Source organism: Artibeus jamaicensis, unplaced genomic scaffold (assembly GCF_021234435.1).
Source record: "Artibeus jamaicensis isolate MK-2021 breed Jamaican fruit bat unplaced genomic scaffold, CSHL_Jam_final contig_466, whole genome shotgun sequence".
In the NCBI taxonomy this organism is placed as follows: domain Eukaryota; kingdom Metazoa; phylum Chordata; class Mammalia; order Chiroptera; family Phyllostomidae; genus Artibeus; species Artibeus jamaicensis.
The window spans coordinates 17,820,751-18,974,183 of NW_026521844.1; the positions used below are offsets into that span (position 1 = coordinate 17,820,751).

General features: G+C 40.6%; 7 protein-coding genes, 2 long non-coding RNA genes and 2 pseudogenes across 18 annotated transcripts; 5 read left to right on the top strand and 6 right to left on the bottom strand.

The window, feature by feature from the left end:
• The first annotated feature begins 27,074 nt into the window (after positions 1–27,074).
• Positions 27,075–27,634, top strand: LOC119055229 (S-formylglutathione hydrolase-like; annotated as a pseudogene).
• Positions 27,635–152,822: 125,188 nt separating this feature from the next.
• On the bottom strand, positions 152,823–153,461 carry LOC119055230 (SAP domain-containing ribonucleoprotein-like; annotated as a pseudogene).
• Positions 153,462–169,391: 15,930 nt separating this feature from the next.
• On the bottom strand, positions 169,392–191,579 carry DIPK2A (divergent protein kinase domain 2A). Of its 2 annotated transcripts, none has more exons than XM_037153406.2 (3): positions 190,923–191,579; positions 175,908–176,211; positions 169,392–172,216 (listed from the first exon to the last, which is right to left on the bottom strand). In XM_037153406.2, exons 1-3 carry the CDS (start codon positions 191,577–191,579, stop codon positions 171,885–171,887), a joined length of 1,293 nt encoding a protein of 430 aa, XP_037009301.1. In that variant the 3' UTR covers positions 169,392–171,884. The 2 variants fall into 2 exon arrangements, with proteins under 2 accessions (XP_037009301.1, XP_037009302.1); XM_037153407.2 differs by lacking the exon at positions 190,923–191,579 and adding an exon at positions 190,650–190,842.
• Positions 191,580–191,719: 140 nt separating this feature from the next.
• LOC128627749 (uncharacterized) lies at positions 191,720–251,985 on the top strand. Of its 2 annotated transcripts, XR_008392045.1 has the most exons (5): positions 191,985–192,066; positions 198,300–198,470; positions 213,141–213,268; positions 249,430–249,532; positions 249,872–251,985. XR_008392045.1 is itself a non-coding variant. In XM_053667244.1 (3 exons), the coding sequence occupies exons 1-3, from the start codon at positions 191,720–191,722 to the stop codon at positions 250,157–250,159; spliced, it is 738 nt and encodes a 245-aa protein (XP_053523219.1). In that variant the 3' UTR covers positions 250,160–251,985. The 2 variants fall into 2 exon arrangements, 1 of the variants encoding a protein (XP_053523219.1); XM_053667244.1 differs by lacking the exons at positions 198,300–198,470; positions 213,141–213,268 and having other exon boundaries at positions 191,720–192,066.
• LOC119055240 (ubiquitin-conjugating enzyme E2 L3-like) lies at positions 215,890–216,513 on the top strand. Its single transcript, XM_037153409.2, has one exon. The coding sequence runs from the start codon at positions 215,890–215,892 to the stop codon at positions 216,352–216,354; it is 465 nt and encodes a 154-aa protein (XP_037009304.1). The 3' UTR covers positions 216,355–216,513.
• Positions 251,986–324,578: 72,593 nt separating the features above from the next.
• On the top strand, positions 324,579–853,935 carry SLC9A9 (solute carrier family 9 member A9). The gene is made up of 16 exons (XM_037153405.2): positions 324,579–324,950; positions 340,371–340,573; positions 367,482–367,559; positions 369,119–369,195; positions 454,309–454,424; positions 489,612–489,717; positions 555,538–555,676; positions 560,153–560,258; positions 582,201–582,289; positions 639,222–639,335; positions 641,206–641,317; positions 663,695–663,848; positions 744,272–744,323; positions 760,533–760,612; positions 851,074–851,179; positions 852,262–853,935. The coding sequence occupies exons 1-16, from the start codon at positions 324,776–324,778 to the stop codon at positions 852,487–852,489; spliced, it is 1,935 nt and encodes a 644-aa protein (XP_037009300.1). The 5' UTR covers positions 324,579–324,775; the 3' UTR covers positions 852,490–853,935.
• LOC119055238 (uncharacterized) lies at positions 755,378–792,091 on the bottom strand. 2 transcript variants are annotated; one of them, XR_008392043.1, is made up of 4 exons: positions 791,841–792,091; positions 787,297–787,475; positions 762,048–762,135; positions 755,378–755,746 (listed from the first exon to the last, which is right to left on the bottom strand). It is a non-coding gene; the product is annotated as an uncharacterized LOC119055238 (long non-coding RNA). The 2 variants fall into 2 exon arrangements; XR_008392044.1 differs by having other exon boundaries at positions 787,167–787,475.
• A 129,286-nt stretch (positions 853,936–983,221) lies between the features above and the next one.
• On the bottom strand, positions 983,222–985,369 carry CHST2 (carbohydrate sulfotransferase 2). Its single transcript, XM_037153420.2, has one exon. It carries the CDS (start codon positions 985,367–985,369, stop codon positions 983,783–983,785), a length of 1,587 nt encoding a protein of 528 aa, XP_037009315.1. The 3' UTR covers positions 983,222–983,782.
• Positions 985,370–1,039,503: 54,134 nt separating this feature from the next.
• U2SURP (U2 snRNP associated SURP domain containing) lies at positions 1,039,504–1,091,114 on the bottom strand. 6 transcript variants are annotated; one of them, XM_037153435.2, is made up of 28 exons: positions 1,091,007–1,091,113; positions 1,083,363–1,083,407; positions 1,081,935–1,082,066; positions 1,079,518–1,079,616; positions 1,077,446–1,077,560; positions 1,076,678–1,076,811; positions 1,074,118–1,074,185; positions 1,073,501–1,073,595; positions 1,073,390–1,073,422; positions 1,073,217–1,073,299; positions 1,071,883–1,072,048; positions 1,071,488–1,071,699; positions 1,070,526–1,070,569; positions 1,067,334–1,067,438; positions 1,066,207–1,066,273; positions 1,065,967–1,066,130; positions 1,064,413–1,064,575; positions 1,063,945–1,064,024; positions 1,062,992–1,063,079; positions 1,061,300–1,061,422; positions 1,059,776–1,059,932; positions 1,058,676–1,058,771; positions 1,057,960–1,058,026; positions 1,054,323–1,054,482; positions 1,051,913–1,052,023; positions 1,049,505–1,049,623; positions 1,048,173–1,048,349; positions 1,039,509–1,047,114 (listed from the first exon to the last, which is right to left on the bottom strand). In XM_037153435.2, the coding sequence occupies exons 1-28, from the start codon at positions 1,091,049–1,091,051 to the stop codon at positions 1,046,976–1,046,978; spliced, it is 3,087 nt and encodes a 1,028-aa protein (XP_037009330.2). In that variant the 5' UTR covers positions 1,091,052–1,091,113; the 3' UTR covers positions 1,039,509–1,046,975. The 6 variants fall into 6 exon arrangements, with proteins under 6 accessions (XP_053523223.1, XP_037009331.2, XP_037009330.2 ...); XM_037153433.2 differs by having other exon boundaries at positions 1,059,776–1,059,947; XM_037153434.2 differs by having other exon boundaries at positions 1,073,387–1,073,422.
• A 4,111-nt stretch (positions 1,091,115–1,095,225) lies between these two features.
• Positions 1,095,226–1,129,640, bottom strand: LOC119055260 (uncharacterized). Its single transcript, XR_008392048.1, has 5 exons — positions 1,129,403–1,129,640; positions 1,122,915–1,123,038; positions 1,111,899–1,112,052; positions 1,099,907–1,099,982; positions 1,095,226–1,095,852 (listed from the first exon to the last, which is right to left on the bottom strand). It is a non-coding gene; the product is annotated as an uncharacterized LOC119055260 (long non-coding RNA).
• Positions 1,128,967–1,138,711, top strand: PAQR9 (progestin and adipoQ receptor family member 9). 2 transcript variants are annotated; one of them, XM_037153411.2, is made up of 2 exons: positions 1,128,967–1,129,317; positions 1,130,228–1,138,711. In XM_037153411.2, exons 1-2 carry the CDS (start codon positions 1,129,294–1,129,296, stop codon positions 1,131,515–1,131,517), a joined length of 1,314 nt encoding a protein of 437 aa, XP_037009306.2. In that variant the 5' UTR covers positions 1,128,967–1,129,293; the 3' UTR covers positions 1,131,518–1,138,711. The 2 variants fall into 2 exon arrangements, with proteins under 2 accessions (XP_037009306.2, XP_037009307.1); XM_037153412.2 differs by lacking the exon at positions 1,128,967–1,129,317 and adding an exon at positions 1,129,993–1,130,120.
• Positions 1,138,712–1,153,433: the final 14,722 nt, after the last annotated feature.

Consider the following 1,153,433-nt stretch of genomic DNA (forward strand, 5'->3'; position numbering starts at 1 on the left):
TGGAAGTCTGACAAGTATGGAATTGAAGAAACCACATCCATCCAGACTGGTAGGAGGGGCACAGATGTGGAACTGGCTGGTCCCACACCCACATGTGGTGGATAAAAATTCAGGAGGGATATCTCAGGAGCAAGGAGTCCTAGCCCCACACCAGGCCCCCCAGCCCAGGGTTCCAGTGCCAGGAAGATAAATCCCCACAACTTCTAGCTGCAAAAAACAGTGGGGATTAAGTCAATGAAGGAAACTTCTGGAGCCCCAAGTAGCTCCTCTTAAAAAAACCACACATGGACCCACCTACTCAGACTCACTCCCTCTGAACTTCAGCACCTGAGTAGCAGCTTGAAAGGTACCAGTGACATCCATCTGGAAAAATAAGAAAGAAGAAGTAGAGAGTTAAAAGTAGGCATGATATTTGTTGCTCTGCTTTTTAAGAAACAATAATGGAAGACCTACCCCCAAATTATTGCTAACATGCCTCAAATAACAGAAAAGAAGGCCTGGATGTTTAATATTTTACTATTTTGTAGCTTCTTTACTCGGAATAAAGTTTGGGTTCAATTTGTAAGGTGAAGTGGAGACTGGAGGTAATTTGGTGACTAGTATCTCTTTACAGAGGGATGAGTCAAAATATCACATTATTAATTTACAATGAAAAATATTACCATATTATTCTGTGGAGTGAGAAGAGGTGGGATGGGAAGTGAAGTCAAGCAATTGAGTAGTTGCTGACTGCAGGTACACAAATGGTAGTTGCCAAGAACTGATGCCAATCAGAACAGGTGACCACAGTGAGAGCACAAGACAGAGCAGAGGTCAAAGCCAATGCATAAGCAGGACAAATGGGAGAAGACATGTGAGAACCACAGTACAGCAAGGAAGTAGAAACAAGAAAACCAAACCAGGTCAAAACCCAAAGAGTGCAAAAAGAGAATACATTTTCAGAGCTAAAAATAATTCTGCTATAACAGGAGTTCTCAATCTCAGTGCTACTGACATTTTAAACTGAATAATTCTTTGCTATAGGTGGCTGTCCTGCATTGCAGCATCCCTAGCCTCCACCCACCAGGTGACAGTTATGACAATCAAAACTGTTTCCAGATGCTGCCTAATTTCTCCTGACCCCAGGAGTGACAAGTCCCCCCTGCTAGCTTTGTTGCTGTGCACGCAGGTTAGTTCCAACTCTGAGAATCCCTTACAGACATCGAATTGCTGCTTATATTTCATGTACCTTACCTCAGGAGATGTGACTGTCAAAGGCATTGATGGTGGTATCAGAGAGTTGTAGGTGACCTGAGAGATCTGTCACTAGGGAAGGGGTCAGTAAAGTGGTGTGGGTACAGGCGCTGGAATCCTAGGCAGCAATTACAATCAAAGAACTAGATGAATGTACAGCAACATCAGTATAACTTTAAAATAATGTTAAGTTTTTAGAAATTTAGGGAAATCTATACAGCAATGTTTATATAAATTTAAAGTAGATACTCACAAAATAACTTTACAGATTTTGCAAGGATACAGATGTATTGAAGGATATATATCAAACATATTACAGTGAATACGCCTGTAGGATAGAGGGCTGGAATTGAAAATAACAGAGGAAAAATAAAATTAAATTAAGGACGAAGCCTCATGCAGTACAATGAGCTATCATGTTATGAAATAAAGAGTGTAATTAAATAAACTCTTAGCACTCGCTATTCAATAGAGAAAAAGTAGTAATAACATTAGATATCTTAAATTCACATTTTCACTGGATTTTTGACATTTTTCATGATGGAGCCTTCCTGGCACAGAGCCAGTACAACACTTGTGAGTGCTAAGCCATGTAAGCTGCTGATGACGTCTTAATTATGATAGGCTGTAAGTTACGTGAATAATCAAGAACATGTGAACTGAACAACAACATAAACCAAGCTCCATTTTGATCATTGTAAGTAATCAAGCTCTTTTGTTACCATTCTTCTTGTAGAATTTGAGTTATTCCTCCCTGAACTGTGCATAGAACACTGGCATATCACTCTGAAGCCTGAACTTACTACCAGATCACGGGAAGTGTCCGCAGTGCAAACTGTGAACCAGCATTAGCTCCTCTCGGGTTAATAGATGATGGTGGAAGTGACGTTTCAGCCACAGTTGACTCAGGTGTTCAAGCTTCTCATTTATTTGTTTACCCTAGTGATGCTGTCTTGCTCCTTCCTTAAATCATTAGTTACAAATGATCAAAGGGATTCAGTCCAAAGGCATTGTTAATTGGCTTTATAATCAATCCGGCATGCAAAAGAAACAAATGAGGAAGAAGTTCAGTGCTAACATAGAGGTGCTTTGACAAGAGGGACATTAACACCCACAGTAGGTTTTGATGGTCCTGCAGTAATTACGTTAAGCCTCTGAATGGGAGCTGTTCCTGGCAGACACCAAGGGGCACCACTCAGTTCTCTTCAGGAAATGACAATGGCCAGATGCAAAGAGTGTGATCAGGAGGGCGCCTGCAGCTTGTATGTCAATTTCTCAGCTCTGCACAGTATTCGGATGCCCCCCCCACATTCCCCTCCCCACTTCCTCCCCTTCCGTGTCTCTACAAGCCTTACCGCCAAAAACCTGTGATACTTCTAACTCCATCTTAGATCTGCTGGAGAGAACCCTGTCTGTGACACCAGCAGTACTAATGAAAAGGGTCATGTACATGTTTTCATATTCCTGGGGAACTAACTTGTTCAGATTTGGCAGGAGGGGAAGTCTGCAAAAACCCTAAAATCATATAAAATGTCTGTGTGCATATGTGAATTTTCCTAAAAGGGTCTTAGATTTTTTAAAAGATTCTTAAAGGCATCTGTCACATACAATGATGATTGTCAACTCTCGCGATCTCCATTCTTCTCTTGACTTTCACCAGAGAACAGAAATGTCGGAATAAAGACTCATTATCCATTCCTGCAAGGCCTCAACAGGGGGCCATGCTACTAACTAGGAAGAAATGATGTCCATCTTCCTGCAGTCAACACCCTGGCTGGAGCTTGACCAGCCAGCTTGGACTATGAGGTGGAAGTCAATTGTCCAGGACAGAATAATAAATTAGAAGCTTATAGCCTTGAGTATCATGGAGGTGACATTCTAGTCACAGACTGACAGGTTTGTGGAGAGATGAAATAACTCCTACTTTTTGTCATATTTACTTGGAGTTTTTCTGTCACTTCCAGTTGAGTCTAGTCCTAACCCATCCAGAGTGCACAATCCCAAAACAACTGGTCATAGTTTCTTAAATGAATCTAATTTTTAAACTTCTTGCAGTCGGGACTGTCTCTAATTCATACTGTACAACAGCATACCTGACACCTATTTGAAATTTAATATGTATTTTGATTTTAAAACCTGTATGGAAAATGTCTGAGCCCCACATTGTTGGGTTGGGAGCTGCGCATTTCTGCTCAAGTCTTTCCATTTACTTTGTTTCTAAATTGAATAAAAGCTTCTCAGGCTATAAATCCCAGGATGTGAGCTTTTGTTATTGAACTGTTGAATATGTCCCATGATATCTATATTAACTTCCAAATATGATCTGGTTCCAATATTATTTCAGGGTTGATTTAAACTCTATACAGTTATGTAGCTTTTTAAAATGAAATTACCTTTTTCTAATGGAAAGGCTGCTCCCTTTATTCAATCTCTGTGAAAGCACTAAGCAGATGACAAGCAGTCTGCCCGAGATAGGGCCGTGACTGGGGGGAATCATTATACATTAATGAACAACCCCTTTTTCTACACTAGCCAAATCACAGCAGCGTAAGAATTCAAAAGAGCTGAAATAAGCATATTGAAAGTAGATATTTTATGACAATCATAACAAAGAACGTTTCAAAGTTTTCTTTTAAGTTTTGGCATTCACCCATGACTTATTCTCAATCTATTTCCCACTGTCCCTCTAAATACCAGCTCCAGGTTACATGTGAGGTATAAAATCTCCCCAGTTTCCTACTGTTGAATCCCCATGTGTCATTAAGATAAAACAAGCTCGATTTTAACCAAGAGCCTCTGGCTAGTTTTGTATCTTGCAAGGAAAATCTGAAATTTGAGTAAAGTAATCATTTCAGTAAAGGCTTTGGAAATGAGTACTTTTCCTTTTATGGCAACTTATTCCAGTTGCTTCTCTGTTCTCTGGCAAATCTAAACAACAACTTAGCCACTTTTGTACTTTGTTCAAATCTCAGATAGGAAAAGTTATTCAAGGACATGGATCTAACCCTTGAAGTTCCGTCACTTTCCCCAGAATGAATTACAGGCTCTGCTAGATATGCAAAGAAGGGTGCAGCCCCTGATGTCTAAACGTCCTCAGGCCGCCCTGGCCACCGCAGAAGCCTCTGATGCTGACAAGCTCTGTCAGCAAAGCCGCAGTCTTGCCTGCGCTGACTCTGCCAAGGATGGTCACAGGGCATGCACTCCAGACCCTCACTGGTATTCACGCCTGGCTGGGGTGGGCCCCGTGCTGACAGAAAGGAAGGTGCGTTTGCTGGATCGGGCTTTCTTGGAGCCTCACTCCATGCTTGTGTACAGGCTGCATAAATCACCCCAGGAAACCTAGCACTTCCGTAATACTTTTAAAGAGAGGGAAAGAACACTGTCCTTTTGTAGCACGCAGCCTGGAGAGGCAGCGTGGAGCCAGGGTTTGACCCACAGCTCTGTGCTTACTCAGTGTGTAAGCCGCTGCTTCCCCACGCCTCACTCTCCCGATCTGTACACGGAGGGTAATGGGACTGAACTCTTAGGACTAGCGAAGACCAAAGGAGTTTAAATTTGTAAAGCACTCGGAGCCATGCCTGGCATATGGTAAGAATTAAATAAATGTTTGTCACACACATTTTTTTTGTCGTTGATGTTTCCCCCAATAAAAGATCCAACTTTTAGTTTCTTACATAGAAATGGGTCTTTAAATTAATGGATATCTTCTCACCAGAGTTTAGTCCTGTTTCTATTTCCAATATAAAATTCATCTCACATAAATAAAACTCAGTCGAGCTCATTTCAGCTGTCTCCCACAACGCCATCCGAGGCACCAGGCACTGCAGAGAGTGGCGTGGCAGGTGAGCCACCCGCCCACACTCAGGGCGCTGTCATCTGAGGGAGGGAACAGGACACTGTGTGATCTCAGGCACATCTGTCGCTCCGAGCTTGGCTGCACTTGCCCCTGTCTATAACTAATTAATCTCGGAGCTATCAGCCAGCATTAACAGTCTATAAACAAATAATTTAAAACAAAAGGCTGAATGCAAGGAACTAAAGGAGAAATGCAAAGCATTGTGAAGGCCCAAAGGAAGGAAGCTTATTTGTTCCCTTTTCTCTAGGTTTAGTTATACTGTCTCATCAGAAATAGTTGTCTTTTCTCTACCAATTCAAGTCATTTAAGGCATGCAGATTAAGGTCAGAGAAGTATGTTCCTTTTGTAACAGTAAAAGGGAATGTTTAGCACCTAGTTTAAGTCATACAAGCCTCTGTCATAGGGAATCTAAAGTGCCCCATTGTGGGCTCCCACCAGCTTAAGCAAGAGCTCTGACCCACTGCAGCTCTCTGTCCGAGGTGTCCTGAAAAGGAGGCCTCGCATATGTTCAACCACTGGCCCACGCCTCACCACCCACGCTGTTCCTGGCAGGCCCGCAGCACTGCAGCTCAGCACTTCCGCAGTGCCTGCCTGGCCACCGCGGTCTCCCTGTCAGATGGGACCTGGGTCTTCAGAGTCCGGGCTTTACTTATGAAGCCAAAACACCTTTATTCGCAAAGGAATGTGACAAACTGATAAGTAAATGTCTCTTCATAGATCTTCGGTTTTCATAATGTGGCCAAAGTAATCAGGTGTTCTTGAAAGTGGGCAGTGGGCAAGAGGGTGGGACAGAGATGCCATGGGAAGGACTCAAACCATGTTGCTGTGGGCTCTGAGGCTGGATGAAGGCATCATGGGCCAAGGTTTGCAGGGCCACCCCTGGAAGCTGGGAGTGGCTTTGGCAGCAACACAGAAGGGAACTATCCCATAAGGAGCAGATTCTGCCAGCACCCCATTAGCAGGGGATGGAGCCTCCGGGGCAGGGAGCACAGCCCGATGAAGCTGCCTCAGGTTTCTGACTCACAGAATGAACAATCACACACTTTGTGGTGGAGGCCACTCTGACGGAGGCCGTTTGTTAGAGTAGCAGTAGAAAACCGGTATGGGCCCTGTCACTTCCTGGACACATCACCTAGATCTGTTTTCTTCATGGCTCTTAGTAGCTTCTGAAATAAAATGCTGTTCCTGTGCACCCGTCTCCCAGGCCGTCTCAGCACCTGTGAAGGCCCCGCCCCATAGACCCAGGTCCAGCAAAGGCTGCAGAGGAGTGGATTTCACCCTTTCGGGGGCACACACATTTGGAATGAATTTGGGACCGAAGGGATCTTTTCTGAGTTCATAAAATTTTATTTTTGTAATAAACTTGATTCATTAACATATAAATACATCATTTCTTAAACCTCTTTAGGATATCCCAAATTCAAAAATGAAAAAAATATTTTTATTTATTTTTGTCAAAACCTGTGTCTCAATAGTTGGTTCAGAATTGCAGTTGCTGCTTTGTGAGCTGCCTCATGAAAGGAGAGGGTCCCAAGTGCAGACCTGGTTCACACTAGGATTTGACTCCTGTCCCCCACCCCTCCAGGCCAGCCCTGTGGCCTCTGGTGGCCAGTTGACCCACAGTGCTCCTAACACCTCATCTCCTGTTCACCTGCCATGTGTTGCTTTTGGTGGGGGACGGGGCTGGGGGACTCCCATTCCAGGGCTGGAAGGACCCTGGTGATCTTCACTCCTCCAGTTCTTGCTCGTTCTTACTTGGGCACCAGGACCTGTGGCCACTGGAAGTGGTTGCCGCTCAGATGCTGTTTGCTTTAGGCTTCAGGCCTGTGGAGGAGCAGGTGGTATGAAGCTATAAAGCCCCATGTGGAGCTTTAGTTTCTTCAGCTATAAAACAGGGCTGGCAACCCTGCTGACCTCAGGGTCACTGAGATGAGAGGACACAGGGGAAGCTTCCGCTATTGTCTCTGTTCCAGTGTCAAGTCTTCAATAGCACAATACGTCGTTTGGGTGGAGCACCACCTGCTGCAGGGCTGGAGTGAAGGCCGGAGGTGGTAGTGGTGAGCGGCGGTTAGAAGGCACCAGAAATACTTTCCCACTTCTCCCTTCACCTAGGGATAGGCTGACAGTTGCTGCTGCTTAGTAATTTTTAGAATCTTTTGTCCTCGTGTCCTGGCCCAGGGCAGGGCTCCCAGGGCAGCAGGACTCCCAGGGCAGCTGGTCTCTTGCACCCGCACTGAACTCTCTAGATTGTCTTGGTGTCTCAGTGGCCCCAGGTCAGCATTTCGGGTAAGTCCCAGCTGCACTAGAGCACCTGTCCAGGTTGGACCAACTCATTCAAGACCCGGTTCCCATGCCTCCTCTTCTTGGTGTCATGACTGTTTCTAAGCACTGTGGGGTCCTAACTTTTGTGCCTTGCATTCTCCACAGATGCTGGTGGTAAGCTAGTCGTGAGCCTGTGACAACGCTTCAGGTCCTGCAGTTCCATTCTCTTGGGCGCCCAGCCCGCCCTGTCTCTGACGCCTGCAGATGTCCCAGACCAGCTGGCACCGGGCCGGGTGGGCCTGGGTACGGTGGGCGCGCAGACGCGCAGTTCCACAAGATGTGTACTCTTCAGTATTCTTGTGGGTTTTGTAGCTGAATGAGGAGACTCATCCTCAGGAAATATTTTTAGTGTAAAACATAATATTTATGAGAGGCATTTTATTTTTCTGAATGTTCCCAACTAAAGACTGAAAATGTAGAAATAGCTACTCTTATGACAGAAATTATTTTTGCTCCAACCTGTTAATTTTCACGTCAAGCTTGAGTACCTGCTACGTCCTCTCTCTCTATTTAACCCAAGCAAAAATGATCTCTCCTTCTTGTTGTGCCTCCGACTATAAGCATGGCTGCCTCTCCCAGTTCTCCGGTTTCCCATTTTATCGCCCTACATCCTCTCCTCTTGAAGAACTGCTTTAGCTGAATCACCTAAACTTTAACATGTTTTGGGTTTTTTAAGATTGCAATTTTTTTCTAAATAGCCTCATTAGGGTATAATTAATATACACACACAAAAAAACTGCTTATATTTAAAGTGTACAGTGTGGTAAATTGTGACATGCATCCACACATGAAACTGTTGCCACAGTACAAACAGTGAGCACAGTCAATACTCCCGAAGTTTTCTCCGTGGCCCTCAGTCCCTCCATCCCTGCCAGCCATCAGGGCAATCACTGCTGTGCTTCCCATCGCTGTCATTTATTTTGCATTAAAAATTGTCGTAAAAATGTAATTGTATATTATGCACTCTTTTTCCGGCATCTTTTACTCAGTATAATAATTATTTTACAATTCGTTCATGCTTTTGCATGGATAATACTTAATTACTTTGTGTGTGTATGTAGAAATGCCCTACTGCAGTTTGTCCATCCTCTTGATGGACATTTGGCATTTGGGTTGCTTGCAGTTTTGGGCTCTTACAAATAAAGCTGCTGGAACGTTCATATACGTGTCTTTGTATGAACATAGGCTTTCCTTTAGCCTGGGTAAATGTCCAGTTGTGCAATGACTGAGCCATATGGTGAATGAAATTGACACACTTTTCTAAAATGATTGAGTTGTTTTATATTTCCATTAACATGTATGAGAGGTCCAGTGGTTTTGCAGTCCAGCCAACATTTGGAGCGATGTACGTGTGGTCTTTTTCATTTGAGACACACTAAAAGATGGATAATGGCATCTCATTTTGATTTTATTTCTCATTTCCATGATAGCTATGATGTTGAGCATAATTTCATATTAGTGAAGTGTCTGTTCAAATATTAAGTTGATTTTTAATTTAAGTTGTTATCTTGCTGTTGAGCTTTTATTATAGGGATATAATTTGCATAGTATAAATTCACTAGTTTAAGGGTGCAATTAAGTGGCTTTTAGTATATTCGCAAGATGGTGGAACTATCCCTAGTAATGCCAGAACATTTTTATCACTCCCCCAAAAAACCTCATGCCCTTTAGGAATTGCTGTCCATTCTGTTGTAAAAATAAGCACTCTAACAGTGGTCTTTTTATGAAATATTAAGCCCTAGTGGCTTTTCAGATACATTCCTAATGGCAAAGTATTGATTGTCATGCAAACAGTGCTTCTACAGCCAGTCACTCTGAATTTGAAAGGAAGCACAAGCTCACACTGCAGCCATCAACCAGTCTCTCCTACCTGCAGCCAGACCAAGTTTTTAGGCTATGACAGTTCCTGCCTCAAAAGGTAACTTTTATTATTTGGTATATATCTGTCTGGCGATTTAAAAAATGAAAAAAATAAGCTCTAGACATTCTGGAAAGTTGGCTGACTAAATGTTAGTTTGCTTAACTATATTTCTCTAAACATACTAACTGAACAGAAAGAACAGTAGAGAGAAAAGGGGACTTGTCATCTCTGCTGAGAAATCTAGGCCTCTGAGAGATGGGGAAGGAAACTCTGTGCCCTCCTCCCACAGAGGAATGACTGGATTGAAGGAAAAACCACAGTGCGAGTCTGTTTTTCTTTTCATCGATGTGGTTTTCTCGAAAGGATGGGCAAGTGTTGCAGGAAAGGAGGGAAGTAACATGCTAGGATGTGCTTTGAAGGTGTTTACCAAAGTCGGTGAAGCAGAAACATGTGTTAGCTGGTAAAACAAGGTGCCTGAACAGCTTCACACTGAATCGGTCTCTTCATTCTGGCCTGGTTTTCACGAGGAAGGGCACACGCAAAAGCCAGCAAACTGAAGGAACTTTCCAGTAATGATGAGGTAAACAGTGTACAGGAAGTTAGCATCCAGTCTTGTTCCTGAGCATAGTAGTCCTTAATAAAAAACTATCGTAACTGGGGAGAAAGGCTTCTCTGTTCTGTTAAGAAAACTAAACAAAGACACTAAGAGATGAGGGATCAGAAGTGAACTGATTAAACAATAGAACATGATGAAAGGGAAGCTCACAGAACTACTAAAAGAATGAAGGGACAATAATCTTGCAGAATCTAAAACCACATTGGCAACAGCAGGAAATAGCACAAATACGGAAAATAAAGACCTGTGAGACACAAAAAGGACAAAAAAAGAATTAGCAGATGGTAGACACAGAGGACATTACCAAAGACTGAGGTGGGTACAAATCAAGCAGGACACAGTCTCGATAATTTAAGGATCTTGAAGTAATTCAGGCCTGGATGGCATTTCGAGAAAGAAAGTTAAATGCCATAATAAAAACTCTATGAAACTACTATAAAGTTCAAAAATGAAGAAAGAAAACCATATGTGTGTGTGTTGCCCTAGTTTGAGGCTGAATGGGTTCACTCTGGATTCTGGCAGACGGAAGAATATTCATGGAGCCACTGGGATGCCTTTATTCTAGGATGGGTGATTCACACGTATTTCAAGCTGCATATCCCCCAGCATGTCTCTGTATGTCACCTGTTGCCCCCAACACAGCACCCAGCAGTGAGTCCCCACCCCCTTAAATACTAGAGACAAGCAGCTGACAGAGAGCCAAAATAGTTGTACAACACAATGGGATTCTGCCCATGCAAGCCCACTCAGGGCTATAGGAATACTAATCGGTCTCAGTCTCAAGGCTGTGAGAACACTGTTATCAGGCCCCTCCAAGGCGATGGAAATGCTGCTTCCCTTAGCTACCCAGACGCCTGGGTGGGGAAGCCAGACTGCTTCTGTTTACCCTAAAGTGTGACAGTTGCAAAAAGATTTAAATTAAGACACAAAAATTATTTTGACCACAGACTTCAATAACAGCAGCTACCAGAAGAAGATGTGTGCTGTCAATACAGAGAATATTGATGAGAGAACATGGGGTTGGGGAGGTAAGAGGGGGAGGGATTTAACCAAAGTGGGCATTTGAGTGCATTTAAATGTTTGAATTGTGTCTGAGTAATCAGGATAAGGACATTTAAGAAACATGAAGTGTTATCATTATTGAGAAAAAAAGTTATATAATGTAAAAATAATCTAATTACTGAAAAAATATATTAAATTATAATCAACTGGGAAAAGGTCCAGGAATTTTTATCCAAGTTTTGATGGGTATGTGTAGGGTTATTTAATATAAGGATAATCAGCGCATCATTTAAAGTTGACAAATTAAGAACTAGGTTTAAGCATTGATTGTGTATGTTTAGTAAAGACACACCCATACACCCTCCACATATTGCAGAGTCATTGCTGGACAGATATGCAATAAATAAAGACAAAAGCAAAACAAAAACAAACTCTTACATATTACATTTCTTGTACAATGGAAGTTAACCTAACCAAAAAAAACAGATATCTAAGCCTACCATGCCCAACAGTATAATGGATCCTTAAACTCTCATTCTGTTTATCTGTGAAGCATTTGAAAGCTCTTTGGAGCTTCCACAATGGATCAAAAAGCTATAAATTCCAATGTATCTATCTTTAAGTAATATGCCTAAAGCAATGGAATTCAGATTTATCACTGTCATTTATCTTTAAGAAGTTACTCTCATTACTTTTAAAAAACAACTTGAATGCTTATAAGATTCTTCTAGACACTACGGCTACGGCAATGATAAAATGGTCCTCATGGGGTTTATATTCTAGCAGAGCAAACATAAAATAAATAGTGATTACAGAATAAGTAATATGGTGTTGGCCAGAGTACAAAGCAGCAAGAGAATGTCACACTGGGGAACCTCATCTAATTTGGAGAGGGGGGTAAGAGCGGTAGAGGGAAATGTCGTAGGAGACTTATTTGAGGACATGAGGTTTAATCTGAGACCTAAAGGTAAAAGAACACCTTCCAGTAAAATGGTTAGCCCTTTGGATTAAAATGAAATAGAATTCCTGCTTTACTCTGTATTACACAAAAATAATTTCATGTAAATTAATAATTTTGGTATAAAGAGTTTTTTGTTGTTGTTGTTCTTGGAAGGGAGGGAGAAAGAGAGGGAGAGAAACATCAATGTGTGGTTGCCTCTCACATGGCCCCCACTGGGGACCTAGCCCACAACCCAGGCACGTACCCTGAGAGGGAATCAAACTGATGATCCCTTGGTTCACAGCCCACACTCAGTCCACTGAGCTACACCAGCCAGGGCTGATAGATAGAGTTTAAAAGAAAGGCTTAAATCATGAATAAATTTTTATAATCCAGTGGTACCCTGGCCAGGTGGCTCAGCTGGTTGGAGCACCACCCCATATACCAAAAGGTTGCAGGTTCAATCCCCTGTCACGCCACATACCTAGGTTTCAGGTTATCTGTGGCAACTGACTAATGTTTCTCTCATTTTTCACCCTCTCTTTCTCTCCCTTCCTCTCTCCCTAAAACCAACAGATATATCCCCAGATGATGATTAAAACAAAAAAATTGAAAGTTGCAGTTAAAAAACATTAAACAAAGTTGAAAGGCAACTTAAAAACTGGGGGTTGAAAGCAACACATGAGACAAAGGGTTATTCTCTCTATTTACTTACTGAACTCATAAAACAATAGTAAAGATCTGCAGAGAAAAATATCTGTTCAACCTCACTAGTAAAGAAGTGAAAGTCTAGCTGTATTTTCCCCTATCAGATGGGCCTAGATTTTAATCTAGGGTTGTTTATATATGGAAAAGCAGAATGTCCCTCAGTATTAGATTAAGTACATTATAGTACCTACCTATTATAAAATATTATACAACAATGAAAAACAAAAATGTAGACCTATGTTCATTGACAAATTTGCATGCTAATATTGGATTAGTGAATAAAGCAAGTTATAAACCTGGAATACAATATTACTTTTAGGAAATTATGGGTACATGTTGCTGTGTACCTACGCAGTGCTGTGCCCGTGCTGTGTACAATGCATTGCTGTGCATGCATAGAACGCCGCCTAGAATTCGCACTGGAGCACTGGGAGTCGTTAACTTTGTATACTCACGTTTGGATTATAGAGGTTTGTGTCATCCTGTGAGCATGAACCTTTTTAATAAAAAGTATAATTAAAAAGTTAAGATTTGCCTATTTATATTTAGGATTAGCTCCATAGGCTTTCTATTTAGAAAACTTAGGCTTTCTATTTAGCAACTTAGGCTTTCTCAGAGATAAAATTTATAGAATATATTTTGATTAGCTTAATCATCAAGGATAACCTTAACTTTATATGAGTTTTCCTTTCAGAATGTGTTGACATTTGATTATTAACTTGATCATTTCATTGAAACATACTGTAGCCAAAGTACATATTTATACAAAGATATTTATTAGTCTTAGGAGAGTTCGTTCTCATTTGAATGCTTTTTCTAAAAGATATAGTATGTGCTTTGATATGAAGCCTGAGCAAGATCTTCATTAAAATTGTTGGAAATCTCTTACGAATGTCGATTATTTTAATCTGAGAACTTTGTATTTGTAAAAAATGTTGTAGTTATTGAAACCTAGTCTTTACAAGTTAAAAAGTAATAGACTAGATCCCACATTAATATTTTTCACTATTATTATTGGTTTATTAACGAGGTGTCCAACTATCCATCTTTCAACCTACATACAAAATATACGTTTTGATCACTCTACCCTGCAACTAACTTTTTGTCCCCAATGTCTCTACAAGTTATGAAAAGATCTTGGTACTGCACCACAAGCTTATTAAAGAAGGGTAGTGAGCCAGAACTGGAGGGACCACCTCTGACCAGTTGCCCCATGCTAGGCTGTTTATCACCTCAGGGATTCACAGCTCTTCCAGGCACATATATAGCCTGTGTCCCTCTGTTATCATTGAGCCCTCTTGCCCTGCAGGGGTTTCTGAGACAGCTATCTTCCCTTACACCAGAGGCATGGCTTCCTTTTCAAAGGGTCCTTCCCTAATGACTATAATGCCTGATAGCACCTTCAATACTCCCTCACTCTTAAAATTTTTAAGCTTGTTTTATTGATTATACTGTTACCGCTGTCCTGACATTTTTCCCTCTGCCCACCTCTTCCTGGTATGTCCCTTCCCTCTGGCAATGCATACTGCCCTTAGTTTATGTCCATGGGTTGTGCATGTAAGTTATTTGGCTTCTCCCTTTCATATACTATCTTTAAAGTTCCCCCGACTATTTTGCTCCTACAAATTATGATCCCTGATCCCTGCAGCATTTATTCCTTTCTCCCATTTCCCCTTTCAGTGATAATCCTCCAGATGACCCCCATACCTATGATTCTGTTCCTGTTCTAGTTGCTTAGTGTTTTTTTTAGTTTGTTTTTATTTTTAGACTGACTTCTTGATAGCTGTTTGTTTTCATTTTAATGTTCATAGTTTTGATCTTCTTTATTTTTATTTTTAAAAGATTTTATTTATTTATTTGTAGATTTTATTTATTTTTAGACAGGGGAAGAGAGGGAGAGAAACATCAGTGTGTGGTTGCCTCTTGCACACCCCCTACCAGGGACCTGGCCCGCAACCCAGGCATGTGCCCTGGACTGGAAATCAAACCCACGACCCTTTACTTTAGTTCACAGGCAAGCACTCAATCCACTGAGCCACACCAGCTGGGTGATCTTCTTTTGCTTAAATGAGCTCATTAACATTTTATGTAATAATAGCTTGGTGGTGATGAACTCCTTTATCTTTACCTTGCCTGGAAAGCACTTTATCTGCCCTTCCATGTGAAATGGTAGCTTTGCTGGAGAGAGTAATCTAGGTTGTATGTCCTTGCTTTTCATCACTTTGACTACTTCTTGCCAGCCCCTTCTTGCCTGCAAAGATTCCTTTGAGAAATCAGCTGACAGTCTTATCATAACTCCCTTATAGGTAACTCTCTGCTTTCCTCTTGTTGCTTGTAAGGTTCTCTCTTTACCTTTGACTCTTGGCATTTTAATTATGATATGTCTTGGTGTGGTCTTCTTTGGATCCAACTTGATTGGGACTCTCTGTGCTTCCTAGACTTGTATGTCTATTTCCTTTGCCAAATTAAGAAAGTTTTCTTTCATTAGTTTTTCAAATAGATTTTAATTTCTTGCTCTTTCTCTTCTCCTTCTAGCACTCATATGATGTGAAGGTTGGACCTCTTGAAATTGTCCCAGAGGCTGCTTATACTACCCTCATTTTTTTTAGATTTTTTTTCTTGTTCTTCTGTTTGGTTATTTATTGCTTCCTTATAGTTCAAATCATTGATTTGATTTACAGCTTCATCCACTTTATGTCGTTGCCCTGTAAATTGTTCTTTATTTCAATTAGTGTATCCTTTTTGACCAGATTTCCTTATGCCATTGAAGTCTTCATTAAGTTTCTTGAGCATTCTAATAACCAGTGTTTTGAACTCTGCATCCGATAGATTGCTTATCTCCATTTTGTTTAGCTCTTTTTCTGGAGTTTTGATCTATTCTTTCATTTGGGCCGTGTTTCTTTGTCCCCTCATTTTGGCAGGCTCCCTGTGTTTGTTTCTATGTATTAGGTAGAGCTACTTTGACTCTGTGCCTTGGTAGTGGGACCTAATATAGTAGTTGTCCTATAGGGTCCTGTGGCACAGCATCCCCTATCACCCAGGCTGGGTATTTGAGATGTGCCCTTCACATGGGCTGAGTATACCCTGCTCTTACAGTTGAGCCTTAGTTACTATTGGCAGATCAATGGGAGGGATTTATCTAGGCCAATCAGCTGCAAGAATTGTCTGTGACTACTTACCACCAACCTCCACCCTCCATAGAGAATCAGCTGTTCAGGGGCAGGTTGATGAGCTCCAAAGTCATCTGTAGCCACTGGGTGTGCTGGTCCTGGGGTTTCCTGAGTGGTTCAAGCCAAAGTCAGCTTCCACCTGTGATTTACCCAGAGCTGCTCTTCCTGAGCTATAAAGCCATCTGAGAAGGCTGCAACTTGTGCTGGATTTGGAGATTCCCAGGTGAAGCCAAGCTGTGAATCTGAGCTGGATGCTGCTAGTGCCTGGCCTAGAGCTCACTGAGGCTATCTGTTGTGTGTTTGATAGGATTTAGGAAGTTGTGAAGTATGACCCAAGACTAGACATTTATATGGAAGCAAGTTGGGTGGGCCCATAAATTGGGTAGGGAAGAATCTCTGGGGATCTCCAAGGCAGATCAAACAGTGCTAGCCAGGTTGACGGAGTCTCAAATACGGCATCAGCCTTCCAGTCCCATGGCTCTGGGGGAGGGAGGCTCAGAAAAAGGACAATGGCCTCTGCTCACCCCAATATCAGACATTTCAGCCTCTCCCAGTATGCCACTGATGTCCTTCAAGCTGCCATCCCAGTGCTGGAACTCAAAGGGAGTAAGCCTGAGTAGGTGAGTCCATGTGTGGGTTCTTTAAAAGGAACTGCTTGGGACTCCAGAAGTTTCTTCCACCAACTCAATCACCACTAGTTTTTGTCGCCAGAAGTTGTAGGGATTTATCTTCCTGGCTTGGAACCCTGGATTGGGGGGCCCGATGTGGGACTGGGACTCCTCAATCCTGAGATATCCCTTGCAAATATTTATCCACCACAGGTGGATAAGAGACCAGCCCATTCCATGTCTGCACCCTTCCTACCTGTCTGGATGGATATCATTTCTTTAATTCTGTAGTTGTCAGACTTTCATTAACTTCTATTTCTGATGGTTCTGAGTGATGGTTGTTCTATTTTAATTGTAATTTTGATGTTGTGTGAAGAGGTGAGCCATGTCTGCCTATGCTGCCATCTTGACCAGAAGCCCACATTAATATTTTTGTTGGTTATACTGACTCATAGATTCAAAGGGTTTTTTCCTATTGCTTTCTCTTTAAAATATTAAGACATATTAATATCAAGGACCATGTCTCAGATAAATTAATGGGAAACATTGTGCTAAGTATTTATCATTATTTCCTGTCAAGCCACTTGCAGTTTAGTTGAAACCTTGGCATGTCATGTCTCTTGATAACTTAAATGGTGAACTATGTACTTTTGTATATTTAGATAGGTGTACTATGTAAACTACTTGATACATAAACATTTTAGTGTATACTTTTTTGTTTTCTTCCTCCTCTCCTTTCCTAGTAAATTAAAAATTATTTCAAAAACTATTCTGTTTTATAAAATAAGAGTCATGTAATAATTTCATATTTTAAATGATTTGTGGGGGGAGGTGTGCTTGGTGGCTTACTTGTTAATATGCATAAACTGGTATAACTAAAATTATTAATAAAATAAATTTATTTGTAAAAAGTATAGCCTAGCTTTTAAAAAATAGCATTATTTATCATAAGGTACCACTAGAGATAGCACAACTTTTATCCTTGAGTTAGCTGTAGTACTGTTAATATACTAATAGCTTAACTCCCCAGGATAAAAATAAAGAACATCAAAATAGCAACAAAAACTCAGTCTGCTTTCATACTTACATACTTGCATTATCTACATTTTTTAATCCTCACCTGAGGACATTCTTACTGATTTTAGAGAGAGGCTAAAGGAGAGTGAGAGAGAAATATTGATGTAAGAGAGAAACACTGATTGGTCACCTCCCAGACGCACCCTGACTGGGGAACAAACTGAAAACCTAGGTACGTGTCCTGACCCAGAATCAAACCTGCCAACTTTTGTTTTATGAGACTATGCTCCAACCAACTGAGCCACAACAGCCAGGGCCATTTGCCACAATTTATAGCCACACAACTTATTTCCTCTGAGCAAAATAGGTTATTTTAATTGGTTGATTTTAATTCAGTTCATAACCTCTCCCTATAGAAAACCAGGTTTTTGGAGTACTCTAACAGTGTGCTATCGCTCAGCTTTCATCCTTTCTATTTAAATAATGCAAGGACTCTGATGGAAACCTGGAGAAGCTCTTTACTGAGTGCCATGTAATTAATCCAGGTAAAAAGTCTCAAACATGCCAGATGAAGACAAGGTCCTCAGCACAAGATATGCCTTGTCAAATCTGCTGCTTAAACTATCCTCACTCAGTGAGTGTCTTGTAGAGTTAGGGTTAGCACTGACTCTATTTCAGAGGATATATCACCTTTCACTACTCAAACAAAGGAGGATCTGGGGGTCTGGGATTGTGTAAAGCAGTAACATGTTACTACATTAAGGATAAGAAGAAGAAATAATAAGAGCCTGTTCTAGCCCCCTCTCCCCAGTTTGTTTTTTTTTAAGCAGCAATTTATCCAAGTTGTCATTATACATCTCAATTTTTCTGAGCTTATTTCATAGGCAGTGAGTAGAATTATTTTTCATTCAAATTAAAATAGATTTAAAACTAAGTTTTTAAAATATATCAATATATCCAAAGCACTTATAAAATGTCTCTAATACTAATTCACCAGGGAGATCTCAGGATTCTTCATAACAAAAGATTTTCACTTACACAGATCCATTCAAATGGAGATTCTTAAATACAGCAAGTACATGGCAACAGAGTTGGAGCAGATGCCAGACTAACTGATGTTTCTCTTCAGTAAAGGCATGCTTCTTAAAATCCGTTTAATTTAGATGAGTTACTTTAGCATGTCTAGCAAAGAAGTTTTAGACTTGAATAATCATAATCTTCTTATGAAGGCCTTATTTTATTAATAACCATAGAAAAATTACATATGTGACATAGATATATTAGTTACTTGGAATATACTACTTAAGATGTTTGAAGTTATCTAAGAAATCACTTAAATCTGCAATAATTATAACTATAAGCAGCCCTTTCTAATAATTACTCTATAGAGTTTTATGTGCGTATCTCTAAAGAGGCCCATTTGCTGGGAACTAATTTGTTCATTTCTACAAGTTCTTATAAAAGAAGTTTTAAAAGAAAGTTAAGTAAGAACTCTGAGAAAAATAGAAAAATCATGTGTTAAAATAATTTAGTTGATAAATTGCTGAATTGATTTTTAAATTCTCAAGTTTTGATCATAGCTCTAACACTAGGTATTTGACTTTGGGTAGTAAATCATTTCCTTTTATTAGGTTTCAGTTTTATCTTTCAAATGGGTTGAATGAGATGTTCTTTCAAACTTTTCAGCATGAGAATTTTATGTATTCCCTCTCCTTAAATTATAACTCTACCTTGAGTATTCAAAATAATAATTAAATTCATGTTTTAACCATTTTATTATCCTTCTTCAACAGATTCTCTTTGCCAGTTGACATTTATATAGTATTTACAGTTTATGAATGTCTGTGAAGTAATATTTAAATGCAAATAATTTGTCCCAGGTTATAGAAGATTTTCTTACTCCTTGGTCTTTTTCCTCCTGTTCTATTATACCTGGCTCCTCCTTGGTTTAAATCTAAATGTAATTTCAGTACTGAAGCTACCTACTTACAAATATCCCCTGTAATTTTCTTAGTGTCTTTGGTTTTGTCTAACAGTCTCAGCCAGTTAAAACTGAAAGTCATGACTGAAGATTTGCAGTATAAAATTTGGGTGCACTTGTAACTGATGATGGCAACTCACCATTCATTCATTCATTCATTGAACACAACGGACATCATTCTGAGTGTTAGAAACACAATGGAAAGTAAAGGTATAAATGCCTGCTTCAGATAATACACAGATTAGCTGGACAGATAAGTAAAATCTCATGTAAGAAAGAATGGTAAACAATATTTAACAGGGCATGATGCTGTGGGAACGTGTTGGAGAGAACCCTAACCCCATTTTGGATCAGGGAAGACTTCACGCAGGGACTGACATTAGAATAAGTTCTGCAGCTGTGGCAGTTAGGAAGACAGCTGTGCTCACCGCTGCACCACGCCCTGGCCTCCCCGCCCCCTCGCCCCCTTGCCCCCTCGCCCCGTGCTCTTGGTAGTTAGGAAAAGGCAGCAAGAAATACAGAAGCCAAAGGAAAAGAATACACCTCCAAGAATAGTAAACAGTACTAAAAGCTTTAGTGAAAATAACTGAAAAGTGAATTAGGGATGAACATGACGTTTATTGATGATCTACAGAAGTTATTTCTGGCAGTGTGGTAAGATGTAAAACCATACTGCATTTGGGGGGAGAGTCATCGACCTGACGGTGGGAAAGGAAGTGCAGGAAGCAATACACAGCAGCTACTCTTCTTAGAAATGTTTCACTGTGTGAGTGGCAGGACAAGAAAGCACACAGAGCAACGCAAGCATTGTGAAAAACATAATCATGATGAAACTAGGACTTCTTTTCTCATAGTTTGTAGAGTAGTATAGAAGGAGGATTTTCACGTCTTTGGTTTTGGAATGAAATGACACCTGAGACTCCTCGTTGAGGATTTGTTAACTGGACGGTGATGTCTTTACTCCTGTGACTCCTGTGTTTCCATTCCCGCTGCTCTCTCCAGACACAGATACTTGGGTTCCATTAACATATAATATATTGGATACCTTTATTCTCCTAGAATGCTACTTTAGTTTTGTACAGTGCCACATGAAAATAGTTGTTTTTTTTTTTTTACTAAATCCCCTCATAGCCTGGATTATACAACCATTTGGAGTTAACTATCCTGAATGGTTAAAACAGTCACCCAGAACTTTGGAGAACTTTTTAAGTTGATAGATCCCCTATTTTGTACTGTGGTGAAGTTATAATAATGTTTTAAATCAAATCAGTAAGATCTAGCTCTACTAACCCTTCACTCCACTAGAAAATATAGATAGCTTGGGCTATAACATCTCACAAATGTTATGATAGCTTCATAACACTTTTATAAAGTAAAGAATTTGTCTTTTCTCATTGAAATTGAGAACAGGCTGATAGTGACCAGAGAGGAGAGGGGAGGGGATGATGGGGGAAAAGGGTGAAGTGTTTGCAGGAACAATTCTAAAGGACACATGGGCAATAACAATGGGGTTGGAAATAGGGGAGGGAGGCGGGAAGGGCTGGGGTAGTTGGGAGAGGTAGAGGGGAAAAGCAAAAAACTGTACTCGGAAAAAAAATAATTTGTCTTCTCTAGGAATAAGATTTGTTGAATAGATAAAGGCAGTATTGAAGATTCTAAGGGTAGTCTACCCTCCATCCCCACCCAGATACCTCTGGATATTTTTCTCCCGATATGCTGAAAATGTGCAGTCTAAGTCCAACTCTGTCTTCCTTTTACCTCCTTCTATTTCACGACGAGGTAATGATATTCTGATTATTTGCTCTGTTTCTGTGAACAAAATGGCTTCAACTTTAGAGAATATGCGTAACTTCTGATGCAGGAAAGGTAATTCTTAATGTTCTCAGTGCTCTTTGACATTAGCTGCTGTGCACGGAAAATGGCAAAAATAAATGAAACATTTAAGTGTGTGTGTTGTTCCTTCAGTGCTTTTTCTCAGGACCATTAACTTTTGATGTTGGCAATATTTCAGATATCTTTAGTACATTCCTGGTCACATTTATTTGTGATATAAACAGAGATAAGTTTGACGAATAGATTACCTGATCTGCTGAGTCAGAGAAGGCCCAGGGAACCAAGCAGGTAGGCATAACATAGTGAGGGACAAGGGCGTCACAGGAGGAGCAGGGAAAGCGAAATGAGGCAGATGGGAGCACACCCAGGGGTGCCCACGACAACGACACAAGTCAGGGGTCCAAGACTACGTCCGGAGGCCACCTTTAGACATGCATATGTGACTTCTTTTTCTAATTTACTTTATTTAGTCTTAACTATGTAGTTAGCAAAGTTACTGAAAAAACTCTTTAGAGATTAAAAAGCTTTCTTTTTCTCTTGTGATCTTATATGGGCCCTGGAATGAAGTCTCAAAGGTAGAGAAGTGGCTTGTTGTGATCACTTCGTGACCATCGTGACCTTTAATCTCTCAGTCTTAGGGATTCTTACTGAAAAATAATAAAGTGCATGAGAATGTGTATGTTTGTAAATTATTAATAAAACATTTTAGAATTCTAGATGCATTATTATATGTTGTCCTTTTACAGAACGGCCCTTCATAGACTTTAAAATCAAATATGCTGCCCTGGCTGGTGTAGCTCAGTGGATTGAGTGCGGGCCTGCGAACCAGACAATTGCAGTTCGATTCCCAGTCAGGGCACATGCCTGGGTTGCAGGCCAGTTCCCAGCAGGGGACACACAAGAGGCAACCATACATTGATGTTTCTCTCCCTCTCTCCTTCCCTTCCCTTCTAAAGATAAATAAATAAAATCTTTAAAAAAAATCAAATATGCTTCCTTAGTGATCTGGTAACAAGTCAGTGTCAGATCCACGCCCCCCCCCTCCCCGTGGGGAGTAGTGAGAACGGATTCTTTCGTGTCCCAGATCTTTTTTTCATGGACGAGAATATTGATTTTCCAAACATTTATCTCTACTTTTTTTCTCTGTTGAGGTGTCTTATTTGCATAATTATCTGTTCTGTTTTTTGTAAACAAAATGCTTCGACTTTGGAGATATATGGGCAATTTCTGATGCAGGAAAGATAATTCTTAATGTTCTTAGTGCTCTTGGACATTAGTTGCTGTGTATGTAAATGGCAGAGATAAATGAAACCTTTAAATGTGTGCATTGTTCCCTCGCTTTTTTTCCGGGACCATTAATTTTTGATGTCAGCAATATTCCAGATATTTTTTCGTGTATTCACATACATCGCTACAGGAAGAATATCAGAATTTTCTCTTGCTTCTTTTTTCCTGTTTTCTTCTTGTTTCTTGATGGTCCATGATGCCCGCTGTGGTCGTCAGTACACTGAATCCAAACTGACTGGGTTGGAGCAGGTTGTTCTGCCATTTTTCTATCAGGGGTATCAAACACAGTTTTACCCAGGGCCACATCAGCATTACAGTTGACTTCAAAGGGCCAAATGTAATTTTAGGACTGTGTAAATGTAACTAGACCTTAACTGTTCGGGAGTTAAAATTACATTTGGCCCTTTGAAGGCAACCTCCAGGCTGATGTGGCCCCCGGTGAAAATGAGTTTGACACTCCTGTTCTAGATCTTTGATTGAACATCAAATCAGAGGCTGATCAGCACACACTGGTTAACCTGCCAATGAGGTTCACAGCAGATTTCCCATCTCTGTTACCATCAGTGATTTCAAATTTTCCAATGTAACCCTGCGTCATCCTCACAGTTAGAAACCAAATGATGACTTTGGAGCATGACCTAATGAAACCCTGTTGTTTGCCTCTCTTTTCCTCATTGTTGATATTCTTGAGAACACCAGCCAGGACATTATGGCCACACCACAAATAAAGAAGAGAAAAAATGGTATAAAGAACTACCTTTACTTATTTCATGAATGAGTTAGAATAGTTGTCAATCTGAATAGCACCATATTTTAAACCTAATAAATATTTTCTGTTTCATTTGGTCTGTAAAACCAGTCTCAGGAATCCAATACATTTTCTTTCATGGTTGCTTCTAGGCATATTTTGTGTAGCTGATGTGCTATATTACAAAAGTTTGTATTCCGATGGTTTGCATCCCGCGTAAGTGATATCAGAGATCCCAGAAGCATATTTTGAATAACAGCTAATTAGGAAATGTAATGTAACAATGAATACCACTTATAAAAGCCACTAAAAGAGTAAAAGAGCTAGGCATAAACTTGGCAAAAAATGTAAAAGATCTATATCTATATGAAGAAACATTTTAAAATATTAAGGGGAACAAAATGATGACTTGAGTATTTGGAAAGATAGAATAAATAGTAAAATGTTGGGAAAGGACAATTGGTGAATGGAGAAGGGAGAGAATTTACCGTACTGAATACAAGAATAGGCAGGGAAGTGGAACAGGATAGAGTCAGATATGCATTAAGAGAATGTAGTGTATTCAGAGCAGGCATTTCAGATCAGGTGGATTGTTCAGTAAGTGGTATAGGAGCAATTTGGGAGCCATTCAGGGTGGGAATGTAGATTTCTCCCTAATTCCTTATATCAAAGTTAATTAACTTAGAAGCCATAAATTTTAAAACGAGTACATTTTGCTATAAAATAAAGAGCTTCTCATGGCAACAAAATGTGAACATTCAAAATTGAAGCTGAAAGAAAATACTTTCCATGCTTATAAATGGCCAATTGTCTAAATAAGAAAATACCCTACTAAATCATTAAGAAAAACAGTAGAAAAAAATGTGCAAAGTAGGTAGAGAGTTCATGTAAAGAAATATGTAGCCCTAAATCTTATGTCAAATTGTTAAACTTTACCCATAATTCAAGAAATTAAAATCAGAACTATTGAAGTTGGTTTACCTTCACCTGTTCTACTGGCAAAGATTAAAGAGTTAGGTAGCATACTGTATTTACATGATTGTGAGAAACCAAATTGTGTTGAACATGATAATTGCTACATCTTCTTTGTGTGGAGTTTGATAATAATTTATCAAATTGTAAACACATACCTGTTTACATTTGTACAAATTTGTCCTAAGATACAATCATATGGTCACAAAGATATATAAACAGTACAGTATCACAGTAGGCAAAAAATAGTTTAAATGTTCATTAAATCTATTAAATAATAATAATTTTTTAAAACTAAGATGCAGAATACGGTGTGTGGTACTCTTAGTGAGTGTACCTGTGCATGTTAGAGCATCTCTAGAAGATGATGTAAGATATTGCAAATAGTGAATACTTCTCAGTAGAAAAGGAGAGAACAAGGATGGGGATTAGGGAGACTTATTTTTCAATGTAAACTCATATTCTTAAATAATTGTCTTTACCTATGAGCCTAAATTACTAATTCATCTGAAAATAACTTATTAGTACATATTATAAAATATTCTTAAACTAAAATATGGTAACCACTATTTGTCTTTTTAAAATGCAGTCCTCTGGACTCTCTAATATTAATGTACTTGCTTCATATCCCATTACAGAATATAGGATCCTTCATTTAGCCATTCTTCAAATTAATAGTATTGTAGGTCATATTAAGTAATGTAAGATTAGATTAAATGTTACTATTTTTCTTAGCTATCTGAATAAATCTTTTGATTTTCATAATATTTTATTAATTTTCTAGTTTAGCTGTATTCCATGCAGTTCCATTAGGCTCTACATTTGTGTGATATATTTTTAATAACAGCCTTGTTGAGATAATTCACATCTTATACAACCCGCCTGTTTAAAACATAGCCACAGTTTGCATCTATTGCCACAGTTAACTTTAAAACATTTTCATGATACCGAAAGGAAACCCTATATCCCTTTACAGTTACTTCTTTTCCCCCAGCCCTCCAGCCCTAGAAAACCACTAATCTACTTTTTTTCCTCTATGAATTTGCCTCTTTGGAACCATTTATGTAAATGGAATCAGACTGGCTTCTTTCACTTGTGATAATGCTTTCAAGATTTATTTACATTACATAGTCTGCATTGATATTTCTTCCTTTTTATGACTGAATAATATTCCATTACACAAATGATCGACATTTTGTTTCTCCATTTGTCAGTTGATGGACATTTGGGTGCTTTCTGCTTTGGAGCTATTGTGGATAGTGCTGCTGTGAGCAGTCATGTATAAGTTTTTATGTGGACATGTTGACATTTCTTTGGGGTACATAGCTGGGGGGGTTGCTGGATCATATGGTAACTATGCTCAATTTGAGAATGTGCTTGAGCATTTTCCAAAACTCCTACACCAATTTACACCCCTGCCACAGTGTATGAGAGTTCCAATTTCTCCACATGTTTTATCAACACTTTTGTCAACACTTGTTATCCGTCTTTTCAATTATAGCTGTCCTGGTAGGTATGAAGTGGCGTCTTATTGTGGTTTTGATGGACATTTCCCTGGTGGCTGAGGATATTGAGCATCTCTTCACATGTTTATTAGTATATGACATATTCTTATATTTAATACAAACTTTTTCATTCCTAAAATTATAAACATGTACTATAGATGCACTTCTCATTAATTTAGGTGTTTTGTGTCTAGTGTATTTGCATGTCTAGATTGACTACTTAGAAGTTCATTTTAGGAGCGCGTCTAGTCTTCTCAAAATGAACATTTCTGCCACTATGAAAAATGTGCTCTAACAGAGCCTTATTAAGTCACTACGTAATATAGGGATTTTTCTGATAATAAATTTCAAAAGTCCATGCACTATATTTGTTGCAGTATTTCACCAGCCTTAACTGTGGACATAAGTTTTGAATGCAGTGTTGGAGTGAATATTTAACTACCAAGATAACGGAGAAAGGCATGGGATATGCAAAGATGCCATTTTTTAAATTGGTTTTGTTGAATTTCCCAAAGTGTTTAAACTCTTGTACAGATATAAACAGGTGAAGCATGCAGGATTATGAATTTCATGGGAACTTTTTTCTAGATTAAAACAACTAAAAGATAATTGGGGCTTTTTTTTTCTCTTTGCAGTGTGACATGCCAGTTAAAGATCCAATTCAGATAACATTTTCACAGTAGGCATTATCATTTGTGTTTATCGGGCACAACTTGGTAAGTAATTTTGTCATTCTTCTTGTTCTTCTCAAGTTTATATTGAAAAACCAATTTAGGTCAGCAGTTCTAGTTACTTTATGGTGATAAACACACTCATACATATACATTTCCTCTCATACAAAGAAGGCGATTAAGATCCCAGAAGTGTTGAGGTATTCTCAGAACCTAACAAAATTTCTGACAATGGTAAGCATTCAGTAAATGATTGCTTAATAAAGACAGTTTAAATTTCAGGCTTTTTCAGACTATTTCATGTCCTGCTTAGTGGGTGACAACAGAGTTGTGTGAGTGTTTTTGATCAATTCTGCATGTTAAATATTGATTGATTCAACCAGATTAATTTTTGTTCACTACCTCAAAGGAGGTGAAATTGTAACATCTAAAGAGATTTTCTAATCTACATTCCTTTGTAGTACAAAGGCCCATTTGAAACTTGGTTTAATGCCTAGTCACTATTCTGGTACACTTGGCAATGCCTGATAGATTTCGGCAAACCTTGGAGGTGGAGAAGAGGCTATATCACTGTGTCAGCTGAGTCCCTCTGGGAAGCAGAGGCCAGGCAGTGTTAAAAGGCACAGAAGTTTACTGAGGACCCAGGTCCATGCAGGATAAAGTGCTCCTGCTATCGTCACCACCGCAGGAAGATCATTCCCCTTTGACACAGACAAAAACAAGTCACGCATGGATAGGGAAAAAATGACATTGGGACAGATGTCCAGCAACAAGTGCTATGGGATCAGTGGAAAGGTTTTGAACATGTCAGTGTTGAATGGAACTGCAAAACGAAATTTATTATTACTGACCGCCAGAGGCAGAAACTGGAAAATGCCCTTCACTATGTCAGGTATAAGGTTTTATTAGTTTAGAACAGAACTTTATATCAAAATCTGGTCAGCATAGGCTGCCCCAGAAGAAGACCTTGTTGTCATTGATCCAGATACCAGCCCTTGAGGCTACATATTAAAGAAGAAGATGGGGACAGGACGCAGTCATTGGTGTTGGGTTTTATGTGGGTGCCACTGAAGACCCTTGAAAAACTACCTACGGAATGTACTCTTGCATGACAGAGGAGCTTCCCCAGCTTATAAATGCCATTTTTCCAGTGGACCCCCAAAGAGTGTCTGTTCTGGGCACTCCATGGGAGACCATGAGCTCTGGCCTGCGCTGTCAAGATTCCTGGGCAGTAGAAATTTGTGTCAGCAATTGCTCCAATTTGCAATCCAGTGCTTTGTTATTAGGGCAAAAAGACATTCTAGTATTTCCAAGTTAGGGCAGTTTTATAGCCATAGCATTGAATTTTATTTTATAAATGCGGAAAATACTCTTGGCCAAAACTTCCTAATAAATTGTTTTTATTCTTGCTTTCAAGTGCCTGATCACAGATTCAAAAGTTAAGGTATCAGTGTCTAAAAACAAAGAACTTTGTCAAAGTAAGTGATTTCTCTTAAGTTTTCCATTTTGATGAAAGGAGTTCTACGTATTAATAGAAATATAAATTTTTACATAAAAACACTCTGGACAATGAGAGATGCTTTCACCGTAATGTGGGTTGTGATGTTGCTGTGATGCTACTAATGAACGGCTCCTCCAAACCCCCAGGCTGCCTCGCTGCCACCAGGGGGGCCCCTCCCCCGAGTTCCCCAGGCTCCATACTCCTACCCAGGCACACTCCTGGGTCTGCAAGGTGTCAGACTGTGTGGTCATTACCACAAGATGGAAGGAGCACACCTCTGCCTTCCCATTCACTTAAAAAATTTAAAAAAAAAAAAAAACCCAAAACTATTGGAATGTTCCCAAAAAACAGGGTGCCTTGAGTCCAAAAATGTTTCAAAGTTTGGTAAAATAGCTCTTTTGGATGTTAGTCACACCTTGCTCGTCCTCCAAAGGACCCAAAGCCATTATCATCAGTGTGCCGGTGACCGTCACCATCCTGCACTAGCTGTGCTGCTGCCTTCCCTGCAGAGGGCTCCTCATCAGGCCCTGCTGCCTTGCAGGCTTCCTGCCTGGGGATGAGGTGCCCTCCGCACACAGACTTCTGTCACCAGCACCCCCTGTACCTAGAGTTTTTTTAAAGCTTGGCAGTAAACACAGGTTAAGTCCTTTCCCAGGCAGATCTTCAATCCTAAAATAAAAAAATAAATAAATAAAAGACTTGAAATAAGAATGCTCAAGCTTCCAGAAAATCTACTTGATATAAGCCAAATCATAAATGTATAGAGAGGTGGTTGGCCAAAATTAGGAGGAAAGAAAAATATACAGTGTGGAAGCTTGCTAGTTATTCCTCCAAGATCCATTCCCTCCTTCTTCTAAATTATGAAAGGTCAGATGGGCATGAGGTTGCCCAGCCAGGACTACATTGCCCATGTTCCCTTGCACCCAGGAGTCACCACGTGGCTGAAATCTCATCAACACGGCTTGAGCAAATGTGTTATGTGCAACACTAGGCCATTTGCTTAAAATGAAATCTATACTTCCTTTCTCCCCCATTCCCACTGAGACTGACCAAGCTTCAACTGAGGGAAAATAAAACACGATACAGGAATGAAGGAAGAGAGGAAGGGAAGAAGGGAGGGAGGAGGGAAGGGGAAAGAGAGTTGCTTTCTTAAGTACCAGAGTTTGTGGACTGAGATGAATACCTACCTATCCACCATAATCACTTGTTATGATACAATGTTAACAATACTGTATTATATATTGAAAGTAATGCGAAAATGGATCTTAAATGTTCTCACCACACCCAGACAAAAAGGTAGTTATGTATTAACAGTTAATAAACTGTACTGTGTTAACTAACCACACTGAGTTGTTAACTAACTATATTGTGGTAATCATTTCTCAATACATGTGTGTATCAAATCATCGTGCTGTGCCCTCAAGCTTACACATGTTATATGTCAATCATGTCTCAATAAAACTACAGAAGGATAAGAGAGACACAGTGGAGTCACAACAAGCTAGATCAACAAAAGTGGAGGAACATCTAGTGAAAGAAAACCTCTTCCTGGAAGCCAAATATGTTTGCTATTAAATCTCAGACTTCAATGTGTGTGTAAATCAGCTGAGGAGATTGGTAACATAAAGTCCAAACTCCATCTGGAAATTCTGATTTCAACTCATCTTTAGTGGAGGTACTAGGATGACAGTTTTGAAACACTGTTCTCAGGAGCCACAGCTGCCCCATCTAATACTCAAATGTGTCTGAAGTGGCTAGATGCCCCCACTGTGAAGTGGAATAAAAGAACTGAGTGTCTGCTGGGTAGCTCAGTTGGTTAGAGCACCGTTCCAATACACCGAGTTTGCAGGTTTCATCCTTGATCAGGACACATACAAGAGTTAATCAGTGAAAGCATAAATAAGTGGAACGACAAATCAATCTCTTTTTCTTACCCCCCCTCTCTCTCAAACTGGAAAAAAACATTTAAAAAAACCTGAGAATATTTTGAGAATAGTAGAAATCTATACAAAGCCTTGGGAAATAATAGGCTTATTTATTATCTTCCAGTGAAACTTTGCTTCTAGGTTACTATTCTGTGAAAATAGTAACATTTTGTATATTTTCTTGTTTTAAAAAAAACATTTTATAGGTTATGAATTAGTATTTCAAGCTTTTTTGTATTTGCTTATTTACAAGTTTTTCTTATGATAAATGCCAGAAACTTCCTTAAACCATCTCTCCAATTCATTCTGCATACCTAATTACAGAAGTCTAAATTAATGAGACTCCCTTACCTTCCCCTGCCTCAATTACTGTATCATTCATAGAGTATAAGACTTTGGTGCTTAAAACCTTATGATCTTAGTCCATATTAGAATCAAACACACTTAGCAGATTGTAAACTTCCTACCTGACCACTTACTTTGATACAAATTTTTTATATCCTGTTAGTAACAGAGTCTGCCTATTCAGTATCTGGAATTCTGACGTTTATGGAAGAATAGATTTAAACCATCACCTACCCCAGGCAGAGTCCTGCAAGTTACTAGACCAGAGTTTCTTAAAGTGTGGTACCTAGACTACCAGCTGCCACAGCAGCTGCAGCTGCAGCAGCTCCTGGGAATTTGCTAAAAATGCAAACTAAGCCCTGGTCAGGACTACTAGGGTCCTTCCATGTAGCTCTTTTGCTCACTGGTGTTAGCCACCACCCTAGATGTCTCTTTCTCTCTCCTGGCTTTTCCAAAAAATTAGCATAGCCCATCACCATACTTCCCCAACTGTTTCTCCTCTCAGTCCTCTTCTTTCCTATACCTCAGTCTAATACTTTATTATATTTCATTCATGCTATGGAAGAAGCCTCTTTATGGCCGGCCTCCCTGGCTTTCATCTTTCTCCTTTCCTCATCCACCCTGCCCACATAGTCCAGAGTTATCATTCTTCTAAATGCATGCTAACTTGCCCATGAATTTTCCCAACTAAAACCTTTCAAACGCCTGCAGGATGAAAATCCAAATGTTCTAACCTGTTGTAAAAGCCTTTTATTATCTGGCCTTTTTTCAAAGCTTTATGCCTCAATAAGCAACAGCACTTCTGCCATTCTGATGCCTCTTGGCTTTTGCATATGCCATTCCCTCTGAGATGAGTTGCTTAAACCAGAAACTTTGAAATAAAAAATAAAATGGTTCTTATCTAGTTATAAGATCAGAATTTTTCCTCCTTTATCTTCTCCCCTCCAACCTCTGCCCTCATTTTATGCACACCCTTTAGCAAAAGCAAATTCCTACTTATCCCTGTAGATTCAGTGAAATCTCACTACCTCCAGGCAGCCTCCCATGGTCATTCCTGGCAGATTCAGTGTTCCAATACACTCTTCAAAGAACCTATTCTAAGGCCTCTCATGTTACAATTTATAAATTAGATGTTCTTTATTTTGAGGATAGAGACTGTTTTGTTCCATTCTGGAGTCTCAATAACTCCAGCACCTAGTATATTATGTGGTCCAAAGACACCAAACAATGTTGTTAATTGGTAAAATCAGTGAATGGATGAGGGACTAAACAAATATCAAATAATATGTGGTAAGAAAAACAGCCTGGGCTTTATTTGCAGAGTAGGTATCAATTTTTCACTACATCACTTTCCAAGTTGCAGACCAGTGACCAGCAATCACACACTCTCCAAAGACATGTCATATTTGGTTACCACCATGCTTAAAGTCTTTTAAAGTGACTTCAGCTGAAGTGTGTCCCTCAGTCCAGTATTCAGTCCTGCTCATCCATTTCTGTCTTGCTTCCACCACACTCATGTATTTCTGTGACCATCTGGGCTCAGAAAGGCAAATGAGTCCGCCACCAGCCTTTCCTGGACTCAGAGCCTTGGCTCCCATTTCTCAGCTACTGCACGCATGCCTCCTGCTGCCCAAGACCTCCCCTCTACCTCCCGCAAGCATCCTTAGATATATAAACATATACATTCCAGAACACTCAGCATCTCTCTTTGGCACTCACCTTGGGCCTCTCTGACTGAGTTGGAAATCCAATGCTTTCCTAGCTTCGTGTCTTCTCCAGGCCCCAGGTGGGGGTCTCCTGTCCCCCCAAGGCTCACAGGATTGTTAGGGCACAAACACCAGTCTGACACATTGAAACTATGTGACCTTGGAAGAGTCTCTATTTCTAAGCTTCGGCTTCCTTATCTGTACATAGGAAACCACACCTTCCTTGATTTATTGGAAGAATTAAATTTAAAGAATAGCTTATATGTTTTCCCATACAGTTGGTTGTCTTTTTAATTTAATACTGTTTTCTTTAGCCATGCAGAAGCTTTTTATTTTGATGAGATCCCATTTGTTTATTCTTTCCTTTATATTCCTTGCTCTAGGGCACATATCCGTAAAAATGTTGCTGCGTGGAATATCTGAGATTTTCTTGCCAATGTTCTCCTCTAGGACTTTAATGGTGTCATGGCTTATATTTAAGTCTTTTATCCACCTTGAATTTATTTTGGTGTATGGTGTAAGTTGGTGCTCAAGTTTCATTTTTTTGCACGTAGCTGTCCAGTTCTCCCAACACCATTTGCTGTTGCCAATGATACCTCAGACAAAGGTTTAATCTCCAAAATATACAAAGAACTTACACGACTCCACTCTAGGAAGATATCGAACCCAATTAAAAAATGGGAAAAGGACTTGAACAGACACTTCTCTAAAGAGGACATACAGAACATCCAGAGACACATGAAGAGATGCTCAATATCGTTAGCTATCAGAGAGATGCAAATTAAAACCACAATGAGATACCACTTTACACCAGTCAGGATGGCTATAATAGACAAAGCAACAAACAACAAATGTTGGAGAGGGTGTGGGGAAAAGGGGACCTTAGTTCACTGTTGGTGGGATTGTAGACTGGTACAACCATTATGGAAAACAGTATGGAATTTTCTCAGAAAAATAAAAATTGACCTGCCTTTTGACCCAGCAATTCCACTGCTAGGATTATACCCCAAGAATCCTAAAACATCAATTTCAAAGAACCTATGCACCACAATGTTCATAGCAGCACAATTTACAATAGCCAAGAGTTGGAAGCAACCTAGGTGCCCATCAGTAAATGAATGGATCCAAAAATTGTGGTACATATACACCATGGAATTTTATGCAGCAGAGAGAAAGAAGGAGCTACTACCTTTTGCAACAACATGGATGGAACTGGAAAGCATTATGCTGAGTGAAATAGGCCAGGCATTGAAGGACAAATACCATATGATCTCACCTTTGACAGGAAGCTAAAGAATAAAACAAACAAGCAAACAGAATAAAAACAAAGACGCTGAAATAGAGAACAAGTGGGCAGCGACCAGAGGGGAGAGGGAAGGGAACTTAAGGGGAAAAAGGGGGAGGGATTTTGAGGAACAAGTATGAATGACACAGAGATGAGGACTGGGGGGGGGGAATGGGAGGGAGGGGGGAGACCGGGCAGGGGGGGGGGGGGAGAGAAAAAAAAATGTACTTGAAAAGTAACCAAATAAAATTAAAAAAAAAAAAAAAAGAATAGCTTAAAATATATTATGTAGTTTTGGTGAACTAGCAGACCCTTATTAAATCCTATCTTCTTCAAGGTGGTTACAGCAAAGTAGTTCCAATAACAGAACCAGTGTTAGTTAATAGTGAGCTTCTACTGTGTCAGTCTTTTCAAATGTTATTCAATGAACCCTTACACAAGGACAACCACAGACTGTGCATTAAGTACTATTATTCCTATTTTACATTAAAGGACAGTGAAGCTCAGAGAAGTTAAATTATTTGTTCATCATAATAAATGGCAGACATCTGTAAGGGATGCTTTTGGCTACAAGCAAAGAAAGTATTTTTTATTGCATTACAGGGAATTCCAAACCTGATGACCCTGGGGTTGGGTCGGTGACTCAGCCAGGGAGGGGCACTAGGTTGAAGCCCTGACCTCCTGTTGTCCTCCCTGTCTTTGGCAGATGACAACTACAATTGTTTTATCTATTTACAGGTCCAATATAGGAAGAAGTAGAATTGTGGCAAAAGGAAAATGACTTTCTCCCCATGTTGTCCTGTTTTTTGTTAGGAAAAGAGTTCCTAGGAATGCCCTGGGGACTTCCCCTTTGAGTGTGGTGGACAGACCGGGGCACACAGCCTAAACTGGAAGGGAAGCTGGGAAAGTTAGAATCTTGCATTCTCACCCTCTCTGGGAAGAGCTGGGGAGAGAAAAGGAGGCTGATCATGGGGTTAGATGAGCCCAGTGTCTGCCGTAAGCTGATTGAGAGAACCAGGATTCCGGTGCAAGCCTGTTTGACTTCAAAGAACACAACCCTTTCATTACTATATACTGTACTGGTAGTTACACGCCTGTAAATTAACCTATAGGAATTTACTACATTAGTAAAAAATCCAAACTAAGGTTTTTATTTCCACTTTTCACTCTTTCAAAGTAAGCCTGATTTCTCTTTCTAGTGACCCATGATAAAAATAACATATATAAATAAACCATTTACCTTTATGGAACAGGGATAATTACTCTCTTGAAAATATGTTTTCTCTTTGATATCAAAAATATGAGTGATGTTATAAAGCAGGAGTCATTAAATTGGCAGCAGACTTCAGATATATTTAAATCAGAGGAGGATGGATTATATGCTTTAAGAAGATCCATTTTAGATTTTTGATCATAAATTCATGTAACCTAGGTAACGTGTTTCTACTATGCCTTTCAACCAAATATATCTTCAACATTTTCACATTTCAAGCCAGAATCTTATCCCAAAGGTTTTTTGTGTTTGTTTAAAGACTAAAGCTGCATGTCAACTTATTTTAGTAATCCATTGATGTTTATCAAGATATGAATATATAAAAGACTAGGACATATCAATCAAAAATTTTTAAGATAAGTATTTGCTCATTAAATTAATTTTACTATTAAAATTCAATTCAGATACAAGTTTTATTTCAAAGTTAAAACAGTTATTCAGTTTTGCAAGAAATAAATGTATTTGCTTTATTAAAAAGAAAAAGAAATGAATGTTTATCTAAAAATTAGCAAGAAAGTTATTTTAGGGCATAAAAGAACAATCCTCTTCTCTTTTAGTATTAAAATCACCATGATAAATTATTCTATCTGTCAATGATGGAGCAGTTTGTCTGGTTTAATATTTCACATTCTGATTTATGGAATCACCTTCTCCCTGTTATTGGCATGTAAGGAAGGGGCAGATTATAAATATTGTTTTCAGATTTGTCATCTAAAAACAAGACCTTTCTTAAGAAACATCAAAGCAATATTGTCTGTAGGGGTCTGAAAAATCTCCCCTTAAAAGAACTAAAAAAGCTTCAAGCATCTGACAGAAACAGAGCTTATACTGGAGACGGGTACAAAGTGCTGGGAGCAGCACTAGTTCAAGGCTACCTTCATTACAACTGCATTCAGCTCTTTGCAACAGAAACCCAACTAAGAGTAGCTTTGCCATGTGAAAGTGTATTGTCCCGCACAACAACACATGGAGAAAAAGCAGTCAGGACAGAGATGGCACCTAAGTGATGTCACCAGGGCCCCAGCTGCACAAACCTTAATGTGCAGGCTGTCACCCTCATGGTCACAAGGCAGCAGCCTTTGCTGCGAGGTAATCAGTCTTATTCCAAGTGGGATGAAGAAGGAAGGGGGGGGGGGATACTGTACAGGTGAGGTCTGGCCAGTAAGTCCCAGAAACACCACTGTGAAATTTCATATCATAATTTTAAAACCATTGATTCTAGTCTCCTTTTTTAAGTGAAAAAATTAAAACACTGTGAGATCAAATGGTGTTCTCTAAGTGGCCCATCTAGTTATATTTAGAACAAAAATAAGTCCTTTCAGTCCTGGACTGGTGTCATTTATCATGCTCCAGCACTTTCTAGCTGTTGGGTGAGCTTCCTTCAGAATACCAGTGATGATGACATTGGGTACCACTCTCTACCCTGAAGGAGAAAGATTAGCAAAGCTTGGGTCACTGACTCATAAGACCGTTTACAATATGGACACCCAACTAGTGGAGCATCTTCCTCTGTCACCCACAGAGTCAGCTCATGGATCCTTGGCATCAAAAGGGCAGAACATGAAGAAATGCGGGTGAAGAGAGCAGTGGTCACAGCTCTGATGATTATGGTGGGGAATGTGGTGGAGGCTGTATGACGAAGGGAGAGGGAGGTGAGGGTTTTGAGTAGAGAAAAGAAAAGTTAATTTTGAAAATGTGGACATTCTTGACCTGGCTGATGTAACTCAGTGGATTGAGCATTGGCCTGAGAACCAAGGGGTCACTAGTTCAATTTCCAGTAGGGGCACATGCCTGGGTTGCAGGCCAGGTTCCCCAGTGTGGGGTGTTCGAGAGGCAACTGACATTGATGTTTCTCTCCTTCTCCTTCTTCCTCCCTTCCCTTCTATCTAAAAAAAGATTAATTAAATAGCCTTTTAAAAAGAAAAGAGAATGTGAACATTCTTGTTATCTTTTTCTCAGTTCTGTGTACAACACCAAAGTACAAAGATAAATGCAAAGGTCTTATTTGACATCCTATTACTGCATAAATAGAGAAGAGAGGTCATAACTATCATTCAAATTGCACAGATGGCCTAATGCTTTAACCACTACCAAGAAGCTTACATAGCTGTGGCTATACAGAGACAAGTACCAAATTTCTGGCATCAAAATCAGTGGGTCATGGAGCGCAGTCAGATGACTATGGACTGGGAGAGCAGCCATGCAGTTAGTCAGAGCTCAGCCTGAGAAAGACGACACCCCCGCGTGTGAGGGCAGACGGCCCCAGCACGCCTTCATGCTTCGTCAACACGGTGTTGATCTGGGACCAAGGAGCAGGTGGCTCCCAGAGGCCATGCAGGTTCCTTCAGAAAACAATGAGTTAGAGGGAAGTATGAATTGTCTCAACATATCGGAATCTCCATACTGCTTATTTTTAATCATTGTACTTTTTACAGAACAGACCCTGTGGGTGGGGTAAGATACTGTTACCAACACACACCCCCTCCCACCTGGGGTCCCTCTGTCACTGTGGATTCTTTGCCTGCACCCAGGGAATTGGAATTGGCTCTCAATGCCAGAGTTTGGTGAAAAGGAAAAAAAAACTATTTATTCAAAGATTACACATATTTAGAGTAATGGCAGAACATCACTGTTAAAAATCTCAAAGTCCCTTAAAACACCCACAAATACACACAGTCCTTCCTTTTACCTTTGCCCTGACAGGCCAGTCAGGGGTACCATTTCTCGGGGGAAAAAAAATAGAAGTCTGTGGCTCAGCTGGCTCCCAGTTTTTCTCATTAACTCATGCTTGGCTGGCAGGCATCCTGCAGTTCCCAGCACCACCAGCTGTGTCGCTGCACTCTCGAGGTCTTAACGCAAACCCACGTGGCACCTTCTCATGGCCGGCCAGCAAGAGTCCTTCCACCCCTTTTCTTTTTACACCATCTCTCTTGCCTTCTCCCAAACTGCTAAGAAAGAGCTCTGCATCACTGCTGCGTCTTGTTTTCTAGCTTCCTAAGATGGATGGTTAAGGGAGCACCAAAACTTCGTGGTTAGCCCCCAAAACCACGGGGTTCCAATCCCAAAATCATGCGGTCCCAACCCCTCATGGTTGCCACACCTGAGTTTAAATCCCTGCACGAATCTTTCTCTGCACCCCCATCTCCAACTCCTCCTGCAATGATCCCATATTTTTTCTAGCTTTTCTGGGCTCCCCTAGTAAGTCCAAGCAGGTGGGGCCCTGAGGCATGGATTGAACCATTTCCAAGTTCTCACACAGGCACTGTGGCCGGGGGAAGCTGCCTCCCAGTTAAGTCATGGGTTGAAGTTGCTTCCATCTCCATGGGTCAAAGCCAGGCCACAACTACTTGAAATATCTATGAAGCTAGCCAGCAGTTACAGATATGTAAAATAACTATTTTTGCATGTCAGGTATGAAACTGGCCAGCTGTTGATATGCAAAATTACTCCCAATGGCCCTATTCCACGTGTCCTATCGCCTAGTTCAGACTTGTGGGGGTGAGGATATTCTATATTTTATAATTCCTGGGCATCCTGAGTTCTGGACCCCATTACAAATCCCTCTTTGTGGGGGCTGGCTGCACCCCATTATATACTTTTTAAGCAAGTGAAAATGAGGAACTAATATTTTATTTCCTGGTGTCTATGAAAGACTCCATAGACTATTTAACAAAGTAATAATTCATTTAAATACCGGCTGGACAAAAGTAACTTGAAAATAGAACATTAACTCCACATTTAAAGAAAAATTCATTAAATCTGAGTAGTTCATTACCTTGAAATGCATTTGTTTATATTTTGTAGCATATAGGGGAGTTTCCCCAGTATAAAGCATTCAGCCAAATGTTTTCAAGATTAAGGTGCATTAGGAATGCAAATTATTCAAAACCAAAGACTCTCTCCTTCCTGGTTCACTTTTGTGCAGCCCTGGAATATCATCCTAGGACCCAATAGATCAATACCTCCGTAAGATTTCCCGGAGGAAGGGTCCTCACAGGCTTCATCAGTCTACCATGGTATATTTCTCTAAACCAGTTAAAATGCCAACATCACAAATTAAAACCTTAAATCTGTTATCTACAGTTATTAAAACACCCTGATCAGATGCTATTCAGGGTCACCAAATAGCTTTCCTTTCATACTATTATTTGTATTAGTCAAAGCCATTTAAACATGAAATTCTGCTTCAATTTATCTTTGTGTTTAAATCACTGGAGTAGCCTAAGAGGAAGAACAAAGTGTAATCCCTTTACAAATGAAAATTGCCTTCTTTTGTTCTGAACTAATTTAATCTAAATTGTTAACTCTGCAGAAGATACATTCAGAAGAGCAACTCTCATCCCAAGGGCTACAGGGGTAATAGGTTTATCTTATGCATCTGGTGCCCTATTTCTAAGGACTAGGAAACTCTGGACTTAACCACTCATAGCTCATAGCCAGCAGCAGCCCCCTTTTTTTCAATAAATTCTGCAGTGACAAGACAATAGAACAATACACTCAATCCAAAGAAGTGTCCAAGACAAACACAGACTAAACCCCAGAGCTAGGAGACAGACCGTTGGGAATGGGAAGAGAGCAGCTGTTCATTGTCATGGGAAAGTGCCTGGAGTGGAACTTTGGGAGGTAGGAGGAAGGGGACGTAGAAACACACCACTTCAGTTCACTCAGCTTGTGAAGGGAAATGCAGCATTCCGCAGCTCCGAATCCTAACCATGACGTCTGTTTGCCCTACATGCCACATCACTGAGATCTGTTCATTTGTGTGTTTTAGATGCACCTCTGCAAAATTAAACACATGGCGGTTAAAGTTTTATGTTGGGAGCAAAATACCCAAGCTCTGTTTCTAGGTGTTAAAGGAAAGGCCCCACATCATCTCCCCAGCTCACTTTTTCCACTCATTCCACATGGAAAGCAGTGTCCTATTTGGGATTCTGAAACCAGACCTGAGGGGCCTTCTAAATAAACAACGTCGGTACTCCTCCCCCGGCAGGTTTCTTTCTTTCTTCCTCTTTTTTTCTTCCTTCCTTCCTTCCTTCCTTCCTTCCTTCCTTCCTTCCTTCCTTCCTTCCTTCCTTCCTTCCTTTCTTTCTTTCTTCTTTATTTTGCTCACTAGACTCCACATAGAAATAAAATCACACAGCATTTGTCTTTCTATGACTGGCTTATACCACTCAGTCCATGTCACAATTAATTAGAAAACCCCATTTGACCAGATTGTAGTAAACAATTTCATCATAATTTGCTTTCTAATTCCAACTGGACTGAAGGAGGATGCACGGAAGTCATAGCTAAAATTTTCCCCAGCCCTAGACCTAACATGGGGTGGGCCAAGTGACTTTGTTCGTGCCCGAACATTTGTTTCACAGCCCTGGTGAACCTTGGTGATCTCCATTCTGAGCAGCAATTACTGCAACTACAAAAAACAATTTACAGAGCCACACAAAGTGCATGTGAAAGTGAAAACCTGGAATGTCTCTGCTTGCTGTAGGCAACATAACATATCATTGTGGTTGATCTGTTCAACAAAAAGTCCTGAATACCGGACCAACTCTGAAGCGGCTGGCGTAGGAAGGTATTAAATGAGGAGATATTTGATGTGCGTTAGCCACCAGGTTGAGAGCAGGGTCATTGTTTGTTTTTGGTTTTCATTTCTTTTTGTTGTTGTTTTTAAGGAAGTCTGAATTCAACAATGAGCTCAGTACAGTCAGGCCTGTCATGACAAGCTCATGGTAAAGGTGCCTTTGGCTGAAAACAAGGAGACTGAGCAGATCCGAGAAGGGACACAGCATCCTTGGGGAGCTGATCCTGTTCTCCTGATAACATAATAACAGTGAGGTTGTAACTACAATATGGTGTGACTGCTAAGCATTAAGATTGTTAAAGCATCAGGCCACTTGGATGCATTTTTAAGCTCTTTTTTACCAATTTCCTCATCTGTGAAATGTGGACAATGATTCCGCATGAGATTGTTGCCAGGAGTAAAGAAACTAACACACAAAGTACTTAGCACAGCATCTGGTTCACAGAGGATGCTTTACAAACCTATGTCCCCATTCAAGGTAAATAACTCTCCCTCCCCATTCCCCACCCTGCCCGAGGGAGGCTGAAAAGGATCCCTCCAAACTGGTCATTTTCAGCCCTAATGTTTGGAGGCTCTAAATGATTTGCTAAAAAGGAGTCTTTGAAATGAGACTGAGTTAATGATTTGAGATGAGCTTTTCCTAGGCTGCCTGGGTTGGTCTTCATCCCAAATGTCCTTGAAAGAGAGAGGCAAAGGGAGAAGACACACACAGAAGAGGAGGTGGCAATGACCACAGAGGCAGAGACAGGAATCACGCAGCCACTAGCCGAGGAAGGCCAGCGGCTGGAAGCCAGAGGCAGGAAGAGGCAGGAAGAGGCAGGAGGCCTTCTCACCTGGAGCCTTTGGCAGGGGTGGGGAGGGTGGGGGAGCAGCCCTGCTGGCACCTTATTTGGCCCAGTGAACTGACGTATGACTTGGGCCTCCAAACTGCGAGAGAACATATTTCTGGTGTTTTAAGGCACTAAGTTTCTGATCATTTGTTACAGAAATTACAGGAAACTAATATTTCTGTAATTTCGTGAACATCTCACATTGGTGCCAAACATTGCTCACCATCCTTTCAAAGCCACCAGCAATTCCTTTCACTGTCTACAAAGTCAGCCTCTTGTCTGTGGCATAAAATGCCGTGCATTTTGCCTACAACTTCCAAGTGTCTGTTTTCCGGTTATTGCATATTTTTCACCTCAAAATAAAGGGAAACTCTTTGGTATTTATGATGCACTAGTCAAGTGGGTCAGCAGGCGTTTGGCATACGGCACCACTGGGTCCCGTCAGAAGGGCCCCCACCTCTCTTCCTGGAAGCCCTTCCTACAGGGTGGTCCCAGCAGTGCCCCAGGGCCTCTGTCTGGATGAGAAAGAGTGTATACTTGCTTGTATACATTCTTGCTCACCCTAGAGAAAAGAATGTATACTTTCTCCTCAATTGGTATTTCTATGGTCTTCAAAAAAATTCACTGAGATGATTTTAAGTAACACAGCCAAGGGTTTTCAGGGGCACAAGTCCTTTTTATTGCCTTCTCAGTTACCTTTCAATCCAATTTACATCAATGAGAAAGCCAATCATGTTCATATTGACTATGACCTGTTATGGCAAAGGTTACTCTTTTTTTTAACCATGTATGATAACCATACAAAGTTTTCTTCTTAAACAAATGTATTTAAGTCAACCTAGTAAATCAGTTTAAACAAAAGTATTAAATAAATAACACTACAGATGATCGTAATGAAGATAGTTCCCAAATGCTTAAAGTTTGGAACATACCACACTAAAAAGATAGGAAGCTATATGTGACAGACCCAAGTAGGCCTAGCAGGAATGGCAAATCACCAGGTGGGAAAACTGCACCGTGGGAAACTGCAGCCTGGGAAAATGCCCGCCTGCGAAACTGCCTGCCGACCCTGACCAGGACAAACAGATGCCCAGCTAAGACTGGGGTCTGGGGTCAGCCTACCTGGCATAATAGGATGCAGCTTTAACTTGAGCCTAATAAGATGTATCAAAAACAACAGTCAGCAGAAACGGCACCCAGCAAGCAGCTCTAGCCAATCAGACTCTGACACCCCAACCAGTTCCACTTCACAGGGTTTTGCACTTAAAAACCCTGCCCTAAGAACAACGAAGCGAGTCTTAACCTCCCTTGGTAGGCTCCCCAGCCTCCCGAGGTTGGCCCCACTTTCTCCCATGAGTCCCAACTTCCCTAGGTTGGTTCCACTTTTCCTCTTATTCCCCACTCATAAACCCTGCTCCTTTGCTCACTGCATCTCTCTCATCTCTTGAGCCCCTCTGACCTAACAACATGAAGTCCGTAAAAGACCGTACCCAAACTCAGATTCACAGGCTATGGTCAACTAACATTAAAACCTTATCTCCAGGCCTGTATATTCCCAAAATTGCTCTCCAATAGTTCCAGTAGATTCTGCCTGAGAATCCCACCTGGGAAGTACCCAGGGCCCTCTGAGGGCCTTTGTCCACCTGGTAAGTACCGTGGCGCTCACACCATCCTGCTGCGTCCGGCTCTGATATGCCCAAACTGCATTGTCCACCCACTCCCTGGGCCACTTCTGTATAGTCAAGGTCATCTTTGTCAAGGGCAAATATATACAATTCTTACATTAAGCACTTGTCCTACATGATCTTACTACTCCCTGTCCTTCTAGAAGGATAAAAGTAATTGACCTCTGCACTGGCTATCAGAGTAAATCATGTGGCTGAAGGGACCTGTGTTCTTGTGCTTACTCTAAAAGAAAATTTGGTTAGGTAATCTTAGATGACTGCTGACTTATGCAATTACAGTAAATTTAACATAGAAAATGAAACAAAAACACTTAGATGATTTTGGTTGAGTTGTACTTCATTCTAGTTAGTGCAAAATGATAGTAATACACGCAGGGTTTATTTTCCCTCTGTGGACAGTGACAAAACTACACTTCTGTGCCTTTAAAAGGCAGGAAAAAATTACTTCCAGTCCTTTGGGTACTTACATTACACGCAGATGTGCAGGGAAAATATTGCTCCCTTAACTTATTTAAAACAGATTCAGCTTCCCTTCTGTGTCCCACCTACAGGGTGGCAGAGGAAAAAATAAATTAATGTTAGTTCAGTAGAGTAATCCTTGAAGCATCAAGCTTAGGTCAGTCACATGGTCTTGTTTCAATAAAGGCACTTTTTTATTCCTTACCTTCCCCCTTCCTTCCGTATGTTGGCAATGGACACATGATGGAGATAAACATGCTCTGGGAGCAGCAGGTGAAGGGGCTTGGCATACAAGTATTTGTGTTCCTGGTGCAATGCTCCTCATCACTGAGCCTTCTAGTAGTTGCTATCCAATGGTTAGAGAAGAGTCCATCACTTACCTACCTCTTCATCAAATGGGGAAGAGGGGGCTCTACAGGTTTCTCCAGCTGAATCTTGTTGGTGTTACAGGTATCCTGAGGTCAGGTCCAGGCAGTTTGCAGGGTAATCCTCTGTTATAAAACCACTTCACTCTTCACAACGATCATCCCCCAGACTCTGACATCAGATTGTCTGTTTTCAAATCATTTTCAGATGCTTACTATCTGTGACCTTGAGCAACCTATGTAATATCTTTGTGCCTGGACTTCCACATCTGTGAAATGGGCCGGGGGTTAATAATAATTGTATCTACCTCTCAGAGTTGCTTTCAATGCTACATAACATAAGTGTTTATTACTATTGTCTTAATTGCTGTGCTGGGAAGGTGTCCAGACAAACCACCAGGTACCCCCGCCTCCCACCGCAGCCTGTGAGGACCTCCAGACCCTACTCAGATTACACAAACAGAAGGAAGCTCAGAGGCCTACGCTAGGATCGTCTCAGGTTATGCCCTGCAGCGTTCTCAGCTGTGACCAGCCGCAGGTTAGTAGGAGAGCAAACTGTGCCTTCTTGTAGAATCCCAAAATGAATCAAGGAAATACTGCCCACATCATTTCCCTTGGTTCTCTCATCACCACGCCCAGGCTGGAGCCAAAGAAAGGAGGCGGGCTCTGCTTCACCTGCCCCGCCTGGCCTCTCCCCTCCTCCTCCCCCTCCTCCACCGTCATCTGAAACTGCCGTCAGGAGCTTTCCCTTAGTCTTCCCTTCCTGTCTTCCTTCCCTTGCCTCCTATAGTCCTCCTCCAGTTGAATGGCGATAACACAGTGGTGGATGGAGTAGGGTACTAACAGACCCAAATTAAGAAGCTCTCAAACAAATCATGCATGTTACACTAGTTTATAGCCTAAAAAACAGTTAACAGCTATCTTCAAATACTCAGTCTCAGTGGTGGAAGGAAAAAAGTAAAAGCAACTCGTTTGGGTTGGAGGCTGGAATTCAGGGAAGTAGCAGGAATTCAGCATATTTCAGCTCATGAAAGTGATTTTCTGAAGAGCAACTCCCAGACCTTCCTCCAATGATAGATTGGGGAAGGAGGGTACATTTTCACTAGAAATAAAATGCTGGTTCCAGGTATTACAAGCCAAGCTGTTCTGGGAAAATTGGCCTTAAGATGGATCTTTCCAATTATAATGAACAAAATAGACAATAAAGCACCTTAATGAGAAACAACCTGTAGCCAGGGTTCCTTACAGACATTTTTTCCAAGAAAGGCCAGTCTCTGAGCTCATGATCAATAAGTTGCTTTAAAAAAATTAGTCTACAAAGTAGAATCATGTGGCTCATTGCAGAGGCCTCCTGAGAGCTCTCAAGGCTGGCCATGCACAGAGGTCCATGGTCTGTCTATTCCACGCTCTGCCAGGACCACGGAGCGAACCTGCTGTCCGACAGAGGAAAAGTGCTCCGGGACGCCTGGGGCTACTCTCAGTAAAATGTAAAAATGGAGACGATGTCATAGAATATGTAACTCCAGAAATACAGACCTCTCTTACAGCTGTTATCACCATGAGAACCACCCTTCAAGGAGCCACAGCACTCCCAAATAAGCAGATATTCCCGCTGACAGTTTCAGGTATAAATGCCCTGTCTCTTCTCCTAACACCTCAGCCCCAAGAGCGTTATTTCATTTTCAGAGGCTGTATGTGTGTGTCCATGCACGTTGAAAAAGTTGTTCAACTTTCTGCAAACCAACCTTGGCTCAGAGTCAGAAAGAAAACTTTGGTAACTCTAATTGTGTTGCTCATTTCTCTCTGCAAAATCATTCATTAGCAGCAATTCTATGAAAGTGGCAGGCCTAACTCCTTAAAGTCACTGATGTTTTTTAAGTGGAAGCAGTTCATAACAGTTTAACAGAAGAAAAAAGCCCTGGAGGCGTGCAGAAGTTTCTCCATTAAAAAAAATTAACCCTGAATTTGTAGCACTGTGATTTAATAAGCAATGGTAATGCTTGCCCAAAATATATAAGATCAGAAAACTACCATACAGCTTGATTATAATCAGCAATTAGAATAGAATGGGGAAGTAATGAAATCCCAGAGGTTTAGACCTGGAAGGGTTATCACAGATCATTTCATCAAATCTTTCTAGTTTCGTCCCTCTAATGACCACCATCTCTTTTTCCCCGCACACACTTTACAGATGCAACAAGTGAGTCCGCCCAAAATTAAATTCATGGATTCAGGCTATACATTTAAATATTACAACTGAAAGTCAACATTCTCAGCTCAAAGTACCGAAAAAGACCAAAGAAATTCTAGTATAAACCATAATCTAGAACCCATGTTCGCATTATATAAGATGAAGAAGCTAATATCTTTACTATAAAAAGAATTCCCTACTAATCATTAAACAGCCCAAAGGGGAAATAGAAAAAGGACATTAGTTGGCAATTTAAAAAAGAATCCATAGGAATTCTTGATAAATGTTCAGGATAAAAGCAAAGGAATGCAAATTGAAACAGTACAATTCCACATTAATCTATCTATTGAAAAATATGTTTTAAAAGGTTAACATTCAGGATTGCTGAGGGTTAGGAAAATGGATCCTTTTATTGCTAATATTCACGAAAACCTGTACAAACTTTCTAAAAGCAATTTGGCAATATCTCAAAGTCTTAAAAAATGCTGTCCTTTTACCTACAACAAAATGTCTAGCCATTTACCGTAAGAAATTAATTAAAGATATACACCAATAATTATGTAAAAGGATGTTTATTGCAATGTTATGGGAGTAAAAGTTGGAATCAATCTAAATGTCCAATAATAGGGATGGCGTAAGTACTTTTGTTCACTTTATTCAATTGCCTGCTACCCAGTAATTAGGTCATATGACAAAGGAAATTTAATGCCACAAAGATGTTTATAAAAATATTAGGTTATATAAAAAAGAAACAGTGTGATTTAAAAGATAATCTGTCAATACAAATACATACATGTGTGAAAAATACCAAAATGTAAAGTGGTTACACTGAGCAATTTTTTCTTTATTATTTTCCATAACTTTTAAAATCTTTACCAATGAATATGAATTACTTCAGAAAGAACCTAAACAATTCAAATGACAACAAAGAATCTTGTTCACAACTTGGAGGCAGAGAGATAAAATCTGTAGGAACCTTTCCAAGGATACACTCTACAGTTCAGATCTGAGCTTTCAAAAATAAAAAAATAGAAACAAAAACAGAAGAACATTTTACCCTTTGTGACAGCGTCGATGGACCTGGAGAACATTAGGCCAAATGAAGTAAGCCAGTCAGAGAAACACAATTACCATATGATTTCACTCATACGTGGAACCTAATGGACAAACTGAACTAACAAGGAAAATGGGGACAGACTCATAGATGGAGAGCAGGCTGACATCTCTGGGTAGGGGAGAAAATTGAGCATAAAAGTAAGAGAGAAAGAACTCATGGACACGGACAACAGTGGGATGATTTCAGGATGTGGTGGGTAGTGGGTGGGTGGAGGAGATGGAATGGGGGGGATAAATGGTAATGGAAAAAATACAACAAAAAAACTTTGCGCTTTCAGAAAACCACACACTGTTGAATTCTGTGTCAGTAAAAATAACCAAATGACCATGCACAGACACGCATGCACATGCATCTGCATACACAAACACACATTCCCTAACAGGGAATTATTTTAATACTGCATTAAACCAATGTAAGTAACCTTTGGAGGCGTTGGGGGGTGGGGGCTAGGAAAAGGGACTTGATGTCCCTTTAAATCTTAAGTATCACTTTGTAACTTCATGACTGAAATAGGGAGACTGGTTTTAAAACCTTTAGCAACTGATTAGTTAGTAATCAGAGCAGAGTTAGACAGTAATTGCACTTTAGAACTGGTAATTTATCAGTCCTGAGGTTACCGAACAGAGGTCCAAGGAGGGGTAATATTTGGCCCACTCAGGGATGCCAAACACTGTTACAGAACAACAGGGGCCCCTTCCCAAGGACGGTATACTAATAGTGTCCTCACCACCTACTGAGCTCATCTGTCCACTGCCAGAGGAAAGACGTCTCTCAATGCCAGAGACTTGTAAAAAGGAAAGGAAAGGTTTATTTAAAGCTATGCAGACTTAAAGTAGTGACCCAATGTCCCCATAAAAATATCAAAGTCCTTTAGGATACCCACAGATGCCCACAGCACTTCCTTTTCCCCCCACCCTAATTCTGGGTACCGTATCTCAGGAAAAGAAGCACACATCTGCGTTTCAGGCCACTGGCACCATCAACTATGTTGCCGTCCAGGCAGGATCTCCAATTAATCCAAAGCCATGTGGCACCTTCTCATGGTCTATTGGCAAAGAGTTCTTTCACCTTTCTCCCAGGCCACGTGGCCAAAGGGAGCATCCCAAAGCTACGTGGCCCTCTTCTACCAAAGCTGTAGGGGTCTGCACTCTATCCAAAACTGCGTGGTTCTTTTCTTCACATGGCTGAGGAGAGGGTAGGGTCACCACTCTGCCAGAAGCAAGTGGCGATTCTCTGCTAAAGCTGCATGGTGATTCTCTCTACCCCAAGCTGGGGGGTTCCCCACTCTGGCAAAGCCGCATGGTACTCCCTCCAATGGCTGCTGTGTCTGGGTTTTAAATCCCTATGTCAGTCCTCTTTGCAGCCCCATTTCCAACTCCTCCTACAATCGGCTACACTTGCCAGCATTCCTGTATTATTCCAAGTTTACTGGACTGCCATTGTGAGTCTGGGCAGGTGTGGGCCCCTGGAGTGGAGCCAATCATCTCCAAGCTCTCTGGGGACCTGCCCCCAGTTACAGTCTTGGGTGGAAGTCACTTTCATCGCCCTGGTTCAGAGCTAGGTCACAGCTATTTAACATATCTATAAAGCCAGTTAAAGGTTATAGATATGTTAAATGACCATGACAGAGGTTATCAGTGAAACTGTTGCTATGCAAAACAGCTCTCAATGGCCTGGCTCCACTTGTCCCTCCCCCATCTCACACCTGTGGCAGGGGAGGGGTGAGGACATCCTAATATTTCCTGGACACCTTGAGTTCTGGACCTCACTCCAAATCCCTTTTGGGGCCCCCCTCTTGGCTGCTCCCCGTTACACTGAGACAGAAGTTAACTTTTGGTAGGCCACAGGCACACTGCTGGCACTGCTGTGCTTGTTCCATGTTCCGCACTTATTTCTGGGCTCTGTCAGGAAAAAGACAGAAAGTCCCAGTGAGGATTTGCCCATAGCAGCCTCTCAGTGGACTTCTTTCTCCTCCTCTTTCCCTGGCTCTCTGCACTCCTAGGTGATATAATTGATTATCGGTGAAAGCAAAAATAAATTTTGGAAAACTTGTATGTAGTTCAGGAAAATATTAAGCATTTTTTAAGCTCATGGCATGACTAAAAATGGAAGGGATTTTGAAAAGACTATTGTAAGAAAAATCCCTAAAGTAACAGAAAAATTTGAAAAACTGGCTTTTCCCTTCCCAATTTTGAGCATTGTGCCTCACATATATACAAAACTGTCTAAAGTCATGGTCGTGATTTCCCTGGCACCTATTAATTTAGGATCCTTTTGGAAAAGCACCTGTAATAAGTCAATTGTCATTCACATTTGGAGAGCAAGTAACCAAATAGCCAACTGTAATGCCATTTTTCTACTCTCAGTGTTGGATGTTGCCAAACATAAATACATAAGTAAACTAACCACATAAAAAATCTTAAACTTCTTCCTAATGAAAGGAAGGACACAGTCAGACATTCATAAACAAACAAGAAAACTGACGGACTGATCCAGCGCAGCAAGGCAGGGCTACTCCGACGCATGGGTGGTCCCTGACTGTGGCGAACCTCTGCGGTGAGGTCCCATTCTAATTACAGTGCCATACCTTCCTGCTCCACCAGCCCCGGCTGTCTTCTAATTAGAACCCTTAGATACGGAGAGCCCGGCTTAGGAAGCATTCCCTTTGAGTTGTGAAAGCAATTTAAAATTCTGTGATCCAGAAGTTTCTTTACACATGTTTAAATACATCCTGTACAAGGGGACAGCGACCAGAGGGGAGAGGGAAGGGAAGTTAAGGGGAAAAAGGGGGAGGGATTTGGAGGAACAAATAGGAAGGACACAGAGATGAGGACTAAGGGGGGTGGAAATGGGAGGGAGGTGGGGAGCAAGGGGCCGGGGAGGCTGGGATGGGAGAAATAGACAAAAAAAACTGTACTTGAAAAATAACTAAATAAAATTTAAAAAATAAAGTACAATATTCTTTTGCTGACATAAATAAGTAAATACATACATACATACATACATACATACATACATACATTCTACAAGTGGCCCTTTCACGTTTCTTCCAGATGCTTGAGAGAGGGAAGGAAGCATTCATGATGCAGGAGTGGGGTCTTGGTGCTCAGGAAGGAAACACCAAGTCCCAGGTCCGAGCAGCAGGCCATGTAGCGGCGTCAGTGCAGGAGACACAAAGTGGCAGGAAGGGGATAATGTGCAGTACGGTGACTGCGCCTGTGTGTGGAAGTGCTGGGCAGAGAGTGCAAGGGTAAGAGAAATGGGTTTGCTTGGAATCTGGCATGGTGTTAATGGGGATGATGCTTGGAAATGCTCGGAGGTTGTTAAAAAGGATTTTGGGAAGTGAAAAGATTATAGAAATGGAGACAGCAGAGACACGTTACGGTAGTCAGCCGAGGTTGCCAGGTCCAGCTCTCCATCTTCCAGGGACTTCCAGGGTCCCCACATGTGGGGCCACATGACTGTCTTTGCTCAGTGAGTTACATGATCAAATGAGGCTCTTACTGGCCATGCAAGAAATCAGCTACAAATCATACAAGTCATAAAAAGATACAAAGGCCATAGAAATGCTAGAACAATTAGAAGTGAGCAATGTAAACAACTGAAAGACAGCAAAGCAGTCTTGAAGTCATGTATTTTAAGGAGAAAGAAATCTGCTGGAGGAGGAAGCAGTGAATCAACAGCTACAAGCGTAAAGCCAATAAACAGAAATGTCCTTATGTTTGCTAGAGTTCTTCAAGCAAAGTAGAAATAGTACATAGAATAATGTCTTTTCATAAGCACTTAGATGTAATTTCCTTACTTTTGATACATTGTTCTATACATAAAATGCACCATTTCATTATTCTGACTCTGCTGTCATTTTCCTGTGAATTACCAACTGAAAGCTGTATGATCATGTTTGTTATTATACAGGCAAAACAACTGCATTGCCAACTAGTTAATTTTTCATCCTGGACCAACTCATTTCTCAAAAAAAACATGATATTAGAAAATAAATTAAGAATACAAAGGATATAAATTTCCGCAAATGTTTATTTCTGTTGTTCCTTGTTAATAACAAAAAGTCTCTGTAGATTTTGAGAGATACAAATTGTGCTACTTAAATTTTGTGCCCTCAGCAAGAATGTATATAAGTTATGTTAACTGTGCCCCTCCCATTTCATAAGTGAAGAAAGTAGCATCACGAAGCATACTAAAATGCATTTAGGATCCATCTTTTAGTATCATTCAAAGTTTCTAAAATACTTGACATTCATTTGGCCATTCAATAAATATACAATGAGCACCTACTACTCATCACACATTGGCTAGGTGAGCAAGCCACACCCTCCCAGGGAAGGCGGCCATCAGCAAATAATCAGAAAACAGTAGAAAGCCCTAAGCTTGAGTAGAGGAAGTGAGCTGTGGGGCACAAAAGGGCCAGGCAACTTGCAGATATGGACCAGGGGCAGCTTCCTAGTCCCAATGTCTAAAATGAGACGCAACTAAAGGGGACCGAGAGCAGAAACTTTCCAGGAAGTATGAAAAAGAGAACCACAAAAAAGACTTGAAGCAAGAGAGAGCATAGGGGGCCTTCAGTTAGTAGAGGGGGGCCCTCAGAGCAAATGGAGGGACACCAAAGGTAGAGAAAATTGGACGGTGTGAGAGAAAGAAAATAAAATTATGAAAATGTCCATACATCTAAGGTTGGGACACCCCCCCAGCGGCTCTGGGCTCATCTGCCTCACTTGGGGTCCTGGCTCCACCCATTATGACTCTGTGAGCTTGAGGACTTTCCCAATCCCTTTTGCATGAGTTTCCTCAAGTAACAAATGGAGATAAAAATAGTACTTGCCTTAGAGGTTGATTTGAAGTGAGCAATTCCATTAATGCCTAACACATAGTAAAGTCTCAATAAATATTAGCTCTTAAGTTGCAAAGGAAATTAGGTAGGTTTAGGACTGAAAATATCCATTCACTTAGTGACTTCAGGGAAAAGAATGATACCGTTTGAGGGTGAGACGTGAGGTCATGCTGCAGTGATCTAAGGAGCAGGAGATAAAGAAGGGGAAATGCCCACTGTGGGTCGGTCTTGGAATAAGGAGGGATAAGAGGCAAATGTTTCCCAAAGAAACACATGCAATCAAAGAGGACTTTTTTTTTAATTCTAAAGAAAGTGATATCTGTGCATGATTAAGAACTGGCAGAAAGGAGACACTAGAGATGGTGGCTGTGGAAGTTCAGGAGAGCAATGTCATGCGTGGCAGTGCCAGCTCCCCAGAGGAGAAACTGGAATCCGGGCCACAGCTGCAGGATGGAGAAGAGAGGCAGCCTCAGATCCGAGAGAGTCTCCACTGGACTCTTCTCTAGAACAGCTGTTTCTAAAGGGTGGGGCGAAGGTAGGTGCACAGTTGTTTATCTGGAGAATAATACAATAATAACTAATAATATAAGAATAAACTCTGTTTCAAGCAGTCATAACTAGGTAAACCTACTTTTGCCCCACCCTGAATATTTTCAATCAACAGAACATTTCTGTTGTGTCACAGAATACATATGACTTAACTAAACAAATCACATAAATGGGCCCCAAGTGAATAAACCAGCACTGGAGTTTCTTTCCAGCCCCATACTGCCAGCCTGTGACCTACTCTCCTGCAAGCCGTCGACAGAGCCACATTGGGCCACTGTTGAAGGAATCCTTGTAGGTCGGGAACAGGAGGTGGCAATGATGGATTATTGAGCAACCAGGAGGATTCAGCAATTTATCAAATGCCAGACTAAGAAATATACATACATCTAGAAATTAAACTCACAGAGCAAGGATTTATAATATCAGGAGAACAAAGGGCTTAGATACAGTGAAGGGCTAGGACAAGAACCAGTGTAGATTTTTGTACCAAAATATTTACCTATATGAATATTTATCAGTACAAACAATTCTATATTTTCTCAAAAAATATTCTACCAGGCTCTATTATGACTCATAATGCTCTCCTGCCAGGACCCACATGCTATCAGAAAGGCTATTAATTGAAGCGCAGGCATGGTGACCTGCAAGCCTGCAGGCAGTGCAGCAATACGAACGGGACAGCCAGTGGTATGCGATTGATTTTCAAGGCCACAGTAGACATGGGTCTGGCCTCATGCTCTCCTGCAGGACTTTGACTCCTCTATCACGCAACATGTTAGGAGTCCAACTCGAATAAGCTTGGTGCATACTTTGCAGAGATTTTTCTAATGGATCACCCCCTAAAATATGAGGGAAACACGAAAAATGTCCTATAAAATGGTAACAGCACAAAAATAATGATAGTGCTGGAATTTTAAAAGAAGACAAAAGAGGTATATGATTAGATTCGCAGAAGTATTATAAGTACTTTTCTTGATGTATTAGGTATGTATAACTGTCAACACATTTAAAATCAAGTTAATGATATGCCTGCTAAATTTGTAAGAACAAAGCATACTAATATCTGCAACCTCTTTTGAAATGCATACAAAATAAGATCTTTTCATGGATGAACAGAATGATGGCTAACTGAGGTATGTGACAAAACAAAACTAGAAAATGTAGCGATATGGTCATAGAATATAGGTGATCAATGGATGATTGCTAACCTCACAATTTTTAAAAAATAATTTTACTGCATGTTTTAAAATTTTTTTCTAAAATGTGGTAAAACAAAAACCACTTCTGAGTAATCATTCCATTCCATTTCTTGGTTTCATCAGCCACCACTCTCTGAAGGGCCTTGTTTTATCAACTGTCCACGTGTGGTTTCTGTCTTACACCACTTTCTCCCTGCTGGCTCCTTCTTCCTCCCAGCACCTCTGAGAGAAAGAGAGAGAGAGAGAGAGAGAGTCTGTGTGTGGTATGTGTATGCGCGTGTTAAAAACAGAAAGTAGTCCAATTAGCCCTGGAGAAGAAAGGTCTATATTACTCACAGCAAGTAAAGAAAACCAACACAATCCTACTGAAGCACAATGAAGGATTTTCTCATTTAAAAGTCCAGCTTCAGGAAAAGGAAACCTAGAAGTTTCAGGCATAACTGGACCCAAGGGCTCAAATTATGATATCAATAATCCAACTTTTTCTGTCTTTCTGTCCTTCTTTAATTAGGTCAGTGTCTTAGCAGCCACTCTAAGGTTATTTGAGAAGCAGTTGTATGGGGGATAGGATTGTAATATCATCTGACGTGTTTGTTTTTTAAAAACTCAAATTCTGGAAAATTCCACCCTTAACCTATGTCTCCTTCTAGCTATCACAATACCACTTGCAATACATTTTGAAGGCTTCATCTATATGCACTTGCCTTTTTCCTCACGTCAAAGCGCTCCACCATTCTCTGCAATCTGGATTCCACTGCCATAGCCTCACCAAAACAGCTTTTACAAGAGTAAGCAACACCTTCTGTGCTGAGGATGCTGGGAGACAGCCAGTTCTTGGCTCACTGGTCCTCTGGGAAGCATTCTCCCAGTAGTAGACCCTGAGACAAGATCTGGGTTCAAGTAGTTAGTGAAAAAGAGGGTCTCAAGAAACACATATGAGGAACTAGAAATATGTGAGATGGGGCAATAGAAAATTACTAATAGGCATTAATAAGAAAGACCCTCATCAGTTTTCATATGGACTGTGACAGCAATCCCCTAACAGGTCACCTCAACTGGTTTTGTCTCTCTAAGTCCATTCTTCAACATGCAGCCAAAGAAATCTACACAAATCTATACCACCACCACCCAAAAAAGCCTTTTCATGTTTCCAAGTAAATCCCTAGCTGATCCAATCCAGTCTACTTAGCACTCAGTACAAGACTGCTGTCCACTTAACTCTTATTGCCTTTCTTGTCACTTCTTATCCTGGCCTCCACATGTAGTTTTGGGTTCCAGTACGCAAGTCCTGCCAGACACCCATCATGCCATGCTCTTTAACATGGCCTTGTCCTTGCCAAGGTTATATTCCTCTGCCTGGAGCACTCTTTCCACCCTCTGTGCCTGCAAAGTCTTTTGCATCCTTCATGGCTGGATCAGACAGCCTTCTTCCATGTCCCATTGCACCTTGAGCAAACCTTTACACTGGCATCATTTCATGCTATTAGATTAACACAATCTGTTCTCTTTTTCATACCCCATACCAGGCCCTAAGGGCCTCAAAGGTAAATGTCATTTATTATTGGATAAGCAATTAAATATTGAACTAAACTCTAAAAGCACTAATAGTATCATTACTGATGCCTCTAAATTCAAGCATATAAAATTGATCACAATTTCTTTTTGGACATAAAATTACAAGAACTATTTACTGCAGAATGAAGAAATTAGCAAGGAGGTCTGTTTTAGGCTGCATAAGGGTATGTTGGAGCTAGCCAAATGCCCACGGCCTAAGTGCTGGAGCTGGTGATGGGGACAGGCCAGTAACCCCACTCTGTGCTCCTTGGCACCCTCGTTGATTAAATTGATAGGGTTTCTGAGATCTGGAATTGGCCGCAAGCCCCTAGGCTGAAGATTTGCTTTCATAAATGGATACCAAGAATTGAAACTGCCTAAATAGGTGTGAACTTCTACCACAATGGGTGACTCGCTTTTACTTGTTGAGAATCTCAGAACAGTCTGTTAGTAGAAAACTTTTTATTTAGAATTCATTCAACAAATATTTTCTTTAGGTAATTTTTAAAAAATAAAACATGTTACATGTTGTAAATATTAAATGGTAAAAAAAAAAGGATCGGTGCTAAGGCCTGATTCAGCGATGGCAGGAATGTTCTGAGTCTGTGCGCTCCAATTCGGCAGCCACTACCCACATGTAGACATTAAGCCTCGAAATGTGACCAGTACAACCAAGAAATAGAATTTTTATTTTATTTAATCTTAAACAAGTTAAATTAAGTAACTACAGTGACTAGTGACCAACACATTAGATCATGCAGGATTATGAAAACTCTCCCTGTATTTCTCCCCTCAGCCACCAATGCTCTCCCCTCAGAAGTATCCATATCATGGACTGTTAACCACGTTTCTGGTGATATTCTCTACAGTTACAAACATAGATATGTATGTGTGTGCCCTACCAGAAGCATACAAGTTATATAAACCACCTCACATTCTGGTCTTTCCCTTAACAAGACATTTTGTCAATATCTCCTTACCAGAACATAGAGTTGTATCACACGTGAGCAATCCAGAATATTCATTTGTCTGTGTGTGTGTCAGGAGCTGACCAACAGCCGTCCCTTGACACAGTCAGGGCAGATGAGATGCATCTGCAGAGCAGAGGCAACTGTGGTTGGATTTCCTGTCTATCTCTCCCTGCATGTCTGTCTTTGCAACTAATAAGTGGTGGGATTTTTAGACACCTGTATTTCAGGTCCGATGATTCGCAGAATTCCAATGAAGTTGTACAAAATGATTTCTTGGCCAGAGAACAAAAGTCCCCCCTAATGGGGTAGCCCCTGAACATCTGAAAGTTGATGGAGTAACAGCTCCTCCTCTACCTTGGACAGGAATATGTATTAATGGAATTAGACAAGTAAAGAAGCAGGAGAAGCTGGTTAACTATTACAAACTAAGCACATAGGAACAATTACTAAGGAGTTAGAGTCCAAAGTACATAAAGAAAGATTCTAGACAAGATAGGTAGCTAAGTTAGATACCACAAAGGCCTTGTAATAAATTTCCTATAACCACTGTTCAGTCCAGTGTATCCTTTTGACCCCTGCCAAATTCTAAGAACTTTAATAAACATCTATTTATCAATAAGACATTTAAAACTCTGTACATGTAATTATTTATAATTGTCTGATTAATGGCTCTCCTGGTCAAAATAACCTTTGTTTAGCATAACTGAATCTATGGAATTTCCTGTACTTTTCCTAATTACCTCTGTATTGATTTTTTCTGCTTAACTGATCATGCCATGCACCTGTTCCTTTAATGTTATGTAACAATCTCTATAAAAGTAAAGCTTAAATCAAACTCTGCGAGTTCGGTCAGTCCCACAGAGGCTGGCTGTTCTCTGGCATCCAATCTGGTGTCTGACTCTTCATTTGTCACCTGCACCATCCATCCTTCGGGGACCCTGAGACCTGCTGAGGCTGGACCCCGGCATGTGTGCCAAAACCATTCCTCTATTCGTGGACATTTTGCTTGCTTTGATGTGTTGCTGTGAAGATCATTTATAATGAGTGGTTCATAAGTCCCCAGTATCATCAGAAGGGCTCTTGGGTGCACAGTATAATTGTGCTCACAGCTAAGATTTCTCACGGCTAAAGTAGAGTCTGGAGAAATCCACAGGCTTCCTATGTTCCCTTCCTCCTGTGAGAGGACAGCCAGAGTGTGTTCATTCCTTCAGCAGCAAAAAAATACAGTCATATGAGCCACGTTTCTGCCCAGACAAACCCATGAGAGACTCACTGCCAAGGTTTTCATTGCAGACTGGCCACATAGATGCTCCCTGCCTGCCAACTACCAAAACTCTAAATTTCCAGGAGGAAAGCAGTCGTTTGGCTCCCCAAATCGGTAAGGCAGCCTTATCACTTAGAAGTTTCTTATCGGCGCAGGGAACTATTTACCAGCCAAGTTTTCAGATGCCAACCAAGTGCCGGCCTTGTAAGCAAGCCCTTCAAAAACAGCAGCCTCAGACCTGCTCTGTTAACTCTTTTTTGCCCAATGAATATTTTTGCATATAGTTGATTTTTCACACGTTTAACCATGTCTGTAGGATAAATACCTAGATGTAGAAATGCTGCATCACAGAGAATACACACTTCTAATATTAATAGACATTGCTGAACTGCAGCCATTTCCACCTGCACCTACGATATAGAAGAATATTTCTCTAAACCTCCACAAATGCATTTAAACAAATATTTTCAAATATTCTCTATGTACAAGGCAATGTTGTAGGCACTGGGAATATAGTACTGGGAAGCTTCTTAAACAAGGCAGAGGTTCTTGCCTACGTTCTATAGGAAGGAAAGCAGAAATCAATAAGTAAAAGAGTAAGTGAACAAAGTAATTTTAAATAATGGTAAGTCATGTGAAGCGAGTAGAAATACATAACATAATAGAGGTGGGGAAAGGAGAATACTTTGGATTCAGACATCGAGGAAGTTTTCTCTGATGAAATGATATCTGAGATGAGATCTCAATTATAAAAAAGAGAAAACTAACCCAAGACTGAGGGTAGAGCCCTACCAGACAAGCTTGATAAAAGAGTCCATAAGCCCCAAGGCAAGACCACAGTAAAGGTCCCTATGGCCAGAACATAGTAATGGATCAGGGAAGAGTATAGTTAAAGTTGAAATCAGAGAGAAGACCAGGGGCTTTCTATGTCAATGCAAGAAGTTTTCATTTCACTCTGAGTGCTAGTGGGAAAGGCAGTCTCATGCATGCAGTCTTTCAACCCCCTCTAGCCACATAAAAATGGACCTTGGGCCTGGAACCCTTCCTTACCAAGAATCGGAGTCCTCACAACCTCACAGCCTATGCTGGGCTTATTGCCTCATGTGTGAATACATTTCCCTGTTTCTGACTCAATGCATATTCCTTTGTTTCATTTAAGTCTGTTTGCCATTTGGCACCTGGTCAATCCCACTACTATTACCTGTCTCCTGTGAAGAGTGTACAGGGTCCTTCTGCCACAGCAAGAAGGGTACCTGCAGGTCAGTTTCTCTGTGTCAAATGCCAGGAGGGACTTGCTGGCTAAGGGGGACCAACACCCACCACTGCTGCTGATCTTGCTCTGTCTCTTCTCTGAATGAGTGAAGCACTGTTCTTTCTAGTGCACCACTGTGTCATTTTCATAGGTGACCCTGATGCTTAGATACATGCTCAGACTGCTACTTCTGGTGACAGACAGCACATGCCACTCACTTGACAAGTACAAAGTCAAACTTCTGGGAGATTTCAAGTTGGCAACCAAAGTGAGCAGTTGGCAACTGTTTAGAGAATGGATTTGAGGGGGGGAATTTAAAGCAGTTAAAATGTGTAGTTATTGAGGCATTGCAGGGGAGGGATGCTGGTGATTAAACTAGAGTAGCAGCAAGAGGGATGCAAGAAGGGAAACCCACTGCAGCTGCTGAGTGTTTGGACCGTGTGTGTTGGGGGCCGAAGACAACACAACACCTGTCCATCTGCTAAATAGTCCTGGGATGAGGCATATTTTCTTTACTCTGTGTTAAACAGTAACCAGAACAAACATGAAATAATGCAGTTATTGCTTCATGAAATACTCATTCCTTGAAAAACAAGACTGTGGAAACAACTAGTTTTCTCATCCAGACTAAACAGGCTCAGCACTGTAACCTTTACTCTTCAACCTATCCAAGCCTACCCAAGCCGATCCAAAGTTATGCCATAAATTCTGGCTCAACTCAATGAGGTTCTTACTTTATAAGAGCTCCCTTAAAAATTAGTCAGGCCCTAAAGCCTGTACACCTCTCCCTGACTTCCCCTGCTGAGACACTGCTAGTATTCTTAAGGTGGGTTTCTCCTTTACCACAGAAGGTCTACCATACTTAGCTTTGTTTGATCAACAGGCTTCCTTCTCGTGGTGACTTTGGTAGAACTGGACGTCTGGAGTGTGTTGGGAGAAAGAAACTAAGAGGATGTTAGGGAATTTTACTGGCCTACTTATATTTTTGTAAGTTTTCAGAATCTTAGTATGAGATCCTGGTAGAATGGGTCCTAGATTAAAATGTAAAATGCTTGGTCTATGGCAAATCCATTGCTTTAAACTTCTCAGTGCCTTGAGATCCTATTCTAATAAATAATATAAAAATAAAAGCATTCAACTCTAGATCACCTTCAAAATACGTGTAGCGTGAGGGGAAAAATGAAACTTCATAAAGTAAAAGAACTGTATTGTTTTCTGATTGGAGTGGAACTTTTAACTCAAAAACAACCATCTGTCCTTTTGAAGTGCGAGATGAGATTTTCCGATTCCTCAGGAAGTGACTTGACACCATCCTAATTATATTTTACATGAATTTAGAATCTATTAAAATAGGTGATAGAACTGACATCTGGGTGTTAATTTTCCTTTAAATAGTAGGAAATAGATAACAATCCTAGAGCCAGCAGAGACTTAAAAATAGACATAATCTTAAATGACACAGAATAATGATACATAAAACAAGGAGTACAAATGTTGGATGTTAACAATACCTGGCTTTATTTAGATTATGCAAATTCAATTTTAAAATATCACCTTTCTCAAAAGAACCCACCATGATTGCTATCACAGATATACTAAAAATTTGCTGACTTTTAAATGCATAGAAATTTTGGGTTCAAAAGAAGAGAAAATAGCTGCACTTATGTCCAGTTTGGATTTGTTTTCAGTGAGTATAATCTCACCATCTCTTGGTGATTTCCTTATACATTGCATGACCCCGGTGCTGCAACACCCCATACAAATCTTTTCAGTGAAAACATAATAGATACCGGTACTCAGAAAATGAGGGTCTATAAACATTGCGTTTGTGGTATACCATCTCGCAAAATCTAATACAGCACTGGGTGAACTCCTTTAGGTCACTAAACAGAACTGCTGGCAAATCCAGAAAATTACTTTTTGTATTTTCCCACATGAACATTTTCACCACCTGTCCTCGTGTCTGACCTCTCCAGTCACTGTGAGCGGTTCAAAAATGAAAGAAGGAGAAAAAAAACCTGGCAAGCCCATATGCCAAACTAAATCATCCAGGAGACCAAATGTCTTCAGAATCCCAGAAACAGTTATTTATAGACCTGTAATTAGTGATTAAAACCCCAGGGAGTATTATATTTTCCTTCTCACCCTACACTCCTCTCATCTTCCATGTATTTTCATACTAAATGGGATGCCACACACCTTTGCCATTTACTGGGAAACAGCCTGGTAATTATTGTGGGGAGTGAGTTCCTCACAGCATGCCTAGTTTGCCTTGTGTTTTCAGTGTCCAATTATTCTCTGAAATAAGATCAGAGCCTAATTTTCTATGGTCAACCATCCGAAAATTCAACAGTGTTTTGCCATGTAGAAATTAGGAGATATATTAAAAATTAGAGCAAGTTGGAATTATTAGTGATATTCCTGATATGTTTAAGCTGAAATGGTGATATTTAAAAAATGAGTGTTCCAGTAATGAAAAGAGTCAAGCTCACTGCATTATCACAGATTTAATGACTGATAAATAAGAGAAATTAAAAGTATGCTTCTTTATTATTAATTGTTATAAATAGTTTACTAGTCAAAGACTATATATTTGCTCGATTATAATGTGTTCAATATAAACAGGCACTTTACTTCTAGCATGGCAAAAGAGCTACCAGAAAACAAACAAAAAATTATTAGAGATACCATGCAAAGAACTGGAAATAATTTATGTAGTTACTCTGCCCTTGGGGCAGGAGGGTACGTACCGTCCACTGCTGATGTGCGTGCTGCACATGTAACTTCTTTCCCAAGAGCACGAGATGGAGAGAGTAACCTGATGGTGGACAAACCCAATAAACACCACCTCAGCTGAGTGACTGAGTCAATATCAACAGTGATAACCCAAGGTGACAGTATGTATCTTTGACATGATGTGATGAGCATGGCACCACACTCTGGGTATCACACCCCCGACATCTTTAACCCCAGTTTCATCATGAAGAAAACACCAAATTCTACAAGGGAGGCATCCTACAGAATTCTTCAAAACCACTAAAGTCATCAAAAACAATGAAAGTCTGAAAAACTCTCACAACCATGAAGGCCCTAAGGACATATGATAATTCCATGCAGTGTGGAGTCCTGGAACAGAAAAAGGACACTAACTAAGAAAATCTAAATAAAGTATGGACTTTAGTTAATAGATCAACAAAGATTCATTAATTGTAAGGAAAATACCATGCTAATATGTTAATAATAAAGAAAAATTGTGGGGTATGTGGGTACTCTCTGAACTACTTTTTCAATTTTTCTGTAAATTTGAAACCGTTATAAAAGATGAAGTATATTAATAATAACAGTAATAACCAATGTAAACACATATAACACCATATCTTGGTCTCCAGTAACAGAGGGTCCTTGAAGAAATGGCTGATTCCTGAACTAAGGCAAGAAGTACAACCTGCAGCATCTTATAACATCAAAAATTAAGAGAGAGCTCAAAAAAACCCCACATAATGATGAGTGCATGTCAAAAGTACACAGAAACCAACTGAAAAGGCTCTTAATAACAAAGCTGAAAAAGGTTAATCATTTAGCTTTTGCCACTAATAGAAGGGGGATGAAAACTAGTATCGATTTCAGGCTGTGTATGAACCAGGAATGATGTTAAATGCTGACCATTTTCATCCCATGCACTTCATCTGAGGACCCACTGTGGGAGCCAAATCACTCTGGGAGATGTGATTCTCTCAGCCTTACAAATGAGGAAGCCGCAGGTCAAGCACTTTAGTCAACTTGCCCAAGGTCACATGGTCTCATGAACAAAACCAGGTTCTGAATCCGTACTCTGGAATCCATACGTTTTCCCTATTCAGTGCTGCTGCCAATTCAAATTCAATCTTCACTGGTTATGAAACTTAGTCTTCAATTATGTAAAGTTTTCTTATAAATACCTATTAAATAGTTTTAAAAATTGGATGAGGGAGAGAAGCCTCATATTAGAATTCATTATCATTATTCACTTAATGATTGTGATGAACAATTTTTTTAAAGCTGCAAAACTGAGGAAATACTGAAGATATTTATCCCAATTAAGGTACCCAGAGCTTAACTGTTCTTGGAACTTTAATTTGGATCCTCACAGTGGCATCTCATGCTTGGTCTACCCCTTAAAAAGCAGAACGTTTCTGCTTCATTTCTGTTTACTTAGCTTCCAGCAGAACCAGTTTCTAGTACAAACTGATACACGAATGAACAGCTAATAGAACCTTGGTGTGACCTCAGCAGAGAAAAGAATGCAATGTAACTGGTAAAGCTGTTCCTATCAAGCTGCCACCCCGAAAAGGCCAAAACGGATCTAGTTTAATAGAGCATCACCAGGGAATGGCTTGGTGCACAGGAAAAACACAACCCAGTGTAACACAGACGCGTCCCACGTGGTGTCACATCGTCTTTCACACAGCTCCACTCCGGCCTCCCTCCGCGTCCCCGCCAGCCACGTGACTGTATCGCCCAAAGGCCTTAGCATCCAGACACGGACCCAGTGACTGGTCGTCACTACCTTTAGTCAATACTTTCCCACATTGCTTGTGTTGAAGTTATTTCTTCTTTGTGGATGAGTAACTCACATTGGACTATAGGAGTTTGGGACTATAGGAGTCTCAATTTTTTTTCTTCCTTCAACCTCTTCATCTAGTGGTCCATTCCAACCACTTTCAAATTGTAACATGAACGTTGTCTTGAGAATTGTATGATCTGGAAAGTCCTAGACAATGATCAGTTCTACTATCTCAGTATATTTTCCTGACTTTGAGATTTGATCATTTTAGGCCCTCTTTTCCTTCCAAATCACCTTCTTTATCATTATTCAATTAATCACTTTTATGTGTAGGTTGTTTCCATTATTTCCTTGTGGACAAACTCTATACAGGACATGAGACAACTTTTAAAGTCTTCCTAGATCTGACCATTTTGTCTTATTTCCTTTCCATATACTACGCCTAACTCACTGAATAACAGAAAAAGGAGTTTAAAAATATCTGGCACCAATATAGGTAAAAATTGCACTTTTTCACTGAGAAGGAATCCAAAGCATTCCAAATTGGGCCTCCAGGCTCTGAGAAAAGTTGTATGAGGCCACAGAACCAAAAGACTGAAAGAGTAGTAAACCAACTCCAGTTTCTGTCAAAGAAAAAACCCTGCCATCCGGGGTGATTAGTTGTGGGGAGGGGGAATTAACTAATAAAAATTGCCGATCTGTTCATCTTTCTTTAAGTTAACTATAAAACAACTTCAAACAATTCATTTTTCTTCCTTAGAAAAGTATAGGGCTAACTTCCAAATAAAATTCATAGTTTGCCTACCTTAAGGAAATGAACAATATGGATGACAGAATTTCAAGCAAAGCTTAAAAATATTATTTCTAATATTTTCCCACAGTGACAGACTAGGGACATGTTTTTCTTATTAGATAACCGAGAAGCTAACCCTGTATAACACTCTGGCAATCTGCCTCTCTGGACAAGGGTGGGAAAAGCAAGCATTTAAACTCTGGGAAAAGCCATCTCCTGGGAAACCCCATGTTTACCCTTCTTCAGGGAGATTGTGTGAGGACAGGACTCTGTGTCTAGGCAGGTGACACACAGAACAGGCTTTCAGAGGATGAGTCTCAAAGCCCCTCTCCAGTGAGTGCCTCAGGCAGTTGTGAACTTATTAGATTGCTCTGGTAATTAGATGTCTGTGCAGTTAACTGCCCAAAGCCACATGCTACCATGACAAATGAAATCTCTGGGAATTCAGCCCGTGGATTTAATAGCTGATGGAGAGAAATGTCCAAAAGGAGCGAGAGGCTGAGGAAAGGGTAAAATCAGTCGCAGAAAGACTGGGACAGTTCTTTCTCTCTCAAAAAAAAATAAATAAATTTAAGCATCCAGTGTTTCTAATTAATTTTGGATTATTTAAAAGCCATTCCCTTTCTTTTTTGATCATGTTGTTCATAGGGGAGATATGTTTCAATATTTATAAAATGTTGAGGCTGCCATTGCAGTTTAATATACAATCAATATTTGAAATGTATTTCATCTATCGTTCTATATATTTCATCTCTAATGTCATGCATTCATTTTGAATATCTAAAGTTTTAGTATATTTTTAATTAGCTTAAGCTTAGTAGTATTTAATCCTCTTTCCTATGACAATCTGTGTTGGGAAAGATCAAGCACAATGCTAAAGAAGAGATTTGGATTACACAAACTGTTGAACAAACAGCACTCTTTTGATATAATAGGTTGAATGCAAGCCTGCTCCCAGCATGAGAAAACCTGGGAAATGTACATGCTGGGTCTCACCATAGTTAATATTAGATTTTATACAAATGGAGGTAGAAGAAATACCCAGGCTGTACCACAGATATAATTGTATCTTGAAGCTACTTGAGAAATATGCTATAAGCTCTTAGAGAACCAATTTAAATGGATTTTTAAAAGATTACAATTTGGTCCTTTTTTTGTCAAGGAGCGTACTGTCTTGTAGAATTTTTTTAAAAGCACATTTTATGGTCAGAGCAGTGATGGGGGCTCAGGGAATGATGGAGCCTGGGTGGTTAAGAGTACATGATTTATTAATGAAACATATTTGAAATAAGCTACGAAGCAAAAAGAGTATTGACTTTTGATAGATGAAGACAGTGAGGAGTAGTGTCCAGAGAAAGGGACAGTAGTTAAATAATAATAATAATAAAAAGAAGAGAAGAATAGTGGGTTTTAGGTCTATGAAACTGGCAATTTATTTTGAGCAGTTATCAAAGCATGGCTCCTAGAGAGCAGTATCAACATCACATGGAAACTTGTTAAAAATGTGAGTTCTTCTAAGGAATACAGGGCGGGGCAAAGTAGGTTACAATTGTGAGTACACAAAACAGTTTATTCTTGTATTGTTATTTATTATTATTATATAATTTTTCTATGCAAACAACTGTAAACCTAATTTTGCCCCACCCTGTACATTCAAATGATCAATAGGCCCAAGCAAAGGTGCTCCACATCACTAATCATCAGGGAAATGCAAATCAAAACCAGATGAGATACATCTCATACCAGTTAAGATGGTTATCACCAAAAAGATAAGTATTAGCAAGGATGTGGAGAAAAGGGAACTTTTATGCACTGTGGGTGGGAATGTAAACTGGTGTAGCCACTGTGGAAAGCAGTATGGAGATTCCTCAACAAATTAAAACTAGAGCGATCATATGATCAAGCAATTTCATTTCTGGACATTTCTTGAAGGAAATGAAATAACTGTCTGAAAAAATATCTACACCCACAAGTTTATTGCAGCATTATTTATAACAGCCTAGATGTGGAAACAACCTAAGTGTCCACCGACAGACGAGTGGATAAAGAAGACATGGTACAGGGTGCTCTGGCTTGGCTGCCGGCTGAGTCTGCTGCAGGTGGGACCTGTGGCAGGACCTCTGCCCAGCTCCCTGAGGTTGTTGCTTTTATGCTAAAGAAAGCTGGAGCAAGGAGACAGAGAGATCTCTTCCTCTCTTAGGTCCTATATCGGTTGATCCAAAAGGTGGTGTCACCAAAGCCATCCATGTCAAACCTGGTTCCAAACAAAATGCTCTAGCAGACTTGACAGCTGAAGCTGTAAGTGTAGCTACTGGAGCACCTCCATCAAGAAGGGCTAATGCTGATCTCTGCTGGTATCTCTCCAAGGTCTTAGAACTCCACAAGAGGTATATGGTTTTAGAGAAGGATGATAAATCTTGTGAAAAAGTGCTGAAGCTCTTGGCCTCCACAACTTCAGAAGAGATCTTTCTGGAGAAATTTAAAAAGCAAGTTTAAATAAATAAATAAATAAAACACACTGTGGATCGCTGATACCCCCAAAGAGGTCCAGTCACAAGCAGCACCTGACAAAGGTCTAAACCAGAGTCTTTGCAGATCTACCTAATACACAGAAACAAATACAAAGAAGCAGCCAAAGTTGGAAGACAAAGAAACAGACCTCGGATGAAAGAACAAAAGAATAATCTCTTGTTCCGGAAGAGCTAGAGGAAATGGAAGCAAGCAATTTATCAGAGTTTTGAGCAATGATTATAAGGATACTCAGAAGCATGAAAACATCCAGAGAAACCATAAAAAGAACCAATCAGAAATAAAGAATGCAATATCTAAGATAAATAATACACTGGAAGGAATAAACAGTAGGTTAGATGAAGCAGAGAATCAAATCAGTGATTTGGAAGATGGGGAAGAAAAAAACACAGAGGCAGAGCAGCAAAAGGAAAAAAGAATTTAAAAAATGAGGAGAGCTTAAGAAACATTTTGGACAACATGAAGTGTAACACATCCGCATCACTGGAATACCAGAAAGAGAAGAGAGCAAAGGATTGAGAACCTGTTTGAAGAAATAATGACTAAAAAGTTTCTAATATGGTGAAGGAAAAAAGTCACACAAATGCAGGAAGCTCAGAGTCCCCAAAAAATTGGATCCAAAGAGGTTTACACCAAGACACATCATAATTAAAATGCCAAGTCTTAATCACAAGGAGAGAATCCTAAAAGCCACAAGAGAAAAGCAGCTAGTTACCTACAAGAAAACTCCAATTAGACTGTCATCTGATTACTCATCAGAAACATTTCAGGCCAGAAAGGACTGGCATGAAATATGCAAGGTGAGGAAAAGCAAGGAACTACAACCAAAGCTACTTTAGCCAGCAAGGCTATCATTTAAAGTCACAGGAGAAATAAGAAGCTTTCCAAACAAAAAATCTAAAAAAGTTTGTTAACACCAAACAAAAAATGCAATAAGTGTTAAACACCTAGCTTTAAGAAGAAGAAAAAAAAGAAAAAATAACAGAAGAAAATAGTCTAACAATAAAATGGCAATACATACACATCTATCAATAATCACATTAAATGTAAATGGCTTTAATGTTCAAACCAAAAGACAGAGGATAGGTGAGTGGATAAGGAAACAAGACCCATATATACGCTGCCTCCAAGAGACCCATCTCAGGTTGAAAGATACACACAAACTAAAAGTAAAGGCTTGGGAAAAGATATTTCATGCAAATGGAGAAGAAAAGAAGCTGGGTGCCAGTACTTATATCCTACAAAATAGACTTTTAAAAAAGGCTATCATAAGAGACAAAGAAGAAATGACACAAAAATAAATGGAACAATCGAACAAGTGGATATAACCCTAGTAATCATTTACACACCCAACAGAAGAGCGTCTAAATATGTGAAGCAAATCTTAATGAACATAAAAGGAAAGATTAACAGAAATACAGTAATAGTAGGGGATTTTAACACCCCATTAACTTCGATGGATAGATCTCCCAGGCAAAAAAAAAAAAAACCCTCACAGAGACACAGAGACAGTGGCCTTAAATGATACACTAGATCAAATGCATTTAATTGATATCTTCAGGGCATTTCATCCCAAAGCAGCAGAATATACATACTTTTCACATGCATATGAAATATTTTCTAGGGTAGATGACATGTTAGGACACAAAACAATTCTCAATAAATTTAAGAAGATTGAAATCATACTGGACATCTTCTCTGACCACAATGTGATGAGACTAGAAATCAATCACAAGAAGGATGCTAAAAAACACGCAAAGCTATGGAAGCTAAATGGCATGTCATTAAGCAATGAATGGGTCAACAACAAGATCAAGAAAGAAACCAAAAGACCTTAAAACAAATGAAAATGAGGACACGACATTAAAAAAATCTGTGGGACACAAGAAAGCAATCCTAAGAGGGAAATTCATAGCATTACAGGCCTATCACAAAAAAGTTCAAATTAACAATCTGACTTTACACTTGACAGAATTTGAAAAAGAACAACAAACAAAGGTCAAAGTGAGTAGAGGAAAGAAAATAATGATGATCAGAGCAGAAATTAACAAAGGAAAGTCTCAAAAAACAATTAAAATATTCCTAGCTGGTGTGGCTCAGTGGGTTGAGTAGTGGCCTACAAACCAAAGGGTCACTGGTTCATTTCCTAGTCAGGGCATATACCTGGGTTGAAGGCCAGGTCCCCAGTAGGGAGCATGCAAGAGACAACCACACAAAGATGTTTCTCTCCTTCTCTCTCCCTTTCCCTCTGTGTAAAAGTAAAATAAATAAAATCTTTTAAAAAATTCAAATATGAAAACCACAGGGTGTGAGCCCATTTGGTCCTCACGACAACACTGTCAGAAAGATAAAGCCATCACCCAGTGAGGGAATGCTGCCAGCACCTTCACAAGCACACAAAAGAGGCAGCAGAAAATCAGTAAATGAGTGGATAAAAAAAACTATGGTACATTTACATGATGGAATTCTACACAGCAGAGAGAAAAAGGAGCTCCTACCCTTTGCAACAGCATGGATGGAACTGGAGAGCATTGTGCTAAGTGAAATGAGCCAGGCAGTGAGGGACAAATACCATATGATCTCACCTTTAACTGGAACATAATCAACAAAAGAAAAAAAGCAAACAAAATGTAACCAGAGACATGGAAATTAACAGCAATCTAACAATAGCCAGGGGGGAGGGGAGAAGGGGCATTGGAGGGAAGGATTTTCAGGAAGGACATATGGACAAAACCAAGGGGGAGGGTTGAGGCAAGGGAGGGAGAGGGGTTTGGCTGGGGTGGAAGAGAATGATGGGGGGAAAATACAGACAACTGTAATTGAACAGCAATAAAGTAATTTTTTAAAAAGCAGGTATGTAAACCCACCAGGCCAGCTCTGCTGCCTAGGAGCACTGTTGCTTATCCTCACCCTGTATGCTTCCCTGTGTGGGGGGCAGAAGCAGAATTTAAACCTCAGTCAATCCCAGGATCCTTCTACCACCCATTAGTCCAGATCATTACTGCCATCAGTGATAGGGATGAAGTGGTAGGAGTGTTTGATCTTGTCATTCGGAGCTTTTCTGTCTTAAAACTAAGAGCCCATGCACATACACACATAAACACATGGCTTGTATGAACCAATGGCAGAGTTTTCATTTTTTTCTTTCTTTTTTAATAACATAAATAAGAGGCATAGTGATTACTCTTTGGAGAAAAAGATATTGTGCACCCTACCAGTGATCCTTAGAGCAGGCTTTCCATGGAAGCTGAAGGAGGCGGCACTGGAGCAGAGCATTTGGGTGGGTGTCCACTGACCACGGGACGGGGCACCGCTGGTTCATTGAAAAGATGATCAAGATTGACAAACCTTTAACCAGCCTCATCAAGAAAAAATGAGAGAAGAGCTAAATAAATAAAATCAGAAATTAAAGAGGAGAAATACAAACTGACACCAAAGAAATACAAAGGATTGTAAGCAAATATTATGAGCACCAATATGCTAACAAACAGGACATCCTGGATGAAATGGATAAATTTCTAGAAACATATAATCTTCCAAAAATAAATCAGGAAGAATTAGAGAATCTGAATAGACAGATTATACCCACTGAAATCAAAACAGTAATAATTTTTTTTCTTAAAAACTTCCTACAAATGAAAGCCCTGAACTGGATGGCTTTACAAGTGAATTTTACCAAATATTCCAGGAAGAACTAACACCTCTCCTTCTCAAACTATTTAATAAAATTCAAAAGAAGAAGAGATTCCCAAATTCATTTTATGAAGCCAGCATCATCCTAATTCCAAAACAAGATAAAGACACGAATAAAGAAAACTATAGGCCAATATCCCTAGTGAACATGGACACTAAAAATCCCCAACAAAATATTAACAAACTGAATACATCAATGCATCAGAAAGGTTATACACCATAATCAAGTGGAATTTATTCTGGGAATACAAGGTTAGGACAACATTCACAAATCAATAAATGTAATTCACCACATAAACAAAATGAAGGATAGAAACCATATGATCATATCAATAGATTCAGAAAAAGCATTTAATAAAATCCAAGACCTATTTATGAGAAAAACTCTCAGCAAAGTAGGAACAGAGGGAACATACCTAAATATAATTAAGGCTATATATGACAAACCCACTGCCAGCATAACACTCAATGGGCAAAAACTACAGGTGGTCCCCTTAAGATGAGAAACAAGATAGGGATGGCTGCTTTTACCTCTCTTATTCAACATAGTACTGGAAGTCCTAGCCACAGCAGTTGGACAAGAAGAAGAAATAAAAGGCATCCAAATTGGAAAGGAAGAAGTAAAACTGTCTTTATTTGGAGATGACATAATACTGTACGTAGAGAACCCCAAAGATTCCACTAAGATACTGCTAGACTGATCAATGAATTCAGCAAAGGAGCAGAATGCAAAATTAATATTCAGAAATCAGTTGTATGCCAATAACAAAAGAGGAAATTAAGAAAACAACCCATTCATGATTGCTACAAAAATAATAAAATACCTAAGAATAAACCTAACCAAAGATGTAAAAGACCTGTATATGGGAAATTATAAAACACTGAAGAAAGAAATTGAAGAAGATACAAATAAATGGAAGCACCTACTGTGCTCATAGGAAGAACTAACATCATTAAAATGTCCATACTACCCATGGTAATCTGTAGATTCAGTGCAATTCCTATCAAGATTCCAAAGACGTATTTCACAGAACTAGAGCAAATATTTCAAAAATTTATATTGAACCACAAATGGCCCTGCATAACAACAGTGATCCTGAGAAAGAATAAAGTTGGAGATATCACACTATTTACTATCGAGCTATACTACAAGGCCATAGTAATAAAAAGCAGCACAGTATGGTACTGGCATAAAATAGACACATAGGTCAATGGAACAGATTAGAGAGCTCAGAAATAAACCCATACCTGTACAGTCAATTAATATTTGACAGAGGAAACAAGCACATATCATATGCAAAGATAATTTATTCAATAAGTGATGTTGGAAAAATTGGACAGATACATGCAAAAAAAATGAAACTAGACCACCTTCTTATACCACATCCAAAAATAAATTCAAAATGGATCAAAGACTTAAATGTGAGACCTGAAACCATAAAAATTGTAGAAGAAAACATAGTCAGAAAATTCTTAGACATTGCTCTATTTTATCAGATATAGCAATATTTTATTGGATATATCTCCTCAGGCAAGGGAAACAAAAGAAAATAAATAAATAGGACTACATCAAACTAAAAAGTTTTTGCACAGCAAAGGAAATCATGAACCAAATGAAAAGGTGACCCATAGAGTAGCAGAACTGTTCACTGATACATCTGAAAAGAGGTTAATATCCAAAATTTATAAAGAACTTATAAAACTCAATACCAAGAAAAACACCCAATTAAAAGCTAGACAAAGGCAAAAGATAGACACTTCTCCAAAGAGGACCTACAGATGGCCAATAAACATATGAAAAGATGCTCAACGTCACTAATCATCAGAGAAATGCAAATTGAAACCACAATGAGCTATCATCTCACAGCTGTCAGAGTGACTATCATCAATAAATCAACAAACCAAGGCTGATGAGGATGAAGAGCAAGAGGAACACTTTTTTACTGTTAGTGGGAGGGCAGATTGGTGCAGCCATTGTGGAGAGCAGTATGAAGATACTTCAAAAAATTAAAAATGGATCCACCTTTCAACCCAGTTATCCCATCTGGGAATATATCCAAAGGAACCCAAAACACCAATTTTAAAGAACATAAACACCCCTATGTTCACTGCAGCATTATTTACAAATGCCAACATATGGAAGCAGCCCAAGCGTCCATCAGCCGATGAGTGGATAAAACAACTATGGGATATTTACACAATGGAATACTACTCGGACCTAGAATACAAGAAAATTTTATCCTTTCTGACAGAATGGATGGACCTGGAGAACATTATGCTCAGTGAAATATGCAAGTCAGAGAAAGAAAAATGCCATATGATTTCACTCATATGTGGAATCTAATGAACCAACTAAACTAACAAGGAAAATGAGGACAGACTCATAGATGGAGGGCAGGCTGACAGCTAAGGAGGGGCTAGGTGAGGGGTGCAGGGATTGAGGAAAAAGGACTCATGGACATGGACAACAGAGTGGTGATACTGGGAGGAGTGGAGTATAAGGGGACTAAATGGTAATGGGAAAAAATACAATAGAGATTATATTTTAAAAAAGAATAAAATCCTGCCATTCATGACAACATAGATGGACTTTGAGGACATTATCCTCAGTAAGATAAACCAAACAGAGAAGACAAATTCTGGAGGATATCACTTACATGTGGAACCTACAAAAACAAAATGAACTCATAGACACAAAGAGCAGTTTAGTGGTTGCCTGATGCCAAGGACATGAGCTCAATTACTCTGGTGCTATAATGGTTTCTATTTCTACGTTTTTATTTTAACTCTATTTCATAAACATGTTATTTTTATGGGGACACTTAAATTTTTCTTTGAGGTATCTGGGCTTCAACCTGTACAGAAATGTTGTAAATATTTTCAACTCTGGGAAACAACAGATGCAAACCTGATTATTTCATAGCAGACTGCATCTTAATTAAGGGATATTAGCACTCAGAGACTAAAGTATGTTACTTATTTTTAAAATAGTTTAATGTGTACACTGTAAAAATATCCAAGGATAAACATTGACTTGAGCCAAAAGAAAATGATACTCTGAAATTCAGTGCCTAATTTCAGTAATTTACTCAAGTTTTCTGGAATGGAAATCAGTAAGTTTTCAGTCAACGCCTAGCTAACAAGTTGATAATAGAAGAATTTACTGACTTTGTAGAGAACGTCATGCTGAGAGTGGAAGGCAACATGGACCAGCGTTCAGAATTTGTACGTTGAGCACAAAGGGGCATCCACTGATTTCACCTGGGACAATCTGAGTATTGACATACATAATAAGAGTGATGGATCATAACTCATTAAATAAAATAAAAATCCATGAGTTCAAAAGTATACAAAGAAATGAATGAATAGAAAGCTTGATATAAAACACAATATTTCACAGTCTCAGATTACATTTGCAAGAATTACTTATTAATTGCAAGAACAAATAAATAATTTGGGGGTACAAAAGCTTGGCAGATACAACCTTAATCAAGTGATCAAAACTAACATCACCAGACATAAGGCAAGTTGAAATTGTGTGCCACCTGATAGGATGCGATGAGAACACAGTATCCTCATCGCATCCTATCAGAAACACTTCTGAGATAGGCCTGTCAAAGGTGCCTCAGTCTAATCTTTAAAAAGAAAAGGACAAACCCAAATTGAGGAGCATTTTACAAAATAACTGACCTGTAATCTTCAAACCTTAATGTCATGAAACTCACAGAAGGACTGAGAAACTGTTTTAGACTGGAGGAAGCTAAAGAGCCAGACAACTCAACGGAACCTGTGAGTTTGAGCTGGACACTTCTTGCTCCAAATACATTATTAGAACAACTGAAGGAACTTAAATGGGATCTCAGGATTGAAGGTTAATAGTGTGGATGTTAATTTCCTGAATTTAATGGTTGCATTATGCCAATCCATGCTTTCTTGTCAGTGGGATTTATATGCTGAGATATTTGGAGATACTGCAGCATCAGGTTGGCAATTTACCCTCAAATGGTTTGGCAAAAACAAAGTTCTTTTACTGTACTTGCATCTTTTTTGTAAGTGTGAGAATGTTTCAATACAGAAATTATTGTAAAAATTTTTGGAATTAGAAAGGACTGCACTGCTTGTCAGTGCTAAAAACCCAGAGTAAGGTCTCAAACCCAGTGTCTAGTTCCGAACTTTTGGTTGTGCTAGCAAGCAGGAGGAAAAGGTTTCAGTAGTGGGTTGGAAAGAGCACCATAAAGCTGTTTGGCTCATACTCAACAAGGCAAAGGGCTTGGAGGGCAAGTAGTCAGTCCCAGTACAGGTCAAGCAGGAAACAGAGCTCCATGCAGATGTGGAGTTCAGCAGAGACTCCATGGATTTTAAGGAAAACAAACACAGGTGCAAAAAAAGAGGCCCAACTAGCCCAGCAAGACAGAGAACGTGGCACAAGGTAACATTCAGAAGAGGAAAACAAGTAGTTAGATGCTGAGTCCAAGGCATTCTGTAAATTCCCTCTCTTTATGCATTGCAGTAGTCTTCTATATACCAAAAAAGTGAGTGGGGAGGGACTTAAATGCCCATCAATGGATAATTGGTTAAATAAATAGTAACACAGCCATACAGTGCGACACTTGACAACTCTCTGAAAGATGTGGCCTACTTATTTGTTCTGACTGTAAATTTATGTAGCAGGCCACTTATCTGCTTCACTTACTACTCTATCTTTGGTGGCTGAAATGAGTAGTTGTTCAATAAATATTGATTGAATACCTGAAAGATGGAATATTAATTTTAGAAAACAGGTTTTAAAATAGTATGAATAGTGCAAGCTAATCTAAGTTTTACCTGGACGTCCCAAGTCCTCCAGTTTTTATTCTTTTTCTTTAAATATTCAAACCTAACAACACCAGCCCAAATCACTCAACTTGGCAGGGGGGAGGGGGCAAAGAAAAGAACACTTCTAAGGGAAAAACAATTTATAGTCCCTTAAAGGTTGCCTGTTACCTCTAATTCCAATTTTCTGCTCAGTCCTTTCCTAGCTCTCACCCAAGCTCATCTCTGCCCTCTTCCCCCATCGTCTGGCCACAAGCAGGGGTGGTCCCCCACTTTCATTCCCTTAGTCACCTCTTATAAAAAGCTATTTCGTGCAATGCATTTTAATGGAATACTTCTGACCAGCAAAGAGTCATTGCAGTTTAATAGATGCAACAGTTTGAAAATGAGTGCTGGGCATCACTCACGATCCCTAAACTCACAGGGCATTCTCTGACGAGGAAGCTGCTTTCCCCGCATCCAGTGAGCTCCCCTCACCAGCTCTGCACTACCTGGGCCTTCCCTCACGTCTCCTGTTTTCCCATCCAAGGTGTTCTTCATTACATATACCACACACACTCCCACGCAGTTCTAGAAATGGTGAAAATAATTAATTTACTATGCACAGAAATGTTTGCACTTCTTGGTCACAAGCTTCTCTATCCAGATGAGCCCTGAGTCTTTTCTTCTTATAGCCACTAAGCCAGCCTATTACTGTTATTCCCCATAGCATGCGGGTATTTCCCTATAACAATTTCTGCCCTTGTAGACCAATCTGCTCAAAGTGAAGGCTATTTTGGAACTACTAAATGTTTTAGCCTAATTATGCAGTGATATCATCAGAAAGAATATACATGAAAACATGAACAGTAGTTATATCAAGCAGATGGGGTCACGAGGGTTGAAATCATAAATACCTGCAGGGCTAGGTGGGCAACAAACCAAGTGAATCAAGCTGATATAAAATATGTATTTCTTCTAAAAAAGCAGCAGAGTCTACACAATCACCAGCTTGCCAAATACGTGCCCCATTTACTTCAAGAAGTTATGAATATTAGTTTAATGGATTTAGGTTACCTCGATGCACACAGATTTTTGCTAAACTCAGTGCATACATAGATACTTACTTCATATTTCATAATAAAAATAGTCCATGAAATCCTTAATTAGATCCCAGAAAAGCCAGATGTGGAGGAGGTTTTTTTTTGTTTTTTAACACAAACATCTGAAATTCAGGTATATATGTAAACTCTTCTGACCTTTAAGTAATAGCTAATTTAAAAGAAAATACTAAATTGACAAATTACCCAATTAAAATGAAAAAATATCTTAATAGATGTTTTTCCAAAGAAGAAACACAAATGACAATGAATCCATGAAAAATCTCATCGACCCTCAGGAAAAAACTAATTAAAACCCCAATGAGATACCACTTTATACCCATTAGGATTGCTAAAATAAAAAGACAATCGCAAGTGTTGGAGAGGATAGGGAGAAATTGGACCCTCATACATTGCTGTGGGAAACAATTTCACAGTTCCTGAAATAGTTAAACATAGAGTTACTATATCGTCAAGCAATTCCACTCCTAAGCATGTACCTAAGAGAAATGAAAACAAACATCAACATAAAAACTTACACAAATATTTACAATAGCCCAAAGTCAGAAACTTCCCAAATGTCCATCAACTGAGAAATGAGTATCATTTGGTACTAAAAAAGGAATGAAGTACTAGTACATGCTACCACATGGATGAAACTTGAAAACATTGCAGTAAGTGAAAGATGTCTCAAAAGGTCGTATATTTCATAAGTCCACTTGTATGCAATGTCCAGCATAAGCAGATCTCTAGAGACAGAAAGCAGATCAGTGGTTGCCAGGGGTTGGGAGAATTGGGGGGGAAGTGGAAGATAACCACTAGTGGGTACACAGTTTATTTCTGAAGTAATGAAAATGTCCTAAAATCGATTGTGTTCATGGATGCATAACTCATTGAATGTACTGAATGTCACCGAATTGTACATATAAATGGGTGAATTGTATGATATGTGAATTGTATCTCAGTAAAACTGTTAAAGAAAATAACAAGTGAGCCAGACACAACACATCTGCAGAACGGATGTTACCTGTAGACCCTCCTTTTGGGATCTTTACTTTACACTTCCTTATTTATTGAATGTTTTATGGTGCATTGAACTAGTAGGCTCTCATTTTTATATCAAAATAAAGAACAGAAATTTACAGAATATTATTCTAGGGACTAGAAAGTTCAGATCAACATGGTAACAAAATAGAATTCATTCTCAAACCTCTCCTCTTGGCTTGTGGGTGGCCACCAATCCCTATGTGCTCATACACCTCCTTCCATTTGCATGTAAGGGGAGAGAGCTAGCAAGCTTTCCATTGTTGCTTCTTACAAGGGCACTAATACCATTGTGAAAGCCCCGCCCTCATGACCTCATCTAACACAGTTACTTCCACAGTTCCCATTTCCATCCAATACCATCTTACTAGGGGTCAGAGGTTCAACATTGGAGTTTTGGGAGGGCATAAACATTCAGTCCATAACAAGCATGCAATTGCTTTGCAATTTTAAAACTATACTTCAAAAAATTATAAACATAGTGAAATTTCCCATAGCCTTGTTTTATCCTAAAGACTGGAGCATAAGCTCCATGGGATGGGGATTTATTCACTGGTGCATCCAGCTGTCTAACAGTTTGGGCACTCAAAGCATTTGCAGAAGGGAGGAGGGAGGCACACAGAGAGAGAAGGAGGGCTGACTAACAGGAGCCTAGGGCAGAACATTTAGTTGAGGGTTAAAAACACAAAGCTATAGCACCTGCATGGCTGCAGAGGCTAAGAGTCAGGCACCTGGGACTTTCATCCCTAAGCTGTGTTAAAGAGGAGGTCAGCTGAGGCATAAGTAATCACCACCATGGGTGACCCTCTGCCCTGCCTCAGCAATTTCAAATGGCACAGATGTAGCAAAGCCATAGACACAGTGACAGGGATCAGCATGTTGAATTAGGGTCACTGAGCCAAAAATGGGGAGAAGCCTGTGAGGAACAAGACAAGACTGTGTCCCGGGCATGTGCAGGCCCTCTCTGGTGGACCTCAACAGCTCACGTGGTAGCAAGAAGAAAGGCCCAGGGAGGGAGTTGTCACTGGAAGCAGTAGCCATGGGATTTTGGCCTATGATGTGGTGGCACCAGCAACTTGTGTGCTTCCCCAGTCAGGACATGAGTGTCAGTGTGGCCAGGAGAGGAGCATTTGTGTGCCTCCTTCAATGAATTCAACTGACTCGTGTCACATCTCAGACCTACACCTGCTCTCCTTCCTTGACACTGCACCCCAAATTAACTGTCAAAGGCAGAGTCCGACATCTTTTCCTTAACTACAATGTCTAAAGTGGTATACCCCAAATCATTCTGCCATCGAATCACACAAGCAAAGGACTCAGTTTTTGCAAGAAATCTCTAAGAAGCAAAGAAATCAGTGCCGCATTTCAGAGTGGTGCTTTAAAGGAAGCAACGCCTTATACCTGTATCGTTCTTCATGCATTGCAAAGCATGTTCGTACTCACACGCTTACCTGCACTGAGCTCTTTGAATCTTACAGGTGACATCATCTGGAAGCTGAAGCTCAGAGAAGGAAGATGATAAACAATATTTAAGACTGAATTGATTATATTTTTCTTGCTTGTCTGTTTTGTTGACTAGGTCCCATTTAAAGGTGAGATCATATGGTACTTGTCCCTCACCTTCCCAGAGGAGGGAGGTGGAGATGGCTGGGGTGGTGCCAGGGGGTGGTGGGGGATAAATGCAGACAATGTACCTGAACGCAATGAAATAATTAAAATAAATTTTTAAAAAGACTGAACTGAGTATTTATACTGCGCAGGCACTGCTCCTGGGGTTGAGGCATGTGAACACACTTGGTCCTCGCAACACTGGCAGAAAGGTAAAGCCATCACCCAGTGAAGAAATGCTTAGTTAGCACCCCACAAGCACACAAAAGAGGCAGCAGAAAATCAGTAAATGAGTGGATAAAAAAACTATGGTATATTTACATGATGGAATTCTACACAGCAGAGAGAAAGAAGGAGCTCCTACCCTTTGCAACAGCATGGATGGAACTGGAGAGCATTGTGCTAAGTGAAATGAGCCAGGCAGTGAGGGACAAATACCATATGATCTCACCTTTAACTGGAACATAATCAACAAAAGAAAAAAAGCAAACAAAATGTAACCAGAGACATTGAAATTAACAGCAATCTAACAATAACCAGAGGGGAGGGGGAGGGGGCAGTGGAGGGAAGGATTTTCAGAAACTACTCTAAAGGACACACAGACAAAACCAAGGGGAAGAGTAGAAGCAAGGGAGGGAGAGGAGTTTGGCTGGGGTGAAAGGGAGTGGTGGGAAGAAAATGCAGACAACTGTAATTGAACAACAATAAAGTATTTTTTTTTAAAAGCAAGTATGCAAACCCACCAGGCCAGCTCTGCTGCCTAGGAGCACTGGTGTTTATCCTCACCCTGTATGCTTCCCTGTGTGGGGGGCAGAAGCAGAATTTAAACCTCAGTCAATCCCAGCATCCTTCTACCACCCATTAGTCCGGATCATTACTGCCATCAGTGATAGGGATGAAGTGGTAGGAGTGTTTGATCTTGTCATTCGGAGCTTTTCTGTCTTAAAACTAAGAGCCCAAGCACACGTGTGCACGCAAACACACACACACACACACACACACACACACTTTGCTTGTATGAACTAATGGCAGAGTTTTCATTTTTTTCTTTTTTTAAAATAAAATAAATAAAAGGCATATTAATTACTCTTTGAAGAAAAAGGTATTGTGTACCTTTCCAATGACCTTTAAAGTAGGCTTCCCATGGGAGCTGAAGGAGGCAGTGCTAGAGCAGAGCATCTGGGTGGGTGTCCACTGACCACAGGATGGGGCACCTGGGAAAGTGAATTCATCAGGACATGCTCACTTTGTTTTCACCATTCTGTGTCTACCTCTGATAGTTATTCAGAGAATGCCCTTTTTAAGAATTTTCCTCGAGGAGCTTGCATTGTCAAGGAGACAAGTCCTATAGCTATGAAATAATTTGAGAATGTCACTAACACAATTCTGTACAACTATAAATGAAGGGTTTGCATCCTGGGCATGAGGGTCTAGAGCTGAGTACAGGATATGAGCTTTGCCATTGTGTGTGCAATCCTATAAGGACCTTTTCTTACATGTGTGTGTCTGTAGAGCAGGAAGATATATGAAGTCCGTCTGGAAAAAGTCCAGCCATTATTAATATAACAACAACAGTTTGCATGATGTTGATGTAACCTGGCAGCCAAGGAGAGTGGACTGGAATGCCCAGGCATGAATAATAATGACTTCACTGTACTAGTCAGTGGGGGTGGTAGCCACCATGGAGTGAGCATGTGTACTGGGTGGCCATCACATTCAAAATAACTGAGCAGGTAGAGCAATAAATTGGCATCAAATTGTGCATTAAGCTTGAACATTTCTCCACAGAAACTATTCAGATGATTCAGAAGGCTTTCAGTGCGGATGCAATGAGTGTGGCACAAATTCTTCAAAGGTGGTCAAGAATCTGCTGAAAGTGATTCAAGTTCTGAAAGGCCTACAACAAGCAGAACACCTGAGAATGTTGAACATGTACAGGCTGCAATCAACAAAGGTCAATGACTGATGGTGCCAGAATTAGAAGCTGATCTGAGGATTTTCAAAACACCTGTGTCTGAGATTTGGACACAGGATCTTAGCATGAAATGTGTTGTGGCAAAATTCATTCCATGGCTTCATTACCATAGCAGAAGGAACATCATGCTGTAGTTTGGAGAATGGTGTGAGGTCCCAAGGTGTCTGCTTTGAAGGGAACTGGGTGTCATTGTCCTATGTACAATGTGTCTTGTAACTTGTGTCTTCTTCAATAAATGTCTCTTTTTTATGGTGTGTGGCTGGACACTTTCTGGACAGACCTCATTGTATATGATTGTGACTTTACTTTTAGTCTCTATGGATTGAGAATATACATATAGCTGTAGATGGGTCTGAGAACAGGGTGAAATAAGAATGCTGCCCCCATGGGTCTAATACTTTCAATGAAAAATGTCCAGTGTGTCAGGAAAGAAGGGAGATTGTGGGATGTAAGATAGACCCAGAGAACTAGTAAATTGTGGGTGGAAAGAGAAGTGGAGGGAAACCTGTAGCTGAGGCTCAGGTGCAGGTACAAACTCTCAGTTTGAGGTCCTGGGAGAAATGTCATGCTACTTTTTTCCCTGGCTTTCTGTGTCTATAATCTAATACAGTCATGCAAGTACCTCCTGAGGATGGACTTGTTCCTCATAACTCCTTGGCCAAAGGTATCATGAAAGTCATTCAAATTACTGTTTTTTTCCATTATATGTTTCTATACCACTTAAGTAATTCATAGTGGAGACATATGGACTAAGGCAGATTATCTTTAACACATTCTTTATATTCTTAATAGCAGAGAAGTTCTAAAGTGAAACTGTAAAGTGCCACTTATAGATTTCAATAACTACTCAATAACTCTTTTTAGCAAGACCTAGTCCAATGAGTCCTGCCACACTGGGAGTGTTCAGCTCACTCGAGGGACAAAGAGTCAGCGCTCCACTGAACCATGAAGTAACCTGCCTGTTCGTTGCACAATTATCCTGAGACACACCAGAGATGACTTCTGCTTTTCCAAAAAGTGGGAAACTATAGTGTAAAAAATGGCTAAATTCTTCTCCGATCACAGGTCAGACCACTTAGCTTTATTGCTTGACATCTAAGATTACACACAGACCACATTCAGTTCCCCACAGCTTCAGGCTCACCATATTTTACATCCTAAAAGAGATTGTGCTGTTTCTCAGCTTCGAGACAGAGGACCTGAAGAGAAATGAGATGTTAGAATCTCTGTAATCCAGAGAAAAACAGAGCTCAAGTGATCCAGAGAAATAGAGGCAGAGCCAGAGGTGGAGAAGGTATAAGAAGAAGGGTGGTATATTAATCAGCTAGTGTTGCAATAATGCTGTATAACAAAGTACCCCATGCCCAGGTGATTAGAATGTAAGCATCAGTTGTTCTTAGGCAGAGGTCTTTAGCTTGGCTGGTATGTCTGATTCAGGATGTGGGTTGGCTACAAAGTACACATTGGGACCAATCCATTCTAGATGTCTTTCGTCTTCCCAGTGACTGCCTGGGCAAGTTCTTTCTGACGTTCAGCAGCCTGGGTCACTACAACAAACCAAAAATCAAGTGTGAGAAAAAAGTCAGAGCTTCTCGAGAATCTCTTCAGATTCAAGAAAAAGGTACAATCACCATTCATGACCTCGGAAGCATGGTTCCCTACAAACAGGTTTCCTAACTTCACACTCTTGCTCCTAACTTACATATATACTTTCCTAATGGACTTCTGAACTTGCTCTATTCCTTTTAGTCTATGAAAGTAAAGAAAGAAATGCAGAGAAAGGCCACTCTCTGAAGACAAACAGCAGACCCAACTTTGTAAATTACTCATTCTCTCTGAGCCTCAGTCTCTAGAAAATAGAAATTTTATTTTTATCATAGCCAATATTGATGATCTAAAAGCAATAAAGCAATTCAATGGAGGGTAATGGAGTTCCAAAGTCACAAGTGTCTTACAGAGATAAATGCTATAATTAAATAATTTTAGCAACATTATAAACACAGATAAAAATCACCACTAGGAGATAATCTAATGCCCAAGTCTGAACCCATAATAAATATGCCAAAAAAATATGTATGTGGGACAACTGCCCTGAGAAAGAGGTTTCATTTTGCTGCTGTGCATGGTGGGTGTCAAATTGCAAGAGATATCAGGGTCAGAAATGAGGAAGGTCAGGAATAAGTTATAGCATGCAGTTTGTTCTTAGAATAGGCACAGGCGCTATTGGGAGTTCCATTCCCATATATTTTCTATGTCTTGAGCTCTACCTCTTCTCCATAATCTGTGGGGCTAGGCCCCATGCTAGTTAGTGGAGAGGGACCAGAGTGGGTGGACAAGTAGAATCCATCCAGAGGAGCTGAGTACACCTGGGTCTACTTGGGCACGCACCAAGGTGCTACATTCAGCCCTCTGCAACACAATGCACTTGTCGGACAAACACAGTGTGTGAGCTTCCTTCTGTAACTAACTGCTTTACCTCAGGTGACAAATAGCAGAGTAAGCGAGTCCACCCAGTTCCTGCCACTTCTGCTTGTGCTACTGAGTTTGGAGATGTTATTGCCATTGGCTCTTAGGGTCAAGGCAAATGCCTGTACCTGGAAGAACATTGCATTCTTGTATTGATTACCAGAGCCTTGTCAACTCCTAGAGAAAGAGGAGGCTCCTGGGACTGGAAATCAGCTCATTGAGAGATACCGGCTGACAGCAAACCCAGCTTTCTTGAAGTACTTGGGGTGGGAGTAGCCTCATGGAAGGAGGGAAGTGAGATGCCAGCTCCCATCCTGCTGCCCACTGAAGCTGGAAATTCATTCCATGGTTAGGTGAGCAAAATTATGCCCCAGTCCTCGGAGCTGCTTGTGGAGTGTGGAATGGGCCAGGATCCCAAGCCCAGAGAGAAAGCAGACAAGAGTAGGGTCACAGAACTGCTGCTGGGTGGTTTCTGTGCTCAGTGTGTTTCCTGGTTTGCTCTTCTCATGTTCTGCCTCTGTACTGATCAAAGTAATAGTCTTTTTACACTAGCCTATGTCAGTGGTGGGACTTTACAGAGGAAACAGGGCTCCTTCAACCATAGTAGCATGTGGTGGCCACAGTCATCCAGACAGGGAGCCTCCAGGGCAAGAACACTGGAACTGCCCAGCTCAGGTGGTGTCCTCCTTCAAGAAACATACCGTTTAGCCCTGGCTGGTGTAGCTCAGTGGATTGAGCCATGGGCCTGTGAACCAGAGGATCGCAGTTTGATTCCTAGTCAGGGCACATGCCTGGGTTGCAAGCAGGTTCCCTGCAGGCCAGTTCCCTGCAGGGGATGCACTAGAGGCAACCATACATCGATGTTTCTCTCCTTCTCTCCTTCCCCTCTAAAGATAAATAAATAAAATTTTAAAAAAAACATACTTTTTAATTGTAAGGAGGAATTTCCCTCTGACAAGGTATTGTAAGTTATTTGCTGTATAGGAACTTCTTGCCTTGGTGGCGAAGAATGTGGTCTCTGGAATTAGACCTAGGACTCAGTTTGGTCCTGTGATCTTGAATGAGCTTCTTAGTTCTCCAAACCAATTTTCTCATGATAAAATGAAGACAATGATTGTAACTAATAAGATTTTTGTAAAGCTTAAATAAAGAAAATGGCTGTAAAATCCTTGGCACAGGCTGGGAAAAAACTGAATACATATTTATCATTATTATTATCACCATTATTATCATTACTCCCTATGCTTTCTGGAAATTTGGAGAAAAGAAGTTGTACTCTTATGTTTAAAAATGTAAGATGGAATGAACCGTCTCTCCTACTCTCTCTCCCCCACACAACTGGACTGCTGACTCCAACAGTTTGATAAGGATCACACTGTCCGGAGGGGAAGACAGCAGTCACTGGAAGTCAGGGAAGCTCTTCTGTGAAGCAAGCTGGCTTCTGATGAGCAGGAAGGAAAACAAATACCCCTCATTAGTTTAATAGAAACCAAACACTCCTCATGTCTCCTGGAGCAAGTCTAAGGCTTTAAATATTGATTACCTTCTCAGGAAAAACAAAAACAAAAATGAAAAACAAATGACCCCTTCACCAGTCCTTCACAGCTCATAGTGAGGGACTATCAAAAGGGAAAGTTAAGTTGGAGAAGCTACTTCCCCCATCCTGTGGGGCTGAAACCTTTCCATTCCCACATACAATACAGCAAGATTCACCAAATAGGAGAAGAGAAATGCTCCAAGGCGCCAGATCTCTTCCTTTGGAAAGGGGTATTTTTAGATAAGAAGAAAAGCACAGGCCTGTCTGGAGCATGGGAATGGAGAATCTGAGGGCTGGTCGTAAGAAAAAAGAAGTGTCAGCAGGGGCACCCTCCCATGCGTGTTTTAAAGGACCTCCGACTTCATCGGGCTGTCCCTGTGAGAACCAAGGGAAAACTCCAAAGACATTGGGCTGGTCTTCCAGTGAAGAAGTCTCATGTCTTCCCCACAAGGAATGCCAACCTTGGTGAGGCTAAAGATACCAGGTGGAAAGGGGACGGAGGGGATTTCTCTGGTCCTGTTTCCTCTTAAGCACAGCAGAGAGGCAGCTCCAAACCACCAGGTGAACTGCCTTTCGAATCCAGACAGAAAAAATGGCACAGGTTAATGAGGTCGGCCAATCCAGGAAAGGCAGGTAGACTTGCTGAAGGTGAGGGATGAGGGAAAGTAGATATAAAACATGCGGAAATCCAAGGTAAAAACATAACCATGAAAGAAATGGAGTCAGTGAGCGAAAGTTTCCCACACAAAGACAACAGGCTTAAACAATTATGCTGGCAGTTTTACACCAAAACTTGAAGTAACTGAAAACATCAATCTTACAGAAACTGCCTCGGTGACCAGGAACAGTGAGTAACTACTCTACTCATTTGGGAATGCCAAATAGCCTGCATCTGCATGCCACGAGTGGGTAGTAACAGTGCAGTAAAATAAAACTTACATCTTTCTCACTTATGAACACAGTTTCAAAAATACTAAATAAATAATAGCACATGAATTTCAGTCTCACGTTTTTAAAAATAAATGAAAAGGGTTATCTCAGTCTTAAAGTTGTGGGCTTTTGTTAAAAGTAAACAACTATAATTCTTTTGAAAACTGGAGAACTTCCAGTTTTTGTCATCCTGTCCAGAAACTCCACTCCATGATGCCAAGAACCAGGGAGTGTATTAAATGAATTTGAACAGGACTTCCAAGCCACCTGACTAATGCTTTAGTCACCTCACTCTTATCCTAGCTGACAGGAAGGAGGAACAGGAAAAGGACATGACCCCTCCTTGAAGGGCACTTCTGCAATGCCTCATGGAACACATTCACGTACATGCCATTGGCCAAGGCTTAGTGAAATGTCCAACGCCTGCTTCAAGTACAGCTGTGAAACGCAGTTTGTTCCAGGCAATTGTTTTCCCAGTTAAGTCAGCCGATTCCCCAGCTGAAATAAATGGGTAGGTTGGGGTAACTGCAGAACCAGTCCAAGCTCACCTGATCCTATTTCTAATGAAATGTTGAGTTGTATTTCAGAGATAAGAGAATAAGGCCACAAATCATGCAGTTGGACATGCGCACCAGAGAGCAAATTCACCCGATACTAACTCTTCAGTATCACCAGGAGGAAATCCACTGGGGATACTCACCAACCGTGCACTTCAGATGTTGGACACATGAAAGTCCGTGATCACTAGTGCCTGCACACAGAACTCTCATAATGTTGAAATAATACAATTATTCCGGAATATGCATAAATTCTTTCATTTTTTCCTTTAAATGTAAATCAAAAAATCTTGATCAGGGACAGATTTGGGCCTTGCCTCCTGTCTCCTCACCAGTGGATTTTAGAATAAAATCTTGTCTTTTCTCAAAAGCTGATGTCATAATATTGAGCCCTTGCTAGGTAACATAGGTTGGCAAAAGATTAGATAGATAGACAGATAAAGATAGCAACACAACAATAATAACCCACTAAAATGAATAAGAAAGTCTCCATTAATTGTAACAATAATGTTTTTTAAAAAGCAACAAAAAAACCACAAAAAAGTGGAAAAAGATGAAGAAAATTATTGATGATTATTAAGAATATAATAGAACATTTGAATTAGTAGAAAGATACCACACTAATGGATTAAAAAAAACTCAATAGCACAAAGACTTTATTCTCACCAAATTAATCCATAAATTTAAAGCAATATCAATAAAAATCTGAGCTCACTTTTTAATAAAATTATCCAGCAAGTCATAAAATTTGCCTAGGAGAACAAGAAGTCAGCATCAATTTTGAAGAAGAATTAAATGGCAAGAATTATCCTACAAGATGTTAGATAACAATTAATTTGGAAAGGAGTAGAATAGTGGGCAAAGGAAACAGAATAAGATTCAAGAATGCGCAGAAACTTGAAATGTGGTGGAGGGGAAATAAATGGCATACAGATCATAGCAGGTAATTGTATTAGTCAAGCTTCTCCAAAGAAAAAACAGAACAGAGAGAGAGACAGACAGGTGTGTTAGTGTATGAATGTGTGTGTGTGTGAGAGAGAGAGAGATCAATTGATTGCTTTTAAGGAAGTGGCTCCAGTGATTGTGGAATCTGGCGAGTCTGAAATCTGCAGGGTGGGCCCATGGGCTGCAGATGCTACAGTTCGAGTCTGAAGGCAGACTGCTGGCAGAATTCCCTCCTCTAGGAGTTCAGTCTTTTTCTATTAAGGCCTTGAAGTGAGTGGATTAGGATCTGTTACATAATGGAGTGTGCTCTGCTTTATTGACATTCTACTAATTTAAATGTTAATCTCATACTAAAAAATACTTTCAGAGAATGAGTAGTGTGTCCTGTTGAAGCTGAAATATAAACTTAACTGTCACAGTGGAGTACCAGAAAGCTATTCTAAATGTATGCTGGACAAATAATTGTCCATATGAAACATGTAGATTCCCACTCACTTTACTCCAAACATAAATTTGAGATAAATTAAAGACTTCCATGTAAAGCATTAAAATTTTGAAATATTTTTTAAAAAGTGTAAAATACTTTGTTGCCTAAGGGTAGAAAACGGGTTTATTAAAAACAACAAAAACACATACTATAAAGGGAAAATGATCAATTTAGTTACTTAGCAGTAAAAACTGTTCTTTCAAAACAGGAAACCATAATCAAAGTTCCAGGATGACAATAAACTGACTTTTTCCATTTTTAATTCACATCTGTAGTGAAATAAATAGCAAAGGTATAGTATGTATATTTAAAGAATTTCTTCAAATTCATAAGAAAAAAAGACAAACGACCAAATAGAAAAGTAGACAAAGGATATCAACAGAAAATTCACAGTAGATAAAATATAAGTGGCTAATAAAAATGTAGAATTTGTTTAGTTTTTCTAGTAATCAGGAAAATGAAATTTAAGAATGTCATGCTAGTTCATATTCACTATATCAGAAAAAGTCTAATAACTCTGTTTTTCTGAAAACAAGACTGAAGAACAACAGTATCTTGTGTCCTGCATGATGCAACTACTTTGAGGTAAAACTGGTATTTTTAGTGGAAGTTGAAGATGCACGTACAGCTCAAACCAGCAGCTCCATTCTCAGTGTGCTCCCTAGAGAAACTCTCCTACCTCTGACCAAGGACCATAAAAGAGGATGACAATGGTACCATTATTTTTAATTGGCGAAAATTAGAAACAACCTCTTACCTATCAAGGAAAATGATTCTTAACATGTAGTATATTCAGTATTCACTCAATAGTAAATTACATAATAGTTAAAATGAATGACATCTACAGCACATATTATGTATCATGTATCTAAATAGATATATCTCAGAAACATAACCCTTAATCTGATACTGTTTATACAAACTTAGGAAACATGCAAAGTAACATTATGCATCATTTATAAGTTTGTGAATATATATAAATGGTATAAAGTGAACAAATGTACATGAGAATGATAAACACCAACATCATGACAGAGGCCACCCCTTGGAAAGTGAGGGAGGACTCTAGCTGGTGTGGATCAGTGGATGAGTGCTGGCCTGCAAACCTAAAGGTTGCCAGTTTGATTCCCAGTCAGGGCACATGCCTGGATTATGAGCCAGGTTCCCAGTTGTGGGTGTGCAAGAAGCTCTCTTTCTCCCTCCATTCCCCTTTTTTTTAAGTAAATTTTAAAATAAAAATACAAAACTGAGGGAGGAGAATGGGGTTTGGCATAGTTACAAGAAATGCTTCAACTGTATATGTGCTATTTTAAGAAACAACATGAAGCGAGAAAGGTATAATGTTAAAAGTTTTATTGAGCAATGTGATGGATACACAGGTGTTCTTTATGTAATACATTGTTATAGTTTAAATATTTCAAAATAAAATATTAAGAATTTACCAGTAATCTGTAATTTTTAAACTGTCTCTGTCACCAAAAGAGACAAAAATCTGTTCTGAAACATCATTTTTTGGACAGAGTATTATGAATGTAGAGTGGTTTCCTAAATCGATGGAACAAAATTGCACTTAAACTCCAAACAGCATCCTTAATTTACTTAACATGTAAATTCTGTTTAACACTACACACTTGTGGATTCTTACAAAATGTTCCTTTTGACATGAATGTAAAGACCTATCACTGGACAGAAATATAGTAAACTATCAAAGGAAGAAATAACTACCCAAAACCTTTATCCAACTAGAAGAAAAGTATATAGCTATTTCTTTTAACAAAAATATATAATATGTATCTGTTTCCCATACAGTTCAATAATACTTCAGACAAGGATTTAATCTCCAAAATATACAAAGAACTTATACAACTTCACTCTTCTAAGAAGACAAGCAACCCAATTAAAAAGTGGGTGAAGGACTTGAACAGACATTTCTCCAAGGAGGACATAAAGAAGATCCAGAGACACATGAAAAGATGCTCAATATTGCTAGCTATCAGAGAGATGCAAATTAAAACCACAACAAGATACCACCTTACACCAGTCAGAATGTCCATCATAAACAAAGCAACAAACAACAAGTGTTGGAGAGGTTGTGGAGAAAAGGGGACCCTAGTTCACTGTTGGTGGGATTGCAGACTGGTACAACCACTGCGGAAAACAGTATGGAATTTTCTCAGAAAACTAAAAATGAATCTGCCTTTTGATCCAGCAATTCCATTGCAAGGATTATACCCTAAGAACCCTGAAACACCAATCCAAAAGAACCTGTGCACCTCAATGTTCATAGCAGCACAATTTACAATAGCCAAGAGCTGGAGGCAACCTAGGTGCCCAGCAGTAAATAAATGGATTCATAAACTATGGTACATTTACACTATGGAATTCTATGCAGCAGAAAGAAAGAAGGAGCTCCTACCCTTTGCAACAGCTTGGATGGAATTGTAAAGCATTATGCTGAGTGAAATAAGCCAGGCAGTGAAAGACAAATACCATATGATCTCACCTTTAAAATGAACCTAAACAACAAACGAACAAGCAAACAAAATGTAACCAAAGACACTGAAATAGATAACAGGCTGACAGGGACCAGAGGGGAGAGGGGAGGGAATTTCAAGGGAAAAGGGGAAGGACTTACAGGAACTAGTATAAAGAACAAATGGGCAAAAACTAAGGTGGGTGGAAATAGGAGGGAGGTGGAGAGCATGGGGGGGGGGGCTGAGATGGGAGTAAAAGACAGAAAACTGTATTTGAACAACAATCAAATTAAAAAATATTTATTTGTTTCAGTTGTGTACACATTAACTACTCTAATTGGAATGCTATGAAATAAAACCTTGGTAATAGTCTCCAATTAAATTGTGTCCTATGAATTAAAGAGATCACCACTTCCAGCTTTAAATATTTGAAATGGTACGGTGACATAGGAAAGGAAGACTCCATAAAACTTAGCTCCCTCCCCTCCTTGTTTCTTCAAAGGACCTTAACTTTTAACCTCTGTATATAGTGAGTTGTGTGAAAAGCACCAGACGAAGCATCTTGGCCAGTGGGAAAAAAATACAGGGTGACCTAAATGTGTGACCTAACTTGAGAGTTTTACCCATAACTGAGCTTCAGCTTCCTTGCCTATAAAATCTAGGTAATAATACTGGTTTAAAGGGTGAAAGATGAAAGTGTACACTCATGTGTAAAGTGTACACAACAGTCATGCCAGCAGACTGTACCTGTTATTAACAACTTTTGCATATGAGAATGTGTTTAAATTTGTAAATAACTTAAATCCAAGGAAAAATAAGCACCCCCAAGTGAAGAAAATAATTTAATCATTCAAAGTCAATGATTTGTGAGGAAACTTTAAAGGCATTTGGAAGTGTTGGGGAAAATGCAAAATCATAGCTTATGCTAATTCTCTGATTTTGAGCAATATTTATTTGCAGAAAGACTTATTCATCTACACATGGGCCATAGTATGTGCACTCATAGAATGGAGAATACTACGTCCTTGCAATTGTACACTTGTGTTCTTAGAGTTTACTCTCTCTGAGTTCATATGTTTTGTCATGGTTAATGTAGCACCAAGCATGGAGGGAGCTACTGAGTTTTCCCCTTCCACAAAGAACCTGCTGTAGGAAACACACGTGGCTGCCAGCACCCAGGTGCACTCCCAGGGCACCCACCGCAGCACTCAGTTCCAGCCAATCACTGAGCACATGCACACAAGGGCCCCGCCATTTCTGCCCAACAAAGACCTTCTCTATGGACCATCTTTGCACCACAGCTTCCCGGTAATCTAGACAAGGTTTCTGGGAGCTGTACCGTAGACTTTCTACCAATCCTCCCCCCTTCATGCTCTCCAGTCAAAGCGTTTGCTCTACAAACACTACCCCCCCATTCTGCTGTCTCTCCCTTCTGTCTTTCAGAGCTACAAACTCTTGTACCTCTTACAGTTTTAGCTTCTGCTTCCTTGATGAAAAAAAATAAATATTGTTGCCCAAAAGAAACTTGTAATCCAGAATAAAATATAAATTAAAATATAATATAATCTATAATACAAATGAATGATATTATTATGAAAATGTGTAAATTTTAAAAGCACATTACGATCAGTCCACTGCAAGGCAAAATAATTATAGCTTGCCCCCTCAAAAAAAGTCTAAGTATCCAATGATCTACTAGATACATTTCTTAGAATCTTTTTGCTCTGCTATGATGTCCTGGGGGTAAATGGGACAATCTGGGGCAATCATTCAGAAAAAAACCCTTTTAATTACTGGACCTCCCTATGGCTAGCAGAGCAGCACCTGACCCAGACCAATGCTTCTGAAATCCTTTCTTCTGTGAAGAACCATGGAGTGTGAGTGACTTCTTACTTTTCAACTCTGAAAGACCATTTCTGAAATCTGTTGATGGCTAGTTGAGATGATACAAGTACTTACAAGCAAGCTGTAAAAGTAGTGTTTGTGAAAAATATTACAAGATATCTGATACATTTGTTGATACTACAAATAGTTGCTATGTGTTATGGCCAAGGTTCAATATTAGCACTGCCACTAACAGAGAGTTACTTATAAAAATAAAGCAGCCATGAATATTACCTGAAGGAGCTTAGAGTCTAGCTGGTTAACTTAAAATTATTTGGATATTTTCATTTTAAATTTATACATGCAAGTTTAGAAATATTTGAAAAACAGAAGAAAGTAGCCAGAAGAAAAGAATTGCTTTTTCATGGTTTATTTTTATTATTTTCATGACCATTTATCCCCCTTACACCCTTTTCTACCTCCACTCACCCTCCCTGAGACCCCTACCCCTGCAATCTTCACACTGTTGTCCATGTCCATGAGTCCTTTTTCTTTTTTGCTGGATCCTTCCACCCCACAACCACCACCCATCCTGAAAGCTGTCAGCCTGGTCTCTATGAGTTTGTCTCTATTTTGCCTGTTCAGTTTGTTCATTCGATTCCACATATGAATGAAATCAATCACATGGTGTTTGCCTTTCTCTGACTGGCTTATTTCACTTAGAATAGTGTTCTCCAGACCCAACAAAGGGTAAAAGTCTCTTCTGTTTTATGGCCAAGTCGTATAAACATAAGCCATCAATTTATTAACGAGGCAAAGGTATAATGTTCTGGGAGTTCAGAGTAAGGAGCTGTACTTGCAGCTGGGTTGAGAGTGGTACTCTGGGAGATTTCACAGGGAAGAAGGAACTGAAGATGGGAAGGGCCAGACTGGAGCTTTAAGCACAGACTGTAGCCAAACCCTGCGCAGAGAAAGAAGCAACCACAGCAAGCTGGACACAGCAGGCCTGACATGAGGAGGTCATGGGGTGGGGGAATTAATACAGGTTTGCTGGCACAAAGGATAAACCAAACTATAATGAAAAATAGGTTTGGGTTGGTAAACTAGTCTGCACACTCTAACATGGAATATTAAAATCAATTTATTTAGTCATCTTGTTAGAATTTTCACAGTATTAAAGTTTTGTGAGTGTAATTACAATTACTATATCTAAACAGATGACTTATTCATTAAAAAAGTAGTTTCATAATCCTGAATTACATAGAAGGTTGTGTTCTACATGCTTCCAACGAAATAAAGACTAAGGTCCCCTTTTGTTGTCCCTGGGGAGCATAGAACTTAGTAGGGACATTGAAATCTATGCTTTTATGTAAAATATGTATTAATATAAAGGGATAACAATAGTACACTCAAATGCTTTAGAGTTTAGAAAGAAGACAAAGGATCATTTCAACAGGAGTCTTCAAGAAAGATATGAGTGGAGAGGGTGGGTTACATCTTGACTTTCTACCACAGAAGCTTTCAGCTGACAGAGATGTGTGTAGGCAGAGGTGCCATTCACATGAGAACAGTGGCATCTCTGTGACAGAAGAAGGACAGGTGCTCAGAGGACAAGGAAAGGAGAGATGGACGTGTGAACTGGGAGTCAGGTCGTGGATGGCCTCAAGTTGCTGTCTGAGCACTTTTGGTGCTTACCAGACACACATTAAGAAAGCTCTGGAAAATATGGACAGAACTGAAAGAATTCTAAAATAAGAGTTACAACACTTGGTTCTAGTGACTCTTTCACTTATTTGACATCAAGAAAATTAGTCAATCTCTCTAAACCTCATTTTGCTTCCTAGATCAAACCTCCCTTCATCACTGACATTCTAATTCTTCAAGGGCTTTGAGCCTGCCTTAGCTTATGCTGGAGTCTGGTTAAAAATATAGCAGTGATCCAAAGGAGGGTCATAGTAGCCAATAGTAGGAGGGTGGCATAGACTGAGGCAGTAGTGTCCACAGTAATGGAACACACACTCCTCGGCTACAGCCCTTCCCTACAGAATTGTGAAAATGGGATTGGGAAGGAGGAAAAAATGGGAATGACGTCACCAAGATCACGCAGCTGGAGCGTAGTGACTGATTAGAAACAGAGGAACAGGAGAGAAACCAATGCAAGAGGACTCGAAAGTGGTAGGCTACAGTAACAAGAGATTTTTAAGCACCATTAACAGAAAAATTGGTATATTACAAGGAAAACATTCTAGAAGAAGAAGGTGAGGACAGTTTAAGGCCTATTGAGTTTAAGTAAGTATAATATTATCTAGGTCAAAATGTTCAGCAAGTCGGTAACTTGAAATTAAATTGATAAGCTTTTACTGGAGAGAAAGGAGTGGTGGGAGGTAGAATAAGGTAAAGTGGAAATAAATGGCAATGGAAGGAGATCTTGAGTGGTGATCATGCCATATATGGATGATGCATATAGAATTGTACACCTGGAACTTATATAATTCTGTCAACCAATGTCACTCCAGTAAATTCAATGAAAAATAAAAATATAGATAGATAGATAGATAGATAGATAGATAGATAGATAAGTTTGAGATCATCCTCCAAGGAGGAAAAATTAAAGATCAAAGAATAGCATGTAAATGTTTTCAAGGAGTTTATAAAGACATAGAAAAATGCTCAGAAAATGGCTTCAAAGGAAAGAACAAGACATAAATTTTTGGTTGAAATGTATATAAATATATGTTTATAAAAAAGATACAAAGAAAATAATTAAAATATTATGTTTTCAATCTAAATTATGAATATATGACAATTTTTATTCTTTATACATTTTTGCCTTTTTGTTTTCTATGAAAAACATATTACTCTTATAAACAAAAAGGCAAAAGACTAAAAAAAAATTCAAAAATAAAGTGATAATCAAAAAGTTGCTATAAATTCTGGACAAGACTTTTTAACATAGTATCTCTGAACCAGAGGTATATTTCATATGTGCTCATACTAAAAATCACACTTAACTAAACTCCAAAGGGCCACAAGGCAAAAATCAATGATCTCAAAGTTCCATTCATGAATTACAAGCTATTTACTCTCACATACCTGGTAGAATCAAACACATTCTACCTGTCTCCTTCCATAACAGATTTCTGTATACTTAAAGAAGGTAGAGAATACATCTGGACATAGAGAAAACCTCTGAGAGAAAAAAACGCCAATTGTCAAGATAGAAAACATGAGCTTCAACAATACAAGACTGTCCCATAAATTAATGCCATTACCAAACATTGAAACCAAGGCTTTAATTTTAATTTTATGGTTTAATATATGTTGCCGGCATCTTGTCCCTTAACCCCTGATTAAAAACTGTATCAAATGTAAGAGGAGTCTTAAGCTGAAAAACATACATTTTTATTAAATCTAAAATTAAGCAACCTAATTCATTAGGTCAAAAATAACCAAAGTACAAAAGACAAAGAAAGCTAATTGGTTTTGTCTACTGAGAGACTCACATTTGTGCTGACACTGTCTGTAATTGGGCTAGAGTAGAATACGCTCTGATGATGAACAGGATACAAGATTCCAGGATTCTCTTAAAGTGGTTACTGTTTTCCTTTTCTAGATTTTTGGAAGGGAGCTCTTTGAGTTACACCAAGTGGCCCAAAATATTCATTTTTCCTAATGGGAACTCTCCAAAAGCCACTTGGATGTAGATAAAGTCATGTGACCCTTTCAGTGATATCATGAATATAGAGAATACACATGGATAAGAACAAAGCAGAGATGATTCCTGTGTAACATTAGGTGGGAGGTAGCTCTGGTGCTAGGTGCTCATCTAGTATTTCTTAGACCAATGGGAGTAATCAGTGGGCTGGCTTAGACTACTCGTCCCACATCTGGAGCATCTGAGAGTGAGAATGATGCCCAGCTTGATACTGAACCTGACCTAGGACAACTCTTCAGAAAGAACTGTGGCCCCACAGTGGACTTTCTAATATCCTCTGTGTGTGATCTCCCCTGAATTCAGGAAAACAACATAGCATATTGGAAAGAACAGAGGTTTTATAACTAGAGAGACCTGGGTTTCAATCCCAATGCCACCATGTATTATGACCTAACCACATGACATTAGAGTAGCCATTGAACCACATGGAACCTGAGTTTTCACATCTGTAAAATGGGTTGGGGTGGGGGAGGATTCTGCCACAGGGGATAATCATGACAATTAAGTAAAATTACAACATATAAATATTCTAACTATCAACTCAATGTTAGTGTAACAAATGGCCATATAACAAAAAACTACTGTATTAGGTTCTAAAGAGAAGCAGAACCAATATGAGATATCTGTCTGTCTATCTATCTGTCACCTACCTTTCTATCTATCTATCTATCAAGATTTACTATCAGGAATTGGCTCACACAATTAGGAAAGTTGAGAAGTCCCAAGGTCTGAAGTCAGCAAGCTGGAGACTTAGTTGTAGGTTGCAACCCAAACATGGCAGGCTCTAGGCCCAAAAGGAGCCGAAGCTTCAGGCAGAGTGCAAAGGCAGGAAAAGACTGACGTTCCAGCTCAAGTAGTCAGGTAGGAGGAAATCTTTCTTACTTTCAGGAGGTTTGAATTTTAGTTCCATTCAGGTCTTCAACGGATCGGATGAGGCCCACCCACATTAGGAAGGGCAATCCTTTTTACTAAGCCACCAATTCAAACATTAATCTTATCCAAAAACACCCTCACAGACACACTGAAAGTAGTGTTTTACCAAGTCTGTGGGTGTCCTGTGGCCCAGTCAAGTCAACACATAAAGCTAATCATCACTGTACTACAAACCTCACTGGCTTAAAGGAGCAGTCATCCTCCTTCATGGCTCCCCCAGACATGATCTCGCAGCAATGCAGAAACACACGCAGGAGACAGGTGCACAAGCACATTTAAGCATCTGTTCACATTGTTTGCTAACACCTGACTAGCTAAAGCAAGCCACATGGCAAGCCCAACATGAATGGAACATGGAATGTATCCACCTCTGGTAGGAGAAATTGCAAAACTATAGAGTAAAAGGCTTGGATACAAAGAATGAAAAAAACTGTTAAAAATAATTCAGTTTACTATGGTAACCCAGTTCTTAGCAAATGTTAGATATTCAAAAAATTCTCTCTGGGTCTTCCTACTTCCTCTACCCCAGCTCCGCTCCTGTTTCCAAGATTTTTCCCTTTTTCCTTGCAATGTTCCACATTGAATGCAAACATATTTTTTTAAGAATTAAGGTAATGCTCTTAATAAGAAAATGCTTTTTAAACCTATGGAAGTTTTCATGTACGGAAAGCAGCTTCTTCAACTGACCCACAGTATCTGTTAGTTCATTTCCCTGAGAGGTTTTACAATCAATTAGGAGTATACAATGTGTAAGTAATTTACATCTTATTCTTAATGTGCGTGTGTCCTTCTTCACACTACCCTATAGCGAATGTCACCTTCTGTTATGTTGCTCAGTTAACTATGTTTGTTCCACAATTATCTCATCTATTTAGTATGTTCTGGGAGTCTTTAAATCTCCTTTCTTATCTTTGCCCTCACTAAATAATTTATCATCCAGCACGTTAGCCATCTTCAGCCCTGCTTGTCGGAGAGTTCTTTGAAAATATGAATATCTCAAGCCCCAGTATAGAAGGCGAGGATGTTGTACAATTAATTTCTTTTCATGCCCTGACTTGCCTTTTTTCTTCCTTGTCTCACTAATCTCCCAGCTTGTTTATAAACCCATAATAGAATGTCGTGTCTCACCACAATGCTGCCTCATGTCTTTGTGTACTTCTTTATGGAACAAATGTGAAGATCTTAGCAAAACGTCCACAGGCACAGTTAGAAAGTGGAGGCAACGAAAAAATCCCTCATAAAGAACTGAAGGGCACAGATGGAACTCTAATCTTTAGGAGCCAACTTTAACATTAAGACGGGTATTTAACCCTTAAGATGTCTCATTTCAAAAGAAGAATACGAATATTTCTTGCCTCTTCGGGCTTCATCAGGTACTGTATGGACAGGTGCAGATGCTGTTTCCCTTCCATTCTCACCACACACTGTCACCGTCATGTCCACTTGGCAGTGGAAGGAACTGAGTTCAGTTTAAAGCACTGGACCACGGTTGCCACAGAGATGTAAACACCTAGTGACTGACTCCAAATTTCATTTTTTTGCTTTAAGTCTCACTTAATAGCTCTTTCTTATTATTTTTTGTTCAATGACTGTCAATCATAAACACAAGGTCTCGCCACCCAATCCCATAGCTATATTAAATATTAAGTATAAATTTTATAACTGGGTTGAAGCAATAGGACAAACCACCACTTTTTTCAAACTATACTCTACCCTTAAAAATATATATATATATATATATATATATATATATATATATATATATATATATATAAATGATATGCCTTATTATGGAAAATCCCCCTTGTCAATCTGAGAATCAATCCTTTATAATATTAAAATCAGTTAATGAAAGATATCTCCCCCACTCCACTGTCCAAACACATTATGCTTATCTGTTGCTCTTAGAATAGAGTACCTCCAAACATTTTTGGTCACACATCCCTATTAGTAAAAAAAAACCCTGTATATATATCTCCAATGTAAGTATATTATTTTATAAATCATTTATATGACTATTTTGATGTGTATGCTAACTTTTTCATAAATCTATATTTATTACTTTTCAGGAAACAAATATAATGAAAGGTTTCAATATTTCTTCCTCCACCTGAATGTAGGAGGAAGGGTAGTTAGAGGCTAGTGCTGAGTTATGAGCTCCTTGCTGTCCCCACATGTCTTGCTCACCTTGGACTCCTCAAGGCCTAACACAGACCTGGCCTGTGCTAGGTATGGAACTGAGGCTTTGAAGAACAATGAACGACAGGGCTGACTTTAAAAAAAGCCCAGAGCCAAGCCTCCTTTGTACTTCCCTAACTCGGGAATGACATTGTTTCCCCAAGACACATCAGACTTTGCATTTTTTCTCCAAATAATGTGAATTTTCCTGTGAAATGCCCACTCTGAGATGCAATGGCTCACAGGAGAGAACACTGAAGTGAGGCTGCCAGGTCTGGGTTTCAGCTCTGTCACTGGCTAGTTGCAGGCCCTGTGCCAGTCACTCAGCCTTCTGGGCCCATTCTTGTCATTTACTCCAGAAGCTTGGAACAGGTGATTACAAGTAACCCTGCAGCCATCCCAATCTAAGTGAGAGATGCTTGTCATTTTTTCTAAAACAAAAGTTGTATTGTAGCTATTCGAAGATTTACATAAATGGCTTTTAAAAATAGTAACTTGAACCACTCTAATGATGAAAAAATTCAAAAGCCTCTCTTCTTTTTCATATTCCTGAGTAAATACACAAATTATGCCTAGAGGTGAGTAAGGACATGGCCGCACAATCCATTTTGTAAGAGATGCGTTCTTCAGCAACTCCCATACAGCCAACGTCTACAAATTCCAAACTCTGTTCCCCTGGGCAGCCTACCCACCTGCTGGAATCTGAGAAGGGCTAAAGACAATCAAATGGAAGCTAATGAGTGATGGAATAAGAACCAAGTCATAAATTTACTTGCGCTGGCTGGTTTCTTTCTGTTCATGAAATGGCTGAAACTTGATTAAATTGCAAAAATACTATTAGAGGAAAAATCAAACAAAAGAGGGTAGGGTGTGGTGGGGGAGAAAGACTTTTTTTAGAACTGGAAGTTTCCACTTTAGAAGAAATAACATTTGTTTATACAATTAAATATATCAGAAATAAATCATTCTTCCAGACATACATTTTATCTAAAACTTGCCTCTTAGGGTTTTCTCAGACTTTGATGTTTCAAGAACCACCCTAATGTGAAAGACTAAAATGCATTACACTGTTTAAATGGCCATTTTCTGGCCGAGATCTGCCTTTCATCTCTTGAATTAGACCTAGTTGTGTTCCTGAAAGACAGCATTTTTATCAGAGACTATACGATACCAAAATAACATTTCACAAAGCAAGCTTCTGACTTCCCAACGTTTACTATTTTAACAGAAAGTAGAGTCCTATATAAAATATAGGCAAAATAAAAGAGTCATTTTTAATGTGGATTCAGCAGGAGTAAAATAGAATCCTTGCTTTTTTATCTTCTACGTAAGGGCTTGCTTAAGGAAACTTCACAATCAAGTGTTCTGTGAGCAAGGATGCTCGCTGGACAGTAGTCTTCTGGGTAACAGAGTCAACCAGAAAAGGTTTGCCCGGGTTTAAACATAGCATTCTCAGAAGGAACCGGTCCATTGCTTTCCTTCTCATTCTGTCCAGATGCTTTCCACCACAGATGCGAGACCCAGAGCACCCACAAACAGCTATGTGATTCCACTGTGTCACTTGCGTGTGGATTGGGCAGTATTACCCCCTTTCTACAACTGAGGGAAATGGGGCTCAGAAAAGTTAAATATTTTGTCCAAACCCAGACAGCTAGGGACTGGCCAAGGTCCGGAAAGCTCACTCTATCATGCTAGTATGTGTGCAGCCTGCCAAGAGGCTGGGAGTTCCAGTCTTGTTCTCACCTCTGCAAAGGTAAAGTGAACTATAAATTCTTCCAAACACTCTTTTATCTCATCCAAGATTAATCCTTGCTCCTTATTTGACTTGGCATTGTAAGCATTTTTTAACAGTCAGAATTGAACACAACTCTTTTCCCTCTAAAAACAAATCTTACACATCACAGTTTCTTAGTTAATTATTCATGTACATAAAGTTTAAAATCAGGTGAAAAGAGTTACCCAGATGTATACAGAAACCTATTCCAATAATTTTCTTCTTAAGAATCTGTGTTTTATATCATCTCATTCTTTACAACATCTTCCTATGAAATCTAATTACCACATTTCATGCTTAACTATAGGTTCTAAAGAATAGGATTTTTAAAGTAGCTCATCCAAAAAGTCGCAGCAGGAGTGACAGATTTATTTTATTGTCTTAGCCATAGCAAAGACTTTTATTAAATAAAAACAGAACTGAAGAATGGAGAATATGTCTTCTAGTTGAATACATTTCTACCCCCACACATACAGCTCAGTGTCCTTGCACTAGAGCGTACTTTCCATTCTCGTACTGATGCCTGCTCACCCATTGCCCTCATTTTCCTCAAAGAAAACTAAAGCAATTTCTAGAATCACAATCAAGTGAGTTTCTCCATCATTCTCACAGCATACAATATGCACACACACATGACTTTGTTTATTTGAAAAATTACAATAATATGCCTTTCCTTACTAAAACCTGGTGATTAGGCAATCTCAGGCAAAAAGAATTTGTGTCATTTTCTCTGGGATCCCGCAAGCTTTGAATTTCTCACAATTTTCTTTCCTTAAAAAACTAGTGAGTAAAGTGATACTTAGAATTACATAGAAAAAATACTGTTCTCCGTGCCTTTAAATATAACTAGACTAGTAATTATTCTCTGAATATGATAATAAAATTAGCCTCAGGAATTTCCACATGTACTTTCACATGTACTCATTCAACATGTCCTTACCCAGCTCAAACATAAATTTGTACGGCATTTAGTAGATTTTCACTGCACAAAAGGAAGAGAGGAGGAAAGAGGTATCTTTGGAATCTTGAACAAAAGTAAAATCACACTGTGTTCCAACCAAAATGTCACAACTGTGGCCCCATTATTGTGGCTCAGAGCTACCTGAAATAGGTGGTCACATTATGACCTCCCATTTACTCATCCAAGGCCTGATTAACTACAGCTTGGTCCAGGTTACCACCTGAGTAAGTAACAGGTTTTACTCACCACTGTGTCATCATGCAGAAGACCACACAGAGACAATACCCACGCAGACTCAAGTAACATTTGCTGTTACTTAAAAATACTTGTCCCATCTATTTTCCAAAAAGCTGTCCCTGTACTTGAAATGGATTCTTAGAAAAAGAAATGCAATACAAATTGAAAAAAAATAACCATACTAGTCCCCACCTTCTTTCTTAGATGAGAAAGACTTGAGTTTAGAAGTAATTTTATTACCTCTCTTCTAGACACCTGTAGGACATCAGAGAGAAGGTGGAGGCCTCATAAGAGGATGCAGAACTGGCCTAATTTGTGTTTATCATTGTCATTATCACCAATGGGTTCAGAGACAAAACAAAACTCTCCACATGTAACAAATGACACTGAGCATTTTTTAAAGAAAAGCATTTTCTTAAAATTGTGTATTACTTTGCTCAGGCTACCATAATAACATATAACTTATAGATCATTTGGCTTAAACAACAAAAGTGTATTGTCTTATAGTTCTGGACACTAAATGTCTAAACTCAGGGTGTTATCAGGCTTGTTTCTATCACATGGTTGTGGTTATCCCAGGCCTCTCTCCTTGGGTTGGAGGCAGCTGTCTTCTCCCTGTGTCTCTTCACACTGACTTCATTCTACGTGTACCTCTGTGTCCAAATCTCTACCTTTTATGAGGATACCAGTCCTACTGCATTAGGACACAACCTAATAGCCTCATTTTAACTAGATTTTTTCTGTAGTAATTCTATATGCAAATAAAGTCACATTCTGAAATACAGGGGGATAGGACTTCAAATTCTGAATTTTGGGTGGACATTACCCATAACAAGGCATCACTACCTAAATATCATGGACAGTTTAGGTGCACTGTGCCATATTTTATGCAATAAGTTCCTGATTTTGATTGTCACTATATTTTAGTAAGAGGCTGGTATAGATACAGGGGATCAAAATAGCATAAGGACCCAGTTTCTGTCCTAAAAAGCTAACTAATTTGATTGAGAAATGAAACACACACAGAGAAGATAAATAACAATGCAATATTCTTGAGATGAAAAACAAGATGAAATTTTATAAACTGAATTACATTCTTCCATATCATTTCAATTTTCATTATGCATTTACCAGTGCAAGCAAATTTGATGTATTTGAGCAACAACACAAACAATTGCAGCCATGACTTAATCAGAGTGAATAGAGGCCTAATATAAATAGAAAAGCAACCTGGAAAGGTTATTATCAGAGTTCAATTGGACCTTTATGTCTGGTTTGTCAGTTCTGAATGTTAGTCGCTATACTCATGCCAGCAGATAATGTTACTTCCAGCCAATACCTAGGTCATTTCACCTGGTACTTTCTGCACTGGGAGATGTATTATAAATAAGGACACTGAAACTCAGGATCTCTTAGATGACCTTGCCAAGGGTATACCAAACTTGGCAGTAAGGAGAAAACTAGATCTTGAGTTCTTTCTGCCTCCCCACATTGATGTGCTTCTCATAGAGTGAAGGTAAGTGATGCTAACCTTGCATAAGTAAGTTTGTTTTATGCAAGTTCTTGGCTCATCTGCACATGATTCAAGCAACTGTCTCATAATTGTGTTTTGTAGGCTACAAGGCTTATATGTGGAAGGTAAATCAGTAAAAAGAACTCAAAATGAATGCTGCACCAGTGTTAGGTCAGGAGTTATCTACCTATCTTCTAAGATGAAAAATGTACCTATAAACTATGTTATAGACAGCCAATTCAAAAACCTGCAATCTTTGGGGCTTCTTCTGTTCCCAGAACCTTTATACAGAGTTTACAAATCCATTGCTATAGTTCCATACATTTCTGCATTGCGTTCTTACTTGTATGGGTTTTATTCCTACTGACTGTAAATAACAGACACAGAACCAAAGCAGTGATGTGGGAGAGAGACGTACAATAGAATCATCATTGGAGTGGTTGACGTCATATCCCCCAGGAGACCTCAGGGTCACCTGGTGTGATATATTATGTCCCCTGATGGCAGTGATCTCTTGCTTCTCCATGCCCTTTCAGAAAGACAACTGTGCCTCTACAAGAATACTGTACTTTAGGAGTGTATATCACACTTACCAAAAAAAAAAAAAATAGACAATTTCTGCTTTAAAGAATCATTAAAAATCATTCTCATTCAACATAAAAAAATAAACCTTATTTTGAAAATGGGCAATAGACAAGTAAACATTCCTTCAAATATACAAATGGCAAAGCACCTGAAAAGATGCTTATTATCACTAATCATTAGGGAAATGAAAATCACAACCATAATGAACTATTATCTCACACCCATTAGAATGGCTACTATCAAAAATACATAAAATAGCAAGTTTGCCAAGGATATGGAGAAATTGAAACCCTCAGATACAGCTTATAAAAATGTAAAATAAAAGAGTATGGTGATTCCTCCAAAAATAGACATAAAGTTATCATATGAGCAGTTTCATTCCTAGGTATATAACTGACAGATTCAAAAGCAGGGGCTTGAACACATTTTTATAGCCATGTTCACTGCAGCATATTCACAACAGCCAAACGGTGGATGGAAGTAATCCACGTGTTCACGAATGGGAGAATGGGAAAACAAAATGCGGTCTGTACACAAACTGGGATGTTATCCAACCTTAAAAGGAAAGGAGGTTCTGACACAGGTTACCCCAGAACTGAACATCAAAGACTAAATTATGCTAAGTGAAATAAGCTAACACAAAAGGGCAAATACAGTGTAATTCCATTTGTATGAAGAACCTAAAATAGTCAAATTCGTGGAGAGTGAAAGTAGAATAGCAGTTACCAGAGGGTGGGGAGAGAGAAGAAGGGGAAGGCGTTGTTTAGTGGGGACAGAGTTTCAGTGCGGGAAGATGAAAGAATCCTGGAGAAGGATGATGCCGATTAGGGTACAACAACATGACTGTCCTCAGTGCCACTAATCTGTACACTCAAAATGGTTAAAATGGTAAGTTACCACAATAAAAGAATAAAATTCCATTTAAAAAGTGCTTGTGAACCTAGCTGCACATTCAAATAATCTGGAGCATTTTTAAAATTTCAATGTATGGGTTCCAGGCTAGACCAAGTAAATCAACAGTCTTAGGGATGGAGCTCAGCGGAGCAGCATATTCTAAACTCTTTCCAGGTCATGGTAAAAATACACAACCAGTGTTGGGAATCACTGTGTTAAAATACTGAAATAACCTACTCTGCTTCACATGTTCAGGTTAGCATGCATTCAGCACACTAAAATCAACTCCATCAACTAAAATACGGAGAGGATCACTGTAATTTCTACATCATATTTGTATTTTTAAAGACTTTTTCAAGTTATAAATGTAATAATTTGATTGGTCTACATGCAGATGCTGCTGATAACTGAAGTTAACCCAATCATGTGTTCATTCTGCAGCAACTAGAGTTGGTGTCATTTTAGGAATGAAATTTTACCTAAACTTGGTAGCCTCACACAGCCTTCTGTTTTATTTAAAATTTATACTTTCCTTACAAGTCTGTCCTGGCTCTGAATTGGCTCCTGCCTCACAGGAGCTCATCTGTACTTGGTCCAGCAGTGCTACCTAAGCATTGTAAACGCTGGTTCCTTTCTTCTCACTTCAGGAATACAAGGGCTGGTATCACCTCTGTTCCTAAGCCACCTACTTGGCCCTTGCTCTTCCTCATCAAGGTCTCTCATCCCTGTCACTCTCTAATCGGATCCACAGTTTGTCACTTTGCTGCTCACTGCTAGAGTCCCTAGGTGTCTGAGCCGCTGGAGACATGTGCTGTCACTGTGTGGGCAACCACAGGGAGTTGAGTGAGGGCCAGGCCATGCTTACCAGTATTTTCATGTCCTTCATCCTCCCTCAAAGTCCCACTACCAACATGTGGGGCCTCACAGGCACACCAGAATTCACTGCCAATTGGGGGTTAAATGAAGTAACACTGCAGAAGTGAAAATAACCAGAAAGGAGAAGCACAGACATTCCTAGTCTCAAAGAGCCTGCAATGATGCGGAGTAACTGGAACTCTTATAGGAATGCAAAATGATGAGGCCACTCTCAGAGGCCATTTGATAGCTTCTTAAATGTTCAGCAGGCATTTATAATAAGACCAAAAAATCTGTGCTTACATATATACCCAACAGAGATAAAAAGTTGCATTCACACAAAAACCTATTTACAATTATTTGTAATTTGGAAAAACTCAAATATTCTTGAATCAATGAATGGATAAACAAATTGTAGTACATCCCTACCACAGAATATTATTCATTAATAAAAAGGAATGAACCACTGATACAACACAACAACATGGATAAATCTCAAATACACATGTGAGACAAAAGTGGCTCAGTTAAAAAGGCTACACATTCTATGATTCCATTATGTCAGATTTTGGAAAAGGCAAAACTCTAGGGGCAGAAGTGCTAGGGATAGAGGTGAAGTAGACCACAGAGAGGGTACAAGAAAATGTTGGGGTGGTGATAGAGTCATTCCGTGTCTTAATTGTAGTGTTGATTACATGACTGTTGCACTTACACAATTCATATAGCTATACACTATCTTATATGTTATACCTGACCTTAAAAAATTAAAACTCTCCAAGCATGGCAAGGGCGGTGGGCTTTAAATGTGCTTTCTATCTCCCATGCTAACCACCGTGCCTTATGTACCACAAGTGTCCAAGAGCACACAAGGACTTCCCACCGTTCACCATCTCGGCAGGCTCCAGCTGCCATCACGGTCTTTCCCTCTTCTTTCTCTTCCCACTGTACTCTTCTTCCCACCTCCCCAAATTCCTATTTGTTTCATATGCTGAGCTATTTGCCTATTTCACATTAAAAATGTATTATTCCCATTACCCTGGATCATGCCTGACACAGAACAAGAGTTTAAGAGATGTTTTTGAGAAAGAAAGGTAAAGGAGGAAAGGGAGGAAGAGAGGAGCGAGGGAGGTCTTCCTGCAGCCTTCACCTTCAGGTCTTCATTGTCCACCTCCAAGCAGCTTATAGAGGGATGCTTTTCTCTCCAAATTTCCCTTACGAGGAACATTTGTATTACTGTTAAGACACTAACCTTTACATACACACGTGTGCACACACACATGTACAGTTACATGTCTGTAGGGGACCAGTTTGTTTTGGTCTAGCAAATGTGACTCAGCTCTGTATGGAAAACCTACAGAAGCAAAGTGGTAGACAGGAGCCAGACCTTCAAACTGAGTTTTCCCATGGGAATCAGGCCTAGAAAATGCATACAGATTGTTATGGCTTGTTCTTGCTGAAACTCCCTCACCCTGGTCTAAAACAACAAATGTGTATTGTCTATCTTCAAGGTAACTTCCAAAGCCTGTATGAGCTCTCCCAAGGACAGAGCTAATCAGCTCATCGTCATTCCCCTCTGCACGTTATTTTCATTTTCTTGATTGTACCTAAAATGTAGACAATAATATTCTATGTAATAGATAATAAATCCTTCTATGATATAAGACCCCAGGAAAACAATAAAAGCCTGTCTAGGCAAGAGTCAAGGTGCTCTCCTCTTGAGGGAGTGGCCGAGGCACCATAGGCACTCTCCCCTTGAGAGAGTGAGTAGTCATGCCTGTTCCCTTTTTTTCCACAAGACTGTTGTTACCTGTGCATTCATTCTCGTCATCAACCACAACAGGAGGACTCTGCTGGACGGAGTCTGCCACACATGTCTATTTTAAATATATGTGCTTGTGTATATATTTTTATGTCATTTACTCATTAAAGAGCCTGTAAGAGATATCAAAAGTGAGAAATTTTAACCTTCATAAGTTAGAAAAGTAGGATCTTGAAAGGCCATTGTAGAATGACCATCAAAATATCAAATCAACATTTGCACACCTAAGGATAAAACACTGTATTCTGGAATTACTAACACAATGAATTATAGAATAAGAGAATATAAAAAGAGGATAAGTAATTCTGATAAACTTTCTGAATTTATGCATATTCAGATAAATGCATATCTGATAAATAAAATATGGTACATCCATACAATGAAATATTATTTGACAACTAAATAAAGTACTGATACATATTATTCACAGATGAACCTTAAAGACATTATGCAAAGTAAAAGAAGCAAATCACAAAATGCCATATACTGAATGATTTAATTTGCATGAAGTGTCCACAGTAAGCTAATCCTCGACTACAGAAAGTATGTTAATTGAGAAAACTTAGGTAACGGTTTGGAAAATTCTCAGCCTATGCAAAACAAGGTAGCAGGTTAAGAAGAGAGCACTAAGGGTGCAGTCAAGTGACCATTTGTTAAAGAAATTAGTCTCTGTGTGAATGACAGACCTAGGCAGTGATCATATCAGAAGCCAGGTGTTATTCTCCAAGCCCATGGAAGCATAAGCCTAGAGGCTATTCAGACAGCACCAGAGCTGCCAAGTCCACCACAGGCCCAGAATGCAAGGATGTGGGTTGGGGAAGGGAAGCTAGAGAGGCCTAGTAGTTTCACGGTCAAAAGACTGGTGCCAGTGGGACCTCAGTGCCTGCTGGCCCAGTGTTGCCTCACATCCCAGGCTCCACTCCCCGTATTCCAGTGCTGCAGTCCTCAGACATCCAGTGCAGCTCAGGTGGCCCTGAAGCAGCAAGGTTGCATTGGCTGAACCTCGGCAGGGTGTGAACTCTGGCATGCCGGTGGGTAGGCAGAGCTGGAGACATCCAGCTAAGCCTCTGGCTCAGGACACCAACCTGAGGAAGCCCTGGCGACCAGGCAGAAAGTAGGACCATTGGTTTAGTCATGGAGTTGACATTGTCGCTATATTGGGTCTGAAGGTCAGAGCATTGAGCAATGAGGATTATTCACTAACCTTAAGATCTCATAGAGTTTACCATGTAATTTGGATGTACTTTACACAAGGCATGCCTTTCTTCTTTCCTATTTCTCTCTTTTGGAATGGAAATGTCTATTCTGTGCCTTTTCTGCAATTATATTTTGGAAGCACATAACATTTTGTTTCAAAGATTCACAGCTAAAGAGGAATTTGCTTCAGAATAAGTTGTACCATGAGTTTCACCCATATTTGATCTAGATGATTTTTAGATGAAAATTTGACTTTATACTTTTGAGTTGATGCTGGAAGTTAAAATGTTGGAGGCTGTTAAGATGAAATGAATGTATTCTGCATGACAGATGGATGTAACTTGGAGGGGGAGAGTGGCAGAATCCTCTTGATTGAATGTTAGTATCTCTCCCAAAATTCGTGTGCTGAAACTTTAACCCCCAGTATATCGGTATTAGGAGGTGGGGCCTTTGGAAGGTGATTAGGTCATGAGGGTGGAGCTCTCATCAATCAGATTAGTGTCATTATAAATGACCCTCCAAAGAGTTCTCTTGCCTCTGCCACGTGAGAACTCACTGAGAAGCCACTCGTCTATGAACCAGAAAGACGGCTTTTGAATAACACCAAATTTTCGCACATTTATCTCAAACTTCCCAGTTTCCCAAACTATGAGAAATAAATGTCTGTTGTTGCAAAGCCACCAGGCTGTGGCCTTCCATGACAGCAGCCTAAACAGGCTGAGCCGCAGGTGTTTTCTCCAGTAAATCTTTTGCTCTCTAATCCCATCTTGGTATCTGCTCCCCAGAAAACCCAAAATAATAAATGGGGGGAAAAGGTAAAAATAATGCTCTTTATTTCTATTTCCTATTTTTATTTTTTTCACTGAAATTCAACACTCATGCAGCAAGGATATTTGAGCACTTATATATGCAATGATCCATGGAGTAACCTAAATCAAATACCACAAAAATTTCTCGGTTACAGTTGTTTTCCAAGGCTCTATGGCTTTGTGCTACATATTAATGACTTGGCCTTGGTCCAGTACACTTTTTATGTTGTAGAGGAATATTGGTTATCTTCTAAAAAGAAACATTGTGTACTACTACTAAAGGGAAAAAAAGTTAAAACTTTAACATCTTCCCAAATATTTTAAATGTATTGGTACATAAGGAGAGAGAGAGAAAAGACAATAATAATAATAACAGCAACAACAAATGTTGATTGCTGAGGGGTAAAATTATGGGTTATTTTTCATATTTACTCTCTTCATTATATTATTCTAAGTTATCCAAAATTCCTGCAATAAATAGTTTGGTAATGAACAATATTTATATATTTTGAAGTTGCATACTGATGGAGCAAATAAGAAAATATTATATTCTATTTTCCAAGACCTTAGTTAGACTCACTTAGTGTGTTGTCATGGGAATAAGACTTACTATATATTTTTATAATTTTTTGAAAGATCCATAAACACTGCTCAGTCTCCTAGATTACCTATACCATCTCTCTGCAGTTTGCTGTACATATTTTTAAAAGTCTTATTATTAAACTAGCAGAAGCCACCCTTTTAAACACAAGAATATGTATACCCCAACTCTCATTAACACCGAGGGGACATTTAAATTTCACATCATTGTAGAAGGAAAATTTTGAGGAGCAACAATGTCTGAGCCTGAGGTTCACTTCAGTTCCTTTTCACACCTTTTTTTTTCTTTTTGCATAAAAACGCATCCCCTCACTTGGCTCCTTTTTTTTTCCCACAGCAAAGAAGTGAGATGTAGCACAAGCCTGTACCTAAAAGATAAAAAGCAAAGGACATTACACTTTTATCCTTGGGAGATTTCATTTTGCCTGCTTCATTATGTCTACAGCAAGCTAGTCTTTCAACATCTGTGCCATTCAATTTCTCAACCAGAACCCAGTCAAGAATAAAATATAAATACTTTCTAATTCTTGCCAACATCCTGAACAACTGTTCAAATAGAATTTCAGATTTTAAAAAACCCACTAGATATAGAAAAATGAAGATTACCATTCAAGAACTATGGTCCAAAAAGGCCATTAAAGTATATAAGAAATAATAGTATTATTGAGAACATAAAATTATTTTTTGTTTGCCTGAGAAGACTTATTTCATTGTTTTGAAGACTAAATTCAATTTGAACTATAAAACTCTGGGCCAAAATATTTAGGTTTATCCTCTTCCTACAGAGCAGGGATGTCAAACTCATTTTCACCAGGGGCCACATCAGCCTCTTGGTTGCCTTCAAAGGGCCGAATGCAATTTCAACTCCTTAACAGTTAAGGGGTAGTTACATTTATACAGTCCTAAAACTATTTCAGTCCTTTAAAGGCACATGCGAGGCTGACGTGGCCCCGGTGAAAATGAGTTTGACACCCCTGCTCTAGAGACTTTGAGCCAAGATGAGTAGTCCAGGGAGCACTCAGTGAACGGTGAGGCTATTTGGTTGTTGTGAGACTGCTGAGAAGGAAAATGAAATAAATTTGGAAAATGTTTACTCTACTCTGAAAGAACCAGAGTACTCTTTTTGATTTTTAATAAATCCCCACTTGGGGATATGTTCATTGATTTTTAGATAGAGAGGAAGGAAGAGATAGAGGGAAACATAGATGTGAAGGGAAAGCATTGATCAGTTGCCGCCTTCTCGCAGCCCAACTGGGGATCAAATCCGCAGTCTAGGTGGGTGCCCTGACCGGAAACTGAACCTGAAATATTTTGGTGTATGGAATGATGCTCCAACCAACGGAGCCACCCAGCCAGGGCCAGAGGACTCTTTTTTATGTTGCAATGAATTTGACTAGTATTCCCAATCTCATATTAGTATATTATTTTTTGAAAGTACTCTGAAAGTAAATGCTTCAATTACACAAAACCAACAAAACTTGAAATACAAGCAATCTCATTTTACAATACAGAGCACCGAAAACATAAAAAGTAAAGCAGATCATTATCATAAGGTTTTGTTAATTACTCATGTGTAATACAACAATACTGGACTGAGAATTAAAGAAAGCAACTTTCTAATCTCAGACGCACTCTGCATTGGCTATGCTAATTAAAGAAGCAAATCAAACTTTCTTTTCTGTTTATTTATCTACAAAGTGGTTTAATAATACCTGCTCTCTCAACCTCAAGGAATAATTTGAGATGTAAATAAGAAAATGACATAAAAGTGTTTTGAATATCATGAAGCATTACTTAAAATGCTTCAGCATTGACTACTTTCAGCTACAGTAAATTATTAATGTATATCACATGGGAATATGGCAATATGGGTTCATACTCCATCAACAAAGACAAAAACATAGTAAGGGACATAGAACAGAAAGAACTGGACAGAATTCTCTCTCTCTCTCTCCTTATCTCAGTCTCTATCTCAAACGTGTACACCACCCCTAAGCCAGCTATGGACAGAAACTTCGGTTACAAAAGAAAGAGCAATATTTAAGACCAAATTAAATATATTCTTTAACTTATTAAAAACAAAATCTAAGTGTTTTATGTTTTAATATTTAATAGATATAATATTTAATATATAAATATTTATTTTAAATATGCATATATATGAAAATAATACAATTAAAACCCTACCTTATACTATTCACCAAAATAAAATCTATTTGATGGAAAGAATTAAATGTATATTTTTTCATTTAAACCAGCCAGAAAAAAAATAGATAATACCTTATATGTAAATGAAAACTTTCTAGGCACAAAGGTAAAAAGCATAAAATAAAGCATTGGTAGAATTAATAATAAAAATTAAAATTATATGTATCAAAACATCATAAACAAAAATTAAAATAAGATGATAAATGGGAATATTAATATGTTAGCTAAGGATTGTTATTCGTATATATAACTCAAAATTAATTAATTCAAATAATATAATAAAAAATTTAATATGAAAGTTCTCAAAAGAGTATATATATATAGTCAATAAACATATCTTTAAAAGGTCAATGTTCATCATAACAAAAATTTAAATAAAGCATAATAATTTTTATTCTATCAAATTGATGAAGGTTTTAGGAAGACCAGCACAACTATAAATGGCTGATGGAAACTAAAATTACTGCAGCGTTTTTCAAAGGTTACTTAGCTATATAAACTATTTCACTTGTTTAAAATAAATTTGCTGAGTACCAATAAAAGTCAGATACTTTGCTACAAATTGTGGAAAGAACAAGAAGGGCAAAATTCCCTCATCAGAAAGCTTATAATAATGGAAACATGCATTAAATTGTTTTACAAATAGGTATGCTAATGTAATAATGGTATGAGATTACTGAAAGGAGTAGAGGGACTTGAGATTCATTTTGAATACATGAGTATAGACCTTAATGTGAGGCATTTGCTATCAACAACATGCTTCTAGCATGGTCAAATGACCCATCTCACAGCAGGGTAGACAGTGGACCATTCACTAACAGGGGCAAACCCCCAAAAAGTAACAGGCTGGGAAGGGAATAAGGTGATTCGATTTGAAAATGTTAGGTGTGACAGTCCTTTGAGATGCTCAAAAGGGAAGATGTGAGCAAACTGGTCAGAAAAGACACCTGAATGACGCAGAGGCTCAGAACCAGGCATACCAAGAATTCCCTCTGTGGTATGTGGATTATTTTGAGTCAAAGGCAACTGAGACCCTGTGGATCAAAAGAAACTTCTGCACCCCCTCTTATCTACATAAAAAATTTAATTTAGGAGTCTTGCCTTTGATAACAATTATCAGAAATAATCATTTTTGGCCTATCTAAATGGCAGGGCAACCAACTATTACTGAACATATGTTCTTCTTATTGATCTACAAATGACTATCCTCCTTTCTGAAGCCTCAGGCACGCTATCTGATTTCCTAGCTCAGGGTGTCACAAAAACCTTTTCTGCCTCTGGACCTCTGATGTACTTAGAGACCTCTCATGTGTGGGAGGGGTTCCCATTGTACATATGTAATTAAATGTGGTTATTTTTTCTTGTTAATCTGTCTCACATCAATTTGCTTATCGTACAAGGAGAAAGAACCTAGAAGGGCAAAGGAAAATTTCATCCTCTCCCACAATGGGAAATGGAAATTAATGAATTGTCAGCGTAGAGTATATATTTAATTCTAACATGAGAATTGATAAGATAGGCTAAGAAAAAAAGAGTAAGAAAATAATGTTAGTATTGAAATTGCTGAATTGTGGAGGAAAAAATGTGTGGGTGCAATACTTCTGAGAAGTCAGGTGAATACAGAGTGAAAATGTCCTTGAGATTTTTCAACCTAGAAGTCACTGGTATTTTAGTGAAACATTTTTAATCACTCTACTTCTAGAAATTTATTCTAAGAAAATAATTAGAAGAACACAGAAAGCTAAAATAAAAAGATGCCACATGATTATTTAAAAAGGAAAATACAAGAAATGATCTAAATGACTGAAAATAGCTGGTTAATAAATCATGTTTCTTTTATAACTACAATGCTATCCAGTTTTCCAAAACTTTTTTTTGAAGAATGTATAAATGTACAGAAAATTTGTCACCATAAAATGTTAATTTTTAAAAAGCAGGACACAAAAGTATATAGAATAATTCCAAAATCTATTTTAAAAAGTACAAGCATAGAATACCACATAAAATATATTTGAAGACAATGTATAAATTTCATTTCTGTGTATAGTTATGGATGATTCATATTTTCTTATGTTGTTTAAACTTTTCTAAATATGACCCAGCAACCCCTCTTCTGGGTATCTACCCAAAAATTTAGAAAACATTTATTCACAAACATATATGTACCTGTATATTCATTGCAGCATTATTCACAGTGGCCAAGAAATAGGAAACAACCAGTGTCCTTTGACAGATGATTTGATAAAGAAGATCTGGTACATATACACAATGAAATACTACTCAGCCATAAGAAAAGATGAAATAGTGCCATTTGTGATAACATATGTAGGTATGGAGAACATCATGTTAAGCAAAAGAAGCCAAATAGAAAAAGTCAAGAACCATATGATTTCATTCATATGTGGGATATAAATCCAAAACCAGTAAGTGAACAAACAAGATAAACAAAATAAACAAAGACTCATAGACACAGACAAGAGTACGGTGGTTAGCAGAGGGAAAGGGGGGGGGAGGATATTAAAGGGCTCATATCACATGCTCATATGCTCTTTTTTCTAGCCAGCCACACGCCCTCGGAAGTTCTCCAGCACTAGGTGTCCAATAGAAATACCTTCATTCTATTCCATTCTACCTTAAATCAAGGTTATCTTTTTAATCTGCTTTACTGGCTTCAAAGGACATTCTGCACTGAAACAAAGGACTTAAAAAAACTCACAGTCATAAGTTCATTTGTTTTATAATAACTTTAATTATAAAGGCTAATAAAGGAAAATCACTATTTTAATGAAATGCATACATTAGCACAATCGAGTCTGAAATGTGTTAGAATAATCTTGCTTGATAATCTTACTGCCCCTCTTATTAAAAGTCTATTATTTTTTACTCTACTTTTTGTCCCAATTGTTAAGAGATATTAAATATCCACCTTACATTTTGACAGATTTTAATTTTGCTAAATGCTTCTTTCAACTTTCACATTTTTGAAAATTTTCATTAAAGTGGATTGTTAGCAGAGCTTTGTTCAGATCATTTACTCAGCATCTCCTCTTATTACTATGGGCTCAGTTTGCAATAGGCCTCCAAGTTACATCTGCAAAGTATGACAACCTTCTTAACAGATAAAATTGCTTATTTCCTGCATAAAAGTTAATTTACACCTTAGTAATATAAGAATTTATCTGTGATTTTAAAAGACTGTCAACTTTATTAAATCCACAAGAAGTTTTACTTATTATTCAAGAGCTGACATTTTAATTTTTAGTTTGGTGTCAAAGAAGCAAAATATTTAATTTTTATTTTTTTAGTTTTACTTGTTCCTCCAATCTAGGCCAGGCCCACACACAGACCACCTGGACTACGATTTCCAAATACAATGCCCACCAGGGTAGAGAAGGCTGCAAACACAGGGAAAGTGGGATTGCACCTCGAGGTACCAGGAGAGGGTCAACACAAAGGAGGCAGCGATGCTGGCACCAGCCATCTTTTCTGGGGAGAACATGGACCATGGGAAATAAAGAGAAGCTTGGGATTCACCAAGACAAGCCAGAAATTCAGAATTACATATATTAGCAACTAATATTTGAAAAAACAACCAAAAATCTCTGAAGGTTAAACCAAAGAAAGGAACAAAAAATATTTGTGATCTACATCCAGGCACCATGTTGGTACTTCTGATGTAGGAAATTCCTACATGAAGCAACTTTTCTCCAGCTGGGTCTGAAATTCCCACTGTGCTTACTCCTTTAAAGATATAAATGTTATTATTTAAATGTAACTATGCTAACTGAAAGGAAAACATTAATGAATACTGTATTAATAATACAGTTATCACTGAAATAGAGAACAAGTGGGCAGCGACCAGAGGGGAGAGGGAAGGGAACTTAAGGGGAAAAAGGGGGAGGGATTTTGAGGAACAATTATGAAAGACACAGAGATGAGGACGGGGGGGGGGAATGGGAGGGAGGGGGGAGGCCGGGCGGGGGGGTGGGGCGGGATGAGAGAAATAGATAAAAAAAAATGTACTTGAAAAGTAACTAAATAAAATTTAATATTAAAAAAATAATAATACAGTTATCATACTTAATTTATAAAATCAGAAAACATTAAACTGAAACTAACAGAAAAACACAGAACAGCCAGGTTTTGTTGATGGAGGTGACAGAGAAGTTGTGGTTGAGAAAATTACAGTGGTCTGCAGCAGAAGAAAGTTCAGATGTAAAAGAAGAAATGGTCACAGGTGGGTCACCCAAATGGGTCCATGAGTTTAGGAGGTTCTGAGGACCTAGCAGTTCTACCAGGGTCCGAAGTAATAGGGATGAGGCTGCAAAGCTTCGTCAATTTGTAAAAGTGGCCATAGTCCAGCTCTACTCTCCAAAAACTATTTCTATTGGCAATTTTGTGTAATAAGCCCCAAATCAACTAAGTACAGCATAAGACAGAGAGTTGCTTGTTTTCACTTTCATCTATCATGTTCAAATTAAGCATCATGAAAAATTCCAACATTTTAGAATCATGTTGTCAAACCACCACCAAGTCTTGGCAATCAAGACATAGCGAGGAATCAAAACAAAAGAGGAATTTTAATAGAATGGCAGCTGGTGTGTTTTGCAAGCCAGTTTGTTTATAGGTGTTAAGTAGCAAACTAGAAAGTTCTCATAGGACCCAAAAGAAGGCCAAATAATGAGATAAATGCACTGCCAGGTTCTAAATTACATATCCCAAGTACCGAGATGCCAAAATACTCCCCAAACCGCACTATCCTGTCTGTCCACTTTCACTCTTGTTTCTCCTGATAAAGCTCCTTTATTATAGCACTTACCATAAACTGGCTCCAATTATGGTTAATTGTCTTCATCTGAACAACTGAAGGGGCAGGGAAAGGTTGTTATTACAACTAACTTATCTAGCAGGGTCCCTGATAATATCGGCTCCATAAACCCTGACATGAACCTGATCCATGGTGGCGTTTCCTTAATGCTTACCGCTAGCTCCCTCCACTTCAGCTGATCCCAGTAAACACCTGCTCTACCTTCTTATCCACCTCTGCTGGCAGCCTTGTCAAGAACGGCCTCACTTCTCTCATCAGAATCTGTCATCCAGCAACTATTTGCAAAGTCTGCTTTTCATAACACTCTTAAACTAGCCCTAATGTGTGCCTTGGTATTGAAAATGCTCACTTTTCACAAAGGTGGTGCCGAAAGTGAAGAAGGAAGCCCCTGGCCCTCCCAAAGCCTAAGCCAAGGCAAAGTCTTCGAGGACAAAGAAAGCAGTGCTAAAAGGTGTCCACAGCCACAAAAAAGGAGATCCGCATGTCACCCACCTTCCAGAGTCCTAAGACACTGTGGCTTGGAGGGCAGCCTAAATATCCTCAGAAGAGCACCTCCAGGAGAAACACACTGTGCCATCATCGAGTCCCCCTAACTGCTGAGTCGGCCATGAAGAAGATATAATAATACACTTGTGTTCATTGTGGATGCCAAGGCCAACTAGCATCAGATCAGACAGGCTGTGAAGAAGCTTCATGACATGGACACAGCCAAGGTCAACACCTGACCAGGCCTGATGGAGAGAAGAAGGCAGATGTTAAACTGGTTCCTGACCATGAGGCTTTGAAAGCTGCCTCAAATTGAGCTCAGCTAAACTGAATCTAACTGGCTGATTCTAAATATGCAAGTTTTATACTAGAAAAAAAAGAAAATGCTCTCTTTAAAAATATTTTTATTTTGACACTATTACAGATATCCCCCCTTTTCTACCCCCTTTTGCCCACCTCCACCCAGACCCTGCCCTCCCTTCCCTCTGGCCCTCACCACACTGCTGTCTGTGCCTGTGGGCTATGCATACATGTTCTTTGGCTAATCCCTTCACCTCTTTCATCCAGTCTGCCACCCCTGAACCACTGTCAGTCTGTTCCATGTTTCCGTGCCTCTGTTTCTATTTTGTTTGTCAGTTTATTTTGTTCATTAGATTCCACAGATAAGTAAGACCATAGGGTAGTTGTGTTTTTCTGACTGGCTTATTTCATTTATCATATAATCTCCAAACCCATCTATGCTATCACAAAAGGTAAGATTTTCTTCTTTTTTATGGCAATGTGTTATTCCACTATGTAAATGCACCACAACTTTTTCACCCACTCATCTACTGTTGGGCACTTGGACTGTGTCCAGATATTAGCTACTGTAAATATGCTGCTATGAACAGAAGGGTATATGTATTCTTGGTGATTGGTATTTCAAAAAAAATAAACAAATGGAATTACATTAACTAAAAATCTGCACACCAAAAAAAAAACCATCAACAAAATGAAAAGAAAATCCACTGTATGAGAGAAAATATTTGTCAATGGGACATCTGATAAGGGGTTAATTTTCAAAATATATAAAAATTTATACAACTCAACACCAGAAAGACAAACAACCCGATTAAAATGCGTGAAGGTCCTGAATAGACACTTCTCCAAAGAGGACATACAGATGGTCCACAGTCATGTGAAAAAATGTTCAGCATCACTAATCATCAGAGAGTTACAACTTCAAACCACAAGGAGACACCACTTCACACCAGTCGGAATTGCCAACATAAACAAATCAACAAGCAAGTGCTGGTGAGGATGTGGAGAAAAGGGAACCCCAGTGCACTGTTGGTGGGAATGCAGACTGGTGCAGCCACTGTGGGAAACAGTATGGAGGTTCCTCAAAAAATTAATGATGGAACTGCCTTTTGACCCAGTGATTCCACTTCTGGGAAAATGCTCTTTTAAAATCTAGCTTTCCCTCCACATTTAAATTTTTTTCTTATTCAAAATTCTCCCAATCTCCCATGAAACCTAAAAGCTGTCAGAACTATCCTAAAGTAGTCAACCTTCTGAAAATCTTCTGAAAGATTTTATTATGATAAAGACTTGAGGTCTGTCATATTTACCTCTAAATTTCCTATTAATGCAAGTTCCTGCACCTTTATAACCATTATTTAACTTTCTCTTAGGTCCCTAAAAGGTATTTACTCTTCTTCCTAGCAGTTCAAAGAAACCTTCATCCATAACAATAGACAAGGTTTAATTTCCTTTCTCCCTGCTAAAATAGCTGTTAAGAGAAATGCCATTGCTGAAAAGTGAATCTGATCCTCAATTTTGGCTTGTCAACCCATGTGCTCAGGAAGGCCTCCTGAAAGCCTGTCAGCGACCTCGGGAGCCCGCAACACCCCATTTTGCTTGAACAGGCCTTTGACAAAAGAAACGCATGTGATCAGTGCTGCTCAGCCTTCTGTATGTGTGTACGACTTTCCTGGGATCTGATTAGATGCTGTTCTGACTCAACGAGCAGGTCTGGGCCCTGCACTCTAACGCACCTCCAGATGCTGCTGTCACTGTCTGCCCACACAGACTGCACTTGGAGTGACAAGGACTCAGATAAGGTGCCGTTTGAACTCTTCGCCTGGCATTTACGCAGTTTTCCTCTTCTCCAAAGCACCCGCCCAGCGCTGCAGTAACCTGCACCGGCCTGCCTCCCACGCACTGCCTGTTTCAGCCCCTCCGCCCTCTTTGTCCTGCCTTTGCATGCTTCCTAGACAGGCCTGCCCTCAGCAGGTGCCACGTGGCAAGAGGAAGCAGATCGACTGACTCAAGTAAAATGTGACAGCTGCTTTTTGAGCTATGGTTTATTTTATGCATCTCTAATTGCTCTAGAAGCAGTGAGAGAAAGATTCTAGCGCTTTCTCTGGAATCCTTGAATCCCACCCATTGATGTTACCTAAAGTCACAAGTGTTTGCTCTTGAATATTATGTTGGAAATTTCCATTACTTGGCACTTCTCAAGTTGGCCTGCCTAAAGCGATGATGATTCTCCTTGTTTTTCTTCTAACCCCCAGGCTGAGATGCTGTGACAGCTTACTCACGAACTGAGACTTAAAAATGTTGACGTGCTTCTGAAATCTTATCAGACTTGGCAATGTTACAGGCATGAATCAGACACAGAAGAATGTTCAACTTTCGGGTGAAATGAGAACGTCTTTATCTAAATTCCATTAAAGCTGGCATCTTTCAGAGAGCTCTCCTACAGGAACAAAACTCAAACACAGTGTCTGCAAGCCTGCCAAGCTCCCCTTATCTGAGTAACCTCTAATTTAGGGCTGGCCTATATCATTGACTTCAGAAAATTACCTGTCATTCCATTTTTGCTTCTTGTGTAATTTAGGTTTCGTTATAGTCAACTTCAAGTATCATTTACAACATAACATTAAGATTCCTTTATGGTAATTATTTTAATCTCTATAAACATACATGCCTATGGATGAGAAAAAAATTTCAAGTGGAAAATTTTAAAGAATACACTATCGACTGTTCCTATTCCAATGTAGAAGAGCCGCTAACCTCAAATTTTGAAAGTATTTGTTCCTGAGAAATGTTTTGAAATATAGTTGAAAGTTCAATTCTTTGTAAGCTGATGAAGGTGATTTGTATCTTTCATGGGTTAAGCATCAATAGAAACAGAAAGGATAGATCAAGTCAACAAGAAATAAGCCACATGATTAGGCAATGAAAAATAAGACTATTGTCTTCTATAAGGGCAACCAGAGAAAGCAGAGTTTTTGTTTAGGATTTCCTCTTTAAACCTCTAGCATTATTCTGATTACAGCTTCTATACTTGCTTCTTCAAGCAAAGATTATGTTAATGATTTTCAACAATTGCTTAAAATGTACTGCCTCGCATTCTCAATTAGGCTAAATAAATAATACAATTAAAATTTTAAAAAGCGGGGGTGGGGACCTGATTCTAGACCATTAACAGGATGATCTCAGCCACATCCCAAGTTGGCAGAGGCATGATGGGTCCAGGCCACGAGCCTCCTCCCCCGAACTAAATGCACGGTCAGGTCTCAGCATTTTCAATTCTGGAACTCATCATTTCCTTCTTCATGAGTACAAAAAATGTGAGACTAAAAATTTCAGTCTGAAATGGCATATTCTGGGCAAGATAGAGCAACGGAAGGGTCCTCCTGTGACTTGGACTATGCCTAAAGGTAAACAGCCTTAAATCGGTCTCACAAAATCCCAGTCATCTATGTGACTTTAAGTTATCAACCTCCTCCACCTCCAAAATAAATAAATAAATAAAACCCTCCCAGCTAACTTCAGTGCTCCCGGCTTAGAAAGAGCAAGCAGAAAATCATTAGAAATTAAACACACACAGCAAGCATGTGCCGGGAAGTTATAAAAATCCAAATAACCCTTTGAATCTCCAATCTAGAGCTAGAATCCTGAGACAGCCTCTCAGCCTCCCAACAGCAGCCTCTGTGGGGGATCAAGAAAAAGAATAATCAAGCTGATACCAGTTAGAAATCTACTGTGATGGATTCCTCAGTGACCTTGAAGGAGAGAGACACAGCTCAGTGGTGGGGAGCCCTGGAAGCTAGCAGCCTTGGCAGTTGCCTGGCAGCTGAGAAACATAACCCCAGAGTCAGGAGCAGCCTCTGACAAGCCCAAGTTGCTTGCGGGTGCCTGTCACTGTCCTTAGTAAGTACATGTTAGGTGTCTGTCATGTTCAGGGCCCTGGTCAGACAGGAAGAAAGGCGAGTACAGCAAGGCATTTTCCCTGTTATCCTCTTCTTTATCTCTAAACACCACTCCACCTCTTGGCACCCAGGAAACCCTCGGTGAGCATCTGTTGAAAAGGCACACAGCCCAGAACTGAGAATGAGAACATTTCAATAGATTAAACAGCCAACATATCCACTTATGAATTTTTTAAAAATGGAAGAAAGAATTGTAGACAGAAGCTGGCTTAGAGTTTGAAAACTAATCAAGCTACCAACAGTATTATCTAGATTTTAAAGACATGGCATGTTCAGAAATTGCCATCTCTTCATTATATAACGCACAAAGCTTTCCTTTCTGAGATTATCAATTCATGAAATAAAAGATGTTCCATATACAACATAAGAGAGCATGCATTTCTCCTCTACTCTTGGAATAAAATGATATCTGGTCTCCTCTGTTTAAAGACACTTTTCCCAAAATGTAGTTTTGCAAATAGTACCAAAAATGTGTGACTTTATGTCACCATCAGAAAGTGAGCCTAAAGTAGAACAACAGAACTTATTGCTCACTCAGCAAAGGCTGCTGTATGCCCAAGACAAACAATTATTTGCCAGACTAATATATTAAAATATTCTGATGCACAACCAATTGTCAAAAGTATAATACAAATATCGTAGAAAGCCTGATTACATAAGACAAGCTCACTAATGACAAGTCCAAAGGACACTTATTTAATAAATATAATAAATATGTATGTTAATCAATAAAATGTTAGAAGTGGATTAAACATTTTAAGGCATTTCCACTTTGAAAAACAGAAAGATAGCTGTTGATCTTATAAGGAGTTTTGCTCTTCAATATGCTCTGTTAGTAGGAACATCACTCAAGTACATGCAAAGCTGTACTTTAGAGCAGGCAATGCCAGGAGTTGACAAACCTTTTCCATTAGTCACCAGATAAGAAATATTTTAGTCTCTGCCTGCCACGTGGTCTCTGTTGCCACTACCACACCTAACAGTTGTAACACAAAAGCAGCCATGGACAGCAGTTAAAAGAATGCACGTGGCAGTGGGCCAATAAAACTTTATTAACTAAAACAGATGACATGCCAAATCTGACCCATGGTCCATAGTTTCCTAACTCCTGAGTAAAGCCAACCCTCAGTATTGCAACTGACCTGCAGTGTTGTCAAGAGTTACCTAATTATTTTAGTATTTGAGGCTTATTCCAACTGTATTTTCTAATTGTACTAAGCTCATAATTTCACAACCATGGAAGGAATGAAAAATTATTATTAAGTATGAAACCAAGTTAATAGTTTTCCAATAGATAAGTATTCATTAAACCAGAATGTATCACATAATACAGGGTAGTACAAAAGTAGGTTTAAATTTATGTATATGAAAAGTAATATAATAGTTAATAAATAATAATACAAATAAACTCTATGTTTCACATACTCCCAACTGTGGACCTACTTTTGCTATACCGTCTATTGTGCTATTTATTAGATTATATAGAAAAATCACATGAAAAGCAAATAATATTCTGCTAAAACATCATAATCAAAGCATGTTTCAGGATTTTAAAGTAGTGCTAAAATGTAAATATAAACAACTTCTATTAAGTAATATTGTTAAAATATAATTTCAAGATGGCAAATCATGGCTGCCAAGCAAATATATAGAATGAGCATGTTAATAAGTTTATTTAACCCATTATTTAATGAGAGAACTGATGCCCAAACTTGTCCAAAGAGACCCTGAGTAGGTAAAATGCGGGCAACTTAACAAGAAAATGTTAGGGGGGATTACTGGATTAGATTTCAAACTGGTTAATGACCGACAACTGTGGTTACCTCTTCTGCTAGACAGAAATTATTTGTGTATGTATACCTGTCAAAAATTGACAGGTTAACCTCTGACCTATGAAGTTGTAAATGACCCTGTCAGTAGAAGCCCAGCACTGCCCTAAAACAATAGCCAGTCATCTCATTTACTGTTTCCAAAAGTCAAACACTTTTTTCTGACAATACTGAAAATTAGTTTATATCTGGTCAGCACCTCTGAAACATTCTGAAATGTATTAAAGAAATTCTCTATATTACCTTGCTATCTCACTCATAAAAGTAGAGGATAAAATTAGGAAATAGGTGACCTTCTCTGCATCACAGCATAATGGGAACTCAGAAAAATTGGGGACATCAGCCTCCTCCCAGGCTGTTCCGCCCTCAGCCCTTGGCTGTGAGGACTGCACACTCGCATCCCCGGGCTTTGCTGTCACGGAGTCAGCAACAAAAGGCCAGCACTGGACAGCTTGTGGATGGTGGCACGTGGGCACCATGGAATGATGCAGCTGTTGCTGTCATGTTGTGGAAACATTTTCTGGCACAGAAATATTTTCACAGTATATTCCTAGGTGAAAAAAGTAAACTACTAAGTGGTGTATATAGGCACTTTTTTCTGTGTGTACACTTTTTTAGTTTCCTGTGTTATGTTTACAATTTTAAAAGTTTAGGATTCTCTCCTCATTCTGGTGCAGGTGTTCAAGGCATCCAGGAACTGGCAGGTCCGTGACCCACTGAGGGTTCTTGGCTCTAAACAGGAAAGAATTCAAAGACAAGCCAGCATCGAGTTTAAAGTGAAAGAGAGTTTATTAGTGGAGCAGTGGGACAGAGGGAAGGCTACTCCACAGGCAGAGCAGCCCCTCCCTAGTGGAATTCACTTCTTTTATTGAGGCTCAGTTAATCAAGAGGTAGAGTATTCACTCATGGGGAGGAATATTCAGGGTTTCTTCAGAAGAGGAATGGAGACTTCTCAGAAGAGCCCCAGCAACCAAGTCCTCATATGGGCTTTCTGTTTCTGATTAGGGGGGGGTGGCGTGCCCTTTAGTATGGTAATGCAGCAATTCTCAACCCTTTTCATCTCCTGGCATGCATAATAGAATTACTATAATTCTGCTGCACACCAAAAATATATATTATGTTTTTTGCTGATCTGACCAAAAAATAGGTATAATTTTCATTCATTCACACTGGACAATTATTGTTGTATTGGCTGTTGTTATTTTTTGACTTGCGGTCTAATAGAAATGAGACCAGTTCCCCTGACTACATAGTCATGGATTGTTTGTTTTAAAAATTCTTGCAGTGGGAGGTGGGTGAAGGGAGGTTGAGGAAGGTATAGAGGGAATAAATGGTGATGGACAGAGACTTGTTTGGGGGTTGTGAACACACAATACAGTGTATAGATGATGTGTTGTGCAATGGTGCACCTGAAACCTGAGAACTTTTGTTAACCGGTGTCACTGCAATAAATTCAATAAAAAGAAAAAAGTTCTTGTGGCATACCAGTTGAAAATTGCTGTGCTAATGTGTTACAATGAGCATATAATGAGGCGAGGGGTTACTGCAAGGTGAAATTAGTTGCCGTGTTGGATCGAGCTAGAGCTGGTCTCTTGCCAGTTGTAAGCCATAAATCCATTGGAGGTTGGTCTTAGGATCTCCTTGAGAGTCCTCGCAGCCCTGTTCGGTTACAGCCATTTCGCCACATAACCTATCTCAACTCCGTAAATGTCACTTGTACATAATGACTTCCTTCTGGAGAGTACAATATAGAAAAGGAGAAAAAAAACTTTTCAGTGGAGAAAGATGACAAACACTACCTCGACCAGGTGATCAAGGTCAGTAATAAGAGCGATCACTCCTGTTGGTAGTACGTGCCCTCTATACGGTGTGATGCCGCGGCTCAGTGGCCTTCCTTCTCAGAATCCAAAGCCCCTGTCTAATCATGAAAAGGACTTCAGACAGATTCAAGTCAAGAGTCATTCTAGATGATACCTAAGCGCTACTATTCAAAACTGTCAGGGTCATCGAAAACAAGGAGACTGTCACAACCAAGAGGAGCCTACAGCAGAAATGACAAGGAAATGTAACGCAGTGTCCTGGAACAGAAAAAGGGCATTACATAAAAAGTGAGAAAATTTAATTAAAAATTTACTTGAATTAATAAGTCTATCAAAATTGGTTCATTAATCATATGTGTGGTACTCGTGTAAGATGTTAATAAAAGTGGGAAACTGAGATATATTAAAACTCTATACTATCTTCATTTTTTTCTGTAAACTAAAATTATTTTTAAATAAAAATTATATTAATTTTATGTTTGATTCTCTATTTTTGCCTTTTTTACTTTAATCTTTAAAATTTTCACTCATGTTTAACTTTTATAAAGTATTTTAAACAAGGAAGGCATATTTTGTGAGTTTATACCTGCATATTTTCAGAGCTGCCATAGCAATCAAATCTCAGTCTCCTTTCTTGGAAAAAGAATATTTCTCTGTGTATCACTTCTCAGTTTTCTTAATCATTCCCTTTAAAAGAATTCTCTGCACAAATATGAAAAACTGTAATTTTGATATAATAAGATTTAAAATTCTTCATGGCACTCACATGATTGATTTCCTATCACATAAACTATCTTCTGTAATAATATTTTACTTTATGAATACCACCCTGATGCCTAAGTTAAATCAATGCAGTCTTATCTGTAAGGAGAAAAATGGTAAAAGTATTAAGTGTGGGCTCTGCTTGATAAACATCCCAGTACAGCCTATAGCTTAGTGTGAAGAAGAATCTAACAAGTGATCCAGGCATCAGAGTTGATTTGTATCGTAAACTTCACTCCACTCTTACTAAGAAGTCATATTATCTGTGAGTTAACTTTTAAGTATAAACGGCATGATATAGATGTGCAAATTACTTTTAATTTATATCACCAGGCTTGTTACTGTTTGGTAGACTCCTCTGTCAGAAATCTACAGAGCTATATAGCAAATACTTCAAATGCTGTTATTAATATCTGCACCAGATTATTTATTAATTAACATACAGGATGCTTAGGAAATAATTTTCATGGATGAAATAAATAGTGTTAATGGCTTTACTTGTATTAAAATGGTTATACAGAGTCTGCTACCCTTGAGTGAAGTAAGTATAAAAAGCTAGAAACTCTGCTGCACCACTGGGTTTTGGCCCCTCCCCACTCTCCAGACGACCTTGTGACCTGACCACACCAGGGTGGTGATTGGTCCACTGGAATGGTGGAACATGTCGGTGTCAACCTTCCAAGTAGTAACAGCCAGCATTTACTGATCACTTCCTGTGTGTCAGGCCCTGTTCTATGCTTCATACATAAAGAAATCATGTAGTCTTTCGGAACCCTCTAGTCTAAGAGCCACATAAAAAATGGATGAAGAAACAGAGGCACTACATCGCTCACTGGTCTTACTGCCAATCAGTGATCATAATGTAAGAAGCCCATGCTAATCGACAGAACTTTATTATGTCCTGTCTTACAAAACATGGAAACTTCAATAACAAAAATATCCTTAAGTTGTTGACTGCCTTTAATGTATTGCGTGATGTGACCCATTTAAGACTGTTCTCTCCTTTGTCCTTTGTTCTGCTTTTGCTTTTTTTTAGAAAGAGAAGAACAGAGAGAAACATCAATATGAAGAGAATCATCGGTTGGTTGCTTTACATTCTCAGACCAGAGATAGTATGTGCCTGGACCAAACTAGCAACATAGGGTATGGCTCCTGACGAGAAATAGAACCTGCAACCTTTCAATTACAGGAGTAGCTCCAAGAAGCTGACCCACCCACACAGGCCAGGACTCCTTTGTTCTTCTGAAGCAACATTTAATTTCCTTTTATTCCAAATATCTGTTTACTGTGATTGCCCTTGTTTTTAAAATGTTTATTTGAATCTCTTTTCAAATGTATATTTGACCTTTCTAACTGCTATCTCCTAAATTTGCAAAATGAATACTTTGATTGCTTTTAAATTGGTGAGTTAGAAACTATTGTGTGATAGCTTCTGGACTCTGGCTGGTGGTCAGTTCCATCATTTCATCCTCCAAAGTGACAAATGCCATGCTTGGTCTGTCCCCACCACACTTTGGCCTGGCATAGAACTGAGGAGATCCTGACAAAGAAGAGATGAGAAGCAGGAAAAACAGTTCACAACGTATTACTTCCAGAAAACATTCCCTGAGCAGTTTTCGGTTCAAAAGGCTTCATCAGTTTAGGGAGGAATCCTATCGCCCCTGCTCTTGTGTTCGGTCCTTCTGTCTGTCCTGAGTTACCCGTTCCCGTCACTTAATGTATCTCTGTGAAGATTCCACAGATCGCTTTTTCTAGTAGCCTATTTTCATCCCTAGGCAAGACTCACTTTTTATGGGTGCTCCTCTGCCCAAAAGTTGGGAAGGGGAAGGCCCACTCCTGCTCAGTTATTTTCAATGAAATAAACTCCATTCTGCACAATTTGTGTTTCAGAGATGACCCAAGATGTTCTCTTGGTGACTTGACCTCAATCAGATACGGGGAAATACAAATATTTTTTTTCTAATACAAAAATCCCAACCCCACAAGATGGAGTCTGGTGTGTATAGAAAAAAGAAGAAAACAAAACAAAGACAAATTGTAATTGACTCCCTCTGAGATGTTCAGGAGAGATTGTAAACCCTAGTAAATACAGAAAGAAGAAGAGAGAATGTGGAAACAAGCCTCATAACAGTATCTCTTAAAGGGCCCAGGAGCAAAGTGCTAGTGCTCCTACCTTAGAAGGGGGGTAGGCCTCAGTTCCTCCACCAGCCTGACAGGGAAAACGGTCCCCTGTGAAACACGGGGCATTGATAAAGGAGTTCCCAATGACTGCAGTGACCAGTCTGCTTTGTCCTTAGGGTTACAGCCAGCCAGGCCCTAGTGAGCCTATTCCAGCTGCCAGATTTTTCTCCTAAGGGATGCCAAGAAGGTTTCTGTACAATTATTTCAATAAAAATTTAAAATTTAAAACATGATTATTGAAGTTTCTAAACCTGAAATGGTTGCACCCTAGAAATAATGGACAATGGTGGCCATTCCACTCACAATAAACGAAACGAAGACTGATCCCCAGGACAAGTCTGTTTCACAAATTAATTCCTCCACTGTTCATTCTGTCACTTTTTAATAATAGTTAGAAGAGCAAAATCACCTCTTTTTTCAGGTAAGCCTAAATTACAAAGGGCAGTGGAATGGAAACATTATTCCACATAGCAGGAGGGCATGTGTAGATTTTCAAGTCAAAACTGATTTAGGCTGTAATGTAAACTCACTTTAAGAGATGAGAGACCGTGTTATTGTAACCAAACAAAAAATAGACATTTGGCTGCCTGTCGCTGCAAAACCTAGACTCGCTAGGTAGACATTGATGCAAAAATAAATAAATAAAATAAAATAAAGAGGTTTTATTCAGGTGGAGTGCAGCCTGGGAGAATGGTGGACTCCCGTCCCAAATCCTATCCCTTCTTTCTGTCATGGGAAAAGTCCAACCGTGTGTCCTCAGCAAGGCCAACACAAGAGCCAGTGCCCCGAGTTCCTGCTTCATTTACAAGTACAGTCCTTTGGACCCTGAAGGCGGCTGCCTGCGGCCTCCAGCCAGGTAGCTGGGCTTGCTCCCTGCTGCTGTCGGTTTCAGGCTCCCTCTTGGAGCCTGCATGTGGAGCCCACACAGCCATGGGCCAAGCGCCTGCCAAGGCCCCATGGTTGCCTGCCTCCCAGGCAAGAGAGCATGTGAGGCACAGCAAGAGCATCACCAGGTAGACACAAGAGAGAAAGAGAGTCCCTCCTTGAGGCCATGGCTTATGTGGCTGCAAAGGCCACCCGGCCCATGATGAAAACAGACAAGTGCTCCCTACAAGTGCAAGTCACATGAGCAAAAGAGAGAGACAGTGAGGTGACGGGGGAGAGAGAGAGAAGAGTGAGTTCCTTTGTTTCCCTGAGATTGTATTAGCTTGGGTGTGGTATGGACCAGGTGCTTTCTCAAAATGACCAATCAACTTTCCAAACACTGGCGCACTTCGGGTGGGTACACCCCCCAACCAATCCCTTCTTTCCCCAGGCTAGTCTGACTCTGGTCCACCACCTCCCCACTGCACCATTTTGATTTCTGTGGCGCATGTGCCCACCTTCCCCTGGTCACACCCCTGAAGTCGTAGTAGAGGCTGCACCTGCAACCTAGGGATGTGTCCTGGACAGAAATCAAAACCACGACCTTCCGTTTTGCAGGTGATGCCCAACCAACCAATGGGGGAAGGGCTTTTTTTAATCCAATTATCTTGCTAGCTTTTCATGCACTCCAGGTAAGAAACTCCCCACCTCCACTTTGGCTGATGGGGAAGACTACCCAGCATTCCAAATGAATGTTTTATAGTAGCATTATCCTTAAACAAATAAAAAATAAATAATTGCCTAGGTGTCTACAAACATATTATAAAGCTGCTGATTTACAAATGAAGCTGAGAATTTCTTAAGAATCTTAAGAGCTATCTATATGAGAAAAGAACACCAAGTGCATTTATCATAAAAAATATCTAATTTTAAATATATATGGCTGAAACGTATACAACGTGTTAAATCCACATTAGAATATTTTCAAATCCAAGGAGAAGCTGTAAACAAACACACAAACTAACAAACAGAAGACGTTTCTGAGGAAAAGAGCAAACCTCAGCAGCAGGGATTCGGGACGTCATCATCCGGGACTTTGCACACTCTCCATCAGGTGTGATGAGGGTGAGGCCCAAATCTTTGGGTTGACTTGGGTGTTCCATGCACCTGGTAGCGTACTTCGGACATCATATGAGCTAAACAAATATATCCTTTAGAAATAATTATCAGGCAATATTTTAAATTTAAAAATGTAGTTAGATGATAAAGCAGTAGTTGACTTTGAGAACTAGAATACATAAGATGGTCAGAATAATATTCATTTGTGTTCGGGAACAATAATTTAGGGGACAGATTTCAATAAAGACCCCCAGATGACCAAAGGCAAAAAAAGAGAATATTTTCATTGATTATAACAACTGATCTTTTTTTTTACCCAAAACATAACACCGAAAGTCTGTGTATACATATAAAACTAAAAATTATAAAATGATTCTTATTTTTTTATTTGTAGAGTCTTACCCTAAAAGAGAAAAAAGTTATTCTTGGTCTGATAAAGACCAAAAGTAAACCAAGTATTTATAAGAGGCTTGAACCTAAGGCTGCTTTCTGAAAAGGGAAGAAAAAGAGGAAGGGAGAAACAATGTCAGTTTAAAATCTGCAAACAGCAGAGACTTCGGTTCCAGAGAATCAGGAAAGGGGGTGACCTAATTCTTCTTTATTAGTGAAGCAGTACTTTCTTCTTTAATTAAATATTCACATTCTTCTCATTTTTATCTTCAAAATGTTCATTATAAGTGTGGAAATATTTTTTAACTTCACTTGAGAAAAAAGTTTATTGATTTTAGAGACAGAGAGAAAGAGAGAAACATCCACTGGTTGTCTCCTGTACTTGCCCTGACCGGGGATTGAACCTGCAACCTTTTGGTGCGGGGGATGACACCCCAACCAACCGAGCCACCTGGCCAGGGTGAGGATTTTTTTGTTGTAAATGCCTGCTAGGAAAAATCTATCCAATATATGGAAATAAGGCAACAGGCTGGGTGTGTGCCCTTTCCTCGCCTCACTGGAGAACCTTTTAGTGAGAGTCAGCTGATTAGGGGGTTATACCTTGACTTAATATTTATCAACAATTAAAGTTCAGACTCTTTAAAGTGACTTATTAACTTGTAGAAAATCGAGAAGTTGCACATGATTTTGATCTGCAAAGATGTTCATAGTGCCTGCCCTGTAGAAAATACAACCGTAGAGGTTAGAGCTTTATTGTCCTGTTTTGTACCTAATTTGGTGGTCTTATTCCAATACTTCTTTAATCCTCTTTTGATCCAGTTTTGCCATCCTGCTGGTTCCCTCATTAATGAGTTAAATATACTTTAACTCACTGTATTTATATAAGAATTATGCTTTTAACTATTTATTATACATTGTTATCTTTAAATCTAAAACTGCATTTTTACAAAAATTATACAGTAATCCCCCTTTTCTTTCATGTTTACCTGAGGACATGATTATTGATTTTAGAGAAAGGAGAAAGAGAGAAGAGCAAAACTGGGTGTGAGAGAGGAACATCAGTTGGTTGCCTTTTGTATACAATCTGAGTGGGGCTGAACTGCAACCTGGGCACATGCCCTGAACAGGAATCAAAGCCACGCCCTTCCATTTTGCAGCGATGCCCAACCAGCTGAGCCACAGCGGCCAGGGCCAGTAGTCCCCTTTTACCTGTGGTTTTGCTTTCCACAGTTTCAGTGACCAATGCTCAACAGTGGTCCCAAAATATTAAATAGAAAATTCCAGAAGCAAAAAGTTCCTGAGTTTTAAAGAACATGAAATTCTGTAGTGTGATGAAATCTTGAGCTGTCTAGCTCTGTTCTGCCTGCCCAGTGAATCACCCTTTGTTCAGCATATCCATGCTGTCCACACTGCCGCCTGTTAATCACTTAGTGGCCTCTTGGTTATCAGGATATTATCAGTGACTGGAGAGAGAGTATTACATTCCCATAATTTTTCTTACAATACATTGTTATAACTGTTCTATTTTATTAATACTTATTTTTGTTAATCTCTTACTGTGTCAAATTATAAATTAATTTTATCCCAGGTATGTATTTATAGGTATGTACTATCTGCAGTTTCAGCCAGCCAGCCGTCCACTGGTGTTCTTGGAACCCATTCCTTCTGGATCAGGAGGGGGGCTACTATATAATAAAAACATTTACATGGCCCTGGCTGGTGTAGCTCAGTGGATTGAGCGCAGGTCTGTGAACCAGAGGATCGCAGTTCAATTCCCAGTCAGGGCACATGCCTGGGTTGCAAGCCAGTTCCCTGCAGTCCAGTTCCCAGCAGGGGACACAATAGAAGCAACCGTACATTAATGTTTCTCCCCCTCTCTCCTTCCCCTCTAAAGATAAATAAATAAATAAATAAATAAATAAATATTTGAAAAATAAAAAATTAAAACATTTACATGAATTCTAAAGACTATACCTTTATATTGTACTCTATAATTGCAAGTGCAATTATTATGAAGTATGACATTGAAAATATGGGACACACATTTGTTTCCTTTCAAGAATTTGAATTTCTGCACCAAAATTAAAGTGTTAATAGTTAATGTAAAACATGACATTTCAATTCATTTGTTACAGTGTTATCATTGAAAACCTTGGTATTCTTTATAAACACCATTGCAACAGGACCCGGATAACCTGAAAATTATATGAATCCATAGTAAAGTTTCCATAGTCATTCTCAGGTATAAAATCTTCCAATTTTACAGTTATTTTAAAATTGATTGTGTTTTATTTTTGATATATTCTTAATGTGTTTTATAACATTTCTAGGTGGATTTTAGAAGTTGGAGTTATTAAGTCCTAAGATACTCTCTATCTGAATTTATCCAGTCTTCTGAAAAATGACTGTTAAACTTGTTATTAAACTAAAGATACCACATGAGTTTTGACATGAGGTACTGCCTGGGTGCCTTTGGAGCAAAACTAAGCACTTTGAGGACATTGGGTCAGCATGGCCCCAGTTGGGAGATGTGAATTTATGTACTGTATAAACTTGGTAAAACAATGCAGGTCATGAGATGTTAAGCTCTTAAAGGGGATGTTACATACTGTAAAATATAAAGAATTTTTAGCTCAGTAAACAAAACAAAATAAATTTAAAAGCTTGAAGATCAGGAGACATGATAGATAGATAGATAGATAGATAGATAGATATAGATATATAAAATATATAGACTCTTGCATTCTAGAAATTCAGGAATACTTACTCATATGTTTATATATCACTTAATTATATGTTTTTATTGAGGAGGAAAATGTTGTAGATGATGTACAGCATTTCAAAGACTGAGCTATTCGCTTTTTATTTTATCTCAACTAGAACAGGCCTGTCTCTTTCCTAACTGCCAAGAGAACACTAGCAGTAAAAAGCTTCCACTGTTTTAAGAATTTGAATTATCAGCTGATAGTATGCCAAGGTCCTCAAAAGGAAAGCTAATGGAAACAATCAAACCAAACTATCTATCACATAATAATTACATAGCCACACAAAGGCTATATAATTTCTAGAACAAAGCAATTTGATTGCAAATCCTTAGAGTGATGCAGTTTAAAAACAAAAGAATATATGAAAAGTTTGAACTTTATTCTAGTAAGATTATTGCTTATATTCATGTATTTTGGAATACATGTATTATCTTGGAACTATGGTATTGTTAGTAAATACCTAATTATATTAGTTGTGTTAGGAATCTAGAATCCTGTTATATGCAGTAGTATAGAATAAAACAAATGAGGCGATATTTTTTTATTTAAGTGATATGTGTGAATTAAGTATTTTTGACCCATTATCCTAGGTAAAAATCTTGAAAGCATATTCATGTTTTGTTCTTTGATAACCACATGAGTTATAACATGAGGTATTGCCTGGGTACCTTCGGAACAAAACTAAGCACTTTGAGGACACTGGGTCAGCATGACCCCAGTTGGGAGATGCGGATTTATACACTGTATAAACTTGGTGAAACAATGCAGGTCATGAGATGTTAAGCTCTTAAGGGGATGTTATATACTGCAAAATATCATTGAAAACCTTGGTATTCTTTACAAATACCATTGTAACAGGACCCAGATAGAGTGAAAATTACATGGATCCATAGTAAAGTTTCCACTGAACTTCTCAGCTCTAAAATTTATTGTTTATTCTATTACAGTTGTCCCAGTTTTCCCCTTTTGCCCCCTCCATCCACCCACCCCTCTCTCTCACAGTCACTCCTGTGTGACTGGTCCCTTCCCCCTCCCTCCTATCATTGCCCCTGTCCCTCCTCCCTCCTACAGCTGTCAGTCTGCTTGGTGTTTCCATATCTCTGGTTCTGTTTTTCTTGTTAGTTTATTTTGTTCATTAGATATTTTAAAGTGAAGAATTAAACTAGGAACACTCTACTGATAAAATGGGTTTAGAAATTTCCCATAGAAAATATGCCCATGAGGAAAGATTACCCCATGTTTTTGCAAAGTTTAAAAAACAAAACAAAAGAAAAAAATTAGCTCTGAATGTTGCTCTTAAAATGTACCCTAGCACCAAGGTCTATGGCCTCTAATAGTATTTTCCCAGGCATCTTAGAAAAATGGCTGATGCCATGTCTGGGGCAGGAAGGTGCAAGGCAAATGAAGATGATCTTACTGGCCCAAAAAGCAAGAAAGCTTTCTCAGTTTATGGGGTCATGTCAAAGTCACACCAGGGCCAATCAAAATTAATCTGTTATCATAGAGAGCCTGACTGATACAACACCACTACAAGGATGTCTAGACAAACTCCCTGGAGACACAAGAGGACCTCAGGACTGTGTTATGAATTTGACAAGGTGTTACTCTAAAAGAGGCCATAGGATTCATTCATTTCTGCCTCATAAACAATTGCAGTTTGCTGCCGCCTACCATGAGGTTCCTTCTAACCCACTTCTCACCACCTTCACTTAATCCAAGTGTCTCTCGCAGTGAACAAGGACAGTGCTTGGAAAGATAGAGGCAAGACTGAAAAACGTATAGGTGTAAATGTGTGGGTTTTTACATACGAGGAAGAGAAATATGACAAAAATCAGTCCTCCTACAATCAACAGAAATGGATAGTACGTGCTATAAATTTTAAATCTTTATTTTTTAAAATCCTTAATCTACTTTCTGGAACCAACTTCATGAGCAATTCGAAGTCACATTGTTCTATGTTCTTCCAAAATAACACCATGACTCCTGCTCTTCTCAAAGTATACCTGAATTTCCTTTCCAAATGTGTGCTTGGGCCACCTTTAATCTCCTAGGAATCGATTGACCTCTGACCGAAACATGCTTCCCTTTGCCTCCTACATGTATAAAAATACAAAAAAATAGAAGCTGTGGTTCCAAACACCTGAACTCTCATTTTTTCCTGTACCCATGACACATCCTTGAATAAGAACGAGTACCTCATTAATCAAGTGTGTGACGACAGGGAGTGGGGTGTTTAAGACTCAAGAAGAGGTTTTATGGTATCTCTTTGCTAATAGGTGACAGTTTCCTTGGTGGAGTTTGGCCCAAGACTTACCTTCATTGGAACACAAGCCTGGTGGGCTGGTGAGGAAGGGGCATGGCCTCAACAATCTGAAACTAACTGAAAGGACCTACCAACTGCTGAACAGCTCTGGTCACAGCACAAGGCTATTTCACTCTGTTACACATACATGTTTTTATTGACTAGAGCCACATGAATCAAAAATCAGAAGTCAGACTGTATTTTGTACTATAAATTTAGAGAGATTTTTAACTCCCTTTGTATGCATTTAAAAAATAAACAGAATAAATTTTGGCACTTTATCGATGAATATTTTTAAAGTCATCATACAGTGATTTTAACTATGTAGTCCAACTTTCAAAATATGCAATGCCCCTGAGAAAAACAAGAAACGAGTCCCACCTATCTGCCTGCTGTTAAGTAAGTGCATCACCTTTTACCGAGGGAGGTGAAGGTGATATTAACCTTTATCACTCCTTTTCCTCAGAGTATTGTGGTAAAGGTCAAATTAAAAAATACATGTGTCAGTGCTCCACAAAGTTCAAAACAAGTGTATAAGGCCATAGCACCCAACCTTTATTGTTCCACTAAAGAGCACATGGCAGATGACCTTCACCTACGCTATCCACTCTTGTGGGACGCTTACATATTTACAAAACTCACATACCACTTGCTGTGTTTCAGGCACGATTCTAAATAATTTATAAATAATAGCTCACTCAATGAAGTTGGTGTGAAGTAAGTGTCTTTAGAACTCCTGTTTTGCAGATCAGGACGTTGAAGCCCAGAAAGGGCGTGTAACAGGTGCAGGACCACACAGGTAGCTGAGTTTCAGAATTAAAATATCAACCCGGCCCCATCGCCACCACAAGAAGCTGTGTCTGATGAAAATACAGTGGATCATTCTGCTGTTTCTGTTGGTTTGATTTTGAGTTTTTAGTAGCAACACAAGCAAAATCACAAGTACTTAAAAGCAGTTATTTGAAAATTCTTCCATCAAAATTTCACAGGAAAAATATTTTTAATTAAACATTTTTTTTAATCTTAACTTTTTAAAGTAATTCCCCTTCCCCACCTACTAGTGAGAGTGAAAAGGCAATCCCTTGGGAGGCGGTGGCATGAGGGTGAAGAGGAAGGTTCTGGGGTTAGACTTCAGAACAACTTAGCCCTGAAATTCTTAAAGAAACATAATTGTTGATCCTGAGTATCTAAGGTCAAATAAAAATTTTTGTGACTTTCCTCATTAAGACCTGCTGCTGAGTCACTTCCCCCAGATCCGGGACCCTGTGAAACCCTCTTTTATCCGCCCACACTGGAGAAAAAGAAAAGACCGGCAGAAAGCAGAGCGATGCTTCTCAGATGAACATACACAGTCCTGTGGCATCATTCTTCCTTTCCAATCCACAAGTAACAACTTCCTAGTCATAAAAAAAACGAGGTGCTTCTTCCCAAGCAGAAGTTCTGGCAGTGGTTGCTGGGTAAGTTAGCTAGTGAAGTTCAGTAACAACGGGGTGGTCACTGGAACGGATTTCATTCTGCCTCTATTTCAGCATGGTGGTGTTTCAGAAACAATGTATCAACAACCTTGTATCCCGAACAGAAAAAACGAGCTTTAAACACCGCAGCAAGAAGAATCATTTCAAAGTTAGTGTTCAGCAAACACTACTGTGGTAAGTGCCTACTATGTGTCCCTGCACTCATCAGGGGAGACCAAGATGATTCATGGAACCCACCCTGAAACAGGACCCACAGCACGGGTGGAAAGTCACGGGAGTGAATAACAGCAGCCCGTTGTGACTCGTGGTCTGACAGGCAAATTAACTACTGTGGAAACACCACAGGTGAACAGCACCATGATCTGGAAATCACTGATGAGATGACCTTTAGTTCTGCCTTGAAGGGCAGCAGAATTTTAATAGGTGAAGAAGGAAGGCAGAATGTGCCGATACTTCATGGAGGAGGAACAGCAGGAGAAAGGGCAGAGAGGCATGAAAGGCAGTGATTTGTTTGTGGGACTGCGGATACTTCTTAGTGGCCAGGGAACAGTGCTTGTCAGAGACGGCTGGTGGAGGATGGGCCTAGAGGGGGGTGTGGGGGGAGTGGGGAAGACTCTGCAGGGCATGTTAAGGAGTTTATATTTTATCTGAGAGACAAACAGGATGGTTTTTTTTTCAGTTTAAAAGCAAGACAAATAACACTTTTTAAAAATTGTAATTTTGCTTGCTTGTTTTGTTGATTAGGTTGCCTTTAAAGGTGAGATTATGTGGTATTTGTCCCTCACCGCATGGCTTATTTCACTTAGCATAATGCTCTCCAGTTCCATACATGAGGTCACAAAATATAACCAGAGACCCTGACATTAAGAACAAACTGACTGTAACCAGAGGGGAGGTGGGAGGGAATGATGGGGAGCGAAGGGGGGATGAGTTTTCAGGAACAACTAAAGGACAGCTGATGGACAAAACCAAGGTCGGGCGGAATCAGAGGAGGGAGGGAGGGATGGCTGGGGTGGGAGGGAGTGGTGGGGGAAGTGCAGACAACTGTACTTAAACAACAATAAAATACATTTTTTAATTATAATTTTAAAAGCTCACTCTGGTTGCCAAATGTGGAGGTTAGAATAAAGGAAGAAATTGGAAGTGGGAAGATCTGCCAGGAAAGTGTTGTAATCATACTAAGGGAAGATAATAAGGGAGCAGCCCCCATGATGAAGAAGAGGAATTGGTTAGCACTTCTTGATGCAGAATCAATGAGAGCTGGTGGCTATTTGTTTAGTTGAGATGAGAGAAAGGATGGCAAAGGTTCAGAGTTTGGGTCATTGATACCACTAGCTAGGCTAGGAAGTATAGGAAGAGAGCATCTGACCCACAAAGAAAAAAACTAAAAACATACCTGGTACTCGTGAAAGAAAAGGACAACAGAGAGTAACTGAATCACAGTGTTTGAGTGCAAAGCACGGAGGCTGGAGAGGGCAGCAGAATCAAAAGTGGAGGAGACACCCAGAGTGAAACCAGTGGGAAGAAGCCATGTATCTGCAGAAGTCATGAGATGGCATCGACAACCATGTTTCTAAGAGGAGACTGGAGAAGCGTCAACTAATGGAAGCAAGAGCAATGGGAGCAGGGACTGTGGAGGGAAGGTCAGCATTGCGTGGAGCCTCCCTGGAGTACAGACACCGGCTCCAAGGGGCTTCCAGAGCTGCACAGGGTCCCCAGGGGTGCCGGAGGTCAAGTGCAGACCACTGCTGTGCCCACCTGACCAGGCAGCTGTGCAGAGCCTTCTATTCCTCCACTGTTACCCGTGTAGCTTGACGACGAGCCCCCATTACCCGATCCAGCAGGAGCCTTTCCATTTTCCTTGGAAAACAGAAACAAACAAACCCATAGACTGAGAAAGGCTTAAACTCATGTTAATCAAAATATGTGGGTCTGATTGAAATATTTTAAATAAATTCAAGCAAAAGTTTCAATAGATACTAGAAACTGACATTTATGAGACACTTGGAAATTTGAACACTGACTGAATTTTGATGGCAAGAGGAATATTGTTAATTATACTTATTTGTGATGGTACTTCATGGTTATTTTTTTTCAAAAAGAATCCTTATCTTTTAGAAACACATATGGCATCTAGGATTTGTTTCCAGAAATGAACAGGAGGGAAAAATGGGTGAGGGTGTAGATGAAACAAGGTTGTCCATGAGACAACTGGTGAAGCTGGGGGTAGAGATTTACAGTATTCTGAATCCATTTACACACACTTGGAATTTTTCATAAAAACTTTTAAGAAATCAATAAAGACCTTGAGCATCTGTCCTTTCTTAAATTTAATATAAAACACAAGAGAATTTTGCCTTTCTCCAAGTGAGTGTTTATGTTTGTGTGTATATGAACATATGATTAGAAAAAAGGGCAAAAATATTACTAGTGACTATACATACAGGGTATGTGTTTCAGGCTGAACGTGTCCTCCCCAAACTCACATGTTGAAGCTTAATCACCAATGTGATGGTGTTTGGGGGTAGGGACTTTCTGAGGCGATTAGATCATGAGAGTGGATATGTATGATGTTACACAAATATTCATTATTCCTGAGATAATAGCTAAATTTATGGTGCTTAAATTATATCACAAAAACTGGTTGTTTCCCTAAACTGAAACACATACAGTATTGTTGAGAATTACTAAGCCAGTCAGAACTCTGCTCTAGGGATGCAGATTTTCAGCCCTGGTTCTTTCTTATTCCCTGATCTCACCTTGAACATATTGTTCCAACTGCTTTCAAATATATACTTTTTGGTCATGATTTACTCTAAACTACTACATTCTCAAAGGTCCAATGCTAAATTTTCTGCCCAAATAAAATATTTTTCCACTACTTTATATTTCAAGTATCAAGTTGATTCTTTTAGCAAGTTGCAATTTCAGAGACCTATAACTCTGCAAACATTTATTAACCATCTACCATGCTAAGGTACTATGCAGAGTACTATAGAAAATAGGTTGACCAACTTATGTCAAATTATACATGGAGAAAGAGAGAGAGAGAGTCAGAGACACAGAGATAAACAGACAGAGAGTATGAATGTGCACAGGTGCATTATACACTTTTTTTCAATATATATGTTAGAAAATGTACATTTGTGACAATTTCAGAAAATTCGCAGATGAACCGTGTAGCCTAGAAATATAAAAAAATTAAGAAAAAGTTAGTTATGTAATGAATGCATAAAATATATGTACATATTCTCTTAAGATTTCTTAATAACATTTTCTTTTCTCTAGCTTTCTTTATTGTAAGATATAGTATATAATATATATAACATGTAAAATGTGAGTAAATTGGCTCTTCGTGTTATCAGTAAGGCTTCTGATCAACAGTAGTAAGTTTGGGGGCAGTCAAAAGTTGACTGAATTTTCAACTGTGTGGAGCATTGGTGCCCCTGGCCCAGCATTGCTCAAGGCTCAACTATATATAATCTTTTATGAGTCATATATCCATATCTATACAAGGAGAGGTTCCCCCCAAATTGGAATTATCTTCTATAGGCTTCTCCTGCTCGGTGAGTGTTTTAGGATCCCTCAGTGCATCAGTGCACCAGCTGGTGCTGTTGTGAGAGGCTGCATTCCGCTTCAGTGAATTTTTCTGAAGACTCAACACGTATGCTCATTTTATGATGGGTGATTTACAAGTGCATCTGCCCACACTGTTCTGAGTGTTCAGCAGTTCTTAACCAGAAATGGCATGACTCCACACCCCACCCTTTCTATTCACCTGATCTTGCCACAAGTGACATTTTTTGTCATTTACCCAGATGAAACAAGTCCTTAAAAAGAAACATTTTGACAATGTGGAACATGTAAAACAAAAAAAATAGCAGAAGCTCTAGAAGGCATCAAAATCAATGAGTTCAAAAATTGTTTTGAGTGATAGGAAAAAAGCCTTGATAGGTGCATTGCATCAATGGAGAGTACACTCAAAGTGACTGAAGGTTAAACATGTAAGAATAAACACAATTTTTAATAAATAAATTCCTTTTTAGGGGGTCCCCTCTCATTTGAACATATAAATTTGTGAGAATTAAGACAGAAACACAAGTGACCATAAATAGAAGACATAAAACTTGATACAACGCAGATGCTAAAACACCACGGGTAAATGAAAGAGGGGCAGATTACTTCTAATGAACTGTGCTTGAAGTCTTCATGGAGTTAGTGACCTTTATGCTTGGCCTTCAAAAGTGGGTGGCATATAATGAGTAGAAATGCCCCAACAGGGAATTCTTTTCTATTGTCTATGAAAAAGGTGTCTGTGTTTTCCTTTACTGACACACAATACGCAACACCAGACGTGTGCATTTTTACACATCAAGGGATTCTCTGGAACAGTACTTTATAATGCAATTCAATTCTAAGAGTATCTACCTGGAGTTAGTATTGTTACAGGGGGCGCTGGCCATGTTTCTGGGGAGAAGGGAAGGGCCCTGAGGTGGTGCGTGACAGCCCAGGCCCTGGAGTGACGATGGGGACACAGAAACCAAAGCCACAGGGAAGCTCGTGATAGCTTTCCATACACCAGGGTAAAGGGTCAGCAACACTAGCGCATGACACAGAAGAAGGAAGATTGCATGGGGTTTGCACCAGGCTAGTGAAATGTGTGGACAGAGAAAAGGACCTCCTGCTGACTTTCAGAGTACATGGAACTTTGGGGACAAAGATTTAAATTTGAGTGTGATCAGAGTCTTGGTCCTTTCCCCTTTTGCTTTCTCCTTGCTTACTGTCAGGGGCAGAAGTGTTGGCGAGTCAAGCCCTGTGTGCTGGGTTGCACCCCAGAGATGCTTGCTCTGGCAATGGCCCACTGGATGCTGCGGATCCGTGCCACATGGATGGTCCAGACGGCACCCCTTCTCTCACTCTGAAATCAGTGCATGGACATGTGGGCTAAAACACTGACTGGCCTTGGTGGGCAGTGAGTAGTCTCCAGTGGTGGGGGTCCCACAAATGGAGCTATGCCACACTCCACTGCAGTGGTCTAGCAGCAGCCTGGCCCCGGTGCCCAAGAGAGAGAAGCTGCCGCACTGAGGTGATGGCAATGCCAGCCCCACAATCACTCACTCCAGGAAGGGAGCCTGAAGCTGGAGAGCCATTTGCAACAGCCTTGGCCCCAGTGGACAGAGAAGAATGGAGTAGATTTTCTGGACACTGTCTCTGGTTCTGCGGATAGCCAGGTTCTTTCTGTGTTTTATGGAAGAAATTGGTCTGAAGTTGGGGAATCCCTCACTCTCCCAAATTGGGCAATATTTTAATAAAGTCCTTCTTCCTTCCCCCCCAACTTTTGTTTTATGCTTGTGTTCAGCAGCAGGTGGCCAAAGTTTACTCTGCTTGGCAACAGTACCAGATCCCATGAGCTAAGGGCTCAGGCCCACAAGACTGCCCCCCACTTCAAACACCAGTCACAAGACCCAGGTTATCACCTGTACATCTGCCACTGTCTAAAGATCAGGGTTCCCATAGCCCCTCTTTGGGTTAGATAATGTGTTAGAATGGTTCACAGAACTCAGAAAAACTTTTGCTAACATTTATTGGTTTGTTATAAAGAATGTGTTCAGGCAGTACAATTTATAATAGCCAAGAGTTGGAAGCAACCTAGGTGCCCAGCAGTAAATGAATGGATCAAAAAACTATGGTACATTTACACAATGGAATTCTATGCAGCAGAAAGAAAGAAGGAGCTCCTACCCTTTGCAACAGCATGGATGGAACTGGAGAGCATTATGCTAAGTGAAATAAGCCAGGCAGTGAAAGACAAATACCATATGGTTCCTTTAACAGGAACCTAAACAACAAAACAAACAAGCAAAATATAACCAAAGACACAGAAATAGAGAATAAGCTGATAGTGACCAGAGAGGAGAGGGGAGGGAATTTCAGGGGGAAAAGGGGAAGGATTTACAGGAACTAGTATAAAGGACACATGGACAAAAACTAAGGGAGGTGGAAATGGGAGATAGGTGGGGAGCACTGGGAGGTGGGCTGGGATGGGACTAAAATACAGAAAACTGTACTTGAACAATAATTAAATAAATAAATTTTTTTAAAAAAGAATGTGTTCAGGGACAAGAATGAGCAGCCAGATGAAGAGATGCAAAAGGCAAGTTCACATGGGTTCCCAGTGTAGGGGCTTCTCTGTCCCTGCTGGGTTGGAACCTGGAGCCCTCATCATCCTGCACGGTGACAAGTTCACCAACCCCGAAGCTCTTCGGACCCCATACTATTGGGATTTTTATGCAGGCTTCATCAAATAGGCATAAATGTTCACTAACCCAACCTCTACCCCCTCTTCCCTTTGAAGAGGATGGGAGTGGGGATGGAAGTTCCAAGCCCCTAATTATGACTTGGTCTTTCTGGTCACCAGCCCCCATCTGAGGCTAACACAAGCCTACCAGGAGTCACCTCATTAGGACAAAAGACTCTTCTGTCACTCAGGCAATTCCAAGGGATTAAGGAGCTCTGTGTCAGGAACCAAGGTTCCTAAAAATCAAATATTAGAATATTAAAAGATGCTCCTAGTACTCTTGTTTCTTCAGAAATTACAAATTTAAAAGCTTTATGCCAAGAACCAAAGGTGTATATATATAAACACAGATATCAAGGGAAAGGACAAGCAGAAGCTATCCAGCCAGTAGCACACAACACACAAGAATCTTAAGTGAGAGATAGCTTAGTGCAATGAATTAGGGTCAAATCATACATGGCCTTGGATGCCATATTCAGTCTCAGACCTATTCTAAGAAAATACAGCCAAAAATTTAATTTTACTCAGATGCAATTTCACTGGGGTCAAAATGATCTCTAAATGTAGTCTCCTGGTTAATTACTGTAATCAATACTACCGAAAATTTTACTCAAATGGACCTCTCAGAACTCTTGAGACCCAATGATCTGCCTAGATTAACTTATTTTTCCACTGAGTGTGATTGTGGATAAAACTCTTGGAAATGTCTATGTATTTAGGAAGCAGGTAAAATAAAAGGGGAAAAAACATAGATTAATTAAAAGAATATCCCCTCAAATTCCCTAAGTTTTTGCTTAAAGGTCATGCCATTTCCACCCCATCAATGCGCCTCTCCATATGTCCTCTGTGTACTCTTCTGTAGCCTCTCAGCGCACAGTCCTGCCTCTGCACTGGGGTGGCTATAGTCTGAGCACGGAAGGCCCGGCCTGACTGAGCAAGTCTATTCCGACATGCTTCAATAACTGTGCCTCTGTCTGTAAGACTATATGGGAAAGAAACATTCTAGTCTCAGGACACTACATTCATACTAGTAATACCCTGACAAATACTAGATTAGTAGAATCCCATTAGCCCACACCCAAAGGGTAGAACGGAAAACATCATACACAGTCCCATCTTGACTGAGCTGAAGGAATGCACTAAGGCTGCTCTGTCTGTGTTCGTTTGCTCAGCCTGCAGACCCAACTTGGGGCAAAACAGGAAAGCCCAAAGTGAGAACTTTATGATCAACTGGTTTCTAGAACAAGCAATTTTACTAAGCAGCCTTAGGCAGCAGTATTGTGTATAAAACAATGGGAAGTTTTAAAATAAACCAAATGTCAGGCATAAAACTCATTTTTCTTACTTTACCCTGAAAGAATGCACCAGGGAGAAATTCAGTAAATAAAACCTGTTGAAAATATGAGCATTCCTGCAGGTTTATTTCCAGTGGGAGGTTAATACAAGCTCGCAGTAATACCTCGATTAATGAAGAGAATGTGCTCCAATGACACACTTATTTATCAGATATTTTAAAGCAAGACAGAAGAAATACAAGATATGGAGGTGTTTGCTTCAGAATGTCATGTAGGAGGGTAAAAATATGACATGTAATATCAAAATCTGACAAAATCATAAAGAAAATAGCATCAGATCTGTGGAAAACATAAAATAGGCCTCCTAAGATTTAGTGTAGAAGTAAATAAGGAGAAATCATGCTAAAGGGTATTAAGGAAGAAACCTAATAGTAAACCTGCAGTCAAGACGGGTAGGTCTGAGGAAGGGTGAATTAGAGAAGGCTCACCAGCATCAGTTTCAGTAATGAAAGAGACAGTTTCACCCAGATCCAGCCTCCCCTGCAGCTGCTATTGGTGACACAGAGGGATGAAGGGAGAGGGACTGGAAGAAGTATTATGCAGGAGGGAGGGGGACCCAAACCAGAACTGAAGTATCATTCCTCCTCTCTGATTTCCAATAGGAAGAACTCTTGTTTTCCCAGCCTAAAGACCTACCTCATCATGACTTGAATCTCTTGACATTCTAGCTTCCTGAGGTCTGGTATTCTTTTTTTTTAAATTTTATTTAGTTATTTTTCAAGTACAGTTTTCTGTCTATTTCTCCCATCCCAGCCCCCCCCCCGCCCCGTGCTCCCCACCTCCCTCCCCTCTCTACCCCCCTTAGTTCTCGTCCCTGTGTCATCTTTCCCTTCACTTTGAATAAACAAGTAGAACACTTAAGTTCATAAGTGCTATGTAGGGTAAGATATTCATTAAATACAAGAGCTGAAGCACATCCCCACTGGGGACAGCAGATGACAAATGACTGAAACAGCTGAGGAACGGTTAAGTGGGGGTTACTGTAGGGGACATGTCCTGTCCACAGGAGTCAGACATCACCCAGCTCAACTGAGGATGGCTGAGGGGAGGTCCAGATGGTTATAAATATTGCAAAAGTATCTTATATTTCAAGAGAGATGCTGATCCTTATTTTCATGTAAAATGTTCATATTTTTTAACTGTTGGTAGCTAATTCATTAAAGCAAGCAAAGCAATACACTGTGAGGACAAACACAAAGGTTTGCAGACCAAAGTCAGGACATGCATTGCCATTTTGTAACTTGTGCATCACAAAATATTCAATCAACTGGGCAAGCTGGCAGAAGAGAGAGTTACTGGAGTCTTTGTTGAAAATAAAGGGAACAGAAGGCAGTGGTTTGAGGGGTTAAGGCACAAGGTGGTGAGAAATATTTTGCAACCCTCAGGATCTTGCTCATTGCAGCCCCGTCTGCCCATATTCGGTTGGGCAGGTGGCAGCTGTGTACTGCCATTTGTTAAGCTCAACCACATACAAGTTTTACTTCCCAGTTTTAATACTGCCAGTTTCATCATAAAAGAGATTAGTTCCCAGAGTTTTCACTGATCAAGTACCACACCATGTTTCATCTGTAAGGAGAATTTCTCCAGGGCACAGCAGACTCAGTGTGGTTTGGAATTCTGCGGCCCAGAAACCGACAAGGATCTGAGAATACTGGCACTTTGGAGGAATTAAACAGTAATCTGCAATGCGGCAACGATTTACTACAGAGCTTTTGGACCGAAGCCTGCTGCAGATTGCCAATCTGAAATTTTATTAACACGGCGATGTAAGTCACCAGAAGACACTGTAGACATTTCTTATACTGTTCTTAGATGACAAAATATATAAGTCACTTAACTGGTACACAATTGAAGAAATTGCTTTAAGCAAGTAAATTCAAGATTTGCTATCAATCGATTTCAAGGAAAGCATCAAGCTGATGAATAATTCTTGAGATAGTAAGGGCTTAAATTATATAGCAAGAATACACACTCCAAAGTGTGTATTCTTTCAATGATACACACTCCAAAGTACATACGTGGTAGGTGGAACATATACAATACATGTCTATAGGTAGGTGCATGGGTTATCTATAGTGTGTTTGTGGAGATGTTTTCCTTAAAGAAACCAGGAACAGTCATGTAGTTTCACTGTGAATTTTTAAAAGCTGCTTACATGCTTTTTTGCACTGTTGTAAATTTATTTTTATATAAATAAATATTATCTCATTACCAACCATTTCCATTAGGATCTAGCAGACCATGAAATAGGCTTTGCAAGATCAAGCAAAGTACTTAGGCACCAAAAAACATTGTTTTGGCTTATAGCTTAAGAACTCATGAGGAAATAAAATTTTACACAACAGTTTGGAGGAGAAAATGCCCTATATAATCCTTTTCAGTCAAAGGCATGTCTAAAAAAAGAGCAGATTGCTAGTGAGAAAAATAAATGTTTCTATTTTTACATACTTCTTTATCTACTTTCTAATATTTCTAACTTTTGCATTTTTTAAATACTCCATATTTAAAAGAGTACACTTTTTCTTGCCTTGACCAATATAGCTCAGTTGGTTAGTCATCATCCCACAAAACAGAAGGTCACTGGTTTGATTCCTGGTCGGTGCACATGCCTGGGTCTCAGGTTCAGTCCCTGGCCAGGCGGTGGGGGAGAGGCAGCTGATTGATGTGTCTCCCACACATTGATGTCTGTCTCCCTCTCTTTCTCCCTCCCTTCCCCTCTTTCTAAAAGTAAATAAATAAATAAAATGGAATCCTCTCTAAAATATATTTTTGAAAAGAGCAATTTTCTTTAATGCCAAAATAATCCAGGAAGATCCTGAGATTGCAATCTACTAAGTTAAACTCATCAAGCCACACTCCCCTACTTGTAATTTGCAAGGATAATGTCACTAAAAATATTATGAAATTCAAAAGCCAGTCAGTGGCCACATCCTAGATTTCACTCTGAAATGTGGCTAAAATATCAATGAATGTAGTTGCATATTCCATTAATTAGGCAAATGATGCCCAGTGACAGCCACAGAAATACACATTTGACCATGGTTATAGGCATTCATTTAATTGAATTTAAGTTGTATAAACTTTAGCAGCTTTCATAAAGTGCATGTGCTCCAGAGTTCAATATTTAAGTATAGTACTCTTCCAAAGGAACATGACTTACTTTTTCCCCCAGAATTTAAAGTGAATGGGAAATGTAGTAACACATACTTTTGCAGCAGAAGTCTATTGCCAGGTTTAGGAACTGGCAAAAATCCAGGATCCGATGCAAGAGCCTGGCGCGGCAGGAATGGGCGTTTGATTGACGGGAGGCGTGCCTGCAGAGGCTCAGTAAAGCACACAAAAGCCCCAGAAAACGGGCAGCGTGAGGGGCCCTGGGCGCTCACACAGCAAAGCCGTCAGAGTTCTGCAGCATGAACAAGCCTTTGGCGACATTCTCATTTAGCAGAACACAAAGTTTTAAAAGAACCGGGCTTATACCTGAGGAAAATTTAATTACTTAAATCATTTGGTCTGATAGAGTTTTTGTATTGCTCATTACAGGAAGGTGATTTTGCGTGGCCATATACCAAATAGAGGATTGTTTTTATATCACCAAAGGGTTTCTAAAATAATGTATTTTTAAGTATGAATTTACATAGTGAAGTCTATTTTCAAAAAAGTAATCAATCTTAAAATTCAACTACCCAGTGGTGCAAAAGTCTAACGCAAAGGCGTGGTGCTGGGAATGCACCCAGGACATAGCAGAGAGCAGCCTGGTTAGAGCAGAGAGTGTGTTCTTAGACAATTTCAAAGATAATTTTTCTAATTAACATTAAACTGGTAACAAAAGATCCTGAATGATAGTCAAATTCAACTGGATTCAAACTCTAAGCAGTATAGTCACCGTGAGTCCTCAAGCCAAAGAAGGCCCAATGAAAGCAATGGTGTAGGTAGAGTCATCTGGCAGAAGTGCGTAGCATGCTTTAAATCGGAGAGAAATAAAATCTGGGAAAAGAGTGACATGTCTGTCACAGTGAGTCGGTTGAGGGCCGTAGCTGTGAGGCTAGGAGAGAGGGACATTGTAAAGAAATAGTAAACAGGCTTCCACTGCTCATAAATAAGAGAGAAGGTGGAAAGGGAATTCTCAGTGCCCACTCACAATGTATCCCATAGCGACTGGGAGAAAGGTCTGCCACCAACTGAAAGGAGGTGTGGGAGGTGGAGGGAAGACCCCTTTGAGAGGGAGCCTTGATCTGAGATATCTGAGTTGGAGCTAACAGTAGGGTACGCATGTGAAACTGTTCTGTTGACATTTGGAAAGAGGAACCTGGAACTAGAGTGTCCAGTGAATTATGACAATGAAGTAATAAGAAAAGTTTCACGAGCAGCTAGTTTGTAGAATTCAGTGCCTCATCTGTAGAACTTACTGTGTAGGCCAGCAGCTAAAGTGCTCACTGAAAGGAAGGTGAAAATGATGATCTTCATCCATTCATTCATTTTTTCAAAAATACACATTTTTAAAAATCACGAATGACATGTTGCCTTTATTCTACATTAGTTACATTCTAAACCCACTTCCATTAAGAAAGTTTACAAGTAAAATTCAAAGTACGTGAAGGCAATTCAGGATGTCTAGGGAATATGTACTGTTTTACTTTATGTTGAAATTACTTATATACTGAAAAATAAAGACAGGTTTTTTTCATGTCATGGAAAATAGTGTAATTTTATCTTCATAATTTGATAACACATTTTATATCTTCACAATGTGATAACATATCCCATCCTTTAAAAAAATATCTGTTTGAAAACCTAGTCTTAAAAAACTATTACATATAGTTTCAACGTTACATTAAACCCACTTAAAAAGAATTCTCTGCCATCACTTTGCTATAACTGTCAGTATTACTTAGCTCCCATTTTCTATGATATGATTAAGTCACATTAAATCTATTCCACTTCTCTTACATAATTATTCACGGCATTTCTGTTATGTCTCTAACCCAGATGGGTGTGAGGTCACATAACAATTCACAAGACTGTCAAAATAAAAGTGAATCAAAAGGACATTAGTGTAACAGTTTAATCATTCAAAAATGAGTGGTGGGAGCTTCCGACAGGCGAACCAGCCGCCTTTTCAGAATTATTTTCCCTGTGTAATAAATTCCTGGTTTTCCTTATCTTGAGCCGTGATCTTAAAGTTCTCACAATATCTTTGTTAAAATTCTCATGCACAACATTAATAAAAGCCAACATATCAGAAACAACCATTTGTAACAGTTCATTAGTTGGCTGATATTAACTAGAATGCTTTCGGCAGCAAATAAAAACTGACATAAGCTGGCTCAGGTGAGCATATGTATTGGCTCACATACCTAGAATTCCAGAGCAAGCCATAGCAACGGTTTGGAAGAAGCCACTCCCTCCAGTCCTATTTCTCTATAATTCCTGGCACTGAGTCCTCCACTGTGAATCACTCTCATCTTAGATTAGCTTCTGCATGGTGGAAAAAGACTGTATCAGTTCTGAGCTCTGGTCTGCACCTCCATAATGACCAGAGAAAGAATATTCCTGTCAAATGGTCTTAAGAGCAAGGGAATTTCTTTTTCTGAAGCACTCAGCAAACCTTCCCCATGTCTCATTGGCACAAACTGAGTCACATCACAGGCCGATTTGTGAAGCCATCACTGGCAAAGGAAAGGATCATCTTACAGCAGTGACACAGATCCCCCAAACTGAAGGCCATGGGATGGAAGGGGCAAAGGGTATATCAAAAAAAGGGGGCGAGGAGGACGGTTAGGAAGAATGAAGGAAGGGATGGACTTTGTGGCAGACTAGCAAGTTCTGGCACTGGGCACTATTTTTGTTTTTTAATTGGGAATTTTTGGTGTGGTGAAAAGGAAAACATGGAGAAGCCATTTGACAGGTTTTATGGTGACCCACCCCCCCAAATGCCTTAATTTTTCTTTGTGTATTTCTCAGTATACTCGCCCTGTCCTCGCTCTCCATTGATGCACCTCAGTGCAAGCTTAATTTCTCAGTAAGACTAGTGACTAGGATCCGATATACTGGGAATACTTCCTTGCAATGTTTTTCATGCATGTATTTTTCTTTCTTCTACTTTTGGAAATATTAGTCAAGTTCCTAATATTTGAAGTATCTCATTAAGAAATACTTTCTGTGTGTAAGTAATTCCAGTTCTGGATCATTTCCAATATTTTTTCAAGATCCATGTTTTTTTAGAAATAGCATCAGTTTATCTAAGGAGATCTCACATTATCACTGCTAGCGTAAAAAGTAAAATGTTAAAACACGATCTACAGGAGACTGGTCAGACTTCATCTTTTCTCCACGTGCTGCACCCTGCCTCTGAAAGGGGGTGGGTTTGTCTGCCATCTTTGCAGGGCTTCCTTGTTCTCCCACGGGTGTAAAGACTCTCTGGGTCCCCAACCCAAAGCAAATGACAAATAACAGCTCCTATAATATTTACTGAGCGTGTAAGAGGTTATCTCAGTTAGTTCTTATATCCATCCTGAACAATTATTCACCTAATTTGTTCTTGAGAAGAACGGGACCCAGAGAAGTTAAGTTTCACAGTTATTAGTGGAAGAGTCAAGATTGAAATGATATCTCTGTGATTCAAGGACCGTGTTATTTCCAGTATGTCAAATGGTTTCTCAATTCCAAATACCCACCAACAATTTTTGTTCATTAATAAACAACTTCTTCTTCTTCCTCTTCCTCCTCCTCCTCCTCTTCTTCTTCTTCTTCCTCCCCCTCCTCCTCCTCCTTTGGTTCGGGGGAGAAACTCTAGATACACAGTAAAACCGAGCAGAAAGGAAATGGCAAGTACAGAGTTCCCAAACACCTTCTCCGCCCTGCACATGTGTAGCCTCCCAGCTATCACTATCCCCACCAGAGTGGTGTGGTTTTTACACCCGATTCACTCTTGCTGTTTTACATTCTATGGGTTTCGACATGTGTGGACAAGCACCCATCATTGTGGTATCACACAGAATAGTTCACTTTCCTAAAAATCCTCTGTGCTCTGCCTATTTGTTCCCGCCGCGCTCATACTCCTAGTCTCTCTACTGTCTCCACAGTTTGCCTTTCCCATAATGGCATACAGTGAGAATCACACAGTTGTGTGGCCCCTTCAGACCGGCTTCTTTCACTTAGTAATACGCAGTTAAGTTTCCTTCATGTGTTTTCATGGCTTGACAGCTAGCTGATTTTCAATGTTGAATAACACTCCATTGCCTGGAGGTACCACGGTTTATCCATTCACCTGCTGCGGGCCATCGTATTTGCTTCCAAGTTTTGGTAGTTATGAGTAAAGCCGCTATAAACACCCCGTGCAGGTTTTTATTAGGCATAAGTTTTCAATGCCACCCACAATGTCCAGTCACTTCCAATCCCAACAATCCACTGAAGCCGCAACTGCCACAAAGATGGGTTCCAGGCTTGTCCTCCAGGTGGAGCTTCCCGGGGGCGTGAAGAGTCCCCTAAATAAAAAGAGAAATGTTTTAGAAACATAGATTAGTAGTTAATATTTTATAAAAGTGTTTAGATAAAATTTGCACACAGTTTTAACATGGACTGCTTAACACAAACTCTTCAAACATTGCACAAATGCAATTTGAAGAATATTAAAAAGATTAGTTTTCACTGTTCAATTAATCAGAAGTAAAGATCCCGAAGCAAATGAAAGTGACAAAGTCGGACAATTTTCCAGAAATTACATCTTCACATATAATCCACATATTTTAGAGCAAACATCTTTAGAGAAGGCTGGGTGAGCAAACACAAGAGCCTTGCCCCCAGAGGCCCAGATCCTGAGCGCCCCTGGGGAAGGTGAAGGGCATGTGTCTGCAGCTCTGGGAAGTAATGCAGTTGATTCCAAGTCACAAATTCTGCTCAGGGCTGAGAGTCCAATATGGGCTTAAACAACCTAAAAATAAATTCCACTTTAAGAACAGTTTTAGGAATTTAACTTGAATCTGATTAATTATGTTCAATATAAATATTTTTATTGTAGCATTCATGCTATTTTACATTATTTTTTCTCTTCTCTATTTTTTATTAACAAGCAAAATAATTTAAAAATAATTATAACAACAACAACAATAATCTTAAAGTTGGAACAGCAAGAAGTCAAACTGCTACTGTACTTCATCGGTGCACCTGGGGTACATACTCTTTTAATGCGAGGCAGAACCTAGGCACAAAACTGTGTGTTTAGGAATATACGCGACCAAGCAGAATCAGAGAGATGAAAACCACTGGAGAACAGAGAACACTGAGTTTCTCATCGGGCAATCCCAAAGCGTTCTCTTTTCCTCGTCTTTGCCTCTGTACCCTCTGTGGTTCCTGTTCCAGCTGAACTTGTAACAATTCCAAATCGTTCCTTCCTTTTTTTCAGTTTCTCATCATCTTCAGACTTTCTGGACATTGAAGAGACTTTCAAACCAAATCTTCGAGCTCTTTCCTTTGGCTTGTCCAGGTTAACCATAGGCTTGGTGTCAGATGACAGGCTTTTTGATGGAACTGAAGAAATCCCAAATCTAGCTGCCCAGGCAGCTTTCTTACTCTCCCAGCTCACAGGTACATTGGCTCATTCAGCTCTCTTCTGCATTCTCTCAGTCTGTGGTATTTCAGATGCCATATTTACCACGTTCTTTTCTGATGCCACATCAACAGTTTTTTCAGGGGGTTCTTCCTCTTTGACAGGCAGTTCTATGGGCTTTGGTTCTTCTTCCTCTGTTTCATTTCCCAGTACATCTTCTTCATTTGCCTCCTGTTGAGCATGCCCTTCAAGGTAGGCCTGGAGCCTGTTGATTGCACCTTGTTTTATTCCCTTAGTCTCCACACTATGAGCAAGACATTCCCGCTTTAGTTCAGCAAGCTTCAGTTTATGGAGCTCTGGATCTACCGTCTCTGCCGCCATCTTGTTACCTCTCTATTTTACATTATTTTTATTATAAGATACAGATAAGAAAGTCTATAGGAAAAGAAGTATTTTATGAAGCCCTTGCAACTGGTCATTTCAAAGTTACTATGGACAATGTACAAGGGAGATCCCAGTGTGAGAGGTGAGGCTGGGAGAAGAGACAGAGCAAAGGGAACCGACTTACCTCTAACATAGTAATGTAAAGTACAAACTGGACAATGGCAGATGCAGCCTGGAAGATGGAAATAGCTTTCTTTCTCCTTAGTTTCATTACTCAATTTCCCTCAGAATAGAGTGCACATAATACATTCATAAATATAGGAGGAAGAATCTGTGGTGGACCACAAGTTACCAAAGTTAGATTCATTTGTTTAGTCTGAGATTGCTGAAACCTGACCGTTAGAGAGGGACGTTTCCTGGTTGTGCAAAAAGAAATTTATTCTTAGAGTAAAACCATTGAAGAAATGACCATTCCAGAAAAAAGTTTTCTGGGTATATACAGAAGAACTTGCAATACATTTATTAACGCAGTATTATCAAAAATCTAGCCATTGAGTAAAATTTGAAGTTCTAGTGAGAAAGTTAATACTTACAACTGAGCAACTTCTCTGCCTTCTTCCAAACTGCACTCCAACTTCCTTCTCAGAAACTCTTCCTGTTTAAATGAAAATATATCATATGTTTTCCTCAGAAAGGTAGCCCAAAAGGAAGAGAAAGTGAAAGAAACCTGTATAATTATATCATCTTGTTAGACTTCCATTGATAAACTTTATGGAAAAAACATAATGTCCTAACACTAATATTCATGCATAACTGCAATGCCCTACCTTTTTACAGAATCTAAATCAAATCTTTCAACTGTATAGACGTGATTGAAAATAAATTCTTGTTTCATTAGCCCCCTCCAAAACTCTCTATTAAAAACCCAGTGCTTTAGCAGCAGCCACTTCTTCCTGTCTTAAAGACCTCATTCATATTTCCTGGAATCTGGCAGATAATCAATAGCTGTGAAACAATATCCATAAGAGATGTCAAAGCCCATCCTCATAGATCACAGAGGTGTCTGATGTAGCCAAGGCCTCTTTACACTCTCAGCACATAATACCTTATCCTACACTAAGATTGGACCCCAACCCAGATGCTAAGTCTTGGTTTTCCAAACTCACTGAAGTACAGGTGTAATAAATAGGCACGTTAGGGCCTCCTGATCCCAGGGAGGGGCAGACCCTGCCTCTGATGGCACTAGAAAAATCTTCACTCTGCTGCAGAATGTCAAGACACCACAAAATCTCCTAGCTCCTTGCACCACATACAACTCATAGTTCCAATTCTACAGTTGAAATCTATGTTCCTAGTCATTTATACATCAATTGTTCATTGTGCACCTGTTACATCAAGGCATAGGGCTGAGTCATAGAGACATGAAGAAGAACAAATCAGAAAAGGCCATTGATATCACAAAGACCAGAAAAAAAGTGAGAACAGATAATAGATAAGTAAACAAAAAGATAATTTCAGAAAAATAACTGCTTTATAGGAGATAAACAGGGTAATTAGTACTTTCAATGTATATGGGGGTTACTTCAAATAGAGGGCCCGAAAGGCCACTCTGAGTAGGTGACGTGGGCTGAGATGGAAAGCAAGGAGCTCGGGTAAGAGCCTTCTCCCAGTTAAAAGGGCAGGAAAGGCAAAGCAAGGCTCCGTAAGACCCTAGCCCAGCTCCTAGGCCTTCTCTGGAGCCTCCCTCTGCCTCTCCCTGTGGGTAGACCAGGTGTGAGCAGGCCTCATGAATGCTGACTCTCTGACCTGCTCACACCTGTTCTACCCACACACTCCTCCCATGTTGAGTGCAAGCCCTAAGGACTCACAGCTGTGTCAGAAGAGTCACCACCCCAGGTGCGAGCCTCTGCTGATGATCAAACGCTCCAGAGCCATATTAGCTTTATCCTACTGGTTGATGTACAATGGCCTTTGGGTGTCCTCCCAGTCAGAAGTTAGACCTGTGCTCAAATCACACTTATAGGAAGATGCTGAGGCAAGAAATGTGGAGAAACCTATGTTTACCAACACCTTGGAATTTGTTCCTTTGGCCATGTTCATGTTGATGGAGTATGAGACTCTTATAATAAAAACTTTCTTTTGTTGTTTAAATAAAGTAGTTTGAGTTACTCTCTGTTACTTATGATCAAAGAATAGGAACCATAATACTCTCTTGACATTTCCCAGTACCCACCATGCAAGTATTTCTACTTAATTCCAGTTCCGAGCCATGAACCCAGTGATTTAATATAATGATGAGGGACCACACTTGGTCAGCTGTCCTATGCATTTTCTTCCTGAAGTTTCACTAGACAGCCTGTCATTTCTTAAATGATAGTGCCTTACACTGTTTCCAAATATAATGCTGGGAGCCTCTAGCTCTCGAATTGCCCGGAAGCTCTTTATGTCATACCTGCTGTCTGACCCTTTGATAGCAATGTGTTCATTTCCTGCTTCTCTCTTGTTTGTATTAATGTTCTTTCTTAATCTGCACTTTGACATTAGTCTTTTCTTTCCCTTAAGTGCTTTAAGAAACTTCCCTATCATATTTGCCTCGATATCATGGAACATTTCTCAATGGGAGGTGTCATTAGAGCAAAATACTCAGGCTCTGTTGTTTGATCAGCAACAAGGTGTGAAAGAAATGTTACATTTTCCTTCCGACTTGTGAATTTAGTACAATGTATTTGGTAGGTATTACAGATGACATCAATTTTAACGTCAAGAATGAGTATATAATGAAAGCCTGTCAGGAATAGATGCTGAACTTTGCAGGAAAAGAGGCACTGAAAACTATTCCACAGAAAATAACTGAGAATCTGTTCCTGGCAAGAATAAGGTTTCCCAAGAACACAAGTCCTGTTTTCATAATAGCCACCATCATTCCTACTCAAAAGGAACGATTTCACTAGAAGAAAAGTAGTTAGAAATGAATATTTATTCTGAAGATTCAGACTTTAAAGTCACTTTCTGTCCTAATAAGAACAAATGATTCTTAGTTATCATTTAAAGATGACTGAAGTAATCCATCTGTATTTGATTTAATTATTCCAAAAATTATTTTAATTAAAAAATAAATCACATTTACACAAGTAATATCTGAGAAAAACTCTAACCTCAAGTGTATAAAAAAGACATTGGAGATGTGATGTGTTCACACTTCAGTGCTTAAAGCCCATAATGGGTGTGCAATGGGATAATCCAGTAAATCGTCAATCCCATTCACATATATATATATATAAAATATCTATTAAATCATTAGACCAGTCGATTAGTCATGTACCCCATTCTCTCTTAAATACCCCTTTACGCACTTGTCTGATACCCTGGCAGCCAATGGCTGCCTATCTTCAAGTGGCAATAAAAAATAAACAATTAAAATACTTAGTACACAGATGGTAAAAAGTACCATGGACAAAAATTAACCAAGGGAAAGGTATAGTCATATTTAATAAATCTTTTCCACAGAGGAACATTTATGTCCTAGTTCAAATGTGAATATCACTTTGTTTTAGAGAAACCTGATCAGCATCTATGAGTTTAGGATCTAATAGAATGCGTAGCAAGAAATTTAGAAAAATGTGAAAGGAAACACAGTTTTATAATACTTTTAAAAAGTCCCTATAAATAAAGTTTTTACCAAGTTCTCGACTATCACTTATTTAGCCCAAAGATGAGCCTCCACATTCATCTCCATGGAGGGCACACCCCCACCCGGACAAACAGCACACCACACATACAGATGTCTATAAAAGCAAACAAATTTCATTTAAATACTATAATCATTCACCGGAAAGTATGAAAAAAATGGCCTGCGAACTTTACCCTTTGTCTTACCTTCTGCACCACACATTCCTCACACAAAGTCTGCTGTGACCCACTGCAGTTTACAGAACAGTTCTAACCCTTCGGCAGCCTTAGTGACAGGGCACCTTGCCTCCCACTACGGTTCTTTGTTCACTTCTTATGCTGACAGACTTCCAGGTCCTTAAAGAAATAAATGTTTATTGAAAGAGTATTTTAAGGTATTTAACAACTTCTCAGGGACTTGTTCAATGTGACTGACCCAGTAATATAGTATTTGTTATCTTAGCACAGAGCAGTTATTAAAGTTGCACCGTGGTCTAAGATGAAAGCATTTAGGTCGGCATTGTAGGAGCTCTCAGCAAAGAACATCCATTCTGAAACCCAGAAAGCTACGTTCAACCACACAGATACAGCATTTTCTCAAGTTATCCTCCAGGCTTGACCAAGCCTCAAAGACGGAGAGATTATTCATGGTGACTCAGCCCTGGAGGGGCAGTAAAGGAGCTAAAAGGTGGGTAGAGATGGAATTTAAATCCAGAACATTGTAAGAGAGAAGATTAGAAAGAGTTATTTTGAGGGCATGGAGTCCACATGGAGATCACACGGGAGGTTTTGGTAAGGGGTGCCTCTTTGCACCTTGCAGAGTAAAGCACATAACTGGAATTTTTTCTCGACAGAGATCAGAGAAGTGCCCTGAACATTCTGTCATTCAGCTAGCCCCAGTACTGGCCAGGCCCGAACATTTATTTACAAGGCAGTTGCTCAAATGAGAAAAGGGAAAACTCCCTGTTTTCTCAAACTTTTAACTTAAACTATTGGACTAAAGGTCAACTATGATGCAATAGCTCATACTAATGTCCTTTCAAATGGCAAAAATAAACTTGCTTTCCCAAACATTCCAAATGTAACCAGACAGAACACAATTAATGAAAAGTGTCCAACTCGTTCAGATTAGGGTTTCCTCTCCTTTATAAATGATTTTTCTAAAGTCTTTTGTTTGAAAACAGATTGAAAAATGGTTCTGGAATTTCCTCTTGGTCTTGTTGAAGATGGGGGCAAGCAGACAAGGGATGGGTTCCTGTGGCCACAACTCCTATTCTTTCTCTGGTAGCTCATCCACAGAACTCCAGGCACATTCATCCACAAATAGAAATGCTCTCCAAAGAAAGGACAACCTCTCAAAATATGTAACATGCATAGACATATATTTTGTTCAGACCAAGTCCTGGTACAAGCTAACTTCTTACTGTCAAAAATAAAATGGTGCAAGACCAGTACTGAGGATCACATCACAGATATAAATATATACATTTATAAGCATCAAGTTGTCAGAAACTTGACAAGAGGAAACAAATATAACACAAAGAAAAATTCTTGTCAAAAATGTGAATAAAGTTGAAAGATCTGCAGACCCATAAAATCTTTTGACAGTAGCACTAAATATAACCTGAGGTGGCATGTAAACCCAAAAGTTAATCTCATATGATGGGTCATTTTCTAAGATGTGACTTAAGAGTATTTTTAAAGGAAACACAAAACAGATATGAACACTACTTTGAATGGTTTTCAAAACTCAGATTTAGAATCTGTATTAAAACCATACATGAAAGGTAAATAAAAAACTGATGGCTTAAATGTATAGTTTTTTAAAAATCACTCTTTTTGTCCCTATAGAATATACAAAAATAGCAGTGAGTAAATGCTTTTTAACTAAAATACTGCTAGTTTGGTAAAGACACTTACAGAGAAAAAAGTTCTGGAAATTTTAAGTGGGATCCAAACTACTGAATTGTTTTCTTCATCCATAGGTAGCACACAAATAAGTTTTTTTCTTGAGGGACCCAATTACCTAGATATGTTTTTCACAACCTGACTAGCTTGTCAGAACAACAAAAGCATTGCTAAAGCTCTAGAGAGCTTAACAATTTTCTCCACAATTGCCCAGATTCATCTAGATTTTAGAGATGGTAACAGCATGCTTATAATTGAGAATTAGTTTTATGATTTCAGTTAAAACTGAACAGATTTTTCTCAGAATTGATTTTGAACTTGAGAAAAGTATGGATCATGAGAAGAAAATTAGAATCAAGTGAAAAGTTTTAAAGTGGTTCTACACCTTTTAATTTAGATTTTTGTTGTGGTTACCATTAAAAATCAGTTAAATCTACTTTTTTAGTTTTAAGCATTGCCTCATGCATTTACTTTGTTTACTACTCATTTTAATATTCACCACTCTACCATCATAAGTATAAAAAGCATATCCATTTTAAATAAATGTTAAGAAGATAAAATTGGTAAGAGAACCTCAAATATTGGTGATATAGACATACATTATGAAAGATTCCTAATGGGGGGAGGTGGACTGACAATTAGAATATGCAGTGTGGCTCAGTTGGTTGGAGCATCATCCTGTAAACTGAAAGGTAGCCATTTCAAAACCCAGTCAGGGCGCATACCTAGGTTTCAGGTTTGATCACCAGTCAGGGTACTACAGGAGGCAATGGATAGATGTCGCTCTCTCTCTCTCTCTTCACTCTCTTCCCTCCCTTTTTCCTTTCCTTTCTCTCTAAAAGCAATAAAAAATGTCCTCCGATGAGGATTAAAATAAAAAGGAGAAGATCTAAAGTGGGGCAGGAGACCAGTTTCCATGCAAAGTATTGCCAACTGCCTCCATTACAGTGTTGTAGTGACGTTAATCACCCCGGTCTAATTTGTTATGTATCAAATGAAAAGAACAGATCCAATGTATGCTTTTTAAGCTGTGTTTTTTCAGAATAATAGGGTTCTGAGGGAGTGTCTCCTTTGGGGCCACCCTGAGGTGAGTCCAGGAGATGGCCAAGGAAGTCAGCATGAGAATTCACCTTGGTCCAAAATTCTCAAAAGAGAGAATTAGTTCTGGGTTTTTAAAGGTCTCTGATGTAATCCGTTGAGGTTATATTCAGTGATCTCTACTAAACAGTAACACACCCATTTCTTTCTAGGGCTGCCTGGTCCTGTGTTTAAGTGTTGTCTACACTGCGGGAACTGCCTGCATGTTCACGTTCCTTCACACAGGGCGGCATTCCTGGGCGAGAGCTCGTGCTCTGAGGGCCTGCGGGCACCTCCGTGACTGCAGAGCAGGCCTCCCTGAGCGGCTCTGTGTGAGCTCTGTCCCAGGCGACAGGACCCGCAGGTCCCAGCTGATCAGGCTGATACAGGAGATAAAGAGCTAGAGCATTATGAGCTGTTACCATGACAAAGACACATAACACTCTACACACAAATCAAGGTGAGAGAAAGAAAAGATGGGAATAAACAAGAAACACAGAAAGCTTTCAATTTTAAAACTGAATCAGGAAATTTAAAATAAGGCACCAGGGAAGTCATGATGACTGAGGAAATGCTGCGTGTTGGAAGGTTCCCCTCACAATTTACTTAACTGAGCCTCTCGCTGTCCCTCAGTGTCTGAAGATCTAGCCAGCACGAGGAGCCTTTATGAAAATCATCTGTGTTGGATAAATGTAAAATAAATAGTTGACTTCACGGTATTTGTTTATGGAAACAGCAGTGCTGTTTACCATGTGACCTCCGATGATGACAAGACAGCTGCTCTGATACAGCCCATTGGGAACATTCTAAAAACTTAGGTCGGGTGAGATAGAGAAACTTTTTGAAATGTTAAAAAATGTCCAGGCTGCATTAGTGCTTGGATCATCTATTTATCACTCCTTAACAAAGTACTCCAAAACTTAATAACTTAAATATATAAGCTTAAATGAAGTGCATTTTTATTTGCTCATAATTCAGTGAGTCCCCAATTTAGACTGGGCATCGCTGGGCAGTTCTTCTGTGGCTTTTGCCAAATCACTCCCATGGCTGCAGGTATTAATGGCTCAACTGAGGCAGGATGGTCCTGATGGCCTCATGGACATATCCGGCAGTGGGCTCTGCCTGCCAGCCGGGCCACATGTTTCCAGGTACACTCAGGCTCCTTCACAGGGCAGTGGCAGTGACAGGAGGGCAAGGGCAAACACTGCAAGCCTCTCAAGGTCTAGGTCAGAATCACACATTCTGCCACATTTATCAGCCAAGGCAACTAGGAAAGCCAGTTCCAGACATAAGGAGTGGGAAAATAAAGCCTACCTTTCAATGGAAGGAGAAAAGTCCCACGGTAAAGGGGCTTGTATACAAGATGGGAGGAATTGTTGGGCATCTTCAAAAACAATCTTCCATGCTACCTTTAATGCATTTTTTCTCACTCAATTTAGAGTGCTAGCTCCCAAGAAAGAAAAGGTGCTGAGCCTAAGTAACTTTGGAAAATAATATTTTGACTGGAAACTGTAAAACTAAAAACAATATAGGAAATATACACGAAACAGTACTTAGACTGAGATGGCTGTTTCCTTTGGGGGAATGGCTTCACAGCTCTGACACTGCCGTACCTGTGCACTGAGGCGGGACAGGTGAAGGCACGGCAGCCCCGGGGGCCAGGTTTCTCACTGTCGGAGAAGGAGGCTGCGGACACGGGGTGGAGGCCAAAGTAAACCTTGTGGCCTTGGATTAGAATTGGAGACATCAGTATAATGTTCAGTTTAGCTATACATACGTGAATATACATATGTGTATGTGTATGTTAATACACATGCATCTATTTCCTACCTGTGTCCACTGAGGAGCTTGGAAGCAGTGACACTACAAAAGCAAGGACACCAGGGGCCCACATCTTCCTTTCTGTGTCACTTTCCCACTAAGGCACCAGTGCACTTTGGAGAAAAGGCTGGTTCTAGGGCTGGGGCAGGTAACATGCATTCACAAAGTGAATCTGGAGGACTTTGTAGTGCCAGATAGTAATGCAATGTTAAAAAAATAGTGTGGGCATGTCAAAAGGACACAGGAGCCAACTTCAGGAGAGCTCCCAATGGCCAAAGCTGAAACAATTCAAGCAAAAAATAAAACTATCATATTGGGTTCTAAGCCAAAGTATAAAATAACTATCCATGAGTCTATACTGATATAAATAAATGGGGAGGAAGAGACAAATCTCCTGAACAAAACAATTCCAAATAATTTCCACAGGTACCCGCCCCCGAAGGATGCAGCTTAAGTCCCCACCCCGTAAGTATGGGCTGTGCTTAGTGACTTGCTTCCAAAGAGTAGACCAGGGAAGGGGAAAATATAACCTCACCGTGGGAAAGCCTGACAAGTGCCACTCAGGCAGGGGACCAAGGTTTACGTCATCAGTGGTTAAGTCACACTGGTAACAGGGACCCTTGGCATGACATAATGAGAATGGCATTTCACCTGTGTGGCCATCCTTCCAAAATTCCAAAACTCAGGTTCAACCACAAGAAAAACATCAGACTGTTTCCCTCAAAACTGTCCAGGTTATTAAATTCCAGGAAAGTTTGGGAAGTTGGTATCAACAAGAGGAGCCTTGGGAGACATGAGGACTGAATGTAATGTGATAATCTAGAACAGAAAAAAGACATTAGGGCAAAACTACTGAAATCCGAATAAAGTATGGAGTCTATTCAGTAATGTACCGATGCTAGTATTTGGATGTGAAAAATTTACTATTGTAATGAAAGATATTGACACTGAGGGGGCAGGGTGAGAATTTATCAGGAACTCTCTGTATTGTCTTTGCAACCTTTCTGTAACTCTAAAAACATCCTAAAAACAAACCTAGCAACCAACTCTTAGCGAATTCTAGTTTCCTATCTCTGCTTTAAACCTTACTTCCATCTGCTTTCCCAGCTTTCCATTCTATAACCTTGAAGTCTCCTATTCAGCCTAGCCCTTTGGATCGAACAAGTCTGAATGACCCACTGACCTTCAAGTGAGTTATATAAATATAAAAAGGCACATATACCCACATACACATACACACATATATACAAACACATGTATTTGAGATACACGAACCCACAGACATATGCATATACACACATGTATAATCACACTGCAGACACAAAATAAAAATAAATATGCCAAAAGTATAAGTCCTCTGAACAGCCTATTGTTTTTTCTAAGAACAAAGTTCCATTCATAAACATACTTTCTTCATGAAATGTATTTGTGAAGCTGAAGCTACAAGTCTCCACATAGGCATAGACCCCCTTTGAAGTATCTGAATCTCTCTCTCTCTCTGTTTTTATTAAAGACAGTCCCTAAATTTTGCAAACTTCAGGCCCCACAAAACCTGGATTCACCTGCTTCCAGAAGGTATCACAGTATTTCACTGTATAACTGAACCATTCTTTTTTAGTTTTTTAAGATTTTATTTCTTCATTTTTTAGAGAGAGGGGAAGGGAGAAAGAAAGGGAGAGAAATATTGATACATGAGAGATACATTGATTGGTTGCCTTTTGCATGGCCCCAACTGGTGACCTGGCCCACAACCAGGCATGTGCCCTGATCAGGATTCGAACTGGTAACCTTTCAGTTCACAGGCCAGTGCTCAATGCACTGAGCTACACCAGCCAGGGCTGGACCATCCTTATTTTAAATAAATCCCTCAAAGAGATTCTTCAGAATATCGTATTTCAGTATGGGTGTTGAGTTAGCATCCCCTCCAAAATTCTTTCTCTGTGCCCTGAAGCCTTGACAATCCAGGCTCCTCGCTCCTCTCCCTGCTCCTATGGGCATCTAAATGGTCTTGAAGGGAGAATTATGAGCACATTGAGAGAACAGAAAACAAGTGCAGGTTCTTGAGAAGGAAATCAGTAAGAGGAAGCTGTGTTTTGGAGAATCTTATGACAATCATTTTATCCAAAAATTGGAATGGCATTAGTGCTCTGTGAAAATTAAGTCCTACAGTAACTGGAAAACAAAGCAACTGTAACAAGTTTGAGACCCCCTGTGGTGGCAGTTGCAAGTCCAAGGGCCAAAGACACCTTGATACGGCTCTTACAATCTTTGAAACAAATAAACAAGAAGTAGAGAGAGGGTCTGCTGAGAGGGCATGTTGGGGGCACACTTTAGACAGGCACCCTCTCACGCTTCCTTCTTTCTCCTCCTGTAACAATAGGAGGCCTCCTTATGAGTCCAGACAGGACTTTGACATTGAAGTATGAAGAAAGTAGACAGAGGACTTTAGAGGACAGCACATTCTGACCAGCGGCATTATGGCTGGTTTAAGAGTTCAGGACTAAAGCGTCTGTGTCACTGGACACTAGACACAATGAAGGAGCTGCAGGGCCCTGGGCAGGAACACAACAGGAGAATGGCCGATCCCAGGAAGGGCCAAGCACACCTACCTGCAAGGGAAAGAGGGAACTCACTCTGGCCACAGTCAGGAAAAAGCAGTGGTCAAAAAAGAGTTGCACTGATGAACCATGCAGGGTCCACATGGCATTGTGCCATGTGTAAAGGGCTGGGAGAAGCATCCAGAAGCAGAATCTTACTTCAACTTCTGTCCTTCTTGCCATTCCCTAGCTCTGTGGCCCTGAACAAAGGCACTTAACCTCCAGGGCAAGAGTTTCCTATACCACAACATCTGTCTCAACAAAGTTCAGCCATTGTTAATATAATGAGAAGTTTACTCGATATCGCTGTAATGTGGCAGCCAAGGACAGTGGACTGGAAAACACATGAGTGAACAATCACAACTTCACTGTGCTGGTCAGTGGGGGCGGTAGACGCCACTGAGTGAGCATGTGTACTGTGTGGCCATTGCATTCAAAATGAATGAGCAAGGAGAGCAATGAATCTGCAACAAATTTTGCAAATTAAGGTTGAACATTTCTCCATGGAAACCATTCAGATGATTCAGAAGGCCAAAGCTATGGGCAACTGGTGCTTGGCAGCTTCATCGCCACAACGTGCCTCTCCATGCATCAGGTCTCGTGCAGAAGTTTTTGGCAAAACATCCAATCACCCAGGTGACTCAGCCCCTCTACAGCCCACATTCGGTGTCCTGAGCCTTCTGGGTTTCCCCAAAACTAAAATCACCTTTGAAAGGGAAAAGATTTCAGACCATGAATTAGAGTCAGGAAATATGACGGGGTAGGTGATGGCTAGTGGGAGAACTGAGTGAGATTCCGAGGTGTCTACTTTGAAGGGAACTGGGTGTCATTGTCCTATGTACAATGTTTCTGGTAACTTGTGTCTTCTTCAATAAATGTCTGCATTTTTCATAGTACATGGCTAGATACCTTCTGGACAGACCTCATCAGTAAAATGGAAATAGCATATTAACCTTGCTTTAAAGATATACTCATAAAGATACAACCTTACATATACACTCATGTGCTATATGGCAGCTTTTTGGTCAACCATAGAACGCATACAGCGTGATGGTCCCATAAAATGATAATGGAGCTGAAAAATTCCAATCGTCTAGCAATATGATAGTGGTCTTAACATCATAGCCATGTTAACATTGTAGCACGACACATCACTCATGTGTTTGGGGTGATGCTGGCATAAACAAGCCTACTGTGCTGCCAGGCAAAGTGTAACACACACAGGTATGTACACTACATAATGCTTGATAATGATAATAGACGATGTTACTGGTTTATATGGTTACTGGTTTATATGTTACTGGTTTACTGGTTACTATACTACACTTTCGATTATTTTAGAGTGCACTCTATTTACAAAAACATTTGCTGTCAAATGGTATGCTGTTACACTGGCAGAGTGGCACGTGTCTCATGCTTACCGCGGCTCATTTACTCTCGTGTTGTTTTGTACAGTAGCACGTGTGCAGCACAGGCTTGCTCCTTGTGGTACAGGCGTGTGGCCTAAAGCAATAGGCCATAGGCTATAGCATACAGCCCAGGTGTGTAGTGGGCTAGACCGTCTGTGTGTGTAAGGCACTCTGTGACGTGTGCACAACGTGGCAGTCGCTTAGCTGTGCACTGCTCAGAATGCATCATCAAGCGTCCCATGACTGTACAATGTTAAGCACAATGCCTGTCACTTGATGTGTGCACATAAGGTGTGGTATTACTTTAAGTGGTATTAGGAGACTTATTGTTCCTTCTGTCTCCATATCAGCTTCTTTCCTTCCCGAGCCCCAGGTCATCCATGTTGTTCCTCGGAAAAGGTGACTTTTTCATTAACTGAGGGCACTCCTTGGATTTATTCACTACAGCTAATCTCATTGTTCTAAAGAACCTCTGGTAGCTCTTGCACTTGTAAGACATGAGCCTGTGTGGATGCTGTTGAAGATGCTTGCTCCCAGTTCACTCACAGTCATTACTGCTCGCTTACCAGTTCAGGAACAAAGAAACAACTGTACTCATCTCTGCTCACCTAGTGCCAATCAGATGTTAGAGCTAAAACGTGACAGTTAGGAGGTTTCTGAAGAAGTTACACATAGAGTTTCTATACAATCCAGTAATTCTACTCCTAGGTATACGCCCCAAAGAATTGAAAGCAGGCACTCAGACACATACCTGTATGCCGATGTTCATTTCAGCATTATTCACAATAACCAGGAGACGGAAACAATTCAAGTATCCATCAACAGATGAATGGATAACAAATACAGAATATACATACAATGGAGTATTACTCAGCCTAAATGAGGAATAAATTTCTGATGCCTTAAAAAATTATGCTAAGTGAAAGAAGCTAGTCACAAAAGAACTGTTGTATGATTCCACATATATAAAATGTCTAAATAGGAAAAATTTAGAGAGACAGAAGGTAAATCAGAAATTACCATGGGCTTGGAAAGGAGAATTGGGGAGCTATGGCCTCACGGGTACAGTTTTGTTTGGGGTGATGAAAAAAATTGGAAGCAGATAGTGGTAATGGTCACATAACATTGTAAATGCAATGAATAGTGCTGAATTGTACACATAAAATAATTATTTTTTATGTATCTTACCACAAAGAGAAAGAAAAAAAAGATGTATCCTGACACACTAAAAAAAAGTCTAATTCATCGATTATAACAAAAATTTCCTCAAATTTCAGTACACCCCAATCGACATCTGCGTTGTAACCAGTGGTGCCATGCCTACGGGCTGCCGGGGAGCTGCCCCGTGGAGCCACTGGCCACACCTGTTCAAATTCGGCTTTTATTCCCGTTACTACTGCGAAGGTGCTACCTCTACACACTTCTCACACATACTATTCAAAAATCACTGACGGAGGCACTTATAGGTCCAACTTTTTTGTTCTTGTTTGTTTAAAACCTTGTTATATCAACTGCTAAGTACAAACAGTGTCAGCATCAAACAGGACTGGTGCCCACGGCCGGGAGAGCGTTCCAGGGCGGCAGTGAAGCGCTCTGAGAACTGCGGCTGCACCGTGTTCTCGATGACACCCAGGATGATGTACAGTGTGGAGAAACACACACAGCGAGGGTGCTTCTGGTGCCTCTTCCTCCTGCTAAAACTAGTTTAGTCTTAACTTAAAAAGAGATAAAAGTCTTTGGGGGCTGTGGCCCATTTGGCCAGAAGCTAATCGCTTAATCCTAGAATCAAGTCATCTTTCTCTCTGGGCACACCATCAATGTTTGTTTGCCATCACAATACCCTAGTTTAGCAGCTCGGTCCTTACAAAGTGTTCCTCTATACATTACCCCATCCGTCCACACTTGTAATGGAGTCGAAGAGGAAATTCTGTTGTTTCTCCATGTGAACACTACCTGACAGATGTTGAATAATTTGCCTGCAAGAATAGCTGGTAAATGTCAAAGAAGAGACTCAAATGCTCCCTCTCAGAAACATTTAAGTATCTATTTTTAACAGTTCAAAGATGTATATCTTTCCTTTTTGATTGCATCTTCTCAAATGACATCCAAGAAACATTATTTTACCCTGGGAAACGATGAGCGTTAAGTGTTTCAGATTTCTATTTATATCTTTCACAACAGCAAATGTCTTAAAAACTTCATCACATCTTAGAAGGTAGCAATATCATTAATTAGTTTCTAAGACCAAATCTTTTGCCTATAAATTTTTTACTTTATTCTTTTCCGCCAAAGTGTATGCAAATTAAGTTATACTTTAAAACCATTACATTAAAAAAGCACAAAATGTGCATGTATGTCCCAATAACAGTGAGAAAAATCAAAGAAACTCAACCCACGGTATTACTATAAACATGTAGGCACTGATTTAAAAAAGGCGATAAAAGGTTGAATTTTAGAATTGTTGACAAGACACCTGAAAACACACCCTTTAAAGCAAGTCTCGGAAAATAGTGCGAGGCACAGAAGAGTGGAACATCATGAAGACAGAGCAGCGAATCCAGGTCTTGACATCCTGATCCATTCATACAAAATTCCTCATCAGCTTTTCCATTAATAGTTTTTGCAGCCATTCATAATCATCGCCTAAGCTCCTGTCAATTATTCAGGAACATACACTCTAACAACACTCTTGCATTTATTAACTGGAATAATTCTACATAGTCTATAGATTCTTTCCCCCTCAATTACCTCGGGTAAGGCAGGACAAATGCTTCTTTCTCTCCAAGTTAATCAGTTTTCAGAATAACTTCTCAATAGCCTTCCAAATATGTCAAAATTGGTTTATTTTCTGTTGTTATCACTTTGAATGTATAATTTACATATTTAATGTGTTACAATCCATTTTTGTTATTATGCTTATTGATAATCAAATTACTCCTGATATAGAGCCAGTGATTCAGAACCCTTGCAGTTGGATTTTGAGCTGTTAGTAATACTGAGGTATTATTATTAATTTTTTAGATATGAAATAATATTGTGGTTTTGTTGAAGAAGAAAATGTGTAATGTGTAAAACACTTGAATTAAATATCTCCAGATTTTTTTCAAAATAAGCTGGAAGCAAGTAGGTTGGAGTATCCAAACAAGTAAGACCACATGTTTTGAAGTTAGTATTAACCACGGTTATACTACTTACTGTTCCTTATATTGCTCTTTTGTATACATTTAAATAATTCTATAATAAAGTTTATTACCATTTCAGTAGTGAAAGTTAAAAATGTCATGATTACAGAAAAATAAAACACAAAGTCCAGCTCATGACCAGATAGCTTCTGAAAATTATGTCAAAATAAATGCAAGAGAAAACAAATGACTTATCTATATAACCTCACCTTTCACTCAAGAAACATTTTAGATATTTGAAGTTAAGAGATAGTCTGACAAGTGTGATTCTTAAAGTATGCTTTATTAAGAGCATTAAAGTTGCAGAAACAACTTTATGTTGTAAAGGCACAGGGAGACAGTTCTGATAAAATATTCAAATTAAACAGTAACTTACAGTACAAAAGACAACTTTTAATGCACATACAAACCCCAAATGTCTGATTCAAAAATATTTTACTGCATCTATTAATGGGCAATGATTAAAAATATAAATTGCTGCTGTATAATAAATATCTGATAGTGAGTATCTCGATAGCAAAGTGAACAAAATATTTATTGCTTTTCACATACACATTTTTTCCCTGTAATTTGAAATTCCTAATTCTTCTAGCATCTTCTCAACCTTTTTCCAAAGAAAAGAAATTCCACATAATCTGGGGGAGCGGGAGGGGAATGGCAGTTTTAAAAACCACCTGAAGTGGCAGTCACCACCGGCGCTGTTTTCTCATTTCCTCTCCTGCGATCAGTCACTTTCAAAAAGATGTTTGCTAGACCACAGAGAAGCAACCCCTCTGTGGTCAGCATTCTAAGGTTTGTAATGAACACTTTATCAAATATAAAAGGTGCTCCGTTTTGAAAATGTGTATTTTGTCTGAAGCTTTGACTAAGAGGCTTGAATGTCTGACAAGAAATTTTACCTAACTCCCTCAAAGTTGTAAAAAGCATAGTAAAATTCCTAGCACTTAAGTGTTTGAGGGCTAGTTGATAATATGCAACATACTGATGTATAAAAGTTAACATACTGCAATCTATTTTATAATGAAGAGATCTTACCCTTCATCCAGTTTTAAACTGGGATTACCTTTATTAATAACATCCTGCTCTTTTTTATAGCAACCCAGTTACAGATGGTACAAATAGAATTTCCATCATAATAATAAAATAACATGAAATCATCTTAGCTTAATGAATGCTATTTCAACTTAAGATATACCTACATTAAAGTATTTGATAATTATTGTAAAGTAAGTTAACCATGTCATGTTCAGTGTGTAAGAGCTATTAATACGCCTGGCAGAGTTGATGTTTAATAAATAGTCGCTGAATGAATGAAAAACAGAAGAAAAACCTGGCTTTGGTTGTGCATATTTTAATCACTTTCTGATTAAGAATAAGGTCAGTCTAGAACTAAATACTGCATACTACACCAAACTTTTCCATAAACAAAATTAATGATTTCAAACAGAAAAATATCACTGTCAGCGATAGTCAACATATATAAATTGTAACTTTTAAAATAGCCCACGAATTTCACATTTGTTAATTTTTACCCACATATTTATATTTTGATGTCTGATGTTTAACAATTAGGTAGTGAAGACCAAGTTTGGCACACTAGCTAAACTGTCTGCTTACAGTAAAAATTACTAGTTCATCAATCAAAATTTATGAGGCCCGATCAAACTCAGATGATGACTACCACGTTAATCTTTGTCAAATCTACTGATGAATGACAGGTAGAATATCTTTAAGTTATCTGTACTGACAAGCGGTAGCTTACCTTTTGAACATAAAATAACCAGGGAGATTTCAATTTAATAATGACGGAGAAAATATTGGAAGTGGGATAATAAGAATGAGTAAGTGACCAATTTTAAATTCTAACCATAGGACTAGGTCTAATATTTCTTTGGCATTTGCATTACTATCTTGGACTAGAGTTAGCATTTTAAAAATACTGGGTTTTTTTTCCTCTCAAAATTAACATCAATGTGAAAGTTAATAATATACTCTTATTAAAGCCTTTAAAGGACTAAATGACATTTTGCAACATATGCCAACCTCATGTTTAGTGTATACTTGTAATTACTGGCATAGAGTGATGTAACTGTTAAATAACCTTAAATGACCTCATGCAATGGTGAAACCACAGAAAGTGGGAAGGAAAGTATTTACATAACATTCAGCTTTCTGGAAAAACACAGTAAACCTGGGAATCCTGCCTAAGTTAGTATGAACCGCATAGCACTGAATGAAAACTAGCCCAAATTTAAATGAACACCTACAGTAACCTGAATACGTAAGACTGAATACAAAACATAAAAATGAAAAAACAAAAACTATACATTGGAAGGAAAAAGTGACCTATAAAACAGGCCAATCTAACTTGACATTCAAAGAAAATGTAAGAGATTCACAAAATCATGATAGTAATGGCAACTAAGTCAAGTACCAAGTACCCTTTGATACACAAGCCAATGTAACTATCAGATTCATTTCCAATAGCTTAACGATATTTTTTAATGCACTCAGGCATTCAAGGGGGCAAAGCAGTCAAAGAAAGCTCAAGTCTCCGAAGTGTAAGAGCAAACTTATTTGCAGAAGATTCATATGATTTCTGAAATAATGTCTTATTTTTGATGGATGTAATATAAGATCTATCAGTGCACATTTATCATCCTCCAAATGTATTACTTCCAAATTTCCTTTTTCTAGACAGTTTTTGTTGGTTTAGTATTAGCCAGTGCTATTTAAGGGAGGAAAGTTCACCATAGACTACCTCACATTGTTACTTAGTTGTGCTAGGTATTCACGCAGTTCCTTAGCAGCCTGGAACCTGCCGTAGCGCTTCTTTGGGTTAGCACACTCGTCCAACAAGGCCTCCAGTCGGCCGTCTTTGGCAATTTCATTTGGTGGGTCATGAAGGAGCCCTCCAGAAGTGCCACGCCACGTGGCATGTCTGGATAAGAGGTTCTGACAAACAGCATAATAATTGTGGTCCACAGTGGCACGAGCACAAAGAATTTCTTTTGAAAATGATAAGCAAGCTTCCTTATCACAGTCATCAAATTTGCTTTCATACCACACATCCCAATTTTCGGGTTTATCTGTGAAAGAAAAAAAGCAGAAAGAGAAAAATACATTTTAACAGTTTTTACTGCTTCCCAAAATATAACAATTCACTAACGTAGTAGTATTTGTTCTTAAAATTGTATTTTGACTTTAAACATTTAAATATATTAATTTATATATTGATACAAGATTTACTGTGAGCACACAAGCTCCGGGCAGAAGGATCAGATGAGGTCCCTACTACTGAAGGGTTCAGTAGTATGTCCAAACTTTTGGGGTCTCTGGGCCGCGCTGGAAGAAGAAGAGTTGTCTTGGGCCACACATTAAATATACAAACACTATTGAAAACTGATGAGCAAAAAGAAGGTTTTAAGTAAATTTACAATGTTGTGCTGGGCCTCATTTATAGCCATCCTGGGCTGCACGCAGCCTGCAGGCCATGGGTTGGACGCCCTGGGTTGGACACCCTAGGGACAGGGAAACCTTCCATCTGTATAAAGTGTCACGCAGTAGTAGTAGGGCACAGGAACACAGAGGAAGTGCTACTTCTGCCTCAGGTTGCTGAAGGCCGCCTTACAAGATAAGCAAGCCAAAAAGGAAAAACATCACTCTAGGCCTCCGATTCGGTATGTGCAAAGGCATGGACTTAAGGGACTGGTCCAGCTAGTTCAGGAAAGAGTGAGTTCACTGTGGCTAGAGTGCATGACAGGTACTCGGGGAGGAGGTCCAGAAGAGACTAGAGAAATACAATGTATCTTGTGTGGTCGTGATCATGATTTGTTTTATAGAAAGATAATTCTACGCTGAAGACTGGAGGACTAACACAGTGACAGCAATTAAAGAAGTCCAGCCCTGGCTGGTGTGGCTCAGTGAACTGAGTACCGGCCTGCAAACGGAGAGGCTGCCGGTTTGATTCCCACTCAGGACCCATGCCTGGGTTTGGGGCCAGGTCCCCAGGCAGGGACATGGGAGAGGCAACCTATCAATATGATCTCTTGCACATCGATGTTTCTCTCTTTATTCCTCTCTTCACCTCTCTCTAAAAGTAAACTAAAAAATCAAATAATAAAGTTTTAATAGAAGAGGTAAAAAAATCCAGATTGTAGAAACATCTGTGACAAAAATAGGTAAGTTTATAAATAAAGTTTAAGGTTCTAATTAGATGACAAGGTAGACACTATTAACATAATAGTGTTAACATTTTATAAGTAAAGTGGCTATGAGGTATTCAAATGAACATATAATATATGCAACTAGAAACAAACTCCAAACTTATGATTGAATTCAGAAATACAGTACATATATTTAGAATGCATCAGCATAAAAGCCTTGATGGACCCAAGAGAATGACCTGATTGTGTTAGAAAGCATGTTGAAAGCAAAGGAAAAAAAAAGACTGAAGGCAGAACCTTAAACCTTAAGGGTTTGTCAGAGGAGAGGTTAGTGAAAGAAATTCATTGGGCAAGTAGTTATCTGAATGCCTACTCTACAACAGGCAAGGGTGTCTAATGGTAAACACAACAGATTAGTATGCACTGTCCCTATCCTCGCCGCCCTACAATCTAGTAAGTGAAAAAGGAACTAAGCAAGTAAATAAATAAACATTATCTATCATAAATTGTGGGAAACACTATGAAGGAAACAGTGGAGAGATTTATGAAAGAAACACCCTTTTTACTGTTAGATACAGTGGTCAGGTCTGAGAGTGGAACTAGGCCTTGAAGGACTAGCACCTAGAAGCATATGGAAGGGGGAGGAGGCATTTTAGACAAAGGAAACTAACTGCACATGGAAAGCCCAAAAGTGGAAAGGTTCATTCCAGAAATCTTTAAGGCCACTACAGCTGAGACACTGAGGGCAAAAATGGACAGAGGGACATTTTAAAAAGAAGCCCATTAGGGTGAGTCACACAGATCATGCTCTGGGAGGAGTCTAAATTTTACTGAAGAACAGTAGGAAGTCATTAAAAGCTCTGAGCAAAGGGGAAATAAGATTAATGTTTTTTTTTTTAAAAAGGAACTACTAAAACTGAGGAAAGCCAAGGTAATAAATAATTTCAGGAAGTTGTTACTAACCAGTGACTTCAGGAATTGGCCAATTCAGTGGTTGCTAATGGTAATGCAGACTTCTGAGCCAGGTTTTAATGGCTGAGGGATGAATGGAAGCCCAGGAAGTACAGAAAACCATGTAAGCAATACTCTTAAACACAGGGGAAAAGCAGGGGAAAGCAGGAAAGAGTCTCGGACAAGCCTGCACATGGAAGGTAAGAGGAATGGATTGTAGGGAGGAAGGTGGGAGTTCAAGAAAACCTATGAAACAGGGTTGGACACAGGCTGCCCTACGTATGAAGAAGAGGGATGAATGTGTACTGTTTTCACTGGTGTAGAAGTTAAAGGCAAGGACGACACTGATGGAGATGCCCCATCAAAACCCACATTCCCTGTGAAAGAAAATAAGGTCATTTACTAGAAAGAGTTCGGAAAAGAGGGTGAAAAAACAGATGTGGCCTTTTGCAAAGTGGCTAGTTAGCCCTACCAAGAGCCATTTGAGAAGAACTGAGCAGTGCTAACAAAAACCTGCAGCAATGTTCTTTGTGTGAAATGCAAGAATACCGAAGCTACAGGTTGTATTCATTCCAACTCAGGAATTCATTGGTGTAAGATTGTAAGATGTATTCCGGAATGTCCACATCAAAAAAACTACAAAAATCAATTTACAAACACTGGACTGAATGCATATTTTAACAGCTTAGGCAAGCTGGCAGAATTCTGGGAATATAATAGAAACCAATGAATTGTGCATTTTAAGAAAGAAAAGCTTGGTGCACACGCTGCTGCCACCCGCACACATGAAGGAAGAGGTCCAGCACTCCTGCACAGTGTCCGCCCCATAGGAGGCCCTGCAGGGCAGTCAGATATAACGAGAAAGCAGTCTGGTGAGTGTGGAACCAGAACAAGGCACTGAGAAAACCAAGTATTTAACAGGACCAAGCAAACAGAGTCCACTTAATCTACTGCTGTTACATTCAAGGCGTTCCCCAGGTGCCACAAACTTTAGTCTCTGCTGATGGAAAGTGCCTCATACGAAGGGAGGGGAGGGAATTAAAGATACAACACTCTCACCAAAGAGCAACAACTTCAGTTTCTTTTTACTAAGTAATATAGTTATAGAATTATAGGCTTTGCAATGCTTTAAAATTCCTAAGGCATTTAATTTTAAAAACACTTCAGACATTCTGCCCACCTACACTGTGAGGAGCTCACAAGTAAGTGGGGAGCAAGGTTTTGGGTAAGATGTAACACTGTCAAACCAGGTTAGAGATTTGCAGCACCAGGAATCACCTACACTACACAAAGGGACCCCATAGGACAGCACAATCTTTCTGGTAGTCTGTAACCTGTATATAAAACTTAATTCTGCATTAGACTCCTAACCCACAGAAGACAGTGGGCCATGTAAAACAAAAATGAAAACATGCATATATACACACTCCTCTGAGTCTCAATGAACCAAAAGGATATTTTACTAAATATGAAGAAACCATGATTAAGAATGAATGCATAATAAATCAGTATTTATTTACTGATACTGATCAAATAAAACAAAGAAAGATGCAAGGTTGCCAACTAGAGTGAAAATTACAGATTTGCTTCATACAAATGTAAACATCATTTTGACATAGAGAAAAAAAGGCATACAAAACAAACCTAAAAGTTATATACTTACTTTGTCTAATTAGCCTTTTGTCAGCAACCAAAACATTTTCAGCATCCACAATGATTACCTTCCCATCTCTAGGACCAACTGCAAAATTGTCAAAGCTGACATCCAGGAGGTAGAGTGCAAATTCAAAGTCATTGTTTGTAAGTTGCTCTGCTATTTCCATTAATTGCCAAGCGAGGTCAACTCGTTTCTCCCATGGTGCATTAAAGTAGCTCCACAGTTCTTCTCCAACATAATTTACAGCCACCATTCTTCCACAAGCTCCAAGGTACTTTGCAAATGGCCAACCTTCATCAGATGGAAAACTCTACAAAAGAATGATCTTAATATTGTAAGAGATGCTAATGAAGATAGCGTAGGTCTATCCCCAAATACTCTCAGTAGAGATTGCATAAACTTGGATTTTCTTGTTATAGTTACTAGTTCAACAGAAACTTGTTTCTTTTCTAATTCATACCATTACTATAGATCTGAGAAAAATAAATAGGTAACTTTACCTGATAAAGCTAAAATAGAATAAGTACTGCTTCTTAAAATCTCAGAACCAAACTGACCAACCAACAAAACAAAAGATACTCACTTATTACCAAATCTAAAAGTATTAATGCTTTCCTATCCTAAGCAAAATATGCCAGGTGGTAAAAGACAAATACCATATGATCTCATCTTTAACAGGAACCTAATCAACAAAAGAAACAAGCAAAATATAACCAAAGACACAGAACAGGCTGACAGTGACCAGAGGGGAGGGAATTTCAGGGAAAAAGGAGAAGGGTTTACAGGAGGAACAAATATAAAGGACACATGGACAAAAACAAGAGGGGTGGGGAGTGGAAATGGGAGTAAAAAGCAGAAAACTGTACTTTAACAACAATTAAAATTTTAAATAAATAAACAAATAAAAATAAAAGTATTAATGCTTTCCTTTAGCCTTCTGGTTTGTGTTAAGTACACTCAAGCAATCCTTTCTTCTGAATGGAGAGCAAGGCAGGCCTATTATTCAGCTGCATTTACCAGGCACCAGGCGCTGGTGTAACACTGGCAATAAGAGCGAACTAAACAGTCTCTAAAATAAAACCTTTAGTAGGAAACAGGTATCAGACAAATAATTGTGAATATAATTAGTGTTAGTTACTAAGAAGTGGTGCAGGCCCTAGAAGTAGAATTCAGAGGAAGATTCTGGCAAATGTAGTGCTTTTTACCCTGCCCTCAACAGCTGGTGAAGGGCAATCTGACATCCAATGAACCCAACCTCCACTCCAAGTATCTCTGGCTGTAGGACACCACATTTTCTGTTCACCTTTAGCCCAACTTCAGAATTATTTATTCTCCTATCTCAAAGTTTTCAGAGAGATTTTATAACCACCAGGAGGACTAACATTCTAAAGCAACAATCTCCCATGACCATGAACAAGTTGTTTTCAGGTTAAATAAAACGAAAGGCTTTATCTGAGGTATTTTCCTTTAGCAGAGCACCTTTCTTAAATTGGAAAAAGGAAACTGAGAGCATGACGTTTATTCAAATACTGCAGGAGAAGCACAGGAAAGCATCACAGAGTAGACATGTAGCCTACTTCTACTGCTAAATATCAAACAATCCACATATGTTCGGAGAGCTGGAGATGACGAGCCCTCATTGTCTTCTTGGACCCCTCAGGAAAAACGAGTAGCATCAATTGTAGCCTGAGCTTTCATAAATTTGACAAAACTCAATAGTCTTACATTAAAATGTTTATCAACTTTTAAAACAAAAAGATTTCTAAAACTCACCCGTATCCAAATAATTGCCTATTTTCACATTTTCTTTCTTCCCATTCTGTCAATTCACAATAACTACTTGTTTGTACACATAACATTTTATTTTTATCTTCAGTTTTGTGATAAAACACTAATCATATAAATAAAAAATTTAGATATGATAGCATGAATCTTGAACTATAGTAAGTGAATTGATTCAATTTTAGTCAGAGAAAATATTTACTAATTCTTTAGCAATTAGGAAAAGGCATATTTTTAATCTTATATCTGAGAATGTTTTCTTTCTTTTGGGCATTGGGAAAAGTGACAGATTGACTCCTCTCCAATGTGAAGTGTAAGAACTGTTTGCTAACCACATGTTTTTAACTCTTCTTCCCAACTTAAATTAGTTAAAAGACCTTGGAAATTTTGTCAGACAAAATGTTTACAAAAGTGTTAACTGTTTCCCAGAAGTATTAATTTATAAAGTTATTGGCATAAAAAGTAAAATCACTAAAAATAAGTAAGTGTGTGAGATTATATAGTTTTAACATGCAGAAGTAAAACAAAATACTCCTCCATACAATTCTGGTGTGTTATTCATATGCCATATTGTAAAACAGACACAAACATATCTTTGTGAAAATAAAATGGTCTTTGACAACAGGAGAAAAGGGAACCCTGCCAACATCTGCACATGTACAAATGTCCCCTTGTTTTTGGAGCCTTTCCAACTGGCAAACGACAGTCAAATATCCACTTCATTACCCAAGCCCCACACTGAAGAGGATAAAATATATGACTAAATGTCACACTGAGCAACTTCACAGCCGTGTAGTGATTCCTGACAACGCTAACGGACATCCTGCTGGGCCTTGTTTTAAGAAGAGCACTACAATTCTTTCCTATAGTTTGATACCTACATCTTTTAGAAAAACTTTAATGAATTCATTTATACCGCCTGCCCATATGACAAGAATTTTTTATTGTATAACCAAAATCGTCAGATTTCACTGATAACAACAGAATTTTTTTGAACACTTTCATGTAGTACAAAAAAATGCTCAATGGAAGCCAACATAATTATAATTGTATTTAAAACAATTTGGGCTTAGAATCAAAATTAGTCAAGTAGTTTGTGAGACAACATTTTAAGATGTGATGGCATGGATTTCTTAAGTATATCGAACACCAAGAAACATGACTTCTCACTTCCTGACTCCCAGACTCCCACAACACACAAAATACAGTAGCTAGAATAAGCTGACGCTGCAGTCCACATTTCTCAGATTTTGAACCAAATCCTAAGATCAAATTTTCAAATTGCCTAGAACAACAGGCACATAGTTTAAGGTAATGAGAAATAAAATGTGTATATTTTAATGAGCTATTTATAATTGAAAAAATATGTACACATACTTTCCTGTTAGGAAGGAGTTTTTAAACAAATAATGATTTAAATTATAACTGGATTACAAGCACTACAAGTAATTGTTCAGGGTTTTTCATCCTGTTTGAATGTATGTCATAAAGATAAGATGTAAAGTTTTTAAAACTAAATATTAATTTCAGATTGTATAACTGCACAAAAGTTCTATTACTCTAAAATACAATAATACATCTGTTGAGTATTACTATCGAAGTAAATATTAAAAATGGGTATTTAAGTATTAGCCAAACATAGTTAACTGCTAAGACTTAACAAAATATTAAATGTATTCACTGTTAATTTACAAAATAAGAATTTGGAAGATGAATCATCATGTCTAGGTATTTTTTACTTATTTTTAACAGAAAACTGTAAGTTACTTCTTGGATATTGTTAAACTCAAATAATACTAATAACATATCATATGCATTAACAGTAGCTTAAAAACCAGATTTCAAGTAACAAATAAACAGAACTACTATGATCATCTTTTGTTTTGAGAGAAAATAAAATGAAGGTGAGATGACATGTCTACTACCAAGATAACAAAATTTAAATTATTTTATATTCCTTATGGTGTCTAATATAAAATTCTGTATTTATAAAACAATATAGTATATAGTAGAATAATCAAGTTAAAAATAAAAACCTAGCTTGTAAGGTCGACCTTCACCTCTGCATCTCACTAGCTGTGTGACTCTGGCAAAGTCAAAACTTTGTATCTTCCTCTATAAAACTGGAATAACACCTGTACCAACCTATTTATCAGGGCAATACAAGGAACAAAGAAAAAAATGCATGAAATATTATTTGTAGATTTAATACTACTTTATAAAAATCGCTTACACAGAAACATTTCAATACTTCTTAATTAAATCTGCTGAATAAGAAGTCCAGATATTTATCAAGAGATGTGCTGACTTTATCACCTATCTGAAAGTTATATATAAATAATGAATTCCTTCCAAATATAGCCAAGAACCACTAAATTAGAAATACACCTTCACTGTCCTCTAGCAGTTTCTAGTTTACAGTGGAATATATAAATTGGTCACCAGACTTTAAAAATGCTCAGTGTTCTGAGAAATATATAGGGCATCCACAAGTACTAAAAATACAAAATTTAAAACTTGGTAACTTGTATACACATAAATACAGCACTGTAATTTGTTATTCATTGAGTAAGCAAGCAACACAAAGTAAATTGTCAATGCTGAAGTAACCTATTATCTATCTACTGATCAAAAATCAAGTATCACATTTATGTGATCAATAAAGAGGATGTGAAATCTAATTCTAGAGTTGGAAGGTACCTGAGTTGTAAATCTAGTTCAATCTTATCAGCACAACTGAAGTGATTCGCCTAAACTTATACAAGTAATACAGGCAAAGTCAGGTTAATCCAATCCCTCAGTCCAGAATCCTCCTGTTTCAGAAGTTTTCAGATTTTGGAAAGGAAACAGTGTATATATTTCACATTTACATTACAATGCCTCCAGTGGTCTGGTCTGGGGCAGCACCTCACACACACACAAAAAAAACATTATGCTGCAAAAAGAATGCAAGTGCATTCATCCCAAGTGGAATAAAACACATGAACTACTTCATGTGTTTTCACATTTAAAAAAATTTTCACAAAACCTATTTTCTACAGGTTTTTAAATCTGGAACTGCCTATAAGGGGCTGTAAATTAACCCACATTTCACTGACTACTGTAAGGAGCTGAAGTATAAAGCAGTGAGAGAGCTGCTGTGGCATGAAAACAATGTGAATTAAAAAATCCTAGGTCTAGCCTAACCCCACCATGAAATGCTAAGTAAACAGCTGAAAATAATATACACTCCATATTCTCAGGAAGCTCTTTTAGCCTGAGGTGGGAGGATTATTATTCAACACACATAAATTATAAATGATGGAATTTGTTACAAATTACAGAAAAGGAATAGATCAAGACAGAGTAGAGTCTACTTATTAGATTGTGTGGTAAAGGGCAACCCGTCTAAGGAGGTGCTACATAGCTTGAGATCTACAGGATAAGTGTATTACACAGACTGAGGGTGGGATAGTAAGAATTTTCTACACACATGTTACAGCCAGAAACTGTCTTCTCAGAATCGGCGGAGGGGCACAGAGATGGGGTGGAAGGCCAAAGCATGAGGAGCAAATGGCTTGAGGTACAGTAATCGAGTCTGGAGAAGGAGGTAGGGATCACATGATGCTGAGACTTAACAGAATAAAACACAAACTCCTCAACATGGCCTACATGCTATAAAAAACCCAAACACTGGGCTGGCCAAAAGGTCCATTTAGTTTTTTCTGTAAAATAAAAGACACATTTTTCACTTTCACCAATTCTATATTGATTTGGATATTTGAGTATGTCGGCTGTCTCCCACTATTGGCTTCTAGTGAGTAGAGGCCAGAGGTGCTGCTAAACATCTTCCAATGCATAAGACAGCCCAACAGCATAGAATTATTTGGCCAAAATTTCAATAGTACCAAAAACTTCTAAACCCCTTTGACACATCTGATCAGTCACAGCATATTCTTCATACACAGCACAAATCTTTTTTTGCATTTCCGTTGCCTTTTTATCTTTCTTGAAATAATAAAGCATAATATGCTGAAAATGTTATTTTCCATCTTCAATATTAAAATGGCACAAAAACTCACCAATTTGGTAAGTTTTTTAAAAGCACCCTGATATGAGAGCTGCCGCAATACAATCTAACAGAATCGTTTCAAATGAAGTTCAAGACAACTAAGCACTACTAGAGCCATGGTACAGAAAAAAACTAAAACTTTTTGACCAACCCAATACATGTCAAAGCTTTAACTTTCAGCAATATCTTACATATTAGAATTAACTAATATCAAGTTTTTAAAGTAGCATAATACTTTTTGATCAACAGAAATTGCTCTACCAGGTCATTTTATTCTGTCAGAACAGAGTCATGAAAAGAGGAGACATGGAATGTATGAGTAAAAATACATAAAACGTTACCTCTGGGCTTTATTCACTTAATTACTTACAATGAATGGCATGTAAATGAGGTCAACTCTAATGTGCTTGTGTTCCATTACTTTTTTCCTCCTTACATGACCAAAAGTAGGATTTGCATACTAAATTTCAAAGACCATAATTCCTTCCATACAAAAAATATAAACTATTTTATAGTCATTTATTACATTACAACATACCATTAAAAGGAACATAACTTTGCAATGTGCCTAAGGACGAAATATGTTACAAAACTGTTTTTTCTTTTAAAAAGGAAATTTCTAGTAAAAAAGAAACTGACTTAAAAAGAAATCTATCAATAATGAAAACATACTCTAAGATCTGATTACAGATTTTCAACAGAACTGGCATTTCTCTGAGTGTGTGCACAAACAAATTTAAACTTGAGAACACTTCTACATAGCAAATGTTATCAAAAGCACAGAAATGCATAAAGGCTTCATTTAAGTTTAAAAATTATTTGTAAAAGCTCAAATTTTAACAAAATTCCACTGTAGTAATGCATGTTATAACAGCTGTTCACAGAGATTAGTCAACTGCACTGGTGACAGACTAATGTGTTCACAGCTTTGTGAACTGTCTGGAGAGGGAATAGAGTAAAATTACTGGGATAATTTAATGGTTCCCTAATTTTTGTTGAAATTACTCCCAAGACCTTAGTTTTTTAACTTATACTACCAAAATCCATTACAAATACTGGAGATTCAATCTCAAGACTTTCAAGTCATAAGATAGGTTCCATTTATTTCATTAAATGATTTTCTGAATGTCATTTTCTACCCACATAGATTCCAAAAACATTAAGCAATGCTTTGAAAATAGTAAGGTTGTATTATTTCACTAAATGTCATATCCAAGAACTATATCTGAAACTGGAAACTAATGTCAAAACACATCAACAACAAAAAAGCTACCTAAGTTTAATAGAAATAAATCATCAGTTACAGCAAAGAGCTTCAAAACGCTTTTCCCACCAAAAAAAAAAAAAAAACCACTTAGCCACAAATTTCAGATATGCATAAATGTACTTATCTCAATTGACTGTTCCCTACTTACTCTGACAACCGGCAATTGTGATCCACAATTCTAAATTGAAATATACCTACAAACCCAACAGTCAAATACATTCCCAATAAAACAAAAATTTGAAAACCAATAAGCTTCTTTTGGCCCAATAACCTAAGAATGCTAACTTACTTTCTTTAGTCAATATCTGGTATCTTTTAACAGCCTGCCAATACTAACATCTCTGGCTCCTTTAAAACAAGACTGGATTAACAATGGTGCTTCAGTAGAATCTAGCAAAATATCTGCTACTAGCACAGTATCTCTCTCTGTCAAAATACCTGGTGCCCAGTTTTACATTTGTATTCCTACTATTGCCTTAAATTTAAAACAGCCAAAACAAAACTCTTGCAGTCCCTGTATTCTAAAGCCATTCCTTCTCTGGGCTCCTTCATGACAAAGAGGACTCCTTAGTCAGTAGTTGCTCAGACTGAAAACCCAGGAGATAGCCTTTATCTTTCTCTTTCCCTCATACCTTAAAACTTCAGTCAGTTGTCAGCTATTTCTCCAAAATATACTAGCTCTGACCATTTTTCACAAACCCCACTGCAACCATCTTAATCCAAACCACCAAGCTCTCTCCCTTAAACTAGTTCTCTAACTGCTTAAAACCCATTTTCTACAAACCTGACCCAGTTAAAAACACTTCTGGTGTTTCATATTGCTCTGAAAATAAAATCCTAAATTCACTATGTATGGTTATAAGGCTATAGAGGATACGGTCCTTGACTACTTTCTCTGTGATCCTATATTCTACCGTATTTCCCAATTCCCATGCTTGATCCTGCATGGAGGCCTCTTCATTTGCAGCATCTCTTGCCTAAAAACCCTCTGCCCTCAGAATTTTGCACCACCGATTTTTTTTCTCATCATTCACACCTCAACTAAAATGTAACATTCTTCCTGACCATCCAATTTCAAGTATTCTGTTCCCAATCCAATTCTCCATCACAGGAGTCTGCTCTGTTCTTTTTATAGAATGTAAATTTGAAATCACCTTGTTCTTTATTTGTTTGCTGTCCACACCTAATGCCCCAGAAAGCAATAGTTGTACAACCTGTGCCTTGTCCTGTCAACTTTACTGTATCCCAAGGGCGTACAGATCAGCTCCAGGCACTACTGGGCAGTAGCACACAGTTCCTGCCAGGTCCCCTCACTTCAGAGTCAGAACTCCAATGAGCACTAGAAAGGCAAAATATGAAGACCCTGCAGCGGCATACCTACCTCGGGTAACAAATCTGTTAACAATCTGTCTCAGGAATGCCTATAAATGTCCCAAGCTAAACCTCTATTTTAAAAATCATTCATCAGTGCACTAAGTACAATTATTAAACCATAATATGATTTACAGACAAAATTAAACTATTTGCTTTGTGCTATGGGTCCTTATCTAAACCCTGTTTCCTACAATATTCATTTTATTCATTGTACTTCACATGGAACAAATCCCTAACCCCCTTTTAATTACGATTCCAAAGAAACTATGGCTTGAAGCAGAAGCCATAAAGGTATTTATCATGTGTGTACACATAAAGGGGGTGACATCTGAATGTTGGTTAAAGTAAGAATAAAATTTACATATGTCTAAGAGAAATATCAACATCATGTACTAAAAAACTTTTCAACTACTATAGCTATCTAAAAATAAAATAAGGTAATTTACAAAGTAATAATAATGTTTTGTTTAAAAAAAACTTTACAATGAAAGATATTTTATATATGTTATGTAAGTAATCCTGTTTTCTATAGTCTTTAAAACAATCCTGTTGGATAAATGTTAACATTCCAATTTTACTGATCAAAAATCTCTGGCTCTTAAACATTAAGTGACTTGCTCGATGCCACCTAATAACTGTACGGTAGTGCAGAATGCCCCTCAGTACTGCCACCACTGCTCGTCCTCTCCCATCTATGGGCAAAATCCCATTTGTCTTTCAGAGCTCAAATCCTCCATGAAATCTCCCCTAGTATCCCCTGCTATGAAGACAAACCCAGGTATCACTCCCTAAATAAGTTACCTAATAGAATGTACGTCTTGTTTGTAGTACTTACTACATGATATCGATTACAATAATTTACTTATCTCCTACACAGCAGGCTCCTTGCTGCCTAGAAAGATCTTTCCAATCCAAACACCTTAGATCAGTCTATTTGTTCTTCAAATAGACTTCAGCTCTTCTGACTCTAAGTCCAGGACTATTGAGCCCAAAGAGCTTCTAGCTATTTCACAGATAACTTCTGTCAAGAATCTGTTTTTACAAAAGGCATACAAATTGGTTACATAACTAAAGCCTTTCAGGGTCTATGACCAAGATGAATACATAACCACCCTCATCTTACCTTAGTAATTTACAATCTTAAGACATTTTACAGTTATATGCTGAAGTTCACTGTATGTGCAGGAAAACACATAGGGCTTGTACTTTAAGGCCCCATTAGCTTAATGTACACATGAATGAAAAGGGACAAAAGAAAAAATGTCAGCATTCTGTGAGGAGTCAACTTGGCAATGATGGCAATACCGGAAGTAAGCCAGAGACCATAAGCCAAAAGCCAACAAAACAGAGAATAAAAACCAGTCTGAAGTTTCCCCCGAGAAACTGAACACCCATGTCCAGAAAGCAGATCCCCAAACCTTAAGCTTTCTATTTGACCCCTCAACATGCTTGAGGAACCTGTGCTGACCCATGCAGTGGAAGCATGAAAACAAAGAGTTCAAAGATTAGACAAAAGTACAGAAAGAACCTCAGAGTTAATCATGGTCAAAAGATATGGATTAATCTAGAAAGTAGGCCAGGGTGTCAAATGATTCTACTCCACTGATGTGGAAGTGAGGCTTTTCCTAAGGGTTACTGCCTATTTCTATGATCTTTCCAATACAAGTCTCCTTCTTTTTTGGATCTGAGGTACACAGACTTACTTTATTTTTTTTGGTATGCTTTTTCATGAAGGACATTCAAGTGCCAATGAAACCTCTGCTAAAGATAAACAACAACAACGACGAAAACCCTCTAGACTTAGGCTTATGAATTTACTGGATAAAAGTGCTCTGCTCAGAATAACCTAGTCAGAAAGAACCATCTCTGAAGCTAAATCTGGGAATGCAGTCACTACAAGCAGCAGTCAGGTGGAGAGAAGTACGCAGCTCCCTAAGCTTGAAAAGAAATCTAGAACATCCTTTCTGAATTCTATGTAGCTCTACAAGATTCTTGGCTACCTTTACCTCCATATAATTTTTTTCATACATATTTCCTACAACAGCAGTTTCCAATGTTTTGTTTTAATCTGATTTTATGTGTGTAAAAATTTAGGGGTGGAGAGACCACTGTGAAGTAAGGTTATCTATTATGTCCTCCAACCTATACCGTTAGTGGGGACCAAGTCCCAACACCTCCAACCCCCTTTTAGAAGAGCTGAAACCCACAAATTAAAGTCAAGCTCAGAAGAGAAGTAGAAAAATAATTATTTCTCAAATCAAGAGTTTGAGAGTCATGGGACCTTGGAGTTCAAAAGGAAAGAATCTAAACCAACAGTCTCATTTTACAAATAACTAAAATGACCCAGGAAAATAGTCTATCAACCTACGATTAGCTAAATGGCCATAATATTTTGTTTACTTCAAAAACTACAGCATAGGCAGTACACCTAAAAATATGTTCTTCTCCTGCAGAAATGATTTTTAAGTATAAAAACAACAAAGTTTCCTGTAAAAATTCATCTTATATAATACAGGATTATAACTAAATCAATGTAAGTACAGATATGGTTGAGAGCAGGAATTGTAACTGTTTTTAAGGTGATCCATACCCAAAGAAGTTTCAAAACAGATGACCAAATGCATTAAAGTTACTTTTTACTTTATTTAATGTCTAACATTTATTGAGTACTTACTAGACATCAGGCACTATATAAAGTGTTTTCAATATATCATGGCATTTACAGGAATTAAAATGAAAGCTTAAAATGAATAGCTTAAATAATGATAGTTACATACTATAAAAAGTAACGAAGTCCTATTAAAATCAGGATTCAGAAACTTAAGGCAAATAAAGTTCTACAAAATGTAAGAGTAAAACAAATTCCCAACTCCACCTTCCTAAACAACCAGGAGCTTCTTTGTTTCTGTAAACAAAACATCTTCACTATCTCCAGGTGATTAAGTCAAGAGATACAGTCCAGACTTCAGGAAATCTGACATTTTTCTCCCACACACACAACTTCTGTAAGTTCAAGAACAGGTAAGTACAAATATACTGGTAGAAAATGTAACAATACAATAACAGAAAACATGTTGCCATCCTGCCAACACCTCCACTTCTGAATATTCCAGGAATGCTATTGCACAATATAAAACCAACAATGTCCTTCTCTCCAATTTTTTGCACAGTATTATGACATACTTGTAATTAAAATATACTTCTTGGTAAAGTAAAAACTTGAGGATGAAAAGAAGGTATCAAAATAGAAGATAAAGGTACTAGCATTATCCTGTGGCTTGATGTTTACAGAAATTTTTTAGGAAATAATTCTGTAACACCACACCCTTCCTCGGAGCTGGAGAAGTTGCTGTGTGATAGTAAAACTATCCAACAATGGAGAGGGAGTTATACTTTCATACAATTTCAAATGGAAATTCTATGTTATAAATCTATATAACCATAAGTATGTTTATAATATCCCTTATAGACATTTAACACCTTTCAAATGTCCTTTCCGGGCATAATAGAAACTTCAATTTGTTACTGTTTCTTACAATCAGAATAGGCAAGTTTATGGTTAAATTCATATATTCTTTTTCAATTCTTTCACTGGTACCTTATCGAAAAAGATGTTTAAATGTTTATTTTGGAAACATGTTTACTACACTGGGACTTTTTGTTAAGAGTTTGGCAACATCAGCTCAAAAGGCTTTTTTTCCAAAGTAATTAATTTTTAGACAATGTAAGATAGTCTGTCACCAAATGCCAAAAATTCAGTAAGTAGCTCCCTCTCCCAGGAAAAACTGAATTTCTCTTTAAACTGTAAAATACACACTTATACCCTTACAAAAACATTTTTAAAAATACATGAACCAAAATATACATACAAATAGCCAAATCTGGTGAGTTTTTCTATTATCAATTAATATTCCAAAACTAACATAAACAGCTATTAACAGTTTTATGGAAACCAGTATAAATTTTTAAATTGCATACATTTGCCTAGATAACAAAAAGCAATTAACATCATGATTTCACTTAATGCACAACAATCTCTGTACTTCATCACAGAATTTTGAGATTCATTTTAGTGGTTTTATACCATCGACACACCTCAAGTAATAACTGTCCACATTTCTTAAGTCACTAGTTTTTACCAAAGATGAAGTGGTTCTGTAAAGAAAGTAACAGCTCTACAAAGATGGCTTATTTAAAAATAGAGTCTTCTTATTCTACCTTCTTGTTAATTAAGTTAAAGAATAACAATATAACTGATAATAAAGAGTACACTTTATATTTCACAGAGTATGTACAGAACTGGGTTGCATAAATTAAAAATGCATTTACAAATGCCAGTCAACAACGCTGATAGATATATTTCTTCACATACTAAAAACTCTCCTACCTACAACCCATCTATGGATACCCCCTCGTTCAGAGCAATTGTATCACTAAGTTTAAACTACAAGAATATAACTGATTTTTAAAAAGAGTTGTTTACCATTAAAGATGAAAATAGAAAAAGAAACAGTTATTTTGAGGGGAGAGTTGATCAGAAAACAAGATATAAGCACCTGGCTATCTCAACTGTGAAGTAAATTGAATATTCCAAGACAACTTCAAACTTTGAAAAATAGAAAACCTTCCCAAATAAAGCAGGTTTACCTTAGTGTAAATCAAATACCAAAGTTTTTCATATTCAAATGCCATATGTTTAGAAAGAACTACATACATAACTCATGATGTTCTTAAAATATTAGTTTTAATATTAAATGTTTCTTATACCTCAATACTGAGTTATTACCTGATTAAAATCTTTCCAATAGTCAGCCACTATTATAAAGTACAGAAAACATGTATTTACTGTTACTATAGATCCTTACTAAATTTATGAATCCCAGCAAATTTGAGAGGCTAATCTACACAGCATACTACAATACTTAAGTTTTCTCCATGGACCACCTTGCTAACATAACCATCTATTTCTCAAAGAAAAAAATGCAGCTTAAATTGTTTAAAAAATTGTCAAGTGTACATATCATAAATACAGCCTTAAACTTTTGCAGCTGACTAGTTTTAAAACTACCAAATAAATTTCTTCAATGGACATTTAACCATTTCACTGTTAAAAAGAGCAGGGTTTTAATATACAATAATGTACTTTGTATCTGACCTACCACATACTACATTCTAGCACACCTTCAAACTTACCAAGATCTACACTAAAAGTTTTGTTTAAGGCTAAATATTTATATTGTGTTAAAATTATTTGGCTGAACTATTCAAACGAAACTGGTTTCTCTCAGCTAAGCTGGTATCGGAGCTTGAGAAAAGAAAACAACATAAATGAACATGGCACACTACTAATTTATTCAACCCTGTACAAACTCTCCAGCCATCAGTGACATTCTTAACATTGCAGAAAAAGCATAAATTATATCAAAATTACTTGTGATTGATTTTAAATAGTGTTTTTCCCCTTGTACTGAAAATACAACAAAAAATCTGGTATGGAAAAAGAGCAAGTAACTTTCCCTGCGGTTAGCAGGAGGGATCACACCCCCACAGTTGTAATCACTGTCCAAGGACATCGCGCTAAAGCCGGGTGGGAGTGTGTAGAAACTCAGTAACTACTCCAAAGGTGAACAGAGATTTTTGTTTTGGGTTGTTTTTTTTTAAGTTTTGTTTGCTTTTTGGCTGTCACCAGTAAAAAGAACTCAAACTACTCCCCTAAAAGGTATGTTTGTTTTCAAAAGAAAGAGAGTGCCAGTAATTCAACTAAAGGAAAGGTGAAAACTTCCTTCCCATTTCTAGCCCTGGCATAATATTTCAGGTTTTTTCTGCAGCCAAATACCAGACGACTAGGGCAGGTCACAGGAGCAGGATGAAAATGTCCGTCTTGGCTTTAACCTTTTTGGCCGCCAAGTGGAACCGAGCCTTAACTTGTCCCTCCCCTTAAATCCCACCCAAAGCAAAGATTATTATTAACCCCGCCCCGACCACCGGCCCCCTTAGCTTCCCCAGCTTGCCCCCAGATTAGCTCTTCCAAGGATCTGCCAGGTAAATGAGCTGAATAAGACAAAGACCAACTGTGGGACTGAAGTTACCCTAGCAATGCATGTTACTAAAGGGGAGAGCAAACGCAGTAAAGAAACACTTGAAAAGAACTAAAAGATGTCCAAGGACTCGTGAACAGACTGCGCCGTGGAAATGCAACCCTGGGAGGATAAAAGCAGAAAGGCAAGGAGGAGAACAGAAGAAAACTCGTAGGAAAGACATTTTGGAAGCATACCAGACGCGCTCCCTCTGGCGTTGAAGGATCCACTATCAAGTCCTTGACGCGACGCGTCTAGGTGACAGGAACGGATTGCACCCTCCGGGTCGCCCTCCGCAATCCCATACAGCGCCCAGGGGACCCCAGCGCCGGCCCTTTCCCACACCTGCAACCTGGCCCAAGTGGGCCGGGTCTAAACTGGGGAAGGAGCGCCTGAGGAGCCGCCTCTCCCGGCTCCCGCTCCCAGGGCGGCCCCTCCCGCAGGCCGCCCGGCCCGGATTCGGTACCTACCTGTAGCACCAGCGGCTCGGGGTTGAAGGCCAGGGTCAGCAGCAGCTGCATGCGCTCCGAGTCCTTAAGATTGCGGAGCAGAAAGCTGCCCGAGTCCTTGGTCTCGGCGTAGCGGCGTACCAGACGGTCGAGCAGGCGCTGCGAGGGGCAGTGCACCAGGTCCGACCAGCCCTCCACTGCTTCTGGCGTGAGCAGCCGCACGTCGCCGTTAAGGCGCGCGAACTCGGTGCGAGGCATGGCCTGGAGCAGGTCACAGCGCGGCCGGCCGGTGGCCCGCTTACAGATGCTCTGGTCGAGCTGCGCCAGCTCGCGCTGCGAGCCCAGGCGCTTGAGCACCACGCGCCGGCGGCCGCCCTCGCGGGGCTCGCCGTACTGCGCGAAATAGACGTTCTTCACGTTAAGAAAGTCCAGCAGGCGCAGGCGGCCCCACGCCTCGAACACCACCTGCCCGTTGAGAAAGCGGCGGCACCAGCTCGTACCAAAGCACGCCGGGCACTTATTGAGCTGCAGGAAGCGCCGGTCGGCCAGCTCGTTGCGCTGCCAGGAGGCGAGCAGCGACGGCGAGTGCAGCACCATCAGCACCAACAGGCTGCCCAGTGCCGCCAGTTTCAGCGAGCGGGACAGGCGGCCCAGCTTAGGGGGCACCAGGCGCCACATCCCGCCCGCTGCCCGTCTGCACCCGGAGGGCGAGGGCACCCCCGGGGCGCCCCCGCCGCGCCGAAACCCGGAGAGCTACCCGCAGAGGCCCCGGACGGGAGAAGGACCAAGGGCGAGGGCTGGGGTACGAGGCGGAGTAGATGTGTAAGCCAGACCGAGAGCGGGAAGGAGCAGACCGAAGCAGACTGCGACTTCTTCCAGTCACTAGCCTCCACAACTCTCAAGCTCCCTCCTCTAAGCTCCCCGCCCTCCGACTCCCGCGGCGCCTCTTCGGAGCCAGCCAAGTTATAGATGAGCGAGAGGGGGAGGGCGCGCGGGGACACGAAAGCCGCGGGCGCGCAAGCGCACTGCACGCTCGGGGCGTGAGAGCTGCGGAGGCGGCAGCCCGCGGCGCGCGCCGGGTCCCAAGGAGAAGAAAGGAGGGACTCACGGCAGGGGAAGAGGAGCTGCAGAGTCTCACCCAGAAAAGTAGCAACAATAATGGGAGGTAGGATGGATGAGGCGACCACGCGCGCCTACCGCCGAACGCTCCAGTTCGTTAGCGCTGGCTTTCCAGAGTGGGGCGGGAGCCGGGGGCGGGGCAAGCGGGGCGGACGAGCGCGTCGCGCGCCGCCCGTAAAGCGTAAGCGCGGACTCGCGGGGGTGGCTTTGGGGGCGTCTCCGTGGGGGCGGAGCTCGAGCTTTGAAGTGGGGATAAACTCGCGAGCTCTAGTGGTGACAGGAGTTTAAATAATAGTCTTTTAGAACTGTTAAGGTTTGCTGGAGCCTGACTTTTCCCATAATGGAAACTGTCCTCAGAAGGAGGCAAAAAGAAATGAATTGCGGAAACCTACTGGAACCCCCTTCTCTCCGCTGGCGCGCGTTGGGCGAGGCGGGGTGGGCGGGACGTCTTTCCCCTCCCCGGCCTTCTGTGTTTGGGGCGCGCGCTTGGGGCAGGGTAGGGGGCGGTGAGTCAAGGGGGAGCTCGCATTCCCGGGCCCGCGTGCCTCTGCGTGGGGGACTGGCCTCCGGAGAAAACGTGAAATGCTTCAATTGTAGAGTTGGTTGGGGACTTCGTCTTTGGATGCATCTTAAATGTTCCAAAGTGAACGCGGAAAAGTCGAAGTCTCCGAAACATCGTGTTAAAGGGACATTAGGATCACCGGGGAACCGACGTGGCCTGGTGTCTACCGGAGTCCTGCCCCAATGCTGCAGAGAAGCGGGGATGAGTTGTTGGCAGGTTTGCTTTGCTCCCCGCCTGTTTTCCCAGACTGGCGCAGAAGCCGTTTCTTACTACCCGTGGGGACAGTCCCTGCGCCGCCCCTAGGGTTCCCTGAGAGTTTAGCGGGCTCCACAGGCCCGCAGGAGCTGTGGCGGTAACCAGGGGGAATGGGAGCCGCCTGGTGTTCCACAAGGGCAAGTTGGCCCAGCGCCTTGTTTTGGTATAAATTTTAGAGGACCCGGGCTTTTTAGCAGTAGCTGCGAATACATAATTATAATGCTATTTAGTTTTAGCGCTAGAATATAAAGAGTTAAAGTCATTTCACTCCTCAGTTAAATGAGGGGCAGTTGTTAGTCTGACGGATAGATGATTCCTGATACAGTATTAAATACCTGGGTCTTAACTGAGTTAATTTTAGAGATGGAACAGTGATTTTTAGGAGACTCTAGTAATGGCACGTATATATAGACCAACTCTACAGAGTCTTAATGACAGACAACAGTATTGCATTATCAAATTAACTTTTCTCCACAGTCATTTGATTGCAAAAGAGCCATCCTCTTGAAAAGTACTGTTGAAGTTAATGCCCTTCCTGATAGAAGAATTCATACTTTGAGAAAAACCTTTGGACAAATTAACATATAGGATAGAAATGATTTTTAAATGCTATTGCATTAAATAAGACAAATCTGAAAATTTAGTCTTCAAGCCTAGTGCAAAGTGACTAAAGAAACTTTGCTGCTACAATTAAGTATTTTCTGCCGCCTTTGGGAGTAATTTGGTTTAACTTGCCTTCAATCATCCTAAAACTCCATACATTGTAAAGTTATGAGAAGAATCTCAAATGTGGATTTCATAAGAACAGAGTTTGGTGTGATTGGTCTATAGATGTCAGTGCTGCAGCTGTTGCTGCTGAAGCTGAAATGTTGACAAGTTATTGCTAAACTGCAAATTTCTTCTCTCTAGCATCTTTTGTACCTGTCCTGTAGATGTGTGCAATTAATATGAGATAATTTATGTAGAATTGCTTTAAAACAATAAAAGCACTACATACATTTCTATATTTATAGTTAGAGTGATTGATTCATTTAGCATACTTGCAGGTAAACTGATTAAGCTGAGATCATTGGAGCGTAGTGACAGACTAGGTGACTAGTAACAGGATTAAGGGGTATCATTTCTATGTATGGAAAACGTCTTTGGACTTTTTAACTCTCAGCCCCCAAATCCTTGGATTATGTAGGCATCATTTGAATAGTGGAAGTAAAAATGGTTACTAGTATACATACAAGGTGAGTTTTGAAAAACATTTGCTTTTTATCTGAATATTTTACATTTGTTTAAAACTAAGGTTATCCTATTCAGTTATGCTTTCTAGACTTTCATCAAGAAAGATAGTATACAAGAACTTAATACATTTCTCAAGGAAAAAAAGGGCTTAGAACTATATGAGGTAAATTCAAATTATTTTAAAGTACTTTATTAGGGTTTGGAAAAAGATCAGTAAGTTAATATTAATGTACAGTATCCACCTATCCTATAAACTATGGAATGCTTATGGCAGTTGGCTAATAGATTATGAGCTTACATCCAACATTCTTCCTCAAGTTTAAATAATGGCAAATGTGGGGACAACTTTCCCCACAAAGTACCCCCCCCATCTGCCACAGATGAAAGTGAAACTACCAAGACATGATCTGCTTGGGGAGGAGAGGTGACCAATCTCTCAGAGGAGAAAGACCAAGAACCTCTTCTTCAACAGCTTTTATTAGGTTGTAATCCACAGGAATACAGGTAAAGCTCATCAGTCGATGTCAGGCAGCAAGGATCAAACAATAGATAACATTTCAAAGAAATCCGAGGGCTTAGTCTGAGTCAGTGTCTGTCTGGTAAGGGGGTTGCAGAAACTTTGGGAGACATACTTATTTCCTGTTCAGACCCTTATCATATGAATGAAAGCACTCTTAGCAAAGCTGGCTTCACAGGACTTTAGGAATTCTTTCTTATGCCCAATCACCCTGGATCCCACTCTAGTTGGAAAGGGGCTGCACCACCTCCCCCATCACAGGTTTTAGGCTTAAGTGGATTAGAGCCAGGAAGCGCTTCTCCCAGATGGAAATGGGGACTCAGGCTATGTCAGAATAGCTGGCCAGATGAGGGTCCATCACTCCCTCTTCATTGCAGCCCCCTGAGTCCTTCCATGATGGCCTCCCAAGTGATTGTGTCTGGCTTAGGTTGCCCCCACTCTGAGGGGTCATACCTGTCTTTGACTAACTGACCAGGCACTGGGGGCAGGGGAAGAAGCAGAAGCAGCTAGCTTCCCAAGACAAGGTTTGTCTCCTTAGTGGCTTGTGTTCTGGAGGTTGCTCACTCAGCCTTAGCCATGGGGATCAGTTACAACTCCTGAAACCAAGCAGGGGAGAATAGTTCCCAACAGGCAAATAACTTAATTTCCAGTGCATTGTAAAATGCCACTTTATATCTATAATTTTAAATGTAGCAACTGAATTAAATATAGTATTTTGATACTATATATCTGGGTTTTTTTTTTTTAAGTGAACTGGCTCTTTGATGGTCAAAGTTTCGCATTGTATTGCTATTCTATCCCCTATAGCCATGGTTCTCATTTAGAGTCTATTGCCTCCTGGCTGACATTTGGTGATATCTGGAGAAATTTTGATCATAGCAAGGACCTGGGGGCTACTGGCATCTAGTGGGTAGAGTCCAAGAATTTTGCAAAAACAGTCTACATTGCACAAGGCAATTTCCAACAACAAAGAATTAATCAGCCCAAAATGTCAACAGTGTGTGCTATTGAGAAACTGAAATGCTACCTGTCACTACCAGAACCAGTAAGTGGAGACAAGGATTGAATCTTTATGGCCACTCTGTTCAGATGGCTGGTGATCTGAGAAGACAGTGGATTATGTACCCTAAAAAACTGTCTTTCATTTACCTTGAGTCAGCCTTTATATAAGGAGAAGGATAGTGTGGTTAAGGGGTTTGGATTCAGGGAAAAGTAGGTAAGGGTTTTGGAATGCAGGGGAAAAGGTTAGTCAGATGAAAGTTGCAGTCCAGCAATTTTCCTAGCATTCCAGTGATTCTTTATCTATTTACAATCCGGATGTTTTCTCCCTGGAGTACATTGGCTTAGATACCATCTTGATGGCACTTGAAGCGCTTGGTCAGAAAGGTTGAGTTGTTTGTGGTCCTCCTGGAGTCACAGTAGGTCTTCCTATAATTTCCAGTTCCTGGAACAACAGCTTTCTGTGTGCATTAGTCACCAAGCCTATTAACTATATAACTAAAACTAAAGTTTTTAACTCTTGAGTTCCTCCAACCAAACCCCGACCTACAGAATTCTACACTTATGTGGTATGGTTTTAGGCATAAACATCTTAATGGTTATCATTCTTTCCTGCAGCAAAAAAGAAAAAAATGTGTGTATGTTTTAATGTACATATCTTGGGATGATAATATTCTCAAAGTTAAGTCAATTCATCTCATCAAAATATAAATATAATTTTAATTATAAAAAGTAATATTTTATTGAAATATATTTCTTAGTGAGATTGGGCTTTATATCATTTAGCTTTAAGTTTGCATGGATGAATATTTTCTACTGCTAGAATTTGACAGAATTCAACATCAATTTTTTGTTTCATTTTTAGAGATACAAAGACCAAAATATTTTGTTCATTTAAATTGAGACTAAAAGGAGTGTTAATATAGTAGTGTGGTTTGTGTTTATTACTTCTGAGTTATATACTAAAAATCATTTACTGACCATGATCTATCAGAATATTCCTAATGGCGTTAATTAGGTTCTCTAATTTAATTTGGCCTAGAAGCACAGCATTAGAATTCCAACTTTGAAAATAATTCCTACCTAGTTATTAATTTTCTTACTAAGTGTTTAGCACACATGCAGTTATATTCTAGAATAATGTACCATATTAATATTCAGGTAAAGGCCAAAAGGGTAAATCAGCGTCTGATTTAAGTGATTGTTTCTTAGTTGTTGGATGGGTGGATGAATTAATGATGGAAAGAATGACACTTCAGAATTAAATGTTATTATAATAATCCAAGCTAGAAATGAGAGGGAATAGCAAGGAGGCTGATGAGAAACAGTACGTTCTGGGTATATTCTGAAGACAGACATAATAGTTTGTTCAGAGTTTAGATATGAAAGAAGGGCAAGCATCAGCTGTCACTGCATGTTTTTTTGTCCTAAACTACTGGAAGAGTGACTATTTACTGAGATGGGGAAACCAAAAGGAAAAGAATGAGGAAGATACATTCCTAGTTCCCCTTGTCTATTTTCTGCATTTGTGTTTCTAAGCTTAATTTAGCAGTTTGAAAGACCTGCACAGTCATTTTCCCAGAAAATGATGGAAGTTTTCTTGTAACTTCCAGTGGCAAAAATTCAAACACTTGCCAATGTTAATTGTAACTCTATTAAATAGTGTTAGTTATTTGACTCGTGTTTATTAGATATACCTGAAGGACAGGTTTTATTGTTAAAAACTGTTCAGTGTTTTAATAGACTTTTAAATACATTTCATTGTATTTTTTAAAAGATTTTATTTATTTATTTTAGAGAGATGGGGAAGGGAGGGAGAAAGAGAGGGAGTGAAACATCAGTGTGTGGTTGCCTCTAGCACACCCCATACTGGGGATATGGCCTGCAGCCCAGGTGTGCGCCCTGACTGGGAATCAAACTGGTGATACTTTGGTTTGCAGGCCTACGCTCAGTCCACTGACCTACACCAGCCAGGGCCCACTTTATTGTATTTTAAATCAATAAGTGTATACACAGGGTTTTTTTTTTAAGCACAAGTGTAATAAACAGTTGACTGAATCGGACATGAAAATAGATTTCTCAAATTCATATACACCAAAACCATGATTTTCCTTGTGATAATAGTTTTCTGAATTGGTCAGAATAATGCAAATTAACTCAAATGTAACCACAACATTATAATCCATGATTTATGTTAATTCAGGTTAACATGCAGCGTTACATAGAGTTTTCCAACTTGGCCAGGTTAATCCAAAAAGACCCATTTTTCTCTTAGTAAATTTTTTAAACTCCTGAGGTTTTTTCCAGTTTGTTTCAGCCGACAAAATAGTATATGCAAAGACAAAAAAAATTAACACCATTTCAGTCAGTTAGAATCTTTTGAAAAGTTAACCCAAAATATGTACACCTGTGTATATTAACATTATTAACTATTTTATAGGTCAGCATACATACTGATAGTGCCTCTTACTCAATTCCACCCACATATAAGATTCTGATGGTATGGGTTCTTAGAGTCCAGTGGCAGAGATAGATATGTACATACCAACCTTATTAATGTTTATGATAAATATTGAGATACAAGCAAGTATTAGAGGAGCATAAACAAGGAAGAAATTTCTGTTGAACGACATTATCTTTGTGCTAATAGTACTCCTCATATGAGAATAGTATGGGTGCACTAGAATAATTCCATTTCTTTCTTTTTTAACAGCCTGTTTGCTGCTTAAGCCTCACATTCCTATGTCTCCTACCTCTACAAATCTAATGTATTGTGCAAATGATGTTTCTGCCTCCTCTGTTGGATAATGGCAGCTGCAGCATACTGCTCTTCTCTTGATGAACCTCAGCTGCGCCTTTCTGAGAAGAAAAAGCATCCTTCTGGGTAATTAAAGCTTAGACTTCTTTTTGAGTAATACATCTTTACCAGGATCCTTTCATGGAAACCACACATGTATGTGAAAATTGGCCACTGTCTTCAGCTTAATGGCTGTGCCAAGTATAAAGATTAGCCACATCTGAGGAAGATTGTTATGTTTTGTACTTGATATATGTTGATGTGTATATAATATATAAAATACAGGGTCTGGCAAAAGTAAGGCTTGCTTTAGTGTGGTTGGGAGGATAATAATGGATACAGTAATTTATAGCTTTAATTTGAACATTTCACCTAAATCTCAGATGGTGTGCTTAAGTGAGATATTGTTGTATTATAGAATTACATGCTTAATTATTTTGTAATAAAATATTTTGTAATAAAAATGGGGCGTTATTTGTTCTAGACCCTGTATATACTATAAGATAACATACAATAATGTGTATTTGATGTTCAAAATTATATGGCTGATATGTTGAATTGTTTCGGTTTTTCCATATAAAAGGGTTTATAAACCCTAGAAGTAAATAAATAAGAATTCCCATTTGGGGGAACTGAAGATTCTGGTAATCACTCCCAACATGTGGGCTATGTGTATATGTAGAAGGGGGTCCCCCACATCCACAAGCATGTTCTCTGATACCAGCTGTGTGTCCTACAATTTAACTCAATTCTGACACTAACCAAAGATAGCAACAGATTCCACAGGTGAAGGGCTCAGTTCCACAACACAGCTTTTCACTTCAGATGCCAATCACAAGCCTTAGTTACTTGTGCTTCTGGCCAACCAACTACAAATCAGGTTCCCATGACTGAGTCCTTGGGCAGGTTAAGGAGTCAGTCCTACAAGTCTGTCCCCACCGCCACCTTCAAAAGCCAGTCAAAGCCCAGGTTATCATCTATGTGTCTGTCATATATTGATTAATTCGCTAGAGCAGCTCACACAACTCAGAGAAATGTTTCACTCAATGATCACTTAGATTACAGTATTATTATAAAGGATATACCTCAGGAATAGCCAGATAGAAGAGATGCATAGGGCACCGTATGAGAAAAGGGCTTGGAACTTTCTCGCTCTCGCTGAGTGTGCCACCAGCCCAGAAGCCTCTGAGCTCCATTCATTTGGATTGTTAATGGAGGCTTCTTTACACAGGCACAGTGATTATTGTCCATTGGTGATTGACTCCACCTCTGTCTCTTCTCCCTTTCCCTTTCCCTTCATCAGGGTTCATTGCCCCGGCAACCGGCCCATCCTTACGTGCTTTGCAAAAGTCACATTGTTAACACAAACTCAGATGTGGTGGAAAGGGGCTTATTATAAATGATAAGACATCCATTTCACCTTCATCGTCCTGAAGCCATTTCAGGATCTGAGGACGAGACCAAATACAACAAATGATGCTGTCATTGCTTGGGGAATTCCAAAAGTTTTGGAAGCTGTGAGCCAGGATGAAGGTCTTCAACCTGTGGATGAAGACCAAATTTTCTTACTATAAAATTACATCATTGGAACTAACTATAGAGATGTCTTATCCAGAGTAACGTAACTAGGCAGTGGGGCAGTAGAACTGTAGGTGTGTGATAGGGATTCCCCATGTTTGAGGTAACAACTGATTCCCTTGTCTGAACAGACAGATCATTTAACACTTCTTTATAATTGTTCTGCGCCACTTTCTGCAGAAAATAAACTGGTGTACATGGCTTTTTCTCTTTTTTTCAGGAAGTAGTAACACTCTAGGTATTTTTTGAGGAGTTAGGAATTAAAAATTTCAATGACATCAAATGGAATAAGAAGTATTATTACTCATTCCTTTATTACAATAAATCTTCCTTGAACATTTGTCTGCTACTTAGAAAATAGAACTTAATTACAGTGTCAGCATAAGAAACCTCCAAACCTGAAGAGAATTTTATTTGAGCCAAACTGATGACAATTGCTGAGAAGCAAAATCTCAACGGATGGAGAAAATGCTCCAGAGATGGCAGGTTAGCATCTTACTGTGTACATTACAATCAAAGGAGGAGCCATAACCAGGGGTCTCCAACCTTTTGACATCTCTGAGCCACACTGGAAGAAGAGTTGTCTTGGGCCATTGTGATTTTGTGATTATGTGACATTATGACACATAATTACAAAAAAAATCTCATAACGTTTTAAGTAAATTCACAATTTTGCGTTGGGCTGAATGTGACCCCGGAGCCTGGAATGGACACCCCTGCGGCATAAGGGATTATACAAAATTCCCTGGTGGTTGACTAGTGGATTACCACAGAGAGAAAGCAAATCAGGGAAATCTCAGATCAGATGAAAAGAAAAATAGACAGGCACATCCTTCTTTTACACTGATGAGTATAGGATAGTTAACATTTACAGCACTTAGAGGTGGTGAGCAGGAGGTCAAGATAACAATGAGGGGCTCTGTGGTCTTTTTCTTGTGGGAGATTGTGCCCTGAGGAGTCTGGCAAAAATGGGATTACTCCGACATTCCAAAGCTGTGTTATCATAGATACAAAAAGACAGTAGCCTCAGTTAAGATAAAGATAGCTGGTCAAGGAAGACCCTAGCCTAGGACATGAGTACCCACCAGTACTCACTATTAGTTACAAAGTTTCCATTTCAGACCAGCCTATGTGGTTCCTTTAGGTCTCTGAGTTTGTAAGGCCACCATGCAGGCCTTCCCTGAGCTTGTCAGGTTTAGTATGCAGCACCTTTCTTGTCCACAATGGGTAAGTAAAATATCATCTAATCAAGATAAACCATTAGACCTTGTTGACAAACTAAAACTAGCAATTTAGTGGATTAAACTGGACTGTCATAATATCTTTTTATAAGTATTATATCTAAAACTAGCAATTTAGTGGATTAAACTGGACTGTCATAATATCTTTTTATAAGTATTATATCATCTAAGAGACAATAGCCTCGAATTGCAGGTATCGGTTTGCAGACTTAGTAGTAAAACAGAACTTGAACTTTTAGAGTTTGTTTAAAAGTTTTAAACTTTATATAAAAGCATGTATAACTTTTTTTTAGATTATGTTTTAGTTGCCAAGTTTTTAAGACATTGGTACTTAATATGGAATTATAGGTAGTAAAAGACAGTTGTAATCTTCAATATCGAGAGAGAAAAAGGAGATTTCAGTGGTAAAGTCTCAAATACCAAAGAGATAACCAATAGTAAGTAGTAAAAACTTTCCTATAAAAATATTTAAAAGATCCTCTATGTTGATTTTGGAATGTATGTTTCTACCAAAATGACTACCAATGAATTACAATTTTTACATTGTTTTCTCTCATAAATTAGAAATAATTGCAAAGGAACTTGAAGGAAAACACTAAAAAAGTTATTTTAAAAACTACTTTCAGATTTCACAGATCTTTTTTAAAGTTAAATTTTAAAGAGAAATATTTTTTCTAAGAAAACATTTTTAACCTATCTCTTCACATTTTATTTCCTACTTACTGCTGGTTTATAGAAATAAAGTTATTTTTGTATATACCTTTTACCTCAGCAACAAGGCTGCAGTTTTGATACTAATAGTTTGTAGATTCTTTTGGGTTCTTTACACATTAAAATTATATAAATTATACTACCATCATTCTTAAAAATTTAAATACCAAAAAAAATTCAAATACCTAAGAGTCGCAAATAACTAAATTGGTTTTAAAAAACAGGAAAGCTGGAGAACTTAAATTAAGTCAAAATATACACAGGTGATCTGCAGATTTAAAACAAAAGTAATCAGGAGTGCAGTTACTAATTCATTTTTTTCAATATCTGATGCAAAGTTGAGTGAATATCATATAATATATACCTTGACCTGTACTTCATACACCATGCACCAAAATCAATTCTAAAAGTATTAAAAATCAAAATATGAGTGGTAAAATAATAAAGCTTTTAAAATGAAGTATAGGAAAACATCTTCAGGACCTTTGATAGACTGTGATTTGGGAAATCCCCAAGACCACCCTCAGGTTCAGAAGAATTAAAATCAGTACCAGGAAAAGGGGCATATGGTGGGGTTTAGGAGAGTCTAAATACAGGGAGCTTCCAGGTGTCCTCTCCCAGCGGAGTTAACATGATCAATTCTTACTTCTCCCAGAAACAATGTATGTTGTCAACCAGGAAGTTCAGGAGCCTTGGTGTCTGTAGTTTTTACAGACAAAGTCAGACATATTCATGGCTCTTTCCACTTTGCCGACCTTATTCTCCAGCTCCTCCAAATGTCCTGATACCACACGGCCCAAGGCCCCCACCATGAATCACATCGTTAACATAGGTTATTTGACATGGCTTAAGGCCCCCAGGTAAACAAATACAGTCTTATGAGGCAGAATATTCCAAGATCTTGCTTGTTACCTCTCAAGAGCAAGGGGTAAAAGGCTATACCTTTCTTTGGAAAAAGTTAATCTTTTACTACACATAGGTAAAGATTTCTTACACAGGAAATACCAAAACTCTTGCCAAAGGAAAAAAATGATAAATTGTTCTGTTAAGAACTTTTATTCATTGAGAGGATGGATGATTAAGCAACAGTCTTTAATACATACATTTGGCAGAAACTAGTATCTAGATTATGTAAAGAACTCACACATATCAAATACAAAGCAAATCCGAAGGGGCGGAGGTGTTACCAGGGAGACCCAAGTTAAGGGGTTTCCCCACCCTCTGTTCTTGTGTTTTGAGAGAAGCATTCAGGTGAGAGACAACTCGTATAATGGGAGTGAGATAGCAAGTTTATTTATGAAATACATTTGAGCACAAAGCTGCAAGTGGACACCCCGCTAATCTGAGTGCCCTGACTCCTGGCATGTTAGGGGTTTTATGCTTGTAGGCAACTTCTAGGTTGCCCCCGATCCTTCCCTTTCCAGACCTTGGGATTAATACAAGTTTCAGAGGCTCTGTTTCTCAGATAGTGGAGATGATAGATACAGAACGTCAGGGGCTCCCCTCCTGTACTTTCGTTTTTCTTGTGAATTTTGGAACACCTGGCAATCGTATTGGACCAGGCTCAGGACTGCTGAGTTAATTGGTGAGACCTGTCTCTCTTTTGTTTCTAGCCTCCTGTTCTAAGTTCTTTGTTAGACTGCAATGGGCAGGGGCCCTGCTTTACTTCCCCTCCAGCCCCTCATTCCTAACTGCTACCTAACAGGGACAAAAAGCACTTTTAAAAAGAAACTATACAAACCTTAAATAAATTAAAGTCATACCACTGTGTATCTAACCGAAATGGCTATAGATGGACAATGCTGCAATCGGTAAAGTGTGAAGCAGTCATACTTCTTATGACAGTGCCGGTGAGAATGTCAATTGCTACAACTACTTTTGAAGACTGCTTGGCAATATCTACTAAAGGTGAGCATATGCATACTCCATTGACCCAGCAATTTTATTTCTAAGTGTATACCCAAGAGAAATGCATTTATTTATCAATAGGCATATATTAGAATATTGACATCAACACTATTTATAGTAACAAGAAATTAAAGCACACACAAATGTCCATTAACAAAGAATAAACTATATTCACACAGTGGAACATGATGCAGCAATGAAAATTAATGATCTACAACTGTGCAAAACAGTATGATTGAATTTCACAAGCAAAAAATTGAGAGGCCAGGCCCTGGCTGGTAAAGCTCAGTGGATTGAGCATGGGCCTGTGAAGCAAAGGGTTGCTGGTTCAATTCCCAGTCAGAGCACATGCCTGGGTTGCAGGCCAGATCCCCAGTAGGGGACACATGAGAGGCAACCACACACTGATGTTTCTCTCCCACTCTTTCTCCTTCCCTTTCCCTCTCTCTAAAAATAAATAAATAAATAAAATTTTAAATGGAAAGGCCAGACACAAAAGAGCACACTCTGTATGATTCTACTTGTATTAAAATACAAAATTGGTAATTAGACATTAGGATAGGGATTATCCTTAGGCAGTACAAAAGACATAGTGACTGGACTGTGCACAGGAAGTGTTTCTGGGCTGCTGATACAGTTCTGCTTATCTACATACTAGTCATGCAGATATTTTAGTTTATAAAAATTTGGACACGAGTTTTTCTTTCATTAGTTAAATTAACATTTATCAGATAATATGAGAAGAATCATACTATGATAAAATCAGTAAGAGTAGAAGTGAACTTTTGTGTGGCTAATGAGGCTTATGGTTCAGGTACCTTGTCAGCTTTCATGGGATGCCGAACGTGCTAGAGTTTTAGGAGTGGTGGTGGCTTTTAGGTGCAGTGAGGAAGCCAGGTTGCAAGGAAACTGTCTTTGCAAACAGTTGCAATGAACTGTCTTTGCAAACAGTTCTGGTGAAATCGCCAAAAAAGGTCTCAGAAGAAAGGGACCTGAACTGCCAGTCCTCGAGTTATGTGCTGTATTCTCATTCTAAAATATATTCACTTCGTGCATAATTTTGTATTTTTTATTCTTTTTTCTTAAACATGAACCCCTTTCCCCCCTATAATTCAGTGTGTGAACTTCAACTATACCACCACCTTAGATCTAAGGAGTCAGAAGAGCTGGTTCCAACCCTAGCTATCACTGGCATCAAGTCTTTCAGTTTTGGGGTCTTTTTGTATTAATAGGCTTTATTTCTATTCAAGAAAAAAATGCCTTTAGTACTCAGACTTCATAATCATAGTCTGTCAGTCATCGTTTCAAGTAAAAATGGTGTGCTATTTAAAAAAGCAGCTATTTGAGCTTGCTACTCAAAGACTTACACATGTGCTTTTTCTGAAGCCCTTGTACTTTAGTATCCAGAAGTAATTCATGTGCATTTCCCATTCACCACAGAAAATGTTAAAATGACATGTGCTCAATAAAATAAATGGTTATGGCTGAGTTTTTTGAAGGACATTCTTGAACTTTTTTTGTTCCTTTTCAACACATGAGGCAGGGAAGAATACAATGACTTAATTCACGCTAGCAGTATTACCTGTGCTTCTGCTTCAGCAGGGCGAATGTCTGTTCGTGTCCCACGATAAACTATGAAATTCAAAAAGTATTCACTGCCAATTATTCAAATAAGATATCCTTTGATGACTAGTTCATACTGATACCAGACAGATACAGGCAAAACAACAAGTCCAGCAAAATCTGTAGGCCTGCCTATTTTTAAGGTAAATTTATAATTCTACATCTACTTTAAATGTTTAATTCCTTTTTCTTTAACTCCAATCTCAAAATGAAATTACAGTTTATCTGAAAAACTGTTGTTACATAAGACATAAGGTAAATTATTATCTATAAGGCCAAGGTAAATATACATTTTAAAACATTTTTATTTTACATTGTATCCAATTTCTTTAAGGAGATTACTTTCTTCCATGAATCAGAGGACACTGATATCCATTTCATGTGTTTCAAAGCATCTTTTAAACATAGTGCAGCTGTGGGTTGAGAAAGCAACTCTGCCAGTTTGTGACCCACCCATCCATTTCCCGTGTTGTTCAGTCCTGTGGGGGAATTCACATTTCTATCTGGGGTCACTTTTTTTCTGCACCTCTTTAACATTTCTTGTAGTGCAGTTTCCTAGTGATGAAATTTCTCAAGTGTTTAGAAAAATTTTTGTCATGTCAACTTTTGAAATATTTTCTCTAGATATAGAAATCTAGATTGACTTTTTTTGAAAAAGATTTTGCTCCTTGTTTTCTGCCTTGCATAGTTTCTGAGAAGAACTTTGCTGTTATTTATAGCTTTATTTCTCTGTAGGTAATGGGCCTTAGTTCTCTATTAACATTTCGTTCTTCACCACTGCTGAAAGAAGGTATTGCATGGTGTGGTGGGCTTTTCTTCTACTCGGCAAGCACTGAGTTTCTTATTTATGAAGGTTTATGCTTTTTGTCAAATTTGGAAATTTTTTTAATTTACTTTTTAAAATATATGTTATTCATTATGCTATTATAGTTGTCCCATTTCTTCTCCGCTTTATTCCCCTTCACACTGCACCCCCCTCCCACCAGCATTCTCCCCCTTAGTTCATGTCCATGGGTCATACATATCAGTTCTTCGGCTTCTCCATTTCCCACACTATTCTTAGTACTCTCCCCCTGTCTGTTTTGTACCCACCATTTATGCTTCTTATTCCCTGTACCTTTCCCCCATTCTCCCTCCTCTACCTCCTCACCGATAACCCTGCATGAGATCTCCATTTTTGTGATTTTATTCCTGTTCTAGTTCTTTGCTTAGTTTGTTTTTGTTTTTAGGTTTTATCAACTTTGTTAATAGTTGTGAGTTTGTTGTCATTTTACTGTTCATAGTTTTGATCATCTTTTTCTTAGATAAATCCTTTTAACAATTCATACAATAAGGGCTGGGTGATGATGAACTCCGTTAACTTGACCTTCTCTGGGAAGCACTTTATCTGACCTGCCATTCTAAATGGTAGAGTTGCTGGGTAGAGCAATCTTGGATGCAGGTCCTTGCCTTTCATGATTTTGAATCCTTTCCAGCCCCTTCTTAACTGGAAGGTTGCCTGGTGTGGCTCAATGGATTGAGTGCCGGCCTGTGAACCAAAGGGTTGCAGGTTCCATTCCCAATCTAGGGCACAGGCGGGGGTGCAGGCTAGGCCCCCAGTAGGGGGCATGTGAGAGGCAGCCACACATCGATGTTTCTCTCCCTCTCTTTCTCCCTCCCTTCCCTTTTCTAAAAAATAATAAATAAAATCTTTAAAAAATAAAGTTATACTGTTTGTTGTGGCTATATTAGAAATAATATACTTAAATTTCTGAGTTTCAAGGATAAAGAAAAAAAGTGTAATTAGATTCCATAGAGAAAAAAATAATCAGGAGGAACAAGAATCAGACCAGATAGACTTTTCAATTATTATATTAGAAGCTAGAAGAAAATTTAGTATCATTTATATTGAGGAAAAGGACTATGATTTAATAAGTAATACAACCAAAATGTTTAATTATCAATTTTGAGGAAAGCTATTTGGAAATATGTGAAAATTAAAAGAATGTAACACTCAGTAGCACAACTGAGAAAATAGTAAAGAAAAGGTCTATAATCAAACAACAAACAAAAACACAGACATCAAGACATGAAAAAATAAACTAAATGAAAGACTGACGAGCTCCAACACATCTGTTACCTACAGAGAAACCCAAAGATGCAGAGTAGCTGAGTATGTGTAACGTTGGTAACAATCAGTTCCTGAGAGAAGTGGACTCTGCTAGAGAACTCTGGGAACACACGACGACGGCAATTAACACAGATCAGCAAGTCCGAGGAGTTTGGGAATTAGGACAGGGAGATGAAAATGTTTTAAAGGCCTCATCTAATGAAGGAACAGAATACCTGGCAAAATAGTTGGTATCTTATTCCTATATAATTCTTACTTTCACAGGAATTTCATTTTGAGTATATGAAAATGATAATCATCAGTGGAATAAAAAGTACAGTAGAATTTTGTAATTGAAAATGGAAAAGATTAGTAATAGTAATGATCAAACAGAAAACTAGTAAGGGAAATATTTAAAGATAAATAAGAAATATTTTTAAAAATGCAAAGTAGGGTGAAAGGAATAAAACATATGAATGATTAAATTGTCTAATATATATGAAACAGATTCTCAGATTGTGTTGAAAAACACACCAAACCCTATCAATACATTTCTTTAAAAAACACATTTAAACAAAGTAGTGAAGAAATGTTTAAAATGGTAAGACATAAGCAACTACATTTAAAAAAAGGCAAAATTAATATCAGATAAAATGAAAGTTAAGGTTATACCTACTAAACAAGATAAAGATTATTCAGTGATAAAGACACAGTTCATAAAGATAATATAGCAATTATAAGCCAGCTTTAAAGTACTAATTCTTAGTTTCAAATTTACCTTTCTATATTTTGCTTTGTGATGCTAGAACTAGAATTCTGAAAATTGCTTTTTTGATTTGGCAGCTTACTTCCTGTTAATCTCTGGCAATAGGAAGCAATGAATTGTAATCATAAAGCAAAATGGAGCAAAACAAAATTATTCATTTTCTTACCATTTGCTTGTTCCCATTAGCATCACCCCAGTAAAACCCCATTCTGACAGTGACATTTCCTTGGGATGGCAGTACCTGCCTCTAGTCTGCAGTTTTCCAAACACCATGTGTCCCCTCCCAGAAACACACCAGTGGTCACTCCAGATTACCTTAGGACTCAGTCCCAACCCAGTGAGTCCCCTCATCTGAACTCAGAATAACCACCTCCAGCCAAACAGCACATCCTTCTTTGTTCTCCAGCTCTAGGTGTAGTTGCTTCCCACAGTTTTTAGCTCTGTGATAATCAAGAGTTCTTCTTATACCTTTTGGTTCTTTAATATCTAACTTTTTACATTAAATTATATCACTTAAATTATAATGGAATCCTGAGAAGGTAGTGGTTGAAATGATGGCCTATGTTTGAGATCTTTTGAATTCTCACATGAAAACAGACATTACCACTAGATAGCAAAGTAAAAAACAAACTATTTACAAAAAACAGGGAAACAGGGTCACCTTACAAACCTCAAAATACAAGTAGGTGGGGACAAGCCATCAGTTGTCATAAGCACTGTATCTTATCAGGGTCTATCAGGGAAAAGTGGAGTAAAGTAATTGGACATCTGATGGACCTGAGAACAGAAGTAACCCACATAAACTAAAAGTTAATCACTGAAAATCATGGCAATTTTATTTTTGAACAACACCTAAAACTAGGAGACATTTAATATATTCTAATAATTAGAGGTAAGTTTTAAAGGTCTGACTAGTTCCCATAAATGCTCATAACCGGCCCACTAGGATTCCCTTCAAGTGCAAATTCTCATACTGAAGTGAAACTTCTGGATGAAACAACACTTGTTCAACACAGGAACAACACAGATTAATGAAATGAAGGTTCAGATAAAATGGAGAAGGAAACAGAGCCAGAGACTGCACCAAACAAGCCACCCTAGTTTTACTAATACAAATATGAAAACAACAAAAAGGGAGCTTTTAAGAAGAAAAGCTATCTAAACCAAATCTTCTTTTGAGAAGTAATAAAAGTTAAATTTACATAAAAGTAAGCACTAGAAAACTATTGAAGTCAAATACTACACAAGTTAACTATAAGAAAAGATGACGATAAGAAACAATAACCCTGCAGGCAAAGAAACCACACTAGAAAGACATACGCAGCATGTATGGAAATTGGAAATACCATTTCAGAATGAGCTGAAAGACAGTAAGAAAAGACACAAGATATGAAGAAACAAAAATCAGAATAGAAAAACTCAAATAGCTGATGTAACTAAAAAACACATTTCAGAATTACTAAAGTAGGAGAAAAAGCACATAACACACACACCAAATTCAACAACTAATGCCTTATAAGAAATAGTAAATTTTTTAAAAAAAGGAATTAAAAAAATGGATAAAAAGGATTTGAGAGAAAATAACAAATATTGATAATATAAAAAGTAGATTAAACATACAGATATGGAATCCTAAAAACAAATCTTTGGAATAGAACAAGTATTAAAAACTTGATGAAACTATTAGTATAAAATATAGAATAAAAGAGCACAGCGTTCTCTGAAAATATCAACCCCAAACAATGATGACCAAAACATATTCTAGTAAAATTACTGTACTGTACAGAAAAAAATTAACTTGGGAATCTAGGAAAAAGTATATATTCTATAAGGGCATCACAATTTATCATCAAATTTTTTAACAGCAATGCTTTTATTCAAGAAGAAATTGAATCATGTATTTAAGATACTGAAATGGGATAAAGCAAATGAATAATTATGATATATTCTAAACCTATCATTTTGTGTGACCTAGAGAACAAGAATTCTAAGTGTGGAAGAAAGGAGATACAGATGTAAAAATTTTTTTAAAAGGTTAGGGAAAAACCCTATAGTGCTGAATTTGTAAAGTCCAGGGGAAAAAAAAAACCTGTAACCTAGCTTGTGGACTATTATTTTGATGACATACAATTTTCTTGTAAAGAAAGTCATGAGTTCTTGATGAAATGACTGATTCCAGATCCACAGCACAAAATGTACTAGAATATCTTGAAATATTATATAGCAGATTTTGGGAACCGCTCTGCCTGATTTCAGGAGTTGTAACTGCCCCCCATGGCTAAGGCTGAGTGAGCAACCTCCAGAACACAAGCCACTAAGGAGACAAACCTTGTCTTGGGAAACTAGCTGCTTCTGCTTCATCCCCTGCCCCCAGTGCCTGGTCAGTTAGTTAAAGACAGGTATGACCCCTCAGAGTGGGGGCAACCTAAGCCAGACACAATAACTTGGGAGGCCATCATGGAAGGACTCAGGGGCTGCAATGAAGAGGGAGTGATGGACCCTCACCCCCCAGCTATTCTGACATAGCCTGAGTCCCCATTTCCATCTGGGAGAAGCGCTTCCTGGCTCTAATCCACTTAAGCCTAAAACCTGTGATGGGGGAGGTGGTGCAGCCCCTTTCCAACTAGAGTGGGATCCAGGGTGATTGGGCATAAGAAAGAATTCCTAAAGTCCTGTGAAGCCAGCTTTGCTAAGAGTGCTTTCATTCATATGATAAGGGTCTGAACAGGAAATAAGTATGTCTCCCAAAGTTTCTGCAACCCCCTTACCTGACAGACACTGACTCAGACTAAGCCCTCGGATTCCTTTGAAATGTTATCTACTATTTGATCCTTACCACCTGTATTCCTGTGGATTACAACCCAATAAAAGCCATTAAGGAAGGGGCTCTGGGCCCTTCTCCTCTGAGAGATTGACCACCTCTCCTCCCCAAGCAGATCATGTCTTGGTAGTTTCACTTTCATCCTTGGCAGATGGGGGGACTTTGCAGGTAAAGTTGCCCCCACAAGCAGAGGAACAACCAACATTACAAAGGTCACATCAGAAGGATTCAGAAGTAATGTTGAGGGCCTCACTAGCCATAGATTATATAAAAATTACATGAATTGAAACCACACAGATATGTTTAAATTTGTGATTTCATAATAATATTAAGTAATATTTTAAAAGACTTCATTGGGAACTGTGGTAGGCCTCCAAAAGTATCCAGTTCTTAACCTAGTCAAATAGAACCTCTAAAACTATAAGAGAATAAACGTATGAAGTCTACCAGAAAAAGTCCAGGCCTTGTTAAAATAATGAGAACAGTTTGCGTGACATCAGTGTAATCTGGCAGCCAAGGAGAGTGGACTGGAATGCACATGTGTGAACAATGATGACTTCACTGTACTAGTCAGTGGGGGTGTTAGATGCCATTGAGTGAGCATGTGTACTGTGTGGTCATCACATTCAAAATGACTGAGTGAGTAGCACAACAAATCTGCATCAAATTTTGAGTTAAACTTGAATATTCCCCCACAGAAACTATTCAGATGATTCAGAAGGCTTTTGGGGACGATACAATGAGTGCAAGGTAAATAAAAGTGTGGCACAAACACTTCAAAGATGGTCAAGAATCTGTTGAACCTGATCCACGTTCTGGAAGGCCTGCAACAAGCAGAACACCTGAGAATGTTGAACATGTAAGGGCTGCAATTAACAAATGAAAGTACTAAAAATCAGTGACTGACAGTGTGAGAACTAGAAGCTGATCTGGGGATCCCAAACACTACTGTGTCTGAGAGTTTGATGCAGGATCTTGGCATTAAATATGTCATGGCAAAATTCACTACCAGAGCAAAAGGAACATTGTGCTGCAGTTCGGAGAACTGTGTGAGGTCCTAAGGTGTCTGCTTTGAAGGGTACTGAGGCATCATTGCCCTATGTACAATATTTCTAGTATCTTATTCAATAAATGTCATTTCTCATAGTGCGTGGCTGGATACTTTCAGGACAGGCTTTGTATGTTATTTTAAGATACCAAGTTTGTGGTAGTTTGTGTCAGAGGCCATAGGAAATCAATACAGTCATCAATAGTTGAGTTATAAATAAAAGCAAAGAAGTAAGCATTCATTTCATCTTTCTTAAGTGTACCATACCAGTCAGTAAATATTAAATTACGAGTGTCTTCTTACAAACTTGTTCCATCTAGTATATAACAGCATTAAGATATCACTATTTTGCAAACACCAGTGAATTAATTAATGTAGGCATTGAGCAAATGGCTACTAATATCAAAATCAAGTGAAAACAAATTATATCTGCCTTCAGATAAAAGATTATAATCTTAACAAAGGGATAAAAATGTAGTTTTATCAAGCTCTGGGTACTGAAAAAAGTCTGCAAAACAAAAAAGAAAAAAAAAAGAACATGCTGAATTACATCATGAGTACATGGATCAGCAATATCCAAACACTGAAAAATTAGGCAAAAATCTTAGTTTTTCAACAGATAAACAGTAAAGAAAAGAAAGGAATGGAGGAAACACGTGTATGTAGGAAGAGACTTAAAAGACAACTCAGATTAACAAAAATGGGTAAAACTATGCTATAGTGTCTAGGGGTATATGGTGTCTTAGATGATTTAAAAAATCCAAAGAAATGAGTATTATAAAAATTGAGATAATGAATATGGGTGGGAGAGAGCTGTATATAGAGAACAGACAGGCTTTTAGGATGCCTAACCAGTTTCCATTTCTTGGCCAGGTTGATGGTTATAAGGGTATTATCTCAGACCATCTGAGCTGCTGTAACAAAATACTACACTTCGGCAGCTTACAAACAACCGAAATTTATTTCTTACAGCTCTGGAGGATGGAAATCCAGGATCACAGCACCAGCACGGTTGCCTGTGAGCCTCCATGCAGAGTGTCACAGACTTGTACCCTCAGTAGGCAGAGGCACTGAGGAGCTCTCTGGACCCCCTTAATAAGGTACTAATCCCCTTCATGAGGGTTCCACCCTCATTACTTAAACACCTGCCAAAGGCCCCACTTACTACTACCATCAACTTTGGGGTTCAGATTTTAACATCAGTTTTTGGGGGACACAAACTTTCAGAATGTACCAGGTATTTCACCTTATTTAACTAAGCTTCAGTTGCTTTTGCATGTTTTTCTTTAATTTTATTTTCCAATAAGAGACAAAAAAAGAAATAAAGTAACAACTACTGGACTAACAAGCCACCCCACCATGAACAACTTTAAAAAATGGACCTAATATGGGAAATAACTGTTTTCAGACTTTGGAAATTTTTTAATGAGCCAAAGACAAATAGACAAATTTGTCTATTTTAGGGATTTTCTATGCAGCAGTATTATTAATAGGATAAGAACTAGTATTGACTTCTTCTTAGAAACAATATAAGCTGGAGGGCAATGGAAAAACCTCAAAGTACTGAAAGAAAAAACTATAATCAAATTCTATATCTACTTAAAATATCCTTCAACATGAAGGCAAAATAAAGACATTTTTAGACAAACGAAGCTAAGAAAATAACAGCACTAATAGTTCAGTACTACAAGAAATGACGAAGTTATTTTAGGCTGAATAAAAATAATACAAGATGAAAATTTAGATCTATACAAATGTTCTAACAATCCAGTTAAAAGGCCAGATTTTCAGACTGGACAAAAAAGCAAGAGTAAACTGTATGATGTTCACAATAACCAATTTAAATATTAAGGAAATGATAGGTCTTTAGTCATTAAAAAAAGCTTAAATGGCTATATTTATATTAGACAAAATAAACTTCAGGTCAGACAACATTACCAAAGTTAATAATGTCATCTCACAGTAATTAAAGGATCAATTTCTGACGAGGACATAATAATCCTAAATGGGTATACACCTGATAACAGAGCTTGAAAGGGCATGAAGCAAAAACTAAGGAACCGAAAGAATGAATAATGAATTCATATTTATATTTCAAGATTTCTACTCAATTTAGTAATTGAGAAAATAAGTTGACAGAAAACTCATTGTTTATAGGAGACATGAACATCACCAAGCCTAACAATTAAAATATAGAGAACATGAAAAAGAATACATGTTCTTTTTCCATGGACAAGAAATAGTCATAACAATACATGATATATTAAGCCATAAATTAAGTCCTAAAAATGTAATCAAAGTCATATAGCACGTATTTACTGAACACAATAAAATTTTAAAACAATATCAAAATTTATTTAAAAATACATGCCTAAATATTTGAGAATTATACAACACAGTTCTAAATAACCTACGGTTCAATGAATAAACATTAAATTAGAAAAATGTGAGCTGAATGAAATGAAAATATTGTGGGATTACAATGAAAAGAACATTAAAATTAATAGGGTGCAGTTAAAGTGATTTTTAGAGGGAAATTTATAGCTTTAAATGCTAATATTAGAAAAGAAGAAATGTTTAAAAATCAATTACCTAAGTTCATATTTTAAAGAAAAATTAAACCCAACATAAGTACAAGGAATAGATTACCGAATTAAATAAAAAGATAATAAATAGAGAAAAATCAATTGAACAAGGAGCTAATTCTCTGAAAATATTAATAAAATTTGTAAACATCTTAATAGACTACTCAGAAAAGAATGAAAGCAGACAAAAATTACTAAAGACAGGAATGAAAGAAAAAAACTCTACGAAGACTATATACATTAAAAGAATAATAAGGATATATTTTGCTCGCTAAAAGACAATTTAGATAAGATTAAAATTTTCTGAAAGGCCAAATTAACAAAACTGGCACAGAGTGAAAAATAAGCATGTGAACAAATCTATTTAAAAAAAAGAAAAATTATTTTTAAATCTTCCCCAAATATCAGTGACTCATGGTTGGACAGATAGATTCAAGCATATACTAAAAGAAAAGCAACACGAACCTTACACATACTCCTTCAGAAAATAGTAGTAATGAGTATTTCCAACTCATTTTATAAGGCCAACATTATCCTAATGTCCCAAAACCAGACAGACATGACCAGTGGACAAAACTCCAGGTGAATAGCCCTCATTATCATAGATGCAAACATCCTTACCAAATCAATGTAAATCAAATCCAGCAATACATAAAATAATACATTATTACCAAGTGCAATTTATTCCAGAAATTCAAGATTGACCTAACTTTTTAAAAATACTGATATTCAACTTAAAATGGATTATAGCTCTAAACATAAAAACTAAAACAACATAAAACTTTTAGAAGAAAACCTAGGAGAAAATCTTCATTTAACTGGGGTAGACCAAGATTTCTGAGATAAAAAAACACCAAAAACTTCTATCATAAAAAAGAGATTTGTCCAAATTAAAAACTTCTGTTCTACACGTTTAAGGGTTTGTTGTAAACTTTATCATTTAAAAAGTTATTTAATAAAATATGTATAATGTACTTTACAAAGTAAGAAATTAAAGCAGCTGGCAGGCTGTTACAAAGAATGAGCCCAAAGAATGAGCCACGTGCGTGCTGCGGATCACTAAGCGCAGGCGCAGTTGGGGCAGGAAACCGCTGCGAGTCCAAACTTCCGTTTGGCAGGAGCAGGGCAGGTCCAAGATGGCGGCCAGCAGGCGACTGCTGAAGGAGCTGGAAGAAATCCGCAGAAGTGGAATTAAAAACTTCCAAAACATCCAGGTTGATGACACCAATTTACTGACTTGGCAAGGGCTTATTGTCCCTGACAACCCTCCATATGATAAGGGGGCCTTCAGAATCGAAATCAACTTTCCAGCCGAGTATCCATTCAAACCACCGAAGATCATATTTAAAACGAAGATTTATCACCCCAACATCGATGAAAAAGGGCAGGTCTGTCTGCCAGTAATTAGTGCTGAAAACTGGAAGCCAGCAACCAAAACTGACCAAGTAATCCAGGACCTCATAGCACTGGTGAACGATCCTGAGCCCGAGCACCCACTTCGGGCAGACCTAGCTGAAGAATACTCCAAAGATCATAAGAAATTCTGTAAGAACGCTAAAGCATTTACAAAGAAATACGGGGAAAAGCGGCCTGTGGACTAAAATCTGCCGCTATTGATTCCAGTGAGGGGGAGCTGAGATCCCAGCAATGCATTGACCCCTGCAAAGCAGGACTCTGAAAAACTGACACGTGCCACCATTAGTGGCAGTTACTAACTTTCAACAGTTCTCTTAAATTAAAACTGCTCTACGTAACGTGTAAAGAAGGGATTAAAAATGTAAGATGTTCTGAACAACAAATAAAAAACAAAATCTCTATTTGGCAGGATAGGATCACATTTCATCCCAAAATAGAATGTAAATGTAGCTACGTGTTTTAAGACTCATTTGAAATCTACAAATGTTCTTTGGTAAACATTTATTTTACGATTCTGACTTTCCTGTTCCTTCTTTTCCAGTTTTTTTCTTAACTATCAGCTGTTGGTTTACAGTGCTCACTCACTTATCCTTCCTTCCTTGTTTTTCCTTGTTGGAAGCTGTAGAGGTGCAGAAAGGTTCCACAGTAGTAACTGCCTTTCTCCTTTTCCTCTCCGCTTCCCCACTCAGAATTGTAGGTATCCATTTTATAGGTTCAAACCTGTATTAAGATGTGTTTCGTTATAACACAGTGACAGTCTTGGTTCCTTTTGGAGTGGATTCAATAAATGAGTTATTATTTAGGTTTTGCAATAGTATCTTCATTTTAAATTGGAGTCGTATAAGTTTAAGGTTTACAGCACATTGATTTGACTTCTATGTTTGTGAAATGATGACCACAATTGACTTGGTTAACAACCAATATCTCATGTACATATGAAAAAACAAAAAGCAAAAACAAGATCCTTTCTTCCCTTGTGGTGAGAACTCCTAGGATTTACTCCTGTCAGTTCTACAGCACTGTGTTAACTATAGTCATCATGTTCTACATAACGTCCCTTGTACTTATTTATCTTATAACTGAAAGTTTACCTTTTGACTCTCTTCATCCAATTTCCCCTTCACCACAACCACCTTAGGTAACCACAAATTTGATCTCTTTTTCTACAAGTTTGTTTGTTTTTAACATTATATAAATGATATCATACAGTATTTGTCTTTCTCTGTCTGACTTATTTCACTTAGCAAAATAATTAATGCCCTCAAGTTGCATCCATGTTGTTGCAAATAGCAAGATTTTCTTTTTTGGGGGCTAAATAATATTCCATTCTTTACTCATTCATCACTGGACACTTAAGTTGTTTCCATAGCTTGGCTATTGCAAATAATGCTACTATGAACATGAAGGTGCATCTGTCTCTTTGACAGTGTTTTGTTTCCTTCAGATATACTCAGCAGTAGAATTGCCAGATCATATGGTAGTTCTATTTTTAATTTTTTGAGGAACCTCCATACTGTTTTCCATAGCAGCTGTACTGATTTACAGTCCCACCAACAGTGCACAAAGGTTCCTGTTGGAGCCCAAGAGGCCTGTGAGGGGTCGAGGATAGGGTCTAGCACTGCGGGTGTGGTGACTGGGCCTGGTTTCCGGCCTCGGGGCTATCTTGGGTTGTAACAGTTCTCTGACCCCTTGAGAAACTAGCCGCCTCTCCCATCAACTCATATCTTTGGCCTGTGCATCATGTACCCAGAAAGTATGTTACCTTGGGAACGTCCTGACTCTAAGGGAAGAGATAAACTTTGTAGGTCAAGGAAGTGAGCTACGTGCCAGAAGGCTTCTCCTTTGTTCTCCTTTGTATCCAAGACTGTATATAAGCCAGAAGACTGCGCAATAAACTTGCCTTATGCCAGCAGAGCATTTGGTCCTCTCCTTTATTTCAGTCCCTCGCTCAGCCTCACGACCACCCTTGCCGCGCTGCGGCAGGTTCCCTTTTTTTCCACATCCTCACCAGCATTTGTTATCTCTTGTCTTTTTAATGACAGCCATCCTAACAGGCACGAGGTGATACGTCTTTGTGGTTTTGATTTCCATTTGCCTGACGACTAATGATGTCGAGCACCCATTAATGTACTGTTGGTCACTTTTATGTCTTCTTTGGAAAAATGTCTAGTTAGCTTCTTTGCCCATTTTTTAATTGAATTATTTGTTCTGTGCTATTGAGTTTTATGAGTTTTTTACATATTTTGAATTTGGGCCCTTTATCAGACGTATTGATTTGCAATTATTTTCCACTTTCATTCCATATGTTGTTTTGTCACTCTTGATGGTTTCTTTTGCTGTGCAGAAGCTTTTTAGTTTGAGGTAGCCCCACTTGTTTATTTTTTATTTTGTTGCTTGCACTTTAGGTGTCATACCAAAAAACCATGGCCACACCCACCTCAGGAAGCATCTTTCTATGTTTACTTCTAGAACTTTTATAGTTTCTGGTCTTATATTTAAGTCTTTAATGCATTTCAGTTTAATTTTTGTGAGATGTGTAAGGTAAGGGTCTTGTTTCATTTTCTTACATACTAAGCTCTTATTAAAGAGAGAGTCTTTTCTCCATTAAGTATTTTTGGCTCCCTTGTTAAATATTTGTTGACTACGTATAAATAGGTTCATTTCTAGGCTCTGGATTCTTTTCCGTTGGTCAATATATCTGTGTTCATACCAGTGTCACACTGTTTTAATAACCATAGCTTTATACTATAGCTGGAAATCAGGAAGTATGATGCCTCTCAATTTGTTCTTTCATAGGGTAACTTCTGCTTTTAAAACCTACCATTAGAAAAATTAAAAGTCTGCCCTGGCTGGTGTATCTCAGTGGATTGAGCAGGAGCTGCAAACCAAAGGGTCACTGGTTCAATTCCCAGTCAGGGCACATGCCTGGGTTGGTGTTCAGGTCCCCAGTGGGGGCTAGGTGACAGGCAACCACACGGTGATGTTTCTCTCCCTCTCTCTCTCCTTCCCTTCCGCTCTCTCTTAAAATAAATAAATAAAATATTTTTAAAAGATTAAAAGGCAAGCCATACATTGGGAGAAAATGTTATGTCTATCAAATTATATAAATAAACCTTTATGCACTTAATATACATATTATATATTTTATTGTGACCATAGTTATAACCCTATTTTATTATATTTTGTATAAAATTATATGTATATAAATACTACATAAATATATAAGTAGTCAACAAATACATGAAAGGTGCTCACCATTAATAGTCATCAGAAAATTGCAAACTGAAATTCAAATGAGTTACTGCTACATACCCTTTCATATGGGTAAGATGAAAATAACTAGAAATACCAAGTTTTGGAAAGGATGTGAAGCAACAAAAACTCACAAATGTCTGGGGGAATTGTAAAATAGTACAAAACTTTAGAAAGTATTTTGTGTTTTCACAACATCTTGTTTTAGAACACATTTATACAAATAATTAGATGTCAAGAAATAGCCTAGAAACTTATCTTATTCCAAAAATAAAGAGAAAATTATACACAAATACCTCTTAGTTTCAATCAATACTAGAAGACAATAAAACATATATTTACAGTTCCAAAGGAAAAGAGAAAATCTCTGAAGAATTTGATACAAGACCAAATTATTCCACAGGTTTAAAGCCAACAAACTGACCTTTCAAACCTACAAAAATCAGAGAATAAATTATATTCATTTAAAAAATTGAAAGTATTAAAACAAAAATAAGCTTAAAACTAAACCAAAGTAAAAACAAAACCTTGTAGCAAATGTTAAAAAAAATATTTTAAATAATTTGACAGAACTAAGACTAAACACATCAGATGAATATATTTAAATAAACTCACATAGTAAAAGAGAAAAAGATTGAATCAAAAAGCCAAATCAAAGTATAAAGTGTACATTGAACAGATGTATGTAAAACCAATCTAATCCAGAAAGATTGAAAATTAATAGTTGGACACAGACATTTCTGCAAATGCCAACAAAATGAAAATAGGGAATTTTTATATCTGTTTGTATGTATCAATTTCTTTGCAGAAATTGCTAGATGCTTTTAAAACTCATAGCCTCTTCCACATGGGAGACCACTTTTCCCAGCCCAAAGTGCAATCAATATAAATATGGCCTTGTGACTGGATTTTGGCCACAGGTAGTAGGTAGGATGCATCTACTTTTAGGCCAGACGACAGCATGCTTTGTGCAGTTATCTTACTTTTTCTCTTGACCACCAACTAAAAGCAAAAGATCCAGCATAAAATTCTGAGGGGGGCATAGAAGATGGCTTGCACTAATTTGTTCTTTTCTAAACATGAGTATAACATACTTAATAATTTATACTTATTCCTCTAGAGCCTATGGCCCTCCACACCAGAAGGAAGTATCTCAGGGGTGACTGCCTCATTCTGTGGCCTTGACCTCCTCAAATCCCAGCTATCAGATATCCTTAAACTTCAGAGGAAATGTAATGTTAAAACATTGCTGAGTAGTGCAATATAAAACCATTGCTTTTGTCTCCTTTTCATCACGTAGAAGTTCTGAATCATCAAAGCCTGTCCATCTCTTAATATTTTTAGGGCGGCTTAACCATTTGATAAGAATGACCTCATTTCCATCATGTTTCTTTGGTGTGTCCTCACTTCAATGGGGTTATTGTTTTTGGTTCTTTTGGCAGCTAATCTCTGCATCTTCATGATCTTTTAACTATAAATTAGTTGCTAACTACTGGTTACCAGTTTTGTCACTAAATATATCTTTCTTGTTACTATCTCCTGGTGCTACTTTTTAAATCTCTCCTTTAAACCAGGTGACATCCCATGATTTTCTCTCTCACAAAGTGGACTTTTCTGGTTTTCATTTTAAAATCTAAAGAATTTCTGACTAGGACATTTATAGATTTTTGCTTGTTTATTTTTTGCAAATGATCTGATCACTGTAACTAGTAATAAAGCTCTAAATTATGTCAATATATTAGAATGTATTTTGGGCAGTTAAAAATACCCACTACATTTAGATTTCAAAGTGCTATTGAACTGCTCTAACTATCTCAGCCTTAAGTAAATCACTGTTGACAAAATGATGAATGTTACACTTCTTTAACAGTTTCCTTATGGAACTATTAAAATCCCCCCTTTCTTCTCCCCGATCTGTCCAAACTGTCTATACTTCCATGGCCCGAATTAAATATCATGTTGGGAGTACAGGCAACATAATGACCTCCCTTGTCTTTTTAGACCCTTGGCTTGAGTAAAATTTAAAAGGAACACCATTGGATGCCAAACCTTTTTCTACTACATTTATAAAACTATCGCACATTCCCCAAGTCTGCTAACAATGTTATTCCATATCTAAAGTCACCCTATTGTTTTCTTAAAGTAAAAAATAAAAGGTGGTTCATTGTGGAGAATGTAAACATGTGTTTCACTTCAAGACTATACTATCTGATTCAATTTACCTTCTAGTGCCTTCTTAACTGTTCCTGAAAGACAAGAAGTAGACCATAGCCAATATTTGCCAGAAAATAGTATTGTACATCTTCCTAACCAATTTTGTGCCTTGCTAAATCTAAAGGATTTATTAAAATATTCACTGAATTACTTTTCGAAGGCGTTCATAATAAAGTACCACACATTGGGTGTCTTATGATAAAAACCCCGCAAAATCTATTGTCTCACAGTTCTGGAGCCTAGAAGTTCAAATCAAGGTGTCTTTTGGGCTGTGCTGTCTCTGAAACCTATAGGGGAATCAGCCCATGACTATTCCTAGCTTTTGGTAGTTTGCCATGCCAGCAACTTCTGGCTTTTTCCCCCTTTGATTTGTAGTTCCAGTACTCCTGTCCTCTGTCTTTGTATAGATTTCTTCTTGTGACTCCTGCTGGAAGCATTTCTCCCTTTGGAACTCTGACCTCTATACCACCCCATCATAAGGCTGTGGTTACAGGAAGCAAAAATACTGGTAGCAAATCACTATGGGGTCATGCTAAATGGTGACACTCCCATATTTTCCAGGGTGCTGTTTATGTCTAAATCCATCTGATCCATGGTGGTTTCTCCTATAGCTGGGACTTACAGGTCCAGTAATCAAGGAGTAGAAATGGAAATGATCTATTATTATATAATAAGAGGCGAAGGTCCCCATCAAAACAGAACTTATTTATAAAAAATTGTGCATTTATTCCAACATGTTGAAACATTCATCACTTTCAAAGTACTGTTTGATGCAATACACCTATCAAGACCTTTTTTCCACTGCTCAAAAACAGTTTTTGAATGCATCGATTCTGATGCCTTTTAGTGTGTCTGCTGTTTGTTTTATCTCTTCCACATTGGCAAAACATTTCCCTTTGAGGGCTCTTTTCATCTGGGAAAACCAAAAAAAAAAAAAGTTGCCTGGGGCAAGATGAGGTGAACAGGGAGAGTGGGGCAGGAAGATCATGCTGTTTTTGGTCAAAAACTGCTGAACACTTAGCACAGCGTGGGCAGGTGAGCTCATAAATCACCCATCATGGGCAAATCACTGAGTCTTCAAAAAAACTCACTGAAGCCACAGGGAGCTTCTCACAACAATCTTGTTTTGGCCTTTGAGGCTTCCCACTTACTATTTCTTTTACCTTTTACTGGAGATCTTTGCTTCATTCAGGTATCTGGTCAAATGTCCCCTGAGCTTTGCCTGATTGCTGTCTCTCAAGTGCACCCCTCCCCACCACTTAATTTCTTTTGACTCCTTGAATCATTTTCTTCATAGAAAGTATTTACTTCTTGTTTCCAGATTGATCACCTCTCTCCTGAAGGAATAGAAGCTTTGTCTTTATCATGGCTCCATCCCCAGTGCCCAGTAGTGTGTCCGGTGCTTAGACAGAAATAAACATCTTTGAATGAATGGATGAATATTTCTATTGAAATATTCATAGTTGTAAAATTGAAGCAAAAATATTTTGATTTTAAAACATATATGTTGTCTTAATTTTTAAAAAGTTATATTGCTTTGGAAAAGTCTTAATCAGGTAAAATTGTACACCATATGCTTCTCTGAAGACAGCTGATCTTCTGAGTCAATCAAACATTAATAGGCACAGCTGTTGGCAGGTACATGCACTGCAAAAATAGAGGACTAAGAAAATATACTTTGTCTTCATCCGCAGCAGTGGTTCTCAGTGTTGGCCATGCATGAGAATTACCTGGGGAGGTTACACAGGTCTGATGAGGAGTCCAGACCCCAGAAAAAGTAATTCAGAATCTTTGAGGGTTGTATCTAGGACTCCAGTAACATTTTTAAAAGGTTCCCTAGCTGATTACAATGGACGATGAAGTTAGAGAACCACTGATATATAAGGTAGGAGCTCTTTCCAGAACTACTGCTGACAACAGTATAGGGGTAATCAGAAGCCTGTTGAGTGAATAGTGAATAACAAATGAATGAATGAATGAATGAATGAATGGATGAATGTAAAGGATGTTGATAGCCAGCTAAACTCCTGAGAACACCTTAAAACTATTAAAAGGGCTTGGCTTATCAATAGGATTGCCAGATTTAGCAAACAAAACTAAGGATTCCCCAGTTAAACTTGAAATTTAGATTAAAAACACACTTTTTTAAAGTAAAATGGTCCCAAATATTACAGGAGGCATACTTACACTAAAAACTCTATTCATTATTTGCTTGAAATTGAAATTTAACTGGGCATCCTGTATTTTATATGGCAGCCCTACCTACTGAAGAGGGAACAGCTGGGTTCTCTCATAAAAATCATCATGTTATTACAATGTGTAAGACAATTCACTGCTAAAGTGGTAATTTAATCTCTTCTATCTTCAGCTATATAAACCTACTATAAAAACAGTCTATTATCCTTAGGAATGAATTCAATTTTGCCTTTTTTAAAGCTATTAATAGAGTAATCACAGAAACAAGGTGAATTTTTGTACATTACAGTTTTTCCAAATGAACTAGTAATTTAAATTTTTCAGTATCTGTTTTTGAACTATCAAATCTCATACTCTAGAATAAAAGCAAAATTCTACGTGTCTTAAGACCTATGAGGTACCCTCTCAGCATGACCTCTGAACCAAGGGCCACATCAAGGCACCTATCTTGAATTCTCTCCATGCCCCTAAGTGTGAGAAAGACAGGAATCCCTTGGGTATTTTCTGCTCATTATATAGTCCACCTTAAACTAAAGTTAAAAGGTGATAATGAATAAAATTTGACTTTAATGTTTTAATGATTAAAACAAATCAATTGAGTCATTGGTCACACAAGCAGAAGTCTCAAAGACACTGCCTTTTTTCTTGAAGGAGGGTAGAAGTCCCAGTCTTTCGCACATGTTAGGTAAATACCTTTCTACCATCAGATGGCATACTCGTGTGTTTGTAAACCCTCCAATGAGTAAATAACTCAAAGAAGGATCAATTATGGTCATTATGAGTGTGGAGAGAATGGAATAATGAAAAGGCAAAATGGGAAGGGCTACTTACATTTCTAGTGTTTTCTTTCCTCAACTGGATTGCACAATATGGATCAATTCCTCTGCTTCCTACAGAATTCGCAGGAAATGGCTTGCTGAGATTAAGCTAGTCAAAAACATTTGATTTTATTTGAATGCTGTCTTTTATTGTTTGAAGACATCTTCAAAACTTGTCCAAATGATATTATAAAAACCAAAGTTTTTTTGACAATTTTTAAAAATTATATACTATCTATTTCTTTGCAGACATTTTAGCAGCCATTCCTATATCTAATGATAGATTTTTTTAATCAGAAAAGGAAAGATTTATTCAAACAGAAACTTATTTCATCTATCCCAAAAGTCTGACACTACCTCAGCAAGGGCAAGGTCAGGTGAGCTACGTATTTTCTGCATATCGTTCTTGCCGGCAATCTGCGGTGGGGATACAAGAACACAGGAACTCAAGCGGATTTCCAGGCACGGGGTGCATCTGGCACCATGCTCTCTCACAAACATGGCTGCACCTTACTCCTCAAAGCTTTCCGTGACAGAATTAGCTATGTCGATCCTGTCAATTCTCAGCAACATACACTGTTTATGATACCTGATACAGAAGTGAACATAACTTTGGAATACAAAATTTCCCATTTTATTCCTAGAAAGGTTGTGCTGGGGAGTGGATCCAGATGTGGGGGGGCTTTAACTCTATTTTGAATTACAGTATTTATCTTCCTATTTTCTTTGCAATTCAGTACAAAGGTAGATCCTCTCAATTCAAGAGATGATACGTAAAATCCCTATTTGATTCCCTAACTCTATTAGTCGATTTTCAAACATGTGGATAGATGTATCTTTTAGTGTACTGATTTTATGGGGTTTTTTAAAACTGATACCTATGATAATTATAGTAACACCAGGTACTCCTTGCTAACGCAGTATGGTAAGGGTTAAAGGCAAGGGTCCTGGGGGTTTATATTCCTGAGTTCTGTCTCACCCCCTGCCTCTTGCTAGCTCTCTGACTTGGCAAACTATTTAATTTAGCCTCTCTAAACCTTAATTTCCTCATTGGAAAACTAGAGGTAATAGTGACATCTACCTACGGTAACTGTGGATTAATTGAGAAAAGATATGCAAAGTGCCCAGGATATGGCAGGCCCTAGATGATCAGTAGCTGTTCTTGTAAGGGTAGAGCTTGCAAACTGGAAGTTAACACTTCAATTAACTCATCTCTGAATTAGAGGTAATAACACTACATACTTTGAAGGTTTTTGTGAGGATTAAAGGAGGTAAAATGTACGACACACCAACCTTAGTGGCTGCCACATAGTAAACAAGTGAATATATGGGAGAGACCTTGTTTTGTTATTATTTTCAGACACTATGCTCATATATACCATGTCTCCAATAAAAGGAATAGCCTCATTTTATTGAGTAGATATTTAGGCCCAAATAGACTCTAAGGTAGTTGTGCCAGCAGTCAAACCCCAGACTGGCTACAAAGAGCCAGATGTTTTCATGACAATGTATTTGTCTCTAACCGAAAGCCATTCTGACATTAAGAGAGCTGACATAGAGAGACTAAGGAACAAGTTTTTTCAACTAAATTGCTCACACATGGGATATACCTTATGCCACTTTGCTGATACTCTAATATGTAATAACTGAAAAAACACATAGTTTAGGTTTTGAGGCCTTTAAAAAAATCATGATGATATACTATCACAGAGACAATGAGTATACTGACATTGCATAACCAAATAAATAAGAAAAAACAAAATTTTAAATTTTCCAAAACTCCTAACAAAATTATAGGGATTTGTACTTTTTTGATGTTTGTACTTCTTTTTTATACTTCTTGGTGTACTTTAAAAGAGCAAGAAAACTGATATTTAAAATTAGAAGGATTTTTTTACATAGATGTTACATAAAGTTATTATTTTTACCTTTAATAATTAGTTTTTACCTCTAGTGTCTACAAAATGCACCGGGCTGAAAAGAAGCGAGTCAATTACTCTGTGTTCCAGATGTCTTGGGAAATATCCAGATGTTCATGATCTTAAAAAAGGATGCTTCAAAACAAACATTTTATTTCTTCATTTTTCAGCTGTTTGTGATAGCTTAGCTATTACACAGACTTACTATAATTTGCTTTTCTGTGTAAACTACCCTGAATATTTTCACAGAGAAAATCCAATTCCAAAAATATAAACTTAAAGTCACTTTGAAGACATTTTAGAGAATTAGAATGGAAAGAAAATAAAAGACTGAACCAGGGTTTGGTAAATGTTTTCTGCCAAAGACGAGATAGGAATATTTTAGGTTTTGCAGGCCACATGGTCACTCTTGAAACTACTCAGGTCTGCCTTTCTAGAGTTGGTAGGCATTGTGGGATTCCAGCACAACTTTATGTACAAAAGCAAGCAGCAGTGGGCTACATTTAGTTGCCAAGGAGATAAACAGTGAGCATAGACACTGAAGAAACCAGATATACATATGCTATTTTGGGTAATTAGCAAACATTGGCCAATGTAATGGGAAAAGGAATTTCTTTTTTTTTTTTTTTGAAAATTTTACTTATTTTTTTAGAAAGGTGAAAGGAGAGAAAAAGAGAAGGAGAGAAACGTCAATGTATGGTTGCCTCTCGTAGGCCCCCTTCTGGGGACCTGGCCCATAACCCAGGCATGTGCCCTGACTGGGAATCAATCCAGCAAATCCTTGGTTCTCAGGCCAGCAATCAATCCACTGAGCTACACCAGCCAGGGCATAAATTTCAAAATGATGGAATCTATTACTATCCAGTTGTTGGCCTTGAGGACATGCTGGTTATGCTTCATGTGCCCCCACCTCCCCATATATACTCAGTCTCTCTGACTCTATCTTAATTCTAACCTGCATTTTTGCACTCTGTTGAGTGCTTTCTCAATCAATAAACCTTTCCTTACTCCAAATAATGATGTTTTGAATATTGGTCATCTGAGTGTCAGACACACAAACTTTTGGACTGGTAAGAACTTTGCCCCTTCCCTGCCTCCTCTGTCCTTGGGAGGCTCATCTTAACAAACTACATTAGCCTTGGTCTTTCATGTAACATCAGCAGAAAACAAGAAGCCAGAAGGAGAGAAAAATTCTTATTTGTAGCGCCTCAGCCAGACACAGATACTTTAGTGCCCATCAAACCTGGACTCCTGTGTCCTAGGGAAAGCCACACTGCTCACACATCTCCCCCCTCTCCTCTAAAGTATATTTCTTTTTTTTTAAGATTTTATTTATTTATCTGTAGAGGGGAAGGGAAGGAAAGAAGGAGAGAAACATCAATGTATGGTTGCCTTCGTGCATCCCCTGCTGGGAACTGGCCTGCAGGGAACCGGCCTGCAACCCAGTATGTGCCCTGACTGGGATTCGAACCGCGATTGTCTGGTTCGCAGGCCTGAGCTCAATCCACTGAGCTACACCAGCCAGGGCTAAAGTATATTTCTTCTGCATCTACTGTCTCAGGGCAAGCTTGCTGCCAATTCTCACTTAGAAAAAAAATATGACAAATCTGGTGAGTGTTAACCAACCTTCAGGGAGGGACCTCTTTTCATTAGAGGACTCTAAAAAATGCCTGAAAAGGTAAGTAAAGCTTCTGCACAGCAAAAGAAACCACCAACAAAACAAAAAGGCAGCCAACCAAATGGGAGATGATATTTGCAAGCAACAGCTCTGACAAGGGGTTAGTGTCCAAAATATGTAAAGAACTCATACAACTCAACACCAAACAGTCAATCCAGTTAAAAAATGAGCAGAGGAACTGAACAGACACTTCTGCCAAGCATACAAATGGCCAACAAATATCTAAAAAGACAATCAACTTTACTAGTTATTAGGGAAATGCAATCAAAACCTCAATGAGTTACCACCTTGCACCTGTTAGAATAGCTGTTAGCCACAAGACAGGTAATAACAAGTGTTGGAGAGGTTGTGGAGAAAGAGAAACCCTCATTCGCTACTAGTGGGAATGTGAACTGACACAGCCACTATGGAAAGTTTCCATATGACCCAGCAACCCCTCTTTTGGGTATTTACCAAAAAAAAAAAAACAAACAGAAAACATTTACAAAGATATATTCCCTCCCTCCTATATTCATTAAAGCATTATTCATAGAGACCAAAACATGGAAACAACTGAAATGTTTCGCAATAGATGATTGAATAAAAAAGATGCAGTACATATATATAATGGAATACTACTCAGCCACAAGAAAAATGAAATACTGCCAATTACGACAACATGGATACATCTTGAGACTATCATGCTGAGTGAAAGAAGTCAGACAGAAAAAGTCAAGAACCGTATGACCTCACTCACCTGTGGGATATAAAACTGAAAGCAACAAATGAACAAACAAAAATTCATAAGCGCAGAAAACAGTATGGTGGGTACCAGAGAGAAGGGGTTTGGTAGCTACAGAAAAGAGAAAAGGGGGTCAAATATGTGGGACTGGAAGAAGATTTGATTTGGGTGGTGAGCACATGATGCAACATACAGATGATGTGTCGTAGAATTGTGCATGTGAAATCTACATGATTCTGTTAACTAATGTCACCTCCATAAATTTAATTTTAAAAAGGGAAAAAGTAAATAAGAAATGTATAACTCCAAAAGCTGTCCTATGAAGAATAATGTCAATTTCGTCCATGGAGGAAATTCATTGCCCATAAGGTCAACTTGCATACTGGCAATGAACCAAGATTCGGGGGCATAGGTTTATTGTATCACCTCACCAAATGTCATTAGGGTTTTTTAAACAAGTGGTATAATGTTTATTCGTGTTTGATATCGCTTTAGTGTTCTAGAGGATTTTAAAACTTACTCTCAATTGGCAGGTGTTATGCTACCCATAATGTAATTGAGAGGTGACAAAGTAGAACTGAGGTGTTGATTTTGTTTAATGTTTCAACAATCTTTTTTTTATTTTTTAAAGATTTTATTTATTAATCTTTAGAGGGGAGGGAAGGAAAGAGGGAGAGAAATATCAATGTATGGTTGCCTCTTATATGTTCCCTGCTGGGAACTGGCCTGCAGCCCAGGCATGTGCCCTGAGTGGGAATCGAACCTCAGTCCTTTGGTTCACAAGCCTGTGCTCAATCCACTGAGCTATACCAGCCAGGGCTGTTTAATGTTATCTTAATGACAATTTAAGATATTATTGGTTCGACTAACTATGAGTCAAAAAATAGTTGCTGAAAGAAAAAGCCACTTTACAACTCCATTAATGAGCCATTTTTACTTCTGTCTTTTCTGAAATACACTTAGCACTAATCCTCTGAGTCTTTGTAAAGGACTGTGAACACACAGCCTGCTCTCCAAGGGTCACAGCGCGCAGATGCAGATTAAAGGCTCTGAGAAGTGCTGCAGTAACTAACCTGTTTACCTTTCTTTACTATTTCCCAAGCTTTCTTAACCACAAAATTTCACTTTAAATGCAATTTATTAATACTCTAAGAAACTTTGGGATATGCTGGTAAAAGGTATTAAGGTATTTGGTCTTAATCTATTTCACGAATTATTTTTGGTGTCTATCAGTTGACTTTAATTTTTTGTTATTTTAAATTATTGGTTTTGAAAATGTTTATAAGGAAAAAATAAGGCATCCCCCCAAATGTCTGGTAAACATAATTTTTGCCCACTCTCAAGTGTTGGGGCTGCTGATATCCGGTCACCACTAATACTTGAGAATAAATACTTCCTACCCTTGTCCAGCACATTCAACTCAAGTATCACCTCCATTTGGAAGCATTTATTTTTTTTAATTTTAGTTTTTAATTATAGTTTACATTCAACATTATTTTGTATTAGTTTCAGTTTTGAACCATAGTGGTTAGACAGTCAGATACTTTACAAAGTGATCCCTCTGACATTATAAGTACCCGCTTGGCACCAAACATAGCCATTACAATATTATTGACTATATTCCTTATGCAGTACTTTACATCCCCATGAGTCATTTATAGCTACTAATTTGTACTTCTTAATCCCTTCCCCCTTTTTCATCTATCCCCCATCCCTCCTCCTCTCTGGCAACCAGGAGTTTATCTTCTGTTTTTGTAGTCTCTTTCTGTTCGTTGGCTCATTTATTTTGTTCTTTAGATTCCACTTATGGTAAAATCATGTGGCATTTGTCTTTCTCCATCTGACTTATTTCACTTAGCATAACACCTTCCAGGTCCATTCAAGCTGTCACAAATGGTGAGATTTCATTCTTTTTTAATGGTTGAGTAATATTCCATTGCATATATGTGCCACCGCTTTTTTATCCACTCGTGGGCACTTGGATTGCTTCCATATTTTGACTACTGCAGATAATGCTGCAATAAACCTAGGGGTGCAGCTATCTTTTTGAATTAGTGTTTTGGATTCTGTGGCTATATACCTAGAAGTGGAATCACTGGGTCATAAAGCAGTTCTATTTTTAATTTTTTGAGGAACCTCCATACCGTTTCCCACAGTGGCTGCACCGATCCGCACTCCCACCAACAGTGCGTGAGGGTTCCCTTGGAAGCATTTCTGACCCAGGATCTAGTTCTTGGGCTCCAACCTTTATGCTCTTCTTACACTTTGTGATCTTGTTTACAGTTAGTGATTTACATATCTAATCCCATGGGATTATAAAATCCTTGGGGGCAGAGACTATAATTACTCATCTTTGTTTCCTATACTTAGCACTATACTTTATTTTTAGTGGATGATTGTAGAGGAAAAACCCACTTCTTCCCTACTGTGTTTATCTTTCCTGTAATTCTCTTTACAACTCACACAAAACACTTTACTTCTGATCACCAAATATGTGGAGGTTTTGCTCTACACCAAGCAATTCTCTGCAACACCAGCCCCTGTTTTACAGTTTAACTCCATTCTGACTCTATCTAACTAGTTAAGGACTCAGTTCCACAGAACTACCCCTCAACCCCCGTTTAAGAAACCAGCCACAGGCGTGTTTTATCACCCATGCTTCTCGCCAACCTGAAGGTTTCAATGACTCCCTCCTCATGTCTAGTTAATTTACTAGGGCAGCTCACAGAACTCAGGGAAACATTCATGTTTACCAGTTTGTTAAGGAATACAGATATACAGCCAGAGGGAGAGACACATAGGGCAAGATCTTGGAGGGTTCTAAGTGTAGGAGCTTGTGTCTTTGTGGAATTGGGGTGCAACACCCTCATGATGTGAGTGTGTTTGCGCACCTGGAAGCTCTCAGAATCCCCCATTGGTAGATGCTTATAAAGGAAAAATCCATTTCTTCTGTATTGTGTTTATCTTCCCGTGATTCTGTCTTTATAACTCACACAAAACACTTCACTTCTGATCAGTCCTATTGGGATTTTGTGGAGGCTGCTTCAGGAAGGAGTGACCAACTATTAACTCAGTTTTCAGCCTCTCTCTGCTCTCTGGAGGATGGAGTTGGGGCCAAGGGATGAGGTTGAAAATTCTAAGCTCCCAAACATGGCTTGGTCTTTCTGGGGACCAGTCCCCATCCCAGAGCACTGGAGGAGCCGCCCTGAGTTGCCACATTAGAGCAACAGATGCTGCTAGTGCTCTTGTCACTTAGGAAATTATAGGGTTTTAGGGACTCTGCTAGGAACTTGGGCAGGAACCAACATATGTATTTTCTATTATCTCATAATGCTCAATAAATGAATTTTTGACAATTTTACATGATTCTAAGACTGCTTCAGAAATAATATGCACTCACTAAATATTTAACTAGTTGGTACTGAGTGGCAGTATTGTCCCAACTCATGAGAATGGATTTTCAAAATCTGAGGAGTTTTTCAGGCCAATTGATCTCACATTAGTACCTTGACATCGGGCCATGGTAAGAGTATTTACACCACAGAAACTGGCAAAAGCTGCAAATCGAGACTTTTCTTTTTTCCTGCAGAGCCAGTTGTTAAACATTTTACCAGATTACCACTATATATAATATCTTTTATTATTTTTACTAAATTATAATTTAATAAAAATGACATTAAAAAATTAGACATTTTAAACATAATTTTTAAATGCATTATTCTGGCTCCTCATTTAGATTGTAAATTATCTGGGGAAGAAGTCATTATTTTCTTTTACTTTATTGCCCCAGTCAGTGCCTGGGAACTTACGAACACTCAGTAAATAATTATATGTGGAGGGGTTGATGACTTAAACAAGGTTGTGTTTTGAACTGTGGACAACGAATGATGGTCTGGGTAGGGGCATCAAAAAGGAATCAAAAATGCAAGAAAATGTTTTGAGTTGACACTAACACTAAATTTTACGTTCAGAACTTTAGGTATACCATGTATTATTTTTCACTTATAATTTTACGTTTACTCTCAAATTTTAAATACATTGAGAGAGTTGAATAAAACCAGTGACATAGTCATAGCCACAAAATTATAATGTCGGGGATATAAGATTGTGGCTGCACTACAGAAAGAGGCGTACTTTCAGTACCACAAAACTGCAGCAAAAGTACTGGAGTTTCAGAATTGCCTTAGGGTCCCATTTTTTTTTAAGTTTACCTTAAAAGACCTTTAATTACTACAGCTATTAATCATCCTCATCGACTGGTTCATTATATGAAATGTGGTAAAAATCTCAATGCAAGTTTTGACCATACATGAAGGAAGTGCCGCCTGTACAATGTACTGTGTAGCATTTAGTCTCCTGATGTGACAAGTAAAATGAATCATTGAAGGCAAAGGCATCTAAGTCTAGAATGTCACATAAGCAAAATACACGTTTTAAAAATAAATTGACATATTTTACATACAGTAAAATACACAAATCTTAAAAGTGAAACTTGATGAGCATTTATACACATATGAACTTCTCTAAGCATCACCAGATCAACATACAGTCATCTCCACCCTGCCGGGTAGTTCTCCTCTCCCTCTTCCACTTGATAGCAATCCTTCTCATAGCATTATTCTGCCTTCTACCACAGTAGGTTAATTTTGCCTGTAAAAGACATCTGTAACAACGCATTTTTGTTAACAAATATATAAAAGGAACAATGACTGCATGGGTACTAGTTTGGGGCAAATGAACATAAAACAAATTAGTGATTACATATTTAATAATAATATTTGGGTCTTACTTTCAAGTACCTAGCAATGCTTTACTAAAGCAATTTTAGAAATTTATTCCAACAGTTTGGGAGCTGTGAGTGGCTAGTATGATTTTATTTACTTTTTGCCTACAGTTCAATTAAACAGCATGACTGTTCTAAATGAACAACTTTTTCAAAAAAATACATTTTTATATTGTTTGAGTTCATTGTTAGAGGACCAAGAATACAAATTAGACATAGATGCTTCTGTCAATAAGTTTATAACCTAACATCTATAGAGCTTACATGCAGTTTATTATTCCTCACTATTTGCTACATTAGTCTTCCTCTCCAAAGTAATATGTTTAAAGCCAGTATAAGATTGGAATCAGGTTCTCCACAACCATTACTCTATAGTTGGCTCAGTCTAATAAAATAATAATAAAGACTTTTGCTTTGAAAGTGGACCACATGGTGCAGCCACTAAGCCAAATGCTCGTGCTCAACCAGAACTTCGAAGGCCCAGATTAGATGGTTTCTGGGAAGTCAGGAACCTGAAGCACACAATCTTCTGCAATGTTTCTATACCGACAGGGTGGACTTCAGAGGCTGGGATGATGATTATGGCCTAGAGTTTTTCCGCTTTCCAAGTCATTTTTGAGAAGGAGCAGAACAGGGATGAAAAGCTCCTCCAGAAAGCATTCTTTGGGTGGTTTTCCTGGCCTGCTACCCCATGTTGAGCATTACCATTCTGTCTCCAGTTGTCAGCCGGGGTCCAGAATGGAGATCCGCTACACGCTCTGTAATTGTTACCCCATCATCTAACACTCCACGCTGCCCACTGCTGTTGGCATTCAGCATCATACAGGGGCTCTGTAACTATGACCCCGTAATCTAATATTCTGTACGCCCTCCTGCTGCTGTCTTTCAGTACCACACCCAAAACACCCCTCCATTTCCCTGGTGCAGTTTAACGAAAGCTTCACTGGGACTCAGTCTTAAACTTCCTATTGTCTTTCAAAGATATTCGATTTAATCTAACACCTTTAATCCAATACAATATTTCAAACTTAAAATTCAAGTTAAACATTTTGCTTGAACATGATTTCACTTATGTCTCAGTTACTCCTTTTAACTTGCAATAAATTCAATTAAATGAATCTTTCATGGCTTCTGTCAGATGCCTGGTGTATGCCCTAAGTCCTGGGGAAGCGACAACAGATAAAAAGCTCACAGTTTTTTTGTTTTGTTTTGTTTTGTTTTGTTTTACTTCATTGTTGTTCAATTACAGTTGTCTGCATTTTCTCCCCACCCCTACCCCCCCACTCCAGTCAAACCCACCACCCTCCCTTGCTTCCACCCTTCCCCTTGGTTTTGTCCCTGTGTCCTTTATAGTGGTTCCTGAAAATTCTTCCCCCACTGCCCCCTCCCCCCTCCCCTCTGGCTATTGTTAGATTGCTGTTAATTTCAATGTCTCTGGTTATATTTTGTTTGCTTTTTTCTTTTGTTGACTATGTTCCAATTAAAGGTGGGATTATATGGTATTTGTCCTTACCACCTGGCTTATTTCACATCACATAATGCTCTCCAGTTCCATCCATGCTTTTGCAAAGAGTAGGAGCTCCTTCTTTTTCTCTGCTGCCTAGTATTCCATTGTGTAAATGTACCAGAGCTTTTTTATCCACTCATTTGCTGATGGACAATTAGGTTGCTTCCAGCACTTGGCTATTGTAGAAGCTCACAGTTTTTAAGGCACAGTTTCTCAGAGTAGCTTGGGTCAGGTAGTTGGGAAAGACCTGGGAGTATTTTTTTTCCTTTCTTTTATTTTCTCTCTTTTAAAAAAATATTCCTACTGTGGTAGGAATTTTGTTAACCACCATGTAGTGAATTTTGGTGTGGTTATCTCTCCAGCATTTACTTCTCTTTTATTAGAAACTTTTTCTGACTATTCATTAGGTACCAAATTCTTATGTTCTGATCTCAGTGATCAGTTAATGGCTGTACTGTTACAGAACCAGCCACAAGTGCTCTGTGGGGTTTGCCCCCCACCAGGAGGCATGACTCCCGATACAAGAGTTTGGTGAAAAAAGGAAAATGGTGGATTTGTGCCATTAAGTCCCACTCCCTTTGAAACACCCCAGAAAGAATAGTCTCCCTCTGCCAAGCCAGAGCAGCTTCAGAATATGCCACCTAAATTACCCTCCTTCAGAAGCGCAGAGGACTGCAGCTCAGCATTCCTGGTCACAGTTCGGCTCCAAGTGTCTCTAACAGGTCTGTGTACACCTGCCTGAGTCCTCCCAGCGTCAGTTTCTCTCCTCTGGAGCTACCTTTTCTCCAGGCACCAGAGTGTCCGTGTGATTGACCACACTGGTCCCGCACAGCGCCACCTGCTCTGCCACCATCTTCTATGTGCGAGGGGCACTGAGGATGTTTCCGAACCAGGCGGCCTCTGGGAACCCTCTGGGTCTCTGAGTTTGGGTTCCCTGAAGCCAATCAGGCCATCTAGGGGAAGGGCCAAAAAGCCCACGGACCTACAGACATATGGACCTACAGACCCCATGTTTCTCCGTGCTGCAATTTAAAAGCTCGGCTCAGAAATGCCTGCGTGACTGAACATCAGCTCTTCCTATGGTGCATCAGTGTCTGCCGTTTTTGTCAGCTCCCCAGTGTCTTCGACCCTCTTCCGGCTGCCATCTGTAGTCAGGGCAAAAGTTCCCCAGCCCTCCGCCGGCGCGTACGCAGGTGCTGGTCCAGGGTTGGGTTTCTGGGACCCCAGGCTCACACACCCTGCCCACTGCCCCTGCCCTCACCCCACCCCGAGTGGCTCTGTTAAGAGTCACTCTGCTGGAAGGTTCTCACATCTCACTTTCTTTGTTTACAGTTTGCCCCCACCCCTTCAGCCAGCAGCAGCCTCCTTGCCGAAGGCACAGGCCGCTTTTATGCGATACGCTTTAGATGTTGTACCTTCTGCTCCATCAACAGCCTTCCTGCCCTGCCCCCTGCCTTTTTGCTTTGGGTGGGGCCCCCCTGGTTTTTCAGGGTCTGTGTTCCAGGGGCCTCTGGTTCGACCTACCCCCGTAACAGTTACAGTGCCACCATAGGAAAGCCAGACTCAGCATGAGGCTAATACATGGAATACAGAGACCTGAAAGGGAGTAAGTCCCTCACCAAACTGACCCCAAAGCCCACGGAAGCCTGCCCTAGACTTTCCAGTAACATTCGTCAGTACATCCCTTTTGTTTTTAAGTGTGTTTTGTCTCAGGGTAAATATTAAGCCGTTGTAACAAAGACCAAAAACAAAAGCTAGTTGCTAAAATAATAGTTCATTTCTTTGTTGTGCTATAGCTTGACTTGATCATCTAAGGTTAAAGGCACAGCTCCCTTCCAGGGGCCAAGAGGACCATCTGATTCCTCTGCTATCAGTAGCGTGACCTCCTTTTCAGTTTGGGTGATGCTGTGTTAGTGCCCTGTCTACAATGCAGCCTCCAGGAAAAGTGGAAAGAGAGGTGGGAAAAATATATCCCCAATGGTTTAAGGTCCCCATCTAGAAATGGCAAACATTCCTTTTATTCACAGTTCATTGGTCTAAATGTAATCACATGACCACACCAGACTGCAAAGCAGACTGGGAGAGGTCCTCTTCAGCTGCACGCCTACCTAAAACTTGATTACTAAGGGAAAAGAAGAATATAGATGTTCAGAGACAGCAAGCAATTTGTCTCATGGTTTAAATTTAGTTTGTGTTACATACAACATCAAAAATTCTAATTGAATTATTACTATTAGAGGAGACGTCTGTGCCAACCTTTGTATGTAATGAGGTAGCTACGGTAGAATCACAAAGAGTGAAGCATTTTGCCCCTTAGGTTTTGCCTCAAGGGTTAAAATTGCAGTTCTATGAACTATTTCTTTCAACATTTGTAGGACAGGTTTAAGCCATTAGAAGTTAATCTAACCTTTGATGACAGATTTAAGCCACAAAAGGGATATCCAATAATTTTCATTTGGTCCATTGCCTCACAATCCCCTCTAACCTGATCTATTACCTACTTTTCATTCCATTTCCTGCTTTACTTTAAAGAATAGTCTCCTAAGTGGCTTTTTATTGAGTATGTTGAGTCATTATCTTTCTAAGCACAGGGGAAACTTAAAATGCTTTCCAATTAATCATTACTCTTATTTGTTCAAATGAGAGTGCAGAAATAGTCAATGATATTTATAGAAAAGTGCTTCAACCAACAAAAGCTTGGTCAATATTTACTGTACTCATCAGTCTGTCTGTGTGAAAGTGGCTCATTTCATCAGATAATTTCATTGTAAAATTACAATAATTAAATGTTTTAGTTAAAACCTGAGAAAATGATGTTATAATTTTACTGGAAAAGAATTAGCTTCCTATTTAAAAAATGGCAACACCCCGGAGCTTATAGATTTTTTTGAAGACTATATTTTTTAGAGCAGTTTAACTCACAGCCAAAGAGGGAGGGAGGTACGGAGCCCCCTTCCTCTGTACTCTTTGCTCCCACACAGGCACAGCCTCCCCCGTTACCAGCCTCTCCCACCAGAGTGGTGCATTTATCACAGTAGATGAACATACTTGGACACAACATTACCACACAAATCCATAGGTAGAGTTCACTCTTGGTGTTGTGCACTCTGTGGGTTTTGTTATGTGTTTAATGACAAGTACCTACCATTGTAGAACTCAGGATAGCTTCACGGCCCTAGTTATCCCTGCCATGCTGAAGATGCATGCACTCCAATATATAAGAAAGAATTCTTGTCATGCATGAAGTGGGGTCTTTCTCCAGTTCAGATTCTTCATAGGAATAATAAATCTTGCTCAGGTCTTACTCCCAAATGAGGTCAAAAGCAAAGTTCATTTTTAAATATCTAGAGGTTGGCCTGAATCCAGGATGTGGCAGTCCTGTGAGCTCTAGCCGCCTTCGCTTAAAGAGCTCAGTCTGGCTCCCTCCCCCTTGCCCTCACAGTCCTCAGGCCAGCCCCTGCCCTTTCCAAAAGCCCACCCACTTTTGGAGGTGGGCGGTCGTCCTCTAAGAGTGGTGTATCTGTCTCTGCCTGTTCGTCTGTTGAGGAGCAGTTCCTCTGAGACTCTGGAGAAAAAAAACTCTTCACCTCAGTGCCGCAGTGAGAACAAAAACTTCCTTGCAAAGACAGTCTTTGAAATGATGTGTCATTTCTGTTTTAAAAATAAGCAAGTATCTCCCTCCAAATTATTTATCTCTCCAAAAAAGATAGCAACCTTAAATACAAATCTCATATAAGACACTATTTCAATAGTTTCACATTGGAAAACAAAGAACACTTTGGGAAAGATCCACCTAAAACAGCTTCAATCAATGTTAATTTCTGTTGTTTATAAAGATAGTCCAAGAGAATTGGTTACAAAAAAAGGGGGGAAGGTAAAGAAATGTAACCCATCTGTAATCATTATTCCCTAGCATGATCTTTCAATTGTCAAAGTTGAATGTCATTGTAAATAAGGCTTAAAGGTCACTTTGAAAGCTATAAATTAAGTGCTTACATTATGGAGAACATAAACAACAAGCTGGTTCCTATGATTTCAGATACATTTTCAATACAAGCAGCCTAACTGGATTAAACATACCGTACTTCAAACTAGTTAGAAAGCAGTGAACTTGATGAGTTTTGGAGAACCATGTTAGATGACTCAACAATAGCTTTACTGATGGCAGAAACACCCATGTGAAATGTGAAGAATTTTATGAACTGTGAGAGTGCGGAAACAATCTGTATTTCAAAAGCAATATAGGTCCTGTGTATTGTGTCCTTTGACATTTGGCTATTTCTTCCATATCAGTCATTTACATCAGTGATTTTCAGCCAGGGTGCCACGGATTGTCTTTAAACATGCAATACCTGACTGTTTAGTCAGGGGCACTCACTCCTTTTCCCTGAGATTGTCAAATAAACAAGCCAACGTAACAATAGCCATCTGGTGTGAATGAATCAAAATTATACCTATTTTTTGTCAGATCCACAAAAGATATATTTTTTTCGTGTGCCACAGGATTTTTGTAATCAGTTTATGTGTGTCATGAGCTGAAAAAGGTTGAAAATTACTAATTTACCTACATATTTCAGTTGGCCAAAAACTTCATAAAGGGAACATTCTTTTTTGTAAAATATGTTCTCGGATCTCATATTTAGGTGTAAACAGTATCTTGATGACTATCTGGTGACTCTGGAGATGGGGAGAGAAGTTTGTTTGCTCCTGAGGAAAAGGGGCAGGAAGGGAAGGAGGCAGCAAAGCTAGAACCACCCGCAGGCCTGGGGCAGGAACCTCCTCGGGGAGAAGGGCCAGTGCCCGTCCCCAGTGACGCCTCAGGGAGGCCTGAGGGTAGGTAAAGAACAAAGATAAATATGTTCATCTGAGATTTCCTGAGTGTTGCAATGGGAGCCCCTTCCAAGTCTCCTATCACTCCAAAATCTTCAGAAAATTCTATGTACATTTTTTTATGCTTCGTGAGAGCAGAGTTTTTGTGGATGTTTTGGGAATGTTTTGTATTTAAGCTAATGCTGAAACTGGGACAGAAGGAGCCTGGAGGTTGAAATGACCTTAAGAGTACAGAATATTCCCTGTTCTCTCAACTTGTGCTTGTGGGAAACTTGAGGAAGGTGCGGAGCCTCCACCAAGACCACAGGGCAGGGAGCCCAGCTGACACATGGACCACGAACTAGTGTGTGCGAGTTGGAGGTACTGAAGCACTGGACAAAGTTAACATGTTGTTATTATTACTCTCTGTTTAATAACTGTTATCAAAAACTTAACTGCTTCTGATATAAATATATTGTAGTATTTTGTGTCCAATTCTATTCTATGACTTTCGAAAATCATGTTTGAAGCCCTTGTATAATTTTCGTAACTCATTAATTTTCTCTTATTTCATTTGGCCCTATTTTTAAAGAAAAAATATTTGGGTAAATTGATTATCAATTTGGAAATAAGTATCTTCTGAAATAAGAATAGAGTTTCACATTTTTATTGACATCAAACGTATCACCCAGTGGGTTTGGACCTTTCTCATTTAATTTTTACATGGAATTTAAGTCCTTTGGCTAGAGGTGCACACTTATTCAATTATTTTGTGTACAATTTGATAACTCAATCATTACCTTCATTTTTACAAAGAGCCACTTTAGAAGTTCAACATTATGATTTATCTTCCCAGAGATCTTTTCTGAGGAACATGATGAATACTAGGAGTAGAGAACATTTGGCTTATAGGACTCTTGTGGAGGAAGGCTCAGATAAGAACTTAAGGAAAATTACTTTTCAAAATTAATGGAAAAAGCATCTCCTTCAATCACAACTTCTTTAAAATCAACAAGATAGAATTAAAACATATTCTCATCTTATTCTAAAATGATCCTTTTTCTATATTCCTGGTTTCTGTAACAATAAAAAGCTTTCAGCATTTTGGGTAAATAAGAGTGGCATTTTATGAGCTTTGGTAGAAAAAAAAGCTGTTATATGAAGTTGCTTCTCTTAGTATTGCTAAATTAGTCTCATTGAGCCATTTTACTTCTTAAATAAGTTAAAGCCAGTATCTGTTTTAAAGCATGCATCTAGCTTATGCAGGACTGATAATTAAGGGGAAAAATCAAGATAAAAGCTGAATATTCCTTGCAGTTTTCTGTTCTTGCAGTATAACTAGCTTTAGAGGAGGTTTAAGATGGAGGTGGGGCAGGACCACAATTTTGGTCACAAAGGAGTTTTACTGTGATTTTTGTTTCTTGTTAAACTGCAAAATTTGCAGTAGCTGTTTTCTAAAAAAAGAATTTGAGGGCTAACTGTTGATATATAATTATAGCAGTATTATTATGTCTCTTGGTGTAATCCTCTATAATCAAGGTTGTATAGTCCCTGATTATACACCCAATTGTTCTGCCAGCCACAAAACAGTTGCTGGGAATGTGCTGAGAATCAGCATTTCTTCCCATATCAGTCCTTCTTGAAATCTGTGCCTGTGTGTACTGTAAAACTTTGAAGAACTTGTCCCTCAGACATTTGTTATCTTCTATATAAAGCATCATATGAGGAATTTCTTTTAGAACTTGATTTTGAGATCCAAAATTTCCATATTGACAAAGAACAATAAGTCAGAGAGAGACAACCAGAAAGATGGAATTCTAAGAAAAAAAGTATAGTATCCTTGGCCAACCCTGTATATAATGTTTTTGTCTTCACACTGGAAAGTGCTCTTCTTCTTCCATGAGGACTCCGTTTTGTCCTGGGGGTTTGAAGTAGAGTCTGCAGTTCCAGATTCACTGGCTCATGCCCCACTTCCATGCCCGTGCCCCGAGTTCCTGGTTAGTCTGGATGTTCTTTCCTAACATGATCTCAGAACCCTTGTCAATACACAGGGTTGGTGGCTGCTGCCAAGAAGTTATTAATGAGCTTACAAGTTGAAATCCATGTGTCATCTTCAGGTTAGAGGGTAACCAATTCTCCTTTAAACTCTTTTATTGATGTCTGTGTGAAGACATTGAAACTTTTCATCTGATTTGCAGATGACATCATGGCGTGAAGATCAATTGTTAGGACAGCAGCAAAGAGCAGTGTTCTGGGTAAAAGTTTACACTCTGACCCCCAGTGTGATACTGCACAGATCACCTTCCATCCACCATCCTCTTTCCCCTTTTGTAAAATGAGTGTCATGATACACCATTTTGTCTTGCAGTCAGAATCTAAGAATGGGTGTCACAACCTTTGTAAAGTGCTCAGTGATGTACACATGTTATTTTTATGTGTGTTTTTTTTTGGGGGGGAGACTGTGAGATAAGCATATGTTTTATTCTTTAGTCTTAGTTTGATCAAGTGGCCATAACAAAATACAACAGACTGAATTGTTTTAACAACAGAAAATTATTTTCTCAAAGTTCTGGAGGCTGGAAATCCAAGATCAAGGTCTTGTAAAGTTTGGTTTCTAGTAACAGCTTTCTTTCTGCCTTGCATTTTGGATTTGTAAGTATAGGGGACTGTTCTGCATGGTGTGGGGAATGTCGCCCAGCCCCTGATTCAGAAAACTGACAAGGAACCAGGTTAGCACACAGGACCCACGCCCATGGATAGATTCTCCCATAGGGAATCAGGCCTGCATTGTACCTAGGCTTCTTTGAGGCTTGCTTTTGCTAAAACTCCCTCACCCTGAATTGAGTCAGAAAATGTTTACTGCATATCTCTAAAATAACTTCCTAAAATCTGTGTTAAACCTCCCAAGTATGGAATGTAACCAGTTTAACCACTTTTCCCATTGATCTGCAACATCCTTCTCTTTAGAAAGTAATTAGCAACATCTTTCCTTTGTTATCTATAAAAGGTAGTCACCTACAGTGAACCTGTGCATAGTAAGTGAGGACCATCCTCAATGTAATGTACCCAGAAAAACAATAAAAGCCTGTCCAAGCAGGGGTCGGGGCCAGCTCTCTCACTCAGAGAGTGGCCATGCTGTCCCTTTTTCCCCATGGGACTTCTATAGTCCATGTGAATTTGTTCATTTCATTCACAACACACAGATCATGCAGGCCAGGGTCTGCATCATATAAGAAAAGGCACCAGAGCTCTCTCACTTCACCATATTAGGGCACAGTGAGAAAGAGAGCTCTGGTGTCTCTTCTTACAAAGACACTAATCCTACTGGATCAGGGCCCTGCCTTTATGACCTCATTTAACCTTAATTACTTCCATAAAAATCCAATCTCCAAATACAATCTCATTATGAAATAAGGCTTCAACAGATGGATTTTGTGGAGATACAACATTCAGTCCATAACATCTGTATTTTTTGAACTCTGACCCAGGAGGTTGACAATCATGTTGACAAGTCTGAACCCAGGCCCAGGGGAGGAACATCTGTTTTTACTATGCCAAGAAAATCCAGAGACCTCTGACCCAGGAGGGCCAGCCTGATAAATGTAGTTCTTATAGTTCTGGCACTTCTTGTAAACTAGAGGAGGCCATATTGAATTCTGAGCCAAATGGTTGAGTTCAGTTAAGAGTTCAAGAAGAAGTAGAATCTAGCTTTGGAGGCTGGTTGGGGCATATTACACCTTTGCTCTTATCTCTTGGCATATTATGCCAAGAGATAGTCATCAGTCAAGTTTTTTAATTAAGTTGCTTCATTGTCTACTCAAGAAAAGATGAGGTAATAGTAAGATGTTATCTGCATTGGTTTCTCAGCCTTGACAGATGAGGTCTTGCTTCCTCAGCTCTTTCAAAGGTGTGGACAAAAAGCACATCTTAGGAAGGAGAGACCCAAAGGTCACCTATGGTCAAGACTCATGACACAGCCTGGCCACCCTTTCTCCCCTTTGACATAAGGAATCTCTCTATTTTTATACCCATAACAGATAATCGATAGTGGATACATCATCTTAAACTTTGCAGCTCTTATTTGGAGTGATGGGAGCCCAACTTCCTTTACTCTTTGACAGAGTTACAGGGTACCAAACATGCCTGGGTTCCAAAAACACCTGACAAAGAGCAAGCTATAATGCATCGTATTTTGTTCTTTCGCTTTTGTTCTTTTTCTATTGATTTTGCTTATATAGATTACCTCATGGAAATGGGCCAGGTTAAGCTTGTCATGTCAGGCTTTTCCTGACAAGGGGGTAAAAATTGCATGTGTTTACAGTATTGGGAGAGAGAATTACCTCCCCACCCCTTTGTAAGTTCTTATGCTAGACTTACAATAAAATTTATGTAAGATCAGATTAACAGGAGCAATACCAATTTTTATACATGCACACAAGAGAATCATGAATGATGCTTCCAGAAATGATGAACCTGACAGCTTTTTGTACTTGTTGGACAAAGAATCAATAAGTTGGTGAAGAAATGACAGCAAAAAGACATTTAAGTTTTGGTGTTCATTACCGAGGAATCTAAACAAGTTTGGATTTGGATAGTGAATTAGTAAAGGAGTAGCAAGGTTTGTTTATGAAAGCTTTTTCCCCCAGAATTCTTTATCTGTGGTGATAAGAATGTCTCTTTACAACCTGGTACAAGGAGGGTACTTTCCCATGGGAGATTTATTTTCTTCATTCAAGGAGATAAGTGTGGGTCAGTGTACCTTTCTTGTACCACTTGCTTGTCAAGTAACTTTGATTCAAAGTCATCAATATGCCATTGTTCAATATTTTGGGGTGTCCTGCCCCAGGCCCAGACAATGACTGCACAGGTCCAGATACTGTCTCTGTGAGCCTCATGGGACCAGGCAGAAGAGCCTTTGGATGGGACATGAGAGCCCATTCTGAAAGTGAAATCTCACGCAGGATCCCAATGAGAAGAGCACAGGACAGTGGAACGGCTTTGCTGGAGGTCGGGGAGGGATGGGTCCAGAGAACAGGGTTGGAGGCTCCGACAGCCACACTTGGAGAACCGCTGACTTGGGACCATGCGCACCAGACTCACTGGATCCTAACTAGGAGGGTGGAGCTGAGAAGAGAGCCTGGATGTTATGGGATAAATTTTAACTCAATTTGGAAAACAAAAGACACAGAAACATTCTTGTTTACAGCTGTGTAACAATGAGAGTAGGTTTTTTCAAAAAGCATTGAACTTTTTGATACTATAGATAGTGAGGAAGCTCCACAGCTGGTGTGGCTCAGTCTGTTAGAGTGCGTGCCACACACCACAAGGTCGTGCGTTTGGTTCCTGGTCAGGGAGCGTACGGGAGGCAACCAATCAATGTTTCTCTCTCACATCAATGTTCCTCTATCTCTCTCTCTTTTATTCTCTCTCTAAAATCAATAAATGTATCCTCAGGCAAGGATTTTTTTTAAAAAATTATTGAAGCAGGGGTGGTTGCTGCATGACAGTAGAGTTTCCTTATCAGGTGGTACTTTGGCTCAGGTGACATCTGACTATTGGTTATAACTCCAATATTCATGGATTCTCTGGTTCTGCATGACTTATTAGCAAAAGATGGAAACTACACACAGCTGAAATACAGAAGCATTTTTGTGTGTATTTTCTATATAATCAACAATATTGAGTATGTAGAGTATATGATTACACGAATTAAGATGATAGGTGCCAGTTCTGGCATCAATACCAGTGTACACAGGCTGCTTGCTGTAGGTGAGAGCCACCTCAGCTTTCCCACATTACGTATGAGGCCAAACTAATTTGTATATAACCAATAATAACAAGAGTGTGAGGAGCAGTAGTTCTAGAAATAGTCATAGAAAGATGCTCTTCACTGAGGACAGCAGAACCCCAGGCTTCAATGGCTGAATGCCCTTGCTTTCAATGCAGGGGTCCTTGCCTTTTCTCTGTTCTCCCCACACTTGAAAGTTGAGGTTCTGTCTAGAGACTCTGAATCCCACTTGACTCTGCCAATATGATTTGACTGATGATAACAATCCAGGCAATTTCCTGGAAGAGAGAAAGCATCCATAACTACAAGGTGAGCAATGGACCAATGCAGCTACCCACCCTAGAGACCCCACCTCTAAGGAATGCATGTGTTTGCATGTGGAGGCTGCATATATTAATAGAAATGCTCTGTGTTTAATATAACTCTATAATAACTGTGAGAAAAGGCTATTCTGGTCAATTTCAACTTATTAACTCAAGACTATGGGTGTTTCACTGTTCGCTCTCCAGCTCAGACCCACCAGGATCTTTGAGAGAGTGGTTTCAGTATCTTAGTACTTTTGATACCGATAGACTGGGACTGGACTGCGGTCGGGGCCACCAGGGCAGATAGAGCTGGGCCGTGGGAGTAGCCTAGCAGCTACTTGTACGCTGAGCCATGCTCCTGGGGGATGAAGGTCAGAGGTTTGAGTACTCAGGGCCTGGAGCTGGTCAATGCCTTGCAAACTGCCTGGGGCCATAACAAGGACATTGTGTTTTACAATGCAGCCCCAGGCTGCATATCTGCAGGACTGTGGGGCCATGTTGCCCAGGTAACCAAGTCATGCCTTGTCAATGCCTCACACCAGTGCAGAGCTGATAGAGCACCAGGGGAGATCTCCCTGGCCAAGATTGCAGAGGAATTTCTTACACTGCGTAGGTATAACTATCATAATAATTGAACAGAGAAAAATGCTCTCCTAGCCTCTTAGCGTGCCAGATTGAGGATGGGACTAGGATAAGGCAGGTACACACACAATAGGAGTTAAAATGGCAGCAGGGGAGGTGTTGAAGCAGAGAGGCCTGTCAGTCTAGCCTGAGGCAAAAGGGATTGGTTGGGAGATGGACCCATATGAAGCATGAGAAAGCACCAGAAAGCACCAGTCCCACACCCAAGCTGATATAGACCCAAAGGTACAAAGTAATGCTCTCTCACTCACCTGGTGAATATACTGGCCAATGCATTTGTGCCACCTAGTGGCCCTAGCCTGCAGGGTCACAAGGGTCATTGGTTGAAATGGCTCCAGGTTCCAGCAGGGAGCCTGAGGCAGACTGCAGTCAGGAACAAGCTAAGCTGCAGGGATGACTCCTAGCAGGCACTTGTGTCAGGGGTCCCCAACCCTGAGACCTAGGACCTGTAAGGTCTGTATCCTGTTAGGAACCAGGCCATGAGCAAAACTCCCTTGAGCTCTACCTCCTGTCTCTGCCCTGGCCCCACCGTCCCCACAGCAGGAGGTGAGCGAGCAGAGAGTGAAAGAACCAGCAAAGCTTGCCTGAGCTCCGTCTCCCCTTTACCCCCATCTTCCATGAAATCTGTCCCTGACGCTGAAAAGGTTGGGGACTGCTGACCTACCGTCTCCAAAGGACTGTGTTTCAAATGGCAACAGGAATTCTGGACACTGCCTTTTGTTTTGGTCTTGCTGAGGACGCTTGCACTTCGTCTGGATTTTGTGGAGGAGATGGTCTTTGAGACAAGAGTCTGCCATTCTCTCAGATAATGTAGCATCTGAATAAAAAGCCTCTTTCTTTTCTCTCCAGCAACTGGCTCATGAGTTTGGCTTTGTGGCAGTAGGCAAACAAATCCTCTTTTTTATTTGGTACACTTTGGAGTCATTTCCAGATAGTCCCCCATTCTAGGGTTAGATTCTTCTGGCATAAAGAAGATTGCTGAAGACACTGAAGCCATCACTGATGAAACTGTGGAGTCAATTTTGATTGGTTCTGACCATCACAGGACTGAACAGGGACATTAGGAGTTTTTATTCTGCTAGTGAGGACAGTGTGAGGTGGAGTGGAATTGGAGGTAGTTTTAGGTTCAGTATTTAGCAAGCCCTGGGCCTCTGTGTATGGAAAGCTTAGGTATTCCATGCTGAAAGTGCCTGCCCGAAGGGTCTGGTCAAAGTCAACACCATTTCTGTCTCCATGTTTTGTTCTGCACTTCAGTTCTCTAGAGAGCTATATGGCCCAGTAAAGTCCTTAAACCTGGGCAGAAAGGTCCCCTGCTCTGAACCCTGAGGTTTGGATAGCCTGAATATCACAGATGTCAAATTACAAACATATGATAATGTTTTTTGGGTGTTTGGTAAGTAAAAGAACAAATGAAAATGGCAAAAGAGGGATTTATGAACTTAGGATGCAGGGCTGAGAAACCTCACTTGTGAGGGTGGTGGGAGCAGGTAGAGAAAATCAGTCTCTGTTCTTGGAAGTCAGAGAGACGTAGTCGTTTCTATTCGAAGCTAGCCCCCATTCATTCAAAGTCTCATCTAAGCAAACAGGATTCCATGGGTAACTGCTCCCTGCTCTCACTGGGGAGGTACTAAAACTTTTGAGAAGGAACAGTTCATTGTGGCCCTCATCAGCATTCTGGGGAGCTTGTCTGGGTCCCCGGGCCTAGGCCCATTTCTGCCCATTTCTGCCCATTTCTGCCCTGTCCTGCCCCACCCCAGGAAATCTCTGCTGGACCAGTGAAGGGCCTGACCTTTTAGTCATCAAGGCGCCAGCACAGTATTTGGAAATCTGGTGGGAGAGAGGGTGCACAGGCCCCACACTACACTTTTCCCAGTCCCCTGTGCTGGGTTACATGGCAGGGACTGGGTTCTGTCTCAGACTCTAGTCATGGTCTGGGGCCTGGTTAAATAAACTGACTTCCTGCAGGAACAATGCTACCACCTTATCTTCTGAGTTTGAGTTGTTACTGCTTAGAACCTTCTTGTCCTCTCTCCCCGAACGCCCACGTCACCACATCACCAGCATGACCACTAGGCTGGGACATCCTGGATAACTTGGTCAGCTTGTGCTAAACCCCAGTTTGCGTTGGGATATTGGAAGTTAAGTAAAATAAATTTCCTCTTAACCCCATTTCTTCTTAGACCTGACGCCCTGATGAAAAAAGATTTCAGGGGAACTGCAGACCAGGTGAAAATTCTGGGTTGGTCACTATCATTAGTTTACTAGGGCTACCATAATGAAGTACATAGACTGGGTGGCTTAAAACAATGGGAATTGGTTTTCTGATGGTTTCAGAGGCTAGAAGTCCAAGATCAAGAAGTTGGCAGGGTTGGTTTCTCCTGAGGCCTCCTGAGACCATATCTCCAAATACAGTTACATTCTGAGATCCTAGAGGTTAAGACTTCAACATACAAATTTTGAAGGAACACTGTTCTGACCATAACTCTCACTTATTGACTTCGGAAAGTTATTTAACCTTCCTGAGCCTCAGTTTCTATAACTCTAAAGTGGAGAGGAGAATATCTACCCTATAAAGTTATTACAAGAATTAAATATGTACGGTATGTAAATAACTGAAATGATCCTCAGCACAGAGCTCCTGGGATGGCAACCTGACTCCCGCAGATGGCCGAACGCGTGCCGGGGGCTCGGCTCACAGGAGGCGCTTTTGCTGCAGTGTCCGTGTGCCTGGGTGAGTGCCGGGAGAAAGGGGATTTCTAACTACCCACTCATGCCTTCCTAATGTCTGATGCAAGTAGCTATAACTTAGTTTGAAAAAATAGCCTTTTCAAACTTTCAGAAAAAAAAGCTACAGTCAAATTCAGGTTTTAGAAAATGAACAAAACCCCGTTTTCATTTTGGTACCGGTTTTTTTTTTTTCCTTTTGCTTTAACTTTGGAGTGAAGCAATTTATATGATGTCCCCTAATGGCCTTCGGTGTGCATTTCACAAATAGAAGAAATGGAACAAAGCTGAAGCAAGAGCCTATCGTTGTCATAATGGATTTTATTTTTCTTCTTTCTTTTTTCAGTATGTTGTTTCTGAAGTGGATTCCCAGCAGAATGGAATTTCCTTCATGAAGGTGGCAGTGAAATTGAAGAGTTCTTCAGGCAGAGATGGCTGTGTGATTCTGAACGTGCTTCCTATTCATCTCCAGGATGAGAACAAATTTTTCGAGACAAGCCTCATGGCTGGGGTTACCACACAAGGCAAGGTCCATCTCAGGGAAAACAACAAAGAGAAAATGAGCTCTTTTCTCTTTGAGGCTCCAAAAAAGGGAATTTCCTTCTTCTTAGTGTTCCTTGCCACTCACAGCTGATGATTATTCCTGGAGGCTCTGCTGACGGGTTTTCTGAGCTGAGCGCCTTCGAGTGCAGCTGGGGAAGGTTAGCCCCAAAGCTCCTGTGCTGCCTGATGCAGGGGCCAGGTGTTTGAGTCCAAGCAAGGCAGCTTCACTTCACAGGTGCAAGTGCCTGCAGGAGGGGGAAAGAGACACCCTGCGCTGCTAACCTGGTGTCTTTCTCTAAACAGTAGAGGGCATTTCCAGGATATCTTGAACAATCTTTTCCCATCCTCTCCAGTGAGCTAGTTCTGCTGCCCTGGCCCTAGTCTGAGAAGGGCAGACAGCTTCCCAAATGCCCTTCCCCCATCTCCCTGACAGCCCACTCCAGGCCTCACCTCAGCTGGGATAGGCTTCCTCTCTGGTCTGCCTGACCTTGCTCAAATCCATGCTCCACACTGGAGCCCAAGTGTCCTACAGATAAAGCTCAAAATCCTTTCTCCATCTCTGGCAATGCCTGATAAAATACAGGACACCCAGTTAGGTTTAAATCTCAGGTAAAGAATGAATATTTTTTACTTTAAATTGGGACATATTTATACTAAAAATCAAAAGCTGTTTATCTGAAATTAAACAATAAGTACTGTGTGTCCTGTATTTTTAAATGCTAAATCTGGCAAACCAGGACACTTAATACCCTGACCCAACCTTGCTTTTACTTCTTTGTGTGTTACACACTCTCTCCATGGTTCAGCTCCTTGTAGTTCTGCTCCAGGGACTGCTCTGTCCAGATTCCTCAGAGCAGACTCTGTGACAAGGGCGGAGTGTAAGCACTTCATCTTGGCGGCAGAGAAAACACCTGTAGGGAGAGGGAAATGGCACAGGAAAAGGAACCCAGGGCTCACAGGGTGCCTGGAGCTGGATTCCTGGGGAAATGCAATGGTAAAACACACTAAAATTATCCCACTTGAGGAGAGAAGAAACCAGGCACTTACGTATCAACTGCTTCACTCTGTCATTGGTTGAGGGCTGCTCTTAGGGGTGTTCTTTCTCTCTAGCTTTTTAGCAGCATTTCTTAAAAGACAGAAAAACGGCGTCTCCGGGGAGGGTGGGGCAGGGTGTCTCCCAGGTGGCGGTGCAGGGGAGTGCCCAGAAGAACGAGGGAAAGGGCAGGCTCCAGGACGCTGGCCAGGCAGCCACAGACCTGTGCACCACACTCCTCCCACCTCTCTGCTCCACCTTGTTCTACTTATTCTGTAGTATTTAGATGTCCCTTAGGGAGGAATCCTGTCCCACCTCCACCCACCCACTCATACATCTGAAATTCAAGTGCTGTCCAATCCGTGTGCTAACATCCTTTACAACTCTTAGTAATTTTCTACTGCAATGTTAAAGGAAGCTTTTCAGACAACTTCATTGTGAGCATGTGTCAAAATTTTATTTTAACTTTGCTGTATAAAAAGGCCTATGAGAGATACTGGCCAATTTAAAGATTCTTTTTTTTAGTAAGAAATTTTACAGTTAAAAGGAAAAAAAAGAATGTTTGGTTAAAGACCACCAGACTCTTGTCTAATAGTTATCAGGATGGCAGGTGATTTGAATCCCCAGAACCAATTTTCATCCACTATAACTTATAGGAAATTTATTTACAATTTAATGAGGACTAATACATCCTTCCAACAGGACATGAATTACATCATTCAAAATATGTTCTTTCTCAGATTAGGTTTGGAACTCTTTTTTCTTTCTAAAACAGTGGTTACAGATTTCCTTGTGTTCTGCCTCCATCTAAGTCCTTGGAATTGGTCATTATATTTGGTTTTTGTTGCAATTTGTACAGGTGCAGAGCCCTCAATACAAAACTCAGTGGGTACTATATAAATGCATTTGAATAAATTTTAGTATTCTGGATACTAATAATCTGGTACTAGTTTATCAATACAATCTTTGCAGACCTTACAAAATATGTTTCTAAAAAATACTTTCAGCAGAAACTTCTGGTTTCTAGGCTAGCATGTTAGGAGCTTAGAAGTTGCCACTGGGTCCTAATAACGAGTTAAAAGCTGAACAATCTGAAAAATCAACAACGCTTCTCAGATCCACCAGAGCAGTGAGGGTGCACAGGGTAATCCACTGCCTCCTTGCCCAGTTTGGGCTGCTCTAACAAAAATACCATAAACTGGGTGGCTTAAAAAACACATATTTATTCCTCACAATTCTGAAGGCTGAAAAGACCAAGATCCAGGGCCCACAAATTGGATGTCTGTTGAGAGCCTGCCACCTGGTTCACACATAGTGGGGAGAGGCAAGAGAACCCTCTGGGCTCTCTTTTTCAAGGACACTAATCCTGTTCATTAAGGTTTCAACCTCATGACCTCACAATTTCCCAAAGACTCCATCTCCTAATATCACCACACAGGTGGTTAGGATTTCAGCATAAATTTTGAGTGGATGCAATACTCAGTACATAAGTTTCTATCCCTGGCCTCCCAAAATTCATGTCTTTCTCTAATGCATAATATATTCACTACATCTTAACAACTCCCAAAGTCTTAACTCATTTTAACATTAACTCTAACATCTAATTTCAAAGTCACACATATATAAAACTCAGACGGGAAACTCACGAGATGACTCATCCTGAGGCAAAGCTCTTCTCCAGCTATGAACCTGTCAAACCAAATAAGTTATGTGCTTCCAAAATAACAAAGGTAGGCTAGGTATAGGATAGATACTATCATGCCCGAAATGTAGAAATAAGAAAGGGCTAATGGGTTCCAAGTAAGTCTAAAACCTAACAGGGCAAATAACACTAACCCTTGAACTTGAGAATAATCCTCCTTGTTCAGTGTTCTGACTTCTGGACCTGTAAAATAGCAACATCGGCCCCAAGACTGCCCTTGCCATACGTCTGTGGTGGCTCTGTTCCTCCACCAAAGCACTAAACAGGGTCGTCAGAGCCTACCTGAGCTACAGATGTAGCCCCCACCTTTGCCTGGGCCCTTTCACTTTGGGATTGTGGTGGACACGGCAGCCTGACGATCTCTAATCTCCTTGGTAGGGGAGAGAGTGTCATTCTCCCCTTGTCTTGAAGAACAGTGCCTGCCAGTTCTGTTGAGGTGACTGTGTAGTTCCACGGTTCATAGTCACATTAATATCCTTATTAAACGGTCTCTTGGGCACACCCTCAGTGTTCTCTTTGGAACACACTTTCTCATTTTCTTTTCAATAAGGATAAGCAGAAAATTTTCCAAGTCCATACGTTCTGGTTCTTTTTGCTTAACAATTTCATTTCAAAATATTTCTTTCCTGTCACATTTTTACTGTAAGCAAGAACCAGGCTACTCTTTTAATACTTTGCTTAGAGAGCTCTTCAAATATTCTATTTTATTGCTCACAAGTTCTAAATTCTAGAAAACACTAGAAACCATGAGGCCTTTTGTTCCACTCAGGACCTCAGTGGCTCTGATGATGCTCACTCACACTGGGGAGGACAAGTCAGTAAGTGCACTCATTCAAATGCCAATTTTATTCAGAAACGCCCTCAAAGACATATCCCGAGTGATGTGTAACCCAGGTACCCCATAGCCAGTCAAGCTGAGATGTAAAATTAACCATCGCAATCAGAGAAATAGACAGATATAGAAAACCACAACTTACTAGATCAGAAACCCATGCAAACCACTGTCGGGATAGAAAAATCTAAACTGTAATCAATGAATTGCTACAGGTTCAGTGTAGACAAGCCTGAGAATTAAAAACCCATCTGAGACCAAGGCATAGGGAAGCCGCCACAATATTATGAGATTTACCTCCAGGAGCTCTGCCAGGTCCTTGTAATGAATGTGAAAGACAAATCCTCCCAGCCTCCAGCAGGGGGACAACAGAAGGAACCACTTTCAAACACAACAGGTCAGTCTGTTCCTAACAAATCCTGCCTGCAGGAGGCAGTACTTTACCAGAGCATAATCTGCTGGGATTTTGTCAGAGTCTAATCTACCTGAGGGAAGAGAAGTTACCAAATTTAGCTGTCTCTAGGTTTCTATGTGAAGAAAAGGAAATACGCCCTCCAGCTGCCTCTAGCCTTCTACATTAAGGAAGAAAAATATATAACTTCTGCCTCCTCTAGCCATCCTACCACACCTAAGCTTTGAGGAGGGACAAAGAAGTACTGGTGAAGTTCACAGGCCGGAGTTATATAGGCTTATCTAATCATAAAACAGTAGAATGTTCCCTGACGCACACGCCTCTTGCTACTATGTTACTACAGGCTTATTTATGACGGTTCTTTTTATCCAGCACAACATATTCACCTTTCAAAATTACAATAGCAATTAGTTACAATTTGGGATTTTAGTTACAATTTGCCTTCTTACAAAAGGCAAGAACATAGTTTAAATAGACTGATCAAGCACCAGAACCAGTTATAGTACAATATTGGAATTGTCAATCAGACCAGTTTTTATTAAGAGCGATGTTGAACATGTTAAGGACTTTAATGAAAAACTAGACAACATGTAAGAACAGATAGATAATGTACATAGAGATACGGAAATTTTAGGAAAGAATTTTAAAATGTTAAGAATCAAAAACACTGTAATAGAGGTATGGAATGCTTTGATGGGCACACTAGTGGACTGAGGAGATAATCTCTGGGCTTGAGGATATGGCAATAGAAACTTCCAAAAATGACAAACAAAGAGAAAAGGAGACTGAAAAGAAAAACCAGAACAGGATAACCAAGAACTTTTAAACAATTACAAAAGTATATCATACATATAATGAGAATATCAGGATGAGCAGAGAGATTAGAACAGAAGAAATATTTGAAGCAATAGTGACTACGAATTAAGTTAATGTCAGACACCAAACCAGAAAGCAAGAAGCTCAGAGAACACAAAGCAAAATAAATGTCAAAAAAAAGCTTTACCTAGATATATCACATTTAAACTTCAGAAAATCAAAGAAAAGAAAAAATCTGAAAGAAGCCAGAGGAAAAACACCTTACCTGTAAATGAACAGAGATAAGAATTACAGGCAATTTCTCAGAAACTAGATAAGCAAGAAGAAAGTGGAGTGAAATACTTAAATTTTTGAGGAAAAAAGAAAAGGAACACCAATCTAAAGTTCTTTATCCTGCAAAATCATCTTTTAAAAGCAAAAAAAATTGACAGGTGGCTCATCTCCATTTTATCTAGTTTTTCTTCTATAGAGTCCTCTCATTCTTTCATCCGGGGCCTGTTTGTTGTTCCATCTTGGCTGCCTCTTTGTGTGTGTTTCTATGTATCAGGCAGACCTGTAAAAACCCTGCCTGGGACTGGCCCTAGGTAACGTGTTTGGAGCTATCAGTGATCTATAGCATGTGGTTCCCTCTGCTGGGCCTGTTGTGCAGGAAAAATGAGGCTGCACAGTAAGGCTGGCTTTAACCAGCACTGGGCTCAAAAGAGGGTCAGCTCAAGCCTCAGACCTCCCAGATATTCACCTCTGTCTGCGGGCTTTCTGTTAGGCTTAAGGAGTGAAGGTCTTCCATCTTACTCCTCAGCGGTAGGGCTTACATGACACAGGGTGTGGCGGGTTGGAAAGCCGTATAGTGATACCTCAAAAAATTAAAAATGGATCTGCCTTTTGACCCAGCAGTCCTATTTCTGGGAATCTATCTGAAAGAACTCAAAATACTAATTCAAAAGAGCATAAGCACCCCTGTGTTCATTGCAGCATTATTTACAATTGCCAAGAGATGGAAGCAGCCCAAGTGTTCGTCAGGAGATGAGTGAATAAAACAACTATGAGACATTTACACAGTGGAATACTACTCGTTCATAAAAGAAGAAAGTTTTACCTTTTGTGATAGTATGGATGAACCTAGAGAACATTATACTAAGTAAAATAAGCTAGTCAGAGAAAGACAAATACCATACGATCTCACTCATCTGTGGAATCTAGTGAACAAACAGAACTAAGAAGCAAAAATAGAGGCAGGCCCATAGATAGAGAGCAGGATGACAGCAAAGGGGGGAGAAGGATTGAGCAAAAAGGGAAAAGAACTCATGAACATGGACAACAATGTGGTGATTGCAGGGGGGAAGGGTTAGAGCTGATTAAATAGTAATGGAAAAATAAAACATTAGTACAAAAATAAAATTAAAATATATAATTACTTTTATAAAAAATAAAGGAAAAATTAAGATATTTTCAGATCAACAAAAATTGAATAATTGTGTTGAATACTCTATAGAGAAAAGAGAGTGTTTTCACTGAATGCTGCTGGGATAATAAGTATTCACATATAAAGGATTAAAACTGAACCTGTATCTTACACTACTCACAAAATTAACTCAATGTGCATAAACACCTAAATGTAAAACCTAAAACCATGAAACTCCTAGAAGAAAACATAGGAATAAAGTTCCTTGGTATAGGTCTTGATAATGATTTTTTTGGAGGGATATGACACCTAAAGCACAAGCAACAAATTAAAAAATAAACATGTAAAACTACATCAAACTAAGAAGCTTTTTCACTGCAAAAGAAATCATCAATGAAGTGAAAATGCAACATACAGAATGAATGAAAAAACATATTTGAAAACTGTATATCTGGTAAGGGTCTAATCTCCAAAAGAGGTAAAAAAAAAAAACGTATATGACTCAATAGCAAAAAAAAAAAGGAAATAAAACCCCAAATTATCTAAAATATGGCAAAAAAAACCTGAATAGGCATTTTTCCAAAGTAGGTATATGAAACGCCATAGGTACATGACAAGATACTCAATCTCACTAGTTGTTAGGGAAATTCAAATTAAAAACATGAGATATCACCTGACACCTGTTACAATTGTTTTCATCAAAAACACAGAAGATAACAAATGCTGTCACAGATGTGGAAAAAAGGAAACCCTTGTGCAAGGTTGGTGAGATGGTGAATTGCTACAGCTACTGTGAAAAACAGTATGGAGAATTTTCAATAAGTTAAAATTGACCTACTATATGATCCAGTAATTCCACTTCTTGGAATATATCCTAAGGAAACAAAAATAAATTTGTCACAGAGATATCTATACTACCATGTTTACTGTGGCACTATTTATAATAATCAAGTCATGAAAACAACTTTAGAGTCCATCAACAAGTAAATGGAAAAAGAAGTTGTGATAAATATGCACAATAGGAAATCCTGTTATTTGCAATAACATAGCTGGATTTTGAGGGCATTATCTTAAGTGAAATAAGTCAGAGAGAAAAACAAACATTATTATCTCTCTTATATGCAGCCTCATAAAAAGGAAAAAGACAAATGAACTAAAACTCAAAAAAGAGATCAGATTCATGGTCACCAGAGGTGGGGAGTGAGGGAACTGGAAAAAGATGATCAAAAGGTATAAACTTCCACATATAAGAAAAATAAGTAGGACACACCATTATGACCATAGTTTACACTGCTGTGTGATATATAGGAAAGTTGTTAGGAGAGTAAATCTTATGAGTTGTCATCTCAAGAAAAAAAATTAATTATTTAATTATTTCTAGAGAGGAGAAGGGAGGGTGAAATAGGGGAGAGAACCATTGACATAGGAGAGAAACATCAATAAGTTGTCTCTTGCACTTCCCCAGCAGGAGACCTGGCCCACACCCCAGGCATGTGCCCTTCTTGGGAATCAAACTGGCAACCTTTCAGTTTGTGGGATGATGCCCAATCCACTGAGCCATGCCAGTCAGAGATCTTTTAATTTTATTTTTTTACTTCTTCCCTTTCCTTTCCTGTTGTAGCTATATGAGAAGATGAATGTTAAATGAACCTATTGTGGGAATCATTTCACAATATATGTAAATCAAACCATCATGCTGTATGCTTTAAACTTGTACAGTGATGAATGCTAATTATTTCTAAAAAAACTGAGAGAATTTGTTGCCAGTAGACCTGCCTTGCATGAAATATTAAAAGATATTTTAGAGAGAAGGAAAATGATAGAGATCAGAAACTCATATCTACATACAGAAAGGAAGAGCATTGAAGAATGACTACATGAAGGTATAACAAAAATCTCATTTGTACTATTTTTAATTGATATGACATATAGCAGTTTGTTGAAAATAACAATAACAACATGTATTCAACTATGAAAGTTCATGTATGTTTATACACACACACATATGTGTGTGTATATATATGTGTGTGTATGTATATATATATATATAAATTGTCAATAATACAGAGCTAGAAAGAGGACTTAGGGTTTTTTTTTGTTATTATAAGGGCTTGCACTGTCTGTGAAGTGCTACAGTATTATTTGAAAGTGGATTTGGAAAATGTGCAAATGTATATTGTAAGACAACTATGTAAAAAGTAAAAAAGAAATACAATGAATATGCCCAAAAAATCATATAAAGTCAGTTAAAACCACAAATGGCACAAAAAAGTGTGAAAGATAGAAAATAAGAACAGAAAACAAGGCCAATGAATAGAAAACACTAGCTAATTGTGGGGGAGCTTTGTTCAGCAGAGCTCTCCTGGTTGTCTCAGTTGAGAATAAGTCTACCAAGACATGATCTGATTGGTGAGGAAAGGCTGACCAGTCTCTCGGTAGAGAAAAGTCTTGAGCCTCTCTCTCAATGGGCTTTTATTGAGTTTAGCTTGCATAGGAATGCATACCAAAGAAAGGAGGTAGGGTTTACAGATACACTTCTGGGATCATGGGGGTCCTTCTGAGTCAGGGTCTGGTAAACAGGGTGACACCAATTGGCTGTAAAACCTTGGGAAACAAACTAATTTTGTGCTTAGACCCTTAACATTTAAATTGAGGACATTCTTAGCAAAGCAGGTTTCATAGGACTTTATGCATTCTTTCCTAGGCCCAATCACCACCACCACCACCCCCCCCCAGAAACCACTGGTTCTACCTTGGGGCTGCACCTCCCTTTGGCATTGTTTTAGGCCTGAATCAGGTGGGGGAAGCAAGACAGCCAAGAGATTAAGAGACTTTTTAAAGACAGAATGAGAACTCAGGCTATGATAAAGCCAAGGGGTGGGGGGCTTTTGTCCCTCCTCCACAATCCCCTAAGTCCTTCCTTGATGGCCCCTTTGTGACTGTGCCTGTCTTAGGTTGTTCTTTCCTTGAGGAATCTTAGCCATCATTGACTATCCAGCCATCCTCCAGGGGCCAAGCAGGGTGAAGTAAATGGGGCAGAGGCTGTTCCCCTGCTGGGAGGATAAGTTTTGTCTCCTTTGTGGCTTATGGTCCCAAGATCCCCTAGCTTTGGGGCCTCTTCGCTTGTCAGTGGGGTTATAGCTCCTGAAACCAGGCAAGGTGGTTCCCAACAGCTAATATGGTAGATTGTAATAAACTATAACAATAATCATTTTAATCATTAGTGGTTAATATATACTAATAAAAGAAATTTCCAGAGTAGATTAAAAAAAAAACAAGCCCCAAGTATATGTTGTATACAAAAACCCACTTTAAATATGAAGAAACATACAGATCAAAAGTAGAGTATAAGAAAGATATATCATGTTAACACTAATAGAAAGGAAGGGGGAGAGTTACTATGTTAATTTCAGATACAGCAGACTTTGGAGTAAGGAGAATTATAGGCTTAAAGAGTGGCATTCCATAAAGATAAAGGGGTTAAATACTGGAAGAAAAAAATCATTATTGCGATTTTTTTCATGAGGCAACCTAACAACATGAGGCAAAAACTGGTAGAACTGAAAAGAGAAATAAAACAATTAAAAGACTTTAATATTACACTGTCATAAATGTATAGATCCAGCAGGCAGAAAATTAGTAAGGACAAATGTTGAACTCAACAGTAATATTAATCAACTGTATATAATTGACACGGATAGGCAACTTCATGAAACAGTAGCAGATTTTATATTATTCTCAAGCCACATGCAACACTCACCAGGCTAGACCACATTTTGACCCTCAAAACACACCTTAACATATTAAAAGAACATAAACTAAAATTGTTTATTCGTAGACCACAATGAAATAGGATTGATAACATAAAGATAGTTAGAAAATTCCCAAATACAGGGAGATTAAAAAGCATAATGATAAGTACCACATGAACCAAAGAAGAAATCTCCAGAGACATTTAAAAATATTTTTAACTAAACAAAAATGAAAATACAACTTATCGAAATTTGTAGGATCCAGTAAAAGCAGTATTTAGAGGAAAATTTATAGCCTTGAACGCATATCTTGGAAAAGAAGGAAGAACTAAAATCAATCTTCTAAACTACTTCTAAAAAAGTAAAAGACAATGAAATTAAATTCGAAGTAAGCATAATAAAAGAAATAAAAATAGAGCAGGAGTCAATGAAATTAAAAATAGGAAATCAATGAAGAGAATCAGCAAAAGCTAGAAGCTGATTCTTTAGAAAAAATCAGTAAAATTTATAAGTATCTAGACAGGCTAACTAAGAAAAAAGAGAAGACATACATTACTAATATCAGACATGAAAAGGGGGAAATGATGACAGATTGCTGGGACATTTAAAGGATAATAAATAAATAAATAAATAAATAAATAGTATGAACCAACTTAAGCCTCAAATTAGAAAACCTGTAATGAAATGGACCAATTCTTTGAATGACACAATTTGGCAAAAATGTAAAAAAAGCATAAATTGACAATCTCAATTGTCCTGTTTTTATTAAAAATTCAGTCAATAATTAATCAATGAAAAAAAAGCACAACATCCCAGGCCCAGATGAGATCACTGGTGAATTCCACTAAAGATTTAAGAAACAAAGCACATCAATTCTCTACAATCTCTTCTAGAAGATAAAGACAAAGATATTTCCTAAATCATTCTATGAGGTCATCCATATTGTAAGACCAAGACCAAACAAAGATGTTATAAGGAAAACAGTGTAGACCAATATGTCACATGAACATAGGTAAAAACAAGAAAAAAAACTCCTTGAAGAAATATTAACAAATGAAATTTAACAATGTATAGAAAAATTTCACACCATGACTAAGTGGGGTTTATTTCAAGTATGCAAAGCTGGCTCAACATTTGAAAATCAACTAATGTAATTTATCACATAAACAAAGGAGGAACAATTTCATGATAATAAATAAATGCAGAAAGTGAATTTGACAATATGCAATACCCATTGTAATAAAAACTAATATAACATGGGGAATAAAGGAGATTTTTCTCAACTTGATAAAAAGTATCATCTACCTACAGCTAACACAGCTGTTATACTTAATGGTAAGAACTCTAAGTTTTCCTGCTAAGCTAAGTCATAAGACAGGAATGTCACCTTTCACCATTTTTTTAAACATTGTACTGGGAGTACTAGCTAATTCAATAAGATAAAAAAGGAAATAAAAAGTATATGGAGTGGAAAAGAAATAAAACTGTCTCTGTTCACAGAAGATAGTGCTATCTATATGGAAAATTTAAAAGAATCAACAGAAAAACTCCTAAAACTAGTAAATAATATAACAAAGCAAAGATTGTCTCTTCAACAAATGGTACTAAAGCAACTGAGCATTACAAGCAAAAATATTAATCTACACACATAGCACCCTTTAGAAATATTAATTCAAAATGGATTGAAGACCCAAATGTAAAACAGTAAAATCTACAAAACTCCTGGGAAACAACATAGAAGAAAAATTTTGTTGACCTTGGGTATGGTGATACACTTTTAGATACAACACCAAAATCAATATCCATGAAAGAAGTAATTAAAAAAACTAGACTTCATTGAAATTAAAAATTCCTGCCCTGCAAAAGACAATGTCAAGGTAATGAGAAGACAAGCCACAGACTAAGAGAAAATATTTGCAAAGAAAACATTTTATAAAATACATTACCTAAACTACACAAAGGACTGTTAAAACTAAACAATAAAGAAACATACAACTCAATTAAAAATGGGCAAAAGATATGGACAGACAGTCCATAACATAAGACATACAGATAGCAATAAGCATATGGAAAATGATTCACATTTTACATTATCAGGGCATGCAAATTAAGACAACAATGAGACACTACTACATACCTATTAGAATGGCCAAAATTTTAAAAAACTGACATCACCAAATGCAGCTAAGAATGTGGAATAACAGGAACTCTCATTCATTAGTGGAAATGCAAAATGGTACAGCTACTTTGGAAGAGTTTGGCAGTTTCTTACAAAACTAAACATACTCTTTCATATGATTCAGCAATCCTGCTCCTTGGTATTTATCCAAAGGAGCTGAAAACTTATGTCCTCATAAGAAAGTGCACCTGGAGGTTTATAGGAGCTTTATTTATAGTTTTCAAAACTTGGAAGCAACCAATATGTCCTTCAGTAAGTTGATGGGTAAATAAACTATGGTACATCCAGACTAGAGTTTTACTCAGCAACTAAAAAAAATTAGCTATCAAGCCATGAGAAGACATGGAGGAATCCTAGACATGGGGCAAAAGTAGGTTAATAGTTGTTTTTATGGAAAATAATACAATAATTAATAAGTAATAATACCAGGATAAACTCTGTTTTGCATACATATAACTATAAACCTACTTTTAAAAAATTGTTGTTCAAGTACAGTTATCTGTCTTTTACTCTCATCCCAGCCCACCCCCCCAAGTGCTCCCCACCTCCCTCCCATTTCCACCCCCCTTAGTTTTTGTCCATGTGTCCTTTATATTTATTCCTGTAAACCCTTCCCCTTTGCCCCTGAAATTCCCTCCCCCTCCCCTCTGATCACTGTCAGCCTGTTCTTTACTTGTGTCTTTGGTTATATTTATTTGTTTGTTTTATTATTTAGGTTCCTGTTAAAGGTGAGATCATACGGTATTTGTCTTTCACAACCTGGCTTATTTCCCTTAGCACAATGCTTTCCAGTTCCATCCATGCTGTTGCAAAAGGGTAGGAACTCCTTCTTTCTTTCTGCTGCATAGAATTCTGATGTAGGTTAAAGGGACTTATCTAAGAAAAAGAAGTTAAAAAAACATGAACAGTGAAAGGACAGCAAACTCACAGTTATTAACAACCACACCTAAAACAAAAGCAAACTAAAAGGACAGCTAGATCAGGAGCGGAAACATAGAAATGAAGATCTCAAGGAGGGTTAGCAACAGGGGAGTGGGAGGAGAAGAGGGGAGAAGGTACAGAAAATAAGTAGCATAGACAGTAGATAGAAAATAGATGGGGGGCAAGAATAGTATGGGAAATATAGAATCTAAAGAACTTGAGACATGTGGTCATAAACTAAAGGGGGGGTAATGGTGGGGATGGGGGGTAGGGTGGAGGGGAATGAAGGGGCGAATAGAACAACTGTAATGGCATAATAAATAAAAAAAATAAAAAAAAAAGAATTCTGATGTAGACACTGGCCCACTGTGTCCACATCATTATGGATGAAATGAGACATTCACACGGACTACCGAGTCCAGTGGAGGAAAAGGGACAGCATGGCTTTTCTCTCAAGGGGAACAAAAGCCACGGCCCTTGCTGTGACTGGCTTTATTGGGTTTCTCAGCACATTACATGATGGTCTTCATGTACTATGCACAGGTTGTTTTAGGTGGTTACATTTTACAGAAAATAAAGAAGCCAATGCCACTAATCATATCACAGAAGAGGGATATTTGCAAATGAAAAGACAAAAGTGGTTGGACCAGTTACACTCATCCTAGGAAGGTTTAGCATGAATTTTAGGAAGTTATTTTGCAGTAAATGTTTGCCACAAATCCTGGTGAGGGAGTTTTTTAGCAAAAAGCAAGACTCAAAGTGGCCTAGACATATTGCAGGCCTGATTCCCTACAAGAGAACCTATCCATGTGCGTGTGTACTGTGCATCTCTGAGTGGGAGCTGGGCCCATGTTACGCAGAATGGCCTACAGAATTCCATTGTATAAATGTACCATGGGCTTTTGATCCATTCATTTACTGATGGGCACTTAGCTTGCTTCCAGCACTTGGCTATTGTAAATTGTGCTGCTATGAATATTGGGGTGCATAGGTTCTTTTAAACTGGTGTTTCAGGGTTCTTAGGATATAATCCTGGCAGTCAAACTGCTGGGTCAAAAGGCAGGTCTATTTTTAGTTTTCTGAGAAATTTTCATACTGTTTTCCACAGTGTTTCTACCAGTCTGCAATCCCACCAACAGTGAACTAGGGTCCCCTTTTCCCCACAACCTCTCCAACACTTGTTGTTTCTTGCTTTGTTTATGATGGCCATTCTGACCAGTGTGAAATTATATCTCATTGTGGTTTTAATTTGCATCTTTGATAACTAGCGATATTGAGCATCTTTTCATATGTCTCTGGATCTTCTGTATGTCCTCCTTGGAGAAGTGTCAGTTAAACAATTTCTGCTTGAATTTCTGCTGCTTCAATTTCTTCTGCTGTTATTGGTCTGTTCAGGCTTTCTGCTTCTTCTTCATTCAGTTTTGGAAGACTATATTTTTCTAGAACTTTGTCCATTTCACCTAGGTTTTTAAATTTCTTGGCCTACAATTCTTCATAGTAATTTCTTACAGTGCTTTGTATTTCTGTGGTGTCAGTTGTAATCTCTCCTCTTTCATTTCTGATGGTGATTATTTGGGTCCTCTCTCTTTTTTCCTTGATGAGCCTGCTTAAAGGCTTGTTGATTTTATCATTTTCAAAGAACCACCTCCTGAATTCATTGATCCTTAGAATTGTGCTTTTAGTTTCTATGTCATTTAATTCTGCTCTGATCTTGGTTATTTCTTCCTTCTACTTGCTCTGGGCTGTCTTTGTTGTTTCTCTAATTCTTGTAGGCATAGGGTTAGGTTGTTTGTTTGAAATGTTTCTATGTTTTTTGGTAGGCCTGTATTGCTATGAACTTCCCTCTCAGGACTGCCTTTGCTGTGTCCCATAAGTTTTGAGTTGTTGTGAGTTCATTTTCATTTGTTTCCAGAAACTTTTTGATTTCTTCCCTTATTTCATTCTTGACCCATTCATTGTTTAATAGCATGCTATTCAATCTCTATAATTTTGAGTGTTTTTTCCCCTTGGGGTTAATTTTTAGTTTTAGTCACTTGTGGTTGGAGAAAATGCTTGATATGATTTCAATTTTCTTGAATTTGTTGAGGCTTGTTTTGTTTCCTATCATGGGGTCTATCTTTGAAAATGTTCCATGTGCATTTAAGAAGCATGTGTATTTAGCTTCTTCAGGATGAAGGGCTCTAAATATATCAGTTAAGTCCATTTCATCTAGGGCATTGTTCAATGCCACAATATCTTTGTTGATATTTTGTTTGGAAGATCTGTCCATTTTTGACAGTGGGGTATTAAAATCCCCTACTATAATTGCATTGCTGTCAATCTTTCTTGAAGTCCTCTAAGATATTCTTTATGTATTTGGGTGCTCCTACATTGGGCGCATCTATATTCACAATGTTTATGTCTTGGTGGATTCTTCCCTTGAACATTATGAAGTGACCTTCTGGGTCTCTCTTTATGGCCCTTTTTTCTAAAGTCTATTTTGTCTGATATGAGTATTGCTACCCCAGCTTTCTTTTTCCTGTCCATTTGCTTGGAAAAATTGTTTCCAGCCCTTCAGTTTTAGTCTTTGTTGGCCTTTTGTCCTAAGGTGGGTCTCTTTTAGGCAGCATATGTGTGGGTCATGCTTTCTTATCCATTCAGCTATTCTATGCCTTTTGATTGGACATTTAATCCATTTATGTTTAAGATTATTATTGATAGGTACTTATTCATTGTCATTTTTGTGCCTGTTTCTCCCTCTCTCTCTTTTCCTTCTTTTCCTTAGACCAGTCCCTTTAGCATCTCTTATAGAGCTAGATTGGTGGTGTATTCTTTTACACTTCTTTTGTCTGGAAAGCTCCTTATTTGGCCTTCTAGCTTGATTGAGAGTCTTGCTGTATAGAGTAGCCTTGGTTGCAGGCCCCTGGTTCTCATTACTTGGAATATTTCCTGCCATTCTCTTCTTGCTTGGAGCGTTTCCATTGAGAAGTCAGCTGCTAACCTTATCAGGGGTCCCTTGTATGTTATTTCTTTTTTTTCCCTTGCTGCCTTTAAGATTCTCTCATTGTCTTAGAATTTTGCCATTTTTATTATGATGTGTCTTAAAGTGGGCCTCTTTGGGTTCCTCTTGATTGGGACCCTCTGTGTTTCCTGGATTTGTGTGACTTTTTCTCTTATCAAATTAGGGAAGTTTTCCATAATTACTTTTTCAAATAAGTTTTCTATCCCTTTCTCTTCTTCTCCTTCTGGTATCCTTATTATTTGGATATTATTACGTTTTATATTGTCTTGATTTCTCTTAATTCCTCTTCATTCTTTCTGAGCCTCTTTTCCTTTTCTTGCTCTTTCTGGGAGTTTTTTTCCCACTTTGTCCTCTAGCTCACGGATCCAATCTTCTGCTTTATCTATTCTGCTTCTGATTCCTCCTACTGTGTTATTCAGTTCAGAAATTGTATTCTTCATTTCCTCTTGGCTCTTGTTGATAGTTTCTATTTTTTTTTCATGTTCATATAGTTTGCAGTGGGTTCATTGTAGTTTCCCTGTAGTTTCTGGTAATTCACTGTGAGCTCATGGAGCATTCAGATAACCATTGCTTTAAACTCAGTATGTGATAGTTGAGTTGCCTATATTCCATTTAGTATTCTTTCTGAGGCTCCCTCATTTCCTTTCATTTGGGGATTGTTTCTTTGTCTTCCTATTGTTTGTGAGACTCTTCTTGTTAGCCTCAGCTTCTTAAATTGATCTGTTCTGGCTCCTTGGCTTTATGGTGTAAACTTTTGTGGTAGAGTACCTGTGAGATTCAGTGGTGCAGTCTCCTTCAGATATCCTGGTGTTCATCACTTCTACCTACTCTTTTTTGTGATCATTTGGAGGAGTGAGGCAAAATGGTTTAAGACAGCAAGAGAGTATTCTATGCTATTTACAGTAGCAGCTGGTAGAGAAGAGATAGGAGATCCTTTGGCTACGTATGGTGTTAACTGTGATCTTCCACCTAACTAGCCACTTTTAAGAAAGGATAAAAAGAAGGTAAGACTCTTGTTGGGGAGGAAAGGATTGTGAGTTGGATCTAGAAAGCAGTGAGGTTGTAGGAGGTCAGATATGAGGTAAGGTGAGAGTAAAGGATAGTAAATAGGTGTAGTGTGTGAGAGAACAGAGTTGACCACTACAGTAATAGAGTTCAGGAAACCATGAAGTGGGCTAAGATCTGGGAGGGGTGTTGTGTAGTATTTACAACTGTATGGAACAGCTATTATTTACAATAATATGAGAGCAACAATCATATGACAGAGAATCTATGAGATCTAGATAACAAGAAGAGGGAGTATAGAACCTTCAGTAATGTGCTAATGGAACACCGGTGAAGTGCAGGACAGTAAATTAGCAATACGCTATGAATGAGAGAACAGGGGAAACCTGTCAAATGATACAATATAACCAGCCAAGCAAAGACTAAACAAAAAGAGGAATAGGAAAATATCATTCAAATCAAAGATGTAATAATGAAAATATAATAATACAAATATACAACATTTTCACATTTGTATTATGCAATAACTTGCAGGTTCTCTGTAATAGCAAAATGAAATTTGTCTCTCTCTCAACTGTTGGGATGCCCCCTCTTTGTGTCCAACTCTGGTCTTTCACAGTTCTGAGGTTTTTGTCTCACTTGTGGGTATTTTAAAAAAAACAGCAGACTAAGAAAGGAAGAAGAGATACAATTGGAAAGAAAAGAAAAAGAAATAAAACAAGAAAGAAGAAAAGAGAAGCAAAAGGAATTGAAAGATAAAAGATAATAAAAATTTAAAAATAGAAAATTACTTTTAAAAATCAAACACACAAACAAAAAACAACAAAAAACCCCTCTTTCTGGTTTCAAACAGCCAAACCAGTTTTTCTGTTCTGGCTGGCTGCAGCAGGCTGAGGGGCAGCTGGCGTGCTTTTCTCCCTTCGTGTTCAGCACTCAGTCAGCCTTGGGAGCACTCTCCCCAGAGCTGGCCCAGGGCCCCTCTGCAGGGGTTTCCTGAGGCATGCACACTCACTCTGGATTTATGGGTGTGAGCTCCAGGCCTTTTGCAGAAGTGTGCTCTCTCCAGGTCCGCAAGTGTGGTCCCCGGGTGTTCCACAAAGCTCTCTCTCCCGGGGTTGCGGGCACTCGAGCCTGGCCAGGCCACCTTCAGTCACATGGGCTCAGGTGCACACTCTTCCCAGGGCTACTCATGGGTGCTCACAGCCCCTGTGTGTTTGCCACTCAGTCCTTACTCCCCTCTCTGTGACTTGAAGCAACCAGGTCTCTCCCAGTGCTGCTCAAACCCTGTTTGATCAAGGAGGGAGTGCCGACCAGCTCTCTCCCAAGAGCCCTGTGGCCTGCCCAGCAGGTGCTAGGCCTGGGGTTGCACCCTCCCTGATCCCTGCTCTGATCCCTGGGCCCTTATTGTCCTGAAGCATTCTCCTTACCATCTGGTTTTGCAATGTCCGCTACAATGTTTGATCTCCTGTTTTCACATATGCTGCGGTACTGGTTGCTGTCTGCTCTGTTCCTCCACAGATCTGCCAGGTTTTTCTGCAGTATGCAGGGGGAAGTGGAATCCACCCCCTCTTACCTAGCCACCATTTTCCTCCCTCCTACATAATGGAATTCTATGCAACAGAAAGCAAACCTACTTTTGATCCATCCTGTATTACCAAGTGAAATAAACCTATTTGAAAAGGCCACATTCTGTATATTTCTAACCATATGACATTCCACAAAAGGTCAAAGTATGAAGGAATATAAAAAATCAGTGGCTGTTAATAGGGTGGGAGAAAGGGAGAAACAAACAAGCAGAGGACAGAGGATTTTTAGAGCGGTAAAAATATTCTGTATAATATTATAGTTGTAGGTATACATTATTATACATTTGTCAAAATCCATAGAATGTACAAGACCATGAGTGAACCGTAATGTACACTATAGATTTTGAGTGATAATGTGTTAATGTAGGTTCATTGGTTGTAACAAAGGAACCACTTTGACAGGGGTGTTGATAATGGGGATGTTATATGTTTGTGGGGACAGTAGGTACATAGGAGCCTTCTTGTACTTTCTACTCAGTTTTTCTGTGAGACTAAAAATGCTCTAAAATGTTTATTAATTTAAAAAAACTCCCATTTTTCAAAGGATTTATTCTCCTTTATGCTTTTATTATCGTCCTCAGGCCCAGACGCTTCCCAAGGTGAGGATGATAGATAAGGCCTCTTAGTAAAGCTGACTGAAATAGCTGCCAGAAAGACCTCAGCCAGACAGTGTGATTACCTTGAAGGTACCTCGTAACAGGGAATTAGAAGCCCTAGCCCTGTCTAGCTTAGGAACAATCTAGCACCAGAGGCTAAATTAAAGGTGGAAGAGGATGGCGTTTGTCAAACAAAGTGAAGCCAATCGATATTATATGATCACATATATATTCAGTGTTTAGGAGAAACAAAGCTATAGAGACAAAAAAAACAGCAATTGCCAGGGGCTGAGGGAAAGGGGCCACACGTAGGGATGACTAAGGAATACAGGGTGTCAGGGGAATGATGACTATGCCTTTTTTCTTTTTTAAAAATATATTTTATTGATTATGCTATTATAGTTGTCCCATTTTCCCCCCTTCATTTCCTTCCACCTTGCACACCCCCTCCCACCCACATTCCCCCCTTTAGTTCATGTCCATGTGTCATAAGTTCTTTAGCTTCTACACTTCCCATACTATTCTTTCCCTCCCCTGTCCATTTTCTACCTACTGTCTATGCTGCTTATTCTCTGTACCTTCTCCCCCCTTCTCCTCCTCCCACTCCCCTGTTGCTAACCCTCCAGGTGATCTCCATTTCTGTGGTTCTGTTCCTATTCTAGGTGTTTGCTTAGTTTGCTTTTGTTTCAGGTGTGGTTGTTAATAACTGTGAGTTTACTGTCTTTTTACTGTTTATATTTTTTATCTTCTTTTTCTTAGATAAGTCCCTTTAACATTTTATATAATAAGGGCTTGGTGATGATTAGTTCCTTTAAGTTGACTTTATCTGAGAAGCACTTTATCTGCCCTTCCATTCTAAATGAAAGCTTTGCTGGATAGAGCAATCTTGGACGTAGGTCTTTGGATTTCATGACTTGGAATACTTCTTTCCAGCCCCTTCTTGCCTGTAAAGTCTCTTTTGAGAAATCCACTGACAGTCTGAAGGGAACTCCTTTGTAGGTGACTGTCCCCTTATCTCTTGCTGCTTCTAGGATTCTCTCCTTCATTTTAATCCTGGGTGATGTAATTATGATGTGCCTTGGTGTGTACCTTTTTGGTTCCAACTTCTTTGGGACTCTCTGGGCTTCCTGGATTTCCTGGAAGTCTATTTCCTTTGCCAGATTGGAGAAGTTCTCCTTTATTATTTATTCAGATAAGTTTTCCACTTGTTACTTTTCCTCTTCCCCTTCTGCTACCCCTATAATTCAGATGTTGGAACATTTAAAGATGTCCTAGAGGTTCTTAAGCCTCTCCTCATTATTTTTGAATTCTTGTTTCTTTATTCTTTTCTGTTTAGTGGTTTTTTTCTTCCTTCTGATTTACTTTATTGATTTGAGTTCCAGCTTTCTTCCCATCCCTATTGGTTCCCTGTACATTTTTCTTCATTTCACTTAGTGTAGCCTACATTTTTTCATCTAATTTGTGACCAAATTCAACCTCTGTGAGCATCCTGATCACCAATGCTTTGAACTGTGCGTCTCATAGGCTGGCTATCTCCTGGTCCCTTGGATGTATTGGTTTTGGGTCTTCAATCTGTTCTTCCATTTGAGCCATTTTCTTTGGGGGGGGTCTGGTCACACCTGTTACATATGAGGGGCAGAGCCTTAGGTGTTCACCAGGGTGGGGCAACCCAGTCACTGGGTTGTGACGCTGTATGTGGGGGCGTGGTCAGAGAGGGAACAATGGCACTTGATCCACTCTCTCTCGGGATTTCAGTTCCTTCCGCTGCTTCCCCCAGCAAATTGGGCCCTTCTGGTGCTGGTTCCCAGGGTGTGTGGGGTTGTGTATGTTCTAGGACCCCGTGGGTCTCTCCAACAGACTCTCCTGTGAGGCTGGGAGTCTCTCCCAGCACCTCAGCCCCCACAAGTGTTTTCAATCAGTGCTTTTAGGCTTTATTTCCTGATGCTGGGGCTGTGGGTTGCTTGGTCTGTCTCGCTCCTTGTTTTCATCTGGTTTTTCTGCAGGAATGTGTGACCACGGCCAGCCAGCCACCTTGCTCCCTCACTGGGTCTGCCCAATGCCACACTGCGCCCTGCATCTACCAACCCCTGCCTGCACACACAAGTCTGCCAGCCACCCTTTTTTCCTGCTGTGACCCCTCTCTGCCGGCCACCAATTCCACACCTCTTACTGGTCTGGATGAATGGTTGCCGGACTTCCGTACAGTTCAATTTTCTGTCAGTTCTAGTTGTTTTCTTTTGTTTGTAATTTTTTGTCGTCCTTAATTTTGGTTGTGCAAGGAGACACAGTGTGTCTACCTACACCTTCTGAGGTCCCACAACTATGCCTTTTAATGCTGGTTGTGGGGATGGCTACTCAAGTCTATAGACTAAAAACCATGAAGTAATATGCTTTAAACATTATATCTCAATAAAGTTGTTAACAAACAAACAAAAAAAGGGTGAGGTAAATGGAGAGCAGAGTGACAAAGGGTTGGAAGGGAGGAAGAGGGACATAAAAGGGAAAATCAGAGGTGCAAATTTCCTGGCCATCCTCCAACCTTCAGCCTCAGAGGAATGACTACATGGGGATGCACTGATAGTTTAAAAATGAGACTTCAAACTTTTTAAGTGAAAATTTCTATATTTAAGAATATTAACTAAAATCATTGTTGTAGTATTTACTTACAGATATTGACAAGCTATTTTTCTTAGTAGATACAAAAAAAGACCATGCAATCATAAAATTAAAACTTGTAAAGTACTACCTAATTAATATATTAGCTTCATGGGGATAAAGTAAATATAGACATTAATTTAGCATTTACTAGTGCTAGAACTGCCATTATCTAAAAGACTATACTAAGCCCTTAAAAAGCTCATGCACAAACACAAATGAAATCCCTACCAAAAAAATAGTTAAAAATGTATTGAACATGTAAAATATGTCAGGTAATATCCCCCAGGAGCATTACATAATTATATAATTTATTTTTCAGAGTAACTATGAAGTGTATGAACTATTGTAATATACCATTAAGGAAACTAAAGGATTAAGCTTCACGTTTTTAAAAAAACGACAGGAAAATGAGTCAAGAAACCAACCCTGAATCTCAATTCCTCTGTGAACTACATAGGGATGGAATAATCTACTTGAACCAAAGGAAGAGACAATTTTGCAAATGCTTTTGGACTCCCTCTGGTGTCCTAATCAGGTGGTTGTTTGGGAACAGCCCACCTTCACTACAAAGTGAGACTCACAAAGGGAGTTACCTATTTCTGACCCCTCTGGATGTTTTAAACTTTAACTTAATTTTAACATAAGATCAAACATGGATCTTTTTCAGCTGTATACCCAGCCTATATTCTCTGGTCCTCATAAAATTGCTGTTATTTAATCACGCTTTGTCATTTTCCCATCTGCCTCTGTTGAAGAATGCATTTAAAATCAACCCTTGAAACTCAAACCCTTTTTTATTGTAGGTGTGGTTTTCCACAGGCCTAACTGTATCAAAAGAACCTGAAGCTCTTGTCACCTGCACAGATGCAAACCTACTGAATCATAACCTTGACGTGGCCCGGGGTTATGATTCTATATACTAACATACATTAATAGAGGCACTCTTCTCTTGCATGTCCTAGCTGAGACCCACTATATTACATCACACATTTCTCCTTCAAAAGAAACCATGGGGGAACATCTCTCTCACCTCAGTTCTAGGAACATCTATTCTGAACTAATCACCCTATTCTCACCTATACTGCAACCACCAACACAGTGAATTTTACAACTGATCACTTTTTCCTTTTTGACTCATTTATCAAGAGAGTCATAACCAACTTTTCCACCAGTGCACATCTGCTGAGCTAGTGTTCAGTTACACTCATTCTCCCTTTACTCCAGTTACCACGTCTGTTTAGTTTATTCTTTACACATTCTTTGAGTCACCTCAAATACTTTTACAACAATGGGGTGTAAAAAAGTTAACATGCAAGAAACTGGCCTAAGGCACCAGGATGCTGGAGTCAAGGAACCAGAGGCAGATTTCCTTCGGTCCTAAGCCTCCTTCCCCTGGATGTGCTACGACATCAGTGTCCCCAGGAGACAGCTGCACCTCATCCTCGTCTGAAGAGCAGGGATGTGTATAGGTTATTACTTACTTTGTTTGCCATAATATTAATGATGGTGATATTCTAACACCCTTCGAGTTTTAGAAAAAATTGCTTTTTATCTGAAACACCCTTAAATTTGTGGAAGAAATTGAATTTCAGAAGGATTAATTATTGGTCCAGAGAGTTGTTCAGGGAGTGAGAAGGCTGGAAGAAAAAAAGGCAGGTTTCTTGATTCTTCCCTTGTCTTTTTCCTCTCACACTATATACATCACTGACCAATCTGCTAATTTGTAGGGATCCATAAAGAAGGGTCATTGATCTCATTCTGAGTAGATTTATATTTTAAACACTCACCTGAGAGAGGTGACCCATCACTAGGCACTAGGAAGAGCTCATTACCTGGGGTTAGAACACAAAAGCAGCTGGGAGCTCAGAGCCAGAGTGACCAGGTGTTAAGCAGCCCAGAGGACCACGGGCTTTTGCCTTATTGCCCTCTGGGTTAGTCTGGCTCTCCTCCATGCTATTACTAAAATTCCAACCTGTCCTCTCTATTCAGAGGAAATACCTCTTAGAAATACAAGAATCCTCCTATTCCTGTGGAGAAGCTCAGTATGACATGAGCATTTTCAAAGAGAAGACAGTTCTTTGAAAAACATTTTATTGATGAGATTTTTCTCCTTAAGGAACATGAAAGGTTTGTCTGAGAAGCTCAGATATTAAATGGAAACATTCAAGCTTTGGGCTTTCCAGGAACCAAAGTGTGCAGAAAACCACAAAACTTGAGAAGGGCATTTTATTTTTATGTCAATTACTAATATGGAGATGTTCTAGAATTGAATATGGTTATATGTTGTAATAATGCTAATCTGTTACCAATAAAATAACTAGTGAAATTACAAAATAAAGCAACAGACCTTATTCCCCTTGAGTGATTGTGTCCCCATTATCACTCCCTTGTTCATTTTCTCTATTGGCAGCCACACACACACACACACTCAAAGCTGCAGCAGTTTGCAGTCAAAGTTTCTACATTTACAGGTTTGAATGTCTGAGCCTTAAAGGGAAACACTGGAAACTGACCAGGTTAAACAAGTTACCTTATTTCTCAGGGCCCCTTTCCCCACCCATTGGTTTCTCTTTCAAGTCGCAGTGAAAAGTAGAGATAACAGATGTGAATCCCTCAGCACAGCGCCGGCCTGTGGCGCTGCACAAGGAAGTTATTGTTATCATAATAACACAGAGGCTCTTGTTCTACCACGATGATAAGAAACGTCAACTGGTTTTATAGCACACATAGACCAATTATAACTGGAAATTAGTTTTCATGTCATTCTGCAAGAAGCACCTTCATTTTCCTTGACATTCCCTAGGTATTTTCATAAAATTTCACAGTATTTACACTCCAAAATTTTCTGTGAAGTTACATGCTGAAGTAGCATATTGCCACTGTTTTTCAACATGAAGGTGCCTCACACCTGCTCAAATAAAGCTGTGCTGCCTGGATCAGCACCTTTGGTAGAGCCCAGTGCAGTGGCCAGCGAACAAGCCGGTCCGTGACCTCCGCATTTGCACAACCCTGTGCTGAAATCCTTTACTTTGACACACTTAAAGATGGGCCACATTTTTCTTCTTTCTTTCTGGTTATGCATGGTCAGTTTTGAGCTTTTTCTGGTTTTTTCTTTGTATTAGAACACCTGTCACTAGAAAGGCTATATATATATATATATATATATATATATATATATATATATATTTTAATAGACATTCTCTTTTAAAAGTAGCTTTAGGCCTTTTTACATCAGTCCTGGGTATTTTCATACTTTGATGTAATTTGCCCCCTTATCCAACATGAGATGGAATAAACCCGAAGACCAGGCTTCATAGTTGCAAGCTATCTAGCTTTATAGTCAAGGTAGTTGACACAATTGCAAAACACAAAAGAAAAATTTTTTTATGTGTTTCATGAGTGAGAATAAGAAAGTTGTAATGACAACAATAAAATGAGGATCACAGTAATTGCAATGAATGTTGTCATCTTTTTCTCCTGGTTCATCTCATATTCAAAATTGAAAAATTGAAAATGCATATTGCAATATTATATAGTTCCTTTACTTGGGTTTATTTTCAGAAATTGATGTCTTTACAATCAAAAGCATGTACCAAGATTTATAAATGTTAATACTGAAGTATTGTATCAGTCAACTTGGACTGCCATAAGTCCAAAAGAACCTATGCACCCCAATGTTCATAGCAACACAATTTACAGTAGCCAAGTGTTGGAAGCAAGCTAAGTGCCCATCAGTAAATGAATGAATCCAAAATCTATGGTACATTTACACAGTGGAATTCTATGCAGCAGAAAGAAAGAAGGAGCTCTTACCCTTTGTGACAGCAGGGATGGATCTGGAGAGTATTATGCTAAGTGAGATAAGCCAGGTGGTGAGGGGCAAATACCATATGATCTCACCTTTAACTGGAACAATAGCCGGTGGGGAGGGGGAGAAGGGTTTTCAGGAACTACTACAAAGGACACATGGACAAAACCAAGAGGGAGGGTGGAAGCAAGAGAGGAATGTGGGGTTGGCTGGGGTCAGGGGAGTGGTGGGGAGAAAATGCAGACAACTGTAATTGAACAATAATTTTTAAAAAGTAATAAATAAATAAATAAATAAATAAACAAACAAACCTCTGTTATATAGTGTAAAATCATAAAAAAAAGGAAAGAAAGAAATACCACACACTAGACACTGGGTGGTTTAAACAGAAGAAATTTGTCTTTACACAGTTCAGGAGGCTGGCAGTTCAAGATCAAAGTAAAGGTGAATTTAGTTGCTGGGGAAGGCCCTCTGCCTGGATTGCAGACAGCTTCCTTCTTACTGTTGTCTCTCCCTGTTCTTATAGGGCTACCGGTTTCATTGAATTAGGGCCCAGACCTTATAACCTCATTTACCCTTACTTAACATCTTAAAAGTGCTGTCTTCAAATACAGTCACATGAGGGTGGGGGGGTGGTTAGGATTCGACATATAATTTGGGGGGGGGGCACGGTTCAGTACATAGCAGTTATGCTTTTAATGTCTAAAATGAATAGAGTAGGAAGGGAGGGAGGGCAAGCAAAGGCAGGGGAGGGAGACACACTTTTCAGGGTGTGAGGACTGGTGTCTCGATTTCTTAGCCCCTGAAGTACAGGCCGACCTTAAGTTTATGGATTTGAGTTTTCCTGCTGCAAACAACCATTAACTAAGAAACATTTCCTGGCAGGCTGTCCCACAGAAGGTGTGAACTAGCACCTTCTTACAAGTTTCCACAGAATTCTCAGCTAACTGGCATTGTTATAGCAACCAGAGTGCCAATGGAAGCAGCCCTGTCTTCCCCCTCGTCAAGTATCACTATGGCAACAGGGGCCTCTGGAAAGTAAAAGAAAAAAATCTTAAACTGTCAACTGCAATCAAAGAGGTTTGCAAGGGAAAAAAGGCGGAGGCTGAAATGAACATGAGGCCGGAACAAGGGCCAGAGCAAAGAGAATGATTGTACAAAAGCTGAACAAAGAAGAGAGAAAGGAAACAATAAGCAAAACAGAGGGCAGAGACGTGGCTGGCATTGGAGAGAGGAAGGCAGAAAGAAGCATTTAACATAAAATAATGAAAAAAATGTTCCCAGTGACAGGATTCGTAATGCTTATTGATTTTAATAGCCAAGCGATCCAGAAATAAATAAACATAGGACTTTAAGGTCAACATTATTGGGACTATCCAGCATGCTATTAATATTTTTAAAATATTTAGAGAAATCAGCTGAAAGTCTAATGAGGCCAGAAGATAGTAAGAAAGGGTAAATTAATTTGTGGACTGCTTTTGGCAGAGCATCCCGCTGATGAGGAATTCCTGTAATTTTTGGTGTTCAGAGGCACCACATTTGAACATAGATTTTCCTTTATCGGACACTGTGATTGCTTCAGAAAAGGGCATGTTGCCATTTGGTCCATTACAAATATATCTTTTGTTCATTAAAGGATCTTAATGGATATTTTTTCCAAGAGAGAATTAAGGCAATTGCCCTAATACTATTCAAAGCAAGCGGCAATGCCATTGGAATGAAACATTTTTATTTTACACTGTCCGTTTTATCAGCGGTCAGACAGAGGGAACTTTTTACAGCCCAATGTGAATTGTGTGAAGGGAAAATATATACTTCATCACAAGGTGCCACTAAAATATTGATGCTTTTTCTCTTTCTTCAGAATTCAAAAAATGACAGAATATAGAGGGAATAAAAATGGAGATGGAAAGACTTGATAGGTGTAGATATAAGAAAATGAAGATAAGAAGATGAAAACTTGAGATTAAAGCATAGAATAAAAACAGCAGTCCGAGAGTTTTATAGAAATCTGGTCTCAACAGTTTTAATAGGATTTTAATTATTTCCATTTTTTATTTTAATGATAAGCATTTCTCTCAAGCACTGTATTTCAGGTATCATTTGCTAACTTGGCAAGGGGTGGTTTAGAGCCATTTCTTTGTTGCTCAAATAAATTTACCTGGTTGAAGACTAGGAATGAGCAAAACCTGTTCAGGAAGGCCCCAGTGTTCAGTCTTTGGGACCCATCCAAAAAGGTGAATGAGAATGATAACATGCCTTGTTCCGAAAGTTTGCAACTCAAAAACATTGCAATTTTACTGAATAATCCTAACTCTCAAACAAGTTTCATTTTTCTTTTAAATGTTACAGTTATGTTTTAACTTTTTCTAACACATACTCCAAGTATCATTATTTATAAAACATATAAAATTAAATTAATAAATAAAATAGCCAATTTTTAATGTTCTATGTACTTGAGAAGTGAAACATAAAAGTAATGGAAATGAAAGTCAAATTAATAATTTTATCTTTATAAAAATAAACTTCTTTGATGTACAATGTGTAAACAAAAAGTGCCTTAAACAAAGTGTAGCTGGATGATTGATCGCCTAGTGAACATACTTATTTAATCATCACCCAAATCATAACATGGAACATAATACTACACCCCTCAGTGGTTTTCTAACAGTGTAAAGTAAAAAACAAAAGAGTTTTGTCATATTTTGCAAGCATATCTATTTACATCGCAAGATGGACAAGCAAAACAAAAATACTCCTGGCACCTTCTGTGGGTGTTTTTCTACCATGGGCAGAGAGAGACACCTGCTGGCGTAAGTTTTCTTTAAAGAGAGTGTCTAAACCAACCCAGAGAAATTGTATAGGAAAAGAAATAGTTATGACTTTGCTGGCTTCACAATAAAGTTTCTGAATGCGTTTTATTCTAAGAAATAGTAAATGTTTAACCTCTATCACACACAAAAAAAAACGATAAATTCTATGGTAGGTTTGGACATTTGTCTTGATATTTACTTCTTTGCTGATATATATATGTATCTCCAGGTGTGTTCAGCAACAGAGTCTAGCTTTTTTCTGTGTATCGAGATCACTGTTTCCTTCCTTTTAGTTGGGCTGACCCCAAGGGAGCTCCTGCAGACCTCCACCCTGTCGGGTGCACGGCCGCTTCTATGCTCTCTTCGACACTGTTATTTAGTGCCTGAGATCCACTGTCTGTGAGGATGGCAGTTGACTCCAGAGTGTAGACCTTAGTTTCATAGTCAGAAGGTTGAATATCGCTTACACTTTACTTTCTCTACCAAGTGACTTAATTTATCTGGAGTTCAGGACTCTGTGCTTGCTCTTTACTGGGGTTCCCTGGTCGTGTCTAGAGTCTGCGGTTGCAAATCATGATGACTGGATTTCCAGTTGGTCCCTCGGTGAGGAGTGCCAGCTGAGGGGGAAGCCAGAAGAATCCGGAACTGGAGTAATAAATGCATGAGGGTGAAGCAGACAACAAAGACTGCAGCAGTTCCCTGCCCCAAGTCCCATGCAGTTGGGGAGGCCTCATCGTGATTTCTGTAGGCAGAGTGTGGGGTGCACCCAGAGGGATCCAGGTGCCCAGGACATCAGAGCACGAGAATTTTAGAAACAGCTCTGCTTTAACTTTATCTAGTTTGTTCTTTTTCTGTGTTTCCTCACTCCTGCCTCACCCTCCATCCTGAATGGCAACATGCTCACCTCCCTTTCTCCTTTACCTGGACCACTCTCAAAAGTTTGTCATCTGCTGCAGAACTCCCAGTGCTCAGATGTTTTATTATTTATTACCTGCAGCTTTCGGAGAGCTCTGGGGCTGCCCCTGGAGGCTGTCATGGCTTCCGCCCGGGCTACTGTGACTGGTGTCTCCACCTAATCAATTCTCCACACAGTGGGAATAAAAACCACACCTGTCTTATCATGAACTCATTCCATCACAGGTTTCAGCGCTTTCGAAGCCAATTTGTGGGCGTACAGCCTAAAGGGCCCTCCAACCTCTAGACGCTTCTTGGCTTTTTTAGTTCCATCTCCTGGTTAAATTTCCTCATATCTCTACACATTAACATTTTCGGCTGCTTGAGGTTTTCTGGAAAAACTTTTACATATGTCATTCTAGCAGAAATATACTTTTTCTCCCTTATTTATCTTACAAACAGCCTATGACAACCTCCTTTTTGAAGCTTTTAACAGTCTAGTCCCTGCATCCTCTGTTGAAAAGAACATTTTCTCCCTCGTGTTACTGTTTGAACCTGTACATTCTTTTGTGGCCACCCCTTTGCCAATTTCCTGAACCTATTTATTTACCTGCATTTACCTGCCATTTTCTCCAAACTGGAAGTGTGATCCACACCCGATTGATTGATGTTCCTCCTGCTTAGCTTACAGCCTGGTTCCTACTAGCAGCTCTTTAAATATTTGTTAAGTGTGTAGTAAATTGCTTCAAAATTGAAACCAGTGAATCTGCAGGAGCAATTGCTGTAAATGTAGACAATTTGTTATGTTAGCTGAGAGGCAAGCTAAATTTATTTTAAGAAAATCTGTTATGGGCCCTTTGTTATGCAAAAGACAAATTCAATTCCAGAATGCTCAAGCCAGGACACAGAAAAGCCAAACTGTATCATATCAACCCATGCAGTGGGGTGTCCACGTGGTCAAGGTGAAGTGTTTACAGAGATTATCATGGCATTCAAAGAACATCAGAGTTAAGACAGGTTGGGGGAGGAAATAATATATCCCCTCGTGACATGGTCAATTGTCAGCGTATTGTCCACACCTCGTGATAGGTGTGGGCAATACGTTGGCCCCTAAAATGTGGCATAGATACAGTTGGGTAGCTGACTGGCCAAGGGAAGGGAAGAACATTGATATACAGAAAGCTTTACTTTTCTTTTCCTCTATTTTAATTTCCTTTTGTAATCTCCTGTCTTCAGTTGTATTAAACACTGTAGCCTGGATTTAGATGATCTTTGGGGACATAGCCGAATGATGATGAATTGTGGTGTCCACTCAGGACACAGAGCAGCCAGGGCACCACGAGACGTTCCCTGGAAGTTCTGAGTTCACAGCAGAATTGCTGAATGAGTAGCAGAGCTGATGCTAGCTCTAACAGCATCTTTGTAAAAATTCAAAGACAGTGCTCATTCTTCACAATGCCCTACTTATCTCTGCCAAGAAATTGCTGTAAGACACTTATGTTATGACTTTGTTAAATTAACATTCATTAAGTATAGCACAGGGTGCGGGATGGTGAGCCACAGTTCAAAAACAGACCACAAGACAAATTCAAACATAGTTCATTACTCAGTGTTTCTCAAGGAAGTACCAAGCATGTCTGTTGGGCGCACATGGGAAGGTCAAGACACAGAGACAGACGAGACCTGGCATACGTCTTTATCAGGGCCCCCGAGTCTCAGGCTGCGGTTGGGTTGCTTATTTCAAATTTAATAAAGGGGGTTTGGTAAGTTCATGAAGAGTCATAAGGAACACAGGTGCTGGGAAGTGGGGAAGGCCGTTGATCACAAGGTCTGTTGGAGAACTCAAATTTGCTTGACTTGGGCTGTTATCTAGTATATGCACTTGCATGAGGGTGTGAGCATCAGGTTAACAGATAAGCCAAAATCAGCCCTAAATTAGTTGTGTTTCACTGGACCACAACGGAACGAGGAAGTTTTAGGTCCTAGTCAAGGGGAAACTGAATAACCCTGTACTTCCTGAAAAGGAGGCCCCAAGACATGACTGGTCTCAACGAGTCTGCAGAGGCTGCATAGAAAGGAAAATATTGCCCTAAAACTAGACAATTTAACACCAGGAGACTGAAATCCCTGTAACTACTCATGAACTTGCCCCGAATTTGCACATCCCTCCATGAGTTGCATGAACTACCCCTGCTTGTGCAACAGAACTTCATTATACCAGATTATATAACTTTATGCAACACCTAAACCCAAGACCTAACCTAACCCAATGCAACACCTAACCTTAGCCCATGCAAACCTAACCCCAACACCTCTTTTAACCACATGCCACACCTAACCTCAACATTTTACCTAACACATAATCCTTTACCTAACCTAACTACACAACACCTAATCCAGCACCTAACTTAACCCCATGCACCTATCTTAACCCCATGCAACACCTAACTGAACACCTAACCTAACCCCTTTCAACAACTAACTCATCACCTATCTTAACCCCATACAAACCTAACCCAACATCTAACCTAATCCCATGCCATCTAACCACAACACCTAACCTAACCCCATGCAACACCTTATCCAACACCTAACCTAACACCATGCAACACTTAACCCCAACTCCTATTTTAACCCCATGCAACACCTAACCTCAACACTTTACACTAACCCTTTGCAACACCTATCTCATCACCTATCTTAACCTATGCAAACCTAACCACAACACCTAACCTAATCCCATGCAACACCTAACCCCATCTTGCCACCGGGGGAGACTGGTAAAGTAGGTGGTTATAGGAGATGTGGTGATGTTTGCAACAAAATGTTTAGCACAACAGAAGCATCATGAGCCAGCCCTGGAGCTGTCTGTCTAGGAGTCCAGGCCTATGGGCATGAGGGCCGAGCAGCTCTGGGGTGGTGCAGAAGTGGGATATGGCCCAGCAGAGAGTCCAGAAAACCAGTGAAGTTTACTTAAGGACACATAAAATGTCCCAAGATGGCTATGCCAAGAGTGACATTATAACGACAGTCTCCATTGCTAAGGCCAAATGCAAATTAGCAATCATTTTTTAGTTTTCTGTGGTTTCTGTAAGTTATTGGATTTCTTTCCAATAAACCAGCTTTTATCATTAATCACCAGAGTGGGATTTTCTTGCTTGCATCTGAAAAACCTGATCTCCATCCTAGGCAATTATCCTTTGATTTAAAAATGCAACCCTCCTTCCTCGCTCTGGATGGAGACTGCATACGTGTGGGGGCTTGGGATAAGCAAAAAAAAAAAAAATTTAAGTCTCTAGAACAAATCACCAACGGAACATTTCATATATTACAGGGTATGAAAAAAGGAACATGTGCTGATGGTCACGATATACTATGTACTTCATGTAAATTGTTTATTTAAGCCTCAGAGCAACTTTTGTGATATGGATTAAAAAGAGCCACCACAGAAAGTTTCAGCATAGCCAGAGCTTTTCAGGGGCCTCTAAATTGCCATTTCTTAAAAATTTAAATGACCATTTTATGCAAGACTCTCTCCCTCTGATATCTTTACTTATGTTTTTGTTGGTATCTCTGAATTCTTCACTGGATGTAATGCAATTCACACACTTCTCACATAGTAGGCCTTCAAAAATGTCCAGCAACTAGAGCTGGAGTCATATGCTACCGAATACTGCCTTTTAGAGTAAGTAAAGAGCTGCTTTCCATTCACTCTGCATGTTGCGGCAATGGATTTTCGTTTTCTTGTGGGTCATGTAGAACACAGCAATCTTGCTGTCTCGTCAAACTTGTTACCAGAAAAATTAACCTGTGTGTATATGTCTGTGCATGTGTAAGTCTTTTGTTTTGGAAATGACAGTGACTGTGGTTACTATCAGCAAGTCACTTAAATGACTACTGCGTAATGAGCAATTCCTTCGACACTGTATGCACAGATTCCCACACGCTTTTAACCCCTGGTTGCAATTTGTGTGCTGTAGGTTGCACACACGCTACTTGGATTTACTCTGAGGCGGACTGTTCTGTGAGATGTGTGGGTATCTCTTGCTCCAACAGCTCCTGAAGATGCCACCCTCGTTCATTTAGTCACTGTGTATGAAGCATCTGCTGTGTGTCAGGCTCTGTGGGGCTTGGGTGCCACTTGGACTTCAACAAACTGTGAGAACTGCCTCGATCTTTTACATGAGCTCCTGGTTTTAGTGTTAGTTACAGGGAAATGTAAGTTGCTGTAACAAAGAACCCAACAATCCAGTGGATTAAGGAAGATTATTTCTCTGAGCTGGTGGTCCAGGATGTGTATAGGTGGACTCCTCTGCCCCTCACAGTCATTCAGGGACTCAACCCCCTTCCCTTTAGCTTCCACTCAGTTCTTCACACTCATTTACGTTGTCAAGGGTGGGTCACAAGCGTCTTCTTGTTCCTGTAGGTGGAGAGGAAAAGTGGGAAGAAGGATGCTTGCACCACATTTTAAATCCCAGGCCTGGAGTAAAGCAGAGCGCTTGTTTACGCTGTACTGGCCACACCCAAAGGCAAAAGGCCAAAAATTCCCAGGAGCACAGGCTCAATGCACTTGCACACAGGAAGGCAGAGTGAACACTGCCCTCACAGCCACGGAGGACTCAGTGCTACTGGCACTTTGTTTTTTGAGCAGTCTAAGTCACTGCTTTTTTCAGTTTCTACATCAGATCTGTCGTGTGGCTTCACTTTTAGAAATGAAGGCTTCAATGACAAGCTTCCTTAGAAGTTTATGCTGGTCCAGAAAAACATCACTTTTCTTCCCCGTCCTTGATGTAGTGTCTTTTCTTCGCATACAATTTCACTTCCCGGTTCGCATTCCTAACTCTTGATCCCAAGCCTCCCCACCCCTACCACACCTCGTCGTTCCTGGGACGCGCTTGCTCAGAAACCTGTCGGTGTTAAAGTGAGTCCTTATGTGGTGGGACAGTTGATTAATTAAAGTACTTACTGAGGTATGAATTGATGTTTTGTTACTTGTTTTAGGAAATTCAGAAGGATGCTTATGTTTTAATTTTTTCTCCAAAGGTTTATTGAGCACCTATTATTTATTTATTTATTTGTGGCATAGATTACAGCCATTAATTCCAGGTGTACGATATAATGATTCGATGTGTGTACATACTGTAACATGGTCCCACAGTCTAGTGAACATCCGTCACCACATGTAGGTACAAAGCTTTTGTTCGTATAGTGAGAACTTTTACGGTTTACTCTCTTCACTACTTTTAAATATGCAACACAGTACTATTACCTGTGTTTACCCTGCTGTACATCATACCTGCATGACATTTATTTTGTAGCTATAAGTTTGTCCTTTTGGTCTCATTCACCCGCTTCACATAGCCTCAAACCCCCACCTCTGGCAGCCACCAATATGTTTTCTGTAACTGTGAGCTCAGGTTTTATTTTGCCTTGTTTTGTTTTTATCCCACATATAAGTGAGATCATATGCTATTTGTCTCTATTTTTTTTTGTTATTGTCCTATTATAGTTGCCCCAATTTCCCCCCATTGCTCCTGTCTTTCTCTGATTTATCACTTAGTATAATGCCCTCAAGGTCAGATTTTATTTTTTTAATGGCTGAATATCCCATTGCATATAAATACCATATTTTCTTTATTCATTCATTCGTCAGTGGAAACTTAGGTTGCTTCCATGTCTCAGCTAAATAATACTGTAATCGGCATGGGGGGTTGGCAGTGCATGTATCTTCCTGAGTTAGTGTTTCTGTTTTCTTACATAAATACACAGAAATGGGATTACTGGGTCATATGGTAGTTCCATTCTTAGTTTTTTGAGGAACCTCCACCCTGTTTTCTCTAGTGCCTGTACAGATTTGCATTCCCACTGACAGTGCACAAGGGTTCCCTTTACTTCACATCCTCTCCTGCACTTGTTTCTTCTTATAGTAGTCATACTAACAGGTGTGAGGTGATATTTCACCATGGTTTTGATTTGTTTTTCCTTGCTGTTTAGTGATGCTAAGCATTTTCTCATGTACCTGCTGGCTCTTTGTATGTCTTTGGGAAAATGTCTATTTAGTTCCGCTGCTGTGTAAGGTACCTATTTTTATGTTACTGTCTATTTCCCAGTTATAGCCAAATCCCTTCCTTCCCTTTCCTTGGGTCAGAGTGAAAGTGCTACATTGAAGGCTAAAAACAGAAGTTATCTGATCCTTTTGCTTTAAAAAATCTGAGCTAATTGAATGGCTATGCTCGGTCAGGCTTTCCCAAAATGCAGTCTTGCACTGGCGTCACATGGAGAGTTTATTAAAACTCTTGCATGGCCTCTGTCTCAGAGATTTCAGTTCTGTCCTTTGGGCCAGGCTTGATAATTTACATTTATTACAAGCTCCCTGCACCCCTCACAGCCACCCAGTGCTGCTGAGCTGCTCTCCTCGGGCTCACACTTAAGGACCCTGTGAGAGAGGCAAGGCCAGGAGGAGCAGGTGCCAAGAAGCAGCATAAAAGGAGAAAACAATTTCCTCAGGCTGAGAAGGGGACAGGGACCTGAGGCATACTGAGGGTACCCAGCAGGAAGCACCAGAGAATGGCTGTCATCAGCATCTCTGCCTTTGTCCAAAGAGAAGCAGCACCCTCGAGAGAATTCTCTGATCTCAAGAGAATACGTGGGTTTTGCTAACACACATAACAAACAGGGACCAAACTCCCAGCTGCCTCTCACCATTTGAAATGTTCTGTGCAGAAGGTCCTCGGGTAAGCAGGCCTAATAACCCCAAGGTGGGACTTCCCAGCAGTTGTGACCGATCAAGAGACTGACTGAGATGGAATTTGATTTGAATAAAGAAACATGACATCAGCCCCAATGCATTATTGGTGGGATTAAGTAAGAAATATACGGACAGCACCTGGCAGAGCGTCTAAGACCTCCCTAGACCTTTACCAAATGGCACATATAAGAGCTCCTACATTTTAACCAAAACGGACAGAACGTACAACCACAGTGGAAGGAGGCTGACTGTTCAGCTGACTTGGCCGTGCCCTCTATACATGGCATTTCTCTCCTATTGTTAACACGTTTGGACCCAGTGGCTCATTTACAGTAGCAGAACCTGCCCCTTTTACTAATTTATTCTGAAATCAGAAAAGGAAGCACTACCAGTCCCCAGAGTGCAGTTTTCTTATTTCTGTAGCTACCAAACTTGCACCGGGCGCAATCTACCAGAGTAAATACGAATCCAGCGCGGCCTGTTGGAAGGGGCGCAGCTGTCCACTTACGCCACACCCAGTCAAGTCACAGTGTCACCTGTGTGCAGAAAGAGAGGACGCGTGGCTTCTGCACAATAATGTAAAACTCACGAGACTAAACCTGGCGAGTTCTGTGTCAGCTGCGTGGCGTGTACGCGGCTGCATATGAGTTACTGATCCCGCGTGAACGCCGTGTTTTTGTACTAGGGGCATTTTCCACCTCCTTTCACAGTGGCTCCTCTCACTGTCAGTACCTGCTAAGTATCTAAACCTTATTTATATCACCTTTTCTTTCTATTGTCAACTCTTAAATAGAGCGGCCATCTCCTTTCAGGTTTCTGTGGAAACGGGCAGAAAATAATTCAGAAAATAGACATTATTCTTGGCTGTGCTTAGAACTTCAGTTAATAAAGAACAGTCTAAAGCCAAACTGACAGGTAATTTTGAAAGGACAGAGAAAAGTACTGTATGATGTACTTGAGATATTTTGGAGATCTTCCTCATACATGTTTTCCAGGAGAAACCTTGTCCCAGAAAACCCTTCATTTGGGTTAGTGCAGGTAAATTGGAAAAGTTTCTTTGTTTGTATGCTTGGACAGTGAGCACTTCTGATTTAGAACATTCATTTTAAACATATTGATATATACAAAATGGCCTTTTCTTTGGGAGAATTGGGGGCCAATAATAACTTTTGCAGAAGTTTTCCGTATGTTGCTTAAATGTAAAAGTGTCTACTGAGGGCAGCGGCAGAGTCGGCCTGAGGCCGAGAGTGAATGGAGATCTGCTGACCTGGGGTCTCAGCCACCTGTGCTGGCTGCGCTGGCTGGGGTCGGGGTCAGAGGCTCTGGCGTCGCCTTGTTTGACCTCATATGTTTGGAGCCTCAGATCTTTTGCCTGTCTTCACATGACACTCAACACACAACTGCAAAAGTGCCACAAGTGTTGATTTTGGGGTCACAAATAAATCTGAACAAGTGGACAAATTTGCAAATATGGAATCTACAACTAATGAGGACCGGGTTTATTAGTTTCTCATATTTTTTGAACCAGCTTCTCATCCTGTTAGTTCCTTCATTACTAAATTAAACGGATATTTGATACATGCTAATTGTTACGTTTTTAACTTTTTTGAAAATTAAAATAGAAAGGTTAACACTTTTCAAGTGGTGAAATTTATTGTTTAGGCGGACAAATGCCCATGTCTTATCATGTTTTAGGTCAATAGCTCTCGCAGGCCAACTTCAGAGACCCGAGTCCCAACCTCACTGGGACTGGGCGCAGAGTCACGGCAGACGGCCCACCGCGTGCACGGCCTTCTCTCCCTGCAGGCTTCCCGGGTGAAGGCCCAGGGTGGAGCGCCCGTCTCCCTCAGGATGAGGTCCCCCTCAGGACGAGGTCCCCCTCAGGGGGCTCTCACTCTTTGGGAAAACAGGCTGGTATTGAATCAACGGCACAATTTCTAGAAATGCCAAACACGTCTGAATCCCAGGTGAACCTCTAACAGGACAGGACAGCTTGTCTTTGAGGTCACAGCAAGGATCAAGTCAAGGAAGCTGAGGCTGGGAAGGTTCAACAAGGTTAAACCAAAAAGAATTCTGAGGACAAAGGTTCTCCCCAGAGTGAATCCTCTGGGGACTGAGGAAATTCTTTCATCATAGGATTTTCTGGAACCCAGTGGAAATAAGGCCCAGGGCCTATAACAGCATAGTCACTGGATAGTATCCTCAGCATACAATCGAGAGTTTATCAGAAAATAACCATGTATGAAGTCTTTGCAAGTAGGAGGAGCTACATTATATTCAATATTAATGGGGCTGTTAAGAAGAAGACCGATTGATGTCTTGAAAACCAAAAGTAACCTTATGATCCCTGCATAACTTAGAAAACATGTGAGTTGTATTTTTAGCACCATTATATATTTTCTGCTTGGGAAGTTTTTAAATTAAAAAAATGATACTATAAAAACTTCTCAAGGATATAGTAGCACTTTTTTCTTCCTTCCCCTTCCCTTCCCTTCTCTTTCGCTTTTCTTAGACTTTAACAACCTAAATCACCCTTATAGACTCGTGAAATTTATATGAATGGTGTTTATATCATTTCTATCATTTACATCATTGTTTCTGAACCTGGAGGGATCTTGCACCCTCCCCACCCCCTCCAGGGGGATATTTGGCAGCGTTTGGAGATATTTTGATAAGGGAGGGGAGGGTGGGCAGGGAGTGGTCCAAAATTTCAATTGTGCCAATGTTTTGAAACCCTACTCAGGAGACAACAGATATTTTCTCTAAAGGACCAGACAATAAGCATTTTAGGCCATACTCTTTCAAAGACTCAACTCTGGTTTTCATGTGAAATTAGCCTCAGACAATGTAACAGATGAGTGTGGCTGTTTCAGTAACGTTTTATTTATGGACACTGTTAAATGACTTAAACAAGGAGGCCATGAGGCAAAGGTGGCTCTGAGGCTGTGGTGGCCCCCATAAGCAAGCCAAGGAGCTAAGCCTACAGATGCCTCAGGTTTACAAAACTGAAGTCAAAGGACAACCAGTCACACACTGCCAACTAGGCTGGAAGCTGTAGCCAACCAGTAATTTCTTTACTCTGCTTCCAGCTTTTCTCTATCAAAGTTACTCCCCAATCTTCTGCAGCAGAGGGCTCCTGACCACCGCTGGTCTGATGGACTAGACTCATATAGAGTTTTGCTCAAATAATTCTTAAAATGTTTACTATGCCCGAATTTATCTTTTACAACATTGGAATGTAAAATTCATATATTTTTCATATTTTATGAAGTATTATTTTTTTTCAACAGTTTAAAAATATTTTTTTAAGCCCTGGCTGGCGTAGCTCAGTGGATTGAGCGTGGGCCTGCGAACTAGAGTATCGAGGTTCAGTTCCCAGTCAGGGCACATGCCTGGGTTGCTAGGCCAGTTCCCAGCAGGGGACTCACGAGAGGCAACCACACATTAATGTTTCTCTCCCTCTCTTTCTCCTTCCCTTCCCCTCTCTCGAAAAATAAATAAATAAAATATTTTTTAAAAAAAATATTTTTTTAAAAACCCTGTTTCTGGTCTGTAGTCCATACAATAAAAGGTGGTGGGTAGAATTTGGCTCACAAGCCCAGTGAGCAGGCAGCTTTGGCTTTCATCTGTTTTTTTAGAGGAAGCACAGTATTTCATTCAGTGAAACCACTGATATTTTTTTTTTACTTAAAGCATTTTAAATGTGATTTGTGTTGTATGTTCAATACCAATGATTCAACTGAGAAGAGCTGTGTATGAAGAATAGTCCTTTTCATGCAATGGTGTGACACTCCGATCATTAAGAACTGAATTGCAGTAGGCTCATGGATTGAAGAAAATTATTCTTTTTCTCAAGTGTTTATGTAATTTGCTTACTTAATCTTTGTCCCCTCTTTCAGCCTTCTTGGCTTCTGTGACTCAGTGCTGGACTTTCTGAGTGAAGCAGACCCAGTTTCTGAGAGGCTGAAATTTCACCAGAGAGCATTCATTCGGATTCTGGGTCACTGACATTTCATGCTTGCAATTTGATCTGATTATCACTGGATGACAAGAAGCAGTAAGAGCTGCATTATGTGGCCTGAACTAAAAAATCTGTCCCAAGGGCTGGGATAAAACCAGGAGGAATCGGGAGTTTGAAGGGTAGTCACTTTCTTCTTTCTTAGCAGTGGAATATCATGGGAGAGCTTCACAAACACCATTTTCCAAAGAACAACTGAAAAATAGCTTCAAATTTTTGCTGAAGAGCTGAGGGCTGGGGGAGAAATACTTCCTGTCAGAGAGAATAGGAAGAACAGGACGGGAACAAAAGGGTTTGTTATGGGACAGTCAATATACGCCAAAGAAGAGGGACCAGTATAATACTGTGCTTCTAGTACTGTATCCCATCCTAAGTGGTATAAAGGGCACCTGAAAAAGACCTCAAAATGTAAATTAAAACCAAATGAGGTATTACATCACACTTGCCAGACTGGCTACCCGATAAATCAACAAACCACAAATTGACTTGAACGTGGAGAAAAGGCAACCCTCATGCACTGTTGGTAGAAATGCAGGTGGGTTCTGCCACTGTGTGAAGCAGTATGGAGTTACATCAAAAAAATAAATATGAAACTGCCTTTTGACCCAGCAGTCTCTCTTCTGGGAATATGTCCTATCAGTTCAAAAGAATATATACACCCCTATGTTCACTGCAGCATTATCTATAGTAGCTAAGATCTGGAAGCAGTCCAAGTGCCCATGAGTAGATGAGTGGATTAAAAAAAACTTTACTGTATTACACAATGGAATACTACTCGGCCAAAAAAGGAGAAAACCTTACTATGTAGGATGACACGGATGGGCCTGGAGAGTGTTATACTAAGTGAAATAAGCCAGTCAGAGAAAGCTAATCCTCATATGATTTCATTCATATGTGGAATCTAATGAACAAAACAAACTAACAAGCAAAATATAAACAGACTCATAGACACAGAAAATATACTGACAGCTGTCAGAGAGGAGGTAGTTTTCAGCGTTGTGTAGAAAGGGTGGAAAAAAACAACTCATAGACCCAGACAATAGTGTAGTGATTACCATAAGAAAAGGGGGTTGGGGAGGTAGGAGAGGGTATGGGGAGGATAAATGGTGATTGAAGGAGACTGGGGTGATGAACAGATAATACAGTACACAGATGATGTATTATAGAACTGTACATCTGAAACCTAGATAATCTTATTAACCAATGTCACCCCAATATGTTTAATTAAAAATAACATTGAGAATGAATAAGAGAGTTTGCTACAGTGCCACAATATAATATAATTATACAAAAGTCAACAAAATCTAAGTCTAGCTATTAGAAGACACAATAAGGAAAACAAAGGATCCCGTTCTCAAGATCGGCAAAAGACAAAATAGCTAAGAATAAACCTGTTGAAAATGTGCAAAGCACACATGATGAAAATGACAACGTTTTACTGACATGAATACAGAAGAACATTGAATAAATGGGTAGTCATTGTATCAGTCAGGGTTCTGTCAGGGTGGCTGAACCATTAGAAGTGAAGGAGTGTAAGGGATTTGTTCAAGGGCTACACACTGTGGGAACCAGTTAAGAAATCAATGTATGGCAGTTGTTTTGAATCTGGTACTGGCCTCAGGTCAGCAGAGGGGGCAAGTGGGAAAGATAGTCCGCAGTGGGGAACAGCAGGGGAGAGCCTGGAGATGGCCTCTTTCTCTCATTCCCTCCAACCCCCACGACATGGATGTCCTGCAGGGGACCCTGGCATCCTTCCTCATGGCCAGCCAGCGTGCAACTCCAACCAGAGAGTTGAAGGGGGGCGTCAGCCATTAACTGAAAGAGCTGTAGGCCCACCTGCCGCCTCATTTCTTCCCTTCAGATCTCATATGCATTTGTCTTGTGGCCAACTCTGACCAGAACCGTGTAGGGAAAAGGCCATGGTCTGAACTGGGCTCATTTGACTCCACATAAAGTAACCATACATGCCATGTTTCTGGATCATAGTAGCATAATAGTAAGTACATAGCATTTACTATGTGTTAGACACTTTTCGTTTTACTTTTTTATCATTCAAGGACATGCTTACTGATTTTAGAAAGAGGGCGAGGGAGAGAGAAAGAGAGAAATATCATTGTGAGAGAAACACGTGCCCTAACTGGGAATTGAACCTGTGACTTTTCAATTTACAGGTTGATGCTCCAACCGTCTGAGCCACCAGGCCAGAACTAGACACTTTTCAAAGTGTTTTCCCTTCATTAACTCATGGTAACCCTCACCACCACTCTCTGAAGTAGGTATAATTATTAGCCTCATTTTACAAATCAGAAGGCTGAGCCTTGAGAGGTTAATAGCTTGCCCAGGGTCACATAGTTTGCAGATGGCAAAGCCCTCTTGACAGTTTGGAAGGACTGACCTTTCTATTGTTAAATCTTCCCCAGATTTATGTGTTTTAATATAATCTGAATTAAAGTCTTAATGTGCCAAGTGTTAAGAATTTGTCAGACTTTTCTAAAGGGTATCTTAAAGAATGAACATGTAACTACATGCAGTAAAACTACTATAATTGAAAGAGCACTTCCATAAGAATCAAAGAAGACTTAAGATAGAGCTAAGTAACATTTAACACACAGGCTTTGAAAACAAGAAATTCAACTTGATAAATGCACCTTCAGAAAACTGGCTTCTTGGGAACAATGCAGTGACACCATTATCTCCCTGCATTGCACTGTGACCAGGACATTGAAAGAGAGAAGGCGACATCTGTCATTTTCATGCTTCTCGCTGCCATCCCTGCACACCTGCCATGTTTCCTGTGTACTTGAGTGCTGTCCTGGACAGGAAAGTTCTATCATTTATCTAACCACTGTTGGATAATAAGTTCTTTCAGTCTTGTTTAGTCATAAAAGTAGGAATGGTGAGAAGCATAAAGTTCTGGCAGGTACTGAGGTGCTCAGGGGTTGGCTCCCCCAACAGTCCCAGATGTTTAAAGTGGGCACTTTGTCATGCAAGGGATTCCTCTGCTGGCCCCTTCCACTGCACATGTCCTGGGGGTGGGGGGCAGAGGGCAGGCAAAGCTTCCCAGGAGCTGGTTTTTGCTTCCGGCCTTATCCCCTTTCTCCTGAGGGTTGATTTGCTCTTTTTCGCAGGATTTCTTGGGCAAGATATTTGGCAACCAACCACCCTGCTTTGCCTAGGAGGGAGGGCTTTCCCTAAATGTGAGACTTTTGGCACTAAAACTAGGACAGTCCTGGGCAAACCAGGAGGGTTGGTCACTGTAGAAGGTCCCTTTTAAACAATGCTCTGCACCACCACGCCTCATCTCCTTTGGACTCTGAGAAATAAACACTTTTGACTATTAGTGCCTAAACTCAGTCTTTCCTGCCATGGGTCACTTTAGCCAGTTTGTCCCTGTGGACAATCGACTTAAGTCTTACCTAGTCCACTGTGTTCTCAAATGCCAGGGAACCACACACCAAGCTCCCCAAGTGGCCTCCAAGCAGCCCCCACCTGGGCTTCAGGTGAAGAAGAAGAATTTCCAATTCCTTCCTTGGAAGGAAGGGGGGATGAGCAGGGGGGATGACCCACACCATTTACTCTCTCAAAGGAGGGCCTTCCTCCCTTGGCTTTTATTTATTTTTTTTTTGTGGGGGGGAATTATTACTTTTTTTTCCCTTGGCTTTTAAATTATCAGTCCTTTAAGGCCTCTGTCTGTGGGTGGCTAAGGGCCATGCACTGCTCTGAGTCGCTCTTTTGCCGGAGCTGCGGTTCAGGCATCCACTTTGGAATATGGCAGTACCTGCCACCCATTTTTTTTTTGTCACAGCATTTTTAGGCCTTAGACAAAACTGTGACAGAAAAAATTAGAGTTCTAATAACATGTTTCATAAAGCCATTAATCACAAAAAGAAAATTTGGAGCAAGAGAGGATTATGAAGTAAGAAATAATAAATTTTAAATTTCTGTATGTCAAAAGTTATATAAAATTTAAAAAGTGAAATGACAACCAGGAATACATTTCTAACCAAATAAAACAGTAAAAGGCTAATAAACATAATTAAGTAAAATAATTTTCCAATAATAATCTGGACCCCCGGGACAAGTTACTCTGACCATTTTCCTGGCCTAGAAGCAGAGGCTTTGAGGCCCCTCTTGTCTCCCTGTAGTCAGAATAATTCTTTTAAAAAGTCTATGTGACAATGCCATGCTGTTTATGAACTTTCTTTATGGCTTTTCATTACATGTAAAACGAAACTCAGCCCTGGCTCTGTTGGTTGGCCTGTCATCCCCTACAGCAGAAGGTTGCAGGTTTGATTCCCGGTCAGTGAGCATATGGGAGGCAACTAATCTGTTTCTCTCTCCCCCCGCAAATCAATAAACGTATCCTTGAGTAAGGATTAAAAATAATAATAATAAAATAAATAAAATGAAATGAAATCCAATGTCTTCTATGCCGCGGGAGAAGGCCCTTGCTGTCAGGTACTGCCTGTGTTTCTGGCCTTGCTCACCCCTCCCTGGCCTGTTGCTTGTGGCTGACACTCAGCACTAGAACAGTGCTTGTTGAGCACAGAGCAGCACTCACTAAAGTCTTTCTTATAAGCCATGATATTTATTTTCTTTTTATATTCAATATTAAGCACTGACTAAATTTTTGTCAAATGAATGAATTAATGGATGGTGGCTAGAAGGAAAAAGACCAAAGAAATAAGGGGATTTTTTTAAAAAGAATAGTGCACAAAGATACATCATAACTAAAATGTCAAAGATTAAAGATAAAGAGAGAATCTTAGAAGCAGTAAGAGTAAAGCAGAGAGTTACTTACAAAGGAGTTCCCATAAGACTGTCAGTGGATTTCTCAAAAGAGACCTTACAGGCAAGAAGGGGCTGGAAAGAGGTATTCCAAGTCATGAAATCCAAAGACCTACATCCAAGATTGCTCTATCCAGCAAAACTTTCATTTAGAATGTAAGGGCAGATAAAGTGCTTCTCAGATAAGGACAAGTTCAAGGAGTTCATCATCACCAAGCCCTTATTATATGAAATGTTAAAAGGACTTACCTAAGAAAAAGAAGATAAAAAAGATGAACAGTGAAAGGACAGCAAACTCACAGTTATTAACAACCACATCTAAAACAAAAGCAAACTAAAAAGACAGCTAGATCAGGAGCAGAACCATAGAAATGAAGATCTCATGGAGGGTTAGCAACAGGGGAGTGGGAGGAGGAGAAGGGGGGAGAAGGTACAGAAAATAAGTAGCATAGACAGTAGGTAGAAAATAGATAAGGGGAGGGCAAGAATAGTATGGGAAATATAGAATCTAAACTTGAGACACATGGTCATAAACTAAAGGGGAGAATGGTGGGGGTGGGGGGTGCAGGGTGGAGGGGAATGAAAGGGGGAATAGAACAAATGTAATGGCATATCAATAAAATAAAATTTTTCAAAAAATTAAATAAATAAGCTCAATTACAACTAAAAAAATAAATAAATATTGAATTGTTTTGGAAAATAATTTGAAAATAAAAATGTAAAGTATATGAAGCTCATATCATTTTATAATTATATAATTTCAAATCTAGAAATATGGAATATGACATTGCAATTGATTGAGGTAAAAGGAGTTTATTAGCATTACTAATCATAATGAAAAATTAGAAACAATCTAATTGTCCAACAATATGAGACAATTTTAATATATTTTTGTTAATGCACATGATGGAATATTATACAGGTATTAACATGGTTTACAAGCAAATTTTTATTTCTAGGTAATTCCTAGGTAAAGGAGTTTGATACAATGCTAAGTGTAAAACAAAATGCAAAATATTAGATAGCATATGATCATAATTAAAATACACAGGCATACATAAAAAATTAGAGTAAATACAGTGTTAACTGTGGTTAATTCTGGATCTGGCTGGTGTATCTCAGTGAATTGAGCATGGACTGCAAACCAAAGGGTCGCTAGTTTGATTCCTAGTCAGGGCACATGACTGGGTTGTGGGCCAAGCCCATAGTGGGGGTCACTTGAGAGGCAACCACACATTGATGTTTCTCTCCCTCTCTTTCTCCCTCCCTTCCCTTCTGTCTAAGAAAAATAAATAAATAAATAAATCTTTTTAAAAATATGGTTAATTCTGGTTAATGAGATGACTAGTGATGTAAATTTTCTTTGTTTAAAATTCAAATTTTGCCCTGGCTGGTGTAGCTCAGTGGATTGAGCATGGGCCTGTGAACCAAAAGATTGCAGTTTGATTCCCCTTCAGGGCACATGCCTGGGTTTGTCGGCAAGTTCCCAGCAGGGGCCAGTTCCCAGCAGGGGATGCACCAGAAGCAACCATACATTGATATTTCTCTCCTTCTCTCCTTCCCTTCCCTTCTAAAGATAAATAAATAAAAATTTTAAAAAATTCAAATTTTATTATGTTTAGACTCAGAAAACCATATGAAATTTACCTTAAAAAATCATTGTAGTTGACAGAGAAACTACTGATTAATGAAGGCTGGTGGTCTCTAGGATGTCCTGGACAGATGTGGATCAGTGGATTGATGAACATAAATCAAATGTGCATAAAATTACATTTGTTTATTTATAAAACAAGGTCAGAGAATCATATAACAAGATTTCAGTTCAGTGGTCCCATTTTATTCTACTTTACCTCATGTCTCCTGATGGTAGAGAATATTTGATTTGTCGGGTGACGCTGTCTTTATCCCATCCAGTTTAAAATAATACATTTTGGGTAATTAGATTACTCTGTGTAATTCCATTCTCTCCCTTCTCTGGTTGATATAAATCTGGAGGGTCCTGTTTGAGGAGTTGGTGGTAGGGACATGTCATTTCATCCTCACTGGTCCTGGTTGTAGCATGTCACTTTGGTCCCTTTCCTATCTGCCACACTCTCGGTCTTTTAGTGACTGAGGGTCTGCTCTGTCAACCACGGGAGTGAGGTGGGTCTCACCAGGAGCTCAGTGCAGTGTCTGCAACTGATGGTTGTAACAGCTAGCTTTTACTGAGCACGAACCATGTGCCGGAGCACTGTTCTGAGAACTTGAGGTGTTCTAGCTTATGCAGTCCTCATACCAGCACTGTGAGATGGATACAGATAAGAACTGTGAGATGGATACAGATAAGAAAACTGAGGCCCAGTGAAACCATATACCTGACTCACAGCCTGCAAGTGTCAAGGTCAAAATGTTCACAGACCTTGCCACTGCCCCCCAGTTGTCAGGACCCCTCCCAATGCAGCTCTTTTGATGGCAGGTCTCCTCTGGATGCCTTCCTCAGGGCTCTAGGAACCCTTGGCGGCTTCCTCCACAGGCCACTGCAGTGGTCGGGCGCTGTGAGGTTGTTCTCAGATGCCTCTACCTAGATTCCCCAAACATTGCTGCCTTGTCTCAGCCAGGTCGTGTTGGTTGGGGGTCGGCAGTTTTCTCAAGGTCCTCACAGAGATGGAAGAGAATCTGTCCCATTGAATTCGCCAGAGCCTGCTCCCCCAAGTATTTCCAGCAGACTCATTTTCTTACAAGTTTTGTTCCTCCAGCCTCTGGACCAGCTTTCTCCTTTTCAGTTTCACCCTTTCTCCTCCTTGTCTGATCTTCAGGCTTTAGATCTTAATGTGTGAAAACTTAGCTGTGGGACAGTGGAGAAAACCATTGGCAAGCCAGGTTATTGAGAGGAGAAAAAAAGTATGGCTTGGAAAAAATCCAAAAGGTCTTTCAAATATTAGGTGTTGCCAGTTTGTTGCTTTCCTAGATTGGTCTTTATGGTGAAGGGCTGTAGAGGAAAAAAGACAAAACAAAAACATGTGAATTGTGCAGAACGGACATTCGGTGGCATTGGAAAACATTACCCTGCTCCTTCCACTCTTAACCCTGTTGAATCCACACTTGCCTGGCCATCCCGGCCTGGAAGTATCCCTTACAGTCTTGGTCCTACCTCCCCCGTCCTTTCAAGAGCTATTCATATCTAAGTTCAGCCACTTAAGCATTTGGAAAGCTCTTGGGTTTCAAAGGATCCCTCTTTAAATTCTGTGCTGGTGGAAGGAAACCTGACATCTTAGCTCCCATCAGCTAGTGTGTTACGAGTGAGAGGGAGAAAAAAATGCAGAGGGAACACACAGGGGCCTGTGAGAGCATCAGCATTCCGCCCAGCAACCCTCTTCTTTCTAATGTGAGTGCTCTCATTGCACAAAGGGCACGCTGTGCTACCTGGGCACAAAAGTGCTTAACAGTTTCATTGGTCTGTAGGAGTCACAAGGCTAATGATAAGGCCTCAGCGGATATCTTTCATTTCGACCACATCTCTAGAGTCCAGGTTACCTTTCCTCATGCAGGAGAAACAATCAATACTCCCTTTTTTATCAGAGATTTCAGACTCACAGTATTAACTCTGTTCAACTTGGAAAACTTGATGCTGCTATTTCTATTTGGAAACTAATACAGCAAGTTTGGATCCCACTCCCCACCACCTGGGGCAATTGAAATGGCAAGATGATAAGACACAAAAATGTAGACAACCAATTTGGGGTTCACTTGGGTCCCTGTTTGGCCTTGTAAGTCTCCTCCAGAGAATGGGAAAGGAAGAAAGGAGGGAGTCCAGTTAGTCATTTGGGCTACTTTGAGGTCCCTGAGAAACGCTGAGGTAAGGCCCTTTTTGGTCCTCTTTGTATTTGCCAGTGTCCACGTCTTAGTCTTTTCCACTGACCACAGTGTCATGGAAAAGCCAGTTGCCCAACATGGAGATGGCACTGCCCTACCAGTCCTCTGGTTTGGGTTGACAATCACCTTCCCCTTCTTCTCCCATGTCCATACACACACAGCACCCCCAAACTGCAGTGAATGGGATCCTTATCTCCAGCTAGATTTTTAGCTAATGATCAGGAACCCAGAAAATCCTATGCTATGGTTAAATATATATTCTCCAGCTTGAGAACATCCTAAAGTGATTAAAATAATCAAGCAAACAAAGTCTACAAAATGTGCTTACAGTGGAAAAATAACCATAAGAATTCCTTTCCACTCAGGTATTGTTACTATTGTAATTTTAATAAAAAAAACATTGCCCAAAAGTTGAGTCAACAGACAGTCCACACTCCCATGTAATTTGTTTCTTGTTTTGAAGGGCTCAACTACAGGAGAAGCCACCTTTAAGAAATCTCATCCTGTCCTAGAGCTAAAGATCTGGAGCTTGAAAGTTCATCTAAGCTACCACTGACTGGTCTTCTTCCTCATTCCTCCTGAGAATACTGTCCTATATTTGATTTCTTCTTTAAATTACTGAACATAAAGAAAATTACCGTCTTACCATTGATTCATTTACAGGCATTTTAATGTTTAAATCATGAGCTTAAAAAAATTAACACCCTCTTTAAAGTTTTTTCTTCTCTGATGCCCATCCTTGTAAGGTCCTGCCCATCCCGGATCCCACCTTTGTCCTTGTCCCTGGGTCTCATCTCTTCCCACTAGGAGGACAATTTAAGAAACGGTTGCAGATGTCTGCCCCTGGGTTGGAGCTGGTTCACTGCAAGGAAGCAAAACAGCAACAATAACAAATAATAATCATAATAATATTAATAATAAAGCTTTACTTGTTAAAAAAGTTTTTGGAAGGCCAAAGATATGAGCAGACAGTTCAAAGACAAGGAAATAAAATGTTTCTCACCTCACACATGCACCAATGCTCAGCACCATTATTAGTGACAGAAATGCACATTATTCAGATACTTTATTTTCACCCAGTATTTTAACAAAGAGCAGAATGTCTGATAACAAGCCGTGTTAGAGAATATGTGCCAATACAGGTACTCTCAAAATTAATGATGAGATTTGGTAAAATCTAATAAATTGCATATATATAACTATATATATATATCTATGTATCTATATATATACAGATACAGATAGATAGATAGATAGATAGATAGATAGATAGATAGATACAATCAAAATTACAATAGTAATTTTGTAACAATACCTGAGTGGGAAGGAATTCTTATGGTTATTTTTCCACTGTAAGCACATTTTGTAGACTTCGTTTGCTTGATTACTTTAATCACTTTAGGATGTTCTCAAGCTGGAGAATATATATTTAACCATAGCATAGGATTTTCTGGGTTTCTGATCATTAGCTAAAAACCTAACTGGAGATAAGGATCCCATTCACTGCAGTTTGGGGGTGCTGTGTGTGTACGGACATGGGAGAAGAAGGGGAAGGGTATTGTATCTATAGATAGATAGATATCTATATCTATATCTATATCTATATCTATATCTATATCTTTCTATATCTATATCTATCTATCTATCTATCTATATATATATATATATATATATATAGTTATGGACCCGTAAGTCCCACTTCCAGTAAAGTTATCCTTTAGTGTGCTCACAGACATGCAAAATGGTGGATGTAAGGTTGTTTATACCAGAGTTTCTTTTAATAGCTTTATTGGAAATAATTTTTAATGTTTATTAATAAGTTACCAGTTATATAAATTATAGTATATTCCTACATTGGAACGCTAAGCAGCCTGAAAAAGACTTAGAAAATCTATATGGCCACATAAAGAGCTCTAAGTATAAATGAACACAGAACGGAAAGGGAACCACCATTTGCAAAGAAGAGTTGAAGGACAGGTCTCTGTATATGTGACCTTTTCTTACAGCAGCAAAAACTAACTCTAGAAGAACCTACGGGAAACTGGTAGTATACGTTGTTCACACAGAGAGGAAATGAAGAGCTGGGGTGTAGGGAGAGAGCGAGACTTTTTACTATATTTTTACTTACATATACACATATACCCACATAAATTTTTGCTAGAATTTTGGAGGATACAAATATATTACCTAGTTAAAACTTAAATACTCTTTTGTTTGTAAGCAGCAAATACTTTATTTTGAAGTAACTATGAGATGTTTCTAGTCACAGCACTTCTGACAACAAATTCAGTGTTTTTCCCAGAACCAGCAGATTCTCCAACTCTCCAGCCATCAATCGGGTGCCCCACAATTCAATTCGATTCTGACATTAACTACCCAGAGTTAGCACAGACCCCACAGGTTACGGGCTCATTTCTAAAAGACTTACCCCACTTCAGACACCAATTACAAGCCAGTCCTGGCCACCCTACTCCTGACCTGATCAGTTACTAATTGGTTTCCATGACTCCCTCCTCAGGTTCAATAACTGCTAGAACAGCTCACAGAACTCAGGAGAACATTTCACTTACAATTACTGGTTTATTAAAAGTAAAACTAAAGAGTAGCCAAAAACTTAGATGCACGGAGCAAGGTATAGGGAGGGAGGGTGTGCGGAGTTTCCATGTCCTTTCTGGGCTTGCCACCCTCTCTGCACCTCAAAGTGTTTGCCAACTTGGAAGCTTTCCAAATGCCGTTGTTTGGTTGTTTAGGGGTTTTAATGGTTTCATTTTGTAGGCAGATTGATTAAATCATCAGCCAATGGTAATTAACTCAATTACTGGCTCCTGTTTCCTCCCTGTGAGTCAGGGGGTGGGGCTGAAGTTCTCACCCTGTCATCGCGCTCTGGTCCTTCTGGCCGCCAGCCCTCACTCTGGGGCTGCCCAGGGGCCCTCAACCAGCAGCCGTCTCATTAGCACACAGGAACCAACCCTAAGCACCCAATTCCCTGGCTGACACTTTCAGTCTTTTTTTCTTGCAGCCCAACTCGGACTCTTTCAGACAGCGAGCCACAGAAGTTGTCTTCCCTTTGGCAGTCTTTTGTCAAATGACTAATTTTCCCCATATATTCAATGTGACTGTGCTGAATGTTTCTTCAAAATGGAATAGGTTTGAATCCAAAAAACAAACTAAGCAAGCAAAATCAGAGACAGAATCATGGATACAGAGAGCATTTTGATGGGTGCCAGATGAGAGGAGGATGGCAGCATGGGTGAAGAGGTGAGGGGATTAAGAGGTACACTCAGGTAGTTACAGAATAGCCATGGGGATGTAAAGTACAGTATAGGAAATACAGTAGCCAAAGAACCTACCCATGACCATGGACATGAACAATGGTGGGGGGATTGCCTGGGGAAGTGGAAGGAGCTGAGTGGAGGGAGCAAAGGGGGGAAATTAGGGCAGCTGTAATAGCATAGTCAATAAAATATAATTAAAATATAAAATGGAGTAGAGCAAGAAAAAGAGGTGTTAATTGCCATAAGGAAGACTCTTTAAGAACTGACAAACAAATTCATGTTCATGGGGCAGGCTCTTGTCTGCTGCAGCACTGTCGTGGGGTGCAATGCGCCCATGCAGTAAGAATGCCCGGAGTAGTCCCTAACATGGTCACCCTTTAAAAAGTTTCAGTTGATTTTATAAATTACTGTTGATGTTTCCACCTGAGCAGAGAGATTTAGGTCTGTTTTAATCTCCTCTGTTGTACCACAGTGAATGATTGACTTTCTAATCAACATTAGCACTGTATTCTCAGCCCCCATTCTCCTTGCTGTCTCCTTCCACAGAGCCTGGAAAACTATATACCCACTGCCCTCTCTTCTCTTGCTTTGGCAGGTGTCATATGATGCAGTCCTAGTGGAACTCTGTCTGGGGTAGCTTCTAGAAAAGCATTTTATTATAAAGAAACAGATATGGTTAGTGGCACTCCCTCTTTTCTGTCATTCTACCTTGAAAATAAACATGGTATTTGGAACTACAGCAGCCATTATTCAAATATGAGGTGAAAAGCCAGTTCATGAAAAATGACAGAAGAAAAAATGGCAGAAGGAGCCTCAGTCTTTAATGACACCACTGAGTCTCTGCATCTGCCCCAAACTTTCTACCCCTGGGATTTTCCTTAAGTGTGAATAATAAATCCCTACAGTTTAAACAAGAATTTTTAAGGTATTTTATTCATTGTAGTCTCATCCTTAACTAGTATGTTATTTATACCTCTTGGAATTTTTGTGGGCCCCAACAAGATAACTGGTATGAAAGAACTTTGAAAAACTGTGAAAAGGAAACTAATTTTAAAGTCTTACTTTGAAACAAATCTAATGTTTTCTGAGTAGCTCAAGGTAGAGGAGCTTTCGGTGAAATGATAAATGATTGAAATAAATATGTCCCATATTCCTTTCAACAACTCAGATGAAGGCTTGCTTCGCTCTTAAATTATTAACATTCCCATTTAGTACTTTCAAAGTGCTTTGCCGTCATTTGATATTCAATCCTCAAAATTTCCCTAGCAGATTGTAAAATCTCATTTTACAAGGGAAGAAGTGAAAACAAGGTTTTTTTAAAGACTCTCCGAGACATGTGCCTGTGGCAGATGCAGATTAAAAATCAAAGAGTCTAACAGTTTGGGGTGTACTTGCCTTTCCCATGTGAGTTTGATAGGCAGGTCAAGACAGTGTTCAAAGAAGCTTTCAGCATTCAAAGTTTCACCTTATATGTATATTCAAAATAAAATCCAGCTAACTATATAGAACTCCTTATACTTGTTAATGTAATTCTTTTAGGCACAACATGAGCAGATGGCAAGGCAAGATGTATTTAAGTCTCCTTATACACTGCTATAGACTGTGTTATAGGTTTGTGTCCCTCCAAAATTCATGTTAAAGTCTAATCCCCAATATGATGGTAGTTGTAGTTTGGATCTTTGGGAGGTGATTAGGTCATGAGGATGAAACCTTGAAGAATGGGATTAGTGCCCTAATAAAAAAGACTCCAGAAAGCTCTCTAATCCCTTCCAGTGTAGGAAATGGAGTAGCCATGAGTTCAGAGCAAGATGACAGTTGATGAGTCAGAAGGAGATCTTAGTTCTGTTGGTGCATTGGTCTTGGGCTTTCCAGCCTTTAAAGATATGAGAAATAAATTTCTGCTGTTTATAAGCCACCCAGTCTGTGGTAGTTTGTCATGCAGCCTGAGCAGACTTAGACACATATTGAGGGCCTCATCCAATACTGACATAAAAGAAATGAGGTCAGTTTACTTCATTACTTTCCCAATGTACATTGTTATAAGCAAAGATGGTCCTGCTGATACCACATATTAAAAAAATAATAGGGGCAAAATACAGAGAAATGTATAACTGCCTGGGCTGAAAGAGGATTCATGCTTTAAAAAGGAAGCAAAGAATAATTAGTGATCAAAATTTCATCTGGAAGTGTGGTACTCCACCTTCAACCCAAGAAAAGTTCTGATAGTTTTAATCATGTTTTGTTTGATGAAACCAAAATTTGGCCTTTAATTAATGTTGCTGCTTTCAAGAACAAATGTAGGCATATCAAGGCCTTTGATCCAAATTTTGAGTTACTGAAATTTGTGTGGTATGAGATTAAAGAGAGGAAAAGGGAAAAGGAGCTCTACTGCTTCCCGGCCATGGACTTGGGGCAGGTTACTGCCTTCTGTATTTGATTTCCTTGTGTGGTAAATAGGCATAATATAATAGTACTTACATCTTTGGGTGGTTGAGCTGACTCTATGAAGTGGTATGGTAACAATAATATAAGCTATTATTATTGCCTCCGAAGTCAGTAAAACAGCAGACACAACTAAAACAAACATTATAAGAGTTGCAGGGCCTGTATTAAGTATGTTCGTTGAGAAATGATGAAGAGCACACTTTGGGTCATTTCTGTTGTGCTTAAGAGCAACAAGGGTCCCTGAACATTGAAGGGGGTATGGTGAATTTGAGGAGTGAAGACCATGGTGTCCAGCAAGAAACAGGGATCTTTCTAAGCAGAATCCATCACAAATGAGAGAAAATTATTAAAAATCACTAAGGAATTATTACTTGTCACACCAAGGAACAAATGGTTACCTAGAAATTCACTTCCAGGAAGCCTGAATAGTAGAATTTTGACATGCCCTCAGGTTGTCTTGTTCAGACTTCTAAGTTGATGAAAACAGAGCATACCTTGGGAGAATGAATTTGGTGACACATTTAACTTTTTGTCACCTGGTGATTTAAACGCTACTGTATATGTATGTTTTATTTGTTAACTACCTCTTCTGCATTGAGGCTGCAATCTCCCTGTTTTATGTAAGAGATATTCCCAGTGAATACTGCAGTTGGAATGAGTGAGAGACAGGAAAATGAAGCCAGAGAAAGCAAATTCTTAAAACTAGAAGACTTAAACTGGGACAACTTCAGGGAAAAAATGTGCATAGAACATAAATGTTAGGCCGTTCCTGGATTCTAAATATTGTTATTGCCAGGAACACCCAGCACAGGAATGGACCCTTCACCCTCGGGGCACCAAATGTCCTCAGTGTCCCAAGAGCACCTTTCATATTTCCTGTCTACCTCCTAGGTGGGTTAGCCTCTCCTGAGTGAGCTGGGCCAAAAGCAGATACAAGATAAAAGAGGGAGGAGGAAGAGATGACAGCAGGGAGGAAGAAGGATCTGATGAAGAATATGGAAGGATGAGGGAAGATTAAGGATGAGTGAAAGAAAAAGCAATAGAAGGAAGAAAATAAGATAAAATATGGGGAAGAAAGAAAAGAAAGCATGAGAATGGAACAAGTATGGAATCCCAAAGGTATCACTAGGAAGCTGGAATTAGAGTGTTGAGCTAGAACTGGACACGTAAAGGGAGGTAGGGGGCATTGTATCTAGAGGGGTTTCTGGAGAGTAGAGGAGGTAGGAGAAGAGAAGGACAGGAAAAGAAAAGCACTATAAGTTATTCTTGCTGTCTGGATAATAATTAATTCTCTTTCTGTCTATGGTGTCAAAGCTCTTGGTGGTACTATGGGCGGAACCACGGCCAATATTATTTCAAAACAATGATGCCTTTTGATGAGGCAGAGTGTATGAAGGGAGGAGGATTAAGATGAACAGATAAGGAAGGAAAGAGGCCAGTCTTGCCTCTGCAGAACTCTGCAGAGTGAGGCTGATGCTGACCCCTTGGGAAGGAGAGTGATGCAATGCCTGTGAAAGAAGCAGGATGCTGTCTTCTTGCACAGTTAAAAAATGATACTACTGGCTACACACAACAATTTTCTTAAAGAAGAACACATTCACATCAGATTTACCCATGACTGGGTTCACTGTCACCTTGAGGTTTTGGCATGTGTGGTATTATTCACCTTTGATGTAATACACCAGTTATTTTACTATTTTTAAACCATATCTAGCACTTTTTTGTGTTGGCTCCTTTTACTCCATGATTTGAATCATTAAGCTCTAGCAATTCATACATTTATCAAGCTAATTTATGGACCAGTAGTTCTCAAATTCAATTGAGCATCAGAACCATTCTGGGCTCTGCTCCATCAGAGTGTCTTATGCAGTGGTCTGGGGTGGAAGAATCTGCATTTCTAAAGAGTTCTCAGGTGGTACTGTTGCTGCTGGTCCAGATATGGCTTTGAGAACTATGGTATTTGGCAAACAGTAGAGTGTTTCTACTGTGTACAAATACTGTTACTGCAGAGATACTGAAATACACAATTCTATTTCCAAGGATTGAATTTTTAGAATGTAGAAAAATCTTTGCTAAAAGCATTACTACACAAAGTTATCAATTACATCATTGTATCAACAGTAAAAATCAGAGTTCTGTGACATTTTGGAAGTAAACCCTCTCGTTTGTGATTTTCTCTGATTATATGACTCAGCGTAAGTTCCTGCCTTCCCACTGTAGTCCCTCGGCCTCCATCACTCGCCCCCACTCTCGCCCCTCCACCCGCCATGTGAATCGTTAAAGACCGTGCTCATGCCAGAAAACAGGAGCACATTTCTCTCTTGTGGTGACTCCCGAGATGTCAAGTACAAACAGGCTCACCTCCACTTCTGTAGCCATGCAGCAAGCCCACGTGGGAAAGCTCCTTCCACCGCAGCAGTCCCCACTGAGAACGGTGAACAATGTAGTCTTGTTTTTGCAGCTGACTGGGTGAGCTGACAGCGTCTGATCTGCAGACTCAGCCCCAGTGTGAGTGGCAGATCCTAGACCTGAGGAATTTGTGATCTAAGTTGCATTCTCCAACTTGTTTTAGTAGAAGCCCTGATAAGCCATTAATGTAGTTTGCTATCTGTTCTTTGAGTGTTTGCCTCATCAAAGCAGGAGAGAATTTTAGACTTAAAAGACCTCTAACACACAGGCTGGAAAACAAGTATATGATAAGATGGAAACTTGGGCAGCAAAAGGTGACTTATGAAGACTGAGAATCTTAAGGTAGGGCTTGGCCACCCTGGACTGGAGCATTTCACAGCAGTTGATAACATAGTCACAGCAGCTACATCAGGCACGAGGATGCTCCGAAGCAGAGTTCCAATTACATGCAATCTCAAAACAGGTGGTGTTCACTATGTGAGGCCTTTTTAGACATTTGTGGGCAGAATGATTATGAATTTCTTAGTATCTTTTTTCTTCATATAGCGCTTCTCAGCCTGGTCTGTAAATTAAGTTTCCCATTGGGCACAGGAAACTAACATGTTCATTTTGACCTCCACTTTGTAAGGATCATGCCTCAGAGCACCTCTAGATCAGCTGCTCCAAAGTCTGCTTTTTCCACCCTGGTTTATTCTACATCAAGGGCCAAATAGTCTGTTTGGCACATGAGGTTCCTGCATAGGATTGTGGAAATACCCCACTTGTTAAAAAAATAAGTTTTATGTTCCAATTACTGTTTACCTACAATGCTCCATTAGTTTTAGGTATATGACATAGTGAATAGACATTTATATAATGTATGAAGTGATCACCCTGATAAATCTAGTACCCATCTGATAACATACACAGTTATTACAATACTACTGACTACATTTCCTATACTGTACTTTCTATCCCTGTGACTATATTGTAACTACCGATTGCTGCTTCTTAATCCCTTCCTCTTTTTCATTCATTCCCCCAATACCACTTTCATCTGAAAATCATCAAATTGTTCTCTACTATTTTGTTTCTGTTTTGCTTGTTTGTTTATTTTGTTTTTTGATTCCATGTATAAATGAAATCATATGATATTTGCCATTCTCTATATGATACTTTAGTTAGCATGATATGCTCTAGGCCCATCCATATTGTTGTAGTTAATAAGATTTCATTCTTTTTATGGTTGAGTCACACTCCATGGTATATATGCACAACTTCTTGACCCATTCATCTGTTGATGGAAACTTAGGCTACTTTCATGTCTTGGCTATTGTAATAATGCTGCAATGACCATATAGGTGCATATGTCTTTTCACATTAGTGTTTTGGATTTACTGGGATAAATGCCCAGAAGTAGAATTGCTCAGTCCTTCTTGGTCCCTTCTTATAGTCTTTGTTTTAAGGTGTATTTTATCTCGTATAAATGTTGCACCCCAGCTTTTTTGTTTGTTTGTTTCTATTTTCATGAAATATCCTTTTTCCACCCCTTTATTTTAAGTCTGTGTCACTTGATCTTGAGTCTCTTGTAGGCAACACGTAAGGATTTTTTTTAATGCATTCAGCCATCCTGTGTTTTTAATTGGAGCACTTAATTCAGTAACCCTTAAAGTAATTGTTGGGAGATATGCAGTGATTGCCATTTTGTTATTTATACACTTGATCTTTCCTCCCTCCTCTACATTATTCTTCCTCTTCCTCTTCCTCTTCTTTATTTTTTCTTTTCTTTTTTCTTTTCTTTTCTTTTCTTTCTCTCTCTCTCTTTCTTCTTCTTCTTCTTCTTCTTCTTCTTCTTCTTCTTCTTCTTCTTCTTCGTTTTTATTCTTATTCTCCTCCTCCTCCTCCTCCTTCTTCTTCTCCTTCTTTTTCTTCTCTTTATTCTTCTTACTCTTCCTGCTCCTCCTTTCTTGAAGTTCTTTTAACACTCCTTATACACTCAATCAGAAGAGCAAAAAGAAAAAATAATCCAAAGAAATTAGGATAGTTTAAAGGGCCCCTGGGTGCCCTGGCTGGTGTAGCTCAGTGGATTGAGCGCAGGCCTGCGAACCAGACAATCGCAGTTCGATTCCCAGTCAGGGCACATACCAGGGTTGCAGGCTGCTTCCCTGCAGGCCAGTTCCCAGCAGGGGATGCATGAAAGGCAACCATACACTGATGTTTCTCTTCCTCTCTCCTTCCCTTCCCTTCTAAAGATGAATAAATAAAATCTTAAAAAAAAAAGGGCCCCTGGGCAACTTCAAGATTACCAACATTCATATGCTATGGATACTAGAAGGAGAAGAGAACGAGCAATTGAAAATCTACTTAAATAAATAATAATGAAAAATTCCCCTGATATACTGAGAGAAGTTAGACACAAAAGCTCAAGAAGCACAGAGAGTCCCAAACAAAATGAAATTAAAGAGATGCATGCCAAGACACATCATAATTAAAATGCCAAAGATTAAAGACAAAGACAGAATCTTAAAGGCAGCAAGAGAAAAGCAGTTGATTACCTACAAGGGACCACCCATAAGACTGTCAGCTGATTCTTCAATAGAAGCTTTGAAGCTAGAGGGAATTGGCACAACATATTCAAAGTGATGAAATCAAGGACCTACAGCAAAAAATACTCTACTCAGCAAGGCAATCACTTAGAATTGAATAACAGGTAAAGACTTTCCCAGATATGAAAAAGCTAAAGGAGTTCATTACCACCAAACCAGTATTATAAGAAGCACTCCACTTCTACCTTGGATCATAAATTGGCTAAGAATTGAGTACATTGAGAATTCTGCCTATGAATGCAGATTTCAATCACCCCAAGTATAGCTTCAATTACAGAAGGGTAGTAGAACAGGTAAGAGAAATATGGACTGGTCTTATAGGGGCTATGTCCATGTTAAAGCTGAGTTAGAAGCAAAAAGCAAACAAACAAAACACCACCAACAAAAATACCCTCAACAGAACCATTTTTACTACAAACTAAAGGCCATAAGGAACAACTTCAAAATTTCTGTTTAGAATACTCTGTCAGGAATTTGGTTTGCTAAGTGACATCTAAAGAAAAGCAAACTATTTGGAAAGAGGTTTGATCTTGCAATGAAAACATTAACAAGAAAAGGTGAAAGTGAAGTGATGGTACACATACATTGAGAAAGATAAGATGGAGAAAGATTGACTCCTTGATAAAAGATGGGAGTGGTAAAAGGAAAATATTTTACTTGTTTCCTCAATAAAACAGTTTGGGAGCTCAAGAAATCATATAAAGAAAATAATATAGAGAGGGTTTACTGGGTTAACTCTCCCAGTGAGAGCCCAGATAGAAAACACTATTAACAGAGACTTTTTCCTTTTCTATCCTCTCCTTCTCCACCTCTTTAGTCTCCCACTCTTCCCCCTGTTTATTGTTTAAAAACAATTTTATTACATTTTTATTTAGAAATTTCTGAACATAACACAAAAGAAAAGAGAACAATATCATGCACCTCTATGTGTTCATCTCTCAACTTCAGCAATTATTAACCATACAGTTATGCCTTTTTTTGATACAATGCTAAAAGCACAATCCACGAAAGACATAGTTGTAAGCAAGATTTTATTGCAGAAAACAATGTGAAGGTAGTGAGAAGATAAGCCACAGACTGGGAGAAAGTATTTGAAAATGACATGTCTGATGATGGACTATTATCCAAAATAAACAAAGACTCTTGAAAACTCAACAGTAAAATAACAAACAACCCAAATAAAAATAAGCAAAATACTTGAACAGATAGCTTACCAAATAAGACATATGAATGACAAATAAGCATAAAAGATGCTCTTTATCATATGTCATCAGGGACATGCAAGTCAAGACAATAGTGGGATACCACTACACACCTATTAGAATGGCCAAAATCCAGAACACTGATAACGTGAAATGCAAGTGAGGGTGTGGAGGAACAGTTACTCATTCACTGGTGGTGATGAAAAATGGTGTAGCTGCTCTGGAAGACAGCTTGAAATTTATTTATAAAACTAAACATACTCTTACCAAATGATTCAACAGTTCTGCCCCTGGTATTTGCCAAAAAAAGTTGAAAAGTCATGTCTATACAAAAACCTGCTTGTGGATGCTTCTAGCAGCTTTATTTACAATTGCCAAAACTTGGAAATAACCAAGATGTATTTCAGCAGGTGAATGAATAAACTATTGTACGTCCAGACAATGGAATATGATTTAGCAACAAAAAAAGAAATTAGCTATCCAGTGTGGGGATTGACTGTGAGAGTAGGGGGTCGGCTAGGTGGAGAGGAGCAAAGGGAGAAAAATTGGGACAATGGTAATAGCATGAACAATAAAATATTTTTAAAAAGAAATGAGCTATCAAGCTATGAAAAGACACAGAGAAATCTTAACTGCATATTACTAAGTAAAAAGAAAACATATCTGAGAAGGCTGCATACTGTATGATTCCAACTATATGGCATTCTGGAAAAGACCAAAGTATGGGGACAATAAAAAAAATCAGTGGTACTTGGGAGTGGTGGGGAGAGGTGAATAGGTTGAGCACAGGGGGGTTTTCAGGCGGCGAATATATTCTGTATGATTTTATAAAGAAGAATATATTTTATTCCATATTTCACTAAACCCATTGAATGTACAGCACCAGGAGTAAACCCTAACGTAAAGTATTGACTTTGTGTAATTATGATGCATCAATGTGCATTCATCCTTGGTGAAAATTATACCAATCTGATTGATAATGGAGAGGCTATTTCCATGTGTGGGTAAAGGGTGTATGAGAAATACACCTTTCCCTTCTGTACCATCCTCCTAATTTTGTTGTAAGCTATAAACTGCTCTAAAAATTGCCTTTAAAGTGACAGTATTTTTTATTATGTGTGTGTATTATTATATCTATGTTTATGGATATCGCATAGAAATATTACACTGGGTGGTTGCAGAACTATTTGACATTTATGATATAAGAACTGGGGAGATTTACGGAGAACACATTGATATTGTTTGATGAGTTTGAAGGTGACATAGTCATGCGGCCATGGTTTGAGGAAAGATGTCCAGGAAACTTACAGGGTTAGGACTCTTAGCAAAGATTTAGGGAATATGAGGTTCAAAGACTAAATTACAGGTCAGGGTTATGTGTTGGGCTCATGGAAGGTACTTACAGGTAAAGTTATCCAACGTGGGGTGCTGGTGACTGGATGCGTTTGAACAGTGAATACGTTAGGCTGACCCAGAACTCATTAATTTCTATGAGGGAACCCTGAACAATGGTCGGATTGCAAAAACAAGAGGTCAAGAACTTTGATCCATCAATCAGTGCTACCCAGGAAAAAAAAAAGAATCTAAAAGTCTGCTGAGCTTGCAGAATCCGTGGAAGATCAGAGGAAATGGAACATTCGGGGATATCCCACTGCTGCAGGAAAAGATACAGCTGAAACAATAGTTCTACTACTGATAACATGGGGCAAATATAGTCAAGGCCTGAAATACCCAAAAGTCAAGGAAAGGTAAGGTTTGGGGGCAAAGTACATAAAAAAGAGCATAATGACCCTGGCTTAGAACTGTCCACAGAAGCTTTAGTTAGAGATTTATGGAGGGTAATACTTCAAATGAGGCTACATCTGTAAAATTTGGTTCCTAGATTAAAGGAATTGCATCAGCACAAGATTATTAAGACTCTTGTGGGTCTCTGTTGGGGATAGAGAAATAGAGAGGGGAAAGAGGTTGGGATCACAGAGAATGGAAGTAGTGGATGTGATTAGCAGGGAATGGGGAGAGAGCTGTCCTCAGTTTTGAAAAATAGTACAACCTAGGCCTATATTTCTGTTATCATTCATGGAACATTGCTGAGAGTTTTATTTTAGGGAAAGGTAAACATGTGAATAAAACACAAAGGTACAGATTAAATATTTGGGTTTCAATGTAAAAAATACAGATATCAACCTGGATATGTGATTCAGGGGCCATCACCTACAAGCGACCTCCCCAGGAAGGAACCTGGTCCTCCTAATGCCACCATCAAGAAGGCAGTTAATCCCGTCGTATTTAAAGAACAGAACCCTTCTGCTCCCATCCCACATGTCCACAGTGTTCTGTGCAGGAGGAACTTCCACCTGTATCTGACTTTTTCTTTGGCAGTGACATGAGAGTTTCTGCTTCACTCTTGATCCCTTGGAACAGGAATATTCGGTTCATGATCCAGACACATTGTTTGGGCCACACTGTACTTGGTGAGTTTTTTGGGCACAGGAGCAGAGAAGATTGAACCTTTCTCTCTTTTTTGATCACTGCAGTCAAAGTAAGCCCAGAAGGTTGAAGGGTAGGTGGAACCCTAACATTCCTTATTTCTTTTTCCTGCTGTGCCTCTGTACGAGACCTAACTTTTAAATTTCCTTTGAATTTTTCTAAACTGTGACTTCCTTCCTTCCTCCTTCCCTCCCTCCCTTCTTTCCTTCCTCCTTTCCTTTTTTCCCTCCTTCCTTCATTTCCCTCCCTTCCCCCTTCCTTCCTTCCTTTTTTCCTTCCTTCCTTTCTTCCATCCTCACCTGAGAACATTTTTTCTTTGCTTTTAGAAAGGAAGAAAGAAATAGACACATCAAAGTGAGAGAGAAACATTGATTGGTTGCCTCCAGATGTGTCAGGAATGGGGAGCCAACCCACAAACTAGGTATGTGATTTGAATGGGAATCAAACTCACAACCTTTTGATTATGGGATGATTCTCCAACCCACTGAGCAACAGTGGCCAGAAGAAGATCTGATTTTTTAAAAAACTTAAATTTATTGGAGTAACATTGGTTAATAACACTATATAACGTTCAGGTGTACAATACTAAAACTTATAATACAGGTGTATAATGCAGTATCTGTATGCCTACTGTGTGTTCATCACCCAAGGGCTAGTCTTTTCCATCACTATATATTTGACCCCAATTACCATCTTTGTTCTCCCCATTTGCTCCCTCTCTGGTAACCATTATTCTGTTATCTGTGTCTATGAGTTTGTCTGTTTGTTTTATTTGTTTGTTGCTTTTTGTTTTAGATCCCACCTCTGAGTGAAGTTGTATGGTTCTTGTTCTTTTTCATCTGACTTACTTCACTTCACATGGTACTATCACAATCCATTCATGCTGTCACCAATGGCATATTTCATTTTTTATGGCCAGTGACATTCACTGTACATGTGCACATCACCTTCTTTATCCAGTCATTGGGCAGTGTGCAGTCAGCTTGTTTTCCTGTCTTCACTATTGTGAATAACATTGTAATAAACATAGGAGCACATATATAACTTTATGAATAAGAGCTTTCAAATTTTTCAGGTAGATACCCAGAAAAAAGGATTTCTGAGTAATACAGCAGCACTCTTCTTAATTCTTTTTCCTTTTTGGAAATTGCATGCTGTTTTCCATAGTGACTGCACAAATTTACATTCCCACCCACAGTGTGTGAGTGTTTTCTTTTCCCCACATCCTCTCTGACACTCATTCTGTCTTTTCTCATTGATACTAGTCATTCTAAAAGGTGTGAGGTAGTATCTCATGTGGCTTTGACTTGCATTCCCCTTTTACCTTGTGGTTACCTTTAGGCTTATGGGTTTTTTAAAAAAGTCTCATAGATACAATAATCCTTTTTTTTCTTATTGCATTTTATCATCACTCACCTCTGCAAGTTTAGTCATTTTCTTTCTTTTTTATGTTTTTGTTGTCATTACAAATTTTTCTTTTTATGCTGTGCGTGTGTTCCCAAATTACAGAAGTTATAGTCTTAAAAAATGCTTTTTGCTTCCTTAGCCTTTATGTCATAATTAAGTGTTTAAAACCCTATTCTGAAATAGAATCTCAGTTTCCTGCTTCTGCCTGTCTGTCGCCCCACTCACGGTATCGTATACTTTTATCTTTCTGTTTCAGGTAGAAGAGCTCCTTCCAACATCTCTTGTAATGGAGATCTGGAGGTGGTAAGCTCCCTTAGCTTTTGTTTGTCTGAAATTAAAAGCCTTTATTTCTCCTTCATATCCAAACAGTGACTTTGCTGTATATTTTATTTTGGTCATTCCTCTCTTTCAGTATTTGAGTATTTTGTTGCCCTCTCTTCTAGCTTTTAATGTTTTTGCTAAATATACTATGATAATCTAATGGGGTTTACTTGGTAGGTATTTTTCCTCAACAGGCTGCCTTGAGAATTCTTTCCTTGTCATTAATGTTTTACATTTTTATTTTATTTTTTTCTAAAGATTTTATTTATTTATCTTTAGAGAGGAAGGGAAGGAGAGAAAGAGAGAAACATTAATGTGTGGTTGCCTCTCATGCGTCCCCTGCTGGGAACTGGCCTGCAACCCAGGCATGTGCCCTGACTGGGAATCGAACCATGATCCTCTGGTTCACAGGCCCGTGCTAAATCCACTGAGCTATACCAGCCAGGGCCATTTTACACTTTTAATATAATGTGTCTTGTGCAGGCCTTTTTGCACTGAGGTGATTAAGTGTTCTGTTAGCTTCTTGAATTCTATGGTCCAGCTTTTTCATAGGGATTGGAAGGTCTCACTGATTATTTTCCTCGAATAATCTCTCCGTTCCTTTCTCCCTCTCCTTTCCTTTCAGCACGCCCATTATTCTTCCATTGTTCTTTCTAATGGACTCAGATTGTTCTCATGGGGCTTTTTCTTTCTTCTTTTTAAATTCTGTTTTCCCTCTTGTTCCATCTGAGTCATTTCTCAACTTCTATCATGAGTTAACTAATTCTCTCTTCTGTCTGGTCTGCTCTGTTTCTAATACTCTAATACCCTCCTCACTCACTTAGTGCATCTTCAGTTCCAGAATTTCTGAGTTTTCTTATATCTCACTGAATTCTTTTTATAACTGACATCATGGGTTCTTTGTCATGTAAATCATAGTCTTCCATGTCTTTGAGTTTGATTTCAGAAGACTTTTCATTTATTTTTCTGAGCTACCTTGTTACCTCATTTATTTATTGTACTTGATAGATTATTTCTCTGCCTGGGCATTTGAGGTATTTACTAACTCTTTTTTTTAGGTAATGTTTTGCTTTTAACAATCCATCCAGTTGTTAAGTAGAGGTTTTTCTTTTGTTTTCAAGTAGATGGTACTATAGCACAAATTTTTGTTTTCTCTTACCAGCTCCACTAGGACTTCCATGATCTCTGTAGGATGGTGACAACTTAGTCATGGAAAATGTCCTATATTCTACAAGGAGGTGGGCATCCCCTATAATCAAGTTTTGCTGGTTTCATGGTGGTATGTGGTTGGCAATGGGGCTCTGGGTTGCTAAATTCTCTGCACTGCTTCTTTGTAATCAGTAGTTACCAGTAATGCTGTGCCAGCTGAGGCATCTCCACTGCTTCTACTGGGTTCTGTGTGGTGGGAGGAGGTGGATTTGTTAGTCTGAGACTTTGCCTTCTTGCTATTTATGGTGGCTTCTAGCTCATGAGGACCACACTGCTATACCATGTCTCCTCCCTGTCACCTAGTTACCTGCAATGGGTACAGTCACTCTGGCCTGAATGTTGTTTTTGCCCCTATGGCCCTCTGGGCTTTCATGTGAGGGCTTCAATCTAGCTCCTTTCTCCCTACTATGTCAGTTAGGGCCATGGCACATGCCTGACTGCATCTGCAGCCCCTGTCTCTGTCCTTCACTTTCTCCTACCTCTCTTTCTCCTTCTGATATGCCTGCCTTCAGATGCCTCAATGCATGGATGTCTCAGACATATTTGTGTGATAAGCAGGGAATTCTGTGTTCCATTATGGTTGTCTGACTTGTTGTAACTTTAAGAGGAGAAACTGAGGCATCTTCTCACTCTGCCATGATACTGATGTCACTCTGAAATATCCCTTCTTAAAATAGATTGAATTATTAAAGACATCCTCCAAGGAAAAAAAGAGGTGTGTTCTGTTCTGCAGACCAGGCCTTACCCCCAGCAGGTGTGTCTGAGTGTGGTATCCTCTGCCTCCTTGTAGATTTGGGGTGAAGTCTAATAAGCCACATCCTCAAGCATAGTTCACCCAAAGCCTTATATTTTGGGTATGGCTGTGTTTTTCTTCAGCTATTTATTTTGTGTATGTTCTCTTTTGGTGAAGATAGTGGAAGGAGGAGCTCTGAGCTTAGGTTGTTGAATCTTTAACAAAACAATGTCATTTTTTTTACATGGAGATAAATCTAGCTGCATGGGTAGATTTTGAAGGAATCCAACACTGTTTAATATTAAGTTGCTGACAACCAACTTATTCTGCTTTTTACAAATTCAATATTTCTCACGATTGCGGTGTCTTAACAGACAAGGTTTAAGTAGAGTTACAAAAACATTTTTGTTTTAAAAAATTACTTTATCATTTAGAACTTCATATTACTTATAGTCCCTCAAGTTTGAATCTTAAATGTACTGAAGAAAAACTATTCTTTTAGCAAGGAGACTAAGAATGACTCAGTATCCTTAATTATCACTTACTAGTTTTGTTTAGGAATCTGTAAACCTGGAAAAGTCTTTGTAACAGCCATTATAATACAATGTTTTCTCTTACAGCTTTAAATTAAATTTCCAGGTGCTAATAATATTTTGAGAAGGAAATTTTCCCCTACCTATTGTCTTAGTCTATCTGAGCTGCTATAACAAAAATGCCACTAACTGGTGGGTTAAACAACATTTACTTCTTACAATTTTGGAGGCTGGAAAGCCCAAAATCAAGGACCCAGTGGATTTGGTTTTTGGTGAGGACCCACTTCCTGGTTCACAGACAGCTGTCTTCTAGCTGTGTCTTCACGTGGTGGAACGGGTCAGAGAGCTCTCTGGGGCTTCTTTTATGAGGGGCACTAATCTCATTCATTAGGGCCTTATCCTCATGATCTAATCACTCCCAAAGCTCCCCCCTCCAACTATCAGTATTTTGGGACTAGGTATTTGTAGGTATCAACATACAAATTTTGGGGGGAAACAAATATTCAGCTAGATCTTAGAAATAATAATGGATTATTTAAATACTTGGATCCTCTTACTGAATAATATAATTATTATTGTTTGCACATACATACTTAGTTTAGTTAACCAAGAATCATTCTTGGATCTACATGTGCTATAACGACATAAAAAAGATGCTGCCTTGACCTATGTGGTTCAGTTGGTTGAGCGTCATCCCGCAAAGCCAAAGGTTAGTAGTTCAATTCCCCATCAGGGAACATGTCTGGGTTGTAGGTTTGGTCCCTGGTTGAACTGCATATAAGAGGCAACCAATTGATGTTTCTCTCTCACATCGATGTTTCTCTCTCACATTGATGTTTCTCTCCTCTTTTTCCCTCCCCTCCCCTCTCTCTAAAAATAAATAAATAAAATCTTTTAAAAATAATACTCTTGTAAACCCTATCTTGCTTAGTGAATTTCTTGTTTTATTTTTTCCACAGTAATGCAGGACACTTTACAAAAATGAAATAACATTGTCTTATGGCATCACTTAGTATCTGCCAGGATGGATTAAAATGAATAAGTAACAACCTAGTCATGAATAGTAATTTTAAATGAATAGTAATTCATTTAAAGTTCATTTGCAGGGTACCTTGGCAGGGGGTTTATACTGTGTGTTTGTACATGCATATACCAAGTTACATAGTCTTCCAAGAGTCTCAGGGTAGTTTTCAATTTTTAATTTAAAAGTTAAACTCTAGATAGGACATAACCACCAGAAAATGACATTTCAAAGTAAATTGAATTTCCTCTTCACAGGTGATCTGGGGCTTTAACTCTTTTGGCCACAGGGCAAGATTTGCATTTTTATCTAAGAAACCCATTTTGTTTGTCACGGATTTCCTATCTAATTTAATTGCCTCAAGCATAAATAAACTTCATGCTTAAGGAATGTTGTGAGCATATCTATAAATTATTAAAGTTTCAAAGTGCAGAGACCCTGTAAAGATATGGGAATGGATTAGGCTACAGTGAGGTTTAACATTTTATTTCTGAAAAATGGTATTTCCTAGTTTTGTGCAAACTTCCTCACTTAGGCTTCTTGGGATCATTTCCTAAATAAGCCAACTGCACTTGAGTCCTTGTCTGGGGCTCTGCTTTTAAGGAACTGGCACTGAGATATTCTGCAACAAAGGCTGCCTCAAAGGCTGGAATTTGAATAGATTTAGGAGGAACTAAGTGGCATTTCTGTCAAAATCTGCTGGCTGTTTACATACTTCATTCCAGGAAAACACTTCCAAGTTTGTTCCTTGTTGGGAGCTCGGCTTTCTCTTTCCCTGTGCGCCCCTGTCACTGGAGAAAAACTTAGAGAATAGGCACAGGTGAGGGCCAAGGTGCCTTTCTTTGTTAATTCATGTAAAAAAATTTACAATATAACAGAAAAGTGATAGGGCCAAATATCTTTTAGCTAATGAGGTTGGAGTTTGTAAGCCATGGAAATTATATTTTAAGAGAAATGTGAATTTACCATGTGGACACTTAACAGGAGATCAAAGAAATTGATTTTCTCAGGTCTTTGATTTCAGGGAGTTTAGGAGAAAACAAGTTGGTCTCAGAGTGGCAATTCTCCATCTCATCCTCCCTGTCCTCGGCTCTGGAGCTCACACTTCTTTTCCTCTCTGCAACCTCCATCCTGGGCAGGTGGGAGACGGCAGCCGCTGTGGCTGGCCTGCAGCTACCCTGCCTTGTGGGGAGCCATCAGAAAGTGAACAAAATAAAGAGCCAAGGAGTGAAAATTTTCTCACAACTGACCAATATGTGCAAGACAGAAGAGAGGACCAATACATCTCATCATTTCTTTTCTCTTTAAACTTAAGAAAATTAAGACATATTCAACATATAACATTTATTATTTCTTGAAAAGGTGCCCTCTACAAAGAAGAGAGAAAGAGAGGAAGGAAGGAAGGAAGGAAGGAAGGAAGGAAGGAAGGAAGGAAGGAAGGAAGGAAGGAAGGAAGGAAGGAAAGAAGGAAGGAAGGGAGGGAAGTGTGCTGTGTGGATAGAAGGTTGGGGACAAAAGGGAGAGAAGAGGCTGATTTAGGAACCGGGGGATATCAGTCTGAGACCCTCCTCACTCCTGAGGCAGCAGCTGTGAGGCCGTCATTCTGTTCTGGCATTAGGACGACCTGTCTGGGTCACAGGCACAATGTCAGATTTGCCTTTCTCCAGCTTTGTACAGCTCTGTGACTCTTCAAGGAAGAAATGGTGAAATAAAAAGTGGGATCCAGTATGTGGGGCAAGGCCAGCAAGTAGCATCCAAAGCAAGTGGAAGGGGATGCCCCTCCTCTCTGGTAATCACTGAATGAGGTCCTACTTTTGTGCTCCTGGCAGCCACGGATCAGCAGTCCCAAGATAAGACCTCACCTGGGAAAACAGGGAGGTCTGTATACCAATTTTCCTGCATGGGCATACACCCTGCTTGGTAGAAGGAGGAAAAGATCCTCATTCAGGCCACACATGTTTCTGTACATGAGTTGTTTAGTAAAATTATACATACCCTCTCATTTTCACTAACTTGCAGTGACTTTTATTTAACCTTGCCACCCTAACAAAGAACACAGAAAGAACTTAGGGGTTATATCTTGTGTTCATGGTCCTAGGTCCCAGAGGTGGAGACTCTACAGAGGCTGTAAAGGAAAAACCTGCATATATGGCAGTGAATTTCTTTGGGACTTAATATTGTTCAAGTGTGTATTATGTAATTTAACTTTCTTGTGAAATTTATAAACTCTCACTTCTTTGTGAGATTATCTTAATGTGAGGTGTTCATATTGTTCAAACTAGGGACATTCTTTATACTAATGTGACTTGGGGGTAGGGGAAGCTAAGACATGTTGAAAGATATCTAAAATTTTTAAGAATTCATATGAGCACACATGCATTCAAACTGGGGCAGCACCAAATGGAAAGTGTTCAGGAGCACTCCACCAGCAAGAGACGGAGAGAAGCTTTAAAAAATGTAGGAGTGAAGCAAGGAAAAGATCTGATTGGCTGTAGCTTAAGTGCCTTACTTAGGAAAGCCTAATTGGCTGCTTTTGATTGGTTTCTCTTACATTTTGTTTTCTGAGCTCTGAGCACGTGGACTCTGGCTTAGGTTTGGTTTGCTTGCTCAGCTATCTGGGCTGAGAGCTGCCCACCTAACCACTGCTCACTTAATCACTTTAACAGATGGGTTAATGGTGAGATTGAAAGTACAATAGGGGGTGAGTTTTTAGTTGAATGCATGGTGTGGCCCTCAAGTAAACTTAATTACAGCCCTGCTGTGGCCCATTTCAGAAACTTCAGAGGACAAGATATGAAACTCCCATCTCATTTGTCTCAGAGAGGAATAAATATCAGGAGAGAGACCTGAAGAATGAGGTAACAGTATCTTCCTCTAACCCAGGGCCTGGGGTGACTTAAGTGTTTTTGGTTAAGCTCAGTGGTGGAGAGAGAACAACGCCTCAGCATGATGGGGCTACAGGGAGTGGGGAAGAGGAACTCTCAGCATCTCTCCTTCCCCAGGAAATTGTCCCTTCTCCATCCTCTGAACCTACAGTCTCCACTGTCCTGTCCAAGGACAAGGTGCTCTCAAAACATGGGTGAGATAGTGAAACACAGTCTATGAGTTTTAACTGGTCGCATTCACCAGTGGCTGGGATTACTATGCTACACAAGGTCGCCTCGCCCTGGCTGTAAGGCTCCTCTTCAGGTTCTTCCTCCCCTGGCGCTGCATGGGCAAGCTGAGGTGGGGCACCCTCACTGCCACGGGCTGGCCCATCCTGTTTTTCTCTTCGCTTTCTTTCACCTGCATGTTGCATCTTGCAGCAAGAAACTGTGACTCAAGTTGACAGTAGGTGTTAGCACTGGGATTAAAGGACAATCAAGAATTCTTCTCTGGACCTCGTGCCCAAGTTTTGGGTTCTCATCCAACTTCATTAGAGAACCTAGTATTAATAGATATGGTCACCAGCTAATAAAAACGTGCCTTCATTTTTAATTGGTATTCTTCCTCGTGTGAATATCCCCATCAGGAATCTCACAAAGCTCATTTATTATAGACAGCACAGGATTTGGGAAAGTTAAAAAAATGAGCTGTTAGGATGACCAAATGTCCTGGTTTGCCTATGACTGAGGAGTCTTTTGGGATACTTTGGGACTTTTGAGTGCTAAAACCTGGAAAGTCCCTGACAGACCAAGCTGAGTTCATCACCCTAGCTGAAATGCATCTTCTGGCCATTACATCCTACTGTAAATTTAATTCCTACTCTGTGCATCCTTGGGTATGTTACTAGCTCTCTCTGAACCTTAATTCCCTCATCTGTGGAAGGATTTTGTGAATATTAAATCAGACTAAATTAAATTTCTTAGTACATTTTCTGGCCCTTAGTTGATAACAAATTGATGTGTATTTCTATTTCAGCTTTTTACTTTTCTTGGTACAACAGAATGTACAATGATATTTTGAGAAGAAAACACAAACTAGAAGGAATTGAAATACTTTTCTAGGTGAAAGAATGGGAGGAGTTTCCTCAGCTCTTTTCTCTTCTTTGCTGTCCATTCTAATGTTAAGCAGCATCAGGACTGGACAATGGAAGAGTGAATGCCTCCCACTGCTGGGATAAGCCAGGGGCCACTGGTACCAAAGACCGACTGCAGGGGGCTACGCAGGGAAGGGAACAAGTACAGTGGGATGAAGGAGTGAATGGGGTGTGTGGAACCGGTTGTGAGGGGGCGCTGCCATTGCTCAGCTCCGGCTGATTGTGGCCGCAAGGAAAGTCAGACCCACTAGGCCGGAGCTTACCAGTTTTGCTTTTTTTCTTAGAGAACTCGTATGTATTGTTTCTATAAGAATTATACTTATTCGATTATGTTAACATCAAATTTAAGACGTTAAAAAACAATGTAAGAATCTATCAAAACATTTTATGGGCCTTTAATCCTTTCAATGAGTTGCTTCCTTGCCTAAGATAGTGAAATTGGGTGTCATAATAAAACAGCACAAGAAGGTTTATTCCACCTGAATGGATTACTCATCATTATTAAAAGAAACCAAAATAATTAAATGATGAACCCTTTCCCTGCCCCCCCCCAAAAGATGGATGTTGCCAGGTTTGAAATTTGCGTTATCTTGCAAATCTAACAAACCTAAGTCTAGACTTGTAGGGTTGCAAGATTATAAAGGTAGAGCTTACCAGCAACACTTCATGAAGTTCTTGCAAGCATTAGTTGACAGATTTCAAAACAGTTTGAATATTAGTCATCTCAGATATGCCTGCCAAAAAGGGCAGAGTGTTAAAGAACATCTGCAGCCAGCACTACTACCCTGCTGAGTTCAACCCAGAGAGGAAATAGCTTCTAAAGCTGCAGAAGGCAAAGGAGCTGAAACAGCAGAGTTTACATGGAGAGAGCCTGATAGACTCTCTCTGTGGGCGAACCTGCTATTGAGGAGCTAGTTAGCTCCCAATATGTTACATGTTTGACCTCTAGCGCTTGGTGACAAGACCCTTTGAAGAATATTTGGCCTCAGCCTACTCAATGAATCGCCTTTACTGTATAAACCGAATATTAATTCTGTCAAGTATAGGGATACTAGATAATTGATACTCTGGAATTATAATAATTCTGTGGAATCATGAAAACCTCACTTAATCCTGGGATGTATCTAATTGCACTGTGGGACCAATAAGGCAAACAAGTCATAACAATTATTAAGAAAGCACCGGGGCCCATGGGGTATTGTCTTGAACTTTTAAAAAAAGCATAAAAATAAGAATTCAAACCGAACCAGCCTGCCACATCTGAAGAATCATGAATGTTAAGGTCTGAGCCCGGTGATTCTAGAGCTTTCCTTGAGGGTGGAAGACTCTTCCTCAGGGAACCACACTGTTTACCACAAGACAGAGGAGGCTGGCCCGTGGTGCAGATTGCTGTGGCCCCCAAGTGTTTGGGCCAGAAGCTCCACAGAGAAAAACTCAGGTATGTGGCTACTGAGGATAGCTGTATGTTTGGTTTCGTTCTTTCTTTGTTTTGACTTAACGTATCCAAACAGCACAGTCGTAGAGATGGAGACAATTTCTTTTTGTCTTTTTGCTTTCATTTATTCATGCTAAAAGAAGAACACTTGATTCAGAGTTTAAATGCTGCTCTTGTGACTTACCTGCTATATAAACTGAAACAAAGGGGGAGTCATATGCTAAATTGTTTCTTGCTTTTTGGTTTAAAAATGAAAATCCCTGTAAAATCATTTTAGCCCAAATTAGAGCCATCAACCCTCATCACATTGGCAGGCTCTGTTTGGTTGGAGAGGAAAAATCTCACATGTGAGAGAGGTTATAATTCAGGAATTGGCTTTTTGCACTTAGAAATGTTGCTGATGTCAGGTGATTTGTTTTATTATCTACAATTCACCAGTTATGCAGCTAAAGGAAGCTTGTCTGAAACAAGAAGATCCTGACTGAAGATTGCAGAATCGTTGCTTAGAGGCTTGCCCTGCTTGGAATGTAATTTCGTGGAGGTAATTATTTTAAGACCGTGAGAACCACGGTGAAACTGCTCTGGAGTTTGAAAAGCGACAGGGCTGCTTTAAGGGAGAAACAGGAAGTTGAAATGAGAAGCCGCTGTGAGAACACCAAGCCAGGCAGAATGCTCTAAGTGGCAACTTAAGTGGCAGTGTGTACTTTGAAATCCTCAGGCAGCCGGGCTGTCAAAGGGGAATCTGACAAAATAGCCCTTTCGGGTGGATAGCCCTTTAAAGTTTTATCTGAAGACTCCTAAGGAGCTGGGGATGGAGAGGCAGCAGAGACTCCTGGCAGGGAAGGATGAGTATCAGTTTCAACACCAGGGAGCGGTGGAGCTGCTTGTCTTCAATTTCCTGCTCATCCTTACCATTTTGACCATCTGGTTATTTAAAAATCATCGCTTTCGCTTCTTGCACGAGACGGGAGGAGCGATGGTGTACGGTGAGTGCAGACATTGCAGGGCTGATGGGAAACTTGTTGCTTGGGAAACTAGAGACTCGTGCTCAGATGGCAAAGTACCGAAACTGGAGGAAATGTGCCAACTGAGAAGTCATTAGGTTGGTGATAGGTGCTGCAGCAACATGAACGCTCATTTCTTTGCAGGTGAGCTGCGGGAAGTTGCCTTGTCACCCCGTAAATGTCACTGTCGTGTTCTTAGGCAGACATCTAGAGACTGTTGACAGCTGCAGGGGCATCATCAAGTGAGGAGTCAGACCAGAGCTGTTTGTGATGATAGAAACTGAAAAGGATGTTTGCGGTCACAAGAGGGACCCAGGACATTAGAAAGCTCTAGAAGTCCGGCTGGTGTGGCTCAGTGGATTGATTGCTGGCCTGCAAACCCAAGGGTCACTGATCTGATTCCCAGTCTAGGGCACAAGTCTGGGTTGCTGGCCTGGTCCCCAGTAGGGGGCGTGCTAGAGGCAACCACACATTGATGTTTCTCTTCCTCTCTCCCTTCTTTCCCTCTTTCTAAAAATGAATAAAATAAAAATCTAAAGAAAAGATAGTTCTAAAAGTAACATCACATAAATGTCAGAAGTAAATCCTCTTAAGTCAACTAATTTTCAAGAAGAAAACTTGCAGACATGTACCCCACCCCTCCTATTGGAATAATTATCTCCAAATCCATTTTAATTATAGGAGCAATGTTTTATCTTCTAATATACAAGAGATTGTTTATGCAGTACTTTTATTTCTTGGCCTGATTTTAGACTTTCTAATTTGTAATTACTGTCATTATTAGTATTAATTTGCTATGTATCTTTTGAGGGGAGTGTGGAAATGCATTTGTTTATCATTTTAAACTCTCCAAGAGTTGCTCTACCTGTGTAATTTGCAATGTCATTCCTTTCAGAATTAAATGTGACAGAGATTATCCATGCCGTGCCCTCATCTTTTAAAGTAAAATCCAAGACACCAGTGGTTTAAAAACTGATCTTATTGATGAAATAGTTCACTTTGCCACTTTTATCTCAGTCTGGTAATGAATAGAAACTTTGAATACAAGGGAAATAGGTGAAGCATTGCTATAAACAATAGCAAAGAATATAGTTTTACTATATTTTACTTCCCTCATTTTGGAAGCCCTGAAGCCTTTAATAAGGCTGAGGTTCCGGGAAGAGGATCAATTGGCATTTTATGTGCTAACCACACAATGTCCGGATGATAACGATGTACAGTCATGAGTGGAGACCATAAGAACTGCCTTGCCTAACTGAATCCCACTGTGAGACACTTACTGGATCAGGCGAAGAAATTCTGGGCTAAGCAGTGTAATTCCTTTCAGGAGACTGAAAAGCTGACCCATTCAGAGCATAGAGTTAAATTTCTTGTATTGAGGGTCTCAAATCACATAACAAAATTCTCACCTGAGGGGGGAAAAAATCACAGTGAGGTTGAAGAGAAATAGTCAAACAAAAAGGAAGTGATGTTGTCAGATGTCAAGCCAGGGGCTCCAGTGACTTGTCCTTTTTTATCAACAATGGCCCAGGATCTTTTTCTGGAGTTGGCTAATAAATAATCAACGAGGACATGGGATATAATTTGAGAAGCCAGAAACAATGTAATTCTTGGCATTAAATTAAAGGACTACATATGTGTTAGCAAAACAATGCAGGTTTTAAAATTATAAATCTTTATTAGAGGGCAAGATTCCTTCATAGCCCTGCATTTGATTGAACCAATTTCAGCTTATCTGTTGTCTTGGCCAAAAAGTCTGCTACATTTTTTCTGTAAAATAAAAGATACATTTTATTTTCACCAATAACTTTATTGATTTGTATGTTTTGAGTATGTTGGCTATCTCCTACTATTGGTTTCTAGTGGGTAGAGGCCAGGGGTGCTGCTAACCACCTTCCAATGCATAAGACAAAGCATTAATTGGCCAGAGTGTCAATAGTAACAAGAAATCTCACAAACCACTTTTAAAATGTTCAATCAGTCACAGCACCTTCTCCGCACACTGCACAAATCTTTTTTTTTTACTTTTCAGGTGTGTTTTCACCTTTCTTGAAAAAATAAAGCATAATATGCCATAGATGTTACATATCTTCTTCCATTTTCAATATTAAAATGGCTGCACAAAATTTACCAATTTAATAATTTTTTTTAATGCACGCTGATATGACAGCTATCACAATGCACTCTAACAGAATTGTTGTAAGTGAAGTTAAAAACAACCAGGAGCTACTAGAGCCATTGTATGGAAAAAACATAGTGGACTTTTTGGCCAACCCAATATGCTAGCGATTCTGTTGTGTAAAACTTTTGGTTAAATCTAGAGACTTACTAAAATTAAAACATACTTAGTACAATAAATAAATGTAACTTTTATTTTGAACTTGAACACTGTCAGATTACCTTTAACTCTCAAAAATTTCATGAGGTACTTTAAGTTGTGGTTGAAGTTACAAAATATCAGCATATTGCACAATAGTTGAAATAGCATTTCTCTAAATTGATATTATTAAGGCAGTTTATGCTTCAAGTTTATGAGAGTTTGATTAAGTTGAGCTGTCTGATTTTTACCTTTTCACAATTTTTTCTTTCATGATCCTTTAATGTGAAAGTTATGGGAAGTGGTTTCTGAAATAGTGCAATGTAAAAGGATCATAAAATTATAAGGACATTACTATTCCACTACTAGAATTTTGATTATTCTTGAGTCATCCTGAATTGTATTAATCAATGAAAAGACTTTTAGTTTAGTGTGGTTTAATATTTTTTGTTGGCATAGAGTTGAAGTTGTTGGAATTTAGGGGCTCTTAGAGGTTATCTTCACCAGCCCTCTCATTATACATAGAAAAAAACTGACTCTCAAAGAAGTGAGGTAACTTTCCATAAACTGAATAGCTACTCATGCCAGGGGTCCTGTGCTTTTCCTCATCCACATGTCTAATGAGTTTATGTTCATCTTAAAACAGCTCTCACTGATAGCCTCTGAAAATAGTCCATATGGATGGCATTAGTGGCTTCTCGTATTTCTTCCCTAGGGATGATCTAAATGTTATATCTCAAGTGTTTATCAGGGAGTCTGTGTCAGTGACGTAATAAAATAGTCTGAAACTACAACAGTGGGATGAGATAGGACTTTCTAATATACACTTCTAAATGACACAAGGAAAGGAGATGCCAACTGAATAAATTGCTCAGTAGCTATACACAAATTTGAAATTCGTAGAGTGGGAAGTAGCCTTAGAGAGCGTAAGTCCAACATCCTCATTTCAGAGAGAGAAAACCAAGACTTACGTAATTAATTAGCTGCTGAGCTGGGATTCAACCTCCCATCTCTCAGAGATGCCAAAGGTGTTTTAAAATAAGTCAGTTCTCTCAATGACCCTTCTGGGGAGAGGCTGTGTGGGAGACCCAGATGCATCTTCCGATGGTTTATGCTTTCAGGATTAGCTAGGCAGATTCTATTTTCTAGGAGGTCCAAGAATAAAATTTCAGAATAAGACTAGATAAAACCCTTTATCATCGAGGATAGAACTCGTGGTTCTTTCTGGAGTCCTATAAGGATCTTGAGGATAATCAATGGGGAAGAAAAGAGACAAAACTATGGTGAAAATTTAAACCTAAAAACATTTCATCTAAAGAGATGAACATTTGAGAGTAAAGTGTACCTCAGTCATCTCCATCCTACACATAGATACATACAATGAACCATCTTCTAAGGTTTTGCAATTCTGTACCTAATGCTAACCAAAGAATCTGGCTAACCGTTCCTCTACTGGGCCGAATACTGCTCCTGCCCTCATCACCTTGTTGTATACATGTCATTTTCCTCTGTATCAAGAGCCGTAAGTATTTTCTAAAACACTGAATTTTCTGTAATAGCTCTGCCCAGTCTGCCCCCAGCCTTCCTGCTGGTATTCTGTTGATATGTTTCAAATACCCTTCAGAAGATATAACCGATATTGATGCATTTTATTAGTATGCTGGGGTGTCCAATTAAAGCACTCTAGGGAGAGGGCCTTAGGAAATGAGCAGTTAAAGTAAAATGAGAGAAAAAGTGATCATTTAAATGCTTTTTTACTTATTGTTAGAAACAATTTCCAGCTCATTAAACTTAAAATATGTGTTGTTTAATTTGACTCTGTTCTTTGGAGATAAATCTGCTATTGCACATACAAATAATCCTCTATATGAACAATAGCTTTTCTCTTGGTATTAAGGACCACAGGAAGTTTTTAAAAATTGGTGGCAACAGTCTTCAATATTTTTGCCTCACCAGGAATGCAATGGGTAATTGAGTCTCCTGGCTCAGTTCTATGGCTCTCATTATTTCAGAATCGAAGGATTAGAGTCTATAACCGATTTAAAATATACATCATGGTGATATTCATTTAAATTGGACTAAAAGCTTAAATGACCATTAATGGTCAAAGTATTGACTGACAACAGCTGGTGCACTTAGCGCTGCTCACGTAGGGCCCTGTAGCCCCTGCTCTTGTTCCTAAGAGAAAAATTGCTCGTTTCCTGATAGCATTAAGACTTCCATTACACATCACTGGGGCTCCCATATTTTCTAGGACGTTTATAATACCATGTGCTTGAGGGACAGAGCAATGCAAACCTCCTAGAATTTTACCTTCCAGGTCATGGCTTTACAATATTCGACACGGACTCTGACTTTCTGTGGAAATTTTGCTTGTTATTTAGTGGGCAGAAATGAAATTTTAATTCCTTAAACTATGTTGTATTAAACTATTAAATTATATCTGATCCTTAAGTATATACTTACCAGTTTAATAGGGCCAATTTAGTTCATTCAGTAGCATGTTTTCAAGATTTAAAGAAAATATAGTCACATAGTGAATCAGCAAGGTTTTAAAAGCTGTCTTTCTTTTAAAAAAATCCTAAGACATCAGTTTCATCTTAGCATTGCTTAGACGTCCCTAGGACAAAATCAGGCAGTTGGACATGGTGTCACTCTCCCCTGTTGACTCATTTTCCTCGCCCCAGTCTAGCCCCGCCTCCCTTGACCACCAGGCGATCAGGGTAGCTTAGACTACACCCTGCCCTTCCTGCTGCCTGGAAGGTCCTCCCCCAGGTCTTTTTCTAGTTTGCCTGTGAGTGCTTTATGGAGGAAGCATTGGATCCTCTGTTGGGAATTTGAGCTTTTAAATCCTGATTTTTTTGTCTGTAGCTACATGCATTACTTCAGGCTAGTGACTTAGCCTCTGGCCTTACTTATCTTGTCTGTAAAATGAGGAAGAAAGGAAATAGGTATCACTAAGTTCCTTTGTAGCTCCAAAGTCTTTCAAAATTTAGACTAGGACTGACTTCAGCCCTCAGGCATCCCTCAACCACTCCAACCCAAACCAGTTTTCTCCCAGAACCCCATCAGCTTGTGATACTGGGTACTTCTTCCCAGACACGAGTTTAGCTGGTGTTGTTTAACCACTCTCAATTCTTCTGGTCCAGCTCTGATTCTGTAGTGAGCCTTCAGTAAATCTCAGTTCTCAGTGAGGTGAAGAGAGGAAGTTATACCATCGGTGCAGTGAGGGCTGCCTGCAGATTCAGGGCGTGGTGGAAACTGTCATATGAAAATCACAGTGAGCCCTGACGCCTGTGGCTCAGTTGGTTGGGTGTTGTTGTCCGCAAAGGAAAGGGCTCTGCACAGGTTCAATTTCCTGGTCAATTCCCGGTCACGGCACCTGCCTGGGTTGTAGGTTTCGTCCCCGGTCAGGGTGCGTACAGGAGTCAAATGATTGATGTTTCTTTCCCTCTTTCTCCCTCCCTTCCTCTCTCTTTAAAAATAAATAAAGAAAATCTTTTTTTTTAAATGGCTAAAAAGTCAATTAAAAAATCCTACTGACTTTGCTTTCATTCGAAAGAGCTCTGCAAGGTAATTAGGATTAAGAGTCCAGTGAACTAAGCATGCTCTCCTTTTTGGCATAAAAACATTGATTTAAAGAAGTTTCAGAGACAAAGGCAAGACTTTCTATGCTGTAAAGTGTTAGCCAAAGAAAGATTAAAGAAGTAAAAAAGTCAAAAGCATGTTACTCTCGGTGCATTTTTAGAAGTTAATTTTAAGAAAATGAACTCCTACATATTCTGCTGTGCTTCTGAATCCCTGAGGGGCTACAGAGGAAGCCCTTTGAGCCAAGGACTGTGGGATCTCCAAGGATTCACTCTCAGAGTTCTACAACGGGAGGACTCTGCACATCAAGAAAATAGAATTTATGATTCAAACTACTTTCGGATAGAATATATGATCTGAATTTAATTCAAACTATGTGGTTAGTGAAATGGGGATGTAAAGAACTTACATCTGCTAAACATCTATTCTATCAAAATGATATATAATAATAGTAACAGGAGCTAACGGATAGCATTTATAATGCGAACTATGCAGTTAGAAGTACTTTTCATATGTTAACTTATTTAACCCTCACAAAACCATTTTTATATGGAGAAATGGAGGCATCAAAAAATGAAGTGACTTGCCTAAGGTCACACAGGTCTAAATGCCCCAGCTGGGACTCAAACCTGAGCAGTTTGGCTCTATGCAGCCTCCAGGTATCACAAACCTGGCTGTGGTTACGGATGCATGGGTATTGGTAGGGGGGGTATTATCATTTTCACATTACACATGAGGAAGCTGACACTCAGAGACAAAAAGGTAACTTGCTGGTAACTGTCAGAGCTGAACTTCACACTCAGGACCACAAAACCCATGTTCTTTCACCTGTGTCCCACATCTAGCCCAAGAAGTGTTGCTGTCATTTAATAAATGCCTACTTTTTGCCAGGTGCTTCCAGAAGACAGATACTGAGACATCTAGGAACTGCACACACACTTTAGTAGAGTTATCTCACTCCTTTTACTACATCCATGCACAGTGTGCAGGATGATCTTTAGTTTGCTTGTGAGGACATAGAAACTCAGAAAAGTTACGGCTTGGCCCAGAGCTACAGAGAATAACAGGCAGGAACACCGTTTTTGAAAGCTAGTGCTCTCAGATTTTGGCCCCCGTTGTCCTCTCATCAACATCTGCTCTTGCTATGTAACTGTCTCATGAAGTCAGGACTAAGGAAAGGTTGGGGAGAGGAGGTGGGTAGTTACGTTTTTCTTTTACCTTGAAGCTTCGGTAATGTGATGCTATCCACAACACCAAGCCCAGCATGGGAAAGACAGTGCAAGCGTGTCCATGCCAAGTGGCTGGTTTGAAACGTCCCAGGGAGAGCAATGAAGCTGCCCCAGTGTCAAGGAAAGCGGTGCCACAAGTCCACAGTTGTTCTGGTTTTATATGCCTGTGGTTGTCAGACTGGGTGTGGAAGGCTCTGTGTCTTATGCAGTGGATCATGCAATATAGGCTTTCGCCCTATGTTAGTTTAACAGCATGGAGCTTTGGGAAGAGACTGAAGGTGGAATCATTCATTGCACCTCTGGGCCCCCCAAGCTTTGTGAACTTGTGTGTGTGGGCCTGGCAGGGCATGGATTTTGATCGAGTTTCACGGTGGGCATGGTACTCGGGTGGGTAGGAACTCCTGTCTTACAGGACTGCTTCTCATGGTGCAGCCCCTGGACCCACAGCATCAGGTCACCTGAGAACTTGTTAGAAGTGCACATGTGGAGGCCCCAACCCAGACCTACTGGGGGCCAGCAAGCAGCATTTTAACAGCCTTCCAGAGGGTTCTGATGCACTGAAGTGTGAGCACTACTTCACTAGGGAAATGAAACCAAACATACGGTTCCTAGTTTTGTCTCCTCCGCTTTCCCCTCTTTTCCCTTCCCCACTTCGTTACTCTCCTGGGGTGAAGAGGGAGTTTGGGAGGCCATCTCTGTCTGTTGGGCAGTCTCTCTCTTCTTTACTATTTACAATACTTCGTAATGTTTCCAACTCTGGTTTGAGAAACAGTAGACCGTTTTGTGTAAACGTTGTAAAGGAAGAAATAATTTTGCTTCAGTCAGTATGGGTCTAGTTAGAGATCGCTATATATTTCTTCCATAAAGTTCTTCAGATGGTTGCACGGAAATGCTAGCTGTGTGTAAGTTACCATCTGAGGTAATATCCAGAGAGAAGTTATCCATGATGCTGTGATAGGCATGCCAGAGTCTTGTGAAATGTCTCTGCGTGTATTTGTTTGTGTCTGTGTTTATGTATTTCTGTACATGTGTATATGTATGTGTGTTTGAGTATGTTGTGTTGTGTGTGTTGTATCTACGTGCTCGTGTGCATGTGTTTGTGTATGTTTTGTGGTTGCATCTGTGGGTTTCTTTGTGTATGTTCATGTGTATGTGTGTGCAGGCATGTGTGTGTTATCCTGCAACAAGGATGGGGGAGAATGTTGGACACCCCACTGTGGTGGAAAATCTGATGGTTGGGATTTTCTGTCATTTCCTGTATATATCTGTCCTCTGAGAAGATTAAAACTGTGAATGAACCCTGGCCAGCATGGTTCAGTTGGTTTGGCATTGTCCTATGGGGCAAGGGGTTGCCAGTTTGATTCCCAGTCAGGCCACATAGCTGGGTTTCAGCCCGGTCCCCGGTTGGGGCACATGCAAGAGGAGACTAATCAATGTTGTTCTCACACATTAATGTTTCCCTCCCTCTCTTTCACTCTCCCTTTCCCTCTCTCTAAAAATAAATAAAATTGTTAAAAAAGAACTATGAACAATATGTCCCAGGTAGACCAGCCTCACGGCCCATCTCCCACCTTGAGATATTATGGGAGACTCCTGTGGGAGGCACCCCAGATCTGTTTGAAACCTTTATGGGATCGTTTCATCACCCAAACAACTGTGTCCTTTTAGCAACACCAACACTTTTCATTAGCGCTTGGAATTTACAAAGTTGGGGGGATGTGCAGAGAAAGAGCAAAAGACCCAAAGGACCAGCTGGCATTGCGTATTTCTACTGTCTATCCCTCACTGATCTCGGGGTAAAACTAAACTGCCGAAAGGGAAAGTGTTAGGAAATGCACTTAGCATTTGTAATTCAAACCCATAATATCTCACCACATCAGTTGTCTGATAAAGTCTTTGATAAGATAGGGAATGTGGACAAATATCAAATAAAAGGTTAAAAATTGTGGAGATGCCATTTAGAGTCCCACATTTGTGACTGCTGCCTCACAGAGAGTTAAGTGGTGTGCACCGATTCAGCTTTCTCAGAATACAGGGTCTGGCAGAAGTAACGCCTGCCTGAGTGTGGTCGGTAGGGTAATACTATGGGTGTAATGATTTATAGTTTTAATTTGAACGTTTCACCTAAAATGCCATATGGTGTGCTTGAGTGTGATAATGCTATGTTTCAGAATTCCATGCTTATAATTTTGGAGTATGATTTATGAGCTTTCGTAATAAAAAGGGGTGTTATCTGTGCCAGACCGTGTATTCGTCACACCCTTTCCTTCTCCGTCCCCCATTTGAACTCCTAGTTCACAAATTTTTATCTGAGTGACCAAAATAACATCACAGATTCCCTGCCTTAAAGAGTCTCCCACTGTAAAAAAAAAGTCCTAAAAATGGTAAAGAACACTCTAACTTAGGCTTTATTTTATTGCTGTCATCTTGAAATTCCTCTACTCAAGTTCCTTTGCTAAATTCTTCCTCACATAAATAGACGTAATTTCTGATATTAACTTCCTCTCCAGGTCTTTACCGTATTGCAGCTCTTTTTTTTCCCTCCGGATAATTGTCTCCAAATGCAGTTTCCTGTGCTCCAAACCAGAGCAAATCTGCTTGCCAGCAAAAAACTCAGTTTTTCCGCAAGACCTTCTTGCCAATACTGTCTCCTTCTTGGACACCTTCTGCTCCTTGGCTCTGCTGGGCCCTAGATCTCAGCTGCCTAGTTAGTAAGACATACCAAGCTGCTTGACGTGCTTCATTAGCACTGTGCTCATTAACTTTCCTAACACTAACTTTTCTCCCTGGAAAACCCATGCCCTGTTCTCACCTGGTGAAGTCCTGTGCACCCTAAGAACCTCTTCTCCTAACCTCAGAGTATTAGGAAACCTTCCCTAACACTCTGCTGGGTGGGGAGTTGGTCTGTCCTTTAGGGCTCCTTTGGACTTTGTGCATTCACGTGTTAAAAAATAAATAAAAACATTTCTATCCGTTAGGATGCATTCATCTGAGAGTAACAGAAACTCTGAGTGATATGACTTAAGCAATAAGGACATTTACTATCTCCCATGACTAGAAGCCCAGAGAATAGTGGCTTTCAGGGCTGGCTAATTCAGAGCCTGCTCTCGTTATCAAGGACCTGGGTTCTTTCCTCTTCTCTGCTCTGCATTTCTCTTGCTGACTTCAGCATGAGGCCAGCAACCAGGTGGGTTATCCTGAGGAAGAAGAGAGTGTTCTCTCCTCTTTCCCTCTAAGAAGCTCCCTACTCTGCTTTCTTTGACCTTTATTGGCTCTGGGGCCGCAGTGCTCCAGCAGGGAAGCAGCGAAGGTGGGGGGTGCACCAGGAGTCTGCCTGTGCGAGGGTCTGTCCCACGAGTTTTCAACAGAGCCAGAGCTTTTAACACTTTGTGTTTTAAAAACTGTTCTGGAATCTGTTTCAGTAGTTAAAAGTATAATCATTACATATTTCAGGAAATCCTCATCTGTATTCCTCTCAGAAAGGCCCTTTAGGAAGGTGCTTCGGCCTCAGAGTGAATGTCAGTTCTGTGGGGAATCGGTTATGAACTGCAGGCCTAGGGTACCTTATTCTTACCGGAAATCAGGATCACAGGATTCAACAAGAGGAAAAGGATGGTGGCATTAGAATGTTCTAACGTTTTAGGATCAAGGCCATATTTTACTAATTTCAGTAACTCCCACACTCCCAGAGCAACGCCTTCAATGTGTGTGGTATGAAAGTGTGAGGAAGGCGGGAGCAGAGTTTTCTCAGGTTTTTAACATGGTCTTGAAGTGAGGGCTGGGCCAGAACTACAAGGCTCACGTTTCTCATGCTTCTCCCTTAGAGTGTTCCTGGCCCTTTCCCCTTCCTCCCTCTCTCCCTCCCTCCTCCCAGTCCCATAACATCACCTTGTCCCTGCCTGTCAGGCGGCTGCTAGGAGAGCTATGTGGCAAGCCCTTTAAGGTCCTTACACATGCTATTTTCAGATGTTGGTCACTGACTAACTACACGCATTCAAAGGATCCTTTCTTCTTGACTCCAAGGCAGTTTGTGGACTTGGAGAAAGTTGGGTTACAGTTCTGCCTCACGTGGTTAGCTTTTTCTAGAGGACAGGGAAGAACAGCATTGAGTCTGTCCTAAACAGCTTCTTTGTCTAGAGCGGGAGACACAGCCAAGGTCTGCAAAGCAATGCCAAACAATATGTCTTTGTAAAAGTGGGGCCAGCAGGGGTGGTTCACACGGTGAGAGACCAGAATATGGGCCCCCCCCACAGATGGGACCCGAGATAGAGTTTGTGGGATAGGAGTGCTTTAGGGATGAGGTCTATGGTTGAAGCTCCATCCTGGGGCCGGCTGCTATTGGGGACAGATTGGGGTTCACTAGGGAGGGGGTCCTCACTGCTGCAACCCCAGCTGCACAGATGCCCAGACTTGTGGGGCAAGGGATGCATCTGGACTTGAGGTCTGTCTGGAGAAGGAGACACCACCAGCTGGCTGGGGAAAGAGCTCAGTGAAGTGTCATGCTTTTGAGAATGTAGGGGGACCGGGGCTGTGCACATGTGTGCTGGGTGGCATTGCTTTGCCAGGACAGGTTTCTTCTTTTCTCCTGAGCACGTAGCATTTGGACTCATGACTCACTGATGAGAGTGGTGGTTTGTGTCTATAAGCCGTGGAAGGCAGGCTCTTCTTTCCCTCTTCTGTTCACAAGTGGTTGTAGCTTTCTTTATCCTATAGCTTTGTGTGAGTATGAAAACAACTCTTTCTTAGCATTTTCTTCCTACTAGCAATTCCACTTTATCTGTCACCTGCTCTTACAGATTGTGTGGGCGATGGTCACCCAACACTTCATATTTGTGTCAGCAGACGGCTAGAGCACTGAGTGGACGGGCTCTATGGGTAAGCGTCCGGCCTGTGACATCAGGCATTTTGGGGTTACTGACACTGGGGCAGAGGCATGCAGACGGGTGAGGCAGCGGCTTCCCCACTGCTCCTCATACTCTGCCAAGATACTCTGCCAAGATGAGGATTCCTCTCAGCCCTTGGGGCTGCCGGGGAAGCAGGCTCAAGTATTTTTCCTAGTGAGTTAATTTGGGTTCTCTGAGAAGCAGACGCTGGGAAGAGATTCATTGTGCAAAAGATTTATTGGGGGATATTCCATTGCAGGAAAATGGGGAGGAAGCCTGTGAGTGCTGGGACAGCTGTTGACCTCAGTGCAGCCTCACCCCGTGGAGAGAGACAAGGAAAGGAGGCTGGTGGGAGAAGGTTTACGCTGCAGGCCAGCTCTGAGACAATTTCAGCCAGGCTAACTGCACATCCTTGAGCCATGAGTAGCCCTTCAGAGGAGTCCCGTCTCCCTGTCTTAGTACCCCTGCTCGCTCAGCCTTTGGCTGGCCCGAGCATGGACGTAGGCATGGTTTCTGGGGCACAGAGGCTGAACCCATGGGCAACTTCACTCCTTACAGTGGGAGGCCTATCTGACAGGTGCATTTTTATGGGCATCTCATCAGGTGACCTCTGGCAGCAAGCAGCTGACTTCATTTACTCCAGGGTACCTCTTCTTGAAGGCTGGGACCAGAGCTGGTGCAGAGGGGCAGACAGGGCCACTCAGATTTTGAGGCCCTGTATGAATTTAGCCACAGGGTCCCAGGGACGAGGCACCTGTTATTATGAAAACTACTTGTTTTCCCTGTTTGGGAAAATTTAAAAAGTGGAGACTTCATGTTTAATACTTGTTATTCCATTGAAAGCATATTGCAAAAATGAGTGGTTTGCCCTGTGGGAACTTGGAATGGTATTAATGCAGGTTCTTGCCATTCAGTCCCCATGCAGATGGTGTCTTGTACTGTGCTTCTTTATGTCCCAGAGTAGAAAGCAGAAGTCCTGGTACCATTTATCATACCTGCCAAATAACTCTTAGAAAATGAACCCTTCATGGGCAAAGAGTGTTGGGCAAGTGATTCTTATGCAGGTGCCCTAAAGCACTTGGCAGTGTGTGTAGGTGGTGTGTTTTCCCTTCTCTTTCCTGACTGGTCCTATTGTAGCCATTGACACTGCTCGTGGGAGGCCGCCCACATCCACGGCAGACCAGACACTCATGGCAGGTCATACTCATCCCTCATTTTCTCCTGCTACTAAAGGTCAGAATACAATATATCTCACTGTTAGGGAAAAGTGGGTCAAATACTGAAGAGTAACTAAGGTAAAAATATTCTCAAAAGAAGTCTGTTTTCATTCTCACCTCTCCCTCTAATTCATTCTCCACATTGTTGCCCAAGTGATAGTTCTTAAATGAAAATCTGATTGTTTTACTCCACTGCCTAAGATCCTTCAACAGTCCTATATTGCCATTGGGTTAAAACTAAAAACTTAGTAGCGTGGCAGAGGAGCCTCCGTATGACCTGGCCTCCACCTATGCTCTACAGTCTAGAGTTTCTCCCCTGGACTCTCTTTCTCTCCTTCCATTTTTCTCTTCTTCTCTTCTTATACCCCTACTAACTTTCCAAATCTACTGGGTTTTTTAAGTCCCTCTGTATTTATATGTTATCTTAGTTAGGTTATCTTAGTGCCTGTTAACACAGAAACACTAATATTTCAGTGACTTTACAACAGAAATTAACTTTTCGTTCACATGAGAGTCCAATGCATATATTCCTGGTTGGTAGATGGCTTTCCCCAGCCTGGCATCTCAGGGCAAGTGCTTTTATTCTCTCCTCATCTACTTAATAAATGGGAAGAGGGAAGAGACAAAACGCCCCTACTTCTTCAATGTTGTGGCCAGGATATGGCACATATCACTTTTGCTTAAATTCCATTGTTGAGAACCCAACCAGATGCACGACAGCCAGGAAACACAATCTCTGGCCGTGCAGCCACTTCTCAGCAGCGGTTCTGCACACGGGAGAACATAAATCCTGGGCAACTTCTGGCTTTCTCTGCAGCTGCTCTTGTGCTACCACCTACATGTGCAGCCCGAATCCCAGCTTCCCCGATTCAGCTCACCTGGACAAATCGTATGTGACCTTTTAACATCCATCTGAAGCTTTACATCATTCAAAGGCCTTGGAGTGTCTCCACTCTATGCTCATATGACGCAGAGTGCTTACCAGCTGTCAGCACATGTCATATTGTATTACAGTTGTTTGCTTACATATGAGTCTTTATTTTACAAATTTGAGTTCCTGTAGGGCTGGAACTGTATTTTTATTTTTAATTAGTAAATGTCTGGCACAAAATATGCACCCAAAAACATTTTGTTAAATGAAAGACAGGTTACTAGATGAGTGGAGGGAGAGTGATAGAACCTCCAACACTGGATGTTTTACGTGTGACCTTTATCTTAAAAGAGTGGATTTATGTTAAAACACATACACCATCCCTAATTTTAAATTGAGGAGTGTGTAGGCCTTTGATGTTTCTTTGCTGTTATTAATAAATCCCTAACGTTAAGCATTCATGTGATCAGATTACCAGGAGCATCAGAACAGAGTTTATAAACTTAAAAGTCAAGAGCCATTAATTGGTTTCAACGCTTTACTAAAACGAATGTATGTCATCGGAATGCATTTGGTTATGAGTAAACTGAAAATTGATTCAAAATTGTTTGAAAAAATAGAGACTATACTATGTCACATAGCAAGAGGTCTAGAATTAGTTTCAGGATAGGTTTCAGTGGCTCACCCAAGTCATCCAGGACCTGGGCCTGTCTATGTGTTAGTCTTACCTTCCTTAGGATATTTACTGTGTCCTTGGGCTAGATCCCCTCAAGGTCACAAGATATCTGCTAGCAGAAAAAATGGGGAAATATATTGCCTTAGGCATGTCCTGAGGGAGAGGACAAGAACACCTTTCTCCCAACCACAGGAGTGCTTTCTTTTAGTCTGTTGGCCTATCTTAGATGTATGCTGATCTGTCGGCCAGGACTCCCCCATGGGAATCCCATCTCCTAACTGGATTATGCAATGTCTATCGCAGAGCAAAGGCTTTCTTGAAGCACTTGGGTGGGTAGAAAAGAGGGATAGCTCTTCCCTCCAAAATAGATGGGTCCATTAAGAAAAAAAAAGAAGAGAATATATGCTGGATATTCAAACAGTAGTGTCCATCACAAATATTTTAACAATACAATCTATTGAACTAGTGTCTATAAAAGAGTGAACGATTCTCTAAAGCAGGCAATGACCCAGTTCTTTCACTTGCTACTTCTGCAAGGTCCAAGTCACACATTTAAAAGCATGCAATAGTGAACATTTTAGACTCTGTTCCTCCAGTGCAATTATTTATTCTTTATTTTAGGCCTCATTATGGGATTAATCTTACGATATGCCACAGCACCAACTGATATTGAAAGCGGAACTGTGTATGATTGTGGGAAGCTGGCCTTCAGTCCATCAACTCTGCTGGTTAATATCACTGATCAAGTTTATGAATATAAATACAAGAGAGAAATAAGCCAGCACAACATCAGTCCTCACCAAGGCAATGCTATGCTTGAAAAGGTAAGGATCCCATCTTATATTTTTTGTTTTCCTGTATAAATAATTGCATCATCCATGAGCCACCCTAAGTAATATATTCACACACACACATATGCCCTTCTTCAACAGTACACTTTTGGGGTGATTTGATTGACTGAGGGGTTAACACCTTGATATACTCTTATTGTAAGCCCAGTTGTCTGTGTTTTTTATGTAATTTTTCATATAATTTTTTGCAAGCCAGAGTTGCATTAAAGTGACATAATTCAGCTGACTCTGCCTTTCATAGTACTTGGTTCAACTTTTCACGTGTGTTTTGTTTTGAGTATCATATATACATTACCAGCCGACTACTCAGTTCAAATTTCCCTTAAGTCAAATGGGAAATAAGGGAACTGAAAAAATTTGCAGTTGCAAACCTTGATCTAGGGTGACTGGCTTTTTGGCTGTCAACGCACAATGGTGCCACTTGGCTGGTTTTAAGTACATTGACAATCTCAATAGAGCTTTACTCCATTAGTTTAGTTATGGAACCTTAGGTAGAAAAAAGGAGAATTCTGACATGACTTATCTTTTAAAATATGGCTTTATTATTGCAAATTTGTGAACTACCTCAGGTGCTGGAAGGGAAATTTCTTCCTGCTCTCGGGAGTCTGGATGAGAAAACAAGTGCAGTTAGTTACCTTTTATGGTATTTTGTGTGTTATGGATCAGTCTTTGCAATAAGTGAATATGTTTAACACTGTAAGTCCATGCTGGGAACGAGAATGTCATAGGACTTACTCCAGATCCGTTTTGGGTTAGAGTCGAAAACTTCCTTGACAGTATAGAAGTGTATTTTATCACTGTTATCCCACATGGACTTAGTTTTTTTCTTTACTTATGCTTTTTTCCCCCATTTTTTAGATACTTAGGGTAGGAGTCTGCCATTTTTCTCATTCAAGATGGGTAATTTTTAGTGGTATTTAAAATATTATCTATTACTAACACATGTCTGGATTAACTTCCTCCTACCACTTGGTGAGAGCTCAGGAAAGTCAAACTAAATATAATATCATCCTAAATTAGACTTAGTTAGGAAAGCAAATTGAAGTGTACAAAAAGAAAATGAAATAATGTATTTCTGGGATAAAAAGGAGCAACTTCTAGATGTGTCATTTTGGGTAATCTCTGCTGTGTGAGTCTCCTTGTTCCCATGGATGACAGAAAGTTGCCTGTCTTGAAATAAACAATTTTTGAAACTGACCTTATTAGAATCATAGGACTTTTTAACAAATGCTCTTCAGTTTTACCTTTGGTTTAGTACCAGACATAATAATTATTTCGCTCCTTATTTTCTTGCCTATATTTTTTTCTGAATTTCTAAGCAGCACAATTTTGTTCTCTAATAGGATTGACAACAAACACCAGATCAGAAATTCTGTTTCACTGCTGGGATCCCTTTGGTTTTTTCACTGGGGAGAATATGAGTTCTGCACATAAAATGGACCTTGAATGGTTCAAGAATATTTTGAGATTAACTTCTGAATCATGTGACTCATTGAATCACAATTCGAATTTGTTTCTCCAGACATCCAAGGTTGGCAATAGGTGACTCCATACCCAGGGGAATGGGTACCCACTGGTACACTTACTGTGTTAGATGGGCATGAAGTGGAAAGAACTTGGTTGTAAATGGCCGGAGGACATTAGTGCATATTTGCTGCTTACATTTACATGCTAATATTTGAAGACCCTAGTTAATCTTTGAAAATGAAAAACCCATAGTCTATCTTCCTTATGGCATTCTCCACTGCATGCAACTATTCATATCAATCAATCAGTCATGTCAGAAGCAAAAGGATTCCAAAAAAGGGAATATTCATTGGGAGGCTTATAAGGAGGTAACATGGAGTAATAGGGAAACATTTAGGGTCAGACAGATCTCCCACATGTCCTTAGTAAATTCTTGAACTTTCTAATCTCCAACTTTCCTATTTGTAAAGTGGGAAAATTAGAACTACTTTGAAGGACTGTTTCAATGTTTAGATGGGATGATGCATATAAAATGCTGGCTCCCATGGGGCCCTTCACACTGTGCTGCTGTTGCTCTCTCTGCTACTCCCACTGCCATGTTTAATACCCCTGCTGATATCACTGCCAGTCAGCACTATCTCGAACGTGAATGCTGCCATTACTGCTTCTAGATAATATCTGAATGCTTAATATATGCCAGGAATTAATAAAACATGTGTTTGTTTTTTAGTTTATTTAAAATCTGTTGGGGAGAGAATACCAATGTATACTATATGCCCGTATATGATTCAGTTCTAAATTTTATCATAGGGACCATGAGGACTATGAAACTTTACAGATTAGTTGTCACAGATAGCTGAATATGTTAGGGAGGTTTCTTTCAAGAGGCGGCACTTGAGAAGGGCTTTGAAGGGCAGGCATGGTTTGGGTAAGCAGTAGGAATTGTGCTCAGAAAGGTCACTGGGCAGGATGGATTGCAGGATGAAGGGTGCAGTGTGTGTTTGTGGGTGAGAAGGCTTCACAGGCTGTTTGGATCAACAGAATCTGCTTCATACAGGACATAGGCACAGTGTGAAAGGAAGAATCTGACTTGAAGGTTTTAGACCTGGTGAGAGGATATGAGAATCCCAGGATAGAGGGAAAGAAGATTTGAGGGCAAAGGTATGTAAAAATGAGCCTGGATCCACCTAGAGCTCATTTGATTTAGAGCAAGGAAGGGACCTGACCTCATTAAATTAAGCCCCATCATTTCATAGGTGAGTAAAACAGCACCTTCAGCACTGAATTGATTTAAGTCACTGGTTCCCAACCATGTCTGCACTCTGGAGTCACTTGAAGAATTAAAAAAAAATTCTGATGCTTTTTCTTTATCCCTGGAGTTTGTGATTTTACTGGTTTAGGGTGTGGCCTGATCTTTGGAATTTTTAGAAGCTCACCAGGTAATTCTGGGGTCAGACAAGTTTGGGAACCGTTGATTTAGTCCCGTGTGTGTTCGGGTGAATATGGTGGAGACAGGAATGTCACGTTCATGCTCCTTCCCCTCCCTGCACTGCCATGGGCTGTGCTCCAGGACCTTCACTCATGTCATTCATTTTGTCTAAAATGGTCCAACTCCTGCTTGTCAGATGTCAGGCTTCTTCTTATCTCTTGAATCTTGGCTTTTTTTAAAATGTTACTTCTTCAGAGAGGGCTTGCTCCTACAATTCTTTCATATATTGCCCCTGTGTCTCCCTCTCCCTTTTCCCATTTTCTCTATTTTGTTTACTTAGCACCATCTACGATTATATATGTGTTTCTTGCTTATTAATTATCATTCTCCTACTGATTAGTGTCCAGTAGACAGTAAACTTCACAGAGGCAGGCCTTGCCTTTTTATCAACCAATGCATCCTCAAGGCCTATTACTTGCTTCTAAATAAATGAATAAATAAATGAATAAACAGGTTGAGTCTGAAAGCTTGGTAGAGCATATACAGCTAGAATATTTGGACATTATCATCTTGGAGTTGGTAGAATTGGAGCATCCTAGGTGCTTAATGATTGAAGAAACTAAGGTGTTATCTAAACATAGTTGTGTATTTACAGAAAATAAATGTGTATCTACAGAAATTACATGGTAGGTCCAGGGTCCTACTATTGGTCAGAGGAAGAACTGGGACGCACAGCACTTTACCCTGAGTCCTGAGTGGTTTATCATACCCCACAGTGCCGGGCAGCTCCCAACCGGCCTTGTGGCAGAGGAGGATGGGGTGCCTTGGCTGGGGTGTGGGAGTCTCACAGTGAGCCAGGTAGAAGGAAACAAGGACCAGAGCTGGAAAGGGACGAGGCTGCTCAGGGCACAAGAAGAGGTCCAGCACAGCAGTCACAGAAGCCACTGGCGTGGTCCTGTGAAGTCCTTTTCCTTTGTGGCACAGATTGAAGACAGCATTTGGCCTTTGTTTCTAAGAGTTACAGGACTGGGGGTTGAGTTTTACTCTCAGGAGGATATAGTTTCGAGGCCTGAATGAAGTTCCAGACCTCAGGATTTGGAGAAGCTAGAATGAATGTCTTCTGGAAGCTTTATAAGAGTGCATGTATTTCTGGGATGGTGAGGCATTCATTGATGGGCTTGAAAACAGCGCTGGGACTGATGGCTCCCTGAATTCCTTCCAACAAGATGGTATAAAACTGGAAAATATGAGGGTTGTTGTTATTTATATAAGCAGCAGTATGCTGTGCTTTTATATCACATGTAAACATACAAACTTTTTAGGAAATATCATATACCTAGCTTGTTTTGTTCATGCTCAATACAGATGAAGGTTTAGATAAGAAAAACTATTTTAACTTGAAAACTTGTGAAGACAGTATTTTTCTATATGTTATAAGCAGCCAGCTGATGATCTCAAAACTACCTTTTGTGAGAATAAAAATAGATTGTGTTGTTTCATAGTTATCCAGTCATTTTTAAAACGATTTGTCAAATTGTTCTGTGGATCCAAAGTGTTCTTACCTACTTTTAACTGATTGGAACCTATATCCTACTACATGATGGCTTTACACACATTAATTAGTTATGTAATATTTAGGAATACTAAGTCATCTACTAAGCATTTCTGAATTTCATATCAATAGGAAGTTTAAACACTTGCTTGTGAAGAGCAGGTGATAAAACTTTCTCCATCATTCATTCTTTCAATATAAATGAACTGAATGAGTCTTATCAGTTTCAATTCTGAAATAAGTAATGATTTCAAACATTTTATTAGTAAATCATGGAAAACACAGCATTTAAATAAATGAATAAATACAGTACAAGGCCGGCACCAAAGGAGTAGGCCAAGTACCACAGACACTCAGAAGGACAATATTAGATCTTGTTAGGATGATAGGAAATATTTCAAAGAAGGATAGTACAGATTCTGATGGTGGTGATGTGCGTGTGGTGTGGAGTGAGAGAGCCATTCCAAGCAGACCAGGTAGAAAAGCATGACAAGGAGGTGGTAAGTGGGGTCAGAGAGTACTGTAAGAAAGAAAGACATTTTCAATCTGTCGAAGTAGGGGAGGCCGGTGAACCAGGGGGCGGGGGAGAGGCACAGCTTTATTATGCAAGCCCTTGAGTGGCAGGCTGAGTATTGCTTTCTCTCTTTGTAGTCAGTGGAAGAATACAATGTCGACAGAAGCGAAGAAATATTTAGGTGGCCGTGTGCATGGTGTAGAGTAAAAGTAAGGAGCTGGATGAGGCCTGAGGTTGGGTGGTAACTAAGAGGCAGATGAAAGAGAAGCAAGAAAGGAGATGCTGTAGGGTTTGGACCCAAAGGAGGAAGGGAAATCAACTTACTCTGCGACCCTGGCCTGTGGGTTCACAGATCTTGCTGGGACAGAAATGGGGAAGTTAGAAGTCAGGGGAAGGAGCTGGTTTTTAGGGGGAAATCATAAGTATGATTTAAAACTAGTGATTGAATCAATGTATCTTATTAATCCATTTATCACGGACTTAACATATATGTTTTTGCCATATTGAGTTCAAAGGGTCAGTAGATCATTTGGCTAGAAAAGTCTTGCAGACCCAGGTAATTTTCACAAGTTGTCAGCCCAGTTAAATTTGTACTTCCTATCATTCACAAATCAGTGGACTGTAATGTAAACAGTCAAAGGAAACTACCCAGTGAAAATTTTGCTACGTCTTCACTTCCTGTGTGGCAAGTGACACTATGGTTGGTAAGGGCTGTTGCTTCGCAGTAAGTCACACTGCTCAGTAGCCTGTCCTGTCTACTGTTTCCATAAAGGGGACTGCAGGCTGCAGACGGGTCACACTGAAGCTGTTATCAATTGTGTTGATAGCAGTGTGTGGTTTGGTGGTTCTTTAAGGAAGCCCTGTGAGCAACAGTAATCATATGACTTAAAAATAATTTTGTATTTGTAGCATTAAAAAATTTCAATGTCTTAACTTTTTTCTACTGTTCAGCATTTTTAATGGTAATTTTGACTTTTTGTGGTTTGGAGTCTTAATTCTTACATATTTATTTGTAAACTCCTTTTCCCCCCTAGTCTTTCCCTTTTCTTAAGTATTCTGATTGCAGAGACCAGAGGGCAAAGCTCTTGTGGCAAGAGGAGCAGTGTGACCAGCCAGAGTCACTGGACCATGAGATAAATGTGTGCAGTTAATGTGGAGACACCTTGGGGATGATAAGGGACAGGAGAGAAATTTTATTGAAAACTGTTCTTTTAGGTACTCCAAGAAAAGCAAGCATCACAATAAATCAGCATTTGGGGTCTGGAGAAACATCTGGATGATACTACCAATTCTTCCTCCATTCTGCAGAGAACAGGGATTCAGGATTTGTGTTTCTATAGCGTGACAAGTCTTGGATCTTACCACAGAGATGGTCCTGGGGGTCTCAAGCTTGGCAGTGAGTGGGATGAGGCTGTTTGGATAGATTTAGCTACTTTTATGCCAAAACTTCATTAAGAGATCTGTTGTTAATAGAGAAGCTTAACATTTTTTGTTGTACTTGTTTCCTTCCACCTTACTTCAACTTTCTTTGCACAAGTTAGCCTGAGAATTGAATTCAGAAATGTCTCAACACTCCAAGTATCTGTCTCACTTTTTCACTAGTGTAAAGGCATTTTTACTTTATTTTTTCCAGTTTTATTGAGATATAATTCATATATAAGGTTGTATGAGTTTAAGGTGTAAAATGTAATGATTTGATATATATATTTATTGTGAAATGATGACCACAGTAAGTTTAACTAACACGCATTATCTCACATAGCTACATTTTTGTTGTTATGAGAACTTTTTAAGATCTACTCTCTTAGAAAGTTTCAAATATACAAACAGTATCATCAACTACAGTCACCATGCTGTACTTTACATCCCCAGAACTTCCTTACCTTGTGATTAAAAGTTGGTACCTTTTGATTCCCTTTATTCATTTCCCCAAACTCTCACTTCCCACCTCTGGCAACCATCAGTCTCTTGCCTGTTTCCATGAATGTTAGTTTAGATTCAACATAAATGAGATCGTACAGTATTTGTCTTTACCTTATTCCACTTAGCATGATGCCTCCAAGGTCTATCAACTCTGTTGCAAGTAAAAGAAATCCTTCCTTTTTTTAAATGACTGAATACAAAGAAATCTCTGTATTTCTTTATCTATTTTTACTTTACCCATTTTTCCACTGATGGGCACTTAGTTTATGTTAATCTCTTGGCTACTGTGAATAATGCTCTAATGTATGTGGAAGTGAGATATCTCTTCAAGATCCTAATTTAAATTTTTTGGATAAATGTCCAGAAGAGGAATTGCTGGGTCATGCAGTAATTCTACTATTACTTTTTTCAGGACCCTCCATACCTTTTTCCATAGTGGCTGAATCAATTTTTATTCCCATAACAGTGCAGGAGGGTTCCCTTTCCTTCACAGTCTTGTCTGCACTTGTACCTCCTGTGTTTTTAATGAGCTATTCTGACAAGTGTGAGGTGCTCTCTCATCATGGTGTCAATTTGCACTCCCTGATGATTAATTTGACTTGGTTATAATTTAGTCATTGAACAAAATAAATTCTCTTCATTCATGTAGTCATTCAATCAATATGTTTCTATTGGGCATTCATCATATGCCAGACATTTGTTCTGTGTGGTATGCATGTAGCAGCAAACAAAAGCAAAAGTCCTTTTTGTTTTTGAAACAAAGCAAAGTCCTTGCTTTCACAGAGCTTAGCTTCTCGGGGAGAGACAGACAAAGGACAGCTGGGTGTAAGCATTTGTAATCTGATGTCAGGTGGACATATCTGCTATGAAGACAAATTAGCAAAATGAGAGAGGGTGGACAGAACAGTGGATTGGGCCTGCGTGCAAGGCTCCCTGAGGGGTAAGGTTGAAGCCCAGATCTCAGTAAGGTGGGGAAGGAGCCACACAGAGATCTGGAAGAAGGGAATTCCGAAACAGAAGGCAGAACTAAACAACATTAGATGTCTGTGCTTTCTAAAAGTTATTTTCTCCTTTCTAGAAGTTATTTTTTGCTATACTTTTCATCATGTTCAAAATAATCTTGTCAATACAAAAAGCCCTGGCAAACTTACATTTGTTGCAGGAGAGAAGGGTGGAGGAGCAGCAGAGACATCGCCTTGGAGTGGGGAGGGCACAGAAACTGTGGAACTATGGGAACACGGCGCCATGAAGACGGGCGGGCGCTGCGCAGCATCCAGTCCACTCCAGCAGGCTTGCCTTCAGAACACGCAGCCTCCTCACAGGAGTTGCCCGACCACACTTCAGCTGTAACTCAGACACACTAAACTGCAGGGTTCAGAATCACCCCAGACAGTGTTCCTTCACCAGATACATTTGTGTGAGTTGGGACTTAGATGGCAGCGCCATGTTCTGGGACAGAACTGTGGGTGCAGCACTCAGGAAATTCTGACCACTGGGCAGAGGACTTCTTTATTCTTCTACAGACATCATCCCCCAGGACTTCTGTCCTGAGGCAACGGACCACTGGACTATTCATTTAGGGCAGAGATTGAATTTAACCAGCTATTCAATTCTAATCCTTAATAATAAGCCTCGTTACTTAAAATAATGTAAAGGCTGTTGGTGACTATGGCATTTTGACATGACACGTGGTCTGAGCACAGGTCAGACTGATGTCTCTCCTACTCTCTTGGTTGGAAAAGGAAGAGTGACATGAAAATATAGGAGCAGGTTGAACACTGGGTTTGGTGCTCTTTCTAACACAACAACATTTCGTAAGGGGAAAGGGCTATGGGAGTAAAGGGAATGGCTTTTCAGGTTCCCGGCATCAAGCCCTAGAAAAGGCCCCGGACCACCATAGGCAGAAACAACTGGAATGCCCACCCATCTCCCAATCACTCCTGCCTTCCGACTGTGGCCTGGTCTTGGGTCCTCTTAGGTCACTGAGCACATGATGAGGGTTCTTAGGCCTTTGCAGCCTTGGCCATGTGTGGAAACCAGGATTTCATCCATCTGACCATCCATTTGTCTAGTTCCAGAAGGACTTAGTGTGGCCTTACAGACAGCTTTCCTAGGAACTGGGGCAGCCGGCATAGCAGAGCACACTGAGGACACGCCGTGGACCAGTGCTTTGGGGTGCTGAGCCGCTGCCGCCCTCCTCGGTGCAGAGGGACAGGTTTCCTGGCTGGGAGGCAGGGAGTTGGGGCCTGGGGGCTCTGACGCTGTTCGCTGCAGCTCCCTGCGCTTTTCAGTTCGAGATCACACAATTCAAGACCATGGTGATAATGTTCCCTGAGAGGACAGTCTTTTAAAAGTGTGATTCATACCTTGTCATTTGACACTATTTTCTATATTTATTATGTGTTATCCTTCAACAAAGTATCCCTCCTAAGTAACCTTTTTGAAAAAACCCAAAATAGTACTCTTTTAAGCATCAGCACATGTGTGGTGGGAAATGGCATATAAGGTGATTAGTGGCCCCCTCTGCAGTACCAGCTTCAAAAAAACTAAATGAAATAGTTTGTATAAAGGGTTACTATGCCAGGCATGTAATAAGCTCTCAGTAAATAGTAATTGTTCTTACTAACCACCAGGTAACTGCTACATACTTTATAGCACCAATGTCTAAACTGTTGTCTATGCACCCACCCCATCAGTAGGACTCCTGAGTGTATGTGCGTCTGCCTATTTACAAATGAGATGTGAGTGCTACTGTGTGACTGTCTCATGTACATTATAAAGCAGTATCAAACCAGAATTTCTAAAAAAGTGAGATAAAAATGAAATATACAATGTTCTTTATATATTCCCTAAGCATATGCACACCTCAACTCAGAAATCCGTAAAATAGTAAATATTTTATTAAAATTTTCTTTTTATTTTAACTATTTTTGATAACTTTCTTTAAAAAGTCTGTTCTCTGAAATTTTAAACCCCATATTCTGGTTCTCAGCAGCACCATGTGTACAGGGGCCCTTGACCTCAGATAAGGGTGGTCTTGGGGCCTGATTAGCTCATAGGAGCACTTGGCCCCACTCCAAGTCACCCCCACTGTTCCACTCCAGCGTCCGGTTCTCTTGTTTATAGCCCTGCCTGTGGTCCTCCCACTGCGTCTTAGCTGAGCTGTAAGTTGGCATCCATATCTATGATGCCTGGATTAATATCAGTCTCCTTGTTACACTACAGGCTCTGGACAGGGCTGTCTGTGGTCACATGGTATTCCTAGCTCAGGTCAGGGCGCTGGCATGTGGCGGACCCCCTTGGATCCCAGTGAGTAGAGGAAATAATGAAGTGTCATCCCTGCTTGCCAGAGGCTCCTTGGCCCCATCTTAGTTGCTGGCCTATGTATACCCAACTGTCCATCCCAGATTCCCCTCAGAGGGAAGTACTAGGGCTCAGTGATGCTTGTTTGCTACTCAGAGGGTTGAATTTCCAAAAGTCTCATCTCCAAATGATTGAACAGGGCTGGAGGGAAAGAGAGAAAAGGAGGCTGGGCACAGGAGAGATAAACAGAGGGGGAGAAAGGGAGGGACAGAGACAGAGTTCCCCTGAGACTTTTCAGTCTAAGTAGGTAAAACTTAAAAGGAATCTTTCCATTCTGCTCCCCTCTGCTTTGTTCCTTCTGATACATTAAAACTGTGGCAAGAGTGCTCATTTATTATTGCTGGTCTCCAAACAGCAGTCATATGAGGTTCAGACAACTGCCTTTCCCAATTCTTCCTTAAGGTCGGAAAGTAGCTCCTTGTCAGTAGCCCATGCAGCCAGAGGTTAGGACCCACACTGGCCAGCACAGGATGGTAGGCCCCCCAAAAGATCCACATTTGACTGGCTTGCCCCCATTCCATTTAAGCCAATCTTGGGTTGGATGTCTCCCATGCCCCACTGAGGTCCACTTCTGATTACAAGACTAACTGGATACCGTCTGTTTATGGAGTTCCGCCCCATGTGGGGGTGTGTGGAGCAAGAATGGCTCACAGATTCGGGCGCTCTTCACCTTTTGTTTGGACTGCTGCATGCTGGTTTCCATAGAAGCAGACTCTGCAGTAGAGTTGAGCAGGCAGGAGGGTCGAGTGCCCTTCAGATCCGCAGCACCTTCTGAAGGGAAGGTGGATGAAGTCCGAGCAGCTCAGGGAGATGTGAAGCTGAGATGCAGGCTAAGTCCTTGGAGTTAGAAGGCCCTTCTGAGTCATCCCCAGTGGGACTGAATGGCCTAACTTCAAAAATACCAACCTGTTCTCTCTTCGGATATGGGCTGCTTGGATGTGGCCTGGAGTGAGGAGGCTGTTTGCAGTCTTGGCAGTCCCTAAAGGGCTGGCAGGATTCCTCGCAGCAGGGAAAAAAAGGCCTCAGGGAAGAGGAGTCCCAGGATTGATACACAGGTCCTTGTTGGGGAGAAAAAAAATTTCTACTGCCCGTGTAGGTTCTTGAGTAGGGCACCTCTAATAAAGGCCAGATTAACAAGAGAAAACAGAAGTTTATTAACATGTTTATTTCATATATGTGAATGGGGGCCCAAAGAGGCTAGAATTTATTTATAAAAAATTGCATGTTTATTCTTACATGTTTAAACTTCAGTTGCCTTCAAAGTAATCTCCATTTGATGCAGTACACATTACCAAGATGTTTTTTCCACTGCTCAACAGTTTTTGAACTCATCAATTTTGATGCCTTTTAGGGCTTCTGGTGTTTTTTGTTTTACCTCTTCCACATTGGCAAAACGTTTCCCTTTGAGGACTTTTTTCATCTGGGGAAACAACAAAAAAAAAAGTTACTTGGAGTGAGATCAGGTGAATAAGGAGGGTGGGGCACGGGGGTCATGTTGTTGTTGTTCAAGAACTGCTGAACACTCGGTGCAGTGTGGGCAGGTGCACTCGCAAATCACCCGTCATGAAATGGGCGGACACATTGGAAGAGTCTTCAGAAAAAATTCACTGGAGCCAAACACAGCCTCTCACAACAATGCCAGCTGGTACACTGCTATAGGTGGGTTCCTAGAACACCCACCTAGTGGGGGAAGCCTGTACTACAGGGGTGTCCAACCTTTCAGTGTCTCTGGGCCACACTGGAAGGAGAAGAAGAGTTTTCTTGGGCCATACAGTAAATACACAAACATTTATAAAAACTAATGAACAAAAAAAGGTCCATGCATAATTTTTGTGATATCCACCACCACAGATAAGCAAAAAAACACCCTTACATAATAACCCTAATTATGCAGCGGCCCTTTTGATAATCTCTTAAAATCATCAAGCAGGTCTCAAGTTTGTGATTACAAACATAGAAAATGTACATATCTATGTAATAAAATGTCAGTGATTTTTAAAGTTTTTTTATTATAAAAGTAAAAGTAAAGAGGGCAACATAAAACTAGTGGGGTGTTTCACATTGTATTTGAGAAACCAGTGCATCAGTACATGGTTTGATGAAAGGAGTTGCAATTCTCAGTGAGTTCTCAAGGGGCTCATCAGATATTTTGGTTCTAATTTTACTCTTAATGCATTTCATTCTTGAAAATAGTTGCTCACAAATGTAGGTGCTTCCAAATAGTGAGGAAATAAATAAGGTGTGATTGTACATGCATGCGTACACATAGTGAGAATGTGTGTATATGTATTTCACTTAACATTGTGACACATAATCACAAAAACATCTCATACTGTTTTAAGTAAATTTACAGTTTTGTGTTGGGCCACTTTCATAGCCACCCTGGGCTGCATGCGGCCTGTGGACTGCAGATTGGACACCTCTGCTCAACTACAAGTGGCCCACCCTCCAGAAGATAATTTCTTCTTGTTTTTGGGGGGGTTCTTCCCTTGCGCATTGGAGAAGTCTAGGGAATGAGTAGCTCAAAAACATGGCTTAGAATTCATCTTCAACTAAAACAGAGAAAGAAAGGTGTGGGGTTACACATTTTAGGAAGGTGACCAGGAAAATCACTGTAAACAGGGCGAGGCTATTGTGCCTTCCCCACTGATAAATTTCCATGATTTAGACTCATCCTTCTCTTCCTGGTACCAAGAAGGGGACCGCCTGACAAACAGAGGTTTTCCTAGTATAAATTTCCCCCCAAAAAGGGTAGTTACAAGCCTATTTTCAGGGTGTATCCAGTGTGTGCTGCTTCTCAAAATAATCAGTTCAAAACACTATTTATGCCAAAAAGGCATACTTTGGGAGGGCACATTTTGGTCTCTTATGCCTTCTGTAGACTAGAAACCTGTGTACAAGTTATGTGTTCAAGAATAGCACCTAAATTATGAGTTAACACATAATGGGGGGAAATGACACTGTGAGGGACTAGAAGAAGCTTGCCCTAGCTCTTGAGAGCTGAGCGTTTAGTAAACACCTTATTTTTCACCTTACCAAAAAGTCCTTTTCCATATGACAATTGTATTAAAATTCCACTGTTAGAGCTTCATATCTTCAGCTTAAACTCTGCCTACCTTGAGGTGATATAGGAAGTATACAATGTTTTTGTCTTCGTCCCTTTGGGCAGTCATAACAAAAATGTTATATAGCCTGAGTGACTTAAAACAACAAGTGTTAATTTCTCACAGTTCTAGAGGCTGAAAAGTCCAAGATTAAGGTGCCAGCATATTTGGTGTCTGATGAGAGCAAGCTCCCTGATTTGTACATAGATGTCTGTCCTCCTGCTGTTTCTTTACATGGTGGAAAGGATGGGAGAGTCTCTGGGGTTTCATTTATAAAGGCACCAATCCTATTCACGAGGGCTCCACCCTCCTAATCACCTCCTAAAGCCTCTGCCTCCTAATACCAACATCTTGGGGGGTGGACTTCAACAGACAAACTTTGAGGCAGCCCAAATATTCAGTCCATTGTATCTCCGCTACTTCTAATCTTGAGACTTTGGACAAGTTAACTTTCCATGTTTTATATTATCTGTAAAACAGGAATTAGTGATACCATTTCGGAGGATTGCTTTTCAAAATAAATGAGAAGAAGTTATGTTTGGTGTTAAATGTGCTGTGAATAATTGCTCTGCTTAACATCTGCCCTTGACAAGCTTGGTTCCCCCTTGGGAAGACAGGGAAGACGTTTGCAGTGGGGATGATAAAGAACCTTCAGGGGTGTTTTTAATGTACCATTTTAAAGGCAAATGCACCATTTGAAAAACTGGTTATTTTAATTTGAAATAAGGTTGTTTGGCATCCACTTTTTTGCTGATGTTCGCACCCCTCCTCCACTCCCAGGCCCCTCAGGTGTTCCTGCCGTGACTGCGGTTCTTGCTGGCTCAGCCCTTCCCCGTCCCGCTTCCCCAGGCCTCTTGCTCCCGAGAGGACTTGTAATGGGGAAGCGGCACACACTTCAAAGCTAAGACACACAAGATAATGCAAACTCAGACAAATTATAAGGCAAAAAAGAAAGCCTGTGGGACTTCAATGCTTCTGTATATTCTGAAAGTCAAAAAGCACAGGGAAGTGCTTGGTTTGGTTTCTTTGGCCTTTAATTTAGAGATCAGCCACAATTAGGATCAGTTCCTGATTGGTGGGGAGTGGGGTGAGGAGAGGAGAAATTCAGTGTTGATTTGCAGGTTTCCATCGTTGTTTGGATGCTTTTTCTCTCGTGATTCTCACCTGAGTACTGAGGAACAAAAATTCTTGGTGATTTGGGGAACCAGGCCCTCCTGGTATCCACCTGTTCTCTTTTCTTCCCTCGCTGATATTGAGTTGGTCTTGGAATGGAGTCCCACTGTCATGGCTCTAGCTGGTGTAAGAGGTAGGTGACCCATACAAGAGAGGGAAGACCCACAAAGGGCCAACAGCCAAATCAAGTTATGTATAGTCAGTGAAAAGGCCTGGAGTTTGGGTGTGTAGGTTAGGAGTGGGAAACCATATCTTTTGTCTTTTAACTGGGACCCAAGAGTGAAGAGGGGCAGGGTGAAGAATTAGGCCAGGACAACAGGCGTTACCTGAAACTGTTCTTATATTTTACAACTCCATGCTGCCGAATCAAGTCAGCATGTGCAGTTATGTGAGCAAAGAACCATAAAGGTAACAGGTGTAAGTTCATCTTTCAAGAAACTTGTGCAGAAACAGAAGACTTTATAGCTATCAGGGACTGGATGCTATGGCAACTACCTGGAAAATCTAGGTGACTTTTATGTATTTGCAGTTAATGAAGACACATCCAACCATGGAGTGGGTGACCTGAGCTGGCAGGTGGACAGCAGATGGGATTTTGTAGTTTGGAGGGCGCCCATGGAGCTGTATTACTTGGTTCACTTATGAGCTATGTGATGTTGGGCAAGATAATTAACCTCCCTAAACTTCAGTTTCCCCATTTGTAAAATGGGATATTCTAACTACTTTGTAGGGTCATTGCGAGTTGCAAATGGAAAAATACATGTAAAGCTTGTAGAATAGTGGCTGGTTCCTAGTAAGTTCTCAAAATATATTAATTGTTAGTTTTGTTACCATTATTGTTATCAACAAAGTGGTGAGCCCACCATTAGATTCTAGGGTTTGAGTTAAATATTGCTGCTTACAAAGTATGTGTCTTTGAGAAAATTATTAACTCTCTGAGCCTTGGTTCCACCTCTATAAAAATGGGGTATTTGTCTTACACGGCTGTTGAGAAGAAAAAATGAGAGACTATGTATGAAGGCTCTTTTAAAACTGTAATAATCTTATGGGAGTATTACATTGTTACTACTTCTTAATTGTTGTTATAATTAATTGACAAGCGGTAGCTATACCAGTCTATAAATGAGGAAGACAGACCCTTGACTTCAGCCCTGCCTAAGTTACGGTGAACATGCATTGTCTTTTCCAAGGCAGTGGGTTACTTACCAATGCTTTCTTTATTGCGCTGTCCACCCCCTCAATCACTCTTATTCCTAGAGGCGAACACAATGGCTGCCGGCCAGGCCTCAGAGTGGGAAACCTATGCCCCATGACTTGGTCACGGTTGATGTGCAGCAGAACTGATCTTAGGATGGGTCTTCTGACTCTGAGTTCAATGTTCTTTTCATAGCCCCATGCTGCCAAATATTTAGAATTATGTAAATGTTTTGTTTTCAATTTTCCACTTCATTTTGCCTGGAGTTGTAGATACCGTCTACCTCCAATAAAATACCAGTGATTATATCTGTCATTTTGCATGTATAATGTTTGCATGTACAATAGTGTATTTCTAACTTCCAGAATTTTAGTTACTTGAAAAGAAATATTCTCATGATTTTTCAGAGTTAATCTATGAATATTAAATTTTTCTCTACATTGCTCTCTCACCATTTCTCTATAATCTAGTTCTGTTCCTATAAACTTTAATGGAAAACATATATGTTTCTGAGATTCACTGTTTTTAACCACTGACATTCATTATATGAAGTATTCTATTTGGGGGACTGTACTCAGTCTTGCAGTAATTTCTGAAAAGAATAATAATTTGGACATGGCATAGGTTAACCATTTAACAAACACTTATTGCTTACCTGATAGATTTTATATCAGGCTCTTGTAATATTTTAACTAACTGAAAAATCATAACAAATCAGGGTCCTCAATTCTTATCTTTTTTATTATCATTATCATTATTATTATTAATCTTCTATCCTCAGCCAAGGACATACTTACTGATTTTAAAGAGAAGGGAAGGGAGGGAGAGAAAAAGAGAGAGAACACTGATGTGAGAGAAACATCAATCAGTTGCCTCTTGCATGTGCCCTGACTGGGAACTGAACTTGGAACTTTTCAGTTTATAGGGCAATGCTCCAACCAACTGAGCCACACTGGCCAGGGCACCTCATGTGTTATTTATTACCTTTTATCTCTAACTTTTTAAAAGGTTCCATTGTATTTCAGATATTTATAATTCTTTGTTGCTTTAAAAATATGTTTTTTTTATTAGTGATTCTACTACATTTGTGATATCATGATCTAAATGATCACTTTACAAGATCTTCATCTGAGGACAGGAAAATTTTCTTTTCTAAGGAAGAACTCAAATAATCTCATAACATTTTGCAAATACTGTAAATTTTGCTCAGTTTCCACTTAGTCTTTTTACATAATTTTTTCTATGTAGATTAAACCAAATGATCTCTAAACCTTTGTAACTTGCTTTATTAATTTTTATCATACCCTAAACCTTTCCTCAGGCTTTGAAAAATGCAGAGTGAGAGATGTAAATGTGCTTGATTTTTGAGTTGTTTTTAAATTTAGTATAACTAATGCTTCAGTGACTGTATATACCTGACTGTATAAAGCTTTTCCTGTATTTTAAATTATTAAACAGGCTGGCCATTGGATAATAGACATTAAATATTTATTAGAGTGAATGTTTTATGAATCTTTGAAAAAACACTGGACAGCAGCAGATGAGCAAATGGAAATTGGCGGGGTAGGGGCAAACTACCAAACACTTACGAGTATTTACAAGTAAACACAAACGACAATTCATGTGGGAGAAGAGTAAATTAGATGCCTATTTCACCTCATACAATGAATGAACTTGGGACGGATTATTAAAAACTTAACTGTAAACAGCCAATAAAATAAAACACTAGGAGAAAGTATATTTATGCCATCAGGTCAGGGAGAGATTTCTTAAAGACATTACCAAAAATCGAAATCATAAAGTAAAAAATGGAATTTTACTATATTAAAATGAAAAGCTTTTGCATGAAAAAGACACCATTAATAAAGTTAAAAGACAAGTTAAACAGTTTAAAGAAGTGAAAGAATAGAATATATATGAAATATAAATAACCAAAATGAAAGAGTAACCAGATTTATTAAAGAACCAAAAAAAAGTTATACTGGGCAAAAGACATAACCCCAAAACTCGCTAAAGAGTTATCACAAAAGGCTAGTAAGTGAGGAAGATATGCTCAGTCCCTTAGTAATGGGAAATGCAAAATAAACAATAATGTGATATCAGCTCATCCTCATTTGCTGGCAAAAATTGGCAATTTGTCAATGTTAAGTATTGGCAAGAGTGGGGGGAAATGGTCTTATACTGTGCCGTGGGAGTGGGTGTTATCACTTTAAAGTGATTTGGCAATGCCTAGTGAGGTTGAGATTCATATACCTTATTATTCAGGAGTTCTACCTCTATTTATTTCCTTTTTAAAAACTTTTGTTTCTTAATTGATTCTAGAGAGAGGGGAAGGGAGGGAGAAAGACAGGGAAAGAAACATTGATATGGAGAGAAATATCAATTGGTTGCCTCTTGCGCACACCACAACTCAGGACTAAACCTGCAACCCAGGTATGTATGTGCGCTGACCTGGAATTGAACCTGTGACCTTTTGGTTTGCAGGTTGATGCCCAATGAACTAAGCCACAGCAGCCAGTGCTACCTCTGTGTATTTTCCCCTTCTGGAGAAACTTTCATATGTATACAAAGACATCAGCATAAGGTTATCATTTGCATTATTTTTAATAATAGCAAAAAATGGGAAGTAACCTGGCCCAATTCTCTTGTTCAAGAAGAGGAAAAAACACTAATGATATCTTCGTGTACTAGGAAGCTATACGGCAGTCTAAGTGAATGGGCAAGAGACACATGTGATAATGTAGCTCAATCTTAAAATCAGTGTTGTAGTTAACAAGAATGCAAAAGAGTATTTGTTAAATTTCTGTAAAATTTTAAACTACACATATAATGCTAATTATTGCTTATGGAGGCATACTTGTATTTATGAAGTGTAAGGTATAGTTACAGAAAGAACACTTTCTAACTTCAGGGCATTGTTTACTTCTGGAGCGGGTTGCGGGGAAGGGGGTTGGTCTTTAACTCCAACATGCCTTTTAAAACATGTTTAAAACATAATTCAGAACAATATAATACAATCAAAGAGAGAGCTCTTGGTTAGGGTTTCTAAGTTCAGGGGCGCTTCTGAGTGACCCCTCGACCTTTCACATGTCCTTTAAGATTTCTGGGGGACAATATTAGGTCGAGGTTACAAATATTGTTTAAGCACAGGACCCCTTCATTCAAGGAAAACCCGTAAGTGTGCACAGTGTGAACAACAAGTGAGATCACAGCTGCTCAGACAGCAACCAGAGGGCAGGGCCAGGGGGCACCAGGCGTCAGTCCCCACATCCTCCCACCACAGAGCCTGGAGGTCAGCAGAGGTCAGTGTGCGACCCCTGGATGGCCGATTGCTGAGGCGTCTTCTCCCTCCTACGGCCTGTGTGGCTGTCACACTAAGTATTTCTTAAACACTCACCTGCACGAGGTAACACTTATTTCTCGGACGAGTGCCTGCCAAGCACCAGGGCTCTCTAGGAAACATCTGGAAGGACCGGGAGGAGGCTTTCCGTGGTGAAGAGCCATCTCCCAATGCGGTCGGTTCACAGATTTGCATGTTGGGCGTAGGATTTCTCCCGTTTTACAAAATGTTCATTCGTTATCTTTTTGGCTGCTCTTATTACCTCCTCATCTCCCTAGACTTACCACCACCCCCATTTCTGTCCTCACTGCTCCCCGACCTTCTCCTCTGCAGCCTGCATCTTTCGTTTCCCAGCTGGGGGCCCTGGTCAGGTTCCTGACAGAGCCTGCCTGCCGCGTAGCCCCCAACCCAGGGCCCAGAACCCTCTGCTGCTGCGTTCTCTTGCTCACTCTTTCCTGACCTCCTCGTGCCCCCTTCTGGGTTGACACCAGTTGAAAAGGATCAACAACCACTTCCTAATTAGGAAACCCAGAGGGTTTCTGCAGGTTGCTCCGACTTCTTCCCTTCCTCAGTCAGGGGCATCAGGGTGGGGCAGGTAGAGTCAGCTGTCCCTCCCTCATTCCCCCAGACAGGGAGGCCCAAAAACTCAGGCTCATTTTGTTTTTCATTCTTGCCTCTTTCTCTCTTCATGTATTAAATTTAAGATAAACAATGAATAATTAGGGGGAAAGTATGTCCCAAATGCAGTGGTAAGATTATTCTGAAAAAGTGTTCTGTCTGAGGTTGTGATGTAACAGGGTGACCTGTACCGTCATTTGCTCACTCCAGCAGCCCGGGCACTCTGAGGAGGGAGCCGCCCCTCCCCCGCCCCTCCCCGTGCCCCTCCCCTGGCTTCCTGTGGCTCCAGCCTCATTCTCCTCCTTGTTCTGTTCCTTCACTGTCTCCATCTGTGGCAGTTCCACTTCTCCCCTGTCCAACGTTCTGTCCCTGGTCCTCCCCTTTTTTCTGCGGCACTCACTCCCTCAGACTGCCCATCTACACCCACGAAATCACTTATGCTGATGATTCTGGGGAATATCTCTTTGGCTCTGACCTTTCCACCAAGCACACATTTCCAAGTTTCTCCCAGATCCCTCACACTCCGTGAGCTGAGGCCTCACTGAGCCCTCCGCTTTTCTCCCCTCTTACCTCTGCCGAATCACCTCCTCCCCAAGCACATGTGCTGTGTCACTCACTCAGGTGCAGAGACAGGGTACCTTCTGGCGCTTTTCCTTTTCACCTCTCTATTTCATCCGCAAGCCTGGCTAATCCTCCTGCCACAGCCTGGCTTGTTCGAAGTAAAGACTTGTTGAATGAATGAATGTCTTCTGGGTTTGTTGGTTTCTTTCCACTCCATGACAGCCGCCTTCAGTCACATCATAATTACCCTGTGATCCTTTGGGTACCGACCACCCAAGAGTGGTTTTCCTTCATCCAGGCCAATTTTGAGGTTCCTTCAAACAAACCTACCCAACGCATCTTATTTTTTAAAAGAAAGTGCCTTTATTTTCTGAGTAGATAATACATTTATGTGGCTCAAGGTTCCACAGGTTCAAAATCTGGAATCTCAAAGGGGTCATTCGGTGTCTCTTTTGCCCACCTGGTTTTGAAACTAGTTGAGACATAGATACAGAAATGAGAAAGATGGAGATCAAAAGCTGGGTGAAATAGAGCTGGCTTGTCATCTTTCACTCCTGAATCAGAAAGACTTACCCATCCAGTCACGGACCCCACTGGATGGCTTAGGCCTCCTGCTGGGCCCTGCTCTTGTAAAAGCTGAGGGCTGGAGGGCTGGGCACATGTGCTTTCAGTAAGCAGGCTGATGCCATCATGGGGGCCGGGGGGTGGTACTGAGCAGCACTCTCTCAATTCTTTTTCTCTAACTCGGTGATTAGACTAATCACTCCCTTTCCTGGGGTGGGGCCAGGGCCAGGAGCATTACATCCTGCACAGTGCTCCCCAGTTGGCGTGCTGATGGGTTACAGGTGCACCAGGGGGTTTCAACTGCTTTGTCCTCAGGCCCAGGATGATCAGAGCCTTAGTCTCACCTTTTCAGCCCTCAGTAGCCTCATAAGTTCCCTAATCTCCCCCGTTGACTCAAGACAACCATTTCCTGTGTGTCACTATGGCACAGATATTGGGGTGCACCACTCTGAGTGGCCCCTTTGTAGCCATAGATATGAAGCCAGGACAGAGAAAGTCACCCTCATTAAGTACACACAGAAAATCCTTCCATTCCCACCCCTTTCCTGCCACCAGGTTCTCCTCCTTAACCTTCCAGGAGGCAACCAATAGTATGTATACTTACGTATATATGTATACAAGTAAATGATAGACTCCTCCTTTTTTACACAAATCATGGAATAGGCCAAATGCTTTAACAAACTGCCCACTGATCTCGATAATGTAACACAATAAAGGTTTATTTCTTGCTCATGCCTGGACACAGTGAGAGGAGCGCTACGGTCTCCTCCAGGAACCACTAATTGTCATAGTGTCCTTTAATCTGGTGCCTCTGCCAGTCCCTGTGGCTGTGGGACTTCTGCCAGATGCTCTCTATGAGCCAGCAAAGGCAGGAAGACAGAGAGCACTGAAGATCTGGGGAGGTTTTTGGGCAGGTCAGGAATGGTCTCCGTGGCATCCGTCCACATTCAGTTGGCCAGACCTTTGTTCTATGGCCCCACATGACCACAAGAAAGCATAGTCTACGTGTCTGGGCAGGAGAAGAGGGACATGGGGGTGTGGTGGGCCCATAGCAATTTTTGTCACACAATCCAGAATGCTATTCTGCTCCTTGCCCTTTTGGCTTGACAACATATTTTAGCAGCATCCATATAGTTCCTCAGCCTTTCTAAGAGTTGCACCAGGAGTCAGTTTTACGGAGGGCACCAGAATTCCTTTAACCGGTCCAAGGTTCAGTCCTCCTCGGTGCTTTCTTTTCCCCCATTCCTTTACCTGCAATGAATGTTCTTGTCCTTATATCATTCCACACGTGTGCAGGTGTACCCACAGGACAGATTCTCAGATGACGTGCTATCTATGAAACGGTATGGACACTTCAATACCCATTGCTGAATAGTCTACTAAAAGTTACACAGATTGATACTCCCAGTAGCCAGTTCATTGTTTAATAAATACAGTTTAAATCCATCTCTGTTGTTTCAGAGGGAGCCTCACAGTCTGGGGAGGGCCCACATGCGCATGCGCCAGGCCTTAGCCTCCTCCTCTGTCCCTCAAGAGTCCTAAGTGTCCATTTCTATTCCCCAAACATGCCTTGTGCCTTCTGTCCTCAACACATTGCTCCGGCAGTTTCTTTCATTTTAGATTAAGGTATAGTGAATACTTCTTGAGAAACAAACAGGACTGGTACTAGGAAGAATCCTATGCACCTGTCTTTACATTTAATCCACAAAAGCAATTCTAAGAAGTAGGTGTTTCTGTGCCCATGTTGCAAATGGGGAAACTGAAGTTCAGAGAGACCATGGTCACTTAATCAGCATCTGCTATATTCTCATCAGATACTCTGAATCTATTCTTTCTGCCTCCCCAGTGCTTCTCACAGCAAGTCATATCCTGTGCAGAGGAAAGGAAAGGCCCACCCTTGAGCTATCTCAGCATCCCAAAGCTGCCTGCCCGAGGGAGTCTCCATCTCTTTGAAGTCTCCTATTTGTATTAAAAGACACACACATTTGAATTTCACTTTAAATATAGCTGCATTTATTTTAATATTTTAAATATTTCAAATTACTTGCTCTTATATACAACTAAATCTCCAGGAAGCTGCCAGTTTCCTCTGCGGCTCGCGAACCAGGCCCACGGCCCCCAGGACAGACAAAGGAGCGAGGTTCTATATGTTGATGCTCTACAGATAGTCTCCTACCCAATTCAAGACCCAGCTCCCGCTCCATTCAACATCAAGCACCCCTGTGGGGCCGCCAAGCCCAGATTGCTATCTCTGTCCTAGAAAACCATTATGGTTTAGCTCCCTGCCTGATGCTGAAATTACACAGTGTCTTTTTTTTTCATTCAGTCCACCTATCACATATCTTGAAATACTTTTCAGCAGAGAAGGGACTTGTTAAACTTTTAATGAACAACGCATTGGAGATGATGCAATACATCATCCTATTAACCACTTTTACTTTTCCAAAGAACTTAGAAATTGCTGAAATAAGGAAAGCCTGCTTCTGAGCCTCAAATTCCCTTAACCACTCTTAAGCCTTGCTTTTAGCAGTTATGTTCTCTTGGTGTCCCTCAGAAAGAACACAGTTTGCCCACGCATACACACCCCATTCCCAGTGACATCCCGTCACAGTCTGACGCAGGGCACACCATGTGTTCTGGTCCTGTCTCTGGAAAATGGGGATGATTGCATGTGCCAGCTACCACTCAGGAATGTTGTCAGAGTTGACGAAATAATGTTTTTAAAGTGCCTCTTTGGAAGTAATATGCCACATAAATCACAGTCCTCTATAAAGGCTGTTATTTTAGTGCTTATTTATTTAGTCGCTGTGTAAAACACTGATATTTCTTCCCAGATAAGTCATACTGAGTTACGTGATGACTTAATAATCAGGCCCAAACAGAATTGTGTACCTGTTCTTTTTGGATGAACTTGAGGATGAAACTGGGTACATGTTCTCTCCACTCTGGGAAGTTTTCAAGTTGATTATCTCTGTGAACGTAGAACGAGGCCACAGCTAACCTAACCTGGGTGCACATACGCGGTAACAGATGCCACTCCTGCATCCTGGGGAGCACAGTGATGTTTTTGTGTCCCCCCTATTATCTGGATTAAAAAAATCAAAACCCAATATTTAAAAACTTCACTGCTTTTGTGAGGCATCATAAATCTTTCATCTGAGAGTCTAATTTGTTCCAAATTAGCCACACCTTGTATAAGATGGTAGACCATCTAAAAACTGAATGATAGGATTTATAAACTAGCAACTGTTTATAAATGTATTGTCCAATATCAGCTAGCCACACATGTGAAAATATAATCATTCACTTCTTCAGCACTAGCTTCCAGTTTAACTCTTCAGTAACTTGTGTGGCCAGTGTCTCCATAGCGTGTGGTGCAGTTACACAGCATTTTCATCATTACACAAAGCCTGGGAGATTTATATCTCAAATGACTAGTGTCTTCAGCTGAAATATTTTTACCTTTCTGCTCCTCCCATTCATCCCGTTTTAGATATTTCCCCCTTATACTGTACTGAAAGATTTTCATTGTTTGGGCCTTAAAAGCAGTCTCGTCTCCAAGGCCTTGGTTTGAACACAGATAGCACGGCATGTGGCACCACCATCTGGAGGTTGGTGCAGCACAGACCCAGCCATTTCTGAGAAATTGTCTGGGTTTGGAGCCACTCCCAGATCTCTGATTTAGCAGCTCCTAAGCTTCAGCTAGTCTGAAAGCAACACAAATCTGTTTTGCATATGCAAATAAATCCTCGTGTGCTGCGCGCCATTCCCAGCCGCCAGTTTCCTCTGGCTGCTCCAGAAAACACAGTTGGATAGCACACTAGTTAACCTGCATGCCGGGAATGGGCATTCTGCTTATTGAAATGTTCTGGCTGAGTGATCCACCTGATTTTTGCAGAAAAACTGCCATGGCAGGGATTTTCTCTCCAAGATGTGACATTGCACCACCAGAACTCTGTCTTCCACATGATCACAGATGCATGGCCTCTTCCCTCCAGCTCTCAGAAATACACATCTTTGCTAAAAACTTTCAAATGTACAATTGACATACTCTCCAAGAGGCCTCATAAAAATAAATCAGCAAGGCTGTTTCAGATTATCTTTGAAAAAATAGTAAACTTAGAAGGAAAAGTAAGATCTTTGCCCAAACTTGACACAGTTATAACCTTCAAGAATTCCTGATAACAGGGCAGTTTTTTTCAAATAGTAACTTTGAAATATTTAATCACATATTTTATTTTCTTTAGTAATCATTTCTTAAAATGCTTAATAATGGCAAAGCTATAAGGGCTATCCAAACATTAATTCATTTAGTTTTTATAACCACCTTAGAATTAGATATCACAATTATTATAGTAATTTTAAGGATGAAGAGACTGAGGCAAGGAGAGGTAGGTGAACCATCACTGACCTACCTGCACACACGGTTGAGCATCAGTGGGTGAGCACTTAGGTCTATGAGAGGGCTCTTCCTTCCTCCATCCCCCCTTCCTACTGTTAGATGAGTGGAGTGGCAGGGTCAGCTTGGGGACGGGAGATGATGGACTCTGGCAACACTCAGTCTGGTCCAAATCAGAAAATGGAGTCGAAACCCTGGCTGGTGTAGCTCAGTGGATTGAGCGTGGGCCTGCGAACCAAAAGATCACGGTTCGATTACCAGTCAGGGCACATACCTGGGTTGCAGGCCAGTTCCCAGCAGGGACCAGTTCCCAGCAGGGGATGCACCAGAAGCAACCATACATTGATATTTCTCTAATTCTCTCCTTCCCTTCCCTTCTAAAAGATAAATAAATAAAATTTAAAAAAAAAGAAAATGGAGTCGAGAAAGTTTTCTCTTAATTTCTATGTAATCCATACTTATGATGTGTGAGGACATTATGGATACATACATAGTTCATTTCATCTGAATAGATGCGACTCTCAACAGTAATTTTTTTCAATTTAGAAAATATATTTTGAACAGTGAGCTAGCACTAGCTGGGATGAAAGCAACACAGAATTGACTAAGGCATCGTTATGGTCCTGGATAAGTTCCCACTTAAGGGGGACACAGTCAAACACAAAACAGTAATTACATAAAGTGTGTCGTAGAGCACGTATGCTGTATGGAAGGCCCGAGGTGCAGAAAGAGCACAGGAGAGAGAAGCGTCGGTTTTGAACAGGAACTCAGAGCACGAGAGAGGAGTAGCTTTCAAGACCTACCTTCAGAGATGAGTAAGAATTCAGGCACAGAAGGGAGAGGAAATTAGAAATGATAGTTGTCAAGTGTGAAGGCCATACATCTGAAAGATTGTGATGAGTACCGTACTGGTAAGAAGGCCTTGGTGGTAAAGTAATGAATGCAGTGTGCGTGTATGTGGAAGGGGGTGGGGAGGGGGGAGGAGGAAGAGAATGGTTCTAAGGAAGGTTTAAAGAGTAAATGTCTTCATTTTCAGACTACCCAGCAAATAGCAGATAATGGCTTCAAAAATTTCTACAACTCATTTCATTGTACTTCACACCAAGTGAAAATTTTTGTGACCAATTTTACTTTGGCATTGAAATAAAAGCCAATGACCTAGAAAATCCATTTTTACTTTAAAGTGTGTTTTTTTTCACAGAGGCTAAAAATATTTTAAACTTTGGAATGGGATAAAGTAGGGAAAATATTTTATTTGGCAAAAATTTAAATACGTTTTTGTCAGGAGCTAAAATGTTTGAGCACTACCAATTCCTTTTGACCAGAAAAAATAAAACAAAGTGGAGTAAAAACATTTAAAATATGAGGAATAAAAAACTAAGCAAAATAAAAGGAAAAAGTTTTTCTTTGTCCAGAGACGTCTCATCCAGGCTTGTAGTTGTCATCGTCAGCTGTGGAGTGGAGGAGAGACTTTCCCTTTAAAATGTTACTTTACAGTTCCATTGCTCTTGTGAAGGTCCAAGTTGACATTTTCGCTTATTTTTATCTCTGCTCATTTAATAGCATGTTCACCTGCCTCCTACAGCCTTGGAGAAGGTGATATAACTGTATTTTTAAAACACACTTTTTGTGAGTCCTGAAGGAGCATCTCTCTGACTGCACCTTGTGTTTTCTGGCAGATGACATTTGATCCAGAAATCTTCTTCAACGTTCTGCTGCCGCCAATCATATTTCATGCAGGATACAGCCTGAAGAAGGTAAATGGACAGTGATCATTTTCCTCTTTCATCATTAATTAGAGAATATTACCAGCCATGCTGAGAAAAGTCATTCGATGGGTTTACCTATTTGGTAAGAATGTCATTGTCTTAGATTATGTGATTCAGATTGAAATCTGACATGCTTGCAGTTCTTCCAAACCTGCTCTGGCCAGTACACTGGCCATTAGCCATATGGAGCATCAAACCTTTGAAATGTGCTAGTCTGGATGTAAATACCTTCAAAATATAAAATATACGTTGGATTTTTCAGACCTAGTATTAAGAAAGAATATAAAATATATCAATAAGGTTTTATATTGATCTCATTTAGAAATGATAGTGTTTGGGGTATATAGGTTTCATAAAATATCAAAATTCATTTTGCTTTTTAAAAACATTTTAACATGGCTACTAGAAAATTTTAAATAACATATGTGGCTTATATTATATCTCTATTGGACATTGCTATTCTAGATGGCAGTAATCACAGAGCTGGCTGTTAGTAACACTGGGTTTATCCAGCAAGGTGAGAGCTCAGGCATGCTTGGTTAGCACTCAGCTGGTGTCACTCAGAGAGGAAGCCCAGTTCTACAGTTTCCGTGCTCTTGCCCGCCATTGCTTGGGTCCAGCCTGCACATGTACATCTGTTCAATTAGTGATCCAATGACAGCTGGGGTGCTGGCAGCCACTGTGCCTCAGAGCAAGGCTCTGGCCTTTCCGAGTATCGGGAGGCTGAGGCATCCAGGCTGCTGCGCTGCTGCCCACCCACAAGGCATTCCTGAGCCCTCCACCTTGGCCTGTAAGCTCCAGTGCCAGGTGCCAGGAACTTGCTCAGCTCGGGCCTAGTTTTCTCCTGGACTCAGGCTCCCTCTTGCTGTCAGTTCTGACAGCGCAGGTCCCACTCACAGAACTAGGAGGGAATTTTCCCCAGCAAGCACTGGAAAAGATTGAGAAGGATGAGTTCATTCAGGCCATTCTTCCTCATCCTGTCCCAGTACTAGGTGTCATTTTGTGTGAGTCTTGAAAATAAACTGTTGTAGGTGATTAAAGTTTTGTTTCATTACACTCAGAGGAAATACAAGTCAGAAATCCAGTAATAAAAGTCAGAAGGCAACTTACATCTTTTGGAATAGTATTTTTAAAATGCTAAAGTGTTCCAATGACAACAGACTTTTTAAAAACTCTCTTTTCAGGCCCTGCATGGACAGGGCTCAGTCCCTTCTTCCCTTTGTCTCAGGTCTCACCAGGCCAGTGAGTTGTTTCTCACCTCTCTCCTCCATCATTTTCCACGAGTTTTCTCTCCTTACTTTTCTGAGATACCTCTGTCCTTTGCAGTATAGACTGGTTAAGAGTCATTGTGCAGTGAGACCAGAAACGGAGACTCCAACAACAAAATCCACCTAAGCAGTGAGGGAAGGGAGAGGTGGTGAAATGCATACATTATTTTTATTTCTAGTTATACTAAGAAAACATGCTAATGTACATATATATATATATATATATATATATATATATATATATATATTATATAATGCATATATATTTCTTCTCCCCAGAGACACTTTTTTCAAAACTTGGGATCTATTTTGACGTACGCCTTCCTGGGCACAGCCATCTCCTGCATCGTCATAGGGTGAGTGACATCCAGAGCTCAAGGTCCATGAGGCTGGTGGGCTGGCGACCTCTGGCAGGAATCTCGCACCTCCTGGACTCACAGTGTCTGGGTGACTTGTCTGTTCTTTTCTTCAGCATATCACATTTTTACACATTTTTCTGACTCACTTCCAAGCCTTCTGACCAACACAAGATTTCACATCAAAGCAAACTGCAATCTGATGTTCTCTGTGAGTTTTGGACTCCTAACTTGGGGAATGTGGATAACTTGGCTTAACTTATGTGAAGCACATTGCACTTTTCTTTTTTATTTTGGCTTAAATAACACAGATAAGCACACTGCATTCTTTTCCAGTCTCCTCTGAAAGACGCTCTCTGCATTGACAAGGGTACAGCAGTAACTACCCGTCCAAGGTTTTCTTTCTAAGGGGAAGTATGCAAGAGAGCAGTCAGACTCAGACATCTCCAAATGTTAGCAACGTTGTTTACCAATGGGATGGCTTTTCATTGGTATGCTGTGGCACACAGGCTTATTTCTGTCTCATTATATATTATTGGTTTTGCTGGTAAAGCTTAAATCTAACTATATAGACTCTGGCTTGCAGCTCATCATAAAGCAAAATGCGGTATAAAATGGTAAAGCCAATCCAATTCACTTATAATTTTATCTAACGTAGTTAATATCCACTGCAGAAAACATATCCAGATGCTGTGACTGATGATGAGGGTGTCAACTCCACCCTTGAATCTTACTGTATACAACTGCTAAGTCCCTAACGCAACAAACTGAACATAGCAACACACACTAGTCCCTCCTCTAGCCCTTCCCTTGTGAATGGTTAGTGTGTCACTGGAAGGCTAAGGGTTTGTCACTACTTGTATCTGAAAGCAAGAGGTGGGGGTATGTTGAATTCTATGTTACATTTTTATTGATTCAAGCCCGGAATAAATCAGGCTCCCTTAGATGAAAATGTCCAGCATGCTTAGAGCAGTGGGGAAGCTAAAGATTTTCACACATGGAGGTGAAGGCTTGCAGGAAGGTGGACTGGATAGCCTCATCAGGTCTGGACACCTACGGGACTTTACACTGTTTGTGAATGAGAGGCACAGTGGGCCTGATTCTTCTTAAAGCGTGCTCAGCAGAGGGCTTTCTGTTCCGTGGGTCTGCCATAGCTATTCAAAGTTCAAAGTTGGCGAGGGCCTTAGAGGTCTGTGTTATTAAAGCCTCTTGTTCCGGAGAGGAAGAAAGTAGCATCTTGAAAGGCTGATTAATCATCTTAATCATTACGGCCATGCAGTCAAAACAGAATTCAGAGCTTTGGCTTCTGACCCAGTAGGTCTTACCATCACCCCTTCTTATAGCAGTTTCCCTTGAATTTCTACACATCCCTCTAGATTGTTCCTACACGGGGACAGAAGGCTCTGAGAGGTGCAGACCGTCAGTAAATGGCCATTTACAGCACAGATTGATTTTTTATCAGTTTTATAATAGAGACATCTGAAAGTTGGAATGCATCCAAGTCCTAAACTTGTAGACAATGCTGTCAGCTTTTGGAATAATCAGTTTCCATGATTTTCCTGTTTCCTTTGTGTAACTGATTTTAAGTATATTTAAGTATATGCATTTATGAAATATGCATTGACTCTCATGAAAAATATATAAATCTAATTTAAGTGTGACAATATGTAATGTGTGCATGTGTGTGTGTGTGTGGTATAATTGAATTGTTTAAAAAACTTCAAGGAATTTGGCAATATTCATTTCCTGGAATTGAGAACCTCTTCTAATTGATTGTAAGAGTGAAATCAATGACTTATATTGGAAAGTGATTTGAATAACTTTTAAACCATGTTATTTGTTTGAACTGAACATAATCTGAATGGCAAATATCTGCAGAGAGCCTTCTTAATGTGGGTCATTAAAGTGCAGAAGTGATTGATTGTTAGTTTAAAGCTTTGGGGATCTTACTAGCAATTTAAAGGAAGCCATTGGAAAGCTTTAGCTTGAGGCTGAGAAGGTCAGATCTACACTTTAGGAAGGTCATTCTGGTGAAGGAGAAATTTTAAAGTGGGGAAAAGGTGGCAGGCAGGGTGCCACGTAAGGGGCAATTTCCATAGACTGGGTTAGAAGTGGTGCAGGCCTGGCCTCGGGCAGTAGCAGTTAAGGTGGGTGTAGTGTCATCAGCCAGGTGAAATCCTGAGGGGAAATGGGGCAAGTGTGTGGAGTGAGAAAGAAAAGTACCCGGGCAACAGCACTACTTGAAGAGGTGCTCATAAAAGACCAAGAATCACTGGGCCTAAGAAACACGATGATAACCATCAGGGCATGTGTCTGGAAGTCAAGGGAAGAGGCAGAGAGAGGTTGGACAGTGCTTGATGTGGGAAAAGTCGAGTGGAATGAGAACTGGCGTAGCCACTGGATTCCCCCAAGGAGGCAATGGGTGACTTAGCACTTACCCTGTAGAAGAAATAAGGGAAAAATAATAGAAAGGCTAATTGTTTGGGGTACTGTGTGACAAGAGGCAAAGATTTATTTTTATGCTGTTTTCTCCAGATACAATTTCAGAACTTCTGAAGGAAAAGCACAAACTTAAGTTCAGACCAAACTGACACTTTCATAATTTGTGACTCCCACTGACCTTAGAAAATGACCTGCTATATTTTTCTAATAGGCTGATGCTAATAAAAACAGCACAACATTTATTGAGTGCTTGATATGTACTATGCCTATTTTAAAAGTACCTTACATGGGTTATTTCATTTAATCCTCAAACTAATCCTATTAGGTAGATACTATTATTATCCTTATTTAACAGTTGAGACAGCTGAGGATTAGAGAGAAGGACATAAAGTAAGAATAGAGCTAGTATTAGCAACTAAATAGTTTGGCTTCAGGGTCAACATTCTTAATGCCCAAAATGCATTTACTTCTATATCTTGTAGGCAGTAAAAGTAAAATGTAATTAAAATAAAGAATACAATTGTGTAATCAGTGAGCATTACTAACATGCCACATCTTTCTTCATTAGCTCTGTGGCAGTTCTCACAGACAAAGATTTGTATTTGGAAATCCCATCCAAAAGGAATTCACATTTGTAAGAGGAAGGGATGTCTGAGTTTATGCAGATATACTTGCCCGATGTGGGCAGAAGGAGGGATTCAGGACCGCAGGTGAGACTGGACCCTGAGAATGATTTCAGAGAGCAGGGAGACAGACTCTGGGTAGTCATTGGTGGAGCTGGATGAGGTAGTTGGATTTTTCCCGCCATCAGGTGCGTTAGTCCTGGTGGGCGTGGTTAACGTTGTGCAGGGCTCCAAGTTGGAGAGCAGTTTCAGGGAGCAGTGTAAGAGGATGTGGGAACCGAAGTGCTGGAGGGTCGGCAGACACACGGCCACGAAGCCCGGGGTCAGGAATTTGCAGGACCATGCAGGCCCTGAGGAGAGCTGGAGAGTCCTGAGTGAAGGCTCAGCCCGGGGGCCCTGGTCTTCTGCAGGGAAGGACTGTCTGTCCAAACTGCAGGCTGGGTTTAACGCTGCACTCTAATGCTGTATGGGAATTGAGAGCACTGGGTCCATTCAGATGAAAGAGGTCTTAGTGAAGTTCTGTTAACTTAACATCATTTCAGAAAGTAGACCCAAACCATCTACTATTGTATTTCATATTACACGGGAACCTTTAACAATATCCCTTTCAGTAATAAAATCAGAGAAACACTTCAACAATTTTAACGATGTACTGTTCTTAAAGAATTCAGATAACTTTTCCAGTCCTCTCTTCCATTTTGCTACTTAAGAACTATCTTCAATTCATCTCTGGTTTTGTTTATTATTTTTTAAACTCACGTATTTGAAAGGTTTCCCTGTTCCTGTGCTCCACCTGGGGAACTCTTCCTGTACCTTAGAGCCCACACCCCCAGCCTGCTACGCCACACAGGAAGGTGTCATCACGATGACAGCTTGCTGCTTCCTGTCACACACACAGCTTCTCCTGGGGACTAATTAGTTACCAGTGAAATCCTTCTTTTTAAAGTTAAAGCAATGAAAATGATCTTTAAAATCTTTTGTGTATGGAATTTTTTAAAATGCCATCATTTCCCAGATATTTGGAGAAAGTGACATGGGTCTAAATGATGAAGAACAGTCATTTATTTTAAAGCTGCTCATTTTTTAAACTTCATTCCCTGTGCTGGACAATGACTTGTGCCTTTTACACACATTATCTCATTTTATTCCCACAATGCCCTATGAGACAGGTATTGTTTTTAGCTTTATTTTACACACAGGGATGCTGAGTTCGAGGCTAGCCCAAGGTTACACAATAAGGAAATGGTAGTAAATAGCAGAGTCAGTCTGACTTCAGGGCACACTCCTTTACCTCCCTCCTAATATGCTACTTTAGTATTCTTATAGTGTTTTACAGCAAATAACTACATCTGTCAGATCAACCAAGCCCTCAATAATTTCAGAAGTTTACATTTATCATGATGGCTGATAATTATGAAAAATCTGAATGTCTAAAACTGAGCTCTGAATATAACTGCACAGTAGAAATGGAACCTGTCCTTTCTCACCGAAGATAGTTGGAAGGGTGGTGTGCGTCATTTTCCTGGATTAAAGTTCTGGGACTTGGGATAACTCACTCTGGAAATCCTCGGTTTGGAAATGTTAGGTTGCTCATATTATTCATACCAGCATCCTCAAGAATGTTTATTTTCCTGTTAGGAGCCTTAATATACACAGTACAGAAGCCATGTCAGACACTCTGTCCTTGGGTTCATGAGGTGTAGGAGTGAGGGGCCCACGGAAGCTCTCTCTCTGCCCTCTTGTGTCATTGTGTCCCGTGACGTGGGGACCTTCAGGCCTAAGTCCCCTTGGCTCTGGTTCTAGAATCGCTGTTGCTCTGTTCTTAAGTAGGAATAAGTTTGGTGAGTCTCAGTAGTTGCAAAATGTGACTGCTAAACTTGGAAGAAAGGACATTTGCTAGTCTAGAACCAGAACCTGAGGAGGTATAGTTCTCAGAGGCTGAGCACAGCCTCGGTGTTTAAGCTCTAACCCTGGGAAGAGAACATCTTCCAGTGGAATTCTTAACTCAGGAACATGGACCCTGAGATGACAGAAAGATGTCAGGGAGGCAGTGAACCGCCTTCAAGTGCCCATGAATTTTTCATGGCAGAAAGTCTGAATAGATTTCAGTTTCATAGCTTTTGCTAGGGAATCACAATTTACAAAACACAAAGAACCAGTGTGTTTTTCATGAGTCTGCACAAAGAGTTAGGAAAATAAGAATTTTACATATCTCCATATATAATTAGAACTGAAGAATTCTCTAGGCTACATTCATGGTGACTGTGAAGTCTGCAAGTATGCATCCTATTATTTTATTGTGTACTGTAATATAACAACAATAAACCAGCTATTATGTACTTGTGTTCCTAGACTATGTAGCCATCCTCTATATATACCTAAGTGCGGGTGCCAGATGGGAGGGCCTACAAATAAATATTCACTTTTACAAAATTATACCTAATAATTTCCCAAAGCAGTTGTAGCAATTTTTTTTCTTAATTTTTGGCAATCAATAGAAGTATACTGAGGTCTTCATTTGTATTTCCCAATAGTGAATGCAGTTGATTGTGATTTTTATTATGATGTCTGCTCAAACTTTTCATCCATTTTTCTATTGAGCTGTTTCATCATATTTCATTAATTTTCCAGATTTCTTTATATGTTCTACATGTTAGTTCATGTTCAGTTATATATATTGCAACTATTTTCTCTCAGTTTGTGAACTGTGCTTTTACTTTGTTCATGCATAGCTTTTTAATGAATAGAAGTTCTTTAATTTAATGTAGTCGAATTCAATTTTTTTCTTTTATAGTTAGCATTTTTGTATTTTAATAAATCCTTTTTACCCCAGAATCAGAAATATATTTTCTTCTATAGTATTTTAAAATTTTGCCTCTTGCAATAAGTTCATTCTCTGAAACTGATTTTTGTCTGTGACATGAAGTAGATTCTGTTAGATTATACTGATGCCTTTCATTTTGAGAAACTCCGATTCTCCTATTGTTTGTCTCTGTGTGTATTTTGATAAGAACAATTTGGTTGGCAGGCAGTAGTGGAGAGGCAAAGGTGCCGACGGTGTATTTGCCGGTGTTCCCCAGTTAATTCTCATCAACAACACAGCCCTGGCCTTTTCCGCTCTTTTCCCATCCATCTTCACCCCTCTCTCCTTCCTTGCCCTGCCCTCCCCTCCCCCTCAGCTGTGTGTTTCTCACTGTCCCGTGAGACTGCGCCTGGGCTGCTGCGCTCAGCAACTCCATTCCAGCAGGCTGCAGTGCAGCAGAGCTGGGAAGGCCGGGTTCAGTCCGACTAGGAGGCCCCGTTAGGCCTCTGTGCTTCCTCTCGCTTTCCGGATTGGAATCGGCACAGTAGTGGCTGTCACTGATGTCAAAGAGAAAAACAAATACACTGCTGCCCTGACACAGCTGGATAGGGAAAAAAATAACCTCTGATTTGTCAAGTACAGCCCAAGCTTCAGCAGTGTGGTTTCTCAAATCCACAGCTCAGCATGCCTGGCTGTACTTCTGGCAGCAGAGAGAAGAGTGAAGTGTATGAGGGAAAAAAACACAAGGTAGGATGGAAGGGACTGTGGACAATATCAAGCAATGTAGTTTGAAGGAGAGAAGGTAGAGTCATCAGAGCCATATGGGTCTGTGATGTGGATCCTTCTGTTACAACCTTGAAGATGTTGGAGACAAGAATGACAGAGAAAAATACAGATTCTAGAAGAATCAAAAAGGAAAACCAAGAAAGACTAACTCCACTTTAGGAAGAGAAAAGCTGAAAGTCATGTACAAGGAAAAAAATGACACATGAAATTGTTGACATAAAAAAAAAAGAGAAATGTCTAGTAATAAAATATTTGAGTCTTGGAATTACCCACTTTACCTTAGCTCTTTCTTACCCTCAGGTACAAAGTCAAACATTTTTTCTCAGTTTAACTAAAATCTGATGCAAGAGCTACAATAAATGTATTTTACACACACACACACACACACACACACACACACACACACAACATACCCCATTCAGATAAAGGTAAAAAAAATAAGGGAGATATGAGTTTTCTATTACTTTGTCACAAAGAATCCCCAAACTTAGTGGCTTGAGACAACAAACATTATTTCACAATTGTGTGACTCAACAATTAGGAAGGGCTCAGCTGGGCGGTTCTGAGTGTTTTTCTGGGATCACTCACAGGACGACCACAGTCGTCTGGGGCTTGGCTGCGATTGAGTGGTCTCGGATGAGCTCACTGGGGTGTGTGGTAGCTGATTCCGATGGTCACCTAGTTGGTGCACGGACTCAGATCTACTCCATGGGGCCTTTTCTCCCCCAGCAGATGGGCCCTGGCTCCTTCTCATGGTGGTGTCAGGGCAGCGTTCCAAAGTGATGGGAGAAGAAATGCAATACCCCCTAAGGCCCAGGCCCAGAAGCCAGGTAATACCACTTCCACCATGTGGAATAGGTCAAATCATTTCTAGAGCAGCCAAGAATGAAGGCATGGGAAGCAGGCTTCATCTCTTGATGGAGGGTGTGATAAAGTCACGTAACAAAGGGGTAGGCATGCAGAGACAGGAAGAATTATCGTGGTCATCTTTCAGATACTCTACCACAGGATGGAACTGTAGAATATCTTCAGACTTATCAGTGTAAGAGCTTGCAGTAGAAAATGGGACTCAGAACCTGGTGCAAAACCTATCCCTTCTAAAAGAAAATACAGTGGAGACTCAGGTAGACCCTAGAGGGGCAAACTCACTGGTTTCCTCCATTAGTCCTGATAGTCTGGAACCAGCAACAATGAGCTCCTACCCTGGTGACTTATAGGATGAATCTTACAAAGTCCTGTGTTTGTGTCTAAAACTTTTTATGGAAAAATATACATAAAGCTCACAGGAGATAAGGTAGAGAGTATGGCTCACTAGATTTTATGCTACTAAAGCAAAGGGCATTTGTGGAAAACCGATCTTTGCTCCTCTGGAGTGGGGGATCATGGAAAAGCTTTATTTAATCTGAGAATTGCAGTTTCTCTTTTACCAACAGTGATGCAAAGAACATGGAGGTGTGACGTGTGCACTGACTAGCAGTGCCCGTGGCATCATGGATGAGACATGAGACAAATTCACATGGACTACCGAGTCCTGTGGAGGAAAAGGGATGGCACAGCTACTCTCTCAAGGAGGGAGAGCCTCAGAGTGGCCAGGCCACCCTCTCAAGGGGAGAGTGTGCTGACCCTTGCCTAGACAGGCTTTTATTGGGTTTCTTGCACAGGAGTTCAGGTACAACTTATTAATTATTTTCAGGCAGTAAACAGTAGATAGCATACAAAGAACCACTAGGTCTCCTCCTAGGTCAGGGTCTGTCCGCTAAAAGGCTACAGAACTTTGGGAACATAAACTCACTTTTTCCTCGGGCCTTTATCATTTAACTAAAAGCATTCTCAGCGAAGCAGGTCTCACAGGATTGTTAGGAATTCTTTCTCATGACAGATCACCAGGGGAACTCGCCATTCCCAGCACAAGGCTGCACCACCCTCTGTCATTGTTTTCAGGCTTAACTCAGACAGATGAAGCAAGATAGCCAAAGAATTCTTGGAGACTGCTCCCCAGACTGAGGACTCAGGCTTCATCAGAGCCGGGGGGGCGAGTGTTCATCACCCCCTTTCTCCATAGCCCCCCATGTCCTTCCCTGGGGCCTCCACATGATCATGCCTGTCTTAGGTGATTCCCCGCTTGGGGAATCTTACCTGTCATTGGCTAACTGATCAAGCATTGGGGGCCAGTTATGAAAAAAGAGCGGAAGCAACGCTCCTGCCAGGGAGATAAGCTTTGTCTCCTTAGTGGCTTATGGTCTGAAGGTCGCTCACTCAGCCTTAGCCATGGGGGGCTTCAGCTGCTGAAACCAGGCAGGGCAGTCCCCAACAGAGGTGCGGCCATATTAGGTGCAAATTGAAGCTCTGTGCTGAGGGGGTTTCTTTCATAGCTGTGCATCCCTTGTCAAGGGCTGTCATGTTGTGAAAGAGACTGTCCATGACATGGTCACTACTGGGTCCGTTAGCTGGACCAGGGCCCGAACAGAGATGGCTTCCCGTAAATCCCTTCAGAGGCTGTCTGACTGTAGCCAACACTTCCATTCAGATGTAAATAGTACCTCTCCTCTACACCCCATGACATGCGGTTCCTTGAACAGGCCTGGTCTGGGCAAGCATGTGAAGCATTTGACCTCTCCCGGAATAGTGAGGCGCCAGTACCCTCATCCATTCTGCCCTGTTCTATGTCATCCTTTGACACTGGTCTAGCAGCACAGGGATCTGCTTCATCTTGCCACCACCCAAGCCATGCCTCAAATGTAAGATTCTCTTAGTAAACTGTTCATTGCCAGACTAGAGCAGCTTCCCTCTTTCTTCCATCCTTCCCAGCCCTCCACTCACACAGGCATACTTTCAGTCTGGGGCTTCACCGTTGGCCTGTGTGCAGGAACATAGGCCTGGTTTGTCTGTGTCCACCTTCGTCTGCCCAGCTGGGGAGCTTTGGGAAGGGAGGTTGGAGCTTTGGATGTGGTGAAAGCTTGACCCGGGCAGCTTATTCACTTTGCTGGAACAGTTTCGGAAGGAAGATTACAGAGCTATGCCAAATGGCCTTAGTTGTGCCTCTCTAGGGTCTGGAAGATGAATTTAAAAGTAGAAACCCATGAATCCTTCACCAAACTATAAAGTAAACTGTCAAAACTGTCCAATTTACCTATTTGCACCTCCCTATTTTCTTTTCTTCCCAATCCCTAAAGGTAAATCTTATCCTGAATTTTATTTATAGTTCCTCTATGTACTTTGGAGCTTTATAAAAACAGTGTCACACTCTACATTGTTAAGCCATTTTCATTTTTCTGAACTCATGATTTTTCTAAGAGTCATCCATGTTATGGTTTTCAGCTGTGGCTCATTCACTTTCACTTATAATATGCAAATGTGTGACTATTCTAAGCTTTATCCAGTCTCCTACTGATACAGATACTCACCCAAGGCCTATGTGAAAGGTCCTCTAAGCAATGAACTTGGAGTAAACTGTGCAATACCAAATTGTTGTCTAAAGCTGTATCCCTACCTGCGAGTATGAGCATTTCCATTGCACCACATCCTCACTAATGCTTAGTACCGTCCGACTTTGTCATGACCAACTGGTCTGGTCCTGTGACAATACCATAGTGTTTTAATCACCATTGCCTTGAAATAACAAACTCTTCATATCTAACAGGACAAATCTTACCTCCCCCTACCCCACCCCACATCCTGCATTATTCTTCATGAGTGTCATAGCTGTTTGGATCTTTTTCTTTTATTGTAAAAAATTTTAAGTGATCCCACCAAATTCCTTGACTCACAGTTTTGGTATTTTGAATAGAATTGCATCAAATCTATAGGTCCATTTGGGACAACTGACATATTTATGATATTAACTTTCTATTCTTAAAATCTGAATATCTTCCCTTTCACTTGTTTTCTTTAAGCCTTTAAATAATGAAGGTTTTCATTATAAGTCTTTCATTTAATCCATATTATTCAGGCATCATCAACAGAAAAACAAATCAATTAATTTTATAATGTATATCCACAATGTTTATATGGCTCTCTGTGTCTGTGCATGTGTCTGGGTCAAATATCGCATGTGTGTTATGTAGAAGGTAATTGGTAGAACGCTGTCAGCCGTCACAGTGAGAAACGCCCACCATTCTGGTCTGAGGGTTTCAGTGCTGCTGTTGTGGGACATGTTCAACCTGTTTTAGCAATGATGTTCTGATGTCATTAAAAATAGGTGGCCCTGATAAAAGGAATAGAAATCAATCCCAACTGCAGCTCTGAGATGCTTAATTGCTTTATTTCACCCTTGCTAAGTCCCATTGCATGAGATACATTATCAATGTATCCACAGGCATGCTACACTCTCAATGAATATGAATTGTGAATATGAATAATGGCATCATTGTTTTAGCTTTAATGAGCAAGTATAATCTTGAAGGTCATTGCTACTGGGTAGAAGGTGGCTACAATCTTTAATCTTGCATATAATCTTTCATATAAATCTTGACTATTTGCTCTGTAGTTGCAGCTCCTTCCTCCAAACATAATTTCAACATCTATATGAGTTTGACCTGATTTTGGCTGGGTTAAATTTTGGAACCCTGTTCCAGTGCTTTGTGGAGTAGGTAACTCAGTCTTTCCCCAGCTTCTCAAGGATTCCATGTCACCTGCTCCCTTCAAACAAGTTCTTCAACAATGAGAACACGGACTGTAGTGACAACAATCCCATGCATTTATCGAGCATTTGTTTGGTGGCGGCCACTGCAGGCACTGCACACGCATTAAGCTCACCAGTTGCCGCCATCTTCCATTTAAGGATTTGTTTCTGCATCATAGGAATATGTGTATATATTTCTATAATAAAATTCTCCCCAGTTTTCTTTATTAAAGTGATGTTTATTTTTCTTAAATGTTAAAGTTTAGCTAAATAATTCCATAAAGATGCTTATTTATAGAATAGAATCTTGCTAAACATTTTATGAATCTACAGTAGACACTTAGGTTTCTTAAAATTAATATTGGCTTATAATAGGGGAAACTGGGGGTGGGAGTCAGGGGGTATATAGGGACACATATTGAGGTTCTGCATACTTTCCACTCAATCTTCTTGTAAACTTGAAACTACTAAAAAAAAGCCTATTAATTAAGAAAATAATACCCATTTAAAATCAATCCCTTTCTTTAATAACACACAAAATATTGCAGATATTTCCTATGGCTTCAGTGGCAATGCTGGAAAAAAAACTGAGAGTCCTTCTCTGAATCTAAGACTCAGATGCTTTTAGGCTAAGGAGCTCTCAAAGTGCCCTCAGCTTGTTGTAGTGACAGCACCTTGGCTGAGCAGTTGGGCAGCGGCCTTACTGCGTTCATCCCTGTCGTGGTATCAGAGGTCCAAAGAATAGACTGGACTCAGGGCTGTATATGGCTGTCAGGAAGCTTTCCCTCTGGTTAGCCTGACACATTTGGTGGCCTCCTTCTGAATCCTTTAGAATAGGTATTACAAGGACAATGCTTTCCTAATTGCCCAAGTTAAGCCTTATTTCTTCTATTTACAGGATGCATATTAGCTCTTGTGAGTTTCTTGCTTTACTATTTTAAATCCTCATCTGATGATGTATTTATTGATTTGAGAGAGAGAGAGAGAGACAGACATGGACATGAGAGAGAAATGTTGGTTGGTTATGTCCCGTATGCTCCCTGACCCCAGGGATTGAATCTACAACATTTTGGTGCATGGGACGATGCTCCGAACAACTAAGCCACCTGGCCAGGGCTCGCTCTTCTTCTTTAGGTGTCCCAACTACACTATTTACAGTCATGATGCACAACATTTTTTTAATGAGTAAGATCATAATGTATTGTAATTCCTAATTATGATTCTATGATCACATTTCTAAAAATAATTTTCTCTATGGCTGTGACTATGATGTCTTTATTATGTTTCTTAATTATATGCAGTTGGCAACATTTTTTCCCTCCTCCAAATATTAACCTTCATTTAATCATCTGTTACTAATTGATTCTTTCTGTCTGGGTCTTACATACCACTTCTGTTTCCAAATTTACTTATGTCTCACAAGCTTTTTCCTATTGATTTTGTATAACTTGGCATTCTGTTCTTGGGTTCTCCTCTATCCAGGTAAACATGTGACTTCTAACATATGTAGATAAATTGCTTACATGACTGTGAAGGCGTTGCTTTTAATTTGCGGCATAAAGGTACCTATTCTGGGTTACAAATTTAAGGCCTCTATGAAAATCAATAACCTGATTACTTAACAAGTTCTCTGCTGTGCTTCACGGAGCTAGATACAATGACAGCCTCACCCCAGCAGAGAGAAATTAAGAGTGTAGGAAAAGGTAAACGTTATCCTCATTATCCTCCAGGAGTGGACAATAAATGGAAACTCACTTGAAAGAATTTAAGTGGTTGTTGTGAATGGCACGTGCTTCAGGAAAGAATTTCATGTCAAAATAGCCCGTCTATCCAGGAAAGATACTTTGTTAGAATTTTGATTGCTCTTTATTCTCTTCACAAAGTGCTTTGATCTGCCTTTCACAACAATGAGAAACAGGCAGGGGCAGACGTGATCTCGTTTTATAGAAAACTGAGTATTAGGGAAATTAAATTACTTTCTCAAATGCTTTCTGTTAGTATTTGTCAAAACTGGAAGTGATGTCTATTTTTTTCTAATTCTTCAATATCTGCAAATGCTTTTCATCCTTGATTAAGTGCTACCCCACCCTTGAAACTGATACTTCATAACTCACAGTAATGAAGTTTAAGACTTATGACAAGTGATAAATAATAACAGTATTATATATACATGTATACACACATATACACACCACTTTAAATTTTTAATGAATTTTTTATGTCTATTATTTCATTGCCATCTAGTCATCTGGAACATGAGATTTCCCCAAAAAAGGGATTCCCTAAACTGAATCCAGAAATGAATATAAATTCAGTAAAAGTTTTTAGGGCAGTGTGATTGCAAGAGGCCTTTGTTAGTGACAGCACTGTGCTCACAGGATTTGGAGAACTACGCTATTTAGGTAGAGTCTCCAAAGGAAATCCAACACACAGCCTGCACATCAAACAGCGTTAACTCATTCACTTGCAACCTAAAGTGCACTTTTCAGGAGCTGAAAGTCTCTAATCTTTTTTAGACGTAACTAATCTATTACAACCACCGATGTGTGGTTTAGCTTGGCTACTTCTAATGAATAATGTTTGTAAAAAAAAAAAAAAAAGAAAGAAAGAAAAAGAAAAAGTGGAAAGAAAATGGTTTTTATATTGGAAAAATAGTAGAGAAGTCTCCACAAAGTTTTTTTTTCCTTTTACCTTCTGGATCTAACTACTTTTCCATATATTCAATTAGGAAAACACAGCTATTTTTAAAGATGTTTTCTTACATAGTTGCCAGATGATTTCCAATCTTCTTTTCTCTCTTTTTGCCTGCCTCCTCGCTGGATGAGATCACAAGGAACACAGCCATTAATCTACAGTTCCAAGAGCCATCCCCTGATTCCATTCCTCCCATATTGAAGAATTTCAGCATTCAGAAATAGTAATGAGGTTTTGTTTCTAAAGTTCCACACAGTTAAAGGAATTTTAGTTGAACCTTGAGTTTGTTCATAGCTATTTAGATACTTTGAAATATATATTGAATAGTGTTAATACTCTTCAGACAATGTAGTTAGGAGAATATCTCATTTTTTTACAACCTTGCTCAGAGAAGAAAGACCATTAACACAATGCTGTTTGGGGGAGGGGGAGGAGAGTAAGGGGGGTAAGTGGTGATGGATGGAGACTTGACTTGGGGTGGTGAGCACACAATACAGCGCACAGACGTTGTACTGGGGAACTGTGCACCTGAAACCTGTATGATTTTGTTAACCAGATCACCCCAGTAAATGCAATAACAAGGAAAAAAAGTGCTACCTGCAGACTCGTGTCCCTCTGTGAACGGGCCGCTACTGAACTGGGGGGACAAGCATTTAGGAACATTCATAGTGATTGAGTGATTTTCCATCTGTTGAATTTAATAACAAAATATCTGGACTTGTGTTTTGTAAGATATAAAAATATCATTCATCCAGGATTTCATTTTTTATTGCATTTTACAGAAGTATCAGTAGAAATGATTTGAAAATAATAACAATAATATTAATAAATTAATTGGTGCTCTTTTACCATAAAGTTTGAGCAAGGTGCTCAGGGAAGTTAATTCAGAGATTTTCTCATTTCTCATAGGAAAAGAAAATGATCAGAAAATCATTTTTAGGTTGGGATTAAAAATGCTTGGTTAAACTTCACTAGGTGGATAACTAGTTTCTCAGAACAAATCTTAATTCTATTAAAATTCACCAGAAAGTTACTCAAGATCATTTTTAAGAGATCATACTTTTATCCTGAAAGATTTTTGATAAAAAACGACCTGACTTACTTAAACCTTGCTTCAAGTTTTCTCATATTGGGTCGAAGAGGAGGGAAGAAGTTGAGTTGGAAACTTGGAATCTGGTTGGACTGCGCTCCTTCCTGCCTGGCAGGCTCTGCAGTGAGTAGGTTTGAGGCCGCGGAGTTACAACTAACTGATGTCCAGTCCTAAATGAGAAGGGCTGTTTCCCACGAAGGCCCAGAAGGACAGAGATGCAGGCTTGATCTCTCTGATGGATACGCCTTCACTAGCCTGGTATTTTTGAAAGAGGGAGATTAAGGCTAGGGAAGATGCGACAGAAAAGCTCTTCAGTGGCCTCTTGAGTGCTCCCAAAGAACTAAATTAATGCATCCTTCCCCAGATAAATATTCAGCTCCTGAACGTGGAAAGTTCTTGGCTTCCCCTAAAGATAATTTGTATACTGAGAATATATTTTAGCACTCCCTTAAGTGAGTTTATAAAATTTTTATAATGGAACGTGTCAGAATTTGCCATCTCTCTAGAATAACAAACATATGTAGAGATAAGTTTCCCTCAGTTGAAGCAACATTCATACCATGGTGTGAAATTCATCCCTGTGCAAGTGGAAATAAAATACTGCTTTAGAACCTCACTTATGACTGAATAGAATTCTAACCTAGAAAAATAGTCCCCCTTTATAGGTTTTATCAGGCTTTTTATTTTAACATGTAATAATATTTATGAGTCTTTTTGTTGTATTCATTTGAATTTTAGTCTTCTTCAATGAGACAGTTTATATTAGACAGTTTATAAAAATCCAAGCATGTGTAGAAGTTACAGTTATGGGAAACAGCTTTTATTTTAAATGGCATATTGCCAACTCTCCCTTTTTACAAAATGGAGAGGAAATAACACACATTAGTTCCTCAGAATAGAAGAGTTGCCTTTATAATGTGTTAGATAGAGTTTATTCTCTTTGGTACCTTGCTGTTTAGGAGTGATGTTTTCTCACTAGTCTACAACCCATTGTGAGAGTTCATTAATCACTACTGAGGACATCTCAATATTAAGGGAAAATACCCTTAACAAAATTTGGTTTGAATACGTAGAAGAAAAATTCTACCATTGCCACAAAGACTGAGTGGACAGTGAATAATGATTTTTAATATCTGTTCCCTTCGAAGAACAGGAATAATAATAGCTTGTTACTTGTGTGTATTAAAATCCTTTTATACTGTCAGTGTTCTAAAAAGATCCCGCATTTTCAGAAAGCATAAAAGGATGGTAAGGTAGTAAAGAAAACTGTTGTGGTTTTTACGATTTAAAAAACTTAGTTAAAATTTGAAGATGATAGGTTTTATTTAAAACATGAGAGGGATGTACACACTTCTTCATTGTCCAAGGACTCGCATTAAACTACAGTCAGGGCATAAAACAAAGGGATATAGATAGCTACAAGCCACACTTTTTAATCACTGATGTCCATGCAGAGTCGAAGCCAGATTTTAGCAGCACTTAAGGGCACCACAATTTACATTTAAAGTGTATTAAATTTACATTTTAAGATTATTTCAAAATTAGAATCTCTGACTATTGGAAAGAAAAATCAGAACTTTAAAAAAAGATCTTCAATAAGCAGATGTAAAAAGCTATTTTTGTAAAATTATTTATGGATTTCAGACTTGGGCAGACTCTGTGTGAAGAAAGGAGTGTGGGTTGTATTAAAATGGGCGTTAAACACGGGGGGCAGCTTTCAGCACAGAGGAGGCTGGAACTCCTGTCCAAAACCAGCAGAAAGATATGATCATGCAGGAGAAAGGAGAGCCCAGGGGTAGCACAGCAGCCATTGGCTTTTTTATTGTGCCCTCTGGTGGGGAAACTTGTAAATCATAACTTCAACAGTTTTGAACTCCAACAGGGCTTGTTTTTATTTCTGGGCTTTATGTATAATCAAACTTAATCCCAAGGGAAAATACATGAACAGTGTTTGAGGCAGAGATATGTATCAACTAATCCAACCTCCTAATTTTGCCTAGAGATAATAAATGATTTAGTCAGTCCCGAAAGATGTGAACTACTTATTGTTCGGTGTTCCTGCAGGAAAAGTATTAATTACTGGATACCTCTTAAGTGCCAGACACTACTAACTCCACATTTAGTCCAGTACATGTTCTCCTTGTTTCCCTGTTAACCCGAAGGTCTTCCCAGGGTTAAAGTCCCATCTCCCATCTATTGTTCACACTCGTATACTGAGGCTTCAAATGCTATTTGCTTTCTGTCCCCTTTCAGACAGGGGCTCAGGGGGGCAAGACTGGCAGGCATGGGTTCCAGGAAATGCCACTGTCTCTCAGGGTAGTGAGACCAGAGCCCCCTGAGACATGGGTGGGGTCCTTTATACAAGACAGCAGCGGGGCTGGAACCTCCAACTCCAGGCCCCCTGTACTGGGCCAGGAGGGGACAAAGGTCTGTGTTGGAGAGCCACCATGGAGCTTGTGAAGCTGGGAGAGCTGAGGAGCAAGCGAATGCAGGAGGCAGGTGAGCAGAGACTGGCAGGTTGCAGAGGGTGAGAACACCCACATTTGCTCTTAGCCTTGGGGTGGAATGCCCACATGGGCTGACCAAGGTGGAAGGCTCAGAGTGGACACAAGTGTATGGAATATGAACATTTTTAGAATTAGGAAATGTTGCAACAATGTGTGGTTCCACTTTTGCCTTTTTAAAAACTGTTTTTTCTTCTTTATAATAGCATACATGATATACATAGTAATAATAATAATATCATAGCTAACACTTATAGGCCCCCTATTGCATTTTTGTTCCAAGCACATCACTTAGATGAACCATTAGGTTCTCATACGCACCCCACAAAGCAGGCAGCATTGTTCTCCGCTTGTTGATGAGGAGACCACAGCCCAGAGGGGTAACTGCTATGTCACATGTCACATGGGCAGTAAATGGGAAGAGCTGAGGTTAAAACCCAGGCCATCTGGCTCCGCCCTGTGCTCCTAACCGATATTCCGTTCCTACGTGAAGTTATGAAGTGTAATAACAAATCAAACACCTACACACCTTTGGCTTGACTTAAAAAAATGAAAGACATCACTGGTACCAGTGAAGGCCCCCAACCAGGGTGCTTTCCCAGAAAGGCCAAGTGGCCAGCCCTCAGTTGGTTATATCTCACTGACTTTAGAATCTGACTGTTGAATTATATAAACATTACAAAGTACCAAAGCAGAAGCTTACTAGTTTCTTTATTTTTTATGGATGCCAACAATCAGAATTTTGACATTTTCCCTTGTATGTGGGGATTACCCCCTCACCCACCCCTTACTTGATTTTACACAAGCCTCAGCCTTCTGTTTTATTTGCATCTGGGGCCAGGGTAACAGTTAGTGGTGCACTGGGGTGGCCCGTGCTGGCTCATAGTAGCCAAGGGTAATGTTTTAGGACTTTTGTGAGGCTGCTGTCACAACCATTATTACCATTATTGCAACCATTATACAGGAATACAGCCATTATTAAAATTAAATTATACAATTATACAAATGTATGAACTATATTAAAGACAAAGCTAACAAATACTAAACACTTATCACTTCCCAACTTTTTGCTACATTGTGTTATTCGTGTTCTTGAGGTTGGTTACAGTTAGGGTGTATGGGAGAGCTACGCTGTGATAATGAGCTAAATGTTGTACATTTTTTCCCAAATCTTCTTCAGACATCTCACATCAGCAGCTTGAAATTGGTCATTGTGTATATACACCATGGAGATCAGCAAATGCTACACATGAGGGCTTTTCCCCCCAAACAGCCAGTTGTTAAGCAGTTAGCAGCACACCACCAGTTACAGTGACGATTAATATACCACCTCTATAAAAAAATAACTCTCAGTCTAACAGACTAGTGATTTGAGCAGTAGACACACTCAAAAAAATTCAAAAAAAATAAAGAAAAAGAATAAGCTGAGCAAAACAAACCCAGAACCACAGTGGTCCCTAACAATGATGGCTTTATTTATTTTATTTTTTATTGTTTTTCAAGTATAGTCGTTACACAATGGAATCTAACAACAACGATGTTAAAGTATTATCCTTTAGTCAAAATCAACCCGATTTCCCAATCTCTCTGGCATTTGCAGATGGAAACGGAGCTGATGCCGTGTTTCCGACGTTGGGGTCGGTCCTGCGGGGCCCGTGGGGCAGGGGTGTCTCCAGTTTCGTCGCAGCTCTGTGATCTGACAGTTTTTCACAAGATGGACTTGGAAGCAACAAAAATCGATTCTCCAATTAGCACTCCACGGCAGTCGTCCCCACTCTTCTGTGGAGATGGAATGCCTTTGGGAGCATTTAACTAATAGGGTTTAAGTGCTCTGCTTCCTTCCAGACCTGCTTTTACTTGAGGTGACAGCCAGAGGGAACTCTGCCACAGAGCCACAGGGCTCACGCAATAAACCACACATGGCTGGCGCTGGCACTGCAGGCCCTTCCCTCTGAAATATCTGTACTTGATTGTACCGACTGCCCTTTAAATCACAAGCTTGGGCGTATCAGAAATACATTATTTTTACTGTTTCTCTACAACTAAAATTACTTTGTGTTTTGGCTCTAATACTCTGGGTAGCTGAAACTAAATCTCTCTCCCTAGAATGGTGTCCAATACTAGGAGACTTTGGGTCACCGTAGTATTGGGACAGGGCCTCTTGAATGTTATCTGGGCATGTTGACATTCATAGAGACACCAGAGTCTGGACTTCAGGCAATGGTCTCTGTCTCACTTCTGTACCCTGCCTTGTCCTGGCAGCAAAGTCTAAGTCATGTGTGAGCCACCCTGGAGGCCATGCTGCTATTCTACACACACACACACACACACACACACACACACACATTCTAAGGGTCCTCTGAGGCTGCCTTGGACCCATCTGCCTAGGCTTGAGGCCCAGCTGTGGCTCAGCAGACCATCTGGCCATCCTTGGGCATTTCCTCTCCCATTTCTGCTGCTCAGTGTGGAGCGGAGTCTGAAAAGGAGGCTGTGTCTTCTCTGTCAGTTCAGGGATGGGATGTGGCCACTTCTCTGCCTGCTGGTAAATGAGAAGAGGAAGCAAAATCCTCTACTGGCTGACAAGAGGAGAGAAGATTCTGAGTGGTTTCTACTACTATCACAGCCAAAAAAAGCATGTCAGGGATGGCCACAGGAGGATAAAGGAAATCATGTCTTATTACCTGAGTCCACCCCATATCAATAAAATTCTGGTTATAATTAAGACTACCGAGGGTTAAATTACAAGTGTGGCTGAAACAGAACAGTTCATTGTGGAGAGGAAATTCCCATTCAGTATCATTCACTATCCTTGAACTTCAGATCCCAGCCTTATCTCCATGGCACCTGCTCTCGGCAAATTCAGGTTGTCTGCGTATGTGTATGTATGTGTGACTAGTAAGGTTGCGGTTCATCTGGAAAGGCAAGTTTGATTCATTCTAGTTACTCCGTTACTACCCTTCTTTGGTATATACCAAAATACATGCAGTTGAATCAGAATCCCACCCAGAATGTCACAGAAAAAATATACACCACAAAGAATAAGTCCATCTTAACACTGTTGGCATTCAATGAATGTTGGTTCTATTTAGAGAGCAGTCCTTTCCCTGTTCCTTATAGATGTTTTCATCAGCCACTGCATTTGAGGCCTGCTCTGAGATCTCAGTGCTCCTTACAATTGTATTGTTATGGACTCAGTTTATATGCTCCCCTCCCAAATGAACATGTTCAAGTCCTATGCCCAATGCAATGGTATTTGGAGTGGGGACCTTCGGAGGTCATTAAATTTAGGTGAGGTCATGAAGGTGGGACCCCCGTGATGGGATTAGTGTCCTTCTAGAAAGAAGAAGAGAGACCAGAGCTCTCTCTCTCCCACCCTGTGAGGACACTGTGAGAAAGTAACAGTCTTCAAACCACAGTGAGGGCTCTCACCAGGAATCGAATTTGCTGGCATCTTAATCTTGGGTTTCCCAGTCTCCAGAATTGTGAGAAATAAATGTCTGTTATTTAAGCCACTATGATATGGCATTTTTTTGTGAATGAACTTTACAACTTTTGTCTGTTTCTCTTTTTATTGAGTTGCAGGAATTCTTTATATATCAGTGAGATTATTCCATTGCTCTGTGAGCTACAAATATTTTTCCAGTTTGTCATAGTTTATAATGAGGTTTTTTGTAAATATCTTTTTTTCATATAATTGGTGTTATCAATTACTTTATTTTGAGGGGTTTAGGTCATTCTTGCAAAGGCCTTTTACAGTCTAAATTTTATTAAAAATTCTTCCTTGTTTTCTTTACATGCTTACCTTTGGAATAATTACTTGGCCTATCTCCAATTTCTGGTATAAAAGTTGTGAATAGGCTCGAACTTTACCCACCTCTTCTCCAACTCCACATGCAAGATAGTGACCCATTCATTTCTACAGCATTGGTTGAATAAGCCATCTTCCGCCCACCCATTTGAAACACCATTTTTGTCATATCGCACATTCACACACTCATTTTGGCTATTCCTGAACAATATATTCTGTCTTATTGACTGTCTTTCTTGTTAAGCAGCAGTACCTCACTCTCTTAATTATGATAGCTATAAAATATGTTGTAATATATGACAGAGCTAATGTCTCTTCTTTTTCTTTCTCAGAATTTTTCTGACTATTCTTTCTTATTTGCAAAATAAATTTATGAATTACCTATTTAATCTTGCTCCAAAATCATCTAGAACTAGGTGTTTTTATTGGTATAGTATTAATTTATAGATTAATTTGTGAGGAAGTCCTATGAGATGTTGCAAGTAGTTTATTATGAATCATGAAAGTATAGACAAGAGATCATTGTTTATCTTCTTTATATAGTTAGAATGAACCCAAGGCTAACCGTAAGCATTCACACTTCCTTGCATTCAGATACACTGGCAGGGAGTGGGCCCATCGTCACCAACAGCTTCCTAGGAATCCCACACACCTCCTGGCAGAACTTAATTCTGCACTCAAGGAAGTGTGCTATGCATGTAAACATCATCAGTCCTTCTGTTACACGTGGGCGGGAGGAGTTTGAATTTCAGCCAGAGCATATGTTCTTATTTATCTAACACAACTTACTGTGCTTTGTTGACCTTCTCTGGGAATACTACCTGTTGTGCCATATTCTTGGTTTTAGATGTTTTTAAATACTTTTTCTTCAACAGCTCACATGGAATTACATGTTAACAAAGCTTCCTGGAGATTTGGGGGCCACGAGACTACTCTTAAAAATAGCAAAAGGGAACATCTGTAAAATTGTGGGGAAGACAGTTCTCATGTTTTGTGGTGTTTTCTCTCAATTTTGCTTTTGTGTCAAGGGAATGCCTTAGGGATTAAAGAATAAAACATTAAATAGACTGGATGGTATCAGCAACCAAATTCCTACAGGCTTGATTTCACTCACATTCACATGAGGAAGGAGTGCGTGGATCTCAAAAATGGATAAAGGGTAGTTTTAGTCTCTGGTGGAGAAAAAGCATAATGTGGCAGAGTCCAAAGCAAGTTCAGGCTATAGGAAGAGTTGAAAAGGCCACTCCCATATTTTTAAGATTAGATACACAATTTTATTTTTATGTGCTATGGTAACTCTTTGTCTCCGATAATGAATAGCAACAATATTTACCATTCAGTATGCCAGTTGTTAAATATGTTACATACATTTCTCCTTTAATCTGATAATCCTACCATGTTGTTTCTTCCTACTCTACAGTTGAGGAAATCAAGGCTTAAAATAGTGAAATAATTCAACCAAAGTCACACAGACAGCAAATGGGGAACCTAAGGAGGCACTTGAGCTCCTAACCATGAATTCATGTTCAACTTTTTATAACAAACTATAGACCTTATTGTTTGTAACTCCTCATGTTTATAATGAAACATTTCCTCAGAGTGATCAATCACAAACATTTATACTAATTGTTGTGTAGAGGTAAGAGTCTGTTCTTGTTTTAAATAAGCCATGTTGGAATTGCAAACTTCACCAACCAATCCACTTCCCCTTCGTTGGCTCCCACGTTTTGCTGAGTGAAGACACGCAGAGAGCCGTGGTGTGCCCTGCCACTCATGCAACAATTTCTTTTCAAGCCCTGTCATGTGCATAGCGCCACACCCCTCAGGAGCCCAGCGGGTGGAGTCTGTGTGTCTGATCATGCAGGAGCAGGGGGGCTTTGGCCTCACATGGTCCTGCGGTATCTCAGAGAGCTCTCCTGTGTTCAGAGGAGACACACCTCTTCTGAGCGCAATACCTTGGAGGTAGAGGGCTATTGCTAAGTCACATGCCCCAGTGAGGTCGTGTGTCTGCTCCCTAAAGAATGCCTCTGACCATTTATTTTTGCAACCACCATTACAATCGGCAGCTAGAAGTATTTATCTGGTTTTTCTCCTGGCTGAGAGTCAATGAGAGAGAGGAGCCCCTGTCGTGTGTCTTCTGGTGTCTGGCAGTCCTTCAGTGAACTTAAATGAAGCAGTAAGAAGAGGCGATGTGGGGAAATAAGGGGAAAGGAAGTATTGGAGAGGATGGGAAGGTCCAGTTACACACAAACAAAGGGTCATTATGGAGAGTATCTCTATAGCTGTCGTCTATGTACCTCGAAGGCCCTGGTACAAACTTTGAAACAAATGGCGCAAGCATTAAAATTCATACCAGCTCTCTGCAAGAGAATATTTTTGATCATTTAAAAATTATGAGAAAGTGAGAGGCTGGAAAGATATAATTACTGTCTGAAGAGTTAATTTTAAATCATTAGGTTTCTTCTTTATAATGATTAGATTATAAGATGGAGAGGTATCATAGAAATGCAAGAAGTAATAAAGATGACTGGGAAACTAGACATCTAAATGACCATTTCATTAAGGAAAATGGCTGTTATTTTTAAACATTCATTAAATTAAAAAAAAACATGCTGTAAATGATGAGAAAGATCCATACTTCTTGTTGAAGAAATTCAAAACCCTTTGCCTCCTATCAAAAACAAGACTGCACCAACAGTTCTGTACTTCAAAAGAGAAGAAACAATGGAATATGTTTGTCGAAGGTTACGGTGTTCATTCCAATGGGCTGGGATGCTACAGGTATATAAGAATAGGGTAAGTCCCTGGTCACAGGGAGCTTCCTAGTTGAGGTTAATTAGACATTAGCCCATAATACTATGCTCCCTCCTGCAAAACACAATAGGCAGTTAATCTAGTTCTCACAAGAGCTTGGTAAAGGGAAGGAAAAAGAACCCAGGCATCCTGCCTGCAATATTGTAAAGGGTGGTGGTCAAGGGTCAGAGATCTTGGTGGGAAAAATCTCTTAATAATAACCTAGAAAACCCTCCCAGTTAAAAAGAACAAACATTAGCTTATCATATCAGACTATTGATAAAACATTTTATGTAGAAAAAATCACTAATTTGATGTGGTAGCCCCATTCCCAAATTGCTTGTTTTAGAGATTTTACAACAGAGTTAGCACCTTAAATATTCCACTAGGTGGAGATCCCGAGCCATATTCCATGTTTCATGACAAAAGAAAAAGAAAAAGGAAGGAAGGGTGGGAGGGAGGGAGGAAAAGAGGGAGGAGAGGGAGGGGGGAGGGAGGAAGGAAGGAAGGAAGGAAGGAAGGAAGGAAGGAAGGAAGGAAGGAAGGAAGGAAGGAAGGAAGGAAGGAAGGAAGGAAGGAAGGAAGGAAGGATGGGGGAGGAAGATGCAAAATATTTTATTTTGCTTTTCACTTCATTTTGCATGGCTGTTCTGGGAAAGATTACAGAGTGGAATTATGTATTGCTTGGCACACCAAAGAAAATTCGGCATGTGCCAACAAGCACTTCAAAGGTTTATAGTAATACCTTTCTGTCACAGGAGGCTGGAATCGACACTGGAAACCAGGAGCATAAAATCCATGATAGTATTTTATTATAAAAGAGAAGTACAAGGGATCGTCCTTCCCTTCACAACCACAGTGACAAAATCACACATCAGTTACTTGAACGGATCTGTTTATAAAGACATTTACTTTCGAGCAGATGGATGGATTCTTTCAACCCAGGGTCTCTTTGTTGAGCTAGTGAGATAAAGTCAGCATGACAAAAAGTGGTAGGATGTGAATTTCCAAAGTGACTTAAATATCTTTTGCTTTAGTGACAGACACAGGAATCTGATGGTCTCTGTGGGTTGTATCTCATGCACGTAACCTGGGGTCGGAAGAAGGGAGGTGAGGACACCTTTGGCTTGCAGAAGAGAATGTGAATTTCCAGTTCTGCCTCCTGTTCCAGGAAAGCCAGAAGAAGCTGCCACCTAGAACACAGTGGAGGGCTAGTCAGGTCTCCTGGAGGCATCTGAGGATTCTCCAGGAGCTCAAGAAACCTTTGGTACCAACAGCTCCATTTCCTCCTCTTTTTCACCCGTGGAACCCAATGGCAAGGCTCAGCAAATGGCAGTGCCTGGGCCGGGACTCCCGCTCCAGTGCCTGGCCATTCTGCTGGATGCTTCCCATCTGAACTGAGCTGAGTTCCTCAACTGTAAGCTTGCCTCTTCACATTGGGAAGCCTGTAGAAGTCCGCCGCCAAACCTTCTGAAAGAGGTGAAATATAAATAGCTTTAAATCAGGAATATCAGCAGACCAAGAATCCAGTGCTAACCTTGCTACTCAGCTGTGTACCTTTGCTCTTCAGGCCTCAGCACCCTCATCCATGAAATGAGGAGGCTGGAGAGACAGTTTCCTCATCCCCTCTGTGCTCGTCCACAGGAATATTGATGGCTCAGGCAAGCTTGGGCCAACTCAAGAAAATAATCACAAGTAGAGTCTTTACCTCTACATCCTTCAACAAAACATAGTTCTTTGGGGGAAGTTGCTTTGAGGATCATCACACTAATAAATCAATCCAATTGCCAAGTTTTATTCAGGAATATGGAAGTTATGCTTCTATCAGGGACTATTTTAATTATGTATTAAAGATTGCAGTAGAATTCCATATTCATTAAATTGGTAGACTATCAAAATAGCCCATTAAAATTCAAGTACCAAAATCTCAAAATACCCTTACAGTTACCATCTTCTCCACAAATAAAAAGGGACCTTATGGTAATAGATATGGTAGTGGTGGTTGCTTTCTTTGTTCAAGCCATTTCCATTAAGCGAATGTGGACTGTCCTCCCCATGCTTACAACAGCAGCAGATTCACCAGAAGAGGACATCTAAAGAGGGCTGTCTGGGGACTTTCAAAGAAATGCCTGTGCAAAGCATGACTCCGAGCGCAGCCCCTGGTCCAGGCCCCATGCAGGGCATTCTATGAAACACGTTCACGTCAAAGTGTGGGAGACTTGGACACGGAGACTGAAGTAGCACTGGGTTGGGTGGGGTTATTTTGTCCCCAGTCTCTCCAATTAGGGACCAGAGGTCTGCTGGCATCTATGTTATTACTGTTCTAAGACTGAATTTCAGTGCTCTTTAGGAAAGGGTCTCTCCTGTGAAAGAAGACAGAAAATGTTGCTAAAGTGAGAAATGCTTAAAATAGTAAAATACATAAGAGGAGACAGAGACTAAAGATGGGGGACTCTGTGACTTTAGCCGCAACTCCTCGGTTTAAGTGACAGAAACGAACTCAGCGCAGCTTGAGCAGAAAAGAGGTGTTTGTTGTGAGAACAGGGGGCATCCCACCGAATCTGGTGGCAGAAAAGGGGCTGGCCTGGGATAGGGAGCTGGACAACCATGGAAGATTCAAGGAGCACTCTTGATCTCTTCTGGGTCCTTCCTCTCTCCCTTTTGCTGTCTCTCACTGCAGTGGGAAGGCAGACATCCCATAGCCCTGCATTAGTCGTTTCTCAGCAAAAATGACCAATCCTAACTGAGTGGTCATTTCACTCCCACTCCCAAATTATTCGGAGTGGATGTGGCTAGAATCTGTATAGACTAACTCGGGGTGAGGTGTCCACCTGAATTTCAGCAATTCTGTCTTGGGACGGAATGGCCTACATGGGTTTCTGGGGCCCACTCTAGGGGTGTAGCAGTAGTTCTCAAGGGGCCTGTCATCCAGGGAATAGCAGGACATCAGACGTGAAAGGAGGTGGTGTCAGCTCATGGTTAATAGCAGGGATTGGAAACTTACTACCCATGGGACAGTTGGGCAGGTTATTTCATCTTTTCCGCTTAGCTTCTTTAGCTGTGAAAAGAGGATGACCGTGGATTTGAGGTAAACACATTTAATCCATGTGAAGCTGAGAGCACGTTGCCTGTAACATAGTTAATGGGTATTAGTTGTTGGTGTTATCATAATTATTAAGAGGTGTAGATATTTTTAAAAAATCAAGGTTACTTTGAGTCAGGTTCTGAGGCTATAGCAACTTATTAGTATCCTCTTGGTTTGTAATCTCTTTTTCCTCATTAATAAATATAGACATTATATTTAAAACTCAGTTTTATCTGAAGGCTTAGAGGACCCCTTTACCCCTGTCCCCTCTCTCTACCCTCTCCCTGTACCCCAAGTTTGCTACTCTCTGCTAAAATCAGCTTAGTATCATATATACCTCCTGATCTTTTATTTATTTTTTATTGATGAGAGAGAGAAAGAGACATTGATTTGTTGTTCCACTTATTTATGCATTCATTGGTTGATTCTTGTGCGTGCCCTGACCAGGGATCAATCCCTCAGCCTTCGTGTGTTGGAACAGTCCTCTAGCGAACTGAGCTACCTGGCCAGGGACCTTTAACCTTTCTTAACTTAAGCCTTCTGCCTTACTTTATGTATATCTTTAACTTTTGAAGTTGTCTGGCCCTATATTCCTCCAAATCCCTCACATATCTCTGCTTCATTTTCTCCACTATTAGCAACTTAGTTCCATACGTCTTCAAGTCTGTCTACACTAGGGACCTTATCTTATTAAAGATATGAGGACTAGTACTTCATCAAGGAGGGTTTCTACAGCCTTTAAGTCCCCACAAGAGACAATGTTTTTCACTCGGAGAAAATTAAAAAGCCCTACTTAGAGAACTGATGGCAAATTTACAAAGAATATTATACAATCATCCAAAAGTAATTCTCATTTTTTAATGCAACTCTATAGCAATAGTTATATTATTATATTAAATGATAAATGAACAGTGACTTGGGGATACATCTGTCCTACATGAATTTTTTCATTCAAAGAAGCTGGTTATATCTATAACAGCCACCTGGAACTTAGTGTGGGCTGTTGACCATGAGTTGGCAATGCTCTCATTATAACTGGAGGTTACAAATGGTAGCTGTCAAGACAAGATTCTACCTTTATCTAGGGGCCAAAGATATAAATGCAAAGTTTCTTGAACCAAACAGTCTGGGCAAGTTCCAAGGCGATCAAAGGGGATGAAAGAGCAGCTTTGGAAAACCGTGTGGTGGTGGCAATAATACAACTCCCTTGTCCCGCCTCCATCGGCACATGCTTTCCCTGCCGTTTCCTTTGCCTAGTGACTGCATTGACTGTCCTTCCTCCTCCTCCTCACCTCATTATCTTCTCATTTCCTGCCAACCCCTGCACAGTGTTCTTCCTAAGCCAGTGTAAGAGAAAGAGAAGGGTCTGCGATTCCACTGTCCTTCCTAAATCCTGAAAACTGTGTTATGCCTTGATTGTGGAGAAGAAAAATGCCAAGTGAGACATGAAAATGTCAAAAGTCAGAAAAGGGCAGCCATGGAACTAGACACTGTGGTTGTCACACTGTGGGGTAGGAAACATGTGTTTGGACTTTGTGGGGTCAGAAAGGACACTCTAAGTTATCTGAATGGTGTTACAGCTTTTGGTTCCTGGGAGACCCAGATGTTCATTGACTTGCAATGCACAGCCAAGTCCTGCCCAGTGAAAAATTGTTTCCCTCTAAGTGCGGGGAGTTCCACTGTTGAGAAAATCCCAGTGGACTAAAATATATTGATTATTTAGATCAGGGGTCACAAAGTGGCTATTGAGCCAACAACTGTAGTAAACAGATGTGTTTTGTTTGCCTTGAATGCTTTACATTTTTTACAAAAATTTAAATTTGAACGGGAGGAAGTACATTCTCTGTTTCTCCATAAGCCCCCCCCCCCCCGGTGGTTTTCCCACTGCTTCATTCCAGTGCATCTCTGTTACCCGGTTAGGACACGGCAGCATTTGAAGCTGCCTTCTGATTTTGATTTAGGTGTCACAAATCTCTGTTATTGGGAAGAAATCAAACCCTGAGTTCTCCCTGTTGTTGTTTAATTTTTCTTCCTCTGGCATTTATGAACTGTTTGGCCCTAGGGACCTTGTCTTACATAGTTTCCAGGTTTCTGGGGTAGCACAAGGGAGAGCTTCTATTGTCCCACTTCCCTTGTGACCTGAAATGGATCTTACTGGTTCTTCCTACAGTTTACTTAAGCCCCTGCAGAAAGTATTTTTTATTATATTTGTTGATACGTGATGTATGCCTTTTTTAAAAAAACAGCTTTGAGGCAGCTTACTTACAGGACCATTAAAAACAAAAACAGAATCATTTAAGTGGCCAGTTGGAAGCAGACTAGCAGGACTAATTTGTTACTTTAGTCAGGCATTTAACTCTGCTTCCTCGGGTAAAACAGAGAGGCAGTATGTAATTCTCATTGCCCAATTAAGGGCAGCATAATATTGTATTACACAAATTCTTATAGGGTGACCATGCTTATTAATGTTTTCCGTTGCTTTATATTTATTGCTACAAAAAAATGGATTATCCATCCAACCAACTCTTGCCCCAGAGTACCCTGGTTTTTGATGTGCAAATGTGTGGAAGACCAATAAATGCTTTTGAAAATACATACTTATGAAAATCTTTGCAAGCTTAATCTATATAGGGCAAGGATTATTATAAAGCAAATGGATGTTTGTGCTAAAGCTTTTCGGGGCTGGGGAGAGTCTACCAGCCTCTCCCAGTCTCCCGTGCACTTGGGGCTCTGAAAGCACACACGGTGCAAAGGCCTATTCACCAGCATGTCCTGGTGATGAGACAGTCGGTCCACAGCAAGGTGTTGATGCTGCTGCAAACCACCGAAGCTCGGCAATTACAATTTATTGAATCAGCAGCTCCCCTCCAGGGAATCACAGGCTTCCAGTTACCATTGGTTCAGGTGTCATAAACCAAGTGCAGAGACGTTGGATTGCTCACAGCAGAACTAAGACAGTGTTGTAATGGGGAAGAAGGCTTTGATGAAAACAAAAGAGCTCAACAGACAGGACCCCCCCACACCTCATCTCTTCTCAACCCACCCTTGTCCTAATCTCTGAAAGCACGTTTTGGAGGCGTTTCTGTGAGAACCACCTCTCCTTTTGAACGTCTCCAGAGCCTCGTTTTCATCCGGGCTTTGTCCCAGGAGCCCTGGCTCAGTTCCCACCCTCCGTTTCTCTGTCACTTTCCTCTCCTGGCATCTGCCTCGGACGCGTCCTTTCCAGCCGCTCAGCCTTTTCATCCTCTCTCTCCCTTGGGGAAAGCCTCTTCTGTTCTGGGGCCCACTGAGGCTGCCCCGTCAATAACACAGACGGATGGCAGGTTTAACACATCTCCCAATTATTGTCTGCAGATACTTTCCAGAACAAGCAATCCCCCAAAACCCTTCACACACAAAAATACCCTCCCCTGGCAAAATGATCTTGTTGGGAGCTTGAAAAGGAAAAACCCCAACAAAGGAAGAAGAGAAAATAGTCACTGGCAGGAGCTTCCTGGCCTCAGACCGGACTTCTGTTCATAGGGATAAGGCAAGGAAAGTCCCAAAGTACCACAGTCTGGCTCTCGGGCTACCATATTGGAACGAACTTTCACTGAGACGCAGTGGCTGCAGGAACCGTTCCTTTATGTCATCACCTCGTTGGTTAGGCTTTTCTCTGTGTTCTGTTCCCTGGGTCCCGCTTTCCCACTGTTGTGGATGTAGGTAACCACCCATCCTGGGAACCGGCCGTCCCTTTCCACACCTTTGTCTCAGGAGCCTCAGAAATGATCTCTGAAAGGCCTGCCCAAAACTGTGGAGCAAGGGTGAGCCCCCAGGCCCTGGCCTGTAGAGGAGAGAGAGGAATCTTGAGACATCCAGACATGCCTGATCATAGAGAAAGATTCCTCGCTTTTTCTTTATCGAAAACCTGCCTTCTTCTGTATTCCTTTTTCCTTCCCCTCTCCACTTATAGAATTAGACATTCCTATTGTACGTTTTCCTGGGCAGCGCTGGTATGCAGGTAATCCCAGGGAGCTGGGGTCCTTGAAGCGAAGCCCCCTCCACACTCAGTCACCTTCATCTACTGTGAGGGGCCATCAGGGATGGTTACAGCAAGTCCAGCATCCACCTCTCAAAACCCTGTAAGGCTGCCATGGGCAGCTGCCATTTCGAAACTCTCTGTGTAGTAACCAGTGAGCCTCCTGAAGGACACCAGGAGACAAGGCAAGGCCAACGACCGGGCCAGGGTGGCCTCGCTTGGCTTGCTTTCTGCAGCCCTCTTGATGGGAAAGCTCTGCGTTCTCCCACCCACCCAAGCAGGAGACTGGGAGCTCTGTGTGGCAGCAATCAGTAGAAGGTGGGGAAAGGAAGCAGAGCTTGCCAAGTTCAACTGGTCTGCCACTCCCCGACTTGCATGCATTTGAAGTAAGCAAAGTGATCCATCTACACCTTTTTTTCATAGGCCAAATCCCCATTGGAAGGAGGCAGAAAAGCCTTCCAAATACTAGGCAGAACTGCAGCCTAGGGGCATGTGTGTGCTTTCCAAGGGGCAAAACTTCTTGGAGCCATTTGCTCTGGAGAGTGGGGAAAGGGAAGGAATGAAAGCCTGAACTTCAAAGAAATGTAAATAAAACATTCCTTCTGCTCTGATTTTAATCTTTTCATTGGCTGCTTTCTGTGAGGGGCTACCTAAGTGAGTGCCTACCCCTTCAATCAATCAAAGCCTTTCAGAACAGGAGCCCGGTGGGGACAGCCTGCCCCAGGAAACTGTCATGGAGGTAGTGCTGGCTCCAGAGGAAGGCCTTTGAGCACAAGAAGTGCAGCCGCCCAGGGGCCGCAGGGGCTCCGCTTCTCCATCGCCCTTGGGAGCAGATTGTGGGAGCAAAGCTTATCTCCCATTTTTATCCATTTTTAACAATGCTTTGCCTACTGCTCGTTAAACTGAGCTGCCTTAAGCTCAGCACAAAAAGCTCTTTTCAGAGCATCTAGCAGATAACTGTAAAAAAAAAAAAAAAGAAAAGAAAAAGAAAAGGAACCATTCACAGAGCATTCTTGGTGCCCTTTCAGGAACTGGAGCTTTGTTCAGACAGCCAGGCCTGAGATGGCTTTTGGGGACAAAGACATCACCAAGGATTAGGTCTACATTTATTATTCTTAAAGTTGCCGCCACACTCTTGCCTCTACCTCTGCCTTCCTTACAAGGAGCACCCCTCCACCATCCCCAAGATGGGCAGGCCTGCTGGCAGTTCTGATGGGTGTCTGTGGACTGGTCAGTACAGCCCAGGAGCATCTCCTGTGTTAAATCATATCTCACCTGCATAATTAGGCAATGGTGTCTATAACTCATGGTCTCATCTCCAAACTCTGGACCACCTGTAGCGAAGGCGATAGAAAGGAGAATTCTAGCCTGGCGGGACGGCGGCCTGATCCCATGAGAGCCCCATGCATCCATCGCTGGTTTCCACATCAGCAGTGCTGCGCAGGGGCAGCTGCTCTGCCTGCTCATGGGCACAGCCCCCTGGGATGCCGGTTCTCTTCCACAGTGTGGCAGGAGGGGCACCCACTCTGCTGCTGCTGAGGAGGAGATTTCTGAGAATGATGCAGTTTTATTTTTAAATCTCTGAACATCACTTTGAAGTAAGGTTTCTCTGAAGTAACTCTAAAGCTGTTCCTGTAGAGTTTGATGAGAATTTAAAAGATTCTGGATGGAGAAATAGCCTTCTCTTCCCAACCCATTCCCTCTCAACTGCGAGCCACGTGAGTTGGAACAGATTTCTCTACTGTCACGGAGGATGGCCAGCTCTGGTCCAGAATCCCCTTGACTGAACGCAGTCCAAAGAGAATGGATAATACTTCCCACTTCATTGCAGTCTTCAGAGTGTAGTCTTCCTCCCCCCATTACCTTCAACTACGTTTTTTCTTTCGGCATTTGCCTGTTGATTCCATGTCCACCTCCTTACTCTGGGCTTGATTAGTGTTGTAGTGCTTACTTCTTCTCGGAAGGAACTTCTGTTCCTCTCTTTCTCTGATCAAAGCCAACTCTGATGCAGAGGAGGTGTGCAGAGATCAGGGAGTGCTCCTGTGGTCCTGGCCTGTGGAGGGAGGTAGGATGGGGCAGAGGGAGACGGGTTGATGCAAAGCTACTACGCAGTCCCAACTAAGGCCCCGGCTGGCCCCAAGGGGATAGGAGGCCCTGGAACCAAGATGGTCCTTTAGAGTTGCCCTAAATTGACACAAGGAGACCCAGTCTTTGTACTCTTTATACTGCTGGATGCAGGCTGCCCCTGGACAGAAGCACACCCTTAGACAAGGGGAATGTCTTTAACCAAGGTGGTCCCTACAGGGGCTGACAGGTGAGGGCCCTCTCTGTAGCAGCAGGAGTGATGAAGGCCAAGCATCACATCATCTTCCTCCATCTCCATGTCAGACCATTTGGCAGGTCTGCCAGAAACATCCCACCAGTGATTTTAAAGTGAAAGACACTTAGAGAGGAGGATGCCCTCCAAAAGCACGCGTCCTCCTCCACATGGCAGGAACCTGTTCAGCAGGGACAAGAACGGCAACCTCTACTCACTCTGCAGTGCCAGACTGGAGGCCTGGCTGGCCTGCCTTCAAAACTGCAGTTGGCCACTGAGGATGATTCCACAGCTCATCGGAGCAACATCTGGTGTGAGTCTCCTCTGGCTCCCTGGGTCTGCAGAGCAGAGAGCTGGCGTTTACACTCAACGGGAAGCCTGGATTTCAACAGGGAATAAATATAAATATTTATCTAATCACATAATTAAGGAAATCTACTGTTCCTGTACAGTTGCAATCTAAATGGCCCACTTCATTAAAATGCACAAATTTTTGTGAAATACTTTAAACTGCTTCCTCACAAGGCTCCTTCCTCCATGGTTTTATTTTTAAAAGATAAAACAAATATCTATATTTATAAATATAAAACATATTTACATACTATGCAGCCATAATGAAGGTATGTTCATCAAGGCAGAAGCATTATATTTATATTATATAAAACAAATATTTATATAATATATAATAAATATTTATAAATTTTAAAGCTTATATATTTTATGTATGTTTTTTAGCTGCATTTTGATTTGACCCTATATCTTCTTTTCACTTTATTATAAAATGCTTATTAGTTATTGGTACTTAAAGACACTACCACACAGCATCAGAGAACGTTTCATTCCATGTTACGATTACACAACAGCAGGTGGATTTGTGTCCACAGGAGGTGAGGAAACTGGAGGGTTGAATTATTCAATGATTTGACTAATATTTATGTAGAGCAGGAACTAATGTATTAGAGATGGGAAAGTTCAATTAATGCTTTTGTTAATTAGACTTCTTTATTTTTTTAGCTCAGTTGTGAAGAATAACTATTTGCCTGCTTTGCTTAGAACCTGGGTAAAGGTTTTGACTACTATATTACAAACAATAGAATGCCACTTAGGTTGGGGCCCTTTGAAGAAATGTGAAGCTTGTGAGAATAAAAAAAAGTCTGAAAATTCAAACACATTGGTCATTTACTAATGTTATTAAAGACTGCATTGGAAGTTAGAACAAAGCTCAAAGTAAATTTTTCTAACTGAAGATAGGACTGTAAATAAGACACTTTGACTTCTTAACTGTCTGTCATTTGAATTTAAGACCACATTTTACTGCAATATCAAGACAATACAGTATCGTGCATTTAACTAAAAAGCTGTTGACTTGAGAGTCTCTAATTTTTTTTGTCCTTATAACGATGAATCTACTAACTAATATTTAGATGTTGGAGACTTACTCATATAACAAATGGAATAGCGCCTACAGGGGAGCCTGAATAATTTAGATTTCTGACCCTGCTCACCCCTAGGGTATAATCATAATGCAGAGTAATTGAGATATCTAAGCATCATCACTTAGATTTTCCTTATCTTGGTCTAGCCTGTGGTTATCAAACTTTCATGGTGTGCTCAAAGATTACTATACAGGAATATGCTTTTGAAACCAGGATAGTTCTACCCATGGACCAGTTAAGGGATGTTCAAGGGCTAATTTGGTTATCTGAGAATTATAGTAAGAAGCAAGTCAACTATTGATCTACTTAGGGCTGGGAATCAAATAAAGGTCCCAACTAGCCATATTCCTCAATGCTGGCTTTAAGATGTGATGCAAATCCTAGGCTACTGAGAAGGTATTGAACTTTATAAGTGATTTGCTTTTCACTTTGGAATGGAGTAGAGAGCATTTAACATTAGTCCTGTATAATAGCATGCTTAATCTTTGGCATCTGGGGGTGTTTTCCTGTGTGGGAGAGAAGGAAGTCCTGCCCAATCTCCAGAAGTGGAATTTTCAGCCTAGCTCTTTGATGCCATAGCATTTTGCTGTGCACTGTGAGTCTTTCAAATTACTATGGTGTTTCTTTTTTTTTAATAATAAATTTATTTATTTTTAGTTACATGTAATTGGTATACAATATCATATTAGTTATAATAGTTTCAGGTATACAATATAGTGATTCAACATTTTTATACCTTACAACATGGTCACCCCCAAAATTCTAATAATCATCTATAGCCATAAAAACTTATAAAATATTATTGACTATATTCTCTTTCATTTTTTTCACTTATCACCCCCACTTCCTTCCTTCTAGTAACCATCCCTTTTATCTCTGCTTCTGTGAGTCTATTTTTTTTGTTGTTTATACATTTTGGGGTTTTTCTTAGAGTCCACATATAAGTGAGACTATGCAGTATTTGTTTTTCTCTTTGTGACTTATTTCACTTAGCATGATACATTTTAGATCCATCCATGTTGTTGCAAATCGCAAGATTCATTCTTTTTTATTGCTGTGTAATATTCCACTGTGTATACCCCACATTTTCTTATAACTGGTCATCTAACAATAGACAGCTAAGTTGCTTCCATATCTCAGCTATTGTAAATAATGCTGCAATGAACATAGAAGTGCTCATATATATTTTTTGAATTAGCATTCTCAATTTCTTCTGATACTTAAATGTAGAATCACTGGATCATATGGTAGTTCTATTTTTAGTGTTCTGAAGGCCCTCCATGCTGTTTTCCACAGTGGCTGCACAGTTTGCAGTCCCACCAACAGTACACGAGGGTTCTCTTTTCTCCGTATCAGTATGAGTAATATTTTTTTTAGTAATTCCCTAAAAGCAAGATAAACACAAGCAAAAATAAACAAATGGGACTTTTTCGAACTAAAAAGCATTTATAAAGCAAATGAAACCATTAACAAAACAAAAAGACAACCTACTAAGTGGAAGAATATATTTGCAAATGATATATCCAATAAGGGGGTTATATCTAAAATACATAAGAAACTCATACAACTCAGTAATAAAAAAATGAACAATCTGATTGAAAAATGGGTAAAGGAAATTAAAAGATGCTTCTCTAATGAACACATACAGATGGCCAACAGACACATGAAACGATGTTCAACATCACTAATCATCAGGGAAATGCAAATTAAATCCACAATGAGGTATCACCTCACGCCTGTCAGAGTGACTGTTATTTAAAGTCAACAAATGCCTGGAGTGTTTCTGAAATATGATTTTACAGCTAATTTTCATCTTTACTTACACCAGGGATGCTTTTTCTGTAAAGGAAGTGAACAAATAAACATCTGATATGTGTGATAAAGAATGATACCAGGGCTATCCGTTTTTAGCATCACAACAGTGGCAAAGCTCCTAAATAAGGCAAAGAGGTATGGGCAGCATTTATGAATATCAATTTAAAATAATGAGCAAATAAGTAAGACCATGTGTTCACAATATTTACAATAACGAAGTGCTTTAAAATTCCTTTACTATTTATGTTCCTGAAGTGAACAAAGCTCTGAAAGAAATGAAGAGTTAAATAATTATGTCCAGTTAGGGAATACATATATCATATTTAATGACTTTTATGAAAAATGTCACTTTTATTATTCTCTTGCTTATATAATGTTGTAATATACATCTTTGCTATATTTGGGTTATTTGGGCCTGTAATTTTATCTTAATTCCTGTCTTTAGTTACTGCCATCTTATTTTTATGTCTTCTTTTACCCCTCTTTCAACTAGTTTATATAATTGAAATGAATCTTTCATGTTTTATGTTACTCCTTGAAGGCTTTTGAAATATTTTTTATGAAGAAAGTGTGTGTATATAAGCATGCGTGTGTTTGAGGAGGAGGATTGTGGTAGCAAGCAAGTAAATAAACAAAGAAATGTTTATAGAAACATATGGGTACACATGGCCTGGCACCTCTTACGTGGCTGTATTTGAATGAACAAGTGAAGGTGACCGGGTAGAAAGGGGTTGTTAGATTTTATACATATGAAATATACACACTGAACATACTTATTCACTGGGCTTATTGGATTCTTATTGCTTCTTTTTTGTGAAAAAAAATGAATGATAAGATCTGAGCCCTGTTTTCAGGGGACACATGTCCATGGAGAAAGCCAGAATAATATACAACCTATCACCATTCTATGAGGTAAGTTCTAGAAATACTTATACTTAGGCCTGAAGAAATAATAAGAACTCTGATGAGAAAGGTCCTTTTTGTTATCAAGAAAGCAAAATCAAAAGCAGCAAGAGTAACCTAATCAAGCTTCTTAGAGCCTCATCAGAGGAATCGTTTCTTTCTGTTTATGATGGGTGAGCAAAGTTCTGTGCCTGAAAGTGTACATTCTGTCAGAGGAAGAGGCAATGAGGACCAGCACTTTCTGTGGGCCTCATGAAAGATGGGCTACCCACACATTTCCCCCAGAGAACAACCCTGTGACAAGTGCTCCTTCAGCGGTTAGTTACAGAGCAGGCACGATGACAGGCAATGAGAGCAGGGAACCAGTCAGCAAGTTCCTGCCTGCTTGGGCTTCCACTCCACCAGGGGAAACAGACAATAGTAAACAAACAAGTAATACGAAGGTTCCAGTCATAAGTGATGTGATGTTATGAGCCTGGCAGTAGGACATCAGGAAGTGATAGTTGAGCTGGAAGGAACTTGGAAGAGGAGGTCCAGTCCTGAGGAGATGTCAGGCAGAACATTCCAGGCAGATACAAAGGACCCTAAAATAGAAATGAACATAGCACCTTCGAGGAACTGAAGGAAGGAAGGTGGGTCTGGAGAAAGGTAAGCAAGGAAGAAGCAGGGAGGAGGGAAATCAGAGAGGAGCCAGACCCAGACCGTCGGCTGCGTCGGAGACTGGCTTTTCTATGTGTGAAGGGAAATGCTTGGACAGGGTTCTGCAGAGGGCCGATGTCAAAGCAAAATGCCTGCACAGAAGGTAAGGGGTCACAGTGAGTCTAATCAACTGCTGCAATCAGGGAAAAGAGACATCAGTGTAGAACTAGACTCACTTCTGAATACATGGAGAGGGGAGATGTATTGCCAAGGAGCTCAGCACATGGAAAATTACTAGAGGAAACATCAGGAGAAAGGCAGATCCTTGCTGAAGGCAGGCCAGGATGATGATATATCATGGGTGGGGGATTCAAGAAACACTGACTTAGGAGGATTCTTGCTCTTGAGCACCAGTCCCAAGGACAGGACATAGTCACAAAAGGACGGAGGCCTAACTGCGGTTTGGTCAAGGAGAGATTTCAGTCTTTGTTGGTGACATGATCTGAATGTCTTGTTGGAAAGGTCACTCAAGCTGCCAGGTGGAAAGGGACTCTAGTGGGCAGAAGTAGAGCCTCAAAGATCATTGCAGTAGGGCAGGGGCAGGTAAAAGGCGGAGGTTCCATGAACTTAAAGAACATGCCACTAGTCATGGAGCACAGCTTTGATGCCAAGTCTGATTGAAAAGCTCCAGTACTTTATTTTATCCTCTTCCCTGTTGGTTATAGTTATGTGCCAGAATATTACATAAGAACTCTGGTGGAGGAGATCCAGAAGGTGGAATGCTCTTTAAACTAGCTTTCAGACACTAGGACTTGAGCAAGACAGGCCAAGTCAAATGACGTCAGCTTGGTGTGCCCAGACCCAGCTGTGGGTCTTTCATATTTGTGAGCCCAGGACAAAAGCACAGATGGACACCCACAAGCCATGTACCTAAATATTTAAAGTGAAAGTCAAGCCACAGATTGCTAAATACATACATTCATACTTCTACCTTAAACATACCTTCATTGTGACTGGGAAGGCCAGATTCAGTTTGGAACTCTCAAGACTCTAAGTTCAGGGCCAGAACACAGGGGCAATGAGAGTGTGAGTCCCTGCTTCGAGTCCACTCTGGCTCCATCTCAGACTCAGCAAAAAAGGCCCACAGGGTCCCAGGAGCAGGCTTGGGACCATTAATGGCAGAGAATCCCAATGCCTCATATACCAGAGTGAGGCTGGAATTAAGAGGGTTGTGTGTTTGGGGTGGCTGCGTTTATCTTGGCCCCACTCACTCTCTACCCTGTGGGGAGGAAACCACTCTGAACAAGGTAGAGTTGGGTCTCTAAAGCATGGGACCTTGGATGGGTGGTCATTTCATCAGGTCTTAGAGTAACCGTATCTCTGCCGTAAGGTGAGAGTTGAAGTGGGAAGCTACAGAGGACAGGAAGTAGACCAGATCTCCAAGGAGAATTGTTAAAAACAAATAACTTGAAGCATAGCATTGCTGTATTAGTATGGCCATGTAACAAATCACCACAAACATGAAAGCATAAGACAACATAAAGTTGTCCTCTTACAGCTCTGCCGGCCAGATCTGAAATCAATGTCAGAGGGCCAAGGTCAAGGCATCAGCAGGGCTGCTCTTCCTCCAGTGGTTCTGAAAGGCATTGGTGCTTTGCTTCCTTCAGTTTCTGATGGCTGCTGGCATGCTTTGTGCTCTAGGCACCTCACTCCAAATATCTAGGCCAACCTCTTTTTTGATCTTTACATCTCTTCTTTCTGTGTATTGAAATCTCTCTCTTCCTCCATCTTGCAAGGATATATGTAATTAACTGCACTGAGAGCCCACTTGAAAAATCCAGGATAATCTCCCCACCTCAAGACTTGTAGTTTAATCACATCTGCAAAGCCCCTGTTTCCCTACAAGTTAATGGTTACAGGTTCTGGAGGTTAGGATGTGATAATATGTGAGCCCATTGTTCAGCCTGCCACAGCATTTTTATTGTCTGATAATTCAGATTATAATTTGGTCCAAAAAAAGGTTTTAAAAACATTACTTTTGAAAAAAATGACTTATCACATGGTTTAATGTGGAGAGAAACATTTGCATCTTGGACGTTGTAAGGACCATCAAAAGACCAGTGATGGCAGAAGCTTTCTATGTGGTCCTCTTTTTTGGTTTGGGAGGAATTCTGACAGCAGATGACAGAGGAAGAAAGTATTTCTAGCCAATTTTTCCCTAATTTTATCTACATTACTCAGTGCTATTTTTATTTGGGATGGGCAGCTAGCAAACCACACCATTTTCAAAAGGGATTATTTGAACACTTTTTTAAAAAGGTGAGTGTACTCAAATAAACAAGACCTGATAACAAGCTTTCTTCCTGAGAATTTGACATTAGAGTCTTGAATTTAATTCAACATTTCAATTAACCTCAAAAACATTTATTGAGAGTTCTCTAAATGCCAGGCACTGGGCTTTGGAAATAGAAAAATAAATGATATTCTAAAGATGTTGTCCAAGAGCTCACAATTTAGCATCTGAGGACAACACAAACAAACAATCGAGAAAATGAAAATGCAATGTGGTAAGTCCTGTGAGAGAAGTATGATTGAAGTGCTGGGAATAAAGGTCCAAACGGAGAGAAAAGAGAACCTAGGAAATTGTCTGATACCCAGGGGGTACTCAATGAATATGTAAAGAAATGGACCGCTGCCCACTCCTTTCCAACCCACCCCAGGTCCTAACTACCATCATCTGCTGCCTGGACTACTCTAACAGCTTCCAAACTGGACCCCTGCTGCCCTTCTCATCCCCCCAAGTTAATTTTCCCTACATGAAATCCAGGTCTTGTGTGTCTAAAATCTTCTAATCATTTCCTACCAGATTGGGAATCATATTCCATCTATTGCCCTGGCCTACCAAGGTGACAGGATTTACCCCTGCCTACCCTTGGATTGTTGCCTATATTCATCTTTTTGCCACCACACTGGCCTTCTTTCTCCTCCTGGAACTCAAAGTCTACTCCTGCCTCAAGGTCTTTGCTCTTGAATTTCATTGTTCTATGTGTGTGCCTTCTTTTCATCCAGTCTTTGCTCAGATGGCCCCCTTGAAGAGGAACACTTTTGACCCAGATCTATTTTTTTAATAAGAAATATCAGTTTCTAAAACAATCACCTATGTTTATTTATTTTATTCCTTTATAATTCAAATGTAGCTTCCTGGAGGCAGGAACCTTGTTAGTCTTATATATTTTCTCCCTATTGCTTGTCACACGATAGATATAAACTTTGCCACCTGGCAAGATATGAAAATTCGAAGTCTATATGTGCAAAGTCAAGGCTTTGATAAAAAGAACTTCTAGATAAATAAACAGAAGCCCTAGTGTTCTAGGTTTGGGCTACGTATTACCCCGAGACTTTAAGAGTAGTCTTAAGAGTTAATCCCATAACGGCCATAGTTCACAGTTGTGATGCCTTCTTGAAGGATGATTGTAGTGTTTTTTCCAGACTCCTTGGCTAGTCATTAAGCTAGATTATGACACAGGAATAAAAACAGACTAAAAAAATTAGTGTTGCTTTAAAATGAGAGCAATCCAAGAGATAAAATTGTGATCTTTTTAATTAGACATTTGAAAATCTCCCTCTCTCTTTTTTCTGGAGTCTTTTTCCTGTCTTCAACAGTAAAAATATCTGAGAGTTATTTTCTTGTTACTTTGCAACAAGAAAAGCCTATTACAAAGACATGTGTTGGTTGCTAAAATATGCTCACTGGTTAGTCTTTCTCATTTGTCAGTCTTTATGCTGCGTTTTGTCTGGAAACCTCATGTCTCTCTCCTTTGAATTATTGCCTAAGGATCAAACTAGTATATTTTGTATGTCAGTCATATTAAATTAGAGGTTAAACTGAAAAAGCTCCTTTGTGTAAAGGTCAAGCTCTCTTGAAAAAGCTCTGGGCATTCAGTTTGAAGCAGTACACAAAAGAGGATGGTGAAGTTGAACAAATGGGCCTTAATTGGCCATTAGACTTGTACAGATTTGAAAATGAATGCCTAATTCTGCATTCTGAGTGTCTATTCACCATATCTAAGGTAGTTCCTCTTAGTAGTCTATTTCAGATATGATCATCTAATCCCTTTCCCATTAAAAACTTCCTTTGGATACTGGCTCAATAAATACCTGTTGTAAAAAGCAACCCTTGGCATATACCCCTTTTCTCTGATTCTCCACTTAATCAGACTTAATCATTATCCATTTGCGTAATTCAGGAAACATTTTAAAATGTTTTTCACTTAATCATTTTCACTAAAAAAAAGCTACTAAACCAGTGGAGATTTTGAAGCCTGTTAAAAGCATTAAAGCATAAAATGGTGAATTCTACCACCTAAATAAGATGGGGGGGGAAAGAATCAGGAAGTTCTTTTAATGGTGAGAGGAACACAGGCAGGGCCAGGGCAGGCTGGTGAGTAGTGAGCAGAGGTGGGTCCCTGGGGTGAGGGGGCCAAGGTTTCTGTTTCTGTGGCTCAGCTCTGAAATGGGATTGAGTTAGGGACAACTGTGGGGGGAACAAGTATGCACAGGTAGCTGTCACCTCTGCTTAACACAGCTTGGACTCCTGTGATGAGGGGGCCACGTGCAGAGACCATTACAGTCAATCTCCTGGATCAAAGGGCACCGTGAGGGATGCCTTTGACAGTCTGAAGCAGCCTTTGCCAATGTTTTTTGAAAAGGACAGGGGCAACAGCAGGTGTCTGCCAGCCAAGTGGATGTCTGAGGACACCATCACCAAAGGCAAAACTGAGACATTGTTATGTCCTAAAGCAAACTTGAGGATTGGCATTTAGCTGGGGGCATTAAAGATTCGGGACTTTTCAAAAATTACCTTGAATTTTCTATTGCTGGTGCCTGGGACACGGTCAAGCATTTAATTGATCTTAGCTACTATTATTACAATTAATCATATTAGCTACTCACCACCTGCATCTGCAGAATCATAAAGCCTGGATGGTCATCTGGTCCAAACTTCTGCCTTTAGGGGCTTAAAAGTGTCAGAAGATATTCAAGCTGAATTTCTCACTTGCATTCATATTTAAAGAATTATGCAGCAGCAAAAAAAATAGCCTTCTCCTCACATGCATGCTTTTATTCTTGAAATAATTAAGAATGCCATGGAAACTGCCACCAAAGTGCGTATACCAATACATTTATTCAGATTATAAGCACATGCCAATATATTTAAGCAAATTACTCAGGGATGCCTCCTCTACAGTGGGGCAGCCGTGGGCTGTATAAGGAAAGTGGGGGTTGGGTCTCAGCCCAAATCACCCTCTAAACTGGTGAAATTGGAACCACCCTGTCCAGCAGTCTTACTGGAATGAGCCAAGGAATACTTGCTAGGAACAAGTAGCAGGCTATCTTGAAGAGGTGTGGTGTATATTTATTTAAATTTTTAAAGTAATAGGCTATATTTTAGAACAGTTATACATTTACAGAAAAATTGAACAAATAGCACAGACAGTTCCCATTACATCTCTCCCCACCTCACACAGTCTGTTTTCCTTATAATTAACATCTTATCAATACATTAGGTTGGTACATTGGTTACCACTAATGAACCAATATTGATGCATTAATAGCTAAAGTCCATACTTTATTGGGATGTCCTTAGTTTTTACCCAGTGTCCTCTTTCCCTTCCCGGATCCCATCTGGATTCCACATTTCATCTAGTTGTCCTGTCTCCTGAGGCTTGTTTGGGTTGCAACAGTTTCTCAGGCTTCCCTTCTGCTTAATGACTGACAATTTTGAGAACTGCTTAGATATAATATTATAACATGTCCCTCTACTGGAATTTGTCTGATATTTTTTTCATGATTAACACTGGGACTGTTGATTTGGAGGAGAAAGATCACAGAGGTAAAGTGCTGCTCTCATCACATTAAATCAGGGATGCAAACTACCAAAATGATTTATGACTGTTGATGTTGACCTTGATCGATGGCTGAGTGAGTGTTTGTTAGTCAGGTTCCTCCACCAGAGTCACTCTTCCCAGCCCCCTTTCATACTGTGCTCTTCAGAAACAGGTGCCTCTGCACATCCCACCTGGGGCGGAGAGTTTTGTTCCCCTTCCTTTTGGTAGAGTATCTTCATAATTTTTGGAATCCTTCCCACAAAGAGATTTGCTTCTTCTCCCCAATTTAATTTATTCAGTTATTTATTGTTTGAGTATGGACTTATGAATATTTATTTATTCTTTGATTTATAATTTAATACTACTTGACTTTGTTATTCAAATTATTTTCACCTTTGGCCATTATTTCACCTTTCCCCTCTTTCATTTGGCCCTGAGCCCTGCTAGCTTACTCCCATCATTGGGGGTTCTTTGGAGATGGGTTGCTCCTTACTCCCTGGCATTATACGATGCCCCAGGCTCATGTGTGTGTTTCCTGCCCATTGCCGGAATCAGCCATTTCCCCTAAGAGCACTGGCTCCCTTTATTAAAGGATGATATTAGAAACCAAGATCTGAGTATTAGGCGTACTCAGTGTTCCTGGGGTCTTTTCTTATAGGCCCTCTCAGCTGACCAAAGAAAAACTGTGTGTATACTAACTGTGTATATACATGCATCTATAAGTATATCTATATGTAATCATCTGTATCTGTATTAACTTAAACATGAGTTCTCTCTCATGTCTCTAACTCTAATCCACTACCACATGAATCATTCTTAGCCTTCTGCCCTTGCTGATCTGTAACATTTCTCTGTGATAGAAAGAAACCACTTACTCAATTGTTTAATTCCAGTATACATGTACAGCAGTATCAGAATGTTCAACCCATACCCCCATGGAAAAGAATTTATTAACTAGAATATAGTATTTAGACACAGGGTGGGGCAAAAGTAGGTTACAGTTGTGAATATGCAAAACACAGAGTTTATTCTTGTATCATTATTCATTAATGCTTATATTATTTTCCACATGAACAATTGTAAACCTACTTGTCCCCCACCCTTTATAGCTGTTTTTGCCCTTAGTTTTGGGTCAGCCCTTTTCCCGGTCCCCTTTAGTGAGGTGGCATCGTGCGGTAGTAACATAGCTAGAGTCTCTTCTCATGTTCTGTGCTCTTCCTCGGGACTCCCTAATGAAGAGAGGCGGTAATTTAGTAAATAAATTTTATGTTTACCTAATACATCACAGATGATATGTAAGATGGTTTTTTAAGTAGCTTCTTTGTTTTAATTGATACACATTTATTTTACTTTGTAAAGAAACAAATATATAACTAGTCTATCAAAAGTATATTATGATTATTATTGATTAGGACAAAGGTAAATATTGTGAATTTTAAACTGAGTCATATTAGTAAAACTTGACAGTAACAAGGGAATGGCTGAAGTTTTGGAAAAACTGAATTAATTTATGCACAAGTATCATCTACATTTTACCCATATCTAGTTTTAATCCATAGCCAATCAAGAATCCAACTTCAGCTTCAGATCCCAAACTTATGACCGTTCAAAGCAACAATCTGGTTTATAGATAATAATCATCTAGTATATATTACATATCTTTCCTTAATTTTTGTCTCAAGTAGTAATGCTCCTCTCGCTGGTCTAGTCTTATATAATTTTATACCTCAGGAGGCAGCAGGGAATTCATGGCTCTGACCAACTCCTCACTGAGTTGGCAACTTCTGCAAATGGTATCACCCAGGGAACTCCAGGATCTCCTAGCAGCTGAATTTTTCAGAACCCTAAGGAATACAACCACAGTGGCAACCCTAGTGATCTGACTCACCTTATAGAAACACAACTGAGAGAAATAGTATCTGGGACAGAGCATGGATGGGACCAAGGTACCTCAACTGGGATGGATGAGATTTAAAAAAAAAACTTGGAAGATTGATTAAAATTCAGATTTTTAGGTCTCATCTCCAGACTTTCTAATTCAGTAGGTCTAGGTGGAGCTGAAGAATTTGGGTTTCTAACCCAATTTGAGTTCCAGGAGATACTGAAGTTTTGGGTGTAGGGACCACAGCATGAGAACTATTGGTCTAGGTATTTAGGCAGTGACTTAGGGCAGCAAAGGACAAATTAACCCTAGATATGTTATTATAGACATTACATTTCTTGGCTGTGGCCAGGCGGCTCAGTTGATTGGAGTGTCATCCTCTAGCACAAAATGTTACAGGTCTGATCTTCAGTGAGGACACATACCTTCGTTGTGGATTTACTCTATGATTGAGGCACATGTGGGAGGCAACTGATTGATGTTTTTCTCTCTTTCTCTAAAATCAATAAAACGTATTCTCAAGTGAAGATTTTTAAAAAATTACATTGCTCAAAGGCAAAATTCTCATACAAAATTTTAGGTAATGAAACCAAGTTAAACTTGAACTTTGGAGTTTTCTCAATTTTACTGTGGTCACAAGACCAGATAAGGTTTGTAAGTAAGTATTAACCCATAAATTATCCTGTAAGTGACATTTATTAACATCATCATCTTACTGTAATTGGTTTATTTTTTTCATGGCGAAGTGCCTCAGATTGTTCATGTGTTAAATAAATACTCTATCAGGGACTTTTTATATTGTTTTTAGGGGGTAGTAGACAGGAGCAAGTATTTTGTGAAAGAAGGAATTGCTTTTGTTTTTAATGTTTTTAAAAAGATTTTATTTATTTATTTTTAGAGGGGAAGGGAGGAAGAAAGAGAGGGAAGAAAACATCAGTGTATGATTTCCTCTCACACACCTTTTACTAGGGACCTGGCCCACAAGCCAGGCATGTTCTCTGACTGGGAATCGAACTGGTGACCCCTTGCTTCACAGGCCTACACTCAATCTACTGAGCCACACCAGCCAAGGCAAGAGGAATTTCTTTTTTTACTTTGTTTAGTTTGAAAACATATCTCAAATTTGCCTCATTTTCATTTACTCGTTTGATGGTATCTCACAATATAAGCATAAAAATCTTAAAGCAGTTCATGGCCTGAGAAATACCAACCCAATTTTTATGAATATCTCTTCCCCGTATGAGATGAAATGTAGGCAAAGCACGGGAACAGAGATGATCACTTCAGCATCCCTTCGGAGTATAGATTGGAACTCATCCAAATGTCCAGTATTAGGGCCCGTTTAAATAGGTTATGTTAAATAAAATGAAACGTTCTCTACCTCTACAAGTCAAATGTATAAATGACAGAAAAAATCCTGTAATATCTTATAAAAATGAGCAAATCGTAATATTTATAAATGGAATGGGTCAAGTACATAAAATGCATAAATATTAGACTGGCATAAAAGGTGCCAAAATGATGTTCAGTTTGTTCTTGGGGTTACATGTGCTGCCTCTGAGTACAGACCCGATGCATGGAAACTTCAGTTCTGACACTTACTAGCCATGTGGCCTTCAGTGTGTTCATTAATCTCTTCTTGTCCTCCACTGTGAAACGGGAGCTGTGGTACCATGGGAAACATATGTAGATGGTCATGTGCCACATAATGTCTTGATCAACCACAGGCCACATTTATGAGACAGTCGCCCTATAAGTGTATAAGGGAGCTGAAAATTCCTATTGCCCAGTGACATGGCCATTGTAAGGTCATGGAGCAACACGTTACTCCTGTGCTGGCGGTGATGCTGGTGTAAACAAACCTACGGCGCTGCCAGTGGGGTAGAAGTGCAGTGCACACAACCACATAGAGTGCATAATATTGATAATAATAAATGACCATGGTATTGGGTTATGTACTGCTATACTATATTTTTACTTTGTTATTTTAGAAGATATTCTTTCTTTTACATAAAAAAGTTTGCTGTGGAGTGGTACGCTGTGATAACATGGCAGCAGCCTTATGCATTACGTTCTCTTATGCTTGATTTAATCTTGTGTTGTTTTATAAGTTTAGTGTAGCCCAAGTGAACAGTGCTTATAAAGTCTTTGGTGGTGTCCATATGGCCTACACCTTCCCATTCACTCACCACTCACTCACTGACTCACCCAGAGCAACTCTAGCCCTGCAAGCTCCATTCATTCTAAGTGCCCTACACAGTTGTGCCATTTTTGCCTTTTATACTGTATTTTCACTGTATCTTTTCTATGTTTAAATAGGTTTAGACACACTTGTGCTTACTATTGTGTTACAATTGTATACAGTACTCAATGCAGTAACATGCTGTCTGTATAGGCTTGTAGCCCAAGAGCAGTGGGCTGTACCATAGAGCCGAGGTGTGTGGTAGCTGTGCCCTCCAGGTGTGTGGACCTGTGCTCTGCGATGTTCCCATATGATGAAATCGCCTGACAATGCATTTCTCAGAATCTACCCCTGTCATGAAAGGACACATGACTATAACTGATTTTTGTCCTGGGTTATCAGCACAAAACTCCTAACCCCCTTAGAATTTTATGAGTGATAGGAGTATGTTTAATTATTCATAGCACACTCTTCTCAACTGTACCTGAGTTTATGCTTATGAGGTTACTCTTGAGGACTTCTAGATAGCCTCAGGATAGAAGCTGGTTTCAAAAAGAGGCAGGCATGATGAGAAACTTGGAACTTGCAGCCCTATTTCCCAGTTGCTAAGAAGGGGGGAAGGGCTGGAGATTAATTTCAGTCAGTGGCCAATGACTGAATCAGTCATGCCTGTGGAATAGAACCGCCATAAAACCCCTACATGATGGGGCTCAAAGAGCTTCCAGGCTGGGAAGGTGGGGTGTCTAGAAGGGGCTTGGAAACTCTGTGTCTCCTCACCTTCCCACCGTACCTTGCCCTATATATCTGTCCTGCTTGGCTGTTTTCAAGTTGTATCTTTTATAATAAACCAATACTGATAAGTAAAGAGTTTCCCTGCATTCTGTAAGCCATTCTAGCAAATTATTGAACCGAGGGGTGTTGTGGAAACACTGGCTTATAGTTTGTAGGTCAGAACTACAAATGGCCCAGGACTTGAGACTGGACTCTGAATTAGGGGCAGTTGAGGCAGTGACCCCTGTAACATGGGGGATCTGAGGCTAACACCAGGTAGACAGTGTCAGAATTTAATTGAATAGTTGGACACCAAGTTGGTGCCTGGAGAATTGGAGGATTATTGGTGTTGTGAAAAACCCTGAGTCATATTATTATTTACCGGTAACACTAACAGTTCAGTAGGGAAAACAGATCCACTCTAGGTATTTAAGGTCTGGGGAGGGAAGCCCAGAGGTAGCCACCAGGTTTTACAACTTTGCTGCGGAGTGAGGGGATTACAGATCTCATCCAGGGGTGAGGGGTTGTAGGAAACCTTGCTGCTCAACTAGTTATGTCTAAGCCCCATGGCATGTGGCTGGAAGGGGATTCAGAGGCCACTGAAAAAGTAATTTCTACTAAAGCCCACATGTCTGCCCCTATTGGAGGAGGAAGAATAGATTCTGACTCCTCCCTTGTCTCCCAATCTAATTACTCTAGTGCTAGAGCATCTCAGTAGACGACAAAATGTAATTTCATGCACAAGAACAGCAGTAGCAATAGTATTAGAGTCTAGGACATGTAGCTCTTGGTCTTCCAAACCCTAAAATTAAGGGGAAAGCACAAAAAAGCATGGGTGTAACCACTAACCACTTAAGAATAGTGTTAAAAATCCAGCATACTATTGCATAGAGTTTTTGTGAGGAATAAATGACAAATGTATGTGAAGTATTAACAGAGCATGTGAACACATTTTAAGCATTTAGGTATTGTAAACATTCTTGATGATGATAATGATGATGATGGTAAATTTCTAGAATGTCAAGGAGACCAAGGATAATCTGTTTTGCTCTATACTTCCCACACTTTCAAATTTTCTACAGTAAAATCTTATTGTATATTTAGAAGAAAATTAACTGAAGCCAACCTAAATGCTAGAAAATTGTGAAAATTTTCTACAGATGCACAAAAAATATTAGTATAGGATAGCATATTGCAATATGAACACAAAAATAAAATACGCTTTCTACATAAATCAAACACATAGATGGCCACCTTGCACATGTCCAACGTGCCTGAAACTCTAGATTGACAGCTCTCATCAGCACAGTCCTTTCAGCTTTGCCATTCGTGTGACTTTTCAAACTCTTTTTAGTAGGGTTCTTATTTTAGGTATGGACTGAATTCTGAATCAAGCTTTTATTTCTGTGATTCAAACTTAATTATTCTACCTGCTGTCTTCCAAAAATAAAAATGTTTCCAATTCCTATGAGAGCATCTTGGTAAAAATTGGAAAAAGCAAATGACTAACAGGAAGAACATAAAATATATCTGGAACATAATGAGTAATAGAACTATTGAAAGAGCTAATTTTTCAGTGAACCCAGGGAGACAATTTGAGTTAAAGGACTAATTAAAATCCTGGAACAGAAACTGTTGTTTTCCAGATGAGATGATGTAAAAGACCTAGAAAGCATCATACTTTCAGAACAATCTTAAAATGCTACACAGTGTCTTAGTATTTTTAATGTGGTATGAAATCTATTGAGTTATTATTACCATAAATCTTTAGTAATATAAAATATTATAACTTGGTAATTTAATCAAAGAATGTTACTAAAATGACTCAATGTTTGAGTTTTGCTCTACTTAGTGTATTAAAAAACTTATTTTAAATACATCAATTATGACGGTCAGAACAAGTAGAAAATAATTTATTTAGAAAGTCATCACCTTCTTAATGTTCCATGCCCACTGTTTCAGAGCTGATTAATACTGTACAAACCAGATATGATTAGTGGCAGCCTGGCTCAGAAGAGTCATCTCATTATTGGCCCATTACCGTGTTAGCCCTTTGCTCAAGAGCTAATTAGTGAGGCAATTAACTATCCTCTCCTTAGCGTGCAGGAGCACAGAATTGTGGTGTGTTTGTCTTTCGCAGATCTCACCTACCGTAATCATTTATTTTGAGTATCATGAAAAGTAAAAGCAAGTAGAAGAGAGATTTCTCATTCTTCCACCTTCTCACTTTTGGTTAAAAAATATCCCAATTTAGGTAAAAACTGAAAGAGGGAACGTATAGTTACCTTCATAGAGCTCTCTTTCAGGTGTGTTTTGTGTCTGTTCAACTTTTATTGAACATTCGCTTCCACTGGAACATAAGGTCTGAGAAGGCATGATTTTAGCTTGTTTACCTGGGAATCAAAATGCTGAGAATCGTGCCTGTCATGTAGCAGACACTCAATAAATATCTGTTTAATGAATGAATGAACACTTGAAATGATGTTAGTGTATAATGGCAAAGAGAATGTGGCTCTTACCTTTAGACAATGCCCAGGCTAGATGAGAAATGGACATATAAACAGATAGATATAAAGTAGTGTGTGATACATTATTATAATACAGGTACAAGGAAGAATGTAAGATAGTGAGAGACTAACTTTGGTGTTAGGAGGAGACAAAGGGTTGGGTAGGGACAGTGCAATCTTCCCAGGGATGGGGATGCAAAGATTTTAAAGAATTCTTAGGAACCCAAAAAGCCAAATGGAAGGTTCCATAAAAAGAACACTATATATAAAGGTGTGGATTCCTGAAAGAGCATTGCCTATTAAAATATCACAAGGGAAGTTGTTTGCATAACCCACAAAACTCTTGAGGTCTCATAGTCAGATTTGAAAAAAATAGTACCTGGGAATGATCAGGTAACTTGAGAGGAGATTCTGAAAGTAGCTCATTAAAACCATTGTTGAGTAAACAAAGGCTTAGAGAAGGTAACTTGTGCATTGTCTTACCAGTGCAAATGAAAAAGCAGGGATCTGGACTTGTCTTTCTTGCTCTAGAGCCCAGAGTCTTACACACTAACGCTGTACTGTTGGCAGTGTCTGTGAGGCATCTACTCAGCTTATTCTCTCCTTCAGTTACTAAACCTGAGAAAGCAAAGTAGTTATTCAAAGGCCTATTTGGTGACCATGAAATCTGACAAAAAGGAAGCCTATAATTTAAATGTTTTATAGAATCCCACTTTCCCTTTAGCTTTCCTCAGCTTCATTGCTTCATTCATTTAGTCAGCATTCTGAGCACATGTACACCAGGAGCTGTGCTAAGCACTGGTTCATAAGACTGCTTGCCCTGGGCTTTGCTGTACAATGACATAAGTCTTAATCTCCAGCTCTACTTTCCTGGGCTCAGTGTGTTAATATAATTAGTGCAAATATAATTTTACAAATACATATACATGTACATATATATATATATATATATATGTATTTATATATATGTAAAATCTGGGATTCCTGAGACAAATAAAATATTGCTTCAGTAATTCCCAGAGTTCCCCAAAGTGAAGGAGTGCTTTTATTTGAGGCCTTTAGGGGTCTATTGCCTACTTTTCTGCTTTGCGCTATTGATTGCAGAAGCTTTACTCATTGTTGAGGTTTTCATTTAGGTAGTGGTTCTCAAAAGTCATTCTAGTGATTGCTTCTTCTCTGGGGAACAGGGAGAAAGATCAGAGTTTACTTTCATTTATTTTACCAACAGGGTAAGAATTGCCTTTCTCACTTGTGTTAATGTTGATTTGGTGAGGGATTTCATTCTGTGTCCTAGTGAATAGACCCTTCCTTCCACCCCAGGCAAATGTCTGACTTTGAGCACGCTCCCTATTGTCATTTGCTAAATGGATCCAACTGGGCTGTAGCCAGATCGACTTGATATATCTTGACCAAAACAGAGGTGAAAATAGTTTACAATGTGATCATCTTTATTATTACTTAGCCACAGGATACTTCACCTGGCATTTTATTTTTAGCCATCTAGAGAGGGAGAGTAGAGGAAAGAGTACTATGTTACTTGAATTATGCCTACCTTACAACTCTGTCACCTCTGTGACCTTAAACACATTACTGAGTGGGCAGTAGACGTTAGGTACCCTGTTCTCATGATGCTTGTACACACTAGGTTCTTTCTACATTTGTTGAATGAAAGCATACATGAATTAATAATTGAATGTAGAGTGATTTTCTATTATTTATGTTTCTTGAACATTGGTTTTTTGCTGAGAGGGGTTGAGGGCCTCTTCTATCTGGTGAAATAAAGGGATTGAAGATGTGGCTGAAAGGGGCCTTCAACCGTCTTGTCAACACTTAATTTTGAGCTGGGTATGTGTTTTTCCTAGTTCTGTGTTGATTTACTCCTTATATCTTTTTGAATATGTTAAATATTGCCTCATACATTTAGAAATAAGTAATCATAACCCAGTAAAATAGATTCAGGTGTCTGAGAGGCTGGAATCCTTGGACAAAAAGGCTTAGTGATGACAGAGAATTACAGGAGAAAAGGGTACCAGAATGCTCATTTTGACGGCACCTGTGGAATAAGCAACACAAGTTGTCCAGGATTCTGCATGCAGGAGGCTGGGCTGCAGGTACAGTACACATTGTTCCTCTGCTCTGGTGGTCCACTGCCCAGGGCGAAGGCTGTAGCCAAGGCCGAAAGGGAAGACTACCCCACTGGAGACCACTCACTGTTCCCGGGCACCTGCCATAGAGAAGCTAGGCTACTTCTGGCCATGCAACGTGAGGGCTAAAACACCAGGCTTTCCTCTTGGCCCCTCATTGTTCTGCAGTAGCGACAGCCGCTATCATGATTCTATGATTTTTTTCTATTGAATTAGCAAGAAGTTTAACTTGTTCATAGGTAGTTAAGTGTTGAATGAATGAAAGTAAGAAAAACAACAAAATTGTAAAGAAATGTGAACAATAAAAGTTTTGAGGAGTCAGACCCAAGTGGACAGACACTCCTCTCTCTGTTTTCATGGGGCAGTTGGTGACTCCTGTGGCTCCAGTTTGGTCCTCCTCCCAAAGCACCTATTTGCAACGATCTATGCAGCGATCAAAATGACTATAAGTTACAAGTTGGTCCATGGCTGTGGATCCTGGGCTTTACAAATGGAAGGAAAAAGGAGACCATCTCTCCTTCCTTTCTTCATCTGAACTGTGAACCCTTTAAGAAGCTTCCTGCAGCCTGGTCACTATCGGCCTGCCCTTCCCTAAAACCCCTGTCAAAATCCTCTTTGTGCCAATTCTGAGTGGTAGGTAGTAGGGACAGTGTTCCTTCATTTCCTTTTCTATTGTAGTGAAATATATGTCACATAAAATTTGCCATTTAGACATTTTAAACTGTACAATTGAGTGGCATGAATCACACTCCCAGTGTCCTGCAGACATCCTCCACTATCAAAACTCCTCCGCACACCAATCAGAAATTTTGTAAGCATTAAGCAGTAAGTCATCTAAGTCTTCTGGTAATGCCAATCTACCTTCTATCTTTGTTGACTTGCCTATCCTAGACTTTTCATGTAAGGGGAATCATACAATGTTTGTTCTTTGGTGTCTGGCTTATTTCACTTAGAATATTTTCTTTTTCAAATTTCATCAATGTTATAGCTGTGTCAGAACTTCACTTCTTTTTAATGACTGAATAATTTTCATTCAATTTAAGTCCCTTGAGGATCTACCTACATTGTTTTTTCACAGCCCTGGGTTAACTACACAAAGATAAGTTGAAAACACGTGGTATGTGTTCTCAAATATTCATGATGTCGGGCGGGAGGAGGGAAAAACTCACGGAGGGCAGAAAGCAGACGTAGTTATTATGGATTGCACTGTGTACCAAATATGTACGCTGTGTGACAGTGCTGGATGTAAAAACAAACAAGAACAGTTCAGAATGCCATGAGCAAAAGGTGGACTTACCATCTCTGATAACCAGGAACCCAGAGGTCTCACCTTGGGTCATCCAAGCAACTTAAACCGGGGCCAGTTTCCTCCCTTCTTTTGGCTCTCCCATCTCCAGTCTCTTCTCATTACACAGATGTCCCTCCTCAAGATTGGACTGTTGCTATTTCTCACACACAGACACCCAGAAGCTGAAAGGGGCATTTATCTCATCTTCAGTCTCCTTTTAAGAGCTGAAAAACATTTTCTGCCATAGCCCTTCACTCCCAGCAGATTTCCCTCACCTTCCTTGGTTTAGATTGACATGCTTCCCTCCTGGGGCTGGGCAGAGGGTTTCTCCTGCCCAGAGCGCACGGAGGGAGGCAACCCAACAAACGCAGTTCAGCTGGCAAGAAAGGAGGAAAGGAAAGGGTATAGAGTGAGTGACCAAAAGTTCCTGCTAAATTCTGGGTCAGACGTGATCACAGGGTCTCTCTATCAGCTTGCCAAGTGGGAAGGGCTTAGATAGGATCTTCTCTTACTGATGTTTCATGTCTCTGAGGCTCGAACACTGGTAACTTACAGCGAGTTCTTTATCCTTTCATAGCTAATAGGTTCATTTCTAATATTAAAGTCCATGTGCCTCTTGGAAAGTGATTAAAGTCAAAATATATATGAAGAAAAAATAAAAACATAATCCTACTATCCTGTGTTTTATGTATTACTTATCTTTTTCCATAAATTATATAATATATACATATATAGTGATATATATATATATATATATATATATATACACATATATAAATAACTACTAACTCATGGGTATAAAGGCGTGTAATTTTATTTTCTGTAACTGAAACCACCATTATGCCAGAGGGCAAAAGCAAAATCCTGACTAGTTACATTAATCTCCATCAGTTCAAAGTTTCATTAGTCAATTCAGGCATCCTCAGTCAGTTCAAGATGCTCTCTCTTTCTTTTCTTGGGTATTCTCTGAGCTCCAGGAGACCCAGTCTTGGTGGGGAGTGGGGGCAGCTGGTATTTCTGGTCCTTTCTCCGTAGTCCCCAGCTAGGTCTGCATCCCGGGTAGCTTTCTGTTTTTGGTCCAAGTAGATGACCACCATGTCCCCACTGTGTTTACAGTCAGGCCTCTTGAGTCTGCTGGCCTGTCTGTGTGGGCACCTCACACCCTGGTTTGTATTCAGTCCCCCAGTTTGCATGCTCCCTCAGTGGCTACACTAAGTATGTGCCCTCACTGGGGTCTATCTAGGAAACAATCCATGAGCCCAAAGTTCTTATGGTGCCCTAAGTTTATCTGAGAAGTGGCATCTCTCCCTCCATCCCCGCTCCCAGCCTACAGCCCAGAGACATACCAGTGTGTAAAATCTGTTTTTTACCTTCCCTGATCTCTAATTTCTTCTCTTCTCCTAGCTTGGAAAACTGTCTCTGATCTGGATTTGGAGCTTAGGCTGGAGGGACTGGAAAACCTGGCTGTGACCAAAATCTTTTTCTTTCTTTTTTTTTAAATTTTATTTATTTATCTTTAGGAGGGAAGGGAAAGGAAGGAGAGAAATATCAATGTATGGTTGCTTCTGGTGCATCCCCTGCTGGGAACTGGCCCCTGCTGGGAACTGGCCTGCAAACCAGGCATGTGCCCTGATGGGAATCAAACTGAGATCTTTTGGTTTGCAGGCCCCGTGCTCAATCCACTGAGCTACACCAGCCAGGTCTTTCTTATCTATGCATTATGGCCTGCGTTCTTCGGGGTCTTTGCTTTGACATTCAAACTCAAAAGCCATTTTTTTCCTCTGAATTTTATCTATTTTTAAATACAAAATCTGAGATTTTTAAAGGCAAAAGTTGAGCTGAAGTGAGACCAAAAAGAAGTAATAGTAGTTCACAGAATGGACTATTTGGGGGGGGGGGGAATCAAATATGCAGATGATGTAAACAATAAAGCAAAATATAGTCCGTTGATGTTTTTGACGGCTTTTTGGCCTCAGTTTCTCCATTCCTAGTGCTACCCATCATTCAGCACCCTCAGTCTAAGGCAGCCTGTGTTCTGACCGAACTCGTTCTGGTGACCATCATGCCATATTTTGTCCTATTTCTGTTTCTCTGGTTCTACTTTCCTTTCTCAGGAGTTCACAAACTGGTCACTCTTGTTCTCTGTGAGTGAGGAAAGTCCATTGGAGAAGACAGCTCAGCAATGCCCTGCGTAACCAGGAAGGGGGGCTGGGGAGGGGTTGAGGAAGTATTTAGGTGGACTCGATTGGAGAACAGATTTGCATATTTTAAAATAGCAAAAATAAAATAAAATTGTGTATTAAATCAGCAATGTTCAACCCTTTTTAATCTCATGGCTTACATAAACTAATTACTAAAATTCTTCAGTACAGCAAAAAATATATTTTTTGCTGATCTGAGAAAAAAAAAGATATACTTTTGATTCATTCACACCAAACAGCTATTGTTGTGCCAGCTATTGTCAAATTTTTATTTGACCATCTAAGGAAAAGAGGTCAGTGAAGCTGATTAAATTGTCAGGTATTGCATGTTTTAAAAATTCCTATGACACACCAATTGAAAATTGCTGTTGAACATTTAAATGATGGCTTTGTTGATGGGAAGTTCAAGTCCAGCAGTCAGAGGCTGCTCCACATCCTCATTCGCAATCCCCATGGATCTCTCTGAGGCATTCACACATGCAGCTAAAGCGATGCTGTACAGAGCTCTTTCTTTCTTTGAGGTTAACACCAAAAATACACACTTTCACTTACGAGAGGAGGTTCATTAATGCCACATGGGGAGAGAGTGACAAAGAGCTGCTCTACTTTTCTTTGTGGACTCTACTTTGTCCGTGATTAGATCACAGATTCAACACAAACTAAGATATTCACAAATGAAATACAATATAGGATTTAGGGGCTAAATCGGGGGATTTTTGATGGAAGGGTGTAACCTTCCACCATGTTTCAGACAAAGAAATATTTTAAATTCATGGCATAGTATGCTTATCTTCTGAGGTGTGAAATCTGGGCCTTCTGTTGTCATCAAGTTCATCCTCTGAATCAATGGCACATGCTTTAATGAACATCAAGTAACAGCTCCTAGTCACTAACCAACACAGAGCCCTGGAACAGATCCAGTCCTCTGGAACAGAGCCATGTAAATAAACGCTGTGGGGCAGATCGTGCACTGAGCGCCAACCAGACTAAGTCATCAAGGCGATTCCTGGACATACTGCTGTAGCTGAACAGATGGCAGGCGAGAGAAGTGCTTAAAGGAGCCACCGGAGCACAGTTTCAAGTGATGTCTCACATTCTTTGCAGTTAGACAGTGATAGAAGCAAGCAGATTATGGGGCTATATTGCCACTCAGAAAGACATTATTCCTTTCAATGCTAGTCTCAGCAAAAGACATCTACGCAGAAAACGACAATAGATATGGAGGGATTACTAAAACTTGGATACCGAGAACATAACTTAGGTCTGGGAAATAGCAAGGGTGACTTTATCACATCTTAGAGTCTCATGTTCATTGTGGGGCACTGCACTCCAGTAAGAATTACTTGGTCTTAGAGAGGGACAGGTGCATCCAAGCACTTCTTGGCTCAGAAGGATGACTGAGGACATATTATGAGGTTGAGCTTGTAGGTGGGAAAACCTGCAATGGGAACAAGCTGTGAGGGTGGGAAATTGAGAGACAGAGGGAATAAAATGAGGACTGCTAATAAGCAGGAACATCGTCCTTGTCCCTTTATAGACCTTGCACAGCAATGAGCAGTAGAACTCAGATGCAATGTTATTTGGACATTTATGTTGAATAAGAGAGTTAATTGGGAACTTAGACTTGGGGGAACAGATACCTACCCAGAATCTTCTCTTCCTCCCCCTTGTGATCAGAATTCTATTTTTTTCCCCAGATATCCACCTACTTACTTGCATGGCTCTGAGTGACTTTTTCCCTAGTTCAAGGGTAAATCTCTACAGGTGTGGCCAGGTTCCCTGCCAGAGATTGGTGGGTATATGAACTATTTCTATCCAATGAGGCTTGGAGGGTGAAGTCTCTGATGAGGGGGTACTTTTGGTAAAGGTTTCCTCTCTCCCAAGAGTTGGTAACCCTTTCATTTCTGAAGGTCCTAGTGTCTATAAATAACAGCTGAACAAGATGCTATAGCCATCCTGTCACCACAAAGGATCAGATTATATAGATCAGGAAAATGAAAGAACTGAAAAATTAACAAAATGAGTCTAGGTCTTTTTGTCATTTGCAGTCTACAGCATCATAACTGATAGATCTTTTTAAAGAGTTATGCTGATTTTTCATAAAGCTCAGCAGAGATGGGGTGGGGAGCTGGCTTAGCCTGTACAGCTTATCTTCTCTATCCATCCATCCATCCACCAATTCATCATTTATTAGGTGCTTACAATATGTCAGGCATTTAGATGAACATTGCAGGTATGAAGATGAACTGGAAATAACCCCTGCTCTTGAAGTGCTGGCAGCTCTATTAATAGATGATAATATGATATAATAAGTGTTGTAACATAGGAATATACAAAATGTCTTAGTAGTCCAGAGTGGAGAGTGATGCGTGCTCATCTTCAGGTCAGATGTAGGGCAGTACGTACAAAGGATGCTCAAAACTTGCCTAGCAGAGAGTGTGTTCCAAGAAGATGAAATAGTAGAATGAAAGCAAGGCAGTAAAGAAACCAACTGCTTCGTCCTTAGATGTAAATCCATGCAGAAAGACTGACTGTGTGGAAATGGACTATCTGCATCGGAAGGGGAATCTAGAGAATGATGAAGGGAAAAAAAGGGAAAGTTTATTGTATTTAGATGCTGCAAAATGGAGACAGTAGACTTTAGGAAGGAAGGGAGATGGGTTATGAGACTAATCATCACACTTGAGTTACGCAGTCATGCCAAAGTCCCTAAAATGCCTGCCTTTCAAATATGGTCCAACAGATGAGCAAACTCCAAGAAGTCCTCATGGCCCCATTTCTTGTTCTGATTGTTAAAATCAGATAAGCACTTCCATCCACCCCACTTGGCCTTCATGTGGGCACTTCAGTTCCACAAACATTTATGTAATCAACTGGCTGTTATATGTGATACAGTTTGAAAAACAAGATACAGAGATAAACACCAGACTTTGCACTTAGGGAACTCACAGGATGAAAGAGAAAATGCACACATAATAAGTACATATCATATAATAGGAAACATTATAACAAAAATATGTACACAAGTCATATCCTTCAAGGATACAGTGGGGAAATAGTGGCCAGATACAGTAGGTTATATTTTTGTTGATTTTGTATGGTAGGTGCCAGCACTCTGCCTAGATTACATCATGTTTTCCTCAAAACATCCAATGAGGTAGATACTACTAAGCTGATTTCACAGATAAAGAACTGAGGTGTTGCAAGGTCAAGTAAATTTTCCCAGATCTTATAGCCAAAATATTCAGGAGCCTGGATTCAAACCCAGGGTCATTGGATTCCAGGGCCAACACAATAATGTAGAATTTTGGAAGCTCAGTGGAATGGTGCTTAATTCAGGCTGGAGGTCAAGGAAGGTTTCCTTAGGGAGATGACACATAGGCTAAGTTTTTAAAATGAGGAGTTGGTCAAGTGATGAAGAGAGGGAATTGAAGCGGAGGGAGCAGCACGGGCAGTGGAGTGGAGAAGGGCAGTGCCTGACAGCAGAGGGGATTGGGTTGGTACAGCACGCATCATGAGGCAGTGGGGGAAAGAGATGAGCCTAAATATTTAAGCAGGTACCAAATTATAGATGGCTTTTTATTATAATGAGAGAATCAGACATTGTAAATCATTTGAGAAACAAAATACATTACAACCATTTCACTGTCAGCAGCTGCCTGCAAAACGTACCCACCTTATCAGTTATTGGAAGTATAATCCATTCGATTGTTAAAGCAAAACCTTGAGAGTCATTCTTGATTTTTCTATCCCCTGCTGCCTTACTTAATGAATTAGGAGTTATTTCGGGGTGGTTATTTCTCCCCTCTACATATATCTCTTGTCTGTTCTCCTTCTCATCCTCGTTGCCACTCCCCAAGTCTAAGCAAATCATTTTTCACCTGGATACAATGAGGGACTTTTGTGACTCTGCACTTCCACTCAGCAGCCACAGAAGTCTGTTAAAAATGTAACTTGGACCAATCCCTCCCCATCCCACTTGAAATCCTCCTGTGCCTTTTCTTATATTTCAGGTGAAATCAAATACCTTACCAAGGCTGGCAAGGCTCTGCTTCCTCCACAAGCTCTCTCGCCCCTCTCCTTCATCCACTCCCCTCCACTGCCTTTGAGTCCCAGAAGATGCTCTACTCCTTGCCTCAAAGACTTTTCCTAGAGCTCTCCTGACTTCAGTGATCCTCTCCTAGATTCACATGACTTTCTTTTTCCCATCCTTTACTCCTTTACATCCTTTATAGGTTCAGTGAGGCCTTACTCCTGCCATCCCACTCCAATTTGTTCTCCATCATTGATATAGTCATTTTCTGAGCATATTCACCACAAGTAGTCACCATATATTTGCTTATTAAATGTCTATGTCTTCTGTCGGTGTGTAAATTCCCAAGAGGACAGCACCATTTTTTTGTTCACACTCTACTCTAGCCCAGAATAGCCACACTGCTTAGAAATATAGCAGTCTCCTCTTAATTGTTTAATAACAGCTCCACCTACTAACAACCAAAGACCTAAAAACAACTTTAAGGGACAGAATAATAAGTAGAACATGGAAAAGAAAGAAAATCTGTGGAGGAAGTAGAGGAAAGCGTGGTGATAATTGTGATTTAGCAAGCATGGGGACTTGGTGACTATTCTGGATAGTACCTGGCACAAAATGAGCACCAGTAACTGTCAAATGAATGAACATTAGGTAAATGATTGAATCTGTTGACCTAGACAAGTAATCCAAGAGTAACAGACTCCATAGTGTAAATGAAAGTAATAGCTCCAAATGAATCATTGCCAAAAACATTTTCTTCATCTCTAAAGGGAAAGCACTGTTTTATTTTCACAGATGTCTTTTTTTTTCTTTACAAATTTGAAGTGAAAATGCACTTTGTTATAGAAGATAAGCCTGGCCAGCCATACAATTTTAACCAGATAGAGTCAGAAGCCTTTTTTTTAGCAGTAAGTAGAATATGATTCACTAAAGAGTAATTTCATAATAGTGAGAGAAACAAGTGTCAAGCCTAAAGAGTGGCCAGAGAATTTTTGGACCTCATAGAATAACACAATGTTGGTGGGGATATATTTTAATTCTAAAGGTTGATAATTCAAATGGCACAATACATCAGGCCATTGGAGTTGGCTTTTAAAGGTAACAGTGGTTCCATGGTGCCCCAAGTAGCATTTTTAGAGAAAGCCCTTTATAATGCAGTTTCTCTATTGTTACCTTTTTGTATTGGAAGTGCAGTTCTATACTTGACTTTGGTTAAAAATAAAGAAAGATTTTAGATAGTTGTATCCTCTTCTCAAAGTACTCAGAAACTTTTAAAATCCCTACTTACCAACCAACAAATATTTATTGAATGTCTTGTTATATGCCAGACAGTGCTCATTCAAGTTTGTTTCTCCTTTGTTGTGCTAAACTCTAGGCCTTCACTGTTGTTTGCCTATAATTAGGAAGGCAGCTTCTTTTCTTACTATTCATTTTTTGTCCCAATTACTCACGACTTTTTGTGTGGGTGGACATCTCATGTTCAAAATCTTCTATGATTCATCTCCATCCTCAAGCGTTTATTAAAAAGTCCCACTGATGCAGTAAGTCTAATCTTACTCAGGAGCTATGTTTCCTGAGCATTCAGTGCACTCAGAGTTGGTGCTCCGAGAGGGCTGGGGCTGCATGGGGACTGCACATCTTCTGTGGGACCCTGAGACACTCATCCAGCTTCTCACTGGGAAATGTTTTCTCCTTTGGATTAACAGGAAAATTGTCTTTTACCCCAAATCCCTGGGGTTCCATCAGATCATCATTCTGACCTCATGTACTTAAACTTGAGTAAATGTCAGGTTTGGGTCCCTCTGCCCACGACTCCTGGTTTTGAAGTTGAGCATCTAACCCTTTGTGTTAGCCAAGTTTTTCAGGAACAACTTTTATTTGTTTATTTGTTTGTTTGTTTGTTTGTTTGTGCTTATTGGTTTGTTGGTTTTTAAGAGCAATATTTGTTCCATCAATCACATACACTTGGACTTATTGTTTCTATAAGTAGAAATCTGAATAAAAATCTGTCTTATCACATAAAAAAGGCAGATGCTGAAATTCAGAGTTATGTGTGGTTGGGTTCATTTATCTATAGGTGTATCAGAATCAATCAGCCTGTTGGGTTGACTGGAAAGGAGTAAAGTGGAAAGTAACCATCAAACTATAATGAGGAGACTGAGGGAAAAAATTCACAATTTCTAAGTTGTGCAGAAAGAACAGGCAGCACTAGCAATAGCTAGAACTTATGATATGAAATAAGGATTACACAGAAACTCATTTTTCTGTGAAATGGAGAGTCAGAAGATAGCCAAGTTATTGGTGTTCTGAGCCCTATTTGTACTAAGCAAATATGAAAACACCGGTTGTCAAAACTAATTGAACCTTAGGAATAGAGAATAGGTAAATAAATAAAAAGTTTATTTCTAAATTGAGTCTTAGAAATGTGGCCAAGATTAATTAGCAGTCACCAGGAGCAAAATTAAAAGGAAATTCTGGAGGAATTGGAGAGTGAAAAGAAAACGTGTCCTTCTCAAGTCCGGGGAACAAAAGGCAAAGGAAGTTAGACCAGAAGATTTTCAACCTGGTCTTCCTCCCCTCTGAGGATGTGGCACGTGATCACGGTGGGTAGGAGCAGAAAGGGGGAGTATTTAAGAGGCAGTGTTGGGGACCCTTTTCAAGTACAAAAATTATATCCAGTGCCCTGGACTTTCTTTCTTTTAACTAAGTGTTCTTTTAACTAAGATAAGGCTTAAGGAAAATACTTAAGGACTTAACTCTACATGAGTTAAAGCTTTAAATTATTGCATGGGTCCATTCTGTACCTAGACAGCCAAAATTTTAATTTATGCAAAATCGTGCCTTCCTAAACTGGTCCTGGAAAAGAGACTTGAGCGCAACAACTTAAGAAGGCAGTTTCCAATACTATGCCCATTTTCCATGGAAGGCTACATGTGTTCCTCAGGGATGGGGGATGGGAGCTGGGAAGGGGAAAGCCAGGAGACTGTTGGCAGGAGTAGAAGGCGGAGGCGGAAAGGGACGCTGGCTCTTTGAAGTTACAAATGGCATGTCAGGACACCTGTAGGCCTCGGAGACATGTGGAGTAGGCTTAAAACAGCAGGAGAGCTTGGTTTCCTGACACCTCTGTATGTCTGGATTGGATTAAAAAAAAATAAAAATAAAACCCTGCACCTGCTCATTTGTTCTTCTTCCTCAGGTGGCCTCCACCTCACAGTCAGTCATGACTGTGACTGCCAGGAAAAAACAGCAAAGAAAAACCCTGGGTCTGAGTAAAAATCTCTCTTCTTTTCCAAATTATTTGCCATATGTATAGCTGTATGGATAGAACCCTTGGAAAATTTGCACCCTATTCCCAGTAAAGAACCCAAAAATGGCACATTTGTGTGTGTGTGTTATTAGAATCTTTACAGATATCAACTGGGCTTAATTTAGTACATTCATTTGGAAGCCTTTTTAAAATGCCAGCTATTAGGGTTAGGAATTAGGCACAAGCATTAGACAAAAAGTAGATTACTTACTTAATTAAATAATTATTGGACATCTACTCAATAGTAGGAGCACAGGAGAAGTAGTGTTTCAGGAGGGAACTTCAAGGAGTCTTTATGTAGTCTGTTTCTGTGATTGAAAGGTAGCCTGCAAAGGAGGTTACCGGGTCTGACCTACATACAGGTGGGCTGATGAGTTAAGAAGAGAGGGTGATTTCCAGAATGACAAGAGGACCTCTATAGGACTGGGAGTGGGGATAGTTCAATACTACCACCATAGTATTCCTTTTTTTTTCATTTATCACAAATGTTTTTAACAAGCAATTGTTCAGTGCCTCTTAAATGCCAGGCACTGTGCTAGGTGTTAAAGACAGGAAGAATTACTTATGGTGCCGCCCGCAGCCTAATTGCAAATAGACAAATGTTTCAAAACAACAGAATAAGCTACAACGACCATGGGGTCATGTGTAGAAGGAAGGAGAGAACGCTACCTTGGAAGACCTGGGGTAAATGGCAGGTGGGTCAGGATGGCTGCCCAAAGACACTGGTTCCTGAGTTGAGACTGGCAGAACTGCTAGGACAATTGAAGGTGGATATTGAAGGGTCAGAGTGGCAAAGACAGAAGGTATCCCATGTGAAGGAAACAGCAGGTATTAAAGTATAATTTTATTAGCCTTATACATTATTCAACAAGGAACATCACACACCTATCTGCATATATTTTATTTTCATGTAAGAATGTGAACCCTGGTATTTCTGCAGTACTACCATCTTCCACATTGTTAAGACTCTCACCATCTCTCTGTTAAGAAAAACAAGCAAATACCCTAATGGAATAGTGACTAGATTAATTGAGGCAAAGGTCATGAAAAGCTTAAGATCCACACTGTGTTTTTAACTAATTCCTCTTGTTGCTGAAAGGGCTTACTTGAAAGCTAAAGAGTATGTTGTGGTTACATGGCTTGAACTGCATTTTTATTAAAAACATAAGGAAAGGAAACGTTTTTCCCAAGTAAAAATAGGGTTTAAATTTACAGTTGACTTTACTTTTGAGCATTGTGCCTATGCGTTTGGTGCCGATGGGCTGGTGCAGCCCACGTGTCTTCCCACAGGAACAGAGGAGCCTAGAGGTAGCTACAAGCCCTGCCCCAAAGATCTGGTAGACTAGGAGATGGCAAATCTCCCATATGCATGAAGAAGACCTGAGCTCTTTGTCTGCTGTGGAGTACACATTTCCATAATCAGAACTGTCCAGTCACAATGTGTTGTGTTCTGCAAAGAAGCAGACATGAATTGAAAGAACACATTAAGAAATGAATGTCCATGAACACAATAACATAGAATTTTAACATCTGTTTAGGATTCAACATCCATTTATTAACCTATCTACTATGTGCAAGAATAATATACCTTCTGGCTGGTATTGTTACCGTCCTTGTTTAGAGCAGACTGACATTCTGAGAGGCTAAATTATCCTGGTTTAAACAGCTCCTATTCAGCAGTGCTTGGAGTTCAACCCAAAGTTTCTGACAATAAGTCAAATGGTCTTTCCCCTGTACTCAACCGTCAACTTGAAACTCAGAAAGCAGGGTCCTCAAGTAATGGCATTTATGATGAATTACAGGAGCAAGCCACCTGGGTGGACTGACCCAGATGAGCTGCCACATAACTGAGCCTGAACCACCTGCGGGGCTCTGTGAAGGGCTCATGGGTCCCAGTAAACCTGCTTGTCCAGGTAGTAGGTAGGAACGGCTGGGAGGTGCTGGCACCAGACATTTCACTCCCTGAGGGATTCAGCCCAGGTAACAGGTGTGGGTACAGGAGGGACATCACTGAGCCTGGTGGGGTCTAAGGAACCAGTAACTGAGTACCTTTCATTCTAACCTCTCGATCCATAACGAGGCCAGAAATGTTCACTCCATGAGGCCTCTGTTGGTGTTGCAGGTACCCTTTCAACAAAAACATGAAAGAATTATGCAAGGAAAACATTTCCCCCAGAGTTTCTTCTCAAAATACTGTGTCTGAGGGAGAGAAATATGTAAGAAGAACAGAAAATTTTGAGTAAACAGTACAAATCAAACCGGTAGGGAAACTTGCACATCCAAAGATGGAAATGAGGAAAAAGGAGTCATTTCAGCTTTCTGTTGACCTCCTAGAATGTTTCTTTTGATTCTTAATGTTTTCAAGTCAAAAGCTTGTAGATTTGCCAATTCCTAAGAAATGGCTTAGGTGGGAAGCAGTCATTTTTTCCCCTTAACTTCATTCTTTCTTTTCCTTCCTGTTTAACTCGTCATAACCTTTGATCTTCAACTTCTGTGGTTTGAACTTCTCACCACCTGGATCCTTCAGCCATGATTGAACACAAGTAGCTGCTTAATTCTTTCTGCATGAGAATGTTACATTCAAACATTCTCATGGTGAAGTGTGGACCTAATAATCCTACCACTGTTTATTCAACTATTCAGTTTTTTCTTGCCTTATCTACAAACAGATACAGTCACCTTGAAACAGAAAATGGGTTCTTTGTGGACTTGTTTCCATCCTCAGTACCAGTGTCATTGCTCTCCAAGTGGAGAATTCTGTTGGTAACTGAAAAGACTTTACTGGAAGCAAAGTACTCTTCCAAGGAATGGGAGGCATCTCTGTTCAAATTAGTGTATCAGAATTCACAGACACAAATGCAAAGAAGGATGAGCCAGAGGATGTAAAAGGTTGAAGTCGTCTAGATGTAAGAGTAGTTCAGTCCAACGTTGAAAGTTTAAAGTGCACACTCCATCTGAAGCAGACAGCCTGCTACCATTCAGCTCCAGTGAATTGTCTTCATGAAGCTTGGTCTCCTTACTTTCCAAGAGAAGTTCATTCTCTGAATTTTTATGCACAATCTTTTACTCTTGTTTACCAACCCTAACAATTTTATAGGTACTCAACTGCCACTTAGCAGCCAGATAACAACTTCTGTAGCAGCTGAAGAATGAAAGAGAGAAGGCATGCTCAGATGGTGCCATTCATTGGAAAATGACTACCCTGTCTGTAGTTCAGGATTTTGTTACTTAAAGTACGGCCCATCGACCAGCAGTATCCATATTACCTGGGAACGTATTAGAATTCAGAATCTCGGGCCCCAGACTGACTGAATCAGAGTCTGCATTTTAATGAGGTCCCTGTCATTGGTCTGTGTGAGGTGATGTTTAGTGTAAGGACATCTCTGATGTCCTGCAGAGGCCTCCACCATGGTCTGCCCACTCTGGGAGGAACTGTGGGAGGTTTTATTTCCAGGAGCTACATATCGCAAAGCAACTGGAGGCTGTGATTCATTCACAGTCCTTTCTCCCTCATCCCCTGTCTGTCCTCCTCTGGCCCATTTCTGTTCTCACCAGGCATAGTTGGTGACACATTGCTGTTGTCCCCCACAGACCTCCCAGGCATCCCAGCAAATAGTAAATTGCCACATGAAGGGCTTCTCCAACCTCCTACACTCTCACCCCACAATTCTCTCTCCTTTCTTTTCTGCTACCTGGGCATATTCACCTACTTACCATCTCCCCCTTGGATTTTTTTGGATATTTTTTGTTTGTATTGTTTGTATTTTTTTTTTTTGCTTCAGCCTATTTCCATCACCATTTGAACTGGAAACCCCATGGTGGACTCATATTCTGACTCTGACCTTGAACTCTCTTATAATTCTTTCTGCAAGTGTCCTTCCTCCTCTTGGTTCTCACAGGCTCCTAACAACAGAGACTTGCCTGGTTCTGCACAGGCTCCCAGGCCCATGATGACCACATTTCTCCACTTGTCAGGAGTCTGATAGGAGACACTTTAAGTAATCTCTTATTGGATGTGAACTGATAACAGATAATATTGAATAAGAAATTAAGTGTGTGGTTTTTCTAAAAAATATATTAACATTTGAGTTTTGGAAAAAAGCTACCATTTTTGAAAATAGCTCAATATAATACCTATGTCAAATTCAGCTATGGCTTGGTGTACAATGAGATAGAAATTGACTTATTCTTTTGGGAATAAATCTCACATTTTGAAAATACATATAAATGGGAAATGATATCTTTCTGAACTGTATCCTGCCAAACAATTTTTAAAATTTTCATTTATTTACTTTTAGAAAGAGGGGAAGGGAGGAAGAAAAAGAGGGAGAGAAACATCAATGTGTGAGAGATGCATCAATTGGTTGCCTCTTACACGCCCTCAGCTGGGGACATGGCCCACAACCAGGCATAAGACCTGACTGGGAATGGAACCAGCGACCTTTCGGATCACAGGTCAGCACTCAAACCACTGAGCCACACCAGCCAGGGCCCAAACGCTTTTTGATGCCACACCTCCCTCAGCTTTCCCAGGACCAGGAGAGGACATATGTGCTACCCTGACCTCTTGGCCTCACAGTGTGGAAGCCCTGGGTTTGTGATAGTTCCAATCACTCTGGTCACTCTGACCAGGATGCTTTCAACCCTGCCTTCACATTTCTTTCTACCTTTCCCTTTTCTCTACTCTTAGCATCCCTTTTATTTGATAAATAACTATTGAGCACCTACGTGTAGGTGGTCTTAGGTCTGGGAATGGCTAGGACAGAGGTAGCTCCTGCTCTCATCCTAGCAGTAAAGGCAGACATAGGTGATCAGTTACACAAATTAATAACTTAACTCAGTGGTGTAAGGCTATGAAGAAGTATATGCATTATAGAACTTCCATCGGGCCAATCTGACTCTTCTGGGAGGGCGCAGAATACTTTCCTTGAAAAAGTGATGTTTGAGGCTATAGGCAAAATATCCACAAGGAGTATTCCAGTCGTCCAGGGCCAGTCATGGTGGGGCACTATTACCTGAAGGAGAAAAGGGTGAAGTGGGACTAGAACCTTCAGAGGGCTGTGTGGCAGAACCAGCTGAATAGAATCGTGACCTTTTCTTAAAAGACAAAAGAACCTGTGTATATATACCATGAAGGGGAAGAACTGAAAGAATTAAAAAATATCCAAACCTTATTATTCTCTCCCACTCTAATTTCTTGCCAATGTCCTTTTACCCTCACTGGCAAAGTCTCACTAAAAGAGAACAAGGGAGTCCACTGATAGAGTCCAGGCACGTCAGCCTCTTCCGCACAGAGCAGGGTGAAAAGGATGGGGAAGGGATTTGGGGAGGAATAATTACCCCAAGTCTTTTGGCATTTAATCTAAGAACAATAGGAAGTCATGAGTTGTTTTTGAGTGTGGTGATATTTAAAATGATTGTGGCAGTGCAGTTATGGGAAGTGAGGGGATAACAGGGAGATCATTTCAGCAGGTATAGAAGTATCCAGAGGATATGTGGTGTTAATCTGACTAGACAGTGGATGTACCTGAAACCATTTATTTCAAGAGGTAAAGCATCAGTTTAGATGGATCACATATGGAGGTGGACACAGTGCTGAGAAAGGAATTTGTCCAAAATGAATTTCAGTTATGGGAGTGATATCTGTGTTTTTGCTGAAAAGAGAGAGAGAGACAGTGGAGTACCACTAGGGTTCTAGATCAGATCCTGAGTGTTCATGGTCAGAACTTGTGAGTTTGAGGTGCAGGCGAGTCCTCCAAGAAGTCAGAACAGGAGCCTTGGTCTTCCATACGGTAGAGAGGCTGCTAGACTTCCTGTTTAGGGTCACCTGGGAAAGCAAAGCAGGCTGTTATGCAGTCTAAGGGGGTTAAATGAGTTTTGTGAATGCCTCCCTGTGCCTCCGGGAGGGCTGAAGTATAACGAGGATGACTTCATTTGTGCTGTGCGTCTGTAAGGACGCTGCTGTCAGTTTAGGAAGAGTGCTGCTTCATAAAATCAGTTCCGGTGATTTAGGTCCTGACAAACTTGTCTTTATTTTTACTTTGATAGCTGATGAAGTGCTAGAAAAGACTGTCAATTACAAAATTTTCTCTCTTGGGCTTGGCTTTTATTTTTTCTTCATATTATTATAGAATTACAAAGTGTTTGAGTTTTACATCACCATAAGAAGTCATTTAGTTCCAGCCCCCAAAATTCATTCACTTAAGTGTTCCACTATCCTTTTTATAGAATAATTAAAGATTGCATAAATTCGTCCAGAGAAAGAAACTCACTACCTCCCACCACAGTGTGCTTCCAGCTCATTCTTTGGACAGTTTTTCAATAGGTTGATCTGACTCACCCCCTTTTTTTCCTTGCTTTCTGGAAGAATACGGGTTTTTTAAAACATTTTTTGTTGTTGTCCAAGTACAGTTTTTTGCCTTTCTCCCCTACCCCTCCCCACCAGAAGCAACCTAAGTGCCCACCAGTAAATGAATGGCTCAAGAAGACAGATGAATACTTCCTCCTCTCTTCCCGTGACCGCCCTGCATCTGTGTGCTCTGAGTGCCACACTGCCCGCAGCCTTGTCTCTGCTGGCAAACCCAACTCCATGCCTCTCAGCATCTAACTTGCTTCTGCATCTTAGGAGATACTTTCCAAATGGGGTGTTCAAACGAGAAACTGAGATCTGGTCAGTGTGGAATATAGCACATTCATACCTCTCAAGGTGGGCACAGATACACTTCTGATGATCCAGGCCTCTTTCCCTTTGTTGACTATGTTGCTATAGATCTGCCTTCTCTTATTATTTCCTCTTGCCACTTCACTGGAACTTAGGAATTTTGTGATATTAGTTTGACTATTTTCCTTATGTGGGTGACTAAGCCTCTTAAGCTATTTGTGGCTTCCTGTCAAACTTGCCTTCACCATCTTCAGCTTAGCTAAGCACCTATAGATTCGCCCTTCAGGGGGACCTGGAATGGACATGGTGGCATTGACAGAGGTGGTCGGTCATGCTGACAACCCTGGATCCAGTGTGAAGAATCATTCAAATCCCATTACTCTTTCCAATGAGGTCTCAGCAACTTTTATAGTAAAATTAAATGAAAATGTACATTTCTATGTTGAAAACAACTTCTTAAAGGCTTCTCTTAACAGCTCCAAAGCTGAGCTTTTCAGAATTCACTGGTTCCCTGAGGGGACATTAATGCTAAATGAACTTCTGTGTTTTCCAACAAAGGTGAGAGCTAGAAGAGTTAAAGAGCCCCTTGCATCATTTAGCAGTGATTCTCTGGTAATAACATAAAACAGAACTATTATTACACCTATTTTATGAACAAGGAAACTAAGGAAAAGATGAGCTAGGTTAACTGCCAATGGTCAGAGGGCTACGAATCGGCAGAGACACCACACTAAATTGTAACTGTCTGCTATTTCTCTGCGGGCCAGGCAGAGTGCTCCTTACCCTTTTTTCCATTTTGTGCCAAGTCTATGGCCAAGTGTGGGGCAGAGAGTGGGCTCAGTGACAAATGGATGGCTTAGTGAATAACTCATTCCTTTCTTTTCCTTTGAAACTCGTATTTATAAAGAAGAAAGCACCATTCCTTCTATGTCAGGAGTGTCAAACTCATTTTCACCAGGGGCCACATTGGCCTCAAGGTTGCCTTCAAAAGGCCAAATGTGGTTTTAGGACTGTATAAATGTAACTACTCCTTAACAGCTAATCGAGAGCTTGGCAGTATTGAGAAACAAGATGCCAGGCTGGATAAAACAAGGTGGAGGGCCTTGTGTTTGCCACCTGTGTTCTATGTTGTGTCTTTGAAGATAAAATCACACTTGATAAGAGCATGTGCTTTATTCCCCAGAGGAATAGCATTCTCAAGTAATCAAATCATTAAATTTGGGCTCACTTATTTAGCATCCATGTGCAGATGGTGGTTACCATCAGGTTCTGACTTACAGGTGAATTAAAAGCCCATTCAATATAGGGACCTGAAGAACTGTCTACACTTCAGTTCAACTCCTAATAGTGTGAAGCCAGGGAATGGTGTCAAGTGTATAGGGGTTAGTAGATGGGAAACAGGGACATGTAATAAGAGGGAGTTATGCCAAATGTGTGCTGTCGTGTAGCCAAGATGACTTGTGAGATTGTCAGCAAAGTTTCTCCAGATTGGTTAGGCTGGCCCCATGTGTATCTAACCAGGGACTCTGGTCAGTTAATATTATGCCAGGGACACCAGAGAGTATCAAGATTGCACGACCCAAATGATCTGCTTAAATGGGTACTTGTTTGTGCTACTGAGGTGGTGAAGAGCTCAAAGCCCAGGATCTATAAGCGAGTATTTACTTTATGGGAATAAATATTTTATTGCTTTCTTATTCTCTAAAGCACTTGGTTTTTTTTCTGTGTTTCATTAGTGAGTAAACTTGTTATTCGAAAAAAGTGTCTGCTCTAAAAAGTGACTTGAAATATTACAAAAGAAATTCACTTTACAACTACAAAGGAATTTATAGAAATAGTTGTATTACCTGCATCCTAGGCAAAATAGGCCAGTCGAAACTCTCCATTCTAGATCAAAAAGTTTTCAAAATATATAGTACGGTTGAAAAATAAGAATCAGGGCAAGGAATTAATGTTTGGTTCCCATCACTCATTTTCATTGTATCATGTCACCAATAATGATATTCTAAAGCCATCAATCAAACAGTAAATAAAGTAACATTTCAATTTGGACTAAGTATGTTTTACACATCTAAATTATTTATGAGATTGCTACTTGCTGGAAAATTGACCTGATTGGTAGAAATTCAGAGAGTTAGTTGCATTTTCTTGCTTTTTTACCTTCTCTCTTGGCCGGCAGCTAGTTTTAGGGTCCCAGATGGCACAGCTGAAGAACATAATTGTGCTTTAGGGAACTTTTTGTGGGAATAATAAATTAGGGAAGTTATATTCAAATCCCAGGCTTTATTTCCTTTGCTGAAATTCCAATTTTGGTGAAATCACTTTAGGAGGAAATTGGCATTCTAGCCTTGGCTCTGATATCAGTTGGGTTTTGTATAATTTTGACTGAGCCATTAACCTGGATGGCTCATGGTTTCTATATGTTTTTTAAAGATTTTATTTATTTATAGAGAAAGGGGAAGGAAGGGGGAAAGGGAGAGAAACATCAATGTGTAGTTGCCCCTCATGCATGCCCCACTGAAAACCTGGCCTGCAACCGAGGCATGTGTCCTGACTTGGAATTGCACCAGCGACCCTTTGCTTCACAGGACAGCACTCAATCCACTGAGCCACCCAAGCCAGGGCTATATATTTTTAAATAGGGATTCTGGGTTGAATAGTTTTCAGTTTCCCCCCACCCCAATAAAAACAACTGATTTCAAACAATGCTTTGCACTTGAGGAAAAACGGGGGAGCAAACGCTGCAAGATGGTCAATAGGCCTCTAAGCTCCTTATAGCAATTACTTCACCTATGAAGGAGATTAATGTTTGATATTATGCACCTCGCAGGAAGGGTGAGTGCAAATGAGGGAATAATTATACTTTTGTTTTTGGAGGTGAAAAGTGGTGGCCAAGGGCCTACGTGTTCAGAGCAGCAGGCTCCTTTAGCTGTTTTAGCCTGGATGAATTTCATACTTTCAGATACTTTGTATAAGCTTTCTTACTTGTTGTGAATCAAAACTTACATGCATACGTAAGAGTACGTTATATATAATATATGTGTGTGCATGTATAGACACACACATACATACATATACATATGGATTTGTATTGCCGATCAGACCTTATGAGCTGATAATTCAGCCCAAAGCAAAGTTACCTGTTGTTTTATTTAACTGGCACAGTAGGCCTTTAACAAACATGTAACTTCTGCTAGTATTTAAAAATATTTAGAAAGAAAAGCATGATTAGTCCCTTTACCAGTTTTGAAGAGTCAGTAGGACTTTTCAGTGAGCAGTCTCAGATGTTATAAAACCCAAGGGATGGTGCAGCTCCTTTCCCGGGTCCAGAAAGGGTGGGCTCTCCACTTAGAAAAATGCCTCTGTGGAGCTCCAGGTCACAGCACAGTGGAGCTCTGTTGGACTGTATATTTTGGTGGGTGAGGCATTTTCCCACACCCTCTTCCTCTCCTCTTTTTAAAAATTTTCATATACAAGGAGCTCTAAATTGGAGCTGAGAGGTAATAGCACCTTGAATTTCCACATGCTTTTCAATAACCCTTGTCTGTCATCCACAAACCAGTGGGAAGACCAAGTCCCCAAGAAGTAGGCATTAGGTACTCACCCATAAGAGAAACTCAGGCAAGCTCCATTTGTGAATTCAAAGTGCTGCCCCCTTAAGAAATTTACCATCAGGACCAGGATGCACACAGTTGGATGAGGGGTTGTACTTGGTCAACATGGTCCTCATTTAGCCTCTCCTGCATGTAGCGTAGCTGGGAGCTGCAGCATTGGCACCATCTGGAAGTCATTAGAAACACAGGATTTCAGGCCCCACTCTGCATGTGCTGATTGCCAGGTGGTCTAGATTACTTATTCTGGATCCTGGCTGCATGCTGGTACAGTGAAAGAACTTTAAGAATACTAATGCTTGGACCTCACCTACAGAGGTTCTGATATACTTGGTCTGGGATATAGCCTGAGCATTATGATTTCCAAAGTTCCCTATGTGATTTTAATATGTAGCAAAATTTGAGAACCACTGAATTAGGATATATAGCAGTGTACACTGGAAGAAACCATCACACTGGATTATCTAATTTCCCTGTCCACATCTGGTTTGTTAGCACCTGCTTGTTTGGGTGGCTCATGTTACTTTTTCCTGTAGTGACCACCCGTGTTTTTCCTCCTCATATCACAACTCATGTCTGACCCCATCCATCTGCAAGATTCACCTCCCATGCCTTCTTCCCCCAGACCATGGTTTTCCCTTCCTCCTCTGAACCCTGTATCACTTTATCTTAGTCTCCTCCATGAACCTGTAACTTTTCACTTAATAGCTCATTTATCTACATACATTGCTTATCCCTTCACCCACTCAGTGATCTCCCAGAGGACAGAGCCATTTCTGATTTTCAGGATCTAGCAAGGCTGAGTAATGTGGATGTACAATGTGGATGGGAACAGAGAGGGCAGAAGGCAGAACAGCCCAGATGTGCTGTCTCTCTTCAAACTAGTCAGGTAAGATGGGCACACGAAGACTGCATGGGTGGAATTCCAGACCTGGAGGACATGTAGAAAAAAGGAAGACATGTAGGATGGCCAGAAAGTAGAGAGAGGTGAGGAGCTCAGATTTCTCAGAGAATGTGGGGAGTGGGTGGTGGGGACCGCACGCCTCCCAGGCTGCTAGTGCAGGCTGACAAGATTTGCCCACCAGGTTGTCATTTAGCATGGCTGGGTTCCAAACTGCCTCCAGCGTTCCTCCTGGGCGTCTCAAAAGTGGTGTCTCTCAGCCCTGAATGCGCCAGCAGCGTGCATATGAGCAGATATGCAATCAGGACGCCCAGTTCTGTTCTCACCTGCGTGCAGTTTCTCTTTCACTGTATCTCTGCCTCTTACCGCAGGTCAGCATTGCACCTGATGCCCATTCCACATTCACACCTGGGATTTAGATCACATTTCTCCCAAGAGTCTTGAGGTATTTTACAGAAGAGAAACTTGAATTCCTGGCAGTCACTGCACAGGTTGCAATGGGAGCAGGACTCAACAGAGTAGTGCAGGGGGTCCCGAGGCCTCCAAAGGAAGCCCAGGAAGGTGGTGAGTGGGCAACAGAGTATTTGGGAAAGGGACTCAATTTCATTCCAGGGACTCCAGGGGTCCCAAAGTCCCAGAACCATGGACTCCATCCATGGTTAAAAGCAATGCTTTTTATCACAATTTCCTCTCTGTAGTTCCCCCATCCCACCAAAAAAAATACAGTGGCTACTTCTAGGCCTAAAGGAAGCCAGATGTAGAGCTAGCTTAAAGGGAAAATCATGGAAGGCATGATGCTTTCCATATGCTTTTACAGCCAAATTAGTTGCTTAAAAAGAAGGTCTTCTGGGTCACACTCCTAAGCCTTGAAGAGTGGGCCCCATTGTGTAACCTGTCAGAGTCAGTCAAACAGGAACAAAGAATATGGTATTGGCTTTGTAAATTTGGGAAGCCAAGACAAAGACATCTTAAATTTTCTAAAAAGTGTTCAATAGCAAAAAAAAAAAAAATAGAAAGGAAACATGTTTAAACCTCAGTTCTATCATTTGTTGGGTTTCCTAGTTTATAAATAAGAATTATGATGGCTGCCCAACCGGGGTGTGTGTGTGTGTGTGTGTGTGTGTGTGTAGATTTAAAAATGTGTAAATGCATAACTTGGGGCCCAGCATAGAGTAGGTACTCACCAAATGTTCAGGTGTTTGTTCCCTCCCCTCTCCCCCCACATTTAGTCTTAGTAGAATCTCAGGGCCAGAGAGCCTCTACAGGACAGATAGAAACCTCGAGAAGAATCAAGGTTCTACGGAGGGTTGGATGCTAAGAGGAGAGCAGAAATCAGGGTCAAAGAAAATTGTGTGTGTAGTGTGCTTGTCTTGCTGTTGGCTGCTGCAAACAAAATTTTTGTGTGGTCAAATGCTCTGACACAGAATTTTACAACCTTGACACACACTTATGCCCCTGACAATGAACCCTCCCTTCATTGCTCCCCTCCTCCTGCCCCCACTCCACTTCCTAACTTTACCCTTTGGGATAGCATAATTGGATGCAAACTTCACCTTCTTCCAGAGCCTGTCTCCCTCCACCCTTTTCAGAGGAAAGAAGATGAAAGGCCAGCAAAATGCAGTCTTCAGAGTTCCTTGTACAAGATATCTGACATTGGAACAGGACAGGGGCTCACCTGTCACTATAGCCAAGCTGAGTGGGGCTTTACCAAATACCCATTTTTGAAATGCCCACAAGGCACCCTGGCTATTTGATCTGCTTCTTCTCCCAGCTCGATCTTCAGTGAAACAGAGGGAACAGACATGAGACTGGTGGGAAAAGTAGAATGGACCTAAAGGGTCATCTAGCATTATGAGATCTGAGTGCCTGCTTCAGCTATGACAGAGCCTACAGGCTTTCTGGGCTTCTCGGGCACTGAAGTGAGATCCCTAAGTGGGGCCACAGCTAAGTCTGGCCATACATTTCCCCCACATCTCTGCAGTGGGTGGCAGATGGCCGATGGTTCCCTGGATTACCAAAGGAAGGATTTTGTTTGTTTGTCCATTGGATTTTGTACTGATTCAAGAACAAACCACATTCAGTAGGAAAAAATTTGCATGCTGGAAAAATAAATCAGTAGTTGGAACACCTAACATAGAGACAGAATATTGCCAGCAATCTCCTTACTTGGATGTATATTTCAGGTTCAGCAGATTTGCCACCTTCTTCTCAAAAGCCTTGACTGAATCCCCAACTAAAGAGAGCTGCTTCCCCTCCAGGAAGTCCATGCTCTTGATCTGCACCTCTCCTAGGGCAACTAGCCCTTTCTATCACTTGTTCTGTTTATGTAGGTGACTTATCTCTCCTTCCTGAGGGTGGAAATCATGTCTAATTTATTTTTACATTTTTTGGTAAAGGCTTTTATGATAATAAATGTTAAAAATGGTGAGAAACAGTGACAAAAGAGGAACATCACTCCTTAGACACCTCCAGGAGCCCACAAATTTGTAGGCCCTTAGAGGCCCCTGTAATTCCACCCAAAGTCAGACTCACCACCTCATGCCATTCATCCTGACAAAGCAGAATTGTCAGTTTGGCACCCATTTGTGAGCCCCCATGAAATGTGAGTTTCAGCTTCTTCTTCATGTCTTTATGGGCTACTCAAGACTCACCTCAATCCTCTTTTTCTGTCTGGAGACAGAGCTGGCTCCTCTCACAGCCAAACTTAGAAAATTCGGGTATGTTGCCTACCTCAACTTCCTCATTTTTCTCAGGCTCTCCATCCATTCTAATCCTACTGTAGCCCTACACTTGAAATGACATGAAAATAAATGGCCCTCTTGGCCACATTCAACTATATTTATTATCATCTTCTTTCTGAAACATTTCTTTCCATTGACCCCCGTGACACTCTACTAGATTTCCACTCATGTATCTATGGACTGATTATTGGTATTCTCAGCTGTCTCATTGCCTCTTTCTCATGTTCAAATGCTGGAGTTCCCCAGTCCTCAGTCATGGGTCCTCTTCCACTGTGCATTCTCTTCAGACTTTCACCAACCCAACACTGCAATAGCACACACCACACTGTGTTTGCTCTCAAATCCATCTCCTGAACAAAGCTCTGGCTGGGATCCAAATTTGTATACCCAACAGTGTCATCAGCTCCTCAATGTCGACATTTCTAAAATTGACCTTGTGATCTCTCCTATAAAATAGAGTCTCCCTTTAATGGTCCCAGCTGGCAGAAGTGTGCACATGTGCACTGTATACTTCTCTACAGAGAAATTAATCATGGTATTAATGAAATAAAAAACACTATAAATTAGCTACTAAATGTCTGGTTATCTCAATAAAATGTTAGCTCCTTGAATTATGTGTATTGAAAATTATTTGTTGAATGAATGTGTTAATGAGCAAATTAATCAATGCATGCATGCATAGATCAATGAACTTGGCTAGCAGACCTTTCCAATCCCATTCAGAAATTCAGCTTTCTCATAGTAACAGAGAACAGATTGGTGGTTGCCAGAGACAGGGGGTTGGGTTAGTTCACATCCCTGTGAATCATTGTAATGGCTTGGCATCTCAGGGGTCACAGGGTGGAGCTAGTGGTGTTCTTCGGCTACTTTAGATTAAGATTTGGGTGTGAGGGTAGAGGGTTCAACACAGAGACAATGGCAGTCATCCCTCCAGACCTCACCCTGAAGCCACACAACTCAGTTTCTCCTTTTCTGTCTCTGGTGCCCCAGAGCTACTGTTTCTCTGCCAGAGCCCAGGGTGAGTGCCTGCGAGCAATCATTTGTGAGCAGGCCATTTAAGAAGATGCTTGGGTTTCTAGCGGGCTTCCATCTCTCTTGGACAGATGGAATCCTTGCTGATGTTTGTAGCTCGATGTTTTGTGGGCTCCTCTTCCTGGCACTGGCATGGGGGCCTTTGCAGCAGAGATACCCTTCCTGATTTTCAACAACCACATGTAGGTATGGGGTCAACCGAGTCTCTTCTCTGCCCCTCCTACAAGTCTCAACATTGCTTCTTCTTTATATTCTTAGTTGTAGAACTTCTGTTCAGCTAGTCTTCAAATGGTTCTCTAGGCTGATTGTTCTGTAACTTAGTTGTAATTTTGATGTGGTCCTGGGAAAAGGTGAGCACAATGTTCACCTCCTCTGCCATCTTGATCAGAGCTCCTTAATTTGTTCATTTTTTAGCCTCCTAGTTGTTATATTGGGTCAGCTAAAAAGTCTGTATGTTTTTTTCTGTAAAAAAAGACATATTTTTCATTTTTACCAATAACTTGATTAATTTGGATATTTTGGATATGTTGGCTATCTCCCACTTGGGATAATGTTCATTTTCTCAATTAATGGTTTAATTTGATTGCTATGAACTTCAACTGGTCTACCCAAACATGGAGCATAGTCCACTGAGAAATCTCCAGCACAAAACTTTGCAAACCACTTCTGACACATTTGATCAGTCACAGCACCTTCTCCATACACTGCACAAATCTTTTTTTGCATTTCACTTGCATTTTTACCTTTCTTAAAATAATAAAGCAAAATGTGCTTAAAATGTTACATATTTTCCATCTTCAATATTAAAATAACTACACGAAAATTCACCAATTTTGATGTTTTTGATGTTTTTTTAATGCATGTTGATATGACAGCTGTCACAATACAATCTAACAAAATAGTTTCAAATGAAGTTAAAAACAACTAGGCACTACTAGAACCATCCTATGGGAAAAAATCTAATGAACTTTTTGGCCAATTTAATAGTTATAACTAGTTTTTCTTAATAATAATGTAACAACAATGACAATAGCTACAATTTATAAGAGAGTACTTGGACATAGTAGATGGACACTAATTATTGGCTTATAATTATTAGTGATAATGACTATTGGTAACAATGACCATATTGATCTTGTACTGAACTGGGCTTTAAATATATGTATGGTCCGTCCAGAAGGTTTCCAGCCATGTAATAGAAAAATAGAGGCATTTATTGAAGATACAAGATATAAGAAACATTGTACATAGGACAATGACACTTAAGTCCCCTTCAAAGTAGGTACCTTAGGACCTCACACAGTTCTCTCAATCACCATCAGCCACCCCATCATATTTCCTGAATCTCACTGATAGTTTGCAATCTCTTCCCTTTCAAACATGATTTTAGTTTTGGGAAAAGCCAGAAGTATCTGGGCACCAAATATTGGCAGTAGGAGGTGTGAGTCACCTGGGTGATTTGATGTTTCACCAAAAATCTCTGCATAAGATGTGATACATGAATGGGCATGTTGTCATGATGAAGCTGCCAATCACAAGATGCCCATAGCTATGACCTTCTGAGTCATTGAAATAGTTTTTGCAGAGGAATATTCAAGCTTAACACAAAATTTGATGCAGATTAATTGCTCTACTCACTCAGTCATTTTGAATGTGATGGCCACACAGTACACATGCTTGGGCAACAGTGTGTATCACCCCCACTGACTAGTACAGGGAAGTTGTCATTGTTCATGCATGCACATTCCAGTCTGCTCTCCTTGGCTGCCAGGTTACACTGATGTTGCACAAACTGTTCTTGTTATATTAACAATGGCTATTATATATATATATATATATATATATATATATATATACACACATATATATACACACATGCATATTTACATTGCTTTGAGTTTTTCACTCATAAATAATAGTAATCAGAAATAATCTGAATAAACATCTTTTGGTTCATATTTGATTTTTTTGATATAACTTTACAGGAAATAATTAATTTCACTTACATCAATAGTATATGAAGCTTCTAGTATAACCTTGCCAAGCCTGGGTAGTATACTGCAGATATTTTTTATCTTACACAGTCTAATGGCTTCTACACAATATGAGGCAAGTCATTTTAATTCTAAGCCTCAGATTCCTAACCCATTAGGAATTCCTATAAAATTAACTAATGGGTATAAAATTCAGAAATGCAGTTACACGTCATAAAGTTTGTATTGATTCCAGAGTCTGTTGGAGCTCAATATTCCAGGAGTAGCTCAAATGAGAAAGGACTGGTGAAGTAGGGCTCACTCCAGTGGGGAGGGAGGGGTGCCTGACTGTCCCAGAGCATTTCCGTGGTAATGTGGCAGCTGTACAGAATGTCCCAGTATTGGTCAGACCTATCCCATTCAGAGAGTGAGGAGGGTGACTGATACGATTCAAATCTGTGATTATTGCTGTTGGTGTCTGTCTTGCTAAAATGCATGCAGGGATCTTGGGTGTGTGTGTGTGTGTGTGTGTGTGTGTTTACTGATGTATCTTAAGCACCTTGGGCTGAGTCTGACACCCAGGAGGGATTCAATAATAAATGTCTATTGAATGAACAAGCAAGCTGAGTCAAGCTGGCTGATGCCTGCCAAAAGGATGAGTATTCTGATAACCAGCAGGCACTCCCAGGATAAGTGTGAGTGAGTCGCTGTGATTGAGGCATCTTGCACTTGACTCTTTCTGGCAACCACTGCTATGTTCCGAGGCACAGTCTATCTTTCTTTTTAAAATATTTTTATTTTTTTATATTTTTAGTGTTGTCCAAGTACAGTTTTCTGCCTTTTTCCCCACCCCTCTCCACCACCTCAGCCCTTCCCACCTCCCTCCCCTGTTTCCATCACCCTTGTTATTGTCCATGTGTCCTTTATAATTGTTCCTGCAAACCATTCACGCTTTCTTCCCATTATCCCCTCCCCTCTCCCCTCTGGTTACTGTCAGCCTGCTCTTAATTTTTGTGTCTTTGGCTATACTTTGCTTGCTTGTTCTTTTTGTTGATTAGGTTCCTGTGAATGGAGAGATCATATGGTATTTGTCTTTCACCACCTGGCTTATTTCACTCAGCATAATGCTCTCCAGTTCCATCCATGCTGTCGCAAAGGGTAGGAGCTCCTTTCTTTCTGAAGGAGCCTTCTTTCTTTCTGCTGTGTATAATTCCATTGTGTAAATGTACCATAGTTTTTGGATCCATTCATTTACCGATGGGTCTTTCTGAGATGTTAATACCTTCAGCCAAGCGAAGGTTCAGTCTCTCCTACTACAATCCCCACTCTTCACAGAAATGTTGCACCTCTCTGTTCCAAACCGCTGTGGGTTGTCTCAATAAGTCAACTCACAGAGTAGTATTGTTTCCAACTTCTTAGGAATAACCCCTTGCTGCTCTTTTGTACTGCCTCCAGCCACCACCTCATGGGGCAGTTGTGAATATGTTCTATGAGGTAACATAATGTAAAATACATAGCTGTTCATCTAGGGAGTGTGGTGTGGTAGTTAAAAGCCTGGGCTCTAGAGTCAAATCCCCACAGTTTGCATCTGGGTGTCACGAGTTAATAGTAATTTGTCACCTTGAACAAGTTATCTGACTTCACTGTGTTCAGGTTTCTCATCTGTAAAATATAAATAGTATCTACTTTATAGGATGGATGTGTGGCTTAACTGAGTAAAAAATGTGAAGAAATAGAAATAGTAAGTAAATATTACCTATTTTGATCCTCATTATTACCAGGAATAATAATCCTTTGGAAAGTTTGCTATGTGCCAGAAAGCAAATGTTTATTATCTCAGACAGTCCTTAAAACAACCCCACGACTAACTATTCTTGTCATCCCCACCTCATGAATAAGGATATTGAAACTGAGAACATTTAGTAATGTCCTCAAATTCATGTAGCTAGTGAGTGGCCAAACCTGGTTTTAAATGAAAGTATATCTGAAATATTCTCTCACAGAGAAATTTTTCTTAACAGAATTAAAAATATCTGCACTTTCTTTGACATTATAATTTCTCATATCTAATTTCTAGCCTTTTGGGCCATGCTTGCAACCTTAGAACACTTTTAAGGAACTAACTTTACACGCATGTGAATATTAAAGCACTCTCCTGCAACTGAGGGTCTAGTTTCTAAAGCCTCTTACCATCACTCACAGTGATTTCACTGTAGTCTAGTTCACCAACCTCTGTGTGTCCTGTACAGAGGGTTTAGCAAAATCCATCAGTCAACTAAATAAATAAGTATGATTGAAAATCTACAGAGTGGCAAATAATGAACAAAACAGACAATTTGCATTCCATAGAGTAGGCTTAGTAAGCTTACAAACCTTATAATCTCACGAAAAAACAAAAACCAGCTTTCCTTGCAAGATCAAAAAGGAACCATTTCAGGATTCATTCTTAACAGCATGTTCAAGTGACAGGAGTTCTGACACTGCGGACGTGTCCTGACACCCACGGGAGTAGAGTCACATCTATCGTGAAGTTACTGGCTCACTGGGTGCCCTGCGAGTGGCCAACATCCTTCTCATTGCAATTGACAGCCTAGAAATTTAAACCCTTTCAGACACCCCTGGCAGGCAAAACAATGAAAACTGAAAGGCAATCTATTTAGCTATGTCAACCCAGGCACTGTATTTGTGAGCATGATTTGCTATGCTGTATTTGACAGATTATTTTTTATTTATTGTTGTTCAGCTACAGTTGTGGTGCCTTTTTCCCCATTGCCCTCCCCTACCCTGTCCTCCCCACTCCCACTGTCAGTCCCACTATTGTCTGTGCCCATTATTTTACATCCTTTTGATTTATCTCATTTTCCTGAAAACATACTATAAAATATCCTGTTACCCTTCTCCAGGTGAATGAGTTGTGTTCATAGACAAGAGATTTATTCTTTATTTTTTAATTATATTTTATTGATTATGATATAGTTGTCCTGATGTTTCCCCGTTGTCCCCCTCGCCAGCACCCCCACTCTCTCAGGCAGTCCCCGCACCATCATTCATGTCCAGGGGTCATGTGTATAAATGCTTTGGCTGCTCCATTTCCTTCCTTTATTTTACCTCCCCATGGCTATTCTGTAACTACTGATTTGTACTTCTTAATCCCCTCACCTCCTCACCCATTCTCCCCCTCCCCCTTCCATCTGGCAACCGTCTGGTAACTAACTTCTTTTGCTGCTTTTAAGAGTCTCTCTTTATCTTTAACCTTTGGCCTTTTAATTATGATGTGATAGACAAGAGATTTAGGTAGTGTACTAACAGCTAGCCTGGCCGGGAATTGACAGAATAGTATAATAATCAGGCATCCCCAACCTCCCTCCTCCCCATCTGTGGACCCCACTGGCATTGCTGCTTGAGCTCTGCCTCTCGTCCCCCACCTCCTCTGACCTCCCCGCCCCATCTGTGGAAAATTGTCTTCCATGAAACTGGTCCCTGGTGCGAAAAAGATTGCAGACCTCTTGGTGTATGATGCTTATCTGAGAAGCAGATTAAATGTTAACTATGATGGCATGGGTTTGCACAGGATTCAAGTTGATGTTTGAAGATCTTATTTTTCTCTTTAACAGGTTAATTATGTACGGCTTTGTGAAAGCGATGGTGAATGCTGGCCAGTTGAAAAATGGAGATTTCCATTTCACTGACTGTTTATTTTTTGGATCACTGATGTCAGCTACAGATCCAGGTAATTGCTCAAACAATATGTTTTCCTCTTTTTCAGAATCCAACATTTAAATTGAATGTTTCTCTAAACCATCATCTGAGTGTACGTAGTAATTTCTTACTCCTGTTCACTTGTAGTTGGCATATCTGTTAGCTATTACAAAAGAAAAAAGAGAGAAAATAAAAGAAAACAGGTGGATATTTTAATAGCTCTCAAAAAATAGATGTGAAAGCAACTTCAGCAGAGAAACATTCTTTAAAATTTATTATAGTTTGTTTCTAGTTTGCTATAGAATATATAACCATTTTGAATTACAGTCCTTAATTTTTCTAGCTTCTCTTCTTCCCAAAATCTATTGAATTAAATAGCAAAAGTTGTTTATTATGCAATTTTTTTCAAACATATTAAGAATATGGAGAATTCAAAAAAATTCTACTACCCTTCAGCAATTATCAAATACGGCCAATATTTTTATTCATGCCTACCTATATTTGTTTTTTTGTCATGGTCATCAATAATTTGTGCAGTAGTTTGTATGAATTAAAGCCCAAACAAGGACTGTACATTACAAATGATTGATATGACTATGGAGTCTTTGTTAATCTATATGTTCCCTTTCATCTTCTTTCCATCTAGTCATTTACTTGTTGGGAAAAACATGCAATTTATCTTGTGGTTGAATTGAATATTTGCTCCTGTGTCCTCTGCATTTCTTGTAAACTGGTTAAATCTGGAGACCAAATCGGATTTAGTTTGTTTATTTGTTTGTTTGTTTATTCACTTATTTATGGCAAGAACACATCCCGCATCCCGCATCCCCACAGCCTTGTGTTGGGAAGTGCACAGTGGTTAATGGCCTGGCCATCGGGCGGACCCACCACAGTGTTGAACTGACATTCTGACACAGACCCCCCAGAACACACCTGTGACGGAACGAGATGAGTGTGTCGCATGCTGTATCGAGAGAGGATGCTCTCGGGGGGCGTTAGAAAGAACGTTGCTATAGGACTTGGGCTTATGTCTGGTGACTTTTACAGAGGATTTAAGGAATTGGAACTTTGCTCTGGATTTGGTGCTCTCAGGAAGCAGAAGTAATTGGACATTGCAGTAATGGTTATCTAGAGGAGAGGAAGCCTGAGCTGAGCCCAAAGCTACAGTCAGTGACAAAGTTGCAGCCACTTAGAGCCAGGATAGGGGGAGGTTTGGTCAGTTTTGTGCTTTGGTAGTTTTAATCATTTGTGTTTCAGTGTGATTACACAGTAGGCTTGTTTTTGTCTTGATCCATCATGACCACTAATGACCTTGTCTGATGTTCTGTGAAGTTACATTCAGCAGGTGAACACCAAGGCCAAGCTGATGATATCACACCAGCTTCCCATTGTCGGGGGCAGCTTTCTCTTTCCCTTTCTTAGTATGGCCCTCTCACCAGCAGTATTGGCACCATGTGATGGTTTGTTACAAAGGTAGCATCTCAGACTCGGTGCCAGGCCTACTGAATCAGAATCCAGAATTTAACAATATCCCCAAGTGATTAATATTCACATAAAAGCTTGAGGAGCTCTACATTTGTAAAAAGATTTTACTTATTTACTTCTTAGAGAGAGGGGAAAGGAGGGAGAAAGAGAGGGAGAAAAACATCAATGTATGAGAAATACATTGATTGGGTTCCTCTTGCATGCCCCCAACTGGGGAACCAGCCCACAACCCAGGCCATGTGCCCTGACTGGGAATCAAACCTGTGACCTTTTGGTTCACAGGCCAGCACTCAATTTGCTGAGCCACAACAGTCAGGGTGAGAAGCTCTACGTTTTCAAGTTACTCATTTTAGCCAATGGCTTTAGTTCCCCATCAGTGGTTACTGCTTATTTGGGTACAGATTAAGGCTTACAAACTAGTGGTATGCTACTTCTGTCCTACCATTTCCATATATTAGCTGGGACTCTCCTATAAAGAAGCAGTTTTTGTGATCAACCATTTGCCTACCCATGATATTTGAACAAAAGAACAGGATAAATGATTGAGTCCTTCCCGTCATCTACTCATTTTCAAAATAATGAGTTTCCCTAGCACCCTCTAGATATAAGCAAGCAAATTTTATTAGGTATTATATCAACACTTGAGTTTTAACATAGCTGATATGTTTCAGTCTGTTGCTGTCATTTTTCTCCTCAGCGATCCCAGTTTCCCACAGCACTGACAACGGCACTGAGGCCCCTTCGGGTCTCTCCTGGGCCCTTCGGCCCTGACTCCGGGCGTCCTTCACAGGTCCCCGCTCTGTGGCGGGCTCCATGCTGCATACTCACCTGTGCATTTTCTCCACCCTGACTTACAGCCACCTCCCCAAGAAGCCTTGTTTTTTTTCTAAGTGGGAAATATGCCGGGATGGGTGAGAGCAGGTTTACAGTTGTGAGTATGCGAAACAGTTTATTCTTGTATTATACTTTATTCATTATTTCATCATTTTCCACATGAGCAACTCTGAACTTACTTTTGCCAGCTCTTGTATTCAGACAAATTTGGGCACTAGGGGTTTCCATTTTAACTGGACTGGTGATTGTCTCTAGATACTTCTGTTTTGAACAAGAAATAATATTATAAATTCACATTAATATTTTCAGTTCAAATTTACTTAACTGCCTTGAATTTTGGTTGCATTTTAATTTTGTTTGCATTCTAATTTTATTCTTCTTATTACATTGTTATAATTTCTTACTTGCTTAAATATATGTGTTCAAAATTATAATATACATCTTACTAAAAATACTACTAAAAACTGCTTAAGATTTCACTTTTTAAAAAACCTTTGGGTATATTCCACTAGGGAATAAAGTCACAAATTACCCTGTTTTAAGAGCTCTTAAAATAATTCCTCGGTGTGGTTAAGTTACAAGTCACTATGCAATAATGTTAATCTGTTTCATTTTGCTTTTACATTTTGTTTTAAAATTAAATTAAATATCTACAAAACCCCCAAATAAAAACCTTTGGAAAAAAAAAAGAAAAAATGTAGCTTCTATCCTGTTCCCTCCACCTTAATTTTTCAACCATTTTGGCTGGATTGTAGTTTACCCTTCTAATTTTTAAACCCAAATAAAGAAACATGTATGCACTCTATTCTACTTCACTTTACTGCTCTTAAACTTGAAGTATTTTGGAGAGTGCTCCATAGCAGTATACCAATGTAAAGACCTTTCTCCTTCTCTTACATAGCTGCGGACTACCCCATAGTTTGTCCAACCAGTCATCTGTTGATGGACATTTAGGTTCCTCCTTGTCTTTTATAATTATGAATGGTGTTGCAATTGATAGCTTTTCACATTTGCCAGTGTTTCTTTGAAATAGATTTCTGAACAGAGTAAGGGTAAATACATCTGTAATTTTCCTGAATGTCAATTCTCTCCACAAAGTCTGTGACACTTTGTGGTGTGACCAAGCACTCCTCTCGTTATAGGTGATGCTGGAAATTTGTTCCTATGCTGAGGGGACATGTTTATGGGAGGCCTTTTTCAGTAGGGCTGCGGTTCTTTTACTGTTCAAGTTTCAGAAGCTCTTAACATGTTAGGGATAGTAACCCTTTGTCTGGAATGTAAGTTACATGTATTTTTCCTAGTTTTTATCTGTTTTATTTTGCTTATATTATAGAGGACAGAAAAACTTCAATATATGAAAGGAAAGTGGGTCTCAGATTTGGAACTTCTGGTGTAGAGTAGAGAATCAGAGCCCCTGAGGGAGTGTAGGAATAGACTGCTCCCTCTCCAGTCTGGCTAGGCCACTGAGTCATCGGTGGGTGATTTTACGTCCCACTCTCACACACCAGGGACATGCAGGAGTCCCTTGGCAGCCACAAGAACATGGACTCAGGAGAAAATATTTTCAAACATATCAGCAATTGTTAGTCAGGGTTCTTTTCTGCATGTACGGCATTTTGCACGTTATGGTCAGGTCCCATCACAGGTCACTTTTGCACCAATCTGCATGTTGAAAGCATTGCACCTGTTGTCCCTGCTCCCAGTGCTAAAGACCAAGTCCGTTGTGTTCCACTGTGAGGCAGCCACTCCAAACTGAACTGTGTTCAAGCTTGTTCCTTCTTTAGCTGCTGATATCCTTCATTAGAGGTTATGTTTACTTGACATGAACATTGATTGAGATAGAAAAAAATTACAACTCAGTAAGATGGTTATTTATCTACATTCTGTCAAGCAGCTGAACTTAAATAGAATTTTTTAAAGTACAGAATGGACTCGCAGCCATAAAGAGAATCCTGGGAGCCAAGTCCAATTTCCAAATCTGGCACAGACCAGCAGTGCACCTCTGGGCACCACTTAGCCTCTCTAGATTTTATGAGTTCTTGGAAGTGCAAGATATTTGATCTCGACTCTTCCAACCCCTTCACTTTACAGATGAAGAAACTGACTTTTCAACCCAGAGCCTTTCAGCCAGACATTCTGGGGCTCTAACCTCAACTCAGCAGATGTTAAGAGATGGTCTCACACAGTAGAGAACCACACATGGATGAAACTACTTAGCTCCCTTCATTTGCAGGGACCTAACTGCTATATTGAAACACACTGAATCTACTCCCTGCTACTTTGCTGCAATTTAAGGTCTTCCACAACCTTAAAACACCTAGTTAATCTTATCCAACAATTATTCACTTATTGCCTAAATTATTGTGACTCACTAATTTATAAAAGAGAACCTATGCTCTTGAGGTCTGCTTTTTCTGGGTGTTCTTTAAATTGATTCTTCGTTCCCATTTAGCTACTTAGATAATCTTAAGTAGGTGTTTTTAGCTATTTGTATTTTTCTTACACATTTAGACTTTTTTAAATTTAATTATTTTTCAAGTACAGTTTCCTGTCTTTTACTCCCATCCCAGCCCATCTCCCCCTCATGGTCCCCACCTCCCTCCCATTTCCACCCCCCTTAGTTGTTGTCCCTGTGTCCTTTATACTAGTTCCTGTGAATCCTTCCCCTTTTTTCCCTGAAATTCCCTCCCCTCTCCCCTCTGGTCGCTGTCCCCCTGCTTCCTGCACATTTCAGCCTCTCCTCAGCCAATTTTCAGTTTAGCAGCAGTTGGGATGGTTGACTATTACTTGATTGATTTCATATCTTTCTTTTTCGCTGATGAAAATCTTGCTAACGAGGTAAAGGTCATCAGCATCAGTTAGCAGGGAGTGGATACCTGAAGGCTGAGCCCCCAAGGAAACCATGCATAATAAATGGGAGGGGGGAAGGGAGAAGAGCTTAGAGGGTTTGATCGATGAGCCAGCTCATCTTCAGGTGTTTTTAGACAAGGGAAGGTAAGGAGGAGCATGAGGGACTGGAGGGAAAAGATGAACAAAATGGCAATGCAGCAAAGGCCTAACTACAGAAATAGATGCTTTAGTTAACATCCCTCGTTTTACAAATGGCCAAAGGCCACTGGGGATCCCTCTGACTTCAGGCTACCCCTGTCTCTGTCATAGTTGGCTTGGATCCTGGTTTGATAAATTTAGACCAAGGTAATGATTTATAGTAGTAAGTCTGAAATGTCCCTTTCGATGGGATAGATGAGATAGAGAGGTCTTTCTGGTGTGTAAAGATAAATGGGAAGGCCAGGGTCATGGTGTCTGTTCCTCAAACACACCGGTCTTGTTGCTGCCCTGGAGCATTGCAGCTCTAGTTCCCCTTCCCTCGCCTTCCTCTGGTCTTTGGTCAAAGTCATCTCAAAGAGACCTTCCCTAATCATGCTATCCAAAATTGCACCCCACCTCCCACTGCACAGTCACCCCCATATCACTGTGCTTCTCATCCCCTTTCCTCATTCTTTGTCCCTATGAAGGAAAAGCTTTTCTTTCTGTTTTTACTTTTCTGCCCTCCCCCATCTGTTCACACTCATATTTCTAGTATCTAGAACAGTAGGTTCTCAATAAATATTGTTAAATTTGTAAATTAATAGATTTGCGGAAGAAACTGCCAGAGCAAAGCATGGTGCGTGAAAGGAGGTCTCTTTTCAACTCCCAAACGTGAAGCCGTGGAGTCCCCTCATCACCCTCAGTGATAGGGAGTTTCACAGCCCCAGGAGGGCAGCGACTGGAGTTGAGTGGAACTCCCTGCACATGGCTGAACTTCCAGTACACGGCCGCGTGGCAGTGCTGGGTCTTGTCCTCTGAAAAAGATGTGTTCAGCTCCAACAAGATATGTACTTTTCTTCTTGTCCATGCAGCCAATATTTCTTTCTTCCTGTTCACAAGGTGGGCAGTGGCTTAACGTTGTCCAGAGAGTGTCGAGCCATGGATTATAGACTTGCAGAAGCAGTTATAGTATGCAGTGTGGCTTTTTAAAGTTTTTCGGGTTGAGGATGTTCAAAATAGGAGCTTCCTTCTGGAAAAGGAAGAACTCAGCACATTACATTAAGTATTAATCACCCAGAAGATCTTATAAACTCATCGTGGTATTTACAGAACTGACATTTCCTGCAAGGTCTCCAGGAAGCTACTCATTCGAGCACACGTGGGCTTTGCATTTTCTCACTTCATCTATTTCCCTGTATCTTATTTGGATTAAAATGTCTTCATTTTATATGACGCAGCTGCATTAAGGCTCAAATACAGCTGCACTATTTGAACTCTAGAAGTGTTAGTTCACTATTTAAAACTAGAAAATAAGACTTGATTCATAGACTTGTGCTATTTTCTATCAAGAAAATTAGTACAGGTTGTCCTGATTTCAGTAACCTGACACAGGGCTCCCTGGACTGTTGCCCTGTCCAGCACCGTGGTTACAGTCACATGTGGTTGCTTTAAATGTGGCCAGGCCAGAGCGGTGGGCTGTAAGTATGAAAGACACCCTAGATTTCAAGGACTTAATATGAAAAAATATATATCTTATTGATAATTTTATATTGATTATATTTTGAAGTTGTACTATTTATTTAATGTTGAGTTAAATAAAATTCACTGTTAAAAATTCTACCTTTTTCTTTTTTACTTTTTAAATGTGGTTACTGGAAAATTTTAAATTATGTATGTGGCTTTTATTATGTTTTTTTTGGATAATGCTGCTATAGAGCAATATAGATCTGGAAGTGCTGTAAGGAAAAATATGATCATTTTTCCCAGCTGTACTGAGGGATTATCGTTCTACAGCATAGGGGCCTTTAAGTTGTGCAGTGTGATGATTTGACATGCCTACATGTTGTGCAATGATTACCATAATAAGTTAGTTAACACCTCTAAACTGCACATAATTATCTATCTTTAGTGGGTAAAATAATGCAGGTACAAGGTCTACTCTCTTACTGACCTCCAAGTACATAATAAAGTACTATTAACTATGTTTACCAAGCTACATGTTGGATCCCCAGAACTTATTCGTCTTACAGCTGGAAACTTATGACTGACATCTCCCCGCTTCCCCCACACCCAGTCCCTGGCAACCATCCTTCTGCTCTTTACTTCTGTGAGTTAGCCTTTTGAGGTTTTCACACAAAAATATGATCCTTAATGGAAACACCACAACAACTTAAAACTGAGAAAAATTAAGCACCAATACAATGCACTACACAGTTAATGACATTTGGTGAAATATAAGCACTTTATTTTGCAATCAGAAACTATGTCTGAAATTTCTTTCTAAAGTCTTTTTTCACAGTCTTATATTTTTGCTCCAACACGTAATTACCCATAAACTAATTTATACTCATGCTTCAAAAGCAAAGAGAAACAAGAGTGAATATCTGTATGACTTAAATATCATACATGTGTCAATCAAAACTCTAACTACTGCAGCCTCTGACTAGAGAAGCAGATTCAATAAACTCCTGTACAAGTGTCTCAGTTGTGTGGTTTGCCACAGTAGGACACAAATAACAAGTTCTTAAAACCTGGTAATTGTAGAGCTGGGTTGTTTTTTAATGCACATTACTGTATTGTTTTATAAAGCTTGTTAGAAATCTGAGAAAGTGGACATTTGTTTTATGGTAGCCCTGTTTCAAAGGATGTTGGTGCATTTAATATCCCTAAATTGGGTAGACTCAATATAGGAAATAAACATTTACCCAAAAGTAATAAATACAGACTTGTGTAGTCAGTTGAGATAATATTTTCAGCTCACAATTATTTTCACTAAGTTTAGAATTTAAAAATCTAGTTGATGTAAATTATTAATTTCATTCTCCAATTAAACAAATCAAAATATACATAGTGCTTAATAGAATTTCTTTATCATTATTAACATTAAATAATATTTAATGACTGTGTCTAAGAAAGCATTTGTAGATGTCTCAAGAATACTAAAGGCCCATTGATGGCATAGTAAATATTTATTGAGGAAGTAGAATAGTCATTGAATATTGGGGGGGAACAGTGCCCATCATGTGGGGTAATCTTGTGTTTAAATCCTCATTCTTCCCAACCCATTTGAGCCTCAGTTTCTTGATCTCTAAAATTAGGTTAATAATATTTATTTTGGAGTTTCTTTATAAGAATTAGATACTCTCCTGTTCTTTTTAATTATTCTATTGTTATTTTCTGCTGTTCTAAGATGAGGCTGCTATTTTACCACCAGCAAGGGAAGCATGCGCATTTTCGCTTGTTTTCCCGGAACAGGGCGGGGTCTCCTGAATTTACTCACTTGCTTAGTGGAATGCTCTTGCCTCGTTTGAGTTGGAAATGTAATATATGCAAAGTAGTAATTTTGCTTTGGATAAAACACAAATACACTTATTATTTATTTATTTATTTATTATATTTCGTTTCATCAGTGGAAGATTTTGTAAAAGCAAACGTCAGACAGTCCCTTTTTATTTCTATGTATTTTTGTATGCATCTTTATAATTATGGACATTATTCTTATGGAACCATAAAGCCATTATTAAGCCAGCCAAACTTTACACAATTCATTGGTATCATCTAATGCTCATTCCACATTCAGATTTCTCTGTTTTTGACTTTTTTATAAACAAAGTTCACACGTGACAATTAGTTGTTATGTCTGTTTTAGTGCAGAGCCATGTTCCCTCTCACCTTTTCTTTCTGTGCTCTTGACTTGTTGAGGAAGTGTGGTCAGTCTACTTCGTCTGTTTACCTGTGGTACCATTTCATTGTTCCTGTATCCTCATAGTTTTGTAGGTGCCCGTTATCTCAAAAAGTCTTGATTAGGTTCAGGTTCACCTCTTTGTGCAAAAATATTGCATGTAGGACGATTTCTAGACCAAGTTGTGTCACATGTACCATATGCCTCAGAAGTCATATGTTGTCTGCGTGTTGACTTTCAGTTATGCTGAGTGTGCTCAGCGGTTCAGGTGGTGACAGCATGGTGCCTCCTTGTGAATGTCCCCACGAAACATTGACGCTTATTGTCTGAACCTGTCGGTTTTATTAAGATTGACAAAGTGGAACACATACTGTAAAAAAATGAAACTGGATCACTCCCTTATACCATATACAAAAATAAACTGAAGATAAATTAAAGACCTAAATGTAAGTCCTTAAACCATACAACACCCAGAACAAAGCCCAGGTAATAAACTATTCGGCATCAGCTCTAATAGTATCCTTTCAGGTATGTGCCCTTGAGCCAAAGGAAACAAAAGTGAAGATACACAAATGGCACTTCATAGACTAAAAAAATCTGCCCAACAAAGCAAGCTACTCGACTAAATGAAAAAAGACACCTGTTGAATGGAGAAAGACATTCAGGGGGATATATCTGGTAAGAGGTTGCTATCCAAAAAACATTAAGGGATTTACACAAAGCAAAAACAAGGAAAGAGACAATCGGATCAAAAAATGGGAAGAAGCCCTGGCTGGTGTAGCTCAGTGGATTGAGCACGGGCTGCAAACCAAAGGGTTGCCAGTTCAATTATCAGTCAGGGCACATGCCTGGGTTGCAGGCCAGGTCCCCAGTGGGGGCCATGTATAAGGCAACCACACACTAATGTTTCTCTAACTCTCTCCCTCCCTTTCCTGTCTAAAAATAAATAAAATCTTTAAAAAATTTTTTTAAATGGGAAGAGGACATGAAAAGATATTTCTCCAAAGAGGACATACAGATGGCCAACAGATACGTGAAAAGATGCTCAACATCACTAGTCATCAAAGAAATTCAAATTAAAATCACCATGAGATACCACTACCATCAAAAAGGGAACAAATACTTGTTGGCAAAGATATGAAGAAAAGGGAAACCTTTTGAACTGTTGCTGGAAATGCAGGCTGGTGCAGCCATTATGCAAAACAATATGGAGGTTCTGCAAAAAAGTGAAAATAGAACTACCATATAACTCAGTGATTCCACTCCTGGGTATTTATCTGAAGAAATTGAAAACATTAATTAGAAAAATATATGCATCCTTATATTTTTTGCAATATATTTTTGCTATATTTTTTGTAAAAATATTGCAGCATTATTTATAATAGCCAAGATATTAAAGCAACCTAGGTGTGCATTAATCCAAAAATGGATAAAGATGTAATACATATGTATACACACATGCACATGTGTATATACATATGTATGCATATATGCATACACATAAATGCATACTATTACTTACCAATGTAAAAAGAAATCCTGCCATTTGAGGAAAAATGGATGGACCTAAAGGATATTATACTAAACGGAAAAAACTCAGACAAAGAAAGAGGTATATTGGGCACTTTACAAAATCAAGACAAACGACCAAACAAAGCAAAAGAAAGAACTGACTCAGAGAAACAAAGGTCAAAGTGATGGAGCGATGATATCTTTGCACAGTGACAAGTGGGCACTAGATTTAGTGTGGAGATCACATCAAGAGATGTAAATGTTGAGTCACTATTTTGTACACTAGAAACAAATATAATGTTTTATGCCCAATATGCTTTATTTTAAAAAGTAGCATTCCTTCGGTACCTGCCCAAGACTTTTTTCTTCAAGTAGTTTAGGACAAAAATAAAGCAGAAGATATTTTTTAAAAAAAGATCAACAAATGGTGATTTCTTTCCTAATTATATTATTTTTCCAAATTATTAGGTAGAATTATTTTTACAGTAAAATATATACTATTATTTTAAAACACTCCTTATATCATCTAAAAGGAAAATTTAGATGTTATCAGGATACTTGGTCAAATAAAGAAGCTATAAACAAATCTCTACTTTATTTATTTACTTACCTAATTTTAAATCCTCACCTGAGGATATGTTTATTGACTTAGAGAGAGTGGACCAGAGAGAGAGGAGCAGAGAGAAAGAGAGACAGACAGACAGACAGACAGACAGAGACAGTGATGTGAGAGGGCAACATCAGTCGGTTGCCTCCTGTATGCACCCTAACCAGGGATAGAACCAGCAACCTAGTTAATGTGCTGTGACTTGGAATTGAACCCACAACCTTCTAGTGCAGGGCACAGCACTCCAACTAACTGAACCACCAGTCTAAGGCAAAAAAAAAATTGTATTTAAAACATAACTCCAATTGCTTCATCATACCTGAAATATTAACAATAATACTTTGTGATAGGCAAAATAATGGCCCTCCAAAGGTGCCATGCCCTACTATGCAGAACCTGCGAAAATGTTCCCTTACATTTCAATAAGGGCTTTGCAAATGTTAAGTTAAGGACCTTGCAGTGTGGGTATCTCTCTATATTATCTGGGGGTGCTTAATCTTATACCATGGGGCCTAAAAGTTGAGAACTTTTTCGGGCTGTGATCAAGGAAAGATGTGATTATGAACAAAAGACACAGAGAGTTATCATTTTGTTGACTTGACGATGGTGGAAAGTGACCTTGAACCAGAATGTGTGGATGCTGTTCCACAAGCCAGAAAGGACAAGGAAACTGCTTCTCTTCTAGAGCCTCCAGAGAGGAATTCAGCCCTGCTCTAACCTTGACTTTGTCCCAGTGAGACTCATATCAGATCTCTGACTCACAACATTTGTGTCGTTTTGATCCACTTAGTTTGTGCTAATCTGTTATAACAACAATAGGAAACTAATATAATTTTAAATGTTATCAAATATAGTTAAATTGTCTCATAAAAATTTTTATAGCTCCTCTATTCGACCAAGAGCCAAATGATGTCTTGAATATTGTTCTTAGATGATAGAAGGAGTGATTTAAAATAATAAAATTGTATGATTATTTTTTGCAAAAAGGGACTTTGAAGACTTTGAATCATTTAAGCTAACACCTTTATTTTACACCCCCTCCCCCACAAAAAAAGCCAACTGAGGTTCGTGGGTTAATAAATGAAACAGAGATGATTCAACCTGGCTTGTCCCCTGCCATCTGATTTTAGGATAGGTGCCTATGAACCACTAAGCGCTGGTGCAGCCTGGACCTGCAGTCCACAGGGAAGTCATGGGCACTGAGCTCTCCCTGCCATGAGTAGCATGAGCAAGCACCTACACACCAGCTTCAGGGATGTGTGTAAATGGAGACCAGAATGCTATGAATCCTCGATAAATGTTTGCGTCATAGAAATCTGCAGATCCTGATGATGGGTAGGTTGACCTGCTTGACCTTCTGGGGCTGCTGCTCCTGTACCACCTGCTGTGCCACCCCCTGCAGTGAACAGCAACCTAAAACAGCCTGCCTTCTTTCTGGAGTGTTTCATGGCTTTTGTGGGTGTGTGGGAGCTGTCTTTGATAGCTCCAATTCCTTTTTTCTCCCTACACTTTCTGTTAGGATTTAGGGGATGAAGCCAGTAGCCTACGTCAGCTCACCATCTTGCTGATGGGAAGAATGCTACTTTTCCCCAAATTAACATAAAAAATTAATGAAATGTCCATGAAAGCCTAACACTTTTAAAAAGATGGAGCCAGATAAAAGTACCTTAAGGTTTATAAGCTAGAATATAAGCAGGAGGGGAACTGCTTAATCAGATATAAAAATATACTATTAAACCATTAGAAACAAATCGATAAGGTATTGACCTAGGACTAATGAAACCAGTGGAAAAGAATAGAGGAACAGGAAACAGAATCCAGGATAAATGAGAATTTGACAGAGGTGGTATTTCAATTCATTGGGAGAGGGACGCTTTATTTAACAAATGGTATTTGCACAATTGCCAGGCTATCCATTTAGAAGATGATAAAATTGCAAACTTATCTAATATATACATATATATAAATATATATGCATTAAAATGTAAATGAATAAAAAGTAAAATAACTCTGGCTAAAGATATGGAAATTATTCTTTCTTAACAAAAAATAGAAAACCAGAATCTATAAAGGACAAGTATATTTGACTATGTAAAAATAACATTTTTAAATAAGAAGAGATATTGTAGTCAATAAACAGACAACACATTTGGGGTGAAGCATGTAAATATAGTAGACAGTGTATTCATATCTTTCTAATATAAAAACAACCTGGCAATGAATAACAGAAGGATAGACAAAGACTCTGAAGAGGTAATTCATAGAACAGTAAGTCTGCTTAAGTTACAAATGTGAAAACTTGTTCAAACTTAGCAGAAACATAGAAACATGAAATAAAGTAACAACATAACATTTTAACCCTAGTACTTTGGCAGCAATTTTAACACCAAGTAATAGTCACTGCTGGCAGAGAGGCAGGGAAAGTTGACTCTTACACATTTTTAGTGGAAATTTAAGTCATTAGCAGAACTTCAGAAAGCAATTTGGCAACAGCTATTAGAATTTAAAATACATCGCCCTTTTGGACCCAAGGATCTGACTGTTCTACACAAGAGAAAATACTGGCTCTTAATGGCTAGGATGGCCAGAATATTTATTGCAACATTTTTTAAGTAAAGGGGGAGGGGAAGAACAAGAACACGAGCAAGTGAATCATATCAATAAGGGAGCCACTGGGTAGGTTGTAGGGTATCTCCACATATCACATAGCCATTGAGGAGAACACATTAGTGCATTGCTGGCTATGCAAAGCCAGTTGCAGAAAAGTATAAAATGTGATTCAAAAGTTTTAAAACAGCGGACACGGTCACGCACTTAGACATAGATAATTAACCCCCATGGATGTGTTTGTGTGTGTGTATGTGTGTGCATACAGGACTCACAGAGCATAGCCTTAGAAAGTGCTCTTTTCTCCCACTGCTCCTTGAAAAGTATTCAGTGGAACCGCTCCTTTTCCATTTGCTGGAATACTACCTTGGTTTTTAAGTTGCAAATCGTAGTCTCAATTTAGCAGTAGATGTTTCCAATCGTGTAATATTATAAGTTTCCAACTTAGTTTAAGACACTGCCCCTGCCTCTCTTAGTCTCTTGGGAGCAGGCCGCCTGCCTTAGGGAGAGCAGGTGTGGGTGGGGTCTTCTCTCTTTCTCATGGGCCTCATATACCCCTTGCTAGATATGGCTTCCGACTCCTACAAGGTGGGAGCAGAGACGAAATGAAGAGATTTTTTTATTTGATTGATAATAAGCCACCATCAGAGAAGCAGGACAGCCGCAGCCCACTAGGTTTCTCAGGTGAGAGTCAAACAGGATCTCACTGCTTCACTGGGAGTTCAGGTGTCCCATCTCAGGCTGTATGATGGTGGAAGTGAAGTCCTTGTCCATATGCTTGAGATGGGGGTCAAACACCTCCATCCCCACCCCACCCCACCCCATGTGGGAATGTGAGAGTCACAACTCACAAGTAGCAAGAAAGACTTCCTTAACAAATGTTAACGTCCAGGCTAGAGTCCACAGACCCTTTCATCTTCTCAGTGCAAGTGAGAGGTTTAAGGGAGTCGTATAACTGGGTTTTAAATAGGTACTTTGAAACTGCTTCTCACTGTGGAGAATGCTCCTTTTTTTTTTTGTTCCTAAGTTTAAACTTCTGCTTTAACATCCATTGCGTGTGCGTTCATAGTTATTATACAGGGAATTTTAATATAAAGAGATTTTAGAGGGGCATATTTACTTGAGCCTAGAAACCTCAGCACTGAGCCCATGTCACCCTCTATAATTCATCACCGTCACTCAGAAATGCAAATATTTCACTCATCAGTTCTTACATGCTTCAGGTCTCTGGGTGATTACCATGAGCATCAAATGGACACTGGTTAGAATAGCAGTTTGGGATCCCAACCCAGACCTACTGAATGATAGTCTCTAGTGGAAAACTCCCAAGACTGTAAAGTTGGGTTACTTGGGAGGAGAGAGGACATGAGTTCAGGAAAGAGAAGCACAGGGAAGAGAGACATGCTGATAAAAGGGGGTGGAGGGGATGCTGTTTAAAACAAAGCAAACACGTTTCCAGTCAAGATGGTGGCCTAAGTAAACAGGGGACTCTCGTCCTCCTGCAAAAATCCACCCACCACATCAAAATTATAACTAAGCTACCAAAAAACAGTCATTCAGAGCCACCTGAAATCTGGCTGAACAGAATTCCTACAACTAAGGAGATAAAGAAGCAGGCACATAGAGACGGGTAGAAGGGATGGAGATGTGTAGTGGGTTGGTCTCGTACCCATGTGTGGTGCATAAAAATCAGGAGAGCTGTTTTGGCTGTTGAGGAACCCCTGAGGAGTGAGGTGTCCCAGCTCCATACCAGGCCCCCCAGCCCCAGGGTTCCAGTGCCAGGAAAGAAATTCCCATAACTTCTGGCTGTAAAAACCAGTAGGGATTGAGGCTGAGAAAGCTGGAGGGCTTATGGAGTCCCAGGCAGTTCCTCTTAAAGGACACACACATGGACTCATTCCCTCTGTGCTTCAGCATGGGGGCAGCAGCATCAAAGTCACCAGGGACATACAGAGGGGAACTGAACTGTCCAGCATCAGGGTGGGACATCTTTCTACCAGACAGAAGTGCTGGCAGAAACCATTGTTTGTTTCCTGAGCTCTCCCCTGACAGTGCCAGCAGGAGCATACCATATCTGCATTCCCATCAACCCAACTCACACTGTTTGGCCCACCCTGGTGATTCTCTGAAGCCCCACCCCACCCAACTTTTGGGCCCACCTAAGGTACTTCTAGTGGCTTCTCCATACAAATGGCTTGTCTTGGCTCATACTTCAGACTTGTGTAAAGTCTCTCAAAAAAGATAAAGAAGCAACATTTGGCCTCAGCATGTCCTGTACCTCTTGCTAAGTGGCCACAGGCCCAGCACTGGCCACATCTGGCCTTGGTTTATAGCTTGGCCTCTTGTGGGCACCTCCAAGCCCAGCATAAGAAGTAAACATCTGCAGATCGCTTTGTAGCTCATGTCAGGTGACCTCTGAGCAGAAAACTGGCAGTAGCTGACCTTGGCCTGTACCTGCCAGGAGTCCCCAGAGCCAGCACATCCGGTAGACAGTTTCAGACTACACCAAAGCACCACCCAAGCACCTCCACAACTGACATACACAAGGGGTGAGTTCAGCAGGCACCAGAGCCCCAGCGAGGTAAGTCCTACTCTCTGTGGGATAGGACCTTGCACAGCTGGTCCTTTATAGTGATTGCAGCCAGTCCCTGCAACTGATTGGCCTGGGTATAAATCCCTCCAATTGATGTGCCAATAGCAGTCAAGGCTCAACTACAATAAAAGGATGTACAATAAGAGGATGTGTATGGGTTGGAGATGTCAGACCTGAAGTGCACAGTTTGGGAGACTGAGGAAGCTGTGCTACTGGGCACTGTAGGACACCTACTACATTATGACTCTGCATTGTGACTCTACATTGTCTCTGCCAAACCCAGAGACATAGCAGCTCTACCTAATACATAGAAACAATCACAGGGAGGCTACCCAAATGAGAAGACAAAGAAACATGGCCCAAAGAAAAGAACAGAACAAAACTCCAGAAAAAGAACCAAAGAAAATGGAGACAAGCATTCTACTAGATGCAGAGTTCAAGCACTTGTTATAAGGATGCTCAATGAACTCAAAGGAAGAGTAGATGTACTTAGTGAGAACTTCAAAGAAAAGATAGGAAACATTAAAATGGAACTGGTAAACATAAAAAAGAATCAGTTATAAATGAGTAATATGTTAACTGAAATTAAGAATAGATTAACCAGGAAATCAACCATGGAGTAGGCAAGATAGAGGTTAAAATCGGAAATTTGAAAGATAAGGAAGAAGAAAACACCCAATCATAACAGCAAAAAGTAAAAAGTAAAAAGAATCCAAAATATGAGAATAGTAAAAGGAGCCTCTGGAACAACTTCACTCATGGGGGTGCCAGAAAAAGAAGAGAGAGAGTAAGGAATTGAAAACCTTTGTTGAAAAAACAATGATGGAAAATTTTTCTAACCTGGTGAGGGAAATAGACACACAAGTTAAGGAAGCACAGAGAGTCCCAAATAAGATAAACCCAAGAGACCCACACCAAGACATATCATAATTAAAGTGCAAAAGGTTAAAGACAAAGAGAGAATCTGAAAAGCAGCAAGAGAAAAGCAGTCAGTTACCTACAATGGAGCTCTTGTAAGACTGTGTACTGATTTCTCTCCAGAAACTTTGAAAGCCAGAAAGAATTGGCAAGAAATAATCAAAGTGATGAAAAGGACCTACAACCAAGATTACTCTATACAGCAAAGCTATAATTTAGAATGAAGGGAGAGATAAAGTGCTTCCCAGACAAAGAAAAAACTAAAGGTGTTAATCAACACCATGTAACATTATTATATGAAATGTTAAAGGGTCTTCTTTAGGAAGAAGAAGAAAAGGATAAAAAATATGAGCAATAAAATGGCAATAAGTACATATCTATGAACAACTGAATCTTAAAAATAAAATAAACAGCCCGGGATGGTGTAGCTCAGTGGATTGAGCACGGGCCTGTGAACCACACGATTGCGGTTCGATTCCCAGTCAGGGCACATGCCTAGGTTGCAGGCCAGTTCCCAGCATGGGACTCACAAGAGGCAGCCATACATTGATATTTCTCTCCCTCTCTCCTTCCCTTCCTCTCTAAAGATAAATAAATAAAATCTTTAAAAAAATAAATAAAATAAAATAAACGTACAAGCAGAACAGAAACAGACTTATTGATACAAAGAACATTTTGATGGTTGCCATGTGGGAGGAGGGTTAGGGGAATATGTGAAAAAGATGAAGGGATTAAGAAGTAAAGATCGGTAGTTAAGGAGATATAAATTACAGCATGGGGAACATAGTCAATATTATTCTAGTAACTATGTATGGTGTCAGATGGGTATGAGATTTATCCTTAGGGTTATCACTTAATAAGTTATATAATGTCTATTCACTAGGTTTTATACTTGAAACTAACATAATATTGTATGTCAACTGTAATTGAAAATAAAAATTATTTAAAGTAAAAGGTAAATTAATAAAACAGCAAACAATGAGTATGTACAATGTGATGACATTTATGCATTTATATGGAAGCACATCTCTGTTCATAAAACAGAAAACTTCAAAATTTCATAGAAGTAATATAATTAACCAGTCATTTTTTAATATCATGTTAGTAGAACACTATGAACTATAATGACACAATCTTAAAGGAAAATCTTCAAACTCAGTATGATATTATGCATTCATAAAGGAAGAATAAAAACAAATAAAAAACAAATCAATGACTTCACATACCACATCTGAGTCACCATCTTGATGTGCTCAGGCAGGGAAGTATGTTAAGAATCCCCAGTGCTTGATGATGGGTGAACTGTGCATGCTAGCTTTCGGAAGGCAACTGCTGGCTCATGCTAATTGAATTTAGAAAATTCACTCTGGCATTACCTTGTCTGGAGCCTAAATTAAATGCATGGATGATCATCCTTTTATTGAAATTAGAAGTCAAGAGGAATACAGATGAAAAGTCTGCTTTGCTAACACTAAGTCCAACTAGCCTCCCCTTGGCAAATGTTATAGCACTATGCTGTTGTACTATCGCCAGTTGGGAGATCTGAGGTCTAGTGTAGTTCCTGCTACTAACTCACAGGGTAAACCAGGTGGCATTTAATCTTATCTAGGCTTGGTTTACTCACACACTTCTAGAGGAATTGGATGATTGCTGAAGTTACTTCCTGCTCTATGTTAGTGGTTCTCCAATTTGCACATACATAAAGCTCACTTGGCAAGCCTGTTAAATGCATATTACTTGGCTCCACCTTCAGAGACTGTGATTCAGTAGGTCTGAGTTGGGGTCCAAAACTGCAGTTCTAACCAGTGTCCAGTTGATGCTACTGATGCTCATCCAGAGATCTGAAGCATATAGGAATTGACCCGTGAAATATTTGCATTTCTGAGTAAAGGTGATGAATTATAGAGGGTGACATAGGCTCCACACTGACATTTTTAGGTTGAGTTAAATATCTATTCAGGAATTTGTAGGACATGTCTGTAATTTTCAAGGGTGACATGTTAATTTTTAGCATATTTGTAATAAAGATGTATTTGCCCCAGCGTATGTATTTCCTCCTCAAAGCAAGGGAACTGCAGAAGTCCTAGTTCCCAGGACACTGCAGAAGAGCAGAGAATACTGCTATAAAACCTCTGACACTTCCACCTCTGGAAGTAATGACCTTCCTCTGAGAGGCCGCCAGCTGGAGGTTTCCTGGCTGCCTTTCCCAGCATGTGCTGCCTAAAGTTACCGCTAGGTGTCGCTCTAATTCTGGGGCAAATTGGACTCAGGGGTACGCGTGAGCAAGGGGCCCTGTGGACAGACGATGTTCCCAGATCCTGCGATTGTGGTTAAAGCATCTAAGAGAGCTCCCAGGAAATTCTCCATATAAAAGAATTTCAGCTATGAATGGATCATAAACTTTCAATCTCAAGAGGATCTGCTGCTAAAAATAAAATGGATGTGCGATGAGGTAGGAGAGGCACCTGAAAATGAGGTCAGGACATGGCCTTCCAGTGGCCAGAGCATCCTGGGTATTGCAAGTGTCTGCTCATTAAGGCAAGATTGGTGTCGCAGGAGAACAGGGCACCACACTTCGGAGCTTTCACTGTTCTAAACCTCACTTTCCACGTCCTTACAATAGATGCTGTGAGAACAAAACACACCAGACATGGGGGGGGGGTGCCTTGCCGTTCTTTGCAGAATTGCAAAAGATCAAATGAAATGCTATGCAGAAAGTTATATTTTATCCTGTATAAAATTATATAAAATTATATCATATTGGTAAGTTGCTAAGCATTAATAAATAAATTATTACTAACAATGAGTTATATTCCAAGAAATTTGATTGGCTCATTAGATGACACTATCATAACATTCTTCTTTGTCTATAACTGAACATAAAATTGCGAGATATCCATTCTCTTCTTAAGTAGCCGTGATGAAATAGTTGTTTTCTCTTCAAATTTCTTTACTTGTCCCACAACTTCCATGGTAAAGCACAAACATAAAGAGGTTAGAAAAATAATCAGTGATATTTACCCTCATGTGGATTCCCTACTTTTTGTAATATTGGCTGTGTATTTGAATGTTTAAAAGTCGGAGGCGTTTTCCTGTACTTCCAGATGCTGCTCCGTTGTCATATTAGGCATCACGCAATGTAGCACGAAGGGTCGTGCACTGGCTTTGGGAGGACACAGAGCCACAGTCCCCTGATAGAGTCATTGAACCTGGGTGTTCTGGCCCTTATTTCTGGGTGCTCATCCCTCCTCACCCCATCCTACCCCAACCAAATATTATAAAGCCAAATTCAGAACTGTGTTTAGGTTGGTATTTCACTGCTTCTTCAAACCAGTTCCACTGTTTCTCTAATCAAAGTGTCCTTTTCTTCATAAGTTGACTGCCGGTCTACCCTGGAGCCACGGACTACAGCTTATCTCATGTAACACATGTCTACAGTCACCCTGCCCACAGCTGTCCCCTGAGTGCACAGACATGGCCTATGGCTTCTCACCCTGCTGGGTGCCTGGGTGGGGGTGTTCTGTAACAAGTTCTCCAATGCAGTAAAATATTATTATTGCTTCCTTGGCGTGATCAGGTAGGAACACTGGGCAGATGCATAGCACTGAGCTTTCACCTTTTTTATTATTAAAACTTGACAGAAATGAGTCTCCCAAAATGAAAGGCATTTTTATACACCATACTTGCAAGTCATTCTTTTCATTTAACATTTAAGTGGTGGGGTGGGGGTAGAGGGAGCCGCCTCCATCTTTTAAAGTTTGCTGCTGTGTAACTATTCCAGAAGCACATGAACTATCTTACCTCGGATCATGTTGATAATCAGAAGACCCTTTCTATTTGGGGTTACTATGGTTACGACTGCAAGGGTGATGTGTGAGCCGCACTGCTGTTTTGATAAAAATAGGTATTAACTACCAGTCACAGAGCTCCTCATTTCACAGTTATTCTTGCAGGAGAACAGCACATATTTAAAAAAAAAAAAAAAGGAGGATGAGGAAACGAAAGAAAAAAAGCCTTCCCTCTTCCCTTTAAAGAAGCATGAGAGAGAACATCTGCATAAATAACAGTGACTGGTCATGGATATAAAAACATTTTTAATTAAATTCTTTTTTAATTAAACAGGGCATTTTGTTGGATCCTTCCCTGTTATTTGCATGGAGCTTAGCCTTGGGGAAGATAGCTGATTAACAGACCCAAGAACCTATAATTAAAAGCAGAACTGTTATTTCTGGAGAAAAGCCTCTCCAGTACGGGTGACTTAATTGGGCTGTCTCTTGTACTTTTTCACTTGTCATTGAATTCTCTGGTTAGAATTTTGACTTATTGAACACAGGAGAAATGATTGCTAACGTTGTCATAATCAGAAGAGTTCTTATTTTTCAGTTTGGTTTTTCCTCAGTCCCTTTGATCGCCCACTCTCTTCACTGTTGTTTTCAATATTTACTTGTGGTCTTCATTACTTTCTTTTGTTTTGATTGTGTCTTTTTTTAAGGTAATTTATACTGTTTTTTTTCATGTCGAGCCCCATCTGCCTCTGCATTTTAGGGATTGTGGTTCCTCTTCACTTGTGTTACCAACATTCTACACAGACACGAGAAAACAGAGTAACTCCTTTTCTATAGATGTGTTCTGTTCACAGGCAAAAAAAAAGAAGTATATAATTTACAAAGTAGTTTCTTCAGGACCAGGGTTGGCTTTGAAGACAAAGACAATATGCACTGAATACCTGCTAAGCAGCATATAAGGAGATGGAGATAATTTTATGCTCAGATTCTGAAAAAGAAATGCTCACACACAGTATAAAGCTGACATCCTAAAATCATTTGCCCAGTTATCTGTAAAGAAACTTGGGCAACCCAACTTTTAGTATCTAACACTTAGTGGAGCAGTATTGTACTTATACTGCATGAGAGAACAAGGGCAATGGTGAGAGAATAGTTAGGGTCTTTTCATATATTTCCATTGATTTCCAGAGGTGGGGGGTACCTCTGTGAGAAAGCCAGCATACTTCCCATCGAAGGCAGAATACTTCCAGGGACTGCAGACAGACTAGCCATTTTTACTGTGCAAGCTGGGTTCCAAACCTGCACTCAGTGCCACTTAGGAGCACTTGACCATGTTTTTCTGTGTCTGTCCAATTCCACGTCAAACACACTGGGATAACATCAGTTTCAAAACCTCTCCATAAACCCAGGTCTGTAAAACACCATCATGTAAACCGAGGGTCTATTCTTAAGCAAATTCACTCAGAAATTAAAATAACAACTTAGATTTTTATTACGTATTTCTTCCAAAGAACTTAAATAGCTTCCGTGCCCAGTATTTCAGTTATTTTTATAGTGTTCGTGGATAGAGAAGATCCATTTCTTCGGTGACATTATTGAGGGGCAGAGAAATGTTGGGATTTTTCTCAGAAGTTTATAATAAGTCAATGAAAGATTGATACAAAATCCAAGATTTCTGTTTCCCTAGATAACTAAACTGGTTTGTTTTTTTTTGGCAAGACACTGACATCTATGCGATCAAAATATATTATTGACTTTAGTTAATTGCTAGCAGCTCTAAAGTCAGTAACACACCCAATTCTATCCATCAGAGTCATGGTACACTTGAGTCAGTGTTTAGGGGCTGTCCAAAGCCACATATTGGCAGCAATGAAAAGCTCTGAAAGAATTTTACTGTCTGGGGAGTGTATTATTCAACAGGGCGCGCATATGCCATCTGATTGGATTATCCCCACTGCCAGTTAACTATCTCCACTCTAAGGAACTGAGAGGCTCCAAACTTAAGTGATTTATTTCAGTTTACAAGGGTCGTACGTCACAGAGGTGGGAGATAAAGTATTTACAGTATTCTTAGTCTTGTACCACTACTATTCTTTAAAAGATAGAGTGGGACAAAAGTAGGTTTCCCATGTTCGCATGGAAAATAGTACAATAATTAATAAATAATAATACTCTGTACGTTGTGTACCCACAACTGTAAACCTACTTTAAAAAATATTTATTTATTTTTTAGAGAGAGGAGAAGGGAAGGAGAAAGAGTGGGAGAGAAACATCAATGTGTGGTTGCCTCTCATGTGTCCCCCACTGGGAACTGGCCTGCTACCCAGGCACGTGCCCTGACTGGGAATCGAACCGATGACCCTTTGCTTCACAGGCCCATGCTCAATCCACTGAGCTACACCAGCCAGGGCTGTAAACCTACTTTTGCCTCACCCTGTTTAACTGTGATATGAAAAAAATGAAACCCAACAGTCAAGTTCTCATTTTGTTATTGATTTCATTTAGCAAACATTTATTCAGCACCAGCTATGTGCTAGGCCTGTAGGAGGGACAGAGGGAGGGGTGATAAAGCAGACATTAACCCTGCCTTCAGGAAGCTCCAGTCCAGAGGGGGATGTAGGACAGCAACTGGCAGTAAGTTTAAAGGTAAAACAGGTAGTCTAGACAGTCCTGTAATCAAAGAGGAAGGAACTCATGGACACCTGGACCACCCTTGTGGGAAGAGGGTTCTGGAAAAGCTCCCCAGCCTCAAGCCAATATTTTCCTTGGTTGAAGAAGGTAATACGGTAGTTTCAGGAACTACGAAGCACATTGCTCTCCTATAAGAGATGGCCCTGTGAGTAGGTTTTTCACTCTCATCCAGGGCCATAGACAACATGACCTGCTCAACATTACTGAGACTGCCTGGGATCAGGCACCCTGTGTACATGTCCTGGCTTGACAATCCTGGAAATTAGGGTCAAAGCAAGGGCACATGTACTTGCTGTTATGATGGCTTGCTCCTCACTCATCCAGAGAAGAATCAGACTCATGATCATTTGTCCTCAACACTATTTTCACTCGCTGCTCTGAAACTCCTGACCTCAGTCTTGCACTGGGGCTCAAGCAGAATAATTAGGAAATATGCACACTCCACATCTAGAGTCTACAGTTTGGACTTTGGGTCTCAAAACCATAGAAACTTAGCTTTGGGAGTACCTTAAATATAATCTTGCTTGACCTCATTTTTACATGGGGACCATGAGACTCAGAGAGATAAAATGAATGCACACTATATTGGAATTAGTTCTTTTTTCCAAATGCAAAATTTCAAGGGGTAGTTTTTGAGAAAGGAGGAAGGTGGAGAAGAATTTTCACCACTTCTCTGCTTGATAATATCTATCTTTGCTTCGGGAGGTCATTTGTGAGTGTCAAAGGGGAAATGCATAGGTAGAAGCTATCATTCATTTTATAATAGACAAACGCTCTGATAGTTTGATGACATGAATAATAACAGTAATAGTAACTGCCATGAATTGAGCTACAATATGCTGGGCACTTCACATAAATTATTCCACTGAATCCTTCTTTAAAAATGAGAACGTCTCTGTCTTCATTTTGCTGATGAAGATTACTGAAAACTTAGTGAAATAACTGGCTCAAGGTCACCAAGTTCATTTGCATGACAACTGGGATCTGAACAGGTTGGCTTGACGTCAGAGTCAAGTTCCCCACCATTATCTCTATGTTGGGACAGAGTTGTGAATGACCAAGTTCTTACTTCAAAAACCTGGAAGCTCAGTTATGGAAAGTTGGCTCCACAGGACAGAATAGGAGAAGATCATAGCTGACAACCAACCATTGTATGTGCTTCAGGATATGGAAAGTGGGTAAAACAAGACTCCAGGTGTTCTGAGGATGGGATTTCAAGAACACACTGAAAGTCTGAAGCAATTCAGCAGCTCTATGGGCAGCTGGAGAACAGCTGTGGCTGACCGACCTCTCCCGCTCGCTGCTCTAAAGGAACACAATGGCTCTGTTTCAATAAAAGGAGCTCATTCTCAGCAACACCAAAAGAAAGACCTGCAAGACAGTTTCAAAAGTCAGTTTCCAGAGCATCCATTCCATTTATGTGTTAAAGAAGATGTTGCACATGGTGGCAAGTTGGATTAGGAAATTCTTAGAGAGCATTCCCTTGGACGGGAGGCTGTCTGGTTCCCTGAAAAGCTCAGTTTGGCTACCTGACATTAACACCATTGGGTACTCATGTTCAGGGTCAGAATGAGTACTTGCACCACCCTGAAAGGGAGTGCCTCCCTAAGCGTGAGATGCCTGAAGGGCAAGGAGAGCACCCATTAGTCACCCAGACTAGGATCAGGTCCCCTTGCTGTACACAGCTTCCTCACTGAGGCCCCTTGGGTGAGGAATCATTGAACAGTGGCTTCCCTTCTCCTAGAACACAGCCAGGAAAGTACAGGGACCAGCCTTTTACCTGGACTGACTTTTACAGAAGATGAAAAAACACTGCTGTTCACTTTACTATTTTGAACTGAAATGGAGACAATTTTATAACTAGCACTATCAGGTCAGTGAGTGGGCTAAGAAGTGACCAGTCAAAATGGAAGAATATAAGATAAACAGAGGGAGTTCATTACATGGTATATGACCTTTGAGTTTCATTCATTCACTCACTCATTCAGTTGACAGAATTAATTGCCTCCTTCTTGCCAGAAACTGTGAAAGGCATTGACAAACACATAGATGAACAACTGATAATAGTGATGACCAGCTTTTCATCTGAGAGGACCAGATCAAAGAAAAGTTAAAATTCTTGCAGGCCGTTTCTTAGCAGTTGTTTGTTAAAGTGCTGCTTTCACGTAAGAAAGCAGCATTTATTTGCTCCTGAACTTCTGCATTCTTACATTATTTCTTAGTCCAGAAAGGCTTACTGTAGAGGGCTAAAGTTTCAGATATGACAAAGCTAGTTCATATGCTGCAGGATCTGATGTAATATAGCACCTCTAGAACTGGTTTCTTTTTCTTTCCTTGACTGACCTTGAAACTACTGAACTGCAAAGTGGAGCTTGCCTCTTAATATTATATCCTCTAAAGCCAGAGATTGTTTCCATTGCAAACAAGATAAACCACAACATTTTTTTTAAACACAAACAAAAAGCTTCTGGGTTGGTGATGACGCCATTCATTGAGACAGGTAATTCAAGAGCAAGGGTAGCAGGCTAACTGAGGCTGGTTAAAGGGCAAAGGATCTGTGGACCATCCTAACCCAGTGCTAGCCACACAGTTGGTGCTTAATAAGTATTTGTTTCAGAAGGGCACCAAGTGGAGTTGTCTTGGAAGTGGCTGAATATGGGAGTCTGTACCTGATGGACAAGAAAGGATGGGCTGGAAATTGAGGTTATTGAGTGTGGATGAGATTTCCCAGGGAGAGTCTATAGAATGCAAGGGGGCCTGACAAGGTATTCCTGGGCAGTCTCTATATTAAAAGGACAGGTTTACAAAGGAGAGAAAAAGAGAGGCTAGAGGTGTTGCAGGGAAAGCAGGAGAAACCAGTTTCCCACGGAAAGGAAGAGAAAACACTTAGAGAGACAAGACGTTTCCACCGGAAGTGCCATGTCACACAGAGGACCCAGCAGTCTGGAAGCCCGGGAGGAAGCCCTGAGCAGGCTGTAAAGGGGAGGGTCTGCCCCAGTGCATCTCGGGCCATGAAAATGGACTCAAAGTTCTACAATTTGTCTCCTCATTAAGTTTTGCCAATTTTTTAAAAGACTTATTTATTTTTTAGAGAGGGGAAGGGAGGAAGAAAGAGAGAGAGAGAGAGAGAGAAGAAACATCAGTGTGAGGTTACCTCTTACATGGCCCCCACTGGAAACCTGGCCCGCAACCCAGGCATGTGCCCTGACTGGGAATCAAACCTGCAACCCTTCGGTTTGCAGTCCATGCTCAATCGACTGAGCTATGCCAGCCAGGGCAAGTTTTGCCAATTTTAAAATGGTATTTTGTCCTTTCTGATTCTAAACATAATGCATGCTTATTGTAGAACTTTTATAAAACACACAAAAAGTACAAATAAAAACACAAACATGGCTACTTCTTGCTTTTCTCTCAGAGCCGCGCTGTGGCCGTCCTCAGACTTGGCCTGCCCGGTTGTGCTGACCTGGCATCCTGGCTTGGGCCTCGTCATTCTCTCCTCAGCTCAACAGTGTAGCACAGAGAGCATAAACTCTGGAAAGCAAAGTGATCTGATAAGCTATAAGAGGATACATTCTGAATGAATGAGTGATGTGTTGGGTGTGATGATGTTGGCACACCGAGGGCGACACACAGGGATAATTAGTCAGCCCAGAAGGCCCTGCTGGCACACATATCCACAAACACACAGCCTTCTCATTAGTCCAGGTCTTTCCTCGCTAATCATGATCTAAAACATGGATTTCTCTAAGCAGCTTCTTTTTTGCCAGTGGTGGTGTAAGGGCGAGGAGGACTGTATTTATAAGGGATCATTCCAGCCACATCCCTATTCAGTAACTCAGGTATTGAGCACTCACTACAGGGGCCTCACCTCCCACCTCTCTGTAGCCACTCTGTGAGAGGGGAGCAGATCGGACTCCTTGGTCGGGGTGCTGTAACCAATGACCACAGACATTGCGTGTAAGACAACATAAATTATTATCTCACTGTAGGTCGGCAGTCCAAATTGACTCCACTGGCTTCTCCACTGTGGGTCTCGCAAGGCCAAAATCAAGGTGCCGACTGACTGGGCTTTCATGAAGAAGCCCGAGGAAGAATCTGCTCACTTCCACATTCGCTCAGATTGTTGGCAGAATCCAGTTCCTTGCAGTGTAGAACTGGGGTGCTGTTTCCTTGCTGGCTGAAAGCTGGGGGACACCTTGGTTCCCAAAGGCCTTTTTTTGGTCCTCACAAGTGAGTCCCTACATCTCTTTCACACAATGGTGTGTGAAATCCTTCTCATACCTGGAGCCTTCCTGACTTCTTTTTTTTTTTTTCTTTCAGTCTCTCTTCTGCTGTATCTCCCTGACTCCAAGCAAAGAATTCTATCAGCTTTTAAGGACTCATGTGATGAGTTGGAGTCACCCAAATAGACACATACAATCTGCCTGTTTTAAGATAGACTTAATTATACCTGCACCGTCCCTCTCGTGTGTAAGATAACACAGAAACGGCTCCCAGGCACAGGGCATGGACTTCCTTGCAGGGGTGGGCTGTTTTTTGGTCGATGACCCAGAGTGATGGCAGGAAGGAGTGGAATCACACGAGTCCTTTCTCCCTGTATTTTCCTCCTCCCTCTCACACAGATCCAATATCCATTCTTCTCAACATTCCTCTCATTTACCCTTAGCAGCTTTGCTAATCTGCTTAGAAATCAGGAGTAGTCACCCTCCACTTTAGAACTGCCTGTGATGTCCATCGGGTCTGGATCCGCAGCTTGTTTCATCATGTTGCAGCAGCAGAAAAATTCATCTGTGAAGTCTGCTTATTTGATGGGCACCATGATCATGACTAACACAATAGTCTCTTTCCATAGTTACTACACTAAATGGGTCGCAGTCATATTTTCATTTCTAAACTTTGATTTCCTAATGACCCATCCAAACTTCGGCGGCTTCATGACTTCACTGAGCTTTTCTCTGAATCTGCTTCATGATTTGCAAGGAAACCATTGCCTACCATGTTTATTTTGTAAAATGGCAGGGGCTTCAGCCATAAACGGTCTGGACCAGAGAATGCTTGTGCAACAGGGCGAGTCGTGTTCACTCAGGTACTGGGCATACTGCAGGCTCCCCACCAAACTGCGCCGTGGCTCCTGACACCCCACTGCGGGGAAGACTGGGTGTTTGTCCAATGTTTGTCTTCTGTACAAAAATTTAGAATATTTCTGTTGGTGATACATTAGAGGAAATTTGTAAAGCACTAGCAAATGTGCCAGCAGGTTTCACCTCATAAGTTCCCAAGTACGGTATCCGGAAAAAAACATCCCCCCGCTCACTTTATTCTCAGGTTTCTTGCTTTCTATTCTTTATATATGTTACTTATTTTTCTATAATGTCAAGCATCATGATCTTCTGAATACCTTTTTATACTCTCAGTGACTGCTAAAGACTCCACTTTGGTTTTTAAGCAAAAGAGGAAGTAGATTGTTTTGGAAAACCGGGTTTGACATCAAGGGAAGGGCCTATGAATGCGGCATTTTTAGTGTGCAGCCAGGTATTGAAGAAAGAATCTCTCTCTGCAAACACATACCTCCCCTAAGAGGACATGCACAGATACAAATACTAGTGACTGAAATGTGATTCCAGAAATGCACTACTGGACTTACTATGAAAAGAATAATTTCCTCATTGAAGAGTTAGTAGAAGTCATCTACATCGTGCCAAAACAATTAACTGTTTGTTGTGTGGCCAAATATGCTAATATACTTAGATGTAGGGAGTCTCTCAAAACAGGAATCCAACAAGACAATTAAGCTCAACAGAAAATAACTGGAGGGGCTATTCTTGTCACCTCTTTCAAAAATGATGCTTAGCTAGAAAACAGGGACAGCTACCAGAGGGGAGAGGGGAGGGAATTTAAGGGGAGAAAGGGGAGGGATTTAGAGGAACAAGTATAAAAGACACAGAGACAAGAACTAAGGGGGGTGGAAATGGGAGGGAGGTGGGGAGCATGGGGCGGGGTGGGGCTGGGATGGGAGAAATAGAAAACTGTACTTGAAAAATAATTAAATTAAAAATTAAAAAAATTTAAAAAAATGATGCTTAGCTAGTATTATTATTAATGCATAAAGTTAACCCATTACATAGAGCTAATGCCTTAAGACCATGGTCCTGAAGCTTTCTGGTGTCACAACCCTTTACAGATCTTCCAGATTAGGAACAGCTCCCCACAAGGAGTTTTTGTTTATGTGTATTGTACTAGCAATGCCTACCATAGTAGAATTTCAAAGAAAGTAAGCATTTTATTGATTTATTTAAAATAATCACAAATCATTTACATGTTAAATAACATATCTGTATGAAAGAGAAATTTATTTCCAAAACAAAGCATTTACCAAGAAGAGTGACATTGTTTTACATTTTTGGAAATCTCTTTGATGTTTGGTGAAATAGAAGACAGCTGGATTCTCACATCTGCTTCTGTAATCAATTGCATTACCACACATCCTATAGCCTCTGAAAAATTCCACTGTGCACAGATAAAGAAATAAGTATGAAAAAATGCAAGTAACATTCTTATATAATTCTGAAAATGTTTTTGACCGTGGGGATCTTCCAAGAGAGGTCTCAGGAACCTCAGGGGTCCCTGGGCCATACTTGGAAACCACTAGAGCTTCTTTCTCCCAAGGACCCCTGATGAGGAGGGCTGCAATAGTGGGCTTGCATATAGTATTTTCTCTACTGCTTGGTCTGTGCCATAATGATACATCATAATAATGGCCAAAATAAAATTGCAATGCTTGCAGGGGTGTCCAGCCTTTTGGCATCTCTGGGCCATGCTGGAAGAGGAGAAGTTGTCTTGGACCACACATTAAATTGCATAAACACTAACAAAAACTGATGAGCCAAAAAAAGATTTTAAGTAACTTTATGATTTTGTGTTGGGCCACATTCACAGCCTTCCTGGGCTGCGTGCAGCCCTGAGACCATGGGTTGGACACCCCTGCTCGAGTTAAATCATTCGTGATGTTTTATGTAACTTCTGATTTAGAATGACCTCAACCAAGTAACATCTAGTGATTAGCTCTCTGGGTTTGGCATTGCTTCTCTGACCTATTTCAGAAGACTTAGGATTTCCAGTTGTGTTTCTAGGATATAATTGGCAGACTTACGAAATCAGTCCATGCATGCACCAATTCTGTTGCCAAGTCTTCACTGAAAAAGTTTAGGCTGAAAATAATTTCAGTATTCCAGCCTCAAGTTTTTTGGAAGCCTCTTTTGAAAATCTCACTAGGAGAAAAGTGAAGAAAGTTACAGAACAATTTCCTCTTCCATTCTCCCTCTGAGAAAAAGGAAACACATTTCACAATCATTACTTTTGGAAATGGAAAAATGCTACCTCGTTTATGAGAATACCTGTGTTTTCCACCTGTTAAGCCTGACATGATTCGGCTGCTCGAGCCTGAGACATTTTTGATTCTACATGTGTCGGAGAGAAGTGTCATACTGATGTTGACAGAACCGCCCAGATAGTGCTCTCCAGGGAGATGAGGCCGGAAGCCACAGGGGTAGGGACCGCCATGTGGTGCTGTCCACAGACCCAGGCAGGTCTTGTGCCAGGTTGTCGAGAGTTGCTGTGTTAAATATCATTTCAAATTTAAATTCCTTGTAAAACACCAGGAAAATATGGGAGGGAGAGCTTGCTCTTGGAGGTTCTAGGGAAGGGACCATCACTAAATCACCCTGAAGACTTAGAAGTGACTGAAAGAAGATCAAGAAAGCGGGTAGGTAAAAAGCCAGCTATTTAAAAAATTGCAAAATATTCTTTAAGAGTCCATACACTGAGGTGCTGGTAGGGTCAGGCCATCTGTACTTTTTATCTCCAGGTAGGATCGTTACATGTGGGCTTTCTACCCTGCAGGCTGTTCTTTTTTCTGACCCATTCCTTATCACCCGCTTCTCAGAAGTTCAGTCTACACCACAGCCTCCTCATTCACTCCCCACAGCCCTTGCTGTTTGTTGAAATGGTTTCTCAGATATCTCTGGAGATCCCATTCTTACCTAGAGGTGCTCGTGTGTGTAGTGTGTGTGTGTATTTGTGACTGTGCTCATGTATTTGAGCATAAGGTTTTATATGAGTATGCCCCTTACTACCAATGTAAGAGATAAAGTGGATTTTTTTCTAGCTCAAAAGTCTGGTAGGAAAAGGGTGTGTGGAGAAGGAGCCCCAAGTCCCAAGTGAGATATCAGAATCTGCCTCCAGGAGGTGTGTAGAACTAAAGTGTGACAGAGGTAAAAAAAAGACCAGCTACCCTGTTATATTCAGATTGTCTTCTCCCCTTGCTATCCATGCAGTGTCTGGAGTGTTCTTCTCATGCTGTCAGGAGAAGCATCGTCTAAATAAGCATTGAGTTTGAGCCCAGTCTCAGGCACATACTGTCCTTGCCAATCAGGGTGTGGGCAGAGCTGGTGTGAGCATGTCCACAGCTGCTCCAAAAGGTTCTCTCCTGGGAAGGCGCCACAGAGACTCTGGGACCGTCGTGTATAAGCCTTAGCCCTGCCAGCAAACTAATTAAATGGCCTTTTAAAAGCCCTAAGCTCAGCAGCAAGAGTGGGTGGCTCATTTCCTCACTCACCTATTCAACTCATTTGTGGTCCCAGCACATACTCCCTCTTGTAGGACACACTGCCTGGCTTCAGTTTGAACTATTTTGTTTCTCTGCAGGGTAGATGGGAATGGGAAAAGTAATAGCTTTCTCTTCTGTGTGGGATCACGTTTATGAATGGGAGTTCAGTTCTTTGTGCCAAAGGAATTGTGGGAATGTTAGAACCATTTTGAACAAAACTGGACATGTAATTAAAAGCCTTCCCTCCAAAGACCCCAAGTTCTGACTGGAAAGAAGCGGGGCCCGTCCCAGCACAGGGCGGCCTCTACAGTCAGGGACGTGGGGAAGCTGCCAAGGGCCTTATCTCCATCCTTGTGGAGGAATGAAAAGTCATAGTATTTTCAGAGTTTGCAAATACAAAGAAGGAACTGCAGAAACTACAGTCAACAGTACACCTGACGTGGTAGAATTTTCTAATTTAAGAAGAACTTTACTCTTATTCCACAAGATGCTAGCAAAAGAAAAATGCTATTAATTAGTGCTCCCCTCCCCAGCTGAAGCATCTTTGTTTTGATTTGATGTAGGGTCCTGACTCTGTCCCACACAGAGAGAGATTGCTTAACAGAGGTCATTTCTGCCTCTCCCACCACCACCTGCAACTTTGCCTATCACGATGAAGGACCTATTTAGCTACAATCATAAAATTGATTCTATGGTAAAATGGGATCTCACTAACTGTCATGCCAGTTCCTGATGTTTTATTTCTGTTGCCTTTGCTATCCCAAATCTCGTTGTTGAGTTTAATACTCCTTCTTCTGGGATAAATTTTTAGTAAGTAAAAATATGTTTACAGAAATTTGTGCTAGGTAAGGTTTCCAGCTGATTTGTTCATGCTTAGGATCATGACTAGCAAGTATGCCACACGTATTCATGCTTCTTTTTCCCTATCACCTGTTATCTATAAATGTCCCTCTAAGATCTCACATGAACTCTCTTCTCTTTCTGTATACCTTACTCTGGCAATCACTCCCACTCTGTGGCCTTATGTTTCATCTATATGCTTATAGCCTCCAAATTCTTTCTTATGTCCTTTATTTCAGTTTTTTTTATTTCCATCTTTCTTATTTAAATTTCCACTTGAAATTCCACCTGGCTATTTGAATCAGTATGTCTGAAACCAAACTTACTGGATCCCCTGTTCCACACACTAATTTCTCTTATGCTGCACCATCTCCCAATTGCCCAGGATTGAACACCAGAGTCACTCTCTGCTGTCTCTAGCACCAAGATCCACCAGTTCTCCATCGTAAATACTATGGGGGCTTTGTTTCCTGGGCTTTACCCTGCCTGATATTTCTTTTTATTCATTCACTCATTAAAGACTTACTATATTCTATCACTGTGCTAGAGAAGGTGAGAACCAATGAATGAGGAAAGTACCAAGCACCGTGGTCACTGACCTATGAAGAGTCAGGCTGGTGGATGAACAGGAGTTTAGGAGCCTGAATCAAGGACTCTTCCTGTTTTGGTTAAACTTCTCTCTTGCAGGGAAATTTGGGAAACCTTCTAGCTACACATCTCTTGTGTTCACTGCCCTGCTGCCTGAGTTCATCTCTAAAGTTTGAACTAGATAGTGCTACCCTAAAGACTAAACCCTTTCCTGGCTCCACTTCACACAGGACAAGTACCAAACTTCTTGACCCTATGTATAAAACCTTCAAACTCAGCTTCCCCCTCCCATAGCACTTTTTATACAACATAGTTATTAACTTCACAGCCCATAAAATAGGAAAGGAAAGAACAGAAATTAAAATGCCCACTCTGCCTTAAAAATTTACCATCAGTATTATTTTCAATCACCCTTTTTTCCCCTTTGGCAATCAACTCAATGAATCACTTTCCTAATGATGGCTGTTCACACTTTGCATAACTGTTTCAAATGACAAGACACTACACAGTTTTGATGAGCACAGATAATCAGCATGCGATTATTTCCTGTCCTGATGTACTCACAGGTGCTTCGTTCGAGTTCGTGGCAGCCCACCAGAAACACATCCTTAGGTCTTGCTCTTAGGAATAATGAGTCCCTCTTTGCAGATGAGATTGACCTCAGGAGAGAACAAGAGCCAGGTGCCGTGTACCTGTTCCTTCACTGGAGTAGATCACTACAAAACATTCATTTATTCATTCATTCACTTGGTCATTCGCGCATCAAATACTCACTGAGCATTTGCCAAGTACCCTGTGTTGCAAAGATTGGTCCTAACCCTTGGGAGCTCACAGTCTCTTCTGTGATAAGTTCTGTGATTTAATGCAAATGCTGGGATCAAAAAAGGAGTGAGACAGGTCTCAGTGGTCAGGGAAACACTTGAGAGGCTTTAAAAGATTAAATTGAGTTTTTTATAGCAAGAATGTGTGTGTGTGCATGCAAATGTGCGTGTGTTTATGTATTTAAGAAATGGGGGGATGGTAGCACATGGATGGGAAAGAAGTTGCTGTCCTGGTAAAGGGAACCCAAATGCAAAGGTAGTTAAAAAAACTTCACCATTTTCTTGGGGGGTAATTATGGTAAGTTCAGTGTGATTTGAGAGAGGCATCAAAGGAGAGGCAGGCAGGGGTGCAGAGGGACATCCTGGGGGGTAAACAGGGTGCAGGTTACAGAAAATGTGGGCAAGAAGCTCAGATTTTCTCTATAAGCAGTGGGAGCCCAGAGAAGTCTCTAAGCAAGAGGAGTGGCCTATCAGATGAGTTTTTGAATAAAGGTCCCCTGTGGGTATAGAGGACAGATTTGAGATAAGCGTTGAGTGAATGCTTTCCTGAGTGACCACAGCCAAGTACAGGTCCATGGCTGTGTCCCAGCTGACTCTGCATGTTTGTGTGTGTTTTTTCCTAGTGACAGTGCTGGCCATCTTCCACGAACTGCATGTTGACCCCGACCTGTACACACTCTTATTTGGGGAGAGTGTGCTGAATGATGCAGTGGCCATAGTGCTAACATAGTAAGTACCAGAATTCGGCCAATGTTTCTTTGGTGATGTGAAATAGGCTTCCACTTGGTGATAATTCCTACTGCTTTTAATAGCATATTTTGTATTATGTCATAGAGATACAGACAAATTCTAGCTTAGCTTTCAAAGAATTGTTACAAAAGAAAATCTCCAGTATTGAGTATAATTCATTAGGCACCTAATGTCTAACTCTGTTAATAGGTTTCATGATTTCAGCCTGTTATAGCATACTATGGAGAAGGTAACATTTATTTTCTTCTCAATGTACATATTTAGCTGATTCAATTAGGGTTCCTAAAATGCACATAGTGAGCTTTCTTAATTTCAAATCAATATGATTTAATTATGTCCCTTATACGAGTCATTTTCCAGTTAATAGACTAATAGAAACCATTATGTTTATAATAATCTTAGCAAACAATTGGAAATAGAACTTGAGAGTCAGAATCCTCTTTTCACTTCTCGATGCAATTATGACGTGTGACAGGAACACAAGCAACTTGAAATTATCACATGACAAGTGAAGCCGACAGAGCTTCACTAAGAGCTCACATAATTCTTCCTTCATCCTGAAAGAATTTTCTTTTCGAGGTGAGAACGAATGCTCTTTCCTCATCTCCTCAGTGGACACCATTTATATTCAATAAATGCCACTTCAGTGGCTTTCCCTGTGTCAGAGGTCTCTTCTTGGTTTTATATTTAAGACCACCATTTTGGGCAACTGTCAAATAACCACAGGAAAGTAACTATCCACCAATTATATGCGACCACAGGATTCAATCCAAGATGTTAACTACTTCAGATATGTTTGAAAGTGTGTTATGAAATAAGAAAGGACTCTTAGAAGTCAGGTCCCGAGAGGGAGGACCCAGCGAAGCAGCTCAGTTCCTGTTTCCTGCCGGCTGACATTTTGAAAGGATGCTGCCCAGAACTGCCCCTCAGCTCAGCAACTCGCAAGTAAGAGTCTCCAAGTAAACGTGTTTCACCCGGCCACCAAAAAGTGCCCTTCTTGCATTCAGGGAAAATATGGGAGTAATTTAAGAGCAAAAGCCACGGCAGATTCACAAATGCTGAAGTAAGCTTTTAAAGAAACACCAAGAAAATTAATTAGGACATCAGGAATCCCTGTCCAAGAAATACAAATACTATCAAAGACACACTTTTCAAATTTTTAAAAAATCTGCCAAGTCTCCTATTTTCACTGTTTGAGCTGCCAAGTTATAAAGAGCCGAGCAAAGATCCAAACCATGGACGCACGAATGAGCCAGGGAAGAACAACTTCGCCACAGCAGAGGGAGTGCTGGCCTTTCCAGGGCAGCACTTCCATTTGCAGCAGTTGCATTAAAAATGCAGACTCTGGGGACAACCGTTGATGCTGCTGATTAAGCACAAGTTGGGGGGTGCTTTAAACAGTCTGTTTAGTGTCACCTCAGGTCCACATCAGCTATTAGTGGAAGTGCCTTTCCTACTCCCCTCCCTGGCCATCAAGATCTCCGCCTTCACGGCAGGAGAGGCTTGCCACATTAGCCAAAACCTTGTGCCCCCCAGCTTTGGCAATCCAGGTATTGAGCAGAGTGACTCTAAAGAATTCCATCTTTAAAGTAAAGGTGATCTTACATTAGGAATACCTGACACACACAATAATATCCACATGTTGAATCTGCAGGCTTTCTTCTGCCTGGGGCCTTGGAGTCCACCAGAGCCTCCCCTGACCTCCCCTGAGTGGACAGATCTCACCGCCCTGGGCATGGGCTGTCTGCCCACCAGTGCCTCCACCTAACCCAGTTACCCATGTTTTGTACTCTTGACCATTCTTTCTCACCTGCTTCTTAAAGTTAGTGTACAGCACGGGATATTCTTTTTGTATATCTACTTAACACATGCACCCTCTTTTCAATGCCCCAGCCCTACACTCTCTTTCACCTACTTTCACTCTTTCTAGTTCCCTTAGAAAAAAACCCTATTTAAAAATTATTAAAGTTTTCTGTGACTTTCAGACTACTAGTTGGAACATCTGTCTCTCTACCCTTCTCTCTCTGCACGCTAAACCATGCGTGGCAGGTACCTTCAAGTCCTTGCACCACAGCATCGTTTCTCCCAGCCTCTGTTTCTGCCTCATCAAGTCTTTTACTTCTTACACCATCTCTTCCTTCAGGGCCCACTGGTCCACCCCTCCCCACACCCTGGCCTCCATCAGTCCCCTTCCAGTGCAGCGTAGCAACCATGGCTTTACATGTGTATTTGTTGTTTAGGTAGTAACCTTTTCAACACTGTCTATGAACTCGAAATGCATAAGAATGGATGAAAACCTCTTCTGTGTTTTATCTTTTTTAGTTCCATGTTTGTGGGGTTTTTTTAAGTTTAGAAATAGTGATAGAACTCTTCTGTACCATGAAAAAGAAAAATTACACATTTTTGGTGTGAAATCAAGTATGATTTAGTCATGGTGGCCCTTGGTGGTGCCTCCAGAGACCCTTTGGAATGGCGCGCGTTTCCGTTCACCGTCTCATCTTCCACCAGCAGACCTCCTTGCTTCAAAATCATCCTCTGAACTTTGCATAGTTTTAAAATTTTACATGTTAGTGTACTCCAATTTTCAGACACTATTTATAATTGAACTTAATAATCACCGTCTTGTATACAGCAGCACGTGGTGAGTGGTATCCGTATGGGTTAAATGATCCAGAATTGTTCATCTTAAAATGAAAGTAACTTTATTTAATGTAATAGTTTTGAAATTAACCACACTGCACCACACTGCTATTTGAGGTGTATAGAGAATGTCATGCCCAAACACATGTGTATACTAGTTCATGCAGGAGCGAACTCCACATAATGGATTTGCATCTCTAAAGATTGTTGAGTAGGTTGTGGGAAAAAGCATAAGATAAACTGAAGAGGTCTAAGGAAGGATGTGTGGTTTTGATTCTTAACCAAGACATTACTCTCTGAGGCAGCCTGGTTGAGGAGAAGGAACCCTGGGTTTAAGTTGACAGAGCAGGTGTCAGGATTGCCAGGAATTACTTGTGCAGTTATCGCAGTTGACAGGAAACCAACCCAAAGCAGGTAAACAAAAGGGGAATCAGTGTTGGCTGATGCATCTAGACGGCAGGAATAGAAATGGCTCAGGAGAGGGCCCGGGGGCATGAACAGGACTCCTTCTATTCTCACTCAGCTTCTTCAGATTTAGCTCCCGTATGTGGTCACAGGGTGGCCCTCACTTCCAAGAGCTGTGTCATTCTTTAAGAACAGAGGAAAATTCTCTGTCTCCCAATTTCCAGCCCAAATCTCAGTATAGCTCATAGATTTCTATGCCACTCCAGATCCACGTGGAACTAGTCACTGCAGCCAGGGAAAGGTACTGCTCAGGTCTGAGACACATGCTTCATGAGTTCAAAGGTGAAATCAGTTTCATTTGGAAGCACACAAACTAAGTCGGGGGAACAGTGGGATTATTGCTTAGGGTGATAATGCTACAAAAAGGAAAAGTGAGTAGATGCTGGGTAGAAACAAAATCAAACAAAACCTGCAAGGCCTCTGCAGTGACTACACTTAGCCATGAACTCTCTGTGCTTGTTTTCTTATCTGTACAAGGAAAGTATAAGTTACATTCTATATGTAAAGTTCTACATACATCACAAAATTATTCATAGCAATAAAAAGAGCAATCTAGTTACCTCCATAATTTATATACTCTTTGCTATACAAATAAATATATACTTAGAATAATTCATCTAATCTTTTATATTAATATCTTTTATTCTACTCACACAGATCTTCTGGTTCCATTAAAATGAGTAAAGATAGACCTGCTTCTAGTGAAACATTCCTTCATAAATATGACATTTTATGATCCAAGGAATATAGAGAATAACCATTTTTACGTATGATTTCCCCTGTTATGAATGAAACACTTATTTAAAGCATACCATTGGAAGTTGATAAATCAAGAAATAGAAGTTGAAGTATATTAAAGTTATACAGGAACTCACAACAAAAATTAATATTTCTTATAAAAAATTAGGTGGAGGAAGGTAGAAGGAAAGGAAGGGATAAATTAATGAAAATACCACATCTTTCATAACAATAAGTCAGTACCTACTGTATAGAGTTGGTAAATCAAGAAATGGAGACATACCCATATTATTCAGAGTCAGAGGGCCACCATCAAAAGAAATAAAAACATAAATAGTGAAAATAAGATACTTTTCTATGTAAGACCATGGCTTATGAAAAGGGAAAACATATAACAACTTTTTGGTTTATATCCTTCTTTCCTGTCTGAATGTTTATATATGTTTGGATAATATTTATTTAAAATAATTTTTAGCTGATCAAGATATCAAAAGCAGAAACTATAAAAGCCAATTTATTTATAGCATTAGAATCAAATAGTCTCAACAGGCTAAAACCACTGCAAATGAAACTAACTGACAAAGGATAAAACAACGACAGCAATTTTGACACACATTTTGATAGGTTTATTGTGCTTATAAGATACAAGATGAACTGTTAATCTTACTACACTAAATGTACCGGCTATGTTACCTTAGGTAAGGTACTTAATCTGTCTTCTTCACATGCCTCATTATAAAATGAGGATGGGAAAGAACAATGACCTTATTGGCTGGAATTAAACATAGTGCACCTAAAACAGGGCCTGACTTGTAACATTAATAACATCAATAAATGTTAGGTATGAGCTGCCAAAGTTACTCTTGTTAAAGACCAATAAAGAACAAGTAAGAAAAATAGAAAAAAAAAGGTCAAAGGCTATCAGTAGATAACAAATAAGGAAAGAAATATAAGTGGTCCTTAATCCTATTAAATAGGATCAGCTTCAATAATAATGAAATAAAACACACGGACAGAGACAAAGGGCATGGTTTCGAGGGTGGGAGGCAGGGATGGGTGGAGCAGGGGCGTGTAGTGGGGTGAAAATGGAGACAAATGTACTTGAACAGCAATAAGAAAATAAATAAAGTAAACCAACGGTGGATATCAGTTTTTGCTTAGCGAATCTTCAAATTTTCAGAACTCAAGAGAGAAATGTCATATTTGCCATAAGTCAGGGTTTCTGGAAAGGACTTCTATATTCTTAGTGAAAGAGAAAAGTGATAAAACTTTTACAAAGGCAATTCAGCAATATTGATTGAGTCATTAGAATTTACGAATCTATCGATCCACCTATTTCATTTTTAGAACTTTGGACAAAGAAGTAATTCAGGTCGTATGTGAGTCTGTCCATGGAGATGAGTGAACTAACTAGAGTGAAAAGTTGTACATAAGGTACTAGTTGGTTGAGTACCATATTTTTTGGACCATAAGATACACCTAGGTTTTAGACGAGGAAAATAGGAAAAAAACTTTTGAAGCCAAAAATGTGGTAAAATATTTAATAACATAAATAACATAATATTTTACCAATGTAAATGTACACAGAACTCAACAGCAGCATTAACAACCATTATTCCTCCCAAATTTGGGAAAGGTGAGTCTTATAGTCTGAAAAATATGATAAATTATAACATATTAATATCACGTAATTCTATGTAGTCATTTGAAAATATAGAAAAAGCATGTATTGATGTGAAAAGTTATTTACAATATATTTCTAAAGAAGATAAGAAAACTTAAAAATGGCATATGCAGTTAGGTCTATTTTGGTAGGATCACAGCCAAATTCATATGTGTGTAGTTCTATCAAATTATAAATATGTTATATATGTAATCAAGTGTTAGTTGGGAGCACAGATAACTTTTGTTTTCTTCTGTCAGCTTACATATGTTTATTGGAAATAGACTGAAGTACATATGATCAACTCTGGTCCAAAGAACTCCCTATTAACATACTTGATAATTGACAATCTTCATTTCACACACAGTCTACATAGGTTTAAGTCTGAAATTGTTTTTATCCATGAAAGAACAGAAAGAGGGTATTTTTAGCTATTTATCTTCAAAAAAGAAATATTGCCCATATAGTACTGGAACTTCCACTTGTGAACTAACTCCACATGTGCAAATACCTCCAGATTTTCTCAGAGCTAAAATAAGGTCCTCATTAAACAGCTGGCTCTTGGATGACAATAAATACACAGGAAGTGTCTTTATTCCACATTAAACAAATTCTTATAAGGAAATTCAATGTTGATCATCAAAAGAGAGAGAGAAATGGAGCATTAGTTTTCTTTTCTAATGAGAGTGTTGTATGCTGCTTAGAGGTCCTTACTAGAAAATGTCATTTAAAGTGTCATACTGATGAATGCTTTGCACTTAGAGTGAGTGACATTTTGAAAGACCACATTTTTTTTATAATCCATACATCCTAAGAGGAATTTAACATAGAAGTTAATGAGATGACTATGAGAGTCAAAGAGCCATGCCACTAAGAGGAACCTTGAGATATTATCCAGGCATTCAAAGGAAATTTACTGAGCAGCCATATGAGGCAGACATTATGCTGAGCACCGGTGATGAGATGAATGGGTACAGTCGCCCATCGTGGCCGGCCCTGAGCTACTCCACACTGAAACAGGCAGGCAATAGCTATAACATAATTTAATACGTATGTGCAGCAAAACCTTGCTCTAAAAACCATCCCAGAAAATATCTGAATAGGGTTTGGTTATTAACACATGTCATTAAAGAAATTCCATTCTTCCTCTTGATACAGCATTTCTAAGTAGACTGCAAGCTCCTTGAGACAAGTTATACTTTTCTTCTTCCCCACAACATGTAACAACTATTTAGAAGGCTCCCAAATAATTGCTGCATATGAGTTACCAGTAATTTACCCTTTCAAATATTGATCCTCTTGTTAAAATGTATTTTAGAAGATTTTTATATTGCTTCCTTCAAATACTTGCACAGCCTTATTAGTTATCCTCATTAGCCCTGGTTCTCCCATCTGACCCATAGTTGTAAACATCAAAGTGATATGAAGGTGTCTTCTTTTGATGAGAATAAATGGAAATTGTTGTTGCAACCAACTGAGAAGTATAACATCTTTCTGAAGGTAATTTACTTTTATATCTACCTTGGAAACTGATAATCAACATGAAACACATTTGTTTTGATGTCTGTTGAGATATTGCAGTGATTAAAAAGTAATTTTTAAAAAAGTTATGGCCCTTTTGTCTAAGGGGCCCCTTCCCCAGCCAGTCAATTCTACACTGATTCATTTTTTGGACACCAGGTGGCATCACCTGGCAGGAGTGGGAGGCTTCCTGGCCTCCTTAAGGAGCAGCAGGGAGGCAGGGCTCAGCTGCCCTCTGCCTGCATGGAAGTCAGGACACCCCGTGTTTTTTGCCCACACCCTGCCTGCTGCTGCAGTGCAGCTTGCTGTTTTCTCATTCCTGATATCTGGTTCCTGTTTCCTGCCTATGACTCCACTGTCCCCCCTACCTTAGTTCTTAATGGCACTGTGCAGATTTCTGGGAATTGACCTTGGCTTTATCCTGTGACTGTCCCTGTCACCCAGATTAGCTCTGACATTCACTCACTGTTTCTCATGACTTCCTTTGCTTCACGTAAAACCATGCATAAAACACTGACGTACCAAAAGTAAATAAATAAAATAAACCCATGTTGAGGGGTTTTATCTCGATTGTATTGCACTTTCATTTATTGAGATATAAGTCAGAAACTCAATTCAAATTAGCTTAACCCAAAGGAATTCTTTGGCCTATTTAACAGGAGTCAGGCCAACTCTGGGCAGCCAGATCTCAGGGATTCAAATACGATTGTCTATTTTTTCTTGTCCCTGATTCCTTTTGAATGCTAGCCTCACTCTTTCCTAGTACAGATAGATGACTTACTCTACAAAGCAGAAGAGGGTGACTAATGACATCTCCAGGCTTATATTGTTCTGACTCAATATAATAATTAATTTTCTTAATATTTGCATATCAGACACAGAGAAAAACTTCCATTAGCTCTGCTTGTTTCAGACAATCACCTCTAGGCCAATGACATAAGTCTAAGGGAATTCAACATAATGATTGGCCAGATCTGAATCATAGCCCCATCCCTGGGGTCAGCAGTATGGAATCTATTAGTAAAAGAAAGTGATTGGTCCTGGCTGGTGTGGCTCAGTCGGTTGGAGTGTTGATCTGTAAACCAAGAGGTCATGGGTTCAATTCCAGTCAAATCCTGGGTTTAGTCCCCAGTAAGGGCACGCACACATAACTGGTGAATATTTCTCTCTCAAACTAATGTGTCTCTCCTTCTTTGTCTTCCTCCTTTCCCCACTTTCTAAAATCAATAAGCATGTCCTCTGATGAGGATTAAAGAAAGTGATTGGAGGACAAGTATAATGGACATCCCAGAACAAAAGCTGCCACATTTCACAATAATAGAATATTCAGAGCATGGTGGGTTGAAATGCACCAGTTAGGCTCTGTGCCATTACAAACTGAAAGGGATGCTTTATTTTAAAAGGCTAGAAGTCTTTTCTGCATGTAGTAATAATTCTGAAGAAGAGAAAAGAAATTTCCCTGGGTGTAATGAGTGAGAGAAGTCACGGCAAGAGTAGAAAGCTACCCGTCAGGGGCTACGTGATTCGGGGCAGGGCGTGGACCCAGAGGTTTAGAAGCTGGAGTCAATTTCCAGGTGGAAATCAGAGCCCTGTCTGTGGGCTCACATGTGGCACTGTAACTGGAGCAAAGCTCTTTGGATAAAGCTGGGACTCTCCAGGTGCCCCCTCAGTCACACAGACTCTGTCCATCCTCCTTATGTAATTAATAGTGAGAAAACCTGCCATGATTTGTAATTCGAATCAAAACACCTGCCCTGAACAGTTGCGATATAGAAAATATGAGCAAGTAAATGAAGGCAGAAAGTTTTAAGGACTGTTAAAACATGTGTCTCAGCCTCATTTCCCTTTCTTTATTTTCAAATATGCCTTAGGGCTTTGAAGTGACCCTTTGTAACTCAGGCACATGGAAATTCCACAGAAAAAAACAACCCTTCCTGAAAATGAGTTCACAATAAAAATTTACAGGCCACAAAAGGAAATAACTATGAAGAAAAGCCAAGAGATAAACAAAAAATTAAATCCGAGGAACAAGCACCCTAAAACACTAAAAAGAAAAAGATAAAAATTTGAGATCAATTATAAAATGGGCATATTAAAAATGACTGAAGGGATAAATGGAAGAGCCAGGTTTTAAAAAATTAACAAAATAGAAAACAAAAGAATATTTCAAAATCAAAGTGTAGATCCTGACATTAAAAACCAATGTCAGTATCACAGTTAGATGTGATAACTGTCATATTAAATCCAGCTGGTGAACCAGAAGATAAAGTTCGCAAATAACACAGAATGCAGAACAGATAAAAAATATAAAGGTCTGGTGAAGAAACACGACAGACAGTGTGAGCAAAACTCAGAATAAGAATTTTAAAAAAAGAAACCAAAGAAAATTGATTTGTAGCAATATCTCAAGAGATACTGGATAATAATTTTCTGGAATTGAAGAAAAATTGAAATACCATATTATGTCCAGAATTGGATAAATTCACCAAATGCCTTATAGTGAAATGTGAGATCATCAAAGACAAAGTGAAAATCTTAAAGCAACCAGAGAGGATCAATGGATAGCTCACAATGGGAAACAATTTGGATGACAGCAGTTTTCTCATTAGCAGTAACAGCTGCCAGAGGACAGTGAAATAATATGTACAAAGTATCAAAGAAAAATAACTGACAATCAAGGTTCTAAAGTCAATGAAAAGTAAGAATGAAATTAAGGCACTTTCAGATTGACAAAGTTTATCACTCAGAGAAAACCAATGATAAAAGTAGGAAATGGGAAGACAAGGAATGATAAGTAAATAAATTGGTGGAACAATCCTAAATCTAACAAGGAATGACTGACAAAAATAATGATGAATGGGAAGGGGTAAAATTGAGGTAGAACCAAGCAATCCATAATGTACCACAAGATCAAAAGATGGTGGACATTGAATGGTTGTGGAGGGAAAGCTATCTGTGTAAACAAATTGGAGGCACAGGAGAGCTGTTTTATTAAAGCAATCCAGTTTGCACTCACATAGCCATGTTCACCAAAATGTTTCTCTAAATGGTGCAAAAGAATCTGATGACAGATGACCCTTTGCAAGTTGGCTTTGAAATGCTGAAATCAACTTACACCCGCTATGAAACTCTATGAGGGTATCCAACCTGCAGCCTGTGGGTCACATGCAGCCCAAGATGGCTATGAATATGGCCCAACACAAAATTGTAAATGTATTTAAAATGTTATGAGATGTTTTTGCAATTACATGCCACAATGTGTTTAATGTGTGGCCCAAGACAACTCTTCTTCTTTCACTGTGGTACAGAGACACCTAAAGGTTGGACACCCCTGCACAATCTTTAATAATTTCAGACAGTGCAAAAGTTTACTATATATTAGGAAGCCAGTAAAGCACTTCCCCTGCTACCCCTTCATTTTTCCCTCCAGATTTTAGGCTCTATCCTTTGTACATCTAGTGTCTCCAGTTGTGAGTTTGTCAGATTCTCTCTAGATGCTGTCCATTTTCTCTTTGTTCTCCTCATTCCTCTAACCCAGTTCTGATCCCCTTATGTTCTCATGATGTCATATGTAAGATCCACTCTAAGACCCCATCTGTTCAATCCCCAGGAAGAGGTTACTTCCATGGGTGGAAAACAAGGGACATTTCATACCACACCAGTTGTTGATATGCTGCATAATGAGATGCTTTAAAAATTCTTTAAGTGAACATGTGACTATGAGCTGACATTCTGGGCAACAAGCCAGTTTTGGAGAGAGATTTTGAGGAGGTAGTTCTGCCTTCTGCTATACACTGTCACTCAGTCATAGCAGCTCCTAATTCCTTTTAGCCCTATTGGACATTTTGGCTTTTTAAGTGGAGGGCCTGGACCGGCCATCCATGCACAAAGGGAGTTACTTGCACTTAGCCGAGTACAGAGACAGAGTTGGAAACCAGGGTGCTGAACATCAAGAAATTACTGACCCAAGGACCAGAGTGTTCATACTGGTGTGATCAGCTCATTTTCCTTTTGTAGTCAAGCTACTCAGGATGCTGAATCATAATCAGCATCTACTTTATTAATTCACCACAGGAAATTACTGTTGTAGAATTTCAAGTGCCCCAAAGATCGTATAGTGGAGCTGTCTTTCCTAGTAGGCACAACTGCACATAAAGACAGATAATATCCAGAGGGCCCTATGGTGAGCACTAGGACAGATGAAGGGTGAATAATGCACTGGGTCTTCATCTACAACCCTCACAAAAAATTACTTTTCTAGTTGGACTTGAAATTTTGAGGTGGTACTTGACAATCAGCCCCTGAATTTAATACCAACATTTAGGATAATTTAAACTACTCAAAGTTTGGTTGGATAACTAAATGTTGCTCTCTCTCCCAAATAACCAATCCTTCCTTGATTGATACATTGCACTTTTGTCACTATACCTAAGTGCCATTTGTCTTTATCTAATGGTCTTTGATGTCTGATGGGGCAGGGGACCTATAGTGATGCCTTCATTTTCTTTATGTTGTAACCATGGACATGACACTGATCTAGGGGCAGAGGATAGTTCATAACTGGGTATCAGGGCCATTTATGAGAAGCCCTCTATGAGAAGAACCAGTCACAACCTTGGCCTCTCATAACTTATGGTTTCTAAAGTTTGTCAAAATGACTTCTATTACTGACCTGATGCAAAACACCGTGCATTAAAGATTTGGGGAGGAAGTGAAAAGCTTCTCTTAGAGTCTGAATAAAGTTATCATTTTGGGGGAGGTGGGGCATATCTAAAAAGACAAAAATATAGTTTCAGGAGCCCTGGGTTAAGAATGTTTTTGTCCTAAGGCATATCTTCTTTCTAATACACTTAAGCCTGACTTCTCCTTCTGAAAAACCAAAAACATGCTTTCTATTTCAGGTGCTCAATTATGAATTTTTTTCCAAATTTTTTTTCAGAGAACAAGGGGCCAAATCAATATGCACTCATAATTTTGATCTAAATTGAAAGCTCTCTCTCTCAGCCTGGAGTATATATAGTCTGTTCATATTTCTCGGGTTCTGTAATGAATTTCCATGGCAGGCTTGCGCAGGTCTGAGGTGGTCTCTGCCTCACTGGGCCGTGTCATGCTCAGGGAATCTGATTAAACTTGGGGAAGAGCAGCTGATCAACCATCAAAGGTAAACTCAGGGCTCATTTTTCTAAGCCTGATGGCAAGGCCTGACTCCCTTACCAACTACTGGGTAATAAATGAACTGTCTTTGAATGCCTGGGTCCTGTGTTAATAGTTTTAAAGTGTCAATTGTTTATGGACAAGAGATGGGGAACTCTTAGCAATTCTCTTGTCCCAGGGTCCTCAACATCTTCTTTTAAAATTTACTTACTTATTTATTTGTACTGCTGGATGGCAGGCAGTATTTACTGAATGGGAAAGAGAGAAATCTTGTCACTATTTAGTTAACTTTCCATGGGTTAATAGCAAGAGATACTCATTTCAAAATACAGTAGAGTGAGTGCCAGTGAATTCTTCGGTGAAGAGAAACATGCAAAAGCAGGCTAGACACTGGCTGCTGTTATCCTGTGGCATCAGCCTCCTGTAGTGGTTTCGTCTGATTTTTCTAAAGGTGCTTAACTCAAATTACATACATTAAAGTCAAATTCTGGAGCCTGTGCCAAATAGCTTATTTCCAGAATGCAGTTAAGTAGTCAAATGGCATCTAAGGCCATTTGTGTGAAAATGCCATATGTGATGCCATGAGTTTAAACCCTACCCTATAACATGTTTGCAGATTGAGCTTCATTATCTTTATCCCCATCCTCACTTTCCTACATTGTTTTTACAAACATCAAAATATCTTCTAAGTAATGTTAATTTTTAATTATGTGAAGACCAGTTAGATTTCAGGTATTGTCTATTGTTATCATAATAGTCTGCTTTTAGCCTTTTCATTAGCATCTCTGTAAGAAAATATAGAAAATAGAAAAATACACATATATACATGTATGCATTCAATTTTTCTTTCTATTGGTAATTCTGGTAAAAGTTTTGGTGAAAAACTGATCATTTTAGGACATATCTCATGTGTGGGTCGGGTGTGTTACTTCTCCACGGGGAAGTAAAGGCCAGGCTGGGAGAACAGATTCAGTTTCCTGTTTTCTAGCTTTGTACCATTGAACCAGTCAGTGAGCCTCTTCAAGTCCGCATTCTAATCTCACCAAGATGGCAGCTCCACTATAGCTTTCTAACCTCGTCTTAAAAAAGAAAAATTTGAGGGGGATTTCAGAAGTGAGATTACACTGGAGGTACAGATTATAAAAGCAGTTAAGATCAACTTTATGTGGAAAAAATATGCAGAAAACTAAGCTCCATTAACTTATTAAAATGTTTGTAAAAGACTATTATGTCTATAAAGCAGGGATATATTGAAATTTAAAATATGAAACTGTAGAAATTTAAAATATGTAAATTAAAATTAAATACTTAATAGATGAACTTATACGATTTCTACTTTAAAGATACAAGCAACTCTAATGGTAAAACATTATAGAACCTAGACATCTGACCAGACAAAAGATTGGCATGCAAAAATCAATGTAGCTACAACTGATAAGAAATGGTCATGGGAAAACTAAATTGTTCACAAGAGCATTAAAATATAAACTAATTAGAATATCTTTAAATAATAAATCTTTATGATACCTGAGTAGAAAAATCTTAACTTCAGTGAAGTATAAGAAAGCCACAATAAATAATGAGAAGACCTACTATGAAATAGGATGGGAAGATTAATATTATAAAGTAATCAACCCTCCTCCCAAGTAAGCTATACTTTCAGCATCATCTCCTTCTAAAATTCTAACAGGAAATTTAAAGGTAATTTTAAAGTTCATAGGGAGCTTCTGCTTAAGATATCAGGATAAAATATTTTTATTCCACTAGAATCCCTCACAACAAACTAAAACCAAGAAAAACATTGAAAATAAAAAAAATTGTAGCCCATGAAATAGGGAAATAGTCAACTCCAAACCAGAAACTATGAAGTATGTAAGTATAAAGTATTGTTGCCAAATAATGTGAAATCTTGAACAAGAGATGGAAAGACACTGAGCCCAGGCGGCTCCTCTCGGGCCTGACAGCAGATCACATTACTTGGTGGACCAGCCAATATCCATTGTTTAGGGTGCAGATAAGATCATGTGGATGGGCCAAGAGAGAAATGAGGGAAAATAGTCTGACTCTTCAGAATGAAAGGTGAGTAGAGACTATGCTGACCCACATTCTAGCCTCCTAGCTAGGACAGTGTGGGAAGCTACGTGTGTGTGTGTGTGCGCACAGCAATTTCAAAATCAAAGCATAATTCATCTGTAATTTATGGGGCTTCTCTCTATGTCATCTCAATTTGAATGTCATAGACGTCAAAAAAGATGCATTCCCAAGAGAAAGGACACAGATTGAGGAACACATGATTGAGACAAACAACCAGTGGCCGTTTTAAACTATGGTCCCCACATTCTCTGGCACTCTTCCCATGCAGAGATAAAATTTATGATGTCTCCCCTTGAATCTACAAAATGCAGAGAAAGTGATGATATTCTTAAGAAACTAGCCCCCTCCACTCTCTGTCCTTGGGACACGCCCCTAGACCCCAGCCACTTTGCTATGGGTGGGCCCAGCTGCTCTGTGAGGAGACCTGGGGAAGGAGTAACACCGCTGAGACTTCCCAGGCAGCGGGGTGTGCTGTTCTCCACAAGGATCCCCAACCCTGTTTGAGGGGCCAAAGCTACCACGTGCAGCAGACATGAGCTAAACCCACAGAATTCTGCCCAATTGGAAGATCTGTGAACAAAATAGCTGTTGTTTTAAACCACTACATTTTGGGGTAGTTTGTTACATAACAACAGACAACCAGAAAAAAAAAACAAATTAAAATGGCAGTGGACCTTAGTTTACTCAACTCTCCTTTACCATTTTCCCTGCATTATTCCTTAATAAATAGCAAATCTCTATTACAGATGAGTAATCAAAAAGGAGGGAGTGGGACATGTTCATCAAAACTGCAAACTGGATTTTTAAAGAAATTTCAGCCAAAAAACAGCCCACAACTTCCAAACATATTTACCACAAAAAAATTTTAGACACTTTCTATTATTATGAAAAAAAACATGAATTTTCTAATCTATCATAATATATATGTATAATATATATATTTGGAGAAGAGAGTGAAGATTTGATAGAAAAGGCGTAAAGTAATTAAGGAGCATTAAAAGTGTGCTTGCAAAGCTCAGGGAAAAGCTGGAGAGATAATAAAATCACTAAAGAGATAAAAGACACTTTACAAGTAACAAAAATAGAATGCAATCTCTAAACACACTGTCAACAACATAGAAGACAGACTTGTGGAAATAACACAAAACAAGATAGAAAATAATAAAGATATAAGGATTACTATTGAGAATATGGTACCAACTGATGGTAGACAGTGGGTGTTTTTGAAGAAGAAAACACATGGAAAATAGTTAAAACATTTCAAAACAATATTTTCCTGAAGCATTGTAATAAGTAGATGGAAAGACTTAAAGAATCAACTGGGTGCCAGGAAAATTTCATCTGGAATCAACAACACCATGAGCTAATCTGACAGTTACCAGATTTCAAGTTTAAAATAATTACATAGGCATTTAGGCAGAAAATCCAAGTCGCTTACAACATCAGAAACAATTAGATTGGCCTTGGACTTGACCACAGGGACATTCAATTTCAGAAGATGGGAAAGCAGCACATTTTCATTCCTGAGGGGAAGAATCTGAAACCCAGGCCGAACTGGCCTTGCATTGTGAAGGCAGCGGGGTGGGTGTTCAGTAAAGAGTGTGGGGTGGAGCCTGTTTCTGCAAGACAAAAAGTTAAATGCTCAGTTCATGTCATTCCTAAAATGAATTCGAAAGGGATTACAAAGCTACATTTTAAGAAAAACTAAAATTATTAGGAGCCATTTCTATAACTCTGGAATGTTAGTGGTCTTCTTAAATAAGACCCAAATAACAATATAAAATACAGCCAATTTAACTACATACTAAATTTAACAGTTATATAGCTAGTTAGAAAACAAATTATAGTCTAGAAGAAAATATTTTCAATGTATGACAGTTTAATCTTTTAAATACAAATAAAACACAAATCAATGGGAAAAACAATACAATAGAAAATTGAATAAAAATGTGAACAAATAATTTACAGATCTCTGTATGTGTATACATATACATATCTATACATATACATATAACTGCATATAGTTAATTTTAAATGATATTTATTTACAAACTGAAAAATAAAAATTAAAATGAGACATTTTCATCCACCTGCTTAGCAAGATGTAAAGAGTTCACTTGGGTTTGGTTCAGCACTGACAGGGACAAAGAGAATCAGGCCCTTAAATACATTTCTCAGTGCCATCCCAAACTTTAAATACACCTAGCAAAACTACTTCTAGTCATGTACCTCAGGAAATGCTTGCTTACGTAGACAAAGATACCAGTACATTACATCAGTGTAAGAACAATGAAACGTGAACAGCAACATGTCTATATAAGAGATTAAATACCACCCACAGGCGAAGGAGAACTCTAGAGCCTTCAAAATTAGATGACATCGAGAGGTCTCTAAGCCATTTTAAGTTATAAGCAATGTTTCTAAAAAATACACACTTATGTAAAAAATGACATTTGTATATGTTCATATAAATGTAAGGGAATAACTTTCACATTGTACTCTATATTTTCACATTGCCTGAATCTTCAATGCAGAGAGTATATTTAGGTTATCCTTCTATAATCAAAATGATTTAAGTAATAAATGCATTTTTAATGAGAGTAAAAGTACCTTCCCCGTGGACCTGCTAGAGGTTTTAAGTTGTGTTTACTGCTTCACTCTGAGCTCCTCCAACTGGCACAGCCTTTGGCCCTGTATTGTCAGTAGGTCTCTGCCTCACCGATGGAGTAGGTGTGTAGTGAGGATCCATAGAAAAGACACTTGTAAAAGGTTTACATGTGTGTCAACAAAACCTGGTTTTAAATTATGAGAGCAAAACCCCAGGAATGCATGTGTCTATGGTATCAGAACAATGGACAGAAAATTGAAACCTCTGAAATCCTTGGCCAACTACCCAGTCATCTGACTAATTAGTGTGGAGACTTGATCAGTTGTTTTGGAACAAAAGAGGCCCAATCTGATCTGATGGGGCCTTAAAACCCCTGCCCAGGGTTGCGCCCAGGATTGTGGAACTATTACATCAGGCTCCAAAACCATGGAGACAGCTTATCAAATCAGATAAAAATGAGATATATTACCAAATGCATGGACTTCCAAAAATATAAATGCAACTTTCCTCTAGCTTCAAACAACACCTCAAAATTTTCCATTTAGATTCCTTGTTGCTCTTTTATTTTTCACATTTTTTATATTTTCCCCATTGCCATTTGTCCCCCTCCTTCCCCCTCTACCCATCACCTCTCCACGCCACTGTCATCTGTGTCCATGAGTTCTTTATCTTTTTTAGCTCCATCCCTCCACCCTCCCCACCTCCCCCAGAGCTTTCAGCCTGAAGTTCCAAATTCCTAACCATATAATAATGTGTTTTTTACATTAGAAAATACAGACTTTATTTGTTTTTTATTTAATTATTGTTCAAGTACAGTTTTCTGTCTTTTACTCCCATCCCAACCCACCCTCCCAGTGCTCCCCACCTCCCTCCCATTCTGCCCCCCCCCTTAGTTTTTGTCCATGTGTCCTTTATACTTGTTCCTATGAATCCTTCCCCTTTTTCCCTAAAATTCCCTCCCCTCTCCCCTCTGGTCCCTGTCAGCCTGTTCTGTATTTCAGTGCTTTTGGTTATATTTTGTTTGCTTGTTTGTTTTGTTGTTTAGGTTCCCATTAAATGTGAGATCATATGGTATTTGTCTTTCACTGTCTGGCTTATTTCACCCAGCATAATGCTTTCCAGTTCCATCCATGCTGTTGCAAAGGGTTGTAGCTCCTTCTTTCTTTCTGCTGCATAGAATTCCATTGTGTAAATGTACCATAGTTTTTGGATCCATTCATTTACTAACGGGCACCTAGGTTGCTTCCAAAACTTGGCTATTATAAATTGTGCTGCTATGAACATTGGGGTGCACAGGTTCTTTTGGATTGGTGTTTCAGGGTTCTTAGGATAATGTTTAAGAGGTATTAGATGTATGCATTATAAACTTAAATCAGGAAAATATATATATATACAAAAATTAAAGTTTATAGATGGGATAGAGGATCCCCAGCTATAAAGACTTTGTACTTTGATCTAAGAACTTTGGAGGCCAGGTCAGTAATTTAAATTTGTGATGGTCCAGGATACAAGACAATGAGAAGTCATAGGGACAGTGGCTAAGTGGAGGGTGCAAGTCCTCTGAAAGTACTTCAGGTTCAATTTTAAGTTTAAACAGTGTTATGACCAAACATAACTGGAAATGGTCAGTTTGTGACCACAGGTTTAATTGACATAAACTGTCCACTTCTATTAGAATGTTCTCATTGCCACCCCCATCTCAGACCACTCTCCATTTCCACCTCTACTTTTCATTCCTATTGTTTTATCAGCCAGAAATTTCCTCCCAAATCTTCTGTCTCCAAATGGTAATCATTTTGCCAAGCTGAGACCACATTTTGCCTCTCCAACAAACACTGGCAAGAACTTTCCAGCCATGAGTACCCTCTGAGAGCTGACATAGACTTTCAGAGTGAGACAAAGTGATAAAGGTCCATCAGTCCAGGCACAGGGACAACTGCTTTGCAGTCTGACCAGCAGGGGGTCACGCCACCCAGACCTGGTGATCTAGAAGGAAGGCAGGGTGACTTTGAGGAGCAGTGAGCTCTTCCTTTCACTCATCTCCTTCCTGATTCCCTATATCATCAAGCCATTGGTCCTGAGAATCAGATCGCAATTAGTATGGTCTGGTTTTGTTGGGCCTCCTCAATTTTGAGTGGCAAGGTGTTTTTGTTTGTTCATTTCTAAGAAAAAATTCATTGGTTGCCCAGATTTAAAAATCAAGAGAATTAACATGAAAACCTAGATTTCAGGGGGGGGTTGTTTGTTTTTTTGTTTTTGTTTTTTTCCAAAAAAGCTGAAAGGTGGGAATACAGGGGGAGGACAGTATCTCTCCCCTGGTAACAATGAGCTGGCATTTAGAAATGGCTGCTCCTCCTGTTTAACCCAGATTCATATCTCCAGTTAGTCAGTCTCCATATTGCCTCTAAACTGAGCCCAGGGACCATTTGCCAGGGCTGCTGAGTTTGCTCAGTGGCTTTGTGTGGGAGAGTTGAGGACAGGTATTAGTTCTTTTGCTCATGTCTCCATCAAAGGAGGAGAAGTAAAAGAGAAAGGCCTCCTTCACTCACGTTGCCTAACTGAACTCTGCACAAATTAGAATTTGCCACTCATAATGCTGGAGAATATTCTTTCTTCTCTGAAGCATGCGTATATTGGAGAATATAAACCTCTCAAAGGAATTAAACATTATCTTCTCTGCAAATTCTGGCTGCTGTTTATAAGATGTAGCTGTATTCCATTCATCATTTTAGTTGGTCTCCTGTGAACAAGTCTGCTTCTGTGATTTTAAAATTATATTAGAATTTTTGCCCCAAATTCAGGGATTATTTTAAATCCCTAATAAATTTTGTTTGGATTTATGCAAGGGGCTTGATCTCTTACCAGAAACTTGTGGACTAATGCAGAGAACTTAAAGTTAGATGTAAGTAAAATTAAGTAATTTGTTATTGATTTAAGTAGCAATAAAAACTAATACTTCTAGCAGCTTGGCAGAAAGTTCTACTGAGGGACTTACTTTGTTGAATATTTTTATCAGTGACTGAGATCGAAGGGCAGATTGCAGGCTTGTCATACTTACAGTTGATATGAATCTGACGGGTATAGCACGCGTTCTGAATAAAATACTGAGACTCCAGGAGGCAGCAACAGGCTGGAAAAACCACAGGTACTCAAGGTTAATTTTACACAGCTACTCTCTGAATTACTGATTTTCATGTATTAATCAAGCTATCAGATTTTGTTTTAGGCTTTAACTAATGGACAAGTCTAGAAAAGAGCATTCCCAAAGAAATATGCATTGACAAACTCTAAAATATTCTAAAAATACTTTGAAATATGAATTCATTTTTAAATGAACAAATTAAAAAATGAACTGTAAATTAGAGCTTCATTTTTCCCCCTTAAATTTCACCAAATGAGTTCAACCCATGGCCTAAAAACTAATCTCATTATTTTTCCCCATGAACTACATTATCATTAATAAAAAGGATATTATCTGAAAAAAAATCTCTCAGTTAATTGTCCAGGCAGAAAGAATTACATTAGCTTCAGTGATCAGAGGAATAGCTTTGTGCTCTTAGCCACAAGAATCACTTTGTTCCCCCAAAGAAACTGATGTTTAAAGCATAACTCACTGAAGCATGAGGTATTCACGGTTCCTCTGGAACTCCCCAGAAGGTGACCACATTTCTGGAATTCATCTTTTATTGTTCCTTTCTCACACCCAGGGTTTCTGCACCATTCCTGAGATACACTGGACCAGACGAATAGTTGTTTTGTGTTGTTTTTATGCATTTGGCTTTTTATCCCTACTTGAGTTGATTGATTTAGGGAGTTAAACTATTCTGAAGCTTCTCTAGAGAGTTCATTTTACTTCTTATTGATTTGAGGCACCTTATTGATGAGTAGCCCAATGGCAATTATTGCAAAGGACACAAAAGGTTGTCTGTCGGTTTACTTTTTTTTTCTTCAGTGAAGTTGAGGAGAAATGGTTGTCCAATTAAACAAAAATACACATTTTAATTTTTTTCTGTTAAAGATTTTAAAAATTTTATCCATTTTTAGAGAGGGGAAAGGAGGGAGAAGAGAGAGAAACATCAGTGTGTGGTTGCCTCTTGTGAGCCCCACACTGGGGACCTGGCCCCAGTTCCCTGGCATGTGCCCTGACTGGGGATGGAACCAGCGATGACCCTGTGGCTCACAGGCTGGCATTCAATCCCCTGAGCCACACCAGCCAGGGCAACATTTTTGGTTTTTACACTGAGCCTCATATTTATTGTTAAGGGAATAAAAATGGTACAGCTGGAGTGTCTTTCATCCCCTTGATAAATCTGATTACTCTGCTTTTGTGTCCTTTTATCCTCAATTGGTTCTTCAGACTTACAGGTTTATATGGGTAGAGAGCACTTCTGTACTGTCCATTGTAGCCCCTGTGCCTGGTACCTGGCTCATAACAGACATTCACTGAATACTTGCTGACAAAGTGAATGTCTTAAGGACCTAGAATATGCAATTTGTTTTGTCTAGACTTCTTTATCCCTATCCCCACCCACAACAGCATGCCACTTCTTTGTTCTCATCTGTGCAACCTTTGTTCAACCAACATTCACAGGAGTGAACTCTGCCTGATTCTCTTCTCTATGTCACTCCCCTACTCCCTACAACTCACACACACACACACACACACACTTATTTTCTGTACTTGTGGGATTGCCACATTTAGCAAATAAAAATGTTAAGACACACAGTAAATTTGAACTTCGCATCAACAATGAGTATTTTTTTTAGTATATATAAGTTTAATACTGACAACCTAAATACTGTACCATAGCATTTATCATGATTTGCAATTATATATCTACTCGTTTATTCTTTATTTTATGTTATCTCCTACCAGGGGGGCTGGGAACATGTCTGTTTCCCTCACCAATGTATTGCCATTGCTCAGCACAGTTCCTTGCACAAGTAGGTGCTCTGTACATATTAGTTGAGTGGGTAGTTGGGAGATCAGATGAGCTGTGAAGCCGAATGAATAATTGTTTGTGAATTGATAAGTTGAGTGGGAGTTGGTAAGCCAATGTATTTCTTAGGGCTTCCTGTGCCTGACTGCGATCAGCCACATTTGCAGAATGTTACCTTTTTTATTTGATGATATTTTCACAAAGGCAACCTCTCTTTGTGCAGATGACCCAGAGGAAAACAAAGAAATAGACATGAATATACCCAAAATAGACTTCAATTAGTAAAACATTGACAATGTATCTCCTCTGCCGATGGTATTTGTGTGTGTTTTTTTAACTCATTTTGGCAAAGAAAATACTTAACTAAGTTACATTTTTCACTTTTGTTTATTTGTATAAGAAGGCATTTGAATTTATAAATTTTGGAGAAAATAAAATAGGTGAACTACAGCATTTCAAAGGCATATTTGAACATACTCTGTGGGGCTGATCTATATCACCTGTAAAACAAAGTGTTGACTAAATATAATATAACTCTGATACCACTAAAGTATAGTTCAACAAGTGATTGGTGTAGCAGAAATAACCAATTTAAATAGTTCAACTAGGTTTCCATATCCCATATTACTAACGAGAAATATTAAAGAATGACTTATGGTACTTTCTCTATTCTTCAGTTCTTCCATCACTCCCTCCTCCATCTGTCTGTCCTTTATGCCCTTAGTCACTCACATTCTGAACAGAGCATGCTCCTTCTAAGAGGGCACAAACAGTGAGAAAGTAGCATTTCCCTAAGAGTATGTAGAAGGGATCAACATATATTTAAGGGGAGTCCCAGGGTGGAATACAGACTACATTAAATTAAATAAATTAAATAAAATAAGTTATATGCCATACAAATACTCTTTCCTTCTAGCATCTCACAGTTTAATTGAAGAAGTAAATGTTCATCTCCACCTGAGCTTATGTATTACCAGCTTCCTGCTAATTTTTTAGTTTTAATATTTATTGAGTATTTATCATGTGTTATGAACTGGTAAGCAATTTACATACACTATCACATGCTATACTATCAACAGAGCTATGTAGTACCTATTGAATGGATGAGAAAACCAAGCCTCAGGAAGGTTAATCTACTTCCCCAAGACTCCTTAGCTAGAAAGTGGCATATCTTAGTAATAGACCCCACTGCTCAGATATTTGGTACAATCTCAAGTGAGATAATTTGAATTAATGTCAAAATAAAGAGGTCCTACGAGGGAAGGACTCTCCCTGAGAGGGAACCGAAGGACCATGTCAGACTCACAGACACAGGTGCCAGTGAAGGGAAGAGCGGTTCCCTCGGCCTCAGGGCTGTTCCATGGCCAAGTCACAGCTGTGACAGGGGATCAGTGGGAAGGGCATGAGTGACCTCAAGAGCCTGGGTTGAAGCCCCACCTCTGTCACTTCCTAATGATCCTGGACAAGTTGTTCAACCTATTTGACTCTCATTGTTGTCATCAACCAAATACAAGTGCAGCTTTTGTGAAACTTAATGAAACAGCTCTTTGCAAATTTCTAAAACACCATGCAAATGGTATTTACTATTTAGCTTCTTCTGTTGGTAGAGTCTGTTGAGATACTGGGAATCTGTTGAGATACTGGGAAAGAAAAGGCCATTCTTAAAAGTGCTTCACTTCAGTTCTTCCTGATGCCACTGGCAATGTAGGTGGCTCTCTGGAGGCAGCTGGAGGATAGTAGGGATTAAGGAGGATGCGTTTATCCTCTTACCCAAAGCTGTTGCCCTGGTAAAATGAGGATTTGTGTAATTTTCCTCAGGATTGACACAGCATGACACTACAAGATGAATTCTTATCTGGGGCAATGCTAAACATTGCATACATGCATTACACTAAACAAAAAGTTTTGTAAAGATTTTAGTATTTGAATGTTGTGCATGGAAAGTATGCATTATGTGTATTATGTAAAAGTACAAATATTTGAAAATTTCATTTTTATCAGGCAAGCACAATGTTTCTGGTTTGCTTCCTTTCTAAATATTACCTACTGTTTGGAATGTGTTTTCTTTCTTTTTTCCTCATACACAGACAAAATTACTGTGCTTAGAGCATTCATTGCAACTTCTCTCAAATATTGAACATTATCTGGGACTGAGTTTCAGAAACTGTAATCTTTACAGTGACAGCATTTTCTTGGTTTCCTTTTTAGCCTCCTTGCTTTTCCTCTGGTCTTCCAGTTATTCTTGTGGACATTCTTCAACCTCACTCTATGATATTAATAAAACATAGGACTTAAAAATTGCCTCAGCAACTTTTCTGAATGAGTTATATAAAGCTGTGTGGGTCGTTGAAGAAAAATTCTTTCTCTTCTGTAAAAATGGACATGGTTGGGAAACCTATCATAATTTTCAAAATGCAGGGTGTCATAGTTTTGTCATAGTTTTGTTACTGGTGGAAGTGAGGCTCTTGAAGCATCTGAAAGAAAAGAACCTTATGAGACCTGCACTGGAGGATGTGGCTCTGTGGTTTGGTTTATTGATATGCACAATTAAAGGCATTTGTTCTCCTCTTGATTTCCCAAGGTCCTATCTCCATCTACCTCACTATAGAAAAAAAATTCAGTCTTGCCTTCCATAGGGCCAGGATGAAGGCCACTGCCCAGAGTAGATGCTCTGTATTAAGGCTTAGTCCAGTCCAGCATCTCGCTAGCTTAGCCTGTATTTTCAGCTCCAATCCATTACAGGCTCCCTCCTGGAATATGTGTGTGGAGTTACACAGCCAAGGGCCGCGTGGCTGCTAGAGTCCCATGCCCATGGTGAGAACAGGTGTGTGCACTGTCTGAGTGTGAGTCACAAGCAAGAGAGAGAGCTTCTTTGTTCCCGTTATGTTATAACCACAAGCTTGGGTTTCGGATGGATGAGGTGCTTTCTCAAAAGAATCAATCAACTTCCCAAAATTTCACAGGCTTCAGATGGGACCATAGCCTTTGGTGAGACTAACAGGCCTCTATGGTCCAGCACCTTCTCCTGCAGCCCGTCAATGATCTGGTACAAGAGGGAGAAGGCAGGAGTGTTATTCCCCTTGGCAGAGAAATGCTGAAAGCCCCTGGGGTGTGAAGCTGCAGCTCCCTGGCTGAGTTAGAAAACAGACTCACTCTTCTCAGTTTATTAAACTCAATGTCTAGTTCCCTTGCTCACTTTCCTTTATAAATATTTAGCTAAACACTGATGGTATCACTTTGATTCCTTTTGATCTGATGCTCTATGGAAACTGCCATTCTTCCTCACCTGGGAGAAATGGCCTAAAGCCTGTTTTTCATTCTCCATTTGGAGAACATGAGGCCAATATCTACTTGTTTTCTTTTCCCTTCAAATAAATAACTCTTTTGAGATTATCTCTCCATTCACAAGTAAAAATAACATTTCAGTTCTTAAGGTGCTACTCCTTACTATTAGATAAGAACAGCTTCATACTGTAAGACTCCTGAGGGTCTCTCCAGGTGAGCAGTGACTCAGCTCCCATGCATCTGGGAGCCTGAGGAGGATGGTGAGTCTCCAGTTACAGTGCCAGGTTGGTTCTGAGACAGCCTATCCCCCACCATCAGGAACCACCTTAATTCTGGCGACAGAATTAGGAGAAAGTGGGAAGACGCATGTGGATTCTGTACTGTCTTTGAGCTCCTGCGAGGTCTCTGTGTCTATTGAGAGCTATAGGACTTTCCAAATTGGGGTGCACATTGGATCCCAAGGCTTCCAACAAACCATTTTTTTCCTTCAATCACCCTGTTGTTCTACAACTGCATATGATGGCTATAGCCACTGGTCCCAGATGCCTTTTTAATAGCTTCTTCTAAAGAGTGTCTCTGGCCCCTACCGGTGTCGCTTACTTGGTTGAACGTAAGGGGTTGTTTCAACCCCTCCAGCTGCTCCCTGGCACCTGACGATTAAGTCTGAACTCCTCAGCAAGGCATTTCTAGCCTTTCATTGAGTCACTACGGCCTTTATCTCCAACTCCATCTGGGATTGTAAACTTAGATTCCTCAGGGCTGTGGTAGACAGATGAGGAAGGTGGGCTGGGAGCAGAAGAACAATGGGAACATGAAGAGCTCATGCTCTTTGAAGAGGGATGCTGTTACTCAGTTCAAATTCTTGCCATGAGAAAAAGTAGGTCCAAAAATTGATGGAACTTCTGCTTTGTCAAGAGAAGCTAGGATTCTGTATTTTTTCATGTAAAATCTTTTAAATTTTAAATGTTGAAAATATTTCACACTTTCTTTTAAACAAACAGAAGGACAATGTGCAGGCCAAATAAAACATGGCCATCAGATGAAGCCCACGGGCCAGCTGTGTGTAATCCACACCCTGCTTCTACCTACCCTCCTTTGGGGTTCTGCAAACATTTTCTATACATTGTCAGATGATAAATATTTTAGGTTTTACAAGCCATATGGTCTCTGTGGCAACCACTTAATTCTGTCACTGTAGTACAAAAGCGAGCAAATACACTATGTAAACAAATGACTATGACTGTGTTCCAACAAAACTTTATTTATAAGAACAGGTAGTAGGCTGGACTAAGCCCAGCAGCTGGCTATAGTTTGCTGACCCCTGCCTAATCAAGCGGCATTATCTGATGTTCCTATGCTCACTTCATGTGATGATAGATTTTGTCCCTTTGCCTGAAATGCCATTTCTTCCTTCATCTCCTAGGCATCCCTCAAGACAGAACTCAAGAAAACCTGTCTCGGAACCACTCCCAATTCTTTCTAAAGCCCAACTACGTTCTGTGTCCTCTGGGTGCCCAGATTCCATCAGGCATTCTCTCTACCACACTGGGCTTTCTCTGTTGTTTCATTGCTCTCTCTGATTAGACCGTGGTCAACTTTCAGGCAGGCAGGCATTTTTCTGATATCTTATTTATTGAGCAAAAAGGAGTGATTGATGTAACAGATAAGTAAAAGCTAGACATCTTACTTAATCTCATCAAACAACGAGATTTTCCTTTATCCATATTTAGGAGAGGCTTCCTAGGAGAAGTCACTAAGAGTTCTGGGAGAAGAAGCCAGGAGGGAGGAGTTGTCAGCCTCCTGGGCCAGGAGTTAGTAAGACTGAGGTCTGTGTCAGCTCTGGAGGTGACCAGCTCTTGTATGTCTAGGTCAACTCTGACACCTCGGGATCTCGATTACTTAATAGCTGTACAGTCAGCCTGACATGATGATCCACAAATATCCCTCACATTCCTAAAATTCTCTGGGAAATTTTCTCAACATTTTAAAGCAGAGTAAATATAGTTTAACCCTACTTAATGTATAACCTGCTAATAACCTCAGGTATTATTGGATGACATATAGAACTATTTGCCTCTTTTTTTTTAGCTTTTACTTAATTTTTTCCAAATTTTTTATTATATTTATTTATTTTGGGGGGCTCTGGGAGGAAAATGCAGACAAGTATACTTAAACACTAAAATTTTTTTTTATTGTTGTTCAGTTATAGTTGTCCCCATTTTCCCCACATTACTCTCCCCTGGCCCACCCACCCCATACTTCCTACATTCAGTCCTCCCCCAATCTGTTGGCTTTGTCCATGGGTTCTTTATATATGTGCTCCTTGACTAGATCTTTACCCTTCTTTTCCATGTTATCCTCCTCCCCTCTGGTCACTGTTTGTTCTTTATTTCAATGTCTCTGGTTCTATTTTGCTTGCTTGTTTGTTTTGTTTATTAGGTTCCACTCATAGGTGAAATTATATGGTATTTGTCTTTCACCGCCTGACTTATTTCACTCAGCATAATGCTACCCAGTTTTATCCATGCTGTCACAAAGGGTAGGGGCTCCTTCTTTCTTTCTGCTGCACAGAATTCCATTGTGTAAATGTACCGTAGTGTTTTGATCCATTCATTTACTGATTTGCCTCCTCACTCAATGTCCCAGATTACTCATTGCAGGGAGGGAGAGGGAAGAGGCTAAAATAGTTATTTTTTCTCCTCCTAAAATTTCAGTTCTAAAGTTTTATACATCTAGAAGTCTCTTAACACTTTCTAGTTTGCCATTTTTAATGTTTTACATAATACAATTGGGTAGGCAACTCCTCTAAACTCCTTGGAATTATGTAGATGGGTCAAGATGAGTGGAGGCAGAACAATGTGCTGAGAACACAGACTTAGTCAGAGGAAGGTTTAGGTCCTTCTTCTGTCACTCACATGTGTGGCCCTAGGGAAGGCTCTAGTCACTCTGAGCATCTATCTCATCCACAGAATGGAGATAATTATACACACTTCATGCAGCTGTTGCAAAAGTAAAAAATGTTAAATTATTTATAGAACCTAATACATGATAAAACCTCAACAATGTTGCCTGCTATACTTATTTTACTATTATTCTTCACTCTGACTTATCTCCTGTGGTAATTTTAATATGTGTACTTATATTTCCACAAACTATATTTTTTATTATTTCAAATGTCTGGCCTCACAACTGTCTTTTAAAATGCTGTGATTGCAATAATAGACAGTATCAGAAGGAACATCGAGTAACCACCCACTCTCAGTATATAAAAGGATCCCATAAGTGTGGAATATGAATGGATAGTTCTATCACGGGAGTGGAGAGTTTCTAGTGTGCTAACTATGACTTATAACTTGCTCATACTAACAAAGAGACAAAAAAACTGTCCTTGGTTCCTCTTGAATTCCGTGTGAGCAAAGAGATCCAATTACGGCACATTCAGAGAGCAATGTCTCCTTTTTTATTAGGCAATCAGTGAGATGAACTCTATTGTCTGTTAGAGGATATGAATTCAAGTGCCTGGAATCTGAAGAAAGCTCTGCTGTCTATTTCCTTCCAAGCTGGAGGCATCTCTGCATACTCTGTGGCTCATTAGAAAAGAAAGGAAAGACTGATCACAGAAGTACATATACAGCTTAGCAAAGGATGCACAGCAAGTATGAGAGGGTACAGGGAGCAGGATGGGTACAGGCCTAACACAAATGAGTAAAGGCACTTGTTTAGAGAGCTAAGAAAAGCAGGAACAGGAAACTGGGCCCAGAAAATACTAGCCCGAACCCTGAGAGATGGTGTACTCATAAGGGGGCTTGTGGGAGACCTCCAAAGGAGACAAAGGAAGGATCCAGGCTCACTCAAGTGGCTGACTGCCGCTCCAGAGTGGGGGCTCCTGGAGGCACAGCAGAGGGTGTGCTCAGACCCGTGGGCAGAGAGATACTATAGTCTAATGGGAAAGCTCAATATTAAAAATGCTAATTCTCCCCAAATTCATATTAAAATATAACGCAGTTCCCAAAAATGATATGAATGGTCTTTTTTCCTAAAATTCAATAAAATTATTTAAATTTTATATGGAAGAAAATGATTTGAAATATTGTTTAAGCAATCCTCGAAAAGAAAGAATGGTATAATTATTCTAATTATTTCAATGTGGTACTAATACAGAAATAGGCCAAAGAGACAAAATCAAACACCCAGAAATAAACGGTCACACATCTATGGACATGTGTGCACATGTGCTATAGGTTGGAAGTAGCATTACAATTCAGTGAAAAATGAGAAAGTTGATGCATTTGGACCATTTAGCTGGCCAATTATAAAAAGACAAAAGAAAAGGAACATTGTAAGTCTACTGTCATATCTTACATGAAAACAAATCCCAGATGATATTGTTAAAATAAAATTCATAAAGTCGGCACAGATACCAGGCTTACTGCTACTTATTACTGCTTAGTAGCACTTAATAAATATTCATGGAAGATTTAGTAATTATAAAACTTGATTGCTAAATCTAAGAAGTTTTCACATATTCTGAAGACTGTGGTTGCCAGGGCTTTAAACATATTAAAATTACAGAATGTTTCACAAATTCTTAATGATGCTATACTTAATTTTCTTTTCAGTAAGTTATTGTCTACAACTGCCCCCAAATTAATCATTTGCTGTCAAAATAGGAATTTCTTTTTCATATTTTTCAATTCTAAAATGTTTTTTAAAAATAAGAAAGGAAAGGCCCCCCCCCCACAAAACCAGCCTAGCTCAGAATCCCCTGAGTTAGACATTAATCATTAAACCCTAACCTGCATACAAGGAGAGGTAACTGATCAGTAAAAGCTGCTGTGAGAAAATGATGTGTACCTTTTGGCTCTCCCTGGAGCCTAGAAATCAAACTGAGAAGAGAATACTACCAGCATATTATTGGGAGACTATTGCAATAAGTGTGGCTTTTTCCAAATTGTTTGTTACATATTTCGACCTCAGCTGTATTACTTTATTTTTCTACATTAAGAAGAAAATCCCTATCAGTCTGATTTGGCTTTCTTAAAGTGCTTCAAGTTTCTAAGGCAATTCTTTAAGTAAGTGCTATTGAGGTAATTCTTTTTGTTTATGTGTAATATTCAAACAGAAATCATGGTAGTCCCATCTGTGTGGCCAACTGGAACATTTCAGAGAGAGATGCCACAGAGTTTGCCTGCAGGGATGTATGAAAATGTAACTTGGTGCAAATCCCCTGGGAATTCCCATGCAAGTAATTTCAAATTGGTTCAGACTGGTTGCTGGTATTTCGGTCTGTTTGGCTATAAACAAAGGGATATTAAGAAACAGAGGTTTGATAAATACACAGTTCTGTTGGGGAAACTTGAAATCACCTCAGAGAAGCAATTATTTCCCTCTGCTTTCAGTTGAGCATCTATGTTGGTGGTCCACCATCCTAATCCCCAGGTTCCTCTTGCAAATCTGTCAGAGCCCAGGATGCTACCCTTGAAGGTCAGGGTGACTGCAAGCCAGGCCAGCTCCTTGCTTATTGACATAAGATTATCCCATGAGTGAGAGCGACTGTGAAGGCAATATGATTGTATAGGATTTGGTTTTACCTTGCAAACAATATTCTATTTAAATGGACTGCACTTAGATAAATTCACATGAGTTCAGGGTTTGAGACTTTGAAGCAAGCAGGCTGAAAATGCAGTTTAACTACTGTGCTGCTGTTTATAGTGGTATCTACTTCTCTTCAAGCTTGACATTTTCAGCAGTAATCATTCTCTGTGCATGGAGACAGGACCAGTGTGACTCTACAGTGACCCACCGCACTGGGGACAGACTGGAATACTGTCAGGAGCCAAGCCCGGCATCCATTATCCATCTTTTAGATGCACTAACATTGGAAATTAACCCAAAGTTATGACTGAAAAGTACCATCACTTCGATCTCCAGTTGCTTCACTATAATATCATTGTCCTTGACCTCTTCATTGTCCATCCAAGATCCTCTTGAGTCAATGCATTGTGTGTTTTCAATCATGTTCCAGGCCCTAGAACACTTCCTAATCACCTTGCAGGAAAGGATCCAGTTTAAAAGAACTCTGGACAACAATCGACTGCAAATAAATTGGTCCATCAGTAATTGTTCTCTAAATGAATATTTGATGTCTTTTCATGTATCATTTTGATTTTTGGAGTGCTGCAGATGAGTTTTATACTACTTTCTCTGTTTTTTTAAACATCTCTCTTTTTTACCCTGCTGTCTGCTCTCCACTCCTACCCTCACACCATCCCCAAATACAAGAGGAACTAAATATTCCAAAAAATGCATTAATTTGAATTAAAAAAACGTAATTGCTCAGTAGTTATGACTTGGGCCTGCAATAGTCATTTGGAAAGGTGTCTAACAAATTGAGGATAAAATTGGTTTTAAATGAAGATTGTGCTTCACCGTCATGATTTTATGACCTTTTGTGTAAAGGGCATGAGGTAGGTGTAAGAGAACACAGAGCGTGCCGAACAGCTGAGTAGACATACTTCACTAACAGTTAGCTCAGACTTTACAAATTAAAGAAAAAGATCCGAAAGATGCAAGTCTGGAAAAGTTTAGTGTTTTCCTTCCTTGTTTTTATTACTTATCATCTTTAAATAAAAGTAATTTATACATTTTTAGAATAAAATCACAAATTGAAGATATACAAGGGAAGCAACAGACACATCAGAGCCATGACCCACCCTACTCAGAGACAGAGGCCATTACACTGTGCCATCTCTTTGCTCATACATATGCATAATGTACACGTATACTCCTATTCAGAAACTGTATTGTACCATACCTGGGGTTTGACAACGTTTAACCAATCATCTCTTGTTGACTATTAGTTTTATATTAATATATGTGTGTTTTGGTAAATTTTTATTATACAAACAGTAACAGTTAGTAAAAATAGAAAAGGAAAAAAAAGGAAAAATAAAAGAAAAAATATTATTGAAATTGACAAAAAACATCTAAAAATAAAACATTATGAAACAAACTGAATGCATACTCAAGTTACCTATTCATGGGGGGGAAAGCATGGATTCTTGTCTTGATAATTATTTTCAACAATTCTATTTTCTGACTAAATTATCTTGTTGAACAAATTTCTTGTAAACTAATATTTCTACCACAAAGTCCCTTCACTGGGGACAAAAAGATTTTTGCTGCAACTAACTGGCTGTCAAGAACCACTTTCTAAGCCCCAGGGGTTCCACCTATTGAACATAATTCAGATCTATCTCTTATTCTTAAGCTTCTGGTTCTTCAGTTCTAATACCTTCCTTCTGAATTTCTCCTCCAGACATTGATTTATAAGAACACCTAAGTCATCACTTAGAAATTAACTATTATACAACAACCAGACCTTAATATAACACATCATTGTTCCTGCCCTTATTCTTAATCTTTTGACCTGTCTCAAAAATTGTCTTCTTTGTTGGAGTGAATGTCTTCCTTGGATTCTCATAGCTTTGTTTTCCTTGTAAGATGTCCTAAACTCATCTCTTCCTCTGTTAAATACATGGTATCTCTTCTCTATCATTCCCTTTATTCCTCCTTTTAGATATGCCCTTATTTCCCTCTTTCTAAATAGTGCCTTTGCTTGTCTCTAGAGAGAGTAGGGACATTATATATACATATACACATACATATATGTATACACACATACACACACATATACATATATATATATTATATATGCATAATTTTCTTCCTTGCTTTCTGGTTCCCTTCCCTATGGTGAAACTCCTATAAACAGGCTTTCATCCCATTGATTCAACCAAACCTACTTCTCCATTCCTTCATTCTTTTCGAACTACCCTTTTCGAGAACTTGGACTTTCTTCTCTGAAGCATCAAGAACTGTTTAACCGCCTCTCTTTGAGGATGCTCCCCACTTCCATCCATTCCCAGCACTGCACTAACCTCACTACCCATCTCTCTCCCTAGGCCGTGTGGCACCTCTTTCTCCTGATCCTAATAATTAATGAGCCTAAAGCCTCTGTTCCCACCCCCAGTTCTCTCTCGGTACTTATTCCCTTCAACAAGGTACCTATTCTCACATCCACTCCCTATCTTACCTGTGCCCTATATTTTCACAGAGCACACTCTTTAGTAGGTTCCGGCAAAGGGAACATAAAGATCAGTCATTTTGCATGGTGAACAAGGTCCTATTCTCTGTTCATGCTTAAAATGAGACTATAGAACTTTAGGCTAAAAATCATGTTACTTCAGAATTTTTAAGACACATGTGTCCCTTCCAGTTTCCAGGGCTGATTCCGGAAAGCCAGGGCCTTATGATCTCTGTCCCTGCATTTGTGCTCTCTTTTCTCCTCTCAGAGAATAAAGTCTTTCTTTTTATTCTTTAAAAAAAATATCACAATCATATATCTGAGTATAATGCTCATTGTGCTTCATATTTGGGTGGCTCTATAATTTAGAAACTTAAATCCTGCTCTTTGGGTAATTTTCTCACAGTTTCTCTGATAAATTTGTTTAATGAAGAAGTTGGACCCCCTGATCTGGTCTTCTCATTTTCCCATCTCTCTCTTTTAGTTTTCTATTCTTTATCTATATTTATCTAAATATCTATCTACCTGTCATTAACATAAACATTTTCTGAGAGATTTGTTCAACTTTATGCTCTAATTTTTAATTTTTTATTTTAAGCCTTGTATTATTTTTATTTGTTAAAGCCCTGTCTTGTTTTCTGATAGTTTCTACTTCTAGACCCCTTGTTTCATGAATGCAATATCTTTTCTTCAGAATATTGATGTTAGGTTTTAAAAGATTTTTTTAGTGCTTAAATTGTATCTGTTATCTGAAAATTCTTACTTCCCATTCTTTCTGTTTTGTTTTTTGTTTTCCCTCACCTCTCTATCCACATTTAAGAGTAAGAAAGAAATTTTTAATTAGGCACTGGATGAGGAGTGGAGCAAGGTCTGGGCTTGTCAACTGGTCCGCCTCCTTGCAGGGTCACTGGGGAAGCTGTCTTTGCATTTGGGATACCTCCAAACCTAAGTATCTGTGACTGGTCAGTTTCTCCAAATCACTCCTTTAATAGGACATCTAGGTTGATTCTGAGAGCCCTGTATGTAAAAGGATATGGGGGTTCTCACCCTTCATTACATGAACTTTCAATTACCCCCCTTCAGTTCTGCTTCCCCCTGTTCCTCCTCTCTGCTCATTGTCTCCAGCCCAGAACACCCCTGGTCCAATTTCTCACTAGAGTTAGTCCTCCCGAGGTAGGGTATTTGAAAATGTCTGGCCACTCAGAGAAACATCATATATTTTAAACTTAACAATATGGGGCTAAAGTTTGTCTGGAAAAATAAACACTCAAGAATAGCAAGGAGCATTGCTGAAAGTCTCGTACCACTGGGACATGAGTTCTACCAGGTATTAAAATGTATTCTGAGGCTCCGGCCATTCAAGTCTGGTACTTGTGAGGGGATGGCTGGCAGCTGTACGGAAGAGCTGAGTCAGAAAAAGTCCTGACACACACGTGGAAGTTTCTAATGTAAGTGGCTTTTCATATCTGTAAGGGAAAGGTGGATATAACAATATTTATTGCAACTTTGTTTATAAAAATAATAAATTGAAAACAACCTCAATGTCTATAAACATGGAACCAGTTTAATAAATATGATCACTTCATATGACATTTTCAGTTGTTCAAAATGGAAAAAGATAATTCTATGGGAGCTAATTTGGAAAAAATATTCAATATATGACTTAATTTAAAAAGCAATTCACTGAATACTATGTATGGTATTATCTCATATTTGTTTTCTAAAAAGAGAGAGTATATATTTACTAATTTATGCATGAAAGCTCTAGAAGTGTAAGAAATAGTAGTAGTACCCATGGGAGTGGAAATTAGGAACTGGAAAGGGTGGAAAGGAGTCACTTTTCACTTCTACACTTACACATTTGTCCCCATGAGAATGCATATCTCATTCAGGTAAAATTTTGTTAAAATTTAATAACTAAGCATTGCTGGCTTGCTGACCAAATACTCGCTTATGAGGCAATTTTTAGATGTAATTGAAAAAATATTGATTCTAAGCTGGTCTCCTGTAAAGCAGATTGGCTGTTGTTCTCCCATCTTCACCCTCAGCAACCGTAACTGCCAAACATCAGGTTTTCTTGCTCACTTCTTTAGATGCAGGCATCTCAAGTTCTCAGAACGCTCTCCAGCATTGTTGTTTACTCGGCCTGTTGCAATGTGCGCAAATTTCCCAGTGTCTGCTCACTTAGGCCTCCTGCTACAGTTGCAGCCGATCTGCACACAGAACTGTCAGCACCAATAGACTTCCCTGCACCCCACTTTAACTCAGCGAGGGGGGAAATAGATCATATCAAGGAGTTGTAGAGCACCATCCACAAAGCGCACTGCAAACCGTGTTCCATCACAGATTACTGGAGAACTTACATCATTTTACAGGTTTTTTTATTCTAGAGAAGTCTTCTAAAATGGTTCAGCTATCTACAAAAAAAAAGTACCCATACCTAGATTTTTAAAAAAGATTGATATTACTTCAGAACTCTTTTTAAAGGAATAAAAAATGCAACAACTGTTGGAGTTCTGCCCCCTTCCCTTTCCTTCCTTTCCCAGCTCCCTTCTCCCTGAAGGTAACTGCTGTCCTGAATGAAGGCAGCGTGTATCCTACCCGACCATTTTTACACATGCTCAGTCTGCGTGCGCCCATAAACAATACATACCCGATGTCTGTGTTTTTAAAAAATTATATGAAAATATACAGCACTTATTTTTTTTCAATTTGACTGCATTCAACTACAACTATCAGAAAAATCCTCCACAGGGTATTAAATAATTAAGAGTGTGTTTGTCTCACATAACAAGACGTCTCGGGAAAGGTGGTCCAGTGCCTCAGGGACGCCACCATAAAAGACAGCAGCAGCCTCTCATCCTGCTCCCCCCAGCTGTGTGAATTTGCACTTGCTCCTTGCAAGCCGGCTGCAAAATCAGAGGTTCACATTCAGGGAGGACAAAGAGAGAAGACAACATCAAAAGCCTTTTCCTTGTTAAATTTTGTCTTTTTATTTGGGAAGGGAAGGACACCCAAAGGATTTCACTACATCTTATGTGCCCACTTGCTGCAAGAGAGGGCAAGATACTGAATATTTTAGCTTTTCAGCTTCCTTAATAGAGAAAGACATTGGGGGAAAAAAGGAGGTTTTTTATGTCTTTCAGGTAGCCACTCATGATGTCTGCTATGTTATTTTTAATAACTTGCTTTTTCTATTTCTCCATTGTTTTTTATAATTTAGCCACATTGGTAATCCTAGACTTAATCAATTAATACTAACTGCTGTGTAATATTCTTTTATATAACTATAGCACAAGTGACTGGATCATTTTCTTATTGATGAACATTTAAGTCGTTGCCATTTCTTCAATGTTATAAAAATGCCACATGAATATCTCTTTATATATATCTTTGTACTTATACAAGAATTTTATATATATACATATAGATTATAAAATATGTAATAGATAATATATATTTAGAAAATATATATGTCTTGCATGTTGTATATAACATACATTTTATATATAATATACATTAAAATAGTAGCCTGGGATGATAGATAACTTTATCTTCATCTCTGATCATGCACACACACCCATACTTTCTGTGTTTTCATTGTAAATGCTTTTCTGTGCTTGTTTTCTCCTTTCCTCTTTCATTTGGATTTGCGTTCTCTATGTCTCTTTGCTGTTGTTGTTCTAATGCAGTGGACTGATTCATTTTAATCCCTTGTATTATTTTAGTGATGATCCTTAAATTTTAAAAATGTAATTCACACAGCATACATGCTCAACAATGTCTGAAATAAATATTTCTAGCATCAATCATTCTGCATAACCCTAAGAATTAAAATGCTTTATCTCTTTTCACTACTCCATCATTCCTGGTATTAATTGCATGGTTTTTAGGTGCACCACAGTTTTAATCATTCAATAATCATTATTAATTTTACAACTAGTGCCTATTATGGTTTATCCATATGTTCCACACTTTCTTTGTTTAACGTTGCTTCATGACCTCACTCTTTCCTCTACGTCGGTTTTAGTTTTTTTCTGGAGCTTTTTCTTTAGTGATATTTTACTAATGGTATGTGGCTAGTAAATTACTTTAGTACTATTAATTTATCGGTAAACTATGAGTCTTTGGCTTAAAATTTATTTATGGTGCTCTCATTTTTTAATGATAATTTATCTTGCTATAGAATTCAAAACTGACCAATATTCTCCCTCAGAACTTTATTAGAAAATTGTTTGGGATTTTATTGCTATTGATTAAAAATATGCTCAGTGATTGTTATTCATTTTTAGACTAAGCAGTCTTTGGTTGATTTTTTCATACCTTATAATTGTGCAGTTTCATTACAAGCCTAAGTGTTTATTAATTTTACTTTATTCCACTCAGAGCTTGATATAATTCTTTAATTCTACAAAAATTTCTTAGTACTGTCTCTCCCTCATTTCTGTAGTTTCTTCTAAAACTGCTCCTGGCTCTGTGTTGGAGCTTTTCAATTTATTCTGCTTGTCCCTTAACATTTGTGTATCCTCCTCCTCTCCGTACCTGTGTCAGGGGTGGTTTGCTCAGGTCTTGCACTGCTAATTCTCTTTCGGGCTGGCTGACTGAGCTTTCATTCTATTGCTTATGGCTTATTTTCTATTTTGGGTTGTTTCCTTTTTAATTTTTGGAAACATTTTATTTGTTTATTTTTAGAGAGAGGGTAAGGGAGGGAGAAAGTGGGGAGAGAAACATCAATGTGTGGTTGCCTCTCACATGCCCCCTACTGGGGACCTGGCCCACAACACAGGCATATGCCCTTACTGGGAATCAAACCAACGACCCTTTGGTTTGTGGGCCAGCACTCAATCCACTGAGCCACACCAGCCAGGGCAGTTTGTTTCTTTTTTAAATCAAAGCTGTTCTACAATTATGTTTGGTATCTATTTTTTAACTATCACTAACCATTTTAAGTGTAGCTGAAGAATCAGACTATGCTGTTCTTTCGATTTCCTATGCATAAGTTCTCCCTTTTTAATTTTGATTTCTTACTTTTCCCTCATAATGGTTACTTTCCATATATTATGTATATATTCTATTTTACTTTATTTATGAAACAAAGTTAGGATAAAAGGGGAGGAATATAGGCTTGCATTGTCCTTCAGGTCAGTTACAGGAAGCACACAAAGCTGTCTCTTGTGAGGTGTTTTGTTGTTGATAACATCAGGTGGAGCTTCTCATTCTTGCTTTGAATTTTCCCCTTGTCTCTTACTCCTGGGGATTTCCATTTCTTTATTTTGAATTCAGCTACCTATGTGTTTTAAAAGTTGTTATAGTTTAATTATAAATTCATATACACTAATACAGAGGGAATTCTTCACTAGTTTAGTTCTACTGGTTGCTAGAAGCACCTATAAGGACTTTCCTGCTCTGTACCCCTGTCAGCACTCAAGGATGTCATAAGGGCATCGGGAACAAATAGACGTCTTGAAAGTGGTTTCCGTACAATTCCTTTGATATGTGCCAAAGATAATATCTGCAGACACGATTGCCTAAAGCCGAAGTTACAAACATGTGCTCCACCAGCCAGAGCCCCTCTGCAGACGTGTTTTGTTTATTCCACACAATGTTTAATTCTCTTAGTTTCCAACATTTAACAACTGGCCAATTTCACACGATAGTTAAGCTTTTCAGTGTGTCTTAATAAACAAACAAAAATAACCAGAAAAACACGGGTTTTTTGAAAACCGCCCATGTCCCTGATCCAGCCCCTGCAGCGGCTGGCTGCTGTGGTAGCGTTCTCCCCACTCGGACTAGTTTCCGCGGACGACTTGTGCCTTCACAGCAAGGTGTGGGCTTGCAACTCCTCACTCGTCTGAGCAAGTTAAAACTTCTGTGGGGTGCCATCCAGTAAGTCACCCTTCGATCCTAATCAATATGTAAGGTGCCAGTTAGCTGCTGAATGGTTCCAGCCCTTAAGTTCCCCGTCACCTTGCTGAGGCCAGAACTCCGCCCCCGCGGCTCTGACACACTCCAAGGGACGTGCGCCCATCCTGGGGGCCTGGCAAGAACTCATGTCACCGACTGTGGTACATAAGAACTCAGTGGGTTCCAGTGGTTTAGACAAACAGAACAGAGTTTTTCATTTTTGATTTGTGCTGGGGCATCGGTGTCTTTGTGAGATTTCATTGTTTCTTTGGAAGCAGAGGCTCCAGAATCGCTCCCACTCCTTCAGCCAGGTGGGCCCTTGTTGGGCACTTGACAGCACTTGTCAGTAATTCATAGGAATTGGACAAGCTTCCAATTCTGAATCATTCATCTTTCTAGTTTTGCAGGAATTCCTCAGTATCACAGCTGAGTGGGAGTGTTGTAAACTTATTAAATTGCTTTATTATTCCATGGTAGGTTAGCTATTTATTAATCTGGTCAGTACCAGTGTGGAAAAATAGCCTTTATTGTGTCACAGTCTCTTCGCATAAAGCGTGTTTCAGATACTCAGAGGCACATTAGTTGTGTTTGGTTTGTACCCCACACACGTCCACCTCCACTCCACTCTCCACTCCGGCCACACCAACTTGTCACCATGTCCTTGGTGACTCTTATTTTCCCCGAGACTCAGGGCCAGCCTGTCCTTTTCATCCGGCCCAGGCCTACTTGTTGCCTCGAGTCAGACGTCATGTTCCCTCACTGGCACTCTTCTTCATGTACTCTCCGAAGATCGTGCCTGTCGCCTGGTTGTATGGTTGCTTCTCCATATCGCTCGTCTGATTCATCTTATATTTCTACAGCCTGGCACTTTGCTCGGCACATAATAGGCACTCACAAACTCATGATATCTTGAGTTAAATTTAAATTGTCTCCAAAAAGGACTTGAGTTAGTTTATAAGGTTAAGGAATATTAATTTTCAAAAAAAAAAAGGTAAGTAAAAGTGAAAATTGATGAGACATCTCTTCAAAAAAAAACAGAAAATGGTTACCTCATATGAATTAGATCTTTAATTTGATACTAAATTTTATTCCATTTGGCAGCAAAGTGAAAAGGAAGTATATCCGTTTATATGGTTCCCCAAGTTGGTTAAAGAAAACACACATCACCAGCCAGTGCTGTGCTGTTACTGAGCTCTATGAGAAATAGGGCACAAGTGACACTGTGGACGATGCTCTTCATTACAGTCTGTGAAAGACACAGAAGGATTCTGCAAACTGACCTTCTAAATCTGCCTTTTATGAATGCTAAAAGTAAAGCAATAATCTGTTTACCAAACAAAGCCACTACTTTAATAGTTCTTTAAAGCTGTTTCCTGATGATCGGATGTGAAACAACATTAGAATTGAACTATTAGTTAGCAAATTACCCCAAAACGTTGCTGCTTCATCTGGCAAACATTTATCTCCCAGTTCCTCAGATCTGTTTGGGCTGGGGGGCTGGCTGGGGCCTCTCCTGAGGTTCAGTCAAGCCATTGGCTGGTGCTGCAGCCTCCGAAGAATGGACCAGGCCTGGAGCGTCCAGTCCCAAGCTGGCTCACACAGCTGCTGGCAGAACGTTCACTTCCTGTCACATGGACTCCCCAGGGGCTCGGCAGGTCTCGGCTTTTCCCAGAGAGAGCAGCCCAAGGGAAAGGTTGGGGAACAGCACATGTGAGAGAACCGGAGAGCAACCAAAGCAGAAGCTGCAGTGACTTTGAACCCCGTCTCAGAAATGACATATCATTTCCACCATAATCTGTTGGTCACGCAGACTAACCCTGCTACACAAAGGTATGGATAGCAAGTGTCAGAGATCACTGGGGACCATCTCAAAGGATGGCCACCACAGCAACCTGAAGAATGTTTAGTTCTCACATACTTTAGGTGGTCTGTCTCAAATCTCAGATGTGAGCGCTTACAAGTATTACATGAAGACATGCAGAGTTGACTTCCAGGTTAGAAGTCAGTATTCATGTGGTTGGTTAATGGAGAGATGTACATATTTCCAATCCCAGGAGATAAATGTACTTGGTATAATGTGAGAATGTGCAGGCTTAATGTGTATATCTTTTCCAACTCTGCAGTGATAAAATCAACAGTTTTTTTTTCAAAAGCAATCTGAATGTGTTCATGTACTTAATACAGCTGGACTTAAATTTCTGACTTTAAAACCTCAAAGCTCATATATGGTCACAGGCAATTCTCAGCCACAAGTCTTGGAAATGCCTGATTTTTAATGGGACTGCATGTTAAATGGTCTACAGGAACAGAATGGACACTGAAAGAAGGGAGATATTTTATAATGTTAAAGGGACTCCTTTGGAGAAAGCCAGGTGCTATTACCCCCATCCCCTTACACAGGTGGGGGAAGTAACTTACCCCACATTACAGAGCTGAGCGTCAGATGCCCTATAGAAAAGCATGTAAGGCTGCCTCATTTTAGGCTACATGCAGAATCAGCCCACCGATTCCTGTATTTCCCATAGCCTTTTAAACGAAATTATTAAAACATTAAAAATGAATGAAATATTAATTAAAATAAACACAAAACCTATTATTAAATGGAGTTAAGTAATGTGCTTGAGCATTACAAATGTCTAAAGGCTTAGAGAATTGCTAAAACTTAACTAAATCCTGTGATAGGCAGCTAATAAATGTTTAGAGCACTGACTTTGGAAGAACTTCTTCAAGGATGGACTTTAGCTAAGAGTTCCCTGTTGAGATCTTGGAAGCTGTGACCTAGAGTCAGTGGATCTCAGCTTGGGCACAGGAAGGAGGCGGGGACTGCAGGGCTGGCAGGCTACATGCTGTGCTGCAGGTCCGGCTGGGAGCAGGTCGTGACTTTGTCAAAGCAAGTGGTCCTGGGAACTCCTCTCTCCCCAGACACTTGGCTGCTTTGAAGCACTGAATAATGCAATAGGAAAGTTAATTTTTTATATGATAGTGTTAAGGACAAATAAAATCTGTAGGAATAATACATTTTTAGAAATTGAAGGAAGACATTGACTAAGAATTTAATGAAAACAAGAAAGAGAACATGGGAAGATTGTTATATCCAGACTGGAAATGCAACAGATTAGAATTACTCCAGGAACAAACAGCAAGGTCTCCTCTTGAGGGGGTAGGGTGAGGGCAGGGAGGAGTAGCAGCAGGTCTGCCTCAGGCACAGTTCCTGGAGGGGGATGGGCAAGGGGACAGTGAGGCAGAGCTGGGAGCAGGCAAGGACAGAATCGAGGCTATTGGATCCAACAAGGGAACAGTGCTCTTGTGCAAGCACATAAACATATTCCATCTGATGTAAGTGCTTATCAAAATATGCAGAAGTAGACTTCCTTTCTGTGTGACTCCCAACGATAGCTAGTTAATGGGCTCAATAAATAGCCCCCTAAAGGTGTGCTACAAAGGCCTCTGAGCATGAAAAGTGAGGAAGTAGACCACCGGGTCTGTTAGCCAGCATTCTGTTCACACTATTGACCAGAAAGTTCAGCAGAGCACTTGAATCCTCTGTGAATGGAGATAGCAGGAAACCTGGTCCAGCTCCTTGTCTCCCATCAGACATGTGTTGTGGAAGGTTTCTTTAGTGATAACTGTACTCTACCACCCATCACACAGCTGTTCCACATCTGTTACCACATGTGATTCTTATGACATCCCCAGCAGCAAAATAAGGTAAAATAATGTTGTCCTTAACCTTTCCCTTCTTACTGATGAGCAAACAGAGGCAGAGAAAAGCCGTGTCTCCTCGGAGCTTGCACATGTAAATGTCATGCATGTGCCATGCATTGCCACCTATACTATGGACCCCTGTAAGTTACTGTATTTAGAGGTTGGAGTCACTTGCTCAGAAAATTGCTGCCTCAATGGTGATAGGACTCATTCTTAAGCTCAAAGAGTCTGACACCAGCCCTCCTATGTTCTCCATAGTAAGATTTGAAAACAACAGTTATATGTGAAATCTGCAGAGTTATACATGAGCAGTAAGGGTGAAAGGGTTAAGTACATGAATTTGGAGAATGGTTCAGTAATGAATTTGGAAACCCTACCTAGGTGCACATGTTTTAAACACAATTTATGGAGGTGATATAATACAATGAAAGAGAGGGGACTTTGAAGACAAATGTCCTGATTTCAACTCCCCTCCCGTCTACTGTTAAAATTGATTTGGCCAAGTTACTTAATTATGCTTAATGTCCACCCCCAAATCTATAAAATAGAGCTTGCTATAGGACTTATTCCATTGGAATATGATGAAATGCAGATAAATCATCTCTGAAGTCCCTTTATAATTCTAAATTCTGAATTATTTTATTTTTTACTTTCTTTAGCCCTAAGTTCTGAATTATTTTAAATCTTTGTGTGGGCAGGGTCACAGATCATTCTCCCATTCTCAAAGACTGATCGTTGGTTTGCACGTTTGTTATCTGTCTCTGCCTACCCCTCCTATTATACCTGCACATCCCAATGTTTACAACAGTGCCAGGCACTTAACAGGTACTCAGAAAATATTTATCAAATGAATAAACATGAATTCTAGTAGAAATTATCACTGAGAGTTTCATCAAACAGAAGAAATTAAAAAAATAACTACCCCACAGTCATTATCAAGACTGCTTCTCCCCTCAGTGGCCCATGTCTAAGGGACCGAAATGTGCCCTTAAATGAATACACTTGCAGCATCTTTCGCTCACATCCCCATTCCTACTTTCTTTCGCTCAATTAAAATAAATCACACAGAGCTTCCTCTCCATGTTGTTTTCTGATCTTTGCAAACCCGGACAGGAGCAAAAGAGACATCCCAGCAGGTCCACTCTTGACCTTGGCCACAGCGAAGAAGAGGATTTAAAGTAGTTGGAAGCATTTGTGGAGCAACTATTTTAGCCATATGGTCTATTTAACAGTCCGCACCCCCTGTATTTCATTATCTTAGTTTCACTCGGCCACTCTGACATAGTTACCCCGTTCTTTCCTTGGCCATGATTGCTGACCAACACAGGCGTTTCCATCCTCATTAGTGTTTTGGTTTTCCTGATGAATTTTGGGAGAGTGATCTCAAATCTATGGTGGGGAACAAGAACATCACCAATCTCTGTTCATCAGTAATATTTAGGAATGGCAGTTATAAGCCTTAAGACTTGACTTATCAATGTTAATATTTGAATTAGGTGAATTAATGAGTTATTCTTCTGGTTTTTTTCCCACATGTTCATAGAATTCTAGTTTATTCAGAGGGAACTTTCCCCAGCCCTGAGCTGGTAGGTTAAAGACCAGGAAACAATAGTTGGGATGGTTATTGATAAGCTACATGACCTTGCACAGGTGATTCATTCTCCATATCCCCTTGGTTTTGAGGGTTTTTTTAAAGTGCTATTGATGTCTGTATTTGAGATATGATGAGACAGGGGAAATATTTTGAGACACTGATTTCTTATGGGTCTGGAGGGATCCATAAAGTGTTTCTTTCTTTTAATAATCCTCACTTTATTATATATCTGATTATGTGTGACATTTTAACACTCAAGAGCACTGTGAAGGAATTAGGGTTTCTTATTCCTCAGTGTCTGCGATCAGCCCATTGCCCTTTGCATTGCAATAGCACAAAGGAGAGAGGTGATGTTTTGTTGGGTCACTGTGTCAGTGACAAATAGGACAAAATGAAGGCAGTTGTTTAGCTTATAAAGTCCCCCAGCACCCCACGGACTCTTCGTAGGTCACATCTCAGCCTTATGTCAACAACGGCAGCCATCACAAAGACTGCCTGTTACTCCGTGTTAGGCACAGCTGTGACGACTTTTTTGTGTGTGTGGACATAGGTCCTCCTCACAAATAAAAGAACCACCTGTGCTTTCCTAGTAAAATCACTTTATCATTAGGTTTCTAGGCATTCAGCAATTTATATGGTTTATAATTCAATGATCGTAGTAACAACAAAACAGCTGTGACTGTTCCCAGAATCAAAATTACTTTTTTTAAAAGTTAAACAGTAATGTGAGATGGGGGAGGGAAAACGACGGGGATTATCATTTCTTTTCAAACTCTTGCCCCACAAGGCACATGGCAGGCTTTCTTTCCTACTCCTTCTGCTGCCACAGCGAATGTGTGAATGCCACGGCTCCAGTGTGATAGTGGGAACCATGCGTCCAAGTCAATGAGGGGCAACTAGCTTGACTCTTGTGTACAAGGAGGCACTGGGGCTGCCCACATTTCAAAGCTGTGATTCTACTCACATCATTTTCAGCATCTGGTCTGCCAAGCAAATCAAGGCCCTAAAAACAAAAATCAAACAAAATCATAACAAACAAAAGATTCCTGCTTCCCGAGGAAGATAGTGCCGTTGCTCAGGAAGTGGCAGCCCAGCTTCTCCAGGACCTCTGACCTTACCAGAGCCCACTACGTTCCACACAGAAAACCAAACTCCTTTCCTGTGGAAGGACAAAGGGCAGCGGCAGGCAGCACCCTCTTCCCAACTGAGAAGCAGGACGCTTTCGAACACACTGTTGTTGACTTTCTTTCTCACAGCATTTTAATAACACGCAGGTAGGGGCCAACTTTAGACAAACAAATACTGAGCCAGTGCTGCTTGCTTCCAGGATATGGCAGGTGGAGATTTAGGGCTGAGAAGTCTGTTTCAAAGGCCGCTGTTGGAAGTTGTGTAAAGAAACAGCAATGACCTGGTGCAAAGTATCTACCTGAGAAAACTGGGTAGTAACTGGACCCTCACCAGCTCTGTCAGGGTCTAGGAAGCCCCTGGCGGAGCATAGCCACAGACCCATCTTTGCTTCTGCTCAGACCTACAGACACATCTCCCTGATTCTGGCGAAAGCCAGGAGCATATCATTTTGTCGGGATGCCTTATGATGCTTCAGGGAAGCAGCTGCATTGCTTGTCTTTGTGTGGATAGAGTTTCTTTTATTTTGTTTTAATAAAAGTCACTGCGTGAACAGCTGCTAACACTTATTAAACAGCAGTGAGGAAAGCCACTGTCAGATAATGTGTCCCTCACAATGGAGTGGATTTTTTGCAATAACATTTCTAGCTTTTAACAATAAAAAGTTATGGGAATGTGCTCAAAAGAAGTTTACCAGGGAACTGGAGAGCTCAGGAAATCAATAAGCAGGAACGGGCCTTCTGCCCGTGGTCCCTGACTTGGACCCCACTGTTTGTAGCTAGCTCTCAGTATTGTTCCAGCACAGCAGTGTTCATTGTTTTTACCCTCACGGCATTGAATATCCCACTGTTCTAAACAGAGCCACTTAATAGCAAGGATAGTGACAATGGTAATTCCTCGAAGCCTGTGTTCTGCGGCTCTGAGCACTGCACTTCCCTTAGACCTTTGTGGAACCTCTGTAGGAGCCAACGTGCTCATCTAAGTCCATCAGCAAGAAATAGTTTAAGAGTAAGTTGTGTTTCTTTCATTCTGTTCTGATTAATAACATCTTTCACGCTAAGTGTTCTGGCACTTTCTTTTTGCTAAGCATTGAGGAGAGTGAAGAAGAAGGCTAGTAAGGAAAGATTGCCATGCGTGTGTTCAAGATTTTACATGTGGGGGGAGGGTCTGAATGAGTTTGTTGTGTTCGCTAAGCTTGGTGCCACATCATGTTAATGATCCCATAGAACATAGCCCTGATGGGACCAGTCAGATAATTCAACAGGAAGTATCTAACATGGGAAAGAGAAAAGTAGTATAAATATTGGGTAATTTATGGAAGTCATAAAACCTTACAAAGCTGGAGTCTGTAAGACTGAGCATAGCACAAACACCTATGAAAACCAAAATTCCTCACTCCCAGGAAACTCTGAAGGGTGACCAGCCGATTCAGGTCTGCAGGGTGCTGTGGCCACTTGTCTCTGAGCATGCGTGTGCACATGTGTTGAGGAGGGGTTGGGGTCCATATTATCTGCTTTATCTCTCACAAGCTTCAAATCCCTAAAATAAATGTTATCCCGCTTTTTTTCTTTTGGCTGTGGGCTCTAACACTTTAGAGTATATATTTCACCACTGAAATTATATTTCATTCAAACTTGCTAATCTACGTCGTGCCCTGGTTTGTTTTCCTCTTACTCAGAGGAGGCAGAGAGCCCTTGGAGAAAGTTTTTGCCCTGAGCTATAGGAAACATTGCAAAAAGGCTCCACTTCATCCTATTCCAGAAAAATGACTGAAAAACAAAAGCTTTTTCCCTTTTAGTCCCAGTCACTAAGGATTTCTTTATTTTTATTAGCAGACAAGGTAGTATATTAGTAACTATTATGCAGCAAGCACTATGTCCCCTCTCTCTTCCTTCTGCTGCCAAGTGTGTTCCCCATTTAAGCCAATCAAGCAACCATTACACATAAATAAGCCAGAATTTGGAATTTGGAATAGGAACACAAGCTGATGGAGTCTTTCCAGAGAAATCGTCATTGCTCTTTGATTGCCCATATTTATCCCATATGTCACTTGCCCTGGGAATCAAGGTTAGTGCCAGGCTTGTAGGTTCTGTTTAGTTCTCTCTCTCTCTCTCTCATTCCTAGATGTTACCCACACCACTCTAACTTATCCATGGCATTGCATTCCATCTTAGTTGAGAGACTCAGAAGGAATATAACTCTAACAAATTTATTTTCACTAAACTGGGCAACAATGAAGGACACATTGAGTTAAAATAAATCCTGATCCAAGACAGGAAACATTGAAAAGAATGCAGCAATAAGAAAGGAAATGATCATTTTCTTTGTAAGAAGTCTGCACATTTTCTTGGATATGGTAGCCTCAGGCAAATGCTTAATAAGAGTTGTTGGTTGAGAAGGAATCACCCTCTCACATAAGATACATCTTAGTATAATTAATTTCCCATTTAATGAATGTATTCAATTTTGCTGAACCACCTCTGAAGCCAAAAGGAATATGGTTCTTTTGGGAGGACACCCAAGGAGGGTAAAATCCACCAGCTCCACTTAAAACTTTTGTTTCATGTTCTTAAAACACCAAGAAACTACTGCTCCAAACCCTGTGTTTGGAGATCTCACCAAGGTCCCATTTCTTAGTGACATCTTGTCTAGATGTACTCAAATCCACTTTGGTGGTATAGATTTCCATCATTCTGCCCCCCACCCCCAGAACAGTCTCCATTTGGTAATACATTCCATTCTAACAGAAAAATAATGTTTCCATTATCTAAAACTTAGTAGCAGCCCAAGAACAAATACACTATTTTCTGCCAGACAAGCAAAACATTCTCCCTTTTATACATAAACACTTTGTTAAGCCTGGAGGAAGGTCTAGAGGAGAGCTAACTCTGTTCTATTTTAGTTTTTTTTTATTATATTGTATTGATTATGCTATTACAGTGGTCCTGATTTTCCCCATTTGGCCCCCTCCACTTAGCAACCCCCACTCCCTCAGGCAGTCCCCACACCATTGTTCATGTCCATGGGTCATGCCTATAAGTTCTTTGGCTATGCGATTTCCTGTGCTGTACTTTATGTCCCCATGGGTATTTTGTACTTAATCTTCTCACCTCTTTACCCATTCTCCATGACCCCACTCCCATCTAGCAACCATCAGAATGTTCTCTGTATCCATGATTCTGCTTCTGTTCTTTTTATTTGCTTAGTTTGTTTTTTAGATTCAGTTGTTGATAGGTATGTTTTTGGGGTTTTTTGCAATTTTATTGTTCATAATTTTGATCTTCTTCTTCTTAAATAAGTCCCTTTAACATTTCATATGGTAATGGTTTGGTGATGATGAACTCCTTTAGTTTTTTTCTACTCTGGGAAGCTCTTTATCTGCCCTTTGATTCTAAATGATAGCTTTGCTGGATAGAACAATCTTGGCTGTAGCTCTCTGCTTTTCATGACTTTGACTATTTCTTGCCAATCCCTTCTAGCCTGCAAACTTTCTTTTGAGAAATCAGCTGTCAGTCTTATGGGAACTCCCTTGTAGGTCACTAACTTCTTTTCTCTTTCTGCTTTTAAGATTCTCTCTTTATCTTTAACCTTTGGTATGTTAATTATGACGTGTGTTGGAGTGGCCTCTTTGCATCCATCTTATTTGGGACTCTCTGTGCTTCCTGAACTTGCATGTCTATTTTATTCACCAAATGAGGGAAGTTTTCTTTCATTATTTTTTCAAATAGATTTCCAGTTTCTTCCTCTTACCATTCTCCTGGGACCCCTATGAGGCAAATGTTGGACCTCTTGAAGTTGTCACAGAGCTGCTCATACTATCCTCATTTTTTTGATTCTTTTTTCTTGTTGTTCTGCATAATTGTTTTTTTGCTTATGTTCCAAGTCATTAGTGTATCCTTCATTTCTGACTGGTTTTTTTTTATGCTGCTGAAATTCCTTGAGCATCCTTATAACCAGTGTTTTGAACTCTGCATCTAATAGATTGCTTTTCTCCATTATGTTTAGCTCTTTTTCTGGATTTTGATATGTTCTTTCATTTGGGCCATGTTTCTCATTCCTCTTTTTGGCAGCTTCCCTGTGTCTGTTTCTATGCATTAGGTAGAGCTGCTTTGACTCTATGTCTTGGTAGTATGGCCTAATGTAGCAGGTGTCCTGTATGGTGCATTGGGACAGCCTCCCCCATCACCAAAGCTGGATACTGAAGGGTACCTTTTGTGTGGGCTGAGTACACCCTCATTTGTAGTTGAGCCTTGGTTGCTGTTGGCAGATCAAGGGAGGGATTTACCCAGGCTAGTCAGCAACAGGGTCTGGCTGTGACCACTGACCACTAACCTCCACTATCCATGGAGGATCAGCTGTGCAGGGGCAGGGTGGTGGTGCTCCAGAGTGGTCTGTAGCTCTCCACTGGGCATGTTGGCCCTGGAGTTTCTTAAGTGGTACAGGCCAAGATGAGCCCCCTCCTGTTTTTTGCCATAGCCACCCTGCCTGAGCTATAAAGCAATCTGAGAATGCTGTTCCTAGTGCTGGGCTTGGGGATTCCTAGGCAAAGCCAAGCTGTGAATCTAGGCTGGCTGTTGCTAGTGCTGGGCCTGGGGCTCATTGAAGCCAGCTGTTGCTTGTTTGAAAGGATTTAGGAAGCTGTGAAGTGTGAATCCAGGCCAGTTATTCATATGGAAAAGCAGAGTCTCTGGGGATCTCCAAGGCTGATCAGTGTTAGCCAGGTTGATGGAGTCTCAGATATGGCACCAACTTATTGGCTCTGCAGGAAGAAGGTTTAGAAAAGGGGCAATGACCTCTGCTTGCCTTGATGCCAGACACCTCAGTTTCCCCCTGTATACTAGTGCCTTTCAAGCTGCTACCCTAGTGCTGGAGCTCAGAGGGAGTGAATCTGAGTGGGTGAGTCTGTATGTGGGTTCTTTAAGAGGAACTGCTTGGGGCTGTAGGAGTTTCTTCCCCTGATTCAACCCCTGCTGGTTTTTGCAACCAAAAGCTGTGGGGACTTATCTTCCTAGCACTGGAACCCTGGACTGGGGGGCCTGGTGGGGGCTGGGACTTCTTGATCCTGAGATATCCCTCCCAATTTTTATACACCACACATGGTGAATGACCACCCCATTTCATGTCTGTGCCCCTCCTACCAGTTTGGATAAATGTGGTTTCTTTAATTCTATAGTTGTCAGATTTCCATTCAATCTGGTGGTTCTGAGTGATGGTCATTCTATATTTTAGTTGTAATTTTGATGTGGTTGTACAAAGAGACAAGCGATGTCTGCCTGCGGCACCATCTTTACTGGAAGTCCACCTTAGTTTCAGTAGCCTTGGGGCTACTTTTTATTTTAACTTTCATTTGCTATTAAGTAAACACACAAAGAAATAACTAAAGAAATACACAGACACAAGTTATATAGGTACTTTAAAGAGTTCACCAATAGAGATGACGTCAGGGAAGAACTTACCCATTGGGACTGCCACAAGTAACTAACCTTCTGTCGATGCTCAAACTTGCCCACATACAGCTGCAGTGGCCAGGCAGCAAAAGAGAGGACAAGCAAGTTTTGGAACTGCTTCCAATGCCTGTCCCATCACTTTCTCACCAGTGAGTTTGGCCACATGTCTTAGCCTTCCTCAGTTTCTCCTTGTAATATGTAAATAATATTATCTGTCCTATGGAGCTGTCGTGAAGATTACAAGTAATGGATACAAAATGCATGTCACAGTTCTGGCTTTCAAAAGGCCCCCCAAAATGGTACCTATTAACTTTGCAATATAGAAAGTATAAAGTCCAAGAGATTCTTAGCACTGGACATTTTGCAGACACAGACTGTGTATGCTTCCCAAGTTTAGTATTTAAGATTCTAAAATTAAGCTGGGATTGCACAGACTGATCACTCAAATTACCAATGAATTGTCTTTTTAATATCTCACTAGTTTATTGTATTTTGACTTGAAATTCTTTTTTTCTCTCATCATTTTGATAAGTTACTAAAGTCTTTTTTTCAAACTGGAATTTTAAGGGCTGAACATTCTCACTGTAAATAATTTAACATCATCACACCCTCTTCTTCTCCACTGGCATGCAGACTGATTGGTGTCCGAGTGCAGGACGGCCAGGCTGTTCCAAGGCAGAGGATGGCAGGGGCACTCAGTCAGTCCTCTGAGGCCTTCCATGACATTCTTGTTCCCAGATTCTGGAGGTGGTCATACATTTTCTATGAGGTTACCTAGGTCTTTACCATCATAGCTCATATGCGTTCACAGGGTGCTGACCTCTCTTTATGCACTGACTGCCTCCTGGTGATGTTTCATTAGCATTAACTAATGAAGTGGGTTTTTCATGCACAAAAACAGGGATTTTGCTCTTTCTCAACAGAAGATTTTTCAGGGTCTCCTTCTCTGTCTGTCACAGACGCATGCACTCACTCCTGATGGATCTGAAGGGAGCCACAGTCCTTCCTTGATTTTATCCATGACATTCTCTGTCCTGTCACTGGATCACCTCAGTTTCCATGTGGATGCTTTCTAACACTGGCCCTGAGACATTTTTTAAAAGGTGAATTTTCCAAGAAGGTGGTAATAGGTTTGAAGAAGAATCTAATGGAGATATTTAATCCAGAGGAGGCAGTGAGTTATAATTATTTAATTCTGTCCTTTCTCTCAAAGACTTTGCAATTTCTATATAACCTTAGTCCCACTTAAGAAGTAAAGTTCAACACTAGCTGTTAGCATACCCATTAAATGGGTAGATTTGGTAATACACACAAAAAAGACATGATTGAGAGAGAGAGTTGTGCCCTAAAAGGAGCAGAGGAAATTATCCAAAAACAGCCCCATGACCTGTTGCTTGCCCCTCAAAGAGGAGAAGCCCCATGACTGGGCATCTTGTACAAGTTCTCCCTTCCAACCTCCCCCTGGCCATCTGCTTCTTCCTTTATGAACCATATGGACAATTCTCTAGTCTCAACCCATCTGCATCCCAAATGCTTTTTATTACCAGCGTGTTACTTTTTCATAATTTAGCCCTCAAAGGACATTTCTCCTCCACATTCCTGGGGGAACATCAGCCTGTTTATCTCATTTGCTCTCGTGTCATGAAATAAAGACAGTGGATGTTTCAAAGATCTTACCATGGGCACACTGAACCAAGCCCAGGAGCTGCTGTGCCCCCCACATCTGGCTGACCTAAGGAGAGCCAAGCCCTGGTAGTGGGGCTGGTGACTCTGGATGTGTTGAATCAATAAAGTTGACATAAGCTAAACTATCTAGAGAGAGTAAGATTGATCCAGGCTACAAGTTAACGAATGTTTTGTGGTATACTATATACTGTTATACTTCCTGACTGTCAGTTACTCCTGTACCAATAAATTCACAAGTCCTCATTTCTCTATATAGATGTACTTAGATGTCAGGAATTGCCAGTCTTCCTGACTTGTTAATACTCAGCTATGTTCCCCTATGCATGGCCAGCTGTTCCAGAGCAGCCACAGGTGATTCCTGACAAAGCAGGAAAGGTGTGGAAAAGGTCAGGGGGTAAGCACAGGGTCTCTCCCTCACCAGGTGCTCCTGCTTCCTGTACCTCACACTGCTTATGTGATTCTCCCTCTTGTCTCACCTTCTGCAGATCTGTGTGCCTCACCTTTTGACTACTTCCTCCCATCATCATTATTTGTGTCACCCGACTTCAATGGGTTTTAACCTTCTTGAGGTCATAAGCCACATGGAGAAAGCAATGAAAGTTAAGGCCTCTTTTTCCAGAAAAGTGCACGTGTGCATTTACAAATGTCAGGTTCACATCCATCCTTGGACTCTCCACATTATAGATTTCCTGATCCCCTTGCTGGTTGTTTAGGGACTTGTGTGGCTTGCTTACCTGGCTCTGGCTGGAAGACTTCCATGGTCCTTCTTCCACTGCAACCTCCAATCACAACTGACTCTTCCCACCTGCACAGTCCCCAGACTCTGAACTATTGTCTGCTTAGATGTGCATAAACCATCCCCCTGTCCTTCAAGACTGCTTCAGAGCCCAGAGCCCTTGCTCGTGGTATCTGTGGTAGCCTGTGCTCATGCAAGATCGGCAATGGCCTTGGTAAATATAATGTTAATACTTTTGCTTGTCCTCTGACTCCCAGTCTTTAGAAACTGTCCTATTGCATGCTATGGGAAAGGCCTGTTAACTGCTTGAGATAGGAATCTCTCAATTTTTACAAGTTCCATTGGTCTGAGATTCAAATACACTTTGAAGTCCATATTCTTATCCCAAATAAGGTTTTGTCCTGAAGATCTAGTATCAGAGAACACGTTCCTGTGGAACATCAGCATTCTGCGATATTCACTTTATAGCAACTGCTAGACACACATAATGTGATTTTAAAACACTGTGTGGAAGCAAAATCTTTGCCAAGATTTTCTGGCCTGCAGTTCCCATGCTTCAAACACAAAACTGCAATCGGTGGGATGTTGCAACAGCCTTGGTAAATGTGTTAGTTCAAGAAGACAGCTATGTGTCTTGCCCTCAAATATAACCCTGAACTCAAGCAAAATTATCTGCAACTCTAAAAAAATGGTGCAGATTCTTAATTAAATTAAGCTGTGATTTTTTTTGCGGGGGCAGGGGCAGATGCTCACTTAATTGCTAATAAGTGGAAGAGTGGGGGAAGGGACTGAGGGAATGAATTAATCAGCTCAGGTATTTTCTGGGAGTTGGCTTGTCAGCAGGTAAAACTGTCTCAGGCAGCTGTTTATAACAGCAGTTTGTTGAATGTGGGAAAGAAAGGCAACCAAATTAGGAATTAGCTTGTTTTCTATAAAAGGACTTGACCCAGCTAGAGGAATCTAGCATTCCATTCAGTCATGACCCATCCTCTTCACGGCATTTGTGAAACGCTTCAGGCCCTGATGCAAATAAGCGCCTGTCTGCAGATTCTTCCTTCTCTCTGTGTCCCACGTGGTAAGCTGTGAATGGGTGAGCACCATGGAAGCAAACTCCGTGGGTTTCATAAGTTTTCCTCAATTGTTGTTAATTAGCAATTTCACACAAGTTCATAGACACCCTCTGTTCAGAAACGTCTTTCACTTCAGGTATAGCTACGGATTGCTGTAGTCTGTCTAGTTTGATGTCCCCTTCTCCAGCAAGGCTGCTGGAAGTTCAGCTCTGTTGGGATCACACCACAACTGTGGAATTTTCGTGCTTAGATATTGTTAACAATTTATAGCATCTCTTTGTTTGATGTGATCCCAAGAGCCTTCTGCTCTACAGGCCTCATTAAGAAAAAGATGAATTCAGTATTTGATCTAACTGCAAATGTATTGCTCATTCCATCCCAAAAGATTCTTATAACATTCTGACACATTAATTGGAATTCCTAAATGCCCCCATATTCTTAGAAGCAGAGCTCAGTTACTGTTGATTTCTCCTAAGCAAATGGTGAAAGATAAAGTAATTATTCCAATGATAATATTGATACAAGTATCTGTAACAACACTAACAGCTACTGTTTATGGTGTGATGCCCACATTCCAGGTGGAAGCAGTTTAGCACTTTCCCACAGCAAACCTCACTCTGATGAAGGCACTGAGACAGAGATAAGTAATTGCTCTAAAGACTTGGCAGTCACCCCATGGGAACACAGAGGGAACAACTATGCAGCAGCATGGCAGACCTGAACTGGTGTCAGTAGGAATGCCCAGTGACATGGGGGTAGTGTCCGATTAAACCCATTCAGTACGGACAGGAGGTCTCCATGAAGAAATCCGGGTGCAAAGCAGCACTAGGTTGTTAGCAAAACTCCTCCTATTGAAATGGGTATGTTAACTAATGCACTTTTTTTCCTCACAAATTAACACTAGAAGTCCTCAAATCCTAAACATCCAAATTGGGCCAAATGCACTTTGCCCCAATCCTATGAAAGTGAAATGACTATTCAGATATTTATCGGTAAGCAAACTCAAGTGATAAATCCAGGTCTTTCCACTTCCTGTCTTCACTGTGCACAGGCCTTTCATCAGTGAGACCTGAGCTGGATACCCACTGGTTGCTCTGTTCACTGCAGTCACCTGGGCAATGGATTTCACCTCCCTGAGTCTGCTTTTCTCTAAAATGCAAATACTTTCTTCATGAGATTGTTAGATGGACTGAAGGGGGTTAAATGTATATGGTTACTTAATCTCTCTTAACCATAGTTTCTTCATCTATAAATAGTAAATTACAATATCACCAAATCAGGGGGTCACTGTAAGGGTTACCAAAGATAATGTTTGTAGAATGCTTAGCATAGTTTCTTGACCCAGAGTGAATGCCCTCTAGTAATGAACACAGAAATCACTAAGTATTTTGAGTGCTCAATAATTGTTGGAGCACCTGACCCCCTTCTCCATTGCAACCTTGGGGATTAATAGTTGGTTTTGCTTGTACCTGTTAATGATTATATTTTAATTTTAACTAGATTTCCAACTTTAGTAGCTATTAGCCTACTTTTCTATATCTTTTTATATCTATTATAAAAGTTTTACAGATTACAGTACTCTTTGGAGCTAAGATTTCATCAGTAAGATTTAAAGGAACTGAAAAGTTGAAAAAAAAGGTGGAAATTCTCATCAAAATATGAGATATATTCCCTCTTTTAAAAGCTCACAGTAGCAGGATTCAAATTTCTTTTTTGTTTGTTTGTTTCAGAAAAGAAAGAAAGGGAGAAGAAGAGAGAGAGGGAGGGAGAAAGGGGAAGGAAGGAAGGAAGGAAGGAAGGAAGGAAGGAAGGAAGGAAGGAAGGAAGGAAGGAAGGAAGGAAGGGAGGGAGGGAGGGAGGAAATGAAGTAAGAAGAGTATTTTCAAGTTACTTTTATCTTTAGGATTATCTCAAATTCACTGTTCTCTTAATATTAGATGTAAGAGAAAATTTCTCAAAGCCCACAGACTAATTCAATTCAGACAAGTCTTTTCAGGCTAAATTGCTAGGTAATTTAAGATCTCTTTTCAAAGAAAAAGCACATATAATTTATAACAAACCTCCTTAACTCTCATTCCCTTTTAACCAATTTTAAACTCAGATCTCTTTGTCACCTTAAAGTTGGAACTTAATGGATCAGAACCACTTAGGAACCTGTCAAAGGCTTTGTTTTGTGCTGAAGTTTGTAACTGTTCTTGATGCCATTTATCAGCCCGCTCTGGCCTAAATTGTCAACACCTTTATCGCATCCAATGAAAGTGCTGCTCCTTATCCACCGAGTGCTCAGCCATTTCCAGCAGCAACACTGGGTTCGCACAGAGATCCCAGGAGCTGGCATCCCTCTCCTGGTTGTCCTGGAGGAAGAGAGAAAATGCGTAGTCAGTCAGTGACTGTTGGGGCCAGAGATTCCTTAAGGCCCCATTATCCAACTGTCTGGTACATGAATTTCCTCTGTAGCACCCTGGCAAGTAACTCTTTTATTCTGTTTTTAAGTATCTCCACCAATTGAGAACTCACTACCCTTTTATAGAGCCCATTTTATTTTCTGTCAGACCTAAGAATTAGAAAATTTTGAAATAGAATGTAAAGCTAAAATTTTTCTCCCTGTGATGTCTAACACTGGGACTCTATCTTGCATTTTGGAAACATGCAGAATCAGGCCAATTCTTCCTCTGCATGACCACGTTTCAAAATGCTCAATGTAGCTGTTTCTATAGAATTCATCTCTTTTTTAAGATCTCTTACCTCCTCTATCTTTCCCTGTCTACCCAACTCTTTCTCCTGGGGCAGGCTGTGGCTTGTCAGCTCTCACTCAGATGGTGGCATCCAGGCCAAAGGAGAGAAACCTGGTGTGTTCCCACTGTTGAATACAAAGGGACCACGCTGTCTCCTTTCTGGCTTCCTCCACTGCTATTAACACAGCCTTCACCTGGAATATTCTATACTACAACTCTCTGCTACCCACAACCCTCCAGTGGTTGCCCTTTCACTCCCCAGAAGAAAAACCTAAGTCCTAAGAATGGCCTGAAAGCTTCCGTGAGACCTGGCCCAAACCCCATCTCCACCCACCACTCTCCCCCAGCTCATTGCCCTCAGCCGCACTGCCCACCTGTGGCTGCTCATTCCCACCCAGCCAGCTCTGCTTCAGGAGCAGGAAAGCTCTCCCGCTCCCTTTCCTTTGGTCTCCCTCTTAATAACCTTTCTCAGAGGAGCCTTTCCTGCCCACCCTAACTGTAGCAGTGCTCCATCATGCTCTGCGCCATCCCGTTATGCTGCTTTATTTTTCTGTTCAAGTCTGTGTCACTAAAGCATGTTTTATCTGCTTAGCTCTTTATTAGGTTGCCCTCCCCACTGAAAGGAGCATGAGCTTTGCTGAGTTTCCAGCTGTATCTTCAGCGCTTACACCAATGTCTGTGCATATCGGTGGATGGATGGCTTGCTTATCCAGCCTGAGATCATTACTCTGGGGGCAGCTATGATATACTAAGTCGGACTTCCCACAGAATTCCCCTTGTCTTTTTATTTTGTGCCAAGCATCAAAATGGTAAAATATTTGTCAAGAATTTGGAATTCTCTTTTGTATACTCTTTTGTATGCATTTGGATTCTTATAGCGCAGTCATTAACTAAATGGTCTCCCAGAAGCTGAAAGAGCTGATTAATGTGCCTCCCCAAACACAGCTCTGCACCCAGTGAAGTTGGTGGCCCTTGGGAAGGTGAAAGGCTATGATTCCCACTCAAGCTCAGGAAACTTCTGGCCAGAACCTCTGATTATCAAGAGGCTGCTCTTCTAACTTGCCAGGGTACCTGGAATGCCCCCAACTGCTGAAGTCATTATGTTTTATGGCAGGTTCTTTGACAGAGCTTCCTCGGCCTTTGGCAGAAAGAACATAAGCTGGAATAATGGGCAGACAGTTGCCAGAATGAATTCCAACGTGTACACACAACTCTTGGCCCCATAAAAATCAATCCCTTATTTATAATTAAGCAACTTCTTGAGAAAGGGCAGGTTGGTATAGTTATTAAACTATAAATAATAGATAAAGATCCACTTGTTTTACTTTTTATAAATAAAATTATTTTAACACAAAATAGGACTGCAATTAGTTTTTCTTCTACTTTGTTTCTTATCTGTGACACCCAGGGCCACCCAAGGAGAGCAGTTTTACAAATTCTTATCACTGCTCTATGTTGTGTTTCTCCTTAAAATGTATTTTTTTATTTAAAATGTATCCTTAAGAGCAGAATGATAAAACCACATTAGATGGGAGAAAAGACACTAGAAGCACCAAGGCATAAAGGTCACAAGATGTCATCCTGTGGCCCTTTCTGTTTACCTAATTGGGTTCAGGGAGCAGACAGAACAGAGGTTGCTAAGTGGCTCTGTATTAACAAGGAGCAGGGCTCCTACTGGTTAGGATCACAGGCCTCCCAACCGGCTAATGGGCAACAGAATCAGCCCCATTCCCTCCAATCCCCACCCCATCTCCCTACCTCAAGTCATTCTATGAGAGGGGTGGGGAAGAAAAGGGTCATCCTTGGAGAAAGGGCAGCATTGGAGGTATAAAGCTGCTACCTCCCCCAAGGGGGGCTTCCTTGTTCCCGAGTCCAGTGGGAGGAACTCCACTGGAATCACCCAGGTGGATTGGGGCTACCTACAAGTGGGGGCTTGTCAGCTCCTTCCCCGGTGAAGGAAACTGCAGAGGGACTGAGGCTCTCACACAGAGCAAGGGAAGGGGGTTCTTGGATGTGGCCCCTTGGCCTGGGAGCACACAAGAACATGGGACTGGCCTAGAGATTTCCAAAGGGAGTCAGCTGGACCCTGCTCTGCCAGCAGAGCCTGTAGGCTCCCGGGTGTGGTGGGTTTGGGGAGTCTCGTAAAGTCAGCCCACACAATGCAGTGCTGGATGACCCCGGGAGGGTGCTCAGGGGAACCCCAAATAAAGATTGAAGCTCAAGAGAAGGGTGAGAGTTGCCCAAGTGGCCCCTGATCCAAGGCACAGAGACAGGCTGAGAATGTGTACAGCTGACAGAGCAGAGAGAAGGTTGGGTGGCCCTGTGAAGAGACTCTCAGCAGAATGGGAGAGTTACCACGTCAGCAGAGGCCCGAGAGAGAGAGAGAGAGAGAGAGAGAGAGAGATCAAGCAGGAACAAGAGTGAAGCCAGGGACTCTGCCTGCCAGGGACCAGCAGTTGGCCACGTGAGGTGGAGAACTTGACTCCCCATCCCCCTCCAACAACAGGGGTGCTCCTTCCCAGGAAGGGGGCGGGGGAATGCCTCCTCTGCCTCTCCTTTCCAAGTCACCCAGCCAGCTCTAGAACATTCTGCAGTGAGGGAAAGCATCCTGCTTGAAAATTTAGATTTTAAGCTCAATAGCACTAAGTTGTAATAACTGAAGGGAATTGAATAGTAGAATTTGACCAAAGCATCTTTAATGAAACTACATACCCAGCACAAAGAGGGCTTTGATGTAGCACAGTTGAAAGCAATGACTGGAGAAAAAAAATATATATATATATATATTCAACTAATCAATAATTCCTTAATAAACTTGTATCAGTACTTAGAACATTTTCATTAAAAATCAAAGATTTTGCAGAGAAAATGAAAGTTCCTTTTGTATATTTTGGCTACAGCAATCATTTTCTCATTTTTAAATAACTAAATTCATAGAAATTTTGAAAGGGATACAAAGTGTTTGCATATTTGCTTGAGACTTTTCTTTTAAAAGTTGCAAGTGACATTGATTTTATGTTAACGGCAGAGGCGAGTCTGGACTGGGAGAGGCTGGTTGCCCCAGTCAGGTACCCAGACAGTGATGCTGGGAGCCAGGGGCCAGTCAGAGGAGAGTGTGCTTAGGAAATGACAGGAGCCTGTTTGGGGTGGTTTCTGTGAGTAATTGTGGGGCAAATATTTCATCAGTAGCAGTGAAGGACAGGAGTGGATGGTGTTAGAAACTGGGTGGTCTTGAGAAAGATTGTAAGAATGAGGAGAGAGATGACTCCATAAGGTCCAGAAAGGGAAGGTGGTCAGAGTCACAGCGGGGATGGCGTTGGTGTCAGCAATGGAGGTATGCCTTTACAGAACGCTTTCCACATATTCCCTAGTTTTCACTCTGCTATAATTGCAATGCCTTCTTTTTTTCTTCCTTTCCTTCCTCCTCCTTCTTCTCCTTTTTCTTCATCACTAACATTTACTGAGCATCTGTGCTACACACCATTCTACACAAAACAGTTTGTAAATTCAAATAACCCCTGATACCCAGAGATCCTAGACCAGAGACCAATCAGTTAAGTGTTAGGCAGGTGATGATATTTCAGCTTTGTTTTGGTTGAGGTGCTAATTGGGTATCCAGTGTGAGATACTTCTTTTAGGACCAAACCGAGCTTGTTGTTCAAAAGAGAGGTGGAGGAGGGATGGGTTATTTGAAGAAGGATGATTTCCTTAAGAAATGTTTATCTAGTTCTTACTGTTTGCCAAGTATCATTTCAAGTGCTTTATAAACAATAATTCATTGACTTATCATAGCAACCTTATGTGATAGGTGATATTATTATCATCCTCATTTTGCAGGAAACCATGGTGCATATAGTTTAAGTAACTTGCTCAGGGCCACAGCCCATGTGTGGCAGAGTCGATATTTGCTCCTGGGTCTCAGATTCAGGTTCTATGCTCCCAGTGCTACGTAAACTGCCAGGCCAGGTCCTTGTAAGACATCGCAAAGATACAAAAATGGGTAGTTGAAGAACACTGGAGTTGCTCTCCTCTCTGTCAATCTTAAATGATACAGTGAGCATCAGAATTCTTATTCATGTCATTTCATCAAAGGAATTTAGATTTCATCCATTTCAAAATTTTTGAATAAAAGATGCTACATGTATTTATTTCTGAGAATGGATACTCTACACTATCATCAAACTAGTTTTTGCTGTATAATCTGCTCCTGAACAGAATGAATCAATAACTGGACTTATTTCCAGCTTATGAGATGAATTTTTAAACAGCACTATTTCTGGTCATGTCATTTTCAAGGATTTTGGTACCATCCAACTCAAATATCCTCCCCCAGCAATCTCAGGATTGTATATTCTTCTTCACCAGGTTGTGCTATAAACAGTGACTGTTCAGAGTGGGTTCCAGAGAGCAAGCACCGCACAGGTGACCAGAAAGTCTGCTTCTCCCCTTCCTCTCCTTTCTGTGGTATTTGCATCCACTAGTGGTTCCAGCAGCTCCCTCAGTGCAGGGGAGGAAGGGAACATGGTATTTCTTTCTGTCTTAGGTTAAAATTGGACAGCTCTCCATCTACTACCCAAAACCTTGGTCGTTTTTGATGACACATTCTGTAGCCACTCCACTCTCCAGAGGGTTGAAGCCCAAAACCACAGCCCAGGGTTGCCTCCTTCACAGACAATTACAGCAGCAGGAGGGACAACTCCCTAATCTGGGCCATCAGCCTCTCTGGGCCATAGGCTTCTGCTCTCTTCGCCTCCCTTCTCACCAGAAGCCAGAAGGCTTTACCTGGAAAATGTCCCCCATTTAACTTGGGGAGATGCACCTCAAGCTCAGTGTCCTGGCTTGTTCTTGTCCTAGGTTGGACCCCTGCCCAGGCTGCTGAGGACCTGCCTTTTCTCCTTGATCCAAGGAGCCAAGAGCTCCTCACTAAACATGACACTTCTAGCCCCACTTCTATGGACATTTCCTCCCTGGAGACCTTCCCGTTCCCCTGCAAACTGACTAGTTCCTCTGCAGGACCCTGGGCCTGGTGTGCCTGGAGGGGAGCCACACTGGGTCTGCCCACGGCTGGGGGTGAGGCCTGGTTCAGCCATAGCACTCTGTGCCCTGCCACCGTGAGCCTGGGGCAGGTCTCAGTGGAATGATGGTGGTGATCGTGGTGAGTCACCATTCAGTGACTATTTCTCATGCACACAATCAGCACCCTGTGAATGGCCCTGCAGTTCACATGCTAATTGTGCAGATTTTAAATATACCTCCTATCTCCACATTTTAGAGGGATAAGGACTATTCTTACCCTCATTTTATGAACTTTGAAACTGAGTCTGAATATAACTTGCTCAGGGCCATACAGCCAATGTGGGTCAGATCTCTAAGGTTCAAGTTATGAGTCTCAAGTGTCACTTTCGGGCTTGGATTAATGACCCTGAAAGTGCCCACAACATGACTTTCCATTGCATGGAAACAACGCCTAAAAAGTATCTTGTGGGTGATGCTTCATTTCAGAGACAACCAGCTTTGGCAAGCCCCCTTCCTTCCTGCATTTCTTCCTTCTGTCCTTTCTGCTTTGCAATTTGTCTGCCTTCCTCCCATCAGCCTTCATCTGGACTGCCACGGGCCAGGCTCTAGGCTGCGTCCTGGCCTGAGGAATGAGACCAGGCCAGGCCCAGACAGCCGAAGGTCTGTGAACAGAATCCAGGCATGCACGGAGGTTTCCGTGAGAAGCCCTGAGTCTCGCCTGCTTGTGGGCGGGGCCCCACAACACGCTCTGCTGGCTTCTTGTACACAGGAAGGTGTCGCCACGTTCCATCCAGGCATGAAACTGAAGGACCTGAACTCCTACGGCCTGATAATCAGGGCAGACTCACTCAACTGTCCTGTTTTCCTTCCCCAAAGACCCATTTTTAAAGAGAAAAAAAAGAAATCTACATTTTGAACTTAATTAGATGTATGATCTTAATTTCTCTGATTCTTAGTTTCTTTATTTCATTTTTTTAAAAAAGAAAAGGAGGAAAGGGAGGGATAACAATAGCTGCCCTAGTTACCTGGCAGAAATGCTATAGGATCAAATAAATTTAAAACGCAGGCACAACCAGACAAAATATTATGTAATGGGAGGGTTTTCTTAGTGTGGACTTTGAAGCCCTGAGCAATAATGACACCTGCGTACCTTTCCCCTCCACAGGTGCCCGCAAACATGCTCCCTGGGTTCCAGCTATAAGTATAGAGTTTTGCCTTGAGGTGCTGCCCTCAACTCACCTGCCTCCTTGTTTTTGCTTACACACCTTCCACAGCCTGGAATACTTTCTCCCCACCACTGCCTGTTGGCTTGCTCCCTTGCTCAAAAGTCTAAAATAGTTACTCTGTTCTAAAATAGTGTCCCTTTCCTCATCTGCACCGTTGAAAATTGCATATTTCTGACAAAATCGCACTCAGCACCATGGCTAGAGCTACTTGTTTTTACCACCCCAGTACCCCTGCATGTAATACACCACCGGGCATGTAACAGGTATGAGTGCATTCGTCTTGAGGAGATTTGGGGCTGGCAAATTCACTGGATGGGTCTCTGTAGGTCAGGAAGATTTAAGCTTTCCCCTTCAGTTAAGTCAGTGTCACAGGAAAGGCATGAAGCTTGGCTGTCCCCTGCTGGGTGGGGATCAGCGCCCAGGAAGAGAACGTCTCCCAAAGTGCAGACTCTGAACGAACTGTAGTACCCAGATAATTTTAGGTGACACACAGGTAAACTTTTTTTTTAAATAATTATATTATCTCATATCTATTTAAAAGAAATATAGTTACTATATCAAACCTATATTTCATAAATGTTCTTTAATACAAGTTTTTGCATTTGAATAAAAAGGAGGTGATTTAAAGAAAAACATTATGTAAATAAAGGTGCAGGACATGGCTCAGTGATGTGAGATGTGACAGGGTGGCTTGGGAAACACGGGGACAGAGGAAATACCTCCGGGAGGTGGAGAGGGGGGGTGAAGAGGTACGTTCAATGGGTCAGATCTTCAGGGAACAGCCTCAGGAATTAACAGAATTGTTTACGAAACTGTAGCTGGGCATAAACCTTTGTTTGAAAAGCAGAATGCAAACAGTATTTTCTCATTGCTGTTGTTTCTTCACTGAAGTGAAGAAATAAACTGGTGAATGTTAATTCTCATCTAGCCTTGCAACTTGGGCACCAAGTTGCTAATAGCCAGGGGGTTCTGCACTCTTTCCCAGGACCCTCCGATACAAAGGACCCAAACATACTCTTGCTACTTTTTTTCTGCAAAGCAAAACTCTTTACAAAAAGAAGAACACTTCAAAGGCAACTGTTTTCTGCATACATCTCAGGGCTGCATTTGAGATCAACACTCATCTTCCTTATCCAATTACATGATCAAAGCTGCTCTACTTTAGGGGTTTAAAAACATCCAGGGGAAAACTAGGAGCATTTAAAACTACCTTTTTTTTTATACCATACACCTTCCTTTGGGAGAATTGGAATCCACACCCCCTATTCTCTTAACTACTCTCCAGACACAAAAAGTAAGGTCAGAGAGTTAGCATGCTTCAATCATCCATGCCATGATTACATCTCTGTGCAATCCAATCTGATCTCAAGTCAGCGTGTCCAGTGCACTTCTCTCTACACGGCTCCAAAGTCCCTTCCAGCATCCACTGAGAAACTCTTGATTTTTTTCTCATTACTTTTAAAGACCTCTTACTAATACGAAAACTGAAAAAAAAGCCCGCAATGTTATTTCACCAGGATCCCGAAACTAGTGGCTCTAACACATCTGCTCATTTTAATGCTATAACATGGAGTTTGTATTTCCTAAAATAGGGCACATCTTGTCCTTGATATTCACATTCTGGGGTTTGAGGCTCTGGTAAAAAGAAAATATATGACATCCTTAAAAATATTTAAGTGAACAGAATCCCTATTGGTGGACTGATTTTTCTCTATAGAAATAAATATGCTGGCAGCCACCAGAATGATGTATAAAAGATGACCTCAGGCAGCTGCTGCCATTAGTTTCTGTGGGAAAATGAGGGGTTTGTTTCTCCCCAGGGGTTCATCCTGGGAGGCTCTCGCCTGGCCTGCTGTTTCTGAAGGGTTACACGGGAGTGGAGGAGTGCTTTGTGGTTTATAACAATATCACAGCAGAATATTTTGTGCACGCTGTGATTTTATCACCCATTTGTGCACAGGCCATAAAAGTGCACTTTTTATCAGGAACATTTGTGAATATATAACAGCACTGAAGACATATGGCTACTAAATAATTCACAGTTATCTATCTCTCAGCAGATTCCTTATACACCTACCATGCTTTAATGCCTAGTTTGCTCTGAAACAATATTCTTTATGACCCTTCCAATATAAAAATGTCTACTGACTGGCAGCAATATGTGGGTGCCAAGGAAAGAGAAAGTGTTTTGCTTTTTCCACCTCTACCTGTCCTCCTTCGTTTCCCCTGAACTCTTCGATCTGGCACTTAACCTGATAAGAGAAGGTGCCCTTTTCAAAAGTGGGTGCTAAATTCAGACTTCTGGTACTTGGGCAATAAGATGGAAATCACAGACTAACCTTCACTCTCTTCTCTTTGCAGTTCTATATCCATCTACAGTCCCAAGGAGAATCCCAATGCCTTTGATGCTGCCGCGTTCTTCCAGTCCGTGGGGAATTTCCTGGGGATCTTCGCAGGCTCGTTTGCAATGGGGTCTGCGTATGCTGTTGTCACAGCACTGATATCCTTTGTCTGTGTGTAAGAAGCTGGGGACTGTTCAAAGCAATGTATTCAGAATGTTTCTGAAAATGGACAACTTCCAGCCCTGGAAGTGGCTAGTCTGGTTCAAGGATAATGCAATGCCACTGGGGCCATCTGAGTCACCTTTCAGTTATAGGTTGGTACCAGCAGCAGGGGGGCCCAGGCGGTTGTCTGATCCAAGGCCAGATTTAGCACTACTGACACTGTCTAATCACAGGATACTAACTGTCTTTAAAAATTACTACCTCAGAAAACAGGTAGGCAGTGGGCACCAGGATTGGCTATATTAGGATCAAGAGAGATAACTGAAGATTCAAGGTCTAGAACAAGTCAGGATTGACTGGAAATGGTAAACTAGGTATCTATTTCCTCTACTATTTTCTTATGCTTGCATCAATCACTAGCTCAGTGTTGGCCAAACCAAAGATCACTGTGGATTTAAACAAGTATCTATTGCTATTTTATGGAAAGAGACAGTAAGCAGGGAAGAAATGATGTTTGCAGAAATGATGATCTGGCAGTTTTATCATGTCATTCCCTCTTTTGCAACAGAAAGGTAGGAGGATTGGTAGAGTTCTTAGAGGATTTGAGCCAGGGAATGATGCTGGTCTGGTGGGCCGTTCACTCTGAGTGCTTAGAAGGATGCAAAGATAGGTCAAAGTTGAGAAGGAAATCCAGAAGGCTGATGACAAGTGTGAGAGTCAAATGAAGGCCACAGAGAAGATGCAGAGCAAAGGATAACTAAAGACCTTGAAGAAAAGAGTAAGGAATAAAAGGTATGAGATGGTTCTGGGCCCAGACAAAGAAAAAATATGTTGGGGTCTTTTCCTGTGGGGGATGGCCATCTACTAAAAGGTTAGGTTCTACTAAGTGTTTCTAAGATACAAGTAAATCATGTTGTGAAATATGAGTAAAACATGGACCCTACCTTCAACTAGTGACAAGCTTGGAACAATAAACTCTACATAATAGCTGGATAAAACTGAGAGCCAAAGCCACAGCCAATTTATTAGGACTATTTCAACTTATTATTGAAATGAGGTTGAGGACATTGTGTCTGGAATAGTTCAATAGACTCTTGAACTATCTCATGGCCAATCTCATGATCCTGGGAAATAATTTAAAGAGTAGTATTTACATGCAAGGTTAGACTTGGACTTGAGCTGGTAGAATATAGGCAAAGGCTACATGGTAGGTGATTCAAAAGGAGTGGGGATGAAACTGAGGGGGCACATGGCGCATGTGCCTGGGGGGACCAGAGGGTTTGGGCTGTTAAGCAACGGAAAACGAGAGGGAACAGTGGGATGGAGTCAGCTTGTGGAGCATCCGGGAGTGTTACTCCAAGGAGAGCCTACTCAGGACAGTGACGCAATGAAAGTCCTATTTTTAAAACATAAATGAGTAACATGTGGGATGATCAGAGGAGGAGGATTAGAATCCAGGGAACTGTGATGATAACTCTGGGGAAACATCAAGATGGAAAAATATTCAAATAACTTCTAGAACTTAGTGATTGGTTTGTTATAAGAGATAAATAAGAGGAGACAATCCAAGTCCCCTCCTAAGTTTTGTCCTGAAAACCCTGGAGAATGTCAATTTCACTGACAGAAATAAAGTCAGTCAGAAAGGTAAGGCCAATTTCTAACAAAGATACTGATTAATAATCTACCAACTATTTACAATATGTCAGGACCCCTATATTTGTTTTACATACAACACTTCATTTGACTTTCACAGTAATCAGATCATGCAGATGGTATTTTTATTGGACACTGAAGTTTAGAAAGAGGAAACTATTGTTCGAGGTCATACAGCTATTAGGTAGAGCCAAGATTCAAAACCAGGGAGTGAAACCAAGAGACAGACTATGCTCCTGATCACTACTCCCTATTGCCTCTTAATTATTATTATTTTTTAAAGATTTTATTTATTTATTTTTAGAGAGGAAAAGGGAGGGAGAAAGAGAGGAAAAGAAACATCAATGTGTGGTTTCCTCTCACACGCCCCCTACTGGGCACCTGGCCTACAACCCAGACGTGTGCCCCAGACTGGGAATCCAACTGGCAACCCTTTGATTCTCAGGCTGGCACATTGAGCCACACCAGCCAGAGCTGCCTCTTAATTATTAAGTGGAATTATAATGGAGGTCACAGGTTTAGAGTAATAGTAATGATGATAACATTTAGTAAATGTCAGCTTTTGCCAGCACCTTTATATACATCTTCTCATTTGAATCAACCCTGTAAGACAGGTTATAATTAACCTCACTTTAACATTGGGAAACTGATGTCAAAGAGTTTAAGTAGCTCAGTCTGGGTCATATATCAGTAATAATTAACATAATAATATCATCGAATGCTTGTTGCAAATACTACCATGTGCCAGCCATTGTCCTCACCATTGTGCATGGACTATCTCAGTTTGTATGATAACCCTGAGAGGAAGACAGTGTTATCTTCCCCAGTGTACAGCTGAGGAAACAGACTCATAAAGGTTAAATAACCTGTCTGCAGCCAGCTGGACATTTCCGGGTCAGCATTTAAACCCAGGCCTTTGGCTCCAGAGCCTGCTCTAGGTGGAAGAACTGAAGTTGAGGCTCTTCTCTGCCTGATGTGAAGGGAATGTGTGGGCAGATAAGTAAATGAGTTGATAAGGAAAGGGGGGAAATCCTGGAGATTGAAAGTCTGCCATGAAATTGGATCAGATCTGGACAAAAAGGTGGAGATACAGAAGAGGTGGCACCGTGGCACGATCAGTCATGCGGGACCCGGTGGCCTTGGCTCTCACAGACTCGGCCTGAGTAGCAGGCAGGTGCACAGGTGTCCCCTCCACTGTGCTGACCTCCAAAGTTTGCCCACGATAAGCAAAGGTCCCTGGGCTCTGGACAAGCTTTGGGCTTGACCTGAAAACAACTGCTTTCTGGAAGAGGTTATAAGAAAAAAAATGCTGTACGTCCACCTGATACCCTGTCCCTCAAACTGGACGAAGCCTTCTGGACAATAAACTAGAAGAGGGAATCAGAGGAAAAGCTCCACCAGAAACAAGTTCCACCAGCAACAAGAGGGGGTGAGAAAAGGATCAAAGGGCGGCCCGTGTTTCCCTCCACTTAGGAATTACTTCCAGATCCTTACTGAATCTATTTCCAGGAAAGGGTTTTTTTTAATGAAACAAGTTAATTTAAATTATATGAGTAGAAAAACTTGTGTATGCCTTGTTGCATACCAGGCACACTCTTCTAAGTGCTTAACCTACAGGAACTGGTTTATACACCCAGGAGGTAGGTCGAGTCATTCCTCCCTTCTTCACTCAGGGAAGCCGAGGCACGGAGTGGCCACAGGACATGCTCAAGCTGATGCCGTGAATCTGAACCCAGAGGCCACGGTCTCAGCCACGACATAGTCTGAGGCACATTGTGCTTTCCAACACTTTATAAAACATTTTTGTTTCATCTTATTTTACTCTTCACCCTGGTGTGAGCGGGAATTATTCTCTTTGACCATTCATATAGGGTAGAAATGAGACTCAGAGAGGTTAATGTATTGCTCAGAAGTCTGCCAGCCAGTGACTAGCAGAGCCAAGACATGAACCTGGACCTTCGACCCCAATATCATGGTTTTTGCTTCCCTGCCCTGCTACCAAACACTTCTTAATGTGGACTCTTCTTTAGATTTTTTTCTGGAGACATACAAATGCAACATTTCATTTCCTTATTTGTCAGAGTGCTTTTGCCTAATCACAGGCACAATTGCTTGTAACCCTTTCCCACTGATCACCCCTAATCACTCTCCATAACCCCTTCTCTGTGACTTGGATAGCTGTGCCTTCACTCTATTTACAATTTGTAGGCTATTGACTAAGTGTCATCCAGGCCCCCCCCAAAAAAAAGCATTGCCTGCAAAAGGGCTTCTTGTTTGACCCTAGAAATAATACACATTTTCCTCATCCTGCTTATACCAAGGGGACATGGACAGCTTCCCTATCACTAAATCTAATGCCTCTCCCGATCCTCTTTCCCTCCCCAGGACAGAAGAGTGTTCAAGGTGATCTGTCACAGACTAGCATCCCCCCAGGAAGCAGTGGCCTTCTTGGTGCTTCACCCACACCTTGGGGCTTTTTCCTGGGTCTGCCACAGTCTCCTGAGGGACACATCCCGAGGCCCAAGGCCAAATTCAAGAGGTTTTATACCCACAGTTAGCTGATTTTATCCTCTAGGTAAGACACTTTACAAAATACCCGAACACGGGTTTGTGTTTTCCCCTGAGTATCCAGCCCCCACTGAAGCATGAAACGCACGCTGGCCTTTGCGGTCATCCCGATGAGAATTGCAGCCATCCAGCCAGGCCTGAAAATCGGTTCCCTTGCTCTCCAACTATCACAACCACATCAGTGTTTCTCAGCCAAGAAGGGGATTTAGATGTAAAAGCAGCTGTTGTTTCCCTTAACTTGTCTTCATCACTTGACCAAATTTACCAAACTGTGTGAGTTCCCTCTGCTGGAAACAGGCCTGTTTTTCCTGCTGTCTTGGAGCGCCTTCCTGTCTGCCGAGGCCGCCGGCCTAACAGGTCAGTGCTTCATTCTGCGTAGGTGGGTGTTCGAATCAGCCCCTCCTGGGTACTCTGGGGATTAAAAAAGAATAATTCATCCATTTTGTACATAACAGCTGAACTGAAAGTCTCCAAAATGCCCTTCCTTCTCTCCTTGCTGCTCAGGAGGGGATGTTGCAATCTATACATGACTAATTGACGAAGGTGATGGGTACCTTCACGAATAGCTGTTAACAGCAAGTGCCCATAGAAGCAGCCTCCCCTGGGTATGCACGTCTCCACAGTCTTGGCACACATTCTGTGGCAGCCAGAAAACAGAACAAATGAGGAGGCTCTACAGCTTAATGCCCCTCTATTAGAGTCCTCTGAGATGGAACGGTTGATAGAGAAAGCGGCACTCTTCGGGGGCCCCCAGGGCTGTGGATCCTGCGATCTGGATTCAACAATTCGATTGGCTTTCTGCAGCAGGGAGGGTTTGCACTTGGGTTGCCACAACGCTTGGGTGCTTTTCCATGTAGAAGAATCACTGTGGCTCCTGGCAGAATGTCAAAGCTGTGTCTCCTTCCCCTGGTTTCCTGCTTCTCCTGGGTTCCAGTCCCAGGTCCTTGATACTGGCCACATTTTAACTGACATTCAGGTGGTGAAAAGCCCTCTTAAAGTGTTACCTGGTAACAGTGTACCTCTCCAGGGTAATTTGCATTTTAATAGGCGGTACTTTAAACCTAAAATAATAAAAGTTGACTTATACTGAAAGTGAACTATGCTACAGGTGCTGGCTAACTGCCTTTTATGAATGTTCTCATTAATTTACAGAAAGATTCAAAGTTAGGGACTGTACCTAGTATACTCAGCCAACAGTAAGTGCTAGAGCTGGGATATAAAATTTGGAGATTTAATTCCAGAGGCTGCGCTTCTGGGCACCAAGCATCACTACCTTGAATGAAATTTCGCCTGTGAAATATGAGGCAGGCCCCTAAGAATAGGAAGATATTTGGGCCCCAGGAGCCTGCCTGGCATTCTTGCTCCTAGGCTGTTGTGGGCTATCCTTTGGACAGGAACTCCTTGGCAAATCTTTTTTGTAATGATACCTATCCTGGTGCTCTGGGCAGGTGACCCAAGTTACTGCAGAGCCGCAGGGACCAACCTACTTTCTCAGGCTTTAAGGGTGTCTATCCCTGATACAGAAAGCCACCCTGCCAGTCATAAGCTTGTGTTCCTATAATCAGGACTACATTACCAGAGTCCACCCTGCCGGGCCCTTGTATCCAAAACATTCCAACGCCACCTCTGTTACGTTAGTGCCTTACTAGTAAACAGGGAGGCTGCTGAAGAGCTTAAGCCTTCCCCAGAGAAGACCGCTGGTGTCCCTTCAATGAAGTAATGGAGGTGAAAAATGCATATTCATCAGTTCCTTTTTCTGCACATTCTGTCACTTACCATGTTGTAAAATGCTGTTAGTAATATTAAAAATAAGAGTACATATTTGATCTATCTGGAAGATAAAGAAGTATCTTAACTTACTTATTTTTTAGTCTACTGCTGTACTTTGTAATAAACACACACACACACACACACACACACACACAGGAATGGTTTGTTTTTGTGTATGAACAATGGTCTATTTCCTGGTCCATTTCAGCAAGATTTTGTTCTATTAATTACTTTAAAGGTAATGGTCCATGTTCGAGGGGGGACCCCCAAAATGGAATTTATTAATGAAAAATTGTGTATTTATTCCTACATATTTAACCTTTAGTCACCTTCCAAATACTCTCCATTTGATGCACTACACCTATTGAGACTTTTTTTCCACTCCTCAAAACAGTTTTGAACTCATCAATTTTGATGCCTTTTAGAGCACTAAAAGTGCTCAACTATGTTTTTGTTTCAACTCTTTTCTACAAGGGCAAAACATTTCCCTTTGAGGACTTTCCGTCATTTGAGGAAACAATAAAAAGTCTCTTGGGGTGAGACCTGGTGAATAGGGAGGGTCAGCATGGGGTCATGCCGGTTTTTTGATCAGACACTGCCAGACAGTCAGTTTGGGGGGCAGGAGGCTCATATTGTGTGGCCGAAAAGTCTGTTTAGTTTTTTTCTGTAAAATAAAAGACACGTTTTTCATCCTCACCAATAACTTGATTGATTTGGACACTTTGAGCATGTCAGTGGCCATCTCTCCTGCTACTGGCTTCTAATGGGTAGAGGCCAGGCATGCCGTTAAACACCTCCCAATGCGTAAGACAGGCCCACAGCAAAGAACTATTTTGCCAAATAGTACCAAGAGACTTTGCAAACCATTTTTGACATGTTCGATCAGTCATAGCACCTTCTCCATATACTGCACAAATCTTTTTCTCTTTGTGTTTCAGTTGCAATTTTACCTTTCTTAAAATAATAAAGCAAAATACATGAAAAATGTTGCATATCTTCTTCCATCTTCAATATTAAAATGGCTACACAAAAATTCACCAATTTTGCCCTGGTGGGTGTAGCTCAGTGGACTGAGTACTGGCCCATGAACCAAAGGGTCACTGGTTTAATTCCCAGTCAGGGCACATGCCTGGGTTGTGGGCCAGGTCCTCAGTTAGGGGCATGCAAGAGGCAACCATACACTGATGTTTCTCTCCCTCTCTTTCTCCCTCCCTTTCCCTCTGTCTAAAAATCAATAAATAAAATCTTTTAAAAATTCACCAATTTTGATAAGTTTTTTAATGCATGCTGATATGACAATACAATATAACAAAATTATTTCAAATGAAGTTAAAGACATCCAAGCACTACTAGAGCCATTGTGCAGAGCAGTACTAAACAAACTCTTTTGGCCAACCCAATAAATCACTCATCATGAAATGAACAAATGCATTGAAATAGTCTTTAAAAAATTCACTGAAGCTGAATGCAGACTCTCACAACAAAGCCAGCTGGCGCACTGATGCAGATGGGTTCCCAGGACATTCACCTAGTGGGGGAAGTCTGTACTACAAGGGGACTGCCCTCCAGAAGATAATTTCAGGCTTTTTGGGTTCCTCCTAGTATATCTGCACCTTGCTCTTTGACCACACTTTCTAACATGTTATCCTTAAGAATGCCATAGAGACGATCTCTTAGAAATTAGTGTGAAGGGACGGATGGGTGCAGGTATGGTCCTAAGTAGCAGAAAGACCCAAATGTCCATGGCTGCACCCAGGGGCACACTCAGTGCAGAGCAGTGCTTCAGACTAAAGAACATGCCTAATAGGCCTTGGATACAAACCAGTCTAAGTGTGAGTATTTTCTACAACTAGAGACCAAGCCTGCTTAGTCCAAATTGTGTGTGTGTTTCTTTATTAACTGTTTAATCCTACCTTATTTCCAAACTGGATTTACAATATCTTGTAACATGTATATCATGGGACCATTTAGTTCAGAATAAACACTCAAATGCTTTGGGATACAGTTTTCCTGCTAAATTAGGCAGCTGTTTATCGTTGTGGTTTGTCCATAAATATAACTCTGAGCTTTCTGGCAGCCAAAGCCAAAAGGAAAACATGACGAGTTATACAGGAAAAATGCATCATTATGAAAGGATATCATATTCATTTATAAAAATGGGCAAACTATTTTTGGTACTAAAATTTGGGGGGAATTTATTACATGCTTCGTTATATAATGGCCTTTCAACACCCCAATGGACAGCATATTTAATAATAGTTTCAGGGAAGATGGAAATCTATTCCTCATGTAGTCATTTCCATACCAGCCTTCAATAAAATCTGAAGGTGTGGTATCAAATTAAGTTCTCTAAGGGTACTTGAGGTAATGATAAAAATTCTTCTACTTCTAATCCACAAGTAAACGAATATCATACAAAGCCAAAATCTTAAAAAAACTCTTTTCTAAAATGCTTAACGAGTGAATATATGACAAGGACTACAGTGACCTACATGGAATGAGCTATCAGAGTTTATGAGTAGCTGAGTGGTGACCAGTGATCATGGGGCCTTGACGGGCTCACTAACAGCACATCATGTATAGGAATAGGGTTTACCAGCAATGGTTTCTCAACAGAATCCCCGGGCCCTGTCATTTCAAAGTGGCTGCTCAATGGTGTCTACCAAGTGCACAGTGCTCTGAGTGCCCAACTTCATCCCTGTAGTGGTTCCACAAATTGGGTTTCACTTAAGATTTCATTTTAGAAAGGATTTCTTTTGCTTTTAGTAGACTATATCTGCTTTTTAAAACATTTTTAAAAACTTTTCTCTTATGGCCAAAGTAGAGCACATACAGAGTGGGACAAAAGTAGATTTACAGTTGTGAGTCCATGAAACACAGGGTTTATTCTTGTCTTATTGTTTATTAATTATTGTATCATATTTCCAAAGGCACAACTGTAAATCTGCTTTTGTTCCACCTTATACATTGTAGAAAATGCAAGTTCATAGAAGGAAATAAAATTAGAATTACATGTGTTGTTACTGCCTATTAACAACTACTGTTAATAGTGGTCTAGGTCCATCTAATTTTATGCATGTACATATACTTGATTAAATATATGCATGCATGCATTGTTTATTTTTAAGTAAGTAGGTTTTCTCCACTTAACAATTTATAATGAGTGTTTTTTGTAACATCAAATGTTCTTCTATATTGTTGTTTTTAATGGCTACCTACCATATCATATCAACTTCCATAATTTATTATACCAACCCTTTGTTTATAGTTTTCAATATTATTAATACAATTGCAATGGTAACCCTTACAGATTGATGTTTGGATTTCTATTTATATAACTGCCTAAACATACCACTGCTGGGTTAATAAGAAGGCTAAAATTTTAATGTCTTGAAAAATTCATCCAAATTATCCTCTGAAAAATTTGTCCTTTTGTTTTTCATCAACAATGTGAGAGCTTATTCACTCCCATCTCTGCCACCCTAAATGGTATTCATTCCTGCTAACTCAATAATCAAGTTCCATTTTATTATGATGTAAATTTATTATATTTTCCTGAGGAAAGCAGTTGGATTACATATCATTGATAAGTTTGATTTCTCCTTTGGTGAACTACCTATTCATGTTCTTTGTCCTTTTTTTTCCCAACTGAGATGTTTATCTTTGTCACATTAAGTTTTAGGATCTCTTTTCTATTAAGAAGAATATTAATCTTTTGATTATCATATAGGCTATAAATATTCTCCAGTTTGTGGTTTTACACTTTAAATAAATTTTAAAGATGTTTTAGAGTATTAGGTAAGGTAAAAAGTTACTGTAGAAGTTTTCAATTTTTCTGTGGTTAATTGTATACCCTCTTTACAAAGCCTAAGATTTTATTAACTTACATTTAGAAAGCCCAAATGTTTATTAATGGTAATGTATTCTTCCTTTTAATAGTTGTCTGGTTTTATTTTTATAATAAAATCCAACTGGACTTTGTTTTTATATGAGCTGCAGGATACTTTAGGGATGTGATTTTTCCTTAGATGGCTATTCATCTGTCCTAAAACCCTTCAACCTTAACCTCTCAATTTCTAACATGAATTTCATGTGTGGAGATACATATATGTGTATGTGTGTTCTCAGTTTTTGATTGTTCTACTGAGCTTTTGGTCTTTACCATTTTTATCATTTCAACTTCATGGCTCATTTCAATCCCTTACCCCCTTCCCCATGTTCTGAGCTTCTTTGCAATATGTACATATTTATTATTCCAGATGGACTTTAAAAATAATTCTGTTAGGTCTCAAGCAAAACATAATTTTGGGATTATGATTATGGTTACATTAATTTTTAGATTAATTTGAGAAGAGGTGTTTTTACAGTGTTAAACCTTTCCACCCAGGAATATATCTCTCAATTTATTTAAGTTATCTTTTATGGCCCTTAGTAAATTTTTATCACTATCTTCACATTAGAACTACAAATTTCTTATTAAGTGCTTTGTAAGCTATTTTATATTTTGAGGTACTACATTGAATGGAAACTTCTTCCATTATAGTTTCTAAGTGACTATTGTTTGTTTATGTGCTTCTAGATTTCACCACTCTAGTTGAGTTACTCTTCAGAATTCTGAAATGTAGCACTGGAGTGGGTGTGAAGAATTAGGATTGGTGAGCAGAAGTTATGTAGAAGTTAGACTACCAGGTCTGTGAGGGCTACATCAGCACCAGCAGGCTGGTTGAAACCTTCTAGGCATTCAATATTTTGAGGAATGGAATGAATGATTTTAGCTCAACAAAAGGAAAATTGCTGAAACCTGAATAACAGGCTTCTTTATAAGGCAGTGCACGCCCCAGGCCTGATAATATTCTTGCAGATTCTGTATGTCCTCTGCTCAAGATAGTCTAGCACAGATTCATGCATTAACTAAAGGATATGCCATAAGTTATATTAATCTGAAGTGTTAGGCCTGAGGAAATAAGAGTATAGTCTAGAAGAATGTGGTGGACAGTCATCAGTTTGGCTACCCTGCACCCATTCCCACTTTCACTGGTAATAGCCTCCTGCTGTTACTTAGGGAATGACTTCTCCATCAGATACCATCTTATTAGTCAAGATGTCCCACACTCCCCTACCAGGGAGAACATTCACAGCGAGGTCAAGCAGACACTCTTTCCCTGAGATACAAAACTTTAGAAGGGAGATAGAAGGAAGTGTAACTGTTGGTACCTGTTCTCTCTAACAGCAAAGCCCTGTTGAGACCCTCTATTTCTTCGTGCCACAGGTCCCTGGAGTTGCCTTTGTGCCTCCTTTTTGAGAGCTATCATGCTTTCCTCTAATAAATTTCTTTCTGATTACAGTAGTCAGAGCCAGTTCTTATTGCTTGCAAACAAAGGAGCCCTAATAGTACATGGGAAAGATGAATTCATAAAGCATTTCAACAAAAGAAACTGTGGAACATGGTGACAGATCAGAAGAGAAGAGAGGCACCAATATCACACAACCGCTAGGCTGGGACAATTGGAACCTTCTTTTGTCAAGTGCATACTGATAGACAAAAAGAATCAAGCTTTTAAAGACTGTTCTCAGTGTTGATCCTTTCTGATTCAGCTTATAAGATTCATCATGAACGCTTCAGTGGTAGAGAGGGCTTGCTCATTACCCCATCTTTCCCTTTCACTCTCAGTTGTTACTAATTTGATGATGATCATTTGATTTATTTTTGATCATCTTTTACTTCAAGGGCCACATTTGCAGGCCCATCATCTCCATCTCTTGAAAATTGCACCTGCAAATGTTCAATAGTCACAGAGAAGAACTTAGTTTTATGGAAACAAGTGACTTTTAGACATGCAAATGAGAGTTGATATTTCTACACCCAGGAGTCCAATTTTCTGCTACTGGAAATGTAGAAGTACAGTTTGAGAAAACTCTTCTTTGGGAAGACTGAGCAAAATGTCAAATGTTGAAGTAAAAATACTTTCTAAAGGATGAGATCCCATTTCTAGCTAGAAATGGGCTTTTGGGAGTCCCCACAAGCAGGGAGAGCACAGAAAGAAGCAAATGTGTGTGGATGTATCTGCCCTACTTAAAAAATCAACCACTGAGGGGTATGTCCCTGGTTTCTGGCTTTTCTGCTGACTTGCTGAGGAATTGCAATAAGTCCTTCTATTAATTGGTATCATTTAATTTTCTTCACTGCTAACACAAAGGACATTGTAATGGAAGGACATTGTATGTGAACAAATGTGGCTTTTGAGCAAATGCATGACCCCAAGGTATTCTCTCTCTGAAGTGTGTGATACACATGCATCCCTAATTTCTGATCAAGTAGAATTTTTCTTGTGCAGAGGATTATTTTCCAAAAGTCTTGAGGTTACTAAGCCATTATTTTAAATTGAATATTGAAAATAATTCAGCAGTATTATTAATAGCATAATCTCTAATGAAATTGAATCCTGTCATAGAAGCTGCTTTTCAGTTTGTAAAGATAACCAAAAAGCACTGCTAGACAGGTTATTTGAAAATTCATTTTTGTATTCTATTTCCCAGCTGAGGCTTTGGGGGTCAGGTTTTTGCCAGAAGCAAACTCTCAGGGACTGTCATTAAACACCCAAAGAATTATTTCTAATGGTAACATTGACACCATGTCTAATGATTCTCTGCTTCCAGGCACTGCTGTCAAAGGCAGCTTCCATTTTTAGATTCCTGGGCATATTTTATGTCCAATGGAGGGAAAGAAAAGGGAGGCAGGCCATTGGCATACCTCATGTTCTCATAAAAAAAGGTAAAAACTATAGCTCACTCTTTACTCAGTGTAGAATCATTTCCACTTAAGAAAATAGCCATGTGAAAATCTGAAAAAAAAAAAAACCCTCTTGATTCTTTTTGCTATTGGGCTTTGTAGCCCGATTCTAGAAATAAAAACTCTGAAAACAATTTTATACATAACCAGGCAAAAACAAGTGATGGTGTGGTCAGTCTTAAGGAATTAACCAAGATATCTGATGGAGAGGAACACTCAGCACAGCAAGTATCAAGCACAACATAAATAATTTATCTCAGTCGCATCACCCAGGAATGTCCTGTTGATCTCATGTGACACAGGCCTATTACATGGTTGTGATAAGGAAAAACCAACACTTGGAAGCTCAGGTCCTGCTTCTCCATTAGGTCAGTTCTTGAAAGGCTTTTGCAGAGTAAGTACTAAGTAGTTAGGAGAAGGAGAACTTGGGAAAGGCTTTCTTTTTTACAATAGACAAGGAGGAAAGATTGCCAAATGAAATGGCTATTACTGGACATGGATCAAGACTTCAGTTGATCTAAATAAGTAACTTGGTTCATTACTTCCCATCTCTATATCATTTCTCAGCTTGGCAAAAATTTGTCCCGGACTCTTTAAGAAGGCTTTTAGCTCAGAGGTGAATGTGCCTCATTTGGCTTGCCACTGATGCATTGCACGACTGGATGGGAAGTATGCTTCTAGATCTCAGTAAATAAAACAAATCACCAGGAGGGGACTTAGTTTGAAAGGTTTCTTAAAACAAATCTGGCCAGTTTGAGCTTCTAAGTACTTGTCATTAACCAACTTCTCTTAGCATAAAACTGATCTTGCTTTCACATTGAAAGGACTATGCGAATCCAACTTAATTAACTAATAATTCACCAACAAATGAGGTACACTGAGGGTTTTCCAAGCAAAAAAATAAAACCTGGAGACTCAAAATATTAAGCATTCAAGCTGTAGTAAGAGCCACCCAAAATTCTCAAGGAGATTAGTTATCCCATACACTGAACCAAAAGCAAACATTCAACGATGCCATTTCCGTAAACACAGGTGTAAAATACATCTCCTCCCATAATAACTCATTAACTCACACCTGCACTTTCTTGAACCAAATAGCTCATCATTTCAATATTCAAACAACTTTGCACATGTAACTTAAGTAGTGGACAAATTTACCCCTGCTTTCTTCACTGTAAATGCTTCAAGTCATTTAACCTCTCCTCACAGTGCCAGAAGGCTGAGGGAAAAAGATAAAGTTCTTTCGTTTGTAAGAATCTATATTCTGCATGAGCATGTAGAAAATTGTCAGAAGACAGGTGGCACAAATGTACAACACGTAGGTAGGTGAAGGAGAAAAAGAAGTCAGGGATAATTCTCAGGTCCCCAACTGAATCAATGCTTTTTTTTTTCTCAAAATGAAGAATACAGTGAATGAATACATGTAGTAGAAAGGGAGACACAAAAATGAGTTCATTCAAAAAAAATCATGGGGCTATTACACAAGTATGGAAACTCCCCATGGAAAGCTACAGTGGACAATGGGACATAGGTGTCTGGGGTGAGGATGCTGATTAGAGACTTAGGTGACGATGGTTTAAGTGTGGCAGCTGACTCCAAGGAAACGAAAACTGAAAAGAAGGGTGCAGCCTAAAGAACACCAACATTTGAGATGGAATGCAGGGATCTAAGTGAAAAGGGATTGTTTTCCTCTCCAGACGTTGTTAATTAGCATTAATAGTCACTAATGGAAATTTATTAACTTTGCAACATGGACATTAAGTAATTCTAAAATACATGCCTATGCTCTGCCTTGGAGAAACCAGTAATAAGAATAGATCTGTACTATTTTCTTCATTTATGTTCTTATATTTCACAGACTCATGATTAATCTGCCAACTGTAGTGTTACCAAATATGGCAAAGTAGACAGTAATTGTACTCTTTGGAATCTTAGAATCTTTTATATTCCCTGAAGGAGCACTTAATTTCATTAAATCTTTGACTTCTTAGTTCCAGGTTCCTGTATAATGGTGGTGATAGAAAACCAGTCAGAAATGTCTCTTTTTACTAGATCAAAAAATAAATAAAAGTGTGGTGTGGAAAAATAACCCATCAACCTTAAAGCCCCTCAGAGTACCATCTGAGAGCAAGACATTTTTTTCTTTCTCACTCATTCTCCTTCCATATTCTGATGACATAATCAATATTTTCTGTCCAAAAAATGCAATATTCCCCAATCTTAGAAACCCTTCAAGTCTGTATTTAATGTCAAAGAAATTATGCTCCACGTGACAGACATTTATTTTTCAGCTTCCATATCTGAAGACTTCATCAACTTTTAATGAGAAAAGGACTCCTGAATAATGTTATCAATAACAGTACCATCGAATAAGAAAATATGGATATTAGAAGAAATGGACTCTGCCACTAGTAAATCCAGATAAATATTCATCTGTGAGGATCAAAAACTAAATTCTCCTGCATTCTCTTTTCAAAGCAGATAAATATTTCTTGAAATAGAGATTGATTCCTTTGACAATTTTACATTTGAGCACCGGATATCTTCTGGGCTTTGTCATGGGCTTGAGGACAATAGGAAGTGGGAAGTGGTAGACGCAGCCCTTGAGGAGATCTAGGTCAAGGGGGAGACACATCAGTTATCCAGGAGTCAACATGAAGCTGTGGGCCATGAGTAGACCCATAGATGGGTCTTCAAACCCATCTATGCAGACCTTGAAGCAAACGTAATAACTGAACCATTCAGATCCCAGACATTTAAGGTTGGAAGATGCTTAGGTCATCTAGATCATCTAGGTCACCTAGAGCAGCATTTGCCAGTTTCTTGGCCCTTACTGGCAAAATAAAATAATAAAAGCTTTATTATATGCATACAAGCATAGGTATTTTTTTGTCCCACAAGGGTACTTATATACTTTAGAATACACAGAAATTCTAATAAAAAATTATGATGTTCTTATATTGTGTTCCAGCCTTATTGGGATGTGTTGTTTACCCAAGTTTGAAGAATGCTAATGCAGACCATCTTCTTTCCTTCACTGAGAAGAAAACTATAGAGTAGGCAATGACTTTAAATTCCTCCTGTCAGCCAACTAGTTAAGTGTGTGAACCACGACCAATACATTGCAGACCTCCTGACATACAGTGTAGTACAGTTTTCTTATCTAATTTACAATCAGACATTGAACCTTAATCATATAAGCATGTTTATACCCGTGCATATACAGAATTTGTTAGTACTTCTGCGAGAGTGTGCAGAAGTGAGAATCAAGGAGAACAGTGTAAATGGTACTCAACCAAAATGCATGAATTGTACTCTGAAATACGTCTCACTATAATGAATTTACTTGCTAGCAGAATCACTAGTTTTTGCAAGGAATTGTGGGCCACCCTGTGCTGTTTCCTGAGTTTCTTCGCTTGCCAATTAATTGGAATTTAACTGTGTACCTCTTCGTGGTTTCTCAAACAGCAACTTTAGCTAGGGTTGTAAAGTGCTGGTTCTAGTTCTTGTTCAAAATTGCATAAAGGAGTCCCTGCAGCCAGCCCTTCGGGGATCTTGCCTACCACTGAAGTCTCACTGTGCAGACACCAAAAGGCAATCTTGTGCACGTGCATGAGTCACACACTCTCATTTTCTCTAGGGCCCTTCTTGATTTCTTCCAGAGTTCCTTATTTATTTTATATCTCAAATATTTTTTAGTGTGCCCTACTCCCTGCAAACCCAGATGTGTGCACTTGGTTTCATTTGTCATTGACACAGGACCTCATGAATACAACTTGAATTTGAGGCTTTAGACAAGCATAATAGTTGCATTTAATGACTGCTTGTTTTTCCAGCACAGATGGAAATAGAATGATCAGTTTTTACTTTTGCTGGGAAAGAAAATGAAGTAATTTTTTTGCCAGAAGAAGATATACTAGACATTTGTTATTTCTAATTTTTGTGAATACTATAGTACTAATAAAACATTTCAGAGAAATACTTTTCTCCTAATATTAATTTGAACATTTTGAGCATAGAGTATATTAGTTGCTTCTATTAAGTTTTATATTTTAAAAATGCAATCATTAATTCAATTTGTACTCATTCCCTATAATAAATTAAAACCTAAAGTATCCTGGTAAACTGCATATTTCTCTTATATACTCCATAGGCTCTGATATCTCTCCCTTCATTCACATTGAATTCCCTACTCTGGACTCCCAGACTCTTCTTATCTTTAAAGAGGACCAAATGATTCTGGTCCTTTAAGAAAACTCTCCCCATCTCTCTCTCATCTTCCCCAGCCCCAAAGAAACCACTCCCTCCCAGAATTCCTATGGGCTTGTCACCTAGTTTATTCTACCTGCTCTCACACGTCTTTGTGCACATGCTGCCTCTCGGACACACAAAGCTGCATGAGGTCTAGGACTGGGTTTATGCATCCCTGCATCCCCACAGCCAGAACCTGTGCTTTGCTCATTGAGTAACCTCAGTAGGTAAATAGCATTTCAGTGGATGAATAGCAGATACCCAAACTAACTTGTAAAAATCTGGTACCTTGAATGTAGTATTACTGAGAGTGGTCTAAATTTGGATTACTAGGAGTAAGGGGTACAGTTTCACCAGCTTTCCCTTGATTCAGGACTTAAGGTGGAAGAAAAAGCATCAAATAATGATTAAGGGCACAGGATGTGGGAGACATGTATGGATGCTTCGCGTTGCTTCCTCCGTAACTCGTGAAACAGGAAATGTTGCGGTGTTCATCTGTGGAGTGAGCTTCCCTAAGTAATTCCTTCTTTTCATGTCATCTCCCTTTCTCTACTTCTAGTAATTTTATAGTAAAACTTAATATTTACTTACTTAGTGTTTAATTTATAAAGCATTTTAATATCTATTATATTGCTTTATACTCATAACAGACAGGTGCTACCACATGTGGAAACTGAGCCTCAATGGGCAAAGCCATTAGCAACATCACCCATTTCCTCCCTGCAGCCATAGCCAGAAAGCAGCGGCCTGGGAAGAGCGGAGGCCCGAGGGGCCAGCCTGGGAGACAGGCGTACTGTCATTTTATAACTCTTAGTGTTACTGACCAAATCTAGTTTTAAACCTTCTTTTTGGCTACTGCTTCTCTTTATTAAGTTTTTAATTATACTGTCTTTGTGTCCATTGTAATGTATCTTGTCTAGATTCTTGAGGGAAGTAGTCCATTTATTTTTATTTTTTGCTAATAGAATTCACAAAGACTATAAACTTTCTTCTGAATAATCCTTTGGTTTTACCTCATTGGTTTTGTTTTGTTTTTCTTTTTAAATTTTATTGTTTTCAGGTATAGTTGTCTACATTTCCCATCCCCACCCCAGCAATCCCCACCTCCCTCCCCTGATTCCATCCGCCTGGTGGTTATGTCCATGTGTCCTTTATAGCTATTCCTGAAATCCCTTCCCTGCTTTCCCAACCTCCCATTTCCCCTCTGGTTACTGTCAGATTGTTGATAATTTCAATGTCTCGGGTTATATTTTGCTTGCGTGTTTGTCTTGTTGGTTAGGTTCCACATAAAGGTAAGATCATATGGTATTTGTCCCTCACTGCCTGGCTTATTTCACTTAGCATAATGCTCTCCAGTTCCATCCATGCTGTGGCAAAGGATAGGAACTCCTTTCTTTCTGCTGTGTGGTATTCCATCCTGTAAATGTACTGCAGTTTTTTGGTCCATTCATTTACTGATGGGCACTTAAGTTGCTTCCAGCATTTGGCTATTATAAATTGTGCTGCAAAAATTTTGAGAAAGAAGAACAAAGTAGGAGGGATCACAATATCTGATATCAAAATGTATTACAAGTCCACTGTAATCAAAACAGTCTGGTACTTGCATAAGCACAGACACATAGACCAATGGAACAGAATAGAGAACTCAGAAATAAACCCAAGTCTCTATGATCAATTAATATTTGATAAAGGGGGCAGAAGCATAAAATGGAATAAAAATAGCCTCTTTAACAAATGGTGTTGGAAGATCTGGACAACTACATGCAAAAAAAATAAAACTGAATCACCAACTTACACCACACACAAAAATAAACTCAAGGTGGATAAAATACTTAAATATAAGCCATGACACCATAAAAATCCTAGAGGAAAACATCAGTAGGAATACCACATTGATTTTGATAAGGAATGTACCATATACTTATTGTTATTTATTTTAAGATAAAACTCATTTTATCTTGATAAAAATCATTTACTTCCATTTTCAGCTTTAATTTTATTTAGAAGAATGCAGCTAAAAATCCCTCCTGGATATATTTATGTACATATACTTTTTTATTCATTTATAATTTTATAGCATTGTGATCAAAGACTATGATTTGTTTGCTTTACTTTTGGAGGGGAAATTTTATTGAACTATTAAATAGTAAAATATATTATCAACTTTATTCCATGTGAGTAATTTCCTTCACATTCTAGTATTGCTGGGATTAAAAATGAATAATTTTAAAATAAAGAACAAAATTTTAAACTCTTCAAATGTCCTTAGTAGTTAATTCTTCCAGGAAGCTAAAATTACTTCATAGAATTGTGTCAATTTTGGAAAATCACAGAAAGAAAGTATGGATAATAATATACAAAAATATAATTAAAAAACATTTTTATAGCTCAAAAAAGACATTTATAAGCCATAAAAAATGGTAGTAAAAAAAGTGAGTTGATCCTCTGGGGCTGTCTTTTAATTGTCCCAAATGCTAAACAGGCAATAATATGGTGGAAGTCTCTTCTTATGACCACACAAGGTCAAGGCCAAGCCATAGAAAAGGTGACTTAATACTTAGTACAGAGATTTGCTTCTCAAAATATGATGCTAAGGCCAGCAAGTAACATGGATGTCCCTGGTAGTACAAAATGCACAATCGTGGGCTCTATTCCAATCCTACTGAAGCAGAATCTGAATTTCAACAAGATCCCCAGGTGATCTGGTATACATTAACACTTCAGAGGCATTAAGTATAGTTCTGATATATCTCCTGCCTAATGCAGATTCTTGGGCCATAGTTGAGCTTCCAGGTAGGTCACATAGCTTCCAGTGTATAGGAAACACAGCTTTAAATTAAGTATAGCCTGGGTGTGATGTGGACAAGAAAGATGAAGAGTTAAGGAACAGCAGAAGAAAGAAGAAAAAAAAGAAGAGAAAGAGGAAGAGGAAGAAGGAGAAGAAGGAGAAGGGAAGTCACTCGGACACGGACATCAGAATTCATCATTTTCAATGTATTTTTACCTGAAAATACATTGAGTTTATCTTTAAACCTCAATAAAATAAGTTTATTTTTTAAAGTTTTTTTATGATTGAAAGGTATGGCAATGATATTTTTAAATTTTTTAGTTTAGAAAGGTTGTCTAAAATTAAAACAATATTTGAAAGTCTACAAATTTATTTTGTTTTTACTTTTTGAGAAAGTTGGGATGCCTCTATTAAAAATGTTTAAAGGGCCATTTTTTCATCTAGACATGCCTGTTATGTAGTGAGGGGCAGAGCCTTAGGTGTTCACCGGGGTGGGGTAACCCAGTTGCTGGGTTGTGATGCTGTATGTGGGACAGGGGTCTGAGAGGGACCAATGGCACTTGCTCCACTCTCTACTGGATTTTAGTCACTCTCCCCACTACCCACAATCAAATTGGTCCCTTCTGGTCCTGATTCCCGTGCGGGTGGGTTTGTGTACATTCTAGTACCCAGTGGGTTTCCAACAAAATCTCCTGTGAGGCTAGAAGTTTCTCCCAGCACCTCAACCCCCACAGGTGTTTTCAATCAGTGTTTTAAGGCTTTATTTTCCTGCGCTGGGACCCTGGGTTGCACGGTCTGTCTCAGTCCCCAGTTTCACCTGGTTTATCTGCCCACCACCTTGCATACCACACTATGTTCCACGATCCGCTGCCTCACTAGGTCTGCTAGCCACCACTGCGCTGCAAGTCCTCTCCACCCCAGTTGTCCGACTCCACCCCTCCTACTGGTCTGGATGATTGTGTCTTCTTTAACTCCCTGGTTGTCAGACTTCCATACAGGTCAATTTGCTGTTGGTACTAGCTTTTTTTGTTTTTAAAATTGTTGTTGTCCTTCTTTTGGTTGTTTGAGAAAGCACAGTGTGTCAACCTATGCTTCCATTTGGCTGGAAGTTTCCCCAAAGTGCACTTCTGGCCAAGAAGTACAAAAAATGGCCCAAATGAAAGAACAGATCAAACAAAGCTCTAGAAAAAAATACAACCAAGTGACCAAGAGATAGCCAACCTATCAGATGCACAGTTCAAAGCACTGGTGATCAGGAAGCTCACAGAATTGGTTGAATTTGGTCACAAATTAGATGAAAAAATGAAGGCCGTGCTAAGTGAAATAAAGGAAAATGTACAGGGAACCAATAGTGATAGGAAGGGAACTGGGATTCAAATCAATGAAGAGGACCAGAAGGAAGAAAGAAACAACCAAACAGAAAAGAATGAAGAAACAAGAATTCAAATAAATGAGGAGAGGCTTAGAAACCTCCAGGATATCTTTAAACATTTCAACATCCAAATTATCAGGGTACCAGAAGAAGAAGAGGAAGAACAACAAGTGGAAAAGTTATTTAAACAAATAATAAGTAGAACTTTCCCAATCTGGCAAAGGTAATAGACTTCCAGGAAGTCAAAGAAGCCCAGAGAGTCCCAAAGAAGTTGGACCCAAGGAGGAACACACCAAGGCACATCATAATTACATTACCCAAGATTAAAATGAAGGAGAGAATCCTAGAAGCAGCAAGAGATAAGGGGACAGTCACCTACAAAGGAGTTCCCATCAGACTGTCAGCTGATTTCTCAAAAGAGACCTAACAGGCAAGAAGGCACTGGAAAGAAGTATTCCAAGCCATGAAATCCAAAGACCTACATCCAAGATTGCTCTATCCAGCAAAGCTTTCATTTAGAATGGAGGCACAGATAAAGTGCTTCTCAGATAAGGTCAATTTAAAGGAGTTCATCATCACCAAGCCTTTATTATGTAAAATGTTAAAAGGACTTATTTAAGAAAAAGAAGATAAAAAAAATGTACAGTAAAATGACAGCAAACTCACAATTATTAACAATCACACCTTAAACAAAAACAGGAACAAACTAAGCAAGCAATAGAACAGGGACAGAACCACAGAAATGCAGATCACATAGAGGGTTATCAACAGAGGGTAAGAGAGGGGGAAAAGGTACAGAGAATAAGTAGCATAGATGGTAGGTAGAAAATAGACAAGGGGAGGGTAAGAATAATAAGGGAAATGTAGAAGCCAAAAAACTTATAAGTATGATACATGGACATAAACTAAAAGGGAGAAAAGTGGGTGGGAGGGTGTGTGCAGTGTGGGGGGGAGTGAAGGGAGGGAATGGGACAATTGTAGTAGCATAATTAATATAATATATATTTTTAAATGTTTAAGGGTTTCACTTAGAATCAATATTATTTCCTAGTCCTGGACTTAAAAGCATAGTAATTACATAGGATTACATAGTAATCCTAGTAAATTAATAAAAATACTGTATAGGAAAATAACAGACCCACAGAATTAGAGTATATTCAAACTTCTAGTTTAAGAAAAAAATTTTTCTATACCAGGTCTTACAGATGCTCATTGAACCCAAACATTTCAAATGATGGGGAACTTCTTGCACCTTAAGTCAGCCACTCCATTGTGGAACAGCACTCACACTTTGGAAAGATCGTGCAATTGGGGATAAGAAGACACACGTCAAAGTCTGGGTCGTGCTTCTTTCATAGTTCTAGACCTAACTTACTCTCACCCCCCAGCCACTTATTCCAATCTAGTGGCTCGACTTCACGTCACTTTTTAAACATACCAATTCCAAACGTAGGTAGTATTGAAATAAGACTGAGTGCACTCCTCTGGAACTTGGCATGGCACCTCAGCTGCCTTTGGCATCTCCCACGGTCCCAGTTATAACAGGAGGATACAGGTTGGGTCTTATTTCCAGATAAATCATCAATAGCTTCAGAGAACCATCAAGGTTTAGAATGAGAAGGGACCCACAGGAAACGGCTGGTAAAGATTCAGTCAGGAAAAGAGGAACTGGCTGGCTAATGACAGAATGTAATGCTGGGAATTGGGGATGCATGCAGCAGAGAGCTGAAGTAAATAAGAGATGCTGAAGCAACACATAAGTAGTATTCACAGAAGCAAGTGTGTGACCCCTGACACTGGAAGGGTAAAGGGAAGAAAATCTAGAAGCTCCTAAGAGAAAACCACTGAGCAGGGACCCAGACCTCTGAAAACATTGCCTAGCTGCTTCTGCTTTCTTTGAGAGGGTCCCATGAAGGTGGTCTGTGAGCTAAAGTCAGCTGGCAAGCTCTGGTGCAGACCCTTTTCTCCCACATGCCTGGCCTTCCTCCCTCTGGGGCTACACACTGGCAGAGCACAACAGGCCCAGGGAAAGAAGGGTGTGGTCTGCAGGGCCCCAGCCCAGAGTCCCAGAGTGGGCCTAGGGTCATAAATTTGGAGCTGAGACACTAGTTTGCTGATTGGCCCAAAAAGCATTTGGTCCCCTCCCCCTCATTTGTATGCCTGAGACTGGAGACCCAGAGCATGCACGAGAGTTGTCTAGGGCCCCACATGCCAGTGGCACCAGTGTGAGCACTCATAGACATGTAAAAATACAGTGACCACTAAAATGCACTCTCATAAGGTAGAAAACTGTCAACTCTGAGTCTGTTTAAATGGCAGAAAATTTGATAACTAATAGATGTATTTAGATGAGACATCTTCAAAATGTGTTGTGGCTTATAAAAGTCATGCTAATTACAGTGTTTTGTGTAAGATAAGTACCAAGGTATAAAGTTATGATTATGTATGCTAAGACAGAGATCAATGTAGTTGTTTTATTTTAATTACAGCATCAAGCCTCTGGTTGCATAGGCACTCTCTTCATTGTTCATTGCTTATGTGATATATTTATACAGAACGCAAAGTCCCAGCAGAAACATGGCCGGCTAGTGTTCCAATGGAAGCAAGGACACAAAAACCATTGAAGCTACTAGGGAAAATGTTCTCAAACAAGATACCCAGCTAGCTCAGAGATGCAATCCTCATCATCAAATCTCTGATTATTTCACAGGGACATCAGAATTGATATTTTTAGATGATCTAAGATTACCTTAAGACACTCACAAATGGTCTAATACAGGCAGAATAATATAGGGCCTTTGTGGAAATTTGAATCTCAGCTAGGCCACTTTCAAAGTGACCTTAAATAAATTACTTGAGTTTATTACTTATTACATGGGGATAGCAATGTTCCTATGTTTATTCAAATAACTGCTGAGTGCCTACCACGTGCCTGGCATTGCTGCCAGGATTGGAGACCAACGAATCCCTCTGCACTCAATGAGCTTTTCATTGCAGAGCAGGAAGGCAAAAACACATAAATACATCAAATGTTAGATGGCAGTACATAATATGAAATGAAAAATAAAACAAAATAGGCAAGTAGGGAATGATGAGAGGGGTCATTTTTATAGAGAGCATAGAGAAGGCCTGTCCAGTAATGTCACATCTTAAGGGAAGAAGGGAGCTATGTGGGTGTGTGGAGACGAGTTTGCACACAGTGGGATCCGGAAGTGCACGGGCACTGCAGTGGAACACCCTGAGTGGGGACAGTACGGCACAGTGGGGAGAACGATAGGAATGGATCAGACACCGTGGACAGGGGAGAAGGGAGCAGGGCCCGATCCTGCAGGGTCTTTCAGCTGTGAGATCCATTACAAAACTTTGAGCCAAAGACTGATATGATCTAAATTGTCTTAAAAGAATCACTATTGCTGAAGAAGAGATATGTATGTAATGGGGGAGCAACAGGGGAAGTGGGGGGACAATTAAGAGTCTATTGTTATAATCTAGACAACAAATGATGGTGGCTGATAAAATGGGGTTGGGGGTGGAAGTGGTGAGAAATGGTTAGGTTTGGGGTAAGTTTCAAAGGACAAGCCAACAAAATCACTAATGTACAAAGAGAGGAAAAGTAAACAGTGACCCCCAAGTTCTGGCCTTGAGTAGCAGGAAGAACAGAGAAGGTATTAGTAAGAAAGAGAAGGCAGTGGGAGAAGCTAATTAACCTAATCATGCTAAGCCTGTTGTGAGATAATAAATCAGTGAAGTAAATTAAATGCTGTAAATAAAACAAGTGAAGTCTTGGCCCACAATGGGCGTTAGGATGACGTAGTCCCCTCTTCTTCCCACGGAACACTTCTGTGTGACTTCTTGTTCTCAGCACGCGTCTGTGCACTCCCACCCTTTTTATTCTCCAGGTCTCCCCAGATCAGCATAGAGTCATAATGTTCCCACCACCGTGAGACGGCCATGTCAGCCTCATCTGGAAACATTTCCAACAGATGAAAGAATCAACAGAGATAGATAAATTACATTTTTAAAGAAGGAAAGAAAAACATTTGCTAGCAAACAACATTCATGGCAATCATCCTTGTGCCCTAAAGTTCTTGACCAGCCTCAGTACTCTAAAAGTTTCCCTGATATTGGTTGTTTTTAATAGAAATTCTGTGAAGATTAAAATATAACATTTTATAAGCATTTTTTTCTTCAATTTTTTGAAGAGAGGCTAAGAAATTGAGATAGTACCCAAAGATCTATAGAAATGCATACTGCATATATATTTCTTGGCAAAAATTTCTAGTTGCTTTCATCTTTTGCATATAATTGTGAGACATATTATTAAAAAGAAGTAAGTAATATAACTGTCTAGGCACTAGTGTCAGGTGAATAGGTCTTAATAATGTTTTATCCAAAGCCAATCCCCCAAATAACCAATATATAAATAGAAGAATAAAGTCTACATATTGAAAATATGCTTGGTTCTTTAAAATTCTTTATTGCACATTTATTGGGAATGTCAGTGCTCAGCTCACATAACTCTATACTCTGAAGAATCATCCACATTTAATTTGAGTGTTTTTAGTTGAAAGATTCTGCTACTTAAAATTCAGCTAAATCCCCTTGGTCTGAGTTGAAGAATACTTACATCTTGTGTTTTTCTCAAAGCCCTCTTCTATGCCCAATTCCTCATCATCAACAGAATATTTAATCCAGAGTAGACTGCAGCCCTGACCACTTCTCCACCCCAGCACAGAGACAGATCTATCCCACCCTCCCCGCCCCCAGGGAGCATCTTGTGTATGCGTAGCTTCATGTAGCATTCGAAGTGAGGTGTAATAAGGCCTCTTGTTCTCACTTGGCAAGTTAAGGTCATTGGCAGGGGCAACAAAACCATTTTAGATTTCTCATGTTTGTGACTTGTAGTTTTTACGACTAAATTATGCTGTGGTGGGAACGTCTGTGGATTCCTCAAAGTGCCCAATGGAAAGAAAGTATCTGGGCAAATGTGCCAGCATTTAAAATAAAATGCAGCAAAGCAGTTGGCACAAAGAGTTGGCCACAGTCTTTTGTTTATGCTTTTCCAAGTATAACTTTCCTAACTCGTGACCAGGAGAATCATTTATCCTCAAGAGGAATTTACTTCTTAATACTTTTATTTAGATTTAATCTTGTCAGGCCCATGTTTAAAGCAAGTAGCAAACTTTACCTGACTTCATTATCATAGTAATTACTAGCTGTTTTAACTCTACTGACACAAAATTCATCTTCTCTTAGCTGGGATAGGCCTACCCTTTGACACAGATGAGAAAGAAAATTGGTTTTAACTGGTATGTTTTTGAATTTCAGGGATAGTGGCTGTTCTCTTCTGTGGAGTCACACAGGCACATTATACCTACAACAATCTGTCGCTGGATTCCAAAATGAGGACTAAACAGGTAAAAAAAATTTGCTACCGGCTTTGTGTCTTTTTTTTTTCAGTGTAATGGTTATATAGCAATTCTGGCAGTGCACTCAGAAAGAATTTCATTAGTAAAGGAAGCAAGTAAGCTTAAGGCTTCATTAAAGTTTGGATATTTATAGATTTTTTCCCCTCCAGGATAACCATTAACAATTCTCTTGGTAAGCAAAAATATAGTTATAATAATCTCTCCCTCCTGAGAGATGTGGACTGTAGACTGTCAGTCTTGAAGATGAAAGGCCCACAGCCAGTAATAATTCACAGTCACTTACATCTAAAAGCATCATAAAGCATGTGGGACTCTGTAGTTCTGCAGAGAAAAAGAAATGAAGAAGAATAAGAAAGTGATGTTCGGTTTTTAATTGGGTGCTTTTGCGTCCAAGTAAACTCAGTTGCCAGTTGTCAGACAAGAGAACACACCTCCCAAAGGCCACAAACACTTCTGCTTGGATGTTGGCACAAGAACACTCCAGATCCGTTCCACAAACATTGCTGCACAGCTCCTCTGTGTCAAGCACTGCACCAGGTTGTACGAACAAAGAGACAGGTAGCACGTGACCCTGCCTTCAAGAGGTTCATTATCAAGTCAGTTGATAAAGACATGTAATAAACTATGATTGAAATATCTACATAGGGTATTTGGGGAGCATTCAATAAGCATCCTCTAGTCATTAGGATTGGGAAGGTGAGGAGAAAGTTTCCAGAAATGATGCCTCATCTGGAGTTTGAAATACAAATAGAAGTTAATTAGGTGAATTTTGTGGAATCCACTGGGGGATTGGAAGGTAGCAGGAAGAGCATTTGAGGAAAAAATTACGGGAGAGACAAAAGCTCTAAAGGAGTTGATGGAAGTACTTTAAATAGTTCTGTGTGGCTAAAGAATGGGGTAAGGCTGAAGCTACCAGGATACGTGATGGATGAAACCAAAGGGGTGGCCAGAGACCACCTTATGAAAAAACTTCCAGCGGAATATGACTCAGCAATAAAAAATAGAAATAGAATCTTGCTGTTTGTGGCAGCATGGAGGGACCTAGAAGATAATATGTTAAGTGAAATAAGTCAGATGGAGAAAGACAAATAGTGCATGATTTCACTTATATTTAGAATTTAAACAAATCAAACAAATGAACATGCAAAACAAAAACACACAATAGAAACAGATCAAACTGATGGTTGCCAGAGGGGAGGCTGCCGGGGAGATGGGAGAAAAAGGTGAAGGAGAATGTAGTAAATTACATTGTGATGAGTTTGCATGGTGAGAGGTGATTACTAGACTTAGTGTGGTGATCCCAGTGTAAGGTATATGAATGTCAAATCACTATGTCATACATCTGAAGTTAATATTGTCAACTATAATTTTAAAATAAAAAAAAGAAAAACTCTCATACCTTGTGAAGGAGGTTAGACTCTATCCTAAAGGTACTAGGGAGTAGCTTAAATAACAGAAATTCGCATCTCACAGTTTTGGAGCTGGAAGACTAAGTTCAAGTTTTGGTAGAACTATTTCCTTCTGAGGGCTGTGAGGGCGAATCCCTTCTAGTCTGTCTCCTAGCATCTGGTGGTTTTCTCAGTGTCTTCTGTGCCCTTGGGCCTCTAGACACATCATCCTGGTATCTGCTGTTATGCTCACGTGGCATCTCCCTGTGAGCACGTCTGTCTCCACATGTCCCCTTTTTAAGGACACCGTTCATATTAGATTAGCTGTCCACCCTACTCCAGCATGACCTCATTTTAACTCAGTTAATTACATTTTACATTTTCAATGACCCTGTTTTCAAGTAAGGTCACACTCTGACACGCTGCTGGTTAGGACTTCAAGACAGGAATTTGGGGAGGATACCATTCAGCCAACAACAGGAAGTCACTGAAGGTTCTCAGACAGACTCGTTTAGGACAGTTGGGTTTCCATTTTAGAACCATCACTCTGGCAGATAACAGGAGCATGAACCACACGGTGTTTTTATCAGTGAGCTTTTGCTGTGCGACAAACAACCAACCATACCACTCCAGTGGTATCCAGTGATAAACATTTATTTTTCACATATCTGCAGGGTTCAAGTCTTTTTAAAATTTTCTTCTGTTTTTTAAATTGATTCCAGAGAGAGGGGAAAGGAGGGAGAAAGACATCAGTGTGAAACAGAAACATTGATGTGTTGCTTTGTGCACACACCCTGACTAAGGACTGAACCCACAACCCAGGCATGTGGGCTGAGCAGGAATCAAACCCGCAACCTTTTGGTTTGCAGGATGATGCCCAACCAACTGAGCCACGCCAGCCAAGGCAGTTTCAATTCTTTTGAGTGCAATAGAACTGGGGTTCACTTCTCTCACTGGCCTGTTCATGTGTCTGTGGGTCCCTGGAGCAGCACAGGCAGCGCTGTGTGTCTGTCATTCTTCTGTTGGCAAAGAGCAAGCTCCAGGCTGCAAGTCCATTTCAAACCTCTGCTTGCATCTCGTGTCCTAAATATCCTGTTGGCCAAGTAAAATCATATGGCTGAGCCCAAGGTCAAGAGGCTGAGAAGACCAGCAGCCCACAGTCAGAGAGCACTGCAAAGTCATATGGCAAGAAGCATGAATATAGGGCCAAATGATCATAATCCATCCCAAACTGCAAATGAAGGTAGAGAGGATGCCATAATAACTCCAATGATGCTGAAGATATCTAATGTCATATTGAGGTAGTAGAAGTGGAGAAAACAAAAATGACATCTAAGCAAAAGCTATAATTGAGAAGAAATTCTTAAACAGTAATTTTAAAAGATACTTAATGCTTTCTTTATTATATTCTAAGCTCAGCTGGGCCTGATCTTCTCTCCCACCTACCCAGAAATTCTTTGAGTTCACCCTGCCTCTCTGCCCATCAGAAAACACAAAGATGCAACTTCAGAAATTTTAACTGCCTCTGGTTAAAAATAAAGTTGAACAAAAAAAATGATACTAATACCTAAAACCTTACAATCTATAGTCTTCTAGAATCCTTTTAATTAGGAAGACTATTAGAATTCTCTAGGGTTTAAAGGGAAATAAACATCTTGGGCTGTCCTCCCTGACCTCATCCGGTTCTCCAATCACTTGTGTTTGTTCGGGGAAGCTGAACTCTGTTTGGGGACCTGCAGTGTTAAGTCATGCTATCTAGACCGCTCAGCAGAGCCTCAGAGATAATTCATCTCACAGTGAGACAGCAGCCCACTGCCAAGGGAAGACAGAGCCACCGCAGTGCCCCACAGCCTTCTGTTCACTTCTGAAAGGCTTGACAAGCGCTCCCCAGATGGACCATCAGCATCCATTCTTAAGGCACTCTCCTTTCAGGTGGGAGGTTTTTATAAAGATTATTTTTTAATGCCCAGGTAATTGCATCCCATTTTTCCCCCTATTGCCTTCTTTACTGGGTACCTGGTTCAGAGAAGGAGCCTAATATATTTTTGTTTCCCCCCCTTCTCATACTTGTCCTCATTTCTTTTGTTTAGGGTCTGTCATTTTCTATTTACTTTTTCCCTATAATATATGAATATGTTGCATACATATTTACCCATATATGCATACATATGCATGCACACATATTCCCCACTATAATATACAGAGTCTGAGGTTACCACTTTGCAAGAAATTCAATCCAGCCTTTTAATTAACGTCCCAGATCAGAGGCCCTTGGCCACACCTGTGGCAATGTAGCAACGAAGTTCAAACTGTGTGTGGGAACCAATTACACATTGTAGCGAATAGCGGAGGCAGGCGTTGTAGAAATGGCCGCTGGGTCCTCTCTGAAACTGGGAAAGGGTTCAGAAAGTGTTATATGATGACACATAGTTATTAAAGGCGTGTCTTCCTCTGTGCCTCCCACCTCATGTTCACTGTCAGTGGGAGAAGCAGCAGTCACACAGCCTCTGTGCCTCTGTCCCCAGGACAGGCTAATGGGAATGACAGGTGTCAGTGGGTGAAGTCTGGGGGGAATCCATAAAGATCAACCGCGTGTTATAAAATTCAAAGGCAGTGTAATTTACAAAGGACTTTTATTCATGGACTGTGCCTATCCCAGCTAATTAAACAGCTATATTTGAACACAAAGACTTTTGAGAACTCTGTGTCCTTTATAGCTTAAAAAAATAGAGGGTCTCTTTAAAACTGCATTTACACTTTAAAACACATTTTGAAATTGGTACGATTTATATGTAGATGAATTTGTTTTACTTCAACCTGTGAGAAAACATGTAACGTCAGTGTGTGTTAGGCACAGAGTAGTAACAGGGACTGGGGAGGCGGTGCTGTGCCCACCGTGAGGATGAGCACTTCGAGGGCGGAGCGTCGCCTGGAAGAATATATGGACAGGTGTGCCAGTCCTTTCCACTGGGCTTGCAGTGGTTCTCTTGCTCGAGGGTATGCCCCCTAAACTTAAAGACAGACAAATACTATAAGCCCTGATGCTTGCCCGAGGAACTAAGAACTGTGAGACATCCTCAAGATGCACATCAGTGCACAGCGGTGTGTGAGCCCAGAGGTCTCACCCTGAAGGCTGCATACAAACCCCGCAATGTCACTCACACAGGTCCCTGCCTGCCTCCTAGTCCCTTCTTCCCGTGTGTCATCACTCCCTAGGCAGACCTGGGAGCTGGTAATCAGGGCCAAGCTTCAGGGCGCTGTCAGGGCCGTTACCTTGCAAAGCCGTGTGCTGCTGTATCATAGCCTTTTAACTAGAATTTCCCCTTCCTGCCTGTGGTTCCAACCTAAAATTCACTTCCAACAAACAATCATATACACATGCATATGTATAAACATATAATATGAATTTAAATAATTAACATTTATTATGCATTAACGTTTACGAAGTACTTATCTCATTTACTTTTCTACCTAAGAGGCAGCTCTTTTTACCTTTATTCATTCAGCTAGTATAGTTCAGAGCCTACTTTGTGTCAGCCACTGTTCAAGGCGCTAGAAGATAAGAGTAAACAAAAAATATTTCTAGTAGAGGAGCTTTATAGTAATCGAAATAAACAAGCTAAATATATAGTGTTCCTATGATAAGTCACAGGCCAGTAATGATGTGGAGAAGGAAGCAAGGCATGAGTGTGTGGGGAAGCGAGGTAGCAATTTTAGACAGGATGGCTGGGGAAGGCTTCAGGAAGAAGGTGATACTCCAAAGATGTGAAAGAGAGAGCTATGTGTATATTTGGAGCAGAGCTGTCCAGAAGTTGGGGATGACAAATATAACAGCCACCTGGGGCAGGGTGACGAATGTGGCTGAAGGGAAGAGGACCAGGGAAGAATATGAGAGACAATATCAGAACAGTGACAAGGGATGGGTCACAGAGAGGCTGAACAAAGTGGGAAAACACTGGAGTCTTTTATGTGACACATGGCCTGATATGATTTCAATTTTAACAAACTGGAGGTGCCATTTATTAGCTAGGGAAGACTGCAAGGTGAACTGCTGAGGGTTGACTTGTGACATTTGCGATGTTTATCAGTCAGTAAGTAGAGCTGATGGGTAGCCAGCTAGACATAGAATTCTGGAGTTTAGGGCATGAAAATGGTATTGCAAACATGAAACCAGATGAGCTAAGGGCATAATGGAGGAGAGATCCAAAAACCAAGCCTGATGTTGGGAACCAACAAAGGTGACAGAAGTAGTAGCCAGTCAGAACAAGTAAAACCAAGAAAGTATGATGCCCTGGAAGTCAAGTGAAAAGACTGTTTCAAAAAAGCATGGTGGATTGTGCCAAATCCTTCTGAAAGGTCAAGTGCAGAGCATGCATTACTGATGACATAGATAAGAATCATGTTGTTGGAGTGTCAGATAAAAGCCCAGTTCTAGAGGGTTCACTTCAAAGCACTATTTTAAGGGCTCCAAGTTCAAAAGAGAAGGGAAGGAAAGAAATTGGGAACTGCATGTACAGAGAAGTACTTGGAAAGAATATTGCTGTGATGGGGGCAGAGAAATGAAATGATAGAAGGAGAAGTGAGGCTGAAAGAAAATTCTTATTTTTAAGATGAAAAAAAGAATACTTTTTTTGTGCAGTTGGGAATAATGCAGAAAAGAGAAGACCCTGTGTTAAAGGGTTTATCAAAACTTACAAGTGGCAGAGGCAAACTTTGAATATGACTTTTTTGACTTTGTAGTTCAAACTATTTTGCCTACTACTAAAGGTCCTCTGATTATAGACAAGATAGTAGCAATTGTGAGGCTTAGCATCATTTATTCAGAAAACCTTGAGTGGGTGGATGAATGGATGGATGAATAAATATTTAGATATCTGTATTATACTTCCTGCTAATTCAGACAAGTAGTCCTTTATATTTAATTCCATTATCTTTGAAAATCTACCAATCGTAGTGCATTTTAACCTTTTAAACTAAAATACAGTTTGGGCCAGATGTAGATCTATTTCTGCGTTATTTCTGAGACTCCTTCTCTGGCATTTATGGACCAGCATTGTCATCTTCATCACAGCACATTGTTTCCAGATGCTTGTTTTATCTCCATTTCCCCGGATGCTATTTTGAGTGTGTATCACCACTGAATGAGAAAGCATCAGTGAAAATCCAAACTTAAGTTTTCAACAAAAAATAAGGCAGTGGGAGTTCAATTGGATATGATATACATGATTTTGTAAGAAAATTTAAGAAAGACATCTGGAATGTGGTACAGGCCAGATGACGTAGTGGAAAGAACATGGGACTAAGAGTCCATGAAGCTGAGGCTCACTCCTCATCTTTCTTTAAAGATTTTACTTATTTACTTTTAAAGAAGAGGAAGAGAGGGAGAAAGAGAGGAGAGAAACCACATCAGCTACATCAATCAGGTACCTCTCACATGCCCCCAACTGGGGACCCTCTTGCACACCCCCAAATGGGAACCTGGCTTGCAACCCAGGCATGTGCCCTGGATGGGAACAGAACCAGCACCTTTGGGTTCACAGGCCAGCGCTCCATTCACTGAACCACACAGGCCTGGGCCACTCCTCATCTTTAGGACTGATGGTGGGGCCCTGAGTATTTAATTTAACACCTGTGAGCTTCAGTTTTCTCATTTGTAAAAATGAATGATTGAACCATAGAACTGAGTTTTCAGGACCATGCTCTAAACCAGGGTTGTCCAACCTTTTGGCATCTCTGGTCCACACTGGAAAAAATACAGTTGTCTTGGGTCATACATGTAAATACACTGTGACATGTAACCACGAAAAATCTCATAATGTTTTAATTAAATTTATGATTTTGTGTTGGGCCACATTCATAGCCATACTGGGCCACATGTGACCTGTGAGTCACAGGTTGGACACCCCTGCCTAAACCCAATCATTTGTGACTTGACATGGAGCATGAGATACACACCTGGCTCCTTCTCCCAGGTGAGGGTTGGACAGTGATCACATGTGACAGACTGCAGTACATGGAGATGAAAGATCAGAGTTTGCTATTTATCTTGAAGACAAATCACTGGATAGACTTTCTTCAAGTTGTTGAACCAAATCCAAGGAAGAAGTGATCAAAAACCAAAGTCCCTGGTTCATGCTAGGATGAGACATTCAATGAGGGCTGGGTGCTGCTTCCTAGAAAACTCTCTGCCCCTGAGTGAGTGGTTGCAATGGCTTTTTCTAGGACTGCTGCCTATTGGAGGTGGAGAGCATAAAGCTTACATTACTACCACTCCCTGTCAAGTTCTGAACGAAGGGCTTCCCAGCTTTTCAATTCAAGCACAGACTGAATGTGGACTAGCACAACATGAACACACGGCAGGCCAGAAGTCAGGGGAACGGAGTCAGATAAGACATGGTTCTCACTCTCAGGAGCTCCTAATGTAGTAGGGAGCACACACACACACACACACACACAGGGAGATGGGACACACACATGCAGAAACAACCTCCTGTGGCAAATGTTCACACAGAGGGATGTACAGCATGTCATGGGAACTAAAGGACTGAATTGTTTCCTGGAAGCAAGTTGTTCAGGGGATGCTGACTGTGAGCTGGGAGATTTGGAGTTAGGTGTAAAGATAATTAGGAGGTTATCATGAAGATTTCATGGGGGAATGCAAGCAAAGAGGCAAAAAATATATGAAAGCATAAAATAAAAAGGAACGTGACAGGTCCCAGAGAAAAAGAGGTAGCACTCTATGCCTGGGGCTCCAGATGCCTTGGGGAAGTGGGTAGGACCTGCTAGGATCTGGGACAGGAAAGGGAAGGGTGTGGGGGAGAGCTGAGGGATCAGGAGGACCTTTCAGTGTCTTGCTGTGCTACATTTAGAAGAGCTGTATCCTATAAGCCTAATAATTACTTCAGGCATTTAGGCAGAGGAATGATGATAACAGTCAGATCTGCGCCAAAAACATTCAGATCTGTGCCTCACAAAGATAATGAAGGTAGCATCTTGGAGGAAATAACATCCACTTCACAGTTCACCATACTTCCTTTTGATAAACTAGTTACATATATACCATCTAAATTTGCCTTAATCTTCTGTGGCTCTAGACATATTTTTGCCCTATTGAACATCTTATGATATTGTGATCTATATGCAATTTATGGAAATTTACTATTTGGTTCTGATGAACTTAGGAGTTCATTAAATTCTTGCTGAATTAATAAATAAATGAATACATGAATTATGACCATTAACATTTCAAGATAAAAGATAAAGAGAAGAAATATAAATGCTAATTAGTGGTTTTATTTAATTCTGATATGATGCATTAATTTAAATGTAATGAGTTGGATGCATAAAGCAAATGTCTAGGGTAATCCTGAGACACTGAAAGAAAGATCAAGTACAATTCCGTTGCTCGCGTGACTTTCCTGCAGTGTGCCTCTGCCTTATTGATTTGCATTACAGTGGTTTTTGATTATGGTTTTGTGCTATTTTCTTCAGTCACTTTTAACAAAAGCAAGTGTGTTCTGTCCCAGTTACCTGTTCTGAGACACAGTGGGGGAGTGAATGTCACGGGCAACAATGCTCCTGCCTCCTGGTTTCTGAAGTAAGATCAAAGATATCTTCATAAAGCATAGAATTGCTTAAAAAAAAACTTTAATTACATTTCTTTTGTCAAGATTTCTAGCACTTTTCTTCTTTTCTTCATTCAAAGTACCTTTAAAAATACCATCCTAGAAGGGCTGAATTGATAAATGATGGCAAAGTGTTAAGTTTCTTTATATCTAGGCTGATGATTTTTTCCAATGAAAGGCATTATATTGTACAATGGACATTTAGTAGTTCGGCTAATAGGTGTTCTCTTTTAAATGCTAATGAGAGTGGAGCTCCCACATCATGCCACAAATACATTGTACTTCAGTGCCCAGAAGGAATGATGGTCTGTGAGCCCCTAGTTTGGAAGCCTTACTCCACAAGTAACTCGCACTGTGGTAGGAGCCACAAGCTACCATTCAGCAACCTCAGTAGTAGGTACCTCTCAGGCATCAAGTATGGGGGCCAGGGAGAAATGAAGCTAAGAAAGACATACACTATACTCTCTCTTAAAAATTTGTCATGTATTTTTTTCCTCGAAAAGCTATAATTGTACTATAAATTCTCATTAAATCTTACCTACTTTTTAAACAACATATTTCTGTTTGCTTATCATAGTACATAATTGCAGTTGAAAATTTTAAGTTGTAAAATCCAAAAGATCAGAACAAGGCAGAACTATAAAGATAAATTTTTAAACCTAGATTTTTACTGAAGGAAACTTAAATCCAAGGAAGTTTGATGGCTTGGAGGGATAGAGTCAATTCTCCAACCCAGAGACCAACCCGGACAAACTAAAAATATATATTACTCACCGTTGAAGCAACTTTTAGTGTATCAGTTACCTTTATTGTACAAGAAATGGGCCCAAAATTTAGCATCTTAAAACAATAAACTTTTATTATTTCCTACAGTTTTTTAAGGGCTTCGAATTCAGAAGCATCAGCTTAACTGGGCGGTTCTTGCTCAGGCTTCTCATGAGGTTAAGACAAGCTGTTGGCCAAGGCTGTGGTATTTGAAGACAAGGGGGCCGGAAGGCCCACTGCCAGCTGGTTCACTCACACAGCTGTTGGCAGTAGGCCTCACTTTTGCGCCGAGTGTCTTCTTTCGGACTGCCTGCGTGTCCTCATGATGCAAAAGTCCACTTTCCCCCAGAGTGAGTGAAGCCAGAGAGAGGAAATGCAAGGAGAAAGTGTCAGTTCCTTTATTAACTAGTCTCTGAAGTCACACACTGTCCCTTCTGCCACATTTTGTCAGAAGCGAGTCACTGAGACCAGCTCCCACTTAGTGAGAGGAGAATTAAGCTCCCCCTCTGGAAGGGAGAAGTATTCAAGTATGTGGACATATTTTTAAATAACTGTGGAACTTGATGCCATTTTTAGAAGTAATTTTTTGATAACAGTTTTAATTTTTTACATGGTTTAATATTTAGGTTTTCTACTTCTTCAGCCAACTTTATTTTCCAGCAAACTATCTATTCTCTTCATATTTACATAAATTTTAATAAAATAAATTTTTGAATACTGTATTGTACCAGGCACTATAAATATATTTTCACATAAAACTCCCAATTAGTATTTACCAAAAACCCATAATGTAAATACCGAGATTCAGATTTTGCAAGCCTTAGAAGAGTTAAGAAGGTCACACAAAGAACAGAGTTGTGCATCATAACCCAATATTATTTTTAATGCCATTTCCATATATTTGAATAGGAAATTATGTGTATATATTTTCCCTTATTAAAATTTATGAAACTGCATATTATACTGATCGTCTTAAGAAATAGCACTTACATTTATTTACCCATTTTACTCCTGTTTTCTCTAATTTATTCCTTTGCCTTTTATCATCGTCATTCTTTCTCTCCTTGAGCTTCTCCTCTTCTTTCTCATCCCCTTTATCAGAGGACGATGAACCCAAGTAACCTTGTCTCTACTGGCCACCCTCCTCCACTTACTCTCCTTCTCCCTCCTCAGCTCTGACACTGACCCAAGAGAGCCTTCAGAGGCAGAGCCAAGAATGCCTTTTCTTATTCCATTTCCACAGTATTGGTGCTGCCACAAATTCTGTCCTGCTCACTTCCTTCTCTTGTTACCATGTTGTATTCCATTTCACCACCGTTGCTTTTCTCTTTCTTCGGGATCCCTCCGTGTTCCACAGAGCTAAGATTAACTGAGTATTGTCACTGCTGTTTTCTTCTGCTTTCTCGTTGTCGTCACGGCGGGCTCTGCATCAGAGTCGCAGGCAGGCCATCCTCCTCTCCACCCAGAGGGCGCTGCCTTTGGGGTCCCTGTTAACTCTCCTTGAGATTTCTTGCCAGTAAGATTCCAAACCTTCTCTTAATTTTTTTTCTTTCTCATCTTCCAAAACCCCAAGAAAGTATACTTATTTCATTCAGCATTGTTTAAAAATTAATTTATCATGTTTTTCCCCAAATAATGATCTTGTATCGTTTTTCACTATGTAAAGGCCTCAGCCCCTCAGAGAGATGGTTCTCTCTCTCTGCCTCTCTCTCCCTCTCGCTCCCACTCTTTGCCTCACTCTTTTTTCTCATTTCTTTCACCTTTATAAGACAAAAGAATTCCACATTTGTGCTTGAATACCAACATAAAAATATATCTGCAGCATGCCTTTCTACGCATGGGTCTGATTCAGTACATAGTGGAAAACTTTATCTGGCTATGATGTAAAAGATTAGTTGGCCTGGCCCCTGCTTTGATGGCATTCAAGACAGATGGTGGCTCATTATTACCTTAAAATTCCTAAGAATGGCAATAGCACAACCCCCTTGAATAGCCCATTACAATTTTATCACCCTGCCAATAAGTGCAGATACAAAGGGCTTTGGTCTCAGAGTGGCATTTTGAGATGCTTCATGGAAATTGCTGTAGTTTTTCTACTCATTTTAATTACATTTTATAGATGCAGCACAGAAAACAGCAAGGCTGAATGCACGTGGATGTAGATGTGGCACAGAAAGCAGCAGGGCTGAATATGTGTGTTTGTTAAAGCATGTTGCCAAATTTAAGAATGTCATTTCTGGGTGGTCTGGAAAGATGCAGCAAAGGAATGTAATGAAATGCTAGACCTTGGGGCAGTCCCTGCAGAAGAGAAATTAAATTGTTCCTGGAGGGACAGCTCAAAAACTCCAAGAATCCCATCAGTGGAGGTATAATACAGAATTCTAAGTAAAGTACCTGGAAGGGAAATCTAATAAACTAGAATAAGAGTTTGGTTTTAGGAAAGTCACTTACCACAGTTGTTCTGGGCTACACTGAGAGAGTGCTCAATTGCAGTTAGCAGTGACCGATCTGTTCTTGAGGGAGAAGGGAATGGCTTTTATAATGGACTGGCTTTAACAATGAACACCCAGGTAACAAGCTATTTCTGATGTATTTTTTTCAATGGTTCCAAGTTATTTAAAAAACTGCTTGAAAACATATATCTTTTCTTGTTTTTTACTGTGCCTTGCTCCCTGCAGATTAAATTTTCAAGGACTAACTAGAGGAGCAAAGACTCCTGGTTGAAAACAAAGGAATTCTTTTGTTAGGAAAAAATGTCTAAACTTTTTTCGGTCATGTAGGTCACCGTATTTCTGTAATTCTTCTCTTCCTGAGAGAGCTATGAAAATGTGGTTGTTGGGACTCAGATCTGGAGAAAGTATTATTTTGGGTTCCCAGGACGATGACTTCATACCTCAGCACTTGTCATTCTTCAGCTTGCTTTTCCTCTGTAAAGATGCCACTCTGGTGATAGCACAGGGGCCTACAACACAGGGTCAAGGTGCATGATCTCTTGGCCAACCAGAAGCAGACAGGCCCAGAAAGCATCCAAGCTAATCCAGCCAAGTTTCAGTATTCTGAGTTCTGATGCAGCAGCTGTCTAGATGGTTAATGCTAGGTTCTGTGAACCATCCCCCCAGATGTTCCCTAGGGCCACCAGGGTCACTACATCTTAACTTTTTATGCCTTTATGTAAGTGTTCTCAAGTGATGGTCTGTGGGCTGGTGGTTCAATTTTATGATACTGTCTGCAGTCATTCCTTGCATAAATTAATGATTTATACCAGCCTCTTAGGGAAAACACCACCTCTCCTCCCCTTTGTGCTCATTTATTGACTGGTTCTTGGCTTGTTTTTATTGTACCAGTTGGGGCAGGTGGTCTACAGAGTTCTTTTTGCTTCATCCAATTAGATAAAAACTAAAATAGTTTGAGTCCATCTAACTTTCTAGGGAAGAGTAGTCTGATTTTCAGTGAACATTTTCCCCATTTAGCCCTAATGAATGTGTATGTAGTGGCAGAACCATTGCTAGGACTGTGGAATAAAGCAACAGCATTCTGTAGCCATCTTCCCAAGGTTCTGGGCAGAAAACTCTTTACTAAGGCTCCAGAATGTTCACAGGCACTGACACAGGCATCTCGCTCTAATTCCCAATTTGCTCAAGGTCCAGAAAACCCATGGGAAAAAGCTTGAATTGTATCTGTAACTGAAATTCGGACATGTAGTAATGTATGTGTGAAATGGAAAGGGTTAATGGAAGAAGTCAGGAACAGGGAGGAAAATGAAGCCCTTAATAGGGAGATTTTACAAATGGCATGGTGTCTGCTACAGCCTGAGGGTCAGCATCCCCTTGTGGGACTCTGTGAGGATGACTGTGGTCCTCCTCACCCACCCACCTGTGGGCATGGCTGCACCTGTGGAGGAAAACTCTAAATGGTAAAATCGGGTGCAGGGAGGACAGCATTGTTTCTCTCCGGGACCCTCCTTTCTTCCCAGAGTGCTGGGTAGTAAACTTGAAAGAATTCAAGAGTATGTACAAATAACTCTACTAAAGAACCATCTCTAAAGGACCTGGACATGAGACAACAAAGTCCTCCCCTACTGGCCGGAGAAAGAGATAGGTGGCTGAGGCCAGGATGCAGTCATAAATGGAGCGTAAGGGGCCAGTGGCAGAAACAGCAGGTGCTCCCAAGGAGTGAGGCAGTCCTAGAATTGCAGGAGGTGCAGCTGCAGTGTGATCAGCAATGGAGAGTGTGGTCTGCAGCTTGGAGTGAAGCAATGGCAGGCTGGCGCAGGCAGCATCACTGTCATGGCTGGGTGGAGTAGCCACGTGGGCAGCCAGAGCCGAGGGATGGTAGACTCCAGCCTCTGATCATATGTGTCAGCCCTGCTCCTTGGGTGCACATCAGAATCACTAGGAAGCTTTTACAAATCCCTGATGCCTGGGCCCCACACCCAGGAGCTCTGATGTATTTAGACTCCTGGTGGTGGGTCCTGGGCTGCAAAGTTTTTTTCATTGTACCTAAGTGATTCTGATGAGTAGCCAAAGTTGAACCCCACAAGGTGTCCAACCTTTTGGCATTTCTGGGCCACACTGGAAGAAGAGTTTGTCTTGGGTCACGCATTAAATATATTGTGGCATATAATCACACCAAAAAAAATTCATAATGTTTTAAGTAAATTTATAGTTTTGTGTCAGACCACACTCATAGCCATCTTGGGCTACATGCCGCCCGCAGCCCACCATTTGGACACCCTGGCTAGAAAGACACTGACAGGGAAAGGCTGAGGTTCCGTCATTTGGTAGGTAGGGGTTTTCAAAGTAGCAGATCATGGCCAAACCGTCCAAGTGACTCAGGTGGGAGCTACTCGCTGCTGGGCTCAGGGTGCTGGTTCTCCAACCAGGCAGCACCCTGGAATCATCCAGACTTGTGCTCCCCAGGGATTGGGATCGAACTGCCCTGGGCTTCGACCTGGGCAGGAAACCTAAAGCTCCTCGGCTCCTCATGTGACGTAACCCTTGAGAATCAGTGACCCACAGAACATCAAGCTCCCTCATGAAGCTCCCCTTTGGAAAAAGCAAACTATGGAGGCACTTTATATTCTTGTGAGTAGTGGGAGCCATCAACAGTTGGATGTTAGAATAAATGCCTGCATACAGAATGAGACAAAAGTAGGTTTACAGTTGTGAGTGTGTGAAACACAGAGTTCATTCTTGTATTATTATTCATCAATTATTGTATTATTTTCCATACAAACAACTGTAAGCCTACTTTTTCCTCACCCTATATTTGCAGCAGGAGGCATCAGAGACATTACCCAAGCAAGACCCGAGAAGGCAGCCACCCTGCCCAAACCAGAAAGGACAATTGATAGATCCCTTTTGGGTAATTTGCTCATTGATCTGAAGCCAGTAAATAAAAGTTTTTCTTTAAGGTTCACAGACTCATTATAGTAATCAAAGCATTACACGTAAAACTGTGACAGCTTCAACTAGAAAGTATATACTTTCACTTACTTAATCTTTAATGTGGTAGAATGTTTAGTACCTAACAGGTGCCAGTCACCATCAAAGGCAGATTAGTGAAAATTAGGATATTTAATCCCTATGGCAAAAACTGGTGATTTAGATCCTATTAGCAACTGTTTTACTGTGGAAGAAACCAGGACACAGAGAGAGTACGCAACACAACAAACAGGTATAGGAGAGGAAAGTGGGATTGGACAGAATCCAAGTCACTTCTTCCCACGTCACCCGGCTGCCCTGACTCACTCTCTAGTTAGTGACTGAAGCATCTCCCACAGCTGAACCCTCATTTTCCAGTTTCAGTGTTATACAGTGATTTATTTATGATGAATTTCATGAAATACATTTGGAAAGTTGCTAAGCACAGAATCTGCATGAATCTAACATTATCTACACTATCTTATCCTATAGATAATTCGAGGAAAGAGAACATATTCCCACTTTTTTTTCTTCCCCTAAAATTATTTGGAGATCCGATAAATACTATCTTCTTAGAGTCAATACTTTTGAGACTTGGGGGACTAAATCAAGTCTCTAATTCCAACAGTGGAGGGGGCAGTGATTCTTAATTGACACACATTTGTATCTTTAGTCATAACTTCTCCAAAAGTGCATATTGCCATAACAGACATATTTTAGCTACTTGGAAAGAGATAAAGAAAATACTGTTTCCAGGAGCATATCTTAGTACCTAATTTCAAGCAAGTTACACCATGTTTTGCAGAGCTGAGAAAGAATGGATGTAAATTTATTGATAATGTTCAACTGGACTTGAAAATATGCCACCCACGTATCACTGGCAGAAAGTGATGTGATTGAACCTGACTCTAGGCCCTGCTTTTAACAGGAATCTTTCTTTTATGACAGAATACTGAAGTGGTTTAAGCTATGTTAAAACCTGCTCTGATCTCTACGTTCATCAATAGCTTAATTTTACTTTGACTTGAATGTAAATAGTATATGCTTTTTCAGTACTTCAAAGTGCTTTTATAAGTGATTGATTCTGTCCTAATTTTTTTCATGGTTATGATTTATTATGATGATTTGAGAGTTAAGCTTTAGATCTACTTTTAAAAGAAAGATGGTTTTATTTCTATTGTTTGCCCAAATAGTCTAATGATTTATGCAATTAAAGTTATCTTTCTATCACTTTTTTAAAAGGCCTCTACCTAGGAATTATATCTGAAAAGAAAATGTTTGATTTTTAAATTATATTAGAAGGCTTCAGCTTATGCCACAGAGCATCATAAAAATATGACTATTTTTAAAGGTTTTTTTAAAGTAAAACATTAACTATATCATAGGTTTCTCAATGATTTAAGTAAGGGTTGCAATTCAAAGAAGACCTCAAGCCAAAATGAATATATTTACACCAAATACATTGTTTTGGTCCCACTGTCCAACATCCCAGCTTTCCCACTACTTTTCAAATATCAAGCCTAGAAACTGCTACTGTCATAGAGAATCACTTAAATCTACCCTGCCAATCAGCACTTGGGACTCCAGTGGGTGGTAGGCCCCTCCATCTCCGCCCTGCTGAAACTTGCTGGGAGTAAAACCAAGTTCTGTGGACCAAAAGAGCCTGGGGTTTCCCACTGTCCCAAAGCTTACCATAAGCCAGTGGTCTACTCACTCAAACACACCCACCATCTGCATCCAGAAAACATCACTGCCTGACTCTAGGGAGGAGTTCCAGAGCTCTGGGAGAGACAGAGGTACAACACAGTGGGCTCCGAGAGAGGGCCATTCCCATGGGAATATCAGGCTTCCCAGTGTAATGTGGAGAAACCCAATAGGTATAATCCCAGCAGTGGAATTGCTGGGTCAAAAGGCACTCCCATTTTAACTTTTTTGAAGAAACTCCATACTGTTTTCCACAGTGGCTGTACCAGTCTGCATGCCCACCAACAATGTACTAAGGTTCCCTTTTCATGGGGATTATACACTAAGAACCCTGAATCACCAATTCAAATGAACCTATGCACCCCGATGTTCACAGCAGGGCTATTTACAATAGCCAAGTGCTGGAAACAGCCTAAGTGCCCATCAATAGTACGAGTGGATAAAAAAATGTGGTACCTTTACACAATAGAATACTACATAGTAGAAGAAAGAAGGAACTCCTACCCTTCACAACAGCATGGATAGAACTGGAAAGCATTATCCCAAGTGAAATAAACCAGGCAGTGAAAAACACATACCATATGATCTCACCTATAAGTGGAATCTAATCAACAAAACAAACAAGAGAGCAAAATAGAGCCAGAGACATTGAAATTAAGAACAATCTGATAATGGCCAGAAGGGAGAAGGGAGGGGATAATGGCAGAAAGAAGGGGAAGGTCAAGTCAAGGAACATGTATAAAGGACCCATGAACAAAGGCAACAGTTGGGGGGAGGACTAAATGTAGGAAGTGTGGGGTGGGTAGGGCAGGGGAGAGTAATGGGGGGGATGGGGACAACTGTAAATGAACAACAATAAAAATATAAATAAATAAAATATTCCCTTTTTATAGTCAGTCAGACTTCATAGAGTCACATTTTACCTTTCAAACTTTGACTACATGAGCAGAGAGATGATTTCAGTTGTGTCTCTGCTGTACAGAAGTTACATATCCTTTAAAATTATTTTAGAATTTATTTTCAAACTTTAAAAGGACCAAAAATTATCTTTGTGTTCTGATGACTTCCAGATTTACCTGGTTCTTGAAACATTACCATCTTTTAATCACAATGAGCTGGTCTTGAGTTTCAAACTATCTGAGAACTGAATTAATTTTCAGTGAGTAAAATGTAGGCTTTCTTATCTGAAACAGAACTGTCTTTTAGAGTGAAGACTGGGCAAGGTAATAATCACACTTGTTTTTTACAGAGGAAATCTTTAATAAGGAAGACCCTTGCCACGGCTTTGTGACTTGTTCCAGCTTGCGATATAGGGCTCAACTTATTCTTAGATGCTTATGTTAAAAACTGTATTATATTTTAGACAATAGGTTCAATGGACTAAGCCCAGACAGTTATTGCATTACAAAAATAGATCCACATTATTATTTTTTAAATATGCATAATAGCCCTTCATAAGTATTCACCTCATTGACAAAGGGATGTCATTTCACTTCCGCTACAAAGACTTTTCCCTGACAGTTTCTTTCACTACAATGATGTGCTTGAACTATTTTTTTCCACTCTCAGATATATTTTTAAAATACCTCTACCTCAAAGTGATTCACAAAATATATGACATTTAAAGATATAGGGTGTTTTTTTCATGGTTATGCATCAGTAACACAGCAAAGGTCAACTTTGCTATGTTATACGTATGGTATGCTCATATATTTGACTACTTCTATCTGTTCGGCATCACTTACTACATTTCCCCAGATTTCAGTGTGTGTCCTTCACAAGGCATCTTCTGCCGGGTTGGAGCAGTCACTTTCTGAATTATTAACACCTGGTGCAACGCCACCCAGAGTGAGAGAACACAAGTACTGAATTATCCAGTGCGTCGAGGTCAGTCTTCACATTCTTGGCATCTGGGAAGTAAAGCGCATAGAGGGACAAGCACTGGACATGGGAGACCTGGATTCCCAGTGTGGGCCTGCTTATGCCCCATGTGGCTGTGAGCCATGGCATGTCCACTCCGGGAGGGCAGGGACCTGGTCTGGTTTGCTTACTGCTATACTGTAGTGCCCAGCACTGGTAGGTGCTCACTTTATGTTTGTGGGGAGAATGAATGAGTCTCATTGTTCTCTGTGAAGGCCCAGACATCACACTGGAGAGCAGTGAGCGAAAATCCACACCAGCCCTGTGCTCATTGGCGCTGACACACAACATTAAGTGCTTTGAGATGGAGTACATGGATCTCTGGGGTTATGTAACAAAGAGCCCAACTAGTTGGGGGCCAGGGAAGGAGCCCTTATGAAAAGACACTTGAGCTGAGATATAAAAACTCTAGTCAAGAACAAGCAAAAGACCCAGGAAAGAGTGGGAAGCATTGTAGGAGAGGCCTCGTTAGCAGGAGATCCTGGCTCGTGTGCAGGACTGAAGGGCCCTGGTGTTTCCTACAGTGATTATGTTCGTGAGGAGTAAACTAGAATGAGTGGAAATATCACCAAGTCATAAAGTTGCCAGGCTGGAAGGACTCCTGCTATTTAAACTAACTCCTGTTGGCCTCATTTTACCAATTTGGAAACTGAGGCCCAGAGTCTCTGAGCAAATTCTGGACCTTAAAATAAATTTCTATTTTTCCTTTTTTATTTGACTCTCAAGCCCTGCAAAAATTTGTCAAGTAAAATGTAAGTTTCCTCACTATAGAAGTAACTGTTAGAGGTTGGTATATCTCCTTCTAGAATTTTTCTACACATATTTTTAAGCAAAAATGGGATTATACCATACACTGGTAGTTCTCAAGCTTTTTATAACAAAAGTCTTTTGCACTTTTAGAAATTGTTGCAACCACAAAGAGCTTTTGTTTGTGTGAGTTATGTACTAGCATGTGCTAGAACCCATGGATCAGGCTCAGCTCCAGACAGCCAAGCGTGTAATTCTCTTCTCCACACTCAGTGCCAACTTAGAATCAGCCACAGTGGGAGCATCCATCCACCATGGCAATCAGCTAACACTGCAAATCAGGGTGCCCCACCCCAACCAGAAAGCCAGTTGTTAAACATTTACCAGCATGCTGCTGATTCCACACGTTCATATTTATCATATAAGATATTTAAAATGAGGACTTTAGAAATATTGCATTTTTATATAATGACAAACATCACACATCAACATAACACCTTTTGTTTACCTGTTTGCAAATCCCCTTGATGTCTGGTTTCACAGAAGGCAGCTGACTTCTCTTTTCTGCCTCAGCATTCAATCTGCTATGATATCACACATTATGCAGCCCCTGGACACCTTCATACTCATGAGACGATAAGAATGAACAAGGCAAGGAAAGTGTTGGTAATGTTTTGAAATTTGTGTTAACCTCATGGACTCCCTTCCAGGGCCCCGGGGAGTCCCAGGGTCCCTGCATCACACTCTCACACTTTGAGAGCTGTCCCTACGTGGAAGATTCTTTTCTTTTGCTTCTTACTATTTTAAAACATTTCTTTTTACTTCCTATGTCATGGGAGATTTCCCTGCCATGCAAAAGATCTACCACATAAAAATGAAACTCCTGCGCCGATGCTGAGTAACAACTACCTAGATTATTTGGTCTTGTGTTCCTGCTGTTTCTCTTCATCGATACCCACAGATAATATTACAGACAGGCTAGAAAAAAGGAGATGAGAAGAAGCGCAGTGAAGAACAGTTTGCGTGGACCATCTCTTTTATAAATATGTTGACAACAAGCTCCCAAACACTGTCTTTCCTAGCTCAGCGCCCCTTCCGGCAGAAGGATGCAACGTGGCACTGGTTTCAGTTCTCTCATGCCCTGTCTGAGTGCCCGTCCCCAAGGACATAGAAAGGCGCCCTAACTATGCTTTTGAGGAAAACTCAAGTAAAACTTAGCTGAATTCTCTGTGGGCTCTCGAGAATTCAGAAGAGAGAACAAAAAAGAGGAAGTTTGAGGACTGTGGTGTATTTTCCTTGCCAAGAGAGCAATCGAAATCTCAAGAGCTGGGTGAGGCCAGGACGCCCAAGACGATGCGTGAGGGGTGAGACAAGATCACATTCCTTCACAGTACCAGAGTTTGTAACAATATTTGCCAAATAACTGTTGGTGAGTGAATAGGGTTGTGATGATTAAGCTCTTTATACTGTCGCTTTTACAGTGTCTGTGGCACTCTCTGCACATTGGGCTATATTTAGGCTGTTTTGTTTTGTTTCTGAGTGCTAGAACTGGGACTCATCTTGCAGTTCAAGCTTCTGCTTTACAATGGGATTTCCTTTTTTCATGAAATCAGATTTGAAAGGCTTAAAGGAAGACAGGTTGGTGACATAGGCACGCCCTGGATCACAGTATGGAAATTCTTCATTGAATTTGCATACAGTGGCTACCACTCTAAAGCCGGTTGGATCAGAACACAGGAAGTGGGAAATGCACATGTTCATAAAGCTCTGAGTGGCCCAGATCTGCCTGTTACATAACTGTCTGATTCTTGTCTCCTTTTTCTCCGTGTTGCAACAACTATTTGGAAAGTATTTTTGAGATTTCTGATGGACCCGAGAAAATGTGTGGGCATTTTCTAACTGTGGCCAGATGGAAAAACCTTGGCTAGATAAGATAACTGGAATATTTTGCTAACCATAATAATTCACTTGCTTATCAGTCAGTTCTTATTTCTTAGCCACAAACCTGTCAGTTCCTCAAAAGCAATTCCCTTCACTTCATGCAGCGCCTGTTACAAACCGAGAATGCTGGCTGCAATACACTATAAATCTGAAATGAGGCAATGGCTGACTGCTCGGGTTCTACAGACAAGTGATGCTCAGGTTAGACTCCACTCAAGTTTGATCTCAGGGGTCTCATTCTTACTCCTCCATCCCACAGAGGAGGAGTGGGGCATCTCCTCCTCTCATTGGAAATTCAAAACAAAGCAGGACCCTCCTCCCACAGACTTCTTTTGAAATTTACTGGAAATACAGCATTAGCTATAATAATATTCAGTCTTTCTAGTCTTCTGTGAATTTTCACTTTTTAATATACATATCAACAACTTTATATAAGACTTTATAATACTACATTAATTTTCATAAATATAAAAATACTTCATAAAATACCGTGGCTTCTCAGTCTGCCCCAAAGACAGGAACCAGTCATAGGTCACAGAATCCTTGGAATTGAAAGCTATGGCTTTTATTTTCTTCTCTTTCTTACAATTTACTTCAAGTCTTCTCATGAGTTAAAAACCCCTGCTCAGATGTGTTCAGTTCACCCTATAAAACTATCCAATGAAACGATGTTGGATGCTTTGCTGATCCCTTGATAGAATGACATCTGCCAAATGAAACTTCATGCCCTTGTTTTCTCCAAACCCCTACAGAGAGAATTATGTATCCAAAAAAAAAGTAAAACTTTTTAGTAGTAATGGGGCCAAAATGCTTCAGGAGAATTATGAAATCCTTTAGGTCTTTTTCAAAAGTCAGAATGAACTTGGACTATCTCTCCCTTCTGTGTTTTTATAAGGTGAAAAGTTTCATTTGTGTTCTTCTCAACTATCTCAGTGTTGTGGTTCAGATCATGGCATGTTGTTTGACTTCCTTCCAGAAAGCATTTCCCGCCCTGAAATGAGATGTCTGATTCTCGGGTGTGAGGCTTGGCTGGGTCTCTGAGCCGTGACAAGTTAGATCATTCCAGAGTCAATGACTATGTTCAGAGTGCTGTCCCCTTTCTCCATGACCCAGGTTGTCTCCCCTTCATCTTTAAGATGCACATGCTCTTTTTTGGGCTTTTTCCTTTTCCTTTAGAGTTAATGTTCTTGCTAGCTTCATCTTTTCATCATTTCCTGTTGTTGATTCTCCTAACTTATGAGTCATGCAGATCAAACAAAGTAAAGATAACGAACTCCTAACATACCAGATTGTCCAATGCCTGGCACATAGTAAATGCTCAAGAAATGTTTGTCACCTTTTCTTTCTTTCGATCCAGAGGGACAAAAGATATCTAGAGGGAGTTAGCGTATAGAAGGCCCCTCACTCTCATTAGCCTCTCCTAGCCATGTTAAGACTTTTTAGCAGGTTGGACCATATAAAATTGATGCTATTTGATGGTATTGACCCACAAAAATGGCAATTTTGTATGATTCAACACATACCATTCTGTTTGCAAAGAATTCCCAGACTCCTTACTAGGGTGACCAACCAGTGGTTTTGGTTTGCCCAGCACTGGGGACTTGCAGTGCCAAACAGGAGAGATTCTGGCAAATTGGAACTAGTTGGTCACTGCAGTCAAATTCTGCTTTCTGTGCTTTCTTATTTCCTAAACATGAAAAGAAAAAAGTCCAAAGTTTACTATAATAACATAACAATTGATAACATTTATAGAAAGCCCATTATATGCAAATATGTGAGTCAATGTTTATGTCTACCTGGGAGGTAGATATTATTCTTATTTCATTTTTAGCAGTGGAGGTCAAAGGAATCGCAGAAAAGCAAACTAATCTGACCACAGTCATAGAGCCTGCAGTGGTCGATCAGGGAGCTGAACACAAGGAATCCAAGTCCAATGTTAGTACTCAAAAGAGGAATCCTAACATTTCTTCCTCGAGCGCCTGTGGTTTCTGCAAAGCCAGCCTAGGGAAGTGGTTCTCAGAGGGAAAGTAATAGAAATGCTTTTCTCCATTCCTCTCTGCCTCTGGTCTTTTTCTCCTCCTGCTCCCATGCCCCGAGTATCTACTTTTGTTATAGCCAGTTAGCCTTGGCCATGCCCCAGCCTGGTGACATTCCTCTTCTCCTGTCTCAGTTAGGTGCACACTGCCTGGCTTTTGACACAACGTGCCATTCTCTCCCCTGCTAATCCCACCTGTGCCTGGACCACCACTTCCTACAGAACAGCTCTATGGATAGCTCCTTGGTTCAGCCTCACTGGTGAGGAGCAGAAGGAAAGAGGGTTAAGCAGGGAGGTGGGCCTCTTGCTAGAACTTAGAGAGTCTTGAATCTTGAATGTCATGCTATGCAGTCTGACTTTTATCTGATAGACAGTAAGGAGCCAGCTAAGGTTTATAAGGAGTCACGCTGAGGCATGAGCTCATTTGTGTTTTAGAAAGGTAAACCATTGCCCGGTACTGGGAGTCTATGGGATTGTCTCGTTATGTGAGAGCAGACAAATTCTGATGTAATACGGCAAACACGCATTATGTGGTACCAGACAACTAGTCGACTGCATGAAGAAAAATCAACCAAATCCAATTACTTCAACTTTGTGATAATGTTACTTGATTTATTTTTTTACACCTCCAGTCAAGGGCATTTCTCATTGCTGTTAGAAAGAGAGAAAAGGAGAGAGAGAGAAATATTGATGCAAGAGAGAAACATCAATTGGCTGCCTCCTGTACACACCTGGACCTGGGATTGAACCTGAAACCTAGGCATGTGCTCTGACTAGGAATCAAACCTGCAACATTTTGGTTACAGGATGAGACTCCAGCCACCTGAGCCACACTGGCCAGGACATGCTTCCTGATTTTTACTCTCCTGAACCAATAGAAAATTCTAACAACAACAAAAAAATCACAAATCATTAACCTGTGTTGCCTACCAATTAAAGATTTTACCTATGTGTGGAAGCCTACTACACTTCAAGATGGGTACTATGTTTAGTTAAAATGAGAATTTATTATTAATCTTACAGTAAAGCCTGAAAAGGAGCAGCAGGAACACATTTCAGGCTATCTGTAAAAAAAAATGGTAAAAAGCAAACACAAAAATGAAAATGTGAAATCTATGGAAAACAAATACAGGTCCTAAAATATGCTATCAAACTACCATATCATTATTCTCTATGTGCTTGTGTATTTGTGTAAAAGTGCCTGAAGGACATTTCAGAACTAGAGATAAACCCCTACTTTAAAATAAGAAAACATCTCCTCAAAAAACCCTAATCCTTATTACAGTGAAGATCTACTTTGAATGAACACAACAGCGCTCTATGCATATGTCCATAGTTCCCCAGGGATCCCCACACCCCTTACCTCACGGGAAGTTTGACATATATATTTCAACACATAAGATAACATGTACTTTGCCCTGCAACTTCCTTTCATGCCTTGCTGAGATCAAGATCCTTACAATGGCTGCCAGCTCCTAAGATTTCAAAGACTGTCTACATTAATATCTTTCAAAGCCTAAAACTGGCAAGGAATGAAAATTGTTTTGAATCTGCTTCAAGGATTAATATTAGAGAATAGAAGGTTTTCCTCTCAGCAAATTGAAGCTGAATAAATTGTTTTCTATCTCCTTAGAAACAGAACTGATGTATGGAGTTGAGTGCTGCTGCGAGGAGGCAGGGTGCAATGCTGGGGTGAGACTGTGGGGGGCGCTGGGAGGGGCTTTGTACTCCTCAGGCATTGCCAGGTGTGTTTCATTAAACCTGGTGCGTAGACGCTAAAATGTAGGAAGTAAATAGATTAGCTCAAATTACATTAAAGGCAACTGGGATTAATGGGCACCGACTGAGAGGCCTGGCCTGATCCTCGGCATTCCTGGGTGGCCCTCCCTTCCTCGCAGCTATAACGAAGTGAACTGAAACCATCCTGTGTCGAGCTGCACTTCTGTTGTTCGGAACAAGAGAACAAACCCAAGAGAGTTTTCTTGTTTTGCTCCTGGTACCTGTTTTGCCCACTCCTTTCCCCAAACAAGCAGGGATGCTGTGATTTGAAGGTATGATATAGTTCACCCTGTGAATTTGAAAGACTCAGACCTCAAAGCCACCTGCCAGGCGGTTTCAGAGATGGCTTTGACTTTGTTTTTTCCTATCATATGAAAACAAAATAACTCTTGTAATATACCTGTGAGTATAAAACAGCATAATGAGACTAAAAGAAAATCCTGCTGAAAAGCAACCACTGTAACTGCTACTATTTTGGCATTTTTCCTTCCAACCTTTCTTATTTTGATTTAGTCAAGAGTAAACTGTGTGTATACAATTTTGTATCCTGCACTGTGTACTTGACAGTTACAACCTCAGCATCTTCCCATCAATTCTCATGCATTTTTCTTTTGTCATTGTAGCCAAACAGATGTATTGGCTACAAACCATCTACTTTTCTTCTCTTATACCTGTGGATTTTTATTATTTCATTCTTTCTTATTTATGCATCAATTCAAATTGAATTCTGCAACAACTCACTAACAACATTAAAATGCAAAGGTACTTTTAAGAGAAAAAGTGTTTCCCTGGGTTTACAGGCCAAGAAACAAGGCTCTAAGTCTATAGTGACATTTGAATGGTAAGTCCTGGAATAACTGAAGAAATGATTCCCCAAGACACTTGCAGAGCAAAGAGAGGGCTGTGGTACGTCTTGGAGCATGAGATTCCTGTGCTCCTTCAGTGTTCTAGGAAAATATCCATTCTTTAACTGACAGAGTCCTCACTTGTCACTTACTTGCTGTGTGATCTTGAATATGTCACTTAACTTCTCTGAGCCACAGAGGCCTAAACTACAATATAGGAGAAATAGTACTTAACCTCATCCTGGGACACTATTTAGTATATAATCCATACTTCCTAAGACTTTGTTCTTAATATTCAAAATAAAGTTTTCATAGTGAATCTGTGTTAATTTAAATGGCATTTATAAAAAAGTTAACATTTACTTTATTTTTAATTTTTAATTTTTAAATTATAGTTGATGTACAATATTATGTTAGTTTTAGGTGTACAACCAGTGGTTAGACATTTATATAACTTATGAAGTGATCATCCCAATAAATCTAGTACCTATCTGACATCATGCATACTTGTTAAAATATTATTGACTATATGCCTTATGCTGTACTATACATCCCTGTGACTAATCTGTAACTATCAATTTGTGCTTCTAAATTCCTTTACATTCTTCACCCATCATCCCAACCATCAAGCAATTATCAAAATGTTCTCCGTAGCTATGAATTTGTTTCTATTCTGCTTATTTGCTTATTTTGTTCTGTGGATTCCACATATAAGTCAGATCATCTGGCATTTGTCTTTCTATGTCAGACTTACTTCACTCAGCACGATGCCCTCTAGGTCCACCCATGTGGCTGCAGGTGGCAAGATTTCATTCTTTTTTTTATGGCTGAGTCACATCGCATTGTATGCACCACTTCTTTTTTATCCATTTATCTATCGATGACACTTAGGTTGCTTTTGTATCTTGGATATTGTAAATAACGCTACAGTGAGCATAGGGGTGCTTATGTCTTTTCAATTTAGTGTTTTTGGTTTCTTTGGATAAATACTCAAATGTGAAATGGCTGGATATTTTTTCTCTTTTGTATTAAAGTCTCTTTGTCTGGCATTGCTACCCCCAAATTTTGTTTGTTTAGATTTTCATGAAATATATTTTTCCATGCCTTACTTTCAGTCTGTGCGTGTCTTTTAATATGAAGTGGGTCTCTTGTAGACAACATATGTAAGGGTCTTGTTTTGTTATCTATTCAGTCACCAAATATCCTTTTATTAGCATATTTAATCCATTTACACCTGAAACAATTATTAATAAATATGTAATTATTTATATTTTGTTATTCATATTTTAATCTCTTTTATTATTCCTGAAAAAGACCCTTACAGGGGTGTCCAACCTGCAGCCCTTGGGCTGAATGTAGCCCCGGATGGCTGTGAATGCAGCCCAATAAAAATCATAAATTTACTTAAAACATTATGAGATTTTTTTGTGTTACAGTGTATTTAATGTATGGCTCAAGACAACTGTCCTTCCAGTGAGGCACAGAGACTCCAAAAGGTTGGACACCCCTGCTTAACATTTCATATAATACTGAGTTGTTGGTGATGAAGCCTTTTAGCCTTTCTTTTCTGGGAAGCCCTATATGTACTTTGATTTTAAATGATAGCTTTGCTGGGTAGAATAATATTGGTTGTAGGTCCTTCCTTTTCATCACTTTGAACTTTTTGTGGCCTGTAAAGTTTCTTTTGAGAAATCAGTTAACAGTCTCATAGGAGCTCCCTTGTAGATAACTAACTGCTTTTATCTTGCTGCTTTTAAGATTCTCTCTTTGTCTTTAACCCTTGACATTCAAATTATGGTGTGTATTGGTATGGGTATCATTGGATTCATCTTGTTTCAGACTTTATGAACTTTCTGAACCTGTACACTATTTCCTTCATTAGGTTAGGAAAGTTTTTGTCATTATCTTTTCAAATAGATTTAAAATTTCTTGTTTTATCTCTTCTCTTAATAGCACCCCCATGATGCAAATGTTGATACACCTGAAATTGTCCCAAAGGCCCTTTACACTATCCTCATTTTTTGGATTATTTTTTCTTTTTGCTGTTCTGATTGAGTGTTTTTTTGTTTCCTTATATTCCAAATTGCTGATTTGATTCTCAGCATTATCTAATCTACTGTTGATTCTCTGTAAATTAATTTTCATTTCAGTTAGTGTGTCCTTCATTTTTAACTGGATTTTTTATGGTTTCTATGTCATTTTTTATGCTGTTGAAGTTCTCGCTGTTCCTTGAGCATCCTTATAACCATTTTTTAAATCTATATCTGGTGGTTTGCTTGCCTCTGTTCATTTAGTTCTTTTTCTGGAGATTTCTTCTGTTCTTTTTGGGGGGATCTGTTTCTTTGTCTCTACATTTTTGTGTCTTCCCTGTCTTTGTTTCTAGTAGCAGGTATAGTTGCTATGTCCCTTGGACTTGGTAGAGTGGCGTTATGTAGGAGATTTCTTGTACAGCTCAGTATCATAGCCTCCCTGGTAACTGGAGATAGGTATTCCAGGTGCAGTCGCTGTGTTGTCTAAATGTACTGTCCTGATGTAGTTGAGCATTGATTGTTGCTGGCACATTACTGGGATGGACTGACCCAAGGTCAGCTGGCTATGAAGACCATTGCAACTACAGCAAAAGAGCTACTATGCAGGGGCTAACCATCAGTGAGGATTTGGTGCCCACCAAGTCTGCTCTTGAGTGTGTCACTTGTGGAGGTGGTTGGATTGTAATTCAGTGTGGTCTGTAGCTGACCCCTGGGTGCACTGACTCTGGGGCCTTCTGTTAGGTACAGGTCAACCACTGCTTGTACCATGCCTGGAGCCATCCATAGTGAGCTTCAGAGTGATCTTCAGATAGTGCCACTTGTGCTAGGCTTGGAGATGCTCAGCTCAGGCAAGGCCAACATATGAAGAGAAGCCAGCTACTACTCCTGCCAGGCCTGGGGCTTCTTAGCAAGAAGCACTAGGCATGTTGAGTTCAGATGTTCCTTGAAACATAAGACAAGAGAGGGCCTTTGTAGAGAAAAATTACTGAAAGTGGCATGGGTGTGTTGGCAAGTTGGGAGAGGCAAGGTCTTAAGGAATCATTCTGATGATGGGTGGCATTAACCAGATTGATGGAGACTGAGATATGGTACATGCCTGATGGCTCTGGTGGGGAAGGCTCAGGAAAGAAACAATTGCCTCTGCCAGCACTTCTATCTTGGATAAAGCTGTGCATTCCAGCCATAGTCCTGAAACCAAATAACTCAGTTTGTCCCCTTATGTCCCTATTACCTTTTGAGCTACTCTCCCAATGTTGGCGCTCAGAGTAAGTAATTGAGACTATGTCTGTGTACAGGCCCTTTAAGAGGAATTCTTGGGACTCCAGAAGCCCTCCATCTCACTAGGTAAGAGTTCCTGCTGGTTTTCATAGCCAGAAGTTTTGGGAACTTCTCTTCTTGGCACTAGAATGCTGGGCTAAGAGCTCTGATGTGGGGGTGGAACTCCCTTGCTTATTAGGTGGACTTCTGCAATTAAAATATATCTCTCGATTTTTATCCACCATACATGGGTGTGGGACCAACCAATTTCCCATCTCCATTCCTCCTACCAGTATAGATGGGGCTTTTCTCTATATTCTTAGTTATAGGACTTCTGTTCAGCTAGATTACATGCAATTCTCAATAATCAGTTTTTAGTTTAGTTGTAATTTTTAACATTTTTATTGATTTCTACAGAGAGAGAGAAGAAGTAAGAGAGAGGGAAACATTGATATTTGTTGTTCCACTTATGTATGCATTCATTGGTTGCTCCTTTTTTGTGCCCTGACCAAAGATCAAACCCACAACCTTGGTGTATTGGGATGATGCACTAACCAACTGAACTACCCAGCCAGGATAATTTTGAGGTGAGTGTCACAGGTCCCAAGCACCATGTTTACCTATGCCACCATCTTGACAGGAACTTGAGAAATTATATTATCAAAAGTCCTAAAAATATAAAAAGTTTCTAAATTAACCATCCCCCTCTTCCTAACTTTTTTAAATGTTTTTTAAAGATTTTATTTATTTATTTTTAGTGAGGGGAAGGGAGGGAGAAAGAGAGGGAGAGAAACATCAGTGTGTGGTTGCCTCTCACACACCCCCTAATCGTGACCTGGCCTGCAACCCAGGCATTTGACCTAGATTGGGAATCAAACTGGCAACTCTTGGTTTGTGGTCTGGCACTCAATCCACTGAGCCACACCAGTGAGGGCTCCTTTTGCTAACATTTTTTAAACAGTTAGTCTATGTTTTTTTCTAAGATGATAATTTCTGTTGACATCTATATAGCATTCAGTATACTTTGTTCATCTTGGTTGATTATGGATGTGGATTCTTAAGAAATCTAATCCTACCAATTGGTCATAATATTGCACACTATAGTAGCTTTTTCAAAAATATGTATGCATAAACTAATTTTAGTACTGTCATGCATTTTCAGAACTGCTATCTACATACTAAGAAATAACATGGTCACCACACATTCTTCCCTGTTTATTAGAGATTGGCTACTTTCTTCTCTTTCTGCACATTCTCCAACTCCACACCTCCCTTGCCTTTAGCTCGACTGACTCAGCTAAGGCCATCAGTTGGATAGAATCTATTAACCTTGAACCCCCATCTCAATTCAGCTTCTACTCTTTTCCTCTCCTGTGTCAGTAGGGACTGGAGTCTCCCCTGGGGCCAGAGGCATCCCTCCTCCCCCTTGTCTCATGAACCTCTTGATCCCTTCCAGCTGTTTCTCCTCAGCACAGTTTTCTTTGGTGTAGACCATGGACACATTCTTCAAACCTCCACCTCACTTGGTTTCTCTGAAACAGTCAGTCCTTTCTTAATCTTCCTCTTACTTTCTGGTCTTCCTTTCTCAGTCTTCCATCTGCTCTGCTATGGCATTGAAGGCTATATTCAGACAAGATCCCCAAATCATGCCCTTTCATCATGTCAAAGAACTGTAACATTGCCACCAGATTTCATTGTTTGTTTTGAATGAAAGAGACGTCTATATTCACCTCTTTCTTCTTTTTGTATAGCTTATGTGGCACAACTAAAAATAAATGTGTACCATCAGTATTGTGTTCCTTTCTCATTACCTTCTTGCCTTAGGTATATATATACACAATGTCATGATTTTTTTGTCCTTCAGTGATTAATAATTGAGGATCCCTATGTGCTGAACATTGAGGGGAACAAAGAAAAATGCAATGATAACAGTTATCTTTCACTGAGCCCCTCATGTCTGCCAGAAGGTTGACATAATAGCAACCTTGCACAGTAGGTATTAAATTTCCCAATTTTACATGGAATGATGTTGAAGCTTCAGGTTCTCAAGTTCACACAGCTTGCAACCAAAGAGCTGGGATTCAAGCTGTGTCTTTCTAACTCAACACTTTCTTTTTATGACTCACCACTTAATATATATCTAACGGCTACTAAGAGATACAAATTATGTGGAGGGGTGATTCTGGGGTTAGATTTGAGTACTGATAAAATTAATTACAGCATTTTCAACCTGAGATTGGGAATCTGTGTATGCAGAGAGGGTGGACTTAAGTTATGCATGGGTTTTTTACTGCATAGTCAGTAAATAGCTCTAACACACATGTTGTTCAAAGGCCAACTATGTAGAGTTTTTAAATTCTTTTTTTTAAACTAAGAAGCCTTGGCCAGGTGGCCCAGTTGCTTGGAGTGTCATCCCATGCACCAAAAGGTTGTGGGGTTCAATCCCCGGTCAGGGCACACACCAGGTGGGGCTCGTACAGGAAGCAACACATCAGTGTTTCTCATGTCGATGTTTCTCTCTCTCTCTTTCTCTCTCTCTTCTTCTTCTTCTCCCTTTCTCTCCAAATTCAATAAAATCATATCCTCAGGTGAGGATTTTAAAAAAAGATGAGAAAAAACATGAGGTTCTGCAAAGTTTTAGAGTTTCATAAAAGGTAAAGTTAGTCACTCCTACCTACATTTTTCATTTCCATTTACACATAATTTTTTCCTACCTAAATAAATGCAATTATTTATTTCAAACATAATGTATTTTGCAGCAAAGATAAGTACTATTTTATAAAAATTATGAAATTACATTCAGAAAGTTAAATACTGGCTTTTTGCTAGTCACTTCTAAGATCTGTGGACTAGGAATTTTTACATGAATCAGGAGGTACTGAAGGTGTATCTCCCTGACAGTTCATTAATTATTGACATTTTCTATTTTTCTCTCCATGGCATTCTGAAACTGGCAGACGCCCTGTATGAGACCCCATAGGAAACTGAGCAGTGACCTGAGAGCCAAATGAAATTGGGGCAGAGCCAGGGAGAATCGAGAGGTGTGTGCAATGAGAGGTAGGCACAGGCCTAGTGAGAAACTTAGACTCTGTTTCTTCTATTTACCCACATTCTGTTTTTCGGGTAGTTTTCAGGATGCATTTTCCTGGAGTTTTAAGTGCATGTCCATCTATGTTTTTTGATATCTCTGTAGATTTCTAATGTGGTGAATGTAGTGCCATGAAGGGCCGAGGCTGCCCATAGATTCATGGGGCAGCATTAGAGCAGCACAGGGAGCTCCGTGGTAGATTGGATGTTTCCATGCCACCCGAAGGTGCTCGGTCTGTTCTAATCTTGGAAGCTGGTTATATTTGATAGGAATACTAGATGCTTCAGGTCTATCTTTTAAGTCAGGGAATGACAGCTGTGATGACTCAGTTGAACTGACAATAATACAATGAGGAAGCACAGAGTATGGCTATTTCTAAAACTGATGGGAAGAAAAGCTGGAATCAGTTGGGCCTGGAAAGAAGAAGTTATGGTACCCATACAAAGTTTTAGCCATTTCTGTGTAATAAGGTTATAAATATCTATATCCAACTATTAATTTTTTGAAGACAAGAACTGTATTTTTTTATCATAGCACAAGGTGAGCAAAGTCAACCAAGATCTAGAAATAAATAGGAATTGAATTAAGAGGTTACAAATGACAATTTTAAACTATTTTTAAGTCTAACTTTGTGCCACATTTGTCTAGAAAATAGTTGTAAGTGTGAGCAACTATACCTAAAATATCTCAGAAAATCCCGGTGGGTTCTACGTAGGAAAGATGTGAGAAGTTTAAACCTCAGGCTTGACTGTGTGGCAGTTGTGCCTGTGAGACCCAAAAGACCCAAACTTTAAAGTAAATTTAAAACATGGTGTTAGTTTAGAAATTTCCTTGGAACAACTGGGCTAAAACAAAAACAAAGCCTCTTTGGGAGGATGCACTCTAGGCCAAAGCCACAAAGATGTTGCCCTTGTTAAAGCTCCATCCACCAACATTAGCTCACAGCCCCAAATGAAAAACACACGAGAAAAGAGACCACTCTGAGAGAAAATAGAAATAGCAAACAGAATTAGACCCCAAGATTTTCGTATAATGAATAACTAGATAAAGGTCACAAAAGTATACACTTAAAATGATTAAAGAAATTAAAGGGGAAAACAAAAATATGAGAAACTATCATAAAATATTAAAATGAGGAGGAAGCAGATCAAAGGATTTTAAGTTCTCGTAAGGTAGTATTAATAGTAACTCACTTTACATAAAATATGTACTTTACAATAGAATGTATAACTTTCAACCCAGTGGAGAAATAAAGGAAATGTCAGTCAGTACAAAAGAAGGCAGGAAATGTGAACAACAGCAACAAGACCCCAAATGCATAGAAAAGGATAATTTGAAAGCAGATGGTATAAAGAAATTCAAATACATTAATAGTAAACAAAACTGTAAATGAACTAAATTCATGAGAGACTGTCATATTTAACTTCTTAAATTCTTAATTGTAGTGTACACAAAGAAAAACGCATGTAAGTGCACTGAAATTCAGCTTCCTGGACTGTTAGGATCTGAACTCAACTGTGTAGACAGCCACCGCATCAAGAAAGATTACTGGCACCCCAGAACCTCTCTCATACCCCTTTCAGTCACTTCCCTGATGCTCCCCATAACAGTAATAACTCACTCTTTTGACTCTAACAGAAGAGACTACTTTTTTTCTGTTTATTCCAAGTTTGGTTAAAGATGTAAATGTGGGAGGCAAAACTCATAAAACATTTAGAAGACAGTCTTTATTATCTCAGATTTGGAAAGACTTCTAAAGCTCAAAAATATATAAAGGAAAAAACTGATCAATTTGACTATGCTAAAATGAAGGATTTAGTTCTTTAAAAGACGTCATAAAAACAGAAGAAAGTCTAGTCATGAGCATGAGAAAATATTTGCAACTTGACATGTAACTGCCAAAGCATCAGTATAACAGAGTATATTCAGAATTCCTACAAATCAGCAATAAAAAGGTAAACTACCCATTGATTTTTAAAAACAGACAAACTTATTAACAGGTACTTCAAACATTAATAGTTATCAATATTTCACAACTGTTCAATATCAATGATCACATAGGGAATTAAAATTAAAACCATGACTAGCAGACTGGGGGTGGGGGGTCAGGAATGAAATATGTATAGTAGTTAAGAAGATTGGCCCTAGTGTCAAACTATTTGGTTTGAAGCCCCAGATCCACATACTTAGCTGTATGCTCTTGGGCCAGTTATTGCAGTTCTTTGGGCTTTGGCTTCCTCATGCATAAAATGTGGCTAATCTCCCTTCTCCATGGAGGCATTAACCTCATTAGTAGCAGTCTGATGGAAGCATTTGCTCAGGCCAAAATCTTAGTGTCATCTTTAACTCCATCTTTGGTCCTTCAGCAAACAATCCTCTCACTTTGACTTTCAAAACAGATACATACAGATTTTTACCTCTTCTCACAGCCCCATTGCCACCACTGTAGTCCAGGTTCACTGGTTGTCTCCCATTGGGGAAACAGCCTGCTAATCGGTCTTTCTACTTCAGTGCTGGCCTCTCTAGGCTATGTGCAAACCAGGAACAAGAATGATGGTCTTAAAGCATAATCAGACCATGTCACTTGATTCTTCAAAACTCTCCAGCGACATCCCATTTCCTTAATAAAAGCCAAAATCTTCACAAAGCCTACAGGTTCCTAAATCACCTGGTTCCTGGTTCTCACTCTGATCTCTTCTTTATTCTGCTTCTCTGCTCCAACCACAATGGGTTTCTTGCTATTCTTCAGAGCCTTTGTGTTGCTGCTTGTCTAACTGAAATTCTCCTCCAGACGTTTACCTTGCTTACTCCTGTACTTTTTATTTTAGGTCTTTACTTAAAAGCCTCTTCTCAGCGAAATCTTTATTGGACACTATCTAAAATTCCAATAAGCACTTTGATATTTTAAAACCCATTTTATGCTGTATTATTTTACCATAGCTCTTACCACTAATATACTATATATTTTAGTTATTTGTCTTACTTAGTTTCTGCTCTACAGAATATGTTCCAAAAAACAAAGACTTCTTTCAGGTTTTCTCACTACTGTATCTCCAGCACCCAGAACAGTGGCTGGCATGTAGTAGGTCCTCAGTAGCTTTTTGTCAAATGAGTAAATAAATTCATGAGTGTCAAGTTTTAGTGAGAGTGTGGAACAACTGGAACATTTATATACTGCTGGTATGAGTATAAATTTAAATAACTTTGAGAAACAATTTGACGGTACCTACTAAAGCTAAGATGGATATATCTTTTGACTGAGCAGTTCCACTCCTAGTGGATACTGACTAGTTAAAATGCTTCACATATGCATCAGGAGACAGGTATAAGAACAGTCAAAGCTCCACTGCTTATAATAACAAAGGACAGGAAACAACCCGAATGTTCATCAACAGTGGAATAGATAAATATATTTCATTTACTTATACAATACGGCAATAAAAATTAATAAATCAGAACTAGAGCAAAACAACATGGGTAAATCTCAGGACAAAATGTTGAGTAACGTATGCAACATGATTTAATTTATATAAATTTGAAAAAGCAAATAACACACTTTTCAGAGATACTAAGATGTGCAACAAATATATAAATGAAACCAAGGCAATAAAGAACACAAATTTTAGCCCTGGCTGGTGTAGCTCAGTGGATTGAACGCAGGCCTGCAAACCACACGATCACGGTTCAATTCCCAGGCAGGGCACATGCCTGGGTTGCAGGCCAGTTCCCAGCAGGGGATACATGAAGGGCAGTCATACATTGATGTTTCTCTCCCTCTCTCCTTCCCCTCTAAAAATAAGTGAATAAAATCTTTAAAAAAAGAACACAAATTCTGGAACAGAGATTATAGCAGAGGAAGGATGTTAGGATGGGATAACAGAAAAGCATAGACCAATTTTGAAATATAAAGGTCACATTCTATCTTTTTCAAATGTGTGGGGAGTGTGTGTGTATATATATGTCTAGTATTTCACAGATACCAGTATTTTATAATGTCTACGCAATATAGAATAAAAATACTTTTGAACACAGATCTAAAGAAAATGTTTTAAAAAATGAATATGCTATTATTGAACAGAAATTCCAAGTGGTTACTAAACATGAGAAGTTGGTCAAACTCACTATTAATCAAGGGGCTAAAAAATAAAACAATAAGAAGATTATAATAATGAGATTGACAAAACTTTTAAAAGTCGATTGAATTAGGTGTTCGTAATATTTTAGGGAAATAGATATTCCAATAAACTGCTCATGACAAAGTCAACTGATGTACTCATTTAGAGGGCAATTTTGTAATATCTATTAAATCCTTAATCTATAAACCTACAACCGGCAAATTTTTTAAATAATACAATTTTGAAAAACATACAACAGTAACATTTTTAAGGTAAAATGCTTTCCAGACAAAAACATACAACATGGGATGAGAGGGGGGGGAGCAAAAAGAGAAGTCAGAGGGGATTCTATCTTCTGTAATGGTCTCATGATTTTAAAACTACACTTATATATTGCTTGTTTAATTATAATTAATTGTACAAAATAAATACAGTTAAGCTGCATACTCAAATTTATCACATGCAAGTAATTAAATGTAGTATTTAAATGAAATAAGGTTTCAAAGACTTTAATGTTCATATTAAAAACTACAAAGGACAACAGCACCCATTTATGATAAAAACACTTAGCAAAGTGGGAATAGAGGGAGCATCCCTGAACTTAATAAAGGCCATAAATGAGAGACCTACAGCCAACATCATACTCAATGGGCAGAAACTTAGAGCTTTCGCACTGAGATCAGGAACAAGACAAGTATGACCACTTTCATCACTCTTATTCAGCATAGTATTGGAAGGCCTAGCCACAGCAATCAGACAAGAAAAAAGAAATAAAAGGCATCCAAATTGGAAAGGAGGAAATAAAACGGTCATTGTTTGCAGATAATATGATAGTGTACGTAGAAAATCCTATAGACTCCACCAGAAAACTACTTGACCTAATAAATGAATTTGGCAAAACAGCAGAATACACAGTCAATATTCAGAAATCAAAGGCAGTGGATTGAGCAGGGGCCTGCAGACCAAACAACCGTTGCTCGATTCCCAGTCAGGGCACATGCCTGGGTTGCAGGCCAGGTCCCAGCAGGGGACACACGAGACACAACCATACATTGATATTTCTCTCCCTCTCTCCTTCCCTTCCCCTCTAAAGACAAATAAATAAAATCTTTAAAAAAAAGAAAATCAAAGGCATTTTTGTACACCAACAATGAAATATCAGAAACAGAAATCAGGAAAAATTTTGATATAGCAACAGAAAAAATAAAGTACCTAGAAAAAAACCTAACCAAGGAAGTAAAAGACCTGTACTCAGAAAACTGTACAACACTAAAAAAATTAGGGAAGACACAAACAAATGGAAGCATGTACCATGTTCATGGATTGGAATAATTAACATCATCAAAATGGCCATACTACCCAAAGTGATTTATAGATTCAGTGCATTCTCTATTAAAGTACCAATGACACATTTTACAGATATATAACAAACATTTCAGAAATTTATATGGAACCATAAATGACCTCCAATAGCTGCAGCAACTTTGAAAAAGAAGAACAAAGCAGGAAAGATCACAATATCTGATATCAAACTGTATTATAAGGCCACTGTAACCAAAATAGCCTGTTACTGGCATAAAAACAGACATATGCACCAATACAACAGAACAGAGAGCCCATAAATAAACCCAAGTCTCTATAGTCAATTAATATTTGACAAAGGGTGAAGAAGCATAAAATGGAGTAAAAATAGCCTTTTCTACAAATGGTGTTGGGAGATCTGGACAGCTACATACAAAAAAATGAAACTTGATCACCAACTTACATCACACACAAAAATAAATTCAAGGTGGATAAAAGACTTAAATGTAAATCATGAAACTATTAAAGTCATAGAGGAAAACACTGGCAGGAAAATCTCAGACATTCCATGTAGCAACATCTTTACTGATATGTCCTCTAAAACAAGGGACATAAAGTAAAGAATAAACAAATTGGGCCTCATCAAATTAAAAAGCTTCTGCATGGCTAAAAAACAGCATTAAAATGAAAAGAGAACCAACTACATGGGAAAGCCTATTTGCCAGTGATACCTCAGACAAGTGTTTGAGCTCCAAAACATATAAAGAACTCACAGGACTCCACTCCAGGAAGACAAAAAACCCAAGTAAAAAAAATGGGCAAAAGACTTGAACAGACACTACTCTAGGGAGGACAGAGGGCCCAGAGACATATGAAAAGATGTTCAGCATCACTAGCCATCAGAGAGATGTAAAGTAAAACCACAGTGAGGTATCACTTCATGCCAGTGACAATGGCCATCATAAACAAATCAACAAACAAGTGTTGAAGAGGATGAGGAGAAAAGGGTACCCTAGTGCACTGTTGGTGGGAATGCAGGCTGCTGCAGCCACTGTGGAAAACAGTATGGAATTTCCTCAGAAAACTACAAATGGAACTGCCTTTTCCACCTAGATATTCCACTGCTGGGATTATGTCCTAAGAAACCTGAAACACCAATCCAAAAGAACCTATGCAGCCCAATGTTTATAGCAGCACAACTCACTCACAATAGCCAAGTGCTGGAAACAACCTAAGTGCCCATCAGTAAATGAGTGGATGAAAAAACTGTGGTACATTTACACAGTGGAATTCTATGCAGCAGAAAGAAAGATGGAGCTCCTACCCTTTGCAACAGCACGGATGGAACTGGAAAGCATTCTGCTGAGTGAAATAAGCTAGGCGGTGAAAGACAAATACCATATGATCTCACCTGTAACTGGAACCTTAACAACAAAACAAATAAGCAAGCAAAATATAACCAAAGACACTGAAATAGAGAACAGGCTGACAGGGACCAGAGGGAAGAGGGGAGGAAATTTTAGGGGGAAAGGGGAAGGGTTTACAGGAACAAGTATAAAGGACACATGGACAAAAACTAAGGGGGATGGAAATGGGAGCGAGGTGTGGAGCACTGGGGGAAGGGTGAGCTGGGATGGGAGTAAAAGACAGAAAACTGTATTTTGAACAATTAAAATAAATAAATTTTTAAAAAGATAAGAACATGTCATGTACAATTGATGAAAATAAACCTAAAAACTTAAACAAATGAAAAATTTCCTAGAACCATGTTACTTATCAAAACTACCTGAAGGTGGGGGAACCGAATAGACATACAAGCATTGGAAAAAATAAATCAGTAACTGAGAATCCACTCACAAAAAAACACAAGGCCTGCATTATTTTATAGGTGAATTCTATCTAAGTTTCAAGGAATAGATCATTCAATTTTATACAAACTTTTCAAGAAAAAAAGATAGAGGAATGTACCACTAAATCATGTCATGAAGATATTATAATACTCCTGAAATCAAAACCAGTCAATGGCAGCAATGAAATTGAAAAGTATATGCCAATCTCAATTATGGACATAGATGCGAGAGCATGAACAAAATATCAGCGAGCCAACTGATCCATGTAATAACTGAAGTGCATTGTGTCTGAACTTGTTTTATCCCAGAAATGTGAGGATACTCTACCACTAGAATGTTTAAGTATAATTTACCACCTTAACAGATAAAAAAAAATCTCAGTAAATATAAGAAAAAGCATTTTATATAAAAAGTTCCACACATACCAAATATAAAAATTCTTGTTAGTCTAAGAAGGATGACTTCCTTTATGTTTGAAGTGAGGCTGGTAAAAATCTATAGCAAACCTCATATTTGGCAGTGAACCTTTAGAGGTGCAATCCCTTTTAAATCATTTAAGTTTTCTCCTTTTGATGCATGTTTTGGTTGTCTTCATATTTGTTATTTTAAGGAGCAAACTTCCTGATGTAAATCTATGCATTTTTGTCACATTATCTATTTAGGATAAATTCCAAGAGGTATAATTTCTCAGTTCAGGGTTTTGCATCCTATAAATATTTTTATGTAGGAGGATTGTGCAAACTTAAACTGACATAAAGGAGTTCCTGGGAGTTCTCTTTTATTCATTTCATTCATTTAACAGATATTTATTGAGTGCTATGATACACTAAGCTTTCTGCTGGGAGCTGGTGTTCAGTCATAAACACAACAAATGTGGTCATCAGCACCCTACTGGAGCTTACAGATTAGTTTATCTTGTGTATCTTGTAGAAGAAATTACCTTTTTGTGACTTTACTCATTGTTCTGAGTGCTCAGTTTGATTTTTCCAGAATGTGAGACTCTAGGGTGTTCAGCATCTAAAGCAGGTGTGTTCAACCTTTTGGTGTTTCTGGTCCCTACTAGAAAAAGAGTCTATTTGGGCCACTCATTAAATATACTGTGATACATAATCACAAAAAAATCTCATAATGTTTTAAGTAAATGTACAATTTTGTGTTGGGCCACATTCATAGCCATCCCGGACTGCATGCGGCCTGTGGGCTGCAGGTTGGACACCTTAGAAAGTATAAGGGGTACAAGCAATTAAATCTCTTTGGATAGAGTAACTTTGTTTCTCAAACCAAAAGTATAACTAGTAGTGGAGAAACAGAATTGTATTTAGATGCAGACAAAGAGGAAAGTATCTGAAATAGGTAGGCCCCCCAAAATTCGATGTGTTATTTCCTCACACACAAAGAGGTAGAGGGCACAGGCCACTGGCTGATCCCAGTGCAGTTTTGCCTTGAGTGGCCCCTGCACTACTGCTGGTGAGGGCTGTGATTCAACTCCAATTAACCTCAGAAACCTCTACAGAGGAGGACCCTTCAATACCATTTGTCATTCTCAGTCAGCAACTTTAACTTCAAAAATCACACAAAAATCAGTTCTGACAAGACAGAAAACAAACATCAGCTGCAGGGTCCTTCCTCTCCAATAAAACCTGTAGATGCTACATAATTGAGAAGAAACATAAAGCTGAGCAAGCAGCAAAACTACAAGGAGTCCTGGAGAGGCCAGAGGTGGTCTTGGAGCAGTGTGGAGATTGTGGTACCTGGAAGGAGCCCGAGAAAGAGTGGAAAAAGAGGTCCAGTTAGAGATGTTAACTTCTGCATTACCTTTTCCCTCCTCAATGTTTTGGGGTGATCTTCACCTGCCTTACAGGAACAGCCTAGGGCATGCATGGTGGTGTCAACAGGGTAACATCTGGGCAGTAAAGAAGTTGATAAAGGTGGGGGAAAACAAGTGTCCCTGTCCTTGAGCATCTTCTCCACTGTCTCCTGTGGCTTCCAATCCCCTGGCTGATGGAGAGTGACCTAGAGAGATTGCCTCTTCCCAGTTTTACGTCATTCTAAGAATTGAAGGGTGAGAGTACCTGGCAGAGGAATTGCCAGAACGGTGAACTCAGTTCAGTTTGGAGGCTCTTCAAAAATTTGATGGTGCTGAAGGCCCTGGAGCTCATTCCTTCCCATCTCCTAAAATCACAGAGGGGGCACTGTAGTGTATACAAAGTCTGTCCAGAAAAAGTCAACCATTGCTAATATAACAAGAATGTTTTGCATGACATTGATGTAACCTGGTAGCTGAGGAGAATGGCCTGCAATATGCGTGAGTGTACAATGATGACTTCACTGTGCTAGTTATTGGGGTCGGTAGACACCATTGAGTGTGTATGGTCATCACATTCAAAATGACTGAGCCAGTAGAGCAACGAATCTGTGTCAAATTTTGTGTTAAGCTTGAACGTTCCTCCACAGAAACTATTCAGGTGATTCAGAAAGCTGCAACTATGGGCAACTGGTGACTGGTAGCTTCATCACAACAGGGCACCCACTCATGCGTCCTGGCTGATACAGAATTTTTTTTTGTGAACCATCAAATCTCTCAGGTAACTCAGCCCCCAACAGCCAAGATTTGGTTCCCAGTGACTTCTGCATTTTTCTAAAACTAAAATCACCTTTGAGAAGGGAAGAGATTTCAGACCATTGGTGAAATTCAGGAAAATAAAACAGGGCAGCTGATGGCAACTGGGAGAACTGTGTGAGGTCCCAAGGTACCTACCTACTTGAAGTGGACTGAGGTGTCATTGTCCTATGTACAATGTTTCTTGTATCTTCATCAATAAATGTCTCTAGTTTTCCTATTACATGGCTGGACACTTCCAGACAGGCACTGTATATGCGTCTTTCCTCAAAACATTGCAAGACAGGACGGACCCCCCAAAAAATATGAACTTGTAGGCCAAAATAACGAAATGCCCAATGAATACAACAACTATAAAATAGAGACTGAAATTGTTGAAGAACACATGAAGCAAAATTATTGAAACAGACCAAGAATTTAAAATAGACATGATTAGTATCCTTAAACAGATAAAGGAGAATATTAGTGATATGAAGCAGAAGTTTTGAAAGGAACCAAATGGAAATACAAGGTTGCCAAAATAGGTAAGTAATAACAATAAAATAATTAATATAAGAATAAATAAGTAATAATATGAGAATATACACTGTATACTCACAACTATAGGCCTACTTTTGCCACCTCTGCATTAAATTCAAAAAGAAGTTGGAACAGAGAAGGAATGAACATTCACTATTATCTAACACAAAATTAGTACCAGTCAATTAACAGAAAAGTCAGTGGAAGCAAAGAGTTATTAAACAATGATACAAACACCTCTGATATTTAATTGTCACTTACATAAATACATATTCATTTGCCAATCTTTTGATAGAGGCAATGCTTTTTTTTAATCTTAGAGTTCTAGGTTGTCTTTCTTGTACAAAACACACCTAGAATATATCTACCAGAACTTACAGTTTCTATTTCTGTGTCTTTAGTTCACAGCCAAGACTTAAAATACACTGGCAAACCAGTATAACTTAAGGATCCTTCTATATTTAAATATGCATTTTTGCCACATTTTACAGTTATTCTGCTTACTACTAATTTAGTAGCATTTCTAAGCAACTAAATTTTATCAAGTCTTTTCTACACATTTAACTTAGTTTTTTTTGGGGGGGGGACCTTTCATGTCTGTACTAATTAATCTATATAATTAAATTCCACAGTTACAAACCCCAACTGAAATCAGAGATAAACAGATTTTGGAACATGGAGTAGAGTACTATTAAACCTAAAACTCCCGTGGTAGGAGCAGAAAGTGACTTGGGCACCCTGGAGAATAACTCAGTAGCCACCAGCATTGAGGGTACTGTCTTAAGGCACTGTGTCTTACAAAAGGAAGGCAGGATTCAGCTAGAGAATGGAAAATATTAAGAGCTTCTGGTGACTCTGTGTAACAGTCTTTCCCTCTATATATGTATATGATTTACATTGCATATAAACTCTTTTTGAACATTATCAAAAATACAAATATAGTACAAGAGAACTTTCTAAAGGGAATTTTGTGGGGTAACTTCAAAATACCTAGACAGTTTGGAACAAAAATAAAATTAGTTCTAAACCACCAAAATAAGTCAAAGCTAGAATGTTCATTCAGAATTAATTTACGGTTGCATGGTTTTTAATGTGAAACTGTAACTGCCATCTTTGTGAACAAGGTGAGAAACATTCTTATACTACAATTCATAATTTTTTAATTCTATCTATTTTGTCAAGGATGTACAATAGCTTAAATACAAAGAGAGGTTTAAAAAAAGCCCACCAACATTAATCAGTGTAAAATAAGAGTTTTCTGGAGTACGGTGTAAGCACTGACAATCTGCATTCATTGCATTTCAATGTTCATTACAAAGGAATGAGCCAAGCAAATTTAATTTTCATCAGCTATTGATTTATTGATATCCATAGCATCATAAAAATCATTTGATAGCTACTTTCAAATTGGAAGGCATTATTCAAATGTCATGTATTTCTGTCTTTCATTTCCATTGATTTCTCTGATTTACTAAGACTGCCACACTCTCCAGTTCCTCACCATGCTCGGCAGAATCAATGCTCTACTCTGAGTTTCAGGCTTTCTATTGAATGCCTTTCCATAATCCACTCCACCACGGTTCAAAACTTGAGTTCGAAAACTTCTGCATAATGAAAATGATCCTTAACCCTTAGCTGTATTTCTTCTTTTCTTTGCCAGTCATATCAATTAAATCTATAACCATCTGGAGAACAAACTATTCAGATTTAAACATTACTGTTTGCATGTAGTATAAGGTTGAGTGTTATGTACATATATTAGAGTAAAAACCATATTGAAACACACAAGAAAAAAACATGTGTACTTCTTTACCTTCTAAATTATAAAATATGTACCTCTATGTATTATACAAAAGCAATGCATAACCCCATTGCACAAAAGCAAAGACGACCCCGAAGCAAGATGAAAAGTTAAGCAGAGAACTTATTTGGTCAGATTACAGAGTAAATCAGTTTAATTAGTCTTCAAATTTGTTTCCCTAAAAACTAGGAGATGGGTAAGGACAGTCAAAGAAATTTTTCTGAAAAGTTATAATTCCCGTTGTACCATTCGAGCATTTAAAATTAGCTAATTTAGAAAGCTTATCAAAGTAATTTGAATGTGATGAATAAACTAAAATTAATGACAGTGCTTATTGGGAATAACATAGCATCAAGCAAAGGAGCTTTTGAAAATTTGAAGATAGTGATACAACCGAATGTTATTTCAAACATGTACCTCAACTTCTGTCTCTAAAATACAGGAAGCAAAGCCTTTTTGAATAAATACTGGCTTGATTCTAGTGTGATGCATTTGTCCCGATGTTCTACTGCATTTCATTGTGGAATAGCTGATCATAAAACAACACTAAACAATGTCCTCAACCCTAGGTTTTGAGTGTGCAATGCTCTCATCAAGGAAGTAGGGTGGCACTGAGAGGTCAAAATACAGCTCATCATGTTTGGGGCTCAATATTCTGTACATTGCCAGTGGTAGCTCTCCATGTAGAAAGAGCACATGGTTCTCATAGTGGATGAAAGTGGTCTATCCTCCCCCATGTGTGGATGGGTGGCTGAGATACTGGTATTCAACTCAGAGTCCTTACAAAATGACATCATTAGAAATCTGCCCAGTTTTGTGTCCACCCTTCATACTCCCGCCCCAGAAGGAATGTAAGTAGGCCAATTACAAAGATAAAAAGACACACAAGATGAATAATGAAGATTAAGAATAGCTAAATAAAAAAAATTAAATGGAAAATGAACCTTTACAAATTTTGATAATGTGTGAATTTTCCATGCCAGTCAGTACCTGATATAAATATCAATATTTCTTTTGGTTTATTGGAGAGATTTTTTAAAGCATAGGTTTAATATCCACAGAGAAAATACATTGCTTCAAGTAGTTAATTTCCTTTAGTGAATATTTATTGGCAAAACCACGAAGAAACTGATTATGTCACGCCATGACTCCTTCATTGCCCTAAGAACCAGTACTTTTATATCTACTGAGAAGATCCTCCTGGAAAACACTTATTTAAACATAAGTCTGATTGCCATAGCCCCCAGACTTTGTGTTCTTGTGGGCAGCAGATGAAATATACAAATACAGTATAACATGAGTAGTGACTAATGTTCTGAAGAAAATCTAATTAGGGCCCAGGATAGAATTTAGCTGAAGGTTAGGGTATTTTGCAGATGGTTTTAGATGCTCAGTAAGACATCCCTATGAGGCCAGCACTGTTCTCATCCTCATTTGACATGTGAAAAATTCTAGCTTCAAGCCTCGCATGCCAGCCACAAATGCCTAGAAAAATGTTCACTTTTGGGACTAGCAAGACTGGACTGCAGCAGTTGCTGCTGAAAGTGTAGACTTGCCTACTACTGAAACTATTTTCATAAAAATTTTCTTTTTTTTGCTATTATAGCAGAGTAGTGTGAAATAAAATCATATCCTGTATGGCTTATTTTCTATAATCTAACAAGTAGAAGTAGGATAAGTGGTTGCAAGTGATAGAGAACCAAATTTCAGGTCAGTATATGGAAGGATTTTCTAATAGTTATAAATGTCCAAAAGTCCCATTTGCTTCCTTGTAAGTAGTAGAAGTAGGGAGATTTCTGTTTTTGGCAGTGTTCAGTTACAAGCTGGGCAGCCCCTCAACGAGAGTGGTGAAGCGCAAAAGCATTGGCTTATGTCTGGACCATACACATTACAAGGTGACTCTACCCTTGAAATCTTGTCTTCTTGTATTATGTGGGGTGTGTGTATGTGTTTCAGTTCATCAGAATAGATCTAAGGCCAATCTGTGGGGACCAGTATTTCTGATCAATCTCATGATAATTAATACTCTGTAAAAATAAAGACTTGAGAAGCTACTTTTAAGTTAATAGCATATTAACTTAAATGCAACCTTACAAAACCTTAAACTGACCTTTACTTTAATATCTCCTTCCCCCACCAAAAAAAACCCCACAAAGATTCAAAACTGGGAAACCTCCAGAAATAAGAACACTATTATCAGTGTCTACTGGCTAAAGAAATTTAGCAAAATTATAGAAAATAACTTTTCCTTTAAGTTATAAACTCAAGGATTTCAAGAAAATCTGGCTACAGTATTTATTCAGTTTAATGAAGCTCAATTCCTTGTAGCTGTAACTATATTTATATCCCATATTAGCTTTACTTACTTAATGATGCCAATTCATCTTTCTAAAATATGTTTTGTTATACTTTTATAGTCTGTGCTTTTGAAATTCTCATGATTTTAAAAGTCAGGTCTAAAAGGAGATAATGACATGCAGGGGTAGGAAAAGTTTGGGTTGCAGCCGGAAGTCCATGGGGCCAAACAATCCTCAAGCAAAGAAACGTATGACAAAGCAGCAGCTCTCTGAACACTTATGTGGTACATGTCCTCTCCTGCAGGGTCCTCTCACCCTCAACTTCAAGAATTGGATCTTGGATCTGGAGCCTGCCTCCTGCAGGGCGGCAGAGACAGAACTTCCAAACTGCATGATCTTATTCTAGGCCATGGATTAGATAGAGATACAGAAAGAGATAGACTCATATTTATAGTTTTATATATTTTAAAAGTAAAATCCTTTAACATATTTCCTATCACAACTTGTCATAAATAAAAATCCCAGTAGTATTACTATTTTCAAAGCAGTAATACTTTTTTTATTAGTGTCCTAAATCTAGAAAGATCTCCAAGGATTGCACTGATACTCATATGTAATATAAGTCTTCAGCTTTTACAGGGAGGCTGCGCACTGGGAACTGTGATCTTGACAGAAAAGAAAGCCTTTAGATCATTTTTGTTCTAGTGGTAAAGGCCACAGGTCTTCAGTAACAACTCATCTCCTGTGCTACCTCTAGATGCCCGTAGAAATTACTGAGTTCACCTTCAGCAAATTTCCTCAGGACTTGGGACTGAGCAAACGTTAGAATCTCAGGAGCAAAAGCTTATCATTTCAATAAAATATATTGTGATATTTGTTTTCAAATCCCTTAATATAGGAATTAAACTAATCACTTGTACTCCAGTGTGTTCAAAATAGTTATAAATAAACTCAATACTATATAAAAAATGAAACCTGAGATAGTCTCTAAAGAACACCTAGTTAGAAATAAAGACAAAATTTATAAACAAACAAAACATTATGGGACAAAATTATGGAGGAAATAAAACATATTTTAGTTCTTCTTTCCTTTTATTTGTATTAAATTTTGTAGGTTCTTCAATGTTCCAGCTAAAATGAATCTCAGTTCATAATTTAAACAAGTAGATGAAAGTAATAGCTTATGTGAAACTGTACTAAGTCAAATAAAAGTCATGTTGGGGAATTCACATGAATTTAATTAGTGTTAGGTAAGCAAGATATAACGAACTATTGTAATATTTCCCTATATAAACCATAGTAATATGATACTTTTATTCTTTTACTAATAGAAGTCATTCAAAATCAGTGATAAACATATTTTACAAAATAGTCAGCAAATAACTCAGACTAAAAACCATAGCGTCTGATAAGACCAGGTAAACTGTTTAATATATGGATGTTTCCTATGAACTTTCAGAGGTTGTAAACACAGATTGCCCTCTAATGCTGTTTAAATATTTCCCTAGTCTTGTTTGCACTATTACCTTGCTTTTCCGCCCCCTGAGGAAAAGCTTTGCTAAGCAAAAATTACTTTTAACCTGGGTCCTCTTTAAACTGTAAGTTGATGGAAAGAAAACAAATGTTGTTTACAGTACTGGATAAATGACATGTTGAATCAAGTCATTATTCACTGACTCAGAATGAGGAGGAAGTAAGGTTGAGGTTACTGTATTCATATTGAATACTAATGAACTAGCTTGACATTGTTATTGTGATGATGATGATGGTGGTGGTGGTGATGATGATGAGGATCGGTTTAGGGGCAGAGATGTTTTTTGCTTTTTAATTCATTCAAAGATTGACCAATAAATCTATCCCTAAAGTAATTGACTATTCCAAGCCCTACTTGGGCAATGAAGTCCTAAAGTCAAATTGGTTACTTCTATCAGCATGGACGTATTACATATTCTCCTTTTTGAAACATGTCTTTAAGAGATTTCTGTGTGCAAAACTAAATTGAATTTGCCACACATTTCATTAATTGCCCTGAGAAGGAAATTAGTATGAAGCCTGTTTATTTAAATGAGCGGTGTTACATGATATAAAAAGACAAAAGAGCGCTAATTAGTGCTGCTGCATTGTTATGAAGGGAACCTTCTAAAATTGCTAACAGCCACTTACAACTTAAAATAAATGAGTCTTTCAGATTGTTTAGAAATTGACAAAAACAAATTTTGGCAAGAGTGTGGGGAAAAGGGCACCCTCTGCACTGTTATTACAGATACAAATTGCTATATTCTTTCTGAAAGGCAGGCTGGTAATATGCTGAAAAAGAAAATTTAATGTATACACTGACAGAAGTAACCCACATGTAGGAATTTTTCCTAAGGAGTAATTGCTTAGCGGGGGGCAGGGGGAGGGGAGATTTGTACAAAGGTGCTCAGTGCAGCATCGTTTATAAGGGGGAAATGTGGAAACAACCGAATGTGCAATAATGGGTCCAGTGAAATAAAATTTGGTAGGAAAATACAGGGAGGAATTGTGTAGACATTAAATATTGTTTAGTCAATTCAAATTTCTTACCACGGAAAGAGACTTACAAAAATACTGAGTTAATAAAGTAAGTTATATAAAAATATGGCCAGATTCATGTAACATTATGCAAGTTGTTTGTTTATTCATCTATAATTTGTAAAACTCTGAAAAAATATTCCACAAAAGATAAGTGCTTTTCTTGTTGCTCTTTGTATTTTTATGCACTCAAAGGCAATTTTTAAAGAAAATAAGAAAAAGATTAAAAATAGGTAAGAATGGTTGATAAATTACTGAAAATGGAAAGATGAAGAATTGCTGCCTGAACAAGACCAAAGGAAGAAATCATTTGGAATATTTTTTATTCTAAAATTGTTCTTATGATTTAATGTAGTATTTTTAACTATGAAAGTAACACAGGTTCATGCTAAAAAGAAGTAATAATAACACCTTCCCCGCTTTCCCCCATTATTCCCTCCTGCCTCCCCTCTGGTTACTGTCAGAGTGTTCCTGATTTCAGTGTCTCTGGCTATAAAGTAAATACTAAATAAATAATAGTAGGCAAACATCCATAAAGTAAAGTGGAAGTTATCTGTATATATTAATACACTTGATGGATTCATGCATACACAAATATATCCATTATTTTTTTAACTTAAAATTTTGTCTTTTACAATTGATCTTAGGTTTTTTTCTATAACAATACATATAAAATTCTGCCCTGGCTGGTGTAGCTCAGTGGATTGAGCTCGGGCCTGCAAACCAAAGGATCGCAGTTTGATCCCAGTCAGGGCACATGCCTGGGTTGCAGACCAGTTCCCATCAGGGGACGCACAAGAAGCAACCACACATTGATATTTCTCTCCCTCTCTCTTTCCCTTCCCCTCTAAAGATAAATAAATAAAATCTTAAATTAAATAAATAAAATTATAAAATTCTGTATGTTATATAATTATATCATATTTATTTATTATGAGTATTTGTTTCTAGTCCTTTGCTAATACAAACAATTCTTATAAAATTTCTTGATTGAAAAATATACACAAAATTATGGCATTTTAAAAAATTATTTTATTGTTGTTCAATTACAGTTGTCTGTATTTACCCCTTACCACTCTCCTCCCACCCCAGCCATTCCCAACCCCCTCCCTTGCTTCTACCTGCCCTTGATTTTGTCCATGTGTCCTTTTACTTGTTCCTGTAAACCTTCCCTCCCTCTCCCTATTGTCCCCTCCTACCTCCCCTCTGGCTACTGTCAGATTGTTCTTGATTTCAATGTCTCTGGTTATATTTTGTTTGCTTTTTTCTTTTGTTGCTTAGGTTCCAGTTAAAGGTGAGATCATATGGTATTTGTCTCTCACCACCTGGCTTATTTCACTCAGCATAATGCTCTCCAGTTCCATCCATGCTGTTGCAAAGGGTAGCAGCTCCTTCTTTCTTTCTGCTGCATAGAATTCCATTGTGTAAATGTACCACAGTTTTTTCATCCATTCATTTACTGATGGGCACTTAGGTTGCTTCCAGCAGTTGGCTATTGTGAGTTGTGCTGCTATAAACCCTGGGGTGCATAGGTTCTTTTGGATTGGTGTTTCAGGTTTCTTAGAACATAATCCCAGCAGTGGAATATCTAGGTGGAAAAGGCAGTTCCATTTTTAGTTTTCTGAGGAAATTCCATATTGTTTTCCACAGGAGCTGCACCAGTCTGCATTCCCACCAACAGTGTACTAGGGTTCCCTTTTCTCCACACCCTCTCCAACACTTGTTGTTTGTTGATTTGTTTATGATGGCCATTGTCACTGGTGTGAAGTGGTATCTCATTGTGATTTTAATTTACATTTCTGATGGCTAGTGATACCGAGCATCTTTACATATGTCTCTGGGCCCTCTGTATGTCCTCCTTGGGGAAGTGTCTGTTCAAGTCTTTTGCCCATTTTTAACTTGGGTTTTTTGTCTTCCTGGAGTAGAATCTTGTGAGTTCTTTATGTATTTTGGAGATCAAACCCTTGTCCGAGGTATCATTGGCCAATATGTTTTCCCATATAGTCAGTTCTCTTTTCATTATAGATTTTGTTTTTTAATTTCCACTCTTTATTTTTCTGGAATTTATTTGGGTATAAGGAGTGAGTTAGAAATTCATCTTTAGTTTTGGTTATTATTTTCCCCAAACTAGCCAAGTTTTTCTGAAATCTTCCTAAATGATATATCTTTTCCCCCAAATGATATTATAAAATTGTCTTTTCTCTGTAAATTGATATACATATTCTGTGTGTTAAAAAATAAAATATCATAAAAATCTGGGTGGAAAAATGATTATTCACCCAGAACAATAAATAGGCAAGAGTTAGGTATGAGGGATAGCTGACATCAGAACAATTCTCTCTTAGGAAGCAACTAGAAAAGTTGGATAAAATACAAAAAAGCAGGTGTTCAAATGAATTGACAAAGCAACCATGGCATCCAAGATTTGAAGAACCAAAATACTAGATAAAAACAAATTAAACTGAAGTATGTGGATTACAGAAAATAATGAAGATAATAGAGAAATTAATGAGATAGGGAGAAAGAGTACAACACAGAAAATCAACAAAGCCAGAATTGCTTCTTGGAAACACTCACAAAATTGATAACTCCCAAATAAGATTTATCACAAAGAAAACACACAAATTACCAATAATGGGGTGGAGGGAGGAGATTTAAATACAGATGCAAAAATATTGAAGATCTTATGAACAACCGTATGTAGTAAATATGAAAATTTAGATGAGTGACAAACATAACTTTCTAAGACTAATACAGAAATAAATAGAAAATCTGACTAATGCTGTATCTATTAGAATAATTATACCTATAGTTAATTTTTTTTCCATAAAGAGAACTCCAAGCACAGAAGTCTTCTAAACATTTAAGGAAAAGAACAGGAATCTGTTTTGTGAACTGTCAGAAACTTTAAAATACAACCTGATAAAGACGAAATAAGAAAGGAGAATTATAAGCCAGTCTTTTTTCATACAGACACAAAAGTCCTAAACACAATATTCGAAAATTAAATCCACTTAACAAAAGTAATACAAGGAAATGTCATTAATCTGTTAAAGGGTTTCTGTGAATTTAGAAGGGAAATTTAGAAAGGTTCCCTTCAGGACTGGGAATAAGGTAAAGAAGACCCATCAACTCCTGTCCTGCTCTGTGCTGTCTAACAAGTGAAGAATGCAAGAGGAAAATGAGTGAAAAGGAAAAAGCAAAACTATCTTTATTTGTAAACAACATGATTATGAATTACAAGAATTATTAAGTAAATATAGTAAGGCCCTGAATACAAGCTCAATAAGAAATTAATTATATATGTATATCCAGCAACAAACAACTTGAAAAGAAACTTTGAGACAAACAAGACACAACGAAGCAACAACAAACAAACAAGCAAAAAAAAAAAACAAAAAAAAAAAAAAAAAAGAAGAAAAGAAAAAAAAAGGAAAAAAAAGAATGCCATTTAAAATAGCAACAAAAAAATGTCATTATCTAAGAATAAATCTAACAGAAGGTATGCACAATCTTTATAAGGAAATTAGTGAGAGAAATTAAAGAAAATAAAAATAGTTATAAAAATATATGAGATTCATGGATTCAAAGTTTTAGTAACTGTAAAGATGTGAATTCTATCCAAATTCATCTCTACATTTAATATAATTCCAATTAAAATGCAAGTGGTTGATTTTTGTGCAAATGGACACACCTATTCCTAAATTCAAATGGCCATGTCAAGAGGCAAAACTGTGTATTTGAAGAACAGCCCTCAAAGCCAGTGTGGGCAAAAATGTGAATCAACCAAAACTGCTGACGAGAGTGCAAATCAGTGCTATCGCTTTAGAAAACTGTTGGGTACCATGTTCCAGCAATTCTGTGGAAATGCAAACATGTGTTCACAGCAGCAAAATTCATCACAGCCCCAAACTGGAAACAACCCAAGTGACTACCATTAGTAGAATGAATAAATAAATTATGATACATTCATATAATGAAAAAATAAGCTACTTCTATATACAACATTAATAATCTCACAAACAGTGCTGAGCAAAACATGACAAATATGAAATAGTACAGTGTCTGATTCAATTTGTAAAAAACTGATAAATGATGAAAGCGAACTTGTGATGATGAAGGGCTAATAGGACGTAATTGCAGTGGGTGTGGAGGTGTAGGTAGGACAAGGAACAAGAGTAGTTCCCGGGTGCTAGTAATATTCTCTCTTTAAATCCTAAACTATAAACATATAGGTGAAACTCTTTTCTGAGTAATTAAGCATCAGTAAAAACACTTTTTAAACATGCAAAAAATAACCAGGAAAATTTTGAAGACGGTAGAGTATGCGAACAATCTATAGCTAGGCAATGTTACCATGCATTATGGATCTACATTCATGAAAAATACTGTGGTATTGGTACAGGACTAGATCACTGAAACAAAGAGCTGGTTCAGAAGGGGAACCATCTAACTGGAAAATCAAAGTTTTATACAGTGTGTATGTTCGCAGTTGCTTGTGATTTTGGTCAGTTTAGATGTCAATAAATTAAGTGGCCAAATAGAATAAAAATCTTGAGTTACACAAAGGAAGAAAATATCTGAAACAAATGTTTAGTACCATGGGTTTCCATGTAATATGTATAGGACAAATTCTCATAATATCTAAAAAACCAACAAAAAAAAACCCTGATTTTTCTCATATACTTATTTCCATTTTTAAGGTGAGAAATAGATTAAAATTAAGTGGTGGTAGTGGGTAGGGATAACAGATTTTGCTACTGACTGAAAAATAGTCCAAAAGTTGACTACACACCCTTTTGTTTATCATCTCTGTTGAGTCAGATGGATGTTTTGTTTTGTTAAACTAGTGCAGGACTATAAAGGAATTTGTAGCATTTTAAGTGATGGTAACCACAATTCAAATCAAAAGTGATTCCTTGGTCTCTTTAATTCAAAACTCCAAGGGTAGATTTTGCTTTGAGAGAGGTCGAACATGGTGTATTAAATGGTTTCATCAGGATAGGGCTTCTCTCTCAGATGGGTGTTTCTGGGGATCAAGATGACTAACAGCAGCTTCCTTAGCCTGCATTCGACTGAACTGTCATACAGCAAAAAGGTGGAAGTCTTTGTCCCAACACTCCCTGCAGAGGCCTCATTGTATCTCTTTGGTTCACAGTGCCTCACAGCCATTCTGAATCAAGCATGTTGGCTGGAGAAATGCGTCGGTGTGAGTTGTTTAGTCCCAAGTCACATATTCCATATCTGAGCTATGGAGGCATCAATCTGGGGGCTGAGAGTGGGGAAGAAGGTTAACCTCAAAGGGAAATCAGAGAATGGTCACCAAGAAGATGTTGAATGGATCATAGTTGAAAAAAATGTCCCATCTAGAGTAAAATACACAGGGGAAGAGGCCCTATGAATTTAACCTTGACATGTATTTACAAATGTTAAAAACTGGATAGCTGTCATGAACTGAATGTTTGTGCCCCACCCCTCAACTCAGAAGTTGAAGTCCTAACCCCCAATGTGATGGTATTTGGAGGTGGGACTTTTGGGAGGTGATTAGGCCAAGAGAATGGAGCTCTCATGGATGGAACTAATGCCCTTGTAAGGAGAGACATGAGAGAGATGATCTCTCTCCACCATGTACAGACACAGCAAGCAGGCTACTGTTTGCAAACCAGAAAGAGGGTCTTCACTAGAACCAGATCTTCCTGCACCTTGGTCTTAGACTTCCCAACATCCAGAGCTGTGACAAATAAGTTTCTGTGTTTTAAGTCATCCTGTTTGTTGTTTAGTTATGGCAGACTGAGCAGATTAATACAGCCAAATCACTTTAGGAAAAGTAAAGCTTTCATGACATAAAAAAGCATTCCCCATCCCCTATATCCTGCCCCCATGTTCTCAAGTTCTCAGTTTGTTCCATGGAGGATCCATTCGGTGGTTATTTGGGTGAGAGAGTTTGTTTAGATGAACCTTCCTAGAATATGAAATGAGTGCTCAGAATAACCAATGATCACTGCCTTTGCAGAAATCCTACCTTGCACCAAAGGAGCTGTGTCCACTTTAATCCACTCTTTTTTTTAAAGATTTTATTTATTTATCTTTAGAGGGTAAGGGGAGAGGGAGAGATATCAATGTGTGCATCCCCTACTGGGAACTGGCCTGCAACCCAGGCATGTGCCCTGACTGGGAATCGAACCGTGATCCTCTGGTTCACAGGCCTGCGCTCAATCCACTGAGCTACACCAGCCAGGGCCACTCTTTCTATTACTGGTTTTCGATAATGTTTCTGACAAGTTCTGTTTTTCTTTCCGTCAACTGTCAGTAAACAAGTGTTGGGCATTATTTGTAGCACTTAAACACATTACATGAAAATAAAATGAGTTCTTAAAAAGCCAAGAGAAATGCTTCTAGAGACGTTTAGGTCTGAGAATGAAGTTATAGGAATTTTCAGATAAAAAGTCTGGAATATAAACCAAAGTCTTTTCAAATCTACTATGTTGTAGCTCCTGGACACATTTCCTTTTTGCTTCTAATCTGACAGTGGGAGAACATTTTTCATGTTAAACTTAAATTGTTTAGTTAATGGTCTAAAAATAATTCCAGAGGGCATTTGTCAGCATAGACGTTATTACCTCATGCCTCTGACTGAATTTGACATATCTATTGTGTTCTTGCTGTTTAAACTGACCCCTGGAATTAATCACCTTTTTTTAAACCAGCTAGAAATTGTAGGCATTTAGTGGATATCACTGCATCAGTCAACTTAATGAGTCTCATTGTCTGAAGTTTTAAATATACTTACTGATCATTCTAATGTTGAACTACAATTGACATTCATTCTTATTGCAAGTTTCCAAGTTTTCCAAGTTTGCCCTTCTTGCCTACCCAAGGAGAATGTTTAGCTGAAGGGTTTTTTTTTTTCAGATTCTGGGAACTCAAGTGCGACTACCAGGTGATATGCAGAAGAACCTAAACATCATTATTGTGGACTACAGTGCACCTTAAGCACGCATGTAGTTTTGGTTTCAGAATATCCTGTCACCCCAGTAGGAATTGTTCCATGGAGGACCCATGCTGGTTAATATAACCCAGGGGTGTCTCTGGCACCCTTGCAGTTGGGAAGGAGAATGGGAAGTTCGCACATGGCTGTGGCATCTGTCACTGGGGAGAGCCACAGGAGAATCAGCCAGTCTGTAAAAGCCAAGCACAAGGCCAAAGGAATTCCTTCACAGGTAGAGAGCCATCCAATCACCAAATGTGTTACAGGTTATTAAGTAGATTCAAACCTGAGTCATAATGAATGGTTTTGGTTTCTGTTTTGTTTTCAGTTGTTTGAATTTATGAACTTCTTGGCTGAGAACGTCATCTTCTGCTATATGGGCCTGGCGCTGTTCACATTCCAGAATCATATCTTCAATGCTCTGTTTATACTTGGAGCCTTTGTATCCTTTGAAATAGGAACATGGGGTAGTGAGAGAGAAAAAACTACTTACTTTTACTTATTATTCTGTTAAATTGTTAAAGTAGTTCCTCAGGTTTACTACAGGGCAAAATTTAAAGCAGGTAAGTAATTTCTAGTTAGGGGAGAAAAGCATCCTAAGAAATTCAGAACCTTAATAAATGCTTAGGTTCAGTGCAAGAACTTGGGAAAATACTGGGGGAAAGTAAAAGGAGAGAATTGAAGGAGAGCGACTTTTTTAAATATTCAAAACATGTTTAAAATGATGAATCATTTACATAAAAATGTCAATCTGTTCTTTATAGAGAAATATAGTAATCTGCATTAGCAGGATCAGAAGACAGCCAGGATTATGAAGCTTTAGAAATGTTTTTATTACAAGGTGGTAAAATCTTTCCAGGAAGGACTTTGAAAATAGTATATACAGAGTAAAGACCAAATGAAATTGGCATAATGGATGTGCTTTCAATATCTCAATTATTGTACACATATAAGTTTATCCCAATAAGATAATCCTTTCCTAAGAACAAATTAACAAAACATCTAGACCTCACTTTCAATGCAGAGGACTTTTGTAGCTTTCAACCTGTGGTATGGGCATTCCCAGTGGGAATGGATATCTGAACAAAAGGACATCGAGGCCCTGGGGGTGTCCCCAAGGATGGTCAGCAGCCACTGTCCTCCTTGCCACTTGAAAATGGACAAATGCCTCCTCAGATCACAGGCAAATGCCCTTACAGGCAGATGCCCTTACAGCCAGGAGAATTGACCCTTTTGTCAAAGCCCTGTTCTAACCAAGCACCTCCCTGCACTCGCCTCCTGTTCTCCCTTCACTGAGCACTCCACCCAACTCTCAAATTTCATCCCAAACTCGGATTTTAGGAGGAAGTTCTTCTTCCCAAATAACTCCACCTGATCTGAGGGCAAACTAGAACAGGTTGATCAGTGATAGTCAACACTTTTCATCTCCCAGCACACACAAATTAATTACTAAAGTTCTGCAGCACATCAAAAAGCATATATGAATATTTTTTGCTGACCTGACAAAAAATATAGGTATCATTTAGAATCCTTCACACTGGACAACTATTGTTGTGTTGGCTGTTGTCATTTTTTAATTTGACAATCCAAGAGAAAAGAGGTCAGTGTCCCTCGGTAAACAGTCAGGTATGACATGTTTTAAAATTTCTGGCAGCACACTGGTTGAAAATCGCTGAGGTAGACTACCAGGGAAGGAGTTCAAGATAGCAAAAGGAGAGTGATGCCTACTACCAGTATTTTCATAAATCGTAACCTGTAAAGTTTGGATTTAGTAAAATGCCTCTTAAAGAATTAGTTATATTATGCATTTAGATAGGCAATTCCTCCAAAATTAAATTCACCAAAAAAAATAAAATAAAACAAATGAAGCTTGCTAGGCACAGGGAGTATAAACTGATGTGAGATGGTAATCAGGAGCCAAAGTACATTTATCCTTTCTGAAGTAGTGCTGGAGAAGATAATGCCACAGCCTCTGCACGCTCTCTGCCTCCCGTTTTGCTGCAGAATTGGACATTAAGTTAGTCATCAGCAAAGGAAATGTGATGAGAAAATGTACAGTGATTGAAATGGTGTTGGGTTAACAATTGTAAGCCAAATATATATTCAAAGAAATGCAGGGTTCTCTATTATTACTGCAAAGGAATTTGCATTGAAAGAGGAATTTTGGAAGCAAGTTGGACATGCATCTATGCATGTTTATCCCTGTGTTCTGGTTCATGATATAGAGAAAGTGAAGAATATAAAATGTAAAGGTCCAGGACTCACACATTCAGTGCATATTTTCCTCAATGGGTCGCTGTGCGTATCCACAGCTAGCTATTTTTGTTGCCAGAGCCTGCAACATATATCCCCTCTCCTTCCTCCTGAATCTGGGCCGAAAGCACAAGGTCCCCTGGAACTTCCAGCACATGATGATGTTTTCAGGTATGTGAACTATATTTGGCATCATTGCTACTGTTCTCTCCCTCCTTTATTACGTGGAAAACTACAAGGATGTCTCTAGACATAGAGACCTTCCAGGGAAGCATAACTCCTATTTGCTTCATTGTACCCAGTACCATGCTGATACTAAGTAAGTTCTGATCAGCAATGGGATTTTTCACTCCAGAAAAAAAAAAAAAAAAAAAAAAGAAAGAAAGAAAGGAAAGGAAATCTTGTTGGGACAGCTTCACGATGCAACATGTTCCAGAAATTGGCTTAGAATATATTGGACTTTCTCCTGACCTATTTCAGACCAATTTTTATATTGGGGAATTTGCATGATCATTTTGTAAATTGTTTACCTGAAGGTAAGAAGGTAGTCTGTAAATGGTCCCATCCTTGTTCAGTGTTAAGGCTCCTTGTCCCCAGAATCCCTGTCACTTCCCTATGCTGAGCTCCAGGAACTCCTCATGGTTCATACAAAAGCAGATCATATCTAAGTATGCTTAGTTATTGGTTGAGAAAACAGGTATTAACTGCACACTCACCCAGTGGCAAGAGCCATTCCAGGCACTGGTGGATGAACTGGCAAAGTCTGTTCTCAAGAAGCTTATGTGCTGCTTGCTTCAACCATACCTGGAGGCTCCCTCTTCCAAAAGAAAAGACACCAAATGAACCTGCTGACCCTGAACTACACTGGGGATTGTGGTTTCCGTTTATCCAATCAGTTTTCCTACCATTAGTCTTTCCTGTTTGAAGACCTTTCCCCTTACATGCCTTCTAGGTGTGTATGCACCTGTGTTATACTCACAGGCAGTTCATTGGAAAACATGAGAGAGTAAAACAGTAACTTCTCTCAGAATAGAGCAAATAAAATTTCAGGTATACAGCAGGATATGGAAAAAGTTTCTGAAACTCTCACTGATTGAATATTTTCTCTTTGCTACTCACTCTAGATCAATCCTATAAAGTAGTTATTGACCCATTTTTTAGATGGAGGAACTGAAGTTCAGGACCTCAGAGAGGTTAAGTAACTTAACCAAGGACAAAAACATCCCTGAACTGTGGTCTGTGGGACACCACTTTAAACACAACAAAGTGTTTCAAAACCTACATTTTTTAGAAGTAGTACTAGGAATGAAAGGCTTTTTTCACCTTCAGTTTTATTCTAGCCTGTTCCACACAGTAAAGGGTAGCAGCTCTTAGGTTGAAAATGAGTTATTTAATAAAGTACAGGCAAGTGGAGATCCAAAGTTAAAAATTTCTGCCTTGGTTTCATTGCTCAGTTGGTTGGAGCGTCAGCCTATGCACTAAAAGGTTGCTGGTTGCATCCCCAGTTGTGGCGTGTATATGAGGCAACCAGTTGATGTTTCTCACATTGATATTTCTCTCTCTCCTCCCTTCTCTCTCTCTCTCTCTCTCTCGCTCTTTCTTTCTCTCTCTCTCTCTCCCCCTCTTCCTCTCTTTCTAAAATCAATAAGCATATCCTTAGGTGAGGGTTTTTTTCTAAATTACCTTCTGCAGGCGTCCTACATTTACAGACATGCCAGGATACAAGAGGGAATCATAAAGAGGATAAGCTGGACTGATATGTGACTTTTGACTTAGAACGACAATGAACTTTGACTTACAATGAACAATGAACAATAACTTATTATAGGAAATCAAAAGGCAAATTTGATCACTTATAAATAGAAAGTCAGCACTGGGTTGCATTTTTTGCAAAGCATTTGTAGGCATTGGAAAGTACCTTATTTTCTTGCATATAATGCACTTCCATGTATAATGTGCATCGTTATTTTTCCCTCAAAAAATTGGTCAGAAAGCATACATTATACATGGCAAAATATAGTACTCTTCCTTCTTTACCATCAAAACATCAGTAAGTAGCTGTGTTCTGGAGAATACTAGCTTATTTTTTAAAGTTGGATATTGTATTTTAAACAATATTTTATTTTACAAAGAATATGTTGATGGGTGTAGGGTTTTAGATAGCAATGTTGGGGACATGAAATGTCTGCCTAAATGGCTACCTGGCTTGATGGTTTCTCCAGGATTTGGCAACTATGTTTGTTTAGCCACAGAAGTGGGGCTGCATTAAAAACTGAGGCCAGCAATACAGTGTGTAGGATCAAGGGATGTGAGGAAGCCCAGAATTTGGTGGTATCTTTATGATATTCTAAAGCAGGAGTCAGCAAACTATGACCTTTGAACCAAATCTAGTCTATACCGATTTTGTAAATAAATTTGAAACAGAGCTGGACCCGTTTTTTAAAACAAATGTTTGTGGTTGTTTTTACACTACAAAGTCAGTGTTGAGTTGTTGCACCAGAAACTACATGGTCCACAAAACCTAAAATATTTACTATCTGGCCCTATTCTGAAGCATCTCCACCCTCTGGAAAGAAAAGGATAGCCCTCCCATTAATGGGGTTGACATTCTTGGTTTGATTCATTGGAATCCCAGCCAGCTATTTCTGTCTTTAAAAAAAACATCATGCCAGTATTTCAAGACAGCTATATGCATATGACTATAATGTCCAGAGAATGACACCCTTTGTCTTCCACACTGAATATCCATGTCTTCTGACATTTACTGAGTCACATATTGTTAGCAGTTTAGCAGTTTAACCTCAAGGGCCAGTGTCCTCTTGGTCCAAAATGAGCTGTGTTTATGTATTTGGCTGGTTTGTTGTTTTGTACACCTTTCACTTCGAAATGCTTCTGAACAACAAAGATATTGGGGCGCTTCATATTTCTAGTGCTGTTTCTATTACAAGTTAATAATATTGATATTTCCTCATATTATGGAAAGAACATTGAATTTTCCACTAAAAATTGTCATCTTTTTTACCTTTAAAATGAGAAGAGCGCAATGTTATATGGTTATGTAATGGAATCAGAGATGCTGAACTCACAAGTCACTTGACACCTTTGTGAGACCTTTCTCAGAAAGGTGAGCAACGTTTGAGACTCATAGCCAGGGCAAGATAGTAGAGGCATATTGGTCTCTTTTGCAGATTAAGGGGGCAAGGGAGAATATTGGGTATCTTGCTGACAATCTCAAGACCAATTAGAGATGAAATTGAGACTTGAACCAAAGCCTCTTGGCTTTGAATTAAGAGCCTCTCATCTACTTGACACCACTTTAGATTTACCCTCAAGGTCATGAGAACAAAAGTTAAATCAAAACCATGTCCTTCCTAACCCAGGCCAATCCCAGCATGCCTAACATATTCCTCATGCAAACTTAACCCCCATCTAATTCAAAACAAGCTAAACACATGGGTGAAATCCCCTCTAGTCATTGATTCTGGTTTTACACTGCACCCGCTGACCTCCATCACAGTGTAGGAAGTATAAGTGAGAGTTCAGCACATGCAGGTAATGCATTTCCTCAAAAGAGAAGCTCCAGACTCAGCTTTGATTTTTGCCGTGAACTCTGATATGCTATACCTCATTTAAGACCTAGAGTTTTCAATGTATTTGCCAGGATATAAAGAATGTAAAAGGTCAACTTAAGGTGAACAAACCAGAGGAGGAGGTAAAGAAGCAGATCAAATAACACACCATCTATTGTGTTCTGGGTGTGTGAGATCAACCCCTGCTGAAACTAAAAGAAAAAGCCTGACTCTTAAAGAATGTGTGTTTTATAATGTAGTCTAATATTCTAAATTATGCTCGGAGTGGTCTTGATTATCCAATTAGAAGGGTGACTTTAGAAGGCCTGTAGTGGAATCTAGTTGTCCATGCTTCACTAATAAATTTAGATGGAACTTTTCTGTACATAGCCCCAAACACTTTGACAGTCCTTTGGAGAAGTTAAATAATGACACTCCATCTGAAATGACAGTGTGAATTTATTTACACACTTACTCATTCACAGTCATCCAGCTATTTGTTCAGCTGACCTTCGTTGACACCACTTCTTGGGTAGGCATTTGGTGAACAAAGATGAAAACACGGGCCTTTGCCTCAATAGGCTTGTGCCTGACAGAGAGAACTTAGCTTCAGCCCATACTCAGTTTCTAGGATGGCGCACCACAGGTGGTTCAAAGGCCAGTAGGAGAAGACCCAGAACTTTCTGTCTCAGTTAATTACACCTACCATTTGATAATCCCTTTTCCGTTGTCTTTGCCCTCACCAAATGTGTGTCCTTTGGCACTGGGCGGAAGAGCTGGCCATTCGTTCCCAGCAGAAGATTCATTTGTAAAGTTAACAAAGCTTCAGTTCCAGCCTCCCTTGTTTACACAGGCTTCTTCCAAGATCCTGGGAGGATCTTGGGCCCTAGCACTGTGTACTGTGGCATAGAAAGTTTTTGTAAAAGATATTTTTTGCATTGTTTTTCTTTAATAATGCCCCCTAAATGTGTAAGTTTCTCAGGCCCCACAAAACCTGAATCAGACCAGTCTCCAAATTTGGATAAACATGAAGATGAAAATTACAAAGGAATCCAGCTGCTTGTTACTCACCTCCTGGCAGTGAGTGGGGCCTGGAGCTCTGTGGATGGTTTGGGGACAGCGATGTTTTTGAGTAAAGCTCACATTGTTCGTGATGTTTCTACTGCCACCACCACCACTCTCTCTCTACCCCACCTCTACCTTTTGCCTCTAGAGTGAATTAAACTGAGCGAAGTAACTGTCACGGCCCAGATTGAATTTCTCACTTAGCTAAGACCCTACCTAATTCATGTTGTAATCTGCACCCACACAAAGCCTTGGAAACTGAAAATGAGCAACGGTGTCAAGGTCAGGAGTAGTTGCCTCTGTATTTCCTGTCTTGAGAAGCTGTTAATGCAAATTCTGTTTTTGGTAGCTAGGTTGCAGTCGAAGTCATGTGGGGAATATTACCCTGAAACATTTTTAAGAGTTTCTTTACATTCAAGGCCAGGAGTTTGAAACTGCTCTGCTGTGTCATGTGATGCCAACACAAGGACTTAAGAGGATACTGAGCTTTCCTTGAAACTGTTCCCATTGCTCCTAGGCACAGCCCTAGCTAATGCCAGGAGTGCACTCCCTTGCCTAAGCTCTCAGCTCCTTTGAAACCAAAAAGGCAGAGCTATGTGGTTTAAATTAAAGGAGGATGAGATTCGCACATATTAGCTTTCCTATTGATGTGATGCCTAGTACAAAGATTAAACCTTTTGTTTTAATTCAAATCCATGTGCTACAATTTTAATTTAATTTAAAGCTAAATAAGAACCAGGAGTTGCTGAAAGGAAAGGAAATGTCAAGCCCAATTGAGCCCTGGCAGCCTTCCAGAAACCACTGTGACTTGGACACTGTGGCCTTGGGGCTACAGAACCTCCACCCAGAGCTGCTGTGCTGACCTGGGCACGAGGGAGGCACAGAAGCACCCAGGCAGGTGGGACAATCCTGGCAGTGTATCAGAGAACACGCTCCTCCAATGGGTCCATTTCTATTGCACCTTGAAGAGACATTGAAACCCTAACATGTCCTATCATATAAAGTAGGAAGGGTTTTTACAAGGAAAATGTGACTGCGACAGGCAAGAGTAATATGAAACCTCATCCATGAGCTCACACAGCACCGGGTCTCCAGACTTGCTGCTCATGTTGTCTGTTGGCCATTTGGTTGTCACCCAGCACACACTGACAAAGAGCTGCGAGCACCAACAGATTAAGCAAAAGACATGGAAGAGAAACTGTAAATTAAGAAAAATTATTTATTATCAATTATTTTCCCCCTCAGTGGTGAAAGACCACCATTATTATTCAATTGGGGGACACCAGTGTTCTATGGAAGGACAGCTTAACACAACTCTCAATGTGTAGAGACTTTCTCAGTGTCGTTTTGGTGAGTCATCAGTCAGGCCATGGTCATAGCCAAGTAGAGACGTGACCCATAGTGGCTATACCCAGCTCACCTGTCAATTCAACCAAGAGGAAAGGATGCACAGAATTGATGGAGCTGAAGAGCCAATGCCATTGTGCCTAGGCAGTCTCACAGTCTATGCCTGACTCCTGAGGCTGATGGAACTTTAGTACACCAGCAAGACTGTCTCACAGCAATGACCAGCCACCACTTAAAAGGGACACTTTTGTGTGTCCTCTTGATACCCAAAAGTGTGGTCCACCATCTTTGGCATCCCTAGGGAGCTTCTTAGAAATACTGGATCCAAATCTGCCTTCTAATGAGCGCCCCAGGTAATTCATGTGCACTTGAAAGTTTCAGAAACACATCCCAGAACATAATCACAACTTGTGGCTTCTGTTCTGAGCTTCTCTCTTCAAATTCATTTCTCATGTCTCACTCCTGGATGCCAGTCTTTGCCTTTATTCTTTCATTTGTCATCTGATCAACATAGAAATGTTTGGCCAGTTTTTAAAATTTCCTCCAGTTCCTTAAGCACACTGAGTTCTTTCCTCCTATTCACTTAGGTTCTCCCTCTGCCCATAACCCTTTCCATACCACCCGTCTTCACTCTTTTATTTAGTTAACTCCTTTCATTCTTTAGATTCAGCTTAGACATCACTTCCTATAGAAAGTCTGGTAAGTCCTCAAGTCTGGACTGGTCCCTCTCATCTGTTTATATAGACCCAGTACTTCTCCCCTTCTAGTATCCACCACATTCTACCATGATTTTTGGTCTGCCTGCCTATGTGCCCCTCTAGACCGGAACCTTTGTGAGGCCATTGCTTACTCATTTGGTTCACTCTTTGCCTCAACAGCCAGCACACTATAATTTTCAAAAAACAAAAGATTTTGTTTGTTGACCTCTGTCCTTATCTATTGCTGAGCTGTGGAACCAGGCGAGCCTGGTCTGAGAGCTGCTGCCAATTCTGGACCTGAGCGTTCCCAGGGCCAACAGAACAGGAATAGTCAAGGACAACTAGCCTTCCACAAACACCTGGTTGATGACTAGGCAAATGAATGAACAAACTACAACATTGTCTATCCAACTAAAATGGCACATTTCACTAAAATTTCACTGAAGCAATATTAATTTTAAAAACAGATTATCAACAAATGAAACTTTTTGCTTTTAAAAATGAGAGAAATTATATGTTCCCCATGCTCACTTCTGGCTAAAAACTCCTTCCCTGAGTGTTGATAATAGTAGACGTTGTTAACACATTCTCAAACATTGCACTAGGACCCCAGAATATATTTTTAAATCTTTGTTTGCTTTGTATTGAGAGGATGTGTTTGTTTTCCAGTTAAAAACCTGAGATCTCACTTAAAATCCAGGAACTTTTACACGAGCCAGGTGATTTGAATCAAGAATCAGGCTAGATCTAACTTTAGCTTAAGAAAAAGGTATTTTTACATGTGCATGCAAGAATGACCTGAGATTCTGAGCCCTCTAAGCAACAGGACTCTTTCTTTACTTTTGTCTTCTTTTGCTCATGCTTGCAAAGAGGGGCAGCCTGGAGGACTCCACCACGCTCTATTCTACACCAGACCCCCCTCCGCAGTCCCTCCCCCAGAGTCTAGTGTCTCCCTCCCTTGTGTGCTGTATGTCCTTCCTGCTCTGGACATAGCCCACATAATTAATTAAGCCACTGTCTCTTCCCAACTAGTATAAGGCCACTAACCAGTTAACTGGCACATGCCCAGAATTTTTTTGCCACAACAGATGAACTTCCACCAAGCCCCCGTCACTCTCACGTGGCATCCACTGTGGCTTAGGGCAGGCATTAGTGAGCAAAGTGACCAAATGGAGGTGTTCTGAGGTCTTCACATGGAACAGAGCTACCCAGGCTAATGCTGGAAATGAGCCATGAAAATGTTTTAAATGGTGTGTCAAGCAGTCCCAGAAAAAAGTCATCTTGACTGATGAATCACCACAGGCAGCATTGCTGTGACAAAGTAGACAAGCACAGCTGGCCCATAGGAATTGCATATCACATTCAGCCCTTACAGTTTCAAATACCAAGTTTATGTGATTGTGATAAATTCAGAACATCCAAGAGCTAGCTGAGAACTGTGGCCAGCCCTATAGAGTTGCTTTGTCCTATTATTAGGTCAAAACATTATTATTCTTCACTTAGCTCCAAAATAAATTGACAATAAAAATTACTAGCTCTTGCATTTTTAAGCAGCAAGTTAGATTCTGCTATTTGGCAGGCACAATATTTTCTAAGCAGGAACTACTGTTTTGGTGCAGTGCAGTGGGCTCAGGCTTTGAAGCCGGCCCAGCCACAGGAGTTAAAAATTGGGAATAATAATACTTACCTTAGATGGTCAGCATTGGAAACCAGACTGGAAAATACCAGGTCTGTCCAAAAGATATCCAGCCATGGGATATAAAAAATAGAGATGGTTTTGAAGAAGATACAAGAAACATTGTACGTAGGACAATGACACTTTAGTCCCCTTCAAAGTAGGCACCTTGGGACCTCACACAGTTTTCTCAATCACCATCAGCTGCCCCGTTGTATTTTTCTGAATCTCACTGATGCTCTTAAATCTCTTCCCTTTCAAAGGTGATTTTAGTTTTGGGAAAATCCAGAAGTTCCAGGGCACCAAATCTGAGCTTCAAGGGGCTAAATCACCTGGGTGATTTGATATTTCACCAAAAAGCTCTACACAAGATGTGTTGCAAGAGCACACACATCGTTGTGATGAAGCTGCCAATCACCAGTTGCCCGTAGCTATGGCCTTCTGAATCATCTGAATAGCTTCCACAGAGGAATGTTCAAGCTTAACACAAAGTTTGATACAGTTTCGTTGCTCTTCTCACTCAGTCATTTTGAATGTGACAGCCACACATACACATGCTTACTAAACAGTGTCTACCGCTCCCAATGACTAGTACAGTGAAGTCTTCATTGTTCATGCATGTGCATTCCAATCCACTCTCCGTGGCTGCCAGGTTACATCAATGTCACACACACTGTTCTCATCATATTAACAGTGGCTGGACTTTTTTCAGCCAGACCTCTTATATACAAAATGCCTGGCATAGGGCCCGCCTCCTAAGAAACACTCAACAAATATGAATTTCCATCATTTGCTTTAAACATCACAAATGAGACAAGTCATTAGTGCTTCACAGAGACATTCATATAAACTCACAAACATTCTTGGGGAAACCTTCTATTGTAGACAGGTTTTCATTCCAAAGAAGGTTTGATGATCAAATTGTCAAATCACTGCCGAGGACACAGCCTGAGGCCAATGCTAGTGCTAGTGATGTGCCTATGGAAGGTGAGACCCATGGCTCTTCCTTCCTTCCCTTTAAGGACAGGTGTTGAGAGTCTACCTATAGTTTCAGCAGTGACTTAATCATGACACTAATACATGAATCAAAATGTGGTAACTCAAAGTACCAGTTTTTGTGAGGAGGATATCTTGTAGCTTGCTCTGGAACAAATTGGCATATGCAAAATGTCACTATCTACTTAGACATTTATTGAGTGTGAGGAAGTGGCAAGATCTTGTATACCTTGCCATCCCACATGGTAAGAGACTGGAACCAGTGAGTGCTCACTATTCCTCGAGTGATGCTGGGTAGTGAAAGGAAACAATCCAAAAGCTTATCACCTCTCCCTATGTTTCAAAGATAAGATCCTAGAAAAATACAGGAAAATAAGGGTTTTTATCATTTAATTCAGGAACTTCCTATGTACATTTTGGTTTTTCAGGATGTTTACAGCATCACAGTTATCTGATTGATGTGTCAAACCAAATTAACTTGTCTGCCCATTGAGACAAACAAATAGACTGCATGATTTTTTTTCATTTTCTGCCTGTATTTGCTTACTAATTGCTTGTTTTGGCATTTATAGACATAACTTTAGAAAACTATCCACACATGCAAACCAAGTTGAAAAAATTAGACTGTTTATGCCAGGTACAAACCCCCTCTAACTCTGCCCTGTGGCTAGAGTTCAAAAATAAGTCAATAAGATTGACTCAAGTAAGTGATAAACACAAACAAGCAACAAGCAATTTTATATTTAAAAATGCCTTGTACTAAATTTTCACACTATCACTAAGTAACTTAGAAATTTTTGGCATTAACTCTGATACATTAGGGAGGTTCAAGTGCTCTTTGTGCAAACAAGTCCTTCACAGACAGGTCCCACCACCCAAACTCACACTGACCCTCCCTGGAAGCCTCTTCCCAAAGTACCAAGAACTTTTAGAGGCCCTGGTTCTGCATCAGTACAGAAGGAGATACTAAGACAGGTGTCCTGCCTGTGAATGACAGCCTTGCCTTCCCTATCTAGGATTCTTGGTCCCATTCACCACCCACTTCCTCAGTGCCTGAAAAATGGCACCAGACTTTCCTGGAACTGTTTTAATGTCTACAAATAAATATAAAGGCATGCATGTTAACAAGTATTTTAGCATATGTCTAAGGATCCTGTGCTATCCTTCACCATATTTTTGCTTTCCAATTGTTTTCAATTATTTTCTTCCTGAAAGGAAGTTCACTTTGGCTGTGTGAGGAAATGGGAGTTTTGACTAGAGAGTGAAACACTTATCATTTTAAATTAAGGTGGCCTGGGCTGGGGGTAGGTTGAGGGGCAACATAATGTTAGTGATATGGGGGAAACAGAGAGAGGGGTAGAAAAAAGGGGAGAGACGGGAGGAGAAAGAGTTGTGGTTGGGGAGCAAAAGGCAAAACATCCATGTCAGCCCTACCTGGGTGGCTCAGTTGGTTGGAGCATCATCCCATACACAGAAAGTTTGCAGGCTTTTTTTAAATATATTTAATTGATTATGCCATTACAGTTGTTCTATTCCCCCCTTCATTCCCCTCCACCGTGCACACCCCTCCCCCACCATCCCCCCTTTAGTTTATGACCACATGTCTCAAGTTCTTTAGATTCTATATTTCCCCTACTATTCTTGCCCTCCCCCTGTCTATTTTCTACCTACCATCTATGCTACTTATTTTCTGTACCTTCTCCTCCCTTCTCCTTCTCCCATTCCCCTGTTGCTAACCCTCCATGTGATCTTCATTTCTATGGTTCTGCTCCTGATCTAGCTATCCTCTTAGTTTGCTTTTGTATTAGGTGTGGTTGTTAATAATTGTGAGTTTTCTGTCCTTTCACTGTTCATCTTTTTTATCTTCTTTTTCTTAGGTAAGTCCCTTTAACATTTCATAAAATAAGGGCTTGATAATGATGAACTCCTTGAATTTGATCTTATCCGAGAAGCACTTTATCTGCCCTTCCATTCTAAATGAAAGCTTTGCTGGATAGAGCAATCTTGGATGGAGGTCTTTGGATTTCATGACTTGGAATACTTCTTTCCAGCCCCTTCTTGCCTGTAAGGTCTCTTTTGAGAAATCTGCTGACAGTCTGATGGGAACTCCTTTGTAGGTGACTATAACCTTATCTCTTGCTGCTTCTAGAATTCTCTCCTTCATTTTAATCTTGGCTAATATAATGATGATGTGCCTTGGTGTGTTCCTTCTTGGGTCCAACTTCTTTGGGACTCTCTGAGCTTCCTGGATTTTCTGGAAGTATATTTCCCCTGCCAGATCGGGGAAATTCTCCTTTATTATTTGTTCAAACAAGTTTTCCACTCGTGGCTGTTCCTCTTTCCCTTCTGGCACCCCTATAATTCTAATGCTGGAACGTTTAAAGACGTCCTGGAGGTTCCTAAGCCTCTCCTCATTTTTTTTGAATTCTTATTTCTACATTCTTTTCTGTTTGGTGATTTTTTTCCTCTTTCTGGTCCACTCCTTTGATTTGAGTCCCAGTTTCCTTTCCATTACTATTGGTTTCCTGTGCATTTCTATTCATTTCAAATAGTTTAGCCTTCATATGTTCCTCTAATTTGTGACTAAAATCAACCAGTTCTGTGAGGATCCTGATCACCAGTGTTTTGAACTGTGCATCTGAAAATTTGGCTATTTCTTCATCACTTAGATTTATCAGCTGTGGGGCTCTAAGTTCTTCTTGAGCCATGTTTTGATCTGTTCGTGGCTGTTAGGTATGAGGAGCGGAGCCTTAGTTGTTCACCAGGGCGGGGCCACCCAGGTCGCTGGTTTGTGACGCTGTAGGTGGAGGCAGGGTCACAGAGGGACAATGGCGGTCCCCTCTGCCGCTTCCTGCCACTGGGGCCTGCCCGGTCTGTCTCACCACTCCCTCCTTCACCGGTTTATTGGTTTGGCTGAAGGGTTCGTTGTTGTCAGACTTTTGTGAAGTTCAATTTTCTCTGGTTTTGGCTATGTTTTTGTTGCTAAAACTTTGTTGTTTTTAAACTTAGTTGTGGGAGGAGGCACAGTGCTTCCACCTACACCTCCATTTTGGTGGAAGTCTTGTATCTAGGTTGCAGGTTTTACTCTCAGTCAGGGCACATACCAAGGATGAGGGTTTTATCCCCAGTCGAGGCACGTACAAGGGCAACAATTGATGTTTCTCACATTGTTTCCATCTCTCTCTTGCTCTCTCTTCCCTTCTACTCTCTCTAAAATCAATAAAAACATATCTTTGGACGAGGATTCAAAAAACAAAACATCTGTTTCAAAATGTTCCCTCAGCTTGATCTTCTGCCTAAAAGGAGAAGAAAATTTTCTTCTTTGCATCTTTTCTAAAAACTCAAATTCTTAAGATAACCATTACTTTTCTATCACTGTTATGAGTTACATACTCAATAGCAGGGATAAAACTCAAGTTCAATAACCAGTCATACCATTAACTATGTAACCTTGACAACTCCATTCCTCCCAACTCCATTTTCTATCTTTTAAAAAAATACCCTGTATTCCCAGTCAGGGCACATGCCTGGGTTGCAGGCCAGTTCCAAGCAGGGGACGCATAAGAGGCAACCATACATTGATATTTCTCTCCCACTCTTTCTCCTTCCCTTCCCCTCTCTCAAAAAATAAATAAATAAAATATTTATTTTTAAAAAAACCTGTAATATTACAGGGACATGTATGGAGAGAAATGTAGAGAGTCTCAGGCTAGGCTAAACTGCTGGAACACACAAACTCCCAGTAGTCGGTGACTGAGCCACAGTAGTAAATGCTCAAAGGCCAGGGATGATATCGATGTGGGAGTGAGAGGCAAAATGCCTCACCCCCAAATACTGCTTCAGATATCAGCAGGCTCCTTCTATTCTGTAGCATCATAATTCCTTAAGCCAAGGGTTCTAAAAGTGTTATCCCTGGACCAAAAGTGTTACCAGCAATGTCAGCTCTCAGTTCTTGACTTTGGCAAAGAAAGACTTCAGAGCCAAGGAGTCTAGCACAAGGGAAAGTTTATTTAGCATGCAAAGAGAAACTACACTTGAAGAGAAGATTCTAGCAGGCTGCTTGCAGAGCTGCCTCGGCTTTTTAGAAAGAAAGTCACAGAGGCAGAAGTGAGCCAGCTGGGCTGCATGGACTCCAGACACAAGTTATAGAGGCAAAATAAGGGGCCTTGGGGACAGCTTAGCCCAGGACAAGCTGCTTCTGCCCACTTCTCCCCTGGCTTCAAGTCTTGCAGGGACCCTTAGAACTTTGGAGAAAGAAAGCAAAGATACACACCTGAAGAAAGGCATTGTGGGCATGCTCTAGAGAGACAGTATGCCTTGAGACCTTTGTCATAAGGGATTTTACCTGTTTTTTCTAAAAGCAGAAATTTTAGGGGAGGTCTAGCAGGCAGGATCTCAATAGAATATTCATCAGCTTTCCAGGTGGGTACTTTGTATGCTGATGCATCAAAATGAACCAAAGGTCATTCTCTGGTCAGTTTCACCTTCAAATAATGTCACCAAGGAGGGTCCAGGATGAAGGCATGTCTGCCCCAGCATGGTCTGGAATGTGTATAAATTGCTCAGCCAGTTTGTTTAGCTCTCTGTCTCAGTTTCCCCATTCCACTTGCCAAACAATTTTTCTAGCTTTTTGCTAGCCTGCCCCAGGAGTATCAGCAGTATCTGGGAACTTGCTAGAAATGCAAATTTTCAGGCTCCACCCAGACCCACTCAATCAGACACTTTGAGGTGGATTCTAACAGTCAGAAGTTTAACAAGTCCTCCTGGTGATTCTGATGTAATGAAAGTGTGAGAACCACTGCTGTAGGGACTCGTTGTGATGGTGGAATGAGAAAGAGAAACTAGGGCAGGAACAGCTGCTTTTGACCCAGTAATAACATGCATCACTTCCGGTCTCATTTCACTGGTAAAAACCAGCTGCCTTCTTCTTCAGGCAGGCTTCCCAGTGGGCCTCCTTTCTCTTACTCCAAACCACGTGGCTCCCCCCTTACAACCAGACCTCATGGCAGACCCCCTTGTCTTTCAGCCTGCCCTCATTTAAAGGCTCAGCCAGAACTTCCTGCATGACCTCATATCCAGCTACTCCTATGATGCGTTAGTGTCCACCATTTTTGCCAGATCCCCAGTATCTTTTACCTTATTTCAGCCGCCACCTTTAGTCAGGGCAAGAGTTCCCAATGACACAGAGGCATCCAAGGTGGGCATCTGCCTCCTCTGGCTGTGTCAGGGGTCACAATATGCTCTTAAAGTCACATACACCTTTCACTCTGGGCAGCAGCCCTCTTCCCTTCGGGAAAGGTAGGGCTATTACCTTGCCATTGTTATCCAAAGTATCTTAAACACCTTATCATCCACTTCCCCTTCCTCTAATCAAGGGTTGTGCGGGGTACACTCTGCTATTTTCAGAGGACCTCTGCCACTCTGCACACCATTCAGCCTCATAGAGAATTCAGTGGCTCAGCTGAGCTCTGAAGACCAGTTGAAATTAGGCAGTTTAGGTGAGGGTTATAGAAGAAAGAACTAGAGAAAATTTGGGTAGGAGAAAATAATTCAGGTATAGGAAATTGTGTATGTAAAGACCTCTTTTTATTTTTGATTGTTTATAATAAGACAGTTGTCCCACTTTTTCCCCTTTCATCTCCCTTACCAAGCCCACCCCCAACTTCCATAATTAGTTCCCTTATAGCTGTCCATGTCCTACGTACGTTCTTTGACTAATCCTTTTACCTTCTTTTATCAGTCTACTCCTCCTCCTCCCCACTTACAGCTCTCGGTCTTCTCCAGGAATCATGGTGCAAGGACCTCCTTAACCCACCAAATGATTTCAGTACTTTAAACTTTACACATTCGACAATGGTCATGATTTGACCCCTCATGCAGTGTAGCAACTTTATCTTTTTCTTCATTAGACTAAATACACAAAGCAGGTTCTATACCTCTAATGCACCTTACCACAATTTACCAGTTAAGAGAGTCATATTTATAGGGCCAGGGAGTCCAAAATAGAGGTCATCATTCCCCAGTTCTCATCCCCACCTCCCCCCACTCCATTTTGTCTACTGAACAGCAATAGTGAGTGCTCAATGACTCTTTAGTTTTTCACCGTTGCTTTGCACCTTCAGTAAAAATTATTTATATTGCTTTGATTTAAATGTAATTGTACCTGACATTCACCATTCAGAACACATTTACAAATGTGTAGCAGATTGTTTCACTTTTGCTCTTAAAAGATAAACAGGAAAATGCAGCAGGGGTTCTTGCTAGAAAGCTTCATTGGTTCATATACTTTGATACTCTTCTATTGTTATGAGTAGAACATCAACATAATTTACATAAGGATCCCGCAGAGGCCAATTTTAAATGAAACCACATTTAACTGCAGGTAATTTCTTTTGTTCCCCCAAGGTGATGCTAATTGTCCAACTAACTATGTGAAATATGTTGAATCTCTGAAAAGTAAACCCATCTAAAATGAAATGCAATAGTTTATCAACTCCCCAAAGTGGAGAAAACGAAAGGTAAAATCAAAGGGCCAAGGTACCCATAAAATGAAACAAAATGCAAATCTGACAATAAGTTCTGGATTTCCTGGGTTTCTAAACAAAATGATGATGTGGGGTCTTTGGAAACAGCGATTTGCTAAAAGAAACCAAGCAAACAGCAATTTTTCATTTGTGGTATATCTCTGGTTGCCTAAGTAACTTATTTTAGTCCTAAAGCCCTCTGGTAAGAAGATAGGCTTCAGTGGGCACAAACCTCTTCATAGCTAGTAATCAAAACACACTGCTATAGACAGAATTGTGTCCCCCCCCCAAATGGGTATGTTGAAGCCCTAATCACCAAGTGATCAGATTTGGAGATGGGGCCTTTGGGGGCTTTTGAGAGTGGAGCCCCTCTGATAGGATTGTTGCCTTTCTAAGAAGAGACACTGCAGAGCTCGCTCTCGCACAGCAAGAACAGGCCTTCTGCCAGCCAGGAGGAGAGCTTTCGCCAGAACCTGACCATGCTGGCACCCTGCTCTTGGTCATCCTAGCCTCCAAAACTGAGCAATAAATCTCAGTTATTGAAGCTACACAGTCTATGGTATTTTGTTATGGCTACCTAAGATATACATGTGCAGAATGAAACAATGACTAGCTATTGATCTGACAATTGCCTAGTCTCCAAATGTGCGATAGCTAACTTTGAAATCAAAAAAGATGAGTGGGAAAGAGGCAATAGTTCTTATCTGAAGTTCTAAATGACCTTTACTCTGTACACTTAGAATCTTACTCCAGTGCACGTTCCATGTGCTCCATGTGACCAGGGCTCCAGACTGATGGTCCCTTCTTCCGAAACACTCTGTTTCTGTGGGTTTTTTAGTTGGTCATTACATGGAGAAGGCAGCCTCTTGTCAACATCTTAGAGTTTGGCCCGAATTAGCCATGGTTCTCAACCTGTCACAAGTACAAGGCAGTGACTGAACTTTTTCTGTTTTAGAGACCTCTACATTGCATCCTACAAATATAGAGAATTATATATATATTAGAAGTCAGAATAACAGGTGTCATTTGAGTATATTTTAAACCAGTAACTACTGATGTATAGATAATTTAGATATAAAAGCATAGTTACGCCAGTTTAACATAATAGAAATACATTATTAAACATACTTAGAGGACTTCCGCCAAGATGGAGAAGTAGGTGGAGGGTCCACCTCGCCTCTGTGCACAACCAAATCTAAGAACAACTATTTTTAACAGCAGTCACAACCAAGCCACACGGAAAATTGACAATACGGAGTCCAAAGGATCAAAGGCATTTTTGTATACAAACAATGAATCAGCAGAAGCAGAAATCAAGGAAAAAATCCCATTCGATATAGCAAAAAGAAAAATAAAATATCTGGGAATAAACCTAACCAAAGAGGTAAAAGACCTGTATGCAGAAAACTACACAGCACTGAAGAAAGAAGTCAAGGAAGACACAAACAAATGGAAACATATACCGTGTTCATGGATTGGAAGAATTAACATCATCAAAATGTCCATACTACCCAAAGCAATATACAGATTCAATGCTATACCTATTAAAGTACCAATGTCGTATTTCACAGACATAGAACAAACACTTCAAAAATTTATATGGAATCATAAACGAGCCCGAATAGCAGCTGCTCTTTTGAGAAAGAAGAACAAAGTAGGAGGGATCACAATACCTGATATCAAACTGTATTACAAAGCCACTGTAATCAAAACAGCCTGGTACTGGCATAAAAACAGGCACATAGACCAATGGAACAGAACAGAGAGCCCAGAAATCAACCCAACCCTCTACAGTCAATTAATATTCGACAAAGGGGGCAGTAACATAAAATGGAGTAAAGATAGCCTCTTCAGCAAATGGTGTTGGGAGAACTGGACAGCTACGTGCAAAAAAATGAAACTTGAGCACCAACTTACACCATACACCAAAATAAATTCAAGGTGGATAAAAGACTTAAATATAAGCCATGACACCATTAAAGTCCTAGAGGAGAACATTGGCAAGAAAATCTCAGATATTCCACGCAGCAACATTTTTACAGATATGTGCCCTAGAGCAAGGAATATAAAGGAAAGAATAAACAAATGGGATCTTATCAAAATAAAAAGCTTCTGCATGGCTAAAGAAAACAGTATTAAATTAAAAAGACAACCAACTGTATGGGAAAACATATTTGCCAATGATACCTCAGACAAAGGTTTAATCTCCAAAATATACAAAGAACTTACACGACTCCACTCTAGGAAGACATCGAACCCAATTAAAAAATGGGAAAAGGACTTGAACAGACACTTCTCTAAAGAGGACATACAGAACATCCAGAGACACATGAAGAGATGCTCAATATCGTTAGCTATCAGAGAGATGCAAATTAAAACCACAATGAGATACCACTTTACACCAGTCAGGATGGCTATAATAGACAAAGCAACAAACAACAAATGTTGGAGAGGGTGTGGGGAAAAGGGGACCTTAGTTCACTGTTGGTGGGATTGTAGACTGGTACAACCATTATGGAAAACAGTATGGAATTTTCTCAGAAAAATAAAAATTGACCTGCCTTTTGACCCAGCAATTCCACTGCTAGGATTATACCCCAAGAATCCTAAAACATCAATTTCAAAGAACCTATGCACCACAATGTTCATAGCAGCACAATTTACAATAGCCAAGAGTTGGAAGCAACCTAGGTGCCCATCAGTAAATTAATGGATCCAAAAATTGTGGTACATATACACCATGGAATTTTATGCAGCAGAGAGAAAGAAGGAGCTACTACCTTTTGCAACAACATGGATGGAACTGGAAAGCATTATGCTGAGTGAAATAGGCCAGGCATTGAAGGACAAATACCATATGATCTCACCTTTGACAGGAAGCTAAAGAATAAAACAAATAAGCAAACAGAATAAAAACAAAGACGCTGAAATAGAGAACAAGTGGGCAGCGACCAGAGGGGAGAGGGAAGGGAACTTAAGGGGAAAAAGGGGGAGGGATTTTGAGAAATAAGTATGAATGACACAGAGATGAGGACTGGGAGGGGGGGGGAATGGGAGGGAGGGGGGAGACCGGGCGGGGGGGGGAGGGGGGGAGAGGAAAAAAAAAATGTACTTGAAAAGTAACCAAATAAAATTATAAAAAAAAAAAAAAAAACATACTTAGAAAGATAAATGATAGTGTTTTTCTTGTCCTTTATATCCAAGATTAAGGAGTTTACAATACGTATGTTATGATAAGTTTTAACTTTTATTCTAATCTCTATTCTTTTCCTTCTCACAAAAAATTCAAAGTATACAGACACACTTATAAATATTCAATAAATAATTAGACTCTTAACACAATACTTCGTATACTCACCAACTAATTTGGGGTAATGATCCCTTATGGGCATTCTTGCAATCTGAGCTTGAGGAAAAGAGAAAATGAAAAGATCACCATCTATCTCCAGGCTTGCTCTGTGATTAAACACTGCTAGGATCTTTACCTAGACCTATAAAGTCTCTACTCAGATACAGAAGTCTGTGGTAAGACTATGTTCCTGAATTTTCATTCCCTAATGACACCATTTGTATTTCCCAAACAGAACATTATTAAACTGTTCCCCAGTATCACGGGTTATTAATATTCCCCTCTCTTGTCTTCAGCTGGGTCTGAACACAGGAGCATCTCCTGTGGGGGACTTTTCTTCTCAAGTGCAGCCATCTCGAGTGTTCAGAATTTCTGATGTGTAAGAACTTTTTTATTAATATCTACTTCAAATGTTATCTTCCTTATCTTCAGGCCATTATCTTGTCTACAGGGAGATTTAGAATAATTTCCTCCCTCCATTACTTTTCTTCCTTGAAGGTATTTTATAATTGATGTGCATGTTGCTCTCTCTTTCTGAGGCCTTCTTGTTTCAGGCAAAATATATTAAATGTCTCTAGTCTAGTCCTCTGGATCTCATGTCATGCCACTTGTCTCTTATATAACCATGGAGATAATAAAGGCACATTAATTCTAGGTTGGCATCCCAGGGACAAAAACCAGGCTAGTTATAGTTTTCTACCTCCCACTATGTGTCCAGTTTCTAATTTTTTCAGTTAATGAATTAAAGATTTGGAAATTTAGAAATCTGGATGATACAGTAAATATTATAAAAGTAGACCACTAAAATTTTACATATGTGATTTAAACATTTCTATAAAAATAACACAATCACCATGTCTTTCACTTCTACTTGCTGTCATCAAAAATGTTTATGTGTCCTGTTACCTGATATAATGGGGGTCATAAATGTCTTACAATTCTCATGTTACCCAGGAGAGACTTTTCATTTTGATACTTTGCTACTTGTGCTTTTATTTACTTTTCTTTAGAGACTACATCTCTGTTTTCATGAATGTTACCACACTTTGAAATTTTGGCATAAAAGTTTAATTAGCATTTGTTATTAAAGAAGAAAATAAAACAGGAAAAAAGCAGGATTTAATAGGTCAGTCTAGATTATGGACTTTGTAAAAGTATTCACTCAGGCTAGAATAATTCTTCAACATTTCACAGGTCCATAAGTCTTTTTTTAAATTGTCATCGGACAGATTTGACTTTTCAAAAGCAAATGTGCCTAGAAAGATTATATTTAGATGTAGACATCATTATTCTAAACTTTTATGGAAAGGTGAAAGAACTAGGATAGTAAAAATAATTTTTTAAATGAAATATAAGTGTTGCTCTACTCAATGCCTATTATATGTCTACAGCAACAAGACAGTGTACTGTTAGAAGGACAGGCACACAAACCAATGAAACAAAACAGAGAACTTGGAAACAGAGCCACACAAACACACCCAACTGATTTTTTGACAGAGGTGCAGAAGCTAGTCAATGGAGCAATTAAATATCTATAGGTGAAAAAATCAACCTCAACCTTATAGAAAAATTAATTAAAAATGATCATGGACTTAAATGTAAAATTTGATGCTGTACACCTTTTTGGAAAAAAGATTTAAAAACATAGGGGAAAAACTTTGGTATCTAGACCTAAGCAAAAGTTTAGACTTGATTTTAAACACATGAAATAAAAGCAAAAGCTAACAAATTAGGGTTCATCAATAAAAAGCTACAAAGTTGGAGGAAGTATTTACAAGTTATATATCCATCAAAGGAATATATCTAGAATATTTAAAGAACTCTCAAAATTTAACAATCAAAAACTACAACAATCCAGTTACAAAATGAAGTAAAGACATGAAGAGACATTTCACCCAAGAGGGTAAAAAGATAACAAAAGCTCGATTTACAATGTTCAGCATTGGCCCTGGCTGGTGTAGCTCAGTGGATTGATCATGGGCCTGAGAACCAAAGGGTAGTCTGTTCAATTCCCAGTCAGGGCACATGCCTGGCTTGCAGGCCAGGTCCCCAGTGAGTAGCATGTGAGAGCAAACCACACATCCATGTCTCTCCCTCTCTTTCTTTTTCCCTGACCCTCTCTCTAAAAATAAATAAATACAGTCTTTGAAAAAATGTCCAACATCATTAGTCATTAGGAAACCACAAAGGAAAACCACAAGAAGCTATTACCATGCACACACCTGTCAGAGTGACTAAAATGTAGAAAACAAGTAGTGACAACACCGCATGGTGGCGCGGATGCAGAGAAACTGAGTGGCATATATTGCTGGAGGGACGGTGCAATGGCACAGCCGCTCTGGAAAGCAGTCTGGTCATTTCCAGTAAAAATATACAAGTGCCATAAGTCTCTGTGCAGTTTTGGAAATTTACCTCAGAAAAATGAAAATTTTATATTTACCCACACTCCACCCTTATTTGTAATAGACCAAAACTGGAAACAACCCAGATGTCCTTCAATAGGTGGACAGTTAGACAAACTGAAACTTCCATACCATGGAATACCCTCAGTAATAAAAAGGAACAAACAGTTGATATATTCAGCAACCTGCATGAATATGCAGAGAATTTTGCTGGGTGAAAAAATGTCAATTCCAATTTCATCTATATAACAGTCTTGAAATGGCAACATTATAGAAATAAAAAAAATGATTACTGGTTTGCCAGAAGTTAAAGAGGGAGTTTGGCCCTGGCTAATGTGGTTCAGTAGATTGAGCACCAGCCTGCAAACCCAAAGGCTGCCAGTTCAATTCCCAGTCAGGGCACATGCGTGGGTTGCAGACCAGGTCCCCAGTAGAGGGCATGGGAAAGGCAACCACACACTGATGCTTCTCTCCCTCTCTTTCTCCCTCCCTTCCCCACTGTCTAAAAATAAATAACATCTGTAAAAATATTTTTAAAGAAAGAGGGAGTTTGAAAGAGGGCATATGAAGGAGGGAAGTAGACATGGTTTTAAAAGGACGACCCAAGGTGTCTTTGTGCTGACGGGAATGTACTGGATCTTTCCTGTATCAGAGTCAAAATCCTGGATGCGCTATTGTGCTAGACTATGTAAGGTGTTATCTTTGGGGGGAAAGAGCATGCAGTAAGTCTCTGTTATTTCTTACAACTGCCTGTGAATCTACCATTATTTTAAAATAAAAAGTTAAACTTAAAAAAAGTAATTGTGTTTGTTAGCAAATTTTAAATATAAATAGGTAAATTTCATTAAATGAGAGAATAAGGTTTATGAAGATGTTTATTTCTTCTCTCTCTCTCTCTCCCTCTCTTTGGTTTTCCCTCCAAGGTCTGCGAGGAGCCATCGCATTTGCCTTAGCTATTCGGGACACAGAGTCTCAGCCCAAACAGATGATGTTCACTACCACCTTGCTGCTTGTGTTCTTCACAGTCTGGGTGTTTGGAGGAGGGACGACCCCCATGCTGACTTGGCTTCAGATCAGGTGAGTGGCCCTGCTGAACTGAGGAAATCCTGAGGAAGCCTGGCTGTGCTGTTCTAGTTCTGATGTCACTGACTTGGTCAAAAGGACAATGGCAGGTTCTGGCTCTACATTTCCCTGGGGGAAAGCTGACTGTCAGTCACAGGTGAAACTATGACCTATCACCAACTGAACTGACTTTTCGAGGAGTCCTAGAAATCTCAGGGTGATGTCTGTTTACAGTCCATCCCTACAAATGAATTAGCTGTGAATTTCTCCAGTCAACACTATTTACTGAGTACATTGTGCTATGTTATAGAGTCGAATGAGACACAGTTTTCATTCTCAAGATCCTCACACTGTAGTAGGATTTATTCAGAAAAAGCAGTAATACCAAGGACAAAGTGAATCTGTTTTGTTTTTAATTCCTCACAGCACTTAAGAAAGAACTAGGGATGTGAGACGTGCTCAAACATACTCGATTAGTGAGCCATATGTTTAGCCAGAGGGATGCTATAGACACAAAATAGACAATTTCTCAGAGGAAAAGGGAGTCAAAAATTCAGTAACGGGCCTTCCAACTAGCATTGTCTGGAAGATGATTGCTATAAACCTGAAGTATGAGTGCAATGGACGATTTGACAAAAATGAAAAGCCTGTGACAATTGCAAAAATGGGTAAATCTATTTTTAATGCTATCTTTATTTAAGTGTTTCTTTAATCTAGATTGTCATTTTGATATTCCACATAACAATGGTACTTCAGGTAAATTACATGGTATTTCTCAAAGCCATACATCTTTTTTTTATTGTTGTTCAGGTACAGTGTGCTGCCCTTTCCCCCACCTCTCCTCCCCATCCCAGCCACCCCAACCTCCCTCCACTGATTTCATCCACCTTGGTTTTTTCCATGTGTCCTTTATACTTGTTCCTGTAAACCCTTCACCCTTTTCCCCCAATTATCCCCTCCCACCTCTCCTCTGGTTACTGTTAGATTGTTATTGATTTCAGTGTTTCTGGTTATATTTTGCTTGCTTGTTTGTTTTGTGGGTTAGGTTCCAGTTGAAGGTGAGATCATAAGGTATTTGTCGCTCACCACCTGGCTTATTTCACTTAGCATAATGCTCTCCAGTTCCGTCCATGCTGTTGCAAAGGGTAGAAGCTCCTTATTTCTTTCTGCTGTGTAGTATTCTATCATGTAAATGTACCACAGTTTGTTGATCCATTCATTTACTGATGGGCACTTAGGTTGCTTCCAGCACTTGGCTATTGTAAATTGTGCTGCCATGAACATTGAGGTGCATAGGTTCTTTTGGATGATTTTTCAGGATTCTTAGGGTATAATCCCAGTAGTGGAATTTTTGGGTCAAAAGGCAGTTCCATTTTTAATTTTCTGAGGAAATTCCATACTGTTATCCACAGTGGCTGCACCAGTCTGCATTCCCACCAACAGTGCACTAGGGTTCCCTTTTCTCCACAACCTCACCAACACTTGTTGTTTGTTGATTTATTGATGATAGCCATTTAGGCAGCTGTGAGGTGGTATCTCATTGTGGTTTTAATTTTTAGCTCTCTGATGATTAGTGATGTTGAGCATTTTTCTTATGTCAATGGGCTATTTGTATGTCCTCCTTAAAGAAGTGTCTGTTCAGGTCCATTGCCCATTTTTTAATTGGATTATTTGTCTTCATGGTATTGAGTCATATAAGATCTTTATATATTTTGGAAAACCCTTATCAGATGTATCATTGGCAAATATGTTCTCCCATACAGTGAATTCCGTTTTCATTCTGATGATGGTTTCTTTAGTTCTACAGAAGCTTTTTAAATTTTATATACTTCCATTTGTATTAATTTTTTCATTTGTTTCCCTTGCCTGAGGATCTATATCAGCAAAAATATTGCTATGCCAGATATCTGAAATTTTACTGCCCATAATTTCCTCTAAGACTTTTATAGTATCATGACTTACATTTAAGTCTTCTATCCATTTTGAGTTTATTCTGGTGTATGGTATAAGTTGGTCATCTAGCTTCATTTTGGGGGGATCATGTACCAGTCCAGTTTTACCAATACCATTTATTGAAGAGACTATCTTTACAGGCCATTTTATATCCTTGCCTCTGTTGTCAAATATTAATTAACCATAAAGGCATGAGTTTATTTCTGAGATCTCTCTTCTGTTCCCCTGTTCTATATGCCTGTTCATATGCCAGTACTAGGCTATTTTGATTACAGTGGTCTTATAGTAAATTTTGATATCAGATATTGTGATACCTTAAACTTTATTCTTCTTTATTAAGATTACTGAGGCAATTCATGGTCTTTTTGGTTCCATATAAGTTCTTGAAATATTTGTTCTAGAACTTGAAATATGTCATTGGTATTTTAATAGGAATTGCATTAAATCTATAGATTGCTTTGTGTAGTATGGACAGTTTAATGATATTAATTCTTCCAGTCCATTAAACATGGTATATGCTTCCATTTATTTGTGTCTTTCTCAATTTCTTTCTTTAGTGTCCTATAGTTTTCTGAGTATAAATTTTTTACTTCCTTGGTTAAATTTATTCCTAGGTACCTCATTTTATTTTGTTGTAATAGTAAGTGGTATTGTTTCTTAGTTTCTCTTTTTGATAGTTAATTATTAGTATATAAAAATGCCATCAATTTCTGAGTATTGATGATGTATCCTGCTAATTTGCTAAATTCATTAATTAGGTCTAGCAGTGTTTTGGTGTAGTCTATAGGGTTTTCTATGTACAAAATCAGGTCATCTCTGTGAGTGACAGTTTGACTTCCTCCTTTCTCATTTGGATGCTTTTATTTCTTCTTTTTGTCTGATCACCATGGCTAGTAATTCCAGTACTATGTTGAATAGGACTGGTGAAGGCAGACATCCCTGTCTTGTTACTGATCTTAAGGGAAACACTTGTAGTTTCTGACTATTGAGTATGATATTGGTGGTGGGTTTTTTATATATGGCCTTTATTGTGTTGAGGTATAATCTGTCTATTCCAGGTTTGTTGGGAACTTTTATCATAAATGGGTGCTGGATCATATAAAATTCTTTTTCTGCAACTAGTAATATGATCATGTGATTTTTATCTTTCATTTTATGTGATATATTACATTTACCGATTTGTGAATATTGTACCAACCTTGCATCCCCAGAATCAATACTTCATCATAGTGTATGATAGTTTTAATGTATTGCTGGATCCAGTTTGCTAATATTTTGTTGAAAATATTAGTATCTATGTTCATCAAGGATATTGGCCTATAATTTTTTATTTGTTGTGCCTTCATCTGGTTTTTGAATTAGGATAATATTGACCTTCTAAATAGAGTTTAGAAGTCTTCCTTCCTCTTGAATTTTTTGTACAAGTTTAAGAAGAATAGATGTAAGTTCTTCTTTGCGTGATTGGTAAAATCTGCTTGTGAAACCCCCTGGTCCAGTACCTTTGTTTGCTATGTATTTTTTGATTACTGCTTTAATTTCATTAGTTGTTATCTGTCTGTTCAGGTTTTTTTCTTTTTCCTAATCCTGGAAGCTTGTATGTTTCTAGAAATTTATCCATTTCACCAAGGTTGTCTAATTTCTGGCATATAGATATTTATAGTATGTTCTTATAAGCTTTTGTATTTCTATTGTATCAGTCATTACTTCTCCTCTTTCATTTCTGATTCTCTTTATTTGGGACTGCTCTCATTTTTTCTTGATAAGTCTGGCTAAAGGTTCCTCAGTCTTGTTTATTTTTTTTTAAAAAACAGCTTCTAGTTTTATTGATTTTTTTAAATTTTTAATCTGTTTGTCATTTATTTCCACTCTTATTCTGTCTTTTTACTTCCTTCTGCTTAGTCTGGGCTTGCTTTTTTTCTTTCTGGTGTATAGTTAGATTGTTTATTCGTGATTTTTCTTATTTTTTGTAGTAAGCCTGCCTATAATGCTATGGACTTCCCTCTCAGGACTCTTTTGCTGTGCCCCATAGATTTGGGGTTGTTATATGTTCGATTTCATTTGTTTCCAGGTAGATTTTATTTCATCTTAGATTTCATTAATAACACATTCATTATTTAATAACATGCTATTTAGCCTCCATGTATTTGAATTTTTTTACTGAAGTTGATTTCTAGTTTCATGCCAGTATAATCTGAGAAAATGCTTGATATGATTTTAATTTTTTGAATTATTTAAGACTTACTTTGTGTCCTAATATGTGGTCTATCTTTGGAAATGATCCATGTGCACTTGGATGAATGTATATTTTGCTGCTTTGGATTGAAATGTTCTGTAAATATGAATTAAATCTATTCAATCTGGTGTGTTGTTTGAGGCTGTTATTTCCTTATTGATTTTCTGTCTGAAAGATCTATCCATTGGTGACAGTGGCTGTTATAATCCCCCACAATGACTCTATTGCTATCAATCTCTTCCTTAAAGTCCACCTAGATGGACTTCCAGCCAAGATGGAGGTGTAGGTAGACACACTGTGCTTCCTTGCACAACCAAAAGAAAGACAACAACAATTTAGAAACCAAAAAAAACCCAACCAGTACTGACAGAAAATTGAACTATATGGAAGTCCAATAACCAAGAAGTTAAAGAAGAAACATTCATCCAGACTGGTAGGAAGGGCAGAGTCAGGCAACTGGGTGGAGAGGACTTCTGGCAAAATAGTGGCTGGTGGACCCCACCGGGTACACAGGCGGCAGTGGGCAGACCCAGCCAGGTGGCAGATTGTGGATGGGTGCGGGGCACAAAGTGGCTGGCGGACCAGGAGGTCCCATACTCGTGGGCAGGTAAACCAGTTGAAACTGGGGAGCGAGACAGACTGCACAACCCAGGGTCTCAGCACAGAGACATAAAGCCTCAAAATATGGATTGAAAACACCTGTGGGGGATTCCTATTCCAGGAGAGACTCCCAGCCTCACAGGAGAGTTCATTGCAGAGACCCACAGGGTCCTAGAATGTACACAAGCCCACCCACATAGTAATCAGCACCAGAAGGGCTCAGTTTACTTGTTGGTAGTGGGAGAAGTGACTGAAAGCCAGCTGAGTGGAGCAAGCAGCAGTGTTGCCTCTCAGACCCCTCCCCCACATACAGTATCACAATGCAGCCATGTCAGTTGCCTCGCCCTGGTGAACACTTAAGGCTCCGCCCCTCACTATGTAACAGAAATGTAACAGGTGCATCAAGACAAAAAAAATAGCCCAAATAAAACAACAGATCAAAGCACCAGAAAAAATACAACTAAGCGATGAAGAGATAACCAACCTATCAGATGCACAGTTCAAAGCTCTGGTGATCAGGATGCTCACAGAATTGGTTGAATTTGTTTGCAAATTAGATGAATAAATTAAGACAAACTAAGTAAAATAAAGGAAAATGTACAGGGAACCAATAGTGATGGGAAGGAAACTGGGACTCAAATCAATAGGACTCTAAATAGATAAGAAAACGTGACCACCAATATACATGCTGTCAAAAAGAGACCTACCTCAGAACAGAAGATTTACACAAGCTGAAAGTGAAGGGATGGAAAAATACACCATGTAAATAGAGACCAAGAAGGTCCAGAGTGGACCAGAAGGAAGAAAGAAACAACTAAACAGAAGAGAATAAAGAAACAAGTATTCAAAAAAATAAGGAGAGGCTCAGGAACTACCAGGACATCTTTAAATGTTCCAACATTAGAATTACAGGGGTACCAGAAGAGGAAGAGGAACAGCCACGAGTGGAAACCTTATTTGAACAAATAATAAAGAAGAACTTCCCCATTCTGGCAAAGGAAATAGACTTCCAGGAAATCCGGGAAGCTCAGAGAGTCCCAAAGAAGTTGGACCCAAGGAGGAACACACCAAGGCACATCATAATTATATTACCCAAGATAAAAATGAAGGCAAGAATCATGGAAGCAGCAAGGGATAAGGAGATAGTTACCTATAAAAGAGTTCCCATCAGACTATCAGTGGATTTCTCAGAAGAGACCTTACAAGCAAGAAGGGGCTGGAAAGAAGTATTCCAAGTCATGAAATCCAAAGACCTACAACCAAGATTGCTCTATCCAGCAAAACTTTCATTTAGAATGGAAGGGCAGATAAAGCACTTCTCAGATAAGGTCAAGTTCAAGGAGTTCATCACCACCAAGCCCTTATTACATGAAATGTTAAAAGGACTTATTTAAGAAAAAGAAAATAAAAAAGCATGTACAGTAAAATGACAGCAAACTCACAATTAACAACCACACCTAAAACAAAAACAAAAATAAACTAAGCAAACAATAACACAGGAACAGAACCACAGAAATGGTGATAACATGAAGGGCTAGCAACAGGGGAGTGGGAGGAGGAGGGAGGGGGGAAAGGTACAGAATAGGTATCATAGATGGTAGGTAGAAAATAGACAGACAGGGGAGGGTAAGAATGGTATGGGAAATGTGGAAGCTAAAGAACTTGTAAGTATGACACATGGACATGAACTAAAGGGGGGAATGTTGGTGGGAGAGGGTAGGCAGGGTGGAAGGGAGTGAAGGGGGAATGGGACAGCTATAATAGCATAATGAATAAACTATATGTTAAAAATCCACCAACATTTTCTTTATATATTTAGGTGCTCCTTTGTTGGATGATTATATGTTTACAATGGTTATATTTTCTAGTTGGGTCCATCCTTTTAGTACTATGTAGTGACCTTCTTTGCCTCTTGTTATAGCCTTCATTTTAAAATTTATTTTATCAGATATAAGTATTGCTACCCCATTTTTATCTCTATTTGCATGGTGTATTTTTTCATTCCTTCACTTTCAGCTTGTGTAAATCTTTTGTTCTGAGGTAGGTCTCTTTTTGACAGCATGTATATGGGTGGTCACGTTTTCTTATCTATTTATCTACACTATGTCTTTTGATTAGAGTGTTTAATCCATTTACATTTAAGATTATTATTAATAGGTATTTACTCATTGCCACACCCCAAATCCAGTCTTTGTCACCCCTTGAGTCTGCCTATGCTGCTGTCTCCGCAGCTGGGGTTAAAATGCAAGGTGGAGTGTGCAGGGGTCCAGAAGGTGGGATGAGCAATATCCCAGGGGGTGGGGTAAATTCTTTTCCCCAGGCTGATTCCCCTGGGAGGGGCTTGCTCTTTTCAAGTAAAATGTTTGCTATGATATTGAGGGACGACCTCACACAGGGATCCTGGTATGCACTCCCCTTCTTCTCTCCCCACAGCTTTCCACTGCAAACTCTCCTCAGGGGCCTCTAGTTTTTACCACCCTCCCTTTGCTGGAGCTGACGGTGAGTGGCTGAGAAAAACACTTGTGTTTTGGCCCCTTAGAAAAAATGCTTGCTCTCTAGCAGGCTCTGTCTCTCCCTAGCAGACAGAAACCCTGCCACCTTTTACCACTGGATGCTACCTGGGTGGCTGATCTCAGCTCTGGCCTCCAGGCTGAAGATCCCATTATGGGGTCAAGACTTCACTCCTCTCATGGAGAAGCTTCCACAGCTATGCTATCCTTCCATTACCTTAGTCTGCCCTGTCTTGGCCAGACCACTTCATGACCCCACCATTCCTACCAGTCTTATAAAGTGGTTTCTTCCCATCCTTGGTTAAAAGTCTCCACTTCAGGTAGTCTTCGGTTGGTAATTCCAGATGACTGTTCCCTATTTAGTTTTATTTCCAATTTGGTTCTGGGAGGAGGTTCAAGAGAGATCCTCCTACTTCACCCCCATCTTGCATCTGTAATTTTTCTTTTGTTAAGCATTTACTGATCATTTCTACCCATTTGACAAATAGGAAGCAGAAGCAGGAAGGTTAGTATAAGAAAACTTATGCCTAAACTGCCTAAACTAGGCCAAGTGTCTGAGCATTAAACCAAATTCAAGAAAAAGAAGGACCTCTTGATGTATTGTGAACATTGACTAAGCTCATCAAAAGACTTTGACAAAAGATGAATGGAGGGTGTTAGGAAATGCTTGTTGAATCATTTTCTAGGCAGAAAAATGTGACCTGTAATTTCCTTCACAGTGGTGGCTACCCAGAAGCTCTTATGGATGAAAACACATACTGCATTAAACTCTAGCACTGGGTCCCCTGTGGACTGTCAGTAAGATAGTGCTGGGTTCAGGTTTCTGGAAAATAAAATTCAGTAGGTGGATTAATTCATGGAAAAAGTAGGGCTTGGAAAACAAAAGGTAGAGAATACCAATCCCCACAAGATAAAAGTATCAAGTGCCCTATCAGATAAATTAGAATATTTACAAAATAAAATGGTGATGTCAACATTTTGTTAAAGTAATATAATATAATAACAGCATTTTTACTGTTGTATTTCATGATCCTGAAGAGGTCCCCCAAACAGTAACATGTTTTATCCTAAAATGTTTACCTTACAGTTCTCTTATAGTGATTTCTGAAGGCATCCATTCACTTTGCATAGATGTCATAGCTTATGCAGCCCCTTAATAACCAGCTCAGCAGGGAGAAGGAAGTATAGAAATGGGGCTTTAGGCAAGTTAGAACAATTATCCAGGTTATAGAACAGGGCACAGTAAGGAAGAATATTGATGTCAACAACAGCCTCCCTAAGTGAGGGGTTTAGAGGTCAGCTTAACCAGTGTTATTATGGCCTGCAGAGAGGCAAAGCCTGAGGCCACCAGGTCAAGGAGATGCCCCAGTGGGAACTGGCTCCAAGTGGCCCAACTGATTCAGTGCCAGGCTTGGCCACCAGCCAGGAAGGGAGAGGAATAAAGGTGGGGGTGTTTAGGGAAAGGAGTTGACAGGGCTCTTTTAGTCTGGTAGGCAATATGGAAATCTCTGCTGGGAACTAGAGTGTTAATCTAAAATCAGGGCAGAGACTTGGTCAGAGAACAGAGACCCAGTCATGAGGAAATCAGGGGAAGAAAATGAAGTTTATAGATACCAGAGTACCCAGGGAAGTAGCCCAGGCAGACTGGATACAGGCAGCAAGGTGAACCAGATCCAACTGGAGAGCTCATTAACCCAGACCACTGGGCTCTGCATGCAAGTAGTCTGGGTCAGGGCCTAAGAATGTGCACTTCTACCACATTCTAGGCAATGCTGATGCTGCTGCTTCCAGGACCACACTTTGAGAACTTCCTAACCCCAAGTGGGAATGGGGCTAATATTAAACACAGCCAGATTTTACTAGGGCTGCCTAGAGCCAGGCACAGCTGAGTCTTCAGTTTAAACTCCTTAGCACCTGTACTAGAGAAAGGCACAGGCTATCTTGAGGAGAAAGTGTCACTGTGCATTGATTAATGGGAAGGACGTAGAACATGATACAATGTAAAGGAACAGGACTATAAGTTAGCATGTATGCAAATGAACATAAATTTGGCTCAACCATGTTATAGTGATACCAGCATGCGCTCTACTTCTCTGTCATGGTTTAGAACAATGTCAAGGAAATTCTCAATTCCATGATAGTTGTTTAAGTGAAAGTTGTCTACATTTTTACATTGTATTTAACAAAGCCTTCCTTATTTACAGAAAAATGCTTCATTAACTAACTTTCATATCAGACTCTTTCCATACAATACTAGAACAGAAGCAAATGGGAGCTTTGTTATTTTTAACAATGTGGAAACTCAAGGGGCAGAAACATGAATGGAAAATTGAATGCGCTCAAGTGCCGTCCCACAGTGTGTGGTTTATACACTTCACATTGCCTTTCCTTCTTCATTATTTTAATTCTTTCTTCTACTTAATTGTTAGGTATGTAAATTTGTGTTGTTTACCAAAAATTTGAGGTTTTTTATTCCTATAAAATTTGCCACTTAGTCACAAACTACTCTAGTACAATGGAGATACAATGTTTTAGAGAAGGTAAAAAGTTATAGTGTTAATATGAGTTGCACATTGATGAAAATGACTTTAAAACAGCAATGAGCCTGTGCTGAGAGAAACTCAAAATGATTTTTCCATATGAAACAACTTGTCCATTGAATAAGTCTTGTTTTAGGCACATTCAAACTTCTGTCCTGAAGCTGTTTTATTCTATTTTTCAAAAATACAATATTTTAATGCAGCATTTGAAATAAACTACAGATCTTTGTTTTTAAAAATTGTACAGAAAAAAACTAGACTCCTGCTGTATTATCTCAGCAGGTGTGCATGTCAAAGAAAGCAGAATGGTTTCTTGACCAGGACCTTGGATTTCCTCCCTTCTGTGGAATACATCAATACCAGTGGTGGGAAAAACCCAGCTTCCAGTCTCCAAGAAGGAGCTCTGGTGTTAGCCAGGAAACAAAAGCTTTGCCCTACAGAGGCCAGTAAACAGGATTATCACGCAATGATTACACATGCTTACAAATAAACCGCAAAGACCCGTAGGGCAGAGCTCTCTGTCAATGGTAATTAATTTGTGGTGGTGACCCCATCCTTGGTTTAGTGTAGGGCAACACATGGTGCTAACAAAATGCACGAAAATGGAGCCCGTGCCTCAGTGTAAACCTTTCCTGGGCTCCCCAGATAGGCGTGCTGGACCCATCTCTGCAAAACATCTAAAGCGCAGTCTGCAAGCCTTACTCAGCACAGCAGGACGGAACTGGTGTTCCAGATGGCGTCAGAACATGCCTTCAGCAAGCTGTCTTCCACAGCCTCCAGATTTGGACTTTTAATATCTCAAACAGTAACAACCGGTTTTATTGAGTACTTATTTTGTGCCAGATATTAAAATATGAATTGTAAGGCACATAACTTTCCCATAAGTCAGCCTCTAACCCGTAAAATGGGGATGATAATAGTAGCTGCCTTCTAGGGTGAGTGAGGCTTGGGAATGTGGCCCAGGGTCACACACACTTTTGGGCTGCAGAGCCAAACTCCAGCCCAGGCAGCATGAGCCCAGGGCACGCGCACCCAGCTGTTCTGTTGCTTTAGAGAAATGAGTTTATCTCTGATTCCTGCAATCTACCTTGATTAACAAATCCTCTGAGGAAAAAAGAGTTTTGCTTTTAGAACTAATACAGTCCTGTTAAAACAAACACAGGAAACCATCCATCGTGAGTGATTGGGTTGACTTGTTCAGGCAGCACAGAAATTTTCTGGTGTACCTTTCCTCTTTGACCAAGAATGGTTCAAGGTAAACAAGGCAGCTACAGTCCAAAGCAGCCAAGTTTGTTTTCCTCAATAGGAATTTGGAATGATGGGAAGTTGTCATTCTCACACCCATCTCCCAACCTATTCAGGAACTTAAGTCAGACAGGTGTTGGCTTCTTTCACACATCAAACAAACCCCAAAATCACACACACTGGCCTATATCCATTGCAGAGCGAACAACTTTCCATGAGTGTATGGTCTCCATTGTCATTATTTTAGTTGAACATTCGAATTCCATCTCTGGTTTATGACTCATCCCCATTATATGCCATCATAGAATGCTTTCTTTATTATTTATACCCACTGGCTACAAAGTTTTTAATAAGAGCTGTGATAAAAATGCACACAAAGGTAAACAGGGAACTGTCCTTAGGAATATATTTAAATCTTAAACAGCAGCAGAGTTAAATATACCTACTTACAGAATTTGTTTATTACTAAGATGTGAGGCAGATCTAATTTACTATAATGGAGGAATACATATAATTAAGTTCCTCAGTATCTAGCTGTGTTGCCTTTGCTTTTCCTCCTTGTATCCAGTTTCATGAATGTTTAATAACTTGCTTCATTGGTTATTAACACAGCGAATCAGAATACACACTTTGGAGGTAGATGGTGTGAATCCCAGCCCTCCTTGCTATCTTACCAGCTGTAGGAACTTGAGCAATAAATTCAATGTCTCTATGCCTCAATTTTCTTGTTTGTAAAATTGAAACAATGATAACTACCTATTTTGATTGTCATAAGGATTGCGTTGCACGTATAAAGAGTTTAGGGTACACAGTAAGTGTGCAGCAAATGTTGCTATAACGATACCCAGATGACTAACCATGAGCCTTTTCTCATCCAAATGCTCTTTTATTGTCTATTTATACACACAAATACGTACATATAAAGTGTTATTAATTAACCGTATTTGTGAAAGCATGGCTTACGTGAGAAGTAGAAAGAAATACTGGTCTTTGGGGAAATTAGTTTATTTTATGTAATAACTAAATTCATCAATTTTATAGCTAGTTCCTATTTCTGAATTTGAAAGTATAAACTTCTTAAGGAGAAATGAAAAAAAGCATAATATTTATCCAACAGCTCAGAGAGATTCTTTCTAGAACTTGCTTCTAGTTCCTTCTTTTTTTAAAAAAAATATTTTTATTGATTATGCCATTACAGTTGTTCTATTCCCCGCCTTCAATCCCCTCCACCGTGCACACCCCCTCCCCCACCATTCCCCCCCTTTAGTTTATGACCACGTGTCTCAAGTTCTTTAGATCCTATATTTCCCCTACTATTCTTACCCTCCCCCTATCTATTTTCTGCCTATCATCTATGCTACTTATTTTCTGTACCTTCTCCCCCCTTCTCCTTCTCCTACTCCCCTGTTGCTAACCCTTCATGTGATCTTCATTTTTATGTTTCCGCTCCTGATCTAGCTGCCCTCTTAGTTTGCTTTTGTTTTAGGTGTGGTTGTGAATAACTGTGAGTTTGCTATCCTTTCACTGTTATCTTTTTTATGTTCTTTTTCTTAGATAAGTCCCTTTAACGTTTTAAATAATAATGGCTTGGCGATGATGAACTCCTTGAACTTGATCTTATCTGAGAAGCACTTTATCTGTCCTTCCATTCTAAATGAAAGCTTTGCTAGATAGAGCAATCTTGGATGGAGGTCTTTGGATTTCATGACTTGGAATACTTCTTTCCCAGCCCCTTCTTGCCTGTAAGGTCTCTTTTGAGAAATCTGCTGACAGTCTGATGGGAACTCCTTTGTAGGTGACTGTCCCCTTAGCTCTTGCTGCTTCTAGGATTCTTGCCTTTATTTTAATCTTGGCTAATATAATTATGCTGTGCCTTGGTGTGTTCCTCCTTGGGTTCAACTTCTTTGGGACTCTGAGCTTCCTGGACTTCCTGGAAGTCTATTTCCTTTGCCAGAATGGGGAAGTTCCTCTTTATTATTTGTTCAAATAAGGTTTCCACTCATGGATGTTCCTCTTCCCCTTCTGGTACCCCTATAATTTAGGTGTTGGAGTGTTTAAAGATGTCCTGGGGGTTCTTTAGCCTCTCCTCATTTTTTTGAATTCTTGTTTCTTCATATTTTTCTGTTTGGTCATTTTTTTCTTCCTTCTGGTCCACTCCTTTGATTTGAGTCCCAGTTTTCTTTCCATCACTATTGCTTTCCTGTGAAATTCCCTTCATTTCACTTAGTTTAGCCTTCATATGTTCCTCTAATTTGTGATTAAAATCAACCAGTTCTGTGAGCATCCTGATCACCAGTGTTTTGAACTGTGCCTCTGACAGGTTGGCAGTTTCTTGTTCACTTAGATTTATGGGCTCTGGGGCTCTGAGTTTTTCTTGAGCCATGTTTTGGCCTGTTTCCGCCTGTTAGGTACAAGGAGAGGAGCCTTAGTTGTTCACCAGGGCAGGGCTACCCAGGTTGCTGGTTTGTGACACTGTATGTAGGGGCGGGGTCAGAGAGGGAGCAACAGCGGTCCCCTCTGGTCCTTTCCCACCGCTGGGGCCTGCCTGGTCTGTCTCACTGCTCTCTCCTTTACTGGTTTATCTGCACGCAAATGTGTGACATGGTCAGCCAGCTGCCTTGTGCCTTCACTGGGTCCGCCTGTCACTACCCCACACCTGGGATTCACCCTTGGCTGCCTGGGTCAGGGGATCTTTTTTGCCCAACCCACTCCGCTGCTGGCTCTGCCTCTCTTACCACTCTAGCTGAGTGGTTTGTTGTTGTTGGACTCCGTATTGTTCGATTTTCTGTGGTTTAGCTGCATTTGTTGTTGCTAAAACTTTGTTATTTTTAGATTTGGTTGTGCGAGAAGGCAAAGTGTTTCCACCTACGCCTCCATCTTGGCAGAAGTCTCTAGTTCCTTCTTAATATAGTCTCTGCTTACAGTCTTTTCTGATATTTAATTAGCATCATTTTAGCAATATAAATCAATTTATTATTTCCTATAGATTTTGTACCAGTTTGTATATTTTGCATCAATTCATATCAGTTGACAAGCCTGAGAAATGCCCTCTGTCATAAAACATAGAAAATCAATTTACTCATTTAAATGTAGGCTTATCCTTTATATTCCCGACCCCGCCCCCCATTTAAAATGATGTTCTAATTTCCATAGATTGTTTTCTAAAAATCATTACATAACTTTAAATATTTGTTGTTCAAATCAATCTTTTTGACATATTCTATTAGAGATATTGGATGATTCTAGTAACCTACTAGGTATCCTAGGTTTATAATCAGTACTATGTATTAGCAGCTTGTAAGTTTGCTTCCAGTGCCATCAGACTCTTTAATATGCTTTCTTTCTGTGTACAGAATCTTCAGTCCCAGAGATAATAGTCTTTATCTTGACAACTGCCAACTACCTTCCCCAGCCATGTTCTTATTTATCTTCTCCAATGTGCTTTTGAGAATATCAATATCAATAAGCTTCATCCATTTATTAAGTTTACCAAACAATGAACATCCTGCTCTTTTGAAGAGCATTTATTAGCCTGTTATCATAAAGTATTATCCAATATAGGTGCTTATTTAAGAAATAATTTTATCTTTAAGTAATAGATGAAGTCTGAAAGTAATTTTATTTTATTATTATTTTTTACAGTTTTGTTGTTTCATGTTGTTTTTTTTAGTGTAGAAGGGTATTATTATGACAAAACTAACATCTGTGGCAGGTACATACAGTTTATATAGAAAACACTGCACGACACAGGTGGATTAAACAAAATAAGTTCAAAATAAGGCTTTACCTATTTACCAGATGGGATACAGTACTCATACTTACAACAAATTATCTCAATAAAAGTATCTTAATTTTGGTTTTCTCACTTCAGAGGGCTACAAACAGTGATGCCAAAGCATTTTGCTAAAATAACTTTGATGTTTTTCATACCAGAAGGTAAGATTCTACTCTACTAACGACTGAAAGATGTTGTGCATGGCAGAAATTTGACCCCATGAGTGAATACTCTCAAGCTGGAATGAGCAAAGTGCAGTGTGATCCTCTAACCAGCATCATCAACATCATCTGAGAATTTGCTAAAAATGTAGTTGCTTGGGCCTTATTCTAGACATTCTGATTCAGAAACTCTGAGTGTGAAGCTCCATGATATGTGTTCTGATAAGTCCTCCTGGGGTCCTGCTTAAGTTTGAGAACCTGTGTCTTGGTCTGATGACAGAAAGAACCATTGTTGAAGAAAATAAGCTTATCTCCTCTAAGAACCTGCACAGAATCCTCAGAGTTCCTCCATGTTGCTCTTAAATTGTTCAGCATCCCATTCCTCTCTATCCAAAAAATTAAATTCAAGCCCACTGCCACATTTCTGTCTGAATTAATCCTTTTTACTTCACTGTATCTCATCTGTCAAGTTGTAGATGATATGATGTTAGCCCAAGCAATATGAAAAAAGACCCCTGAATTTTCTCCAGGCTTTAACTACCAATCCTATAGTGGCCCCAACAACACTATGAAACAAGTCAGGAGGAGTGCACCCTGGGCAGGGAATGGTTCACACCTCTCAGCAAGAACTATCAGGGGATTTAAAGCCTTTCTATGTGACTGACAAGTAGAAAGCCACATGTCTCCTTTGAGTCAGATCTTGTTCTATTTTTTCTTTATTTAAAGCATTTTTTCAATTATAGTTGACATACAATATTACATTAATTCAAGTATACACTCCAGTGATTAGACATTGCATAACTTATTAAGTGATCATCCCAATAAATGTCATACCCGTCAGACACAATACATGGTTATTACAATATTACTGACTATGCTATACTTTACATCCTTGTGACTGTTCTGTAACTACCAATCTGTACAGTCTTAATCCCTTCATCTTTTCCACTCATTCTGCCAACCCCCTTCTTATCTGACAACCATCAAAATGTTTTCTATACCTATAAGTCTCTTTCTGTTCTGCTTGTTCATTTATTTTGTATCTTAGGTTCAATCGCTGATAAATATGTATTAATTGTCATTTAATTGTTTATATATTTTTATGCCTCTTAAAGAAAACCCTTTAACATTTCATGTAATACTGGTTTGGTGGTGCTGAACTCCTTTGTTTTTCTTATCTGGAAAACTCTTATCAGCCCTTTTATTCTAAATGATAGTTTTCCTTAGTAGAGTAATCTTGGTTGTAAATCCTTGCTTTTCATCACTTTGACTATTTCTCACCAATCCCTTCTGACCTGCAAAATTTGAGAACTCAATTGACAGTCTTATGGGAGCTCCCTTCCTTTCGCTACTTTTCAGATTATCTCTTTGTCTTTAACTTTTGGCATTTTAATTGAGCATCATTATAACCAGTGTTTTGAATTCTGTATTTCATAGATTGCTTATCTCCATTGTGTTTAGTCATTTTTTCTGAAATTCTATTCTTTCATTTGGGACATGTTTCTTTGTCCTCTCATTTTGGCAGGCTATCTATATTTGCTTTTATGCATTAGATAGAGCTGCTGCATCTCCCAGACTTGGTAGAGTAGTCTTACTAAGACTCTGGACATACTCTACCAGAGATGTCCTGGAGGGCCCAGTGACACTGCCTCCTCAATCAGCCAAGCTGGGCACTCCAGATGCACCTCCCACTTGTAGTCTTTGTACACTTTCCTGTTGCAGTTGAGCCTTGATTCCTATTGGCACATCAATGGGAGAGATTAACCTCTAAGTCGATCAGCTGTAAGGACTGGCTGCAATCACTGACTGCCATACAGATGAGCTGTACAGGGACCAACCTCACAGAGCAGGACTTATTTCATCAGAATTCTGGGGCCCACTGAGTCCACCCCTTGAGTGTGTCCCTTGCAGAGGTAATTTGGTAGTGCTTTGACATGGTCTGAAGCTGTCCACCAGGTGCATTGGCTCTGGGGCCTCTTGGGAGGTGCAGACTAAGGTCATATACTGCCTATGTTCTTCTTGGGGCTACCCAGCATGAGCTACTAAGCAATCTGCAGAAGCCAAGCTGCAAACCAACACTGGCTGCTGCTAGTGCCAAGTCTGAGTTCACTTACTGTGTACAGGGCATACAGAAGTCAGATGATACTTGTTTAAGAGATTTTAGAAAAGTCTGAAGCATGACCCAATAATGTCATTTCATATGGAAAAGCCATCGGAAATAGTTTGGATGGGCCTGCAAGTTGAGGGGGGCAGGGTCTCAAGGAATCACCAGGGTGGGGTGAAGGGTGTGAGCCAGGCTGTTGGAGACTCAAATATGATAGCTGCCTACTAACTTTGTTGAGGAAGAGCTCAGCAAAGGAACAGGGGCCTCTCCCAGTACTTCTGGCTGGAAGAAAGCTGTCCCTTCAGCTCTCACCCTGATGCTGGACAATGCAGTTCCTCTCTGGTGCCTTTTAAGCTGCTGTCCCAATGTTGAAGCTCAGAAGAAGTGAATCAGAGTAAGCCCATTTATAGGCTCCTTAAAAGAAACTTCCTAGGACTTCATAAGCCCTCTGATTCACTCAGTCACAATACCTGCCAGTTTTTATAGCCAGATGTTATGGGGACTTCTCTTCCTGGCACTGGAACCCTGGGCTGATGTTGGGCTTGGTCTGGAGCTGGGAACCCCATGATCCTCTGGGAGTTCTCCGCAGCTGAAATATCCCTCCTGATTTTATCCAATTGACCACATGAGTGTGGGAACAGCCCATTCTATATCTTGGCTCCTCCTACCAATCTCAATGTGGCTTCTTCTTTAAATCTCTTATTGTGAGACTTCCATTCAGCTAGGTTTCAGGTGGTTTTGAATGATGGTTGTTCTGTACTTAGTACTTAGTACAACTGGTTTAGTTGTACTTTTGATGTTGAAAACAGTTATTTTATTTTTTTAATTTTATTTTAATTGTTGTTCAAGTACAGTTTTCTGTCTTTTACTCCCATCTCAGTCCACCCACCCAACCTTCCCCCCTCCCTCCCATTTCCATCCCACCCTAGTTTTTGTCCATGTGTCTTTTATACTTGTCCCTGTAAACCCTTCCCCTTTTCCCCTGAAATTCCCTCCCCTCTCCCCTCTGGGCACTGTCAGCCTGTTCTCTATTTCAGTGTCTTTGGTTATATTTTGCTTGTTTGATTGTTTTGTTATTTAGGTTCCTGTTAAAGGTGAAATCATGTGGTATTTGTCTTTTACCACCTGGCTTATTTCATTTAGCATAATGCTTTCCAGTTCCGTCCATGCTGTTGCAAAGCATAGGAGCTCCTCCTTTTTTTTTCTGCTGCATAGAATTCCATTTTGTAAATGTACCATAGTTTTTGTTTATCCATTCATTTACTGATTGGCACCTAGGTTGCTTCTAGCACTTGACTATTGTAAATTGTGCTGCTATGAACATTGGGGTGCATAGGTTCTTTTGGATTGGTGTTTCAGGATTCCTAGGATATAATCCTAGCAGTGGAATTTTTAATTCCACTTAAAAAGCAAATCCATTTGTACTTTTCTTAGAAAATCCCATACTGTTGTACCAGTACAATTTTTCATAATGGTTGCACCAGTCTGCAATCCCACCAACAGTGAATTAGGGTCCCCTTTTCTCCACAACCTCTCCAACACTTGTTGTTTGCACCTTTGTTTATGATAGCCATTCTGACTGGTGTAAAGTGGTATCTCATTGTGGTTTTAATTTGCATCTCTCTGATAGTTAGTGATATTGAGCATCTTTTCATGTGTCTCTGGATCCTCTGGATCCTTTCTTGGAGAAGTGTCTGTTCAAGTCTTTTGCCCATTTTGTAATTGGGTTGCTTGTCTTCTTAGAGTGGAGTTGTGTAAGTTCTTTATATATTTTGGAGATTAAACCCTTGTCTGAGGTATCATTGGCAAATATGTTTTTGCAAATCAGTAAATGTGATACACCACATAAACAAAATCAAACACAAAAAACACATGATCATATCAATAGATGCAGAAAAAGCATTTGATAAGGTATAGCACCCATTTATGATAAAAACACTCAGCAAAGTGGAAATACAGGGAGCATTCCTCAACATAATAAAGGTCATATATGAGACACCTACAGCCAACATCACGCTCAATGAGCAAAAACTAAAAGCTTCCCAGTAAGATCAGGAATAAGAAAAGGTTGTCCACTTTTACCACTTCTATTTGGTATAGTATTTGAGGTCCTAGCCACAGCAATCAAACAAGAAAAGGAAATAAAAGGCATCCAAATCATAAAGGAGGAAATAAAACTGTCATTGTTTGCAGATGACATGATAGTGTACATAGAAAATTCTATAGACTCCACCCAAAAACTGCTTGACCTAATAAATGAATGTGAGAACAGTTATCCTAAATGTAAAGGATAGAACTTGTTATTCAAAAGGCTGTGGGGAGAGTCCATTTCTGGTCAGGATGGAATAAGCATATTTACTCTCCCATGTCTTTCCTACTGACTGTAACTAAAAGCCCTGGACAGAATGCATGTACCACTTTTCTAAGGACTCTTAAAAATAAATGGTAGCAGACAGGTTTGAGAAGGAAATCAGCATACAGAGCACTATCAAACCAGTAGTGAATTTTTCATCTTTTACCTCTCTGTAGTCTTTTGACCTGGGCTCAAAGGCAGTTCAAAGATTAGAATTATGCAGCAAAGAAGACAGAAAAAAATTGCAAGATAAAGTCTCTGCATTTGACACCAGGAACAGGAAAGGGGACCCCTGTAGGTTAGAAGAATAGGAAGATGCCCTGTGTTTGTTTTTGTTGTTTAATTCATTCTTTCTATCACAATATTGGACAATCCTGAGACAGCACTATGATGATAGCAATAATAGCTGAGCAGACCCCTGAAATTCCAACCAGAGGTACTGAGGTCTCTGAGACCTTAGGAATAATTCCCATTGTCTTTTTTCTCTCTTAATCCTCTCACTACTTGACCTTGGAAGCCAGCACCATATAATGGAGAAATTATTGGAAACGTAGCAGTTTAGGAAAACTAAGCTAAAGCCTCAGGTTTTGGTAAAGATAAAAAATATGGAGAAGATTGTTCAGTGGAGGAAGTATAAGAAAGTAACTCAGTAAAGTTGTATATAAACTTCTGGGCTCACCCCAAGTTGGGTCTGCATGCATCCAACCCTAAATTGCATGCCAAAAACTTTGAGAAATAAACAACAAGGCAGAGCAACACTCAAGTCCCAGGTTGAACAATGGATGACCAACATGTGGGACAGATCTGAATAGTACTGCAAAGACTTTGAAACTGAACTGATATTAGAACCACAGGCAAAGACAGCATCATGGGCATAATGTGGTTGATTGCCGGATGAAACAAAATATTGACACTCTTCATAGGGGAATTCATTTCACTTAACACATATGTATGTAGCTTTAGAGTCATTTAACACAATTTTCAAAATTTTCAGGATAAATCCAAAATTACCCAGCATATGAAAACCTGAAAAACCTTAGTATCTCACAAAGGAAAACTCAATCAACAGATATAACCCCCAAATGACACAGATGTTGGAATTAGGTAAATGCAATATAAACAAATGGAAAAATGGAAAAATATATAGGTAGGGAAACAGAATCTACAAAAAATACATAAACAGAAGTTTTAGAACTGAAAATGCAATAACCAAAATAAAACATTCACTGGACTGTATCAACAACAAAATAAAGTATGACACTTGAAAAAGTCAGGAAACTTGATAATGGATAATGGGAAATTATGCAATTTGTACAAAAGTGAGTATGGAATTTTTCACCAGCAGACTTGCTTTTTTAAAAATAAAATAAATTTCTTCAGATGTAAGAGAAATTATAATAGAGGGGAACTTTGAATGATAGGAATGAAGGAAGAGACACAGAAATGCTAAATATCTGTTTACTATAATAAACTATGTTTTCCCTTAAAATCTTTTAAGTACATATGATTGTTGAAAGAAAAGCTTTTACTCATGGTGAGTGGGTGAATGGACCTGAGGTGGTAAGTTTTCCAAATTCCTCCTGAGTGATAAAATATTAGTTCAAAGTAGGCTATATAAAATTAAGAACTTATGTTATAATTTCTAGATCAAGCCCTGAAAAACTCTGAACAATAAGAAGTAGTAGTCAAAAGTCCAATGGATGATAAGGAATACAAAACAAATAAAAATAACCCCAAGGAAGGGATGAGAAGAAAAAGAGGGAGAAACAAACAGAAAACAAGTAATATAATGGTAGATCTGAATCCCAATATATCAATTATATCAATAATTATATTAAATCCAAATGGCATAAGGACATTGATTAAAAGAAAGATTGTCAAAATGGATAAAAACAAGACTCGACTGTATACTAATATGCTGTCTCTAAGCAATACATTTTAGTCCTGGCAGGTGTGACACAGTGATTGAGTCCCATGCTATGAACCAAAGGGTCACAGGTTTGATTCCCAATCAGGGCACATGCCTGGGTTATGGGCCAGGTCCCCAGTAGGGGACATGTAAGAGACAACTGCACACTGATGTTTCTCTCCCTCTCTTTCTCCCTCCCTTCCCCTCTCTCTAAAAATAAACAAATAAAATTTTTAAAAAAGGAAATGCACTTTAAATATAACAATATAAGTAGGTAAAATATAAAGAATTAAAAAAATGTACCATGAAAACTAAACCGAAGCAGGAGGGGCCATATTAATATCAGACCAAATAGTCTTCAGAGCAAGAAAATTTCACAGGGATTAATAGGACATTGCATAATGATAATAGGGTCAATTTACAAAAAAGTCATGGCTATATAAGATGTGTGTGAATATAGCAATAAAGACTTAAAATACATTAAGCAAAAATTTGTAAAACAAAGAGGAAATAGACACATCCACACCTAAAGCTGGAAATTGCAGTAATCCTTCCTAAGTAAGCAGTATAACAAGTAGACTGAAAACCAGCAAGAGTACACAAGAACTGAACAATGCCATTAATCAACTGACATTTATAGAACACTCTAACCAACAGTAGCATAATACACATTCTTTTCAAGTCCACAGACACAAAAAATACACAGTATCCCAGATCATAAAACAAACCTTATAAATTTAAGAGAATTGAAATCCTACATGTGATCTATGACCATAATGGAATTAAATTAGAAATTAACAACATAAAAAAACAACTGGAAAAATCTCCAAATACACGGAAATTAAGCAATACAATTCTATACAATCCATGGTTGAAAGATTAAAAACTCAAGGGAAATTAAAAAAATTTTTTGAAGTAAAGGAAATGAAAATATAAACACATAAAAATTTTGTGGGATGCAGCTAAAGCAGTGCTCAGGAACACATTTGTAGCACTACATGCTTCTATTAGAAGATAAGTAAATTCCCAAATTGACAATCTAGTCTTTCAAGATTCGAAGATTATGAAGGTAAACTAAATTCAAAGTTAGCAAAAAGAAGGACAGTAAAAGATTTGAATGGAAATCAATGGAACTGATATTCACAGAACAATAGAAAAAAGTCAATAACCAAAATCTGGTTATTTGAAAAATCAGTAAAATTGGTAAATTTCTAGCCAGACTAACTAACCAAAGGAGAAAGAAAGATCCAAATCACCAATATCAAAAATGGAAGTGTGGCTCAGTTGGCCAAAATGTCATGCAGTAAACTGAAAGGTCACTGGCTTGATTCCCAGTCAGGTCACCTACCCAGGCTGTGGTTTGTTCCCCAGTGGAGGTTTGTACCAGAGGAAGCTAATGTGTGTCTCTCACAGTAATGTTAGTTTCCCCCTCTCTCCCTACCTTCTCCTCTCTCTAAAATTAGTAAGTATGTCCTTGGGTGAGAATTTTTAAAATCTTTTAAAAAATGAAAGGGAAATATCATGACAGACCATAGGGACATTAAAAGGGAAATTAGGTAATACTATGAGCCACTCCACACACATGAGTTCAACAAAATGGAAGATATGTAACAATCCTTGACAAACTGCCAAAAGCCTTTCAAGAAGAAATAAACTGAATCATCCTATATTTACTAAAGAAGTAGAATTCATAAAAATTCATAGTGAATTCATAGAAATTCATAGCAGAATTCATAGAAATTCTATGAATTCATAGAATTCATACATTAAAAGTTTCCAAAAAAACTAAACTATAAGTCCAGAGGGTTTCACTGGCAAGTTATTCTCTGAAAAATAGATATAACACTAATTATAAACAATCTTTTCCAAACAATAGAAAAGGAAAATTTTCCAACTCATTTTAAGAAGCCAGAATTACCCAAATATCAAAACCAGAAAACAACTTCATAACAAAGTAAAGCTACAAACCAATATCTTGCATGAGCATAGCTGCAAAGATCCTCAACAAAATATTAGCCAAATAAATCCAGTAATGCATAAAAAGACTACACACCACAACTATGTGTGATTGATCCCAAGAACACAAGACCAGTCCAATATTGAAATACCAATCAGTGAAATCTGTCATATTAATAGGTAAAAGAAAAACATGATCATACCATTTGAAACAGGAAAAGCATCTGACACAAAGCAACTTTCTCTTAGCAAACTTGAAAGTAGAAGGAAACATTCTTAAACTAATGACGTATATCTACAAAAACCAAAGCGAACATTATATTTAATAATAAAAGACTGAATGCTTTCTTCCTAATAACAGGAAGAGGACAAGAATCCCCAGTTGTATTCAACATTGTACTGGTAGTTCTAGCCAGTGCAGTAAGGCAGGACAAATCAGTAAGATTTATACAGATTGGAAAAAAAAAGAATACAGCTTCTTAATTTGTAAACAATATAATTTTATATATAGGACCAAGTAATATACAACAATTCTTCTGAAAATAAGTGACTCTAATTAGGATCTAGGATACAAGGTCAACCCTCAAAAGCCAGTGCACATCATGAACAACCAGAAACAGAAAAATTTTTAAAATAGTAGTAATACTCAAAAAAATTTAAACATATAAGTGTATATAATAAGCAAATTCAGGATCTGTGTATTGAAAACTACCAAATGCCAATAAAAAGAAATCAAGAAAGACCTAAATAAATGGAGAGAAATATTGTGTTCATGGGTTGAAAGACTCTATGTAGTTAAGATTCAATTGTCCATAAACAGGTCCATGAAGTTAATGTGATTCTAATCAAAATTCTAGCTGGACACTTTGAAGAGACAGACTCATTTTAAATTTAGAAAGAAATAAAAAGGGACCAGAATAACTAAATCAGATTTTAAGAAGAAGAATTAAATTATAGAACTCACATTGCTTAATTTTAAGATTTACTACAGAACTGCCATATCAAGAAATATGTTATCTTTGAAGGGATAGACACATAGACCAATTGAACAGAAGAGAGTCCAGGAATAGATCCACACATACATGGCTTATTGACTTTAACAAAGATGCTAAGGCAATTTAATAGAATTAGGATACTATTTTCCACATTTGGTACTGAAACAATTGAATATCTTGTTGTGGTGGGCAGAATTCTAAAATTCTTCCCAACATTTTCTGCCCTTTCTCAACCTGGCATACATACCCTGCCTAATCCTTGTGATTATAAATATTCCAAATTTTACCCCCATGCTTAGGTTACATTATATGGCACAGCTGACTTAAAAAAGGGAGATTTTTCTGGACATGCTGACATGAGCTTTTTTAATAAGTGGAGCGTTTTCTCTGGATGGTCATAGAAGAGGGATTCAGAGATTCAAAACATAAGGGTTTGATGCACCCTTGCTTCTCGAAGATGGAGGCAGCCATGCAGCAAAGAATGCCAGCAGTGTCTGCCTCCTGACACCATCCTTGGCTGACAGCTGACAAAGAGAAAGGGGCAGTAGGCCTACAACCACCAGAAACAGAATTCTGCCCACAACAAGAATGAACTTGAGGGCAGATTTCCCCCCAGAGCCTCCAGACAAGAGCTCAGCCCAACCATACTTAGATTTCAGTGTTTTGATACCCTAAGCAAAAGATCAGTCACACTGTGCTGGACATCTGACCTACAGAACTGTGAGCTAATAAGTGTTCTTGTAAGTCTCTAAGACTGTAGTAATGTGTTACACAGCAATGGAAACCTAACACAATATCCATAGACCAAACAATGAACTTTGACTTAAACCACAGACTTCATACAAAAATTAATGCCAGTTGGATCACAGATCAAAATGTATAATATAAAACTTCCCAGCAAAAATGAAGAGCAAAATCTTCATGACCTCAAATTAGGCAAAGGGTTCTTAAGCAAAAGCATTATCCATAAAAAATGATATATTGGACTTCAGCAAAATTAAAAATTTTGTGTTGCAAAAGATAAAAGACTGAAAATATAAGCTACAAACTTGGAGACGATACCTTGCTGGTGGAAATGCAAAATGGTATGGCCAATCTGCAAATTCCTGCAGCAGTTTCTTATAAAATTAAACATACACTTACTGTATTGCTCAGCATTCTCTCTCCTAGACATTCACTCTACAGAGTAAAATATGATAATAATATGGATCTTTGAGGATAAAGTGTGTGAAGATTAAGTGAGAAAATACATGTTAAAATCCTTTGAGCAGTACCATGCACTCATTAAATAACCTCACTTTACTCACAGCTTTTATTAGAAATATCAAATGAATTTTAATAACATTTCCAGCATGTGTTGAAGTAATCACATAGTTTTTTCCTCTACTTTATTGGTGTGATGAAATATATTGATAGATATCCTGATGTTGAATTATCTCTATATTCTCAGGGTAGCTATTTTTTCTGTAATTGTATATCAATAATAATAACTGAGATTGGCCTATAGTTTTCTTGTTTTCTTGGGAGAAGGGGGCTGTACTAACTGGGAAAGGCTATGCTATATTCACAATACGAAGAAAAGACTTTTCTAATGTTGTATGATCTGAAATAGCATAGCGTAGAAATGACCAAGTCTATAAAGGCTAGTTAGAAGTCAGCTGTAAACACCACCTGGATCCTAGAATCATTTTAATGGCAAGTTTTTAATCACCTCTCAAGTGTTTCCTATGGTAACTTGCATATTTGAGTGTAAAATTGTCATTTCGTAGCTCAAAAATGGTCAAGTATTGGCAATTTCATATGGTTCAACCTAATAGTAAAATGAATTTCCACATACCCTTCACCTAGTTTTACCCACTGTTAATAATTTACCCATTTTGTTTCCTCACCTTTTTCTCCATCTGCATATTATTACATATGGTAAATATATGAGTTTTTATTTCCTCATTTTTTACTGAATCATTTAAATGTAAGAACAGACATATACTTCTTATCTAAATCTTGAAGCATGCAGCTTTGAAGAATAAGAATATTTTCTTAACCAAAATACCAGTAATGTGCCTAAAATATTAAAAACACTTAATAGTTTTATCTGTACATATTCAGATTTTCACAATTATTTCAAAAATTATATTAATGCTTTTAAATTCGAGACTCAATCAAGGTTATGTATTGCATTTGATAAATTGGTTAAAAAATCTCTAAATCAGCTTCTCCTTCCTGTTTCCCACATGACATTAATTTTTGGAAGAAACCAGGTCAGTTGTTTTGTGCACTGTTCTACATTCAGGACTTGTTTCTTTCCTTATAGTACCAACTTGTATATTGTTCTCTCTGCTGTATTTCCTGTAAACTGGAAATTAGGTCAAGGCTTGAAATTCTGGTTGGACATTTTTGCCAAGAATATTCACTTATCCTTAGTAATGTATATTTCATATTATCGGGCACATAATGTCAGGTTTTCCCACTATTGGTGATGCTGAGTTTGTTCATACAGTTACAGTGGTAATCTTCAGTGCAATGGGGTAGTTTTTCCTTTGTAATTAGTCTTTAACCTGTGGGGCAGTGTTTGAACACCACGTGAGCATCCAGGTTCCAACAATCTTCTCCCCACTGTGTTCAGTATCCATTGATGATCCTTGCTTGATCCAATGATTATAGTTAAGAAGATTCAGTTTTGATTTCTTTATGATAATTTTAAGGGAGTTTCTTAGTTCACCAAATGATTACAAATTTTATCACCTTTTATTGATTATTTCTAATTTATCAAATTATGAGAAGATAACTTATAATAATTTTACTTTTTTTGAAATATGTTATTGATTATGCTATACCAGTTGTCCCATTTTTCCCCTCCCACTCACATCCCTCCCCTCCTTAGCTCATGTCCATGGGTTGTATATACATATAAGTTCTTTGGCTTCTCCATTTCCTATACCATTCTTAGCCTCCCCCTGTCTATTTTGTACCTTCCATTTAGGTTTCTTGTTCCCTGTACCTTTTCCTTCCTTCTCCTCTCCCTCCCCACTGGTAACCCTCCATTATTTCAAATTAGAATGTGATCTCCATTTCTATGATCCCATTCCTGTTTTAGTTGTTTTCTTAGTTTGTTTTTGGTTTTTTTTTTAGGTTCAGTTGTTGATAGTTGTAAGTTTCTTGTCATTTTACTGTTTGTATTTTTGATCTTCTTTTTCTTAGATAAGTCCCTTTAACATTTCATAAAATAAGGGTTTGGTGATAATGAACTCCTTTAATTTGACATTACCTGGGAAGTATTCTTTTTGCCTTTCCATTCTAAAGGGTAGCTTTGCTGAATAGAGTAATTTTGTTTGTAGGTCCTTGCCTTTCGTGACTTCGAATACTTCTTTCCAGCCCCTTCTTGCCTGCAAGGTTTCTTTTGAGAAGTTAGCTAATAATTCTATTTTTTAGATATAATATTTTCTTTATGATTAAGTGTGTGGCTAATTTAGGTATATTTCATGGGCATGGAAAATAGTACATTTGTTATTATTAAGGAAAAAGTTCCATACATATTTATTAAATTAAAGTTTTTATTATGTTACTCAAATTCTTTGTATCCTTACCTATATGTTTACTAGATATCAGATTCTGAAAGAGGTACATTAAGTTTTCCATTATAATTTCTTTGTAATCAGTCTTGCATTCTAATTTGAAATAATCTTTAAAATTTTTTTTTATTTTTAATCTTCACTCGAGGACACATTCCCATTGATTTTGAGAGTGGGGAGAGCAGAGAGAAGAGAGAAAGGGGAACATCAATGTGAAAGACAAACATCTCACAGGGGTGTCCAGCCACGGCCCACAAGCCGCATGTGGCCCAAGATGGCTATGAATGCTGCCCACCACAAAATCATAAATGTACTTAAAAGCTTTTTTTTGCTCATCAGTTTATCTTAGTGTTTCTGCATTTAATGTGTGGCCCAAGACAACTCTTCTTCATCTGCTGTGTCCCAGAGACACCAAAAGTTTGGACACTCCTGAATAGGCTGCCTTCCATACACGCCCCAACCGGGACCAGACCCGCAACATAGGCATGCGCCCTGATCAGGAATCGAGCCAGCAACCGTTTAGTGCATGGAACAGCACTCCAAAGAACTGAGTCATGTGGCCAAGGCAATACAGTTTTATAAATTGTCTTTGTGTTGTGTGTAGTGTACCATTTTTGGATAGCTACAGCATCTTTAGCTTGGCCTTAATAGTTGTCTGGTATGTTTCTCTCATGCCAGAAATAAAACTTAAAGTGGTCGTATCCTCTTTATATGTCTGTGCCCCCCTTCTGTACTCTGGTCCTGGTAATATAGAATCCTAAACTGAGAATAAGAGCAATATAGAAAAGTCATATCTATAAGCACTAAACAGTGGGGCCTCCATCCCACCCCACCCCCTCTATCTTCCTTTAAGTGAACAGTGAGGTGATATTGTTTGAAGTCAATTTAGAGTTTTGATCAACATCATTTAATTCCCTGGGATCCTTCACTTCCCTTCAGAAAATGTCTTATTTTTAATCTATCATAATCTTTCACCTGCTAGTATATATTTTATACTTAATAAAATGGTTTAAGAAAATTATTGTGTAAAATCCAAAGAGCTGCCAATAAAATTCCCATTTTGCATCTTACCCTACAGATCAATTGCATAGCCAAAATATGGGGCTTAAACTAGGGTTCTCAAAATAAGTGTTGTTTTCCCTCATATAGATTCACTTTGAACAAATTGCTTAAGAGAGAGAATTGTTCATTAGTGGCAAAATATACTTTAATGCAGATTTCCTTGTACTCAATAGAAAAAACATTCGGAAGAATAGTAGCTCTGTCTTCCTTTTCATCACTGTTTTTAATGGGAAGAGTATGCCAGCCTTCCCAGTGCGAGACTGGCCAGTAATGATGTGGCACCCATGTTTGGAGGCGATAATTCAAACGCATCTCAACAGTGGGCCTCTTGGTGGCACTGGCTGTTTTTTTTTTCTTGAGGATTTGATTTAGAAATCAAGACTCAACTCATATCCCCTCAAACCTCTTTTTCCTCAGGCATAGCACCCACACATGAGTCCTCACCATGAAAAAGTTGCAGCTGAAATGCAGAGCAGAGGCTGGGTCAGCCCACCCCCCCACCCCGGGCCGCCACAGCCCGGGTTTCCTCACTCGCCCCTCGGGTGTGCCCTCCCAGGGCCTCACCACAGCCCGGGGCTGCTGCAGCTTTGTCCGGGAGAATTGCAGTGGATTCATTCTGGTGTAGCCATCAAAGTAAACCCACCTTTTTCCTTCTTAATTTACTACCCCCTTGGATCTATTCATTTTTGTACAGCACTCTTGTCATTTCAATGGGATTTTCAAAGAAAGCAGAGAAAATGTGTGAGGTTTAAGTCAGTAACCTGGATTCTATTTTGCATTAACCAATACCAAGCATTTAAGCAGGTATTTAATTTTTATGCTTGTTACATAAAATCCAAAAACTAAAAAATTCACTTTAAAAGATAAAATTCACCTGAAGTTTTTTTACACAGAAATAATTATTATTTATACCTTACTAAGGTATAAAGGTATTATTTATACCTTTCTATAAAGACTTTTTGGCAATCAGACCTTTTTTTATAAAATTCAGATATTGTATTATATATTTCACTTAAAAATGTAGCATGATAATTTTATAATTGTATTAGCTATCCTTGAAATCATATTTCCAAGGACTGATAACAGAAGTATATGAATATGCCAAAGTAACTTATTTAAATTGTCATTGGGATATATGAGAACTAGAATTATTTTAACTATTAAAATGATACTGTGATTATTTTATACATATTTACATATATGTATACAAAATTTTGTGTCTCTGATTACTTTTCTAGAATAAGTTCCAAGAAATGCAATTAAGGAGTCAAAGGGTAGAACATTTTTTAAAGCTCTAATCCATTTTGCCAAACTACTTTCTAATGAGTTTGAGTTAATGTAAACACCAGCAAGGCAATCTATTTTTATCTTGGTGACTTTCCAACCTGTTTCTTATAGTCTAAGATTATTGCATGTTTTTTGAGGGTGTCTAACCATTTCCTAAAGCTTTGTCCTGATTCCAGAAACTCATTTTACACAAGTTCTCTAAAGAGGTAGACAGTGGGGCTAAGGACAAAGTGTGTGTCTGCTGTCTTTATCCCAGGAGGTGGAGGGTGGGTAGGCCACTGGCTGCTTCTCTCAGTATGAGTCTTATGATTATTGAAAATTTTTATGAGATTCTAATGCTTGTTTGTTCATAATTTGGATTTTCAATGAGATTGGGATTTTTGCCTTTTCTAGGCCTTCAAAAGCATTTTAATAGGAAGTTAGCAGGGGCACCTTGGGAGTGTTAATTGAAAACCATGTTAAACAGACAATACAGGGGGCATTTGCAAACTATGACTTATGCTGCTTCTTTTTTTACGGTACAATCTGACGCAATGTTTTCAGAGAATTTTTCTGTTGGCAACAACCCCTGCCCCCCCCCAAAACTGTAGGAGTAAATGTATTTTATAAAACTACTGATATATGCTGATAGTATAGTTTTGATTTCTTTTTGTTTTACTTAATATTTCTGCCTTTGATCTCCAACACAAACATTTGGCAGGGGCCTTTCTTTAGTCACTGAGCCAAAGCCTCAGTCTGTGTAACTCAGTACGACACCAAGGTGAAACGGAAACCTGGCCTGTGTATATATTGAGAAATTAACTTGTCATTGGGTTGGTCATGCTATAAGAATAAATAACAACATCGACATGTTGGCTCTTGCAGTAGGTACGCTCAGGGAGATCCATGGGTGGCCGCGGGTGTGGTGCACGTCGCGTGGAAGCAGGGAGGCAGAGTTCTGCTGATCATGGCATTCAGCACATGTCTCGGCGGCTGGCTTGGTCATATGCACACCCCTCTTCCAAACCTGCATGCACATGAGTACATACACAAATGCACATGCACACATGTGCACACATATATCTCAGCCACATTGAAAAAACGTTCATTTCCCCCAAACATGCCACACTACCTCCTCAGTAAGGCCTCTCTCTACCAGGACACCCTTTCCCCCTCATTACCTGGATGACTCCTAGTTCTCCTTCGTGCCTCAAGTGACTAGGAGTCAGTCATCCCTCTGAGAACCTTTGCGTCATGAGCATTACCAGCCCCCTAGCTGGAACAGGTTCTACCCTGCTGTGTGCTCCCACCATGATCCCTGCCCTTCCTTCCTGATTGACCACACCTTGCAGAATGCCCTGCCCACTGATGCATCTGAATGACAGCTCTTGATCCTAGACTATGAGATTCCCAAGGGTGAATACTGGGCATGGGGTAGGTCGTCAGGGCCTTTGGGGGCAATCATCCTAAAGCCCATTCACAATCCCACTCTGTTAGACAAGTTCATTCATATCTTCTCTCTTCCACTCAGCCTTTCATCATCTCTTCCTCAGCCCTCTTTCAGTTGATGATCTTCCCAATCCACTAAGAGGATAGAAGCAAGAAAAAGATACCTTGCACAAGTTCCCCTAAACCTACCTATCTCTCCCACCAGTGTCTTGAAGACCACCTTCCATCACATCGCAAGGGACCCACTGGCCTTCCTCCCATTGAAGCCCATCTTCCATTCCTGTATTAGTCGCATGCTCTCTCGATTATTGGAAAACATTACTCCAACACTGGTCTCTCTTCTCTCTTATATTGTCATTTTGTCCTCTTCACTGAATAATTTTAAAGCCCAGTTTAATTATTTTTATCTTAAAAAAGTAAAAAACCTTTCTTATCCATAAACCCCCTTCAGCTCTTCGGTCAACCTCTGTTCTTTTATGGCCAAATCCCTCAAAAGGGTTTTCACATCACAGTGCCTACAAATCCTCTTCTCTCACTCTCTCTTGACCCTCCTCTGATCAAGCAGTGGCCTCATCATTTTATCAAAACTGTGCTTACTAGTCTTGATGCTCCCTCCATGTTGCTAAATCCAATGGTCAAGCCTCACTGTTCATTTTTATTGAGCTATCAACAATGTTTAACTCAATCCATCCTTCTTTTCACTTGAAACCCTTTCTTCACTTGGACTCTAGGACATATTCCCCCCCCCCTAATTTTTCTAATACTTTACTTGCCACTACTTGGTTGATATAGATGTAAGTCAGTTTTTGCTGCAAGGACAATGGCCATAAGTAGCTCAGTGATTTGCATGCACAAAGACATGATTCTTGTTTAAATTATGTAAAGACTAGGGGTTGGCTACAGTTCTGCTTGAATCCACTCGGCTCTGCTTATCTGCAGCTTAGCTTGACACCACTTGGCTGTCAAGAACCGGTCGGCTGTATCTTGGTGCCCTTGTTTTCTCATTTTAAGACCCAGACTAACAGAGCAGTCCTATCATGCTGTTCTCTCGTAGTAGAGGGCAGAAGCAAAGAGGCTGAAATTCTCAAAGTCTTTAAAAGCCCGTACTTGGCCGTGACATGTATCATGTCTACATATATTCCACTGGCCAGTGTAAATCTGTGAGTTCGGTCTCCTGTGAGAAAGGGATTATGTGGCTGAGACTTCTTCCTCATTTTAAGCTCAGGAGATGAAGCTTCAGTGAGACTGCTGAGCCCGATGCACATCCCCAGAGGTCTGAGAGGCCCAGGGGGAGGTCACTGGCTGACTTTTCAGAGAAACCTAAAAGGCCAGAGCTGGCGGAAGCAGCCTGGGACAACATGGTGACACCCGCAGTCTGGGAAGTTAACACATTCCCACCCAGAACATGTACGAGGAGTGTTTCCTTCTGATTAATGTGTGTGATGGTATAGAGAAAGCCGCGTGGAGTCGTCTTAGACTGTCACCTGGAGAGGCGAGGAGAGCAGAGCAGAAAGAAAGCGGGCTATGCAGTGGGAGAATCAGGAGGCAAGGGAGGGGTGGATGGAGCGCAGAATCACTGTGCGGGAACCACCGGTTAGAGAGCCGGGCGGGTGGCCCTCTGAAGAGCTCTCACCAATGCCCACGGCAGCTTCCAACATATGTCAGAGCCGAAAGGAAATAATGCCACAGTCATGCCAGGGGCATGAAACCTCTCTTGCTCATTTACCTCTCCTTCATCTCCTCTCCCTACCCTTGGAGAAACCAAACAAGCAAGTACGAGTTGGGTGGGGAAGAGCAGGAGGATTGAAAGCTGATGGAGGGGACTCACTTTGAGTGAAATTCAGGTCCCAGTATTATTACTTGTGACTGTACATAGTTCTTACTGAACTGAGACCACTTCTGGGATTACAAGTGAGCAGCGGATCCTTTTACAAGCTATCTGGGGATAAGAAAAAGTCCTAGCACCCAGCTTCACAGGGGCAGTCTGTAGAAGCATGCGTGTGTTGGGGGTGGGGAAGGAGGTGTGATAAAGCTGCCTCTGTGAGCTGCATTTGCTCGCGGGCCCCAAGCTGGTTGCTTCCATCTGCCTGGAACTCTTCATACTTGCATCATGCCTTCATGTAAACCTGACAACTTCATTAACGACTTTGACCATGAGGATCTGGGAGGCCAGAACCTTCGTTTACAAAGTGACTGGCCTCCCCTTTGACCCTGTTTATGAACAGGAAATCGAGGCATCTGGCCAAGGCAGGACCAAAGAAGTTTGCGGCTGGGGTGTTGAGCTTTATTTCCTTTTTCATTTATAAACACAGTTGGAGCTGACTCCAAAGTGTTTTTAGGAAGTCAGTAAAAACAGTTTGGCACAACTACTACTGTTTTATGAAATTTCATCTATTGTTTTGACCTTGCCTGTGCTTAAACACGGAAATAAAAAGCCTGGTGTGGCTGTGGCGGACTGGAAGGGCGTCATGTCATTACAGCACCTACTTCGAGTCAGGAAACTCCAAGCCAACTATCCATTTCCTACTTTATTAAGCCAAGGAATGCAACTGAACGTGTAACATGACTCGGGTTAAGGACTGGGTCTATGGAATTCTTCTCCTGGCCAAGAGAACTGCAGTTCAATTGCTACTTGAGTTAAGTGGAAAATGTATACTTTTGCCTTCTTTAGAGCTTTTAGTTTTAAAGACTTGTAGAGAACATAAGAACCTTGTTACTCTTAAAGACTTGTTGAGAACATAAGAGCAAACTTAAACATGATACATGATTTCTAGTTATTGGAAACTAAGAGAACCCTTGGGAATATCGCCTTTCATTCCCAGCTCTATCCATGCTCCCTCCGTGTCTGGCCTTGGACATCATACCTCAGTCCCTACACTTGAAAGAGAGATTACTACTTATTAACACTTAACACCAGGCAAATAAGAAAATACTCATTTAGATACAGATTTGACTAATGTGGTCCCTCATCTGTGGACTTCTTTCTCTAGTTCTTCATTTCTTAAAATGCAGCTCTCCCAAGAAGCACATGAAAACAATAATTAACGTAGATAAAACATTACAAAGCAGCAATCAAAAGAACAGCAAATGAAGTTACACCTTAAAACACTATTACACTTAAATCCATGAAACCATGCTCTCATCACGGGTAGAGCAGGGACACCGGGCAGTGGTGTGGACCCCAGCAGTGGCTTCAAGAAACCATAAGTGGGAGACGTCGGGTGGGGAGGGGCACATTTCTCTGCCCCACCCACCTCTGCCTTGCTCTGCTCACCATAGACAGGGGTGGCTTGTACCCCCTACGCTTTCATGCGTCTGTGCAGCCGCAAGGGTTCCAGAGGATTCAAACACCTCTTTCTTTCTCCGGGGCTGTGACTAGAGTCCCTGGTCATACTTTCACAGCCTAAATGGTACTTGATCCTATTTAAGTATTAGAAACAATCAAAGAATGGAAGCCTCAGAAAGCATGCTTTCAACTGAAGTAGGAAAGTCTTTGTCCTTCACCCCCAACGCCCCCACCAGGCCCCACAGACCCCCACGGCCACACCGTCCTCTCCCATCCCGTCCGCGCCTCAGCAAGCCTCCACGCGTCTCTCCTAACTGACCTCGCCTGTCTCATTTCACTTTCCCGTCTTATCTAGGTTACCTGAAATGTGGCAGTTTTAAAAATTAGCATTCACATGGGTAGCGAGCAAGGTACAGAAGCTGATAACACAGTGATTGCCCCATTTTTAAGTGTGGAGAGCTTGGTGAGCATTTCAGACTGGGGAGCTGGAAACGTATTCTCCGTTACGTTGAAACGGGGGCATGTCTCCATGGAGATGCTGCCGTATAGCGCTACATGGAGTCCTTTCAGAAATGGTTCTGTAGGAAGTTCATCGCGTTGCCCCTGCACATCCACTGTGGTCCACATTGCACTCAGAAGGTGGAGTTCCCTCGCGACAGCACCTGCCTCTGCAGCCCTGGCTCCGTCTGCGTCCCCCACCCTCCCCAGCAGGGCTGGACCCCTTTGGGTGCTCGACACCGCATGCTCCTCACACCCCAGTGCTCTTGCAGCACGTGCTTTTTCCTACCTAAAATGATCCCTCCCCCTTGACTGGAAAGTATTTTCCCTCTCAGCTAGATTCATATGGAGTTAAACATCCCTTTATGTGTTGTCCAGGTGCCAACTTCTCTTTGTGTACTGTGTTGGCAAAAAAGTCCATTTAGTTTTGTTTGTTTTTTTTTTCATAAAATAAAAAACACATGTTTTATATTCACCAAAACCTTTATTCATTTTGATATTTGAGCATGCTGGCTATCTCCCACTATTAGCTTCCAGTGGATAGAGGCAAGGATGCTGCTAAACATCTTCCCATGCATAAGAAAGGCTCACAGCAAAGAATTATTTGACCAGAATGTCAATAGCTGCAGGAAACTTCACAAACCGCTTTTGACACATTTGATCAGTCATAGCACCTTTTCCATACACTGCACAAATTTTGGGGTTTCTTTTTTTGCATTTCAGTTGCATTTTTACCTTTCTTGAAATAACAAAGCATAACATGCTGAAAATGTTGCTTATTTTCATCCATCTTTAATGGTGAAATGGCTACACAAAAATTCACCAGTGTTGATAAGTTTTCTTTTAATGTAAGCTGCTATGACAACTGTCATGACACAATCTAACAAAATTGTTTCTAATGAAGTTAAAAACAACTGAGTGTTACTAGTACCATCTTATGGGGAAAAAACCAAACGATCTTTTTGGCCAACCCAATAATTTTCTCTTTACTGTCTAGTCCCTTATATTATTCTGGGAACTGGAAGAAGGAAGTCATTGTGCCTCAGCGAAGGGTCCAGCAATAGCAGCTGCTGAGTTAAGAGGTTAAAGAGCATCAGACCTGGATTTCCAACTAGATTGGCATCCTGGATCCACCACTTTCTACATGAGTCACCTAACCCTCAGTTACCTCTTCTGTAAAATGGGGATAACAGAGTACTTACATCAGATATTCATTCATTTATTCAGCAAGTACTATTGTTAGATGTGTCTCTGGGCTCTGGGGATAAAGCACAGAGGAGAAAAGACTGAGATCCCACTTTCCTGGACCTTATATTGTACAAAGAGTTACAGGTAGGAAACGACTGAGAATCTGTGTTTTTATATGGTGGTGATCTTAGCTAAGTGTTGGGATAAAAAGTAAAGTGAGATCATGGGAAACTCCAAAGAGTCCTCTCTCTTAAAGAGGAAAACCTTTTCGGAAAAGTAACCTTTAATAAGAGATCTGGAATAAGAATCTCAATGAAGAAGGTCCTAAGCTGAAGGAACAGTGAGCAAAAAGGCCTTTAAGGAACACGAGACAGCCAGTGCGATAGAACAGAATGAGGAAGATGGAGAGTTATGGGAGAGACAGGCAGGGCTTGGTTATAAAGGAGCCTGTTAGCCACAGCAAGGACTCTTCCTGAGGGTGGTGGCAAACCACTGGAAGATTCTGAGCAAGGGAATAAGTTACCCGACTCAGTAAAATAATGGTTAGATGGATGGCTGGATGGCTGGATGCCTGGGTGGAAGAATAAGTGAATGGCTGCCCAGGGGATATTTTAAAGAACACTTCACATATATCCAGGCTGAGAATCCATGGCTAAGATAAGGAACTCTGAGAAGAGGGCCCACGGGGAGGCTGGCATAAAATAGACTTTCTTTCTGCACTGCCCACCTGGGGCGTGCAATAACCACATCAACATCACTCTGTGCATTGAAAGATGACAAGGTTTTCTTCTAAAAAGAAGTGCAGATATTGGCTCATAAGAAATTAGCAAGTGCGGTCCTGGGTTGTCCTAAATGCTTGAGAGAGAGACTCATTACCTGCCAGTATACCTTTGACTAATCCCTGGCTTCTTCATGAATGTGGAATGACCCACAGCCTCTAAGAAAGTGGCTGGGAATATGTGGTAAGGTGTGGGGGTGACTTTGCCCTCAACTCCCCTGGTCCGCCACAGATGAAAGTAAACACTACCCAGACATGATCTGCTTGGGGAGGAGAGGTGGCCAGTTTCTCAGAGGAACAAGGCCAGGAGCCCCTTCCTCAAGGGGCTTTTATTGGGTTGTAATACACAGGAATATAGGCGGCAAAGATCAAACAGTAGATAACATTTCAAAGAAATCTGAGGGCTTAGTGTGAATCAGTGTCTATCCAGAAAGGGGGTTACAGAAACTTTGGGAGACATACTCATTTCCTGCTTGGACCCTCAACATATGAATGAAAGCACTCTTAGCAAAGCAGGCTTCACAGGACTTTTAGGAACTCTTTTTTATGCCTAATTACCCTGGATACCACTCTAGCAAGGCCAGGAGCTGCACCGCCTCCCCCATCACAGGTTCTCAGGTTTACGTGGATTAGAGCCAGGAAGCACTTCTCTCAGAGGACATGGGGACTATGCCAGAATAGCTGGGGTGAGGGTCCATTGCTCCCTCTTTGTTGCAGCCCCCCGAGTCCTTCCATGATGGCCTCCCAAGTGATCGTGTCCGGCTTAGGTTGCCCCTCTCTGTGTGAGAAATCTTACCCATCATGGACATCGACCATGCTTTGGGGGCAGGGGAGTACATTGAGGCAGTGTTTGCTACCAGAGACAAGCTTTTGTTTTTTGTGGCTCCCACTCCGGAGGTCATTCACTCATCCTTAGCCATGGGGGGGCAGTTACAACTCCTGAAACCAGGCAGAGTGGTTCCCAACACTAAGGTATCTGACACACTAGGAATGACACAGTAGTCTGATGCTAAAAATGTTCATCAGAGGTTTTCTAGAAGCGTCCCGCTTTATTTTCAAATGCACTTCCCACTTTCCCTGGCATAGCTCCACACTCTTTTCCATGTGGCTGGAAATAGCTTTTAAACCACGGAAGAGCCCCTATGAGACAGACATTCCACCACAACCTGGAGGAAGGGGTTTGGAGAATTCAGGGACTGTAGTTCATCCCACTTACTCATGGATGTAGATGAGCCTGCCATGACAGTTTGCTACTCAGGCAAACAGCGAGGAGGGCTCTCAGAAAGTGAGAGTTTAAATGTATAAGTTCTGATGGATGGGAGGGAAGACTAGAAGGTGAGAGAAGTGAAAGAAAAAACTATATAAATAAGAATATTTAGGGTTTGGGTCAAGATGTCAGCAGAGGTAAATAGTACTTGCCTCCTCCCACAACCACATCAAAATTACAACTAAACTACAGAACAGCCATCTTTCAGAACCATGAAAGCTAGCTTAACAGAAGTCCTGAAACTAACAATAAAAAACAGAAGCCACGTCAGGATTGGTAAGGGGGTGGAGACGTGGAATGGGCTGGCCCCACCTCCTCATGTGTCAGTAAAAATATGGAGGGATGATTGATAGCTTGGCTGCAGAGCTTCCCCACGGAGGAGCGAGGGGCCCCAGCCCCACACAAGAGGTCCAGGGTTCCAGTGCCAGGGAGAGAAGTCCCCATAACTTCTGGCTGTAAAAACTATCAGGGACTGTGCCTGGGTGAGACAGAGAGCTTCTGGAGTCCCAGGTGACCCCCTTGAAGGGCCCATGCATGGACTTACCAGGACTCACTTGCTCTGAGCTCTAGCACAGGGGCAGCAGCTTGAAGGGAACCAAGGATGTATGGGCAGAAACTGGATTGTTTGGCTTTGGAATGAGAGCTGAAGGGGCAGCTTTCTCTCAGTCAGAAGAGCTGGCAGAGGCCATTGTTCTTTGATGAACCCTCCCCACACAGAGCCAGCAGGTGGGTGCCATATCTGAGTCACCACCAACCTGGCTCACGCTGTTCACTCCACCCTGCGGATCACCTGAGACCCTAACCCACCCAACTTACAGGCCTAACCCAGTCTTCCCAATGGCTTATCCATACAAATGGCCTTTCTTGGCTCATGTTTCAGAATTCCCTTAAATCTCTTAATCAAGCAGCATCAGGCCTCAACACACCACATACCTCTCACTAGATGGCCCCAGGCTTTGACTGGGAGTATCTGGCCTTGGTGTACAGCGTGGCCTCTCCTGAGTACCTCCAGACTGAGAAAAAGTAGCAGCCACCTGCAGATGCTTTGTAGCTCATGCTGGGTGGCCCCAGGAAGAACATAAATAGCAGCTGAACTTGGCCTGTACCTCCCGGGAGGCCCCAGAGCCAGAGCACCTGGTAGACAGCTTCAGACCACGTCAAAGCACTACTACCCAACCACCTCCACAAAGGATACACTCGGGGGGCGAACTCGGCGGGCACCAGAGCCCTGCTGAAAGAAGTACTGCTCTGTGAGGTCGGCCCTCCACAGCTCATCAACTGTAACTGAAAATAAAAAGATTGTTTAAAGTCAAAAAACAAAGGACTGAGCTATACCAGCTCAGTAAACAAAGGGCTGATCTAGATCAGCTCAGAAGAATCTTGCAGAAGGGGAAACCCATCTGAAAGGGTGTAGCACATGAATGGACAGACTCCCCAACAGCAGAGATATGATGGGTTCTCAGGAAATAAAATTCCCAAGAAGAGCACCTCCAAAGCTTCAGTTCTGCTCTTAGAACAATCCTCAAAAGTTATGCCAAGCTTGTTTGAAAGACTCCTCTATGTCAAAATATTTGAACAGCATCAGTTTTGCCAGTGAAGCTCCTCCGGGTGATGGGCTATTCAAGTGGCTTTCTCCCACGTAGTCCTCTGTGATCCTTCTGGAATTTCACATCAAAGAGAGAGAATCACTGTGTTCAGTGCCGTGGGAAGCAAAGGCTTGCTGAGGCCCTTGGCGAACTCTTTCAGGTTCCTGTGACTTATTTCACAAGTAGCTCCAGGTTCCCAATGGAAGGTGTCCTCACTTTGCCAGCAGTAAACAGTGGGGAAACCTCCCTGAATTCAAGCAGCCTTCGCCTAGCAGACATTAAAGAAATCATTAGAATGCCTTAAAGGACCTTCGATTTCCTGCAGGAAACATGAAATCACCGTGTTTTCAGAGTTTGCAAAATTCTTTGTGGCTCTCCCCTGCAGAGGAAAAGAGCCAATGCAATTCAAATACCTTCTCGGGCGTCATCAGCATGTGCACCCTCGCTTCCCACACCACTCGCCCCACCTAACTGCCCCTTTCCTGCTGCAAACTCAGTTGGAACGTGGCCTGAGGCAGATTGAAGACGATTCGACTTGTGACTTGCATTGCCCAATTCTGTTGCTCAGGAAAGCCCACAGCATCAGGGAAAGACCGAATTTAGCACCAGGGTTGACTCTGAACTTTGGGGCCCAACTTTAAAGTCAGATGTAGGTTTCAGAGCTTTGTAAGCACCACCTCTGCTCCTACCGAGACCCACCTCTGTTTTGTCCTTGTGTCCACACCTTCCCCTGAACTGCTTCTTCCCACCTGCCAGGGCCCATAAACACATCTTAGCCTCCTCCTATCAGAGCCCAGGTCCCTCTGTTCTCTGCCTCACCCTCTTTTTATTCACCTAGTATTTATTGGATGCTCTGGGGAATAAGGGGCACAGAAAAGAATGGCAGGGGCCCCTGAATTTGTCCCCTGGCTGGAGGGACAGGTCACATGTGAGTGAAAGCTACATGGCTGCATTAGCCAGAGAGGGGCCCACTGTGAGGCCCCTCCATCCTTTGCTCCTGAGACCCCAACAGCTCCGGCTGCCTTTCCCACTCCGGTTCTCCCTTCCACTCCACCTTCCACCTGGCGCTGAGTTGTGGTGGTGTCTCCTCCATGAACCTTTCCAGATCCCATGGAGGGCTGTGGCTAGGGAGATGGACTCAGAGGCCCACCTCTCAGGGTCCTAATGCCTGAGTTCAGCCAGTGGTGTGACCTTCCTCGGGCACATGAGCCCTGAGTCCTCCAGCACTGACATTCCTGGAGACAGTGGGTTGTGACTCTGGAGGCAACTTAGGGGCTGAGACACCCCCAGCCAGTTGCTGCAGACTGGGGTCCACTCCCTGATCTCGACACACCGGAGGGCCCCAGACCCCGAGGGTCATTCGAGGCTGAGAGTTCTGTAAAATAGTGTTCTGATTCTTTGTCAGGTGACTGATTCTACTGTCCCAGTGGAGCTGGGGGTCTGCACTTTTAAAAAGCTCCGCAGGTGTTGCGCCCCTCAGATGCAGGTTTTGGTCCGTGAGACTAAATGCTCTCCCAGGCTGGAAGGCAGAGCTGGCCGGGCGCAGGGGCTGCCGGAGTCCCCCGCCTGGGAGGGCCCCCGAGCTTCTCTCCCGGGCCTCCCCCCACACGTGGACGTGCGGGTGCTGCTTAGAACCTGGCTTCGCCTTCACCCTTAGACACAGAACTCCCTCATAAACCTCCTCCATGAGGGAAGTGCAGAGTTGTCCCCTCGAAGCCACCATTCTGAGGTGGCTTCCCGGCCCCTTGGCCCGCACCCTGGCACAGATGACAGGCAGGAGGATGAATTACACCTGCGAGCGATCCATGCCCCTTATAAACTGTTGTGGACCTGCTCCATTGTTGCGCCTGGGTAAGCGCATTTTGTTTCATCCATTTATCAAGCTAAGGAAGCTAGTTTTTTAAAAAGGGATTTAATTAAATGTTTTGTACCAGTTTGGCCTTTCCCTTCTGCGTCTGCGTTATGCTGTGTCATATTTTCCCTGGAGGCCAGGAAAACAATTCAGTGAAAATGAAGAAACCAATGATTTACTTCTGAAGAAGGCAATGCCAAGCGAATGACTCCACTCCATAATTTTCTAGTGACCATAAGAGAGAGCCAGCCATTTAATTTAGAGACCGCGTGTCTCCTGGTGCACCTGGCTCCTTCGAGCCTCCTGAACCATTCATGCTGTTCTGTTTATCACCTTGCTCTTGATTAAAATTATTCTGTGAGCACTCTTAAAAGCCACATTTCTTCCCTGAACAGAATAGATGCTTCTTGTAAGTAGAGCCTTTTCATTGTTCCCACCTCCGGCTTTCCAGCTGGGGGTGGAGAATCCTTTCCCCAAGACCCTAGCAGCGGGCCTGTAACATGCCTCCCCTCATTTAACTAAGGAACTCTCCTAGAATTGTTTAAATTAACTTTTCAATTACCGTTGACATTCAATATTAAATTAATTTCAGGTGTACAACATAGTGATTAGATATTTATATACCTTAAGAAGTAATCGCCCCAGTCAGTGGGTACCGTCTGACACCAGTTAGTACAATATTATTGACCGTGTTCCCTGTGCTGGACTTTACATCCCTGTGACTATTTTTACAAGCAGCAACTTGCACTTCTTAATCCCTTTCCCCTTTTTTCACCCATCCCCCAACCTTGACCTACTTTTCTGACTATTGAGCTGCCTCTGGCCTCAAATGTTCTTTTAGTGGACGGCTGTTTTCTGGGTTAAAGTTTTAGATCTTTAGTTCTGTGTAGTATCCCAGCCTCAAATGAGGCAGGAGGCGGCGACGATCTGAGGGAGCTGGACGTGACAGCACTCCCACCGGGCGTCCCCCTCCTCCTGCCGCCCTGCGTCCACCATTGCCATCCTGGGATTCGAGCCTGCAGACAAGGACTAGGGGAGGGATTCACAAGTGACTGTAGGAAGGAGTGTGGGATTAGAAACCAGGAAAATAGGATTGGCCAAAATTTGCTAAAACACTGTGTCTTTGGGCAAACTATGTCACCTCTGGGAGCCTCGGAGCACCGGGAGCAATAGTGGAGAACTGGGCAGACCTCATTCTGCCATCCAGGAGTTCAAACTCTAGTGGGAAGACAGGTTGAATCAAATGTGAGATGATAGTATTCTGACAAGAGCTGTACATTACAATGCTATGGAACGGAACAGAGGTACTAACTTGGTGTCTGGTACAAACACCAGGGAGCAGGAGGGCATTTGGATGGCAGTGACTTGGAGTGGACTCGTTAGAGATAAGTTAACAGAGAGGAGCAGCTCCAGGCAGACCCCTCCCAGACAGAGGCGCGGTGCTAACAGACATGGCCAGCTCGTCCCAGCTGAGATATGTGGCCCTGGGGCGAGCACCGGCTTTCTCAGGATCAGTAGGAAATGCACAAGCTGACCTCTGGATTGGAGCTGGTCAGCCAGAGTGCATTTATGCCGAATAAACCATGAGTTACAATCCATGAAGAAAAAAATATTTTATTTCGCTGTATTAGACCAAGAAGCACGGCAGCTGTACTTCACCGTTCCCTCTCCCACCTGCATCATGAAGAAAGCAAGGGAGAGGACCTTGCTTCTGTCTAGATTTTCACAAATCATCAGACAGAATTGAAAGGGGCTCGATGCAACAGAACAGTAAATCACCTATCCTTTGCTGATACACCGAATAAGATCTGGCGGAGGCTGCTTTGCATTTATAGCACTTTCCACCTGAAGGCCTCAAAACATTCTGCGAGCAGTGACAGGCGACAGGGCCACATGCCAACACTAAGTTCTCTCAGGATAAACTGTCGCAGGCCGGGGTCTGGCCCAGTAGCCAGCTGGGTGAGGGGGGGCGTGCCTGGGAGTGGCCGCGCCCTGAGCCTGCCTGCAGTAGGACTGGATCTGGAGCCCACCGCCCAGTGCTCTCGGCCCAAGACACCAGTGCGAGCCCCAGGCAGGCTGCAATGTGCCTCTCCCTGTGCAGGGGGAAGCCCATGGTGCTGGGCGCAGGAGAGGTGCTGTGAGGGCTGACTGCCATGAACTCAGAGCAAGAGAAGAGCAGAGAGATAGCAGAGGGAAACAGGAAAACCTGTCCTGGAGACAAGCAGAGCAGGAGGACTGTGAGTGGGTTGGACCTGGGGGACTGGTTAGAGTTAGAACAATCATTTTAAAGGATTATTGTTAATGCTGCCCTGGCTGGTGTGGCTCAGTGGATTGAGTGCAGGCCTACGAACCAAAAGGTTGTCAGTTTGCTCCCCAGTCAGGGCACACGCCTGGGTTGCAGGCCAGGTCCCCAGTGGGGTCCACATGAGAGGCAACCACACACTGATGCTTCTTTCCCTCCTCATCTCTAAAAATAAATGAATAAAATCTTTAAAAAAAAAAGAATGTTGTTAATGCCTATGACTTCCCTCTGTGATTCCTCCTGGTCTTACCCTACCCCAGTGTGTCCGTATAGGGAGGAAAAGAGAAAAGGGCACAAAAATGCGCCAAGCCATCCTATTTTGTGTATAATTGTATTGGCCCTTCAGGTGTACTGGAGGTTTGACTGAGGAGAGTAGAGAGAAGGATTCTCATGTGCCATTTCGGACTAACTGGCATTCACGCTGGGAAACAATCTAAACGAGGCTTCCCATCATGCTTCCGATCCTGCTGCAGAGACCTGCCCTGGGCCCTCTCACTCCAAAGCCCCGTATCTCCTGCAAAGTTCAATGTTGTTGATTTATGTCTTCAGGGTCGTTCAGTGAAAGTCTAATGTATCAAGCAATGTGTTAAATTCAATGTGCTGATATTTCCCCTTGTTCTAACTACAGAGTTTCCTATTTGCTATACAATTATATTTAGAAATGAAAACATGTAAGCTGAACATTTTAAATAGTATTAGCAAAATAAGCAAATTATTATTACTTTTAAAAAAATATTACTTGAAGTTCTTAGTTTAAAACATTGACTTTGCTATCTTTTCACCAAGAAAATTCAAGGCCATGGGACTCACTCGAGCTACAGTTTTTCTCCAACTCAGACAGCCAGGTGCTGTGTGTCCATAAGGGAGGAAACAAAGCTTCTTTAAAGAGAAAGGGCACATCAGTCATGCGTTCTGCTCTCAGGTTGCTTATGAGATAGTCAGGTAGGAGGGGAAACAACATCCCAAAACAGAATGTTTTATAATAGCAAACGTAAAAAATATTTTATTAAATACAAGACGACATTGAGAGACATAAGTGTTTTAAAAGTTGTCTTGATAAGGTCTAAGACGTACCCACAGAAGGTGTTCACTCCAGCTGAGGGATGGAAAAGCTTGACAGTGGAGAGGCACAAGTCTGAAGAAAACAGGGTCTGAGCTGCAGAGCAGGGCAACATGGGCGTGGGGTGGGGAGAGGGGGATTGACATGAGCCATAGAAGAGAGGTTGGAATGGTCTCATGGTGGGGACCACATGAGCTTGGTTAGCACAAAGCCCAAAAGGCATGAGGAGGTGGAGGTGAGACAGCAAGAGCTGGTTATGGAGTGGTCGTGGTGGGTGCTGGGACCAGGCTGCGGGATTTAATCCTATAGTCATGGCATTGAAATGATGGATGCTGTACCTGAGTCAAATTGGCTGAGCACCGGCGGTTATAGATCAGGTTGGGAGAGATGGAAATATGTGAGACTGACTCCAGGTGAGATAAGACGAGCACCTGACCTAGGAGAGGAGCTGTGGGGATGGAGAGATGGGGGCCGGCACAGGAGGCATTTCAGGGCAGGATCAGCAGCTTCTGCAGAAGTAAGGAGAGGATTTTTCTTTCAATCTGTGCCCTCAGTTTTAATGGTGCCAACGAGAAGAGGCCAAGGTAGTTAGTAGTTGCAATGGAACTAAAAGGGAAAATTACAGCACAATACAGAGGCTGGAAAGGAAAATCACAGAATGTTTTCCCATGAGGATGTCTTCAGCATAGAGGAACTGTAGGAGATACCAACACAATGGAAGCTGCACATAAGATTTCCAAATAAGCAAAAAAGATAACCTATGAGGCTTCTCTTTCTTCTTCCTTTCTGTCTTTCTTCTTTTTTAATGTCATCAGTCTCTAAATACCTATGAAGCAGTTACACTATGTGGGAAACCAGTGGAACACAACTCAACACATACTCGCTGTTGTCACATGACTCTAAAAAACCAAGTCAAGATCAAGATGAGCTCTTGTTGCCCCGACATATTGCGGGAAATCTTTGTAGACATTACAGAGCTACCCACCCTTCCACACAATCAGAAGCAAAGGCAAAAAAATTGAATCCTATGATCTTAATTAGATTTAGGAAAGCTAGCCCATGGGTTGTGGTTAAGCTGAGAAAGGGAGTGGATGACTAGGTATAGGGAATGGGTTGAGATGCAATTTGAATTAGGGTCATCCAAGTAGGTCTAATAGGAAGGTGTCTCTTGAGGTTTGAAGGAGAGGAGGGAGGAAAAGCATTTTAGCAAAGGGAACAACTTACACAAAGACTGTAAGATGAGAGTTTGCCTGTTGCATCGGAGGAACATCAAGTGAGCCAGTGTGGCTGAAGAATTAGATAGTAGGAGAATAGTAGGGGCTGAGGTTGGAGAAATAATGGTGGTAAGAAGATCATACAGCATTTTGCTGGCCATTGTAAGGACTTTCCCTTTTGCTTTGAAAAAAATAGAGTCACTGGATAGTCAGCAAAGATGGGAGACGTGATCTCACTGGTGCTTTCCAGGAACCCCTTTGCTGTCCTGAGAAGATACTATGGGGGGAAATGGTGGGGGCTGGGAGCCAAGTTAGAAGACGAATGGAAAGAATCTGAGCAAACTGATCATAATATGTCATTCTATGTGCTAAGTAGTGGTAAGAACACGCTGGAGCATGGAGCAGGGTGTGTGACCAGTTCTTCCAGAGGATACTTTTAAGGGCTGTGACTTTTGCATTGGAGAAAAGGGGGTTTGGAGGAGGGAGGGAAGTGGCAGGTGAGACAGGAAAGGTTTTATAGCATCAGGTTGTGAAAACCCTTGAATCCAGGGTTGTTGCTTGTTATAAAACAAGAAATTACCCAACTGTGCAACATAAACAAATAGGGTCTTGTCTCACATATTAAGGAATATGGAGGACACAATTCAAAACTAGTGCACAAAATCGATGATGACAATGGTGACTCTGGCTCTTCCCATCACCCTTGTTGTGCTGGCTCATCCTGGTCATAGGAGGCTACCCCAGATCCATGTTCTAGAAAGGGTGAAGAGGGAAATAAGCACACATAACCTTGAATCAGTCACCTCCTCCTCTACCCTTTTTTAACCAGGAAAATCTTCAGTACTATGAATCAGTAGTACAAATCTTCTAGAAGTACTACCCAAGAGACTTATGTGTCTTTGGCCCAACCAGGTCATATGACCATCCTTACCTGGAAGATGGCTGGACAGAGGGGCTGGTGGATCGGGTGTGTTGATGACTAAAGTGCTGCCACAAGTTTTTAATGCACCTGATACAAGTGAGGAGGTACTTCCCCAGAAGGTCATCTGTGGATGCACTGGCTTGCCAGCTCTTGGAGTCTGGTTCAGTGAATGAGGGTTGCTGAAGAGCACACAGTCTCTGGCTGTTGCTTCCCCAAGTCCCTACCTGGCTGTCACCCTGCCCCCTGCACAGGCCCCATGTAGGCCAGCTGGAGCTTGTCTGTGCACACCACCATTGCAGCAGTTGGGCAGGTCTCCTGCATTGCCTTCAGGATCTGCCTCTCTCTCTGTGGAGAAGAGGGATATATGAGTGTGCAAACACGCAGAACTGCCTGAGACTGCGGGACCCACCTCTGTTGTGTCAGAAGAGGGTTCTGTCCAGTCAGCCAAAATGATGAGGCCTGAAGGCACCTGTGTGGGGGACCCATGGCAGTAGAAGACGGAGCCATACCGTGAATCAGTGAAGCTTGTGTTCAGTGGCCACAGCCTGCTCTCCTCCATCCCAGGAACCTACCGCCCATCTCTCTTCACACTCTTTCCAACTCTGTTCTCCAAAAGGCTCTGATGAAGTCTTTAAACCCTGAAGTGTAAATGACTATTAAGACTGAAAATGCCTCTTCCCCTGGGTATGTCCTCATTCTCATAGCAGCCAAGCCCTTAAGTGTGGCGTGGATAGGGCCTCACAGCATCTGGTTTCTATTTCTAGCTCTGCCACTCTCTACCCAGGGAATCAGCACATCTTCTGGGCTTCGTTTTCCTCATCTATAAATTAACAGCTTTAGAGGAGATGACCTCTGAGGTCCGTACTAGCCAGGTAAGGAACACAGGTCATTCATTCTGTGACTCTGGCTTTGGTTGGGGCTTAGCTGCTGTCATGGGTTTATGTCACACAGAGGCTTCATTCTACACACTCCCTGACAACCAGGACTCCATGCACTCTGCCTCTCACTCTGCAGAGGCAATTTCCATCCTCCCCACCCCGTTCCTCCCAGACTTCTACCTGACTCTCACTAAAAGTAGGTGTTTGGGTGTGGACAGCCATGGAGAGGAGCTGCCTCTCTGTGTCATCCACTGGACCTTCAACTTGTTGGGGGCAAGAGCATGTCTGGGTCTTGTGGCACTTCTGGCACCCAGCACAGTGCTGGCTCACAGCGGGCACTCGGTAACTATAAAGATGAACTGCCCTAGCTATGGTCACAAAGCTAGCAGGGACAGGCTCCTCTCTCCACTCACCTCCTTACAAATAGACTCAGTGGGGTTATGTCTTATGCCCTCTCCTGTCCTCTCTCTTTCCAATGCCAGACAAAGCCTCCTTTACACACGGTTATGGTATAAAGGTCCCAAGTTGGGACCCTCATCCAAACGTCATCCAAACATGCTCACAGCCTGCGTAACTGCCTGAGTTACCATGTGATTCAGTTCTGGGTTTAAAAATATTACTGCTTTAAATGTCCCATTAATAATAATAAACACCTGTAACCCCTTTTCAAGTTTTGCAAGTCCTTCCATTTATTCTACCCCAGCTCTTTTGGGAGAGGTACTTCTCAAGACATTATCAAGCTGTGGCTTTGAAGAGATGAGCTGACAGCCAGCTGAGAGACCCAGTGTGGGGAAGGAGCAGCAGGAGACATGCTGAGAGGAGTACCAGCATTAAGTGCCAGCAGCTGGGCATGGAACAAGGCTAACAGATGAAATATCAGAAGCCGGGACACAGTTTGTCAATGCTGCACTGTTGCTTTATGCCAGTTAAGCACAAAATGCCGGGCTTGGTTGTATAACTATGTCCAGCCCTAAGTTTCTGAAACCATCGTTTTCCATTGGCCCCTCCCCCACCCCATCTCCTTTTTCATCACCCAACACTTGTCCTTGTTCAACTACTTTACCTTCTATCCTAAGTTGCTTCAACCCCTATTTTGTTAAAGGAGAGGGTAAGGTAAGAAGTACCTAACTTGGTAATTAGAGACCATTTAACTCCTTACACAAAATGCCCTGATACAAGAGAAGGAAGATTTGATACTACTTTTAAAAATCTAAAAAGTCTAAATATCAAAATAATAATAATTTTAAATATGTAACAAAATGTGGTGGTACCTTTTCTCACTTAGGAGGCAAGGGTGACTTCAGTAACCTGTGATGTGCATGAACGTATTACACAAGCACAGGTTTTGCCATCATTCCCACGGATGTTTTCTAGACATTTAACCTACCTCAGGCCTTAGCCTGGGTAGAGAGTGAGCAAAAGAGATATTCCCCAAGAATTCCGTCAGCGTTGGTTGTCTATCGGGCTATGAAGAAGTTGCTTTTCAAACCTCTTTTACTTCATTTTTAGGGAAATAAAAAATAGTTTGACCTTCCTTAAAAAGTAATTGTGTTCAGTAGACACTAGCAGACTATAGTGGCTATAGGCACGGGCTCTGGGGCCAACTCCCTGGGTTCAAATCCCAACTCTGCCACTTGCAAGCTCTATAGACATTGTCTAATTACTCAGCCTCTTGATGCATCCCTTGTCCCTTCTATAAACTGGGGATTGTCATAAAAAACTGTTTCAGAGGGTCACTGTGAGGATTATAGAAGTTAGTATGTAGACAATGTAAACAGTACTTAAAACAGTGTCTGACACATAATGAATACCCTATAAGTGTTCGTTATAATTATGAACAATCATCTATTGTTACACTTACTATATTTCTATTTCTAGCCCCTTTTTCCAACATAGCCCTGCTCATTATCTAATTATTAGCTTCCTTCAAATAGGTTGTCCACACGAGAGTGATCATAAAGTGTCCAAGTGACCTTGAGCAAAAACAGTTTCTCACGCATTCTGCATGTATGCATATGTTTGAAAAATATTAAGAATATGAGTCTACAATGAGATCAAAGAATTTAGGGATGAACAAGAGCACAAAGGCAGGGGGTGAGGGGAGGCAGGAAGAAGGCCAGAAAATTGCTGACACATTTCCCGGAAATGGAGAATTAATGAACTCTGAGCTGGGTATTTTTAGAAAAGAAACTGAAAGTTTTCCACAAGACGCTTCTTGTAAATCCAGATCAGCTTGGAAATTTCCAGTGGCTGTATTGTGAACGACCAAAATGTTGCCACACCAGTGACTGAATATAAAAGGGTTCATTAAAATACTTTTTTAGTAGTTCATATACTTGAGAGTAAAGTGTCTGCTAGATCCAAGCCAGTAATAGCCAGTAAACAGCTAATTACATTATAATGTGTGTTTTTAAATTGTTAATTATAATAAAAGAAGCAACAACCCAACAATAATTTGCCAGTTTGTACATCTGTGAAGTTTAAATGGGAAAATTGCCCCTTATCTCAGCAAGGATGTAATTGATTCTGGGCACTTAATGGCATAATACCAGTTGCTGCGTGTTCTCTCTCCTTCAAAGCACTGACACCATTATGTCACTGCTATAAATGGAATCTTGAAGGTGCATGAAAATTTCTCTGTCTTTTGAGAATAAATAAAAAGCCCATGTGTGGCCCTTTAGTCTGGGTCAGGGGCATCTCAGGGTTAGAGTTTAGGCCAGCTGGAGTTTTTCACTCTTTTCTGTGAGGTGGGTGGGGCCCATTCTGTCATGTTAGCAATGGTCGTTCTGAACCTCTGTAATGTTTTAAAGTTACATTTTAAAACACTGCCAAATAGGAGACCAAAGGGGATTTGTCAGAAGCCAGCTGCTCTCGCATCAACCCAGGCTAACTGGAAAAGAGCTCAGGTATTTAAAACTGAATTCTGTTAGTGAAGATGGGCCAAAAAATAGGCATCAAAAAAATAACCTGCAAAATATTAGCTTTACTTCTCATCCCCAAACTCAACTCAAATGACAAAATTGCAGCTTGAGGTTAAGTATCCAAAGGAAGAAAAGGAATACATTTTAAGAATTAACATCAGAATACAACCTGTATTTCCTTTCCAACCAGAGCATTGTTTTAATTTCAGTTTTTAAATTTCTATTTTAATTGAATCAGCCCCTCTTAGTCATGGATATACTTTAATTTTTTGTAATGGGCCATGCTTGTGTATTTTTAAACTGCGTAAGAGATACCAGACCCTGTGTGGTGTAGCTCAGTGGACTGAGCTCAGGCCTGTGAACAAAGTGCTGTCGGTTTAATGCTTAGGCAGGGCACTAGGTTGTGGGCCAGGTCTCCAGTGGGGGGTGCACTAGAGGCAACCACATATTGATGTTTCACTCCCCTTCTTTCTCCCTCCTTCCCCTTTCTCTAAAAATAAATAAATAAAATCTTTAAAAAAAATTTGTCAATATGATAATCACTTTTTCTTCATACAGATATCTAGATTATTCCTAATACAATATTTTGGCCCAATATCATGATTACATATAGTAAAAAAAATCTAATGTCCATTGGGCCCCCTGTCAAACCTAAATGTCTACCCAAAGATTATAAACATATTTGTGTTATTTTAAACTTTCTCAGCCCTGGTTGGTGTAGCTCAGTGGATTGAGCACAGGCCTGTGAACCAGAGGATCGAAGTTTGATCCCCAGTCAGGGCACATGCCTGGGTTGCAGGCCAGTTCCCAGCAAGGGACGCACAAGAGGCAACCATACATTGATATTCCTCTCCCTCTCTCCTACCCTTCCCCTCTAAAGATAAATTTTAAAAAAATTTTTTAAATATAAATAAATAAACTTTCTCGGCCTATGGCACCTGCTGCCATCTGCCTGAATAATGGGATTGGCCATGTAGTGACTATTTTCTAGTTGAACTCTATTTCTAGCTGTACAAGTCAGAAGAAGCACACCAGATCTTGTGCCCCTGGCAATTTCTCTGAGGGGAAAATGGGTCACAGAGATTCCTGTCATTGGCTACCGTGGAATAAAAACAACGAACAGTATTACTCACTGATTAAAGACTTCATAATATTAAGTACTTTATGGTGCCAACTCATTTAAATCCACAAGAGTCCTATGTTGATGCTTTTATTATCTCCATTTTATAGACCAAAACAGTAAGTCACAGATAACTCAGCTCTGAGTTCACACAGCTAGTAAGTGGCAAAGCTGGAATTCAAACCAACAGTCTCTGTTTTTAACCATTTTACTCTCCCCTGCTTTGTAGCACCTTCTACTATTGTTGTTTTGGGGTTTTTTTGTAGGTTTAATTGTTGGGGAGATAAATTTTTATTTTGAAAAGTATAAAATGTAAAAATAGTTGTAAGCACAATACAAAGACCCTGAGCCATTTGAGAGAAAGTTGTTCACCTGATACATTATCGCCTTGAAATACATTTGCATATAATTTCGACAGCCCAGATATTCTCTTATGTAACCATAAAACAATCACCAAAATCAAAACTTACTTCCATCTGAGCCTCACACCCCATTCCAGTTTGACCAATTCACCCAGCAATGCCCTTTAGAGAAAAAGGCTGCAGTTCAAAAATGATGTGTTGCATTTACTACTTACTTCTTGTTGGCCCCCTTTCATCTGAAAGCTTCTTAATCTTCTGTTAACTTCCATGACCTTGACAACTTTGACCATGGCAAGCCAGATACTTTGTAGAGGGCCCTCACCTGAGGGGTGTCTGATACCTTCTCGTGTTAGATTCGGGTTTCACAGAAGTGATGCTGCACTCTTCCCAGTGCATGCCAGCAGAGGTCCAACGTTTGGACTCGTCACATGCTTGGTGGCCTTCACTTTCATCACTTCATTAAAATGGTATCAGCCATATTTACTGACCGTAAAGTCGTCCTTTTTACTCAACATAATGAATAAGTAGATTGTGGGGAGTTACTTCAAAGCTGTGTAAGTATGCCAGTTCCTATCAACTTTCAAAACATTCATTTATTTACTTATATCAGCATGGTCTCAGGGCTTTCTATTTTATTCAGTGGATGATAATGTGTTGCTACTATTATCTGATGTTCAAATTATTTTCCATTTGTCTAGTGTGAGACCCGTCAGCCTGTCTGTATGCTCGGTCCTTTTCATACATTCCCATTATTTTTAGAGCATTTCCTCACTAATTGGCACAGCAAGTTGTTTCAGGCTCATCTTGTACCCTCCCTGTTCCAGCCCTGACATCAACCACTTCTCCGAGGACCCCTGCTTCCTTTTAGTGAGGAATGGTGTTTAGAAGCCAAGTTCTGGTGTGAGATGTGCTCACTACTGCTTAAAGGATGCCTCTCTAGGTGGAAAGAATTAGGAACTCTGTGTGTGTGTATGAAGAGAGATGTACATATATGTTGATCTCTATCTGAGTAGCTATATATGCATTCACATATGAGTTCACACCAATACCTTGAATTCTATTCCAACACCATTTGAGCCTTCCCCTTTTCCAAGTTTGTAACGCCATTCTCTGACACTGAGAAATCTAACGGCCTATGTTCTTAACCATCCTACTTTATTGCCTGCCCCCAGGGGCTCAGAGAAAAGGAGGAAAACTGGACGGAACAGCAGAAAAATTGGAACTCCATTTAGGCCTCCTCTTTAATACGTGTATGAACTTTCACAAGTCACGTACCTGCTCTGGTTTACCATTCTCCATCTGTAAAGTAGCTATGATCATGTGTTACACATGTCTCGGGAAGGCATTTACCATGCAGGCCACAGCAAAGGGCCTGGGCCAGACTGACTCTGACACTCACTGGCTCTGTGACCTTGAAAAAGGAACTCAACTTCTCAAAGCCTTGTTTCTTTGTCTTTACAATGTGAATAATGTTACCACCAAACTCCCAAGCAATTGCAATATTTAAATGCTTGCAAAACCGCTTAGCACAGTGCCTAGCAGACAGAAACAATCAATCAATAATTATCCCCTTCACCTTTCTCCTCACCACAATATTAAGTGAAAAATGAGTCCAACCCAAGTTAAAATGATTGTGTCATTGCCCTGGCTGCTGTGGCTCAGTGGATTGAGTGTGGGCCTGCAAACCAAAGGGTCACTGGTTCAGTTCCCAGTCGGGGCACATACCTGGGCTGCAGACCAGGCCCCCAGTGGGGGGTATGTGAGAGGCAACCACACACTGCTGTTTCTCTCCCTCTCGTTCTCCTTCCCTTCCCCTCTGCCTGGAAATAAATAAATAAAATCTTTTCTAAAATGAACAGTAATTACTTAAGAATGGTCCAGTGTTAACCTTCTAGAGTAGCAATTGAATATAATATGTTGTCTTTTTATGGCATTTTCACCTCTGTGAATATCCCCAAGATGAGCTAGAAGAATAAATGGCTGCTCCAGAAATAAAGAATATACTTAAGAATATTTGTCACAGAGTTTTAACTGTCATGTCAAACTCTGTGTAATAACAAATAATGAGGGCTTTGGTTGATTGAATGTCTATTATCCTAGGAACTTTATACACTCATTGCTAATCCTAACAATATCCCTTGGAGAAAGGTATCACTTTCTCCATTTCATCAATTAGAAAACTGCAGTTCAGAAAAGGCTTAAATGTCTTCCCAAAGGCTGCGCAGCCTGTGAAAGACTGGCCCAGATTGGCTCCACGTGGGCTCCACGACCTTCCTGCTTTCTGGTCAGCCCACTGTCACATTACCTGTCACGAGAAACACGCCCTGGACATGAGCGTCCACCCAATCTGTGGAACTCTGCCCACGTCCCATTTGGTCAAAGAGACAAATTAAAATTGCTAAAAATGAGCTCGGGACGTCCTCTCCAGTTTCTATCCTCCCACGCTCCCTGTGTTCAGGAAACTCAAGTGCACAGAGGCTGGAGTCCCAGGCATCTTGCTGCCAGAGCATGGCTCCAATACAGCCAGATGAGCTGGCATCTGCTCAGAGACTGAAACGGCTCCCATTGAGGCTGAAATAAATTCAGCATCCTGGACCTGTTCTTTCTCTGCACGTAGTTTGCTCTTCATAGGATCTTGTGTTTATGGGGGTTTATTCATTGTTGTACTTTCCCTGTTTGTTTGACCGTCAGCTAGACTGAGTTCTGGGGATGCAGCGAGAGTGTTTTGGTCATCTTTACCTCATTTACATGAAAACAGGGTAGGCCTTTCATAAGTATATGTTCACTAACTGGATGGTTGATGCTGATCATCTTTATCCTTAGTCACCTGGCGGGGTGGGGAAGTAAATACATGATGGGAAGGTAAGAAAATGGCAATTAGAGGTAGGTAGGTCTACTATAACTTTCCTCAGAAAATCAATATTTTAGAGACACGCAAATGTTTTAACTTTCAAGGATGCACTAAAGAAGGAGCATGAACCCTTAGAGCAAGGCTGACCAGATTGAATCTTAGCTCTGATAGTTGCTCGCTGTGTGACCCCAGGCAAGTAAATTCCTGACACTCTCTGTGTTCTGTCTGTAAAATGGGGTTGTTGTGAAATATGAGTGAGTTCATATATGTGAAGTGCTTAAAGCAAGGCCTGGTATGTAGTAAGTGCTTTATAAGTATAAGCCTTCATCATCATATGGTGCCTTTGTTGCTGTGGCAGAGATTAAGACCCCCACCAGGGTAATGACACGGAAATATGGTATCCAAAACCACATAAACTAAGAAAATAAATTCTTTGTCCAAGGCATTTCACAAATTATATTACCTAAGCTGGCTATTTACATGTGTAGTCTCAGGGTAAAGAGACAATGAAATGAATGTGAAGCTGCAACAAGGTGTGAAGTCTCTAATATATTTCTCATGGTCATTAACATAATGCGGTATGGAAAAAACTGGCACGATCACATATATACAAGCAGCCTCCAGTGCAAAGTGGGTACCCAGGCCTGCAAATGAGGACAGTTGATTGGAAAGCAAGCCCAGGCCCTCTCTCTGCCAGCACTGGCACTGGGTGTGGGGAAGCACTCACAGTCAAACCTCTGTTTCCACCTTAAGTCCATCATCTTAGACTCACATGGTCACTCAGGATTGCTCAGCAGACTTGCCAGATTTCATTTTTCCTGCTCTCCTAGCCATCTAATTCTGCATCCATCCCTCGCAAACTCCCATGGCTCCACCAGGCAATGACCTTGTTTCACACTCCATTGAGAACACAGATATCAACAGACACACACCCCTTACCTTCCACTACCACAGCTGCCACCCAAGCTTCTCTGGCTCCCACCTCACCTGAGATGATTCAAAGCCTTTTCCTTTAGAATCATGGATCTAGGACTGAGCTGCCCCAACATCTCCTCTAGGAACTGCCACAGGTCCCCTGCTGAAGCAAAAGATAATAAGAGCCAACACTGAGTGTGTACCACGGGCTAAAAATTTTTTTGCATGCATTCACTTGCTTGATCCTCCACAATCATCCTAAAAGGTAGATGGTGTTATTGTCCCCACATTATAGATAAGAAAACAAAGGCACAGGATTCTTAAATAACTTGCCCTAGGTCACAATACCAGTGAGTGATGAACACAGGCATCTCGCTCCGGAAACCAGATTCCTAACCGGGCGCAGCCTCACCGTGAAGATTGGGGAGCAGGTGTGAGAAGAGGAGATAATAAATCATGAATTTTTATGCCAGCCTTTTGGTGCTCAGAACAGACCCTCCTGCTGGGTCTGCTTATTCTTGAGGGGGCTGAGTAAGAATGAGCCCAAAAGGATAACACGGTAAGGAAAAACAAGAAATGCATGTAATAAAGCTCCTTGCCCTGGACAACAAGACTGCAGAATCTGACACTCCCTCCTCTGAAAATCCCCGCTGTCCCAGTGCTCCAGCCCCTGTGCCCATCACGTAGAGCAAGGGTGTGCTTTCCCCAGAGTTACAGTCTGTCTGGGTTACGGTGGCTACTCTTTCACAGGCCATTGGCCACTTGGGGGGCATTCTCGAGGTGTGTCATAGTCTGCTCAGGCTGCCATAACAAAATACCACCAATGGGGTGGCTTAAACAAAAGATATTTATTTCTCACAGTTCTGGAAGCTGCGAGTCTCAGATCAAGGAGCCAGCAGATTCAGTTACTGGTGAGGACCCTTGTTGTGTTGTGACTAAATCCTTACACGGTCTTTGTTCAGGGCATGCAGGTGAAGAGATGTCTCTCCCTCTTCCTTTTATGAGGGCACCATACCTGTGAGATTAGGACCTAACTCTTATGACCTTATTGAACCTTAATTATCTTATAAAAATGGCTCATCACCAAATACAATGACATTGGGGGTTAAGGCTTCAACATATGTGTTTAATGGGGACAGAATTCAACCTGCAGAAAGGAGTGTTTCCGAGTCTGCTGCCACAGGGTCACTCGTCCTGGAAAGAGACTCCTAAGCCTGTAAAAGACTTGCCCCTTCTCCTCTCCGAGGCAGCCCCTCCCTGGAGCTACAGATGCCATCCTCGCTCAGTTCTCAGCTTTCCCTCTCTCTCTCCTGTACCATCAATACCCCCTTCAGACTGAGTGGCTAATGTCCACATCCCAGAATGTTCTCCTTCACCCCATTCCACTAAAATAACTCTCTTTTTTTACCCTCCCCCCCATCCTCCAGCAATGCTGTAAGACTTGGGATAAACCCCCAAAATGGTATTGACACTTTTTCAATGTGGCTCTTAGGAGAAAGGGCTTGATCACCAGGCTGCAGTGGGTAGTGGGTATCTGAAATATATATATACATATATCTATATACAGATACATATACACATACGCATGCATATTCACATAATACACACATATGTGCAGATATATACAAACACACAGATATGCACACATAGACATATATACATACAGATATATGCACACACACAGTCATAGCCACCCATATGCACGCAAAATTAAAAGATACAGACACACATATTGACACACATACACACCTATACACAAATATACTGATATACAGACATATATACAGATATACCCACATATATACATATACAAAGATATATATACCTTTACCCACATAAGCACATATACAAAAACACATATACATACAAACGTGTATATATACATATAGAGTCTTGAGAAGACTGTAAAGAGAAAATAGGAATTGAAATAATATTGTAAAAGCAAATGGTGTGAAGGCCAAAAAGAAATAAAAGATGAAACTGAATCCCTACCTTTCCACCGAATACTGACTGCTCCATTTTCAGCACATTTTTCAAGAGCCTGCTATGTGTCTGGCCCTGGGCAGAGTGGCCTGTTTAAAGTGACAACACACTTAATGGGATTCTTAAAGGGGGCAATAGGTTCCCCTGCAGGAAGAGCTACAGCATAGTCTCCCCTAGGGAAGGTGCTTGGAGCATACTAATACATCTTTTCAATAAACACACACACACACACTCAGCTCACAATACTGGTCTGTGTTACAGTTCCTTTAACACAGCTCCCAGAGCAAAAGCAGGAAAATGGCACCATGAGACCAGCTACTTCAGGGTGCCTCCAAGCAGAGAAACAGACAAGATCAAGATTAGACTGGTGATGGGTAAAGAGTTCATCTTTCCCCCACAGCCAAACCTCCTTCCTCACAACGATTTGCACAGCAGCACTGCTCCCTGTAGGAGTCCAGGTGCTCCCTCTGAGGTGAGAGTCTTCAATCAAGCTTGAGTAGAGCGCGTATTGCTTCGTTACAATGAGTGGCCTTTGAAAAGGCACCTCCCAAATCTTCTTGTGTATTCCATAGAACTGCCCCTTACTTGCTTATCCAGTCCTCCTATTTATTAATGCAATGCCTCTTTTCAAACTTCCTGAAGTGCTGGAGGCATTTCACCTTCAGAACTTATCTTTTTTTTTTTTTTTTTTTAAACGAGGAAAAAAGAGAGCACTCAATCCACTGAGCTACACCAGCCAGGGCAGAACTTATCTTTTTAATGGTTCATGTACAGCAGGTCTTCTAAAAAGCACAAATCCGTGGGTTGCTGTTGAGTCCCCCATATGCTACTTGATTAATCCTCATGCTCCCCCACAACTAAGGAGGAGGCTCTGCATGAAATTCATAGGCTATGGTGACCACAGTCTCTGTTACTCCACATCCTGTCAGTCTCTGTACAATAACCCCTCTGTGGGGGGGGGGAATAATTGGAAGTCCTTCCTGTGGGATTCCGAGACATTTTCTGAAGATGAAAGTCTATAAACTGATGCTGAGGGCATAGTTCCTTGGTAGAACTCCAGCAGATCTTTGTGGCTCCATCTCCCATGTATAGTAAGAAAACCTCAGGATTGGTCTGTAAATGTCCAATTTAATTGCTTCCCATCATCAGTTCAACACTTGGGCACCCATTTCATGCTAGACACTGCAGGAAAAGATAAAATGAAACAGACCAGGAACATGACCTCATATTATTTAGGAGTTGGAGTGGGAGAGGGAGAGAGAAGATACACAGATGATCTAAGAAAAGGTAGATTATGTTAAAAGCCACCATTGAGAAATGAATAAGAGCTTCAGGGGTAAGGGTGGAGGGCACTGAGGAGGGAAATATATTCCAGATGAGGCTTCCCATAAAAGGTGGTATCTGAATTAGAAAATAAGAAGGGTGTGAATAGTCAGAGACTAGGATAGTAATGGAACTTTCAGATAAAGGAAATGTGCACTTCCACACAGAAGGGAAACTGCACAGCATGGATTTTCAGAAATTGAGGAGTCTAGTATGACTGAAAACATGTGATATGGGGCCCGATCCAATGTATTTAGCCGGAGGAAAACTCAGCTTAAAGGGCTTTGGGTTTAACCCATTGTGATAGAGGGGCTGGGGAACCCCTGAAGGTATCAGGATTATCATGCTTGTACTCTCCACATGATAATCCTAACAGCTTGGAATCTGAGATGGTGGCTGCCAGAGAGTAAGTGTTGCCCTTCTTCCCTGTGCTTTCCGATCCCTTCCCTGGAGTCAACAAAAGAGAGATTAGAGGCAGAGTTCAGAGGACGCATCAAGGAGAGTGTATGTGGGGACTTCTGGCTCCAGGGCAGCCAGAAAGACCTGGCAGCCAACAGCAGATGAGGAACCTTAAAGTGAAGGCCTTGGGTTTTACAGCAGGCACATGTCCACTTGGAAGAGCCCTATGTCTCTCCTGCCCACAAGTGTGGAATACAAAGAGGTCACCAAATTGTACTCACACCCTTGGGCCTACATGAGGCTTACCTGATGGGCTGGATTGGTCTCAGTCTGCTCTGTTGAGAGGAGATTCAATGGGCATCTTGGCAGAAGGTAACAGCTTGCTTGCTGGCTGGTTAGCTACCAACCCACAACAACAGACACTCAAGTGCCTCCTGACCTGGCTCTGCCATCATTGATAGAATACCCAGCAGGGACCATACAGGTACTGAGAGAGCACACAAATAAGTAGGCAATAAAAAATTACAACCCACTTAAGAGGAATCTAACCAGAGGGAGAAACTAGGCTGAGCAAGTAGAGCTGGCAGCTTCATTTACAGTAGAACTAATCAAAGAAAGAAGAAGACGTTAATAAAAGTAATTAGAACAAAGATAAAATTAGAGCACAGAAAATTTAAAAAACTAAGAATATTTCTGAATTTTAAAAATTCAGTAGACAAATAGAGAAAAATAAATGCTCATTTGCTGAAAATAGAGTTCATGTTCTGCAAGATCAAGTTAAAGAAATATCTCAAGACACAGAGAACTAGCTCCCAGAGTAGATACCATGGGGAACAAGAAGACAGGCTTAGAAGACAAATCCAGAGGATCCGCCTCGTTAGCAGGGAATACTGGGGATATGAAGTAACAAGTGCATGGAAAGTAACAAGTAAATAATAGAAGACAATATTCTCTAAATTGAAGAAATAATTGATCCTCCAGATTAAAATTTGCCTTCCACCAGTCCTAAAGAAGATGAATTAAGATGAATTATTTTGTCATGTCAACAACCATGACAAAATCCAAAACCTGGGACATACTCTAGTATAATTGCTACATTTCAAAGATGGGGAGAAAATCTTATAGATCTTCTGATAGAACAGGTTACTGATTCGTAATCTAAAATACTAAAATCTAGAGAACACTGAAATAACATCTGTAGAAAGAAGGATTATTAACTAAAAAAAATGATGATCCTAAAACACAATTTAGCCAAAGTATCATTCATCTGAAAGGGAAAAGAAAAAGTGATATTACAGGCCCACTTTTCAAGTTATAATCAATGACATTGTAAATCAACAATAAATAATTACCAAAAAGGTAATTACTTGTATATTTAGAAACAGTTTTAAATTACCTTTTTTATAATAGGCAAGTCCTAGCTAAAATGCGATATTACCTAGAGAGTAAAAGAAAACATTTCATAACAAAGAGTATAGAACACAGGTAAAGCTATATTCAAAGGAAAAATGTATAGCTTTAAATGCTTTCAATGTATTAGGAATATTAAAACAAAAGTAAAGAAATACTAAAAATAAACAAAGTCTACCTTTTCAACTTAAGAAATTAGAAAAAGTAGCAAAGTACAGAAGAAAACTTTTCTGGCAGCAAAGAAGGCCGTGACAACGGCCTACATACAGAAGCAGCAGGATCAGAAGGAAGAGCAGGACTGAGAATCTGTTCTGGAAGTGGAAAGATCCAGGCATGGAGGCAAAGGAAGTGGGCGGAGTCAAACATGAGTAAGAGCTTGAGACTGGGTAACTAGGTGAAAGTGATATGATTCATAAGACAGAAAATGGAGAAGGGAGAAGGAGAAGAAAGATACGAAGTTCAACTTTGAGTACAGGGAGTTGGAGGTGTCTGTCACGAGCAAGGCACTGTATGAGGCACTGTACTCATCCTAAGCCTGAATATGCCCTGCTCACCCCAGATTCAGGGCTGTGGTTGGCATATCAAGGGGACAAACAAGCAACAAAGTATATGCTTAATATAGGCTGATCCTAGAAATGCCCGGGCCAGCCCACAGAGTGAGAGCCAGCCTTTCCGCCCCTCTCCCAGGAGGTTGGGAAAGGAGAGTGGGGTGCAGAGAGAAACAGGCAAGGTCGGCGTTTCCTCAGTCGGACCTCATTATTTAACTCAAAGTCAAAAACAAGTGAGTTCCTCAAGGGACCTGTCTCTAAAGTAATTAAGCACAACCTCACAGTTATGGCTCAATGACTGATAAATTCGACTTTAGCACTTCAGCTCAATTCGTGTTTTCTTTGCCCTCCTGTCCCCACCCCTGCCACACAGGACCTCAGCAACACACCCCTGAGAAGTCTAGATCTGGGGAGTGAAACCAATCGCAGGTCAGGATCTCTTCACATTCAGAAAACTCTTTCAAACAAATTGGTTAACAAACTTTCTGGATTCCATCCAAGTCCATCTTCCTGCCTAGCTTCTAATAAAAGCAGTATGTCAATGATAATATTTGCTTGGGCTAAAAAAGAGAAAAAAGCACTCTCAGGCACTGTACTCAGGCAGAGAGCATCCTGGGAAGTACTGTCCTCCAGCCTGTGCCTAGGCTTAGGCCAGCTTGGTTTTCTCTTTCATGTAGAAGGATAGCTTCGGGCAAAACATACTTGCTCACTTCTCTGCCACTGATTTGTGCCATGTTAACTTAGTCCTTGGTGAGAAGGCTGAAACTGTGAACGAAATGGGAACTTTGAATACTGGCAGCTGATTTCAATTAAAGGTTTTTTGTGCTCTGTTGGACACTGTGCAACAAAGGACTGAGAGGTTAAGCCAGTATTCTAGCTTCCCAGGGATCCTCACAGTCTGGAGACCTCAGGTTGGTCCACTGGCCTTGAACCTGTGTCCAAGAATGCAAAAAAGGATTCTCCCAAGTTCAAGCCATGGAAGTTCAGATAACTATTTTGTGTGTGTGTGTGTGTGTGTGTGTGTGTGTGTGTGTGTGTGTGCCTGCCACTTTTCAGTCAAAATAAATAGAACATCATACTGTTTACCATTGAAACCTCCAAAATTTTACTCTGAGTTACCATTAATGGTAACAGTGGCCTGAGCTCACATCCAAATGAGCCCAATTCATGCTCTAGGAAAATAAAGGCACAACATCCAAAGTAGTTCTGAGAGCTGCTGACATCGCTAGGGAAAACTGGTATTCCTGAGCCCAGAATTAAGTAGTCTCGCTTGTAAGAAATTGTCAAAATAGCTCTGGCTGGCATGGCTCTGTGGATTGACTGCTGGCCTATGAACCAAAGGCTTGCAGGTTCAATTCCCAGTCTAAGGCACATGCCTGGGTTGCAGGCCAGGTCCCCAATAGGAAGTGCATGAGAGGCAAACACACATTGATGTTTCTCTCCCTCTTTCTTGCCCACTTTTGCTTTCTAAAAATAAATAAATAAAGTCTGTAAAAAAAGAAAGAAAGAATTTCCCAGATCTCAACACCACCTACTGGGTTCATCTATCTGTTGCCAGAGGAAAGATGTCTCTCAATGCCAGAGATTTGTGAAAAGGAAAGGAAAGTTTTATTTAAAGCTATGCAGACTTAAAGTAGTGACCCAATGTCCCCATTAAAATATCTAAGTCCTTTTGGATACCCACAGAGGCCCACAGTGCTTCCTTCTCCCCCTGCCCTAATTCAGGGTACCATAGCTCAGGAAAAGAAGCACAGGCTCCTGGCACTGTCAGCTGTGTCGCCATCCAGGCAGGATCTCTAATTACCCCAAATCCATGTGGCACCCTCTCATGGCCTATTGGCAAGAGTTCTTTCACCCTTTTTCCAGGCAAAGTCTCTCCTGCTTCCTAGGCCACAGCCCAAAGCTGCGTGGTCCTCTTCCACCAGAGCTGCAGGAGTCTGCACTCTGCTCAAAATCGCATAGTTCTTTCCTTCACATGGCTGCAGGGGTCCCCCACTCTGCCAGAAGCACGTGGCTCTATCTGCACTGTCACAGCTGCATGGTTCCCTCTCCTCACATGGCTGTGTGGGTCCCCACTCTGACAAAGTCATGTGGTCCACCTTCAGTGGCTGCCGTGTCTGGGTTTTAAATCCCTGTGCCGGTCCTCTTTGGCAGCCCCATTTCCGACTCCTCCCACAATCTGCTATACCTGCCAGCATTCCTATATTATTCCAAGTTTACTGGGTTGCCACTGAGTCTGGGCAGGTGTGGCCCTATGCTATGGAGCCAATCATCTCTAAACTCTCACACAGGCACTGCAACTCAGGGGGCCTGCCCCCAGTTATGTCTTGGGTGGAAGTCACTCCCTTCTCCCTGGCTCAAAGCGTGGCCACAATTATTTAACATATCTTTGAAACCAGTTAAAGGTTATACATATGTTAAATGACCATTCTAGAGGTTATCTGTGGAACTGTTGCTATGCAAAACAGCTCTCAATGGCCCTGCTCCACTTGTCCCTTCCCCCAACTGACACCTATGTGGAGGGGGTAAGGGATGAGGACCTCTTATATGTCTTTCTAATATTTCCTGGACACCCTGAGTTCTGGACCCCATTCCAAATCCCTTTATGGGACACCCCTCTTGGTTGCACCCTGTTACACTGTCTCTGTAAAGTTAGTCAAAGTACCAATTTGGAAACTCAGGCAGGGTTTGCTTTCCCCTCTATGTACTAGGATATTATTTTTCATACAGTACTGAAGTTTTTGTCTCTTTGCTTTAGTTTAAAATGAGCATTCTTAATAATGTTCCAGAGAACAGTGGTCTTTGGTATAGACTTTCAGATCTGGAGACGTGAAGCATTTCATCTGCAGAATTTTACACGGTTTAGAAAAGGTCCAAATATCTGAAAGACACTGTGTACAAAGCAGTTTCACTTATGGTCATTTATTGGAGAATTAGCTGCCATCCTGGGAATCTCTTTGAGTCTCTGTGCTTCCTTTGATGGCATCTTACATATAAAAGTCTGGCATCTTGCAGATATCTTCTTCATCAGCATCATTTATGAGCAAGCCTCATTAACATTGTTAGCTATGTGTCATCTTACCCATCACTGAACACCCTCCCTCTGTCCTGAAACAAGACCTGAGACCTTTGACTTCAGTTCCCTGATGCCAAAATGTGCTCCAAAAGCCTGCAGCAACCCTATCACCTGAGAGCTCACCAGAAATGCAGACTCTCAGGCCCCACCTACTGCTATGGATGGAATTGGGTCACCCCCAAAATCATATATGGAGGCCCTAACCCCCAATATGACTAGATTTAGTGATAGGGCTGAATAGGAGGTAATTAAAGTTAAATAAGGTTGTAAGGGTGGAGCTCTGACTCTCTACCATTAGCATCCTGATTAGAAGAGAGCTTGTGCGCTCTCTCTCCATGTACAAAGAAGAGGTCATGTGAGTACATAGAAAAAAGGTAGTCATCTGCAAGCAAGGAAGAGAGCTCCACAGTCATCAAATCAGACAGCACTTTGATCTTGGACTTCCCAGCCTCCAGAACTGTTAAGAAATAAATGTCTGTTCTTTAAGCCACCCAGCCTATGTTATTTTGTCATGGCAGCTCAAACTGGTAAAAATATCTACTAAATCGCATTCTTCATTCTAATAAGATCCTTGGGTGATTAGCATGTTAATATGTGGGATGTTTACCAAAATATGAGCTGGTTTAAGGAAACCAACAAGGGATAGTGCAGTATCCGAGGGCTAAGTTTAGTGGAGAATGGTCGCTACCCCATGCCCAAAAGGTCAGGGAGAGGGCACATTGACCAGACCCCAAAGACAGTAGCTGTATAAAGAAAGCTGCCAATTAGAAGCTGAGGTTTCTGGGAGCGAGACACACATAAGCACGACAGGAAGGGTGCCTGAGGAATGAATACCCGTCTTCATTCCCCTCCCTCCTTCCAGTATCCTGCCCGTGCTTCCCTCAGGCCAAAACCAGTTCAGAGGACAAGAGAACACAGTTGATGCCATCCACACCCAGTCCACTTTGGTGAGCATCCAGGACTCCAGGGCAGTGTCGGGCAGGAGGGGGCAGACATAGAGGAACAAATAAAAAAAGCCACACAGTTCAAAAGATCCAGGGGTGGGGCGGCAAAAACAATTGTGTGGTTATTTCACCCAGGGTTAGGAGGAGGGAGAGGCAAACAAGGTCCCTAGGATGCAAAATTTAAGCAGGCGCTTACTTTCAGGATCAGGCAAATGCTCAGAACTTGCATGACCAGGAGACAAGACAACTCGTGTGTTGTTGGCAACAGACTCAAGAAATTACCATTTCATATGCAAACATAAAAAGAACATATTGTTAAAACATTTTAAAATATTTCTTTGGACATTTCCCCCAAGGACCCGGCAGACGATGGCGTACTACTCATCCATGAACATCTGGAGGCTAGTGCACTCAGTGGTCTAGAATTGTTAGTGAACACTGGGTTTTGCTTATTTTACGTCAGTGTGTCATTGAGTCCAAATGCACATTTTTTTCACATCTTAACATTTCTGAGCTCAGGATGTGTCTTAACATCAGTGCTGTCAGAAATACAGTTAGCAGCACTTTTTTTTTTCTTAAAGGAATGGGCGCATCTCAGATTTAATGGAATTGAGTGTAAGCACTTTGAGGCTGTGTCCAGCTTTACAACACTTTTCACATCTACCACAATATTAGTCATGTCATAATGGTCACGGTATATCCTCAACCAGGATTTTGTGAATGAATGAATGAATGAATGAATACATGAATACATGAATATATGAATGACTGAGTCTACCTGTCCTAGTTGATAATTCCTTGCAGAACTTGCATAGTGTGATGTCAGGAGAACTATCATCAGCTCGAGTACAAGATCTGTTTAAGCTGTCATCATGAGACTAAAAAAGCCTGAATGTTGCATTCACCATGAGCACTCACTTAACTCTCATTATTTAATTTTCTGCAGAACGGATGGCAATTCTCGTCTCACGCTGTGCACTTTCCATAGTCTTTGTGCTGAGTTGAAAAGCTGTGTTACAGCAAACTTTACCCCACCCTTTTCTCCTCCTCTTTCTCGTGTACTCTAAAACAGCCTCTTCAAGGGCATTTTCCTTCATTCTCCCTCACACCCCAGAGTTTAACCCTTTGAGTCTGAAATCAAGTGCAATTTTTAATGTCATTCAAGCATTAACCATGGATTCTTTTACTTTTTAAAAAATGTTTTAATTTATTTTATTTTTTTAAGCCTGCAGCATCCAGAATCCCCAGATAGTCTTCCACCCAAGTACTAACCCGGCCCAACCCCGCTCAGCTTCTGAGATCAGGGGAGACTGGACATGTGCAGGGTGGTATGGCTGTCGACTCTGACTTTTTAAAGTTTAAGCATTTAACTTCATTTTTATGTAGTCCTGCATACAAGCATGTACCTCAGCCCCATCGTTAGTAGCAGCTGCTTCGCCCAGAAAAAAACATTACTGGTATTTTTCTAGTGATTTACTTTAATCCCTCTCAGCAAGAAATTAAAATTATTTTCTTCTCTTTTGATGAGTCATGCAGTAGCGGCTTCCTAGCTTACCCATTAACTCTTCCTGCCCCCTTCCCTGCAAAATTAAGATAGTTACTCATGTTAGCAAAGATGAAGATAATTAGAACTGATATTTGTGATAACTTTCTTCTGTGAATAGGAAGGAATACTTTTACTAAAAAAGTAAATATATGTATATCACAAATCTGGTTATTAATTATTAATAACACTTCATGGTCTTACAAAGTGTTAATCACTCCAAAGGAGACTATGATTTTTCTTGTTAGTTTGTAGTGATTATGGATTATAATCTACTTTCAATTATGGGCTTAAATAATGGTTTTGACAACCATTATTTATCCCAAGGCTGTTTTAATTTCAATATTAGCGCTTTATTAGTGTTGGTGAAATAATCTTCTTTGGCTATTTTTTCCATGTTTTAGGCCCACCTGGTTAATGATTCTGTACCAGCTGGTGATGGATAACCAAAAGCAGCAGATTTACTAGTGCCAAATTATTACAGAATTCAGTTGCAAGTGCTTTTTAAAGGCTAACTTAAAGAACTAACTTATAAGTCTTTCTTTTTTATTCTTAATTATAATAAATTCACAGTGGTCCTTCAGTTTGGGCCCCCCTCTCAACCTCCATCTGCTTCAGGTGGTACATAGATACTACCCAGTGCCCAGGCCAGCCCTCCATGGGCCCTCAGTACATGGTAACAGCCACAGTTAAATCCTGTCTTTCACCCTCCTCCTCCCTTTCTTCCAATACTTCTCTCAATACCTTGGTGCCCTTTTGTTCTCACCTTCCTGTTCTCAGGAATAAGTCTGATCCAGTCACTTGTACCGTGTGTGAATACAAACTCAAATACAATATTAGCTTTCTCAAGTCCATTCCTTTAGGTTTTAATCTGCAAAGAGAGATAAAGAGCTTTATCCCATGCTGAGGAAGTTCAAGCATCAGAAGTTAGAAAAGGTCATGATTTGGGGAGATAGGCTTCTCAAAATATCTTCTAGACTACCTGCCCTACGAACAGGTAAAGCCAATTGGAAATGGCAAGTTTAGAGTCAACCATCGGACTTGTACCTTTCACAGAAGTTGTGCTATAGGTAAACATCAACTCAATTTTGCAAGGCTTTGCTGTTCTTTTTTTAGCATTAGGCTGGTTATGTAACTTTTCTCCTGGATCATTGCATAGAGGAATTTTATGGTCCCACAAATATATATGTCATATATCCCCCTCATTGTCAAAGTCCACCTTTGATTTCTGCACATGGATTCTCATGGGGAGAATATACTCCTTGCAACAAGAGAACACATTTCCATCGAGGTCCCTTCCCACTGAAGCCTGAGTGCCTCTAAGAGCAACGTGGAGACTTGCTCTGATGTGGCAGCTTCAGACCCACACTGCACACCAGCCACTGCCACTTTAGGAAATGCCTTCTGTGGGAGTACGCAGCCAACCTGTCCCGTCCTTTGGTTGTATTTTTGGGTTGTAATGATGTAAAGCATTGATAAGGTTTATTTCTTCCATAAGTTCAGTGCCAGATAGAGTCAGTGGATCAAAACAAATTTCCAAAGTCAAAATACTGAGTCCTCAGTTCTATGCCCTCTCTATGTTAAGCACCTTTTTTTATGAGTACCACAAAGTTTCTTAATGTGACCACTGCTCTACCATGCAATAACCAAAACCACATCATTATGGCAATCTCCATCTTACTGATGTCTCCATCATGACTTTTTATCCCTACTGATTCTCACGCCACCTTTTGCTCCCGCCTGAGAATCATTAATATGGTGATCTGTGCCTTACCCAGCCAGTTTCTCCTCGATATTTCCAGTTAGTCCAGCCCATGTCCCTGTTCATGGAGCAGCTTTGACAACTTCTATGTTCTATTTCTGACCCTGTCATAAGGAAGCAGGGGGAGGGCTTTTGGGACACTGGTGTAATGTCCTGGGTCTTCACATTCACTCACCACTCACTCACTGACACCCACAGCAACTTCTGGTCCTGCAAGTTCCATTTATGGTAAATGCTCTACACGGTGTACCATTGTTTCTAAACCTTTTATACCATATTTTTACTGAAACTTTTCTATGTTCAGTTATGCTTGGATACACAGATACTTACTGTTTGTGTTATAGTTGCCTATAGTGGTCAGTACAATATCATGCTATACAGGCTTGTAGTCTAGGAACAATAAGCTGTACCATGTAGCCTAGATGTGTAACAGGCTGTACCATGGAGGTGTGTGTAAATGCACCCTATGATGTCTGCACAAGGATGAAACTGCCTAACAATGCATTCCTCGGAATGTATCCCTGTCATCAAGCAACGTGTGACTGTAAGCACAGTAGTTTCCAACTTCAGGGTTTATCACTTCTTGCTGAGTGAGACCCCTGACAGTTTGGGATTTATTCTCAACCACTTCTGGTTTTACACCAACGTATAAAGCAGGCTCCTACAACCACTTTGTGTTCAGCAATAAAATGCCTCTCTTTTTCCTCATATTATACCTTTGGTTTGACATTGAAAAGACACCCCACCTAGTAACACACTAGAATTTAAACAAGCTAATCCAGTTAAAAGGATAGTTTTTCTGGGGATGTGCACTTGCCTCTGATAGCTCCTTAACTGCCAGGTGGAGCATCCCAAGCCCAGGCTTAGGGAAGAAAGGCCAGATGCCTCGATAAGCTGTTAGAGCTGTCTTCCCACCCGAGGGTGTCAGTGTGCTTGCAGTTCAGGCCAAAGAATCTAGTCTGCATGTTCAGTCTCAGTCCAGTTTCTAATCAACTCCTGTAGCCTGACATTGGTTTACATCTTAGTGGAATTAAGCGCTCCAAACTCAGGGTAAGTTTTGCCAGACCTAAAGAACAGGATGTATATCCTCACTTCTGTCTGTGACCTGTACTTGTTTATTGGTGTTTATTCTTAAGAGAACATAATGTTTTCAGTGTAGTTGCATGTTCCCAAATGTGCTTCACAGTTGTCAGACATTGTACATGCTTGTCCCACGGCTCCTCATTAGCACATCTGGAACACACCTACTTCTCAGTCTTTACAATGTAGGTAAGCCTCCAGCGGGGCCAGAGTCACCAGGAGAATAGACTTAAGATCAGGTGAAGAAGGGTAAAACATAATCTTATGCTAGAGGTGTTCACAGTTGAATCTTTATTCAGAGGCCTAAGTAGCAAAGACAAGACACGAACAACCCGCACGTGAGCACAGCAGCTACAGCTCCTGGGCACTTTCTAGGTGAGGTTGAGTGCTGAGCCCTTCACATGCATTAGCTCACAGCAACCCAATGAAGTAGTCACCAGTCACCTTTTGTTTCATGAGAAAGGAAACAGAGGCATAGCTTCTTGCTAATGGTCACACAAGTAAATGGTAGGACCAGCTAGTTGGGGTGTCTAACTCCCAGTGATTGTGCTATATGCTTCTTGCTAGCTGTTACCTAGTATTTTCAGTAACTGTCAGCAAAGAGTTAAAGAAAGTCTGATCAGCCTTGGCAATGATCCATGGAAACTAATCCACAGCTATAATCTCTGAGAGAAAAACAAATGTCATGTGGGCAGCCTCAGGACACCAACAGAATGTCCCATGAACCCCCAGATCCAGCTGCTTTCAGTTTGGTATTCTGACATGCCCCAGGGCCGAGAAACTGTAACCTAGCAGAGCACCTAGGAGAACAACATATATACAGGGGAGACCCAGAAGGGAATCTCCTCCCTCAGCAGCATCCCCAGACTATATCTTACTCTTCTATGGGAGTTCGCAGTTGTATCTCATGCTTTATGCATCCAAATAGTACAACCTCCCTTTATCCCTTCACCTCATTGGCAGATATGTTGACTTGTCACTCCCTAAATTCCAAATCAGAGTTGCCTTTGAGTACACATTAACCTTTACGCTCTAAAACTCAAGACTTCTAATAAAAATGTAAATGCATCTACCCTGCTGCTATCACGAGGGACTTGTTTTCACAACGCCTCCGATATGATCTATCATCCTTTGCTTGAAAGCATCCATGAACTGGGGCCTGTAGCTTTTTCTGATACTGAGCCCACATTGACTGCAGTTGAATAACTCCCATGTGGTACTGTTTCTTGCAGTGCATATTAATCCAGACCGAAATTTGTCTCCATGTACTGCCACCCAGAAAACGTTCGCCTCCCTCAAAGATAATGGCAAATTACTTTCCTACCCATCTTTTCTAACAGACTCTCTGTAGCCCTTCTTAAATAAGATATCCAAACTCTTCAAATCCTGAGCATGACACACCCTTCTCCAGCTTCTATGAATGTTCCCAGTCCACTTACCTTGGCCGTGAAACCACACATTGTCCCTCCATTATTCCTTGGATTTTACTGTTTGGTCCCAACCTTCACTTTAGACAAGCAAATAGCCAAAACTCTTAAAGGAGGGTGAGGGGAGGTGCTTTCTCAAGCATACACACATGTAAAGAGCTGTGACCTTGCTTCACTCCCAATGGAAGTGCTCGAACCCTCCTGGCCTTCAGTCCTTCTCACAGGGAAGTTCCCACACAGACCTTTCTCCTCCTATCGGATGGTTAATGGCAGGGACACACCAGTCAGGTGTCCTGAGTAGAAACTCAGAACATCCCAATATTTTCCTTCACTCCACAGTCATCCCACCATGTATTACCACCACCACCCTCCATGCACACGTGTCTCAGATCTCTCTCTTCACCACCACCGCTCTGAGGGGCTCACTGTGGTAATCTCCTGCATGAACTCCATGCCTCCAGTTTCTTAGTAGCAAACTGTATACCCCCAGTGATTTTTCTGGAATAAAAATCTAATCATTTCACCTCCTACTGTCCAGAGGAAAACAAACAACCAAAATTTTACTAAGCATAACATTCAAGGTCCTTCATCATTTGGCCTCAAATTATTTTCTGATCTCATGCAAAGTGACTCTGCCCACTTCAACACGCATAATCCCTGTAGCCTGGCCACTCAGACCTTTTTACCTTGTCCCAAACCTACCTTGTTCTTTTAAACTTCTCTGCCTTTGCTCGTGCTATGCAGCCTGGAGTGACTCTACCACCTCCTTTCCACTTACTATTAAACTTGTCCTCACTATTATGTCTCTCAGGCCATTGAAAGTGAGGCTGTGGGCCAGGAATGCATGAGACACTCACCCAGCTGTGTCACTCCTAGTGAGACCACAGCCATCTCCCCCACTGGGGCCACTGCTGTGGCAGCACGAACCTTGTGGCTTTTGTGATCGCAGGAGGCACTCTGGCAAAAACCAACAGAGACCTTTAAGGAACAAGATCTATTGCTCACATGTTCTGACGGATACTCAGCATGCTCCAGCCACACATAAAATTGAGAGAGAGAGAGAACAAATGTGAACCCTAGAAAGAGAAAGAATGAGAGAGAACAACAGAGATCAAAAGTGAGGACCTGGGCCTCTGCCTTTAGTAGGGTCCAAAGGTGGGGTGCTCAGGTTTCCATGGGCTCACTCTTCACTGGCTAGTTTAAAGCTTAATGTGACTTGGCCAAATGACTCAAGCAGTCAGTTATCTGGGTTATCCAGGGCTTTCTCAAAGAGGGAACTTTATGAATGAGGGCAGCATAGTTCCTTATGTAGCTGTTGGCTGGTAATGGTGTAGTATTGCTATAGCAGGTAATATGTTTATTCAAGATGAATGTCTTTTAAAATGGATGCCTCAATAATCAAAAGCTTAATGTCCAGCATGTACAGTCTACTCGCTTTTCAATGCCCAGTTCTTCTGTGCAGTGTACCCAAACCCTCCACAGCCCAACTTGCTTGGGCTCTTTGTTGGTGTATGTACAATGTTTATCTCACCATACATTGTCTGTCTTCCCCATTAGATCTTGTCATTGACCTTTATATTCTAGAATCTATCATTTATAGGAAATCTACTCTTGGCTTTAACCTACGTTGTATTTACCATTCACTTTAGAATATACTAATTTCTCTCTAATAATAACACCAAGAAGAACAAGACCACATTTCATGAGTGCTTCCTAAGTGGCAGCCAATATTTTACATATACTTACAGTACATAGGAATATATATACACATATGATACAATATGCATTATTAACTCATTTTATCCTGATAATAACCCATAATGTACATACATGCTTATTCCCATTTATAGTTGAAAAATCTGAGATTTAAAGAGATTCAGTTAGATATGTAGTAAATGATAGAAGCGAGATTGAAACCCACACAGCCTGGCTGCATGGTCGGTCCCAACTCATAACCACCATGCCATGCTGAGATAACAATATAAATTAAGGTGAGTTTTTCCACTTACTTTTGTTCATTTTCTTATTTCTGCAAAACAAATTTGAAATATTTGAATGATTTATTGTGTTAGATTAATTTAGGTCATACATAGCTATACTAATGTTTATTCTAATAATATGGGGCAGGGTGGGGTGAAGCACAGATTTTGACACTGTGTGACGTTCTCACAGCTACACAATGGTTCTAGAAGCTCCAAAAATCTTTCAGCTCCTCCACTGCCCTTCTGTGTTTATGTGCGCCACATTCACTCACTCTTCCCTGACTGGAAATGTCATTTTTTCACACTCAGTCATTAAATACATTCCTTAGAGGAAATGGTTTCTCCTCCCCACCACCCTGTGTCTGTCATCAGGGGCTCAAGAGAACCACAATTTCACCTAATACTATTGGAATTCACACGATGAGACTGACCTCTAGTAATGTTTCACTGCCTTTCAGGAGGTGCTAAATGATAGGATCAGAATGGATTTTGTTTGCTTTAATGGGAAAAGTGAGCCTTTTGTTCATTACTTGCATTTCTTCCCCTCTAAAAAAATTTCTGACTTTGGTACATGCTTTTTTGGCATAGTTGTAAATAGAAGCATCCTGAGATTTTAATGTGTCCAATAAAACTCACAGGAGACTAGAGCATGATATGAAGGGAGGTGGTGCACGGAGATGTGTTTTGTTTTAAAAATGGACCTGATGTTCCTTGAAAATGAGGAAACAAGCGAGATTTTGGAGGGTGCTGGGAATACACAATGCTCACTCTCGTTTCCACTGCAATACCACAGAGGCGATACTCAATTTGCTTAAAATTAAAAGATACATCCAGAATGCAAAACATCATATCAAATTTTAACCAGGCTTTTTAGTTGCTTTTTAATCCTTTCCTGATTCTTCGTTTCTTTCCATTGGAGGAACTTCTTTGTTGTGGGCTGTCCATCCCCACCCGCTGGTGACCCCGCTCTCAGGGACATGTGCCCTCAGTGCCCTCGGGGCCCTCGGGGTCCTTGGGGTCGCTCACCCAGCGCCTGCGCCTAGTCCATGCAGGGATGCAGTGTTTCCTTCCTTCTCACCCAACTTCTCTGTGCTGCTTTTTCTCCTCAGGTCCTCCCTCTCCCTCCCTCTCCCTCCCTCTACGGACACCTTCCTTTCCTTCTGGGTTCCCCACTCATCTCTCTAAACCACCTACAAACTGTAAATAAATTTCTATCTGGGAAGCTTGGTCTCAGACAAAAATGTTGTTTTCCTGTGAAACTAGAGATCCCTGCTGGGCACTGGCCACTCCCTGTGGCTAAACTATAGGTGTTACTATATATTCAAGAGCTGCCCAGTGCAGAACTTGGCATTAGGAGGGTTCACCTCTGAAATTAGTGAATAGTGAGTGTGGCAGGACTCAGCTGGGGCCCCACTAGTTTTTTTAAAAAGTGATATGAATAAAAATAATAACACTGACAATAGCGGCTAACCTTTGTTGAGAGCTTACTAGGTACAAGGTCCTATGCTAACCACTTCATAAGGATTTTCTAATTTAACCCTCACCACAGCCATGAAAGGCAGGTTCTGTTATTATCCCCATTGTACTAACAAGGAAACCGAGACATAGCCAGTGATGCAGGTCACACACCAGTGACAGCCTCTTAACAGCTGGTCACTACCCCTCAGCAACTATCCAGTGGTCCTACGTTCTAGGATTCCAGCTAGGACCAGGGTATCAAGCAGAGCACAGAGCACCGGCTTGCCCTTCACAACTGAGTAAACCCGGAAAGGTGAACACAGGGTGGAGCAGGGCTATCATGGTGCAGACTGAGTGATCACAGGTGTCACACAGAAGGGGTTTGGTGTGGGAGCAGAGAGCAGGGTTGAAGGTACGCAGCTCCTGGCAGCCCCAGTCAGGGAAAACTGAAGTGATGGGCTTCTGGGTTAAGGTATGGCAACAAGATGGGTGGTCCACAGTGGTGACCAGAGGGGAAGGGCAGTAATGGGCAGTGCAGAAAAGGATGCAGCACCTCGAATATACACAACCTCAGCTAGAGTTTGGCGGGAGGGGGTTCAGTCGATGGGAGAGGAACTGGGAGATCCCAGCAGTGCCCAAACTCAGACCATATCCCGTTCTGAGGCCCAGAAACAAGGACAGGTCCAATTACCCTCCCTGAAGCACTGTGTCCAGATCAGACCAGCAGAAAAGGCAGCTTACCACTGCGGGGAAAGGTGCTAGAGGGCCTTGAACATCACCTAAGGAAATCAAACTTCATCTGATACACCTGTGACCTCACCTGGGGAGCTGCTGTATACATACATGACATCGTCAGCCAGGGGTGACACCATGTCTTCCTTCTCATAATCCCCCAAGAACTCATAGTGTGTAAACAATCCTAATGCATAAAAGTGAATGGATTCAAGGTTAACCTGAAAAGAATATCACTGTCACATTGTGACTTGTTTTCTTGAACAGGAGAATAAGAAATACAGATACAGCTGGCATGTTTGCTTAACCCTGGGGATGCTGTGGGAATGTGTCAAGCATGTGATATCAGTTCATCTATCACATTGAAGAAAAGGCAGAAAACTGCCCTCAGAGTCCATGGAGAGTTGGTCTGAGGGGATGTAGGGGTAGGGCAGAGAACAACCAAGTTTTATTGCAAGCCCTCCTCTAATGTTCAGATTGCATTTTTTGTTGTACGTGTTTGAATGTGTAAGTGCATTAGACTTGACTATCAGGTTGTCAGTTCTATACTACATCAAAAGGGAGGGAAACATAGGGACACTATGTTAACGCATTGTCTCAGGCAGAAGATCAAGGCAGCCTAACAACAGATGCAAGAATTTTAAAAAGAAAAGATTAGTAGGCAGGCACCATTTAATGTGGGCATAAAGAAGTTCACATGTCTTTCAGAAGTTGTTATAGCACAGCAAGTGTTAGCCTTATGGGGCCGGCGCGATACTCACGCTCCAGTGAAGATCGGCGTGTCCCAATCACATGCTGTTTAAGGGGCCAGGAACAAGGGAATACCCTTTAGCATAACTTTTCTCCAAAGGAGTTAAGACCACAAATGAAAGAAGCCACCGTTCCATTGTGCCTTTCCCCCAGCACTTAATTAAACCTGCCAAACTCTGTGCCCTTGTGAGGGCACAGGCGTGTCTGTTTGTTCACCCAGCTTCCCTAAGGGGAAAATCACCTCCTTGGAGTTTTTCTTCCTTAAGCCACTTGAGACGTTTGTCTGCTCCAGGCCAGGAAGGGCTGCAGGCCCAGCCCCAGGAGAGCCACTGAGCTTCCATAAAATGGGAGGAGGCCTGTCCTTGCTCCTTGCTCGTCATTCAGAGATGCTCTTCACCAAGTCCCATTTAAAACTGAAAAACTTAATCCCAGGCTGTCATTCCTCAGCTCCATTTGCCTGTTGGAATAATTGAAACTTGAAAGGTCTGCTTTGGTTGCTGCTGAAGAGGAAAGCTTAAATTTTAGTTGAAAACCTTAGTACATACTGCCTCAAACTTTAAATGTTGGGTGTCTTGTGAAATTTGATTTCTATCCTCTCCAGTTTTCTACACAGAGAACTAGAAAAAGGCTCTGTGACCAGGTAGACCAGGACTGTCAAAACTTCCAGTGTCCTTGGGCCACACTGAAGAAAGAGGAGTTTTTTGGGGCCACACATTAAATACAAAAACACTAAGGAAAACTGATGAGCAACAAAAGGTTTTAAGTTAATTTACTTTTTGTGTTGGGCCGCATTCATAGCCATCCTGCGCTGCATGTGGCCCGTGGGCCACGGGTCAGACACCCCTACGACAGAGGCAGCAGTGGGAACCTCAGGACCCTTGTTCAGTCACAGCTGGCAGGGGTGCCAGGTGGCTCTGAGGGGTGGGGATCTAGGCTTGCCCACTAGGGGCTCCCAGGGGCTTCCAGCATCAGCCAGAGAGCTCAGACCCACCAGAGGGGCTTGGGTGGGCCAGCCGCATGAGAAGGGGGCAGAGGGACCTCCAGCTCAGGCCCCACTGTTCATAGGGGTGCACTCAGACGACCCGCACCCCAAGGTCACTGCCTGGACCCATCTTGGGAGGCTGGACTTTAGCTCTCCCCTCCACTCTCTTTTCCCCACCCCTGCCTTTTATCCTTCCCCTTTCTCATATCCTCTGTCCTTCTTTCCTCCCTCACCTCCGTGTCCTCCCCCATTCTTCTCTCTTCACTACTCCCCCCTCCTCCCTTCCCTATCCTTGCACTGCCCCTCCCTCCCCTTCCTCTTCATCTTTCTCTGCCCTTAATCCTTTCTTCCCTCAGCCCTGCCCTTCCTTCTCTCCCTCCAACTTCTATGACATAGATCAAATAGTCCTGTCTACTCCGGGAGAATCAAAGTCAGTCAACCTCCAGAGGCCCTTCCCAGTCACCTGAAGGCCAAAAGTTCAGAATAAAATAAAGAGCTACTCATTCCCTCCCCCCACCCCAGGGTTAGAGAAGGGGTATTCATGCCTGGAGGGCACTCATTTTTGAAGAATCAGGTATTTTCACTGGCTGCCTCTCCATGGTTGCAGCTTTCTTTCCACAGGTCCTGCCTGCCTGCAGGCTTCTAACCCTGCCTCCTCCTCCCCCACCTAGAGGACAGAACTGCAGGGTGGCCTGTGTTTACAGGGCCTGGTTGAAGGAAAGACTACAGCTGGGGACATTGTGGTGCTCACAGGAAAGGCTCTGGTGCCGGCTGCACCAGCTGCAGCCTGCAGCAGCCCCCCCCGGGCCATCCCAGCCTCTGCCCCCCACCCCAGCCCATGACAGGCAGGGCCCCCTCTGGAGCAGAGGAAGTTTAAGCTCTAGGGCCCTTGACTTGCTCTTGCCCTTCCAAGAGCATGGGAATAGCCCCACATTGTGTTCCCATGGTCCTGTGTTTTTGTAAGTTCTGTAAAAAGAATATATTTTAGCTAAAGTTGGGGTCAAGTGCTGTTCGTGTCCACTACAGCTTCCCCTCCAACAGACTTCTCCCCTGGTCATATGGCCCTGGGGTGGCTGTGGGCAGGGCCCTTAGTCAGGTGACCCGGCTAAGGGGAAACAGAATTGGAAATACATTTAGTTTGCCTTTAGTGGGATAAGCTCATGCGGCCCAGAGTCGCTTCTATGCAGGGGCAAGTGATTGCTGGCCATCCTGGTGCAGAACCAGATTCCAGGAACAGTACCTCTGGTTGAACCAAAGATGAACATATCCCATAGCACCTGGCTTCAGAAATCTGCAGGTGGTAGAGGGAAAACAAGGTTTGAAATTTACTGAGCCAGAAGCTAGTCTGGAGAATTCCATCACAAGATGTGCAGAATGCACGTGGAGGATTCCGTTCTCATGACACCCCGTCAAAACGCAGACTCGGGAGATAGTCAGTCGTGTAGCACATACACTGAGAAGTGCACTCAGAGCTGTGTGAAATGAAGTTGACCAGAGATCTCGTCTTTGCGGGGCGCTTACCTGTAGCCGTACTGCACGCAGGTGTGTCTGCGTGTAAACCAGCGTGCTGCAATGCCTCCCAGCTGTCAGTAATTTAGATCAGTCTTGCTAGAGGGAAGCCTACCTTTGCTTCCTGCTCTAGTACAAAATCATCTGCATATAAAGAGAGGATCAAAGTATGCAGGAAAAACCCACAAACTTATTTTAACTAAAACTTATTTGGGGGGTGCATCAGGCAGTTAACTAATGACAATATTATATGTGTTTCCTGAATTTTGAGATATGTTTTACATTTTCCAGATTTTACAAGTATGTGAGTTTTGGTGATTTATTTTCTAAAGCTGCTTTCATAAACAGTCCCCTCCAAAACAAATTGTATAAGCTTCAGTTCCCACAGTCCTGCATTCTCCCCACCAGCAGCCTCTGTGAGCTCCTGGAGAAAGGACCCAGTTTTTCTCTGTCTTGCGGGGAACCTGTCCAGCCTGGGCCCCCACAGGCCCAGAGCAGCTGAGTTAGTGAGTGCAGCGGGCAGCCTTCCCTCCAGGAGCCCTGCTGTGGGGGCTGCAGGGTGTTTTCCTGAAGCTCCTCTTCCAGGCTGTCAGGCCCTACTGTTGGTGGGAAAGACAACAGAACTGCTGTGGGGGCCTCACCTCCCCACTGCGTGCAGGCCCAGCTGTGTGCACTTCTCATTTTGCCGAAGATCTAAGTGAAGTTCTTTTGATCCTGGGAGAGGTAGGATGTCTTTTTGCCATACCTTCCCTCTGCTTTGTATTGTGTTAGGTTCAGGTGATTTGGCACACAAGACTGTCTTGTCTCAGCTACAGCAAGGCCATTACCGGTTTTCTGTTTTCTTTAACAGAGTTGGTGTGGACCTGGATGAAGATCCAAAGGAAGCGCCCTCCTCACACCAGGCAAGTCAAAGAAGCCAATGCATAGAGTATAGAGTTACAAGATGTTCTGTTCCATGGAATGTCCCATGCTAGTTCAGCATGTGGCCAAGAAACTTGTTCTAAAGGGAGCTACCTCTGCAGACAAAACTAATCAGAGGATATAGAGTCCATTGAGATTTAGGGAGTCACTGACCTCTGCATAACCTTTGCAGTGCTTATGCCTCACATACACTTGTGTCCTCTGTGCGGCAGCAGGAGGCCTGGAAACTGCAGTGTGGGAGCAAGAACAGGACTCTTGAAATTGGGTAGCTTAGAGTTCACATCCTGCTGAGTAACTTGCTAGCTAATTAATCACAGTGAAATTTTCTCAGTGCATGTCTGATGCATGTTGGGCATCCAACAAACAGACCTGTTTCTGAGACATGACTTTTCATTTACCAGATCCAGGTGTAGAGAAACATTGAAAATTGGCAAAAGCACAGCAGCTGACTTAGCTAAGCAATCATTATCTACAGAGAGCTGGAAATCCTTAGGGAAAATCTTTCAGAACAATCTGTTGTTCCCTCCAAAAAGGGAATAAGTGTTTTCTCCAAACTCAGGACTTGAACCTGACATCAGAGTAGAACATGTCACTATGGTTTTGCATTAGTCATTTTTAACTCAGTACTTGAACAGTTGTGTGGAAATGTTGCACCTTTTGCTGAAATTGCTAGTAAACAGACATGATCAAATAGCATAGTGAGTGATGTCACTTAAGAATTGTGTATGATCATATCTGAATTTGAAGGAGATCCATCTCTTTTATATGTGGTTTTTCCCTACAGTACCATCTGTGTGGTATAGCCAATTAGTGCTGCTGCTTCCCGGGTTCACACGGACAGAAAAAAGGATCCCGTGCTCTAAGAAAGGGCTGGAAAATTATGCTAATGATCCTGGCTCATATATACTTTAATATTTTTGTCTCATGTGCTCCAAAGCTAGGCTGATGGTATATTCAGAAACTTTTCTTGCCCAGGAAACACACCTAACTGCAGGCCTGAGCACATGGGGTGTCGGCACAGTGGGATTAGGGCCAGCTTGGTGAACTCAGAAGGAGGTCAGAGCCATCTCCTCACACTGGTGGGCTGTCATGAGCGGGTGCTAAGGGCTGGCGGTAGCTGATTTTCACAAAGCATTTTCATCTTATATAGGTCAACTAATCCATTCTTCTACTTTCAAGTAAAGCTTTCATCTAAATTTTACCCTTCTCATATTTTTTCTCTAAAAGAAAAGAGATAGAGTAAGAAGATTCTTTATCTTTCTCTAACTGCATAATATTTTATAATCACATATAATTATTGATAATATTACCTACTAGCCTAACTCCTTTCTTTTTCTATTTAATGCCTTCTATTTTAGCTCATTCACACTAATGTTAATTCAGTAATAACTCTTACCTGAACACACTCAAAGCAGTAGAAAACTTTTTTGTTGTTGTTAGTGAATGAGTTGGTACAACACATTGCAGTGAAAACTACGTGGTATTTGGCTCTGAGGCAAGTTTTTTACATCTTTGAGTCTCATTTCTTTGTAGTGTAGAAGGTGAATAATAATAATGTCTACTTCTCCAGGTTTTTGACAATTAAGTGAAATTTTATCTATAAAAGCTACCTAACAATTAAAGTAGTTTTGAGGCAGCTTACACTACCATGTATAATAAAATAAGAGTAAAATATTTTTAAAGAATTTTAAAATTCAGTAAAAAAATTAATAGAAGCAAAAAGCCAAAGTCAAAGGAGAAAGCAAAGGAATCATAAATAGTTAGATCATAAGGTCCTATAGACTTGCTGTCGCTCAACTGTAAGTAAGCTTTCTGATAACTAAGTGTGGGGGGATTAATAATCAGTAATATACTGAATTATTATCATGAGAGGGCAAATTATACTCTCTCCTCAGGTGATACAACACTTCGCAGGCCACAGTGTTTTAAAAGAAGTTTCTCATTTGGAGCTTGCTGCGGAGGACTGATAAAGAGCTATCTGAATGTTAACTAACATTATAATTTGCATGGTTTCTACTGAGTTGCTGCTGCTTAAAAATAATTTTTATTTTAAGAACCATCGTGAAAGTGCTCTGAATAATGATAATGTTTGGCTACCAGGTAGCTACCTTTCAAAAAGAGGTTTTCTCCACACCTTGGAATAATTCTTGGTGTTCAGTGTCAAGACACAGGAAGCGGTGGGCCCAGGCTGCAGGAACAAACCACAGCACCCACGCAGCGGCCACTCACCCCGGACAGTTTTTCTTAGTTTGTTTTGGTACTTTCCAAACCATGTGTCAGTAACCTGTCTGCCCTCATTTTGCCTGACAGCTCATTGTTTGTGATCAGCATCTGTTGCTGAGTCTGATGACAGGGCATAAACCCTAATTCTTAGGAGGCTGTGTGCTTCCACTTGGTTAGCATTTATCAAACTGGGCTTGCATTAACGAACAGAACAATCTTCGCCCTGGTCAACCTTTTTAAAAAACACACATTATTTTTACTTAGCAAAAGCTAAAAATTTCAGAGATAGTTATGGCAATTATTGATCATGCACTCTCAAAGTCAGTAATAAACAATTTTAAAGAAAAATTTTCTTTATTTATGGAAAGTTTTTTTTTAAAGCCTTAGGGAAATATGAACTCATAGCTGTGACTAACTAGCAACACCACAATTTTTCTTTTGCCTTGTAACACCTTTAGAGTGTTAATGGCATTGCACTCTTGTATCTGTAAATCTTCTTGTAAATAAGCTTTAGAAACCATGTTCCATATGTGGCTATTAAACTTTAATATGCACTCTACATAAATATGCTACTTTGAAAAATGGAAGGTATTGCAGTTGTGAATTCTGTCTCTTAAATTAACACACACACACACACACACACACACACACACACCCCTCAGGACCCTACCCCTTGCCCCAAAGGAAGTTTTCCTGGTAATTGATTTTTAATTGATTCTGTGTCTTTGGGAGCACAGCATTACAAAGAAGGTGATTCACTGGAGCATCACACCTGCTTTTAACATTTCAATGAAAATTCCTGCTTCCCAACAAGGGTTACTACTATTACTCCTCTTTTTCCCTTTTGCCTCTTTTCCTGATCATTCTAATATGTCTTAGGTATCAATATTGTTGTTAACACTATTCTAATCACTTTAAATACATTAACTCCTCACTTTCCAAGATAACCCTGAGTGCAGACTATTATCATCCTCATATTTCCAATGTAATTTTATACAGTTACATATTTCCCTCTTAAAAGTATATCAAAAATTATCCTAGTTCCAGTATCCCATGTTACAAATTGCAGATTGTATATAAAAACATGAAATGATGAACTAATTTATAAATAGTTAAACTTAGTGGTTACCTTTTGGGGGAGTCAAATGTTTTACATGGATTTTTGACTACATAGGGGTTCAGTGTCCCCAAACTCCCACATTTTTAAGGATCAACTATAGTAATATACTACTATTCATCAGAAGCCTTAACTCATAACATAATCAATTAACACATATTTTGTATGTTACATGAATTATATACTGTATTCTTACAATAAATTAAACTAGAGAAAAGAAAATGTTATTACAGATATCATAAGGATAAGAAAATATGTTTGTAATATTTACTGAAAACATCTGCAAAGGACTTACAGTAAAGATAGTAGAGCAGGTAAATACTGTTCTTGCTTCCTCCAATGACCACATCAAAATTATAACTAAACTACAAAACAACCATCACAGATAAGGACCTGAAATCTAGCTGAACATAAGTCCTATGACTAAGAATATAAAGAAGAAGGCAGGTGAAGACTGATAAGACAGATGGAGATGAGAACAGGCTGGTCCCAAACCCATGTGTGGCAGATGAAAACTGGTAGGGATATCTCAGCTACAGGGGTCCCCTCTGCTGAGCAAGGTGTCCAAGCCCCACACTAGGCTTTCCAGACTAGGGTTCCAGTGCTGGGTGGAGAAGTCCACATAATTTCTGGCTGTGAAAATAATCCAGGATTGTTGCTGAGTGAGACAGAGCCTTCTGAAGTCCCAGTCAGTTCCTCCTAAGGGACCATGCATAAACTCACTCAGACTTCACTTGCTCTGAGCTCCAGTACTGAGGCAGCAGCTCACAAGCATCAGAGAAATACAGGGAGGAACTGAATTGACTAGTTTTAGGGCAATGTCTAAAGGGATAGCTTTCTCTCAAAGTGTTGGCAGAAGCTATTGTTCCTCTGCTGAGCTCACTACCCAAAAAGCTGGCAGCAAGACTGCATCATATATGAGACTCCATCAATCTGGGTCACACTGTTCTGCCCACCCTGGTGATTCCCTGAGACCCCACTCTACTCAGCTTTTTGGCCCACTCAAGCTGTTTCTACCATGTTTTTCCATGTGAAGGGCCTATCTTGGCTCATGCTGTAGAATTTCTAAAATCTCTCAAAGGTTTACAAACACCAAATAAGCATCATCTGGCCTCAGCATATCCAGTACTTCTTGCTAGGTGGCTCCAATCCCAGCACTAGTTCAGCCCACTTTGGATCACACCTTAGCTTCTGCCAAGCACCTCCAAGCCCAGCACAAGTAGTAACATTCTGCATACCACTTTGTAACTTATATCAAGTGGCCCCAAGCTAGACACCCACAGTAGCTGACCTCAGCCTGCACAAGAGCCCCTCCCAAAAGTCCCCAGAATTAATGTATCTGGTGGCTATCTTTATACCACACCAGAGCACCATTCAACCACCTCTAAAAACAAGACACCCAAAGAGCATACTCAGCAGACAACAGAATAACACTAAAGTAAATCTGGACCCATGGGGTCAGTCCCTCAAGCCTCACAGGAGCTCATATGCTGTGGCCATGGCCAATTCTTATAGTAGGCAGCCTGAGGGTCAATCCCACCCACTGATATGGCAACATCAGTTAAGTCTCAACTACACAGGAGGGTTCACACAGCCTACACAAGTAACACACCTGGAATACCTGGCTCAGGTAACAATGTAGAATGTACCACTGGGCCCCACAGGACACTTACTACATAAAGGTATTCTAGCAAGACCAAGACACATAGCAGACATACATAATACATAGAAACAAAAATAAGGAGGTATGCAAAATGAGGAGATGTAGAAAGATGTCCCAAATAGAAGAACAGAATGAAACTCCAGAAAAAGAACTAACCAAAATGGAGATAAGCAATCTACTAGATGCAAAGTTCAAAACACTGATTAAAAGGATGCCCAGTGAACTTAAGGAAAGACTAAATGAACACAATAAGGACTTTAAAAAGAGATAAGAAACATAACAATGGAGATGGAAAACATAAAAAAGAACCAGTCAGAAATGAATAATACACTAGAGGGAATCAACAGTAGAGTAGAGGAAGCAGAGGATCAAATCAGCAATTTGGAAAACAAAGTAACAGAAAATACCCAATCAGAACAGCAAAACAAACAAAAAAATTCCCCCCCAAATGAGGATACTTTAAGGGGTCTCTGGGATAATATTAAGTATACCAATATTCACACCACAGGTGTACCAGAAGAAGAAAAGAAAGGAATTGGAAAACTATTTGAAATTATAATGATAGAAAATTTTCTAACCTGGTAAAAAAAAATAGACATACAAGCCTATGAACTTCAGAGAATCTTAAACAAGATGAATTCAAAGACACTCATACCAACACACATCATAATTAAAATGCCAAAGGTTAAGACAAAGGGAGAATCTTAAAAGCAGTAAGAGAAAAGCAGTTAGTTACCTACATGGCGGTTCCCATAAGAGTGTCAGATGATTTTTCAACAAAAATTTTGCAGACCAGAAGGGATTAGCATAAAATATTCAAAATGATGAAAAGCAAGGACCTGCAACCAAGATTACTCAATCCAGCAAGGCCATCATTTAAAATCAAAGGAGAAATAAAGAGCTTTTCAGACAAGAAAAAGCTAAGACTTTATCACCACCAAACCATTATTATTCTAAGAAATGCTAAGAGATTCTTTAAGAAGAAAAAAGTATAAAAATTATGAATAATAAAATGGCAATAACTATCAATAATTACTTTAAATGTAATTATTTTAGTATAAGTGGATTAAATGCTTTAATCAAAAGATATAAGGTGACTGAGTAGATAAAACAAGACCCATATATATGCTGTCTACAAGAGACCTACTTCAGGTTTTAAGACACACAGAGACTGAAAGTAAATAGGTGGAAAAAGATATTTTGTGCACATGGAAATTTTTAAAAAGCTGAGGTAGCAATACTTATATCAGACAAAATAGATTTTAAAACCCAGGCTATAACAGGAGACAAAGAAGGACCCAGCAATTCTAGTTCTTGGTATTTATCCAAAGAAACCAAAAAACTTCAGAAAGACAAGTATATCCCTATGTTCACTGCACCATTATTTACAGTATCCAAGATATGGAAGCAACCTTAGTGTCTATCAATAAATGAATGGATAAAGAAGAGGTGGTACATATATACAATGAAATGTTACTCAACCATAAAAAAGAATAAAATTTTGCCATTTGTGACAGCATGGGTGGACCCAGAATGCATTATGCTAAATGGAATAAGTCAGATAGAGAATGACAAATAGCATATGGTTTCACTTATATGTAGACTATAAAAAACAAAGTAATGGACAACAAAACAGGAACAAACAAACAGAAAAAAAATCTCATAAATACAGAGAACAATTTGATGATTGCCAGATGGGAGGAAGATGAAGATGGAGATAAAGAAAAGGAAGGGATTAAGATATGTATATGGACAGTTGTAAAAACAGTCACAGGAATGTAAAGTACAGGTTAGGAATTTGGTCAATAATATTATAATAAGAGTAAAAGGCAAAAAAAATGTATTTGAACAACAATTAAACAAATTTTTAAAAAGATTATTCACTTAAAAAATAATAATATTATAATAAGTATGTATGGTGTCAGATGGGTACTAGACTTATCGAAGTGATCACTTTCTAGGTATGTAAACGTCTAATTAGAATTTCATACATCTGAAACGACTATAATATTGCATGTCAACTATAATTAAAATATTATAAAAAATAAAAATAAACAATCTGTGTGTAAAAGGACCTACGTAGTTCAAGCAGTATTGTTCAAGGATCAACTATGTATAGCACTGTGTATTTATCTAAAAACAAAACAATAGTTTCCCCTACAAAACTATTTTCAAAATATATAATGGCTTCCCATGGTAAAATAACTGGTATCACAAATATATCAATACCACCAAGCCAATACTACAAGAAATATTACAGGGATATCTTTAATGAGAAGAAAAAATAAAAAATATGAGTAATGAAATGGCAGTAACTACATACTTATCAATAATCACTTTAAATATAAGTAGATTAAATGCTCAAATCAAAAGACACAGGTAGCTGAATGAATAAGACAATGAGGCCCACACATATGCTGTCTACATGACACCCACTTCAGATGGAAACACACTAACAAACTGAAAGTAATTTACATATTGGGTAACAGACAATGAAGAATTACGATCCCGGAGAGAAAGAAAACAAGTGAGGTGAGCCTATGCTCTCCTTGACCTTCTGCCTGGAGGCCCTTTCCTAGCTGCAGTGCAAGGAGGTAGACAGTCCAAGCAGAGAGCAGCAGGCTCACCGAGTTTAGGAACTAGAGACTGGAGTTTGGGTATTGTGAAGTGGCTGGAAATTCTTGCTGTTGTTGTCAGCTTGAGAAAGTTACTTTAATTCTCTGAATTATTAAAATAGGGGTTATAATAGATATCCTGATTGGTCAAGGTAAAGAGTAAGTGTGATCTGATATATTGCACCTGGTGTATGAAAGGTGCCCACAAAAGGGCAGGTGCCATCTTCCTCTACTTATTCTTCCTTATTATTTCTGCTTTCTAGAGCTTGTAACTGTAGAATCTGCAGGTAAGATAAATATCAGTGTATGGGATTTCATCCTAAGCAGCGAAATCTTGGCTGTATAAGTCATAAGTTAAGTATAGCCAAAATAAATTTAATGTTGGCCTAAAGAGAACCCAAGATATTTGCTCTGAAGTATTCATTATATTTTTCCAAAATACCATTAGTTACAATAATATAAAGAACACTCATCTGGGTGAGATCAGTTTTAGAGTCTAGTCTGTATTCAGTTTCTGAAATATTTGTAGGGGTATAGCAAGGAATTTACATTCTATGAAGCCAACTCCAACAACATAGGAGCAAGTATGGAAAAATGTTAATAGTTGTTAAGTATGAGGGATGTATATGTGAGAACATTTATTCTGTTTTCTATAAGTTTATTAGGAATATTTGAAATATTCCTAATATTTCACAAGGCAAAATGAAATTTGATTTAATAACTAGGAGACCCTACCATTAGCTCATTAATCTCTTCCCCTTGGGAACCTACTTATATTTCCAGTCCTTGGAACTCTAGATGACTATGAGTAATAAGTATCAATTGTGCAGAGAACAAATGCTTTTATGCGTTTCCACTAAGAAAGAGCTTAGAGCTCTTTCAAGTTCTAAGGGCACTCCAGGTGAAGGTCTTCTGGGAATTAGTAAACAGATCTTCATTCACCTTGCTCACACCCTGCCTGTTTTTACAGACCCTTTCCTATATCCCTTCTTACTGATGTCTCTGCTGGAGAAGTCCCAGTTTTTTCATTATCCCTGGCTTAGTTATTGAAGTGGCCCTTCTTTGAACCCCTCTCAGCTCTGCTCTGACTTTCCTGAGCTGCAGTGACCAGAACTGATCCACCCAGGTTACACAGAAGCAGAAAAAAACAACCAAAAATAAAATTTGGAAGTTAGCATTAAGAGAGTCCATAGAAGAACAAGCTTAGTGGTAAAAAATAAAATAAAATAAAATTATGGCTCTGAACTGTGTAGCTGAGTTGGTTGGAGCATCATTCTGCAACCAAAGGGTTGTAGGTTCGATTCCTAGTTAGGGCATGTGCCTATGTTGCAGGTTCTATCCTTGCTCCAGGAGGCAGCCAATCAGTGCTTCTCTCCTGCACTAAACTTTCTCTCTCTCCCTTCCTCTCTCTCTGAAAACAATGAAGAAATGTCCTCAGATGAGGATAAAAAAATAAATAATTAAAAAATAAAATAAAATTATGTGAGAGAATATGAACATTAAGCTCATCATGACAATGGGCAATGTGGAGATAAGAGAAAAACTAGTTTTTTAAAAGTGGTTGTTTTATTACTTCCAACTTCCAAAGCTTCCATCACATGTAGAATAAAACCAAGCTCATCACCCAGGCCAGCGATCTGGCCCCTCTATATCTCTCCTACTTTGCCTGCATCCATTTGCACCTTGCTGTCTCTTTGCTCCAGCCATGCTTGGCTCTTCTGCTGCCTGGGAGGCATACCACCACATGGTGACTCCAGGGCCTTCATGCTTGCAGAACCACCTTCCTGGACCATTCTCTCCTAGATCCCTCATGGCTCTCTTCTGCACATCACTCAGGCTTCTGATCAGATGCCACTTTCTCAGAGTGTCCTGCTCTGACCTGTCAATAATTTCTCCTTCATTGTTCTCCATCTCCTTACCTGCTGTTGTTATTCTCTGACTTTATGGTAGGTAGTTGTTTACCTTTGTATTATCATTGTATTGATTACAGTGTAAGCTCTTTGAGGATACAAACTTGGAATTGGTAACTGCTGCATCCTCCTCATATCTAGATTAATGCCTCGTATGGGTGTGTTGTATGTTTGTATCAGTGGAGGCGTGGATGGATCGATGGATGGATGGATGAATACCAGTTAAGAATAGAAGTTCTGAAACCAGATTGTCTGGGTTCACATTCAACCTCTTTTCACTATGTGTCCTAGAGCAAGTTATTTAACTTCTCTGTATATACATTACCTTCGTGAATGTACATTGTAAACTACAAAGAGTTATGCCTCATGATTTTATTATTTCTTCCCAACTCCACTCCAATGCCTTTTATATGTAGAACATATGATTCCAATTTATCATTATATTAGGTTCCTCTCACTACATAAAATTTATCCAAAAATTTACTGGCTTAAAACAACAAACACTTATTATCTCACAGTTTCTATGGGTCAGGAATTTGAAAAAAACTTAGCATAATGTTTCTGACTCAGTATCTTTCATGAGGTTGCAGTCAGGATGTCAGCTAGAGCTACATCCCTGAGAAGGCTTGACCAGGGCAGGAAGATCCACTCCATGTTGGCAGGAGGCCTCAGCTCTTTTGCTGGCTATTGGCAAGCAACTCCGTTCCTCACCACAGGATCTCTCCACAAAGCTACATGAGTGTCCTCAAAACATGGCAGCTGACTTCCCTCATGTGGTCCAACAGAGACAGCAAGGAGGGAGACACGATGCCTTTCTATGACCAAATCTTGAACAGAACACAGCATCACTTCTGTCCCATTCTATTGACTAAAAATGAGTCACTTAGCACAGTCCACACACAATAGGAAGGAGAAGTCTCCATCTTTTAAAGGGAAAATTTCCAAAGAACATATGGGTATACATTTTAAAACTACCTCAGTATTATATTCATCTGAACCAAACACTTTTCCTCTGGTTTATCTTGGATCTTCTATTTGGACAAAGTTATTTGATCCAGGCCCTTTCTTTTCGCTAAACCATGAGTTTAAACCCATCTGCTAGTATGTCTGTGTTGTCTGTATGTCATGTTTACAGTTTCACCCATCTGTGAGTAGTTGTCTCCCTGATCATGTATTTTCTGATTATATTTTCTTGGGAATATTTATGAAGTCAGCATGACAGGGGAAAGGAAAATAGTGTTCAAAATACTTTCTATGTGGAGGCTAAAAATTAATGATTTACCTTTAAAAACATAAATTTGAAAAAAAATCCTATTGGCCCTCAATTCTATTATGCTACCACCTCAGAAGCCAGTAATATTTCTCTGTAGGGACATAGAATCTGCTCTTCCCCTTGGTAATTACAAAATCAAGACAATCAACTTGAAAATTATTTAATAAACAATTTCAAACTGGGGGAAGGTGGTAGGACAAAATACTACCATCAAATCCCACTCACAGGCACTATTTGAAAAACACTTTGCAGCCCATAAGAAGCTCCACAGATTTATTATGATAATTATTTGTCTCCATTAGCATTCCACGCAACTCACATTGACATTCACATTGAATGTGAAATCTTGAGAAATACAGAGGAAAATCTCTTCTCTCTCTTAAACCATTGAATCCTCATGAAATGAGGAGTGATCCCATATGATTATCGCAGAGCAGAGTTCATCCGATTCATTTAGCAAAGGCCTCACATTCGAATATTGATGCAGGAATATATTTACATTTGCTTAGTTGTTTTTCATTGAGGTTAATACAACAATGTCTTGTTTTCACAGATTTCTGGCTGGAGCCTTTTATTTTCTTTCTCTCAGGAGTCCATATAAGCCTAAAACAAAGAATACCATTATCATTTTCTGTTGCTCCCACTCTGGGGTGTTGCTATGGGTGAGGGGGTCACTTAAAAGACAACTACTTACTCCCTCCTGTATTCAGTTACTTCCAAACCTTTGGTTTCTTCCCTTGTTTAAGGAGGAAAAAAAAGGTATCAAATGGCCCAGTCATTTTTAAAATTTTCCCAGAAGCAGAGGATAGTAAAGGAAACAGAAATTGCACATATGTCAAACACTCTGTCTTCTAGAGGTATCAAGGGATAATAAATATTGGGATTTAGTGCTTTTGAATCTCTAGTTTCTATTTACAGCTGTGAAACATGAGGCTAAGAGTTGGCATTTTGTTATTAAACAGTAAACATAAAGAGTCAGAACTCAAATCTTGGTCTTTAGTTTCTGGATCTGATGTTTGTTTCAACATGCATACTACTTTTCCTTTGGATCAAGGAACTCAAAAAACAGGAAACTTTTCTAGTGATAAACAAAATAGCACCAAGTTCCAAATTCTACTTCTGATGACTGCTCACATCCATTGTCCTTGTGGTGTGAGCTGATCTCTGCTTCAGAATAAGCCAGGTAAATTGATGCTACCTGCTGCCCTCTACCCATCCACACCTTCCCAGTGGCTTGCCCTCTGTGCTGCCTCATCAGATCCCTGTTCCGGGGTGACTGCACAGGCTGGCCTTCCTTTGGCATATTTATCTTCAACCTCCAGTGCACAAGCAGAGCACACAGTAGACTAACTCATTTATTTCTACTCATTTATTGATGGCCTTTCATAACCAAGTTATTAAGTCATCAATAACTTCAGAGATATAAATGAATGGATCCAGAACTGAGCCAACAGATATTTAAGATATTCACTCAAATTTTTTTTCTAGGATCAGCAGGAAAGTCAAGGCTAAATCATCAGTGGTATCTCCCTCACCTGGGAAAACGTGCTATGTGTTGTATTCCAATTGGGACCCAGTTTATTTCTCTGCAAAGTAGTAAACTAAATAGCATCTCCAATCTCCCAAGATAATATTTGAAAAATAGATTATATTTGTTAACATTTTTCCAAAATGTTAGCTAATATATGTTTTTCTCATCAACTGACAAAAACCTATCCTGGAAGTTTTGCCAGAAATAGAGTTTAAGCCCTTTCAGGAGTGTTTTTGAGTTATGTCAAACTCAACTTAGAAAATGAAATGAAATGAAATGAAAGGGAAGGGAAGGGAAGGAGGGAGGGAGAGGGAAGGGGAAGGAGGGGAGAGGAGAGGAAAGGAAAGGAAAGGAAAGGAAAGGAAAGGAAAGGAAAGGGGAGGAAAGGAAAGGGGAGGAAAGGAAAGGGGAGGAAAGGAAAGGGGAGGGAAAAGGGAAAAAAGTCAGGGAGGGTTACTAATACCTGAGAAACCATGAAATTAGTATCTAGGACATTCCTTGAATGGAGGGGAACGATGCATTTTCATTAAGTTTTGGGGTATATGAAGCTGCTCTATCTCAGCTTCCATGAGCTCCCCAAGGTCCTGAACTCAGCTCCTTGTTCAAATGCCTCTTTGTCCCAGTTTGCAACCCACTTATACCCGGAGGCCCCACCTAGATGAAAGGAATCTTGGCTGCTGCTCTGTGCCCTCAGTTGCCTCAGTTTCCTCATCTCTAAAATAAGAATAACAATGTCAGCCTGACAGTGACCAGAGAGGAGAGAGGACATAATTTCAGGGGAATTTCAGGGCAAAGAGGGTAGAGTTTACAGGAACAAATATAAAGAACACATGGACAGAAACTAGGGGGAGTAGAAATGGGGGGGAGGTGGGGAGGGATGAGTGGGTGGGCTGGGATGGGAGTAAAAGAGAACTGTACTTGAAGAACAGTTAAAATAAAAAATTAAAATAAGAATAGCAATAGAACATACTTCATTAAATTGGTATAAGAATTAAGAGTTACTATATGAAAAGCCTTTAGAATAGTGTCTAGCACATGGTATATTCAATAAGTATTAGCCTTTATTGTTATTTTTTTCATTAATAAAACAGAGTATTTTCATATGATTAGGACCTTAGAGACAGCCAGTCCAATTTTTCTGTCCATTTTATAGACAATAACACTGCAGCCCAAGCAGAAGATTACACAATGCCTATACTTTCTTCCCAGGTTCAGAGGCCAAGTGAGACACTAGCAGAGAGAACACCACCTTGGTAGCCCAGTGGTCCTGCTTTCCACTTCCAGTTCTTTCGCTCACTAACTGTATGACTTTGGGCTCATCTCTTCCCACCTCGAATTGTTTCTAGGTCCTCACTTGTAAAATAAGTATAACATGGCCTACCTTCATGGATTGTTGTGAAAACTGAAAAATATTGACTGAAAAAGTTAATGACTGGCTAATGGGGTTAGCATTCAATGGCTGGGCATTCAAGAGCTGGGAACTGTCACAGCTGCAAACATGACTTGGCAGGGCTGCCGCAGACTGGGTGCTCAGGTTCTGGACCCTTGACTGCCAGCTGGCTGAGTACTGCATGGCCCACCTTTACTTAAAGTTAACAGCCTAACAAAAGACAGGAATCTGCTCATACTCCTTTCTATCAATTTTCCTCAATAACTATCTGTCATCCCTAGATATTATCAGCTATCAAAAATAACGTGTGCCTGGTGATGGATAAAATTCTGTAAGTTCTTTTTGTTCTGAGACAGAGAGAGATCCACACTTCATTGCTGGCCCAGAGCTTTTATAACTAGCTGAGTTGAGGGTAAGTAGTTTTACCTAACTCTGCTGTGTGAGCCCCAACTTGCCATGTCTGCTGGGGAAATGGTGACTAGAAACAACTTAGAGCTGATGCAAGATGTTCGAAGTACTATGTGCAGCAGTGACTTTGCAAATCTGACACCTTTTTTGAGGTAGAAATAGATAAAGAAAGGTTCAGGGAAGGATGGAATTGAACCATGCAGTTTGGTTTCCTTTTGGGGAGAGAATGATGAATTATGAATAAATTCTAACTCTAGACAAGAACTCATGGGCCCTGGCTGGCATGGCTCAGTAGATTGAGTGCAGGCCTGCAAACCAAAGGGTCACTGGTTCGATTCCCAATCAGGACACGTGCCTGGGTTGCAGGCCAGGTCCCCAGCAAGGGACACACTAGAGGCAACCATGTACTGATTTTTCTCTCCCTTTCTTTCTCCTTTCTTTCCCCTCTCTCTAAAAGTAAATAATTAAATTAAAAAAAAAAAGAATGCATGGCACTCCTAGTCTATCAGAAAACAGATCTGTGGGACTTGAATGTCTGTGAAAAGATTATAGATGTCCCCCAGTGGGGTTGGGATTCCTGCCCGACTTTGAGAAACAACTCCCTCTTGAAGTCTTACAATGCTCATTTACTAATGAAACACCCTGAGATGTTCTGTATATAAGAAACCTGCACAACACAGCTTTATCTGTCCTTTCTTGAATGACTGGCGCAGTATTTCCATCACTATTATGTAGAGTAGTGGCTACCAGGGAACACTATTTGGGAAACTACAAGTTTCGAAATCAGATCTTAATTTTATTGTGAGTCTCTGCTTCAACCACTTCAGACAAAGGATAAACAGCTGACTGGAAAGGAACCACATTTTGCTGTCTTGTATCCCATTTCATTTAGAGGAACAGAACATCTGCCGATCCACATGTCTCAGAGAGCAGAATGCAGCCCATTGTCTTCAGCTCCTTATCATTAACCAGCAATGGAACTATCTGGGAACCGGCAAAAGTAAATAAAATAAAATGAAAGCAAATCACATAAGATTCATCCAAGGGCTGGCTTTGGAGCAGCCAGTGGGCTGCCATTGTCTTCCATGGGTCATGATTTCTTGACAATGTTCACATCATCACTGGACTGTGGACTCATGAAACAATTTGAGAATGGAAACTGTGGGCCCAAACAAAGCAATGAAGTTCATGTTAACATATAAATGTTTTTAATGATAAGGATAATTATAATTGATTGAAGCCTGGCACTCTCTTAATATGTAAAATGGGATATACAAAAGAAGTAAAAATGCTGCTGAATCTCCTTGTTACCATACTGTGATGTTCATTATCATTTGTCTCCAAAGTTCACAAAAACTAGTCACCTTTTTTTCTTCCCACATTTTCATCTGCTGCTTTCACATAAACACCCACCAAATGCATTCTCTTTTGTCTTTAATTCCTTTTCTTCTTACTTCTCTCTGTGGCCTTTTTGGAAAAATAAAATTTTAAATGAGACAAGCGCATTGAACTATTACAGGATTCCTATAGGAATATCTGTTTGAAGCAGGAAAAAAATAAAAATTAACCCTAGCATTTGGTAGTAACCTATCAAAAAGAAATTGAATGAAAACTAGTTTAAAAATTATTAGGCTGTTATTATCTCTTTAGTCTTGACCTTTTTGTAAGACATAAATAAATACCATCCAAATCTGACAAAAGTAAACTGCAAAATTCCCACAGCAGCAATCTGACAGAAATATCATTTTTATTTGATGTCAAAAAGTGGCATTTCTTAGCTGTTTAATAAAATAGGAATTATTAAGGAAAGTAAATGTTGAATTGCACCATAAGAGTCTAAGCCAGATGGCACGATCTCTGAGCTAATTTGCATGACAGCTGCTTTACCATTTAGATGGAAACACCTATACCTAGACAGTTTCTTTAATGTAGTTAAATTTAATTTGCTTTGACATGTATTTTTAGAGTAAAAATATATACTGTATATCAATGGTGATATTACATATTAATATTTTATATTAATTATTCATTCAATGTCTTTTTCTATTGTCTCTTCCCAGGAGGCAAATAACTTGAATAAAAGCACAACAAAAACAGAGAGTGCGTGGCTCTTCAGAATGTGGTACACCTTCGACCATAAGTATCCTTTGAGAGCGATGGTCCCCCAGGTCCCGCAGCAGGGCAAAGATTTGCTTCGACCTCTTACTCACTGAGATTTGCACTCCAGTTCTTCCAGAAATGCAGAAAGGTAAAGTGGATTCACAACCAAACTTATCAAAAACAATAATGTAAAAAATTGAAAAGTTGTGTAGTCCGTATTTAGGTGTTACAAGAGGCTACACTAAAATCTCTCAGGGTCAAGTGAACTTGGTGTTTTCATGGCTGTCTAGTATTTCTGAATGTCAGATGGCAAAACCTAGAGTCCTGAAGGACCAATCTATTTTATTAGTTGATATTTTACTGTTACTGCTTTGTCAAGATCTTGCTTCTGGTCCAGGAGGACAACACAAAGCTCCTTCACCTTCTCCCAGGAACCCTTCTGTGTGCTTTCGTCAATGCTGTAAATAATGAAGGAGTGGGGAGGGGAATGAATGGGCTGGGGAGAACAATGCTTCTGGTCATTATAAAATAACACTATTTGGTGTTCCAGGCAGACTTCAGTAAGCTATTCCTGGTGAAAGGCAATTTTAAAATTCCAGCAGTCAGCGTAAACACAGTGGCTCAGACACACCTTGCCATGTGTTGGTTTTCCAGGCAGACCTGTGTAAGTTTTTCACAGTGAAGAACAATTTTTAAATTCCAGAAATCAGTGTAAACACAGTGGCTCAGACAGACCTTGCCTTGTGACTCACAGGGCAGAAAAGTCAGGGCAAAGTCAGGCCAGAAGGGCTTGGCCATTGTGAGCTGCAGTAAGCAGTCCAGCTCTAATCCCAAGCAAAAGAATCACAGAAGAAAGGAAAGGACTGCACTGAAAATTGAATGTGTCGGGTCTTTGTAGTTAGTTTTCCATAGTCACAAATCCCTCTTCTTTCAGGGAGGAAATATCAGTCACTAGGTGATTTTAGAGGTTCTCAACAATGATTAAAGCCACAACAGATCAGTGGGAGAGGAAGAAGAATTAAAAACTGAGAAATGAAATTCAAAAAATAACATGAAAAAGAGGTAAAAATGGAAAGGGGACAGAAGGCAAGAGAAATACAGGAAATTCACAGTAGAAAGGAAAGAAAGCAAATTAAAGGAATGACTGTGTACACAAAAAATAAGTAAGAAGATGAAGATGGCAGAAGCAAAAGTAAAACAAGATGAGAGTTAGAAAGCAATTCTGAAAAAAGTAGAGCATTTCAGGAATTACAAAATGGAGAGTGGAGAGTGGAGGTTTTTTGAGGCCGCAGTTTTCTTTTTCCACAGCTCTGTTACCTATGGTCAGATATCTTGCCTCGCTTGATCTTGCACTTTTATGGACAGTGTAGGTTGCTACCACCTTAAAAGCAGTTTCTCTTGGCCATTAACCATCTTTTGGAGGTTCTGGTATCTTGTTAACTACCCAAAGCTTCCTGGGAGAAGCTGGTTCTTACCAAGTCAGGCTGGTTAATGTTCCTGGTTGATTTCTCTTCTGAAAACACAATTTCCCCTGCCATTCCTTAAAGCATCTGATAACCAAATCTGTACAAAGTAAAAAAAAAAAAAAAAAGTTAACTAAAGAGTATGCATAAAGGCTGCTTGGTTAGAACAAGATGTATAGTAAGAAAATGATAAATTGGAAATGAGACCAAAGGTGTGTTTGTTCAAATTCTGGCAACGCTGCTAGGAAGGCTGTACGATGAAGAAAAGGAATAAAGGGAAAAAGCAAGTTTAAAACAAAAAAATGACGTGGTAATCCAGCCAGACTTAAGGCATAGAGTAGTGGCTCTAAATTCAGATGATGTAAAGTTTTTACCTCACTTTTCAGCAGGGTTTATCTGTCCACATCACAATGGACAGATTAGCAACAAATAAAAGCAGATTTATACTCTCAGTGATACCCTTTCTCATGGTAACTTGTCCTCCTGTGCATTCATCCCTGAAATTGCAGTGCTATCGTCACTACACAAACATATTTTCACTTAGACAACAAAGTTTTAATATCCTAGTTATGCTTGCAATTCATACCCAGAGAGTAGCAAACAAACCAGTTTCCACTCTGTGACTTCTTGATATATCCGTAATTTTAGAGGCATATCATCCACCAGGCATTGAGTTTATACTATTGTCCCCGTAGAACCCAGGTAATGTGCCCCGTGAACCTCGGTAGCCCCTGCTGGCCTCCACCAGTTGGGGGATGATGCTCCCACCCCAGGGTCAGGTTGCCTGGTCAGGCCAAAAAGAAATTGTTGTCAGGCAGAAAGAAATTGATTATGCAGTTTGGAGCTGCTCAAGTTTCATTTCAGTAAAATTGCATCATGCAAATGAGACATCATAAAGAATTGCTGACAGAAAAATAAGAATAAATAAGCTTTCATATTCACCTGTGTCAGTCAGGGCTCTCTAGAGAAACAAAAACAGAGTTGGCAGGAGCTCTATATATGTAAATGCATGCATGCATATATGCATACAAACACCTACATATGTATACACATATGTATAGAACATGCGTGCATGCATATGCACATACAAAAGAAGGGTTTTTTCAAGGAATTGGCTTACATGATTGTGGAGGTGGGACAGTGCAAAACCTGCAGGGTGCACCAGCAGTCTGGAATCTGTCAGTCAGGAGCCAGTGCCGCAGGCTTGAGGCAGGACTTCTTCCTTGGGGGAACCTCAGGTTTGCTCTTAAGGCCTCCCAACAAGTTGACCCATAAAACTAACAATCACAGTTTCAATTCACACTTGATTTATGCCCAATATTTAAATGCAAGAATAGAAAAAAGACTGTCTAAATTCACCATCATTATCAAGAAAAGAAGCTACCTTTTCTCACATAATTTTGCTTGCTTTTTTTAACTTTTTCATAGCATAATTAAAACACATATACATTTCCATAAAAAATTTTCAAAGCTACAGGAGAACAAAAAAAACTAGTGAAAATGAACATTTGATGAAGACGAACAATGGACAACCAACCACTGTGTTGGGTGTTGTATTATTTCACTTCACCTGCGCTCCTCTGCAGAGACTATAGTGTCTACACTTTCTACATAAACAGACTGCTGGTGTTGTTGGCTTCTGCTCAGACAACCCAGGCTCCCCCAATCGAAAGCTCTGTGGGAAGCCTGTGGTGCCAAAATTGATGATTAATTAAGATTTCATTATGAGTCATTCAGCAGTAATTCTGAGTCATGCAGTGCAATGGAGAAACTGAGAAGGAGGAGACGAGAAAGGGAATGGCTCCTGAGGACCAATGGTTTGCTGCTGGGTACATTACTTCGCTTAGTTCTTATCACCACTCTTCTGGTTTTATTAAATTCTTACAAGCATGCTGTTTGAGGCGAAAGAAACAAATTGTCAGGAAACGTAACTTTCTTTAGATTCCATAGCCAGTGTCAATTCCATGATTCAAGCTCAGATCTGCCTCACGCTAAAGTCCATTTAATATACTTCAGTGAACTCTATCTTGACAGCTCTATGTCCATGATACCCATAGCCACATGTAAAACCCCATCCCTACATGCTCATAAAGTCGTTGTTACATCAGTGAATAATCGAGGCAGCTCACATTGTGTAGTGTAGAGCTTGTATCTCCAACAGGTATTGAAGATATATCAGGTGATAAGGTTAGGGTCATTGTTGGTCACCCCAAGAACATCACCATAAAGCAGTCCCAAGTGTCTGAGTCAGGTCCTTGACTTTTTAGGGGCGGAAAGCCAAATATGCCAAAGACTCCTAACTGGTTTAGTTTCATAGAGATAGACGTACTCTAGCCAAGCCTGAAGGAGGCGCAAGTATAAAACAACACCAAATCCCTAAATCATTATATATATTCCCACGGGGAGAAATATTCTTTCCCAGTCATGAGAAGGTTCAAATTTCAATGTGAACCCTAGTGTCCTTCCAGACCCCTCTCCTGCTCCTGCTCCTTGGCCTTCCTGAGATGTACCAAGCACATTCCTGCTTCCAAACCTTTGCACTGGCTCTTCATTCTGGGGAGGTTCTGCCCTCAGACACTCTCATACCCCCTCCTATATCTCTTCCATTCAACTTGCCATTGAGAGATTCCTGGCTCCACATTTAAATTAGCAGTCTGGACCCTGACTGGGTAGCTCAACTAACGCATTGTCCTGACACAATCGAGGTTTCGGGTTTTGATCCCCAGTCAGAGTACATACAAGAATCAACCAATGAATGCAGAAATAAGTGTAACAACAAATCAATCTCTCTCTCTCTTTCTCTCTCTCTCAAATCAATAAATAAAGTTATTAAAAACTATTTAAATTAGCAATCCCAACAGGACCATTCTTTCTTTCACCCCATCCCTGCTTCATTTTTCACTTTAGTAACACTTATCACCATCTGACCAGGATAAATTCTTTCTGGAAATAGGAGTTTGGATCCATTTTCATCCATTGGTGTGTCCTCAAGGCATAGAATAGTGCTTGGCACATAGTGAACACAATAAATATTTGTCAAATGAACAAAGGAATGAAAGAAAGAAACAAACAAATAAGCAATATTTGCTATCTAGGGCACCTTCGTTCTGGATGTTAATGTAGCTGGAAAATCCAATTAGTTATCTGAAGGTTGCTGAGTCTAAAAGCAGAGCAGGGCATACTAGATATAATCCTAGTGTGTTTACCCAGGCTGCTCTTTGTCATTCAGACAGCATACAACATGTAGATATCCAACCTCCCCAGCCTCAGTGTCCCTCTTCCTAGGCAGGGACAGCCACATCACTGAGCTCCAATGGTTGGTCCATCCTCCTTTAGGCTTAAGTAGTGTACCTGATTTGGTATATTCAAAATCAGGCTTAAAAGCCACTCTCTGCCTGAGTAATTTTGGAATGTGTCTTCTCTCATCTATCATGTATTCACTTTATTAATATGAAAACTGAAAATTTTAGAGCTGCCTGCCATCCTCACTAATAGTCTTTTATAATAAGAAGGTTAGGAGTAGAAATTGATGCCCTTGTATTCAGATCTTAAGTCATTAGACAAAATGACTTGCTCAGACTCACAGTGTTATTACATAGCTGGTGTGGGAATCTTATGTTGCCTTATTCACAGTGACTAATGACCCTGCTGGTCTGTTTCCTACAGTCTCTGCCATTCTCTCAGTTATCATCTCTCCCTTTAAGCACATGTATGTGTTCATCTTACAAATGTGAATGACATCAGATAAGATGACCTTTTCCAAGAAAAAAAAGGCAGCCTAAAATAATGCTTAGCACTTCCTGTATGCTGATATCAACCAAAAATAAGGAATTATCACGTGGTTGCCAACATTTTACATAAGTGTGAATAAAGTGCAAAGATAACAATGGATTGGCAAGTTGACACAGTAACAGAATTACATAAAGCCACGTGGAGGGACACTTCCTTCCCATCACAGGTTTGGAATGAAGAGCACACAGCGGTATTACCAGCAGAACAAAAGGCTCATACATTATGTGCGGATGAGTTTTCTATTCAAGAGTTTGGCGAGAAAAGTGGCGGATACCAGACCCTCTCCTGTACCAAAGTGTGACAGGCTGGGGCTGCATTCCAGGAAAAGTAAACATAAGCATCAGGATAATTTAAAATGATACTTGGGCCCAAGGATTTAATGAATTGAAATGTAATGGCACTTCAGCCTTAAAAAGGAGAGTGGGAGTGGGGAGACTTCCCCTCCTAAAACTCAGCAGAATTCATTATATCCTACACAGTCACACTTATTTTAAATCATAGGTATGAATATTATGAGCAATAATTTCCATTTTAAATAATGATCACTGCCTTGCAGTTGTTTCTTATTCTGACTAGCTGAGGCATTCATGAATTATTTATTGGGGTAAAACCATGGCCTTGTGAATGACTTGAGTTTACTTCACAAAAAACTCTTCAGAGGAACGAGGAATGTTAGGTCTGTGATCTTGGTTTTATAAATGAGGCAGGTGAGCCCAAAGGAGGGAAAAGGTACATCCAAGGTCACTGATGGCCTGGGAGCCAGCATTCATAATCAACAAAGGGCAGTTGGTGTCTAACCTGAATAATCCAAGGTCCCCCAAGGGACCTGGCTCAGTGGTTCATCTGCTGATTGCTGGTAGAATTGCGTGTGATGCTATTGTGAGTGGCATGCAGTTGATAGTTTTATGTGATAGTTCTTCACCATCAGCAACTTTACCAGTCACGGGTGGGCTCTGTTTTACCTTCAGTAGCAGCGGAAAGGATAGCGGAAGATGTAAGTGAAAAAATCCTTTGTGCTATGGGTGCTTTATTGACTGCCTACTATGTGCCAGACAATATACTAGCACTGAAGGCCCAACAGCAAATGGGATAAGCATAGTTGACCCTTGTGAACTCTTGCTTATTTGCTCAGGGTACACAGGACATTGTAAGGGCTGCCCCCTCCCCCTAGGGGAAGCTGTCTGTAGGGAAGAGTCTAGCTTTCATCTACCACACCTGGGTGTTAATCCCGAGGGGATTCAGCTTGACTGTCAGTCACCCTTGTCCATCCTCACAGGGGCTGGTATAGAAAGATCTTGTAAATAGCACCTAATTTAGCACCTAAGTGTAATGAAATTGAAATTCACTAAGAGAAAACACTAGCTTCCAGGATCCTTGTGTTCCTCTGACTTTTTGGTGAGAACCAGTCGGGAAATGTCCACAATACCTGGAAATGTGACCTGTCTTTTATTTAGATCATAACTAGGGTTTTTCCTGATGTCTCCTTCCATATAATGGGAATAATAAATACTGTCCTTTGTTTCAGCCAAATCCATTGGAAAAGTTGGCTGGTTATTAAGATAGCTTTCTACTGATGGATATTGGTTCACTTGCCTCTCAGAGCCCAAACATATTAAAACAGTTAAACAGTCCAGTTTTCTCAAGACCTGATGGCCTAATATGTAGCAGTATTCCATGGCTGGACTACAGCTCTGCTGGAGCTCTGACAAGTGACTACAAGTATGATGCTGTGAATTGTTTTCCAAACTTGTTGGGCCCCTGCTGAGACTGTAAAAAATTGTAGGTCCCAAGTTGATAGCTGAGTTTTCTACAATAATTTTAGGATTCTATAAGGCTTTGCATCCTTAATTTGTTTTGTTTTGCTTTTTTTCCTGCAGTTCTTAATGCTGTCTCATTTCATCTTCACTTTAAGCAAACAATATTAAAATCTGAATTTGTGAAAATAAAAATTTAAAAGATAACTCTCCCTCTTCTAGAATGGGTTCATAAAATAAATTCCTCCAAACCCAATTTTTAACTATATCGGTGGAGCATGTTCTCTTTACAAAGCAGTATATTAGACTCTCCTCATTTGTTTGTTTATTCATTTATCATAATATGTTTATCAAGAGCTACACTGTCCTGGGCAATAGGGATAATATAGCCATAGATAAATTCTCACAAAGCTTACCTTCCAATCCAGTTCTGTTCTTAAAGTTCAGATTTATAGATGTTTTTTTCAGGACCATGACTGGCATAAAGAAAGGTGCACTTAGCCCTGGCCAGGTGGCTCAGCTGCTTGGACTGTCATCCTAGACACCAAAAGGCTGAGGGTTCTACTCCCAGTCAGGTCACATACCTACGTTGCGTATGTGATCCTTTTGGGGTGCATACGGGGGGCAAATGGTTGATGTTTCTCTCTCACATCAGTATTTTCATTTCTCTCTGCCTTTCTCTCTCTCTAAAATTCAATAAACATATCCTTGGGTGATCTTTTTAAAACAAAGATGAACTTAGACATTTTATTTTTGATTTTGATCAAATAGAAAAAAGTCCAGTTCTATGGTCAGGATTCAATGGTTTGCTTTTGTAGCCTATCCACTAACTGGCTGTGTATTTTTAGCAAAGTTATTTACCCTTTGTCTCAGAAAGTGAGACTTTCTCTGAGACTGTGCCTCAGTCTCTTAGCTGCACAATGGGAATAATAGAAGTCCCTCCCTCACAGGTTAACACAAAGTGCTTAAAACAGTGGTCAATAATGTTAGCTTCATTGTTATCATTACTATCCGAAGATGTCTAATCTCTTAAAGGGAAGCATCATTTAATGAGTTTAGTATTCATTGTCATTTATTATCTCCAAGTGACCAAAACAGCCATTATTTTGTGCACTTATAATAATTTCTAGCTATACCAGCCATATCTTAATACCATAGCAAAATCTTCTGTCTTCATTTAAAATTTTCTTTGAAAAAGGTTCTACTTAAGACTATAAAATCAGATATAAATCTTCTTATCTGATCTTGAGTAAAGGGATGTAGCTGGGTGGTAAGTAGATTTTGTGTTCTCTACTACGCACATTCCATTGTTTTATTTATGATGTTTCTAAGTTATAGTCCATCATCCCCTAGTTATTTTTTTTCTTAAATTACACCACAGATAGCACTTTGGACTTAACAGAGAAATGCAGCAATTTTTCTGTTCCACAATGGAAACAGTACAAGCCTTTGATGATAATTACTCCCCTTGTACTTTCTTGTGATAAAGGAAGTCTTTCAATTGCTCCTTTCAGGTGAACCTGAGTGTTTTGTCATTAGCAGTGTGATGTTATATTTGAAGATTTCTGGGTTAGTAATGAATCATTTTTATGAAGAAAAAAAAGAAGAAAAATGCTAAGACTAATGAAAATATAGGCATTACCTCAGTGTTGCCAGTTTTAAATTTGGGGTTTTTGTTTGTTTACTAGATTACTGATTGATTATGAAAGGACATAATTCGGAGACAGCCAGATGGAGGAGATGCATGGGGCCAGGTGTGTGGAAAAGGGGGTGGGGCCCCATGTCCTCTCCAGGTACGCAGCAATCTGCCCACCTCCACTAGTTCGCCACCCTGGAAGTTCTCCTAACACCATTCTTTTTTACTGAATTTATTACAGTGAAACTGTTTCATAAAATTATATCAGTTTCAGGGGTACAGATCTACAATACAGTATCTGTATGTTGTATATGCAATCAAGTCTCCTTCCATCACCACTTAGTTCCCTTGGAGAAAAAAGCTTTGTTTTGTTTCTTTAATATTCTTTAATTGCTACTTGGTTACTCCTTCTCAACGGCAGGAGCCAAGTCATTTACAGGCTGCCAACAAATTCATGAGCTACCAGAGACACCTTGTCCGCACGTCTCGGCCTCACGCATCATCACCTGACGGGAGATGAGGCAGGGTCTGTCTCATGGACCCCAGTTTCTAGCCCTCATCTGCTCGCGAAGCTGCCGTACTCACAGCACAATACACGTGCGCAGACATGGGCCTGACCTAATAAAAGTTCACTTCGTGAGGCAGATGGTGATGACATAAGGTCGAGTTACGTCAAACCAGCTCATACATAAAAGTGAGAAGGGAGGTAAGCGCTCTGGTCATTAGTAAAGCAGGACATGTTAGAGACCCACAAACCGTTCTTCTAGTCCTGGGGGAAAGGGTCGGGGGAGGAATAGGGGTCTCCTGGCATGAAATTAAACAATGGAAAGGGGGGCTGACCATTCTGAGCAGAGGGAGTAACCTGGAGGAAAGTCCCGTAACAAGGATGCACGAAGAGCTGAAGAGGCCGGAACAAATGACCTGCAAGGCCCCGACCTGGAGGGGCTAAGGGATAGGGTGGCTGTCTGGAGGGCAGTACTGTCAGCCTTCAAGCCAAGAAGGAAACTTTTATTCCCCACACCTGTGAAGTCAGAGCTCCCGTCCATTGGCATTCATTGATTCCCCACACCTGGTGTAACTAGACTTCTCTTTCATTGGCATGAATGTTGTGTTTTCGTTTGGTGACTCCAATGACTAAAGGCAGAGCAATGCCTCAGAGGCTAAAGAGCCTTTTCAGTTTCCCCTCTGTCACAGATCTGATTCATCTGTATGACAGTCATTCGTGAGGTACCGACACATTTAATGCTCCCAGAATTGGACTTAATTTTAATGTCTCTTCCTCTGGAAAAAAGATAAGTATTTTGTTTAAAGTTTCTTCAATGATTTTAACAGAATATAGTTTTAGTACTTCTCCCCTACTCCCCCCCCAAAAAAATATAAGTATGTCTTCCAGCTTCTTCTGAAGCCACAGAGAGGCGGTTGCCCTCAACATGCCAACATCCTAATGAGGTAGACACAACAGCCACCAACACACTAAGAACTCTATTAAAGTTATGAGCAAAAGGGCTGCGGTAGCCAGAGTGGGGTATAACCCACTAACCGGCTTTGGAGAATTGAGGAAGCCGCACAGCAGGAACTTTGGAAAAGGGGACCAAAAAGGAAGAATCTGCCAGGAGCTGGGCTGAGGATGTGAAGGGCTTTCTGGCACAGGAGACAGCACAGGTAGAGGCACGATCAGGGTGTGAGGTGTTTGGGAAGGAGAGTCCAAGGTGACGGACGGGTGGAGAGTGAACCTGGAGAGGTGCCATGGGACTGAGTGGGCGGCAGGAGGCCACACGGCACATTCAGCACAGAGTCCCGCAGTCCAGTCAGTTATAATGAAGAGAACGCATGACCGCATGGACGGTGCTGTCACAGGGAGAGAGATAAAATCTAAAATCATTCTGGACAGTAGCTCCCGAAAATACCTGCCAGTTTCCTATGGATACAAATGAGGCCACGGATGTTTTCATTCTTTCTTCAAAGAAATTTTGGACCATTCGATATGTGTTTCAAAATATAAATGTGTCATTTCATTAACACACCGATCCTTAATACCCAGTAACAAAAATAACCCAGTGCTGTGATTGTTAGGATCTACCAGTATGTTTTCCAGTTAAAAAGCCAACTCAGTCTCTCAACTCAGCTGTAATATTTCAGTTATCTATTCACGGTTGGAAATGGGATAATTTCTACCAGAGGTTTTAACTAATCTAACAGAAAACATTAAATTCAAATTTGCATTTAAAGAAAAGGCTGTTTTTTCCCTTATCTGATAAATGCCACCAGCCCTGAGGCCCCGCTCGACCTTCTGGGACAGGCTTGCCAGGGAAGGGCTGTGGGCTGTTCAACACAGGGAAGCAATTTTCGACCAGTGTTCTGCAAGAATGTTTAAACCATGTAACACCTGGCTACTGAGTTAGGTACGCTGACTTCTTTCCCCTTAGAGTGTGTGTGGGGGGTGGGGGGGATGACAACAGCCAGCACAATAGCCATCCAGTGTGAATGAATCAAAATTATACCAATGGTTTTTATTTTTTGTTGGCAAAAAATAAATGGCAGCAGGATTTGAGTAATGACTTTATGGGTGTTGTGAGATGAGGAATGGTTGAAAATGGTTGATATAGGGTCTAGAAGCCCGGGAAAGATAAGTTTTTTCCAAAGGAAATGCACACATCCTCCAACCACTGCCTTTTACATCCCTTGAAGCCATTTCCTTGAAATTCCTTGAAATCCACCAGTGGATTAGGTTTTACTGACCAGTTTCCTGTAAACTTGGCAAGAGTTGATTTCTGGCTTATGAATACAGGCTCCTAAGAAAAGTCCCCCCAGTCCTTTATCATGTCTTTGATATCTGGAACAGAAAGATGGTAACTGCTTTGTCTCATTCCTCACTAGCCTTTCCCAGAAGCTGCAGACATCTCTTCCCACATCCCTCACTCCACCTAGCACTTGGGTTGCAGGTAGCAAGCCTGTCCCCCCCCCCGCCGCACACACACACACCCCCCGCTTCATGCTGGCAGGCAGAATCCGGGTGCTGGAGGAAGAGAGGGCCCCAGGAATCCCACACCTTAAACAAGTCCAGCAGCACAATCCCACAAGGCTTATCTTTAGCTTGACCATTTATTTTTCCATTTTTTTCCTTTTTTTTAGTCTAAAGTCCTCAAGTCTTCCCTGAAATGAAATGTTCAGAAGATGAACAATTTGCTCATTGGTAATTGTACAAGTACTTTGCAAACATCAAGTGTGTCATAAAGTTGAAATAATACTAAATCCAGTGACAGATTTACAAGTCTCAGACTCACTATACAGATAGAAACAAAGAATTGTATTATATTTTTATTATTTTAAAATTCTGATTTTCTGCTATATTCATGATAAACACACACACATAAGTCTCCTCTCAGTCTACAGATATGTCTTGCTGAGAAATCTTCCTCCCCAGTTCTCTGGCACCCACAAATCCCACTCTTTTCCAGATGACTTACTGGCAAGGAATGCGGCCCAACACAAAATCGTAAATTTACTTAAAACCTTCTTTTCACTCATCAGTTATTGTCAGTACTTGTGTGTTTGATGTGTGTCCCAAGACAACTCTCCTTCTTTTAGTGTGGCCCAGAGACACCAAAAGGTTGGACACCCCTGATTGTGAAACAGAAATACCCCACTACTCCCCTAATCAGCCCATTAAGAATCCTACCATGTCATGATCTCACCTATGTGTGAAATCTAAAAAACGTCAAACTCATAAAAGCAGGAAGGAGAATGGAGGTGGCCAGGGGCTGGGGTGGGAGAAATGGGGAGATGCTGGTCAAAGGGTACAGAGCTTCAGTTGTGCAAGATGAGTAAGTTCTGGAGATCTAAAGAACAGCACAATGACTATAATGAATAATACCATATTGTGTCCATGAAATGTGCTAAGACAGTAGATCTTAAGTGTTCTTATACACAAAAAAATGTTTTAACTCCGTGAGATGATGGATTTGTTAATTAGCTTGATATGGCAATCAACTCACAATGAATAGATACATCAAAACATTACATCATATATCTTAAATATGTACAACTTTTATTCGTCAGTTATTCCTCAGTAAAGTTGGAAAAAAAATAATCCCTATTCTTGACCTTCCAGCAAGTAGAAGCTGGTACTCTCCAGCTGCGGCCCTTCCTTCCTGGCCTCACTGTGAGAATTGTTTGTGTTCCCATTAGGAATGACAGATTAAACCCCTGCTGAACATAGCTCTCTTGCTAGCTCAGTCTTCTGCTACTCTTTGATTTAAACCACAGTTTTCCAAACTGGTGATCAGGACTCGTTAATGGTTCTTAAAATCACTTCAGTGGGTTTGTAACCAATACTTCTTGATAAATGAAAGTAGGACAGAGAAAATATTATAGTACATTGCAGAATTAATATTAAATACTATTTCACGAGTCTTGTTTTAGGTATGTGTATACACTAGTTTTTGATACAAAATGTGTTTCCTAGTGGGAGTCATGATCAAAAAGATGTAAAACCTAGATCTTTATTGGCCTTCAACACTTATCCAGGAATGCTCAGGCCTTTCCCCTTATTGCTTTGAACGCCAGGCAAGCTGATTAAGAGCTGAAAAAGGAGAGAATCATCAGCCCTTACAAATGATTCTGGAAGTGTTCACAGGGTTAGTGGGTTTGAGCTGGACTTTGAGAAAAAAGTAGAATTTCACAAGTAGAAATTGGAGGGAGCCAGAGGGACGGCCAGATGGAAGAGAAAAGAAATGCAGAGCTGTGAAACAGAGTGAATTTGCAGAGCTGCCTCCTAATCCTGCCTCAGCCCCTTGGCAACAGAACCTCAGATTCCAGGCCTGCCCAGAGCCAATATTTTCTAATCTGTAAAATGACCATAATGATGTCTGCCCCATAGTAACCATCATTTCAAGTAGAATAAGGTAAATGAAACCACTTTCAAAACTAGGAAGTACAGAACAAACATGAGGTATGCTTAAGTTTTTCCAGGCAAAGCGAAGGTCCCAAGCACAAGTGAGAATGTGGAACAGTAGTACATGAGCTCGGGATAAAGTGAGATGGCAGCTTGGCACATGCAGGGTCAGCTACTAAGAGAAGGGACTAAAAAGCTGTGTTTAAGAACATCTCTAAAGACTTCGAATACCAGGTGGAGGTATCTGGATTTGATTCTATTACATAATGGGGTATTAGATGATTTTTTGTGGACATGGGAATTTAGAAAGACTGATTAACAGCCTTGATTAGAAAGGAGTCACAAGGGCCTAAATAGAAGTTGTTACAATGAGAATAGAAAGGGGTAGATGCTGGAAAGCTCTGCCCCCCAAATACATAGAATTAGATGGTACATTCATGGGAGTATCCAGGCTGCCCGAAGGAGGGGCCAGGGAGTGACATTCCCAGGATGCAAAGATTGCATCACTCATGACTGTGTTCTACTTCTGCAAGTCACAGAAATGGAAGGCAGAAAGACTAATCTTGTGAGGAAAGATGAGTGGTTGGGTCCCCCAGGGGAAAACATATAGACCTGGTCTGTGTTCTTGTTGAGTCTGTTCATTGGGACAAAACTGTTAGTGAAAACACAGATTGAGGCAGCCACTGTGGAAAGCAGTATAGAAATACCTCAAAAAATTTGAAATGGATCTGCCTTTTGACCCACTGATCCCACTTCTAGGGATATATCTGAAGAAACCCAAAACACTAACCTGAAAGAATATAAACACCCCTGTGTTCATTGCAGTGTTACTTACAATTGTCAAGAGATGGAAGCAGCCCAAGTGCCCATCAGTAGATGAGTGGATAAAACAACTATGAGACATTTACACAATGGAATACTACTCAGCTGTAAAAAAAGAGGGAAATTTTACCCTTTGCAACAGTATGGATGGACCTGGAGAACATTATGCTCAGTGAAATAAGCCAGTCAGAGAAGGACAAATACCAAAGATTTCATGCATATATGGAATCTCACGAACTGAACTAACAAGCAAAACACAGACAGATCCATAGATAGAGAGCAGGATGACAGCTATGGGGCAGGATGTTAGGGGGTGAAGAGGAAAAAAGGAAAAGGACTCATGGACATGGATTACAGTGTGGTGATTGTGGGTGGGGGCATGTAAGGAAGAGAAATGGTAATAAAAAATATGATTAAAAAATAAAAGAAAATGTTTTTAAAAAGCTATTCAACCAGACTAGCATTGCAAGTGATATTCCCTAGAACTTGGAGTGCACTTGCTCTTTCTTCTAAGCTATCTTTCCTTGGGTGATGCTCTGCAGTTAACATCCTACTCAAAAAGAGGCAGAACCCTTATTTTAGTATTTTTTGAAAACTCAGTCTCATCAGCCTAGCTCCTATTTGTAGACTTTGCTTAAATTAACCCTCGGGTTAAATTATGTTACGATTATAGCAGAGATAGCATATTCTACCAAGTCAACTTCAAACTCGTTAGTCTGGAGCAGCAGGAGACATGAGTCAAAGTGCTGGACTTAGATCTTTGCCACATGCCAGCTGTGTGACACGGGGGAAGTTACTTGAACTCTTTGAACCTTGATTTCCTAATTTGTAAAATGGGGGTGATGATCATAATAATAATGCCTACCTTTCAGGACTCTTGTGAGATTTTCAATATTAAACTTCAGACTAGCATAGGACTGAGGAAAAAAATAGGTCCCTCAGTAGAGGGCTGCTGTTATTATTATTCAAGGACGTGAATTGATGTGTTTTACTCTCCTTCCTCACCACACTGCAGCTCTTCTCTCATTTCGTGGGTAAGGCTTGCCCAGCTACTGCCCAAGAAGAGGAGCTTTCAGGGCTGGCTAGGCATCCCCATCTCTGCAGGGGCCAAAAACTGTCATTAAACCCCCTCTCTCATATAAACATCTTTAAATTCAACTGCAGGCACTTCAGGAAAAATAACTCTGTTCTAGCTCAACAGTGGTCTGAAATGCCACATGTCCCTCACTGGGAGCAAACACACAGAACAGGGACTGCTCTGTAGGTACCACTCCAGTCTCACAGCAGCCAGGCGTAGAGGCTGGGGGCAGGGGACCACTGGATGCCCACGGCTGCAGTTGGCAGAAACCTGGTGCAGCTGCCTTCCTCCTGCACTGTGATCAGGAGAATCACTGGGGATCCCACTGACCATACAAACAAACTATTTTTCTATCATAAAAAACAATTGCAAGCATTGCATTCAAGCAATTATTTAAATGAATTCTATTCCTTGTGAGAAAACTCAGGTACTCTCCAGCTAAATCAGAAATCACATTCAAAGAACATGCACTTGGGCCCCAAAGGTCACAAAACAGCAAAATTTCAAGTCAGAAGTCCTGGTTTTTGTCCCCAGCTTTGCCAGCCATGTGAGCTTGAGCCAAGCCCTCCAAGCCCCAGTTTCCTCATCTGTAAAGTACATGGAATGCCCCTTCTGTCCTTTAACAAGAGCACTTCCCCAAACACAGAGCAGTCTGCATGCAAGCTCAGCAACCCCTGAGGCCCAAATAACCCATGATTCCTGTACAGTATTCTCCACGGTTTTTAAAGAGCTTAGAAATTAGAACTTATTTTTCAGTCTCTTATACGTACTTATGCTTTCAACCAAAACCACATTGCACAATGGAAGTGCCTAACACAAATTTTTCTGTGAGAATTCAGCCAAACAAAAGGCACTTTTATGAAAAGGAGTGTGTTTTCTCTCATGGCTTTATGTGAAGAAAGGGAAGAACTGCCTGCCTCCCTCCCCTGCACATTCAGAATCTACTTTCCAGAAACAGCACGCTTGTCATGTTTTTATGTTTACAAGTTCAACAAAATGTAATAGCCCGTATTTTTTAAGTCTTCACCCAAGGATATGTTTATTGACCTTAGGGAGAGGAAGGGAGGAGGGGGGAGAGAGAGAGAAGCATTGATGTGAGAGAGAAACATCATTCGGTTGCCTCCTGTACCTGCCCTGACTGGGAATCAAACCTGCAGCTGAGGCCTGTGCCCTGATATGGGGATCGAACCACAACTTTTTGGTGCAGGGGATGATGCTCCAACCAACTGAGTAACCCAGCCAGGGCCTAGTAGCCTATTTTGATAGCATTCAGTGAATAAAAATGCTTTCTTAGATTTCCAAAAGGTAAATAATTGACACACTAATTTTCATGATTCAATCACAGGAAACATACATGAAAATGAAAGAAATAAATGGAATAGAGTTTAACAGGCTGCCATTAATTGCCATTTACCTTCCCATTCAGCTTCCTGCATTATCTGATTTCTACCCTATTTCTGATCAAAACAAAGGAAGCAATTTTACATTGCTCTTGACAATACATAGACTCATCTTTTTTATGAAGCTCCTTAACCTTACAACTGGATTTTCTTCATCAGTTTGGTTTTGGAAATATTCTCTGAAGACAGAGTCCGAAATAGCTGTTTACTCACAGTTACCTATAAAACACATCTCAGGTATTTGAAGGGTTGAAAAGATAGCTATCCTAAGTCAAATAGGATGGCTATGAATGAGCGTGGGCAGGTGACAATCCTGGTGCACTTTCTGTTTTAGCACAGAGCAGAAGACATTCTTCTCTCTTTACAGGTAAGGAAACAGAGGCTTGGCCAAGCTGGGACTAAAACCTAGAGCATGGAACTCCCCATCCAGGGGTCTTTGCCCTGTATTGTGCTTTATAGCTCTGAACCTTAACTGGGAGCAGTTTCATTGGAGGAATTTTTTATTTCATTTTTATTCCTTCACTTACCTGTTTCCTTGAGTTATCTTCTTCATTTCCCCTTTTATCTTCCTTACCACTCTATTTGTTAATGCAAACAAACAAAGCTGTGCCTGCCCCTCTCCCACACTACCATATATAAAGCCCCTTCTCTATTAAAGCTCTAAATGATTGGTTGCCAAGCTTGTGGAAGTTGCTCAGCCTGTACATGGCCAAATTCAATGATGAAATATTCCTTGAGTGTTTTTTGCTGAGAAAAACTTCATCTGTCATCTCAAAGACTCACAGATTGGCACTTTCTGTAGTTTTAGCCATTGCTTCAGGTTATGAGTCCTACCAGGTCCAAGTTCATTCAGGTCCTTAAATCTTTAGATGGTTTGTGTTTATTTGATGTTTACTTGGTAAGAACAAAATTCCATTTCCTTTCACTTGCTTTTCCAGAGTAATTAGTCATTTTTCTCTCTCGACATAAAGAAAAGCTGGACTTGCCCTTGACCATAATATTACTTGTTATTTGGTGAAGAAAACTGACAACAGTCATTTGAAAAATTTTGTGGGATTCGAATGCAAAGTTTTCACTATTTTTCTCCTGATTTATCATTTTATTTCTAATTCTATCTCTTTCCTTTTTCATTTTATCCAGAAGTTTTTAAAAAAAACAATATAATATTGGATATAAAAAGGCCACATAGTACAGAAAAAGGAATGAGACTTCAGGCTAGTTATTTTTAGGTATATTTTTATGTCATCAAGCACAGCTTTCCCTAGCAATTAGCTCAGCATTTGTTTTGCTGAGAATAATGGAAAAATTAAATGAGGTTTCCCTTTGAGTAAACTTATGGTTTTCATCCCTCTCTCTCCCCATTTTTTCTCATCTGGATTACAGTTCTTTGCATACAGCAATGTTTCTTTATACTTAGCCAAATGAACAGAAGAGAGTATTTTTTCGCACAAATCGATTATGCTGTGAGTTGTAGCTGGCATATAGCAGAAATCTATATTCAGATAAGACACACACAAGCTTGAGCTTGTTCTTGAAATTTGTTTTGTCTGTACTTGGGGCCTCCTACAAATTTCAGGGGAGAGGGAGTAGTTAAAATTGGACTTAGTTCTTTAATTTAATAAAAAAAATTCTTTATCTTCAGTGACTCTAAAGATTTATAACTTTAAATTAAACATGTTTTCTCCTTCTGTAGACAAGCTGTATTAGGATGGCATATGAATAGATGAGACCCTTCCTGATATAATAGGGACCTCTGTTCCCTAAGATCTATGGTTTTCCTCCAATTTTCTATTTATTTACATTGGAATCCAAGCTCCATCATTTTAATAACACCCTTGCAAGTGCTCCAGATCCCTCTGCCCATTATCTCTTTGGTACACCCATCTGGCAAAACCCCAAGCAGTGAGGAACCCAACTCTCTGCCTTTGAGGAGACAGCACCCGAGTAGCTGAGCCCTGTTACAGAGATTTACACACCTGGGAAAACTGATTCCCTTATAAATTATTGATCACCAACCTCAAATGAACCCATACTGCCCAATTACCCTACTTCACATCTCTTACAATTTTTATCCTTAATTACTTTCTCAAACATATATCTGCTCTTCTCAAATTTCAGCTCTCCAACTTTCCTCTAACTCTCAATAAATAAGCTTACCTCCTACTTCACAGAACACCTAAAAGCCATTAGATGGGAACTTCTCGCCATCTATCAAACATTAAAAGCAACCAGCCTCTCACACTTTCTTCCTTTGTGACATCAACCATTCTTCAACTAAATCATTTCAAACTGTTTTTCAGCATGTTTAAGTCTTAACCATTTAACAACCACCACAAAAATAAAAATTTCCAGGAACCTCACAACCCCTTCATCAATCACCTTTTATCACTTCCCATATCATAGTCAAACTCCTCAGAAAAGTCGACTCCACTCACTGTCTCTCTTTGTTCCCTTCCCACTCCTCACCACATTCAAGAGGGAACCGTCCCTCTTAAGCACTTTGCTGTAGCAGCTTATTAAGTCAGCTGTGACCACTGTACCTCTAAACCAGATAGGAGATTATTTTTTAGTTCTCTTATGCCATGTCTTTTTAGCAGCATACAATGCTGTTGATAGCTCTCTTTTTTAAATTATATTTACTAAATTTATAGGGGTGACATTGCTTAGCAAGATCACATAGGTTTCCAACGTACATTTTTGTGGCACACAATCTGTTTATTGCAATGCGTGTTTACCATCCAAAGTCGAGTCATCTTCTGTCACTGAAAATTTGGCCCCCTTTTCCCTTTTACTCCCTCCCTACCCCTTTCCCTTTGGTAGTCACCAAACTGTTGTCTGTGTCTGTTTCAGTTTTATATCCCACATATGAGTAAAATCATACGATTCTTAGCTTTTTCTGACTGACTTATTTTGCTTAGCATAATATTCTCAAGGCCCATCCATTATCCATGTTGTCACAAATGGCAGTATTTCATCTTTTCTTATGACTGAGTAGTATTCCACTGCGTATACATACCACATCTTCCTTATCCAAGGACACATTGGCCACCGTGAGTAATGCTGCAGTGAACATAGGGGTGCATGTGTCTTTGTGAATAAATGCCTTCAAGTTTTTTGGTTATATACCCAGGAGAGGGATTGCTAGATCATATGGTAACTCACCTCTTAATTTTTTGAGGAACTTCCCTACTGTTTTTTATAATGGCTGTACCAGTTTCCATTACCACCAGTGGTGAATGAGTTTTCCTTTTTCTCTGCAGCATCCCCAGCAACTTATTATTACTTGTGTCATTGATAACAGCCATTCTAACAGAAGTGAGGTGATATCTCCTTGCAGTTTTGATTTGCATTTCCCTAGTAACTAATGAAGTTGAGCCTCCTTTCATTTATCAAGTTGCCCATTTGTGTGTCTTTTGGGGAGAAGTGTCTGCTCAGGTAGACACTTCTGAATTACCCATTACACTTTAGAATTACCCATTTTGTAATTGGATTTTTTGTTTGGTGTTGAGTTATATGAGTTCTTTATATATTTTGGTTATTAAGCCCATTTCAGAGCTGTTGTTTGCAAATATCATCACCCATTCTGGTGCTTGTCTTTTTGTTTTGTCGTTGCTTTCCTTTGCTTTGCTGAAGCTTTTTAGTTTGACACAGTCCCATTCATTTATTGTTAATTTTACTTCCCTTGCCTTTGGGGTCAAATTCATAAAATGTTCTTTACAACCCTTTTTGTAATACTCGTTCTATGGCTATGGTTTTTGTGACTTGTCATTCCCTGAGTTTTCTCCTGCTTCTCTGATCAGTCGTTTTCAGGCTCATCTTCCTTTGTCCACTAAATGTTGACGTTCATCATGATTCTGTCCTGGGCTCTCTTCTCTTCTCACCCTATTCCCTATCCTTCAGTGACTCCATCTGTACTCTTGGATTACAATAATATGGAAACAGAGATGAGTCACAAGTTTATACCTCAGTCAGACTTCAGACTTATAGATGCAACTTACTTGATTTTTCTCATTTGTATGCCTTAAAGATGCATTCCTTTCAATATATCCAAAACTATGCTCAAGAACTTAATGTTCTCTTCATTCTGTTATGTGAATAAAAAGCTTAAGCATTTTCCTAGAGAACTCTCTCAGCTGTTACATGGATCATGTTTCATTCATTTTACTACCTTCAGAATTCACATTCAGGACAAATAGTTTAGAATGTCCTGATTGTTATTATTTTTGTTTAACTTTTTAAAGAACTATATAACACCTTTTTTACCTTTCAATGCACTGTAACAAGAATGAATTATAAATGGAAAATGATGGGAGTATAAAACACTGCACAGGACCAAGTATTTTTTGAAAAAAAATAAAAAACAATTACATGCCAGAAAACATTTTCTTTTTTAAAAGGAAAACAACATTAAGAGTGGGCACCATTCCTGTTACCTTCTTAAGGCCAGAGTTACTACATTACACAGAGCTGAAGCACATAAAGGACTGTTATCTCCACCAAGAATTTCAAAAGTTCTAAATGGATTACTGTCTTACCTTCTTAGGTACACATACTTCTCACATTTAGTGGAGCTGTAGAACAAAGTTTTAGAGTTAATTTTATGGTCATAAAATCTTGTAAATGGACATCATAAGTATATTGGATTTCTCAAGAGACCTGTAACTTGGCCTATAAATGAGATGCCTTGTGAAGAACTTTAAAATTTGCCTTTACTTTGAAGAAGTAAGTGCTACAAAGTTAGAAAAAACATTTTACCTTGTTCTCTTTTGGTTTCCACTGTTTCTATGCCAGTAAAGAGAGAGAGATTCTTCTGCAAAGCCTCCTAAGAATACAGAACTAAATACATCAGGATATTGAATTGTTTAAGAAAATGTGTTGCATTTTTGCAACAAACCCTGTACCTATAATGCAAGTTCAATGTCCATAGAAGCTTTCCCAAATAATACATCCCCCTCTGCCAAAATACTAAGCAACCTCCAGCAGTCAATAATGAGCATAATTAATTATTAACTTAAACAACAGATGACATCAGAGAAAACTGGCATAAATTATCCAAAAATGAACTGTGAGTGAATATGTCCATTTAATGAGTCTAATTTACATGTTTTCCCCCCTGCTGTTCCCTTTGTAAATAATTTTTATTTAAATAACTTTCAACTCGAAAGCTAGAATTATAATTAACCTTGGAGTTACATGGGTTTGATGGATAAGCCATTCTTTCAGCCAAAATTTGCAATCTGTTCAAATCATTGATTACTATACCTGGCTGGTTGGTTTGTGGTTTTTTTTTTAGATCCATATTTACTTAGTTAGCAGCTCAGGACCTTGCTTAGAGCTCAGGTCACAGACAGAGACTCCTTAAATGGGCACTCATAAGATCTAGAACCATGCTTTTAAGGCAGTAGTGTTGGGTAAATACCCTAGGTGGAAATGTATATCTTCTGGTGCTTCCTTTTATACCCAACCCTGAATCATCACTGACACATCAATAGAATCAATGATAGGTACACGGCCTTCACAGAAGGCCCATCCAAGTTGCAGCAGACCCTTTAAATTCATTGGAGTGGGGGGAGTACAACAAGGACTCCTGCAGTTTTCTCTCTATAACATTTTCTTGCTGAATCTAAGACAACATGCTGAAGCCGTGTCATTGATTTGATCGACTACCACTTGCGGCAGTTCTCATTTAGCTGTTGAAAATTACTTTTTTTCCCCTTTATATCTTAGATGAACAGCTCATTCTGAGAACTGGCTTACTCTCACCCTCCATTTTCACACTTTGCCTAGAAAAAGAAAAGAACTTTAAAAGAACGTCTTCCTGTTCCTGTCACCACAAAAATAAAATCGCAAAGAATTTAATGCTTCCTGTCACACACGTGCTCGTGTGCACATGATCACACACAGTCAGTTTCCTTCATAACAAAAAAGAAAAGAACCACGGGAAAGAAAGCCGGAACCTCTTTGGTATTAAGTCTGTGGGATGTGCTACACAACCAACCATTGCTTCAAGTCAAACCATTCTCCCCTCCTCCCAGTGTCTGAACTGCACAGATCAGTCATTTCAATGACTAAAGGAATAAAGACTAGAAAATAGGATAGTTGCAGATTTGAGAAACTATAGAAGTGTCAATGCCACTTGTGTTATTATAGTCATTTTTGTATTAGTAGCATTTAGGGACTATGTTATCTAGCATTGGAGGATTGCTTTGATAGTTTGTTCAAAGAGTGATAAGATAGAAAGAAAAAATAATCTTTTTAGGTAGAGACATGTTTCTCTGTGTGTGTGTATGAATACACACACATGTGTGAATTTGAACATGTACTAGACACACTCTACCCATCCTGAGTGATTAAATAGATCGCCCAGCAGGAAGTTTTATAGCTAATTTTCCGTTTCTTTGACCTTTTGAAATAAGGTGATATAGTGTTCACATGCATTGCCCAATTTTAACAGCTTATTCAGGTTAATCTTGATGAATCTAATTCTTGGTAGCTAGTTGTTTGGTCTTTACACTTCATTTATTGGTGGATTCTGCTCTGGTTGTTACATAGATGGTGGCATTGGGTGGAGTGTTTTAAATCTAAGCTAATTCAATAATAAATAGAAATATATCAACAATAAGCATTACAAGTGGCCTCATAAGGAATCTTCCACATCAGTAAATTCTGGATCATGGTCTACTGGTCATAAAGAAGCAGAAGTTCTGGTGTTTGTTTCATTGACAGGTTTCATTGACAGGTGTTGATCCTAGGGGATCAACGAGCAGCTTCTAAGATGGTAAGCAAAGTGCTCAGATGGACAAAGGGAGGTATAGAACCCTAGTTTGCATTTCTCTTTTGGCAGCTTCCTCCTAGCTTCCCATAACAGAGCTCATGTCCAGAGTGAATTCACCAGGAATCAGTGACACTCAACTCATAGGGTCCTTTCCTTGAAAGAGCCCCCCGTAAGGGATCTGTCCTTATTTTACATTTAGTGCCTTATATTCTTTTTGTTAAAAAGAGCCTACTAAACTGGGTAAACTTCCAGCTCCATAAAATCTAGATCTACTCCTGTCTGCATGTGAGTAAGCATGATAGAGAAAATATGGTAAGTTTATGGTCTTATAATTTATGGTATTATAATAATTCATACCATCGTGAATGATTTCAGTCACTACCACCCATACAGCACCGTTTTCCTCATTTTCTTATTAGAGTAGTTTTGCTAACAGAATATATTTTCAGTTTTCTTCAGCCGGGATCAAAACTTCCTCAGGAAATTTAATTCTCAATTTTGGGTCTGAAGCTGATGTTATTTCTCGCCAAATCTCTCCCCAGCCATTTTGCACAGCGTGTAATGCCATAGCAAGCAACTTGTCACCTCCTGAAAAGTGTGTTTAAACTCACAGATACCCAATAATGATTATTACAGGATGCCTTCCTAACCTTTTATTTTTTGGTCTAAATTTGCAGTGAACAGTTATGACCTAGAATGACTATCCTATCTTTTTTGCTTCTCAATTCAGTTATGAATTTATGATTTTTTTTTTCTGGTAGTAAAAAGCACATTTTTTTCTTTATTTCCTTTTGTTTATTGTTGTTCAAGTACAGTTTTCTGCTTTTCCCCCCACTCCTCCCCACCACCTCAGCCCTTCCCACCTCCCTCCCCTGTCTCCACACCCCCCCTTGTTATTGTCCATGTGTCCTTTATAATTGTTCCTGTAAATGCTTCACCCTTTTCCCCCATTATCTCCTCCCCTCTCCCCTCTGGTCACTGTCAGCCTGTTCTCAATTTCAATGTTTTTGGCTATACTTTGCTTGCTTGTTTGTTTTGTTGATTAGGTTTCTGTTAATGGTAAGATCATATGGTGTTTGTCTTTCACCACCTGGCCTATTTCACTCAGCATAATGCTTTCCAGTTCCATCCATGCTGTTGCAATGGGTAGGAGCTCCTTCCTTCTTTCTGCTGCATAGAATTCCATTGTGTAAATGATATGATTGTTTTTAAATCCCACTCTGGATCCCTCATATCACCCAGACCACAATTCTTTAAGTTCAGCCCTTGGAGGCTCCCACACTGGTCCCATTACAAGTGCATGTCCCCATAACCAGAAGTCCTGGGGAGTTAGGTACCCATAAACCCTCTTCTCCGAAAGGTCTGCAAAAGAGAACGCTGATGAGCAGTGAAAATATTCTAATTAGAGTAAATCACCTCCCACTATTCTCAAACTAATGGTATCCTGAGAAAAACCCAGGCAAAGAATTGACTGTAGTCAATGTAAATACCAGACGCTTTGGGGCAAACTTTTCAGCCTAAAGGATGGAGGGAGGCATATTCTTCAGAATTTTGTTAAGGATTTTTTAAAGAAATTTCTTAGAATTAAGTACCTCTTTCAGCTTTAATTATGATTTTGCCACCAGCAAGAATAGTAATAATTGCTGAATACAGTAAATAATATTACAAGTTATATCTGAGGAAAGATTCATGCCCCCTTTCCAGCATAAATCTCAGCAAAAAGGTAAAAACAGAGAGCCGGGGGAGGGAAGCTGCCCAAGACCAGAACCGAAACCTCTCTCAGAGTTTCTTCAAGGACACCACCAGGTACAGAGTGTTGAGATGGGGGCCCATCTTGTTTCCCACTGACGAATTCCAGCCACTCCTTGGTACCTGTTTTCTCACCATCCTAGCCTCGAGGCCTACTGCATGTGCCTGACACACAGCAGGTGTTCTAGCAAATATTCAATCAGCAGAGAATCAAAAAGTTTCCTTTAATTAAATGGTAGTAAAATCACCAATGTATTCCCGTGACAGACTTGCTCTAATTCAGGTTGACGCTGCGTGTTGTCTTTTGACCCCTGCTCAATCTCTTATTTGCTTATTTGCTTTTGACTTAATTGTTGTGGTTTGGCATACTTGTGCACAGAATTTAGAACCTCATTCTGTGCTAGGCTGGTCGAGCATAAACTTACAGTTTGCTGGCTGACAGTGTGAAAGGGTATCCAGGAGACTAAGCATGATATAGTAGTCCTGAGGGCATTTAAGACGAGTTTAATCAACCAGGATTCCAAGCTACCTATTATTTTGTTTACAGTGCCACAATACGAAAGTTCTCACATTGTGTCCTGATGCTTTTGAGATTTTTCCTATGCATTAGTCTGTGACCTGGCTGCCGGTTTGTTCATGCCAGTTAACACCGTTTGGAGACCTGTAATTGTACATGTGAGCACCCCACATAATCCAGGCGGCAGCATCCTTCTTATGGAAGCAATTGTCACTCCCAGAGTTGTATCAATAATGATAAGAAAATTGTGAATTGATCAACAATTGTTAAGATGAAGCGAATGATCAAAACTGAACACAGCCAAGCACAGCCTTGAATCAGGACAGGCAACCATCAGAGTCCTCGTGACTGTTGAGAACTCAGACCCAGCCGGCACTGCAATAGCTTTCAATGACATGGCAATACAATGCAATGTGGAGCCTTAGGAGCATCAGTGAAAAGGATCTGAAGAGTAATGTATTCGTGTTAGAAACCAAGGACTACGTCAGTGTTGAAGGAGGGAGTGTGACATAAAGTGAGGTTGGAGGGAAAAGGAATGCTGTGCGTTGAGCAAGAATTAAGCAGCCTGGGACTCATGCAGCAAAAATCCTTATGTAAGGCTTAAGTGAGCGAGAGAGCTGGAAACTGCATTTCTTCCCTCCAACCCCTCAGTTCGTATGCAGCTGTGCCGATTGTAATTAATTACAAAGGAAAAAGCTGATGGTCAATACATACTGGTAGTGAAGGAGGCCGAGGGCGCCTGTCCAAGGAACTGCATGATGAACCTGCACACCAGGAAGAAGCACTAACGAGGAGATTGTGAGACAGAGCAAGGTAGAATTCCAGGGGACTCACAAATAATTACCGATGATAATGAGAGTGAAATCAGTGGTGGCAGACAGTGGCACGGGGAGGTCAAAACTTCATCCCTTGGGCTGTCGGTTGACAAGAGTCTTATGTGGGAGGCATTGGTGAGTTTTAAATTATGAAATCTGAAGGCCCCAAGCAGTCTCAGCCACTCCTTGGCTATGATTCCAGCAGTGCCTGACAGAACAGAAGGGAAGAAATTTTCAGATCACGTGGCATTCTTTTATGTTATCATTTAAAGGTGGTATGACATTGTTGAACTTAGAAGGGCTTTAGATTTAAAACAAATGGGTTTAGACTCCTGTCTCTTTCACTTAATAACCAAGTGACTTGGGTAAGTCATGTAACTTTTTCAAATGTCTGTTTACTACTCTTTGAAATGGGGAGACGCTATTGTCATAGTGTTGCCAAGCACTGTGATTATTCCAATTACTTGATAGCCTAGACATACAATTCTCGGGTTGTTTTAAGTTGTTTTTTAATCCGAAGGTGATTGATTTGTCCTGGACCATTCTAATTCTTTTTCTCTGCCCAACGGCTGGTCTGAGTAGAAGCAAGATCCTGTAAGGTCATCCCCTACTTTGGGGTGCAGGTGGGTGTGCATTATTTTTAAAGAATCATTTTAAAAATATATATATACGCATGGCCCAGGATCAGTGATACACACACCAACGTGGGCTGGAATGAGTTAAGTCAAAAATAAGAGATTAAGCAGAGCTGACTGTCTGCCACTTGCTCCCCAGTTTCTCTCTGTCTCTCTCTGAGTTTCACGAAGATATTTTTTTAAATATACCTCTATGTCCTGTCTGCCTGTCAGGATTTCCAGTCTGACACAGAAAAACACAAAGACCAAATGAGGCCGAAAATGTTTACTGTGTCCTCCTCTCTGCCACTTTATATACAAACTGAATTATTACAGAATCAGGAGTCAGTTTTATTTACAGTGAAGCCTCTAAGGATGTACTTAGACACAGCTGAGTTGACAACCACAACACTTTGACACTGCAGTCAAAATGGGCGCTCTTTCTGCTCTTTGTCTCCGAGATCCGCCAAGACCACTGCAACAATGTGGCCAGTTTCCAGCCTGGTACACCTTCCACACCTCTCCAAATACACAACTGTAGGTTTAAGAGGGTTTTCTATTTAAAGGGGCATCCATATTAACCTCTTATATACAAAAGTCACTTAATTGGTCTTCAAGGATCCCTCCTGGCTTCTTTTACCCTTTTCTTTAAGGACCAAAAGGCAAAAAGCATTTGACACTCCTCCATGAGGTCACAGCTGCTTTCTCTCTGGCCCTGACAAGAAGCAGCAATGGGTTCTGATTGTCAGAGTGCCCAGAGAGATGCTTCTCTGCCATCAGAGAGGATGCAAGTCTAGGAAGCAAGACGAGGGCCTACAAAGCAAGGCCAGGGTCATCGTAGGCTGGGGATCCCCATTCCCATTCTTATCCCCAAGAAACTTTATCAGGATGTATGAACCTACCTCTAAAGTCATAGTTGATGGGGAAGCAGCTCAGAGTCCCCTGAGGCACCGGTTAAAAGTTCAGAGCCTTGCCTTCCCACTGAAAATTCTGATTCAGGCAGCCGCGGGTAGCGCCAGGGGATCGGGAAAGCTTTGGGAAAGCCCTGAAGGCCTGTGAAGCAGCCGCCCTATCAGTAGAGCCTGACTGCTATGCCCGTTGGACAAAGAGAGCACTGAGCTTCAGAGTCAGAGTGTGAGTAAGGGGCTACATGGAGTCATAGACCAAAATCTGTTAGAGTCCAGAGAGCCCACACTTCCACCCACTGTGATACAGTCCCTCCAGTGCAGTGGGTGATGAAGTCTTAACTCACTTCCTTCGCTGTGGCGTCTATTACTTTTCAGCATGCTTCCAACAGCTCTGTGTTAATGTATGCTGTTGAAATCTAGTCACCGGAATTGTGAAATCCAAAACTCTACCTTTAAACCCATTTTAAGTCCATTGGCCACAGTGTACAGGCCTGTAGGTAGATTCAGACCTCTCCTGAGAGTCAAGTTGATAGCTTTGTGACAGCTCTTCTCTGCTCTATTCTAGCTGCTTTTTTTCAGACATATACAGGATCAAAACTGGATTTCCAGATAATTAAAATGGAATGAAGACCTATTGATATACATATGCAAATGTTTTACCCAGAGATTCTTTATGTCTAGAGCAGTACTCTTCACACCAATTGTAGCCTTTGTTTTCAAGTATAAAATTAATAAAAGCAAAACTCTGGTTGCAGATGGGATGAATATCCTAGAGCCTAGGGTTTAATTCTCTCCCCCACTGTCTTCTCCTCACTGTGACACCCCCTGGGGTCCCTCTCACCCACAAAGGAATCCAAACGCTCCACAGAACACTTTTTCCAATGATAAAAAAGCAGATGCTAATGAAATACATAAGAGATTGCTGAGAGAGTAAAGCATAACAAATAAATAAAACATTCTTTACTTGTCTCCATTGCTGGAAATTAAAACAATATGATAACTGAAGGCATTAGACTTGGAGTTAGGAATTCTGCACTCCGTGGCACAGGGAAAGCCCTGGGCTCACCTGGCTACAGTAACATGTCCCTCCCGAGCTCTCTCTTCATGGCCTATCGCCCTGCTGGCTGGTAGGTGACATACAGGTTGTAAATTAAATACACATCGTGGGTGTTAGCCATTATAGTTGCCTTGATTGTGTAGTGAGATTTCTAGAATTGAAGTTTTAAACCATGTAAGAACTTAGTGTTTACCGTGAACACTCTGCTACCATTATTATTTTCCTGCTTACTAGTTCTGGAACAATCCAAGTAATTAGGCAACCATGAATCATTGTTCGGTTGCTAAATTTGTGAAACAAGTCCAAGTTTTACAGACATTTGCAAAAGGACATTTAACATGAGCCAAAGTCTGCAAGTTTCGAGGTTTTCTGTATGTTCACAGGAATCACAACCAAGCAAATGACCTAGTCAGGACAATGACCCAATGTGCCCACAATGAGGATGTGAGCCAACCAGAACACAAAGGAAAGTACAGTCTCTGCCGGGTGGCAATGACCTTGTTCTGACCCAGAGAAAAATGTTCATGTTCTCATCAGTCTTCCCCAAAAAGACTACAGTAGGTGTAAAAACACCCATTTCCTGAGCCAAATGGCCAGCCTAGCCTCCTTCACAGCAAAAGCCTCAGTTTTTAGTTTCTGAAAGTGAGCTTGATTATAGCCAGGACTAACAACACACTCCCCAACTGCTCAGATTTCTTCTATCTCCTGTACATGGAGGAGTGAAAAGAATATAACTTTTGGCATCAGATTGCTCTATGATCTTAAGCAAGTTACTTAAAGTCTCTGAGATTTGGTTACCTTGACTATAAATTGGGGATAATAAATACATATTTAGGGGGTGATGGGTTAAATGATATTATATATCAGCAAACACATTGAAGAATGCCAAGAAAGCATAGTCGTTATTAGTAGCACTATTTGAGTAAAGGCCAAACATTGGCAAATCCTTTCCCATCATCTCCAAGTCATCTTCTCTCCTCTCTGAGTTCCTATTGAAGGAAAATTAAAAACTCTTCTGTTAATAAATGTCCTCATTAACTAATACTCAGACAAGTGGATCTCAATGCCTGAGCGTACATGAACCACTTGGGCTCACTGGGTTGGGGTAAGGCCTACGTAGGTATAAGATATTTCTAACAAGCACTCATTTTAGTGTGCACTCAGATTGAGAGCAAATGGCTTAAACTATTAAACTGTTTACCATTAGTTCTCCTGATTCAAGACTTTCACTACTCCAATCCACTCTCTAGTGTACTAGTAAAATTGTCTTCCGAACAATCAAATATGACCTTGTCGTTTCTATATTTGAAAACTTTAGTTAGCTTCCTTTGCCTGTAGCAAAGATTGTAAATATACTTCTAAATCCAATTCCAGCAGAGTTGGTGGTGGCTTCCTAAAGCCCTGTGGAGAGATGGGCTGGCCTGGGCTCAGCAGGAAAGAACACCACTTACGGCAGATTGTGGTATCTGCTGTGAGAATAAAAAGCTGAAAGCTCTGGGCTTTGCCATTCCTGGCAAATGGAATAAAGCGAAAGCCCTAATACAATGCACAAGGTCTTGCACGTGTTATTTCTAGCTGTGTTTCTTGCCTATGAAGCCACAAGTTCTAGCCAAAATTTCTTATTTTCTTACTTTTCCTCTCAAGCATGAGTTCTTAACTCCATGATCTGCCCATGCTATTCCTTTGCCAGAAATGGCCTGGCCCTCCTTCCCCAACCCCATCCTTGATTCCCTAATCCATCTTTAAGATTCAATCTGAATGCTGAGAATTCCTGTGACTCTACCAGATATAATTAATCTCTCTTTCTACCTCTATACTTGTGAAGAATTTTTTTCTCTACCTTTATAACTGGCTTTGTCATAATATCATATGGTAATTTATACTGTGTTTGCATATTCCAGTTTCCTAGTACATAGTGTACATCATTAATGCTCAGTAAATGTTGATGAATGGATGAATGAATTCCTTCGCAACAGATACTATTGCTTACTCACGTTTGTGTCCCAAAGCCCATCGGATGCAGAGTAGGAGCTCGGGAGTCTGCTGAGTGACGGCTGCCATCCATATGGCAGAGTGCTCTGGGCTCATTGTGAGTCACAAACCAGGAGTCGCTAGCATGCTTCCCTCTGGAGAGATCACTTCCCACAGCAGCTCTTCCTTTCAGTCTTTAGGCCTGTTTTGTTCCCTATTTAACAGGAAATAATTGAATGCTCACACTGACTCAAAAATAACTTGAAAAGCTATAAAAATCATAACAGGTCTATTAGTAATATTGCGCAGGATGCTTTGTGGCAGCCCTGCCGAGCGCGTCTTTGTGCATTTATGTGGCACGTGCTCTTCTTACTCAAGTGGTCAAGGGCAACCCACCAGCCACTGCTCACAACCCTGTCACGTGCAGCTCAGCCTTGCTGGAGGCTCAGTGCAAGCAGACCTGACCAAGCTGTCCATGTGTGGAGTAAAGGGACAATGCCCAGGACACACTCAGCATTATCCCTCAATAGTTAGCGTTGCAAAAGCAATGCCACATCCTTGCTCCCTCACCTCAGCCCACCTGAAACAGAAGGGCTGTGCATTTCCCTACTAACTAGAGAGGTGATTCTGTCTCAAAAGAACTCTTATACGCTTTTAAGCATGAAAATGCTGAGATGCACAAATAGTTAAACTTTCTTGATTCTTTGTGGTTTACTCATTTAAATTAGCATCACTGCAGAGCAGAAACTATTTTGGCTCTATCCATAAGTGGAATATCTAATGTAGAATTGCATTATAATAAAATATGCATTAATGCAAGCCTCATAAAGTGCTTTTCATGTTCTGCAGGCATTCAAAAGTTGAAAATGCCTATAATCTTATTTTAGTTGCTGCTCACATGATGATATATTAGGTTAATATGGTTAATTAAAAGTCACATTTGAAACAGTCAAAGGGATAGTTAATTTGCTGTTGACATTAACTTTAACACAGTGAAGCATTGTGGAATCGAGACAATGGGATTCGTTACTCCTGCTAGGAACAGATGGAGAATATTTTATAACATTCGGGAAATGCCATGTGCACGACACTCAAGAAAATGCAACTAACCATGCCCTAAAATGTGTGCCATTAATAACAAATTTTTTGCTTAAAAAGCCACTCTCAAAGTAATATCCAAACCACTTAATTGCCTACTTTTAAATGAGCGTGATGAGAGGGAGTTTTTTCCAGGTGCCACGTATTGGACGGTTCAGGTCTGATTAGTTGACTGTTTGGCACATTCCTCAGAAAGGACAGAGCCTGTCCCTTTCAGCTTGTGATAAGCTGCTGTTCTGATGTTGAATGTGAGATAAAATCTAATAAAGTCCACTCCCTACCACTTAAAGCTGAATTTAAAATAAAACAACTGGCCATTCTACTCACAAACATCTTGACTTCCTATTTATAAAGCTTCACCCCTCTGCCCTCCTGCCTAAAGTCCATACTGGTTCAGAAAGCAGCTGGGTTGCCCCAGTGCCCCTCATTTCTCCTGCGGTGGTTCTGGCCGGTGCATCAGGTGGCACCGGCTGCTCTGCACCTCACCATCCATGCCTGCAGCAGACACAAAGACGGGCCCAGTTCCACTTCCCATGAATTATGCCTCCCACATTTTTTAAGTATTTTAAAGACCTTTTCTAAGGATGTCCTTCTCGTTGCCCTTTTTCCTGTATCATGAAATAAAAACATGGAGCTAGGCCTGTAGGGCACACAGGAAAAAAAAACTAGCTCTGTGGGAGCCTGGGGCATGTATCCTGACAGCGGAGAGAGGGGGCGGGACAGCATCTGCGAGCAGCTAAATGGGACAGAAAGGGAACTCTAGGTCCCAGGGACAAGTTGCCCTCAGTCCCAGGACCCAGGAAGGGGAGCACTGGGTCAGTGTGGGTGTGGAGCCTGGTAAGCTCAGCTTCACCAGTGCTACCTACCTACCTGCCATCCCCAAGAGCTTGGTGGGAAATCAGCATGGTTGTGCTAATCAGTGATCTCAGATTTCATGTAATTGGAGATCAGCTGCTACCAACACAGAAGGGAGTTTCTTTTACAAGGTCTACAAGTTATTTATTTTTCATTTTGGCTATTTTTTTCCTCATGCCTCTACTGAAAACCCTGTTCTGCTGGTCTCAGGTTTCCAAGCTCTCATCTTTTTTTCTTTAAGCTCCTATTAACTGCCCTGCTGCTACTTCCACCCCAGAGACACACACGCACACACCCCTTAAAGGGACAATAAACTACCACATTGTAAGGCTGCCCTAAACAGGAAGCACCCTGCGTTCCACAGGATTCATCATGAGCATCATGGACCAGTGTGTTGTCTGGGCAAGCGCCACACTGAGACTCAGAGACAGCCCCTGTTCTTAAGTGGTTGGATTCTTGAAAGTGAACTGGATGCCTTCCTAACCCTTTTAGAGCGAGTGCCGTATGCAAAGATCAACTTGAGTGTAAAGTTCAGGGCCCACATCAAACAATAAGGTTATATTTTCAAGGCTTTTTAACAAAGACTCTAAAATGGGTTAAATGTGGTCAAACAAAGTTGATGAAGAATATTAAAAAGCACAAAATATGCATCCTTGCAGGCAGACAAGGGCAGCATTCCAGGGAGTAAAACCCAAGTACCATTGTGGTGGTCTTCGGTGTCCATAATAAATCAAGTGTTTGGAGAATGGATAGAACTAATCAGAGAATGACCCAAGGATCTTCCAGCCCTAAAGCTAACTTGTTATTGTAACCAGAAAAGCCCTTAGAACAACACGTGCAAGCTGGAAAGGTCAAGCAAATTGCCCCCAGGTTCAAGAGTGACAAAGTTACTTCCAGATAGAGAGTTGGAAGTTCTGATGAAAGAGATCCCAGGGAAATGGGCTTTAGATGGTGTGTAAGGTTTTAAGTCCAGGAGCTGAAAGGAGAGGAATGTGTCAAACTCGATAAGGAGCATCAGACACCAGTGTTACATCAACGTGCCATGACAGTGGCAAGAGAACTTCAAGTGCTTCTTTCTGGTTCACTGTTGCTATAGTTTCAGGTTGTTCAGATTAGTTTAGTGAAATAATCCCGAGTATCACCAAAGATCTTAAAACCAAAGAGTTATTAACTACTTTATGTTTTTTAATTACTAGACTTTAATTTTTAGAGCAGTTTTGTGCTTACATAGAATTTCAAGTAGAAAGTACAGAGTTCCCATATAATTCATCTCTCTCTGCATGATTTTCCCTAATTAACATTTCCCAGTGAGCAGTGATTGTACATTTTTATTAACTAAAGTCCATAGTTTACATTAGGGTTCATTCTTTGTACTGCACATTCTATAAGTTTTGACAAATATATATTGACATGTATGCACTATTGTAGCATCATACAGAACAGTTAATTGGGGGGGCACAATGACTTGTTTGTTTTATTTCATTTAGATTCATTTTATAATTATCAAGTTAGGATTTTTATATAACTTACTGAGGTGAGATGCACCTAATATCAAATTAAGCATTTTTAGAATAATTATTTTTCAATGATAGCTCAGATTCTGATTCCTAGATATCTATCCAAGATTAAAACCCATGTAGGCAAGAAAAACAGCTAGCACTTACACATGGAGCAGAAACATCCATGTAGAAAAACTTGTTGACATGTAGTGCAAGCAAAAAGAGAGAATTCTTTCAGAACCTTTCTGTTCTTAGTAAAACTAGCTTATCCAGGCTTGCATCTTTTAGTGGGAATTGGATCAGTTAGTGCTCACAGGTTGCAACGAATTTGGAAGAACTGGGACTACTTCTCGGAAGTTGCTGCATGTACTTGATTTTTTCCCTTGATAGCCTGGAAAATCTAGTTGCTAACACATTTCAGAACAGTGTGCCAACACACTCACCAAAACTCTGAGGTCAGACTGTCCTGTTAATGCTGTGTTACATTCAGAGTATTACCCCTAAGTATGCTGAACAGAAGAAATGGTAGAGGATATTTTTATATTCTCAGGAGGTGGCCGCAGATGAGAGACGTCTGTGGAAGAACTAAGAATACAGAAGAATGGGGCGTACAGGAAGGGGTTTGGCAGGGAAAATAGTTCTGAGTTCAAAAGACAGGACAAAAAAGTCTCAGAGCACAGAACATAGAATCAATCTACTAGTAATAATAGGAAGAAGCAGAAAAGGGAAAACAGACAAAAATATGTCTCCTTTCCCCTTGAATTAAAATTCATATTTGTTCCATATGGAACCGTGCTACAGGACTTCTTTTTGCACTGTTTGATTTGGTTTCTAACTTGGCATTTGTTTCTCCCCACATTTAAGAGGCAAATTCCTTTACTGTTCATTCACCCCAGTCTGCTCCACCCCAAGTCTACTTTTTGTATATTTCTTTCTCTTTCATTGTGGAAGGATGATTTTTTAAAGAGAAGTTTAGCTCTCACTTGGATTTACCATTTGCGATTTTTAGAGAATTAGACTTCCTTCCTCTTTCTTTTGTGTCTGAAGGAGCCTCTACAAATATGTTGTAGTTGAAATTCTGGAGAAAATATTTCCAGCTCCCCACTGTATTCTCAGAGTACTTGCCAAAATCATTTCTGAGCTTTTTCAACTGGAATTATCTTTAAAAGACTAATTTTTGAGTGTGTGTCTGCTGACAGATTCAAGGAGATCATGGCTGTTGAGAGAAAAAATTTACTTTACTTCCCCATGGGATAAATGAGCAGCCTCTTGCACCATGTGTAAGAACTCTGAGCACAGGTAAAAGAAAATGAGTCCCTGACAGAGAGACATATGTGGCTGTTGATTTCAAGTGCACACAAATATAACAAACACCTCACTGATTCTACAAGTATTTATTTAGTGCCTGCTAAGTACCAAACACTATATACTTGGTATCAGCTTAGAAGGTATAGCCTCTGTTACACAACTTACAGCCGAACAGTCAACTGGGAGAAAACAAAATTCAAGCAAATGGAATAATTACATACTTGTTCACCTTGATGGAGAGTGACTATAGAGGGAGGGCTTTGCCTTGAAGAAGGTAGTCAGGAAAGGGCTTTTGACATTGGAAATGAAAAGGAGCCAGCCTCTTAAGTAACTGAGAGAATAACAATCCAGACGAAAAGACCAGCATGTGCAAAGGCCTGGTAGGGAAAGAGCTCTGAGTGTTTAAGGAACAGAAACGCAGTCCATGTGCTGAAGTGTGGCAAGAGAGAGGACTAAGGAGAAAGTTCCATGGTAAAGCCAGTGAGGTATACAGATGGGCCAGTCCTGCAGTCTGTGTAGATTTTATTCTAAGTGAGCAGGCATCCATGAAAGGGTTTTAAGAGGGCAATAATGTAATCTAATTTACCTTTCGACAGACCACTTGGTTGTTCTATGGGGAATCATGGGAAACAGGGCATGACATCTGGGAGGCCTGTAAGGAGGCTGTGGCATTACTTAGTGCAGGCAGGAAATAATGGTGGCCTGGATGCTAGGAATTGTGACGTCTTCAGATCTAGTCTGGAAGGAGAGTTGTGGGCACTTATGCATTTGGTGTGGGGAGTGGCATGAGACAGAGGAGAAATCAAGACTGACACCTAGGGTTCTGACATGAGCAACCCTGTGGATGACAGTGCCACTCACAGAGTTAGGGAGGACCAGGTGGGGGTGCAGAAGACTCTAGAATTCCATTCAGACATGTACATGCATATGATTTGTTAAATTCTAGATGCTATTTAAAGCTATGGATGAGGTCACTTAGATGGTGTTTGGGGGAAAAGAAGAGGTCTCGGTAAGGACTCCCCAGAAATCCCTGTATTTAGAGGTTTAGGGGTCTGCAAGGCAAACTGTGAAGGAGAGACCCATGAGTAAAGGGAAAGCCAGGAGGGTCGAAGGTCATGAGAACTCAGGTAGGACAGTGAGTGGAAGAGAGTGGCCACTGTGACAGGGGCTGAGTGACACAAAAAAGAGTCCTTTGGAGTTGGAGGAACACAGCATTCATTGGTTGACCTTGATGAGAGCAAATGCAGCAGAGTGATGGAGCAGAAGCTAGCTGGGGGTAGACTGAGGAGTGAATGAAAATGAAGAAGTGGATATAGAGGGCATAAATTAACTCTTGAGTGTTTGAGCACTAAAAGGAAGCAAAGACATGGGGCAAAATGTGGAACAGAGTTGAAAATGGGAGAGACTGCATCATGTCTGCATGTAGCTGACCAAAATGATTCAGTGGAGTGGGAGACAGCAGTGATACAGAGTGGATACAGCAGGAATCCCAGAGAAGGTGTCAGAGGGTGGGGTTCAGATCCCATGAGGAGGCCTGGTCTTTAAGGGTACAAAGTAAACATGCAGAAAGAAGAGGAGCAAAGTGGGAGTTTGATGGTGGGAAGATGAGGTTGTTCCCTGTTACACATGTGGTTCCTCTTTATTTTCAGTGGACCATGTGGTGAGGCCGCTGGCTGACAACAAGAGTAGAACAGGAAGCTAGGAAGAGAAAGGCAAGTCAGGTCAGAGAGAAAAAACGAGTTCTCTTTAAAGTATGCACACACAGTAGTGTCATCTGGCAGGGCTGAGTATCCAGTTGAGGTTTGTTAGCACAACTTACTGGAGTATTGTCTCCAATGCTATCTAGAGAGAGGATTCTTGCTTTGTCCACAAGCAGTTCTTTCACTTACCAGAAAATATGTCCTTGTTCAGGGACTAACAACACGAGGTAGCTTCAGAAATACCTACCGGGACTAGAGGCTGCCTGTGAAATGAAACCTACAAGGGTACTTGGGAACAAGGGATACCCAGCAAGCGCTAATAGAGGGGAAAATGGGTACAGGGAGGAATTTCTTCTCACTTTTCCCCATCCCCTTCAAAGTATTCACTTCTCGCCTTGGCAATTGTGGCTCAGTTAGTTTGGAGTGTTGTCCCATAGCTGAACAGTTAAGGTTCAATTCCTGGGCAGGGCACGGGCCTGAGTTGCACGTATAGTTCCTAGTTTGGGCGCACATGCCCCATCTGGGCAGGCATGTCAGGGAAGCAATCAATAGGTACTTCTCTCTCATATTGATGTTTCTCTCCTTTCCTGTCTCTCTAAATAAAGCAATGAAAGGAAAAATGTCCCTGGGTGAAGGTTAATAAATAAATACATAAATAATAAAAATAAAAAACAAAGTACTCATTTCCCCAATAATTGGGTCCAAAGATAGTTAAAACCTACCTTCATGGCACATGCAAGATTTGTATATTTTTCTTTCCATTTTTGCTAAGAACTTTTTATTGATTTTTTATTTTTTAATGATTTTATTTACTTATTTTTAGAGAGAGGGGAAGGAAGAGAAAGAGAGAGGGAGAGAAACATCAGTGTGTGGTTGCCTCTCACATGCCCCTCACCTCAGACCTGGACCACAACCCAAGCATGTTCCCTTATGGGGATTCAAACCAGTGACCTTTTGGTTTGCAGGCCGGCACTCAATCCACTGAGCCACAACAGCCAAGACAGCACTTTGAATTTTTCATGTAACCAAATACATAAAGGGCTCACCAAGCAGGTGCAGGCATGAATAGCAAAAAACCAATGCCAAGTGGTATCAGAGGTTCAACCATAAGAAAACATATTTGCCTAGCTGGGTTAGAAACCCAAGTGTAGCTCACTTGGTTAGAACATCATTCCAATATGCCAAGGCTGCAGGTCCGATCCCTGTTCAGGTCACATACAAGAGTCAACCAATAAGTGCTAACTAACCATATCAACCGATCAATAAGTGGAAAAAGAGAAACTGATGTCTCTCTCTCACTCTCTCTCTCTTTTTCTCTGCACCTCAAAATCAATAAATAAAAATTAACTAAAAAAGAAAACAGATTTATTCTTCCTAAAGCAATACATATTATGATGCCTAAAACATGCCCCAGTGATGGTTGGCACATCCCTGTGTTCCCCCTGAACTGACGCTATAGGCTAGCAATTTTCAACCAGTGTGTGACAAGAATTTTTAAATCATACAATACCTGACTATTTAGTTAGAGGCACTAACCTCTATTCCCTTAGATCATCAAATTTTTAAAAATGACAACGGCCAACAAAACAATAGCCATCTGGTGTGAATGCATCAATTTATACAATTTTTTCTTCAGATCACAAAAAATATTTTTGGTGTGCCACAGAATTTTGGAACTTACTGTATGTGTGCCATGAGAAATCGCTGCTATAGACAAAGACCAGACCTGCAGGATTCACTCTGAACAGCTCCACACAAGGCACCAATAGATAGTCCTCAAGTGTGGATGGCCCCCAGGAATGTCTGCTGCTCAGTTGCTCCTGCCTGCAGCCTCCTCACCCTCAGTGGAGTTAAGGAAGCCTTCCACCCCAACTCGCACAGGTGGCAGGGCCTCCCCCCACCTTGGGAGCCTGCAGTCAATGACAGAGGAGACGCCAAAAGGTCACACAGGCTGGCCCTGGCAGGGTAAAACCCAATCTGAAAGTAGACTGAGGACAACGGCAAGGGCTTGGTTTATGAAAGGCGAGGAAATGAGAGATGCATTTGACTATTTCACACAGAACTATTAACAAATACTTAATAAGACCCATATTTCAGGCACTTTGTAGGACTCAAACTCTCATTGCTTAAGCCCTGTGCTGGGTATTTTACAGACATTTTCTCATTCAATTCTTGCACAAACAGTATTTTACAGGTGAAAAAAATCTGGGGTTGAGGGGAGTTACGTGACACAGTCACACAAGTGGTAAGGACAGATTCAACCCGGGCCAGTGTGGAACAGGTGTGGACCCATCTTCACCGCACGAAAAAGAAGGGCTGGAGGCTTGTTTTTAATTTCCTTTTCTTCTGGTCAGTGAGAAGGGACAGAAACACATTTTTAAAAAACAGAAAAAACATTAGTTCATTCATAATTTGAGCAACCTGAGTAAAAGATTTAGGGAATTTTTGCACATTTTCTGAAGAAGGTTTTAGATGATGAGAGTGACATTATTTTAAGAAGATGAAGCTGACAGTAGGAGAAGCAGCTTTTAAGAGGCTGCTGTGAGAGTCTTAATGCAGATGAATGGAGAACTGGCTACTACACACTCAGCATCCGCAGTGCCTGGGCAATGCCCCAGTTCCTCTGATTTTATCCTCTCCTAGCTCAGCCCTATTGGGCAGGTATTGCTTCCTGGGGTGGAGGAACTCTGATGATGAGGGTCACACACTGGTAAGAAGAAGGTCAAAGATGCAATTAAAGCTCAAGTTGGACTGACTGCACAGTGTTTTCCCACTGGGCTGTGTTGTTGGAGCTTCAGGGACCTAACAAAGCTGTGGGAATGGAGAGTCAGACCAGGCTCACCTGCTACCGGGGCAGTACTACAATGACCCCATGGTGCTCCCACTTGTTCAGAAGGTCTTCAGGGAAGGCTGATGCTATTCCCCCGCACCCATCTCAGCCCCATTCCCAGGACAGCAGGAGTTTTTGTGTGAACTAGGTAGATAAAGGAAAAAGAGTCAGGTGACATCATTTGGAAGGTCAGGGCTCCTCCACTGTCTTTCCAAAAGCCAGAGGCTGGGACTCACTCATACCCTCTCCTCTTCTGAGAAGTCAGTGGGTCAAGCAGCTTCCTCTTCTTACAAGCTCAGATGTGGAAGAAGCTGATCTATCTAGGGCAGAGCAGAGGTTCCCAACCGGGACCCAGGCCCTAAAGGGATCATCTAGATGTTGTGTGTTAGTTCACCTGTCTGGGGAGAGACTCTATGACCTCATCAGGACTCTCCCAGGGTCTGTTACCCAAACAAGTCTAAGAATTGCTGCTCCAGAGTGCACAGTCTTCCTAAGGAGCTAACATCCGAATCAAGAACCACTGATATTTCAGAAACACTGGAATTGAATCTTTAAATATTTCTTACTTACAATAAGGAATATAAACTTCAGAGCAATAGATGCAGTATAGTTAGCTGACTCTTTGGAGCTTAGTGATTATAATGACAGTGAAGGGAAATGTCCTGAAGCATAATTGACACATAGACCACAGTGCCCAAAGCAGAGCCCTCAGTCTCAATGGAAACAGAGAATAACAACCACACAAAGTAAGGACTCAAACTTCCAAAGGGAAGGGCAGCCAGTAAAGAAACACCCGGCGACAGCTCTGACAGCGACTACACCAAGTGAAGGAACCTGGGAGACATGTCCCCTGGAATGTGAAAGACTCCATGTGGATCAGAGGACCCCTCAGCACAAAGGGACGGCCTCAGTAAATTCCACACACCTCTCTCCCTTCCTATCTGTATCCGTCCCCACTGAGGCAAATCTGCAATAAATAGACACACTGCCTTGCTCTGCTCTGGAGGCTTCCAAGCAACAGTGAGAAGGTCTTTCCATCTCATCCCCCAAAGGGTTTCTTGTTGATCTGTAATATTAGTTCTCTTTATTGTAACAAAGTACCACACACTGGGCAGTTCCAAACAACAGAAATTTATTCCTTTGCAGTTCTGAAGGCCAGATGGTTGGAATCAAGGCATCAGCAGGACCATTTTCCCTCCACGGGCTCAGGGAAGAATCCTTCCTCGCCTCTTCTCGTTTCTGGTGGCTGCTATGAGGCAGTCCTTGGCATTTTGGCTTCTAGGTACCTCATTCCAGGCTCTGCCTATGGCTGCCCATCAACTTCTCCCCTGTGTGTACACTTCTCTGTGTACAAATCTCCTTCTTCTCCTGAAGACACCAGTCACTGAATGTAGGGCTCACCGGTATGACTCCTTCTTAACTTGATTACATCTACAACAGAGATCTGATTTCCAAATAAGCTCACATTTATAAGTGCTGAGAGTTAGAACTTGAATATATCTTTTACGAGGATATGATTCAACCCACAAGTGTCTTCAAATATAGACACTTCCTCTTCTAAACAGGAGTCTGTTGTCACTGGGGTGGTAATATATAAAGGAAAGAAGTAATTTATTTAAGCAACATTTATTAATCCACAACTATACACCAGGCCAGTCTGGGCAATAAGGGTACTGTAGTGAATAAGATAAACAAGGTACCTGCCCTTATGGAACTCACAGTGCAATGCAGAGACAGTGTGAACAAACAAGCAAAACAACTGCCGGGGTGGTAAGAACTATCACACCATCCAGGTGACAGAGAACTAAGTGGACCTCCTATGAGCAAACAACAGGTGCTTGTATGTTGCAAAGATCTTGAAACAAGAGACACAGGTGACAGCACCAGCCCATACAATACGCCAGAGAAGCAAAGGGACAGCCCAGCACTATCAGCCCATTTTAGAGTTAGGAAAATAAAAGAACATCATGGAAAGGCCTCCACTCTCCCTACCATTTTGCCCTGATTATCTTGCAGATGTTTCTTGCAAGGTTTTAAATTTCTATTTTAACAGAAATTCTTAGTGGCTTGTCACCGTTGACACTTAGCTTCCCCCCAGCACATCTCTCTTTCAGGAACTTGTGACTTGCACAGGCTGCAAATGTCAGCTGGGGGAAAAGACAAATGATAATATAATGGGAGTTTGCAGCCTCTTTACTAATTCACAGAAGCTGTTTCCAGAAAAACACTGCCTACTATTTAAACAAACCCCTTTCTTCTGACAGTTGAAAATATAGGGAAGATTTTATGCTGTCAGATGGAGAGCAACTGCCACCCAGTGAGGTGGCCTCGTTTACTAAGGCAATTGACTGCTCAGGAACAGCAGGAAAAAGCTTTTACAGCAGGTAGAGCTCTGATCTTCAAAGCACTTGACAAACATTAACTAATTCATCTACCCACACCATGGGGGCAGGATTCATTCATTAGCTACTATGTGCAGATATGAAACGAGGCAATAGCCAAAGTGGTTTTGCCAAGATCGACAAGAAAACTGCAGGACACCTAAGTAGAGAACCAAGGAGCCCCCACACTGGGCTGCCCAGGATCCTTCTTGGGGACCAGAGTCTTTCTCTTGTGTTCACTCTCTAACTGCTATTAAAAGACTTTCTCCATGCATTCAGGTGCCAGACACAAGGATTCCTGCCTGCTTAGTCATTGATCGGGTCTGCTATGAGGGAGCTTTCACGTTATTAGGTCTCACCTCAAGTCCTTAAATTTGTGGCAATTCCCATTAGCCTTACATAGTGAGTATATTTTTTTTTAGTTTGACAGTTATTGGAAGAAATCAAAGTTATTTTTTATAAAAAATCAGCATCAAGATAAGAGACCTTCCCAGAGACCCAGAGCCAGTGATGTGTGAAATCAGAAGACAACTCAAACCCAGCCTTACCCTACCAACTCCTTTATTTAGCCACATCACATCTGTGCTTTCTTGGCCACCTCCCCACCTCCTTCTCCACCTCACCAGTCTCCCTCTAGCGAGACCAAGCTCAAACCCCTCTCTCCCAGGATTTATGTTAGCATCTTTGGTCTCTAACTCCCTTTGACCTGACTCTGTGCCACGCATCTGTCTCAAAAATCCTAGCACCCACTACATTTGTGTAGACAAGAGGTCTTATACCTTATCTTCAGGCAGATAGCAGAACTAGCTATTGAAGACAGAGTAAGGCTCAGGAATAACAACCTAAACCCCATCCTGTGTGAGGGAAAAGTGATGGGGACTCTGGCAAGTCCAGAGTTCTTACCCCGTGAGGGGAAGCCATTTATGACTGATGGGTTATTTTGTTTTATTTGGTTGAATGCATGCTTCTGGATGCTCGACTACTACCATTACTGGCTAGTTGCAAGGTCTGCATGTAGTCACAAGTTCTGCTTGACTGTGTTGTGTATTCCAAACAAGCAAGTTGCTTTTTTCCTCCACACTTATTTCCTCATGAAAAAAAATACACCAATAATATTTCTCTCATATTTACTTCACAGGGTTAATTGAATGTTACTTTGGGTTACTCAAAGAAATAACGTAAAAAATGCCTGCTTATCGTTCTCCTTTTAAAGATCACAATAATGATAGATTCTTTCTCATGTCATTTTAATTTATTGCTCATCTTCCCTTTAAAATATTCCAGTCTTGATTTGTTGAAGGAAGGGTGAGATGCATCTAGGAACATTCATTAGCCAATGGTGAAACACCCTTAGGTGTAGTTTTTGAAAGTAGACTAAGAACAAGTAAAAATAAAAAGACATCTACGTATCAACATCCAGCTCCACAGCTGGTGGTGACGGTCTTCCAGAAACACTGTTAGGAAGGGTAGAGAAGGTAGAAAATGGAACACAGAACATTTCAAACCTCTAAAAATAAATAATAAATTTTATAGATACTGCTTAAAATTAAAGGAAGAAAGTAGATGTCTGCTCTCCCCAGTGCCCAAAGTGTCTACATCTTGGAAAAAAAACCTAGTGGGCAGTGCAGTTCACCACATCCCTTCTCTCCCACCCCCACTGAAAAAATATCCCGTACATCCTCCTGCTTGAGTGGGAATCAGGAGGGTTTAGACTGAGGAAAGTCTTTTCATCTTGGTACCACTGAGACATCTGCTTGGATGGAAAACAAGGGGCAAACCGGCTGGAAGTTCTCCCAGCTGAGGGCTCTGGGACAACCCCCGCTGTTCTTCAGGAACCTGGCTGGCTCTAAGGAGGGCCAGCTTGCAATGCACACATGTTCTCATTTCCCTGGGAGTCTGCTGCCTGGCTGGAGAGAGGGAGCTGGGAAGCTCCTGCCTCAGTTCTTTTCTCCTTTAGAGGCAGATAATTAGTGCCTTTAATCATGGAGGGGTCTGCAGGAGGTTAGTTATTTGAGAGGTCATTTATCTTGAGAGAGATCTGTAGGAGAGATTTATCTGTGTTAGTAAAAATGGTTTACACTTATCAAGCGCTCGCTGCATTTCAGACCCTTTTCCTAGCACTTTGCAAGTATTGATATTAATTTATTTAGTCCTCACAACAACCCTAGGATCAGAACTAAAATTGAATTCTGCACCCAGCACTTAGTGTTTGTGTGATACTGTGCCTACCCAAGCTTCTTGACCTCTCAGAGCCTGTTTGCCAGTCCATGAAATGGAAATAAGGATTGCTCATTCCTCATGAGGATGTTGGAGAAATGGAAGCAGTAACACTGATAAAATCTTTTAAGTGCTTATTATGAATGTGTTCTTAATTATGGTCAATTCCAGCCCTGGTTGGTGTGGCTCACTGGGTTAAGTATTGTCCTACAAACAGAAGGGTCTCCAGTTTGATTCCTGGTCAGGCACATGCCTGGGTTGTGAGCCAGGTTCCTGGTTGTGGCGTGCAGGAGGCAACGGATTGATGGTTCTCTCTCACATCATGTTTCTCTCCCTTTTTTTCTCCTGCCCTTCTTCTCCCGCTAAAAATAAGTAATTAAAGCCTTTTTAAAAATACTGTCAATGCCATCTTTTTCTACTCCTTTCCTGGCATATCCATTATATGCTGCTGACTCTAGGAAGACTGATATTTCCCACTGTCCTATTTTTTGGTCCTGGTCAGACAGTCAAAGATTTACCAGGTGTCCAGAGTACATTATTTTATATTTACATGCCTGATGTGGAGTCAAGCAGGTATTTCCTTTATGTTATTGTGGTATATTGTCAATACAGTCTTAAAGTCTTGAAGGCAATTTGGTGCATGGAATATGGTCTGCTTGGCAGTTGGTTGCACACCAGCTCTTTTGGGAAGGACTGCAATGTAGGCAAGGTTCTCTTGCTACCGAGTTTGGTAATATTTAAATGACAGTCCCATATATTCCCAGAGATTCCTGTTTAGCCCCTCTCAGACTACTGAGCACAAGGAACTAAAGTTACCTGTTTACTTTCTATCTCTCCCACTAGAATAGGAGCAAGTTGGAGGGGAAGGACTATGTCATAATCATGGTTATAGTCCCATGGGCTAGCAAACTCCTTGACATGTGGTAGGGTAGATTCATCCATATGGAGAAATAAAGCTGGCAATCCCCTTTGCCTGTGTGGCCAATTTGTGTTCTTGTGAAGAGCAAGAAGTTTTCAATGTCTGAAGATGGAGGGAATGTCTAAAGATGTTCACCTGTGCAATTTCAACAAAGCATCATTTCCTCGTCATATCTTAGCTTCAAACCCTCACACTTCCCACCCCCAGGGTCACTCCATCCAGGCTGTCTCAGCCATGTATAATTCAATTTGTCTATTCAGAAACTCTGATACCAGTCACAAAACGCTCTCGTTGCAGCTTTGGGCAGGGAGACTAGGTGTCACCGTTTTCCTTTGCTGCCTCCTGACTCGTTTTCACCAGCCAAAGGCCTTTCCCGGCCACCACTTGGAGGCTTCTTCTCTCCATCCAGACACCAGACTTCATCTTTTCAAGTGCCTTTCATAGCATAGGGCCTTTGGGTTGTGTTCACTCTACCAGTACTCAGGGAAACTTCAAACATGGGGTTTATTTTTAATTCTCAACAGGTAGGAATTCTTCCAATTAAAGAAGATAATATACAAGCCTAAAATTGGTAAGACATAAGTGTCATTGAGGCTCCTTGACCAAGAACAAGCAATCCCCTGAGTCTTTATTATCTTATAATTCCTGGACCACAATCCTAATATGTGGTTTTAAGCAAAACTAGTGAGGGAAGTGACTAAGTGGCATGGGCCTGCCATGGCCCTTACTCTGTGTGCCAGGCAGCAGAGGACAGAGAAGTGGGCCACTGAGTTCTGTCTCGTGGTTCCCTGGAACAGTACATCGACTCCTGAAACACAAAGAACGCTCTACAGAGCTGAGCAGAACAGATGCTCCGCAGATGGAGTATGTCGCTGCCAGGGGCTTTCACCAACCATCAGCCCTGTCAGGATGAGCCAACAATATCTTACAAAGATCTAATCTTAGAAAGATCAGAGCTTGGTCATCTGGGCCCAGTACAATAGGAATAAAATGCAACTTCCATTAATTAGATGGCCAGAAGATGTGCTATAACTCACCTTTGCTGGGGTCTACAGCTGACACATTTAAAATTTAATTTTTCTCAGCAATTGATTTTCTTTGTTTGATTAGCATCCTCTAATCAGGCTTTCTGTTAAGACTGACCATTAATAACCACAGCACTCTCTGAAATTTCCTTGAGTATCACACCCTGGGGATGTTTGTTTCTATGAATTAGTCTCTTAATTCTTTAGTGAGAACATTTTGAAAATCAGACAGTATTTTATGTTTAAGTTCCCTGGTGCTGAAGGACTAATGCAAACAGCACTAGTACTGTGCTGTGATCAACAAGTTCTAAGAGTCCCAAGGGCTGCTCTAAGGTTGATCTCCAGGAGTGTGGCTCTTGCCCCAAAGTGGGGTGAGACAAGTTTGGCTACCTCTGTTTCAGGCCACATTTTTCTTTCAGCTTCGCCAACAGGGCCGGAGCATTTGCTGGGGGCCAGTTACAATTTGTGGCAAGCAGCCAGAAGGAAAGACTTGGGATACATCTCATCTCTGTGATGGCAGGAACTGCAGTGTCCGGGAGGGCTGTATGGGAGGAAAAGCAGGACTAAAGGAGATCTTTTGGGTGTTCAGCTGGAGAAACTTCTTTGACCAGTTTAGAATAATTTAGAATGATTCATTTCCATGGAGTTTTGTTTTAAACTCTGAGTTCATTTATAATGATACTTGCCAATCAATTTTAAGTGGAAACAGCTGTGTGTCACTCACACAGTCCCCCTTCAAACCCTGGAAACCTACACATAATTCAAACCATTCACTCCCAGCCCTAAATCTACCACGATGCTCTTTCACGGGGGTCTGCCTGCTGACTCCTTACCTCTGTTCTGTGAGGTCAGCCCCTAAATGGGGCCAGTCAGAGGGAGAAGGGCCAGCACACACTGGGGAGTGGACAGTTCATGAGCAGGAAGGAGCGGGATCCCAGCATCTGCCAGACTAGAGCGGTTTGTCACCTCAGTGGCAAGGAAGGTGAGCTGCACAAGAACAAGACAGCCACAGTTCTTCCATTTGTTCAGTATCTGTCTATGGACAGTAAACATGTGCTGACGAACTATGCTGCCTGCTAGGGGAGGAAATGAAAAGACGCAGACCCTGTTCTCAAGAAGCTCACAGTCCAGTGGGAGAAAGTGACTGAAGAAGTCATGACTCAGGTAAAATGCTGTGATAGAAGTGGGCACGAGGACAGTGGGAGTTCAATGGAGGGTCATAAGGCTCCCCCTGTACCCCACCGAGGATATGTGCACTCATATCCTCGCTCCCACAGAGAGTTAAGTTTCAGTAGTGTGGTCAGTACCAATCCTGGGCTAGCACGGTCACTAACTGGAGATGGGCTCTGCCCATGTGGGGCCAGGGGGCATGGGCTCCATCTGCCTCCCTGCCCTGGGCTTCAGTGCTGCCGGGGAATGGTAGCCTTGCTCTGACAGCTAGTACTGCAACCAGGGCCATTGTCCAAGACAGTCTAGGAGAAGAGGAGCATGCTACCTTTTCTCCACCCAGAATGGAAGATGAAGGAAGAACCAAGTGTTTCTCAAAAACCAAGAGGTCTAAAGATTGTGAACTATCACCCCTTCATGGCTCTCAGGATATGGTCTCTCTATCTGTACAATGGGACTAACACTTGGAATGTTTTGGGAGAATTCAGGGAGGAAATAGAACTGCTGATGTTCTTGGGAGAGAGTGTGAAGAAAATCTTATAACAGGGAGCAGAGTTTCTGGTCATCATGGCTGCCAGCATAGAGCAAGTCTACAGCTGAGCTTGCTCTGCCAATTCCACACCAGCCAGACCCTGAGTTAGTTTTGTGAGTTACACATGGAGCTATGTTTCTATGGCTCCAGGACAAAAACAATAATAAAAAAAGGCAGGCGGGCACAGGATTTAACCTTTAGGATAGAACCCTTCCTCTGCGCTCCTTGAGTGGCCATATGGCCTTAGAATCGGCAAGACACCGAAGTGCAGGTTTTTCATTCACAACAGAGCTGAGGCTTCATTTCCTCGACTGCAAAAGCCACACCCAAACTGACTTTGTAGGGCCATCCTGGGTCCATGTGAAAGATTCAGCATGGTGGTGAAGGAGGCTTTTGAAAAGAGAGGTGTACATTTAAGAGAAGCTTATTCGCTGGGATGGGTGGTGGACTGGGCACCTCCTTGAATCAACAGCATAAGGCAGAGAATGGTGGAGCACAAGCTGCCATCATGGTATGAGCACTGGTCAGAGGTATGGGGGGCGATGTCAGCCCCAACTGCCCAATATGATCAGAAAACAGTCAGTAGCAGCCGCACAGAAAAAGGAAGTGACCTGAGAGACTCGGCTTCAAAAGTGAGCCGACCTTCTAGGAAGCTGGGATTGCCACCACAAGGAATGAATGGCTTGAAGGAAGGTACAGCATATTACTTCTCTATCAGCTGCCTACAACAGGGTAGGTTTCTATCTACTATTCAGAAAGTCTTCTCTAAGCCCCATCTCATCGTCTGGCCTGGTGAGCTGGTGTCCAACTTGGACAGGCCGTGTTACTGCCCTGGTGTGACATCCCGCAGTTAACCTGCTTCTCTCCTTTGGGACAGATTCAGAGATAGTCAGATGGAGGTTGGAGCAAAGATCTAAGAACAGCCTCTTTCCAGACAAATGCTCATGCTTCCGAAAACAGCAAGGCCAGACCTTTTGTAGAGGTGTTTTTGTGACATTACAATGAGGGTCAACTTTTTGGCAGCCATTTCTGTTTTTTCTTTAATGTTTATTCCTGCTTCTTTCACATTCTATTGGATTGAGCCTTGTAGCAAGGCATTTTCAACCATGAACCACCCCCTGCCACACATCAGTGCTTGTTCAGCAAATGACAGAAGTGGGTTATATTATATGCCCTGACATTGTGAGAGCACAATTGAGTATTTCCCTGGGGGGGTTTTTTTTTGCTCCCCTGAGGCCTAAAAAGGACTTATCAGACCAAATTGTCAGCCTTCAGATTTTGTTCCTCCATGAAGATTGGAGCTAAATGCTTTCTTTCACCTTCTGGTACACAAATAGAATGTCTCTTCCCTCCAAAGATCTAACTCACTTAACTTTTTCCTTATTGGGTAGGAAAGTATGATGTATTTTCAAAATATTTTCTAAGACTGAATTTAGAAAGATCTCAGAGAAATTGAAATATGGGCTAGCAATCCTCACTCTTTGATCTTGTAATGTTTTGGGTTGGTGTTCAGTACAGAGGGGGGCAAAGTCAGCTACAGCAGTAAGTAGAGATGAAAGAACATTCAGTACATAGTTCCTCTCCCCAGCATTGCTAACACAATCAGAAGAGACAGTTTCCCAATATTTTTATTTTCTGTGTAATAAGACATGACATCTCACCTGCTTCTAACACAACTTTACTTGGTCCTAATCCTCCCCATTCCTCTTGTTTAGTTCTGCAAGGTAACATGTAGAGGCATTGATGGTAGAAGTGACTAACCAGCCCACAGGTCAAGTCTGATTTTTATCTTGGTCCTAAGAAAGGATTTCTCATGACCTGAAAAAGTTAAACTTTGATATAGTGGAAAAGAATTTTGAATTGGAACAAGAAGCCCTGTGGTCAGCCCCACATCTGTCATTTAGTTGTATGCCCTTGAGTAAGTTATTCTTCCCTGTGGTTTGAATTTATCTATAAAATGGGGACACATACCTTACGAAATAGATGTTTGGAACATGTAAGTTGATGTGTTCTCATTTAACTGTTAAGTTCTACACAACTGTATGATAAAAGCATGATATTTAAATAAGTTTATTCCATTAAATTTCCCAACTAATCCAAAGAGAGGATCATAGCCAATAAGGAAAGTGGGCATATTGATTTATCATTGTAGAATATTTACAATTCCATCCCACAATAATATTCCATTCCTCTTCAGCCATATAATATCTTTTCTTGGTAGACCCAAATTATCAAAATCTGGATTATCAAGGCGTATTTGTTTTCGTGTCTGGTCATCAGAGCTATTTCACTGCCTTTCCTCCTCACTTGTAAAACTATGTATAATCCCTCGTATATAAGACAGACGTGCTGGACAGCTAGGAAGAGGCCTGGTTGTTAACCAAGGGCCAATTACTGCACAATGGACTCACTTTAAAGAAAAGACAACCATAGTCAGCCACTTTTAGTCCCAGCTGAACTTGAGGGGAAAACTTCTGTAGAAATTGGGCTGTTTACATAGATCATCTTCCCTTTTGTGACCTCAGGCAACTCACGTAACCTTTCTGGGCGCCCATTTCCTGATCTCTGAAAGGAGAGGGCTAAGGACATCAAACATCCTGCCACATAAACAATCCAGTTTGATTTGATGACATTCTTAGCCCTCAAGGATTTGGGGCAAAGAATATTTTTTCAGAACTTAAATGTTTGGTCTTATTTTCTGTTCATGAAAATGATGACCATTTGTGCTTATTAGTTGCTTACACACCCGTGTGACCAAGGGAGGGGCCCCATGAAACGGTTCCTATGGATACAGCCTTTCTCCTCACTGCTCTCTCTGCACACGCTGGATGATGCCCCTAGTTTTCTTAGCCCCTCTAGGGAATGCTCTGTCGACTTGCACAGCTATAGCTGGAGCTCTGCAGTCTCTACAACCAGAAAGTGTCCCTGCATCAAGATAGTGAGCAGGAAGCAGAAAGCATCCATTTCTGAAACTGGTACAAACCTAAATTCTAAACTGGGATTTTTTTAAGTGTGAGACCTGCTGGTTTTGTTTTTGTAAAGGCCACACCACCCCCACATCTCACTCCAAGCTTCTCAGCTCTCGCTCATTTTGGCACAATTCCAGTTGAAAATTCATAGCAGCCCAGATTTACGTGACTTCCTTCCAGAAGGCAGATTAGTACACAGCTCTGTGAGAAAGGAAGAAAGTGCCCACTGGAAACTGTTCCTACTTTACAAACCTCATCTGCAGGCTGACTCAAAGTGGTTAGCAAATCATAGTTCCTTAGAATCGGAACGTTTGGACTTCTTTCTAAGCTATTTGAAAAATGGAGAAAATGGCATTTTGTCCTAAACCTCAATGAACGTTGAGGATGGCACAAGAAACCCTTTCCAGTTGACTCTGAAGCATCTGTCAGTTCAGAACTGCCACAGCAGAAGTTAGTCTTAACCTAAGGAAAAACATAAACTTATAGTCTTAACTCCCACTAAGACAGTACATGTTTCATCTGGCCCTGAGCCAGTTCCTGTGAAAAGTACAACCTTAAGTTAAAAAATAAATTACTCAAAAAGTGAGCTAAATTGTCCATCCAGGGCTCCCTCAGTGAAAGGACCAGCACAGATGATGTGGGCATGATTTTAGGAAGCAACAGGATTTCCAGGGACAGAGAGAGACTTTTTTTTTTTACTCTAACTCTCACCCTTGGAAAAAGCTCAAAAATTTCCAACCAGGCACATGACCAGATGCCCCACAGAGAGGTCTGGTGGGAGTTCTCATGAACCAGACCCAGGCAACGGCTGAGAACATTCCTTCCCTCTTTCCAACCTTTTCATTTAAGGACAGGATTAGATATCCCCAAAAGACCAGTTGAGATATAGAGAACAAAAGATTAAGAAGCTATGCCTTTAAAGGAACATCTGTTTATGCACCCTAGAGTATAGAAATCTGAGAAGAAAGGGTCTGGGATTCCCACACTAAAAGGCAAAGAGAGGAAACCCTCATCCTTATTAAATAGAAACTACTAGAGAAATCATAAAACCAAGCTTGGGTCACGTAGTCAGGGTTTGAGAAAAATGGAGACTTATTTGAAAAAAAATAATGATCTAATGAGCCCAAATTAAACTTACATTTTTGTTTTTGCTTTTATACTTTCTATTTATTTTTATGAGGAATTTTTCAGAAAAAGAATAATTGCAAAGTAAAATTATAAAGTTACCCACTGGTGTTTCCTTAGCCAGAAAATAAACAGTAGAATACTGTCAAGGACATGGGTTTAATTCCTACTCTCCTCCATCTCATTATCTGGCCCCAAGCAAGGCATTCGGCCATCCCAAGCCTCAGAAGGCTTACATGAAAAATGGGTTGACCTTTGAATCAGAGGGACTTTAGAAATAATCCAAGAACCCTGATTTATGTATTCAGAGTTTGGGGGGAGAAACTATGATATGAATGGGACTTGAAGGCCAAATAGAATCTCAGCTAACCAAGGCAAGGAGAAACTGCTTTCAAAGAAACATTATGACCTTGCTCATGTATAAATGTCACGAAGTTGGCTGAAACAGACTTAGAGCTGCTAAGCTCTTTAGAGATTTCTTTCAATCCCTATGTTTTATAGAGGGAAAAAAATTGAGCCTGGAGAAGCTGAAGTGACTTACAAAAGATTACCCAAGTTCAGGTTACGATCAAGATAAGAATTCAGGTGTCTGTTGTGGGAGAGGTTGAACAAGCCAGAGGGAGCCAGGCCAGAGCTCAGAAATAGTCACCACCACCCTTGAACATGACCCCTGAGCCAGGCACCATGCTCAATGCTGCTGATGCTTTGGGCATTGAATCCCTGCAGCTCTGAATGACAGGCATTATCCTTTATCTCCAAGTCTACCTTCAGGAGCTTAGGACAAGTGGACTTATAGAGAAATCCCCATTCAAAAGCACTCAATGCTCTTTGGTCACCATCTTGAAGTTCATAATAATTTTTGAACAAAGGACCCCACATTTTAATTTTATACTGAGTCCCACAAATTATATAGCTGGTTCTCATTATCTCCATATCATAGATATATCAACAAAGGCTTAGAAAAATTAAATGACTTGCTCTTGGTCCTGGCCACCCAGGAAGATGGAGACACAGAATTAGCAGGCATTATAATGGTGGACCTAAAGGTGTGGCTAAAATGATGCTGTGCTTTCAAAACCCCTTTTGGGATTTCTCTTCTTCTGATGGCCTCGGCTCTCTCTATGCTCTCAGTAGGGTGACTGATCACCCAGTTTTCCCAGGACTGCAGGGGATTCCCATGACAAGAGATTTTCAGTGCTAAAATCAGGCAAACTGAAATGATTTGGTCACCCTACAGCTTGGTTGCAGGCATGGAGCGCCAAAGGCTTCCCAGCCTTTATCTGTTATGCCATGTCCTATGCCCACTGGGTCACATGTAGGTCCCCAAATGCTGGGCATATCCAGAGGGCAGGCTGAAGATCTTGATTCAGGCAGAGGGTGTGCAGGCAACTTGCTGCTGTTGTGAGACTGGGGACCAGGCAAGTAAATCCAGAGAGACAAGTCTGCTTGGTACCCCAGCCAGGCTGGAGATAGTGAGGGTGCAGACAACCAAGAGCAGAATGGAATAGGCTAGAGCAGAGCCCCAGGGTGCAGGTCAAGGAGTCTTCAGCATATTTACTTTCCAACATCAAATAAGTCACTTTCCTGAGCCTAAACTCCCTCACTTGAAAAATAAAGGAAACATGAAGTCATTGTCAAGATGAAAGAAGATATATATATATATATATATATATATATATATATATATATATATTACCCTACAGCTGGGTTGCAGGCACAGAGCTCCAGAGGTTTCCCAGCCTTTATATATATATTGCAGAGTTCAGTTTCAATTTTTGTTCATTTAATTTTATGAATTTTTCTAGAAGCCTATTATGAGCCAGACTCTGTGGGATAGACTGGGATTCCTCTAACCCTTGTGGGACTGACCAATGGTATACTAATAAATGTTTAACAATCAGCCATCTGGATAAAAAATTGCTTTGTAGCATATACCAATTTCCATGGTGTAAATACTCCCACCCTAGCTGATGTCAATCTACCAGTACAGAGCTGGGTAGAGATGAGCTTAATCTGCCCTAGGGAGCCTACACCAGTGATGACTGAGCTATCCACTATTAGAAAGAATGAACTGTGGCTCCATAAGTGTTATAGGAGAGGAAAAAGGAACAGGGGGGAATAGGTCAATATAACTTCAGACAGAGAGTGGGAATGACTCCCTTGAGGAAGTAAGATTTCTGAGATCTGAAGGATTCGTAGACATAACCACAGGAAGAAAACATGTTAGCAGGCCAGGAGAGAAGATATGGAGGAAGAAAGAAGAGTGTTTGAGAAAGACCTGGAGCCAGGAAAGACAAAGCTGTGGAGGAGCAGAGACCAGAGAGTATAGGAGCCAAGTTCACCAGAGTTGGGTTTTATGCCAAAGAAGCTGTAGGTATAGTACTTATATTTTAGAAACATCACCCTGGCTACAGTGTGGGAATGTGTGGAAGGATGAGAGGATACCCAAGGAGAGCATGTCATAGCAGCATCCCAGGCAGAAGAGGCTGGGTCCTATATATTTGTTTCATAGGTATTTATTGAATTTGTGCCCTGTGCCTATCACAGGCCTTGGTGATTCACTGACAGCAACACCAAACTCACCTTCATGAAGCTTACAGACAAGTGGAGAAATTTTTTTGACATCTTAATTTATTTTTTAGATAGAAGGGAGGGGAGGGAGAAAGACCAGAAGAGAAACATGTGTGGTTGCCTCTCTTATGCCTCACACTGGGTACCTGGCCTGCGACCCAGGCATGTGCCCTGACTGAGAATCAAACCAGTGACCTTTGGTTTGCAGGCTGGCACTCAATCCACTGAGCCACAGCAGCCGGGGTAAGAAAAATTTTAAAGATATTTAAAGATATTATCAAATAGTGAACTTTTGAGTGCTTACTGCATGCCAGACATGGTATTAGCACTTTATATGCATTATTTCATTTAATTCTTGCAATAATTTTAGGGGGTAGGTGTAAATATTACCCTTGAGTATAATACTAGGCAGTGAACTGGAAGCAGGTGGGGTCATGGTGCAGGCACCCTGGTTTAGCTGGACGGCATGTGAGTGCTGGAGTGATGGTGGAGGGGGCCAGGTCTTTCAAAAGCCCTCAGCCTGCTGCCAGCAGAGCTCTGCCCCTGCTCAGGCCCGGGCTCCCGTGCCTCCTGGCAGTGCTCCCAAAGCACATTAAGAACTTTCAGGAAGAAAATAAGGCTGGAGTACGGCACAGTACGGAAAAGAGTGTCCCTGTTTCTCAGTGTCACATTTTGGAAATTTTTTTAAGGAATTCCATTTTATGATTCTTTTAGACTATGCTCACAAGGAGAAAAAAATAAATGTTCATAGTCTGATTAAACCACCAAGGAGAACATACCACGAAAGAAGGATTTGTTAGACTTCTTTGTCCATTCTCAAATAAATATGAACTTGACAAATAGCAAACATTCTCCTCCCCCTCTTGACAGCTGAGAAATTGAGACAATCCAGAAAAACTGTTGAGGAGACAGTTCTGTGAGGAGCTGCGTGTCTGCCAGCCCACAGCTGATCAAAAGCCTACTGCCTTTCACCTTCAGTCTTTTCCTTTATGATGTGATGGGCAATTCGTTTTGGTCATGGGCTTTAAATAGAATTGACTTTCCTTAACCAGATCTGTCAAATTTTCCAAAAGATTTCCTTGAGACCATTTCACACTATTATACTTACATTTTCATAAGCAGCCTCTTCCCCAGACTCTCTCTTCCTACCAATTCACCTCCCCCGGCATTCCTGTCTTATAAAGAATTAAAACTAAATAACTGTGAGCTTTTATAAAGTCAACAAAAATTGCCTTCAGGACTTTAAGGACAAAGAGACCTGGCTCAGGTCCTGGTTTCCACCACTTATGAGATGTGCGACTCTGAAAAATATATCTAACTTCTCTGAACTTTGTTTTCTCTGCTATAAAATGGCATTGCATACCCTATATGGTACAAATAAGTAAGGTAAAGACTAAAACAGGCTGAGCACTCGTTACATCTATTGCTGTCATCATCACCGTCAATACCTGCTGCCGTCCAGCACAGTGAGTGTGACTCGGGGACAGGGGCCCCTGCTAGAGTGTGGTCAGAAGCAGCAGAAGCGATGCCTAATGGACCTTCCAAAGAACTTGCGCTCAACTCTCCCTTTTCAACCTACCCAAATGACCCACACTGATTGGCATTTAGGATTCTGGAGCACATAGATGTTTATATAAAATTCGTGACTTTGCCTTCTCTCTGCCTGAGCAAAGGAAAAAGAAATCTTTTCTTCATCCCCAAAATTCAATACAACCTTGACATTCAGTCCAGAGTGAGTTATCAAAATATAAAATATTCTCCAGAATGTTTATCCATAGACCCAAGTGAATTGGCTGACCCTGAGTTATAAAGTTGTAAACATAGCTGAGCAGTCACCAGCAAAAGGAACTAGAATGCCAAACAGTGTGTGCGTTTAGGAGTGTGTGTGAGTGTATGAGTGTGTGTGAGTGGGTGTTGTATGTGTATTGGGATGGGGAGGTGAGTTGGACATAAAGGCAGGTATGCTCTCCACGTCGGCTTACAGGGAAACATTCAGTCTTGGAAAGACCTGTGTGTTAAAACTAAGGCATTTAATGCCCCTGATTTAAATTGTAATAGGAATATTCTCAAGAAGGAGGGGGTTATGGAACCAAACTTTAAAAAAAATAACTAATAAGAGATGAATTTTGAGTGTCTGAGGGACCATTTCGGGAAAAGTCACTATTCACATTATTTTAAGTTGAGAAACCTCAAAGAGATTCAGCCTTATCAGTAGTGATAACAGTAACTTATTGGCCTCTCTAAAGACGGAATTTGGCCATCTCAATTTGAGGCCGCCTTGGCTAGACTTTTATCAAGTCTGTCAACTTGAAACCAAGTTCTTGACAGAGACCCAAATGTCACCCAAATGAAGCCATGTCTGAACAAGGCATAAATGTCCCCTCTTGTCTCAGAGGACCGCTCTTACAAAAGCCCAGATGATTAAGAGTTTGAGGGCCTCTCTCAATTCCACATCTTAGACAAGAGGTGCGGTCCCCCATTAATTCATGTGCTTCCTCCTGCTGGAGTTGCACAAAGGCGCTTACTTCCCAGGCACAGCCATGAGGGAGGGTCAGCACAGCCTGGATGGCTTGGCTGACTCTTGATTTAGAAGATTAACCTCCTGGTTAAGATTTTCAAGGCTCTTTCTTATCTCTCTATTCTCCCCTGGGACATTTATTTGTTTGGTAGAAATCTCACCTATGGATGGGAGATAGGAAAAGGAGAAAAATTCCATTTTATCATAGGCAGACCTGTATAAACCAGTGGGCAATTAAGAGCGACCTGTCTTCCCATGGAGAACTAAGATATTGCCAAGTCCTCTTCCCCTCTGCTCAGCTGACACTCCACATGTTTTCTACAAACCGATGCCAATGAACTTCCAGTGGAGCATTTTGGTTTAGCTTTCTCGAGACTAACCCAGTGTCAATAAAGTCCATCTCTTAAAAAATGGAAGAAACAAATTTTTAAAATCACTTCTTTTGGGATTCAAGGGGCAATATTTACTTTCCTGAATTGTTTCCTTTTTGTCTTTTGAGGGATGTGGGATGGGCCTAACAAGTTCTGCAAGGGGAATCTCCTGGAGGTCACCCCCGAAAAGGAGGCAGGTTCTGGCTGTGCCATTAACAGTGTGACATGGAGCAGGTCATTTATAAACAGCCCCTTGAGCCTGACTTTACTCACACGTAAAAATCAAATAATAATAGCTTTCCAAAGTGATTATTCATTCCCAAAGGCAAATCACTGTGTCTCCACCCTGCTTAAAGCCACACACCTTATTGCCTATAAGGTGACATCTGGGCTCTAGGCCCAGCATTCCAGTTTCTTCCTGGCCCGGCCCTTCCTGCCTGTTCTCACCTCATCACTACTCAGTCCCCTCTCAGTGCCTTTCACACAAACACACCCCAGTAATCTTCAATATCAAACTGTTTCCCGCCTCTGCTCCTTGCACATGCGATCCCCGACCCAGAAGACTCCTTCTCTCACTCCATCTTCCCCCACCACAAAAAACACCTGGAAAGAGGGAAGCATTTGCTCATCTTTGGAAACTCAATTTAAATATCACATTCTATGAGAAGTTTCCCAAACAATCCTCTACATACACACCCTCCCCATCACATACACACAGCTTCTTGTAGAGTCTCTTACTCTATGACACTTGTCTTGCTTTGTCTTATCTGCACCTTTCTCTGACTCATCTGCCCAGGAGACCTCCAGGGGTCCCTTTTTCTATTTGCACAATGGCTGTGAGCAGGCTGGCTGAGGATCTGCGGGGACAGGAAGTGGGCCACAGAAGCGCCTGGAAGTCAGAAGGGAAATGCCTAGAGGTCCTAGTGCTTCTGAGGGGGAAGGGCCGGATGTGGCAGGCGGGAAGGGGAGGGCAAGCAAGGCTGCCTAGGAGTCATCTGTGGTGTTAGTAGTGGATGGCTGGGGCTTCACTGAGGTGGATTTGCACTGGGGGGGGGGGGGGGGGGGGGGGAACTCTTATGGAGAATAATTGCAAACAAGGAAGATTAAGCAATTTGAAAACATTTAATTCCAGAAAAGGTGATGATCCCTGACAGTAACCCACCCTCCAGACCTGCCTGTGTCAGGCCTGAGCCACTCCTGTCTGTCTCCAATAAGGAGAAAGACCAACAGACCAATATTCTGGGTACATTGAGGCTCTTTTCGTACGATGCTCCTTATGACCCTCGCCCCATGTCCCCAGTCTCTTTCCTAGCCGTCCCTCCTCTGGCTCTGTCTGGACTTCCCTCTGTCCCTCATCAGTCACTTCCCTGTTTCTTTCTCTCTTGTCATTTCTCAATGTTCTTCTGACTATTTCAGGGGATCTCTCATCCTCCCCACTCCACAAAACCTCATCAGGACTCCTGGCCTTTCCTGCATCTCCTTTAACCTCATTCTCTTTAACAATACCTTGTTTTTACTTCCTTTCTGTTTTCTAGAGTCCTTTTGCTTCTTCCTGTGCTACCTAATTTTACATCTTCCTGCCACTCATTCAGTTGTTCAATAGAAATTTCTTAAGCACCTACTATATTCTAGGCAGGGTGGTAAGTGCTAGAGAAACAAAGACGGGCTCACTTCATATGGCTAAAATGTAGGCGACACCCAGAAAACCATGGACACCAAATGGAAAAGTGGGGGACTGTTCACCAGGGGATCAAGAAAAAGACTCACTGCCACAAGGCCAGTCTTCCTGCAACAGCTTTTCAAACCTCATTTGCATCCTCTTGCTGATTTCTCTGAATCTCTAGGGTACATTAAGCCTAAACATTGTATGAAAAGAACAGGAAGTAATTGGTACCATTAAAAGAGAGAAATAGAAGAGTATAGTTTAAACATGATTTATTGTCAAGGCTCCCAAAGTATGCATTTTGCATAAAAGTCCAAATTTAGTCAGGAAATCGGAACAATTTGGGAGACGTTCAGCAGGAGTGTTTTTGAAGCCACATCTGACCACATACCAGTCCTGTGGTCACTTTGTAGGATTAGCCAGGTTTTGCAAATGAGAAAATATGGAAACATAAACATTTACACAAAGTTTAGTAGAAAAGATTTCCCCGGGTCACACCAAGGGCACTGGTGGGAGGGATTAGAAGCCGAATGCTCTTTCTTGGGGCCTATTTCTGAGCTACTGGATAACACGGCTTCCTGAATGCAGATATTAAACAGTTTTTAAACAAGGTAACAATTTTTTATTTTGACCATATTTTAGCCCATATCTCCTAGTGAAAAGGGAGTCCATCTGAGGGAAAATTAGTTACTTCAAGCTTCTGCAATACAGATCAAACTGACTTCTCCCTGCGCCTTACTAACGAGCACTTTAAACAATTTAAACTTCGGAGGGAGACTCTCAAATGTTGCTGCTCATCAGAATCACCTGCGGGGTTCTCAAACCCCTACTGGTCATGCCTCAGTGGGGACCCAATCAGAATCTCTGGGAATGGGACTCAAGCATCATTATTTTTTAAAGCTGTCCAACCCATGGCCAACTTGAAAACCAGCAAGTGCTGAAACCAGGTACACATGAGACCGCCTGGGGAGCCCCAACCACCACTGGGGTTTGTGTCCTACCTCCAGAGATTATGATTTAGTTGGAGTATGACCTGGAGTTGTTAAAAGAACCCCAAACAATTCCAATGTGAACCCAAGTTCAAAGATGACTGCTGAAGAAGAGCCTTGCTACACACAGCATAGCGCCATGGACCAGGAGCATGGGTATCACCTGAGAGCTGCTTAGAAATGCAGAGTCTCAGGCCCCATGCCAGACCTACTGGATCAGAGTCAGCACTGTAAATAAGATCCCCACATTCATATTGAATTTGAGAAGAATTCTTTTAGAGCACTTCCCCCATCTTCCAGTAAGTTATAAGATAGGCATAGGAATGAATCATAGAATTTTAGAAATGGAAATAACAATAGCTAATAATAATAAGAAATACTATCCAATATGCACTGGCATTCACTACGTGCAAACTACTGCATGCCAAGCACTGTACATGCTTTACCTCACTTGATAGTCACCACAAACCTATGACAGAGGTACAAGCACTGTGCCCATTGCAAGATGGCAAAACCAAGACTCGGATGAAGGTGAACAGCTGCGAGACCCCACCTAGACACAGAGTAAGGACTTACTCTCAGTGTTACAGGCCTTGAAAGGGTTTGACACACAGGTTGGGAAAGTCTGAGCTTTCAATCACTTGCTCAGACTTTCCCAACCTGTGTGTCAAACCCTCTGGATGGTTTTCAGATGTGTCCTCCATCATCTAGCAAGCACTGTGTGCCACCCACCACAGGGCAAAGATTAAGAAGCGTTGCTCTAACTATACATTTTTCCTATTGTGAAACAATGAGGAAGCCCTGTCTCCAGGGACTTAAGAGACTTGCCTAATCATGCAGCTCTTTCAAAAATGATGGGCCCAGAACCTAGGAGTCCACGCTGCCGCATGCATGCCTCCTCCCACTAAGCTGTGGTTCTCCAAGTGTGGTCCCCAGACCAGGGGCATCAGCAACATCTGGTACCTATAAGATATGCAAATGTTCAGGTCTCACCTAACAAGCTGTGTTAACAAGGCCTGCAAGTGATTCTATTGTGTGTGCTACTTGGGAAGTGCACCAAGGCCTGCGGCCCCTGTGGCCCTGGCAAAGGTTCACACACGGCTCCTGTGCTTGTGCCCCTGATATAGTCTGCACTTCTCTGTAAATAAAGGTTCCTTAAGGGGCTTAGTTTGGAATTAAGTTGAAATTTACATGCTGATTTCATCTTCTTAGAGCCTTCTTGACCTCTTAGAAAAGATCTATAATGCTTTAAAAAAGAGAAAGTAAGTGATGGGTAACATAAAATATTAAACACTCCTTCCATGACTTTAGAAGACTTTCTGCTAGGGCAGCAAACAGGTCGGCATCATAAAAGGAAAAAAACCCCTGAAACTTCTTGAGCATCTACTGTATACCAGACATCAGGCATACAGTGAGTGATACAAGCATACATAATTTGTTCCCACATCAACTCATTGAATCAAGTGATCCCTGTCTGCAAAATAGGGAAACTGAGCTTCTGAGAGATTGAAGTGACTTACCTAAGACCACAAAATGTCAACAGTGGACCCAGGTTTCATCCCACAGCCTGTATACTCATGTTCCTTGCCTTCCAGCAGGAAAGGTAAGGAGCTAAGGGCACACTCAGTATCTGGATGACTGTATCCCAGAATTCTCAGAACAAGCTCCCCAAACTGACTGTCTACTCAAATCCCCCAGGATGTCTTACTCAACAGCCATCTCCTGTGTTCTGTATTCTCACTGCACTAGGGGAACTGTTCCCAAAGTATAAGAATAGACCAGCCACAGACAGTGAAATAGCTCAGCTGTGCTTGAGCATCCCGAAACACTGAGAAATCTATTCTTAACTGGCAGCATCTGTTCCAAGGCAGCAGGTTCCGCATTTCCAATGCCCTGTGAAGCAGCCTTGAGTTTTGCTCTTCGGAAGACCAGGGAGCCTCTTTGCCACATCTACAACTTGGGAAATAAACTCCCGAGAGAAAGGAACCCATGAAGATGGTAACAGTGAGAGACATCCTCTCCACCTCCCCAGCAAGAGCTGATGTTTACTCCATTAAATGCAATAAGGCTTTGAGCTATGACCGAACAAGTAGAACAAAAAGGGCATCAGCTAACTCAGTCAAGACGACATGGACACCTGGTTAAAGGTCAGTGTTTGCGTTGTAGTGCCATACTGACTTCCTTCCCTGTCTGTTTACTCCAGAGCACAACTTCTAAACAAACACCCATTTCCCATCACCATGTTTATCCACAGGAGGGACACAGTGGTTAATCTCAACTCCAAGTAAGTAAATCCCTTCCAACCCTTGATCCAAATAGAGAAACCTTACAGAGAACTCAGCAGGCAAAACAAAACTTTTATCTCAGGCTTTCTCACTCATTCAAGGAGAAAGCCATTCACCCCACTGAGTAATTTTATTGGAATTAAATGCTTTTGCCAAAATGCAGGTCATTTATTTCTGTAAAGGCCACTATGAGCCATTTTCCCTCATTTTGAAGTTGTCAGGCCTGGGAACCTCCATCCCGCCCAAGGGTTCCCATTGCCTTGTCACCCTTTTGACTCAAAGCTCCATTCATTCTCCATTGTACCTTTCAGATACATACGCTGGCACCATGGCTGAGCCTTAGATCAAAGTCAAGAAAAAAAGACCTTTGCACATTTTACTCAAGTGTTCTATTTCATATTTTGAAAGATATTCTTATGTAATTACGGTAATCTTGAAATGGTGTGAAGCACAATTTGAAAAGTCACTTGGTTAAAGAAGGAATGAAAGAGGGGGAAACGGTGTAGAAAAGGATACAGGTGATTAGAAAAGTTAGCTATGAGAGTGGATGTGATAAATTGTAGGTGAATCGTCCGTTACAGTGTCAACTGTGGATGCGGGAAGCAAAATTTCTTGTTTTCAAATGTATTTTATTGATTATGCTATTACAGTTGTCCTGATTTTTCCCACTTTGCCCCTTCCACCCAGCACCCTGCTTCCCCTTAAGCAGCCCCCACACCATTGTTCATGTCCACGGGACATGCCTACAAGTGCTTTGGCCACTCCGTTTCCTATACTGTACTTTACATCCCCATGGCTATTCTGGACCTACATGTTTGTACTTCTTAATCTCCTCACCTCTTCACCCATTCCCCTACACCCCCTTCCCATCTGGCAACCATCCAAACACTCTCCATATCTGAGTCTCTGTTCTTATTTGTTTAGTTTGTATTTTAGATTCAACTATTAAATCTAGATATGTATTTTTAGATGTGCATTTTTGCCATTTTATTGTTCATAGTTTTGATCTTGGTTTTCTTAAATAAGTCCCTTTAATATCTCATATAATAATGGTTTGGTGATGGTGAACTCCTTTAGTTTTCCTTATCTGGGAAACTCTTTATTGGCCCTTTGGTTCTAAATAATAGCATTGCTGGGTAGAGCAATCTTGGCTGTAGTTCCCCACTTTCCATGACTTTGAATATTTCTTGTCAGTCCCTTCCAGCCTGCAAAGTTTCTTTTGAGAAATCAGCTGACAGTCTTATGGGGACTCCCATGTAGGTAATTAACTTATTTTCTCTTGCTGCTTTTAAGGTTCTCTCTTTATCTTTAACCTTTGACATTTTAATTATGATATATCTTGGAGTGGGCCTCTCTGCATCCATCTTATTTGGGACTCTCTGTGCTTCCTGGACTTGCATGTCTATTTCCTTCACCAAATTAGGAAAGTTTTCTGTCATTATTTTTTCAAATAAATTTCCAATTTCTTGCTCTTTTCTTTTCTCCTTCTGATGCCCCTATGTTGCAAATGTTGGAGTGCTTGAAATTGTCCTAGAGGCAACTTATACTATCCTCACTTGTTTGGATTCCTTTTTCTTCCTGATGTTCTGCATGGTTGTTTTTTTTTTTTTTTTTGCTTCCTTAAGTTCCAAATCATTGATTTGATTCTCAGCTTCATCCACTCTACTGTTATTTCCCTATAAAGTGTTATTTATTTCGATTAGTGTATCCTTCATTTCTGACTAGATCTTTTTTATGCTGAGGTCCTCACTAAGTTCCTTGAGCATCCTTCTAACCAGGGTTTTGAATTCTATATCTGATAGATTGCTTATTTCTATTTCTTTTTCTGGAGTTTTTATCTATTCTTTTATTTGGGCCATATTTCTTTGTCTCCTTGTTTTGGCCACCTCCCTGTGTTTTTTTTTTCCTGTGTATTAGGTAGAGCTGCTATGACTCCATGTCTTGGTAGTATGGGCTAATGTAGTAGGTGTCCTGGAGGGTCCAGTGGCACAGCCTCCCCTATCACCCAAGCTGGGTAGTTGAAGTACACTCTTTGTGTGGGCTGAGTACACCCTCTTCTTATAGTTGAGTCTTGGTTGCTGTTGGCAGATCAAGGGAGAAATTTACTCAGGACAGTCAGCTGCAAGGACTGGTTGTGACCACTGATCACCAACCCCCACCCTCCATGAAGGATCAGCTGCGCAGGGGCAGGGTAATGGTGCTCCGATGTGGTCTGGGTGTGCTGGCTCTTGGGTTTCCCGGGTGGTGCAGGTCAAGGTCAGCCCCCATCTGTGTTTTGCCCAGGGCACCCTGCCTGAGCAATAAAGCAGTCTGAGATGGTTGCTACTTGCGCTGGGTTTGGAGATTCCCAAACAAAGCTAAGCTGTGAATCTAAGTTGGCTGCTACTAGTGCCAGGCCTGGGGCTCACTGAGGCCAGCTGTTGCTTATTTGAGAAGATTTAGGAAGTCATGTGTTTTGGGCCAAGAGCAGCCATTCATATGGAAAAACAACTTGAGTAGGCCCTTAAGTTGAGTGGGGCAGAGTCTCTGGGGATCTCCAAGGCCGGTCAGTGTTAGCCAGGTTGATGAAGTCTCGGATGTGGCACCAGCTTGCTGGTTCTATGGCTCTGTAGGGAGAGGGTTTAAAAAAGAAACAATGGCCTCTGCTCACCTTAATGCCTGACACTTGTTTCTCTCAGTATACCTGTGATTCTGAGTAGGTGAGTTCATGTGTGATTCCTTAAGAGGAACTGACTGGGACTCCAGGAGATTCTTCTACAAACTCAATCCCTGCTAGTTTTTGCAGCCAGAAGTTGTGAGGACTTATCTTTCTGGCATTAGAACCCTGGGCTGGGAGGAATGGCTTGTGTGGGTCTGGGACTCCTCACTCCTGAGATATCCCTCCCCAAATTTTATCTACTACACATGGGTAAGTGACCACCCCGTTCCACATCTGTGCCCCTCCTATCAGTCTGGATGGATGTGGTTTCTTTAATTCTACAGTTGTCGGACTTCCATTCAACTCATTTCCAATGATTCTGTGTGATGGTTGTTCTGTATTTTAATTGTAATTTTGATGTGGTTGTGTGAAGAGGCAAGCCATGTCTGCCTATGCTGCCATCTTGACCGCAAGTAGCAAAAGTCCTTTAAGAAATATTTTTTAAGATTGTCTGAGGGTTAATTAACTTTACTGGACATAATCATGTGGACTATTTAATTCAATCTTCCCCAAGCCATTCATCATTCCCATGTAACAGATGAGAAATCTGAGGTTCAGAGGGGTTAATGGGTAGACCGAGATCACAGAACTGATTAGTGGCATGGTAGGTTCTTGAATACAAGCCTCTCTTCTTCTGGCTTCTACTACTCTCTGTATCAGGAAGCCCACCTAAAAGTGCCTAAATGGAAAGCATAAGAGGGAAATAAAGGGAGCTTCTAGATTTGAGGGGAGGAGAAAGGCAGTGACTTTAGTGTCAGCGAGCATTGGGGATTGGTGGGGACTATGGCAAAGTGGAGAATTGCAGACAATATCTACAATGAATAGCTGGTACTCAGAACCAACTGAATGTTACCTTTCAGGAGTGCTGAATCATTTACAGGATCTGCTGGTTGTTCAGGAGAAACTGGCGGTCTGATTTTTATATAAGTGTTCTTGTTTATTTTAATATTAGTTCAAAAAATCTTAAACACGAGTTATTTGCCTGTTCCATCAACTGGATACACAAAATCTGTTTGCAAGCCAAATTCAGCTCTTGGATTATTAATGGCAACTTCAGCTTTTCTAAACCAATAATATCAAATAATGTAATCTTATAGATGGGGCCTCAATGCTCTGATTAGTTCATCTTGTAGATGAAACTTTTACAGTAAGTCGTAAACACTAACTGAAATTGTAAATATTAATCCTTACAATAATGTTGTTTTAAACATAATTCTATTTCCGACATGAGCCATGTATAGTAAGAACATCTTCAACCAAGGCCAAAGTCCCAGTCCTACTAGGAGGCACTGTGTGAACTTAGGCAGGTAATCTGTCTCTCTGAGCACTTGACTTCTTCACCTGCACAGTGGAGACCTGAGAAGAGAATAACGAACTGGAGCTAAGATTTATGTAAGGCAATTATTAGACAATATGGTACACAGAGCCTGTCAGAAGAAGCTTGGGCAAGGCCCTTGGCATTGCCACTGCCCATCCTCCACCCCTCCATCTTCCCTTGTCTGCGAATTTATTTTCTTTCAGTATTTGGATGACCAATTTAGCTGATTTTCTTTAAAAAGTTAATGTAAAAGAAATACTAGCATTTCTAATTTTGTCTGAAACAGGCTTCCTTACTAGATCTCCAGGCATCTTGTTTGGCAATAGTCTTGCCTTGTGAAGATTTAAAAATACAAAGTAAAGATTTGAGCCTTTCCATACTATAGAGAAAAAATCCAGATGTTTCCTTCCCAAGTTGGGAAAAACACAGTTCTTTCCTACCCTGTTTCTTTCCTCTGAGTCTCCTTCACTCCTCACACAGCGCAGTTCTCTCTGACATTCTGATTGTCAAATGTGTGAGTTATTTACCCCACCATACAAGCCAGCATTGGATAGAAGCTGGGTGTCCCACAGTTTAACTTAATTCTGACACTGTCTGCTGGAGATACAGTCAGATCCCACAGGTTAAGGACTCAGTCCCACAGGACCATCCCACTTCTTTCAGACACCATTGGCAAGTCCAAGTTATCACCTGTGCTTCTGATGCAGCTTTGAAAGACACTCTCCTCAGGTTCAGTGAATTTGCCAGAGTGAGTCACAGAACTTAGGGGAACACTTATGGTTCCCAGTTCTTTAAAGGCTACAGATAAACAGCGAGATGCAGAGATACAGAGTGAGGCCTGAGAGGATCCCAAGCACAGCAGCATCTGCCCCCATGGAGTTGGGGTGTGTCACTCTTGAGGTGTGGGTGTGTTTACCCACCTGGAAGCTCTCATAACCCCCTCCCTGCTTACTACTGGGATTTTGTGGAGGCTTCCTCACATAGGCATGAGAAATTATTAACTTCATTTCCAGCCCTTTTCCTTTCTCTGGAGAACAGGGGATGGAGCTGAAAACTCTAAACATTCCAAGCTACCAACCATGGCCTGGTCCTTATGGTGACAGTCTGTATCCAGGAGGCCTCTAGGAGCCACCAGTCACCTCATTGGAACAAAAGGTGTTCTTAGTGTTCTTATCACTTAGGACTGTATAAGGGATTTAGGAGCCGTGTGTCAGGAATGGGGGTGGGTTCAGATACAGGCAAAGACCAATACATATATTTATTTTCTATTATTTCACATCTTCTATAGGTATTGGTTAGTTGAAAAAAGTCAGAAAATCAAAACTCCCGTATCTCCCCTTCCCATTGCCTAAATCCCACGTGTTCTTTCCCACTCCACAGCAACAGTTATGGGACAAGGTGGGTGATTTGGGTTTAGTTCACTTTACTTTTACTTGAGGTTAAGTGAATCCCACAACAATGAAAAATTAATACTGCATTTGGCCAGATAGATATTATTAAAGCACCTAGATTAAATGGAACATAAATAATAGTCCATTGATTTTCTATCCGACTTTTTGTAATTTAGTTTAGAAGAAACAGAATTCTCAGTGCACCAACTGCTTGACTTAGCTGGGTATATTCTACAACATTTGGTATAAATTTTTAGTTCATTATCTCATCTTATTGATTCTATTTTTTCACCAATGTATAAAAAGAAAGAGGTTTATAAAAACTTTCTGCTTTTTACTGTTTGATCCCTGACTGAACTCTTGGTTTTAACAATGGATATCTCTTCAAAGGTTACAGAGGCACTCAAAACACTGACTTCTGCTGAAGATGGAATTCTTTGGTATTAGTAAAAAAATACTATAGGAATCATATTTTAAAATCTGATCATGGAGATGAAACCAACTTTCGATTCTGAGACTACCAAATGCTCAAGTGTCCTGTTATTCAGCAATTCCCAATCCCAAGCTGAAAAAGACTCACATCAGCTCCTGTGACTGACAGTAACACACTCAAATTCATGGAGGCCGACCTCAGTCTCAAATCACATTCAACAACAGAGAGGGAACATTCACAATCATTCCCAGGCCTCAGGTGGATTCCATTTTAAAGATCCTCTTTGCCAGAAGCACTGAGGATATTAAAGGCAATTATCAAGAAAATGCCAGTTGTGCCAGTAACACAATGATAAGCAGCCATTTCCCTCCCTCTTCCAGCCATTTCCAAAACTATCTGTTCATGACTGGTTTCCTATGAAAGGTATAATAGCAAAGTCAACTTTATGCTCACACTAATTTTGGCAGAGTGAAGCCAAGTAATACTACAATAATAGGATGCATATATCTTCCAGGCTACTTGTTAAACCCTGCCTGAACCGGTGCATACAAGTAGGTCACTGGAAGCCAACGCAAGCGGGCCACACCCCTGGCAAACTCATGAACCTTGAGGGGGAATCTTGCAAACAAGTAATATAGTTGATCCAAGCAGCCATAGATTTCATTTATGAATTGATATGAGTATAGAGATATATGGATAGAGGAATGCAAATAATATGTATCCTAAGTACATTCCAAAATAAAGATACATGAGGAGAGATGTATATCCACATTTTCTCCAATTTACGGGGCCTCTTCCCCCACTCACAATCCCCGCCCCCTTTTGTGCCAGGAAGAAAGAAAAGGAATCAGAGTTCCGGTGACAGCTCTGGGGGCCTAGTGTAGTAGTGTCTTCACTTTGTCTCCCAGCAGCATGGAATTGACCAGCCCCAGGCCCCCACCTCAGTTAAGACCACCTATGCTGCAGGCCTCCACAGAGGTGTCAGGGGACACACATGCCACTTGGTCCACTGGGATCTCGCATTCTGGAAAAGAGGTTCTCAAGAAGGCAGATTTCTCTCCCTCGTTGTCCACTTCAGTATGAACCTCATTTTAGAAAGTGGAACATGCGTTTGCTTAGAGGCACAGAATGCAAGGCCAGGAAAAAGAGACCCAACCAAATGCACACCCCTCATTTACAGCTCTGGGGTCTCCCCCAGGGGCTGCTCTGCAGACACAGGAAAGCACAGACAGAGGACCATCCTGTGGTCAGGAGGAGGCAAGACACATCAAAAAAAAACCTGGGTTCTGGAAGTAGGCTAAGGGGGATTTGAATCACAGACATACGAATGGAGCCAAATTCCCTCAACTTTCTGATCCTTCAGTTTACTCAACTTGCACAATGGACATAACTGCATACATTCACAAGCTGTCGTGAGTAGTTCAGTATTTAAACTGCTTAAAACCCTAAAGCATTCGCTAATTTATTTGGTGACAAAGTCTGCCCAGAATGAACTTACTGGGAGGCAAAACCTGGCCTGAAGCAATGAGGCCGTCCATGGCCCTTATTCCTCTCACCGCACCCGCATACTGTGCTGGGCCCAGTGCAGAAGCTTCTAAGCCAAATGGAAGGCTGCTGGCCCTGTGTCATTGCAGAGGCTTCTGCTGCTTCTAAACCCCTGGCTCACGCTTGCTCTTCCAGCTGGAGCAGCGGGTTGGGCCAGAAAGGAGCCAGGAGGATGGCTCTTCTTTGAAGGAGCAAAGGACCATGAGTGAGAGTCACCTTGGGTGCCCTTCCACTGGCTTAGAGCGGCAATGTGGGTGACAGTCCCTCCAGCTGGACTCACTCACAGCTCACATTGGCTCAAATGAAAAATTTCACTGTAGTGTTTCTGGAATTTCCCCCTTCTGACCATTTAGATGGGAAAGGGACAGTGGGAAAAAAAGATTCAGCTTGTAGCTTCATGGGACTTTGTCATTCTACACTAAATAATTAATTTGAAAGACGAAGTAATATCTAAGAAGAAAAATAAATCAGTTGCTGCAAAAAACTCTTCAAGACAGACTTTTTGAACATGCTCTACCAGCTGTGTATAACTTCCGATTGCCATCTTTTCTCCTCTATTATTGAGTAGTTTTAAGTTGGGTTTATGCTTTTCCTTCCTGATATTTCAAGACCAAGGGCCTCCTCCTCTTATTTTCTGAATGCTGATATGTGAGGTCCTCTTCGGGTAAAGGAGAGAACTTCTGGCTTTAGTACAGGATCAGGGCCAGTTCACAAATGGGTGGATTGAGAAACATGATGGTGGAGGGAGAGGGGCAGGATCCTGCTCAAAATAAGCCCTGCCCCCTAATCTTCTGCCACTCAAGCTGCTCTCCCTTGGGGCCACATGGGTATTAGTAAGCAGGAAGCAGCTGAGCAAATACTGCTGGTTGAGACTAAGCCTCATCAGTTTGGTACTTTGGTGAAGAGACACGGACAGCCAAATCCTACCGGAGTAGACTCTGGGAGGTAAGATGAGAACAGGGTGTGAGGCTAAGGAGGACACTGCTCAGCAGCAGGGGACAGGGTGTCAGAGAGACGTTTTACCAACCTCATTGTTTCCCATGTCATTTTCAGGCAAGTTAGCATCTCCCCTGTTCCTGTCACCTGCAGTGCTGGTATGGCAGGGTTAGATGGCTCCCTTACTCTGAGCTCTTCTGTCCTCAGCTAAATGCATGACATACCAGCCCACATGCAACAAACATTTAGCATCAACTGTATGCCCAGTCCTGGTCTAGGAAATGAGAAGAAATAAATAGTACATCCCTGACCTTTAGGGACCCAGAGCTTTTACCTATTCTACCTGGAGGTGTTTGGGCAATATGCTTTTACTGATTCTCAAAGTAGATTTCTTAGAACATGAAGTCTAGGATATGGGAGAGGGAAGGGGGATGGGTTCTATGTCTCACTAATTTGAGAAACACTGCTTATTTCACAGTATTTAAAGGATCTTAGCAATAAAAATATAAGCTTAATTTCCATGACTTATTTGGTCCCAGAACCCATTTGTCCTATAATATGTCTTGAAATTCCAATGTGCTTCTCTGCCATGAAACACACTTTGGGCACCAACCTGTTGGTTTTATTTCAGCCAGATGTGCTTTGGAATTCAGGATTTTGGAGGTGCTGGCAAGGTAATCTAGTACGCCCCTTTTCTGTACTATTTGTGATGGCTAATGGATTTTTTTTGAGAGCAAGACCTAGCTCCATTAGACATCAAGGCCATATATACATTTACATATGTACATACAAGTATCTATTGAATACCCACTATGGAAGCAACTACATTGAAAACTAGGAAACCGCAGTCTGGTGGATTACAGGCAAGCCCTGGCCAATTAGCAAGCAATTGGAAATTGCGATAAATGCCATGGTTTAAATGACCATACATCCTGATTTGCCTGGGCCAGTCCTGGTTTACAACTGTTGTCCATGCATAATATGTACATGTTCCACCTTTCACTTCCATAGGTATCCTAGTTTTGACAATAGATTTCATGGTCCCATTAGTTATAATGGGCACAGGCTATGGAAAGACAGAGGATGGAAGGTCTGGGAAAGCTTCCGGGAGAATGTACACTTAAAAGTTTAGTTCTGAGTAACTGAGGAGAAGGAGGTAGCCAGTGGTAGAGTCAGCACTCAATACCAAATGCAAAGGATGAGAGAAGACAGGACTCAGCACAGGCAATTACATTGAAAATGACAAGAGATGGGTCTCAAAGAGTCCAGTTGTGTCATGCTCTTCAGGGTTTAAACTCCTCAGGGATATGGGAAGCCTTTGACATAGTGGTAAGCAGGGAAGTATCATGATCTAGTTACATTGCAAAAGAACCACTGTAGCTATGAGTGGGAGTAGAGTTGGGATAGTGAGCTGAGGCTGGTCAGCACAGCTGTAAATCAGTAAGGAGACTGTCTCAGCCGCCAGGCAGGGAGGTGCTGGCAGCCTGGGTGAAGGCAGCAGCAGTGGGCTGGAGAGAAGTGGGTGGATGGATGGATGGATGGATGGATGGATGGATGGATGGCTGGAGAAGTCTTCAGCAGGTGAAACAGACAGAATTTGGTGATTGATTGATTGATTGATTGGGAGGAAAGAGAGTTGAAGGGCAGGCCCACGTTTGAGCATGAAAGTAGCTGGCGGAGCCTTCCATGAGACAGGGAGCACAGTGGGAGGAACAGGTCCAGAGGAGAGGGAGTCAAGGAAGTCAGCTTTAGTCAGGACAAATGTGAGTGTCCTTGCTTGGTCTCAGCCTTTTCCAGAGCTTCAGTGCTGAAAGGGTAAAGACAATAGGACATTTTGAAAAAATCATTTAGAAACATTCTTAAAACTGAATGAAACAAAAGTCAAGTCAAAATGTACTGGAGCAGCTTGTTACTGGCACAGCGTGCCACTGGTTGCTGTTGTTCGGAGACAGTGAATTGAGCCTCCGACACCAAGCTCCTCTGTTTCAGCCCACAACAGAGCAGGGGTAGACAAGGGCCTTGGAAGCATCCCTCCCATCCACTCTGAGCAGAAACCCCTGCTCTAGCCTGTGCTGTTGCTCACAGCCCAGCTGAGCAGACCAGCCATTATCAAGTGGTCTCGGTCCTTCCTCAGGCTGAGGCAGGTTTACAGTCTGGCGGTGAAATGCTCTCGAAGACGCATGTGAGGTCCCCTGCCCACCCACCAGCAGTGTCAGTTCTCTGGCCAGTGCTTCCTCATCGCCCCTAGGGCCACAGTGCAGATTGGAGGAGGGCAGAGGCAAGGGGATTTGGTTCACTTTGGGCCAGAGATGATCAAAGATTTAGATTGCCATGGTAACCCTTGGATTTTTTTTTCCAAGGTTGTTTCAGGTTCTCTACTGGATGGTCTGGCCATTTTTGGCTTTAGACTAGTGGTTCACAGTTTAGTAATATTATTCATCTTGGTCATGACCTGAGAAGTTACAAAGTGACTGTTTATCTGTAATGATCCTACTCTTTCTAAGCAAAGAATAAGACAGAAAATGAGAGAAACACTCATGGAATATTATCAGTAAGGTTCTGCTTGGTAGTGACACTATAGCATGTGGCATCCCCTCTTCAGCACAGATGAAATCATCACACCTAAAACTGTCCCAGGGGCTGGAATGGGCCCATTGCCAGAACCCTGAGCTACCTCAGGGGCACTATTCACCCCCAGACACCTCCATTGTAATCCAGGAGCCAGCCTTTGCATGCAAAGCAAGAAAATTCCAAGGTCGAGTTTTATTTTGTAAGTGGTTACAATGACCCAGGGACAAGATAACCCTTTTCAAGAAAGCATGGGAAAAAATTATTGGCCCTGAAAATGCAAATAAGAAGAATCTGAAGTGTACACTTACATTTTACTGAGCAATCCCAAGAAACGAATGGGTATTTGGATGGTAAAGTGTGATGTGTTCTTTGGTCTCTGTTATAGCCTTTCTCCCTTGTTCTCTCTGTGGATAGCTGAAATTACAATCATCAATGGCAGCATTTAGGCAAACAAAAATAATCATTTGAAAGCTATTTCCATAAGCTCTTTAGTTCACAACTCACTACAATTCCACTCAGAAGGAAATGTTCCACTTTTTCCTATTGTAGTCTTGTCAGAAATAAAGCAGTGGCCAGTTCTCCACATATAACATCAATTTCATTTCAGCTTTTCTGAATAAAAACAAATCAATCAGAAGCCTAAGTGTGTTTTTCTTCCAGAAAGACTTTTTTTGGTCAGGCCAGAATCTACTGGAGAACTCCATCCTGGTCATACTTAAATGTAAGCACTCAGTGGAGTTTTGAGCCCTTCTGGAGAAATAGTTGATCTCTGGGAAACATTTCAGCCTCTAAGATCTCCTTTGACATCATGTGAATTCTCCCCCCGACCAAGGCTATTCGTGATTAAAGCGCAAAGGTCTATGGATACAACCATTCTATAGACTAATGCACTGTTATTTCATTACCACTGAAGGACAAGTTGCTGAGAAGAAACTGAGAAAATGATTGTACCAGCTTGCATGAACAGCAGCATTGGGGATTATTCTAAACCCCAAGGAGATACAGTCATCTTCACAGTGCAGGCAAAGAAGAGTGAGAATTTGCAAAGACAACTCAAAAAGATAGTCATCAAATAAATCATAGCTTGCTTTATTAGCAATCTTCTAAATTGGAAAATAAAAAATTTTGCCCAAGATGTGAGCTGGCTAAGAAAAAGGTCAAGCACACAATAGGGAAGGTTACAAGCATTGCCACCTCTTCTAGTCAATGCCAGCCTCCCCATCCTTGGGCCTCCCCTACTCACCAGAAGTTATCCCTCATCCCACACCAGCTCAGCCACTGGGACAGTGAAGGGACTAAGAGATGGAGAGTTCCACTGACCTGCACTTGTGAGGTCCAGAAACAGAGGAGCCACATTTTGCTTTAAAACCTCAAATGACATGGACTATGATGATTCAAAGGTGATCTGCCCTGGCATGAGTTGTCAGTCTATCAAACACTATGAAGTTTTATTCTAAAAATTTTGATGTTAATCTGGTTATTTTTCTTGCTGGAGCAAACACTAGAAGATGAGGCCATTCTGTTGGTTATCTGCAATCAATGGAATCTGCTGTGACTGCTTTCCAGCTCCACAGTGCAGAACAATGCAACCTTAGCCTGAGCAGAAACAATTTATAAGTCCCCAGCTGAAAGGAAATTGGGAACTGGAGGGGATGCTACCAGGAAGTAAACCTCAGTGGTCAGCAGAGGGACCCTGGGCACCACCTGAGAATACTGTGACCTCCATTCAAATGTCAGATTTACTCCAAGGGCTCCAAATGGCATCAGGAGCCATGTGGCCCTGTGGACACCAACAGAGGGAGCCCCAGAATTCTGGGCTCAGCCTCCTCCAAATCCATTGGCACTATGTGCATGGGCCCAGGGCCTTGCCCTAGCTCTCACGCAGGTCCTAGAAGGATTATCAATACTCCTGCCACTCCCCTACCAGTTCCAACTCCAGTGAACACACCCACCTTCCTTTGCAAACACTCTTAAAATCAGCAATAACAAACAGAAGATCAGTTAGGAGAATACAATAACCGCTAGCATTCAGTCAGCAGATAGCATGTCGAATATGAAAACTCTCCAACTTTATCATCTTTCGAATGTCCTGGACTTCCCCTTTGTTGGTTGAAAGAGCAGAGAATATCTCAGTCTTGGGTGAATTACTAATTTCTATACACCAGTCTCAACTGGGTTCTGGGTTATAAGCCACACCTCATACCTCCTCAGCTATGTATTCAATTCCTAAAATGCTCGAAACACTACAGCTGATGAACAGAACCTCAAAACTGTAGTACAGAAATTGGGGTGAGATATCTCAGTTCCTCTTCCATGTTGTCACTAGTTTCCTCTTCTTTTCTTTTTCCCTCGAGGAACTAGGGATACATGGGACAAAATATTGGAACCATTGTAAATGAAAGCCACCAGTGCACGCTCCTATGGCAAATCTCGCCATGCCAAATTGTGAGTTATTCTGCTCCCAAGCCAAGCCAGTGAATTTTGCTGAAAAGTTCCTGGGCTACAGTCTCCTATTGGGTTGGCGGCCTCAGAGCTGAAGCAGCCCCAGAGAATGCAGAAAAAGTGGAGTTCTTTTCTAAAAGGGCCCTCTGGTTACTCTTGCTAAGGCCAGGCATGTGGTCATGCTGTGGGATCAAAGTGAGAGGCAGGCTAGCCACACAGCAGGCTAGGTTCCCATCTTGGCTCCACCACTCCCGGCTGCACGGCCATGGGCTAGCTCCTTGATCTGTCTCCCTGTGCCTCAGTTTCCTCACCCACAGAATGGGGTTAATGGTACAGCTACTTTCTAGACTTAAAGAGACTAATCACATAAAGCACTTAACACAGCGGTCCCAATATACTTAGCATTTTATAAATGCTCAACATCATTAATTTTGTAGTCCTGAGCCAGAGGGCTAGAGATGCATGAGCCTGCTGTTTTTGATTTTAACCTAGGTCAGAAACTCAATACTATTGCATACAATTTGAAATTTCCAGATAGAAACAGCAAGAACTCATTCATACTATAGGTAGGTCCATAGATATGAGCACATATTTATGTTCCCTCTACCTGTCTGTACTTGATCAACAGGAATCTGAGGGGTATTTGAAACCTCATGGAAAGCCAAAGGATGAGGCTGTCTGTATCGTTCATTTTGTCTGCAGAGAGCAGCACTAGGTTTGGCAGATTGCCCATCGATTTTCACATCACTGTGGGCGAGGAAAAGGCTGACAAGCAAGAGCCCTCCCACCATGGTCAAGTGCTTCCCACAGGTTTCAAGTTTTTGTCTAGACCCCAAGGTCCTATTAAGTTGGGTGGGAATCTGGTAAAGTCTTGACTCCTTTCCAAATTCCATTTCTTTAGATTCAGGTTGAGATTCTGAGATTATGATTACTTATGATCATAAACGGCCAGTACCTCCCACCCGTAAATATGAGACACGGATGGGGTAAAGCTCTCGGTCCTGCAAAACAGGGTGAGAGGAATTCTGACTGAAGGTCACAATCAACTCCTGAAAGTAAATTCAAATTGGGTTTCAAAAAGAAGCCAAGAGCCAAATTCCACAGAAATTTCTAGACCTGGCCTCAGATGAATCTTTCACAGAACTCCGAGAAGCAGTTGGATATTAACAAGGAGGGGAAAAAAACACAATTATCTTTTGGGATGCCAAGTGCCACTTGATGTCATTTTAAAGAATGAGCAGACTTCCAGCTCTCCTCAGCTGCCTGCTCACAGTTACAAAGCCATGGTAAATAATCGTGGCAAATGGCAGGTTTGATTTAGGAGAGGGGAATTGTATAATGACTCAGTGCTTTCTCTTCCATTTCTGTGGCAAGTGGGACAGCTCCTGCCACTTTTTTGGCTTAAGTTCAGATCTGTGACTTTCAAAAAAAAGGCCCTGGTGCTGTTTATTAAAGTGGACATACAAACACACACAGTAAATGTGCCAAACATTTTTATAATGTTTACAAGGAGAGAATGATCATATTGTGATGCATGGCTTAACTTGCTTTTCAGCGGTCTTATTTAGCCAAAGGATCATATTTGTCCTTGACAACAGCATTTTTGAATGGTTCCAATAGAACATGCATCTTTCCATTTTCTCAGCACACTGGTTTCTGAGTACACCATCTGAGCTCTGTTCCTGAGAAGCGGTGCTGATATGGTGGGTATGGGCAGGACTTCTCTCCTTTTGCACCCATAATTCCCTCCAAGGTGAAGACAGGCTTTATACTTACTCTGAAAGGGGTCTAGACCCTGAGCAATGAAGACTTTGATCTGGGGCCAGAAAGCTTCTTATCCAACATTTATTCATTTAATCTTGCAACTCAAGAGTGACAGACCATTCCCAAGTGCTTTGGGAGGACCAAGAGAACGCCACTGGGGCCCACAGGCGGTACCTACAGATGTGACTAAGGAGCCAGTTGTTTGTGATAACCAGTCTCCAGAGAGAAGTTCTGCCTCCCAGAGAGGCCATAGGGCAATGTAAAGCATCCCTAATGCAGTCAGTCTCCTCCTAGGGCTTTCCAGGGGAGTGAGGTTTTGTGCACAGGAAAATAAGAGCTGCCCTAGGGAGAGCCGGACGGGCTGAAATCCATGGCTTTGGTTTTTCCCACCTCTCCTTCCAGTGGCTGGTCCAGCCCTGCCTACCTCTCACACCCCAGGCCCTAACGCTCCCACCAGTGTCATTCCCCATGACTTTATTTCTTGCTACTACACCCAAATAAGGTTTGGGTTTCAGATAATACCCTTCCCAAAAGAAACTGCATGTTAACAGAAAACATTAAATACTTTTCAAGTCTTAATTTCACTCAACAAATGTCAGTTAAGAGGACTCATTTCTGATTACTGGACATTCAGCACTGCAGATACAAAGAGGATTGAGATGATGTTCCTCCCTCAGGGAAAGGTGACGTATTGTCAAATATTTCTGATATATAAGTGTTATCAGGGAGGTTTGAGTGAAGGCCTATGGGAGCCTCATTAAAGAAATTCTCTAGTTGGGTCTAAGAAGAGGTACTATTTGAATTCATCTGTGTATCCATTTGGATTATGTTTGGCTACATATAAAAGAAAAACCCATGATTTAATCAAATCAGAGGTTTTTAATCTCATGTAAAAGATGTCCAACACTAGACAATCTACAGCTGATAATAGAGTTCCATGATATCATCCATATTCTTACTGTTTTTCTATCCTTCTTGCCTACCATTCTTAGTATACAGCTTCTAGCCTGAAATTCACCTCATGGTTCCAAAATAGCTGCTGGAGCACTAGCCAGTTCATTTAAGTTCCAGGCAAGAAGGCAGAAAGAGCAAAATTGATGTACTCATTAAGGAACTTCTCTAGGAATTCTACCCAATAAACCTCTTTCATTTAATTGGTCACCCAATCTTTTGTGGAACTAGAACTTCCTTTTATTGTAAGGAGAAAAGAAAGACTGGCTACTGGGGAAGTAAACAGCAATCTATCCCAAAGGCTTTAAAAAATAAACAGTCTGCCCTGCAAGATAAAGTGAGGAACAACATTGCTGGTGGTGGAAACAACATGCAAATATAAAAATCTATAAGGCGTTCGGTGGATATGGGAACTGTGAGTAGCCTAGAAAGGCTTTCCATGTCAATCTTAGTAAATCAATCTTGTTTTTCAGTTAGTGGATTTTCTAACTTTGGGGTGTATGTTGTGGTTATTGTTCACAGAAACCCTTTTATTTGGATGGAATTTTATGTGGAACCTCAAGATAAAAAAGGTGAAAGAGAAGCAGCTCTGGTTTGAGGCAGGATTGGAGGAGAACTGTACTTTAGTAACTATAAGGTAGAGACTGGTAAGTTGTAGGAGAGCAGTAGTTAAAAGATCAGTTGGGTTTTAGAGACAGTAAAAATCGAGCTCTGTCTGAATGAATTTAGGATTTCCAGGTGCCAAGGTGAAAAGAAAGCTGTTCAAATGGAGGGAAAAGCTTATGCAAAAGCCCAGAGGGAGAGTAATATATAAACAGGAATCAATGCTTAATGTCATTTATCACAAACTAGGCTCATGAAAGAGTGTGGGAGAATAAGGTTGGGAAGGTAAGTGGGGCAAAATCTACAGAAGCCAGTAAAGTTCAAGTATATAGCCAAGGACACATCCATGAATGGAGGCCTCTCACCTCACCACTTGACCATTTAGTAGCAGTATCATGCCTTTGTATTCCGACCTATTTTAATAATAAGCAGGATACACCAGTAATCTGAGTTCTCAATGCCTACATAGGCCTACTGATAACAATGTATGAGGACTGGCTCTGAAATCATGTATACCTAAAAAGCAACAGCACACTGAAAGGATAAGTCCGCTCTTCAGTCAGCTTAGAGACTAATCCCTGGTACCTGTCCACCAAAGCATTTGCAACCTAACTCTCCATGTCCCTAGTCACACAGCCACTTAGTCTTTAAATCAAGCAACCCCAGTAAGTTAAGATCTTGAGGAGGGACCACGCTGGTGTGCACTATCCCTCCTCTGTGGAGCCCCCCATACCTACCCTCAGAGAATACCAATGTGGCACATACTTAGGAAAATAGTTTGCAAACTGCAGGAGTCAGTTTCATAATGGGTCATGAAATCATTTCAATAACTCGAGACCAGCATTTCTGAAAGAAGGAGGAAGAGGAGGAGAAGAAGGAGAGGAGGGGGAAGGGAAGGAGAGGAGGGAAGGCAAAGAGGAGGAGAAAGAGAAGAAAACACTGTATTAGTCAGAATAGGATGAACTATCATTTCCAAAATTTCAGTGGCAGTTTCATTTCTCTCTCATGTAAAGGCTGCTAAAGGAATGTGTGACCCTCCAGGGCAACTGTCCTCCATGCGGCAACTCGGTGATCCAGACAGCTTTGATTCGACTCCACTGTCCCAGCCCGAGGCCTTCTGGGTCAAGGTCACAGGGAAAGAGTCAGCTGGAAAGTGACATGCCGGCTTTCTATGTTTCACTGTGGAGGTGACACTAGTCACTTACCACCACAGAACAATGGCCAGAATTAGTCATATAGCCCCACCTACTTCCAAGATACTGATGCCCCTACTCCAGGTACCTGAAAGAGAAGTAGATATTGGTGCATACTAGCAGTGTCCACTATAAGCATTCTAGAAGACAGATGGAGTGGGAATGGATAGGATAGCATAGCATAGCATAGCACAGCACAGCACAGCACAGCACAGCACAGCATAGCATAGCATAGGGAATAGGAATAGATTTACATACGACACAGAAGTATTTTTACTTTCATATATGTATGATTGAACAGATGTTGGGGCATGCACTCAGTTCCAATTATAAAATGTATTTCCAGGCAGGAGTTTGAGGTGAAAAAAAGTTTGAAAGTGACTGCAGCTGAGAGGGAAAAAAGTGCCTGGAGAGGAGAATGAGGTTATTTATTTCATGTGTCTCTGTAACAACAAAGGGCTGTCCTCTTGTGTCTGCTCAGTCGAAGGAAATAGAGTTTAAAGTTTCCTGAATGGGCTTCATTCCATAGCTCAAAAATAACTCGATGTCACATACCCAGATTCCTGTAAAAACTCAGCAGGTTGCACAAGTCAGCCTCACTGGTGTGTGTGTGAGAGAGAGAGTTTCTACTCGGGGTTTTTGGTAAATGGGCAGGAAGAGAAAGAGTCCTCAGAGTATAGGAAAGTTCGAGTGGTTTCAAGGACAAGCAGAGCCCAGAAAAACAAATAGGATGATGAAAAAGCTACTCTAGGGTGACCTTAAAAACCAACACGAAAACAGCAGCCTCCTGAGTCAGCACCTTGTTCCTGCGGAGACTGGACCCTCATAATGTGGGTGCCACACTGAGCTGCTGCTGACACAGAACAAAGCGCAGTGCCCTTCTGGGCGCCCACGCACAGGGCTGCTCCAAGAACTGAAGGGAGTCCGCCCAGAGAAACTTGGCAAAAGCTTCCTCAGGGCTCCAGCAGCCAGTGGGAGACAGTACCAGGGCCAAATGGTGGGTGTTTCCTGAGTTAACTGTGGAGCGGGTTGAAATATACTTCTAACATTTTTTTTTAGTTTTAAATGCTACTTTTTATTTATTTATTTTTAATTTATTTAGTTATTTTTCAAGTACAGTTTTCTGTCTGTTTCTCCTATCCCACTTATAACTCCTGAAGGGACACAGTGAAAAAATAATGTCAACTAATAATTGTTGAGAGCTCATTATGTGCCTGGAAATGTGCTAAAAAGTGTGTCTATTTTTATCTCACTGAATCCCCTCCCCTATGGGGCCACTATTTTCTATTTTGTGGATGAGGAAAATGAGGGTCAAAGAGCTTGGAAAATTTGCCTGCTCAGATAATAAGTAACAGACCTATAATTCAAACCCAGCCTGTCTATCTTTTAACTATCTCTAAAAAATATTGGGATTATTCAGAAGTAGCAGAAAGTGATAAGCCAAACTGTTTCCCCCCCAAGAAAGATATATGGAAGTCCTAACCTCCAGTACCTCAAAATGTAACCTCACTTGGAAATAGGTTCATTGCAGATGCAGTCAGTTGAGATGAAGTCACACCAGAATAGGGTGGGTCCCTGACCCAATATTACTGATTTGCTTGTAAGAAGACGGTCATGTGAAGACACAGGAGAACAGCCTGGGAAGATGAGGTAGACAGTGGAGAAATGCATCTGTAAGTCAGGGAACCCAAGACTTTGGCCATTACTAGAAGGTTTGAAAAAAGCATGAGACAGTTCTCCCTTGGAGCTGGCAGAGGGAACCAACCTGGCCAACGCCTTGATCTCAGACTTCCAGCCTCCAGAGCTGTGAGACAACACCTGCCTCGTGTCTGAAGCCACCCAGTTTGTGGGACTTTGTGACAGCAGCCCCAAGAAACAAATACAAAAGGTAATGCAATCTGAATGAGGACCCAACTGGATCTAATACAGCATCATATGGCTCTTCAGCAACAGGAAAACTGAGGCAGGAAGTGGTGGAGACTTTTGCTCAAATTGGGAAGCAGTCACAGCAGCCAGAACCTCAGCTGTCCATGTTTGGAATGTGCTGTGTCCCTCCCCGTGAAAAAGGAAGGGAGCTTCCTCTTGAACTCCATGCTCTGAGAATCCTGACCCACAGGGTTCACGCTGGAGTTGCCAGTGCAGAAGTGACTGTTTCTATTTGTGCAGAGGTAGAAGTTGAGAACAATTATGTGTCCCCATTGAATCTCTGACAGTGTCCAGATGGGACCAGTCTCCTTCAGGCACACACTCTGTTCTGGGAGTTCAGAGGAAGGGCCCAGCCCCATGGGTACTGGGTGAGCCAGAGAGGGCGTTGGTTGCCTCCATCTCAGATATGAGTTCTGGGATAGCCAACAAAGCCCCTGGCCCTCACAAGATCAAGTCCAATTGGTGTTAGGAGGAGAAATCGAGCACAAATTTTCCTCCAAACTGGAGTAGAGACCTAGAACACTGAAGCAGTCATTTCTCACAGCCAAGCTCTCCTACACACCACCAGGGAGGTAACCCAGAAAGGCTTGCTGTTGAAATCATCATGAGCCAATGAAGGGAGCCTGGGTCTATGCGGCATTTCCTCTAACCCGAAGGCCACCAAAAGCAAGGCCCACTCCATGTTAGTAGCAGAAACTTTATTCTCCAGAATTGTTTTCTGTCAAAACATTTGAGCCAAAAGTAATATTCCATTAGCACAAAAGAATTTTAGCTGCATCTCATAGGTGGCAAAAATTCCTGGAACTCTCTCGATCCCATCCTGTGTCCAAAGGGAAAAGTTTTGAGGACACAGTAGGAGGAGGACAAGCAGTAGTAGTGAAAGTAATATCATTGGCACCATTGTTACTATTATTGCACTGTGCAGCTCATAGACAATGGCAACTCCACATTCGGTCCTTCAAGAGACCAGATGCCATTCTGCCATGTATCGTTTAGACCAGGGGTTATCAGGGGGCTTCTAAAATGCAGATTACTAGGTCCCCACCCAACAGGGTTAAGTTCAAGGGCCCAGGAATCTGCACTTTAACAAGCAAACCAGGGGATCCTGGTGCAGATGATCAGGTGACAGCATTTGTAGAAACTCTAGGTTTAATCATTCTTCCACATTAAGATCTAAAGTTGTGGATCAGATGAACTCTTAGGTTTCCTCCAGTCTCACAATTCCAACATTCCCCCCTTTTATCGTGGGTTTATCTGTTTATCTTGGGTTGACCTGCCCTACTTATGCTGGTTGATTTGGTATTGTACACAACTGTCTTCTTTCCTATAACCTTTCCTACTGCCCTTTATTCCATTCATGGATTGTCTGTCTGGAACTGAGGAGCCAACTAGAATTATCTTAACATTTGATAGGTAGATCTTGTGGATATCACTGATAAAACCAGCTCCCAGTACAAATAGGATAGCAAGCTTACCTCTTTATCGCCGCCCTCCAGTCTGCCCTCATCCTTAATACTTAATCACTCCTGACCACAGTTTCCTAGCTCAGAACATCTAGGGAAGCATGGATGGGTTTCAAGACATTTGGGAACTCTTTGAAATGTCACATGAACTTGTATGCAAATGATCAGCATACAGGCATTTTTCAGAGATGCAAGTGCAAAGCCGGGAAACTGAAAAACCATGGCTCCGGGTACCGTCTGACTGACCTGGCCATCATGTAGGAAATCCATTGTGATAACTCTAAGCTGCATGGTTTGTTTGGATCATGGACAGTTCCCAGTTCGCTCAGGCAATTGATACAGAGTGCAATTTAAAAATCTGACTAGACCACGTCCACATTCATTAGTAATATGCTAGATAGCAAATAATTACCAAAGACAGATGATCAAATAAAATACAGTTCCTGGAGGATTCTGGGAAGATGGCAATAGCACCAAAGCAGTCTTTAAATTTCTGCAAGAAAGATGGCAAGATGGTGAATGTCCAGGGACAGAAACTGACATACCCATGGGAAAGAGGGAAAACACACTCAATTATCCAGACCCCATTTCACGGGAAACAAAGCAGAAGAGGGCTAGTTTGTACATTAGAGTCAAAAAGTGATGGGGTGTATAAATTTTTGGTATCATCTCCTAGTTCTGTTTGTGGATGCTCTGTAAACAACAGTGTGGTCTCTCATCAAGTCCATAGCTCATCAGGTGGGACCTGGTTTTCTCCAAGAATGTACAGGCTTGGAGGGCAAGGCTGGCTTCCACTCCAGCATGCACCTACCCTTCCCCACACACCTGGCCTTGATCCTTGACCACCTCAGGTGGCAAGCTGGCACTGGAAGCTAAAAAGGATTCTGGGAATGGAAGTAAGAATAGGTTAGAACATAATTAAAAAGCCATCTGTTCTCACATTTCTTGATCTAGAAAATGGGACTGTAATAGCCACCTGCAGCTATAAAGAGAAAATAAGACATATGGAAATTCTTTATAAATGAAAAGTAGGGGATATCTTCCTGAAAACTCTATAGAGAGATAAATGTGCCTTCCTTCCTTACACAGATATGTGTTGACAAGTACTTTATCCTGATAACAAGATCATTTATCATGCCCATACATACAAACACATTCAGATGCTCTAAATAAGCACAAAGTCTTCCTATGCAAGCTGAGATGTGCTGCTTCGTTAATTCACTCTCAGGTGTAGCATCATTGAGCCTTCATCTCATTGAACCAAGTATATAACCCATTCCCCGGCCAAAAATGGAAAAATTGGCAGGGACCATTAGATAGGCCTAGGTTCTGGGCCAAATAGGCTTACCTTATATGTATTCTCACCCCCAAAATGATGGCTTGATGGACAAAAGAGATCATGTTCTTTGTCTTTCTATTTAAGATCCAAATCTCACATGGAGGGCAATACTCTGGAAGGAGACCACTGTGGTCCAAGGTTACATGATCATCAACCCCTGGGTGCTTATTTAAAAAAAAAAAAGCCACAGTTCCAGACCACCTTGAAGACCTGCTGAGTCAGAGTCTCCAAGGGAGGACTTGGAAATCTGAAGTTTTAACAAATGTCCCAAATGATCTTTATGATTAGGCAAATTTAGAGAAAGCCAGGATAGAACATAGCTCTTCAGGACTCTCAAACTGAAGACTTTTAAAGAGGGCCAGAGCAAAGCTGCAATAACAAAATGCCACAGACTGGGTGACTTAAACAAGAGAAATTTATTTTCTCACAGTTCTGGAGCCTAGAAGTCCGAGATCAAGGCGCCAGCAGGGGTGAGTTCTGGTGAGAGCTCTTTCTCCGGGCTGGGAACAGCCACCTCCGCACTGCGTGCCCACACGACCTCCCCTTCAAGGCCTTGCAGAGAGAGCATAAGCCAACTCTCTAAGGTCTCTTCCTACGAGGGTGTTAATCCCACCATTAGGCCCCACTGGCATGGCAGTCCAACCCTCCTCACCTCCCAAAGGGCCCGTTTTCAAATACCATCTGTTCCCGGGGGGTTAGGACAACACATGAATTTTAGGAGGGCAGACGTTTAGTCAATAAGAGCAGTGAAGTTCAGTCCCCTTAAAAAAATGTTTGCTTGTGGAGCTGACCTTTGCTTTGGGATTTTACTTCTCACCAATACACATAGTAACATAAGCATTGGTTTTGGCAATTTACAATGGACAAAACATGAGGATTTTAAAACATCAAAACACAAACTACAAAAGGACAGAGAGAGCAAACAATGTTACCAGTTACTTTGGACGTTAGTTCAGTTAAGCACTAAATTTAGTTCTGGACCCCTGACAGCTCAGGCCAACGGAGAAAATGTTTCTGCTCACTGTCCTTCCCTGTTCATGAATGTTAAATTCTGGGTAGAGTTCCAGATTTTACTTACATCTCCCGAACCAAAGTGCTATTTCCAAACTCCTCATGCCCTTTAAAGATGAGAAAAGTCGTTGCTTTTCCCCCCAGAGGTTAACATTTCATCTCGATGTGTTCCTAGCTTATTAGAGAAGCAAAACTAGCTGTAGTAAAAATACCCAGTGGGGAATCTCCCTCCCAAACACATACTAGAACCTAATGAAAAAAACGCATTCTTCAAAATCTACGGTTGAGTTTTTTCATAGATCAAAAGAGGTTTCTTACTTTTTAAGAATTCAGGCCACCATGGAGATCCAGCCCCTTTCCAGACAGGGCTCCGCAGTGAAGAATTCAGAAAGTCACTGACCACTGGATCCCAACTCAGTTACCCAGTCAGGCAAGTCTGTGACCAGTGTCTCCGTGACAGAAGGAAGATACCTCAGTGTGGTGGAAATGTCCCTGGTCTCAGGCCCAGCTCTGCCGTTAGCTGACTGCCTGGGTTCCATCCAGCAATGAGGTCCTTAATTCTCTCTGAGCCTGTTGTCTTTATTAACTCAACTATTTACTGAACATCTAAAACGTGCCAAGCACTGAACCCAGTGGAAGAAGACAGCCCTGCCCTCAAGGAGACCACAGTCTGGGGACCAGGGTATTTCCTCTCTGTAAGACGGCTGTTCATTTCCTTCAGTGGGTGCCTCAGGGGCTTGGCACATAAAACAAAAATAAAAACAAGTGAGGAATGAAAGAACAAATGAATGAGTGAGTGAGTGAATGAAACACGAAGGTTATATTTTAACCACTTTATTTATGCCATTACCACTCTTGTCATGGTGGCCTTTATCTAATCACTCAGGCCCAAGAAGTCCATCTCCAATTTAAGCTTTCTTAGCCTTTACCCTCAGGCGAACCTCCTTCCTTGGCTATAAATTACCCCCCTCATTCTTTTCTTGCATGATTACCCAGTCTACTTTCATCACTCATATCACCCCCGAATATCTTCCTGTATCATAAATCTAATAAATGTCCAGTGAGCCCATAATGTATGGAAGCACTGGACGAACCCAGGTGTCGGGGAACCCTTTGCCCCACACCCACTGTGGCCGTAGGTGGCGCATTACACTTACCATTCCAGTCACACCGCACAGTGTGAAGGCCTCGCTCCTCCAACTCACAGCCCTGAAACACCGGATCAGACAAAATCCCTCTCACCTACTGCCTCGCACTGCCCCCATACAACTTTTAACCCAAATAACTACTTTTTGTGTAGAGGCAAACCCCATTTTTCACCTGCTGACTAGCCCATGAACCCAATTATACACCAAATGCCTGGAGTGTCATTCTCTCATCTCTCCCCTCAGTCTCATTGGCTACCATTATGCCAACAATGGTTGAGACACCAGTTTCTCCTGAAGTGTTGCTTAGAAAATAAGTTTTTAAAATAAGGTAAATATTTTTTAAATAGCATGAATTTAAAACCACTCCTACCTGTGTTATTTCAGTTAGTAGTCACAACACTTGAGGCTCGGAGAGGTCAATAACTGGATCACAGGTCATGCAGTGAGTACAGCACAGAGCCGGCAGTCATGCCCAGGACTCCTGAGTCGAAAATGCCAGCGCCTGTCCAGACAGGCAAAGGGTCCCCTGTTTGGTCTAGGCCTCGGTTCACAGAAAGTGGACAATTCCGTCCTCCGGTGTCAGCTCCGCTAACAGTACACAGAGAGATGAAGGGACACCCCGTGGAGATCAAGGGGAGAAGATGTCCATTACATACTTCTAAATTTGTGTTTTACTTTTGTGACATTATTTTGGCATTTCGACCTTCCAGTTTACTGAGAATTTCAAACAGTGGAAGTTGCCTTGTCCCTTAGAACCCTGACAAACGTCTCTGTTTTTTTGTGTTTGTTTTGTTTTTTACATGACATCTCTAGAAATGTTGCGAACCTGCTGGCACTTTTCCAACTGTAAATGACATTGGCTGGATTTTCCTTGCTTTACACTCAGGTTGTATCTGTATCTTGTCCTCCTCACCTCCCTGAAAAAAGTGTTTTTCACTGACATGTACACCATTGACCCTGATGAACTCAGATGCCCTCCCGTGCCCCTGCGCAGGGCCTGCAGACCGCCAGCAGGGGTGCGGTCTCAGAGTATTTCTCTCTAGAGAAGCGGCCGCTCGCATGTGTAATTCTGCCCTGAAAAATTAACTTCTACCGGGGAGGATGCTAGTGAACTCAAATAGCAAAGGGAGGCTTTGGATTATTGGAAATCATTACATCTCTAGGCCTAATTCCTCCATCCATAAAAGGAAGAAAATAACACTGATAAAAATTAATGGAAGGCCATCAAGGGCTTTCCAGAGTTGTAGATATACTTAGAAGATGTTACAGCAAACATCAGGCTCTGGACTTCAATATCTTCCTTAGTCCTTAAACTGAGAACAACAGCTGCCCCTCTACAAGGAGAGGTCAAGTTTTCCACTTACACCTGGAATCACATGCCCTCTTACGCATCTTTTCAGTTGCTCTCCTTGCATCATAACCAGCTGAGCTCATGTGCAGCCCGTGCTAGGTCACCACTCTGAAGCCAGAGGCAACCCGATTGCTGGCCCCCAGGGGCTGCATCTTCCCTCTGTGCTCACACCACGGGAACGACATAGGGGTGTCATCCAGCTGTGGATGGCCTCTGGTAGAACCGTCTCTGAGACCGTTTGTGTCCTGAGTGCCTGCGGGTGTCTGCAGACCTTCACCAGCCAACCTATGCTAACCTCTTTCCATTTTTCCCCTTTCCCTATTTACTAAAGCGCTTCAGGAAGCTGATGAGGTAAAATATTTTCCAGCAGAGGAGATAATATAAAGGTTAAAAATTGTTTCTGATGGAATAGTGAAGTGATTTGACTACCTATCTTTGAGCAAAATAATAATAATAATAAAGCAATGTGAGCCAGCCCCTGGGGATTTTGCTATTGCTGGATGGGAGGGAAGCATTATGGCTTTAGATGAACAGGTTTTCCTTTTAACTCCTAGAGCACATCAGGGTGAAGAGATGAGGAAGACAGGTGCTAGACAATGGGATAAACCTGCTACCTGCTTTTTAAACATAATTCTGTGTACAGAAGCACTGGTGGATGAAGCATGAAGTGACTATGTTGACACTGAAAAAAAAGCACTTTGGAAAACAATCTATGTTCACTATCCAGCTCTAAAAGGACTGAACATTTTATGAAAACCTCTTGCTTCTTTGTGAAAATTACTGGTGGTTTAAGTTGTGTGTACAATTTTAAGAAATACAGTTTTTTTATGCTGTTGTTTAAGATAATTCTCAAGCACACATTCTCTAAGCAGACAAGACACTGAGTGGGTAAGGGGAGCGTCTCCCACCTCTCTGTGACGTCGGCCGGGCCAGTCGTCACCTCTTTATGCCTAGAGGCTTCTGGGAGGGCTGGAAAGGTGCGTGGAGCAAAGATTATAAACACTAATTTGTGCAGGCCAGACTGTCTCCTCAATGAGGCCGCAGAGGATATAAAGGTGAACAGAGCGGTCTCTTTGGCTGCATGTGAAGTTCTGTGCTGTGTATGAGAAACTAAGTCTCTTTCGGCAAGTAGTCCTTAACAGGCCTCACAGATACCTGAAACCAATTCTGACCCACTCTGGTCCTCCGCTGACCACAACGTTACCCGAATGGTGTGGCCCCATTTCCAGACTGCTCACCAGTCCTCAGGCCTATGGGGTGAGTATATGTCCAGAGGTGGGCGGGCGTGGTGAATACTGGGGAGCCCAGGAATCTTGAGGCTATTCCTTCCCAGCTTGAGGAGGAAGCATTTTTTAAATTCGATGCACCAAAAAGCTTTTCTCTTTTCTGTAGTTGCTGATATGGGCTCAATCTCCTTTGAAAAATGTAATTTTTTATTGTTACCAGTATTTTTAACCATAAAATGAACTTAGAAAGTGTAAAAGAAGTCATGTGTCCTCACAAACTGCTGTGTTTAGAGGTTTTGAACATATAAAGCCTGTGCTTTATAGCTCAAGGGAATAGAATTAAAAACTGCTGAGAAGCAATTAGAATCATTATCAGCAAGTCCGAGTGTCAGGGACTGCAAAAGAACGGAATCGTGGTGTCTGCGGCTCCTATTCCATTTGTCCAGCTGGCCTCCTTGTGTACATGGAAAAATGCATCTCCAATGCACTCAGGGCCCGACAGTTGAAGGCAGCGGTTTTCAAAGCCTGGTCCCTAGACCAGCAGCTCGGCATCACTTGGGAACTTGTTACAAGAGCAGATTATCAGGTCCCAATGCAGACACTCTGAGGGTAGGGTCCAGCGTCTGTGCTGTAAGCAGCCACCCTCCTCACACAGGCTACAGACCTGTGGGCCTGTAAATTGGGGGCCTGAGGTCACCTAACCAGGGATCATTCTACAAGCAATTCTCCATGGTCTCCCCAAAGCTAACGGAAGAAGTGTTGATCAGAGGATTCTGCTAACTCTTAAGTCCTCTCAAACCCCTTAGATATCAATTCAAGAAACCCACTGAATTTTATTTTAACTCTCTTAAACCAAGGAGGTTGTATTATGGTGTCAAGTCTTCAATGCCAACTCAGGGAAATGCTTCCCCATGCCCACAAAGATAGAAAAGGCAGTGCCTGCTGTGGGAGAAACTTCATCCCAAGCAAGACAAGGCAGTTAGAAAAAGGAAAACAAACACCCTATTTTCTTACTTACATGGTAGGACTACCATTGCCTTCTGCCTTCAGCACGAAGTGACCTCTCTCTCCTCCTCTTTGCCTCTCTCTCAATCTTTCTCTCCAAAATTCCAGGACCACCTAAAGGAAGATGACGTGGAATGCATTGTGAACCAGGATGAGCTGGCCATGAGTTACCAGGAGCAATCCAACTTACCCTGCAGTCCTCCTGCCAGGCTGGGTCTGGACAAGAAAGCTTCACCCCAGACTCCAAACAAGGAAAACATTTATGAGGGGGACCTTGGCCTAGGAGGCTATGAACTCAAACTTGAGCAAACTCCAGGTCAGCCCCAGGGGAATTAATGACCATGAACAGTGCAAATTAATTACAAGGCCTGCAGGGCTCACTGAGGAATACAAGCCAAGATGATGAGGCAGCACAGAGGAGAGACTGGAAAATGTATAAGGTCATAAATTGGAGAGAATCAAACCCTTGTCATATGTATCCTCTGGCACCTGAAGAAATGAGAATTTATTATGGTTCCTCTATATTATGCAACTGAATTTCTGCTTTGACAGCAACCATTTTCATGAATGAATCGGGCAGGTGGGGAGGGTGGAGCAGGACGGGGTCGGGAGCCTTGCTGCCGCGAGGAGGAGACACGGTGCCTGCCGGCAGGTGTTTCTTCTCTGTGCGCAGCTGCCGGGCCCTTCACTTAGACTCTGGCGTTTATTCCCTTCATTGGGGAAAGTTTAAAAACGAGAAAAAGAGTTTCTGAGAATAAGCACATCCCTCCTAAGCTGGAGGGAATGCCCAGTTATGTAGTAAGTGATACGTTTTGTATTTTTAGGACCTAGACTTCCACTCGCTCTTAATGATCCCAGAGCTATTCGCAGCGCCCAGCTAAGTGCTTGATACCACTGCTGATTGCCTCACAGAACCCACGCCACATGGGGACCCACTGTGCTCACTGGTGTCCTTTTTGCACTGTTTCTCCTATTGAACAAAGGGGCCGGTCACAGCTGGGTATACCCTGTGCTAGAGGCAGTCTGCTTTCCAGCTTGGTAGGACCTCATTCACAGGAAGACTGGTTTCTTTTCCCCATACAATGTGGCACCGGAAGAATGAGCCTCTCTGTTCTTGCTTGCATTCTTGGGTCTTTAGTGAGCCCCTCTGCCTGGCCGGTAATGAGATTCCACAGCACAGACTGCTCTCCGAGTGGCAGAAGGCAGTGCAGGAGCCCCAACCTGTCCTCAGATTCCAACACTCACAGTTGCTTAGCTGGAGCTCCAGCGAGAGCAATAGAGCTGATGACACACAGGCCACACTAAGGAGTCAAGGAGGCAGGTAGCATCAGGACTCCTCTTTATAAGATGTGGCTCCTGACCCATGACAGAGACCAACATAATAGCCTTTAATTCAGCTGCATGACCTGTGCCTTTAAGCTATAAATATACCTCAAGCCTAGCTTTTCTTCAAATACAGATGTCAATATTAGACTCCAAATAGCTGGCTCCAGGTGCCCAGGCTACTGAGTCTTCTTCAGGGAGGTAAGAATGTCGTCTTCCTCAGGCCCAGAGCTTGGAAGCAACATGTGCTTTGCTGACCAGTTGTCAGGCCTTAACCATGAACCATGGTGGTGTCAGGCACTGCTATGCACATCGATTCTCCTGTTTCCCACATGGCAGAATCCTGGGGCAAAAAATTGTTTTATACTCAGCTAAGTATACCTCTGGTCATTCCAGGTAATTGTAGCAAATGGTAAAGCACGGAGTTTTCTAATTTGACTTAATCCTAATAAAATTTTGTTATACAGTATGACTGTTTTTGGCTAATGTTTATTTAAGGCATTTTCCCTGTACTGATTGGCAGTTCTAAGTCCTTGCCCTTGAAGTGGCAGATGAAGCAGGCCCACAAAGGTAACAGAGGGAGTTGCAGGGATCCTATGACCCAGGAAAAGCCCAGAGAGGCTGGCAGGCCACATCATCCTTCAGTGGTGACAGAGCAGAGTGTCGTGCCAGGCCGGGAGGAAGTGCCGGGGAAGGGACAGCCACCTAAAGCAGGGTGGGCCAGCCGCTTCCTATGACTGTGGGCAACCAGAACCATGAGGCACTTCCAAAAGAGGGAGGATATAGTAGTGGGAAAGGACAGAAAGGCCCACATAAAGGTTCATCTTATCTCTGCCCTTATACTGTGAAAAGAAGAAATGAGAGCTTGGTGTTTCATTTCTCTCCATTGGTGTGGAAAAAGACACACCCGGGAAAGAGGAAATCCCCCAACAGACTCACACTCGTGGCAGCAGAAGCGGCGAGAAGGGAGAGCAACATGGCGTACCAGGTGGAAACGAGGTGTGGGAAGGGGAGGCGCACGGTCTAAACCCAGCACCAACTCCCTAAGAGGACAGAGCGAAAATTCCCCCCTGTTCCACAGGCAAAGCCCCTTTCCTGCCTAGGAAAAAATCTCTTTCCAGCTAAACATCATCAGCTACCGCCAACAAGGATAATGAAGGCTGGGCCACCCATTCCAGCTGACGGCAGGTAGGTACTGTGAGTTCCAGGAAATCCTGCCCTGCCCGATCTGTAAGACGTATTCCAGTTTCGAGACATGATTACCGGCCTCCTTCCCTCTGCATCAGCCCAAGACCCAAACATAGGCTAGCATCCCAGTTAGTAATTCATAAATCCAACTTCCCCTTATGCTCCTGCGGTGAAGAAGAATAATTTATAATCTTAAGAAATGTTCTGTGCTTTGATTAGCAGCATCATGACTGTGAAATTCAAACCTATTATTTAACACCAGTTTCTAATAAATAATAAAATCAAAGGGGCTTTATTCAAGCTACTAACACTTCCACTAATTATTAGAGCTTTAAACAGGACTCTAATTAACTGACTTCCTTAAGCTTCTTACCAGGTGCACATCATACACATTCATACATGTACACGCACATGGTTCTGCTGGTGGTCAGGGTCCCAGCTGGAGTTTCTGTGCTGTGCCCCTGTCACTCGATGCATGTCTGAGCAAGTCTGAAGCCTGCTGGCAAGTGCCAGCAGGTCATTATTCATGCAGTTTCTAGACTATTTCTGGAGGGCAACTTAATATAAAACAATGCTGAAAATGTAAATGACCTTTGACCCACCAATTTCATCTGCAGAACTTTTATTCTAGATATTTGAGAATATTGTGCATATAAAGGGTATTTATTAACACAACTGAATTGCCGTCCTGGTTAAATAAAATAGAACAACCATATTATGGAATAGCATCACCTGTATTGATATGGAATAATCTCTAAATATGCTGCTAAATAAAAATAGCAAGATGCAGAACAAAGCGGATGGTATGCTGCCATCCTAGAAGATTATAAAAGAAATTGTTAGTATAGTTGCCTCTGAAGAACTAAGGAAAGACTTAACTTTTCACTTTTGTACCCTTGGGGGTTTGTATAATGTAGATGCATTATTTATTCAAAAACAAACTTAATAATAGTCATAAGATTCCTATGAAACACCTCACTGAATTAATGAACTACAACAGAAAATGGAGTAGAACTGGGAAATGTGTTATTTTTCACTATGAACTTTGAGACTTTGGGAATACAAAATGTAGGCCCAATAACACCAATAACTTCTGGGTTAATTCATTTCCATCATTCACACATTAACACAAACTACATGAAATGTTTTTGACATTTAAAGACAAATATGACTCAGTCTTATACTCCATTGAATACTTAATAGAAGACAGACGGCTAAGAAATAATTGGTTCCTTACAAGATACCAAAACATATGACAAAGCTATAGTAACCAAAACAGTGTGGAATTGACCAAGAAATAAGCAAACAGATCAAGCAAATCTACCACAAACTACAGGAACAAATTCATGAGTATATTTTAAAAACAGTTCATAAAAATGTCATTTCAATTTGGGTGTGAGGATGAAAAGATTACTATTTAATAAATAATGTGCATCAGTTGACTTACAGTTTGGGAAAAGAAAGATTAGATAATACCCTCTAACATACACAAAACTAAATTCCAAGTAATTTAAACAAGTAAATGGAAAAAATAAAACTATAGGATAACCAAAAAATGGAATATGTGAATAGCCGGCACATATGAACACTCTTCCTGAGACTGACACAAACTACAAAGAATGATAAATTTCAGTGCCCCAAAATATGAAATTTTTGTGACTAAAGACAAAATATGAAAAAGGTTTAAATGGAGAGAAAATATATACATATATACTTTATTGATATATGTGTGCATATGTGTATCCAACTAAGGATTATTCTTCAAAATACACAAAGAACTCTTACCAATGCTTGAGAGTAGAGCATAAACCTACCAAATACAAAAATATATCAAGAATATATAGAAGCAAAGATATATATACACATTTTATCCAGAGTTCTATTTTCAGGCATTTCTATAGAAATGAAATACTTGGCATTTATGCCTAAGGAGGCATATAAAATGATATTCATTGTGGCACTATTCTTGCAAAATATTGAAGGAAAAAATATCCATCCATAGCAGAAGAGTAACTAAACTATAACACACCTACATTAGGAAATTCTCCACAGCAATTATACTCTGTGTAGAGATGAGTCTACCTGTATGCACTCACATGGAAGTATTTCCAACACAAATTGTTAGTGAGAAGAATGGCCTGAATAACCCACAGCAGAGTGGTAACCAAAAAGGGACGACTGGATCAGAAGAGCCTTTGGTTTATGCACATCGTCTTTAATTTTACAGTGATGCCATAGTCCTGTACGCTCAATTCTGAGACTGGTTCTTGGGGAGGGGAAGAATACATTGTCAAGGAAGGCTTCAAGGAGTAAGTTACATTTGAATGAAGTCTTGAAAAACTTTAGTTAAAGGATAACTGATGTTTATCAGATGGCTAGGAAGCAAAATCTTGATGTAAGTACTTGTGAGATTAGCAAAGAAGCATTCAGGTGCATTTGTTTTTTAGAGCATGGCACCTGTTAGACTAGGTGAGGGGGAGGTTGCAAGGAGAAAGACACTTGCCTATGGAAGGTTCCAGATACCTCCCAAATATTGCCCATCAGTCTGTCATTCACTCAGTTGAACAAACATTTATTAAACCATTGCAATGCGCTGCTGATAATCCAGGTTAGACAGTGCCATTATCAACGTCACTAATGGGCTAAATTAAGATGCGACGGACAAGCAACGATAGAGTTCAGTAAGCACACTAATTTGGAGATGTCTTGGTCCATCTCATCACTTCATCACACAGAATGGTCTTGGGAATGAGTGGGGAGGAGCAGGGATGTCCAGCAAGCCAGCCTGTAGGGAAGGGAGGGGACGGGAAGGGAACAGAAGGAAGGGTACCATGTGAACTGGAGCACATGGCAGACCTGACAAGTGAGGGGGCTACATGGCAGGTCTGACCAGTAAGTGAACTGGAAGTAACCACACAGGGTGGTCTGATTTTAAATTCCTAACTGGGCAGGTCGTGGTGGGTAGTCCCAGGTTCGTAGCTTCCTTACCAAAGGTCAATCTTTACTTTAAATGAGCCTATCTATTGTCCTTATGCATCTAGAACAACACGCCTCTGAAATGTCAAAGGAATTTTCTCTTTCCAAACCCATCAGAGGCACAGCCACAGGCACCAGGGCACGGAAACATGAAACTCCTCATTTTTATCTTGCTGCCTATATAGCATCTCTATTTACCAAATGTGTGAGGATTCTCATATCACAATTTTGTGACCAAATATCTGGATTCCAGACCCTTCTGCAATCTGAACTGTGACTCCGCTTGGGTGACCAGGCAGCTTTGCAATTCAAATTCTGTGACTCTGTCCACCTGATGAACATGCATTGTCTATTTCACCACAAAACTAGTTTTATTCATTTATTTTGTAGTCTCCAAGGAAAACTGTGTGACTCCCCCTCCTCTGCAGACCGGGTCTTATGTCTCTAAACGTTGGCAATATCCCTGACTCTACCTGCGGACCACCAGTCAACCAAAACTAAACATTGTTCTTATCTCACAGCCCCACTTGCTGACTACTGATCCAGCAGCTGGTGAAGTTCCAGTTGCCCTCACCAATCAGAAAACGCATGATTGATATAAGATTATGGTCTTGTTTCCCTAGAAACCTGTCCCTTTGATCTGATCACTTCCTTATAACTCTTGCCTTTACAACCATCGGCTTGCTTTCCCCACCTTAGAGTGTGTCTTCAGCCCAAAGGCTACATTCTCTGATTTGCAAATATCAGAATAAAACTCTCTTTTAAATTCCTATAAGAGTCCTCTGGAACTTTCGTTTGCAAATGTTAATGTGCACTCTCCTGTACCCACCAATGTAAAAGAAGTGGGTATCAATTCAGTTTTCCTGTCATCCAGTTCTACTACAGATTTTCTCACTTTGCTTTTTCCTGCCTCCTTAATCTACCACCAGTGGATTCTATGTGACCTTCCTTACATTTTCTCTTTTAATTCTACAATTTCCTTGAGGACTGACAACAGTTTGGTAGGACCCCATCTGTAAATGCAGTTTAGCCCATGTATCTGTCTGGCCATATTCTTGGACCTTCCAACCCAGAATTTAGCAAGACTAATACTGAGGACATGATAATTTTTAGGTTATCTTTTAGGAAGATTTTGCCATTTTTTTCTTTTATTTTTATACTTAAGTGCAGGACAATTGTACTCCCAGTGTCCTGATTTTTTATTAAAGTATCTGCAAATGTCTAAAGGCAAATTAGCAAGGGGTCTGAAAGGACTTTGATTTTTCCCCTAATTTCTGGCTTTCCATCTGACTAAGAGAATCTTTATAATTATTATAACAATATAACAACTGCCTTAAATTTTTCTTTCTTTTCAATTTAGAAGTTCTTCCAAATAAAAAGAACCCATTGCCTAGCCTTGACACTAAACTCTAGAGTGACCGAAACCAATACCATGGATGCAAGAGGCATCCCCACAGGAAAATGCACTTCATCCTTGGGTTAGCTTAAGAAAGATAGGGAGTTCCCTCTTTAAAACACAGGGAGTTATGTGCTTTCCCCTCTTGAGCAGAATAAAGTTTAAGATTCCCAAAACTTGGACCCACAGCCCATTCAGCTGCCCACCACATGCATGCACACCGTCCAACTGGTAGTGATGATAGACCATCTCTGGGAGGAAAAGGATAGACACAGAAAACTCCCTGAGAGCTTGTCATGGCTGGGGAGAGAAGGCCAAGCTCTCAGGACATATAACAAGACAAAAGGAAAGAAATCAAACAGAGACAGAGAAAAACAAAACTTATGAATACTCATCCAAGTAACCAAGAGTTATTGGGTTAGCCCACTATCCCATGCCCACCGTGTAGAGAATCATGAGAACCATTTAAATGACCACTCCTGTAATGAATAAAATCCACGTCCTCTGTGTGGTGCCCTCATACGTTGACCCGTGTAGCCAGTACGATACTGTGGAGATAACGAACTATAATTATAAAAGACATTGCAAATTCTGCCTCCTCTCCTGGATCCTCACTCTGGTGGAAATCAGTTGCCCCGTCCTGAAGACACAGCAGTCATGTGGAGGTCGTGTGACAAAGGACTGAGGTCCTTTACCAACAGCCGGCGCCAACTGCTCAGCCAGGTGAGTGAGCCTCCCTGGGAGTGAATTCTCCACCAGTCGGGCTTTCAGATGACCGCAGTGCTGGTTGATGTCTCGCTGCCACTTCATGAGAGACTGAGCCAGAACCACCGAACAAGCCACCCCAGAATGCCTGATCCACCGAAACTGTAAGATAGCGAATGTTTACTCTTTTTTTAAGCCATTAAATTTTGCAATAATTCATTATGCAGCAATAGATAATTCAATTGGAAACTTCCTGAACAGAGAAAACGAATTCTATAGCTATCTATGCCTTTAAGTGCACTTTCTTCTAGCAGAGTAGAATCTTTTGTTTAATAACAACGGCCCTGAAATACCTGAGATTTTGCTGTCCTAATCTCAGCGCACATAGACATGGCCTTCCCTGCCCAGATCCACAGATGGCAATGATGGTGGCCGCAAGAACAGCAGGAACCACACATCCTCTGATTGGGGTCGGTGCTCACCCAGGGGCCCCACCGCATGGTCCAGGATGCAAGGAGAAACAATGTTCGGACTCACCGAGCCATCTGCTACAGGCAGTTGGGAAACACGGAGGTGAGCACCAATGTGGCTATAGGGTAAAATGAAAACAGCAGTCTCTTGTGTAATCCATAGCAGAGTTGAGTTTAAGAAGAACCCTAAAAGGAAAAACATTATAGCAGTGTTTCTCCCCCCTGGCTAAATGTCGGACAGACCTTCAGAGCTTTACAAACTGCTGCTGCCTGGGTCCCACCCCCAGCAATTCTGACTTAATTGATCTGGGCTGTGACCTGAATGTCAGGCTTTCCTGAATTTCCCCTGATGATTCTAATGTGCAACAAGTGTTGAGAATCACTAGATTACAGGGACCTCCTAGAAGGGAGAGGTGCCATCCAACACAGAAAATCATCATGGGCTTCCCAAAGGACGCAGTGTTGGGGTGGGCTATAAAGGCTGAGGGGGCTAGGAGGACATACCAGGGAAAGGGAAAGGCAGGAGTAAGCCGCAGTGGCTGCGTGATACCACCTGGCCTGCAGGTGGTATCACGTTTGCTGAGGCCATAAGAAATATATTGGGAAAAGGAAACTAGGAGATGACAGGGACGGTACCATCATTTGTGTTCTAATTCTCAACCCTCAGGCTATCCCTGCACACAGTGCAGAGGCCACCATTCGGCTAGAAAAACACTAACTCACAAAACCCGTGAATCATCAAGTTGTAAATCCCTGGCATGCAACACATTTGGGGTATCATTTATAGGGAGCCACAGCTGCTGCCTGAACAAAAGAAGAAAAAATAACTGCTCCCTTCAAGCCCTGTGATTGTGCAACGTCATTCACCAAATCACTCAAATTGTCTCTTTTTCATAACATGAGATCCTAAGATAACAACTGCACTAGAATTTGGTCCGACGTTGGCTCATCAACCTTGGCTATGGGTCTCCAAGTGCATCCCTTTTCCTGGTGAAAACTTCACCTAGAGCCACCTCTGTCCCCATCCTCTGCACCAGCTGGAAATTAAGAGATGATAATTGCTTCTGTCAGGGATTGACAATTCAGTTAGTGTGGATTGCCATCCTGCAAGACCTGCAGTGCTGCTGTTCTTTGTTTAGAAAGTACACCCTCCTGATAATCCATCTTGATCAGAAGAAGGATGCCTAGAGCAGTGCTTCCCAACCTTAATGTGCATTTAAATGCCCTGAAGATCTTGTTCAAATGCAGATGCAGATTCTGAAGCTCTGTGGTGGGACCTACAGTGATAGCCAGCTCCCAGGTGATGCTGATCTACTGATTCCCTGACCACACTTTGAGGACTCAGGGCCACAGCAGCGTTCTCAAGCTTGGGACTTGGTTAACAGGCGGTCTTTAACTATCTGTCAAAAGGTCTGTGGACAATGCCAGAGATAAAGTGGCAGAACCATTTGATTCTGTCATGAAATATTAACTGCAATTTTTTGTTATATTTTTATTGTATTTTTCCATTACCATTTAGTCCCTTTATACCCACCTTCCCCTGCAAGGACTCATGGACATGGACACACAGTTGTCCATGTTCATGAGTCCTTTTCCCTTTTTGCTCAATAATTCCACCCCCTAACCTCCCCTCCCCCTTAGTTTTCAGCCTGTTTTCTATCTGAATCTGTCTCTATTTTGCTTGTTAGTTCGGTTTGTTCATTATCTTCCACATATAAGTGAAATAGTGTGGTATTTGTCTTTCTCTGACTGGCTTATTTCATTTAGCATAATGTTCTCAAGGTCCATCCATACTGTTGTAAAGGATAAAATTTCTTTTTTATGGCCAAATGGTACTCCATTGTGTAAATGTCCCATAATTGTTTTATCCAATCATCTACTAATAGACCCCTGGGCTGCTTCCATGTCTTGGTAATTGTTAAGTAACACTGCATTGAACCCCTATGTTCCAATATATTCAGGAACATATGTGAATATATTTCCTTCAGATATATTCCCAGAAGTGGGATAACTGGGTCAAAAGGCAGATTCATTTTTAATGTTTTGAGTTGTCTCCGTACCATTTTCCATAGTGGCTGAACCAGTCTACATTTCCACCAACAAGCAAAAATGTTCCCGTCTCCACATCCTCGCTAGTATTTGTTGGTGGTTGATTTATTGATGGTAGCCATTCTAACAGGTGTGAAATGATACCTCATTGTAGTTTTAATGTGCATTTCTCTGATTATTAGTGATGTTGAGCATATTTTCATATGTCTATTAGCTATCTGTATGTCCTCTTTGGAGAAGTGTCTATTCCGGTCCTTTGCCCATTTTTTAATTGGGTTGTTTTTTTGATGTTGAGTTTTCTTATACCACATACAAGAATAACTTCAAAATGGATTAGAGACTTAAATGTTAGAGCTGAAATCATAAAAATTGTAGAAGAAAACATAGGCAGCAAAATCTCGGACATTGCTCATAGCAATATTTAATTAGATACATCTCCCCAGGCAAGGAAAATAAAAGAAAAAAATAACAAATGGGACTATTTCAAACCAAGAAGTTTTTGCACAGCAAAACAAAACATCAACAGAGTAAAAAGACAATAGGAGAACATATTCACCAATGCATCTGATAAGGGGCTGATATCCAAACTGTATAAAGAACTTAACTGTGGTTTTCACAGGAATCCTTCTATTTTAAAAGTTTGTTCCTGTCTGGTATGGATGGTATTGGTCAGTTGGCCTTAGTTACTGTTCAGTTAGCTAATGAGCAGTTAACAGGGCCCAGTGCATCTTGTTTGCTGTAATTTCTCCTTCTAATGGGCATTACTGTGTACCTATGCCAAATATGCATTCATGTGGGCTTTTACGGAGATTTTGGTTTTAGTCTTAGTGAAAGGAAAATCATTTACAGCCAATTTTCAGGGGCAGAAATCTGACTTCTAAACAGATCACTCCAGCTGCCTTGTTGCAAATAGACTTTAGGGTGGTAATGCTGGGAATAAGGTATTTTGGTAAGCTATTACTGCATAACAAAGAGCTACAAAATCTGAGCAACACAAACAATAAGCATTTATTTAGCTCAAGTGTCTGGGAATCATTTGGGGGCCTAGGGATCCAGGCTGGATCCCACTGGGGCAAAACCACTAGGATTAGGCCTGTTGCACTTCCCACCCTACTCTGGGACTGGTGGGCTAGACCTAGAATCTTCTACATATAAGAATAATTGGCATGTAGAGAGCACTTTAAGCCATGATCTTAATTTCACATTAAAAAGTTGCCTATCAAATCAAATTGTGTATGGTTTTTCAGAGCAACCATGTGAAAGGACAGCAAGTCTTCTGTGCTTTGACTCACCAAAATACCCTGTCAACAGGAAAGGGGCTCAAGTAGTGTTTTAAGTGGCTGATAATTTCACTTCATGACTCTGGATGCCACTAGAGACCATTTATATAACAAATTTCAACCGTGTTGCTCAAGTTACATATCACAGTTGTATATTCAATGTCTTCAACAGCCTGAACCTATCACTCCAGAGGTGAAATAACATATTTTTATTGTTGAAATAAGACATCAAGATTTTTTAAGCAACATACTGCCATGCAGATAACTCCATTCCTGGAAGTGACTATTTTCCAAAATGATCTTCTCTTCTGAGAGGCAGAAACATATGGTCTATTAATGGGCATATTTGAAAGCTCTATGTAAACGTTACAAAGGAATATGAAGAAAACTTACAAATACAACCAAAGAATAAATAAAGAATTCATTTGCCACCACCTTTCTTGTTGAAACATCCTTCTTTCCACTGCAGCACCTGTTAACAGACAGAGGGGCGGGCAGGCCCTGAGACAGCAATGAGAGCACCCTCTGGAATCTTGGGGTTGTGTTCTATTCTGATATCCAGAACTACCTAAAATCGCCATCCTACATGGCTTTCCATTACCAGAGATATAGCTATAAATTAGGATTTTCAGACTTAAAGGAAGTACAAACTACCAAAGCACTACACTGGATAGGGAAACTCATCCATGGCTCAAAGTCTTGCCCACTGCGCCAACATGGTACATGGATCTCTGCACAGATATGGATGCATTAGTAAAGGGAGACAGACTGTGCTATGTCACTCACTCAGACAGCACTATCGTTTTTAATTTTGAGTACAGTTTTAATGCTACATTTCTAAGAATTGTGTTGCAACTTCTTCTATTAATATGGTGGTCCATGGGTATTTTAAATACCTTCTAGGTATTCCTTTTTTTATTGTTGTTCAAGTACAGTTGTCTCCATTTCTTCTCCCCACTCCTCCCAACCCCAGCCATCCCCACCTCCCTCCCCTGCTTCCACCCCCCCCACCCCCGCTTGGTTTTGTCCATGTGTCCTTTGTAGATGTTCCTGAAAACCGTCCCCACTTTACCCATTTTCCTCTCCCCTCTCCCCTCTAGTTTCTGTCAGTTTGTTCTTAATTTCAATGTCTCTGGTTATATTTTGCTTGCTTGCTTGTTTGTTTTGGCGATTAGGTCACCTAGGTATTCTTATATACTAATGTTTTGAGGAACACGTGCCAAGAAGCTGCAAGCAAATGCAGTCCCGTCACCTGTCACCAGCCAGGTAAGACTAAGTATTTTTGACTGAGAACCTAGAAAAAAGTAGGGGAGGCTTTCCACTGGAAGAAAAAAAATTACTCCTAGTAATTTTCAGTCTATAATACCAGACTGTGCCAACAAGCCCAGCCTGCTATAAGAAAGATGAAATAAGTACAGCCATAAAAACAACGAACTATCCACATTAAAAAGAAAAAACTACACACAAGTCCATTTAGCAGCTCAGTTAAGATGACCTCTAGCCATCACACTTGTTACAATGACAGGTCCTCCCTCCAACACCCACTAGACTTGGCTTCCGCAGGTGGCCTGGAAATGACAGAAGAATTATTAGCTCTTTCTTTCCAGGCATCAGCATTTCACAAGCACTTATCAAGGTTTTAACCTCAAAAGAGCTCCTGCTCTGTGGGATAAACTTTTCTCCATCACATGTAATTAGCCCACTGATGCATCTCCCACACTGTGCCAATCCTGTGGAGGGCAGCATTAGTAGGTCAAGTTGAAGTGATAAAGACAGGTAGCACAGCTGCATAACATGCCAAAGAGCCCTCTGTAGAGCCAAGGCAGGACCTGAGGGTCTCTGAATAAATGTTGATGCCCTGAGATATAATAGGACAATACTTGGAACCCTGTGGTGTGTGTCCAGCGTTGGTGGTGGGAGACAGGGAGCATGTGACTGGTGTGCACCAGTGCAGTTGTTTTGCATCCTTAACCATTCACAGGAAGTCCAAACCAGGTGCAGGCAGAGCTGGCCATGGGGATCGGGAGGAGGGAGACCAAAAGCCATAACATACACACAGCTCCTGACAGATGCCAGGAAGGGAAAGAAAACTATCTTTTCAGCATTGTTGTTCATTAAACACCATTAAAAGAAAAAGTCACAACCAACCACTGACATCTGAAATAGCACTTGATTGAAGGAAGGTAAGAAACGTGGGTTCTAAACCAAGGAAAGCTGAATTTGCACAGTTACACTGACCACAGAGAGATACTGGGGCTGACACCCTGTTATCAGTCAAGTTGTACCTGAATGTTCAAATCGTATTTTTCTGTTCCAGATTGGTGAAAAACACGGGGATTTTGCACTGTTGCAGAACAGAGAAGCATGACTTGAGTTTTTCAAGTTGTAAAAATGAATTTGTATATTTTTAACAGTTCTAATTCAATTTCAACATTTACAACCCCATCCTCGATGAGAAATTTGGTGGAAAGAAAGGAGATGTGATCCCTGTCTCTCCACAGGAGTCCTTGCTATGCCAGTGGGTGGGTTTCCCACCAGGACACTAGGCAGCCCCACTCAAAATGAAACTCTCATCACACATGTGGATACAGCACAGGAGGGACCGTGGTACCCAGCAAACCTTCAGGAATAAATCTGCTCTCTGGGACACCACCTATAAAACTCATACATGATGCATGAGTCCAGCCATCTGTGCAAATAAACCAAAAGATTTTAAATGTGTGACTGAAGAGGTTGGGAATATTGAAAACTCAATCAAGGGGACCCGGGTATTAATTTCAAAGCAACAAAACCAAACTGCAGTTGTAATTTAGAAAAATAAGTGGTAATCAATTGTATTGTCCCCAGTTCCAAAACAGACTCTGGAACACAAGAGTGAGTGGAGTACCTGGGGAAGGTCAGCAACCCCATCATCAGTCTTGGTGGCAGAGATAAGGCTGGAGTCGAGAGGAGGTTTACTCTGCCCTGGCACAGGGCTGACGCGCCAGGCCCGTGTCTGACAGAGCCAGGCTGGCTCTCCAGGGGTCTTCAGGGCTACCATGGGTGAGGAGGAGGGACCCCTACCCCCGATGCCTCTCGAATAGCTCTTCCTTTATAACTTCCACATACTAGACTTCACCAAATATTTCTTTTTTAAAAAGTGCCTCTTTTAAAAACAGCTGTTCTGAATTAAATCCACCCAAAACTGTTTCATATATTATTACTCCCCTTTGCTCTGACTTCATGGCTACTAAGCAAGCTTCTGGTGATAATTCTTCATCCCTAGTGAAGGGAAGAAGACTCCCCAATGGCAAGTATAAATACCAGTCACCAGCATTAAATATGCCCAATTATGAATGTATAAAATCCAGTTTAATCATCAGCCTCTTCTGAGTTTAATGGACTCCAATAACGCTGAAGTCACATTTCAAGTGAAGTCACCCTTGTGTCCAGCTGAGGCTCAGTCCCGCGATGAACTCACCACCCTCCGGGCCCCACTAACCCAGTGGAAGCTGGCCTGCCACTGCTATCTTCGAATTACAACACTAGCGTGAATTAAATGGTTAACTTTGTATTAGATGACTGACAAGAACTCTTCTTATCACAGTAAATCCCAGTGATAGAGCAAGTGGACAGTTGTTACCAGCAGTTGCTCTGGCGGGGGTTGGGGGTGGGGGAAAGGGCAGGTGATCACTGGTGCGGCACCGGAAGCAAGTGGAGAATTCAGGCTTTGTAAGTAAAGAGAGCATTCTGAGGATGCACACAAACGAAAAGGTATTCTTTCCCCTCTTAAAGCCGGAGGAGCCAGGAAACCCACACAGGTGGCTCAGGGGAAGTCATTTGTACATCTTGGCAAACATGATACTGAAACACCAAGCAACACGTATTTACAGAAGGCATTTGCTGGAAAAACAGTCCCTCCAGCACTTGAACTTTGGTGTGGAAGATTGCTGTTACAAGTTACCACAAGTTCAGTTGCATCAAGACAACACAGCTTCTTATCCTGCAGTGTTAAAGGTCAGAAGTCCAAAGCCAGCCTCACTGGCCTAAAGCCAAGGTGGCAGCTGAGCTGGTCTTTCTGAAGGCTCAGAGGCAAGTCTGTTTCTTTTGCCTTTTTCTGCTCCGGGCAGCTGCCAAGCTCCTTAGTTCATCACGCTTCTAGCATCCCTCCTACCTCTCACCTCTGTCATCAGAGCACCTTCCTGACTCTGAGCCTCCTCATTCTCCTGGATCCTGTGGACACAGGGTACCTGTCTGGATAACCAGAATGCTCTCCCCAACTCAGAATCTCTAAGTACTAACTCACATTAATGGCCCTTTGCCATGTAAGGTAACACACTCACAGGTTGCAAGCATCGGGACAGGGGCCTTGTGGGAGCCATTGTTCAGCCTACCCCAAGCATTATAGCCATGCATGGTGTTAAAAGGTAAATTGTGGTGTATTAAAATTTTTTAAGAGTTTATCTAAGTAAAAGTCAATTCTAATTAGTTAGGAATGTTCTAACAGCTGCTTGGGGAAAGACTTAGGTGCAGAAGCTAAGAGTGAAAATTGTTGGCTTGGCCATAGTTTAAAGCCTAGTTGGTATTTGTGGTTGGTTGTTCCTGGCATTTTGATTTCACCAGGCTTGAGGCATCTACAGGCTTAGATTTGGCTCTGCCTATGAAAGCCACCATGGCATCAGAGCCATCTCAGCCTCATAGCCTCCTTGTCAATTCATTTAATGGTTGGAGCAGGAGTAAACGGCGCAACTGAAATGCAACTGATCAGCCTTGCACACTGAGTTCCAAGTGGCTGCCTTCTAAGACTGAGATGACACTTTCTCACTTGGACGTGGACTGTGGCTTAGGAGATGGCACAGATAAATGTAAATCACTGCAGAGCATTAGCACAGATCAGCAGCATGGCTAGCACTGGCACAACATAAAAGAGAATACTATTAGGACCCACAAACAGCCCCTGATCCCAGCCAGGGCCACATATTAGCAACTAGTAATCAACACCAGATGCTCAAATACGAGGAGCAGCCAGTATGATTAGGAACTGTGTGGGTTTATTTTACAATATATAAGCTGATGAAAGCTGTGCTCTGCATTGTGTTCTAATTACTCATTTTTTGTGTCTTGATGCAATCCTAGGGAGAGAACTCCTTTAGATCTTATAAAGCAAGTAACCTGACCAGAGCTCCCAACTGAAGCTGGTGGTTACTATGCCAGGGCCTGAGCTGGGGAGCTCAGGGTCAACACCATGCACAATCTACTCCTGTGCAGTGTCTCCCCTTTCAATGTCAGACATGCTGAGAGGGCCTCCTTAGCCCAAATATCTCCCTAGGCAGCTCCATCGCAAGCCTGCAAATGAAGATCTGTTTCATATCAAGCTTGCCTTCCCAGCTGGGTCTAAGTTCAGATCTGTCTTCTTTTCAGCAGTATAATGGTGAATTTAACCTTTTCACCTTTTGACATTTTGTAACACTTCTGAACCTTGGTTTCATCATCTACAAAACATAGACTACGATCTCTGACTTGTAGGTTTCTATGATTGTAATGGATGAAGTGAAACTATAGATAGCACTGGGATATAGCACTCAATACACACTACTGTTATTGATTTCACTCTATGATCTGTGAACAGAGGTAATAATATACACAAGACTGTGTAACAATTGAGTGAGGTCACATATGTGAAGCACCAACGGTACCTTCCTGTAGAAGATGCTCACTAATGATGTCTTCCCAGGCCCTCCTTCCTTGTGCTCTTTACAGTCACTCTACTGGGGAACAATGGGCTCCAGAAAAATGCTGTCAAATGTTGCAGTTTATCTGAGTCAGGCCCCAGCCCTCTCCCCTTAGCTTGTCAGGACAGACTCACAGGGAGTGAGTTGGCTGGTCTCGCTGTGCACCACTGCCAAAGAGCTCCCTAAGGAAGTAGGACAGGCTAGTTTTATCGGCTGGGACACTGGGGTACATAGGAAGCTATTCACCAGCGGCCCTTATGAAAAGATCCTGGGAGTGACAGAAGTACAGCTTTAACAAGCTTAAGACTTTCACAGGCTTAGATTTCCCTTAACAAGCGTAAGGAGCAAAATGTTGGGTGAGGAATTTGCTGATTAATATAACAGGAAAGTCCAGAGGGCGCATCTGGTAAGTATGACTAGATACAGATACTCAAAACACATTTTCAAGAAGTGTGTCATGTGACGTCTTGACTCTGCTTTCTTCTCTTTGGTTTCTCTTTCTCAAGAAGCCTCCCTCTTCATGGTGGCCCTGCTCACTAGCTTAGCAAACTCAATGGCCAGAGGGAGCCTCTTTCTCAATAACAAAATCCCTGGGCTAGAAATCATTGGACCCACTTGGACAAGGTGCCCGACCCTGTAACAGTCCCTAAGGCCAAGGGGATGGACATGCTAATTGGCCAGGCTTTGGAAATATGTCTACCCTTGGAGCTATGATATATGGATATTAGATGGGAAGGGGGAAAGGGTTAGTAACAGCTCCTACATGAATTCCATGGATTGAGTGGGTAATATGTAGTTTGCTGAAGAAAAACCACAGTGCTAAGTTTAAAAGAAGCAGACACGGATGCTAGAGAAACGAGACCTTCCAGTGGACCTAAGGCATGGGGCCCTGGGTTAAGTGGGCAGCATGACTCTGGGCCAGGGTAGCAGGCCTTAGAGATGAGAGGAGCAACATAATTTTTACATGGCATTTCTGCTTACAGTTCTCCCCCTGTCTGCCTACGAGCAAGTGGATCACCACATTCCCGTCAGCCTTCTAAAACAGTCTCTAGAATACCCATGATTCACTTCTTTTACGACACTTTAGAACAGCTCACAATTTTAGAGTGTGAATCATGACCTGGGGTCAAACAACACAGCCTTGCTGCTTACCCTGGACAGGCCGGCATGGACACAGAGGAGGGCAGAGGGCTGCCGTTAATGTCCTTGCTTGTGGGGCCTTGTTGTTCAAAGAGTGTTCTGAAATTGAGTAGTAAAAATAAAAAAGAATCGAAAAATCACACAGTTTCTTGATCACATCACTGCGCAGGCCTCACTGAAAGCCACACTGGAAAAGTCACTCATTTCGTGTGGTACTCAGTCTTTGATCCCTGGCAGTTCTGCAGGTCTCTCCAAGGTACTGAGTTTCCTTCTTACAAAGAACTTTCTGGAAAGACTAAATAAATTGTTTTATCTCAAGAACATCTGACAGGTTCAAGAGGCATAATTATACTCACTCCAATGGCATCCCAACTTGTTCTAATCAGAGTTCACCTGTCCAAGTGCTTTAGAAGACTCCTGAGTGCCTCAGTTTGCTTTGTTTTTCTCGGCCTACTTACAGAGACATTATAGTATGTCTGTAATTCCCAAGGATACACCAACATTTTTTCTTCAGCATTTGCAGAGTACAATAAATGTGGCTTGCATTAAAAATAGAGCAAAGTTTTGACCCATTTGGCCATGGCTCTACAAAGCCTGGTTTTAAGAATGAAGTGATTCCTCACAGCATCAGCAAAAGAGCCAAAAACACTGGTTCTTAACCCCATTCATACATTAAAATCATTCAAGGAGAATTTTTAAAAAAATAACCATGCCTGAGCCTCACCCCAAATCAATTAAATACAAATCTCTAGGGTTGGGGCCTAAGAACTGGAATTTTCATTTGAACATGCAGCCAAGTTAAGAACCACTGCATTGAAGACACTCTGGTTCTTGGAACATCACTCTGGGTCATTATTTCTGATTCATACGCAGGCTGGTGGCACCTGGGGAAAAACACCTGCAAGCCTAGGAACCGTAAGCTCCATTTGTTTTGTCTTGGGTACCTGAGGATGACAAGTTTATGAGGTCAGCTTTAAAGGAGGCCAAATCTCCTGTGCTCATGGGGAAAAAATAACTGTCTCGTCACAAACAAGGACAGTGACTGATAAAGCAAGTGTGTCACCTGAACTATAAAGGATCAGAGTACAGTTAGCAAAATCTTGTAGTGACAGCATGCCAGGGCCCGGGTCTTTGTTGTTCCCAGATTCTGACACTATTTGATGTATGACCTGGGATTAATCTGTTAACCTTCTTGTCAAATTTAACCACTTGAAGAATGGCCATGACCTTCTTGGCGTTTAAAAGACCCGAAGAATGGCCATGACCTTCTTGGCATTTAAAAGACCCGAGGCCCATTAAAGAAACAAAAGGCATCAATTCTCATCTAAAAGTTACATTTTACCCATAATAACTAACTAAAAAAGAAAAACAAGCCATAGAAGTTGTCAGTGGGAGAGAGAGCAAGCCTTCCCGATGAAGGCTGCCTTCACCCTCCTCCCTACTGTTTCACTCTCTATGTACAGAAATGAGACAAAAATATTCAAAGTGCACCAAACTAGGTATAGATGTGTTAAAATTCCCTCAGAAGGCTGAAAAAAAATAGCTGGAGAATTAAGCTGATCAGAGTGTCTCAGAACTGAAATACCTTCAGGACAAATTAGAGATTCAGAAGCCTCAACAATCTGCTAAAAAGTATGAAAACCCACAAGCTTTCAAAGGCCAGCCCAGATCTACAGATATCTTCATGCATTGTCAAAATGTCTTTTTGTTATAGAGAAACAGGAAATAAGCATAGAAAGGGAGGTGGAAAATGTGTTATTAACCCCTCCAGGGCCCTTTGACAGTAAAAACTGATACGTAAAAACTAAACAATCATCTCCAGTGAGAAAGACTGGGAGTCAGGGCTGACATCCCGTAACATTCACCACCACCCCCCAAAGTCTCCGGTACTCCTAGGTCAAGTGGCTGAGAAGGTGGACTTAAACGCTTTATGTGACCTCCATCGTCAGAACAGAAGGAGGCTGGTTAATTCCTCCCAGGCTCAGGGACCCGACCCTAGTGGGCAATGTTATTTGATTCTGGGGAGCACAATAGGCGACCGGAGTTCTCTCCACGTGCAGATAACTGAGGTGGCACACAGGCAGTTCACCTCACAACATCAAGTGCCCTGTGGCAAGACTGAGATGTACATGCCATGTCTTGGAAGACCATCTATCTACCTCCTAGATGTATTCCTGTCAAAATGATCCATTTCTTCCATTCTTCTGTTCACTCTTTCAGAAAACATTGTAATTCTATTGTGTGCTAGACTCAAAGCTAGGTATGGTGGATGCAGGGCTTAGTAGAAAATTTCCTTCGCTCAAGGAATGTGGCAAGAGTTGTTATTAAGGAGTGCCTAAGATACAGTGTACACGGTGGGGTGGGGGGGAAATTTAACTCAGATTGGAGGCTACAGCCAGGAGAAGTTTTATCGAAGTGTCAACTGAACTAAAATAAATGACCCAATGAAAAAAATGAAAAAAAAATTACCTTCGTAATTGCATTCCAGATAGATGGAAGAGTTTGTGCAAAGCCTAAGAATGGCCCATCGATCAAGACAAGTGTCCCAAGCATTTCATGTGGCTGGAGTGTGGGGAATTCGAAGGCAAAGGGAAGATATTGGACAAGCAAGCGGGCGGACCAAATCAGGAAGGATGTCTGACCCTGTTCAGTAGTTTGGATTTTACAATGTGGAGTTACCACAAGTATTAAACAGTGTGGTGTGTAGATAAGAGCAACAGAATGAAGAATGAATTGGAAGACGGAGAAAATGGAAACGAAGAGGACAATGAGGAAGGCTCATTACAGAAAAACTGTGGAAACCAAAGGGCATCGGGACAGGAATGAGGAATCGGGGAGCAGAGCAGGCAGAGATGGAAAGGCGGAGAGGAAGTAGGGGACGGTGCTGAGAGAGACACCTTGAAGGGAAAGCACATCTGGGGAGGGGACAGTGGGTCCAGTTGTAGTGTTAGTTGCAAGCTGGGTCCAGTCAGCAGGTGAATTTGTAAACCAGGGGCTGGGGACAGATGCTTGGCCAGCAGTGGAAATCTGAAACCGGACGTACAGGGTGGATGCGGCCGTCTGAGAAAGCGTGTTTGTGAGTTGAGAACATGGTCACAGGCGGACACCTCCCATCAGGAACCCTCGGGCCCACAGTGATGGAATCTGTAAGGATGGATGAGGAACTTAAGACCCCACAAATGCATGCACATAACACACCAGTGCTGGCTACCACCTATCGCCCAGTTAGCGGGCTCCAGACACTGCTGTGCCTGGGTGTGACCTCATTTCATCCTCTAACAACTGGGGAGCCGTCTCCCACTTATTACCCTCATTTTCCAATAAGCAACACTGGACTTGGAGAGGTTAACAAACTCTCCCCTGGGAATATGGTAGTAAGTCGAGGAGTCAGGTTTTAAACCTAGTTCTGTCAGATTACAGGCACACATGTGTAATGAGTGACGGCCTAATATCACAGTCTTCCCCCAAAAAGAAAAGAGCAAGAGAGAAAGAACATGTCTTTTCTCCTGCTGTTTACCAAGACAAGAAGTGAAATTTCTAAATATGAACATTGGAAAAAGAAACAATGACTTGGGAGCTAGGAGAAGCAAAAAGAGACTCTTACTTTACTAAAATTGAATCAGAAGCTGCCTCAGCCACAGCCTGCCTGTGCTGGGGGACAAAAAGGCCCCATGGGGAACAGATGTCAGTGAGCCCAGTCGTTCCTTTCTGAAGGTGACAGACACACGCTGGCATTTCACTATGGTTCCTGCCACATGGCAGAGAGTTGTGCAGGGTGGGTGGGCCAGGCACCAACATGCTGAAGAACAACAAACTTCAAGGCAGAGGGAAGCTCTGCCAAAGGGCATATTTTCTACAGTAAATCATTAAAAGAGAAAGTGCCTTTTCACTGGCTTGATTTCAGACGAGACGGTTCTCCCACAGCTTTTCTGTTCTTTTCATTCTTTTCCCTGGGAATCCGTATCTCTACAGGGTGGTACGGTCTTGGCCCTGGGTTTGTTTCCACGGTTTCTGGTCTTCAGGTGCAGGTCCTTGGGGGAAACAGGGCAGATGGACCCCTTCCACAGAATCCCACCAACGGCTTGTGTTTTCCTCTTTGATTTCAAATGACTGACTAATTTTTCTAAAGATGAGTAGTTGTTTATACTCAAAACTATCAAGTCTATCTCTGACTCTTCCTCCCACCCCCTCCCTTTCTCTTTTCCTCTCTCTCTCTGTCTCTCTCTCTCTCTCACTTATACACATACACACACATGCAGGTATGTACGCACCTTCCTGTCTAGCAAAATCGTATTGCCTTAGTAAAGAGTGCAGTGAAGCAGAAAACAAATACAGGAAGTGACAGACGACACAAGCGTTTGTCCAAGTAGCAATAAGAAAGTCACAAGCGCAGGTGGTGAACACTCGTGTTGAGCAGCCAGCTCAGCAAAGAGCTTTGCTTAACGTCCCTGATGTGATTAGAACCATTCACTGCACGACTGACCAGCCTCCCCTGTATTTCGAGTACACTGCTGTGCCCTGCTCACAAGGCCATCAGCAGTCTTGATTAAGCCACAGACTATTGTGCTATTTAAACATACGTTTCATGGATTCTAAGACAAGCCTTTCCCCCCACATTTTACCATCTTTGAAATCATAATGAGCCTTAGAATCCAGGCAATCATGGTACAGTCATCCCTGCCTCTGCATGGCAGGCTTGGTCACAGCTGTTCACAGTGTCATTATTCCAGCTGAGTTCAAGGCATGGTTGCAACAACCCATGTGGAGGTTCAATGCCCGTTTAAAAGCCTCTCGAAAGATTATCCTCTATTGTGGCATTCAAACAATGAGTTACTCTGTATACTAAAAGAAACAGCAGAGTGGGCGTAAATTTGACATTTGTGAAACAAATATTTGTTGTTACACGAACAACTGCAATTTCTTACTTTCTCACAGAGCAACAATGAACTGCTTTCAAGGCCTAAAAAAGGGGAAAAAATCCACCAAAAATGAAGCACTTACATTGGCCCCACATCAAACAGTGCAACTAAAAGCAGGAGTAATTGCCAAGTTTTTTCAGAAAAGATGGAAGAAATTTCAAAGCGCAAGAGACTAGCATTACCAACTACAGGGCTATGCAGAACTGCTGTTAAGACATTATGTCAGAGTTTAAAATAACTTTTTTCTCTTAGATGTTTATAAAATAATGGTAAATTTTATACTCTATGGTTTCTTGGATTTGATAAAACACAGTATGTCCAGACTAACTTCCGCCCCAAGCACACACGTAACTACCATTAAAGTGCTTGAGAATCTGTGCAGGGTAATTTCACATTTCTAGACAGAGTAGCCACTTACAGATTTCTATTTGAAAACAGAGACAAGTCTGGGTACCCAAAGAGAATGCCCACCTTGTCAGTTGCCCTCCTCAGCCTTTTCTGGCTGACAGAAGCCTAAATGGTTTCATGTCTTAGGGGGCCTTGTGCTTCAGAGGAGACTTGGTTCTCCTCCACCTTAAGGAATCTTAACCAACCTCCGCATGATGAACTCTGCTCTTTCCCATTGGCTGGTTTAGGGGGCGTGTGTAACCCAGTCCTGACCAATGATATATGAAGAGATAGGACAGGGAGGGAACACGTTTTCTGAGACCTTAAAAACAAAGATGCATAAGGAAAAAAGAAAGATGTCTTTTCCACTGCTGGGCTTGGTGATGCCTGGAGCTGCTGAAGCCACCCTGCACCCATGAGGAGGCTACCTGAAGGACAAAGACACATGCTGAAGATGACACAGAAGGAAGGGGGAGAGGACCTAATCCCTTGATGACAGCACGGAACCACTTTCTTAACCAAGCGTTAAGATTGGTTTCTGGTTACGTGAGATATTAAACATCTGTGTCACTCAACCCATTGTTAGCAGATGAGTTTTCCCCTACTTGTATCCAAGGTTGCGTCATTGACCCATTCCCACCCTTCCCACTACTGCCAAGATGCCACCTTCCTCTCTGTACTTTCTGAAACACGAGTAACAGCTCAAAGCAGCACGCATTTATCACTGCGGTTCTGAAAGTAGGAGGCCAGGAGGGGCTGGGCTGGGCCCCCTGCAGCACTGAAGTCGAGTGTCAGTGAGAGCCAGGCTCACCTCTGAGGGGTCAACTGGAGGAGGGACCACTTCCAAGCTCCCTCAAGTTGCTGGCAGAATTGATTTCCCTGTGGCTGCCAAACCAGGGATAGACTGCTTCTTCAAAGTGAGCATTGGACATACAAGACAGTCTGATAGTGACATAAAGCTTTATAATATAACATAATTATGGGAGCGGCATCATTTTTGCCACATAATATAACAAATCAGACCAGTGACAAGCTGTTTCCTGTACTATATTCTGCTTGTTAGAAGTAGGTCACCTACACTCAAGGGAGGAAAATTACATAGTGAAGCATGAATATTAGGAGGCGGGGGTCATGGGGTCATTTTAGAGTCTCTTCAACTCACATAGTCAATTAATTAGTGGCTGTCATGGAACTGGAGATCAGTTCTATCTTAGTCCATTATCTATCTTCTTTTACTTTAACTATGTAGCCTCAAAAATATATGAATACATTTCTAAAAATATAGGATATTCTTCTAGAAACAAAATAACTTCACTGCAAAGGTCTTAGATTCTCTGTCACTAGCAATATCTTACCTAAGTTGGACAATCATTTTATGCAGGTGTGACTAATGGAACTTATACTTTAGTGAGGGCTTCATGAGGCAAGATGTGGGGAGAAAGTTGTGAAGCTAGATGACTTCCACGGTACTGCTCAACTTGGAAGCTCTGATTCTTTTAGGCCCATCACAGAGTCCAGAATGTAAGTCTGGAAGCCATGTCTGAGGTGAAGCCCAGCCCCTGCACTGTCCAGATGAGGAAACTAAAGTCTAGAGAAGCCAAAATTTATTTTAAGCTCATTAAAAGCTGCCAGGTGATAGGAAATGAGTTGACATAATACTTGTTTCATAGTTTAAATGGGAGGAATCAGAAAAAATATATAATAGACAATAAATGTCTTATAATGAAATTATTGAATATATTTAAGACATGCCAGAAACCCAGAGCAGGACCTCCAGAGTGGGACACTCCATCAGCTGTGGAGGCTGATGGTCTTGTTAGATTCAGCCCCCTGGGCCCTGAGTACATAAGAGACATCCAGGGTAATATTTGGTGTGGGGCTTCTCAAACCTCAGTGTTCACACTAATATACCTAAAGGCTGTATTCAAACAGGCCTGGGGTGGAGCCTGAGGTTCTGCATTTCTAACAGGTCCCCAGATAATAGTACAACTGTTGCTCATCCTCAGACCATAGTCTGAGTAGCAAGTCTGATAAGGCCTTTGGATAATCAGGTTTCTGATATTTGCTCTCCATTTCCTTCCCCCCTCATTCCATGGTCCACTCTCTGGACAGGGATAAGACCAGAGGCTGTTGCCGGAATGAGGAGGGGGGCCACAGGGAGGATTTCCAGATAGGAGTACCTTCACCAGAAGGCCACTGGAGATGGCCCCTGCCCATAGCCATGTGACCTGGGAAGGGAAGATGGCCATTGGTGGATACAAAGAATTTATCCACTATTTCTCACCTTCAAATCATATTTGCTAACCTTCCTGTTCAAGAGGATGTAAAATTGAATGACTCAGCCCACCAATGAGAAATTTAGTAACACAGATCAGTGTGCCTGATAGCCAGGGTCTGTGGCCATCGGGCGGGTAGGGGGGCAGGTAAGGCGATGCACAGGTTTCAATGCACAGGGTGAAACCTAAAGGAGGTAGTGGGGGAAGACACTAAAAGAAGCATCAAGGATGAACGAAGAAGCCAGAGCTCAAAGACAGCCTCTAGGACGTCCTTTCCCTTTTCATTACAGCACCTAGACCCCCTCTAGATAAGAAGTTACAAATGCGCTGGGTCTGCAATGCTAGGAAATTACTTTTCCCATTGGGCACTCTCGGCTCAGCACCCACAGCATGTGAGTTCTTCATGGACCTACAAAAACATTTGAGGTCAGAATATAAAATCACTGACTCCCAAATGGGAAAGGAAACCAACAAGATTCAAATCACTGCTAGTTTACTGCCAGAATACAATATTCTTTTAACCTCAATTGTTTGGTTTGGTATTCGCAAAAATTCCATCACACCTGAAAGCCATTTGTAAATTAGATTTGCTCACCTTACAAAAAATCCTGAACAGGTAGGAAAACTGCCAAAAAATCCTACCAAACTGTCAAGTGAATTTCCAGTAGCCAATAATTTCTAAAGCATCACACAGAAAGCTTTTTCTTATTTTATACAAAACATTTCCTTTTCATGCCAGCTTCAGGTTTGGGTGTGTGTTAATGTGGTTCAAGGTCTGAGACCTGGTACTGACCTTAGGATTCCAGATTGGGTCTATTTGACCACAAATATGTTCCTGACAGGTGGTCGGCCCTGAGCACTTCACATTTGGAACATCCTCGGAGCTGGTGTGGTTGAGGAAACCGGAGACACACGGCAGAACTGGTTCTCACAGAGAACCCCCAAGAGTGGCCTTGAACATACCGGGTTTGTTTTTGGCTCTGTCCTCACTTATCCGTCCTTCAGTAACATCTCTCTGGCCTAGAAAATAGTTACCTGCACCTGCAGAGCCCTTCCAGCCTCTCCCAGTGCTTTGAGTGGATATCTGCCGCTGCCACACTGCTTCGCCTTGGGACCTGACCACACGCTGAGCGCTCCTTTTGTCCCTTGGGCCCTCCGTTCTGGTCAGCTGCTCCTCCAGCCTCTGATTGCCTCTCCTCCCACGGAAACTGCTTCTCCCAGGTGAGACCTGGCCTGGCCGTCTCTCAGGACTGCATGCTGAAACACCAGAATAGGACTTCTCTCAAAAGCAACTATCCTATGGCCTTTAACTGCTCATGAGTGACCCCCACATCTGTTTGATGTCCCTCAAAAGTAAATGGGGAAAGCAGTCAGCCTTCTGCTTAGCGTTTTGGCTTTTATTTCCACTTTTTTTCAAAGTACTTAAGTAGGGGAAAAAAAGGCAGCAGTAATTACATTTCTTTTCCTTTTTGTGAAAGAGCTTCTCTAGAAAGACTGGAGGGTTCCTAGACATGACATTTGGACCCTTTACCCCTCAGTGTCTGAGACAGAAGTCAGTCTTCCTGTCCTTCCAGGGCAGTTGCAGGTATAACAGTAAAGGCTTGGCCAGAAGCCATCCTGTCTTGTAGTAACAGCAACTGATGCCAGACTGCAACAAAAATATTGCAGCAAAAACCAACTCTCTCTCTCTCTCACTCTCTCTCAATCTCTCTCTCACTCTCTCAATCTCTCCCTCTCCCTCCCCTTCTTCCTCCCCTCCCCCTCTCCCCCTCTCTCCTGTCTTTCTCCAGCTGCTTCTCTTTAGCAGACAGCCCCCATTGCCGACTCAGCCTCTGTTCTCCTTGTCTCTTCCTCCGTTGTGTTGAAGGCCTTCGCTCATCCTGTGATGGTCCTGGACAGGGTGACTCGACATGCGGTAGCCAAAGCAGAGTATCAAGATATGACACCCACTAGTTTAAAGAGACCCTACAAGTCTCATTTCTTTCACCTACTTGGAATTTGTTTTTATAAGTGATGTTAGATAAAAGTCCCCTTCAATTTTCTTCCAGATGGAGTGCCTGTCCCACTCACATTATTTAGTAAGTAAATCATTATTCTTACACTGAACTGAAATATCACATTTTGATATAAAAATTCTCATATAAAACGAGATCTGTTTCTGAGTTGTCCATCTGCGCCGTAATCTATATAGTTGTTCCTATGCTGGTATCACACCCTGATTTACTATGGTAGCTTTTTAGAGTTTTAATAACTAGAAAAGCAGATGCCTCCTCGCTAAGCTTCTTTTTACACTTTTACTGGCTGTTCATAAGTATTTTTTTCTCCTGTATAAAATTTAAGATCATCACACTCAATTATCCCCCCCCAAAACCCTCACCGGAATTCTAATTGGAATTATACTCATATATTAATATTGACACAATTGATTTTGTACAATATTAACTCTTCCACACATGAACATAAGTTTTTCCATTTCTTTTCAGATGTTAATTTATAGCCTTCCATCTAGTATTATCACTTATTTCATATAGGTTCTGTATTTTTGTTATCCACATTTAAAAATTTTTTGGTGTCATAAATAAAATGCTTTTCTATTTCCATTTCTAGGTTCTTATTTCTAGAATAAAGGAAAGTTATGTCCAACATTATAGAGTTTTGTTATTCATTCTAGAAATTTTTAAACTAGAATTTTTGTTTCTTTCTAGGTGTAGAATCATACGAAGTTTGCTAACTCTATTCTTGATTTTCAAACAGGTTACCAATAAGTTGCATGTAATATTCTCTTACTGTTTTAATCTGCCTTCTCTGTAGCTCTGCTTTCTTACTCCTAATCTTGTATAGTTTTGCACTCGTGCTTTTTTTCCTTAATCACACTAATTAAAAGTTTGTGTATACATTATTTTTTAAGTTTATTTTTATTGTATTTTTTACATTTCCATTTATCCCCCTATACTCTCTTCCACCTCCACCTACCCCCTCCCCCTGCAATCACCACACAGTTGTCTGTGTCCATGAGTTCTCTTTCTTTTTTGCTCAGGAGGGGTTGCCCACAACCTTCCAACCCAACCCCCACAGAGCTGTCAGCCTGCCCTCTATCTGTGAGTCTGTCTCTATTTTGCTTATTAGTTCAGTGTTAGGAACCACTCTGCCTGATTTCAGGAGTTGTAACTGCCCCCCATGGCTAAGGCTGAGTGAGCGACCTCTGGAACGTGAGCCACTAAGGAGACAAAGCTTGTCTCTGGTAGCAAACGCTGCTTCTGCTTCATCCCCCTGCCCCCAAAGCATGATCAATAGTCCATGACCGGTAAGACTCCTCAGAGGAGGGGCAACCTAAGCAAGACACAATCACTTGGGAGGCCATCATGGAAGGACTCAGGGGCAGCTGCAACAAAGAGGGAGTGATGGACCCTCGCCCCCTGGCTATTCTGACATAGCCTGGATCCCCATGTCCATCTGGGAGAAGTGCTTCCTGGCTCTAATCCACTTAAGCCTGAAAACCTGTGATGGGGGAGGCGGTGCATCCTCTTGATGGCTAGAGCGGGATCCAGGGTGATTGGGCATAAGAAAGAATTCCTAAAGTCCTGTGAAGCCAGCTTTGCTAAGAGTGCTTTCATTCATATGGTAAGGGTCTGAACAGGAAATAAGTATGTCTCCCAAAGTTTCTGTAACCCCCCTTTCCTGACAGACTCTGACTCATACTAAGCCCTCAGATTTCTTTGAAATGTTATCTATTGTTTGATCCTTGCCACCTATATTCCTGTGTATTACAACCCAATAAAAGCCATTGAGGAAGGGGCTCTTGGCCCTTTTCCTGTGAGAGATTGGCCACCTCTCCTCCCCAAGTAGATCATGTCTTGGCAATGTTACTTTCATCCGTGGTGGATGGGGGGGGGGGGACTTGAGGGCAAAGTCGCCCCCACAGTTCAGTATGTTCATTAGATCCCACATATGAATAAAATCATATGACATTTGTCTTTCTCTGACTAGATTTCACTTAGCATAATATTCTCCAGGTTCATCCATACTGTCACAAAGGATAAAATCTTTCTTTTTGTAACCTCTGAGTAGTGTTCTATTGTGTAAATGTCCCATACTTGTTTTATCCGCTCATCTACTGATGGACACTTGGGCTGCTTCCATATCTTGGCAACTATAAATAATGCTGCAATGAACATAGGGGTCTATATACTCTTTCAAATTAGTGTTTCCGGTTTCTTTGCATAAATTCCAAGAAGTGGAATCACTGGGTCAAAAAGGAGTTTCATTTTTAATTTTTTGACATACGTCCATACTGTTTTCCACGGTGGCTGTACCAGTCTGCATTCCTACCAGCACTACAGAAGCATTCCCTTCTCCACATCCTCACCAGCACTTGTTGCTTGTTGATTTGTTTATGATAGCCATTCTGACAGATGTGATGTGATATCTCAATGTGGTTTTAATTTGCATTTTTCTAATGATTATTGACATTGAGCATCCTTTCAAATGTTTATTGGCCCATCTGAACTATGTATATGCATTTTTAATTTTTTCAAAAATCTAGGTTTTATATTTACTTATACATGTTACTCTTTTAGTTTTCTATTTTAACATTATCTTTTGGCTCTGTTACCACATTTCATTTTTACTTTGAATACTACTAAGAAAAATAAAACACTTTCACATAACTTAGGACTTACAGCCTTCTTATCACTGAGAATGTTTATTTCGTACTTGTTAAACAGGCTCTTCTTACTGTCACACATGCTTCAGAAAAAATAGGTGTGGCCAACTTCTTTTCTCTTTCTCCATCTCGAGTTTCTACTCTCCACCATTCCCTCGGCTGTGTCAACCTCTTCTAGGAGTAGAGTGCCGAGCCAAGGGGCAGAGGCGTTCTCACTAGACAGATCCTTCATGTGTTGGTGTGCTCTGAGGGTTAATTCCAGCAATCTTGGAATGTATCTGTGCTGTTCTACTGAAATGAAAAGTGCCCCAGTGTGGCACCAATAGGTATGATTGGTATCACTTTGGAACCCTGTGTCCAAGGACCTTGTAGGTGGTTTGTACCAACTTGTCAGCATGGTTTATTGATAACAATGAGGTTGATGCAGCTGGACTTGTTGGGACCCCCCAAAATTTCAGTCGCTGGGACTGGTCTCGCAGTAAAGATACACCTACCTGAGCAGAAGAGTGTAAGAAGCTCCCTGGCTCCAGGGTGTGCCATGCGCACATCTGTGGTTCCCTTTCTGAGAGAACAAGTGCCTCCTGCCATGACCCTCACAGGAGGAAGGCAACCGAAGGCTGCACCTGGTCTTTCCTGTCCCCTTGCTGTGATGCAGCCTTTGGCTGAGATGTGTGTCCTTGTTTTAATGCTGATGCTCTGTCTTATCTTTTTCCTGAAATAAGCTGTGGATTTGTAAACACTGATAGTTGGGCTCCTGAGAGTCTTCTTTAGAAATCACGCCCACCTGCCACTGTTAGTGTGGTTGACACTGGTGCTTCCCAGGATCCACAGGTGTACATGACGGACTCTACATTGAGGGACACTTTTGTGGGGTCTTCAGAGACACCTCCCAGGACTGAATTTTCCCCATATAATTGGGCTCATCACTCTCTGCTGGGTTCACTTTGCCTTCCAGCAGCCTTCCTGGTTGATATCTAAGACAACCTTCATCAGATTTCTAGTCATGAGCAACACCTGGTAAAAATGAAATCTATTCTTTGCCCCAATCAACTTGGGAAATGAAAGCTGCCTCCTCTGTAGCAGCATCTTTTCACTCCTTTCTCAGCAAAGTGAAGCCACAACAGGCCTTTATTTTTCTAGGCCTTGGGCACAACTCAGACATTAAACCACTGGGACCATGTCAATCTCACTGGTGGTCCCATTGAAGATCTTCCCCTAGGCTTGAAGTAAGAGAAGAATCATCCACCTTTCCAAACAAAATTTTTCTTCTGATTTCTAGTCAACCCTTTTATCTATTCGATGGTGGGGGAAATAGAGACCCAGAACTAGTTTTGAACTCTTCCTTTCAATTTCTGCATGGTGGTCTCATACCTCACTTTGTGATGTAAGTTAGTACCATGGTCTTGAAACCCTGGCCAAAACTAATGCTGAAAAGTTTTGTTTTAACATCTTGTTATACTTGATATAAGTGAAAATTCAAAGATTTGAACCCATACCTGCTTGATTCCAAAATCCATATTCTTTCTACTATTCCAAACACTTCAACCTATGTTAAATTAAGGATGCTATTCAGAATTTATTTAATCCTTTTTAATAGCTTTTATTTGGGTCCTGAAAAAGATGCCTTTCCAAATGTATATTGCCATACCTTCCCCTTCTCAGAGATTATTTTTTCCATTTTACCAAGAGATGGAAAACCAAAGGAAGCTATTGGTTTTCCTTTTCTTTGGTTAAGTGGGAAATTTTAATTATCTCCTAAATAGTGTGGTTTTAACTTTTGTCAAACTATGGTTTTGTGGCATTCATTCTTTTCTCAAAGAAATGAAGAGGTTTGATGGAGTACAAAAATATTTTTTCTGAACTCAGAAAAAGACATTTGAAAACTTTGCTTCTGGTTACTGCCTCTGAAGCCTCTGTTTTCCAAATTTTTATTTCCACATCAACAAACATGTAAATGTCTCTGCATCCTGTGGGTGATGTGGTCTTCATTCTGGGCAGTAAGTTCGGGGTTATCTGCCCCTTCTCACCCTGAATGTTGGCCATGTGGTTGGCCAATGAGAGTCACTAGGGAGATGTTTTCCCACAGATTATTATTTCGCTCACTCATTCTGTCCACCTCTCCCTAAAATTGCTTCACAATGAAAGCAAACCAAGAGACAATTTTCTGCAAAACACAACAGTTTCTCTCTTTTTTTAATAAAAATAATCCATCTTCCCAATAGCATTTATCCAACCACATAAAAGAGCCAGCAGGCTCTCTCTAGAAACAAGTTTGTAAGAATGACCCACAAACGTAGATCTCTCCGCAGATACAGCACCCTGCCATGGGGGGGAGCAGGCTGGGTTTCTGCTCCTGAACTTCTACCCTAAAGGCTTTCAACTGCATGGTTTACACACACACCTTCACACTAGGTGTTCCTACCTTGGGAAGACTGGAAATGAAAGTTTTTTAATAAATTTTTTTAATTTGGTTGTTATATGTTAAAAAATATTAAAGCAAAAAGGTAAGCACTCTTCCCTCAATTCTACATCTTAGGAAGTCAAAGTTAGAAGCTTGGTCATATACTTTCCCACCTTTCTTGATAATCATTACATAGATAGATCATGTATATGTATATATTGTGTACAAGGCAAATTCACAGATATTTTTAAATGATATCATAATAAACATTACAACTGAATTCCTTTTCCTGCTTATATAGGTATTAATTGGGCTATAAATCTAGCTATAGGTAATAGAAATCCAAATTAAGAAAACAGAAGTGTCTTTCTGTGACCTAACAGTCTGTAGATAGATATTCAGGTGGGCTTCGGAAACTCTGCTCTGCACAATGAGCCAAACATCCAAGATTTTCTATTTTGCCGGCCACCCTCCCCTCACCCACATGACCTAAGTTAGTTCGCCATCATAGTCCCAAGAAGTACGATGGAGGGAAGAAAGAAGACGGGACATACCACACCCCTCTTTTGCAGCCTCATAGCTCATTAACCAAGAGCTGGTTGCATAGCTACACCTTGCTGCAAGGGAAGCTAGAAAATGCAGGCTTTTCTCATGGCTGCTACATGCCCAGCTAAAAACCGTGGAAAGAGATAGACTTACTGGGGAGGAAGGAGTTAACTAGTAGGCTTGGCCCCTGATAGAGCTCTTACTATAACACATGTCACTTAAAATCATTTTTTAATAAATACTTGACCTTCTAAAGTGTGGATGTATCATAGTTTATCCAATCATTCTCCTATTTTTTAAAATTTGCACTATTTTCAGGTTTTTGTTGTTTTCCCTTTGCCATGACAAGTAAGAGTACTTGAATCTGAGTGAAGATTTATCAAATGCATTTAAATAAATACATCACATTCTAACTCTCCTTGAATGACAGGTGAGAGGACTGTCAAATCTCTCTTCTTCCATATTAAAGAATCTTGAAATAGAATAAAGAAACTCCTATAAAAGACCACAACCCCCTCTTGTTTTCTTTTGTCTTCCGGGTGCTTGTTATTCCCTCCTCAGTGGAAGGAGCTGTTGACAATCAAGCAAATGGAACTAGACCTACATACTTAACTAAGAGGAGGTTGCCTTTAGGGAAGAACAATGACTTTGCTTATTTTCTTCAGATAATAGATTGTGAACTATATTCTGGGAGGTATACCCTTCAGCTTAATTTACCCTTCAAAGCTCTGTAACCTGAATGCACAATCATAATGCAGTCTTGAGGGAGAGGGGGGCTAAAAGAAATAAAAGGAGAGAGAGAGAGAGAAGAAAGGAGGGAGGAAGAAAGAAAGAAAGAAAAATTATGCGCCAACTTACAGGAACCACTAGTATGGTCCAGCAAAAGACCTTCTGTTAGTTAAACCTCTTTGGTTGTAACAAAAACTAACTCAAGTTGGCTTAAAGAGGGTTGAGAGGGGAGTTTATCAAGATACAGGAGTAAGGAAGGTGGGATCAGGCAAGAGTTGAAACCCAAAAGAGAAAAGCTCTGAAAATCTGCATATCTTTTCCCTCTAAAGACTAGACTTTGATGCTTCTAGTTCATGTTTGAGCAGAAGGCAAACATGTACAAGCTCCTGAGACTCTATTCTCTCTCTACAAAAAGGAGACAAGACCTATTGGGTCATATTCTCAATTCCAAGTTCCCAGGAGAAAATCTGATTGGTCCAGCTCGGGTCAGAGGCCCACCCTTAGTCCATTCAACTGTGGCCAGAGAGGCTCAGTCAGGTAATACAAACATGGCTGCCAGGGTGACACCATGTCAGTAAAAGTGTATTCTCAAAGAAAACACCTTGTTTGGAGCTGGGAAGATAGCCAAGCAACTAACTGAGTTAAGGACAAAACCAAGTACTTTTACAAATCTCTTTTTTTTTCAAGTCTCTTAATAAAGAAAGGATAATATATTCTACCTCAAATAATATGAATTGCAATGTGATCCTGACCATCTCTGGGCATGTTTTGTGGACTAAAGCTTCAGGTTTCAGAGTTCCAGATTAATTAAAATGGATGTAGCAGTTCTTGTCAACAGTATATGCATACCTTAGCATTCAAACCACCAGATCAGAAAAAGATCATGTGAACATTACCCCAGCACATAGCAAGGGAGGTTCAGGGTTTTCTTACCACACTGGGACCCAACTCCCAGGAGTCATTTAATCCTACACATATAATGACCTGCCTGTTTCTAGAAAGGTGTAAGTCAGGACAAAAGCAAGCTCAGGAAGTGAAGGGGAAGTGAAATTTAGGAATAACACTTTCCACATAGAGCATGGAGGTAAGCTAGTTGGAACACAGAAGTGAAGTGTTTTCCAACATGCACAGCATACACTTTATGGCCACTGTTCTGGATTTATCCACGTGCCTTCTACCCAGACCTCCTTGTCCATGGTCTTCTAATATTTCTCTTGCCAGGTCTATGACCAACTGGTCTAGCCATTCCCCATTGCCTAGAAGTCCACTCAAAATTCTGCCCTTTGAGAAGGTTTGGGACCTTATCAGTTATACTAATTTCTGCCATTCCCCACAGGATGCTGTCTTGCTTTTTAATTTACATTTGTTTGAGTAACTGGTTGCTGAATAACAAATTACCACAAAATCTTAGGTGGCTTAAATGAGAAGCTATTTCATTAGTTAGCACAGTCCTGTGAGTTAACAGGAACTTAAATGGGTCATTCTTTTGTCAGTCTGTTTTGGAGTCTCTGCTACAGACACAGTCAGAGGGCAGCTAGTGCTGGAATATCCCAGAGAGCTTTCCTCGGGTGGCTGGCGCCTCAGCAGAGACGGCTGGGGGACTGGCACCTCTCTTTCCACACCGACTCTTTATGTAACTAACGTAACTACCGGGGGCTTCTTTACATGACAGCTGATCCCAGAAGCAAGCATTCCGAGAAGACAAGCCCCTGCATGAAAACTTATCTAGTCTTTGCTGGCATCACGCCTGCTCACAACCATTTTGCCCAGCTCGAAGTCAGTGTTGGAGGGCAATACATGAAGGGGTGATGTTAGGAGTAGCTCGGTGAGGGCCACCGAAGTAGCTGCCTATTTGGCCACTAGGAGGAGAGCAGTTCCAAAGGCTTCCACTTGGCTTTTTCCATTACGATATGTCTTAGTTTAGAGACCAAGGAATAAATGTGGCAACTCTGCAAAGTGTCACATATGTCTGTCTGTTCCAGGTAATAAAGGACCTGTGGATGAGTCCCCAGACTCAATGTACTCTGTAAGCTGGACCTATGCTACCCAGGAGGGCCTCCAGATATCAATGTCACTCAGACTCTGCTGTCAACAGTCTTTGAAATGTTTGGATGTTTCCCTTCCTCCACTGTACAGTTAACTGAGTAAACCACTGGAGGCCCTTTGGGGAACTGTTATCATATTCCCCTGCCATGGTGTTGCAGGGTCCTTCCTGCAGTCAGCAGGTTCCAAGTGGGAAAGCTGTCTCATGTCTGGAAACTGGACAAGGGGCATCATAAACTGTTGTTGCAGTAGTCCCCTCAACCTCCTGACATCTTTTGCTTGTAACAAATGAGCAATCCCTTGTTGGTTGTCCATCTATCTTACCTGTAGGGACACTACACTTTACTAATCATTTTCATAGCTCCTGGTGGATAAGGACTTCTGGCTGCCACTTTGACCTTGCCAAGAACTATGATAATTGTGCCTTCCTTGCTTCTGATAGTTAAGTCCTACCACCTGGATTATATCAGCCCCATTGCTGTCACTGAACTCAGTGCTGTGCCAGCATGGCCTACCGTCAGCCTTGGCCTTCAGAACACAACCACCACTGAACTTCCCAATGAGGCCCTCTTACCAGCTCATCCCTTAGTCTTCCTTAAATGCACAGTTCTGACTTTCCCATGGAACATAGTCAGTTGGGTTTGGGGTTTTTATTCTTATTTCATACATTCTCTCTAGCATTCTCATTTCTCTGAGTCTGTGATCCCTTCTACCATTCACCACACAGTTGTGATTTTTCTACCTCAGTTAGTATGTACCACCACTTTCTTCAAGCTTCCAAGATCAATGTGCCAGCAGCATGTTAACATCACTTCCCAGGGTCCTTGTCAAGGTGTTGCACCATGGATCCTGTAAGAGTGTTTCCATCTCAATAAGCTCTCCTTTAACCACCATTATCCTTCCCCTTCTACATTACCCTCCCCTGACCCAGCATCGATGCATCCTTTTCCAGGTTCCTACATGTGGACCAGATACTGCTGCTCCCTTCCCTCCCTTTGTCAGGCCCAGCACTCCTCTGACCAGGTTATACTGTGACTCAACTCGAATTACTGGTCTAGAGAGGAGGAAGAGAGAAATACTGGAGGCGGCCAGAACGAGCCACGTGGTGCTGTCAAGGTAGAGATCTCTGCCTTGTCTTTAAAAAAGAGTTGCGCTGGCCTTTAATAATGGGGACAATGGCCATTCTTACAGGCTTAGAGAGTTCAGAGGACCCTAGGGATAAAGGTCTTCAATCACATTAATCCAGATGACCCACCCGGAGTCTCAGAGTCCCGTCAGGACCCTAACCTTGGGGTAGCACATTTGCCAGGTTTGAAAATTCAATCTGTCATGGAGCTCCATTACCCTTATAATTAAGTCTTAAACTTGATGCTGGGTTTTTTATGCTCTTTGGCTGCAGGGTATGAGAATCTATATATAGGTTGTCAAGGAGGCCCTCTGCTTTTCATACTTCATCTTAAATTAGTGATTAATTGCCTTCAGTCTTTCCTTTTCTTAGTGCTTTGATATTCCTAATCAATCATCATTCGGTTCCATAATCCTAGAAATGTTTGCTTCCTCTGAACCTCTCAGATCCTGAGATATTGCATTTGCCAGTGAATTCCATTCTGCCAGTCTCCCATCTCAGTTCACCACCAGTGGCATTTTGGTGATTGCCCTGGACCGCATAACACACCAGAGGGCTACTGCCAGTGATGGGGTCCTCTTTACCACCTGGCTGGGACTCCAGCCCTCAAATCCTATTTTGGATTCTGCTTCCTAGGACTATGCTTGGCACCAACCTTTGTAGGTGGGCTCCCTGGCAATGACTCTGAGATGGCAGTTTATTGAGCTGTTGTGTTGGGAGCAACTCCTGTAAGTGAGGAGGGGAAACAGGGCGGGCCAGAGGGAAAAGCTGAGCTGTTATACGGTGAGGACAAAATCTCAGCTGATCCCACGAGGGCTCAAAAACTGGAACAGCTCTGCAGTGACATCCCATAATGAGGCAGTGGGATCAAGAATTTGTACCAACACATCCACCTGTCCTCAGAGTAGGCAGCTGCCCTTACCAAGGACAGTTTCTGAGGAAGGGACTCTGCTGTGAGCCGTCAGTAGGAACATGCCTACCCACCGGGAGAACCAGTGCCTCAGTCCTCACGGGAGGAGCTATACAGCACCCACTATGCAGCCCAGCAAAGAGAATTTACTACACCAACCTAATCACCAACGTGCACTTGTTAACAGTAATAAGACACTAGGAAAGCATAACTATGTTCCAATGGTATTTAAAGTCCTAGCCGATACACAACTGTGGCATGACAGTGAGGAAGACAACGAATATCAAATTCCTTAAATCTCATCACTATCCAGAGAAATGAATTAAAAAGTGGATCCAGACCAGTGCTGTTGACCAGGACTCTGGTTTAAATCATTTTGACCTTGAAAAAGAAGTCCCATGTCTGGACTGAGAATCTGCTGGGACACGCCAGAACCTGCCATCTAAGTTGGTCTGGTCACCTGACTACTGCTCTGGGGAGGTATGAGGATGAGCGGATAATGAGGACATGGCCCAGGATAGGAACAGTGAGACACTGAGGTCACTCTGGTCAGTGTAAGAACAAGGTCTACGGTCATTGTGATACACAGCATGTTTGCTCTCCCACTTAAGGTGTTTAGCTCAGTTAGCAGGATCTGATATATTGGACTTGTGAAAATTAATTGTTCAAGATTTTAATTAAATAAGTTTCTAAGTTTGGGGGAAAGACTCTTTTCAAATTTCTAAAGTTTGACCTAGTAGTTGGGTTAAATAGTGTATAAATATTTAGAGGAATATTAATTATTTAATGATTAAAGAAATGTCTCACAAGTTCAAAATGTTAATAAATGGAGCATCAGAGAAAAGGCAGGTGGCAGAGAGCTCCTCTCCAAGCACAAAAGCCCTTCAGAGAGTAAATAACAGCATCAGTGGACACAGTATCACAAATGTGAAGTCGCCTTACTCCAGGCTTGGCGCAGAGTACTTTCATGATATATGTCGGTACTGTTTCAACCACAAAACCTTCTGTATTCAAAAGACAGCGCAGAGCAAAACATAGTTCAAAGCTAAATATGAGTAATTGGGCATTCTCTGCAGCTTTTCTCTTTTTATATCCATTGTGTCCCATTCACCATACAAACAGGGGCTGACTCTGTGTGCCAGTATTTATGAAAATCTCTTGGTTGGCCATGACACAGGAGAGGTTTTTTCTGGTTCTCAATGAATTCCTTCCATCCGTCTTCCTGGAAGGCAGCAGATAGAGCAGGTTGCAGGGTCCCAGCGAGGGTCAGCTGGAACTGGAAATTATTCAAGGCTTTCTCCAAAGTCATTTCCACTGAGAAGGCTGCCCTACTTCCAGGGTAGAAGAAAATCAGAAAAATCAAAACAAATTCAGATTTATTTTTGTGAGGTACAATAAACAGAAAACACTAAACTACTAACACTTCAGAGAAGCCAAGAACCAGACAAAATTCAGATCCCAACACCAGTCCCCTCCCAAGCGTGTTTTGAAGGACTTGAGCTTCCCATATGCACGCTGCCACCCAGAACAGCTCCCCTGGAAGTGTTGAAGTAGCCCCAGTGAGTTTATTTCCTTTGCTTTGTGAAGCCGTTAAACGTCTGTACCCGTGATGGAAGAACTCTGTCCCTAGGCTAATAATCTCTCTTGGAGGTTTTAAGTCCTCAAGTATAAAGTGAAGTAAAAAAAAAAAAAAAAAAAAAAAAAAAAGCAAGTGAGTGCATAATGCCCACTCTGTTCTCATGAGTTTGCTTATGTTTTGGGGTTTTTTCATTTGTTTATTTTTTTCAGACTCTTAACCCCATTTTCATTTTAGGTTGAGTTAGTATTTACTTTTCAACTCACTCTTCTGAGCCAGCTTTTCAGCAAACATTGACCAAGCTGGCCTGCGGCTGCCCCAGCAGGAGAGTCCTCCCAGCAGCTGGTCTGTCCTGACCACCACCCTTCAGGGTTTCCTCCTTCCTAACAGATCCGCAGAGGCCATGGCCTGGAAGGGAGAATATTTTTTGTCCTCCAAGGTGGTTTCCACGAGGTGCTGTGAAACAGAAGAGAAGCCTCCAGTCTCCAGGGCCTGGATTCCAGTGCCAGTGTTGCCCTAGGTGGCTGCGTGACCTTGGGCAAGTCACCTCCCCTTTCTGTGTCTTAGTCACCATTGGCACTGACACCCTTAACCTCCCCCTTCTGTTTTCCCCTTCTGCCCCGCACCTGGGAAACTTGAAAAGAAAGCCCAGGTGTCCCCTCAGGTGAGTTTCAAGTCACTCAAGCCACCGCCAGCACGTAGGAACACTTACCCAGTCTCGCCCCCTAACTGCGAGCCAAATCCCCTTTCCCTCCTCTCTTCAGCCATTTTTGAACCTGCTTGGGGTCCATTCTGCTCTCACCAGAGAGCCTCACGAAGTCAGTAACGAACGTTATACCCTCTTCCTCTGTGGCATAATCAGCTTCAACATGTGAACCAAATTTTGCGCTGAAATGCACCCGAGTCCTTCAGGAGGGTCACGCGGACGGCCTCTGAGGCTTGTGCTCTGAGAAGCCCCGTCCGGGAGAGTGTGAAGCAAGCTGTACGTTGAAACGAAAAGTTTCTAGTAGCCACCTTTAAAAAGTAAAATGAAATAGATGGAATCAATTTTAATAAGACAGTTTATTTAACGCAATAGATCCAAAATATTACCATTTCAACACATAATCAATAAGAATACTAAGGAGATACTGTAGCATTACTTTTTTCCACATTAAATCTTCAGAATTTGGCCTTTTGCACTGCAGCACATCGCAATTTAGACCAGTCATGTTTCAGGTGCTCAAAACCCGTAGGTGGCTAGTGGCTACTGTTTCGTACAGTGCAGTTCTAATGAGATCCTGCACCAGAACAGAGGTCCAAGGCAGGGGGCAATATTTGGCCCACCCAGGGACACCAAAAACTGTTACAGAACACATACACCAGGGCCCGACTCCAGAGGATGGTATATACTAATACCGTCCGGACACCTCCTGGGCCCAATCACCTGTTGCCAATTGGAAAGACATCTCTCAATGCCAGAGATGTGTGAAAAGGAAAGGAAATGTTTATTTAATGCTATACAGACCTAATGTGTTCATTAAAATATCAAAGTCCTTTAGGATATCCACATAGCGCTCCCTTCTCCCGCGTCCTAACTCTAGGTACTGTAACTCAGGAAAAGAGCACAAGTCTGTTTTTCCAGGCCGCTGGTACCATCAGCTGTGTCTCCGTCCAGGCAGGATCTCCAATTAATCCAAAATCATGTGGCATCTTTTCACAGTCCACTGGCAAGAGCTCTTTGTACCCATTTTTCCAGGCAAAGTCTCTCCCGCCATGCAGCCAAATGGAGCACCCCAAGGCTGCATGGGCCTCTTCTACCAAAGCTGCAGGGGTCCTCACTCCACCAAAAGCACGTGGCTTTCTTCTTCACCTGGCTGCAGAGGCCCCATTCTGGCAAAGCCACGTGGTTCTCCTTCACCTGGGCAAGAGGGGGTCCTCACTCTGCCCAAAACCAGGTGGCTCTCCCTCAATGGCTGCCGTATCTGGGTTTAAATCCCCGAGCCAATCTTCCTCTGTACGCCTATTTCCCACTCCTCCCACAATCAGTTACACCTGCCAGTATTCCTGTATTATTGCAAGTTTACTGGGCTGCCATCGTGAGTCTGGGCAGGTATGGCCCCATGTCCTGGAGCCAATCTTCTCCAAGCTCCCAGGCAGGCGCTGTAACTCAGGGGACCTGCCCCCCAGTTACATCTTGGGGGGAAGTGACTTCATCCCCCTGGCTCCAAGCATGGCCACAGCCATTTAACATATCAAAGTGACCCACCAAAGGCTATAGATATGTTAAATGGCCATGCCATGGATTAGCTGCAAGGCTGTGGCTGTACAAAACAGCCCTGCATGTTCCTGCTCCATGTGTCCCTTCCCCCAACTCACACCTGTGGGGGAAGGGGTGAGGACATCTTATATGTCTCTCCAATAATTCCTATACACTTTGAGTTCTGGACACCATTCCAAATCCCTTTTTGGGGCTCCCCTCTTGGCTACACCCTGTATCAATCCCAATAAGGTCCTGGACTCCTAAAACTGTTGTTGTTATAAAGGGGTGTTACCATGTTCATCAGAACCAAGATGCTCTCAATTATAAGATGGGTTCTTGTTTCATATAGCACAAAAAAAAACAGTTGTAATTATAAATGCCATAAATTGTCAAATCAATTCAAAATTTGGAGATGTTAAACTGTGAGAAAATTGTATACCTTAGAATTGCTTTTAATAAATAAAAACTATACACACAGTCATTTCTATAGTAAAAGGCCTGACCCAGGTGAAAACTGTCAGGGGAGAAAATCAATGTCTTTCCTGCGATCACGCTTGTCCTGTGAGACTCTGCCTCTCCCCTTTGACCCTCTCCACTCAATCCCTGTCAATCCTGCTATCATCAAGTGCTGCAGAGGCGCTCATTCATAAGCACTCCTTGTATATCTGGGTCCTCGATCCGACACTTGTATTTTCAAAGAGGACATCTGAATGGAGACATACACTGAGCATGGTGCTATGCAGTGAGCTCGTCTACCTTCCAACAACCCTGTGAGTTAAGCTTTATTTTCATTTCCATAAGGAAAAAAAAAAAAGAAGAGCTGACTCAGAGAAGTTTGGCCTTATCCAAGGCCAAACAATGTCTAAATGGCAAGTTCAGCTTTCAAACCCAGCTCTGTCTCACTTAAGAGACCAAGTATTTTCTCTGGGTCTCAGAAGGCAACTATTTACGAGCACCCTTTCCTACCTGGGCCCCTTCACAAAGGAGCAGGGATCGAACTGTCAGTGGCCTCCTTCATCACAAACATCACCAAATAAATGTCCACCTGGACACAGTATTCGGCCATTGGAAGTGACTCAGCAGGTTTCCTTTGCAAGACTGCAGGAAGCACTGGGAATGGACAATCCCTTTAAAACAATGGGCCATCCTGGGCTCCATGGAAATGCCCTCCTGAGCAGAACCAAATGCGCAAAAAGAAAAGGCCACATGCGTGCCTCTGCAGGTGAAACTGCACAGATGAGTGGTCATGGTCCCTCATCCACGACAGGAGATGCAGCTGCAGTTCTTGGGAGCCCAGCAGCCGGAGCTGGGCAAACATGACTTTTTTCTTCTGGTGGGCTTCGCACTGGTGGCCTGACAAGCCAGCCAGATTGAATTCCAGCCGGGCTCAGAAAGAAATGTGAGAAGGGGCCTGCTTCAAGGTAACCAAGGTCAAGGCAGCTCTAAGTAACGCTTGGAACCCACAGGCAAACAACTCCTCAACCAAGTCTCTCAGCTGAAGTGTGGGCAGGTAACAAAACTGCTCCTGGGCACTATCTATCACTGCCAAGCTGTGACCATGAGGGGAAAGTAAACAAGAAAAGAGTAGTAGGATGACTTTGATGATAGAGCAGTAAGACAGTGCAGCAGGAAAGTGGTCCGGGCTCTGGCAGTGACGGGGCCTAGAGGCCGGCTGGCTCATGGAAAGCACCTGTGGTCCCCTGTGCCACCGGCGCCGCAGAATGGGGGGCTATGCTGGCAAAGAGTTTTCTCAGCCACTCTGAACTGGAAGTCAGGACATTTTAACATGGATTTTTCTTGGGCATGGGTACAATTTAAAGATACTTTAACAATGCCTGGCCTACACCTCGCCTTCCTGCAAAACTCCACACTGACTTGTTTTGGTCATTATTCTCCGTATTTGAAATGCTGAGACGGAGAGATGCTGTTGCAAAAGCTGACCATGCCACTTCACAAAATAGGCCCCACATCTTTGCTCCCTCGGCCACTGTGTAGGTGCCAAAAGCCGGTTTTTCCCCATCCATCCATTTTGCAGAGTTGGGCAGTCTGAGTGGGGCAGCAGTGATTTCTAGAGAAGAACCTGGGGACATGCTGGTGCTTGGCCACCTCCCTCTGACACACCCCAGCAGCTCTGCCTGGCCAACAGCTAGAATAGAGCCAGTGGGGGCCCTTCCCATGGAGCCCCCTCTTCACCTCAGTTCAGTGGGGTGGGGCGGAACTGAGGAAGAAGTCAATTCCAAGATCCTAAAGGATTAGAACTCAAACTGGGGCATTGCAAAGCAGGCCTCAGCCACCTAATTCTAATGGATAGAAATAGGGGGAACAAACACCCTTCAGGCCAAAATCAAAGTTCACTCAAGCTCACTCTCCATTCTAGTGGTAATCTGCATACTACTCACTTTGATAAGAGAAGTAACAAACACCAGTGCTGATGGTTGCACTGTGCCAGGCCCAATGCTGAGTATTTTGCATAAGTCACTTCTTTTTAGTTTTGTAGCACCCGCCACTGCCTGGGGTTGTCTTGAGCCTCCATTCATTGCTTAGCTGTCTCCCTCCAACAAATGCAGGCACCGTGAAGCCTGCAGGCTTCTCTGTCCCCCTCGGAGCCCGCTCCCCCAGCCCGGGAATGGACTCTGGCACACAGCAGGCGCTCAATGAGTATTTGTTGAATGAACAATTTTTTATCTTTACAAGAATTCAGTGATGAGTGCCTTTTCATCCCAATATTACAAATAAAGAAACAGAGTCAGAGCATCTCAAAGTTTCATAGCTAGTAGTGGCAGAAGCAAGACTGGGAACCTAGATCTTTAAGAATAAAACTTATTCTTTGAAACATCAGTGATCAGCTAGGAAGCTTTGGCTCAGGCTCTTAGAAGGCCCAACAAGGAGAGGCTTACATATAAGAAAAGTATATTTTGTAATGAGAAGTCTGCAAGTGGATATAGACCCAAGATTTAGCACCTTCAAGGACTTGGCATCTCTATCCTTCTCTTTGACCTGTCACCTACAGTGTGTAGTTGTCCTCTTGGGCTGGTGGCCGCCTGGTGGCCCCAGGATGAGGACCACAGGTACAGGTGTCATCTTCAGACAGCATCTGACAGCAGCACTGAGAACCACCCTGTGCTGCAGATCTCATAAAAAATAAGGGTGTTTTCCCAGAACCAGCCCCAGCAAACTTCTCCACTCACCTTACTGGCCAGAACTGCGCCGCACGCCCATGCCCAACCTAAACACATAGTCAGAGAAAGGAGACGGCCATAATTACCTTTGCAAACAAATATTCAACTTCAGGGGCTGAGGAAGGGCCACGGCCCCTCTTCCTGGACATAAACAGGAACAACTAGGGCTCTGTAAAGTCCCAGTTATGATTGTTACTTAAGAAATTTCCTCAGATTTAAGACAACGGTGACAATTATTGCTACAGATAATTTGGAAAGGGCACAAAGGGATGGCTAGTTTCTGGTTCACAGCACCAGGGGCCTCAGGTGGGAAGATTAGAATGGCTAGGGGGCCGGGGTGATTATCTGGGACTCCCTCACTCCCAGGTCTGGTGCCTGGTGGGAAGGACTCAGAAGCCGAGGTCAGCCGAAATGCTTAACCAGAGGCTTTGGGGCTTCTACACAGCAGGGCAGCCTCATGCTGGGCAGACTTTTTACATGGCTTCCCTGGGCTCACAACGTGAGTGTTCCAGTGACCAGGGAGGGGGCAGTGCCACCCTTTATGAATCAGCCTAGGGAGTCATATAGCATAACTTCCACAATATGCTATTTGTCAGTGACAGACTCAGAGAGGGGAGGGGCTGTGACAAAAACCCTGTCTCTCAATGGAAGGAATATCAAACAACTGGGGGCAAGGTTTCAAAACCAGCGCCGTTAGGCAAAACACAATAGTATCTGCCGTTAGATCAGAAAATGACCACAGGATAATCACACTTATAGAAAACTAACTGTGTCTTGCAAACTTTTCCAGTAGCTGATTCTTTATTTGGCAGTGAGGCTGTAAGATAAACCACTACCCTTCCTTGATTTCCTCTATAATTTAGCAATCATTATATGAATCGAAATATATAAAGAACCCATAGTATACTCCTTAAGAGTTGTAAAGTTTAACAAGGAAATAATGGGCTGGTTTACAGCTCCTTTTCTTTAGTTTGCTCCATTGGCTAGAAGGTCGCTCTGTGCCTCCTGGTTCTGTTGCTCGGTGGAATGGACCCCGTGCCTTGTTCGGTCTGGCTCAGCCCCCTGTGAGAGGGACCTGTGCATCCTTAAAGGAGCACATTCCTGTGACTCCTCCTCTCTACTTACAACAGGCTTTAAGGTTCTTGGAGACTATGCTGTTTAAATGCAAAATGTTATGACTATCATTTCTTTATCTGAAAAACTAAACAGCACAAGGACGCTTCTGTTGCTACGTTGCTAAGTTACTAAAAGACCTCTGTGCCTGGTCTAGGATGTTGAGACTTACTGCAGCTTTGCACCAGGGCAGGCAGAGGGAGGTGTGGGTGGGAGAGCTGGGTGGTTGAGTTAGAGCTGAATTGCTGGGGACATCACTGGGACAGGGGTTATTTAGCTACCAGGTTCCATCGCTGCATATGCCTGTGTTTGAATCAAACTCAGCTTGTGCTGCCAATACTAGAGATGGTTCAATACCCAGCTGCTGGGCTTAACAATGACAAAGTTCAGATTGCTTCTGTGAAGGAGCCCAGCCCACATGCACTTTATCTTCCAGAGAGGTGGACACGAGAAAAGCAAATGCAGTCAGCAGGCAATGATGTCTAGGATGCTGTTCATATGCTCGAAGACATGGCATCGCCCTTCTGAAATGTTTGCCCACATCTTTAAAGGGAAAGGGAAAATAATCTAGTGCTATTAATATTGTACCACTAAACAATTCTTCCCTGGGCCAGGTAGTCTCCTTTTGGCAATGCCAAGGCGGCTGCTTGTAAGTGTCTAAAGGCAGATAAGCTCTCCCAGGTATGACATTTAGATACAGTGACAAGAATCACACAAACACAAAAGAAGGAGCTCTCACCCAGCACGCCTCCAGGTGAGTGCTAGTTATTAAATATATTCTACTGCCACCGAAAACTTCCCAGCAGCTCGGTTGCAGTCAGCCTTTGTCTCTTACTTAGTAATGATCTGAACCCGGCAGGAGTGTCCTGATTCTCAGAAACCTAGAGATATTTTCTCCCTGCCCATGTAACCATGAAGAATAAATTTAGAAAATTTCGAAGTGATCTCATCAATGAGGATGTGATATTCAGTATTCATGTAAAATCCTCTACCCATCTGTTTCCTTCTAGAGCAACAGAGAAGGGGCAGGGGGAAGAGAAAGGAAACCAAGGAAACCACGAAAGCTGTTACAAATGAGCCAGGGGAAGAAGAGAAGGAAGGACAGAGAAAGAGAATGAGAAAGTGCAAAGGAGACCAATGAAAATTAAACTGTTGGAGAATTCCGCCTGGACAAGGAAGGGAAATGGAAACCGCACCTTTCTTGAACACTGAAAAGTTCACTCGTTTGTCCCGAGGATTTGCCAGCACCCTCTCTGAGCCGGACTCCACCCGAGGTGCTGGGAGCAGAAGCCCTGACTTGGGTGTGGCTGGCTGAGAGAGCAGGAAGCACACAGGCAGAGGCACATTTACAGGCAGCTCGGGAGCCAGGAAGGAACCCCCAGGATGCTGTGAGCGTGTTTACCTGGGAGATCTCATTCACAAGGGCAGGCATGGAAGGGTGAAATTTGTTCTTGAGAAACACTGGGAGCCTATGCAGGGCGGCTATAAATAAAGACTGACCAGCAGAGCTCCCTGGCGTGCTCAGCATTGGCACTGACGCCAAGGCCGCAGGAAGAGACAGGGGAGCTCATGTGCTGGCACCACGACACATGGAATGAGACATCCTAGTGACCTCACTGTGGTGCTGCTTGGCCCCTCCCTCCCTTACCAGGGCCCGGACAGTCTTCTGTTTGCAGGACACTTGGTGTCTGCAGTGAAGTCTGAATCATTTGGCATATTATTCTCTCTCTCCATCCACGTCACTTTTCACAGCATTTTCATCACTCTTTAATCCACATAAAATCCACCCCCCTTGGCATGTAATGAAGTGCTTCCCCAGAACCCGACTGTAGAGGGGGCATTGCAGCGAGCTACTTTCCACAACGAAATGCGAAAGGATCTCAATGTGTACAAACAGGGTGAATTTATGTTCCTTCACCGTCAGAAAGAAAAGAAAATGTTGCTAGGGTGGGGGAAAACTCTTTCTCTTGATGTTAAAATGCCTTACGTGGATTACCTCACAGAAACTTCCAATAGCACCAGAATAGTTACTTGCAAATGTAGTCACTATTATAGAAACTTTGTAGAAAGACCTACGACTGTCCCTCAAGCTTTTGCCTTCCTTTTCTTAACTGCAGGAGAGCCACAGTGTCCAGGTGCTGGGGGCCTGGACAGAGATGGGAGGCAGCACCCAGGAGAACCGGCTCTGTTATTCAGAGGCACATCTGCCATCCTGCAGTAAACATGCCATGTGCAAATTGCCTCAAGTGACTCTTCAGAAACTGACTCGTTTTTAACGCTGTGTCTTAACACCAAAAGAAATTGAAAACATTTTCTGGCTTATGTCCATAATAGATTCCTTCAGATTGTGCTGTATTTTTTTTCAGCCAATATTTTAAGCTCTTCTTCTAGTGCCTGCTTGTGCATACTCAGTTCATTTTTTGTGTGACAATGAAAAAAAAGCTTTCAAAACTATCCATCCAAATGAGAGCTATTAAGGGCTGTCACCAAACTGCTTTGAGTTTCATTGTTCTTGATACCTCATTGTTTCTAAAGCAGTAGGAGAAGTGGGCAGGTTAAAACCATTTATGATGTGAAAATTAAGCCCCATTTTTCTAGGGATGAAAGGTCGTGGATGAACCTGGAGCTCCGCTTTGAGTTATTCTGTCCTGGCCATAAAGCTTTGGCCACTTTGTTACAAAAGAATTTCCATCTAAGCTTTATAATCCAATTAAAGAGATCAAGCAAAACCGCCATCCTTCATGTTTTCTTTTTAATCAGGAGATGAAGATGATTGTGTTGTTGTTTTGTGGGTTCCAAGGGGGTATTAAATGCTTGGTCATGCTCTCAGAAGCCTCATTTTTCTCCTAATCCTGCTGCTCTTAAGAAGAGGTTGGCAGGGACCTTCAAAGCTGCTCCATTCTTTTGTCTGGCTTCCCCGAGCTTTGCAAAATGGTAACAGTGCCCATCGCTCCGTGCCTCCAACGTGAGGCACACCTCCTCCCACTGAGGGCTCACCTCTCACCCCTCCTTTGGAACAGCAACAATGGCATTGTGGGGTGGTTTTAAGTTGGCTTTTATCAGAGCACTGAAAGCCAGAAAATGTAAGAAATGGAACTAATTCCATGGTATACACAGTTCTGTTTCTTAGTGACTTTCATCTAAGGGGTGTGGGTGGATACATTCAATCAAATTGCTGTGAACACTGGAAACGGTGGCACAGTGGTGAGCCATGGTGACATTACTCCTTCTCTGGGAGAGGAGGACCACTTGCTACACAAATTTTGCATCATGATTCATAGAATCCTAGACCACTGCTTCTGGAGAGAGCTTAGAGAACTCTTCACCAAGGCTGCCTTGGTTTACAGGTAGACACACTTGAGGGAGGCCCAGAAATGCTTGTTGTCCAAGTTCATACGGCCAGTTGGCGGCAGGGGTGGGGCAAGAACTCAAGTGTCCTAATTTCTGGTACAGGGCTGCTGGGTGAGACCACATTGCTGCATGATTTCATGGGTTTGTTAAAGATATTCTGTTGTACCTATTTTATTGATTAGATAAAAATAAGTTGGCTATTTGAATAAATGAGAAGACAGATCATGTCAGGAGAAACCTGGGTATTATGAAGATGTTAGGTCTCCTCAAATTAATTTTTAGACTTAACAGATTAGATTCTGTAGATCAGAGATGGAAAATAGTGTGATTAAATTCTTCTGAAGTTCATATGAAAAAACAGGCAAGAGTTGCTTTTAGATTTCTGGCAAAGCTACTCATTGGAATTTTTACTACTGCTTATAAGAATATATTTTAAAATATAATAATTAAGACAATGTACTACTGTTAGTAAGCAAATATAGTGATAAGCAATCAATACTTTTGTAGCAGATCCTAGTGCATGTAAGAATTAAGTATATTTCAAAAATAACATTTCAATTTGGTGGGTAAATAAAATATTACTAAGTGAATGATGCTGATACAATTGGCCATCCGTTTAGCAAAACAATGAAGTTATATCTATATCACACTTGCACAAAGGTAAACTCCACATGATTGAAAGATTTAAACTTCAAAATTACCAAAACAAATAAACTCACGAAGAGAAAGAATTCATGCAAAAAATCTAAAATTTCTTTATTCAAAAAAATTTTAAACAAAACTAAAAAGAGTATCAGAGACTAAAAATATTGTTTGATTGTATATATGTGTATGTTTATATCTGAGGTCTGTCCAGAAATTATGCAGCCATGTAGTATGAAAAATGGAAACATTTAATGAAGAAGGTGCAAGAAACAGTATACATAGGACAATGATGCCTCGGTGCCCTTCAAAATAGCCACCTTTGGACCTCACACACTTCTCCTGGCATCTCTTCCACTGCTCAAAGCGCTCTGTAAATCCTTTGTTGGAATCACCATCAGGTGCCCCCGCTGTAGTTTCCTGAATCTCATCAAACATCTGAAATCTCTTTCCTATTAAAGATGATTTTCATTCTGGAAAAAGCCAGAAGTTGCAGGGCACCAAATCTGCGCTTTAGCGGGTGCTGAGTCAACCTGGATGAATTGATGTTTTGCCACAAAACGCTCCCTGAGGCGTGATGCATGAGCAGGCATGTTGTCATGATGAAGCTGCCAATCACCCGTTGTCTATGGCTGCGGCCTTCTGAATCATCCAAATAATTTCCACGAAAGAATATTCAAGTTTAACTCAAAATTTGATGCAGATCGTTGCTCTACTCACTCAACCATTTTGAATGCAATGGCAGAGTCGTCATTGTTCACACATGTGCATTGCAGTCCGCTCTCCTTGGATACCATGTTACATTGATGTCATGCAAAACATCCTTGTTATAGACGGTCCAACAAAAGTAATGCCTGACTGAATGTGGTTGGTAGGGTAATAATATGGCTGTAATAACTTAGTTTTAATTTGAACATTTCACCTAAAATGTCACATGGTGTGCTTCAGTGTTATATTGTTATGTTATATAATTACACATTTATGATTTTATAATAAAACAGGGGGCGTTATTTGTGCTGAACCTTATATTAACAATGGCTGGACTGTTTCCCGACAGACTCCATATATCAATATAAGAATTCTCTCCCATACATAAATATACAAAAGAGAAAAATTCTTAATATACAAAAGTCTTACAAGTATATTGACAGAAGATAGACACAGTAACAGAAACATAAAGAAAACAAACAAAACTACAAAAGAAGGCATGTAAATGGGATATTGAAAAGTATTTTCTTCTATCGTGCTGATAGAAAATCTTCTTCCAAGTCTGTTTTTTTAAGATAATATGAAGTGTAGATGCTAGTGCAGTCAAAAGAGAATTCTTACACACTAACAAAAAGTATATCCGCTGCTACAACTTCAACAGATAGGCAATCCAGTAGTACGTATCAGAAGCTTGAAAATGTGTGAAACACTTTGGGCGAAAATCTGCCATTCTAAGAATTCATTCAAAGAACTAAGAGATGTGCAAAAAAAAAGTTTTATGGACAAAGACATTTCTGATAGCATCATTCATCATTGAAAACTGCATAAATATTGCAAACATGAAAAATAAAGAATAGTTAAACTGTAGTGTAGCCATATGATAAACATCATGCCAATCACTAAGGATCACATTTCTGAAGACATAGATAGACATTTTTTTAGATAGACATTTTAAAGAACTCAAATAAAAACTATATACATTGTATGCAACCTATTTCCTAAAAAAATGGAAAGACATACACTGAAATGTTAACCTTTTTTGAGTGGTAGAATATTAAGTGGTATTTAATATTTTAACTTCTGAATTTCTCAGTGATCTTACATTCACAAGAAAATATGTTATTAGTAAAACAAACACAGAATATCAAGTTAGGAAAGGGCCAGAGCAGGTCCAAGGGTCGGTGGCCCAGCCCCTTTTTAAACACTGTAGAGTTAAACAGCTGCTCCACACTGCATCCTGGAGGTGTGCCCTGCTGCCAATGGACATGCATGGGCGATGGGTTTGCGAGGTGCCCTGGAGCTGGAAGACATAGTTCTGACTCCTGGGTTTTAAGAGAAAGAAAAAAAAACCTCACCACCATGAAAACCAACTGGATTGGAAGCAACCAAGATGTCCTTTAATAGGTAAATGGATAAATAAACTGTGGTACATCTAGGCCACAGGTGGCAGACACAAGGCCCACAGGCCAAATCTGGCCCTCCACCTTGCTTTATCTGCCTGGTACCTTGTTTCTACCTGGCAGCAGCGCCAAGCTCTTGCTTAACTGTTAAGGAGTAGTTACATTTATACAGTCCTAAAATTACTTCGGCCCTTTGAAGGCAATCATGAGGCTGATGTGGCCCCCAGTGAAAATGAGTTTGACACCCCTGATCTAGACAATAGAATATTATTTAGCACTAAAAAGAAATGAGCTATCAAGTCATGAAAAGAGGTGGAAGAACTTTAAATGCATATTAATACCTGAAAGAAGCCAATCTTAAAGGGCTAATTACTGTGTGTATGATACTCTCAATAAGATGAAATTATTAATACTAAAAAGATCAGTGTTGCCAAGGGTTAGGGGAGAAAAAGGGATGAATAGGCAGAGAACAGCAGATTTTTAGGGCAAAAAAAATACTCTGTGTGATTCTATAATGGCAGGTACAGGTCACTATATACATTTGTGCAAACCCATAGAACCTACAGCACAGAGTGAACCGTAATGTGAACGATGGACTTTGGGTGGCTGTGATGTGTCAGCACAGGGTCATCAACAGCAACAAGTGTACCATTCCAGGGGGGTTGTGGTTACTGGGGGAGGCTGTGTACACAGGAAGGGAGGGGTGTGTAGGAAATCTCTGCACCTTCCCTTCAACTTTGCTGTGAATCTTAAACTGATCTAAAAATATAAAGTTTTAATAAATTTACCAAAAAATATCCTCTAGGGATCCCCTGCATGCAATGGACTGCATTAAACACTAATGCGTGGCAGAACCACCACCCACCAGGCAGACTCTCTTCTTCACATGTATCCCTCAAGCCAGGCTTTTTATAGTGTCTTTTCCCTGATATTCACTCTCCTCTGGTTTCACTTGGATAAAAATACACGGGTTTATACATGAACAGCAAGCAATGTGAATTCGCCCAGAGCATGAATCTGTGTGCATCAAAAGTAGACGTGATTCTCCTGGAGGAGAATCTAGTGTACAGGAAATTGCATCTCAGAACACAAAGAAGTTAAGGCTCAGGCAGAGGTTGAAACCATTTTCCTAGAAGAAATACAGTCTCCTAGCTCAGGATGGAGATGTTCATTTAGCAAAAATTTATTTGGGGACTGTAATCAATATGATTAATTAAAGGGCTGCACAGAAGAACCACCCAGATGAGCCTAGCCCAATTTGCCCAATTATGTAACTGTAAGCTAATTGAGTGGTTGTTGTTTTAAGCTTCTGAAAAAGAAACTGAATACAAAAGAGCAAGACCAGACCTTCTATGTCTCCCACTTACATACGTATTGGAGAACACATTAGCCACACTGTTGGCTTCCACAGGAAGCCAGAGCTCTGTCCTATAAAGATATTGAACACTAACCTTGGGAATGCTGAGGTTTTTCATGTGGATGTTGGTGAGTCATAGTAAATAAAGTCCATGCTATTTTGGCTTTTCTTTTTTTTTGAAAGGAAGGATGGTGAGATCTGTTGTAGAAACAGATCTACTAAGCTACAGAAGAAACTTACCTTAGTGGCCCATAGTAGAAATATTTAACTTTTTATTATATATAGCAAAAAGCAGCTAAGGTTCAATAAACATTTGAGGGAAATCAACAAAACAAAAGAATATCTAAAGTAAACAAGTGATCAATTACTAAGAATTCAGATATAAATTTAAAGAGATTGTATCCATCAAAACCAGAGAGGAGGAGAGGGGATAATGGGGGAAAGGGGGGAGTATCATCAAGGAACATGTATAAAGGACACACGGACAAAGCCAAATTGGGGTAGGATCGAAGGTGGAAGGTGGGGATGGGTGGGGCAGAGAGTGTGGGGGGAAAATGGAGACAATTGTACTTGAACAATAATAAACAAACCCAACAGGATACTTGAACACGGTAGAAAGAACAACTACAATTGTCAAAATAAAAAAATCATCATAATTAAAGGGCTAGGAAACAAAGTCCAAGATAGATTGAAGATTGAAAAGAAAGAGAAAAGGAAAGAAGGAAGAAATTTTTTAAGGAAAACAATCAATATGGTAGATCTAACTTCAATCGAGGAATTCCAACACCAATCTAGCAAGAGTTCCAAAGGGAAAGAAAGAGCTGAAAGGGAAGAACTTATCAAATAAATCACAGAAGAAAATCTCCCCAAACAGAAGCAAGCACATCTTTGATGCAGCAATTAATGAACAAAAAGATAAAATACACAAAACACTTTCAGAGGGGGAAATATCCAGGAAGAACTGGCATTATACTTATCGTCAACCAGACTAGATACTGGAAGACAGTGGAGCTATGCAGGCAGAGTTCTGATGGATTATTTTGAACCTAAGCGTTGTAACTAGCCAAACTATCAGTCAAGTATGAGGGGAAGGTAGTGATTTTTAAACATACAATGTCACAGATATTCTACTTTCCAGTTAACTTCTCTGAAAAACCTACTTGATATCACATGCCAGCAAAAATTTAAATGAAATAAAAGAAAGGGGAAGGCATGTGGACCAAACCAGAAATGCAATGAAATAAAAGGTCAAGATGCCACAGATAACTATGCCACAACACTAAGCCCAAAGGCGCAATTTGAAACAGGAAGTTGGAAATCCCCCCTCTTCTACTTAAAAAATAGATTTACTTCAATAACAGTGTAATAAAGAAGCTTGATATACTTAACAATCGGGAAAAGACATCACAATGAGACGAAAATTTCAGAATCCAAAATCAGACTGGTTGGTTCCAATTGCAAAACATCTATGCGACCTTGGGCACTTACTTAACTTCCCTTTGAGTCATTTTTTTTGTTTGAAAATGGCTATAAAAGTAATGCCTACTTCATAGGGTCATTGTGGATATTAAATGAAATGATGCACGCAAAACATTCAATGCCTGGCCTCCAGTAACTTTGCTAAACAGATTTATTTTTATTATTATAATTTTCATATCAACAAGAAAAAAGGGGCAATTAGAGATTTTGGAAAAGACAAACCAAAGCTGTCAAAAAATGTCATATGTCAAATCAAAGCAAATTAAACTGCACCATGATTTTAGCAAGTGAAAAAATATGAAGTGGAAAACAATTCATTTTGACCTTGAAGACTGGATCTTTTTCACTTTAGTGCCATGTGCTTGATGATTTAGGATTATTTTTCGTTCTCTTCAAGTCTAATCAAACTACTTGGTTCTCCACTGAATAATATTTACATAATCATAATTTCAATTGCCATTTAGTGGTATTTGATTCTAAGAAACTAACCTATCATCAAAGCACAGAAGTCTTAATTATAGTTACAGATCAGAATATAAATGTAATAAACCTTGATCATGTAAGGTAATGACCTAAGCCGAGAGGGGAGGGGCCAAAGAATAGGGCAAGAAAGTACCTGATGTGCATGTTTTCTCTTCGTATGGGAAAGGGACACTAAGTAACACTGGATTGTGGCTACTGAGGGAACCAAAAGAAGACATGAAAAAATATATGTTTTAAATTTAAAAAATAAAATAAAATAAAAATAGAAGAGGAAAGAAGTAATGTTAATATGCTAAATTCTACAACTGCCAAAACCAACTTACTTCTTAGGAGTAGGACCCCAAGAGGGAGGTTCTGAGAGCAGGCAAAAGGATAATTTTATTTTTTACTTTATGCTTTGATGCTATTTAAAATTTCTCTAATGTGTGTGAATTACTTATATTAGTCAATAAATCAAAAAGCACTGCCCCAGTCAATAAATATTCATAGGGTATGAAAGGAGATCCAAAAAAACCCTGTAATTTATTTATAGAAAATTGTGTATTTATTCTTACATGTTTAAACTTCAGTCACCTCCAAAGTACTCTCTATTTGATGTAATACACCTATTGAGGCCTTTTTTTCCACTGCTCAAAAGAGTTTTTGAACTCTTCCATTTTGATACCTTTTAGTGCTTCTGCCATTTTTTGTTTCAGCTCTTCAACATTAGCAAAATATTTCTCTTTGAGGACTTTTTTCATCCAGGGAAACAAAAACAAAGTTGATCAGGTCAAGATCAGGTGAATTGGGAGGGTCAAAAACTCCTGAACACTCAGCATAGTGTGGCAGGTGTGCTCATAAATCACCCATCATGAAATGGGCGAATGCTTCAAAAGTGTCTTTAAAAAAATATTCACTGAGCCCTAACACAGCCTCTCACAAGGACACCAGCTGGTACACTGGTACAGATGGGTTCCTAGAACAGTCACCTAGCCAGGGAAGACTGTACCTCAAGGGACCCATCTTCCAGAAGATAATTCTATTTTGTTGGGGGATTCCCCCCTCCCATGAACTCTGTGCCAAGCCTTGTCTAAGTTCTGGTGACCACAAGATAAAACCCTTGCCCTAAAAAAGCTAACATTCTGGTGAGAAAGATAAATAGTATACATGGAAACAATTTGATGAATAAGCAAACTTGAGATAGCAATTACTGGGAATAAAATGAAGTCGTGGGATCTAGAGTGCCTATAGGGAGCATAAGAAACTGCTTCATCTCCAGTAACCAAAGAAGGCCTCTGAAAGGTGATGACTGGAACTAAGACATGAATGATGACAGAAGCCATGCACACATCCAGGGAACTATCACATCCAAGCCCTGAGACTGAAGGGAGCTTGGCTTGTTCTCAGACTAGAAAGAAGGCCAGCTGGTTAGAATGGAGTGGGTGAAGGGGAGGTAATAAGAGTTGAGTTCAGAGAATGGGGCCAGATCTTATTGGGCCTTTTAGGACACAATTTACAAGTCAATTGTGTTCAACTGTAATGTAAAATAATTAAAGGGTTTTAAGCAGAAGTGTAAAATGCTCTGATATTCACTTTAATAAGTTGACTCTCACTTTAATTAGTTTGTCATTTGAACCAGACATTTTGATGCTGCATGCTGTGATGTTAACCACAGTGCAATGTCTTTACCCAATTAGTAATAAAATAAGTTGTAACCAGGAAAGCTAAAGGTAGAATGGACAGCAAGGAGGTATTACTGTGGCTTGGGCCAGGGTGACAGCAGTGAAGATGATAAAATAGTCAAATTCAAAATATTTGGAGGTAGAGTGCAAGGATGGATGGGTATGTAGATGGATGGGTGGACAGAAGGATGGATGGATGGATGGATGTGGGGTGTGTAGAAAAGCGAGAAGCTACTAAAATTACTACATTTTTGTCAAGGGAAATGAAATGGATAGTGGTGCCCTTTCCTCAAGTGAGAACTTTAGGAGCAGCAGTTTCTGGTAGAAGTAGGAAAATAAAATCCATTGTTCTGTGTTAACTCTGTTAATTTTGAAATTCCTATTAGATGTTTCCATGGAGACATGAAGTAGGCAGCAGGATATACAGTCTGGAGTTCAGGAGAAAAGCCCTACCTAGAGACCTAATTCTGGAGTCATCAGGGGATGGATTTCATTTCAAGACAAGGAGAAGAAGAAGAGAGCGTTAAGTAGAAACGAGAAGACATCCGCAGAGTGAGAGAAAGTGACCATGGAGAGGAGAGATGCATGCAGGAATGACGTCTTTGTCAAGGTGTGAGTGGATGCGGGATTCCATGAGCAAGCGCAAGGGTTTGCCCTGGATGAGATCAGAGATTCTGTTTACATGTCAGCAGAATGGAAGGCCAGATGTGCTAGCACAGATTCATGCAAGTGGACAGATGTGGTGGCAGAATAATGAAGTACCTCTTATCTGAATGAACCTATAAATTGTGAGGTGAAGTTAAGCCCAGCGTGGAACAGGGGGATAGAATGCTGCTGGGGATTTCAAGAAGAAGAGGTATGATTGGTCTTACTGGAATACGGGAAGGGGAACATCCAGGAAACTGTCAGGATTGCCTAGCAGTTTCCAGAGATCATTTAAGAATCATGGTAATAATAGAAAAGTGAGAGCAGTTAGAAAAGGGTATGACTTTCCCCCAGAAACATTCAGCTACTCAGGGGCAGGCATGGAGTCATTTGACAGTGGAGTTCGACTGGGTCAGGCAAGGAGGCAGCAGAGAGGGTAAAGAAGGCAGGAGTGCTTGCAAAGGAGAAATTATAGCGCTATGTCACAGTTAAATTGTGTTTCCAAAGATGGCTCCCACAGTATTCCATTCCACACATGCTTTGTGGTGTGATCTTGCCACTCACCCACCAAAGGATACAGTTTATTTCCCCTCTACTTGGATCTGGGCTCATCCTATGTTTTTGTTTTGACCAACAGAAGGCAGCAGAAATGATGCTGTGTAACATCTGCAACTTCTAGCTTTGCTGATTACAACCCTCACTATTAACAGCCAGCTGCCATGTAAACAAGCCAAAGGTAGATATCTGGAGGCTGTCCTCTATAAACTGACAAGAGAGATGAGAGAGACAGAAAGGAAGAAGAAGGAGGAAGAGAAAGAGAAGAGAGGGGAAGGGAAGGGAAGGGAAGGGAGGGGAGGGGAGGGGAGGGGAGGGGAGGGGAGGGGAGGGGAGGGGAGGGGAGGGAAGGGAAGGGAAGGGAAGGGAAGGGAAGGGAAGGGAAGGGAAGGGAAGGGAAGGGAAGGGAAGGGAAGGGAAGGGAAGGGAAGGGAAGGGAAGGGAAGGGAAGGGAAGGGAAGGGAAGGGAAGGGAAGGGAAGGGAAGGGAAGGGAAGGGAAGGGAAGGGAAGGGAAGGGAAGGGAGATCCCAGGCATCACCACTAAGCTCCCAGTCATGTAAGTGAAGCTGTCTTAGATGCTCCCGTCTTAGTCAACATTTGACTACAACCCCATGAGAGACTCCAGCTGATGCCATGTGGGGCAGAAGGACCATCTAGCCAAGCCCTGCTAAAATGTCTGTTCCACAGCGTTGTGAGCATATAAATGCTTATTGTGAGCATGTAATTCTTGTTGTTTTGCACTACTAAGCTTTGGGGTAATTTGTTACATAGCATTAGATAACTGAATTAGGAAGTGCTCTCCCAGCTTATTGCTATCGTCCACTGAAAGGAAATAAGAATTTCAGAACGGTGAGTATAAGAGAAATAAGACAGGATCAGCGGAGTTGGAGTTGAGGAATTCTGAAATTGAAGCATTACAATAAAGAGTCTGAAAGACAAGGGGTGGTGCCAGAGAGTGGACAACTTGAAAACCCCGTTTTCAGATAACGTTGCTGTAACTGAAGAAAAGGCCCTGGATGTAGGAGTGGGGAGCTGTGGTAGAGAAGGGGAACGAGCAGACTGAGAAACAGGGAAGCCAGAGTGTCAAATGAGTCATCTGCACAGATGCTGAGGTCACCGAGAACATGCACAAGGAAACAGCTTGGTGTGGCATTTAAGTGCACATACTCCAGAACCAGGCTGCATTTCCAACCCTGATCCTATCACTAACTACCTGTGTGTGGTGCTGGATAAAGAATACTGCTCTTCACACCTCAGTTTACTCATCTGTAAAATGAGGATGATAATTGTACCTCTCTCATAGCATCATGGGAGTTAAACAAAACAATGCTTTTGAAGTGCTTAGAAGAGTTCCTTCCACAAGAGAGAGCACTCTGAAAAATGTTGTCATTGTTATTATTGGCAGCAGAGATAAAGATAGCAAGGCGGTTGCTGTAGGCACCCACGGGACTAAGGTCAGTGAGTGCCAGCAACAAGGTAGTTCAGCGAGTGATAACATCTGAGGATTAGCTTCAAAGGGACTACGGTCTTTGAAGTTGGAAGCAGGAGCAATAATTAATTAGGAGCAGCAAAGGGGAGTGAAAAAGAGGCTGACCCTTTTTCCAAGTTTTAAGTTCCATGGGTGTGAAATCAAAGTCTCTTTCTGAGGAGACGGCAGAAGCAGTGTCCTGGGGACAGCCACGTTCCATTTAGAGTGAAAAGGTCAAGGGAACATTCAGGGAAGGGTCTGAGAGTGGGTATCTGTTGATGACAGAGCAGGATCTGGAGGGGGTGGGGAGTGGGGCACAGACAAGGGTTTGAACAGATGAAAAGAAATGAAGAAAGTTCAGGTTTCAGGATGTACAAAGCAGGGTGGCAATAAGGGAATACACAGCGAGGGGTTGGTTATCTGACAAGGATTAAGAATTAAGAAAAATATTCATAACCCCCATGGGGTTGGTCCAGGAAATCTCTGAAGAAGAAATGTGGGAAGACCCAGAACCAGCTGTCTATTCTCCTGGTTCAGAGTGGTGTGTGGTTCAAAGTGGTAGGGGATGGCAGGGGCTCCCTCAGAGCTGTTCAGCTGGGCGGCTCACTTCCCTGTGCAAGCTCCCAAAGGTGCGGAATGAAGAGGGTACCCTTTCCAACTATCACTTGCTGAAATCATGAAGAATTAGAGCATCCATCTGTGACCCCTTTATGGAATCCCAAAGGGTGATTATTCTCTTTCAGGAGCAGAAAGTCTAGGCCACCTGACCCTGGGTAATTAAAAAGTACCAGGTACTGGATATATCTCTCATAGCAAAAAGATGACCCATCACTAGCCTTTACAGTGTGGCTTAGTCCATTTGAGCTGCTATACCAAAACTACCACTGACTCAGTGGCTTATAAACAACATTTAGTTGTCACAGTTCTGGAGGCTGGGAAGTCCAAGATCAAGGCTCCAGCAGATGCAGTGTCTGATAAAGGCTTGCTTCCTGGTTTGTACATAAAGGGCCACTGTCTTATTATAATCTCACGTGGCAAAAGAAGCAAGGAAGCTCTCCAAGCATCATTTATATGGGCATTAATTCTCATTTCTTACCCCTTCCCCTCACTCTTTTTGCTCCAGTCATGCTGGCCTCCTGCCCTTGGCCGTGCCAGGCACATATCCGCAGCAGACCCCTTGCACTGCTTGTTTCCTCGTCTCTGGAATATGTGCATTCCCGGTTTCTGCATTCCCTTCAATCCTCTGCTCAAATGTCATCTCATCAGAGAGAATTTCCCTGACCCCTTCACATGTAAAATAAAACTGTCATCCACACAAATGCTTTCTATGTCTTTGTGCTATTTTATTTTTCTCCATTACATTTTTATCATCGAATATACTATATTCACTTTTGGGGGGGGTCTGCTCTATCCTTGGCATTTAGAATTGTTCCTGGAACATAAATATTTGTTGAGTAAATGAATGAGTTTGAACCCTTACTTCAATATATTCTATGTACATGATCTTAAAAATGGGGCTTCATCTCCCTCCTCGAGTCTCATATCCGAATTCATAAAATGATGATATCAAAACACCAACCTCACACTGCTTTTGATAAGTGACATAATCTGTGTGAAGTAGCTTCCCATGCGCCAGAATTTGATAGGAGCTAAATAAACCACTGTTGCCATTATTGTTGCATTGTTGTTGTTGTTGCTATCACTAATTAATGTTATTTCAGCAAACGATGGTCAAGAATTCAGTTTTGGAGTCCCCAGAAAACTCTTCTAGAAGCTTCAGGGACCAAACACTATCCCCATGCTTGCCCTGTCCTGGCACACCCTCCACCAAATATTCCCCCAGTCTATCTACCAGACTCAAGTTCATTGGCAAGCCAGAACCCTATTTCCTAAGGGAGAAATAGCTCACACATGTAAGTCCAGTACACCAGGATGGTATTCTGTGCAATAAAAGTAATTTACTAAACGGTGCTCCGGTGCTGTGGAAAAGTGATTCATTTTGTGCAGTTCACAAGTTACTTCCACAGAGCAGTTTCCTTTCTGCCAGAGCAGGCCCGAGGCTAATAGAAAATAGAAGTGCAGCCTTGAGGGTCCAACGCAGCAGTGGTTTTTAAGCATCCTGGGCCTTGGGACCCAAGTTGAGGGAGAAAAATATGAGGAGCAATAACGACTATGAGAAAATCAAGTTGTTCTCTGTGTTGCTCCTGAGACTGTTCACTTGTTGTCCAAAAGGAACCAAAAGACTGGAGAGTGGGTGGGCAGACTACCAGGGCGAAGGTGGAGGGCGCAGTCAGAGGCCCAACACCACAGTCAGCAAACTGTCCAGAAATGCAACCAACCTAAACCCAACTGCTATTGAGAGACAGAGAAAGAGAGAGAATGAGAAGAGATAGGGAGGGAAGGAGATCGTTGAGAAGTGGAGGAGAGAGGAACAAACATCCTTTTCTTTTATTTGTATTGAATTTATTCAGGCGACATTAGTTAATAAAAAGATACAAGTTTCAGGGTCAAAATACTATAATACATCATCTATATGTTGAATTGTGTGTTCACAATCCCAAATCAAGTCACTTTCAATCACCATTTATCCCCTCTTTACCTTCTTCTACCTCCTCCAACCCCTATTTCTGTCTAGTAATCACCATACTATTGTCTGTGTCTATGAGTTTTTTCTTTGATTAATCCCTTCACCCTTTTCACCCACGCCCAAAATCCCCTCCCCTCTTGCGGCTGTCAGTCTGTTGTCTGTATCTAAGAATCTGTTTCTAGCTCATTTGTTAATTTATTTTGTTCATTAGATTCCACGTGTAAGTGAAATAATATAATATTTGTCTTTCTCTGGCTGGCTTATTTCACTTAGCATAATACTGTCCAGGTCCATCCATGTTTTTGTAAAAGGTAAGATTTTCTTCTTATTTACAACCGAGTAATATTTTGTGGTGTAACTGTACCACTACTTTTTTATTCACTCATCTACTGATGGGCACTTGGGCTACTTCCGGTCTTGGCTATTGTAAATAACACTTCAATGAACACAGGGGTATATATTCTTTCACATTAGTGTTATCAGTTTCTTAGGATATATATTCCTGGAACTGGAATTGCTGGGTCGTAAAGCAGTTCCATTTTTAATTTTTTGAGGTAACTCTATACTGCTTTCCACAGTGGCTGTACCAGTCCGCACTCCCACCAACAGTGCAGGAGTATTCCCCTTTCTCCACATCCTCGCCAATGCTCGTTTGATGATTTATTAATGATAGTCATTCTGACAGGTGTGAAGTGATATCTCATTGTGGTTTTAATTTGCATTTCTCTGATGATTATTGACATTGAGTATCTTTTCATATGTCTATTCAAGTCTGCAGCCCACTTTTTAATTGGGTTGTTTGTTTTTCTGGTGTTGTCTGAGTTCTCTATAAATTTTAATTATTAACCCCTTATCAGGTGTATCATTGGAAAATATCTTCTCCTTTTCAGTGGGTTATCTTTTACTTTGTTGATGTTTTCCTTTGCTGGGCAAAAACTTTTGTTTGATATAGTTTCATTTGTTTATTTTTTGTTTCATTTCTCTTTCCTGAGGAGGTATATCAGAAAAAAATTTGCTAAAGAAATGTCCAAGATTTTACTGCCCATGTTTTCTTCTAAAATTTCTATGGTTTTGAATCTTACATTTAAGTCTTGAATCCATTTTGAGTTTAATCTTGTTCATGGTATAAGAAGGTGGTATAGTTTTATTTTTTTTCCATGTATCTATCCAATTTTCCCAACACCATTTATTGAATAGATTGTCTTTACCCCATTGTATGTTTTTCCCTCCTTCATCAAATGTTAATTGACCATAAATGCAGGGTTTATTTCTGGGCTCTCTGTATGTCTGTTTATATGACAGTATCATGCTGGTTTAGTCATTATAGCCTTGTAGTATAGTTTGATATCAGGTAGCATAATTTCTTCAACTTAGTTTTTCTTTCTCCAGATTGCTGTGGATATTTAGGGTCTTTTGTTGTTCCATTTTGTTATTCCAATATAAATTTTTGGAATATTTGTTCAGGTTTTGTGAAATACACCATTGCTATTATGATACAAATTGCACTGATTCCATAGATTGCTTTGGATACTATAGACATTTTAATGATGTTAATTCTTTCTATTGATGAACACAGTATGTGCCTCCAAATACTTGTATCTTCTTCATTTTCTTTCTTCAGTGTCATAATTTCCTGAGTACAGGTATTTTACATCCTTGGTAAAATTTATTCCTAGGTATTTTTTGATACTACTGTAAAGGGAATTATTTTCTTAGTTTCCCTTTGTAATAGTTCATTATTGGTATATAAAACTACCATGTATTTCTGGATGTTTTTGTATCCTGCTACTTTAATGAATTCGTTTATCAGTTTTAGTACTTTTTCGGTGAAGTGTTCAGGGTTTTCTATATACAGTATCATATCATCTGCAAATAATGACAGTTTTACTTTCTCCTTTTCAATTTGGATGCCTTATATTTCATCTTTTTGTTTGATTACTATGGCTAGGGCTCCTAATACTATGCTGAATAAGAATGGTGAAAGGCTAGGGCTCCTAATACTATGCTGAATAAGAATGGTGAAAGTGGACATTTCTATCTTATTCACAATCTTAAGGGAAACACTTGTCATTTTTGCCCATTGAGTATGATGTCAGCTGTGGATTTGTCATATGTGACCTTTATTACATTGAGTTATGTTCCCTCTTTTGCCACTTTGCTAAGAGTTTTTATCATAAATGGGTGCTGGATTTTTATCAAGTGCCTTTTCTGTGTCTATTGACATGATCATGTGGTTTTTTTTCCCTCATCTAGTTTATGCAATGTGACACATTTATTGATTTGAGAATGTTGTACCAATCTTTCATCCCCAGAACAAATCCTACTTGATCATAATGTGTGGTCCTTTTGATGTATTGCTATATTCAGTTTGCTAATATTTTGTTGAGGAGTTTAGCATCTATGTTCATCGGGAATATTGACCTATCATTTTCTTTTTTGTAGTGTCTTTATCTGGTTTTTTAATTAGAATAATGCTGGTCTTATAAAACGAGCTTAGGAGTCTTTCCTCCTCTCAAACTTTCTGGAAAAGTCTAAGAGAATGTGTGTTAGGTCTTTGAGTGTTTGGTAAAATTCACCTGTGAAGAAGCCATCTGGTCCAGAACTTTGTTTCCTGGGAGATTTCTTAAATTATTATTATTACTTCAATTTCATTAGTTGTAATCTGTCTATTAAGATTTTCTGACTCTTTCTGACTCATTTTAGGGAGAATTATATGTTTCTAGGAATTAATCCAGATTGTTCCATTTGTTGGCATATAGTTGTTTGTGATGTTTTCTTATAATTTTTTGTATTTCTTTGGTGTCAATTGTTACTTCTCCTCCCTCATTCTTAATTTTATTTAGTGGGGTCCTCTCTATTTTTTCCTAGGTAAGTCTGCTTAAAGGTTTGTCAATCTTGTTTATCTTTTCAAAGAACCAGCTCTTAGTTTCACTGGTATCTTGTATTTTTTTGGACTCTATTTCATTTATATCTGCTCTAATCTTTATTATTCCTTTCTTCTAGTTACTTTGAGCTTTATTTTTATTCTTTTTCTAGTTCTTTTAAGTAAAAAGTTATATTGTTTATTTGAGAGTTTTTTTGTTTCTTGAGGTAGGCCTGTAATGTTATGAATTTTCCTGTTAGGAACTGCTTTTGCTGTGTCCCATTGATTTTCTGTTGTGTGTTCTCATTTTCAATTTTTTCAAGGTATCTTTTGATTTCTTTCTTGAACTCATTGTTAACAAATTCATTGCTTAGTAACATGCTATTTAGCTTTAATGTTTTTGTGTGTTTTTAGGGGGGTTTTTGCGACAGAAAGAGAGCTAAATGAAATGGAGGCAAGCTATTTATCAGATAGAGAGTTCAAAAAAATGATTATAAGGATGCACAAGGAACTCTGTGAGAATTACAACAGCATGGAAAGGAACACAGAAATAATTTTTAAAAGTAACAGTCAGAAATGAAAAATTACAATATCTGAAATGAAGAATACACTAGAAGGAATATCAGTAGATTGGATAAAGCAGAGGATTGAATCAGCAATTTGGAAGACAAGGTAGCAGAAAATACCCAATAAGAGAAGCAAATCAGAAAAAAACAATTTTAAATAACAAGGATAGCTTATGGGATGTTTGGGACAACATGAAATGTAACAACATCTGCAGTATAGGGGTACCAGAAGGAGAAGAGAGAGAGCAAGGAATTCAGAATCTATTTGAAGAAATAATGACTGAAAACTTTCCTAACATGTTGAAGGAGAAAGATGTACAAGTCCAGGAAGCACAGAGCGCTCCAGACAAGATGGACCCAAAGACAACCACACCAAGACACATCACCATTAAAATGGCAAAGGTTAAAGACAAAGAGAGAATCTTAAAAGCAACAAGAGAAACACAGTTACCTGCAAGGGAGCTCCCAATGAGACTTTCAGTTGATTTTTCAACAGAATAATTTTAAGCCAGGAAGATTTGGCATTGCCCTGCCTGATGTAGCTCAGTTGGTTGAGCGAGTGAAGATCCTGCAAAGTGAAAGTTTGCTGTGCTAATTCTATTCCTGGTCAGGGCACATGCCTGGGTTGTGGACTGACCCCCCAGTTAGGGGCATGTGCAAGAAGCAACCAATGTTTCTCTTACACATTGATGTTCCTCTTCTTCTCTTTCTCTCTACTTTCCCCTCTCTCTAAAATTAAATAAAATATACTTTAAAAAAATATTTGGCATGAAATATTCAGAATGATGAAAAGCAAGGACCTTACAAGCAAGACTACTTTACCCAGAAAGTCTATCATTTAAAATTGAAAGAGAAATAAAGAGCTTCCCACATACATAAACACACACAGAAAAAAAACCTAAAGGAATTTGTTACCAACATTCTTAGCAGTATTCTTAAAATGTGATTGGAAATCCCATTCCAGAAGTAGATAAATTAGAGCACGGAGTGGTTATGATAACTACAGAGCCTAAAATAAATAATGGGTCAATAACGCCTCTGTTTCCCTCTCTCTCTCCTGTCCAGAAAATACACAGCCATGTACCATGAAATACAGAGGCATTTGTTGAAGAAGATAAACGATACAAGAAGCATTGTACACAGGGGAATGATACCACAGTCTCAATCAAAGTAGGCACCTTGGGACCTCACATAGTTCTAATCACCATCAGCTGCCCCATCATATTTTCCTGAATCTCATCAACAGTCTGAAATGTCTTCCATTTCTAAGGTGATTTTAATTTTGGGAAAACCAGAAGTCGCAGGGCACCAGATCTGGGCTCTAGGAGGACTGAGACACATGGGTGATTTGATGTTTTGCAAAAAACCTCTGTATGAGATGTGATGCATGAGCAGGCGCCTTGTCCTGATGAAGCTGCCAATCACCATTTGCCATAGCTGAGGCCTTCTGAGTCATCCAAATACTTTCCATGGAGGAATGTTCAAGCTTAATGTGACATTTGGTGCTGATTCATTGCTCTACTCAGTCGTTTTGAATGTGATGGCCACACAGTACATGCGCTCACTCAACAGTGTCTACCAGCCCCACTGACTAGTTGAGTGAAGTCATCATTGTTCACACATGTGCATTCCAGTCCACTCTTCTTGACTGCCAAGTTACACTGATCTCACACAAACTATTCTCATTATATTAAAACTGGTGGACTTTTTCCAGATAGCAGACATCCTTATGTCTATCTCTATTTTTCTCTCTCTCATTTCTGTGTTTTATATTTCAGTAGTTACAAAATAGTCACAGGAATTTAAAGCACAGTACAGTGAATATAGTGAATAATATTGTAATAATTATGTCTGGTGCTAAGTGGATACTGGATATAACAGAGAGATCACTTTTTAAAGTGTGTGATTGCCTGACCACTAGACTGTACACCTGAATCTAATAAAAAATAACACTGAATGTAAACTGTAATTGAAAAATAAAATCTTTTTAAAAGAAAATAAAAATGCCTCTTTTTCACATATCTGTGTGTGCTCCATGGCTCTTCTCAGAGAACTAACTGCGTCTCGACCAACTCTGGATTTAGATATGCCCTTTATGAGTATTCAAAATCACTCCAAATGTCAAACAAGCAAGGCTATTTGAGGAGACATTCACAACACACACAGGGATGGTAACAGAGGTTTGCCACTATACTTTCCAAACTTGCCTAAGATTGGAAAGAAATCCAATGGACAATGTTATTCGATGATAGAAAATATCAATTTAGCAGATTATTAGACAACATAGGCCAAAATAAGTTTGCACATTTGTTGTACTTTTTGGTCATTTTTTTTCAACTCTCTTCACTTCTTGTTTGCTTTTTAGAAATTTCTGAGCTAAAGCTTTGATTTATAGAAACATGTTCAAAATTGTAAAAAGCTGGTCCTAGAGGATCTTAATAAATATATTAGAATAATTATTTGGGAAATTTAACTTGGTAACACGAAGATTGAAAAAGAAGTTAAATAGGTGTCTTTACTGGAGAACTGCTCAGTGTCTTTGAACTGTATGTGGTGAATCTCAAATAGAGGCACCCAGTACATGATATTCTGCTAACAGTATTGACAGAAACATTTTTTGCAGGGAGCATCCTGCAGGGCATTTCTGTAGGGAACACATTTTCAGAAATGCTGATTAGATCTTTCTTTTTCACTGGCCCCAAGAAAAGCTGATAAATTCTCTTGTAAATTCTCTTACTCTTATCAACAGTACTTTTAAGGTGGAGTACTGTTGGAGTACTGTACTGGGTACTTTTGAAAATGTTATTTTAAATGTTTGGTAAATATTCCAATTTATAATGTGGCAACCTGAACCCTACAAGAAAAGAATTTCCACTGAATACAGAAAGTCTGGCATGGTGGCTTCACCCACAGGCTCTGAAGCCACCTCCCTGGGATTGAATCCCAGCCTCCCCGACTTATTAACTGTTTGGCTCGGTGTTATTTCGACTCCCCGTGCCACACTTCTCAGTCTTCCCATATGTATAATGAAGACGATACTAATATATACTTCACAAAGTTGCTTGAGGTTTCACGAGCTAAAAATGTATAAAGTACTAAAATGGGAAATGCTAACTAAGCTTTTGAAAAATAACATGTGACATAAATCATTTCAAACTCACAGGAAAAAATGGGGCATGTACACTCTAAACCAATACAATTTATCACACTGCCCTTTCTCATCTAAGAACTGTCCTATTTTCAGTTTGGGGAAAAAGAGGAAATTTAAGTTAGACATTAATAAAAATATTGACTGAAATATTTATACAATATTCAGATGTAGAATAAGAGGTTGTTACATTTGGGATATTTTAGAGAGAAATATCATACATGACCTAAATATGACTTAGCCTGAATACAGTAAGTCTCTAGGCCTGGAAACATTGATGTTTTGCATGGTAGGCCATGTAGATAAGTCTGTATGGGTGTTTGGGTATATGCATGGCAATAAAATTTTAATATTTTCCTACTTTTAATTGCTGAATGTAAAGGATAGTATTTTTGTGTCATAAAGCAATAATCATATCATTGTCATGACTCCTCAATTAGCAAACAAACTTTCAGCATATAATGAGATTTAAATTTGGGAAGCATGAATGTAAATTTGGGAAGCATGAATGATTAGACATTGAGCACCCATGCTCCACTGCAGGCTCCTTCTTCCTGGACCCCTCCCTGACTTGCATCTTTGTCCCATTCTTCCTGATCTGTCCCTTCCTCCTACAAGCACAAATGCCAGACTCTGCCTTAAAACAATCCTTCAAAACTCCACTGAGAAAGCTATTCTCATTGTCTCCTAAGCAAATTTTTAACTTTCTTCACAGTAATTTTCTGTCCTTAAAGGCAAAATGAATGACTGAGAATCATTCGGTTCTCTATACTTGAGAAAGTCACTTTCTATCACACAAGTCTTAGAGAGGTTGTAACCCCAAAAGAAACCTCTTAACTCTCTTCAGACCCATTACTGCTTGCTGTTTCAAGAGTGAGCATGTGAGTTGTAGTTGGTTTGCTCCCTTTCCCCAGGTCCCTCCTTGGCCCTTGTCTGTGCACCTCTGAGCCCTGGGGATCAACTCTGCAGACTACATCAACCAGTCTGCACTACCAGCGGGCTCTTGGGTGGGCTTAACCAAGGGAGGCAGGAGGAAAGGAATGACAGGGCATTTCTTTTCTGCCCCCTTCTCCAAGCAGTGTTTTCTAACAGCAGCCACATCCCTCCCAAATTCAGCTTACACTGCTCTGTCATGCTTTGTAATGCCCATGTCCCTTCAAGCCATATGGGCAGTGCTGGCTTCTACTGTTGCTAGTCTCTAGGTACCCCACCCTCTCTGCATATTCTGTTACCCTGTTCACACCCGTATTAAGTAGACTCTTCTTTGCAGTCTCCCGAATTATGTGCATTGAATTCTAGTTTTTGCTAACATCCTAACTGATTCTGAGCCCTGGTAAAAATGTAGTATTTCTATATAAATCGTGATTATTAAACAAAAATAGCATATTGCATATACCTCAAAGGTAAGAAAAAAGCAATTATTGTTTCTACTCAGCTCTATCACCCTGGTGAATGAGGGGCCCTTCTGCAGGGACTTATGCCTATTAGAGGTATCTTAACTCTTTCATGAGCCGTAAGTAATAGTCATGAATCCTAAATGAGTTAAAGTACTTCATATGTAGTACACACTTACAGCTAGAGATAATTATTTATAGCAAAATTGAGAAACATTTTAAAACTTATGTTTCCTCTAAAAATATAGCGTATGTTGGCATTTTTCATTGGAATCTCACAAAATTAATCCATTTCAGCAAGCACCTTGGATCCTTCACCCTTGCTTCTTCCTCTACCTGGAATTCTCCAAATATCTTCATAGCTGACTTTTTTCTTGTCATTTAGATCTTAACTTTTTTTTTACCTTTAGGTATTTTTATTTTTTATTATTTTTTAACATTTTTTATTGATTATGCCATTACATTTGTTCTATTCCCCCCCTCCGTTCCCCTCCACCCTGCACACCCTTCCCCCACCATTCCCCCCCTTTAGTCCATGAACACGTGTCTCTAGTTCTTTAGATTCTGTATTTCCCCTACTATTCTTACTTTCCCCCCGTCTATTTTCTATCTACTGTCTATGCTACTTATTTTCTGTACCTTCTCCCCCTTCTCCTTCTCCCACTCCCCTGTTGCTAATCCTCCACGTGATCTTCATTTCTATGGTTCACTCCTGATCTAGCTGTCCTCTTAGTTTGCTTTAGTTTTAGATGTGGTTGTTGATAACTGTGAGTTTGCTGTCCTTTCACTGTTCAACTTTTTAATCTTCTTTTTCTTAGGTAAGTCCCTTTAACATTTCATATAATAAGGGCTTGGTGATGGTGAACTTGAATTTGGTCTTATCTGAGAAGCACTTCATCTGTCCTTCCATTCTAAATGAAAACTTTGCTGGATAGAGCAATCTTGGTTGTAGGTCTTTGGATTTCATGACTTGGAATACCTCTTTCCAGCCCCTTCTTGCCTGTAAGGTCTCTTTTGAGAAATCTGCTGACAGTCTGATGGGAACTCCTTTGTAGGTGACAGTCCCCTTATCTCTTGCTGCTTCCAGGATTCTCTCCTTCAGTTTAATCTTGGCTAATGTAATGATGATGTGCCTTGGTGTGTTCCTTCTTGGGTCCAACTTCTTTGGGACTCTCTGAGCTTCCTGGATTTCCTGGAAGTCTATTTCCTCTGCCAGAATGGGGAAGTTCTCTTTTATTATTTGTTCAAATAAGGTTTCCACTCGTGGCTGTTCCTCTTCCCCTTCTGGTACCCCTATAATTCGAATGTTGGAACGTTTAAAGATGTCCTGGAGGTTCCTAAGCCTCTCATCATTTTTTTAAACTCTTGTTTCTTCATTCTTTTCTGTTTGGTCATTTTTTCCTTCCTTCTGGTCTACTCCCTTGATTTGAGTCCCACTCTCCTTTCCATTACTATTGGTTTCTTGTGCATTACCATTCATTTCTATTAGTTTAGCTTTCATATGTTTCTCTAATTTGTGACTAAAATCAACCAGTTCTGTGAGGATCCTGATAACCAGTGTTTTGAACTGTGCATCTGAAAGTTTTGCTATTTCTTCATCGCTTAGATTTATCGTCTCTGGGGCTCTGAGTTGTTCTTGAGCCATTTTTGGTCTGTTTGCGCCATTCAGTATGAGAAGCAGAGCCTTAGTTGTTTACCAGGGCGGGGCCACCCAGGTCGATGGTTTATGATGCTGTATGTGGGGGTGGGGTCAGAGAGGGAGCAATGGCGGTCCTCTTTGCTAACCCAATCCGTCCCACCACTCACTCCATCCTGTTTATCCGAGCGGAATTGTGCGAGCCTGCTGCCCTGCATCATGCGGTCTCAATGCTCGCCTCTTCACTGGTTTATCTGCACGCAGATGCGCGACCTACCGCAGACAGCCAGCCATGCCTCTTCCCTGTGTGCGCCCATAGCTAGCCCACACCTGTGATCTGCGCCTTTGGCTGCTTGCACACCACCCGGTCAGGGATCTTTTTGATCAACCCTCTCCGCTGCTGGCTTTGTCCCTCTTACCAGTTTAGCTGAGCATTTCGTTGTTTTCAGACTCTGTATGGTTGATTTTCTGTGTGGTTTGGTTATGTTTATTATTGTTAAAAATTTGTTGTTCTTAGATTTGGTTGTGCGCAGACGCAAGGTGTTTCCACCTACGCCTCCATCTTGGCGGAAGTCTCCAGATCTTAACTTAATGTTGACCCAACTCAAAGAGGGCTTTAAGTAGCCCCCCACCCCTTGCCCAGTATTCTAAGGTAATTTTGTATATTTAATATTTTTGCTATCTATTTGTCTGCCTTCTTCTCCATTAGGACATGAGTTCTATAACAGCTGAAACCTTGTCTATTTTATTCACAGATCTATCCTCTGCACTTAGCCCATAGTAGGTAGCTCAAAAAATGTCATTGAATGAATTAATGAATTAACTGGCACTTTACAAGAGAAAAATGGAAGAAAATACTGCTCCTGCTCTCAGGGAAGAAAGAAATGGAAGAAAGAGACACATCTGGAAATGTATAGTAGAAGAAAGTGCAATAATAGAAAAAAAAATGGAGTCCAACTTCCAGCTATGGCAGACTATCTCATAGCAGATTAATCACTGCATGGAACAAGGTACAAAGATGTGATAAAACTAAAAAAAACATCTGTTTGAAGGCATTGGAAACTCTCAGACAAGTCGGACTTCACAGGGCCAGAAGTTTAGAGAGCAGGGAAAGTCACTGGGGCGAGCCCCACATTTTGTACCACTTAGCTCCTTGGGGTGTGTGTTGATTCATACACAGCACACATGGAAGGGCTGTGAGGTCAAGCAGAAAGCAACTGCTAAGTGGTAAAAAAGTTGAGTAGAGTGTTCATCATCTCACAGTTAAATGGGGACAAAAATTGGAGTTCAGGGCCAGCCAGACACCAGGACTCAAAGAGCCAAGCCTGAGGATAGGTGAGAAGCAGAGAGACATGGGCCCAACAATCAGAGCAGCATTTCTCATTGAGACATTTACTGACTTATTAGAAGCACCTATAGAGTGGCTTCTAAGACTATAAGAAGTTGGGCAGAGCTGTCAGCAGTGTCCAAGTACTGAAAGATTTTTAAATTTCCTCTGGAACAAGAATAAATCAACTACAATCTCTGCAATTGATACATATATGGCATTCAATAAAATGTTACCGGACATCCAAGAGATGACCAAGTTATCAAGAAGGAAAAAAGTCAATAGAAACAAACCCTCCAGAGTTCTGAGGAGTTATCTAAATATTTTAAGACCCCTCTGATTTATAGATTTAAGAAATGGAGAGTAAGAGTGAGAATTTCACCAAAGATTTAGAATAAATGAAAAAGAATCAAATGAAAATACCAAAATTGATATAAAAAATTGAGGAACTCAATAAACAAATTTTCCTACTGGGTCCCACATGTCTCTTGTGGTATTTTCCATCTTCTCCTCTGTACTTTGCCTGGATCATTTTGACTGTCCTGTCTTCCAGATTACTAGCCTTCTTTCCAGCTATGTTAATCATCTATTAAGTCTATTTATTGAATTCTCAATATATGGAATTAGAGTCCCTAAGAGGAGGAGGAAAAGAAAGCGGCTTAATAATATTTGAAGAAATAATGGCCATGAATATTACAAGGACATCAAGCCACAGATTCAAGAAATCTTTCAAGGCCCAAGCAAAATAAATAGGAAAAAAAAACCCATGCCAACACACATCATAGAAAACTGTTGAAAACCATATGCGAAGAGAAAAAACTTGGAACTGTATACAAAACACTATAGTCACCTAATGAAGAAAATATGTTTGCTTCAGAGCATCAGATAAAGATTTACAAGGGAGGAAATAATTCATTTATTCATTCATTCAACAAGAAGATTTTATTGAGTACTTAATATATAGTTATCACTAAGTCAAATATTTTTTAAAGAGACAGAAAATGACACAGTTCTTGCTCTCTAAGAGAGTTTAATACATAAGAGAGGCAGAAACATAAACAATGTCTTCATAAAGCCTGCCAAGAGGAGTTGTCTTTAAACCTTAAAGGAAGAGTGATGCTTGGGGCCTGGAGGGGTGACAGGCTAAAGGAAGTTGTAAGACATTTACATTTTGTCTTGCTGAAGACTCTAGGGTTGAAACCAACTCAAGCTAAGACACAGGTGGTGGAAGTCGGCATCTCACTGAGCAATCTCAGTGTGCTCAGTGTGTTCGGTGTGGGGAGATGGGAGGAAGCTGCAAAAAATGAAGCTAAGGAGTTAAATTAAAAACAGATTCACTAAATAGTGAGGACCCACCACAGGATTTGTAGCAGAAAACAAGCCTCGTCCATGTCATTCTTTAGCAAGCACACCCTGGGGGCAACATAGAGGATGCTTTTCAGAGGGAACCAATGTCAGCCAATGAGAACAATTAGATAATTATTTATTGCCATGACTCAGGCAAGCAAAAAAAATGGTGTGACCTGAACTAGGACAGTGGAAGTAGACATGGAAACATGGAAGAATATTCTCTAGACATTTTGAAGTCCGAATCAACAGGACTTGGCTACCACTGCCTGTAGGAGACATAATGTGGAAGTCAAAGTTGGCTCAGGTACATGTAGAATGTCAATGCTGTTAATGCAAATATTTCTTAGTAACAATATCATGAGGACTCTTTTAGCTTGTTGAGTTAGATTATCCATAGGCCTTTTCTAAAATATTCATCTGGGAGTTAGAAAGTCCAGTCTGGAGATCAGAAGCAAAATGAGAAACTGACACCAAGCTGTACGGGCCCAGAGGGGAGCCTGGCAGAAAAACAGCTGAGTAAAGATGGGTGGCTCCAAGTTCACATCTCAGGATACAGAGATGATCCTAGGAAACCGCTCTTGGGTTTCTCGGTCTCAGATATGTGAAAATACATTAACTGGAACAAATCAATCATTAAGATGTTCATTACACAGAAAAAATATTTAAGAAACAGATCCATGACTCTTCACATTTTATGTTTTCTTTGGCTTTTTATGAGCTGCATCCCAAAGTTCTCTGCCTAGATGGCAGAAACACTAATGGTATGAGCTGTAGTTAAAAGTGCTTTCCAAGTCTCTGGTTGGAAGCTTCTGTATAAATAATGCCAGAGGTGGGGTGGGGTAGTAAGTTTAAAGGCTAGGTCTGTGCCATGTTTTTATAATAATGCACATGAAATTAAGAAAAATGCCACTTATAACTGAAGTGAAGTTTCCAGAATATTAACCAATTTCTTTGATTTAAATATATATACATATGCTGTCACTGGAGACATTTTTCACTATCAATCAGTTGGTTCCTCTAATTTCAGATATGATTTATGGATAAGAATATAACTTTGTCAGTGAGATTAGAAGCATTTTTGCAGCCCACACATTATCACAAAATACTGAAGTTCAGGTCCAGAATGACAGCTTTCATCTGCTACAGCACTTCTCTCACAGGGTTACACAGGATGTGATTTGAACTTTTGTGTTTTTCAGCTACTTGTGGTTTATTTCTTGAAAAGTCTTGTTGATCTGCTTCAAATCCCCTGAGAATAAGCAAGAGGCAAACTCAGTTAATATTTGCACATTTGATCTTTAGAGATGATTTCCCCAAATTACTTTCCCAAACCCCTAAAAACCTATAGTATCTACCCCATACTGGGTTTCATTAGAGGATAAAATAATTAATAATTACTCAGTTCTTTTTATGTGTTCAAGATGGCTTTGTGTGACAAGAAGTAAGGATGCAATGAAAGATATGAGCTTTGAAGCAAATGAAAGACAGAGGCTATTAAAGAAACTAACTAAAAATAGCAAGACATAATCAAGAGCTTGTACAGTATTAAATGCTGTATGATCTCTCATAAAGGAGTGATGTGCATAGACTATATGAATCAGAAAGGCTCCATGGAGGAGGGAAGATTTAACCCTGGAAAGAGTGCATCTCTTGCACTCTCTTTGATCTGGGTCTAACACATGCATTAAATTTTGCCAACCACTCAATGAAGATTATAGTATCAGTAACCTGGACACTACTGAATCCATTAAAAATGCAAATCCTCTTCCTCACACATTGGAGTGAGTGGTGAAAATTACAACTCCCCTTACTCCCAAGCCTACCTTTGCGCTGATGGCCTGCCCCTGGTGTGAACATGCATGAAGAGATGAAGCAAGGAGAAGGGTATGAAGCTTCTTTCAGGTTGATGTTTATAGCCCTGTGTGAACAGGTATGTCAGCCTGATCCCAGGCCAGTCTCAGGCAAAAGGGCAGCTGGTGCACAGAGCCCCTCATGCCACATCTCTTCCAATGGCTATGTTGTCACTTGCATTTAGCTTTTCTCCAAAGTTTTCTCCCGTACATATTGATTGTCTCATGGGTCATCAGTCACCAGACTTTTATTAAGCACCTGCAAAGTATGAAGTACTCTACATGGAGCAAGAATGTGTAGATCCAACGAAGAAATTGCCAAGAAATATGCAGTCCATAGGAGTAGAAAATAGAAAATTCTGAGGCTGACTGGCAGTGCTCTGTGCTACAATTGTGTGTATACAGACAAAGGTCTATAGACACAGGAATTTTTAGAAAGCTTTCTGGTTTACTAAGATCTTCAGAGAAGGAAAGGGGTGGTGATCAGTCTGTTTTTGAAATTCTTATAATTTATGTGGGAACCCCTCTGAGAATTGTCCTGTGGTCAGAGAGGAAGGGGACCCAGATGACACTAGGGAGAGATCTCATTAGACTCAATGTAAGAGGAAAGCGTAAACCTTAGAACTATAAAAGGGGGAGGGATGAGCAGTGCTGATAATATACTCTTAAAGGAAGTCCCAGAGTTTATTCAGTAAATCTTCATGAACTGCAATTTTGCTGAAACTTTACTTCTCTTTCTAACTACTGTTGTATAATGTCATCTTATGCAAGTAAGGGCTGCTTTCTGCTTTAAGAATCACTAAGTAAGAAAGAAATCAATTAGGAGACTCAAGGAAGATTTTAAGCAGGCAGTGGCATCTGAACCCAGCCCGGGAGGTAGATTTTTAAGGCAGTGAGTGGAGAAAGACATGATGGGAATAGGTATGAAAAGTTAGCAGCTTGTTCAAGAGGGTGTGTGGAATCCAGAAGAACTATAACATCGACACGGGATAGAATGGGAGAGATTAGGAACAGTCCAGACCAGAGGACTAATCTGGGCGTAGTTTCTGTTCCAGCCTGAATTGTTCAGACTGAACACAGACACTGGGGAGCCACTGAAGGCTCCTGAGCAGGAACAATGACTTGATTCCATCAGATAATCTCCCAAGGTCACTGGTCAATATTATCATAAGTGCTGTCCTCCTGGAAATATTTGTTTCAAGTAAAAACTTGCTAAGGACATAACAAAAGTATTTACTAATCCAAAGAAATAAGTTTCAAATGAGAAAATATCTACAAGGGACATATCTTAGAACAGGGACTTCCAACTACTCAGACCATTCCTTGAGCAACAGGATAGTATTTATGGAGGATGGGACTTTTTAAAAAATGTAGTCCAAAAGCTCCCCATCCTTTTTCCCCTGAGACACACAGTAATGAAGACAACCCCTGATAGAACATACTCGCATGGGTGCACTCAGCCTTACTGAAGAGACCAGCTCGGACAACTGTAACTAAACAACAATAAAAAATAAAAATAAAAAGTAAAGGAAAGAAATAAAAGAATCTGAAAAGAAAAATAAAAAGAGACCAACTCATTGAGTGATCTGAATCAAGCAGAGTTCAAACAGGAAACAGCTTTGTTTACCTCCAGCCACTGCCTTCAGACCTGCCCTGTCAGCTCTCCTTTCTCTACTTCTTGACCACGCTTGACAGATCCCAAACTGGCAGTTCTAAGAACACGCCCCATTTTGGTAATCAAGACTCACTCTCAAACAATCCCACGTAATTCAATGCTTGGCTTCCTCTCCATCAACAACCTGAGCCCCCTCACCTCCAGCTTAGCCCTGACCTGCATGGGAGTAAACAATGGTCTGTACTCACGCTGCCCTTTCATATCTTCTTGACCTCCACCCAGATCTCTTCCAAGTCAGGTTTAAGGTAAGTCAGAATGGTGCAAAGTGGACCTAAATGTCACCTAATTGGTATTTTTATGATCTAGTGTGGGGCCCTGAGGGAGCCCCCACCCTGTTGATAGTGGAAATCAGGCTCTTCCACGGGACCATGAAAAATGCATTGCAAGGACCCACACAGGGTAGACTACAGTGTGGCAAGGTTTATTCAGGTGGAAAGCTGCCCTTGAGTTTCCAATGTCCCATTTCCACCTGTCTCACCATGGAAAAAGTCCAACCATGTCTTCAGCAAGGCTAATACAAAAGCCAGTTTCCAGAGTTCCTGTGTCATATTAAAGTCTACTCCTTTGGAACCCAAGAGGTGCACTGTGGGCCCACATGGCTGCTAGACCCACATGGTTGTGTGTGTTCCCAGGTGAGAGAGAGACTGCACAAAGGAACAGGCTGAGTGTGGGTCACTGAGCATGAGGGGGGCTAGGGCTTCTTTATTCCCCTGGGGTTATAATCAGGAGCTTTTTCAAAATAACCAGTCAACTTTCCAAGGTTTTGTAGGCTTATGATGGGACCACCCCTTTGTTAGACTGACAGTCTTCTATGGTCAGGCACTTCCTCCTGTGCTCCCCAACAATCTTGTGCCAGAGGTTGGACAGTGCTCCTAGGATTAAGTCTCCCTGGGGGCAGCACCCTGAACTGTTAGAATGAGTCTGTCAGTGCTATATAGTTTCTGGGATAAACAAGCAGACTTATGCTCTCAAATTTCTTAACCACAATGTCTAATTCCCTTTGTTCTCTTTATTAATATCTAGCTAAATATCTATAGTAACAACTCCAGGCTTAGAAGGAAGAGCCAAAATCTTCTCCAAAGGGCACGTGATTTGTTTCCTTTATGATGTCCCTCGAATTTCTAATCTTCTGTTTATGTAGGTTTCTTTGGCCAGGACATCTTTTGGTAGGTGCTGTAAGTTCATATCTAGCAGCAACTTCCCAGGAATTTACCGTCGAATCATTATTGGCTTTGGAGCTTTAGCTGAATTTTTTAAGACAGCAGAAGTGCCATCCAACCTCTAATGTATATGCAGGTTACCGTTTACTAATTGTAACAAAACCTTTCTCTTTCACTCACTCATGAAATCATATCAAGTGCAAATCAATAAGAATGAAATTATACAGAAACTCCTGAGTATACTCTCATGTATTCTTTAAATATTAACAAATTTGTATGCTTGAAGCATGACCAATAACAAGTTTGTTTTGCACACCTCACCACTGATGTTTTGCAACATAAACAGATCACTTCCATTACTGGAACAACTATAATCTTATGGCAAGGTGAAGAGCTTAACAGAGAGAGGTTCGTTTTTGCAGGTTATTAGTTCTAAAATGTCAGTATTAAGTATTACTTTGTATTACTGAATCACATATCATGTGGGCAGGTAAGAAATCCTGGCTAATTATAAATTGCAACCCTGATTGAGGCAGGAAAGAAAGTAATGAAGATGAAGAGAGTAGAAAGGAGCCATGGTCAAGAGCACGTGGTGTGGAGGAGGCACGGATGGCTTTGTACATGCACACTTTGTGGCATTTTCCAGCCACTAGGTGTGAATACCTTTGGCATCTGTGGTCTAATGTATAGTAAACCAGCATTAGAGGAACTGCCAAAAGCCTGACCCAGTGCTGGAACACCAATACCAGTCTCCACCCCTTGGTCTCTTGCAGACGAGGGCCTCAGTCTTCACAGCCATTTATTCAAAGAGTGCAGGGTGCTGGCCTCTGCTTCTGCGAGCAGGAACAGGTTGACTAAGGGCAGCCAGTTCTTGTCAATTTCCTAGTCTCTTCTCAGTCAGCAAAAAGTATTCCAAATCATAGGCCAATCAATAGTCAACAAATACCTAAGAAGCACCCACCAGTGCAAGGCCCTGCAGGACCCCAGTCCTATGGTAAGTATAAGCAAGTCCACCTCTAAGGCTAGAAAGACTGGACTCTTATCCAATAACACTAAAACTCACAGCATTTTCTCTTTAAGAATGTGTGATGTAGGGGAGGAAGGAAAAAAGGAGAATGATCATCAAGAGGAAGATGACAGAAATCTCCAGTACATGGTCCTTAGTTGACAGAGACTATAAAGAACAAGGATTTTTAAGAGAAGAGGGGTCTCATGATACAACCAATTCTGAAATTAGGAAGTATGGCTCTTGAGAGTTCTGGCCAAGATGGAGCTGTAGGTAGAAACCCTGCACTTCCTCGCACAACCAAAAGGAGGATAACAACCAGTCTAAAATCGATAAACAACCAGAAGCGCCAGAAAAATCAAACTGGAGTTTGAAGAAAATATCAACCAGATTTTTCTTCAAAACAAAAAATCAACCAGAACAACCAGACCAGTAAGACAGCTGACTTCACGGGCCAGCCCAGAAAAACAGAGGACAGGTGGCAGACAGGGCAAGCGGGGCTGTTTGCTGAGCTCAGGGGGCTGTGTGGGCGGGGCTGGCTGAAGGTGAAACTGAGACTCAGAGCTGACTGTGGACTACAGAAGTTGCCAAGGTGGGAGAAACTCCCAGTCTCACATGAGAGTCCATGGGAAGGTGTGCTAGAGATGAGCAGGCGAGCTGCAGTCTTCCCTCCCTGGCCCCTCCCCCACAGGCAGTGCCCCAAAGAGGGTTTTCCTGCCCAGGGGGAATACCTAAGGCTCCACCCCCTTACAATTTACCAGGTGTGCCAAGACAAAAAAAATATGGCCCAAATGAAAGAACAGACCAAAGCCTCAGAAAGAGAACTGAGCTATGAGGAGATCACCAACTTATCTGATGGAGATTTAAAGCCCTGGTAATCAAAATGCTCACAGATCTGATTGAGCTTGGTCAAAAAATAAAAACCAAGGAAAGATACCCAAAAGGAAATAAAGCAAAATATGCAGGGAACCAACAGTGACAGGAAGGAAACCAGGACTCAAAGCAATGATTTGGAACAAAAAGATAAATAAATAAATATCCAACCAGAACAGAATGAAGAAACAACAATTCAAAGAAGTGAAGAGTCTTACAAACCTCTGGGACAACCTGAAACATTCCAATACCCAAATTATAGGGGTGCCAGAAGGAGAAGAACTATAGCAATAGCAAGTAATTGAAAACTTATTTGAACAAATAATGAAGGAGAACTTCCTCAATCTAGCAAAGAAAATAGACTTCCAGGAAGTCCAGGAAGCCCAGAAACTTCTAAAGAAGTGAAACCCAAAGAAGCATACACAAAGTCACATCATCATTAAGTTACCCAAGATTAAAGATAAAGAGAGAATCCTAAAAGCAGCAAAAGGAAAGGAGAGAGTTACCTACAAAGGATTTCCCATAAGGCTATCAGCTGATTTCTCAAAAGAAACCTTGAAAGCAAGAAGGGACTGGAAAGAAGTATCTAAAATTATGAGAGGCAAGGACCTACATCTAAGATTGCTCTATCCAGCAAAGCTATTATTTAGAATGGAAGGGCAGATAAAGTGCTTCCCAGATAAGGTCAATTTAAAGGAGTTCATCATCACCAAACCATTGTTATATCGAATGTTAAGGGGACTTATCTAAGAAAAAGAAGATAAAAAATATGAACAGTAAAATGACAACAAACTCACAACTATCAACAAATGAACCCAAAAGAAAACAAAAACAATGAAAACAAAAACTAAACAAACAACTAGAATAGGAGCAGAATCAGAGAAATGAACATCACATGGAGGGAATTCAGTGGAGAGTGGGAAGGGAGGAATAGGGGAAAATGTACAGGGAAGAAGAAGCATAATTAGTAGGCACAAAATAGATGGAGAGAGATAAAAATGGTATAGGAAACAGAGGATTCAAGGAATTTATATGTACAACCCGCAGACATGAACTAAGAGAAAGTAGAATGCTGAGGGTTGGGCGGGACAGGGCAGAGGGGAAATTGGGAAAACTGCAATAGCAATCAATGAAAAATTCTTTTAAAAAAGGAAGTATAATTCTTGACAAAGTCAAATTCATCTACTCAACAAACTGTGTTGAAGATTTCTAAGTCCTTGCTACATGAAGCATGGTTCACAGAACAGCAGTATTAGCATCAGTATCACCTAGGATCATTGTAGAAATGTAGGCTTGTGGGCCACACCCCATAAATAACTACAAAACTGCATTTTAACAAGATCCACAGGTAGTTCATAAGCAGGTTAAAGTTTAAGACGTACTGGTCTGGGTTCCAGGCATTGATTATACATGTATCTACAAATGGAGAGCAGGACAGCAGCTGGAATCAACCATTCAGAGCTGCTGGGAAAGAACCAGTCCAAAGCTTGTCCTTGTCTACACATCTGAAGAATTCTCAAGTGGCTGGTGCTCTCACCTGGCACTCAGTTCTTTCAGTGGGAGTCATTGACTTCTATAGCTGCTTTAGAATTCAAACCACTAAGACAGAAGGAGAGATGCTGAATTAGAACTCAGGATGCATTTTTCTTGTGGAACACTTTAATTATAAGTTGTGATGTATTAATTATTTACACTTCCAAATTGCTTTATATAAATGGTTTATACTTCCAAAAGGGGCATATTCAATAAAGCTATACAAATGCAAAAGAAAAATTATATGGTATATCAGGTAAGAAAAAGAAGCAGAAGAAAATACTTCAAGCCCTGGCCAGGTAGCTCAATTTGTTAGAGTGTCATCCTGTACAGCAAAAGGTTGCAGGTTCAATCCCTACTCAGGGTGCACACTTAGGATGTGGGTTTGATTCACAGTTGGGACACATACAGGAGGCAACTGATCAATGTCTCTCTCACATCTATGTTTTTCTCTCTTTCTTCTTCTCTCTCTAAAATCCACAAAAACATATCCTCGGGTGAGAATGAAAAAAGAGAGAGAAAATTCTCCAAGCACCTTGGGAATCATAATTGTTTAGACCAAGCAATAGGTATAGCAGTGGGGCTGCTGGCAATCAAACAAAAAGAGAACCATGAATTCTAAAACTCTCATCATCTGAAACGTTCCAGCAGTCAAGGGAGGTAAGAGATATTTTTGTAATGCCTGGATATCAGTGTTAGGAAGAAGAAGTTAAGTATTTAGAAAAGGAAAGATTAAATAATAAGTCTGGTCTCAAAATATTCAGAAAAGAAAAAGACTTCAGATGGGTTTCAAGAGTAAATGTTTTACATTTTATGGTCATTCTTTGAACTCTGTCTAAAACTCTTCAGGACAGGAAATAACTATCAATGTGTTGCTACCCCCTGTGAACTCAATCCCAGTAAAAATATATTTCCTTCTTTCCCTCTCCCTTACAGCCTTAGAATTTAAAACTCTTAGATTTTCAAAGCATTTTCAACTGCTATACAGTAGCTTCCTAATCTTTGGGGATATGTTCCAAGACCCCCCAGGGGATGCCTGAAACTGTGGATAGTTGTAAACCCTGTACATATTGTTCTTTGCTAGACGTCCATACCTTGTCCCTTACAGAAAGCTCTTCAGGGCTTCTCTTCAACATATCCGAATTGCCCGCATCAGTACCCTTGAGCTTTGGAGCCCTTATGAAGCAAAATAAGGGTGACTTAAACACAAGCACCAGGATATAGGAACAGTTGATCTGGTAACCCAGATGTCTACTAAGTGGCTACTAGGAGGGAAGTCTATACAATGTGGAAATTCTGGGCAAAGGAATGATTCACATCCCAGGCAGAATGGAGCAGGATGTCACAAGATTTCATCATGCTTCTCAGGACAGTACTCAACTTAAAACCTATGGATTGTTTACTTGTGGAATTTTCCATTTGATGTTTTCTGACCAAGGTCAATCACTGATAAAAGAACCTTGGAAAGTAAAATCATGAATCAGGAGTACTACTGCCTCTTGTTTGACCTTCACAACACCCTTCTGAGATTATTTCCTCCATAGCACTATGAGGGAAGCAGGCCTGAGAAAGGTGTGTTTCTTGTCTAATATCACACAGTGGTTTCGTTCTAGAAGTTAACCTGGAATCTATACCTCCCAACACCCAGTCTGGTGTACTTGACACTATAGCAAGCTCCCCATTCCTGGAAGGTAAGATTTAATTCCAGTCTGAAAAATCTCACTTCCGGCTACCAACTGGCAGATTCTTAATAAAAGTAACTCTTTCAGAGAAGAGGAAGAAGGAGCTGTAATTTTTGCAAGACGAGTGACTGCCTACATTTAGAAGATCATTTTTTTAAATATAAACTTTATTATATTTTCCATTACTATTTTATTCCATTTCCCCCCCCCAGCAGTCACCACACTGTTGTCCATGCCCATGAGTCCTTTTTCCTTTTTGCTCAATCCCTCCACCTCCTAACCTCCCCACAACAACTAGTTGTCATCTGCTCTCCATCTATGAGTCTGTCTTCTGTTTTGCATGTTCAGTTTGTTCATTAGATTCCACATATGAGTGAAATCATTTGGTGGTTCTTAAAAGAGTCGATGGGAGAGAGTTTTTCACCTAGAAAATGCCTGCACTTGATAGCTCCAATTGAAATGCTACGAGAAGGTTTCAAATATCTAAAACCAGTCTGAGAAGGGGAAGGAAAAAGTAAGCCCACCATAATCAAAGAAAAACCGCCAAGACAAATGAAAGACATGTCTGCTGGGATGGGCCAGTCGGCAACAAGCTTGTCTTGCCGAATACAATTCAAGGAAAGGTGTCGACATCAAAACTGAGATTGAAGAAGAGCAACGTGAGGATGAACTAAGAGTGCAGCCGGCTGATCACAGGAGAGTGACAAGAGTGACCAGGAATACAAATTAAACTGTCTCCACTGCAAGGAGAGCCCCAGCACCACCCACTTCCAGAAGGAAACTGTCTCCCTGCCAGGAAAACTGAACCAAAAGCAAAAAAAACCATCAGGCCCTTCTCCCCTCACCAGTACTCCACTACTCAAGCAAGCAAATTGGAAAGCTACAGCCTTGAATAACAGATAGCAGCTGAGGACACTGCTTTGTGATAAAGAGAATCTGCTCCGAGGGCTCTTTAGTAACTAATCGTGTTTCCCTTTTTGTTGCTGTGACTAAGAAGCTGGGAGCTAAACCTCTAGCCTCGGGGTTCAGGACCTGTGTGCCTATTTCTTTGTGACTTTTAATTTACATTTATTTCCTGCACCATTTTATCCAGTGGCTGACATGTATTTTTATAAGCCACCTTAAGTTAACTTTGGATGAGGTGGAGTAAAGATGATAAAAAAAAAAATGGAAGGAAGGACCATGAGTGTGTGTGTGTGTACGTGTGTGAGAGAGAGAGAGAGAAAGGGGGGGGGGAAATGGGGAGAGAGAGAGGGAGAGAAGAAAGGAAGGGGTGAGAGGAGAGAGAGAGTATTTATGAGTTAAAAATTCAGGTGCACCATTGTAGGTGAGGACCCTGATGGGCAGAGGAGATGGCTGACAGAGCAGGAGATCAAAGCTAAGACCCCTGGGTTGCTGTAATGCCCACAGCTCAGTAAGTTTGGACAATTATAGACTCTTGGGTAATGATCAGTTCAGTAAGATCATTGATTCCAGAAACTTCTCTTTGTATCTCTTCACTTAAGACTCAGTTTCTGGGAGCCTTCCATTGGCATAGCCTGGGTCACATACCCACCCCTGGTTTGGAAGAAGACAGAGCACCTTGAACAGAAACCCACCAACAGAGAGAGGGTGATAAATGGCAAACAGCAGGTAGTCACTACTCTCTGTGTTGGATTCATCTTCCTTCCATCTATTGTGAGCTCTACATTAATTTATCAGTAAAAAATAAAAAATAGCCTTTTCTCCACACATTCCCTACATGTCTTCACTTTAAATCTTAAATAGTTCCCCCTCACAGGGGAGCTATTGATCTTACAGATCATGTCCATCACCCCACCACATTCCTTTATGCCATTTTTCAGTCAGTTTCATTCCATAAAGACAACCCTTGTCCTTTCTATCACTATAGATTCATCCTGTGCATCCTAGAATTTAGCATATGAATGTTCTCTTTCACTCGGCATAAGGTTCCCCCATTGTTAGTAATTTGTTCTTTATTGTTGAGTAGTATTCATTTATATAGATATACCATAATTTGCTTCTCTTTCCATCTGTTGATGAACAGGTAGGTTGTGTCTTGTTTCTGACTATTATGAAAGAGACTGTTATGAACATCTTTGTGCAAGTCTTTTAGTGGACATACATTTGAACATTCCTTGTATAAATATCTATAAAGTTAATTGCTGAGTAACAGGGTAGATGGATGTTTAACTTTGTAAGAAATTGGCAAATCATCTCCATGGTTGCACTGTGTAATCCCTACCAAACAGTGTGTGAGTGTGTTCTAGTTGTTATCAGTTGTTTTAATTTAAGTCATTTTAAAGGGTACCCAGTAGCATCTCATCGTAGTTTAAATTTGCCTCTTCCCGGTGAATAAAGATACTGAATACCTTTGCATGTATTTATTGATTATTCATATATCTCCTTTTGTGAGTTCTCTTTTCAAATCTTTTATCCATGTTTTTACTGGGTTGTTTGTCTTCTTACTGTTGAGTTGTAAGAGCCATGGTATTTTCTAGATTCAACTTCTTTATCAGATCTATGTGTTATAAATATTTTTTCCTAGTATCTGTCTTTCCTTTTTATTTTTTAACAGTATCTTTTGATGAGCAGAAATTTCTAATTTTGATATAGTCTGATTTATCAGTTTTATCTTTTATAATTAGTGCTTTCCATGTCTTAACAAAAAAGTCTTTGCCTACCTGAAGTGACGAAGATATTCTCCTACGCTTTTTAAAGAATATTTATCTCTGATTTTATATATTATGTCTGTAATCCATCTCAGATAAACTACCATACATGGAGCAAGAATCATGCCCCCCATAGAGATGTCCAGTTGTTCCAGCACCATTAATTGAAAATCTTTTCTTTTCTCCCATTGAAATAAATTGGCACCTCAGTCAGTTACCATGGTGTCATATTTAATCTTCACAACCCCGCGATATATTTTCTCTGTTTTGCAGATAAGGAAACTGAAGCTCAGAAAGACGAGATGACTCACCCCATTCTACATACCCTCTAAGATGAGGCATGTGAGTCACACCCAGGTCTGCCTGTCTGTATGGCAACACTTTTAGACAACACCAGGTTCAGCCTCCCTCCTTCAAAGACCCAGTCAAAGCCTACTTCCCCCAGGAAGGCTTCCCCAACAATTCTAATCTTCTTCTCTCTCACTTTTCTAAACAAAATGTCCTGTTATACTGATGTGCATTGCTTTCCAACTTATATGTATGTAAATTCCCAAAACCTGTTCTTCTCTGTCCACCAATATTTTTTGGAAGTAAGCAAAAGTCAGGTTTTAAGTTTGATTATGTTTTCTATATCACCAAGCACAATGCTGAGTATGTAGTAAGTACTCAATAAATATTTTCTCTCAGTGGAAAAATAGTGTTCAGTTGAACAGTGGAACCAGTGTTCAAGGATCTTGAAGGCTGGTTCAAGGTTCTTTGACTCATTCGAGGCTCTTTGACTGTTATGTTAGGTCTCTAGATCCTGCCTCACTTTCCCCCAGAAACAAACAAGAATTTTAGTGGTGAAATTCTGCTATGTAGAACTTGAAATTAAAGAAATGAGAAAGGGACAATTAAGTAAAGGGAGAGTTCAAAAGTAATAGTTAAATCCCTTTCAAAAATAGTTAAGTCTCCGAAAGCTGTAGGTTTATCATAAATGTGAAATGTGTATGTGCTACTAGACACAGAGAAATTACAGCAGCTGAAGACTGAATCAAGTGTCAGATGGGGAAGCCCCGAGAAGACCCAGAGAAGTCATTCTGAAAAAGTATGAAGGCCAATCCCACCAGAAGATAGAAGGTGACTGATCTGAGCTGTGGGCCACAGGGGACCACACTGGAAGCCCAAAGGGCACCAAGAAATGCAACTAAGAAGCAGCACCTTTGTAGGCAGAGGTGTCTGGAAGACAGAGGGGTCACATCCCTGGGCCTACCCAGGGGATGATGCAGTTACCCAGAAGTTCAATTATTTCTTCAAAACAGCCTGTTCTTTAGAGAAAGCGGATGAAATTATTTCTATCCTAAGGACACTGTCAGCCAGAGGTCATAGAGGGTCATGACCGAGCTTGAAGTCTCCAGGGAGGAGACAAGGCAGCCACTGGAGAAACGCAGAGATGATAAGTCATGAGGACAGAAGGGCAGGGTCTGAAAATGCAGAAGAGATTAAAAATGGAAATAGTAGCACTCCTGACGAACATAGGAAATCTAGCTCGTACAAGAACCGCCCCCCCAATCAGGGGCCATTGAGGAGTTCAGCTTCACAAGCACCTTTATGGGCCACACCCCATACCAGGACCCTGACACCTGTCTTCACCAGCAAGGGTACTCTGGGAAACAGGGGACAAAGAATTCAAACTTTTTTTAAAAAGGACTGCCTGTTGTTTTTCTCACCAGTATGATCGAAATACACTTCAGGCAGAACCTTGCCAGCAAAGACAAGTCTCACCGTTTCAGTTACTCAGAAGGAAGTTAGGGTGTTGAAGCAAATCGGTTTATAAACACTGTTTTTAAACTCCTTGGATCTTTGTAAACTTTTAGAGTTCTCTGAAGAAAATAACAGCAACAGCAAGTCTCTCATCAGATTCAAGGCAATTTGCTTAAAATATATAAACATACATGGGAACTCAATTACCCACACAAATGAAAGGAAGCACAGATAATTCCCCAACAGCCATTAAGACAAGTGGCAGCAATGGCCACTGTTTGTTAAGGGCTCACAATAGTTTTGCAGTCTGTATGTACCTCAAACACATAAATGTAACCCTCAAGAGAATTCTGTGATAATAATAACATTGGTGACTTATGTAAATTATTTTATTTAATTTCAGATCAAACCTTGGAAAAGAGGCACTACCACTTTCCCATTTTACAGATAAGAAAAGAATTGTTAGGTACTAAATAACTTTCCATGGTCGTATAGCTATTGAGTCTGTACCAGAGAATCAATCTAAGTGTCTGATGCCATTGCTTATGCTTAAACTGCTGAACCCTCCCCACGTTTTACAGATGAGGAAACTGAGCCCTAGAGGAGTCCAATAAACTCAAAGAGCACATGGCTGGTTCGTGGCCACATCAGGATTTTAACTCCAGTCTCTCCAAATCCAAACATCCAGGTTCTTAAGCTTGGTATTGTATTAAATTGATTTTCATACCCAACTTAACTTTAATTTGATTTTATTTGAGGACTTCACAAAATATAAAGTTGGAAAAATCCCAGGGCTTCAAAACCCCACAGTAACGGGCTGCTCAAAAGCTTCCTAGTGCATCCGAGGGGCCTGCCCTGACCTGCGCATCCCACTGCCCTAGGGGGAGGCCCGGAGCCCTGCTGTGTGTCATCATCTCACTCACACCTGCCGGCAGTGAGGGGGAACTGTTTAAGATTTAAAGTGAAGACATGCAGGAAATGTGGGGAGAAAAGCCTATTTTTTATTTTTTATTGATAAATTAATGCAGCGCTCACAATAGATGGAGGGAAGATGAATCCATCACAGAGAATACTGACTGCCTGCTGTTTGCCATTTATCACCCTCTCTCTGTTGGTGGGTTTCTGTTCAAGGTGCTCTGTCTTCTTCCAATCCAGGGGTGGGTATGTGACCCAGGCTACGCCAATGGAAGGCTCTCAGAAACGGAGTCTTAAGTGAAGAGATACAAAGAGAAGTTTCTGGAATTAATTCATCCTAATGGCCTTGGCCTGGGCACCATGATGATTGCTCCCTGCTGCCGAGTTTCCCGGAGCTACTGTGGTCCCTGTTGTTCAGTGATCAGTGGTTTTCTCTTCAGTTCTGAGAGCTGCCTCCTATCCTCCAGCACATTCTCTTTCTGCTCAAATTAGCTAGGGTTGTTTGGCCTACAACCAAAAAAATCCTAACTAAATCTTCAGTTGGCCAAGGGGAGGCAATGCTTGACATTGGTGAACCTCAACCTCAGAATCTACTACAGGGATCAAGAAATGACTGCCCAACAAGGAAGAGGAGTGTGTAGACACATGGGAGCTGTTCCAAAAGACAAGAAGAGGGTGTAGAATCCCATTTTGTCCAGTTTCTGCACAGATTCACACCCTTGGAATCCTCTGTCCCTTACATGATTCACAACTTTCAAGGCTACGTATTTAAATCTAGAGATTGGTTGTCCTGTGAGAAGTAGCTCAACTGTCTAGAGCATGATGCTAATGAAGGCAGCACTTCTGAATTGAATTTTGTGTGACCTTAGTTCTGAGTCACAAAAATGGCACTTGAAACCTGATGCAAGCTCTTTTGACATGTCACAGGGATGGAGTAATGAAGCTGATGGACAACACTAATCATTGCCACAAATTCAGGTTCAACTCATATTTCTTAAGACCCTGCTCCATGCCAAGTAGTGCATTAGGCACTTCACATGCATTATCTCATTGTATGTCAAGCACTTGTGACAAATGAATCCAAGTATATTACAAATGAACGACATAACCACACTGAAGAAGGTGAGGAAAGGAGAACTGAGCTAAGTAATTTTAGAAAACAGCAGCTAGAAGACTAAAGACCAAAAAGTACCTAAACACAGTACTGTAGTAAATTAGTTTCTCACAGGTGTAGTGTGCTAGAAATTCTGGAGATATATATATATATATATATATATATATACACACACACACACACACACACACACACACACATATATATATATATACCAGATCATGAGAACCTAGTTTCTTACAGCTGCAGAAAGAAGAAGTTACAAATAAAGCAACAGGGAGGCTAAAATAAATCCTGTGGTGCTTGATGGGAACAAGAGATGACATCATGAACTTCTGGTTATTTTCATATGTGTGTGGTAAAAATACATAACAGGAAAATTACCACTTAAGCCCTTGTTAAGTATACAGTTCAGTGAGTGGTATTAAGAACACTCATACCATTGTACAGTCATGAGCACCATCCATCTGTAGATCTTTTCATCATCCCAAACTGAAACTCTCTACTTTTACTCCCCATTGTCCCAGTGTTCTTTTCTTGTAATGGCTTTGGCTTTGGTGTCAAGTGTTATGGCTAATTTTAACATATAAACAGCTAGATAAATACAGACAGATAAACAGAAAGATATAAAAATATGAGTTTTCACAAATTAGCACACAGAATAAATACAGCTAGACAAATAGAAAGAAATTAGAAATGCGTACATGCATAAATTAATATACATACATGTGTGTCCCTTCTCAGGCTGTCTCCTGAGGGGCTCTAGAAGGTAGCAATGAGCACACCTAGTGCCCTGACCTTGGTTTCTAATACCATGCTCCAATAAAACTAGTGCTCCTTGGAGAAGGGTTTGTTCTAGGGCTGGAGCAGGGAAACACAACAAATTTGGTGCATCACACAATGGTGGAAAGTAAAGAGTGATTTAAAGAAGAGGAAGATCTAGAAGGAGAAGGAGGAGGGGGAGGGGAATAGGGCATGTTAATAGTCACAAAGACCAAGCTTTAAAAGCTCTCCCAGTGGCCAGAGTTGGAATAATCTGAGCGACAAAACAAACAGTAAGAGCACTGAATTATAAGATAAATATCCCTAAGCCCATAGTAAGATGAAATGATTGAGTGAATGAATGAATGAATACTAGACAGGAGAGAAGGGATAACACTTCCTTACAGAAGAACTCCAATTGATAAATAAGGAAGGGACAAAAGAAGCAGAAACTCATTATTAGAACACCACAGTTATATCTGTTGGAGGCACACTCCACTGGAAGATGCTAAAATCAGTGAGTGAAAAGTAAAGGGAAAACAGGATATTTCCATAATCTCAAACTATCTTCCCCAAAATAAATATTTATTAATATCGAAGGTAAAAATGGTCATTTTAGAGCAAAGAAACCACCTTAGCCAAGGCCAACATCACAAGTGATGTTATTATGATATCATGTACCCCAGATACAAGCCACTGGGAAGGGCACGCCACCTTTGCGCTAGTCTTTCCTGAAACTCATCACTCCAGGCTAATCATGAGAAAATATCAGACAAACCCAAACTGAGGACATTCTACAAAATACCTGATCTGTATTCTTCAAAACTGCCGAAGTCATGAGGAACAAGAAGAGACTAAAGAACTGTCACAGATGAGAGGAGCCCCAGGACACATCGTGCCTGCATGCCATCAAGCAAGCCGGGCTGGCCTCTGGAACAGAGAAAAGACATGACCAGTACAACTGGGCAAATTCTAACACTGTCTGCATTTTAGTGCAGAGCATTGTGCCAATGTTAAATCCTCGGTTTTTATAGTGATACTGTATTGATGTAAGATTTTAAGATTAAAGGAGGCTTAGTAAAGGGTATATGGAAACTGGACTATGTTGACAATTTTTCTATAAGTCTAAAATTATCTCAAAATATAAAGCTTGCTAAATATCTGAAAGAAAATAAAAGCACACAGATTTTGAGAGTCCCAAGACATCATTTTTCCAGGCAAAGAAGACTTGTTTTATTCTTCCTGAATTAATTCCTCATAGTAGGAGCTGGCCATCTCTGTCACCCCCGGGATATACAGGCCTGCAAGGTGATCGGTGAGGCAATGAATTTAGGAAGCATCGTGGTCCTGGGGTAGATCTGAATTTGAAGTTCAGAAATCTGTCAGGGAAAGTTATTGCATGTCTCTGAAATGTGGAAATATCTTTCCAGGCTCATTGTGAATATCAGATGGGGTCCTGCTTAAGAAAGGACTTTATTCTAAGTAAGGGTTCAATGAATATACTTCTCTTTTTTCTTTTCTCTTGTTTTAAACATTTTAGAATACAGAAGGAAAACAAGATGTGGCACCATTTACATCAGGGACTTATCTAGGTTAAGAGGAGGCAGACACATATACGCTTGTAACCAGCAGCTTTACACTCTGCTATAATCACATGCCAAGTTCATTTGGAGGGTGGGATGGTGTGTGCCAGAGCACAGCCCACACACACACAGGGGTGAACACACGCAGAGGAGAACCGACACTGGCACCGGGGCAGTCTTCCAGAGCGGCGGGACTATGCCGAGCGTGGCGTGCACAGATAAGGAAAGGGCAGGCTGGGGTTGCGACCAAGCCTGACAGGAAGAAGCAAAGGCCTGAGGACAGGAGGATGCTTTATCCACTTCCCAGATAAAAGCAAACCAGTTTAGAGAACAAAATGAACATAAGGAAACAGTAGAACCATACTGGCTGACTGGGTGTGGAGCCCAGTTTCAAAGAACCCAAAAGGCAGGCTGAGTCAGGATATCAGAGGAGGAGAAGGGGTGGCTGATCCTCAAACAGAGTGGAAATCAAGGAAAGCTTGTAGCGCTTTAGACTGTATTCAGTAGCCACAGAAGTGTTTAAAGCAGAGGAGTTGTGTCATCATAGCATGGTATATCAGGCAGTGTTCTGTTGCAGAAAATAAAACCACCTTAACAATTTTAAGTGGAAAAGGAATTAAGTGCCTATAAAATCAATGAAGGGCTACAGAATTTAGCTCCAGGCTGAAATTTAGCTTTAGTAGATGGACTGAAAATTCATGAAGCCTTTTTTGGAAACCATGGGATGGCACCTGTCAAAATTACAAATGAATATGATATTTGATCCTGGAAGTCCATTCTAGAAAAAAAAACCCTCAATTCTAGAAGAATCTATTTTAGAAAAATATTTACATACAAACACAAAGGTAAATATACATGGTTTATAGAAGTGAAAAATTAGAAACTCCTAAATGGGAAAAGTTAAATAAAGGTCTGATACCGAATATTACATACTCATTTAAAAATATATTGAGCCTTTATGGAAAGATCTCCCATACAAATTGTTAAGTGAAAAAAACAAGTCATAAAGAAAAACCTATAGTATGTCCCAATGATGTGTTCTGAAAGTGTATGAATGGGACAAATGCAAAGCAGGGCTCATGGTGCTTGCCACCTGAGGTAGGCTGCAGATTGATGGGGGCACGTGGTTGAGGGGCTGTCATGTTTTCCTCTGAATATCCCTGCCTTGTGTGAACATTTTACAAGAAGCACACATTTATATATTACTTATACGGTGAAAACATTGGTTATCTGAACATTCCTAAAATGCCACAAAGTAAACAAGCCTGGACTTCAATCGGATCATGATAGGGGAGGGTGAGTCATATCATATCCCTCTCACGTTAGAAATGAGCTGGCGTCCGTCTCAGGTAAAAATGATCACTGAAACTATAGAGCACCATGCCAGTTTCTCCTGATTTTGCTAGTGGATTGTGTGGTGAGGGTAGAAGTAGGAGATTTGATTTTTCCTGAGAGCGATTTAGAATTGTAGGTTGTACCCAACGGGGTGTGTTGGAATAATGGGGGCCCTCTCAGTATTGACTGGAAGACTGAAGATCTAGGCTTGGAAAACAGACAGAAAGGGGGAAGCCGGCATCCCAAGGACACAGACAAGCTCCCATACAAGCAGGAGGTATTGGATGTCCCGGCAGGGCCAGTGCCACCCAGCTCCACCTGCCACAGTTATCTCCCGTGACTCTGCATCTCGGCACAACTCCTGGAAAATTCCAAATGCTGGTCGAAGTGTCTTCTTTTCCAAACAAGGAAGAAGTAGGCAATAAAGAGTATCTATCCCTCTCATCATGGGCATCTGGGTCCTGATCTTTTCCAAGACCCCACAGTGAGAGATTTGTCTCGAATAAGAAGGGTGCGCTGATGCTGAGACACCAGCTATGATGGCTGTCAGCTACACTGGGGTGGGATGAAGATTTTGCCTGATTATTAAACAGATGCCCCCATGACCCATCCATGTGTCTAGGCCTACCAAATTCGTCTCCTTCTGATCTTTGAACACTTGAAATTGGCCAAGCACTATACAGACCACGTGTGGGAGGAAGGCTGCAGAGGCAAGGCATCGCTCCTCTGAAGAGGACATCTGTAGCAGCGTCCCTGGGACCAGCACTGACTGAGCTTAGGAGCAGGGGAAGTGACTCAGCAGAAGCCATGTACCCATGCCAGGTGCCCCACTGCATCAGGAAATGAGGCAGGTGATTGGGACAAGTCCAGGCTGCCTGGCTGAGAAGGCTGGGGGATCGGGAGGTGGGCTGTCCTCTGCCTTCAGCAGGCTAAGAAGTTACATTCCAGAAAGAAGTTATTCCACCTAGACTAGGAGACAAAAAAGCAAATTCAATGGAGGTTTATAAAACTTATGAAGCATATATTTAAAAGGACCTCAGTAACTCAATCCTCAGCCTTATGCCATAAATAACACAAGGACAAAGGGATAAGGGGAAATGAACTTGGAGACGTTTGCACAAGGAGTTGAGATGAGGCGCGCCCTGCAGCAGGCAGCCACTCAGAGCACACGGAGAGCAAAGTGTCTTTGGAGAGGCCCACTTCATTTCCATCTTTTTTACCATGTTTGGCATTGGCAGATATGTGGTGTTGGCACTTGTTGATTTAGGATTTGATTCTATGGTTTGGGAAAAAGGAAGGACTGGGAGAATGGTTATTTCACAAGTGTAAGGGCAGTTCATAAGTACAATCTCACTTCTGCCATTGACCCCAGGCTCCTTCCACATGACCCTCACCATTGTGGAAAAAGAAACACATTAATTTCTTTACTCTGGGAAATCTCTGGCCAGATGTAGACACAAGCAAAGAGAGGTCTGAAGGCTTAGTCACATTTTGGCCACCACAACCCCCTTCACTGAGGGCTGAAGGAATGTGCATATGCTGTTTCCAGGGCTCTCCTTCTTACCAAGCCACAGGGCAGGGAGGTCCAAGTGCACCAGACTGGGATCTGTGACTGTGCACCAGGAGCTCCCTGCCTCAAACCGCATTCCTCTTTCTCATCCCGTAGACCAGCAGGTAACACAAGGGCAACCCAGTGAGAAGATACAATGATGTATGACCGCATCGGTTGTTGCATTTTTTTCTCTAAAGAGCCAAGGCAGGCAAATAGGACTATGGCTCGTCTGTCTTCGACCAGTCTAATGGCTTTAGGTCAAATTACTTCTGGGCAAAATGAAGGAGCAAGAACCGCCTCCGAAGTTCCAAAAGCAGAAAGGGCAACATTTCTGCAGCAAACACAGACGAGAAGCTGGGGCAAGAAATCAGGCTCAATAGGGGCCAAATCTGGAAGTGCAAGTGGCCTGGCAGCATCCTCGAAAAGGATTGCTTCAACTTAAATGTTTTTAAGGAACAAAAGACATAGGAGGCCACATGCCATAATTTAAGACAAAGCAGTAGCTAGAAAGGCCAATTCTCCTGCAGAGAACTAGACTATATATTGTTTTCATTATCCACCCATATGCGCTCTGTTTTTACAGAAAATCTATTGCCCATTTTCAAAAGGAAAAAATGTATTTATGTCGGCTAACCCATCGTTATGCAACTATTTATACCAATTAGAAATGTGCACTGCTGCAAATAACAGAAAACCTGACTATCAGGGATTTAAATAGATAAGGAGTTGTTGGTCTCAAGCAAGCAGCAGTCTGGGGTCAGCAGTTTAGCTCAGAAGCGTACCACTGGTGTCAGGAATCAGGGCTCTCCTTTCAGTTACACGAGCCTTCTGTGTTAGGCCTCTGTCCTCAGGCTTATCTCCTTATGATTCCAAAATAGCTGCAGCACCTTCAGTCATCACGTCTAAATCCAGGCAGGAAGAAAAGCAAGAAAGAGAAAGGGGAAGAATTTGTATCCAGAAAGCAGATGCTTTCCCTAAAATCCCCTTGATGCATGCTACAGAGTGCCCAGAATGTGTCACAGGGGCCCTCCTAGCTGCAAGGAGCCTCTGAGAGGCGTGCATTATTAGCTGGACATGTTGCCAACTCCTAACAAAATCCCCATTCTATTAAAAGTGAGACTAAATGCTGGACAGGCATCCGGCAGGGCCATCATGAGAGTTGGGCTAACTGTACCATGCACGACCATAAGCCCAGCCCAGACAATTAGCGAAGTCTGTCCTTCACCCCAAGTGTTGCAGTCTGCTCAGTTCAGATGGCTGTGAAGAGAACACTGGCATTTCATATTTGCGTACACATGCACAATGCTGATAAGCCTGTATCAGTAGTTCAGTTTTTCATATCTATAAAAATGGGTCTAAGCAGAGTTGGAGTTATCTGGGGGAGAGAAGGGTCAAATAGCCCTCCTAAAAGTGTGGAAATGCACCTGATTTTTTCTCCTCAGCTGCCTGGAGTCTACCATTTGTGATTATTTATTCTCATAATTACCCAATTTCCATTAAAAGCCTCAATGTTGCTTAATGAAAGTATGCATTAATCATGTGAACCTTCCAGTCACATTGTCAGGATTCCTGAATCCCTTCCCTGCTCCTGCAGCCAGCCCTGAAGTGTTTCCAAGCAGAGGTGGAGGGGAGAGATGAAAGGGAATGAAGAGGGTGGGAGAGGTAGAAGAGAGTAAAGAGGGGATAAATGGTGGCAGAAGACTTGACTTTGGCTGGTGAACACACAATACAATATACAGATGCTGTGTTATAAAACTGTATACCTAAAACCTGTATAATTTTATTAATCAATGTCACCCTAATAAATTCAGCAAAAAATGTTTTAAGAGAAAGTGACAGAAGACAAGGAGACTGCTGTGGTCCGTGGTTCGAGTGCTGAAGCAGGTCCTGGGTCCCAGCCCCCCCAGCCAGAGCTCTCCTGGGAGACACTCTTGGACTTCCGGGGTGATGCTGGGTGGGGAGGGCTGAGAGGGCTGGAAGAATGGAAGGCTGTGGAATGCCTCAAAGAACCAGAGTCCTCTCCATCACAGTCCCTCTCTGGGGCATCGCTTCCTTGGCCTGTGCCGTGCCTGCAGAACACAGTGAGTGCTCTCCTGGGAGGACAGGGCTGGTCTTTGCTCCGTAGCTACTTGCAGAGACCTCCCTCTTCCATGCACCACCAGTCTGCGTGGATGGCCGCACTGACAGCTGCTGCCGGTGCTCAGGGGTTATGTCACACACAGCATAATATCTCAGACAGTCCTGACCACAGATATGCATCACAGGTCTGAACCCTCTCAAAGCATAGTCTTTTCTCTACCTCCAGCAAATGATCACCCTGCTTTGTCAGTTTTCACATCAAATGTCACTTTCCCAGAGGCCTTCCTGGGCCACCTCCCCTAACACATTTGATGTTCCCCTGTTCTCTTTCGTTTCTCTTCATGATGCTTCTGGTATACATGTGTTGCTTACATGTCTAAAATCCCTGTGAGGACAAGTATCCTGCTGATACATTCTCCTCTGTCAAAGCACATCTGGCATATAGAAGATGCTCGGGAAATGTTGATCCAATAATTTTTAAGCAGACATTTACTGAATATTACAAGGTAATATTCTAAATGACTTAAACTTAATTCCCTTAAACTTTACAGCAGCCTATGAGGTAAATGCACTCATCCCATTTTTCAGATGAGAAAACTGAGGCTCAGAGAAGTTAAGGCCACACAGTAAATGGCAGAATGGAACTCAAAGCTGGAGTTCCAGTGGCTCCAGACCCAGGTTGGCCTCTGCTCTTTCTGCCTCCACATTGCAGAAGTGGCCACAACACAATGGGCTGGGTTGCAGCAGTGCCTGCCTACCGTTGCCAGCACACTAGCCCTGGGGACCTCATTCATTTCTACAGTTCTCTTTACTTCATCTTTTCCTCTCTTCTCAAACCTCACTTCCCCACTACTTGAAGTGACCCCAGGTCTCCATTAAGACTTCATTAACTGGGCACAAAATATACACTAGCACTTGTTAAAAACTATACTCAAGTCTTTAAATGTTTGAAAGAGTCATAGTTTGTTGGAAATAACATATTTTTAATCCACTGTGAAAATGGTTATCCTTTCTGCTCAACGAATTTCAGTAATGGCAGGTAGAACTCAATGAGCATCTGATTCATGCCAGCATTGTGCTTAATGTTTTCATTCATTCCTTCTAATTCTTTAACAATCCTATGAAGAAAGCAACACTTTTCCATTTTTGAGTTGGTAAACAGAGGCTTTAAGAGTTCCAATAAATTGCCTATGGTGTGTCATAAGGAGCAAGGGGAGGATCAATATTCCCATTCACCAGATTTTACCATTTTTGAATGATTTCAGTGCCTACCTACAAGGTCCACGCAAGGGAAATTTACAAAGCAGTAAACACTCAACCCTGGTCTAAAAGATATAAACATCCATAAGGCATCATATGGTCCTTAAGAGAGTTTAACAAACAGACCTTTTCCAGTCCAACGAGAAAAGGCGCTGCACTTCTTCCAACAATTGTGCCAAGAAGAAACCATTTCCGAAATTGCCAGCTCCAGTTCACAAGTCCCAGAAGCAAAGGAGGAACATCACATAATCTTATCATATATGCCCAACTTCTCCTAGAGAGAAAACCAGCCTTCACAGCTCCTTTCTGCAAAGGTTTTTTAGCTGTACTCCAAAAGTTAAACCCACACGCCGCAAAGAATAAAGACTGGCCCATCACTGCAGATGTGGTTGTAATTATCTCCATTTTACCAAGGAGGATGTGAAGACTCAGAGTTTCAGTAAATTGCCTGAGGTCATTTATTTTGCCCTCAGTAAAGCCCAGGTTTCAATCCTCATCTTATGATACTCAACCCTGTGCTTTTCCTCCACTTCCAAAAGGAGCTTCATTGTCAAGGACAGGGTATAGAGGCCAAAGAGGAGCAAAAAAGAAGGTGTCCTGGGCATGGGCTTATTCCAAATTTCAGAAGAAGTCCATCTCAGCTCAGGTTTTGACTCTGGATGCTATACTGGTGTGTGTTAAAAAACCACTAATTTACTTCATAGTCACAGCTCATGAGATTTCATTATGTGAAGACTTGGTGGATCTTATCCCCAGAGAGAAAACATCATCAGGCTCTCTCTGTAGAACCTATCTCTCTGGACACAAGGGCTTAAGAGATATCCAGAAATTCTGCTCATTTCTTCAGTCAGGCAAATGGTGGGACCAAAGGACTGTCTGGACCGTTCAATGACAGGCCAACCGTCATGGTGGCTTAGAGCCTGCCTGGGCTCCAGGGTCAGACCACCTGCCCTGACTTCAACTCCCATCACTGTCACCCACCAGGTGAAAACCTCAGTTCCTCCCACCAGTAAAACAGGGTTACCTGCTCTATTCCTTGGAGGTGGGCATGAGGGCTGGATGAACTCACGGGGACAAAGCTTTGAGCACAGTGCTGGCACTGAACAAATCAGCTGTCATTTTTCTCTCTTCCAGCTGGAAGTACATGGCCCCAGAGGAGCCCCTTCTGCCTAGCTGTGGGGACTTCACCAGGCAGAGGAGGCAAAAAACGGCTCTTTCTTCAAAGGTCAGCAAGACATTGCCTAAAGGGACTGTGATGTCAGACGGAAGCACACTGGCTCCCTGAATGACTCACACTGCTGAGCAGGAGCTTCCCTGCCTTCTGCCAGGCGCTACGGGCAGTGTTTGCTGGGCAGCACCATCCCGCAGGTGGAGACAAGGCAAGGTGAGCGGAAGCCCCGCAGCGGCTTGTGTGCCAAGCAGCCCTCCAGAATCTAGCACACTTGTTCAATGAAAATGCACAAAAATACTGCTTTTCTTTGTTCACGCCACTTCTAGCACAAAAACGTTGTCTAAGAGACACAGCGACATAACTATGGTCACCCTCTGTGCACATAACTGGCTTCTTTCACAAAATATAATTATTCCTTCCCACCAGGCTTTTAGCCAAAGATTAACTTGTAGCAATTTGAAAGGTCAAAGCTGAGATCAAACTGCCTGCATTTTAAGCTCCCAAAAATGTAAATTGGACCAAAACTTCAAAAATAACCAGCCCTGCAGGTCGACTGTATGTTCATGCAAAGTTCCCCAGGACATACACACTGGTGTTTGGATAACCAGCTTTGCCTCTGAGCAGCAGCTGTCACCTCTGATGAGTATCTGCCATGGTGCAGTAGCGCTGATGCTGTGCGGAGAAGGGACAAGCAAACCGGGCAGAAATACCATGGATCCAAAAGGCTGCATGGTCGAAGTGAAGGTTGCCTTCAGCGTGGGGGCCACCATGATTTACTCAGCCAAATGTTTAAAATAAATGGCTTAGCATGTTTTTACTGACTGCTCTTATTTTTGCTGACAGAGATTGTATCTGCTAATTCCATCTCTGGGTACTGGGGACTGGATTTGGGGATATAAATTCCACCAAAGGGCACCAGAACCCATCCTGGAAATGAGCTCTGCTTTGCACAGAAACAGAATGCATTTCTTCCCACATGGTTGTTATTCAGCAAGAAATAATGAAGGAAAAAAGGGCTGAATTGTGCTGTGCAATCCTTAATGGCATTTTAATAGTTTAAATTAGGAGCAAAAGGCTTCTCAGCATGCAGTTTTGCATAAACATTGCCCTTTTGTGATATTAATTGGGGTGAGGAGAGACAAACTAGGAGACATATCAGGGAGCAGGCCTCAGTCCTGGCTCACCTGGTGAGGTGGCCAGTGGCACAGACCCTTCCAGGCCCCTCAGAAGCAGCAGCCAGACCTAGATGGTCAGAGTGAAGCAAATCTCTCTGCACCCCACATTAGGAAATAACTTCCAGTGTGAAGCACACTCCACACAGATGACAGCTTACTGGCCTGCACACTAAATGAGTAACTTGTGTAAGTTCAGCAAGGGAAGGAGGTTTGAAAGCAAGAAGCAGATGACTCTTCACTTGCCGCCAGAATTCGTCTTTACTACTTTCTACAAAGAGGGTGATGATAACAATGAAATTCCAAAATCCTACAGGCACCTACAGGCGCATGTGGATTTACAGTTTCGTGGCATCCCTGAGACCACAGCACACCAGTGAATGAGGCACACAGTCTTGTTTCTTCCAAGTAAAGTTGATAGCTCAATGTACAGTTGACCCTGAGAAGAATATATCTGCCAAAAAGGACTCCTGTGGTTAATTGGGCTCAAATTCATAACCAGAGTATAGCAGTCATTTTTTACAGAGCACACTGTGTTTCAAGGAAAAGCCATAGACTGACTGGACTGCCAAGCCTCCTACATTGTGCTCCTGCCATCTGTGGAAACCCTTATAAGAGAGCTTCTGGGATCAAAATTTGACCAATGGGACTGAGACTTTCCCCATCCAACTGGAGCTGCACAGCTATATCTGCATTTGCATCTTCACTAACCCATCAAAGCAGCTTCATTTTGACCAATCGGGATGGTGTTATTTGGACCAATCAAACTGTGAGGATTTACAGTCCTTATTTGCATAGAAATAGGCCAACAAGTGAGTGGGCACAGACACTCTTCTCTATATAAATCAGCCTCACTTCTGCCTCAGCAGAGCTCACTTCCTGTTTCCATCAGAGATTGTGTTTCCCTGGCTAAAAAGCAGTTCCAGAGGTGAAACACCAAGGCCTTCTCTCCCTCCTTGCCCAAGTGATCTTGCAGCTGTTCCGTTTCACTTTTGAGCTGTTTGCACTGAACAAAGTCTCTCCTCCTCACCTGTACCCCAAATTGTGGACTCCTGTTGGTATCCTATTAGTGGCAATGGCATTTTGTCAAAATCACAAATTGACAGAGGCTTTGCAGAGTTGGGAGACAGATTTCACCATTCCTGCTCTAAATCCTGAGGACACACTTGTGACCCAAGCAGAAAAGATCCCCGTTCTCAAGGGGCTCCCATGGAGCTCCCAGATGGCAAGTAAACAAATCAACCAACAAAATAATACCAGATAATGACAAGTGCTATGCAGAAATAAAACAGGGGGATGGAAGAGATAGTGCCTGCAGGGTCAGGGAAGACTCTCTGAGGAGGGTAGATTTAAGCTGAGATCTAAATGGTAAGAGGGGAAGAGCCATATAAAGATCTCAGGAAATAGCAGTCCAGGCAGAAAGTACTTCAAATCCAAAGGCCCTGGGTGAGTCTGTGCCCTGTGCCCTTCCTTTCACCATCAAAGAAGGTTTGTGTCAGGTTGAATCTTTTCCCTGCAGCATTTTTTAAACAGACGACCTAGCTCTATAGGGTAGAACATGGGTATGTTTCTAATACAGAAAATGACCACTTTATTGAAGAAAGGAAAATGGTGCTAGGAGATCATAAAGGGCACAGAATCCCGAGAGAGTAGGAAAATATAAGTGCTAACAGAACTGCTTTACAGAGCCACCTCTGAACCCTCTGGGACAATTAACAGCAGCAACACATGAAATCAGAGGGGAGGATGGGGGGGTCCTGAGAAGGTGTGTGGTGAATAGCAGATTATTTGTTACGTTTTTAACAAATGATGAAGGATAACACACTCTGTTGCCAAGTTGACTGATGTGTGTCAGTCACGAGTTTCCCTGTGCCCCACAGCTCTCATGATGGTAACAGTACCTGCCCTTGGGGTAATCGACAAAGAACTGGAATTAAGAACTATCAGTTGCAGCAGCAGGAACCAACAGGAAGACAAGACTCCAGAGTACTAGGCTGAGAGAAGTTGGCATTCTCTGTATCAGGAGCTCTGGATGAAGAAATGATGCTCCCAAGTGGCTTCAAAGTTGTATTATATTGTGTCTCAAGAGGCTAAGGTAGAAGACTTGAAAGGACCTTATCTCTCAGAATACAATTATAAGAGAAGAACACCTCATAAAAAGCACTCTGTTACTGAAATATTGTTTGAAGCTCAGAGGAAGTATTAGAGATATCTATTGTAGATGTCCTTTCCAATCCTGTTGGGGATGTCCTTCATTTTGGAAGGATGGTGCCATTGAGAAATCTGATATACACCCTATTCAGATGTATCTTTTAAATAGCCACTCCTTTTTTGTTGTTGTTTAATTACAGTTGTCCCACATTTTCCTCTGTTTCTCTCCCCTGCCCCCACGGGCCCCCTCCCACTCCCACAGTCTACTCCCAGCCCACTGTCCATGCCCATGGGTCCTCTACACATGTTTCTTCATTTGCCTTTCCCACTTCTTTCCTTATTATCCCCCTCCCTCTTCCCCTATGATCTCTATCTGTTTGTTCTTTATTTCCACATCTCTAGTTATATTTTGCTTGTTTACTTGTTTTGTTGATTAGGTTCCATTTAAAGGTGAGATCATATGATATGTTTTTCACCACCTGGCTTCTTTCACTTAGCACAATGCTCTTTAGTTCTATCCGTGCTGCCATGAAGGGTAGGAGTTTCTTCTTTTTTTCTTTTGTGTAGTATTCCATTGTGTAAATGTACCACAGTTTTTTGATCCACTTATTTACTGGTGGGCACTTAGACTGTTTCCAGCACTGGGCTATTGTAAATTGTGCTGCTATGAACATTGGGATGTATAGGTTCCTTTGGATTGGTGTTTCAGGATTCTTACGGTATGATCCCAGCAATGGAACTGCTGGGTCAAAAGGCAGTTTTATTTTTAGTTTTCTGAGGAAATTCCATACTGCTTTCCACAGTGGCTGCACCAGTCTGCATTCCCACCAACAGTGCACTAGGGTTCCCTTTTCTCCACAACCTCTCCAGCACTTATTGTTTGTTGGTTTATTAATAATGGTCACTCTGACTGGTGTGAAGTGGTATCTCATTGTGTATGAAGTGGTATTTCATTGTGGTATCTCTCCAATGGCTAGTGATGCTGAGCATCCTTTCATGTGTCTCTGGGCCCTCTGCATGTCCTCCTTGGAGAAGTGTCTGTTGAACAGCAACTACTTTTACAATAGTAACTCAGGTCTGATCATATCAGGAAATGCTCATCTTTTGGGAAACTGGCTCTTGGTAACATTAACCAAAAAATGCATTTTTATTTCAAAGAATATATAAAATTCCTCCTCATTTCCCTCTTGAAATCTTGATGTCTTTCCTTTGAAATCTATCATTTGCTACAGGAAGCATCAAATGCAATGTAGAAGAGTCTTTGTGTAGGTAAGAAAAATTAGGTATTTTGATTTACATGATTGCTCTAACTGCATTATCCATGTAGGGAATTGTTGGTTAAGTCAACATGATTGAACTGTGTTCCAAGGTTTCCTCACTGCAGTCCTCTTTGATCTATAGAGTGAATTTGATAAAGAAACCATAGAAAATGAAATAAAGACATTCTTCACCAAAATAGAACAGATTAGCTTTTGCAACAGAAAATTTGGCCTTGGAATTCATAAATCACCTGTTGACTATACATATAACTCTCCAGTATCCTTCAGGGGAATGGGTGTTCCAGAGTATCAGGTATGCTAAGATTTGATATGATTCAACCATCTTGGCAAATATATTACAAGCTGGGGAACTGAATGTCTACTAAAGTTGTATCTATAAAATAGCACAATTGTTTAAAAAAATGAAAAATGTGTTATTTGAATAGTATCTAAAAATGCCAAACAACTAGCCAAGCTGATTTTTGTTCCACTAAATTGATCAGTTGCCTGAGCAAATTGGCTGAGTTAACCAGTTGGTAAGAAATTAAAGATAGTCTATAGCAAAATATACAAGTATACAATCACAGTTACAGTGTCCACAATCTGTTTTCTTTTCAGCTGTAGTAGCAATGAAGTTTGGTGCTCAGGGCCAAGAAAACAAAAGAACTGTTAGTATTGTAAATATTCCATAAATATTTGTGGAAACATAGTAAATAAAAATAAATATAGACACTGATATCTCTGTAGCTGTTAGAACAGTAGCTTATATCCTGACACCTCACATGCTGCAAAAGTAAAGTGATAATAAAGAAGTAACTAAGCAGGAAAGAATGAAAAGCGGCAGCCCACAACTGAGAACCCTGTATTAAGGCTTACAATTCTTCTGCTTAATGACCATGTCAGCATCCAGATGTAATTCCTAAACACCATTCTCCAATAAAAGGAATCAGGGCTTCTGGGAGAAAGGACTGATTGCAGGACAGAGAAAGAAAAGTATAAGATGAGCATGGACCATCTTGTTATGGTGCCAAAAAGCAGGAATTACTAAAAAAAATGACAGGGATATATCAAAATGACACAGGATCTAATGAACAAACTGAAATAACAAGAAAAATAGAGACAGATTCACAGAGAGCAGGATGACAGCTATTGGGAGGGAGGTTCGGGGGTGGAGGGATGGAGCAAAAAGGAAAAAGGATTCATGGGCATGGACAACAGTGTGGAGATTGTGTATGGAGCAGGATATAAGGAAGTTAAATGGTAATGTAAAAATACAATAAAAATGCCTTTTAAAACTGACACAGGAGCCAGTTGGCCAAGTCTGACATAATTTCAGCAATAAAATAATAATAGTAATAGATCATTGCCCATAGAATAAAATTAAAATCTATTAATCCATACTGATGTAAATAAATAATTATATAAACAAGTAAGTAAGAAAGACAGGAAAGCTCATTCTTGCCGTAGAACTCTGATTAATAAACGTAGAAGGAGTGATGGAGACAGAGAACTACCATTTGACAAACCACCATGGTAAATAACCGTTCCTGACAAGATTTATCAATAGGTGCTGAAATGAATGGGCACAGTATGAGAAACAAGATATTTACATGGTTTCAGAGTATCTCCCCATAAAATACTGACCATTGCAAAGGTGAAAATAGTAACTTTCAAATGGAGAAACTCGCCAGACACCACCTTAACCAAGTTATCAAATTAATATCACCAGCTATGCATCTAATCATCTTCATGTGTCTCCTGACTTACCACACAAGGACACAATATCACCTCTGGGGTGTTCTTGTCAAAAACACATAACCTGAACTGAGTCATCAGAAAACCTGGAAAACCCTAATTAGGGGTTGGAAAGATAACTGGCCAGTACTCTTCAAAAATGTCAAACTCATGAAAGACAAACACTAAAGAGCAAGCTGTCACAGACTCAAAGAAACTAGGAGACATAATGACTAAATGCAATATATTATCCCAGACTCATCCTGGATCAGAAAAGGGATACCCGATGGATAGAGAAATGTGAATAGAGGTCTAGATTCTACAATAGTGTTGCATCAGTATCAGTTTTCTAGTTTTCATCATTTTACTGTGGCTCTGTGACATGTTCACATTGGAGGAATCTGACTGAAAGGGATACAAAAATTCTTTGTGCTATTCTTACAACCTTTTAAAATCTGAAGTTATTTCATAATCAACCATTAAAAAATAAAGAAAATGTTTAAAATGGTTCTGCTTGGGTTGTGGTTGGAGTTGGCAAAGCAGCCAGTTTTGTGGAGACCAAACTGCGTGATCTGTCAGAGAGTTAAGAAGTCAGCCCCCAGCTGGAGGCAGCCAGCAGCCTGACAGTGTGAGCCTTGGCTAAAGCCTGAACCCTGCACTGGCCTAGTAACCTGAACCTGAACTTCATCTATTTATACCTGCAGGTGCTTCAGACACCACCCTGCTCTCCACTGTTCTCAAAACAGAGAACAAACTCCTTAATGCAGCTTTGGACAAGTTACTTAACCTCTTCATTCCTCATCTATAAAACAAGACTGTAATTCAATAGCAATAAGTCATAGGGTTTTTGTTAGGATTGCATGAAAAAAATGTGACAATGTTGTGTCAGACAACATTGTCATGGTATCTGATACAGAGAGAGCTTTTGACAAATGTCAGCTTCTCTAACCATCACCTTCTTCATCACCGTCATTATTAGACTTTTGCTCACAAAGCCCTACAAAGTGCCTCACTAGAGTCTAGCTCCGCGGGGATGGGCACCAGCTTGTTTCCACCAAAACCCCAGCCCTTCGCACAGTCCCTCCACAGAGCAGGTGCTCCATTTGCATGTTATTGAAATGGCAGAAAGAAACATCTGGCCCCAGTTTGCCTCTTGAATTCTTTTGGACAAAAATATAGCTGCTATCACAGAGACCCAAATTTCCAGTTTATTTTTCTTTCACTTAACCATCTGAGCATTGCAGTCCATGGCTATAAAATACCCCCAGTAACAGGACGCAGATCCTCTCTGGGGCAGGGCCATCCCCAGAAGGTTCCTGACCTCGTACACATTCCAGCCCACAGGAAGCAGTAAAGGCAAACAGGAAGGACACACTCGTTAAGGGCACTCCCCAGAGGATATACACATCACTTCTGTTTCCATTCCACAGGCTACATCCAGTTGCAAAGTGGGGCTGGGAAATGTAGTCTTCTTTCTGGGCAGTCACACACCTCGCTAAAATTTGGTGGTTCTAGTACTGTAGATGAAGAGGATAATGCTACTGGGAAGCTCCTCGTGGTCCTCCCAACCTCGCCAGCTTCATCACTCACAGTCTACACGCCAGCTCTCCTGTATTTCTCTAGGCCTTTGCACCTGCTGCTCCCTCTGCCTGGTGCCCTAATCTGGCCTCAACTCCACCGCCTTAGGGAATTCCTACCTCTTGTCTCAGACCCCTGGAGAAATATCACTTCCCCTCTGAAGCCTTCTCGAGTACCCCAGCACCTCCCAGCAGTGATTAGCTCCTCCCTCCACGCAAGTCCTGCTCCTTCCCTGATCCTGGCCTACAGTGTCACTTGTCACTCTGTATCTGAACTGCTTATTAGTCTGTCTCTCCTACTACAATGTACACTCCAAGAGGGCAGAGAATATGGTTCTATGACTCTTGCACATGACAATTCTTTAAATTTCTGCTGAATTATTAAATATATAATTTTAAGAATCTATTTTGACTATCCAAGCTACTGTTGCTTTGCAGTGGAAGAATATTCTTACCATAAATATGACCACCTTACCCACTGGCTCCTTCTCTACTACCCAGGCAGGGTAACCATTGATCAAAGAACCATTGATCTCAGACTCAAAGAAAAACAGAGAAAGGAATCCAGATGCTATGGGCCCCATGGAACCCTGGGAAGGTTTGCCCTGCTCTTACTTATGTTTACATGTGGCTGAGTTGGAGGACAACAGAAAACCATCAACTACACCCCCTCAGTGAAATCAGCCAGACTTAGGGCTGAGTCTGGAAACAGAGCAGAACAGGCTCACACCCGGGCAAGGCAAGCCAGTGTGGCAACATCAGGGCACTGCTGGTTGAAGTCTCAGCACAGATGGCTTATGAACATGAAAAGGCTGTTTAATGTTAAAAAACCTTTGATATTTTTTTTCCAGATTAATTCCTTTAGTGCCTTGAGAGCTATAGGCAAAATTGCATGAGCCAAGGAGAAAGGGCATTTCCACCAAAACACTAAATGTCCTTGCTTAATATCATTTTATGAGTTCCAATCAGCATCTTAAATGTGTGTTTGTGAATTCAGGGTTTGTTTTTGTTTGTCTGAGGGGGTGTGTGAAGGATATGGTTTAAAACTGTTTTCAACAGTTGAACCAAGTCTCAACAAAGGGGAAAAGAGAAAAATATAAAATTCAGATGGAAGAAGTTATCGTTTGCTATGGGTGTTCTATGCTAAAGGAAACTTAATTTTAAACATGATCCTAACTTGCCCTTTATTACTCTGGTTAGAATTCCTGTTTCACCCCCTGTCCTCGATTAATGCCATACTGCTTCCTGCACTTCCAAATCAGAGATTTAAACATAAGTTTGCAGATCAGGGTTTGATTTTTGAAGAAAAAGAATTCTTTCAATTTGTGACCACCATGCACTCTAAGTGCTAGGCTATACCTGGCTTCATTTTATTTAATTTTCTTGCCAACTATATGAAGTCAGTAAAAAACAGAGCTCAGAGCAGTCCCTGGATGGTAGAGAAGTGTCTTCCCATCAGAGACTGCCACCCAGAGAAAGAAGCCAAAGACACAATGTGTTCTCTGTATTCTTGGAGAAACTTAAGGGGAACTAAGAACTCATTCATGAAGAACTTAATAAGCCGTCGATCTTTCTGGGTCCTTGGCCCATACTAGTCTGTGATGTCACCAGCTGATAACATTACTTTTCATTAAAGACTCCCTGACTTTTGCCCCTTACTGGGCATTGAGCAGGCCAGCATGATTTGCCTGTACTTTCTAGAAAACCAAATCTGTGCTCTGTCAGCCATCTTCTTTGTCAGTGAATACAGCTAGGACATGAAATAGTACTAGTCGTCACACAGAGGCAATGTCTTTATTCTTAAGTACATAAAATTCATGGAAGATGACAGGTTTGGGGATTTTCTCTTCAGCTTACTCTGAATACCCCTTCACAAGTAATCTCTCAAAAACCAACACCCACGTGTCACTAAGTTTTAAATGTGTGTCTTTATTAACAGCAGGGTCACTGAGGTCTCCTGCCTGCACTTCTGATTAAGAAAACATGTAAATAACTTCTCCTAAATCATTCCACGTAAACTAATTCTGAATGTCACCTAAACAGAAATTGCTTGCCTCCTGCTCCCACATACGGCATTTCCATTAAACTGTTCATTTGATTCAAAATATAGATGATACACAATAGTCACTCAAACCAGGTCCTATTGGATTCTAAATGAGATAACTTGAAGTTTTCTGTAAAAAAAATATGGAAAAAGTGAAAAATAAAGATTTGACAGTAATTACCCATAGGTACGGAAGGAGTTATATGATGGGATATAATCAGGTGTACTCCAGGTTTTTAATCTGACAGAAAGTAGCCCTGTCAGCCTAAAATGAGAAGAACCACAAGCTCTTAACCTGGAAAAGTCAGATGGTGAGTGTTTGAGCTCTAGGTAAGACCACTGTGTGGCCTTGGCAATTACTCTACCTCTTTGAGCCTCATCTGTAACCAGGGATATGAGTAGTGGCCACCTTAGAAGGTCACTGTGTGGATTACATATATGCAGTGACTGGAATAGCATATCAGTCAAGGTCAGCAGATTATAATCATCCTCTGGAGATCAAGGTCAGGAGGATCTTTTCTACCCAATCATTATAAATATAAAGATGCTCTTGAAAAGTAAACCAACCACCACTTTGGTAAATTTAAAAGAGTTGCTATGTCTCCCGGAAGGAGAAGGCATTATGCACCGGCTGACTGTTAGGTACACGCAAGCCCTGACCTGTTAGGTTAGGTGCCACCTGTTAGGTGCACTTAAGCCTACAATGTGGTGTTTTCCCCACCTTGCTCAGCTTTGAAGTTAAAATTCTACTTGTCCATGAAGTAGCTTCCTTAAAAATCCACATAAAAATAGATAGATAGGTAGATAGACGATAGATAGATAGATAGATAGATAGATAGATAGATAGATAGATAGATGATAGATAGAGTATGATAGCCCTTTACTGCCATGCTCTGAGATTCCCCAACTCTGAGTGCTGTGCTCAGCCTCAGAGCCAGGGTGGCCAGATGGGCAGAACTCTTGCCCAATGAGCACTACTCCAGGTGACGGCAGGTTCAGTGTGCCCCACAATGTGTCTTCTTTAGTCTGTGTGGAGTTTGCTCTCTGCCATTTATTGGAGATGTAAACCAAGTTGGCTGTCAAACATTGTATAAATGAAAGCACTTGACCTGCCACAAACAAAGGATGGGTAATATGTTGGATATTAAAATGCAAGTCACCACACCTGGATACGTTCATCAAAGAGGTGAGGTAACACTCTATAAGCAATCAGCTCTTAAAAGTCCTCTAACACCATCACTGAGCATCATAACATTACTGCAACCCAGAGAACCAATCCACAACCGACTCAGAATTGTAGGCTGGAAGGAGGCTAGAAATGATGGCCAAAAGCCTGGAATTATTTCAAGGTGGTTTGTAAAGCCTGGAAGAACTGCCCACAGCAGTGCCAGGACCACATCCCCATGGGGATGATGGGTCAGTCATTGCTCCCACCCCCTCCCCGTGGAGAGCAAACCACAGCGAGGAGGAATGTGAGCGCGTTTCTCTCCTGCCGCAGGCTTGAAGTCTCTTAACGCATGAATTCTTAAGTTACAGAAAAGAAATGACTCATTCTTTCTGCCCTGCATTATTCAAAAGTTATGCAAATCATTTTTGTCTCTTGTACACATGTATAAAACACGCATATATGATCCTGAGGTGAGACTCTATATTTTTCATAACTGCACCTTTATTTTCTCACAGACAACTATCTTCCACATGGTGCAGCTTGGTGGCATTGTCAGCCAAGGTGACCTGCTCAGGTGCCAAGAAACAGACACCTGACCCAACCTCAGCCAATGCAACTCTCGCTCTTTTTTAATTTTATTTTTCGACTACAGTTGATATTCATTATTATTTCATACTAGTTTCAAGTGTACAGCATAATGGTTAGGCAATCACACACTTTACAAAGTGGGTCCCCTAGTGAGTCTAGCACCGAGGTGACACCACACATAGTTATCTACACAGTGAGTGTTTATCTTCAGGCCTCCTAAAAATGCATGCTCAGAAACACTCCACAAATCAAGTTCCTGAATCGGGCACCTGGCTAAAATGCCACAGGGCAGAAGCCCAGAATTCATTCTAACAGTTAATGCTCCCTAGAGTGTGACAGGATTTAGATTTCAATTAGCCTTCTCCAGGCTCCCAAAATCAAGGAAAACCTAGTTGGTTGCTAACATATTCATAAGCAAGCAAATGCTACCTGCCTGTGGCATGTTGCCAGGCTGTGATGTCAGGGAGGGGGAGAACTAGGATCCCACCATGAAATCGGGGCTCATTTCCTTCCCTCACTCTGTGGGACTGGACCAGCTATACCTGCCACTGCTGTCGTTCTGGGCATTTTTGTGTACACCTGTATGGAACCCTGTGAGTAAGATACCCACTAAAAGAGGCCTGAAACGCAGCCAGAATTACAAACCTGAGGTGGTGCTCCCTGTGCAGAACCACTCCAGGCTGAACATTTGCAAACTGAAGTTGTCTGTAGGTCTGCAGAAAACTCAGTGCGCACATGGGTCACCTGGGGATACTGATTAACATGCAGGCTCCCATCTGGCAGGATTGTGAGAGGCTGATGCTGCTGGTCTGAGGCCCCCACTTGGAGCAGTACCACTGTAAAGTGAGCTCAAGGTCATTCCATTCACAATTAATTAAACATGGCTTGGAGGCGTCCCAGGTGCCAGGCACTGTGCCTTCGGCTACAAGTACAAAAAGACAAGGAGCCCTGCCTAAGAGAGTTTGCCATGTAATAGGAGAGTATGTAACACAGTGGGTCAATTCAGCATTGTTTGGATTTTTGCATTACAAGAACAAGCCCATAGAAGTGGCTCTAGCACCAAGGGCATGTAACTGGCCCCTGCACTGTAATTGTAGAGCCAGAGTAAGATGACTTCAGCTCCAATGTGAAGCAGGGCTAAAATGATGTCACCAATACCTAGTTTCTCTTTCTCCACTAGTACCTGGTTTCTCTGTCTAAGTCCTTTGGCTCTGCTTCTTGTGGTTGGCCCCCTTCTCCTGGTTGCAACATGCTTACAGTCCATATATCTTCTCCTGTGAATAAGAGTGCCTGATTATCCCACAAGTCTCAGCAAAAACCTCAAAGTCCCAACTCATGGACTCTAACAGAGTCATGTGCTCAGCCCTTAACCAATCACTGTGTCCTAGGAAGTCAGACTTTCAGCATAGCAAACTGTAGAGTTTCAGGTGGAGTTTGCTTTACCAGACCTACATGTACCAGGAGAGCAGGAGGCACAGATTCCCAGAAGCAAATCAGGAGTTAGATGCTGGGCAGACAGGGGACTGTAGTCACCACTGCAGGGGTGTGATAGAACCATGTACAGGGGGCAATGACAGCATGGAGAAAACCAGTGGCCCCTGACAAATGCTGTAAACAAAGTATGTGTGTGTGCATGTGCGTGTGTGTCACCACAGGCAAAGCACACACAGTGCACAGTCTAGAAAGGACTAGTGTCTAGGACACCAGTGCCCTACCTCATCTCACCAAGGTATAGTTCAGTCACTTGAAATATTTCTTTCACTACTTTCTGTGCAAGAGATAAGAAAGGAGAATGTGGTTTAATTGTTTCTGAGGATATTAGAGTTAAATTGAAATATTGACCAGACTGACATACATCAAATATTTCGAAGCCAGTACAAAATACTGTGGAGCTGGGTACCAAAGTGAGCTCAAAGAAAAGACACATTGGTGTGAGCTGGAATAGCGTCATCCACAGGCAAGAACATACAGAAGCAGTAAGGAGCCAGCTTGTGCACTGGGACATGAAGAGACCAAACGTGTCATCTTCAAAAACCAGAGACAACTATTAGACTGGAGCACCCAGATCAATAACCTCTCCTCTTCTACCATGGCCCCTTCCAGCACCACCCATGGCTTCAGTGGTTGTGTTGGGAGCTCGTCTGACATCCTAGTCTTTTAGCTCCATAACTTCTTCACCTCCCGTCCGGCACAACCACCTTAGCCCTCCACCAGGAACAACTGCACCACCTCGGAAACGGAGGCTTCAAGAATTCCTGACCCTGTGTTCTATATTCTGTCCTCCCAGAACCATATAAATATAATATATAACTACATATGTATAATATAAACATATATTAATATAAAATGTCAAATCTCTGTTCTCATTGAGAGTTCCAATCCAGTACCCCTTGTACTTTTTCTCTGTCTGTTACCCATCATCCAATTATTCATTTTCTCTACAGCTCACCTAAAGCAACAAAATTTAGAAAGAGAAAGAGAAAGAGGAAATCTGTAAATTCAGTATAGGCACAACTGCCCAAAATGATGTCGATAATGATAGTGATATCATTATCACCTAACATTTATTACCATTATAAGCTAGCCTTGTTCTCAGTTCTCAGTTGGTTAGTACATAGTCCTCATTGGCTGAATTTGGCTCAGTATTTCTCAAAGGACGTTTGGAGCAGGTCAAATCTTCATTACGTGGGATAGTCCCGTGCATGGCAGAACACTCAGCATTACTGCTCTCAGCCCCAAAATGCCCGTACCACTCCCCAGTTATGGCAGCTCACACAAACACACACCCATTTTTCCAAAGGCTGGCCCCAAATACCACCAGCCCCCAAGCTAGAATGCAGAGACAGGGTCACACCCAGTTGAGAATCACTAGCTGAGCAGAAAGAGTACTAATTTGGACATCAAAACTGACATTACTATACCTTGTGAGCGAGCCACACAGCCTCCCTGAGTATCAGCTTCTTATCCTCTAAATGGAGATTGCACCTCACTTCTGCCTGGAGATGGCCAGTTTCAAATGCTTTAGTAAAATATTAGTGAGAACATTCAGTGTATTTGTTAGGACTGCATGTGGCTGTAACAAAAATCGGCAGCAACAGCTTAAACAATTATTTGTCTTCCCCACACCACAGGGATTCTGAGGGCCACTGCTAGTGTGGTGGTCCCCTGTGACATCAACATCCCCGGCTTTTCTCTGCAGGTGGTGTTTGCCCTCATGGCTGCCTCTCAGCCACAAGATAGAGGCCCCACTTTCCAGACTGAATCTGCAGAAAAGACAGACAGATAGAAAGGAGGAAGAAAGAGGACAATACAGGCAAAAAAAAAGCTCTGTCTACATCAGACATAACACTTATCCAAAAATCCCCAGTAGACTTCCATATACGTCCCCTTGGCTGTCAGATGATCATTCCTACTACAAGAGACACTGGAAAATATTTTTAGCTAAACATATTGCCTTCTGGAACAAAATTAAGGTTCTGTGAGTTAGAAAGAAGGGGAGGATGGATAGTGGGCAAGAAACCAGCACTGTCTGCCATACCTGGTAAACCGCAAAGCGTGATGGAAGTATGAGGGCATTATTATTAAAAACTGAAGAAGATCATCACAAAATACAGCATTAACATGGATTTTAGTACAAGAATTAATCCACATTTTAAAACTAAATAAATCAATGTTTTCTTTTCCATCCAACAGGAATGGCAACCCAATTTACTAATAAAGCATATCTCTGCCCACATTCTGTCACAGCAACGCAGAATGAAGTGCCCTGTGTGTAGGAAGCTCTAAAGAAACTATCCCTCAATTATTCAAGAAAACAGGAGAGTAATAATAAAATGCGTAAATGAACATAAAAGACACCTATTGACATAAGGCCACCTGGCTTCCATTATTTTTGCTAATTACACCCTTATTTTCTTGTGGACAATTACTTCACATTGGTGGGATCATCAGCCAAGGTGCCCTACTCAGGTGCCAAGGAACAGACACCTGACCCAACTTCAGCCAATGCAACTCTCGCTTTTTTTATTTTATTTTTCAACCACAGTTGACATTCAATATTATTTTGTATTAGTTTCAAGTGTATAGCATCATGGTAAGGCAATCTCACCCTTTACAAAGTGTTCCCCCCAATAAGTCTAGTATTGACTTAACACCATACATAGTTATTACAACATTACTGACTATATTCCTTATGCTGTACTGTACTTCACCGTGGTGACTACTTTGTACTTCTTAATCCCTTCACCTTTGTCACCCAGGCTCCCAAACCCACCCCCACCCCCGGCACTGGCAACCATCAGTCTGTTCTCTGCATCTACAAGTCTGTTTCTACTTTGTTTATTTATTTATTTTGTTCTTTGGATTCCCCATATAAGTGAAGTCATATGGCTATTTGTCTTTGACATATTTCATTCAGCATAACACCCTCTAGATCCACCTATGTTGTCACAAGTGGGAGGATTGCATTCCTTTTATGATGGACTAGTATTCCATAGTATATACGTACTACTACTTTTTTATGTGCTCATCTATTGATGGACACTAGGGTTATTTCCCTATTTTGCCTATTGTAAATAACAACGCAATGAATATACAAGCACATATATCCTTTCAAATTGGTGCCTTGGGTTTCTTCGAATATATACCCAGAAGTGAAATTGCGGGGTCATAATGCAGTTCCATTTTCAATTTTTTGAGGAAACTCCATATTGTTCTCCACGGTGGCTGCACCAATCTGATTTCCCACCAACAGTGCATAAGGGTGCTGATTTCCTCACATCCTCACCAACATGTGTTTGTGAATTTATTGATGATAGACATTCTGACAGGTGTGAGATGATACTTACAGTGGTTCTAATTTGCATTTCTCTGATGATTAGTGATGTGGTACGTCTTGTCATATGGCTACTGGCCATTTGTTTATCCTCTCTAGAGGAGTGTCTATTTAGGTCCTCTGCCCATTTTTTTAATTGAATTGTTTTTTTGGTGTTGAGTTGTATGAGTTCTTTATAAATTTTGTACATTAACCCCAATGGCACGCATCTTCACAAATATGTTCTCCCATGCAATAGGTTATCTTTTCATTTTGTTGATGGTTTCCTATACTGTGGAAAAAGTTTTACTTTGATGTACTTCCATTTGTTTCCACACTTGTAAATGACTAAACTGACTGGATCACATCAGCTTTTATCACCTGCCAATATTTCCTCTCTATGCTAGGTCTCCACCTGCCCACTGAGTACCTACCTTATATTATAGCAATAGATCAGCCTCCTGGAAAACCCCTACCTATTCTCTGAGCTTTACTCAGACCATTTCTTCTTTAAAACTTCAATAAGATTGGCTAAAAGCTCCACCGCTCACTTGGAGAGAAATTTCCCTCCCAAACACCTCCAGGGACTCCTGAGGAAAGCCAGCACTTCCTCGGGTCAACTCCCAGTTCTTGTTCCACTGCCTCTGCAGCTGCCTCCCCGCATTGTGCCTCCTCTGACTTTCGCCCCATGCCATCCAGGTTGGCACGACTCTGATCCCTTCAGCCCGCATGACCCACTCCAGATGAAGCATGTAGCAGCCTTTCCTGGAGGTCTGGGGCAACAGAGGTGACTCACTGCACCTCAACAGGACAAAACAACTCCACGCTGAACATCGTTCTTCCTGTCCTTGGCCATTTCCTTCCTTCTGGGGAGCGTCTCCATGGCGTCCCCTGCCTGGGCTCCAGCACCCTATCCTGTTGTTTATCTCTTGTTATTCTTCCCTTTACCTCTTCCCCCCTCGTTTCAAATTCTTTCTTCCACTCTCCAAACTTCCAGTTCAGTTTTCACACAGAGAGCTCCCCACCACCAAAATGGCATATTATATGTTTTCACAAACAAAGGTTATTCTAAGAGGAATTCAGACCAGCACACTTACATCAACAAAACAATTAATTTTTTTTCTTTCTGCTGAAAAAAAAAATCAGAGGCAAATCCAAGATGACAGCAGAGTAGGTGGATGTTACTCTCACCTCCTCCCAGGACCAAACTGGAATTACAACTCAATTATAGAACAATCATCATGAATAACCAACTGAAGACTGGCTGAACAAAAGTCTTATAACTGAGGATTCACAGAAGCTACATGGACACTGGTAGGAAGGGAAGAGATGCAAAAAGGCTGGACCCACTCGCATGGGCAGCAGCTAAGATTCTGGAGGGATATCTCAGCCACAAAGATTCCCCTTGAGAAGTATGGGGTTACAACGCCAAGCTGGGCTCCCCAGTTCAGAGCACCATAGGCAGGAGAGGTGCCCACATAATATCTAACTGTGAAAATCAGCAGAGATTCTGCCCACCAGGGAGAGATTGGAGTCTGCTAGAGACACAGGTGCCCTTTTAAAGGGCCAACATCCAAAACTCTGCTCATAGCTACTCACCCTGGGCTCCAGGAAAGGGAGGGCAGAGCAGACTAGAGATTCATGAGGAGAGACTGAGGTTTGAGGTTCTGGAGAGAGAGCTGAAGGGACAGACACCAGGATGAGTCTCCCAAGGCTGAGTCCCTCTCCCACATTACACTTGCATCTTTCTTGGGCAGAGCACTCCACTCCCTGTGGCATCAGCCTGGGATAAAGTCATACATGATTCTCTAGACTCCCTCCTGCCCCCCCTTATGGAGCTTACACCCTGCTGAGGAGTCAGCTGCCTTGGCATGGGTGTAGAGGTCTGAGAAGATTCAGGGAGTATCAGTGACTGAGTTGTATGGCCATTACCCCATTTTCCCCTGTACAGGACTGGTGCTTCTCCCTCACAGGAGATCACTTCCGGTGGACCCACCCACCAAACTCCTAGTGTCTCTGCCCTGCCCAGGTTGGGGGCAAAGTCCAGGACAGAGTAAGTTGTATGGCTCTGGAGCAGGGACCAACCCCCCCACCTTCCCGGAAGCCTAACCAGCACCTCCCTCTCAGGGGAGATCCACTAGCCTCATCCTCCCAACTTCCTGTGGCACCACCCTGCTGAACCCCATCCTCTCTGACAGAATCTGGGACAGACTGAGTTGTGTGACTCTAAAACAGGGGCCATTTTTCCCTCACATGCCTGACCAGAGCAGAGCCCTCCCTTCACATGACCAAATCTTAATCAGGTGGGGCCTGATAACCTCTGTAGGCCTCAAACTGATGTCTCTCTGAGACCCCAAGAAAAAGGTGTGCAAACGCCCAGTGTGTAGCAGCTAGACTTGGTATACCAAAAGAGATTTGCTGAATGGCCTCAGACTCAGTACTGGCACCAAGTCTGAACCTGTATCAATCTAGTGAAAACCACTCGCTTCTACCTGGTGACTCACTGAGAACCTACCTCACCCAACTCAAGCACCACCAGAGGTTCTTTCAGTGACTGAGCCTAATAGGAAGCCAGCAGGCAGAGGCAGATCTTGGGGTATCTTGGGACATTTGCTGACCTTCTCCCTGGGTCCAGTGCTGGTAAAATCCAGTCTTTGTGCAAAACTTGGTCCTTCCCATGTGTACCCATGTTTAGCAAAGGCAGCCAGAAACTGTGGATCACTTTGTAGCTCCAAACAGGTTACCCAGGGCCAATGACAGGCAGCATCTGACACTGGCCTACACAAGAGTCCCTCCTCAGAGGATCAGAACCAACATACCCAGTAGCCAGCTTCAGATGACATCAGAGTAGCAGCCAATAAGATTCACAAGCCACATATCTAAAGGGAGATCGTGTCATGCACCAGACCCTACTGAGACAAATTCCACTTTGTGTGGTCAGGACCTGCAGAGCAGCTGTAACACCAGGGGTGAGGTTGAGCCTCACAATCAGCCAGCCTGAGGATCAGTCCCACACATAAATGGGCCATAGTAATCAAGACTCAGTTATAACAGGGAGCCCACTTAACTCACACAAGGTATATATCTGGAGCGCCCAGCTCAGATCATCAAGAAGCATGTACCACAGGACTCCACAGGATACCTACTACATAAGCCCGCCCCATTAAGACTGAGAGACGTGCCACATCTATCTAATACATAGAAACACAAAGAGGCAGCCAAAATTAGGAGACAAAGAAGCATACTGCTAATGAAAGAACAGGAGAAATCTCCAAAAAAAAATAGCAAATGAAATGGAGGCATGCAATTTATCAGATATAGAGTTCAAAGCAATGGTTATAAGGATGCTTAAGAGCATTTTAAAAACACATAGAAACCATTAAAAAGACCAGTCAGAAATAAAGAATACAATATCTGAAATACATATACACTGGAAAGAATAAACAGCAGGTTGGATGAAGAAGAGAACAAAATCAGCAATTTGGAAGACAAGATAAAAAATATGCAATCAGAGCAGGAAAAAAAGAATTTTAAAAAATAAGGATAGTTTAAGGGATCTTTGGAACAACAAGAAGCATAACAACATTCCCACAATAGGGTCACCAGAAAGAGAAGAGAGTGAATGCAAGGGATCTAAAGATGATTTAAATAATGACCAAAAACTTCCCTAACCTGGTGTACAAAAAAGACACACAAGTCCAGGAAAGGCAAAGATATGAAGGCTAACTAACATGTTACTAAACAATGAATGGGTTAACAATGACATCAAAGAAGAACTCAAAATATATCCTGAAACAAATGAAACGAGTACACAACAACCCCAAATCTATGGGTCACAGCGAAAGCAGTCTAAACACGGAAACCATAGCATTACCCGCTGCTTCCAGAAACAAGAAAACTCTGCCCTGAATGATGTGGCTCATTTGGTTAGGCGTCATCCCTCACACCAAAAGGTAACTGTTTCAATTGCCAGTCAGAGCACATGCCTGGTTTGTGGATTTGATCCCCAATTAGGGCTCATGAAGGAAACAACCAATCCATGTTTCTGTCTCACATCAATGGTTTGCTCCCTCTCTTTCTCCCTCTCTCTAGAATCAATAAGAGAGAAAAAAATTTTAACCAGAAAAATCTCAAATAAGCAATATAATTTTACACTTAAAGGAGCTACAAAGATAAAAACAAACAAAGCCCAAGTAACAAGAAGATAGAAAATAATAAAGATCAGAGCAGAAATAAACAAAATAGATTCTAAAAACACAAAACAAAATATGAATAAAATCAAGAGCTGATTCTTTGAACAGATAAACAAAACTGACAAACCTTTAACCACTAGAAAAAATCAGCACACACAAATCAATAAAATCAGAAATAAAAGACAACTAACTGACAACAAAGAAATATAAAAGATTGCAAGAAAATAATATGAAAACCAATATGAAAAGCCATGAAATTGGACAACCAGGATGAAATGGACAAATTCCTAGAAACATACAATCTTCAAAAAACTGAATCAGGAAGAATCAGAGAATGTGGACACAGATTACAACTAGTGAAATTGAAGCAGTAATCAAAAAACTCCCAACAAACCGAAGTGCTGAACCAGATAGCTTCACAGGTGAATTTCCTTAAATGCTCAAAGAGGAATTAACATCTCTCCTTCTCAAACTACTCCAAAAAATCCAATAGGAGGAAAGACTCCCAAGCTCATTTTATGAGGCCAGCATTATCCTAATACAAAAAAAGAGATATAGGCCAATATTCCTGATGAACATAGATGCTAAAATCCTCAACAAAATATTAACAAGGTCAATTCAGCAATACAGCACAAAGATCACATACCATGATCAAGTGAGATTTATTCCAGGGATGCAAGATTGGTACAATATCCACAGACCAATAAACATGATACAACACGTAAACAAAATGAAGGATAAAAACTGCATGATTATATCAATAGACACAGAAAAAACAACTGATAAAATCCAGCACCCATTTATGACAAAAACTCTCAGCAAAGTGAGAATAGAGGGAATATACCTCAATGTAATAAAGACCATATCTGACAAACTCACAACCAACATTATGCTTAATGGGCAAACTACAAGTGTTCCCCTCAATATCAGGAACAAAACAGGGATGTCTGCTTTCACCACTCTTATTCAGCAGAGTACTGGAGCTTCTTTAATTCATCAGCAATCAGAGATAAAGAAGAAATAATAGGCATCAAAATGGGAAAGAAAGAAGTTAACTGTCATTATTTGCAGGTGACATGATACTGTACATAGAGAACCCTAAATAGACTCCACCAAAAACTAGTAGAACTGATAAATGAATTCAGTGAAGTAACAGGATACAAGATAAATATCCAGAAATAAGTGGAATTTTTATACACCAATAATGAACTATTCCAAGGAAAACTAAGAAAACAATTTCATTTACAACTGCATAAAAAAACCTAGATAAATTTAACCAAGAATGTAAAAGACCTATACTCAGAAAATTATGATATTAAGAAAGAAATTGAAGAAGATACAATGAAATGGAAGTATATACCATGTTCGTGGCCAGGAAGAATTAACATCATTAAATTGTCTATACTATCCAAAGCAATCTATAGATTCAGTGCAATTCATGTCAAGATACCAATGACATATTTCACAAAACTAGACCAAATACTTCAAAAATTTATGGAACCACAAAAGATCCCCAATAGTTTTCTTAAGGAATCTTAAGAAAGAAGAACGAAGTTGGAGGAATCACACTACCTAATATCAATCCACAAGGCCATAGTAATTACAACAGCAATGTACTGGCATAAGAACAGATATATAGATTAATGGAAGAGAATAGAGAGCCCAATAGAGACGTAAACCCACATCTTTATGGTCAATATTTGACAAAGGAGGCAAAAACACACAATGGGGTAAAGATAGTGTATTTGATAAATGGTGTTGGGAAAATTGGATAGATACATGCAAAACAATGAAACTAGATCACCAACTTATGCCATACACAAGAATAAACTCAAAATGAATTAAAGACTTAAGTATTAGACTTCAAACCATAAAAATCCTGGAAGAAAATAGGCAGTAAAATCTCAAACATTTATCATAGCCATATTTTTCTGATATATCTCCTCCAGCAAGAAAAACAAAGAAAAATTAAGCAAATGGGACTACATCAAACTAAAAGTTTTGACCAGCAAAGGAAACATCAGCAAAATGAAAAGATAACCGAATGAATGGGAGAATAAATTGGGTTATCATAAATTGGATCACACTATCCAATGATACAGCTGATAAGGGGTTAATATCCAAAATTTGCAAAGAACTTACACAACATCAAAAAAATAATAATCCAATTAAAAATGGGCAGAGAACCTGAACAGACACTTCTCCAAAGAGAACACACAGTTGGCCCAGTGATCCCACTTCTGGGAATATATCCAGTGGAACCCAAAACACTAATTTAAAAGAACATAAGCAGCCCTGTGTTCACTGCAGCATTACTTACAATAGCCAAGATGTAGAACCAGCCCCAGTGTCCATCAGTAGATGAGTGGATAAAAGAGCAAAGGTACATTTACACAATGTACCACACAAATAGTATTCACACAAATACTACTTGGCCATAAAAAAGAAAAAATCTTACCCTTTGTGACAGCGTGGATGGACATGGAGAACATTACACTAAGTGAAATAAGCCAGTCATAGAAAGATGAGTACTATATAATTTTACTCAGGTGTGGAACCTAATGAATAGGATAAAGTAAAAAAACAAAGTAGAAATAGATTTCTCAGTACAGAGAACAGACTGACACTTGTCAGAAGGGAGGGAACTATGAGGCTGGATGAACATGGTTAAGGGACTAAGGAAAAACTCACAGACACGGGATAATGTGGTGAGAGGGAGCTGGGCAAGGCAGACGAGGGTACAGGGAGATGAATGGTGATGGAAAGAGACTTCACTTGGGGTGAAAAACACACAGTACAATACACAGATGATGCATCATACAACTGGACATCTTAAACCTACATAATTTTTATTAACCAATGTCACCCCAATAAGCATCGTAAGAAATAAAATAAAATTATGTGCACTCATGGAAAAAAAACTTAAATGCATTTCTAAGGATTCTGTAAACACCTGTTCCCTGACTGAGAGCATAATGCCGCAAACATTCAAGACGTGTTTTCAGAAAGCATTTGCCTGTGGGGAAAAAAAAAAGGATTTGCTATTTTGTTAGTATTCCTTAAGTGAAAACTGTGTGATACCTCATGTCCCAAACAAAAGGAAAGAGGTTTTATCACTTACGGGCTATGTGGCTGAGGAAGATTACCACCAGCTGTGGTAATTAGGGAAATTACCCATCTGAACCTATTATTTCCTTTCTATAACGTGCGGACAATAATAACACGGATCCCACAGGATTGTTATGGGAATCCAACACAACGATAGGAGTGAAGTGCTGGGCACACTGACCAGCACACAGAGAATGGTCTACAGAGGGTCAATGGTGGGACAATTATTATCACCACCATCCTCATTATGCCTACTCGGGGCATTGGAAAGTGAAATTAAAATGGTTATAGAAAGTTACAAAGAGCACAGCACATCAAGAAGTCACCTAGGAAGTGTGAAAACATAAATTAAAAATTGTGTGCAGCAAATACTGAACCTATATGAAGTGTACTCGGTGCTCACATCTCACCAGGCAGGAAGGCTGGTTAAATAAGAGGCTGAAAACTATAAATGTGAATGCCGTTATTTCAGGAAAAAAAAATGTGTCATTTTTATTTTTGTTATTATAAAGAAATAGCACAATACCCTTTTACATCTGAAGATACTGTGCGCCAATATGCGAACATCAAACATTGTAATTCCTCCCAAGATCTAGTTCAGTCCTAGAGAGAATAAGAGTTTACCAGAGTAAGTGGGACATCTGAAAATGGAAATGTAACCTTTAGGCCTCCACATTGTGTCTGGAAAATTTGCCAGTCCCTCAGAAGGGTGAAAGAGGGTCATACTGGCAACGAGTTCCACATGTCAAAAGCAAACACTCCATAGCCTCAGCTGATGTTACAGTAATACATTTTTCTACTGGGCCCTTTAAAAATTGTATCATTTCTGTTTGACTATAATTCAGTTGTTATCTTCCTTTTGAGAAATTTGATGGCTTCTTTTTCAAACATGAATATGGAAAGACTACGTCTAAGGCCTTTCCTGGCACCATTTGGTATTCCTTTTGTCCATAGAAGGTAGAAGGTAAATTCTACCTTCTTTTTCAGCTTGTCTGCCATATATGAACTTCACATATGAAGTTCAAAGCATCGTGGACTATTGCAAACTAACTCTAAAGCCTCTTTGACAAAGTGTCTGCCCCTCCACCCCTTCTGCTCTAGTTTCTTGGGTTATATCTTTTCTTTAGCACACACAAGCAGGGTGCTGCCTCAGTATTGGGGAGATACACACCTACAAATAGAACCCAGACCTTTCTTGCCTAGAAGAAGTTGGCTATGAACAAAGAATCCCACTCTGCAGTCACTACCACCAGCAGACCCATGCAGGAGGCAGCAAGGGGTGGGGGGTGTAGCTTGGAACAGCGCTGATAAATAAAAGCTTGACAAAGATCCAGGATCTTTGCACAAAGTAGAGCAGAAAGGGGAGACAGGAGAGGTATACAGAGGATGGAGAACTGTTGCCCAGAGGAAAAGCGGGGGCACATCACACCTATAATAAAAATCAGCTGACTCCATGAACACACTGAGGAGGCATGCCGCTTGGCTTAGCACATCCTGCACCTGTATAGCTCAAGTTCACTGACTTGACCTTTTGCTTTTCTACATCTAGACTTTTTCTCTGTACTATACACGAGGCAAATAGAGTCCCATAGAAATTCCAGAAGGGTGGGAACATTATCACGAACAGACCTTGCCAGCATCCACGTGCTAAGGACCATGAGGTCATGGTCTCCCTACTCATGGAAGACATCTGCCCTGTTCTGATGAGAAGGGTCCCCGCAAAGCACAGGCAGTCCCAGTCTTGAACAGGATCAAGACCAACCGATGACTCAGAGGGCACCGCCAGTCGCTCACTGCATCCCCAGGGATTATCTGTCCTGTGTGCACTTACCTCCTTGGATTCTGTCACACAAAGTACACTCGTCTCCCTAGGATGTCTTTGCTTTCATTCCAGTTACACATCATACTTCATCCTTTTACACCCTTTTTTCAGGGGCTTGAAGGCCAGCATGATTCACTCTCTCCTGCAGTTGGGCATTTTAGAGTCTGCGTCCACCCCCAGGACTGCCCCCACCGTGTGCAACCTGCACTGGCTGGGGGCCCGCTCTCAGAAGGGCCCTGCTTGGTTAATTCCCTGCTGCTGCCTCATTGAAATGCTTTGCAATTTTTAAACAAGAGGGTCCACATTTTCATTTGCACTGGGCCCCACAAATTATGTGGCTGGTCCTGTCCAGGGGACTAACTACTTCAAGGCAAATTTCTATGGAGAAATGTCTCTGTCCACCGGGAGGGGAACCACTCCTGAGTGGCTGAGCAGCTTTTGGTCACAGTGACCATCTTCACTGTATTCACATGGAAGGGTGACTGTCAGAAACCTGAAAATTCAAGCAGTCCAAAAACACTTTCACATCTGATTACCAGCAACTGGTTCAACCAAGAGTTCAGCTTTGGCCTTGACCACACTTTAGCATCAAGACAAATGTATAGACAGAAGCCTGTATAGAAGCCTCTATCTGCTCCTTCAAGCCTCCTTCAAGGTTATAAACAATATCATCCCCAAACACTAGTTCATAGAGTTTCCCATTCTGTAAACTTGATATGCCATTCAGAATTTAACAATTTCCTAAGCATTATTTGATTAAGGGTGTGTGGAATTGCATCAGATGTAATAAGAGTCAGGCCCTGTAATTTCCATTATCAAGCTCTCTCACCAGAGCCTGGACCCAGGCAGCTCAGTGGCTCTCCCTGAATTGCCAAAGTAGGGGCTGGTGTGCCTGGAAAGAAGGAACTAGATGGAGAAATCATGCTCCCCGGCCGTGACGGACTTAAAAGGGCCTTCTCCAAGGTCAGTGACAAAGGGCTCTGTGCACTGTGCATTGACCTTGTGACATCCCATCACACACAACAAGGCCTTTCTCACATCGTGTTGTCATTTTCTACCTGTCCACAGTAGATCCTGACACAAAACTGTCACAGGGTCTGAAAGGACCATTGACCACTCGCCTTCCAGAGGCCTGATATCAGAGTGCCCCTCACCACATACCCGTCAGCTGGCAGGAACATGCTGTCTTTTCCAGACCTGAAGACAATGCAGCCGCTCACCTGTACGTGCAGGGGTGCGCATGCTGTGTGCATGGAGGGAGGAAGAGTAGATTACTCTTCATCCTTAGTCATGACTACAGAGAACGCATGCCTCTTTATTTCCCTCTTGGTCTTGCTGAAGCCATCTCTAGACACTGGGTTTCAAATACGGTCTTTATTGTATTGCTCAGACCCAGAGAATATTAATGGCCTCACTCAAATTCACATTAATTTTAAACTGACGTTACAATCCAGCCACAACCGTGCCGTGTGCAGTGAAAACCCTGGACGGCATTGGCCGTGGCTGGGCAGACACACGTGGGGCAGGCAGCCACTGTCTCGGCCCCATCGCAGACTCCTGAACTACTCCTGTGCCTGGGCGAACGCCACCTCACGGGCCTTCACACTGTGCCTTCACAAGGCTTCTGCAGTAACAGACAACGCTGGCCCTCCCTGAGGCAACAGCACCGCCTTCGTTCTGCAGGTATGCTCTGATCCCTGCCTCCACCTTGTTCCTAAAATTGAGAAAATAAACAACACAAAACAAATCCCTCATTTGGAAACTTTTACCTCTCCACATGCATAAACTCTGAGTGTTTCTAATTCGCTGGGGGGAAATACTGGTCCATACGAGGTCACCCTGGAAACCTCGAAGATGTTTCTGTTGCCTGCACGCCACCTGGGAACAGAAGGCCACTTCCTTCAGCAAACTCTGGTGAATTGCCTGGCCCTCTCTCCAAAGAGGTAACACATTCTTCCTCTTTGTCTTCTGAACAAAATTTGATAGTTACATGTTTCATTCACATCTGTAATAAATATTTATTAAGCACTCACTCTGTGGTAGACACAGAACGGTACAGGATTTGCCCGTCCCTGCCTGCCAGGCACCCACGGGTCAGTCTGAATGAGGCCTTTGAGCACCTCCGAGCTCCCTGAAACCCAAGCACCCAGCCTGTGCCACTGCCTTGTTCCAAACGTGTATTTGTGACTAAATGCAATGGGTAGGCTTCATTTTATAAACAGAGCTTTCTAATTAACAAAGGCACTCCAAAATCAAAGGGGCAAGTCAGGCTTGCTATCAGCTGAGCAGAGTTTGAAAATAAAAATCGCTCTGATGACCTGCTCTGAAAAATATTTCCTCCTGCTGATGGCTATATTGCCAAGTCGGGGAATATGAAAGACCTCTTTCACACTCTCTGCTGCCTCAGAATAGGGCCGCAGCTCCACTGCAGTGTGTTGAGGCACAGGTCTGCTTGCACCAAGGACTTGACAGAAGCTTATTAATGCCAAAAAAAAAAAAAAATCCTCTCCTCCTCAGACCCGTGGAAGCTGAATGTCACTGATATGACTATCTTGGCCGTTAGCGGGAACTGCCCCATCTCACTTTCCTAAAATACAGCTAGGTACCAGTCTCCAGGAGCAACAATTCACATTTTCAAATTGCAGAGCCCAGGAGTGGCGGCGTGGAGAGAATGCAGCTGCTACAAAACAAGCGAGTCACAGGTGAAAGCCCTATCTGAACACAGCAAGGGAGAACTGTTGGTGTCTAGCTTAAAATTTCATCCGAGCAGAGGCCACAGATACTTCGCAGGCTGCAAGGTCTCTATGCAGCATCTAACATATTTCTAAGTACAGGGTCCCAAAACATTGTAATTCTACTTTAATGCAATCAAAGTCCTCCAATATACTGAGAAATGAGTGATTGAACTGCTTAAAAATCCTTCACTCAGAAACGAAGCATGAATTTTACAGTCGTTAAGTGAGAAGAGCTGAATGGCATCTGAAATGTTTTTAAATGGTTATTTTATTCAGAGTGGTTCCTTTTTAATGATGCTGTCTTAATTTCCCCATAAACCTGTTTCATTTATAGTCATCCAATATTAATATTTATTTTGTTCACTTAATTTTAAAGTAGTCTAAAATTAAGGCTATTACAAGCATTCCACTGCTGAAGGCAATTCAGCAAAGGCACGACCATGAAAATCTCATAGAAAACATGGCCCATATGTTATAGCTGTAACAGGGCTTACTAAACACAATTCTATACACTATTTTAATAAATTAAAAACAAACCATTCTAGAATGTGTTATAAAACCCACTGCTCAATACATCTTTTTCAAACCTCTATGCTTATTTATCTTGGAATTCTTAACAGTGCAGATTTCACACAGTAATGAAAATTATACTTAAGAATCATCTCGTGTTAATATACTTCTCATGTTCATATTTTTTTAAACATGCTTTCCTTAAAATAAAATCCCCGGTGTTTAACCTATAGAGATTGGCCTGCAGAGATCTCAGAATGCATTCTAATACTCATATACTCATCTGATGTACTAGGTAACTACACTGCCTTGTTTCTTTCAGGCTTCCTAACTCCTTAGTGCACCCTGACATTCCGCAGCACGCTCCTGGCCAAATGGGCTCAGAGCAGCAGCAACACCATTACCACTGCAGGAAAATCGCAATAGGTTCATCCCTGGGAAAGACCAAAGCTCAAAATCCAACACACTAGCTGGTAATTCATTTTCCTATCTAACAGAAGCTCTTGGCTGAAGCACATGTTGTTATAGCTTCCTTGAACTTTTAGGAACTATAAAAAAAGGCAACACACCCCAGGGGCATCCTAAATAAACCATTATAAATTTCATGTTCTCTTTTGCACTAATTTGGACAGGAGGGGAGGAAGAGAAGGCTGTGAGTGCCCTCACCACCCTCGGGGGAAACTTCCTTTCCACAGGTCCCCACACCGTGTCAGAGCAGGCTGGCACTCCAAACGCACACACACCTCTCCCACTTTCCCAACCCAGGGAGCTGCTACCACTGCCAAGAGTAGGTTCACACCCATATTTGAGGTTTGTGTTCTAATCATCAGAGATATTTAATTACATACACTTCTTTTTTTAAAAAACCCTCTCCTTGAACTAACCTCAAGACTGAAAGATTGCTCTCGGCTTCAAGGTTCCCCAGCCCTGTCATCAAAACGAATGCCTTCAGGTTCTCAAGGGGTTGCTTCTCCCTTTCTGTGCTCCAGGAGGAAAAGCTAAGTAGCACCTTGCTGTCTCCCCCACTGCCCCACTTGAATTTGAAGATTTGTTCTCATTCCCAGGCACCCGACAGGCTCTGATTTACACGTGAGAAAACAACTCCCAGGTTCTTACCGAGGAATCGGAAGCTGCCCCCACCCATCTTAGCTGTTCTTTAGGAAACAGACTGGAAAAGGGGGGCTGGGGAATGGGAAGCAGATTCTGTCTGAAGCTAGACAGAGTTAACAGGGGTTAAGTCCAAAGTAATGGAGGCAAATATAAAAAAGAATATTATTTATTATCTTCTTTATTAATACTCACATATAACCTTTGTTTTACAGAAGTCTACTCTAAAAGAATGCCTCCTTGGTGTGCCACACCCCGTGCAGCTTCCTGCTGCGGAGCCGCTGCCCCTTTCCTGATCCCACCCCTCACGTCCAACTTACTCCGTTACACGTTCACAGATACCACAGAAACTTTGTAAACAAGATTTGGGTTACTGGATCTTGATTTAATCAGCATCCCATTTCAAAATGAAGGGCAGGAAGGGGAAGGGGGAAGACATGGGAGAAAGGAAAAATGAGAAAAATCAGGAGAGAAGAGAGGAGGACAGCTGGTCAGGACTTTCAAGTCTTGCCTTTTCTGAGATGTGTGTACTGTGACTCTTCCTTGAAATTCAATGACTCAGAACACAGACAGCCTGTGTCTGTGTGGCTGTGTTACACATCTACAATAGAACACGTGGGCTTCCTGGTGGGGTCTGGACTGTTTCTGTTTAAACACACCACAATCCTCCCGTGGGTGTCTCCCATCCACAGTCAGGTCTCCCGAGAAGCCCTCTCAGAGCTGGGGCTTCCGGAGGAGGGTCTTGCTGAGGTCTTTGACCTCCTCCGGGGTATTCACCCGCTGATAACCCAGCACGGCCATGGGCTGATAGCAAAACTCCTCCACCTGTTTGATCTGCTGAAAGGTGAGGGCAGTCCGCCAGGCGTTGGCAGCCTGTGTGGCATTGCGCGCAGACACCACGAAAGGCTTGGAGGAGGAGCCAGAACCACTGGTCATGTTCAAGGCAAACTGTTCCATTTCGGGGCTCACCAGCAGCCCCACAAAGTCGTATACCCTCCGTAGGGTCTTGACAGGGTCTCCCACCAGGTCCTCGTACCTCACCACCAGGTAGTGACCTTGCAACCAGTCCGGAGGCTGCAGAGCTGTCTGCAGAGTCTTGGCCATGCTGTTGCAAATGACCTCCATAGCGCCAAGTGCGTGGTAATCAGCTGGTCCACCCACACCTTCCTTCTTGCCGCCTAGTTTGTGGCCAGCGGCCTCCAGGAATGGCATGCGATGCGCTCGCGGGTCTCGGCTGCGCACCACCTGCAGGCTCTCACGGATGAGACCGTGGCGCGAGCGAATACGCGAGCTGGCCACAGCACGAGGATCACGCACCAAGTGGATGACCTTGAGGTCCAGGGCTGGGTCACGGAGCAGCGGTGCCAGCACTGCCACATCAAAGACACGCACTCCTTTGATGACTAGCGTGCGGTACTTGCGACACTCCTCTTCGAAACGCGCCAGGCGCTGCGGTGGACACTTCTTGCACACACGATCGTCCACCAGCCCCACGACCTCCTTGCGATAGGCAGGGCAGAGAGGTGAAGAGCACACGACCTTGTTCGTGGCAGCGCCGAAAATGCCCAGTGTGGTGAGGTTACGCCCCCCGCTGCCAGCGGGGCTGTACAGCTGGAAGACTGAGAGGTCGCAGCGATAGAGAGCGCTCAGCATGTCCCGCGCTGCCCCTTGCAGGGAAACGGCGTCCCCTGGGTAGAGTTTTTGCCACACGTGCCACACTGGCTCATAGAGGAAGAATACCTCGGGGTTCTGGTTGAAGAGCTCACCGAAGAAGGACGAGCCCGAGCGCCACGTGGTGAAGACGTACACCAACTGCCTCTTGTTCTCGCCACCCCCGGTACCCCGACTACTGTTACCAGAAGGGGCTGCGGCTCTCGCTGCAGCTGCGGGGGCCTCCCCGACGACGGCGGCGGCAAGGGGGCGGTACGGGGTGCGGGGGTCCAGGCCGGTGTGTGCGCGGCGCGACACGACTGGAGGAGGCCCCGGGCGCCCCCAGCCATCCCCAGCCGCTCCCACCGCGGCACCTAGTGGCACGTCGGGGCTGCACTGCCGTAGCGGCTCCTTGTGCCACTTGTAGTCCAGGAGATTGAGCATGGTTAGCACAAGCAGCAGCGCATAGCCCGCGCACAGCACCAGCGCCTTCCTACGGAACACCTTCATTCCGAGCGGCGACGCGGGCCACCGTCGGCCCCGGCGCCGGGGCCAGGGCGGGAGCAGGGCGCGCGCCGCGGCGGCAGGCACGGCCGGGAGCAACCGGGGGGGCGCACCCGGGGGCAAAGCTCCCAGCGGGCCGCGGCTCATCACAGGCACAGCCCGGGCCCGTGGTGCGGCGGAGGTGGTCCTACAGCCCGGGATGGGGACGAAGCGAGCCGGCTTCGGGAGCGAGGACTGGGGCCGCGGCTCCTAGTCGGGCGCGGCAGCAGTGGCGCCTGGTCCCCTGCGCCCAGGATTGGCTCTCCCATGGCAGCGGCTCCGAGAAGGACCTGCGAGGGTAAGCGGAGTAAACTGGTGAGCCCCAATCCTCCCCGCAGCCGCCGCCTCCGCCTAAGTAACGCCCACCTTCGGGTCCGCCTGGCTCCCCAGCTCACCTGGAGCCGCGGGCGCGACCCGGAGCGGCCCCAGATCCCGGGCCGGTGGTCTGTCCTGCTGTTACTGGTTCCTGGACTGCTCGCGCGCCGCCTTCCCGCAGGGGTTCCCTGTGCCTCCAAGGGGGCCACGGGACTCGGCAGCCCAAGCCCTGGGCAGAGTTTCCGGACAGCGGGCACTCCGCGGCTGGGGAAGGTAAACTTTCACCCGGCCAGATCTGCTCCGCTCTTTGCTGAGCCCAGTGCGCCCCGGCTCCTGCTGTGTATCCCCCGCCTCCTCCAGACCGCAGCTTCCTTCCTAGCTCCTGGGGCCGAAGCCCGCTGGGGGAGGTTGGGGGGGAGGGGGCTTATACGAGACCCAGCTCCAGTCAAAGCGGCTCCGCCTCTCCCGCTCTTGGCCTCCGAGCCCCAAATCTCCCCATATTTCTGGTGGCGGAGGATGGGGCGCCCTGCGACCCGGCGGCAGCGGCAGCAGCTGTTTCTTCCATCACTCAGAGGATGCTCCGGCGGGCATCGCCGGCAGCGCCCGCCGCTCCTCAATCTCCAACCGGCCGAGAAGGACCCTACATAAAACGCGCGCGGCTAAGGAGTCCGCAGCGCTCCCTTGCCCCCCCGCTCCAGGAACCAGCCGCTTCTGGCCAACGAGGTATTTGGGGAGAGGAAACCCCCACCGCCTCCACCACCGGCCCGAGAGGTTGCTGCTTCGAGATTACCGTACGCCGAGCGGCTGCGACGCTCTCGGGCCAGCCTCTGCGCGGCTCCAGGCAGGCGGCGCCGGGTTGGTGCGCGCCGCCGTCTGTCGCTGCAGCTCCTCCCCTTCGCTGCGCTGCACTTCTCCCTGCGCGTCCCGCGCCCGCCCCCGCGCCTGCCCCCTCGCAACACCGGCTCCCGCCGCCCAGGCTTTAGGGAATGGTGAAGCGGGGCTGCATTTACTGCGGTGCTGCTTGGCCCGCCATCCACTTGGCGGAGGCCATAACAATGCGTGCTCAGGAGCGCGGACGCGGGGTTCAGAGCACTCAGGCACCACGAGCTCTGGGTTACTTGGATTCTGCGTGCAGCTATCGGGCTCATAAGCACATTCCTGCTCTTGGAAAGAGTAGGTGATAAAGTTTGGGCTGAAACCCCCCCCCCCAACGCCGCCCACTCTGCTCTTCGCTAGGGGCTGGAACTGCCCGGCCCCTCCGGAAACCAAAAACGTACCCGCGCACAGCAGTTCTTGGAGGACGCCGAGCGCCGCTTGCAGGCTTTCTACTACTGGCTCGCGGGTTCTAGCTGGCCTGAGGTTTCTCCCTCACCGAGGAAGTAATAAATCTTTCTGACCTCAGGGTCAAAAAAGACGCGGTCCGGGCACTGTGCCGGTGGGTGCCTTCTCCAGGCTTTATTACATGTATGGGTAGGGCTGCTTTGGGTTTATTACGACCCCCAGCAGATGCACTCCAGGTCTCGGCTGGGAATGTTGCGACCGCTGTTACTGACTCCTCGGGAATGGGGATACGGGAGGTGACCCTTTGTTTTAATTTCCAGTAAAATACTTATCTTGCTGCTTGGTTTCAGAGATGAGATCAAACGATTTACCCTAAAGGAAACAGTTTTTAAAGCGGGAGGTCATTTTTGAGTTGGTTCAATACTTTTTTTAAAAAAAGATAATGAGGAAAAGCTTCTCTCTTTCTCTCTCCCCCCCTTCCCCCTTAACTGAACCAAAGAAAACTAAGCCATAACCTCGATTTCGGCTGTGAAGTGGGACAATTATAATAGCCTCCAGTAACTGAAGGTGGTAGGTGTTAGGTACCCAAATAATTAGAGCCCAGCTAAGTAAGGCCTTGGCTGAATCCGAAAAGTCCTGAAGCCCCAGGGCCCAGTGAATGCTGCAGATCCGGAGGCGGTTTGTTTGTCTTCTGTCCCAAGAAGTTTTTAGCAGTTTGACAAAGTTAATGCAAATTTATTTCTGTGCTATTTCAGACAGCCTCTCAACCAGGGGATCCTCCTAAATTTATAAAGTTGCTTTTTGTACCATTATTCTTCAGTGAGACTCATAGAATCTTTTAAGTGCAAGGACTCTGGAAAGTAACTCATGGGGTCTTTCAGGATAGAAAAATGTTCAAAGAACTTGACTTAACCCTGTTTTCCAGAAAAAAAAAAAAAAAAAACCTGTAATGTTACAAGTAGCGTTCATATCTTCCCCACCTGCACCCCCACCCTGTGATCCTGATAAAGTGAAAGGATATGCGGTTTCTAGGGCAGATTCGCTGCAGAGAAAGGAAGAGAACCAGAGTGTTACATGCAGCAGCTTTCTCAAGAAGCCCAGCATTATCTGGGCTTGTCCGTTATCTTGTCTGTGACCTGGCAGCAGGTCAGGACAGATAGGCGTTTTAATCCCTGCTTACAGATGCAGGTGGTGGAGTTTGAGGGACTCCCATTTCTTCATTTCAGGGCCCACCTGTCTCCATTCAAGTGCTCACTCAAATGTCCCTGTCCCTTCTTCCCTCTGTCTTTTCCCCCACAAAAACGAAAGTTGTATTAGCATGTTACAAGACTGGCGGAAGAGAGAGAGAGTGGGAAGGAAAGAAAATTTCAAACTTGGTATTCAACATGATTCCAAGAAAAATAATTTGTAATAATTTTCAGTTAGTCTCTGGCTTTGTGATTACTTGCAAAGCATATGAATTGCAGTTGCTTGATGTAAGGATCCTTTTTAAAAATTGTTTGGGTAGAAACAATTTTGTGGCAATTTTGTGACATTGATTACAGTAGGCAAAAATAGTAAATGTATGTGCCAGACGCTCCTATGTGAGTGTTCAGCTGGCATAAATTCACAGGTTTCTACATCTCCCTCCACCCTCTCCTTGCTTGCAAACTTTTTACCATTTTTGTTCAGAAATTCCTTTCACTTTAATCCACGGACCCTTTTTGCACAAAAATGACCCAGCTGTACTATTAAGTCACATAATAATTTCATTGGCAGAGGAACATCACGCCACAGGGTTGTCCTTAACTTCAGTCTTTTCCAGGAGGCCCCTTCACACTCTCTTCTCTAGTGTCTGTAACATGGAAAGGAAATACTGTTGGAAACTTTCTGTGGCCTTTACCTAACTCCAGACCAATAGGGGACCTAATACTTTGAGGTGCTGTGGGCCTAGTACCCCACCTATGCAATACAGCAGGGAGATCTTCCCAGACCTTCCTAGTCTGCGTTAGGAGAAGATGGAAGGCTGAGTGGCCTGGACGGTTCCCATCTAGGCGTGTCTGTGTCTCCGGGGCCTGCGAGGTTCCCCTCTGGAGAGTGTCTGCCCCTGAGCACCAAGATAGATTCAGACACTCATATTTTCAGCAAATAATAGATTTTTTAGTGGAACTTAAGTTCGTAGAATTGGCTCGATCATAATCCTTGATTATTTATTCTTTTTTTTTATCCTCAAGGACATTTTTCACTGCTTGCAGAGAGAGAGACAGGGACAGACATTGATGGGTTGCCTCTGGTAGGCACCCCAATTGGGATCCAACTGGCAGACCGGTGTACGAGGCAATGTTCCAGCCCACCGACCCACCCAGCCAGGGCAATCATCCTTGATTTAAAACATGCTGTCATCATCGGTCCAATGGTGCCCTTACACGATTTTAAATAACACTGAATACTCATCGACCCATTATACAACAGAACACAAAAGCTCCAGAGGTAACCACTCTAGTTAATTTTGTTTAAAAATGTGAATAAAATAATCAAGTGCCAAAGGGGATGGAGAGTAGAGGGAATTTCCTTAACCATCAAAAAACATTGCTGAAATAGTTTTATGATTGTTAAGGAAATGAAGCCATCATTTAAAATCTTCCCACAAGAGAAACAGCTGGACCAAGAGGGCTTTAAAGAGGGTTCTGCCAGACTGAAGGGCTAGATAATTTCCATCTTAGCCAAACTCAGAGAATAGAAAGCAAGGGAACACTTTCCCAACTCCTGAAAACTAGACAGGAAATAACCAGAGGGGATTTCAGAGCCTGAAATAGGTCCTTTCACTGAGTGATAAATACATAAAACTCATAAATAAAATATCAGCAAAACAAATCGGAGTGTGGTAATAAAGGGAGTGCACTACAACTAAGTTGGGTTTATCCCAGAAATTTAAGGATAACTTAATACTGACAAATATTTACAAGGTGCCAGGTTCTGGTCTAACTCTTCGGGGTCAGAAGTGGAACCAGCCTAAAGTGGGAGTCTTTTCAGTACGCGTACATTGAGACAGATAAGATTATTTTGGATAACAGTAAGTGTTAAGGAAGAAATGCAATATATCAAAGTTGAAGAGAATGCCCGGAAGCACCTACTGTAAAATGGGGAGGTGACCCTTGCAGAGAGTGAGGAGGAGCCTGGTGAGAACTGAGGAGGAGTCTGGCGTGCACATGATGGCAGCAGGTGCAGCAGGCATGAGGTGGGGACGAGGTTTATGTGTTTACAGAATAGCGAGTGGGCCGGTGGGGCTGGACCCCAGCGGCCGGAGCCCACAGATAGCTGTGGCTGCCTAATTGAGGTATGTCCTGGCTTGCAATACCTGAAAGGGTGTCCTTCACTTTAAACTTCAAGAAATTTGTTAAGGAGCACAAAAAAGGATATTGTGGGAGACATGTGCTCATGGGAAGCGGGCTTATTCCAAGAACATAAGCAGCTAATTATCAAATGTGTCACCCTGTTGTCCTGTTTGAGCACCACTCTCCTCCCCAAACTCCAACTAGACATGCTCAACCTTCTAGCATCTTCACTTTAGGACCTAGCTCAGCTGTCTACTTTCTGGGTCTCACCTTAGCCTTGAATGTTGGAGATAAAGCCTTGGCGTTTTTTTGTTTTTTTTTTTCCTGCCTCTTTTCCTTCTAGACATTAATAGACAAGGACAAGCTAGCTGGACCAGGAGATATTTCCCTGCCATGACTAGACACAGCACTTTCTCTAGTTCCCCAGCCATTTGCTGCCTGTAGTGGGCACCCTCTTGGGTTCTGACTGCCCCTGATCCATTCTCCATAGCATCTGAACCACTTCTTCCTATTGTTTGTGGCTTTGCCGACACCTTTGGCCAAGATACCCCTTCTCCCAGGGGTCATATATGTGACCCAGGCTCAGCAAATCAGATGTTCTCTCCACGAAAGTTCCTTTCATTCTTTCATTCAGTCTAGATGTATTGAGCTCCTACCATGTGCCGGGCCATCTGAATCTCCATCAGAAAGACCGAAAGATGCAACACATTTGCTGCCTCCCATCCCAGCAGTGGAGCCCTAGAGAGATGTTTCGTGGTTCTTTCAGAAGGGTCCCTGTCCTTTGTGAACCTGTTATGTGGTTTGCCCTTAGATTCTGTGAGCTGCTCCAAATGCATCCAAAATTTCTCCCTCCTCCCCATTAAATTCATCAGAGTCAGTTTCTGTTACAACCACAACTTCCTAACTGGCACAGCGGCTTACTGCCTAATTACAGATTTGGTTTCATTCATGCTTAGTCTCCATCTGTGTATTATTCTCCATCTCCCTTTTCATAAAATTTTTATTAATTTATTTTAGAAAGAAACAGGAAGGGAAAGAGAGAAACATTGATTTGATGTTTCTCTATTCATTGGTTCGTTCTTGTCTGTGCCCCGACCAGGGATTGAACCTACAACCTTGGCATATCAAGACAATGCTCTAACAAACTGAGCTACCTGGCTAGGGCTCCATCTGCCCTAAAAGCAGTGTGTTCTCTTTTGAGTTCCCACCTTTAAATTCTAGAACATAGCCAGCCAGTACTGCAAGAACTCTGGCCCAGCCCCCACATCAGCACTCACACCTTTGCTTGGCCCTGTTTATTACAAACAATGGCTGGGCTGCTGGCTTTTAACCCCTGACCCCATTGGCCACACAGCCAGGACTGCTCTCACACTAATTAGCATTCTGTTTTAGTCAGATTTATTTCCGCATTCAATTAGAGACCGCATCTAATCATTAGGATCTCCTGACTTCTGGTCCCAGGGACCTGTTGGCCTCGTTTATTATTTAAATATAGCCCCCCTATTTAAATGTATATATGGGATGTGCAGTGACCCATAAAAATAAGTACAAGAAAATTAACCAAAGGAAAACGAACATGAAGCCAGGGGTGTGTATAACAATATGGTCTGGGTAATGATTCACTCCATGAGGTCCTGTGCAATTGCTAAAGGTCAGTCCCAAAACAAACAAACAAACAAACAAACAAACAAACTGGGCTCTGAGCTTCCTAGTAGCAGGAATAAAGACGGAAACAGGAAATTTGCTCAGGAGATTGACAGCTTTGCCTTCCATAGAGAACTAAGAAAAAATTTCATCCTGTATCATAAGCTTCATTCATGTGATTTCTTTTTTAAAATATATTTATTGATTATGCTATTACAATTGTCCCATTTCTCCCCCTTTTGTCCCTCTGCCCTGTACCCTCCCTCGTACCCACATCCCCCCCCGCCTGCCTTTAGTTCATATCCATGGGTCATACACATAAGTTCTTTGGCTTCTCCGTTTCCTATACTACTATCCTTAATCTCCCCCTGTCTATTTCCTACCTACCATCATTGCTACTTATTCTCTGTACCTTCCTTGCTTCTCTCCCCCTCCCACCCCCCTGCTGATAACCCTCCATGTGATCTCTATTTCTGTGATTCTGTTCCTGTTCTAGCTGTTTACTTAGTTTGCTTTTGTTTTTGTTTTAGGTGTGGTTTGTTTATAACTGTGAGTTTGCTGTCATTTTACTGTTCATAATTTTTATCTTCTTTTTCGTAGATAATAACTCCCTTTAACATTTCATATAATAAGGGCTTGGTGATGATGAACTCCTTTAACTTGACCTTATCTGAGAAGCTCTTTATCTGCCCTTCCATTCTAAATGAAAGCTTTGCTGAATAGAGCAATCTTGGATAGAGGTCCTTGCCTTTCATGACTTGGAATACTTCTTTCCAGCCCCTTCTTGCCTGTAAGGTCTCTTTTGAGAAATCAGCTGACAGTTTTACGGGAACTCCTTTGTAGGTAACTGTCTCCTTATCTCTTGCTGCTTCTAGGATTCTCTCCTTCATTTTAATCTTGGCTAATGTAATTATGATGTGCCTTGGTGTGTTCCTTCTTGGGTCCAACTTCTTTGGGACTCTCTGAGCTTCCTGGACTTTCTGGAAGTCTATTTCCTTCACCAGATTGGGGAAATTTTCTGTCATTATTTTTTTTTAAATAATTCATCAGTTTCCTGCTCTTGCTCTTCCCCTTCTGGTACCCCTGTGATTTGGATGTTGGAATGTTTAAAGATGTCCTGGAGGTTCCTAAGCCTCTCCACATTTGTTTGAATTCTTCTTTCTTCATTATTTTCTGGTTGAATGTTTCTTTCTTCCTTCTGGTCCACACCGTTGACTGGAGTCCCAGTTTCCTTTCCATTATTGTTGGCTCCCTATACATTTTTCTTTACTTCACTTAGCATAGCCTTCATTTTTTTCATCTAATTGGAAACCATATTCAACCAATTCTGTGAGCATCCTGATTACCAGTGCTTTGAACTGTGCATCTGATAGGTTGGCTATCTCTTCATCATTTAGTCGTATTTTTTCTGGAGCTTTGATCTGTTCTTTCATTTGGGCCATATTTCTTTTTCTTGGCAGGCCTGTTACATAGTGAGGGGTGGAGCCTTAGGTATTTGCCAGGGTGGGGCATCCCAGGTCTCTACATTGTGGTGCTGTCTGTGGGGGAGGGGTCGGAGAGGGAACAGTGCTGCTTGTTCAGCTCTGGGCTGGCTTTCAGTCACTTCCCTCATTACCTACAAGTAAATCGGGCCATTCTGGTGCTGATTTCTGCGTGGGTTTGTGTACATTCTAGGACCCTGTTGGCCTCTCCAACAACCTCTCCTGTGAGGCTGGGAGTTTCTCCCACTGCATCAACCCACACAGGTGTTTTTAATCAGATGTTTGAGGCCTTAATTCCCCGGTGGAGCCCTGGGTTGCAAGGTCTGTCTCACTCCTCAGTTGTTCCTCCTGGTTTATCTGCATGTGAATGTAGGACTACCTGGTCTGCCAGCCACCACCTTGCTGGGTCTGCCAGCTACCGCCTTGCTGGATCCACCAGCTGCTGCCTTGCTGGCCAGCTGCAGCCTTTCCCACCCTGCCTCATGATCCACTACCTCCCTGGGTCCACCAGCTGCTGCCCTGCCCCCTCAGGTCCTCCAGCCACTGCCCTGCTGTGAGTCCTCTCCACTTTCCTCCAGCCACTGCCTTGCTGTGAGTCCTCTCCACCTGGCTGCCTGTCTCTGCCTCTCCTACCGGTCTGGATGAATTTTTTTTCTTTAACTCCTTGGTTGTTGGACTTCCATACAGGTCAATTTTCTGTCAGTTCAGGTTGTTTTTTATTTTTAAATTGCTGTCCTCTTGGTTGTTCGAGGAAGAACAGTGTGTCTACCTACACCTCCATCTTGGCCAGAAGTTCATTCATGTGATTTTTTTTTGTTAATTACTTTATTCACAGTACTAGCATAGTGTCTGACATGTAAGTGCTCAATAAATATTTTGGCTGACTTTCTATGGGTCCTTATGAAAAGAATTATGTAGTATAGAAAGTAGACTATCTCCTTAAATATGTCTCTAGATTTATAATGAAAATGACTACAGAGTTGGGGCAGAAAGTACTGGTTCTTAGAAGCCTAGTCAATGTAATCTAATGGCATAATGTCAATACTTAGTTCACTAAAAGCAATTTCTGGGTGGACTCCATCCACCACTCTGTTGGTCCGGCCTGCTGGCTCATCCCAACAGTCTGCATGAAGCTATTTATCATGTCCAAAGTGCATAGGGATGAATAACTTCCAGGATAAGGCTTCTTGGAGAAACTAATGCATGGAAACAACACCACCAGCTTTTGTCACCACTATCCACATCTCCGTGCTGCCAAAAATCTCCCAAAGGCAGTAAAAGCCATCTTGCACTCTCCTCAGCTAGAAAGTGGTCTTAAAGCACTTTGGGAACATCTCTCTTCCCCTGCTTTCACCTCAGCATCCCAGCACTTGTGATTTTTGAACACACTAAGATAGGGTTGAAGCTGGGGCACTCAGTGTGCCTTGCTCTGACCACTGCCCCTGTCCCCAGTCTGGAGCGCCAATTTGCAGGAATTCCTCCTCGGAATAAACTGGTTCTCTCCACGGAGGGCCTGTCCCGTCACAGTCAGGTACTTAGAAGCCATCCCTCCCTGGACCTACTGAGAGGTGGCCATTGCCCTCACTGTGGGCCTCTGGACCCATCTCCCACCTAAGCCTAATCAGTCAGCAGAGATGACTCCCACTGTATTTTGAAACACAGCATCTGCATATGTGGACAAGTGTTGATGATGAGGTTTTTGATCCATGATCAGAAATGCTTTAAATATAATCAACCAGGCACCGAATCAATGGTCATGAAGAAGCAGAGAAAATATCACATTAGCTGAAACTCTATGGCACATCCATGTGATTGTACAGTAATCGAATTGTTTAAAACATGTAAAGCATGTCCAGTGTAACACCCACATGCCTTCAATGTGGTTTCTACCTCAGTTACCACAGTATCTGATCGCAGGCTGTCAGCTGGGAAATTCTCTCAGTATTGACTGAGGGAATTAAGTTCCTTGAGATTCAGAAACAAGATACAGTGGCTGATCTACAGAATTGGGAATCAGCTCTTGATTCAATTTCCTACAAGTTTACTTGCTTGCCTTGTGTTCTTGGACAAGATGTGTAATCTCTTGAGCCTGTTTTCCATCTGTAATATTGGGATCACAATAGTTGTCTCCTAGAATGACTAGAGAAAGCCAGGGAGAGTGAAGAGTAAAGCACGCAGCCTGGCACAGAGTGATTAGCAAATATTGGGTTGGCCAAAAAGTCTGTGTAGTTTTTTTCATAAAGTGAAAGACACATTTTTCATTTTCACCAATAATTTTATTGATTTGTATATTTTGAGTATGTCAGCTATCTCCCACTTGGTAGAACATTGATTGTTCTTGGTTTATGTCTCAGTTTGATCGCTATCAACTTCCACTTGCCTACCCGACTGTAGAGCAAGAAATCTCCAGCAAGAAATCTCCAGCCTGAAACTTCACAAACCACTATTGACACATTCGATCAGCCACACCACCTTCTCCATATGCTGTACAAATATTTTCTTGTGTTTCAGTTTTGTTTTTACCTTCCTTGAAATAATAAAGCATAATATGCTGAAAATCTTATGTATTTTCTTCCGTCTTCAATATTAAGATAGCTACACAAAAATTCACTAATTTTGATAAGTTTTTAAAAAATGCACAATGATATGACAGCTGTCACAATGCAATCTGACAAAACTGTTTTGAATGAAGTTATAGACAACTAACCGCTACTAGAGCCATCGTATGGAAAAAACTAAATGAACTTTTTGGCCAACCCAATAATAATTCCTGCTCCCACAACAGGTGAAGGACCTCTTCTCAGGGACGAATGAAGCATGTTAAAAGAACCCAGGGTCTACAAAAAAGAAGGATTCCATCTCACTTTTTCTACCCCTTTTTTGTTAAGGACGTTTGGGGATTTGGTTTGGTGCAGGCTTTTTTTCAGGACAAGGAGGGTTCTGGTTGAAGTTTGTAGAAAGATGGGGAAAAGGCTTCCTCCCCCCCCTCCCCCAGCCCCCTACCTTCATCTTCCATGGCAGTGTCTGAGTTCTGAGTAACCGGTTTTATGTCAACTCTTTATCTTTTGGCTCAGATCTTGCCTAGTTACATGCTGAAAAGTTGGATGCAATTTTGGCTCAAAATGTAACACCTCGTTAGTTTTCAGATGTTACATCCTTGTCCTTTTATAGACATCTCTTTTCTCAGTCAGGACATAACATGTGGTTTTATTTACTTCAAAGGAGTAACCTTTCAGCTTAAGCACAGTACTGTCACATCCATTTCTAGAGCACAAAATGTTTTGTTGATCTGTTGAACTGTTTGCTTTCCTTTGCCTTGTTAGCTGTCTATTTTTATGCAAGATTTCACTTGTTAGGATACAAGTTATTATGCAAAAAAGTCTTTCCTGCAATTCGTGACCCACTTACAGTTTTTAGGAGGCAATCTCCATCTTAATGTCACAGGTCAAATTCCAATCCAATAAATATCTAAACTCCTAGCATTCATATGAAAATATACTGTTTTCTTCATCTCCAGCCAATGCCCATTTGTCATTTATTTCATCACTAAATTGTCTTGATGAAATTTCAGTAAACATAAGAAATTAGGAGTTTTTGTACTGAGATATCCATTTTGATTTTTACAACAAACACCTCAGTTCATCCAGATTTATCTTTTCACCACTATTTTAATAATGGATATTTTGTTTTATTTCCCCCAAATGTTCTCTGTCCAGAATGTAGAAGACTAGTAGACTTTAGACCTACTGTTTTAGTTCATGGTTTTACTCATTACAGAGAAGCATCCTTCAGCCATTGCTACCAACCAGACTCTGTGCCCAGAAAATGAAGCTTTTATGTATCAGTACAGCATCATAGTACATGGTGTTTACCTGACAAACTGGCAATGCCAACAAAATTAAGGTAAAAATCCCTAATGAGAGAAAGAAGCTCTCTCTGTCTGATGAAAAGTAATTCTCAATCCTTTTGACAAAAGAACTTCCAGCCAAAGAAAAAGTCTCATGAGAATTTATTTGAGCCAAACAGACAACAATTTCCAGGAAGCAAAATCTCAACAGATAGAGAAAATGCTCCAGAGAATGGCAGTTTTGCAGTTTATTTTATGCATTAGAATCAAAGGGGAAGACATAAGGGCTCAGTGGGATGGGCATCATCCCACAAACCAAAATTGCTGGTTTGATTCCTGGCCAGGGCACATGCCTGGGTTGTGGGGCAGGTCCCGTTAGAGGGCATGAAAGAGGCAACTGATAAATGTCTTTCTCTCTCCCTCTCTTCCTCTCTTTTTAAAAATAAATAACTAAAATATTTTTTTAAAACTGTAAAAGAGTGTTTTATTGATTTAATAGGAAGCAACGAGCATTCTCAGGCCTAGATAATTTCGTTGTTTAATGCTGCTTGTCTAGCCATAGCATCAGCTAAATAATTTCCTTTTGTTTCCATGCTGGCATCTTTGGAATATCTTAGACTTTCGATAATTGCCAATTGTTTCAGTTGCTGTATGGCATCTAATAATTCTACAAACCATTTTCTATTCTTTGTGGGCTTCCCTGAGGAAGTTAAAAAGCCTCTCTGCTTCCACAACTTTTCAAATTCACGCACTACATCAAAGGCTCAGCAACTGTCTATGTACATATTGGCTATCTGTACATGCTACATATAGCCAGTCTTTGGCCATTTGACAAGCCTGAGTTAGAGCAATTAACTCAGCTTACTGGGCACATCTTTTAGGTAGGTAAGAGCTTTCAGTTATCCACCATGAAAGTCTTGTATACCAGCTTGATAATGTCCTTGGTCATCTTTCAGATAAGATCCACCTGTAAACTAAATTAAGTCAGCATTGTCAATACAAGTTTTCTGTAAATCATCCCTAGGAACAAGAAGGCAGTCAGTAAGCAAACTATGATCATGAGTGTCTTCATCCTGCACAGAGGGCATGAAGTTGCTGGGTGAAGACTGTTACATGGACTTGTGGTAAACACACAATACAATATACAAATGATGTATGATAGAACTGTACACTTGAAACCTATATAATTTTATTAACCAATGTCACCTCAATAAATTCAATACAAAAAACTGTTACATCAACTTAAATTAATATTAGACACAGAAAGCAGGAGTATTCTTAAGAAGCCAGGTAACTGACAGAGAAACGCTGAGTGTGATGAGAGTTCAGTGGAGGAGATTCAACAGAATGAGGACCACAAAGGGTTAAAGGAAAGCCCATAACTATTTCTTCTGTTTGCACGAGATGGCTGTAGCGAGATGGCTGTCATGCAGGGAGGGTGCCCTTTGGCAACTGAGTCTGGTTGCTGACTATGATGTGCTATACATCTAGGATGATCATCACATCTGAGTCAGAAATTGTAAAGCATCTCCTGTACCTTCATGCATGAGAAGGACAAAAGGAAGTTATCATTGGGTGTCCCAGAGAAGGACACCCTAATACTTCCTTTATAGCTTCCAGATTGTTTCCCTTCGTGTGGGGGCACTCTGCCCGCAGGGTCCCCCACTCTTGCCACCACAGATGAGAGTAAGTCTACCAAGATATGATCTGCTTGGGGAGGAAAGGTAGCTGATCTCTCAGAGGAAAAGGGCCAGAAGCCTTTTCCTCAATGGGCTTTTATTGGGTTTAATTTGCACAGGAATACGGGGCCTATACATAAAGCTCATCAATCATTGTCAGGCAGTAATGATCAAACAATAGATAACATTCAAAGAACTCAGAGGGCTTATTCTGAGTCGGGGTCAGACAGCTAAAGGGCCATAAAACTTTGGGAACCAACTCATTTCGTGCTTGGACACTCATAATTTAAATTGAGGGTATTAGCAAAGTAGGTTTCACAGGATTTTATGCATTTTTCTTAGGCCTGATCGCCCCAGGGAACCCGCCCTTTCCAGCACAGGGCCACACCCACCTCTGGCATTTTTTTTTCAGGCTTAAATCGGGTAGGGGAAGTAAGGCAGCCAAGAGATTAGGAGACTTCTTGCAGACAGAATGAGTATCAGGCTTTGTCAAAGCCAAGGAGTGAGGATCCATCACCCTCTTTTTTTATAGCCCCCTGAGTAATTCCCTGAGGGCCCCTTTGCAACCATGCCTGTCTCAAGTGGTCCCTCCTTTAAGGGATCTTACCTGTCACTGGCTAACCATTCATCTACCCTGGACCAAGCAGCATGAGGTGAACGGGGGCAGAGGCAGTGCCCCTATAAGGAAGATAAGCTTTGTCTCCTAAGTGGCTTATGGTCCCAAGGTCTTTTTACTCAGCCTTAGCCATGGGGGGTTATAGTTTCTGAAACCAGGCAGGGAGGTTCCCTACACCTTTGGGATTTTATTGGATTGAATCAGGTTGATCTGATTTTAATAAGACAAACAGAGCCTGGGCCATTAATGAAAAATTTGGAACCCAACTGCCACAGTATTCAGTCAGACCCAGGAATCCTCTAAGCTGTTTTCTTGTTTGGGAGAGAGGAAACAATAGGATTCCTCTGAGTCTCTCAGGGTTAATTATTAGCCCATCTTTAGATGTTAGATAACCAAAGTATTTTACTTGAGGCAAAGAGAAACAAAGCTTTCCTTTGAGACCTTATGTCCCTTTTAGGATAGCTGTTATAATAGGTAAATTGTATCCTCTTGGGAGTCTAATTTGTCCTAGAGCATAAAGGCAAATCATCCACATATTGGATTAGAATGAAATCTCTGGGCAAATCAACATCATTTACATCAGCTTTTAGTATCTGAGAGAAATAGGTGGGATTCCGTGTATCTCTGGGACATTACAGTCCAAGTAAATTGGCAATCTCTCCAGGTAAAGGCAAAGAGATATTGACTATCTTTTTCTACTGGAATGCTGAAAAGGCACTACATAAATTTATCACTGAAATATATTGGCAGTCCACAGGAATGGCTAATAATAGGGTACGTGGATTTGGAACCACAGCACATCTGGGACTAACTATCTTATTTATAGGTCTGAGATCCTGTGAAAATCTCTATTCTTTTCATTTGATGTCTTTACTGGTAGGGTAGGAGAATTACATGGGCTTATACATAGAATTACAAGGTCCTATTATTAGTAATCTTATATAATGAACTTAATTTCAACTAACTACATCAGATGTTAAAAGATATTGGCAACTATTAGATAAGGGCAGATGATTGTCAGCAGTTACATTAATATGAGCGGCTGGTTTAATCTTACCAATATCTGTACTGGGAAGGGCCCAAAATTGCATTGGAATGTCCTGCAACAAACATTCTGTCTCAAAATTAGTTACCTCTAGTGAAAGTAGAGGTAAAATCTACTTTAAAATCATTATTTTCTCAGTTGGTTCAGTATTTAGTTTATTTAGTTCTAAATACATTTCACCCTTCTGGAAAATGGATATGTGGATGTTTTCAAGGAAATCTCTCCCTCTCAGGTGAACTGAGGCACTTTATTGTCGTATAACATTCCCTAGTTAGAAGGGAACAAGTTGTGATTTAAAAATAGACATGGGGGCCCTGGCTGGTGTAGCTCAGGTGATTGAGCATGGTCTGTGAATCAAATGGTCGCTGGTTTGATTCCCAGTCAGGGCACATGCCTGGGGTGCAGGCCAGGTCCCCAGTGGGGGCCGCATGAGAGGCAACGACACATTGATGTCTCTCTCCCTCTCTTTCTCTCTCTCTAAAAATAAATAAATAAAATATTTAAAAAATAAAAATAGACATTGGGGGACCCTAAGATGACAGCTGCGTAGGTAGAAGCTGAGTCCACTTGCTCTTGCCCCAATTCTGATTTTCAGCTTATCTTCCAACAATTAACCGAAACAATCAACAGAATCTTAACTAATATGAAGTTTTGAAGTGAAGGACTACAGGAGTAGCTTTGTATCATCTGATTTTATTTTTTCCCTTTCTTTGCCTTGTTCCTATTCCATATTCTTGTTATTTCTACTCCCTCTATCCATTCAAAATCATTTTTCTTTTCTTTACTCATCTCATATTTTTATCATTCTTATAATATTCTTATTCACTTCCCACCTTTATTAATCTCTGCTCATTTGTCGTCGATATTGCTGATTGGGGGGGTAGTAATTTGGTTGGCATGGGTTTTGTTTTTTGTGTTGTTTTGTTCTGTCAGCAACTGTACAACAGCATATGAGGGAGTAGTACTGTCATTTATTTGCAGATGACATGATAGTGTACATAGAAAACCTTATAGGCTCCACCAAAAAACTACTTGACCTAGAAAGTGAATTCAGCAAAGGAGCAGGATACAAAGACAATATTCAGAATCAATGGCATTTTTGTACACCAACAATGGTCTGTCAGAAACAGAAACTTGGAAAAAAAATCCCATTTACCATAGCAACAAAAATAAATAAAATACTTAGAAACAAATTTAACCAAGGACATAAAAGACCTGAACTTGGAAAACTATAGAGCACTGAAGAAAGAAATTGAAGAAGATACAAATAAATGGAAGTGCTCTGGTTTTTCTTCAGATCATATCAATCTTTCACCTTTTACCAAATGAAAGAAACCATATACCCTGTTCATGGATTGGAAGAATTGATATCATTAAAATATACTTACTACCCAAAGCAATAGATTCAATGCAATCCCTATTAAAATATCAATGGCATACTTCACAGATCTAAAACAAATATTTCAAAAATCTATATGGAATTAAAAAAGACCCCAAATAGCTTCAGAAATCTTGAGAAAGAAGAAGAAAGTTGGTGGGATCACAATACCTGATATCAAACCATATTACAAGGCCACTGTAATCAAAACATTCTGGTACTGGCATAAGAATAGACACATAGATTAATGGAACAAAATAACCCATAAACCTATATCTCTATGGTCAATTAATATTTGTCAAAGGGGGCACAAGGATACAATGGAGTAAAAACAGTCTCTTCCATAAATGGTGTTGAGTGAACTGTAATCGCTCATGAAAAAAAAAAAATGAAACTAGACTACCAACTTACACCATACACCAGAATAAACTCAGAATGGATAAAGGACTTATATAAATATAAGTTGTGATACCACACAAGTCCTAGCAGAAAACATAGGCAGTAAAATTTCAGATATCTCACATAGCAATATTTTTGCCAACATATCTCCTAGGGCAAGGGAAATAAAGGAAAAAATAAACAAATGTGACTACATCAAATTAAACAGCTTCTGTATGGCTAAAAAACCATCATCAAAATGAAAAGGTGATTGACTGTATGGGAGAACATATTTGCCAATGATACATCAGACAAGGGTTTAATCTCCAAACTATATAAAGAACTCATACAACTCAACACCAGGAAGACAAACAATCCAATTTAAAAAATGGGCAAAGGACCTGAATAGACATTTTTCCAAGGAGGACATACAGAGGGCCCATAGGCATATGAAAAAAAAAAGCCATCAGAGAGATGCAAATTAAAATCACAATGAGATTATTTCACTCACACCTGGCAGAACAGCTATCATCAATAAATCAATGAATAACAAGTGCTGGCAAGGATGTGAAGAAAAGGGAACCCTAGTGCACTGTTGGTAGGAAGGCAGATTGGTGGAGCCACCATGGAAAACAATATGGAATTTCCTCAAAAAATTAAAAATGGAACTACCTTTTGACCCAGCAGTTCCATTGCTGGGAACATACCTTAAGAATCACCAAATACCAATTCGAAAGAACCTAGGCACCCCTATGTTCATAGAAGTACTATTTATAACAGCCAAGAGTTGGAAACAACCTAATTGCCCATCAACAGATGAGTGGATTAAAAACTGGTACATTTACACAATGGAATATATACCTCACAGCAGAAAGAAAGAACTCCTACCTTTTGTGACAGCATGGCTGGAACTGGAGATTATCATGCTAAGTGAAATAAGCCAGTCAGTGAATGATAAATACCATATGATCTCACTTATAGAGGAATCTAATTAACAAAATAAACTAATAAGCAAAATAGAACCAGAGGCATAAAATCACAGAATAGACTAACAGTGGTAAAAGGGGAGGAGAGAGGGAGGAATATTTGCAAGAAGGGGAAGGGGTCAGTCAAAGACCATATACGAATGACCCATGGACAGGGACAGTGTGGTGAGGATTGATGATGGAAGCGCTGGGAGGGCTGGGTGAAGGGGGACAAAGGAGGAAGTAATTAGAACTGTAAAACATAAGAAGAATAAAAAATAAAAACAGACACTGGTTGATTAGATATTCCTACCATTTGTACAGAAGCTTTACTCTGAGGGAGATGGCAATTTACTTGGTTTGGATTAAGAACAGGTAAAGTAGCCCCAGTATCTACAAAGGCCTTAGTAATTGCTTCTTTTATGGTAATTTTAATTTCTCCTAAAGTATTGGTACAGAGAAGGGGAAATACCCTCTCACAGTCCTCAGGGCAGCCCTATGCTTGCTTCTGTTTCTTTTCTTTTTCTAAATTAATTCCATTTTAGTTTTCTGCAATTGTTCTTAAGATGACCTAATTTTCAATAGTAAAAAGAGATCTCTCTTGCCTTGTCCAAGAGACCTTTGGGGTCTTACCTGACTGCTTACTTGTTGCAGCTGTAAGTTCATCATTTTGGCAGGTTTATCTCTTTCTCGCTTTTGAATAGATTTATATAGTTGATCAGCCAGAGTTACCAGTTCATCAGTATGTGTAGTCTGCCAGTTTCATTTATGTTGTTCAATCTTAGTTACAAACCCTTCATCTTAAACTTCCGAAGACGCTGAGTTTAGTAAGAGTTCGTTTTAATGATCCTTAAAACTATCTGGAAACAAACCTGAGTGTTGTTTGAACATTTTCTCAAAAACATTTAAAGAAATCAAGTACTGATTTATAAGGCTTTCTGTTATATAGCTGGATCCTGCTCCACCCCATTTCCCAGGGGGAAAAATCTCAGGTGTGGCTTATTAAAGCCAGTGGGCTAGTTTCTTGCGTTTTTCCAGTCTGTCTCTGTTTTCTAAACATCCTCTACAGTTTGTCAGCTAACCTTGTTCAGCCATTCCATTGCATTGCTCTCAGAAACCAGTTGGTGTTTTAATTGGAATATGTTAGAATAGCCAGGATCATATGTCATAATAGTTCAATCAAATTCCTCTGGGAACCCATTAAAGTCTTAGAGAGAGTCGGGGAAATCTTTACCTAGCATTCTTAATTGTGTTCTAATTGAAACTGCCAGAATTCCTGGTCTATCTTTGTCCAGATTTCTACTCTCAGTTTCCCCTAGGTCAGTAGGGAGTGGTAATGGAGAAGACAAAAAGGAGATAGAAGGGGGAGGAAAAATGGAAGGGAGGGCAGTCCAGACAAGGAAGCTCAGAAAGCAAAAAATATAGTGGAACAGCTGGATGGCGGGGAGGAAAGGGGCATTGGCATTTACCAGTTTCAGAAGCCTTCTTTAGTTCAGAGACAGTGTCTCAAACTTTCACACTAACTTCCTGTAGAGAAAATAATTCATACATGCCCTTCCTAGAAGCTTGTAATTTCCAATCAAGATAAGCTTTCCATTTATTTAGTTTAATTTTAGAGCTTTTTCTAATTGAGGACACAGAAAAAACAATTTGGAGGTATGCGGAGTTTCCCACTTTGGCCATGTCAAGCTGATATTGTTTGTAATTAAATTTTCCCATTTCTTTAGGTATTTGCAAGCTGAATTTTCATATAATTTATACATGTAGCCTCTGGGAGTGTCAAGGGACTGGGGTTCTGTCCACATCAGAGGCACAATCTCCTATATTAATTTCAGAAATTTTTGTTTTTTCTTATGTTTTTGTTTTCTTTTGTTAGCTGCAAAGTCTCAACAAATTTCTAGGGGTATTGTGTTGTGGGTTGAAGCACGCTGCTTATATGAGGAACTCCAAAGGACTGTCACCTCCAAAGTTTATTTAACCCTCCTGTATGCCTCGCTTTCTCACCCCGGCTGTCTGCTACCACTGTGTGGATTCGGAGTGCTCCGTGATCAGCCTTTATGTGCATATCCCCAGACCAATCAATTATTTCACTACGGTCATGTTGGAATTTATTACAGAGCCCTGCTCATTTTGAGGAGTACCCTCAAACACCTCCACATAGGTTCCTGGTCACCTAAGAATACCCAAAATTTGAGCTGGCAGGAGTAAATGCCCCTTATGTTTGGAGGTGAACAAATTCGGACTCGTGTTTATCCAGCAAAAGGTTTTGTTCAGACTCACAGTAAGTAGTTACCATTGAAAAAATGAAATTAAAGCCAGCCATTCATTTTAACTCCTATCTTTTAGTACCACCTCGAGGATTTTCTAAGAACAGCTCACAAAAAGTCAGACCCTCTGCCACGATCTAAGGGAAGGTCCTGGACTCCAAGAGATAACTCATCTAAGTTCACCCAGTGGGAAGTAGGGAGCCAGTGGGGTTAGTGGGCTCCTGCTGGTACCTAGCATCGGGTCTGGGCCCACAGGGTGGTCCTAGGTGAGCTTCGTTGGAATTCTGTAGTACTATATCGAGGAAATGTCTATAAAAAAATATCCAGCCTAAGAAAAGTCTTATTAGCATTTCTTTGAGGAAAACTGACTATTGCTACTAAGCAAAAATCTCAATGGATTAAGAGAATGGCAGTTTTACAGTTTATTTTACACACTAGAATCAAAGGAGACATAAGAAGGGTTACATGAAATCCATTGTTGGTAGATTAAAGGAGGTGGGAGAAAGCAAAGCAGGAAAATCTCTGAGACTGTATAAAAAATAAAATGAAGAGATGCACACTTATTTTACTTTGGCAGGTACAGAGTAGTTAGTGATGAACGTCTACAGCAAATAGGGATGGTCTATGGGTGATAACAGTGAGGGGTTCCTGGGTCTTGTGATGGGCTGGGAGATTGTGCCCTGAGGGGTCTGGAAAAAGGGGGATTACTCTGACATTCCGAAGGTGTGTTATCGTAGATGCAAAATAATGATAATAATAATTATTATTATTATTACAATAGGCTCAGTTAAGAATGAATTATTTTTGAGGAAGATACAGGCCGAGGGCACCTCTACCCACCATGACTTGTTTTTAGTTAGGAAGTTTTCATTTCAGACCATCCTCTATGGTAACTTTGGTCTTTGAGTTTGTCAGGGTTAGGATATGGCCCTGTGCATCCACAATTCATATGCATGGCACTGCTCTGGAAGCCTTTGTATCCCTGGCCCATTTAATTCTGTCCGTGATGTGTGGGGGCTGCAATGTCTTCATGTATTTGTCGCATTTTTACTGGTGTCACCAGATCAGAGACCTGGGGTGTTCGTCTCTCAGATTTTGCCCTTGTGCTTGACCCATTATTTTGGAGAAGAACCCAGGAGAGACGGTGCCATTCAGTGCACCTTAGCAAGCAGCATGGTTTCTCTACACAGCTGGATCAGTCCACTATGTTGGCCATCAGCTTGGATGTTTATGGCCCTTATGAAACTTCCCTATCACAGAGGCAGGCAATTGCTTACTTAGGTTCTGCTGGACACCCTTAGAAATCTGTGTTCAATAACTGCAGCTATGCCCACAGCTTGCCCACAGTCCAAGCCTGGGTCAGAAATCTTTTATATCCTTTTAAATAACCCACACAGAAAATATCCCCTAACAGATTTCTATCCATCTGCTAGTTCAAAGCAAAGGGCTGGAGATGCACCGTGTGCATTTGGGACTCCCGTTTAGTCTAATCCCATGGTCTCTCCTGATTCAAAGTCTTTATTTGCCTACAGGACTTCCCACATTGCTGATTCTTGCTGTCAGTAGAAAGTAAATAATGTCATCTGCTTTCACAATCATGGTTCACTTTCAGAAGAATTTATAGAAGCTTGTGCTTATACTTTCCCACCAGAGAAAGACAGAAATTTCGGGAAGGCTGGAAATTTTGCCCATGATTAGCTGGTTCAGTAGCATTTTAGCAAACTGATTTCATGGTGTTCCCCAAGGACCACTGAATGCCTAACCTTGGACTAGGCCTATGTAGAAAACAAACTGAGAACGCAGGGAAAGAACTCTCCTTTCTCCACCCTCCATATCCAAGCATTCTCTTCCCAATCCCTCCCACAAGACCACTACCTGACTAGTAGCAAATATGCTTTTAAGACCTATGAGCAATGTGAGAAATACAGAAATGTGCTGAAATCGAGCTTAGCCATGGACTTCAGAGAGCAGCTGAAGAAAGTGGAAGCAGCCCAGCTGTACTGCAAATCCCTGATCAAAAAAACTTGGGGGGTCTGACCCCAAGCTCTGTGCTTATTCTCTAGATTCACAAGCCTTCTCAAATTGTGGTCTGAGAACCCCCTTGAGATGAGGCTTAAACACTGCCCTCCCCCTACCCACTGAATTATTATCTCCAAGGGCAGGTCCTGGAAAAGCCATCCCACTGATTCTAACGCTCACTTATGTGGGGAACCACTGTCAACTGCAGCACACACCTTGACACTTAATGCTTTCACAAATCGGAAATATCCCCCGTTTGCAAAGCCCCTTGCTCCAATGCCAGACTCCATCCATAGGGAGCTAGGCTGGAAGGCCTCTTCCAGGGAGCTTTCCAGAATTACCACAGGAGGAGGAGGCAGCTCAAGCTCGAACCACTGACTTAACCGAGCAAACAAGTGTGTGTGTGTGTCTTCCTGTGAGTTTCCCAAACCTCACTCATTCCTCAGTCACCTTCATGGCATGTGTCATTTCCACTTGCTCTATTGTTTAGTTGACATATTCTTTCACCTGGTGCACTGGTCAAGACCTAATGTCTTTATTTCTAATGGAAATTGTACATCACCACCACAAATGGAAAACCATTATCCATTCCAGAAATGAAAAGGAACCAAAAATAGATGTAACAAAACAAGACAAAATTATTAAATTCTGGCTAGAGTATAGCTTATAAAGGGCTTAGTTAGTTAGACATGCTCTCTGTTTGTATAAAAAAGAGCCCTGGCCGGTGCGGCTCAGCTGGTGGGAACATCGTCCCCTGCACCAAAAGACTGAGGGTTTGATTCTCTGTCAGGGCACATGCCTGGGGTGCGGCTTCAGTCCTGGGTTGTGGGTTCGGCCCCAGGTTGGGGATCCTATAAGAGTCAACCAACTGATGTTTCTCTGTTACAGCTCTCTCTGTCTCTCTCTACCTCCGGCCCTTCCTCCCTCTGTCTTCTCTCTCTCTAAAAGCAATGAAAACATGTCCTCAGCTGAGAATTAAAAAAATCTTTTTTAAAGAAAAGGAGAGGAAGATGAGCAAGAATTTTAAAATGTTAAAGGCAGACCAGCCCCAGACTGAAATTGAAAGTCATTCCTTGTTCTCATGAAAACTGTCTGACACAGTGAGTGGAAAGGCCCTAGTCTTTAAGAAACACTGCCCCAGAAATTAAGTTCCCCAAAGACAAGGACAGTATTTCATGAGAAATGTAACAATTCAATAGTAGACATGTTTCCACTTAAGAAGTCAATCTAAGTCCTGGTTGGTGTAGCTCAGTGGATTGAGCGCGGGCCTGCAAACCAAAGAATAGCAGATCCATTCCCAGTCAGGGCACATGCCTGGGTTTCGGGGCCAGTCCCCAGCAGGGGGCGCCTGAGAGGCAACCTCCCTTGATATTTCTCTCCCTCTCTCCTTCCCTTCCCCTCTAAAGATAAATAAATAAAATCTTTAAAAAATAAGTTAATGTAAATAGTTTATAATACTATCATGTACATCTTTAAAACTGCTTTAGAGCATAGCACTAGTAATTTGCACATGGTGGCACTGAACAAATACCTGTTGAGTGAATGAAGGGATTACAAACATCCTAGATGTAAATTTGATTTGGCAATGTTCCTTGGCTTAACTGCTTCATTAACCTTTGGTGATTCAGTTCAGTACCTCCCCAGTACAATACAAAATGCCACCCTACGAATTCCTTCCTGGTGTGGTAGGCGGCACTTGATTTGCATGTGATTTGATTGGGGTCAGGACCCTCGTTAACAGAGGCTGAAGTGGAGTTTGTTTGTTTGCTCGTTTGTTTATTACACTTTCCATCTTCTGTACCGAATCACCCCTTTCATTTATGTTTGGTCATGAACCACACAGCTGATTGGAGCCACTGGTTGGTTTTGGCATTCCAGCTGGGTTTAGGGTTGTATGTCTAGTTTTAATCCCCCAGGCCCCAGCTTCTCTGCTGCAGAGGGTTTGTGTGTGCACCTGCGTGCCCTAAAGCAGCTTCTCTCAGCCTGAAGCTCCAGCTCCAGCTCACTGAACACTTTCTTCATGCTATTTTCTTATTAACTCAAAGGTAAATGTTTCTATTCCTGGTTCGTGAGCATTGCACAAAATGTTAGCAAACGCCATGCACCCAAAATCTAATAATTCCTTTGAAATGCTCCTGTAAACTATACATCCACACACACACATACATACAGTTGCTCTTGCTGTTAAGGATTACAGTTTTAAAAGAATTTTTTAAAACACTCATTTTCCTGTTGAAATGTACTAGGCCTTTTTATCAGAATAGTATATAATTATTTTCAAACTTAAGAATACATGGGTACCACACATGCAGTTACAATGATAAGAGAAAATACATTCTGTTTGCCATTGCACTTGACATTCTTACTCACCCAAAGATTAATATATTTAACTCATACTTTTTAAGCAGCTAACAGAGGCATGAGGTTAACAATAGATCATCACCTAAATTAAAATCACAAAATACATATAAAGTAGTCCTCTTCTATCACAAATTCTGTTGTGATCTGAGTGTGGCAGCACACGCTGGTGTCACTTGTGCCCGAGTGCCCACCCATGTAACATAGCCAAACCCTTCAAAACACTCTGCTCAGAAAGTACTGCTTCGCTCATGGCAAACTTGGTTATTTGGCTCAACATACCTGCTAACTGTAAAAGTTGGTGGATGTACAAGGTAGACAGCCAAGAGAACCTCGAAGGACAACAAGAAGGAAGACCTGCTCCTTGCAGATATCAGAACTTGTTAGAAAATTCTCGTTCTTAAGACAGTGTGATATTGGTGTACCAACAGAAAAATGGACCATGGACCGAAATAGGCCGGGTAGCTCTATTCCTGCAAAGGATGGGCCAGAGACAACCTTTCAATGAACGGTACTTGGACAATAGGATGTCCTCATGGAAAAAGTGCCACTGGAAACCAACCTCATACTATAAATTCCCGCTACATTACCAGCCTAAATGTGAAAGGTAAAACACTGCTTTTAGAAGATGATAAAGAAGAATGGAATAATAATCTCAATAGGAAAACAAGAATTTAAACATTATGCAAAAGCACTAACCATAGAGGAAAAATATATGTACTTAACTACATTAAAAATAAGAGCTTCTGTTCATCAAAAGTAGCACGAAGGAAAAAGGAAAGCTAGGTCATGGGATGGGAGAAGGTACTGCATGTTAGTGACAAAGAACGTCTATGCACATTACACAAAGAACTCCTGCAGGTTAATGAGAAAAGGTCAGGGGACCTAACAAACAACTGCAAAAGATTTGAATGGGCTCTTCACAGAGAAATAAGTTGAAATTGCCAATATACATGAAAAGTTACTCGATCTCATTAATAATCAGGGAGATGGCGATTAAAAACCACAATGAGATACTGATATTCACCACAGAATTTCTCAAAACTTAAATAATCTAGCAGTGCCAACTGTTGGTGAGGATGGGAACTCTCTCCTTGACTAATGGTGGGAATCATAAAATTATTGTTATATTGGAAAAAAGATTTTGGCATTATCTAGTAAACTTGAAAATGTTTCTACCCGTAGGGTGTATATAGCATTTGCTAGAGAATTTGTGTATATGTGCACCAGCAGACAGACCGAAATCTTCAAAACATTATTTGCAACAGCCTTATTATACAGATGAGGAAGGTCCACTCCTCAGAGTCTTGGGGCTGAAGGTCACAACTGAACTCCAACCTGGGCCAGGTGCGGGCTTCTCTCATCAGCCAACGCTTCTGCCCTGTGCAGCATCCAGCTTCAAACATCCAAACACCCTCAAAGGCCGTCAGCCTTACTCCTATGGGCACAGGCCAATTACATGTTGGTTTTGGGAAAGCCATAGATATGTAACTTTCTGTTCCTATTTTTAATAAGAACCGAGGTTGTTTTGGGTTATTTTTTGTTTTTAAATCTGTGGGGAAAGTAACAACGATTACACGATGGTACAAGTATAACCATTCCACTGGCCTCTTGGCCAGCAGCCCCCAACGGCCACCTGGGGAGGATCCCCAGCCCGAGCTCCTCTGAAGGCCCTGCCGTGGTCATGAGCAACCTTCTCTCTTCCAACCCTCACACTGGCCTCATTTGATTCCAGGAATCAGAAAATAACTGCTGAACCATTAAAATTCTCTTCAATCGCTGGCTGATGAGAAACCAAGAAATTTCCCTGGCAGCTTGCACTGCTGGCTGCCACCCAGCCTGGGGAGACGCAGAACATTTGGGCCACAAGTGCAGGCCAGGCCCAATCCACTCAGTCTATAAAACACAGAAATTTCCACATACAGGAGGCCAAAAAACAGCGCAGGCTCTAAGTTTCTCAGCTTTTGTCAGTTTAACTTAGTACTTTAATGCGATTTTAATAGGTGGTGATTTTATTTTGTGTTTAATGAAATCAACAGATCGTGAAAATAGATACAAGAATTTGGAAGATAATGAGTCTGTTAACTCTCCTGCCAGCCTGGTCAAGGGAGGTGCGGTATTTAAAGTAGGAAGAATAGACTACCCCGGAAGAGGCAATATTAGCTTCATTGGAGTGTTCATCAGATGAATGATTTCATAGAAAGTCTACTTAAACAGGACTGTTCAGGAGTGCATCTTCTGCCTATAACCAGGCATCTAAGATCAAGGCATATTAGCTAACTTAGAAATTTAGTATAAGGTAAACTTGATACATTCTTTGTGGGAAAAGTGTTTCATGCAAGAGGATTCTTTTTAGCAGAATTCTGAACAACACAAGACAAAAACTTTCCGGCCCCTGGCTTCTGATGGTGGACCAAGGACGCCCATCTGTCTCATCTTTTTGCCCAGCCACCAGGAAAGGCAGTGTCAGAGACAGCAATTTTGAGGACTCTGAAGGGACACGAGTGGAGAGAGAGGCAGGGCCAGATAATATACCTTAGTGCAGGGTGCAAGGGTGCAGGTCCCTGGAGAAGCTGCAGGTTCTGCTACATACAAAGGTGTGTCCTGTGGCAAATCAGCAGATTGCAAAGAAGGCACCGAGGTCAGTCAGGGTTCGTGGCAATGCCTGTGCAGTCAGAGCCGTGACAAGCTTGCCACGCTGCAGGCCATGTGGTCTCCCGGGCTACCTGCCCAGCTTTACCTGTCCATGAACCTGTATTGGTGGCCTTTCAGCATGGTCCACCCTCCTATAGGAAAACACTAGGCTCCTGATTCAGGGAAACTCTTCTGCAAAGGAAACTCATGTGAGCTACTGGGCGCTGTGGAAAACAATCAATCAGGAAAAAAGAAGAAAGGTTGATTAAAAATATGACCGATATAAAAGAATAGAAGGAATAGTGGAAAAGATTGAAGAACGAGTTGTTGATTTTAAAGGCAGCATCAAATTTTCTCAGAATATACAGAATAAAACAGCAAAGGAATAGAAAATATGACAGAGAAGTAGAGAGAATCTTCCAGTAGTTTGATATATATCTCATAGTAATTCCAGTAGAAATGCACAGTCATACCCGAAGAGAAGAAATAACCACAATAGCAATGAAACGAGATGCCCCTGAACTGAAAGAGGGGACTTTTCAGACTGAAAGGGGTCACCACGTTCCAAAAAGGATTAAAGACAAAGGCCTCCTCTACACACGTTCTGCTATCATTTCCTGACTGCAAGGGTAATGAGAAAGTCTTAGAAACTTCCATGAAGACAAAGTCATATTACCAAAAAGGAACAAAAATTGAGCTTTCCTTAAGCAACACTGGATTCTAGAAGTCACGCAATATAATTAATAGTCTAATACAAAATTGTTTTCTATCAAAAATTTTATGCCCTGGCAAAAGTGTCAATATTGGATTAAATAATACTTCCAGTCTAACAAATACTAAAAGATTTATCACTTATATACCCTACATCAGAGAACTAAACAAAGTAAATGAAAAAAATAAATGTACAGTATGTCAGAAGAATGGTAGAAATTATGATTTCATAGAAGTGAAAGACACTGGGAGGATTTTAGGGGAAGTCCATTATAAGACGCTTGAAAAATTCTCCAGTGAACAAAGGTTGGTTTTTCTTAAGGATTATATTTTCATCCTGTCTGGGTGGCCCAGTTGGTTGGAAACTTGTCCCATCCACCCAAAGTTTGCAGGTTTGATCCCTGGTCGGGGTACATACCTAGGTTGTGATCAGTGTTTCTCTCTCACATCAATGCCCTCTTTCTCTCTCGAAAAAAAAAATCAATAAATATATCTTTGGTGAGGATTTTTTAAAAAGGATTACATTTTCTACTATGGTGCCTGGCCCCAATCATAGCTGGCTCTACAATGACCAACAGCATTATTGTAAATACTGTTTTTAGAATGAACAGGATGGAAGACTTAGTTATAGTTACACAAACAGACTGTAGTTACGGTAAAGCGTGATGTTGTAATGATAACAACCATAAAGTAGAAAATGGATAAGGAGGTCCAAGAAAAGATAGAAGAGCTAGAAGGAGGAGTGATAATTAAGGGATTCTCTCTCCCAGTGGAAACAACCATTTGAAGAACGAGGCACAATTACAGGCAGCAGGCAGCCAGTGTGATGAGTTGGAGGGGGCAGTCATATGAGGGAACTGCAGTCTTCTCTCTTGATGGAGGGAAGTTAAAAGATACCATTTAAATCATACATTTACACAATGAAATTCTATTCAGCAGAAAGAAAGAAGGAGCTCCTACCCTTTGCAACAGCATGGATGGAACTGGAAAGCATTATGCTGAGTGAAATAAGCCAGGTGGTGAAAAAACAAATACCATACGATTTCACCTTTAACAGGAACCTAAACAACAAAACAAACAAGCAAGTAAAATATAACCAAAGACACTGAAATACAAACAGGCTGACAGGGACCAGAGGGAGAGGGGAGGGAATTTCAGGGGGGGAGGGGGAAGGGTTTACAGGAACTAGTATAAAGGACACAAGGACAAAAACTAAGGGGAGTGGAAATGGGAGGGAGGTGGGGAGCACTGGAGGGTGGGCTGGGATGGGAGTAAAAGACAGAAAACTGTACTTGAACAATAATTAAATAAATTATTTTTTAAAGATACCATTTAAACATGTAAATCAAGAAACAGAGATACAAGCCTGTTACACAAAGTTATGATGGTAAGTGCCAGTAGATCCTAGGACAGAAACTATTAACAGTAGTGCCTCTGGAGATAAGTTCTGAGAGTTGAAGAAAATTGTAAATTTCACTTTCCACTCTTCCGTGTGTCTGAAACTCATCATTAGGCATATATATTTATGGAATCTTTAAAATAAAAAATGAATCCTCACATTGATGATATTGTCATCTTCACCAGTGTTTTCAAATACAGTTAGTAGGGACATACTAGTTTGAATAGCTTCATGGCCTTTAGCAAATTCAAAATCCACTTATCTTTGAAGAACTTTATTTAGCTGAATGTTAAAGATCAAAACAAAATCTTAGAAGTTTTATTTTTCTTAAGAGTAAGAAATGACTAACTATCTTAGAGAACTGTAAAAATATACACATAATATACACTCTTAGACTAATTTTAAGCATATGGCTCCAAAACTTGCTATTGCCCCGAAATACATCATGCTGACATTAAAGGAAAATGTGCTCAATGTTTTATTCTCTTTCCTTATGAATGGTAAGCTCTTCAGGAGCTCAATGATGAAGATGATATAGCTATATATAATCTGTAATATATATATAGTATATATACATATACATTTATATGTGTGTATATACAATGTAATATATATACAATGTAATATATGTGTATGTATGTATATATATGTGTGTGTGTGTATATACATACACACACACACATAGAGAGAGAGAGAGATTACATATCCTTAATGGGGTTGGCTGAGAGCTAGAGAACAAGGAGAAAACCTAAGGAAAGCTGAAGCCCCTGTGGTTTCTGAGATCTTAGCAAACAATCCTGGAAGCCCCTTTCCCTCTTTCTTTGGATGACATCATTGGAAACTGTTTCTCTCTTAGTGTCTCTTCTGTCACCCTGGCTTCTGGGAGGAGCAGCGATGAAAATGGGTGATTTGCCAGTTCAAGTGGGCTCTTTGTCTCCCTCACATCAGACAGTCTCCAGGCCTTTAAAAATCTCAGCTCTGGACCACTCCTGTGGCACAAAAGCTGAAGGCATCCCCTGGGCCCCACAGACCGAGGGCAGCGGAAGGCAGCTAGCACCCTGGCTCGAGACAAAGCCATGTGGTTTAGATCATCTGCCTGAGAATTTTTTAAATTTTGATAAGTCCCTTGATGGTATACATGCACATGGACAGAAAACCCACTCAATGTTTGGATTATGGTTAGAAAAATATGGTTTTGTCTTATAGTTGGGAGTGAGGGAAAATGTCTGGGTGCCTGTTCTGTGCAGTATTGCAAGACAAAGTCTAGTCTCAATGGTGGTTCCAGAACGCCAGCTTCTATTGTCTAAAACCCACATGGACACTAAAAATCGTCATGGCGACACCTCCCGTTTACAGCACACTTACTCTGCAACTGACCCATGTGTTCTCCAGGAACAGGCATTACTCAGTGTTTACATGACCCTATGAAACAAATGACATTATTAGTGCCCCCATCTTAGATGAGATCCTGGGAAACAGAGAGGAAGAATAACTTACCTGAGGTCATACAGCTAGAAATAAATGAAGCTGAGGTTTGAACCAGGCAAATGGCCTTCCCCCTTAAGCTATGCTTCCTCTAGGAGCAATGCATTCATTGTTCCAATAGTTTTAGGTGCAATTGCATTTGAGAATTATGGTTTGCACCAGAAGGGGTTTTAGAGATCAGGCAGATTGTTACAACGATGCTGCCCTCCTCCTCGTGATACAAACCCCTTGGTCCCCATCTTTCTGCAATGTCAGGTGCTCCCATCTAGAGAAGTAGTTCGTCTCCCCACTGTTTGTGTCTGGGCTGACCTGATTCATGGCTTTAAGCAAAAGAATGCAGTGAAAGTGAAGTTGTCTGACTTCAGAGCCTAGGCCTTAAGGGGTCATGCAGCCTCAGCATTCTTTTCCAAAGTGCCTGTGATTAACCCAGCAAGAAGCAGCCCAGGGTGAAAGGCCACGTGGGAGAAGTCCCTGCTGAACCCAACCCCCTGCTGACATACCAGCTGAGTGCTACTCATGAGTACACATGGGTGAGACCAGCAAACAACAGCCCAGTCAAACCACAGCACTGAGAAATATCACTGCAGACCACTAAGGTGTGGGGTGCTTTGTTAGTAGTCATAAATAACTGACACAGTGGCCAAAGAGCACAGCCCACTATTGTTACACCTGAGGAACAAGAGGCAAGTGACTTACCAGGTCCTCGATGGCTGACCCAGGGTCTTGTTATAGACAGAACAAATGCCTGTGCGTAGGAAGCCACTAGGTGCCATGGGGTTGGCATCCACCAGGCCCCGGGAGGATGAACAGCCAGCTGGGAGACCAGAGCCGAGTTCCAGCTGCAGGCTGCAGAGGTTAGACCTTCCCCTTCCCCTTCCCTAACTTGGCAAAGCACCAGAAAATCTCAAGATTACTGTGTGGGGTGGGCAGTGAGGGATGGAAGGGCCTGGGTCCTGCCTTTAGATGCTGGTGGTTCCCCTTCCTTTCCTAAGGAACCTGAGCTTAAAGAAGGACAAATGGGAAAACATCAGAAATCATCAAAGGCACTTGAGCTCCAGCTGAGAGACTGCAGAATTGGGTTACATTGCACATTCCTCTCTTGTGGGGCCAAGGTGCCTAGGAAGCCTCGCATTCACCACAGTTGCTGTCCTGGACTCATCCAACAAGGCCAGGCAGGCCTGAGCTGAGTGGGGTGGTCCGGGCACACTAGTTGAGAAGGGGAAGAAAGGGGGAGGAGAGGATGAGGGAAAAGGAGAGAAAGATAAGAAGCCCAAAAAGAGCTCCTGAAACCACCCTTGCTCCCATCCTGCCTCAGGTCATCTCTGCACCTGCAGGATAAGCAGGGAGAAGACAAAGAATCATCTGGCAGTTTTAGAGGGGTGCAGCCCTCCTCTCCCAGCCTGGCCCAGCATGCTGCTTCCCCTGGGGCCAGCACTCTGGGACCATGACAGGTGCCTTCTCCCAGTCCCAGTTCCACTTCTCCCAGTTCGTCCAGGCTCTCCTCACTTCAACCTGCCCCTCTGCAGTGGCACAAAACCTGCCCCTCTGCAGTGGCACAGAACTCTCCCAAACTCAAATCTGGCATCCCCTTTTCCAACAAAACGCAACAGGCTCCCACGGCTTTCATCAGCCATTCACAACACTAGCTTTGAGGGTTTTTTCCCCATAGTCACAGATACCTGTATTATCATCACCTAGTACTCTTTTTTAATGACTCACTTTCTGACTTAAATAAATGTATTCCCATTCTAAGCAATGATACCCATTATATTGTGAGCTTGATGTGCTATTTATAGTTTTTCCCAATATGCCTTAAAATAATTACATAACCGAAAATGTTAAAGGTTCCTTATGTACCACCTCAAGACATCCCACTGACCATATTTCACTCTGAAGCCGTATTGAGAGTATGTTAGAATACTCGGGCTGCAAGAAACAGGAACCGAGTCTGACCATAGAGAGAAAGAGATTTTTCTCAGAAAATTGGGAGTGTGGGGGTGAGAACATCAGTCTCACAGACAGAGAGGGAGGCAATAGTGCCTGGCTCACAAAGGATGGGCCCAGTAGGTCTGCCCAGGGGTGTGGAGGTGCCCAAGTGACTGGACTCCCACCCCATCCAGGCACAGCCATTGGAGTGAATGACTGCCAAGCATTCTCTCACTCTAAGCTACTCTGTGATCCAAATTGTAGGTAAGGAATTCCCATTGGGTTGCTTGGGTCCTTGCCTACCTCTAAGAGGAGCAATGCTGCACCATCACGAAACCACTCTCCACTTTTGTTTCCTCATTAATGGAAAATTGCCTCCACCACAATATTCACTGTAGAGTGTTTCACCAACTTCACACTGAAGATAGAAATAATTTTGTGTGTTTTGGGAAGATTTAGTTCTTTTGGGAAATTTTATGGTTTTGATTTGTTTATGTTGAAGCTTTTTAGGAGGAAGAGTGGGCAATTGAGGGCATCAATAGCACTATAATTATTTAGTTGTTAAAAATAAATCCTGTTTAAGTAGAGGAAAAGTACTTTAATTATCATTATCTACTGATTACCTGGGCCCAGAAGAAATTCTCTCTGGTTCACATTCTAAGACTAGCTGGGCTCCTCCTAGTTCAACTAGGAAGTTCAAAGCCCAGTTTTGCCCTACTGATAGTAACTGTGTGTGGTTTTTAGCCTTATTCCATTTTTCTATATCCATACTTACTTTTTGTTTTTCCATCTCTCCTTTTTAAACTCCAGCTACTTTCTTTTAGGTGATATTATATGTTTTTTTGTATCCTTGAAAGGTACCTTAAACATGATGTGTATCTAGTTAGGAGATGCAGATGATGACAGTGATGACAGTGACACTGAAGATCCACGCACATGCACACACACAACAGGATACTCAAATGGGCTTCTTTCAGTCTCAGTTTTGGCCAAAGTTCACTTGGTCAAGAATAAATCCATAGGTGTTAAGTACGCCCATGTTTCACAAGTTAGTAATAGATGACTCATGCAAGACTCGCAAAAGAGGGGCTCAAAAATTGCAGTCCTGGACAAATCCTCCTTGAGTTGATCTTGAGCAGCATGTCTCCTTTTTATCATCTATTTCCAGTATCAGGGGAGACATGGTCCTCTCACTGTAACACAGTAGTTGGGAATGTGATTCTGAAGCCAGTTAGCTGGGGCCTGAGTTCTGGCTCAGCTATTTACTGTGTAACATTGGTCTTGGTGGACACTGAAGAGGAGTGTGGGGCAGTGGTCTCAACTGCAACCAGAGTAGAACTTAAGGAGAATAATATAGCAACCCTCATAGTCAGCCAGCCTGGGGGTTAACCCAACCCATGGGTGGGCCAAGAGCAGTCAGGGCTTAACGACATCAGGAAGGCTGACATAACCCACACAAATGACATTTCTGGAGCACCTAGTTTGCAGGATCAGGGAGACTGCATGACTGAGACCTACAACACACCTACTACATAAGGCCACCACACCAACACTGGAAGACATACAGCTCTACCCAATACACGAAAACAAATACAGAGAGGCGGCCAAAATGGGATGACAAAGAAACATGCCCCCCCCCAAAAAAAAAGAGGAAAAATCTCCAGAAAAAGAACTAAATGAAATGGAGGCAAGCAATCTACCAGATACAGAGTTCAAAACCACGGTTATAAGGATGCTCAAGAAAATTAATGAAAACTTCAACAAAGAGATAGCAAGCATCAAAGAGGACATAAAAACTGTTTTAAAGAAATCAGTCAGAAATAAAGAATACAATATCTGAAATGCAGAATATACTAGAATGGATCAACAGCAGATTAGATGAAGAAGAGGCTCAAATTAGCAATTTAGAAGACAAGGTAGCAGAAAACACCCAAATAAAACAGCAAATAGAAAAGGAGTCCCTGAAAACAAGGGCAGTTTAAGAGGCCTCTGGGACAATACAAAACATAAAAATATCAGCATCACAGGGGTATCAGAAGAAGAGAGAGGTCTGGCCAAAACAAAGGTGTAGGTAGATATGCTTTACTTCTTTGCACAACCAAAAGAAGTATAATGACCACTTTAAAAACAAAAATCAACCAGAACTCCCAGAAAATCAAACTATATGGAAGTCAAACAACCAAGGAGTTAAAGAAGAAACATTCATCCAGACCGGTAGGAGAAATGGAGACAGGAAGACAGGGCAGAGGGGATGCGTGACAAGGTGGCAGCTGGCAGACTGGGCAGTCTGACATTCGCATGTGGACAAGCTGTGAGGAACAAATGGGGAGCAAGAGAAACCACACAACTCAGGGTTTCAGCACAGGGAAATAAAACCTCAAAACCACTGCCTGTAAAAACCTGTGGGAATGGTGGGGGTGAGAGAAACTCCCAGTCCCACAAGAGTCTGTTGGAGAGGCCCACAGGGTTCTAGAACATACACAAGCCCACACACCCAGGAATCGGCACTTGAAAGGGCACAATCCACTTGTGGGAAGCGATGGAAAGTGGGGCGAGAGCCGAGCAAGCTAGCAAATAGCATTCCTCTCAGACCACTCCCCCACATACAGTGCCACAATGCAGTGAAGTGGATTGCCCTGTCCTGGTGAATGCCCAAGGCTCCACTCCTTACAACCTAAGAGGTTCACCGAGACAAAAAAGTATGGCCCAAATGAAAGAACAGATCCAAACTCCAGAAAAGGAACTAAGTGACAAAGAGATAGCAAACCTATGAGATACAGAGTTCAAAACACTGGTAATCAGGCTGCTCACAGAAATGACTCAATACAGACATATAATAAAGAAAGAAGTGGAGGCTATACAAATTGAAATAAAGGAAAATACACAGGGAAGCAACAGTGAAGGGAAGGAAACCAGGACTCAAATCAATGATTTGGGACAAAAGAAAGAAAGAAATATCCAACCAGAACAGAATGAAGAAACAAGAATGCAAAAAAAAAATGAGGAGAGCTTTGGAACCTCTGGGACAATTTTAAACATTACAACATTTGAATCATAGGGGCACCAGAAAAGAAAAGGAAGAGCAAGAAAGTGATGAATTATTTGAAACAATAATGACAGCAAACTTTCCCAATCTGGTGAAGGAAATAGACATACAAATCCAGAAAGCTCAGACCATCCCAAAGAAATTGGATCCAAGAAGAAACACACCAAGGCACATCATAATTAAATTACCCAAGATTAAAGATAAGGAGAGAATCTTAAAAGCAGGCAAGAGAAAAGGAGACAGTTACCTACAAAGGAGTCCCCATTAGACTACCCTCTGATTTCTCAAAAGAGACTTTCTAGACAAGAAGGGGCTGGAAAGAAATATTCCAAGTCATGAAAGGCAAGGACCTACTTCCAAGATTACTCTGTCCAGAAAAACTATCATTTAGAATGGAAGGGCAGATAAAGTGCTTCCCGGATAAGGTCAAGTTAAAGGAGTTTATAATCATTGGTCCTTGTTATACGAAATGTTAAAGGGACTTATCTAAGAAAAAGAAGAAGATCAAAAATATGAACAATAAAATGATGACAAACTCATAACTATAAACAACTGATGTAAAAAAAACAAAAACTAACCAAACAACTACAACAAGAACAGAATCACAGAAATGGAGATCACATGGAGGGTTGTCAGTGGGGAAGGGGAGAATGGGAGAAAAGAGTACAGGGAATAAGAAGCATAATTGGTAGGCACAATATTGACACAGGGAGGTTAAGAATAATGTAGGAAATGCAGAAGCCAAAGAAGTTATATGCACAACCCATGGATATGAACTAAGGGAGTTGTAGTGCTGGAGGGTGGGAGGGTGCAAGGTGGAGGGGGATAAAAGGGAAAAACATGTGACAACTGTAATAGCATAATATATAAAGTACACTTTTTAAAAAAGGAAGAGAAGGGACAGAGAACAGAATTGAGAACCTATTTGAAGAAATAACATCTGAAAACTTCCCTAATCTGGTGAAGGACAAGAAACGCAGGTCCAGCAAGCACAGAGTCCCAAACAAGATGACCTCAAAGGGACCACAACAAGATATATCATAAGTAAAATGGCAAAGTTTAAAGCCAAAGAAAAAATCTTAAAAGAGGCAAAAGAAGGATATTCAGTTAACTACAAGGGAGTTCCCATACACTGTCAACTGATTTCTCAACAGAAATGTTGGAGGCCAGAGTGATTGGCACAAAATATTCAAAATGATGAAAAACAAGAAACTACAACAAAGTCTACTCTACCAAGCAAGACTATCATTTAAAATTTAAAGAGATAACAGCTGGACTTCCAGCCAAGATGGAGGCATAGGTAGATATACTTTACTTCCTCATACATCAAAAAGAAGGACAACAACAAATTTAAAAACAAAAACAACCAAAACTGCCAGAAAATTGAACTGTATGGAAGTCCAGCAACCAAGGATTTAAAGGAGAAATATTCGTCCAGACCAGCAGGAGGGGCAGAGACAGGCAGCCAGAATGGAGAGGACTCATGGCAAGGCAGCGGCTGGCACAGCAGGCAGTCCCACATTCTCATTCGGATAAACTGGGAGGAACAACTGGGGAGCAAGAGAAACCACACAACCCAGGGTTCCAGCGCAGGGAAATAAAGCCTCAAAACCTCTGACTGATAAAACCTGTGGGATTTGAGGCGGCAGGAGAAACTCCAAGTCTCACAGAACAGTTCATTGCAGAGACCCACAGGGCCCTAGAATGTACACAAACCCACCCAGAAATCAGCACCAGAAGGGCCCGATTTACTTGTAGGTAATGAGGGAAGTGACTGAAAGCCGGCCCAGAGCTGAACAAGCAGCACTGTTCCCTCTCTGACCCCTCCCCCACAGACAGCGCCACAATGTGGAGACCTGGGATGCCCCGCCCTGGCAAATACCTAAGGCTCCACTATGGGGAGACTTATACCTAAGGGGAGCCAAATACCTAAGCCTTCACTATGTAATAGCCCTGCCAAGACAAAGAAATATGGCCCAAATGAAAGAACAGATCAAAGCTCCAAATATAGAACTAAGCAGTAAAGAGATAGCCAACTTACCAGATGCAGAGTTCAAAACACTGGTAGTAAGGATGCTCACAGAAATGGTAGAATATGGTTGCAAAATAGAGGAAAAGGTGAAAGCTATGAAAAGTGAAATAAAGAAAAATGTACAGGGAACCAACAGTGAAAGGAAGAAAACAAGGACTCAAATCAATGCTTTGGAGCTGAAGGAAGAAATAAATAGCCAACCAGAACAGAAAGAAGAAACAAGAATTCAAAAAAAGTGGGGAGAGGCCCAGGTACCTCTAGGACAACTTTAAATGTTCCAACATCCAAACCCACGACTATCAAAAACATCCAAATCATAGCGGTGCCAGAAGAAGAGGAAGGGCAAGAAATGAAAAACTTATTTGTAAATATAATGAAGAAGAACCTCCCTAATCTGGCAAAGGAAATAGACTTCCAGGAAGTCCAGGAAGCTCAGAGACTCCCAAAGAAGTTGGACCCAAGGAGGAACACACCAAGACACGTCATAATTACATTAGCCAAGATTAAAGATAAGGGGAGAATCTTAAAAGCAGCAAGAGAAAAGGAGACAGTTACCTACAAAGGAGTTCCCATTAGACTATCAGCTGATTTCTCAAAAGAAACCTTGCAGGCAAGAAGGGACTGGAAAGAAGTATTAGAAGTCATGAAAGGTAAGGGCCTACATCCAAGATGACTCTATCCAGCAAAGCCATCATTTAGAATGGAAGGGCAGATAAGGTCAAGTCAAAGGAGTTTATCATCACCAAGCCCTTATTATATGAAATGTTAAAGGGACTTATCTAAGAAAAAGAAGATGATCAAAAATATGAACAGTAAAATGACAACAAACCCAGAACTATCAAAAACCAAACCTAAAAAAAAACCAAAATTGAAAGCAAACTAAGCAAACAACTAGAACAGGAAGAGATTCATAGGAATTGAGGTCACCTGGAGGGTTATCAGCAGGCAGTGGGAGGAGGGAGAATGGGGAGAAAGGTATAGGGAATAAGAAGCCTAAATGGTAGGTAGAAAATAGACAAGGGGAGATTAAGAATAGTATGGGAAATGGAAAAGCCAAAGAACTTACCTGTATGACCCATGGATATGAACTAAGGTGGGGAATGCTGGCGGGCAGTGGGGTACAGAGTGGAGGGAAATAAAGGGGAGAAAGAAATGGGGCAACTGTAATGGCATAACCAATAAAATATATTTTAAAAAATAAAATAACATTTAAGGAGAAATAAAGCGCTTCTCAGACAAGAAAAAGCTAAAGAAGTTGTTATCACCAAACCAGTATTACAATAAATCTTAAAAGGACTTTTTGAAGAAGAAACTAGAAAAAGAGGAAAGTAGTTATAAAGAACAACAATAAATATGCACCTATCAATAATTACTTTAAATATAAATGGATTAAATGCTCCAATCAAAAGAGATAAGGTAGCTGAATGGATGAGAAAACAAGACCCATATATATGCTGCTTCCAAGAGACTCATCTCAAAACAAGACACACACAGACTGAAAGCAAAGGGATGGAAAAAGACATTTCATTCAAGCGGAAACAAAAAAGTGGGGGTAACAATACTTCTATCAGGCAAAATAGACTTTAAAATAAAGGATATAATAAGAGACAAAGAAGAATATGACATAGTAGTAAAAGTATCATTCCAACAATGGGTATAACCCATGGAAACATGGGGACACACAGAGACACTAATTCAGAAGAAGACATGTACCCTTAAGTTCACTGCAGCATTACTGACAGTACCCAAAATATGGAAGCAACACAAGTGCCCACTAGTGGGCCAGTGGATGAAAAGCTGTGGTACACACACACACACACTGAAATATTACGTGGCTGCAAAAAAAAAAATGAAATCTTGCCATTTGCAACAGTCAGAGAAACACAAACACCTTTTGATTTCACTTATATGTAGAATCTAAAGATCAAAATAAATGAACAAACAAAACTGAAATACATTCATAGATACAGAAAGAGACTGATGGTTGCCAGAGGGGAGGGGTGTTGGGGACTGGGTGAAAACAGTGAAAGACTGAGAAGTGCCTCTTGGTAGTTACAGAATACTCATGGGGAGCACAACATGGGGAATGTAGTCAATAATATTATAATAACTGTGCATGGAGCCGGGTGGGTTATTGGAAACATCGGGGAACACTTTATGAAGTGTATGTCTAACCACTATGTTGCACCCCTAAAACTAATACAAAACAATATTGGATATACGCTGAAATTTAAAATTTTTAAATTGCAGTCCTTAACCTGATACCACCTTGGGGACTGAGGATGAGAAGTTATAGAGTCAACCATGAGTGAAATGAGAAAATTTCCCTCTTCTTCCTCCTATGGGGAGAAGTGGGAGGAGAGGGTTCCAGTAGGGGGTTGAGGACAAGAGGGGAGAACAGGTGGTTTCCTGTGGCTTCCTTTCAACACATCAGTTCCACAAACTCAGTCTTAACACAAAGAACTGAGAATGTAGGAATCAGTTCTTCATACCACATTGGGCGCAGGGTTTCTGGACACAAGTCTACGCGGTTTCCATGAGAAAGCCCATCACTGAACTAAATGAAAACTTCTTCCTCGAGATCAGAATATAGAGTTGCTCTAAATCTGGTAAAAGGCCCCTTGATGCAGATGCCCACACTCCCCTAAGGGATCTGTGGATTTTGTTTTCTTGATCTGGGAGCTTTCCAAGGTTTCCCTTGTTTTGCTCATTTGGCCAGCACTAGTCCTGGACTTAGGACTGGACAGCTCCTTTCTCCTCTGCAGAAAACTGCTGGCAACTCTGCGGCTCCTGGAACTGTGCAGAGTCTTGGGAGGGAGTGGGCAATGCAGCCCCAGAGCAGTGCTAGCCACTGGCAGCAGAGAAACCCTAGGTGTAGGCAGGTAAAATGTCTTCAACGGATCATCAAACCAGAAGCCAAGCGATGAGGCCCTTGTCTGACTGCAGGCTGGGAGGTTGAGCCGCCCTGCTCCTTCATGAAATGTTCTCACTGGGAAACAGCCCACTTCACCAGACTGGTAAATGCTTCATGCTTGGGTCTTTCTGTGTGTCCTCCATGGTAGGTTTCCTGAATGCTCAATACATGTTCACAGAGGTGGTAGGAAAATGGATTTTGCAGTTTAAAGCAAGTGGCATGAAATTCTAGCAGATCAATGTACTCAGGGTTAAACTTTTTATCACTATTACAGAAAAACTAAAATTCAAGTAATGGGCTCAAAATAAGGTGTTCTTTAGTTTCCTGAGGTTATGGCTTTAGAATATTGTCATTTCTGAAAATTTAAGACATAGGCAATGAAATTCTTTTTTTCTTCAATTGTTAATTTTTCTTTCACTGCTCAGATTGTGCCTGATAGCTAGTAAAATGAGAGATCAGGGCTTTTCGGGGTTCCTTAGTAATTCTATACACCAAAGATTTCTAAATAACCCTATATAATACACACTGCTAACAATGAATATTTAAGTCTGAGAAGTAAATATATTTCATTTTAAATTTATGGTCTGAGGATAAGCTGGCTCTCAGCTTCTTCTTATACTTTTCACTGTTTCCCAGAAACTTCCCAAACAAAGAAAGACATTGAAGAGGGACTTTTCAGAAAGAACTGAGTGAGTTATCAACTCAATAAAGAGATGGGCAAAAGATATGAACACATACTTCACCAGCAACCAATGTTTGAAAACTTCCCCAGTGTGAGTCCATCCCACCAGAGGAGACAGAAGGGGCTAACACTCAGGCTGGTGACCTCGGCTCGGATGGCCAGCCTCGAGAAGGTGGAGCCCATGAGCATCCGTCTGGACAGAGGTGGCTGCCTCCGGGGCCTGTGCCTCTGTTCCCGCCTGTGCTCTGTGTGGGGCTCCCCTGCCTTGCTGGCCATTCCAGGACATTCAGCTGGAGTCAGTTTCTTTTACACTCAGCCAAGCACCCTGGCTCATTCGGCTTGGAATGTGGAATGTGAAGACACCGCTCAGACAAGATGCTAGACCTCAGGTGGGCCTCAGTTTCCCACCTCACACCAGGAGCTGCTGACACCAGCCTGTTTCACTGAATTCTTGAAAAGAACAACTTGTAAAAATGCAACAGTTCTTCAGAACTAAGTGACATGGACAAAACTAGTATGTGTAACGTGTCTTTGAGTCAGGTATTTACTTAAAAGAAATGCGGATTTAAAAGCCAGAGAAGTGGCTGGGTGCAGAAATGCAGTTCCAGTTCTCTGGACATCCAGCCGCCCAGCAGCTGCCTGCTTCTCAGAATCTGTGGAGCCTCCTGGAAAACAAGTTATTTCCACAGACCCACTGATGCTGCCCAATACTTTGAGAGGCATTCCACTTGATCCTTACTCACCTGTCTGCTTCAGCTCCCTGCCCTGTGTCTTTTCTGAGCTGCTGAGATAACCAAACCTTGATCTCTTAAGAATTCATCTGTTGAAGTGTTTTCTTCTCACCAGCTGCAAGCCCCAATCCCAGCATCTGAGGTGCAGGCCAGGGATGCAGGAATAATATCACGAGGGCTGAGCCCAGGAGCAAAAGCAGCAAATTCGAGGAAACTGAATGTCAGAGGCCCGTGCTTAGAAGAAAAGGTCACTCACAGGGGAGAAATCTCAAAGGAAATCAGATGCAGGCCTCTTGAGAGTATCTCTTCATGAAGAGTTTTCTTATTAATCCTCTACAGTTGAGAACTGTACAGACAGCATCCACATGCCTCCATTTGCAAAGCCACCCGACAGCCTCATGGTCGCTCACTGCAAATGTGCTGGAGAAGATGAACAGAGAGCTAGCTCCCTGGGCCGACACCAGGGAAGAAGGGAGCCTCCCCCTGCTCCAGGGCATTGGGCCACAGCCAGCTGCTCGGACCAAGTTAGCATTTTCCAGCCAGTGTCAATGACTTGGAAAGTCAATTCTATCCCGCTTAGTCTTTATCATCGGTTATGATACCCTGAACCCATCGTCTTTTCACACCTGCAGCGTAGAGAACATTCCGTGAAGCGCCTGTCACCCATCTGCCCTCGGCATGTCTCCAGTGGGTACAGAAGACAAACACGAAGATCCCTTTTAGGGGATGGTGCTTCCAAAACAGTGTCCGTGTCTGGGCACTTGTGAGGGAGACTGCAGACTTTCTGCTGTCCCCGTGGAACCAGACGCCTCTTAAAGGCATGGGGGAGGGCAACTCTTCTCCAGCTCTGAAGCCTGGTCACCCTTCCTCACTCCTGGAGGGAGTGCCCCGCATACAGACAAACTCACTGAGTATAAGTGGAATTAAGAGAAAGACAGGCAGTGAGGAAAGTCCAGCCCCTGCTCCTAGCAGCACAAAAGTGACCAGTTGGACATGGTTCCCCCAGGTTAGCCACAGGTTGCTGCAGGGGGATGGGGTGCCCTGGCTCCAGGGTGGGGGATGTAGGGCACTCTGTTTGCCCTCAGCCTGGCACACCCCTTACCCAGGGCACAATAAAAGACCTCCACTCCATTAGAGACTGGCACTTTCTCTGCAGGGTTTCAAAATGTGTGCCACCCCTGAGTTTCAGCCACTGTGCCTTTAAATGGCTTCCCTGTCCCTAGCCAGCAGGGAAGAGGCACAGGGCCCTGCCGCCCTGGCCTTGACCGCAGTGCCCACCACGTGCCTGTAACGTCCATTCTACACAGCGCACCCACGCCCCCTCTGCAGGGCACAGCACAGAGACCGGCTCTCCAGACAGCTTACACAACCCTCATTAGCTGTGCTGTTTTTGATATCACCCCTTGATGAGACGCAACCTGATTACCATCTCCAGCTGCCCTTTCCAATTTTAATGTTCTCACTCTCTCACATCCCAAGAGGCCTCTTTCTTGGCCAAGATGTTTACCTTAAACATAACTTCTAAGAGTCTAAAATATGATCACAAAGCTATTAGCTAACACTAATAAAGCTATTAGCTAACACAGAGCCATTTAGCTTCTCCAAAGCAGAACTCAATGATTAATAAGTCTTTTAGGGTATCCATCTTTGTGTAGCTTTCCTTTACCCCCTATGTGAGGAAGACTTATTATAGATTGTATCTTGAACCTACCAGGGGGCCGCAGAAATGAGGTCTACCTGGCATTTTATTAGCCCAACAGATTATGTTCATGATGGGAAAGGAGAAACAAACAAGTTCATTGCAGGACACTTATAAAGTCCAAAGCTTTTCCTTCAGGCTGAAGCCGCAGGGGACACCCCAACCTGGGCAAGATCATGCTGGGCTCCTGGGCCTCCCCTCCCGGGGCTCACTTCCGCCCTTGAGAGCCCAGCAGGTTTACGCTGTTTGAGAAGCCCACTCCGACTGGTCACCTGTGCACTCGGAGCTGGTTTACACAGTGGCTCTCATCTCATCCTTGAGCACCTGTCAGAATCAACCGGAGGGCTGGCTGGTTGAAACGGATTCCTAGGCCCCACCGAATTTCCAGTTCCACTGATCCGGGTCAGGGCTGAAAATGTGAATTTCAATCCAGTTCCCAGTGGTGACGCTGCTGCTGCCAGTCCTGGGGCCACACTCCAGAGCCACCAGAGTGTCAAGACAGGTCACTGTTTTAGGACACTAACAGCCAGTGATCACAGGTGCCAACAGACCCCAGTGCCACTAATCCTTGAGCTCCTGGCCCTTATGTGAGCCCCCCATGCTTAAGAGTCCAATGTTCCCTGGATGGGCCCTGGGCCCATTCCCTTTGGCCTCAGGGCCAAGTCCTGTCCATGCAGCAACCCCCGAGTCACAAGGCCATGGCTCTGGGCCTGTTGTCCCTGCTGCCAGGACCAGTGATGTAACTTCTGGGCCCCTCGTTCAAACACTATTAAGAATTCCAGTACAGTGACAACACAGCATGAAACCAGACACGCACCTTTCTTCCCAGAGCTTGGTCCTGGGAAGACCAAGGTCCCCCACAGTCCCAACCAGTGAGACCTGGTTCTTCCTGCTGCCTTCACACAAGCACCCGCCTTTCCTCCACACCCGGCCCACCTCCTTGACTTCGCTAATTCTGCTCCTCAAAAACTCAGGATTGGCGTATTTTTGAAGGAAAATTAAAAAACCCATTAAATTTATAAAGTGCAATATTTTTTATTACAAATTTTTTGATATAGCAATTGCACTCCAAGGGACTTATTTGTCCTGCAGTGGACAGATTTCTGAAAGTGCTCACACAACACTCAAAAGGTGTTCAAAACAATGCATACGACTTAAATTTGTCCATCAATAGCAGTGAAAGAATAAGGCAGATTTATAGGTAATGACAAGGAAGTATATCCAAGATATAGCACATATAAAAAGCAGTTAAAATTGCGTGCATGTTAGTGCATGAACAGGGAAAAAGTCAGAAAGTCTACACAACAAATCATTAGCCATCACCACCAGGAATTTTGACTTTACAATTTATATACTCTAAATCAAACATTTGTATTACTTATTATTTCTGAATATAAGAACTAAAAAAAAAACCTTAAGACCCCCCACCAAAAAAACTGCTTTCATCCAGAAAACTTGACCTCCGGCCAGACTGCTCTGTCCAGCCCCTCTGCCTCCCAGCCCCGTCCCCTCCAGTGTCCTGCGTCCCTCCCGTATGCCTCCACCTGGTGCCATGAAGTCTCCAGGACCCTGATCAAAGTGCGGTAACAGCTCAGTTTGCTGCCTGTAACTCTGTTCAGTTCTATTCAGAAGTGAGCTCCTGAGAAAGCCTCATAAAAATATTGAAAGGAGCCCTGGCTGATGTAGCTCCGTGGCTTGAGCTCGGGTTGTAAAAAAAGGGGTCGCTAGTTCAATTCCCAGTCAGGGCACATGCCTGGGTTGCAAGCCAGATCCTCTGTGGGGACCACAAGAGAGGAAACCACACATTGACATTTCTCTCCCTATGTTTCTCATCCCTTCCCCTCTCTCTAAAAATAAGTAAAATCTTGAAAAAATATATTGAAGGGAGAAGTATTTATGAAATGCCTTGTAGATCTATTGGCTTGTTCAGGTTTCACACTGATGTAATGGGTGTATTCTTATTTTCCCATTTGGATTTTTTGGAACAGGATACTCACCTGACCCTCAAAGTCAGAAGTGTGTCAGCTGTACCCCAAGTTGAATATTTACATTGACTAAAGGCCTTCAGCTTTCCCACCTCCCGAGGGGCTAAACCGTTCATTTCTCTTTCTCACTCACATTCAGAATGATAGTCAGTTAGGTGAGATACCAGGGTAAGTAATGCTAGCTAATAACAAACTCCCAAATTTCAGTGGCTTAATGCAGAGATTTATTTTTTATTCATCCAGGTCCAGTGTGCATGTTCCTCAGTGCAGACAGCTTTTCACTTGTCACCCAGGGTCCCGGGGTCCCCACCTTCTGGCTCTGGCCTCCTTTGTGCCCTCGGTGCCGGGAGAGGGGAAGCAGGAGGCCCCACGGGCGGTCTTACAGGCCAGGCCTGAGGGAGAGGGTGAAAATCTCAGTCCTTTGACCACAGAACTTGGCTTCCTAACCCCACCTCTCTGTGTGGGGCACTGGGGTAAGTGGCGTGGCAGCCAGAATAAGGGCCCCCAAAGATGTCACATCCTCATCCCAGAACCCTTGTTCTACGCTAGATGCCAGAAAGGACTTGGCAGGTGTGATTAGGTGAAGAAACTTGGGATTCGGTGATTGTCCTGGATTCTGTGGGTAGGCCCAGTGAAACCAGAGTGTCTGCCCACATCGGATAAAGGAGACGTGGCAACAGAGCCAGTGTCAGAGTGAGGGGCTTCAGGGTGGAAGATGGAGCCCCCACTGAAGAGCACAGTGGCCTCTGGAAGCTGAAGGAGGCAAAGTAATGGATTTTCCTCAGAAGCCCCGAGAAGGACGGAAGCCCTGCTGACACCTGGATTTCAGACTTCTGACCCCCAGAACTGTGAGAGAACAAGCCTGTGCTGTCTTAATCCACTGAGTTTGTGGCCATTTGTTACAGCAGCCACAGGACTAATAATACTAGGGGTCTAGCTATGTGCCAAGAGCAAAATGCAACAAAATCTGGCAAATACTAGTCCCCTTTCCTCACTGGATCCACCCACTGCACCCTGTTGCCGCCGTCTCTGCTGAAGCCCACGTGGCCTCATCTGGCCCACGGCCCGGCTGCCCTCCCGCTGATTTTTAACTCATGCCAATGTCTTTCCTACCTGGATGCCAGAGTGGTTTTCTTCAGTTGTGGGTCAGATTCCGTCAATCCCCTCTCAATGGCTCCTGTAGTTCCCCAGGAGAAAGTCGAAAATTCTCAGCCTGGCATGCCGAGTCCTCTGACGTGGCTCCTGCCTGCCTTTCCTTCCCGCCCCTCCCCACGGTCCGGGGCCACGGTGCGCAGGAGCAGAGGCAGGAGGCGTGCGAGAAAGAGGCGCGGTTAGGGGCCCACGGTTGGCCTGGGGCTTTTTCCCCTTCCTCACCCCGTGTCCCCTCCTGCACCACCTCCTGTCAAGGGGGAAAAAGCCAGGGAAGGGCATTCCAGATGTGAGGAGAGTGTCTGAGAAGAGATGCCTCCCATACCAATGAGGATACCCAAAGGGATTTGTTCTAAGTCTAATAATGAAAAGGGCAGGCCCCAAAGTAATGTCCATCAATTCCCTTGGTTACCTGAACATAAGCCAGCTTGCTCAGCAGGCTAGCTTGCACCGTCACCCCTGCCATCGGGCCACCACACTGAACTCCTTGTGTGAAAGCTGACCCATGGCGCCCCGGCAGTGAGATGCCTGGGTGTCTGTCCAGCAGGCAGACACGGGGGCCTTTGAGGACTCCAGCTTGGAGCTGGACTGCTTCTGAGCACAGTGAAGATGAACTGAGGTAAGACTGAAGGACAGTCATGTCTGCTGGGACAACCCGCTGCCCATGTCTTCTCGCCCATCACCCCCCAGGATGTCCTGAACTCTGGGCTGTGCCTTACACTCTGTGCCCCCTTCCCCTAACCCACAGGGGGCAAACACACGGCCCTCCACCTTGTTTCTACCGGGCAGCAGCACTGAACTCTCGTTTAACTGTTAAGGAGTAGTTACATTTACACAGTCCCAAAGTTACATTCAGCCCCTTGAAGCCATGGAGAGACGGAGTGGCCCTCGGTGAAAATAAGTTTGACACCCCTGCCCTAACCCCTGCTGCTTCTAAACGACAAGGTCCTCAAGTCGCTTTAATATGTAAGATCACCGATGTGTGGAATTTAAAATATGTGTTTAAATACTTTTGGAAAAAGTTTGAAAAAGGGGGAAGATAAAGGAAAAATCACAGTAAGTCTACCAACCTACTGCTCTCACTTTTTATATATTTCATTTAAACTGTTTTAGCCTGCATATTTTAACACGATGTCATACATACAACTTCGCATCTGGCTGCGTTCCTCCCAGACGCCATTTAATGGCCTCATAACGGTCCTTTCCAGGAAACTCTCTGCTGTCCACCAAACTCCTCCCTATTTTTGGATGTTTGAGCTACGCTTAATTGTCTAGTTTCCAAATAAAGCTTTAATGCCTGTATCTTTTTTCATTTAAAAAAAATCATTTCCTTAGACCAGATTTCTAAAAGTGGGATTTCTGGGTCAAAGTGTATGAATATATGTAGGGAATGATATATTTGGTCAAACTGCATTTTAAAAAGTTGTACCAATTTCAAGCGCAGCACACAAAGGAAAAGAATATCAGGGATTGAAATATACTCATTTCCTATAAATATACAAAAGTTCTTTCCTGTCTTGGCCAGTGTGGCTCAGCTTGTTGGAGTGTCATCTCATACACCAAAAAGTTGCGGGTTCAATCTCTGGTCAAGGTGCCTGCAATCAATGTTTTTCTCCTCCTCTCTTTCCTTCCCTCTCCTCCTCCCTTCCTCTCTCTAAAATCAGTAATAAAAACAATATCCTCAGGCGAGGATTAAAAAAATAATTTTCAATATATTTTGTCACTTTCATTGGCAAGGAAAAAAAACAGCATTTTGGAGTTGAAAGGAACTTCAACTCTAAGCCGGTGCTCCCCAAATTTAGCTGCACATCAGAATTACCCCAGGAGTCTTTTAAAAATATGAGCTCCACTAAAGCATGAGAAGTGGTTGTTTTAAGCCTGTAGTGAAAACTGTACAATGACCCTGGGCAGTGGAGATTCTGTCATTTCAGAAAATGAGGAAAGCTATGAAAGACCAATGTCATGCGTCAAAAGGACTCAGGGACCAAGCTGAAGAAGCTCCCACTGGCCACGGAGAGGAATCCTGGGAATAAGAATTGTGATGGATTAAAGCACATCAAAAATGCTAAAATCCATGAGGTTACAATGACACTAAAAATAATAAAACTTCAGTGGTCACTTTGGAGGATGCTAGTGATGTCCCAGCATCAAAACGCTCCTGAAGACTAAAGGCAGTGTTGAGGCTCCCTTTCCTATGGGAACCACACCGTGGACAAGTAATGGGAGCAAAGGGAGGTTCCTCTGTGTTACCTCCACTGACACTTGCAAAAGGAATGAAGAATGGAGGGTGTCACCATTGACCATAATGAACTGAGGGTGACAGGCCACGGTCATCCATGGCTGCCAAGGTCACAAAAAGAAACACGACCAGACATTATGTGCCCCTAATGGAGGGGCACACCACCTTTTATGAAGTGCTCTTGCCAAAGTTTCTGAACCTATGTCAGATCAAACTTCTAGATCAACTTACTGCCTTGTAGAAAATAAACATTTTGGGGGCAGAAAGGCACTCAACAAAATCCAGACTGTGAGAAAGTCTTCAGGACAAAAAAACAGTTTCTTCAACAAAAAGTTTAAAGGGGAAAAATTAAATTGAGAGACACCAGCCCTGGCTGGTATAGCTTAGTGGATTGAGCACAGGCCTGGGGAGCAAAGTGTCATGGGTTCAATTCCCAGTCAAGGCACGTGCTGGGGTTGCAGGCCAGATCCTCAGTAGGGGGTGTGCAAGAGGCAACCACACAACTGATGTTTCTCTCCCTCTCATTCTCCTTCCCTTCCCCTCTCTAAAAATAAATAATCTTTTTAAAAATAAAAATAAATTGAGGGACACCAATGGATTAAAAGTTACCTAAGAGCCATATTAACCAATCATACTGTGGGATCCTCATCTGGATTTCAATTTAAAATAAAAAAAAAATCATTTCTATAAGGCAATTATAAATTTGTAGACAATGACATGATTTTTTTAATGATATTAAGGGATCACAATTATTTCTGGTGTACAATAGTATTGTGCATTTTTTAAAGTCTGTATCTTGTAGAGAAACTTACTGAGATTATGTACAATTAAAATAATAAAATGTTGAATTTCTATAGATTCAAGTGACCATGAAGGTGTTTCTTTGAAGCTGGGTTATATATTCAAGGGGTTTCGTTATACTCTTGTATATGTTTGAATTTTCCATAATTAAAAGGAATTTCATGTGTTTCAGGCCCAAGGCCCCGCCCCAGACCTGCTAAACCAGGACCTCTAAGGTGGGGACTCGGAATCTGAGTTCTGACAGTTCCCATATGAATCTGATCTCACGGGTCCACGGACCGGTGTCTGGGAAACAGTGATTTGACTGACTCACAAGGAAACTGAGGCTCAAAGACAGAACTTCTTGCTCAAGTGCACACGCTAATTTATGGAAGAACCCAAGTTGCCTGACTCTGGCATAGAGGTCTCTTCAAAACAGCAGGCAGAGGCCGTAGCTCCTGAACGGATTCCCTTACTGGGCAACACGGTGCTCTGACCCAGTTCAGATGCATTCTTCCAGAAGGTGCCCTGGGGCTCTGGGACCTCTCCCTAAAATCACAGTCCATGGGGCTACCTGGTCCATGAGGACCTCATTGTCTATCATGGCAAAGGAGGGGGACTTCTGAGTCACACTTGCACATAAGAACTCAAGTTTAAGACCTCCAATGTTATTTCCAAACTAGATCATACTCGGAGATCACAAACCTCCCCCAGCTGCCCCCCAGTTTTCACCACCCAACAAAAGCCCCCGCAGCTTCAGCCTCTTCTTTGAAATGTTCCTGGTACCTCCGTGCAACATGGAAACCAGCATTCCCAATGCTGGCAAAAGTACGGTAAAATACTCACTCCCCAACATTAAACAAAGTCTAAAATAGTACATTTTGGGGAAGAAAGTTGGCAAATGCATCACATGAATTTTTAAGTGTTTATATTCTTTGACCCAAGAATTCCATCTCTGGGAATCATCCAAAAAAATTTTAAAAGAATGAAAACAAAAATGGCATGCATAATGACGTTCATCAAAGTATAATTTAGAATTAAGTAAAAACAATGCAAGTTTCTTAGAAGACCTTGGCAAAGTATAGTAAACGATGGTTTGTTGCCATTACAGCTGTATTTTCTGAAAGTCTGTGACCTGGAAAGGGGACCATCAGATGTCCCCTTCCTGGAATCCAGACCTCCAGCAGGAGGACAAAGGCTGAAGACAGCTGGAGCTGTGACCCTGCCTGGTGGGGACCTGGCCAGACTGCCCACTGCTGGACTTGGGCTCCCTCTGCCCAAAGCTCTCATCTCCGGTCCATTCCCACATCTGGCTTTCCAGCTGTCCTGTCATTCTCTGAGTCTCCACAGGCTTCCACTGAATCTCTTTTTGCCTAACCTAGCTCGAGACGGTCTCTGTTGTTGTGCCCGAGGACACTGGCACACCTACCTCACCCACTCCCCAGATCACCGGACTGAAAGAGTTGCCCAATCACAGTGTGAAGGTTTCCAGAGTACGTTCAGTGGAACCCGAGCCTTCGGAGATCAGCCAAGTTTGGGAAACAGGACACGCTGTCTCCTACACAGGGACACACAGCACATATTTGCGGTTCTGAGAAGATTGCTGTGAAGAAGCCTTTGTAGCCACGTTTCCCCCATTTACTTGACCACATCTTTTTCCAAGTAACACCTACAGTGCAGCAGGTAGTAGAGCAGTGGGTGGTACTAAAGGTAGGAAAGGATGCTTTGTTGTCTACACCACGGGTCCCCAACCCCCTGCTAGATCCATGACCTGTCAGGAACCTGGCCGCACAGCAGGAGGTGAGCTGCTGCCTGGCCAGGGAAACTTCATCTGTACTTACACTGCTCCCCATCGCTCACATCGCCACCTCAGCTCCGCCCCCATCAGATCAGGGCTGCATTAGATTCTCATAGGAGCGCCAACCCTACCGTGAACTACGCATGTGAGGGATCTGGTTGTGTGCTCCTTGTGAGAATACGTCTGGTGATCTGAGGTGGAGCTGAGGCGGTGATGCCATGCTGGGGAGCGGCTGCACATACAGATCATCCTTAGCAGAGAGGTGTGACTGCACAGAGACCGTAGTAAGTCGATTGCCTGCAGACTCATATCGAAACTATCAGTGAGTGAGACGCCGCGCCTGGTGGCAGGCTTCACATGCGAATCTGCCACTTTAGTCCACACATGCCCCACCCATTATTTTATTTACCTCTTCTGTCCGTGCCTCTTTCCACACTGTGCACTTGTCAGTTTGGGGAAGTTCACACGCTAACCCTAAAATGTGGTGAGTTGGGTAATTATTTCATCATATATTACAATGTAATAATAAAGTACCCAATAAATGTAATGTGCTTTAATCATCCCCAAACCACCCCCCCAACCCCAGTCCCCGGAGAAACTGTCTTCCACGAAACTCGTCCCTGGTGCCGAAAAGGCTGGGGACTGCTGGCCTAGTTTGTAATTCCCTCACGTACCAGCCTACGAGCAACAAAGGTGCTGTGTCCTGTTCTGTTTAGATTAAGACTGAAGTCAGAGTCCAACTAATCTCAGGGTGAACTAAATGTAGCCACTGTGGAGGGTGGGTGTGGGGATGGGAATCATTAGCTAAAAAGATAAGGCAGAATTATTGAGTTTGCCAAAAAGTTCACTTAGTTTTTCCCCGTGTGGTCACTCCGGTGGTGCTTAGTTGTCCTTTAACTTCATTTGAAACAATTTTGTCAGATTGTATTGTGACAGCTCTCGCATCGCATCAATGTACACTTCTTAAAAAATTATTACGGTAAATTTTTCTGCAGCTATTTTAATATTGAAGATGGAGGAACATACACAACATTTTGGGGGTAATTGTGCTTTATTGTCCCAAGAAAGGTAAAAACACAACTAAAACATACAAAAAAGATCTGTGCAGTGTATGGAGAAGGGGCTGTGACTAAATGTGTCAAAAGTGGTTTGTGAAGTTTCTTGGTACAATTGACATTTTGGCCAAATAATTCTTTTAAGTGGGGGCTGTCTTATGCATTGGAAGATGTTTAGCAGCACCCTGGCCCCTACCCACTGGAAGCCAATAGCAGGTGATAACCAACATACTCAAAATGCTCAAATCAGTAAAGTTATTGGTAAAAATGAAAAACATGTTATTTTACAGAAACAACTACACAGACTTTTTGGCCAGCCCAGTATTTAACAGGAAGCTGCTGTGTGCCTGGGTCAATGCCACTCACACCATCCCATGTGGTCTTCACAGCCAACACCTTCCCAACCGGCACCCCTGCTTCTCCTCCAGCCACCTCCCCCCATGCTCGTGACAGTGGCCAGAGCGATTTGCAAGTAGCCCACTTCCTTGCTTAAAACCTTTAAGTCCTGCTAGCCTCTCATGCCAACCCTTCCTCTCCTCACAGGACTACAGCTACAATGACTGTTTCCCATTCCTCAGCACCACTGCCCTCCCCCCCAAACATCCATCGCCAGGGCTCCCTCAGCCTGCAGCACGCAGTACCCTGTAGCCAGCACCACCTACTCCAGGTCTCAGTTGACACCACACCTCCGGGAGGACGTCTGACCACCCTATCTAAAAAGGTAATCCTCACCCACTTGGTCTTTTTCCCCCCAATGCATTTTGCCATCAAATAATCTCACTTGATTTGGTCTGGCTGCTCGCTTTAGCATGCACACTCCATGACTAAGGATGAACGAGACTGTCCTGTTCATCATCACATATTCCCAGGACCCAGAACAGTGTCTCGTGTATAGCAGACACTCAAGCTTGATGAACCCTGGTGAGTGGATGGCAAATTCCTTCTGCAGATGACAAAATGGACTCAGAGTGCCTCTGGTTAAACAACTTGACCAAGGCCACACAGCTGGGAAGTGACTGGAACCTGTGCTTGGAAGGCTGAAGGGAGTCCCTGGATCTTTGGAGTCCAGGTAGCATTTTGATTGGCTGGCCAAGTCATCTTGGGCCACAAAACACCAAGGGCTGGGATTGCAAGGAGGCCCTCGGCTTGCGTGGCTTTCTTCTTTTCAAGCCTTGTGGGAGCTAACCCAGATTTATTGAATAGGATCATGGTCAGAAATTTGTCTTTAAAAATCACATTCCACCCAAAATATCCCTGAGGTTTGACAACTACCCATTCACACATGAGATTATGGAAGTGATAACATCTGATATTTCTCAGCCTGCCTCTTTTCTTCGTGCACTGGGCACTGTTTTGGTCAAAGTAATCGGCACAAATTAATCAGAAAGAAACATCATTTGAGCCAAGATTGGACAGTTTATTTATCATATTTACCTTGTCTGCAACACAGTCTGCAAGGAAAGAACGAAAAGCTTGAGAGAAAATGGGGAAAGAAATAAGCACAATGAAATCCGAAGAGGTAAGGAGGGGAAGGCAAGTCCTCCTTTTTCTCAAAGTATGTTATCTCCTCCATTTGCATCAAAAGGGTCTCCTGCACCAGAAGAACCACCTTCCACACAGACATTACGGTGCTCTGCAAGGTCCTCCAGGGGCCTCGGATACCCGGTGAGTGCATGTGAGCACACATCAAGGTAAAATGACGGAAGGCCAAAGTTTAGGATAAAGAGGGACAGGTATTAGCATACTCAAGTACTTGAAGACTTCCCCAGCACCCCGCCATCATCCACGGGATACAAGGACATAGAGGTACAAGGAAAGCTATGAGGTGGTGATCTGCGTTGCTAAGTAGTCTGAATCCCACTGTGACCGGCTATGGCACTTGAAGAGAATCATGACTCTACTGGGTAGGGTGGGACCAGTCACAATTGTTAACGACGAACATAAGCTGTTCTAGAAATATGTTGAACAGATCTAGGTAGCTGAAGTCTCCAACTTACCACATTATAAACTGAAATACACAGTAGGCAGAGTGATTCTTTATCTGAGCACCAAACGTCTCTCATTCTTCATACATTATCAGCTGGGTTTTATTACATAATAAACAAAATGAAGACCACACTGTTTCAGTACAAAATACATGCAAATAAAAAATAATTGGAAGTTTTGACAAGTGTGTGTCAGTGAGGAGAACAAGTACAATCATCATTCCTTGCTTCAAGATTTTCTCTAACATATGCCTGCCATTTAAGTAAAATTAATCATGCTTTTAAGGCAATCAGTTCAGAATTAAACCAGTATCTTGAGAAGTACTTGAGTGAGATTTCTGCTTGTCATTCCCCCGCATGTATAGTGCCTGGTACAGTGCTGGACATGCTCTAGGGAGGACACATTCTGAAAACAGGACGTATCAGAAGTCACGGGTCAGTGCCCTATGAAACACTCAGGACACACACACAGGTGGTCTGGAAACTCAAGAGTTAAAATTCACATTAGCTACATGGTGCTGTGATTGGAGAATATACAGATAAAAAATCTACTTACAACACCTTTTAGTTTTGATAGCTTACTACATTCCATGATAGAGGCTTACATTAGGCCCAGATAGTTTAATTTCCCAGAAATAAATGAAGAATTTGACAAATCCTTTATTGAAATGTTAGTGCGGCCAAAAACCATCTGAAAAGCACTTTCCTAAATGCTTTTAATCAACTGCTCACCCCTGTAGCAATTGAACTGCAATAAAACAAAATATGCTGAAAACTCATCTAACGCACTTCACATAATAGAACTGTTGGCTGCTCAGAGAAAGTCAGTGTAGAGAGAGGTGATGCTTCTTTCCCATTTCAGTGTTTCAGCTAGATGGGAGACCAAGTAATGTTTTTAATCAAACTTTTGTTCTTCCAAACTCGTGTTTGTGCAGTTTCCAGAGCTTCACAAATGTCCTGAGGACATAATGCAAAGCTATTATTTTTGAGAATTTAAAGTGGCACTTCCTTGTCAAATTCTATAGTTGTAGTTATTTTATGGTACAGTTCTTATTTCTATGTCATCTGAAAATAAAAATTTTAACTTGCAAAATACATACTATAAGTTCAATTACACATTATTAACTTTCTTTTTAGTCTTTCAGGAAACTACTCTGTCCATTCATTTTGTGAAAATTGTACACTGCTACTCAGTTCTGATAATTGGTATAGATTTTTCTTTTTTGATTTTGGACTTGGACAAAAAATCTCACGCAGCATATTTTATACTATTCTCCAGGCTCTTTCCATATATATCCTATTTAAACTGTCTACATGGAGATTTTCTTTTATGGGCCCCCTTTTAGGAACTCTGGTTTATGCGATTCTACAATAATAAATGACAATAGAACATATTTCTAAAAATTCACTTGACAAAAATAAAAAATGTTTTTCTCATAGAGTTAAATGTCTAGAAGAGCAGGCCAGCAGATTATAAAGTGATCGTTTATTATTATTGCACTCAGTGTGCAATAAACTGTAATATCCCCAAATGTAAGTTTCCAAAATCTGTTAACTACAAACCAAGTAAAAGAAAGTATCTTTTATAGGTACCAATGCTATGGAATTGTGTTACTCTGTTTTAGAAGATGTTCCCATCATTAGTTTTCAGAAATACTGAATGCTTATGAGCTTTAACTTCTATGCATGACAACTGCCTGCCAGTGATTTGTGATTTTATCCTTATGATAAACACACAAGGTTACTACTCCATTTTATGTGTGAGAAAATAAGGTTCCAAAAGGTCACACAATGAGGAAGATGAGCTGGTATTCAAGTCTAAATATGACTCCATAGCAAAGTAAGTATCTAATCCAAACACTGAGTTTACTAAATGCCAAAACATTACTTCCCCTTTCATCAGGAAAAACTCCATGCTATGAAGTGTTGAAAATTAATATATCATACATAACTATGAAAGAGAACACAGCATGAAAAGTGATAAAAATGGTAAAGAAAGTGCTGTAGAGTAATTGGCACATACACTTTGTTTTCTTTTGAAGGTTTTGCTCAGAATAAAAGACACCTATGTGCCATTTGGGACAAACCCTTTTCGAGTCCCATAAGGACTTACAGAAACTTGAAAGAAAAAGCAGGCTTTAAAAAAGAACCGGTGCACAGGCTACCATGTGGAGGGGCCTCGAGGACGTTACGCTAAATGAAATGTGCCAGTCACAAAGAGACACCATGTGATTCCACTTACGTGAGGTATCTGGAGCAGCCGAACCACAGAAAGCAAGACGGAGGCTGCCAGCCAGCGGTGAGGGGAAGAGAGAAAAAGGGGAACGTAACAGGTGAAGACCCCGTTTTGTGAGATGAAACACTACGGGGACCGGCTGCACAACGTGGACGCACTCAGCACGCTACCTGTACACCTAAAAGTGGTTATGATGGTGAATGTGGTTGTATTTTATCAAAATTAAAAATAACAATTTAGAGGAAAAATGAATTATTTTGAACATAATGATGCTGTCAGTCATTATGCTTTAAAAACAAAATATTTAAATACACACTAGTAGGTTGATATTTGCAGGTTGATGGTTCTTAATTCTACTATTGTATATATTTGGAATTTTCCTCAATGAAGTAAAATAGAACAAAGTAACTGTTTAAAAAAGGGGGAACCAATAAGGAAACACAATTCCCCAGTCAAGAAAATAAGCTATCATAAAACTATTTTATTACAGTTTGAACATGTAAAATGTGGTAACATTTTAGCTACAACCGATAGAGGTGACACACCACCCATTTGACATGGAAGAAAGCTGCCGAACGCTAGGCCCTGGTTTACTGGGCCTGCATCAGGAAACTACATGGAGAAAATTACGTAAGAGTCTAAAGTTTGCTATGAAAACAACGTATTTTTATTCAAGTAACCAAGAGTCAGAACAACGACAACAAAAGGCAAGTTCTACACCCTTTGCCTGTAACTGCACGATCTCGGTGTAGAAAAACCGAAGTGACACTCTGCAAAGCAGGCCCACAATCAGCTGGGTCCGCACACCAGGAGTAACTACATTATGGAGTCGGCTCACCTCCCAAAATTGTCTTCCTGCAGAACATTCAGCTGAGCCAATTTCAACAATATTATTCTCATTTCCAAAAAATAGTCTTTCCTGATATTTAAAATCACCAAAGATAAAATGTACAAGAGCTTATTGAAGTTAAAAGAGAAATCACAAGTATTCCAAGCATAATTTACATGTGAAAATGAACGAGAACATTTTATCTACAGATCTACAAAACTAAATAAATAACCAATTACACAAAGAATCCAGGTACACAAAACTCCATGAGGTGGCACCGTGTGACCAGGGGTGGTCCCCTCTGTCTGTCCTCACAGCACTTCCCTGGGGTTTTTGCATTTGTGTATTATCTAAGTCCTGGGACACTGATAAAAAAAAATAAGGCAAAGCCAAAAGGGTAATGAATTAAACACCTCCTAACCTCTATTCTAAAACACGCATATGAAATATGAATAAACCAAGCTCTGAGTTTTTTAGTCACATGTCCTTTAAACTTATACTAGTACTGTCATTAGTACCTACAGTGAATTTCCTGTAATTAGCTTTCCCATTAAAAGAGAAGAGAAAAACAAAGGAAAAAAGCTCTTATTTCTTAAATGTACAGTCTTAGAAAAGTGGTACTATTTCTTTTGAAAAACAATTTTCTCTGCTAAAAAAATCATACTGTTGTGGCATCTGAGAATAGGTTAAGTCATTTTGGCAAACAGAGTAATGTGCTCTCATTTTTAATCATCAAAATAATAAACTATATTATCATGGCCATATAATTTTTCAGAACTTACACCAACATGGAGGCAAATGTGTGTAGAATATTTTTAATAAGCCTAAATCAGATCACAACTGAAATATCTTAAAATATATTTTCAAGTGCTCAAGAATATTCAAGTTTGGGGGAACAAAATACAAGAATTTCCTCCTTCTAAGATTCTTTAATTAGGATAAAAGACTAAAGGTAAGCCCACAGGAATGGTCTGCAATAAAGAAAAATTAGGTCAGTGTATAATAACTTCTGCAAACTTTAGCTTAAAAGCCAAAAACATTCTGAACCAAATAAGAGCCTTCTTTGGAGCCAGCGCTCTTTGTTCAGTTCTTTAATCTCTACGTTCTCAACATGTTACAGTTCTGAAATGTTTGTACACTTACTAACAGTAGTAAGTAAATATGTCAAAAAAAAATTTTCTCAAACACAACTCTTTCAATCAAAGGTCTCTCTTTGCCAAGAAATAGACCACTATTTACTCTTGTATTTTCTCTTGTCTATAGAAGAGAGGGAGATTAAATAGTAATTAACTTGATAAGGAATCCCTGTTTGTAAATGTTAGGTTAGAGGGTAGAGGGTTTACACCCTCTAAGAAGACTAGACAACAGAGGATTTCCTTATATATAGCTATGACAGAAGACATAGCTATATATAACTGTCCATCACTGAGCCAGAACAGGGCATTTCCTGCAAATAGAAGGCCCTGCCTGGGAACAGATTAGTCAACCTTTAGAAATTTCACCATCCAATTAAGAGTTTTTTAGATAGGAAACATGAGTAATATGCTATTATAAAAATATGGTAGAATATTTCCCATGAAAATGTCATAGAATCCATGGAGAATTAAACAGGCTTACTTTAGACATTTTTCTCATTGAGTAAAATTGCAAATAACCTACCTAACAATGTTACTTGGAATTCCAGAAAAAAAACCCCAATGCAACCTAATATACACATTAACAAACTTCAGAGAATACATATTCTATCACCCTAAGCAATCCCCACCACCCACCCGAAAGGAAGCTGGTCTTACCCACTGTGAGTAAACGATGCTCACTGTCTCTGTATCCACAACAAAAGAACTGCAAAATCTCATGGCAGTAGAAAAAAATGCTACAAATAAGCACCCAAAACTGACCTAACAATTTCTATTCACTCCTACTTCTCCGGGATATTTTTTAAGAGAGAAGGAAGCAAGCATTCCACGCAACCTGACTGGCAAAATCTTTACCTGACTAATTTTGAACCCTATACTAGAAACCAGAGTTATGGAATGTCCAAATCAGCAGCAACTCAAACATTATTATTTTTGCAAAAAAAGGTAATTAATTATATAAAGTCCATTCTCCCAGGCAATAAACTGAGAATAAAACCATGTAACTTTAAAATGGCTATATTTGTAGATTTTAAAAACTAGCACCAAATGTTTGTGTATATTCTGTGCAACATTTAGAATAATTAACATTTCATGACAATATGGACAAATGAGAGATTGAATAACAGAATAACCTCCAAACAATACTGCATGTTGATGACCACTAAGTAAAATAATCTGATTGGCTCATTTCTAAAGCTTTTGTAGGTTTGCCCAGTTTGGAAATGGCACGCCTCACTGCTGAGCTAATACACCTACCCCCCCCCCAAATGTGTAGAGCTTATTTTATTTTGTGACTAGGCAAACGACTTGAAAAGATGTTTTTAAAAAGCAAGCTAACACAAAACAAGCTACTATTGGAATATTTTTCTACTCTTTCTTTTAAGGGGAATAAAACACACCAAACCACAGTATGAAGTGCCTGAAGGAGAAACGGGGGCAGACTCAAGAAGAGCAGCGTCAGTTCAGGTCCACACAGCCCTTTAATCCATTACATTTATAGCAATATTATGACTGATATCATACAATGATTCCTATTTCTTCCTCAGACCACAGCCATTTTTTCCCACGGCATAACAGATTTTAACTCTGCAAATGTTTAAATCAACTTCTGCACCTTGAATTTACAAACCACTGGATGTTAAGTTTCCTTAACTGTTTCACTTTTAAATTTTAATTAAAGCTAAAATTAAATCTAAAAAAAAAAACCAAACTAACCAAGAAAACCCCAAAGGTTCCTCAAACAGAACCTGGCAGCATACACAAGCTCGGGGTGTGAAGATAACCTACAGAGGGCTATCGGGGGCAACTATCAAACAACAAATTCTACAGCCGACCCTTGTTAGAAAACATTTTATAAATAAACTTCTTTCATGATTGATGAAAAAATCAAAAGATGGAGACTCAATCTTCCCCCAATAATAAGTAGTTGCTCAGGACATAGGCTGAGTGTACTGAAATCATACTGCTTTTTTGAAAAAAAGAAAAAATATTTTAGGTAGCCATTCCATTAACAAAAGGCCATGCTGCATTCACCTCGTCTTTTGATCTCTGGGTACTAGTATTACTCAAGAGAACCTTACTGAAGAAACTGGTTGGAGAACCTACCAAATAGAAGTCTCAGGTCCCCTAATTTTTATAGTCATTTTACTAAACATAAAACTTGAGCTGCTTGAACAATGGAGCTTGTAAAGTGCATTAGGTATAGAAACACAACACAAGTGCTAAACTCAGTAAGACTTTAAGGGACTTGATGTCACCAACAGGGCAAAAAAACAACATTATGGTTTTCTCTTCAGATTTTATTTGAAATCTAATCCAAATTGTCAAAGCTACAAAATGGGGGAAGACATCTGTATTAGTTTTGCTAAATCACAGCATCCTAAAACAAAAATACTACTACTGCCAGCAGATCCATTGTACACATTTCTGATGAAATTCATCACAATAAAAATTTCATCTTGAAAACAGCCACAACAAAAGTAATTTACACAATATAAAACAATGACAGGTCTACAGATGCAGTTACTCATGAATGTACACATGCGTTCACAGACAAATGAACAAAAACCCCAGGAATGCTCTTTCATTAAAAAAACAAAAACAAAACAAAACAGACCGTTCAGGCACAAAACAAAATCGCATTTCCAATAAGTGACAGCATCTTAAAGTTTTATGTCAGTGTTTGTTTTTCTTTGACTTTTTATGAGACCTGTGTGGAGATCGGGACTGGGATCTGGATTTCTTCCCTGATTTTTTAGGGGATCTAGACCGTGATCGCCTAGACCTTTTAGGTGTCCTTGAACCAGATGGTGATCTGAGGAAACAAACAAAAACAATTTATCACAGTACCCCTGTGATTCAAACTGACTTGTTAAGTTCTCTACAATGAGCTTTAATGACAAACATCAGTGAGATAAGATACAAGAGGCTGTCAAGTTCCCAGATTTCTATTCTGCCCATTCAGTGCACACACACTCTCTCTTCTCACACGTTTTGTACAGAAACTGCTGAGCCTTACCATACTGCTCTACTGAACCCAAATCTCAAGGTGGGGATTGGGGACTTGCAGTTTTAACAATTTCCCCAAGTTACTGATACACCCCCAAGCTTGAATATCTAAATCCACAAGATAAAGTTCAAAATGCATCTAATACCATTCAGAAATTTTAAACCCAAGATAGCTTTGCAGCCTATCTTTTTGAGGGAAAAGGCTCCAACTATTATAGTATCACTCAAGGAAACCACTGAGAAAGCATGATTTTGTGAGTGCTGTTCATGAAGACAGCCAAATAAATAAATGCATTTATATGTATACACATGTACATATACACAAGTACTTATCTATTTTGTAAAGATTTTAGTAAAATGCTTACAATAATAAAGTTTAGCTCTCAAGAAAATAGCACCAGATAAGTAAAACATTTCTGAACCACTTTTCTGGAACTATAAGGACAAAGCATACACTAAATTATACACTGAAATGGTATTTATTTTCATAAGTATCTACCCAAGAACATGCTATTAAGATTGCAGGAGGAATAGGAGATGCATTTTTCTTTCAGCCTTGACAAAAATCAAAGAATATTCTCTAGAAACTAAAGAAGAACACAACGAAAAGTAAAGCAGCTAAACTCTTCCTGGTCTTTACTTGTTGGAAGCCTTCTTGTGCTTTAGTCACGAGATGTGTATGGGGAGGTGGGAAGGCATACTCTAACATGAAAGGCTCTCTCTTTGGTTTTTACTTTTTTTCTGAAATCCTTTAAAAAAAAAAGGCTACCAACCAAATTATTTTTAAAAGCTGGTGGAGTAACAAGGAAATTGGTGTGTGAAATATTGGTGTGTGAAATACTGCAAAAACCGATTTGCATTTACCTTTTGGCCTTTTTGCTAACATCTCTAGGAGAGTCTTTGTGAGATGACCTTGACCGTGAGCTCTCCTTATGAGATCTTTCTGAACGCTCGGACCGCTCCGACTTTGGTGACGGGGACTTCACTCGTCTACCACTGCTACTGCGGGATGGGCTAGGGGACGTACTGTGTCGCCTTTTCCTATGGAACAAAGCCCCCAGAACAGTCCATAGTGAGCAAAGGATCAGATATTCAATTTCTTTCTAGCAGATTAGCTATTAACTCCTACTAGTTTACACTAGCTTCATTTCACTAACCTTAGTGATGTTACCTTCCAACAGCATTCTAAGCCCTTTATACCAAGAACCAATTAAGTCTTAAAGACAGATTGATCAAGACAAAAAACTAAATTCAACTAAATTGGATTTTCTTTTGCTATGAGAAAGATTATGGAGACATTGGACAAAACTTCATTAAGGTCTCTAAGCAGTTAAGTTTTTTAATGCTAAACTTTTATTGTGGATTATATAAGAAAAATGGGGCATCATGTTGGCAGGTTACTCTGAAATGGTTGGGGAAAGGAGGAAGGGAAAAAGAAGACTGGGCAAAAGTAGAAATATTTAACATTTGGGGAACATGGGTGAAGGATATCTGGAAATTCTTTACACTATTCATGCAACTTTTCTGTAAAACTGAAATTACATCAAAGTAATGACAAAAAAAGTAATAAATTTACTATTTAATCAATAACTATGCTATTTGTAACTATGTGGAGAGTGACTAAACCAGAATTTTATTTGCATTCACCTGGTTTTTCTTAGGAAAAAAGTTAACTGAAGCCATTTTCACTAATAAATAAGACAATTAAGGGATTATAAAAGTAAAAATAAAAACTAAAAGAGAAGTGATTTTTATTAGAATGAAGACAAAGTGAGGAGTAAGTCCTCAGTCTATGCACACAATCTCCTTTCGAGATAGGACTGGGAGACTCAAATTTATAGGTGGCAACTCAGCACAGAAGGAGTGCTCACACTGGAAGCACAAGAAAGATGCAGCAAAGCTGTTTAGTAATTGAAGCCTTATGTTTGATACCTAATATGGTAACTGAACTCTTAGTTAAGGTTCACTATAAACCATGTAAGGGGATAAAAGGATGATGTTCCAGTTACCTAAGCCAAGTGCCAGCTAAATGTCCCATTTCTCAGCTAATTCTGCTTCCTGTAAGTAGGAGCCAAACATGTTGATTGTGAAAAAATAGTTTTCCAGTTTGTTGGAATTGGTGATGAAAATATTACAAAATGGAACATCACTCTAAATCCTAAAACCAGTACAGGTATCAAATGAGAAATGTCATACCTTTCTTTCCTTGTTGGAGTACACTCATCTTTTTCCTTCTTGTCTTTGGAGCGAGATTCCAATTTTTCTTTATCCTTCTTATCTCTTTCTCGTTCTCTTTCTAATTCTTTCTCTTTCTCCTGTTTTTTTTTTTTTTAAAGAATACTTAAGTCATTAAAAAATACTAATCTGGGTTGATCTCATTTACATAATACCTTATCTTCTATTATACTTAACTAATTTTAAATTACTACTGAATGTACAATACCATTTAAAAAAATACTTCCTACTCTTTCAGAAATACTCATCTCTTCTACTTACCTTGCATATTAAGAGTGATACCAGAGACAGCTGCTAAATATTTACCAAGTGCTTACCATAGGCCAGGCAATTACCAAACGACTTTCCATATACCATTTCATGTATTCCTTTCAAAACACCCATAGGAACAGCACTTTCATGCTAGTTCTAGAGATGAAAATTGAGCCTCAGAAAGGTTAAGTACCATGCCCATGGTCACACAGAATGAGGCCTGGGTTAGAGCTCAACCTCTAGAGCTAAGGCTCATAACTTCTACCTGTACAGTGCTGCCTCTCCCTCTATGGAGAAAGTGGAAAAAAAAACTAACAATACACTGACCTTGCCATCTTAGATTCCAATAAAATGGGAGCACTGCTAATTGTACAGCAAATTGATTGAATCAAAAGAGAGCTATTACCAAAGCAATACACTGAAAAGTAGAAACAGCTAATTACAATAATCATCCATCAGAAAATCTTATTAGTGAGAGACAAGTTGAAACTGAATTGGAAATTTTAAATCCTACTTTATGTTATTAAAAACTGACTATGTGACCATACAACTGTATTAACAGAAAAAAAAAACTTATTTCCTTATCCTCAGATGCTACAACTGCCACTTCTCACTTGAAACTATAATTTCTGTTCATTATACAATTAAAGGAGTGGCTACAGACAATGATCCCACAGAGCCAACTCAGATCTTCACTAAAAGGAATTTAATTTCTCTGACTTGTATGTATCAAGAAAGTATCTGAGAGCTGGTAAGAAACCTCTATCAGATATTGGCAAGTGTTTCCTGCAAAGAGCCATATAGTCAATATTTTCTGCTTTGTGGGCCATACAGTTACTGTCAAAAGTATTCATCTTTCCCACTGGAGAATGGCTGTGATCTGTTAAGTGTATCTACAAAAACTAGGTTATGGCCACAGTCTGCTGACTCCTCGCAGACACCTTCCAGAAACACAGCCCCCTTCCCCACTGCAATCTGGAATGCAGGAGGACTAAACTGGTCATTTGGGTAGCAGTGCCATCAGGGTCAGCCAGCTTCCTGAAGTAAAGTCTCCCATAAAGATCAACATGTGCCACCATTTACTAAGAGATTCGTGCAGATACACAGCATCTTTAAACAAATCTCATTTAGCTTTATTCAAAATACATAACGTAGAGTACAAATTTAAACTGATGCTGAGGGGACTAACTTCCTCTGGTGATGTGTGGATGTATTGACTCATTGAAAATTTATAGAAATCAAACTATAGTTAAAATACTTAAAATATTATAAGCATTTTTATTCAATAATGAAACATAACAGTAGCTATTATCTAACTCACAATCCTGCAAATTTGAGACTGCAAAATCAACCCAGTTTCACAGAGAAAAAGCAAGCTGCACAAGCGCACAGCAGAGTGGTCCCAGGAGCCCACAGGACACTGCAGCGCCAAAGGTGCGTCACCATGCTACTGCTCCCAACACCAGTCCCACACCGTTAACAGCTCTGTCGTGACAGTCTCCCTTCTAGCTTTTTCCTACTTCTCTTTCTGTATCATCTTTTTTTATTTAAGTCAAGATATAGCTGCCACAATAAAATTCCTGGGTTCTCTCAATAATTATCACATGGGTTGTACTAAAATCCTACGTACCCCTACAGATTTTTAAATGTACGAGAGTTTCAGGTTCCTCAAAAGTTTAGAGTTCACTAATGAAGTAGGCTGCCACTTGCTATCCCTCCTTGAAAATAACAGAAAGGAGTCCTAAGTGAGCTTTCTTGACCACAACTTCCACCTTTTTGTCTCTATGCCACTTCTCATGTTTGCTGGTGTCTCACTGTCACAAACACTCTTCCTACAAGGTCTTCCAGTGTCAAACCATACTCCCAGCAGGATTTTCTTGTTTACAGGTAGTACTTACAATAAAACATTATGCTATGGCCTAACACTTTTCCAAGTTGAAATAACTGTGATACATCAAACTTCACATGTTCTTAATTATCTACCAGTATTCAGTTATTTACACATCCAAGGATGTAATTTGAAATATATTTTTCCTTAATACACCAATATACCAATACTGTAGGTAGTCAAACCAGTTAACTTTAGAAAACACATGTGATTGATATTTAGTCCTTACTCGTTGTAGCAGTTTATCTCTGTAGTGTTCTACTTGCTCCTGAAAGCTCTGGCCTGGTTTCTTGGGTCTTTTTCCAGATTCCAATTCATCCTGAAACTTCATCACTTTGAGCTGTGAGGTAAGAGATGAATGTTTTTCAATACTCTAGTTTTTCAAGTACTGCTTTGCCATCTGACCTCACTTATATGTTAGACTCTAATGAACAAAATAAACTGACAAACCAAACAGAAACCGAGGCAGGAACACCTGGAACAGATGGACAGCTGGTGGGGGGGGCGCCTTTATGAAAGAATGTGAATGGGTTAAGTAAAAACAACATACACACGGAGCCCGGAGACACAGACAACACAGAGGGAACAGTGTGGTAATGGCCTGAGGGGAAGAGGGGTGGGGACAGGTGATGGTGGACAAAGGGAGGAAAATGGGGATGGAAGAAGACTTTGCTTGGGGCAATGGGCCCAGGACACAGTGTGAAAATGATGTTTTATTGAGTTGTATATTTGAAACCTGTACTCCAATAAATTCAATTTAAAAAATGTCTTTTATTTGAAAAAGTGTGTAAAAAGAAAAAAACATTAACTATAGCAAGGTAGCAACTGATAAATACTCGGTCCGAATATAACATCAACACAAAACTCCCTTATGTGAAAGCCACTTGTCAGACAAGCCAAATTCTGCAGCGTTCCAGCAATCGGGCTCAGACCCACATACTCAGCACCGCAGTGTGAGATGGCTCTAAAGCCCGGGCTGTGGTTCACGCCCTTAAGAACTTATTATCTAAACACAAGGACAACGAATTTGGTATCTGATTCTCCAAAGATCTTCATTTAAAAATTAGAATTTGGTTAAGAGTTAAGTTGTGAAGGTAAGTATTACAAGAGCAAAGGAAACGACTGTCGTGTGTCTAGCAAAGAAAGGAGAGGCTGGATGGTCAAAGAACACAAAGTGTGAAAATGTGTATACTAAGGGGTGTGTGCACACATCACAAAAATACAAATAGTGTGAAAATAACGTTCATAAAAACCACCCAGATAAGCAAAAGAGCTAAATTATACTTTTCTTCTCTTCATACCAATAAAGAAAACATTTGAGAACAATCAGTTGTTTTGACATTTTTCATTATCAAAATGTCACTTCAATTATAAAGAAAACACATCTTTAGTTAACTTGGTCTTTGTTTCTACTCCAATTAATTCCACAGGTCAGTAGGGCAGAGTTCACTAAAGCTGGGAGGAGTTCTGAGTTACAAATTCCATGAAGGGTGTAACTGATACAGCCCAGGAAAAATGAATCAACTTAACTTTGAAATCCATCCTCTAAACTTATAATTGACATCATATGATTCTGTGTAAGGTTAAAACAAAATGCCTTCTGTTAACTTTTTGGCTTGGTGATATCTGAGGAAGGTGGACAAGAACTTGTAACAGCCCAACGGTGAATAGGTGAGAAGTGGAAATAAGGTAACCAATGTTAAGATGTTATTAGTGAGTAAGAGGAATAACACCGACGCAGACTGGGTATTCAAAAAAAAAAAACCTCTTACAGGAATGGACAGAGCATTAAAATCACTAATGTGCACATTTTCAATTATGGACTGACTGCGACACTACTGCTGACATTTACTGGGACTGTTTCATCACCTTAGGGTAAGGAACAGGAAGTTCTCGTTATAAAACTCTTCTCACTCCAACATGTCTGAAAATCCTTGGTAATAAATAGAGGCATGAAAAAAGGAGGGGATAGAAAGAGGGAAAAGTTTGCTGGAGATAGTCTGGACTCTCCCATAAGTTTTTCTCCTCCTTATTGTTAAGCCCCACTTAATGTTTACTCTCCCCTTATCACTAACAGTACATACATACTAAAAAAATTGCCTACTATAATAAAATGTATACAACTTGAACATGCCAGAAAATGTCTTACTTTTCTTAGTTATATACTACATATATTCAAACTGTAATGGACCTCATAATGCCAGATATAATCGATTCAGAGGATCTCCTATGTGCCAGGCACTAGAGATCCAATGATAAAAAGAAAATAGACATGGCCCTTTCCTCTGGTGGATATCACAGCCTACTGCGGAATACAGACATTAAGCAAACAAACAAGCAATAAAAAAAACCCTATAAAACATAATATACAATCATAATACATGTAAAATCACAACAGAAATAAACAAGGAGAAGTAAGAAAATCCAGAAGAGTAAGGAAAAGGATACAGGAAGAGAAGGGATGCTTGCACAAAGAGGCCTGAAGGAAGTCAGCTGTTATAGTGGTTTCTAGGCAGAGAGGATAATGGTTTCTAGGCAGAGAGGGAACAGGATGTACCAAGGTGTGACTCCAAGAGGAAGCCTAGTTCAGTAAAAGAAAAGAAAGGTCAGTGTAGTTTAAGTGTCACTGCAATACTAACCTCGATTTCACGAAGTTTAGCTCGTTTTTCCTCACTCATTTCAGAGTACTTAGAGAACTTGGACTCAGTCATTTCTTCTTTGATTGGATTAGAGTACAAATGATGTTCTTCAGATTTGCTACTTTGAGTATCTTCTTCATCTTCACTTTCTTCTTCTTGACTTTGGAAGTAAGCAGAATACAATGCATGTCAAGGCAGGGAAAAAAAAGTGTGTATTACAGTCTGGCTTAAACCACCTTAGAGGTTAAATAACATTAACAAAACATAAGAAGACGCTATTCACCAAAACATTTTTTACAAAATATCTGATCAAGCAATAGAGATAACTTTATGAAACTTACATTTTCTCCACAGAAAAAGTTGGGGCTTCAATATAAAACACACTTTAAAAAACTGTGCTTATGTTAGGTGTGCCTTTCATTCTACAACAAGCTTTCCTTGCAGCAGCTAAATAAAATCACAGTTCAGAGTGATTTCATTCAGCTTAATGTTTACCCTTCCTTCAACAGAACCAATAAGCGAGAATACATGAGTTTGAGGAACATAAAGTTACTATGAAATGATGCAGCATGCAAAGACCTTATTTGATTAGCATATAACCCTAGGAATAAGGAAACCATTTTAAATACTGCCACACACTAATGATTCTGAAAGTTGTGCTGGTTCCACTGGATAGGAAGAAAATGACGGAGTGACTACCATGGGAAGGGATACAAAGAAGAACCAGAAGCAATCTAGTTGAAACAGACGAGAAGCACTATGTGGAAAGCTGGTCACCACTGTTAAGAGTAAGATTTAGAAAATGTTCTCTAAGCACACAAAAAATGAGGGGCTTAAAAAAAAGGAGTTGTGTATACTGGGACTGGACTTTGTATGTGTATATGGTAACTCTGGGCAAATCAAGTCATCCAAACCCAAACAAACTCAGAATGTTTATATATATATAACCCAAGTTCCTAATAAGCAACATTGTAATACTAATATTGCTGGCTCAACCTAGTAAATACGCCCTTTCTCTTTAGCACTTGAGCCTGAGAGGCCCTTATACGTGGGTATTTGGGTACTAAATACATTCTACTATAAGTGGGAGTCTTTTTAGTACATAAACAAAACTGTCTGTAATAACAGGAAGACGGTATAAACAAATTCTTTCCAAATAAAAATTTAATTATTTTAGAATCTGATAAGACTTTCACACTGAATGAGAAAAATTTAAGCAAGGCAGATAAAAATAAAGTACTGGCAATTTAGAATCAGAAAAAACAAGATACTAAGAGAAGACTAGCTTTTTAATTTCTCATCCAAAGGTCTTTTCCAGAACATAACTAAAATGCTTTATAAATTTAATACCCTTAGAGTCCACAAATCATTAATATCACATAAAGACACAACTCAATACAATATTTAAAGAAAAAAGTCAAAACCAACTATTAAAAAACCTATTATTTTTAAAATAAACCTTTCAATATTTCCAATTAATTTGTCAGAAATTTTCTAAATGCATTTTTAAGTTAACATTTAAAACAAGAATTTCTTGTTTTGTGGTGCCTAAAATTTTTACGAGTATTTTGGATGCTTTTAAAAGGTTAAATTGTCTATGGCCATACCACCCTAAACACTCCCAATCTTGTCTAAAAGGTTAAACTCTGTGTGTGTGCATAAAATACAGATGTTTATTGAAGGATTACTCCAGAAAGGGTCAATCAGTAAGGACATGACACAATAAATTGATTTCTGGTATCTATGTAATGGAAATGTTTAAATTCCAATCTGTTATTTACGTTTGTTAATTTTTTTTTTAGCAACTTCAAATATCCCTTGGTAAACTTTCTTATGCACTCATCTGAGTAACTGCTTCTGAACTACAGAGCACACAAATATGCACACTGACATGAAATAATACCCATGACACTAGAGTGACAAATAGGTCAGAAATATTATGTGCAGTATTGTATAATTTATGTTTAAAATAGATGTGCATGTTTTTGTATATAAGAGAAAGGATCTAGATGACCTGACATTAAACATTAACCATATTATTAAGACATTAAATGAGCTACACTACACTTCAATAATTTTAAATATATAATATTTTACAATTGCTATTTTAATTTTTCAAGGCTCAAGCAATGTATTCTAACTGGTTTTGAGTTCAGTTCTTATGGTACAAATTTAAGGTTCAGATCTCATCACAGCTTCACCTTGCTCTTCTTTAAAGAAATGGGAATTCAAGACACTAAACACATACAGAATTCATTACAATTTATGTTATATTACTATTTGGAATTTTTCTCTAAAACACTGGTGATGCCATATACTTTATAAAAATCACATTTCTGTCACAATACAGTAATTACTTGTGCAAAAAGCAGTTCCTTAGTAAAAAGGCATTTTGGACTCAGCCACTAGAGAGCAGTAGTGAGACACAGGAAAATTTCAAGGATCAGAAAGTTGTATGTGAAAAACATTTTTTCTTTACTTTGTATTGAGCTCTGCAATAGCTTTTCCACCCTTACTTTCCCCTAAATTAAATACTCTTTTTATGAGTACACATACTGGTTCTTAAAGCAATGATTCCACAGTGGTAAGGTGTTTCTAATTAATGGGATTATAGCTATAAAAGCGTTTTACAGCAAACTGAACTGTTCCCAATTCCTATACTCCTAAACAGCCTCAAACAGCTATTTCCATCAGCAAACCACATCTGTATTTTGTAGATATTCTGTCATAACCATTGCTGACTTGTTCTAATCACACTGATGTTTATGGAAATTACTGCTAACTTTTCCTCATCATATCAAACTGTGTTTCCACAAATACTGATCATCATATTTCCTTAACAATGTAAATGGTACTAATACCCATCTACTGAATCCACATTATGCCCAAATCCTGCTGGGACACAAAGGTCCTTTTGTTCACTCTTCCATTTGAGAGCAATAAAAGGAAAAAGATGTTAAAAAACGGGAAACCTCTGCTTTGTGCTCTTGATGCCACCTCTTTTCCTATTTAAAAATACTAACTTCCTTTGCAATGATTTATAAAGGTGTCAAGTACTATCTAAGAACTAGTAATATAAACTTCCAGGAGAACTGAGAGCAGGGATTCCTATAATTACATTTGGTGTTAAATGCAAAAAACAATTTTTTGGTGATTACCAAAGAGCAAAATTCAAAGTTATAATTTCTTAATACATCAAAGGAAAACATCTTTTCCTTTTAATCTTAGTTCTTTTGAGGTTTTTACATTTAAATAAAGGAATGATCTCAATGCAATATGCATTTTTCCAGCAATGTACAATCCAAAAGAAAAGATGTATAACCTTGCCATTCACATCTTAATAATCACTTTCTCTGAAGCCAAAATAAAGATTTAAAATAAATACAGGTGACTGTTTAAGAACTACAAAGTGAGAATGTAATACCTGAACTCAAAAGCAAAGCGTAACCAGATGTAGCAAGACCAGAAATCTAACGCTCTTTATTCACTGGAAAAACAATGGAGAACTAAAAATGATCCTTGTAAGTTTTTTTAACAGTGAAGTTTCCCTCTTCACTATTATTTCAAGTACCTTTTAATGAAAAAGGGAACACATATGCAGTAAGAAGCTAGGTATATTCAAAACTCAGATTCTTACTTTTGATTTTCTTCTTCTTCTGATTCTTCATGCTGGTCAAATAACTCCCATTTAGAAGTTGTTACAGCTGAATAGAAGGGAAAAAAAGCTGTAATTCCATAAGGTAAACTAGCATTTTTGCAGAAGCACAGTAGAAACCCAGCTTTAGAACTGAAATTTTATATTACAGAGGTTATCTACCTTTATCTATTCTTTCGGAATGGCCATTTCTATGCTAAATCTATTTCTTTCCTCCTCACACATACACCATAACTTTATTCACATTCATGAAGTGACAAATATTGTTGTTCTTATTTCTGTGCTGGATGATTAAAATTTATTTCATTAGAACCTACAAATAATAACATTATGAGCACTAGGATACATGTCCAAGCAAGTAGGAAAGACAGATTAGAATAAGCACTATGGGAGGGTCAAAGCTTAGTTTCCCTGAAACTCACCTCTACGTAAATTTACAAATAGTCTCCCTCTACATTTTCTACTGAAATGCCTTAACCTGAAAGGTTTTAGTGATTTCTCTAATTACTCTCAAAGCATAAAAACCAAAAGATCCAAAGGAATAATAACAAAGCACCACAATGAAAACTTAGCCACTAGACATAAAATATGGTAACACTGGGTCTTAAGGTTGAAACTTTGTAAAACACAAAAGGAAAACACACACAAACATACTCAAGTACTGAGTTTTCTAAAGCTCAGTATTTGATTTTACTCACCCTGTGCTTCCAATTCAGATTCATCTACAGCTTCCCACTTTGAAGGGGCAACCTTAAATATAGGCTCATTCTTCTTTGAGTCTTCAGTCGCATCCACTATTGAGGAAAGATAAGCCATTAACCCTAACTTCTAGGGGATAACCCTAACTTCTAGAGTCTGTGTTTAGTGTAACAGCAATTTCAACTGGTGTGTCCCAAAATTTTTAAAAACATGCAATAATACCTGACTATTTAGAGGCACTGACCTCTTTTCCCTTAGATTGCAAAATTAAAAAATGGCAACAGCCAACAAACAATAATAGCTGTCCAGTGTGAATGAATCAAAATTACGCCTATTTTTTTGGTCTTTGGTGTTCCCCAGAATTTTAGTAATTGGTTTCTGCGTGCCATGAGATGAAAGAGCTGGAAACTGCCACACTGTACTATTAAAAAGTAAAATAAGGCCACACATGAACCTACAATAACTTGAGTGCCAAAAACAAGGATTATGACTAATCTAATTCTCTGCATCTGAAACTCAATTTTTAAATAGTATATAAATCAACTCAGAACACACAGGTTATTATTATTTCAAACAAATGGAGAAGAACGTAAAATAATATTTGATACCTTTACTTAATTTTGATTTAAACCATAGATTTCAGAAACTGTTCAATATCTTAACATAATTCAAATATAATGATGATTATGTATAATTCTTATTTCTAAAACTGATTTTAGGCAGCTAGGAAAACTGAACATATTAGTTAGGAATATAATAAAAACAGAACTGATCAGAGCAGGCACCTGAGTTTATTAAAACAATGAGCACAAAATTCTACCTATAGTTTCCTGACAATTAAGACAAAAGGGAAAATTTGCTCATATAAAAGGCTAACTGTCCAAACAAAGAAATGTGACAAGAAAACCTTCTTAGCACAGTTAATTGTATTACTGGCTATATGAATTTTGAAAAGGCAGAAATAAGAAACAGAAAAAAGTTAATGTCTGACACCTTAAGCAGAAATTATAACCTTTTTCCATTATCAGCTTGTGTGGAAATTAAAGTTTTAGAATCAAATGTATTAGCTAGATTTAATCAGTCTGAAATCTGAACTTACAAGGTACTCCATCAAGATCATCATCAAAATTCTTTATAGGGACTCCATCAAGATCATCAATGGGAGCAGCATCAATAGGAATTCCATCCACATCTTCTAAAGGTGCACCATCAAGCTCTTCCTCAATAGGGGCACCATCAAGGTCATCTGGTACATCCTGTGGAAACACATACTATAGTACTGTAACATTTTACCTTGCTGAAGTCGTATTTCTAAAGATTAATCTGCAACCCAGTACAAACCAACCAACTAGATACCCATATGCCCAGGTCCAATGTGAGGACATAATAATATATTTTATCATTCAGTCTGACAAAGCAGCAGCAGTCATTTGTGCATTATTTATCAAATATTTACCAAGGGCTTACTGATGCCACGCACCATGAGAGGCTCTGCGGATACAACAGTGAGTAAAAACATGCCTGGTCCCTTGGTCCCTTCTGTCATAGAGCTTAGAATTTGGGAGGGAGGAGAGGGGAGCCAAGCAGATAATCCAACAGTTCACATATGACTGCAACTAGGGTGACTGCTATAACAAGGAGGATACTACTGATATCACAGGATATCAGTCTGTTAAGGTATGTAGTAAGTAGGCATAAATGAGAAGTAGGTTTCACCTACAGAGGTTAGAGAAGAAACTATGAAGTTATACTTAAATTCAGGTCTGAAGATCTCAGGTACAGAAAAGATGTCCTAGAAAGAGTGGGGAAACATGTACAAAGGTCTATGGTAGGAGGAGACACTGTATATTTAAGAAATTGAAACAAGGACCATGTGGTTGGAGCAGCATGGAGGCCAATTAGGAGGATCTTGTAAGAATGAAAGGGGAAATATGATAGAATTATATCATATCACTGGATTATAATTACAGAAATAAAGATGAAGGATTCAAGAACTACTGAGGAGGTAAAAAGCACAAAATGGTGATGAATAGAATCCACTATCATTGTGGTACATCTTTTCATTTAGCGATCTTTTCATTATTATTAGCGAAAAGATGTAGCGATCTTTTCATTATTATTATATAGCTATCTTTAGTCTAACAAAGTGAAATTGTACCATATATATTGCTCTATTACTCACTTTTTTCCTACTAAAGTATTTTCACGTCCTCAAATAAAAAACCAGTCACCAATTTTCACATTAAGGACACAAAACAGAGAATTCCTGTTACGTATAATCTCAACTCCTGGGTTCTTGCAATTCCAGCAACAAAATCCACTATTTAGTGGTGAAGAACAAATATTTTCACAAAGAAATGCTACATCTCTAACATATCACACCTCCAAGGCATCCCCAGAAATAAGTTTTTAAATAATCAGACAAGGCCCTGGCCAGGTTGGTTGGAGCATTGTCCTGATAACACCAAGGTTGCAGCTTTGATCCCTGGTCAGGACATATACAAGTATCAACTAATGAATGCAGAAAAGTAGAACAACAAATCTATCTTTTCTCTCTACCCCTCTTCTCTCCTCTCTCTCAAATCAATAAATAAATAATCAGACAGATACACTAAGTGCCTACCTCTGTTTCCTTTTCTTCAATAATATTTACAAGTCCTAAGAAAATATTTTGTAGTTTGATCAAAAATGGTTCTGGATAAATTGCCCAGTCTTCCCATGCTCTAAAGCATGTCATTACCCGTTGCTAAATAAATAAGAAAAAGACAATGAATTATTATTTAGGACAATATGTCTCAAACTTTATCACATGAAAATGAACACCACAATTTGCTAAATTTTTCTTTAAACCAACATTTTTAAAATTTAAAGGAAAAAACTATCATTGCCATGTTTTTAACAAATCAATGCCACACTTTAATTTAAAAAAAAAAAACCCTCAAAGTAAATGTAATGAAAAAGAAACAGTTACTATTTGCCCTTGATCACTAAGACCAATGTCCCATATATACTAGTGGTCCATATAAGGCCACATTCTGGGACCATTCAATATCTTAGAAACTTGTAAAAGCTGGACAGTAAAGTAGGCAAGTTTTGACCCAAATTTCTTTATGATCTAATGAAGTACTTCCTAATTCTAATACTTTTCTTCTGGCCCACCTCTAAGCCTTTCCACATAAACTCTACTTATGGGCAATATTAAAGTCAACACATGTTGAGTCCCTAAATGATGGGATCATTGGGCATCTTCACAAACTAAACAATTTGCTTACAAAAATCTTCTTACCATGAAAGTGTATCTATTTATTCAATTATAAGGTTTTGTTTGGTTTTTCTTAACATTGGTCTGCAACTTAACATTACAAAAAACAATAATGCATATATTTATAAATATGAATAACTAAAATGTATGTTCCTAATCCAAATTATACAAGTCGTGGACTGCTTAATAACAGGGATACACCCTGAGAAATGCATCATTAGGCAATTCCATCACTGTGTGAACATCATACAGTGTACACACATGCCTGGATAATACAACTACTACACACCTTGGCTCTATGGTACAGCCTACTGCTCCTGGGCTACAAGCCTGTACAGCATGATACTGCACAAAACATGAGATTAAGTCAAGCACAAGAGAAAATGATATTCAAGAGATTTATGAGGTTGCTGCTGCCAGATAATACAACATACTATTTCACAGCAAACTTTTTTTAATAAAGAGTACACTTTAAAATAACAGTAAAAGTATAGTAAATACATAACCACTAACACAGTCGTTTCTTATCAAGTACTATGGATTATACTAATTGTATGTATGGACCGTATTTTTGTATGACTGACAGCAAAGTAGGTTGGTTTACACCAGCATCATTATAAACACGTGAAAATGCACTGCACTACGACGTTACGATGGGTACAATGTCACTAGACTAGGAATTTTCCAGCTCCGTTACAATCTTATAGAACCACTGGCACCATTATGTGGTTCATTACCGTATGCCATTATAAAACAAGTGATCTTCTGAATGTGTTTTGAGAAAAGGAAAGATTAATATTCTATTTAAATAAAACACTTATATAACTAAAACAAGCACTCAGCAAAATAATACTAGATAACATACTTTTAAATTTCAGCTGTTTTTTGATAATGAAAGTAACAGTGCAGTAAATTTTAAAATAATTTCTGGAACATCTAAATTATGTTTTATACTTGTCATATGTACTTACTTTCCTAGCCCTCCAAGGTGCTTCCTGGCCCTCACCCCTATATACAACACTAAGGTAAAAATAATGAAACAGTGAAACATACCTTAAAGTTTTCAGACTGTAAATGGCCTTGAATGGTACGATAGGTAGCATTGAGGTCTGAAAATATCTGACATAACTTTGTTTCAAAACTGAAATTGAAATAATATATTCTTTACAATAGAATTTGTTCAAAAATCCCTATTTACATTGGCATGCTAGTCAAACCCCTCCTGGACTTGAAAAAAAAATAAACTTAAAAGTAAATTCAGAAATCTTTTTTAAGAAAATCAAGAACGAACCAATTCTAAAATTGCATTTGAACTGCTTTAACTCCTATAATTCTAAATTTTTCTCCTACCAAACCCCCAAGAGTCTTAAGTAGTAGTTCCCTGGATTAATAATAAGAAACTACATCTAGGACGCTTTTAGCCATTTAGTCTGATCTCTTTTTGTTTTATAAAGAAGGAAACAAAAGTTAAATGACTTTTCCAAGGCAAAAAAATAGCAGAGCTAAGATTAGAATCCACACCTCCAAATTTCCTTTCATAGTCAACTGCTAGAGAAAAATTTCCTTAATTCATAAAACAAACACCAAAAAGGAACTCTGGGGAACTACAGCAGAGTTATGTGTTAATTACAGTAGAGCAACATAATTTCCGACCGTCTTTTAGGGAAACATTAGCAATGAACTACAACAATGCAATGACGATCAGAAGAAAACATATTCTATAGTTAATGCTTTGTCCTTGTCTCTTCCTTTATGTTTGCTATTATTTATATTGTTTCAGCTTATTTATTATACAAGTGGCTAGACATTCAATAAAAACAGAGTTACTACTATTTTAAATTCATTTAGTTCAAGGAATATAATACAATTTTTTTTTAGAAAATCCTATGCCTATGGAGAAATGTTAATTATTTCTTATTGTTGGAGTGTCAACAAAACAATCCTCTCTTCTGAACTCCTTACCCTTAAATAATTTCAGGAATATCACTTTATAATATTATACTTACAATTTTCTATAATATGAAGCATTGGCAACTTTTGCTGAGGAGTTGTACAAAACATCAGAAACCAAATATAATCTAGCAATCTAGAATATCAAAAGATAACATAAAACCAATTAAAAATGAAATCCATGAGCAAACAATGTATCTACAAAAAAATTTTCATATTGAATTTTTTGGAATCAATGTCATAAGGCTAATGATTATTTATAATTTAATAATCAAGACTAATCAGAATAGTTATAAGAAATTCAACATCACCACAACCATGATTTTGCAGGAATAAAATTTGTAAATAATTTATATTTCAACCTGTTGATAACTTGTGTGTCAATTAATACAACAAAACTGCATAGGAAGATCTCTTCAGTCAAGTTCTTCGTGTAAAAAGGAAACCAATTTCAATTCAAAAATTTAACTATTATCTCCCTTTTACTTAATTGAACGTCCCACAAAGAAAAATCATTCCCATACCTTTTTGGGAAGGGGTGTCTTTAAGATGGACAATGACTCAGTAATACAATCCACTATTTCTTCAGCAGCTTCAGCATTATTTAGACAAAAAACCATTGCATCTCCAATATCATTCTTCCTCGGAGTTAACCCCCGCAGGATTTCTTCTAATTTGTCCCTCTGTCTAAATACAAATTTTGTAAAATTACATTTTTTAAATATAAATTTCAAACGCCATTATAGATTTTACTCATAAACTAATTTTCTTTAAAACCACACGGTACCCAGCTGGTGTGGATCAGTGAATTGAGTGCCTGCCTATGAACCAAAGGGCTGAGGATTTGATTTGCACTGAGGGCACATGCCTGGATTACAGGCCGGGTCCCAGGTAGGAGGGATGAGAGAAGCAACCACACATTGATGTTTCTCCCCTCTTTTTCTCCCTTCCTTCCCCTCTGTCTAAAAATAAGTAAAATAAATTCTTTAAAAAAATTAAACCCAAACAGTAAAATAATTCTGATGATCAAATTGTGTTAAATCTGATTTGTAGTTAAGTCCCCCAAATATGTAACATTTTTTGAAGAACTTATATGAAGAAGAGTAATTTTCCTGGATCTGGGCTCCCTCCTTCCTCTTTCTCCTCCGGAATGGTGTGACTACCTGGTACTTCCAGCATATCTCATGAGCCAGAGTCCTGGGTAGGCAAACTTACATGTACTCTTCAGAAGCCCAACTGCAAGGGCAGCAGGAACCACCATTCACTTTTCATGTCACTGGGTGGAGGGATCCTATCAAACATCTTGAGGAGGCCAGAGCAGCCTGGTCTCACTTCACATGCCTGAAAGTCTGTCAAAACATGCCACTAGCAGCTGGGAGGTGGTAGGATTGTGGGGTGGGTTGTTCATCCACTTGCAGAGAATGGCCAGGTACTTCAACTTGTTTCTACACAAACTGCCAGAAATGCTGATGCCCTCACTACACACAACCATCACTTTCTCACCCAGCAGTACCTGCTTGGCCACAATGGCAACTAGACACCCAGGAGGTGGCCTTGGCCATCAAGTGCGAAGACCTGCCTCTGCCATCTTCAGCAGCCATTTGAAAAAAGATGTTTCTGCTTCTTGAACTGGGTTAACTGCACTGTACCAGAGCTGACTGAGCACTAATAATAACTTATGTGTCTAGGGTGGCCCCACTCTGCAAACTCTGTAGAGGCTTCAAACAGTCAACCATCTGAACTGACTAAGCCACAAGTTTTCCTCTTTAGTTTGCACTCAGAGGCAAAAATTCTAAAACTCTAGAGATGATTTCTGTAAGAATCTGAAGTATTCCACTGCCAGAGAATCACTGATTAAAAAGATCATCACTAATTTTGTCAGCAGGAAGAGATCAAGGTCCAAAGAGCATACACTTATACTTCCTAAGAGGTTTAAAATTACGAAGTATACAATGAGATGCTACCATTTAAAGAAGTTAAAAAAATTTAATTAAGGTTAACATCTAGTAAGACCATTAATTAAAGCAACCATTAAAAAGACTATTCTGAATATGTAAAAGAAAGGAAAACAATCTTACTCTTCCTTAAGTGCTCCCTTTTTACTAGGCTCCTCTACAAAAGCTTCTGTTTCTTGCTCTTCTGACATCCCGTGCAGGTATGGATTTAATGGTGGTGGCCTCCAAAAAGATCCATTTTTGAACATACGAAAGTCTTCTGTCCGCCACTTAGTTGGAGAATCTCCCTAATAAATACTCAGAATGTTATCAGAAAGCTCCAGTATCTCAGTCAAAATTAACAAAGTAATTGATTCTACTTGCCTGCAGAATAGAGTAAAGCTTCCACCTATAGTAAACATGGGCTGGTGTCTGGTTTTCAAACAAGAATCTAAAATAAAACAAATTAAACATCATATTCTTTAACAAAGAACTGTATTCAAGTAAATATAAACAGATGAGAAATATTATTTGCCTACTGACTTCTAAATAAAACCAAAGACTGCTGAAGAGAAATCCTTACTGTGCCCTGTTCCACCTGCGCCCTTCCTCACCCCAGCTTCAGACTGCCTTCATGACTAAAAAAGGCATGCATGTATCTTGCCGAGTCTTATAATTCTATTGAATGCTCATGTGTCAGATACTGTGTCTGACAATGAAGATATTTTCCCAAGATATAATTTCAGAGAGGTTTTTAAACTACTTAAGAAAATGTTAACTTAATATCTTAGATAGCATATCTATTCAGAAGAAAAGCAATTTCCTGTAAATCTTGTTTGTTCTCCTGTATCCCACTTATAAGACTCTTTCATTAAAGGAATAATGAAATGTATTTTCCTCCTACAAAATGCTAAAAACAATGCTATTTAATTAACTAAACCAAAATAAGATGGAAAACTGACCAAAGATCATTCTAGTCCAATTAATTAAAATTGTCTTCTCACCCCATTGCAAAAATAACCTGAAAGTTATAGAACTGTACTCTTGGGAATATTTTTAATTCCAAAATGAAGCAAAAAGTATTTTTAAAAGGCATGCCTGATGATAAATGAAACATGGCCTATACATGCTATGGAATATATTTCAAACTTTAAAGTTATGAAATTTGACAAATGCTACAACATGGATGACCCTTGAAGACATTACGCTGAGTGAAATGTATCAGTCACAAAAACACAAATACTATATAATCCCACTTAGATGAGGTACACAGAGTGACTTAATTCAAAGACACAGGGTAGAATGGTGACTGCCAGGACCCAGGGATCAAAAGAATGGGGAGTTATTGGTTAAGCGGTACAAGGTGTCAGTTGTGGAAGATGAGAAAAGTTCTGGAGATGGACAGTGGTGACGGTTACATAACAACGTGAACATACGTAACACCATGAACTGGATACATAAAAATGGTACATTTTATATGGGTATTTTATCACATTCAAAAAAATGCACACCTGAACATGGGATTGTTGATTTCTCTGTTCATAATCATAGCTTCAAACATTGGCCCTTCACGTACAACAAACTCTATCATTCGATGTATCAGGGCAAGCAAATTCCTACAACAACAACAAAGTTAAAGAAAATGGATTCAGACCTACCACTATATAAAACTACACTTGACTAAGTTACTATATTGTGCAGGAAAAAATTATTCTGCTGACTAATAGAGAATTTTATACCAACAAGTACTCTGGAGCCTTGTGCATTAAGAGGGAGTGGGACAGTGGGGAAAGGGAGGGGGAGGGGGAGGAAAGGTGAAGGGAGGGTAGGAAATCACAACACAGCTTCACAGTAATAAAGATTTAACTTTCTAAATGCCACTTCATTTCACTTTCCAAATGCAAAACATTAAATTATGAATCACAACTAATTAGAAAGCTGCAAATACGTAGTATCAGCAACTTAGAGCTTACACGTTATCATAGTCATCTAAAATCTGATACACTATCTCAGTTTTTAAAAGAAAATATTACTAAACCAAGCACCTTTTTGGTGGTATTCAAATGTTATATACATCTCTATCATTTATAAAAATGTAAAACCATTTAACAAATATAAGGCCTGACCTAATAAAAAATCCATCTAACTCCTGTGATTTTTCTGGTACACATATAGCAGATGGAGTTTTCATTAAATCTGACCTTTAATGAGGCAACATCCCTTTGGACCACACTTCAAACTACTTCACACAATTCATGACATGTATAATTTTGCCTGTGTATTATGAATCAATGAAGCAATTATATTGCCACAGCCTTAAATGGAGTCCTCTTTCCAAAATTTTCCAAATAAGGGCTGTGGTGGGATGCCCTTCACATTTTTTATAACAATTACTTTTCCATATTTAAGCCAAAAATAAACAAGTAACTTTTTAATACATTTATTTTATGGGTTAGGCTCACAGAAAGCCTTTATTTTTAAAATCTGAAGCTGAGTCCTAAAACCTTATTATACCTTTTAGACTCCAAATAGAATTTTAGACATAGAAAATAATGTCAAGCAAAATGACTCAACTTAGTATAAGCTGCTTTTAATTTTTCATTTCACCAATTCCCCAGCATAGAGTTGACAAATAATAATTGGGAAAAGCAAAAGGATATTGGCTCTTATACAAGGCACACACTAAATTACACCTTTGGCATTCTCAGCTCAAATCAAGAAATTAAGTTTATGTAACTGCTAGAATATAAATAAATATAGAGTTATAGACTAAGACAGATTTTTTTTTTTTTGGCTGTAGAATGCCTGCTTCAGAGTACATGAACAGTAAAATAGTTTATCTCATGATGATTATAATTATTTTCTCACAGTTTTCAAACAAACCTACTTAAGTGGACACTAAAATCTCTACATAGTGAAAAAAAAATTTTTTGACTACCTAAAAGGTCCTAAAGAGGTCAAAAAAATTCTATGAAGGTTTAAATCTTTACAAAGGGGAAACTATACATTTAAGAACTAGTGATTCAATTTTAAATGATTAAAACAAAAAGCTAAAAAACATTAATTTTAAATCTAAAAACTATTTTTCTTTTACAGAATTAATTGCTCTGCAAATCTGCAGTTCTTGATATCCAAATGAGAATGAATGTATTCTCAGATCCATAGTTAATGATACTATTTTGAAGGAAGGGACATAGTGTGAAGTTGATTCAGCTGCAAAACTCCCACTGGTATGTGTCATATTAAAGTGAAGGGAAATTTTATGTATTATAATATACAAAAATCAATTTCTAGGTGGATAACTGCTAGACATTCAGAAACTTGCATGAAATTAAGTCAAAAGCAATCTGATTTAGGTATCAAAGATAGATGAAAAATGGTTTAACAAGTTTTAAAGAAATCATTCTAATGGTGAATCAAGACTTTTTAGCAAAATGTACTCAACATCTAGTTCAGAAAGAAGCTGAGCCACATGTAAAGGTACTACTTGATATATGCTTTCTGAATGCTACAGAATATTTTCCTGTGAGTGATTTATCAGTAGAAGAAAAAACCCACTACAGTTTTAAACAGGCTTGTAACTATAAAATCTATTTTTAGAAAATTTAGAGTTTAAAAGAAGTTTTAAAATGTTGCATACAATTACTTAAAATCAAAATCTGACAATTAGTTGTTGCTAACTTGAATTCAACATTATTAAATAAATGTTATCACACTTTTTCCTTAAGAATTGTGTGTTTCTTATTTTAAAAAGGGTGACTTTTCTACCAGAATGAAACAGTGTAGTACAAAAAGGTGACATTTTAAGTGCACTATTTTATTTTAAAATGGTAATTATCTTATTCTGGGCAACAACAACAAAAAATTGTTTCTCAGTTATAATAAAACCACATTTACTGGAGTTGATCGTACCAATGTCTGGTCAAAAACTGTATACTTTCCCAATCCATCCCATGATGTTTTCCTGGTCCCCCGCTGCCGCAGACAGTTCAGCTGGTGTTGCTCACCAAGGCCAATGTCAAAGAGAATTTGGTATTCTTTTGTGTTCATTTATTATTCAACCAGTGTTGTGTTCCTGTGTTTGGGAAAAGGCTTAGCTTGACTGAGCAAGAGCATACCTACAGCATGAATTCTTCTGCTTCGACATCATGTTGGGAAAAGAAGGAAAATAAAAGGATTCCAAACACCTGTTATCATTTTTAAAACTTTCTAAATATGTTCAGTGTTCATGAAAACAGGAATTCCTTAATCAATCAGAAAAAAGCGAAGCTATGCCTTCAATAAGGAAACTAGACTAAGATTGCATATTACACACAGACAATTCAGAAACAAAGGAAAAAAAAACAGATTGGGTCAAACTATAACATTATCTAAAATTTAAGACACATTTAAAACCCTTATTTCCCCATCACAATAATCTAATATGAGTAAGACTAACACCACCAGATTATATCTATTAAACACATTCTCACTACAAAAGCTATAAAGTTCCCTACAATGGTGACAATAAAAACAAAACAGATAATGACATAAAATTGCACAGTATACTAAAGTTAGTTAAATTTCAAATATCCCCCAAAAAAGTACTGGGAAGGAACCATTGCTCAGTCAAGATATCACCTTTTCCTCAACACCATTTTTTTTTAATTCAGAAGGGGATATTGTCTATATTTAGATCAGTAATAATAAAGAAAAACATGTACCTTTCTGTTGGGATAACCACTTTGACTATGGCTTGCGACAGAGTCTGTATATGAAGTCACATCAGATAATAAACATAGAATATGTGAGTATTGTTAACAAGTAACAAGCAAAAATATACATATGCATTGAAAATACTACACATCTATTCACAAGTTTTGCAGGCAATCACTGCTTTTGAAGTAATTATACACTAAGCAATTACATAAAAGCAAAATGTATGTGTCCAGTGAACAATAAATGTTCACTAAATGCAAAGAATCAGAACATTCCTGCCAGAATGCACATCAATGCACTGCAATAGGTACTACACTGAGAATTATCAGATAAAGATTTTAATTTGTGAAATAATTAACTGTTTGCTTCTGACCATAATACAGTTTGCTACTTTGTTCCCAAGCCTTTAAAACCAGCCCTGACATTTTGTGTAATTAATTAATTCATAATGCAACCAACAAATCCTTTATAACTTGAAATTAAGTTGGTTTTATGTTTAATAAAAAGAAAAATACCCTTTGCTTTTACTAGAGTTAATGTTTTTTTAAAAACCACATTTGCTCTCAAATATTCTAATACCTATGATCTTGAGAACTAAGTTAGCTAGCTGTCATCCAAACAGTTTAACTATTTAGGAGGTCTTTCTAACTGAAAAGTCACTTAACTAAGTACAAAATCATCACTTTCTCAGAACAAAGTAAATTTAGATACTATACTTAAGCAAACCAGGATACAACAGTGGATAAATGGGGAAGGGAGAACTTAATAAGTGGTCAAAAAGGAATGGTAGCCACAATAATAAGACCTAGTATTTCAAACAGGGTTTCCATGGCTAAGGCAGGGAACACATCTACTTAAGAGTTGCCAAACAGAATTACACATTTTCTATAAAATTGTTGAAAAGAAATACTACCACAGATTTAGTATTTACAAATATATGCGGCCCTATGTACATTTTTAAAATTACCTTCTCAAAATCCTCCTTGTTTTTAGGTGGCGGTAACATGGGAGCATTGGGGTTTTTTAACCGCTCTCTAGGCTGTGCATTAAAAGGCAGTCCTGATGGAGGTGGGGGAAGCGTATGTTCCATCATAGAAGGCGGAATGTATATTGGGTGTGGAGGAATAGGCACAGCTTTACCCCAACCTAACTTCATTTCAAAAGACATAATCATCTTTCCTACAAGAAAGAAAAGAGCAGTTACCTTGGCAATAACTCACAAAAGAAAATACAAGATTTCTGCCATTTTAATTAATTTTTATCTTTCCCTGTCTGGTCCTTTTTTTCCTTCTGATTTTTATAAATACTTTCCAAAACTAAAAAAAAAAGTGTCTGAATTCTATAAACAAATAATAACTTTACCATTTAAATTTTTTAAAGCTCTTTCAGCATCTCTTCTATTCATAAAGGCCACAAAACCACAGTTTCTCTCTCTTGCTCTTTCTTCATCAGTCCTAGGCCACATAATTTTCACACTGGCTAATGGTCCAAATCTTCCAAATTCTTGGCATAACATTTCTTCATTCATCTATCAAAAGTCATAATTTTTGTGTGTAAAAAAGAGAGAGAAAAGAATTCAGTGCAACAAAAAGCAAAGTACTTTCTGCAAAATGAAGAGACATATTAATGCCACATTTTCTCATTCAAGTACTAGGCCCTCTGCATAAATGAAATCCTGTCCTATTGGGGCATTCACAAATCTTTTCATACAAGAAACACACTGTTTTATATAAAATAGTAGCCAGGGTGATAGGGCTGGGTGGCACACCATTACTTCTCCGCTTCCTCCTTTGCAGATCCTGCATCTCAAATAAATCTGTTCTAAGCATTTAGCAATGTTTTTTCAGGTAGCAGTAATGACCACATTTAAGTTAAGAAGGAAGTACTTGTTGGCAGTTAAAAGAAAAAACAGGATCTAATCACCTTTTCTTTTTCCAGCACTCAGCTATCAATGTAATCAAGGAAAGAGAAAACACTAAATATGCAATAAGGCCAAAAACACACGCTTTTTAAAAACACTATACTATGAGCTTTGGCCAGGTAACTCAGCTGGTTAGAGCATCCTCCCGATACGTCAAGGTTGCAGGTTTGATCTCTGGTCATGGCACATACAAAAAGCAACCAATGAATTCATAAACAAGTAGAAGAACAAATCGATGTTTCTCCTCCCCAAAAATCAATAGAAATAAAAATGTAAAAAAATTTTTAAAAGATTTAAAAGAATATTCTATGTATAGCAAACACGACATTCCCCATAACACAACTAACACTAACATGGGGAAAAGCATTTTAAAAATATGAAAGACAAAAAGTACAAATACTGGTTTGTTATTATGGAGTGGGAGGAGGAGGAAGGTGAAGGAAACCCATTAAGGAAGCAAGCGATGCAGGAGGTAGTTTCAAAAGATACCATCCACCATTGGCCACATCCTCACGTGACAGATAATAAAAGCAACACCTAGCAAAGCTGTTCAAATTCAGAGTACGTACAGTGCAGTTACAGAAAGAGGAGGCAAACCCTCAAGAAGTATCACAAGACAATTCAGCCCATACCAGCAAAAAACTTTAGAGACTCTAGTTCCATCAAATGTGCTCACTTCAGATTCTTGATTTTATCGATTTTACTGACAAAGCAGTGTTCTTCAAAAAGCATAAAAGCATGTAAGCCAACATTTATCTTAGTTTTCCAATATTACCTGTGGATTGATGTTTCCAAGGTATAAATTAGTAGTGCTTGGATCTCCCACATCATGTGACCCAGGTGCATAGTCATCAAGAACTAAAGCAAAGAGAAAAAAAATTATACCCTGAAAAATACAATGTCTGGGTAATTTCTATTAATTAAAAAAGCAAAAAACTGTATTACCACCAGATGATCTATTTCTTCTTGAAGGCGCATCCACTTTAAAAGAAAGAAAACAATTCTCAGTTTTCAGAACGGTTAGTCACAAATGTAAACACTAAAACCAACGTCACTTACTGGATCGCCGCTGACCATCAGAATCTGACTGAGGTGGCTCAAATCGACTTAACCTGCCTTTTGTTTTATGTCTCTCATCGCGCTCTTCTTGAATTCTGTTGAAAATATTTACAATCACTAATAATGAGCCAAAATTTATTTGTTCACAGTTAATAAAAATAGAATCTATCCAAGTATCATCTTCAAATAAAATCAGAGTACCTCAGCTATAACAGAATTATGAGAAAGTTTCTGATATATCATACAATCAATGAAATACAAAGCCCACCTTTAAAGTGAGAAAGAAATTCAACACTGAAACCAAGAATTTGTTTTTCCTTGGCTAAGTTCGACCATTCCTCACCCCTACACTCCAGTAACTGTATTGTTTCCACTGCAAACAGGACTCCGGTCATTAATCAATTCAATTGTATCCACATAATACAAGCAAACTAGATGCTGGATAAAATGCTAATATTTTCAAATATACCCCACAAAATACCTCTATAATATCTAAAAAAACACCTGATGGTAAGTCAGTTAGTATTGGATACTAACTGGTATGCTCCATTCTTCATACCTGCCATCTGTAAGTATCAGCTCAGTTTACCTCTTATTCTCAGCACTAGAAAACTTACTGTTTCAATTCTTCTTTGAAGAGTTCCAAATTGCTTTTTTTCTTTTCTTTCTCCCCTTTCTTCAGTGGCTATGAAGGATATGACAAGTTATACTTCAAACAAAGGAAGGGTAAACAAAACTAATGGTTCAATAGTCACTTAAAGTAGTTTTTATTTTAGTGCCAATTATGTAATAATTATGTAAATTAGAAAGAATGAATGTTTTTGTTATCAGTTTCCCTTCCTGTTCTCTCAAACTAAGATTTTAACAATTTTAAAAACAAACAAAATAACAACCAGCAGTCTTAAAAGGAGTGTAACATTATCCCCCACAAAGCCTGCAATACTTAGGCCTGAATATTACTGTTGGAGGGAACACAGGGTGAAATTAATGAACTTACAAAGTGACTGAACTGCCATGTAAAGTAACTGCCATTAACAACTACCAAAAATACCCGTCAAAACAATATCCTTGGAAGGATAATTACTGAAGCAATAGATATCATCTTTGGAATTCTTTTACAAAATTACTCTGAAAACTGCTTTTGGAATAACTTCTTAAAAGTGCCAAAGTAACTCAAAAGAGAAGGAAAGTCTTTTTAACAAATGGTACTAGGTACTAGGACCACTGAATACCCACATGCAAAAAAAAAATGAAATTGGAACTTTACTTCACACCATACGAGGTGGACTAAAGTAGATTTGCAGTTGTAATACAAATAAGTCATACAATAACTAATAAATAATAATAAAAGAATAAACTGTTTCACATACAACTGTAAACCTACTTTTGTCCACCCCAGTATAATAAAAATTCACTCAAACAGTTCAGAGATTTAAATGTAGAAACTAAAACCTAAAAAACCTTGAGAGAAAAGCAGAGGTCAACCTTCTTGACCTTAAATTACACAACAATTTCTTAGACATGACATCAAAAGCATAAGTGACAAAAATATTGACAAACTGAACATCAAAATTAAACTTTAGTAGCTCAAAGGACACTATAAAGAAGTGCAAAGCTAATCCACAGAATGAGAGAAAACACCTGCAAATCAGAGCTGTTAAGAAACTTGACTCCAGCAGGTGTATTCTTACAACCCAACGAAAAATAAACAGGCAAATTAAAAAATGAGCCAAGAATCTGAAAAGACATTTACTTGCACAGAAGACTACAAATGGATGATAACATACATCAGAAATGTTCAACATCATTAGGGAAGTGTAAATCAAAACCACAAATAGGTACAACTTCAAACCCACCAACATGATGCTAATAAATTTTTAAAATAGACAACTTTAACAAGTATTGATGAATTATGGAAAAACTGGAACCTTCATACATTGCTGATAGGACTATATCGTGGGACCGCTATTTTGGAAAATACTTTGGCAATTTCTAAACAAGTTAAATAGTTACCACATGACACAGCAACTCCACTCTTACGTATATATAAAGGAATTAAAAACATATGTCCACACAAAAGCCTATATGCAAATACTTATAGCAGCATTATTTTACTGTAATAGCCAAAATGTGGAAACAACTCAAATGTCCATCCAGTGATAAACAGATAAGCAATGTGGTATATCCATAATATGAAATATCATCCAAACACAAAAAGGAATGAAGTGCTGATACAGATGAACCTTGAAACTTTATGCTAAGAAGCCAGACACAAAAAGTCACATGTTGTATGACTCAATTTGCATAAAATATCCAGAACTGACAAACCCAAAGAGAAAGAAAGTAGATTAGTGCTTGCCAGAGATTGGCAATAACTAAAAACAGGCATTAGGTTGCTTTATGAAATAATAAAAATGTTCTGAAATTAGAGATCAATGGTTGCTGCACAACAGTAAAGATACTAAAAAAAAAAATCACTTAATTGTGTACTTTATAAGGATGAATTTTATGGTATACAAATTATATACCAATAAAGCTGTTGTTATTTTTAAAAACTGCTTTTAGAGCTACTTTAAAAGTCACATAAGAAAAATCAGTCTCATTATTCAATGTAGTATTTCTTCACCAAACCTGATTCTAAATGACATCTATCTACCTTCCCTCATAAAAACCTCACCCTCAAAAAATAAAAACTTTACTAACATTGAGAACACTTAGAAGAAAATGTCTGATAGCAATTCCAAATAAATTTCAAAACTGTTCTAGGTACAATACACACTGTTGGAGTACATTTAGCTTCCAAAGTAACTAACACTACACATACTGATATAATTTAAATACCTCAGTTCAGAATTGTTTAAAAATACAATCTTACCATTTTACATTACACCTAAAAACTGTCATATGCTATATGCTATGAGTAAAATACAGTCATAGCAGTATGAGTATAGCAATAGCAAATGCCCACTGCTCTAAGAGCACAAACTATTACCTATCTGCAAGTCCTACTTTAATTTATTCTCTCTCATCTAGGAAGATTAAGCATTAAAACTCAACATCTACTCCCAAAATAATTTAAAAGAAACCAAAGTCCTGCTTACAGTGGAAGTACTGAAAGTATCATTCATTGGCAGCACCATCACAACATTTTTGGTCACTTATTTAAGTATGACTTACAGGTTTTTTGGTTTCTATCACAAGAAGAGATGGAGGTCTTTCACTGGATGACTGATTTGGAGGGTTTTTTTGATCTGCAAATCTTGAAGATGGCTTATAGATTTTGCCTCTTTTTTCATCCGTTTCATGTTCTTCTGAAATTTAAAATACTAAGTTTCAGTATTAATTTTACATTATTTGGATTTTATTTTTATCTAAAAATAACATTTAATAAAATGCCTTAGTACAAAGATAATCATTATTGACCAAATATGAAGTTCAATTAATACCCTACTCTCAAAAATACTAACTTAACCACTTTATATTAAAACTATGACATATTAAAATTTTTAGAGACTATTCTACTATCTTAAAACTTGGAAGGTAGCCCTGACTGGTTTGCTCAGTGGTTTGGCACTGTACAGCACACTGAAAGGTCACCGGTTAATTTCTGGTGGGGGCACATGCTTGGGTTGTTGGCCAGGTCCCTGGTTGGGCGAGAGCCAGAGGCAACTGAATGATGTTTCTCTCCCTCCCTTCCCCTTTCTCTAAAAATAAATAAAATCTTTTCGAAAAAAAACTTGGGAGGTAATAAATACTTTAAAAACTTATCTGGCTTCAATTTCTCAATCCATATTTAGCCACTTAAGTTTGCTAATTAATATCACCACTAGAGGGTGCTGATAGACAGGAAACATTAAATGCAAAAGCCATCAAACTTATTTGATAATTATCTGCAGTCATTTATCCAAGGCTTTTGTACTCAAGGGCTATAACATTCACACTTACCTTTAGCTGCATTAACAACACCTCCACGAACAAATGTCTTCACTTTATTACCATCACTTCCTTCAAAAGCAGCAAGAAATTCCTCATAAATCTCAGCAGCAGCCTTTTCATCTTCCTAAATTTACATGAATATAATATCACAATATAAAAATTATTTACAGGTTAAACTCCTCAAGGAATAATGTCAATGAAACCTCTCCCCACACCGGGAAAAGCAGGGTAAGGAGTCCTAATGGGCAACAGCTAATCCTTAATAGATATTAAAGTTAATTAGCAATAAAACTAGCAGAGGCTTTGCTCTTCTACTGGCAATTGGTGGGACCAGGAAAGGTCCCATTTTTTGTTTAAAGACAATTCAATGATTAATGACAACTGACTATAAAAAATATATTATTCTATTAATGTTTATATTGTTTCCATGGCACAATAATTTAATTCAGTGAATACAAAGATTTCCATCACAAACCACTGAAGACATAAATATTAGAAACTGAAGCAGATTATCTTCAGGCAGTTGGCATTTAAAAAAAGCTAAGAACCTTGACAATTTCCATTGTAGCTACACTAAATGTGCTAAAAATATATGACTGGAAAGGCCAATGCAACAGAATAAAAAATACAGAAATAAATCCAATAACATGTGGACATTTTGCACTGAATAAATGCAAAATTTATTGAAGAGTAAATCGGTGAAGAATACATGGACTTTTCAATGAATGATGGTGGTGGATACCTTGATAGACATTTGAAAAAAAATTTAAAACAAACCAATTATTCATATTACACACAAGTAGACATGCAAATGTATCAGGTTTACTTTAAAAAACAAAACTCAGCCCTGGCTGGTTGGTTCAAGTGCTTGAAGCATGGTCCTGTACACCAAAAGTCTGTGGGTTCAATCCTCAGTCAGGGCACATCCCTAGACTGTGGGTTCAATCCTTAGGTGCAGATTAAAATAATAATATAAATAAAAAAATAAAACCATATGACTATTAGAAAAAAATTAGGAAATTCCTTTGTAAGCTGGGAGTGGGGAAAACTTGATAAAAAAATCAGAAACCCTATGGAAGGACTGATAAATCTGACCACATAATAAATACTTTCTACCTGAAAAACACCAGAAACAAAATAAAAAGACAATCAATGAACTGGAACAAAACACTGCATCTTGTATCATACACAAAATGTTAATATACCTAATATACAAAGAGTTCCTAAAAATAATAGATAACCTAATTTATGGAATTAGTTTAGTTATGAGCAGACAGTTCACAGAACAAACACAAGAAAAGCTGTCCTACCTTATTTATAATAGAAATACAAATTTAAAACTATACTATTTTCACTTGGCAGATTGGCATAAACTTCTTTGATGACCTTTTCTGTTAACAGGCTATGGGGAAATCACCTCTCAGAAATTGCTGACAGGAATGTAAAATGGCCCTGCCTTTACTGAGAGCAATTTGACAGTACCTAGCAGAGCTACATTTATGTTATTTACCATCAACCCAGTAATCTCGCTTACAGGAATATATCCCAATGATACACTAGCAAAAACACCATATGCATAATACTACTCATAAGAGCACTCTTTGATATGTCAAAAGACCAAAACACAAATGCCCTCAGTAGAATTTTAGTTGAATGAACTGCTGCATTATCAGCTACACAGCTATTTAAAAGAAATAAGTATTCCAATATACTTGCAGTAATCTGACATATAATGTTAAGTGAAAAAAGCAAGATGGAGAAAAGCATACTAGATGTAGCATGCTACCATGCATCTAAGAAAGGAGTAGGTACAATCTACATGTACATGTTTGCTTATAAAAAAGAAACAACCAGAAAATAATCAAAATTGTTACACAGCAGAGAAAATGGTGGAGGACACAGGAATACAGAAGCTAGACTCCTCTGACTTTACCTCATGTTTTAGATTTGACTTAAAGGTGACCGCTGAAAATACCCTGGAAGTCAAAAGTCGCTGAAAAACAGCTCTCAACTGCCCACTTACTCCCCCCTTTAGATATATTTATTTCCAAAGATAACCCAAAATATATTTTAAATATTACCTTTTTCTTTAATTCTTCTTGCTCCTTCTTACTTAAAGTTCGCTTAGCTGTACTCATTTTTCCAATACTGAATGCTTTAAGTTTGTTTTCTAAAAGAGGCTATGAAAAGAAATAAAAAGCATACTTTTACATACACATTCTTAATACTACCTCACTGAGGTAGTATATACTACTCAACTGAGGTGTATACCTCAACTGTTACATCTCAAGTAATAAACCAAATCTTCAGAATAGATGATATAAGAAAAAAATTCACTCATTGTAAAGAAGAAAAGTTGAGGGTACTCTTAAGTATCAGGTGCCCACCTACCTTGACCTTAATCCTGAAGTGTATTAATTAAAAAATACCTTCATGATTTGCTAACATTAAGTTCAGTAACATACAAAAGCCATTTAAAAAAAAAAAAGGTAAAAAGGCTTCAAAGTCATTGAACCTGTCGGTTGGCAGCAAGAATAAAAGCACTTGAGGGAAAGCGCAGATGTTTCTGAGCAAAAGAAGTGGAAGAGAAAACAGATATTTCCAATAGGGAGAAGGAGAGATACATTCCCATGGTTCAGTAGCAGAAATCAAAATACCATCTATAACTGCCAGTTCAGGTACTACAAATCACATCACTTCCTTGTACGATTCAGTAAATCACTTCTCTTTTTTTTTGCTTTCAATGCTTTCCCATTTTGTTTCCCCTGATATTTTCAGTACCCACCTGGCACCACAGTTATTACACTACTATTGCTAATATTCCCTATGCTGTACACTGTGTCCTTATTACAATTTTGTAACTACCAATTTGTACTTCTTAATCCCTTCAGCTTTTTCACCCAGTTCCCATCAGTCTGTTCCCTGTGTCTATGACTCTATTTCAGTTTTGCTTGTTCATTTATTTTGTTAAGATTCTGTATGAAAGTGAAATCACGTGGTAAGTGAAACCATTTGTCTTTCTCTGATTTATTTCACTGAGTATAATAATACCCTCTAGGCTCATCCACGTTCTCAACAAATAATATTTCATTTTTTTATGGTCAGGTAATATTCCATTGTGTGTGTGTGTATACACCACTACTTTTTATCTATTTGTTCTTCGTCAATAACACTGATATTTATGAATACACTTTCATTTTCTTTTCTGAGAAAAACAGTACTTCAACGAAATCTTCATTTATGTAACATAGAAGCAATTTCCTTCTGAGATATGGCTTGAATAAACTGCAGGCCTTCAGTTCAGTTCTTCATTGGAATGTTAGACTTTGATTCATAACTTAAAAGAAATGCTAAATAAATACAACCTAAAATATTAACCTGCAAATGAAGTTTGAAGGTTCCTCTAGCACCTACTAAAATGAGAAGTTAACTAATTGCCAAAATTGGACTTTATCAATCCAGTTACTAAAAAGGCTTGCCCCTGAGATATGCAGAATGAAAGAATAATATTGCAGAAAACTACTTTCAAGTTACATTAAAATCCCTTTGAAAAAATAGAGCACTTTATAACTCAGAAGTCAATACTGGGTTTCAGGAACAGTCAAAATAATTTTCTCTCTCAGATCGAAAAATGTTTTGCCATCATTCAGTCAGTATCTTTGGTTCAACTTCAAAAGTTTAAACAAATTATAAAATTACACATAAATTCAATGAAAGACATAATTTTACAAAGAGCTTAGTCCAATAGGGAAGTGGTTAAGGAAATTAAGGAACGTTTTCACAAATACAATCATCCATTAAAAAGTTTATTTACAAAATATTTGTGAAAATTTTAAAAATCAGAACTAAGAAGAGTATTTATAAGTTGTTCCTGTAAAATGAATCTCATAAAGAATATTTTTGTGCTGAGAAATACTTAACAAGAAAAATGAAGTGTTATCAATGTTAATACTGACTGATGCTGATTACCTTCTTTATTTTCCAAATTTAATCACAAGAAAATATTTAAAATAAAGCAAGGACACCTTTTAGACACATGCAATAAAGAAGCTCCTTTTCTGGGTTCTAGTAATGCCCTGGACAATGCACCAACCAGAGTAAACAGCACCTGTTGTGTCTGCTTCCCAGGGCAGGACTATAAGCTCTCTGAGGGCAAGAGATTTGTTTCAATCACCTGTGTATTTCCAGTGACTGGCATTTGGCACTTGGTTCAGTAAATGTTTGGTAGAAGGAAGAAACAATAAATCTATCAACCATTTTACATTTGAAACACTCCTTGGTTTTTTAAATAAAATTTCCAATAAAACCTACTTCACTTATGAGCTAAAAAAAACATTTCCTTGGATGAACTTAAGTTTATCATTAACCTAAATACAATAAAGAATGCTATTTTCAAATAGTACAAAATGTAACAAGTACAAAACCAGCTATCCAACCACTAAATTGAAGCACAGATTAAGACCATTAACTACACTTTCCTATCTTTATTGACACTCACTCTTGAGACATTCTGGTGAGGAGAATCACAAAGGCTTTCACGAGCACTTTCATTCCTATAATTATGTTTTCTTGGGCTCTTCGGTCGTGTCCGACTTGGCATATCACTATCTGAGGGTCCAGATGCATCCATCTTCAGGAAAAGGGAAGCAAGTTTTTAAAAATCACATATGTAGTATTGAAAACTAGAAAGAACTCGAATGTTCAAATACTGACAAATTTAATTATACACTATAAAAACTCTCATCTCTTAATACTACCACCAATTTCATCAGAAAAGTCTTCACATATAGGGAAAGTTTCCAATAATTCTATACCTTGAACTTGAATGCTCGAATTTTATATTAGTGACAAAGAGTCACTTACTTTGAAGTAACAACATATGCACTTCCTTCATTTTTAGGAAAATACCCGACAAACACTCAAGTCTGATCACCATACCTTGCCAGTTGCTCCTTGGAATAAAAATGGTATTCCAGGAAAAAAGAACCCAGTTTCATTTCACAATTTAAACAATCCCACAAGTACTTTTCTTCAAGACAAACATCACACTTTGGTAAACTGAGCTGCCCTATAAGTACTTGCCATTTCACTGCATACAACATTAAAAGAATCACACAAAGGACAAGAACTAATGTTAGTAATTTTACTGCTGCACCAAGAGCACGCTTAAGAGAAACTAGCATATTTTTACTGAGTCTATGGGAAAGAATATGATGACTACTAGCACATTTTGATAACACTGCCTTGATTTCTGCTCAGGTGCTGACATTTTACCCATCAATTGCTTTTCACCATAAATGCAAATGTCACCACAGGGAACAAGATAAATAATATATTTGTGTTACAGCAAAATAGTTTTGAATTTACAGATTCCTTAGAAGATTCTCAGTGACTCTCAAGGGTCTGAAAAACCATACTTTGAGTGCTTTTGTAATAACATATGTAAAGAATGCTTACTGCAATATCATTCAAATTTTCAAAACCCTTTAAACAAAAAGTATATGCCCATCAAAAGAGAAATACCTTAATAAATAACTGGACCTCCCCCTGTGGAACATGGTGATGCTGTCAGGAAGACTAGACAAGAGCTATGCCTGCTCACACACAGGGATGTCCAACAGGTATATTGTGCAATGAGAAAACAACACTGTGTATAATGCAATGCCACAGTCAATGTACAAGTACATACATTTACACATGTACAGAATTTTATCAGCATGATAAAAAAAATAAACATACTAGGTTTCTAACATGGTTTGAAGGGCCAATTTATATGAACAGGACAAAAAAAAAAGAGCACCAAACAAAAAAGGGGAAAGAAAATAGGCTCAGACATTATAACTATGTATTAAGTAAAATAAAGGTAATGATATAAGTAAAAAAAAATACATCTTAAAGAAAAACACAAAGACTGTCTCATACTCACATGTGCATCTGAAGATCCAGATGAATGAACATCTGATGATCTAGTCTGCAAGTATGAAAAATAAAGGTCAGTATTAATTGATCAGACAAATGTCTTACTATGCTAATAAGTATTTCTCATACTCAATTTTTCTGACTTAATTTTTCCAAACTTGTGGCAATTTCTTCTCAGCTAATAAAACTAAACAGGGGGGCCCTGGCTGGTGTAGCTCAGTGGACTGAGCACGGGCCTGTGAACCAGAGTATCGCCGTTCGATTCCCAGTCAGGGCACATGCCTGAGTTGCAGGCCAGTTCCCAGCAGGGGACACACGAAAGGCAACCGTACATTGATATTTCTCTCCCTCTCTCCTTCCCTTCCCCTCTAAAGATAAATAAATAAAGTCTTAAAAAAAAAACTAAACGGGGAATCTCTAATCTACAAAAAGGCTGTGATCCATAATAAATGTGCAAGTCCATTCTTTAAAATTCAGAATGGGTATTTTCCAAAACATGATGCAAATGACAGTCAGAAGACACACTGTTCACTGCTTAAACACTGACTTAGCAGCAACTATACAACACGGAAACCCACCCCCCTTTCTCCAATCACCCAAACTCACATAAGGATATTCTAACAACAAGAAAATTCACAGATAAACCCTTGATATCCAGCAAAAGGTACAAATTCAACTGCAGAAATAGTTCAAGAAAAACAAAATCCTATTATCAAATCCCCCACAGGCATCCATCTGCAGCTTGTTTTAAGGGGGCTGCTTCCACTTGGGCATGCCACTGTGGCTGACTATTGCACAAGAGTTCAGTCTTCAAGTCACGGCAGCTTCCAACAGTATCAACTCTCAATATCTCATCAGATTTTTTCTTCACTGATCTACAGTTCAGGTTACACACAGCCTATGACATTTTATTGGTTTTTCACTATTCATCTAAGGACAAAGGAGCCAAGGTGCACGGCTATTTAAATAAGATTCATTGGATACACCCAGTATTACTTCACTTCATTTTCTTACTGAATCTATTTTTTTCTCTGAACTCCACTTTACTGGGTCCTAGTCAAAATCAGCCTGAAATAACCAAGCACCAAGATACCTTCCACCTCCATTCTCTCTGTCCATCATTTGTCTGTCTCCAGCTTTTACTGTGATCCTCCTCATTCTCAGCTAACCTTCTTCTAACTTCTCAGCTAACCTTTCTTAAAAATAAGATGGTATAAAATTTTTTTTGATATTTAAATTAACTCTATGAAACACTTTGAAACTCAATTTGAAATATGCCCATTTCCAGACACTTAGAAATTAGAAAATTAAAAGAGTATAAATAATTTCTCTTAGAAAAGACAAAAAAGTTCACCAAAACATAGCATGGTCTGGGCGGGGGGGAATCAACTGCCTTCCAATGTAGTAGTATTAACCTGCTAGGTAACAAAAATAATATCCTAATCACAACAGTATCAAAAAATATAAAACACCTAGAAATGAATTAAGAGAAAATGTACACAACCTGTGTGAAGAAAACACAAACTATACATAAAGATTCAATTATTCAAGTCACCTTTTGAAAAGACTTATGATATTCCTGCATAGGAAAATTCACTGTTAGGAAAATGTCCATTAATACCCAAATTTATTTACGTACCTAATAGGATTTCATTTGACAGCTCTAAATCCCAAAGGGAAATCTTTGCCAGAAACAAATGGATTGCCAAAAATAATTCTCAAGTTCAACCAGAAGAATAAGCATACAAGAGAAACTAAGAATGTATTCCTCTTCCTTTTATTTTCTATGCCACCACATCCCAATCATTTCCAGGACTTAAAAATAACAGCATGGCTTAGGAGATGCATCAGCTGATTTCAGTTAGCCTAAGATGGCACTGGTCATATTTACTGCAAACCAGACATTTCCCATTGATATGGAAGTTAAATTCAAACAGTAATTAATAAGATTTTAAAAGACTAGCCAACTTCTAAAGCTAACGGTCCAGATAAACAGTAAATGTAAATGTAATGCTACCTCAGAAACTGAGCCTCTCCCTCTTAACCTGGAACTGAACTATATCATTTGTCTTGGGCTTAGGTTTTTGTTTTCTTTTAAACTTCCAAACAACAAATTAATGCTTAAAGTCTGTAGCACAATTCTTTATCAAAATGAAAAGACCCAAAAGCAAGAAATAAAAGGGTAGAATAGGGAAGGCTTGAGGAAATAAACAAACGTAACAGAAATTTATCTCAGGGTAATGAAAGCAGACAGTACAGGTGTGGGGAAAGACAGCAAGAAAATCCAAAAGGAGAAAGAATCATTCTGACGGCTGCTGAGGAGAAAAAGGTAAAGCCAATTATAAGTATGCCATATGACCCTGTATCTTGGTGGCTGAGAATAAAAACTACTTTTTTCCTCCTGGCTGCTCCTACATTAGTTCAAGTGAAAGGCCTCCAGAATCCACGTTTTCAAATTAGCAAGCTATCCACAGTAACATTTCTCCAATACTGCCACTCTGTGTAGTCGACTCTCCACTCCCATTTCTGTCTCCCAAATGTCTTTCTCCTCTCATCTTTTGAAGCATCAACTTGCATCTATACACATGTAACAATCTCTCCCACAGGAAACAAATCAATACCTCTTTGTACTGAGAAGACCCCATTCTTCATCTTCCACCTTGATCCCTCTCGTAGGTCCCGGTCTGCTCTCAACTACTCCTACAAGCAACTCAGATCCAGTATGTCTAAAGTTTCTCTCAAACCATCTTGTCCTCTTGACCTTATCTCTGACAGTGGGTGGTCTGGAAGTACTAAAATGTTAAAAGTACAAACCTGGAATCAGAATTTGTAATCTTGGGCCTAGTTCCTTCATATGTAAAGCTGAATAGCACCTGCCTAAGGAATGTTGTGAAGGATAAATACAGGTGAAGCGCTCAGAACAGGATTTGATACATAATAATTACCTAATCAATATGTGTTAAGTAGCAGCAGTATTATAGCCAGGTCATCCCGGACTCCTTCCTTATTTCCTGTAATCAACTGAGACAAATTCTGTTCATTCTGGCTTTTATGAGGGCCCCTTATCCTTTCTAAAGACACCATGTGGTTCAGATCTTGCCTTTGTTCACACATTTACTAGGCAACCATTTACTACTACTGTGCCTTGCATTAGATAAAAAGTAAAGTAAGACACAGCTCCTGTCATTAGCAGCTAACAAAAAGACAACTAAAAATGTGGCTATGCCACAAGAGCACTGGCAAATCTTAATGGAAGATGTTAGGAAAAGCTTCCCAGAAAGCTTCCCAGAAGTGAGACTTCTGAGGCAATCCTCAATTATCAGCACTGCAATGATCTTCAAACTGATCCTCTTCACTTCCAAATCCTTCCTAAAAACTGTCAGAATTGCTTTCATAAATGACTTTCCTGTCTCAAATTTTCCATGGTTCTCCAATTTTATTCTGCAGCATTCAAAGCCCTCCACAATTTAGCTAAAACTTACCTTACCATCTCAGCTCCCTGTATCATATGCAAGCACCCTACTAAACCAGACCACTTATCAATCCATTTCCCAGCAGTATTTTTTTCGCCTCACCCACCTCTTTTTTACACCTCCTCTCTGTATTCTTCAAAACTCTCATTGTTAAAAAGGACTCAATCACTCAAATTCCCCTATGCTCTTGAACATTCCCCTGCCCTGGAATTCAACCAGCTCTCACTTCTTTCCCTAAACTTTTAGGTACTCTGACAGCTCTGCCTTATACTATACTGTTGATTCTCTTCTTCCACTAAACTGCATACTGCCCAAAAGGGGACAGGGTCTTATTTAATGTTTTTTTTTTCCTTTTTCTCAAAATCAAGCACCACATGGGCAATTGACAGATCCTCAACATACTTGTTGATATAACCTGTTGCAACAAGTACCTACACAACAAAATTGCACTGCACACTGTCAACATACTATACTCTCCCCTCACTCACATGGAGAAGCTTCCTGGCTTAATACCACTCTCCAAGCCAAAACAAGGTCCATCTCTCAAAAAAAAAAAAAATTCTGTAAGATCACTGAGTCATATACCATGTACAATACAGTTAAAAAACAAACCTGAAATTATTTTAAAAGTTACATCCAAAACACTACCAACACATGAGAAGTTGTAACTACATTTTGAATGTGCTGCAGTTTATCTAAACTGAGGATGGGTCTAGTGAAAAACATTTAACTCCTCAAAGAAACTTCTAACAGTACAAAATAGTCTCAAGTGCTATAGGCAAATTTATCTTGTTTTCAAAAAAAAAAGTTATTTCAGCAAAATATCTAGCACATAGCTGGTGTGTAATAAAATGTTATAGCTACTTAATACAAGCATAAGAGGCAAATTATTGCCAATATCAATGTTTTTGAGTTTACTATCCTATAGCAATTTTTAATTTCAAATTTGAAGTTCTTTGTAAAAAGACAAAGGCAGGAGTCTTCAACTTGCATTCCAAATGGGATGCAGTAAGGCAAATGGGTATCTTTTATAGGTTTACACATCTTCAGGCACCACAAAAGAACATGTACATAGACGATAATAAATACCTAAGGATCACCAGCCTTGAATGGATCTTCTTTCTTATTGTACTTACTGATCTTCTGCACTTATTTCTTACTTACTGATGTTCTGCACTTATTTCTTACAAGTAAAATACTTATAAGAAAACTGTCAATCAAAATTTTTCCCAAACCAACTTAGCACTGAATGTCCAGAAAGCCAGCAGTGTTTTCTTTGTTTATTTACCTATCTAAACCAGTTTTTGACCATATGGCAATAATTATAAGAGTGTAATAACAGGCACACAATTCGGTATTAGTACTATTACCAGCACAGGACATGCAGAGGAAAGAAAATATCACATTCTTCTACATATTCTCATTTTTGCTGAGCAAGCAAACAAAAAAAAACCTCTTAAAGTCAAAATAATAATTTGATAAAATTCTAAGGAAACATGTTTAACAAGTTTATAAGTAAATAATTACAGGCTCCTTCTTTGTCTCTCTTCTCAAAAATCAAAGCTACAACACTGCATCCATGCCCCTCCCCCAAAGTAGTGTTTTAGTCTGGTGATAAACAGGAATAATGCATAGGAAAATTTTAGCCCATTCCTAAAACATTTACTGAATCTTTATATTTGCCAGGCTTTAAAAGGAAAAGCATAGCAAAATTACACAAACAATAAAAGGGCATGGGATCTCTTCATGAGGGACAACCACACATAAAGGTAAGTCACTTAACTATGCATACATAAAATTAATTTTTTAAAGCTAGAAGAAACTGTAGAGATTATCTAACTTCACCTCTTTATTTTATAATTAAGGCATGTAAAATTATTTTGCCATTATCAATGGCAAAAACCTTGTATGTTGTACCTTTTTAAATTAAAACTGCCCCAAATGTCTAGAAATATGATATACAAACATCTCTCCCCATATTAATTGGAATTTAAGTACCAAAAATGAATAAGCATGAAACAGAGGAATCTTCTCACTCCATCTGTACTGTACAATGTCACTCATCTGCTGTAACCAGGGAAGGGAAATCAACCTAGAGATAAAAGACTAGAAATTCCAACCTCTGTAGTATTAGTCAAAATCATCTGACATTCTCTCCAGTAATTTCTGGACTTGTGTTAAAAATAAAAAGCGACAATCTGGGAAGTCATTATGGTAATTAATGACTTATCTCAGGATTAGACTTTATCCTGACATTTTGAAAAGTACTTTTCATTTCCTCTAAGAATAAAAAGGAAAAAGAACCAGTATTATTTTGTACTTTATTGACATTAACTCATTTAATCCTTATCAACCCTGTAAAAAAGGACTATATCCATATCACAAAAGAGGACACTGAGACAATAGTTTACTCAATCTGCCTTAAAACTACAAATATAATCAAGTACCAAGGCAGAAACTGAATCCAAATCTACTTTGTTATCAAAATCCAAGATCTTTCCACATTGTGCAGCCTCCACAGTAGTCACATCGATATCTTTTGAATACTGAGATATTCCGATCCCTTTTACAAACATCTGTAGAAAAATCTCTTAATGGCATCAACTGATTAGTCTAAAGCAATATACTTAAAAAGACTACTGAAAGACCCAACAATTACAGGTTACGGTCACACACAACTATGAGAAGTACTATTATACAAGATTGAACACGGACATTAAGATCTTTTCAATGTATCCAAGACCTCAAAAATAGGATATACTTCAAATACTACTTTCAGAAAAAATAAAAATTGTGACGCTAAAGCGTGAACATAATTATGAATTTAACTAACTAGCTTTATCATGAGTCCGTTGAGAGGAAGTGGGTTCAGTAAGGTACCCAACTATTCCCCTACTCCCCAGGGGGAAATGTACCCGGGAAGGAAGAAGATAACAAAGTGAATGCAAAACTGGCCTCTACCATAGTTTCTATATTCCAATAGGATGTAATTACGAACTAATTATGAACATCATTCACCAAATGGCACGAAATATGGTTTATTAGAAACTGGGACAGCAAGTACAAAACGGCTTATTATGTTTGTCACAACAATTTGTAATCGCAAGGCTTGCCCTAACTTCCTAATAACCGACTTACAATCACACTCACTCTAGATGTAACAGTCCCCAGAACCTTCAAGTGTTACACAACTTCTTACATCACGATCAAAAAGCTTAACTGCTACTCCGGGCAGTACCTATTACTTTTCATACCGTGTTCGAGATGAGGAACTCAAAGAAAAAAGGATTAAATGAACGGCTCATGCTGGAAAATAAGACCTGATGCTACTAAACACAACAAATACTACTAAACTACTTCCACAGCTCAATGGTTTCACAAGTACGCGCACACCGTTCCCTGTAAACTCAACAGGGAGTTGTACAGGGATCTATTAGTTGTACTAATAATCTAAGGTGCCTTCCAAGTACACGGAAGTTCCCCTTTTAGTGAAACACACAGAAACGCAGGAGACCCCAAGTCTTCGAATTTGCGCCCAGGAATGAACTGCTCATTTTGTACTTCCTCTGGAATGAGATAAGACCACGTGTGAAGCGCAGAGAATTAACGAAGGAGGTGAAGCACTGCAAAGGAGACCTGCGCCGCCTCTGCACTTCCCTCCCCGCGTCCCTTCCCTACAGGTCCTCCCCTCACAACTGGAGGTCTTACAGGTTATTTATTCCCAGGAGGGCTCAAAGGAAATTGAGGGAGGCCGGAAGCGTGCGATCCAAACCTAAAGAGCCGAGAAAAACAGAGCGGGGACTTCATCGCGGGGAAGCGATTCCCGCCTACCCCAGGCGCTGACCCGTGGCCTCAGCGCAACAAGGTGAGACACAGCGACGCGTTTTCACTGCTTCAGACCTCAGTCCTTGATTTCCCTCCAATGTCAAGCACCGGCCGAAATACTCAGGAAAGCCACCCCACCCCAGGAGCCGCTAGTCACGAGCCAAATCCGGGCTGGGACTAAGGGGAGATACCAGGCCTCTCAATCTGCGCACAACCGTGCGTCCGCACCCCGGCCTACCATCGCGACCAGAAGGCGAACCCCCACCCATCCTATTCCAGCTGGCCAGAGGCGTCTGCAGGCCCCAGACGACAGTGAGAGATTCACTGACTTACGAAGTCCTCTAAGAAATTACCTTTGAACTGGCCTTCTGAGACCCGCCTGGCGTTTTGTCCGCCATCTTGAGCTTTGCCCCTCCTTCGGCGGTGGCAGCGGCAGCAGCTCGAGCGAGTCGACAGCCGAGAGAGTGGATCGCAGCGGAGCCCGCCAGAGCGCCAGCAAGGCTGAATAGTCAACTGCCGAGATAGGGAAATGCAAGCTGGTGCACACGTGACTTCCGGCGTCGCGATTTTCCCCGGCCCCGCCCATTAGGCTGGTTTTTCTGGTTGGGCTCGGGCGCTGGGCGTGTTTATCGGACCCGGAAATATAGAGCATATATGCTGGTCCCACCTTTCTGGGCCAGCTGATACTTAACTCTTTTGCAAGCGCCAACCCCTAGTAGCTGGGAGCCAGCTCTGTTTCCTGGGGAGTAGGAAGCGTCTCCTTAAAGAAGAAACGCACCGATCACCAGGCAGGACTTTATCTCAACTGAGAAAATACGTCTGGAGCGAACTCGGGGTACCTACCCAGCGTTCCGTGGATAAAGACCCTGTTCGCACCACCTCGGGAGTTCACTACCTAGTGGGAAACTTGCAGTCTGCTCAAGGTACTTGAATATAGAATTGTGCCCAGAGAGCGGAGAGAGGAGCATTTGACCCAGCCTGAGACTCCGGCAATGAAGGTATCGGATAGACCCCGTTTAGGGCCTCTACACGATGAGAGGGTAACTGCAGACAGTGGATGAATGAGAGGAAATCATAAATACACACTATTCTAAATCCAGCATACATGGAGATTATTTAAGAATTACGTTCTTTGAGTGTTTTCATGTTTAATCACAGAAGTGGAAGGGAACACCATACAGAGAGAGTAGTTGAACTAAAAGCCTGGTGGCGTGAATCAGTAGGCCTCTGTGTGGTCACCGGTTTGTTAATCCAGGCGTAGGGAGGGATGTGCCTGGAGAGATGGATGGGGAGCAAGTTCACACAGGATTCTGAGGCAACAGTGTGCTTAGTAGTTAGAATTCTGAAGATATAGAGAGCCCTGCAATAGGGTTTTAAGTAAGACTGTTACATGGTCAGATTTTATGGTTTAAAAAGTGGCACTGAAGTCTGAGGGAAGGGAGGAAGAAGACAAGTTCACGACTTTCTCTCCCTAATTTATTTATGCAAAATGTTTTTGAGAACTTTTCGTTTTTAAAAGCCTGGCCAAAGTGTTGAATTTAGAGAGACAAGTAAAAATATATTGTCTTTCTGTGATTAAAACTTAATGAGGATTGGGCAAGAGAAGGGAACAGCAAACTAACACTTCGCAGAATTCAATTGATGCTGCAAGTAAGGATAATTAGCTGTGGGATCTCTGAATGAAGTAAATAATTCTGAGGGTAGGGATGGGGTAAAGAAATGGTGGAGATTTCACAGAGAAGGCAGCATTTGAACCAACTCTGAAGAAGTAGAATTGTGTCTGTTTGGATGATGTTGGGGCCCAGGGCAGAGGAAGAGCAGCTGACCCTCAAGAAATGTTAACTGTCGTATGTACCAGGCACTAAGGAGTCATCAGGCTAAGGGCTGCTGTGTGAGGAGGTGAGGTTAGAAGAACAGATGATGAACAAACAGCAAAAAAGAAATTTCTAAACAAATAATTAGAAAGTGACAAGTGTTGTACATTGAAATTAAAATGGAACAATGTTTTGCAACCTCCAATCCAATTGAGTTTATTGTCCTTTTTAAAATTTTTATTTACTTATTTTGGAAGAGAGGAAGAGGGAGAGAGAAACATCGATTTTTGTTTGTTCCACTTATTTAGGTATTCATTGGTCGGTTCTTGGATGTGCCCTGACCAGGTACTGAACCCTCAATGTTGGTATATGGGGATGATGCTCCAACCAACTGAGCTACACAGCCAAAGGCTGAATTTATTTTCAATCTCAGATCTGATTACACTTTTTCTATTCTGTGCTGCTTCCTTCACCCTCCTCCTGGCCTCGAATTTAAAGCTAATCAATTTTTGTGCTCCTATTAAAGATGGTACTTTGTCCCGGACCTTGTGGACCTCCCTCCGCCATCAAGCCTCAGTTAGAGGCTGCTTCTGATCCGTAGCACCCTATACTTCTCACGCAAGATGCTCATCACACCAGATCTTAATTACTTGTTTACAGTCTAGGATTAGGAAGTGAAATCATCAGCTGGGAGGAAGGGAGAAGTGGGATTGGCTTTGCCCAGTCGTTCTGGCAACGCTGCAGGCTGGTTTTGTCTCTTACAAAGTGAGTATAAATACACTTTTTATTCAAATCCCTAAAGTCCTACTTCCCATACAAATGATTTTTACTAAATATTTACCCCCAAAGTTAAAAATAAAGTTAATGCAGACTTCTTCCCTCTTTTTGATACAATAAAGCCCCAAAGGAAATCAGACTAATGTTACCTGACAAGAAGTAATACACAGGCCTTTATTAAGGCCTAATTAAGTCTACTTTTAAAAACTCAGTCACGGCAATGACCAGAGTCCTCCTGAATACATGTAAGTCATGAAATCTAGGCCCTATTACTCAAACTCTGAATTAAGGAAGATGAAGGAGCATTAATGTACACATGGAATTTTACAAAATCCTAAATTTTAATTAGACTCACAACTACTGTTGCCAAGGGCCTACACATAAATTGTAAGGAAATCATACAATTTATTACATTTTCCCAATTACACAGTCCACAGATATTCTAGACACAGGTTGAAGATAATAAAAATCGCTCTTTTAGCTATGATCCTGGTGGGAAGATTACTATGCAGCAATTGTAAAAATAAGATAATGAACCCTGGCCAGGTGTTTCAGTTGGTTAGAGTGATGCCATGTGCACAAAACGGTGGCGAGTTCCATTCCTGGACAGGGACTTAGATTGCAGGTTTGCCTAGATTGCGGGTTTGATCCCCAGTCCAAGTGTCTACAGGAGGCAACTGATCTATGTATCTCTCTCACATTGATGTTTGTGTGTGTGTGTTTCCTTCCTCTCTTTAAAAAAAAAATCAATAGACATATCCTCAGGTGATGGGGTAAAGGAAAGATAAACCAAGGATGGTCCAAGTGGAGCACTATAGAAATGGGTGTTCCTAAGTGAGTATGGTGTATGTGTGTGTGACAAAGACAAAGGAGGGCTTCATTTGCCCATCCCAAGTCATGACAACTAGCAGAAGGCAACAACTAGGGAGTTCTTACTTACTATGGCCTGGCAGTCCAAAGGTGGGATCGGCTCCGACCACCCACGGAACAGACCTCATTCAGCCTGTGCCCTGCCTGCCACCAGCAAAGAGCCTAAATATCCCTGTGAAGACTGAAACTCTTGAGGCAAGACCAGGTAATTAAAAAGCTGGGTGGAGAATGAACTTAAGAGAAAATGAACAAGACTATTTACCTTATCAATTTTATATGGTTGCCAATAACAGAAGTCCAACTGTAGTGGTCTTAAAACAACTAAGGCTTGATTTTCATATTCCTATCATGGTAGATCTTTTTATCAAGCAATATGACATACTTCTTTTTCATTATTTATTTCCTTCACATTGATTTTGCATATTTCTTATTATCTTTTATCATTTCTGTTGTTAGAATAAGTTTTTCTGTTATTTACATGTCCTAAGTAATTGATTTCTATAATCAGTGTTGTGCCCAGCCATTTTGCTGAATTCTTTTATTATTTGTATAGTTTTTTAGTTTTTTCTCTTGGGCTTTCAGGTCATATCATTTGCATATAACTACAAGTTTACTTCCTCTTGTCCCATTTGTTCTATCTTTTGGTTCTTTTTTTTCTTGTGCGATCACATTAGCTAGTACCTCCAGCATAGCAGCAAGAGTGTGCAAGATGATATTCTTGTCTTGTTCCTGACTTTAATGAGAATGCCTTCAGTGTTCTCATGAGGTTGAGGCTGACCTTTGGGCTTTAGGTTGAATTATATATTAATTTTTTTACCTAACTTTGGAACTGAACATATAAAATCTTAAGTTCTCATAGAAAACTCAAGAAATCCGAGATACACCAAAGAATGCCAAAGGTTAGACAGCCCTGTTTGAGAAACACAGTTACAGGCTTGTGTTAAGAAAAACCAGGACAACTCCATGACTTGGGAAAAGGAGGAACAAATTAGAAATGTCCTGCTCTGTGTGCTGGGGAGAATGGGCAGAGGGGAGGCTGACTAGGAGGAAGACAGGTAGAAGTCTGTATTAGTGTCCTGTAGGCTGCCATGACAAATCACCACCAAGTTAGTGACTTATAACACAATATATTGTATATTAACTTGTAATGTAATATATGTACATTACAAATTAATTATCTTAGTTCTGCAGGCCTGTTCATTTTCGAGGCTCTAGAGGAGAATCCATTTCCTTGCCGTTTCCAGCTTCCAGAGTTCTCTGGCTGGTGGTCCCCTCCTTCATCTTCAGAGCCAGCAACAGCATTTTCTCCTCTCTGACCTCTGCTTCCAATCTTGTGTCCACTGTCTAACTCTACTGCCTCTCTCTGCGAAAGGACACTGGTTACTTTGGGCTCACCATGGCAATCCAGGATCAGCACCCCATCTCAAGAGCCTTAACTTGATCACACCCCCAAAGTCTCTTTGCCACGCAAATGAACATATTCAGAAGGTTCTGTGGACATCTTTGGAGGGCTATTATTTACGGACCACAGGATCTAAAGTAAACTCTCTGCTTCTGTGTTTTTTCCCTGGCTGACAGGCACAGCTTTGATCCCACCAGAAAACTTACATGGGGATGGTCCTAATAAATACAGTCATCTCAAATCAACTGAGTTCTGAAATCGTTCCTGGGGAGTTCAATGGGTAGATGGTGTGGTTCCAGTGAGGACGGGATGAAACGGGTCTCTGTTGTCAGGTGACTGCCAGGGCGTAAAGGAGACAGATGTGTCACAATCAGAGTATAATCAGGACAAGTTTTAGTCCAATTTGTTTCCTGCTGTGTCTGCAGTCCCTAGAATAGAGTAAGCACCATGCAGGCACTCACATATGTGTAAATGAATAAATTCTATATCTGAGGCATGTTGATGGGAACATAAAAGATTGGTACAGCATAGGGTGAGTCAGGGAGGACCTCATGAAGGATGCTGTAGAACTTTTGAAGGGGGTGTGTTCTGGTCCCAAGAGTTTTGCTGCAGGAGTCACTAGGAGCTGCTCAGAGAGCAGGATGGAAACCTTAGCACGGTGTTGTCTCATTTTGAGAAAATGCAAATCTTGCTCACTTTAAACAGATTTGAAAGTCTTCCGTACAAATTTTGAAATAATATGAAACTCAACCCCAATTAAAATTTTTTTCAAGAATTGTGTAATTTTGGGAAAGTTCTTCTAGTTGCTAGATGGGATGCAGCCCAATTCATGAGTTCCATCTATAAAGCCAATTACATCTGCAAATTAAAAAAAAAAAAAATTGTGTAATTTCTATGTAGGCAGGCTCCAGGGACAGTAAAAGTCATTTATTACTTTGCCACATGGTGGCGCTGCTGCCACTGGTAAACAAAAACACCCCCATCCTTTACTGGTGGCCTGTGAACACACATGCAACTTCTGTGAATGATCTTGGCGCTCTTGTGACATTTATTGTTACAATTGAAAATCTAATATCCTGTCATTGTCAACCAAGCTTTCATTGAGCAATTGCGCTAGTGCTGGTGCTGGGAAATGTATTAAAAAATAATTTAAAGGGGGAAATCAAATGTGAAAAAAATGAGGTGTATTGTGTTGTTTATAGGAGAGAACAGTCCACAAAATATTCAAGATAATACCCCTGCACTCAGGCTTGCTCTGCTTCTCCAGGAGGGCAGGGGCAGGGCTGAATCCCAGCACATGCTAGCATGTCCGGGACATAGCAGGTACCAGTAAACATTTGTGAAATAAACAGTAAGCAAACATGGAGGTGGCAGCCTTGCAGATCCCACCTATATGAAATACTTAGTGTATCACCGGACACAGAAACTAAGACAAAGTTCCTGAAACTGAATTCCAAGATCACAGCTGTGCATGCTCAGTCTAGTCAACTCTGCCCAGGGAAATGGCTCCAGAAGGTTACCATGGATGAAGGAAGACTTTGGGGAAGGGGAGGCGTGAGCCCAAACTAACTGTATAGTGTTATGAGTAATGAATCTCAGCCACATATACACTTACTTTTCAAATGTTTAAGGTTACTGCTATGACAGGATATAATTTGTTTTATTATGATAAGATACAGATAATATAAAATTTGCTGCTTATAAATTACCATTTGTAAGTACACAGTTCAGTGACATTATGAATATTCACATTCTTTCGCAAACAATCACCATCATCCACCTCCAGAACTTTTTCACCTTCCCAAACTAAAACTCTGTACCTATTAAACACACACTCACCACTGTCGCCCATTCTTCATCACAGTCCCAGGAAACAACGATTCTAACTTCTGTCTCTATAAATATGACTACTCTATGTATCTCACATAAGTGAAATCATAACAGTGTCGGTCCTTCTGTGACTGGCTTATTTCACTTAGCATAATATCCTCAACATTCATCTGTGATGTAGACATGTGAGAATTTCCTTTCTTTTTAAGGTTAAATGATACTCCGTTGTATGTCTATGCCATAGTTTGTTTATCCATTCATTCAAGGAACAGTTGGGTTGCTTCCAGCTCTTGGTTATTGTGAATTGTGCTGTTGTGAATATTACCAAAGCACTTTTTAATTCACAGCAGCTTTTTGTCATTATGCAAACTCACCCAGTGGTCCTAAAAGTGCACCTCCTGTCCTATGGGGATCCGCAGAAAAACTGGCACTGTGATGTCCTCATGCTTGACATCTTTAAATCTTCAAATAGGAATTATGTTTGAGGGAGAGAAATCAGTGTGATGGTGCATCTGGAAATCAAGTCCTGGGAAGGAGGAGTGCTGCAAAATTAAGTCAGCAGCCTAGAGAAGAGCAGACTTGAGGAAACTGTGGGATCTGTTTATGCCTTCTTCCCTCCCTGCCGCTCCAATCTATCTTAATGAAACCAGTATTTCTCTGTGAAAATACACAAGCTGACTGATTGTAGAAAGGATTCCAGAATTTGGAGGGGAGTTGGAGGAGAGCTATACTTGGGCTCTGAGACGTCTTTTACCCGAACACTTTTTAGTTTAGTTCAGGTTATATTTTATTATATTTTGTTATAGTTCATTTTGGTGGGGTACCACATTACTCTATTTGAAGAAATGGTGTAAATGAAAGACGTAAGTGGATGACTTGGTACGAGTTACAGAAAAGGTACAGGTAATTCCAAAAGGCATGTACTGCTTTGGTGACCAGGGAAGTCGCCTCCATGGTTACAGGGAAGCCAGCCTCAGGCTGAACTCTCTTCACTGTCTGCAGGATGCGCTTCTCAAAGAGATGCTCTGCCATGCCACTTTCCTGCACGGGCTGGTTACGTGGTCATGGCCTGTCCTTTGATGCCTTTCACTAATGGTAGTGAGTCCCAGTGAGGTCACACAAATGGGGGTCATTTGGGGCAATGGCCACGTTGTGCAAGTCCAGTACTGACTGATTCATACTTTTTCCCAAGTGTAACACGTGCTCCATTGCATTCAGCCCATTCTCCTGGTCCTTACCGTCTGGTTTCCTGGCGTCCTGAAGGGAAGGTTCTGCTACCTCATTGGTTCTGCAGCTTCGTCAGTTTCTCAGCATGTCCCCTTTCCTCATGAGATTGGTGAGGAAAGTACCTGACCAAGTTCTTCAAAGCCATGTCAACGCAAAGTATGACTGGATAGGTAGACCTAAGAAATGTGAGCTCCAGATTGACCTGGGGGCTGATGGTGGCCTCTGAGTCCTGGTGGTAGTTCTGGCACACCTGTGAGGGACTGGAGCAGTGGTGGGGCCTTGGGCCCTAGGGCACTGTGAGGAGGAGGCAGAGGGCAGCACCTGTGATGTAGACATGTGAGAATTTCCTTTCTTTTTAAGGTTAAATGATACTCCGTTGTATGTCTATTGCTTCATGTACTGCTTTGGTGACCAGGGAAGTCGCCTCCATGATTTATAGGGAAGCCAGCCTCAAGCTGAACTCTCTTCACTGTCTGGCTTGAGCGCTGGTTCCACCCAAGCACTGCAAAGCAGGGAACCGCGAGACTCTCAGCAAAGACTGTCCCTGTCTGTCTAATGCTTTAAGTATGGGCAGAAAAGACAAAGATGCCCGAAGCTGTAGTTTCCAAAGTAAATAATTACTCAGTGTAAACTTAGTTTGCTATTTGTTGGTAGCACATCCTCCAGACGCAGGTGGAATCCCATAAGCTGTATGCTGTTAGAGAGCCGCACAGCCTCTGCAGGACAGATATTCTCTGAGGTTGTAGTGACAGGAGTCAGAGCAGGTCACCAGTGTACTGGGGCCTAAATGCAGAAGTCCCTCAATTGTATGTGATACTAGCAAGATACTCTGGTAAATCCAAATCAAGTTAGCAAATAGAAGAGTCTTGTTCCATTTTTAGTTGCTAAAAATTAATGACTTAATTTGTGCCATTTATTAAACTTTGGTTTTTAGTTTTTGTCCAGTTTCTCCTTTCCTTTTTCATCAAAACTTGTGGGTGAGGATACCTCCAGAGGCTGTGGTGAAGTAGACAAATCTTATATTTTGGAGTTGGAAAATAAATTTGGTACAACCTCCCCAGGATGGCAACTCAGCCAGTTATCAAAATGTCAAGTGCACCTACCCTTTGACTCAGCGGTTCTGCTTGTAGGATTTTACCTTCCAGATGCATTCTCGTACCATTAGTGGATATGTACAGCAAGTCACTTCAGCAAAAGATTAAAAATGCCCTAACCATCATCCATCAACAAGGGACTACTGAATAATGTATACGGCACACCCAAAGAATGCTCAGTGTGTGAGTTGGGCTGAAGTGCTCGGCCAGTGCTGGAAGACTGAGAGATCTTTACTTACTTAGAAATGGCTCCAAGGTACACGGCTGCATGACAAAAGCAAGGTAAGAACCTTTGTGCTTCCCCAACAAAGGTACCTATAGATAGAAGTACATCATACACGTGTGTTAGGCAGCTTCCAAATGCCCCCCAGTGATCTCTCAGCCCCGGTAACCATGCCCTATATGTAATCCCCTCCCCCTGAGTGTGGGTCCCATCCAGTGACGTGCTTCCAATGAAAAGAAAGCAACGGTAAGATGTCAGGTCTGAGATCTGGTTATGAAAAAACCCTGGCTTCTTGTCTTCCTTGACCCTCCTGGCTCTTCCTGCCTGTTGGTTCTAGTTAAGTCACTCTCCGTGCTCTGCACTGCCCTGCGGAGCGGCCCTTGTGGCAAGAAACTGGAGGAGGCCTCAGGCCAAAAGTCAGTTAAATGAGGCCCTTAGCCCAACAGCCTGTGAGAAACTACATCCTGCCAACACCCCTTAAGTGAACTTGAAAGCAGATCGTCCTGAGTGGAGTTATGAGGTGACTGCAGCTCCGGCGACAGCTGACAGCAGCCTTTGAAAGACCCTGAGCCAGAGGGCCCAGGTAAGGCCCTGGACTGCTCTCCACAGAAAGAGTGAGATAATAAATGTTATTTCAAGCCAGTAAGTTTGGGGGCAATTTGTTACACAGCAGTAGATAACTAGAATGAGATGTATGTTTGTTTATGCAGTATACAGAGTTTGGCAGAAATAAGGCCTGCTTGAGTGTGGTTGGTAGGCTACATGAATGTTTGGCACAAGATGGACAGCAATTTGAACATTTCACCTAAAACATCATATGGTGTGCTTGAGTGTGATACTGTTACATTACAGGATTATGTGCTCATGATTTTATAATAAAAAGAATGGGTGTTATTTGTGATGGACCCTGTGTGTCTTTAAGACTAGCCACCGTGCTTGCCACTGGGGAAGGAAGCTTAAAATTCTGGAAATCAGATGTTGGAGGGAACTTACTTTTTACTATAAACCCTTTTTACTATAAAATTCTGGAAATCAGATGTTGGAGGGAACTTACTTTTTACTATAAACCCTTTGGTCTATTTGAATATATAATGTTTATTCAACAAATGGCATTTTTAATATTGCCAAAGGAGTTCATCATCACCAAGCCATTATTATATGAAATGCTAAAGGGACTTATATAAGAAAAATGATGAACGTTAAAATGGCAATAAATTCACAACTATCAATAAATGAATCCAAAAAACAAACTAAGCAAACAAGCAGAACAGGAACAGTATCATAGATACAGAGATCATTTGGAGGGTTATCAATTGGGAGGGGAAGAGAGAGAATGGGGGGAAACGTGCAGGGATTAAGAAGTACAAATTGGTAGGTACCAAATAGGGGATGTTAAGAACAGCATCGTCGATGGAGTGGCCAAAGAACATATATGCATGACCATGGACATGAACTAAGGGGGTGAGGACTGCTGGAGGGAAGGGGGTACTGAGTAGGGGGGCAAGGGGGAAATTAGGATGACTAGTAGCATAATCAATAAAATATTTATTTTTAAAAGTTCGGAGATGAGACTGTTTCAGGATTTGTCAGTTGACCAGTTCGGTCTCACCAGGACCTGGTTCCTTCCCTCTCTGCTCTGCCATCTTCAGTAGGTCAGCCCACTTGTCAGTCACACCATGGCTGCCATAGCTCCCAACGTCACACAAGAGGAAGAGGAAACCTCTTCCTCCTGAAAGCTTGTATATCTTTTTTGTTTAAGACTGAGAAAAAAAAACTTCCTAGAAGCCACCCTGGTAGATTTCCCTTCAGTCCCAGTGGCCAGAAATGGGTTCCTGTCCAGGTGTAAACCAACTGATGGCAGGAGAGTAAGATGACAGTAGTTGGCTTATGTGGAGCACCTGGCTGACTAGGGGGTCGTTATCTGCATGAAGTCCAGGTTCTACTAGAAAAAAAGAGGGTGGGTAATAACAGTTGCCTGCATTGTAAGGACCGAGGCTTACTGGCCTTTTTTTTTTTTTTTAACCATTGAGCTAGATTGCATATATTTTAGTTAGAAAACACTACATCACTCCCAGCATCTGGAGATGTATGTTTTTTTAATTATCACATATGTGACCCAAATCTAACTCAGAACATGACTTTTTAAAACTTCGCACATTGGTAGCACTAGTCTTGTTACTCAGGAAAGATTATGAGGGATCTGAGTGAGAAAATAGGCCAGTTACACCTAGAACCATGCCATTGTACACCTAGAACCATGCCATTGTTTGCTAAGAGAGAGAGATGATGAATTTTTCCTCCTTTCCCAATTGGTCAGGACTCCAGTGAGCTTACAGGACAACCAGACCAGGAGCTGGCAAACTAGGCATGTCAGAAAAAAAACAATGCTCTTGAGCCAGGCGGACTTACCCAGACCCTAGCTGCACTGTATGTACAACAGCACACAAACCTCGGGCAATGAAATGAAATTTTCTAGGCCTGTCTCCTTGTAAAATAGGACTACGTGTAAAATACAAATAATAATTCTGAACTTGCAGGTTTCTGAGCAGATTATGTGAGAATATAGAATAAAAGCATATGGTTGAATGCCTAGAACCAAGAAAATATCAAACCTCATGTTATAGTAAAAACAAGCAAACAAAAAAGTGTTGTAATAGCACATGAACTGACAAATTATCCAATGGAATAGAAGATCTCCAACATGCCATTTGCACATGAGAACTTAATGCACAACAAAGGTGTCCCCACAAGCCAATGGGGGAAAGGATGAATTGTGCAGCAGACGGTGCTAGGGAAACTGAGTCACTTGGAAAGAAAAGAAAACCCAGACCCCATCCCACACCACGCACCAAAACAGGGCCATGGGACCAACTGTCATGGTTGGAAAGGCCCTTTTGAAAATGCACTTTCCAAACTAGCAGAATGAATGAAAGATGAATGAAAAACGTAAATTTTCTAAGAACTGTAAAGAAGCCGAAAGACACTGTATTAAGGTGTCTTTGTGACCCTCGGAGTTGGGAAGCATTTCTTAAAACTTCACAAATACAAACCATGAGGCAAAATGTTGATGCATTTGATTATATAAGACAAATTGAATTTTATTCAACAAGGCCATCATGGATAAAAATCAGATTACAGAACAGTAGAAGATATTTGTAGTATCCAAAAATGGAAAGGTATTAATGTCTAGAATATGCAAGGATTAAAAATCATCAAGAAAAAGACAGCAACTTGAAGAAGGGAAAGCCCAAAGTCCACCAAGCATATGAAGAGATACTCAATTTCATTTATAATCCTAAAGAAATCCAAATTAAACAATACCATTTATGCCTATATACCCACCTATAAGATGGGTAAAAATTAGAAAGCTCAATAATGCCAATTGCTGGTGGGAATGTGAGATATAGCATGCCCTGCTGAAAGGGAGTTACCACACCTACTGCTGCATAACAACCCCCAAAACTTAGTAGCTCAATACAAGTCATTTAATTTAGCTCACAATTTTGTGTTTTCGAAATTTGCCAGGTAGCCCAGTCTTCTGATCTCCTGACTCAACTCACTCTGAGCCAAAATTCCAGTCCTGTTGGAAAAAAGTGCTCTCAGAAGGTAACCCACTTGCTCTCCAGAGGTTTCCAGACCTCATGAAAGAGCCCCTGGTTTACCATGACCCGGCCCAAGGACACCTTGCAAATGAAGGACCTTGACCATCATACTTTGTGACAGTTTTTGAAAATTTTCTGTGAATTGAGATCATTTACTAAAATCATTCTTTCATTAACTAGTTCCACTGGCTATTTATGATGCATCCTTTTTTTCTTTCATGGGCAAATTACAGTAAAATCAGAGTTTTCTTTTACACTTCCAACTCAGTTAAGTTACCCACATAACTCAATCCAGGCTTTGGAGACTCAGATGTGATCTTTGTATTTGGCTTCAGAAAAGTGGGTAGGAAAGCAAATTAAGTACATTTTAAATTATTTTCTTCCTTAGTTATTGTTTCTGATTTAATAAATGTACCTCCTCTTATGAACTGAATGTTTGTGTCCCCCCCAAATTCCTACTTTAAAATCCTAACCCTCGGTGCCTAGAAATGAGGAGGTGGGGCCTTTGCGAGGTAAACAGGTCACGAAGGCCACGTCCTCCTGGATGTGCTTCCTGCCTTTACAAACCAGACCCAGGAAACTCGCACCCCTTCCACCACACAAGGGCAGCACAAAGGCAGCCGTTTATGCACCAGACACCAAATCCACTGGACTTGATCTTGGACTTCTGACCTCCAGAACCGTAAGAAATAAACATTTGTTGTTTAAGCCACCCAAGTCCATGGTGTTTTTGTTATAACAGTTCTAACGAATTAAGGCATCTACTATGTTTAAGTAGAGTTTTCACTCAGATTTTAAAAACACAGAAGTACTTGATTTTTGAGAGTTTTCTTTAACAGAAGATACATTGCATTGGGTGTTTGAGTTTTTTCCCCAGTTCTGTATAATTGAAATGCATATTTCAAGAAAATGTCAAAGAATAGAACTTTGATTTCTCAGTGTGTTTCTTTAAAACGTTCATTAACTTGATAAATGGTTTAAGTATAAAAAAGGTTTTTTGTTTTTTTTTAAGATTTTTATGTATTTATCTTTAGAGGGGAAGGGAAGGAGAGAAGGAGAGAAACATCAATGTATGGTTGCCTTTCGTGCATCCCCTGCTGGGAACTGGCCTGCAGGGAACCATCCTGCAACCCTGACTGGGAATCAAACCTCGATTGTCTGGTTTGCAGGCCCACGCTCAATACACTGAGCTACACCAGCCAGGGCTAAAAAAGGGTTTTATCATACTTAAACCATTTATCAAAATAGAGGGGAAAATCGAAATCCTTAAAACCTAAAAATTAGCCCTGGCCAGTATAGTTCAGTCAGTTGGAGCATTCTCCTGTAAGCGAAAGACTGTGGGTTCAGTTCTGGGTCAAGGCACATACCTAGCTCTCAGGTTCAATCCCCAGGCCAGCTGCACACAATCCCTGGTCTGGGCACTTACGGGAGGCAACCAGTCAGTGAGTGCTTCTCTCTCACATTGATGTTTCTCTCCCTCCCTTCCTCTCTCTCTAAAAAGCAATGAAAGAAAAATGTCCTTGGATGAGGATTTTTTTAAAAATTAGTAAATCCAGACACTGTACTTGACAATCAAATAAATAAATACAAAAATAGTTCTCTTTAGTACTGAATGGAAACACTGTAACTCTCAACCCCAGAAAGCAAGAAGAGTTGCAGAACCTCGGAAGACATTTACTGTGAAGTGGTGGCAAAGAAGCTCTACAGAGTCGTGATAAGAAGAAATGCCCTATATAGAAGTCATTAAATGCTTTACTTAGTTTTATTGGATTAACAATGTATGTAATTTATAAATTGTCAAAGGTACAAAATGGTATACAGTGAAAGGTAAAGTCTCCTTTCTCCCACAATACGCACTTCTCCTTTGGAGGCTCCCACTGTTACTAATTTCTTACATACCCTTCAAAAAGCCTATACCGCTATAAATATGTGAGTGAGTAAATACATTGAGCTTTCCTCCCACAGAAATGGCAGTGCGCTACACACACTGATCTCACTTGGTTTCTTTTTTAAACAACTTCATGATGTATCTTGGAGACCCTTCTCTGTACTTATAGGTCTGCCTTATTTTAGTGGCTGCCTGCTGTGAAGTTGTGTGATTATTTTATAATTCTATTGAAATTATACACATCATCTATTTCATCACTCTTAGTGGCCATTTAAATTATTTTCAGTCTTCATCTTTTATGAACATTATTGTGATGAATACCTTTTACATATGTCATTTTACACAATGTGTATCTGTAGGCAAAATACCAGGATTAAGTCAAAGAATATACACAATTAACGTTCTGCTGGACACTACCAATTTGTCTTCCATAAAGGTCGTACTAACTACATTCCACTACCTTCCTTTTTCAAACCTTGCACACCCAGGTTTTTCATCTTGTTTTTATCTTGGCGTATCAGCTACATGAAAAATGGTATCTCCTTGTACTTTGTTTTGTGTTTCTCGTATTGGAAGTGAGTTGAGCATTTTTTACATTTTTAAGAGAAGGGCTGGCCTTACTCAGGGTGAACTCCAGTGTGAAAGGGGGTAGAATGTTGAGCCATTATCAGCCACGTTAAGACCAGAGCGGAGTGCGTCCTGAACTGCCTCCACAGACAAAGGCCATCTAACATCCACCCGCACCACTGTTTCCTGCGCTGGGCCCCAGACCCGCCACAGGTCAAACTGAAAACACACACGTCCCCTGGGACCAAAACAGACCAAAGTGAGGCCCTTGTTTTCCAAATGCCTCCTTAATCCTCAGCCCTGCGCTCCCTGGGTCCCCGCCTCACCCTTTTCCCCCGTGCTTTTTAGATCAACTCTGTCCAACGGAAATATAACATGAGCTACATGTGTAATTTAAAATTTTCTGGGGCCTACACTTGAAAAGTAGAATTTTAACCATTATATTTATATATAATATATTCAAAACATCATTTCAACATGTAACCCATACAAAAATTATTAATATTTTACATTCTTTTCAGACTGAGCCTTTGTAATCCGGTGCGTATTTATACTCTTAGCACATCTCAAGCTGCATTTCAACGGCCCAGTAGTGGCACAGGCTAGACCTGTCTTGCCCAGTAGAACTCTGTAATGTTAGATCCATGTTCCGTAAATACCCTCCACCCTCCTATACATTCAGTCTTTCCCTGGAGCACTTCTCCCTCTTCCACCAGGAAGAGGAAGTCCAGACCCTCTCCCAAGGTCACTGCACCACCCCCAGGCATTTCTAGTGGAGGCCACTTGATTCTTCTGTGTACCAGAACTTCTTTGTGTGCAAGTCTGTTTGCAGGATGAATTTACAAAAGGGAAACTGCACAGTGAAACAATATTTACATTGCTAATTTGGATAGATATTGTCAAATTGTCTTCTTTGGGTGCTATACCAATTCATACTCCTATCGGTGCTTATGTTTGTTTTTAACTGCTACATAATATTCTGAAGTACAAAGGATATACACCATAGTGCATAGGCCCCTTCTGACACAAGACATTAGGCTGTTTTTTTTTCAATTGTATCACAAACAATGCTGCAATAAACATCCTTGTATGTGCTCCCTTGTGCATATATTTCTCTAGGATAATCAAAGAAAACCAAGAGCAGAAAGGAAGCAGCTGTAGCCCAGAGGCTCCAAGGTGGAACAGAGCTCAGAATAATGAGAAATGGGGAGAGAGCAGGTGTGTCTGGAACACAGGGAGAGGCTGGAGACCACACAACACACATGGGCAGCTCCCTAACAGGGCCATGGCCATTGGTAAGGATTTGGATTTGATTCTAAGATCAAGGTTATCTGATCTGTATTTTAAAAGATCACTGTCTGCTGCATGGAAAATGGCTTTGAAGGAAAGAGTGGGAGCAGGAAATCAAGCAATAACAACTCTCAGAAAGCGGCACCAGAAGCCTGGCTGAAGGGAAAGGAAAAATCCTCAGCAGGTTGCACCAAATGGAATGAAACACAAAGTGCCTTGCTTCTAGCAGAGGAAGCTGTGGAGCGCAGTGAGGGACACGTGGATCCACAAGGCGGACGCAGCCTCTGCCATCTAGGAGTTTACACTCTAGCAAAGAATAGCGAGATCCAGCAAATAATTTCTACTGGTGCAGGCAACAGTCCTGGGAAAAGAGAACAGAGCACAGGCCTTGACATCAGGCTGTTTGCATTCAAAACTCTGCTCTTCCACCTACCAGCTGGGTTACATTGGTCCTACCTCTCTCTCTGTCTCCCTCTGTCTCCCTGTAAGTGTTCGTGAGAAGATTAAATGAGATCAATTTTTGAAAAGCACTTAACACTGGTAAAAAGGAGATACTGAATTATATTTGGTGAATAAATGGGGGAAATTTTTCCCTTTCTTTGCCATCTGTCTTCTTGTGCCTCTGCCAGGCTTTCCAGGCAATCATTTTGGTTCTAAATTCCTGCCACCTGCTCCAACGACAGAATGTGGTTGGTTACCGTTGATTCAACCCAGCCCACTAACCCTTTGCATATGGTTTTGCCAGAATCATGAGTTGCCAAGTAATGCAAATTAATTGCTTACACTCCCTTGGGCTTATTCTCTCCCCAACATTATCCTTTATAAAAACAAGTATTTTTCCCTTTCTCACCCTTTTAATCATAGAGAATTTAAAATATACTAGAAACAGTAAATTTATTTGATTAATGGATACCAAATTATTATGGTTTATTGTTTTAGACCACAGTTTCATGGGAACTTTAATAAATGTGATTGCTTTTGCTTGAGTATTAGTTAATCCTGTGGTTTAGTGCACTGAGAACGGAACATGCTGTTCCACTGACTAGCGAAAAAATGAAAGGACATAATTTTACAAAAGTATGTATGTTGAAAAGACTAAGGTAGTTTTAAAATCTCCCGTGCTCCTGGCACATATCACAAAGGTGTTCTTAAGTGTAATTTCTTTTTCCAGTAAGTTCTCTGTGTAGATTTTTTTAAATTTAAAATGGAAATCTGAAGACTAGTGCTCTGAAATTCTGAAATAATATGAGTTATTCCTAGCTATTGTTTAAAAAGCTTTCTTTGGCTTAGAGGCCTTAATTAAGATGATTTATTTTGGCAGTTATGGGATTTTACACTCTTTGTAAGTAACTAATTCAAAACTGACAAAGTAGTATGATGATAATAGATATAGTAGCTTGTTGGTTCAGGTCGTAGCCACAGTTGGGGGATAAAATATTATTATTTACCAAATCACCAGAGCTTTCCACTCAAGGACAACAGATTGCCAAAGTGTCAAATCAAATGTTAACTCTCATGTGTATCCTTCCATATCTTCCACTGCCCTTATACAAACTTCTATCTATCTATATAAATGCACACATAAGCAGGGCAGTTTTTCCCTATTTCTTGTTTAGTAACATGAAATTAAAGGCTCTGGTTTAAGAGACTGAATCAAACATACACAATGGCCACCTGTTGCTCTAGAGTCCATTATTATATAGACATTTTTTAAAGAGGAGGGGTGAATAAAATTAAGCAACAAAGAGAATAGGTGAGGAAGTCACCAATGGAACATACAATTCTGGCAAATACAAAAAAACAGCAGAGAAAGCCAAAACCCAGAATATATCAGGGACAAGGATACAGATATGATGAGAGAGAAACCTGGTATGGACATTTAATGAAAACATCACCTACATTTATTTACTTATATACGTATGTATGTATCTATGTGTTTGCATTTTAAAACTTCTGAATTCTTTATTTCTGGAATTTTCCATTTAATATTCTTGGACTGTGGGTAACTGACACCATGGAAAGCAAAACCGCAGATCAAGGGGGACTACTTTTTTTGGAGTATCTTGAATTCCAATCAACTTTAGAACAATTGGTTGACATTAATGCTAAAAAGAAGGTAAAAAAACACTCACATAAGACAAATCTCTTTTAATGAAATGAGAAGAACATTTCATATTTTGTGACTATTTGAAACGTCCAGGAGAGCGAGATCCCATCTTTCCTCTAGAAGCACGTGCAGGCTTCTTCCCTTGGTTTGGCAATATTTTCGATAATCTTCCTGAATGGTGTTTACTTTGACTTCTTGGGCTAGCTGAGCTTCTTCCACAGATCTAGTCCCTTCTTTCACTAAATCACTCTTTAGCAAGATGGAATTCTTGCTAAAAGAAAAAGTTCTTTTCTTGCTGATGAAAAAGTTCTGTATTTGGTATCACATTAAGGTTTGATGCTCATTATGTCAAGGCTTATGGTAGCAGACTATCCATTTGAGCCCGGCCTGTACCGATGTTCCCACTCTCATGTGGCCAAGCCATGGAATGTAACAAGTTCCACTCCTACGATGGTAGAGGTGATTTTGTTTTGAAATTGCTGAAGGGATCCTGGTTTCCCTCAGAAGGGCCATCTGGGCCACAGGAGATTACTACACCGGAAGATAGCACACCGGAGTGTTCAGTAAATGTTGGCCATTATGTCATGGCTCGGGAACTTTCTTTTGTACCCCAGGTCGATACAGGCATGTGTGATTTGTTCCTTTGTAGAAATGCACTCTATTACATAACTCAGTCATCCATTACCTTGTTTAAGAAATCTTCATATTATTTTCAGGTTTCATTTTTTCTTTTGTTTTGTTTTTGAGGAAGTGGCCTACAAAAAATGATGCAACAAATTCCCTTATACACCTATCCTGTAATTATTGGCACTTGTATTTCTACAGGCTAGATTTTCAAAAGTAGGATTGCTGGGTCAAAATGTATGTGTAAGTTGTATTATAATTGATTCGCCAACTTTCCAAGATTGAACTTTCCAAGAACTGTGTCAGACATGCTCTGGCCCACAGCACTGATGACTGCCTCTTCCCCAGCCAGAGCTGGATGGTACCAGTCTCACAAATCGATAAACTTACAAACTTATGTCAGTCTGATGGATTAAAAAAATAGCTCACTACTACTGCAATTTGCATTTTCCTGGCCTAGTATAGTTGAGCGTCTTTTTATACATTTATCAGCTAAATGAAATTCATTTGTGAACTAATTTTTCATATCCTGAGCCCATTTTCTTTTTTTATTCTTTTATCAGATTGTAGGAGTTCTTTGTATTTTAAAGATGTTTTCTTATCTGTCCTATATTGACTTCGAGACCACTGTTTTCTAGGCAGAAGTTTCTAATTTTTATGTTGTTGAATTCATCAGATTTTTCTTTTATAGCCAGTGGGTCTTCCATCTTGCTACAGGTTAAATTTCCCCCAAACCGAGACTACACAAATACTCTCCTATATTTCCTTGTTATTTTATTGTTTTATGCTTTAAGTTTAGCTCTTTAATCCATCTGGGACTTGTTTCATATAATATGAAGAAGTAATAATGAGTCATAATAAGAACAAGCATTTACTGAGCAATTATTTGTGGCAGGCGCTGTGTACTTTATAGACTTTAGGATTAGAGATAAGAAAACTAAGAACTAGAGAATTTAAGGAACCAGCCAAGTTTACCCAGCCAGGGCACAAACCTAGGATCTGAACCCAAACAAACTCACTCAGGATCTTGTCCTTCTAAATATCCAGATGAGCAGTTAACTATGCCAACCCCACCTAACACACACCCTTCCCCACATAATTAAAGTACAAATCCACGATACAAGTCCTAATATAGAGTCAGTATATCTCTGAATTATATTGCAATTGTGTTGTGTTGCAACTATATTATTTTGATTTTAGGAGTTTCATAGTAAGTTTTGTTCTCTCTACTAAGGTAAGTGCTCCTTTACCACTCTTCCAAATGTATCCAACAAACTTTTTTTAAAGATTTTATTTATTTATATTTAGAGAGGAAGGGAAGGAGAGAGGGAGAAAAATATTGATGTATGGTGGTTACTTCTTGTGCTTCCCCTACTGGGAACTGGTCTGCAACCCAGGCATGTGCCCTGACTGAGAATCAAACCACCATCCTTTGGTTCGCAGACCCGCGCTCAATCCACTGAGCTGTGCCAGCCAGGGCTATCCAATAAACTTTTAAATATTTTTATTCCACACAAATATTTAAATCATTGTCTAATTTCTAACAAAATGTATCTTGATGTCTTCATTTCTATTACATTAATTGTATCTCTTAGTTTGTTAAGAATCGACATTTAATCCTTCTACCCATATATATAGTATATGCTCCATTTATTTAGGTACTTGAATAAAATGTTAATTTTAAAAAACATAATTCTTGTGCCTTTATCATTGATTTTGTTCTATGTTATTTTATAATTTTTGTCACTATTAGGAATGGTATTTTTTTCCATATCTAACAGATAACTGTTAATATAGAAGAAAGCTAATGATCTGAGTATATACATCTGGTATTTATCAACTGACCTAAAATTTCTAATTTTCTAATTGTTTTTTAATTGAACTGTTTGCATTTTTTAGGCATATGGTCACACCACTGCGAAATGCTTACCTTTAAGCTTCGTGGAGGAGTCTTATCACATTTGTTAAAGTCTTCCAGCTTTGTCACTAATTTTAACGGCAGTCACTTTACTGTTTCTCTCAGGCAGATGCTCTCGCTGACTGTAATTCAGTCTTTGGCTGGTGCACGTAGTTTCCTTCTGTTCCTGTAATACTTGGAACTTGTATTAGAAAACCTACTTAACGTTACCAAATTTTCACTTATTGCTACAATAACATAATTTTTACCTTTAATTAGATAATATTCGAAGTTGATACGTGTTCCTACTGTTCTAAAACATTACAATTCTGGAATAAGCACTCCATGATTATTATCATGCTTTCCAATCCATTCCAGATCATGAAAAAAGGCAGAAAGCCCACTCTGTTCACCGTATATGTATCCCCTTAGTACCAAAACTTGCTACAAAATATGTAACACAACAATTATAAAATAATTTTACTTATGAAGATATAAACAATTCTAAATAAAATATTAGTAAATTAAATCAACCAGTGGGTTAAAAGAATGATAGCAAATGATATGAGAGTATAATTAAAAGACTTAAGACATTCAAAAGCAACAAAAAATGCTACAGTAAAAGTATCTCAAAAAATGGCTACATATCAGAATTCAATAATATCAAAAAAAGTGGCTTTCTACACTAACAACCAGTTTGAATAGAAATAGAAAAAACAGTATCCTATTCATAGCATAGATGTTTTTTAACCAAATTTTTGAGAGAAAAATTATTTTCAGTGTCACTTGTGGATTTGTGAAACATGATCTTGAAAATTGAAAGTAAACGTGGGTGAGGCCCCGAGTGTTGTCTAATGATTAATTCATGCCAGACTCTTTACAGATGGGCCCTTGGGTACTGACTCATCACACCTCCATTCCCTCAACCACCAGCCAAATTCAAAACGATCCTCAAGTTTCCCTGAAAATTACTGATGAAATTGAGTTTCACAGGAGAATTTGTGAAATTAATTTCCTTTGTTTGGACTGGTCTTTACAATAAGGACATAGCTGGTGTGCACTTTAAGTCTGCTAAACTCTGTGTTGTCACCCTTAACTATTAAAAAAAAAAGACAAACCTCCACATTTCTATCCCCTCCAGGGATAGAAAGTTCCCTGGGGAAAAAAAAAGAACTGGGTTGTCTCATTTTTTGGAAGTTTCTCACATCCATTCATTCAGGGATATAACAAATATCTGTTGCACACAGTGCGGTGCCATGTGCTGTGCAGGGCGGTGGGCAGCACAGCAGGTCAGGGGCCTGCCTTCCGAGAGCTCGCAGACTAGTGGCCTGAGGCTACTGCTCAGCAGAAAGTGAGACAGACATTCGCCTTTCCTCTGGAACAACAAAATGCAGAGCAACAATAAACAAAAATTAGTTATCTCCACTTCTAACTGAACAAATAGGGTCGTCATTATGAAAAGACCTGTAACAGTACACCACAGTAACCTGCGATAACCCATCCAGTCAAGTCCTTTTCCAGTCCAGTTCTGTGTCCTCCTCTGCTCTGCTGCATGAGGCTCGTGCTTTCTAAATAGACAGAAGCAGCATTTCCTCCCCGGCTTCTCTCTGGGGCTAAGGTCAGCCTTGAGCGGAGGCCAGCATGAGTCAGCTTCCCCAGCAGGGACTCTGACCTCAGCCTGGAGGCTAGCCTTGCTAAAACCTTGCTGCACACATATGGCGTGGGAACCCAGGGTCCAGGACAAAGTGTGGGCATGCCCCCGTGGAATATGGGGCATGGATCCTGTGTAGACTCTGGGTCAACAGGGTAGTAACGAGAAACACCTCAGTTATTTCCCTAAAGAAATTTTTAATCATAACAGGAGCCACCAAACTGGTCATATATTTGATCTCATAATTCCATTTTGGGGAATTTATGCTGTGGAAACCACCCAAAAGAAAAAATGTCCAAAGATCTTCTCATAATGGTGCAGTAGGTAATCATGATATTCATAGCATCCCGCATACTTCCAGTGGAGAACTGTGCTGTAACCTGGATGAAACATTTCAGAGGCATTAAAAATGGAAAGGATGTGTACTATGTTAATTCACAGAAAGAACGATATTTAGAACAGAACATAAGATGGAATTCACACATGGATTATAATTGTATGAAATATCAGTAGGATGTCAAGAAAGGTTAGGAGAGAATTTAGAATATTGCTAATGGTTTAGAATTTAGGTTTTTGCCCCCTAGAATTCTTTGCTTTTTTAAAAAGAAAACCACTCAGTATGCAAATAAGAACTAATGACAACTGACATGACATGTAAAACCTCTTCAGTCCAGGCTTAAAAGGAAAGAGCAGAAGCAGCTGCTGGATCTTTGAGTCGGCCCCACCCCCAGCCTCTCCAGACCCAGAAGGAGAGACCAGGTTCTGAGGCCCTACCACCTCCAGACGGATCACCCCTGATGTTAGCCAATCAGATAGCATGTATCTCACTTTCTCTGGGATGCTGGTTCTGAGCTCTGTCCCTCTTCATTCTAACTAGTAATGCTAATTCCCTGACTATGGCAACCTTCACTGGGGCTGTTTGCCTGGAACTCTACCATGTCTGTCTTCATGCCTTTCATGTTCTCGCACAGGCCTCCTCCTATCACCTTCAAGTGGAGCTGCTCCCCCTAACACCCATTCCACTGCATTTAGCTGGCTTTTATGCCCAGATGTCCTCACCTTACCAAAGTTCATACCTTCATAGCTCAATGGCTCTTATACTTTTAAGGATCTCTACTAAAAGATAAACTTACTTAAAACCTGTACCATCTTAAGCCAGTATTTTGCAACATTATAGTGGTGTTTATCCTTCCTTGAGTGAACAGGGAAAGGGCAGGAGGCAGCTACCTGTTATTAATACCTGGTCTGTGTCTAGCACTTTTTATACATCAACATTCACAACTTTGCAAGAAAACATTATGTTTCCCTTTGCAGATCAGAGAGGTTAAACAACTTGCCCATGATCACATAGCCGGTATGTGACAAAGTCAAACTTTAAGCCCAGGACCTATTTGACTGGAAAGCCAGGGCTCTTTCAACCACCCCACGCTGTACCCAAAGTAGTTTCAGAGAAAGCACAGGGCTGGGAGTCAGAAGCCCAGCTGCGTGGCCCTGCACACCCAGACTTACTCCCCTGGGCTTTGGTTTTCATATCTGTAAATTCAGGGAACTGAACTTACGAAGCTGCACACTAGGAAGAAATAGAAAGGGCTAGGGAAAGGCCAGAATGGTCCCCAAAGGCCCTCCTTTCCCATTTTATCTAAGGACCGCTGACCAGCCATCACAGGTGCCCACGTGGCATCTTACCATCCACAGAGAAGGAGAAAGGGCCAGGCTGATGGCAAATTTTCCTCAATTGTTATATGAGGAAATAAGCACAGGACTCCTCACACTTTTGAAAGAAGAATCCTTTCTGATAGAAAGCTCTGAGCTGGCAGTTTTAAGCTCTGAAATAGAAATACCTTCCCGTATGATGTGGGGAAAGCCTGGTGGAAATGTCACTGGCCACCACTGTGGGTGCAGGATTAGCAGTGTGGAGGTCATCTGAGGACAGACTCCGAATTTGCAAGAAGGACTGGAAGGAGGAAATACATCAGGTTTTAGTTTTTACACCCGGGACTAAGTTATGTCACGATAAGCTCTGTCATCAAAGACAACGTGCAGGATGCAAGTGGCAGGAAGCACTGCAGTGGGACAATCCCTCCTGAACAGCTCAGACGGTGAGGCACGGACTGTGCCTTTCCCAGGACCTACCACACAGGCAAGCTTCCTGTGCCATCAGACACAGACCTATAATCACCTCTCTTAAATGCACAAGATTACACTTTCCTAAGTTTTATTAAGCACAATTCATGAAATCCAACCTAGAACAAGGTGGAAAGCATTTAAAATTCAGCATCAACCCACCAGGAACTGGGGCTGAACGCAAACCTTCCCCCACCCCTCCTGAGTTCCTGTTTCCAGGAGCTGTTTTTCCCCTGCAGCAAGCACTGGGCTGGCAGGGACCGTTAGCTATGCTCTCCTAGGGAGGTCAGGTCGCTTGGTATCTGCAGAAGCTGCCATGCCATGTCCAAGAGAGGGCACGTGTCAACACGGCTGACAGCAAGCAGTGGGGGCTGGTCTGCTCCCTCAGTTCTTCCCGAAAGGCTGTCCTCAGTGCTCCCTGCATGAGCAGGGCGGGGGACCCGCACCTCCGTGCTGGGTGGAGCGGGAGCAGCCGCCCACCTGCCCGCTTGCACGCTGCACCCTTACCGGGGTTGACGATTAGTGAGCAGCACTCTGAAAGTTCTGGGGACGTTTGCCAGCCTCCACGCATTTTTAAAACAGACTGTCAGGAGGAAGATTTGGTAAATTCTAAAAGCTCAAACGATAGGCAAAGAGGGTGCGTTAGTTTTTTCTACTTCCAAAGCACCATGTCAGCACTGACTTCCGCTTCTTGGGGTCTCTGCAAAGGTGAAACTGTGGGGAGACAGAACCTCAACCCTCTCTACTGAGCTGCGGGGCGTGCTACATGATGCTATTAATAGAAGATATTTGAGGACTTCTAACAACAAACCACGTTGTTAGAATTGACCTTTACAATTCAAATCACAGCATTGTATGTCTTCCCTATCCCACAGTACGTTTCCAGATAAATTGCTAATTCAGAGTGAACATACCCCTTGTCAGAGGCTCCATGGAGCGGGCTTGGGGCAGAAGGCACGCATCATTTGGGGACTTTGTTTTGTTGTTAGATCCCCAGGTGACTGATTCTCAAGTGCAGACACCACTTCCCCAGTCACTGAGGTTCACAGCCAACAGCTTTTGTGTTTTCTATTTTTGGTTTAGCTTTTTTGGGTCGTGGAGGTCAGTTAATTAGAGAAGCTTCTGCCTGAGCAGGGACAAAACAAATACTGAGTTGAGCCTAACTCTGGGCTTAGAAAGCCTTGGGGGTGGGTGTTCTTAAACATCCCACAAACGTTTATCAAGTGTCCACTCCGTGACAGGTGCTTTGAATAGAGCAGCCAGCAAAGGCCTCGCAGAGCTTATATTTCAGTAGGGGAAAAGAATGAATAAATATATTTTACACCACATATTATATAATGTCAGTTAGTGAACTAGGAAGAAAATAAAGCAGGGTGAGGAGGCAGAGAGTGATGGGGGCTGTTAATTCTGAGAGGTGGTGCTGCTGAGCAGAGAACTAAATGAAGGGAGAATGCCAGGGCAGGGAGCACTGGAAGCACAGGGAAGGCAGAGAGAAACAGCAAGTGCAAGGACCCAGGGGCAGCCGTCACCCTGCCAGTGTATCAGGAAAAAGCAGCCCATTCCTGGGCTGGTTTGGAGCTGCTAAGGAGACCTCCCCGCCCACTCAGCGAGACCGCTGTGCAGGGAACAACCTGTGCACAAATGCGTAATGCCTGTCCTAGAGGCACATGCTTGGGACTTAGAATAGCAGGAAGGCTGGAACAGGTGGGGAAGAGGAAGGTTAGAATGAGGGAGAGTGATTGATAACCAGCAAACTTAGTCTTGAAGATTAGTGCCTTAGAATAAAAATCCTTTCTGTATGTGACCTAACCACCCACCACATGGGACAGGGTTTTGGAGCAGACCCTCCCCAGGGGCTCCCCTCCATTCCCCACTGGGGCAATGATTTTCTGCCATCAGCCAAGAGGCTGAAGTGAAGTTTGAGCACAACAGCCCAAATGACAATACCACTTTAATTTGGAAATTTAAGCGTGGCTATTTCCATGTCCATGTCAGAAAAAAAAATTCTCTCCTTCCTCCCCTGTTTTATTCCTTTCTTTATAATATCTGTGTCATGCTTATCTCTCCTGAGGTAAGACAGTCTGTGCAGCAAAGTCAAAAGAATCTTGGCTCAAGTGTTAAATCACAAATATTTTTTAGCTTACAAAAATACCCCAAATAAAATATAATTTTCTCGCCTCTTTTTCCATCTTTAATCTCCTTCTTTATGAGAGGCTTTTATTTTATGCTTTTTTCAAAATTGTTTAAAGTGTTTTATAAATCTATTACTCTGACAAGCCCACATCCAATTACTGGATATTACTTTAATTTTAAAAATAACTTTAAAAAAACAAACTTGTGCTGTAATGTGTTACCATAACTGGGCGAGTCCGTCTTCCCTACGAGGTTACTGTAAAGGAGTTGATAGTGGCAGACTGAGGGTATGCCCACTGCTGAAGAACCTGTTAGGAATGTGATTTGTGGACGGAACCGTAGCCCAAAGAGCTGTTCCCTTCCCACTCCACTCCCCGCCCAACATAAACCCAATCAAATCAGGTTAATATAATCAGGAAGCCTCCAAGCTGCAGGACTGGCCATTCACGCCATTTAAAGTGAAAAACAAGGTTAAGTTCCATTCTCTAGAATTCAAATGTATTTGTCCATCAAAAGTTAGTGAGCATAAGCATTATTACGCAAAAAGAGAAATCAGACAAAGTGAGACATAAGCCAAGAACAAACGGTCCAGTTATTGACAGTTATCACTTAGATAAACAAGCATGGCTGACTGGCGAGGCTTAGTTTTACATGGGTTGCTTGCCAGATGGTGCCTGACCCTTACCCCAGCCCTGACCCTCCTGGGCTGGGGGTCAGCGATGGGGTGCAGGTGTCAGCCTAGCATTTACTTAAAAGTGAAAACACTGAAAGCTTAATGGTGTTTGAAACAGCATGGAAATGCTCCTTCTTTCGAAATGGCAACAAGAAATCTCAAAGTGGCTGCATTAAAAACTTTAGGCCCATTTCCCCTAAAACTGAAAACAAGATGACTCTGACTTTTCTTTGTTGTGCTCCAACTTGCTCCTCTGCTCTTTCCTGCTCCAAGGATCTAGTACCAACTTTGTACACATATCGTGTTTATTACTGCTTAAAAAGTAAATAGCTGGGGTTATTCAATACCCCGCCTTACCAGGAAACACCTCTAGACAGTCAATCAACTGCTTATGAGGACGGGGCCTCTATTGTTGAGAATGGTGGGAGGAATAAGGAAGGTGGGAGCGGCAGGGCAGGTTCAAGACTGAAACAAATTTAATGCATTTAGACCATGGAGTTTTTGGAACCCAAGGCTCAGGTGCCAATAGGTGACAATGGCAATAAGGACGTTCCTAAAAAAAATGCTCCTTGTTCACTGTTTAAAAATAAATTGTGTGCTGAGGAGACTCATTGGTAACCCTAAATTCTTGTGGTTTTCACATAAATGGGGCAAAAGATAAACACAAGTTCACTAAAATACATTCTTAAAAGGTCAATACAGGACTTCCAGTCAACAAGAGTAGGGCTTCCTACTCTTCCAGGGAGGGTAGGTAAACACTGTACTCACCTCCTCCCCCAACCACACCGAAATTACAGACTAAACTACAGCAACACCATCACTGAGAACTGCCTGAAATCTGGCTGAACAGAAGTCCTCCAGCTAAGGGTATAAAGAAGCCATGTCAAGACTGGTAGGACGGGCAGAGATGTGGAACAGGTGTGCCCCACACCCATGTGTAGCAGTTAAAACCAAAAGCCATATTTCAGCTTTGGGGATTCCCCCATGAAGAGTGAGGGGTCCCAGCCCCGCACCAGGCCCCCGAGGCCAGGGTTCCAGTGCCAGGAAGGAAAGTCCCCATAACTTCTGGCTGTAAAAGTACAGTGGGGATTATAGATAAGTTAAATAAAGGGCTTTTGGAGTCTCAGACTTTCTTCTTAAAGGGCCAACTCATGGACTTACTTGACTTGCTCCGAGCTCAAGGGCTGAGGCAGCAGCTTGAAAGACACCAGGCATATACCTACAGGAAGAAACTTAATTGTCTGGTGTCAGGAGAAGGTCTGGAGGAACTGCTTTCTCCCCAACTGAAGAGCTGGCAGAAGCCACTGTTCATTTGCCGAGCCCTCCCCCTGCACTGCAGACAGGTGCCATATATGAGTCTCCATCGACCTGGCTAACAGTCTCTGTTCCACCCTAGTGTTCTCTGAGTCTCCACATCAACCAACTTACAGGACACCCAAGCCACTTCCAGCAGTATTTTCATAAAAACCATCTGTCTTGACTCATGCTGCAGATCTTCCTGAAATCTCTCAAAGATCCACAAATGCCAAACCAGCAGCATTTAGACTCAGTATGCCACATAACTCTTTCTAAGCAGCCCCAAGCCCTGCATTAGTGGCGCCTGGATTCCATTCACAGCTTGGCCTCTCCTGGGCATCTCCAAGCACCAGGAGCAGCCATCTGCAAATCACAGTAGCTCATGCCAGGTGTCCCTGGGCAGGCCACAGGCAGTGGCTGACCTTGGCCTATATCTCCCAAGAGGTCCCAGAGCCACTGCACCCAGTGGACAACTTCCAACCACAATGAAACACCACACAACCACCTCCATGAGCAATAGTCAAAGGGTGGACTCAGCAGGCACCAGAGCCCTGAAATGAGTCCTGCCCTGTGGGGTGGGCCCCTGCATAGGAGCTCTTTCACTCTAGTCATAGTTGGTCCTTGGAACAAGCTGGCCTGGCATCAATTCCTCCAATCCACATGCCAACAACAACGAAGGCTCAACAATAGGAGGGTGCACACAACCAACATGGAGGGTCCACCTGGAATGCTCTGTGAGGCTGTGCCACTGGACCCTACAGGACACCTACTGAATTAGGCCACTCTACCAAGACGGTATAGACTAGCTGCTCTACATAATACATAAAAACCACACAGGGAGGCTGCCAAAATGAGGAGACAAAGGAATATGACCCAAACAAAAGAAGAGGAGAAATCTCCAGAGAAAGAACAAAATGGAGACAAGCTATTGGCCAGATGTAGAGTTCAAAACACTGGTTATAAGGATGGTCAAGGAACGTAGGGGAAGAATGCATCAACTCAGTGAGACCTTCAACAAAGAGATATGAAACATAACAATGGAGAGAGAAAACCAAAAAAGGTGAGTCAGAAATGAAGACTGAAATGAAGGCTACATGAGAAGGAATCAATAATAGGTTAGATGAAGCAGAGGATCAAATCAGTGATTTGGAAGATAAGGTAGCAGAAAACACACACTCAGAATAGCAAAATGAAAAAAGGATCCCTAAAAGGGAGGATTGCGCTGGCCAGGTAAGTCAGTTAATTAGAATGTCACCCCAATACACCAAGGTTGCAGGTTCATTCCCAATCAAGGCACATACAAGAATCAACCAATGAATGCATAGACAAGTGGAACAACAAATCCATGTTTCTCTCTCCCTCTCTCTCCCTTCCTTTCTCTATCTAAAATCAATAGTAAATTTTTTTCTTTTAAAGAGAGAATAGTATAAGGAGACTCTGGGAAAACATCAAGTGTACCAACATTCACAGCACAGAGGTACCAGAAGGAGAAGAGACACAGCAAGGAACTGAACCTACTTGAAGAAATGATTAAAAAAAAAACTCCCCTAACTTGGCAAAGGAAATAGACATATGAGTTTAGGAAACACAGAGAATCCCAAACAAGATGAACTCAATCAGGACCACATGAAGACATATCACAGTTAACATGCCAAAGGTTAAAGACAAAGAGAATCTTAAAAGCAGCAAGGGAGAGGCACTTAGTTACCTACAAGGGAGTTCCCATAAGACATTGTCAGATGACTTCTCAACAGAAACTTTGCAGGCCAGAAAAGATTGACATGAAATATTCAAAGTGATGAAAACCGAGGACCTAAAACCAAGATTAGTCTACCCAGCAAAGCTATCATTTAGAATTGAATGACAGATAAAGACCTTCTCACATAAGAAAAAGCTAAAGGAATTCATCACCACCAAACAAGTATTGTAAGAAATGTTAAAGGGACTTCTTTAAAAAGAGAAAAAATATGAGCAATAAAATGCCAATAAATACATATATATCGACAATCATTTAATTTTTTTAGATAAACCCCTTTATTTACTTCTGCTTCTCCATTTTGTTTAAAACAACAACAACCACCTTAATATTGACTGACAGCCCTTCCCCCTCACCCTTCTTTGGGCTGGCAGGTAGTTAACAGGGAAATGGCCCCTAGGGGTGGGGCTGACCATAACCACCCCTTGGGGAGGTAATGGAGCCCAAACCCCTGACCCCCTTCATGGACAGATCCCCCACACCCTGGGGAAGAAGAGGCGTCAGGGGCGCCAGAAGTGGCGGCAGCAACAGCCACAGCAACCAAAGGGAGGCAAGAGAAAGAGCAAATGGGCAGTGCAGGGACCCAGGAAGAGCTGGTCCCTGTGGATGAGCTGGTCCCCGTAGTTGAACCAGGAGAGGCCATAGCACCAAGCATGGAGGTCCAGGGAGGCTCAACAATCACTTTAAATTCAAGTGAATTAAATACTCAAATCAAAAGATACAGGGTGGCTGTATCAAGACCCTTCTATATGCTGTCTACAGGAGACTCACTCCAGAGCAAAAAACACAAAAACTGAAAGTAAAGGGATAGAAAAAGATATTTAATGAAAATGGAAACAAAAAAAGGTGAGTTAGCAATACTTATACTAGACAAAGCAGACTTTGAAACAAAGGATATATAAGAAGAGACAAAGAAAGACCCAGCAATTCCGCTTCTGGGTATTTATCCCAAGAAATCCAAAATACTAAATCAAAAAGACATGTGCATGCATATGTTCACTGCAGCATTATTACAATAGCCAAGATATGGAAGAACCTAAGTACCCATCAATAGATAAATGGATAAAAAAGAAGTGGTACATTCCAGGCCTGTCTGGAAAAAGTCCAGCCACTGTTAATATAACAAGAACAGTCTGTGTGACATTGATGTAACTTGGCATCCAAGGAGAGTGGACTGTAATGCACATGCATCAACAATGATGACCTCACTGTGCTAGTCAGTGAGGGTGGTAGACAGCATTGAGTCAACATATATACTGTGTGGCTGTCACATTCAAAATGACTGAGCAAGTAGAGCAAGGAATCTGCCTCAACTTTTGCGTTAGGCTTGAACATTCTTCTGCAGAAACTATTCAGGTGATTCAGAAGACTGCAGCTGGGCAACTGGTGATTGGCAGCTTCATCAAAACAACTCACCTGCTCACAGATCACGTCTTGTGCAGAGTTCTTTTGAGAAACATCAAATCACCCAGGTGACTGCTCCACTATAGCCCAGGTTTGGCACCCTGCAACTTCTGGCTTTTTCCAAAATTAAAATCACCTTTGAAAAGGAAGATTTTTCAGACCATTAACGAGATTCAGGAAAATACAAGGCAGCTGATGGTGATTGGGAGAACTGTGTGATGTTCCAAGGTGCCTACTCTGAAGGAGATTGAGGCATCTTGTCCTATGTACAATGTTTCTTGTATCTTGTACCTTCTTCAATAAATGTCTCTATTTTTCACATTACATGGCTGAATACCTTCTGGACAGACCTCATATATAAGATAATATATTACTCGGGCATAAAAAAATGAAATCTTGCCATCTGCAACAATATGGGTGGACCTGGAGGGTATTGTGCTAAGTGAAATAAATCAGAGAGAGAAAGACAAATACTATATGATTTCACTTATATACAGAATAAAAGAACAAAATAAATGAACAAAACAGAAACAAAGTCATAGATACAGAGAATATTTTGATGGTTGCCAGAGAGGAAGAGGGTTGGGAAGCTAGATGAAAAATGTGATGGAATTAAGAAGCACAAATTGGTAGTTACAGAACAGTTATGGGATGTGAAGTACAGCACAGGCAATACAGTCAATACTACTGTATTAACTGTGCATGGTAATGCCAGGGGCTTCTAGATTTTTTCGGGGTGATCACTCCACAACTTATATAAATGTCTAATCAGTGGTTGTACACCTGAAACTAATATATTGTACACCAACTATAATTGAAACATAAAAATTATTCTAAAAAATAATTCCTACACCTCAGTGTTGTCATAAGGTGTTTTTCTAAAACAGTCAATATATATGAAATACCCTTCAGCTGGTTTAGTGATTGGAACCTGGATAATTATGCTGATAAATATTTTCAACAAACAGGTATTGTATATCAAAGAAAAGAAAAATCATTTATGAAATTTAAATGTACAGGTGCATGAAAAGATGCTCAACATCACTAATCATCAGCAAAATGCAAATCAAAAGCACAGTGAAGTATCGCTTCACACCTGTCGGCATGGCTACCATCAACGAGACTAGAAACCGCAAGTGTTGGTGAGAATGTGGAGAAAAGGCAATGCTTATACCCTGTTGGTGGGAATGTAAACTGGTGCAGCCACAATGGAAAACGGTATGGAGTTTTCTCAAAAAGTTAAAAATATAATTACCATATGATCCAGCAATTCCACTTTGTAGTATTTATCTGAAAAATCATGAAAACACTATTTTGAAAAGATATTTGCACCCCCATGCTCACTATAGCATTTTTTTATAATAGCCAAGGCATGGAAACAACCTAAGTGTCTATTAATAGATGAGTGGAGATACACACACACACACACACACACACACACACAATGGACTATTACCCAGTTATAAAAAAAAGAATGAAATCTTGCCATTTGCGATGACATGGATGGACCTTGAGGGCATTGTGCTACATGAAATGTCAGATAACAAAAGACAAATATACCATGTGATATCACTTCTATGTGTAATTTAAAACAAAACCAAGCACATCGATACATAGAACAGATTGCTGTTTGCCAGAGGTGGGGAGTAAGGAGTGGGAGAAATGGGTGAAGGGGATCAAAAAGTATAAACGTCCAAAAATTAGTAAGTCTATTACAGCATGGTAACTACAGTTAACAATACCGTACTGCATATTTAAAAGCTGCCAGGAGAGTAAATCTTAAAAGTTGTCATCACAAGAAAAAGAAACTATGTATGGTAACAGATGTTAACCAGACCTACGTAGTGATCATTTCTCCATACATACAGATAAACCAGTGTGTTGTGTATCTGAAAGTAATATGTTGTATGTCAATTACACCTCAATAAAATTAAAAAAAATTTTTTTTAAAGAGTAAAAAACCTAAATGAGATGAATGGCAAGTGAGCTTAATTGAGCCCAGAGCTCAGTAACAGAGATGCTTTCCTGCTGATATTATATGCCATGATGTCATATTTTCCTTTTTGTATTAATCAATTACAGTAATCGATAATACTATGCTAAGTGCAAGAATCATCTATGAAATCTTGGAATCTGCTGTTTGCCTCTTCACAGAAATCGAGGCTATGGCAAGTCTCCTGGTAATAACAGATGTTATTTGTTCACAGGAGAATGCTTTGTATATAAAATGTACCTTCCAGCCATGCCTAATCAATATCCACCTGTCACACACTGCAGAAACACCTGCCTTTTTTGGCATCAGTCTTGTCGGGGACTTTCCAACCAGATCCAGTGAGCGACCTCACTCAGTGACCCCACTGAGCTTCGGTCCAGATGCAACAGTGGTTGTTCTCGTTCCATCAGTTGTACTCATTATAACAAAAGCTCTTGAGCCACAATTTTTAAAAGTTAAAAATGAAGAGGAGGCCCTATGAGGTAATAATTGTCTTTACTGGAGATGTTCAAGGCTGAGCATCTGTTTTCTTGTCTGAAAATGGGGACAGTAGATTTACCTTGCAAAGAGTATTCTGAGACTTAGAGATAATACATGTAAAGTGCCTATCCCAGTAAACAAATACAGTATATGATCAATAAATTGAAAGGACTATCATAAATGGGAAGGGAGTTGTACTAGATGACTTAAAGGAGTCAGTGACATCTCTATTCTAAGACTCTAGGACTCAAAGTTCTAAGCTTTTAAAGGCTTACAGAACTGAAAAGATTTTCCCCAATCACGAATATGTGTTAAGGGCAAAGCACTGTGTCTCCAGCACAACTGTCAACAGAACTCAATAATCAACTCTACACACTTGTCAATGGAAACTACCGAAAAGTTCCTACCAAGAGCAAGCAGCAGCCAATGACAATCTCCTCCCCGAAGGGTATCTCTGAATTAGGATGCATATGACATGGGAACATGAGGCCTTTGTTGTAAGAATACACAGGCTCTAGCCAGGAAACAGAAAGGGCAGAATTGAGAGAAGTAGGTCCAGAATGGAGACTGTCATGATAGCTCAGGAAAGCTGAGGGAGAGGCTGAAGGCTTGGGCAGGTCTGGTCAGAGCTGAGGGACTGCTTGCTGATGGGTCTGACCCCAAAACACTCTTTGCCAGCAGCCTGAGAGGCAGGAAAGGAAAGTCCCATCCTGGATCTAGGAGAGGGGATGGAAGCAGGCTGGACAAACAGGAGTGGTGGGCTGTGGGGCAGAAGTCAGTGAAGTTTTGATCCCACCCCTTTTATCTCCTCCCCATGCCCCAGCATATTACTTGTAAGTTATCTCCATGTACTACATATCAAGTAGTATAAAATGTACCTTCCATTTAAAAACCTATACAAAGTACATTTAGAAAGAGATGTATTAAAACTGTCTGTGTGCCCCACTTTTGAGAGCATAGGTAAACTGGCGGGAGAGAGAGGAGTATGAGGTTGTCATTCCGAGTAGAACGTCAAAAGGTAAAAACACCCTAACAAGTCTCCCTTAGCTATTCTGCAAAAGATAACCCTGTCACCACTCAGGAAACAGGCAGGAATGGTGTCAGATAAAAACTTATTCACCCACCTCTAGCTTCTAGACTCCACCTGGCCTTCCGATTGCACTTTTGCTCACAGGCTGCCATAGTTAAACCTGAAGCCACTGCCAGGAGGTTTTCCACCATGAGGAAACTCAGACCCTACAATCTGATAGTAACCATATCTGACCTGGAAGAGTTTGGGTGATAATATTATTCAGGTGATGGCTGTTTTCAATTTGGGGGGAAGGAAAGCACTTCGTTTATACTGTATCTTCTGAAGAGGGACTGAACCTTACAGAGCCGTCTTTGTATACAGCCTTGGGTGCAATAAAGCACTGGGTTTTGCTTGTTTGGTTGGTTGTATTTGGCTAAAAATGAGACTAGAAAAAAATTATTTCCCCCTAAAACCAGTGTATTATCTGTAAATATTACAGCATTTTTTCCCTGCAGGTTTTACACATAGCACATGGTCCCTATCAAATTTTCTGGGGAATTTTTTATACACGCTTCCTATTATTACTGTAGAGAGAAACACAAATAAACCTATAGTTGGTCTATAAGAACATGACCAAAGCAAACTATATGGACAAACTCTTTGTCCTGTTTGCTCCATCTCCTATACATGACTATAACTGTATTTTGCAGCCAGGACCCCTCAGCTCCCGAATGCACAGGGCCTCCACAGAGCTGCGCAAATTGCATTTGGGGTATTAGTTGAACAAGCCTTCAGTTGGGAGAAAACTATCCAGTTCTGCCTCTAAACACTGCCACCAGCTTCGAGATGCTTTATCTCCCAGTGCACCTTCAGGCAATGGCAGTGAGCCCGCTGCTTGTATCTGTTTAGCCAAGCCCAGGGGACCTGAGCATGGTTCTCACTGACAAGAGGCAGTTCATTTCCTGGAGATGACACACACTACAAAACCCAGGCTGTGTAGGGTTTGGAGAACACATTTTTATATCTGAAAAAACCTAAGAAAAATTACTACCAATTAATAGATTGGTAGTAATTAAAGAAGTCATATTGCTGGGTTAAAAAAAATAAAGTTAGGTCGGGTTTGTTTCCTCAGTTGCTTTTTACTTGGATTTGTCACAGTACAGTAAGGGCAGCACCTGGGAGCGAGCTTTCCTGAACATAGTTCATGGCATCAACTGGTTTGGTGGCTCATGTGGCTGGGACACAGGTGAGGAAAGAGAGGAAAGCAGAGATGTCAATGAGTTCCTGAAAGACTAGCGAGAAGGTTATGACAGATTTTTTGACTTTGTAAAACACTGTGTTTTAAATAATACCATAATTTATTATAGCCAGCCTTATCACAATTAGTCACATAGATAAAAGTTACTTTATCTAACTACAGTTTTACATTCATTTACAGTCAATTACATTATTTAACTTGATATGAACTTTCTACTATATTTTCCCCAATTACGTAAGTGAGCCAATTATGCAACTAAGAGGTTGGCAAATATGGGAATTATTACAGAATCAACATTTTTTTACAGATCACAGCTCAGGTCATTTGTGGAGTAACAAAGAGAATATAAAAACTTTTTTCTGGCCTGCCCTGTTCAGGTTTATCATTCCTAGGCCTGATTAACAAAATGCCTGACTCTTAATCCCTTTTACAAATTAGCCTGATGTTTAGTCCACATATGAAAGGAAATTAGGTTTGGCTTTAAAACAACAAAACTCTAGGAGCAGAGAAACAGAAAATACTAAAACAAAATACTAGTTAACCAACTGTCATTAGCAAAATATCACTTTGCTAGTTAAGCAACTAGTTAAGCAAAATATCATTAATTTCAAAGCCACTCATCAGGAATTTGTGATAGCTCAGAAAGGCATAAGGTGCAAGTGTACCTTTGGCCTAATTGGATAAGAGTTTGCTGAGCCAGGCACTAGTGGAAAAGGTTTTTTCAGAGAGAAGGCTGAACCTTCTAAAGAGACTGTTTCGATTACCTTGTAGTAATGTTAGACATTTGTTAATACTGAATAATTTCTAAATTATAAGTCATTTTTATCCACAACTTAGGTCCTCCTTGAGCCATTACTAAGTGAATCCTCTTTGACCTGCTTACAATACTGGCTGTAGTGATGAAGATCACCTTTCATTTATCAAATGAAAGCCTTTTCCTAAATCAAACTGTCCTTCTAGTTTACTTTGAGTGAAGCAGTTTGTTGGATGTTCCGGTTTAAGTACTGAATACATAAGATTTAGAATCAGTTTGCATAGGTTCAAATTTCCCCTTCTACCAATTGGGCATGTTACGTATTATGGTCGTCGTGCCTCCATCTCATCTGTAAAAATGGGAAAAATAATATCTAAAAGATTTAACAATTGTGAAGCACTTAGAACAGTGTCTGGTCCCTTAGAATTATCTCCTGTTGCCATGACACTATATTGCCGGTAGACTCAGTCAAACCCCCCAGGGCATCACTAAGAGAAACTTCTGTGAAATGAAATGGTAAACACTTTACAGCAGGCAGGTTTTTGGCCCGCCTTTACAAGGCTCAAGGGTATATTTTCACATGCAGCGCATCACAACTGGTTTCCAGTTCTTCAGTCTTCCTATACCCTGGCCTGCAGCCACCCAAGCCTGCCAGGTACTGCTCGTCAATTATGCATAGGATTTTCCCAAGCCAACGCCTCCCAGTCTCTGCGAACTGTCTCCATTCCTGCTAGGATTCATCCCTCCTAGACACAGCTCTGCTACGGAAGCCTTCTTTAGGAAAACCTGCAGATCGTTAGTCTCTGAATCGCGCGGTGGTGAGCAGTGCGGCCCCGAGTTCTCTGACTTCAGGCTCCAAACAAGATTCCCAGTTAAAGACACAAGAACACGAGGATGACTGCGCTGCAGCCCCCGAAGGTTGGTGAGAACGACCAGAGGCCACTTATGGGATGGTTCGTTTGGACCAGACAAGGACAAGGGAGAAGGGGGGTTAATGACGCACCTGAATAAGCCCGCTATAGGAGAGAAGATAAACTAAGGCTCGGTGCGGTGTCCACAGCGAGAGCTGCGCGCGCTCCCGCGCGCGCACACACACGGGAAAGAGAGGCAGTCCCGTGTTTTTGACAGTGACACGACCCTGATCCGGACACGGTCTCAAAGCTGCCCCGATTTCCGGAGCGTCTCTGCCACCACTACCTCTCGACTTAATGTTAGCGCATCTCCTCGCTTGGCCCGGCCAAGGCGCCTCAGGCGCCATCTCCTCCCCCACCCCACCCCCTCGCTCGCCCGGCCGCAGCTCTCCGCCCCTAGCGAACGTGGCTATCTAGTGTCCTCTAGAACACACACGCGTGGCTGTCGGATTTCGAACCCTGGCGTCGACCCTCGCCATCGCTACCGCCACGCGACTCAGTCTCTGGCGCAGCCTTTGCCCCCGCATCAATCATTAACGGGCCAGCTCCGGCTGCTGCGGCCCGAAGGGGGTGGGGAGGATGGCACGGAACTCGAGACAGGGGACAACTCTACCCCCGGAGGCGGCCGCGAAACCCTAGCCGGAGAGGCCCCCGCCCTCTCTCGGTGCGCTCGTCCCTCCCTCCCTCCAGCGCCTCATCTCCCTCATCTCCCACATCCCCGCCTCCCGCGCCGCACGATGCCCAGTCACCGGGGCAGCGCCGCCGCCGCAGTCCGCCGCGCCACCGCTGGGGCTGCCGCAGCGCAGGCGGGTAGGAGCCGATAGCACGGAGCCTGCCGAAAGGGACGCAGAGCCCCGCGCGCTCTTGCTAGTCGCTGGCTGTTTACAAACCAATTATTTTTATTTACTTATTTTTAGGAACGGTTGATTAGAGGCTCAGGTCTTCTCTTGAACCTGCAACGACACCCTCGGCGCGAGCACAAAGGCTCCGACGGCGGCCGGCGGGGGCTGCAGAGCGCGCGGGAGCCGGCGCCAGAGGTCGCCTGTTCGCGTCCTAGCCAAGCCAGAGGCACCATGCCGCGGCGCCTGCAGCCCCGGAGCGCGGGCACAAAGGGCCCGCCGGCCACGACCTCGGCGGCTTTCGCAGCCACCTCACGTTCCCACCCCTCGGCTTCCGGGGACTCTCCGGCCTCCGCCAAACCGCTGCTGCGCTGGGACGAGGTGCCCGACGACTTTGTGGAGTGCTTCATACTGTCAGGCTACCGGCGGCTACCTTGTACGGTGCAGGAGTGCCTAGCTTCGGTGCTGAAGCCCACCAACGAGACGCTCAACTTCTGGACGCACTTCATCCCCCTGCTGCTGTTCCTAAGCAAGTTCTGCCGCCTGTTCTTTCTGAGCGGCCCTGACGTGCCCTTCCACCACCCGTGGCTGCTGCCGCTGTGGTGCTATGCATCTGGCGTGCTGCTGACCTTCGCCATGAGCTGCACAGCGCACGTGTTCAGCTGCCTGTCCCTGCGCCTGCGCGCCGCCTTCTTTTACCTGGACTATGCCTCCATCAGCTACTACGGCTTCGGCAGCACGGTAGCCTACTACTATTACCTGCTACCCAGCCTCAGCTTGTTGGACGCCAGAGTGATGACCCCTTACGTGCAGCAGCGCCTGGGCTGGCACGTGGACTGCACGCGCCTCATCGCTGCCTACCGCGCACTGGTGCTGCCCGTGGCCTTCGTGCTGGCGGTGGCCTGCACTGTGGCCTGCTGCAAGAGCCGCACTGACTGGTGCTCTTACCCGTTCGCGCTGCGTACCTTCGTCTTCGTCATGCCTCTCAGCATGGCCTGCCCCATCATGCTTGAGAGCTGGCTGTTTGATCTGCGTGGCGAGAACCCCACTCTTTTTGTGCACTTCTACCGCCGCTACTTTTGGCTGGTGGTGGCCGCCTTCTTCAACGTGAGCAAGATCCCTGAGCGCATCCAACCTGGCCTTTTTGACATCATTGGCCACAGCCACCAGCTCTTTCACATCTTCACTTTCCTCAGCATCTACGACCAGGTGTACTATGTGGAGGAGGGTCTGCGCCAGTTCCTCAAGGCGCCGCCTGCCGCGCCCACGTTTTTGGGCACTGTGGGCTACATGCTGCTGCTGGTCGTCTGTCTGGGGCTGGTCATCAAGAAGTTCCTAAACAGTGCTGAATTTTCCAGTAAAAAATGAGCCTCTACCTTGCAAGAGGCTACTGGTTTGCCCATTTGTTTGGACTTTCTGTTGTTGCTACTGTTGGTTTGTTTTCCAGTTTTGTTGTTTCCTTCTTTGCTCAAGGAGGTTGTTCTAGAGCCGCAGGGGGAAAAAAGTCTGCTGTGACGGGGGTTTCAATGCACTTGGGGCTTTGGAAGAGGGAAATGGGTCAAGCAGGAAGGAGAGGGCCACTGGTTTTTGCCCGTGGACAAAATTCTGGTGATGTCTGTGACATCCAGGGAATTTTCAAAGGCAGCAAATAAAATCCCAAATAAAACCCCAAACAATTCGCTTTTCCAATGATCTTCTGTGCCAGCGGTAATAACAAGTAGCCCCTGTGAGGTCAGGTGCGCATTAAAGAGGGTAAGTAGACCAAATCCCTGGGTTCTTCCATTTCAGTCTGAGGAATGCTTGGATTTGTCAAAAGAATGGATCTTTGTAGGAAACAGGCATAAAGACATAAATAAGCCCAGGGCTTAACCTGCTAGAAAATGCATGGAATGTGAACACAAGTTTAATTACTTCGAAATGTTTCTCAGATGTTATTTAAATAGTAATATATACAATGACTTTTTCATAATTTATCAAGCCTGTGATACGCACTGAATTTTATTTGTTTTTGTAGTTTTGAATTTTGCAGCCCTTCTGCATTGCATACACTTTAACTGGACGCCAGGGCAAGCTGCTTGAGAGTTCTCAACCACTGTACTTCCCCAAACAGTGTTTCCTGAAGGCCTGTGTTCCATGATGCAAATGTGAATTACTTCACCTTAGGGACTCTCGTTAGACCACTGGGGAGGAGCTCAGTGGTCTATGTAGATCCCAGATGCCCACTTACTTTAATGTATTCCACAAAACCTATCTTTTTTGGTTTGTTTTGTTTTTAATCTTATTCTTTCCTTCTTTACTTATTTAAATTACCACTGGAATAAATGTGCCTTTTGAAGCAACGCCCAAATGACTGGTCCTCAAATATAGGGGAGGGCAGTTGGAGTAAACTGTTTTACTACAAATCAGGGTTTAACATTCTACCCAGAATGGAAGGAAGAAGATCATGTTGGTTTCAAGCTGTGAGCAACATGGAAGTAGCTTACCAGGACACAGAGCGTTTGGCTTCTCTGCCAGGAGAAGGAGCAGAACCACTAATATGACTGTGGTTCCTAATGCAGCCATCAGGGAAGGTGAAAAGACACTGTTCTAGACCGATGCCATCTATCCTCACTTAAAAATGCAATACTCAGGAATAGGTAAGGCAGATATAGTATGAAAGTCAGGAGCATATTACCTGAATTGTAACTGAAATTTTTGAGTTCAATAAGATTACCTTTGCCTATTTAAACACTGAAGTTTTCATTTAGATGTAGACTTTGGTAATGAACAGTCACCCTAAATTATGGAGAAATGAGTGAACATGCTCCTGAGATATTTTTTAACAATCACATTGGCCAGTGTTATTTAAGACATTTCTTATAAATGCTAACCTGTACTGGAGGTGGCAACTGTAGATTAACACAAACCACTGAGGTAGCTTATTTAAATACTTAATACTTCTTGACAAGACCTTTGGTTAAGAGCCAAATAAGTCATTGAATGGGAAGTCTTGACTGCATGGTATAATTTAGATCAAGCACATAAACTAGATGAACACTTACCTCAGTACTGGTAGGCTGATGCTCCTAAAAATATTGCTGTTTTCATTTGTGCTTTTAATTGCTACTATATTTATAAGCCAAGAGGCTTGACACAGTTCCCTGGAGGAACCAGTATGCTTATGTGTTAATTTGTACACAAAGCTTAACCTTATATATGTCTATATTTAAATTAGAGCCTCTTAATGGGATTGTAAATATATTTTGCACGTTTGCAGATGGGTGTCACTGTCATGGCTTTTGCAAAGTGCAAGGAGACTCCTGTTAGGGTACAGAGGCTGAGAATTTGTGCCTACTACAGACTGTCATCCTTCACCTGTAACTGATACAGTACATGCATTCAAAGGCAATTGTGGAGATTGGGATATTTCCACCTGCAAATTTATTTGCATGCCATTATTGTTTCTTCTAGAGCCTCAAAGAAGTGGCTTTGGAAGCTAGAGACATAGGTTGATGAGTATTTCATACCTTCCTTGTAAAATGGGACCGCCCCCCTTTCAGAAGGAACTTTCAAGAGACAGACTTCTAAAAAGGATTAATGCATTTGAGAACAAAAAATAAACCTTGTATTTGTCATTTAAAATTTTTGTTGGAGATCTTGGTCTGCAAACAGAATTCTCTTCTTGCTCTGTGTCTTTGTCCCTAAGCAGAAGCCCCTTGAGGATAAAATTATACCCATATTGTTTTCAAATGATTCTGATGCCCGAACTCAGGAAGAGAGAAGGAGGACTCACTTTCCTTCCTTTTGCTTTTTCCTTCCCCCACTTTACCTTTCCCTTTCCCATCCTATCTTAGCTTTTATATACCATACATAACATGGACAAAAGGGCATTCTAGTTGAAAACATTGTTTTTGTGTCACTTCATGTTTGCAAATAGATACCATGTGTACTACACAGACCAGGCATGTTTGTAAAACTGTGTTTGTGCTAAAGAATATCCAATTTCTGTCAAGGTACATGATGATATTTTAGAATCAGGAAATATTTAAAAGTATCCAAATTTGCATGGAACTGTCCAGGCACATTACATATTTCAGGGGTATCATGGCCATCAGAATAAAATAGCTTTAACAATATTTCTCACACTCTCCATTTTGCCACATCCTTGAAAATTCACTTTTTCTTTGTTGTGTTATTTGAAATGTGGGACAAATGATAAGAATGCACTTTATCATCTCTGCACAACCTATTTTGAAAGCATAGGATTTTGAAGCATATTATGTAATACATGGTATTTTTACTTGTTAGTCATAATCGAGATGACATAAGGAGCTAGAGACATAGAGTCATGCCTGGGAAATGAGGGTGTTGACTTCAATGCCTGTCACCCTATGGAGTTGGTCTTTGGGACTGACTCAGGCTGAGTCAATTGACTAAAGGGGTCCCTTTCTTCCCTGTCCTTGTAGCTGTACCCTCAGCTAAAGAAGATGACCTTCCCAGAGAAAGGAAGCGAGTTCTTTGGTCATGTCATGACTGGCTTGTAAAAATAAATGTGCTCTTTTCCACTGGCTATCCATTTTCTATAAATAGCCCAGGAAGAAAGTATAGGGCTTCAAAGCTGGCCAGAGTGGCTCACATGTCTCCATTCATAAATCCTGCCTGAAAGTGCTTGCAGTCAAAAACTTTAAGCTAATTCATCATGCTACTTCAGGGCAATGATTTCTAAGAATGCAAAATTTGGGCATGGAAGTGATTTTTATAATTTTTTATGATTTGGTGCTGAATCTGAGGGCTAACAGCAATTAAAAACAGGGATTTTTGTCTTCAAATTTCTTCACAACTTTATTTAGGTGACCTGTACAAAGCTATAGCAGAAAACAGTTATGGTAGGCATTATCGTCATTTCAAGGTTTTTCCGTAAATCCAAGGCAACAGAATTGTTTTCAAACTGGTAATAGAATGTGGAGATTTCTGTGTGCTTGACTGTATTTACTAGTTTGCATGGCTGATGTCTGGTGAAGCACAAACACTGAGAGAAAAAAATACATATGTATGTAATTGTAAAATAGAGTGAAGATATGGCTGTTCTTGGATTTGGATTATAAAGTCTTACACAAAATGTTACCAGCTACTTAATTTTTATCATCTTGGACTATGCATCTGTTGAATTCTGCCATGGTTGACTTCATTCTGTTAGAGTCTTTGAGTTGATTTTCATCCATTGGTTCATGTGATTCCTTTAGTGACCACTGAGCATCCATTGCAGGTTAGACCTTGGCTGAGAATCCATCACATTGTCACAGCCATTACCCTTTTATCTGTGGATAGACCAGGGGTCAGAGCACCAGAAGGGCCCTCAGGCCAAGGATCAGACTCTGATCTTTGCCATAAGCAAAATGTTCCAAGACACTGAATTTGGTTCTTTTTTCCTTTCTGTTAGCAAAGAATCTTATTTCAATTAACACATGCTACTTGCCCACAATCAATTTCCCTCTTTTTCGTTCTTTTTGTTTCTGCCTGCTCCTAGATCTTTGTGAATTTTATAGTTCAAAATAACTAGAAAATTTAATGTGAATTCAGGTGAAGGCATAGCAGGCATATATGTACATAGAAGAGGTTGAAAATTTTATCATCACTACTAGTTAACAAAGAATAATAACAATCACTTTTGGGAGGTTTATAATGTTCATATAATTATGAAGTAAGGTTCATACAAAGTGCCTAAATCGTGATGTCATTAAATGTCTGAATTCCATAGATAGCATCTAAATCTCCAAAGATTAATGTTTTTTAGCCCTTTTCCTCCTTTAAGATCTTTGTGTTATAATCTATGAAACGTGCTAGAAAAATGGAGGGAATTACCAGATGTAAAAAAGACAGCAGAAGGCATGAGAAGGGGAAAGCAAGAATTAGATTCGATCCACCTGAATGGAACAGCAAGTTCGACTATGGACAGTTTCGCCTGAGTTTTACACTTGGTCCCTAGAAAGGCATGTGAACGCCCCTGCCATTAGTGCTCAAATAGGCAGGCGAGGAATTGTGTTTGGCACATCCTATAGCTTTTGACCTGAGCACTAGTGCCCAGGTATATTTTGAGTGGTACACTTACCTTTGGCTTAATGTCTTTAATTTGTGTCCATAAAATGAGGGCATAAGGCAAAATGCATTAGGGATAGCACCATCCAGTTGTAAATTACCTTTTGAAACCCTTTCTTGAAAGATTGACAGTGTTCTGTCCTGTATGGCCTGAGGAAAAGCAAACACAACTAGATGAGCTGAAAAGGTTGTACTTGTTGGTTGAAGGTGAGAACCACTCCACTCCTTTGTGACAGGCCACACACCTTCCCGGTCAAAGACTTTATTTCATCAATGTTATGAATAACTGTTTCTTACATGTGAAAATGGGTGTAAGTTCTTCTGAGTCACTTTTCCAGAAAGCTGATACAAATTTTTGGCTTATTGAAAGAGGCCAAACGTATTGCATTTTTGGTTTACAGATTTTTAACCAATTTGCAGGCCATTTTGTTTTAGAGCTTGTTGAGTGTGAGAGCAAGTTGCAGAACCAGAATGTTCATTTATAGGTGAGGGGCCAAGAATGCTGATTTGGCTGTTAATTGCGGAAGGACGTGCCTGTTAAAAGCTCTGAACACACATTTATATGCAACAAAATTCTCACTTATTTATTATTTAACTCAATGGAAAAACTGCCTTTTTTTTGAGCTTTTGAAAATGTTTCCCCAATATATTGTGCTTCTAAATGTAATGCATGAGCTTTAATACTTTTTCGTTTTGGAACAATCTCTGGAAGCTATTCCAAACATGGCATTTCTTAAGGAAAATTTCTTGAACGCCTAAAAGTTGCAGGTCACCTTTCTCATGCCTTACAGCTCCACGTAAAACATGCAATAATACTCAAGTAAAAGTGGAGGGGTCTCCAGCTGGTTCTTTATCCATGCTGTAGAGATGGCCCCGCCCCTCCTGGCTCACCCCAGCATTGAAAAAAGATGCCATGTAAATAAACCCTTGTTTTCAGATGAAGATAGTATAGGGATACATGAATTTCACATCTTCTTTTAGTTCCATTTCTAGTTAGGTAGCATAATACGTTTTTCATATGCTGGATGCAAACAAGAAAATTAATAGGAAAAGTTTTAAAAGAAATATTCTCACTTTGTATTTTAAAAGTTTATAGCAGCAATTTGTTTAAAAAAAAAAAGGCCTTAGCACATAGATGAGAACCAGCGCCTTTTGGAAAGACTCATCTTTGTCCTGGGAGTTTAATCACCTTGAACTCTTACCTGAACAATAAAGACCGTAGGTCTTTAAAAGTGTAAATAATGTATAGTTGAAAAGATGGGTTAAAAAAACAATTTTTTAAAAGAAGAATACTGTCAGATATGTTATAGTATGTCATAGGTGTGTAACAAGGCTAAATTCAAAAGTCTTTCTAAAATGCTTGTTGGAAACTTCATTAAGGTCACTCTCTCAGCAAGGCTTAGCACAGATCTACTTTGTACCAGGCTGGTTTTCTGTTATGGAGGCTATAAGCAAAATTATTCCAAGCAGCTAAGTATCAAGGCAGTAAAGGGCTGAGGTTACAGATCACTTCGATGAGGGTACAACCACTGTGAATAACATAAAAGTAACTAGAAAAATGCACAGCCCTGGACACCCTGCTCCTTATTTGTCTCGAGTGGAAAGAGTAAAGCCCCCTGCCATCACTACACAGACCGGGGCAGGGACAGGCTAGGTGCCGGGCTGGGGGAAGTTCTGTGACTTGCAGTAGCTGTGCACTCCTTCCACTTCGTCCTTCTCTCAGACCACTGACACCACCCTGGAAGCCTCCGCTTTCCACAAACTCAGCCTGGAAGACAAAAGGTTTCTACAAAGATTCTATTTGGGCCTTCTCAAGCTGTTTGCCTTATGAGGTTCATCCATTTCTAAACTAAAGATTCAAATATGATTACTGTACTCAGATTTACAAGAATGTACAACCAGCAGGTTCCCTTTTGCAGTAAAGGGCATTAGCTGAAGGGCCATACTCAATTTTTCCTTCAGCTCAGAGGCAGACAGAGGATTTGCAGCGACCACATAGAGATCCTTTGGTATAGAGATCCTTTGGTAACAGGTTTTTCGTTTTTATATTTTTAGTTCATTTAATGGTGATAATGGAGGGAGAAGAGAGTAAAGGATAATGCGGGTGTGGAAAAAGAAAGAAACAATCATTTTTTCCACTGCTTGCTAAGTTAATTCTTAGGCTGCTCTGGCCCCAGCCATCATATACATTCTGGTCAGCGACATTTAGCAGGCTAGAAAAATTTTCTCAGGATTTGTGAACTTTCCTACAGGGGCTACAATGTGGGTTCAAACCATTAGCATATTCTGCCAAGCATTGTTTATTCATAATTCCACATTACCTGGTAAATTAAGAAGAACAATCCATAGAAATAGGTATCACTTTGGTCAGTTCTGTGAATGTAGCTGAACAAACTTGTGACTTACTTCTGTTGTGTACTTTGCCATGATTTTGCTTTTGTGAGACATTTGTTCCCTACAGTCTTGAATATAAAATTCTGTATAACTATACATTTTTTTGCTGATAAATATGTATGAAATAAGAATAAATTATTTGTAAGCATAGTGTTTAGGACTGTATTTATATGCTTCTGTGTATGTTCAGAAGATATCCTTCAGCAAACAAACTGTTCCTAAATTAACAGTATGTACGATAACATTAATAAGCATGATAAGAAAAAAAACATCCTTTTTATAAAAACCAGCAGGCAGAAGGGAAGAGTGTAAGTTTGTCCTGAAGAAGCACCCTTAGTATATTACTTTATACTTTTTAGTTAAATGAAATAGAAAATTCATGAGTTACTTTGAAACGGTATCTTCCAAGAAATACTTGTCAGTCTAAGTGATGAAGATTTTCCTTAAACCTCCCTATTTTCCAAAGGCACACAAGGTCCCTGGACTTCTGTGCAATACAGCCATTCCCAGAACCCTGGCAATGGGTGTGAATTCACAGTACCTCTGTCCCGAATAGCCCTAGCAAGAGAGAGCTGCCTGCACTTCTTAAGCTCTATGGTGACTACTAAAATTTTAAATCATGTTTACTGTTACCTCAGGTAGGGTTTTTTGGTTATTAGGAACAGAAAATCTCTCAAGCATAAGACGGTTTGTGGGAAGAACACCGGAGAGCTCCCAGAATGCACAGAGTTGGTGCCTCAGGGAAGACAGCAACAGGGCAATGCTACAGATTCCAGCGGGGAACTCCCTCCCCAAGTGAGCAGTGTCCGGTGCCCCCCTGCACGAGCGAGCCCGCCTCAGCTGTGTTCTGGCCCTCTCCCACCTGTCCCCATTTCAGATTCCGGGGAGAGAGTCTCTGACTGGCCTAGCTCAGGTCACATAGACTCTGGAGGTGTCAGGGTGAGAACGCCAGTAATTTGCAGCCCTTTCCAGAACCATGTGGAGGGAAGAGGTTAATTTCCCGAAGAAGGGGAGGGTGAGCAGACAAAAACAACAGCTGTCCATTTCATGATTCACCCCCTTGGCTGTCTGGTGCACAAGCATACAACCGAAATCTCAACTCCTAGGAGACTGAAGTTTGGGCCAATGGGTGTTATGGAAAGCACTCGTCCAAACCAAATGCCGTACAATGTGGGGTTCCCACCCAAGCTCTGGAGCACCTGGTTACAGAAGGAGGAAGGAGAAAAGTGCCAGCAGCCCCAAGCAGTAGTAACCATAGCCCAGCGCCTGACTAGCTAACCCACACCCTCCTTTCCATACATGTTGCCCTTAATATAATACAAGTATTACTCGTGTAATCTACGTGTTCTTGTCCCATTCCCCAAAATCAATCCCAAATCCTCACTTAAAACTGCAGCAAGTTCCCAGCACCCGGGATCTCCCTGTGATGTGAATTCCTCTCATTCAGGTCAGGATGTGGCTAACTGAGACATTCAGCTATACCCCAAGTTCCTCACTCTACAGTGGCAGAGAACTGGGCTGCTGAGAGGCAAACTGCCACTCAGAATAGCATCCACTTTTAATAGTGTGCTGTGTCACCAGTGCATGGCAGCCACCACATCCTCAGGCTGAGGAAGAACAAGCCATCCTCCACCTGGTAGTGAGATGAGCTCCTCAGGGTCTGTGTGCCGGAAATACTTCTATCTACCTTGCTCCATCACTGCTCTCACTTTGGCCACCCAGTAACTCTTCAGCCTGTCCAGCATCTGCCTATTTGCCTTAAGAACCATTCCCAATCCTTTCCCTCATCTGCTCTGTATTAGTTATTTTAGGCTCCCTTACTATCTGGCTGTTTGTTAGGTCCTGGCAAAGGAAGAAATGGTGAAAGATTAAATGAAAGGAGGAAGGCAGAACACAGGGACCCCCGCCACGGCATAGCCCCTACTCTTCCTGCATAGTTCCATGCCCCCACCTGAGATCCTCAGCCCTAGCTGATGTTGCCAAAGTGTAACCCTGAGGTAAGCCAGGATAAGAATAAAGCCAGCTCATGGAATGGGACCAAAAGAATAAATCACAAAGGAAGCCTTGGTCAACCTATGCCTGAAGCCCACCCACTTTTGGACTTTTTCTTATGTGAGGCAATAAATTCCCTTTATTTTACAATCTAGTTTAAGTTCTATCTATTCCTTGTAATTGGAAGCATCTTAACTGATCCACAAGGTTTGTAACCTTCCAGCCACAATAATAAGATTTACACAGCCCCCATTCTGCCTTCACTAAGCGAGTGCTACATTTTAGGATCTGTATATAAGATACATGAAATACTTCATTTTTAAAGTACAGAACTGTGTATGAGGACTTAATGCTGCACAGTTACCCTTCTGTGTTGCCTGAACTGCTTTCTCTCCTGTTCTCCACTTCAGGTATTTCATACCTTTGACCCTCCCACCCATACTCTCTCCTCAAGTCTCTGACCCCACCACTTCCCATCTGTTCAGAAATCACACTCTACCTATTCCCCATTGTTATCCTGTATGTCCAACTACTTCAACTCGATAGGATTCCTCCTATGAACACTTTTAAATGTGCTACTGGTCTCCCCCATCTCCCAAAAGGAGAAAGCTACCCTTTTTCCGCCATCACACACGCTCCTCTTCTTCACAGCCAGACTTTCTGCAGGAGTGGCGTCCAGTGTCTCCGTTTTCCCACTGCCCACTCACTCCGTTACCCACTGCATTCTGTAGTCAGTAATCTCACTAGAACGGTTCTTACAAGATTTCTAACAACCGCCTTCCTGACGGACGGCCATTTCTTAGATCTTTTTTCCCTACTCTTTCTCAGGAACGTCTTCCCTTGGCTGGTGTGACCTCCTGGATTTCCTCCCACCCCTCATCTTACCCTCTCACAGTCTCCTTTGCTGGTCCTTTTTCCCTTCTTCATGCCTGAGGTCAGTTCGCTCAGAGCGTGAACACAGCCCATCTGCACTCATTCACTTTAAGGAAATAGTCAGCATCTTCACTCTGCCACTGCCTAGCAGCTCTCTGACTCAGCAGGGGCTTTGTGATTACTGTTTTGGGAAGCTCAACCCTGAGCCTACTCCTGCAGTCTTTCCAGTGGATGTGGATGCCAACCAATGCCTGTTAATAAATCCCCTTTTGCCTTAAGTAGCTTGAGTGGATTCTGTTCTCTGTGATTGAACCCCATTTGGTACAACAGGAAAGCAGGAAATGATGGCTAGAAATGGGAAGCCATTACTCCTTATTCTCCAAACTAATTATTCGTAAGCAGTTTGCTGGATGTCTGAAATTTTACCTTCAGTTTTCCTTGGAAGACAAAGCAGGTTCTATATCAGGCAGCTTCTTCACAGAGTTTGGATCTATTTCAAAGTGAAAAAAAAAACAGGAAGAGAATTACCTAAGAGTTCTTTATTCCTTAATGTCAATTTAAAATAGATAAAGGGAGCAACAACACGAATTCTTAGAATATACGTTAAGTGAAACAGTAAGCAGCATTCCCACATATCAGTACAGTCTATATAATTTTCACATAGAAATCCAGCTCCTAATACCTAAAATCTACTAAATATAGGCAAATACAGAATTCCAAAATTACACAGGCATTGGACGAGTCTTTGATCTAAACATCCAACTGAGGCCCTCCATCTCAGCGGGAAGCGATCAGGAGAGCGCCAGAACTTCAGCAGCGGCTCAGCTTCCTCCTTCCCTGGACAAAGGTCCTCATTTCTGTCATGCAAACCCCCTGCTCCTTCTAGAAACACCCTGAATTTTCTTTTAGGAAGAACCTCTCTACTGAACTGGTGGGTCTGCTCTCCTGGGTGTGGGTGAGCACAGGATCCAAGGTCGGCCTGCAAGTGCAGAGCTTCTCTGAACTCCGAATTTTCCATGACTCTCCTGTATGTCTTTATGCAGTTCTGTGAGCTACCCCATAGCCGCAAATAAATGATTTCTTTTTATTATTTTTATTTTTCCTCCCTTAAGTTAGCCAGAGGTTTCCAATTCCTGCAATTAAAGAATATAGACAGAAGAGTTCCAGTTTCTACTCTGGCATGTAAGGAACTTAGCAATTGTCAGTCCATCCTAACAACAATTAAAAATCTCAACAAACTGAAAAATCAACAACTCTTCTTAGATCTTTCAGAGCGGTGAGGTCACAGAGCAAACCACTATCCTCAAAAGTGGAGCTACAAACAGGTCGATACGAGAATTACAATTTGCCACACTAGGAACCCATGAGCAGAAACCTCTGCAGGAACCGGTACTCAATTGCTTTTACGTGGTACATCATGTCTGTCTTTCCATTTAAAAATCTCAGTGCTACTAAAAGGCAAAAACATACTTTGAAGAGACAGAGCAAGCATCAGAACCAGACTCGGGTAAGGCAATGGTATTGCAATGATCAAATTTGGAGTTTAAAACAACTATGCTAAGGGCTCTAATGGGGGAGGGGAGGAGTAGACAGCCAGCAGGAACAGATGGATAATTGTAAGCAAAGATATGAAAATTCTAAGAAAGAATAAAAATAAATGCTAGTAATCAAAAACATTGTGACAGAAATAAAGAATGCCTTTGACAGGTTCATTAGTAGACTACACACACAGCTAAGGAAAGAATCAGTGAGCTTTAGGGCACATCAGTAGAAACTTCCAAACTGAAAAGAAAAGAAAAAAGACTTGAGAAAGGGGACAAGGATGAACAGAATATTTTAGAACTGTGGGACAACAAAAGGTGTAGCATATGCATAATGAGAACAGCAGAGAAAAAAGAGAAAGGAGCAGAGTATGGTGACTTACTCAAAATGTGCAATGTGAAAGGAAAGGAAATTCTACATATGGATATGACATGACCTCTGAATCATGTATAAATCACTTGTTTTTCTCTGCCTCAGAAAATCACTATCAGTTTCTGACTTCCATTTTTCTTCTCAAGAGCTGAAGGAATTCCTAAAAGAAGGTGGAAATTTTAGAAGTCTGATTTCCTGCACAATTTATGAGTACTTCCTAAAATCGTAGGATTAATCAAAGAGGTCCAGTATCTTGTCTGCTCACATAACCTCCATCCTTCCCACCTTGAAACTCCATAACTTATGTGAAAGTATACGTGAACAGCTGAGAGTTAGGGAGATGGCATGTGAACATTTACCAGTACCAAATGTAATTCTCTAAGACCTACATTATTAATTCAAGATGACTTGAGTAGGTTATTTCAGCATGTAATTCAGTGGTTCACTGTGTTAGTTCATCCTTAACCACTATAAATGTGTTTTGATGGTAATCTATAAGTATCAATTTACATTTCCTTCATATTCTTACTTTCATTGCACAGACATACCATAAAGCACAGAAAGAAATTAGTTTAAGGAAATAAACATTTCTACAGATAGCCCCAAGTAATACACCAGCTGTAAGAAAATAGCCATGTCTTGCACTTAATGTAAGAAGAAGATGCATGTCCTCATTTCTTCTTGTTTTGATTTGATTTTTTAAATTTTCATTTGCTTTTTTAAAATTGTTGTTTTCTTTTTGTCACTTTTAGCTCCTAGAGAAAGGGCCAAATATAAACGATGGCAGATGCAAAATCCTTCCAGAAGCCTCTAATTTTGCTCTTTGGTGTCACCTAACACGTTTTCCCAGGTATTAAGGTTGTTGCAGTACAGGTGCTGATTTATCACAGAAGCACGCACGGGGATCCCGGGCAAGCGGTGTAAAACATGGGGCTTTTCCTCCAGGTGTATGATTACAGGTGGAACTAGCTTCAAACGAACTGAAAGAGTTATAAAAGAAAGATCGGATGACTTACTTGGCACCACGGCGGTTCTACACCGTGTTCCCACCCTGCTGCTTTCACGGAATCCCTTTGGCCTCGGGGGGGGGGGGGGGGGAGCGGGGCACCATTCGCTCCTCCAGGCGCAGCGAGAGCGGTCCTGGAGGGATGAGTCACAGCTGTCCTGTGAGCCAGACTCAGGCTGGTGACCAGGAGGTTCTCTCTTTCCCGCTGGGCGTAACAAAATGAAGCTAGTCCTATGAATACCAAGGTACCTTAAAAAGTAAACTTTTGTTTCCCGGTCCATGCCATCCAGTCCCATAATTGTTGTGACAAGATAACTGTCAAGCACGATGTTGATGAGGGGAGGAGAGAAAGAGCGAGCTCAGCGGGTTTTTGTCTGGCGCTTTGTCCCACACCGTCCACGCTGCCGCCTCGGAGCTAGGTGCCTGCGCACGGAGGCAGCCCGCGGAGGCGCAGCCGAGGTTCCTACAAGCCGGAGCCAACAGGGTGCGCAGAGTTGGAGCGACAGCGGGGATCCTGCCCTGCGGGGAAGAGCTGTGGACACACATGCCCCCAACGCACAGACCCCGGTCACCGCGAGATGGTGAGACGACTGCCAAGCGGAGGAGGTCCCCGGAAAGGCTCTGGCTTTCCCCCTGCGGGCATCCCCGCAGGGCCCCCACGCGCCCTGAGTCCGTGGCTACGCGCTTCCGGTCCCGCAGAGGCTGGGCCGCTCCCCTGCGCGTTTCAAACCTGCCTGCTCCTCCGCCCCTCTCCTCCTACAGGTGAGATGTGGGCGCAACTTCAATTTTTGCGCCGCTGTTTCATGGTCTTGGTCAGCGTAGGAAGCTGCCTGACCCACTTTGGACCTCCCTGTCCTCACGTGTAAGATGGGGTTAGAAACATTTCCCACTTCACCATAGTGTGAGGATTCAATGAATGCATGTGAAGCTCTATCGCTCAGTGCGTGGCACATGATAACTGTTGTGAACATTTCAGTGTGTGTTATATTAGCTCAAGCTCTTAAGAGCCTAGCAACGCAGCCGGGGTCCTGGGGGCATGTGAGCCCTCTGGAAAAAAACTGGAATGGAGTTAACTTTCTACGTCCATGCAGTCAAATAGAAAAAATATATAATACAAACAACACATGTAATTTTCTTGTACCCACATTAAAAAAGGTTAAGAAATCAGATGAAATTTTTAATTTAACCCATTATATCACAAATATCATTTCAACATGTGGCACTTGCCACTTTTCAAGACCTCCAGTCTCCCCTGCGCTGGAGAGCACAGCTCTCTTTGTCACCATTGGAGTCTCAGCTCAAACGTCACCGCCATCTCTGATTATCTACGTAGCTGCCCCTGCCCTCAACACGTATATTTACCACGCCTTCGCCCTGTTTGGTCTCCCACACACCACCCATCACCCTGTGAAATCGCCTGTCATCACTCTCCCCTCATTAGAATCAGAGCCGTGGGATTGCAGAGTTGGACCCTCAGCATCCTGCACACCACGCAGCATGTGGCAGGCGGTGATGTAACACTTGTCAAGTGAATGTATTCATAACTTAAGACGTGGATGAATGAATGAACCTACTCTACAGACAGCCACTGAAGTTTGACTCTGAAGAACCCTCAAAACATCGTAGAAATATTATATTTGGAAATTTAACGTTTATGAAAATAGGCTTCTATAAATTTGGCATTTAATGCGGCAATGACACGTGACTCACTCAGCTTCCTCCTTTATGCAAAGGCTTATAGACTGATTCACCCAACCATGATGATGTAAGTATCAAATGTTCTTCAACACCCATTTATTTACTTTATGGATGGTCTGAAATGTATGCCAACTCAAAGATTTCAGATTTAAAACATAGTTTTTAAAATAAAGATTAATATATAGAAATAGTAAACTGAGTCCCAATGGTGCAGAGCCATTTGAATGGGTTAACCCTCCCTAGAAAGAGTGTAGCTTGACCAGCATGAGGGTGTGTGTGAAAACATGCTGTGTCGAGACAATTTAACAAGAGTTTTCTTGATAAAACTATACATCTGGTCTAAGAATCAATCACAATAGTTAACATTTATTTCTGGGCAGTTTACACAACTAAGGCAATAAATGTTTTTCTGGTACCACTTCTAATGGAATCATTAACTATTATAAAATGGTTACTAAAATGGTGATTTCCAAACCTGGTTGTATAGTAATCACCTAGGGAGTTTACAATACAGCTGATTCCCAGGCTCTGACTTAAGAGACTCTAATTTGGGAAATCTACCTGGGTTGCAGCAACGGTCCTTAGAAAAGCTCTCTGGATGTTGCCACAGTTAGCCAGGTCTGGGGACCCCCTGCAGCAGAACTGTCCAAGCACTACCAGAGGCTGAATCACCAGGACACAAAGAGGCTCAGTTTTCAAGGGCCTCTCATCTGCCTTGGTCCCTCCTGAAGCCCACTATATAATTTTGTATGTATGTGTAATTTTGTGTTCTTTTCCTTAAAGAAGCACCCCTCCCCCACATTGTAAAGGGTTCTCTCTCCACAAAACTTTGATCTGCTCCTGGTCATAAACTCCACTGTAGTCAGAAAATTACACCTGTAGCGCACATCTGGACTTTTGCCTGGTTGTATACAGCTCACAGCTAAGAATGGTTTTTATATTTTTTAATGCTTAGAAAAATGAAAACAAGAGTAATACTTTATGACATGTGAAAACTACATGAAATTCAATTTTCAATACTATAGGTAAAGTTACCTTGGCTCACAGCCACGCCCACACATTTAAAAATTGCCTGTGACTACTTCACTGTCAGAGTTGAGTAGTTAAACAGAGATTGTATGGCCTGCAAAGCTTAAAATATTTACAATTTAACCCTTCACAGAAAAAGGTGGCCAATTCTGACAAACTATCAAATGATAACATTACAGACCAACAGAAAATTGATTTGAGAGGGTTACTTTATTTAATGTAAAAATTATGACAGGGAATTGTTTGACATAAACAATTGTAGAAGTGAGATGTTGATTTCATGAAAACCTACAAGTGATTAAATTCAGATGTGAATCTCAAAGACTTGATAGAACCATTGCATCTTATTTAGTATCATTTAAAGTAAGCTATGCTTGGTCTACAGGTTAGAAGGAATGATTGGCAAAACTGAAGGGTTCATGAGATGATTCACAATAGGATGATTACCAGTAAAAACCTTGCCAGAGAGAAAACACAGGAAAAATCCTGGAGGATTGTTATAGTCAGATTAAGCACAAAATCATGTGTTCTCTGGGTTGTGGAAAAGTGTAGTAAAATGTGCTCAAGTCATATTTCAAAGTTTATCGCTGAGGTGGGTTACTCAAGCAGTTAACCCAATACTTTAAACAAAGCTGAAAACATTTGAACCATAATGACTAGGTGAACTGGGCAAGAACTGTGACAGATCATTGACTTCTGGCAGCAAAGCAGATCAAAAATATTGATTTACCAGTTAATCTCCACTGGAGTACGACAGATGTGTGTGGAGCTGTGAGGGTCACCTGAAGTTCCGAAACAGAGGAGGGAAGTCTGTTAGAGGACAGCTCCCATAGCAACCTGAGTCTATGGTCACTGGTCAGGTTCCACAGATGTAGCAGATTTCTTAGTCAGGCAAACAGCAGGTGGAAAATGAGACCAAAAAGCAAATCAATTGGGGAGATTCATCAGTGAAGATGTTACTAGGTTTAGAGGTCAGTTATAAAGGCAGAAGCCTTTTTATGTCAGTTGACATTACAGAACTTAGGCCTGGATTGTACAAAAGAAAACAAGATCATCCTTAACTGACTCGGGGTCCCAGTACTTCAAAGATCCAAATGGTCTTCTTACTCCAGATTCTGAAGGAGTTCTGGCTGTTTGAAGACAATTTATTCTGTGTCTTTTAGAGGGAACACAAAGAAGTGTTCCAAAGACCACCTGGGAACAATATCCCAACCCCACTTTAACGTTTCCATTTTCACAATAAGACAAAGGTCTTGCTAGCTGGCAGGCAAGAGAATTGTTGAATCATCTTAAGGACTAGTGATTTACCAGGCAGACATAGAGAAAGAAGAAAAGCAACATTTTGGAGCGTCTACAACGTGCTAGTCACCTTGCATATGTTACTTCATTATCTCCACATCCCCTCCAGTATCATTATCATTGATTCCACCTAACATTTGAGGAAACAGAGAGGGTAAGTTTCATGCTTGCTATCATCTAGCCAGTAACTGTAGAGCTGAAATATGAACGCAGGTCTGTCTGTCTGCCTGGCCCTGTGTCTTTACCCTTCTAATTCACCCTGCTCCTGGCAGGCCTTCCACGCAGAGGAAGCAACAGGCAGAAAAACACAGCATTGTAAATGTTTCCCCACTTCCAGTGGCCAACAAGATGTTTCTTTAAGTTTATCTGAGTTATAAAAATAAAACTAACCTAATACCCTTCATTAATTAATAATACTGCCTCTAAGGTGGAAGGTCACATTACCCATCGTAGTCCCTCCTAAAACAAAGTGTCAAATTCTTCATTTAGGAAATGTCCTCTTCTAGGTCCCTTTGAGAGTTTACACATTTTTAAATATTTTATTTATTTATTTTTAGAGAGGGAAATGGAGGGAGAGAGAGAAACAGCAATGTGAGAGAAAAACAACAGTTCATTCCCTCCTGCATGCGCCCCAACAGGGACCAAACCTGCAATCCAGGCACGTGCCCTGAGCAGAAGCAAACAGGGTACCTTTCCCTTTGCCGCAGGACGCCCGGCCAATACAGCCCCACCACTCACGGTGAGAGTTTACACCTGGGAACACCCAAACGGGATATAAAACTTTTTGTTTGATATGCTGATGCAGAGCTTGGTCGACTGCAGGTTGCCCCAGAAAGGCCAGCAGCCCTCCTGGCCCCCCTACTCCAGGTGTGACTCCAGTTTCTTTTCATCACACTCATTAGGAATGAGTTTGGAGTTCTAAGTCTTCCCTCCCTGGGGGTTTCTTACACAGGCCATTACAGTAATGAGTCACGTGGTCTTCCCTTAGGTGATGGTCAGTGGTAGAAACATGTTCATCAGCAGAGGAGGTAAAACCAGCTTCTTTATAAATTGGTTAACAATCATATGTGGTTAACAATCATATGTGGTTAACAATCATATGCGGCCATTTAGAAGTTTAGTTCCCAAACAAGAAAAAGCTAAAGGAGTTCATCACCACCAAACCAGTACTACAAGAAATGCTAAAGAGACTTTTGAAAAAGAAAAAAGTGGGAGGGGGCGAGATAGAAAATAGGAATAATAAAATGGCAATACTGACATATCTAACAACAATTACTTTAAATGTAAATGGTTTAACTGCTTCAATCAAAAGAAAAACTGATTGAATGGGCTAGAAAACAAGACCCTTGCATTTGCTGTCTACAGATCAAAAGACACACACAGACTGAAAGTAAAGGGATGGAAAAAGATATTTCATGAATGTGGAAATGAAAAAATATTTGAGGTAGCAATACTTAGCTCAGACAAAACAGAATTTAAAACAAAGGCTATTAACAAGAGACAAAGAAAGACCCAGCAACTCCACTTCTGGTTATTTATCCAAGGAAACCCAAAACACTAAACAAAAAAAGACATATGCACCCCTGTGTTCACTACAGCATTACTTACAACAGCCAAGTGTGGAAACAACCTGAGTGCCTGTGGCAGACTCCGGCCAGCAGAGTCCGTCCGCCTGTTGTAACTGAAGACAAAAACAATGCACAGGAAACAGCAGTCCTGTGAGAAAAGAGGGACAGCACAGTCACTCTCTCAAGGGGAGAGCACCTTGACTCTTGCCTAGACAGACTTTTATTGTTTTTCTTGGGTCTTACATCAAAGAAGGATCTATTATCTATTACATGGGATATTATTATCTACATTTTAGGTACAATCAAGGAAATGAAAATAACACATGCAGAAGAGAAAGGCGGCGAGATGATTAGCTCTGTCCTTGGGGAAATTCACGCAGGCTTTGGGAATTACCTTGAAGACAGACAATACACATTTGCTGTTTCAGACCAGGATGAGGGAGTTTTAGCAAGAGCAAGCCGTAACAGTCTGTATGCATTTTCTAGGCCTGATTCCTACAGGAAAACTCAGTTTGAAGGAATGACTCCTGCCCACCACCTCACTTCTGTAGGCTTTCCATACAGAGCTGAGTGACATTTGCCAGGCCAAGACAAAGCGGTCCCCTACAAGTGCCTATCAATAGATGAATGGGTAAAAAAAAGGTTGTACATATCCACAATGGAATACTACTCAACCATAAAAAGAATGAAATCTTACCATTTCCAACAACATGGTCGGACCTAGAGAGTATTACGTTAAGAGAAATAAGTCAGACAGAGAAGGACAAATGCCATATGATTTACTTATATGTGGAATCTAAAGAACAAAATAAATGAACAAACAGAACAACAGACTGATAGATACAGAGAACATTTTAATGACTGCCGGGTGGGAGGGAGATTAGGGAGACTGGTGAAAAAGGGAAGGAGTACAAATGGCCAATTATCAAAAGTCACAGGATGTCCAGCACAGCACAGGGAATACAGTCAGTAATACTGTAAGAACTGCAGTATGTATGGGGTCACAGGGGTACTGGACTTATCGGGGTGATCACTTTGTAAGGTAGATAAATCTCTCATAAGTACTCTATATACCTGAAACTAACATAACATTGTATGTCAGTGTAATTTAAAAGTTTTTTTAATTTCTTAAATATAAACAATCTAGTAAAAAGAAGTCCTTTAGTAAGTTATTTGACCAATTTATAGATATTTCTATTCCCTCCAAAATTGTGTTCTCAAATTTGCCAGAGTTTAAAACATTTACATTTTTTCCCTAATCACAAACCATTCAGTGGAGGCTATAGGCAGAGACCACCATCGAGTAATGCCATCCTAAAGACTCCTGCGCACTCTAAATTTAGGAGGCTTCTTTTGGAAACCCAGGCCTAATCTGAGATCAAACATCACAAATGGTAGCTAAATAGATGGCCTCTTTAAATCCGTTGTTTGCTTTACCACAGATGAACAAGTGAAGACTTTCTTAATTTGCAGTTCAGAAAACTCTTTTCCCAACTTAGAAGCAGAGGGGAAAAGATGACCAACCACCAACCTAAACAGACATTCTGTAATTACAGGGTGTTAGGTTTGGAGTCACTTCACTTAATCTCTGCATGGCCCAGAATTCAGTGCAGAAGATTAGAAGAACAGCATTTTTAATTCTATTCATGGAAATTAAAGACTTGGCTACAGTTAATAAATCTGAGAGAAAAATGTAAGCTCTTAGTCAAAGCAACATAATTCTTACTCTGATGCAAAGTGAAAAACTATTTCGTCACACATGAGTTCCATTATAATAGGCAATACTTTGGCTTACAGATTTGTGAAAGAGGACATAACACACTGAAGGCAAATTGCTCCGTGTAAGAACCATCTGAAGACTCCGCTGTTGTAATAACCCCACTCCAGGAGCTTCTCAGATCTAAATAAAAGATTGATGGTGACTCTGAGGTTAAAATTTAATGTTCAGGCTAGTCAGTAAATTTTACATTACAAAAATATTGACAGTGCTGTAAATCAATAAAATCAATTGTGGTTTCTTATGGGATGGATTCTGCAAGAGAAACAGTATTACACATTATTGTGCATTGTCAGTAGGCATTATTTCACTGACTGGTCAGGGCACATGCCAGGGTGGCTGGTCAGGTGTCCAGGTGGGGGCGTGAGAGAGGCAACCAATCGGCATTTCTCTCCCACAGGGATGTTTCTCTCTTTCTCCCTCCCTTCCCCTCCCTCTAAAAATAAAAAAATAAAATCTTAAGGAAACCATCTTACTAAATAATGCAGGTATAAGCACTATAACAATACATACTTCCAAATTGTGTCTTCATAAAATTATGAAATCAAAGATTTTTTATCTTTTGGGATGATCAGACACTTGGTTACATTCTTAATGAAATAATGAAGAGTGTCAGTGTGGAAAGAAGTCCTGAACACTTTCATAAGTAATCATTTAAAACATATTTCAAAACAGGTTATGTTAAGAACTTAAAATTAGTTTATTAACTCAGAATTTGAATTTGAGGGAAACAATTTCCAGGTCAATCACGGAAAAACTTACTTTTTTTGTTTTCGCAACATGGAGACATGTATTTTAATCATTAGGGAAAAATCTTGTTTCTTATTTCTAAGTATTGTGGATTGATGTTTTATGTACAATAGCTTAGCTAGGAAGAGGGTCACTTTCAAGATTGTTGATAATTTATAATCAAGATAAAGCTATACAGAAAGATAATCAATTATATTTCAGTTCTGAAGTCAACAATTCACTAGGAAAAGTTCTTCTCGGTTTTCATAGGCTAATATGATTATTTGTTTTAACATGTAAATCAATAAAATCCATTATGGTTTCTTATGGGATGGATTCCATAAGAGAAAAGAACCCTGGCCAGGTGGCCCCGTTTGCTGAGCATCACCCCACACACCAAACAGCTGTGGGTTCCATTCCTGGTTGGGACACGCGCCGGGTTTCTGTTCATCCCTGGTGGGGGGCATGTAGGAAGCAACTGATGGATGTTTCCATTCCTCTCTTCCTCCCTTCCTCTCTCTGTAAAATCAGTGAGCATGTCCTCGGGTGGGGATTTTTAAGAAAGTTTCTAGTATCAAATGTCTTTTTCTTTTCCCAGGTCACTTGTATCATTGCTCACCACCACGTCCCCCATATAAAATCCCATACTTGGAAAAACATAAAATATATGGCACCCATTTAAAAAATTTACAAGGCCTACAAAAGATACAAACAGAGGTGTATAAAGAAAAATTTGTTAAACTCCCCTTCACCTCCTCGATTCCTCTCCCCCTGAGAAAGCCAGTGTTCACATGTTAATGTACCTCCCCTACATGAAACATGTGTACACATGCACTTACACAAACACAGATGCATAATTGTAAAGGCTCTGTTTTATAAAGTCAAAGTCAAGTCACCCACATTATTATATATATTAATCAGGACTCTTTC

What these genes read in the sequence shown, in the direction of transcription:
- DIPK2A (XM_037153406.2), bottom strand. Translation starts at nt 191,579, where the DNA reads ATGTGGCGCCTGGTGCCCCCTAAGCTGGGCCGCCTGTCCCGCTCGCTG. An exon ending in CCGAGCCGCTGGTGCTACAG is followed by an intron (nt 176,212 to 190,922) that starts GTAGGTACCGAA and finishes ATTCTTTTGTAG; the next exon opens with AGTTTTCCATCTGATGAAGG. An exon ending in CAAAAGGCTAATTAGACAAA is followed by an intron (nt 172,217 to 175,907) that starts GTAAGTATATAA and finishes TTTCTTTCACAG; the next exon opens with ATAAACCCGAAAATTGGGAT.
- LOC128627749 (XM_053667244.1), top strand. Translation starts at nt 191,720, where the DNA reads ATGTGTAAGCCAGACCGAGAGCGGGAAGGAGCAGACCGAAGCAGACTG. An exon ending in AGTAGCAACAATAATGGGAG is followed by an intron (nt 192,067 to 249,429) that starts GTAGGATGGATG and finishes AATGATCCTCAG; the next exon opens with CACAGAGCTCCTGGGATGGC. An exon ending in TGCAGTGTCCGTGTGCCTGG is followed by an intron (nt 249,533 to 249,871) that starts GTGAGTGCCGGG and finishes TTCTTTTTTCAG; the next exon opens with TATGTTGTTTCTGAAGTGGA.
- LOC119055240 (XM_037153409.2), top strand. Translation starts at nt 215,890, where the DNA reads ATGGCGGCCAGCAGGCGACTGCTGAAGGAGCTGGAAGAAATCCGCAGA.
- SLC9A9 (XM_037153405.2), top strand. Translation starts at nt 324,776, where the DNA reads ATGGAGAGGCAGCAGAGACTCCTGGCAGGGAAGGATGAGTATCAGTTT. An exon ending in GCACATGATGATGTTTTCAG is followed by an intron (nt 641,318 to 663,694) that starts GTATGTGAACTA and finishes TTTCCCTCCAAG; the next exon opens with GTCTGCGAGGAGCCATCGCA. An exon ending in CCAGTCCTCAGGCCTATGGG is followed by an intron (nt 851,180 to 852,261) that starts GTGAGTATATGT and finishes CCAAAATTCCAG; the next exon opens with GACCACCTAAAGGAAGATGA.
- CHST2 (XM_037153420.2), bottom strand. Translation starts at nt 985,369, where the DNA reads ATGAGCCGCGGCCCGCTGGGAGCTTTGCCCCCGGGTGCGCCCCCCCGG.
- U2SURP (XM_037153432.2), bottom strand. Translation starts at nt 1,091,051, where the DNA reads ATGGCGGACAAAACGCCAGGCGGGTCTCAGAAGGCCAGTTCAAAG. An exon ending in ACAAGGAGGATTTTGAGAAG is followed by an intron (nt 1,070,570 to 1,071,487) that starts GTAATTTTAAAA and finishes CTTCATATACAG; the next exon opens with ACTCTGTCGCAAGCCATAGT. An exon ending in ACTCCAACAAGGAAAGAAAG is followed by an intron (nt 1,048,350 to 1,049,504) that starts GTATGACATTTC and finishes TTTGTTCCATAG; the next exon opens with GAAAAGGCGACACAGTACGT.
- PAQR9 (XM_037153411.2), top strand. Translation starts at nt 1,129,294, where the DNA reads ATGACTGCGCTGCAGCCCCCGAAG. An exon ending in CTGCGCTGCAGCCCCCGAAG is followed by an intron (nt 1,129,318 to 1,130,227) that starts GTTGGTGAGAAC and finishes ACTTATTTTTAG; the next exon opens with GAACGGTTGATTAGAGGCTC.